At 37.3% G+C, this 1,153,433-nt stretch overlaps 2 protein-coding genes and 4 pseudogenes across 4 annotated transcripts in view; 3 read left to right on the forward strand and 3 right to left on the reverse strand.

The window, feature by feature from the left end:
- Positions 1–8,699: 8,699 nt before the first annotated feature.
- On the forward strand, positions 8,700–12,544 carry LOC142849077 (casein kinase I-like; annotated as a pseudogene).
- A 56,313-nt stretch (positions 12,545–68,857) lies between these two features.
- On the reverse strand, positions 68,858–69,291 carry LOC142849078 (large ribosomal subunit protein eL27-like; annotated as a pseudogene).
- Positions 69,292–113,217: 43,926 nt separating this feature from the next.
- Positions 113,218–711,566, forward strand: Malrd1 (MAM and LDL receptor class A domain containing 1). 2 transcript variants are annotated; one of them, XM_075971104.1, is made up of 40 exons: positions 113,218–113,500; positions 126,799–126,936; positions 150,257–150,351; positions 150,438–150,599; positions 158,171–158,267; positions 170,801–170,899; positions 171,689–171,835; positions 183,934–184,100; positions 192,955–193,047; positions 196,122–196,347; positions 203,226–203,372; positions 213,467–213,564; positions 221,659–221,832; positions 230,855–230,975; positions 257,995–258,147; positions 258,510–258,615; positions 259,063–259,430; positions 267,610–268,022; positions 303,713–303,800; positions 322,377–322,553; positions 326,195–326,357; positions 355,951–356,107; positions 360,405–360,515; positions 363,787–364,000; positions 384,032–384,279; positions 387,507–387,798; positions 445,509–445,754; positions 447,312–447,469; positions 500,699–500,882; positions 531,179–531,307; positions 541,625–541,786; positions 570,586–570,743; positions 583,779–583,980; positions 598,487–598,750; positions 610,700–610,825; positions 620,248–620,314; positions 677,572–677,651; positions 677,739–677,835; positions 708,771–708,846; positions 711,269–711,566. In XM_075971104.1, the coding sequence occupies exons 1-40, from the start codon at positions 113,302–113,304 to the stop codon at positions 711,350–711,352; spliced, it is 6,486 nt and encodes a 2,161-aa protein (XP_075827219.1). In that variant the 5' UTR covers positions 113,218–113,301; the 3' UTR covers positions 711,353–711,566. The 2 variants fall into 2 exon arrangements, with proteins under 2 accessions (XP_075827219.1, XP_075827218.1); XM_075971103.1 differs by lacking the exon at positions 170,801–170,899.
- LOC142849138 (U2 spliceosomal RNA) lies at positions 540,351–540,462 on the reverse strand (annotated as a pseudogene).
- Positions 673,945–674,045, reverse strand: LOC142849168 (U6 spliceosomal RNA; annotated as a pseudogene).
- A 60,666-nt stretch (positions 711,567–772,232) lies between the features above and the next one.
- The window catches only part of Plxdc2 (plexin domain containing 2), a 404,732-nt gene continuing 23,531 nt past the window's right edge, over positions 772,233–1,153,433 (forward strand). The window contains exons 1-14 of one of the 2 annotated variants that reach the window (XM_075970560.1): positions 772,233–772,760; positions 773,053–773,844; positions 931,157–931,368; positions 960,785–960,931; positions 986,179–986,248; positions 1,049,762–1,049,884; positions 1,063,307–1,063,425; positions 1,078,169–1,078,268; positions 1,087,482–1,087,577; positions 1,087,799–1,087,880; positions 1,124,703–1,124,769; positions 1,129,406–1,129,553; positions 1,130,836–1,130,874; positions 1,150,032–1,150,192. In XM_075970560.1, the coding sequence (XP_075826675.1) occupies positions 773,733–773,844; positions 931,157–931,368; positions 960,785–960,931; positions 986,179–986,248; positions 1,049,762–1,049,884; positions 1,063,307–1,063,425; positions 1,078,169–1,078,268; positions 1,087,482–1,087,577; positions 1,087,799–1,087,880; positions 1,124,703–1,124,769; positions 1,129,406–1,129,553; positions 1,130,836–1,130,874; positions 1,150,032–1,150,192 (1,476 nt within the window). In that variant the 5' untranslated portion in view covers positions 772,233–772,760; positions 773,053–773,732. Of the gene's footprint in view, positions 772,761–772,872; positions 773,845–931,156; positions 931,369–960,784; positions 960,932–986,178; positions 986,249–1,049,761; positions 1,049,885–1,063,306; positions 1,063,426–1,078,168; positions 1,078,269–1,087,481; positions 1,087,578–1,087,798; positions 1,087,881–1,124,702; positions 1,124,770–1,129,405; positions 1,129,554–1,130,835; positions 1,130,875–1,150,031; positions 1,150,193–1,153,433 lie in introns of those variants that run through there. The other variant, XM_075970558.1, reaches the window with a different exon arrangement.

The following is a 1,153,433-nucleotide window of genomic DNA, read 5'->3' on the forward strand; positions in this document are numbered from 1 at the left end:
GTAGGAGTTCTTTGGTAGAGTTTTTGGGGTCGCTTATGTATACTATCATATCATCTGCAAATAACGAGAGCTTAACTTCTTCTTTTCCGATACGAATCCCCTTGATCCCTTTATGTTGTCTTATTGCTATTGCTAGAACTTCAAGCACTATATTGAAGAGGTATGGAGAGAGTGGACAGCCTTGTCGTGTTCCTGATTTTAGTGGGATGGCTTTGAGTTTTTCTCCATTTAATTTAATGTTAGCTGACGGCTTGCTGTAAATAGCTTTTATTATATTTAGGTATGATCCTTGTATCCCTAATCTCTCCAAGACTTTTATCATAAAGGGGTGTTGAATTTTGTCAAATGCTTTTTCAGCATCTAATGAAATGATCATATGGTTTTTTTCTTTCAGTTTATTTATATGGTGGATTACATTGATAGATTTGCGTATGTTGAACCAGCCCTGCATCTCTGGGATGAAGCCTACTTGATCATAATGGATAATTTTTCTAATGTGTTCTTGGATTCGGTTTGCCAGTATTTTATTGAGAATTTTTGCATCGATATTCATGAGTGAGATCGGCCTGTAATTTTCTTTCTTGGTTGGGTCTTTTTGTGGTTTTGGTATCAGGGTAACTGTAGCTTCATAAAAGGAATTTGGCAATGACTCTTCTGTTTCTATATTGTGAAATACATTAAGGAGTATAGGTATTAGCTCTTCTTGGAAGTTCTGGTAGAATTCTGCATTGAAACCATCTGGTCCTGGGCTTTTTTTGGAAGGTAGATTTTTGATAACGGTTTCTAGCTCTTCGCGACTAACAGGTCTATTTAGATCGTTCACCTGGTCTTGGTTTAGCTTTGGTATGTGGTACTTATCTAAAAAAATGTCCATTTCTTTTGCATTTTCTAGTTTTGTGGCATACAGGCTTTTGTAGTAAGATCTAATGAGTCTCTGAATTTCCTCTGTGTCTGTGGTTATGTCCCCCTTTTCATTTCTGATCTTATTTATTTGCGTGTTCTCTCTCTGTCGTTTAATTAGTTTGGATAGGGGTTTGTCGATCTTGTTGATTTTCTCCAAGAACCAACTTTTTGTTTCATTGATTCTTTGGACTGTTTTCTGCGTTTCTATTTTGTTGATTTCAGCCCTCAGTTTGATTATTTCCAGTCTTCTACTCCTCCTGGGCGCATCTGCTTCTTTTTTTTCTAAAGCTTTCAGGTGTGCTGTTAAGTCTCCGATGTATGCTTTCTCTGTTTTCTTTAAGTGGGCACTTAGTGCTATGAACTTTCCTCTTAGCACTGCTTTCATAGTGTCCCATAGGTTTGAGTATGTTGTCCCTTTATTTTCATTAAATTCAAGGAAGACTTTAATTTCTTTCTTGATTTCTTCTTTGACCCAGGTGTGGTTCAGTAGTTGACTGTTCAGTTTCCATGAGTTTGTCGGCTTTCTGGAGGTAGGATTGTTGTTGAATTCTAACTTTAATCCGTGGTGATCTGATAAGACACAGGTGGAGACTGATATTTTTTTGTATCTGTGGAGGTTTCCTTTGTTTCTGAGTATGTGGTCAATTTTCGAGAAGGTTCCATGGGCTGCAGAGAAGAAGGTATATTCTTTCCTATTTGGGTGGAATGTTCTATAGATGTCTGTTAAGTCCATTTGCTTCATTACCTCCAGTAGTTCTCTTACTTCTCTATTAGGTTTCTGTCTGATTGACCTGTCAATTGCTGAGAGAGGTGTATTGAAGTCTCCTACTACTAGTGTGTGTGGTTTGATGTCTGCCTTGAGTTTTAGTAATATTTCTTTTACATACGTGGGTGCTTTTATATTAGGGGCGTAAATATTCAGGATTGAGACTTCATCCTGACAAATTGTTCCTGTTATGAGTATAAAGTGTCCATCTCGATCTCTTCGGATTGATTTTAGTTTGAAGTCAGTTTTGTTAGAAATTAATATGGCCACACCTGCTTTTTTCTTAGGACCATTTGCTTGAAAGATCTTTTCCCAGCCCTTTACTCTGAGTAGATGCCTGTCTTTGTGGTTGAGATGTGTTTCTTGCAAACAGCAGAATGTTGGATCCTGTTTTCGTATCCAATCTCTTAGCCTGTGCCTTTTTATAGGTGAATTGAGACCATTAATATTAAGTGATATTAATGACCAGTGGTTGTTTACGCCAGATATTCTTATTGTTTTTGGAAGTAGAATTTGTGTGTCTCCCTTCTGTGAGTTGTGCTAGTGAAGGGTCGCTAGATGCCTGAGTTATTGTAAGCAGTGTTGGCAATGTTGGATTCCTTGGGTTGCGATTTTCCTTCTATTACTTTCTGTAGGGCTGGATTCGTGGCTACGTATTGTTTAAATTTGTTTTTATCCTGGAATGTCTTGATTTCTCCATTTATAGTGAACGAAAGCTTGGCTGGGTATAGTAGTCTGGGCTTGCATCCATGGTCTCTTAGCTTCTGCAGTACTTCTATCCAGGACCTTCTGGCTTTCATTGTTTCCATAGAGAAATCAGGTGTAAGTCTGATCGGTTTACCTTTATAAGTTACTTGGCCTTTTTCCTTTGCAGCTCTTAGTATTCTTTCTTTAACCTGTATATTTTGTGTTTTGATTATTATATGGCGAGGGGATGTTTTCCTTTGATCCAGTCTGTTTGGTGTTCTATATGCTTCTTGAATATTCAAAGGAATATCTTTCTTTATGTTGGGAAAGTTTTCTTCCATAATTTTGTTCAAAATATTTTCTGGGCCTTTGAGCTGTGACTCTTCTCCTTCTTCTATTCCTATTATTCTTAGATTTGGTCTTTTTATTGTGTCCCATATTTCCTGAATGTTTTGTGATGAGAATTTGTTGGCTTTGCAGTTTTCTTTGATCAGAGCATTTATTTTCTCTATGTTGTCCTCAGAATCTGAGATTCTTTCTTCTATTTCTTGTATTCTATTGATTATGCTTGTTTCTGTAGGCTCTGCTCGTTGACCTAGATTTTCCATATCCAGCTGGTCCTCAGTTTGTGTTTTCTTCCTTGCTTCCATTTCAGTTTTCAATTCTTGAACTGTTTCCATTACCTGTTTGATCGTTCTTTCTTGGTTTCCCAGGGTATTATGTACGTATTTACTCATTTCTTCAAATTTTTGGTTATACTTCTCATCCATTTCTATAAGGGCATTTTTCACATGTTGTTTAAGGGACTCTACAGCTTTCATAAAGTCAATTTTTTCCACTTCTTCTGTGTTATGGTTTTGGAGACCTTCTGTTGTAAGATCGTTGGGTTCTGGTGTTTTCATGTTGTTTTTCAGATTATTGGGTGAATTCTTTCCTTGGCGCCTACCCATCTCCTCCTATCGATGCTATCTAAGGGGTCTTTTAAAACTGGTTCAGGTTCCCCTGCTGGCCAGGGGCTCCTCTTACAAAATGCCCTTGCTCTGTTTCCTGGTTCCTGCCGGGGGCCAAGATCCCTCTCACCCCTCAGAAAGGTCTTCAGGAATAGGACCCGGCTCCTCCTTTGCCAGGGACCTCCCCAACCGAAGGCCTACCTCTTTGGTTTAATTGTAGTGGGGCGATCTGTTCTTGGTGTTGCGCGCGGTCCCTGCAGCCTGCTTCTCCTGCTGGGACGGTTCCCGCTGCCAGCAGCCTGTGTCCTCTGCTGCCGCTCTGGTCCCAGTGGGTCGCTGCCGGCTGCGCTGGGCGTCCTCCGGCCGCGTTCCGCCGCCCGGTGTTCCGGCCGCGTTCCGCCGCCCGGTGTTCCGGCCGCGTTCCGCCGCCCGGTGTTCCGGCCGCGTTCCGCCGCCCGGTGTTCCGGCCGCGTTCCGCCGCCCGGTGTTCCGGCCGCGTTCCGCCGCCCGGTGTTCCGGCCGCGTTCCGCCGCCCGGTGTTCCGGCCGCGTTCCGCCGCCCGGTGTTCCGGCCGCGTTCCGCCGCCCGGTGTTCCGGCCGCGTTCCGCCGCCCGGTGTTCCGGCCGCGTTCCGCCGCCCGGTGTTCCGGCCGCGTTCCGCCGCCCGGTGTTCCGGCCGCGTTCCGCCGCCCGGTGTTCCGGCCGCGTTCCGCCGCCCGGTGTTCCGGCCGCGTTCCGCCGCCCGGTGTTCCGGCCGCGTTCCGCCGCCCGGTGTTCCGGCCGCGTTCCGCCGCCCGGTGTTCCGGCCGCGTTCCGCCGCCCGGTGTTCCGGCCGCGTTCCGCCGCCCGGTGTTCCGGCCGCGTTCCGCCGCCCGGTGTTCCGGCCGCGTTCCGCCGCCCGGTGTTCCGGCCGCGTTCCGCCGCCCGGTGTTCCGGCCGCGTTCCGCCGCCCGGTGTTCCGGCCGCGTTCCGCCGCCCGGTGTTCCGGCCGCGTTGCGTTCCGCCGCCCGGTGTTCCGGCCGCGTTGCGTTCCGCCGCCCGGTGTTCCGGCCGCGTTGCGTTCCGCCGCCCGGTGTTCCGGCCGCGTTGCGTTCCGCCGCCCGGTGTTCCGGCCGCGTTGCGTTCCGCCGCCCGGTGTTCCGGCCGCGTTGCGTTCCGCCGCCCGGTGTTCCGGCCGCGTTGCGTTCCGCCGCCCGGTGTTCCGGCCGCGTTGCGTTCCGCCGCCCGGTGTTCCGGCCGCGTTGCGTTCCGCCGCCCGGTGTTCCGGCCGCGTTGCGTTCCGCCGCCCGGTGTTCCGGCCGCGTTGCGTTCCGCCGCCCGGTGTTCCGGCCGCGTTGCGTTCCGCCGCCCGGTGTTCCGGCCGCGTTGCGTTCCGCCGCCCGGTGTTCCGGCCGCGTTGCGTTCCGCCGCCCGGTGTTCCGGCCGCGTTGCGTTCCGCCGCCCGGTGTTCCGGCCGCGTTGCGTTCCGCCGCCCGGTGTTCCGGCCGCGTTGCGTTCCGCCGCCAAGAAGTCCTTGTTTTTTACTGCTGAGTAGTACTCTAAAATGTATACACATTCCATACTTTCTTCATCCATTCTTCCATTGAAGGACATCTAGGTTCTGGCTATTACAAACAATGCTGCTATGAACATAGCAGAGCACACACTGAGACAATGGGGATGTTCTATCGGGAACTCACCAAGGCCAGCTGGCCTGGGTCTGAAAAAGCCTGGGATAAAACCGGACTCACTGAACATAGCGGACAATGAGGAATACTGAGAACTAAAGAACAATGGCAGTGGGTTTTTGATCCTACTGCACGTACTGGCTTTGTGGGAGCCTAGGCATTTTGGATACTCACCTTACTAGACCTGAATGGAGGTGGGTGGTCCTTGGACTTCCCACTGGGCAGGGAACCCTGATAGCTCTATGGGATGACAAGGGAGGGGAACTTGATTGGGAGAGGGAGGAGGCAAATGGGAGGAGGTGGTGGGGAAGAGACAGAAATCTTTAATAAATAAATAAACGGAAAAAAAAGAAATGAAAAAATGTTTAATTTTTACCTCTGAGAATAATATGATATCTACTATCTCTAATATTATATTTGGCTTTTTCTAATATATAAACATGTGTATTTTATATAAACATATACTTTCTTGGTAGAGTTTTCTGAGGGTTGTCTTTCCATATTCTTACTGTAGTTTTTTCTCATATAGGGAGGTTTATATTAGTTTTAACTATTTGTTAAATCTCCTAGCATATTATGTTATTATACAACAGGGTAATAATTTTGTTTACATGAAAGTATTTTCAAACTCATTCTGTTGGTTGGATTATGATATCTCTCTCATCAATATACAAATATATAGCTTCAAATAACTTTTGATCTTTTATAGGTACCAGTTTCTACCTACATTAAAAATTTTCTAATATTTTATGTGATAAATAAATTTTACATTTTTCTTCTAAAATGTATTATTGTACCTGGTGAAAGAATGAATCGGCTTTAGTTTTCCTCCAGATGAAAAGTTGGGGGTTGGATACCACTATTAGATTTTTATTTGTTTAAAATTGCTTATTTATGTTTATGAGATTGGATCTCCTGTAGCCTGGGATGGTACCAAATTTGTTATGTAGCATCATAAGTAATCAAAATCATAGAATCTTAAGTATAAAGATTACCAGGCGGAAGACAGATAAATAACTAATAATTAATGTCTAATGGAGGTAAAATTTAGTTACCACAAGATAAACATGTTCTAGAGAATGTTACTTAATACTTGAAAGTCTTCAACAATACTCTTAAAAAAGGTTTAGATGGCAAGTTAAATGTTGTGTGTTATTATGAGAAAAAAGCAAAGTAGAAAGTGCCAGAAAAATATGGAAGTTAACAAATAAGGGTTCCATAAATGAGTTTAAAATGACTGTAATTTGCTAGTTTTGCTAAAATTGAGTAACATTAACTTGTTTTTTATTTGTTTTATGTCTTCATATGCCATTTTCTTAATTTGGGGATTATTGTAATTTTCGCAAATTTCCTTCAATTTCAGGCATTATTATTTCAAAACCTGTTTTTCCTCCTTTTATGATTCCCTTTTTGACAGGTTGATTCTAGTTGTTTTGCATGACTTAGTTGTTGATTTATTTGGTGAACAAATTTGACTAGTGGGGTCTCTGCTGTTCATTTTTACAAATATAATATTATGCTAAGCATAATATATTATGTGAAATTTATATTCTTTTGTGTTCAAGTATTTGTAAATGGGGTTTTATAAAATTCTATATTTTAGAGACTTACGGAATTCGTGGATTTTTAAAAAAATGTGTGAAAACCATTTTCACTTACTGAAAGTTTTTTAGCTTTCAAGAAAGCATGGAAAATAGTATGAGATCTTAGTGACTACTATGTAATTTATCTCAAAATTGGGAAGCAATTTTGAAGACAACAAAGCAAAATGAGTAGTAACGCTTATTGTGTACTTACATGACATGTTCTTTACAAAATTTTCATGAATTGATACTTTAATCCCACATCTGGGTTGCAAAAGTCTCATTTTTATCTGGGACAGTCTAGAAATAGTTAATGTTAGTTATAGTAATGACTCCCAAGTGTACCATTCATTGTCATTCCACTCTCAGGAACTCAGTCCTGTTTGTGGAAAATGCAGATTTCCAGGAAGCACAATGTGTAAACCCCTAAAACAGCACTTCTTGACCTGTGGGGTCGTGACCCCTTCGGGCGTCGAATGACCCTTTCACAGCGGTCACCTAAGACCATCAGAATACACAGATATTTGCATTATGGTTCATAACAGTAGCATAAAATTGCAGCTATAAAGCAACAACAAAAATAATTTTACGGCTGGGGGTCACCACAACACAGGGAATTAAAGGGTTGTAGCATTAGGAATGCTGAGAACCATTGCCCTAGAACAGTGGCTTAAATGAAAGTCAGAACAAGTGAACCTTCATGCACGAAATATTTGCACAGAAATAAGCGTGTTTTCCAGCATGTGACTGAAGCCTTTCAGATGTCACAGAACAGTGTTGTTGGAATAAAACTATAAATCTCTATTCAGAGGAGGTGAAGGATTATATGGTTCTTTATGCAGAAAATATCCCTAGTTTCTCTTGCTCTCTTCTCTCGTTTGGTTTGAGATGAAGGATGTCAGAGTGTATAATGAGGAAGCCGGTTCTCATTTTCACCAAGACTGCCCAAATTTAATACATGTGCTTTAGGCTTCAGTGTCCTTCTAAGTAATAAGCTGCTGGGTGTCTTACTTTGTATTTGTCAAATGTGTGCAAAGGCATTATGAGGCTTAAATTTGTTTTGTTCAACCGCTTTTAATGATATTAATTGAAGTGACAATTGTTTACTGAGATCATTAAAAGTTTTAGTGCTAGGCTGTTCTTGTGTTTTTAAAAGAATTTTCAGATTTATTGGAGTCATTAAAGGTAGCACCCCGAAACACTTCTAAGAATATTTTTAACATATTTATAATTTTAAAATTCATAATCAGGAGCTAAGAGTGAACTTAGCTCAGTAAGCCAGAATGAACTACAGCTAGGCTAGGATTATGGAGAAATTCTCTCTTCAACAGAATCACTTCTAAATAAACTACTTACTATCTACACTTTAAACATTTTTGTAGGTCAATCCACATGTTTGGAATTCAGTCAAATAAAAAGGATAGCTTAAGGCTATTGTAGAATTATATTTTATGTCCTTTCCAAATAACACATACACAGTTACATGCGCGCGCGCACACACATACACACACCTGCATGAGCACATAGAGACACAGCCATACACACCATAGATTGTCAGAAGCTGTCTCGTTAGCAAGCCCATATTTTACACCTGAGAAGGATAAAGTAATAGTGATAAATTAAAAAAAATGAGAAAAGCTTTATCTCATTGGCCATTTCTGGGAATAAAAATAGCAGAGGGATTTTGAGAGTATTTTGAATATAAGTTGAATTGCAAATTTCTTTACTTAATAATATATTAACAAAGATAGCAGGGCGGTGGTGGCGCACGCCTTTAATCCCAGCACTCGGGAGGCAGAGGCAGGCGGATCTCTGTGAGTTCGAGCCCAGCCTGGTCTACAGAGCTAGTTCCAGGACAGGCTCTAAAGCCACAGAGAAACCCTGTCTCGAAAAACCAAAAAAAAAAAAAAGTTTTATTAATTAGAAAAAGCAACATAATTTGATTCTGCTTGGTTAACTAAATTAGGCCACATTTACCTGGATATGCATGCAGGAAATAAAATGGCTTCAGGGAGGAATTACCTTGAGAGAGGATCAGTCACAAGGGATTTCCTATTTGTTCATTTCCATGTGAGGCATTCAGAAAGGCAAATGAGATGAAAGATTCAATTGTAAAGGTGAGGGACTGTGTCAATTTTAAAATAATGTGTACTTTGGGAACATGGTCTGATATTGAAGGTTTGGCATTTATCTGCAAGGAAAGTCTTGCGTTAAAAGCAGCGGTGGAGAGTTACCGAAGGAGGCAAGTTGAGGAAAACATACGGGTGGAAATGAGGGTTAGTTGTAAGAGGGTGGCTTAAGGAAAAGGGCCTGGTGATGCCTAAGCCCTGAGTATTTGCTTTTGATCTGAAATATAGGAAAAGTCAGTTCAAGACAGAAAGGTTAAAAATAGAGGCAGTGTTGACTCACCTGCTGTTATCGGAGGCAGGCTGTGCTCTGAGAAATTGAGCAAAATTATCAGAACCTCAAAACACTGCAGTGATAAAGACAGGGGCTGAGAGCCGAAACAGAAACCAGACTCGTGATATTTACAAGGATGTACTTATGCAGTTTTTATTGTTCTCTTTTATTCACCAATTAATCTGTTTGCTACAGCAATCTCAGGGAGACATGAAAAGATTGTTTCAAATTGGCAAAGATATGTATGAGTGGTGTGTGTGTGTGTGTGTGTGTGTGTGTGTGTGTGTGTGTGTGTGTGTGTGTGGTGTCTACCCAGTAACCAAGGAAGTCAGAAGAGGGCATTAAATCCCCTGAAACTGACTTACAGATGGTTGTCAGCCAACCTGTGCATTCTGGGACCTCAACCCAGGTTTTCCAGGAGAACAACTCCTCTTAAATTCTGAGCCATCTCTCCAGCTCTGAGAAGACATTTCTCAGGAATGAGGAAAGGCCAGGCTCCAAGCACTATCCAAGTACAATAGCAGAAATGAACGCTTTTCTCACACTGTTTCCAAGCTTTCCACTTATGCCCTCCCTGTGATCCTTCTGTCTGGACCCAGGAGTCCTCACGGGTTAGAGCAGAGCAAGGCACTAGGTAGCAGAACCCAGTTCTCTGATTTCCCACGATCGATCTTTATATTAAGATGAGTAGAATTTAGTAGATTGTGTTCTTTGTGTTTTATATAGTTTTGATCCTTTTGAAAATCTTATTCTTCCATTTTCTTCCTTTCAAGTATTTCTGATAAAAGAATTATAGAAAGCAAAATTCCTGTGATATCCAAAGTGAGAATTAAATGGCCGCAGGTAAATTTCTTTTTAAATGAATAGGAGGCCATGTTCTTGATGTCTCTAAATTAATACTTAGCAGCTGTTAAATAGGTGGATGTTCCTTATGCAAGACCCCTGAAGGCGGTGGACAGTGGTGTCTTCATTTGGCATGACAATAACTTTGCTAAATAAAAATTGAAAGAGGCTATCATTGTGGGGTGAATTTCAGACCAGGCTAAAACTAAAATGTGGTCACTCATAAAAAAGTTCCCCATGAAACTGGAACTAAATGTCTTACTTAGTCTTCTAAGAAATTAGGTCAGAGGAAAAGCTCCCAGTTTCCCACCTGACATGATAGGAAAATTCCCCTGTCTCCTTCCTCTCTCACACAGAGAAAACCCAGCAACCCGATGCTGATCACTCAGTTGCTTTTCTATTGCTCTGGTTTCCTTGTCTGGGAACATGAGGAGAATAACAATTTTTGCTTCAACTTTCTTTTTGGTTCTATTCAGGTTATTGAAATATTTATTTAGTCTGTTTATGAATATATAGCCTGATTCTGGAATAAAAATAAGGCCAATCAGATTGTTAACTCAGTCATAATCTTCTTCTTTGACTTTTGTGTTATTTTATTTGCCAGTCATCATACTAGTACATAGTAGATCCCGCTAAAAGTCATGCTGAGTTTTTATCTGTGTTTGAACATAGAGGAGTCTGCAAGTAGCAAGTACTTGCAACATGGGTATACGGGCTAGATTTTTCTTGTATTATTGGCTACAGTTAGAGCATCATAAGAATACACGACTACCTTTCTATACAATAGCTCCTTTGTTTCCTCACACATTTTCATAATCTTTCTTATTCCATTTGTTTTTTTACCTCAAATTAGCACCACTTCATTATTTAATGCTGCCAAGAAGTTTGAAAAAATGAGAAAAAAAAGATCTCATTTTGAGACTGTTCATTTGATGCATAGGTAAATCTAATAGGCAAAACTAATTACAGGTAAAAGGATATTTGCCATGTTTTTCAAATTATTTGTTCAGCAATAACCAGGAATGGTAAAGTTTAGTACTCAACAGAGATCGTTGAAAGGGATAATGTATCAGTAAAATGGGAAAATTTAATAGAAACCCTTTTTGAAATCTCCTCTAGTGATTGTTGTAATTGGAAGTGCTGGATTGAAAATGTGATAAAAATCTTCAACAACAGGCAGTGTGCCAGCCTTCAGAACGAATTTATCCCAGCACTTTACAGCACAAGCTCTTTCGAATGGTCCATCTCTTTGCTGCTTGTTCATGAGTTCATTATTTTCTTTATACAGCAATGCTGACAAAAATTTGATCTGGCCATCTGATACTGCAAATTCCTTTAAGCACACAGCTACTGGCAATATCGCTACATGCATATTGAACAAGTTGACAATAAAACTGTATTTGAGTAATGCGGCAGCTTCACATTTTCAGTAAGAAAGAATTGTAGTCACTGGAGCATGGAGATGATGTGCAGAATGTTAGTGTCTCACATGTTAGAAGTTTAAATCTTTGTCAAGTGAGCAGTCCACTCTGAGGTAAACCCTTGAACTCACTTCCGGCAGCTCTTCTTAGGGTACTGGATTCCAGAAGGAGTCAAGTGATGGTGTGGTGAGTGAGGTGACATGTACGTTCCCATTTTGTGCTTTTATGGGTTTTGTGTGTGTGTAGGGGTGGTTGTACTCTTTTTAATTGCCTGTTTTATGGAGAGCATGGAGTTAGGTGGGTGAGGGGACCTGGGATGAGTTAGAGGAGAGAACATGAACAGAATATAGTATATGAAAAAATGGTTTTTGAAAGCCAGTCAGTTTTTCTGGTTTAGCAGTCTACTCTACTATTTTTTGGAAAAGAAAAAACTGGGCAGAAAGGTAGAGTAAACTCAGGTTTCTCAGTTTGTTTAAAAAAAATCTCTTTTTATCTGTTATTTAAGGAAGTGGCAGTGAAGCTAAAATTCCAGAAGGTCAGGCATCCCCAGCTACTGTATGAGAACAACCTGTATATGACTCTTCATGGTGGCATTAGCAACCCTCACATACAGTGGTGTGGGCAAAAGAAATTATATAATGTGCCAGTCATGGATTTCTCAGGCCACGCTGGGCAGATCTCTTCAGTTTCTGCTTAAGAAGTTTTCACAAAGAAGATTATTTTTGTTAGCTGAACAGATGGTCAGTAGAACTGATTATGTGCATTGAAATATTCTTATACACAGAGGCATTAAACCAGACAATTTCCCAATAGGTATTGGGTATCACTATGTTGTTACTCCTTATTGATTTTGGTTTGACCCAAAAGTATGGAAACAACAGTACAAGACTAGAGTTCCCATACAAACAAGATATAAACCTCCCTGGCACTGCCCAAGATATTAGCTTCAGTATACATTTTAGTCTTGAGCAGTCAGCAAGATGATATGGAATCTTTAGGATATGTCTTGATGCGTTTTTAATAGAACCAGTCTGCCAGTCAAAGGCTGAAGTCTGCAACAAAGAAACAAAAATATGAAAAGCGTAGTGAAAGGTCCTCTGGTGTTGAAGTTTTGTGTAAGGGGTTCCCTGAAGAATTTACTCTCGTGGGCTGTGATTTGAGGAAGCTCCAGTTCGCATGCATGTGAGACAATGTTCAGCATCTTCTCAAGATCCTGAAATATTTGACTGGACTATGTTAAAGCAGAAAGTGGCATAGCAACAACCTCTTCTGGTGGCAGAGTCAGCAGACCCCTGCACCACAAGCAAACTGACAAACCAACATGAGCATTGTCTGGGAGAAAAGCAGCAGAGTAGATGATTAGATCAGCATTTGTTTCTCCTCAAATCCAGAAATTTTAATTCATATGTACACTGACCAGTGGTTGTGGACAACCATTTACCTGGTGTAAAGAATTTAATTTGTGTATAAACTGGCCCTTGGCAGCATTGCTGATCTTGATCTTGAGTTATAGCTGCTGTGGCTGTGAATACTAACAGAGCTAGTAAAACATGGTATATAGTGTTCCATTGCAATTTTCTTTCCAAGTAGAAAAGTTAACTAAATCATTGATACAGAAATTTGTTGACTGAGGTTTCTGTCCTACCTGGTTCCTGCAGTCCTTAAGTCCCAAAGAAATATCACAGAGGTCTACATTAACTATAAACTGATTGGTCTAGTATTTCAGGCTTCTGATTAATTCTTATAACTTATACTAGCCCACAATTCTTATCTGTGTTAGCCACGTGGCTTGGTACCTTTTTAGGCGAGGCAGTCACATCTTTCTTGCTCTGTGTCTGGCTTCTTCTGTCTGTCTGTGTGATGATTTCCGACTGAAACTTCCCTCTTGCCTGAATTCTTGTTGCCCCACCTCTTCTTCCTGTTGGGTCACTCCATCTATACTTTTTGCCTGGCTACTGGCCAATCAGCATTTATTTAAAATACAAGTGACAGGGTACAGACCATTGTCCCACAGCAGAAATTTGTGGAGAAATTGTGAGTATGCCAATTTCTTTGTTAAACACTCTTACTTTGAACCATACTGCTTTGAGATATCATTCAGAAGAATAGCAGGAACAGTCTTCAGAAACAGTTGTAATGGTTGTTAATGTTCACAACTGTGTGTTCCTAGGCTCTTGCTACTCCTGGGGTTTGTAAGTTGTTAACTGAAAACATCCTTTATAGGCCTAGCTTCTTGTTTGCAAGTCTAAGATTCCAGTGTTTGAACATTTGAAAGACCATGCCTGCTTAACTGTACTAGAAATAATAGCATTTAGAGTGAAGACTTAAGCAAACAAACACGGTGACTACTAGGCTATGCTTAGGATTCTGCCATAACTCTGTGATGTTCTTAGTATTAAAAAGCAAAATCTTATTTATCACAGGAATAGTTACCATATTACAACTGAAAATGTGTTTGTGTCGCCAGATGAATGTAATCATTGTAAATATAAAAAAGATAAAATATTTATTTGAAAAAAGAAAAGGAAGAGATGATATGGCAAATGCTAGTAATTCAATCACTCCACTCCAAATGTTTAGACAGGGTCATCACTGTGAGTTCAAATCCAACTTGATAATAAATTGAAGACCAGCCTGGTCTACCATGGAGAATGTGTCTCAAATCTCCAAAATAAATAAGAGACAACACTAATCATTTCTTACGTGTCCCATTGTCTGTGTGTGTCTTGAAAGCTCATTTCTTGTATTACTGGATAATCTGCCACTGTAAGATGCTGGCCTACTCACTTGCTGAAGGAAATTGTTTGTTTATACTTAATTCCAAATTATGAATGGAGCTGCTATAAATAGTCATGTGTGAGTTTTGTGTGGATTAAAATTTCAACACATTGGGCTAAATACATATAAGTGTGGTTGATGGATAATTTCAATGAGGTTGAACTTAACTTTCCCTTCATAGATTGGGCTTTGCTTATCCTAGCTAAAGAGCCATCACCAATTTAGAACAATCAGTTAGGTTTTTCTCTGCCTTTTCTGGAAAAATTTATAGTGTTTTGTGTTTTATATTTAGGTCCATAATCTCTTTTCAGTTAACATTTGTGAAACTCACAAAACTGTTATTAGATATATTTTGTGCATGTTCCGGTGTCCTTTCTGGAAACACCACTCCTTGGCTCTGGAGTTGCTTTGATTTTGTTGAAGAAGCTCAGTTGGACATAGTTGTCAGGGTTAGTCTGGACTGTTTAGGCTGTTTGTTCTCTGTGGGTCTATTTGCCCTTTTCTGCCTACTCCCTGCAGTCTTGCTAGCTGTAGCCTTACAGTACATGGATGCCAGGCCTTGCCAGTTGCCCACCTGCGCTCTCTCTTTCAGCAATGTGATTCTGTTCAAGCTCTTCATACACGAATTGCTGCTTTACATTTCCTGTGTGATAACACTCAGATCTCTGCCTTGTCTGCAGTGTGTTTCTGAAGTTTGCACTATTAGCAATCTGTGTTTTCACCATCCAAGTATGTCTTGATATGTTTTGTTGATTGATAGCATTTAATAAATGGAAGTGAACAGGCCTCCACTTCCAACTTCTCTGCTGATTGGACTGCAAGTTCTATGTCTGCTGTTGGCTGAGGTGCAAATTTTCCCTCCCTAGAACAGAACCTGGGATTTTGAGAATGCAGGTAAAGACTCTACTGTTGCGCCCTCTTCAGCCATTGTACTTCTGTTTACCTAGGAAAAGCATCTGAACAGAGGGTCAGGTGTTCGGTACTTTCAGCCATGGTCTCTGTTGCAGATGAGGCTGATTGTTGTGGTTACATATGAGGCAAGCAGAACATCTTGCAGTCTTTGGAGTAGGTCTGGGTTTTTTTTTTGAGAGCCCATGTACCTGAACAGCAAAGTTATCAAGTACTTCTTAGTTTTCCATACTTCTTCACCCAAGAGATAGCTGATGTTGAGCATCCCCTCTCCTTGCTGTGAAGGATACACTGGACTTGGATGCAGATTGGGGATTGTTTAGACTCTGGGGCAAAGCCTCATTGGCTAGAGTCTAGTAAAACAGTTTTTGCTGAAAACAGGCCTTACATGAAGAGGGTGGAAAGGATGGACTGTAGGGACTAATTAGAAGGTTGCTTTTCTCTTTCCTTTTCTGGGACCGTTCCAGTTTCTGTGAAGTGTGAAGATTATCCTCCAGTCTTTCCCTTGAGATCTGAGCATCTCCCAGAGGAACACTCACAAAAGTGTTTGTCTCCCTCAGGACAAGTTCCAAGTATATATATGTCTTTCTTTTCAGCTTGTCCTTGTATGCCCAGAATTGCCTTTTCAGTTCCCTGTCAGCAACTGGCCTCAGAAAGCTCTGGTCCTAGAATTCTCTGCACCTCTGTGCTTGCCCATCTCTCCAGTTTTCAGCTTCAACTGAGGATTTTGAGTTAATTATATTCAAAGTCAATATGCAGATATTTTAGATTTCTTTATAAATATTCTTCCCAGCATGCATTAAACAATTTGTCAGTGTTTTTCAAGCTTCCCTAGATTGTTAATTCAATGAACAGTCCCTATTCATTAAAATAATGCACACGGTCTATTAATTATATTTACATCTGATCTAAATAGAAGAAAACATAGCTTTCAGAATCCACAGAAGAATATGCGGTTTTATTAAATCAAAGCACGTGAGGAGAGACGAGGACCATCACAGATATGTTTAATACAGCTGCTACCTCCATACACATTTTGAAACCTTTCAATTGTAGACTTTATTTGTACCATAACCTTTGGCCTAATTAACACTCCCTCCCCTAAGTAGTTGCTTGTTATACAAATATACTGTTCCTTGTTCTACTCATTCCCCATCAACCACAACTCATAGCCACTGACCCTCACAGCAACAAATGCTCAGTATTGATGTCAGGTAAATAAACTCCCTGTTTACATATATTGCTTTTTAAACCAGGCAGTCCACAGCCCCTCGGGAAAAGCCAAGGAAAACTGGTGATGGAGCTTTGATAAGGGTGCATCCCCACCACATTCTCTTTGATAAGGGTACATCCCCACAACATTTTCTATCTTCGCTCATTGGCAAACCTGTCCCTATCAAACTTCTGATTGGCAGATTCATCTCAGAATTTCTAAATATATGCAATATATACATTGTTCTGCTTTGTGCTGCTTGGTTTTATCTTTTCCTTATCCTGTCTGGCTCACTATGCAAACAGCCCTCAAGATCGGATTAGGATGAATCCGTAACAACACAGAACCTTAACAGCCATGCTGATTCGTCTAGTTCCTGTGTATCTGCCCAGCATGCTTGCTCTGCTTTCCACTACTGTTTCTCAGTTGCAGAATATCTGCTGCCATGCCAGGACCTTCATGCTTAGCAGTACACAGAGAGGTGTTTCCCTTCTCAGAATGCCCCTTGTCTTCTGGTCTTCTTGATGGTGACCCAGTGCTCACTGAGTTCTTCAGAGCTTTCTCTCTTTACTGTTCTGCTTTCCAGTGTACAAAAAAATGCCTAGAGGTTTAAAAGAAAACAAATTTGGTCAATGTAATATTAACTTCTTTTTGTTTTACTCTTTTTTTTATTTTATTGAAAGAAAAAAAAGAAATTCCAGCCTCCTCCCAGCCTCCCATTTCCCTCCCCCTCCTCCCACTCTTCTCCTCCTCCCCCCTCCTCTCCCCCTCCCTCTCCAGTCCAAAGAGCAGTCAGGGTTCCCTGCCCTGTGGAAAGTCCAAGGTCCTCCCCCCTCCATCCAGGTCTAGGAAGGTGAACATCCATACTGGCTAGGCTCCCACAAAGCCAGAACATGAAGTAGGATCAAAACCCAGTGCCATTGTCTTTGGCTTCTCATCAGCCCTCATTGTCTGGCATGTTCAAAGAGTCCGGTTTTATCCCATGCTTTTTCAGTCACAGTCCAGCTGGCCTTGGTGAGCTCCCAATAGATCAGCCCCACTGTCTCAGTGGGTGGGTGCACCCCTCGTGGTCCTGACTTCCTTGCTCATGTTCTCCCTCCTTCTGCTCCTCATTGGGACCTTGGGAGCTCAGTCCAGTGCTCCAGTGTGGGTCTCTGTCTCTATCTCCATCCATCGCCAGATGAAGGTTCTACGGTGATATGCAAGATATTCATCAGTATGGCTATAGGCTAGGGTCATTTCAGGTTCCCTATCCTCAGCTGCCCAAGGAGCTAACTGGGGACATTGCCCTGGGCACCTGGGAGCTCCTCTAGGTTCAAGCCTCGTGCCAACCTGTATTCAAATATAAAATCATCACATTTACCCACCTCATCTTCTCTTGCTTCTTACTATCTTTATATACTGGCTTCTTTGAACTCTTTCACACATGAAACATGAACACTCAATAACTCCTTTACCTTTAAAGCGTTCAAATGTCCCCAGTGCCTTCTAGGTATGGCACATAGGTTGCTAATAGGAAAAAACACTCTGTAGTCATATTAGAATTCCATACATGAAGTCCTAGAGAGAAAAGCAGCTTCATTAGTTATTTATGACCAGAGGATTGATTTGTTTATTCCAAAATGATCTGTAGTTGAAGTCACATATGTACTTATAAACATGCCTCCTGGGAAAAGAGCCACCTGTGAACATTGCTTCATTAAGGAACCTGTGAGATGGAGTGCAAAAATATCCTAAAGCTTGGCCTCTTAACCTGTCTCCTTTGCCTTGAGTCCCACGCTGGGGTGGGAGAGGGAGTTATCCTTAGAATATGTGTGTGAGAAAATGGTTAAGAAAGAGAAGTTGACCACAGAACCTGTGCTGTTGTATTTACTGAAGTTGTATTTACGGAGAAGGTCTTACCTTGTATCCTGTTTCATAACTACACACCAGAACAGTGAAAATTACCCAAGATTTTCCACATGAAATATTTTCTCTTTGTAAATTCCATTTTTTCTAGTTTAAACCATAAGATTTCCACTCGAATCCTGTAGTATTTTTTTCGCTGTTTTTTTAAAGTGTTTGAAGGAACTGTCAAGTTCCTCATTTGTGGTCTTCAGTCACTTATGTTTTCTGGATGGTTATACTGCACAGAGTATTTCTTCCATAGAAAGTCCCCACAATAAAGCTACCAGACAAGGACAGGGCATAAATGTACTGAAGGCTTTGCTAAAGTCATAGTACTGCATTCTTGTCCCATGCATGTAAAGGGCAGACTTGCTTGGTGTTATACCTTGAAGTAATGTTACATATCAATCATTTGAGACCTGAAAGCATCTTTAGCGTTAGGGGTAAATGTTTCCTTTGTTGTGAACATATTTCCTTTCCCTTCTTTTTCTACCATAGTCTCTTTCTATGTCTTTGCCTAGTGTTTGTCTCTAGTCCCCACATTGCTATGGTTCCTGTTATCATTTGGAAAGTGCCCTGAGTACTGTAATTTCCTTGAAGAAACTCTGAAATGTTTTCCCATGGAGATCTGTGCCATGTCACACGATGCTGCATGTACCGATTTGCAACAACTTGACCAGTCATGTGGAACAGGCTTTCTTTACACTTGGTGGTTTTCAGATGACATGTATTTTCTATTCCAATATGGAGCTTTTGCACAGGTTTCTCTTTTGCCTTTTGATGAACTCCGATAAATTGTTCAGTCCATTTACAAAACCTAACATTTCATACCCTACATTCTCTTTTCTAACCCTCCTCTACAAATTCAGTCAGTTTTTTTTGTTTGTTTTTTTAAAAATAAATCCCTTCATTTCCTGAGCTTATTACAGACTCACCAATGGCCATTACTTCTCTTGCCATTCCCATCAAGATAAACACAAGGCCTTTTCTTGTGTTTCTGGGACAGATTCCAGGAAGGAATACAATACACACTTGTTTAAGGAAAAGATCCTATGAGTAAATTATCAGAGAATTGATGAGGGATATTTGCATTTATAGACTCAAAATTCCTTAATTGGAAAAAAAGACACTGGCAATAGACTTTTAAAAGTAGGAATTTTTAAAAAACTGAAATAGAATTCTCACCACTTAGTAACAGGTTATGAGAAGAACTCAGTAGCATTTAATGCCTCTGTATCAGTTTTAAATTATCTCCTCTGTCTAGTTTTACTTTGTTCAGACCTGAATCCCCTTATGTACTTATTTCCTATTTGTCTCTATGGTAGCCATCGATACAATGTGTGTCTTGACACATTTTTGTCTGCTTGCTTGTCATTCTTCTGTATATTTCCCATGATACTCCTCTCATAGGTAATACATAATGTTTGTAAGGTATGACCTTTGGAGCTGACCACTCTGACTTGGAATAACGTCTTCAAGGTTCATCCAAGTTGTCACGTTTATCAGTACTAAATACCTTTGAAAGGTTGAATGATATTTCATTGATATTTAGACCTACCTCATCTATATCTACTATCCAGCATCTTCATCTTTTTTTTATCCATATCACCTATGTATGTATTTTTCAATCTGTGCCACAATTATTTTTTCCATAAGTCTTGACTTTAAGGATAGATATATTTTCTTAGTTTATTTGTAGTAATGGCATATCTTTTTACAAAGAATTTAGAGCTATTTAGCCTAAGAAGCTAAAGTTCCTGTCTAGTGGCAAAAGGTAAGTAAAATTATCAAAACTTATATTCTGTTGCTCTTATAGAAATATAAGAAGTCATGTTAAATTCACTTAAGCTTCAAATATTCAACTTAAATTGATAATTGCTACAGTCTAGGGGAAATATTGGTACACAAATCTAGTTTATTCTCTGTGTTTTGAATAAATGTGGTTTGGAACAGGGCTATATCCATTTATTTCTGTGCTGCCTGTGACATTTTCATATTGCAACAGAATTGAGTAGCTTTGACAAAGATTGATAGCTCACATAGCATAAAATCATTCTTATCTGACACTACGTAGAAGAAGCTGGCTAAACCCTGTTCTGGTTTACTCAAATGCACGTGGAATTCCTTTTCCACCAGGAGCTCATTGGCTTGAATCTCTTCAAGAGAAAAACTCAACACAAATGATATGTTTCTTTTTCTTATTCTGTTTGTGGGAGCTATGGATGAATAATAGTAAAAATAAGAGCTGAGAAGTTTGGTCTGGCGAGAACATCCAAACCATGGGAGCTGCATAATACTTTGAGGAGGACTCCAAACCATGGGAAGCTAGAAGAACTTGAGATTGGCCACCATAAATTTTGAAATGAACTTTTAAAATTATGTGTCCTAACTATGTCTCTGTAAAGTTAAGAATAATGACTTTTCATTTTTTGGAGAGAGAAACTAGATGTTTCTCTGAATAAAAAAAAACACATTGGTTTTGGTTATTGAGAAATATCTTTGAATTATCACTCCAATTACCGTTAGCTACAATCTCAACTTCTGCTACAATGAGTTTTGGAGGGAATAGTTATGAAACAAAAGCCTTAAACTTTCTGAACCATTTTGTCCAATTAGTTTTTAACACACTGTCTAAATGTCATCTATGCAGACATCAGAGGCAAACAGTCCTCATCTGTTCTTTGACTTGGATAAAATTGCTTTCCTACCCAATATTATTTTCATGGTTCTGTTGTTTCACAAGAAAATGTATTTCAGTTGAAAGTAGATGACATAATATCTTTGAAGAAACTTGCTTCAGATCTTCAAGGCTAAGATATTACAGAAATAGAAATTCTTATCCTGAATTGAGTCTATAAGTTAATAATAGTTCTCAGAGTCTTCTAACTTCACAAATGTATACTCTTAAAGCAAAAGACTATAATGGTATTTCTATCAGGCCATAGGAATGATGTGGTTTTTATTGTTTTACTTTAGTGTGTATGTGTGTGGTGTATGCATATATATGTGCAAGTACATGTGCCTGTGCTCACCTAGAAACTAGAGGAAGATGTCAGGTGTCCTGCTCTATCACTTCTCTGCCTCATTCTTTGAGACAGGGGACCTCACTGAACAAACGGCTAAGCTAGTAGTTGGCAAGACCAGTCAATCTCCCTATGTCAGTCCCTGACAGTGCTGGGGTTACAGACCCATGCTGCCATGCCTGAAAGTTTTTTTTAATGTGTCTGCTTGAGACTGAACTCAGGCCCCTGTATTTTTGCAGCAGGTACTCTTTTTTTTTTAAAAAAAATATATTTTTTTCTCATGAAGTATATCCTGATTATGGTTTCCCCTCTCTTCATTCCTCTCAGTTCCTCCCCACCTCTCCTACTTTCTGGATCTATACCATTTATGTCCCTCATTATGAATGAACAGACTTCTATGAGATAACAACGAGACAGAACAAAATAAATAAAATAAGATGAAACAAAAACTTTCATATTGAAGTTGTACATGATAAACCAACAGAAGAAAGAGTCCTAAGAGCAAACATAAGTGTCAGAGATCACTTGTTTTTACAGTCAGGAGTCCCATAAAACACCAAGTTAATAGCTATAATATAAATGCAGAGAAGCTGGAGCTTGCTTCCTTAATCTCTAAGCTCATATAACCCTTTCTTAGTTGGTTCGGAGGGTCTTGTACTCCTGTTTTTTTCCATCTCCTTTGACTCTTCTAATATTTCCCCCTTCTCTTTTGTAGGATTCTCTGAACTCTTGCGGGAGGGACTTGATGGAGGCCTTTCTTTTAGACTCTCTCTCTCTCTCTCTCTGCATAATGTCTGGCTGTGGGTCTCTGTCTCCATCTCAGCAAGTACTCTTACCTATTAAGCCATATCCTTAGTCCCAGGTTGTTGTTTTCAAACTGGCTAACAACTCAGTTTAATTGTTTGTTTTTCATGGTTCTAGTATTAGAAAATAACACTGTATAGGAGGAGAGAGCCACTTGTTGGTTCCCGGTCGCTTAGTCACAAAATAATCACATAGTAACTGTATTAATTAAATCACTGCTTGACCCATTAGCTCTTGCTTCTTATTGGCTAACTCTTATATTAATTTAACCCATTTCTATTAATCTGTAAATCTGTATATTCCCACGTAGCAATGGCTTACCAGCAAAGATTCGGTGTGTCTAACTCTGGTGGTGGCTCCATAGCATCTTTCTGACTCTGCCTCCTTTATCCCAGCATGCCATTTAGTTTTCCCCACTCACCTAAGTTCTACCCTATCAACAGGCCAAGACAGTTTCTTTACTCATTAACCAGTAAAAGCAACACATAGACAGAAGGACATCCCACACCAATACTGTCAAGTTTTTTGCTTAATTTTTCTTTCTATGTAAGTGACTACAGCAATTGCAGGCAAACTTTTACTTTGCTTGAGATGATAATACAGTCTGAATTTTTCATGATTCTCTCATCTGGTTACTTCTTCTTTCAATGTTTCTTGCTTCCTGTAGTTTGAATGAGAACTGTCCTCCAAAGGTTCATATATTTGAATGGTTGGTTCACTGCTGGTGGTGCCCATTAAGGAGGTCATGAATCTTTAGGGGGTGGAGCCTTGCTGGAGGAAATGTGTCACTGGGGTTAGGTTTTAGAGTTCACAGCCTCACCTCTTTCCCCATTTGGTTCCTGTTTTCTGTGTATTGTTGGAAAGATGTTTGTTCAGCTTCTGGCTCAGATACTGTGGGCATGCCTGCCTCTACAGGATGGACTCTCCTTCTGAACCACAGTTCAAATAAGACCTTCTTTTCATAAGTTGCCTTGGATATGGAGGTTTATGACAGCAATGAAGGTGACCAAACAGTCTCTTATTGAAAAATGGAAAATAAAAATAATTAAAGGATAAATTTATTGCTACTACAAAGACTATTTAAGAAAAACAGATTGGAAGATTACTATGCTTATGCTATCAGAGTTTTTAGAGAGATATTGTCAGGTTTTTAAAGGCTAATATGTTATGATGAAGGTATATTAACCAAAGATGTACTTTGTTTTCCTGATAAACAATTCAAAATGATGTTTGCCACTTTTTAAAATTCATAAGACTGTTTTGATCTTGAACTCAAAAAAATTAAAATGTATTAACTCTGAAAATTGATGTTAATACATTTCAAAATGGTCCGTTGATGATGAATTTATACTGTTTTGCAAGTACAGGTAATTTATGTTTCCTTGGACTCAAGCGGAGTTCTTATGGCCGCCTGTATTCCCTGTCTTCAATCACTTTTTCCTGTCCTGGAGGGTGGCTTTCTCGGTGCAGAAGCAGTTGTCCTTCTCTTTAGAGTCAGCTTAACCTCCCTAACCTATACCTAATGTTTCTCATGGTGGGAATATAAGATTCTTTCTTTATTTCATCTTGGTTATTCATGATTTTAGGACCAACAGCATTAAAATTCTTAGGAATATAGATTTTAAGTGTTATTTCACACAATAATATTTCACTTGCAATCAATAGAAACTAATTTGAAAAACCTAAAAAAAATGGGCTGTTCATTTGAAGGATAATGGATAGGAAAGAGTTCACAGATTAATGAAAAGATTTGACCAGAGGTCTTAGCAAGGGATGAAGACTGTACTAGCTAGGTGGATCAACTGTTCATTGGATGAAGTAGCATCCGGCCTCTGCTTTTTGCCTCAGCTGGAATGAATAAGCTTTGCCTGGTCCAGTCTTCTGAACACTCCTAAGTTCACAGTCTGGGATGGAATCTCAATGACTCAGATTCACAGTCTCACCGGTAGGTTACAGGGGAAAGTGACTCAATGATATAGGCAATCCCTTCTTGCCTATATCAAAATAGTAGAAATTAATTTTTTAATGAGAAACAAGTTTCTTTTATTGAGGAATATGGAATGATTGTAACTGGGGAAAACTCAGTATATATCTACTTTTGAATTTGTGGTTGTTAAAACAGTGTAGTTTCATGCTTTTTGTCCAGCTTACTTCCACATTTAAACTTTGGTATTTTGGTTAGATTCTGTAATTTAGTTAATTTTATAGATTTTTTAAGATTACATGATTTGTTATTTTTTACATTTACATCTTTGGAAATATTATAAGTGTGTGATTATAGTTGCTAAAATAATGAATTTGAAAAGGCTTATGTTAATTATTTTTAAATTATATGTAAAATGAGACATTTTTAGGACTACTCAAACACAAAATTATACTTTTTAAATGTCTAGATTTTAACCTCAGAAAAAGACACAGTTATATTAAAAATAGAAACTGTAAACATTTCAAACCAAATTTCAGTTACCATTTTGAAATGCCCCCAGAACATCATCTTTGTTTTCTAATGTTGTACTATGAATTTCCTAGCAGTATTTGTGGTGTCCTTATTGCTGAACAGAGTTTGGAATGCTCCTACTTTCCACACACTTTCTTCTAACATGACTGTACTACAGCTTTAGCACTGCTAACTGCTGTTGAGATAACCTTAATGTCAGTTTCCACAAAACCTGTGCAGGTATCTGCACTCCTCTTGCTTTGTGAGGACAGAGGGGATGTCCTTAGATTTCTGATCAGTGATGCTAGAACTCTTTAGTTTGTTAGGAACACAGTTTGAATATAGCCTTCTGTTTCTTTTTTCTTTTCTATCCACTTTGCCAACTGACTCTTTATTGATTTCAGTTGTTAATGTCAGCTGGGCCCATTGAGCTGTTGCTTGTTGAAATCATGATCCTTGACTTCGAGGACTCATTCATCACTGTCTGGTTTCGCTCCACACTTCTGTGGAGAACCCACTACCAAGAAAGTGACAGCAGGAGTTAATACTCTTCTTAGAAATCATTACGTTCTTCGTGTCTTACAGGTATTCTGAAGGTTTCCTTGCTGGTACTATCAGCAAGAGTGACCAGAAATGTTATTGTATAGGAAGACACTCACTGCAGTTGCCTAAAAGTATAGTAAAATCATTTTTCTGTGCATTCTGCTTATCCAGAGAATGAAATGAAGTGTCATGAGTTCATCCTATGCTAGGAAAATTATTTTAAAAGAATCATGATAAGCTTAACATTTAAGCTTCTCTCGTTATTCTGAAATGAGTAAACTGTAGCAGATAAACTTCCTGGGTAGAAGCAACAGCTTCAAGACTGTAAGGTAAAGAAGTCAGGAGATGTAGAAAAGCTATAGTAATGTGAGTAAACTAAAGGCAGGCAGAAGGAGAACGCTGCCTTTTTGTTTTCAAAACTCCATAAACAAACCACTGTCTGTTCTTAAATCCATGCGGCATCCTTTCTTTTTTTCTCATTTCTGCATTTTAGAAGGAACCTAATTAATTTTAGAAATCACCCCTTTTCTTTAAGTAGTTCCCTAGACTTGAAGTCATGAGTCTCATACATCTTTTCTTTGTGAACTCTTTGATGTATCATTTCATATTTCTTTCTGTCATTTTGGAATAGGTCCATTTTTTTTGTCCTTGGTCTTTGAGCCACTGCCACTGTTGCAAATCTCTCCTGCAATGGCCCTATTGACCCAGCCACTCATGGGAAGTCTATTTCTGTGTCAAGTTATTTCCTATCTGAGCCCTAAGGTGGCCATCATCAATCAGTTTTTAGATATTTATCAAGTTCACAATAAAACATCTAATTCTAGAGCCCCAGCCTCATCCCACACTTTCCCAATATGTGCAGAACCCCAGTAGATTTCTTCTGAGACACGCCAACTAATTAATTTTATCCAACCTCTTACAATACTTCCCAAGTTAAGCTAGGATTGGCTCTTGGTACTCACATATGCTGACTCTTATTTCTCTCAGAAATGTACAAACTCTCTAAGGACAGGACTCAAGAGTATATGAGTTTATTGTCTTGAAAAAAACATCTATTGACCCAAGTATCCTCCAGCGCAGGGATAGGAGCTAGGATTAAGAGAGCAGAACCGAAATTGAAAAGGAAGAAATCATCTGCTCTGCACTGCTCTTGGCTCTGTAGAAAGGAAAAATGATGCACCCTCTCAGGATGAATTCTTTGGCACCAAGTATATCCATCACAAATGCTATAGGCTAGACCTTACCTGGTATGCATTCAGGAAAATTTGATTGGGACATCTATTTTGCTTTTGATGTAAACTGAAATCTGGTGAGATGTTTAATGTTAAAGGTATTGAATGGGGGCAATCAACATAAAATTAACACCAGAAAATTGAAAGAAGTCTCAATTGTGGTGTTGTGGTCACAGAGCAACCACAGAGATTTCTGGATACTTGATTCCTTCAGAGAAATTTATGACTTTTTTTTTAAATGTAAGAACTCTGTAGTGTCAGGTATAAAATACCCTTAAATCATTGCTTATTGAGTGATGAGTTACTTGTTTAATTGCTTTGTCGCCCGGGAGCCCTTCTTTCTAAAGTATAGACAGTTTAAATTGGTGCTATTTGGCTTTGTTTTCTAATTTGGTATTTGTCCACTGCATGCCAAATAGAAGAATTCATTTCCATCTCCTGAGCTGGGTGAAGAATTCTGGGTTCTTGATTAGTGTGTGGACTTCCTGGGAGCCTTTGATTTTGAGGTAAAGATGCTGAATTAGCACTATTTGAAGCTCAGCGCAGTTTGCAACAAAAGCAGATTCATGGTTTTCCCTGATTTGGTATTGCTTTGGATTTGGTTGCCTTTTGCAGCGGTTGTTTGTTTAACATCAACGCAGTTGTTCAACGCAGTGCTTTCAGGTAAATTTCCACCTCCTTATGTACACCATCCTCTCATTTTTTCTTCCACAAGAGCCTATCTGTCCCAGGACACACTCTGAGCAAGAATGAGCAATAAAGTCTCCGTTTTTCATTACCTCTTTCAAATGAAGCACATAAATTGATAACCGTCTGTTGTTCTTTAAAATAAAAACCCAGTAATGTGGTCATAGTGAGGAAGATAAAAAAGCATGTGAGGGTCAGGTTCTACTGCTAGATTCCCTCAAGAAATGAGAGCCATTCCCCAACTCTGGCTCCTACTCTGGTACCAGAGAACTTAACTTGACAACCCAGCACAATGGTGCCAGTAATTCACTCCATAGGGATTCTTTTTATTTCGAAACCTTTGCTCTCTCTTCTCCATGGTTTTGCTGTTGGCAAATTAATAAGTTGGGTTTTAAGATCAATGTGTTCTCTATAAAGCTTTCTTTACCATACTTGTTACTGACATCTCTTAAACTTTTCCCCCTTTCCCTATATATTTTCCTTTTCCACTGTTTCTTTTACTTTCTAAATAAACGTCCATAACTTTAATGATCTCTAGAATCTGAGACTATAGCAACAGCACCTCAGCTTTCTTTCTCCTTGCAACTTTACCCACATTAGCATTTTTCTTTTCAAAATCTACTATTTATCCCTATCCTGACCCATCCTGCGTCTCTCTTATTCTTAGCTTTATTTAATGAAATCTGAGTACACAACATACTAGTACCCTTGATTGTTTATCCTTCAGTGGTTATTTAAGTTGAAGGGGTCACTGTTGTTGAAAGGTTAGTACACTATTGGTACAGTGGTAATATCCAGCAAAGGGTGGTTAATGGTTAATATTTACTCAGAGAATAATGTATAATAAGCACCCGGTAACTGAGTTACTAGACTTAGTAACTGTTTGCTAAACTATAAGCCTTAACTCTACAACATCCAAATCCCAGTTGAAGACTTCAAGTACTTCAACTGAACAAAACATAGCTGTTCAAAAATTCAAGCAATGGGCCAACCTTGCTATCTAGCCTCTCCAGAGCTGGGGATTATAGATTGGTTATTCTGTACTTTACTCCTAATAACCACCTATGAGTGAGTACAGACCATGTTTGTCTTTCTGGCTCTGGGTTACCTCACTCAGAAGAACTTTATTCTAGTTCCATACATTTGGTTGTAAATTTCATGAGGTCATCATATTTCACAGCTGAGTAGTACTCCATTGTGTAAATGTACCACATTTTCCTTATCCATTCTTCAGTTGAGGGGCATCTAGGTTGTTGCCAGGTTCTGGATATTACAAATTATGCTGCTATGAACATAGTTGAGCAAGTGTCCTTGTGGTATGATTGAAAATCCTTTGGGTATATGGCTCAATTTGGTATACCTGGGTCTTGAGCTAGATTGGTTCCTAATTTTGTAGAAACTGCCATACTGATTTCTGAAGTGGCTATAGAAGATTGCACTCTCACCAGCATTGGAGGAGTGTTCCTTTTACTCCACATCCTCTCCAGCATTATCTGTCCTCAGTATTTTTTATCTTAGCCATTCTGACAGGTGTAAGATGGTATCTCAGAGTAGTTTTGATTTGCATTTTACTGATGACTAAGAATGTTGAGCATTTGAGATTCTTCTGTTGAGAACTCTCTGCTTAGATCTGTACCATTTTTTAAAAATGGAATCGTTTGGCATTTTGATGTCTACTTTCTTGAGTTTTTACATATTTTGGAGATCAGGCCTCTGTCAGATGTGGGGTTGATGAGGATCTTTTTCCCCTCTATTGGCTGCCATTTGTCTTATTGACATTGTCGTTTGCCTTACATATTTCTCAGTTTCAGGACGTATCATTTATTAATTGTTGTTCTCAGTGTCTGTGATACTGGCATTATATTCATGAAGTAGTTTCCTATGCTGATGTGTTCAAGGCTGCTTCTCACTTTCTTGTCTATCAGGTTCAGTGTAACTAGATTTATTTTGAGGTTTTTGATCCACTTGGACTTGAGTTTTGGGTAGGGTGGTAGATAAAGATTTTTTTCTTTGGTGCATGGCTTTCCCTGGGAAAAGGAAGTAGAAAAGATCTCCTGGGAAAACTATGGGGAGGGGTTGGGGAATAAAGAGATGGGAACTAGAGGGAGCAGGTTGGATGGGCTGGATACTGGAGGCAGGTTGGATGGGGAGAGTGACAAATGAGATGTCTTGAGGGGACCATAAACCTCATGTCAGGCACCCTCCAGGAACCCACAGGATGACCCAACTAAGATGCCTAGCAATGGTGGAGAGGGTGCCTGAACTGCGCATCTGCTGTAAACAGATTGGTGACTTACCTAATTGCCATCAGAGATACTATCCAGTAACTGATGGAAGAAGAGGCAGAGATCCACAGACAAGCACTGAGCTGAGCTCTGAGAGTCTTGTGGAAGAAAGTTAGAGAGGAATTGTACCAGCAAGGAGGTCATGATGGGAAACCCACAGAGACAGCTGACCTGAGCTCACAGGAGCTCAAGGACACTGGACCAACATCAGGGAGCCTGAATGAGACTGACCCAGGCCCTCAGCATGTGTGACAATCGTGTAACTTGGTCTTTTAGTAAGGCTTCTAACAGCGAGAACAGGACCTCACTCTGTTGCTTAGCTGGTTTTTGGTAACCTGTTCCCCATGCTGGATTATCTGGCCCAGCCTTAACTTGATGTACCACGCTTTGTGAAGGCCCCTAGGAGGCATGTTCTTTTCTGAACAGAGATGGAGGGAGAGTAGATGGGGAAGGTGGTAGGTGGGAAAGGAGAGGAGACAGGAGGGGAGGAGGCAGGGGAAACTCGTTGGTATGTAAAATAAATAAAAATATTATTTAAATACAAAATTAAAAATTAAGAATTCAAGCAATGGAATAACCCCCAGTTCAAAAAACCAATGCAGCAAAGTAAAAAAATGAAAATCCAAAGCATAATAACTTCTCCAAAAATTACTAAGCCTAAAGTAATGACTTTCATTGTGAACGAGATAGACAAAATCCCAGCCAGATCTAGAAAGAATGATTATAAGTATATTCAAGGAAGGCAAAGAAAACAAAACACTCCTAATTGAAAACACAGCTAAATGTACTAATGAAGGTAATGAAAAATATGAAAGAATAATTCAAGTAAGAGACAGAAATACTGAAGAAAAGGCAATCTTAAATGCTGAGAATGAAAAAATATAACACATCAAATAAAAAGCTCTGTAGAAAATTTTAACAAATTGGATCAAGGAGAACACAGAATACCTGATATTTTCAAGGTGTAGGAATTGGAGAAATCCAACAAGGAGAAAGATAGAACAATAAGAAGGTATGAGTGAGAATCCTCATGTATTCTAAACATTATGAAAATACCAACTGTGGGTTATAGGAATAGAAAGGAAGCATCTTTCTAAAGGTATAGAGGATATTTTCATAGGAGTTGTAATAGGACATTTCCCAGAATTAGGAAAAGAGTGTCAACCCAGGTAGTGGAGGTATTTAGAGTACCTAACAGACAAAACCATAAAAAACACTTAAAATAGCAAAAAACAAAACAAAACAAAAAAAAAACAAAGAAGGTACATTGAAAGTGGCAAGAGAAAAATCCGAAGCTACCCATAAAGGCAAGACTATCAGAATGATACTAGATTTTTCAACAGAAGCTTTAAAGTATAGAAAGGTCTAAAAAAGTATATTTTAACTTTTGAATGACAATCACCAACACAGACTACTACTATACCTAGCAATGGTATCTGTCAGAATATTAATGATCTCAGCACCCCGCCCCCCCCAGATTCAAATAGTAAATTGGATTAGGAATCAGAAACCATACACTTGTTGCCTCCAAGAAATGTACATCAGCACAAAGACAGAAACTCCTTACAGGTTCTGGCTACTGCAAATACTGCTGCTATGAATATAGTTGAGCACATGTCCTTGTGGCACGATTGAGCATCCACTGGGTATATACTCAAAAGTGGTACTGTTGGGTCTTGAGGTAGATTGTTTTTTAATTTTCTGAGAAATAGCCACACTGATTTCCAAAGCAGCGGTACCAGTTTGTACTCCCACCAGCAATGGAAGAGTATTCCCTTTACTCCACACCTTTTGCAGCATAAGCTGTCATCGGTGTTTTTGATCTTGGCCTTTCTGACATGTGAAAATGGAATCTCAGAGTTGTTTTGATTAGCATTTCTCTGATGGCTAAGAATGTTAAACATTCCCTTAAGTGTCTTTCAGCCATTTTACATTTGTCTGTTGAGAGTTCTCTGTTTAGGTCTGTACCCCCCCCCCCTTTTTTAAAAAAAAATTGGATTATTTGTTATTTTGATGACCAGTTTCTTGAGTTCTTTGTATATTTTGGAGATCAGCCTTCTGTCTGATGTGGGGTTAATGAAGATCTTTCCCATTCTGTAGGTTGCCATTTTGTCAACCTAAATGCCCTCGACCGAAGAATAGATAAAGAAAATGTGGTACATTTACACAATGGAGTAGTACATAGCAGAAAAAATAATGACATTTTGAAATTTGCAGGCAAATGGATGAATCTAGAAAACATCATATTGAGTGAGGTAGCCTAGACCCAGAAAGACAAATATAATATGTACTCACTCATAAGTGGCTTTTAGACATTAAGAAAGAAAGAAAACCAAACACATAATTCAAAATATAAGAGAAACAATGATTTTTTTGAAAAGATTACCATGTTTGTCGGCAAACTAACCAAAAAGGAGGAAACCTACACTTGTAAAAGTAGAAATGAAAAGGGAGTTGTGTTGTTAGTCTCGACACACAAGCTGGAGTTATCTGAAAGGAGGAACCTCAACCGAGAAATTTCCTCCAGAGGTCCCAGCTTTAAGGCATTTTCTTAGTTAGTGATTGATGGAGGAGGGCCCAATCTATTGTGGTTGATGCCATGACTGAGCTGGGAAAAAAGACCCCAGATAGTCAAAACAATCCTAAACAGAAAGGGTAACTGTTGGTGTCATCATGCCTGATTTTAAGTTAGGCTATAGATCAATATTAGAAAAACAGTATGGTATTGGCCTAAAATCACACCCACACACATATGAATAGAATAGAATAGAATAGAATAGAATAGAATAGAATAGAATAGAATAGAATAGAATAGAATAGAATAGAATAGAGGACTCAGATATAAGTACGTGCAGCTATAGACACTGTCTTATGACAAAGAGACCAAAAATCTTAGACAAATGGTGCTGATCAAACTGGATAATAGCACGTTTAGAAGAATGAGATTGGATTCTTCTCTCTATGCAAGATCAGCTGCATTCCAGGGAAGGCCCAACACCCTGGTGGACAACACAAACTGGGCTTGAGAGATTTTTTTTTAAAAAAGCTGAATTTTTTGCTAGGGGTTGACGTTGGCTTTTGGAGGGACTGGATGAGGTGTTGAAGAAGATCCAAATACTTTGTAAGAAACTCTCAACAAATTAATAAATTTTCAGTAAAAGCACTGAAGTTTATGTCATCCAGACTTCTATGTGTCTTGCAACAGCAAGAATAATTCTACCCATCCCAGAATATGCTGTTGTTATTGATGATGGTTTGGAGATACTTCCTAGAAGAGGCTCTTCCCCACCGTGCGGTGAATCATCATTCAGGTACCAGTTCTGCTCCTTGTTAACATTTCATATTATTCCTCATCAAAATTTAAAGGTGTTTATTCTTTAGAACATATTTAGGCTTACAGAAATCATGAATAGAAGTGAGAATTCGTTATTATACTTCCAACTCCCCACAGGTATGACTGCCCTGACTGTCAACATGCCTTATCTAGGTATTGCATTTTTTTTCCATATTTGATCAAGCTCCAGGAGAAACCATAAGTGATGTATATAAGGGCTTACCGTTGGTGCTGAATATTTTATATGTTTGGACAAATGTTAAATATGCATAAGCCATTGCAGCAATGTGCAGAGTAGTTTTATTGTGCCTTAAGTGTCTATGATCTTTCTATTTTTCATCTCTTCTTTCCTAACACTTAAAAATTTTAGAAACTTCAGTCAGAGCTGTCATAACTATCCACATAAAGGTTTTTATGCGAACATAATTTTTCAATTACTTTTGGCCAATACCAAGGAGGATAATTGCTGGATCATACAACAGAAGCGTATTTAGTTTTGTAAGAAACTGTCAAACTGTCTTCCAAAGCAGCTGTAAAATTTTGCAATCCCACTAGCTACTGCGGTTCCACATTCTTGCCAGCATCCTTGTCCTTGGTGTTTGGAGTCTGGCCACTCTCATTGTTATTTTAATTAGGATTTCTCAGCAGGGACGTGAGCTAAAAATTGTTTCACAGGCTTATTTACTATTTGAATGTATCTTCATTGGTGAGGTGTCTGCTATGCTTCTTGTTCAGTTTTTAAACCTTCTTGTTGAGTATTAAGGATTCTCTTTCATTCTAATAATAGTAATCTCAATCATAATTTTCATTCACTTTTCCCCATCAGTGACTTGTCTTCTCATTCTACTGACAATACTCTCTATTATAGACACTTTAGTGATTTCATAGAAACCATACTGGATCATTCATTCATGGATTGTGCTTTTAGTATACTAGCTAGAGTCATTGCCAGTCCAATGTCACCTATATTTTCTCCAGTGTTACCTTCTTTTGTTTAGGTCCGCAATCCAACTTTAGTTAAGTTTTGTGAAGTAAGGCCTGTGTTGAGATTTATTTATTTGCAGGTGGCTGTCCTGCAGGTGGCTCTTCTGGCACAGTTGGTTGAAAAGCTGTCTTTCCCAGCTCTGTGAATTTGTTCATTTGTTAAAGATCAGTTGACTACGCCAGCGATGTAGATGAGTTGTAAAACAGTTGCCCATTGTATTAGTGCGTGGGTTTATCCCACTGTATTGATAAAAAAAGACCCGTTGACCATATTGTTATTCATCTATTTCTGGGGTCTTTATTCATCTACGGCCATGCTACCCTGAATGTGTCCGATCTCATCTAGGGTCTTTATTCTGTCTCATTGACTTTGTGTAGCAATCCCATGGCTCACTGAACTGTCTTCCCAGTTAGTTTTTGTTTATTATTCTTTTATGTTTTTGTGATTACCCTGGAGTTTACAAATTACATTTATAATTAATCTAAGTTTATTCTTAAATAAATGTGCTGATTCATGGCCATGAATAAGTATGAGTTTTATTAATAACAAAATAATTCTAATTTCTGTTTTCTATTCTTGTATAGTTTTACGACATTTAGCTACAACAATATGTATACATAATACTTTAACCACAGATATTTATATAAAATCAGATAATTTGTATAACATGGAATCATATTCACAACTCATTTGAATTTACAAAAATTCAAATTAATATTTGAGCATATTGCTATTTTAAATAATTTGTTCATTCAACTCAATACAAAAAGAAAACTACAATTTATACGTCTTATTCCTTTGTTTTTCCCTTTGTCATGTATATCTGAGTTTATGAGCTATTGTTTTTTCTCTTAAAGTACTTCTAATACTTCTTGTAACAGGCTACTTAGTTTTTGCTTATCTAGAGTGCCCTTATGATTTTAGAGATACTTTCACAAGTTTTAGAATTCTATGTTGGTGGGCTTCTGTTGTTGTCAGATATTTTTCTTTGCTTTTATTGGGTTTGTAAAATTTTAGATAGCCCTTTTTGCTTGCATGAGTATTTGAGAAAGTTAATTGCAATTCCTCTCTATAGGTCAGTTATCTCATTTCAAGATTTACTTATGTAACACTAAATAAAACTGAAATAAAAACAGGACTCTATGGTTCTTCTTTTTATAAAATTAAGTTGATCATGTAACTACCTAAAAATCATATTTGGAGGAAGTCTATGAAGGTCTTTTTCCCTATCAAAACAATTATTTGACTGATCTTGTTGATCAGGTCTTCTTACAGTGAAAGAATTTGGGAGAGGATTATACGTCCTTTAAGAGATGAGTTTTTGTCTTGTAGTTACATGGAGAATTAGGCTTTTACAGCTTTGACAAATAGCTGAGAGAAACATAAATGATTTATTTTGCTCAGTTTTAGAGGTTTCTATCAGTGATCTCCTGGCTCCATTGCTGCAGTCTTGAGGCAAGGCTGAACATCATGGCTCAAAACCAGTAGAACAATGCAACTCAGCTGGTAGACAGGGAGCAGAAAAATAGATTCATAGAGAAAAGGGACTAAGATCATTTTAAAAAACACACACCCAATGACCAATTTCTTCCATCTGGCCTCTACCTTCTAAACTTCTGCCACCTTCCCTGCTTTAGAAAAGAATATATTAAGTTACAATCTTTTTTTTTCTCCACCTTATTGAAAGGGAACCTTGTGACTATTTAAATAACACAGAAGCTATTTGTATTGACTAACTTTTGGTAGACTTAAATTTTTTGAAAAAACTAATTCGGGGACAAAGAAAATGGCACACAAATTGTTTAAAACCCTAGTGGGGTATCTAAAGGGATGACAGGATTTGACAACGTAAAATAACATTCAAGCAATACTGATAACAAGAGAACTGTAAATATGGAGGATAGTAAGTGTTTGATGGCAGATGGAAAAATATGCACAATACTATCTTTGTTAAGGTAAGATTGGCCATTGTTTATTCTTAGTTGCTATAATGTTGAATTATTACTCAGTTCAAAAATGAAAGGTGTGTCCTGCTGAGATACAGCCTCAATCATCCAGGGGCCTGGCTGATAACTTGATTGCAGGTGGAGAATACATTTACGTGTGGAATGTTAACAGATGCCCTTGACTTCTCGTGGCAAGAGTGAAATTAATAGCACGGACAACATGAATTTCTCCCCAAGCATTTCCCCCTATGCTGGCATTTCTATTGAATGAGATATTGACAGGATGGCCAATTCAATCCTATCAGACACTTGAAACATGATATGAAGAATCATATCCCAAGTGCATTTCTCGTTCATTTCCAGCTCATTTAGTTTCCATCTACAAATCCATTTGGTGCCTCTATTACACAGTGAATGATTTTCCAATTTAAAACATATTCATTCATATTTTACTGAGTTTTGTTTTGTTCCAAAAGAAATATTCTTTAGACTAAGACTTAATGATCACTGCTAATTAAAATTTTACAAAAATCCCACTTAATTCTTTTGAAGTTTACATTTGCTTGGGGAGTCAGGGATTTTGTAATTTGGTAATATTCTTGAAGAAACATGATTTCAATCACTATACAGAGGGATAATATTCAAGTCTGTCCTTAATACAAAGGTTAAGATCTTAGGGCTTTGTATGGCTAAACTAGAAGGCTAATGAACTGAGATCATGGTCTGTTTCTTTGCATAATTAATTATATTTTGTTGGAGTCTTAGTACTATCATGTACTAACTCAGGTGCTAAGGTTCATAAATTAAAGACCTGAGCCCCAATGAGATACTGTTTAGAGACAGAATCTCTGGGAGACAAACAGGTTTGAATAAGTTCATGAGAGTGGTTCTCTCATGACATAGGATTTAAAACAGACACCAAATTCTAGCTTCCTGTCCATTTTCTAGCCATGTGAGAACACAGCCAGAAGGTGGCCACTGTTTATGTGGTTCAGCTGTTAGTACACAGCTATACTGTAGAACTAGTTACTAAAACGCTTCTTTCTTAATAGTCTTCAGTGTCTTTTCCAACTCTTCCTTCTACGCAGAAGCTATTTAGAATCTGTTACCACCTAATGAAAACTGAAAGTTTATGCTATGCACCACTTTTAATTTCATCCCACATATAGCTCAAAATGAAATACCTTGTTTTGAAAGGCTAATTTAGTATTTATTTTTGGGTGTGTATACACATGAGGGTATGTGTACATGTGTATCCTGGTGGCTTTTGAGGCCAGACAAGAGCATCAGGTTTTATGGAGCTGGTGTTGTGGCTGGTTATAAGTCACCCAGTGTGTGTGTGCTAGTAGCTGAGCTCTGGTCCTCTGGAAGAACAATAAGTATTCTTAACTTCTGAGATGCTGATCCCTCTCCAGCTCCAAATATGGAAACTTAAAGACAACCTTACGGTTAGTGAAGTGGTTGAGCCTACTCAATGAAGTAAGATTGTTACTTGTAATGATATTATTATCGTCAGCTAATTTTTTGAAACTTGCATATGTTTCATACTCATACACACATACATGTACAAATCACATTCACCAATCCATACATGTACACACGGTATTTAGCATATTTGTGATCATGAATGACTAGAATTGTGTACTCTGGCCCTGTTTTTCCAGTCTTGATTTTGTGCCATTCATCTCTGACCCTCTTCTGTTTTTTCTTTTCTCTTTCTTTCTTTCTTTCTTTCTTTCTTTCTTTCTTTCTTTCTTTCTTTCTTTCTTTCTTCTTTTTTGATTTTTGAGACAAAGTTTCTCTGTAGATTTGGTGCCTGTCGGGGAACTAGCTCTTGTAGACCAGGCTGGCCTTGAACTCACAGAGATCTGCCTGCCTCTGCCTCCAAGTGCTGGGATTAAAGGTGTGCGCCACCATTGTCTGGCTTCTGACCCTCTTCTTTATAGCATATAGTCCCTTATTTTTGTCAACTTTTCGTACATGTATAAAAAATATCAACTTTGCCTTGTCTTTTCATACTCTAGTGTCACATATCTGGGTACCCGTAGCAGTATGGTGGAGTTGTCCCCTTGCAAATAGACACTTTTCTTCTTTGTTCTGATGACTCCTGTCAATCCATGAGCATGTGCAGGTCATTATCAGAATCTTCTCTCTTATTAAAGTTCTTGACCTACTCCTGGAGCCTGTTGCCTAGAAACACTTTGCATATACTTTAGAGGTTTTAATCTCTGATGGTTGCTGTGCCTGGGGAAGAGTCTACAGGATATGGAGAAGGAAAGGGCAAGTTCTGGGCTGACAGTAATCAGGAAACCGTCTGCTTGGCTATGCAGGAGTTATGACACTTCTTTTTACATCGAAAGTAAATTTCTTGATTTAGTGACCCCACTGCTTTCTCTCTTTATTTATATCAAGCTTAGAGTGCATGTGCCCTACTTTCAAGTGTATCATCTTATTTGATTTCTCTCACATCAAGGTGAGTTAAGGTGCCAGAGAGTCTACATTTTTATATTACAGATGAGGGCAGTCATGTGCAGACTAAATATACCCTCAGTAATGTAAACACACAACACAGTAATGGTCATAGCAGCGGTAGTGTTGGCGCTTTTCAGTGTCCTGACACAGATGGAATTTCCTGAAGCTGTAGCCAAAAGCCGGTAAATTTCTAAAAAGAGAAATACAGAGAATAAGATCTTTAAGGTGTGATTTCAGCAATGGTTCTGATGGAGAAGCATCTAGTTCAGCTCTGATTGCTTGCTCCCACTTTCCTCACCTGTTTGTTTGACCTCTTCATAACATCATCTTTACTTATTTTTTCCATGCTGTTGTTTTCCCTCCGTGTCTTCTTGCTTTCTTCAGAAATAATATTGTGCCTGAAGAACTATTATTTGGCTTTCTGGAGAGCCAGAAATTCCCATTCTTCCCTTCCCCTGCATTTTGTTTTGATAACATGCTTGAAGACATCTGGGTGCATCGAAGAGACCTTGGGGTCTCTTTTCAGTGATGGCAACTGTGCCTGACACCATTTTGAGCCTCCTTAGCATCTAACAAGTCTTTTCATGGATGGCCATAAGTACAAGCATGTTCATGCTCAAAGTGGAGAAGAAAAACAGCAGCAAGTGGGGTTCATGCCCTTCAACAATAGCAAATAAATGAAGAAAATGAAGAGAAACAGAAGTGACAAACACAAACAACAGAAAGCTCATGAACATATCTTTATCATTACTTTATCATGTATAAAATATCAAGTTGTCAAAGATATTTATAATAGAACAGGGAAGTCTATCATTTTTACTCTGTAAAATACAATTTTTATTTATTTAATGCAGTCATTGACTCAATGAACAGTGATTTACTCTTCTCTGAAAGTCATTTTGATGGATATAAATGCTTTTTCATTTATAGTGTGATGTGAGATTCCTCTCTGTATGCTGTGAATACCATTGGTTAATAAAGAAAATGCCTTGGGCCTGCACAGAGCAGATTAGAGGTAGGTGGGGAAAACTAAACTGAATGCTGGGAGAAAGGAGTCATGGAGAAGCCATGGATTCACTGCCAGAGATAGACATGTTGTAATCTTGCCGGTAGGCCACTAGCCTCATGGTAAAATATAACATAATGGAGATGGGTTAATTCTAGATGTACGAGCTAGCTAACAATATGCTTAAGTAATTGACCAAGCAGTAATTTAATTAATACAGTTTCTGTGTGGTTATTTCGGGAGTCAGGGCAGCTGGGAACACAGTAACGGTTTCACAGAACAATAGTGTGTGTGGACTACTGGGATATAAAGATAATGAAGAACAGCACAATGATCGAATTTTTGAGATTATGCTATGGTTTGGAGTTTGATTGTCCCACCCCAACAAGGGCTCACATACTGAAGACTTAGTCACCATGGAATACTATCTAAATTATGACTCCTTTTTCAGTCAGTAGGGTCACTGAAATGTATTCTGAAAAATGTTATTGACTCTGAATTTTCATCATTGTTGTTTCCTGGCCACCACAAGGGAGGCACTTTGCTTTTTGATGTGCTCTGTTATGATGTCCTGTACTGCACCAAATCTAAAGCAACAGAGCCAAGTGACCGTGGACTGGAAGCGCAGAAGATGTGAACTGTTTATTTTGTCTAAGGAGTCTGAACAGTGAAGCAAAGCTGACTGACATAGGTTATAATGAAATGAAATGAAACTTGGTGGTGACACAAGCAGAGAGAGAGAGAGATAGGAATTTTGAGCACCAGTTATTTAAATGAAAAAGGTTAATTCTTAGGTGTGGTTTGTGTAAGGGACCCAGGAACTTCCTCCCTCTAGTTCTGACTTCAGCATTTGTTTTGGAGAGCTGATTCTTAAGCAGGCTTCATCCTCTTTCCAGCAAGAGTGGCTCCTTCTAAGTTTAGGCGTAAATGCATATTAACATATACAATATAGTTTGATAAAAAAGTTTCTTAGTTTTGTTTTATGTGTATAAGTGCTTTTCCTATATGTGTATGTATATGTATATGTACACCACATGCATGCAGTGCCTGTAAAGGTCAGAGAGGGCATTTGATTTCCTGGAACTAGACTATCAGCCATCATGTGGGTTTTGGAAGTAGCAGGTGCTCTTAATCTCTGAATCATCGTCCTAGGCCTATGATCACAGTTTTTGAATCATTTATGCCTTCTCCCAGCAATGTTATTTCTAATTTTCCCCAGTACAGTCCTCAGCATACTATTCCTCTCCCGCTTTAGGGGGATATCCTTATCTTCCTTATGCCTTGGAGGCTGTGACACACATAAAGAAGCCAAAGGTCTGTTTATGAGGCTGTGAGACACTCTTGAAACAACTGTCCCTGTACTCACACAGGAACAAGATAACCCAAACAAACAAACAAACAAACAGTCAGCAAGATTCAGTGGGCTAGAGAAGTTGACCACAGATCACATTACAAGCCTCTTCCCACTATACACTCAGGTCATTATGTGGCGTATATAACAACAAAGTTGGATTATGATGCTTTCTCTGTCCTACACAGAGACTTATGTTGATGGGCAAAGGATGATGTAGAACGATGATAAAAGAATAAGACCCCCCTTTCTTAGAAAAGTTAGCACATGAAGAGCCAATGTGGTGTCATGTGACCAAGGTAAAAGAGAATGCCATGATCAGACATATAGACAAATTCTATAGACACATAAAATATAAACATTGTATTATGCTAGAATTTGAGTAATAGCTGCAGCTATTTTTGCCTGAGGATTTTTCTGGGCATTGTGACATTGCTTGTGATGTGACTATATGTCCAAAATGACTTGGAAATTTGGGTTAATGTTCTTTAAGCAACCAGAACTACCAATCTGAGAACAGGTTGTCACATGACCCTAGATTTTTAAAATATTGGGCTTTGGAGTTAGTGAGTAGCAACGGTAACTATTTATCAATGATGTCAAAACTTGAGGGTAAATGTTTGGAAATGATAACTATTCTGTCATAATTTATTAATGATGATTAAAAGAGTAGCAAAAGGAAGTGAAACAAATGTCTAAAACCAAAAATGATATGATTTATGTTTTGAAAAAAATGAATGTATCCCTGGTTACTAAATTCTGTAAAAATAAAGAAGCACTCTGGCTGCTAGTCAATCGGGTTGCAAGATTCTCCCAACTGTCATGACTTGGCTCATTTCCTTCTCTCACCAACTCCTATTTTTCTGTGTATCAAGGTAGTGATGAAGATCCGATGGTGTTAGGGCAGATAAAGACACATTGAATAATGAAGACAATAATTATAATGTTAGATATAGACCATAATATTCAGCATTTGTGTTTGACAGAGGTGGAGATTTACAGTGAACAAGAGACTGTTTTTTTTAAAGGAGTCCTTTTGATAGAGGACCAAAGCTAAGCCTTGAAGGCAGGCTTTAGTGCAGATCATCTGGAATCCCGGGGAAGAAAGAACTACACTGTGTACATGCTGATATACTTGTGAGCCAAGATGCTAGATTCCTACACACTTCATTAAAGGTAACTTGATAATTAAAAAGATCACAAGCCACATAATGAAGGAACAATTATTAAAAAATTAGCATATGTAATAATGGGAGAATAGATACTCTGAAAATTGGAAATAAGAAGTAATCTGGTTCTTTAGCTCAGAAGAAGAGTACCTCTTTAGCAACAATTCAGTTCCTGGTTAGATTTCAACTACCACACACACACACACACACACGCACGCACGCACGCACGCACGCACGCACGCACGCGCGTGCGCGCGCATGCGCATCCTAAATGTATGCATGAGAAATCTTAAATTATTCACAGAATAAAATACAGTTGAAGCAATAAATTAAAAACTGAGAAGAAAAACATAGCTAGCCTTGTTCATTAAAGTTGGCAACCTTTTAGAATGACAGATTTAAACACAGCTAAGAAGAAGTAGTGGGTTGAAGTACAGAGCTGAGAAATTCAGAATAGATTACAGGGATAGAAGTGAGAAACACATAAGAGAAAAAAAATGTGGATGCTGAACAGGTATAGCCAAGTGTAGCACATTAGAAGCCCAGGGAGAGACAGTAGAGAGTAGAAGAGAGACAAAATTCAGAGATAATGGATAGAGAATAGTTTTTAAAGAAAATGACAAGAGTCGGAACTGAAGATGCACACCAATTCTTCAGTTGGATAAATTAAACAGAGTCCACATTGCCACAGTATGAACGTACAGAACATTTGCACAGGAGAAGCTTTTAATACAACCAGAGAGAAAAGACAACTATTGGAAACGACTGAGAGTTGTGCTCACCCTTTTATCTCAGCGCCTCTCCGAATGAAGGCTGTGTTTAGAAGCTATAACCTGAAATCAAAACTCTGCCAGACTTTCATTCACGAGTGAAGTTTAAGTAAGAGGATAAGCAGATCCTGGGCTGGTTTCATTTTTATCTCAAATCACTGATGAAAGTGCTGTTAGTAGATGCACCTCGCTAATCAGGGCCTGGTACCTAGAAGCAAAAAGGGTACGCAGGAAGCAAGCGAGGGAGCCTGTGGAGGTAGGAGGAATTCTATGGATCCACCGACTATGACAGCCAGCCTAACAGGACTTCCACAACAATGACACAGAAATGGCCACTTTTAAGACTGAATATTTTAAAAATATGTGAGTAATAAACGTATAAATGCCCATTAAATATCAAAATCTGGGCTGGTGTAATGGTTAGTGGGCACGAATGCTTGTTCAAGCGTGGGGGACATTGGTTTGGAACTTCTGCATTAATGTAAAAAGCTGAGGGTAGCTATATGAGACTGCTGCTTAGGCATTGGGGGTGAGGTAGCTGAGACAGGAGGATCACTGAGGCTTACTGACCAGCACCCTACCTGAAATATGACCTTCAAGTGCACACAATAAAAAATTTCACACACACACACACACACACACACACACACACACACACTTAAATATCAAAATATGCTTGTTTTCCAATCCAGTGTGCAGTCTAGCCAGGATGGTATTAAGCTAGAGAAAAGTGCTTTTTAGTACAATATGATTGTAAACAGTAAAATCATTTAACTAGTAAAAAAGTGAGAGACCATCAAGATTTATCAGAAAAAAGAGAAGTTATAAGCAAAAAAATTGACAGTGATAGAAAGTGACCATAAACACACACACATTCTAAAGTGCTGAATAGATTGCTTCTGAAATTTGATAAGAAATTAAATACAGAAAATTACTTTTTTTTCAAGGAGAAAGATGAAACATAATATCATTTTTGGTAAAGCTTTAATTAGTATAAAAAATCTCCTTAAGAATTATACTTCTAACAATTTGTGAAAACTACTCCAAAGAAAGTCTGAAACCTCCTCAGCTGTGATTGCTCTGAAATGTTGAAAGTGAGTAAAAGAAACACTGTATTTTGATTTGTGTTTGCTGATCTGCAGGGCAGGAGTTCTGCCAAGGTCAGGTCCAGCTAGCATCAGGAAGTCTCTAGAGTTCGGTTTGTGAGGAAATGTGTTCTTTGGGTGTCCTGTGTAAATGGTGGCTGCTCTTTCATTCCAGGCCGCCCAGACCTGAATAATCACACAGAAACCATATTAATTACAACACTGCTTGGCCAATGGCTTAGGCATATTTTTGCCTAGCTCTTATATCTTAAATTAGCCCATTTCTATTAATCTGTGTATTGTCACACGGTTGTGGCTTACTGGAAAGTTTCCAGTGAGGTCTTTCTCCTTTGGGAGTACATGGCATCTCTTTAACTCTGCCTACTCTCTATTGTATATCTCTGTTTGGATTTCCTGCCTGTCTTTTCTCTGCTAAGCCATTGGCCAAACCAGCTTCTTTATTAACCAACGGTAATAAAACATATTCAAAACATGCAGTGGGGAATTCCATATCAGTGCTGGTAGGCAGTATGAGCCAGCCCTCGTAGAGCAGTGCCTGGGTTCCTGTTCTAATTTTCATCTGTAATGTTCATCAAAGGCACAAATGCTAAAGGTTTGGTCACCTGCCAGGGTATTACTGGGATATGTTGGATTCTTTAAAAATTGAAGCCCGCAGGAAGAAAGTTAGGTTACTGGAAGCACACTCTGGAAGGATACTTGGGGTCCTTCCAATCTCTGCTTCCTGACGATGGTGAGGGGAATATGTTCTTCCAACACGTAGGTCCTGCTGTTATAGACAGCACAGGACAACAGCAACACAGCAAAGCAATTATAGACTAGAAGAATATTGAAATGATGGGCCTAAACACCTTTCTTCCTGATAAGCTGATTCTCTCAGGTTTTATTGTCACAGCAGTAGGATGGTGACAAACACCTTTGAGGGTAGAAGGGTAGACTTGAGACTGAGAGATGGGTGATTTCTTTAGATTTGCTGAATTTCTAGTTCTGTGCCTACAACTTTGCACTAGTTTATGGAGTAAATACTACAAATTAGCATGCATTCTTAATTCAAATGCTTGACCTTTTTTCTATACTAGTAAAGTATAAGGAATAATTACATAGTGATTCCAAGACAGCATTGTCAGTAGCAAAGAGGACAATTAATTTTCTCAGAGAGAGCAATCACATATGAACAGAAAACCCTAGTTCAATAATTAGCCAAGGGCAGCATTGATAAGAACCACCTACAGAGGAACAACTGTAAAGCCACAGTCAACCTTGTTTGGGATTCTTTTATCTTTAACAACACCAATTGAAGCCTTATCCCCAAATTGATCTTCCCTGTGATTTACAGTTCACCCTGGAGATTATTAGGCCAAAGTGCAAGCACAAGGAACAAAGATGAAACTGCTCACACTTGAGCTTTGATATGTGGCTGCTTCCCCTGCAGATTCAAGCGGCAGGCACAGAGACACCAGGCTGAAAAGCCATGTGTCAGAGGGAGGAAGAAAAGCTGGGGAAAGCTATGCCACAGCCAGGGGCTGAAGAGAATATTCTGGAGGCATGTAAGCAGCATTTCAGCCTAAGGATGCTTTCTTCACATCTTGTAGAGGTTAATATTTCAGGAGTGAATCTATATTATCTCCAAATTAACTATTTTAATCCTTTATACATAAATTTCTTGGTAAGTAGGAAGGTATACCATCCACATTTTTGGTTTACCTTTTTACTGAAAACTTAGGGTGGAAAATATTTCCTCATTTTACTCTGCGTACTTGGTTAAGCCATGTACTTAGGAAAGAGTTATTCCAGACGCTGAAGTGGATTTTTTTTAATTAATCCAAAGCTTTTAGTAGATTAATAGGCACTCCCTAGTCTATAGCTAAGAAAAAAATATCTTTAATATAAGGAGACTTGAGATAAACCAAAGCCATCCTTGGGTACTTATTTTAATTTTAGGTATTTACTGACTCTGTCTTTCACCTGGGCTGAGAAGGAGATAGCAAGATGGAAGCTTGTTTATAAGGATGCTTTCTACTCTGGACTGGACTCCAAGCTGTAGGTGTGAGTTCATAGAACACCACTGGGTTTTAGACATTGGAGGTTGTTTAGAGAGGATTAAACATTTCACTTAAGTGGTGAAGAGTTCCCAGTTTGAAAATGAACTGGAACGAAAATCAAATCAGATGCATTTCAAAGATTAGAGTATGACAAGATGTCACATATTGACCTGTGGTTTTATGTATTTTCCTTAATTTTCCAAAGCAGAGTAGAGACATAAAACACATTTTGGTCAAACCTTTGAAAGTAAACCATCAGATGGGAAGATGACGATGAAAGTTTTGAGAAAATAAACTCAGAATAAATAAAATGTCAGAGTACATTGTGTAGAGAAAGTAAAAACACTATAAAATGTTAAAGATGGATTGTAGAGTCCTTCTCCTCCTCCTTTTTTCATTTTCTTTCTCTTCAGTTTTTTTGAGTGAGAGTCGTCCTGTGTTTTCCAGGGTGACCTCTGACTCACTGTCTGCTTCTGTCTCTAAGTGCTGAGATTATAAGCACATGCCACAATTGGCCTGTGTACTTGGAAAGTATTGCTTTCAATACTTTGTAGTGTTGGGAAATTTGAATTGCCCAGTACATGTATTTTCTGGTGAGATAGGACAAGGCAACATTTGGTTTGCTTGTTTCAGGGTTTTTAAGCAAGTGACTTTGTGAATTGCATTTAGTGACATGTTGGTGTTTGTTTTCTTTTATTTTTAATTTCTGTCCTCTTTGCTCATGTCTTCCTCACCAGAAGAAATTGCACATTAGGTACGTTTCCTTCAGGGGAGAGTTACAGTGTGATTGGTTATATAATCAATGCTAATCAGTCAACTCAAAACATATAAGCACATACATAAGGAAGCAAGAAGATTTGAAAGCATCTAAACAGGAAGACAAAAACAAGTCTATCTATGAATTAGGTGAGGGGTGTTTTTGTTAGAATTTCTCATGAATTTATTGCTGTGTGTCTTCAGTATTTTCTAATTACTGACTTTCTAGAACCTAACTACATAGAATGATGAGACTTAACTGCACACACAGAGTGAAGTGGAAGGAGTCTTCTTGGTGCACTTAGAAGATATATCTGCAATATTTTCAGGTTGTTGTTATTTTAGGGGGTTGTGACATATGAAAATCAATCAGAACTATGGAATTAAAACATACTAAATTCCTAGACAGTTGTAGGAGGCAAAGTCTTTTGTTCTTTTTTTTCTTTTTTTTCTTATTTTTTTATTTTTTTAAATTAATTTATTTATTAAGGATTTCTGCCTCCTCCCCGCAACCGCCTCCCATTTCCCTCCCCCTCCCCCGATCAAGTCACCCTCCCTCATCTGCTCGAAGAGCACTTAGGGTTCTCTGACCTGTGGGAAGCCCAAGGACCGCTCACCTCTATCCAGGTCTCCTAAGGTGAGCATCCAAACTGCCCAGGCTCCCCCAAAGCCAGCACGTGCAGTAGGATCAAGAACCCACTGCGATTGTTCTTGAGTTCTCAGTATTCCTTATTGTCCTCTATGTTCAGCTAGTCCAGATTTATCCCATGCTTTTTCAGACCCAGGCCAGATGGCCTTGGTGAGTTCCCGATAGAACATCCCCATTGTCTCAGTGTGTGGGTGCACCCCTCACGGTCCTGAGTTCCTTGCTCGTGCTCCGTCTCCTTCTGCTCCTGATTTGGACCTTGAGATTTCTGTCCCGTGCTCCTCTGTCTCTGTCTCCTTTCATCGCCTGACGAAGGTTAATATTCATGAGGATGCCTATGTGTTTGTCTTTGGGTTCACCTTCTTATTTAGCTTCTCTAGGAACATGCATTATAAGCTCAATGTCCTTTATTTATGGCTAGAAACCAAATATGAGTGAGTACATCCCATGTTCCTCTTTTTGGGTCTGGCTTACCTCACTCAGGATAGTGTTTTCTATTTCCATCCATTTGTATGCAAAATTCAAGTTCTTAAATAGTCGATTTGATAGAAGGAAGTAGTCAAAAAGCCAGAGTCTTATTTGAATAATGGCAATACATAGAAGTCATCTTTATGGGATCGTGGGTAGATCCTAAAGTTAGAAGATCATTGGAATCTACTTTGTAAAGGATATGAGAACAAAAATGGGTACCATTTGTTCTTCTTAAATTATCATTGATTATATGGAAACAGAATAATTAATAGTTAATAAACAAGTAAGGTAATATTTGCAATTATGAGGCCACTGTTACTGCGGCTTATGGCAGTAGAGTGCCTAGAATGCACAAAGTCCTGAATTAATTCTTGCTCACCACCCAAAATTAGCAAGCTCAGGTAATCATACAGAATCTTAAATCAAAACCAGCCAAACAAATAAATGACAACAACAAGCAAACCTAAAATCAAAACAAGGGAATATTTCAGTACTTTTAATTGCCTTTTCAAGATAGTTCTAAAATACCTTTGAAACTCTGAAAGAGGAAACTCTTGGTACTTGGTCAAAGGTACTTTAGCTGTTTCAGGAGATCCACATCATCCTGTTCTTCATCCATGTAGAGTTCCAGGTCCAGCTGAACCTGGGACCTTCCAAAGTACTGCTTTCTCCTCGCCATAGAAATTAGCTTACTGATAGATTTGAGCTCACATGGAGCCACGGACATATGTTCAGAGACTATTGAAAAAGAGAAATGTGTCTTCCTAGCCTTATTAACTCCCTGTCACCAAGAAAGAGGCATGCCTGCTCTGTGAACAACTTCCGATAAAACCTGATAATGAGGCCAGAGCAAGGGTCAGCAGAGCTGAGTGAATAGAATAGAGCCCCGGACTGCTTCACTTCTGGTAGACTTCTCATTTGTGTAAGCTAGACCTTCCTTGTATTTTTGGTTTCCTTATGAAATGCCAATTTGAAATGGGGTTTTTACTCTATGGCTTAAGATGTTCTAAAACACAGATACCCTATCATTTAAAGTTCTGAGGTTAGGTACTGGTGAGAGTACTCAGCCTAAATCTTGCTAATCATGATTCAAAAGCAAGAGCTGTATTCCTTTTTAAACTATATTTTTATTATATAAGACAATTTTAAATGTAAATATATTTTGATCATATTCTCCCCTACTCCTAAGTCTTCCCAAATCTTCTCCCTCTCTCTACCTACCGAACATTACGTTCTTTCTCAACAACCAACACCTCAATATTAATAACAATCCCCAACCAAGAAACAGAAAATTAAACACCTCTTCCCCACAAAAAACTGAAAAACCCGCCAAACTGTGTCCCAATAAGAGCACATACCCCCCCCCCATCAAAAAAACCCACAAAAACAGCACTAACAACAACAAAAAACTGTCGAGTCCATTGTATGTTGGCCAACTACTTCTGAACATGAGGCCTGTCCTGGAGTGGTTGATAGTCAACTACTCCAACAGGTATGTACTTGAGGCAGGGTCTCTTGTAACCTAGCCTAAATGAGAATTATTGTTGAACAAAGCATACACCAGGAATTTTCTCCTTTGACAGTCTTCCCATGGCCTAATAGAGGCTCACTAAATAGAACATGCCAAAGAGTTGCTCAAATATATTTTTGTTACCTAAATTTTTGCTTATGACTGAAAATATTTAAATGGATTTTTTTTGATAACAAATATATAGTAGCTGCATTTCCACCATGCTTTTACACTTTATTTTCTATTTTAAGGAAAATATTATATTCTTGGTGTTAAAATAACTTGATTGACTTAGAAATAAAATGTGGGAAAACTCAAATGATTATCTCCATATTATACACTTGTTACAACAGGAAGGTCAAAGTGTAATTGGTCTGTTTCTATGATGCTCAACATAAAAAGCTAAAGTTTATAGACTATAAAAGATTTTATGCATGTCTCTGCCAAATCAGTTCTGCCTTTTAAACTTTACTGTCTGTTAGGAGAATGTAATTTAGCATTGACTAATACTCCTTGTAGGGAATATACTACCTAGATGATCTGCTAATCAAAGTACAGAATCAGTACACTTAGCTCTTATCTAATAAAGGCCACAGGGAGAACTGCGGCTTCAGGAAACATTTTGTAAAATTGACCTTCATTATGATAAAATAGATTTTGTGCTTTTGATTTTGAAATTCTCCTTGTTATGTCAAGGAAGACTCTTTTGTACTGTACCAGAAAGGGCTAGCTGTACTATATTACATTTCTGCCCAAAATTTATTTTAAAATATATATCTCTGTAATAAATTTAGAAAAATTAAAAAGATTAAAAATACATCTAGAAAGAATGTGGGCAAGTTCAGGGATGGGCACTGCTGAGTGTCAGGGGTCAAATAATTAAAAAGTCAGTCTTTCATAAAATCCACTGGGTAATCATCAACTTTTACAATGTTGCTCTTGAAAGCCTGAGATACAAAAGTGAACATCAGTAGATTATACCAGACATACTTTATAATGACCTTGAAAACAATCTATTAATTTAGTAAACATAATATTTGAGGTACAGTGAAAATTGTGAATCATGGTGGTTAAAATTCTTTACAACAATAATCCAAATTTTAATCATTTTACCAGTATACCAAAATAGATCATATCTACAAACATAGATTCATAGAAAAACTAAATTGAGAAATAGCATAGAAAAATGGGCTAAGTTGATTGTATTATTTGCACATGTATGAGTGTGTGGTGTGTGTGTGTGTGTGTGTGTGTGTGTGTGTGTGTGTGAATGTATGCCATGGACAACTTTCTTGGAATTGGTTCTCTCCTTCTCTCATGTGGGTCCTGGGTGTTAAATTCAGCTTACCAGGCTTGGTGGCAGGCACCTTTACCTACTGAGGACAATGATAATTTCATATACATATGTATGTGCTTGTGAGTACATGCTCATGTGGGTGGGTGGTTGTGCACTTGTGTAAAGACCAGAGGTTAAGTTTGAGTGTTGTTCTTAGTAACTGTTTTTATTTTATTTATTTATTTATTTATTGAGACGAGTCTTGGCTATAATCTTGTTGAGGATCTGGTCTGCTCCACTGACCTAGCATTCCCCCTTCCTGTGTGCCTACGATGAGAAGACTGTTCTTTTCATAGTGCCCCACACTTATTTTTTGTTTCCTTCAGTGTTTTTATTTTATTTTTATATTCTTAGCTTGTGTGGCTTAAATCCTCTGCTTTATCTTCAGCCCCTGATATTCCATCTTCCCCTTGATCGGGTCTACCTGTAAAGCTTTCCCCTGAGTTTTCTTAGTGGGTTACTGAGCTTTTCAGTTCCATCTTCATTTCAATTTGAATTCTTTTCAGTGTTTCAATCTCTTTCTTGAATTTGGTTTTCAAATTGTGGATTGCCTTCACCATGTCATTTAGCCTGTGTTTGTGTTTATTTAGGCATCACTTACATCACATAGGCCTTTTTTTTTCTAAGTTTTTTGAGCTGCTGGTATCTTCTTTATATTCTTTTTTCAAATTATGCTTATTTAGTATAAGCAGAAGGAGAATTCGTATCAGCCATAGGATTTAAAATTCACTTTTGAAAACATGATTTAAACAGCCTATGCAAATCACATTACATATTTCTCTTTCTCAACTGAAACTTTCAAAATTTAAAATTTCTTACAACGTATCCTGGTATAAATGTAGAGTGATATCTTAGATATAGAGTTTTATAGATAGGGTTAGTTAACTTTTATCCATTATGATGATTTTATTGAGAAATTATTAAATGCTATACTTTCCTGTTTTCTTATATTGACTTTCACCTGATTGCCATGATACTGGGATTACTTAACCATTTATGTATGTAAGTAGCAATAATACATGTTTTCTTTTTTTTTGGTTTGCAATTTTTCCCTATTCATTATTTTATAGAAAGTGGATTTTTTTTCAAACAATATATTCTGATTCAAGTTTTCCCTCCCAGTTCTTCCCCACCTCCCTCCGATCCAAAGCCACATCCTTTTCATCACCAGTTAGAAAACAAACAGGTTCCTAAGGAATCATAATAAAGTAAAAAGGATAAAGCAAACAGGAATAGAAAAAAATCAGAGGAAAAAGAGCCAAGGAAAAAATACCAGAAACACATACAAATGCCGAGAGCTACATATCCACATACCCAGGAACCCCATAAAAACACAGTTAAGAATATGGGTATTCTTTCAAGATCTGTGCTCTGAGGTTTGTCAAGGTTATTCTCATTTAATAACATTTTCTTGGCCTGGAGTTGCCCCGATAAGTTGGGGGGGGGGTCCAATGAGTCTTGGTGATCTCCTGCATCTATATATCCAGTAATATGATTGTAAATGTGTAGTGCCATGCCTGACTTTATTGTCATTGTCATAGTTATCATAACCATTATTATTTGTAGTGCTGGACCATGCTTTAGACAAGGCAAGAAGTGTTCTCGTATGCAGTTACATTTGCTAGGTTCTCACTGTAGAAACAGAGAATTAAGCTCACTTGAAATAAAATATTAGGTCTGAAAAGGTGAGGAGCAATTCCTGAAGCTATTCAACATCAATCTCTAGTCTATACACATACCCCCACATGCTCATACACTCACAAAAACACAGCCGCATGTGTGTATGGATGCACAAGAGAGGTCTGAGGATGAAACTCAGTGACAGAGCACTTGGCCAGCATACACAAGTCCCTGGATTCCACCACAGAAACTAGTGCAGGGAGACGAGCTAGGAAGAGGAATGTCTTACAAAGACATTATCTTAAGAATATAAGTTGTTTTGTTTACTTTTTAAAATTAAAATGCAGTGACTGGAATTGGGAGGATTTCAGAGGTGAGATAGAAACCTATTGCAATGGAAAACCACAGGAATCCACAAGGGTGACCCTAGAAAGACTCCTAGTTATGTGGGCTATAGAGCTCCAATTGGCCTTCTTCTAGTGGAGCGATTAGGACATCAACCCAACCACAAAACCTTTGACCTACAATTTGTTCTGTCTGCAGGATGTTCTTGAGTAAAGGTGGCGCAGAACTAGTGGGAATGACCCATCAAGGGCTAGACCAAATTGGGACCCATGCCGTGAAAGGGAGTCTACCTCTGATACTGTCTGGAGAACCAGGAACAATAGGCTGGAAAGCCCATAGACCTAGAACCAAACACAACCAGAAAAAAGTCAATGAAATGATTTCTAATAATACTTGTAGACCAGAATTTTGCATAATCATCATCAGATCATCAGAGAGGCTCCATCCAGCCACTGATGAGAGCAGATGCAAAGACCCACAGCCAAACATTAAGCAGAGCTTGCGAATTCTGTAGAAGAGGGGGAAGAAGGACTGTAGGAGCCAGAGGGGTCAAGGACACCACAAGAACACAGCCCACAGAATCAACTAACCTGGGGTTCACAGAGACTGAACAGACAACCAGAGAGCCTGCATGGGACTGACCTAGATTCTCTGCATATATGCTAGAGTTGTGTAGTTTGGTGTTTCTGTGGGACTCCTAACACTGGGAGTGGGGACTGTCTCTGACTCATTTGTCTACTTATGGGGCCCCTTTCCTTCTACTGGGTTGCCTCTTCCATTCTTGATATGAGAGGATGTACCTAGTTATCGCAACATGATATGCTTTGTTTGGTTGATACTCCTGAGAGGACTGCCCTTTTCTGAAGGGAATCTGAGGAGGAGTTATTCTGGGGGAGAGGGGATTTGGGGGGAGGTTGGAGAAGTGAATGGGAGGAGGACTGCAGTTGGGATTAACATGAGAGAAGAAAACATTTTTAAAAATTAAGCAAACAAAAACAAAACACATCACCTAAGCTAAGCTATCCTCTCATTTCAGTCTTTTGAGCATTGGATTATAGACACAAACCATTTTGCCCAGCTTGATCCAATAAGTTTAATGTCTGTGTATCAGGAAATAAATATAATTTTAATGTATCAGATAGATGTGTATATTGTCAAAGTTAAGTTATATCACACAGCTTATACCTTTGCAAAACAGTTTTATTTCGACCCTGTTGATAGCATTGATGTAATGATAAAATGCAAATATTTTAGGAGATTGTTGCACTGTGTTCTATTATAATGTTTGCTATGGTACACCATTTGTGTTTGCAAAGCTCCTCTTAGCACACTTGCTAACTTTAGGTTCCAGTCACTTTTACTTTCTCCAGGGAGTCTAGCGGCCAGAGACTAGCCTTCAGAAAAAGCCTCTTTAGAGCTGGGGCTTCCCTGATGCAAACTATTGCTCCAGGTCTGGCCCCTGCTTACCATTCATGACGTCAGAATTTTGCGATCTTTTGTGTGGAGTCATGCTTCCTGGATCCCCTGTCTTCCTTGTTTTATTCAGTTGCTTTCCACAAAGAACATTATGTCTTTACTTTGTGAGAAAGATTACTGAAAAAAACACTTTTTAATTATGCTTATTTTATTGTCAACATCTGTCTTTGTATGATGGGCTTTTAATATTGTACAGAATTCAAGGTTAAAAATTATTGTTGGTTTATTATTCTGAGGCATGGATGCAATTGCTTTGTGCACGTTATTGCTGGGGTTAGGAAGTCACATGTTTGGTTTCCAGCCTTTTGTAAGAAGTTATTTTTCTCTGAAAACTTGAGACATTCTGATATTCATAATACTATGGAAGTTTACAGTGTTGCATTGGTGTAATTTTTCTCCACTTATTTTGAGGGCCACATAGTTTGTTCTTTTGTTCTGAAAAAAAAAATGGAACAGTTTTTATATTGTTTGGGATTTATTTTATTTTTTCTCTCTTTGTGATTTCTTTAATCCTTTATTAAAATACTTTGCCTTTTCCTACATCTTCTATTGAATTCCGAGTTATACTGTTCATTTAAAAATACTAATTCTTTTTAAATTCTTCAATCATAGAATGCAGTTATTATTTCATGTAACAATTTGTTTTCTCATTCATCTAAACAAGCACATGATAGTTTTAAAAGTTTTTAAATTACTTACTGGAGGTTTTTTTTTCTGTTTGCTGATGACTTGCTTTGTTTATTTTGATTCCCCCTTTCCTGTTTCTTACTTTCTTTAAATATTTACCATTCATCATTGATTTGTTTTTAAGCCATCAAGACCCTATCAATCCAAATACTATTGTCAATATCTGTCTTTGTATGATGGGCTTTTAGTAGTGTACAGAATTCAAGGTTAAAAATTATTGTTGGTTTATTATTCTGAGGCATGGATGCATCTGGTTGAAGACATTGCTAGCAAGCAAACACATACCTAAGGATAGGCTCTAGGAAGTCTCAAGGTAAGCTTTATGTATTACCCTCGTTCTGACAGAGCCCATTACAATGACTTAGGCATTTCTGTAAAGGTATTTTATAACTGTGACTTAAGTCTACAGTTCATTGACCTGAAATAAGGTAACATCCTAACTTAACCACAGTGTTTGTTTGCTGTTTCAGTGTAAACTCCCGAGAGGAAAACTAAAGTGCAAGAAGAATCAGCCCTTCCTATGGATGGCAACTTAGGTTTGCACTCAGTGCCTCCATCTGAATACCTAGCTGCTCTCCTTATAGATTTTAGATTTGAAGACTTAGATATAAGTCAATATCCATTTTAGTTTTGAGATATGATTTAAGCCCCAACCCCCAACACATACGTGACCTGAATGGCTTTGGGTTGGCCTGAATGAAGAAACAACAGATGCGGACAGAAAAAGCAGCGATTTGGATGGGTGGTACACTCTAATGGAGACACACCAAGAGCCGGGAAACTAAGTGTATTTGTTAGACACAGCAGAACAAGATGGTGGTCTCATTATATGCACTCGAACAAAGAGGAAGGTTAGCTAATAGAGGCATGGAGTCTCTTCTAGGAAAAAGCCGGATTGACACTTTCTGTGCACACTCTAACCAAGGGAAGGAAGGCCTTGCTATTGCAATGGGTCTGAGGCCATGTTCATGTCAACAGTATACACTCACTGAGAACTTTATCTATGCCCTAAACCTCTCATTCTTGTCTTTGGGGCTTCATTTTTTTTTTCTGAATCTTGAGAGTCTCATGTTCAACATCTTTACAGAGTAACCTCTCTCCTCCCTTGAGGACCAGAGGTGTGAGTAAACATGTGGACCCTGTCTTGGCCCATCAGACGTAAATCCTTCCCGCACGTCAGCACTCAGTCATATGCAACTGGACCTCTTCTAACGTCTACCACTCTGCTTTCTGATGGAAATTTGTGTTGTTACTATTGAACTCTTTTATAGGAGGTTGATTTACCTCCTGCTCCGTCAATCACTGCTTTTCTGCTATCCATTTCCGATTTTATGTGGACCCGTCTCATGCACTATAATTCCTGTTTCTCCTCTTTTAAATTTCTATTTTATTTTTCCCTTTTATGGAAAGTAGATTCTTTTCTTACAGAATATATCCTGATCTGGTTTTCCCTTCCAGTTACTCCTCTCAGTTCCTCCCCTTCTCCCATTTGATCTAGATCCTTAGAAAAGGACAGTCTTCTAAGGGATAAAATAAAATGTAACCAAGGAAAATATAATAAGGAAAAACAAAACTTTCACACTGGATTTGGACAAGACAAACAAGCAGAAGAAAAAACCCTAGGAGAAGACACAAGGAGGCACAAGGGTCTCACTTGTCTGCACACTCAAGAATCTCAAAAACACTAAACCGGAAGCCAGAATATACACGCAGAGAATCTGGTGTAGACTTGTGCAGGCCCTGTGCACACTGTTGTAGTCTCTGTGAGTTCCAGTGAGCTTTGCTCACTTGACTTAGAGGGTCTTGTTTGCCATCTCTGCTGGCTTTTACACTTTCTGACTCCTCTTCCACAGGGTTTCTTCAGCCCCCAGAGGAGGGATTTGATGAAGACATCTCTGCACAATGTCTGCCAGTGAGTCTCGGTATTTGTTCCCATCTGCTGCAGGAGGAAGTGTCTCTGATGATGTCTGAGCAAGGCACTGATCTATGAGTATAGAAGAATGCCACTAGCAGTCATTTTTTTTTCACTATAGGTTTTTTTTTTTTTTGACCAAAAGTAGTATTTGGTCTTTTCCTAGGTCCCTGGGCTATCTTGACTATAATTCTTTGTCACCCAAGCAACGGTGGGAATAGGTTTCATCTTGTGGAGGAGGCCTAAAGTCAAATCAGATATCGATTGGTTACTCTCACAAGTTTTGTATGACCATTGCCCTTCCATAACTTGCAGGAAAGACACTGCTGTAGATCAAAGAATCTGTGTCTGGGTTAGTGTTTATGTTTTTCTTTTAGTAATGTGTTGAGCACCATACTGTACCAAAGATGCTAGAACATAGGGGTAAAGGCTCTATACAGGAAACAGCTAGACTTCTCCATGTTCAGTATGTTGTGCTATCCAAACAGAACTTCAAATTCTAAACCTAAAGGGTTCTCACGATCAATTTTTGCCTTTCAGATCCTTTGCCAAATGCTTTCAGACTAAGTTCATAATTCTTAGACTTATAATAAGCTAGCCCAGGGAATAGTAAGAGAGCATTTTCTTTATGTATTTCCACAGTGCTGTTGATCCCATTTTTCATTTTTATATTAAAATGATGCATAGTTCAAGGTGAGGAAGGAATCCAGAAAGCAGTAGCATCATTTCCTTGGTCTATCTGAGCAAAAGGCTTAAAAAGAAGAGGTTTCAACAAATGAGCTTCAAATAAAAATTTTGCTCTTTATAATTTATAATTATGTATAATGTGGATTTCACATTTAAAATGAAAACATTTTATAAATTATTTCTGATGTAAGCATCTTTCTACTTTATAAACTACGTTTTCTTTGAACAAATGTTATAATTTGATTCAAAAAGTGCTTTGACCTTAACTATTTCTTTGCTTTTCCTCTTCAAATGGCAAATAAATGTACATTCTCTTAGCTCCCACATGAAATAAAGGATATTTTAGTGCTAATCCCCTCGTATATTTTATGCTAAGGAATTGAGGACACCAACAGGGAATAGAATTTTAAGTTACATTTATGTTGGAAAATGAACTATTTTCACATTTCTCCTTCTTTCCTATATATTGCAGTTTTCCTACTAAAATTTTCCAGAAAAACAATTCCCCAATCCAGAATCCACAGTGGATATGAATTTCCTTCATTGGCATTCTGGCCAGGTTTACACAGTAAACTTTGTTGGCAAACTTATTTCAGAAAGCAAGAAAACTTGCTCCTGCTGAAATGACAGTTATTTGTTAGGGCAAACACAGTACCCTTATTTGCATTTAGAACTTGATAGCTATCTTTGCTAACTTTTGATTGCTTCAGAAGTGAACTTTCTACACCTTGGTTGAATGACTTAAAAATGCAGAACATTTGGGATGAGTCAGTTATCCAGGCAGAGGGAAAAATATTAAGTTTTCAATAAAGAATTCAGATTTGATTTTAGTTTGAAAGGATTGGGAATTCACAAGTGAACAATAATACCTATAGTGCTATCACAAAATCAAACTCTAAAATTCATGGACAGCACAGAAAAACCAATTTACTTCTGGGTGTTTTACTTTTATTCCTACGTAACAGTCCCCCTCATATCGAGGGACTTAAAGCATCAAGTATTTTATTCTATCTTATTCTATAGTTGGGACCATCATGCAGAGTTCAATTATGTAAATAATTCCTTTGTACTGTATGCTGGCAGCTGACCCTCTGTTACTGAACTAACTGATTGACCTATTGGTCTAAATTTTCCAAGTTGGCTTTGTTTTCACTCCTGGCTCTTAACAGTTATTGCTGACAAGAGGTTTAACTGGGGAGGTCAGGATGTTGCCATAACCTCTCCAGTCACATTTCAGAGTATTCCAAGTTCTTACATGGTAGAAAAATTCTCTAAATAAAGCTTTCAAAAAATCAGCAGCTATGTTGCCTGGTACACTTCATCTCAGAAACCATAGGAATCCATTTTGCCACATTCTCTGGGTTTTAGTTCACCCACATGTCAAACCCAAGTTTATGTATAAATGAGAAACATCAAGTCACGTTGTTGATGATATGTCATGGGATATGTTTATATGGTCAATTTGGAAGATTTAAGGTGCCACTATATGCTATGGAATTATTAGTTTTATTTAGTTTGGTAGCTTTATGACTTTGGTTGACTTAAGCTTTAATCTCTTATTTTATTATCTTCAAAGTAACAAGCATCTTTAGAGTTGTAATGGGAAATATAAGTGTGCACAGGAGAACTCTTAAGTTCCAAATGCTCAAAAGAATGACTAATGTTATTTATTAGTATAAGCCTAAAAATGTTTTCTAAAGGGAAAGACTGAAGGGCAATTATTAAAAGAGAGAACTCTCTTATTATTAGGAAAGTTAGAAAATAGTATTACTTTAGATAGATCTTTATTTAATGCCACTACTTTAATGAATGCTAGTTTTATTGATGCTGATTGCCTCATGCTTATACAAATGTTATGCATATTCTAAATTTATTCCTGCCATATAATGGTATAGGTACTGTTATTATTATTGTTTTACATTGAAGAAACAGAGGCAAAGGAGTTGAAATCAATAGCCTAAAATATTCAGAGAACAAGCAGAGGAATGTCTTGAGTGCGATTTCAGAACCCCTGTTCTATGGCTCTATATTTAATCTTTTATTATGAATATACATGATGGTATTCTAATTTCCCAGAGGCTAGAGAAAATATTGTTCATATAAATTATTTAACTTGTATATAAAAATTTAGAGAATTTGTGACTTTTCCCAATTATTGAGTTAATCTTGTTTCTTACACAGTTTATGAACACCACAGGCTCAACACCCAAATATCTAGTGTACTTTTAATGGATTTTGTCTATACAGAATATACTTATTTAATACATTATTAGTAGTGCTGTGGGATAATGGTTTGTAGCCTGTCAATTATATTTTAATAAAATGCTGATTGGCCAGCAGCCAGGCAGGAAGTATAGGCAGAATAACCAGACAGGAAGTGGAGGTGGGTCATTGAGAACAGGAGAATTTTGGGAAGGAAGTCCTAGTCTGCAGTCATGACCCAGTCATAGAAGAAACAAAATATGACTGCCTGACCAAAAAAGGTACCAAACCACGTGGCTAATATAGACAGGAATAATAGCTAATCTATGTTGTAAAAGTTAATAAAAAGACTGAGCTACTAGGCCAATCAGTTTATAACTAATGTAGACCTCTGTGTGATTTCTTTGGAACTTAATGATTGTGGGAACTGGACAGGACAGAAAACGTCAGTCAACATAGCAGTAATTAACTTAGTTTAGATTTTTGATCTTCCTCATATGTCTGGAGTATGAGATAAATACATTCTAATAACTAAAATTGGGCATACGCCAAAGAATGGAGAAAGTTGTAAATATTCCTCCTCATTAATAAAGTATAATTGATATATCTTAAATATTTATAATGTTTTAATATAATTATATTTTAAAATATATTTAAGAAACTTGTAATATTTAACAAATAACTATAATTGTTCTGTCACCCTAATTTTGTCTGCATTCTGTCTTATCCCTGCTGATCTTACACTGATTGTTTTATGGAGATTTTTATTCACTTAGTTACATTGACTTTATCATACTACCAATAAAATAATTTTCAAATTTATGTTTTTAGCACTGGTTCTAGTTTCTGAATTATTAGCTGGCATTTAATGAAAGAAGTATGCTGTTTAAAGAGCTTTGGAAGTGAACTACTACACAATTTCTCCTAGAGGTGTCCTAAGGTTTTCAAGCATGATACAGCTGACATTGTATGATATTCTTTGATGCTGTAACATTTCCTGCACTAATATGGACATGTTTTAAGTGGCCATTTGTTAGTATCCACCTCACGAGCCACATAAGCACAAGCAGAAGTCCTCTGAATCAGGGCAAAGAGGCTCTGGGATTTTACTAGTTTCAGATTTGAAAGTTAGGCATGACACCAAGCAGTGTTTCCCTCTTACATTTCATTCAGAGTTTATATTTGTTGTTTTTTTTGTTGTTGTTGTTTCTTTATTTTTTTTTAATTTTTAAAGATTTATTTAGTTTTTGCATGTATGTATGTGTACCTCATACATGCAGTTCCTCAGAGGTCAGAAGAGGGTAGATTCTGCAGCACAAATTCTAATTGGTCTTAATAAACAAAACCCGGAGTCAGATATTAGGGAGTGAAAGCTGAAGGGTCGGAGAAACAGTGCAGCCAGCCATTAGAGAGATCTTTACTTCTCCTAAATCCTCATCTGAAAATGCGATCCTGTCCTCAGACTGCACCTCCGGACTGCATCTATCTCCACCAAACCTCAGACTGCACTGAGCTTCTGTTCCCTCCCACCTGATAGTCCTCTCTCTGCCCAGCAATATCACCCCTGTTTCCACCTCCCTAGTGCTGGGTTTAAAGGTGTGGGATCCCAAGTGCTGGGATCAATTTTGCGTGAGCTGTTTCATTCATTCATTCATTCATTCATTCTATTTATTTATTTATTTATTTATTTATTTATTTATTTATTTATGATTTCTGCCTCCTCTCCGCCACCGCCTCCCATTTCCCTCCTCCTCCCCGATCAAGTTCCCCTCCCTCGTCAGCCCATAAATAAAGGACACTGAGCCTATAATTCGTGATCCTAGAGAAGCTAAATAAGAAGGTGAATCCAAAGAAAAACATATAGGCATCCTCCTGAATATTAACCTTCATCAGGCAATGAAAGGAGACAGAGACAGAGTCCCACATTGGAGCACCGGACTGAAATCTCAAGGTCCAAATCAGGAGCAGATGGAGAGAGAGCACGAGCAAGGAACTCAGGACCGCGAGGGGTGCACCCACACTGAGACAATGGGGATGTTCTATCGGGAACTCACCAAGGCCAGCTGGCCTGGGTCTGAAAAAGCATGGGATAAAACCGGACTCGCTGAACACAGCGGACAATGAGGACTACTGAGAACTCAAGAACAATGGCAATGGGTTTTTGATCCTACTGCACGTACTGGCTTTGTGGGAGCCTAGGCAGTTTGGATGCTCAACTTACTAGACCTGGATGGAGGTGGGTGGTCCTTGGACTTCCCACAGGGCAGGGAACCCTGATTGCTCTTGTTTTTGTTTTTTCGAGACAGGGTTTCTCTGTAGCTTTGGAGCCTGTCCTGGAACTAGCTCTGTAGACCAGGCTGGCCTTGAAGTCACACAGATCCATCTGTCTCTGCCTCCCGAGTGCTGGGATTAAAGTCATGTGCCACCACTGCCCAGCCAGAGTTTATATTTGTTTGTGGGAGAACTGATCAATAAATAACTAGACTACCAGCCTAGAAATAAAATTCACCCAGAGTTTATTTCTGGTGAACTCTGTAAACAACTTTATATGTTATGATTGACATTTATAAAGTGTACACATTTAATGCAGACAATTTGATGAGTTTGGGTACAATATACACGCATAGAACCATCTCTTTCATCTATTCCATAAACATATACAGCATCTCCAAAATTCTTTATTATTTTTTCATAGGTGACAAGATTATTTTGGTGCCAAGTAAGCATTTAAATAGACTTTCACGAAATTTCAGATACTATTAATTACAGACACTAAGCTAGAGAGTAGATCTCTATAATATATTTATGTTGTATTGTTGAAACATTTTTTTCAGTTATTTCCTCTTTCCCTATTCATAATCCCAAGTCGTGGTAGCTAATACTTCCAGCCACGCTTCTATCAGATTAACATTTTATATTCTTCATACAAATATGTTCATGGCAATTTTGTCTATTGGAATAAGCACATTGTTACCTTTCTTCCCATGGTCACTGTAGCGTCCGTCACTCAGAACATTTAACGTCATAAATACATTTTCAGTTCATTGATGAGTGAATGGATAAATGAAAGTATAGTAGTTACAGACAATGAAATTTAACTATATAAAGAAGATAATTTTAATTCTACCAGTTATGGTAAGTATATTAACCTACATTTGGCATTGATGGATAGCTTCACTAGGGATAGAATCCTAACTCATCAATTATTGTCTTTAAACTGATTAAAGATATTACTCCTACAGGTAGTGGTGTTGCTCACCTTTAATCCCAGCACTTGGGAGACAGAGACATGAGGATTTCTGTGAGTTTGGGGCCAGCCTGGTCTACAAGAGCTAATTCCAGGACAGCTTCCAAAACTACACGGAAAAACCCTGTCTTGCAAATCCAAAACCAAAACCAAAAAAACAAACAAACAAGCAAAAGAAGAAAACCAAACCAAAAAAACCCAAACAACAACAACAACAATAACAAAAAAGCAAAAGAAAAAAACCCCACAAACAATCAAAGAAACAAACAAAAACAACTCCATTTTCTTCTTGGTTTCTTTATTTGTTATTTTTTAAGATGCTTCATTCTGATGTGTTGTTTGTTGGACAGTAACAACACTTGGTAGGGCATATAGCATCATCTAATATTGTTTTTAATTATTTATATGCCTTCCCTTGGTTATTAATTTGACAACGGACTTGCTTACATGACTGTTCTGGCTAATGAAATATCAAGGGAATTTCTCCACGGAACATACATATACAACTTTAAGAGTAGTTGTGTGACTATCTTATTTTTGCTTTAATAACGCTCACAGTATGAGATAAACACAGAGACGACCAAAAATTGGTGCGCAATATAAATGAGACATAACCTTGTGTTGTCACAGCCAGGAGACCTAGGATATACATATTTTGTTTCCATTGTGAACTTGACCAAAGATGAGTAATGCCAGGTTCCTCTTCTTTTACTGAGTGGGTATGGTATAGACCTATGGATTTTTACTTTTTTATGAATTTTTGTTGCTTTTGCAAAAGTAGACACTAAATATTTTGGGTTAAAATGAGACTTATTTTGAATGGATTTGGTTCTATGTGAAAACTTCCATTTCTAATTGGCAGCAGGAAGTGAAAAGGTGAAGTTTCCTTGGCCCTGGTCTGTTATAGAACCTAATTCAGTTAATCAAAGACAGATGTGTCTTCCTAATATGTCTTTAATAGTGTCAACTTTACTCCTATTTCTCCGGGCTTAACTAATGCTGCTGCCAGGTATTCACAGGGCTCCTTGTTCTCTTGTCAAGATGAAGATTAAAAATATTTCTATAAAATTTTCAGAAGAGGGGGAACACTTCTTTCTCAGGTTTTTCCGATAAGCTTTTTCTTGTATTGCAATGGCAGAAGTAGAGTTAATCACTGATTCATGCTCTCATAGTTCTAACCAAGCAGTCTGAAGCCCAGATATATAACGAACCACCATATTGGGGTGGTTAAGCCACTCCCAAGGAACATGGGGAAGTTAGTTTCCATAAGGAAACAGTTATTAGTATGTACATGTATTGGGAAAAATTATAGTGCTCATCATATATTAACATGACTTTCATCATCCCTAGTATGAGTATGTGACACATTAATATGCATCAGTTAACTTATCATATTTTTAAACAAACCTCTCATTTCATCACATGGGAGGGATTATAATCAAAGGAGTATGTTCTGGGTAGCACATAACCCATTCCATACCACTGGATCCAATCCACAAGATTATGACATATCACCTAGTAATTCACATATGGCAGATGTACAGTATTTCTAGACTTTATGGTCTTCATTCATCTATTCATCCATCTATTCATCCATCCATCCATCCATCCAAAATGTTTCTGTCTATAACTCTATCATGCCTCTCTATGTGTCTGTGATTATTTTTTTCTGTCATCTACCATCTATCTATCTATCTATCTATCTATCTATCTATCTATCTATCTATCTATCTATCTATCTATCAATCAATCATCACTCATCTATATATTAAGGTTGAGAAGAGAATGCGGTAGAATAAGGATGGGAAAGAAGAAAGGAGAGAGAAAATATTAAAGAGTTAATTGTTTGAAATATGTTGGAATTTTTCTTTCCTTCATAAACACTATTGTTATTTTTTTTAAAAAAATCTATCTTTAGGTGTATCAAGGTTCATCCAAACACGCTACACATTAGCTTCCTGATAAGGTGATTTATTTTAACATAAAACCTCAGAATAAATCACTTTTTAGGCTTTTTCTAGATGACCTCAGAATTGTTCTTCTTCAATCAAATATAAGAAAAACAATATAAGCACCAGGACTTGTTTCAATATTGTTTTCTATTGAGCACTAACTCCTAACCAGGTGTTCAAAACATTGCACCAGTTCGACCTGACAAATAACTTGAAACCTTGATTTTTCTTCTTTCGTATTTACCTAATTCTTAGAGATGATCTAAAGATGTTTTTGCTGAGACACTATTTCATTTTGAATAATTTATAATTAATGTGGTTTTCTGGTTATGCTAGGTGGCTGATCATTTATTTATTACTTGTTGGAATGTTTTATATTTCAAAATAGAATTTTAATGGGCATTAAATCAATTGGGCACTGTTGACAATCATTGCAGATTAACTGTATCTGGATATCTACACTTTTTTTTTTTATTTTGAATGAATGTGCATTGATAAAGACCAAACTGAGAACTGCAGGGAATCTTATTAAGATGAAGGAAATGTAACAAAGATTTCCTGTTTTTGTATATGAAGTAGGCTCTTTAATACAGCTTAGAATTTCAGAAGTTTGTAAGAGAAGGGATGGTATGCAATTTAGCAGTTTCTTCATGAAAACACACATGTAATATTTAAAGTTGGTCAATCTATAACTAATATTTTGATTTAAGACATATATGCAATAAGGGAGTCACAGTTAACTTCTCAGACATAATAATGTAGACATCTTCCTTGGTGGATTATTTCCTTCTCTAACTTTAGTTATTCACCGTGCATCCATCAGGAAGATGCCCAGGGGAAATTAACACTGGTAAAACTCAACCACAGAGTTCTGTAGCAGAGAGATAGGGGGAGGCATAGGAGTTAAAAGTGCTTAGCTGAAAATGGACTCTTCAAGTGATATAGTATATGTTTTTCACTATAAATTAGAACTGAAGGAAGCATTTGTCATTTGTCTACAACATGGGGATTGGGAGGTTTCCTGTTGCCTGAGATTCTATCTGAAAACTTCCCTCAAAGAATATGGAGGGTTCAGTAAATATATCCTGAATTTATGCCAGGAAAAGCAATTGTTTTGGGTCAAGCAAAAATGAATTTTAATTTCAATTGCACCTAAATAGTTCTGTAATCAGTAGGTCAATTACCTCACCATCCTGACTCAGAGTCATCCTTGCGACAAATATCTACTTCTCCTTAGTGTGAGGAGAATGACAGGAATTGGGTTAATGTGCAAGGCTGTCTTGGTGCCCTCTATGCTCTGTGTAAAAGGCTGATTGAATCTTTCTCTTCCTTTAGGCCCCTCTGCCCAGAAAAGGAAGTGGAACAGTTCATGAGGTTAAGGAAACCATTTGTGGTTTGGTTGAACTGTCCAACAATTAGAATCCACCTTCTAAAACTTAGGGTGGAATGCGGCAGATGTGTTTGTTCCTTCTTACACATTGGGATGTAGGCTTATATCGTCCATCTTTTTCAAGAAGTAGGTAAATCATTTATATGTTACCATAAATATGCTCTGTCAGAAAGAATCCTTGGAGTCAGAGAGTTGGATATCCTTCATGTAGAACTGTGAGAAAATGCTTTGTCCTCCCCGAGTTTTAGTTGCCTCTTTTCAAAGTTGAAAGAAATGAAGGATGTAAATTGATGTAGTTCAGAATATGGTTCTGCAAGGGTTCTCAGTGGATTTTACACCCTGGGGCTCCACTATAGACGTAAAGGAGAGCTGCCTCAACTATGTCCAATTTTATTCCCGTACCTGTCAGCCCAGAGTTGGCGGTGTGCAGGTCTTGCTTGGTGTATCCCTGAGCTCCAGCTGTCACAGATAATTGTATAATCTCTCAGTCTGCACAATGGTAAGTTATGCTTCCAGACAACTTGTATATTTGGGGAAAGACTTCAAATCATTTTAGAGAAGGAGCTTGCATTTCAATTAATTCTAAAAGGTTCCTGAAGCACTCTGATGACCTTGGGGTTGAATTTTTATTTAAAATATCTGACAGAAGCTGCTCTCCTTTCAAAAGAAGATACACACACACACACACACACACGTGTATATATAATGACATTAGAATATACAGGGGTATTGCATGTTATATCAGTCAGGAAAGCAATAGGAGTTTATTGCTGCATTTAAAAATCAAATGCTAGACATAACCATTTAACTAGTTTCAAATGTTTTAAATTTAGAGTATTATGGAATGTGATTGACCATGCTTAACAACCCTAACTGCTGCCGGCACCTAATGTATAAATTTAGCAGTAAGGACCCAGATTGGGGATTACAGGTAAAGTAGTTACAATATGAGTATAGAAATGGTATTAGCAGTTACTGTGAAATTAACTTTGACTGTAATATAGGATATTGAGGGATTGGGTTGTTCTCCAGCCTGTAGCCAGGGAACAAACCTCCCTATGCTCTAAATAGCTAAGTTTTATATTACTCATGAATAATTAGTCTTAGGATATTGAAAGAGTGGCATAGGCCACATAGGTGCTTCAAGCTCTTTATGATCATGTCCATAGGTTTCCTGTTTAAATTTCTGGGATGTTAGCATAGGTCTTTTATTTTCTATTTTTATTACTTTATTAATACTAGGAATCAAAATTTTCACTTCCTCCCCTCTTCCCACTTCCCTCATGCTCCCTCACTCCCCCTTCCCTTCCCCCTCCAGTCCTAAGAGTGCCCTGTGGGAAGTCCAAGGCCCTCCCCCCTCCATCCAGGCTTAGGAAGGTATGCATCCAAAATATACTAGGATCCCCAAACCAGTACATGCCATAGAGACAAATCCCAGTGCCATTATCATTGGCTTCTCTGTCTACCTCAAGTGTCAACCACAGGGGTCCAGTTTGATCCCATGCTCATTCACTGCCATTCCAGCTGGCTTTGGTGAGTTCCCATTAGTTCAGGCACACTGTCTCAGTGGGTGGACCAACCCCTGGTGGTCCTGACTTCCTTGGTCTTATTCTCCCTCCTTCTGTTCTTCCCAAGGTCCAGTTGACTGAGCTCCCAAGGCGTAGGTCTTTTAAAATGAAGCTGTTTCTCACTGCTCTCAGAGCATCTACTTTTGGTAGCCAGAGTTTAGGGGGATCAAGTGAAAAATTTTGAGCCATTTTTCTCCTGTTCATTAAGGTTCAGAAGCAGTGGTTCTCAAACTGTATTATAAAATAATATAGCATATAGCATGTATGCTAATATTAAGAGCACACAGCTGTCACAAAGAGACTCATTGGTACATGGAAAATGCTTCCAGTAGGATGTGTTATGAGTCAAGTAATAGAATAACTGACTTGGGTCATAAAAAACGATCTCTCACAGACTCTAGAACTTGTAAGAAAGGTCCAAGAGCATTCAGTGGCATAATGGGTCATTAAGTGTCTTCTTTCTTTTCATGTTTTTAAAACATCTTCATTGTCAGTTACGACTGCATTACTCTTAGCCAAGTATGGTGAGGAGAAGCAAGTGGAATAATGTCTTTGGGAACTCAACACACATCAGACAAACTTGTGTAAAATATTAGGAGAAGGTCCTTTGGTCATTGTTTCACTCTAAGTGCTTGAAATAACATAGAAAAGCCATTGCTTTATTCATCCTGATTCCTTCACTTCCTCTTTCTCTTCTGTCCACCATTCCCCCTGCTCATCCTTTTGAATCATCTCCACAAAGGACCCCAGCTTCCATCACCTCTTTGTACTAACTGATTTCTCTCAACTTTTTTCTCCTGATCTACACGGAATTTTGAGTTGCATTTAGGACACAAATAATTCAGCTTCTAAGAGCCCCTCTTTCTTTCCTTCTGTGGGAGCAGAGGTGCAATTTCTTTCCTCTTTGTTTCTTTCTAAATTTTCTATTACTTCCTTGGGAAACAAGTTTTTGGGTGAGGAAATAAAGCTTGGTGCATCTTGCAGAGATCCACTTGTAAGAAATGGAATGCTTCAGTGACTGTCAGATCACTGCCTAGTCTTCAGAGAATCAAGTGTTTAGAAGTTGCAGGATTCCCCCTGCCCTGCTGGATTGTGCCTCCACAGGGCTCCCCTTCTGTGCCTCCACAGGGCTCCCCTTCTCGTACTCTTCCCATTTCTGTAAAAGCAGTTCCATCTTTGACTCCTTTCTATTTCTCTCATATTCTGACGTCCATGAAATAATTTGTAACTTCAGAACATGCCGCAAATATGATTATTTCTCACACTTCACAGCCAGGCCAGTGGTCCAATCCAACATTCTCTTATCTGGGTCTTTTCTTATCTCCCTGCTCTCACCTTGGACTTCTTAAATTTATGCTCAACACAGGACCCTGAGCAATTCTATTAAAATGTAAATAAGATCAAGGCATGACTCTGTTTCAAATCCCTCCGTGCCTTCATATCTTATTACAATTAGGAGCCAAAGGTGTGACACCGGCCTCCAGGGTTGTCCGTGATCTGTGCTCCTCCCCACCTCTCTGCTTCATCATGCCTGGAGTGCTAGCACCTTGGGGGCCTTGTTCCTGCTGCTGTGATCTATTCTGTACACTCTTCAGGCTTTTTCTCATGTGCTGCCTTCTCAGGGAGTCTTTCCTCACTCTGTTTACAATTGCATCCTTTACCCCCTCCCTCACCTGTTGCCACTACTGTCTCTTTCTGTTAAAGTTGTTATAAGCATCTGCCATTGTTTAATTTTTTTTTGCACATTAACACATATTTATCTACTATTTAATTCATTCATTCTTCTATTCTTCCACTAGAATGCAAGTTCTGTGTATTGTATTATCCTTTTTTTGTTTTGTTTTATTTTTTAAACTTTTAAAGATGTAAACAAAAGTATACATAAAAGTGAAGTTTCTGGAAAAACCATTTGTTCTTCCCTGTCTTGTATCGTTCCTCAAATTTGACCTTGGCTTCCCGCCTTGCCTTGCGTTTCAGGGCTGGGTCCCTAAAGACATCCTTGTTGACAACAGTTTTGTCCAGGGGGATGTCCACAGAGTACCTTGTGGACATCAGGTGGTTGTAGTTATAAACCTTCACAAAGGGCTTGATCTTGAATCTCTTGGCAACTTTCTTCTTGCCCATGGCAGCTGTCACTTTTCAGGGATAGCGGTCAATTCCAGCTACCAGGGCATGGCAGTAAGGGCGGTCTGAGGTGCCATCATCAATGTTGTTCACGATGATGGCTTTGCTCCGGAGAAGCGTCCAGCCAGGACGAGCACCACTTTCCCGGGTTTCCTGAACTTGCCCATTTCGACAGCGAGCAGCCAGTTCCCAGCAGAAAGGAAAGGACTTGTATTATCCTTAGAAATAAGAGGAGTACCAAGTACAGAGAAATCATGAGGGAAATAAACTGCCTGCATGAACAAACATTATACAGTAGCACAAAATTCATAACAAACACATGCAAAATAAAGATATGGACTCTACATCACTCACTCATAATCATCTAATGTATCACCCTCCCTTCTTCACCAATTGTCCCTGAGCCCAAACTCAGACCATCAAACTTGACAGCAAGTGGCTTTGGTCACTGTGCCATATTGCTGGCTCTGGATAATTTTATATATGGAGTGAAATAGCACCAAGTATTATTTATTAGCGTTTTGATACTATTATCAAATATCACTTATGGAATTATATTTTTCACACACCATCCACCTAGACATTTCTCTCAGGTTTCGTCTAAGGCAGGTTTTTCTTTTTAAAAATTTTTTTATTGCTTTATAAATAATACCATTCAAAATTACCACTTCCTCTCCTCCTCCCATTTCCCTCTTGCTCCCCCACTCATCCTCCCCCCCCCTCCAGTCCTAAGAGAGGGCAGGGTACCCTGTAAGGCAGGTTTTTCTGCCACTCTCACCCCACCAGTCCAGGTAGTCATTACTTTGCTGTCTCTCACCATAACTTAGGTTTGCCTACTCTAGAGCATCATATCATGTGTGTTGAATCCTACCATAGATCTCTTCATTCCTTTCTGCCTCCACTTATACAAATAATGTCTGCAATAGTCATCCTTGTTTCTCCATGTGTTAGCAATTAGTTCCTTTAATCTGAAAAAATAATATTTTATTATATCAGTATAAGGTGATTTATCTTTCTATCTTACCAGTAATGGGCATCTGCCATTGTTTCATGACCCAGAAAATGGCCTGTCCAGATGAATGCTTCATGTTAAGCTGAAAAGAATATGTTTTCAGCTCTCATCTCATCAGCTAGCATAAATGTTATTGTACACGTCCTTTGGGGAAGCATGTGTTTCCATTTTTCCTTCGATAAATACTTGGAAAATATCATAACTGTTAGGCCCTAGTGTGTGTTTAGCTGTACAACAAATACTAAGCATATTTACAAAGTAGTTGTAGCATTTCTACATTTCCATTAGCAATGCTTTATGGCTTTAATTCATTTCCCTGTCGGAAAATGATATTGAGCATTTTTTCAAGTGTTGCCACTTACTCCTTTGTCGTGTGTCTTTGTAAAGTACCCTATGTGTTCTGTTGATAAGATCTTTATTAACTACATGGTCACGAGTGTTTCTTGACTTGGTGGTCTGTAGTGAACTTTATAAATGACATCTCTTAATGAGGAGTTTCTAAATTTGAGAGAGTGTACTCTGAAATTTTTCTTTTATTTCTGTTTCCTAAGACAGTTTTTTCTAACAGTCTGCAAAAAGATTTCTTTATGTTTTTTCTTGAACCTATTAGGATGAGATACTTCACATTTTGGCTTCTGCTTTATTTCTGCAGAATTTCAAGTTAAAATTACATTTTGTGGGGCAGAAGTTGTGCCCAAGCCCACTTGTGGAGGCCAGAAGACAAATTGTGAAAGTTGATTCTGTCTGTCTACCATGGGGACACAGGAGGTCAATCTCAGGTCATTAGACTTAGCCACAAGTAAGTTTTCCCCCTGAGCCAATTTGCTTGATGTGCATGACTTTATATATGGCATGAAGTTGGGATCAAGTTGCTTATTATGATTTAGATACCCATATTCCAATATTTCTTATTAAATGTCATTTTTCCCTTTCAGGTTTCTAAATCGGTATCATTTCTGGGCTTTTTATTGTCTTCAATAATCCATTTCTTTTTTAATTCAAATTCTGTAGTCATGTAATACATGCTTTTCCAATTTTTTGTCTTGTTCAATTATTATTTTTTAAATAATTTGCATTTCCACATACCTGATCAATTCCTATGAAAATTCTTTGGTGGATATATGATTGATAATTCTTGTATGGCTCAATACATGGCTTAGCACCGAGTTGGAAAGAAATATGTTCTGTCTCAAGCATACTGCCCTCAGGCTGCAATCCTTACTTCCACAGAGCCCCTGTCTGCTGCTTAAGACTTCCCTGTGCAGCTGCTCTACATAGAAATCTCCATCACAAACATACCCCAGCCGTGAAGCCTGAGGCCTATTCTCCCCTTCCCCTCTCCTCTCTTCTCTTACCTTACCTTCTCCTCTGTCTCTTCACCAGTTTGGGGATTGGCAAATTTTCCTGTGACTTTCTTGAGTGAGCTGAGAAGAGACGCTCACTCTTTCATTTCTTCTGCTTTTATTTGCAGCCAGTGATGGTACCTCTGTTCCATTTATGACAGTCTGGAAATCAGTAGTCAGGTAACAACTGGAAGAGGCACTGGCAGCTCAACCGCTAGAGCCTTGAGGGCAGCATGACTCTGCCAGCACCTTGACTTTGGAATGTCAGCCTGTGGAGGAGCTGTGAGACAACAGATTTCTGTGGCTTATACTCCTCAGCTTGTGACACGTGAAGTTCATATACACACAAATGCAAGGCTGTATTGAATATTATGCAACTTTTTCTATATTCTAAAATAGGCAACACTTATCTGTCCAAACTCTTCTGCTATTAGTCTACATTAATATAGAACTCTTCAGACACTCTATTTTCTCTAAGAGTATTATTAACTCTTAGAAATTGTGCTATAATTATGTTTACACAGATGATCATCTTTCTAATTCTGCCACATGTAAGCCAGCGATTTCCTACTGTGTGGTTACTATTTTCTTAGAAACATTTATCTTAGTGATTTGCAAACATTTGCGACAAACTTGACCTTTCTTTTCTAGTTGGCTAAATATCTAAATTCCTTTTATGAGAAAAAGTTTTGCATATTATATTATGAATGGATTGTGTGTAATAGGATCAAGAGAAATAGGAGCAAATCCATGCTATATTTGTCTATTCATCTGGAAAATAGTAAACAGCATGTGTAATATGGCATTATAGTTCTGGGCAGAGTGAGGCAATTTGAGGTTGTCTCCAAGCCAAGCAGCTAAAAATGAATGCCCAGAGCAGAAAATAAGACAAGACACATTGTAATACAGGGTATGATGAAAGCAAAATGAGGAAATGTGGTAGAGAGGGGGTGTGGAGATTTTGTATGTGTCTGCTGAGATTGTATATTGGAGAATTTCGTGTGTCGCTCATATAACCTTGGTGTGAAAGACTCTTACAGTTGGGTGATTCAGCAGACCTGGCTGGTCATCACGTTCTCTTGGGTCAGATATGATGTCTCTAGAAAGTGTATTTCTGTCAGCTGAGGAGACGCAGCAGCAAGCTTCGCAGAGACTTGTAGGAATCAACTCACATCATCAGAAGGGCTGGCAAAAGTGGTCTTTGTAAAATGATATAGAGAATTAGCTTGATTTACTAGATACTAAGTTACACATAGATCAAGCCATCACATCACTCTCCAATCAATGTGCAACTATCATCTGTCAGTTGAAAAGACTCTTCTCGCTGTCTCACGGATAGAATGGGGGAAAGTGGGCGGAGCAAACACAGAAGGTGTCATGTAAATGAGTGCTAGACTCAGCCAGGCAACAACTCTGTTTTAGAATCAGGTTTGAGTATTTCTTTTCATTTATTTATTTATTTATTTATTTATTTATTTGAGATTTCTGTCTCTTCCCCGCCACTGCCTCCCATTTCCCTCCCCCTCCCCCAATCAAGTTTCCCTCCCTCTTCAGCCCAAAGAGCAATCAGGGTTCCCTGCCCTGTGGGAAGTCCAAGGACCACCCACCTCCATCCAGGTCTAGTAAGGTGAGCATCCAAACTGCCTAGAAAAACATATAGGCATCCTCCTGAATATTAACCTTCATCAGGCGATGAAAGGAGACAGAGACAGAGACCCACATTGGAGCTCCGGACAGAAATCCCAAGGTCCAAATCAGGAGCAGAAGGAGAGAGAGCACAAGCAAGGAACTCAGGACTGCGAGGGGTGCACCCACACACTGAGACAATGGGGATGTTCAATCAGGAACTCACCAAGGCCAGCTGGCCTGGGTCTGAAAAAGCATGGGATAAAACCGGACTCGCTGAACATAGCGGACAATGAGGACTACTGAGAATTCAAGAACAATGGCAATGGGTTTTTGATTCTACTGCACGTACTGGCTTTGTGGGAGCCTAGGTTTGAGTATTTCTAAAAGCAGACAGAACAGACTTTCTGTTTGTCTATGGGTATTGAAGTTAATGGATCCTTAAAGCTCTGACACAAGTCTCTGGAATAAATGCTGCAAAGTAGTAAGTTACACCTTTATATTTAGCTTCAGATTCATCCACTCTCTAGTCCAGCTAAAAGAAATGTTACCCCTTGAACTTGATCTTTATTTTTCAAGTTTTTTACTTCTTCCTATAATGTTTCGTTTTCCCTTGGTTAAAAGACATTTTTTTAAACACTTAAGTATTTGTTTTTGGATAGCATCCAAACAGTACCAAGGTCATTTTTCCTCCAAGCATGTGTGATGACATGCTGTCTGTTATATTTCTCAAACTGTATTCTGTGCTCTTCTATACTTTAATGGCTATTTCTGTTTGTCAAGTATGAATAGATTGACGATTTATCTTAATTTCAAGATAACATTCATGATTCTCAATTTCACGCATGCTGATCTTCAATTCCAGAAGCCCAGGAGACAGCTGACACTTAGGTTTGAGACATGGCCTTAGTAAATCTTTAATTCTTTTTTTCTTTAGGACGAGAGAAACCTGGGTGAATACTGTGTATCCAACAGCTGTATCTCAATGTTGAGAAAACTCAAAATTTAGAAAATTGAGTCTATTGCAATGGACTAGATGTCTTTCAAAGAGTTTTTAGATTAAAAAAAAGGTGTATTTATAATACTGGATAGTTAGAAAACCTGAATTCTGTTCTCACTACAAGTTGCTGTTTACTCTGAAAACACCTTCAGAGAAATAGGCTAAATGAAGAAATTGTCTAGTGTTGTATGTAGAGTCGTGAGGGACCTATGTCTCTTAGTGGCTTTTAATACAATGATCAAATCTCATTTATGATTGTGTCACACATGTTCCTATTCTAGTTCACATACATGCTAAAGAGATAAATACAAAATATATATTGGATGAAAGTAGGTACTCTTTTTGTCTCTTACTTCTGTCTACACCTGCCCTAGTGCTACCAACCTGGATTTGTACTATTTTACTCTATTTGTTTCAAAAGCTTATTTAAGAAATTAAGTTGTCTATTTTGTCATCTTAACTACTTTGGAGGTCAGTTGATATGGGGAAACCTGATTTGTCAGGTAGTCATTACATAATGTGTACTTAAAAGCATCAGATTTTCGACAGGAAGGTGTTTCTTAAACAACAAATGATCAGTAGTAGGAAAGGAAATATTTCTCATTTGAATGTAGACTTAGAACCAGAGGAAAGAGACTCCCTAGCTAGACAATAAGCAGATGCGGCTGTTTCAGAATGGGAGTCCATGTTCTCAGACTCCCAGCAGAGTATGCCCTGAAGACAAGTCCTGTAGTGCCTCTGCTATAAACTGCCTTTTACTTCTTCACTGTGAAGGATTTTCTGAGTTCGTTTCAGAACATCTAGAATCTCTCATTTTCAGGCCCGTGTGCCAACCAAACTCTCCAGATACTATTCATTTTATATATTTGTTAAAAATAACCTACAGCCAAAACAAAAATATAATGAAAAAATATGCCCAAAGGGGTCATATTGTCCCTGGTTAGAAACTACTAGGCGAGATGAAAAAGTTTCAAGGTGGTGAACCATCTGTCATTATCAAGACACATTTTAATGTTGCATGAGGAGCAGCTAGTAGATTTGAGGGCACATGATTCCCAGACAGAATATTCTTCTCCTTAGGTGAACTCCACAGATTACAGTCCACATGGATGCAAATTTTGCTAGGAAACAATTCAATTCTATGTATTTTACTTAAACTTTTAAAATCCAGTAGCATTTTTTCATTCATTTGTCCAAATGTTTCCCAGCTGGATGATGGATAGTATTTTTTTCCTGGATCTTCGAATGAGGCACTAGGTAAAGGAATAACTTGAGTCTGGGAGTTGTTTATCAGGAGGGTGTGCTGCTTAGTTTTTTTCAACTTGTCACAAACTGGAATCCTCTTGGAAGAACCTCTATTGAGGAATTGTTACCCCAGTTTGGTCTTTGGACATGACTGTGGGAGTATTTGCTTGCTTGATTCACTTGGAAGGACCAGCCTGCTGGGGTGGTACCATGCCTGGGTGGGTGGTCCTGAGCTTATTAAGAAACCAAGGCAACTGAGCCATGGAGAGCAAGTCTATAAGTTGTGTTCTTCCAAGGTCTCTGCTTCAGTTCCTTTCTCCTTTGTTGACTTCCTACCTTAGCTCCCCTTACTTATGAATCACAGCCATTGAGCCTTATAAACCCTTTCTTCTACAAGTTTCTTTTGCTCATGATGCTTATCAGAGTAATGAAAGCAACTTAGGACAGAAGAGATACGCTGTGGAATATTATTAAGTAAAGATGTGTTATATTTGTTCATGTTGTGGAATATTACTTTAACTATGTAAATGTATGCTACATTTGTTTATGCTGCCTTTGTTTAATGATATAAAGGTGCGCTGCTGTTTTAACTTGTCTGCCTAAGGCACCTGATTAGTCTAATAAACAGAATAATGGTCAATAACTGGGCAGAGGAGAGATAGGTGGGGCTGGTGGGGAGAAAGGATAAGTAGTAGGAGGAATCTAGGCTCAAGAGAGAAGAGAGAATGAGGAAGAAAAAGAGGGAGATGCCTTGACCAGCCATACAGCTGCCAGCCCAGAAAGAAGCAGGAAAAGTAGGACATCCAGAATGAAAGAAAGGTAAAAAGACTTTGAGCATAAATGTAGATGAAAAGAAACAGGTTAAAATAAGTTACGAGAGCTAGTGGGATACATATAAAGCTGAGCAATCATAAAAAATAATAAGTCTCCATGTCATGATTTTATAGATGACAGTTTGAGAAAGCTTGTTACAGAGATAGGTAATAATTCAGCAAATTAAAAAAAAATGTTCTTGTCATGACTAGTTCCTAAAGATGCCGGTGCCCATGAGACTAGGAAATGTAGCTCAGCAATAGAACTTGCTGAGTCCTGATTTAAGCCACCCAGTCTGTGTCATCTTATTATAATTAAATAATACATTATCTTTAAATTATATTTAAGGTAAGATAAGACCACAAAACAAGTGAACAATCCCAAAATATGTAGAATCCCAGCGAGGAGCAGGGGTTGCCGTCTAATGACATGGTTGGATTTTATAATCTTAGATGTGACTAAACCTCTCTGTGACAGTGTCATATCTTTTGATTGGAAATCAGAGAATTATACTCTATTTACAGAGTACTGTACAAATTGGGTGCAATAATGCTTGTGTAGTCCTTTTAAAGGCTCAGGAAATGACAGGTATAAGGGTGAGGTTTTACGTTTGATGCTTAACAATAGAATTACACCACTGCCACCACCTCTACCATAGCCATTGACACTACCAGTGCTGATGATACCACAACCACCACCACTACCACCACCACCACCACCACCACCACCACCACCACCACCACCACCACCTCCACCACCTCCGCCACCACCGCCACCACCGCCACCACCACCTCCACCTCCACCACCACCACCACCACCTCCACCCACCACCACCACCACCACTATCACCACCACCACCTCCACCACCTCCACCACCACCGCCACCACCGCCACCACCTCCACCACCACCACCACCACCTCCACCCACCACCACCACCACCACTACCACCTCCACCACCACCACCACCACCTCCACCCACCACCACCACCACCACTATCACCACCACCACCACCACCACCACCACCACCACTATCACCACCACCACCATCACCGCCACCACCACCACCACCTCCACCACCTCCACCACCACCTCCACCACCTCCACCACCTCCACCACCTCCACCACCACCTCCACCACCACCACCTCCACCCACCACCACCACCACCACTATCACCACCACCACCACCACCACCACCACCACCACCTCCACCACCACCACCACCACCACCACCACCACCACCACCACCACCACCACCACCACCACCACATACTTTGTAAAATTACAGTTGAAGATATATAAAGATCTTATTTATAGTCCCACTAGATGAAGAATATTCCCAGTGATAAACAAAGATCTAAATATCCAAAAAGATTAGGCCAGCGAGTTGTTGGTGGGAGTTTTTCCCCAGAAGAATGAAGAGCAAAGATGCGGAAGAAGAAATTGAATGTGTTTCTTCCATCAACTAGTCATTGGCTAGGTAACTTTGTGATACGGTGATAACTTTCATAATTATGAAAGTAATGATGCATTTCCTGAGCCTTTAAAAGTTGCTGACTGGTTCACTTTGGATTAAGTTCCTCTCATTCTTTCTATAATCTTCCTAGATTGTAGATAGCTGCTCTCTTTGCTATGCCCTTACATTAATGGGAGAGAGGGGAAGGAGGAAGAACTCTGATCTCTTCCTAAGGAGTGATCTTTCCATGAGTGCCTTACCTTTGTAACCTATCTGAACCCAGTTACCTCTTAAAACCTCACCTCAAAAGAACATCTTCATCTGGGAGGGTAGGGCCTTTAGAGGTCACAAGGATTAGTCCGTAAAAATGGGAACGATGTATTGTACCTACTTTAAATCCCTTGAAACAATTATCATTTAATGCTTTTGGGTCAAGGACCTAGATACTCAAGTGAGGTTAGCTGTGGCATTTGATATCTTCCATTTCCTCCTTAGGAATATTCTCAATTTCTGCTCTTATTCCAGGTTCCCCCTTATCTACCAGCTTACCTGGGGAAGCTTACCATGGCTTATTGCCTCAGTTGCTTCCTCAGCAAACTGGATAGCCATTTCTTTTGACTTTCTTTCATGTTCTTCTGACACGAAAGCTCCTGGAAGACCATCACGCCTGTATTCTTTTTGTTTTGTGGTGTGGTATCTGTTATACAGTCATTGTTTAATAATTGTTAATTTAATTATTCTTTTAAATTGATGTGTGAGTCTTGACTACTATGAATAATCCCTTACTGTTAAGAGAACACATTGAACTGATGGATATAAAAGTCTAATTTCTTTTATCCCCCTTGCCTCATGTCAATCATTTTTTTAAATTTTTCTTTAGAGCTGTTTACCTTACTTGCAATACACCTCATGGTTTAGCCACGAAATGGTTAAGCAAGCCAAGCAGTGGAAGGTGATCTTAAAGTATATCTATAGCTCTAGGATGGTAGCTGTAATGTTTCTAATGCCAAAGCTAAAGCGACACAATGATTGTTCTGTCTGAAGGTGACCTTTTACTGCACTGAAAATGTAGGTAATAGACTTCTTTGTATCCCATATACAATAGCATAGTGACATAGAATTAAATTCTCTGATATACCTGAGTTAAATTACAATAGATTACAGACATGGTTAGAGTAACAATACATTTCAGTCAGAAAGTTAGGTCATATTGTGCGCCAAGTTTAAACAGGGTTGTTAGATGAAAAAATTAATTTTGATATAATTATGTTATCTAGTTGGCATACTTTTTTAACAAAGAAGAAAACAATTTTTGACCTAAAGATCAAACACTGTAAATCACTTACCACACTGCATGGATCACTAGTTTTCTTCACATTTGTTTATTTAGTCTAGAAAGTACTGAAATTTCCAAGTACTGAAATTTCACAGTGATGTTCTGGCTCCATTGGAGTCCTTGTGGTCTGGAGGTCTGTGTTCAGATGAAAACCTTTAAATTAATGTCTGCATGCATTTCTCTAATGATTTGTTCCTTCCCCTGAGTGTTCCCTCTTTGGGATATCTATGAGGAAGAGGCTGGATGTTCTGGATTTGTTCTCAATTTTCTTTATTTTTCTCCTTTCCATGTCACTAACTTTTGTCATTCTCATTTATTTTCTAGAAGGTTCTTATGCTCTGGTTTCTATCATCTCTATTAGATTTTATTTTAAGGAATTAAACTTTTAATGTTTAAGTGTTTTCTTGGTTCTCTAGCTTTCTCTTTTTTCTGAAGTCTGTTAGATTTAATATAATTTTTCACAGTTTTCATAATTCTTCTCATATGACTCTTTTCTGCCTTTTTGATCTGTCTCTAGTCAGAGAATGCATCAGACTGGGCAGGTAGGTAATAATAATCACATTAAGCAAAGACCTATGCAGGTTTCCTAAAGAGTCTGTTTGCAGAGTTAGGTCAATGGAAAGACTTGTGAGAAAATAGAAATCAGCAGAAATGAAGAGTTTCAGTGACCAGGAATGGGAAAGGAACTAAATGAATGGTATTGGAAGCAACACTAATTATAATAGCCACCAGAAGAGAGGGTTAGCTCATAGTTACCAACAACTGTTTGTAAATTGTTACTACATTGCTTACTAAAGAGATGCAGCCTTGCTATCCTATGCCACAGCAAGGAGAGAGGCTTTACTGTTGAGCTGCATCTTCTGCTGTAGCTCCCTACTCATCCCAGGCACCTGAAAGCTGGGCAGAACACCCTTTAGAGCACAAACTCCTGGCTCATGGCACAGAGCCAAGAAGAAACGAGGTAATTCTGATGAGAGAAATTTAGACAAAGCTTAGAACCTTCTTTAAATATTAGTGACCTTTGACTATCCAATCACTGATGACCAATCTAGTTGGGAGCGATTGGGAATATCTAGGACTTTTTGGAGGCCAATCCTACATCTCCTGTAGAGGAAGTGGAAGACCTTACCAGGATGAGGAGTAGAGGCTAAGGTGCTCTGGGATACTGAGAACTTTAAATAATTGTTTTATTTCTAAAATGTGGTGCTGGCTTCTGACAATGGATAATCTCAAGAACTCTGAAGGATAATTTATTTGTAATCATCTCCTTTTCTGCCACGTTATCTGCAAATTTTCCATCAATTGTCCATAGTTAGTTTTTTTTTTGTTGAGATCTGATTTTATCTTCCTACTTTCTTTGTATTTGGCATATATATATATATATATATATATATATATATATATATATACACACACACACACACATATATATATAATTTATATTCTATTATCAGACTTAGGTTGTGGTGGCATTTCAATTGTATTTTAATAAAAAAAGATTGCCTGAAGATCTGAGAGTAAAACAGTCCCACTTTGCAGCCTTATAGACCAGATTATGGTAACACACACCTTTAATCCCTTTAGCCACAATAATGCACACCTTTAATCCCAGTAGCCACAATAACATGCATCTTAATCCCAGTGGTGCACACTTTTAATCTCAACCCTAGAGAGGAATATAAAATATGAGGAGACAGCTCTCAGACTCAGTCTCATTCTGAGATTCCTGGAGGCAGGATTGCCATTTTTAGACTGAGATCCAGATAAAAGCCAGTGATTGGCTGTTTTACTTTTTGCATCTTCTGGTGTAACCACAATTTATGACCCTGAATTTTTATTAATTGTGCTTCATTAGGTATCAATGAATATCTGTAATGTCTTAGACATTTTTATAAATTGATTCAGAATAAATTTTTATATATTGACTAATAAAGGAATACATTAAAAACTTATGAATATTAATTTCATTGATTATATAGTACTCAGCTGTCAAATTCAAGTGTATGTTACAATTAGCATTTACCACATAGGGTAATGATTCATGTAGTCACTTATTGTTTTAAAATGAGCCAGGACAATGAGTGGTATTAGTGGTTTTAACCTTGGAGTCTCACAGGCGCATGTGTACAAGCATGTATGTGCGTGTGTGCATGTGTATGCATGTGTATGCACACATGTATGTCTGCATGCGTGCATGCATGTGTGCGTATGCGTGTGCATGCATGTGTGCGTTACTTCTCAGTTTATTCATTCTCTGGCGAGAGTGTAGACACACTGACATAGCAAAGCATGATGAAGGAGGAAGCAGAAAGACTGGGGCATTTTGCTTCAAAAGAGTTCAAATTGAGTACAACAGACACTACCAAAAAGAAAAATCTTCCCATGGTCAGTTTTAATCAAACACATTTATAACTCAATCCTTACATTTGTAATTTAACAATTGAATTAATTTCATTTAACTGGCAGCAGATGGTGTCTGATTATTGCCTTCTTAATATAAAAGTGCCTGTCAATACTTGTTAAATATGGATTAAGCCAAGGGTTACTGCAACTGCTCGGCTTTTTATTAATATAGTTCTTCCCATTTGAATTTGGCAATTAAAATGTGTAGAAATCCTGTAGATTACATTGAGCATCTTAGGACCTCAACTTCGAAATGAAGTAGTTTATGTAAATTTTGGAAACAGCGCGTCTCTTTGCTGTTTTAAATTAGAATATGAAATTGTCCCTATGTACACAGAGGCAGAAGCTCGCATGTTTTTAACTTGATAATGCTTCTGAAATGCTACCGGTGAGCTCAGAGCCCAGGGAGCTCTGTGGTCTGCCGGCTCTGGCTCTGTGCTCTTTGCTTGGAAGGTGGTAGCATAAGGGTTATTGTGCATGCAGGCTCCCTGACAGTGCAAGTGGTGGCTTGAATTTAAATGGTATTTTCACTCTTCAGAAATTGTACCTGTGTTTTAAAAAGTAAATTATTTTATCCAGCAAGTACATAAACCTGTTCCCCAGAGTCTAGGTTCATTTTTAATCAGCCCTTTAACTGCACCTGAATGGAGGAGCTGCAGCATGTGGAGATTTGGGGCTGGAAAGAAGATGTGATTTTACACGCCCTACCACATCAGGAATTGCTGGGAAACTATGCAAGTCCTTTTGCCACAGATTTGAGAGGGATTGGTTTTTTTTTTTTTTTTTTTTTTAGCTGAGAGTTGAATGTGTCAGGGTTTTGGTTTGTTTTCAGGCCTTTGCCTCTCTGAGGTTCATTGTTCAGCCTGCAGCTCATGGCTCATTTTTTCAGGGAAATCTCTGGTTCAGGCAGGCCTGGGGGGTGGTCTGGGCTGTGTTCCCTCTCTCCCTCCGGGGCACCATTGATCTTTCTCAGCAGTGGATCCATCACTTTCCTCTCAGCTCCTGACAGTTCATCGCTCATTCGTCTCCTGACTAACTTAGATGCTTCTTTCTTCAGTTAAGAAAAATATTCTCTGCCAAAGATTTTTTTTTCTTTTAAAGAAAGTTTTCGGAACTTTTTTTTCATGCCTGTTTGAACATCATAAAGTGCTAGAAAACACATGAGAAAAAACACAAAGAAAGCCATGCGAAAGCTAGGAGATAGCTGAATTGTGGTCTCTAAAGAAGCCAGCAAAGCACCATAGAAATGCTATTTAGGACCTGGGTCCCTTAGCAATATTGGGACATAATAAACAGAACTGTATTTACATAGTTTGTAAGCCCAACAATTGAGTAGAATCAATTTTAGATGATCCAATCTGATATCTGAAAAATACTTTATAAAGTGAATTGTATTTGCTAACTATTAGGTGACCAAAAGGAGTTAAGCAACCTTGATAAATGATAATCTTTTGAGTTTATCTTATATTTAAATCCATAAGCACTAATACTAATGTAGATAATAGCCACTGCACGTTAAACCCTGTTTCATGTTCCATTTTGGGTGTGATACATACATTTGCGCCTGTATGAGGAACGAGACAATGAGTACAATATGTGGAGACTAATGTATGTGTATGAAGAATAGATATGCATACATAGTATCTATTCTATATTATGTGAAAATACATAATCTCTATTTTATTGACATGTACAGTAAGATAACTTATTTGTGTAGATCACACAGTTCAGAAGCTGGTCACAATTAGAATTTCTACTTCATTCTTCTCTTAAAGCTTTGCTTCAACTCTTGTGGACTGTTGATGTATGCCACCATCCATTGACTGTGTGTGACACCCATCTTCTTCCCTCCTGTCCTGTAACTGTTTCATCCAACTTTTCACTGCAAGCTTTCTGTCCCTTCTCTTCAGGGTTCATGTGCAAGTTACCACTTGCTTTGCTCTTTATACCTCTACGAAAATTAAAACAATCCAGAGAACAAGTCTTTAAATGCCCGTTCCCTGCCTAAATTGGTCTCTTTGTACTCAGCCTTGTCACCAGAGAATGTGGTAAGCTGCCTGTGCTTCCTCTCGTGGGCTCTAGAGTATACCCATGGGCAGTCACATAAGGATGACCTTCCAGGATTATCTCTTCCTTTGCATTCACTTTTTTCTTTCCCCGAATTTTCTCCCAAATACACAGACATGATGCAACATCTTAAAAGCGTCTGCTCAGGATGGAAAAGGGCTCAGTGGTTAAGAGCTGATATTCCACTTGCCGAGTTCCCAAGTTTGGTTCTTACTACCAGGGTTGGCTGGATTCCAACTGCCTGTAACTCCAGCTTCAGGAAATTTGTTGCCTCCTTCTGACTTCTGCAAGCACTGTACTCAAGTGAACATACATCCCTGCCTCTGCACAAAATTAAAAATAAGTTTTTAAAAAGGACCTGCACCATTCACTCATACATTTTTCCCCCTGTCTTCATTTAGTGTTCCATCTCTTTATTTTTTGCTCTCACTGAGAAAAAACTCTTGGAAAAACTTGTTTCCCTAAACTGCTTTCTTCTCTTTTGGGCTTGAACTTCACACACAGATTCTCCAGTGTGTGCTCTTGACAAAGCCGCCAATCACCTCTACATCACATGTTTATCCAGTGACCATGCTATGATCTCTCAGCTTCAGTTGACTTCCCTGGTAAGTCTCCTCATTCCACTCTTGAATTTAATTCTCAAACCCCACAGTCTTCCAGCCTTCATTCATTATCTCCAGCTGTTTGCTCTCCACTGCTCTTGGATTATACTTTTTCTAGATTCTGAACACTACAGGACACAGCAGGGAATTCCTACCCCTCCACCATCTTCTAGCTGTGAATTCTGTCTTATAGCTTGAAAACTGAAGCTGACACTTATCAGTTTATCCTATAGATCTCTTAAGTGCCAACACTTGCTGTCCACAGCTGAAGGTACTTATGGATGCTGTCTAATACAAAAATGCGACTTTATTTAAAATGTGATGGATTTCTTGTCATTGTTTTGTGACCAGTGTGGCTATCGTAGATAACAACGTTTTGTCACAATATCAAGGATTGTACATGCCTGGCCGATTTTCTATTTTTGTCATTGTTTTGTTTGCTTTTTATTGTATTATTTGTTCTTTTGATGACCAATTTCTTGAGTTCTTTGTATATTTTGGAGATCAGCCCTCTGTCTGATGTGGGGTTAGTGAAGATCTCTTCCCATTCTGTAGGCTGTCATTTTGTCTAGGAATGATCATGTCCTTTGCTTTAGAGAAGCTTCTCAGTTTCAGAAGCTCCCATTTATTAATTGTTTCTCTCAGTATCTGGGCCTCTGGGTTATATTTAGAAAGTTGTCTCCTATGTCAATGCGTTCAAGTGTACTTCCTACTTTCTCTTCTATGAGGTTCAGTGTAGTTGGTTTTATGTTGAGGTCTTTGATCCATTTGGACTTGAGTTTTGCACATAGTGATGGCTCTGTATCTATTTTCATTCTTCTGTATGTTGATATCCAGTTATGCCAGCACCATTTGTTGAATATGCTTTCTTTTTTCCATTTTTCTGTCAGCTAGACTAAAATGCAACTTGGATTAGAAAGATAGCTTACAAACTTTTAACAAGATATACAGTGGCTAAAACCTTAATTATAATATTCTTATGGGAGACCTTGAGCCACTAAGTAAAATTGTTAAAGAGAGCAGTGATCCAAATTCCAGTAGACAGCTTACAGAAGCTGCCAGACAGGTACTCAAGCAGGTAGATTATGCTACATAAACAGCAAGTGCATTATATTAATTTTGATCTGCCTTGCCAATCACACATATTACCAACAAAACTTACTCCTACAGCAGTATTATGCCAAAATAGTCTACTTCTATGATTGTACCTTTTTGTTTTCACCAGTTAAGGTATTAAATCATTATTTTGAAGTGATAGCTTGTTTATCACAAAAGAACAGTATGGAATCTAGGAGATACATTGGCAAAGAACTGGCTATGATCAATGTTCCTTACACTAAACAACAAGTTGGTTTTTCCTTTCAAAATAGTGATTCTTGGACAATTGCTTTTACTTAATTTAAAGGCCAGATTAATAATCTTTTCAGAGCTGATCATTGCTGCAATTCACACAATTGTGTTCCTTTATTTTTCCTAAGGTTGTAGTAAAAGATCCCTTAAAGGATATTATACTAAATTTTACAGATGGTTCTCCCAACGGAAGAGCTGCATATGTTGTTAATGGTGTAAAGGAATTGTGAAGCATGCCCAGGGCTCCTAGAAAACAACTTAAATGGATAAAAACAGAAGAGTTAGAGTTGTCATATAATGCCTTAAGTTATACACTTTTATGGGTGCCAATGAACAATCTGCTGCAGACAGATTTTGGAATATAGGCAGTATAGGCAACTTTTGGTAAGGCAAGGTGAAAAAGCCCTTGCGCTGGATTATGGAAAAGACCCGACCCTGTATTAATCTGGGGTCAAGGATATGTTTGTGCTTTTTGCACAGGAAGAAAATAAAGCTGGAAAAAATGACTGCATGGACAGCAAAGGACTGCCAGCCCCAATGACATCCTAGCTGCTAGCACCCCCACAGAGGAGTACCAGCCCTGATGACGCTGCAGCTGCTGCTGATCCTGATTTTCTTGTACCACCATGCTGCAGGCTAAGGAAAGGGATACCTGAATCAATGTTCCTGACGGACAACAACTTGTTGCAGTCTGACAGGGGAAAGAAGATGGTAGCAATGACTGGTGATTTCCAGCCTCTTGATGGACTTGCTATGCAGACTTCCAGACCTAGTGATTCCTGCTTACTTTGGAGCCAGACCAGAAATGCAGACTGAACATTTGAGTGTTTTACCCTATGGGACACAGAACTCATTCTGACAGTATGGAATTCAATCTGCTGTTAAAATACGGGACCTGAGAACTGAGACATAAACTTTCCTTTCAGGGAAAAAAGGGGCTCATTACAAGGAGTGTGAAACCCCTCTTCAAATATGAGGAGGGTAGCCTCAGGGTTTTACTGCTGCTCAGAGACTGGGACAGTTACTTAAAATCATCAATGCCATTGGACTCTCACCCATCAGAAAAACTTTTCTTATCTTTTGATTAGAATGGATTTAATTTGTGATTTGACAAATTGTGGGTTTATTGTTAATTTCCATTCTAGAAGTATGATATTGACGGGTAATTTTGTAACTGCTTTACTTTACTATAAGATATTAAGAAAAGTTTTACATTTCCTATGCGTACTTGGATTTAACATATTTGATAAGGAATTTAGATTTCGATACAGTAAACAATTGTTAAGAAGTGCTCTACATCAACTGAAAAGGACATTCCCAACCCTGGTGATCTCCTCTTCTTTAGTTAGGAGACTGGAGCCATTAGGAGCATGATTATTGATAAAACATTATCTAATTGCAGATGAACTCTCTTGACAAAAAGTTTGGCTCCAAGACACAGAGCCCCAAAGTATTTTTCTCCTCTTTGTTTACAGAGAGGTCGGCAATCAGTGACAGATTTGATCCTTTCTCACTAAGCATAGACTTGCATAATTGGAATGCGTGTTCCAAAGACAAGTAAGTCTGGGAAATGGGGAAGTGTTCACCTAAGGCAGATGTGATCATCTGTCCTGCTGCAGAAGCACAGGCTTTATTAAAATTAATAAAAAGGGAGGAACTGTGAAGGCCAAAAATGCAGGCCATTTCCACCTTGTCTGATGGTCAGAGAGTTTTGAAGATTAACAGATTTAATTGCACCCCCTAACTCAGGACGTGGTTGTCTGACTCCTTTGAAGTAACGATAGCTCAGAGCCATCCTGACAGGTGGTCAGAATATACAAACATACTTCTGCTCCTTTATTTTGTAACTATGAAGTCACCTAGGGAGGGTGGTCTTCAGTGTAGGTGACTTAGGGCACCTCAGCTACCTAGACAACAGAATGCTAATGATTTGACGCCTTAGACTGATAAGGCCATCGACTATGTGAGTTACCCTTTGTATCATGTTAACAAAGTCTTTTGTTACCTTTTCCCCTGTTTTTGTTGGGCATAAAATCTGTGGAAAAATAAACACAGGTGGGCGATTTTCAGGATTTCAGTAATCCCTGGAATATCCTCCCGGCACTGTCTTATGGTTTCTGTCTTGTTATTTTTATGTGTCTTCATATTCTTTACTTGTATGCCTTCCCATGCCCCTACTTTGGGAAGAAGTATTTTTGTTGAGGCCAGTCTTTAACACCTTTCTGCTGATATAAATTTTCTATTTTCTGATTTCAGTTTTCCTTGATCCTGCATAGTTCTTCCATGAATGAGAGTGGACAATTAAACCAACATTTTTTACTGTAAAATACCCCGTACAATAAGGATTCTCCCATAAAAAGAGACTTTCAAACACATTGTATATCAATAGATTGCAGACTTGCCCATAACAATCATCTTCTGTAGTCTTTTTTTCATTTTTTCCTTTCATTAAAAATAGATTATTTTATTACAGTCCCTTTCCCCCAACTCATCCCAGTTCTTCCCTCCTCTCCAGATCCACTGCCATTCTGTTTCTTATTAAAAAAGATCCGGCTAAAGCAAATAGCATCACATTGAGGCTGGACATGGCAACCAGACAGAAGGAAAGGAGTGCCAAGAGTAGGCAAAAGAATGCTAGACTCAGTCATTCACAAACTCAGGAGTTCCATAAAATTACTAAGCTGAAAGATATAATGTATATTCAGAGGACCTGGTACAGACCCATGGAGATCCTATGCTTGATGCTTCAAGGTTTATGTGAAATTATATGAACCTTACTTAGTTGATTTAGAGGGCCCCATTATCATGGTGTCTTCTATCCCCTCTGTCTTTCAAATGTTTTTTTTCTCCTCTTCTGCAGGGTTCCCTGAGCTCTGAGGATAGGTATTTGATAGAGACATTTCATTTAGAGCTGTGTGTTACAAGTACACACTCACATACTCTTTCTTTCCCCCTCCCTCCTCATATCTATTCCCCCCCCGCCCGTGTGTGTGTGTGTGTGTGTGTGTGTGTGTGTGTGTGTGTGTGGTGTCTTGCTGTGGATCTCTGCATCTGTTTCCATCTGCGGTAGGAGGAAACATCTCTGGTAATTATTGAATAAAGCACTGATGTATAAGTACAGTAGAATATTATCAGGAATCATTTTATTGCTGACCTTTTTTGATTAGTAGCATTTGCTTTATCCTAGTTTTATGGGCTATTCAGTCTCTGGTTCTTGGTTACTCAAGCAGTGCCAGCTATTGGTTTCTTTTTGTGTAGTGAGCCTTAAGTCAAATCAGACATTGGTTGGCCACTCCCACAAGTTCTGTGACACTGTTGCTCTAGCATATCTAGCATGTAGGCCAAATGATTTGGGCTGGGCTGGTGTTTACCTTTCTCTTTTGGTAACCTTCAGAGTGTCCTCCTGTAACAAAGACACTAGAACATAGGGGTGAAGACTCCATGTAGGCACCAACTCTACTTCTGCAAGTTCAGTGAGTTGTATGGGTATTGTGCTCCACAAACGGGCCCTGTTGTCAGTTTGCAGAGAGAAATCCATTGTTTTTTTGTTTTTAGAGATAGGGTTTCTCTATAGGTTTGGAGCCTATTCTGGAACTAGCTCTTATAGAGCAGGCTGGCCTCAGTCTCACAGAGATTTGCTTCCCTCTGCCTCTGTCTTCCTAGTGCTGGGAATAAAGGTGTGTGCCACCATCAGCTGGAAAAAACCATTGTCCTAACTACAGCATTAGTTTGAGGATTTCCATGGGATTCCCTTGACCAGAAATTTAATTGAATCTAACCTAATCCCACTACTTAAAGCATTGTTTGGTGACAACAGATGGCAAAGTTGGACTCCATACCTTCCATTATCAGAGACCACATTGGGATTGCCTTCAAATATTTTAGGAAACTTCCACTGCATTAGGTTTCTATATCAATCCTCAAATGCCTGTCAATTCAAGTTGTTTCATCAAGCATCCTCTCTTTTAACCCTATTTCCTCTTTCCTTCCTTACCTCATTCTTTCATTCCTGTCCCTACCTGCACCCAAGGACATCATGTTTCTTTCCTAGTCCCTTCCTCTATATCCAACCTCTCTGGCTCTATGGTTCTTGTAGGTTGGTTATCATTTATCTAATGGCTAATATCCACATGTAAGTGAATGCTTACCATATTTAACTTGCAAGATCTGGGTTACCTTACTCAGGATGATTTTTTTCTAGTTCTATTAGTTTGCCTGCAAATTTCATGATGGCATTTTTTAATAACTGAGTAATGCTCTATTGTTCTGTTTACTCCGCCTACCTAATTTTATGTCCTATTAAAGGGCCAAGGCAGTCTCTTTATTGAACCAATGAAATTAACACAAGCCAGAAGACTCTCCCTGCTCGGAGTTCTTTTTATATTTTGGATATTAGTCCTTTATTGAATGTGAAGTTGGTAAAAATCTTTCCCTATTCTGTAGGCTGCTGTTTTGTCCTATTAATGGGATCCTTTTCCTGACAAAAGTTTTTCAGTTTCATGAGGTCTCATTTATTACTTTGTTGATCTTAGGCCTGCACTATCAGTGTTCTATTTAGGAAGTCTTCTCCTGTGCCAATGAATTCAAAACTATTCCCCGCTTTCTCTTCTATTAGGTTCAAGGTGTCTGGTTTTATGTTGAGGTCAGTGATGCACTGTGAACTTGAGTTTTACACAAGGTGATAAGCATGATTCTATTTACATTCTTCTACATGCAGACACTCAGTTTTATCAGCATCATTTGTTGAAGGTGCTGTCTTTTTAATTGTGTATTTTTGGATTCTTTATAAAATTTTGGTTTTCATAGGTGTGCGGATTTACATATGGGTCTTTAGTTTGATTCTATTGATCAACATGTCTGTTGTCTGTTTTTATGCCAATATTATGCAGTTTTTATTATTATAGCTGTGTAGTAAAACCTAAAATTAGGATCAGTGAGACCTCCAACAGTTTTGTTTTTATTGTTCAGGATTATTTTATCTCTAACTGGCTGCTCTATATTTGTCTTCTTGTGAAGTTCTACTAAGTGTATACCTTTAGGTTATTTCATAAATAATGTCTCTACATTCCTACATATAGCCATAAATAATAAATGAAATAGTATATTAAGTATTGTTTGGAAGAATATTATCACTATTTGGCCTCCAAAGCAGCTGCAATGCCTGCCTTTTGGTCACTCATTTCAGCTATTGTTTCCTGTGCCAGTTCAACTCTCTTTTGCTCAAATTTTCCTTTCAATCTGTCTTGTGTATCCAGCCTATGCTTTCTCACATCAAGCCTACAAGATATTCAACTTATGTTTTCTTGCTCTGGAGATTTTAAAGCTATAATTGTCAAATCTCCAAACATTTAGACTTAAAAAGCTAAAGAAAATATTGTTCAGGGAAAATCAAGATGGTAAACCACGGGAGAAAGACAAGACATATCTTTCTTTGTTTTAATAGAAGACCACTAGTGATAACTAATGATAATAATAATAATTTATTATTTATTGTTCACCGGGATCTTCTTCTCCTGAAGTTTTTGGTGCTGAATTTTGTGCAGTTTTGTAATAATAAGGCAAGTCTTGTGCTTAACTCTTTCTTCCCTTAGTTTTACCTCTACACGTTTGCCAGAGAACAAATGGTAAAATGTGAGTAGAAAGAAAATGTCAAGGATTACACATCACTAAGATTTAATCTCAGCATTTGACATATTCCATTGTTGATGTATTTATCTGGCTTAGACCCTGAGCCTAAAATTCCAGGTCTTTTACATGTCACATGAGGGTGAGAGTTTTAGACATCTGTTGAATAACAAAATTGGCATAATCCTAATTACACATTTCCAAACACAAATGTATGGACTCACAATTTGTTTATTAGAAAATGTTTATTTCCTGACCTGACCTTATGCATGAGAAAGATTTTTCATTTTTGTGTGGTATTTCCAACTGTTTCATACCGCAGTGCTTTTTCTTCACATACCAGTTCCTAAGTCTTTCCCTACAGTTCTCTGAAGGCCTTTCGACATCTGGTTTCTAAACACAATAGCAAAACCCAGTGATGGGCCGGGGAGATGATTCAGCACATAATGTGTTTGTCCTGTAAGCACAAAAAGACATGTTTAAAGTCCCAGAAGCTACGTAAAAAGTCATGTGTGACAGTATAAACCTCTAACTCCGTTGCTGAGAAGTAAGGACAATAGCATCCTGAGAGTTCAGTAGTCAGTCATTCTCACCAGACAGGTCAGAAAGTAAGGTGGTAAGCAAGAGAGGAATGCATCTACCATTGACTCCTGGCCTCCACATGCAAATGCGTGAGTACATACACATATATGCACATATAAGCATGTACCATTTGCTATATCACATACATGCCCATGATAAGACAAAGATGAATATATTACTTCCCATAAATAGGGAGCTTTGGAAACATGACAAGAGGAAAAAATACAGTTAAACAAATCTGATTTTGCAGAAACTAAGTAACAAGGTAAACTGTAAGAAAAACATACCTAGGTCCACCTGGAAAAGAGAAGTAGAAAAGATCACCTGACAAAATTGGGAGCATGAGGGAGGGGGGAGAAAGGAAGATGAAAGAGGAAGAGGAGGGAATAAGGGGAGGGGGGAATAGAACTTGAGGAAACTGGATAGTCGATATGGAGGAAGGACAGAGATGAGAGCAATGAAAGAGATATTTTGGTTGAGGGAACCATTATAGGGAATCATTTCTCCTGGCACTAGAGAAATTCCCAGGAATCCACAAGGATGACCCCAGCTAAGATGCTAAGCAATAGAGGAGAGAATGCCCAAACTGGCCTTGCCCTGAAGTCAGATTGATGAATATCTTAAATGTCACCATAGAACCTTCATCCAGCAACTGATGGAAACAGAGGCAGATACTTGTAGTGGAGCACTGGGATGAACTCCCAAAGTCCAGTTGAAGAGTTGGAGAAGTGAGAATAATGAGTAAAAAGGTCAAGATCATGATGGGAACACCCACTGAAACTGTTTAGCTGAGCTAATGGGAGCTCACCAACTCCAGCAGGACAGGGAAGAACCAGCATAGGTCCAAACTTGATGTGGGATTCCCTCTGTATGCTGTGAATACCATTGGTTAATAAAGAAACTGTCTTAGGCCTGTGATAGTGTGGAGTACAGCTAGGTAGGAAAAACTAAACTGAATGTTGAAAGAAGGGAGGCAGAGTTGGGAGAAGTCATGGAACCACTGACGGAGAAAGACACACTGAAACGTTGCTGGTAGGCCACGACCTTGTGGTGATACACAGATTAATGGAGATGGGTTAAATGAAGATGTAAGAGTCAGCCAATAAGAAGTTAGAGTTAATGGGCCAAGCAGTATTTCAATTAATTAATACAGTTTCTGTGCGATTATTTTGGGAGTCTGGGCAGCTGGGAAACAAAGAAGCAGCCTCCTTACTACAAATTGGTGCTCTAACATGGTTGACTATATCCACGTAAAACCCGAGAGGAGTTGGAAAGGAATTCTAGACACTTAAAAACAAAGTTTAGCCGGACGGTGGTGGCGCATGCTTTTAATCCCAGCACTTGGGAGGCAGAGGCAGGCGGATCTCTGTGAGTTTGAGGCCAGCCTGGTCTACAAGAGCTAGTCCCAGGACAGGAACCAAAAGCTACGGAGAAACCCTGTCTCGAAAAATCAAAAACAAAACAAAACAAAACAAAACAAAGTTTAGTCACATTTTTCCCCAACCGGGCTTTGCTTGCTGGCAGTACACTGCAGCTTCTTTAAGAGAGGTCTTACTGATTCAGTGATAGCAGAAAAAAAGTGGAAGCTTACTGGGCCAAACTTTCAGTATGAACTTTGATGAGGTTCATCTATGGAGCATTTAAATGGGATTTTGTGAGCAGAGCGCTATAACTTGCTTAATGACAACATAGACCCTCTCTGTGCCTAAAAATGGGGCAATGTACGTGGCTCTCAGAGGCAGTGAATAGTTCCACCATACTGGACTCGGCAGAGCAAGCAGGCAGGCAGGCAGGCAGGCAGGCAGGCAGGCAGGCAGGCAGGCAGTATTTTCCCTAGCAATGCTGCCACTTAAGTTCATAAGAAGGGTTAGCATTTTAAGAAGCACTTCTGGTCAGAAAGGATTACAGATATGCAATAAAGAAAAACATAGATGGAAGAGACCTCTAAATGGATCACAGTGTGTTTTAAAAAATGTACATAGGCTTGGGAGAGAGAAGAAAAAGAGTATAAAAGTTAAGTAAATGGCTTATAAAAAAATAAAACAAAGTTTTCAAAAAGACAGAGAGCAGACAGTCATAGATTAAAGAAGTAAAGATAATAAAATAAATATTAAAAAGTAATAGAGTAAAAATAAATGAGCCACATAAACATGGACTATACACAGAGAGTCTGGATTATGTATATTATTGTGTTTTCTTTGAATTTTTTGACTGTGAATGAGCTAAGTAACCAACATATATACTTTAAAGGTATTTTGTCTTCAAAATAGGAACCTAAGGGTATGTTGCTTTGGAAAAGAGTTTTTTCTTTTGTTTCTACAGATAATGAGAACCTGTGGAAGCTTTCTAGACTAATGTGATTTGATGGACCAAGATCCCCTGAAAGGTAGCCTTATCACCCCTCAAAAAATTACTTTACCCAACAAAAAGCAGGAAATAGTTTGGAGAGAATGATGCCCAAATTTCCTAAATGGTTGATGGAAATGTTTGTTTACATTTAAGGGGGAATATACTATAAAGATGAATAATTTGTACTGGTATGGATCTTGGTTTATTGACACAAATTTTAGGTCAACATCATTATATGCATATTTCTGTTCTTGATTAAGGTATTGTGCTTGTGCAGCTCATTTCAAAATGTAATGTATGATTAAGAAATATAAGTTAATAGATAATCATCTATAATAGTCAAGCTTGTAGTCATGTAAGTTAGATTTTCTAGATGTACAGAGATATATTTCAGATAAAATAGGGATTCTTCAAATCTTTCAAAGACTACAGAATATGCCATTTAAAGTGTATTAAAAATTTAGGACTTTTCATGACATTAAGACACATCTGCTCCTAGCAGCACCAATAACTTCAAGAAGAAGATGGGTATTGAAGAGGCTTATTATGTGGTTTGCTAGCCATTTGTACAGGAGGCTATTCTTACCTGGACTGCTTGATGGTATGCTGTATGAATTGATATGCAGGACTCACAAAGAAATGACTGCTGAATTTGCCTAAAGATGAGATGATCCTTTGGGACTCCTGCTTCATGAAAGAGTCTGCTAGACATTCTGCAGGATGCAGAAGAAGTGACTGACAAACTGCCAACATATAGGCAGAACTGTCTTTAAAATTTCCTGCTTCATGGGAAAAATCTTCTGGATACTATGGGCCTGTAGTGTGAAGATGGATGCCCCAATGGTACAGAAGAACTTTGGGTGACTGTCTAGGCAGCAACAAGTCTCTGTCAATTCTAGAGTTTTGGATGTTGCTTACAATGTACTTTCTGTTTACTTAGGTAAAACTATATCCTTCTGGAGTCTTAGATGGAATTGAACAACATATAGTTATAGTTTACCTTAGTTATGATAAAAGATAAAGTAGATATAAATATTGTAACTATTATTCTTACTTGATACCTGTTTTCTTATATGTAATTTTATTTACTATGTTAAAGATAAAACCTTCCTTTTATTTAAACAGAAAAGGGGAGGTGATGTGAGATTCCCCTCTGTATTCTGTGAATAGCATCAGTTAATAAAAAAACTGTTTTAGGCCTGTGAGAGGGTAGAGTAGAGGTAGGCAGGGAAAACCAAACTGAATGCTGAAAGAAAGAAAGAAGGTGAAATTGAGAGAAGCCATGGAGCCACAACCAGAGACAGACATGCTGGAACCTTGTTGGTAGGCCACGAGCCTCATGGTAAAATATAAAGTTATGAAAATGGGTTAATTCTAGATGTAAGAGCTAGCTAGTAATACACTTAAGTGATTGGCCAAGCAGTGATTCAAATAATATAGTTTCTGTGTGATTATTTTGGGAGTCCAGGCAGCTGGGAAATGAAGAAGCAGCCTCCTACAACACAAACTCGTCCCTCAGAATGTAGGTGACAGTTGTATGGCTGGAGCTGATTGTTGGGCTGCTGGTAACAACACCAGGATTTATTTTTACTCCATGTACTGGCTTTTTGGGAACCTGCTCTCTTTGGATGAATACCTTGCTCAGCCTAGCTATAGTAGAGAGGGCTTTGGACCTTCCCCAAAGCCAAATGCCCTATCCTCTCTGAGGAGTGGATGGGGGTGAGGTGGGGGGGATAGGTAGAGGGGATGGGAGGAGGGGAGGGAGTGGGAACTTGGATTGGTATATCAAATGAAGAAAGATAGTTTGTTTTCTTTAAAAAAAAAGAAATTATAAAAAAAAAGAAAATGAGATTTAAAGATTACCTATTTCTTTGGCTATTGTGAGAATTCACGTGAAAAAATTAATGCAACAGAAGCTTGACCAATGCATTAGCTTTGATTACATTTTAGGTAGTTCTATTTTTAAAGTGAAAACGACCTTTAATTATAAAAATGATTTATGGCCATTGTTTTAAGCATCAATGCATACCTGAATAAAAATATTATTTTTTTTATTAAGAAAAGGAAAAAAAAAGTTTCCCCATCCTCCCAGCCTCCCATTTCCCTCCCCCTCCTCCCACCCTTCTCCCCCTCCCCCCACGCCTCTCCCCCTCCCTCTCCAGTCCAAAGAGCAATCAGGGTTCCCTGCCCTGTGGAAAGTCCAAGGTCCTTCCCCCTCCGTCCATGTCTAGGAAGGTGAACATCCAAACTGGCTAGTCTCCCACAAAGCCAGAACATGAAGTAGGATCAAAACCCCGTGCCATTGTCCTTGGCTTCTCATCATCCCTCATTGTTCGCCATGTTCGGAGAGTCCGGTTTTATCCCATGCTTTTTCAGTCAGAGTCCAGCTGGCCTTGATGAGCTCCCAATAGATCAGCCCCACTGACTCAGTGGGTGGGTGCACCCCTCGTGGTCCTGACTTCCTTGCTCGCTCATCTTCTCCCTCCTTCTGCTCCTCATTGGGACCTTGGGAGCTCAGTCCAGTGCTCCAGTGTGGATCTCTGTCTCTATCTCCATCCATCACCAGATGAAGGTTCTATGGTGATATGTAAGATATTCGTTAGTATTGCTATAGGATAGGGTCGTTTCAGGAAACAGGATGATTGGGATAAAGGAAGGCTGGATAGGGGAGCACGGAAGCACAATTCTTAGTTAAGGGAGCCACCTTAGGGCTGGCAAGAGACTTGAATCTAGAGTGGCTCCCAGGAGCCCAAGGCGATGTCCCCAGTTAGTTCCTTGGGCAGATGAGGATAGGAAAATATTATTTTTTAAATTATAGTTTCCTCCCTGGGGAAACAACCATGATCTGATCAAAAGGCTATCCACTATCTTCTAGACCTTTCTGTGTATATATATACCGGCCATTGTGCAAATGTCTTTCCACATTGATTTTTGTCAATCTGTAGCAAAAGTCAACAAACTTTTTTTCCTGTAAAGATCTAGGCAGGAGCCAGTCGGTTGGTGGTGCACGCCTTTAATCCCAGCACTCAGGAGGCAGAGGCAGGCGGACCTCTGTGAGTTCGAGGCCAGCCTGGGCTACAAGAGCGAGTTCCAGGACAGGAACCAAAAAGCTATGGAGAAACCCTGTCTCGAAAAATCTAAAAAAAATAAAAAAAATGAAAAAAAGATCTAGGCATTTTCTTTAACCTTGAGAACAGCATGTAGTCTATATTGTATTGTTTTGTTATTATTGTTTTGAATACTTTAAATATGAGTGAAGATATTGCATAAGTAGTTCATTATTAGAAAGCAGCCTGCAGCCAATACTTGATCTCTATCTTGGAAAGTTTGTTTTGAGACTGAGTTTTATCATTTAGGTCAGGCTGAACTCATACTGTGCACTCCAGGGTGATTCAACATCATATTTCTCCTGCACAGACTTCCATGCCTGGCCATGATTTTTCTCAGTGATGACTCTTATAAATACATTGTGCTCCTTAAATTTTTCACATGTATTGCTATGTTAAGAAATCTAGGATGAAATTCTTCCATATTTTTTTCAAGTATTTCCTTAGAGACATTTTTAGATGTAGAAGTGTTGTAATTGGATGCTTATATTTTCCATACACACTGAAAATATCTTTTGAGCTAAATACAATATACTAAGTCAGAAGTGTGCCTCTGTCATATAAATTACTAGCTGCTGCTCATGACCTCGAGCTATTGGAGGATGCTTCTGGAACCCCTCAGCTCATGCTCAGTAAAGACAGTGCAAGGTGGTACCAGGCAACCACCTGTCTACTGCTTTCACATCATGTATTTCTGAGTTGTTTGAAACTCTTAAAACACTCGCTTCTAAATAGCTGTGGTTTTCATAAGCAAAAATTTTTTCATTTAGTTTCAATTATATTAGAGGTTATGAAAAACTAGCTGAAGTCAGGCTGCTTCTTTCGTAAGGACTAATATCCTTGCTTTGAACTATTATAAACATTTTTATCTATCTCTTGGTCTGCAGTTGTGGGATCCCTATTATTCATTTGTTGTAACCTTATTTTCTTCTGGGCTATCTAACTCTGAACTGTGGATACATTGTTCTAGAAGGTCTTAGGGGTTGGGGAGATGATTGGTAGAAAAAGTGCTTTCTCTGTAAGCTTGAAGACCTGAGTTTGATACCCAGAGCTCACATCTGGTAATCCAGTGCTGGGGAGACGTAGACAAAGGCTACTTGAGTTTGCTGGCCAGTCAGTCTAGCCAATCAATAGCTTCAGGTCCGTGAGGGGTCCTGTCTCAAAAATATGGTGGAAAACAATTGAGAAAGACAAACAATGTAACCTCTGATCTCCAAACATACTCCCACATATGTATAGACAGCCTCCTTTACACACACACACACACACACACACACACACACACACACACACACACTCCTCAGTCATCTTCTCGGTTCTAGTGGGACCAGACATGAGGACCATTGCAATGCACTCTGATAATGACCATGAGCTTCTCACAATGCAAGGATTTGTTGTGTAGTGACCATATTTAAACATGCATGAGCTTTAAGACTGGAAAAAAAATCAGTATTTGTGTCTTTTCTTCAGGCTTTTACCTTCTGGGAGGTCTAAACTGATCTGAAGACACCAATTACAGCTCTGCTACTTCCAAATGGATGCAAACCTAATTTTATAGATGGAAAGAAACCCTAGACTGATAGGGACCGAACAGGGAAATCAGAATGCATACTGACCCTTTTCAAACAGACTCATGCCCATGGTGGCATCAATCCTAAGGACCAGAATATGAATTTTCTGCTAACGAGTTAAACAAATGGGAGAGAAAAAGCAAATTGGAGAATTTTGTTGTGAAGAGAAGTATCTATGAATCCTATTCAGGAACATTTTCAAAGCATCCACACCTTTGAAAACCCTGATCCTTTTTGTTTAGTGTAGAGAATTCCTGGCATCAATAGCTGTCCACATTCTGTGTGCAGAGTCCCATTTATGTCATTCAGTGCAGCTAAAACTTTCAAAAGTTTTTGAAAATCCTGCCCTGGGCGTATTGTTATAACTGAATATATCAGCTTTTATTTCATGGAGACAAAGGGAGGTTTGAACTGAAGTAGATGAGTTATATAGTATCTTTGATGGTGATGAGGCCAGACTTTCTTCCTATGATTGATTTGTATTTTTGAGACTATATTTCATCACTGAAAAATACATTAGATGCCATATGTGTATCTCCTTAGGGCCAGAAATCATTATTAATACTCCAACCCTTTGTTGATACAATTATCATTTTATATGGAGGTTGGCTTCAGATTTTTCTTTAAATTTTCTCAAGTAATATAAATCTTTATATTTTTACTTTAAATTTCAAATGCATTTATTTATATTTGATATAATAAAGGATCATATAAGTCAAATGAGTCTTATTTGTAATCCCAGCTTGGGAATTTATTTTTTTATTATTTTTGATGTGTTTTTATTTATTCTTTGAGAATGTCATACATACATAAAATGCATTTCAGTAAATACCCCCTCACTCTCCACCTCAACTCATCTCAAATGTCAGTCATGTCTCTCCTGCATTTTCACATTCTCTTCTGGGGGAAATTTTGGAAGATAAACACCAACTTACCATCTACCCTGTAATATCACCTACAGATGTGACCACTGTAGCCAACACTGTTAATATTCTTTAACCCTTAAACAGAGTTGCATGAAGATTCTAAAAGCAGGTTATTTTAGTTTGTATTTGGTTTGTCTCCTACCAAGATCTGTATTAGAGGCATGTTCCTCGGCTTGCTGGAGCCCTTAAGAGATGGCAGGGACTTTAAAATGTGGTGCCTAGTAGGTTTGTGGTCATTTGGAGTGGGCCTTTGAGGGAACTGTTGAATTATTATCTCTTGCTCTATTTCTGTTTGCTTTCTGGATGCCATGTGATGTGGGAGTGTCATATATCCGTTGCTTTCATTGGTTAATTAATAAAGAAACTGCTTGGTCTGATAGGTTAGAACATAGGTGGGTAGAACATAGCATTCTGGGAGGAAGAGGAAGTGAGGCAGACACTATGCCTCTCCTCTCCAGGGCAGACATGATGAAGCAAGCCACCAGGTCAGACATGCTGAATCTTTCCTGGTAAGACTGGTGCTACACAGATTACTAAATATGGGTTAAGCAAGATGTGAGAATTAGTGATTAAGAGGCTAGAACTAATGGGCCAGGCAGTGTTTAAAAGAATACAATTTGTGTGTTGTTATTTTGGGGCATAAGCTAGTCAGGTGGCCAGAGGCCGGGCGGCAGGAGCGCAGCCTGTAGCTCCTTCTATAGCCATGCAGGAATGTGCCATACACTTCCCACGTGGCATATTGCTTCTTGACAGGAAAGCAAAGAGTCAAGACTGGAACTTCAGAACTGGGAGCCAGAAGGAACTTTTTCACCTAATAAGGTGATTGTCCTGGGTGGGTAATGGAAAACCGGCTAAGAGAAGATTAAGCCCATCAGCACACATTCAGGATAGATACGCACACACTTAGTGAGAATTTATTACTTCCACGCATAAGGAACAATATCATCCACTGTGTGCCCAGCACTCTGCTGAGACATGGACAAACAGCAGAGGTTCAGCAATTATCACATGGATGAATGCAGCTCTAGTCGAGGTGTGAATGTGCAATTTCAGATCAAAAATGAGAGAATATGGATACGATATTCTTGTAAATTATTGAGAACATCTGAGTGAAGATTTTGTAATTCTATTCTTGCTTTGGGGTGAGGTCTTTGTCTTTTTTCAAAATTGTTCTTTATCTCACACTAAAGGTTGAGAATGGTATGTTTAATGAGGAAATGAGCATAGCTTTTCAGTAACTCATCTATTATGTGATGATTCAATGAGGTTACACAGCTCTGTATCAAGTGTGTGTTATTTATTCATGGTGATAGAGTACATCAGTTTTCCTTTGGACTTTATGCATTGGGTAGTGAATTATTGTTGTCTATCATCATTGAAGTCACACCTCCCACTGAACATTCTGACTAAATATTAGAACTTCAAGATGGCAGAAATGTTGGTGTGTTTCAGTTACAAAGCCTAATTTAAACTTATTAAGCTATTTCAGCTCCCTTAGTGGTCATTCTTTGCCTATCTCTTATCTAACTTCCTTATACCTATCAAGTGAAATCTTTGAAATCTATTAACTTAGCAAATAACTAATTTCTACTGACTCCAAAGCTAAGATGGTCATCAGGTAGTGTTGAAGGCTTACAAGGACTTTTCCAAATCATTGTAACTTGTGTGTCAGACATTTCCACCAATGTATTTGAAAACTTTCTGGATTACTGACCTTCTTTGTTCTGTTTTTAATAATAACTTCACAGAAGTGCTACCTCATTAGAACATGGCATTTTGGGAAACCTAGTCTCTGATTCTGATCCTTTGGCCCCAGGATAAACTGTCTCTTTTATTCCTTTGAGATGAGAGCTGCTCTGTCATGAAAACCATGCTACATTGAATTAAAAGTTCCTCCATCAAATTAATTTGTCTATTACTTTCAAATTAAGTCTCAGAGTTTTAGAATTCAGTCAGGATGTTGCCAGAATGTTTCTTGGATGGCACGAATGATTTCTAACTTAGTTCACTGTAGAGTCCTTGTTCCTATTTGACGCTGTTTGAATCATATTTATTTACTGTCCACATTTCTAACCACATTAGAAGCTTCCATCAGAATGACCAGTTAGGTTTCTTTCTAGTACTCGGAGTTCCCTGTAGGACAACCCCAAATGCTTTACCATTTTTCCAACAAACCAACTTTGAGACCTATAAACCGTATTAAAAGATTTAGCTACCACAGAGACACTGAACTGTGTCCAAATACCTAATATAAGAACAGAAAAGGAGTGGGCAGGGAAGATTGGATTAATTTGGCTCAAGGCTACAAGGTGGAAGGAGTGGAGGTTCACGTGTCTGATGCTCCTACCATTGCAGCGACAAGGAGGTAGCTGCCAAAAACAGTGTACCACTAAAGTCCTTTACTCCAGTCAAGTATTTATTATGTTACAGTTCCTAAACCTCACAAAAATAACACTATCCACTGGAGACAGGCACCAAAAGCATGAAACTGCATAAGGCATTTCAGATTCAAACTATCACAGCTGTGTGCCTACCCAGCAGCGGTCTAGCTGGGTCCTACAGTAAGAATATCTTTTGTTTTGTGGGAAACCTCTGTATCGATTTCCACAGTGTCTGGACGAGTTTATGTACTCACAAGGAGTACAGAAGGGTTTATTTCTCTACACATCCTTGACAACATTTGTTTTTTCACTCTTGTTTGTTTTGTTGAGGATAGATATTCTAAACTATGCAAGATGGGATCTCACACTTGATTTTTTTTTTCATTTCCCTTGTGTTTAAAGATATTTAGCATTTAAAATGTCTTCATGGTCCATTTTTATTTTTTTTCTTGCTCCTTGAGTGTGTTTTATGTCAACCACTCATGGCTGATTAACTAGAAAGGGGTGAGAAAGTTTGTACATGCCTTCATTCCTGGGCTCAGCTTGCATCTGCCTTGCTGTCGCTCTGGGAGAGAATCTTATCACTCTGTGTTCACTAGGAAGTATCCTCTTCTTCCCACTCTCCTTTCTTGTTTTCTCTTGCCATACCTTTCTTTCTCCAATTCTGGTTTTCCTTGCTTTCTTCTCCACTGTCTTCTCTTGGTTCTTGTTTTCACTCTATATCATTATTTAATTTGTTATCGTTCAATTCTATTGAAACATAACATGTAATCCACTTTGTTTGCCATTGTGTTTGGCATTCAGCTAGAAGCTGGAACAGTTCTAGGCCTAGCCCACATTCCAGTAACACACGTTCCACATCCTCACTCATCTTTGTTGGTAACTGAGTGGAGCTTTTTCCTAGCTTCAAAAGAAAGGATAGCAAAGTAGCTTTTGTGTCACTGATGTTAAAATTCTAACAGTTTCTTCACTCATTCTCAACCTTAACTAAGTCCACTTTGCAAGACAAGGCCATCATGAAGAAAATTAATCACCGTAAGTAGTCAGAAATTCTGAAATTCTATATATTAAATTATAATATTTTGATAGTAAAAATAGTAAAATTTCCAGGAGCTCACTGGTTTTTCTTGTGAATTAATTAATCAGAAAGTAGAGTAAACAGAATTTAAGAATTAACAGAAGACATACATAATGATATAAGGACTGAGAAGACATATTAGAAGGCATTGGTACTTGCCACATAAACATGAGGTTTGAATTTGAGCCCCCGGAATCCACATAATATCCAAGTGTAGCACCGTGTGTCCTGTGAAAGGAGAGGCAGAGACAGGAACTCCATAGAAGCTGTGGGTCAGCTTGTCTGTCATAAGCAGTGATCAATGACAAAAGAGAACATCTCAGACATGATGGAAAGTGAGCACAAACCTCTAAAACTATCTTCAAATTCCACACATGCACTGTGAAATGCTTATACCTACATTCACACACGCAAGTCAATGGGCCACACTGCTGCTTCCACTATGAGATTCTTCTCCCCTTTTTTGTTTTTGTTTTGGTTGTTTATTTTCTTTGTTGTTGTTTTGCTTTTTTGTTTTTGTTTGTTTGCTTTATTTGGTTTTTGGTTTTTCTCATGCTGTTTTTTTATTGATTTTATTGAGCTATACATTTTTTATCTGCTCCCCTCCCTTTCTTTCCTCTCTCTTTCAACCATCTCCCATGGTCCCCGTGCTCCCAATTTACTCAAGAGATCTTGTCTTTTTCTACTTCCCACATAGATTAGATTCATGTACGTCTCTCTTAGGGTCCTCATTGTTGTCTAGGTTCTCTGGGATTGTGATTTTTAGGCTGGTTTTCTTTGCTTTATGTTTAAAAAGACTTATGAGTGAATACATATGATATTTGTCTTTCTAGGTCTGGGTTACCTCACTCAATATTATGTTTTCTAGATCTGTCCATTTGCCTGAAAATTTCAAGATGTTTTTCTTTTAAATTTTATTTCATTTTGTAGGGGAGGTTCAAAGGATGGAGGGCAGATGTGGGGGACAAGGGGATGAGTGGAATGCATGATGTGAAATCCTGCAAAATATCAATGAAAGTTAAAAAAATAAGACAGTAGAGTTGGCTAATTGCTGCTAAATGCATTGATTCTTTCCCTGAGAACTAATGGGGAAATAAGGACCCTTAACCAGAAGGGTGAGGCTAAAATTTAATAAGCAATGGAAACCACTAGAGTAGGCCTGGATATGGGTAAACCAGAAGAGGAAACTAAGTAGTTACTGCTGAAGAGCTCAGGAGACATTTATTTTATATTATTTTTGATTTTATGTATATTCGTATTTCACTTGCATGTATGAATGTGCATCCCCTGTTTGCAGTTCTCATATAGGCTGTGAGAGGGCACTTGACCCCTCATAACTGCAGTCCTAGGTCAACTGCTATTTGAGTGTTAGAAATCAAACCCAGGTCTTCTGCAAGAGAAATAATTAACTTTTAAGCCATCTCTTCTGCTCCTCTAGAGACAAGACAGATCTGCTGTGCTAAGTTAAGGGCCCTATCCAAGAATGCTTTATATCCTGAAACTTAGGGGGAAAAACAAAAACAAAACAGATGCTGAGATCCTTGCTCAGCAGACTGCTTGGAAGCACCTGAGCTCGAATAGCATGAGATGTTGTAAAGAAGTATGGAAAGGGTCACACTCTGACACTATGTGTGTGTGTGTCCTGGACTAGGATGTTTTAGGATACTGAATGGGACATGAAATGGGCTTAATGTCTATTTTTGGTGACTACTCTGACTGTTGCTTTCCAGGGATGACCATCTGTTTTCTAAGTAATAGGGTTGATGGCTCTTCCCATTAATGTGATTTTCAGGTGATGCTTCGTATATGTGTAATTCAAGTTTACCAATGCACCTTAGTTTGACATATCTTGCCTCCAGAAGTACAATGACAGTCAAAATGAGTTCAGGCTTCAAAGGTGTGAAAGCAGTGAAATACCCAAATGAGAATCAAAACGATTTATTCATAGTTTTCAAATGAGTAAGTTACCACACTTAAACAAAGACTCAAAGGCAGAGTGAAGATGAGAAAGCTCTAGTTTGGAAGAAAGGAAGGCTTCACGTGAGCACTGAATGGGCACAAGGAAGTCTGAGATGGACTAGGTAAGAAAACGTGGGCCATTCTGCATCATTGGTTTGGGAAACATATTTGATTTTCTCTGGATGAGCCTCAGGTTGATATTGGAGCATCTGAGTGTTCTGTGCCAGTTGCTCCACTGATTGTTATGTGTTTTTGTTTGCTAGATGGGTTGCTGGGTCACTGTTGGGTCCATTCAGCCTCTCACCAGAGCAGCATCAGCAAGTTCCTCTGGGGCATGACACTACTGCACAGGTCACTCTTGGTTTTGTTTTGGTTTGGGTTTGTGCTACTATTTACTCTACCCTCTTCTGTCTTCTATATAGTTATTTTTATTTTAGAATTTTATACATGGGTACTGCATTTACATCATTTCTATGATATCCCCAACTCCTCCTATGTCTCTCTGATTCACTTTCAAAATCAGGACTTCTTTATTGTTACACCCAAATACATATACATACGTGCATGAATACATACATGCATCCATATAAACACAACCTTCTGAATCCAATTAGTGTTGTTCATATGTATATACATTTAGGAATGATCATTTGGGATTGGATAACTTAACAGACATTAATGGCCTTTTGGCAGCCATTGTCTTATTGTGAAGAGATAAAGAACAGAGAGGAGTTTGAAAGGGAGTTTCCTTTCAGAAAAGAGTCAGTGTTCCATGCTGTAAGATGCTCAGAGACCTTTCCTTCACAAACCTATGGGTACCTGCCTTTCTTAGGAGTTGTCCCCACTTCTGCTTTGTGCTGTCAGGTGTTTAGCGGGAAATCAGCATAAACTGATTATAGGCATGTGGGGCCTGACCGAGGAAGAATGTACTTAATACTAAAGAAGTTGTAAGAATGAGGCAGTATGTACTATCCAGAGCTTAAAGAGAATCTGTATCTGGATCTTGAAGTTAATAAATGCCATGTATGCCCAAATCCACTAACTTCAGGGAAGTCTCTTGGTACCTAGGATTTAAAGCAACACCAATTATAACGAAATGCCTTAGGTTCCCTGTCAAGGGGAGATACGGAGTAATGTGTAAAGATCTAGAGGATACACTTTTGCTAAAAGCACAGAGATAGTGCCTGTGGATAGGACATCAGCATTGCCATGCTCAGTTTTGGCCATTGTAGGTTGGAGGTATGGTCACAGGGCTCTCTATTAATGGTGAGGACAACAAGGACACTCCAGGAATAGAGGTTGGGTGACAGATTCTACTGCTCAGAAGCCAAAAGGCAGCAAATGCTTTCAATAACTCTGAGAAGCTTCATAATGATTGGGGGACAGCCAAGAGGGAGTGATGTGATATTAATACAGCAAATTACAGAAGCAGCAGCAACTACAACAACAGGTGCACACAGACAACACACAAAACACATAAAACATTGGGATTGAGGACACAGGCCTTGTTATTTGGGGTAAGTGTCATTTTTAAAGAAAGAAAGTGACATATTCAAGCTGCTAAATTCCTGTGCTGAGGCACGCATGGTCAAAGGACTAGCAAATTTTATGACTCCTTAAAATAGCCGAATTTTACTTGTAGATTGAGTCTGCTTTTGCAAATTGTTGATTTTTAAAAGTAGCTTGAATTTAAAGACTCATTAAAACTCTGTGCAGAAGTTAGAGAATTGCTTATGAAAGTGTGGGAGCCTAAGATCTGAATACAGAACTGGGGAGAGTTTGGGAGGTGGAAGGCATAAGGCATTTCTGACTTCCAAACCCTCTCCTGATCTTCTCTTGTGAAGACAGCATCCTTTCTCTCTTCGGTTTGCTGTCATTTCCCTCATGACCCAGCTTTTCTCAGGTCTCACTCCATCAACCTTATTACTCCAGAGCAGGCGTAACTGTGGAGAGCAGAGTGATAAAACTAAGAAGATTTCAACATTTGCCAAATCATATCAACTAAAAATGGGGAATGTGTATAGGGATGACTAATTTGGTTCAGGTAGTGAGAAAACAATTCTGAATTTAGGGAAATATTTTAGTTTTGTCTATGTATTGTGCAGAACTGTTAAGGCCACTTAGTTGAGTCTTAGACTCTATGGAGTCTGGCATTTAGGGTATTTGAGATGCCTATAATGAGGAGGTAGTAACTTAAGATACAGTAAATAGGACTATCAAACAGAAGGCTTGGTAGTTATTATCAAGTAGTGACCATAGAATTATTGCTATTGTTTGCTTCCTTGAACCCTATGTGCTATATAATGAGATGGCCTAAAAGAGCCTGTTTGCTAAACTTCTACAAATTCCCAGAAAAAAACCTTCAAAATTTTTACAAAATGCTCTTGTGGATGATCTATTTGAACTTCTTACAAAATAGAGATATTTTCTCAAAATGATACTGACGTGGTAACAAAATGATTGCAGGCAAAGTTAATATTGTTGCTATAATATAATATTCAACCACGTCAGGTTTATAAAGGATCTGAGTAGTGGCTAATGAACCTTGAAGTGCACAATACTAAAATGGGTGGGTCACTCTTTAAATACACTGTACTTTGATACAGAAACATCAAGTGATTTGCCTGGGTGAATAGCTATGTCTTTTGAATGGAGAGGTTTATTGGGATATAGGAAATACTCAGCAGTTTCTTAAATTATTAAAAGCTGGTTCTAAATTGATATTAAAACCATTCATATTTAGAAGAACAACATTGCAGTGATGGGAGGTGAGAACATTGGTTGGTAAGTGGACATCAGGACCAAGTCTACTTCCCAGTGAGTTCAGTATTTCTGTAAAGCCTTCACTTGGTTACTTTTCCACATTGACAAGTGGGTAGTTGGCACAGATTTATTATGCAACTGGAACTATCATCACAGTAATTAATTAATATACAAATGTAATGGATAAGCTCAATTTCTGCAAGGAGATCTGAAAGGCCATCTTGGTTTAATAAATTTTTAGGAAATAGGACTATGTGTTTGTATTGTCCCAGACTCTTGCAGTGCAGCCTACTCCTAATGTGATGGTATTTGGATGCTGGGAACTTGGGAGGATATTAGCTCATGATAAGATTAATGCTATTAAAACGGGATACACAAGGGATATGATCTGTTTCTACCACTGTTTTTCTTTCTTAAATCAGGAAGGACACTTGAATTATCATAAGGGATCATTGCTTGTAGGATAGTAAAATCATCTCTAAATCACGAAATGGATCCTTAGAAGACACATCAGCACCTTGGCTTTGGACTTCTCATCCCCGAGAACTGTAAGAATAATGGTGGTGTTTATTGGTTATAGCACTGCAGACTGACTAATATAGGAGCTATAGAACACAGCATATCACTGCATGCACCGTTAAGCTTTGTTATTATAAAAGAAATCAGAGTAAGATTAGAGAAAAGAAAAGGAACATGAGGCAAAATTAGGAGAAACCAGGAGCAAGTTTGCAGAGTGCTTTCCAATCGGAGTCACACGGGCCAGCCTCAAGTTACCCAGTAAGGAGTCAGGACAATACATGTGAAATGTCACAAGCAACAATACTCCTTAGAAACTCCGTGCCCATTGTATTAGTAGGGCTTATTCATGTAGTCAGATTTTATTTGGCATACACCAAAAGTCCAGCCTCCCATAAGGAAAGAAAGCATTTGGCATGATCCATATTGCTTACACTAAGACTTTAGGAACAGTGATTTTTTTCCCCCCTAATTCATTACAGAATAGTTAGAAACCTTTTTTTTTCCTAGTAAGACTCCAGATGCCAGCCAAGAGGAAACACTGCAAACAAGTTTTCTGAGGCACCGGCACACCGCTGTGTATGCACGTTTCCTGGGCACGCAGGGATCAACAAGGGAAGGCGCACTCCCAGAGCAGGGGAGAAAGGAGTCCTGCCCTCGGCACTCATCCTCGTGGCTGCTAATTTAACCTGCCTTTTGTCCTTTGAAGAAGATGGATGAGCCTCGGAAAATAATGGAGAGTTATTGAAAATATAATCAGATTGAGACTCTTGTAACAGCTGCGCCTCCAGATGCAGCTTTTGTACCAAAACAAATCATCAAGATTTTGTACAAATATCAGCATGGAAAAATGTATTGCTTTCTTTACCCCATCAAGCAAGCAACTATAGAAATATTTGGTTTTCAATTAAGAAGACAACAATCCTTTAATCTCTCTCTCTTTGTGTGTGTTTGTATGTCTATATGTGTTGTGTATGTGTCTGCAAGTGTTCATATATATGTATTCATGTACATGTGTGTATGTGTGTGTGTATACATGGGTATGTGGAGGTCAAAGGTGAATATCAGGAACTTTTCTCAAAAGCCCTTCGCTCTACTTTTTGAGACATGGATTTTGCTGTCTCTGCCTCTTTGGTGCTGGGGTTACAGGAGAATTACAGCACACTTGACTTTTATATAAGGGCTAGCAATTTAAACTAAGGTTCTCAAGCTTTTGCAGCAAAGACTTTACTAAGTAAATCATCTCTCCATCCCTAATTCTTACTTAAAGTCTCAATCACTTCAATTGTAATTTGTGGAAATTCAATGGTCTCATTATTGGACAAGGCACTCTGTGCACCCATGACAAACATGATATTGTTCTAGCAGAATCTGGGCACCATGAACTAGCAGATTGCCTAGAGTCTTTGGTGAAGTGTACTTGTGCAAAAATTGAATGAAAGAACACACACACAGAGACACACAACACACACACACACACTCACATGCACTTCTGACATGTTCATGAAGTTATGGAGAATTGTGCTAAGCCAAACTAGAAAACTATTTGCTCCATCTGTAGCTCCTATTTCTACGGAAGAAACTCAGTTTAGTCCTTTAAAGTTACAAAGAAAGATATGGACAAGGGAAAATGCAGTACTGCGTGGTAACTAAATAAGGCGATGTTCTTGAGTATGAAACTACAACACAAATATCTGTGGAAGATTAATTGATCCACCTTTCAAAACTATCTCTAATATAAGACATTTCCAGGTTCCATTCTTTCAGATCAAAGCTGGTAAACATTGCCTTCATTCTTGGGAAATGGCTACTAGGGACAGTTAGAGACTACATTCCTGGGAGACACCAATGACTCTGCTACTAGAGCTGCTTAAAGTAAATAGGATGCAATATGATCCCCGCACACACACACACACCATGCAAGAGTACAAACATCCTATCAGCTAAGGAAGCAGAGTGTACTAGACTTAAAGAGGTCTCCATGTCTCAAGTAGATCACAGAAGCGGATTGTTCACACTCAAATACATCTTTTCAAAGCCATATGACTAATTCATGTTTTGTTTCTGTTTTTCTAAATTTCCACTTTCAAATGTCTTGTTTTTGCTTCTCACTTGGCACTGAATGGCATTGCTACCAGTAGTCATCTGTGATACACTGGAATTTTGAAATAAATGGAAGCTAGTTTAATGACCTAGCATTTTATTTCTATGTATTCTCCTAGGGGTTATAATTGTAAAGATATTCATTATTTTGAAGCCTTTGGGAATAAAGTCTGAAGTTGTTAATTTGTTCTTTGAGATTTTCATACATGCATGCAATGTATTTTGATCACATAGGTCCCGCATTTCTCCCCCAACTATTCTTAGACCCACTCTCACCGCATCTCCCCCCAATTCCATGGTTTTTTTCATAGCCCAATGAAGCCAATCAGTGCTATTCTCATAAGGTGTAGGGCCATTGACTGGAGCCTGGCCAACATAACTGGAACAACTTCCCTGAAGAAAACAAACTCCCCACCTTACTCAGGTAGCCTTCAGCTGCCAAAGCGCCTGAGTTGTCAGGGCTCTGGGAGAATGTTTTGAGTGACTCCCACACCCTTGACTGGATTGATCTTTTGTAGGTCTTGTGTAGCCAGCCTATCTGCGTGATTCATTCTCCTCATTGTCTCACATAGCACTTTTGTGAATTTCTTTTAGTCACACGTTAAATCTTGTTATCCTGTGTTTTAGTTTTTTAAACTATATAATTTCACATTTCTCATGCAAGTCCGTGTTGCATTTTGTATCATTTATCCATATCTATCTTCACTTCACTAAATTTGTGTCCAGTTTTTTTATGCTCTGCTTATGCCATCTGCTTTCTTTTTCTTTGCAATAATTATATTTTTAATGATTATTCACAAAGTCCGGTTTAAATTTCAGTTATCCTCTTGTTTGTTGTACCTATTTTCAGTATTTAATCTTCCAATTATTTTTATAGGTAGTTACTTTATTTTCTTTATCATGCAGAGTCAACATATTAAACACAGCTGGCTTGTTGATTTTGTTTCCTCTGACATCAACTTGCTTTGCCCAAAGCAGACAATGTCTCATGGCAAGCTCGTATTTGAATGGTCATAATCTCTGGAAATCTTGAACTGGATTTTTAAGCAGAACAGGATTTTTTCTCTAGCAAATTCCCCATTTTCCTTTGTGAAGACTATCAATACTAACTTTTAGTCTTCTCAGATTGAAATCCTTTTATCAAATGTTCTGTTTTATTGTCTAACATTAAGGGTCTGTTTCTTTTTTAATACAATGTTACTTTGGTCTTTGATTCTATTTCACCTCATCAGACTTTCTTTCATTGGCTATTTTAGCATTAATTGTGGAGTTTCCCCTAAGTATTATTTTAATAATAAACTAGTTCATTAACTCTATATTCAGCACTTTTTTTTTGTTCTTAACCTTTGCTTTTCAGTTTTCAAGTTTAGCGCTTAGATCTGAACTTAAAATTTATATTCTATATTTTAAATGTCACCATAGGACCTTCATCCAGCAACTGATGGAAACTGTAGGTAGAGAACCGCAGCGGAACACTGAGCTGAACTCCCAAAGTCCAGTTGAAGAATGAGAATATGGGCAAAGAGGTCAAGACCATGATGGGGACACCCACTGAAATAGTTTAGCTGCACTAATGGCAACTCACCTACTCATGCCGGACAGGGAAAAAACCAGCATAGGATCAAACTAGACCCTCTGAATGACAATTGGATGCCTGGAGCAGACTGAGGAGCCACTGGCAGTGGCGCCAGGATTTATCCTTACTGTTTTTCCTGCCTTTTGGGGAACCTATTCTCTTTGGATGGATATCTTGCTCTACCTAGATATAGTAGGGAGGATCTTGGATCTTCTCCAAAGCAATGTGCCTTATCTTCTCTGAGTAGTGGATTTGGGGGTGAGGAAAGGGGGTGGAGGGAAGGACGGGGAGGAGGAGAGGGAGTGGGAACTGGGATTGGTATGTAAAATGAAAAAAGATAGTAGTTGAAAGCAACACTAAGAGCCAGGCATGGGGCCACATACCTCTAAATCCCACAATTAGGAGACAGAAGCAGGATAGTCAGTTTAAGGCTAAACTTGGCAGCATAATTAGTACAAAGCCATCCCTTTTAAATGAGATGATTTCCTCTGGCCCCTGTCAATGAACAAGGAAGGTTAAGAATCCCAGGAAATTATAGGCAAAGACCTATTTAAATAGTGCACTTCATAAAAATGTTAATGACTCCTCCTGGTTGTCTTTATTTAATGTCTCTGTATCTGATACTTCAGTATGACATTACTTTTGATTGTGCATCTTAAGACACACTCTTTATTGTTAAATAAATCAGTTATTGTTAAAAACCAGTTAAAGTGTATGAAAAGGTGTGCTGGCATACGTTCTTGTCTGTATTTTCTCCTATACTTGTACCATAGTCTTAGTATTTGGGAGTCTGAGGCAGTAGGATTGCAAATGCAAGGCCAACTTAGGCTACGAAGGGAGAACACCATTCAAAAAATGCAGAGCAAATCAAAACCCAAAGACTGGTGGTAGAACCTGTGTTTAATATGCCCAAGGTTCTGAGTTGTTCGTAATCCCCAAAAGAACACAAGCATTTCATTCAGCAATTCTAACAATCTGGTCTTATAATAGTGCCCTAATTTTATATGAAATAGGTTAAATGACATAAAAATGAAGACAGAAAATCTTTATGTAAGTGCACAACTTGATTATAGTCCCCGAGTTTGTGTATTTGCTCTTTGTTAAGTTTTTCTTTCAGTAGATAACAAGATCATAAAACTCTACATAGAGTCATAAACAGCCATGTTCACCTAGCTTCAGTGGTGTAATTACTTAAGTTAAATATTTTCCAAAGTCCTTCCCCTGAAAGAGCGAGTTACTGCCTGGGAAGGTATCTGCTCAGAATTGTATTAGAGATTCAGAGTCACACTCACAGGAAACAAATCTGGAAAACAGAGAGAGAAAAGAAAGCTTCCAGTTATGAGCTGTCGTCTTGTCCGTGACTGACTCTGCCTCCCCAACACCAAGGGATGTTCCTGTTCCAGGCTGTCCTGCTGGTGTTCCCAATGAAAGGACCTTTGCGTTTCCTCTGGACTGCCTGTCTTTTCATTTCTCTGCTGTGTCAGCGAGGAGCCCAAGCCTTTTTGTGCAGTAATGGAGTCTCTTTGCCTTCTGATCATGTGTGTGACTTCACAGACCATTGTGGGGACAACAGTGATGAGCAGCAATGTAAGTGTCATCTATCCTTCCCCCAAGTCCTGTTCCTTGTCTCTTCTTAGATAGAGGCTCCTGAGGAGTCATGGGCTCCAGCTAGGTTCCTATGCAAGTATGCTCTTATTTCAGAAGTACTAATAAATATGATTTCTGTATAAAATTGTTTAATATCACATTGCTACAATTTTAATTAGATGGAAAGGGTTCTAAAATAGCTTTTGTATTTATAAAGAAGTAGTAAACAGAAATTTAGCTTTAGTGTTTGACTAGTAAAGTAAAATTTCAAAGAAACTCATTAGTTCAGTTGCAAAATGCCAGGATGGATATTGTGAGCTAATGTCTAGATTTAATATGGAAATTAATTTTAGTTTGGATGAGAGATTTTATTTTCACTTATGGGACACTACTGCCAAATGACTTAATATGCATAGGAGAATATAACTTGTACATTTTACTACAGAACAGTTGAAACTATGGCGGGCATTAAAGTCTGAACTATTTGTTGATTGTGTGAAGTTGAATCTTTGTTTTATTATTAATGATTCTAAGATGAGCGAATGCCCTAAACGGTGAGCACATGCTCCATTGCTTACTGGTATAGTGTTAATGACAGGAAGTAACTTATCCAAGGAGGATGCAGAGGGTGACATGTATTCATCTGGTGTTTCTACTACAATATACAATCTTGAAAGAACACCGTATAGTGCACGTGGAGACTAGTATCATTCTTTTTTACAATCTCCTTTTGCAAATGATGTTTTTACAAAATTGAGACAGTTTTGTTGTTGGTCGTACAACTGTTGATGCAATTATCAGAACCACAGATTTTTATTATTGCCCATTACATAATTCAAATTTCCATTTTCTAATTTTATTCAGCTAAAGTGGCAGTCAGTGCTTATAGAATTTATCACTTTCTTTTGGGAATAAGCATCTCTATATTTCTTCTTACCACTTCCTTCCTTTTACATAGTTGGTCATAATTACATCAAAAAATAAGAAAAAGATTACTGAACGGTTTTTCCTCTGAAGAAGAGGTGATGATTTTTCTCCTAGTTTGGGATTTTCATCTGATTGTATCTAGTAACTATTAAACACAGAGAGCAACCAAGGACAAGGATCCATTTGTATCTGTCCAATTTTCCCAGTGACGCTAAATATGGATATGCTGGCCCATGCTCAGGTCTGTCTGCGAAGCCCTTCTTGCCCTCAGTGGGCAACAGAGAGGAACCACTCTGTTGGCTTGACAGGAAGTGCAATGTCCCTCTATGATTAATCTCTCTGAAGCTTTCCTTAGCACTAGTGCTGTGATATAGATGGTCTTGCTTTGGGGAAAAAGTTAATGTGGGAAAAAGAGGAAGAAAGCTGCTGAGTGGGACAAGTCTCTGCTGTATGAAAGTTTTAATAAGCCAGTCTCCTAGAAAGGCAGTCATGGGTCTGTCTAGCAAACACATTTCATTTTCAATGTTTAAATTGGGAAGTTGCCCTTTGTGAAGGGATGGTGGATAAACAATTTCACTCACAAAAAACTTGTGATGCTAAGCTTAGTTTGGCTTAACAAATTAACTTCATAGTGATGGTACGGGAGCTATGTTGAAATAAATATCAGTCTATGCCTCCTTTAACATCCAGTTTATGTGACCTTTAAAAAATAGATCAGCATGTAAGCCCTTGAGACTTTTCTTGATAAAACTGGAAGAACTGAAGTTGAATATCACTCGCCACTTATGTCATTCATATGTTTTGAAAATATTCTTGTTCTCATTTTACTTCATACTCATATTTAAACAATTAAATTGTTTCAAAATTTCATAGATAAATATATGGCACTTTCATTATTTCTCCTTAGGTATGTGTATTTAGGGCCAACTGCTTAGGGGTGGGAAAACTATCAGCAAGCTAGAGAAAATCCATTCTCCCTCTTTCAGTAGTGATGAGCTGTTGTAGTTCATCACCTAGGGCTGGAGCCTTGTGAAATTTCCCTCTCTATATGCTAGCATGTTCACTGGTGTGGTCTTGTGAGGTCTAGTGAAAACAATCACATTGTTGAGTGTTCATGGGTGCAGCATCTCACTGTGTGTTGACAGCAATATTACACGTATATAGTAGAATATGATTATATCAAAAATTGGCATATCTAATTACTTTTCTGATTTTTGTAATAAAACACTTGATTTTCCCTTTCTGTTATATTGAAATATGCAACATTAATTACAGCCATCTTATCATGCAGTAGATCTAAAATTTACTCCTTATCTAACTGATATTTATACCCCATGAGTAATAACATCCTATCCTAACTCCAGATTCTAGTAATGTCATTCATCTCTCAGAGTTCAAAATGTTTAGATTCCATGTATAAGTGACTCCCTGAGATATTTCTTCTCCCATGGCTGGCATAATTCAGTTAATATGATCTTAAGCTTAATTCTAGCTTAAGAATGCTGTTGCAAATGACATAAATTTCTTTTGTAAGTCCAAATAGAGTTTTGTGGTGTACACATCATATATTCTTCATTCATTCATCCATGATTAGCTGTTTATTTGACTAATGTGCAATAATAGTGAGATGAGGACATTCTTTTCACACATTAATTTAAATTATTTATATGCATACATGAGTGACATTTCCAAACTATATGGTCATTATGCTATTTATTTATTTATTTATTTAATTTTCGAGACAGGGTTTCTCCATAGCTTTTTGGTTCCTGTCCTGGGACTAGCTCTTCTAGACCAGGCTGGACTTGAACTCACAGAGATCCGCCTGCCTCTGCCTCCTGAGTGCTGGGATTAAAGGCATGTGCCCCAACCGCCCGGCTTGTGTTTTTAGTTTTATAGTAAATTTTAATTTTAATGACAGTTGTACTAATTTGCATCCCCCTCAGAAATGTATACATTTTCTCTTTTCTTCCTGTTTGTGCTAACACTTCTTTTTTTACTTATTTTCTTTTCTATGGTAAATAAGAACTGAACCATGGGAATGATAGATAAGAACTCTATCGCTGAGTTACATCCCTAGCCCCTTTCTATATTTTAGTTTTGAGAAAGGATCTCCCTCCATTGTCTAGGCTGACCTTGGGCTTGTGATCCTTCAACCTCAACCTTTTCCTTAGTGCCTAGAATTATAGACCTGCAGTACTAGGCTAATTCCTTTATTCTGTCTTTTTATAACAACCAATCCCAACAGGCATGAAATAGCATCCCTCTGTAATCTTGCATTCACTCATGTATGTGTAGGACTTTGCTGAGTGAGAAATGTCTCTTTAGTTCCTTTGCCAGTTTTCAAATTGTATTGCTCTATCGCTGTTGAGTTATATGAGTTCCTCAGTTATTTTGGATAGTTTTTTTTATACATCATGTGATGGGCACCTTTTATTCCCACTGTGAAGATTGTTTCTTCACTTTATTAATTGCTTCATTTGCTGTGTAGAAACTTTTTAGTTTGAAGCAATCCTTTTTGTACATTATTGCTTTTGTTGTTTGTGCCATGGGAGTCATATCCTCATAAATTGTCTCAAATCATCTTTTTAGTGTCTTACTTCTCCTAATTTGGGGTTGTTTTGTTGGTCTTTCCTTTTATCTCCTTGATATACAATGGTAGATAATGTACTTGAAATCAGTAGTGTGTGTGTACATGTGTGTGTGCATATATATATGTCTACATGTGAATGCTTGTCTGTGCAATAGTAATTGTGATGTGTATATGCGTGGGTGCAAGGTCAAAGATTGATGCCAGTGTCTTTCTCAATTTTCTACATCCTATTTTTTGAGATTGTAATTCTCTCTGGATCTGAAACTCACCGCTTGGCTAGGCTGACTGGATAATGAGCACCAGAGACCCTCCTGTGTCTTCTGGAGCTGGGACTGTAAGCACTCATTGCTGTGGCTGGCTTTTATTTTGGCATGGGGATCTGATACAGATCTCCATACTTGCACAGCAAGCACTTTTATCCATCGAGCCATCTCCCCAGCTGCAAATCTTGGATATTTATAAGCACCCTCAATTTTCAAATATTTATGAAATTTCCAAGATCCCTCTTGCTGTTGATTTCAAGATCTGCGCTATTATGACTTAAAAAGACACTTGAACTGATTTTCATAAATTTAAGTTTAATAACATTTATTTTGTAACATAACGTAGGAGCTGATAGCTTTTCTTTGCATGTACTTGACAAGTTTCATAATACTGTGTCTTTACATTGGTGCTTGAGAACACAGGAAAATGCCGGCTCTACCAGCATTGGAAGATGAGGATCACTGCCTGTTCACTAATGTTAAATGGAACTGACCCAGTAAGACCCCCAGACTGGATTCTGTCTCATGCAACAATACCAAGTGGGTTCTGTTATAGCCTTTGGCGATCAGAATTTTAAGTTATTTTCCCTGTTGGATAAGAATATGCTTTGTAATTTGTCACTGAGCAAAGAAAGCTCTGTATTGGGCAGTGAATATGAGCAAGACTTCAGGGTCACTGCTTAGCCACTTGGGTAAGGTAAGTTCAGATAATGTTGTTCCAATTTGTTTATTTTTATTTTTTATTCTATTTTTGAGATTAAAATATAATCCAATTATTTTCCCCTTTTCTTTCATCCCTCAAAACTATTTTATATACCCCCTTTTACTCTATTATAAATGAATGGACTTTTTAATTAATTGATGTTATGTGCTTGTATGTATATGGATGTTATATATATTCATAAATATAATGGATCCATCTATATTTAGGGTTAGATATGCTCTTGTCTTTAGGTCTATGGTAAACTTATTCAGAACACCAAGATTTGGAGCAGTCATGTTGCTAACTGACTGGAATGGGAAAGAGAGAGAGAGTCTCAGATACTTGTCCACTTACGCTGGGCTTTTGATTTTAGGATGCCTTAGGGCAAGGATGGGACTGGGCAAGAAACGTGACTGGGAACTCAAGTCTAGCAGACACACACAGACTTGCTAACTGCAGACCCATCCAGCGGTGAGACTTTGCAACACAGTGCCTTTGTTGGGTGAAAGGTGGGGAAGGGCAGCCTCTAGATCTGCACACTGCTTACTGTGGGCACCACCACTGTTCCTTCTCTTAGTATCTAACATGCTTGGCGGTCTAGTTGAGGAAATGTTCCATTGCTCCCCATGTAGTAAGACAAGAAAGATCCTTTCATGAAAGGTACTAAAAGGCTGGAAAAGTTAGTTTCTCAGTCTCCTTAGCTCTGCGGGAACCTTCGGTTGCAGTGCTGGTCTGGCCTGGGTAACGGGTAACAGAGAGGGGAACCACTCCTCTTACCCTTCAAACATGGGATTTCTCAGTTGGAGATTTGAATACAAAATCACAGCCTCATCCCAACATCATTTATGTTTTATTTTTGGATAGTTCCTATAAGAGAATGTTGTGATGAAAGTTGAAGTTTGATGCTGCCTCGTCTGCCACCTTCCTGTCAACACTTCGATGCATTCTTTTCTCTTCTATGTTAATTGGCTTATTTCTTTTAGCAGCAGGTCCATGCGAATACACACAAAAATGCTATAGTTCCTTTGCTAGCATTTGCTCAAAGTTATTTCCTGTACAAAGACTTTAGTTTGCTTGCTTTTTCTTAGCAATAAATTCCATGGAATTATTTTATTACTATAACTTACATCTAACACAACCAGAAGCTAATAATAAAGTGGATTATTAGTGGGGAGTGGAGATATGGCCTTCGCAGTGGTTTCCTCTCACTGTAAATTTTCAGTTAAAAATTTTCAGGAAAAACTTTTTAGATGGTATCTTTATGTATCTGCAGGTGACATTAATATTTTCTATACACACTGTAATCTTTAGTTACATTTTAAGATTCAAAATTGAAAGATGTATTTAGTTCATCAGGCATTTTATTTTCCTTTCCTATTATGCATTATGCTAAGAGCATTTCTATCCATGTAAGTATTTTTGGAGTAGGAATTTATTTTCATATTTATAATTTAACATGAACTGTCATTATATTTTGAGGTTATAAGTGATGCTTTTTGCATTTTTTTGCATCAAGGAGCAAGTTTTTCAAACCATAATTACTGTGCAAAATTATAAATGTATATGCAAAAAGTAGAAATTGTCTTAGAAGTGCATTTTTAATCTAAGAGGTTTAACCAGATAAGGTTAAGTATCAAAGTGTTTCTTCAATAGGATCAGAGCTAACTACTTTTAAGACTAATTGATTCTTTGAAATGCTGCAGAAACAGATGAAATGTGAGGTGTTGTGTGGAATTTCCTTTGATATTGCTGCAAAGCAAAGAGTTTCATGAAGCAGCTAACAGTACTATTTAACAGTTCAGCTGGCCCTGGTGACATGTCTTAATCTGTCAGCATGCTGCAATGCGCACATAGACTGGGTGACTTAAATAACAGATACTTATTTCTCAGACCTGGAGCTGGGAAAGCCATATGGAGGTGTTGGGTTCACTGTCAAATGAGGATATTCTTCCTGGTTTGTACATGGTTGTTGGATCTACATAGACAAATTTCTAACATTTCTCCTTGCTAAAGCACTGATTGTGTAACAAGGATTCCTCCTGTCAATCACTTCCCATAACTTCTGCTTCCACAAGCCAGTGCTTTTAAGTTCCAGCCCCTCAGTTTGAGGCGGAAGGCAGAGAAAAGTGCAGAGCACAACAGGATTACACAATTAAACCATATAATATTAAGCACTGAAGGCTTGTGTGAAGCAAATTAGAAAAATTATATCGTTTTCAGAGTCTTCTAAATGGTTTACTTCAGTCACATGACCACGGTACATTTTCATGGAATCAATTTATATGTTAATTACATTCTAGTACAAAATTCAACAGAAGGAAATTTGCGAACATGTCAAAGTATCATCCAAGGTCACCTAGAAAATGACTAATAATAGCTAGGAAGGCAATAAGCAAAAAGACTAATGGGAAATGCACTTTTTGTTATTGATGGAAAATATTTTCTTGAATAGGCTTATAGCAATGCATTCTGTAAATTACTCCGGTATTTTGGAAATCAATAATTAGAAATATGATGGTTAGAAATAACAAGAAAGGAATATGAGACAACTGAATGGGTGAAGCACTGGCCACTAAGCCTGGTGGCCAGAGCCCAGTTCTGGGGCTCATATGGTGGAACACGAGAACTGGCTTTGGCAAGTTACCCACGGATCTCTATACACATGCTATGGCAGGCACATACCCACATATATGCACACAGGTAAGTAAATTTATCTTTAAAAAATTTAAAGAACTAGAAATCATGTCTGTATATACTTAACACAGAATGGTGGCATCCCAGATGAGGTGAGAAATTGTGATGGTTAATAGTTCCAGCTGGTATATGATGGGTACTTAGAAACGACAAGCACCTCTAAGCACTATCCTCCCAGGAATTGTATCCAAATAGTAGGAGGTACTATGTTTCCAATTTTGCAGACAGAAAAAGGCAGCTAAATAAGGAAAAATAAAACACGAAAACACACAGAGCTTTGCAATTTACACCAAACTCTGATTTTGCAGTCTTTGACACTAAATACTGTCCAACACTGACTGCAGACTGTATGGAGGTCACAGATGTGTATGGGGCTATTTTGTGACATTGATTGGATTTGTTCTATTTATAAAATATTTCTAAAGTTGAAACACTTTTTCTTCTTTGAATGACACATTTGTAATATTATCAAAAATTACAAAAATATCCATACTTTACCAACAGTGATTTCACTTTTAGTAATTTTTTATAAGAAGCAAACAAGTTTATATAAAAATTATCCACTTTGAAACATTATCAGTTAAAGGTGTAGATAACCTACTGTTATATTTGGTTAATGTTTAAATAAATCATGGGATACCTACACTGTAGGAATTTGTGCAAAATTTGCCAATTTTTGTGTTATTTAAAATGAGAGAATGCACATGTTATATATTTACTAAACAATTATAACCAATAATATGGAATATTGCTGCATGGGAAGACTATGTGGAAATGTCTGTACACTGGGATTACATTTGATTTTTCCTTTTTCTATATTTATGTTTCTAAAACACATTTTTATAATCATAATAAGACAGTGTTTTTAGATTATTGAAGAAACAGTATTTTTATTAACATTGTCTTTACTAAAAATGAGAACAAGGCAATGTTAGGCATATTGGCCCAATTACAGAATTCCTTTTCTCAGAAGTTTCTATTTGTTTTCCTCAAAAATACAGAAAAAGGTGTTTGGTTTTCCTTCTTGTTGAAGTGTCTATGGGGAAGTCAACATATAAAAGCATAGAATTTGGTGGTAAAGTAGTGTGTTACAGTTTTCTAGAAGAGGAGTCAATGTAAGAAGAAAAACATTAGCATAACAGATTCACATTCTGCCTTGTCCATTCATGCCTACACTTAGGACCTGGCACTCATCCTTTGCCACACCTGCACACATGGGTGAAAAGAAGTCTGTATTTCCCACTTTATTGGAGTAGAATGCCAGGACTCTCTCTTTGTGTGCTTCTGCTCAAGGCTACTGTGCCTGCATGTCTTCCAGCACCCACAGCTTCTCCTGTCTATGAGCTTCCTGTCCCGTGCTTGGGTTGTCAGTAATAGACTTCATCTCTGAGCAGTGACCACAGTCAAAAGGTTCTCCTGTGCTGGTGCTTATCTGTGGGCTTGAGCTCAACTCCTCCTTGACTCCTATCTGAATTACATGTGACTTGCTCATCACAGAGCCAACATGGCTCCCTATGTGGTTCCTAAAGACCAAGTCTTTTGTCTTCTCAAGCCTGAACCTCCAGTGTACCTCCTTCATTCCTGTTCTCATATCTTCTGGTTTTGCTTCAAATTGTGATTTTTTCCCTCAAATATAATACTATGGCATTAAGTCTACACCTGCATCCTCCAGACCTCCCTTTGCTATTAGCAGACTCAAACAATTTTCATATAGTCATATTTGAAAAATGCCCAAATCTTCTTCCATTTCTATTATGATTGTTTTAACTTTTTCAGAGACAATGGTTAGAGTAGAGTGATATTAGGAGATGAAAAGAATCAAAAGATACCTATTAAGTTTTCAAGATTTACTGCTAAAATCAGCTTCCTTTAATATTCCTAGAGACTTTGTCTTGTGAGACTCAGATGATGGGAAGGAAGACTAATATTCCATCTTCAGTGTCTTCACATGGGTCATGCAGAATACAAACCTAGGTCTAACCATGTGCATAATGGGTTAAAGAGACTTGAGGGAGAGAAGACCCAGTAGATTCGAACGATAAGGTTTGAGGGCCTGCAAAATCATTAGATGAAAAAGTCATTACTTTTAAAGTTTTTTATTTTTATTTTATGTGCATAGGAGTTTTGCATTATATGCATGTACATATTTGCACCACACAAATGCTGTTTGCCAGCAGAATCCTGAAGAGGACATCAAAGTCCTTAGAACTAGAGTTACATATGGCTGTGAGCTACCACCTTGGTTCTATAAAACTTATCTTATAATTTTATGCAACCAAACTGGCCATTCTATGACAAATAACAACATCAACTACCTTTTGTTTTAGTGTACAGAATTACCAATATCATCCAGAATTAATATCTCTGCAGATCCTTTGGATGTTAGGAGTGAGTGTAATAATCTTAAAGCTGTTATCACAGAGGAATACTCTAAGTCACTTGGCTCCTATGAAGAAAGTAAGATTTAAGGTCAGCAACCTGGATATATAGACATGTAATGACAACCCAAAACACTAAACTTGAATTCTGACTACTACTATGTTTTAAATGGGAATAGTTCCTTTTGTTTGAATGCTATTTAAAAATAATATGTCCGTAAGTCTCATAGGATATCATGAAATAAAGCAAATTTTCTAAATAAAACTGCCTGTTAGTTATAGCTGTTACAATATGTGCACGAATCTGTGTTAGCCTAGGTTTCCTTTCCATAAAATTCAGAAAAAACAAATCTGAAATGCATGGTGATATAACAAAGTAGAAAATAAACACCACAAGATAACATGCTTAAAATGATAAGTTTTAGGCAATATGTATTTTCCATAATATAAATTCATTGACGATAACAATTATGCTTCCAAGAACGATTAGGTAGAGAAAAATGAGCTTTTCGGACTTAAGCCCAGGAAAACTGTGAAATGTGATTTGCTTTTGATGTTTTCTACATTATCTTTTGTTTTGCTAGCGCTGTCCTCATTCTTACATTGTGTTCTTTCTTCCAAGAACATTATATTTTAATGATTTACCCAGACCACACTTTCCTGAATGCATCCCGAGTTCTGGGTTATCTGACACGCCCCACTTTTGTCAATATTAAAAACTTATGACTTCTCTTTTTCTCAGGAACATAACCGAAAACAACTTTCAAGATCTGATACTTTTATTCTGTTGTAAAAGATTGACTCTATGAGAGATTCTTCAGAATTTCCTTAATGATCAAACCGAAGGCTGTGCAAGCTGACTCACAAGATAATTAGGGATTCCAGGAAACCTTTAAAACACAACATTCTTCCTCTTTGACGAGTGGAGGTTTGACCTTAGGGTTCATAAAAGTAAAAGCAAAAAGACGAGTTTCAGAAGTTGAAAAGAATACACAGGAATTTGAGAAAATGCCTGTGTACTGGCTGGTCATTATGTTGTTTAAATGTGCTTTAACCACACAGTGTGTTGTAGCTGTGTTAGTAACAGTCTACATACTGGCAGATTTGAATACAGCAAATAGCTGAAGATTTGAGTGCCGAGTCACATATTAGATTAGAAAACTAAACAGCCACAATTCTGTGAAATTGACAAAATGGTTTAAAATGTGCAATTCTGTGCTGGTGGGAAAATGAATACTTATGAAAATTTTGGATGCTTTTGAATAATCCAGTAGCTCATGATTGCTTTTTCAAACAAAATTAGTTGAAAATGTGTGCTGATTAGATTCATTTTATAACAAAAGAACCCCCATTGAGACTACTCAGAGGGAAAAGGTGTTTTGTTTAGCTATTTTTCTCGAGTTTTCACATGCCCAGAAATCATCATTACCTCTAGGCAAAAAAGAACAAAGAACTTAGCAAAAGAACATCAACTCAGCAATTGTACTGAAGGTAATCTCTTCCTATTAAAACAATATTTGTCACCTCTGTGAGAATTTGTGCACATAACTGCTAAAATATGAAGAGTAAAAGAGCTGTTTTTAATTATGGATCATTGTAAAATTTGTTGGAAATCAAAATAAAATTTGAAAAATGAAAAAATATTTATGCAAATATGTTCTGAGTTGAGTGGATAACGTACAATTTTGTGTTAACTAATGAAAAGTTTATGTTCTAAGAAACATATTGTTAAATGACTTCATAGTTCTGTGAATATCCTAGCATATAGTTGCTTAAACCAAGATATTATAGTCTATTGTCTATGCACAATGGGCTGGTTGAAATAATCACATTCTATCTGCTCTCAGTCCTTGCCTGAGTAGTGGGCATGTGGTGTAATGCTGTGCATTTATACAACTGACTGGATAATTAGTTCAGTGTTTGTGCAACCAGATAACTTAAATATTTCAGAGGTTTTGTGAAATCCTGAGTTTAATGTGGCATAATTCTTAGCCTAATAGAATTTTTGATTTTTATAGAATGGTGTCAACTATCTGTAAAAGGGTAGCTTTCTTAGGTTGGCTAGAATTAATGATTTTTTTCCTGTAACTTTAATAACAATAGCTTAAGGACTAAACTAATTAGGCCTCAGAGTAGGGCTATAGGAACTGGAAACAACAAGACAGAGTTCCAGTCTTGATCCATCCTTAATAACTCTACTAACTTATTTAAGTTTCTTAATATCTAAAAGACATCTCAGATTCCTCTTCAGAAAATGCCGTTTTCCCTGAGGCTGCTGAGGATCAAAACTGTTAGATTAGGGGGAATGCTTATTGCAGAACAAATGACCCTTGTGCTCACTGAGGATTCTTGCTTGTGTAACAGAACACTGCTCGTTAGCAAAGTCTTCCAAAATAAGGAAGCTAGGAGTAAAGGCAATAAAGCACAGAATTGATAAAAAAGATATTTCTACGTTACTTTTTCATTCCCATAAAAGATGTCCAGAAAATGCACCATATACACGGCTATGACTAAATCATATTTATATCTGAAAACATGATTAAATGAAAACCATTGTTTTTGTTTTTGGTTTTTTTTTGTTGTTTTTTTCACTGAGATGTCAGGCATTATCTGAAAACTGGCAAACATATTTACTCCTACTATGGCTAATGCAACTAGGGAAGAAAGGAACTCAGCAAAGAGTTGCGGTTGTTTAGTGTACTAGTTTAAGCATGAGCATTGCTGTGACTCTTACAACTAGGGAAGGGGCTATTTACATTTGAGACATTGGAATTTTAGGACATGACATTTCTTGACATTTCATAGTAGAATAAAGAATAGTAGCCTACTCATTTTTAAGATAACAAACAACAACCACAAACAGCAACCAAAGCCGAAGTCCTCAAATCATCCTGTTACTCTTTTTTTTTTTTTTTTTTGGATTTTTCGAGAAAGGGTTTCTCCATAGCTTTTTGGTTTCTGTCCTGGAACTAGCTTGTAGACCAGGCTGGCCTCGAACTCACAGAGATCCGCCTGCCTCTGCCTCCCGAGTGCTGGGATTAAAGGCGTGCACCACCACCGCACCGCCCAGCTCATCCTGTTACTCTTAAACAATTGTCTCTAAAGGGGAGGGGGACTCAGAAATGCCTCTTCCTTGATAAAAACACCAGTATTTATCCCAATGCTGAGATTCAACCAAAAGGCAGCTTAATTCCAAAGATGCATACTAGAGACATTTGACTTTCAATCAGGGAGGCTTTTATGATTGCTTTTTGAAATCTAAAATTCTGCTATCACCAGGTATCATGAAAATCAATATTTAGATGAAAATATAAATGTAACAGTAACCATTACATCTTATTGTACCCCAAGATTTTAAAATGTCATTATGCATATGTTATTAGATCCTCACAGTAGTTGTTTGAGAGACACAAGGTAGGCTGTTGATATTTTAATTTAACAAGAAAACACAAAAGCTTCCTGAAGGATTTGGTCAAGTCACTCAGTTAATGAAACCCCAAATTCATAGTGGTCCTATGGTCCTGTGAACTCTTCTTTCTCTTTGAGTGCACAAAGTCTTTTATGTTGGTAATTTACTAGAATGTCGTGTGCAAAAGAATTTGAGTGAATATAGTTTGAGCTGTGAAACACAGTGCTTTTCTGGTGGCGTTTTAAAATCTGAATCTTTAATACAAAAGATTAGTCTTTAATACAAAAGAAAGGAAATTGTAAAAAAAATAATTTCTTTTATTGCTCATTAGGCCGGAGTTATGAAAGGTGTGACTTTGAGGATGGGCTCGGCAGCATGACACAAGATAAGAATCTACTACCTTGGAAAAGAAGAAATGGGCTCATTGGTCCTTCACCTCCATTCTGGGACCACAATGGCAACATATCTGGTAAATGCTTTGAACTTAATTTTGTTTCAGTTACATGATATGCTTTGTAGTCTACACCATTATTTTGTTATCATATCAGTTACTTCGAGTTAATTCTCTTAAGGAAGATTCAGTCATCATATTTCTATGCATTAAATGATGTACTTTGATAACACTCAACACTTTGTTACCCTTCCTTCTACACATTTTTCCTTCCTCCCTTGTCTTTCATATTTTATTGCTCAGTCAATATTCCCACACGTGACTGAAAACATGGCTTCCTTGACTTTGTAAATTTGGCTTATTTCACTTAACATGATATCTCAAATTCTACTCATTTTCCTGAATATGGGATGATTTTCTACTCTACAGCCAAATCAAATTCCACCTATGCATATATACCACATTTTAAAAACAACTAACACATATATGGGTACTCAGGCCCATTTTATAGCTTGTCTATTGTTAATAGTGCTTCAGTAAACATAGATATTTAGGCATCTTTACCTATCTAGATTCTATTCCTTTGAGTATATATACTTGAGTAGAACAACTGTATAATATGACAGTTCTACTTATAACTTTTTCAAGAACCCTCATACTGATTTCCATAACTAACCAGACTAGTTTCTGTGCTTGAACATACTATTTTCCTTTTTCCTTTATCTCTTCATTGCATTAACAGTTAGCTTGTTCCTTGTAATTGATTAGATAAGTAGAATCTTTGTTGACATTCTTTCATGAAATTTATGATTTTTAATCCCTTAAAATATTTTTGATTCTAAATGTAGCACAAGTTTTCATGCTCAAATTCCTGGCATTCCAACAGGTCTATTTAGCTAATGGTTGGTATGCCTGAAACTCTTTGGATGTGTTTGGGGAATTTTGAATCTGAACATGTCAACAATATACAGATTAAACGTGTGAATGTCTACATTAGTAGGACTAATTTCGGCTTTGTCTGAACGTACTTTGTTCCAAGTTTTTCTCTGTCCCACCAGCCAGCTTCCAAATCATGACATGGAGGTTTACTATTAATTATACTATAGCTTAAGCTAGTTCTTAACTAGTTCTTATAACTTAAACTAGCCCATTTCTATTAATTTATGTGCTATCAAGAGCCTTGTGATTTCTACCTCTCCTCCTACGTGTCTTGCTTCTTCTCCATCTCTCAGGGTCTCTTCCTTCTTCTCAGCATCCTCCCTACTCCTCCCAAATCCTGCCTAGCTCTTGGCTGCTCAGCTATTTATTTAAAAAAAAATCCAAGAGATACATCTTCACATTGTACAATAAGATTATTCCACAAAAGTATTTGCCTACTCAGAATTGCTCAATAGACTGCCTTCTAGCTTTGGAAATATTTCTGGGGCTTGGACTTTCATTCAATTCTTTATTAATTACCTACATAACTTAATTCATACAACATTGTGTGTTTAACTTACATTAAGTAATGAGTACCATTCATTAAAATGAGCAAAATTCAACTCCATACAAGTGTTCAACTAGTCTGTTTCCACACATTATGAAGAAAGTTAACACATTTTCTCTGGTGTTACTAAAACCTACCTTTTGAAAGAAATAGGTGATACGTATCTATCACCATGCACAAAACTCAAGTCCAAATGGATTAAAGACCTCAATATCAGTCTGAACACACTGAACCTGATAGAAGAGAAAGTGGGAAGTACTCTACAACACATGGACACAGGAGACCACTTCCTACGTATAACCCCAGCAGCACAGACATTAAGGGCCTCATTGAATAAATGGGACCTCCTGCGACTGAAAAGCTTCTATAAAGCAAAGGACACTGTCACTGAGACACAAAGGCAACCTACTGACTGGGAGAAGATCTTCACCAACCCAGCAACTGAAAAAGGTCTGATCTCCAAAATATATAAAGAACTCAAGAAACTAGACCGTAAAAGGCTAATCAACCCAATTATAAAATGGGGCACTGAACTGAACAGAGAATTCTCAACAGAAGAAGTTCAAATGGCCAAAAGACACTTAAGGTCATGCTCAACTTCCTTAGCAATCAGGGAAATGCAAATCAAGACAACTTTAAGATACCATCTTACACCTGTCAGAATGGCTAAAATCAAAAACACCAATGATAGCCTTTGCTGGAGAGGTTGTGGAGAAAGGGGTACACTCATCCATTGGTGGTGGGAATGCAAACTTGTGCAACCACTTTGGAAAGCAGTGTGGCGGTTTCTCAGGAAATTCAGGATCAACCTACCCCTGGACCCAGAAATACCACTCTTGGGAATATACCCAAGAGAGGCCTTATCATACAACAAAAGTATATGCTCTACTATGTTCATAGCAGCATTGTTTGTAATAGCCAGAACCTGGAAACAACCTAGATGCCCTTCAATGGAAGAAAGGATGAAGAAAGTATGGAATATATACATATTAGAGTACTACTCAGCAGTAAAAAACAAGAACTTCTTGAATTTTGCATGCAAATGGATGGAAATAGAAAACACTATCCTGAGTGAGGTAAGCCAGAACCAAAAAGAGGAACATGGGATGTACTCACTCATATTTGGTTTCTAGCCATAAACACAGGACATTTAGCCTATAATTAGTGATCCTAGAGAAGCTAAATAAGGAGAACCCAAAGAAAAACATAAAGGCATCCTCCTGAATATTAACTTTCATCAGGCGATGAAAGGAGACAGAGACAGAGACCCACATTGGAGCACCAGACTGAAATCTCAAGGTCCAAATCTGGAGCAGAAGGAGAGAGAGCACGAGCAAGGAACTCAGGACCGCGAGGGGTGCACCCACACACTGAGACAATGGGAATGTTCTATCGGGAACTCACCAAGGCTAGCTGGCCTGGGTCTGGAAAAGCCTGGGATAAAACCGGACTCGCTGAGCATAGCGGACAATGAGGACTACTGAGAACTCAAGAACAATGCAGTGGGTTTTTGATCCTATTGCACGTACTGGCTTTGTGGGAGCCTAGGCAGTTTGGATGCTCACCTCACTAGACCTGGATGGAGGTGGGTGGTCCTTGGACTTCCCACAGGACAGAAAACCCTGATTGCTCTTTGGGCTGACAAGGGAGGAGGGCTTGATTGGGAGAGGGGGAGGGAAATGGGAGTCGGTGGCGGGGAAGAGACAGAAATCTTTAATAAATAAATAAATTTAAAAAAACCAATGAAATATCCAGTACTGGCTATTGCTGTGCAGATCATTTAAAGCAAGCAAAACCTCAAGATTTATATAAACATAAACATTAGACTTGTGGATTATAATGGGCATCTCATTTCTTAGTTAGTTTTGTTTCCTAGTTCCCTGAACTTTAAGAGCAGGAATAATGATGCTAAATTCATAGAACTATTTTAAGAGCAGCATGGACTTAGGAACTAAGTTACACAGTGTTGTTAAAGTTTATCATAGATGGTCTGGTACTCAACAAAAGGCAGATATTCCCATTTCTGGATGACATTAGTGTTATTAGCAAGAATAATTTCATGTATTTTGGCTTTGATGTAAAAATATTTTTGTTTAGAATCTTCAATTATTGTTAGGGATAAACTAACTTTATTGAAACAAAGACCCGGTTTCACAAATAGGATCAACCATTACGATACAGTAACCTCACTAGGTTATGATGGGCTTAGTCATGGCAGAGGTTGACACTTGCTGACTTTGTGGCATAGGGTGTTTTTATTGCAACGTCATTCAAATTACTTATTCAGAACATTTCTCTTTTGGTGCTTTTCCCATACTCTTCATTGTACTCATAGGCTCTTTCGTGTGTGTGTGTGTGTTTTCTTCCCGGCTTTATTCACAGACAAAGTGGCTGCTCTTTCTCCAGTAGTATATTATGTATTCTTAACCTACCCCATTCTGGATCTTGAGCTATGTAACTTGAGATGCTCTAAACCTGTGTTTATATATTTTTGTTTCTTAACCTCTTCTTCCTTTTCTGCTTAATTTTTTTTAATGGTAATGTTTTTATAGTCTAATGGAAGAGATAAAATAAGACAGTTTACCTAAAATTGATTCTTTTAAATACACCATATGAATTGATTTAAAATTCTTTGGAGTCGGAGTTGATAAAATGTTGACTTTCTCCACCAGCTAGCTGTACATGCTCAGCTTTTTCCATTTTAAACTTAGATGATAATACTACAAAAGACCTGGGGAAAAGAGGCTAGTTAGCACCTGGCATAACTTATTGAAGGACAATGATCTTAATAGTAGCCATGAATAATTTATGAGTATAATTAATTTTAAATTATGAATAGTCCCTAGTAATATTTTTTTGAGTAAAGAATGGTTTTTACTTTAGATATTAACTTCTTCAAAATACTTATTAAAAATTGTCTTAGAATCTTGTCTCCATTTCCAAACCCTTGGTTTATGAGTACTAATGAAATTTTTTGATTAACTTACTCTTGGAGGAATTTGTCAGTTCTTCAAAATAAGATATTCATCATGCAACCAAAGACTTGAGATTTTAGAGTTGAGCATGGTCATCTACTAGGGAATTAAAATATTACCCTTAGGCAGTATGTGAAACCCAATGAGGCTCAGAGGCAGAGGTGAAAGTATGATGTTTAGCTTTAAAAGCATACAGCATTACATGGGATAAAGTAGTATAACTATAAGAAATTCAAATATATCTTTAAAAATGGCAATGTGATTTCAAAAAAGAATAAACAGATATTCACAAGAGTCAGAGAATAAGGGAGTTTGCTGTGAGACAGTGTCTTCTAGAAATCTCAGAAACTGTACCCATACAGTGTCTCCAACATGACTGCCTATGCATAATCTGAACAAGAACAAAATCACTAAGCATTTCAAAGTGGACAGAAAGTTCCTTGAAGCCTTACCTTTATGCAAAGGACTACAAGCAACCAAGGAATGTAGTCAGTGGTAAAAATGGCCTTCCCCAGGGAAGAGTACACCAACTGGCTACTCAATATAAAAAATCATCTCTGAAAACATATATACTAATAATGTTATATAGGTTGAGTAAGGTATATTTAGGTTTACATATGATATAAAGATATGCATAAAACAACAATTAATGAACAAATAAATCCATGAATTTGAAAGAGAGCAAGGAGGGGCATATGGGAACGATTAGAGGAAGAAAAGGAAAAGGGAAATGAAGGACTTACAATATAATTTCAAAAAAAAACACAAAAAGAGTTTCAATTATTTCTGACATTGTTGGCATTGAAGGTATTCCCTATACTTTAAATTAAATTAAATTCATATACCTTAAATTAAATTGAATTAAAAACTTAAGAGGTAGAATCCAGCCCCTTAGAGATGGCTCTGCACTTAAGAGTGTTTTCCAGAGGGCCTGAGTTCCATTTCCAGCACCCTCATCAGCCATCTCACAACTCACCTGTTGTTCTGACTCCAAGGGATCTGATGATTTCTGGTTTCCATGAGCACTGCAAACAGATGCACAATTAGCTAGATACAAACACATATAAAACTAAAAAAATCCTTAGAAATGTATAATCCATTAAAAATCAAAATCACAGGCTATTAAAAAATTACATTTTAATTCTAATATTTTTATTTGTGTCACAGATTATGGTTTTCTCATTTAGGAATGCCTTTATATGATGAAATTATATATACTGGTACTATACTCAATTCTTAACTGAAATATGTGCAATATTAATCAACAGTTAGTATTAAAATAGTTCTGTAGTTGGCACATCTACTACATCTGTAATCAATATATATATTAACTCCAACAAATAATTTTGTTTAATCATTTAAAATACTATTAAAATGATTCTTAATTAAAGTTTTTATCTAAAATTTTCTTTCCCTTGTAAGTACTCAACTGTCTCTAATGTTGCTTTTGAGTAGATACATTACATTTTATTTAGTATGGCATGTAAGGTAATTCTGCTAGTAACCAACTGTTTTCTTTTTCTTTTTTAAAAATATTTTATGTTGACTTAATTGACTTATGAAAATGTACTATTAATGGTATAGAAATTTTCATGCTCTTTAAAAATATTCCAGTTCCTAAGCATGTTCTGTACTTGGATTTTTCATGTTGACATCCATATATTTAAGTGACTTCTTTTATTACATATTGCATACCTTCTGATTTCAAACATGAGATTCTAAGCTTTTATTCTACCTCTGCTTATTAAATTCCTTTAATATGCTTGTATCCTATATAGCACACCCCAGCACTATAAAAGTTATCCAGGAGTGAGCAAGTTTCCAGGTTGGTTTGATTTTTCTGTGTCTTATAGTCAAACTATGTGGTGTCTTCAATATTGGAGTCTTACCATTTAGTTAGAGTACGCAATTGCAATTGTCTAAGATGTTTGGAGTGCTTCTATGATCTCCACGACTGTCTTAGATAGAGTTTCTATTGCTGTGAAGAAACAATATGATCATGACAACTCTTATAAAACATATAATTAAAGCTTGCTTACAGTTTCAGAGGTTTGGAGCATTATCATCCTGGTAGGACATGGTGGGATATAGCCACACATGGTGCTGGAGAAAGGTAATGAGAGTTCTATACTTTATCTGTAGGAAAAGAAAGTAAAATTTCACACTCTGGGTATAGCTTGAGCATATAAGACCTCTAAGCCCTCCTCTATAGTGGCACACTTCTTTTAACAAACCACATCTACTTCTACAAAGCCACACCTCCTAATAGTACCACTCCCTATGGACCACACATTCAAACCCATGTGGCTATGTGTGCCATACCTATTAAACACAACAAACTTTTCAATAATGTATAAGGAGGTATTCCATGCCTATCACTGTGATTTTCTGCAACAGGAGGAGCGCGCTGCATGTCGTCCTGGCCACCCATCTATCTTATACCTGAAATAATTAAACCGAAACTGTATTCATTTAAACACTGCCTAACCAGTGTCCATTTTTGGCAGGAGATCCATGGTATCTGCTACTCTGCTCTTCTTCCCAGCATTCAGTTCTGTCTACTCCGCCTACCTAAGTTCTGTCCTATCAACTAGGCCAAGGCAGTTTCTTTATTCATTATCCAATGAAAGCAACCCACAAACAGAAGGAACTCCTACACCATTGCCCCGTTTCTGTTAAACAAAAAGGAAGGCTTTAACTTTAACATAGTAAAATTACATATAACAAAACAGTCATTAAGCAAGAATTACAGTTACAATACTTATATCTATTTTATCTTTAATCATAACAAAGGAAAACTATAACTATCTATCTATTCTTCAACTTGATCAAATAATTTAGAAGGTATAATATTACCTATGTAAACTGGAAGTGCATTATAAACAACTTCCAAAACTCTAGAATTGACAGAGGCATTTCACTGCCTGGAAAGTCACCCAAAGTTCTTCTGTACTGTTGGGGCATCCATCTTTAGCCTACAGGCCATAGTGTCCAGCAGAACTTTTCATGAAGCAGGAAATTTTAAATACAGTTCAGTCACTTTCTTCTGTGTGAAAAATGTCTTGCAGACTCTTTCATGAAACATGGACCCTGAAGGATCATCTCACCTTCAGGCAAGTTAAGCAGTCCTCTCTCTGTGGGTTCTTCATGTCTAGTTTATGCATCAGTCCAGGCAAGAGCAATTTCTTGCTCAAATGGCTAACCAACTCCATAAGGAGCCTTTTTGTTGCCCATCTTCCTCTTGAAGTAGATTAGTGCTGCCAGGAGCAGACATTTCCCCTCATTATGAAAAGCCCTAAGTTATTCAAACATTTTAAATGCCATATTCTGTAGTCTTTGAAAGATATGAAGAATGCCTATCTAAGTGAAATATATCTCTATATATCTAGAAAATCTAACTAACATGGCTACAAGCTTGACTATTATCGATGATTATCCATTAGCAACCTATATTTCCTAATTATACATTATATTTTCAAATGAACTACACAATCATAATACATTAGTCAAGAGCAGAAATATACATATAACAAGATTGACCTTAAATTTATGTTAAGAAAGCAAAATCCATACCAATGCAAAGTATTTATGTCTATATCATATCCCCCTTTAAATGTAAAAAACAGTTATAAACAATATTTGGGAATATGGATGTAGTTATTTCTCTCCAAACTTTTTCTTGCTGTATGGGGGCGCTGTTGTGCTAAGTTCATCTCAGTCAGCAGTTGGGCAATTTTTCTTTGTGGGGGTGTTTACAGTGACCTTTCAGGAGGCCAATGTCCATGAAGCCATATTTGTATGGACATCATATTATGGACATCATATTCTAATGTCCATGAAACCATATTTGTATGGAGGCAATCCACAAGTTCTCATATTCTGTGAAAACACCAAAGCGCCATATTCTTAGACCCAAATTCTAAAGTCAAGATACCTTTATAATATACATGTTGGTTTAGTTTAGCAGCCCATACAATGAAATGCGTTTTTGTACTTAGCTCCTTCACAGTCAAAAAATTAAAAAATAACACAATAACATACATAATTCAGGCTGTCTGTGAATCTTTTATTTTTACATGCCTTATTTTTACTCTATCACTTTCTTCTGTCTTTTTAAAGACTTTATCCATTTTTAAAGCATTAACTTTATTTTATGACTCTATATACTCTTTTTATTTTTTTTCTCCCAAGACTACATATATTTATCCAAAACTGTGACCCATTTAGAGATCATTTATGTCTGAATCTGTCCTATTGTAAATCGATAATTCTTTACTATCCAGGAACACTTTCGCTTTGTGCTTTTAGAATGCTAAGCACTTAAGAACCTAAGCTGCAACAACCTTGGTCAAATACAGGTACTCTGGGCATGCCCTCCCTGCCCAGTCGCTTGCACCTCTGAGAGCAAGGCACACTGCCCCGCTTTCAGGCACAAAGCTGGTCCACGTTGCCATCAAGCAAGCTGCAGCAGTCTGCTCACAAACCTCATCCAAATGCTCTGTCTCCCGCAAGAGCCAGAGGTCACGCTGGCAGCATAGCTCAGAAAGCCAATATTTTGAAACTGCAGGGTTTTTTTCCCCCGCTACAGCTGAATCAGGAAAATCTCTCTTAAAGCAGCTGTGGCAAGTCACCAGAAAACAGCAAGAAGCTGTGTTAAACTCTGTATTCTTTTTAAAGCTTTCTCAGATTTTATGTGGATTTAGTTAACCATGTGGGCACCACTCTATAACAGGAGGAGCAGGCTGCTTGTCATCCTGGCTGCCCGGCAATATTAAACCTGAAACAATCACACAGAAGCTGTATTCATTTAAACACTGCCTGGCACATTAGCTCTGACTTCTTATTGGCTCATTCTTAGATCTTAATCTAACCCATTTCTGTTAATCTGTGTATTGCTATGTGACTGTGGCTTACCAACGAGATTCTAATGAGCGTCTGTCTCTTGCAGAAGATCCATGGTGTCTGCTACTCTGCCCTTCTTCCCAGCATTCATTTCTGTCTACTCTGCCTACCCAAGTTCTGTCCTATCAACTAGGCCAAGGCAGTTTCTTTATTCATTATCCAATGAAAGCAACACACAAACAGAAGGAACTCCTACACCAATTTTTATTTAAAAACCCATGTCTTCTGGACACCACATTGCACATCCAGTCAAACTATTGATTTTTTCAAAAGTTATATACTGAAATTTTCTTACTAATGGGTTTCCAAAAGTTGTTTGAACACATCTTTAGTTATTCTCTGAAACTCTAACCCACCAATCAACCTCCTCCTCCTTTATTCCAAACTTTTAGCCATGTCACGTATAGAAACATAAAATTACAGTATCTCCCATTATGTTTTTAAATGGATTGTAATATAGTAGACTTTGTGTGGCTTTTCACACATTCTTTCTTTGGGTTACCCCTTCTTCCACTAAGATATCTCTTTGATAATCTTGTGTTCCTCATTGCTTAAACCCTTCTAAACCTATTATTCAATATCTCTAATTTCACTTCTTTTCTAATTTCATTTTTACTCATAATCTACTATCCCCTTTCCTTAAGTTGTATTTTCTTCAAATATCCCTTTCTAGTTTTTTTTGAGTTCCACTTGCTTTTCATAGACCATGAGACATTCTTATTCTTGCTTTCTTTCTAGATTATTTTTCTTAGTGCCACGCATGGTTCTCTTGTTGCCCTTTCTCAATTTACAACTAGCAATTTTTTCTTTCAAAGTTTTAGCCACAGAAACTACCAGTAAGTACAGCCAATTCTTAAGCTTGTGTCTGGTCACTAATATCTCTTAATATCAATGAACTCAATTTACCTATAAAAAGACACAGGCTAAGAGAATGGACAGGAAAGCAGGATCCAGCCTTCTGTTATTTAGAAGACACACATCTTGACTTCAAACACAGATATTACCTTAGAGTAAAGGATTGGGAAAAGATTTCCCAATCAAATGGACCTAAGAAACAAGTTGGTGTAGCTAATCTAATATCTAACAAAATAGATTTCAAACTAAAATAAATTTAAAGAGGTGGAGAAGGGCACTTTACACTCATAATAGGAACAATCCATCAAGATGAAGTCTCAATCCTGAACATCTGTGCCCCAAATACAAGAGCAACCACATATATAAAAGAAACATTACTAAAGCTTAAATCGCACATCAAACCCCACACACTAATAGTAGGAGACTTCAACATTCCAATCGCCCCAATGAACAGGTCAACCAGTTAGAAACTTAACAGAGAAATAAGAGAACTAACAGATGTCAGGATTCAAATGGACTTAACAGACATCTATAGAACATTCTACCCAAACACAAAAGAATATACCTTTTACCAAAAGAAAGAATATAGTTTCTTCTCAGCACCACATGGAACCTTCTCTATAATTGACCACATACTCACTAAAAAAGTAAACTTCAACATATACAAAAAAATTGGAGTAATCCCCTGTATCTTATTGCATCACCATGCTTTAAAATTAGAATTTAACAGCAACACTAATTTCAGAAAGCTCACAAAGACAAAGAAATTAATCAGTGCTCTATTGAACCACTCCTGGGTCAAGGGAGAAGTGTTTACACCAAGAAAGTTGAGAAATCTCACACTAGTGACTTAACAGCACACCTGAAAACGCTAGAACAAAAAGAAACAGACTCACACAGGAGGAATAGAAGACAGGAAACAATCAAACTGAAGACTGAAATCAATAAAATATAAACAAAGAAAACAATGTGATGAATCAATGAAACAAAGAGTTGGTTCTTTAAGAAAATCAACAAGATAGACAAACACATAATTCCCTATACTCTTTTATTATTCTTCTCTCATCCTGATCACAGCCCTTCCGTCCACTACTCCCAGGACTGCCCCACCTCCCTTCTCCCCAGATCCACTCCTTCTCCATTTTCTTTCAGAAAAGAGAAATCCTCCCAGGGATATCAATGAAACACTGTTATTACAAGACTAGGCACAAACTTTGTCTTCTGGCATATTTGTTCTGCTTATATCTGGGTTATTCATTTTAATAAAACTCAGCATCTCTCAGTCTGCTTCAGGTTTCTGCTTCTTCCAGAACATGAAAATAAACACCCAGGGTTTAAGAGTGGACAGGCTGCTAGATTACGTAGTGAGTCATGTAATGTTATCATGAAGACTCCACAGCAGAAATAAATCATGTTTTTGCAGCTTTATAGTTTGAATAGCAGTTTATATAGAAATCAGGAAAAATTAATGTTGATTTGTTAGTTACCATCTTATTTCAAAAGCTCTTTCTTAAGCATCTGTATTATGTTAATACTTCTCTGGGGCCTAACAATACAGTGGAAAAGAGCATAGTTCTTCTCCCCAGTGAATGTTCAATCTACTGACATAAAAACAAACCTTATGCTTGTACTTACAAGATGAGCAAAATAGCCCATTCACCAACCATTCTTCTGGCTTCAAGCATGCATTTAAGATCTCACAACAGGGCAAAGATAAAATTTGATTGTAAATGTTTATGCCTGGCAGATATTTTTTGGTAGCATCTATATTGCTTTTACCCAAAGCAGTTTCAATAGGATGATTCATCTGTTCCAGGGTTTGGCTTGCTTTTTGTTTAAGGATTCTATTTCTGGAACTGTATATCTATGTTCTGTTTAGTCTCCTATGTATTGTGAAATAAAATAACTAACACAGAAGGACTTAACATTACCTTGTCCCACTAAGAATTTAGGCAGTTGGGTCAATGAGATGGTTCAGTGGATAAGAACAATTTTCATGCATGTCTGAGATTTGAGTTTGATATTCAGAACCCAGTATGTGAGGAAGGAACTGAATGATATGCTGTGACCTCCACACATGTGCCAAGACATGCATGCACTTACATACACACAATAATAATAAATAAAAAATTAAACAAAATAGAATTTAGTCCTTCAGTGAGATTCATCAGTAGGTCATAGTTTTCATCTCCTAGTATATTCAATAAAGGGTGAAGATTACTATGTCTGACAGAATGGAATTTTAGAAATAGAAGAGTGTGTTGGTTTGAAGGAAAATGCCCCCCCCCCAGGGAATGACACTATTAGGAGGTGTGGCCTTGTTGGAGTAGGTGTGGTCTTGGAGAAAGTCTTTCACTGTGGAGGCAGGCTTTGAAGTCTCATATGCTCAAGATACCACCCAGTGTCCCATATTACTTCCTTTTGCCTGCCTATCAAAGATATAGGATTTTCTGCTGCAGTACCATGTCTGCCTGCATACTGCCATGTTGTACAAGGATGATCATGGACTAAATCTCTGAAATTTTTTTGCTTTATAAGAGTTACTATGGTCGTGGTGTCTCTTCACAGCTAAAGAAAATTAACTAAGACAAGAAGTAAATATTGTAACCATTCTTCTAGAAATCAAATGTTAATTATTACATGAAATTAAGAAAATAATTCACTATGATTAGATATAGTATCAAAATATGCTCCCATTATGGGTAGGTTACAAATGCAAACTGTAGCCATCAATATAAATGAATTATATCCAGATTCTATATAACAATTAGCTTTATTATGCTATTTTTAAAAATTCACCTGGACATTGCATAGATGAAAATATTTGTTTATATAATAGCTCTTTCTTATCAATGGTGGATACATTCCAAGATCCCAGAAGGCGACTGAGATAGAGAAATACTATACATTTCCCATATTTTACAGATTTTTATGATAGCTTAGCAATAATAACGAAACAAAATCATATCATTTTATTTTTTCTGATCCTGTGGTAAAATACTCTGACCAAACATCTTGAGTTTTATTTTATTTCACAGTTCAAGTCAAAGTCCATTGTGGTAGGGAAGTTGGGGATGCAAGAATCTGAGTCAACTGATCATCCTATATCCATGGTCAGGAGGAGTCAGCAATGATGTTTGTCTGTCTCCTTTTTATCCAGCCCAAGACTTACGCCATGATATGATGACACTTATGTAGGGTAGATCTCCCTACCTCAACTAGTGCAATCAAGGTACCTTCCCCACAAGCATGTTCCACAGTCAGTTACTGAGATGATTCTAGATTTGAGCTGACTCGACAATTCATACTGATTATCATTATAAATATCTAATTGTAATAAATAATTGTAATTATTTGATTTTGAATTTTCTACCTAATATTTCTCTTGCTGTAGCTTGCCATAAGTAACTAAACCTACAGACTGAAAATCTTGGCTAAGGAAAATAAATATTGGAATAACACCTCTTTCTTAGAATTAATGTACAAATAAAATGTTTGGTAGAATGCAAATGAATGCTTTTCTGCCCATACACTTTTCAGTATAATATCAAACCATTTTCAATGTTTTAAAAATTTTTTTGGAATCCATGTGCATGAGTGCACACACATGCACATGCACACACACACACACATATGTAGATTACCATGGAGGTCAGAAGAGGGCATGAGGTTCCCTGAAACTCACACTACAGGTGGTTTGTGAGTGAGGAATGGAACTCATACTCTATGAGCAAGTGGGTGGTGTTCCAGATCACTGAGCCAGATCTCTGTTTCCCTCATATATTTGTTGTTGAACTTTCTTTGGTATGTATGTTTGGGAATGATGCAAATGTTTATAGAGAGAAAGAAAAGTGAGGTATAATGGATTACAGCCAATTGCTTTTGGACTAGAATCAAACCTGATTCTAAAAGGTGGAGGGCCTTAGAGAAAAAGCTTTAAATCCATATTTCAAAGGAAAAATGGGGACAGAAATGACATGTATTGTGAGAAACTACATGAAGGCCTGGAAGGTAGTTGGTCTATTCATAAATGACATAGAAGTCAGCTATAAATACAATGTATTATTTTTTGAAAACGAAGCTCGGGCTATGTATGTATGTTGAAGATGTCCTGTCTTACAATTTTTCTGTCTGCTGCTGTTTCTACCTCACATTTTCTCTCATAAACTTGAACTCGCTTACAGCTGACTTTCTCATGTGTGTCCTGTCTAGCGAGTAATAGTGAGTGATGGAGTTATTGCGGTAGCTGGAGAGCACCAACGCGTCTCAAGGGTGTGCCTATTTGAAACTTAGCAATTCCTTTTCAAGTAGTATTTTTAGGAAAGTTTAAATTTTTACCCTAAATTCTGATTGGCAAGCTAATGATATATGTATGTTTACACATTTGAAGAGAATAAACAACATGAGGTTTTCATAGTTCCCCCAATAAACTTGATAGCTATTGAGTATCAAATAATAGAATATCATTTTATTTTTCCATTTATTTCATTTCAAATAATGTATATGTCAATGGAGGGGATGTGACAGCTTACATACATAAATTAACTGATATAACATCAATGCAATGCTAGCATATAACCTTAGTCATCAAGCTGCCAAATACCTTAACATGAGAGCTAAAAATGATACTTGTGCTGATTCTTTATTGCAGTGTAGAAGTATTTCTCTTTATAATTTGCTTAACTTTGGTAGGAACTGTATGGACAAATGGCTTGTGGATCTATATTATTCAAATTAATCGAGCGATAAGTGAAAAACAATCATATTCAGTAAACATATATAGACTCAGTAACAGTATTTGTAGTGAAATTCAAAGAAATTTTAAAAGGTTTACTTTTGAATGATAACCAGCAATAAATAAGAATGAGACTCTATCAAATATGATAACAGGGAAATTTTCCAGTTGGGTTGGTTGGCAAAACTCAGCAGGTGTTGGTTGTCAGCCTGTGCTCTCAGAGCACAGTCAGGAATACTCACTTGAATTCCCTATGTCCTATTAGTCAAGAAAATATAACAGCAATCCACACTACATTTATTCTTTGTAAACTCTGGCCAATGACTTAAGTTGCAGCACAAGAAGCAAAAGAAGCAAATTAGTATTTACTTTGTCATAGTTAGCAGAATTTAAAAAATTCCCACTTTAGTAAGATGCTTATGCCTCCATTATTAAATAAGGCACAGGTATTGCTGTGAAAAGACTTTTTACATATAGGTAAGATCTCTAATTAATTGACCTTAAAATTAGAAGATTATCCTGTATCACTGAAGTGGGCCTAAAGCAATCTCAGGAGTCAATGAAAAGAGAAGAGAAATATGGAAGAAATAAGGTGAACATCAGAGCTATTTAGGTTCACAAGCCTGAAATCCTTCTAAGATGGCAGCAAAGATGGAGAAAAGAAAACATAAAATAGGGGGTAGAATAGCTTACAGAAGTAGAAAACTAGGTATAGCTAGCAAAAGAACTTGGACCTCAGCCTAACTGCATAGAACCGAATTGTGCTAACAGGCTGATTGGACTTGAAGGCACTTTCATCTGCAGAGCCATGAGAAAAAAGTAAAGTCAGTCAGCACTTTAACTTTAACATTTTTGAACATCTAAGCAAACAACAAAGAAGTCACCCAGTGTCTGGAGTTATAACCCACAGGAAGGATAAGATAATAATTTGTGCTGCTCTGAGGTTACTAACTGTAGAGTAGATTGTTAAAGCTGCAATGACAACTCTGGTCTAGCAGTGGCTGACTGGCAGACTTCCCATTTCCTCAGATTTTAGAGAAAGAAAGTTTTACAATACCCTGATCATCCACTAATGCTTATTATTAACTTTTCAACATCTATAAAAGTTTCTATTACTTGATAAATCCAAAATAAATTAAACACAGTCTACATTTAAAGGCTGGAGTTTTGTGTTCTTGACTCCACCTGAACAACATTTAGCAGCCTGATTTTATGTAACATCCCTGTGCTTTTTCTTATCTATTACATGATCCAAATTCCTCTAGTTTTTCACTCAATTTTCACATTCTTGTCATGATTTCCATTACTTGTCCTTTAAAAAATGTCCAATGTTAGAGATAAGTGATTTGTTCAGATTACTTACTTCTCTTTCCATAGCTAGTATAATTATTTAAAAATTATAAGATATCAAAACAAATCTCAGATTCCATCTTACACCGGTAAGAATGGCCAAGATCTAAAACACTGATGACAACTTATGCTGGAGAGGATGTGAGGTAAAGGGAACACTCCTGCATTGCTGATGGTAGTGCAAGCTGGTACAGCATCTTTGGATATCAGTATGGTGATTTCTCAAAAGATTAGGAAACAATCTACCTCAAAACCAGCAATACCACTTTTGGATATATACCCAAAGGATGCTCAATCATACCACAAGGACATGTGCTCAACTATGTTCATAGCAGCATTGTTTGTTATAACCAGAACCTGGAAACAACCTAAATACCCCTCAACTGAAGAATGGATAAGGAATATGTGGTACATTTACACAATGGAGTACTACACAGCAGAAACAAATAATGGCATCTTGGAATTTGCAGGCAAATGGATGGAACTAGAAAAGATCATATTGAGTGAGGTAACCTAGACCAAGAAAGACAAATATAATATATGTACTCACTCATAAGTGGCTTTTAGACATAAAGCAAAGAAAAACCAGCCTATAATTTACAATCCCAGAGAACTTAGACAACAAAGAGGACCCTAAGAGAGACATACATGGATCTAATGTACATGAGAAGTACAAAAGGACAAGATCTCCTGAGTAAATTTGGAGCCTGGGGATCATGGGAGAAGGTAGAAGGGGAGGGAAGAGGAAGTGGGTAGCGAAGAAAAATATGTAGCTCAATAAAAACAATTTTTAAAAAAATCATAGGATAAGGGAGGCAGGGTGATAGTTGGAGTAAGGAGAGGGATTAATAACACTAAAAACCTTTGAAAAGTAATATGAAAGCCAACTAGTGTAGAAGCGTGTATATATATATATATATATATATATGTATATATGTATATATACACACACAAATTAAGACGAATATATACACACATACAAATCTTACATATGTAATACACATACATATATTCAAATATAATTCAAGATATATATTATATCATAAATATCATATGTTGACCAGTAAGGTCCCATGGGTCACTAAACATTAGGCCATTGCCAATGTTACTGATTATCTTTCAGAAGTTGACAGTAAGAACCTACTGCTGAAGACAGCACAAAGTTGAGTCATGGGATATGGATGTCAAACTGATATTTATTTGGAAGTTTCATCCCCACTGGCTAGCATTCATAGTGCTTGAGGGTGATATACATACTACTGGAATAATAGAAGTAATCTCAGCTTTACACAAATGTGAGCTCTGAGAGCAGCAATAATGACTAGCCAGCATGACATGCTCACTGCTGCAATAGTGACGTGAACAGGATGGGGATAACAAACCACTTTCTGGTTGGATTTAAGTTGCACTCCAGGAGATGAAACCCACATTTATCATCAATATTGGAGCCAAAAACCATGGCTATTCAGGCCTTGTGGGAAAAACTACTATTGTTATTTACAGAAATGGACATATTATTATTAAAACAACTCCTAATGACATTCAATTGGTAGTATAAGAATTGTCTTCATCAATAGGGTCTTCCTGTCAGTTTGTGGAGAGCATTCTATAGCATTTATAACTACCTGGGTTGTTTATGGATTCCCATGGGTTTTCAATGGCCAACAATTCGATTAAGTGTAATTCATTCTCAGTTCTGTAAGCTTTATTTGGCGAGAAGAGATGTCCAGTTGATGCTCTGTCTCTTCGATTATTAGACAACTCCATTTACAATGACTTATATAAGTATATATTTTAGGCCCTTGATTTTAGCTGCCTCTTCCCATGTTCCTTCCTCTGTTTGATTCTCCTTTTTCAGGTTTCTTTTACTTTTTATCTGTTTGTAACTATATTTCCCTTTCCTAGGGAGGTCTATCTGCCCCCTAGTCTTTTACTCTATTTGTAACCTCTGCTCTTCTATATATTGTAGCTTGACTATCATTGGTTTGTCAACTAATATCCACATATAAGTGAGTACATATCACATTTGACTTTCTGGGTCTGGGTTGCCTCACTCAGAATTATTTTATTCTAGTTTCATCAGTTTACTGGAAAATTTTTTAGTTTCATTTCCTTTAATGACTGAGCAATATTTCATTGTGTAAATGTACCACATTTTCTTTATTAATCCTTCTGCTAAGGGTCATCTAAATTGTTTGTCATTTTGGACTATTATGAATAAAGCAGCAATCAACATGGTTTAACAAGTGCTTCTATGACACGTTGAAATAACCTTTGGGTAATTACCAAAAAGCGTTATAGATGGATTTAGAGGTAGATCCATTCCCATCTTCCAGAAGAACCACCACACTGATTTTCATAGAGTCTGTACAAGTTTCTAGTCCCACAAACAATGGATGAGTGTGTCCCTTACTCACAGCCTCTGCAGCATGACCATGCAGCAGTCATTAAAAAAATAAGTCATAAATTGAAAGTTCTCCAACCTACCAAGAGCACCCCATTCTGTAGGTTGCCCCTTTGTCTAAATAATGGTGTCCTCTGCTGTACAGAGCTTTTCAGTTTTTTCAGTTTCATAAGATACCCTTCATTAATTACTGATTTTAGTGCCTATGTTAGCAGGGTTTTGTTCAGAAAGTCCTTTCCTCTGCCTCCATTGAGTTCAAGACTATGCCCCACTTCTTTTATCAGATTCAGTGTTTCTTTTTTAAGTTTTAAGTCTTTGATCCATTTGGAGTTGAGTTTCGTTCAGGGTGATAGGTGTGGATCTGTTTGGATTCTTCTACATTCAGTCACCCAATCTGACCTGTTTGAAGATACTGTCTTTTTCCCAGTGTGTTTCTGTTTTTTTTTTTTAAATAAAAATCAGGTGTTCATTTGTCTGCTGATCTGCATCTGGGTCTACATGTCTGATTTTGTGCCAATACCATGATGTTTTTATTACTATATTTTTGATGTAACTTGAAATCAGAGATGGTGTCACCTCCAGTGGTTCTTCTGTTATTCAGGAATGTTTTAGCTCTCCTTTTTGCTGCTGTTTATTTCCACATAAAGCTGAGAATTGTTTTTTAAGCTCTGTGAAGTATTGTGTTGGCATTTTGATGGGGATAACAGAATCTGTAGATTGTTTTTGGTAGGCTGGCCATATTTGCTATATTAATCTCACTGATCCATGAGTATGGGAGATCATGTGATACCTTCTTCAATTTCTTCCTTCAGTGACCTGAGGAGTTCTTTTATCATACAAGTCTTTCACTTGCTTAGAGTTACCCCAAGATATCTAATATTATTTGAAGCTATTGTGAAAGGTGTTATTTTTCTGATTTCTTTCCCTGTCTGTCATTTGTATATATAAAGGCTACTAATTTTTGTGAGTTAATTTTGTATCAGGTTATATTGTTGAAAGTTTATTAGCTGTAGGAATTTCCTGGTAGAACTTTGCCAGTGATTTATGTGAGAATCATCATCTACATGTAAAGATACTTTGATTTTGCTCTCTTTCAGTTGTCTTGTTGGTGTAGCTAAGACATCAAGATATTGAATAGGTATGGAGAGAATGGACATCCTTGTCTTGTTCCCAATTTAGATGAATTGCTTTCGTTTGTCTTCATGTTAGCTCTGGACTTTCTGTAAACTGCCTTCTATGCTGAGGGGCCTCCCTTGTTTCCTAATTCCCAGTACTTCTGTCATGGAGGATTGTTATATTTTGTCAATGGCTTTTTACACATCTAATGAGATGATCACATGGTTTTTGTCTTTCAGTGTGTTTATGTGGTGGATTCTACTTATTGATTTATGTGTATGGATCCAAACTGCATCTCTGGGATGGCGCTTACTAAATCATGGGGAATAATGTTTTCAATGTGTTCTTGATTTTAGTGTAGAAGTATTTTATTGAGAATTTTTGCATCTATGTTCGTATGGGAAAATGATCTCTAATTTTCTTTCTTTGTTGGGTTTTTATGTGGTTTTGATATCAGTGTAATGATGGCCTCATAAAACAAAGAAGACAATACTCCTTTTGTATCCATTTTGTAAAATAATTTGTGGAGTATAGACATTAACTCTTCTTTGAAAGTCTGCTAAAATTTTGCACTAAAATAATCTAGTTGTATGCTTTTCTTGGTTGGTAGACTTTTAAATATTGCTTCTATTTCACTATGGGTTGTAGATCTGTATAAGTTGCTTAATTTATCTTGATTTTACCTTGGCAGGTATTATATATTGAAAAATTATCTATTATTTTTAGCTATTCCAATTTTGGGTAGAACAGGATTTTAAAGAATGTCTTTATAAGTCTCTCCATTTCCCTGGTATCTATTGTTATATCCTCCTTTCATTTCTAATTTGGTTAATTTGGATCTTCTCCTCACCTTTTAGACAATATAGCTAGGGTGCTTGTCCATCCTACTGTTTTTCTCAAAAAACTGACATTTGTTTCATTGATTCTTTGTATTTTTATTTTATTATTATTTTTTAATTTTTTATTTTATTATTGTTGTTGTTTTTCTTGTTTCTATTTTATTAATTTCAGCCCTGAGCTTGACTATTTCTTGCCATTTACTTCTTTTGGGTCTGGTTGCTATTTTGCTCTGGAACTTCCAGGTGAGCTGTCTGTCCTTTTTTTTTTTTAGGCACTTAGTACTATAAACTTGATTCTCAGATCTGCCTTCTCTGTGTTCCATAAGTTTGGGAATATTATGTATTGATTTACATAGAATTCTGCAAAATCTTTAATTTCTTTCTTACTTCCTGTCTTGACTAGTTTTTCATTCAGTAGTGAGCTATTTAGTTTCCAAAAGTATGCAAGCTTTCTGTTGTTGATGATATTTAGCTTTAGTCTTTTGTGGATAAATAGGTTGTATTTCAATTTTCTTGTGACTATTGAGACTTGCTTTGTGTCAAAGTAAGTAGTAAATACTGGAAAAAGTTCTATTTGGTGCTAAGAAAAAGGTATATTCTTTTGTGTTTGGGTGAAATGTTCTGTAAACATCTGTTAGTCTCTTTGGTTTAATGACTTCAGTTACCTGGAACATTTTTGTATTTCCTTTTTGTCTGAATGACCCGTCTTCTGGCTAGAATGATGTATTAGAGTCTTTCACTATCTGTGTATGAAGGTCAATGTGCGATTATATGATGCAATAGTGTTTCTATTGTCAACATGTGTGTCCTTGTGTTTGGCGCATAGATGTTAAAAATTCCAATGTTGTCTTGGTGAATTTTTCCTTTGATGACTATGTAATGTCCTTTCCTATTTACTCTGACTAGTCTTGATTCAAAGTCTATTTTTTCAGATATGGTTATATAAGATTATTTCTTAGGTCCATTTGCTTGAATATCTTTTTCCAACACTTTACCCTGAGGTAATGTCTATCCTTAATGTTAAAAGGGTGTTTTATGGATAGTGCAGGATAGATTATGCTTTTGTATTCATTAGTCTATGTGTTTTTATTTGGTAATTGAGACTGTTGATGTTTAGAGTTATCAATGAGCACTGTTTTTTCTTTTGATTCTTGTTATTTTGTTGTTGCTGTTGTTGTGGTGGTGATGGCTGTGTGTGTGTTTCCCCTTTTTGTTATGCCAGTCTGTGAATATATCTGTCTATCATCTATCTATCTGTCTGTCTGTCTGTCTGTCTGTCTGTCTGTCTGTCTATCTGTCTATTATTGTCTGTTGAATATCTGTATGTAACAATTGAAATATTTTTTAAATCTATTCATAGAGCTAACACTTTGTTTAAAACCAACATTATATCCACATTGTTTATGTGTGTTCTCCTTCCTCCTCGGGATGATCAGCTGTGGCTCCTTGAGATGGTGAGGGAGAAGAAGCAGGGAAAAGGGTTCAGCCAGCTGTGGCTATAACAGAGATAGCCCTCTGGGAGATAACTTCAGTGAGACAACTCAACTCTATTCCAGAGTATAGGAAAAATATAGGATTGGGAAAGCAGGAGAACAAACCCTAATTTGCAATAAACAGCATGCTCCTATAACAAATCTTCTTATGTGGCAGTAGGGTCCTATAGCAAAGCTTAAGTACAAGTCTTAGTTACCATATATGCAACGGGGGAAAACCTCTAGCAGGAAACTACTCCAAGGGTCACACTAGATCCGTCAGGCATCTGGGCCTGGAGACATCCTCCAAGTAAGGGCAGGTAGAGAGCAGGAAGTTTCACTGGGGAGGGAATGCTTCATGTTGCTGAGTTTGGCGAAAGCTACCTGGCGACGATAGACTGCAACCTTTGACCAGCTGGGCCTCCCTACACTTACCCTTGTTAATTAGTAATTTTCTCAACCTCAGTTTATTGCTTTAAGAGCAAGCTAATAGCTGTCCAATTGTTCTACCAGAATACCAGAAAAGTTGAGGTTTACTAGGGCTCAAAATATTAGTATTGATTGACTCAATGATGTGACAATTAGATTTGACTTCCAGTCGGGCTTTAAAATACCACTGAGTGGCTTAAATAGATAGGTTATCATAATCACTGTCAACACCGTTTTTCTTCTCTTTTGACAAACATCACTGTACCAAACACAGTGTCAACATAGCAGATGCTTCCATATCAGCCGTGATAACCCTGATAAAGCACACCAGGGACTCTCTGACAGTCTAGCGAATACCCAGTGTGTTTTTTATTAGAAGTTTCCAAACAATAAAACTGTTTCCAAGAGAAAACATCAGTGCTCAGTGCTCTTCCTTGTATTTCTGCTAAAACCTGGGACCATGTCACCTAAGTCTTTTGAAATGATGGTATAGAAAATAATATTCTCATTGCATTTGCTGCTGAGGTTCTTATTTTAGCAGGCAATCCCAGAATTGTGTTTTTACTAGATAACTTCTTTATGGAGTTGTTAGTTCCTATGTAAAATGTGACTACAGTGTATTTTGGACTGTTGCCCATAATATTATAATGTGTATAATCACTGTTAGTTCTTTAAATAGACAATATAAAATGTAAAAATATCAGTCAATTTACTGGTGTGTTTTAGTTTTTAATCCTTTCAATACAGTTATATGTACCAGAATAGCCTCTAGTGTTTAAAATTAGGTTGTCAGTGATCAGCTTCAGTCTAATTTCACAATTCTTGTTCATCACAGCCAATTTTCTCATGTTGGTCTCCAGAGTGAATTCCATCTCCTCAAACTTAAGAAGCAGAATTTTCCTTCCAACTAATGACCAGCAAGTTTGTCAGGTATGTACAACACAAAGCCTTTCCAGTTCTGACACACTTGGCAATTCCTTTATTGCAATTATTTGGTTATCAATTATTCCTTACAGATTACGTTTTATGACTTCTCCAGTCACCAGAGCAACCAATTGACAGCAGGCCTTCAAACCACATGTGACAGTCCTATCCAGCAGGTATGGCAGAAAGCAGAGACAATTCAGAGTCAGTGGGAGAGAAATGTCATCACAATCCGGAGCTCACAGCCGTTTCAGGTAAGCCTTATCTCCAGCTATGACTTTGGAGCAAAACCCGTAAGAATCCAGACTTAGAAACATACCCATTAAAAAGTCGCATGGCCGATTCATCTGCCCGACTGGAATTTCCCATAATTTTCAAGTCTTCAGTAAATTAGAATGGCTAGTCATGGTAATAGAATAGACATTTTCATTGTGAAATGTTGACTTTGTGTTTTAAATTAAAATAGATATATTTTAAGATACAGTGATGTAAAGGCTAACTATAATTTTATGAAATTAAGGCCTCAATTTCTTAAATCTTTTATTTTCATCTTTTACTTTGTTTACTTCTCTTTCTCCACACTTCTTCCTCCTAAAAAATTTCTTCTCTCTAACTTTACCCATGCATTTGAGAGCAGAGGATACTTATGAATAAAAATAAAGAGATTTTAATTTAAATTCTAATTCCAAATGCTGTTGAAGTAGGATGATTCTCATTTATCTCATGGTTAAGCTCATTTCAACACATCCTTTATTTTCCTAAATAATTTTATGAATTAAATCCAATGCAAGCTTATAAAAGACAAGCTTACTTATATAGCCTATTAAAATTAATACAGGACAGAAATTATAATATAATGCTTATTATAAGACTTCCTGGGAAAGTGTTACATATTTTAACATTTGGGATGGTCAAGAAAACTTTTCAGATAAAGATGAGAGGTATTTTGAAGAATTTTATTTTTTTAAGAAAATTAATGTCTAAACCCATTTTATGGACCAATTTAGCCAAAATATTTTCTTTATCATTTATTATTGAAATATTGTAGCAGTCAATTATCTTATTTTTAGTTTTGCTTTTTTTATTGCTTGAATGCATATAATGTCTTTTTATCAAACATAACCTCCTATTTCCTCCTTACAAATTCCTTCACTACCTTCTCTTCACCTTTTGTCTTCCCAAATTTTTGTGCTTAAAAAAACCCTTAAGACTACAAATGCTGCCTGTACCTCCATGTGTGTAGGACCATCTGCTGGAGATGGGTAGCCTCTGAAGAAAAATGTCTCTTCCTGCCTCAGTAGCCATAAATGGCCAATAACCTCTCAGCTAGAGATGGTATTTCTGAATCCCCTCCCTGCTTTGTGCTGGTATTTTGGCTGGTCTGTATGAAGACAATACTCCTATGAGTTGATATATTCAAAAGCCCTGTCATACCCAACCAAAAGTTTTGCTGAAGTTATCTACCTTTTTTTTAGCTCTTAAAATTCTTCCACCCACTTTACCATGTTGGTCCCTTAGTCTTGGGGGAACTGAATATTCAATGATCCCTTATTCTCTGCACATTGACAATTTATCAGTCTTTGTGTTAATGGCAGTCTCCTGCAAATAGAAGTAGAAGTTTCTTTGATGAAGGTTGAGAGATGTAAATTGCCCCAAATTTCTCATCAATAATTATCATATAAAAATAAATTTCATGTAAAAATATCTAATTTGATGTTATATATCCAGTTGTTTCAGCCTAAGGAATAAATTAGCTTCAATTTACCCTTAAGTTAATCTTGAGTGGCTAAAAGGAACGGCAAGGATAAATGATAGGTATCTATGCCTGCTATAAATGTTGAATGACATTTTCGTGAGTGACATATTTTCTTAGTTGATGCCATGGAATCACACTGTAATTGAAATTTTCAGCCATTGTTCAACTAAAAGGTTATTTAAAGAAGATACAAAATAATTTAGGATCTGGTTAAATGCTGCATAGATTTAATAGTTCTATGGTTGGACATAGTTTTACAGTTTAATAATTTGCAATCTATTGAAGTTAACAGCCATGTTTGTTTATGTGGGTGAGAGACATCTTACATCATGACATGGTTAAGTTTTTCTGGTGATTGCTTCGCTTATTTAAATATGACTTACTTGGGATGTGCTGGGCATGACACAAGAAAGGTTTCAAGTATTATTTTAAGAGATGTTTGGCACTTGTTTGGTGTTTCAGTGGCTTTAGCTGCGTGTGGTATGCCCTAAGCTCCCCTGGAGACCAGTGATTGTTATGATGGTTGAGATGGGAATCAGGGCTAGAGGAGGTTCTAGTATATTTCCTCCACACTTTGCAGGCCTCTATGTCTGCCTAAGCAACACAGCAAAGCCCAGATTGATTCTATTAAGAATGAGCCATCTCACTGGATGCAATTTGCTCCATTAATTTTGATGACAGGTGAAGATCTTATTTAGGCCCATGTTTTAACTATTACTTACTCATTTTTCTTAACTTCTAAACCATGAGTACCAAGTAAATCTTAAAATGATCATTCCCAAGTTGATACATGATTAGTATCTAGTTGTTCATATATTTAGGTCAAGGTTTCTCTTAGTAGGGTGACAGAGATTTGATACACTTGCTGGACCTTGTCAACCAAACCTTTCAAAGTGACTTCCTTGGTTACCTCAGGTGCCCATTTCCAAATACTATAGATTTTGTTGCTCAGATTGTGTATCCAATTAATAAACCTTAAAATTCCAGAGAATATCATCTCTAGGGCAATTCAGCTGTGACTGAGATGCAGATTATTCATGGGAGCTTTTTAAGTGGAACAGCAGCTTCAGTTTTCATAGATGCGACTTAGTTTATTAATGTGTTTCACTAAATACTTTAAATTGTTGGAAAAAGAGCGTTTGTAACATAAAGTTTTGTAAGTAGTAGAAGCATGGCGCCTGGGATGCCGAGTCTGTACTCCTGCTTTAAATATTGCCCTGTCGTCAAGTAACAGATGTTCACACACCACTGTGTGCTGGACTGCAGAGATGTGTTGTGCTTGTAATGTGACCATCTTCATCTACTATCTTGTTCCCGTAGAGCTTTTGTGGAAAGACTATTTTAGGAATTTTGTAATCAGCACCTTTATATTATATCTGCTGCCTCTGCAGCTTAGAAACCTTTGAGAATTATTTCATTCTCTGCAATTTCCCCACCATGCAGACTTCTGATAGTTTAAAGTCACACACACTTTCTTTAGAAATACGTATTTCAGTCAGTGACAGCTACAGCCAAGATGAACATGAGATTTTAGAAAATCCCCTGAAGCTGGTGGTCACCCAGAGTCCTTTAGCTAACTTTATCCCTTAATAAAATTGAAGTGTTTTAATTTACCAGGATATACTGTTCCATAAACAAAGAGTTGACATTATGAACAAAGAATGAACAAATTTTCATAACATATTGAAAACATGTAAGACATAGTAGCAACAAATACTTACTGAAGAACATTTACTAAAGTTAGGGAATTGTGCTTAGTACTTTGTGCCACAATCTAAGTGACCACTCAAGGAAACCCTCTGAGGGGGAGTGATGACCTGCCCCCATTTTAACCCTGGGGATTTAAGCTTTACATAGTTTGATAATCTATCATATCAGCACACCATGTTAGAACATTTAGAAGTTTGATTTCATATGACAATCACTTAACACTGAACTAAAGTAATTTTCTAAACTGTATCTAATTATAAAGTTTGAGAAGATGTGGATAAAAATATGAACCCCTGTTGATTGCCTTTGGGGGGCTACTTAGTCTAGGGTTAGTAGCCCGCCTGGCAGTTCAGTTATTCCAGGGTCATGGAGAGGCACTACCTGGAAGATATGGGCTAGGAGACAGGAAGAAGGCCATGCAAAGTTTGTCAAAGCCTCCGTTTATTAGGGACGAGATACAGCTTTTTATAGGGTAAGGAGTTGGGGGATGGGCACAGGGTTCTGGGCTCTTGCCGCATGGTTCACGTTGGTCACATGGTCCTCGTTGGTCACGTAGGCAGGAGGTTATCTTCGGTCAAGTCACAGTAGGCCTGGAAGTTGACACACCTAGTTCTCTAGATAGTTTAGAATGCGGGGTGGGTTCCGCTAACAGATAGCTCTCATTAACAGCCAACTTGGGTGTGGGGTAGGCTCTGTCAATAGAACCATTCCCAACACAACTATGGGTGTGGGGTTCTCTGCAGACTCCCCAGGGTGATGGTTCCTGTAATGATTTTAGGAGGAAATTGGCTCCTGACAAACCCCCAAAAGCAGTCAACTCTATTATGTAGAAATCAGTAAATATTCTTTCATATGCTAAAAAAATGACAACAAGGTATGCTGACACGTGGTATAGACCCAGAACTTGGGAAGCTGAGACAGGAGAATCAAAGTTCCAGGATCAGCCTGGTGTTCATAAGGAGACCCTGTCTAAAAATGCAAGGGAAAGAAAGGAGATTGATCAGAAAATAATTGAATATATACTATGAATTAATTCTAATGGCATGTGTCTATTATTTATCTATGTAAGGTCTTTCGGTCATGAACTTATTGTTAACCCGATCTGTTACTGATCTGATATCACAGCTTACTCCAACATTTAAATCGAGTATCCTGAGACTAGATCTCTTATCTCTATTCAGAGGTCATTTTCTCTAAAATGTTTCAGGGTAAATAGATTTGGCTCATTTTCTTGTTGAATCGGTGTAAGCTATGCCTTCCTCCTGCAATAATGTAAACACCTAACTTCACTTATGAGCTGCTGGTTTCTTTCCCGCCCCTTTCCCTCCTTTTCTGGGACTGGTTTACTCCTTAAAAAAAATTCCTAATACCATCTAAATAACTTAGGTGTTTGGAATAACCATCTTTGACAAAGCTTTGCATAAGGCAAGAAATATTATGTATCACCTTTTATAGAACTATCACTACCACAGCTAAGATAGCCTTTGACATTGTTTCTTCATGAGACCTGGATCTTTCTCATTAGCCTGGGGTTTTACTTGTTTTAGCTGCATTTCCGGATTATAACCAACATCCTTGGGGAAAAAAATCTTTTGTTTAAATCTTGTTAGTGGGGCCATTTAGTTAAGCTTGATGGACTCTATTTTGTAGCTTTACAGAGCCATTAGTAAATTTCCCATCAAGAAATTGTCCGTTTTTTTTTTTTTTTAAGAAAAATGTTCCCTGGCTGAGCTGGGGGCTCAAATGGCAGCCAATTATCACAATAACTTTTCTTCAGTTAGCCTGTGATTTAGCTGAGCCAAATAAACATATAATATATATCTATTGCAAGCTCTAATGAGAAGAGGATTAGGGCAGGAAGGTAATTTAAAGGCTGCTTCAATAGATCAGGCATGAGGAAATAGGAATGGAAACAAGGCTAGAAGGAAAATAGACTTAATAGGTCTTGGCTGATTAGACATGAGACCTGAGGAGACAGTGATTGTAAAGGTCATTTTGGAGTTTTCGACATCGCCACATTGCAGCCTGATTCATTGTCAGCAAATGAGTGGAGTGAGAGGCTCAATCTGGGGAGAAAGAGCAACATATTATGACTTAGAAGTAACTTTTCTCATTTGAGGGCAAATGCCTGGCAGGCGGCAGAGACATCGGAGGAGAGCTCAGGAGAGTGACAGATATTTGTGATGTAAAACATGGTTTTCCTTAGGCTGGATACCAGCTCAACTCTGATGATGGGTGGTCTTTTGGGGAGAGTGTGGGAGAAGCAGAAATTAGACTGGTGATGAAACAGACATTTATTTCCACTTCTTGTTTTAAATATTGTGACTGTGGGGAATACACTTGGCATGAGCTGGAAAGCATAGAAATCTGGAAAAAAATGCTCAGGAAAATAGAAAATACAATTTATAGAAATATTGAGGTTTGTATTCTCAAATGTAATTCCTAGAATAGCTTTCATAACTTAATATCTGTTATAATAACAGTTGCTAACAATATTTAATATCAATGATGTATCAAGTCTTGTATTTTATTTCTTAAAAGTTTATTTATTTATTCACTTACTTACTTTTTAAATATGTTATTTGAGTGCCCACATGCGTGGTAATATACCACATACAAACCTAAAATCTGTAGAAAGTTAATAGGTTAAGAAAAAGAGGTTGTTGGCTCCTCTGGGACTGCAGTTACAGAGGGATGTGAGCTAGCATCAGGGTTCTGGGAACAAACCTGAGTGCTTTGGAAGATCAGTCATTGGTATATCTACTCAGCACATAGTGTTCTTTAGATATAGAGTCTCATGAAGCTCAGGATGGCCTCCTACTCTTTATATGACAGGAGATGATCTTGAACTACTGATCCTCCACTGTCTCTCTCCCAAAGTCTAGGATTAAAGGTATAAACCATATGCCTGGCATAGCTTGGAGAAGAATAAATAGGGAGTTAGGCATACAAGGCAGGTACTCTTGCACTGAACTGTATCTCAGTTACTGCTTTGGGTATAACTTGTTTTCCTTGTATAAATAATATAATATGGATTATTTGTTGATTTTTTAAAAGTTTAAATAGTATGAGTTATTTATTAATTTTTTAAGTTTAATTTTATTTTATGTGTATGAGTGTTATGAGTGCATGCCTGTGAAACACGTGCATATGGTGGTCAGAAACGTGTTGGGTCCTCTGGAACAGGGTTTACAGTAATGTTTGTGAGCTGCTATGTGGTGCTGGGAACAAAATCAGGATCTTCTGGGAGAGTAACCATTGATCTTAGCCACCGAGTTGTTGTTCTAGCCCTCCTATGTATTATTTTCGTACATATTATTTTACATACCCATATGAGCTGCATGCTGCTTTTCTTAGAAATAATCTTCATTTAACGTTTACTGGGTCTTTCCAACATGTTCTACTTTCTATGCAATCTTCCAGTTTTTCTATTTTGTGAGAAGAATATGACTTTCTTAGACTTACATTTTAGGTTACTCAAGGTGGGACACACCTTTTATTGGATATTTAGTAGACAACATTTTCTTTGCAAGGAATCATACTAGCACAACATGTTGTATAGGATCAAAAGTGAATGCAATTCAGGACAGGGATGTGTTTCAGTGGATCCATACTAAACATCAACCCAAGAAGGGATATTGAGTTTCTGAAGTGATAATGTTTATACAATAAAAAAGGCTGAACTATCTACACATGTTTAATACACACTTGAATGAAGCCACAAGCGCCATGGCATTCCTTGGCGAGGTTGAGATAAAACTTCCATCAGTGCACTGATTTTCTACAATTTAAGTAATTGGAAAATAAAGTGGCCTCTCTTTGGATTTCTATGATTCATCGTAGCACAATATTTCTTGCTATGTAGACATGGGTTGTCTACACATCATAACACAAAACTGTAAGTCTGTTTTCTAAGCATGATTCTATTAATGGCCAGCAATATACAAGATGATAACACAAAGACAATTCAGACAAGACTGTGACTAAACTGTGAAGATGAGACAAATTGCCAAGGTCCAGAGGTCAAGATAAAACTTATGTGAGCACATAAATTGCATATATGGGAGCTCAAAATGTAAAGGTAGATGTAAGAGAGATGCCACATGAGTTCATGAATATGGCCCATAACCCACACCAGATATCTGCAGTACAATGATGGCAATATTGTCTTATTTTTGTTTTCACATTGTCTTATTTTTGAAAATATTTGCTTTGATCCCCTTTCCTTGGAATTTGTGTGATACCCGAAAACCCGCAGGAAGTGGCATGCATTTTATTTGTAAGCTCTCTTCTACAGCGCCACGAGAGAGTGGTGCACCTTACTTTGTGTCCTTCATTTGTTTTGTGTTTCTTATGCAGGTTGTTTTTCAAGCTCAAATGCTTGCCACTCATGGACAAGAGGAAGTTATAGCTATTGATGATATATCTTTCAGTTCAGGGTGCTTGCCTGCAGATGGTAAGAACTTTTTGTTTCATGTTGATTCTTACTCTGAAAATGTAGGCATTGCAATGACTTTTCTCTGTTTTTCTGTGATGTTTTAATGGTGGCTATGTTTCATTGCCCTGATATACTGTTTAACAGTGAGTGACTTGCCTACACTGGAAATGAAGACGGGCTCTTTCAGAAGCTCTGATGCTATTAAGGATTAAGTGGGAGGATTTAGCATTAGCCTTTAATCTCTTAGTGATGTTTACACTGGATGGCTAAATCTAAGCTAGAGAGCTCAGTGCCTTCCAGAGGGCTGGTAGGAAACTGGCTTCCACACACTAGAAATGGCCTCATAAGAGAACAGGTTTGATAATCTACTGCAGTGCATCAATTGGAAGAAAATAGGAGCTGGAATCTATATTTTCTATTTGAAATAAAACAAAATACATTGATAATCTATATATGTCAATCTAAGATGACATCAGTATTGATTTCTTAATTATATTAACCAGATACCATCCAATTCCCTATTTATATTTTCCCAATGGAAAGTTTAGTATTAAAATTAAAACATGATTTGGGTAAAAACTTAATCAAATAACCAAGGATCATATATATATATATATATATATATATATATATGTGTGTGTGTGTGTGTGTGTGTGTGTGTGTATGTATATACATATATTATTTTACATTACTTTTTTATTGCATTAATATAGTCAAATACAATAACTATTTTAGTAATAAGTTTTATGTTATTATAATGAAGTACTTGGGACTAGGTACAAGAAAATGAAATCAAGTTAATTTAGCTCATAGTTCTAGAGATTCAGGGTATATGCTTGGCTCTGGTGATTACTTCATGATAGAAATACATCATTGTGGATGACATCATAGAAAAAAATACTAAAGAGGGAAAAAGCATATGATTAGACAGGAAACTGAGGTGGGAAAATGGTTTTCTTCTCTATTATAGATCCCACAAGAATGATAGTAGATTCTTTTCAAAGTTGTGCACATTTTGTTATAATGACTCCCTGACTAAGATCTACCACTAATGGTCCCAACAGCTGTTAATGTTGTCAAACAGTGGCTCAAATAGTAAAGACATAAACCTCTCGGGGACTTGACTTATACACAAACCTTAGAAGCTATTTTGTCAGAAGGGACTCCATGTTTGAACTTAGTTAAAATATATGGCAGTTATGATAATAATTCAAGATCCAAGGAGACATGTTGGTTTTCCTAAGAAAGAAGAATGATTTTATTAGTGGATACTTGTATTGTATGTGAAATTTAACCATTGTTATTTCTGGTATGATAGAAGTTGCAAATATGCAGGACTTATGGGATCTGTAAAAGTCCTTCTAACACTGAAACACATAAAGGCCTGTATTAGCGATGCTCACTGTATATTAGAGAAGGATTTCCTTAGTATTCATTGAAATAGATAATTCAGGGGGATAGATTTCATGCTACTCAGTTTTAGAAGTAAATAATCAGATTATCAACACGAAAGACATTTCAGGAAAAGAGGGTGGTATTAATTAGACCAGAAAAATACAGCCTATCAGAATTATAGGCTGTGCTCATATCCACGGCTGACTACTCTTCAGCTCAAATCTCCCTTCATAGTCTCTCTCTTCCTGTTACCTGTTGCCATTCTTAAATTAAGAATGCAGCCAGTGTTCACTCAGTCTTTTTAATAAAGCATTTATTTCTGATCCTTCAACTTCAGTGTGCTTTTTATTTTCTGCAAAAGTTTGGTCTGTCAAAATGATTTCTAACAAGATATGTTTATTGGCTAGTCTTGTTAATCATCCTCAAAAGAGAAGCAGGCAATGAGGCAAGCAATTGGATGGAGTTTTTCCTTACTATTGGGCTTCTGCCATTGATGTTATACTTACATTGCATATTTTCATGGGGACACCACTTGATGTTGCTTAGGAGTGGAACTTCCCTACTATCATTTCAGATGTGAACGTTCTCTCTATTACTAGCTGTTGAAATTAAAGCAACTTCCTCATTATCTGTGATCATCATTTTGGGATAAAGACCAAGGTAGTGGGAGTCATAATAAATATTCAAAAGATAAATACAAGATTTTGTAGTGACCACTTCAAATACCTCTGGAAAGAAGAAAAACAAAACAGAAATAAGAGTCAATAGATGATAACATTCAATAAACATTGCAGAGAAACCTGGGGTCAAATAGAAAAACACCAAAATCTTTGCTTTTTATCACAATCTACTTGTAATGTACATCAGATTCTGTGGAAGTGAAAGATACTAAGCATTAGTCATCATGTGTGCATTTCAAGGTTGTTCTTTTCAATTGTGCCTTTTATATGTTAAATCCATACCTCATTGCAGGGTTTGGGATAGGAGAAGATGATTACAGAATTCAAGACTGAGGTCTTCAATACATGTGAATGTCAGGCATGCAAGACAGGGTTGTGATAAGGTAGATGTCATGGAATAAGACAATTTATCCACAGATGGACAAATAATTAGGAAATGGCAAATTTTGGGAGTTAATGGTATGTAAGCTTAGTCTCCATCCTTGGAATATCTGGCATAGGTAAAGGTTTGGAAGGAAAGAGCAGCAGAATGAGGGTGGGTTGATAGCAGGGACAGAGCTGAGTTTGTGACTACTGAGGACCAGCATGGGGAGGGTGGCTCTGTTCTGTAAAGGGCAGGAATGTGAAAGGTGGTTAAGAAGCATTAAATTTTCAGTGGGATTGAGCAGCCAACTCCAGGCAGTAATGGAACAGACTGAATATAGTTAATCATCAGAACCACATGTGAGAGTGATTGGTGCTGGGCTTCCCTCCAGACCTAGGAGATGAGGATCACTGAAGATGGGGCTTGCATTTTAAATTAGGTTATTGGGACAGTTTCTGTGAAATAAGCACAGCTATGCTTAAAAACAGACCTGGCATTGACAAAATGTTCATCCTGGTTAGTCTCTGATTCCTGGACAAGGAACAGAACTCCAATTAAAGACAGTCAGTGATTTAGTTTCCTGGGGTCCTGAGGGTGGGATTGAGTGGGAGCACCAGAGGCAAGGAGGCAAAGCCAAATGGTTGTCTTAAATCAGAAAATCCTTCCGGATGTGAGCTGGGCTTTGGCATGGCTTTAATCGGATGTAAACAGATAAGTAAGCTTAAATGACTTTATAAAGTAAAGGCGTGAGTACTTAACTTGTTCCTCTCCTTATGAAAGTCAAGGATAAAGAGAGGGTTTTAATGTTTTCCTCATGCTGTTCAGCTTGAGGATGAACTCTGTACACATCAATTGGGAACTAGAAAAAGAAAGAGAGGAAGGGAGGCTATTTTCGGCCAAGCTATTGGTCAGTCAGTTCTTATACGGATTATTTTCATTGCTAGAGAGCACAAAATTCTTCTGAACATTTACTTTGTTCCTGTAATAGGGATAGGCAGTGGGAACCACTAGTTAAGTAAGTTTGCTTCAAAAACTGAAAATCATCCATCCATTTAAAAATAAATTTCTATTTTCTATTGTCTTTCAAAATCTATTTTGTCTGTTTTATTTCCTACTTTCATCATTGATATACTCATCACCAGAAGGATATCTCTGAAAGGAAATGTGGCTGATTTTTTCAGGTGAAACCAAAAACAAAAAATCAAAAACAATACCAAAGTAAAACTAATAACTTCAAGAATAAAAGAAAAAGAACCAATTTAAAAAATACCCAGAAAAAGAGTAATGTTCTCCCTTAAAAGCATATAGGATAGCATATGGGATAAATATTTATATTTACATCACACACACACAGACAGACACACACATGCACACATACACAGTGGAATATTTCTGTATCACCTTATGCATTCAATGAATGGAGAATAATAGATATAATTACTACATAAAGTGGTTAGTATAGAATTTCTAGGACTATAAGACTTCTGCCTTCTGCTGAAAGCGCTAACAAGATAAGAAAAATATTAAAATATGCCTATCCTTAGAGTCACAATGAATATAAGACAATAAGCTTATAGAAGATGAATGTATCAAAATAGTCATCTTTGAAATAATATACTCAAAGGCCAAGAGAAATATATAGTGGAGATAAAGATATAAGGGATGCTATTGTGAGACAAAGGTAATAAATGCAGAGTAGACAAATAAAAATTAATAAAATTTCCAATTTTATTGTAATCATAAAGCAATTACTACTAGAAGTCAGAGACTGTAAGTTAGGATTAAAAAGTGAACCAATTTTATTCTAAGAAATCTCATTCTAACTATAATTACACATATTAATCAAAAGCAAGGGGAGGTGAAAGCTGGTCATGGTGGGATACACCTATGATCACTGCTCACTAAGATTGAGGCAGGAAGATCGCAGTTTAAGGTTACTCTGAACTATACAGCAAGACTCTTCTCAATAAATAAAACAGAACAACAACTACCAAATAAGAAGTTGGAGAAAGACACAGTACACATCTCTAACCCAGGTGGAGTGGCTATATCAGTGTCAAATGTGCCTCAATGCCACGGAAGTTAGCAGTGCTAAGTAGAAACATTGTACTGCATAATGGTTAAAGGCAAGTCGACCAAAACCAAACCAAACCAAAACAACAAACAACCCCCCCCCCCCACACAATCTTCAACATATACGGCTTCAATGGCAATATTTCAAAATGAATAGAAAATATTGTTGGAATTAAAAGCAATGTATAATTACACCAGGAAACTTCATTATATGTCTCCCAAACATAATAGAAAGCATATACAGAAAGTCATCAAAATCACCATATTATATACTTGAACAAAATGATCTACCAATATGTAACAATTAACATTTATTATTTATTAAAATATTTTAAAACAATATAAAGGTTAAACTAAAATCCAGTAGAATGCAATGTTTGTCCAGGACAGCCTCAGCCCAGGGGTACAACAATGAAAGCAAGCAAAGTCTTCAATCTGGGGAAAGAAGATTAAGAAATGAATAAAATTTCACAGCTAAGTGCTAATTTGGGACTACCTCCATTCAGTCATATGATAAAGCCCTGACCTCCACCAGAAGACTGGGACTTAGTAACCTGGCTGAGTGAAAACACATTGCTCCTTTGTCTTAGTCATTGTACTATTGGGGTAAAGAAACAACACAACCAAGACAACTCTTACAAGAGAAAGCATTTAATTGGGGCTTGCTTTAGTTTCATAGGTTTAGTATCTTATCATTGTGGCAGGGAGTATTTGGCAGATGTGGCAGGTGTGGTGCTGGAGGTGTAGTTGAAAGGTACATCCATCCTGATCCTAGGACAGAGACAGGGAGATGGGAAACCTCAAAGCCTAACTCTAGTGACAGACTTCCTTCACGAAGCTCACACCTCCAAATCCTTCTAATGCTATCAAACAGTCCTAGTCCTTGGTGACTAAGCATCAAAATGTATGACTCTCTGGGGTCATTCTTATTTAAATTTCTTATTAAAAATGTCCAAAAAAATTTTTGATAACACTATAGTCTTGTAATAGGCAAATATATTCTCTCTGTCTCTGTCTGTCTCTTTCTCAAATACAGATAGAAGCTAAAGAACCATATAAAATGGAAGTAAATGGTGGCATTGATGATGATCGGCAATGAGAAATAAAAATTCCAGAAACAAAAGCCAATCATTATAAAAGGTAAATAAATTAATTGTTTTATAAGATTAGCCAAATTAAAAAGACAGTAGACATAGATTACAAATGTCACCAATGAAATGAAGCCTAATGAGAAAAATCTTATAGATATTAGACTAATAACACATCCACCAATTGATTTCTGGTAGTTTCTTTCAATTATAAACTATTAAAATTCATTAATAATAAAGTGAAAATCTGAAGAATTTTATGTTTAGTAAAATTCAAAATGAACATTTTCATTGAAGAAAATTCTAAGACAACATTATTTCACTTGCAAATTTTGTTAAGGATTTATCAAAAATAGAATGGTGTTCATTCTTTTCAGTGTAGAAAATAGAAACTAGGAGAACATGTTCTACCTCATTCTGAAAAGATTATATTATACAACAAAAATCCAGACAAAATCCACAAAATACCATGTTATCTAACTTCAATGGTCATTTTTCTCACAGAATTAAAAAATTTCAGTAAAATGTTATAGAATCAATTGAAATGCAAGGCCGGTTCAATGCTACTGAAGTAATCAGTTTGTGAGACCATGTAAACAGACTCAAGCAGAAGTGGCCATGCAATAGTCTCTGTAGATCCAGAAAAACTGTTTGACAAAACTCAAAATACTATGAAGAATTATGAACTAATTTAATATCATAAATGTTCTCAAATCTTACAGCCAACTTTAAAGGTAACAATGAAAGAATGACGCTGTGCCTTGAAACTGGAACCAAGAAAGGTTGGCGATTCATCACTGTACTTCACCAACATTCCTAAGTGGTGCAACAGAGTAACAATACACATAAGCAAGGCACGCAATCGCACCAGAATAAAGTACACTTCCCTATTTGGATAATTAGCTAAACAGTCTCATGGAGTATAGGTTTTAAAAGTTTCTAGAATTGTAAAATTAACTTGACATAGTAGCGGGAGACAAGGTCAGAAGAAGAATCGAATTTGGCTTAGTGTAATAGCAACGGGCCACTGGAAATCCACATTACAAAATGGCTCCACATGTCGCAGAGTAAAAAGAATTCTTAAATATACCAATATGAGTTTGGTCTGTACTTAGAAAGCCACAAAACACTGACAAAGGCTGTCAAGAAGAAATAAATGTTGAATTTATGAGAAGTAAGTTAAAAATAAGTTTATAAAACACTGGTAGCTTTTTAAATGGAAAAATGGAGATTGTGTAGTTTCTACATATTTTAGTAATTATATGTTGAGAGGAAAATAACCCTATTGTTTTAGTAAAAATATTTTAATATTTACTGTAATATAACAACTTTATAGCAATACATAATTATAGTTACATTTATCAATCCTTAATTCCTTACTGAAACAATAAAATTATGTTTTTTTTATAGTATTAGAGAAATCCTTTAGACATTTCCTCTACTCCTAAGAATAATGTTCTGTAGAGTTGTTGCCCTTCTCAGAATACAAAACTCATGGTATGTTTATTGGAAGAAATATCAGTTTATACTCTCCCAAACTATTAAGCACAAAATAGAAATCAAGGATTGTGACTATACTGAAATAAAATATGTTTAATCAGTGCTTCTTGAATAACACTGATTGATTCTTGAATAAATTGATGATTATAATTTTTATAATGATTGTGTGCTGTGACTCATAATCAGAATATTGTGAAATTCCGTGAATATTTTTGATTGGGTTTTCAGGACTTTGCTTCAGTGTCATTTGTAAAATGACACCAATGTACAAATCATTGCTTAATTAGAATCTTCATGATGCATAAATATTATCCAGTTAAATAACTAAAATCATACTTACCTTTTTAAAATGCTAGCTTTTCAGTAACCTTTTAAGAACTAATAACTTTTAACTTAAATGCATTATTAATTAAAGAAAACTGACAAAAACTATCTGAAATCTTTAGGGTCAAAATTGGATGTTAATGGTAACTTTTACTGCAACAGAGCTGGAATTCATTACCTAATGAATGGGGATTACTGGCCAATTGCACACAACCTGTTTATGTGAGATAAGCTTTGAAGGATGGAAGTGTTAGACATGTGACTTCATTAGTCTAGATGCCTTGGGATGATTGGCAAACCTCTCTTCTATTGAAGATGAAAAATTTTAACTACCTGTCTGAAAATTTTCTGTAAATTGAGATGGCAGTACAATGTAGGAGAAGGAGTGAGGAAAAGAGGGAGAAGGAAGGGAGAGGCGAGAGAGAGGAAGAAGAAAAGAGTGAATATGATATCTACAAATGACTGTGAGCTGCTGTATTGAATATATTAAAATAATATAAGCTTTTTGAAAATTTATAGATTGGCAATGTATGCAAACAACACCCAAACATAAACCTATTATGGTTATAAATTTGTTTAGGATACCACTAAAAGTGGTTATACTGAGATATGAAAGAAATGTTTCGTACCTTATCCATACAGAATACATCCCAATTAAGTGCAATTTTCACTTAAATATTTTGCTAGTTTTGCTTATATCATTTTTAAACTATTGTATAAATAGTGGTAAATCAGAGATAATATATAACATTTCAATGAATTATGCCCAGTGGTAATAGCTCTGAAGGGAAGATTTGTAGCAACTGATATGAATCTACAAAATTACCATTTTAATTGTTTCATGGTAATTGTTATTGTTGTATTCTAGCTTCACTTATTGTCATGGTTTTCTAAATTGCATGTGCAGTTTTATTTCCAGTGTATCTTATTTTCAAGATGATTTGCATAATTATCAGTTTCAAACTCTCGTTATAAAAAACCATATTATGTAGGTATTGGTAAATCACTGCTATTACCAATTGATATACTTTATCACAAATAAAATATAAGATGATTTCTAGAGACCATAAAGTAATTTCAATCTGATTTCTTTAGTCATTTACTCATTTGTTAAAGAAATAAATATGAATTTAGCTCTGTATCCTGCCAAGATATATTTCTAGGCATTGAGATAAACAAGAGCAAAAAGACAAGTAATATTCATTACATTCAGGGAACTTGCATTTTTATTTGGGATAAACAGACAGTAAGCAAATAAATAAATGTGTTTTATGCCAATGATAAGCAAGAGAACATAGGACTGAGATAAAGTACCAGAGGTGAGGGTAAAAAAGTAAAATTTTAAATAGCACACTCAGTATGCTGACCTTAAATGCACAGATAGTAATTGAGCAGGAAGGCCAAGGGGTCCAGAGAACAAGACACGTGCACTTTAGCAAGATATGTAAATGTAAAAGCCTGCAGGAGTAAGCTTGGTTTACTAGGTGAAGATCATAGCAAGGGCTTTTCTGTCTCCCTCTTAAAAGAGCATCTATTCAAAATATTTCCCTCTTTCCTCAGGAGAAATGCAAAAGCAAGAGGATCAGGAATTCAAGGTCATTGTTGCTTCTATTATTATAGCAGATCACGGAAGTACATACCTGTACTTCTAGATCTTGGCAGTTTGATAAAGACAGGGAGATCAGGAGTTTATGATCACTGTGGGTCACATAATACCATGACTCAAGCAATAATGTTAATAGAATCCAGAATAAGATGACTGTTCTTTGAGTCAGAACTGGTAATATTAACAGAGTCTTGTACATGTTTTGCAGATAAGGTAGAAATTTTTCTGATGGGGAGGATGCCAGGAGGGAGGAGGATAAGGGAAGAGAGTAGAGAATAGGGTTGAGAAAGAGAGGGGAAGAGGAGAGGAGAGGAGAAAAGAGATGGCATGTTGCAAACTTCATGCTTGAAGCACAAATACAAGTTGTTTGCTATTTTTTTATTAAAAATTTCCTCCTCCTCCCCACCTCTCTTTTCCCTCTCCCTTCCCCCACTCCGCATCTCTCACTCCCCTCCCCCTCCCTCTCCAGTCAGAAGAGCAGTCAGGGTTCCCTGCCCTGTGGGAAGTCCAAGGTTCTCCCCCCTCCATCCAGGTCTAGGAAGGTGAGCATCCAAACAGGCTAGGCTCCCACAAAGCCAGTATATGCAGTGGGATCAAAACCCAGCACCATAATTGAAAATAAGTCTGTAGAAAGATATTTGGGGCAGAGGAAAATAAATTTCAGATTATGGCCTACTTTTTGTAGGTACTTGTAGTCATCTTAGGGAAAGAACCAAAATGGAAGGAGGATGGCTTAGTTGGGTTCCAGATAAGGTGTGAAATAGAGCCTGACATGTAGCTCAGTGTGAAAATCTGGTCACATAAGAGAAAATCGTGTGTGGAGCTTAGTGAATACTGCATTTCCCATCTTTCCATCCCTCATTCCAGTAAGCTCCAGACACCGAGAATAGGGAGAAATCAAGTAGACACAATGCTATTGAACAGTTTGTTGAGGATTGAAAAGTAAATAGATACAGTACTTCCGAAGTTATGCTTGATAGATGCAGTTTCCATTGAAACTGGGAAGGGGCAGAAGTAAAGGTTATGAAATACAATACTTGTAGTATGAGGCAGTATGAACACACACTAAGCAAAAGAAGCTAGACCCAGAAGACCATGTACCACATCACTTCATTTATTTGAAAAGCACAGAGTGAGTAAATCCACAATGACAGAAGGCAGTGTCTGAGACGGTAGAGAGAATGGAGCCTTACCAGCAATGGATATGGAATTTTATCTAATGTAAAGGAATGTTTTGGAAATACATAGTCATTTTAATTGTATAATGCTGCAGATGTACAAAATTACAATGAAGTGAACAGCTTCAAATGGTTTAGGTAATAGATTTTGTAGAGTAGGAATTTTACATTAAGAAGAGCTCTCACCAAGCCACGTTCAAGAGCAAGCATCGAAAAAAATTGGAATTCATGAGAATCTTCATTGATTAAGTTGATAGTTTGAGCCATTTGAAGATGGGTGAAATGCTGTTGTTTGGGTTACCAAAGGGAACGATCTCATAGGAAAGAGAACATGTGGTTGCAGAGGAGAGATGATGAACTTACTGGAGTGAATCTTTAAATAGGCAGGATATGCAATTTCTTTACAAATGAATAGGTAGTCCAGAGAAGAGCATGGGCAGTTGATAAGAAAAAATGTGGAGAAAACAGCAGGCAAAGGTGGGGCTGGAGTAGGTCTCATCTGATTTCTCTCATTTTCCCAACCAAGTGTGAAGCAAGATGATTAACTGACAATGGTGTTGGAGTGGGAAGAACGAGGAGGATAGGAACAGTAGTCTAAGATGGAAGAAAATTGGGATTTAATGCTGTAATGAACTGGATGGTCACAAATATGAACTTATATCAGTCTGCAAGATTGCATCCTCTCTTTATGTCCATTAGCTATATAAATACGGGGTAGACCAGGTTCAGGGTTCAATTTAGTTTTTCTTTGAGAGATTGGAAGTGCATAAAAAGATAAAGGGAAAGGCATTTGTCTGAACAACTGTAAGAAAAGAAATGACATTACTGAGTACAAAAGCAATTAAAGGCATTGTATGACCATAGACTGATGGGCTGGTATGATAAAGCTATCATTGAGCAAATACCATGGAATGTTCTCAAATAAACCAGGGTCAGTAGGTAGATGATTTTATGGGATTACCGTCATATATACAACTCATTTTCACTGGTGTCACTAAGAAACATGAAAGTCTTGTTAGAGTTGAGGTATAAAAGGGAGCGAGCTACACATGCTAGGTTGCAGAGTGGGCCACTTGAAGGTATAAAAGGGAGAATTCAGTATCATCAGAGGTTTTCATGCTTCAATGAAAAAATGGAGTTGTGTCTCTTCATTTCCAAGACAAGTTCAAGAGTGAGTTAGGAAATAAGTTAGAATCTGTGAGAACTGGTTATAGTGATATTTCATTTATGCTTTAATAAATAAAGCTTGCATGAAGATCAGAGGGTAAAACTAAGCCACAAGAGGCCACACAGTGGAGTCACACACTTATAATCCCATGGTTTGGGAGACAGTGGCAGATGGATCTCTATGAGTTTAAAGTCTGGCCTACCCAAGATCATTGCAGAAACAGATGCAGGTGGTGGTGGCTCACACCTTTAATCCTAGTACTAGGGAGTAACACCTTTAATCCCAGCACTAAAGGGAAATATAAAATGAGAGGAGACAAAGGCTTAGGGCTCAGCCTACAGTCACTTAGCCTTGGTAGAGGTAAGACTTTTCTAGTCGCTTGGCTGTTTTGCTTTTCTGATCTTCAGCTTGAACTCCAGTATCTGTCTTTGTGTTTTTACTATTTGTGCTACAATTGGTAGCACTTACAGAAGCAAGTGGAAGGTTCAATAGAGTTCACGTTTTGATCGAAGTTATTTTCCAGGAACTAAATAATAACAGCAACAAATAACATAAAAGTGAATGTTGAAACAGCCAAAGCCCAAATTTTCAAAGACCTAGGAGTTCATACCATTTGCTCCTGAGTATGGCAACCTGGCCCAGTGGGAGACACCAATGTCAAGAGAGTTAAACTCAGTATTTCCTAATCAGAGAGTAAAAATTTTCTGCAAGTAGTAGTAAGAGCAGAGGGGAGAGCGAGTCTACTTCCAAGTATAATCTCTGCCACAAAATTATTCATAATGTCATCTAGTCAGAGAAGCTAGTTCAAGAGTGGAGCCCATTTCCAGTGTCAGAAGATGTCATCTACCATATTAGTTCCCTAAACAAATCACAATCCTAGACTCTTCATTTCAATATTAGTGTAGATCGCTTCTGTGAAAACATTGATGGTTTGGCTTGGAAATTTCCCTGATACTACCACGATCTGATTGAACCATAGATCCAGTGGCACGGTTGCTTTATCCTTGCTGTCCCTCTCTCTTTGTCTCTGTCTCCCTATCTCTTTTTTCCTGATTATGGCTTTGTAATCTGCTATGCAAGTGTTCAGAACATTTTAGTAAATGGTACCATTCTGGGAGAGATGTGTTTTCAAGGGCTCTTGCATCTCACTTGTGTTCATTGTATAAATTTAACAGATGAGGTTTTACCATGTCAAGAAGGGTTACAAAACAAGGACCTACATTGTTCGGATATGGAGCTCCACAGAGTTGATTCTTCAGAAGAAGGCTTGAGATGTAAGTGTCAAATCGAGATTCCCATTTTGTTGGTATGGTCACAATGTACAAAAGCCATAACCAGCTATAGGAGCTTGTATGTGCCAACCTTTCTTGGCACTGATGTCTTAGTTTTAGTCAGGTGTCAAAGTTTTCACTTCAAGAGAATAGTCAACAAGCATATACACATCTATCTTAGATGACGTTTTATAAAGTCATACCATTGCAAAGTATCTTATTATCATATACAATATATGGCTTTTAAAATTTGAGTTTGTGGGTGAATGGCAAACAAACTAATGGGTATAATTCCATGAAGTAGATAAGGAGAAATATGAAACTTTACAATTTGTTCTAAAGCTATGATGCAAGAAAAATTACAAATCTAATTTTTAAGCCAATGGTCCTTTTAAGAGAAGATCCACATTTTTATCAAGTGAAAAACTTTTGCAAAATAGAGTGGCTTAGGTATTAATGCAGCTGTGTCTGGCCTGTGGGTCACATGTACCCCAGGATAGTTATGAATTTGGCCAAACAAAAATTACTTAAAATTGTACATAATGTCTTTTTGTAATGTAGTTATGTAGTTCTCCAGCATGAACTTTGTAGATGACAGCATCATGTCCCAGTTGAAGAAGGTTGGATGCACCTGCCTGGGTCTAAGGCTTTTCTGAATCAAACATTCAAGATAGTGATGTGCCCTTGTGTGTTTGCAGAAGACCTCTTAGTTTAGTACAACACACCATTGAGGTTGAGTTGTCACTCAAGGAGACTGTAATAATCCACCAAGGCCATTTGCTCTCCTCTCAGTGTGCCAGCCCTGTGGATTTGACTTCGACATGTGTGCCTGGGTAACCAAAGCACCTGCTGAGCAAACTTCTTGGATGTGCACAAAAGCAAGTGAGGTCCCTTTACTGGACTCTGTACACTGGCAGGATCTAAGTGGCAATGATGAAGGTACCAAATGAAATGCAATGTATTTTATATATGATGCTTTATTGTGATGACTATTAAATCTTTAAGCCAGGGGTGTCTATAAGCATACATATTAATAAAAGTATAATATATCATAAATTTTGAAAGGGAAAAATGATGGTTTTTAAACCTGTAAAAGAAAAATCACGCCACATTAGCTGTTGTTTTGTTTTATCTTTCTTATGGTTTGGATGTATCAGTTTATATAAATTAAAAACAAAGCCTTTTATCTAGCCCAGTCAAGTTGCTTCTCACTGAAATGCTGTTTCCTTCTGTCATTAGAATGCAAGTTATTATGATTTGTGTTCATGTCTCCCCACCATTCCCACCCTGAGCTCTTTCTCAGTTATTGATTGCCTTTTACTTTTATTTTTTGCTACTAGCTTGAAAACATTACCTGACATGTTTTTAAATTTTAATATAAAATTGTATTTATTTATTAATGCATGCAGTGTGTGTGAGTGTATATGTAAGTATGCCATGGCATGTATGTGAGGATTTGGTTTTCTACGTCTACCATGTAGGCTTGGGAACCAGTGGAACCAAAAGTGCTCCTGCTTGTGCTTGCTGTACAAACACTTTCCCTTGATAAGCTACCTAACTGGCTTAATAATATTAATTTTAATATACACATATGAATACTAAATTTATTATATAAAACCTAAAGTGGGAGCTGGAGAGATGACTCAGTTGTGAAGAGCATCTGCTTCCTTACAAGGAATGTGAGTTCAGTTCCCAGCACCCCCATGTGCTGCTCACAGCAGCCTGAACTCCATTTGGGACCTGGTATCATCTTTTGGCCCCTGTGGGCACCTACACAGACACTGCACACATGCACACACGCACACATGCACACACCTGCATAGACACTAAACTTTTTTTTATAAAACTAAAATTTCTTTGTATTTTTCTTTCTTCTTTTTCTTTTATTCAAAATAAGTTTTTCATACAAAATAATCTGATTATGATTTCCCCTCCCCCTACACATTCTAGTCCTTTCCCACCTTCCCTCAAATATGAGCCACATTCTTTTTATCTCTCATTAGAAAACAAACAGACAGATAAGGAAGAACTTCCTCCCTAACAAAAACAAGCAAACAACAACAACAACAACAACAACAACAACAAAAAACAAAAAAAGAAGAAGAAAGAAAAAAAAGGAAAAAAGAAAGACTAAGACTCAGAGACCAATACAGTCACACACAGGAATTCCATTAAAAAATGGAAGACATAATATATGTATAAAGGATCTGTAAGATCAAATAACAAATGGTGTGATAAAGCATTATGAAACAAAGAACCTCTAAAGATATTTTCGAGTTCTTTCGTGCTGGCATCTACTGCTTGACCCTACCCTTAAGAGTGGTTGTTCTTCCCATTAAGACTCCCTTGGATATAGCTAGCTTTTTGTTTGCAAGTGCCTATCAGTTGGATAACTTCTGGGCTAGGGATAGGGGATATGTCCATTTCTTTTTATGCTGTAGGACCCCACCTGGGCAGACCACTGCAGGCCCTGTGCATGCTGCGTCAGTCTCTGTGAGTTCATATGTGTTCAATCCTGTTGATTAGAGGTCCCTGTTTCCTTGCTGTCCTCCTTTCCCTCTGGCTTCTACATTCTTAGAATCGGGGAGATTTGATGGAAACATTCTTTTAGGGTGTTCCTAGTCTGCGGATCTCTGTATTTGTTCCCATCAGGAAAATTCTTTGATGATGGCTGAGCAAGACACTGATCTATGAGTATAGTAGAATGTCTTAGGAGTAATTTTATTCTGATATTCCTTTATCAAAACAGTAGTATTTATTTTTCCCTAGGTCCTATCTAATCTCAGATTCCTATTCACTCAAACAGCATTAGGTATGGGTTTCATCTCAAGAAGGGGGCCATAATCAAATCAGGTATTTGTTGGCTACTCCCACAAGCTTTGTGCCAAATTGCATTGGTATATTACAAGCAGGACACCATTGTAGAACACAGGGTTTATAGCTTGGTGTTCAACTCTCTTTTGGCAGTGTGCAGAGTACCTTCCAGGGCATGAACACTAGTCCATAAGGGTGAAGGTTCCAGGTAGGCACCCGCTGGGTTTCTCCATGTTCAGTGAGTTGTATAGATATTGTCTTCAGCAATGGAGACTTACTGTCAGTTTGTGCTGAGCCTTGGCAAGATCTTAGGTTGCCATGGGACGCCTTTGGCCAAGAATTTAACTAGATATATTCTTTTATTTCGTGACAAGGTATGTCCAGTTGGGTTCTGTCTTCTCTATTATTTTGTGATTTCATTTAGATTGCCTTCATATAAATATACATTATAGAAAACTTTCACTGTTTTCTATATGATGCCTCAAATGCCCCCCTTTTTAGCTATTCCTCCTCAGAGTCCATCCCTACCCTTGTTCTTCCCCTCCCTTCCCTATTTGATCTTCCCATTCCAATTACATCCATCCACCTTGTCCATTCATCTTCTTGAAAATGAGAAAGATCTTAAAATTTTCATCTATTCTGTAATATTTATCCTTGAATCATAGCTTAAATTCTTTTCAAGACTTTTTAAGTTCATACCTTATGCATATTTTTGGTTTGCCAGTATTTTGTTGAGGATTTTTGCGTCGATGTTCATGAGTGAGATTGGCCTGTAATTCTCTTTCCTGGTTGAATCTTTGTGTGGTTTTGGTATCAGAGTAACTGTAGCTTCATAAAAGGAGTTTGGTAATGACCCTTCTGTTTCTATATTGTGGAATACATTAAGGAGTATAGGTATTAGCTCTTCTTGGAAGTTCTGGTAGAATTCCGCATTGAAACCATCTGGTCCTGGGCTTTTTTTGGTAGGGAGGTTTTTGATAACCTCTTCTATTTCTTAGTGACTAACAGGTCTGTTTAGATTGTTCACCTGGTCCTGGTTTAACTTTGGTATATGGTATTTATCTAAAAAAGTGTCCATTTCTTTTATATTTTCCAATTTTGTGTTATACAGGCTTTTGTAGTAAGATCTAATGATTCTCTGAATTTCCTCTGTGTCTGTGGTTATGTCCCCCTTTTCATTTCTGATCTTATTTATTTGTGTGTTCTCTCTCTGTCATTTAATTAGTTTGGATAGGGGTTTGTCGATCTTGTTGATTTTCTCCAAGAACCAGCTTTTTGTTTCATTGATTCTTTGGACTGTTTTCTGTGTTTCTATTTTGTTGACTTCGGCCCTCAGTCTTATTATTTCCAGTCTTCTACTTCTCCTGGGCGCGTCTGCTTCTTTTTTTTCTAGAGCTTTCAGGTGCGTTGTTAAGTCCCCAATGTATGCATTCTCCGTTTTCTTTAAGTGGGCACTTAGTGCTATCAACTTTCCCCTTAGCACTGCTTTCATTGTGTCCCATAGGTTTGAGTATGTTGTCTCTTTATTTTCATTAAATTCAAGGAAGACTTTAATTTCTTTCTTAATTTCTTCCTTGACCCAGGTGTGGTTCAGTAGTTGACTGTTCAGTTTCCATGAGTTTGTCGGCTTTCTGTGGGTAGCATTGTTGTTGCCTTCTAACTTTAATCCGTGGTGATCAGATAGGACACAGGTGGACACTGATATTTTTTTGTATCTGTGGAGGTTTCCTTTGTTTCCAAGTATGTGGTCAATTTTTGAGAAGGTCCCATGAGCTGCAGAGAAGAAGGTATATTCATTCCTATTTGGGTGGAATGTTCTATAGATGTCTGTTAAGTCCATTTGCTTCATTACCTCCATTAATTCTCTTAATTCTCTATTAGGTTTCTGTCTGATTGACCTGTCCCTTGGAGAGAGAGGTGTGTTGAAGTCTCCTACTACTAGTGTGTGTGGTTTGATGTCTGCCTTGAGTTCTAGTAATATTTCTTTTACATAAGTAGGTGCTTTTATATTGGGGGCGTAGATATTCAGAATTGAGACGTCATCCTGATGAATTGTTCCTGTTATGAGTATAAAGTGACCATCTCGGTCTCTTCTGATTGATTTTAGTTTGAAGTCAGTTTTGTTAGAAATTAATATGGCCACACCTGCTTTTTTCTTAGGACCATTTGCTTGAAACACCTTTTCCCAACCCTTTACTCTGAGTAGGTGCCTGTCTTTGTGGTTGAGATGTGTTTCTTGCAAACAGCAGAATGTTGGATCCTGTTTTCGTATCCAATCTCTTAGCCTGTGCCTTTTTATAGGTGAATTGAGCCCATTAATATTAAGTGATATTAATGACCAGTGGTTGTTTACTCCGGTTATTCTTATTGCTTTTGGTAGTAGAGATTGTGTGTCTCCCTTCTTTGAGATGTGCTGGTGAAGGGTCACTAGATGCCTCAGTTATTGTAGGCAGTGTTGGCAGTGTTGGATTCCTTGGGTTGTGATTTTCCTTCTATTACTTTCTGTAGTGCTGGATTTGTGGCTACGTATTGTTTAAATTTATTCTTATCCTGGAATGTCTTGTTTTCTCCATTGATAATGAACGATAGCTTGGCTGGGTATAGTAGTTTGGGTTTGCATCCATGGTCTCTTAGCTTCTGCAGTACATCTATCCAGGACCTTCTGGCTTTCATAGTTTCCATAGAGAAGTCAGGTGTAAGTCTTTATAAGTTACTTGCCCTTTTTCCTTTGCAGCTCTTAATATTCTTTCTTTAACCTGTATATTTTGTGTTTTGATTATTATATGGCAAGGAGATGTTTTTCTTTGATCCAGTCTGTTTGGTGTTCTGTATGCTTCTTGAATATTCAAAGGAATATCTTTCTTTAGGTTGGGAAAGTTTTCTTCCATAATTTTGTTAAAAATATTTTCTGGGCCTTTGAGCTGTGACTCTTCTCCTTCTTCTATTCCTATTATTCTTAAGTTTGTTTTTTTTATTGTGTCCCATATTTCCTGAATGTTTTGTGTTGAGAATTTGTTGGCTTTGCTGTTTTCTTTGATCTGTTCGTTTATTTTCTCTATGGTATCCTCAGCATCTGAGATTCTTTCTTCTATCTCTTGTATTCTATTGATTATGCTTGTTTCTGTAGACTCTGCTCATTGACCTAGATTTTCCATATCCGGCTGGTCCTCAGTTTGTATTTTCTTCCTTGCCTTCATTTCAGTTTTCAATTCTTGAACTGTTTCCATTACCTGTTTGATCGTTTTTTCTTGGTTTTCCAGGGTATCATGTACATATTTACTCATTTCTTCAAACTTTTTGTTATACTTCTCATCCATTTCTATAAGGGCATTTTTTACATGTTGTTTAAGGGACTCTATTGCCTTCATAAAGTCAATTTTTTCCACTTCTTCTGTGTTAGATTGTTCAAATACTTCTGTTGTAAGATCCTTGGGTTCTGGTGTTTTCATGTTGTTTTTCAGATTATTGGGTGAGTTCTTGCCTTGGCGTCTGCCCATCTCCTCCTATTAATCCTATCTAATGGGTCTTTTAAAAACCGGGTCAGGTTTCCCTGCTGGCCCAGGGCTCCGCTTACAAAATGCCCTCGCTCTGTTTCCTGGTTCCTGTCGCAGGCCAAGAACCCTCTCACCCCTCCGAAGGGTCTTCAGGACAGGACCAGGCTCCCCGTTTGCCAGTGACCTGGTCAACCAAAGGCCTACCTCTTTGATTTAATTGTAGTAGGGCGATCTGCTCTCCTTATTGCACGCCTGACCCTGCCGCTTGCGTCTGCCGCCGCGCTGGTCTCCCAAAGCCTCTTCCTGAATGCGGTGTCGCTCCACAGCGTCTGGCCGCCGCGCGGCTCCGCAGCGTCTGGCCCCATAATTGCAATTTTATAATTCGCTTTCCTTGCCTTATCTGTGTGTTGTCATGTTTTGGAATATAACTTTTTGAGGTGTTGCCTAAAGATCTGGTGGATTTCTTTGGAATTCTAGTAATGTCCCTTTTCATCTTTAGTTGTGCTGAGTTGGGTCAGTCTTTATACTGTTTTTTTTCCTTTGGATAGAATAGTAGATTTGTCAACCACACACATATATTCAAAACCCATTACATTTATGCCAGCTATGTGAACAGGGGCACATGACAGCTGGTTGCACTGGTGGACTCTTGTCTTTCACAGGATTTCAGTGGCATTGAACTTGTACTGTACCACCCATTGCCCACCAGATTTCAGTAGGCCTTCTTTCTTTGGGTACCAGGGGCCTCTGCTGGACAAATTCAGCTTTGCAGTTTATACTGGACAGATTCTTCAACCTTTCCAAGCCTTTTCAGATTTAATTCCCTGAACTGCCTAATACCAAGGCTGGGTTTGTCTCCCAAGTATGTTTGGAAGAGGGGGTACAATTATAGCACTTAAGTTTATGCAGACCTAAAACCAGAAGATGTGTCTTCATACCTTCCAGATCTACTAAGTGTTGATCACACCTGGATGAATGACACTATGGGTGTCATTCAGACTCCCTGACCTGTGATGATTTCTTGTTCAGAAGCTGGTGATAAGCTGGTTTTACTCAATAATAGATTTTCCATGAACATGGTACCCAGAGTCATATAGATCAGAGGAAAGGGTTATGCCTGCTGCTTATCCATCTGCAGGAGGCACTGTTGCAGTAAAACCTGCAACTGTGTTAGAAGATTGTAAGAACTCTGGGCTTCTCCTGTGGCTGGGATTGTTAGTACCTTCACTAGGGCCTCCTGAGTTTCATTTTGGATGAGGCTTCTGATTATTGCTCCTCTTTCATTGTTGGCAGGAGCAAGGTTGCACCTATGTTTGTCATGGCTTAATTCTTTTGAGTGTGTTACCTGTCCTTTCCTCTGTATCGGCAGGGTTGTGGCCACTGTCTTTTTGAATTGCTGAACATTCAGTTTCTCTTTTTGGAGAAGATTCTCTTTTTCCTACCCCACCTCTTCTCCTTAGATATGTCTACAAAGCAACTTATCACTAGCCATAATACAGAAGAATCATTTCCAGATGTAAACATAGCATTTCATTTTATTCTCTTTTAAATTTTTTAGTTTTTGGAAAGATAAAAATTTTTAATTTTGCTTTTTTTTATAGGTAAAACATTTCCTCTCTTGCTTGCTTTTTGTTAGATGTTCATTTTTTCTTAGATCTGCGTATTAGTTTTTGTTCTTTTAAAAAAGTATTTGTGTTGCTTGGTATTTTATGGGTTTTAATCTGTGATTTGGAGAAATGCTATTACAGTTGCTTCAAATACTGCTTTTGTTAATTTTCTAGTTTTCTCCTTATTTTTCTTTTTCCTATTAATTTTATTTTTGTTTTGGTTTTAGAAGAGCTACAAGTGTTTTTAAGTTAGGAGATTCTTCTCTCAACAGTGTTTTGTTTACTAATAAAACCCATAAAGACATTCTAAGTTCTGTTACACTGCTTTGGTCATTAGTGTTACTTTCTAATCCCTAAATTTTCCATCTCTCTGTCTGTGCTCTCTGCTCTAGTCTGCTTCTCAGTTGTAATGATAAGACACCATGATCAGAAGCAACCTTGGAAGGAAAATATTTATTTGGATTTCAGGTTACAGTATCACTGATGGAAGCTGGGGCAGGATCAGGCAGGAACCTGTAGGCAGGATGAACACTGCTTACTGGTTTACCCATGAGGCTTGCTTAGCACCTTTATTACTCAACTCAAGCCTACTTACCTAAGGATATCTCCATCCACAGTAGGCTGGGCTCTCCTGCATCACTTATCAATCAAGAAAAAGCCCCATAGACATGCCTTCAGGCCATTCTGATGGAAACAATTTCTTAGCTGAAAGTCCCTCTTCCAGTCCCTTTTCCCAGGTGTGTTTTAAGTTTTGCAAGATGACATATGTTAACCAACACATTATTGTAACAGGTCTATCTTTGTACCCCACATTCAGACAAATGAAACAGAGACTTCTTATTAAATATAAAAACGTGAGCCGGGCGGTGGTGGCGCACGCCTTTAATCCCAGCACTTGGGAGGCAGAGGCAGGAGGATCTCTGTGAGTTCGAGACTAGCCCTGGTCTACAAGAGCTAGTTCCAGGACAGGCTCCAAAACCACAGAGAAACCCTGTCTCGAAAAAGCAAAAAAAAAAAAAAAAAAAAAGCAAAAAAATAAAGAAAAAAAAACGTGGCCTTAGCTTAATCTTGTTCCCAAGTAGCTCTTATACCTTAAATTAATCCATTTATGCACCTCCACAGGAGTAGATACAAAGGAGTGACCATTGAGGGAGCAGGCCCTAGCCAGAGACCTCTGTGGGTATGGGCGTGAGTCAGGGACCTCTGAGGGAGCAGGCCCACACCAGAGACCGCTGTGGGACTGGGCCCAAGACAGGGACCTCCGCAGGAACAGACCCAAGCCAGGGACATCTGTGGGAACAGCCTAAGCCAGCAACTTCTGCCAAAGCATGCCTCAGCCAGTGACATCAGTCTCAGCAGGCTGAAGGCAACAAACTCCACAGGTGCAGGCCTGAGCTAGTGACCTCCACAGGAGCAGGAGCAGGTACAAGGGAGAAACCACCAAGAGAGCAGGCCCAAGTCAGAGGTCTCTACAGGGCCAGGTGTGAGTCAGGGACCTCTGAGGAAACAGGCCTGAGCCAGAGACATCTGTGGGAATAGGCCAGAGCCCCAACTACACCAATCAGAGGAAAAGATGGGTAGACAAGATAAGAACACACTCAACACCACAAAGAGCAACATGACACCAATAAAAATTAGTGGCCCTACAACAGCAAGACTTTATCAACAAAATATAGATAAAGCAGAAGAAAATGACCTAAAATAACTTTAGGAGAATGTTTGAGGCCCTTAAAGAGGAAATAAAAATTCCCTCAAGAAATGGAGAAAAGGAAAAACAAAAAAATTGGAAGAAATCAACAAATCCCTTAAAGAAAACAAAGAAAAAAAACAATCAAACAGATTAAAGAAACTATTCAAGACTTGGGAACTGAAAGAGAAAGAATAAAGAAAACAAAAACTGAGGGAATTATAGAAATTGAAATTATGAGAAAATGATCAGGAACCACAAATGCAAGCATAAACAGCAGAATGAGAGCATCTCAAGTGCTGAAGATATAATATAGGAAATAGACTCAATGGCCAAAGAAAACATTAAATCACAAAAAAAGCTTAACACAAAATATTCAGGAAATATGGGACACCATGAAAAGATCAAACCAAAGAATAATAGGGATAGAAAAAGTCCAATCCTAAAGCACAGAAAATATGTTTAACAAAATTATAGAAGAAAACTTTCCCAACCTAAAGAAAGATATGCATATGAAGATACAAGAAGTTTACAGAACACCAAATAGACCAGATCAAAAAAAGGTTCCTTTGTCACATATACTAAACATAAGGAATAAAGAAAGAATGTTAAGAGCTACAAAGGAAAAAGGCCAAGTAACACATAAAGGCAGACAATTCAGAATTACCCCTGATTTCTCAATGGTAACAATGAAAGCCAGAAGGTCATGGTCAAGCTTTATGCAGCCATTAAGAGATCATGGATGCCAGCCCAGATTATTATATCCAGCAAAACTTTCAATCACCATAGACAGACAAAACAAGATATTCCATGACCGAACCTGATTTAAACAAAACCTAGCAACAAACCCAGCCATTGGCAAAGTACAAGAAGGAAAACTTCAACCCAACGAAGTTGGCTACATCTATAAAAACTCAGACAATAGATGATCTCACAGCAGCAAATCCCAAAGAAGGGAAAAACACACACAATAACATCACCAACAACCAAAACTAAAGTAACAGGAGCTAGCAATCACTGATCATTAATATCCCTTAATATAAATATACTCAACTCACCTATAAAAAGACACAGGCTAAGAGACTGGATATGAAAACAGAATCCATCTTTCTGCTGCATACAAGAAACACACCTCAACCTCAAAGGCAGACATTGCCTCAGAGTAAAGGGTTAGGAAAAATATTTCCAAATGTACTTAAGAAATAAGTCAGTGTAGCTATCCTAATATTTATCAAAATAGACTTCAACCTAAAATCAATCAAAAGAGGCAAAGAAGGACATTTAATATTTGTCACAGGAAAAATCCATCAAGAGAAAAATCTCACTACTGAACATCTATACCCTAAATACAAGGGCACCCTCAGATGTAAAAGAAACACTTCTAAAGTTTAAATCACAAATTAAACCCCACACACTAATAGTGAGAGACCTCAACACTCCACTATCACACCTAGACAGGTCTGCCAGACAGAAACTTAACAGAGAAATAAGGGAACTAACAGATGTTATGACTCATATGGACTTAACTGACATCTATAGAATATTCCATCCAAACATAAAAGAATATAACTTCTTCTCAGCACCTCATGAAAACTTCTCAAAAATTGACCTGACCATGTACTATGTAACAAATCAAAACTTAACAGATATAACATATTGGAATAACTACCTCTATCTTATTAGATCACCACATTGAACCTCATAGAAGAGAAAGTGGGAAGTACACTTGAACACATTGGCACAGGAGACCACTTCCTAAATATAACCTCAGTAGTACAGACACTGTGAGAAACAATTAATAAACAGGACCTCCTGAAACTGAGATGCTTCTGTAAAGCAAAGGGCATGGTCAACAAGACAAAACAGCAGCCTACAGAATGGGAAATATACTTCACCAACCCCATATCACACAGAGAGCTGATCCCAAAAATATACAAAGAACTCAAGAAATAAGATATGGGGTACAGACCTAAATAGAGAACTCTCAACAAAGGAATTCAAAATGGTTGAAAGATACTTAAGGAAATATTCAACATTTTTAGCCATCAGAGAAATGCAAATCAAAACAACTCTGTGATTCCATCTTACACCTGTAAGAATCGACCAAGATCAAAAACACTGATGACAACTTATGCTGGAGAAATTGTGGGGTAAAGGGAACTTCCACTTCTGCTTTGCTGGAAGGAGTGCAAACGGGTCCAGCAGCTTTGTATTTCAGTATGGCAATTTCTCAGAAGATTAGGGAACAACCTACCTCAAGACCAGCAATACCACTTTTGATTATATATGCAAAGGATGCTCAATCATACCACAAGGACATGTGCTCAACTATGTTCATAGTAGAACTGTTTGTCATAGCCAGAACCTGGAAACAACCTAAATGCCCCTCGACTGAAGAATGGATAAGAAAAATATGGTACATTTACACAACAGAGTGCTACACAGCAGAAAAAACATAATGACATCTTGAAATTTGCGGGAAAATGGATGGCTCTAGAAAACATCATTCAGAGTGATGTGACCCAGGCCCAGAAAGGCAAATATCATATGTACTCATTCATAAGTGGCTTTTAGAAATAAAACAAAAAAAAAACCCAACCTATAATTCACAATCCCAGAGAACCTAGACAGAAATGAGGACCCTAAGAAAGACATACATGGAAAGTGGAAAAAGACAAGACCTCCTGAGTAAATTGGGAGCATGGGGACCATGGGAGCGGGTAGGTGGGAAGTGATATGTAGGGAGGGGAGTGGAGAAAATATATAGCTCAATAAAAACAATAAAAATTCACTACATTGTGCTACATGAATTGTTACACATCCTCATGCTGTACCTAAAACTTCCTCTGCATCTCTCTGGAGATTTCCCTGCCTCTCAGATAGCCCTCTCCTAGTTCCTCTGTCTCCCCAGATGCCTGCCTAGCCTCTCCTCCCTAAGTATTGACCATCCAGCTCTTTATTAAACCAATGAGACGGTGCTTTTGGAAGATGAGGTAAAACAGACCTTAGAGTGTTTCAAAAGATTATCCTACAACATTTTATGTGTTTCTATTTATTCTATTACCTATATTTCCATATCATTTTTATTTACATCAGATTTCTAGTCTCATCGTTACAGGATTTCCAGACATATGTGTGTCTGGTTCTGATACTTGCTTTTTCTTTTCAAACTGACTCTGGTCTTTTACTATGCCTTGTAGAGTTTTTCTTGAAGAATTAGGAGTATTTTGATGTGTGAAATTAAAGCTTATCCATTTTTGTTGTTATAATCATTTTCAGGCATTATATCCATTAACATAAAATATTTTGAGCCTGGTTTGAAGAACTCCATAAAAAAGTTTTGTTCCAAACAAACACACCAAATAAATAAATAAACAAAAACAACCACATAATTCTTTCCCTAAATTGTTTTCTTTTCTTTGTCTTCACTTTTAGGTTGCATGGTGTGGCTGAGGGACAATCGTGCTTCTACTTTCGGATCTATAGAAAACAGTGCATATTTGAACAGTTCAGTATATCATTGCATGGACGGCCACTGCTATCTTCAATTCTATTACACTATGGAAAACAGTGTTCTGAGAGTAAGACTGTACGCAGATAAGGTGAGAAAGAAATGAATATTTATTTAAAATCTCTTGAATATATGACATTCCTGTTCTTAAGTACTTGCTTGTCTTTCTATTTATCAGTCATGCATAGACTTAATATATTGTTTCTTAAATTCTTATGTGTATGTGTGTGCGCACCACATGTAGACAATGCCCTTAGGGGCCAGAAAAGGGGTTGAGCCCTGTAGCTTGAGTCACGATGGTGTCAGTTCTTTCTCCTCCATGTGTGTATTGGTAACCAAATCCAGGTCTCCTGTATGAACAGAATGTATTCTTTTTTCCACAATAGCTGAAAACTACTTTTATTAAAGGTGAAGAAGCAAGCTGGGTGGTGGTGGTGTATGCCTTTAATCCCAGTACTTGGGAGGCAGAGGCAGGCAGATCTCTGTGAGTTCAAGGCCAGCCTGGTCTACAAGACCTAGTTTCAGGACAGGCTCCAAACCTAAAGAAAAACCCTGTCTCGAAAAACCAAAAATCCCAATACTTCCACAAATGTGAAGAAGCATGCACATCAGGGCACATAGAGAGAATTCCCCTACAAGACAGGAAGGGCAGACCTGAGCCTTTTCTGGAGGCCTGGGACTTTTAATGGTCTTTGGTGGGCTAGAGAGGGGGATATTTTTTTTCTAGTTTAGGGCTTGTCAATTTAAATGAAGAAAGAGGGGCTGAAATGCCCACAGCTTTGGGAACAGAGGTTAAGCTCAAGTCTTGAGCTTATTTGACCAGCAGATTAGTCATCTGCTGACAGGGAGGGTGGGGCTACCATGAAAGAAAAATCATACCAAGCCTTTGTCTCAGGTCATGAGAGTGAAAAAGTCAGGAATTTTGCCATCTTTAATTATCTCACTGTGGCTCCTTTCCCTGTTTTTCTGCCGGTCAGGGTCTGTCTAGCTCCTAGTTCCACATTATCTGTTCTTAGTCGTCCACCTTAAATGCTGCTATACAGTTTAGGTGCAGGCTGTAATTTCTTCAAGTTGACCAAAGGGACAAGGAAAAGCAATCAGAGTGCCTCTAAGGAGGGTCAGTCTAAGGAGGCAATGATAAAACTTAACCAGTGGTGAAGATCCAGCATATAAGACAGCCATTTAACAATGTGTGCATCTTTGAAGTTTGGTATGTGAGTGAGACAGTGTCTGCAGTTTTGTAGGAGGACACTAGTCAGTTCCCAGCTGCTCAGTCCCGAAATAACCACACAGAAACTGTATTAATTAAATCAGTGCTTAGCCCATTAGCTCTAGCTTCTTATTAGCTAACTTTTACATCTTAATTTAACCCATTTCTATTCATCTGTGTAGGGCCACAAGGTTGTGGCTTACCAGGTAAGGTTCCAGTGTCTGTCTCCAGTGGGGCTACTTGTCTTCTCTCTGACTCCACTTCCTTTCTCCCAGCATTCAGTTTAGTTTTCCTTGCCTAGCTCTGCTCTACCCTATCACAGTCCCCAAACAGTTTCTTTATTAACCAGTGGTATTTACAGCATACAGAAGGGAATCCCACATCACAATAGCATACACAAACTGAGTCTGTTGGTGTTTATGGCTTTCTTGCCTACCATTTTTCTCTAATAAGGGAAATACTACTTCTCAATAATTTTCTCAACTATATTTTCAGTGGGAATTATTGCAAGTACTTTTAACCACTAAGCCATTTATCCAGCACTAGATTTAGATATTCTTTTTCCTAACTTTATTTGTTATACATTTTAAGAATGTTTTAGGAAGTCAACTTAGAGGATACTATCATACTCCAATATACTTGTGACATTGAAATAAAAATTCAGGAACCTATATTTAAGAAATTATGGTCCTGATAGAAATAATGTAATTGGAATTATACATTGTTAGCTCAGCTTTAGAGTTCCGATATAATCTGTGTGAGATTTTACATCTACAGTAATTATTAAAAGTATAAATATGATGCAAATAAATTCTTTGTTCTGATCAGTAAGTAGGGATTTGAAGACTCATAGTTCCTGATTAAACACAAAAGAGTCATTTGAGTTAAATTTAAATGCATGGTATTGTGTAGAGTGAACATTGTGGTTATGCAAATGGGTTAAACAAATCCACAACTTTCCAGCTTATATATAGTGAAATGAAATTAGCTACAATTTACATTTTCATTAATTACTCTGAAAATCTCCACTTCTATGAAGTTTACTTACTAGGAATAAAAAAAAAAAAACCCACAGGGATCAGTTACAATCACCTAAGAAACAGAAAACATTTTGCTAAAAATCTAACACTGGAGAGGTTGTAAGATTATCCAAAAGAGTTTCTTTTGTTTCAGGATGCTCTGGATACAATCCAGTTAAAATTTTCTCATGGTTTTTGTTGGGTATATTGACAAGAAAAGTCTGTTTGTCACTTGTGCCTGTCTGGTAGGACAGAATACTTGTCACCTGCACTATATTTTGCTCTTTTTCCTTCTGAAGCTTGAAGTGTCAAGATAATTAATCCCAAAAGATAAGGATGCTTTTAAGAATGATAGTTGGGAACAGGGAAGGAATGCATTTGATTTACGTTGGCTTTTCCTTTTTCTACTTTTCTCATCATAGCCAGTCCTTCCTCTTTCTTTTTGATGCTTGAAAAAAAAAGTAGAGTTCTAAACCATTAACCTGTATCAGTATGGTACATCACAGGACAAAATGCTGTTTGCTACTAGGATGAGATATGGAGCCTAGTATCCCTTTGAAAAATATGATACACTTATTAATTCTTAGAGAATTTCATGCAGCATGTTTTGATTAAATTTATCCACCTGATGCTCTGTCCAACTTTTTCCCAAAACCCACTTAATGTCCTCTTTTTTTCACATCAGATATTTTTTGGTGTGAAATATTAATATTATATAATATTCTTTTTCTATATTTCTCTTCTTGTTATATATTTTTATTATTTAAATCATTTTTAGCTCAATTTTGTACAATCATACTCCACTGTCTTCCTTGATGTTCTGTGAGCTCTATCTTAGAGGCTGTGTTGTAAATGTACTATTTGAGGGCAGGCACCTCATGGTCAGCTGACCTTTGCTTTTTTTTTATTGTGGCCTTTTGTAATTATTTCTTTCTGCTAGAAAAATAACCTGCTTTGATGAGGGGTGAGATCTGCCCCATTCTGTGGGTATGGCAATATGTGTTTAGGATTTAGTTAGAGAACCTACCACCTCTGTCCTTAACCAATATAAACTGCAAGTATTGGCTAAATTTACAGAGCCAGACATGAATTATCTCTTATTGAATTAGCCTTAAGTCCAGTTAGGTAATTGTTGGTTACCCCTAGGACTTAAGTGCCACTATTGCACCTTTTGGAATATCTTAGCATTGTAGTTATTATTGTGGTTCATTGGCATTATAGATGGAAAGGACTATTGATTATTTCTGTCTCTGGGCAGCTTGCATAATTCCTCCTTTAATGTGTTATTGGGACATATTTAATGTATTTCAGTCAATTTAATAAGCTGTTTGGGAGATTGGCATAAGTTTTTTTTTTTTACATTTTCTGCCACACTGGCAACTTCCCAAATGCGTGGAAGAAACTCTACACAAACTAACACCTAACAAACTCTTAGCCAAATAAATTTTTATCTGCATAAGCTAAGGTACTATTCATGCTTCAGTAATCTTTCAGGTTTTCAATTATCTCCTTTGACCAAGAAATAGTGAAAAAAATCTAAAATGATTTTATTGAGTTCAGATTATGCTTGCAAATGTTTTAAAAATATGGTCTGATGATATCTCATGACAAAAATTATCAACGCTTATTTACATATCCGAAGAGATATTATCATACATTAAAATAATATTTGCATTAGTTTTCAGGATTATTTCGATACATCCAAAATATCACTGATAGATTTTCAAAGTTTCAGTATATATAAAAATAAAAAAAAACAATGATATCTTTTTGTTAGTTGCCTTGGAGCTATGTAATAAAAGACTCAGAAATTGCCTGTAACTGCCATATATTTATCTAATTAGAGTGTGTTACACTGAGTCATCTAGGAGGGGCTTATCCTACAGAATGGAAATATGTGTAGCGACTCAAATTGTTTGAGTGTAGAGTGTTGCACATTAAGCCCTCAGAACATACCTATTTTGAAAGTTTTCATGTTTTTTCTGACCCCCTCTTTACCATTTGCTGATCATGAATGAAGACTCTTCCTCAGAGTACATTTAAGTCACAAGTCGCTGCTTTATCCCACACTTAAAAGGACTATCAACTACCTTTCAAATATGTCTCGACCTAAACCACCTTTGTCTTTTGAATGAAGACAATTGTTTTCTTCATTCTGGAAATCCAGTTTGTATTGTTTAGCTATGCAGAGTCAAGAACTCCCATCTCCATCTATCTAACAGTATCAATTGCAACACATTCCTTTTTGGAGTTTTTTTTTTAGTGCTAATAAGTTATGAATAATTGGAACTGGTGTTGTAACTTTTACATTTTTATTATTTTTACATTATTATATATTTTTATATATAATGTAATATATAATATTACATTATTATATATTTTTTTATTTCCATTTTCAAATAAAATGAATATAGAGGTTGGATCAGAATGAAATTTCTTAGAAGGTATTAATGTTCTTATATAATACAATTTTAAGGCTATAATTAGTTCTATTAGAAGAACATTTTTTTCGGTTCCATGATTTTATCATAAGATGTGTTCCAAAGCAGATTTTTCAAAAATCAGTATTGAAGTGTTCCATCTGATTTCTTTCCTGGGAGGGAGGGAGGATCTAGCATGTCTGAGAATAGCAGTAAGGTACAGTGTTTGACAGGTAAGTCGGCGTTTTTTTAACGTTATCTGGAACAGCAAAGAAGTTTTAATGTTGTTGATCAACTGATTAATGATGTGTTTTAAGGTAATAGGAAATTAGAACATTTTTGAAAACCTTTCTGAAGCTGGGGGCTTAGTTATTTATTTTTTAATATTCTCACTTGTTCAACAGTTAAGAACAGAACTAAAAAGTTACCTTCAGTTAGTTGGGGGTAAATTACTTTTTCATCTCTAGTGTTGTCAAACAAAGGAATACAGTAGAAAAATCTCAATCTCACTCATAATATACATTAATTAGTATATAGAAAAGCATTCGTTTTTCAAAGTGTTCTGATCAGTTTAGGGGGTAGCGCATTTACTTTCAGGTAGAGGGAAATTGATTAGGGGGAGGGAAATGCATTTACCTTCATGTAGAGGGAAATCGATTAGTTATTGTGGACAAAGGCAAGTGCTTTAAATTATTCTTCTAAAATGGTCATCGTGGGGATTGGTAGGTGTAATTTGCCACACAGTGTCATTAAGAGCTGATTTAGAAGTGTCTTCTTGCTAAATAACTGAAGTTGTATGGAAATAATTAGCGAGGAAATTTGTTATAGACCTTAATTTCTTAAAACTACTTCATCTCTGTGTGACATGAGAGATCTCACCTCCGATCTCATGTGCGGTCCTCTCCCCCTGTGGAAATCTCAGGACTTGATAGGAATGCGGAAGGACAGGAAGCGAGCTCAGTAGATATGAAAGACCTTCTTAACTATTCGAGGCTTGGGAAGCTGGGATAGGCATCAGAGGCCACAGCACTTGGCGGCAGATAGATTCATTTTAAGGGAATCTTAGACGTAGATGAGATAAGCAGAACTGAGGAGAGAGGAGCCTATTACCTGGGAACATGCCTTCCATCATCAGACTTAGACGTGGATGTTTCCTGTTTCTTCCATTTCACACTAGAAGCAAACAAGACTTGTCAGAGCTCAACCCTAGCCTGAGGCAGTTCTGTCACCCCACATTCGCACCACAGAATTTCGTGAATAATAATGGTTCCCGATATTATGAATAATTTCATTTATTTTCCCCAGGAAAGTGTCAAAATAACTTGAATGCTTGCTCATATCTGAAGAAGGATAGTGTTAACTCAGAGTGTGGAAGCAAGGTCTTAGAACACAGTGACCAGAAAACTATTAGCTCTGATATGCAACATAGTACAGACTTTGTCTCAGATCTTAGCTCACACCACACAGTAATAATTTTACTCATTATTGCTTCAAATTGCTGTAATAAACGATCATCACAGAAGTCTAAGATATGATATAGGAAAGGGAAAAGCTTCTGAGGCAAAATTGTCAGAAGAGTCAAATATACAAATGCAATCTTCAGACTGGCAGGCAGAGAGAATAAATAGGAGGAATGTGGGAGGAGAAGAAGAAAGAGAGAGAACAAGAGGAGGACTCTAGGGGCCAGTTACACAGTCACCCAGCTGCACAGCCACACAACCAGCCATGGAGAGAGAGTGAAAGTCAGCTATACAGATGTAAGAAAAGAGACAAGTGCAGAGACACAAGGTAGACGGTTAAGAAAACCTGACTAGAAACAAGCCAAGCTAAGGCCGGAGCTTTTGTAAGTAATAATAAGACTCAATGTGTGATTTATTTGGGAACTGGGTGGCAGGCACCCAAAAGACTGAAGAGAAAAAGAAAACCCAACAACAAAATTATGTTGTGTAGAAATTAGAATCACTTCTCCTACAGGTTGAAAAACAATCCAAAATCAAAGCTGTGCCTGTGTGTGCAGCTACATTGTCTTACACCGTACTGAGTCTTCCTTGCAGTAGCACAGTGATGCTGCACAATGTAAGCAGATCAGCATTTAAGTTGCCGATTCTGCCAGCTGCTTTTTGTGGTTTTATTTCAGAAATGCAATTGCTTATATCCTCTTGAGAGGAGGAAAAAAATGGAAGATGTGTGATTGGATGTGGTCAAAGTCTGCTGTAAGCATATATGAAAATTCCACACCAAATCCTGTTAGTATGTGCAATTGACATGTATTAATAAAGGGAGATGTTTAAAATAGTTTTAATGTACAGATATGATTATTTCTATATTTTCCTTCAAAATTTGTTTTCTTATTATTATTATTACATAAGTACTTTAAGAGTTCCCAGTACTTAAGAGCACAAAGACACACAAATCTCAACTAAACATTGCTATGCTAAAATCCTGGAGATTGGGAATCCATGGCTGCTGATGTAATAAACCAGTCAATAAATCCAGGCTTACTCTGAGCACAGCACCCTTGGGTGGCCCCAAGGGAAGTTGAGGAAACCAAGAGGTTGGAACTTTTAATAACCTCAGTGGTGGTGGAGCTGCTGATTGCGTGGGCTTTGTTAGGGGCGGGACAGAGTCTGGACTGAGGCAACCCCAGGGGAGGGCTCTTGGGGTGGAGCCTTCACCCAAACATTTCAGACTCTTTGTGTATAGGGAAGCCAGGATGCCAGGGGCTGAAGCAGTGCTTCTAATCAGACTTATTGGGTATAGGGGCATCAGTTCAAGTCTGGCTACTTCCTGTGGGCATGGGATGATGTGGGAAGGGGGAGAGTTGGGGTTTGGTGGGTTCACACGCAGGAGGAAGTGTGGGAGGAGAGGCATCAGGTTACCTGCCATCATGGAGACCGCAGACATCTGCTTTTTGAGGGAACCGAGAAGACAGGTTGCTAGGAGAAAAAAAATAGACTCTTATCATCGGCCCTATGGACAGCACTAGCCATGGGAAGAGAGAAAACTGCCAGAAAGAAAGCCAGAGAAGCAGTTGCTGGGTAGGTCCCATTTGAGCCTGGAGAGGTAGTGTTAATGGTGAAGTCCCAAGAGCTGGTGTAGCTGCTCACATATCTGAAGAACCCTCTGCAAGCTGGCCTCAGCCCTTGCAGCAGGAGGGACCTGTAAAATATGCTCGAAATTGGGTGGGATGAACATAGGCTCTGGAGATGGATAGTTTTCACCAGACCAGATTTTTTGAAACAGCGGCAGAACTTCTTTCAGCAAACATTTTGGTGTCATAGCAAACGACTATGGCTGTAGGTTAAAAGGCATGGCCATTTTAGAAGACAAAGGAAATTCTAAAATTCTGAACTTCTGAAGTTACATCTGAAATCTGTTAATCCTGGACTATGAAGCCTGTGAAAGAGGTATACCTGTCTGTACTTTTAGCAGGAAACCTAACTAATGAAGTAAGGAGTTACCAGTACCTTACGTCATCAATTGCCATTAGACAGATCTGAGGGAATAAGTAATGAGCAGAAGTGAGACAGCTGTTCCAGCTACCCAGGCAATCCCAAGTCTCTCCGCAGTCTTTGGCAAGCAAAGGTCTCAGAAGCAGTACTTGCCTTTAGCCGTTGAGCCCAGGAGTTCTGACAGATTTTCCTGTAGGGTAGAGTTCGGTCTTCCTATCTTGGCAGAATGAGATAGATGATCCATTCCTCCAGTATCCTGTCATGCAGCCCAGGTAAATTCTAGGCAGCAGATGAGGTGAAAGGCAGTTTTTTTTTGCTTTGTGACTGAATTTGCCACACACAAAGACAAGCCTCCAGGAGGAAGTTCTTCTGCAGTCATGTGTCTTCTTGGAGGAGCTACAGGATAATGCAAAAGCTGGCATGTCTCTCTATTATAAGAAGCTCTTTTGTTGAATGTCATACTCTCAGATCTGTAAAGGTACTTGAGAATCAGGGTACCATTACCTGTCAGGCATACCTAAATTAGACATATAAGGTAAATTTGGATATACAGTTTATCCAATCAGTTACAGCTAGGAGAGGCATGTGGTGGGAGCGTTCAATGCCCTCGGGGTGGAGTCACTCATGGAGGGCTTTCTCAGGGGTGGAGTCCAGACTGAGGTAACAACAGGGGAGGGGGCTTGGAGAGGAGCCTCCACCTGAACATTCCAGACATTTTGTGTATAGGGATGACAGATATTGCAGGGGACACTTCCACCCAAACACATATAATTAAAAGAGCACGTATATGAACATGAGAGTAACATTTGAGAATTTATTAATATGCTTCTATTTCAAATCAAAGGAAGAAAAAATGACCTGGACATTCAATACATCAACTCACAAGACATGGGTGAAAGCAGAGGTATTAATCCCAGAAGGTCTGAAGATATTTAAGGTATAAAAATAAGGTTTTGTTACAATTTAAACTTTTACTTTGCTAATATATAATTTGTCATACACTGTTAAATTTAAATTAGAAAAGTATATTTGTATCTTTGGGAATAATAATTAGATTTTCTTTTCTTTATATTGGGTTCTTAACAGGCCAAGTTTTCTGTGAGCAGAGGAAACTACTAGCCCAGTGGTCCTCAACTCTCCTTATGCTATGATCCTTTAATACAGTTCCTAATGTTGTGGTTATCCCAGCCATAGAATTTTTTCATTATTTACTTCATAATTGTAATCTTGATACAGTTATTAATTGTAATGTAATGTAAATATTTGTGTTTTCTGGTGGTCTTAGGCAACTCCTGTGAAAGGGTCATTTGACCCCAAAGGGTTGTGACCAACAGGTTGAGAACCACTGGACTAGAGGGCCCATTCTTACACAACCCTTGTTCATGCTCTGAATATTCTTTCCAGCTCCCAGCATTGCTCCCAGGCAAGTACTTTTCTTCATGATGCAGATATTTTGTTTCAGATACTTCTACTGAAACTTGGGTGATGAAATTACTATTTATACCATTATACACCTGAAACATATAGAAAACTTGGTGGATGATCACTTTAAATAACCGACTTGAAATCTTTGCTATTTATAGACTATAGGCCAATTTTAGCATGTATGTAAAAATAAAAGATTGACTATGTGTGACTTACAAAACGAGCATCATTGTTTCATGGTCTTACTGTGTTTAAACACCTCTCCCCAAATACTGAGGATAACCATGTGGACTTTTAGAATTCCATATGCCCTAACCCTGGCACTTTTAAAGCATAGCGTTTATAAATCAAAGTCTTGTAAATTGAAGTTTATATTACACTTTTTAGGTTTAACATTTTGACACTAGTGTGCCATTTTATAGGCTGATATTTACAACCGCTGAAGGACATATTCAGTAAATGAACTTTTCCACAAAGTGAAATTAGCCTTGTGATTTGGCAAAAACATAAAGCAAAATTTAAAGACAGTACATTTTGGAGTTATAGTTTCTATTGTATAGGAGATGGAATTAAAATATTAATAGAAAAAGACAGAGTATGGAGATCAAAGTTTAAACTCATCAATTTTGAGACCCCATATGAATCATATATCAGGTCTCCTGATGCTCTGAAAAGACATAACTGCTGGCCAGTAGTGTATGTCCACATGTGTTATTGATTATGAGAGAATGATGTAACCGCATGCATACTTTTCTCCTAACACAGGATTTGAATTGAATACTATCTTCTGAAGCAAAACTTTAAATGTATTTGCCATTTGATATTTGATCCAAAGTATTTTTTAAACAAGAAATATGTACTTCTTTTGTCCTTGAAAAGATGTCTGCACAGAACCCTTAAACAGAGTGAGGCTAAAAGGGGCCAATCTTTGCTACCAGTATTTTGACAGATCTTTTGTATGACTTTCAGTGATGTTCTATTGAAATAGTAACAGATGTCCTCTAGAGTAATAGAGAAATTCTTTTTTTGTTGTGACTTTTTCTGGTGAGAAAAATCTACTTTCCCCAGAAAGTGTACCAATCACAGGACAGAGCAGAGCAAGAATTCCATCAATGAAAACTTGTCAAACCAGTGGATATGGGGCAGATTTAGAGGAGTGTGGAGGACAGTCATCTCACAGAAGTAAGGCTATGCTTTAGCAGGCCACTTGAAGGTTTCTGGCCACCCAGCTAGCTCTGCCCTGAAATAATCACACATAAACTGTACTAACTAAATCACTGCTTGTCCCATTAGTTCTAGCTTCTTATTGGATAACTCATATTAATTTAACCCATTTCTATTAATTCTTTTGACCTATTAGGCCAAGCCACTTTTCTTTATTAATTAACCAATTGTATTCACAGCATACAAAAGGAAATCCCATATCAAGGCTATCTCAAAGGCAGCCTCATGTACCACTAAAAGCCAAAACGCGCAAATTCGAGCTCCAGGTCCACTGCAAATGGCGGGCATATGGACAAGTCAGTTTCTTACAGGCAACTCTGTAGGTGGAAGAGCCTCTTCTGCCAACAGCTGGTCACTGGTTTAATAATCTCATGGAAGGAAGGTTTTATAATCTAGTGAATCTTGTGTCAGCTCTTTTGGCTTGTGGGGTTTACTTCCTGAGGCTTTTGAGCACCCTTCCTTCCTCCAAAGGAGAATGCTTCAGATCCAAAGATATTGCTGCATAAACTGTCAATACTTGTAGTATCCTAAACACTTGAAATGGAGCTGATGTGATTCTGAAATCGGATTCTCATCTGATTTCAATCCACTAAAATTAAAAGTAACTAGTGGCTACTGAATTGGACAGAAGGAAACCGGTTGCCATCTAGTGAGCTGTTTCTGCTACATCCTTCTGCTGTTCCTTAACTGTTATTCTTGGTAGGGCCTCAAGGACTCCTAATGCATTGACATTGTCCTGCATTTGACTGGCAATGAAAGACTAAGTCACTTCCTAATGTTGTGCATCTCCAGAAAATCCAGGAAATCATTTGGACAAAATAGAATTCATTCCCTTTAATTGGTGATACTCTGCTTATTGGAAAACTAGCTCTATTTGTGGGTGTGGTTTTTTAAATGTCGCTTCTTTTTAAATATTTACTCTTATACTACACTTCTTTACCCTTTCCTGATATTTCCATTCAGGTTTTAAAGCATTAATTTTTAGTAGTTTACAAAACAGACACAGTTATAGTTCCATGGAATTAACGACAATATTTTTTTTTCTTTTTTGAAAATAAAAGAAAGAAGACTGTAAAAATGATACCCAAATAATCCATTTGCAGTAAAAGGAATCCTCATGGTTACATGGATATTTGGTTCTTCTTGCTTGACTTCCCAGAAAACTTCACGAAGTCCATGTGCTTATCACTATCAGGAATACAGATCAGATTTGTCAAACAGAAATCAGATTTTGCCATCAGATGCATTGGCTGTGTTTTAAACATATGTTTCTTCAGTGGCTTATCTTTGTGACCCTCTTCAGTTTTTTTTCCTGTTTTTTAAGACCATGCATTCACCTATTCATCATTTTTTCCCATAAAGGTTATTTTTGAAGGCACAGTTTTGAGACAGAGAAGTTTTATTGGGCTTGGTCAGTTGTTGGTTTACACCTGTGGCCAGACCCACTCACAGCAGCTTTATTCTGATGACGAATACACTTGTGCCAGTGGCCAGTGCCTTACCCATTCTTCAGTTTGTGATTCTGGAACGGGCTGCTCCAGTGGGAATGATGAAGATTCATTCAGGAATACAACCCTAGAGGTTTCGGGTAAGTTGACTCCCTCTAGGATTGATTTCCTGCTGTCATTCATGATTGTGGGATGGAAATAGCCTTTGCTATACTCGGGCACAATTTCTTTGAGCGAAAATGAAAGTGCTTTCTCACTCTGAAACTATTAGCATTGCTCCCTTGTTGGCCTCTCTGTTAATTTAATGCTTGGTGTCTGCTGCGAAAGTTACTAAATGTCCGCCTTTGTTCTTAAGATAAATTGTTATGATTAGCGTGGTGTGTGTTTTCATGTGTTGGGTGTGAGTGTGTGCGTCCATGTATGTATGTATACTTTGATTAAAGAACAAAAAGAATAAGAAAGAGCTTGGTATCTTTATTTATAGATATATTACAGATTGATAACTTTTGTTAAATGTATTGTGTATTCCCATCTAAGTAATTATTTTGGAAGCTGGGAAGGGAGAATAAAGAGGATGTGGGTTGCCATTACCCCCTCCCCCCAACCCAGCCATGGTGACTGTAGACGTTCCTTCCAACCATCTATGGTCTTAAAGAAGGCCAAACTTGGCCAACACCTTCCCTCTGGGCCTTGAATGAAGTGTCTCTGATGAGAGCAATGAGGAAACATCCTGTAATAATTCAAACATCACACTCCCATGGAAATGGAATTTGCATTAGAATGCAAGCAGTGGTTCCCATGTGAGGTAACTTAGCATCTAACTCCATGGACTGTTTGCAGAAACCATGGGCTCCAGTGAATCTGTTTACTGTGTCACAAATAAACGGGCTTTTGAAAAAATTAAAAATTTGGCATTTATTTTCCTGTAAGGTTTTATTTTGTGAAATATTATTATGTAGGGGGAAATACTGCAATAAGATAAATTCCTCTCTGTAATGAAAAGATCTTTTATACAATATGCTTTCTTTGATGGTCCAGTGAAGACTTTATTAAAGTCATTGGGGACACTGGGAGAAGAAAATGGGCAAAGAAAAGAATACCCCCAGGTGGGTCTGATTATAAACAGAAGTTCAATTAGCTCTTCCAGCCATATAATCTTCTAACCAGTGTGATCTCAGTGGGCTTTGCACTTGCTTTTATTTTGCTTTCAAAGAGAATAAAGAGAATTTATTTTCTTTAATGTATATGAAATTCATTTCATTATATTTTATTTAAACATTTGATAGAAAGTTTACTTTATTTTTTGGGGGGGGACATTTACATTTCTAAAAGTTTTTATTATTTTAATTTCAAAGACTGAGAGAAAATATATTCCTTTTTAATTGTTCATTTGGAAGTTTATCTTCTATTTTTTCCCTTCGGTAAATACTTCTTTGACAATTCCCTCCCCACTTTTACCGGGCTCCTACATCAAATGCATCCCTGAATCTGATGCATTTGATAAAAAAAGCTGATATTTTACTATTAATTTTGTGCAATTTTTTTTTTACTGAAATGTCATGAATGACTTGTCTGTCATTTTTCTAATGCAATCAATCTCAGAATTATTCTGTTAGTTCCTTTGGAAAGACAGCTTATTTGTGACTATCAACAAATACTACTGTTTACTTGTCTTAATTTTTCACTTGCCTTAAACCGAGGGCCAAGACTCCTTTTGGCTGTCCATGGCACCATCCCCTGGAAAGAGGGAGGAGTGATGGAATAAAACTATCAATGTCTCCTCTACAGCTGTGTAAGACAGGATGAAGAATCCAATCGCTGTGACATGGTTTTCTGGTCAGTTTTAGGGGACCAAGCCAACATCTGAAACCTTCTGAAATCACAAGTCAAGCTAACACTTCCTTTTATCTTCATCAGTCATTTTGTCATAGCGACAATAGAACTGATCCAGTTGTGCTGCTCTGGGGAACCCTATTACAGTGAGTTCGGAGCATCATTATAAGTTCAGTGTTCTCTTAAGTAAAGCATTATATATTTGTACACATAAAGGTATGTCCTTATAAAATAAGAGGTTGTACTGAATTTTTAAAATATAATTGAAACATTTTACACATATTTTAGGTTTCTGTTTTGCAAGTCTGAGTTGCAATTCAGATTTTACAGATAAGATTTGAAATTTGTAGCTGAAGTAAAATGTCTTTATATGTTTTTGAACTTTTAGAAACATTTTTACCTTTCTTCTTTTTTTTTAAATTTATTTTTTTGTTTTGTGTGTGTGGTGTTTAAGTACATATGTTCACGTAGAAGGGAATAACAAGAGGTTGAAGTCTACTGTCTCTCTCTATTGCTGTATTCCCTATGAGATTCTCTTGGTGAACCCATATCTCAATTTGGTTGGACTAGCTGGTCAACAACCTCAAGGGTCCTCCTGCCTTCACCTTCCCAGCCTTGGATAATAGGTACACACTGTTCCACCTAATTTTGTATGTGATGTTGGGTTCTGAATGCAGGTTCTTAAGCAAACACATTATTATTACCTCAGCATTTTGTATGTAATTTGAACAGTTGCAGAAATATTTATGATACCACAGAGACTTGATAAATCGTAATTTATGGGGTTTTCCACATGATAATCTATACACAGTGTGCCTTTATTAAAGACATCTCACATAGATGTTCTTTAAAGCTATTGATTTCAGCTCCTCTTTTTAGTGATAATATATATTAAGATTCTACTCAGTAGATTGTCAAAAGCAGGTGAATGTCATGTGCCACTGGGTTTGCTGGTGTTTTGCTTTTTTGTGTCATGTGCTCTGTGGATCTAAAAAGCAGATTTACCATGCACCTGGTTCAAAGAGACAAAACTTTGGGCCCTATACCAACACTACAGAACCAAATGCTGCATGGTCCCCCAAAATTCATCTGCATCTTAAGCTTTGTGAACCACTTTGACAAAGATGTTTCTAAAAATGAAGACAGCTTAGGGAAGAAACAAACGGCATATTAAAACTCACTATCAACTAAAGGCAAAGTACTTCATAGCCTCCAACAATAGAGAACCCCAAGCCCTCATCATTTCACTTAAAAACACAATTATAATTCCAAAGCAGAGATTTTGTTATTTATTATAATCTTGTATAAATAAACACAGTTAATATTCAAATGTATTTGTTTCCCCATGTTCATCGAAACTTTCTACATAATAGCAAAAATAAAACAACTTTATTCACTGCCAGGGGAAATGAAGACTGAAAGTAATGAGAGATTTATGTAAAGTTTATTGAGGAATCAAAACAAAGGAACAGCTAGTGTGCGTAACAAGAATGATTCTAGAGCGGGTTCTGCTTAGGAATGTACGTACTGTGTGATTGTACCTGTATATGCTCTTCCTCAAAGAAAGGGGAAGACAGTGTTTACAAGGGGTGAGGACAAGGACACAGTCTCCATAGGTAAGATGATCCAATTAGAGAATGGTCACTGCACCTAATGATTATGAAGATGTAAAATTCACTAAAACAGTGAGAGTAGAATTAAATGTTTCTATCACTCATAGGATATCACAAATGATGTGTTACCTACCTTTCTTGTCGTCAGCATTTTGTAATATATACATATAACAATCACTGTGTTGCACATCTCTAAATCTTTAAATTTATTCAATTATGCATCAATACACCTGGCATGCATATTTAACTATAGTATCGTATGGGCACAAGAAAAGATTTTTTTTTCAAGACAGGGTTTCTCTGTAGCTTTGGAGCCTTTCCTGGAACTAGCTCTTGTAGATCAGGCTGGCCTCGAACTCACAGAAATCCGCCTGCCTCTTCTATTTTGACAGCTGACAAAAAAATCTGGATTATTTATCTTCTTTCCTCCCCTTGTCTCCTCTCCCTTTTGTTATTCCCTTACTCCTTTTTTTCTTTCTCCCTCTTTCTTTACCTTCCTATTTCTATCTTTTCTACCTCATTATCCTTTTATGTTCTCTTCCATTTTATTGAATAATTTAAATATTTATAACAAAATTATTGAAATATGTGTATCAAGAATATCCTAAGATAGTCGCTATATTCTTAAGCATATGTCACATAAAACTTATCAAATTTTAAGACACAATGCAGCACAGATAAACCTTGGTGATGCTAAACAACATGAAGTGAATCAAATTTACACAATTCTACTTTGATGAGTGAGATTTATAGACTTGTGAAATTCATAGGCACATTTCCGGATACTGATATACCCCTATGAGTAAGAGGTCTACTGTACTCAATTGTATGTGAGTTACAGAGCTTTGGTCCTTGTGGGATTCATAAATATCAACTTCATATTTATGATATACCCTTATTAGAACTTAATATATAGTTACTAAATAAGATGTCCGTATTAGCTCCCACACAATATTTCTTTGTGTATCATTAAGAACTGAAGCAAAAGATTCATAAATATTTTACTGTTTTGAACCACATTCTTATCAATTCTTTTTCTTGTGCCTTTATTTTACTATAGTGAAACACTTAAGAAAAAGTATCATCAGCATATGAAAACATGACTCTAACAAACTAACTGGGAGAGAAATTTCTTTGAAACTGTGAAGAGTGTCATGCACTCCATTTAGAAGTAGTGAAAGGTACCCCATAATTACAGCAATGAAGGTGACCAAATAGGCAAAATTATGCTTATAATTAATGTACTTTATTTACGGCAGAAGTATGTCATTTTAATTTTACACATGTATAGCATTTAGCACACTTAGTATGCCAAGCTGTCATTATATCATTGATCTTGCTTTCTTCTGATATTTATTACTTCACCTGAAACTTTTTGAAATATGTAGGGAAACCATTATTAATGAAAAATGTCAATATAATGAAGTTAAATTTGTTTTTACACTATACAACAACTAAGGTTGAAAATAATTGTTTTCTAAAAAAAAAAAAACATTCCTTGTAAGTGTACTAGAACAAATGTCATCAATAAAGTCACCCCAGTGGTGTACTGTGTTTTCACAGAGATTACAACTTCCTTGTGCTTTCCCAAATCTTTCTGGTGATAGATTCTTAAAAATTAGCTTTAATTTCCAAAGAATAGTGAATGTTTACTGTTCTGCACACAACATAATAGTTGATACTTATTTTTATTTATGCATTTATTTTATTTGTGTGTGGTGAATGTATATGTGTGTGTGTCTGTGCCTGCAGATGCTTGGATATGTGTGGTGTGTTTTCCTCTATTACTGTATACCTTTTTTCATTGTTTTGTTTGTCTAAAAACTTAATTCAAGAGAAACTGTATTGTTGACCTCCAGATGGAATCTGGAAGACATGTTGTTGAGGTGCTCTGGCTTCGTTTATAAGCATCCTGATGATATTAAAACACAAAACACTACTCTTCTCAAGTGTAGTGTCTCTTCCCTGAACCTGGGACTCACTGAATAAGGTTAGACTGGCCAGCCAGCTTCATGGATCTTCCACCTGATTAGGACTGGAATTACAGAGGCACACTGCCATGCCTGCCTTTTCATGTGTGCTGGGTTCCATACCAAAGCCCTCATGCTTTATCAGAAGCACATTTCCTACTGAGCCATTTCCCTAGTCCAAATTTTTAACTGATAAAAAATTTGGATGATAAAAGACCTGATTCCAAATTTTCTTCTGTAGACAATTTTAACATTTATAAAACTTATTGTCATTTTTACCATGAAAAGTTTTGAACCTTTTTATCTGCTCAAAGGTTTGGGGATTCAGAGATCTTGTGACACCCCCCATTTTCACACAGTGGCTTGCAGGTAATTAATAGGATGGCATCAGTAGCAGCCAGCTGCTCCAATGAGAAGGATTATGTATATGGACTTTCTTCCTTTGGGCAACAGTATGGAACCCATAGCCCTAAATGGTAAGAATGAGCATTTTACCCAGTTAGGAAAAGCAAGAGGAAAATGAGTGGCCTGAGTTAATACGCTCAGACAGCAAGGATAAAATGGAGGCAATTCCAGATGAAGCCAGAAAGGTTGTCACTTTATGGGATAGGATTTTTGTTTTAGGGGAAATATCTCTGCAAATTGGGTGATGCCTTAGAAATAAGTGGGAAGGTTAAGGTCACAGCCAAGACTTTACAACCTTCAAGCACATTTTGGAGATCATGTATATATTTTATATCTTATTTTGCACTTCATTTCCTGACTTAGAAGAGACATGAAGTGGCCTACAGCTAGCTAAGCTCACAAGGAATGAACAAAGAATATTTTATGTATGGCCAAGGCGAGACAGCCATAGCTAGTTTTATAGGTCTGCATGGTTGTGACAATAGCAGAATAGACTCCCTGTGAGGGGGGTTACTTCTTATCCATAACCACACCTTCAAAACTGTTCAGCATCTATGAAAGGAAATAATACCCAAGAGGAATCAGTTTCAGGTGATGGTGGGGTGAACTATGCTCCCTTGTTAGGTTAGTTCATGTAAGTTCTTTGCTTTTTGTATTTATTTATTTAAGATTTCTGCATCCTCCCCACCACCGCCTCCCATTTCCTTTCCCCTCCCCCAATCAAGTCCCCCTCCCCCAATCAAGTCCCCCTCCCTCGTCAGCCCAAAGAGCAATCAGGGTTCCCTGCCCTGTGGGAAGTCCAAGGACCACCCACCTCCATCCAGGTCTAGTAAGGTGAGCATCCAAACTGCCTAGGCTCTCACAAAGTCAGTACGTGCAGTAGGATCAGAAACCCATTGCCATTGTTCTTGAGTTCTCAGTAGTCCTCATTGTCCGCTATGTTCAGTGAGTCCGGTTTTATCCCATGCTTTTTCAGACCCAGGCCAGCTGGCCTTGGTGAGTTCCCGATAGAACATCCCCATTGTCTCAGTGTGTGGGTGCACCCCTCGCGGTCCTGAGTTCCTTGCTAGTGCTCTCTCTCCTTCTGTAGTTGCTTTCTCTTTATTTAGGGAGAATTGTATTACAACGCAAAAAAAATCTGCTCATAAAGAAAAACCTGTCTTTACCTTTCCATGTTTCCTTCTCCATACATTACAGCAAGTCACCTTACCTGGGACTTCGAGTCTGGTTTCTGTGGCTGGGAACCATTTTCCACAGAAGACTCCCACTGGGAGGTGGTGGAAGGGCTGAGCAGTGGAGAACACCCATTTCCTGGGCCTGGCCACACAGAGGACACCAACCGCGGTAAGGCATCCTCCTCTTTTAAAGGTGTTTTCATGCATGTTGAGATGCTGATGCTGTGAGCTTTCATTTCTAACTGCAGACTAAATGAAGCATTGTTCTTCTTGTCTTAAACCCTGAGACCTGATTAATAATTAATAACGAATTGGGTGTTTTGAAAGGAGCATGTTTATGTCAACCATCAATTTTATGGTTGCATTTGAAAAAATATTATAGTGATGATGTAAAGAGGGAGGTAACACTTCTGATGGATTGTGCAGCAGGCTTGCTTCCTTCCTTTAAGCATTCCAAGTCTTGCAAAACAGAACGAAAAAATAGTCTCATCTTCTATGTGGAAACAGAGAAAAAGGATTCAGCACTATAAAACCTGAAAATTCTCTAAACTATACACTACAAGACATCATTATAGCTTTTGCATATCCTCATAAAGCCAAGGAACCATAACTACCTGCAGTGTTCTGTGAAAATGTTCTGTGACACTCTCGGGCACACATAACAGCCTTGCTCTCTAGTTCTTTGTTTTGTTTACATTTCTATGGCCAGGAACACACAAGTAATATTGCATTAACTTTGTCATCACACAGTTGGAGGTCGGGATCATTTTCATGATCTAAACATTTATAGAAAAATGTTCCAACCAGGGAAACATCTTGAAGGGGGATGGGAACATTGTTAGAATTTCTGTTTGAGACTTGGCAGAAGAGGAGAGGAGAGAGTACTTAGGACTTTGAAAATTTCCTCTCTGGGAATTATTCTGCTTCTCCTTTGAGACCTATAAAGAAGTATGCCAAACACAAATCTCAGCAGAATTTTCAATTACGGACTTTGGAACATGAGGTTGGTGGAACATTGGAAGTAATCAGGGAGGAAGACTGTGGACTACAAGTATTAAACAGGTTTATTGTTGACTGGTACAGTAAGTTCTTGACATTTTGTTTGTTTAGCCAGTAAGCCTTAGCGTCCCCCTTAATATTCAGTGCTACAGTGACTTAAGCTTAAAGTTTAAAATAGATATAAGTATCAGTTTTCTTTGTATGCTGATATGCATTGTTCCTTTTTCTGTACCCAGGCCAATCATTAAGCCGATAGCATGGAGAGAGCTAGGTGCATGTGGTAGATGCTATGGTCCCAGTGGTTGAGGTAGTTAGTCAGAATCTGATAGCTAAAGCCAGAAAGCATATGTGTATACACACACACACACACACACACACACACACACACACACACACGTATATAAATGCTGGGATAACACCAATGGAGGACCTGGGTACTAGTGTCATTGCATCATTGTGATAGTAGCATTAAAATGAATCTCTCTCTCTCTCTCTCTCTCTCTCTCTCTCTCTCTCTCTCTTCCGGTTTGGTTTTGAAGCTTTCCATTTGTAAGTTACAGCTTTTAAAACTCATCTCCAGTGTTTCCTCACACACGTGCACAGAACTATGTACAGTTTTATAAGAAAGCAGAGTGGCCCAATGCTAGAGTGCGCTGATATTTATGTTTATTTTTATAGTGGACTAGGGATTTTCCTTTTCTTCTTTTTCCTTTGTTTCTCTTTTTCTATTAATAACTGTTTTGTTAAAACATGCTAAAAAGAAGCTCATAGGTCACCTCCTACCTTTCTGTTTTTTTTCACAGAATCATGTACAGGTCACAGATGTTTACTTAGTTTTTATGTGCACTTAGCTCACAGACATTCCAATATACTATAAATTATGATTAAGTCTTTGTGGTTTTGTGTGAAATTACAATTGAAATATAGTAAAGTACAGTCTTTTTAGCAAAGGGACAGTGAGTTTTAAAACTTAGGCACAGTTCTGTAACCACTAAACAAATCAAGATATAGAATGATTCCTCTCCACGAGATGTGGCTTTGTAGTTGATACTGCTCCCTTACCCAGCCACAGGCACCTGTTGAGGCTTTGTTGAAGTTAGCTTGATTCAGGAAATAACCATGCTAGATAAAAGATTAAATAATTATATTTTTATTTATTGCAAGGGGGAAACGTCTAATACAGGAACCAGAAGTCCAAGCTAAGCTATGCTGCGAGGGAACCACACAGAGAGAGGGCACATGGGCCACTCGCTGTTTTCATCTAGGTCCCCAAAAGTCACACCCTAACTTGGTCCACCTCTTATAGATAACCAGCTGGCAAAGATTTTCTATTACCTCCCTGTTTTGTCTAAATAAGAGTGATCCAAACCCAATGCAAAACTATATACAATAGGAACAGATATCAGGTATAAAATTACGACCAACATAAACAATATTGAGCAAGGAACACATGATAAATGTTTTAATAGAAATTCTATTCCAAAGACTCTAAGTCATGCATTGGAAATAGGCTTAGCTAAACCATAGTAACTATGACTACCTTGTCTTCAACTCCATTGAAGGCCTGAGAAGGGGATAATATTACTTGAGTAGGCAGTAAGTACAATCAAACAGCTTCCAAAGTGAGCAGTATATGACAGAGACAATTGGCTACCTGAGCAATCACCCAAAGTCTCATTTGCAATGCTGAAGCAACCAACTTTGGCTTAGGCCTAGTGTAGCTGACAGACCATTTTCAGAGGCAGGAAATTTTTCAGAAACATCTTACCATCTTGGCAAGATTTGGCAGTCTTTTTCCTTGTGTCCTGCTTCTCCAGTCCTGATACCATGTACTTTGTCAGTGGTGAAGGCATGGGAGGTTCCTTTCCCAAAGGCCAATTTTGCCAAGAAGAAAACAAACTCCTAGTGGAGTGTCTTCAGTGCTCAACATTCTCTTGGGAATAGATTGGTGCTGTCAAAAGCAATCATGTCTCATGTCAACAAAACCCTAAGTTATTTAAATGCTATGTTCTATAGATCCTTAAAGTGGTTGAGGATTACCTATCTAGGCAAAATACAATCTATGTATCTAAAGAACCTAATTAACCTGACTGTATATATAACAAACATGAACAACTATTGACCTATAATATTTAAAACCTGAATAACTTAAAGACTAAGACTTCATGTCAGAATATTAAATAATCTGTAAACAAATGTGCAACAAATGAGGACAATAACCTCAAAATGTAAACAATGTGTAAGTATCTTGATCACAGGTATGAAAAATATATAATGCAATATGAAAATATATCCTAAAAGTTGTATCAATATACAAAATGTTTTAAACAGAGGTAGAAATGTGTGTATGCAATCTGACAGAATGATTTTGCATAGGTGTACAAATATTGTAAATATAAATAACAAATATAGTTTGAGCTTGTATCAATATATACAATATATAAATACTATACCAATATAAATTCACTCTTTTACCCAGTATTATTATTCATGTGAATAAGTTCACACTATATTATCTATTATCCCATTTGATTTTTTCTTTCCTTTCTTTTTTTTTATCCTACATAGTTTTTACCCCAATCTTCTACCTTATACAAGTAAAAATCAACAATCCCTAAATGGTGTTCCCAACCCTGAGGACAAACTTTGTTAGGAGAGGGCATGTCATCTTCTTTCATGAAATCCTGTAAAAGTAAAGTGATGGTTAAGTTTCAAGATTATTGTCTAGTATAGTTGCAAGTGATTTCTGAGCGGTTGATAGGGTATTTTTGTTTTCTCCAAAGTTCTTATTTGAAGTTCTGGCCAGAACGTCATGAGAAGGTGCACCATGTAATCAGCCGGTATCCAAAAACCAGTCCATTAGTAGCACCATGATGTCATCTCAATCAAGTGGAGTTGTTTCTGAGGGGCCCCATCTTCTCCCTGGAAACCTCAAAGATTACTGCAGGATAAGGATCTGTAGGAAACTCTATTGTTTATCATGGAAAACTTAAACATTATTCATACAGACATACATTCAATTAAGAATATGATATAGACAAAATAGGCATGGAAAAAGTAAAGTCCTTTCTAGAGCCTTCCTTCTGTCTCATAGCAGATGGTTCCTGACATGAGGCAGAAACTGTGAATGGTCCCTTTAACAACATGCTTTGATTTAGAGAAAGAGCCATTGTCCAACTACAAAGCCAGCTCTGTATATGTTAAATGTATATGTTTTGATCACCTGTCCACATAAGTAATTTTACCTTTTCTTAATAATCTTTATTGGATAATTATTTTTCCTTCTGTCAGCATCCAAACATCCCGAGTCTCTTGAATATTTGAAGATGTGTATTTTCTTGTAAAGATAAGAGTCAAAGCCTGCCCCAACCCTATATGGTTTTCTCACCATCTATATGGTTGTCACCATTGTGGATGAGCTGTCATCCATTTTCTCAAGTGGTTTCTCTTTTTTAAAGAGAATCTTTATTAATTTTCATGGTATTCATAGTTTTTCTTCTCCTGTGGAAGCAAGAGTAAAACCCATTCTCCAATGTAGCACATCTCCTAGTTTCCACTGTTAGGTCAACACATCCTTGAAATTGAGGTCAATTCATCCTGAATTGAATCACTGATTGATTCAATTCAGAAGTTTTTTTTTTCTATTATCCAATGTTTCTCTGCTTCCATTGTTTCTTTCTCATTAGCATTAATAAAATTCAAGGTTAATAAAGCATAATGCAATCTATTTTTGGGGTTATTGTCCATCCCTTTCTGTTTGTGTACCATATCTTTTATAGTTCAATTTGACCTTTCTATAACTGCTTAACCTGTAGAATTTTTTGGTACACCTATAATATGCTTTATATTATAACAAGTAAAAACTGTTTCATTTTCTTAGAGACATATGCTGGACCATTGTCTGCCTTTATTTGTGCAGGTATACCAATGATGAGCATAATTTCTAATAAATGTGTGATTACTGAGTCAGCCTTTTCTGAGCTCAAGACAGTTTCCCACTAAAAACCTGAATACATGTGTATGGTGTGGTGCACATATTTTAATTTTCCAAATTCCATAAAGTGGAACAGCCATCTACCAGAACTTATTCCTTTGAGTACCCTTTGGCTTAGTCCCTGCAGGCAATGGTGTTTGGTTATAGAAAAAGCAAGTAGGACACCTCTTTATAATCTCCTTACCTTGTTGTCATGTAATAGAAAACTCTTTCTTTAAACCTTTACTATTGACATGATGTTTTTTAATGAAATTATGAGGCTTGCAGCACATTTCCAATCAATGATTGATCAATTTCTGCATTACTTTGTTCTAGAGGACCTGGCAGACCCATATGGGATTGGATGTGTGTTATGTATATAGGACAAAGCCTATTCCTGATTTTGTCTTGTACCTGAAAGAATAATAAAATTAATTCTGTATCATCTGGTATAAATTCAGTGGTTTCAATATGCAAGACAATTCTTTCTTCATATTGTGAATCAGTAACTATATTGAGAAATTCTTTAAAATACCATAGTAACATAAGAATAACATATAATTCTGCCTTCTGGACTTAATTATAAGGGCTTTGTTCCACCTCACTTAATTCTTCTGATTTATAACCTGCATTCCCTGATTTATTTGCATCAGTATAAAATGTACTGGCTCCAGTTATTGGTGCATCACATACAATTCAGTGAAGAATCCAAGAAGTTCTCTTTATAAGATTAAGTCTATTGCTTTGGGGATAATTGCTATTAATTTTTACCCCCCCCCCAAAAAAAAAACAGCAGAAGCTCTTTGCCATGGTTCATTGTCTTCCCATAACTTTTTTATTTTGTCAATAGTGAAAGGCACTATAATCTGTTCTGTGTCTACACCTGATAATTGATGAAGTCTCAATTTACTTTTTATAATTAATTCAGAGACTATTTCTACATACGTTTTTAATTTTTTTTACTTGGTTTATGAATTAAAAAGATCCATTATAAGATAATATCATCCCTCTGCATCAAAATTTCTATGGTAGAAATTTTGGAAGGCAATATGACTAGAATACAATTAATATTTGGATTCACCCTATCCACATGTGCCTTCTGTAATTTCTCCTCAACAATCATCAATTCCTTTTCTGCTTCAGCTGTTAATTCTCTGGGACATTTAAGTCTTTGTCACCACCTAAGGTTTTATTTAAATGAATTATCAGATCAGGTGTTATACCACCAGCAGGTCGTAGACTAGAAATGTCTCCTAACAATCTTTGAAAGTCATTAAGAGTCTGCAACTGTATCTCCTAATGTGTGCCTTTTGTGTTCTAATTTTCCGCAAACTTATTCTGTAACCTAGGTAATTAGCAGAATCTCCTCTTTGAATCTTTTCAGGAGCAATTTGTAATCCCCTTTTAGGTAAAGCTTTCTTTACTTCTTCAAATATTCTTTCTAAAGTATCTGCATTTGAATTAGATAACAGAATGTCATCCATGTAATTGTAGATTTAGGAAATTGCTTATGTATTATTTCCAATGACTGACTTACAAAGTATTGGCACAATGTGGGGCTTTTAAGCATTCCATGATATCTCCTAGTAGGCTGAGAATCATTATAAGTAGGCACTGTGAAGGCAACTTTTTCTCTATCCTTTTCGTATAAAGGTATAGTGAAGAAACAATCTTTCAAATCAATAACTGTAGGAGGCCATCCTTTTGGTAACAGAGAAGGCATAGGGATTCCAGATTGTAAAGGGCCCATAGTTTGAATAACCTTTTTGATAGCTCTAAGATCTGTCACCATTCTTCATTCTCCAGATTTCTTTTTAACACAAATTCAGGAGAATTCCAGTGGCTGGTAGATTCTATGCTGAGCATCTGGTTGCTCTTATACCAGCTGTTCTAAAGCCTGGATCTTTTCTTCTGTTAGATACCACTGTTTGAACCATATTGGTTTCTGAGTTAACCATTTTAAAGGCAGGGCTATTAGTACCTCTGAAGGTTTATCAATTGCTTTGTGTTTTTGTGCAGCCTGAATAGCTGGTGACCTTTGTCTATAGTATCTTCTAATATCTGCCCTAGAAACATAAGATTTTTGAGCTGCAGGAATGATAATCTGTGTACTCCATTGCTGTAATAGGTCATAACCCCACAAATTCATTGCAATATTAGCTACATATGGCTTCAACTTTCTTCTCTGTCTTTCTGGATCTATGCATTCAACCTATCTCATGCTTTGCTTCACTTGAAATAGGGTTCCAATACCTAGGACTTGAACATCTGCCTCTTGAGGAGGCCTGTAGTAGGATGAGCAGGCTCATCCTGCTGCCCAGCTAGCTTTATCCCCAAAATAACCACACAGAAACTGTATTAATTAAATTACTGCCTGACCCATTAGATCTAGCTTTTTATTGGCTAACTAACTCTCACATCTTGATTAACCCATTTCTATTAAATCTGTGTATCACCACATGACTGTGGCTTACCAACAAGATTCTAACTAACCTACGTTCATCTCAGGCCAGAGATTCATGGTGTCTGTCTGACTTTGCTCTTCTTCCCAGCATTTTGTTCTGTCTACTCTGCCTTTCTAAGTCTGCCCTATCAAAAGGCCAAGGTAGTTTATTTACTCAACCAATGAAAGCAATACAAATACAGAAGGACTTCCTACACTATTTCCCCTTTTTCTGTTTAAACAAAAAAGAAAAGCTTTCACTTTAACATAGTAAAATTACATATAACAAAACAGTTGTTATCAAGCAAGAATTACAGTTACAAAATTTATATCTATTTTATCTTTTATCATAACTAAGGAAAACTATAACTATCCATTCTTCACCTCCATCAAAGACTCCAGAAGGATATAATATTACCTAAGTAAACAGGAAGTGCATTGTAAGCAACTTCCAAAACTCTTGAAATGACAGAGACATCTCATTGCCTGAACAGTCACACAAAGTTTTTCTGTACCATTTGGGCATCCATATTTAGCCTACAGGCCCATAATATCCAGCAGACTTTTTCATGAAGCAGGAAATTTCAAAGACTGTTCAGTTGCTTTCTTCCATGTCCTACAAAATGTCTTGCAGACTCTTTTATGAAACAGGAACCTCGAAGGATCATCTCACCTTTAGGCAAGTTTAGCAGTCCTCTCTCTGTGGGTTCTGCATGTCCAGTTTATGCATCAATTTAGGCAAGAGCAGTTTCTTGCCCAAGTGGCTTATCAATTCCATAAGGAGACTCTTCGATGCCCATTTTCCGCTTGAAGTGGATTGGTGCTGCCAGGAGCAGACATGTCTCATTGTTACGAAAAGCCCTAAGTTATTAAAACATTACATGCCATATTCTGTAGTCTTTGAAAGATATGAAGAATGCCTATCTAAGTGAAATATATCTCTATATATCTAGAAAATCTAACTAACATGACTACAAGCTTGACTATTATTGATGATTATCCATTAACAACCTATATTTCCTAATTATACATTACATTTTTAAATGAGCTACACAATCACAATACCTTAATCAAGATCAGAAAAACATATACATTAACAGAATTGACCTGAAACGTGTATCAGTAAATCAGGATTTATGCCAATGCAAATTATTCATATTTATATCATATATCCCTTTAAATGTAAAAGAACATTTATAAATAATATTTGGGAATTTTCTATCCCATTGGATGTGTTTATTCTCACCTAGGTTCCTTCTCTCAGTGCATAGGTCAATACATGAGAATTGTTTTAAAATTTAAATTCTGAACTCAATGTCTTTAGCAATTACATTTCCCCTAAATATCTAGTATTATTCTGTCTGTAAATAATGACAATTTTATATTTTTCTTTCCTGATTTTACTCTTCTGTGAACACAAGTGTGTGTGCATGTGTGTATGCGTGCTTGAGTAGAGTTTTAACTGTCCATGTTGTTCATCCACATTGGATAAAGCCTCTGGGAATTGCTGAGTGGAAGTAGTGGTATCTGCTGGGCTTCTTTTAGTCTTATCTCCAGGAATATATCGAAAATTCAACCTAGAGTGCCATGTTTGCTTAATCCAGTTGTCTGTAACATTCTTTTGGCTCATAATATATATTTGTTTTTGAAAAAAAGTCATAACATGAGTCGAAATTTATCAATTAACCTTTTTACTTCTTTTGTAATTGTCTTGTGATGTTCAGATTATCCTTTTTGTTTATTGTAGTGATTGATTTTTAAACACTAGGGCCACTCTAACTATTCTTGAGCCAAACTTGTTGGGTTGATTTTGTTTCACCTACTCTTTGTGTACTCATATATGTATGTTTACCTATGATTTTTACCTATGTTAATTAACAGACTGGTCTTTCCATTCTTAAGACACACTCAGTCTAATTTTCAGGCCATTACATGAAACAGGCATGTGTCTACAAACATAAAATGAGGGGAATGCTTGTGTAAACATGTGCAGTATCCTAGGAAGCAGTACATTTTGATTGCGAAGTCCCCCTGTTTTTAGTTTACTCAGCATTGACCTGAATCCAGGAAAATTACTGTCTGAATGAGGCGTTTTTCAAGTCGAAACTGTTGGATTTCTATTTTGCCTACAGACTGTGTTTCATTCTGCCTGTCACTTTGTGGTCATCAAAGGGCAGGATCAGACACCGACATTGCTTGGCATAAGTTTCTTTGTGAGTTTTCAATATTCAAAGTAGCTCTCCCTCATGCAGCTCAGAGTGTATGATCTTCCAAGCTGCTAAAATATGCTGTCCCTTTAGCATTTGCTGTGAGTACGTCCACGTCAGTTAAAATCTAAAAGCAGTTATTTTCTTAATGTTCAGATTAGATCTTTAATTAAGCTCTCATCCCCTCCAGCATAGACAACAATGTCAAACATGTAAGCCCCAAGAGGTACCAGACTCATTGCATGCATGCATCTCCTTCAGTACATTTTGAAGAGACTTAAAAATAAAACTCCCACGAGAATTTCCTAAGGGCATGTAGAATATCTAATTGTAAACTTGAAATCTTCATTTAACTTGATTTCAAACTCTGTGACAGGCATTAAAGCAATAAAAATGTTTGTTTAGGTAATTTGCATTCAGTGTTTATCTTTTATCAATTAAATTTTGTTTTAGGTATTTAATATCATACATACAAAGTTCTCTGGTTATTCACAGAACATAGTGGTAAATAGTGGGAATGTGATTTTTTTTTAACTGGAGTTACAGTTGAGTCAGGCCAACGAGGTCAAGGAGGCCAAGTGCTAAGTGTGCAGCAGAACTGGCAACTGCCCATGTGACTTCACATTTGTTTCTTTTTCCAGGATCATTTATTTATTTTGGTCCACAGCAGTCTACTGGGGTGGCCAGGCTTGGAAGTCCTATTCTTACCAAATCCCCTACTGCCTCTACTCCATGCCAGGTAAGCAGCTCTGCTGAGCCTCCACTGTCTGTTCCGTGGATCCAGCTTTGAGCTCAGATTGCACTGATAGCAAATGCCTGCGTGTTTTCTTATCACTTTTCATGACGCTTTAAGAGGTTTTCAGGAGCTGCTTTGGTCTGAAATGTTCTGTCCTTCGAAAAGACTACAAGGTACCATGTACTTTGTTCTATTATAGGGCCTGCTAGAGCTTTCGTAATTTTAAATTCTTGTCACGTGGGCCTTTCAATGATCTAAAGTGGATGGTCTTTGCCTAATTTACTACCAGTTTTGCTTGAGGGTAAATTTAGTTGAATAAAATCAGTTAAGTAAGTGCCTGTCAAGAGGAATCTAAAATAGTGAGAAAGGATGGATATATGCAGAAAAACTACATTTATTGATATTTTTTCAGTGAGTCAGTGAGTTTCTTAATACTGCCAAACACACAACAGGAAGTGAAATTTTAATTCCATTTCAGTACAACAGAGAAGGAAGCATATCTGGGCAGGAATTTATATCTTTGGTTTGCCCCTTTCAATTGTGATATATATTGTTTGACCATGACTTTGGAGATAGTATCTCTACTGAAATGATTAGTATTAGTGTACATACTTCATATGGCCATAAGAATAAAAATTAATTAAATAATGCCCTGCATTTGGCACATAGTAGGTGTGATGGTTAGTTTTCAGCTTGAGAGGGTTAAGAACCTGTGTGGAAATGCAGTTTTGGATATGTCTATGATAGCATTTCCAGAAAGGTTTGACAGAAATGGGAAGATCTACCTCTAATGTGAAAGACCTCATCCCATCAGCTAGGGTTCTGAAAGAATACAAAAGTGAAAGAAAGCCAAGCATCATCTTTGTTTCCTCTCTACATAAGCAATATACTCAGGTACCACACACTCCCCTGCCATACAACAGAGTCATAGCCATACAGGAAGGGAGAGGGTTGCATAGAGCTAGGAAAGAAAACCCTACGTTAAAAAGAAGAACCCGGGATCTGGAACACACCAGTATCACGGGATATACTTTAAGTAAAGCTGCAGACATGGAGTGGACCTGGCCCAAAATAGAGCCTGTATATGCTATATGACATCCCTATCATGATGGAAGCCATGAACCACAATAAATCCTTTCTGAACTTAAGTTGCATTAGTCTTGCATTTAAACATGGCAGCGGGCAAAGTAATAGGTATTTAATAAGCAGTCCTTTGGCCTTCTATAAGACCCAACTCTCATACCAGAAGTGTCTGTCCATCTTGTTTATTTTTGCAGAGGTTGAGCATACGTCTAGTTCAAAAGGTTTAAGCTTATTTTTTAAATGATCTGGTCTTTACAGATCAGAAAATAATGACTAGATCAATACTGAAGCACACAGTAAATTTATGCCTCTAAATACATTTACTCAGAAAAAAAATACATTTACTCAGACATCCTTGATGATGAATTGCATATCATCTAGAGTTATAAATCTAATTAAGTTTTTCAGTTTGGGATAGATCTGAGTGTAAGTGCCTGGAGTCTTAATGGGTTGTCAGTTCGTTTTTTGTTTTTTAACTTTTGCCCCCTCCCATATCTTTGTGGGAATGAAAATTAAAGTCACTGTTTATCTTCCTTCCATTTCTACCTTAGCCAAATGCCCTCAACATGTTTCTACCTCCCCTTTATTTTAATTAAACTCTATGTGATAGAATGATATAGATTTTTTTGAGAAGCCCCAGGAGCAATTCTCAACACTTTAAAAAGTACTTTACAAGCTTACATAGCCTTATTCAAGGTCATACACTAAGTTATAGACACCAAGAGAAAGGGAATGGGATGTATTAATTTTGCCCTCATTCCATGTACTTGGAAACAAGTATTAAGAATGCATGTTTTTTTTTTAGGATTCAATGAATGTCACTGAAAAAGCCGTGTGTGTGTGTGTGTGTGTGTGCACGTGCGCGTGCGTGTGTGTTCTTTTTGAAGATGCCCTGCATATTTCATCACTATATATTTGTTGATGACCATTATTTATTGTTAGCCATTGAGATCCTAGGTTTTCATCAATGTTGAGAAAATTTTCTGTGTTTTTGGTGAAATGTATAACTTCGCTGGGGGTGATTTTCAATAGATCCCAGTGTGTACCACATTCCTGATGGCTAATGTTGACCTCAGAACTAAGGCTTTATCCCCAGTAGCTGAGTTAAAGGTTCCCCATTTTAATCATAAAATTGAAAGTGCTTCAAAGAACCACTATAGATTTGCAGAAGTATTTGGTTTTATTTTTGGAAGCAACTGTTTCAATTTTAACCATCTTTGAGCTGGAGAGGAGTCAGGGCTACTTGATAGCACATTCTAGCCTAGAAACAAGCAGTAGACTACAAGGGAGGCCATCTGTGGCCAGAGTTACAAATAGCTAATACTCTCACTCAGAGTCTTTCAGTGTATAAAGTGTCCTTACTTCCAAGTACAGGTTAATGTATGTTGCTTTCAGGAAAGTTACATAGGAAGCAACCAAACCAAGTTCCTATCTTCTTAGGTAATTGGAGAATTACCTCTGCTTCTCTGATTCAAAACATATTGATAATAGTTCTGTTTATGGAACAAATGCTCTTCATTATAAAATAATGCAGGAAAGCAGTAAAATAACCCAAGTTGGGCACTGTGATATGATTAAAGCTTCCACCTTATGAAATGATGTGATTATTTTCCCCCTCCACAGACCTATCAGGCTGATACCATTAAGACCAGTTTTTGAAAAGACTTTAAAGGAACCTGAGCTTTCTTCTGAATCACCTTTTCTAATAGCACAATTTAGGGTCATTTTGTACGAATTACCTTGTACTTTGTATATAGTCAACACATGGCTCCAACATGTACATTGTTCCTGCAGCTTGTCATTGTTCACAATGTGCACTTTCACTTAGAGGATTCAATAGTCATTTCAGTCCCTAGTGGAAACTTGGCACATTGCCTACAAATAGGAGATAGGACAACCAGAACACATGTGGACCAGAAGTCATCATTTCTCATTGATGCTGAAGTGTAGTTACTGGTTGTAATTAGCTAGGAAATATGAAATATGAAGGATATTAATGTGAGTATTAATATTTTCTGAGTTCACATTTGTTGCTGCCAAAAAACCCACAGTGTTTTACTGTTAGGATTTTGCCATTAAAGTCAGAAAGCAGATAATATGAACCTGGAGCTTTCAGTTTTTTTAAAATTAATTCTTGAACTATTCTGCAATTATTTTAATGTGTCTTTGCTTAAACACAATTCACAACCTTCTCTTTTAAAACATACACAGGAGAAAACCAGGGCAAAGGTGGATGTGAAGGGGGGGTTGTCTTTTATACTAAAGTTCCCAAGGAGCAGACATTTCATATCTGAACCCAGGTTTCTCAACCAATGCATGGAGTGGCATATGTGCTATAGGACCAAAGATGTTCTTATTATAGATGCTAAAATATGTATCAAGTGTGACAAAACTAGAAGCAAACAGGCTATATAGTCTGTTGTGAAACCAGAAAGTGGAGATAGCTGAGAGCAAGGAATACACCTGAGAAAGAGCAAGAAACCCATGCCCAGGAGTTCTGAGATAGGGAAGGGTATTAGTTACTTCTCGGTTGCTATGATAAAATGTCACACCAAGGCAACTTACAGGAGAAAGAGTTTATTTGGAGTTATGGTTTCAGAGGGATAAGAGCCCATCATAGAGGAGAGGCACAACAGCAAGCAGCAGTCACAGCAGCTGCATCAGGAAGTTCATAACTTGAACCACAAGCATGAAGCAGAGAGAGTAAACTGGAAGCGGTTTTAATTTCTCAAAACCCATCCCAGTGACACACTTCCTCCAGCAAGATCACACCTCCTAAACCTCCCCCAAACAGCACTACCAACTGGCCAGCAAGTGTTCACATGCCAGAGCTCATGGAGGGTATTCTCATTTAAGCCAACCCAGAAAGACATTGGGGCAAAGACTGTGAGAGATATGGGGAAAAAGAGAGAATTGAAGTAACTTTTTGATTGGAGATAGATCAACACTGTATAAAGAAGAAAGCTTAAATATTGGGGAAATGGCTTTCAATCCTAAGTAAGATAGATACTAGGGTATTGTTTAGAGACTTAAAAAAAAAATCACTAGATCTGGCTTACTGCTGTCAGTTACCTGAAAAGGAACCTTTCCTTTGTACTAAAATGCATATGTGTGTGTATGCTTTTCCACACCTTTTATTTGCATTAAGAAAAATATGTTTGGGTATTTTGTCCGCATATATATCTCTGTATCACATACCTGCCATACCCATGGAGTACAAAAGGAAGCAATGAATTCCCTGGATCTGGAATTACATATGCTTTTGAGCTGCCCTGTGGGTGCTGATTATCAAACCTGGGTCCTCTGGTAGAGCAGCCAGTGTTCTTAACTACCCAGCCATCTTAGTAAAAAACAAATGTAAACATTCCAGTCTTTATGTTTATATTGTATTCAATTGTCTATAATGGTATAATTTTAAGCATGATTTGCAGCTCTGTTTAAACTGATATCCTACAATGATAAAAAATTTTCTGTGTTGGGCTCAGTACTGTGTACCCCTTGAGCACTTAGGATGATGAGTATCACTGAGACACTGAAGTTCTCTCCTTGCTGTGTTCTAATATATATTTGAATGTCTACACCATGTTATACCTTTGTTATTTCACTAGTGTTCCTTATCTTCCTCCACTCCCACTGGATACTCTAGATTCCTAAGAACATCTAAGACATTATCTATTTTAGATGCTTTTTTCTATCCTCCTTCCTTATTCCCTTTCCCTTTCTTCTGCCTTCACTTCCTCTCTAAATATTTACAGGAATTAAACCCCTATATAGTCCATTTATTCTCTTTTTCTCCTTCAGTGTGTTAATGGAATACCCACTATACACAGATTGCTGTAATGGGTCTGCAAGGAATTTAAGAGATGCCTCATGATCTTGAGTTTAAAGCATAGTGATTTACAGGTGTGAGAATCTTGGGGTTTTCACTATTAATGAGTATCTATTTAAAATCCCAGTTGTACTAAGTTTTGTTCAATGGCTTCTCCCTTAACAGTACTCAGTTTGAAAAGGCTTTGGAAGGTTGCTTGGTCTGTACTAAACTGAAGGATTTAAGTCTATACAATGCAAATTCTCTTAAATATAACTTGTAAGCTCCTCTGCTGTTGAATATGGATCTCCTTGGCATTTATGTTTAGCGACTATTAAAATGGCTTCACACTAGTGAAGAGCTGAGTGACAGTTTGACAGCTCAAATACTGATGGGGTATGAGCATCTCCTGCACAACCAGGTTTAAAGCTCCCTTTTGCATATTCACAAGCTGGGAACATGGTGAGACTTACAGCAGGGATCTAAAATTTAATTGCCATCCAGGAACAAGACCTCACTTTCCATGGCATTTAATTAAATGCTTCCTTTTGACTTTGTATTTCTAATTTACCTGTCAAGGTCTCAACATAGGTAAGCATGGCAACAAACTCTAAGATGCAATGGACAATCAGAGAGGTTGCTCTGATCAGGTCTACACATCTACACAGGAAAATAATCGAGATACAGAGTGGTTAGTATCTTGCACTGAAGAACTAGAAAAGAATATTTAAAATATCCTTTTCTTACCAGCCAAAGACCTCCTTTTTTGAATGCACCATTTTTCTTTAAGATGTCTCTGCAGCTTTAGTGCTCTCGATATGATAATGGGTAGGATGAAAAATCACTGTGCATCTGAAGTTCATTTTGTGGAAGTTTTGAAAAAAATATTATGCAGAATGAATCATCCCCAAACTGAAAGGATTAATCTCTTCCTTACACAGTACCAGGTCCCGAAAGAGTACCTGGGAAATGTTGGTAGAACAAATGAGTTCTGATTCCTTGTTAGAGCTACTGATGTCAGAAGCGAACAGAGAACTCCTTTCGTTCTCTTTAGTATATTGTTAAGCCACCAGTTCTTAGATGCTGTTCTCATTAATGATGACTAAGGCCAAAATGATTAAAATTTTCTAACCTTCTAAAGAATATTTTATGTGCCTTAAATTATTGATGAATAGTATCCCATCAGCATTCAATTTCACCAATAATATCATAATAGAAAAATTCATGTACTTATTTGTTATAATTTGCTTCATTGAAAAAAACTTAGAGAAAGCTTTTATTAGTTTTGGGTTTGAGTAAAAATAGCATCCATAATTATTCCCAATGTTGTAACTTTGAATCACGATTGGCACAACCCAGATTTACAGAAGCAATAGGATAGGAACCAAGGAAGCGTCTCTGGGAGTAGAGTGGTAGGACCCATAACTATTCTGGCAAAGGAAAATCCTCACATTTATTTTGTTGTGCACAGTTTTATTTTGATTTATTGATGCAATTTTGACAAATGTTAAAAATAACAACTTACACAGATGTCCATGTCTTTTTCTCAAGGGAGAAATACAAAAGGTTCAAGGAAAATCATTAGTATTTTGTGGAACTGAATATTTTAAAGACAGAAAAAAATGTCATGTTTATTATTGACTTATTCTGGGGTATTTTAATTGTTTTTAAAAGAAATTATTATTTGCAATTAGAGGGGTACATATGTGGGTCCGTGAGGGTCATAGAACAACTTCCATGAGTTGTTCATAGGTATTAAACATGGGTTGTTCATAGGTATAAAACATGGGTTGTTCATAGGTATTAAACATGGGTTGTTCACAGGTATTAAACATGGGTTGTTCACAGGTATTAAACATGGGTTGTTCATAGGTATTAAACATGGGTTGTTCATAGGTATTAAACATGAGTTGTTCATAGGTATTAAACATGAGTTGTTCATAGGTATTAAACATGAGTTGTTCATAGGTATTAAACATGGGTTGTTCATAGGTATTAAACATGAGTTGTTCATAGGTATTAAACATGGGTTGTTCATAGGTATTAAACATGGGTTGTTCATAGGTATTAAACATGGGTTGTTCATAGGTATTAAACATGAGTTGTTCATAGGTATTAAACATGAGTTGTTCATAGGTATTAAACATGGGTTGTTAATAGGTATTAAACATGGGTTGTTCATAGGTATTAAACATGAGTTGTTCATAGGTATTAAACATGAGTTGTTCATAGGTATTAAACATGGGTTGTTCATAGGTATTAAACATGAGTTGTTCATAGGTATTAAACATGGGTTGTTCATAGGTATTAAACATGGGTTGTTCATAGGTATTAAACATGGGTGTTGGCAGCAGCAATAGCCTTACCCTCTAAGTCATTATGCTGGACCATTATTTTCTTTTTCATTTTATTAAAAATGTTTTTTCTCATATAATATATCCTGATTATGATTTCCCCTCTCTCTACTCTTCCAAGTTTCTCTCTATTCCTTTTCCCTCCTATCCAGATCCACTTTATGTCTCTCATTTAAAAAAACAAGCTTCTAAGGAATAATAATATAATATAGTAAGATAGAATAAAAACTAATACATTGGAATACGGCAAAAACAAAAACAAATAGAAGGAAAAAAGGCACAGGAAACAGATATGTGCTCAGAGACTCACACATTCACACTTTCTCATCCAATAAAATCATTAAACTGAGATGGCATAATATACACCTGAAGGACCTGTAGGGTAAATCTGTAAATAAAATATAATAAAGTAAAGATATATAATAAGACTAAAATTAAAGCAAAAGAAGTTTTGATGCAACATTATGAGATGAAGAATCATCAAAGTGGTTCAGTTTGTTTTTCTTTGGCTGGCTGCTGCTGGGCACACAGCCTACCCTCAACAGATCCATGCAAGACCTGTGCAGGCTGTTGTAGTCTCTATGAGTTCATATGTACTTTGATCATGTTGGTTTAGAAGGCCATGTTTTCTTGGCTTTTCTTCATCTCCTGTGGTTCTTACATTTTGTCCTTCCTCCAGGGTTCCCTGAGCCCTGTGAGGGATTTGACAGACATCACATTTAGAAGGAGTGTAAGGGCAATCTGGGCTACAATATCTGTTATCGTATTGATGGCCTGCTATTTTAAATTATTGACAAATTACACTAGATTGTTAAATGAATATGCATATAATTCCAAACTTTTTCTCTACAGGTTCTGTTTTGGTATTATTTATCTGAACATTCCCATCTCTCTGTTTTCACACGAACATCGTTAGATGGCAGCTTGCTAAAGCAGAGTGAAGTTACCAGGCTCCCTGAATCTCAGTGGAGCCAAGCAAAAGTCGATCTCCATGCAAAAGCTGGAGAGTCTACTTTTCCTTTCCAGGTAAGCATGAAAGCAATGAATGCAGTTCATCAGAAGGTACATGTTTCATACTAATCATTTCTGACAACAAAATAGTACATCCAACAAATATTTGCAGTATTAATGAGGCATTAATGTTCAGGAACCAGTAGATAGCTACTATGACCTAATTGCTAATAATTATGTATGGAAGTATAACAACTATCAGAAATAAAACATAACATCAGATGGCTGAGAGAAAAGAAATTTGGAAAGAACATAAGGGCTGGAAGGTAAGGAAGAGTGTCCTTAAACAGTGTCACTTAGAAATGACACAGCAGCTGCCACCATGGACACACAGTAGCTATGAATACTAACACAAGGCTAGATTGTAACACGAGGGCTGACTTGCTTGGGGTTTCTGTCCTGCCCAGTACCCCACAGCCAGCAAGCCCCGAAGAAAATCATACAGAGTTCTCTATAAGTTATAAAGCTGATTGGCCCATTAGGTCAGGGGACTTATTAGTTCTTGTAGCTTATATTAACCCATTATTCTTATCTATGCTAGCCATGTGGTTCAGTACCTTTTTCAGTAGGGCAGATCACATCCTGCTGCTTTGGTGGTCTAGACAGGAGTGGGAGGAATCAACTTCCTCCTTCCCAGAATTCTTCTGTTCTCATTGTATCATTTCTACTTCCTGTCTGGTTTTCCTGCCTATACTTCCTGCCTGGCCAATCAGCGTTTATTTAAAACATGATTGACAGATTACAGACAATTCTCCTGTACCACTGATCCACCAGAATACATCATGGATTGAAGGGCCACCCATGATGGCACATCTTTTCTTAGGCAGCTAATGAATCAGGTTGCTGGAGGGGAAGAGATTTCATTTTCTCTAAATGGAGTATGGAGGTGATCTGATGAGGTTCATAGGAAAAAGGAAGAGGGATAACACAGAGTAAGGAGTATGAATATAATCACAGTTCATTGGATATATGCATAAAAATTTCAAAAGTGAAAAAATAACGTTTTCCTAAGTGAGTATGGCATATCTGGGGTGACAGCAGTGATGTGGCTACATATTCACCATACTGCTCTCGTCCAATAACACTACAACATTTGCTAACCTTTTGTTGTCTTTCTCCTTAATCAAAGCGGGTGACCATAGCTCACTCACTAAATGGATGCAGTAGTTTCCACTTTTCTGGACTGTGATTTTCTTCTAAATGATTCAGTTATAGAATTTCCTTCAAATTATGGGAGGGAAGTCACAATAGCAGGAGCCTGAAGGAGCTGGTCACATTGCTTCTGCAATCAAAAATATATAGGGAGAGATAAATGCAAGCTACTGGTTAGATTTCTTTTTCTTTTTACACTGCTCGATAATGGTTTTACCCACTTGGAAGATAGGAGTTACAAGATTAATCAACATAAACAAGATAATCCCCCCACAGGCATGCCCAGGGGCCATCCTCCCAAATCATTCTAGATCCTGCCAACTTGAAGGTAAACACTGGCTACACATCTTTTTGAAACCAGATGTCTCCTCTGAAAATGGAAGCTGGAATGGAGAAAGGGCATAAGTTGAGCCTCCTCCGTGTCCTCTTCAACCATCCCTCATCGGTTAACTGCGGCTGTTCCCTTCATCAGAAAGAGTAACAGCAGGTGGCAGCAATGTCACTGCAGGTCAATTCCCGCCAGTAGACATAGGAATATGAAACAAACATTAATTTTATGACTATTCACTTTATAGACGCATTATAAGGATTAGATATTTCTAGATAAATGTAAAATACAGAAAATCCAACATGAAGTAGCTTACACACAAGGGAGCTATTATTGTTCCTGTGGTGATTATTACTTCGATATTGCTTTGAAATAGTGGATATGTAATAGCTATTAAGATTCCTTCATATTTTTAAAGCGTGTCCCTTTGATCAAAACTTTGGATTCAATAATTAGAGACCTCCTTAGAGAAATTTACTGATTCAATTCCAACATTAATGGATGAGACAGGGCTGATGGCTTCTTTTGGGAGAAAACCAAGACCACCCATGGATTCATCTCAGTGTTAGTCACTATTGCCTTTGGTAGAAAAAGAAAATGAGATAAATTATTCTTTAGTGTTTGTATTCTACATTCCATTGCTTCAGTGTTTTCATTTTTATTTAGATGGAAGCTCATCAAACTCGTCTATCAGAGTCTGCTATTGATTGACGTTGAGAAGGAAAGAGAATAACTGTTGACAGGTCTGGCTGTGTGCAAAATGAGCTGAAATGCCGGCCATTCCTTTCTCTGACTGGAAATTCTCCACTGTTACTGGAGAATGTCAATAAAGTGTAGACTTTATTCTCTCTAAAATTACTTGTTTGGGGTTTGAGTTTTGGATTTGCTTTGCTATACAAATTGAGCCTACCCCTCACTATCATACTAGCTTGGTGGAAAAATTCTTGGTGGCTTTGTTATGTGTGTGTGTGTGTGTATGATGTGCTGATGTCAGATGGTTGGTGAGAGTTTCTGGTAAGGCTCTGCACTACCAATCCCATGTTCTCGTCCCATGCCTGTGACTCAGCACCCCGCTTTAGCTTTTATTTCCAACAATCCTCGACATTGGGCTTTTGCTGAATCTTGTTCATGTTCAATTCAATCAAGAACAGGTGTGAATACTCCTCTGGACTTTCATCTGTCTTTCTTCAATCCTTTTATATATTTACTGAAGCACACATTTGTTTTAGAAAACAGACAAGTGAAAAAAAATCAAAGGGATGAATCCCTTAATCATTCACCAAATTTTATCATTGTAAATCTATAATCTCAAATCAGAAATTTCTGAAATTAAACTCAGCACTATCCTTTGGAAAATTGAGAGTTAAAAACCTAACTTTACGTAAATAAATGTGAGATCTTTGGATAGTTTGTTTAACTCTGGATTTGTTTTTACTCTGTTGTGCTCATTTCCTATAGTGCAACTGGTAAGAAATGGCACTTAGGTCATACTAAGACTCTTAACCTCAAACTAAGTTTTTGGTCCTCATAAACTTAGGATAAGAATTGGTGTCTTTCAATAATTTTGATATATAGGGTAATTCAGATTTGTGCATTTTTACAAATGCAAAGAGTAAATAAAATATGCATACTTATATGCAATAAACAATTTTTCTACAATAGGACATACATTTATAATGTGTTTATAGCCAGTAATTCATATAGACATAAATATACATGTAATCATACCTTGAAAAAGTATCAGCAGTTTGTTTGCTCACATATTAGCATTAATTATTCAAAAAGATACAGCTTTGGTCTTCTACCTTTTGTCACCTATACCAGAAAATGCTGATATTATATTGGTTTTGATATGATTTCTGTAACTATTTATTTCAAATCCTGAAATTATGTATGGAGATTCTAACTAGCTATGTGTTCATATATCAACAATAAACAAAGATAATATTGTACCCACAGATATTCTCTCCAGTGCTCAAATCTGAAGATATTTAAAGAGAGTATTTAAGAAACACTCCAAGGTTTGAACACCTAAGTTTAGTGGGCTGCATGATTTAAGGGTGGCCTTGGTCTCGGTTTGATCATTGGCTCCATATGGTTAAGCTCTGAACCTATTTATTTAGGGTAATCCAATCCAGTCTAAACACAAGAAAGAAGAAAGGCCTTGGATTATGAGACCTATGTATTTCATTTGAAGCATGAAATTTGGATGCAGTATGGTGCTTTGATGTGAATTGGAGACCATAACAGGGAACAAATTACTTTGAGTTTCCTAGGAAATAATCACCTTTAGTTCTTAGGATTTTCAATATCCTGCTGGGAAAGGATTAGACTTTCTGTTGATTCTGTAAGAAAATTAATTTAACGGCCTTTCAGGAATCTCTCCATCACCTAGGTAGAAGAATTGAAAGAATTTTAGTCAAACAGTTAATTTTATTTTTATTTCTTCCAATCTGTTTGAACTCGGTCTGTTCCTGTTCAGCTGGGATGTTGAACTCTTTACAAAATTATTTTTTTTGTAGTTTGAAATTTAATTTTATTGTAACTTCTAAATTTTAATATCTAAAGGGATTTTTTTTTTTGGTCTAAATACTGTCCCTTGATTTCCTATTGGTCAATGTGTAAGTTCCTATTTAAATGTAGGTCATATTTTAGGTTTCATCTGAAATTGATTTTTTGTATTTTCTACAATGATTGGTGTGATGTTCATTCTTTATCAATTATTAACTATTAATCATTAATAACTTCATAGACTTTTCTGAAGAGTCAGGGAAGGGTAAGAATTATGACATAGCAGTAAATATCATCTGAATGAAGTTGTTTTGTCTTCCGTCTTCTCTGTTTATGGCATCAGTTGATCGGTAGTTTTGGTGTGAGTCATATGCTGAGGAGCAGAGATCTCTTTCTTACACTAAGTGACGCATTACTGTGAAGTTACACCCAACAGCAGCTTAAGCGAGACATTCTTCCCAGCGGCTCTGGGACAGTTAGCCAGTTACTTTTCTATATTTATTTTTCTTTTATTTAAAAATGAGTACAAAAGGTGCACTATGCTTGCAAGATTAAGTTTATGGACTGTTTATGCTATCAGTTCTACAGAAGAAATGGCTGTTCCTCTTATTATTCATACAGCCATTAGTTTTCAAAAGCAACCACATTCTAGTTTCTAATTCTAACAAATTATACTTTTTGTTAGTTCAGTAATTAATTTTCTTCATGTTGTTTTATATACCAAGGTAGGGAGAAATGTTATTTTATTTGCTGGGAAAGCTTCTGTTTTTGTTGATTTATAAAAAATTACTTGGATGTTAACAATATTATGAGTTATAATTTCTAAAAGCAAGAAATTTTGTCATTTTCAAAATAATTGTAATTGTATAAAACAAAACCAACAGGGGTTTCAAAATAATTTTGAAAAAGTAATGCAGCTATATAATTAGAGAATTGAGTTTTCAAATTATTAGAGGATCTTGTAAAAAGAATATTTTAGCTTCCCTTTTTCATAGTTGAAACATTTCTTCTAAACAAACTGTTCCACATTGGCTAATCATTGATCCTGTAGTTCTAAAAGGCAACAAGTCACAATACACAGACCTGTCTGATAAAAACAGTGATAAGAGTGATGGTTTGGGGAGATGACACATCTCAATGGAAAAGGCAGACCCTACCCAGCCTGAGGACTTGAGTTCAACTCCCACAGACTGGAAGTTGAAAACTAACTCATACACATTATTCTCTCACTTCCACAGATGTGACATGACCAGCATATACCTGCACACACACACACACACACACACACACACACACTCACATGTACATATACACTAAATGCCAAACAGTTTTATAAAAACAGAAATAGATATAAGCTGATAATTATTTATAGCTATGCATTATAAGATTAAAGAACCACCTTTTAAAAGTGGGCTATTTTAAATTAATAATTTCATTTTAATCTTTCAATATGTGGTCTTGATTTTACTTGCATGGAAGTAAACTACTGGAATTGGAAATAACTGAACATCAGTTTTCTTTGACTTTTGAGGTATGTTTAATTTATTTGTGGCAATTTAATTTAAGGTACACTTTAGTAATATTAGTGAATCATCTTGTGTTTCTGCTTAGCCAAAATGAAACAGTCAAATCTTCATGATCTATATCATACATAGATCTATTTCATCTCTAGCCAGGACCCACCAGTTACACATACAGAGTACAAACACACTTCTCTTCAAGAACGGAGTAGTACCTCCAACATTCTGCTTTTTGTTTTTAATAAATGTCTCCTTTCTTGACATGAGGAATTACACATTTTATTTTTATTGACATTATCAGTGCATAATATCTATCTATCTATCTATCTATCTATCTATCTATCTATCTATCTACCTATCATCTATCTTGATGCCTATTATCAGTGATATATAGCAATAAAATATAAAAGGGAAAATTTAAAGTTTAATGTTGACACAAATAAATTGTAAATAATAGTTATAACATTTTCTAAATTATTGCACTTTTGTACACTATGCCAAAACTATTTTCTAAAACTTGTGCTATTATTTTCATCTGTGCTATTATTTTCTGCCTCTTGTGTGAAAATAAAATTTCTTACCCAAGATGTCAGAGTAGCCAAATATAATCAGAATTTTAAAAATTCTTCAAATTTTATATATCACATTATAAAACATTGAAAATTGCAGATAAAACATTTGTGTTTCTTCATAATTACCATCTGCCATCATAGCCTGTATTCACAGACTGCCTTATTTTAATTTCTATTCAGTTCTATTTATTGATTACTTGTATATATGTTTTTATCAATTTTATATAGAAATCTCAACTGCTATAAAATTCCAGTCTACTGATTTTTTTTTTGATTTTCGAGACAGGGTTTCTCCATAGCTTTTTGGTTCCTGTCCTGGAACTAGCTCTTCTAGACCAGGCTGGCCTCGAACTCACAGAGATCCGCCTGCCTCTGCCTCCTGAGTGCTGGGATTAAAGGCGTGCACCACCACCGCCCGGCCTAGCCTATTGATTTTTTTATGTAACGTTTTAGAAAAAGAAGCACATGCTGAAGGTATTCTCATGTTAGCTCAAAGAGACAGAAAATATGTTAAAAGGAAGATTATTCCATAGTGGATATGTATCTACTATCAAAAGCAATATTAAATCTGTGAGTGTTGAGTATATATGGAAAGAAATGGATTTAACTCATGCTATTTCTTGAGTGAGAAAAGCCACCATGGGTTCATATATTTGACTATTTGATTCCTAATTGGTAGGACTGCTTGGGAAGTGATAGGAGGTATGGCCCTTTTGGAAGAGGTCTATCACTAGAGTGAGCTTTGACATGTAAAAAACCCATTCCCCTTGCCATTCCCTGTTAGCGCTGTCTCTGTCTTATGATTGTGGATAAATCAGAAACTAACATGCCCCATGCCTTTCCACCAGTTGCCATGCTTAGTTAGGCAATGAACTCTAACCTTCTGAAAATGTAAGCGCCATAAACTCTTTTTTCTATGTTCTCCAAGTTGCCATGGTTATGGGTTTTTATCACAGCAATAGAAAGGTAGCTAAGAGAGATAGTATATTAACAAGGATAGTATTCCATAGAGAATATACATCTACTATCAAAAGCAACATTAAATTAAAATATGTGAATTCAAGTATAAATGCAAAGAAATTTGATTACTTGTATATCCTAAGCTATTTTTCTTTTGAATAATGTCATTCTGTTTAGCAAGATTGTGCTAATTCAAGCAATTGATCCTTTCAATTAATTATCCAATTAATTGGTTGTTGTCTAAAATCCTACACTTCCTTAAGATCCAAAGGTTTTCAACACTACATACACTTTCATATCTCCTTACTTTGTGTTGGGTTGCACTCTCTGTTTCTTCTTGACAACATCTTTGGCAGAAATTATCATCAGGGTTTAACCTAATTTTGTTACAAGATATCAACTATGACCATTGTGATTGGTGAAGAACACAGAATTGGAATAACAAAAGCAAAATATAAAACAGTACCAATCAAGTTTGATATCATATAGGTCATAGACATTAACTCTGAAAAATCGAACATGGACTGTGTTTTATTTTTATTTTATTTTTTTTGTTTTTTTTGGTTTTTCTTTTTTTTAAATTTATTTATTTATTAAAGATTTCTGTCTCTTCCCCGCCACCACCTCCCATTTCCCTCCCCCTCCACCAATTAAGTCCCCCCCAGCCCGAAAAGCAATCAGGGTTCCCTGTCCTGTGGGAAGTCCAAGGAACCCCCACCTCCATCCAGGTCTAGTAAGTTGAGCATCCAAACTGCCTAGGCTCCCACAAAGCCAGTGCGTGCAGTAGGATCAGAAACCCATTGCCATTGTTCTTGAGTTCTCAGACTGTGTTTTAATGCTTAGGTTCAATGAGAATGGACAGACAAGCAGAAATATGATTGAACAAAATATGATCTAAAGATAATATAATAAAGGGAGCTTCCCCATCCCTCTTTATTCAGATTCCTTTTGGCTCTTCAATGTAGGAATTTTTCCTTTGATTATGGGGCAGGTCACCTGATACAGTGCGATTGTGTGACCGATTTCTAGGAGAGGTACCACAGAGATTTCCATACAGCTGGCTACCATGTGCAAAGGCCACACACAAGCACAGTCAGAATGATGTCTCAATTGACAGATGTGGAGAAGCATGTTCTGAGCCTCAATTTAAGCGAACTTAATGTCTGTGATAAGGTGTATCTATGGCTACTAAGTATGCCTACAGATTGCATCCTTAGCTCTACAAACAATCTATCTCTGTCTCTCTCTAATCCAGTCTCTTCTTCCCCTACTCACTTTTATCTTGCTCTCTCCTACTTCTTTTCATCTCTTCCTCAGTCTTCTTCTCCCTCTCCTTATCTTCTCACCTTCTCTGATTTTCTCCCTTAATCTTTTCCTCCTTTTTTGTAGTAGAATAAGCATGTGAAAATCCGAGTGATTAACAGGAAAGAAAACAAAAGTATGTCAAGCCACCATTCAGAGTTTTGGAATAAAATAAAATAGATGCTTCCTATGCTTTAGTAAACGAATATAACAAATGGCTCTACATGGTTACTGACTGTAATCGTTATCACATAAAGCATGTTCCTAAATTTATACATAATATATATGCATACTTAAATATTCAGATTTAGAAATTAATAACTCTAGCTAATCCATTACAATTAATTCATATCTCAATTAAATTGAATTGTAAACCACACAGTTGATTACCCCAAAGAGCTCATTTTAAATGTATATGATGCTTAATGGCTCCAGTGGGAAGCATGCCCTTCACTAGTGATGAATGTTGCAACTTTTAACTAAAACAAGGTTACCTAACATATTAAGGTTATATAAGAGGCTGTCAAAACCGTTGTGACTATATGGCTTTATAATTTGAATGCTCAGGTCACAGCAGTTTTTTAAAATTAGACTGAAAAATGGAACAGGTGTAAATGAGTTTCTTTATTAAAATAAAATGATCTTGAGATTTTTGCTATGGTGTGTTTTACTAACTCTTTCTGCAATAACAGTTAATTTTGGAAGCTACTGTTTTGTCATCGAATGCTGCTGTTGCTGTAGATAACATCAGTATATCCCAGGAATGTGAAATTTCCTCTAAGTCACTTCAAAGTACCAGCTTACAAAACCAAGGTATGATTTGTTTTCTTGTGATTATTGCAATTTTAAACATTCAAACAATTTGCTTTTATTTATTAAAGTATATTATAGTCACTAGAATTTGATAGAGGGTATGGATATGCTGAATCTATTTTTTAATGTTAAGAAGTAAATTTATTTACAGAAAGATTTGTTCTTGCTATTTTAAAGCCGTTTTTTCCCATTTTATATTTTCACACCTTTTATCTTCCCTTAGCCTCTGCTGTCTAGCTACCAACAGGATCCTTCTCAATGAGTCCCTCTTCCTCTATTAATATCTTCTTTTCTGTGTGTGACACAGAGTATAGAGCTACTTGCTTGAATGTGTTCAAAAGTTTTTCCACAGTGCAAGAGCAACTTATCTTTAGTTAGACCACTGAAGAGAGTGACCCTCCTGCCACAACAAGCATTAATTGCCACCAGTTCCTCTGGGAAGGGTGGGGTGTCATAGGCTCCTCCCCAACCACAATGAAATGTTGAGGATCCAATCTTATGTAAGTCTCACGCAGGTGAGCATGGTTGCAATGAGTTCCTAGTAAAATGGCCCTGTAATATCCAGAAGACAATGTTTGTTACGCATCTCCCCATCTTTGCTCATATATTCTGTGTTGTTTTTCTTCCATGATGTTCCCTGAACCTTGAAAGGGATGTTATAGCCATAGTCAGGTTAGAGCAACTCACCATTACTCATTCTAGGTACTTTGGCCAGTTGCATGTTTCTTCATTAACCACAGACTACTGTAGCATGAAGCTTCTCTGATAAAAGCTGAATCAGCTGTGGCTGTCTGTGTCTTTGGGAACTGTTCTTGTTCTTCTCTGTACTGTCACTGTCTGTGTCTCAGCGAGCCACTGAAGTCTCTCTTTGCCCTCTCTCTTGGCTTGCTCTTTTGGTCTCATTTCTTTGTTTGCTCTCTTGGTTCACTCGGCGCAGTCACAGCTTGTGTTTCAGAGTTCCTGTCTTAGTCCTCTCTCTTGCTCTTCTCTGTGTAGTTGCAGCTTGTGTTTCAGTGTTCTTCTCAGGTTGCAGGGGGGAGGGGGAAAGGAGGGTTGGGGAGTTGGATGGAACTTGTAGCTTGTAGAGTCCAGTGGATAGGGTGGAGGTTTTGGAGCAGCCTACCTGCGAGAAAGTCTCCTGCTGGCTAGGTAGAGAAGCTGAGGCAGGTGGGTGGTCACTCACCTCTGGGTCCTCTTTGTGTAGTAGCAGGCTGTATTTTAGAGTTCCACTGAGGTTGTAGGGAAATATTTAAATTTTTAATTAACAATGATGCATATATTTGTGGATGAAAGAATGAATGATATTTTAATATACATACAACATATACTGAACAAATCAGGATAACTAACACTTCTACCTCCTTATTATTGGAGCTTTTGAATTCGTGTAACAGGTTATTATCAACTATAATCCCCCCACAGTCTTGTAGAAAGCATTATAACTTACTACTTTTATTTAAGTATATTATAGCTATCACTATCTAACCAATATCTAGCTTCTTTTAGGCAGCCTTCTCAGCATATTGCAATCTGTACTATGTAGTCTAATTGTCCTATTTTCAATATCCCCCAATGGAGAAAATATACAGTATTTGTTTGTCTGTCTTTTTCACTTAGCTTAATCATAGTCATGTCTATTAATCTGATACAATTAATGGGTAACCATTTTTTATAATCTATAATTTAAAATTTATTTTTCCTTTATTGAAAATATTTTTTTCTCTTACATAACATATCCTGATTAGAGTTTCCCTTTCCTCTACTGTTATCAGTTCTTTTACCCCTCTCTTCCCATTTGGTTCCATTCCCTTTCTGTCTTCCATTAGAAAATAAGGCTTCTCGGGATTAATAATAAGAGCAAACAAGAACTAACATGTCAGAATTAGATAAAACAAAGAGAAGGAAAAGATCTCAAGGGAAGGTACAAGAATCAGAGACTCACTTGTTCAGACATCTTGGAATTCCACAAAAACGTTAAACTGGAAGCCATAATATTTACGCAGAGGACCTGGTTACTCACCTCTGCATGTTCTGTGCATGGAGCCTTAGTCTCCGTGAATTCTTAGATTGTGTTGTTTGGGGGCTTTGTTGTTTTTGTGTCTCTTTCCTCCCCACTTGATCCTCTCCTTCCAGCACTCCCTCATCCATCCATAACAATCTATTCTATTTCTCATTTTGAACGAGACATATCTGCCCACCCCTTCCCAGTCTCTTACTCTATAGTTAACATATATGGTCCTTCAGAGTCTAGTTTGTTTATCATTGGCTTAACCTCAATGTCCACATATAAGTGAATACATACCATATTTATCTCTCTGTGTCTGGAATACCTCACTCAGATATTTTTGTCTAGTTCTATCTGTTTACTTTCTAATTTCTTTTAGGATACCATTATTATGAATGGCTAAATAATACTAAATTATGTGTGCATTACAAATTTTCTTTATCCATCCAATCATGATGGGCACATAGTTTAACTACATATATTAGGCATTATGAATACTATTTTAAGTATAAATCCTATATTGTAAATGGCTTTAATATTTTCAACTAATTTATTACTTTATGTGTACGAGTGTTTTGCCAGCATGGATGTCAGTGTGTCATATGTGTAGTGCCCTCAGAGGCCAGGGAGAGAGAGAGATGGACTCTCTTGGAAATAGATTTACAGATGACTATGAGCTGACATGTGGTTGCTGGGGTCCTTCTAGAAAAGCAGTCATTGCTCTTGGTTGATGATCCATCTCTCTAGCCCACTTGAAACCATCTTTCATTCTATATAATATATAATTCTCTGTGTTAATATTCTGTGAATGAAAATGTATAATTTATGTGCATAATAAATCTTTCCAAGTACCATGTATGTGTGTATGTTTCTTATAATTAATGAGGAATACAAAGAAGTTGGTGTATGATGCGTTTAATAATTGATGAGTTTTAAAGAGCTAATAAGTATCTCTTTATTTCTGTTTAATTAATCATTTTGTTTTTTAAATTATAGATTTCTAGAATTTGAGTAATATACAAGTTTCAAAGTTAACATTGAATTCAGTATAATTGAAGCTGTAGGAGATGAAAGGTTTCATACTTTTCTCTACCTATAAAGATCACAAATTAAATTCCTTTATATAAAAAAACCAGGTTAACAAGAAAAAAGCATAGAAAATTTATTTAAACAAACTTTAGTATAGCATAGGAAAGATTAGGAATAAAAACAGAAGTGCCCTGAGAAAACTGCCCACTGTTGTGCTTAGGTTCCATAAAGGATGAGCAGCTATGAAGAAATGTGAGCAGACAAAAGAGTATATGATGTAATGGTAATAGATCAGGGGGGAAACTGAACAAAACACACAGATTCAGTTTCATTTGGTCTCCGCATAGCATTTGGATTAGACTCTGGGTAGACTGAGGGTCTCACCACCTATTATCAGGCACTTTTATCATAGAAATTGTTATGGTTAGCTCTCACACAGAGAAGTGGAAAGGCCATGGTGACCTTGCTTCTGAGGCCCTTTTGTTTTGCTAGTTTTAGGTTCTTTCTTATTTTTATTTCAGCTCTGAGAAACAAGAATGTTGAAAAACTTTAAATATAACTGAAGTTAACCTTAGCAGATCTGTGGGAAAACTTAATCACATGTATGAATAACTCTTCTTGTAACATAAGACAGAAATATTTCTATCTGTCAATCCCAATTCAGTTCTTTCAGGCAAAAATCCAGATAGGCTGATTTAAAATGAATTATTCATGCAGTACTAATGTACTTCATATACTATTTTTTACATAAAGAAAATGCCCTGATTTGTACTAGTTCACAGTATATCTGCCATGTTGCTATATGATCTGCTCATGTGTTAAGGCTTCACCTGGGCAGAAGCTGAATGAAACCCTGGATAAAGGAATTTGGAAATGTGCCCATCGCAACCAGGTAGTTGTCATATTTGTGGGACAGACTGATCAGGCATTCAAAACGCCCTGTGCTTGAACTGAAGCTACTGGAAGCTTTTCCTGGCATGCAGATAATTGCCCTACCTCAGATCCCTCAGGTGCACTTGCCCATTCTTTGCATTCCATGTACAATGCGAACAGCAATTAGAACCATAGACGATGACTACTTTTGTATATTCGAAATCTCAAAACTTTTCCTTTGAGTTTCTCTTTTTATTCATTTTCTTTACCATTGGCTCTTATTAAAACGAGTGTTGTTGAAACAGTTAAACATCCCATTCAATTGGTGATAGGGAATAGAATGCTTCTCATCCCCTTGATTTTGTTTGAAGCTCAGTTTGCATCTCCAGAGGATACAGGATATATTTTATTTAACAAAGTCTGTGATTGACCCAAGTGGTCAAACAGAATGCATGAAGGCCGTCTTGGCTGAAAGTGTCACTGGTTCTGCCAGGATTTATGTGTCTATAATTACCATCTGAGTGTGTAAACTATGCTAGTCCGGTGAGTATTGTCTAATGAAAATCTGTAAAGTCCTAAACAATGATCCTAAACCCTAAAACTCCTAGAAGATAATGACATTAGGTTCAAACATTAGAAAGAATTAGTGTGACTACACTACCCTGAAATGCCCATGCATAGAGAAAGAATAACCAAACGAAAAGACCATCTGATAACTGGAAATCTGTTTGTAAAGTGTCTATATTATGGATGTTAATGCTTAAAAATTATAAAGAATACATTTAACTTTATAACAGAGAAACATTCTGATTGAAAAATAGAGAAAATACTTGAATGATATTTCCCTAAACAAGTTATAATATAGCTAACTGGTGTATGAAAAGTTGCTTACTGCCTTTAATCATCACCATTAGACAATGGTAGACTAATGTATACTCTTGAGTGCTGTTGGTAGAAATATAAGTTGTCAGAGTTATAGGAAACAATGTGGAGATTCCTAAAGAAATTATTCCCATTCTGGGAAACTACCCAGAGGTAATGAAATCACCATCATGTAAGTCTCGATATTTCTAGGCATGCCTCAGTAATGCTTATAACGGCCAGCATTAGATAATAACTTGTGTCCATTAACAGATAAAATGGCATATAAGGGAGTATATGTGCAAAAAAATGATATAATACTGAGCTTTATAAAATGAGATTCTGTCTTTTGATTTAACAAGGATGAATTATGTGATATTGAAATAAATTAGAAAAAAAGATACTATATTGTTTTGCTGATATATGAGAAGGTGATATATACAGAGAAATAATATAGCTGTGGATATGAGAATCTGTGAAGAAAATGGGATTTGTAAAGGTGTACAATATAGGAAGCATATAAGATATGTAAATCTAAAGATACAGTGAGCAAGAGAAGTCTATAGTTAACAAGACTGTATATAGTGATGATTTATAACAAATGAGTAAATTTAATTGATCTTACAATTAATTACTCATATAAACTCACTCACTCACTCACACACACACATACACAAATACACACACACACACACACACATACAGAAACACTCAAACTCCAAAGACTAAGAGTGTGAGATGGTAGACTTGATAATGTGCTTTACTGGAGTAACAATTCTGCCCTAAATATCCCATGAAATCAGATTGTATATGTTGAATACACCTAACGTTATGACGATACAAATATCACTAGGTATAAATATAAATAAACAACTACTGCAAATAACTACACAAGTGAGGTGGAAAATGCAATCTATACAGATAGGAATTTTCTAAGGATATATTTAACAAAATATATCCTGTTTAGTTTTCTTACTACATAAGTATATTTATGGAAACTTCTGCTATAAATGAATGCTTCTATAGTTGTCTCTGACATAATTAAGTCTGACCAAAATGTACATGGTTTAAAATCTTTCTATAAAATCTATTTTAAATGAAGAAAATTGCACATAATGTATTCTAATTATGTTCTTCCTCTTCCTCAACCTCTCTCATATCCCTTCGACCACTCCACCCACTCAACTCTATGCCCTTTCTTTTTCTCTCTAAAAATAAACCAACCAACCAAACTACAAGAAACATATGCAAAAAAGACCTTTTACAAAAACACAAAACCAGAAACCAAAATAAAAAGCAAAAGACTAATAAGACCAAAATGCCCAAAGAAACATGAGACCTATAAACCTGTAAAAATACCTTTGAGCTTGTTTTGTATTGGCCATCCTCTGCTGGGCACAAGGCCTACATTGAATATGATTATAAAATCTTTTACATCAAAACAAATCCAAGAGGTAGACACTTACTTTCCTCATTTTATAGATGTTATTATCAGGGTGTCTCTTCAGGAAATAGAAAATGACACGATTAATTTAAACAGTCAAAGTCTACTATAAAAAATTATTATGTATTAAGTAGATAGCTACTAAAAGAAGTAAAAAAGAACAACAGAAAATGAAGAAATTGTCTTTAGGGCTGAGATAGAATGCAAATAAGGAACAAGAATATGATTTCACTATCCTCATACATGAGCTGACTCTAAAGAGGCTGTTAGATGAAGATCATAGTCGATATACCAGTGAGCATGTTATTTCAGGGATGACCATATCAGTAAAGAAGGTAATATCCCAATATGCTCATGACTGAAGAGAACTATAATTGAGTTTCTTTCATTGTGTGCAGTTATGGGGAAGGTACCTAAAGAAGCAGCAGAACCAACCCTGCTAGAACAGCCACCCTAAAAGGAAAGAAACTGCTTCCACTGCAATGTCTGACAATGAGCTATTCAAAAAAGGAATATTTACAGTTTCAAACAGGGTCGTTTTAAAGCTGGCATAATAAATTTATAACCATCATGCTTGCCTAATGCAGCCTACAGAATATAGCTGGTAGAGTTTAAACACAGGCTGCCTCTAAACCCTGCTCCCCAAGGCACGTGCTGCACAGCCCTTCGGAGTTCTTAAGGCCACCCTGGCCTCAGACTGAGATTTTCCAGAGTCACTGATTTGAGTAACATTAAGTTTCAACCCGCTGATGAAACTCACTCTTGGAAGAGAAACCACTCTCTCAGGCTTCTAGAATGTCACATGGAAGCATAGTGCAGGCTGTCTGGAGTATCAAGGACATGTCCTGAAAATAACTACTAGTTCTTTTCCTTTAGTAATAAATTTTTTATATAATATGTTTTGATCACATTCACTTCCCTTTCCCAGCTCCTCCCAGATCCAACATCATGTTCTTTCTTTCTCTTATAAAACCCCAAGCCCACATTATAGATCACATTATGTAAAAAATAGACTTATAGACATAAAAGGAATCATAACTGGGCAACAGTCATAGTGAATTGAGTTTAATATTAGCAAATGAACTGTCAAACCCCAAAGTTGTAATTTGATTTCTTTGCTTGCTATATTTTGGAGTGTTAATTTTCTCCCACAAATCTGTTTATTCATAGAAATGCTAAGGCTTTGTTCCTTTTTAAAAACAGATCTTCCATTAAAGATTCTGGCACTGAGTTAAGATGAGATAAAGGCGCTGTGAAGAGTTAGAGGAGTCCGATTTTTTGTTCTTTGAGTAAGGATATTAGAGGGACTAGTGTGGATTTTAGGCTGGAATTTAGTTATGCCCTAGCTAGCACAATGATTTTCCCATAGAGAACTCAAATTCCTTAGAACATGGAGCTTTCCTGCCCAGAAGAAAAGACATTGTGGGCCCCTGGGAGCTGAGCCATAAGCAGAAATTCTATTGAGAAAGGGACAATATTTTTCTGTTATAGAACCTCAAATATTTAATGTTTTTGTTGGATTTAATATAATTTTCTCACTTTTGTAGCTATCACTAGCCCAAATTAACTTCTTTTTCTTTTAGGATCTGCTTTAAAAATTATAAATCATATCAAAGATTTAAAATTCTTGTACTTCTGGATTATGTTCAGATTTTAGAAGCATGGTTAATGTATTTTATATATTCAGTTTTTATAAATGAGAGAAAATTATTTTAAAAATAAATATATGAAATATGTAGAAACTATGAAGTTTTATGCAATGTTGGTAGCTTTGGATAATTTAATTCAATATTTTATCTTCACTTTAATTCTAGTATAATAAGGTTGCAACTTAAGTAACAGGTTTCCAAGACTCTTCCCTCCCTCCCCACTACTCTCTCTCCCCATTCTCTTCTCCCACAATGCCTCCCAGGTACACAGCATACTGACTATGGTGTTTTGCTAAATTCCTCCTGTATATTTTCATCCTCACTGAGATACAGTCATGTGCTAGTTATAGGAGTTATTTATACAATGTGTCATGGGCACTGTCACATGTTCTTATAGTATAACATGCACAAGCTAAATGACTCCAGCATGGCTCCATCACCGTAATTTAATTGGTCTATCACTGAAGAAAATGCTATGGTGGAGTGTATAACTGCACCTACATAACTGGGCACATATAGCCCATCGCAACAGAATTTTTTGATCATCATAAAAGCATGAAGTGGCAGGCTTAAGAATGAGGCTTTGTTGTACATGGTATTTTAAAATCATGTCATGAAGTTCATGTCAGTATTTTATAAATAGTGTTTTTGCCATTTGTGAAGATAGCTGGTCTGTATGTTGACGTTGAAGGCAATGTTTACAGCTCTTGTGGTTGTCTTATTATTCAAAACAAACTGAATCTCAGCAGGACAACCTGTGACAAATGGGTGACTGGGTAGCGGTGGCAGAGAACAGTCAGCAAACAGTTTTGTCCAAATAACTCTAGAGTTCTGTATGGTCCATTGCTCCTGTGCAGGTTATTTGATGATAGGTCAATGGCAATAAGCACATGATTACTGTCATTCTTAGGGGATCTATTCATTTGCTTAGGTCAACATATTCCTTGGAAGCAAATTTTGGCTTAATATTTAGTAGCACTCGGTACCTGTTGCTAGCCTTTCCTCCACTGAATTATGCCAATAAGCACTGACATCAAAAAATGAAAGGAGGAAGAAGCCAGTTTTTCACTGTTTAAAGCCAAAGTTTAAATGTGCTTTCACTTTTTGTTCAGAAGTTTTTCTTTTGTCAAGAAATAGTTTTTACTAAATCCTGGGATGATGGGGTGGTTCAGCAATCAAGGACTCGGACTACCCCCACAGAATATCTGAGTTTGGATCTCAGCACCCATAGTGGGCAGCTCACAATCAATCACATGTGACTCCACCTCCAAAGGTTTTGGTTCTGATGCCTCTGATCTTGGCCGGTACCTACGCACACTTGCATAGGTCCCCATACCGACACATACATTTAGTTAAAAGTAAAATACATCTTAATAAAAACAAACCCTCAAGCCAGTCTACATTTTAGCATGGTGAGGAGAGGAGGTCATGAGCTCCCACCTCCACCAGAGTAGCTACTGGAAAATGACAGTTTCTGTGGAGGGAAAGTCAATTTGTTTAAGGTTGTGGCTTCCTCATCCTTTACTGGTATGTTGATCAAGGTCCAGGTGGGCAGCACAAACTGAAGCAGAAGGACTATTATAACAAAGAGGACACAATTTAGGGAGGGGGAGGAGGTGTGAGGGTGAATCTGGAAGGAGACAGGAGAGTTACAATCAAAATGCGTTGTATGGAATTCTCAATGAGCTAACAAAATATAGTAAAACAGATACTGCAACTTTACATCATACAGCTCAGAAAAGACTTTATTATTCAGCTAATAAAGACTTCATGTGTCAAATAACATCAAGAGATGGTTTTAGCATGTCAACATTGGACGAAAAGATATGTACACTATTATATTTTCATCTATGGACTAAGACATAAGTGAGAAAGACTAAAATTTATTTGACAGTTTTGGAAGACAGAAAGCCATTTTGTATTTCAGACCATCTTATGAGTACTACAATTTTTTCTGTTTAAAGAGTCTTCTAAAGTGGGGGCAATTAAAAATATCTTGATGCTTTCTTATTTTTTATTTTTTCTGTTTCATATAAATAGTCTGTTTAGCATAGAACTCAAGGAAACTTGGGGAAAGGTAAGTTAGCAGCCCTCAAAATGGAACAGTCTGTTTTCCTGATATATATAATCACCTTTAGATGCTGATTGCCTGTTTCTGCAAACCACAACCTGTCAGCAGCGATACTGTGAGTTCCTTTCATGAAATAAATGTAGTGAGAGAAAGCTTGCATTTCCTGTGTTAAAAGACTGACCAAGAGTTATGTTTTTATTTCACCTATGTTTTCTGAAAAAAAAATGTTCTGAGAAGTCTGTTGGTAATATTGAGAATATTTTAAATTAATTATCAACTGAAAAGCTTTATGCAAGATGTTTCTATATAAAACATAACTTTTGTCACAATAAATGTTAGAAAATGAGTTGCCATTTTCTAGCCTCTATTTTATTTTGTTTTCTCTAAGCAAAATAAGGGGTGGGGATCTCAACATAAATCTACTAACTATTGAGCTGTTTCCCCTTTAAATTAAATCATATTGGAGATGAATCCTGGTAGGAGAAAACTTACCCAGGTTTATCTGTGTAAAAAGATTCTAGTTTTCTTCTTCTTGTCTTCAAGTGTAAAATCTGCACACCATTTTCTACCCTGAAACCCTCCACAGGAGGATATAATTGAAAAATTCCGCAATGGAAAGTTGGTATTGGGGTGGGCTCTCCATTTCTGTGACATATAACCAAGAAATGGGGAGACAGCCCATTAATTCTCACTTATCAAAGTCATTGATTACAGAGGAAAAACTATTTCCACATAAAGGTAAAATCTTTTGAGTAGCCTGTGGTATTTTGATCAGTCTGAAGATAATGATGCTAGGTCAGGAAAATCAAAGTCAGAAGAGAAAATGAGTGATGGCCTCACTAGAAAATTTGACTTCAGTTAAAATTACAATATTTATTAAAAAGATTTTCTATATTGCATAAGTTATATTTTAAGATCACTTCTAAATGCTTTTTGAAGAATTTTTTCTTCATATTTTTACTTTGAGCTCATGGGGATATTTGTTCCATCAAGATAATTGTTCTTCCCCCAAAGCTTACAGATTAGAATTGTAAGTAGTTCATTTGTTGTTGTTGCTATAAACTTTATCCATTTTAATCCTTTTCTTCCCTGCCTACTTTTTATGCACATCTGATTTTCATATTCAAGTTAGCAATGTGTGTACATAAAGTAGAAAAAAACATATTAATCCTTTTTTATTTAACATCAATTTTTCTAAACTTTAATTGGCCAAGATAATGATGCATTTTGCTTCTTGGGATCATCTGAACCTGCCTTTTGGGTATCCGTGTGAACAAACTGCAAAGACGACTTAATCATAGAGCACTCTATGTTCTTTTCCATACTGACTTTGGACCTGACTGTGCTGAAGGGCATTTGTATTTATTACCCTCTTTGTAGCTAAGTAAAGAGAAGTGCAGAGAGAGAGAGAGAAGGTGTCAGAGTAGTTCCCTGTTACGGGGTTCAAGACAGCTGGGCACTGAAGTGGGACTCAGATTCTCCACTGAGTCTTCAGGAAAATTAAATTTGCAAGGTGCTCAAATAATGTAACCACCCCACACCTGTGGCATTTAACTAAAAGGTCTTAAAACTGCCTCATTGCTTCTTAAATTTTAGTCAATATATTTTGATGATTTTCATCATTTTGCCGAGTTTCTGTGGCAAATGCAGAATTTGTTCCTTCAGCGAGGAGTCCAAGGAGACATTCTAGTTCAGAGTTTCTCAACCTTCCTACTGCTGTGACCCTTTCATACAGTTCTTCATGTTGTGGGCACCAGCCATAAAATTGTTTTGTGCTACTTCATAACTGCAATTTTGCTACGTTTAGGCCTCATAATGTAAATATCTGAGATGCAATCCCCAAAGGGGTTGCAATCCACAGACTGAGGAACATTGCTCTAGATGTCTGACTGAAAGAGACCACAACTGCTTCATTGCCAAGAAAACAATAACAGTAACTATTAACAATGACTGATACATGCCTTAGGAAATGGTACAATAATAACAGTAACTATTAACAATGACTAATGTATTGTAGGAAATGCTAAAAAAAGAAGAAAAAATCTGCAGTGAAAAGTAGTTTATAACTCATCTAGACAGTAGAAAATATCTATAAAAATAGCAATATATAAAAAATGTGAGATTTCCTCATTGGTAATAAGAGTCAGGGCAATCAAAAACTAGTTGTTCATTTTTAAGATTCATTTTTTTTCTGCTATGAGAAATCAAATTTTTACTTATCAGGTATTTGTAAAATAAATGATCTCTTTATCAGACTCAGTGAATGATCTCTGATATTTTGTACTTCTCAGTAAAAGCCCAATTATCCAGATAATTAGAAGAGGTGCAGGTTAAATTGGCACTGAGGTTATTTGGCTACAATTCTTAGGATCCTTCATTTCCCAATGTGACCCCTCTGTTCCTCCACACTTCTTATTTTGAACTTAACTATTTTAAAGGTCTTGTTCCAGTCCAAACTAATTAGAGCTTTCATATCTTTAACTCTATTTAATAGTTCACTTTTCCTTCATGATAGCACATGCCTCCAAATTAAAAATTATTTTATTACTACATCTACTTCCTTTCCTAATTACATTGTGGGTTATTTTTTTATCAAGCAGCATTGGCCTTCTCTTTGACTTCTTTAAGGGAATCACCATCTTTCTAGGGACTAAAGAAACATTTGGAGCATATGTCAGAAAATTTAGGAAATTAAAAGGATATAAATTCTGATTTGAAGTAGTATCAGGGACTCTGAAAGACTCAAAGGGAGTCCCACGTAGCATAATACTGTTCTGGCTGGAAATCTTTAAGAAAAAGTGTCGTTGACACATTTAGGATAAAATAAAATAATTTGTTGCCTGCAAAGAATAATTTCTAGTCCTCTGTAATAGAATAAAAATCAGATAAAACGAGGTGTTGTCTTTAGGATTTGGAAGATAGCACCTACCAATTCTTTTGCCGTTATCCCCAGATTTATCTATATTTTTTCTCATGTAGCCTCTGTCTTTAAATCAGCAATGGAATCTCAAGTCTTTATTTTTTGTTTTCTCCCACTCATGTCTTTCTTTGTGATAATAGAATTCTTATAATATAAAATTTAATAGTTAGTGGCATGAGTGTGTTAGTAGAGTACACACCTTTGGGTATGAGGCAGGGAGTCGAATCTCTAGCACTGTATAAAACCAGGCGTGATTGTTCATAGCTATAATCCCAGGACTAAGTAGGTAGATGCAGGAGAACCAGAAATTCAAGGTCACCCTAAGCTACTGTCAGCCTGGATTAAGTTATTCTTGGTCTCAAAAATAAATTATAGTCTTAGAAATCTTTGTTGTGCTGTTAAGTAGTGTTAACTTGTCTACATTGTTCCGCTACCATCCATCTCCAAGACCCATCAATCTCTCTGAAACTCTATTAATCAATAACTCTATTCTCTTTACTTTCATGTACAGGCAACTACTATTCTGTTGTCTCTCTGTAGAAGCTGCACTACTCTAAGCCCCTTATATAAATGAACTATATAACATTCTTCTATTGCAACTGATCTATTTCACATAAAAATAATGCCCTGAAGCCCGGTGGTGGTGGCGCACGCCTTTAATCCCAGCACTCGGGAGGCAGAGACAGGCGGATCTCTGGGAGTTCGAGGCCAGCCTGGTCTACAAGAGCTAGTTCCAGGACAGGAACCAAAAACTATGGAGAGACCCTGTCTCAAAAAATAAAAAAAAAAATAATAATGCCCTGAAGCTTTATGCGTATTTTATTATATGCCAGAATCTCCCTTTATTAAAGAATGTAGCCTTTTTATGTATATTCAGCCCTTTATTTTTTCATTCTTCTTGTGTGGATTCTTGAATTACTCTTACATTCTGCTCACTGTGAATAACACTTCTGTGAGAATTAGTGTACAAATAACTGTTCATGGCATTCTTCAAATTCCTTCTAGTCTATAACCCAAACTGGAATTACTGTTTCAGCTGTATTCAAATTATCCTTGTACTTTTGAGGATTTTTCATGCTTTTCCCTAGGAGCTATGCCACTTTCCATCTCTACTAACAGTCCATGGGCCTTAGATTTCTTTGTGTTATCACATTTTATATTTTAAATATTTTATTACAGCATGCTAATTGTACAAAGTGGACTTTATTATGGTGGTTTGCATCATGCAAGTAATGTATTTTGTTCATTACTGAATTCTTTCTACCCTCTGTTGTATTCCCTTTCTCCTCAAACCTGATTGATCTCTTCTGTCTTTCCTAACTGTCTCCCTTCAGCTTTGAGATTCCTTCTTGTGACCCCTTATGCTCAACCTATAATGCATAAATCCTGAGTCTGATCTTTACTTCTGTTCATTTTCCAGCAAGTAATATGATTTCTTTCTTTGTTACTGCTAAATAATGGTCTATTATACCCAAGAGACCGACAGAGAGATGGAGAGAGAGAGAGAGAGAGAGAGAGAGAGAGAGAGAGAGAGAGAGAGAGAGAGAGAGAGAGAGAGAGAGAGAGTCAGTTTTGGTGCCTGTCCTGGAAATAGCCTTTGTATACCAGGTTGTCCTTGAACTTACAGAGATCTGCCTGCCTCTGCTGGGATTAAAGGCCTGTGCCACCACCACCTGGAGATCACATTTGTTTTATCCATTCTTCTGTTGTGAGCTTGCTGACTTTACAGCTTGGCTATTTAGTAGTAATTTAAGCAGCTTGGGTGGCAAGTATCTATGTTGTATGTTGGCTTTGATTCTTCAAGTGTGTACCTAGGACTGGTATAGCAGGTCATTTGGCAGTTTTCCTTTTTTTTGTTGTTGTTGTTGTTATTGTTGAGAAACTTCCATATGACATCCAGAGTAGCTGTACTGAATTGAATTCCAAGCTACAGGGTATAAACTTCTTTCCCTTTTAATTGCTTGATGTTCCTTATTCTCACTAGGATAAGAGCGAGTCTCCAGGTAGTTTTAGTTTTTATTTTCCTGATAGCTAAAGACGGCAAACACATTTCCATTTGTTTACTGACCATTTATTCTTCTTTTGTAACATGTCAACTAAGTAAATTTGCCCATTTATTGATTATATTTTTTGATAGTGTTTAATGGTTTTAATTCTTTGTATTTATATCCTTGCTGGTTTAATAGCTGACAAATATTTTTTTCACATGCTCTTAATTCTCTTACTTTCTATTTTATGTCTTTCAATTATCTTATTTTCCATTTTGTGCAGATGGTTTATTCTTGAGACAGGATCTTACTGTGTAGCCTTGACTGACCTGGAGCTCATTATTTAGACCATACTAGCATCAAATTCATAAAAATCTGCACAGCTCTGCCTCCTGGAAGCTTGGATTCAAAGGTTGTGTCCCAGACATGTACAAGACGTTTGTGTGGTGAAATCTCATTTGACAATCCTTGCTTTTATTTCCTGAGTTACTGAAGTCCCACTCAGAGTTCTTTTGCCTTTGTCTACATCTTGAAAGGTTCCCAGTGTGTTTCTTTAGTATGTTAAAGAGTTGAATACACTTGGCTTGATCTGTTTACTGGTGAGAAATGGGGATCTAGTTTCAGTGTTGTATATGTGGTTATATAGTTTCCTAATCACAATTGTTGTAGTTGTTTTTTCAATATGTTATTTGAGCACTTTGGCCAAGGATCCCATCGTGAAGAAGCTGTGTGGACTTTTTTCTGAGTCTTCTATTTTATCCCACAAGCACATATGCCAGAATTGGAGCCAACATCCATGCTGTTTTAGTGATTGTAGACATATTGAATAATTTTATATAGAATATTGTAATAATCCTAGAATTTCATTACTCAGGATTGCTATTTAGGGTATTTTATACTCCAATGCCTATTTTAGCTTTGTTTATTTTATCGCTATGAAAAATGTCATTTGTATTTTGACAGAAATTGCACCGAATCTGTGGAACACTTTGGTCAATAACATTTTTTAAAAATATTGACTCTGCACAGTCATGAATATAGAAATGTGACTATTTTTTGTGTTATCTTTAGTTTCTCTCTCTGGTATTCTATAGTTTTCTATGTAGAGACCTTTTATCACCATGGTAAAAAATAGTTGTTCTGTTCTCTTTGAGGCTATTGTAAATGGGATTATTTCCTTGATTTCTTTCTCAGCAGGTTCATTATGGACAAGCATAAAAACAGCTGGGTTTTGTTTGTTGACTTTGTCCTGATGAAATGCTTAGCTTGTTTTTTCAAGCTAAAAATCCTTCAGTGACCTTTAAAGTCTTCTAGGATCACACTGAAAGCAGGGTCACATTTGACTTTTTTCTCACCTAATTTCTATTCCTTATTATTTTCACTTGTCTTATTGCTCTGGCTAAAGTATCAGTGCTAAATTAAAATAAGAGTAGTGAGAGGAGATATCCTTGTCTTAGTTCTGATTTTAAAACCCATATTGGCTATGGGTTTCGTGTGTGTGTGTGTGTGTGTGTGTGTGTGTGTGTACATGTTCTTTATTCTGTTGAGGTGTGAGCCTTCCATTACCTAGCTTTTCTTCAAGGCATTCATTGTGAAACAATTCTAACTTTATTCAAGTCTGTTCCCTGTCTATTAGAAGATGGCTATATAATTATTTTTGTGGATATATATATATATATATATAGTGGATATATATATGGAGTTGATTTACTTGTGTTTAATTAATTGTACTTATATCCTTATATCCCTAGACTAAAACAAATTTGATTATAGCATATGCTCTTTTTTTATCATTGTAGGTGTTGTTAAATTGAACTTGAAAGTAAATTGTATAAGAACTTTCCATCTGTGTGTGTGTATGTGTGTGTGTATGTGTGTGTGTGTGTGTGTGAGAGAGAGAGAGAGAGAGAGAGAGAGAGAGAGAGAGAGAGAGAGAGAGAGAGAGAGAGAGAGAATGTGTTCCCTTGGTATCAGGAACTGACATTGAACCTCTAAAGTCTGCCAAATCCCTGGCTTGTCATGTTGGGAGACTTTCTGTTTTATTAAATTCCATTTTTGTATTTTAGCAATCTCTTGTTACAACTTTAGTGTGCAACATCAGCCTAAAGATTTATCAATTTTTATTTATTTTTGGATAATCTTATACATGTTTGCAATGTATTGCAATTATATTGGTCTCCCTATTACCCCTCCCCATTTTGTATTTTATTCTCCTCCTGCTGACTCCCTTCTTAAATAGTTTGGTCCTACTTTCAAGTCAGTGTGTGTGTGTTTCTGTCTGTCTACATATGTGCCTGTGTGGATGTGTGTGTCTGTGTGAGTGTGTATGTATGTGTCTGTGTGTGTCTGTCTATGTGTGTGTGTATGTGTGTGTTTGTCTGTGTGAGTGTGTATGTAGATAGCCACAGCTCCTGTGAATTCACTGTTGCAACACCATGTCATATCCTAGAGACAGCACTTCATTACACTCATCTCTCTGTCATCTAGCTCTTACAATGGTTCATTTCCTCTCCCATAATGCTCCCTGGGCCCTGAAGGAGGTTGACATAGATACTCATTCATCACCAAGTACTCAAGAGTCACTTATTCTAGAACCTTGCCTGTCCATGAGTATCTGCTTTAACTACTGTTGGCTGTAAAAGCAATCTCTGACCAAGGCTAGAACTGCACTAGTCCATATAGAAATATAAATACTTAGAATGCAGAGTGACTACATGTCCATTTAGCAAAACATCAATAAAAGAATCCCCCCTAGGGCCTGTCACATACCTAGACATAAGCTTTTGGCTAAGTTTACAGTACCAAGCACGTATTCCCTCCTTGTCTAGAATTTTACAATATCCCTATTTTATAGGTTTTATTATTCATTAATAATTTGTATATATATTCATTTATGGGCAAAATATATATAACCATATCTGAAATATGTGTACATAAATATTTATTTCATATCTATTTAGCATAGAAAATAAAATATATTGTTTTATGTAGATTTTGTTGCTCACACACTTAAGCATCTCACTTGTTTCTCATCTCATTGAAAATTATAGATATCTAATTTCATCATTTATAATTTTTTTCTTCCTTGCTTTCCTCCTCTCTTCCTATTCCTTTACTATTTATAAAATAGTGGCATTTATTTTCTCTAAGTTCTAGCTCTGCTCTCGAGGCTCTTGCTGTTCCCCTTGTGTGAGTGTTCAGTGCACAGCTGTAGGCTTGCTTCCTCACCAACTACTCCAGGTGCTTTCCTTCCCTCCCATTTTTCTCTAAAAGCATTCTTTACTGTGTTCTTCACAACTGCAGCACTTCTAGACACACGTATTAGACGCTTCATTATTGTGGTGATGATCTCTCATCTGCCTATCACTATCAATTAGTATCATCCATCTATCTATCTGTCTGTTTGTCCGTCCATTCTATCTATCTATCTATCTATCTATCTATCTATCTATCTATCTATCTATCTATCTATCTATCTATCATCTATTTATCTATCATTATCCATCTGTTTATCATCAAATATTTTTTATTTCTGCTAATGCTACCTTCCCTAGTCCCTCTGTGTAACAGGTAATTTTTTCCTGCTACTTTTTTTGTCTTTTAACTTTATGGGTATTCTCCCTTAATGAATGTCTGTGTACATGTACATACTTAGTGCCAACACAGGCCAGATAGAGTGCCTTATTCCCTGGAACCAGAATTATAGATGGCTGTGAGCCACCATGTGGTGCTTGGAATAGAACTAGGTCCTTTTGAAGAGCAACAAGTGCTCTTAACCACTGAGCCATCCCTCCAGCCCATTATTATTTTCCCCTTTTATATTTACAGTTGTGGTCTTACTCCTTACATTTTTACAGATACTTAACATGTTCTCTATCAGGTTTTTTAAGTGAATGGATAATGAATGATTGAAGGAATAAATGAACACATAGTACTTGTTATTTTGCCATAATTACTTACTTGCTTATAAATTCTAGATTCCTAATTGATAGAATATGAATATATATCATATGGTTAATAAGTCAATAACTGTGACAGTTCTGGAATTTTTCCCTCTCTGTTAACTAACAACTTGGTGTTGCTATAATTCCTTTGGATATGGTGGAAGAGGGGAATTCTTAGCTGACACAGATGACCTTTTCATTTATGACTATGATACTCAATTTAGTTTTATGTCTGAGCTGGTCTTCCTTGCCCCTTTAAGTAGGGAACACAGAACTGCAGGAGGATGTGCATTTAAAGTAGATTTGCATAGCAATTGGGAATCCCATGCTGTGTGGCCAACATCATTTACAAATTGACTGCAAACCAACCTGATTATTAGTGAGTTTTATAAAAACTTTGCCCTTATTATGTAGAATAGTCACTTGCCCTATGCAGAGTGAGGCTGTTTGATATTTAATTCTCCTGAAAGTACAGTTTGGACAAAGGGTAGTCAATGATTGGATCCCATCATATATGGATGCCAAAGCATAAAAGATACATGAAGAATATTCTATTAACATTCTATTAACACAGTCTCTGTTAGATACATCACAGGATTCTTTTAAAACCATTTTATAGTTGTAAGTTTTTAATAGGAGAATTTGTGTTTTAAATTTATTTTCACTGATAAATAAACATGAATTTATGGATTTTAAAATATATGTATGATAATATAACAAACCATTATTGTTTAAAATACAGTAATCTTGAAGATCAAATGCTGTTTGGTTGTTTATACATTGACTTTACTTTAGATTGGTTAATTCCTTTTATTCATTTACACAGACTTCTTTTTTATTACATAGTTCATTTCCAAATCTTTTCTCCCTGTTTTATATTGTATTTTAAATAGTTAATAAATATTAACTATTGATGAAGTTCAGAGCTCTATTATTTCAACTTTATCTTAACTTCAAGCATATGATCACTTAAAGGCATGATAAAAAGCTGAAATGAAATAATTACAAAAGTAGAGAATACACTCAAAATAGGGGATACAGTACTACTGCACTCAAAATTAAAATAATCAAAGCCTGACCTCAATGAACATAATCCACCACACTGGATACTCAACTTCATCCTTCATTCACCTTTCAGGAAGCTCAAAAGAGCTAGAGATCTAGCGTGTGACTTTGTGTGCATGTGTGCATATGTGTATTAATGTGTGTGTACATGTGTTTATATGACAAAATGTGTGTGTGACTGTGTGTGTAACAGTGTGTGTGTTACTATGTGTGAGACAGTGGGGAGCAGTGTGTGTGTGTGTGTGTGAGACACAGTGCATGTGTGAGACAATGTTTGTGTGAGACAGTGTGTGTGTGTGTGTGAGACAGTACGTGTGTGAGATAGTGTGGGTGAGAGACTGTGTGTGTGTGAGTATGAGATAGTGTGGGTGAGAGACTGTGTGTGTGTGACAGAGCATTGTGAGGCAGTGCGTGTGTGAGAGTGTGTAAAACAGTATGTGTGTAGGACAGTGTGTATGTGACAGTATGTGTGTGAGAGACAGTGCGTGTGTAAGACTGTGTGTGTGAGACAGTGTGTGTGAGACAGTGCGTGTGTAAGACTGCGTGTGAGAGACAGTGCGTGTGAGAGACAGTGCGTGTGTAAGACAGAGCATGTGTTGTAGTGCATGTGTGTGAGATAGTCTCTGTGACAATGAGTGTGTGAGACAGTGTGTGACAGTGAATGTGTGAGACAGTGTGTGACAGTGAGTGTGTGAGACAGTGTGTGACAGTGAGTGTGTGAGACAGTGTGTGACAGTGAGTGTGTGAGATAGTGCGTGTGTGACAGTGCATGTGTTTGAGACAGTGTCTGAGTGTGACAGTGTGAGTGAGGTATATCCTTGTGGGTATATACATATGTGTATGCAGGTCAGAGATCATTGTCAGCTGTCTTTCTGGGCTATTCTCCACTTATATTTTTGTGAAAGGTTCTCTCTCTCTCTCTCTCTCTCTCTCTCGCTCTCTCTCTCTCTCCCTCCCTCCCTCCCTCCCTCCCTCCCTCCCTCTCTCTCTGTCTCTCTCTGTCTCTCTGCCTCTCTCTCTGTCTCTGTCTCTCTCTCTGTCTCTCTCTCTCTGTCTCTCTCTCTCTGTCTCTCTCTCTGTCTCTCTCTCTCTCTCTCTCTCTCTCTCTCTCTCTCTCTCTCTCTCTCTCTCGTTTGCTCCCACTCTAGCTCCACCTACTGTTTTACCTGCTCTGACTGAGCAGTGCATTATACAGGACCTACCCACTTTGCATGTCTGTCCCATCCTACTCCTAGCACTGAGGTTTCAAATACTTCCTTCCACTCGCAAATTCGTTCAAATGTTTTTTTTTGTTTCATTTTACATACCAACCCCAGTTCCTCCTCCCTCTCTTTCTTCAACTCCCTCCTGCTCCCATCCCACCCCCATCCATTCCTCAGAGGGGGTAAGGCCTCTGTTGGGAAGTCAACAAAGTCTGGCACACCAAGCTGAGGCAGGACCAAGCTCCACCCCCCTTTGTATCAAGGCTGAGCAAGTTATCCCGCTATAGGGAACAGGCTCCAAAAGGCCAATTCATTCACCCAGTATAAGTCCTGGTCCCACTACCAGGGGCCCTGCCAAAAGATCTAGTCACATAGCTGTCACCCACATTCAGAGGGCCTATGTCGTATGCAGGTACCCAAACTGTTCACCCAGAGGCTTTGCGCTCCCACTTGCTTGAGTTTGCAGTCTCTGTGGTTTTCCCACTCATGGTCTTGGACCCCCTTGCTTATATAATTCCTCCTCCCTCTCTTCAGCTGAACTCCAGGAGCTCAGACTGCAGTTTGACTGTGAATCATTGTATCTGCTTTCATCAGTTCTAGATGTAGGTTCTATGATGACAATTAGGGTAGTCACTAATCTGATTGCAGGGGAAGGCCAGTTAGGAGTCTTAGCTGGAGTCATCTTTGTGGATTCTTGGGAATTTCCCTAGTGCCATATTTCTCCCTAATCCCATAATGGCTTCCTCTATCAAGTTATCTCTTTTGTTGTTCTCCCTCTCTGTCCTTCCCCCAACTTGGGAATCTCTCATGTTCCCATCTCCCATCCCCCTCCTTTCTACCCCCACCTTCAAGCTTGCTCAGAAGATCTTAACCATTCCCAAATTTTGATGTAAGTATCAAGGATCAAACTCAGGCACTTTACATGACAGGAACTTTACTTGCTGAACCATCTATCCAGCCTTTAGAAAAAAAATTCTTAAGCATAGAATCAATCTTTTAGATTTATACTTATCTATGTTCATGTAGTTCACAACCTGGCATGTTATAATTGTTTAAATCTGGCTTTGTGGGAGCCTAGGCTGTTTGGATGTTCACCTTACTAGACCTGGAAGGAGGTAGGTGGTCCTTGGACTTCCCGCAGGGCAGGGAACCCTGATTGCTCTTCAGGCTGATGAGAGAGGGGGAGTTGATTGGGGGAGGGGGGGATATGGGAGGCAGTAGCGGGGAAGAGACAGAGAAATCTTTAATAAATAAATTTTAAAAAAATATTTAAAAAAAGAAACAAAATAAGATTTATGATATTAATAGCTAGGACTAAATTGACTTCTAGAAAGACCTGGCCAATTAGCACTTATCATGGAAAATTCTAAGTGCCTATATCTAAAAGGTTTCCCTTATGTCTGCACTTGGTGCTACTGGATCCCTTTGTCCCTCTCCCCAGTGCTGGAAAAAAACCTGTTATTTTAAATATTATTTTAATTATTTGAGAATTTAATATATACTTCTCATATTTACCATCTCCTTTTCCCCCAATTCCTTCCAGATCTACTCAAGTCACCCTACCCACTCAACTTTTTGAACACTCTTTATTTTTTGAAAATTATTGAGTCCAGTTTCTGTTACCCAATTGCTCTTGGGTATGGGGCTTGCTCTGGAGTGGTGCCAATATACAAGGAGTCCCACTATTAAACAAAACCGATTCTCCCTGTTCCAGAAGATATCAAATCCCAAATAGTCCTTCAGCTAGTGGCGACCACCTTCCTCACTCCATGCTAGGGTTTTGTTTGACTAGAGTGTGCACAGGCATTGTGCATGCTGTCACAATCACGGGGAGTTCATATGAGCATCTGCCCTGTGGTGTCCAGAAGACACCGTTTCTTTGTAAGTACCTGCCATTTCTGGCTCTTACAATTTTTTTTATTTCCTCTTCCCTGAAGAACCTGGAGCGTTATGGGACAGGTATGTGACATAAACGTCCCATGTAGGCTTAAACACTTCAAAGGCTCTTATTCTCCACATAATGCCCAGTTGTAGGTCTCTGTGTTCATTGACATCTTTTGCCAAAAGAGCGAGAATGGACTCTTGCAAGTTGTCTTCTGATTGTTGCATGCAGGTAGCATGTGCAATTTTATCACTCACACAACTAAATGTCATAAAACATTTTTTAAGCACAGTAATAGTTCTGTGGTATTTCTTGGAGATTAAATAAAGGTGTTTCAAGATGTTTTCAACAAAGAATTAATGTCTGTTGGCTCTGATACCTGTGATCTACATTGCTGATCTTTGAATGTGTATTAGATCCCAACTTTTATTTTAAATTTCTTTTGTTTCATTTTTTTACATATATGGATGCCTTTCTTGCAGTAATGTTTGTGCATCATATGTTTGCCTGGTACCAGGGATGCCAGAAGATAGCATTAGATCCCCTGAAATTGGATTAATGGACAGTTGTGAGCCACCATGTGTGTGCTAGGAATCAGCCCAGTGTCCCCGGGAAGAGGAGCAAGTGCTCTTAACCCCTGATCTATCTCTCCAGTCCAGATTCTAACTTTTAAAAACCATTCTTTACAAACTCTGCCTAATATCTTTTAAACTCAACATGGGCATTTGCCTATAAGGCTAAGATGAAAGAATTTGTGTTTAAACCTCATTATACATTTGGGCATATTTCATACAAAGATTTTTTTCTTAAGCTTTGTGTGATGCCCAAATTATTAGTTCAGAATTCTCTTTTTTATATTTTGTGCTTATTCCTTTCATTAAACCCAAATGGGATCATTGAAACCACCAAAGAAGTTCTAGATAGTAAATCCAAAATAAGACAGGGTCCAAGACTGGATATTTAGTCAAAAGTGCTCTTAAGTTCCATACCAGTTTGGCAGCAAATGGCTACAAACCTGACAGTGTTGAACCTATTTGTCAGTCCACCAAGTATCTCCTAACACCTCTCCCCGGAGGTAACAAGTGTAATTATAATTAACATAATTAATAAAGAACACTTAGGTAATTTTTCTAACAATAATTAAAAGCCACTGTAGAATCATTAGCTTCTCAACCCATAGTCATAGAAAAGATAAGCATAAGTTCCAGGAATTCTGTGTCCCTGGGCTTTCTGTTAAAAGTGGAACCGGCCCTAGAGTAGTATCCTGTACATGTGCTCTAAGCAAGTGGTGACTGCGGCATTGTTTTGCATGCATTGCTTTCAGTGGATATAACTGAGGAAGTTAATAATGCTCCAGAAGCAGTGACAAAACTTTGAACCACAATTATTCATATGTACCCAGCGTATTGAGTTTCTCAGTCAGAAATGGTTACGGCATGCATAATTGTCCATGACTATTCCAGTAAAGTATATCTGCAATTAATAGTTAGCTTGGAGACTAATTTCACTATTATTTTTATAAGTAATTAAGCTTTTTAAATGTGCATAAGAACTTGGGAACAAGGAAAAGTAGAAAATCGCATTTGAGTTTTAATAGCATTTTTCTATTAAAATTGCTTTCTTTTTTATACACTTTTTATTGATATTTATTGAGTTCTACATTTTTCTTTGTTCCCCTCCTCCACCCTTCAATCCTCCCCAAGGTCCCCATGCTCCCAATTTACTCAGGAGATCTTGTCTTTTTCTACTTTCTACTTCCCATGTAGATTAGATCTATGTAAGTCTCTTTTAGCATTGTTGTCCAAGTTCTCTGGGATTGTGGTTTTTAGGCTGGCTTTCTTTGCTTTATGTTTAAAAACCACCTATGAATGAGTACATGTGATAATTGTCTTTCTGTGTTTGGGTTACCTCACTCAAAATAATGTTTTCTAGCTCCATCCACTTTCCTGCAAAATTCAAGCGGCTGTTATTTTTTTCTGCTGTGTAGTACTCCTTTGTGTAAATGTGCTACATTTTTCTTATCCATTCTTCAATCAAGGGACATTTAGGTTGTTTCCAGGTTTTGGCTATGACAAACAAAGCTGCTATGAACATAGTTGAGCACATGTCCTTGTGGCACGTTTGAGCATCCTTAGGATATATACCCAAAAGTGGTATTACTGGGTCTTGAGGAAGGTTGTTTTCTAATTTTCTGAGAAATTGCCACACTGACATCCAAAGGGGTTGTACCAGCTTGCAGTCCTACCAGCAATGCAGAAGTGTTCTCTTTTCCCCACAACCTCTCTAGGATAAATTGGCATCAGCGTTTTTGATTTATGCCATTTTTACAGGTGTATGATGGAATCTCAGAGTTGTTTTTATTTGCATTTCTCTGGTGACTAAGGATGTTGAATATTTCCTTAAGTATCTTTCAGCCATAAAATTGCTTTCTTTTAAAATAATCTCTCATTGATACATAAAATTTGTATATATTTATATGGTACCATTCAGTGTTTTAATACATATATACAGAGAATGGTATTAAAATAATAGAAATCATGTCTCTCTCCTTAATATATTCATATCTTATGGTAAACATATTCAAAACCCTCTTTAATCTTGTTTGTAATGTAGAGCACAGTATCATGCTGCTTGAGCAACACACTATGCAATAGCTCATCAAGGCTTCTTGCCCCATCCCACCCATGGCCACCTAAACAATAGCAAACTTTCACCCACCCCTTCCTTCTCTCCCATTTCTGGTAGCCATCTTCTACTCTCAACTTCTGTGAGAGCAACTGTTTGGGATTCCACACAGGAGCCAAGGACATGAAGTGTTTGCTTTCCCTGCCTGATTTCCAACTCTTGACTATGGAGAATAACCTGCTTATGTTCCTGGAAAGCTAATTCCTTTTCCCGAGTCATCTCAGTGTGCTTCCAGCCCTGCTGTCATTGGAGTACTCACCATGTCTGCAGCATCATGTTCCTTATTATCAGAAAGTCGGGTTTCCTCTCCAGGTAGCTGTACGAGGTACACATTATATGGGAACATCACAATGTGTTCCCTTCTGCATCTCTGTAGCAAGAATTCTTAGATCCTTTTCTAAAGTTTGTTTGAAGCGGGAATCAAAGCCTTTGCTTCTTCACAGGGATTAACATGCCATCTACATGTTTTGGAACTCTTCAAATCTTTGAGGTGGTGAAGGATCACAAACGGGAATTCTTTTTACTTGCTGCACATTTTCCTTTACCAATTCTGATTACACTTTTGACTTATCTTTTCCCAATGTAATAAGCATGGTTTTTCTTTTTTTTTCTTTTTTCAACTGTCATGTAAAATGTATTTCATGTAATATCTAACCCCACTCTACAACTTAACCAGAATGTGGCCTTGGTGAAATTACATACTCAGAATGAATCACTCTCTGTAGCATAGGGCTGTTGTGGAACTGTACAGTGTGTGCAGCCCAGAGTCTCTTGTGCAGGTCTGTAGGAACTGTTGGCTCTAGGACTGCACTCTTGTGGCTCATAGCTTCTATTTCTTCTCAAACCCCTTCCCTTCTTCTTTTCTAGAAGGCTTTGTGAAACATAACTGAACATATTTCCTGGGAAAAAAACATCCTCTATTCTATACAAATCAGGTGACAAACTTAGCGATGTTTGAAAGATCAACCACTGTGAAGTCAGGAAAGAGGTAAAGGAAGTAGATCTGGGGCATCTACAGTGTCAATGTCTGATCACTGACTGTTGTAAACAGTTTAATATAAAATGTTCTGTAGAAACAAATGCCCCATTGGTGCTGAAGGACAGGAAATGACACATTATTAGAGTAAAGTTACAAATGCTAGCAGTTATTCAAGCAATGTGGCTGAGTAATGCTGTGTCTCAGAAAGAATGCTTGGGGAAAACGAATTTCTGAAAAACTGACTTCTCTGTTTCTAATGTGCAAAGCATGCCCTGTTTTCAGACCAGGAAAGTTTTTTTTTTTTTTATGTGACTCTTTGTACCTAAAGGAGCACACTGAGGGCATAACCACTTGACAGCTACCTTCCCAAAGCAGGGGACTAGGTGGATGCTGTTTAAGAAAGTCTCATTTGTTTTCTTCAGTTGCTGATTGTGACTTTGAAGCAAATAGCTGTGGGTGGTTTGAAGTCAGTGGCGGTGACGATTTTGACTGGACATGGAGCTCCCAAAGCGGTCTCTCTGCTGATTTTGAGCAGCAAGCCCCACCTGGAGATCACACTCATGGCACAGCTCAAGGTAAAATTCTAGAGATGCTTTGAACTCTTCTATAGACTGCTGGTTGTATCCAGCATGTGGGATGACACTGACAACCCATTGTGCCATCTGTAATAAGTGATTTCTTTATGGATGATATGACTGGAATGGATACATTTGTGCCTGCATAAACTGAAATTATTAATTGGCTAGTGCCATAATTTAATTGTGGATGGATGTACAAAGGCAAATTTTGCTATCCATGTTGACTTTTTATTGTTGTATAATTTTAATTTTAATTGGACATGAAACTTACTTGGCATAGCATTAAGAGACAGAAGAACTTTCATTGCTTCACCCAATCCAGTAGGCAAACTTAATGCTTTGGTTTTATATCTCTACAGGGCATTTCATGTTCATTTTGAAGAACAGCAGCAACTTGTTTCAAACTGCCAAACTTCAGAGCCCAACGTTCAGCCAGACAGGGCCTGGGTGCACACTGTCGTTCTGGTAACTATTATATGATGGTAAACTGTCCTAGAGGAATGATGACTGCGGGCCTATCTCTGCACTTTCTAGCTATTCAAGCTTTACCCATGGTCACACTTTATGGTGACTACTGCATTAAATTAAAATAATTTGATTTCAGAATATATTATCAGCATTGGTTATTTTATTTTTCAAGATGAAAGGAGTGCTTCCCTTCTATCGTTGGATTTGAATTTAATTAGGAGTCTCCCTGTGTTTTTGCAAGAGGTTCCAGGGTTGTAAGTAGGAGCCCTAGAGTGTGAATGTCAACAAATAAATTCTTGTAAGTGGGCAGCTACAGTTACTGTAGGGAAGAAATGTGTCCGTTATCAGAATTAATTAGTAATTGATGTCAGTGAAGCTTCAAAGGTGTTCAACTGTCTAGTCTCTCCTATAACATTTTCAATTCTTATGTTGATTTTCTTTCAGGTTTTATAACTATGGACTGTCAGTGGGAGCAGCTGAGTTGCGACTACATCTAGAAAATTCCAAGGATGCCACAGCCCTTTGGAGAGTGCTATATAACCAAGGAAACCAATGGTCAGAGGCAACTGTCCAGCTCGGACGCCTCACTGAGCCCTTCTACCTGTCACTAAAGAAAGTCAGTCTGTCGGTTTATAGTGGGGTCTCTGCTATCGATGATATTCATTTTGAAGGTTGTGCTCTTCCTCCTCCTGTCGAGAGCTGTGATGAGCCAGATCACTTCTGGTGTGGACAGACAAAGGCTTGCGTGGGAAGACATCAGCTCTGTGACCTGGTGGATGACTGTGGAGATCGCACAGATGAGATTGACTGTGGTAAGTTATTTGGGGTTTATTGTTTGTCCCCAGAGGGGAGGGTACTGTTTTTCCTCTCATGTAGTTTGGAATAATTGGTCTTAATTATTAATTAATTGGTTTAAACTACAGTTTAAACAACTAGCCAATGACTCAAATATAATTGAAAAGTTGGTGTACTGTATAGTCAGATTAACAAAACATGCCAACTTTTCCCTTATTATTAAATATTTTATTAGTTTATTTTTATGTTTCTATTTTGTGTATGTGAATGATTATGCATGACATAGCATATGAATGAAGGCTTGAACACAACTTCCATGCAACAATTCTCTCCTTCAACCATGTGGGTGCTGTGATCAAACCCAAGTTGTCAGGCACAGTAGCTTTCCTGGAACTATCTTAGCAGCCCCTTGCCATTCTTCAGTAGGATTACTAACTAGCTCCCAGGGATACACTGGTAAAAATTAGTATTGAATTCCTGCCTCCATGTGGTTCACAGTCTGACTTAAGAGACAGATGATCAAGTATGTATTAATGAAATGTATAATGGTGATTCTAACTGGAACTGTGGAGGAAGATACAGTGTGACTTTACAGAATAGTAAAGTTAGAATTTCTGCAGGTGATGATTTAGCTAAGATGTGAAACATAGCAAGCAAAGCTTATGTCCAAAAGCCATGAAGTAAGAGACAGGTGAAACAGGGAGTGTGTTAAGAGAGCATGAATCAGAGAAGGGATAAGAAGGAGGCCTGTTAGGAGAGGCTGCTCTTTCATTTCCTCTCCGCCCAGACTCTAAATAATCACACTGTAACTATATTAATTGTATACTGTTTGGCCAATAGCTTAAGTGTATTTCTAGCTAGTTCTTACATCTTAAATTAACCCATTTCTATTATTTTATATTTTGCCACAAGGCTTGTGCCTGTTGGCAGGGTTCTAGCATCTTTCTCCTCTGGTGGCTACATGGCATCTCCCTGACTCCTACTCTCTCTCTCTCTCATATATATATCTTCCAGCTTGGCTATATTCTGTTATGCCATTGGCTGAAAGCAGCTTTTTTTCATTTTTATTTATTTATTAATTAAAGATTTCTGCCTCCTCCCCGCCACCGCTTCCCATTTCCCTCCCCCTCCCTCATCAGCCCAAAGAGCAATCAGGATTCCCTGCCCCGTGGGAAGTCCAAGGACCACCCACCTCTTTCCAGGTCTAGTAAGTTGAGCATCCAAACTGCCTAGGCTCCCACAAAGCCAGTGCGTGCAGTAGGATCAGAAACCCATTGCCATTGTTCTTGAGTTCTCAGTATTCCTCATTGTCCGCTATGTTCAGCAAGTCCGGTTTTATCCCATGCTTTTTCAGACCCAGGCCAGCTGGCCTTGGTGAGTTCCCGATAGAACATCCCCATTGTCTCAGTGTGTGGGTGCACCCCTCGCGGTCCTGAGTTCCTTGCTCGTGCTCCGTCTCCTTTTGCTCCTGATTTGGACCTTGGGATTTCAGTCTGGTGCTCCAATGTGGGTCTCTGTCTCTGTCTCCTTTCATCACCTGATGAAGGTTAATATCCACTTGGTACTGAAAGCAGCTTTGTTCATTAACCAATAAAAGCAACATGTATACAGAAGGATTTCCCACACCAGAGGCCCAAGGTGATCTTTGTGATCCACACTATAGAAGGATTCTTTATTTCAAAGATATTTAGGGTAGTGAAAGCACTGACGTTTGACATACGTAAATGCCAGTGAAGGCATGCTGTATCTAGTGGGTTCGAGAACAGGTTTAGGAGATTTGTTAGGGAGGATTGGAGAACTGCTGAGTTGAGAGCTGAGTCAGAGGAAGAGGAAGTACCTGCGCGGGGTTCTTTGTTTGTCTGCTTATTCAGGAATAGATAGTGAAGTGCCAAGGCTCAGGAAAAATTGTGTGGTATCTTATGATGGTCTGACTCCCAGTTTGCTGGACCTGGCTCCCACAGATCAAGTGCTTGCATCAGAAAATGAGTTAGCCATTAACCGTCTTATTTTGTTTACACATGTCTGAAACAAAAATGTTTCCATAATTCTTTGATCCCAATCTTGTCTCAACATAGTTTACAAATTTTAACCTTATGTGTTTCATAAATTAGCAAACTCATTAGAAACCAAAGTGAAACCACCGAATGTTCAGTGCCCCATATTAAACATTAAGATAGTAATTTCCATATAAGCTACAATGGAAAGCTGTATGTGCATATGATCTTTGATATACATGCTAATAAATTATATCAAAGTTCAAATTACCATCTAGCACATGAAGCTTACACAACTCTTATTTGAGTGGATAAAGTTAACATTGAATTTTGACAGTGATAATCATATGATATATAACTTGTTTTAAATCTAATTTAGTCTTTTGCAAATGTGTAAAGTCTTTTTTAGATTTTAAGAATTCTCTAAATTTTTCCTTAAGCATTCTGATATTAGTAGAACTAAGCATGGTGTATCATAGTATAAAAATGTAATCATAGTATCAATGTAATTCTTGCCTACTCAAGGATGCAGAGAGATCACAGTGGCATCTGCTGAAACAGTGCCTTATTAAATATAGTCTCCATTACATATCCCAACATTCAAATTGTGTTTCCTGCAGGGTGCTTGGAGATGTGGTCCTCCACTGAAGGGTGGAGTTTCCATGGTTTCTTTTGGCATGAAGATTGAATGTGGAGTCAATATGCCAACAGTCAGTGGAAAAGCTTGTTGGCTCTAGTGTCCGTTTTCTGACAGAAACTCAGCAAACTTGACATCCCCTTTGTGCTTCACAGCCACAGACTGACACCTGGGGAGTACCTGGAGTGTCCCTGTTCACATCACAGCTGGCTTGATGAGTCACAACTGAGGAGTCATCAGATGAAAGCCTGTCTTCCTTCTGGCATCTGCTCACTGACTCCCTTCATTAGGTCTGAGCTTCTCTTTGGGGCTGTCCGTTCAGATGACTTGTTCCTGCCCAGTTGCTTTGATTTACCTGCATTTCTACTTATTGTTTAGGGTGCTTGCTCACCTTTGGCTCCAAGAGCCGCCACTCAAATAAATAGTTAAAGACAGCTGACATTTATATTTTAAATATTAACACATAAATGGAGCTAAAATGTGAAACTACTTGTAAACTCTAAATCACGTCTCCTCAGCCCGGTTCACCCAAATGTATATTTTTATCCCATTATTTTCTCAAAGCGAGTATCTGGCATCAACAAGATCTTTGTGTCTTGAAAAATGAACATGCTCCAAATGCTATCCTAAAAATAGAGTATTTGATTGATGAGGTCCTAGTCAATTCTTTTTAAGTTTGACTGAATGATGTCAGAAGCTTAAAAGCCCAAGCTCCCTTTGTGTAATGTAATGAGAATATCAGTTAGTACAGTTACTAAGGAAACCAGTATGCAGATTAGTCAACATACCCCAACATAGAGCTATCACATGATTCAGTTATACTACTCCTGTGCATACACCTGAGGGAGTCCAAGATAGTAGATAATGGGCATTGTTATATATCTGGCTATGTTTATTCATGAGAGCCAACTTAGAGAATCAGCCTTAATGTTCTCCAAAGAAATGAATGGAAAATTAAATACTGTGCATGGCCAATGGTGTGTTGTTCAAGCAGAAAAAGGAACAAAATCATGTCACATAGAGGAAGAACGATGAAACTAGAGGCCATCCTATTGAGTGAGATAAACTTGACATAGAATGACAAGTATGTCATCCTTTCGATCATGTGTGAAAACTAATGGGAAATAATATCGTTTAGAGAGATGGCACAGCAATTAAGAGCAACTACTGCTCTTACGTAGGACTTGGGTTCAGATCCCTGCACCACTTGACAACTCGCAGCTGTTTGTAACTCCAGTTACAGAGGACCCCATACCTTTTCTAATCTGCCTAGGCTACTGCATGAATGGGAAGCATATATGTATGCTTAGGCCCACACATACACATAAATGTTAATAATGAATAAATGGCATGTAATGGGGGCTATTAGAAAATAAGAAGAAAATCAGAGACAGGGGAAAGCTTTTCAGTGTCTGTGGTAAGATATCACGACCAGGGATACTTTTATAAGAAAAAGTTTATTTCAGTTTACAGTTTCAGATCAGAGTTCATGACCATTGTGGTAGAGATCAAGGAGCAGACCGGCAGCAATGGCATCAGAGCGTATCTGAGAGATTATGTGCTTATCTTCAAGAAGGAGGATGAACAAGCTCACTGGGGGGTAGCATGAGTCTTTTGAAACCTCTTTGCCTTTCACCCCTCCAGTGACACATCTCCTCCAACAAGGACATACATCCTAATCCTTTCCAAAGAGTGTTATTACATATGGACTAAGAATTCAAATATATGAGCCTATATTCTCATTCTCATTCTCATTCAAACCACCACAATGCACACTGTGACCCACTTAGGCTTGTGGTCCCATCATAATATACAATGAATTTAATCCAACTTCAAAAGTCCTCATAGTCTTTCACAGACCCCATGCAATTTAAAAGTCCAAAGTCTCTTCTGAGACTCAAGGCACTCTTTTAATTGTAACTAACTCCCTTTAAAATCAAAAAGCAAATTACATAACTCTAACATACAGTGACTGCGAATACACATTACCATTCTAAAAGCAGGGATGGATCAAAGCAATAATGAGACTAAGCAAGACAAACTCAAAATAATGTTGTTCTAGGTCTGATATCAAAGGGTTCAAATGACTTTGCTATTCCACCTTTGCTGACTACAACACACTTCTCTCTCTTGGACTAGTTCCACTCCTTATCTGCAGCTCTCCTGGGCAGACATTTGCTGACTCTGGCACCTCTTACATCTTGGGGTCTTGAACCCAATCACAGCTTTACTTTCAAATCTTTACTCTTCAGGCCTATGTTCAGCGACTCCCCTGCCTGGTCTCAGTAGCTCTTCTTAATGTGGAGGAAGACAACACCACAACACCTTTATTCCTGTATATTTTGTAACTCTACAGCCAGAACCACATAGCCAATGCTGCAAAACTGGGCTGCCTGCTTGGGATTCAACCTGACCCCTCCCTAAATTATATTTTCATAAGATTTCCTTTGTTGCATAAACCTTCCTTTTTATGAGTTGGAAGGTTAGCTATATGGGGCTTGTTTTGAGAGGATCACTCCCTTTTTTCCCTTTCATATCTGGCCTCATTATCTCTTTCAGCACAAGCCTTGGCTCTAACATTGTATTTCCTGGGGCTCCTTTTCTCCTCAAAATGAATTTCTTTTCGCCTTGCTTGCTCCTTTTTACCATATATCTGCATAAGCATGATTATTAATAACCACTGGGCAGAGTTAATATAGGCTGTCTTGAAATCTCAGCCAACAAAATTAGTCTCAAATTCTTCAAATTTAGCCTCAGGCAGATTCTTAAGACATGGTCAAAAACAAGACCCATTGTTTACAAATATCACAAGAATGATCTCTAGCACAGTTGTTAATATTTTCCCCATGACACCTCTTGAGATGGGCCACCATTTTGTCTTCTAAGCTCTCACTGGGGTATACCATTAATCTATGCTTACAGTGTTTAGCCACTTTCCTAGTCCAAAGTTCCCAAATCTTCCACATTCCTAAAAACCCAACGTGGTCACATCTGTCACAGCAATATCCTATTCCCTGGTACCATCTTCTGTCTTAATTACTTTTCTATTGTTGTGATAAGACACCATGACCAAAGCATCCTATAGAAAAAAGAATTTAGGTTGTTTCCAGGTTCTGGCTATTACAAACAATACTGCTATGAACATAGTTGAGCATATACTTTTGTTGTATGATAGGAGGTGGGCAGTCCTTGGACTTCCCACAGGTCAGGGAACCCTGATTGCTCTTTGAGCTGATGAGGGAGAGGGACTTGATCGGGGGAGGGAAATGGGAGGCGGTGGCGGGGAGGAGGCAGAAATCCTTAATAAATAAATAAATTTAAAAAACAAACAAACAAACAAAAAAAGAAACACTAAAAAAAAGAAGAAATAATTTATCAGTGACTTACATGTAAGAACATGAGAGTTTACTACCATGATGGTAGGGGAGCAGGCAGAAAGTCACCGCATTGAAATAATAGATAAGAGTTGACATCATTATCCACAAGCAGGATGCCAAAAGAGCTCATTCAGAATGAGTGGGCTTTTGAAATCTCAAAACCTGCCTTAATGACACACTTCCTCCAACAGGCCACACCTTCTAATTCTCATCAAACAGTTCCACCAACTGAGGAATCAAACATTCAAATGTATGAGCCTATGGGGACAATTCCCATTCAAACTACCATAGGATGTCAAGGAAGGGTAATAGAGGACAGTGGATAAGATCAAAATATGTTATATGCTTGTATGAAAATGTCATAATGAGACACATTATTTTGTATAATTAGTATGTACTAGCGATAAAGCAGAATAATATGAAAATATCAGAGAAAAAAGAAAAATACAATTGATGAGACACAGTGAAGATTCGATATTGTACATAGTGCAACAGGAGAAAAAATAAGACATGGAAGAAGGCACGAGTATTTAGCACATGTAGAAAAGATGGTATATGAGAAGCGGAAAGACAGATGAGAAAAAACTATAAGCCATTATAATTAGGACAAAGATATAACAATTTAGAGTAAATGGGAATATGGGAATGGTCGAAGAGTTTTTTATAAAGAAAGAAATGGTACTGCTGCCATTCCCCAGTGAAATACTTTGAGCACAGCTGTGTAGAGAGAGACATTTGGAGCTGTGGTGAGAAGAAATGAAAACACTCATGGAGTGAGATTTGGGGAGCCCCTCATCAGAATCCTCTTGAATACCTGGAAATATGTGGGTTTTATCTGATAGACTGGAATGTATTTGAGACTTTTTACCTTTTTACCATGATAACCAAGTGATCCTTAAATATTTAAAATTGTTAGAGAATGACAACTCCCAGCTCTATTAGAATCACTGGGGGAGCTTTTTAAAAAGTCCTTATGTAAGAACTGGGCTAATGGCTCAGAAGGGAAGGTGCTCGCCTGAGGTCCTGAGTTCAAATCCCAGACCCTAAACTGAAAGTCTGGCAGTGAGCATGGCAGTGAAATTAAAGGTGTTAAGAACAGAGATGGAACACCATAGTCAATCAGTATAGCTCATCAGTGACTGCTGGAAGGAGCAGAAGAGATGGCTCAGAAGTTGAGTGCTTGCTGTGGAGGCATGAGAACAGGAGTATGGATCCAAACACCAATTAATCCTGATGCTGGTGTGATCCCCTGCAAACCCATAACCCCAGCATGGAAAGAGCGAAGAAAGGAGAATCACTGTGGCTTATTGGCTGTTAGCCTAGACTACAATAATAAGCCCACAGGTTCCATGTTCAACCAGAAAGACTCCACCTGAAAAGATCAAGGCCAAAAATAAGAGAGGAAGACGTGGATGCCCTCTTCTTCCTTCCACATACACATGAAGAATAAGTACCCTCATGCATAAAGTGTGAACATTAACCGCCCCCCAGCACACCACAATAATTAGGTGGAGGTTCATAGAAGAGAATAGCTGGATGTCTGAAATAGCATCCATCTCTGGCCTCCAAACAAACACATGTACCCCTATGGAAGCATGTGTGCATACAAACCAAAAACACACACAAGCATATAAACTAAACACAAGTGCACACACCAAAGCCAGTATAAGAATCCCAATGCATGTTTTTAAAACTATTTGGACCAATTAAATCAATAATTCATATGTAACTTATAAGCTTTAGTGGTTTTGTTTATTTTTCTTTAATGTGTCCTGGTTGGCACATTCAACTAAATTTGAAAATGTACCCAGTCAAAAAGATATTACAACAAAACAGCCATGACCATTTGCCTGAGGTATGGTAAGAGGTGCACTGGAAATTAAACTTAGGTTCTTATGCTTGCTAGACACTGCTTTACCTCTAAGCTATATCACAAGCCCTGGGTTATGTTACAAAAAATGAAGATAAATTAACATTAAAAATATTTAAGAAGATTCTTGTCTAAACATTTCATCTTTACCCCATGAAATATTATTCAATGCCTAGGAATTACTCTTTTCATAACTGTGTTTTGTGTCACATTTAAAAACAACCACAGCTTTCTTTTGCATGATTCAATTATCAGTGTGTGTTCTTAATCACCTCTTTCCCCCTACGCTAATTTGATATTGTTTAATGCCATGTTTAGCACCTGAATTACAGTGTGACTTTGAAAATGGAATTTGTAACTGGGAACAAAGTGTGGAAGATGACTTCGACTGGACTAGGAACCAGGGTCCAACTTCAACACTGAACACAGGCCCAATGAAAGATAACACTCTGGGCACAGCCATGGGACACTACCTCTATATAGAAACATCGGGGCCACAGGGATTTCAAGACAAAGCTGTTTTACTCAGTCCGATCCTTAATGCCACGGAAGCAAGTAACTGCACCTTCCGCCTGTACTACCACATGTTTGGAAAGCATATTTACCAGCTGGCAGTCTACCAGAGAATCTGGAGCAATTCCAGGGGACAGCTGCTGTGGCAGATATTTGGGGATCAAGGCGACAGATGGATAAGGAAACACCTCCCAATTTCCAGCAGGCAACCCTTTCAGGTAGGATAATGGGTTTCATAATATATATTTGAGATGCTTTCTACTGTCTAAGCAATGTGAAATATCGCTGTAATCTTGAATTAAAAGCTGGTGGAATTGGAGCAGAGATACTTTGAAACACATTCATCATTTACTGAAGGGTGCGCTAAGGCTCTTTGAGTTGCTGAGATCCACGGCTACCTCAATAATGAACGTTTAGCATCTCCTCAGATAAACGCTTGACACTGGAAAGAGCTGCAGGTCCCTCCAATATTAAGTACCTGTTCTGTTGAAATTAACACAGGTCAGGGAACCCTGATTGCTCTTCGAGCAGATGAGGGAGGGTGACTTGATCGGGGGAGGGGGAGGGAAATGGGAGGCGGTTGAGGGGAGGAGGCAGAAATCCTTAATAAATAAATAAATTAAAAAAAAAAACATCAGAAGAATGCCCTAATCTGTGAATTCTGCAGACTACAAACTCATATGCCTCTTGAATACATCGTTTGACATTTTAAATTTTTATAAGTGAGCAGCTAAAATCCAGACAGAGTATATATTTTTATTTTCTAATTTTTATTATTGTTTAACTGGAACATATGCATTGCCCATGGTTCTGGGCTTCATAAAGACAATTTATTTTAAGTAGGTCATGTACTTTGACCGTATTCACCCATTTTGCCCTGTTGTTTTTCCTCCCTCATATTTAGTTTGTTATATATATATATATATATATATATATATATATATATATATATATATAATCTGGAATTCACAAACATGGGGAGCATGTAATATTTAATTTCTTCAATCTGCCTTATTTTTGTTAATATAATCTCTAGTTGTATCAGTTTTCCTATGAATGACCCATTTTATTTATGTATTTATTTATTGGTATGACTGAAAAAATTGCATTAGATATATCCATGGTTTTGTTCATTCTGTTAATTAACTGGCACCTAAACTGATGCCCTTACTTGGCCATTGTGAATTGTATATAGAAAACATGGATGTGGAAGAACCTCTATGGTATATTGACTCTGAGTCTTTTGGTTAACAGTTCTGTGTTAGTCATTTGTTTTCTATGTCCTCTTGGTCTGGGAGTGGTACAGCTAGGATGGAATATCCACAAAGAAACCAAATAACAAATATGAGAATGTGGGAAAAGGGAGTTCTTACACTGGTTAAAATGTCATTTCACCTAGCCACTATGGAAGTCAGCATGAAGGAGCCTACTGTACTGGAAAGAAGGCACGCTTTATTAAAGAACACATCTCTTCCCTCAGGAAGAACTCAATTTTGACTCCACATTACCTTATTCCTGGGTGGAATACCTTTTTTAATTTTAAATTTGGCATGTCTTCTAGCTCATTCAAATGCATATGTGTCTTTTTACAAATTTGTAGAAGACTTTGATATGTTTTATGTTTTCTTTTCTTATCATTTCCCTGAAGTTAAATCAGAGGCCCCTATTTGTTTGCCAGTTCTTTAGATATAAGGGAGAACATTTCTGAGAAGTTGTCATTTGCTCTTTAGAAAGAAAAGCTTGTAAGTAGCAGAAACAGGATTTAGACCAGATAGAGTTTGTGAATGGCTGCCATTCCTCCTCTTACCAGTACTTCCTGAAGCCTGTAACATACAGGAGCTCTAGTATTTATTCTTCCTCCTGCTTGTCAAAAAGATCCATACATAAAGTATTATAAGGAACATCATATCTATCTATGACTCAAAGTTCTGTGTTTATTTTTTTCATGTGCTGAATCTTGTTCAGCTACCAACATTGGAAGCATTTATCTCCATTTAAATGCCTTAATCATGTTAACTATTTTACAGACACAAACATAGCCCCAGAGAAGCTAACAATCCAGATGCACATTAACTGTGACTCAGTTGGTAAAGAGCACACAAGAATTGGTAATTTGTCCAGAGACATAAAAGTAGAAAGCATGAAATCTAATCTACCGTGGATAGGGTGATATCTTCCTCTTCTGTCACGAAGACATGGTACAATACAGTTATTGATATTAAATAATTCTTAATATTTAGCTAGGTAGTTTATAATTTAGACCAAACAGTTATTGAGGACATTAACTCATCTTGTGAAGGCTACCCAATAACTTGATTCCATGAGAAAGCAACATTACAGGAAGGCAACTTCACAGTCAGGTGAACATGGGATTTACTATAGTACCCTTCCTTATGAATCTAAACATGAAAGTTGGGAATTGAAACCCATTGCAGCACATAGAAAGTATTCTCCCTGATCGTAACCAGTCTATTGTCTAATAAAGGAACTTATACATGGAAAGTTCTTTTGAACTTTTATTTTTAATGAAATACAACTAAGAAATGATAAAAGTACATTGATAAATAATGAAAGTACACATTTTACATGTTTTATTGATAGTCAAGGTAACTTAAGTGGAGTTCAATTTATTTATTTTTTTTTATTATTATTTTTTTTATTGATAAAAGAATAAAGAAAAAAAAAACAAATTTCCACCTCCTCCCAGCCTCCCCTTTCCCTCCCCCTCCTCCCACTCTTCTCCCCCTCCTCCCACCCCTCTCCCCTTCCCCCCACTCCTCTCCCCCTCCCTCTCCAGTCCAAAGAGCAGTCAGGGTTCCCTGCTCTGTGGTAGGTCCAAGGTCCTCTCCCCTCCGTCCATATCTAGGAAGGTGAACATCCAAACTGGCTAGGCTCCCACCAAGCCAGCAGATTGCGTAGGATTAAAACTGCGTGCCATTGTCCTTGGCGTATCATCAGCCCTCATTGTTCGTCATGATCAGAGAGTTCAGTTTTATCCCATGCTTTTTTTGGTAATAGTCCAGCTGGCCTTGGTGAGCTCCCAGTAGATCAGCTCCACTGTCTCAGTGGGTGGGTGCACCCCTCGTGGTCCCGACTTCTTTGCTCATGTTCTCCCTCCTTCTGCTCCTCGTTGGGACCTTGGGAGCTCAGTCCAGTGCTCCAGTGTGGGTCTCTGTCTCTATCTCCATCCATCACCAGATGAAAGTTCTAAGATGATATGCAAGATATTCATCAGTATTGCGCTAGGATGGGGTCATTTCAGGTTCCCTATCCTCAGCTGCCCAAGGAACTAACTGGGGACCTCAGCTTGGGCACCTGGGAGCCCCTCTAGGGTCAATTCTCCTGCCCACCCTAAAGTGGGTCCCTTAACTAAGACTTGTGGTTACGTGCTCCCCTATCCAACCTTCCTTTATCCCGATCCTCCTATTTCCCCAAGTCCCCCCTCCTTCCCTTCTACCTTTTCTCTCCCCATCTCCCCTTACCCCCTTCCCACCCCACCCCCAAGATCCCACTTTTCTCCCCGGCAATTTTGTCTACTTCCCTTATCCAAGAGGATAACGATATGTTTTTCCTTGTGTTCACCTTCTTACTTAGCTTCTTTAGGTTCGCCAATTGTAGATTCTGTGACCCCTATTTATGGCTAGAAACCAATTATGAGTGAGTACATCCCATGTTCTTCTTTTTGGGTCTGGGATACCTCACTCAGGATAGTGCTTTCTATTTCCATCCATTTGCATGCAAAATTCGAGAAGTCATTGTTTTTTACCGCAGCGTAGTACTCTAGTGTGTATATATTCCATACTTTCTTCATCCATTCTTCCATTGAAGGGCATCTAGGTTGTTTCCAGGTTCTGGCTATTACAAATAATACTGCTATGAACATAGTTGAACAAATGCTTTTGACATGTGATAGAGCATCTCTTGGGTAAATTCCCAAGAGTGGTATTGCTGGGTCCAGGGGTAGGTTGATCCCGAATTTCCTGAGAAACCGAAACACTGACTTCCATAGTGGTTGCACAAGATTGCATTCCCACCAGCAATGGATGAGGGTACCCCTTCCTCCACAGCCTCTCCAGCAAAGGCTATCCTTGGTGTTTTTGACTTTAGCCATTCTGACAGGTGTAAGATGGTATCTCAAAGTTGTTTTGATTTGCATTTCCCTGATTGCTAAGGAAGTTGAGCACGACCTTAAGTATCTTTTGGCCATTTGAAGTTCTTCTGTTGAGAATTCTCTGTTCAGTTCAGTGCCCCATTTTTTAATTGGGTTAATTAACATTTTAAAGTCTAGTTTCTTGAGTTCTCTATATATTTTGGAGATCAGACCTTTGTCTGTTGCGGGGTTGGTGAAGATCTTCTCCCAGTCAGTAGGTTGCCTTTGTGTCTTAGTGACAGTGTCCTTTGCTTTACAGAAGCTTCTCAGTTTTATTAGGTCCCATTTATTCAATGTTGCCCTTAATGCCTGTGCTTCTGGGGTTATACCTAAGAAGCGATCACCTGTGCCCATCTGTTGTAGGGTATTTCCCACTTTTTGTGTAACAGCTAGTCCCAGTTTCGATTCTGAGAAACAGTGCAAGAATCAATGCTTTCATTAATTGTAATATCAAAAGGGAAATTGCCTAACTTGGTTCCCAGTGAGATAACAGGTTCTCAGGAAGTATGCGCTTAACAGTAAATTTCATAGACATTTCTGGATCCCTCACTTAAAATGAAATGCATAAGATAGTATTGGATAGTAGGTATGGGAGTTCTTGCTTTGCCTGTTCAGCTGTAATAAACAGAAATGTCATGTGTAGCATGGCCAATAAAGACTTTACAAATCATTACAGACAATCTTTTGACATTTCCATTTGAATATTATTATGAATAATTGCCACATAATAGACCATATATGTTTGATGCTTCAGTCAATACGACAATCAAGGTAATGAACACATACCCCATTGGTCTCAGAATTGCCTCCTGCCCTCACATGAAACATCTTTCCGCCCTCACTTAGCATCTAGTAACAGCCACTACTTTCTGTGAAACTTAAATTTTTATATAAAGGAAATCAGAGTGCATGAAATCTTTAGTCACCTGACTCATTCAGAATAATCATCTCAAGATTTATTTAAGCATTAGCATATATCAATAATTCATTCACAATTTATGCATTAACTTGTTGATTGAAGTATGGGCTATTGTAAATAAATCTTATTTGAGCAGATGTGTACATGTATTTATATAAACATTGACTCATTTCCGTAGGTGAAAAACCAGTAATGGTTATTTATCCACCTTTGAGAAATGTACGCTTATCATTTAAGACACTCTTACTGATTTTAAAGTTCACTAATTTTTATTCCTATCAGCAGTATATGGATGTCCCAGGTCTAAGCCAATGTCTCTTATATTGTCTTTTAAATTTTGCTCTTTTAAAGCCAGTGGCAGCATCTAATTGTAGTTTTAACTCGCATGCTGTGGCACAATGTTGAATACATTTTCGTGAGATTAGTTGGCTAGTGAATATTTGTTTAGGATGTATTTTACAATCTCTCATAAAAGTTTTAAAATTGGGTTATTTTGAGTTTTTATATATAACATATATATATTATATATATATATTTTATTAGAGACATGACTTATACTGCAGTTTTATTACTCTAGCACCTAGTACAGTATCTGCAACTCAGCTGTATAGTAACTACTTACTGAATGATTGGACTGGACAATGAAGTCATATTTAGTAAGTAGAATGTTAGGACTATTTTTTGTACATTAGCTTGATTTTATCACCTCATATGAAAATAATTATTATTACTTTTAAATTTCTTTGACTACGGAAACAATGGTTGACTTTTATAAGAAAGTCATTTAGCAATTCTGATAACTTTGAAAGAGCTGGGGGATGACTTGGTATGTAAAATGCTTGCTGAGTTCAAATCTCCAGAAACTACGTAAAAGCAAGACACTGTAGTAAATGCCAATATTCCCAATTCTATAATTCTATTATACCAAAGTCAGAGGCAGGGATAGGGGAATCCTCAAAGGTTTATGGGACAGCTAAATAGCCTAATGTTATGGTGAACAAGAGTCCTTTCCCCAAGCAAGATGGAGGATAAAACCCAAGGCTCTCCTCTATCTCCACACATGAGCTGTAGTACAAAAGTAACCATACATACACACACACATAGTATGTATGTGTACACATACAAGCACATACACACACACACACACACACACACACACACACACACACAAAGAGAGAGAGAGAGTTAATATATATGTGGAGAGAGAGAGAGAGACAGAGATAGAGTCTGAAAATTATCTTTTGACATTTGGGTATTATTCTATTTGTATTTTAAATTCAGTATTTGTGAACTTGACATAAAATAGTCTCATTTTTATTTTGACAGGCTTGTGTAATTGCAGATTTATATTAAAGTAATAGTTTTAATTAACCCATAAAATGTATTCCTTCCTCTTTTCTTGTGATCAAACTACTGTTTTCACATAATTTACATAAATGTTCTTTGGAAAGTAAAGATTTTGGGAGCTGGTGAGATGACTCAGTGAGTAAGGACTTTTGCCTTCAAGCATAACTACCCAAATTCTACCCCTGGAGACACATGGTAAAAGGAAAGAAGAAAATTGAGCAAACTGTCCTCTTACCACCATACATGTGTACAGACACACAGAGTAAGTAAATAAATGAATAAAATAACAAAATGTTAAGGAAAGGAAACATGAAGATTTTTACGTTTGTTAGTTTCATTCTAAAAAATTTCAACATCTCTCTGTGACAAGCATGCTTTGTCCCTAAGAACAGCTGGCATTAATATTTCTTTGGATCTTTTTTTTCTCTTGTTAGTTCTGTCCTTTGTTTTGATTTTTTCATATTAATTTTATTATTATCCTTTAGGAACATGTTTGTTTTCTAAGAAGAGACAGAAATGGGTGGTTTCAGATGGGAGAACAGGTGGGAATAATTCCAGAAGAATTGGGCAAGGGGGACACTATAATCAGAATATATTATACAAATAAATTGTTTTCAGGAAAAGAAAAATAGAAAATTATATGACTAATTACACAAGGATTAGCAGTCTTCATCTGCATCATCGGTCTGTACAGGAGATGGATTTTGTTTCTCAATGGAAACATAGTCATAGAATTAGAATATTAGTAAACAGTGAGATATTATTTGTCCCTACTCATTCAATCTGCTGAAGGAAATGAAGCCATTGTCTTTAAAGTCTTACAGGCACTGAGGAAGAAAGACTAGGTTTTAAGACTTCTGAGTTTTTCCTCAGTTATTTGACATTTTAGTATATTTTCCCTTATTACCCATATAATTAATCAGTTACATATTAGATATGAAAACCAAAATAGTAAAAAATTATATATTAAAAATGTAATATTGTAACACACCTTAAAATAATATTCCACTACACTGCAGGTTATGACAAGTGCCATTACCAGGAGGAATTTTCACTTTTAGCCAATGTAGACTTTGAGATACCTTTAGACATGACTGGTGCTCACAACCATGTTACACTCTATGTTAATGTTGTCATATGTTCTGTTTATTCTAGAACATTGCCACCAGATGATCATAATCACCTGTGGCCCTAGAACTTGACAAATATGTACTGTCCTTGATTGGCACAGTTGATAGACATAAAAGTCAACTTGACCATGATTTGTTGTTCAACTTCAAGAAATTCTTAATGTTCTAAATAAGTTCTTTGTAGTTAATGTGTTCAAAAAGGTTTGTTGCATTTAACCAAAGTTATTCAATATTTCTCAGAGCTCATAGTTTCCAGCATCCTTTTGAGATGAGACATCTCACTTTCTCCTGGTATTGAACTACCAGAATATTTCCATGAAAATTCAGTTTAGCAGAATGACATCTCATGGGGACAGTCTAAGGGATTCACATATCAAAAAGAAAAGGCATTTGAGACATATTCAGCCGCAGAGGCTGTTGAATTAAATGAGAGAGAAAGGAAACTTTATTACAGCTATTTTGAAAAGCATCTCAAAATTTAACTTTTAAAAATGTTTCAACTCCTATACTCAGCATACTACCAACATTATGAAGGAACATTTCTAGCCACAAATTCTTTATTGCATACACCATCTCTTACATGTCATGGTTTTATTCACCGTAGTGGTAGTCCAGGCATATAATGAAAAGTAACTTTCTCATATATTTACTATATGATATTTTCAACTACTTTGTGGTTGGCTGACAAAATGTTACATCAAAATCATAGAACATGATATTTTAATTCATTTAACTTTAAAATTAATCTGAGGGATAGAAGAATGACTCAGCACTTCAAAGCACTTTTTTCCCTTATAGATAATCAGCATTTGAATTCTACCATCCATATCACCTGTCTCACCTATAATTCCAGGTCTAGGAGGTCTAAGGCCTTTTTTCTGGCTTTGACAGAATCCTGATATCCCACAGCCCACGGATAGAAAGGAAAGAAGAAGAAGATAAGGGAGGAAGAGAGGGAGAGAGAGACAAAATTTCGTGTGTGTGTGTGTAACAAACTTTTTACCAGGAATTCAACCTATGTGTGCCCTAGCACCATCAGGTTTGGAAATCTTTGCTTCATGTAGTTTCCCATCTTGTCTGTAGACAGAACATGCCTTCTTATATTGAACTGTGCGCTCTCTTCCCTTTGCCTTTCTCCTGAAAGAATGAATCCTTGGTGTGGGCTCTGCTTTCAAGGCATTCAGTGAGAAGTGTTACATAACCCAGTTTAATTCAATTTCTTGATTGTTTGACAATACAGAATCCAGAGATTTTTTACTGGCAGCTCATTTTGTTTCCAACTTCCCTTTTCCCCACTGGAGAACATAATAGTATACAAAGAAGACCAAGGATAAGGACATTTGAAAAAGATTTTTAAAGAAATGCCCCAAACTTTTTGCATTGTACTGTAACATTGCTGTCTATGAAGTTCACAGTGGAGAGCCACAGCTGCAGGAAAGGGACAAAATGTCTCATAATGTGTTAAATAAGTGCATGATTTTGTGCTGGACCACATCCATAGCTATCTCAGCTGCAGAGAATACTCTGATTAAGTTAGGAAGCCTCCTCTTGCATTCTAGAAGCCTGCTTTAATAGTAATAACAGAAATCTTTTCAGCTAAATTTTACAGTGAAAGATGGGGTGATATTTTAAATAATTTATAATATTTTGATATTGCATTGTAGAATATGCCTATAAAAACCACTGTTGCATCATTTTCAGTACTCCTAGGTGAAAAATGCTTAAGTTATGTTGTAAATAAACAGGGCCATATTTAACAAATGTCAGCTTTATCCAACTTTCCCTGAAATTACATACAGAAGTGCTGATGACATAAATTTTATGTCACTTTGTCTAACATTTTTCTTGCAGTCGTGTGTATTTTGTGAGAATTTGCATGGAACGGTTTTAGATGGAGTTTTCTGACATGAGCTCTCTGTGAACAGCACCCAAGGGTATGTTGGTGTGCATCGCTCCCTCCATGTTGGGCTATCACCTTCAGTTCCTCAGAGGTTGTCCAGCTTCAAACGTTATCGCAGTCTTCTGTATCGTATCACAGAAAATGAATACAAAGACAGGGAAGGAGGAGAGGAGGCAGCGGATCTGACCAGTTCGCCAGACACAATGACACAGCATCCCATAGGAGGCAGCGGATCTGACCAGTTCGCCAGACACAATGACACAGCATCCCATAGGAGACAGTGGCAGGAAGAATATGAGTTTGAGGCCATCCTGGGCTAGCTAGCGAGATTCTGTCTCAAAAATAGGAAAAAAAAAACAATAAGCAAACAAAAAGGAAGCAGTACAACAAAAACAGAGATAAGAAAGGTTAGAAAACAAGTCCAACATCTCCAATCTATTCTTTTCAATCTTCCTGAACTTGTTAGAACTCCTGTAACAGTAAACGTAACCTTTTAATTAAACTCTCTGCAATCATTGTAGGGTACTGCTAAGGGTTATCTTCATTGGAGATGATATGCAGGAAAATTTGAAATTGATATGTATTCATGATAGTACCTAAATGTGTATATAATAAGAGGCAGGAAGGAGAGAAAGATTGCAGGTATCAGGAATTATTCTTTGAAACTCTGCCAATTTATAGACAAAAACAAACAGAAACTTTGAAAGATAAGTATTAAGTATGAACAAGAATAAGCTAATTTTATGTTTTTAAAATCTTGTCAGTTTGTGGATTACTTTGAACTTGAAGCTGTGTTAATTTTCCTTTTCCCTCCCTTCCTTCCTTTGTTCCCTTCTCCATGTCTCCTTTACTGTCCTTCCTTTCAACCCCCCCACCACCACTTCCTCTGCTTCCCTTTCTTCCTTTATGTAGGCCAGCATTTCATTCCTTTCTACGGAGGAACCTTGCCAAATCCCTTTGCCCCATCTCTCACTGGATTTAGGAGAACAAAGTGAGTGATGCCTCTTGCATCCGTGGCGGTCCTGTATGATTTGGCAGATTCTGTCAGGCTGAGGCTGCAGAGCTGGCAGATAGCTGTGTCGAAATCTCCTCTGTGGGATTTAGTTGCTCTTTGGAGACTTGTATACTCATGCTGCATTTGCCAGCACCTGCTCCACTCACCTCAACGTTGCAAGGACTGTTTAAATGATTTGTGAAAAGGTGGAAAGGTGTGTCAAATCATCATGACTGAATTATCTCATTGAAAATTCTACATGCCATCTGATACAAATAATCCTAATCAGACCGACGTACTCTCTGGACACACAACCAAAACAGCAGCTCCTCTCTAATGTATTGTTCAGTCTGTGAATAACAGAATGAAATAAGTCCTGAATGGTTTGTCTCTACAGAGCCACATAATTTTCATCACATGAAATACATCAGATTTGCCTTTGCTCTTCATTTTTAGAGCATTATAGCACACTGAACCAAACCCTCTTGCGGATACTGGTGACTCATGAATTTTGCTTTTATCTTCAGTGGAAATCTATGTGTCACGTAGTGTTCACTCAGGAGAGAGTCTGGGGCTTTTCTGAAATTCTTTGTCAGATGATTGCTTTATCTTGATTTGTGCCTTCAGCCTTTTTCTCATTCAACAGAAACTATTGTGCTGCTATCTGTTAGAGCCCAGCGATCTATACCAATTTACACTTTGAGTCTGGCCTTTGTCTAGAACTGTTTATGGAGCCTATTGGTTCACTTTAGAGGAAGGACATGATGCATTCTTATTTCTTAGAATGTCATATTGGAGATTTGGGTTTTAGGACAAACTTTTGCTAGTTTGGAAGAACTACAGACCTTACAGGATCTGAGAAAGGAAAATTTGTTGCTCTTGGGATGAGCCCCTTATTATTCATCCAAGCACCACCGTGAAACTGTGTTTACAAACAACAAACACAGACTCGACAATTCAGCAGTGTGTGTGTGTGTGTGTGTGTGTGTGTATCTGGGTCTATTAATGGTCAAACAAGGCTGTCAAGGGAGAAAGAGAGTTCATAGGAGAGGTTGAAGGGAGGTAGCTGAGAGGGGCTGAAGGGAGTAAAAGGAGGGGGTATAGTGTAATTATATTTTATTTAATTTAATGTCCATGTCTAAAGTAAACCCCTTGACTTCCTGGTACTGACTGACAACATGGTTCCTCTTACAGCTTGCTTGTAAGATGCTTTAGAGACTGTTATCTAAAACTGTTTTGAAGCAATGTCATCAGTTTTTGCAGAACTAAAACTGCATTATGAATGCTGCAAGATGAGTTTTCTGGAAGGGAATATTTTTAAAGAGTATTTTTTCCATAGATAAACACATTCTATCTTTCTTTCTTATGTCATTATTTGTTTTGGAAACATATTCATTCATTATTACTATCTTGAAGTCTTGAACTTGAACTGGTAATAGATAGGCCTGTGTTGAAATTGCCTAGGAAATCTATCATCTATGCTATGATGTAAAACCTTCTACCAAGAGGAGGGGGGACCCAATAATATGAGCAAATGGAATTCTGAAGTAGTTATGGTAATAGCTGACTATTTAGCTCTGAGTCATTTTCCATGAGTATTGAGAACAGAGAAGGAAGGTGAGGATATTTAAAATATGATAAAAAGAAATAGGGCCCAGCCTACATAGCTCTAAATTTCTATACTGCTATTTACTCTGAATATTTGATAGAATTTTTTCCTCACAGTTTCTGAGTTAGTTTCTGTCTATTAAAATTTCATATTTATATAATCTAGCTTTAATAACCTCATGCAATCTCAATCACCATCATGATATTGAGGTGGTACCATTCTGAGATGATTAGGTTGAGAGCTCCAAATTCATATAGGGATGGATATTCTAATAAAATGAGGGGATTAGTTATTTAGGGATGTCTACATGTAAAGACATATCTTTGTTTTTTCTTTCACACATAGTGAGGTGGACATTTGTACTCTGGCTGCTGTACAGACTCCACACACTTAGCATATGTGCTTTCATGATGTGATGCCCTATCATGTTGACACAGAAAGAAGGCAACCAATTTTTTGTTGTTTTTGTTGAGAAGATGTGGTACTTTGAACAAGTAAGACTTCTATAGACTCATGTGTTTGAATGCTTAGTCATAGGGAGTAGCACTATTAGGAGGTGTGGCCTTGTTGGAGTAGGTGTGGCCTTTTGGAGGAAGTGTGTTACTGTGGAAGCAGGTTATGGGGTCTCCTATGCTTAAGCTATGCCCAGAGTAGAATACAGACTGGGCCATTGTAGCCTCTACTGTTTTGCTCCCTAGGTTTTTCTTGTTGTTCTTTTTTTGTTTATTTTGTTGTTTTGACATATCATTTGGTTCTTGTGTTTGTACCACAAGTGTTTAACTCCTCCTGTTGCCTGAGAATCAAGAGGTAGAACTCTCAGCTCCTTCTCTAGCCCATGTCTGCTTGCATGCTGCCGGGCTTCATGCCATGACAATAATGGACTAAACTTCTGAAACTGTAAGCCAGCCCCAAATAAAGTTTTCCTTTATAAGAATTGCTATGGTTATGGTGTCTCTTCACAGCAATAGAAATCCTATCTAAGAAAGACGATCTATAGAGAGCTAACGAATGACTGCTGGGAGAGGGAGAACTGGTCTCTTTCAGTAATGATTCTTTTATTAATTGTCCAATACACTGTGAATTATGAATCCATATTCAGGTTACTTGACCTGGAATTCTATATCTTTCAGAACTGTAAGGCATATGTCTCTGTTCTATAGAACTGTGATATTCTGTTTGATCAATAGAAAAAAAAACAAATAACTATACTAACAGCTATAATTTAGAATATTTGAGATGTTCATTGAGTTATATGTGTGAGACCCTGTCTCAAAAAATCTATAAACACTCTGTAAAACAGTTTGGTTGTTTATTATAACATTAAACTAAAAATTTCATCATGTAAAAGAAATTCCATTCTGTTCCAAAAGAAATAAAGGTTTATGCCTGAGGATAAACAGATGATAATGTCCATTCAAATGGATAAACCCATTGTGAAAATCAGTAAGTGAAATGGCGCTCAGCAAGAAACAGGAAGATAGAACTAAAACAATAGAAATGTGGAACACTTTCAAAAACACTTACGCTCGGTGAAAGACATGGACATCAAAGACATCAGTATATGAGGCTACTAATATTATACTTCAAAACCATAAAAATGAATGGGAGCCTTGGTGGGTTGTGCAAAGGGGGTGAGGAGTGGGGGGAAGGGGAGAGGGGTGGGAGGAGGGGGAGGGAAAGGGGAGGCTGGGAGGAGGTGGAAATTTGTTTTTTTTTCTTTATTCTTTTATCAATAAAAAATGTTAAAAAAAAGATAAAATGCAAAGAGGTGAGAGCATCTTGTGATGAAGGTTCTGCATCTTTATTAGAGCTATATCTACATGATGCTATTCATCTCATACACTAAACTGTAATTCAACAGGAATAGACTTTTATCAACTATATATTATGCTTATGAGCATAGATTACATAAACATTTTGAATGAACATATTATACATGTGGTAGTTACTTTTAGACAAAGAAATGTGCTTATTTACAGAGCTGGTAAAAAGATTAATGTGCTGGCTAGTTTTATAGCCAAGCTAGACACAAGCTAGCGACATTTGGGGAGAGAAAGCCTCAGTTGAGAAAATGCCCCCAACAAGACTGGTCTGTGGTCAAGCAGCTAGTGCATTTTCTTGATTGATGTATTGATCGACTGTTGCCTGTAAGTGGAAGATGAAATAAATCCTTCCCTTCTCAAATTGCTTTTGATCAAGGTAGTTTTTATCACAGCAATATAAACTATAAGTAACTCAATGTTCCAGTGGATTTTAGTTAACACTCTCTTAGGATATTCTTGTGGTTCTCCGGGCTGCAGCCCCTAATTAAGTGACTTTACATGTGTAACAGTCACACTACAGTTTTAAATACCCAGCATATATATACATACACAGTAATTTTTTTTGTTAAAAGAATATGAAAGATTTGAAGCAGAACTGCTTAGGGAATGAGAGTGTGTGTATTTGAAAATTTTTAAGTGTTTGTAGTGAATCTGTTAACAATCCCTTGTTATGTTGTTGAATTTTATTGTTTTTATATAAAAATCAAACATGGCTGTAGTAAGGGAATTGAAAGAATGCACTTTGCTGGAGTAAGGTAAGATTTCCATATTGACTTGAATATGGAACATCTTCCAGCACTTTCACAAGATACCAGGGAGTATTAAGCAAAGGAAAGAAAAAGTGTTCTAGTAAAGTTACAGTTTTATGTAAGAGAAACCATTATATATGCAAATTTGTCATTAGTGTGTTGAGAAGTTAGTACCAAAATATGTATAAATGATAGGTCAAATTATCCTAAAATTTGCTTACATGACACATAGTTAATAACATATTGCTTCCTTGGGTTCTCTTTCAGAAATATGGCTTTGATATTAGCCATCACAGCTGCCACCATGTATATCCAATCTGTCAGTACCCTTCTCATGGTTCTTCTGCATAATTTTTCTTCGGAAGATGGCCTTTTCCTCAGTTTTTTGTATTTCTGATCTGATTTGCAAACGATACTTTAAATTCATTCTCTGATTCAGTAGCCTTCCAAATGAACCTTTCTTTTTTTCTCAATGACTACCACTGCCATTTTACGGTTTCTGTATGACAGAAAATCTAGTTAAACAATAAGATGTGTTCCCTTGTGGTTACCAATGTGTTCTATCACCACACCTTATCTGAACTTCTTTACTCATCCTTCACGTCTGTTTCTGATAGTTTTCTGATATGTCCTTATTATTGTTAGTACCCACTGAGAGAAAGCTTGCACATTTTCCATCTCTGAAGATTCTTAACTATGGATGAATGCTAGAGCTTATGGTACCCCTTTAGGGCATTCTATATCTGAAGAATGCAAGGAATGAAAGTGTGGGATTCTTCTTCACATCAGGGCAACTCTGAAGGACCATCTAAGAGTTAGGAATAAGGACAATCATTCTGATTCCATCACACTCAACTTCTTCAGTTCTACACTTCTTTATAGCCTCCATTGTTTTGATCCCTAGGCTTTTTGTTTTGTTTATTTTCTTTTGCTTTTGTTTTTGACATGTATCTTGGTTCTCACACTTTCACCGCAAGTGTTTAACTGTGTGTATACTATGTGTGCACGTTCACATCTGTGTATGTGTTCGTAGGTGTGTGTGCACATGTATGGAAGACAGAAGTGAATATCATATGTCTTCTTTAATTACTCTACATTATATATATATATATATATATATATATATATATATATATATATATATATATATATATATAGGTGGCTTCTCACTTGAATTTAGAGTTTGCTGATTAGGATTGTCTTAACTTACTAACTTTCTCTGGTGAATCCTCATTTCTCCCTCCCAACTCTGGTCTTCACATTTGCCCAGCTAATGTTTTACTGCTTGGCCATAGACCTCTCAGAGCTTTCTTAGAAAATATCTTATACCCCAAATCTCCATATCACTTCCAGGGACCTTAGCTGAGGCAGAATTTTTCATAAAGTTCTGACCGTAGTCCTGCTGGGTCACAGAAACTGAGATTAAATCAACAGCTTTGCTCAATGTTTTTCCTTCAAACTTTTTTTTCTACCAGTTTTACTTGTGCAGATATGAAATAGAAAAATCATGACTAATGCTCACTTAGTGTTTTTGACATGTCAGATGCTGAATATTGATATAGTCTTTCCATCACCCCATACCTCTGAGAAGATTCTGCTCTCTCATGAAAGAAGTAAACACTATCATGTAAAAATTAACACTGCCCAGATCCCTTTTTCCTTCACTCTTACAATTTCCTAAATATAGAAGAAAACCCCTTTCCAGAGCCAGTTTGTGCCCTCCTAAAACTTTTAGTTAATAACACCTTATCTTGAACACCTAGCCATTTTTTATGTCCCATGAGTTTTTCCCTTATAGCCTCCAATGCTGTATATTAAGGAGAATCATTTTATTAAAAAATTTAAATCAAAATTAGTAATGTTTAAAATATTTTATGAAATATTAGGTGATTTAGAAAAATTAGAAAGTAGAAATTAGTAGGAAACAAATATTCTTTCTACTAATTTCCAATATAGTAGCTTTTTTAACTTCTGGTGTGTGTGAAAAGGAAAATTTGATTCTATAATCACTATGAAGAATAGCATAATGTAGTTTTTGTCATGAGAATAAGAAGAATTATTAAGTCAGTTTCATCCAGTTTGAAGCATTAAACAATGATGAACCCATTTCTGATTCATTACATGCACATATAATTTCTATTTTAATTTTTCCTTTCTTTAGATGGTCATTAGGATTTGTTTCCTAAGACATTTTAAAATTTTATTTACACTTAACTGTTATGATATGTGTTTTATATGTATTTTATTATTATACAGTTCTTCATTTGGGAAAGGAAGAATAGAGGGGATTGATAGTGATAGAAGGAGATAAGAGAGGAAATATGGAAGAGTACCTAGAATGTAGAGGTTGTTGAAGAACTAACTTAATTTTTAAAAAATAGAAGAGATAAATATTACTTTTTCTTCTTAAATTTTCATATACCAACACGATTTCTACCTTTTATGATCCCTGCTGTTTATATACAACCACCGTAGACTCCACAAGATTGCTATTTTGGGGAGTCACAATGGAAGCAGCATTTTTCCGCTGCTTTTGTTGTCTTCCAGGTGATTCTGTGCAGGTAGACTCATAGAGCTGCCATCAGCAATGTGAGTGGAATTTTTGAACACTTTTTAAAACTTTCTTTCTATTTATTCTTTTTGTCTTTCACATCATGCTTGTCTATCCCATCCATTTCCTTGTCCCTTCATATCTGCCCTCTGCTCTTGTAACCTCCACCAATAAAATAAAATATAATATAATAAAGTTTAAGAAGAAAAAGAGGGGGAGAAGGAAAAGTTGATCTTACCATAGAAGCTGTAGCGAGACACATTGAGTCACGCAGTAAGCCCTTTTATCATTTATCTTTACTTGCAAGTGTTCATTTCAAAGAGTCATTATCTGGTTCAAGGCCTCTGGTTTTTGTTACATATGGATGCTGAATCCTCACTGAAACTCCTCTTGGTTATATCCTGCTGTTGCCCTGTGTCCTGGAGACCCTGCAGCTATGAGTCAGCAGGACCAGTCCATTCATGTGCACCTGCAGATCACAGATGTGATAGGTCACTATATAACCCTGGTTCTGGGCATGGGCAGGTGCAGAGTTGATCAGCCTGCCAGTTCTCAGTTGCCTTCACCACCAGGGTGACATCTTCTGCATTGCCCAAGTTAGTTTACTCCTTGACTCCTTGCAGCAATGAGCAAGAGGCTGGGCTGGCTCTCCTGTCTTCAGGTCCTCAGAGTTGATTCTCCCACACCTATACCTTCAAGTCCTGCTCTATTGTGTGGCCTAGATATGGCGTAGGGGCCACTCTCCTGAGTGCTGCAGCTGATGAAGAGCAGGGATAGTCCTCCAGATCTTATGACCTCAAGGCCAGCTCTTTCTCCTACCTAAGGCGTGGATGGGGAGGGGGTGTACTCTATAGTGCTGCCCACAGGAGGCACAGATTCTGTTCTCCCAATTGGTGCAGCAGCAGAGGTAGATCTCTCATTCTTATGACCTTAGGGTTAGCTCTTCCACCTTCCTCGGGTATTGATAGGTGAGGGGCATCTCTCTCCTGACCATGCCTCCATATAGCAGATGAGGGGAGGGATCATGCTCACATTTCTGGGCTGTCTCATATGTGCCCTCATCAGCAGGGTCAGCTCCTCTAGGCTGCCCAGACAAGGCACAGGGCTCCACTTTTTTTATGTGATTTCTCTGTCTGCATGTACAACTTTATGCCAGAAGAGGGCATCAGATCCCACTATAGGTGGTTGTGAACCACCCTGTGGGTGCTGGGGTTTGAACTCAGGACCTCTGGAAGAGCAGCCAGTGTTCTTAACTGCTGAGCTCTAGCTCCAACTTTTTTTTTATTAATTTATTTATTTATTAAAGATTTCTGTCTCTTCCCCGCCACCGCCTCCCATTTCCCTCCCCCTCCCCCAATTAAGTCTCCCCCCAGCCTGAAAAGCAATCAGGGTTCCCTGTCCTGTGGGAAGTCCAAGGAACCCCCACCTCCATCCAGGTCTAGTAAGTTGAGCATCCAAACTGCCTGGGCTCCCACAAAGCCAGTGCGTGCAGTAGGATCAGAAACCCATTGCCATTGTTCTTGAGTTCTCAGTAGTCCTCATTGCTTTTAATCAATTGTGAGCATTAAGATTTACCCAAGTTTGTTTAAAATGTCTGTACAAGTGGACAGCGGCTACTTTCCAGTCTTTTGCCTCTTTGTTTTCAGAATATTATGATTATTAGATGAAGGTATAATGGAAATCACGAGTTATTATTCCTAATCATCCAGTTCTAGAATTATGTAATACAAATAGACTTCTGTTGGTGCTACAGAAAGCTGGGAGATGGGGGTAGTTCTCCAGAGGTTTGAAACCAGTTGTTTTTAAATGGGTCAGTAGAACATAAAGGAAAAGCCATAATACGAGGATGAAGGAGAAGCAGAATATGAACTCGAGGGTTTAAAAGTTAAGGCCCAATTTTACCTCTGGTTCTTTGTAAAATAATGCAAGTGAGTGTTTTACGCTTCAAATTAACTGAACAAACCCACTAATAAACATTACGGGCTTTCCTTTTCTTATGTAAATGTGTGTGAGGTGAACTACTGCTTCTATCGGCAAGAATCGCCTCATTCTGTCCTTTGAGAATGGTTAGGTGGTGTTTGGTGTTAGCTCATTGCACCATACTGTTGACATACATACACTACTGCTCTTTCTTGCTTATTGACTTCTTTCTCAAATTTCTTATCTTTTTTCACATTCTTACATAATTTTATGTAAAATTAATTTTTGAGGATTTAGTGAGAAGTTAAACTTTGGTTTATTGTTTTCACACACAGTGGGGTTCCAGGCACTTAAAAAGAAATAGTGATTGGTGCTTGCATTTTCTAGAGAGAAAATTCACATGGTGGCATGTTACTCAAAACCAAGCTAAACTTGTATACTTGGCTGTATATTTAGATATTGGGGTGGCTTTGAAAGTTAGTTGTTACTGAGATTCTCTGCTAAATGAAGTGTGGACTAATCATTTCATGTTTAATTTCTTTAACACACGTCAGTCTTGGGTTTCATCTAAAACCAAGTACAGGACTCATACAAAATATGTGGGAAATTATCCTTATTGAACAGATAAATAATTGTTTGTTGTCATTATTGTCAAAATGATGCCATATAAAAGCCATGTACATTAATGTTGTATGCAAGATTATAAATAATCTAGAGATGGTTTAATGTATACAGCAGAATATATGCATGTAAGACTATGTATGCCACGTTGTACTAGAGACTTGCACAGCTGCAGTTTTGTATCTTATGGGAGGGCAGGGCTTTAGAACCAATCTGTTATGTGTACCAAAGAACAGTTGAGGTGTCCATATCTGTTCAGATGATGTCACTAAAAGACAGGGAATGTGAGAAGTGTCAACATCTCCTGCAGCCAATTGAGCAGACCTGAGTCTCTGGGACACTAGATGACTCATAAAATGGAGCCCAGCTAACTGGAGACCTTCTAATTTGGCTCCAAAGCCCAGGATGTTGCATGCTTCCTGCCCTTTGTTTGCACACACACTGCCTGGACATACCCCCCCCCCCCCATAGATACACACATAACATGGGTTCTGTTGGTCTAGGAAACAGAATGCTAATGGATTTGGTATATAAGGCTGTTCGGAGAATAAATGCAGAGGAACTTTCAGGACGTGAACGCATGAGAGATCATTGAAAATCTCCCTCCAGGAAAAGCCATGTGAGTTTTGTCTTTAATCCCTCCTCTTTGGTCCGGAGGAATAATTTAGGGTCTGGGCTGGCACCGGACTCTGACAGGGTCAGTGTCATTTGGACTCATTGGACAGTAACTTGGTATGACCTTAGTTGATTGGATAATGCATGTTTATATAACAGTGAACATACACATTAAACCAGATCTGAACCTTGATGCTGGTCTCTGAAATCTGCTTTTGAGAAAGTCCTCCATGACTCGGTCTCCCTCTCCACTCCCTCTTCGAGCCTCTAGCGAGAGGGAGTAAAACCCCTACAGAGATTTGTGCAGAGTTGTTTCTGGCAGTTGAGTGTGCTGTGTCTCTGTACCTCTGGTGGAGGGGGGGGGCGTGTACAGTGATCTGGGAACGGCAGCCGGGGAAGAAGCGCCAGGAATGGTACCTGCACTTATTCACTCAGGATTCCTCTCAATGAACTTGCATATCATACTAGAATACCTTTGAATTTTTAGGGATGAGAAGTAACTTGAAACACATGTTATATATTTTTTTTCGGATTGTTCCAATTTTGTTTCATCGTGAAACATAATACTGGAGTCTCAGGTTTCTTAATTATTGAGAGTTCAGGGTGAGATGAAGCATATGTCCATCTATAGGATAGGTATATGTGATCTAGAAGAAACAATAGTTAGAGGCTTAGGGGAATAGAAGCTGATGGAAACTCACCAAATTAAAAAACATTTTAATTTGATGCTTACAGCAGGTCACTACACACGACTATGAGAGTCTAGAACAATGGCAAGCAAAGTTTCCTTTGAAGCAATGAAATTAATAACAAATCAGTGTTTAATGCATTTTTCCATATAGCAAGGTTGAATCGTTGCAAAAGTGGTTTAAGAGGCATTAGTAAAAAGTAAAAAATAAAGAAAGGCATTTCTATCCTCTCTCATATCAGTTAATGTCAGAGCTAACCCACATGTCAGAGCCTCTGGGAGAGAAAACACAAATGTGTGCACAGCTGTCGTAGCTGCCAGGCAGAAAACCCTGGGCCTCCTTACCTGCTTTGCCCTTTCAATCAAAGGATCTGCATATTTCTCACAGATCCGACATTTTTCTAATTCATACACTGCTCAGAGTCTTCAACACTATATTGTCTCAATCGCTATACATTCCATATTTGGAATTCCAATGGAGTGCCTTAACACTTGGTAAAAACAAAAAAGACTTTGGTAATTCTTATGATAAAATGTTTGGGAACTAGCAGATTAACTGATGTCTAAATTGAGGGTCACAGTCAGTGTGGGAATCCTCTTTTCATATACACAGGAAGGGTTAGAATGCGACAGCTCACTCAATCCTATCACTTAAATAGCATTAGGAAGTCTACATTCTGCCTTTAAATAGTTCTGAAAAGATGTCAACTTAAATGCACTGAATGAGAACCAGCTAAATTACAACAAATCCTAATGTATTACCATCTTAATCAAAGCTTTTTTTTTTTAGTCAGATTTTATCTGGGTCTCGTTCTATATAAAGAAGAGAACTCACTGGGCTTTTCCCTTCTGCTGGATAGACTGTCCATACCAGCTTGCAGCTGCCAGTGCCAAAAGCACTCCACACTTGCTTGCTTGCAATATCTTACTAGAAATCACATTGTGATCCAAATTTCTTTTTTTTTTTTCGATAGCTACAATTTGATAAGTATGTGAATAACATTTACAATTGCTTCTCATTTAAAAGATGTAAGCTTATACTTTTTAATATCAGTTTATAGAGGAATATCTGGGCCCTGGAACATCAAGAATAGCATACCCGGGAGCAGTCGCTTCAAAAGCCAAAAGAGATGAGCACTGATTTCCGTATGCTGCTGGATTCCCAGATGTAATTTATTCTGGGGTTTCTTACCTAGTGCTGTAAAAACTGATTTTAGGGACTGCCTGAGGCTGATTGCCCCCTCCCCCCACCATGGGTGGAGTTAAAAGAGAAACAGGCTTATCTTGTATTTGGTGAGGCCGGAGAGACTGTGACTTGTCTAGGTGACTCAGTAGAATCAGAGCAAAGGACTGTGCCGCTTTGCTTCAGGAACTGTGGGAGGTGTAGATCAGGATGACTTTGATTTTTTGATTCATAAAATATTCATTTGTCAGAATATTTGAAGTTTGTGTTTGCACGTGTGCACACACACTCACACACAGGCTTGAGTTTAGAGAAAGCGCTAGTGAGCAATTTCATTGGTCACTTGGTCAATGGGAAGTTGTGACTTTGACCTCTAACCAATTCATCAAGTTTGCCACCTTTCCTGTCTACTCTATTACTTTTAAAATATACTATAGATTGATAGCAGCTCAGCAGTTCTGTTATACAAATGGGATATATCAGATAATATACCACCATGTTTGGTGAAATTTTATCAAAGAGTTTAGGTCAAATATTGAGCAATTATAATGAAAATTTAACTTGCACAAGCAGTTTAGATGCTTTCAGTTTCCAGCCTCAAGATTCAGAAAGTTCTTTTTAAAATGACATAGAGAATAAAGATTTTCTTTTTCATCATAAGCCAAAAACTTCCATATGGGAAAACTTCTACATAGGAGGATAGATATACTGGATGCTATACCTTTTTAAAACTTATTTTTTTGAGAATTTCTTATATAAGTAATATATTTACATCATGTACATACCTTCTTTTGCTTCTAATTCCTCCATATTCCTCCCTAGAGTTTCTCTCAAACTTTTGACCTCCTCCAAAATTCTTATTGTTACATATATTTTATACATTATTGTGTACATGCACATGTGTTTAGGGCTGACCATGCAAGACTGTATAAACTCTCTGGGCCCATGTATCTACAGAACTGAGTCTCTCTCTCTCTCAGCCTGGCTGCTACACCTTACAATCTCATTAAATACAAAGACTTAAATAAAAAAAAGCAAAAAGCTGTATGGAATTTTTTTGTTGTTTGTTTTTCTCAAGACAGGGTTTCTATGTGTAACAGCCCTGGCTATCCTGGAACTCACTCTGTAGACCAGGCTAGCCTTTAATTGACAGATATTTGCCTGTTTCTGCCTCCAGAGTGCTGGGATTAAAGTCGTGCGCCACCACCACCCAGCTAGTAGATGGGATTTTTAAGGCTCTATTGCCTCTACATTGAGGGTGGTGGCTCACATCCACATCCCAGCATATGGAAGGCTGAGGCAGGAGGCCTTCTGGGAGTTGGAACCTAGCCAGGACTACATAAATTCTTGAACAACATGGGCTACAGAGTGAGACCTTACCTCAAAAAACCAAAACAAATGAAAAGCAATGATAATAATACCTATTGCCTTTAATACTCTAGCAGAGGTAACAAGGTCAGCTAATTTCAAGGGATGAGAAGAGCCACAGGCAGGTGAGTGTTTTTTAGGCATGTTCCTGTCCTAAGCTGTGGTGCAGTGTAAATAAAACAGAATAAAAACATTAACAATTTTACTAGTAATATTCTCTTAATAGTATATGAAAATATAAAGCAATAATACATGAACTTTATTGCAAATACTTTCCTCTGTATAAATTTTTTAGTACATTTTACTATTTTACATGGTGTCACACCTGCATGTATGTTCATGCACTACTCCTGTAGTCCAGAAGAGGGTGCTGGATACCATGGAACTGGGGTTCCATTTGTGCTGGGAACTCAGATGTTCTACCAGAGTAATCAGGTCTTAATCTCTGGGCCATCTCTCTATCTCTCTAACCCTGTTTTTCTTGTAGATTTCTAAAATTAAAATTATCCCTTTCCCTTTTGTAATTTAAAGAAAGAATTTGAGTTCCTAAAGGATCTCTAAAGTTTGTGCATAGCCCCTCATGGCATCCGGATAACTTCTGCTGGTATCTGTTTTATATTTTAGTCTTTCTTAAGTAAAAATATGCGTTAATTTGGGGGATTTTAATGACTTAATTTGTCCCCACAAGCCATGTTATGTTAAAATTAATGACCAAATAATGATAAAATATCACTCTGGGGATCAATGGCTTAGTTGGCAATAAAGTTTTTATAGTTAAATTTATAGTAAATGGACAAGAAGGTTAAAATCAATTTTTTTTACTTTAAGGAAATAAAACTCTTGAGTGACAGAACATGATGATGGATTCTTCAAATACACGTTTCAAATGTCATGCCAGAACATTTTTTATGACCACAGTGTCATTAAAAGCCTTAGTTTCAAAGGCAACGGTTGTTTTAATTAGAATGGTATTTTAAAACTTAAACTGCAAGTGAGTTTATAGCAGAACACCTAGTATGCAGGGCACTCCCTCTATGGGAATCTGAGGGACAAGAGCAGTTATAAAGTCCCTAAGTAATGAAGTGTGACAAAGACCGGTGTGGTGTCCATAACGCTGCAGGGCTAGCGGGAGAAATGTCATGTTTTCATGATAGAAATCAATCATTTTCTCAACACAAGGGACTGTCTGGAGTACAGACACATGCCTGTTACTCCAGAACTTAAGAGGCTGAGCCAGGAGGATTGGGAGTCAGAGGACATTCTGCATGAGGGAGTAAGTTCCAGGCTAGTCTAGGTCATCTAGGGAGAGCTTGTCTCAACATCTCCTTCACAAAAAAAGAAAACAAGGTTTTTTTTTTGGTTTTGTTTTATATATTATACATATATTATATATAAAGCAAAACCAAATGATACAGAGCCACTCTTTAAATATTGAAATGGTTTGTACTGTTGAAGATCTACCCTGTTTAGTCATTAGTCATACTGGGAGAAGCCACTGAAAGAAAAACAAAAGAGCAGAAATTTGGTTGAAAGGACTAGGTTTGTTTTTTTGTTTGTTTTAAACAGCCAAGAGTTGTCTTGGAGTATATCAGGCATCATATCACTGGGGCCTAGAGGTGAGTTATTTGCATTTTCTAGATCCCATTCAAATACAGTGTGAGTATTTCAGAGTCTACAAATTCCTTCTGCCCCATCCAGAGCTAAAGAAATAAAGTTCTCATGGCATATGTACTCTCAGCAGACACAGAAGCAGATCTACAATGTCAAGAAGAGGTGATAGATAAGTTACTTTTTCCTTGCTCAGGAAAGGCAGGTTTATTCTGGCTCAGTGTTAGGGGCCAAGCTATCATGGAGGAAACATAGTGATGCCAGGAATGTGAGACTTGCCATACTATCTGCAGTCAGGAAGCAGTGTGAGAGAACACTGGTGCTCAAGATGCTTTCTCCCTTGGTTCACTCCTAGGTCTCAGGTCAATGGAATGGTGATGCTCACATTCGGAATCACTTCCCTGTTCTGCAAATCTTGTCTAAAAGCACCTTCACTTATATATCCAATGCTGTGTTTCTGTACTGATTATAAATCCTTCAAGTTGACTGGAAGATTACTATCAGTCCATATGGCAAAATGCACCTCAAAATGAACAAAAATAAAATGATAGATTTTTTAATACATAATGTTCTATATATAAAATTATTAATTTGTTTTAACATATCCTAATGTCTATCTAACAAATAAAACCATTATTCTTAAGAGAATGTGATAATTGAGAAATAGCCAAAGAGGAAGGAAAGTATCTGGAAACTCACTCCCAAGTGGATTTAGAGAAGAAAACACTTGGAAAAATTACATATAAACAGGTACAAATTAAATTGCAATCTAACAAGAAGGCTGTGTAGGAAGAAGAGGGAGGTACATGAGAGTCGTAGAAGCAAAGGCAAGTTTGTTGAAATTAGATGACAGTGTGGTGGGGTAGGAAGAATTAGCACTGTGTTTGGTCTTGGCATGCTATGTAAATAAAACCTGTTTGGGATATATCAGTCACAGTACCTGCCATGTAAATGTAGGGAATCGGCCTCATCACCATAATGATGTAAATTGTTTTAGTTGGAAATAATCTTCCCCAAATAAATAAACATTTACCATGATTTGGGTATGCTCTTCAAATGCTGGATAGGTGGAGTTTTGTGTGGAGACCCCTAACTTCACAAATAATAACATGGAGACTTATTATTAATTATTAATACTTGGCTGATAGCTTAGGCTTGTAACTCACTAGTTTTTTTCAACTTAAATTAATTCATATATTCTACATTTGTTCTACCACATGGCAGTACCAGCATGGCATGTTCATCTTCTGCTTCCCCTGCATCTGGCTGCTGACTCCACCTTCTTTATCACCATGATCTCTTTTTGGCCACAAGTCCTGCCTAACCTCTTCCTTCCTAGCTATTGAACCATATAGCTTATTATTGAACCAATGAGCGAAACATCTTCACAGTGTCCAGAAAGATGGTTTCACAGCAATACAGTATGGCTCTCAGTGCCTGCCTGAGAGCTTGTCTGATTGTCTGACCTGGGATGCCCATCTGTAATGCTGTGAATATGTTTTACTACCATTGGTTAATAAAGAAGCTTCTTTGGCCTACGGCAGGGCAGAATATATCAAGGTGGAAAATCCAAGTAGAGATAAAGGAGGAAAGAATGCAGAGTCAGGGAGACGCCAGCTAGCCACCAAGGAAACAAGACATGTAGAAAACAAGGTTACACCAAAGCCATATTGCAATACAGAGAGGAATAGAAATGGGTTAATTTAAGATATATGAGCCAGCTAGGAATATGTCTGAGCCATTGGCCAAACAGTGTTGTAATTAATACAGTTTCTGTGTGTTTATTCGGTCCTTGGCATCTGGGAAACATAAGCACAGTCTCAATTTATACTTGTTTTCAATCAGAGAAGAGGATAACATCTAAATGCAGAAATGCACACAGAATTCAAAACTCTAAGCAGTATGGGGGAGAAACACAGCTTCAGTTCAAGTAGCCCAACAGGCTTTTCTGAGTAAAGTCTATGCAGCAATTCTCAGTGGATTTTTAATTCACAATAACTAATGCTGTGAATGTCATGGGGCATTGCCAGTGCCAACACAAATATAGGAGTACTGGCTAATCTTGGATGTCAACAGGACAATTGGCAAGTGAGAACTACTGAAGAATCGCTTCCATCAGATCGATCTATGATCAGGTTTGTGGGGGTTTTCATGAATGCTGTTTGATGTGGGAGAGCATAGCTTACTGTGGGCATTGCCCCCTCCAAAGGTGGGTGTGTGGTGTACAAAAAGCTCACTTAGCATAATTCAGGGGAGCAAGCCAGTAAGTTGTGGTCCTGCATTTTGCTGCCACTAGTTTCCTATCTTCAGTCCCTACCTGACTTTCCTCAATGGTGAACTGTGACCTAGAGATCCCGATGAATAAAAAAGCAACAACACAAAAATAATAAAAAACAAAACAACAACTAAACAAGTTGATTATTGGAAGGGTATAGCTTTGTCTTCAAGTTATTTTTTATCCCTGTACTGTAAGTCTGGGTTAGTTTAATTGCTAAGTAGAAAAGTTTATTAATTATCTTCATATTACTATGATGAAACACCAGGACCAATGTAACTTATAGAAGGAAGGGTTTATTTGTGGTGAATGGTTCCAGAGGGTGAAAAGTCGATCAGCACCATGGTGGAGCAGCATATCAGCAGGCTTCCATGGTGATGGGAGCATCAAGGTAGCCATGGAGACTGGGGCAGGAAGCTGAGAGCTCACAACCTATTATGTATAAGCAGAAAGCATACTGGTAATAGCAAGAGCCTTTTCAGTCTCAACGCCTATCCCCAATGATATTCAGCCTCCAGCAGGGTCATACACATCGAAACCTACACAAACAGCCTTTAAAACTGGGGACCAAGTATTCAACCATTGGATCTACGGGGACATTTTTATTAGCCATCACAAAGGGTAGTCAGATGCCCGCTACACAAGGAGATAAAAAGTATGTAGGTATTTGGGTATATAAGAAATCATTTTGTATTATAATAATAAACTAGAGTTCAACTCACTTTTCTTTAAATATAATCTTTAATGGTATAGAAAATTGACTGTGTTGACTGAAAAAAATTATTTAAAGATAAGACAAGAAAGGAAATTTAAGGGAGGGAGCTAATGCTAGGGGTGGGAGAGAGAAAGAAGAATAACCAGAGTGCATTATATACATATATGGGGCTGTCAAAGAAAAATTTAATCAATAAATATAAATGGTTATTAAAGGAGAATTGTACTCTGGCATGTGTATGAAAATCATTTAAACAATAGTACATTATATTCTGTTAAGATTGTAGGCCTCATTATGTAATTCTTAATAATAAAACCACAACTTTCTGAACTTTTCAGTCAATAGCTTTAAACCTCGTTTTCATTTCTTTTCCTGTTATCGACCGGGCTTTTTTCAATTAAATGCTTCATTGTAACCAGCAGTCAAGTCTGCTTTGTATAAATTCTTATGACTTGGAGAAACAGAGCATTATTTGTCTTCATTCAAATAACGGATGGGATGTAAGAAAGCTTCTACAAAACTGGTCCACAGAGGATGCTTTAAAATAGCACGCGGGTCTGCAGAGTTTCAGGAGCAAATTCGTTTCAAATTGATCAACGTTTATCCCTTTCAAAATCCACTTAGGAAGTTTCAGAAAGGCACTGTAATGTAAGGGAAGTAAAAGAATAAAAAGTAGAGTCAAACCGCGTCCAGTTTTTCCCCTTTGAGTACATTAATGTGACAGAAGAAGCTAAAATAAACTCTGGCTTTTTGAGCCCTTTAAAAATCACCAGAAGTAACCTCATTTCCTACGACTTAGAAGGAAGATTGTGTGTCTCTGTGTGTGCACACGTCACTTACTATTTAGAACATGTTTTGTATATAAAGTGTTATGTCTAGGTTTTATATGACCTTGCCTCTTCTACCAAGCTCCAAGCTCTTCAGTATGTTTTTCCCTGCACTCAACACAACAGAGACACTGATGGGGAGAGAGAGGTCTTGTTGCTGAAGAGAAACTCTGTGCTGTAGCTATGTGCAGTCCTTGGGATCCTGACAAAAGAGAATCCTTTGGTTCTAAATAAGAGAAGCATATTAGTCAGGATTAGTCAGGGTTCTCTAGAGTCATTGAACTTATGGAATGAATTAATCTCTCTCTCTCTCTCTCTCTCTCTCTCTCTCTCTCTCTCTCTCTCTCTCTGTGTGTGTGTGTGTGTGTGTGTGTGTGTGTGTCTATATCTTAGAAAAGGAGAGCACACCTATGATCCAGATATTGAGGCAACAAGACAACATGCCTTTAATGTGGGGATTTATTGCAATGATTTACCAGCTACAGTTCAACAATGGCTAGTTGCAAACAGAAATTTCAAGAATCTAGTAGCTTCTCAGTCCTGCAAGGCTGGGTGTCCCAGTTGGAAGGGATGTGCTGACAAGGCGAGGGCAGGCAGGTAAGAACAAACCCTTCCTTCTTCATTGTCTTTCTATAAGCTTCCAGCAAAAGGTGTTGCCAAGATTTAAGGTGTGCCTTCTAGCCCAGGTCTGGATCAAAGACATGTTATCTTCTTTCCTCAAGATCTGGATTACAGGTGTGGTCTCCATTTCTGGCTTATAGTTCATTCCAGGAATAATGTTGACAACCAGGAATAGCTGTCACAGCAAGGAAGGCTGCATTGACTTAAATGTTTCGATTATAGATATAGTGAGAAAGCATAAAAGGCACTTCACGAATGGTCTTGTTCTATCGATGTTTTCATCCCTTACATAGAAAGGCAAATCCCCCACTCAGTGTTTTCCCTCCTTCTTTCCTTCCACACTGGGCGGTTATTCCAACAGCCTGCAACAAGAGTCTCTCAATGTCAAGCTTCTCTCATCGTGTTACCATGTGGGAATGGGGAAATGGTGGAAGGTACTTACTTCTCTGACTATAGCTTTTTACTACACAATCTGCTTTTTTTATTTTTAACGTTTTTATAAGGCATGTGACAGACTGGCTTGTTGCCTGAGAAGTAGGGGGAAATCTCAGATACTTTGGTTTCTGACTTAACAAAATAAAGAAATTTATAGACTTAGGTGCTTTTGTGACCAGACAAAATACATGAATGATGGACAGGTATCAAGCATAGGATAATCAGTAGTATGCAACATAGAAGAATAGAGCCTGTGATTACCACAGTGCAGTGTCTTCTTGAGAAATATCCTTCTTTAAAACATTGGCCACCTATTTGACTTGGGAAAAACTTTTAAGTTAAACCAAACCTTGATGATCTAGGTCCAGCTCAAGAATCACTATTTAGTTTTTTGTGTATTACATATAAGATATTCAAAGGCATGGTTAGATTTTGTTTTTCATTTTGGTTACCATAGAAACACTATAATACCAGTGTGGACACATAATTCTTTTCCTAGGTCAAAAACCTATAAAATACCATATTCTACATAGCTCAAATTTACCTAAAAAGAAATTCATTCTGAATACTAAACAGTAACAAAAATATTTACCATTTTTCTAACCCATTTAAGGACTCAGACAGATTATGTAGAAATCATATCTTTCTTTGAAGAAATCTTATTTACTTGGTTTACTTATCTGTTTAAGTTCACTTAATCCTTTGGTATCACAATTATACTTTTATTATCCATCTCTATGCCTAGTTCCTTAAACAGTTTAGATGTACTTTTGTGGTCCATACTTAATAATTTTTTTATATCCAGTGTAATATTTGAAAGATCCAATTATTCTCCAGTGATTGATGTGTGCAATAAGGCCAACCTGAGACAGACCTATAAACATAAGGTTTGTTAGATCAAATCTGAGTTTTGTTTTATAGGTATTCCTGTTAGGGTTTTGTAAGCAGTTCTAAGGGTGATTAAAAGCCCTCGTATGTTGAATTAAACAATTTTTTTCATGTGTATTAGAGGGCAGATTTTCTTATTCTACAGCAAACTTTCAGGGTCCCACAAGGATTACCCATTACATGATACATATTAAGTAATTTTCTGGATGTCTTAGTCAGAATTGAGGAAAATTCCTCACATATACTTAGTGAAATGAGGCTTACAAGGCCTTTAGTTTTCTGGGAAAACAAAATGAAAACTAAGGAGAAATTATTATGAAATATGTAAGGTGTGACTTTGTTAATGATTTGAGCAATTAAATGTCATGCTTTGAAAACCCCATATACTAGAGATGAAAAGAACATATGATGTCTCTTTCATCATTAAAACATTGCACTTCTATAAGAGCAGAAATGCTTCAGTGTGCGTTAGTAAAACAGCAAACAAACAAAAAACCCATGGGAACTTGTGGCATGCAAGAGTCTTACATCTGAGGTGTGGTGTTTCAGGCAGTGTCTGTAGGTATCCTACGGTACCAGGACATGTGCAAGCAAAATACATATGCTGTGTATTTACAATCATGGATGTAGGAAAGTATGTGATACAGTTGCCAAGACATCGCAATTATACCACACTAGTTTTTGAATTAATTTATGGTTATATGCACCAAGAAATCCTTTGCCAAATTCTCTCCCAATTTTTGTAAATCCACAGTTGTGACCTGTAAGTTAAGAAAGCCATAGTTTACACTGAACTGGGTTTTCAATTGCATCTTATGGTATTTAATAAAGTGCAATGGGACGTGGACATAAAATGTGGCTTCACTAATTTCCAGAATGCAATACTATCTTGCATATAGCACTAATATTCAATGTACTTCTATTCACTCTAAAAACAACACTAGATATAAAGAGGAATTGTTAGAACAGAGATATTTTGTATGTATGATTGCATACAGGCACATGAATTCAGAGCCATACTAATTTCTAGATAATTCATGATAATTTAAAAATTTTATGTACTTAAATTAAATATAGGACAGAAGTAGTTTATACCAATATTTGAAAAATTAGTTTTAAGACTATGATGTGTTACTAAGTGTTGTATTTATTTATTCATTTACTTATTATATGTATTTACTGGATGGGGGGAGTGCTCACCCTAGTATGTGTGTGGGGATCTGGGTACAACTAGCAGGAGTGGGTTCTCTCCTTCCACATTGTGGGTCAAGGGGAGCAAACTCAGGTTCTTGATCTTGTTGGGAAGAGCCTTTTCTTGCTGAGTCATCTGACCACCCCAAAGGAGCCTTTTAAAATGATTTGTTTGACCAGTTATTAAGAAAGACTATCTGTAAGACACAGAATAAACATTTTACTTTTATCAGAACTTGAAACTTTTGTCTATTGGTTTTCAAGAATGCTCATATGATATGTCCTTAACATAGTGATATTTTGACAAATATTATGTATGGTTCAATTTATGTGTTATAGCAGGACCTGCCTATCTTCTTTGAGAGGCAGTAACAATGTATTTTCCAGGTTATACCAAGTGATCTCTAACAGAAATAAGCCGTGTAAGCAGCAGTCTCCCCAAATGTAACGTTCACCTACTGGGGCATACTCTAGGTTATATGACATTCCTGTAATTTTTAATAAAATGGCCACTTTCTTATTTTGTGGCTATACAAAGACAGTAGATGAGCCTCTATTTTAGAATGAAGCTATATATTGTCTATCTAACCAAAGTTACTACATAGATGTTTCCATGGGCTACAAATGTATTTTTCCATTAAATATTTGGATCCTAATATTATTTTTCTCTCCATGCATTTTGCTACACTAATGACAACCATGAGTTGTGTATATGAATCACAGTGTATCTTTATTTACCCGATTTCCCCTTTTTTCACTTCTGAGCTGAGTTGATTGCTGGCTATTTTCAGTTATTCATGGGCTTTTCTTCAATATACATTTTTGTAGTAATTTTGGCCAAATTCCATGGTCGATTTCTGTTTATTGATATTCGTAGGATTTCAGCCTGAATAAGTTTTCTACATTTTGTTTTCTCTTCCAATAGTTTTTTTTTTAAATTCTTAGATATTTTCTTTGACACTTATGTACACTTTTCTCACCTTGACCCTGGCCTCCTTATTCTCCTTCCACCTCTCTCCTTTCCCCCCTCCTCCTAACATGCCCTTTTTCTACATTCATATCTATTGTGTTATTTTGTGATCCACTGATTTTAACTAGCATTTTCTCTGTGACTATGATTTGGAAATGTCTCTTGGCGTGAGGGTGGGCTCCTGCGTGGGTAAACAATTGAAAACAATTAAAAATTACTACCCCTCCACCAGAATTCATCTAATCAATTTAATTTCCCTTTGATCTATGATTGACAGTCGACAGACCTAACAGGTTCGGTAGGCAGCTTAAGTTGTGTAAACCTGGGTGCGACAGCTATGCCATGCCTCGGAGTGTATTTGAAAGCTTTTCTCCCTATATTCTTTCTGTCCTATTTTCCACAGTATTCCCTGAACCCTAGAGGGGATGGTACAAATGGCTTTTATAGGGTTGTGCATCCAACTGTCACCTATTTTCAGTACGGAAACCAACCACAGTTGCTATATTCGTGATTATCTTTGCAAAGAGAAGCTTCTCTGATCAGGCTGAGAGCAGTGATATCTGAGGCCATAAACATGCATTGTCTTTCTGTGAATTTAGTTAAACAACAGCATTTACCTCCTGCCTAGAGCCTAAGACCTCCTTAGCCATGGATTTTTTTTTTAACTGAGTTTACAATACCTGGCATGGATTTCCTCCTGTGGAGCAACTTGTTGCAATGTTTTTTTTCTATCTTGATGGTAATGAAAATAATGCATTTTGTCAAGTATACAAGCTCTTCTCAGGAAATAGTAGGTGAACTGTATTTGCCTAGGATTTGAATTGTTAAATCTTTCTCATATTGACAAAACTTTATGATGTCCTGGCCTGAAAAATATTAAACAAACAAGAAAGAAAGAAAGAAAGAAAGAAAGAAAGAAAGAAAGAAAGAAAGAAAGAAAGAAAGAAAAGTTTGCTGCAGTTACCAAGTGGTTTGTGGTCAGCAAATTTGACCTTCCAAACCTCCCTTCTTGCATGGGCTGATTCATAAATGAGGGGCATGATAACATTCAGTGTAGGATAGGATTTGACAAGAGAAGTGAAATAAAAATTCTGCTTCCACAGTCAGCATTTGTGGAGGAGGCATGAATGGAAATTCTCTTTTGCTTTAATAGTGGAAAAGAGAATGTTTTTTTTTCTCTTAAGTCTTTGGATTTGTGTCAAGTACTCTTTTATTAAATTATACCAAGATGTTGTGTAAGTATGCCACACATTTGCATAAGTATTAAAATAATTCATCATGATTAATTCAATTACACTAAATCTCAGCTTTAATCATATACTATAGTGATTTGCCAGTATTTCCCCTTTTCCTGGGGTTTTGGTGGAGTTACAGATTTTGTAACAGCAATATAGTCACGTGAGTTGCTGTGATTAGTGCAGTTCCGAGGAGATCAATATGGATTCATCAGCTTCAGATGCATGATGAAAAACACTTAAAATTGCTCCTGAAAGGGTATGGTCATTTAACCTGAGAAGTGGATAAACTCTTGATGAAAGACAAAAGGGGAAAATTGGAAGAGGTGGGGAGTGAGAGAACCTGAGATGCCTGAAGGTCAAAAGGAAACAAGACAATCACATTGTCTTAGCACTACTCGGAAATCTCTAGGGAAGAGGGTGGAGCTGTACCATGAGATTTCAGGCAATTGAACATCGTCAGATTGAATGTGTGGAACTGAGGAACCCCATGTGAATACATATGACTGACAAGGAGCAAAGTAGCCTTAGGGACATGGGAAATTGACAATGCCTTCCTTACAGGTCAGGATCAGTGGACAGAAATGCCTTCTTCAGATCACAGCAGGAATGTTGACAGAGAGTGTGAATCATTTTCAAATGATTAACTAGTGTGTGCAAAACTCTCATCTATAGCTTCCTCTTCTGGGATGGTTATAGTCTGAGATTGCTGACACTAGAGACCTCCTGCAGAGGTTAGCTAACTTCTCCCCTTTGCTATAGATAATAAATGCACCAAGGTTCCTGGTTGCTCAGTGTTTGGCAGTGCTTTATCAGAGGTATACAGTTGTCCTGACTCCAGTTTTTCTGTACTTGTGTCTGTGTGTCTGTTCTTTCTTCATTCCTTCAGCCTGATTTCTGGGACCCAAACCACACAGGACACAGTAGACACAGTAGGGATAGAATGAGACTCAGCATCAAAATAGGCTCAGTAATGCTAATACTTCCTATAACTAAGGGAAGCCAAGAGTTTTCCTTTTATTTGCTCTGTGTGTGTGTGTGTGTTTAAGTGGGTGCATATATGTATGTGTGGTTTCACATTCATGCATATATGTCTGTAGTAAGGTGTATGTAAATGCTAGTACAAGTGCACTTATGTGTGCATGTGGCATATTTATGTATATGTGTGTTTGCACATTTATGCATGCATACATTTTGTAGGAAGATGCATGTGTTTGGTGGTACAAGCACAGTTGTGTGGGCATGTGGAGCTCAGACTACAAGCCCAATTGTCATCCTCATGAACCATAACCATCTCTGTGAGTGAGGGTCTTTCTCTCACTGAGATCCTGATCTTACCGATCAGGCTAGACTCTCTGTCCAGTGAGCCCCTAGAATCCTCCTGTCCCCACCTCTCCAATGCTAAGATTAAAGGTACTCAACAGAACTCACAATTTTTACGTTAGTGTAAGGAATCAAACCCAGGACCTCAGACTTACATACTGAATGAGCCATCTCCCTAGACCTGTGAATTCTTTCTCAGTCATGGGTTTCTATAATTTCATTCATAGTTCAACACCTTTCTTTTATACCTTAGATCTTGATCGTGGCTTCAGTTGGAGATGGCTTCACTGGTGATATTGCAATTGATGATCTGTCATTCATGGATTGTACCCTCTACCCAGGTAAGAGAGCGCATTTCCAAATCTGTTTATTTTGGAAGAATCAACAAGGAAATAAATACTTCATATTCAGGAGTAAACTCAAGTGCCCTCGTTTTTGCAGTTTCTTAAATATATTGACACTGGAAAAATAGAGTATATCTCTGCTAATAAATAGTCTTAAAAAATGAAACATAGGGAAGCTGTTTGAATCTGTTTTTAATCACTTGTGATATACAAAATACTAGCAAGTCATATCTGAAGTTATGATCTTTGTGAGACTTTCTTTTTTTGACTAATAAAAAGGAACTACTTCATTTAAGTCTGACATAGTAAAACTATATTCAATAAAAACAATTATTTAATAAGACTTACATTAATAAAATAATTATTTAATAAGACTTACATTTACAATGTTCAGTCCATGTGTATTAGGCAAGCGCAGAAAAACTACTTCATTATCTATTCTCTCTTGGAGACTTCCAACTTTTGTAACTAATTTCCTTTCTATAATAAGTAAGAAAAACTGTAGCTATGACTATTTAGTCTTCCATCCCATCAGAGACCCCAGAAAGTGTTTTAAATGCCATATTTTGTTGCTCTCTGAAGTATTTGAAGAACATCCATCTATTTAAAATATATCTCTTTTACCTTGAAAACATACCTAACATGACTCTAAGTTTGGTTGTTATAGATGACTAACTAACATGTCTTTCTTTATTATCTAAAATAGCTTTCAAAGACTAAACATTACATTACATTTTAAAATGAGCTGCCTAGATACAATGCCTTAAATAAGAATAGAAATAAATATAGTAAAACAAAAATTACATTAAATCTGTATCAATCTACAAAAATATCTTATACATTATAACAAAAATCATATTAAATTTGTATCAATATACAGAAATATCTTAAACAATAGTAGAAGCATATATGCAGTATAATAAAAATAACCTTAAATTTCTATCAATATAAAAAAACTCATACCACTGTAAAATATTTGAGACAAGTAGTTTTTTTTAATTTGAAAGTTGATTCAATAATCTTCATTTTTTTATCCAATTGTTTCTATATCCCACATTTTTTCCCTTCCTGAATCTAATCTCCTTTGCTTAGTTTCTTCTCTGACCATGATCAATAACCACTTGCAGTCAAGCCCCTTAAATGATGACAGCATTCACCAAACAACCAAAAACTACTCACCCCATCTCTTGCGAATGTGGGCATTGTGTCTTTAAAATTATTTCCTACTGTCTAGAGGAGATGACATCTTTAGGGAACCCAGAAAAAAAAACTGAGATAAAGACCAAGTCCTGGGAGAGCTTGCTGTTGTCCAGTCTTTGTATGGTGGGAAAGTGCAAGGCTTATCTGAAGTTCTGGCAGGAGTATTCTGTGATGCTGGGCAATTTTAATTAACTACCTCGATATTGTCCTAAGAAGTTTGTAGTTCAAAGCTGATTTTGATTGGTATTTGTCATCATAGTGGCATTACCACAATTCACGTGGGATCATCATCCTTTTGGAGATTTCAAAAGTCTCTGATAGGAATGGTCATGATTCACTGCAGAAAACCTAAATACTTTAAATATCATATGCAACAGATCTTGGAGAGGTAAAAGGACAACAATCTATTTAATATATAAGAGATTCACAAGCCTAATTTCTAATTACCTGCTTTGAATTGACACCTGAAATCCTACACAGGAAGCTAAATCAAGTCTATTTCTAGAATTAGTTAATACTTTATATGACCATTAATATCATGACAGAAAGTTTAAATATATATATAATTTTTATAAAGTTTGAGATAATATTTATATCTTATAAAATTTTTAAAAAGTCAAAGTAAAGAGAACAGATTATGAGTTGCCAATAGAATAGTCCCTTCATTTTGTTTTTTCTTCTGTTCCATACGAGGTGACTCTTCTGAAATGAAAAAGAGGTCTTAGATTTTCCTCAAACAAGTATGCTTGGGTTTAGAGAAGAATAGAGTCACATTCCAACTCCAAAGCAAACCTTAATTTTTAATTGAGTTGGGACCAAAAAAAGACCATTTGCCTTATATGTCTGTAGAGAAAAGCAGAAACAAACATTTGGAAATATATATATATATATATATATATATATATATATATATATATATATATATATAGTGTGTGTGTGTGTGTGTGTGTGTGTATTTGGAAATTAAGCATTAAGCCAATTTACTCTTTTTTCTTAGGGTTGGCTCTGGATTATTCATCTTTCTTCAGATGTGTTATTTATCCATTGGTCTTTAGATATTTTTTAGTGGGATATTTTTCTTCTCCTGTAAAGACAAAAACAAAACCCTGCCCTAACCTTTACTTTGGGAAGTTTCCCTTTTTGGCAGTTCTTTTTTTTTTCTGATCAAATAAAAGACATTTATTAGTCTTATAAGTTAATTTATTGAATTGGCCATGCGGTTTGATGAACTATCACTTCTCCTAATCAACAGTTTTCTCCTGCTTTAATCTAATCTTTATCTATTTTGATAGTATTTTCTTCTCCTGTGGAAACAAAAGCAAAATCTCACCCCCAGTGTAAGACATATCCTGGTTTCCATTCTGAGGTCAATATATCTGTAAAGTATACCGCCTGATTAAATTCAGCAGTTTTTCCCCTAGTATCCAATATCTCTCCTGAACTTTTTGTTGTATCTATGGAAGTTGTTCTGCTTAGTCATAGCCAGAGCTATGTGGTGATTAACAACAGGTATTATGTCTTTTAATTGCCCTGTGTTTGAGTTTCTCTGATGCTGACTGGCCAACTTTGATATTAGAGCCTCCAGGAGGGCCCTCAGTGCATTCCCCATGGCAAATGGTTACCTTGCCTGTCCCTTGTTGATCTATATTCATTAGTTCAATGCTGGCTTTTGCCATATTACCTGCATACTGCAGAAGGATGGGACCCTCTGTTTGAGTCATCTCTAGGAAGAACATTGTTTTTAGGAACATCTTACCTCCAATCCCTTTTCAGATGACCTGGTTTACAACAAAAATTTTGATGTTTCTTAAAATTTTTAGAAATTACTTCTACCAAAGCAATATCTTAAGTGTGAGATACAATAACAATAGTACTTCTAATTCTTTCAACTATTGGTGCTGATCTTGCTGTAAAGGACCTAATCATCTTTTTGCATTATGAATTAGCACTTTTTTATTTTTGTTTTTACTTTTGGAGATAGAGTTTCTTTGTGTAACAGTCCTGGCTGTCCTAGAACTCACTTTGAAGACCAGGGTGACCTTGAAATTACAAATATCCACCTGCCTTAGCTTCCTGAGTGCTGGTATCAAAGGCATATGCCACCACTGCCCAGCCTCAATTAGCCATTTTAAATGCCAAAGATTCAATTAATAGATGTTTCACTTTTGAATCTGATATCATGCTATTTACATCTGATGTTAATCTTTGTAAAAAGAATCAATGAAAATGTTTTTTGGGCCTTGTATAATTTTAGTAAATGAATCATTCCTCTTTCCTGATTTTTCAATCCTAAGAGTCCTATCTTAAAGTAAAACCAAACCAGTTAAGAGCTGAGAGAGAATAAATGACTGGATCCCTCAGACTTCATGACTTCCCTTTCTGGTGAGTCTTTATATTCTGCAACTATAAAGAAAGGCCCCCTACCTAATGTTTTTTTCCCTTTCTCCAGTTCAGATCTCAGTCTGGACTTACACTTTTCCTCTTCTTAGCATGTGCTTCCTCTGGGTGTCTATTTATTCCCCTCCAGTGATTTTTCCTGTTCTCTCCTCAACATCTGCTTATTCAGTAAGTACTTGGAACACCACCCACATAGATTCTTTTTGGCATTTTCTATCTTTTCCCCATAAATTTAGAAAAATTATTTTCTACACAACACATGTTATCCTTACAGTAAAGTTTCTCTTTTCCCCAATAGCAGTTGTAGTTAGAAGAAAGCAGTCATATTATTTGTTGGCTGTTTGGTCTCTAGCAACTAGCCAAGTAGTGGAATATGGAGATAATAATAAATATTTGCTGAAGGAATGGCTAGATAGAGCAATCTTAAACTTTTAGGTATTTTAGATATCTTGAATATATATTCTATCTTATTATTTCTTAAGTATTAAATGCTTCCACATAAAAATTTTCTATTGTGTATCAGATGAATTTCTTGAAAGACTATTTTCATTTACATATAGCCTCATAATATACTTCTAGATCTCAAACATGTGAGTTAAGTTAGAACAAAAATAGCAATGGTAATCAATTTCCTATTCAGAACTGTGCAAAACACCCTGAAGTCCTAAGCCGTGAATCCACTTCCACACATTCTGCCTCCACAAGCAGGAAACAGAGTTAAAGGACCACATCCCTGCCTGCAATTTCTGTTGTTAAATCAGAGTATGCAGGAAAGAACAAAATTACAGCCCGTATTAAGATATGACATGTGTACATTTACTGACATCCATGTATTTAAACCTTGCAGTAGAGTAGCAGGAAGTATTCTCAACCTTCTAGGACTGGAAAGGGCAGAGAATGTATAAATCCAATCTAGGGAACTTATAAATGGGCTTTATAATACTATATATATATATATATATATATATATATATATATATATGTGTGTGTGTGTGTGTGTGTGTGTGTGTGTGTGTGTGTGTGTGTTCAGTATAATCTTGCATCCCTTTTTGTAGTGCTAGGGATGAGATGGGAGCCCAAAGCATTCTAGACAAGTATGCTAGTACTGAACTACAGTCCCAGATCATTCCTATAATGTTTTAAGTGTTGAGAACAATTCTGCTTTATCCAAGGTTGCTAGATGTTTACTGCTGAGTAGAATTAGTAAGTTTACTGTCTAGCCTTATGTTGAGAAATAAAGATACTAGTTACCAAATGGATGTATATCTTAGCTCCCTGATGTAAAATACTAGCACACTGATAACCAGATACACTAACCCTAAAAAAAGAGGCAATGAGTTCTACTTCAAACTGCAAAATATTATTTTACGGATTACCAATGACCCAGATGACAGTAAAGCTTCAGGGCAGGAATGATCTTGCAGTGTAAATTTGTCTGATTTTAATGGCCAGAGTTTTTCCTACACGATTTCCCAATTTGGAGATAGAATCATTGTGGCTTTGGGGACACTGAGGAAGGAAAAAGAACACAAAAAAGTAGGGTTAATCGCCACCGAAACTCTAGATTCTCCAGTTATTCTGCTAAAAATATTCTGTGGCTAATGGTGTCAAGGTTGCCAAAGTAGAGCCGCTGGAGGCAGAAGCAAAGATAGGAAGTGTCTGTTACAGACCATTAGTCCCAATTTTCTGCTTCAAGTTTAGGATGAAAAATATGAAACTTGAAAACCTGTCTGAACTATTTGGCTCTGTGTTAGTTTCATAACAAATGAGACTTTTGGTCCAAACCACAAAGCCCCTCGAAGCTGAATGTTCCATATAAGAATGTCCTACAGTTTTTGTTCAATGAACACAAACAAAAATAAGACTTAATAATATACTGTTTATATATTTCTCAGCTGTTTTTCTTCTGTTATCATGTTGGATAAGGTGGATGAATACCTGTAGCTTCATTTTTAGCCATCAATTTGCTTTTAGTACTAACTAAACTATCATTTTTGTTCAGTGATACAATAATGTAGAATGAAAATTAAAATTCATGCAAATACAAATTATTGAACTAATTTCCAAAGTACTTATGCTTTCTGTATCACCTATTAATTTTTTTTTTGTATTTTTGAGACAGGGTTTGTCTGTAGCTTCTTTTGGTTCCTGTCCTGGAACTAGCTCTTGTAGACCAGGCTGGCCTCAAACTCACAGAGATCTGCCTGCCTCTGCCTCCCGAGTGCTGGGATTAAAGGCATGTGCCACCACCACCTGGCCTCACCTATTAATTTTTATAGAAACCTCTAGACAGGTATTCATTCTTTTTTCTTGTCTCAGCTCTAGCCTTTCTTCATGTATTGGTATGGGAGTTCCTTTTGTCTATGTGTTGATTTTATTGGTTAATGAATAAAGAAAACTGGCTTGGCCTATAATGTGGGAAGAAGAAAGTGAAATCAGGGAGAAGTCATGGAGCCGCTTCTGGAGATAGAAGTGCTGAAACTTTGCTGGTAGGCCATGACCTCGTGGTGATGCACGGATTAATGGAGATGGGTTAAATTAAGATATAGGAGTTGGCAAACAAGAAGTTGGAGCTAATGGGCCAAACAGTGATTTAATTAATACAGTTTCTCTGTGATTATTTTGGGTCTAAGCTAGCCAGGCGGCAGAGATACAAATAGCGGCCTCCCCTAATAATGATTTTCATGCTCTTTTTTTATAACACCATTTTTATCTACCAACCCCAGGCTGAAATTTAGCCATAACTTAGAGTTCCCTTTATTCTTATCCATTGGCAATTTCTGTCAACTGCAACCTAGAATGCAACTCACAGCTCTCTTTTTGTTTCCTTATCTCTACGTCATCCAAGACAGCAGTATTACCATGCAACTTTCTCAGTTCCAAGCATTCTCATTAGTCTTTTGTCATAGGGTTCTCATTATCTGAGAGAGTGTGTATATATACACACACATATATATATATACATCTTTGTTGCTTTGCTCTGTAAATCATTTGGACCTTTTCGTTTTCTAATTCCTTATGTGTATGAGTCTATGACAGTTTGTTTTATGCTAACAACTAGTTTTAATTCTATACAAATAACTATTTTACTCAATATTAATTTTTATCTCAATGCATCTATTCTAATTATTATTTAGTAAAACTGCCAGAATACTTGACAATGTGGTCATTTAAACAAGACCTTCATAATGACAACACAAGTTGACATCCCAAGGTGTCTGGAGCATGAGGCCCCTCTCCCAATTTAAGAGAGATATTAGGTCTTCTTTTGGGATGAGCCCCTGATAAATTACCCAATTCCAGAGGTCAGCCTTAAGTACATGTTCATATAAGCAATATTAAGTAGACTCACAGACACACACATGTGTTTGTGTATGAAAGAATACCATTTTAAAAAGAGGTATTGAGGTTGAAAGGGAGTGCAGGGGTAGAAGTCGGGGAGGGGAAAGTGTGTGGTGGAAATGATGCAAACACAATACTCACTCACAAAAATAATGAAATAGATGTAAAGGTGCCTAGAATTCAGGGGGAACTTTTCTCAGCTGCTGTTTCTTTTTTCAGATGGTTAATCATGTTTATTGTGGTATTATTCACAGTAAGTAAGATATGGAATTAGCTCAGATATCCTCCAGTACATGAATAAAGAAAATTGGTGTGTTGCTAATGGAGTATCATACCCTGTAAAAAAAAAAAAGATGGACATCCTACTATTTTTTTTATTGATAAAAGGAGAATAAAAAAAATTCCACCTCCTCCGAGCCTCCCATTTCCCTCCCCCTCCTCCCACTCTTCTCCCCCTCCTCCCACCCTTCTCCCCCTCCCCCCACTCCTCTCCCCCTCCCTCTCCAGTCCAAAGAGCAGTCAGGGTTCCCTGCCCAGTGGTAAGTCCTAGGTCCTCCCCCCTCCGCCCATATCAAGGAAGGTGAACATCCAAACTGGCTAGGCTCCCACCAAGCCAGCACATTAAGTAGGATCAAAACCCCGTGCCATTGTCCTTGGCGTCTCATCAGCCCTCATTGTTCGCCATGTTCAGAGAGTCCAGTTTTATTTCATGCTATTTCGGTAACAGTCCAGCTGGCCTTGGTGAGCTCCCAGTAGATCAGCCCCACTGTCTCAGTGGGTGGGTGCACCCCTCGTGGTCCCGACTTCTTTGCTCATGTTCTCCCTCCTTCTGCTCCTCATTGGGACCTTGGGAGCTCAGTCCAGTGCTCCAGTGTGGGTCTCTGTCTCTATCTCCAGCCATCACCAGATGAAGGTTCACAATGCTGTTTCACTCGGTGCCCAGATCGAAACTCCTGACATCCTACTATTTTAAGGAAAATAAATGGAGGTGGATGAGATCATATTGAAAAAAATAAGACAGACAGAGGTCAAGTATTACATGTTTTCTTTTATGTGTGGAAGCCACAAACCAAAAGAATTAGAAGGCCCTTAAGGGCTGTGAAGGAGACAAAAGGTTGTAGTGGCATTTCTATTGTAATTTAATAAATAAAACTTTCCTGAGGAAAAGAAAAGTAAAAAAGTCACACTGCCCACCCTTATATACCAGGTTTAATACCATAAACCTTTAATCCTAGTAGACATGTTTGTTTTCATAGAAAATTCATAGAAACCAGGCAGTAGTGGTGAACACCTTTAATCCCAGAACTATAGAGGATTATAAAATGGGAGTAGACAGCTCCCCAGCACAGTCTCATTCTGAGATTCCTGGAGGCAGGAACACCATTTTAGACTGTGGTCTAGATAAGAGCCAGTAACTAGCTGTTTTGCTTTTCTAACCTTCAGGGTGAACCCCAGTTTCTTTCTCTGAGTTTTTATTAATCATGATTCAGAACGTGAGAAGGATAGAAAAGAAGCTGTGTGTAACCTGTTCACAATAATACCTGTTCTGAAATGTCACAGTGAAACCCATTCATGTGTACAGTGAATGTGTGTTAAAATGACAGTCAAAGCAACTCTGAAAAGAGAATGAGCTAGCTCAATGCTCTAATTCCATCTAAAAGTGCTTCACCCTCCTCACCTTATTTCCCTCTTCATGGTCATATAATTTGTGGATGCACAATAGATATGCAGTACTAAAACAAAACCTTTTAAATTGCTAGAGGGAAAACGCACTCATGGGGCAGGAGCAGATGTTTGTGTGTGGGGGAGCTTTCACTTCACTGAGAGACCTCATTTCTTCTCAGAATCATACATGTCCTCTGAGAGCTCCAGGAAGACCTGCTGAAAGGTCATTGTGAGAGGCTGCACTTGCTAGGTTGAGGTTCATGGGGTGTCCTAATTTGAAGACTTCTATTCTGGTCTTGAAAGTGCCAGGGAATAATTGTACAACCTTAATCCCAAGCTTTCTTTCTACTTCTAAACTCACTTCAATGTAAACGAATGCTTATAGATATGAAAATTTCATTTCATTCATGTTATAAAGCAAACATACTTTGGGGGACTATGTTTTCTATCAACCATAGGAAAATAAACTGCATGATATGATATGCAGCAAAGAGCTATATTGTGATTTTTATGAATCAATTTCAAACAATAACTTCAGTAGGATTTTGTTGGGTTTTGGTGGCATTGTTGAGATAGGGTCTCACTATGTAGCTCTGACTGGCCTAGGACTTGCTACGTAGTCCAGGCTGGAATCAAAGTCTTGAATCTGCCTGTGTTGGCTTTCCCAGTGCTGGGGTTAAAGGCATGAACTAGCACACCTGGCCAGCAACTGTGTCTGAAACTCCACTTCACTTAAGCGGGGCTTATACATGCACTTTATTATTTTGATCATACTAGATCGAGCTCTTTTATGGGAGTCTATTCTGTTGTTGTATTTAGTGCCATAGGAAATACCTGTGCCCTGACCCTGGAGGTGTTGGTAGTTCCACATTCTCAATTGTATGAAGATTGATTAAATTTAAGCTCCAGTGACCTTATAGAATTTTAAATGAAGTCATTTCTTAACATGAAAGGTCACAAGCAGAATATATAGATGGTTACCTCTAAAAGACATAAATAACAGCTCTGCAAATTAAGTCACAGTTAGATCTAAAGCTTGATAAAGGTAAACTTTATCAAGGACTAGGGGTGGTAAGATAGCCACTCTGTCTACTAAATGATCAATGTGGGGATGGCTGTGGGGAGAGAATTGTAGCATAAAACAAGCTAGAAAATCTGTTTTATCAAAAAGAATTTATTAGTGTAGCCTGAAGTTTATCACATTTGTTGCAAGGAATTCGCAGAGCAAGGAGTTAGAACACCAAGTCCATCTGGAGCCTGAGCCATCAATTTAGGAAATCTTCCACATGACAGATGTGCAGGTGGTTTGGTTTCCCTGTGGCTTAGCTGTGTGGAAGAAGATCAGATCAAAGCAAACTAATCTCTGCTTCTCAGTGGGGCTGGAAAACAGCCATTTGTATGTTGCCTCTGCAATTTTTGTTTCAACTGAGGCTCTCCTATTGTGTCTGTTTATTTCTTTAAAGGAACAAATCTATTATACTGGTACCATTTCTTAACAATAATAGTTTCAAACACTAAACCACAAATTTTCAATAAGATGAATCTTTGTGTCCACTCCAAATTAATAGACTGAAATCCTTATTCCCTGTCTGATGATATTTAAAGAAGGGAATTGGGGCTACAGTTCAGATTAGATTAAATTACAAGGCAGGACTTGCAGATGGGATTCACAGCCTTATAAAAAGAAGAGTGGAAGACAAGATTGTTGTAATCGGTATAAGAAGCCTATGATGATAATAAAGAGACTAAAGAATGAAGCAGAGGATAGGTATGACCCAACTTGAAGATACAGTATGAAACAACAGTGTTCAGGGCCAGTTGGCACCAGTGAAAGAACAAACAAATAAAGAATAAACAATATAAAATAGAGAGCCAAAAATAAAGAAAATATTATGGAGAAAAGTGTCTTTTTACACAGATTCTGTTGCTTAAAATCAGTGGCAATCTAAGGCAAAAGACTGAGTCTCTGTAGTGAGACATTCCACAGAGCCATTGCATCTGATTGGATGCAATTCACTTAGGATTTGAACTATTTTTGTTTGTTTGTTTGTTTAAGGTCAGTGGTTGTTATCTTTTGTTTTAAGTCTGATACTTCTTTGAGTTCTTTCTGAGGAATTTAAAAACCTTTGCAAAACTTAGTCTTAAGTGAACCTGGCAAACCAGGTGTCTCATGGCTGAGAATTGCTTAGGCAAATGATGCCTTTGAACACCTCCAGATAAGAGGTTTCAGAATATAGAAATTGACTTGCTAGAGATATAATTAGGGTAACAGTAAAGGAGGCTTTTGCAAAGCCAGGAGTGGTCAGTCCATCAAGGCTTATTCCCCCTGCTACTTTTTCTAAGCCTGAAATTACATTCTGGAGTGATCCTCTTTCTTCAAAAGGCCTATGCAAAACCCAACACCAATTCTCGACATAGGTCCTTCACAAAAAACTAACTCAAACAGGATTAACGTCAATGAACTATAAAACACACAGAAAATGACATAAAATCTGGAGGACATTGGGTTTAAAGATAATTTTAATTACAGTAACAAAAGACATGAACTATTAAATAATTCATTACTTATCTGGATTTCATTAAAATTACAACCTTTTTGTCTTAGAAAGATATTGAATAGTGAAAAATAAAATAAGTCATTGTTGGGAAAAACATTTGAAAAAGACCATCGTGATAAAAGAGTGCTATTGAAAACATCCAGGGAACTTTCATATCTCAGAGTTAGGTAATGAAACCCTGATTTGAAATTAGTCAGTATGTAGAGGGCAATGGATGAAATACATGTATTTGTATGAAAATGTCACAATGAATACTACTTTTATAATTAATATATGCTAATAAAATTATTAAAATTTTAAAATAATCAAGAGATCTGAACAAATTTATCCTCACAGTTATAAATGGGACAAATATGCAAATGAAAATATGTTTATCATACATCATTAAGGAATTGCCTATCAGAATACTGATGTATATTACACAGAGTTTAGAATCTCGAAAATACAAATGATACCACATACTAGAAAGGATTCTCTCACTCAAAGCAAGAACGTCAAAAAGTTTGACCATTTTGTAGATATCTGGATTTTCTCATAAAACATAGATTCACTAATAAAACATATTAATATTTACCAAAATACTATATGTATGTAAGAATTATACATGGATAATTGAGGGAGATTTATTAATAATTGATAAAAATCTGAAGGAACCAAGATGTTTTCTGTCAGTGGCCCCATTCCACTTTTTCTTCATGTGTGTGTTCCATTACTATGTTTCTATTCAAAACCTACCTTAGAACATCTTTTTCCATCTTCTTTGCCTCTTCTAGTTTCATGACCTAAATCATCACCAGTCAACACACTCATATTCACCTATGCAAAAGTGAAATGAAGATTATTACTACATTATTACTAGTTTTCTAAACAAATTACCTTTCACTGTGATGGAAATACCCTGACAGGAACAACCATAGAGAGTGAGGGTGAGGGTTTATTTGGGTTCACAGATTCGACAACACATCGTGGCTGTAATAGGTCCATCTCTGGTATCAGGAGCTTGTAGCAGCAGCTCCTTGCCTGACACTGGCCAGGAAGTATTAAAGTTCTACTGGAGAATAAGTACATATGCCTTACAAAGCTTTCCACCATTAACTGATTCTGCTCTTTCAGTCCCATCACACTTCTCAAGGGTTCTACAATCTTCCAAAATGGCGTCGCCAGTCAACCAAGGCATGAAAATTCAGACATGTGAGCCTGCTTCATACTGAAGTCTTAACAATCTTTAAGAGTGATGGTACAAAAATATGGAGCTTTGAGAGATAATTAGGACTTAAATATTCACAAGAATGCACAGCACCCCTATGAAAGAAAAAAGGGAGTTGACTTGATCTTTTCATCAATTCAGGACACAAGGAAAAGTGTCCATGTGTGCACCAGGAAGTAGCTCTTTTTAGATCCCAATCTATTGACAGCGTGATCTTGAATTTCCCATTCTTCTAAACTGACAGTTACAAAGTTGTTGTGTAAGCCTGGAGATGGTGATACTGTTTTCAAACAACATTCCCCAGACAGAAGATGAGACTCAAGGACATTATATTAAGCTCAGAAGGTAGTAACTAAGAGGCAAAAACTGCATACCTCAACTTATAAAAATACACATGGCATCATAAATTAGTACAGTTTTATATGTGAATGTGTGGTTTTGCTGGTGCATTTGGGAAGGAGTAGCTATAAAAATAGATATGGGTTTCCTGTGTCTCTCCTCCCTGACTTTTCCTTCTCTTTCCCTCTCTCTCTTCCTCCTTTTCTCTGAGCATGATGATCTGAAGCTATTAGTTAGTAATAATTCCTTTAGTGTTGTTTGTGGAGTGAGGCATATTTTATAATATTTTATTAATATATATTAATGTTTAAATGATTCATTATTAAAAATAATTTTGAAAATAAGAAAAAATGAGAATATTATTAATGTTGAAGCAACTACAACATGTCTGGAGTGACTAAATTTCTGAACTTGTACAAAGTCCACTTGGCTGCTCTCCTGCCATGAAATACTCATTTCCAGAATCAGAAAACAATAAAAAAAAAATACTAAATCGAAAGCAGTGATTAGATGTATATTGTATAGCAAATACTAAAGTAGTAGTCAAGAATATATTGTAAGAGTTCAAACTTAACTACAAATATATGAATTCAAGATAATAGAATTTCTTATAAATATGTATAATGCAAAGCAATGCCAAGAAAAAGAAAGAGTTTATGAACCACTGCCATGTAAGCTTTTATTCTTCTAGAATATCCTGAGCATGGAACACAAATTAAGGGTCTCCCTTGAAATTAACATATTTCCAAATGCATACCCAGAGTAGAGCTTACAGCACATTCCTCAGTGCAAATGATATGGATCTTTGTGTAATCAGCTCCACAGCCCAGGCCCTGAACTAAAGCCATATTGTCGAGCATGGGGACTGTCATGGACTAGAGAACAGGATCATGTGATCACATCCTCATTTAAATAAATGCAAAAGCTGATATGAGCCTGATTATATTTGTTACCTTATGGATGACAATCTTGAAACAGAATATACAGCTGAGAATTTTCAATATCTCTGCCTTCATGAATTTTAATTGTATCATGTGTTTTCAACAAAAGTGCAGGGATGAACCATTTCAGGAAGTTCACAACCTATTTCATGGTTAAATTCATTTCTGGTTGGAGTTAGTTTTAAGCCCTTTAAGAAGATGATCTACAAAGGAATTTTCCTTTATATTCCAGTGAAACATATGAAAGCAATCTGTGCATAAAATGTTTTGTAATATTTGGTAAATTACTTCATACACCATAGCAATCTTTCCATATCCACAAGTAATGTGTTTCAGGGTCTCAGGAAACACCCCAAACCTTTAATCACATAGAGAGATAGATAATTGCATAGAGTGTGCTGGTTAATTTTTGTCGACTAGACACAAACTGCAATAACTTGCGAAGTGGGAACTTCTATGGAGAAATTGCCTTACCCAGACTGGCTAGTGGGCATGCCTATGGAAGATTTTCTCAATTGCTGATTGATGAGAGGGTCTGTGAATGGTGCCACCCATGGATTGGTAGTTTTGAATTCAACAGAGAATGTAACTGAGCAATCCAGAAGAAGCAAGTCAGTAAATATCATCCATCCATAGTCTCTGTTTTAGTAGCTGGCTCCAGATCCCTGCTTTGGCTTTCCTCGATGATGTGCTGTAACCTGTAACCAATAAACTCCTTCCTGCCCAAGTTCTTTTTGATCATGGTGTTTACAATAGTAGAGAAACAAGCCAGGACATATAGACAGATAGGAATGTTGACATAAATATGAATACAGGCAATGTAGGTCTCCATGATCTTTTATGAATGCTATAAACTTATGATACATTTTAATTACTTTATTTTTTTAAGATTATGATATAATTACATAATTTACCCCTTCCTCTTCCTCCCTCCAAACCTCCATCCCCCAAATACTCCTATGATCTCTATCAAACTAATGGTTTCTTTCTATTGTTGTGATATATATATATATATATATATATATATATATATATATATATATCCTGCTTATTCTGTATAATATTACTTGTATCTATGATGAATTTTAATTTATAAATTGGGCATGTGAAGAAATGAGTACTTAAAATAGAAAAATTTAGCACTCTTTTACCTGGTTATATGAAAATGTTTGCTTTCTTTTCTCCTTCAAAACACCTATGATACAGCAGTAACCCTCCTCAGGTGACGATAGGATGGCATGATGGATATAAGATGTGAAAGATGTGAACACTAGGGCACTCTCATCTGCTGGTGCTTCTTCTGTTTCCAGGAAACCAGGATCACCGAGCCTTAGCTGATATCTATTGTATGTCAAGCTCAGATGACTGATGGCTCAAATCTATATAGATGAAGAATTTTCTTTCTTTTTTGTTTGTTTGCTTCTCACATTCTTTGGAAGAGCAGTGCTATCAGAAGTTATTGTTTTTCATTTGTGCACACTAGTTTGATTGTATATGTATACACGTGTGTGTACCTATGCACATGGAGCTTAGAGATCAGTGTCACGTGTTTTCCCCAGTCACCCACTACTTTATCTTTGGAGACAGGGTCCATTGCTGAACCTATACTTCACCACTACAACTAGACTGGCTAACTGGTGGTCACTAGGGAAGGAATCTGCCTGTCTCTACCTATCCAATTCTGGAATCCGAGGCACATACTGCCATGGCAGGCTTTTTCAAATGAAGGTTCTGAGGATTGAACTCTGATCTTCATGCCTGTGTAAGCACATTACCCAAAAACTATCTTACTAGCCCCACCTTTTTCTCTTTAACTCATCTAAGAGATGCAGAGGGTCTTAGTTTTCATCTGTGTACGATGCTACAGATGCTTTGTATTCTTCATTTAATCTGTCTGCTTTTTCAGCTCTATGAAATAATCCTGTCACACTTGCTTGTGGTTGGAATGATCAACTTTTGGTTCATTTTTATTTCATAGCCAATAGGTTCTGGATGGCCAGATACGTTATCTAATACACTTTTCAATTCCATTCCTTCTTCTTTCAAATAGCATTCCACTTTGGGAATAGAACTTTAGTGGAACCTTTCCATAAAGGAAATGGCTGTCACCTATGGTTTCTAATACTGTAGTCGGAATCTTGGCAGATAATTCTCATTTTTGTTTGAGAACATGTGGAGTCTTCACTCCACACTCTTTCTGATTTAGCTATGCATCCTGCACTGTTGCCATATTATAGCAAGACATTTCTCCTGTGCTTCATGTCTAAATAGTTCCCCTTTGCACTCTCCTAGGAATAGACCTACTAGAAAGCTTCTTAAAAAACATGTTTTCTCAAAGAAGAGAAACTGCTTTGGGTTTATTCTTTCTCTATAGTCAACTTCATTAACTCAGTCACAAATGCTCCAGCAGCTTCTCTGTTGGCAAGCATAGCCTCTCGAGTGGTTATGTGGTTTCAGTCCACACCTATCCATGAATCTGTGCAAACATTTCTTTCTTACAAAAGAGGGCTTGTTTCCTTTATCCTTGGAGAATCCCTTTGTCAGGCTTCTTGCTTGGTAGCATAACTGTTTTCAGTGGGGACACATTTTCTGTTAATTTCTTCTTTCAAATTTGGTACCATTTCCATATTAACTGAACAATTATCATTTACTCCCATCATTACCTTTTCAATTTTAGATGTGATAGCAAAAATTAAGCAGGTTTTTGTCTTTTTTTATTATAACTCCAAAAGTGGAAAATCTGTTCTCAGCATAGATATTAGCAATTTAAGCATGCATTTTTAAATTCACTATCAGGTCAGTAAACTGGACATTTTCACTTTGAAGGACAGCTCTGCATGTATACCTTGGCACAGCTGAATTGCCAGTGTCTTATTCTTGTGCTTTGGGCATGTCATTAGTACAGGAAGGAGAACTTGAACACAAACACGACTGGGACAGTCAGTTTGATAACTGAGATGGCTAGAGGCATGGCTAATGGACAGTAGGCTGTATGGTGTGGATAAGCAAGAAAAAGAGTGATTCATATCCTAAGCAGGAAAAACAAAACGATGCATGATTGATTTCATTATGCATCTCAGAGTCACGTACAATTTAAAACTCACAGATTGTTTCTGGAATTTTTTTTTATCCAGTGTTTTCAGACTGCAGTTACCTGGAGGTAACAGAAACCAAGACTGTAGATAATTTGGGAGTAGGGGGTAATGCTGTAGCTATCATGATTAACTTACCTTGAAGTAATTTTCCATTAAGCTTAGTGGCTGTTCTTTTTTATTCAAACTGTCTTTTAATTCCTTTAAAATTATCAACATTTCAAACACTAAATCATTTTATTGTTTATTTTTTCTCAAATTTTAGAATGATATTGGGTTCATCTACATTTGAATGGGATGCTCAAAAAGGGGGAGGGCAGAGGAGGAGAGAAAGGAAAGAGATATCTTTTTTTATTTTTTATTTATTTATTTATTAAAGATTTCTGCCTCTTCCCTGCCACTGCCTCCCATTTCCCTCCCCCTCTCCCAGTCAACAGATGATAAAGTATGTATTAATGAAATGTATAATGGTGATTCTAACTGGAACTATGAAGGAAGATACAGTGTGACTCTACAGAATAGTGAAGTTGGACTTTCTGCAGGTGATGATTTAGCTAAGATGTGAAACATGGCAAGCAAAGCTTATGTCCAAAAGCCATGAAGTAAGAGACAGGTGAAACAGGGAGTGTGTTAAGAGAGCATGAATCAGAGATGGGATAAGAAGAAGGCCTGTTAGGGGAGGCTGCTCTTTCATTTCCTCTCCGCCCAGACTCTAAATAATCACACTGAAACTATATTAATTGTATACTGTTTGGCCAATAGCTTAAGTGTATTTCTAGCTAGTTCTTACATCTTAAATTAACCCATTTCTATTATTTTATATTTTGCCACAAGGCTTGTGCCTGCTGGCAGGGTTCTAGCATCTTTCTCCTCTGGTGGCTACATGGCATCTCCCTGACTCCTACTCTCTCTCTCTCTCTCATATATATATCTTCCAGCTTGGCTATATTCTGTTATGCCATTGGCTGAAAGCAGCTTTTTTTCATTTTTATTTATTTATTAATTAAAGATTTCTGCCTCCTCCCCGCCACCGCCTCCCATTTTCCTCCCACTCCCCCAATCAAGTCCCCCTCCCTCATCAGCCCAAAGAGCAATCAGGGTTCCCTGCCCTGTGGGAAGTCCAAGGACCTCCCACCTCCTTCCAGGTCTAGTAAGGTGAGCATCCAAACAGCCTAGGCTCCCACAAAGCCAGTACATGCAGTAGGATCAAAACCCAGTGCCATTGTCCTTGACTTCTCAGTAGTCCTCATTGTCCGCTATGTTCAGGGAGTCTGGTTTTATCCCATGCTTTTTCAGACCCAGTCCAGCTGGCCTTGAGAGTTCCCGAAAGAACATACCCATTGTCTCAGTGTGTGGGTGCACCCCTCGCAGTCCTGAGTTCCTTGCTCGTGCTCTCTCTCCTTCTGCCCCTATTTGGATATTTGATAGTGTTTATTACTGTGTTAAAACCATTTCAGCATTTAAATTGGGACTTGTCTTAACAAAGGCAGAAAACTTGAATATTTTTTAATCATAAAAGTAGGTGAAAGATTTGATAGATGACAGTGAAGGTTGACTCAAATTCAAATAAAAGGAAATTCCATGAAAAACACTTGGAAAATGAGTAGAAGCCAAGACAGTGGTGGGTGCTACCATCTAGAGCCAGAGCCAGTGTCTTAGCTGGGGTCATCCTTGAGGATTCCTGGGAATTTTCCCAGTGCCAGATTTCTCACTAGCCCTTTAATTGTTCCCTCATAAAATTGCATAGTGTAATTAGAAATTTCAATTTTGCAAAACATTTAAGAAAACTACAAGACACAAAATTTGATGTTTCTGTGTCATTTCTCTTCAAGGTAATTTGCCGATGGACATTCCAAATCCACCAGAGCCTTCAGTTCCAGTGACCGTGCCTCCACACAACTGTACAGATGATGAATTTGTCTGTAGGTCTAACGGCCACTGTGTTGGAAAAATTCAGCAATGTGACTTCAGAAATGACTGCCCAGACAAGTCAGATGAATCCTCTTGTGGTAGGTGAATTCCGAATTCCTGCATGTTTTAGCCATAAAACTTTTGGAAGGAATTGTACCTCTTCTGCCTCTACCCATCACCCAGCTATTCCTATATACTTAAGTGAGAAGTATTTAGGAATGGAACAGTATAATATACTTGAAGTAGATTAACTATTTGTAACTTTTCCCTAGGCAAATGCACTCACGCGTGCACATACAGACACACACACACACACACACACACACACACACAAAGAATACTGTAAAAAATACATTGAGTTCATAAAGTTCATAAGAAGAGTAAATTTAGTACATGTGAGATGCGTTCCTATGTCTTGATAAAATATGGTTCTCATTTATTGGTACCTGACAATTCATACCTCTTAAGTGGATCAGTGAGAAAGTATTTAATTTAATATTGAACTTTGCCATCAAAGATGCAAATGGAAGAAGAAGGTCTGGGAGGTAAAACGCAAAGTCAGACAGAACAAATACTTCGTGGTATCTTTTCCTTCTGTGCTTTAGGTGACTGGTATGTAAATTTAAAACACTACAGTATGGATTGATCAAGTATTCATAATATTAAGAATTACAAACACACAAGTGGCACAAAGCATGGTGTACCTCATCATCTGTCTTCACCAGTGTGTCAGGAAGCTTAGGCTTGAAGAAGTCTAGTAAAAGCTTTTCACTTAACTCAGAAAAAAAATTCATTCTTAGTCTGGAACTATACAAAAATATACACTAAAACGAGTCAAAAATTCAAAACTGATGCATTCTGTAAATAAGATGGCTCTAACTCCAAGGAGTCCTGGAATTTATTTATATTTTGCATCACAAATGGAAGATAATTAGATGGAAGATGTGGTATTCAGGCTTTCTCATGGGAAGCCACAAAGTATGTGTAAGCAGTAACAGATCGAAAGGTTTACAGAAAACCTAAACTAGCATAATGGATGCTTTTTTAGAAATACAGGCTGTAGTTTTCAACTTTGCTATTTTAGTATTGTCATTTATTAGCACATGGCAGCTTACAGATTATTTAATAATAATAATAAACAGACATTTACTCATTTTTTATATCATAGGGTCTTTTTGATTTGGATACATTAGATTTTCAAATACACTGTATGAACTTCATTGTTTATATCTGTAAGATGAAGTATCATAATAAACTTATTTATAACTTACAGGTTCAGAATTTCTAATATGTTTTTGAAAGTTGTGTTATGAACACTTATCATGACACCTGGCATTTAAATGTTTTCATTCTGATATATATTATTATTGACTGTAGGTGTCATGTAATATAGCATATCTTTACATCCCATCTTTGCTGGTTGATATTTTATGTGAATAATTTTACAACTGAACAGTTATTATTATTTTGACAATATAAAGAACAGTTATTGAGTACTAAACCTCTTCACAGGATAAATATACACAACATATATTAATATCAGAGTTTAGCACTCAAATGCCATGGATCACTGCACATTTTGAAGAGGGATATTATATACTTACCATCATAATGATAAATATATAAACATATATTTAAAGTTTTCAACTGTGGCATGCCAGGATTGTTAATGCATTCAGAAAATGAGTCAATGTCATGTTTTCTGTAACACACATAAGAATTCATTGAAGTCGTTTTAATTTTACTCAAGCAATAGTATTTTAACATAGATGGATACATGGACACATTCGGCAAAAGAATGAAAAGAAAAAGGAGGGAGAGAGAGAATTTTAAAAGAATTTTCACATTAAAATCAATCACATTCTAATTTTTTATATCATAATAAATCATTACAAGAATCTTAAAAACTTTAAAGGTAGTAAGATCTACATAAACGTTGTAAATTTCAATACTTTGAAATCAAATGCTTTTAAATTTGTGCTGACATCTTCAGGGACTAAGCCAAAGTCAAGCAGAATATTGCCATGGACAAAGAAGAGCCAACAGGTCAGAGCTTGAAGGTCAAACAGGCAGCAAAAAATGCCAGCTGGGAAGAGATGAGAAACAGATGCTGTAGGAACTAATTAACATCTCACCTCATAGAGAGAGCACACAGCTAATATATGCATTCATTCCCATATTTTACTTTCTATGGAGAGTCAAATAAAAATGAACCTCAATTTTTTTTATCTATTTTTTTAAGAAAGAAAACAAACTATCTGTTTTCATCATATATATCAATCCAAGTTCCCACTCCCTCCACTCCTCCCATTCTTTCCACATACCCTCCTACCCCACCCCCATCCAATCCTTAGAGAGGGTAAGGCATATTGCTTTGTGGAAGGTGCAAGGTCCTCCCTACTATATCTTGGCTGAGCAAGGTATCCATCCAAAAAGAATAGGTTCCCACAAATCCAGTACAAGCAGTAGAGATAAATCCTGGTTCCACTGCCAGTGGTCCCTCAGTCTGCCCCAGCCTTGCAACTGTCAACCATATTCAGAGGATGTTTTGGTTCTATGTGTGTTTCTTCCCAGTCCAGTTGGAGTTGGTGAGTTCCTATTAGCTTACGTAGACTGTTTCAGTGGGTGTATTTTTAAAGACTTTTCTTGTGATTATATAAAACATTGGCCTAAATATTTAAGTAGTGCTTAAAAGTTACAATATGGAAACTCGGAAGATGGTTAAGTTGGTAAAGTGCTTGCTGAGAAAGCACGAGAGCCTGTTTTTGCTGTCCAAATCCCACAGAAAATCCAGGTGTGACAGTTTAGCCTTGTCAGCCCAGAGATCCAGAGATAGGAAAGTTAAGATTCACTGAAGCATGCTGGCCAGCTGTCCTTACCTAACTGATAAATGGCAGAACAAATGCAAGATCCTGCCTCAAAAAAGTAAGAAGGTCAGCTCCTGAGAAGCAACATCCGAGTGTGATCTTGACATGCACCACAGGAACACACAGACATACACACAGATACATACAGACACACACACACACACATACACAAACACAAACACAGATATATACACACACAAAAACACACATACACACACTTTGCGGTATGATTTGGTCCTCTGAGTGTGGGTGACAGTTGTAGGATAGGGGCAGACTATGGGGTTGTTGTCAGTGAGACCAGAATTTATCGCTACTGCTTGGACTGGCTTTTAGAAACACATTCTCTTTGAAGGGATACCTTGCTCAGCCTAGGTAAAGTGGGGAGGGCCTTGGTCTTGCCTCAAAGCAATGTCCTGGGCTTTGTTGACTTCCCATGAAAAGCTTTACTATCCCTGAGGAGTGAATGGGAGGAGGAGAGGGAGTGAGAATTGGGATTGGTATGTAAAATGAATATATATATATATATATATATATATATATATATATATATATATATATATATGTTTTTTCGAGACAGGGTTTCTCTGTGGCTTTGGAGCCTGTCCTGGAACTAGCTCTGTAGATCAGGCTGGTCTCGAACTCACAGAGATCCACCTGCCTCTGCCTCCCTAGTGCTGGGATTAAAGGCGTGCGCCACCACTGCCCGGCTGAAAATATATTTTTAAAATATAAACAAAAACCAAACAAACAGAAAAGAAACCTAAGACAGGAAAAAGAAAAGAAAAAAGAAAAAAAGTGCTGCAGAGTATAAATTAACCCTTCCTGACATGTTCATTTTGATTAGCTCTTGTCTTTATTCTGTTTCATTCAAGTTCTGGAGGTTTGTACATTTGAAGAGAGAAACCTATGTAAATGGTACCAGCCAGAGCCTACAAATTCACCCCACGACGCAAATACATTCAGGTGGGGACTCAGTAATGGGATCAGCATTCACCACGGGGAAGAAAACCACAGACCATCAGTAGATCACACAAAGTAAGTGCCTGCATATTCTCAAAGCATTTCCTAGGAAATATTGCTGGGACCCATCTTATCCTAGGTCAGTATGATTGTAGAGATTAATGTATTGTTGAAGAACAAGAGGTTTGCATATATTCTTTCACACTGCACTAGGGAGAAAAAAAAAACCTTAAAAAAGCAAATGGGACTGGCAAGGTGCCTCAGTGGGTAAACACATTGGCTGCTAATCATGCGGGCCTGGGTTCAGTCTCCAGGACACAAATGGAAAGACCAGTTCCCACAAGCTGTGCTCTGACTTCCAAAGATACACCGTTTTATGCAAGCATCTATGTGCAGACATGCACATTCACACACATAGAATCACGGACACACACACAAATCCACACAGTTAAAAGCAAAGAGTGATTCTGAGATCTCCATAGAATCTGGTCACAAACAAACATTAAAGTAAAATTATGTAATATTTTAATTTCCCTTCTCTGTGAGAAACAGGAATTTTTTCAACCTATTTTATTTGTTTGCTTATTTGTTTGATTTTGCCTCTGTTTATGGTCTTAAATATTCTAGTGAGATCTCCATAGAATCTGGTCATAAACAAACATTAAAGTAAAATTATGTAATATTTTAATTTCCCTTCTCTGTGAGAAGCAGGATTTTTTAAACCTTTTTTATTTGTTTGCTTATCTGTTTGATTTTGTCTCTGCCTGTGGTCTTAAATATTCTAGTCAAACACTTATAGTATGAAAACTACTGCTAATTTTTTAAAGTATTGAGGCTGATGAGACATCTCTCTCAGTAAGAGTGCTGAGGAAGGAGAGACAGGTAGAATTTTGTGACTCCCTGGCCAACCTGACAGGCCTACTTAGGAAGTTCCAGGCTAGGGAAGATTCATCTCAAAAATAAGGTAGATGATGTCCTGAGAAAGGAAACAGAGTTGACCTCTGGGTTCAACACACTTCTGCACACAGGCGCATGTATAACCTCACACATGCACCTGTTCAAATACAAAATGTACATGTACATGAACATACACATACATAAGACACACATGTGCACACATAAAGTAAAATCTACTCATTGTTCTTCTCTTTGAATGTCTTCCACTGTTCTTGTATTCATCCATTCCTTTCTACATCTATCTGCATTTTCTTTTTCAAATAATTTCATTTTAACCCAATTTCTATTTATCTCCATTTTCTCATTCTTTGTGTGTTTCATATACATATGAACTCAGGCAAATTTCCAGACTTTCTTCATAGACCTATGAACATATTTTATCCAGTATTTGGTAAATCATGTGATTAAATATTATCTACAACTTAATTTGAATTTTAATTTAGGGACTTTCCATAATTTATTAATCTCTACCCAGTTCTTGGACTTCCAATTAATTAATTTTTCTACAATGATGTTAGCTGTGTGTAAGAGGATATAATGAATACTGTCTGAGAAACATTATTTTAATGGGGATTGAAAACGGAATAAAATGTGAATCTAGTTCTTATTGGGAAGACCTCAGTGATAAAAAGATGTCAAGCATACCTCATTGACTCCAGACAAAGTGGAAATAGAAGGATTAGTAAATACGGGTGAGCTCTTTCTGCACGCAGGACAAATGAAACAGCTCTGGCTGGTGTTGCACAGAGAGAAGTCTCTCCCAGACAGACAGAGCAAGAGTAAACCAGACAGCAATGTAACCTTTTCTTTATTGTATTCACCTTTAGATCATTTATTCACTGTAATAGTTCTCATTTTTGGAACTATATGACTATTTCATACCTTTGAAGGCAAACTTTCTGGCTGGTATAGCAATAATCATGTCTCTTGGCTTCCTTTTTCTTTTATATATTACATTTTACAAATTAATTTCAACTCGGCGACGACATGTACAAAGTAAGAACTATGAAAGAAAGTTGACAGTCCCATGATGGCAAAGACTTCTCATTTACAGTAACCCCAGCCCAACTTGTTGGAGAGACCTTAATTTATTTTAATATAGTATAATTTTTCATCTATGCTTTTATTAGCCACTGGCTAGTTCATATTTGTAAAATAGTATGTTCTCATAGTCTATAATCATGTCTTCATTTTTATAAATATTAATTTTTCTTAACAAACGGAGACTCTGTTTCCTCCATTCTCCTGCTTCTCTTCCCCATCTTCCTGGAATGATTTCATTTGAATATGTTTTTTATGTGTTTCGTTTTATATGGGAGGTACAAGGTCTCACTTGTAGTTTGGGGCATTCTGAAATTTGCTGTAAAGACTAGGCTGATCACAAGTCACAGAAATCCACCTGCCTCTGATTCCTGAGTGCTAGAATTACAGGAGTGTACCCCATATCTGGTGATTGAATTTAATCATTATAGTGCAGCAATGATTTATGAATTTTTTATTTACATTGAAATTAATAATTGCCTCATCTTTTACTTTCTCAGAGTGTTTTACCCAATCTACTTTTCTAAGTATATAACTCATCTTTCCAGCCCCTTTGTTTTCTAGAAAAGCTGTCACTGCAGCCCTTTGCCAGACTGTCATCTGAATTCCCTCTGATGTGCCACATAATTCTTCCTCTGGGCTCCATCTTCATCTACCACAGAAATACAAAATCTAGGCTCTTAACACTGTGACTTCTATCTCTGGCTAAGCCTGCACTTCCTATATTATCAGGCGTCTTTTTGTTTCTTTACTGTTTGTGTATCTCTTTAAATATTAGGGATTTTTCACATATGATGACCCTTTGGGTATCTAGTAATGTTAAGGTGTAAAAAGTTAAAAGTTAACTAGAGAACTGAACCAGACTCTGACATGGAACTCTTAACTGTTAACTGATAAATTCATACATGCTAGTACATGTTTCCATGGTGATTTTTTTAAGACATTTACTTTTCATCCTAGCCTTTGACTCCCATGTCTTATTGATAAATAGAATGATAGAGATTTAGTTAAAATTATATTTGGTGTCAGTAGCAGGAGGAGGATCCACCATCAATGTATACTTTCTAATTTTAAATGGTTAAATATGACTTTCCCTAATGTTTTATTCCTCACATACTGTACTTAGTAAAAAAATAAAAACAACAGATTTTTCCCACCTTTAAATTATATAGTTATTCAATGTGTGTACAATTATTCTGGCTACTTTAAATCTGGGCCTTTATATAGCAGTCAGAACCTATCATACTATTTGAAATATTAATTTGACCTTGAAAGAAAGAGTCCTTACAATTTAAAAAGCAGAAGAGGAGTAAACGATTTGACTTAGGAAGCATATAAAAATTTTTCAAATTCACCAATAGTGCAATTCACCAATAATGATGAGCATATTTTTCTCTCCTAACGGGCCCTTTCCTGATATATAGTTTCCATTATACTGTGTTGTTTTAAGCTTTCATTTTCTTGTTTTCTATGAAGCTTTCTCATTCATTGCCTCTTTATATTTCATCTTAATCATTATTTTAGTTGAGCTTTTGCTGTGTCATTTGTTACTTCTTTTCATTTATTTTGGTCTTTTTTTCTAGAGTCCAGTAGAAAACATCTGTGTTCTTTTATGCTCTACAAGTGTGTCTAGTGTTCACAGTTCGCCAGCTCCCTCTTCTTCCTTTTCTCAGTCTGATTTCAGAGAACTCTTGCAGAACTCAATAGAGGGAACCATGTTGATGTTTCAGTTTCTCCAGTTAAGGCGGAGAGATCCCTTAGCATCTATGACTGTTGCTTCAAGAAAACATTCCTCCTCCCTGATCATATTGATCAAAGTGCTTTTAGATTCAAGGGAAGTCACCAAGTTAGCATCTTGACATTTTCTTTGGGTTAAAGTTTTCCCTTGTTTCCTGAGCTCTTCCATGGTTTTTCTTCCAGTAAATGATTTGTTTGCCTTCATTTGACTTAAATGATAACACCATAGCTGCCCGTAGTTTACAGAGTGGCACACAACAATAATGTGTTGTCTTAATCACTTTCATTAGTTAGCAAGCAATGAATTGGAATGTCCATATACTAAATGGTGCTGGGCTGCTTCTGACTTAAAAGTCAGTGGAATATCCTAGAAACTTCTCTTGTATGTGTAAAGAGATGCTGTGAAGTTATGAAAGTAAATTTCTACAAAATAAAATAAGGACTAGATTAGAGTTGTCCCTGGGAGTACAGTGTACATGAAATACGTCAATATATTCTATAAGGCAGCAGCTGGTTTCTGTCTATCCTTACCCTCCCACTTCCAGTAAGCTAGAAAATCCTGGAGGAATCCCAGGGACTACATTTCCCAATCTGTTGCATTGTTTTTCGACTGTCTGGCCCGCAGTAAATCCCCACAAGGAGATAAAGCACAAAATTAAATTCATTTAAAATAAGAACACTTAACAGATGCTGTTAAATTTCTATACCCACATGATAATGAGCCTTGAAGAAGGCAATGGCCTCAAGCCCACAACACTCCTGCATACATCTCTGCTTTTCTTCAGGCTCCATCCTCAGCCAAGGGAGGCTGTCTCCCCCAATCTATGCTGCATACATAGTAAGCTTCAAGCTCTGATTTTCAAATTTTGTTTAAATTGAAGGGAAGCTTTGCCCATTCAGAAAATGTGCCCCTTTCCCTCCTTCCTATAGCATGTGACTCTAGAAACACAAAGGCAGTTTTCAAAGCCATCATCTCTAAAGAATTTTCAAGACCTGTATTGAAAATTTAAATAAATTGTGCCAATTATCCTCCCTTACAACCCGCTCCCTAAACTCTACCCAAGGCAAAGATCACTTCTGGCCCAGTGCAGAAAAGATAATTTTAAGCCAAGTGCAAGAAGAAAAAGACATGCTCATATATTTCAAAATATTCTTCCACTTTAAACACTTAATGAGGCAATAAAAAGTCTAGATAATTCATGCTAGGAGAGGAATATATAGGGAATTTTCACCATGTATTGGAATCCTAGACAAGGTCTAGAAGTGAGTGTTTTTCAACATGAAAATAAAATGACAGGCTTAATAGACTGATATTTCAAAGTGAATTTTGCTTTTTAAAAATATACAGATAGTTTGTACATCTGAAATGAATTCTGTGATGTAAAATTACAGGTGCAGTTCTTATTTTTCATTTGTTTTCAGTAGCATGTCACCATTTGATACAACTAGTTCATTTGTTTCGAATGCATTTGACAGTCATTGCCTTTTTTAAGACTAAGCATAAAAAACAGGAAGTTGATGAGGGCACTCATCCTGCATACAGCTTAACAGCTGGCAAGATGCCTCCCAAGACTGCACAAGGTAGAAAGAAAGGACTATTTTAGCTATAATTCAACAAAGTAATGAAATGAAAAATTGACTTAATCACCTGAAATTTGCCTATTTTCTTTAAATTGGGGTTAGGTAAAATCTCATTTTCCTCTCATAGTATGAAAAAAGAGAACATTGGGAAGAAAAGTTATCTTCTTATTTTTGAAAGGGTAAAATAATGTGGTGAGGAGGAAGAGGAAGAGGAGGAGAATAGCAAGAACAAGGGAAAGCAAAGGCAGAAGAAGAATAGGAGGGGGACATGGGGAAGAGGAGGGAGTGGTGACAGGCAATATGGCATGAATCTGTACCTTTAATTCTATAGAAACTACCAGGGACTTTGTCTGGAACCTTTATCATCAGATGAATTTTTTTTAGAAATTACTATTAGTTTAATAGTGGAGCATGACACTGAGCCTATGCAGGACTTGACTGTCACCTCATTCCATGGAGTGTGAACATGCTTGGAATGGTGTGGATTTGAAGGCAGTGTGGAATGATTTCTCCCAGCTTGTGATTTCCTCTGATCTCAAAATCCTGCTCTCTGACCCACACAATCAATGTAGTCAGTCAGTCTGTTAGCTCAGGAGGTGTTACTGTAATATATATTATATATATAACATATATATTATGTGTGTGTGTATACATTATATATGTCAGTTCATGGCTAAGCACTGGAGGTATTATACTCATTTTTATATCATATAGTATTCTTTCCAAATCTGCTTTGCCTTATTAAATGCACATCACATGCTTGAATAAACTAAACAAAATGAATAGAAATTTTATTTAGAATTTTTTATGGAACTTTTCATGAGCATGGGCTCATGGTCATAGGCAAAATTAAGTTCTTCATGCTTTGTTATATGGAATGATGTTTGATAAAAACAAAAATAACTATGCTTTCCAGGTTGGTGATTTTTAAATATGCTCCAGAAACCATAGAGAAATTTCTGAAATTGTCAAGGACTTTAAAATAAAAGTATGTATTTTCATACATATTAATATAGTTTATGTGTATGTAAAATATTGCTATTTATAATTTTGCAGATATGTACATTAAAATAGATGAAACACATGCACACATGTATATCCACATATATATCAGATTATACTTAAGTATAGATTTTGAAGCATTTTTATCAACATTTAGAAGAATGGTTAGATATCAGTCTTTAGAAATAGTATTACAGCAAAAAAAAAGTATAAATATTCCAAGTGTGAATTGACCATAGTGATTTTTGAACTGTTTGATACTTGTTGGCAAGTAGCATTCCTGCTAATTACTGAAGGACTGAATGAGAAGTCAAGCTACACTTTTAAAACAGTAGCGAATAAATTCCTTTCTGTTCGACTGTCCTGAGGTTACATTCTTGTCCTGTGGTTTTCATTGCTGTGAAGAGACACCATAACCATGACAACTCTTATAGAGAAAACATACAATTGAGATAGCTTGCTTACAGTTTCAAAAGTTCAGTCCATCATCACCATGCTAAGGATCATGGAGGCAGCAGGACGTTGACTATCACATTGAGGGAAAGTTGAGCAAAGGAGACTTCAAGTCCAACCTATAGTAACACACTTCCTCCAACAAGGTCACACCCTTTCCTTGGGAGCCATTCTCTTTCAAACCACCATAGTTCTTATTGTTATACTTTCATATGTATTTGCCTTGTGTAATTAAGTAAATTAAGTTACAGATTTTTATTTAATTCAGAAATTTTTTTATTGAGGGGTAGGTTTTTACAAAGCCAACTTCAGTGATGTAAAGTGCTATAATTTAAGAGTTTATACAATATTTAAAATTATAATATATACTGAGAGGGAGATTTGCTAGCATATTTACTAAATAAGATAAAGGTTTAAGAATATGTTAAAAAAGAAGATGTATAGAATTGTTCTGTTACCAGAGACCATGCCCTATTTGAATATTCACTAAAATTGAATTTTAAACAATTTCAGTTCCATTCAAAAATCAAAATTTATTTTTAATATGTAATTTTTTGAAAAGAAGTAAATATATTCACATCCTGTAGTCAATATAGTTGAACAGATATAGTAGAAATCCATTTCCTCAAGTATTAGAAACATAGATTCAACTTAATTCTGTTTCTGAGATAAGATTTTAATTATATGAATAATTTGTAATAGCACCAATGTTATTTTCTAAAAATGATTGACAAATCTGTGAGTTACTCAAAACAGTGAATTTTCCTGCTCAGAACTCCCACAGGTCATCTTGTTTAGGCTTATGGTTTCTTTATGTTTCTTTGAAAGACCTGTTCTGAAAATAATGTATCTACTGTAGGTCCACTGTGTGTGTAGGGTGTCATGGACAGTAGTGAGTGCCCCTTGCTATCTTTCGCCTAAATGTGATAGAGGACGCTGCAGGTAACAAACTATGCTTTGTTGTGTGTCTACCTTTAATAACTAATAGCTTTCATTGATAACAAAAATTGATACATAATTTTTTCCTTTATTGGTATATAATAAGGTTACAAAATAATTGTCTTAAATTTTGTGGTTCCATACATGCTTCTAATGTACTTTGCCCCAAACATCTCTTGTCCCTTCTTAACAGATAGTTCTTATTTTCTTTTTGGTTTGATATTTTTGTAAATAAATATTTATTCATATTAGCAAGAAAACAATAACTGCTCATCCTTTTGAGTCTGGCTTGCCTTATTTAATATGGCAATCTCTGGTTACAACCATTTTTATGCAAAAGACATAACTTCATTCTTTGTTATAGCCAAAAAAATGTATACCACATTTCTTTAGGCCATCATCTGTTGATGGGCATTTAAGATTATTCTGTGTCCTAGACTTTAGGCATGGTCTTGTGATACACATGAACGTGCACATATCTCGGAGGTATGCTGGTTTGGCTTCCTTTGGTAATTTCCTGCCCAGGGGTCATGCAGCTTAATCTCCTGTTTTTAGAGTTTTGAGGAAACTTGAAAAGATTATTATAGTACCTAACTAAGTTATGTTCTCATCAGCAGTGTGTTAAGTTCTTTACCATCAAACTCGTTATCCTAATCCTTATCCATGTTTGTTTTCTATATGACAGCCTTTCTGAGTGGAATATCAATGTAGTTTAGTTTTAAATTTCCGTAATTGCTAATTCAAATTCCTCAGAACAATGCCATGAATAATATCATATGATAACATTTTGGACTGTTTTCTCTTATGTATTTGTGAGTTTATATGTTGAGGACCAGAGATGCACATGCTATAGTACATGTATGGTGTTCAGAGAAAGACCTGTGGGAGTTGGTTTTCTCATTGGGTAAAGGGGATTGAACTCAGGACATCGAACTTGGCAGGAGCCCCTTTCCCCACTGAGTCATCTCATAAGTCCTTCCTTGTTTACAGTTTTTTTTTTGGTTTTCCGAGACAGGGTCCTTGTTTACATTTTTTAATTGTCATATTAATGAAATAATAATTGCCTTTTAGCAATTCATTTATATATAAGAAACATAAGAAAATGGCATCTACTATCATCTACCACCATTACCTAAGCATTGTACATGTATGTACATGTGTCTTTAATATTTTGTAACTATTACTTTTAATAAACTTTTAATTTCACACATAATCTTGAATGAATAATTTACTAATACTTTCTTGAGTCACTAGTATTCACTCAAATGACTATGCCATAACTCAATAAATCATACCTATACTATCTTATTGATGAGTAGCCTTGGAGATTTTAACCTGCTTCATTGCATAATATATAACTTTATCCACATAAACATGTCATAATATAAACTGAGAGAGTAAAATAAAGAGTTGCACTTTTATACTAATAGCAATTTTTTAAGTTTTAGTACTTTTGGTTTATAAATACTTATATGTTATCCCCTGCTCTTTTCCCAAGAGCAAGAACAGTGCTTACTTTTCTATCTTAATGCAAATACTGTGACTCTAATATTTTCTTTTCTTTTTTTGCATTTGCATTTTATTTTATTTTATTTTTAATTTATTTATTTATTAAGGATTTCTGCCTCCTCCCCGCAACCGCCTCCCATTTCCCTCCCCCTCCCCCGATCAAGTCACCCTCCCTCATCTGCTCGAAGAGCAATCAGGGTTCCCTGACCTGGGTCTGAAAAAGCATGGGATAAATCCGGACTAGCTGAACATAGAGGACAATGAAGAATACTGAGAACTCAAGAATAATCGCAGTGGGTTTTTGATCCTACTGCACGTACTGGCTTTGGGGGAGCCTAGGCAGTTTGGATGCTCACCTTAGGAGACCTGGATAGAGGTGGGCGGTCCTTGGACTCTAATATTTTCTATATTTTCCAAATTTATTTGATTGTGCTTTTTCATATCTGACAATAGAGATTTCCAACCTTTTGTCTTTATGCTTTGTCTAGTTCTCTGTTCTTTATTTCTTATTTGCGTTCTGTGCTCTATTTCAAATTCAAAGGAGACAAATGGCTTCTCTTCCATTTTTCAGACTTTATGTTTTGTTTACTTATTTTTGTATTTATAAAACTATATGTGTATTTATTTATATTTGTATGCATGTACGTTTGAGAGACAGTATTTCATGTTTATCAGAATAACCTCAATCTTTCTGTGCAGTGAGGCTGACCTTGAATTCCTGATCCACTTACCTGTACTTCCAAATTTCTGGGATTACAGGCTTGTTCCACCATTCCTGGTTCTAGCCTTCTTATTGTAGAGTTTAAGTTAGAATTCTGCTAATGAGAGACTCTTGGAATGTGAGGTTTGTGTTTTCAGCTATCTTGTTGCCTAAAAGAGTACAGCAAGGTGAGGAGAGCTTCATTTACCGATATCCACAGCTGACAGGGGACAAGCTTTAGTAGGTACTTGAGGCATATTTAGGACTATGAATACAGCACTCCAATGAGAACCCTGAAATGGCTCATAAATTTCCTTATTTTTTTGCTTGTTTTTTTTTATTGTTCAATATGAGACCATGTTTTGACATCATTATGGTAGAAATCTTAACAATTGCATCAGTAAAGTCCATTTCAGGTCTATGTGATAAGGAATTGACTTTTTCGGGTACTGAATTCCATCTAGAAGCAGGAGGGCTGTGTCTAAGATCCTGGCAAATAATGCCCTGCTGCTTGTACTATACACTTTACAACCAATGTACTGACTTACATTTCACCATAATAGGAAGGGTCTCAAAAGAGAAATTCACAAGAAAGAATACCTTCTTTCTTACATGAAAAGCTGAAAGCTATCATTGTAGGGAAAACGTAATTGTAACTCTTGTTTCTGATGCTGGCACCACCAGAAACGATATGATGACAGTAGAATATAATGTGAAAAATAATAGAGATGGATGATGTCTAAGCAAAGCTAACATGAAAAGTCCCCCAAATATTACAGCTCAAAGACACTTGTTTGTCTAAGAATTAAGATAGATGGATAGAGTTAATTTGTGAGTGATAACAGGGAGCTTGATTTTTGCTGTAATCTGTATTCAGAGATGAAATGATATACTGTAATGTTTAGAGGAAGTTTGGAGTCCAGTATGGAGGAGAGGTAGCAATTCATGTGGCACAATGTAGATTAATATAAATGGTTTAATTTTTTAGTGTTTTTATTGAGCTATATATTTTTCTCTACTCCACTCCCCCTCCCAATTAGAGGAAGATGAATGACTTCTGCCTTACCTTTTTTGGGTTGATTTGATCAGTTGTCGTCCTGGCTTGCTGTCCCACTGCAGTTTACATCCAACATCTTAGATAAGCTTGCTTTAATGGGCACATTCTTTACATGTCCTTGTTTGTTTGGTTTTAGTTTTCATGAGAACCTTCATACAAACATTAGTTATCTGTTTTATGTTTCTAATAACCAGGGATCACCATATAAGTGGGTTTTCAAAACGATGCCCTTTTAATATAAACTCATCATGCTGCATTTAAGCTTCTCTGTTGGCTCAGAGGAATTAAAGTATATTGAAGAAAAGTTAACAGTACAGTACACACAAAGCCCAGTAGATACACTGTGAGCTTTCATAGGCGAGAAAGCATGTCTGCTTCCTCCTACAGTTGTGTATTCAGTCAAATAGGAGCTGCGAAAAACAACACACTTTCTCTGTGGCACAACTCTGTGAATTTGATGATTGTGTTTTGAATAGTAAAGAGATATTTATCCACAGGATGATGTAGTTTAATGAAAACATCTACATATCCCTGGCATTAGGAACATAAATTGTTCCTAAGAGTTATATGGTATTCAAATTAAACCATAAACCAGGAGTAAGAGTAGTTTGCACTTAGTAATGCTATCTGGTACAGTGCCGTTCTCCTTAGAAGTGTTACATTAATCTTAGAGAATCTATCTTCCCTAGTCATAATGAAGTGCAAAATAAAGTATTCTGTTCCCCACCTCCCCACTCTCTCTCAGGGAGTTTCCAGCGATGATATCAACAGAAGTTGTGCTCTTCAAATTCTCCTTGATATCCATAAAAAGCTCTTTTATGTCAGTTATCCAATGGGACAGATGAGACTTAAGTCAGTTTATTTGAAACATTGTATTTTCTTCTGCTTTAAAAACTAAATGACCAAATGATAGAAGGTGGAGGCTAGTGATATATATTAACTTGTATTCTATATCCAAGGACAAGTATATCTTCATGGACTAACACTATAACATTTATTAAAATATTTTACAAACAGAGATTATATTAAGTACTTTTGTAAAATAAGAAGGCAGTCCTCCCAAACCTGGTGGTCCAGAGCTATAATCCCAGCTACTGAGAAGTCTAAGGTAGGGTGATATAAATTCAATACCTACCTAGGCTATAGACTAAATTCATGGCCAGTCCATTTAACTTCATGAGACCCAGTTTTTAAAAAAAATAAGAGGTGATCTGAAAATCTCTCTTTCATGTCTTTTAATAAGTTTAAAAGGCTTCTTTCCAGGGTTTTTGTTTGGAATCCTAAGTTTTGTATTTCTAGTTTTACTTCAGTTTGTCTTTTCTTTTCTTTTCTTTTCTTTTCTTTTTTTGTTTGAGACAGGGGTTCTCTGTATCTTTGGAACCCGTTCTGGAACTAGCTCTTGTAGATCAGGCTGGTTGTGAACTCACAAAGATATGCCTGCCTCTGCCTCCCAAATGCTGGGATTAAAGGTATGCACCACCACCGCCTGGCAGTTTGTGTTTTCTTTAGTGATTCTATATCTACTTTCATGTCATGAAATTCTTTCCATGTTTCCCATTGTTTCTTAGTTTTTCATTAAGGCATTTTATACCCTTCTTTAGGCCCTTGAACATATTTATAATTGGTATTCTCTAGCCTTTCTTTTTGCTCAGTTAAATTGCATTTCTCAGCACTTATTACAAAAAGGCTACTAGATTCTGAAGGAGGCAAATAGTCTTTGCAGTTTGTGTCTTTGATTTTTTGTGTTGGGATCTAGGCATCTGGAGTTAACAATAATTGGGGTGTTTCTTGGTGTTGATATCCCACATGCTCTTTTCTTAGTTGAGTGGATGATCTGTTATGCTCTTTGGTTCTGATTTGTTTTTAGGGGGTAGGATCCATTATATATCCAATGAGGGCCTAGAGCTTGAGAGATCCTCCCTTTCTTGGTCTCCGAGACTGGGACCATCAAGCCCAACTTTGTAGTGGTTCTTAGCTATGCTGTAGAGTTACTTACAGACTTAGTTAAAACACCATGAAATTTCTTATTAAATAGGTCTGAGTTGGACCATGGGATTCACATTTTGCACAGCAGGTGAGCTTTCTACTAGGGGAGATGGGATTGATGTTTTAAGAAAGAATTTCTTGCATGAAATTCTTTATTTACATCATTCTCAACCACTTTTCCTTTCCAAACCAACTCCTCTCATTTCGCTCATACCTTCTCCACACCTGAAACTATTTACTGCTACTCATATGTACATGAGTTTATGGGTTGAAAATTGGAACTGCATAACTAATACTATTTTTAACTGCATTCTAAATATTTATCCTCATATCCAGAGATTGTAGTAGGAGCTGCGGGTTGCATTCCTGCTGCTCCAGCTCCTGGTCGCCTGGCTAGCTTATGCCCCAAAACAACAACACACAAACTGTATTCATATAAACACTGCTTGGCCCATTTCTATCTAGCCTCTTCTGGCTAACTCTCATATCTTGCTTTAACCCATATCTAATAATCTAAGTAGCACCAGTCTTACCAGGAAAGATTCAGCATGTCTGACCTGGCAGCTTGCTCCATCGCGTCTGGCTCTGAGAGGAGCTGCATGATTTCTGAGCTCACTTCCTCTTCCTCCCAGCATTCTGTTCTGTTTACTCCGCCTATCTAAATTCTGCCCTATCAGATGGGCCAAGGCAGTTTCTTTATTAGCCAATGACCTTCCTCCATTCTTGTTCTCTTTATGAATATGTAAGAAATCCTTTTATGAATATGTGATACTTTTACTAAGCAATGTGTTTGTTTTTGTGATTACTAATTCATGTTTCTTGTAGCGCTTTTCTTTTCCACTAATATGGAAAGGTTAGAGCCAAACCATTATTACTATCATTATTATTATTACTCTTTAGTGTACAAAGTAATTAGTTTCATTATGGCACTTTATATGACACATAGATTTATATATCACCTATCTATCTATGAAATATAAGTTCTCGTATTTGCATATAAGTTTGGATGTAGATTTTATATGTGGGAGAAAACATTATTATGCAATTTGAATAGCACTTGTCTATTCTTTCCCCACCTGATTATGTTTTCTCTTTACCCTAATAGCCCACTAGTATTTCTATGTTTACTACCTATGAAATGTAAGTTCTCATATTTACATATATAGTTGGATGTAGATTTGATATGTGGGAGAAAACATACTTTTTGTCAATATTTTTTCCTCCCTTAACTTTTTTTGGTTTTTCTCTCAACCTGCTTTTAAGTTGACTCTTTTCCTCACATTTCTCCTATGTCTCACTTCTACTTTAATGTCTTTTTCTATACAATATCTCTCTCCATATTTGCAAATGTGCATATGTATATGTGTATATACAGACAGATGTGGATGTGTATTCTTCATTTGAGAGAAAGCATGATATTAGCCTTTCCAACTCAAGTTTATTTAATTAGACTGATGGCCTTTGGTTCCACCTATCTTCTGGAAAAAGAAAATTTTATTTTTCATTGCAACTAAAACTCAATTTTTTCTCTGTCTCTCTCTGTCTCTCTCTCTCTCTGTATGTGTGTGCATGTCACATTATTTTCTACTCATCTGCTGATGAACATCTAGGTTGTAGAACAAAATTTTTATTCTAATAACAATAATATTTTCAACTCTTGACTTCCCATAGTATCTATGCCTAGTTTTCTTAGTTATCACTAAACAGAGTATTTGTACGTATTTGCTTAAGTACATCACATATACAAAATACATGCTTTATAAACTCATATGTAGATTTAATGGATACAGAAGAACAATGATACACAAAGAGAGAAAATGTAAGAAAAATAATTTTTGAGCCAGTGAAAATGGGTTGCGTAAATTTTTTCTAGGCAACATTAAAGTGGTTTTTGTACCAGAATAGAGAAATAATGAAGTATCTTATAAACTATATACATATGACAAGTATTTTTGTTCGTATCTCTTAGCTTCTGATACTAGAGATTATATTTGCAAATAACATTATAATTTGGGAATAAAGTGAGATTTAAATATTATTAATAAAAATAAAATGACCCAATTAGTGATTTTATTAAAAACACACTAATTTGTGAGCCTTATTTTAATTGGGATAGTTTATTATTTATGGATAATTGTTTTTATTTTATGGAATAATCACAATTTTCTCATTATAATTATTCATCTTAGAATAATTAGAGTTATTAAAATTCTACAATTATCATATTAAAACAGGGAGTTTATATAAATGATATTTTTCTTATGTACTAACAATATTTAGATATTTTATTTGTGGCCTGATAATAAAAGTGATCTAGTCTCTGGATAATAAAATTTGTGGCCAAAAATCTGGATTTTGATGACTGTGTGCTTACTAATAAGTTTTAAAATATTTTTTAGGCTGTGTGTTGTATCACGTGCCTTTATTTTTGGCACTTTAAATGCAGAAGCAGACAGATATTTATAAGTTGCCTACATAGCAAGTGTCAGGCCAGTTAGAGCTATATAGTAAAAGAACCTGTCTCAAAAGAAATAAAAGATTGTGTTTTAACTCTTTATATTCTGTTTGAGCATTGTTACTACATAAATAGACTTATATCATACCAACTATATTTATAAAATTTATAGTCTTCAAATATTGTTTTTGAAAGCGATAAACGTTATTTAATAACTACATTATTGTATACTAATTCATAGAAATAACTTAAACAAATAACCAAATTATAGAAACTCTCATTTAGATATCACAAATAAAACCTTAGATACCATTTTAGCAGACTAACAAGAACTAACGAACTAAAACGGATACAAATGTTCATTAAGCACAAGGTTAGACAAGCTCGATAGTTTACAAAGCAAAGGAGATTTATGGCAGGCTGAACTTTGGAGCTGACTATAAGTAGCTGTAAAAAATTTTACTTATCAAACCGAAGGTGATATTCATAGCAGCGAGAGGAATGACAAATGATAGTCATCGTGTGTGAAAGTGAAATAAGAGCAAGTGCGTAGGAAGAAAAGAGACCCAGTGTCTGGGTTCCTGGAAGAGAAGCTACTGAAATCAAAATAAAGATTGCACCAAAAGGGTATCTCTGACATGAGAGCTGATAAGGTCAAGAATGAAAAGCAAAAATACCTGTAAGACAAATAGGTATCAAAGAGGGAGAGAGGGAGGGAAGAAGAAATGGAGTGAAGAGGAGGGAGAGAGAGGGGGATATTATCAGGTTTTAGGAAGCTTTTGATGTTACCTAGATAATGTAGGAAGCACTCAAAGAGAAGCAGGACTGGTAGCTTAGTGTATAATGCTTTTAGAGCTAGGAAGACGAGAAAAGAGGCTCAAGATGAAATTGTCTTGGTGGAGAATACAAAATGTCCCGGGAGCATGCATCAGTGAGAGGCTGAGATGATGGTGAACAGCAAGACAACCAGAGACCAGCCTCATCCAGTTCACTGCACGTTTGAATGTTATGTCTTATTGTTTGGCTTTTTGCTGGTCAGAGTCAAATATTTATCTTTTTAAATACCCATGTTGGGTGTAACACTATATATTTTGCAAAACTACTATCAAAATTTCAGGTAAAACAGATTATTTTCAAACAAATGAAACAATTTGTTATCTGAAACTCCTGATACAGAAAATTTTTTTAAAAGCAGAAAATTTAGATAGAAGAAAGGGTTGTGTTAGTGCTTGAATTGCTGACAGATAGATAACATGAATGAACACAAGTGAACCCTGACTATATGCAATAATCTTTTGGGATTTAAAGTATGTGATTTTTATTTTTAAATATTCTAAATTAGTAACAAAAATGCTAACAAAATGGAAATCTTTGTAAAACACATCATATTCTAAATCTGTTTGATAAAAGCGGCAGAAATATTCAAATAAAGCTCACAGACCTCTATAACACACTCTAATGCTTGTAACAGGCTAGGGGTGGTGACAAAAGCTCTTTCTTCCAATTTCTTGCCCATTCCTACCCATGTTCTTTCAGTTCAACTTGATAACCAATAACCATGTTTCTCAACTGAAAATAACAGCAAACAAGCCAACAAAACACAGAAGAAAAAACCTGTATTAGCATGGTGGACCCTGATAGGAAAGGAGGCTTGCATCTTCTCTGACATGTCATAGAATCACGACTATATTAGCATGCAGATAAGTTCTGTTGGAGTAGAAATAAATGAAATAAATACCATAGTAAGAATGGTAATCAAAACTCAAAACTTGGGTATTACAAGAAATCCACGGATGCCTGGGAAGAAAACTTACTTATTAAAGGATTGAATAGGGAGCACACACACCGATACACGGGGAAGTGACACAGTTGCCTCTTCATCCAACATGGAAGAGTGAAGAAAGCTCCTGACCAGGTCACAGAATGATGAGTCAGAAGCCTTCCACATCCAAACAACAGGCATGTGACCCCCAGACCTCAGTTCTCCTCTGGCCATAGTCACATATCAGAGAAACCATACCATGACAAGTTACCTCCAAATGTTATTGGCTAAACAAATTGAACTCTCACATTTAGGTCATTGGAAAGAAGAATAGGCATGATAGGGAACCTCCTTCAGCTAGTGACCTTTAAGAGGCTGTACCAGTTTGGGGCATGACTTTTTGGGTACCCAGAGAAAACAGCAGGCCCACCCAGCTCTCTCTCTCTCTCTCTCTCTCTCTTGTTCCCCCACAACACACCTTGAGGTTGGACTTCCCATTCCTGTTCCAGAAGTTTTTTCCCTTACAATAAAGAATAATCTTGAAATCTCTTGGAGTTAGATGGGATGATTTGACTCCCTCCCTCCCCCGCCTTTAATGTGTTCAGCTTCATAGGTAGGTCTTTGAAAAGACTTCCTGAGAAGGAGAAAACAATGAAGGTATTACAAGAGGGAGATTATCACTAACAATCTTACAAACATCAGGAGCTCAGGATAATATCTTTATTAACTAATGGTATCCACAGCATAAAGAGGGGAATCCCACATCAAAATCTGACCCGATTGAGGCAATTCCCCAATCAAGGTTTTCCTTTAGATGACACTGGTCAGATTTTGATGTGGGATTTCCCTCTGTATGCTGTGAATACCATTACTTAATAAAGAAATTGTCCTGAGCTCCTGATAGAGTAGAACAGAGCTAGGTAAGGAAAACTAAACTGAAAGCTGGGAGAAAGAAGGGTGGAGTCAGAGAGAAGCCATGTAGCCCCATCAGAGATAGATGCTGAAACTTTTCCTGGTAAGCCACAGCCTCATTGCCATACACAGATTAATAGAAATGTGTTAAATTAAGATGTAAGAGTTAGCAGATAAGAACCTAGCACTAATGGACCAAGCAGTGATATCAATAATATGGTTTCTTTGTGGTTATTTTGGGTTGGAGCTGCTGAGCAGTGGTAAATGAACAAGTGGCCTCTCTCCAACAAATTGGTGCCAACGTGGTTGACTAAATCTATGTGAAAAAAAGCTTGGAAAAGAATTCTAGACACAGAAAAACAAAGTTTAGGTGCATTTTTTCAGCTGGAAGCTTGCTGCAGCTCCTTTAAGAGAAGTTTTGCTGACTTAACAGCAGCAGAAAAAAGCTCTATGGCTTTGAAATGCTGGCTTTCTGGGCTGTTCTGCCAACACAATCTCTGGCTCTTTCTGGAGAGTGAACATTTAAGTGGGGCTTGTAAACAATGTATTACAAACTTTTAATGGCTCAATATAGACCCACAGCATACTTGGAGATGGGTAAATGTATACGGCTTGCAAAGCAGTGAACAGGACTTCCACCATGTTGGACTATGTAGAATAAGCAGAAAGACCCATATATATCCTAGCAATGCTGCATCTTAGATTCTTAAGAAGTGCATTGCATTTTGAAAAGTACTTCTGCTCAGAAAATAATTACAGATATTCAATAAAGACGAATTCAGATGGAAAAGACCTCTAAATGGGTCACAGTGTTGGATAAATGTATGTAGACTTGAAAGAGAGAAGAAAAAATATAGATAGTTGTAAAAGGAAGTAAAAAAACACCAAAGTCTTTAAAGGGAAAGAATATAGACAAGCATGGATTAAAGGGGTAAAGATAACAAAATAAATATTAAAAAGTAATAAAGTAAAAACAAGCCATGTAAAGATGATATACATACAGAGAGTCTGGATTATGTATATTATTGTGTTTTCTTTGAATTTTTTGATTGTGAAGGAGCTAAGTACAGAGAGACATTTCATTGTATGAACTGTTAAGTTAAACCAACATATATAATTATATATATATATATATATATATATATATATATATATATATATAAGGTATCTTGATTTCAAAATATGGATCTAAGAATATGTTGCTTTGGAAAAGAGGTTCTTCTTTTGTTTCCACAGAGGATGAGAACTTGTGGATTGCTTCAAGACTAATATGGTTTGATACACCAAGACCCCCTTAAAGGTCACTGTAAACAGCCCCACCCCCAATTACTTCACCCAGCTGCTGACTGAGATGAACCTAGCACACGTGATACAGCATGAAAGACTAAATTAGCAGCACCCACAATCAGCAGGAAGTAGTCTATAGAACTAGGCCCATTTTCCCAAATATTGTCTATAAATATTTGTTTATATTTAAAGAGTGATATGCTATAAAGATGGATACTTTGTATTGGTATGGATCTTGGTTTATTGATGCAAATTTAAGTTCAATTCTGTTATATGCATATTTCTGCTCTTGATTAAAGTATTGTATGTGGCGCTCATTTAAAAATGTAATGTATAATTAAGAAATATAGGTTAATAGATAATCATCTATAATAGTCAAGCTCATAGTCATGTTAGTTAGATTTTCTAGATGTACAGAGATGTATTCAGATAAAATAGGGATTCTTCAAATCTTTCAAAGACTACAGAATATGCCATTTAAAGTGTATTAAAAATTTAGGACTTTTCATGACATTAAGACACATCTGCTCCTAGCAGCACCAAGCTACTTCAGAGGATGATGGGCATTAAAGAGGTTCCTTATGGAGTTTTCTAGCCATTTGGGCAAGAAACTGCTTTTGCCTGGACTGCTTTATGGTATGCTGCATAAACTGGACATGCAGGACCCACAGAGAAATGAGTGTTGAGCTTACCTTCAGGATCCCTAACCTCAAGTTAGGAAAGAGTCTGCCAAACATTCTTCATGACACAGAAAAAAGTGACTGACAAACTGCCAATATAGGCAGGGCTGTCTTTGAAATTTCCTACTTCTTGGAAAAGTCTGCTGGATACTATAGGGCAGTAGGGTTAATATGGATGCCCCAATGATACAGAAGAACTTTGGGTGAATGTCCAGGCAATGAGATGTTGTGGAAGTTGCTTACAATGCACTTCCTGTTTACTTAAGTAATATTATAGCCTTCTGAAATCTTAGATGGAGTTGAAAAATATACTTATAATTATAGTTTTTCTTAGTTATGATAAAAGATAAAATAGATATAAATATTGTAACTGTAATTCTTACTTGATACCTGTTTTTCATATGCAATTTTACTATGTTCAAATTAAAACCTTCCTTTTAATTTAACAGAAAAGAGAAGGTGATGTGGGAGTCCCCTCTGTATTCTGTGAATACCACTGGTTAATAAAGAAACTGTCTTGAGCTCCTGATAGGGTAGAACAGAGCTAGATAGGGAAATCTAAACTGAATGCGGGGAGAAAGAAGGGTGGAATGGGAGAGAAGCCACGTAGCCCCGCTGGAAATAGTCACTGGAACTTTTCCCAGTAAGTCACAGCCTCGTGGCGATACACAGATTAATAGAAATGGGTTAAATTAAGATGTAAGAGTTAGAAGATAAGAAGCTAGAGCTAATGGGCCAAGCAGTGATTTAAATAATATGGTTTGTGTGTGATTATTTTGGGTCTGAGCTGCTGAGCAGCCGGGAAATGAGCAAGCGGCCTCTGTCCAACAAGATTTGCATGTGCTTTAACTATTAATTGATGTAGAAAGGCCCAGCTTGCTCTGGCTCTGGCCATTATCATATCTAGGCACATGATCCTGTGTCATATAAGAAACAAAGCTAGTCTATGGAGTTTATAATACAATCTACCTCAAACAGCTGAGCAATGTATTTCAGTACTTGTCATTCAATGAAATACATTTAATGTGCAAGAACCCAGCACCAGTGATATCAATGCCTTTTTAACCTAGAGTTTAAGTACAGTACACGGATATTATAAGAGTGATTACTCATGATGGTAGTATCTATGTTTACTCATTTAGGTTTCTATGGTTTCAGTTTAAATTTAAATAAATTGGATGGAAAATTTTAGAAACCAGTTATTCTTAAGTTTTAAATATGTGTCATTGTGAGAAGTGGATAGCTTCAGGCCACATTAATCTAGCCAGTCTTGGTCATGAGTCATTCCATCATTGAGATTAAACTCACTGAATGCTCTCTGCCTGGTAGTCAGGCAGTAGTCGTCTTGACTACCAAGCTGACTGGCCAAATAACAAACACCACTTGTGTTTAAGCAGTCCTTTTGTTCTTACCTGCATTGTTCTCACTAGCTAGTGTAGCTAATTCCTGTAATAATTATGTACAAACTAAAGGTTATACATATACATAAGGCAAGTGTGAAATCCAGCTTGTCATCTGACATGTCAAGTATCTACTCGGAATCTTACAAAGTATGAATTACTGTCTAAACTTTGGAAGCAGCACTATTCATAGCTGCAGAAATATTGAACTCTCATGTGAAGAAATAGGTTTTCATCTGTATTCTGTTAATGTTTAATTAAGAGGGATCCTCGATAACTGCTTCTGTCCAAATCTAACACCTGCCTATACCCTGTGCTCTGTTTCCACTGGAGCATAATTTCTATGTGCCATTCAACAGTCACGAGGGGAATATAGCAGACATGTAAGAGCAGTCTGAACACAGCTAGTAGCTATAACTCTTTAAGTGAGGAGATGGGAAAAATTAATGGAAATTTTACACATTCTCTCAGAAAATACAGTTTCACTGATTCATTAATAACTAGTGGAATGCATCAGGCATTGCTGTGGCAGGTGAAAATTTCTTAGGAGAACCAACTTAGTAATAGTTTTTGCTGAAAAGTAAATGACACAATTTTAAATGGATAATTAGAATAATTTGTTGGGTCTTAAGGTACAGTTTTAATTAATATTGACAGTTTTATACTGGGAAGAAAAATACTTATTGGACAAATAGTAGGATTTAAAATGCAAAAAACTGAATTAGAATTTGTTCATTGCTCTAGTCTTAAGTTCAGGTTGTTCATGTAAGAAATAGACATATTTTACCTCATTTCTGTGGGAGTGGGATGACTAAAAGCACACACATTGTTTATTACAATTACTGGTAAATGGTACTTTGTCTATATTCTCATTTTTACAGAATTACTTCTGATTGATTTTGAACATCAAAGACATTCAGCCACAACTCAATAAATGTCAGTATCATGTTTGCAGAATGCACTTTACATATTTCACTTTCAACTGGCCATAGCTAGTATGCCAGATGATTCCATGATTTGCTAAAACTACAGTTAAGAAAAGACTGGAGCATAATTAGCACGTGACAGACTTAGTAGATGTGGCTGCTAATTTCTTTGTGTGTTCCTTGTTTGTTCGTTCAGACAGGGTCTTTCTGTATAGTTCTTTCTTTTCTTATCTGTAGTAAAATAAAATCCCCCTCTTTCCCACCCTCTAGCTACATCTCTCAGTTGTTTCTTTTTTTAAACCATCTTTCTATGTCAAAATGTAGCTTATGTCATTTTTTCTACCTTCATGAGGACCATACTTCTTTTAACAATTTTTATTGGGAAGCTTGCTAGTAAATTATTCTGTTTAAGGAAATGCGAGTATGTGTCCACTTCTTCCTTAATTTTGAAAGCTATAGGACATTCTTGTTTGTTCTGTTTAAAACACTTTTACATGTTATTCTGATGTCTTTCATGGTTTTAGATGAGACATTTATTTTTATTCCTCTTGATTTTCTCTGCTCCTTTTTTTGTCTATGTACAAGGTTTTTTCTTCATCTTCGCTGGACCATACTGTATACATGCTGTTAACCTAATCTAATGTTTACCTTTTTGTCATGAAAATTGGAAGTTTTCAGTCATAGCTATTCAGATATTTTTTCTACTCTTTTTTCCATCTTTTACAATTTTAATTACTTCAGTCTTGGTGTTCCTTGTGCCTTCTATGTCTCTGAGTTGGAGATTTTGCTTGCCAATTTTTCTATGATTTTCAAGGTAACAGTGTGCTGACATATTTCCTGCTCACTCATTCCTTCTTTGATCCTACACAATCCTTGCTTTAATCCCACTTATACTTTCAAAAATTCAATTATCATATTTCTATACCCGAATTTATTTTGTTAATTAACACTAGAATTTACATCTTCCTCTAAAGATTATGTGTATATTAGGTAATACCAAATTTCCCTTAGTTTCTTAACATTTTTTATGGAATTTTTGAATGGTTCTTTAGTAGGTGCTATGATGTAGCTAAAGCAAAGTCATACTAGTGAGTTTCTGTTTATTACTCATTCTTTCATCTTATAATCATCACATTTTACATATGGCTACATGTTTAGTAGTTTTTGGTTAAAAGGCAAATATTATGAATTACAGGCTATGTGAATCTCATGCACATCTTAAATGTACTGTTGTTCTCTTAAGGGGTTAACACTTCATCCATCCTCCTCCAGAGAGTGCAGCTGTTAACATCCCTGCAATGTTTATGTGGCATTCCAGAATTGTTTACTGGGCCATTTGGTGGTCAGCCAAGGCTTCAGGCAGAGACAAACTCATCTGCTCTGCACGTCACTGTCTTCGAGGAATTTCCTTATTTATCTCCATGTTCTCAGTTTCAGACTCTGTTTTCTGAAACATCCAGAAGGTATTCATTTATGCCCCGTTTTTGTCTCTGGCAATTTGCACTGGCAATTATCACAGCAGTTGTTGATATAATAGAGCCAGAGTCACCAATTCAGTAAAACCCAGCCCATAGGCTGTCTAGCCCACTGCCTGACTTTTGGAAATATTTACTGTAACACAGTGTATACTTCCCCCTCATTTGTATATTGTCTACAGTTACTTTTGCCTGAAAAAGGAAAAATAAGAATAAGATCCTGCATAGAGTAAAATATAAACCCTGTTCTTTCACAGCAAAATCTCCAACCTCTGAAATAGAATGCTATTGAACTTTTTTCTATGTTTTTCCTCTAAAAGTGTAATTCAGTAATCCCGTAGAGGCAGAAACAATGTTTTAGTTGTTAGCAGCAATCACTGTACCAACAGTAAGATGAAGTCCTTGTTTCAGACCAAAAGAAAATGTTGCATTTTAGTCTTTGATTCAAATTAAGTTAAACACAGTTTACTTGAAAGAAGACAGTTCAGTAAATGTCCAATTTTATCTTATGATGCTTTTCATGTTTGGCTTGAAAGATAAAGGATCACTATTTGTGGTAATAGAACTCAGTTTTGCTTTTTGAAAAATAAATATTCTAAACACATCTTGTGTGCATGTTTTCTCAAGGAGTAATGTCTAGGTGGCTCTGTGGCCTTGCTACAGTGCCCCAACCCCCCATTCATGTACCTGTACACCTGTGGAACCAGGAAAGCAGACTCCTACTTTCTTTCCATCCTGGAATGGCTTTGATATATGCTCCATGAGTAACAGAGTAGAGAGCATAAATGGGTACATTTTCACTTCCTGGCTTTTGTTGAAATAAGAGCGGCTGGGCTGCGTCCCCGCACCCGGCTGCCTGCATGGCTAGCTTTACCCGAAATAATTACACGGAGACTGTATTCTTTTAAACACCGCTTGGCCCATTATATCTAGCCTTTTCTCGGCTAGCTCTCGCACCTGGATTAGCCCATTTCTAATAATCTGCTGTAGCCCACGAGCTGGCTTACCAGGAATGATCTTAACCTGCATCTGCCTGGAGTGGGAGAACCATGGCGACTCTCTGACTCAGCTTCTTTCTCCCAGCATTCCGTTCTGTTTACTCCGCCTACCTAAGGGTTGGCCTATCAAATGGGTCTAGGCAGTTTCTTTATTAATAAGAAATCACTCCCACAGGCTTTGACTCCTCCCAGTTTCCACACAAATCAAATATTTAATCAGTGCTTCACTGAAATTTTCATCAACATTTTACCAGCTTTGACATCTGGATGTCTGCCCAATATGTGTCTATGTTATGCCATGTTTCCTTGGAGAAGAATTTTTTCCCCTCAGATTTTTGGTTAACTGTTTATTTCTGATGGGTAATAAAGATTTGTGATTGTGAGGGCTGTCAAATATTTCCTTGGGTAAGGTTGGGTGCTATGTTTGTTTTGTTTCTGATTGCTGCAATAAAACACCCTGGCAAGAGCAGCTCATGGGAGGATAGACTTATTAGTCTCCTAGTTCCAGGTTATAGACCAACATGGCAGGACGGGCTTATTAGTCTCCCAGTTCCAGGTTATATACCAACATGGCAAGGAAGTCACTACAGCAGGCACTGGGTAAATCTCGTCCCATCCCTTCAATAATTAAGAGCAGACAATAGTGTTTAAATGTATTCACATGTGTTGGTGTTCAGGTCACTTAGGCTTTTGTGTTTGATACAGGACCCAGCCTGTGAGGCAGTACTGCCCACATTAAAGGTGGAACTCTCATTTCAATTAACCCAAGACAATCCCTCACAGGCAGGCTTACTGCTCAGCCTAATCTAGGTGATTCCTCATTCAGACTTTCGAGATGGTGTCAAACTGATGACTTAAACTGACTCTGGTAGCTATTTATATCAGTGTGACATGAGTCAGAGTAATTTTTGAAAGCAAGAATCTCAATTGAGAAATTTCCTCTCACTAGATTAACCGTGACAAGGCTATGACATTTTCTTGGATGATAATTGATGGGGGTACAGGATTCACAGTGATCTTAGGTGCTATAAGTAAATGGGCACAACAAGCTGCGAAGAATAAGATAGGAGCAGCTCTCCTCTATTGCCTCTGCATCAGCTCTTGCCTCAAGTTCCTGTCCATTTGAGTTTGTGCCATGACTTCTCTCAGCTGTGATGTGGAACTGTAAGATTCAATAACAGCCCCCCTCCCCAACCAAGTGGCTTTAGGTCATTGTGTTTTCTTATAGCAATAGAAACTCTAACTGAGACAATAGCCAGCAGCACAATTCTTCCTCTGTTAATACATATATACACACATACACACACGATAGAGAGGGAGAGAGAGAGAGAGAGAGAGAGAGAGAGAGAGAGAGAGAGAGAGAAAGAGAGAACAGAAAGACACAGAGAAAGATCACTTTAAGCTGTAGCTTTCCACCCTTGTCCCAAAGTCTCATTTTTATCTTGCAAGGTAGGGGTGGTGTAGCACCCAACTTTAAAGGAACCATGGGCATTAAAAATTCCAACACTTTAAAGTTTTAATTCTCTCAACTCTGACCTCCTATAAGCTTCAAAAAATAGGACAGAAAAAACATTACCCTTTCTCTCTCTCTCTCTCTCTCTCTCTCTCTCTCTCTCTCTCTCTTTTTCTTTCTTTTTTCCTTTCTTTCTTCCTTCCCTTTCTTTCTCTTTCTTTTTTAACATTCCCATTTCAAAATAGAAGAACCAAGGCATTTTGAAGGATAATGACACCAAAGTTGAGTCAGTAACTATCAGGTAAAACCCTAAATCCTACAGCTTCATGTCCTATATTTGGGGTTTGTAATAATATCAGCTGAGCTCAGAAGGCCTTCCTTTTCTGTGACAATTTCTGTCTTAATTGCACTTCCTGTTGCTAATTTCACTTCCTGATAGTTACTGGTTCTATTTTGGTATCATTATCCTTTGCAATGTCTTGCTTCTTCCATTTTAAAATGGAGATGTTTTCTCTGTCCTGCTTTTGAAGTTAAGAAAATTTGACCTGTTAAAGAGTTGGAATTTTTAATACCAATGGATCTTTTAAACTTGAATACTATACCACACTTATGTTATAATATAAAAGCGAGACTTTATGAATAAAGGGTGGAAAGAAAAGTTTAAAGTAGTTCTCTCTCTCTCTCTCTCTCTCTCTCTCTCTCTCTCTCTCTCTGTGTGTGTGTATGTGTGTGTGTGTGTGTGTGTGTGTGTGTTTGTGTATGTATGTTGATAAAGACTTGTGATGGTTAGTGTCTTTGTCAGACCTCCCATTGCTGTGATCAGCAAAGAGCACATGCATGTTCAGAACCAAGGTCTTGTGTCATCACATCAGGCAGCACTGTCTAGAAACCCAATGGGATTTTTAAAATTAATTTTTAGTCAATACACATTCACAAACCTTTTTACTGTTGTCAATATCCCACCATCTATGGAGCCATAACCCCCAACTTTAGAGGCTGGGCATTTGAAAACATTTAACTGCCTTTAAAAAAGGTTTGTAATCACAATAACAATTCCATTTTACACTTAGGAAAGATGATTTTAGGTGATATTTGAAGACGAGGTGGAGGATGTCAATAATGGAAGTAGGTAAACCAATTACTCTGAATATTCCACTGGCCAAGGAATCTCAAAAATCTGACTTAGAGTGATAGCAATAAATTAAAGAAGAATGGTTATTTCAAGCCTTATCTTAATAGTAACATTAAGTTTCATAGAAGACTTAAGAAATTTTAGATTATTCTATGACAAATTTTATAAAGCTAAACTATACCAAAGAGTTGTTTAAATAAAAGTTTATATATTAAATAAGTCACATATAATCCATTTGTTGATAAACACGGGTAGCAAAACATAAGGTATATTTTTTGGTTGTTTCATTGCTTCTTTTGTTTACCTTAATGTATATAACTACACTTTATTCTTGGTAGTGATGATATACTGGGGTTTTAAGCATGTAAGTATTAATACTGGAAATATTTTCCACTGAGATAAAGCTCATACAAACTCATATAACAGTCTTGCCTCTTGAAAACTGCCTTAATCCATACTTTTGTGTATTGGTCAGCTTTCCATCACTATAATAGAGTGTTTGTTAAACAATTTAAAAGAAGAGATTATTGTGATGTATGGTAAAAATGACTTTATGCATAATAGTCAAAGAGGAGAGGCATGGCAGGGAGCACATAAATGGTCACAGTAGACAAGTGTTTTTCATCCTACTATAGTCAGGAAGCAAGAGACCCAAGGCCATCAACAAAATGTATCCCTCCATTCTATCCTCCTGGTAGCATTCCTCCTTCAGCTCATCCCTACTTCTAAAAGTTCCATCACCAGTCCATGAAGCTGTAATCCATAATTGAATTATTCCACTGATGAGACTAGAGCCTTTAGAATCCCATCACCTCTCAGAAATTCTACTTCTGAACATAGGTGCCTCATGGACCATATCTTCAATACATCAAGTTTACCCTATCACCCTTGGCAGACAGAATACAAAGTTGCTTATTCCATTAGCAGAAACTTGACAGAAACATGGGTTACTGCTGCTGTGCCACCTATCTAAGTGGGAAAGGTAGTGTGAGGTATTCCACTTATTGATTTCTAGTTCTTATTAAGATTGCAAAGAGAGTCACCTATTGTATAAAATGCAGAGCTTATGTTCAGACAAGTTAAACAGCCTTTACAAAGTTGTGTACCTTGTGAAAGGTGAGGCCAGAGGCCAAACCTCGTCAAGTCTTTTGCAGGCAATTCTATTTCCAATTCCTTGGACAACCACTGGCATGTCTGGAAAGGTTGAACACTCAGTGAATATGTGAACTGAGTCAATAAATCTGTCTTCCTTTTCATCTATCCACTGTTAGTCCTTCTTTTCTAAAACAAAAGATGATAAAACTCACAATGAAAATGGTTTTAATAAACAGTAAGCTTAATATCTATAGTATCAAGTAATTCTACCTGAGGTAGGAAGGAGCAAGTAAATAAATATTTTTTAAAGAGAATTTGTCTTCAAACTGTAAAGAATCTTTACATTCTGCTTCAAACCACTGTATAATAAACTAGTCTGTCTTTTGTATTTTTATATTTCTTTATTGAATTTTTAAAGATAAAACCATAGACTTTATCTTTTATGAGCAAAGAACATTGGTATATAATTATTTCTACCATTTCTTTTATACCTGGATATGTGAAAGAAAAACATATAAGGCTATTAAATATGGTTATTTATATAAGGTTATGAAATAAGGTTAATAAATTATTAACCTTGTTTAAATAAATACTATTATTTTTTAAAAAGTAGTAAATAATTCTATAAGGTTATTAAATATGTGGACATGAAACTTAACTAAATAAAGAGGGGATTAGTTTGAACCCAAACCTTTCCGGACCTGTGAGTTGTGCTCCAGGCCAGCTTTGCTGCTATCCATGGTCTGTGTATTTGTGTGTTCTTGTTTTGTTCTTCCCTTCATTGCCCTCATTGTTTTAGGGCTACATCTTACCCAACTGAAGATACTTTCTAAAAACAGATCAGAATATTTGTTATATCATTATATAAAAATAAAACCAATCTTGCTCTTAAAGAATTGGTCAGTTTGCTGTTCACAATAATTCATATTCATGTATCAATAGATAATACAAAACCCATGAATTCAGAATGTGAACAGAGGACTATTCCAGGTGAAGGTTATAGAACTTAACTCTGTCATAAAACATTATACTAATAAAAAATAATTATATAACTATAAAATATGGACATTGTCAAAGTATGTTATATTTTATGAATTTTTCTCTTTCTGTATATGATGAACATTTTCCTAGAAATACCACAGATGGTTGGTACCTGTATGCTGACAGTTCAAATGGGAAGTTTGGTGACCTGGCTGACATCCTCACTCCTGTCATCTCACTCATGGGACCCAGGTGTACTTTGGTGTTCTGGACGTATATGAATGGTGCCACAGTAGGTTCTCTCCAGGTACTATATAGCCAATATTGTTTTTGGAAATTTCTCTATAAAAATGCTTGCATCATAATTTATATTGTCTTTAAAACAAGTTTAAACTTCATTAGCATTGTAGTGCTATGCTATAGAAAAAACTCTTCCAGAACTGGACACTTGTGGGTGAAATGGGATTTCCTTTTTCTGCAGCGCATGACTATTTTCTTTCCTGAGGTTGAGGCTCTTGTGAGGTATTATATATACTGGAGCATCCATGGTGATTTCAGTGTCAATGTTGAGAGTATGACATAATTAAGTGGCATGCTATGTGTGCTTTCGCAGTGCTATAGTCTGGGGTCTTGTGTGAGATTATAGCAATGCTGCATTTTTCAGTAGGCTTCTTTCAACTTCTTTCTTTAAGAGAAAATACCTAACATATTAACTTCAGTAAACCTTTCACAATTTTTATTTACAACTAACTTCATTATGCCCATCAGTTAGAGACCTTATTTTTGTTAATTGCACACTGTATCTCTTACAATAAGTCTTTTTTAAGTATTATTTTTATTACTTAGTAATGTCCATAGAAAGCATTAACACAAGCCAAAGACATGATGCATTATTTGCTTGTGGTCATCCAGTCTATCAGCCACACATACGGCAGGATGAATTTGTGATCACAATGCTTACTGAGGAGAGTTGGAGCTATGTACAGAATGGTTGTGTGATCTTCACTTAGAAAGACTTATTCACCTTCTCTGAATTTCCAAACTTCCATTCAGAGAAAACTTTATATATCTGTGCCTTAGTTGATTTTTTTCAGGAAACATGATTTCCTAAATACAAATTTAGAAAAACATGACATTAATATTTATTTATTACTTTTCATACCAGAATAAGTCTCATGATTAGCTTCTGGAAAGATAGTACAAATTCATATGGAAACTTAGAAGGAAATATCATGTTTATTTTCTTTTGTAGTAACACATTTTTATCTATATTTGAAAATTTTGCATCATGCACCTCAACTCCACTTATTTCCCAGTCTTTCAAATCTGCCTCTACGCTTGTCTTGCCCAAAACTAACAAAACAAGACTCTTTGCTCTTTTGTCTTTCCTACCTCTCCCTCAACAAAAAGTCTTAATGCCAAACACACAATTGTCACCATTCTCTACTACCTTTCACATGAATACTTCCTTATCTTCTGTAGACTTCTATGTTGGAGAAGGGAGCCGCTTGTATGTTCCAGGCTGCCCAGCTAGCATAGAACCAAATAATCACACAGAAACTGTATTAATTAAATCACTGCTTGGCGTTTTAGCTCTAGCTTCTTATTGGCTAACTCTTACATATTAATTTAACCCATTTCTATTAATCTCTGTATTGCCACATGGCTGTGGCTTACCAGCTAAAGTTTCCAGTGTTTGTCTCAGATGGCAGATCTATGGCTTCCATCTTAACCCTGCCTTCCTCCTCCCATGCTATAGGCCAAGTCAGTTCTTTATGAATTAACCAATAAAAGCAACACATAAACAGAAGGACCTTCCAAACCACTTTGAGGACCTTGTTGTTTTACAAGACTGCAGTCAAACCATTTATCAAAATGCCCTCAGGTTGAATATGCTGTGTGTATCATTTGCTGTGGTTTTATCTCCCACCATGTTATACCATTGCGTGCTGTTAGTTTATCAATTATGGGCTTTGTTTCTTTTGTCTACTTTTTATTAAAGAGTATTTTTGTTTTGATACTCAAGGTATTGCAACGTGTAAATCTGACTCAATTTTATTTGCCACTCTTTACCTCTAGTAGTTTTTATTTTTGCCTCAATTAATAGTACTCTGACTGCCTCGGGATGATTTAACTCCATTACTTATCTACATTTCTAGTTTCTTTTTCTGTTTTAAATCAGAACATGTCAAGTCCCTTTTTCTCAACTTACTATTTTGTATTAGTACTAAATACATGATAACTTTTTTCCAATATTCATTGAATTATTTTATTTTATATTTGTTCTGAGTATTATTGTCTCACACTTTTGGTTCTAGAATTTGCCTAGAAAATATTAAACTTTTCCCCTAAAAGTTGCATAAGCATATCTTTCTTTAAAGTGCTCTTCTTAAGAGTTTTTAAAATGAAAAAATACAATGTTATTTTTGTAAGTCTCACCTTTTTATGTCAGATTGGTCTTCTAACCGACGTTGTTTGATAGTGTATTTGTGTGCATGTATTTAGTAATGCATTTGTTTAATATTCTAAAACTGCTTAAACAATCTTATGAAGTTGTGATTTACACTTATTTGACATTAGTACTAAAACTGCTTTTTGGGGCTGTGTCAACACTCAGCAGACAAAATTTATAACATGGAAGCAGAAGAAATTGACTTCAGACACCTAGAGGTCATGTAGAAAGCCCAAAGCAATTCTCCTATAACACTAGCTTTGGGGTTGACAAGTAAATCCAGTTAAATCCATAGACTTGGGGTTCAGTAAGAAACCCTGTCTCAAATAAAAATCAGACAAACAAAGGTGGAGAAGAAACACAGACTCCACAGGCATGAATACTCACATGTACACACACACACACACACACACACACACACACACACAATTTCTTTTAGTCAAAAATTTTACTTATTGCTTTCATTAGTAGCATGGGCATTATCAACTTATTATATTTTGTGGCATTAATTAATAAGTAACAAATGTTATTACACATGTTCCTTTTATATGTGCATTAACTATTTTGTTATTAGTATATCACCTTACATAAGTTCCCTTGTTGCTAATCCCATGAAAGATGTGGCTTTCATACAAAGGGCTTCTTCCTGTGCATTCTTCTAACATGCTCCAGAAATGGATTCTTTATTTATAATTATGCTTCTTGATTTTACTGTGTTGAATTAGATACTCACAGACCAAGAATTTCATACTATTTTTTTTCTAGTACTATTTTGCTCTGATAATTCTTGTTGTTTAAAATAAATTTATGTGAATTTAATCTCAAAAGCACAACACCTTTAAATGTTAATTTAAATTATACTTTTATGTAATATTTGCTTTGAGTGTATGGTGTGTGAGTGCAAGATTATGTGTGTGGACATCAAAGAACAACTCTCAGGACGTGGCTCTCTCTTTCTACTCTGGACAGTGGTGATGGAAATGTTGTTGTAATTCTTGTGGAATGAGCACTTATTCCTTTTTAATCATCTCACAAGCCTATTTATTTTTTAAAAGATAAAAGCTTCATAAATTCAATCTAAATATATGTTAAGTTGCATAAATAAAATAAAAAACAATAATGATATAAATTGAAGTATCTTGACAATGAGGACTAATGAGAACTCAAGAACAATGGCAGTGGGTTTTTGATCCTACTGCACGTACTGGCTTTGTGGGAGCATAGGCAGTTTTGATGCTCACCTTACTAGACCTGGATGGAGGTGGGTGGTCCTTGGACTTCCCACAGGGCAGGGAACCCTGATTGCTCTTTGGGCTGACGAGGGAGGGGGACTTGATTGGGGGAGGAGGAGGGAAATGGGAGGCGGTGGCGGGGAAGAGACAGAAATCTTTAATAAATAAATATTAATTAAAAAAATGAAGTATCTTAGTTATTTTAACAGAGGAATTGTGCAACTGCTCCTAATGATATCTATCTTATTGTGTGGGAGGCCACAAACTCAGTGACCTAGAAGGTCCTGCTAGGATTACCCTCAAGAATTTCACTCCTTCCCAGCACCACTTATAAACCAACTCATTTCCCATGGACCTTTAGGAGACAGTAAAGTACAAACTATAGCAAGTACAATATGCCTTTGTTTATTTCAAGACCTTTGGGCAGGGAGCTTATACGGTGTGGTTAGTGTTTGCACATATCACTCATCTATGCTGTTGTGATGGGCACGTATTATGACATGCCTGTCTGCTAAAAGCAACTGGCCAGAGAAGCTATTCTCAAAAGAATGTTCTACTAAGTAATTTAATACTTTTCCTTTCAATCATCTGTATATTACTTAATATATAAAATATCAGCTGCTGCTGCTGCACTGCCACATCTTTCATAAAGCTAGTAGAGTTGAATTCCTAATGAAATGGTGCCTGGACACCTTAGCTTGATTGACAGATACTCACGCACACCTTTAGAACATCTTCCCACAGATCTTGTGAGACACCCCTGGGGCATGGTGCTATCGGATCACAGTAGAAAACAAAGGTATCTAAGGAAAAATGCCTTAGATTTTCTCTCAGGGACTACATGTAGGAATTAAAAGCCTAGACCCAACATGTCTAAAGTTTAAATATTTAAAAACCTATTACTTGATTAATCTCTGCAGGTGCTCATCAAAAAAGGCAATGTTATCTCCAAAGTGTGGGCTCAGAGTGGACAGCAAGGGCCACGGTGGAAGAAAGTGGAAGTGTTCTTGGGCACCCACTCACACGCAGAGGTTTGCAACCTAAGCGAATTTTGAAGATAGAACTTAGTTAATTTTTGTCTTGAATACTAATTTATTTCTTTCTTTCTTTCTTTCTTTCTTTCTTTCTTTCTTTCTTTCTTTCTTTCTTTCTTTCTTTCTCTTATTATCCTCATCTCTTTTCATTCCCAATTTGATGTGTTGTGTGAATACAGAACATGTAACATTCCATATGGCATTTTCCATACAGATTTTACCATTTTAGAAAGCCATAACTTTTCCCAATTAGACAACTACACTTCTAGGTACACATAATGTGAGTGATAAAAGTCTTTTACTCCTAGCGAGCTTCTCACATTGAAAGACCACTTCCTCTATTTCTGAGATTTGACTCTCAGACATTGTAATACAGGTTTTGTAAATGTAGCTGCAAAAGTCATCTTTGAATTTTTTTTTAATGATTGAACTTCTTATACTGAATAGATTTATATAATTAAAATGTGTTGGAGTATATGATGGTGTGTATGTCTTTATTTTATGATGTATAAAATAGCACATACAGAAGAACCAAAGAAAATTTCAAGTAGTATGAATATTACAATTTTAAGTAAAATTTTAGTAAAATATCACAAAGTGATAAGATATTTGGTATTTTTTTCCATTTTGAGGGACTTAATAAGAATCAGGATATCTGTAGTTTAGATGGGAATTGAGTATTTTTTTATTTTTTGAAATAAAATAATATATAATTTTTATTTGTACGTATTTATTTTTTATTCATTTTACATACAGCCACAGTTCTCCCTTCTTCCCATCTTCTCACTCCCGCCCTCCCTCCAACCCACCCCCATCCTCTCCTCAGAAAAAGTAAGGCTTCCCAAGGGGAGCCAACAAGGTCTGGCACATTAAGTTGAGACAGGACCAACACCCCCAGTCCTAAACCCCTAACCCAACCGCCATCACTTCTAAATACTGGATGTAAAGCAAAGGATAGCCAGACCACAATCCACCGCTCCAGAGAATGTAGGTAACAAAGAAGACCCTAACAGAGATATATGGGTCACCCTGGGAAGGGAAAATAAATGAGATCTTCTGAAAAACACATATTTTTAGGATATTGTACTTTCATTTCAAAGTCCATTTATTATAAAAATGTAATGGCATGAAATAAAACCATTCTTAAATTTACTTTTATGCCATTTTCATGCAAATAGGTACTTAGACAGTTAAATAAACAAACCAGAGAAATTGATAATTATCAGTTTATAACGAGGTAAAATAACATATTTTTTTTACATTTCCCAAAATGTTAAGTATGGCTGACTTTCTTTTAGAGAGTCTAAACAAACAGTTACATAAAAAGCAGCTAAACTAAAAATAAAATATTTAAGATCTGGATCATTTGCCTTTTTTGAGTTCCTACAGATCAGTGTGTATTAAGACCCAAGAACAGGGTAGAATGGCGTGCCCATGATTTTCCTTAAAATCCCTTGCCTAACATCATCTGGCTTGTCCATGCTTGACCTCACACACCTCAGCTCATTACTGAAAGCGTAGGCATTTAATCGTTAGTTCCCAGGATTACACTACACTGACGTAAGTATTTGTTATAGCATTTCAATTTTTCTTTCCCAACTGTAAATCGAGTTCCTCCTACTTTGTCTCGTCCCACTGTTTCTTATTTGGACAGCTTTTACAGATAAAACTATATTACATATTAGAAGAGAAAACCAAACAATGGCTTTTAAAATAAATAAAGCAAGATGCTCATACCATATGTAAGAGACTGTTTTCTTCTTAGTTTTAATCATTGGAGTTGAATTTCATGAATTTGAAAATACTCAAGTAATAAGATCATAATTAAAAATTCCATTTTTTCTCTTGTTTGTATGCACAAGTAAGCTTCCTGGTTTGAATACGCAGCAGATATCTCTATGGCTCTTTTTCTGATAGATCAGCCTCTTTCAGCAATGGGAGATCTACATGATATATATGTATAAGGGCTTGAACTACACTGTCTCAGTTTCAGGAATGCCATGCAGAAAAAATGCCATATATTTCTTGTCCTATATTTGAGTATCTAGTTTCCTTATTATGCACTCAGAGATAGTGTAGTATGTGGGTAAAATGTTCAACCTGAAGAATTAATTGTTTGAGAATAAATTAGTGACTTTGCATATTATAAGACATCATTAGAAGGAAGCTAGATATTCAACTTCTATGGATGCTCAATGGAGACAAAAAAAAATCTCAGTGAGAATATTTAAATGGATTTGCTTCTGTGAGACATAGATTTCCAGATCATGTATCAAATTCCTTAACAGTTGTATGCATATTGAATATTAATATGGAGAAATTATTTTCAAAATTGTATTAAGTGATATTTCAGCATGTGGACACACTTATGAATTTTGCTTTTTAAGATTCAAATATACACATATTGAAATTTGGCTAAAAAGTCTGTTCATATTGATAGACTCTTAAAAGTATGGATAACATGTAAACACTTGCTTTTTCTTATGACTTATCCATCCTTTCAGTAACAAGGTATTGAGCATCTGCTGTGCAAAAATACATTGAGAAGGCACAGTGATGAGCATACATATTGCTCGTGATTCTTCATTCCCATGATTCCTTTCTCTTTAGACTCAGAAAGATCAGAGTTTTTAACTCATGACTTATACTGTGAAGCAACACTGAGAAGTTTGCATAGTCTTACTTGAGAAAACCCTATATTTAAACACAAGTTTTGTTATGATAACCAGGGCCATCATACACAGACACCCACACACCTCTGTATGTACTAAGGACTTTGCCACGTATTTAAAATATCTACTCATTTATCCTTTTCAGCAGTTCAATCCTATGAAAAATATAATGGGTACATCTTCAGTCTATAGATACACAAAAGTAACTGGGTTCTCTCTCTCTCTCTCTCTCTCTCTCTCTCTCTCTCTCTCTCTTTGTGTGTGTGTGTGTCTAAGAAGGAAGCAGTCTTGTTTTGGATTCGAGAGTCAGCACAGGGAGTAGAAGTGGAGGGAGACTATAGACTTCTGCCTGGAGTCTATAGTCTATATGCTAACCATGCATCTCTTAGGTGGTACTGCTGCTTTTCTCATATTCCCAGAATTGAGTATGGAACAGACTCTCATGATCTTTAGTCTTTCTGACCTCTGTCACTTTCATTTGGGCGTATTCGTTATGAAAGTCAATCTAGATGTTCGTGTGGCCATGTTTGTTTGTGCTCTGGACTTCTTGACAGCCTAATGCTAATTGGCTCCTTTTGTTCCTTTTGTCTTTTTAGATTGTCTTTAGGGCAAAACGTGGTATCAGTTACATAGGAGATGTGGCAGTCGATGATGTTTCCTTTCAAGATTGCTCCCCATTACTTAACACAAACAGAAAGTGTGCTGCTGACGAATTCACGTGTGCTTCCAAGCACTGCATTCTACAGGACAGGCTGTGTGACTTTGTGAATGACTGTGCAGATAACTCAGACGAGACTGTGTTCATCTGTGGTAAGTGAACGTGTTTCTCAGGTTCCCACTTGAAACCCAAATTTCAGTTGATCTTAGTGGCAGGTGCAGTCGTGGTGGTTTAACTATTTGAGTGGTCTCCTTTCTCCCTCTAAGTACTTAACTTTGAACACAATGTATGGAAAACTGACGAATGGCCTTTTTTTGCACAAAGGTATAAGCAATTGGAGTTAAATTGGAAAGTAGGTGGGGGAACAGTTATTTACCATATGAAACAATGTATTTGGAAAACAGACCAAACTCCCATCAAAATCAATTTATGTAGATTGGTAAGTATGTGCACTTTGATTTTAAAAGGCTGACATCTATTTACATAAATAAGATGTGATTTGTCAATAAATAAAACAAAATAATGCTATGGAAATGTATTAAGATGGCAAAGTGTTCTAATGTGGTAGATACAGACTGACGTTGTAGAGCTATTCTTTGGGTTCACCTCATACTAGACAGCACCTATTAAAAAGTCCTTAGCTAAATGGGCCCTATGTGCTTATTCAGGTAACCCTCTAACATTGCCTGGCATTATCCAAGGCTGCTTTGTTTCACTGTAAATGAGGTAAATACAGATTGTCAAAATGAAGGTTGATAGGTCATTCTACTGTTACATTATAACATTTTGAGCTAGAATGTTATAATTAGGTATTATCTGCATCTTGAAACCAAATCTGTACTTTCTTTCTTTGTTTTCCGTTTATTTATTTATTAAAGATTTCTGTCTCTTCCCCGCCACCGCCTCCCATTTCCCTCCCCCTCCCCCAATCAAGTTCCCCTCCCTTGTCAGTCCATAGAGCTATCAGGGTTCCCTGTCCTGTGGGAAGTCCAAGGACCACCCACCTCCATCCAGGTCTAGTAAGGTGAGCATCCAAACTGCCTAGGCTCCCACAAAGCCAGTACGTGCAGTAGGATCAAAAACCCATTGCCATTGTTCTTGAGTTCTCAGTAGTCCTCATTGTCCGCTATGTTCAGTGAGTCCGGTTTTATCCCAGGTTTTTTCAGACCCAGGCCAGCTGGCCTTGGTGAGTTCCCGATAGAACATCCCCATTGTCTCAGTGTGTGGGTGCACCCCTCGCGGTCCTGAGTTTCATGCTCGTACTCTCTCCTTCTGCTCCTGATTTGGACCTTGAGATTTCTGTCCGGTGCTCCAAAGTGGGTCTCTGTCTCCTTTCATCGCCTGATGAAGGTTAATATTCAGGAGGATGCCTATACTTTCAATAACAATGTTAGTATCAGAACTAATATTTGTATAGAACATTTAATGTTTAAAGCCTTTATTTACTCATTTCCATCTGATCTTTATTTAACCCTTAGAAGACAGTGAAACAAATATTATTAGTGATTATTATAGGTGAAGCTACCAACAAGACTGGTTTATGTTTCATCATAATAAATACAAATGGTATTAAATTGGTCCTGGTACCTGAGTACTTTGATTTATGACCCATTGCTCTACACAAGCTATGAAATCATATATTAAAAACTTATTCTTTCAGAGAAGTTGTTGAGATGAAATATTGCCTGATTTATAGAGTATGTGTCACCAAATATAAGGACCTGAGTTTGGATCCCAGCATTAAAATCCTAGTACTGTGTGGTAACAGCACTGGAGGATGGAGGCAAATGATCCCTGTAGCTCTCTGATCAGCCAGCCTAACCTGATAGTAAACCCCAGGTTCAATGAGAAACCCTTTATTAAAAAAATATGGTGAAGTATGATTGACTTTCAGACTCTTTATTCTTGCATACATTTGTAGGAAACTTTTGTACATTGTAAAAATCCACATAAACATGTATATACACTTTGCAATTCATACATATAGGTATAAAATAGTTATTGATATAGTTTTGTTTATTACACAAATATTTGTTACTTGAACATGAAAAATGTGTATAAACCAAGTAAAAAAAATTAGGTAATTATAAAATGCTGTATTTACTAATATATAACTATTAGTATGTATATTTACCTTTGAATATTTTCTGCTAAATTTCAGTTAAAATTTTGCATTCAATGATTACATTGTTGCTTTAGTGGCATTTTCATTTGAATAACAGGCTAATTTCAAGTTATTATTTAAATAATACAGATATGTTTTTGATAATCAATTGTAATGTGGCCTTTGTTATTTGAAAAGTTATAATTTAATGTATTTTTCAGTGCTCAAAACATCAATTTACTACAGAGTAAACTTTTCCTCATGGCATTTTTGCTAAAATATTATTGATATTTTAGGATTTTGGTACTTATGAAATCCAGTAACGTACTATGAGACATATGTTTGAAACTTTCTCTCTTAAACATTCTTTTTTATGAAGCAGCCATGAGGGGGTAACCCTTTCTAACAGGTCTCATTTCCTTCCTCTCCCCATTTTCTTCTCCTATATTATCCTCTCTTCTCCCCAACTTCTCTCCTCATCCCTCTGTCCCTCTCTCCATCCCCCCTCCCTCCTTCCCTTCCACACTCATAACAGCTGAGATTTCCTGCTTTTGACCTGTTTGCTCTCTTGAGATACAGTTTCATGGAGCCAAACCGTCGTCAAAGTCATTATTTATCTGAGACTGGCTTTGAACTTTTGATCCTCCTTCCTTCACCTCCTAAGTGCTGGGATTATAGGCAGGCGATACTGTGCGTGCTTTTCAGGACCTGTTCTATGGTGATCACATTACTAAATGCCTTGAATTTTTATTGGGCCAGTGCATGTCAGAACATAGAAGTTAAATTTATTCCAGAGACTGCATAGGAAAGAGGAAAATGTTTTCAACTCCTTAGTACAAAGGGTCAACAAAAAGTTAAAATGATCCTCCAAATAAGCCATATTTGACCTGGTTCTAATTACAGAAACAGAATCCTTTTTTCCATAGCCTTCTTTCTTCTATTATACAGTTTAAGCATTCTAACGTATTCCCAGTCTGCTGGTCTTAAATGTTATGTTTTAATTACAGAGTAGCTAGAACCTGCTGAGGGAATTATGAGTGCTCTTATCCTACATATGCTATAAACTTTGATGTTCTAATTAGATCTGGAAGAATAGGAAGAAACAATTAAAAGAGTCACCATAGCAACTGACTTCAGAACTTTAGCTGGCAAGCTTTTAAGGCTTTGGGCTTAAAAGTCTACTTTTTATTGAGAATTTTAAGTATACCTTGAACATCTATCATAGCTAAAGGGAATTTCAACTCCTGAAGCATCATCATTAATCAGGAGTGTAACATCTACAAATAACATAAAGAATGGTAAAGTCAGCTCTGGGAAAGCAGTATTTTGGAGTAAAAAGTAATAAATTATAATACAAACTTATCTATTGTTTAATTTGATGTAAATTAATATGAACTCTTAAATCATAACCTATTAGAAAATGAAAATCACTTGTTAATTTAGAATTTAATAACTTCTCTAAAATATTGAAAATACTCCCCCAAACTGATTAGTTTATCTAAAATCTTCAAATACTTAATTTAATATAGTTGATATAAAGTTTCCTAAGGAAAATAATTGTAATTTAAGTTCCTTGTAATTTTATTGTATTTAATCATTCACTTCAGAAAGAGGATTGCTGAGATTGTTGGTAGTCCAGGCTGTCATCAAACTCAGGATCCTTCAGCCTCACGTACCACGAAAGCTCTGGGATTTTAGGAATGAAACACCATACTGGACTTTCTCTTAATATTTGAGTTGGAAATTGTTCAATGGTATATAACACATAGTATAGCAGGCATTATCAAAATCCTTAAATTCTGCCAATGGAAGGTAAATGTGTAACTCAATTAAGCAGCTTTATATTTCTTTTCATTTTAAACATGCAGAGAATGGGCAAATTAAACGCAATGGAAATTACATAAACATTAAGCCAATTTCAAGACTTTAGTTATACATTAATTAACATTAATATTAATATTAATAGGCTGGACTCAATTAGTAGATAGAAAAATTCCCACTGGATAAGATTCAAATAATATTTTAATAACCTATACCCTTCCCTCAGAAAAGCACAATAAAATTAAGAAATGTTCCCAGATACAGAAGCATAAAACAATTCATAATAAAACTTATGGGCCTTGTTAAGGTAATACTCAGGTAATTAAAAAAGATTTGTAAAGTTTTTCATAACTCAGCTAAAATACCAAAAAAAACCCCAGTGTACATTGGAGTTTAAAAACAATTTCATAAATTTTATGGATCAATTATATGTCAGTCAGCATATGAGTTTTGTAAGACTACACAAATTTTTTTTTTCAGCAGAGTACATCACATATTTCTGTTAAATAGAAAATATTTTCTCTGTGTAGGCAGGTAGATGCACAGAACATATAGAAACATACATAAAGGCTCACACAAGTATGTGTTATGTATGTAAATAGTATGGCAAGGATAAGACTTCACAAGAATGGATATAAGCAAATCTTTAAGCATAGGATGGACTTGTTTTCATTGAAAATGTATCTGTGTTCGAATGGAATTGACTGTGGTTTAAATTTTTATTTCCCAAATGAATAATAATGCTGAGCATCTTTTTTTGAAACCCTTTTCCATGAAATAATTTTATTATTCACCTATTGAGTTTTTATGTATATGCACATGAGTCATGGTGTACATGTGAAAATTAAAGATCACCTTACAGGATTAAGTTCTTTTCTTTTACTATGTGTATGAATTCTGGACATTGAATTCCAGTTGTCAAGTATGACAGCAAATGCTTTTGTCTGCTCAGCTATCTTTTAGGTTTGCTTTTCTCCACTGAAAAATAGAATTACTGGGTGGGAGAGATGGCTCAGTGGTTAAGAGCAATGCCTGCTCCTCTAAAGGTCCTGAGTTCAATTCCCAGCAACTATATGGTGGCTTACAACAATCTGCAATAAGATCTGGTGCCCTCTTCTGGCCTGTAGGCATGCATGTAGGCAGAATACAGTATACACAATAAATAAAATAAATTTTAAAAAAAGGAAAAAAGAAAAACTTAAAAAAAATAAAAAATAGAATTACTTATATTTTATTGAGTCACAGGACTTAACATACATTTCTAGATTAAGCTATTGCTAAATGTAAAACTTCTTTTTTCAAAACTGTATTATTGCTCTCTATGTTGTCTTAAATCTCTTTTTTTTTTTAATTTAGTGTATGTTTTGGATGAATACAAGCATGTATGTGCCACAGCTTATGTGGAAGTTTGAGAATAGCTTTTAGGACTGAATTTTTCTCTCCCACCTTGAGATAGCTTGAGATAGTCTCTCTCTCCCCATCCATCCATCTATCTGTCTATCTATCTATCTATCTATCTATCTATCTATCTATCTATCTATCTATCTATCTATCTATCTATCTATCTCCCTCCTGCTTCTTTGAGTACCCCAAAGATGGGTTCTGCTTCATTCTTATCTCAAGCTCCCATCTTAAATTAAGAGCGCCAGAATTACTAATATGAGCATCCAGGACATTTGGGCCTGCCAAGGTTCAAGCTAGATTTTTTAGATCTAACATTTTCTTTGAATCTATTTCAGTTAATCTATTTCTCCTATTGTATCTTTAATGCCTGAGATTCTCTCTTCCCTCTTTTGAATTCTGTTGGTAATGCTTACATCTGTAGGTCCTGTTTGCTTACCCAGGTGTTCTTTTTTCTGAATTATGTCAGTTTGTGGTTTGTTTCTTGCTTCTATTTCAATATTTGTTTTATGAACATTTTTTTTCTTCATCTCTTTGTTTGTTTTTTCTTGGCATTCATTAAGGGATCTGTATAATTTCTTCAATTTTTTTGGTTATCTTTACCTCAATTTCTTTAAAGCAGCATTTCATTTAGTCTTTAAGGACCTCCGTCATCAACATAGAGTTGGCTTTAAGATCATTTTCTTGTGCTTCTGCTGTGTTGGAATATTCAGGGCTTGCTGGAGTGTGATGGCTGGGCTCTGGTGGTGACATATTGCCATAACCATTGTTGTTTGTGTTCTTACATTTACTTTTAGGCATCTGGATTTGGATTGATTATAGGTGTAGGCGCCAAATTTTAGGTTTGTCTTTGTTGGATGAATGTTTCTTCTTCCTTGGTTTCTTTTCGTCTCTGGTCTTCGGCCATGGCCTGTGGTTGAAAAGAGGGTCACAATCCATGTTCGGGGCTTGACTACTGATGGCCTGGAAGGCTTCTGGTTCATTAGGGGCTTGCTGCCCACGTTCAAGGTTGAAGTTTTAGCTAAGTATGTGCATGGCCTTTGTCCTGGTCAATGGTCCTTTGGGGTTTAGATGCCAACCTGGCTTCTGTTGGGGTAGGAGCCTTCTGCCTGCTTTCAGGGAGTTGGCCTGGTCTTTGTGGTTCAGAAGTGGTCTGGCCACTGGGGATCAGAATTCTGGCCTTGTCTCTAATAGGGTGGAAGTTTCTGCCAAAGGTGTGGGCTGGGATACGGTGATGAGGCAAGGAGGAGCAGTTGGAGTTATAGTGTATGAAGGAAGTTAGGATGGTGGGCAGTCTTACCTATGGTTCAAGACGTTGGCCTGGCCCGGGTAGTGTGGGAGGTTTCCATAGAGGTGTGGGCTGGGCTATGTGCTTTTTTTTACTTACTTTTCTAGTTTCATTACCCAATTACACCCTGTCTAGCCTTCAAAGGGAAAGAGAGTCTTGTTTCTGATGTCTGAATTAGACCACACAGCTTTTTTTCATTAATTGTACTATCTGTAGTAGTCTGTTGATGTAGTTTATATAAAGTTGAGGAAGTTTCCATTTATATGTAATTTGCTGAGAGTTTTAGGGTGGACGTTGCAAAATGCTTTTTCTCTATCTGTATTAACTTTCCCTCTTCAGCCTATTGTGATGAACTGTATTGCATGGCTATTGAGTGCTGAATCAGGTTTACAAACACATAAGTGATATCATTTAGTTATGAGGTAGAGTTATTTTTTTAAATAGTGTTGTATTGGGCATGTTAATGATTATACTGAGGATTTTTTGCATCCTTGTTGTCAAAAACGTTGTGGAGAACCTTCCTAATTTTGTAGGGTTCTGTTTTCTTCTTAGTATTTTCTTGATAAGTAAACTTTTGAGTGCTTGTCAGTTTTGGCAAAATTGATTATTACATTCTTGTAGTAGGAACTGCAGGCTATGTTCCTACCACCCCAGCTCCCGGTCGCCTGGCTAGCTTATGCCCCAAAATAACAACACACAAACTGTATTCTTTTAAACTCTGCTTGGCCCATTATATCTAGCCTCTTCTCGGCTAACCCTCGCACCTGGACTAGCCCATTTCTAATAATGTGTTTAGCACTCCAAGGTGCGCTTACTGGGAAGATTCTAGCCTGCGTCCATCCTGGGTCAGAGCTTCATGGCGTATGCCCGGGAGAGGGGAGCATGGCCTCTGAGCTCACTTCCTCTTCCTCCCAGCATTCTGTTCTGTTTGCTCCTCCCACCTATGTTTTAACCTATCAGGGCCAAGCAGTTTCTTTATTACTTAACCAATGAAATCAACAGATTGATATATGACACACCCACATCACATTCTTGCCTAAAACTGACAGGTATGAGTAGATTCTGGGACTACTTCATTTCTCTCTGATCTTCCTTGTGCCAGAAGCTCCTTGAGGCATAACCTACTAGGGACAAAAATAGCAGGGAAACAAAAGCAAACTTCCTAAGTATGTGTTTATTAGCAATATGGATTCATTCATTATTTTATGAAAGTCTTAAAAAATGAGCATTTATTTATTTCTTTAGAAAATATTTGTTGATTATTATATAACAGGTTTTATTCTGCTTATGATGTAGTGAGATAGTACAGTGTAACATAGACAAGAATTTTCTCTTCTTACAGAATTTCATTTGTAAATGTTTGTTTTAACAGTGAGAAACACAAACAAAATAATAAAACAACAATATTTACACAGAACAAAATAATTATAGTGCCACATATATTTTTATGCTATAGTGATAGTGTCTCTGTAAGGGGGAAAATTGAGAAGTAGATATTTAGAGTGATCGATAGTGGTATTGAATGTGGTAGTCATATTAGATTTTATTGAGGAATTACATTGAAATTAAAATGGGAAGCATTGCTGGTTGATGCCAGGAAATATAAAACATATTTGAAAGCAATAATTAAAGCAGACCTTTTAATACTGCTAAGCTGCCAGCAATCATATAATTTTTACATTTATTTATCATTTGCTTATTGTGAGCATTCATGTGTGTGTGCATAGCATATATGAGTGCACACATGTATGTTGCAATGTACACATGGTGGTCAGAGGACAGCTTGATGGAGTTTGTTCTGCTGCTTTACCATTTGGGTCCTGTGGATCAAACTCATACAGGTCACAAGCTTGGTAGCAAGCACCTTTACAAGTTGACTCGATCCTTTGGTTTTTATGTTAGCACAAGGACAGTTTCATCAGGCAGCTGTCATTTATTGGGTTGTTTTCATCTTGAATCCCAATTAGAAATTATAGTTCCCTAATTTTCTAGTGAAAACATCCATCTGGGGGCAATGGGAGATAGGTCTGAATGATGTATGTATTGTATAAATTTTATCTGTACAGCATTTGACCTGCATAGGATGCTTGTGCACCACAGTTTACCTGGTGCCCACAGAAGCCAGACTAAGACAGTAGATCCTATCTTCTGGAACATGAGTTACAGATGATTATGAGCTAACATGTAGGCTCTGGGAATTGAACTCAAGTCTTTTGGAAGAGCAGCCAGTTCTCTCAGCTGCTGAGCCATCTCTCCAACCCCTTGTTATATTGTTAGTTAGAGTAGGTTATATTCTTCTCGGCATAATCTCTCTGTTACATTCAGTTCCACGATCCATCTAAACCACTGCATTGAAATTTGTGTCATTTGTGACAGAGTGAATATGGCACTGCTGAGTGTCCTCTGTGAATTTCTTTGTGGACTAGCCTGGGTACTGAATGTCTTTGATACTTGTAAGATACTTGTAAATGTTCACTGGACCTGTGTTCCCCAAATCGCTGTAAATCAAATGTATAATTTAATATATTATCTATGAGCCATCTTAGTTTAGCAGTGCAGTGTATGTACTTTAGTATATTAGTTGTGTCCCCTAGAGCCTGAACGGATGACTTGGAGTTGTCCAGCATCATAGGAGAGACTCTTACAGCGTACTTTTAGTTCACTGTGGTCAAATGTGTCTCTTTACACATTACAAAGTCAAAAAAACTAAGCCAAACCATAAAAAAATTGAAACCCCATGTTTTTCTCAAGTTAAAATTCATGTTAAAAAAGTAAGCAAATGATTTGTAATTAGCACATGCCATTTGACTTGCTATTACCCAGCTTCCTTTGTCTTTATTTATGTGGCATACACTGATAACTCCAATATACCCAGCCTTGGCAGAGCCAAAGAGAAAAAGATATGGAATGCATGATTTTGGTGGTGCTTGCCCAGTAAGGGAAGAGTCTGTATGAATATCCACATTTTGAGAGAGGGGGAAATTACAGTTAAGTGCAAATTGCTTCTGCAGAGAAAAGAAGGAAATAACAAAGTCGTCTTTAAACACTAATCCCAACATTGGCTTGCATAAAGGTGATACATCATCCTGAAAACAATGGGCATGTGTTCAGAAACTTGATTAATCATGAGCTAAGAATCTTTTGCTTTCCTTGGGAGATTATGTTAGAAAGTAGGTCAGGTATCATAATGTTAATAAGCCAGGTTTTCTGTGAAGGAGCAGCTGCCCTAAGCTTTAGGAAGTCATTACTGAAGGCTGCCGCTGAGTGGCTTACAGCTCAGAAACCTTTCATTGTCTCTTCAAAATTACCAGCACTCACCCCTCCTCTTCCTTATGCAGTATTTTGTATAACATAGTAGGGTATTGTTGTCCAAATTTTGCACTCAGATTGGCAGTAGAGATGAAGAATTTTTGCATGAAATGTTTTTATTGATCAGTTAAATGCTTTGAATATGTAAAATTTATTTTAAGTTTTCAAAAATTAACATTATCATGGGAAGTTTATCACAATACTATGTCCTAAAATATTTTCATAGGCAACCAAATATACTTCATGTAGAAGATATTTTTAAAGACTTATTTTTTTCATTCTTTTTTATTTTATTATTATTATTATTAAAATTTTTCACTTCCTTCCCTCCTCCCATTTCCCTCCCCCTCCCCCTATCCCCCTTCACCTCCCTTTCCAGTCCAAAGAGCAGTCAGGGTTCCCTGCCCTGTGGAAAGTCCAAGGTCCTCCCCTCTCCATCCAGGTCTAGAAAGGTGAGCATCCAAACAGTTCCTACAAAGCCAGTCCATGCAGTAAAATCAAAACCTAGTGCCATTGTCCTTGGCTTTTCAGTCAGCCCTCCTTGTCAGCCACGTTCAGAGAGTCCAGTTTGAACTCTCATCTGGTGATGGATGGAGATAGAGTCAGAGACCCACATTGGAGCACAAGACTGAGTTCTCAAGGTCCATATGAGGAGCAGAAGGAGAGAGAACATGAGCAAGGATGTCAGGACCGCGAGGGGTGCACCTACCCACTGTGGCAGTGGGGCTGATCTAATGGGAACTCACCAAGGCCAGCTGGACTGGGACTGATGGAGCATGTGAAAGACTTATTTCTTTAAATTTATTTCTTTTGAGTGTTTTTTTTTTTTATAGCTTTATCACTTTGTATGCATTGCTCACAATGGCCAGAAGAGGGCATTGGCTTCCCCTGGAACTTCAGTTATAGATAGTTGTAAATCTCTTTGTGGATACAGGGAACAGAATTCCAGTCCTTTGCCAGAGGAAACTATGCCCCAAAGCACTAAGTTATTGTTCTAGCCCCAGAATATACTTTTAAAGCACCATTAGCAAAGGTCTTAGTTTTTCATGTTATTATTATTGTTTAATGAAAATGATAAGAAAATAAGGAACTACAAATGAAATGATTATATCACTAATTCCTACTGAGATCACCCTGTAATAATTGCAAAATTATATCAATTTCCTTTAAATTTTGAGATAATATGAATGTACTGGAAGCTATGCATAGATAATACAGAAGTCTTCTGTGTCCTTCATGTAGTTATAGCATTAGTAACAGAACAGAAGTGTATGTAGTAAAGTGTCAACTAACACAGTGGTTTTGGCACAACATGTGTGTTTAGCTTTCTTGTATCTTATAATATGTGCTGATTTTATAATAATTGCTGCAGCTAATAGTTTCTGTATTCATAAATATATCTTCTGGCCTATCACATACAGTTATCCTTATTTCCACCATTTTGGCTTTGGAAAACTATGGATTTTATTTTGATTTCTAGTTTTATATTTTATCATTTTTTGAAAAAAGGTATATGGCTTCCCCAGACTGTCTCTTTTCTATCAGGATAATACCATTGAGGTACTTTGGCATTGCTTATATAAATAATTTTTTCTTAATCTCTTACTCATGTTCTATGATATAGATATAACATTCAATGTTTTATTTACAATATTAACTATATCATCTTGCATGAGTACTAGCACTGAATAAGAGCTGCTTTTTCTCCAACACTTAAACACTTGATATTATAACTACTTTTATTCTTGCTGTTTTGATGGGTATGGGATAGTATGACTGTAATTTGTATCACCCTTAGTTTTAACAATATTGAATATAATTTCATTGCTTTTGGACACAAACTCCAATGAGTGCCTTTGGAGTCCAGCCCCAAGGTCCTCTTCAGGGTTTAAAATGGATTCGACAGCAAGTGAAGGATACTTCTTCTTTGGGTATCTGATGGATAATGAATTCTGTCACACCTGTGGTATTTCAAACATATCACTATATTCTTCTGTCTCTGTTCAAATTTTATTTTCTCCCTAGCTTAAAAGATCTCTTGTTTCAGGAGGCTTGAAAAAATGAAAAAAAAATTACAAGTTACCTCTCATTGGTCAAAAGCACATTCCTAGGGTAAACAATAAGTAATTGAGCCATTTGAAAGGGCCTCACAAAGATTTCAAGGTTTCATGATTTCAGAAGAAAGAGTGACCAGTCAAGGGTGGGGCACAGTGCCAGTGACAAAGTTTGAGACATAGGTCTATTGTCAGCAGACTTGGCAAGTGAAGAATTGGCATGCTTTTCTTAGGGTGCTTTGTGTAGCAACCTTGGTTGGACATCTGTGACTCTAACCTTGTGCATAGCTGTAAAGTTTTAAACTTATGAACCATTTACAATAATCCTTTAGTCTAGTTTGAACTTTCTCTGAGGTGAAAATGAACAAACTGTGTGCAGTTAGTCTGAGCAAAAAGAACAAGACAGGCTTTTAAGTGTCTACAGTCCTCATGGGACAAATAGATCTAGTTATGAAGCATATCCTAGTATATTTTCTATATATCAAAATTATGTATCTAAATGAAAGATTGTCTTCCTGACTACCCATATATATATATATATATATATATATATATATATATATGCACATAAGATTGAGATGTAATCATGAGATTACATATACACATCACATGAGATTACACACTACAATGCAGATATTAGGGAGACAGTTTTAGCTGTTTTAGCAAAAGTGAGCAACAGTTTCCAAAGTCAATGGTCCTGCAGGCCTTGCTTAGGTAGGATTAACCTCCATCAGAGAATCACTTATTTGGTGGGTTGACATCTGAGCACTAGCTGATGTAACTCTCATGGCCTTCGACAAAACTCCTACAATGTAGCTCTAACAGGGTATCTCACTATGTTCTCTGATTGACTGGAAACTCATTATGTGACCAGAGTGGCCTTGAACAGAGATTCATCTGCCTCTGTCTCCCAAATTGCTGTGATTTTTCATGCATGCGTTTTTAAAATTTATATTTTTTCTTATTAAAATGCTTTTTCATTCTTTTACTGTTTTCTAAGTAATATTTTTACAAACAACTTTAAACATCATTTTATACATTATTGATATATGGGTGAAAAAATTTGCCCTTAGGCCCTAATTTGTGTTTCAATTCCTTCAACAGATATTTAAGCAAAAAAAAACAGTTTTAATTTTTATTAAGTTCAATGTGTTAATATTTCCTCTTCAGAATCATGGTTTTGAAGTAGTACCTAGGAAAACTTTGGAAGAAGTCCTAGCCGTTACAAATTTTCTCCTGTTCTTCTCAAAGTTTTATCACATGTATTTTATATTTAAGTCAGTAACCCATTTTGTTTATTTTTGCAAAATGTGTAAAGTTTAAGCTAAGAGCCTTTATTTTCTTATAGCTATACATTAGTAGCTCACAGTCTCAAGTCTTCCCTCCATTCAATTGCTTTTTCATTATTACTTTGCCATTTACATCCATGCCAAATATAATTGATTGTAATGACTAAAGAATAGTTTTTATAATGCCAGGAAAACACACACACACACACTATTATATAATATTATATAATATATGCAATTATATTATATCCATACATGATGGTAACAAAAATAGAATATTTATATTGTTATATTATATTATATCCACAATTTTAATAAAAATACAACCAGGAGGTTAATAGCATAGAGAGGATAGACAACAGGAATAGCATGAATAATCCCAAATAGCAGCAATATTTAAGAGGAGAATGCTTACAAGTGAAAGAATCAGAGGCAGCAGAAGGAAAAGGAGGGAAATCACCCAATCATGGTGGTCACCAGAGACAAAGGATACTTTTTTTATTAAAGTGGTCAGCATCACTGGCTGTACATACAGTAATAACGTGAGGATTCAGAAACCTCTGCTGAGCTAATAACAAGGAAGGGCAATGGTAATCTAATAAAAACTAATAGAAACTATTTGAAATTTTTTATATTTAATGGTGTCAGTCCTATTTCCTGCTATAGCTACCCTGACTTACACCTAATTCAGGCACTTAAAATTTTGAATTAGAAATATAATTTAAAATTTACTCATAATAAACTTCTATTGTTATGTTATTTTTGATAACTTATTGAGCATGTGAAAACTATTCAGCATAGCGTGAAATTTTTACTTTTGTATTTGCATATTCTCCAAACATCCTCCTCTAATGTATTTTTAAGTAAAATATACTCTCACTATCTCTCCTTGTCAGGGTTTATATTGCTGTGATAAAACAGGTCCCACTGTATCATCGAGGGAGGTCATAGCAGAAGAAAACCATTAAGAAAAAAGTGTTAATGTTGTACAACTTTCCTCCTTTAAACATTAATTCATGCTTCATGGAATGGACTATATCTTTTCTTTCACCTTTGTTTCTTGTGTCTCATTAAATAATTAGGAATGCTATTATTAAGTAATGGAGTCTAACTTGATAAATACTCCCTGAAACAAAAGTTATAACTTATCATTTTAATTGTTTAGAAAAATATTTAATATAGACATGGAAAATTGTGAAATTTTATATAAAAAATGAAATATGCGCTAACTTGAGTTAGTTATTGCAATAAGCTGCAGAAATTAAAGGTTAAGTTGTATGGAACACCAAACTATCTCTTAGATGTTCTCTCGAATACTTAACTACTTGTATTGTTTAAGATACATTTTTCTCTCATTTCCATGTTTGTAGTAGTTATACAGACATCTCTTAATAGTTATATAATAGGCTATAAACCTAAAAATGTTGGCAAAAATGTTTCAGAATTAAGCCATATGCTACAATTGGTCATGTCTTACAAATTATTTGCTCAGGACACTTATAAAAGACATTTAATGTGTTTTTGGTAATTGTATTATTTATTATTTCCTCTTTCCTTCCCTCCTTCCAAACACTTTCACACACCCCTTCGTGTTCTTTTTCCTTAATTATTGTTATCTACATGTGTATATATGTATATATATGAACACTTTAAAGACATATTTTTGCTTGTATAAAACTTGAGTATGATTAATTTGCCCAAGTGTAGCAAAATATATCATTTATAATTATTTTCAAGTAATAAGTTTTGATTAATTTGTACTTAAATATTAATGAAGAAATAAAAACTTGTGAAAGCATAAACATATTGTGAGCTAGTATCCAGAAGGTGAAAAGCACCTAGGAAAAACCTTTGCAGCATGTCCACCTCTATTCAAACAAATAGCACTCCTGCGAAGAAAGCTTGTTTGGGCAACTGTTTGAGTTATGTTGAGGCAATCTTATTTAAATGTGAATGATTTTTATCATCAAAACACCGGGAACCATCCTCTCTAGCACACTAGCTAAAGAAAAACTAATAAAAGCATGTAGAAGGTGCAGCAATTTCCCTATAAAGAATTTACTGCACAATACTCTCCATAAAGTGTTCTTTCTAAATTCTTTCTATACAGCACCAAGGAATACATTTTATTTATTGACATATTCTCATCACTGATCAGATAAAGTTTAAATTAATAAACTGTTTCTATAGGTTATGATGCGAGGAATGTGAAATAAACAGCTTTTATGATTATTGTCATATCGTTTGGAAAGATAGAAATTTTGTAGTTACTTTTTATCATTTTTGAGGCAGACTAGTGATTTTTAGATCTTTCTTCTCGCCACACTGAACACACGATCCTAAGGTGGCTTTGAATGTCTGAAGCTACTTTGGGTTTACTTCTCCTGTGGTTGTGCTGACAAAGAACAACCCAGTACCATTTTCCTGGTCCCAGATGGAAGCAGAAGCCTCTCTAGTGTCTTTCTATAATCTGATTTCTTAAACTGTCTCATGTTTAACTAATATGTTCCCATAAAAAAAAAGGAATTGTGGGGCTGATCTATTGAGAGCTCACCAAGGCCAGCTGGACTGGGACTGAAAAAGCATGGGATAAAACCGGACTCTCTGAACATGGCGGTCAATGAAGGCAGATGAGAAGCCAAGGACAAAGGCACTGGGTTTTGATCCTACTACATGTACTGGCTTTGTGGGAGCCTAACCAGTCTGGATGCTCACCTTCCTAGACCCGGATGGGGGGCAAGGACCTTGGACTTCCCACAGGGCAGGGAACCCTGACAGCTCTTTGGACTGGAGAGGAAGGGGGAGAGGAATGGGGGGAGGGGGGAAATGGGAGGCTGGGAGGAGGCAGAAATTTTTTTCAATAAAAATAAATAAAAAAAAAAGAATTGTGAAACACAAAATATTTGGAATTCAAACACACATATACCCTGGGTAAAATGTGGTTGCTAGGTACAAACTCTACCATTGAGCTAAATTTCCAACCACCCCTTTTTTAAATTATTATTATAACAACAGTTTGATCAAATTTGGACTCAGTTTAGGATAATGTTTTCATCTTTCTACTTGCAAATCTCTTTAAAATCTTTTTGGCTCGTAATGATCTCTCTCTGGTTGACCAATGATTATGTCTGGATGATTAAAAGATGGCTCTGAATGACTGTGAGGTCTGCCTGATTGACCTTGAGATCTTGACCCATAAGATTTCTATCTTTATTATCAAAAGTATGTTAGGTAATATTATTGTTATTCAGAGAAGTAAGTGCCTGGGGGAGCCTTTGTTTTAGATCTCTCTGAATGACTATCTATTACCTGGAGTTAATTTCTGAATACTGGCCTTGATTTTCTTCTAAATTTTATCTTTGTGTTTTGGGTTCTATCCGACTCCATTCAGGTCTTACATTGTCATGCTCTCTTTAATTAAAAACTACTTTTTATCGTATGTGTTCAATTTATTGAACATTCATCAAGTAATAAGGTCTATTCAATAATAATATATAAAATTATCATATGAATTGTGGCCTGATTTGTGGCAAATGTGGCATTCAATTTTCAAGTGTTCTATGCCTTTATTTAACCTAAAAATCAAAACCTCACAGAATTCTTTGAAAAATAAACCTTTTATTTATTTATTATTCCATATACAAATATCTTTTAAAATGGTATGTTATACTATATAGGAGAAAGCTAATAAATTATATCTTCATTATATTTTTTTTAGGCATGCAATTATTTTGACTCAGAAGTCTATGTTAAATTGATTAGTTGTTACTCATTCAGCTAACCTTAAATCTTAGTCTATATTTTAATTATCTCTTTGTCATTATTACATTATTAGTAGGCATATTTCCATGCCTGGTTTATTCATGTCTTTTACATTGTGTAATTTTGTGTTTAAGCCAACACAAGTCAAAAATATAATTTTATTCACTGTCATTTCTGTTTTCATCTTTTCTGATACCTATGATCTCATCTCAGTTTTTACATCTTAATATTTGTGTCTCAAGAAAGATTTGTACTTCTTGATCATAAAATTACTATTTTATAACATAATTCCTGCTTAAAATTTCACTTATGAATGTAACTGCTATTTTATAAATCTTTCTTGTCTTGTCCAGCTCCATTACAATCTGCTTATTTATGCTCCTACTGCCTTTTACTCCTATTTTACATAAATCCTCTTTTTATGTGTTTAATGCTCACAGTGTATGTTAACCTGATTTGTCCAAGTAAAGTTGAATAATACATTTTTGAAGAATGAATAATCCTGATCCATGTTATTTAGCAGTATCTGGGTAACAGTACGGAAGTAGCTTTAGAATATGTGGCTACTATTTGGTACTCTCAATTTTGTTTGGTGTAGAAGCCCTTTTCTTGAGGTCCTGCACTGACCATACCCCAATTTCTAAGACATAATAGATTATAATTACTGTGAACTTTTGTAATGAGCTGGAGTTCCTTCTCACTCTGATTTGGCTCTGTGACTCCATAGTCACCACAATATTTAAATAATTCCAACAGTCCAGGACACCACTCATCATAATATCCCAGTTCCTGTTGTCTTTCTAGATGCAACCCTAACCCCTTTGCCCATGTTGGGCCTTACTATTACAAATGAAAATGAAGCTCTCTCCTTACTTTATGTCATATTCTTTCTTACTTCAAGAGAATAATAATCTAGGGGAAAGTATAAACAACTCACTTTGTTAAAATTATAAAGAACAAACTGACTCTTGAAATGTTAGATACCTGTTTAAGCTACTAAAAAGGAAATGAAGTTGTTTTATATTGACTATTGTAATTTAGAAACTATGTACTCACATGTAACAGCATTTTTGTATGGATAGTGAGGTTTTGTATGGATAGTGAGATAATGGTTTTGAGGCTAATGCTAGATTTGTAAAAAATTAATCTTATTTAAGCCATGGTCACAACTGTATACAACAAACTAAATTATTATATCTAAACATTGTTGTGGATATACCATTTAGACATTTTATTATTGCATGACACAAGGCATTTGTTATTTTGAGTTATGTACTTATTTGCATTACTTCCATGACAGTTTCATGCAATGTGCTTTGATCATATCCAAACTCCTCCTTCACATCCTCCTATACCCTTCCCTTTCTATCTGCATCTTTGTCCTTTCCTGTGTTCTTAAATTCTTCAAGACCAATTGTGATGCCCAGATAGGATGTGTGACCTTTCACTGGTTTACTTTCCAAGGGCTACACTCTCAGAGAAAATTGTCTCTTCCTCTTGAAAACTGACAGTTACCAAGTGCTCCATGGGTAGGATTGGGATTGTATGCTCACCCCCACACAACCCCCTTACTGGGATTTGGTTTTGCATTGCCTTTCATAGCTTCTGTGAATGCTGTCACAATTGCTGAAAGTTCATCTGTGCAGTTCCCTGCTGTGTACAAAAGCTAATGTTTCTTAGTAGTCATCTACTATGACAGAATCCTACACTCTTTCAAGCCAATCTTCCACAATGTCCTTGAGCCTAATGGGGGTATGAAATATATTTCTCCTTTTTCTCTAAGTGCTCCGAAATCTCTTATTTTCTACACCATGGATAGTTGGGTTGTGGGTATTTGTGTTAATTACTATCCACTGCAGATTGAAAAATCGCAGAGGTTGAATGATTGCATTTATTTTTGAATGTGATAAGTCATTAGAAGGAGGTCTCCATCAAATCCTTCTCCTTAGAGCTCAGGGAATCCTGCAGGAGAGGAAGTGTAAAGATTGAAATGGTCAGAGGGGATGAACGACACCAGGAGAGCAACACCCTTTGAATCATTTGTTCAAGGCACATACGAGACTGAAACAAGAACAGGACCTACAGCTCTGCACTAGGTCCTCTGCATATATATTATAGTTTTCAGGTTAATACTTGTATAGGAATCCTGACTGTTAGAACAAGTGGGGCTCGGACTCTTGGGACTCTTTTCCTCATGTTGGGTTGCATGTCTAACTTTGATATAATGATTTTGCTTCATCTTATTATATTTTATTTTGTCATGTTTGTCATCTCTTAGAAGCCTGTTCTTTTCTTTTCTTTTTTATTGAGAAAAAGAAAAAAAAGTTTCCGCCTCCTCCCAGCCTCGCATTTCCCTCCCCGTCCTCCCACCCTTCTCCCCCTCCCCCCACTCCTTTCCCCCTCCCTCTCAAGTCTGAAGAGCAGTCAGGGTTCCTTGCCCTGTGGAAAGTCCAAGGTCCTCCCCCCTCCATCCATGTCTAGGAAGGTGAACATCCAAACTGGCTAGGCTCCCACCAAGCCAGCACATTAAGTAGGATCAAAACCCAGTGCCATTGTCCTTGGCTTCTCATCAGCCCTCATTGTTCGCCATGTTCAGAGAGTCCGGTTTTATCCCATGCTTTTTCAGCCACAGTCCAGCTGGCCTTGGTGACCTCCCAATAGATCAGCCCCACTGTCTCAGTGGGTGGGTGCACCCCTCGTGGTCCTGACTTCCTTGCTCATGTTCTCCCTCCTTCCGGTCCTCATTGGGACCTTGGGCGCTCAGACCGGTGCTCCAGTGTGGGTCTCTGTCTCTATCTCCATCCATCACCAGATGAAGGTTCTATGGTGATATGCAAGATATTCGTCAGTATTGCTATAGGATAGGGTCATTTCAGGTTCCCTATCCTCAGCTGCCCAAGGAACTAACTGGGGACATCACCTGTTCTTTTCTAATGAGAGACAGAAAGGGAGTAGATCTGGAGGGGAGGAAAGGGGGAAGAGGAATTAAGAAAAGTAGAGGGAAGAGAAACTATAGTCAGAATATATAGTATGGGAAAGAATCTATTTACAGTAAAGGGGGAAAACGGAAAAGAAAAGATTTAGGGAAAAGAAAAAAAATGAAGGTTTAAAGGTAGTTTTTCTTTCTTTCCAACCTAAGCTTGCAATTTTTCCAGGTACCTCTGGTGGGCGCTGTGACTTCGAATTTGACCTTTGTGCCTGGGAGCAGGATCAGGATGAGGGTTTTGACTGGAATCTAAAATCCAGCAACGTCCCAACTACAAGCATGGAGCCAGCTGTAGACCATACCCTGGGAAATTCTTCTGGTCATTACATCCTTCTCAAAACCTATTTCCCACAGCAGTCCATGAAAACAGCCAGAATTTCAAGCCCAGTTATAAGCAAGAGAAGCAAAGACTGCAAGGTATGAGAGGAAAATTAAGGGATCTTATAAACAGCTATTGGAAAGGGTCATGTGCAGAGAATGGGGTGCCTGGGGCTAGAAACACTGTGCATTGGACTTACTCAGCATAGCATATTTAAGAGGAAAAAGAATAAATGGGAACAGTTATTAGAATTACTGGAGAAACTCTCTTGTGAATATACTATACAGAAGTCAGAATTTTGGAAATAACTGGAAAAATTCCAGGGTTAACAATTCATGATTATAGATAATACAAAATAAGTAAAAGACCAGTTTTGTTCCCCCTAGGACTTTAGTGATTATAGAAACTATGAGAATTTTATGACCACCACTAAGAAAAATAAATAAATAACATGCAATATATAAATAATATATTGAAGACTCTGATGTAGCTAAAGCTATCTATAAAAGAGACAAAGACATATTTTCAGAGAGGATAAAAGTAGATTTGGTTCTTAAAACAATGAAAAAAATTATAGGTAAGTAAAAACAGGACTTCATCCTTAGCTTATAAAAATTTGAATAAATGTCTAAGGCATCTCAGCTACAGGACTCAACATAACTAAATGTAATTTAAGGCACTAACTATAAAGTAAGCTCTTAGAAGTCATTCCCCTGTTACCTTGATCATAAGGACTGTTAAATAAATACTCCACTTATTTGTACTATGAGATATGCAACATTAAAATTATGTTATAGCACACATATGCTGGGTTGGTTTTTCCCCAATATTTGAACACTGAAAGGAAGTAAATTTTATTTAAAGAAGTTTTTTCTGCTCATTTCAGGTTAGATTAAAGTTTCACAATCTAAATTGTTATGATATGATATTCAAAACGATGCTCTTTGTTGTGCTGTGTGCACAGTAGAGGTAGCTGTAACCCAAAGAGAACCGTGTGTGCATCACCCTTCAGAAAACAGCCATTGCCATTGGTCTTAATCCTTGGCAAACCTTCAGTTCATCAAAGGGGATTTTCTGTCTCATCCTAGGATGTCTTCACAATTGGACTCTCCCAGAGTAATCTCTGCTCTCAGCTGGGCAGTGAAGTTTTACAAAAAAGGAATTGGATAAGAGTTTTAGAGAGAAAACTTGGTCAGAAGTTCAGAATGGAAGTGAAAAATCAAACAACAAAACTACACTTTGGTTTGGTACCAAATAGAATTTAATAAAACATCCTTTTACATGCTTTTGCTGTTTTGCAAAGAAATGACACTTCCTCAAGATTGAAAGCTAGACGCACCAGATGTAATATATGTTAAGTCTATGTCTATAAATTTAGTTGTAGATGTCCTTAGAAAAGTCTCAAAATTGCAAGTTAGCTTTAGTCTAGACATCTAATTAACTAGTAAAGCATGAAATATATAAAATTATAGTTTGGTTTCCAAGTTTTTCTATTTAATATTTTCTAAAAATGCTTAAAATAATTGTTTTGTCATAGAAACTAAAAATCTCATCCATCTCTATATCCCTTTGGTCACCAAATTATAATTGCTCATATTAAAACCTCCTATCAGAATTATAAGGGATACCTAGAAGGGTCAAATTTTTAAGAGAAATGGCTTGTTTTGTTAATATTTATGATATAGATTGAATACAAATAGTCAAGAAAAGGTCATCCTGAGAATTGTTGGCTCTCAAGGATGACAAATATTTGTATGAGGTAAGTAGAACAACAAGAAATTTTTGGTAAAATTATGTGTGTTCTTTCACCTTATGGGATATCTTTAATCAAAGAAAATGAAATTATTTTTCTCTTTCATTATGAAAAGCAGGTAGCAGAGAGAATACTGAAATTGATGGGGAAATTGAATCTTTAGATAATGAAGATTTTATGTAAAAAAATATTTAGAAGACTTAGTATTTTACAGATGTTTATTCCTTCTTACCCTGGGGGTAGTTTTTGTTTTCATCAATAGTCTCCCAGGAAACAAAGGTGAGGGTGTTGTTTCCATGTAAACCTATTGGCATGATTTAAAAAATACCTTAAGATACAGGTAGAAAATAAATGTTTCATTGTCTTTATATTAACGAGAATGTAAAGCAGAACATTGGCTAGGAATGCTTGTAGCTGCCTGGGATTCACACAGAGGTAGGTCACAAAGCTGATCTACTAGTATCTGCTGATTCATGAGATCTGTCCAGTCCCTTTTATTCATCACTAAAATAAGTAATCTAGATAAGTTTCTGTGTCCCCGGAAATACCATCATAAAATTCGTCTTGGAAAAATTAATCAGTGGAGATAATTTAACAAAGAAAAACACTTGGAGATTTTATCAGCTAGGGAATTTGAATATTCACGTCCATGGCTCTCCCCTTAGTCCAAGCTTCTGTAATAATCCATTACACATATTAGTTAACCATATCTTTCACTATTGAAGTACATTCCTTCTATTTCTTCAGAGTATTCTCTGCACAATTGTTGATGTTTCAAAAGTGTATTCTTCTTGTATAAAGAGTTCCTTCTGTAATCATTTTCTCTCAGACACCTGGCAAAATAAAAGCCTTTAAAAGCTCTGAATCATTATTGTTTAGACCCCATTTTCTTCTATCTTTCAGAATTTTCCTTTCCTCTCTTCTACCACATTAGAATGACTGATAATCTAGTCAACTCTGTCTCTGACATGTTGGAATATGAATGCCTTGAAATAGCAGTTTTATTAGTTTTAGAAATTCCAGGGTCTGTTCTGCTGGTGCCTCTTTCTAGCATCCCAAGTAAAATCTGGTAAGAGCAACTCTGCAGGGTTTGCTCTGTGGAGTCCCTTGTCCTATAGCACTAAAATTGTGCTTCTATTATAAGAATGTAGTGGAATAGGCAAGATACTCCTTGGTAATTCAACATAAAACACCCATTTGGGCCATAATGAAGTCACTCTCATGTGTCACCAGTCCATTAGTGAAGACAGAGACGTCGTGATACAAAGTTTCTGTTCGTGCCTGAACATTGAAGGTTAATTGCCAACACGGGGATTTTAGAGGGGAATTTTGCTTTAGAAATAGAAAAATAAACCTTTTTCATCCTCTTCTGAATTTCTATTCAACTTTATTTTACTATTTTCCCTGCATGTATCTATTCTGCCTTTATTCAGTGCTAAAGTGCTTAGGAATCAATAGACTGTACCCATCTAATTTGCCTTCCATACCTGTTAGTAAAGAAGAGGATATTGAGAAATTTTTGAAGTTGAAATAATTAAACTCATCGTTTGTAATATTCTGTTCTTGCTACAGATAATTTTTAATTATCACATGTATGGTCCTGGCAGTAGGAACCTCATCTTGCTCCAGGTGACAGTCACAAACCACACAAAGACACTGCTCAATCTCATTGAAGAACAAGGCAATTTCTGGCAGAGAAAAGAATTGTTGTTGTCTAGTGATGAAGACTTTCGACTCAAATTTGAAGGCAGAGTTGGGGAAGGCTACCCTGGCAATATCGCCCTTGATGACATTGTGCTTACAAAGGGATGTCTACCATCTCTCGGCTCCACAGAGGAAGACTTGGCTCCTCCCCTTCCAACAGGTATGTTTTCAGTTGTACTTCCTTTGTGTTTTTATAGGTTGTAGGGCAGAAGATATGGAAATGAGTGAAAATAAAATAAATTCCTAGTTTTGCACTGCTTCATAATAAAAAAATGTTTTTAAACTAAAATGTATTTTACAAGCCTTTACTTACAAAATGTCTCCCAAATTTTCTCCAAGCTCTGTTGTATTTAGCAGTTTCTGGGTTCTCTGTGGAGACAGCCCTGTCTTAGATAAGTTGAATACAGAAAGACTCTAATGAAAGGCATCTGATTTCAAATCAGATCACTCTTAAGTAAATAGTCATATATTTTAACAAAATATAAAGAAAATCAAGAGCAGAGAGAGATTTTCTGCTATAATGAGACATTCTTCTTGTCATATGCTTTTCCAGGCACAATGAGGTTGCCTTCTATGAAAACTATCAGTAAGATGAAAGTCATGAATATCAATAGTGCTGTTAACACATCTAAGGGGCTGACTATCATAGCTTAACCACAGGGTACACTGCAGTGAGACAGATGCTCACCGATAAGAACTACTGCTCTCGGTAACAGGAGAGTACCACACCGTGCAGTGATACCCTAAGTTCAAACTGCGAAATGTTTAAAATGGTTTCCATGAAACGTTAGTTACATCCTTTCATCATAAGAAGGGAAAAAAAGATTATTAAAACAAAACAAATCACAAGCAGTATGTGATTACTTATTCTTTGTAGACCAATGGATGTATTTATTTGAATCGCTGAATGTATATATTGAAATACTTTATGATTTAGAATGTCCACGTGTCGCTTTATCCTGGAATATTTAGTGATTTCTTAAAAATACCATTGACATTCATTGAGTTAGCAACTTTCAATATATTATGGCAATGTTAGAGAATACTGTTAATCCCATGAATCTACACACTGGCTATATAAAAATAGCATATTATGATAAAATTATAAAATATATCTTGCCAATTGTATTGTAATATTGTATTGTTAATATGTAACTATATGTTTAGTGTAGAAAATGGACATGTTCTCTGCTAGTATCTACACCTCTCATGTACTTAAGAAAAATGAATGTCATCCATACAGAATGAGTTCAATAATTTGTCTGGATTTTTTACTGATCAAAAAAGCGAACTCCATCACTTTTGCTTTTTCTTTTCTGTTAATCACAGAGGTGGTGTTTAAATATGATTGAGAGAAAGTTTTTATCTGGTTTTCAGTAGACAGTATTACATGCACTTCATCTGCAATAGTCCTAACACTGTGTAGAATGGCGTAGAGGATGCAAGCATACCAAGACTATATAGGGGTAAGTCTGCTTAGATGGGTTATTTGAAAGCCGCTGAGCATCTTCAGTTAATCTGCCTCCTGAGAAAGCACAGCCTTCCTTCCTGACGAAAGTATACAAATGCTATCTGTGCTATAGTCTGTTCTATAAGAAAGTAAGTTCTTGAATTTATTGAAAAATAACCTTAAATATTCAAAGTATAGGAGATTACACATTTTTGTTGACCCATCTCAGTTTTCAACTAACAACTACTAAGAGGAATACAAGAAAAATAAATTAAAATGTATTGGGGTATATTGAGACCTTAAACTTATAAAATATTTCTACTAAAAAGTATTTAAAATATTTGAAGAAGTAAACAATTGTTATAAAATATCACTAATTATATATTAATTGTGAAGCTAAGAGCATATGTGAATAATGTTAAACTCTTTGTTTATCCTTACAATATTTAATGTGTGTTAAGGTTTGTGATTAGTGAGGAAGAGGAAGGATTGATCTGCTGCTGAAGTACTTGTCTCCAAGTGTGAGGGACTGAGATTTATCCCTAGAAGACGTGGAGCTGTATGTGTGTGTGGCTTCCCAAGGAGAAGTGGTAGTGTGCATTTCTGAGGAGACAGAAAATGACAGATCCATAGAGTTAGCCTGCTGATCATTGAAGACTAGGAGCAGTAAGAGACCCTGTCTCAAGAAACACCAAACCAAATGGACAAAAAATACAATGTAGGTGACTCCTGTGGAACAATGCCTGATATTGACTTCTGGTTTTCATATGTACAAATTTGCATATACACACATGTGCATATATATATATTTGTACCAACACACATTCCCACACTCACAATGCACACACACACACACACATATATTAGTTTTGATCAATAAAAAATAATCTATACTATGAGGCTATATAAATAACGCAGCAGTTAAGAGCATTTGCTAGTCTTGCATAGGATACTTAGGATACAGGTTCAGTTCTAATATATATATGTGTGTTTTAATGGCTATCCAATTGTAATGCTTACATGTAAGTGATGAAGATAAAATTAATGGGCATGCTATCTATTTGCTTTCTTGTAATTTTTAAATGGGTGCTTAACTACATTCAGAAACTAGACCAATGCATTCATAAGCACACCCATTAAGAGTGAAATCTTGGAGATTTAATGTAAAAATTGATATGAAATATTGACTTCATTGTGAGTTTAGGGGATCCTGGTATTTTAAGAAGAGTTGGCATCTTAACCAAATGAAAATCTGAATGGATTCATTATATTGTAATGAAAGTTGCGTTAAGAGAGTTAAGAGGTATCATTCTTGGCACTGGAGACATTACTTGACAGCATGGATGCTTAGTCGGAGTATCATCTCCCACATTATGTGGTGACATCTTCTTATGTATTTTAGGAAGCTTCTAAAGTAGCAGGTTTCCACATAGTTCTTCAAAATACCTCTAGTGTTGCTTCTCCACCCCATATTGCCTCTTTTATCCTTCTATCATCTTCCTCCCTATTTAATCCTCCTATTCTCATGTCCCCATTATGTCTTCATAACACTATATTCTATTCCCCCTTTTTTGGAAGATCCCATCTTCTCCACTAATCTCTTGCTAGGTACCATGAATGTAGCACACATAGAAAATTTAAAAGAAAACATTTACATATAAGAGAAAACATACAGTATTTGTTTTTTGAGGTCTTGGCTATCTCAGTCAGTATGATCTTTTTCTAGCTCTATCCATTTACTTGCAAACTGAATAATTTTTTGCAATAATTACTTGCAATTCGAATAATTTCATTTTGACGAGTTAAATAATATCCCATTGTGTAAATACACCACATCATCATTATCCATTCAGCATTTGATGAATATCCGGACTCTTTCTGATTTCTGCCTATTATGATTAGAGCAGCAATGAAAATGAATGAACAAGTATCTCTGTAAGAAGGTGTAGAGTCCTTTGAGTATATGTTGAAGAGAGGTATGGCAGCATCTTCAGCCATATGAGTTCTCAGCTTCCCAAGGATTCTCCACATTGAGTTGCATAATGAATGTACAAGTTTGTATGCCCACCAGCAATGAATGAGTGTTTCCCTTCCCCGTCATCTTTGCCAGTATGTGTTATCATTTGTTTTCTTGATCTTCCATTCTTACTGGAGGAAGATGAACTCTCAAAGTAGTTTAAAATTACAATGCCCTGATTACTAGAAAAAGTTAAAGAAAAAATAAAGGAGGAAACCAAGCAAGCTGAGCAGTTATGGGAAACAAGCCAGTAATCAGTGTCCTCTCTAGCAGTCACAGGAACAAGCCAGTAAACAGTGCCCTCTGTGGTTCTGCTTCAGTCCCTACCTTCACCCAGCTAGCTCCCATGAGTACCTTTCTTGTCTTCTCTTGATGGCGAAATATAATTTGTAAGCCAAAGGAACCATCCACCTGAAAAAATAAAATAAAACAAAGCAAAAGAAAAAAGATAGCATGATTCCTTATGAAGATGCAATTAGACCAAATCTAGAAGCAATGATCAAAAGAGACCAAGGATTTTATTACTAAAGTGATGCTATTATTGATCCCTTGAAAATTTAAAGTCTTATTTGAGAGATTTATTTAATAGCAGTTTTAGTAATTGCTAAATGAAAAAGTATAAAAATAGTTGTTAAATAAAATTTAATGATAAAAGAAAGCCACTATTCATTCTTCTTTGAAATGCCCTGGTGCAAATTGAGCCACTATTATATTTTCATATTTTTGATAGATATTTTATGAAGTCTAATATAATAAAAGAAGGGGATATTTTGAATACCTGTTTATGGTTTTGGGTTTAATCACTTTTGCTTTTTCCAAATAAGTTTCATAATAAATTTATTTTAGGATATACACATTACAATAAAAGTGTAAAGCAGATTTAGGTAAATTGCAAATTTGAAATGACTAGAGCTGTTTTTTGTTTTTGTCTTTTTCTGTAAATATTGAAAACCCTTATTTTTTGTTGATATTAGCTCATAGTAAAAGTGCTTCTGTTCTTAGCATAAACATGGTTATTAAATGTTTTATCTATTATTCATTTCTTTGAAATATTTGCCTATAGTCAAAAATGCTGTTTCTCCCTGATAAGGATGCAGGCATAGAATCATTCAAAATTCTGATTGCACGTGGCATGATAATGTGTTGTACACTGCACATGATGCTCAGTGTAAAATGAATGTGTCCGGAGGTAGAGACATACCCTTGGATCTCAGCACAGCTTGTTAGCTCTGTGTAGTGCCAAACTTACTTCTCTGATTCTGATTTTTCTCTTCTATAAAATGTAGATCTGAAAGAATCTGAGTTAGCTGTTGAAAACTAAGGAAATGCTCTATAATGTCTTCAGCAATGCTTGGGTGTCAGTGTTTTGTGCTACTTTTCTCTTTTCCGTCCTTTTGTTCCTACTTTGGAGACAATATAAAATGAACTATATGAGAGAATTTTCTTAAAAGCAGTGTCTACCTGCTTTTCTCTCTACACTAATAAAAGCAGATATCAGATCTTTGAACATCTTGTTCTTTGCAAAGAAACAGCTCTTGTAAAATCTTTAAAATATGTGTTTATTGACTGTCGTGATTTAATTTATGATCTGTAACTTAAAATGGTGGAAAAATCATAGTAAAGATTCAGAGGCAGATTGACATGATAACCACTGAAGGATAAAAGAGACAAAAGAGAAACCAGAGACTGCAGGATTTAAATTTAGGGACGTTTTAAAAGATTCTTGAGAGTCACAGATGTTAATGCCATACTTATCTGTGCATGGTATGGAAAAGGAAGATGAAAGATTTTTTCCATTTAAAAATATTTATTTATTTTATATCCTGACTGAAATTCCATTCCCTCTTCTCCTCTTAATCTATCCCCCAACCTTCTCTCTGCCCCCACTTCCCCTGCACCACCTTTTTGTATTCAGAAAATGACAGGCAGTTCATGGATATCTACAAAACATAGCCTATCCAGTTGTAGTAAAACTATGTGCTTTGGCTTGTGTTAAGGTGTAGATTGCCTTGGCGGGCCACTTAGTCTAGGGTTAGTAGCCCGCCTGGCATTTCAGTTATTCCAGGGTCACGGAGAGGCACTACCTGGAAGATATGGGCTAGGAGACAGGAAGAAGGCCATGCTAAGTTTGTCAAAGCCTCCGTTTATTACAGATGGGGTATAGCTTTATATAGAGTAAAGAGTTGGGGGATGGGCACAGGGTTCTGGGCTCTTGCCGCGTGGTTCACGTTGGTCACATGGTCCTCGTTGGTCACGTAGGCAGGAGGTTATCTTCGGTCAAGTCACAGTAGGCCTGGAAGTTGACACACCTAGTTCCCTAGATAGTTTAGAATGCGGGGTGGGTTCCGCTAACAGATAGCTCTCATTAACAGCCAATTTGGGTGTGGGGTAGGCTTTGTCAATAGAACCATTCTTAACACAATTAGGGGTGTGGGGTTCTCTGCAGACTCCCCAGGGTGATGGTTCCTGTAATGATTTTAGGAGGAAATTGGCTCCTGACATTAAGGCTAGGCAAGGCAACCTAGTATCAGGAATAGGGACCCAAAGGCAGTAAAAGAGTCAAAGACAACCCCTGCTCCCACTGTTGGAAGTCCCCCACGAAGACCAAGCTACACTACTGTCACAGATGCAGAGGACCTAGGTCAATCCCCTGAAGATTTCCTGGTTGTTGGTTGATCTCTGTGAGTTCCTATGAGCCCAGGTTAGTTGGTTCTGTGGCATTTTTGTGAAGCCCTTGACCACTCTGGCTCCTACAATTCTTCCTCTCTCTCTTCAGCAGGATTCCCTGAGTTTAGCCTAATGTTTGGCCATGGGCCTCTGCATCTGTTTCCTCCAGGTCCTGAATTAAGCCTATCTTCTGACTACTGGCCTAGGCACCAATCTACAAATATAGCAGAATCACTTTAGGCATCATTACATTGACTTTTCTCCAGTTGTGTTTGGTTCTATCCTAGGTCTTTGGGGCTCCCAGGCTCTGGGTCCTGGTGTTCCAGGAAGGGTCAGGGTGAGCTCACTCTCGTGTTATGGGTCTCAGGTTGGGCCAGTCATTGGTTGGCCACTCCCACCATCTCTGTGTCACCCTTATCCCATACATTTTGTAGGCAGGATATAGGTTGAATGTTATGTGGCTGGGTTGGTGTCTCAATCCATCCACTAGTAGTTTTGCTTGGTCACACGTGTGTCCAGTTCAGGCTATACATCCCATTTTGCTAGAAGTCTTAGCTGGGGTCATTCTTGTAGATTCCTGGGGGTTTCACCTCTACCATGTTTCTGCCTGACCCTAACTAAAATGAACCATTTTCCAGTTGGCTTTTTCAGGACTCTTCCTTCACTTCACCCCTCCCTGATCCCTCATGTTCTCATTCCCAGCTCCCCACAGTTCACCCATGGAATATCTTCTAGTTCCCCTTCCTAATGATATCCAAGTGTCCCACTTGAACCCTCCTTGTTGGCTAGCTTCTCTGGGTATGTGGATTGTATCATGGTTATCCTTTACAACGAATATATGCTTAGAATTGTGAACATACTATTTTAAATTCCATGTTCTTTAGGTCTTTGAAGTGTTTGAAGACCATCTATCTATGTAAAATAAATCTCTGCATGACCTTGAAAACATATCTAACATGACTACAAGTTTGATTGTTATAGATGACTAACTACCAATCTCTCTTTCTTTATTATCCTAAAAAACTATCAATGACTTAAACTTAAGATCACATTTTTAAGCAAACTGTATAGATACAATACCTTAAATAAGAGTAGAAACATATATATATATATATATATATATATATATATATATATATATATATAACAAAAATTACCTTAAATGTGTATCAATATATAAAAATCTATACCAATGTCAAATAATTGAAACTAGTAGTTGTTTAAAAGTAAATTCAAAATTCAGTCCTTTATCAATCATGTCTATACCATGGTCCCCCCTTTTTCCTTCAGAAAAAGATCCCTGAATCAATTCTTCTTTGTTCAGCTTTTTTCCTGACAGTTATCAATAGAAATTATAACCAATCTGCCTAAAAGATGGCAAACATCCATAAGCCACTGAATGACCAAAACCAATCCACCTCATTTCTTGGGAATGCAGGTGTTGTATTCTCTAAATTGTTTTCTTCTGAATGGGGGTGTCAGTATCTTTAGGGGACCCTGAGAAAATTTGGATAATGGTCAAGCCCCAGAAGAGTTAGTTACATTATTTTTGTTTAGTCTCTGTGTAATGGGAAGCTGTAGAGCTTATCTGAAGTCTTGGCTGGATAGGCTGTGAAGCTAGATCATCTCAGCTAGCTGCTTTGAAGATGTTTTGAGAGGCTGGATGACCTGGGCCACTTGGTTTCAATGGTGTCTGATACTTTTTTTTTTCTGAAAGTACATATGCCTTTAAAGGTAACATAAATATCTTCATTAATATAAGTATAGAATATGTGATATGCACACATCATTTAAAGATGATTTTTTTTGTTTGAGCAGGTCAAAGTCATCTATTAACTTTCATAAGCCTGTTTGCACTGTATAACCAGACTGTGTATCTAGATACCCTCTGTATTTCCCATATTTATGTGGCTTAATTTTTCTTATATTACTTTACTCTCTCATTAAAGACTTTACCATTATTTTAAAACAGTTTATTTTTCTATTACTGTCTATATACATTTTCTCCTTTCTTAAGCATCTAGGCACTTTTTAAAACACACCATAACCTGTTTAGAGGTTTTCTCGGCCTGGACCTGAATTTTTGTGAGTCTTCAGCCTTCTCTGACTATGTAATTCAAGCCTTAATCTACTAAGTAATATCTAGGCCTTCTGCTACATAGCACCTCATCATGGCCTGGCTGCTGACTCAACCCACTTTAGTTTGGTGACAGTGGAGCCTCATGCCTACATGCCTGGCCTGGAGCCGATCTATCTGCCGCAACTCTTATAGGCACTTCTGTCATAATCCACTGCTCATAATCCCCATTTATATGCTAGGTAGCATGTCTTCTTAAAAGACTTGCAAGCACAGAGCCTACTTGGAATTTTTTTTTCTGGCTTTCTCAGGTCCTAGATGGCTTTCTGTGTCCAACATTGGGCATCATATATAACAAGTTTTTTTTCTGTTCCACCAGCCAGCTTCCAAATCGTGACATGGAGCCTTATAGTTAGTTATGAGATTCAGCCTTAGATTAGGTTTTTCCCATTGACTATTATAACTAAAACTAATCTGCTTCTATTAATTTACGTTTTATCATATGGCTTTTTACTTTTCTTTAATTTCATATGTCTGACTCCCTCCATGCCTTATTAGCATCTCCTGTGTGCTTCAATTATCTCCTCTTCCTTCTTTCTCTGCCTGGAAGTCCTACCTATACCCCTTTAGAAACCATTGGCCATTCAACACTTTATTAAGCCAATCACAGTAATTTATCTTCACATAGTATACAAATATCCCACAATAGTGATGCTTGAATCTGTAGTGCATGTTTTCTTACTCAGATTTTCCATTTCCTGAATTCCCTCAGTTTGTGTTTTCTTTATTGCTTCTATTTCAATATTCATTCAAGCAACTGATTGTGGTATTCTTTAAGGGATTTGTTGATTTCTTAGATAATTTTGTTTGCTTTCTTTTCTTTCATTTCTTTAAGAGAGTTTTTCATTTCCTCCTTAAAGATCTTTATCATTATCATGAAGTCGGTTTTAATATAATTTTCTGGTGCTTTGGCTGTGTTGGAATATTCAACACTTGCAGTAGTGGGAAGGGTTGCATGTTACCCTGGCTGTTGCTGTTTGTGTTCTTACACTTGTGTTTAGTCTTCTGTATTAGGAGTAATTATAGTCCTAGGTGACCATTTCTGGATTTATCTTTGTAGGATGAGTGTTTCCTTCCTTTGTCTCTGTTTCCTCTATGGCTTTCTTGATCCCATGGCTTGTAGTTGAGTCTCCACCCACATTGGGGGCTGGACTTCTGAAGGCCTAGACGGCTTGTGGTCTAGCGGGGTTGCTGACCACATTTGGGGCTGAAGTTCTGACTATGTATGTGTATGGCCTATGATCTGGCTAGGGGTCCTCTGAAGTTCAGATGCTGGCCTGGCTTCTGTTTGGGTAGGAGGCTTATTTTCAGTGAGTTGGCCTGACTTTTGTGGTTCAGAATGCTGGCCTTGTCTCAGGTTTTCTTTGAGCAGGCCTGTCCTCTGATAGAGTGAAGGCCTCTGCCAGAGGTATGGGTATATACTGATGAGGAGAGGAGAGACATTTGGAATTATGCTGGGCCAGCACAGGTGGGGGAAGGGATTGTCTTACCTGGGGTTCAGGATGCTGGCCTAGCCTCTGCAGAGTTGGAAGCTTCCTCCAGAGGTGTGGCTGAAAGATGTTTACTTTATACATACAGATGTATTGTGAAATGATTTTCGAGTTAATGTTTGCCTGGTAGAACACAACTTAGTTTTAATACTCAAGCTTCATAAAGTGACTTATTTTACTTCTCCCTATGTTTTGGTTATATTATTTAAACTATAAAATATATTTACATCACCAAAAATCCACTAGGAAACTTTTTATTGCAATATTTACTACGCAATAACATAGAGAGCCTTTTAACGTCCATTGCGTTTGTACTTAGTAGGCAGAGGTATTCTGAAATTTCATGGAAGGGAAAGGAGGATGTTCCTCATGGATGCTATCACAGCAATTTCACACAGTTTAGCAGATACAACCCAGAATTTAGTGTGAAAATATAGGTCAGCTTGGAAATTGAAGACTGGGCTATTCTACTGGTTAGATTTTCACAGAAAATGCAAGAGCACATACTTACCAAGGCAAAACAATTGGTAACTAGTCTGTTTCTTTTCACCTTGGATAGTGAAAAAGCAATTGAACTGAATGGGATTCAGTATGTTACTGTTCACTTAGCATAAATCACTGTTTGTCCCGGGAAACTGCTTGAGCAGCTATTTCAAAAGACTATAATTTTGTCATCTTTATCGCCTTCCCAAAGAAAGCTCATTTTAATGTGTGCATGTTCTAGCTACTTTTTAAATGTTTTCAATAACTCCAATTGTATATATAAATGCATTGCTGCTTTCTAAATGCCTTAGAAATTTAAGCATTATGCACAGTCCAGTAAAGTACAGGCTCAGAAACTCAGTGTTTTGTAATACAGAATATATTTTAATATCCTAGATATAATATTATATAATCTTGCCAGTGCGTAAAGTTTAAATTCAATTTATGTTAATACTATAACCCATGTCAGATAAATTAAAATTTTAAATTTAACAATCTACTTGATAAATGTTCACATTAAAATTTTGTTGATTGGTATGAATCCCAGTAGTACAATTGCTGCAGTAAGCTGTTTTGTATTGTGAAAAACCCAGGGAACATATTTTCTGAAGTTTTATTTTTTGTAGAGTAAAAACAGTTATATTGTAATTTACTATTATATAAGTGGTTTCTGTTATCTCCTCTGAAACTTATCAATAGAAGCAGACACATATACACACATATGTTTATTCGTGCAGATGGTTGCTAACTGGCAGGTTTTGGCATCGAGACTCAGCTAAGTCAACAGTCCTTTACAGTCGATCATCTTCATGGTCCAAGGTAGCAGTGTGAACCCTCCAGATATCAATAAGTGTGAATGGGTTTTTGAAAGTGGCTCAGAGCTGAGCGTAAGCTATAATCTATGGCATAGCTATTTAATCTGTGGATCATAAGCCTATATGAGATCATATAAATGAAAGTGGAAGTCGTGGAAAAAAATCAGCAACAGTAAAAGGTTCTAAATACACATGGCCAAAAATTAAATGATCTAACACATAGTTAATGTGGGATGTTTCCAGCAGTTCTCAGCTGCAATCATGTAAGTCTCCCTGCATCTTTGATTCAGAACACATGACAAAGATGTGTTTCAATTGCCACATTCTAACAGCATACAGCACCAACAAATTGCCAGAACCACTTGAATTCAGATCCCTAACTATTGTGTGTTATTACTGGCAGGGATTTCACTTATGTAAAATGGTTTTAGATATGAAGAAGCATAATAGTTTAATGACAAAAACCAAAATTTTTAAATATTTTCTGTCATCATTTCAGAGCTTAGTAAGTTAGTATATCAATGGGTTGTAGTATATTCTAGTGTGTTTAACTGTTGTTTGAGTTTCATTAAAAATTATTAAACAAATTCAGCAAAAATTTCTAACAATCTCTGACATGGACTTAAACATACTTTTTATATTATGTATTTTTGGAAAGTGGCTTTTTAAATATTGATGACTATAAAGTCAAAATATCAATCAAGTTTGAAAACTGTTGGCAATTCTCTAAATCCTGAAGGTATCAAAATTTCAGCCAAGATTCATTTTTTATGTAAAATTAAATAAGCATATACACCTAGTTAGCATCAAAATGTGCTTTGCCTTTAATAATTATATATATATATCAAAAATTGTTTTAAAATAAATTTCCTGTGCTTATCAGTAAACATTTTATTTTACATGTGTTTTATATACCTGAATACCTAGGCATATGAAAGATTGTTTTACAAGTAAGACATGATCATGATTGGAAAAATTCATGAAGCTCTTGTATAAGAACTGTTTCTGGAGGTTGTCAAAAAGACGATTGAAACTTGAAATTAGCCAGAATCAAGTCACAGAATCACAGTAAAACATTCTGGGAAATTGTATATGTTCTGAGCAGCTTCAAATTCAGCTGAAAATTGTAAATCAGATCAGAAGACACCAGCTAAGACTCCTAACAAATGAGGAGAGGGTGCCTGTAATCAGATTGGTGACTACCCTGATTGTCATCACAGAACCTTTACCCAGTAAGTGATAGAAACAGATACAGAAATCCACAGCCAAATGTTGGGTTGAGCTGAGGGAGTCCAATTGAAGAGAGGAAGGAGTGACTGTATGAGCAAGGGGTGACAAGACTGCAACAGGGAAACCCACAGAGACAGCTGACCTGAGCTCATGTCCACTAACCTACCCTAGACTGATTGATATCCAGGGAACCTGTAAGGGACCAACCTAGGCCCTCTATATATGGGTGAGTTGTATAGCTTGGTCTGTTTGTGGGGCCCCTAGCAGGAGGACAAGGACCTGTCTCTGGTGCATGAGCTGGCTTTTTGGAACCCATTCTCTATAGTGGGATGCCTCACTCATCCTTGCTAAGGGAGGGAGAGGTTTGGTCCTGCCTCAACTTGATAAGCTATGCTTTGTTGACTCTCATGGGAGGAGTTACCCTTTCTGAGGAGTGGATGGATAGATGGAAAGGAAGTTGGGGGAGGGAAGCAGGACGAGAGGAGAGAGGAGGAAGGGAAAACTGTGGTTGGTATGTAAAATAAATTGATTTTTTTTTTAAAAAAAAGAACCAGGAACCAGAAGGCACATACAGAGGGCAGCTAACAGTCTCTGTCATGGTATGAAAATAATCGACAGTGGAAGAGTCACAAGGAGAATTGCATGCACTGTGACACTATACACTTCCTATTGGAAGATATTAGGACTGTGCTTATAACATCATTGACGAGAAGAAATGTGGTAATGAATTATAATACGTTATTAGTCACTATTGATTAAATATCTACAATAAAATCCAAACCAGAAAACTCCAAGTCAGAAATTGTTTTACGTCACAATTTTCTCCATTTTTGTCAACCTTAACATGATCAAAAATTTTATACCAAAGTAACTTCATCTTATATTTAAAGAATTATTACACCGATTGACCATCTGTCTTTGAAACACAAGATTAACCCCAAAATATAATGTATTTAGCTTTTTGAGTTTGTAGACTTATTTATACTCTAATTTAAAATTATTAAGAACTCAATGACTAGATTTTACACTGTTTGAAGTTGCTTCTGTGTCTTGACCTAGACCAATGCTAATGAAAAACAATACGGGTATGGATTAATGAAGATGGAAAATAATCTTTAATTTTACAAAAGCCTAACTGAAGATAAGAAATTCTCTCATGTTATTTATGAGATACATTTTTATTAAGATTCTGATGTTATTCTGATTCTGTTGATTAAAGCTGCCATAGTACTAGACGACAAAAACTCATGAATCATGAACACATATGGTTTTCTGATATGGTTTAAAGAATGCAGGACCCTTTATTAACATATATAGTCTAGTGTTTTTACTGATATATTTCCATTGCAAATGTTATAATTTTTATCTTTTTTCTACATCTATTAAAACACTTGTTTTTCTTTTTGTTTGTTTATATATTTGTTTATGTTAATAGATTTTGAACAAAGTCTTTGCATTTTGATGAAAAATTTGTCAAGGATTTCCATATCTGACAAAATTAAATTTTGTTTGTAAATTTGTGAAGGATTTTGTGCCATGGTTTCTGAGAAATATTGGTCTATAGTTTTGTTTTCTTTATACCATCTTTTCCTCTTTATTTATTTATTTATTTATTGAAAAAAACTTCTGCCTCCTCCCAGACTCCCATTTCCCTCCCCCTCCCCCCATTCCTCTCCCCCTCTCCCCAGTCCTTTCTTCCTCCTCTCCAGTCCAAAGAGCTGTCAGGGTTCCCTGCCCTGTGGGAAGTCCAAGGTCCTCCCCTCCCCCCATCCAGGTCTAGGAAGGTGAGCACCCAGACTGGTTAGGCTCCCACAAAGCCAGTACATGCAGTAGGATCAAAACCCAGTGCCATTGTCCTTGGCTTCTCATCAGCCCTCATTGTCTGCCATGTTCAGAGTCCATCCGATTTTATCCCATGCTTTTTCAGTCACAGTCCAGCTGGCCTTGGTGACCTCCCAATAGATCAGCCCCACTGTCTCAGTGGGTGGGTGCACCTCTCGCGGTCTTGACTTCCTTGCTCATGTTCTCCTTCCTTCTGCTCCTCATTGGGACCTTGGGAGCTCAGTCCGGTGCTCCAATGTGGGTCTCTGTCTCTATCTTCATCCATCGCCAGATGAAGGTTCTATGGTGACATGCAAGATATTCATCAGTATGGCTATAGGATAGGACCATTTCAGGTTCCCTATCCTCAGCTGCCCAAGGAACTAACTGAAGACATCTCCCTGGACACCTGGCAGCCCTTTAAAGTTAAGTCTTTTGCCAACCTTCAGATGGCTCCTTTAAGTACGATATATACTTCCCTGCTCCCATATCCACCCTTTCTTTATACCAACCATCCCATTTCCCCAAGTTCCCCCCATCTTCCTGGTCTCATTTTTTCTCTCCCCATCTCCCCTAATTCCCATCCCAACCCACCCCCAAGATCCTAATTTTTGCCCGGCAATCTTGTCTTCTTCCAATATCCAGGAGGATAACTATATGTTTTTCTTTGGGTTTACCTTCTTATTTAGCTTCTCTAGGATCACAAATTATAGGCTCAATGTCCTTTATTTATGGCTAGAAACCACTTATGAGTGAGTACATCCCATGTTCATCTTTTTGGGTCTGGGTTACCTCACTCAGGATAGTGTTTTCTATTTTCATCTATTTGCATGCAAAATTCAAGATGTCATTGTTTTCTACCATTGAGTAGTACTCTAATATGTATATGTATTTACTTACACAACCTATTCAGTTTTCTTGATATTTCATATTGGGCAGGTATTTTTCCATCTGTCAGTATCCAAACATCCGGGGTCCCTTGAATTTTTCAAGGATGAGTGTTTTCCTGTGGAGATAAGAACGAACCCTGCCCCCAACCTATCTGTATTTCTTACCATCAGTATGCTTGCTATCCTTGTGAATGAATTGATATTTATCTTTTCCAAGTGACTTCTCTTCTTCAAACCGAACCTTTATTAATTTTGACGGTATCCACAATTTTTCCTCACCTGTGGAGACAAGAGCAAAACCCCTTCCCCAATGCAGCACATCTCCTGGCTTCCATTGTGAGGTCAGCACATCCTTGAAATAAACTGGTTGATTTAGTTCAGTAGACTTTTCCATTATCCAATGTCTTTATGCAGCTGTTGTTCCCTTCTCATTAGCGTTGAGAAAATTCAAGGTTGACAAAGCTTTATGTAACCTATTTCTGGGGGTGTTTTCCACCACTTTCTGTTTGTTCAACATATCCTTTATAGTTCGATTTGATCTTTGTATGACTGCTTGACCTGTAGGATTGTATGGTATACCTGTAACATGCTTGATATTGTAATAATCAAAAAACCATTTCATTTTACTAGAGTCATAAGCAGGACTATTATCTGTCTTTATTTGTGTAGGTATACCCATGATAGCCATGACTTCTTATAAATGAGTGATTACTGAATCAGCTTTTTCTGAGCTTAAAGCAGTGGCCAATTAAAACCTGAATAAGTGTCAATGATGTGGTGTACATATTTTAATTTGCCAAATTCTGCAAAGTGGAACACATCCATCTGCCAGATTTTATTCCTTTGAGTGCCCTTTGGATTAGCCCCTGCAGGCAGTGGTGTTTGATTCTAGAAAGAGCAAGTAGGGCATTTCTTTACAATCTCTTTAGCTTGTTGCCATGTAATAGAAAACTCTTTCTTCAAACCTTTGCTATTAACATGGTGTTTCTTATGAAATTCAGAGGCTTGTAGCACACTACCAATCAATAATAGATCAATTTCTGCATTACCTTGTGCTAGAGGACCTGGCAGACCCGTATGGGATTGGATGTGTATTATGTACACAGGGCAAAGCCTGTTCCTGATCAAATCTTGAACCTGGAGAAACAATGAGGTTAGTTCTGTATCATCAGGTATAAATTCAGCAGTTTCAATATGTAAAATAACTCTTTCTGCGTATTGTGAATCAGTAACTATATTAATAGGTTCTTTAAAATCCCTTAGCACCATAAGAATGGCATATAATTCTGCCTTCTGGACAGAATCATAAGGACTTTGTTCCACCTTACCCAAGTCTTCTGATTTGTAACCTGCCTTCTCTGATTTATCGGCATCAGTATAGAATGTACGGGCTCCAGTTATTGGAGCATCACAGATGATTCGAGGAAGAATCCAAGAAGTTCTCTTTATGAAGTTAAGCCTCTTGCTTTTTGAAAAGTTGTTAGTAATATCTCCCAAAAAATTAGCACAAGCTCTTTGCCATGGTTCATTATTTTCCCATAATTTCTTTAGTTCATCAGCAGTGAAAGGCACTATAATTTCTGCTGGGTCTATGCCTGCTAGTTGATGAAGTCTCAGCTTACCTTTTATAATTAACTAAGAGACTTTCTCCACATAAGTTTTCAGTTTCTTACTTGGTTTATGTGGTAAAAAAGATACATTCCAAGATAATATCATCTCTCTGCATTAATATTCCTGTAGGAGAAATTCTTGATGGTAGTATGACGAGAATACAATCGAGCTCTGGATTCACCCTGTCTACATGTGCCTGTTGTAATTTTTCCTCAATCATTGTCAGTTCCTTTTCTGCTTCAGCTGTTAATTCTATGGGACTGTTTAAATCTTTATTACCATCCAAGGTTTTGTTCAAAGGAATTATTAGATCAGATGTTATCCTAATAGCTGGTCGTAGACTGGAAATGTCTCCTAACAGTCTTTGAAAGTCATTAAGAGTCTGTAGGCGATCTCTCCTAATTTGTGCCTTTTGTGTCTTAATTTTTTGCAAAAAAATAAATAATTAACAGAATCTCCCTTCTGAATCTTTTCAGGAGCAATTTGCAATCCCCATTTAGGTAAAAGTGTCTTTATTTCTTCAAACAGTCTGTCTAATCTATCCATGTTTGAATGGGATAACAAAATGTCGTCCATGTAATGGTATACTATAGATTTGGGAAATTTCTTGCGTATTATTTTCAATGGTTGGTTCACAAAATATTGGCAGAGGGAGGGGTTATTTAATATACTCTGGGAGAGGATGGCCCAGTGGAACCTCCTCGAAGGTTGAGAATTGTTATAAGTAGGCACTGTGAAGGCAAATTTTTCTCTATCTTCTTTTTGTAAAGGTATAGTGAAAAAAATTCCTTTAAATCAGTAACTATGAGAGGCCATCCTTTTGGTAATAAAGAGAGCAAAGGAATTCCAGATTGCAGAGGACCCATAGGTTGAATAACCTTGTTGATGGCCCTGAGATCTGTCACCATTCTCCATTTACCTGATTTTTTCTTAACCACAAATACAGGAGAATTCCAAGGGCTGGTAGATTCTTCTATATATCCAGCATCTAATTGTTCTTGTACCAGCTGTTCTAAAGCCTGTAACTTTTCCTCAGCTAATAGCCATTGTTTTGCCCATATTGGTTTCTCAGTCAACCATTTTAGAGGCTAGGCTGTTGGTATCTCTGAAGGGACATCAATTGCTTGTTCTTGTACAGCCTAAATGGCTGGTTTTCTCCGTTTGTAATATCTTTTAATATTATTCTCAGAAACATAGGCTCTAGAAGTAGCAGGAATGTTAATTTGGGTATTCCATTGTTGTAATAGGTCACGACCCCATAAATTCATTGCAATATTGGCTACATATGGCTTTAATTTTCCTATTTGTCCCTCAGGCCCTATACATTCAACCCATCTCGTGCTCTGCTTTACTCGAGATAGGGTTCCAATTCCCAGGAGCTGAACATTTACATTCTGAAGAGGCCAATATGGATGCCAAGATTCTGGGGTAATGATACTTACATCAGCACCTGTGTCCAGCAGGCCAGTAATAAAAATGCCATTCACACACAATCTCAGTTCCGGTCTTTGATCATTTATAGAAGTTTGCCAAAACACACGTAACTTATCTTTCTGATCATTATTGTTTGTAACAGTAGGCATGGGGCTTCCTAATTGTCCTGACGAGGCACGTTCTGTGTAGAAACTGGAAATGACTGAAGCATGTTTCCCATGGGAGCCTGTGAGGCCCCCCTCTCACGTTTCCCGTCTGTTCAGGTTGTCTTGTCTATCTCTTGTAGACCTGCATTCATTCGTCCAATGTCTGCCTTTTCCACATCTTCTACATAAACCTGAAGGCTGAGTCCTCCTCTTTCTGTTATTTCTAGAAGATGCACTATTGTTATTTCTGAAAATCCATTGTCTACAATTCCTTTTCATATGACCCATTTTGCCACAATTAAAACATTTGGTATTCTGTTGTCTCCTTTTACCATTGGAATTTGCTTCTTCTACCCATGCTTCAATGCCATAATCAAATGTATCAACATTGAGTGTATGCAAGACCCATTCTTCCAAAGGCGCTGATCTGAGCTTTAAAGGCCCCAAAATATTTTTGCATTCCACATTTGCATTTTCACAAGCCAAAGACTCAGTCATTATACGTCTTTTTTCTGGGTCAGATATCCCTATTTGTACAGCCTTAGTTAGTCTTTGTAAAAAGTCACTAAAGGGTTTTCTTTGACCCTGTTTAACTCTGATAAATGATTCCATTCTCTGTCCTGGGTCTTGTACCCTGTCCCAAGCCCTTAAGGCTGCTGTAGTACACATGGAGAGTGTGTTTTCACCCAAATTAGTTTGTTCCTGAGGGTCAGATAAGAGCCCTCCACCTAGAATTTTATCTAGGAAAATGTCAATTCCCTTCTCTTTTTCCTGCTGTTCTAAAAGTCTAGCCTCTTGCCTGAATAAGCATTTCCATTTCAATTGCGGTCCACTCTCAAGTACCGCAGACCTCAGCTGGAGCCAGTCCGAGGGGGTTGCTCTGCTTGTTGTGGCCCAAGATTTTAGCATCTCTTTAACAAAAAAGGCATGCATCCCAAAAGTCATGACAGGCTATTTAATTTCTTTGAGATCATTCATACGGACAGGCTCCCATGTATCTTCCTTGATGACCCTAGCGTTTCTGGAATCAATAACCTTCTCTGTTGTTATTACTGGAAAGGCAGGTAGAGATGTAGGTAAAACTTTGTTGAAATTGTCCCGGAGAGATTTACCCACAGATGTAGTTAAAATTTGGCTTTATACCTTTTGCTCTTCTTCATCAGAATTTAGAAATTCCTCAATCTTTTCAATTCTATTCACCATTGCCTTCTGCAATGTCTGAATCTCCTGTCCAGAATTATGTTCCAAAGCCTTCATTGAGGATTCTAAAGTATGAAGTTTGTCCATTAGAGATAACATCTCATCTTTGGACATAATTTTTATGGCATAAACCGTGCCTTCTTGTATTGACAATCTTTCCGCCAATCTGTCATAACTTTAGACAAAATCCGATTGTCACATTCAGCAGTTCTGATTCTCTCAGTTAATGTTTCAGTTCCTACAGAAAAGGACTGAAGCTTATGATCCAAATCAGCTGTTCCCTCTTCCACAGTAATGAATTTCTCCTTAATATCAGCCACTAATGTTTCAGTTCCTACAGAAAGGGACTGAAGCTTACTATCCAAATCAGCTGTTCCCTCTTCCATAGTAATGAATTTCTCCTTAACATCAGCCTGTACCTTTTTTAAATTTTGCTCAGTTGATCGAGTCATGTTAAACAAAGATCTGTTCTCTTCCTGGAGAACTTCAAACTGATTCTTGAGAAGATTGTTGTCATTCTCAATTGTTTTTAAGCGTTCAATCTCTGCCTTAAGAATCCTGAATTCGTCTTGTAAAGACTTTATCATATTTCTATTATCAAACCATTTAGTGCCAATGAAAACTACGAATCTTAGAAGGATCCATAGATGTGGGGTGATAGACACCTCTTGTAATATCTCCCACATGGTACAATTTAAAAAACTGTTAAATTCTTGAATGGTAACGTGTTCAGACATTTTATTTATAAAAGAAATATTTTTTACCTGCAATGACTGGTTCCTGCCAGTGGTGGTCTCTGTGGTTTTGGAGCCTGTCCTGGAACTAGCTCTTATAGACCAGGCTGGCCTCAAACTCACAGAAATCCGCCTGCCTCTGCATCCCGAGTGCTGGGATTAAAGGCGTGTGCCACCACCACCTGGCTGGCCTTGAACTCACAGAGATCTGCCTGCCTTTGCCTCCCAAGTGCTGGGATTAAAGGCATGCGCCACCACCGCCTGGCCAAGTCACTTTGTATCAGACCAAATCTGCCGCTGTGGAGGCTTTTGTTGCAAAATCGCAGGTAATTGAGCTTCTGCTAATTCAGGCAGTGAGGTTCCACTGCAAACTTAGCCAAGGCAGGCAGGGAGGGGTTAATTGCTCCAGTGAGCAGGCGGGGCAGAATGGGGCTGTGTGGCCGAGTGTGTCTCGGACTCGGCACTGGGTCCTGAGTAGACTCACGAACTAAAAAACGGCACCCGGGAGCATGCTGTGTTACCTAGCAGGCTACACACTTGAGTCGGGGGCAAAATAGCTTGACATTGGATGCCAAAATGTAATGGCGTAAACAAATGCAGACAGATTGTAATATATATATATATATATATATATATATATATATATATATATATATATATATATATATATATATATATATATGTATGTATGTATATATATACAGCTTTAATGGAGAAATAGACTCACAGAACCACCGTTCCCATGGAGACCAGGAAAGCAGAAGCAAGCAAGCTAGCCAGATTTATAGGTAAACATTAGCCCAAGGTGAACACACCCCACTAAGGGGCAGGACTTATCCCTACATTGTTGGACTCCTTGGGTTGTGATTGTCCTTCTCTTACTTTCTGTAAGGCTGGATTTGTGGCTACGTATTGTTTAAATTTGTTTTTATCCTGGAAAATTTTGTTTTCTACATTAATAGTGAATGAAAGCTTGGCTAGGTATAGTAGTAAGGGCTTGCATCCATGGTCTCTTAATTTTTGCAATACACCTATCCAGGACTTTCTGGCTTTCATGGTTTCCATAAGAAGTCAGGCTTACCTTTATAAGTAACTTGACCTTTTTCCTTTGCAGCTCTTAATATTCTTTCTTTATTCTGTATGTTTTGATTATTATATAGAAAGGGGATGTTTTTTTGATCCAGTCTATTCGGTGTTCTGTATGCTTCTTGAACCTTCATGAGAATATCTTTCTTTAGGTTGGAAAAGTTTTCTTCTATAATTTTATTAAATATATTTTCTGGGCCATTGAGCTGTACGTCTCCTTCTTCTACCCCTATTATTCTTAGGTTTGGTCTTTTTATTGTGTCTCAGATTTCCTGAATGTTTTGTGATGAGAGTTTGTTGGATTTGCTGTTTTCTTTGATCAGTGCGTTTATTTTCTCTATGGTATCTTCAGAATCTGAGATTCTTTCTTCTCTCTTGTATTCTGTTGGTTACCCTTGTTTCTGTAGTCTCTATTCGTTTACCTAGATTTTCCATATCCAGCTGGTCCTCGGTTTGTGTTTTCTTCCTTGCTTCCATTTCAGTTTTCAAGTCCTGAACTGTTTCCATTATCTGTTTGATTGTTTTTCCTTGGTTTCCTAAAATATTCATGGATTTACTCAATTCTTCAAACTTTTTGTTATTCTTCTCATCCATTTCTTTAAGGGAGTTTTTCACCCCCTGTTTAAGGGCCTCTATCACTTTCATAAATGCAATTTTTTCTACTTCTTCTTGATTAAGGTGTTCATGCCCTCCTGTTGTAAATTCGCTGGGTTGTGGTGGTTTCATGTTGTTTTTCAGATTGTTGGGTGAATTCTTGCATTGGTGCCTTCCCATCTCTTCCTCCGAATGCTCCCCTATGGATCTTCTTTTACAGGATTGGATCTTCTGGTACCAAGATCAGATCTCCTTGTTGGCCAGGTAGCTCACAAACAAGGGGCCTACCTTGTTTGCTGCAGGCAGGCTATTGAGACAAAGGGACTCCCGCCTGCCCGGTTGCCCTCACGACTGGGTCCCAGCGCCCAAACAGGCAGAGCTCGATGATGTTTTGGGCCCGAAGAGGGGAGGGAGGCAGAAGGGAAGGGTTTTCTGGATGCAAGCTGGGTGGGGAAGGAAGGCAGAGGCAGTAGCCGGGGATTATAGCCCCTGCAGGAAGACCAGGAAGTATAGGGGGATGAGGAATGTCTGCGCTCCATTTCTGGGCTGCTGCCCCAGTTCAGGAACTCACTCACCCCACTGCTGGCTCTTCTGGCATGAAGATCAGGTCTCCTTGCTGGCCAGGTGGTTCGCAAACAAAGGGCCTACCTTGCTTGCTGCAGGCAGGCTATTGAGACAAAGGGACTCCTGCCTGCCCGGTTGCTCTCACAACTGGGTCCCAGCACCCAAACAGGCTGAGCTGGGTGATGTTATGGGCCCGAAGGGCATCTTTTCCTCTTTGAGTTAATATTAGTAATAGCTCCATAGGATATATGCCAAAATCCTCTTGTGCTTTATAAAAGAGTAAATTCCTATTCTTTTTTCTTAAATATCAGATAGAAATAAAAAGTTAAATTCTTAACTCAAAATTCTGTGGAAAAGTTATTGATTATGGATTTAATTTGTATAAAATTTATACATTATCAACCTTTCTATTTTCTCTTGGAAGTACAAGTAGAAATAATTTTTGAAACCATGTATTTATTCCACCAAAGTTTTCTAATTTATGTTTATTTTATAAACGTTCTCATGATAGTCCTTTATTGCCCTTTTAAAATTTATAGACTATGCAATGACACCTTGTATTACTATTGATTTGTCTCCTATTTACACTTGTTTGAGCTATCAAATTCTATCGACAATTCTTTAGAAATTTTATTAATATTGTCAAAGAATTCATTTTATTGAAGTTTTTACTTGTCTTCTTTTGTAAATATCTTTATTATTATCTCCCATTTATTAATTTTGATTTAAAGTTGATTTTAGTGTTAGGAATGTACCTGTGTTAAGTTTTACCTGAACTAGGTTTTCTATCTCTTTAAAAACACAGATCATTTATTCATTTATGTATTGACTTTTTTGTTTACTTATTCAAAATCATGAATAGCACATATAAAGTAAGAATAATTGGAAAAACTTAAAATTACTAATATTATTCTGCAGTGTTTACTGCAATAGAAGTTATACAGGGAGTTTAGCATCTGTTGGAAGACAGAGAATTAGAAAAAATGTCTTTCTGTGGCAGTAAAGTGTCACAGAAGTCTATATAATACTGCAGTTGAATTTGAAAAAAAAAAGATTGAAAAAAGCAGGAAGAAACCACTCCGTATTGAATGGAATATTCAGAGAGTTAAATGTAGAAAGAGATTGTAAAGTTAAGGAAATGGTGTGTTTTCTCCTGTAGGTATTTAGATTTTGTTAGAATAGCATAAGTATCTACTGTGGAAGGTCGTAAATACCATCTTTAAGGAATATGAGCTTTGATTTTTGGGATCTGTGGAGTGTTGTGACTTTGGAGAATAGTAAAGCATTTGAGTCATTGAAGGTGATATAATTTATTTGTTAATTAAAAAGATAATAGGAACTGGTATCGTGTGGGATTAATTAGAGGAAGGGCATATGATGATGATGAACTATTCCAGATAATTGATAATGCCTGCCCGAGTGAAAGCAATGCAGAGGGATGAAGTGTATTTGAAAAGTAATAGGTAGAAGTAATATGCATTTGTGGCTATGCAATAGAGACAGAGACAGAGAAGGGCGTGGTTTTACAGGGAGAAAGAAGTGAGAGAGACAGAATAAGCATAATGAACACAAGATCTCCTAGGCTCCTAGAGAAGTTCATAGGTTAGTAAGATTCTGAATTTCTCTGCATGTTGAATTTCAGGTATCACCCAAGGGACTGTCTGGAAGACAAACAAGTTAAGCATTGGAAATATAAGGCCGTAACTCAGGAAATAAAAGGTTCCTATAGATTCTGATAAATGGCAGACTGTATTTGATGGGACTTAAAGTCATAAGTGAAAGTAATGAATCTATTTACAATGAAAATTGAGATTGACAAAAAGAAACAGAGAAATTATATTTTATTATTCTTAAAATATATATAATTTAATTATTCTATGCATATTGTCCAGAATGTTACCGGGGATGTGAAACCAAAGCTGACATAGGAGAGACAGTCTTTACAACCAATAAAGACCATGCAAGAGTGTGTCATGTCATGAGTACGTCAGTCATCTGGCCCATTATGTACTTGACCTACTCCCTCTTTCTGACATCACACAGACCATGCTAAAGACAGAGTTCTCCACATCCACAAAGTACCCATCACTGGCAGAAGAAACTATCCTTTATGCAAGTATATTTCTAGTTTACATGTCCTCTGTGTCTTTGGAAAATTTTTTTAATTGATTAGCTTCTTGGTGGCATTTAGCTCTAACACAGATGATACAACCATCTAACTCTGTCCTCTTCTTCATCTGTACCTGTATACTAGCCCAGTCTCTTGAAATTTTATATATATGTGCCATATTCCTCTATTAGAATAATAAGACTAATTATTAGAATAATAATAGACTGTGAAAATGACATGTCTCATTGTTACATTTCCATACAGTTCTTCCATATGGATTGACTGATAGTTATTGAAAATATCTTGAGTAAAGTATGATCTTTCAATAAACATGTAATGAATGGGTAAGATAATTGGCACATCAATCTTCTAAGATTATTTCTTTGTGTTGGGAACAAGTCATCTTCAGTAATTATTTTTAATATTTAACTAAATTTTGTAAAACACAATATTAGGTAGTATTGTATTTCTTTCTTTCTTTCTTTTTTTATTTTTCGAGACAGGGTTTCTCCGTAGCTTTTGGTTCCTGTCCTGGAACTAGCTCTTGTAGACCAGGCTGGCCTTGAACTCACAGAGATCCGCCTGCCTCTGCCTCCCAAGTGATGGGATTAAAGGCATGCGCCACCACCGCCCGGCTTGTATTGTATTTCTTGAACCCATCTTATGTCTCACTTTATGTCTCAATCTCTATGAACCACACAAATGAATTTTAGTATGTACGACTCACAGAACTGCTTTCTATCAGTTTGTGTGGGCATGTGCTACAAATGGACTTTCCTTTAGCTACTTTTCTATTTATTCCATCATGATGCCTAATAAAAGCATATGCAATATGGCTGATAGTTTTGGTGTGTTCAGTCCATGATGACTGTTTCTGGGCTCATAGTGTGAGAAGCAGAATTTCTTCACAGCATCATATATGGTGAAGGCTGCTGCTATGCAAAAATCAGATTGAGAGAACACAAAAGAACAAGGGCAAAGCATTCTCTCCCCTCCCCCCACCAAGGACATTCCCCCAGAAAGCTAATTCTTGCAGGAAGGCCCCAACCCTGCTCCAAATGCTTCATGCCATGAGTCCCAAGGGGATTATTCCACTAATTTGGCCAAAGCTCTCATCATCTAATTCCATCCAGAAACATTCTGATATGCATGCCTTGAGTTGTGAGTTACCAATCTGTTAGGACTATTGGTTCAATCAAATTGATAATCACTATTCGCCATCACAGCTCTCCTGATTTGTCCACTGTAAAGAAGTTCTTGTGAAGCAATTTTTAATTGAGAAACAACAGATTTTCTGCAGCATTTTTCACCTATTACTGAGAAGCAGAAAAATTTTCTCATTGTATTTTCAGGCTTTCCTGTCCACTGTCACTGACCTTTGTATTGACTAAGTTTCCACAAAAACTATTCAGCAACATGTAGTCCAGTTATGGCAAGTCTTACATGACTGCAATTTTGTAAATAATTGCATATATTTGGTATCATTTATTAAATAAATTCTCCTATAATTTATAACACTATATTTTGGTTCCTACAATTTAACATGTTATAACTCTTTGCTTTCTAAAATTTGTTTGAAAAATTCAGTAGTTTTCTATTGATGATTTTTTTTAAACAGAGAGAATAGAGAAAAATTTTTAAAATGGCTCCAGCTCCTTTGTACAATTCTTTTCATTTTTATAGCAAGAGCTAATGTGTATGAAATCAGAGACAATAAAAACTAATGTCAGGTATTCATTAGAAGGCATGGCTACTTTATCTTAATAAAATATTCATAAAATTCAATCTAGTTTGTATCTTAGCTGTATTGCTTCAACACTATAACATTAAAGATTGAAAACACACGAATATCATTTGCATATATTACAATGCTTGCAGTGCTTCTAATCTGAAGAAAAAATGCTTAGCAAATCCCTGCAGTGCATTCCATTTTCCAGTAGTGAATGAGGCCAAGTTTGCTGAAAGCACATTAGCCAAATGTCTTACCTATAAATAGCTTTCCCACAAGGTGCAATGTATTTCATCTCTGTTGTTTTCTTGATTACGTTGTCTTATAAATAAGGCTATTGTTAATGTTTTGCAACAAAAGACAACATGAGTTCAGGACAAATGTGCTTTGAATTGAGGAACATTTTGCTAAATTTTTTGGTACCTATTAAATATTGTTTTCCAAAGTTATAAAACTTCTTTATGTATATATTTTAGTGTGCTTATTTGACAATTAACTTGGAAAACCTGAAATTCAAAACAGCTCTTTCATTTTCTTCCCGAACATAAAAATTTGTCTCTGTTCTTTAATTTTGTTTGTCTTTAATAATTGAGGACTATATCAGCAATTTAAGAATGATATGCTTATTAGTGCTTAAAAGCAAAACAAATCCCAAATCTCAAGATAGACCTTGTTAAAGTTTGATGTTCAAAATGAACGACCCAGATAAATCCAGACCCCTCTAGCTGGAAGAGAAGAGCCAAAAATCTATTTTAGCTGGTTCAGTGACTCTGTTTCAGGAACTAGCTGAAGATAAAGTTAGATTATAATCTTAAGAATAATCTTGAGAAACAGGGAGTTGCCCCATTGTGATTATCACTGGTATTTTTGGAATTTTCCAATGACCCCTCCCTACCCCCTTTGGATTACTGGGTTGTGGTTTCTTCCCTTAAATACCCCTTCTCCCAGCTACTAGGGGTCAAACTCTCTACCTCTGCTTGGGAAATGAGTTTCGGCCACAGTGCAATGGCTCCTGTCCTGTCAATAAACCTCATGTGATTGCAGCAAGGACAGTCTCTTGTGAGTTCCTGGGGGATCGTGTTTTCGCGAGACTTGAGTGAGACTGTCCCCACTCCGGAGGTCTTTCAAAAGCACTGCTGATCTGTTTGTCTATTGCATGCTACATTTTGTGGTAGCCAGTGTTTGACAGATGAAAGCACCGGCATTTATCTGCGTCCATGTGTCTGTCTTGGGATCAATACAATAAAAGGTGAATTTAGTTATTATTTACTATATAGACAGAGTCCATATATGGATCCATCCTACCTTGACTAAAGGTCAGAAAATTGGAACTTACTTCTGTTTCTTCGAGGAGGTTATTGTCAACAGTTCAGACAACAGGTGTGGCTAGTAGCCAGATCTGGTATTTCAGGTATAAAGAAGTAGACCTGTCTCTACCTCAAACAAAGGTCAAGGCCCCATTCCACCCTGATTTAGATCAGAGAGTTCTGCTTTCTCAAGGTTATTTTCAATGTCTCAGACAACCTGTGACTAAAGTGTGCAGGCCTGGTACGTCCAGGTATTAAGAAGTAGATCTGTTTCAACCTCAAACAAAAGTCTAAGGATCCCACTAGGTTCCTACTCCCTTAGGGATATAACAATGGATTCTACTAAGGGAGTGGTTTGCATACAGAATGTTTCTAAGGCATCAGCCTTGTCTTCTTTTAGCAGCAGAATATTTAACTAAGAATGTAGCCAGTGATCCTTCAACTGGTCTGTTCTTTCCTTATTTCACATTAGTATACTTTTTTTTTTATCTTACTCTTGCCTTTTGTGGTAGGGGTATTTAAGGAAATGGAAATTAAACAGCCGGTGATTTTAAATATTCACTGGAACTCCCTCCTGATACTATGCTGTGCTTCTATTTATTATTTTCACTTGCATCGTCGTTTTCTTTACGTATTTTTCTAATCCGATACCCCTACCCTGATAATGGGATCCTTGTTAAAGTTAGTTGCTGACACTATATGAATACAGACAAATTGGCATATTTTCTATTGCTTATTTATTTTTTATTTTATGTGCATGAGTGTTCTTCCTCCTTTGCGTGTATACATATATATAATACCTATGTATAATACCTACGGTAGCCAGAAGAGGATTTTGGATCCCTTGGGACTGGAGTTATATATGTTTATGAGATTTTGTAGAAAGTGGGAATTGAACCATTGTCCTCTACAATAGTAGCAAGTGCTCTTAGCTACAGAATCACTTCTCTAACTCCTGGCATATTTTCTCCCCCCCTTCCGCCTTTGTTGTTTCTGATTTTTTGTTTTTTCAAGACACAGTTTCTCTGCAGCTTTGGAGCCTGTCCTGAAACAAGCTCTTGTAGACCTGGCTGGCCTCAAACTCACAGAGATCAACCTGCTTCTGCCTCCCAAGGGCTGGGAATAAAGGCATGAGCCACCACCACCCATATTTGATATATTTTCTTAATTGCATTTCTTCTTAATTATCATATATATGATATATAATTATCATATATATATATATATATCCTAGTAACCTCAACACTCAATTATCCGGAAGGCTCAGAAAATAAGCCATCAGTTAGATTTAATAAAATTCCACCAGATACAAGCATTTCATACTTTTTACTAAAGATATTCAGTGTTTTCTGTAGACATTGAAATAATGCTGAACATTTCAATTATGCTCAAAAATGATGTTCTTACCTTCTTTAGTGAAAAGTCTCTTTCCATTAGCTACTACATATTATTAAATCTTTTAATGTGGAATATTGATATCAGGATAAGATAGTGACATAATCAAATAATACTGTCAACAAATTTGTTTTCCTAGTCAGATAGTCTAAGTAAAATGAATCTTTCTTGAAAGACAGCCTGTCAAAAAAAAGAAAGAAATGAAAATAATGAATTAAGTCTGTACTATTAAAAATAAATAAATTATATCACTAGTTAATGCCTTTACAAAACAGAAACTCCTAGTTCTATTGCAGATACTGGTGAATTACACAAAGCATTAAGGAAGAATCATGTCATTTTTTAAAAAGATTTTGTCTCATCATTGTTCGTTCTCTGTGGCCAATAAGCACATATAATCAAAATCAGATATAGATAAATAAAGTCCAAAGTTGCCCATAATATAAATACAGATATCCTCAATCAACAACAAGACAACAACCCAAACACTTTATATTAAAAATAGAATCATTCACCAAGACCAAGAACAGTTTAGTCCATGTCTGTAAATCAGTGCAAAAATAGAAAAATGAAGTACATGAGCAATCATATCCACAGGATACAAATGAAAACTTACATATGTATATCAATAAATTTACAATAAACAATCAAGCAATGGCAGAAACTGTGAGAAAGTTGGAAACAGAACTTATCCAACTTGGCAAAGCCTATTATGACCCCTTTAGAAAACAGAGCACTTAAGTGAACCTATCATCTCACTACGCCTTTTCTACAGCATACTCAAAAGTCCAAGCTAACTCAAAAAGACAAGGAAATGAACATATTTAGGTTGAGAAAGAACTTAAAAAAACTGTCTTAATTGATAAATTTGAACAAGTACATAGAAGCAGAATTATAAGCAATGTTCTCTTAAAGGTGATAACAAACACCATGTAAATGTCTTAAAAAACAACTGCCAGAAAGAGAGAGAGATTTGCATTGAAATTTGTACATCTAGCAACAGAATAAAACAAGGATAAAATGGGAAAGATAGTTTCAAACATTGCAAGAGTATTTGCAATAGTCAAAAAGTTAACTTTCATGAAAATATTAATGAATGAATAAAAAATAACCTACTGGTAATACCTTAAGATATATCCACATTATATGGGAAAATTATATGGCTATTTTTTTAATAGCTTTTGACAAATCTGATTTATGTCCCACAGAACACTAAACTCCAACTTTTGAAAGTATGTGTTGAGTTTTTCTTTATTGGGCCAAAAACTATTGGTACTTTTAATGATGAGTACACCATAAATTAATATGTCATTTTATCCAGTCACATCCATTATGAACAAATAATAATTCATAAAATAATATAGTCTCCTAGAAAGTCAAATAATCTCTTTATCAGCCTGTCAGGCCCCAATTTGACATAGATATGATGAAGCATGTAAAAGGGTTAAAAATGTGTTGTTCTCTTTTGCACTATAGGCTAAGGTGTAGGTGATCATGGGTCAATGTGGTGAAGAATTGATTAAAGAAATATTTATTTTCTAAAGCAATATTTAAGTTATAATGTTTGACTACATTCAAAACAATTCTTAGATTTGTGGTTTAAGCACAAACAATAAATTTAATTATCTTACCAGGTATCAGAATAGGTTGATGTTTTATATAGAGAGAAACACTAATTGTATTGCTTATAATCCAAAAAGGTCATAATTATTTATGATATTAGAAGTACTAATGTTTCAAGAAATATACTTATATTTGGTATTTTTATTAGTATATAGTGATGCTTACACTTTGTAGTATATTCATTTAATTTCTTGTTTGTTGAATATGAGAATGTCTATGCTATTACTGAATGTGTAAAAAGGGAGTAAGGATGCAAGTAGAATAATCCCAAAGTAGTTCCAAAAGATTCCAGTTATTATTCTCATGGAACAGGAATGAGAAATTCAACCTCAAGGTGTGGAGTGTGGAAACAAGAGAGCACTGGGTGGGCCAGCAGTTTTCTCTGGGTACCCAAAAGGTCACATGCTAACCTGGTTCAACCTCTTAAAGGTCATTGGCCGAAGGGGGTTCCCCATCACCTCTCCCATTTGTATAAATAAGAGAGTTTCAAACCCAATACAAAACTATAGACACTAGGGACAGATATCCAGTATAAAATTAGGATTATAACCAGCATAAATAATATTAAGCAAGGAATATGTGTTTGATGTTTTAATAAACATTTTATCTGAAGGAGTCTAAGTTTTGCATTGGAAATGGCTTGGCTAAATTATAAGAGGAAGGTAACTACAACTATCTTATCTTTAAACCCATTGAAGGCCTGAGAAGGGAGATAATGTTACTTGACTAGGCAAGGAGTGCAATTAAGTAGCTTCCAAAATGTGCAATATATGACAGAGACAGCTGACTACCTTAGCAATCATGCAGAGTCTCATTTGCAATGTTGAAGCAACCAGCTTTGGCTAAGACCTAGAGTAATTGACAGACCACTTTTAGAAGCAGGAAAAATTTTATAGTAATTTTACACTGTTTTGGCAAGGTTTGACAGTCTTCTTTTTTTGTATCTTGTTTATTTAGTCCAGATACCATATACTTTGTCAGTGGTTGAGGAATGGAAAGTTTTTTTGACCAAAGGTCAGTTGTGTCAAGAAGAAAACAAACTTTAAGTGGAGTGTCTTTTGTGCTTAACATTTTTTGGGGGAATGGATTGGTGCTGTTAGTAATTGTGTCTTATGTCAACAGAACCCTAAAGTTATTTAAATGCCATGTTTTACAGATCTTTGAAGTAGTTGAAGATTATCTAGCTATGTAGATGTAGTCATGGGAGCAGTGGGCTGTGTTCCTGCCCAGCTCCTCATGGCTAGCTTTACCTGAAATAATTACACAGAAACTGTATTCTTTTAAACACTGCCTGGCCCATTAGTTCCAGCCTCTTATTGGCTAACTCTCACATCCTGATTAACCCATTTCTAATAATCTGTGTAGCACCACAAGGTGGTAGCTTACCCGGAAAGATCTTAACCTGCATCTGTCTCAAAGAGGAGAATCATGGTGACTGCCTGACTCGGCTTCTTTCTCCCAGCATTCTGTTCTGTCTACTCCGCCTACCTAATTTTCTGTCCAAGGCAGTTTCTTTATTAACCAATGAAATCAACACAAAACAGAAGACTCTCCCACATCATGTAGAATACAATCTCTATGTATCTAAAGAACCTAATTAATCTGACTATAAGTATAACAAACATGAATGACTATTGACCTATAATACTTAATACCTATATAACTTAAAGACTAAAACTTTATATTAGAAATTTAAACTATCTGTAAGTAATCTGTAGCAAATGAGGACAATGACCTCAAATGTAAATAATTTTAATCAGAGGTAGAAATATATAATACAATATGATAAATATATTCTAAAAATTGTTTCAATATACAAAATGTCGGGCTGGAGAGATGGCTCAGCGGTTAAGAGCATTGCCTGCTCTTCCAAAGGTCCTGAGTTCAATTCCCGGAAACCACATGGTGGCTCACAACCATCTGGAGGCAGACACATAGAAAGAATATTGTATACATAATAAATAAATAAATTTAAAAATATATACAAAATGTCTTAAACAGAGGTAGAAGCATTCATACATATAATCTGACAAAATAACTTTATATAGGTGTACAAATATTGTAAACAGAAATAACAAATATAATTTGAACTTGATCAATACCCAATAATCTATACCAATATAGATTTTCCATAAATAATAGCTCAAAAGTATTGACTGTATTAATTATTATTATTATTATTATTATTACTGTGAGTAAGTTCACACTAAACTACCTATTAATGGAGAGTCAGTGCCCAATGTACCACACGGTGATTCAAAAAAGGGGGTGAACTGGTAAACATGACCCACATTGGGTGCCATATGTTACTAAAAATGTAAAAAGGGGGTGAAGATACAAGTCAAATAATCCGAAAATAGCTCCAAAAGATTACAGTTATTATTCTTTATTGTAGGAAAAAACTCACAAAACAGAAACAAAAAAAATGCAACCTCAAGGTGTAGAGCACGGGAACAAGAGAGAATGCTGGGCAGGCTGGCCGTTTTCTCTGGCTACCTGACTTGGTCCAGCCTCTTAAATGTATTTGGCTAAAAGAGATTTCCCACCACTCTGCACATGTGTTTTCAGCTTTTATTTTCTTGTTATATAGTATTCTGTCCTGAAACCTTAAGTCTCTGTGGTTCTTTTAAGTGAAATCTGTAGAAAGAAACAACAAATGAATCTTGGTTTTGGAGAGAATTGGTGATTAGTTTCTGTTTTTTAATTAGTGAGTCAATATCATTAACATTTATATTTTTAATTTAAAAATGTTTGCTGGATCCTATAATTTTATGTTTTCCTAGTTAGTTCAAACACAATTTGTTCTCTCATTTTTACCTTATTTGTCTTAGAAGGTTTATTTACTGAATGGGATGATTGATACTTTCCTCAATTTATTAATCTGTCTCTATTATGTTATTTATATTTCCTATGTTTTGCTTCAATAATAATTTGCTTTCAAGACTTCAGATATACTTATTTATTCTTTCATAGTCTCAAGTCTTATATTCCCCTAAAGAATTTGCCTTTGTAAGTTGACTTTTTTCTCCTGTGGCTTTGAATATTAAATCTTCATTTTACAGTTGGCATTTTATGTATTTTTCCTTAAATTTGGGAGATTTTATTATATAATTTCATTACATAGTTTTTATCTTATTTTTGTCTTCTACTTTGTAGATGCATAGCCAAAGACTAAGAATTAAAAGAATTCCTCATGCTGCAGTGTACTTTAGAGCTTTGGGTATACTAAATTATTATTTTTTTATTGACATCTGAATGTAATAGTTCCGTGGTTGTCTTACAACCCTAATATTCTTTCCTCTGCTTAATTATTTCTGTTGATAATGTTTACAGTGTCTTTAACTGGCAGACTTACTCTTTAAGATGTTTTTGTGTTTCTATGCTACAATTTGCAATTTGTTGAAATGGTTGTATCTTAAAGGTCTTACTGTTTATCTTTTCTCCATATTTTTGGTTACTTTTATGTCTAACTTTTTAATGTGTGGTCTTTACTTAGACTTTTGCTCCCTTGACTAGTTGGAGGGAAGAAGCAGACAGTAGTAACAGAAACAATAATTTGACAACTAGACTGGCTTTAAACACCGTAATTATATATGTACATACCTCACATATTTATATGCATATATATCTGAAATTGAGCAAGGAAGCAAGCAGGTATCATGGGAGCATTCTTTCCCCTCTGCTCTTGACCATGAATGCAGTAATGCAATGTTATCAGCTGTTGAGTTCCTTCCTTGACTTCCCTCAATGATGTACTATAACCTGAAACTTTATACCAAGTTTTCCTTCCCCCATCATGTTGTTTTTGTCAGGATATTTTATTGCAACAACAAAAACAAAACTTGGATATCCCACCCTTGTCAGTGAAATCAACTACCAGAGAAGAAATCACAAAGGAAATATGAAATGTGTTCAAATGGAGTTGTACCACATGAAAAGCATAATGGTTGTCCCTGAGCTCCTCTGGAACAGAGCTCCAAGCTTCTTTTTTACCTAGATTCTATAAATCCCAAATAGAATGCTTCAGGCTGTCTTTCTACAAACCACTGCTGGGAGCAAAAATACTTACTTTGTGCTATAAATAGAAAAGAAAGCTTTCCATTAAGGGAGCAGTTCCCTTCTGTCTTTATGAAACAGTCAGGAGCTCTTTCTTTCACACTTAGCACAGAGTGGTTTGTCGTCTGTACTTACGTCACCAATACTTTCCAGATAAATGTCTGTTTGAAGCTCTACTGCTATTCATTTTCTCCTCCTAAAGGACCCTTAAGTGATAGACATGTTTATGGTAGAGAAATATTTTTCTTTAGTGAGTACGTAACAGAAAGTAGCAGTAAGCCTCATGAGTTTGAAAAATGAGAATCCATAAAATACTCAATACCGAAACTATAACTGAAGCAGCTGAAGAATAAGAGGGTAGGAAGGGGCAACTGTTGAAAGCACCAGTCTGCGCCATGGCAACATTACTCTTGATGCTTAATATTATATTTCAGCAGTAAAAAGCTAGGAATGGGTTTCCTTTAAGCCACCTCTTGCTTCTACACTCCCCTCTATCATCATAGGATATATGCTTTATGTGGATAGTAAACTGAGAATCATGGGACTTACCTACTTAGGGAATTATACACTTAGATAACTAAGGAAAGCATCTAAATAAGACATGAAGTCCCCCAGGCTTTTCCAGCTGTAGAGCCAATGAGAAGTGCAGCTCACAAAGTAGATTTCTAGATGCCTATGGGCACTAGGAAGATGTTTTGTCATATAGTAATATTCGTTATGTTTCCTTTTATTTGCTTTCTATATATATTCTTTGTGCTCCAAAGACAACCCATTCCTATACCAACACTTTTCCTAATACCTATGAGTGATCTTAGTACTAAACTATCACTCAGCTTAAGAATGACCAATTCTTATTTAGTCCAAGACACTTGTGAGCCATAATCACTGGCTAACTTCTAAAACAATCTAAATGTATGTGATGTTGACTTTAACCCCTATATTAGCCAGGGTTCCATTGAAAGCAAAACAGAGGGCATCGATTCACATTTCAAAGTTCATGCTTTACATACCTACCTAGAAGCATATCTCTTAGTTGATTCTATATGCATTTTATTCCATCATAGTGATCTATCAATATATATACTTGATCCTTCTTTTGACTGAATATTTAGTGGTTTAGTAATCTTGGTACTAACATATCAAGCTTAAAGGGTATTGTTCAAGATAATACAAACACAAAAAGATAATAATAGGTATGCTTAAGCTATTGTAATATTAAATTAATTTGAAAAAGGAAGGAGTAGTTGCTTTATTTTATTTTAGTTGTTTTATTTTATTTCTGTTGATTAATGACAAGTAAAATGTTGAGTTGCCATATGAAGAGCAAATCAAATAAGGACATTTTAGAAATAGATTAGCCATTCTTTATGGTGAAAGAATTATTATAGTCTAGGTCTTTGTAATACCTTTGTGTCCTTTATTAAATAGCGCCATCAAATAGCCCAGGTATTAACTGAAGAGGTAGGACTCTAAATTTGGCAGATATATATTCCTAATTATGTTTATGTTGGCCTCTCAAAGACTTTTCAAAGGTCCATACATCATTCAATAAAATCCAGAAAATGGAATGTGATAGGCTTTATTACTTAAGGTTTGAGAATAAAATATTTCCCACAGGCCCATATATTCAATACAATGTTCTCTGCATATAACATTACTGGGGAGTGGCGTACAATTTATACAGATTTTAGCAAGTAGGAAAAGTAGGTTTTGGAGAAACCTCTGGAGGTTAGACCTGGTCTCCAGTTCACTCACGCCCACTATTTAGTGAGCAGCTCTTCTACCTGACAAGCCCTATCTCTATCATGTTCTGTCCAAGCACATGAAATCACAAAATCATGGCATGAGACTACTCTCTGAAATCACAAAGTAAAGTAAATCTTTCCTTCCTTAAGTTTGTATTTTGTCTTGTTTTTCTGTCAGATATTTGACTAGGTGGAAACAAAAATAGCTAATGCATTCTGGTAGCATGATTTCTACAAAGAAATAAGCTATCACCAAATTTAAACAAATTCTAGGCAGGAGGTGGAACACTGAAATTACACTACAGTTTTGTTAAGTATGCCAGGCTGTTCCTTGGTACTGACCACTTTCTAGATCTAGTCGTCCAGGCAGTTGAACATATTCGGGTGATAAGAGGAACTGTCGTGGCTCTTTTCTGAGAGAGATGAGTGACAATTTTCATTACTCTCTAAAAGAGGAATGAAACATTCAATCCTCAACAACATAGGAACCACATTCTAAGACTCCATTTTCACCAAGGAGAATAAATTCTATACAATCGATGGAGGATCCCAGCCAGAGCTGCTTCGTGCTTTCTTTAGAATCTGTGCAAAATCCCTGATGATCTGTCTTTTGTGGAAAGAACTGGTTACATTTGGGATATGCTCTGCCAGTACCACTCTGTAAAGTGGAAGAGGTCACTAAATTTGGTATTAGGTTTCAAAGGCAGGAAGCTAAAAGGTTTTTGGGATAAAGACAGGCCCTCCCTAAATCAAGCAAAGTTGACGTGCTGTGGCAACTTTCCACACTGTTTAGAGCAATGGGCTTCTACATTCAGGATCTTATGTTGTGGTTGATAGTCCTTCCTCAGCTATTAATTCAATTGTGTGACTCTCAGATCATTTCTGAATCTCTTCCAAAATATGAGACTGAATCAAAGGACATTGATTTGATCTCCTTTGAAGAAAAGAGAGATTGAGGATGGCCCTCAAGTTTCTCCAACTCCTATGTATCAAAAATCATAAATTATGACCCATTTAAAATAAAATGAATCAGGCCAGGGGACAATATGAACATTAGAGAAATGTTTCTCTTGAAAATGAGTTTTTTTCCTGAAGTGTGTATGTCAATCAGTAGATTAGGAAGTGTAAAATAAGAAAAGAAAATCATTCTGTCATGTGGAGAGGAACCATTCAGACTTGAGTTCTGCACCATGTTAGATGATTCTGACTGTGTGGGTTGCTATAGAAGTTCTCCCTATAAGTACCCTGGATAGTCATAGAAAGTTATGAGACCATTTTGATCGTAGAGAGCTTTTTGCCATTGCATCTGATCAAGCAGTTAGAATAGAAACTTTACCTGGGTATACTTAGTGTTCATGAAACATTACAGGGTCTTTTTGATTGTGGAGAGCATCTTTCAGATGCTGCTGAACAAGTAATTTCTATAGACACTTTACCTTGGTGCACTGAGTGTTCATCAAATGTCACAGGGGCTCCCCTGATGATAGAGAGCATCTTCAAGGGAAGCTGTAGTGGGGCTGGTGCCTGGCAAACCATCAATAAGGTTTCTTATACTTATCACAGAAATTTTAATATTCAAGGAAGGAAAAATAAAATCACAGATTTCCTGAAGGCGTTCAAATCCTTGTTTAGAATGATGGAATACCTTAACACATCAACCCAATGGATTCAGCTAAAAGTATACAGTTAATTGTCACCCACTAAATTTTGTGGTGATATGTAAAGTTCTGAATATTTGATTTGTTGTGAGTCCTATAGTATACCACCAGCAGACTTTGGCTTGTCATCACAGTCATGGCAATGCCCTTATCTTGCTCACTTTTAAACCAGAGAAGACTTATTTCCCATTGTCATCCTGAATTCTCACAAGCATTACTGTCCTGCCTAGTAATGATCTGCTAATGCCACAGTGACCCTTTACTTTTTTAAGGGGTGATTATTCCTATTGTAGTAGTGACAAATTGATAAATTCTAACAAAGAAAGAAAGACAGACTTGTTGGAGGAGAGATTCACATCTGGGCCTGAGAATAGCTCATTAATTCTAATGAGTATCTACTCCAGCTTTCCTATATGGGTAGAATTCCCCATGTGTCTCTTGCATGTCTTCACAATTTCCTGAGCAACTTACTAACTGCTCTTCTCAGAACTAACTTCATGCCAACATCAGAAAAACAGAACTAGACAATTTAGACTGGCCTACCTCTTACATAAGTGCAGATTTACTAACAACTTCGGGATGTAGAGGTTATTTCTACTTCTACCAAATTCCAGTGCCTGCCAGCCTTAATGCCCCAATTAAATATTAAGAAGATTGGAGACTGAAGCTTAAATATTGATCCAAAATACAAGAAAGGAAAATTTAATCCTTATGTGACCCCTACAACAAAAAAGAAAATTTATTACTTAATCACTCTGTCTGGGAGACCATCCAGATTATTTTATTCAAGTGGATCAGAAAATCTGCTGAATTTCACTGATATCTTCAACAGTACACAGTGCTTCAGGTATGCAGGAATTGTCTCATAGACACACTACTTGGAACTAAAAAATTCCAAATTCTGCCTGATCTCCAAGTATCTGTTTTTTATTGCTAGTGATAAGAGACTCTGGCCAAAGGAGGCTTTCTGCCTAGAGAATTCTGGGTACTCAAATTGTTGCATCTTTAGGAGATATACTAAGTACATCTCCTTTGACAATGAGTCACAGAACTAGTATTGAAAACCTGGGAAGATTAACAGCTTCCACAGGATTGCCAGGGTTCTGCCTCAATATACTCTCGCCTTTGGTTCCAACTATGTTTTTAGGATGTGGAAAATATGTTAGATGCTGATTAACTCTGCCTCATCATCTGATTTTTAGGTGAAGGCTGTCTTTGCTCTTCTGTATTCAAAGGACCTAGAGCACACAGTGGGACCATTGCCCACTGTTATTTATTTGAAATCCATTATTTGATATTTTCTTTCTCCAAAGAATGAGTGAAAGTGGTAAGGCTTAGGTATAAAGAAAATTAGACTCAACACTGGGGTGAATCCAGTTAAGTGACTCAAGCATCTAAAGGTTATGGTGTACTTAGGGGAACTGAGACACATTTGTGTGAATAGATACACGATGTAGGGAAAATCTGAAAGAAACTAATACCATAGAGAAAGAGTGAGACTAATTCACACTTTGATGCCTGATAATGAATTTTTAATTTTTTAACCAATCACTTCTTCAATTAAATTTGCCTTGTTTGGATATAATAGTGATACATTCATTTGCAAAATATTTGATAAATCATTTATATTTCAAAACAGGCTTGATGGTGGTACATTAATTACATTAGTAACAATTTTCATAATGGATAATATTATGCAACAAGGTTAAGGGAACAAATTAAAGCCAGGCTTTGAGTTACTCAAGAACTGTGAATTGAATTTAATATAGCAACTTTTGGTCCTAAAAATAGTTAACAAGAGAGATTTGCTTTCTGTAATTAACCTTGTCTTTAGTACACAAAAGTGTATTAAATGTTTGCTATCCCTATGTATCCATCAAAATCATTTGGACTTTTAATGATATAACATAGCATCTTAAACTATGCAGGATCTTCTAAAATTAATTTTATTTCCTGTTATTTCCTAGTTTTGTGCTTAATCAACAAACACTTCAAGAGAAGATTTAGTTTTAAACTTAGTTGTCACTACTGCATTGATACAGTCTTTGGTTCATTTTTCAACATTTTATAAGTCATCGGGAGGTATTTTTCACTCTAAACACACCAGGGAAATGGTTAGTCATCAGTAAACTTCAAGGAAATTTCAGCATTATTTTTCTCTAGAGAGAACACTTGAACACAGCAGAATAGTCAATATTTGCCAATGTGTGATTTGCTGTGATAATATATCTTGGCTGATTTATGCAGGCCAGAAGATCATTTAGACTCCTCTCAAGTTCAATTCTGCAATCTGTCCAAGAAGATTCTAGTCTCTGCACCTTTCAGGAAATTGTGGAGAGAAGCATATAAAATGATACAAGACAAAGCCCTGCAAAAACAACATATTTATATTATTTGATGAGATATATTTCTTTCTTTTTGCAACTAAAATATATCTTGATTCAGCCTTAGACTTTGCACTGATTAAAGTAAATGATTGGTTTTCAGCCTGTCTTATGCCGAAGCTCTAAAAGTGGTTCCCATCTCTCTTCACTCTCTGTTTATTCATTTTGAATCTATGATTAATTTACCCAGAGTGTATCATAAAAGTATTTTGGATCTGAGAGAAAGTAGAGGAGAGGGAAAATATTATCAAAATATATTACATGAACTTTTTTCAATACTTGAAAACAAAATTTCAATTTCACTACTTTTCACCATCAAGACTCCAACATTCTGATGAGACGAGCTTACCCTTCTTGGGTATGCACTACCTTACCAGTGTTCCCTGCTTAACACATGACCACACTGGGTCTAAAACTGTTTCACTTCCAAGCTGGATATTCTAACAGTCTCCTTTTGTATGCAAGTCTCCACTGATTACTTTCTGTGTGCCTGCCAAGGATTGATTTTTAACATCATCTTTTTCCATATGGTCCTTTGCCAGAGATATCTGAGTAAAATCAAAGTCATTCCAGTAGAACCAAGAGAGCCTGCCTGCTGCCCTTACTTTTCTCTCCATGGCATCCACATTTCTCACTGGGAATTCAGCATCCTGAGATTCCCTAGTCTCTCCAAAACTCTAGTCTTTCTTCACGAAGATCTTCATGTTTGAGAATGGGTCTCTTTGCTTTAACAAGTGTTTCCTGCCATGTATTCAGTTCCCTACTTAAATCACTTCCATAGCCATACTATAGGAAGACCTTTTCTTCTCCACCCAATCACACTTTGACTGTTATGGTCTCTGAGTATTTTGTCAATCTTTTCTCTGTTGGAGGGAGGTGCCACTTGTTCGACCCAGCCACCCAAAACTTAAATAACCACACAAACTGTTTTAATTAAATCATTGTTGACCCATTAGCTTTAGCTTTTTATTTTCTAACTCTTACATTTTAGTTTAATCCATTTCTAGTAATCTGTGTATTGCCATGTGGCAGTGGCTTACTGGCAAAGTTTTGGCATGTCTTACTCTGGCAATGGCTCCATTGCTTCTCTCTACAGCCTATCCCCCCCCCCCCCACACACACACACTATGTCTATTCTTCCCTGCCATAGGCTCAAAGCAGTTCCTTATTCATTAATCAATAAAAGCAACACACTGACAGAAGGACCGCCCACACCATTTCTCTACTAGAGGACAACTCACATGAGGAGAAATGCTTGCCTTCTCTGCTGTACTTTCCACAACAGAGGACAGAACCTGGCACAACAGAAGTAAAAATTAGTTGTTAGGCAAAGAATAAATTAAATAATAGCATGGAAATTCTCAATAATTTTGGTCTTATTGAAAGCTGTAAATTGAATTTTCCTCTTTTCAAAATATCTCCTTTAAATTATTGAAGATCCAAAGGAGGAACTTCTTGATAACATAGCATCTTATAAAAATGTCTTACAAAATGGTGTGACTATTTTTAATCTCACAGCCACTAACCTTTGCAATTCTTCAGAATTTTTCTTACAGTACATCCAGCCTGATTTTATGGTCTAACTAAGTTCATTTCAGGGCCACTTTAGTGTTTTATGCTTGTATCTACATTTGCTGAAGTCATATGATAGTACATTTGATATGGGATGTAGAAAGATGGCACTCTAGTTAGAGAGGGTGACTGGATTTAATAAATATTGAAGAAGGGTAAAATAATAGTGAGAGTTCCCTTAAAAATCACAAAGAATCATACTACTATATACCTTTTAAAAACCCTATAATACATTTAAGTCACACACACACATATACACATACATACATATGTATATACATACATACATAATTATAGTTTAAGTGAAATTTCCTCATGTGGGCTGACCTTGCTCTCTCCAAGAGTCAAAGACCTAGAATGAATCTCAACAGTAGGAAGTAGAAACCCTTTCTGACTTGTTTTGGTGAGGATTGTCAAACAGACTCCCAAAGGATTTCCAAAACATTGCAGGCTACTGCTAGCTGCCATCCAGAAGTAAAATTTAAATCCTCATTGCTGAAGATACCATGCACACATTTCAGGTCAGGGTTCAGAAGCTCCTGAGCTGGAACTGACTTGAATGCCTCTTCTGTGAGAACTAGCATTCATGGTATCAAGAAGAGCTATGCAAGTTTTTAAGGGAGGAAAGCCACCAACACTCCTATCTATGATGACCATAAACCACAGCAAAGATCAGCATGTCATGAGAAGCATAGGATACAGTAGTGGCATGCATACCTTGGCAGTAACCAACAATTCTCTAATTGTATCTGCTCAAAAGAGTGAAGTCATAACTGGTATTGTAAAACTAGCCAACGACACAAGGCTAGTAAAGCCATGAGTCTTGGAGGAGAACCTACAACCATCTCTTTAGTAAAGGAACATTATTCCTAAAGGTACTCTAAATATTTGGCCTTATATCCACAGCTCATCATGGAAACTTATGTTTGCAACAAATAAAGACATCATTACAGAAAACTCCAACATCCCAAAGTGCCGAATTGTGAAGCCTAGTTCCAACAGAAACATCTACAGACCAACTACCGTACATAAGGCCCAGGGAACATTGCATAAGACGGGGAGAAAGATTGTAAGATCCAGAGGATTGGAGAGTTTGATGTGTGACTGTCTCCTAGGAATATCTAAAGATCCACCTCAAAATCCTACCAACATGACTTCATAAACAAGAATTGAACAAAAAAAATGACTATAGACATTCTAAAGTAGACAAGGGAAAGACCAATAGGCCTCTAACCTGTACAAAGAACTAAAGGGGAAAAAAAATGCAAAGAATGGTAGAACTTGTCTTCCCCAGGGAAGAAGGCTTCCAACTAATTTTCTAATACCAGTGGTCATCCCTTAAAATCTACACACAAATGACATTATACAGACTATACAGGTTGTATTTATATACTAAGGAATGTATGTGTGTGTGTGTGTGTGTGTGTGTGTGTGTGTGTGTGTGTGTGTGTGTATGTGTGATCTGCTGAGCCACCTCTCCAGCCCCCGGGAGTTTATTATGACCTACCTATTGACTTTTGAAGTTTTTAAACTTAGTGTTTATTAACTGTAATTATTACTGATTTGATCAGGACCTTTAGTTTTATGATTTTTTATCACAAAAATGTGCATTCCCAGTCTGTGGCTTGCAGTTACCAATCTTAGTGCTCAGTTGTCTATGACTAGGACAGTTCTTTATTTCAAGATTCAGCTTTATTTTTATTGTGGTGTGTGTGTGTGTGTGTGTGTGTGTGTGTGTGTGTGTGTGTTTCTGTGATAGCTACCACATGGCTGCACAATCTACAGGGACCAGAAATGAATATTATGTCTCCTGGACCTGGATTTATGGGCAGTTGTGACCTCTGAGCACAGGTGTTAGGTTTGAAAGAGTAGGAAGTCCACTTTCCTACTGAGCAATCTCTCCAGCCTTTAGCACTTCATTTTAGCTCAATCCAATTTTAGGATTATTTTGTATGATGTCAAGGGCTTGTTTCAAACATTTTACTAATTACAGACCTTCTCAAGCCAAAAAGTAATATTCTTTCAGTTCACTTTTTAAGATTTACTGTTTATTTATGTCTCACATTTGAATCTGGAATGCATCTAGAAGTGACTTTATATGAATGATATGGGGAAAGTTCTCAAAATTGAAATGGAATGGTTGTGTCTATATTCAGATAAAGAAATGGGGAAAATATTCCATTCAAAGTAACTACAAAAAGTTAAATATTTAGAAATGTTTTTAACCAAATAAGTGAACAACTTCTACAAGGAAAACTTCAATATGGGAAATGGAAGTTACAGAAGATAACATGTATTAGAAAGGCATTCCATGATCACAGATTAGCAATTCTTCTAGAAACAAATGAAGCATGTCAATATTAATGAATTTAACCCAGTCTATCTTTCAGGAATGCCATTATCATTCTCTGGGCTATGTGTGACCTCTGCTCATGCTTTAAATGAAGATGCATTTAAATGAAATGTTCATTCTTGAGAGGCTGAAGCAGTCTGCATGAGCATTTAGTTGTGTTAGTCATGTTATCCTCACAGAGCCATATCCCCCTTCCCCCCACACACAGAAGGTTCTCCCTAGTGAGGCTTGACCAAGGATCCTCTGTTCATAAAGGTTCTGTCTGTTCAGGCTTGAACCAGTGTTTTCAAATTGTTTCTCTCTTCTTCTCAGACCCTTATCCAAGTACAAAGGGACAAGAAAGCGCGAGAATAAGAATTTATATATATATATATATATATATATATATATATATATATATAGAGAGAGAGAGAGAGAGAGAGAGAGATAGAGAGGGTTTTTCACATTAGTTGTTTGGTATCATAAAATCAGAACTGCTGCTCTAAAACAATATGAAAATAAGTGCTTGGAATGCCAGTGGTTCTACCTCATGGAAGGATTCTAATAATTGCTTAACATAACTTACATATGTTTTAGTAGCAGGCCCGCTTGATAGAATAAATATTCAACAGATGTTTGTTACTGTGTCATTTTATTTTGTATGTGTTTGATAAATATAATAATATTACAAATTTTGAGTTAGAAACAGTATAACTTAAGAAATTTCACTTTAGTTTTTTCTTCCCTTCCTTTCTGCAACACTCCATTATTTGCCTTCCAACATAGCTTGCTCTCTCTCTCTCTCTCTCTCTCTTGCTCTTGCTCTCGCTCTCTCTCTCTTTCTCTCTTAATATTCTTTTGAGGCAGAGTCTTGATATATAACCAGGTTTGGTCTGGAAGGCATTCTTCTTCAGTCTGGCATGCACCACCACTAGAGCCATTTTAGCTTCTTTATCCTTAATTTCCAGAGTCCAAAATAAAGATAATGAGCATTCTTATAATAGTTATGTGTATCTTAGGTGATGTATCTAAGTGCCTGATATAACTCATGCTATAGAGTTATAAAATTGTGACTGGTTTTACCAGTCACTTTAACTGTAGTTCCTATTTTTAATACACCTGTAATATGTATGTTATATAATATTCCCTAAACTCAAATTATTGAAAAAATTTGCTTTAGCTAGATAATAAACATTCAAAAGGAAAAAAGCCTATGATCTAACTTTGCTATAAAAATTTTATACCACTACCAATCATGTACACAAAGTCTCAAGCACTTCAACCTTAAGCATAGTTACTTTAGTTAAAATATACTGAATAAATGGTATTAATGAATAAAATAATATAGATTTGTTTTGATTCCTACTTATAGTATTTAGTTTAAAGAGTCTCATTTCTTTTATGTCCCCACATTTGTATTATATATGTCTCTATATATTATTATATATATTTATTATATAAATATATATATTTTTCATATATATTTATATATGATAAATGTTTTAGTACCATTAAGTAAAATTTGTTTTAAGTGGGCCAGTAAGGCTTACAAATGGGCATTGCTTTATTATAGAATAAAATTCTATAAAAGCATTTTGAACTAAAATTTTGACTTAGGAATTTTCTCTATTGACAAATGAAAAAAAATTGCTTAAAGAATTGGAAATATGTATTTTGAACAAACTATACAGCTGCTATAAATTTTCAGAACAAAGGGAAGACGTACTGTTATCATTTGCCCAGAGTGAATGGGTGCTGATGACTGTCTGCCTGTCTAGCCCTTAGTTTTGCCATCTACAAATTCTTCAATCAAGTTGAGCTCCATGGCTGTCATTTTTGTCAACAACAAAATATGCTGACTCACTGTCCAGTGAGCCCTTTCTCAGAACGCTGTTGCTCGCTTACTTTGCTATCTCTTCAGATTTATGCAGCTTCTTCATTTCTTTTTATGGTTCTTATTTGTCCAGAAAATATATAGCATCAATACAAGCAAGTTTCTCTCACCCATGAAGCTTGCTGACACAGGGCCATTCTGTAAACTCATGTAACACCTATTGTTGTGTGATGTTTTACTCTTTCTGCTTTTTGAGGGACTCACAATCCAGCTCCCACAGAAACCACACATGGAGGCTAGTTCTTAGTTATGAATGCCCGGCCTTAGTTTGGCCTATGTTTTTGACAGCTTTTCTTAAATTATTCTGACTACTTTTTGCCTCTGGGCTTTTATCTTTATTTCTGTATCCCTTTCTTTAGCTCTTTCTCTGTCTAGCTGGTGACTGATCCCTGATGCCTTCTTCTCCTTGTTCTCTTGCTCTACTTCTTCCTCATATCTCCATTTATTCTCTCTGCCTACCAGCCCCACCTGTCCTTGCTCTTGCTCCTGCCTTGCTATTGTCTGTTCAGCTTATTAGACCATCAGGTGTTTTAGACAGGCAAAAAAAATTCACAGCTTCACAGAGTTAAAAAAATGCAGCATAAACAAAAGCAACACACCTTAAAATAGTATTCCCCAACAACCTGAAACCCTGTTCATGCTACAGCTCTATGACAGTGTTATTGGTCATACCAGAAGATATAGGAGATGAATTTGACAAAGGGAAATGGAGATAAACTCTCTAAGTTTTAGGGATCCCTGAAGGGAACTGGCCCAGCCTGTATATGATTAGGGGAGCCACAAGAAATCAACGTTATTGGGTCAGGGAGCTAAGGAGAAACAGGGTAAGAGACAAGGCTGTTTAGAGTGAACACCTCAGAGACTTTAAAGTCAACGTGAGCCATGTTAATGGAGTTGCTTAACCTAAATGTAACAATACAGTCTCCTTCTCCCTTCCTTAACAAGACAGTGGGGCAAGAGGGTATTATTGCATGGAGGGCAGGGGCCCTTTGTTCCAGCTGCCTGGCTAGCTTACACCTGAAAGAATCACACAGAAACTGTATTAATTAAAACACTGCTAGGCCATTAGCTCTAGGCTTCTATTGGCTAACTCTCACATCTTGATTTAACCCATTTCTATTAATCTGTGTTCATCGTGAGGTCGTGGCTTACCGGGAAAGATTTAGCATGTCTTACCTGGCATCTCCATGGTGGCTCTCTCCTGACTCTGCCTTCTTCCTCCCATAATTCAGTTCTGTCTTCTCTGCCTACCTAAGTTATGCCCTATCAGGGCAAGCAGTTTCTTTATTGATTAACCAATGAAAACAACACATAAACACAAGGACCTCCTACACCAAGGTAAAAGTGAGACATTTAAGTTTTAAGGACTTTAAAGCATGTAGGTGATCTAGTTTGCGTTTTGAAACTTTAGAAACAGAAGACAGAAATAGGAGCACGATAAAAATGAACATGTAGCAATTAACTCCAGAGCCCTGTTTTAGCTGAAGAAAGAAAAAAAGAGTCCCATGTAGCTGTTTGAGAAAAAAAATTGTTTAAGGGATATTTAAATAGCAAAATAAATAGGTGTTAGTGGTTAATTGAGTATAAGAAAGGAGGGAGCCAGAACACTACTGAGAATGTCTTAATTTCTGTTATGACTGCTCAACCTTCCTGCCTAATTTCCCTTTTGACACTGGTCTAGAAATTTCATATAGATTCTAAAAACAGTCATGGACCATTCCATTTCTTATTTCTTTTTCTAGACTTAAAGTTGATAGTTTAAGTGTGATAGTCTTCCACAACTTTTCAGAATAGAAACAACCTTCAATCCTTCCCAAACCACGGCATGCAAAAATGTTGTCAACCTTCTTGCCATCTAAATTAGACTATCATTCCTCAAAGGTGCTTCAGCCTGTCCTAGGTTCCTGAATGAGAGCTTTATGTTCTTCAATCCTTTGTCTTGAAGTATGTTTCTAGTGTAGACCTTTTCTTTTTTTGCTTTGCTGTCTAGCCTTGTATCATTGCTTTTTAAATAAAACAAATGTTTATTTAATGACTGCATATAGTATTAGCATGAAGCAATTGATTTAAAATGTTTTCCTGATCTCTATTAATGTTCTGAGTTTTAGAGAAATCTTTCAGCTCTTGTGTATCTATTCAGGATTTTAAACAAATAGACTGGCGTGTGTGCACACAGTGTATGTGGGAACACATGCACTCATCTTTATGTGTGTGTGTGTGTGTGTGTGTGTGTGTGTGCATCTCTCCCACTAGCATCATCTTTTCCTTTCCAGTTCTCATTTTTCATTTTAAAAATCCATTTCTTACATTCCGAATCCCAAAGTACATTTCAGTTGAATAAAGGGTTTAAATGTTTTTAAAAGGAGACAGAAAGTCACAAAGTAGTAGAAAAAGTCTGGAAGAATTATATTTAATGTTGGATGACAAAAAACCATGAAAGGGAAAATCGATAAATTTTGTTCCATAAAATCACAAGATAAAATTTTGCTAAAATGATTTTTATCTTGGGCTTTATCCTTAAATCAGACTCAATCTCTGTCTGCTAGCAGCTGCTCTATTTGCAGTATCCACAGCAAAAGCAATTCTCCTTAAATACTCTAAGCCTCTGTCAGGTAGCTTGAAATACCATGAAAGATTATTATACTTTTTTTTTAGTTATTCGAAAGGAGAGAAATGCTGGAGCATCTTTCTGTTATTATGGATGGTTGAGGTTCAGATTTCAGATGCCCATCCTATTTACTTACTATTGTAAATGTGACAATCTGTAAACTCAGTGTATATAAAGTATTTATAATTGAGGCATTAGAACTTTATTCCAGGTTAAATCATTAAGGAACAATTAGTTTTGTAGGTATAGCTGGATTTCTAGCTCCAGTGTTCTTTCGATATAGAATTAAAATTATGAAAGTGTGAAGAAAAAAATGTAATTTGTATTCAACAAAAGAAAAAGAAGAAAGAGAATCTGGGAAAGACAATCTCTCAAGATTAGGGTCATCTTTATGGGCTTTCTTTTTGTGTTTCATCTTCCATACTAATTCTTTAAATTTTCATAATTTAATTTGCTCACATCTTCCCATTTCCTTTCTTATTCTTCTCCTCTTCCCACTGAACTCCTTTTTCCAATCCAGTCTCCTTCCAGGTTCTTGTTTTTGTAGTGTGTTCATTTAATCATTGTTGCAGTATGAGCACCAGATTGAGGTTTTTTTTTTCTTGATCACAAGCAATTTGCCATTGGCTACACCACCAAGAAACATTACTGCCCCTTTTCCAGTAACTATAACTAATGTATGTTCTCAGGGAGGCATGGGACCCAAAGATCTCCTCCTGAATCCTTCATATAATGTTGATGAGCCATGTGTGTCATGGTTCTTGTGTAAGTAACCTGTGCTGCTATGAAATTAGTCCACAGCTTTTCACAGCATTTCTTTCCATCCTCCAGCTCCTGTGAGCCTATCGCTCACTCTTGTGCAGTGAGTCCTGAGCCTGGTAAGAGAAATATAGATTTGTTTTGGGAGTGAAAGAGCTAACACCTAAGTGGGTGTTTATTCTCATCACATTGAGCAGTTATAAGTCTCAGCTTTAAGTATTGCCCACTGTAAAGAGAAGTTTCTCTGACCAAGGTTGAAAGTGCTACTAATCTATGGGCATAGCATTTAGAAGGTAACTGTACCTCATATCTATATATCAAAACATTACTAAGTTTCCTCGTAAAGTCTATGACCACTATCCTCCTTCCTGACACCATTACAGTACAGTACATGAATTCCTCCTGTGTAGCAAACCTGAAATCCTGTCAGATGGTGTTTGGTTACTCCTGTGGTAACTGCCTCACTGCAGCACTGGGCAACTATTACCTGACAGGTTGGTCTTGTAGCTCTCAGGGTTCACAGTTGCGTGCGATTGTTAATGACATTGCTCCCTCAGCAGCCTGCATAACACCTTCTGGCACTGTGAATACTAGCCAACAGGGAGGAAGTTCCCAGCCCATGCCAGTGTGACTTTTCTTTGTCCTGCAACCAGAATATGATGTGTCTTCAGTAATAAAGTCTTAGCATCTCTCTCTCTCTCTCTCTCTCTCTCTCTCTCTCTCTCTCTCTCTCTCTCTCTCTCCCTCCCTCTCTCTCTCTCTCTCCCTCTCCCCTCTCTAAGATTTTTGTACAATTTCCCAAGGAGAACAAATGAAAGGTATTTTAAAAATTATAAATATGAAAACCTTTAATATGCTGATGGTTCTTTCAAAGCAATTATTCAGTCTACAGTGGATAGTTGGCTTTAAAAATAATCAGAAGTCCTGACTGGTTTTGTTTCTGTTTTCACGTTACATGAAAAATATGCTGCTTTATCCATCTCTCCAAGCAAATAAACACAACAGCAACATACAAAAAGGAAAAGTGATCCTTAATATCAAGGACCTAGTCTGGAACAATTAGGGAATCTACTCGTTGTTTTTAAAGTACTTATGCAGAGTGTATCTTTCATGTTGTTTGATTCAGCATTAATAGTGTCCCAGGGATATCAGCATCAAACAATACCACATCAAGATTCAGGTGTTAAAATTAATAATAAAACACATGTGCACACACTTACACACACACACACACACACACACACACATTCATCTTGTAGGTATAATCTAAGAATAAAGTAAATAAGAGCATTTTATTGGCCAAAAGGATGGGAAAACATCTCCCTATCCTGACCTGAGCGGAGGAGAAGTGAAGTCTAACCCATTACAACTTTAATGTCTTCTAGTTCTGCCCCTGTTGGATAAGAATTTGAATACCTAGTCATAGACTTGTTCATCCATCATCATAGTATCTGATCCAAGCAGAACTCCTTGACTGCACCTTCCTTTAAGCAACTTGACCAAAGTTCCCTTTGAACACAGTTCTTTTTAAATATTCCATACTGTCCCTGGATCATGGTAACTCTGCTGCAACAACTGCTAAACCAAGGTTGTTCAACTCCAGGTGTCTAATCAATGGTCCTTGCCTGGAAGACAACAATAGAAGAGAAATTGAGGAAGATCATATTGGGCCTGTGAAGTTTCAGATTCACAAAGTATTATTTCAAGCAAAGGAACAAAACTTTTTTTCCGCACAGAGATTTATAGATATCCTGATGTCAGATACTGTAAGTCTGCCAGATTTCAGGCTAAGTTAAGAACTGCATTTCCATACAAGTTTTAGAACATTTTTTCTAATTCTTTAAAACACCTACTAAAAGTATGATTGGGATGTTACACTATGGATTCATTTAGGAAAATTAAGTTTCTAAAAATTCTGAATTCTTTTATTTATAAAGTTGGCTTTTAATCTGTATTTTTTTTGGAAGTGCTTTTTGTTGACTTAAATGATTCTTTTCTAGTTTTTGGTGCTTACTCTTAGGAATATCTTGTTAAATTAACCTAAAATATTATATTTCTAATAGCTGTTTTAAAATATTTTTGTTTTGATTCTTTTATTTCTTTTAAATAATTTCATTAGTTCTTTATGAGTTTTATACATGTTCTGATTATATTTGCCACTCCTCCCCTGACTTTCCTATGTGCATCTCTTCTTTTCCACTATGAAAAAAATCAAATATAAGTGAAACAGTACACACACATACTTGCTAGTTCAAATCTGCCACTCCACAATATACACACAATTCAAGGCATCAAGTTGTGTAAACAGACATCTCCCCAAGCATACATACAACTTTAGCAGCAATAAAACTGAGAGAACAACTTTAAGGATGATCAGGACATGATAGATATGATGGAGCTATTAGTGAAGTTCAAACAACTTTTTATAAATAAGCTCATTGTGTTTATTGTCAATTATTTAAAAATGTTAATCTGTTTTTAATAATATTTTATATTATTTTTTAATTAGACTCACCATAAAAACAGGTTTTTTGAAATTTTCTCTCCTGTCTGAAAAGTTTTACCTTTTGAACATCATTACTCAGCTGTTCTCCATTCTAGCACTTTACCCTAGTTATATATAAATTATATATTCCTAACTATTCATGAATTGTGAGTATTGGCCTGCTGACTGCTGAAGTTTGCTGTGTGTGTGTGTGTGTATACATATACATACTCGTGAACTTTGTCCTAGATAGCAGCCGACTTGCTTACTGTTCTGATTTGCCTACTTAATAACTATTTTAAATGTTTATTGTGAGGCTTAAATCAGAGCAGAGTTTAGAAAATTTCATTCTGTGAATTACCAAAAAGCACTTTTTAAAAAATGCATATTTTCTACTCCTGATGGTAATTGTTTCATTCTACCACTATTGGATAAAAATAGTTATATTTTAATATGTAATAAGTGGTTGTGACTGTCTCAATAAAACTTTATTTACAGATACTGGTGGTTTTGAACTGAGGACTATAGTTTGCTCATCTATATTGTAAAGAATACTTCTTCCCAGAGTTACTTTGTTTTCTACTAAGTCATTTCCTTTCTAAAGTTCCCACTGAATGCCTTGTATTCATCAAGAACATTTTGCACTAGATGGGAAAGGGGTAAAGATGCCTGCCTTTCTGTGAACACTTGAAAAATTTCTATTTATAGCTGCAAGTTTATTATTGTCTTAGAAGTTATCTTTCTTTCTTGTGAATTCTGCCCTGTCCATAGGCAAACTGAATTCAGGGAAAGACTTGAGCACATTTCTGCATCTCTTTATCTACACCAGTTCTTTTTCTTTATAGTTCTCTCTTGCAAATTTGACATGCTTCCACTCCTTTGTCCTCAGTCACAGAGACCTCAGTTTTCTATTTCACTTATACTTCCAGAATTCACCCCAGGAAAGCACCACAGCACAGAAACTTGAGTGGCAGTAGGAGGCTCCCTTATGTTCTATTAAAGCACCACAGTCCTCTAATTCCTATCTTCAGTATTTGATAAAAATTTCAATGTATTTGCCTAGTGCTCGATTTGCTTATGTTTGAAGGCAATTTCATACCTTCTTTTGACTTCTAGCTATAAGCAGAAGTTATCTTATTGTTTACTTTGATGATCAAATTGTCTATGATTTAGACAGAAAATTATCATAAAACAACTCTGAAAGTCAGTAACATATTTTTTTTAATTATCATAACATCCTAAACCTCTTTACACATTTCATCATGTGCTGGCTAGTCTTGACAACTTGGCACACAAACTAGAGTTATCTGAACGGAGGAAATCTCAATTGAGAAAATGCCTCTATTTTCTTAGTGATTGATATGGGAGGGCCCAGCCCATTGTGGATGGTACTATCCCTTGGTTAGTGCTACTGGGCTCTAAAAGAAATCAGGTTGAGCAGGCCACAGAGAGCAAGTCAGTAAGCAACACCCCTCCAGATCCTGCCTCTAGGTTCCTACCCTGTTTGAATTCTAGGACTGACTTTCTTTGATGATAAACACTGATGTTGGAGCACAAGCCAGGTAAAACCTTTCCTCCCCAATTTGCTTTTTGGTCATGATGTTTCACTATAGCAATAGAAACCTTAACTAAGAAAACTATAATGCTACTTTTTTGGTTATTTAAATTTCGGGTGCACACTCATAGATTTGAGGCTCATCTTCAACTTTCTTCTCCCTGGCCCCCAAATTGGCTATTTTGAAGACTTTCTTTTCCATAATGGATACTACTGTAGAAATAGTTGTAAAACTGAGGTCGCATATAAAATTTATCTCATATTGAAAAATTTGTGGTTCTAGATTATTGTATTTGTGTTAAGGTTAGAATGCAGTGGTCAGACAGAAAATGGCAATAAAATCCAGAAAAGCAATACTGACTTTCACCAAAATAAAGACAGAAGATATGATGCAATATATTTAAGTGTTAGGGCCAACACTTGACTAAGCTTGTTGAGAGATTTTATGATTCATGAGATTAAAATATTATATGTATGGAAACCACTCCTCCTAGAGCCTCAGGATCTTCTGTAGATAATTTGGCCCTATGCCAGATGTGGGCAAATGCAGAGACCAATGTCAGTGTATGTAAGCCAAGAGCCCCTTGAAAAGTTGTATATTTCACATACTGGAGATTTATGGGGAGCACATGGGTGTCAAGCATAGTCACAAATGAAGGAGTAGGAAAAGAGATTGTTTTAGGGATTTTATGCTGTTTAAGGAGAACGTCAGATCAGATTTTCCGTATCTAAGTACATAAGTACATTCTTGTATATGTTCTTATTATTGCCTTTTTGCCCAAGTGGTGCACAGTAAACCAGCCTGCTTACATCTTAGGTATGAAAGATATCTCGGAGCAAAAACAAGCTAAGCTCATTTCTATTTATGATTAAATCTCTGTTTCTCAAAGATTGGGCTAGTCCTACCTGTAACAGTAACTACAAATGATTCTATATTGCCTGTTTCAATGACCTCTTAAACCCACCTCAGGAAGAGATGCCCATACACATCAATAAAAAGGCTTGCTTTAATTAGTTTGGCCATGATTTGGGTCAGTGATCATTCTCCTTGAATCTGTGGGATTAACAGGGCACTCCAAATCCAAGAAGTGAAAGAGAAATGGGGCAAAAATGGGATGAAACATAAAGACTGCATTTAAGGAGTCAAGTTGAATAACAAAATATGTTTCATAAATTCAGAGAGTTCCTCTGGATATCATTTCCTGAGTAACTAGAAGCATAGAATCACTGTTAATAGAGAAGGAAGAGACTATCCATCAAATTGGCATATTCAGAAAAGAAAATCTGAGCCTCGAAGTTACAGATGTCTAAATGTATACAGAAGGATCCATATTGTTCTAATTTATTCTTTTTAACAAAATAAACATCTCTGCCATAATGGTAAATGTCTAATTTAATCAATAAACATAATATGAAGCACATAATTGGAAATATATTTGTAAAAATCAATGAATCACAATCTTATGAGTTTAATCATCAAAGCTGTAGCAACCATGCCTATGCTTACATTACTGGTTTTCTTTTATTTTTCTTTGTTTTGCTTTTGGCAAAAAACAATAATCAAATAAAATAACTTGGAAATAGGTAAATAATATTAGTTGATAATTTCTATTGTCCTTTATTAAAATTAGATTGTAGTGGGCCACTGAACTATAGTTATGCCATCTCAGGAAGGTATTCTTAAGAATGTTTTAATTGCTAAACCTATTTTAGGATTAAGATCCTAAGATCATATCTTAGGATATGATACATCTATATCAACTGAAAAGTGTCGCATGTTGCTTGTGGTTGTTAGGCACTTGTGTTATAAACTGGCTACTTACATATATGAAAAGGAGACTTAGCATCAACTTTGCATACCCTACAGGCTCAGTATCAACCTTTAGCCCGATAAGAAAGTGACTGAGCAGTCTGATTCACAGGGCCAAGAGCCACTGGGGAAAGTAGCTGCTGAGGACTCCATTTTGACAAAAGTCCCCATCTTAGAGGACTGCGGCTAATCCTCAGCAACCTAAGGCTTTTAAGACAGTTCCAGGAATTTTATGTTTTTTCAATTACTCCAGAACTAAAAAGACCCTAGGAGTTATCCCACACCTGTAGAAATGTGTGTCTGCAGCAATGAATTGTGGTTTTTGCCTTTGAAAGTTCCCCTCCTTGTTTAGCTGGGCCACAGTCCCATCAAGGGATTTGTGGTCAGCTGCAGCTTAGTTAATTTGAATGACTAAAGTCTTGATAGAGTCTGAGTGGTCTTTTGTTGGTCTTGAACTCCACAACAAGATCACTGTGTATCTTATGAATGGAATGAACTCTTTTATAACAGTGATATTTTCTTTATTAATTTATAAACTGTTAAAAAATATAGTTTTATATAGTTATATAACTTACTTTTATTTATGTAGTTAATTTTTAACAATTGAAATATATATCACTTTCCCAAAATATTAGATCTCCTGAGTTTTTGTGGTGTATTAAAATTTTAATATTTTTCTGTTCAGAACTATGTATATATTTTCTTTAACTTGAAAGGATTCAGTTGTGGTTTGACTTAGTTACCTTGGAGAAAATTATCTCTTAAATTCTTAACTGGTTTTATTTTTCTTCTCTAAATAAATTAGAATGGGCAGAATCAATATAAGTGGCAGCTTTTGTAAAATGAACTAATGTGTTAGTTTCTCAGCTTCTCTTTAGCCTTCAGAGATGATGCTTCTGCCACCCTACAAATCGTCAGTAGTGCTTCCCTGTGACAGGAAGCCTTCTCCATTTTAAGCCAGTGGATTCAAACATAGTTAGAAGATTTGAGAGCTAGGTCTAAATGGCAACTCTGTTTTTGAAAAATTCACATTTCATTTGACATCTTTAACCTTTGATTTTTTCGTCTATGAGTGAGAAAGTTAATGTAAGTATTTTTCCTTCTTTTGTATTCTGAAGGTGTTTTTGCATTGTGGTTCTTAGTTGAGTTCCATAATTTAAATATTAAAAGGTTTGTGTCTTATCATCTATCCACTAAAATGAAACAAATTTTGATTCATTACTGCAAACAAACAGAAAAAAATCATTCAGAAATTAATTCATGGAAGGAAGTCTGTTGGAAGCAGAGTGCTTAATGGAAATTTATCTTCATGGGTTTTGGGGAGTGAAGCCCAATGACTTGGGCATCTTCACAATGGTGGTTCAGGAATGTACACAGCAGGGAATAGCTGAAAACCTTGGGGACAGGGTTTTTATCCCAGTAAATTCTATATCAGTTTTCATCCATCATCTGGTTTCCCATGACTATCAATGTCCTCATGTGAAATTGTAGCATTTTCACTGTCATTAATCAAATGCCCGAGATCATCAAATTATAAAGAAAAAACATTAATTTTGACTCAAAGTTTTGGAGTTCTTGATTCATTGGCTCCTTTGCTTTTATGCCTGGGGTGAGGCACATCATAACTGGGAGCCTAACATAACATAACTCTTTATCTCTTGGAAAAGTGAAATAGTGATAGATGAAGGGATAGGAGTCCACAATTCCCTTCAATGTCACACTCCTAGTGACTTAAAGTAAATGCTGCTTCTTAAAGTTCTTCAGCCTTCCAATGGGTTTTTCTGGGGATTACGTTTCCAAAGCAAGCTGTTGGAAGATATTTAAGATTCAGGCTATAACAGACATTTCTGCAGGAATTTCCAGAGCATCTTTCAGTGCATTCCTGAAACATCACCCAACACTTTTTATCCACACCAGTTCTCAGCCACCCTGCAACTTCCTACCAGTCATGGGAGTCCACATCCTAGAAATATAGCTGGAAATCATCTTAATAGCTTGTCTTCCAGGCATCTAGGAACTTAGGAAGGAAATAAGTATGGCAGTCCCTGTAGGTAATCCTAGGACTTAAGATGCTATGGCCTGAGGATTGATTTGAATTTTCCAGGTCAGCCTAAGCAACATAGTTACTTTTGAGATAGACTACGGAGAGAGAATCTATCTTAAAAAAAATAACAATAATACCAAGAATGTCAGAACCAAACAACAGTCAAAAAGGGAAGATTCTTTCTGATTTTATATTATAATGTAAAAGATCAAATTTAAGGTCGATGTACAAAGTGAACTTTTCTTCGGAATTTCATATTCATTGTTTTATTTGTGAATGAGCCTGACCTATCAATATATTAGAAGAGAGAAATGGGAGTCAGATACCTCAAATTATCGAGCAAAGTGTAGTCCTTGTTACATTATAACAAATCTATTCTATGGCCTCAAGACTATTAATGGATTAATCTATCATTCCATTTTTGTTTTATTTCAGGTTTTTGCTCACATGGCTATAAAGAATGTCAAAATGGCAGATGCTATAGTCCAGAGCAGAGCTGTAATTTTGCAGATGACTGTGGGGATAACAGTGATGAAAATGAATGTGGTGGTTCCTGCACTTTTGAGAAAGGTTGGTGTGGCTGGAAGAACTCCCTAGCTGAAAACTCAGACTGGGTTTCAGGAATTGGCTCTCATAAAAGTCGTCGACCCCCCAGAGACCACACACTTGGGAATGAGCATGGTAAGTGATGAGGTTGTTGTGGTTGCCCTGTGTATGTTCATAAAGTCTACTTTATTGCCAGCAGCAGCAGCTGAAGAGCCCATGGCAGAGAGAATGTTGTTCAAACAAACATTCAGCATGTGTGTTCATATTCTAGGACAGCTGTACCAAGGCACCTAGTTTAAGTGACCGAGACCCTGGACACAAATACTGTCTCGGTTTTGGAAGTCAGAAACCCAAAAAGGAAGCTGGTGGCAGCACTGGTTCCTTCTAAGGGTTGTGAGGAAGAAGCTGGTCTTTCATGCCTCTACCTTAGGCCCCCGTAGCTTCAAAACTTCCCCACTTTTAGGTGATAGTTTGCCCTGCATCATCACATCAACTCCTCTTGTGTATGGCATGGTATTTTCCACAGTTCTTCCTTTTGGTTAGATCCCAGGTATATTGACTAATGTTCATTTTAATAGCATCACCTTTACCTGTCTTCAACAGGTAGGTAAGTGGTAATATTTCCAAACAGTGATCATGATAAGAACAGGCAATTGAATCAGGGACTGAGAGATGGCAGAGAAAAATCAGCCCATAACGACAGTCACAATCTTGCATTAATTTTAGTTTTAGTAACCTTAATTAAATGACAACACTTGCTCCTACCAGACACTTTTCCTAAATGGAACATACTCATCTGTAATCGATCTCCCTGAATTTGTACACTCATTTGATCATTAGCAAATCGCTTGATTTTTCACAAGCTCAGCTTCAAAATTTGTCAAATGGAGATAGTGAAGTTTTCTCACTATACCTAACAGAGGTTCTAAGATTGAAGAGGATTGTAGGAATAGATGAAGCCTATAGGTAATGAGATTGAACCTTATTGAGAAACTGTGAAAATAATACCTTAAGACTACATCTGTAAAAGTGCTGGCCATAGACTATTATTTATAGTAAGTATTTATAGCCAATGTCAGATGCAACACTCAAGGAGCAAAGAACATTAATAGGATAACAAAGACCTATAACATCCTGAGCAGTACAAAATAGCAGAATGATAGTTCAATGTTGAAATTTCCCTGGCACATAAAATGGATCTGATAAGTTAGGTCACAGATGCAAAGATCTAAACACTCATCTGACATACTGACATCCATGATATGCTTTAGATAATTTCATAGTAATGATAAAACTCAGTAGCTTTCTTTTCATGTTACACATAACAGGTGACTGAATCTTCACTTATTTTTATGCCATGGAAATCTTTGAATTCTTTTATAATAACTGGATAGTTTATGGAGTCCATTAAATGATTCCTGTGACCATCTTGTTGATGTGATGGCACAAATACCCTGGCAAACTATTTAGTTTGCATACTGTGAGGCACGATGCTAAAAGCACACACTGTTGGAAGTTGTTCTGCCAGTGAGCTAGAAACAAGGCTATGGATTTATTCTCCATATCAGATGAAAATGTCATTGGCAGCTAGATCACACGAAATGTAATAAAAAACCTCAACTAAGATGAGAAAGCTAGAATAATCCTCTCATTGTTCTTTTGGTCCTATTTAAATTCCATCCTTATTCCTAGGTCACTTCATGTATCTAGAGGCCACCCCAGTGGGTCTTCGCGGTGACAAAGCCCACTTCACGAGTGCCATTTGGAAAGAATCCAGTGCTGCCTGCACTATGAGCTTCTGGTACTTCATATCTGAAAAAGCCACAGGGTCCATTCAGATTCTCATTAAGGTAGGCTCTTGGCTAAGGATGCTGTAGAGCTTTCTGGGACTCCAGCAGGGAGGACAGTGTTCCGGTCTGGCCAGAGGAAACCTCATTCCTCGCAAGGAGCAGCTCTGGTGGCCACCCACCTTATGAAGTTTGATTAGCTGGGACATGGGAGCATGAAGTGCAGTGGCACTCCCTAGTTCCAGAGCCTCCTTTTATCAGAGTTAATCTCAGTTCTCTCATTCCACTGTTTCCTTTCCTATCTTTTTCAACAAGAGGAAAGAGGTTATTTGTAGATTTGAAAGGAGAAGCAACTATTCATTTTCTCTTGTTCACATAATTATTGAGTACTAATAACAGACATTCTGGCTTCACAAATACATCACAAAGGACTGAGCTGCTCATGAGTATACTCAAGGTATGATTGCATTGAGCTGCTGATTAAATGTGACATACGAATGCATTTTTGTCCTGACTATTATTTGGATGTTTCCATCAGAGTTTTAATTTAGCATAATAAAGTGGCATAGTTTGGAAACAAAACAAACAACAAGATAAATATTAATATTAACAAGACCTAATTAAAACACCTTTACTTTTTAACAAGTTAAAACAGCAGTTAGAAGGAAGTGTGTGTGTGTATTTCATTTATGTGTTTTAAGAATCTAGTTCTGATTCCAAGAAATCTTAGTTTAAAGCACGCTCTCGCCACCACTGCTGTTTCTTAACACATGAGCTTTGCTCAAGTGCCCCAGCGCTGATGGAAAAAACCTGACCTGAATGTCAAAGACCTCATCTATCTGAATCATTTACAACTGTGTGGCTCATGTTTTGTTGGAAATCTGAACCAACTTGCAAACCTTAGACCATGCTATATAATAAGGTATAAAAACCAGCCAAGGAAGAAACATGCAGCATATAACCACAGTGTTATTCTTATGCTTGAATGTAAAAAATGTATATGAAATTTAAAGTTCTCATAGGAGTATTCCTTAGTGCTCTTTTAAATGGGATACTGTATTATTTGGTGTCCCACATGTGAGGGATTTTGTTTTTTGTGGTTTTTCTTTTTGTTATTTACTTAAAAGAAACTTGCTAGGAGCAAACTTCATAATATACTAGAGGTATTAGTCTTCTTAAAAAGCAATCTAGACCTCCTGTCTCCACTAACTGATTCTCGTGGGCATTTAGTAGCTTTTTTAAAGACCAGTATCTCCAAAAAACCCAACAAAACAAATAAAATTACATATGATCTTATTGAGCTGGACTCTAGGGACAAAGCCTGTAAAACTTTAAGGGCATGGCATGGCTGTAGTACTCATGAGCTCACAAGACTTAACGTTACAGAGCCTGTATGGGACTGAGCCCTTAAACATCCAGTCATCACTGGGGAGGGGTTCATGATACTCTACCCCACCAGAGAGAGCTAAAGAAGGTTGAGGGATGCCGGGAGAAAGGACACTGCTGTCTTTAATGATGTAGCTACTGGTAGGTTATTCCCACTCCTAGCTATCCTCATGAAAGTTAAATCCAATTAGTCACTAACCACCAGCACCACCAGCACCACCACCAACAAAAAGTGTAAAAAGATATGAAAATGTGTTGAGGTCTTAGTGGGAGGAGGGGTGAATTGGTAGGGGTGGGAGGGGGATAAGAGAATACAGGGATGAATGTGATGAGAATGTGTTGTTAAGTATATGGAATCAATTGTCAAAAATTAATTGATGAGCAAGATTTAAATCAGACATATTTTTAGACTTAATAAAACTACTACCCAAACTGAGGAGGACATCAGGGTATTGACCTAAGACCTAAGGGAGTGATTTTGAAACACTTATAAAGGTATGCATTACTAAATAGGTCCTTGGTCAGTCTCATCCCCATGGAAGGAAGGGTTATGATATTTTTCACACATGGCAGTCAATGTTTCATACATTATGGTCTGAAGAACTTTTAATCTAAACCTAAAATATAGAATTCGGTCGTATATAAAGCATCTAACTGTTGCACAATAATTTAATGGTGACACAGCTTACATAGAGTTGTACTAATTTCAGGTAACAGCAATGACAACACACACTAGCCTGAGAGCCATTCACTTAGCTTTAACGCCGTATTTTTCTTACGATTCTTAGTACAACATTCTAAAACACATAGTATGAGTCCTGTTGTACAAATGGACTAAAGAAAGGAATTTCACAGTCATAGCATAGCAAGAGTGGGCTTGCCCTATTATTGTATTCATGGAGCAGGGCTTTAAATATGGGCATGTCTATATTAAAAAAATATGCGTTTGCTTCCTCTTTCCATAGCTAGGTGTTCTATATGGAGAATAGTAAAATGATGACCCTTGCTTTGAAAAACAAAATAAATAGTGCTACTTAAAATAGAATTACACAATTCTTACAATGTTCTTATAATAAAGAAGTGAATACAGGCATACACCAACCAAGCTATTGCCTTAGAGAGCATTTAATGAATATCCATACAATTTCATAGATTGTTTATTTTGTGCTTTCCCCTCCTATTTCTTCCTACCAGTTACATGACAGCTGTGTGTGTGTGTGTGTGTGTGTGTATATGTGTGTGTGTGTGTGTTTGTAGGTGTTTATATGTGTTTATACACATACACACAGCTGTCATTTAACTGGTAGCAAGAGGGAGAGAGAGAGATGCCATTTGACATTGAAACTATAATGCTTGTGTCCTAATTCATGGCATTGTATGACTAACAAGAATACAAAGAATTAATCTGTTGAGAAGCTGGTACAAGTTATTAAATTATTATCTTTGGTTATGTATCTTCTGTTTAGAGTAAACAAACAAACAAACAAACAAACAAGGAAACAAACATCTAAGATGATGTAAGCCAAACTTTCCAAGACTAAAATTACATAATTTTGAACACTTCACGAGATAGAAAGATCATTAGCTTTTTGTCCGTCATTGCATGGACCAAGACAAAGCTTCTGTGAGAGGGAGTCAGCCTTTGGAAAGGAGTAGAAATATATGTTATACAGCCTTTAGCTTTACCAAGTGAGGCCCACATTAATCAAATTCAAAGTCTAAAATCACAAGTAAGGGTATAAACAAGGACTTGAACTTCAGTAATTTGAAATACCATTATAGTGTTACATGATCAGTTTCCTTTCTGCCTTTTTATGGAGTTGTCAGAAGTAAAGTGTACTGCATAGTGTACATAGTCAGTACACTATGGCCTTTCTTGGTTATATGGTAAATGATTCATCCTAAAAATGGTATAATTCTGTAACATTTCTTATTTTATGTGCCTTATAAGCAATTGACATTTGGTTTTAAATTTCTCATTAATTTTAAATGCATTTCTTTTTGACTATTAAAAATTTTAAACAAAACGTTTTTAAAAGTGTTCAGGGAAATCATAAGGGTAATTTCTTGTTTGTTATAGACAGGGTCTTCTGCATCAAAGGCCCCTTTCAACTAATTATATGGCTAAGGATGACTTTGAACTTTTGATTCCCCTGCCTCCAGCTCTCGAGTGCTGGTATTGCAGGTGTCTGCCGTTGTGCTCAGTTATGCAGTGATGAGAAGGGAATCCAAGATCTCATGCAGCTTAGTCAAGCACACTACCAACAGTGCTATGTACCCATCCCAATAATAAATATTTTAGTGGCATAAAAGCATACTTGGCTTTAAAATATTATTTATATTTTAAAAATAATAAAAATAAACAAATTATATTTATTTCTTCATTCGTGATTTCACTTACTATTCCAGTCACTTTTTTTCATTTGGTGAGATTAACTGAGGACAACTAGGATATGGGTATGAACACCCTTCAGTCTTGGAGGGGGTTGCTATTCATAGATCACGTGTACAGTGAAGTCTGCCCAGCTTCAAATGAAACAAACAACCTTGTGCATCTTTTCAACAAGTTATTTGAATAGAAGCACCTGCTCTCTGAAGAACATTATCGCCTTCTGGAAGTGCTCCATCCGTAATAAACTGTTGATTTTTTTAAATCAAGATTACTGTGTGCTTTAGGGAATTTAAATGTATTTAATTGAAAGCGTTCAGGACTATCCATTATGCAGTCATGATAGACCACATAATATATTCAGGCCAGAAATGGAGAAAACTAATGTATTTCAGGAGAGCTCTCCTGATAGAGCAACCCTGTAATGCTAAAAGATCATAATTAAACTGCTTTTTTGCTTTGTCTTGCTTAGTGGTACAGGGAAATTTTAGATCTGGCGAACCCTTCAATATTCTCTAGTGGAGGCAATTCATGTAAAAGGTGAAGGCCTAGGAGTGAGAAGTATATTTCCTAAAGTCCATTCACATGGCATTTTAAGAAAAAAAAAAGAGCTTGTATTCAATTTTCTGATTTCTAATTTGAGTTATTCAATTTCTTAGAATTTTTTAAATGATTTCTAAATTAAAAAATAGAGATAGAGTCAGCCTTTCTCTTTGTGGGTTCCTCATCTATAGATTTTACAATGAAATATTAAAAATTAGTGTATATCTACTCAGGTTTCTCTTCAGATCATATAAAACCACTGCACCTAAATTAAACATATATAGATCTTTCTTTATAACATTTATTATTTATGTTATTTAATATATATGAGCTTTTTTTGTTTACCTGTATGACTGTGCACCGCATGTGTTCATGGTCTCCATGAAGATCAGAAAAGGGTTAGTTTCCCTACAACTGGAATTAGGGATGGCTGTAAGCCAGCATGTGGGTGCTGAGCACCAAACCTGGGCTCCTCTGCAAGACTAACAGTGCTCTTCATAGCTGGCTCAGCTCTCCAGTCCATTCACAGACTTTTTTTTTGCCATCCTGTAACATAATAACTATTCACATATGATTTGCATTGAATTTGGTATGTTTGGAAAATCAGAGGTGATATAACACATGTGGAGAACATTCCTAGCTTGTATGCATTAGATACACCATTTTGTTAACAGCTCTTGAATATATATGGGTTTCGGTATCCCAGGGTTCCTGGAACCAGTTCCTTAAGGACACTGAAAAATACCTGTAGTGATTTTGTTCACTGAGTTGTAGAAAGTATCAAATGATCAAATAAAAAGGCAAGAATCCTTCAATTAGTAAGTGGCTTATCATTTTCTTCCTTTACTCTTCATATTCAATTGATTTAAAAATAAATACTCTGCCTACAGACCTCCAATTACCTTATCTTCTATACATTCAATATCACTCTAATCTGAGAAGATCTACATTCACACAGTGTTATTGGCAAGGTTCAGACTGTTTGTATTCTGATCTCTTTAGCCTTCTGAATTATTAATGTAGCTTCATTTATCCCATAGTTTAGAAAAAGGGTGTATAGGATATAGACATAAAGGATATATAGAACCTAGAGAAAGGAAAATTGGGTTTGTAATGATTGGGTTTACATCATGTGTATTTTGTAACATAAACTAATCAAATTAAATTTTCTTATAATTCTGTTATTTTTTTTGAGATTCTACTATTATTACATCATTTCACTTTCTCTTTTTTCCATCTAAACCCCTTATTGGTTTAAATAAAACAAGGTTTTCTTTCTTAATTGGTGATTCCATGGCTTAGATGAAACAGCATGACCAAAAAGGAAGTAGGGAAAGAAAGGCTTTATTAGACTTATACTTTCTTATTACTATTCATCATTGAAGGAAGTAAGGACAGGAACTCAAACAAGGCAGAGACCTGGAGACAAGAGCTGATGCAGAGGCCATGGAGGAGTGTTGTGTAGTGAGACTTTCCTTTGGTCCACCAGCTCACAAATAATGACACAGAAATATTATTAATTATGAAAGCTTGGCCTTAGCTTAGGCTTTTCCCCAACTAGAACTTATAACTTAAATTAACCCATTTTTAATTAATCTACATTCTGTTATGTGACTCGGTTACCTCACCTCAGCACCATATGTTCAACTTCTTCAGTGTCCCACTGGTGTCTCCTGCCATGCCAGATTGTAATCTTCAGATCCTCCCTGCCTGCAAGCCCTGCTTGTTCCCTCCTTCCTAGGTATTGACCATTCAACTCTTTGTTCAACCAATCTCAGTGATGCATCTTTGCATAGTATAAGCAAATATTCTACAACATTTCCCCCTTTTGTCTGAACAAAAAAGAAAGGTTTTAACTCAAACATAGTAAAACTGAACAATAAGAACAACTATCAGTAAGAATTACATTCACAATGTCCAGTCCACTGGTATTTGGCAAATTTGGAGAAAATACCATCTATCCTACCTTGAAGAGTTTAAAGTTTTATATCTAAACCACTTGTTATCATCACTTGTATTACCAACCTAAAAATGTCTTTTAGACCTTAAAATATCTGATTGGGTAAACAACATAAGCATATGTCCCTCAACCTTATAAACTTTATCTCTCTTTACAAGTTTCTTTTCTGAATTTGGTAAAAAGAAAAACTGTAAAACTATAGCTATCTATTCTTCAACCACATCAGAGACCTGAGAAGGATATATTATTACTTGAGCAATATTTCCAAAACTATAGAAATGACAGAAACAGATGATTGCCTGGAAAGCCACCAAAGGTTCCTATGCATCATTGAGCATAAATCTTTAGCTTAAGGACTAGAATATCTGACAGATTTTTTTTTTGTAAAGCAGAAGTTTTTGAAGGATTGTTCTACCTTGAAAAAGTTTGGCAGTTGCCTTCTGTCCTGCTTGTCCAATTTGGACAGCCTATTGTTAGTAGTCAAGGAAAAGTCAGTTTCTTTTCTGATGGTTAACTTTGTTACAAATGAAAGCAAATTCTACATGGAGATTCTTCAATGTTCATCATTTCCTCTGAAAATGAGGAGCAAACGTTTATCGACTGTTATGAAAAGCCTTTTGTTATTAAAACATCTTAAATGCCATATTTTGTAGATTTTAGAAGTTTTTGAAAACCACCTATCTATCTAAAATATATCTGTTTAACATTGGTAACATACCTAACATGACTACAAATTTGATTGTTAGAGATGACTAACTACTAATCTACTTTTCTTCATTATCCTGCAATAATAGTCATAGAAATTTACATTATATTGTTAAATGAGTTACGTAGGTACAATACATTAAACAAGAATAGAAAAAGATATACAGTTTAGCCAAAGTAACCTTAGATTTGTATCAATATACAGAAGTACCTTTAAGAAGAATAGAAACATATATACAGTATAACAAAAATAATCTTAAATTTATATTAATATATAAAATTCATACTAATATAAAGTATTTGAGACTAGGAGTTGGTTTTTATATTTTATATTTTTATTTATTTTATATACCAAGCACAGTTTCTCCTCACACCTTTCCTTTCACTTTCCCCCCACCTCCCTCTCCAACCCACCCCCATCCAAAAAGGGTAAGGCCTCCTATGATGGGGAGTCAACAAAGCCTGGCACATTAAGTTGAGGCAGGATCAAGCACATCCCCACTGCATCAAAGCTGAGCAAGGCACTCCACCATAGAAAATTGTCTCCAAAAATCCGGTTCATGTACAAGAAATAGATTCTAGACCCATTCATTGCCAGGGGCCCCTCAAACAGAAGAAGCTACAAACTGTCACCCACCTGCAGAGGGCCTAGTTCAATAACAGGCAGGCTCCAGAACTGTCTGTCTAGAGTTCTTGAGTTCCCACAAGCTTGGTCTGACTGTCTCTGTAGATTCCTGCATCATGATCTTGATCAGTCTTTCTCATATAATCCTCCTCCCTTTCTTTGATTAAACTCCCTTACTTGGCCTGGTGCTTGGCTGTTGATCTCTGCATCTGCTTCCATCAGTTACTTGATAAAGGCTCTATGATGGCAGCTAGGGTATTCACCAATCTGATTACAGGGGAAGGTCAGTTAAGACACTCTCTCTACTATTGCTAGGAATCTTGGCTTGGGTCATCCTTGTGTATCCCTGGGAATTTCCCTAGCACCAGGTTTTCCCCTAATCCCATAATGACTTCCTCAATCAGTATATCTCTTTCCTTGCTATTATCTCTGCCCTCTCTCAACTTGACCATCCTGTTTTCTCATGTTCTCCTCCCCCATCCCCTTCCCTCTACCACTACCTGACCCCAGTTTACCCAGGGGATCTCATCTATTTCCCCCTCCCAGGGTGATCCACACATCTCTTTTAGGGTCCTCCTTGTTACCTAGCTTCTCTGGAGTTGTGGATTATAATCTGGTTATCATTTGCTTTATATCTACTCTGATTATGTATATTGATACTTATGATTGAGTACATACCATGTTTGTCTTTCTGAGTCTGGGTTACCTCACTCAGGATGATTTTTTTTCTATTTCCATCCATTTGCCGCCAAATTTCATGCTATCATTGTTTTTTTTACAGCCATTAATAGTCCATTATGTAAAATACACCACATTTTCTCTATCCATTCTACAGTAAAGGGGAATCTAGGTTGTTTCCAGGTTCTGTCTCTTATGACTAATGCTGCTATGAACATAGTTGAGCAAGTGTCCTTGTGGTATAATTGAGCATCTTTTGGGTATAGCCCCACGAGTGGTATCACTGGGTCTTGAGGCAGATTGATTCCCAATTTTCTGAGAATTTGCAACATGATCATCTCATTAGATGCCTTTGACAAAATCCAGCACTCATTCATATTAAAGGTTTTGGAGAGATTAAGGATACAAGAAACATATCTAAACATAATAAAACACAATTTACAGCAAGCCAACAGCCAATATCAAATTAAATGGAGAGGAACCCAAACAATTCCATTAAAGTCATAAAAAAGACAAGGTTGCCGTTCTTTCCATGTATATTCAATATAGTACTAGATGCTCTAGCTAGAGCAATAAGACAACATTTTATATATAGAGGATATAAAATGGAAAGGAAGAAGGTACACTTTTGCCATTTGTAGATGATATATGATAGTATACTAAGTTACTGAGAGTTGCTGATTGCAAGGAGTCATAGGAATGTACAGCAGTGACAAGTAGTATTTAACAAATCAACCTACTAGACATATCATTCCTGTTAGGAAGCCTCACCTAGAAAAAACATAGGGTTATCGACTGCAAGTTACTGGTTTTTCCTGTCCATAACTTTCTCAAGTGCCATTACTTACCTCCCTTATCAGTACAGCTATGGTGTTCTTTTCACAGCCCTTTGGTGATGTTTTATACACTTACTGGGCACATATATAGCTGTGGATGGTCAAGAAGATAATTTCTTATTAAGATGTACAATTTTGATATATAGACAATATGCTAGAATATGTCTCATAACAAGATCTATTGTCTCACGAGGACTGTGAGATACTTAAAAGCCTAACTTGTTCCTTTTACATAGAAAAACACAAGAAAATAACAATTTCTCCTCAGTCTAAAACAAATTGCTCACAATTAACTCATTTTTCCCTCAGAGAAAGTTCAAACTAGACTAAAAGCTTTTGTAATGGATCATAAGTTTAAAACTTTACAGTTATGCACAAGGTCAGAGTTTAAAGATGTCTAACCAAGGTTATTAACAGTAAGAAGCCTAAAAGAGTATACCAGTTCTTCATTTGCCAAGCCTGGGTTATAAACGAACTATGTCTCATAGCTTATCTCAATGAGCACTGTGCCTCCACCCTCTGGTCACAATCTTGCTCCAGAAAAAATGAAACTAAGGGCTTTCTTCTTATTACTCACCCAAAGGAATGTGCTTTTGACCAATGAGATGTAACTCTTCTAATTTTTTATTATTGCTTTAAGCCTTATGTAAAAAAGTGAATGTAAGTCAGGTGAAGAAAGAAACAGAAAGAATTAAAACAGAGAATTAGAAAAATATTTAGAATTATAGAATTGGAGCTAAAGTATTTGAGCTAAGAAACCATAGACAATTAGGACAAAAGATTTAGAAAAGTAGAAGAATAAAGAGCATGATTCAAATAGCACATGTGAGAGTTCATGCTGTATCCTAAGATAAGAAATTTTCAATGTTCCTTTTGCTATGCTTCTAACCTGAACCTTGGAAGGTAATTTTGTGAGCTGAACTCACAAACTGCTGAAAATAAGTGACCCCAAAAATTCTACCAAGAAACTCCTACAACTGATAAATACCTTCAGTTTTGTGACGGAATACAAGATTAACTCAAAAGAATCCGTAGCCCTCCTATATACAAATGATAAAAAGGCTGAAAAAGAAATCATAGAAACATCATCTTTTAACCACAAACAATACAGAGTCTCTTAGGGTAATTCTAACCAAACAAGTGAAAGACCTGTGCAACAAGAACTTTAAGATTTTGAAGAATGAAATTAAAGAAGATATCAGAAAAAGGAAAGATCTCCCATGTTCTTGGAGTGGTAGGTATCAATATAACAAAAATGGCAATCTTACCAAAAGCAATCTACAAATTCAAATAAATCCCCACCAAAATCCCAACACAATTCTTCACAGACCTTGAAAGAACATTACTTAACTTCATATGGAAAAACAAAAGCCCAGGATAGCTAAAAAACAATCCTGCACAATAAAGGAACTTCTGGCGGTATTGCCATCCCTTACTTCAAGCTCTTCTTTAGAGCTATTGTAATAAAAACAGCTTGGTATTTGCATAACAACAGACATTTGAATAATGGATTCAAATGACCCTGACATCAATCCACACACCTATAAACACCTAATTTTTGATAAACAAGAAAAAGCTGCAATGCAAAAAAAGAAATTATCTTCAACAAACAATGTAGGCATAACATGTCAATGTGTAGAAGATTGCAAATAGATTCATACCTGTTGCCATGCACAAAACTCAATTCTTTGTGGATCAAAGACCCCAGCATAAATCCAAGTACACTAAACCTGGTCGAAGAGAAAGTGGGAAATAGCCTTGAATGCATTATCACAGGATAGCACTTCCTAAATAGCTCAGTGTCAGTAGCACAGACACTGAGAGAAACAATAAATAAATGGGACCACCTAACACTGAAAAGCAAAGGACATGGTAAATAAGACAAAATGACAGCCTACAGAATGGGAAAAGATTGTCACCATCTCCATATCTTATATAAAGCTGACCTCCAAAATATATAAAGAACTCAAGAAACTAGATATCAAAATACCAAATAATCCAATTAAAAATGTGGTATGGATCTAAACAGGGAATTCTCAAAAGAAGAATCTTGAATGGCTGAAAGACATTTAAGGAATTGCTGAACATCCTTAGTCAACTGGGAAATGCAAATCAAAATGGCTCTGAAACACCATATTACACCTGTCAGGATGGCTAAGATAAAAAACCCTGAGGACAGCTAATGTTGGAGAAGATTTGGAGTAAGCAGAACACTCCTCCACTGCTGGTGGGAGTGCAAGCTTGTACAGCCACTCTGGAAATCAGTATGGCGGCTTTTTTTAGTTTAAAAGTAGATTTAATAATCTATTCTTTTATCCTATTATTCCCATATCTCCCTTTTTTCTTTTCAGAACAAACCCCCTGAATCTAACCTTCTTTGCTTAGTTTTCTCTCTGACCATGGCCATTAACAACTTTCAGTTTACCACTTTAAACAATGACAAACATACATAATCCATCAAAAGAACAAAAACCATCCACATCCATATTGGGGATGTGGGTGTCATCATCTCTAGACTGCACTCTGTTGTCAAGGAGCAACAGAATCTTTAGGGGACCCTGAGAAAACAGAGATAATGATCAAGTCTTGGGTGATCTGGCTCTATCACTTGTTGTCTGGTCTCTGTTATTGAGAAAGTACAAAGGTTATCTGAAGTCCTAGTGAGAGTAGTCTGCAAGGCTGGACCATCTCAGCAAGCATTTCTGAAGTGATTATATTGTACTTTTAGTTCAAAACAATTAGAAGAGAGTATTTAAAATATTGTCATCACAAAGAAATATTAACAGTGATGGGCATACTAACTACCTTCATTTCCTTTTTGTTTAATGTATTCATGTATCAAAACATCACAACAGATTCTGTATGTGGAAGCATGATGCATCAGTTAAAAAACAAAAACACAAAATACCAGAAAATAAAAATAAATGAATGAGCCACCAACTTTGTATCCTTCATACAATCTGCATGAAAGGAAGAAAAACAGTATTGCAGGCTGTCTACTTTAAAACAAAATGAACCAATAGGTTCCCATGTGTTTATCCATTTTAAATTCACAACTACTTTACAGAGCAGATCTCTGGGAATGCTAAGAACTAGCTAATTTGAATTTTGCTTCTTTATTGATCATGGTTGTATATTTTTAAAATCAGCATAGGAAGACATTTACTTACTATTCTTTTTCAGTTTTTCCAGGACACTGCCTAAAAAATTAAACTACTTTTTCTACATAATGGCAATTCTGTGTAATTTACCTATTCTTATCCATTTTGTTTCAGTATCTATTCGGCTCATTTTCTATAGAGTTTGCAATACACGTTTTAGCCAAAATAGATCAGAATGACTTATCATTGTAGTTGTATCACACCCTGCCTCATATGAGGCTACATAACGGGTGATATCACCAATTATAGATGATAGCATTAGAGTACAAAGGCTCTGTGATTCTCTTGCTCTGGGTTTTTTCAGAATGAGCAGTTAACATGGGAGAAATCTTATCAATTCTTGTAAAGGGTGAAGAAACAAATATCTCCTATTCACACTCTTAGAATAATCTTAATTAAAATGGATGATCAGAACCCAAATTTCTGTGATGAAGGAATACTCATAAGCAAATGAATAGTCCTTTGAGTATTATATCTTTCTACTTGTGAAGAAGTCAGAAATATTTTCTAATTACTAATCATATATGCCCACAGAATGCTTTGTCGAGGTCATCTGCCATTCTCCAAAAACCATGTAGAAAAGGATAAGAAGTTAAAGGTTGAAAAAATATGAAAAGTTGGGAAGTTTGGAATATGCAGTCTCAACTCAGATTCCCTTTGTGAAGACAAATTCCCTAACTTAAGAAAGGAAGTTTCAAGTTTAATCTCAACTTTCTTCACTTCTGTTCTCATTCTTACACTCAAACATATTTAATCAAGTTTGCCTCTTCCGCAGGGTAGGTGAGATTCTAAAATTAGAGTGAGCCGTGCTTCAAAGGGCAGTAGGGAGGTACTCAGTCTCTTTGTGAGAAGCTATATAAAGACTCTGATGGTAGAAATTGAGTGTTAATTCATAGTTCTAATCTTTCTGAAGCAAAATGTGGCTCATGACTTCCTGTACTTCAGTCAGTCATGGAACCTAAATGGATTCTAATGATAGGTCCAGATTGTCAACATATGTTGTAGAATGGAGTCTTTGTTTCCCAACATCACTATACTACCAGACCTCTGCCCTTGAAGAAGATGTTCTTCTTCATTGATTAGTGACTTGCAAGACACACACATAGTATATGCCTTGCCTACTGTCCAATCTCTAGAACGTAACATAGTGTATAATTAAATACCACATATAGAATGAAATATTTAACATACTATGGCTTCAGAAATTGTTAAAATGCTTATATAATTGATAATTAAGTGGATTGATAAAAATAAATATTTAAGTTGGATCTTGAGAGATGAGTAGAATTTGAATAAAGAGAAATAAGAAATGCTTTAAAGAAGAGATTTAGAAATATCAAAAACAAATCTCCTAAACTCAGAATTTTCCAATGGGCAGTGAACTGTTAAGAATATAAAATATTATATAACAATAATTAGTGATAGTGACAAAGTAAGTATTCATCTTACACTTGAGTTAGTTATATGTACTGAGTAACTTTTAAAGCACCGTTTTTACATCAGACTGTAAGGCATCAAATTATACATGCAAATTAGCAATTTGCATAATACTTAACAATAAAGTCATCAACTTAAAAAAGTCTAAAATTCTTTCTGCAACCTCAAGAGAAAAAACTGAAATATTAAATCCTTAATGATAATTTTAATAGAGTTAATTTTGAACTTTTGCTTGATAAAAGAGACAAATTTCAGTTTCTCTGCTATTTTCTAACATTCTTTTTTCTTTACCTCTGAAATTTGAATGATGACGGGTTAAGTAATTTTGGAGGATACTATAACAGAATATTAACATTTCATTTAATTTCCAAATTATACAAAAATAAACCATGCTGGTCAAGCATAAAGAGCACTGATGAGATGGCCATTGACAGCCAATAGACTACACTCCCTTGTGGTACAATTTAAGTTAGAGCAGGTCAATCAAGAGATGGTTCTCCAGTCAAATCCTTTAGTCAATGTCTTATGCTGCACACATTTCACATACTGTTTGAGAACTCCATATCAACATTCATCATGGGGCATCCATAAAACCCAAATAAGATTCGTTAGATACTGATGAAAAGAGTTCTGCAGGGGTGACATTGATTTCTGAGAGACCTTGAATGAAGGTGGGTTGCTAACGTATTGATTACCCAAGAAGCAATGTTTCTCCATATTCTCCCTGTCACAGGCCTCTGACCATGCCCCATCTGTAGTTCTTTCTTTTGTGAGAAATGTAATTCTTCACGTTCTCATGGTGCAAGGTGTCCAATCCCATGACCTCACCTAACTTAGTACTTCCCTTCATATGATTCTCATCAAACAAATGTGATGACAAGTGACCAAACAGATGTGTCAATTGTATTCCTATATGCACCATCTCCTCATCCATGGCTTTTAAAATATTTGTGCTATCGGGCAGTGGTGGCACATGCCTTTAATACAAACACTTGGGAGGCAGAGACAGGTGTATTTTTGTGAGTTCAAGGTGAACCTGAACTACAAAGCAAGTTCCAGGACAGGTTCCAAAGTTACAGAGAAAATCTGTCTTGAAAAATAACAATAAAAATATCTGTGCTTTCTGACACCTTTATTCTCTATTCTTACTCTACCAATTCACATCCACACATAAACTAGAACAGGCAAATCTTGAGTGTGTCCTCATTTTATTTCTGTTGCAATGATAAAATACCCTGATAAATCAATATATGATAGAGAGATCTTATTTTAACTCATTATTCTATGTTTCAGTCCATCATAGCAGAGAAGTAATTTGTGTTGGAAAATGCCTAGTTGTATCACATCCCTAGTCAAGAGTAGAGAAAGGAATGAAGGTATGCGTACTTGTGGTTTACCTATTTTTCCGTGCTTACATCTTCCAATACTCGGACTCAATTAATACTGCCATCCATAATTAGCATGTCTTCCCAACACAGTGCAGATAAGACAATCTCCTATAGACATCCCCAAAAGTTCCCCCTCTTTGAGACTTTCTTCTGGTGATTTTAACATGTGAACTTGGCAATTAAAACTACCTACACAATGGGCAACTTTCTGAATCCAGCTCGTCACTTGAATTTCTTCTACTATCATGAATGTGATGCATGTGTGATCTATGTGTGTGTCCCTAATCATGAGTTGCTTATCAAAGGCAGTTTGTTATTTGGAAAACAATGAGATATATTTTCAATACTTAAAGATGTTAAATATAAACATTAACAAAAGCAAGTAAATGTATCATAGAATAATTTATAAAGTGGAGGAAGATTATATGTTGGAGCTACTATGGAATTGGCTATGCAGTCTAGAAAGAATCTACATTCCATATAGAATAACTACTTTGTAGTGCTAATTTAAAACTCTGTATCATCTTATGATCATTTCCCATTCAAGAATTAAAAAAGGAGGCTAGTAAAGGTGGACCTTTTTGAATTAACCTTTTATTATGAATTGAACCAACATGCTAGCTAACATCATTTGTAAACAGGATCTAAAATAATCTAGGTAATAAACTCTGTGCAGGTCTGAGATGGAGTTTCTAAACTGTGTTAATAGAGTGTTGGGACCTCTACTAAATGTTGGTGGCAGCCTTGCATGGACACTGAATACTAGCACTCACCCCTCTCCACTTCAAAATCTGGATACAATGTGACCAGCTACCACATGCTGCCACCTAAAATGACAGAGTGCACTGGAACTGTGAGCCAAAAACAAACCCTTCCTTGCTAAAATTGCTTTTGGAAGGAAGTTTGTTTAAGCACTAGGAGAAAAATAGTCAATATAACTTTATTGATGAATTTCCTTAATAGACCAGATCAAGTGTATGAAGTCTCTATCATTAGATCGAGTGAATATATCTTTGCAGCCTTCAAACAGATTTCCAATGTCGATCAAGTTTATTTGCCATTTAGTGTGTGCTGAAATTAGACCACGGTGCTAATTTTACCTTTGGTACTAATCTGGGGTAGTCAGGAAGCTTGGGAGGTACTTCAGATTTATGAACTGGAGTATAGCTCTGACTACAAGAAATTGAAATGACTAAGAGGAAAGATAGATTGTGTGAATTCAGGGATTTCATTTCACCAACAATCATATATAAGGATGATATTTACTGAGTTGTTTTTACTCTTTTCTTCACAGGGGGCTCATTCAACTAACAAAATATTAGCCAAGTTACAAATGAATTTGATTCTGGTATGATGAGATTAAGTTAAGAAAACATGTTACTCTTTTCTTGGATTTTTGCTTTACTATTGATTTTTTAAAAATTCTCAAGCTAGGAGGTACAGAATTGAAAAGAGCACATGGTTGACCTTTTCAGAACTGGGGATCATTTTCTACTGTAGTAAAATAATATACATGTACACACACTGAAAATCATAAAGTTTGATATCAAATGGCCTTTGATAATTGAAACTATGAAAGGAGCTCTGTTGGCTACCATCTCAGCAGTTAAATTAAGAACATAAATAATAAAAACTAAAAGAAATATTTCCACTTTCATTTATGTATTCATTTGCAAACGAAATATGATTGGAGCATAAATGTGAAGCTTTGGCAATTTACAGTGTTTACTTAGATGGGGAGAGATTGTGAACGGTTTTATTTTTCGGTTGCACAGCAGTAATTTCATGTTGCATTTCTACTTCTATATTATGACTCTATACAGGTCATACTAATAATCCTTATTTCAAAAAACCCAGAGGATACTTTTAAACAGATAGCTCAGAACTAGAGAAATGTTTCACATTTTGTAAAATTAGTAGGGCCAGACTTTTTACCAAGATAGGTTATCTTTGATTTACTTATTATACATTCTGTCTCTTATTAGACTTACTGATATATGTTGCCTTTTTGAAATTAACAAATATTTTGAACTTTACAGCTAAAAACTTGTGATCATTTTTTCCTCAGTAGCTTAGATAATATGAAATATCTAAGAAAATTTTATTAAAGCAGCCACAGATATCAAGAAATAAAAGCAGTTAATGGATCATTCAAAATGATTGACAACCTTCACCACAAATGTTCCTAACACTGTGGAAGAATTACCTTTCTCTTAATTCATGTGTGTTTGCTCATATAGAAGGGTGTACCTGTGTGTGCAGGTCCAAGTGTGTGTTTGTCCATACACATGTGGAGGTCACAGGTCAAAGTTACATTGTTATCTATCATTCTCTAATTTATATTTTTGCAATAGACTTTTTAACTGTCCTGGAGCTAATGATTAAGTTAGGGTGAGTGGCCAGTTAAAATTAGACATCCACCCCTCTCTACCCTCCCTGTGTTGAGATTATAAACTTGCCACCATCCATGACTTATTCATAAATACACAGGTATTAAACTCAAATTCCTGTGATTGCAGATTGCATAACAGGCACTGTGAGCCAGAGCTGTCTCAAAGCCCACTTTATTTTCAAAAACAGCATTTTAGAAAATATAAAGATGTCAGCATGAGTGTTTGGGCCATGATAAAAACTGCTGTACTTAGCCATCTGTACATTCTGTTTACCTTCCTGAAAATATATGACCTTTTTTCCATACACAGAGAAGACAACACGATCTACTGATTCTTTAGTCTTTTATATCCTGTGAATACAACTGGTACCAGGCAAGGGTTTCTCCTAGGTTTTATTTTTCTTTATGAAGAAAAGAATTCAATCAAGAGAAACAATTAAAACAGAGCTTATAATTTTAAGTGGGAAAGAATTTACCTTCCTTATGGAATCTGGCTCTTCGAGCTGTGACAGAATACCTTATCCCCCCCGCACAACCCAGAAGTATTTAATTGACAGAAGGGCAGAAAGCTCCTGGATATGAAAAAAGGTCATTGAATTAAGACAAGAATTTGAGTCCCAGCTATGCTGCTTCCCACTCATAATCTTGTCTGAAATAGTTGCATCTACACACCACCTTCTCTGCATATGAAAAATTTTGCTCATAATATGAACTACAAATAATTTCCTTTTCATATTGTAGAATTTCATACAATATATTTTATCATACTCTTACCATTCATATAAATAGGATTCAGGATCACCAAACACAATACTAATATGCAAGGACATATTTTTGAAGTTATAAATTATTTACAAAACCATAATTTTAGTTTTATCTCTCACATAAGGTAAACTCAGACTATTTGGTACATCTGTTCAAATAAATGAGACACTATCAATATTTATATCATTCAAAATATGTGACTTACCTCATTCGAAATTTTATTGTATTTCCAGCGAAATGACCTTCTCCATCACTCACCCCACATGTTTATTTTTACATCCTGTCTGTTTAGGTGGGTGTGCATGAATCTTAGTGTCTTCATCCACTGATAACTGAGCCAAAATGTGATTTGTCAGGTGTTGAACTTAGAGCACAAGCTGTTGTTTATTTTCTGTAACCGACTAAAGGTGTCATTGTGAGATGATGTGGAAAAGCAGGATGTAGTCAGAAGTCAGTTATTTGTGATGAATGAATACCCAGGTAAAACAAAATGAGTGTTTTTAAAGCAAAGGAAGAGTGAGCTATTGACATTGCCCATTGAAAAAAGTCATTATCCTCCTCCTCACATATGACAAATGTCCAAATCATCATCATATCTCACAGGCAAAATGGCATTAATACGACATGGTGTTGCACCCAAGTCATTTAGGAACTCTGTAGAAATGAAAATGCTTGTCCTCACTTTGCTATTATTCTACCAGTCTCCAGTGCCAAATGAAAGAGGATAAAAAATGCTTGGAATGACATTAGATGATTTTTTTCCTAGTTTTCTGTGTATGACCTTGATTTTCAGTTTCCCCTTCCACCCAAGCATATTGTGTTTAATGTGTAAACGGGGAAGGATTTATCACCCTTGTGAAGAATGGCCTCGCGAACCTCTGATCTTAATCCTTACATCTATTGATTTTCATGCTAATACTCAGATTTAAATGAGCCAAATGAAATCACAATATTTAAGCTCAATGTGCTATAGTTAACTAACTTATACTACTGCACCTTTAAATGAATTCTACAGATTCCTAAAGTGTAGAAAAATGGACCAAAGACATAATAGACAATAAACAAAATAGAGATGAAAATGTCCACTGAGTTTATAAAATGATGTTCTACCATTATAGAGATCATAATAGTGGAGACCAAAACTGCAACAAGGAATTATTTACACAATATTCAGTGTTGAATAAAAATTATGCAGTACTGTGTATGGTCATGGTTTTCTGAACATCCTATTTATAATTTAATGGGTAATACTCTATTTACTGAAAAGATAGTGTATGTGATTCCTTCAAGAGTGACAAAGGAGTGATAGCTAAAATGCAGAACAAGAGCTGGAAATTCATATGAGTTTCTCAAGAATATTCACCCTATGTTTTTCATACTTTCCTCCCTTTCTGTAGTAATAATTTAAAACAATCCAACCAGAAAATATATTCGTGGTGAAGAAAACAAATGTTAGAATCTGGGACAGATTGCAGGGCCACTGGCAGTGGCACCAGAATTTATCTTTACTGCTTGTACTGGCTTTTTGGGAACCCATTCATTCTCTTTGGAGGATACCTTGCTCTGCCTAGATATAGCAGGGAGGGCCTTGGCCCTTCCTCAAAGCAATGTGACCTACCCTCTCTGAGGAATAGATGGGGGTAGGGTAGGGGAGAAGGTGGAGAAAATGGGAGTGGAGTTGTTATGTAAAATAAAAAAGATAATTGTTTTCTTTTGTAAAAATAAATAAAATAAATTATAAAAATGAGTAAAAAAATAAAGTGGGAATTCCACCATCATATGAGCTAATAATTATACCCCTAGTTTATAATGAAGAAATATTCAACCAATATTGTACATATATATGTATATTATAATTTTCAAAAACACCTCGAATTAGAATTGACACATACGTACTTCAGTGAGCAGTTGACTAAACTGATTTAAGTTCATGCCACGACATATAATTTGGTGACAAAATAGAGCAAATTATTAACACCTAACACAACATGGGATGTTCAAAGAATTTCTGCTGTACTAAAAATTGCAATAGGAATTGAGTGGCAATTGTATGGTGATGTGGGAGTGTCATATATCAATCTGTTGATTTCATTGGTTAAGTAATAAAGAAACTGCTTGGCCCTGATAGGTTAAAGCATAGGTGGGAGGAGTAAACAGAACAGAATGCTGGGAGGAAGAAGTGAGCTCAGAGGCCACGCTCCCCTCTCCAGGGCAGACACATGCAATGAAGCAAGCCCCCAGGTCAGACATGCTGAATCTTTCCCGGTAAGACTGGTGCTACACAGTTTATTAGAAATGAGTTGATGGGTATATCAGAATTAGCCAGTAAGAGCTAGAGCTAATGGGGCAAGCAGTGTTTAAAAGAATACAGTGTCCATGTAATTATTTCGGGTAAAGTTAGCCGGGTGGCGGGTCGCAGCCCCGCCGCTCATATTACAACAGTATGGTGCCATCCAGATTCCATTTTGAAAGTGGCAATCCTGTAAGGATGGATGTCAGCAGTTAAAGTAAGGGTGTGGATTTAGGAGAAATGGGAAGTAGATTGTGTAGTTGGACTTTCTTTTGGGCCACCAGTCCCCATATAATGACACCGAAACTTGTTATTAATAATGAAAGCTTGATCTTAGACTATGCTTGTCCCACTAGCTCTTACAACTTAAATTAACCCATTTATATTAATCTATATTATCCCATGTCTTCTTACCTCTCCTCCATCCTGTATGTCCAGCATCCTCAGTGTCTCGATGCCATCTCCCACATGCCTAGATTCATCTCCCCGAGTTCCTCTCTTGGCCCAAAAGTACCACTTAAAATCTGCCTAGCTATTGACCATTCATCTTCTTATTAAACCAGTCAGAATAAAACAGTGTTCATTGTCATAATTTATTGGAGTGATTGGTTTGGCTCGAGGCCTCTTCTGTCTTCTGCTGTATGACTTATAACGGGCTCTCTCTTAAGCTTCTCTTGGTTATACTGTTATTGTCTTTTGTCATGGAGATCCTACTGTTTTGGATCTGTACATTTTTTTAAAAATTACTTTTAAAATGAAAGTAAATCAGATATATATATATATATATATATATATATATATATATATATATAGAGAGAGAGAGAGAGAGAGAGAATAGGTGAAGTTGAGGAGACACCATGTAGTCACCCAAGAAGCAAGATGTGAGTAACAAACCATCATCCTCAAGGTAAAATATAAACCAACAAAAATGGATTAATTTAGAAAGAGCATTAGCCAAAAGTAGCCTAGCAATTGGCCAGACAATTATATCTAATATTAAACCTCAAAATGGTTATTTCATAAGCGGTGTGAGAAACAGGTGGGTGGAGACAAACCACTCTGGGGAACAAGCATGAGGAAGAATATGTCTAGCTACATAGGGGGCCCAAACATTTCGGGTTAACCCATATTACCCGCCACCCACTTCCAGGTCTGGATGTTTGCACACCTGCTTGGGGTTAGGCGGAAAACAGCTTAGAGTGCTTCTGGGGCTCTGCACTCCCACCCTGAGCAAGCAGCAGATCCAGTCTGCCAGGCATGCACAGACAGAGCATGAGCGATTTCAGTCACCATACAGAGACATGCAGAGTGCTACATGGCAGATTTAGCTTTTATTCGGACAACAAGAGTTTATGTGTTCCACAATGCTTTTCCAGAGTTGAAGTGGTGAGCACAGCTCCTACTCAGCGGTCCCAGAGCTGGCACAGAACTTATCTCTGTTATATTAAAAGGCCAAGAGAGGTGGAATGAGCATCCAGGGCCTGCCATGACCACAGGACTTACCATTTTAAAAACTGTTTCTAGTCCGAAAAAGATTACAGATACACAGTTAAGAGAGATTTAGATTTTACTTATTTTTTTTTAAAGCAGATCTGCTAAAATATGCAGCATGGTACTAAGGAAGTTAAAGTTTGAATGTAGCCACTTTAAAGTTTTTCTTTAATTTAGATGAAACCAAGTTGAAGTGAACATGTTTTTGTTGACCATGTTTGTGAATTATAGATATCAAACTGAAATTCTTAAATAAAAAATAGAATAAAAATCAAAATTGACGATTAAAAGATAAAAAACCCACAAAGACTCTAGAATATATGTATTATGTTTTTATATTTTTATATAATATAGATTTTATATAATATATATATAATTGTGTTTTCCTTGAAGTTATTTTCACTTCAGAGAGACATTTGATTTTGGAGTCTGCTAAGCTAAACCAACAAATATATTTTAAATGTATCTCAACTTAAAAATTCGAGTCTAAAAATGTTATTTTCAAAAAAAAGATTCTGCTTTTGTTTCCACAGAAGATGGGAACCCGTGGATTCCTTCCAGGCTAATGTGGTTTAATGAAGCAAGTTCCCCCCAAAAGTTTCTGTGAACCCTAAAAATGCTTCCCCCAAACATTGGCAGGAAGTAGTGTGAAAAAACTACACCCAAATTCCCAAAATGATAGTTTATAAATGTTTATTTTTATTTAAAAGGGCTTTGGTGTGAATCGTTAATGATCACAGTCAACCTCTTTCTAAAACTAAAGAAAGGATATGATATAGAAATACATTGACATGGATTTCGATCTATTGAAACAAATTTAAGGTCAATAGTGTTACACTTTATATACATTTCTACTCTTGTTTAAGGTATTGTGCTTATGCACCTCATTAAAAATATAATGTATAATTAAGAAATACAGATTAATAGATAGTCATATATAAAAATCAAATTTTAATCATGTTAGTTAAGCTTTCTAGATACATAAAGATATATTTCAGGTCAATAAATGATCTTCAACACTTCAAAGACCTACAAATTTTAAAAGTTTTAAAAACTTAGACTTTTCACGACAGTGAAGCATGTCTCCTTCTGGCAGCACCAGTTACTTCAGAAAGGTTCATGGATACTGAAAAGCTCATTGTGGAATTTCCCTTCAGTGTGACAAGGCTAACAAGTTGGGCCACTGTTCTTCCTTATACTGGACATGCAGGGCCCACAGAAATGTGACTGCTGAACTTTCCAAAACAAAGGATAGTCCTTCGTGGTTCCTGCTTCACAGAAGAAACTGCCAGACATTCTGCAGGACACTGAAGAAAGCAACTAATGAACTTTGCCAGTACTAGGCAAAACAGATCTTCAAATTTTTTGCTTCATTGAAAAATCTACCAGATATTATGGGCCTATAGACTGAAGATGGATGCCCTAATATTACAAAAAAATCTTTGGGTGACTGTCCAAGCAGCGAGATGTCAGTTCTAGAACTTTGGAAGTTGCTTAGAATGCACTTCCTGTTTACTTAAGTACTATTATCTCCTTCTGGGGTCTTTGATGGAGTTGAAGTCTAAGTAGTTTAAATTATGGTTTTCCTTAGTTATGATAAAAGATAAATTAGATATAAAACTTTAAACTCATACAGATAAAACAGATGATAGTATATTTTCTTTAAATTTTGCCTAATGCAAATAGACTATTGTAACTAGAATGCTTGCTTGGTAACTGTTTTGTTACATGTAATTTTATTATGTTAAAGTTAAAAACATTCCTTTTATATTTAGACAGAAAAGGGGAGAAAATGTCGCATGTCCTTCTATATATACGTTCTTTTTTGGTTAATGAATAAAGCCAATTTGGCCAATGACTTAGCAGAGTAATGCTAGGCAGAGAATCTAAACAGAGATAGAGAGAATAGGCAGAGTCAAAGGAGACACTATGTAGCTGCAAAAGGAGTAGCATAAACATTGGTAAGCCACGGCCACGTGACAATGCACAAATTAATAGAAATGGGCCAATTTAAGATGTAAGAGCTAACTAGGAATACGCCTGAGCTGTTGGCCAAACTGTGTTATAATATGGTGTTATAATATAGTTTCTGTGTGATTATTTGGGTCCGAGAAGCTGGGAAAGTGCAGACTCTGTCTACAACTTTGAAATGAAGATATAAACCTAACAAACTATAAAACTTGATTAGCATAAGCCCAGTTCTTGACATCTGAAATCAAGTCTGCTCTCTCAGCTAATATTCACATTGTGCATTTAAGGATATAAGTCTGGTAATATACACTGAAAACCCAGACAGAGTAGCTGGTTGCCTGATATTCTTCCCTCCCTCTGTTTTACCCTCCCTTCCTTTCCTTTCTTCTCCCTTACCCCACTCTATTCCTCTCCCTATTCCTGCCTCTTCCCCTATATCTCATTCCCTCTGTTGTCCCTTCTTTTTGCTTCCTTCCTTCATCTCTAGTGAAGACCCTAAGAATTACATCCAGGTTGTGGAATATTTCCAAGAGTCCTGATCTAAGCATCTACTATAAGGAAAATAAAAATTTGTATGAGAACCTAAGAAGAAAAGAAGAAGAATCTTTTTATCTTTTTTTGTGTTTATGTTTCTTAGTTACATAGTTTTTGGTAAGATGTGTATCCATAAGAATTTTTCCAAATTAACTGGATTTGCTTACGTTTTTTGTGGAAAATATGGTACCATATTCAGTAAAGAATATATGATTAATATGTAATCAGTAAAGATATATATGTTGTTGACTGAGGGGTTTTTGTCCTGCCTGGTTTCTACAGTTGTTAAGTCTCACATAAATCACACAGAGGTCTACATTAACTATAAACTGATTGGCCCATTAGCTCAGGCTTATTATTAACTCTTATAACTTATATTAGCCCATTATTCTTGTCTATGTTAGCCATGTGACTTGGTACCTTTTTCGGCAAGGCAGTCACATCTTGCTTTTTCTGTGGCTGCATCAGAACTGCAGAATAGGACTTCCTTCTTCCCAGAATTCTCCTGTTCTCCTTGACCCGCCTCTACTTTCTGTCTGGTTGTCCTGCATATACTTCCTGCCTGGCTACTGGCCAATATCTCAAAACGTCTCAAAATGAAAATGAGGAAATTTTTAAGTCAGAGATTTGTGCTACTGGGATTTCTGGCATAGGAGACTATATGGTATTTGTAAACATAACTTGTAATGATGACCTCTTCAAATACTTGAATGTGACTTCTGGCAAGAAAGTTTTCAGTAAGTAGGGAGTATAAAGCTTAAGAACTCATTTTAAAACTATTAAAATACATTAGTTAAAATTAAACATGAAAATTTGCTTTTTATGAATGAAATTTGGATCAACAGTCTCTGGTTTTCCTTAGTATATATCTCCTTCTTCCCTGACCACTCCCTCCCTCTTTTTTTCTATCTTTTAATTTTTGGTCGTACAGCGAACCTAAGGTTTCATGTATATTAGGTAATTTCTCTACTCTGCTGAGTGATATCCTATGCCCTTTTTCTGTGGTTTTTGTTGTTTTGTTTTGTTTGTTTGACACAAGATCTTAATGATGTTGCTCAGCTAGTTTTGAACTCACTCTGTCTTCCAGACAAGTCTTGAAAATAGGATATTTTTTCCTCAGTCACTTGAGTAACTGGGATTATAGGCCTATACTACTTGGTCTAATTTTTTTTCTTTGACTTCTGTGAAGTGGTTTGAAAATAAAAAACAGTCCCCATCGGCTCATATATTTGAATGTTTAGGAAGTGTCACTTTTATTGAAATAATTGTGGAATTACTGGGGAAAGTGTATCACTGGGGTATTTCAAGGGCACAAGCGAGGCACAGTGGCATTCTCTCTCTTCCTGCTGCCTATGGATCCAGATTTAGAACTCTAAACTACCATCTCTGCCTGCATGTCACCATGCTCACTGTCTTGAGGATAATATACTAAACCTCTGAAACTGTAAGCAAGCCCCAATTAAATGTACTTTTTATGAGTTGCCATGGCCATGATGCCTCCTAACAGCAATAGAACAGTGACTATGACATCCTCCATCCCATCTCCTGCCACATACTCAGTGTTTATTTCTGACTAGGTGATCATCAGGAGATGGGACATTCAGATATTTCACATATATCCTGGCATTTTCAGTGGTCCCCTCCATCCCTGAGTACTCAAGCTTTCAGAATTTCTCCTTAGTCTAGTTATAAGTTCCTCTACCCAAGAATTAACAAACAACAACAACAGTGACACACACATCTTTTAAGAGTTTTTGAAGAATTTATTAATTTTATTTAAGGAATTAATAATTGACTATTACTTATTCTAACAAAGAAAATAGCATCTTATTTGGTAAACCAAAATAATATGATTTGTATGGAAGAATCCAACTCTCAAATTAGGTACCTTGAACATGGAAGCAGCTTACTATGTGATGAGTTAAGGGACTAAACTTAAAGAATGGTCAAAAGGAGATAGACAGAGATCTGAGAAATGAGTGGATATGGTCAGAACATCGACAGCCACCCCATTAGACGAGTAACCAGGCACATACATACTAATCAAATACCACAAAGACATTTGGCAATTTAGGCTCTGATCATGCCCTTAGATTTTAATTTATTTAAATGAAAGTCATTATGTAAGCTTCACACAAGAGAAAAGGTTGGAATTAATTCCCCTGTTGTGTTATTAAGCACAAATCAGTAGTTTCAAGCTATTCTTCAAAATTTTTTGGTTAATTATTGTCGAAGAATATTTGTGCCTTTTTTTTAAATGGAAGGCAGAGACTCTGTTGCCCAGGCTGGAGCTTGCTATGTACTCCATTTGGGAAAATAGCTTAGGAGAGTTTTCTTGAGTCAGACTTCTAGGTTACTGATGAGATTTATAGGCATGAGCCACAATGCCCAGAGGATAATTAATACTTTCACGAACAATCTACTATCATACTGTCATTGGACTTATTAAATTAATCAACATATTTTGACATTAAAGACAATTACACATCATTTTTTTCTTTTTGAGCCTACACGAAAGGAATGATTTTATGAGAACACACATGGGTTACCAGATCATTTTAATTGTTGGCTTTCAATTCTATGGATGTGCTCATCTGTGAAAGAAGTCTTAAAGGATACATTATTTTTGCAAATGACAACATGATAAGTATATTCTAAAAAAGTCATTTTGACATGGCTATCTATAGTAATCAAGCCTATAATCACAGCAACTGAGAAACTAAAGCAGGAAGATGGCTACCCCAAGGCCAACCTAGACAGCCTAATGATACCTTGTCTCAAAACAGCAATATAACAAATTAAAAAACAAAACAGAAAGACATCAGAGCAGACTCATAAGGAATGGAAACAATGAAAGATTCTGATAAAGAAAATAAATCTCTAATAACATGATGCTATCAAGAGGATAAAGGTGTCTCTTAGAAATAAATCTTTTGAAAAGGCCATTATAGTTTTTTTCTGTGTTGTTCACATATATCTTAGTCACTGTTCTATTGCTATGAAGAGACACCATGATCACCACAACTCATAAGTGAAAGTATTTAATTGGAGCTTTCTTACAGTTTCAGAGGTTTAATCCATTATTATCATGGCAGGAAGCATGGCACCATACAGGCAGAAAGCCCAGAGTTCTACATCCATATCTACAGCAAGCAGGAAGAGAAAGAAAAACTCTGGGCATGGCTTGAGCTTCTGAAAACTCAAAGTCCACCCCCAGTGACCCACTTCTACAATCAAGGTCATACCTGTTCCTAATATCTGTCTAGTAGCACCATTCCCTAATGACCAAGCATTTAAATATATGAGTCTACTGGAGCCAGTCTTAGCCAAACCACCACCGTCCCAATCATTAAGAATGACCATTGTGGGTTGAAGAGAAGGCTCATAGATATGAGAACTTGCTGCGTTTTTTCCAGAGAACCTGAGTTCAGTTTCCAGAACCTATGTCCACAGTCATAACCATCTATAACTACATCCAGAGAATCTCTCTGTTTCTCTTTCTCTCTCACACAAATACATACACACTATGGAAAAAACGGAATTTATTTTAAAAATTGAATGTGTAATAGAGAAATGAATATTCATTTGACAAACAATTGCTGAACTTTTAAAGAGCATATAAATGAAGAGAGAGCTTAGATAGTTTCCAGATACAAATCATACATGTGTGAGAAAGTACTTATTCATCAGTTAATTTCACCAACTCCCAGAAGAAATGGAAATGTTATTATAATCTTTTAACACTTGGAAAATCTGCTGAATCTTTTGCATGTATATTATTTTAAAAAAAGAAAAGAAAAAATGCTATCCCAGTTCAATTAAATGAAATTTATAGGAAGACAGTCTGCCCTGACTCAGTCTTCTGAGTGTAGTATGTATCCCAGCCATGCCCGTCTATTCACTCATAGTTTCTCCAACAGTGCATCTTCCTTTAAACCTTCTTGATTTGTATATAGTCTGTCAACAAATATTTGACTTCCCTTGTATAAACTTCTATTCTAAGAACTGACTTTATAATTCTTGGTTGAGAGATTAGTGAGGAAAGTCATTAATTTTTATAGTTAATATCAAGTAATTCACATTCATTTAGGATCATTGTAGAAAAAGATGGGCAATCCAAAGAGACCACTTTAAATTCTTGGCTACATGACCTAATGAAATTAACATGAGGGTTTATAAATATCAAATCCTAAAATTACTGTGTCTATAAATAATTTCTCTAGGGTTCCAGAATGTTAAAAAGCTCCAAGAATTAGAGACATATTTTATTACTGTCAATATGGCTTCCTAAAGAAAATGACTTATTGCTGTTGAGGTCAGAGTATCCTATGTATTCAAGTCATGTTGATAGGCTTAAACTATAATTGTGCTCTCCCACTCTCAGAATATTGGACTACCCATAGCTAACAAAAAAGATTTGACAATTTATCATTTCTTTCTCATTCTCAAAGGCAGACTGATACTGCCTTTTTCTTTTGCCCTTTTCCTTGTTCATTATTTGACTAGTATCAGGTTAAAATATTTGGCATGAACAATATTTTGAAAGTTTGGCTTGAATACAGGGCTTTCAAAGATCAGTGGCAGCATCAGGAAGCCACGCCAGGATGAAGGCTGGAAGGCACACGTGACTGAGTCCATCTGTAGAAGTTGCTTTTGATGATACAACAAGAATAAATAAGCACAACAAAGGGTGGTAAATGATCCTAGCCATGAGCTCAGTACTCAGAAAGACCGTGGAAGACACTGGTGCAGAGAAACAGCATTGCTCCCAAGATGATTCTTTTTCTTTTTTCTTTTGTGGTCCTCACACTTTTTTTAAAAACTGATTTTATTGAGCTATACATTTTTTTCTCTGCTATATTTTGAGAGGCAAAACCCATTTAGAAAATGCACATAGCTTCTGTGTTTGCTCTGTCCCTTATATGTTTTTATCTCTCTCCTTCATGTTGGCATTACTAATATTTAGTAAAATTGACACTGAAACCCCGAGAAGGTGTCTCACTGTGTAATATCTTTGCAAGTTTTTGATCAATAGCATACCTTTCTTGCAGAACACAGTAGTCAGTGCATGAGAAATTATTTTCTTACCAAGCAATAACTAAAACATCAGCAAAATAAATGTTTTGTTAAAATGTCACATGTAGAAAACAAGCATAGCAACACGGATACAAGCCAGGTCAGCGATATTTGTAGAAGACATGATAGAAAAACATGAAGGCTAACTAGAGGCAATGTTAAATCAGTTTTAAATATGGCAAAGGCAAGCATCTCCCCACAGTATTTTCACATAATGTAGTAGTTCTATTTTGGAGTTAGAGGTACAGATATGCATAATATTGAACAAATGAGAATTGAACATTTGTGCTTAGAGATGACAAGTGGCGTGCCCTGGATCCATGGCTTACTCTGACAATGTAAGAGAATTACTCATTATATAATCTTCTAAGAGAGATTTCATTTTCTGCCTAGAATTTTTCCTTGAAGTTTATCTTATATTTTCATTTTTTTCACTATGAATCTCCACTAATTGGACTGAAAATTTTTAAAAGGAGAGCAAAGTACAGAATAATGAGAACATTTGCTTTCATTGTTCAGTTTTGTGCTCCAAGTATGCCCCAAGAGAGTCAGAGTGTGGATCTTCTGCTCCATCTGAGAATAATGCCACCAGAAAGCAGTCTGCTCTCAATATGATTGTAATTGATGTCCTCACTGTCAAAGAAGCCCCAAATATGTGCCTTTGAGCCACAGAGTGCTCATCATAGCCTCGATGATTTCTGGTTTATACTGTACCTGGAAAGTGACTCAGAGAACTGGAGATCAGACAACAACAAAAACACTGTGTTCCTTCCTATCAGGAGGTTCGGTGAATCTCACTGTTATGTGATCTCAATATTGTGTACAAATTTTTTAAGGTTTTACTTGTTTGTGTTAATCCTCTAAGTACAAATATAGGGTAATGTATACACTTATAGCATTCATCAATAAAATACAATCATTCTTTCTTAATTTTACTCAAAATATATCTACCCATTGATAACATTATGACTATTCTGTGAACACATATATATGAATAAATGATTAAAATGGTTCATTTTAACACAAAGGGACATAATTTTGGAATTATTAAAGTAAAAATTTTGTGATTCAGAAATAGCCCTATACAAATACATATACCTTAAAAATACAATGATACATCTGTAGAAATGACAACAGTAATATTAAATTCAGTAGAGTAAGTCCCACATCACCATCATCTTGCTTGTAATAAGTATAGAGTAAGAGGTATTCTCAGTGACCAAAGGAGACAAGGGGTGTATTGTGGACACAGTAGTAGGCCATCATGTGTCTAGAGATGAGACATCCCATTTAAATGATGAACATGAACAGAAAAGAAATCAATAAAAGTAAACCTTGGAGTAAGGCTGTGTGTGTGCCTTCCCCTCATGATGCCCAGGGTTTGATTGTAAGCAAAATGGAAACAGAGACTATCAAACTTAGCAGCTGCATGTAACCCAAAAACATACATTCTGCTGCTCACAGAGGCTAGATGGCAACAGGAAATCCGGTTTCCCTAGCAAGAAGAACATCCAACCTCACCACAAATATGGGTTGGCCTAAGAAGAGGTTGAGTCAAATATAATAATAAGAAAATGAGCTATAAAGTAGGACATATAGCTCATTAATGCAGGATAGGATGTAATTCATACAGGATGACATGTAAAAATATACATGAAAACAATTATAGGAAAGATCACATAATAAGTAGTCTACAATAAATTAAAAAAGAAAAATGATGAATTAGTATGTATATATGTTAATGAATTAATCCAAGAACTTGGAAATTTAACTTGTGTTTCTGGAATGTAGCTAATACTGTAATTTAAATTGTAAACATTTAATAGATGCTTCCTATACATAACACACAGGTGAAATCTGCCTTTCCGTGAAATACTTTAAAATATTCTAGTAAAGTAATGTTTAGGCTAAAAGGAACACGTTCCAAAAAATGTTTTGTTTTTTTTTTTTTGGTTTTGTTGTTAGTGTTTGTTTTTCGGTTTGTTTTCTGTGAAGTGCCAATGCAATATAACCTCCCATGGCATCAAGAAAATCCTCCAAATTTGTTTGATGCTAAGTATAAAAATTTTCTTTAAAATAATAGCTGATTTTATTCTCTCTCTCTCTCTCTCCCTTACCCTCCCCCCCCCCCTCTGACTCATAGAGTAGCCTCTATCCAAAAGCAATAATATCCTGACCTGGGTTTACTTGGCAGTCACACAAGTGACCAGATCTAACATCAGGTACTAAAGTATTGTGGAATCTCTAGCTGACAGATGCAGCTCTCTACCATTGAGCATCAGGAATCACAGGGGAAATAAAAAGAAAAAAATGCAAAGAAGCAGATTAATTTGAAACAGAGATCATTTTAAAAGAAGAACACTTCATGTGAATGGTTTAACGTGAATTACCTTAAGGAATTATCTTTTAATATTATTATAGTTGTACAATTAATCATATTATTTAAAGTGTGCCAGATTAGAGAAGTGAGGGAATTTTGCTCTCTTGCCCTTTCTCTCTGCCAGAATGGGTTTCTGAGTGAATAGCAATCTCCTTTTAACAGCTGTTAAATGACAAGGTAAAAAGTACACCCAACCATTCATTTCCATTTTGACATTAATGCAGTGGGTTGTGTTTGTTTGTTTTTGTTGTTTGTTTGTTTTTATCTTTGTTTGGTCTTGCTGTGTTACTTACAATTTTCCCTCCTTTTCTTCATCAATAAAGATGTGTAAAAATAGGGGAAGAGGGTGCTGTTGATACATATGAAATTGTTTTGAATGGATAATAGTGTGTGTGAGAGAGAAAGAGGACATATATAAATGGTAGGAGAGTGGTATTGATTGGGAGAAGGATGTGGCTGCTCAGAGGGTTGCAGTGAAGTGCAAGGTTGGAGCAGAGGACCTTGGTCAGTGCCTGGTCACCTGGATGTGTGAGAGGCTCTGTGCTTTCTTGGATGATGAGAACTGGACAGGGAAATCCAGGTAAACTACTTCTAGCTCCATTTCTTTATATCACAGATGGTTTTAGCATGGAGACTTGTGTGATCCAGAATATTACAGATAAAATAATCCTAGGATAATTATTTGTCCTTCTAGTCTCTGTCAAGCCATAAACTACCAACTCACTTCTCTCACGACTTTTCTAATGCCAAAACTTGTCTCAATCATGCAAAATTGAGATGCATCTGTTATTATTGGGTTTGTTTTCTTTACTAATTTTCAATGATTTATCATTCAAATGATTAAGATTTATGTTTTAAAAACTCATTTATTTTAGAAATATATCTTTTCCTTTTTTATCAAAATAGATTCTGTTCATAGAATACATACTAATTATGCTTCTCCCCCTCCTACTCCTCCCAGTTGCCCCCCACCTTTCCTCCCATTTAGTTCCGTACTCTTTGTTTCTCTCATTAGAAAACAAACAGGTAACTAAGAAATAATAGTAAAATAAACCAAGATAAAACAAAACAAACAAATCAAATTAGGACAAAACAAACAATGGGAAAAACACAAAAAACCCACAAATGACTGCAGACACACCCACACACACACACACACCCGTTCTTACATATAGGACACCCACAAAAAAAAAAAACAGAACAGAAAGCCATAATGTGTGTGTGTGTGTGTGTATAAAAGATTTGAAGATATATATATATATATATATATATATATATATATATATATATATATCTGACACACATATAGGAGACAAAGGTCCTCCAAATATGCCATTAAGTTCAATATGTGTTGGCTGTTTGTTGCTGGATTTGGGGCCGACCTTTAAGAGTGGTTTGTTTCCCCAGTGAGATTCCAATTGTGAAAACAATTTTTTTTGTTTGCAAGTAGTTATCAATTAGAGTTGACCTCTTTGATTTATCATGATCTTAATGAATTTTGCCTTTAAGTCTATATAAGTAGACTATTCATCTATGTGCCTGAATTCATGTTGGAAACTATGAACAGCTGACTTCTAATCTCTGCCTAAGTTTGCAAGATAAATTTGACAATTACCATTCTTGATGAGGTAAATGAAGCTCATGGTATTTAAAAACGTGCCAGAATTGTAGATAAATGGTTTGTTTCACTTTACTGAGCTCAAAATACAGTAAATATTGATGAATTAAGTTGGGAAATCATGAAATAGTTTAACTCATTGGTCATTCTCATGCAGTTTCAGGGTAGGAACTGTCTACTGCAGAGTGTAGTTATGTCTCCAAGCCAGCTTTCAGGATCCATTTCCCTCTGAGCCCACATATATTGTTGAGTTGTTAAGTTCTTGATAAATGAAAAGAGTGTAGGGCAACTCAAGTCTATGGATAGAATCTTTTCATTTTAATATTTCCTCCTAAAACTTCAAATTACCTCCCACTTTCCAGTTATCCCAACACACATCTGTGTAGTTGCGAGAAGGTATGAAGTCTGTAGTCAACAGGTAGGTCCTGTGTAAGGCTAAGATTGACCTATTTTAACCACGTGATCTGCCTTCTAATCTTCTAAACTTCTAAGATCACATACTTCTATCTTGTTACACCCCAGTGTCTTCACTGTCAATCATTGGGACAGTATTTAATTAATAAATTCAATATTATTATTCCCCATGTGTTCTGGTCCCCAGAACACATCTTGCTATTTGTTACTAATTAATTCACTACACGTGGATGGTTGGGTTTTATTGTTTTTGCCCAAGCCTTTAAGGGACAAACACAGTCTTTTTCTTACATTAAGCCTTAATGAGCCTGGCTCTCATAACTTTTATATACATAATAAATTGAAAAGCTAAACCACATCAAAGCTTCATTTTCAATTCTTGCTATGGCGTCTCGGTAGTTAAAATGTCCACATGACAAATGTAGAGTGAGTGCTGTTATTGCCTCTTTAAAGACAAGTTTACATTACCATTGGCTCAGCGGGAACTCAGCCAGGCCTTGCCAGTGGCCTATCATGGTTCTTCACTTCCACACAGTGGCAGCAGTGTGCGTTCAAACAAATGTAGCTTCCATTTCTGCTCTACTTTATGCTCCTTCTTGCGTGATATCAATTCCAAGTTTCTTATCTACTCCGAGCCTCAGTTTCTGTATTGGTAGTTACCAATAGATCATTTCAGAGCTGTTATTAGCATTATCTATGCTGTATCAAAACTCCTTCTCTGATTGTGTTTATTCCTATATTAAAATCACATACACACACTAAAGCAAAACAAGTTTCAAGTATATCATAATTTATTGAGCATGTTCTGTACTGGATGTCTGCATTTTGCATGTTTGATAGCACATTAGAGAGAGGTAAGACATAGAATGTGTCATGGAGGAACTCTGTCGAGGAAGACACTTGTGAGTGCTACATAGACCTATATTTGCAAAAATAATCAGCCAAAATATAAAATTGACTTTAGTTATTTCCTGAACTATAGACATTGGAGCTAGTAAATATTCGACCCTTTCTCCTCTACTGTCTAGAAATTCTGACCCAGAATCAACAGTTCCAGGTCAACATCCCCACATTGCTGAGAGAATAAAGAACAATCTGGTCCATGATCATTGCCCATTGTCATCATTTATTCTTGGTGTCAGAATGGCACTGAAGATGACACACTGCAATTAGGACATATGTGCACTCTATGTGCCACTTCTGCTTGGTGACTTGTGTGGAGTTGGGTTCATGAAGCTGGGTCCTTCTTTATGAAGATTACACTCATGGTCTTCTGACTTCCTCCTTTGTCTTCGAATTCTGAGCAGCTGCCTAGGCAAACATTTCTTCATAGGAAATCACTGAGTCTGATTTCTATCACTCCAAAACACTAATACTGACAAAAACTGTAACTTTATTTCTCAAATTACGATTTTTTCTGTCTCAGGGTGACTCTCAGATCCTCCATGTTCTTCTCATCTCTGTCTCATCCCCATCTTCATCACTATCATCAAAAGTTTCACAGAAGCTCAAATCCTATTACCTGTTTTTTAATCTCTTTTTTATTGATTTTATTAAGCTACACAGTTTTATATACTCCCCTCCTTCCTCTACCCTACCCTTTAGCCCTCTCCCATGGTTCCCATGCTTCCAATTTGTTCAGGAGATCTTGTTTTTTTCTACTTTCCAAATAGATTAGATCCATGTGTGTTTCTCTTAGGGTCCTCATTGTTGTCTAGGTTCTCTGGGAATGTTAATTGTAGGCTGGTTTTCTTTGCTTTATGTCTAAAAGCCACTTATGAGTGAATACGTGTGATATTTGTCTTTCTGGGTCTGGGTTACCTCACTCAATGTTTTCTAGATCCGTTTATCTGCCTGCAAATTTCAAGATGACATTTTTTTTCTGCTGTGTTATACTTTTTTTTGTAAATCTATCACATTTTCCTTATCATTCTTCAGTTGAGGGACATTTAGGTTGTTTCCAGATTCTGGCTATGACAAACAATGCTGCTATGAACATACTTGAGCACATATCCTTGTGGTACAATTGAGTATCCTTCAGGTATATACCCAAAATATTGCTGGGTCTTGAGGTAGGTTGTTTTCTAATTTTTTTGAGAAATTGCCATAGTGATAACCAAAGGGGCTATACTAATTTGCACTTGTACCGGCAATGCAGGAGTTTTCCCTTTACCCTAATCCTCTCCAATATAAGTTGTCATTAGTGGTGTTTTTGATATTGGCCATTTTTACAGGTGTGAGATGGAATCTCAGAGTTGTTTTGATTTGTATTTCTCTGATGACTAAGGATGTTGAACATTTCCTTGTCTTTCAGCCATTTTAGATTTCTCTGTTGAGAGTTCTCTGATTAGGTTTGTACTCCATTTTTTATTGGATTATTTGGTCTTATGATGACCAATTTCTCTAGTTATTTGCATATTTTGGAGATCAAACCTCTGTCCAATGGGTTGGTAAAGATCTTTTCTCATTCTGTAGGCTGCCGTTTTGTCTTGTTGACCATGTCCTTTGCTTTACAGAAGTTTTTCAGTTTCAGGGAGTCCCATTTATTAATTGTTTCTCTCAGTGTCTTTGCTACTGTTGTTATATTTAGGAATGCATGTGCCAATGCATTCAAGTGTACTTTCCACTTTCTCTTCTATGAGGTTCAGTGTGGTTGGCTATATTATATTGAGGTCTTTGACCCATGTGTACTTGAGTTTTGTGCATGGGGATAGATATGGATCTATTTTCATTCTTCTATGTGTTGATTTCTTGTTGTGCTAGCATCATTTGTTAAATATGCTTTATTTTTTTCCATTTTATATTTTTTGCTTCTTTGTCCAAAATTAGGGTTTGTAAGTGTCTGGATTAATAAATGGGTCTATGATTTAGTTCTGTTGGTCCTCCTGTCTGTTTTTATGACAATACCAGGATGTTTTCAGTACTGTAGCTCTATAGTAGAGTTTGAAGTCAGGGGTTGTATTGTATCCAGAAATTCCTTTATTGTACAGGATTGTCTTGGCTATCCTGGTATTTTTGATTTTTCATATGAAGTTGAGTATTGTTCTTTTGAGGTATGTGAAGATTTTTTTCTGAAATTTCGATGGGTGTTACACTGAATGTGTAGATTGCTTTTGGTAAGATTGCCTTTTTTACTATCTTAATTCTACCTACCTAAGAGCATGGGAGGTCTTTCCATTTTTGGTGTCTTCTTAAATTTCTTTCTTCAAAGATTAAAAGTTCTTGTAATACAAATCTTCCACTTGTTTGGTTAGAGTTACTCCAAGATATTTTATGCTATTTGTGGCTATTGTGAAGGGTAGTATTTCTCTGATTTCTTTCTCAGCCTATTTATCATCTTTGTAAAGGAGGACTACTGATTTTTTTTAGATAATCTTGTATCCTGCTACATTACTGATACCTGTTTTCATTACCATAATTGTTTTAGATGGTATAGCCTATACTCTACCTTACTCATAAAATTAAATTCCAAAGAGACCTTAAACATTTTTAAAATTATAACTCACTTGAAATCAAAATTAACAAAAGTCACATGAGAAAATTTGCAGTCATTTGTCTATTGAATATAAAGTCATGGATTATGTTGAAATTATTACTATAATTTCTTATGAATTACTAATGTAAATGTATGGCAGCATTATCTTGAAAATATGGTATGTGTAAAGTTATGCGTTCTAAAATTGGAATTAAAAATATCTAAGGTTGGAGAGGTGAGTTAGCACTCAAGGTCATGTGCTGCTTTACCAGGGAACCCGTGTTCAACCCACAATACACATATGGGTCGTTTGCAACCATGGCACTGGGATACCCACATAAGATGGTCTTGGACTTTACCTAGTCTTGCTACTTAATGTCTCTAATTCCCTTCTTATATTTTCACTTTATTATGCTGGTTGGGATTTCCAAAATAATAAAACATTTAAATATTTCACAATCTTTGATAATGTGGTTCTCTTTGCTAGGAATAACCTTTGGAATAACCCTTTCTTTCCTTGAAGTTAACTATGCCATTTTCTGTGTATATATATAATAATATTAGTTTTAATTTCATTTTCTTTTATAATATTATATCAACAAGTACAGGGGTACTTGCCACAAATCAAATGTTCAATCAATAAGTTTTAAAGTATAAAATGAATATATTTATCATGTTAAAGTTCTAAGATTTAGTTAATAAACATTTATCAAATTTCATTTTCATTCTGTATTAATTAATGTGTAAATTTATATATTTTATTATTTTCTATTACCTTTTCTACTTTACTCATACATTTTAATTTGCTAGTACTTTGTTTACTCTACCTGTTGCATTATTATTTAAAGTAAAATAATAGACATTTTGATTTGTATCTTGTCAGGAAAATACAAAACAATGCCTACTTTTAAGTGTCCAGTAAATTATTAAAGCAAGAAAACACTTCTTCATGCCAAATATATACTGTTCATAATAGACAAACAGCTTTGTACATTTTATTCTGTTAAATAGCATTGGTTTAAAGCCACTTTACCTTGAGATTTTACTTCTATACTTGGTGAAAACAATTATTCTGAAATAGCAACAATGTTGATACTTTGTGAAGAGAAATTTAGATAAGTCACATTGATGCCCTCAGTTTCCTTCCATTGTTGCCTTATGTGCATGCATTTATAGGTTATTTCTCATTATTCCTCCCTCCTCTCCTAGAGGATGAGCGAGCCGATTTATGTGCCCTAATTTCATAATAAAACACTGTCCTTCGTTTGCATTGACTGGTTATCAACCTTCATAAGTGACAATGTGCCAAGGGACAGTCACCATCATTCATTACTGACATCTTGCTTTTGACCTTGCTGCCTTTTCTGATTATTCTTTCTGTCTTGTGCTTTCTAGGGACTTTTCATTCTCATTTTTTTGCCATTGTTTTTCTACGTTCATCATTTTTTTCTCTTTTAAAAATGATATGTAGTGTGAAAGACAGGGAATCTGGCCAATGAGCACTCAGTAGGGAATAATCTTGAATATCATAGATGGGGATTTTAATTGGGCTGGTGACACTTTTCTACACAGAGTACAGCAAAGACTTTCAAGAGTCATCTGTAGGGCACTCTACCAGAGGAGCAGATCCATCGTGTATTCCATATAAACATATATCTCAATAAACTCCTGCATTACCTGAGACTTTGATCAATTACTGTATGTTCTAGGAAAGTTGCCTAACTGTTAAAGAAAAAAATAACCCTTAGTGACCTTTCTGTAATTAATCTTTTCTGTCCCTCTAGCTACTCTTCAACCACACAGAAACTTAATATTAATTATAAATGCTTGTCCTATAATTTAGGCTCATTTTTAGCTATCTCCTATAACTTAAATTATCCCATTTCTATTAATCGATGTGCTGCCATGAGGCACACTTACTTCTTGTATGAACTTCCCATGCTTGCTCTGCGTCTCATGGTATCTCCTCTTGACTCACTTTACTCCACCCTCTTCTTCCCAGCATCTCAGCACTGCAGCTGGCAAGAGACTATGTAACTAGAAAACCACACTTGGCTCAGGTTTTTTGTGTGTTTGGAACGTTTTTTTAAAAGCTCTCTCAGATTTTACATGGACCTATGTTGCCTGATGGTGGGTGCCATTTGTATGCAGAATTCTTCTGTGTCCCAGCAGCCACCCCCCAAATAACCACACAGAGACTTATTATTAAGTATAAATGCTTGGCTGGTAACTTAGGTTTGTTTTCAGCTAGCTCTTATAACTCAAATTATTTCTTTCTGTTAAAATATGTGCTTCCATAAGGCAGATATTTTTCCTGTACACACTTCACATGTTCTTCATGTATATTCTTCGCTCTGCAGCTCATGGTGTCTCCATCAACTCCACCCTTCTTCTCCCCAGCAGTTTCTGTGTCCTGACACTCCTGCCTAGCCCTCTGCCAAACAGCTTTTGTTAATGATGAGAGCAACAGATCTTTGCAGTGTATGGTATGAAATGATTATTCCACAGCACTTTTCAGCTTTAATTTAACATTCATTCACCCATGCAATTTAAATCCATTAAAATTTGTAAGTGTAAGAATATCAAATGATGTGAATCATTATGTGTGTGTGTGTGTGTGTGTGAGTGTGTGTGTGTGCTAGTGCAGACCTATTATGTCCTGTGCTTGCTGCTTCCATCTCTGTCAGCTCTTATGTACCTTGCTTAGTTGATTCAGAGGGCCTTGTTCTCCTGGTGTCCCCCATTCCCTCTGGCTCTTCCAATCTTTTCACCTTCTCCCCTGTGGGATTCCCCAAGATCTAATGGAACAGATTTAATAAATACTTCTATTTAGAATCTCTCTGCTGTAATGACTGGCCATGGGTCTCTGAATATGTTACCATCTGGAGAAAGTCTCTCTAATGTTGACTGGATAAGGTACTGATCTATGAGTATAAAGGAATAACATTAGGAGTGTTTTCTTTTTTTTTCTTTCTTTTTATTTTTTTATTGAAAGAAAAAAAAAAGAAATTCCCGCCTCCTCCCAGCCTCCCATTTCCCTCCCCCTCCTCCCACCCTTCTCCCCCTCCCCCCACTCCTCTCCCCCTCCCTCTCCAGTCCGAAGAGCAGTCAGGGTTCCCTGCCCTGTGGAAAGTCCAAGGTCCTCCCTCCTCTATCCAGGTCTAGGAAGGTGAACATCCATACTTGCTAGGCTCCCACAAAGCCAGAACATGAAGTAGGATCAAAACCCAGTGCCATTGTCTTTGGCTTCTCATCAGCCCTCATTGTCTGCCATGTTCAAAGAGTCCGGTTTTATCCCATGCTTTTTCAGTCACAGTCCAGATGGCCTTGGTGAGCTCCCAATAGATCAGCCCCACTGTCTCAGTGGGTGGGTGCACTCCTCGTTGTCCTGAATGGGGAAACTTGGGGAAACGGGATGATTGGGAGAAAGGAAGGTTGGATAGAGGAGCAGGGAATCACATAACTTAATTAAGGGAGCCATCTTAGGGTTGGCAAGAGACTTGAACCTAGAGGGGCTCCCAGGTGCCCAGGGCGATGTGCCCAGTTAGCTCCTTGGGCAGCTGAGGAGAGGGAACCTGAAATGACCCTATAGCCATACTGATGAATATTTTACATTATCACCATAGAACCTTCATCTGGCGATGGATGGAGATAGAGACAGAGACCCACACTGGAGCATCGGACTGAGCTCCCAAGGTCCCAATGAAGAGCAGAAGGAGAGAGAACATGAGCAAGGAAATTAGGAGTGATTTCATTCGTACTTTTTTTCAACCAGCAGTGTTTGGTTTTACCCTAGGTCTCTGGGCTACCCAGTCTCTGGTTGTTAGTTATTTAAGTAGAGCCAGGCAAGGTCCTTGTATTTGTAGACCATAAACTGCCCTGGAGAAATCAACCAGTGTAATTTTGTAAAGTGCATCATTAAGGAAGTTTTAAATATTAAAGCAAATTGGTGCTACATGAGTGTGACATAATAAAGTCTGAACATTCCAAAAAAAATTATCAAGGGGTTGAATAAGAAAAAGGAAAAAGGTCAGGCATGAATAAAGATTTCTAATCATAGCATTCCTATTATCCTTCTCCTTTGACCCTAAACTAACCCTAAGACTCATCAAATGTTTGAAAAAGAAACCTAAATAATTTATGTTTCTTATAAATAGTCTTAAAGTCACTTTATAGTCTATACATTCATTTAAAAATGTAATTGTTGTTCTTTTCAGACACACATGCATATTGGATAGATTCACTATACATACCATTATTTATTGAACACCTGCTATGTAAAAGCCACTATGCTTAGTGCTATGTATCAGGTTCTTCCTGTCATTTATGTTTACCTAATGATAGAAGCAGATATCTGTTAATTAATCATGGTAGGGAGGATTGTATTTTTTTACACTTTAAAAAAGTAAGTATAGTACTGTGTATTCTTGAATTATGTATTAGGTAGTTATGTCCTTCTTGAGGACACCAATGAAGGCTGCCAAGAGAAAGTGTTGATTAAGCTGAAACATAAGTAGGAATAACTAGGTTCAGGTTTGTTAAATCCCAAGAACATTTTGTATAGATGTCCAAAACTAGTGATGGGACATTAAAAGACTGATAAAGGGTGGCTTTAAGAGGAACGGGAAGAATGAAAAGAAGCTAGGTAGAGAATGAGGCTGGGGAACAGCCTCTGTACCTTGTAAGTTGTAAATGCTTTTGTCGTGAACTTTATAGCTGAATATTGTAACTACATCACTCCCAACCATCTGTCCTCTTCTATTCCCTCCTGTATTCCAACCAAATCTGCCAAATTCAAGAACTCTTCATAGTTATTATTGTTACATCTATGTACATATACATATGTATGCACACATATGCACACAACTTACTGAGTCAGTTTAGCATGGCGATTTTATACATATGTCCATGGATGGCCACTTTTATCAACCTAAATCAGGTTTGGGGAGTCTTATATCATGTGGCTTATTGTCAATCTATTTAAAACTCAGAACAGTTTGGGGAAAAGTTTCTAGGAAACAATCATTCCTATTTCAGTTGAGCAGTAGAGCTTAATTTGTGACTACTTAGAAACTCCTTTGCAAAGTACATGTGACCGTGAGGGTGGGCTCTACAGTGAAAAGGCCGAAAATATAGTGTAGTTTGTGACCAAAATACCCTAGAGGTCAGCAGGACTAAAATACATGTGACATCTCCACTAGGGTTGGGTTTCATTAAGTGAGATCTAAAGGTCATAATCTAAGGAGGGAGTGTCTAGACATTTTGGTGAGGTCTGCCCCTCTAGCAAAGGGCAGGTGAGGTCTGCCTCCACAGAGAGCATAAAAGATATCAGGTCCTTAACAATGTGCAACCCCAGCCTTCCAGGTGGGAAACAGTGAATTTCTCCTCTGAGAGATCCCTGCATGTTTAACAATCCTAGTTCTCTAGTGTTATGTGGGCACAAGGACCTTTGTGCCCCTAACCATCTGTAGCTCTTCATCTATGGATGAGGCCATGTGGAATTTTCTCCGAACGTGTTGGTATGTAAACCGATGCTGTCATTGTGGTGACCTTAATCAGGCAACTATAATAGTTAATATTTAATGGGTATGTTTACCCTGTCATGTTCTAGAAACAAGACCAACCCAGACAACATTCTGAGCCTCAGGCTCTAACAGTCTTTTCACCTTCTTTTCGGTATTTTTTCCAGATTCTTCAGTTTAGGGACTGCCTTGCATATGTATCAGTTGGGGTTGGAAGCTCCACCATTTCTTATTCTTTACATTTTGAGCAGCCATGGCTTTCTGTAGTAGTTTCTATCTGTTGCTAGTTGCTATAAGTACTTAGACTACAGTAGGAGATTTCATTGATTTTGGTTAGTGGCAATATCAATTTCTTCTAGCCATAATTAGTTTGTTAGGTTACACTGCCAGGTATAAATTCCCTCTTATCAAGAACACCTTAAGTTCAGTGTTATTATATAAGGTACAATAAATGGAAGAAATACTTTAAAACTCCTATGAAACCAGTATTACTCTAAACCACATACCCTATAAAGACAAGACAACAAAGTTGCAAACTGAATAAGAACATACATCGAAAAGATAGTCATTATAAGCAAATTGGCTTTACATAAGTCATTAAAATTTAATAAATCATATAAATGCATTTAAAAAACAGATAATATCTGCTCATCTCAATAGATTCAGAAGAGATCTTTCACAAATCCCAGCATGCCTTCGTGATAAAAGTCCTAAGAGAGCAGGATTTGAGGTAGCATACCTCGACACAGTAAAGCCTGCATGTAACAAATCAAATCCAATGTCATCCTAAATGGAGAAAAGCCCAAAGCATTCCCACTAATGTCAAGGACAATATAGGACTATCTCCTTTACCCACTCCCATTTAATATAGTGTTTGAAGTACTAGCTAAAACAATGAGACACAAGAAAGAAATCAAAGAAGGAGGGCAAGGAAGAGGAGAAAGAGGAAAAGGATGGTGTTCCAGAATCATCTCCGGTTAAGGAGTATCTTGAGGACACCTTGAGTGAATGATTAAGGGCCACACATATCAGGTACTGAGCTGTTTAATGTAAACATTCAACATATGATGATTCATTTTTACCTTTGTAAAAGAAAATAACTTAATCTTCTTCAACTATATTTGAAGATCAAAAGACATCCAGCATGTTTGTATTATTGATTCTGATCATAAAAATTGAATATGAAGATGAAAAAGAAATTAACACCTGTCTGGCGAATGGAAAACACAAATGAATGTCATATGTGAGGCCATTGAGACTATTTTGGGTCATGTTAAGTATGTTCTTCTTAATGCCAAAGGAAGACCCTTTGAGGGATATTTTTCAGTCTTAAAATGGAAATGCATATGCTTACCAATGTGTGGGGATATGTAAATTATATTTATCCTTGTGTGAATAGGAGAAAATAAAGATTGTTATATATCATGTGAGGTTATGATGCTATATTTAGAAATCCTCAATATCACAGAAAGTTGGATTAAAATAAGCATGATCTAAAGAAATGATTTGTATAACCCTAGCTTTATTAATTTTTATATTTTTCATTAAACTCCCCATTTCACTTGAGAGTCTTATTTTGGTTACAGGAACCTGTGAAGAATATTTTCACAAAATAAATTTTGGGGTTATAGATTTGCCCTTCCAGCAATAAAGTGAATATATTCTACCTAAAATAACTTCATAACAAACATAAAATGAATATTTCATAAAGTGTCTGTGGCCACACATCCAAACAAAGGATGCTTTGCTTTGCCTCCCACGTCTTAAAAAGACAGGTGCCACTAACTCCAGAATTCCCTCCAGATGTTTCCTAGTAGTTTGCAAGAAGTTTCTGTGCAGATTATCTCATGTTTTACATGCGCTAACTGCTCTTGATTTCCATCTTATTTTTAATGAAAATATCATTAACTTATACATAAACATTAAACATATTTGTGTATAGTTTAAAAATGTGTGTGACTTCTAAATGTCAGTACTTGTCAGTTTGCTTCAGTTGAATGATTAGATTTGTTTAAGATTTATTTGTTTTTGTTATGTGTATGGGAGTATGTATGAATGTATATATGTATGTGTACCACACACATGCAGGTACCCATGGAAGCAAGAAGAAGGCATCAGAGTTCCTAAAACGGGAGTTGCAGGTGCTTGTGAACTCCTCATGTGGCTGCTGGGAACCAAACTGGGTCCTCTGCAAGAGCAGTAATAGCTCTTTCTCACTGAGCCATCTTTCCAGACCAGTTTTCATCTCAAATGTTTGGAAGATCATTTTCTGTTTAATAAATACAAAAAATACAAATCATTCTTTTATATTTTCAAAAGGTATTTTATTATAACTGTAGAGTATATATTTTTACCAGTAAAGTCATCTATATGAGCGGAATCACATTGTGTTCTAGTCTTCTCTGATAAATGAGGGTCAGTTTTGGTTTCTATGAGATGATTCAGTTCCATATTTATAAAGTGAATTTTATTGTGCTGTCATTTAGATTCAACATAATTCCTGCATAGTGTCCAATCTCTTGGGGTATTAAAGATTTCATTATCTTTTTGTCATTGTTACTCTTGTTTAAAAATATTTAAAGCTTTCCCAGTTGATGAATTTAAAAAAAGGTTAAGTCAAAAAGAATTTATAAACACACTAGATATACAAAATACATTTTATTTAATTGTATTATTTGGAGGCTATTCTCTCTGTGTTTATTATGTTAATTTGAGTTAAGGTCAGTAGGTCTAATAGCTATTGCTTTCCCAGCTTTACAAATTTGATTTCATAGATCAAATTACCATAAATATATTGTTAATAAATATCATATACTATATGTAAATAAGAAATACATTAAAACTTATAGGGTGATTTTTTATCTTACACAGATTGATATAATTTCATAAAAATAGTAGAGGGATCATCTATATATTCCATGGTCACTCATTATTATCATCTAAAATCCAACTGCTTATATTTACCATTATAAAAATTCAAAATTTTATCTAAAGTTCATACTTAAGATACAGTATCTTAGTTTTACACCCAATGTTTAAACCCTATTTCTTACCTAGGCTTTCATTTTTTTAGTATAAAATCCTTGTTTCTTTATGAACTTTATTAACTATAATTCATTGCTAATGTGCAATTATTTTCCTTTTTCTTACAAATATATTTATTTTAAAATTTATTATGTCTTTGAGTTTGCTATACACACATCATTCATGCATTTAGACTGGTTTGTCAGATTGTAAATCATTTGGACTATTCAACTTCCTGAGCAATACATTGGGGTCATTTTATTTTATTTTTTAAAAATGTTTTGTGGGAGGGCTTTATTATTTTTTAAAAAATTTATTTATATATTAAGGATTTCTGCCTCCTCCCCGCCACCGCCTCCCATTTCCCTCTCCCTCCCCCGATCAAGTCCCTCTCCCTCATCAGCTCAAAGAACAATCAGGGTTCCCTGACCTGTGGGAAGTCCAAGGACCACCCACCTCCATCCAGGTTTAGTAAGGTGAGCATCCAAACTGCCTAGGCTCCCACAAAGCCAGTACGTGCAGTAGAATCAAAAACCCATTGCCATTGTTCTTGAGTTCTCAGTAGTCCTCATTGTCCACTATGTTTAGCAAGTCCGGTTTTATCCCATGCTTTTTTAGACCCAGGCCAGCTGGCCTTGGTGAATTTCCAGTAAAACATCCCCATTGTCTCAGTGTGTGGGTGTACCCATCGCGGTTCTGAGTTCCTTGTTCGTGCTCTCTCTCCTTCTGCTCCTGATTTGGACCTTGAGATTTCTGTCAGGGGCTCCAATGTGGGTCTCTGTCTCTGTCTCCTTTCATCGCCTGATGAAGGTTAATATTCAGGAGGATGCCTATATGTTTGTCTTTGGATTCACCTTCTTATTTAGCTTCTCTAGGATCGCGAATTATAAGCTCAATGTCCTTTATTTATGGCTAGAAACCAAATATGGGTGAGTACATCCCATGTTCCTCTTTTTGGGTCTGGCTTACCTCACTCAAGATAGCGTTTTCTATTTCCATCCATTTGTACGCAAAATTCAATTGCATGGGTTTTGATTGATGCCCAATGTCTTATGTTTACTGTTGTATTTAATATTGCATAGAAATTTAGAATTGTAAAGGAATGTATTTATAGGAAAGTTTTCCTGTTGTAAAAATTACCCTCTATAAATCACCTATACAGTTACCTTCTGATATTCCCAAACCTTTGGTTGTCAGAAAGCCTTTGCTAGCAGTGCAGTTTTGAATCCTCTAATGTCTTGGCAACTGCATTTGAGAGTGTTTACAAGGTAGAACAATGGTTCTTCCAATACTGTAAATGCTATATGGGTAAGGGACACAGGGCATGGATGTAGTATGGGTTTAAAATATTCATGATTCTGTGTTCAGTTCCCACCACCAAAATATGCTCTAAGTATTTGCAATGAATGTGTAATTGATTGTCCTCAATGTTCTGTGCCACAGAGAAACGACAAGTGTGTCAGAAAACACAAGACCACAACTCTGTGACAAAGTCTCTCAGTTTTCCTTCATTTAAGGCAGCCTTGAGGGGACCTAATACAGTCCTAGTGTCAACAGAAATGTAGGGTCTCTGCTCAGGTGGAGGGAGACCAGATGGGTTTTCGGAAGTGTTTGGTTATGGTAGAGTGATTAATGATCAAGTGCTACCTAATTGCAAAACTTGCCCCTTTCCAGTGTTTTGACTACAAAGACCAATCAGGGCTCTTGGATTATTCAAACAATTTATTTTTCATATCTAACTGTATAGATGATGAAAAATTGACACATTGTCAGCCTATGACTTCATGACTTCTTATTGCCCAACATTCCTAGGTATTCTGCAGTTTTTATCCAAGTAATTTAATTTTTCTTAGCAGGAAATATAGACATTGCTAAAATAGTTCATGAAAAAGTATGGTGGCTCAATAGGTATAGCATAGATAAATAATTAAACAAGAGATTTAGGGTCTGTGAAAACCTTTCAATTATCATGAATATGTCAGTGAATAAAAAGAGGTATTTCTCAAATGGTTTAGTGTAAACTTTCCATTATTTGATGAAACTTTGTATACTTATATCAAATGTATCAGACTAGATAGCTGAGTTAATTTCTCTGTTAACACAACTTTAAAATGGGAAATGGCTTTATCTTCTTAGTGTTTCACATTGCCTTTCTTTACCAGACATAAGAAATAAAGATTTATATGAGTCGTGGAGGCAAACACCTTGTGTGGTCTCCTGTGCAAAGTATTTTTAGCTTAAAAAATTGTTAAAATATAGGGAGTAATGTTTCCTCTACTTTTGAAATTTAACTAATTAATATATATTACTTTCCTTTAATTAATTATTTTTAGGGATCTTGAATTAAAATCTATATGTATACAAACTTTATGCCCATGGCCAGTTAGTGGAAAAATTATGGGATGGATATGAGTGGCATTAATCATACATCCTTAGAAAGAATTGAACTCAAGACATTAATAAATGAGTAGAGAAGCAAAGAACTTGGAGTTGATCACAAACCCACCTTGTAAAATTGTGTGTGTGAGAGAGGGAATCAGTATAGCAATTTGTTTTTGTGAACTCTATATTAGACTACTTAATTCCACAGGGTAGGTTTCATCTTCCCCCCATTTTATTCAAGATTGTAGCATTGAAATTGTCACTATATAAGCATTGTATGTTTTCTGAATAAACAAATGAGTATTAGGCATGTAAAAAGAAATATACATTGAGGAAAAGAAATTGCCAATTATAGGAATAAGAATTAAATATTTCAAGTTTGTGTGTCTGTGTGTGTGTGTATGTGTGTGTGTATTAGAGTATATAAAGTGTTAGAATATATTAAAGTGATAGCCTATGATACCATATTATAAAAGATTCACAACATAATTAACTCTCATTTTCTATTTTTGTTCATGTAAAAATCAAAGTGCCTTGTTCAAGTCTCTTAGCCTTTTTTATTTTTAATAGAAGACTAGTTATAAGATTTAAGAAATGATTCATATTTTATTTATTAAGGGGATCACATGACTTTCTTTGATGTTATTTTTTGAAAACCCTTTTCAAGATTAGCACATCTCAAGAGTATTGTATGAGGTACGGAAGTGGATGCCTGGAAAAATGTTACAATTTATAAATTAAGACAGGCTTTCATCAATACCTTTGTCTCTGATATTCCTAAGTGTCAGAAAGATCCCCTCAGTTTAATCTTTAATTTAATTTATTATTCCTTTGATTCTCAATCACTAAAACATCACTGAGAGTCAAAGACTAACCTTGAAAAGATCTTCTTTAGTTATCAGAAAGATGAAATTCCTAATCGCATCCCCTTTAATGGAGGTATCTCACAAGTCTCTGGGGTAATCATATATGAGGAAATAGTAGCAAAAGCTTTATCTATAAATTGCTATTTATTTTGCAAAATTAATTTCACATCAATGATACATAGTAACACCTTCTGTTTGTTTCCTCTAATACATAAAAAAACAATTTGATCAAGTATTTATATCTCCACAGAATGAGGCATTGGATGTATGCATTAATTCTCCAAAGCAAGAAATTGTAAATATATAACTCCTTTATATCCTTCTTCAGACATTTCTCTTTCTAAATTTCCCTATATCTTTTAAATACAAATAAGTCATATATTTCCTATCTGTGCATCACAAATTCATGTGAACATCATGCCTGATTTTCTAGATGCTATTCTATTAAATCTTCAACTTTTTCTTTACTTGATTACTGTTGTAGATTATTATTTTAAGATGTGTCACATTTATTTATGCTGTGGAATGTTTGTTTAATGATGCAAAGATGTGTTGCATTCCTTTATGCTGCATTTGTCTAACTCTGTGGAGCTGTTATTTTGTCTAAAACACATGATTGGTCTAATAAACAGTTGGATTGTCAATAACAAGTCAGGAGAAAGGATAGGCGGGTCTGGCAGGAAGAGAAAATAAATAGAAGGAGAAGTCCTGGAAAGAAAAAGATCAAGGAGCAGTATAAAGAAGAGGACACCCAGGGTCAGTCACCCAGCTACACAGTAAGCCACCGTATAAGAAGTAAAGTAAGAAATAAAGATAAAATTCCAGAGTCAAAACATAGACAGGATAATTTAAGTTAAGAAAAGCTGGCTAGAAACAAGCCAAGCTATGGCCAGGCATTCATAAACAAGAACAAACCTTTGTGTGATTTATTTGGGAGCTGAGTGGTGGGCTCCCCAAAGATCTAAGAAAAACAATTAAAAATTGCTACCCTCTGAGGCCACATTCTTATTGTGAACTCATCAAGGAAGAACAAAGACAGAGCAGCAGGTAGTACTGTGTTTGGATGCTAACTATAGGTGCAATGTGATGTCAACATTTTCTCCTTTGGTCAATATCCGTCATTGTGATCTATTAAATCATCCTGTCACATTTCTCTGTTGTTGCTATGATAAGATAACCCGAAAATAGCACCACAGAGAGAAAAGGTTTATTTTGCTTCACTTTTCAAGGGTAGAGTTCATCCTACAGGCGAAATTGGGGCAACTGGAGCATGAACCAACTCCTTACATTCACAATCCCACTCAGAGTGTGCTGAACCCGGTCAGCTCTCTCTTCATTTTTACTGTTCAGGATACAAACAAGGAACAGTGAGCAAATTTTCGCATCTCAGAACAGTCAAGGTAAACTCCCCATAGGCATGCCTAGAAGCTGATATCCAGTTCTCCAGAAAAACTCGAAACAAAACACTATAAGGCAGCATGCAGAAGCAAAGTCTTCTGCATCTCACCTGGCCTGTCTGTTAGCTTCCTGTAGGTGTTGGTTTTTCCCACATTTTGATCATTAGGGTTATGGCGTATGTTAGATCACGATACAATTCTTTTTTTTATTTTTTCATTCAAAAATTTACACTTCTTCCCCTCCTCCCATTCCCCTCCCGCTCCCCCACTCCCCCTTCTACCTCCCCCTCCCTCCTTTAAGAGAGGGCAGGGTACTCTGCCCTGTGGGAAGTCAAAGGCCCTCCCCCCTCCATCCAGGCCTAGGAAGCTGTGCATCCAAATGGACTAGGGTCCCAAAAAGCCAGCGCATGCAGTAGAAACAGGTCCCAGTGCTATTATCGATGGCTTCTCAGTCAGCCCACATTGTCAGCCACAATCAGAGTCCGGTTTGATCACAGGCTCAATTTAGTCCCTGTCCAGTTGGGTTTGGTGAGCTCCGGTTAGATCAGGCACACTGTCTCAGTGGGTGGACCAACCCCTCCCGGTCCTGACTTCCTTGCTCCTTTTCTCCCTCATTCTGCTCTTCAACTGGACCTTGGAAGGTCAGTCCATTGCTCTGATAAGGGTCTCTGTCTCCATCTCCATCCCACGCCGACCAAAGATTCACAAGCCTAGAGAAACCAAATAATAAGGTGAACCCAAAGAAAAACATATATAGATATCCTGGAAATTGAAAGCAAACAAGATAGCCTGGCAAAAGTTGGAAGCATGGGGGTGGGAGTAGGGGCAGAGGTGGGGATGGGAGAAGGGGAGAGTGGGAGAGAGAAGAGAGAAGGGAAAGACTGAGGAGAACTTGGGGATTGGGAGGGTGGAGAGGGAGGAAGGGCGGATATAGGAGCAGAAGATATCTACATTCAGGGAGCCATTTTAGGGTTGGCAAGAGACTTGGCTCCAGACGAGATCCCAGGTGTCCACGGGGATGTCCCCAGCTAAGTCCTTGGGCAGCAGAGGGGAGGGTGCCTGAACTGGCCTTGCCCCACTATCACACTGATGATTATCTCCAATATCATCACAATACAATTCTAGAAGCATTCCCATATTAGCATGTCTTCTACTTGAACCTACACTATTCTGAGGAGATATTTGCTTATGTCTTTTTAAATTAACTCTTAGCTTGAAGAATTAGATCCTGAAGCCAGTAGAGCTGGTTCACAGATATTTATAGTTTTGGAAAGTAAAAATACTTTGAGTGTGTAATAATAGGATATTTAAAATCTGACTGAGTTGGATAAGTATCACTTTCATTCTTCAACTCGCTGCACAGAGATAACGGATTTCCCATTAATCTTTGGCCTCAGCTGTTTTCTCCGTCAGTGAATAAAGCTCTTTAGGAGGAATGTATAACCAGAATAATTAGTTACAATGTGTTAAAAGTAGAGATGAGGTGTTCAGAACTATAAACTCAGTAATCCCATAATTTCTTTCAATAAGAATCTGTCTTATATGTAAGGACAGGTGGATTTAACTGATGATAACACTGTCATGATAATATCTCTACATATACTCGAGCATGCTAACTTCTATGCCCACCAGTATTGCTTTGGGAAAACATGCGGATAGGCCAGCATGTCTGTTGGGGTGAGATAAACAACAGCATGGATGCTATCAGAGTTCAACTGTTTATACAAGTTTTCAAATTTTTATTGATTCCTTGGGAATTTTGCATCCCAATCCCACTCATCTCCCAATTTTTCCATATCCTCCCCGCTCTCTTGTAGTGCTCCCCCAGTTAAGATAAAAAGGAATAAAAATAAGATAAAAATAAATAATAATTAAAAGGAAATGAAAATCAATTTGCTCCTCTGTCTCTCTCTCTCTCTCCCTTCCATTGCTTCTGCATGCATCTTAGAGATGTTGGGAACTGCTGTGTATCGTGCAGTATACTCTTTCGTCCAAACAGCTTTACTTGCTAATGTTCACTGTGTCCAGAGCTGTTGGTCAGGTTCAAGGCCTCTGACTTTGTTAGGTCATCAAAACTAGACCCTCACTGAAACTCTTCTCAAATATCCTGTTGTTCCATGTCATGGTGGTCCTGCGACTAAGATTCTGCAGGATCAGTCTCTTCACACACCCCAGCAGGTCATATAGATGGGGTAGATTGGGGGGGGGGGGAAGTGACTACTCCAAATGCTGGATGTGTGCCTGGGTGGAAGTTCAGTTGATCAGTCCTGAGGACAGCACTCTCAGCTGAGGGGATCAGCCAGCTCTCCCGCGGTATCATGAGGGGTGGGGCAAACTTTCCCAAGTATGGGAGGCCCGCTCTCTTATTAGGGATGGAGTTAACTTTCCCGTGCTGTGGGTCATCAGGGTACCTTATCTCAGGGCTGTGGAACTTCGGTCAGATTTCCAGGGGACGGGGGTGGGAGATGAGTAGGACTGGGATGCAAAATTCCCATTTTCTTTGGTTTAGAGCTCCAGTGCCATGCAATATTTCTTCTTATTCTTAAGGACCTTAGCTTCTCCACTAATGTAACTTCTTTAATTTCAGACAGATAAAGGGCTGTCAGAAGTATGGCAACAAAGCAAGCCAGACCCTGATAATCATTGGCAAAAGGCCACCATCCTGTTGGGAAAACTAAGGAATTTCAAGGTCATATTTCAAGGAATCAGAACAAAGGATTTAGGAGGTGGAGCTGCGATTGATGATATTGAATTCAAGAACTGCACAACTGGTGAGTCTCTGGGAAGCTTTCCCATCCAGAAACACACTCAGAGTGCGACTGTTTCCATCTTTTCTATATATTTATAAAATGTGTCATTTTGTGACATATATATATATATATATATATATATATATATATATATATATCTTAAAGTGACAAAAATAAGCCAGTTAAACAGATTAGAAACTGGCTGCCAATGCATGCATGAGAAATAAATTTAAGTTTACATCAAGCATAACGTTAGAAGGTTTTTAAATGCTGCTCCAGGATTAGACCTACATACAGACAGAATTGTGACAGAATTCTGCAATCCTTTCTGACACATCTAAGTGTGAAGTCTAGCTACAGATTTTCTATACAGAATCACCTAGTAAATGTCAAAACTAATTATAAATAAGTTTGTACAGTTTCAGTTTGCAAAACTGTTTAAGAGAAATTCTTTGGCTTGAGTTCCCAAACAGTCTTGTGTGATACATACTGCCAATGAAAGACACTCCTGTGGCTTTCTTTTCTTACCTAGTTGGAAACAAGCCTCTGGGAGAGAAGAACAAATCTTGTATGTGAATTAATTTTCCTGTTGCTCTCATATTAAAATATCATTTCACCACGGGAGTTAACACTGTGACTTTGGCATAAGTGATGTTATCTGCCCATGTTGTAAGCAGGCCTGCCTTGTACTCTGGTTCATCAGAAACAAACCTTTTGAAACTTTATCCCCCTCCCCACTATTTCTAGAAAAAGCAGTCACTCCTCAGTTGCCTGACATATGTACATGAAGAGAGGCTCCTTCACATGGTCCCTATTATTTCTGCCTGATAACACTTGGAGATGTTTAGGGGCTGATGCTTCAATAAATAAAAGTACAGTTGTGCACAATAATAAAGAAGATAATATTAATTGTGCTTCCTTAAATAACTTCTCTGTAAATTGCCTTGTAATATGTTTAATAAAGATCAAATTAATTTTAAAATAAGCCTGAAGAATGGCTCCATTAAGGAGTCTGTTTTAGCTCACAACTTGAAGTTTATGACTTTTTAGACAAGTTAATATAGAAACAAACACATATAGCAAAAGATAACAAAATTATAGCCCCATTTTTTTAGTTTCTTTAAAAATGATCCAATACAAATCTCACAGAGTTAAATATCTATTCCATAATATGGGAAGAAGGAAGGGTATATACTGAAAAAGAAACGAATGGCCATCATTATAGTAAAAAAAAAAGTTCTTAATTTAGAGGGATATCTATTTCAATCAATTACAATTTAGGTACAGCCATTTCCTAATTGTAAACATTCACCTGATACAGACCTTGCTATTAATGCTAAGTAGCATTTGTACCCAGTTCTGCAACAGGAGTCCTTGGCACCCACTTCCTCTGTTTCTTCTCTTAAATCAAGTGACATAATATTTTTTGCCTTATTTTCTTACCTATAAAATACCAATGATGATGTTCCTATCTTATACTATGCTCATGCAGATTTAATTACTAACTCTAAATAATTTGTTTAAGGTATAGTTGGTGTCTTAATATTTGTTAGCTTAATAATTATATACAAACAACAGCGAAAAGCTAAGAATGTTTTAGTGGTGAAAAAAATCTGTTCAACACTTACCATTTGATTCTCCTCCAGACCCCAGTTCCCACATGCTTAGCAACTATCTATTGGTTACAGAGGTTGAAAATAAATTCAATAAAATTCAGTGCATATCTCCTCATAGCAGGGATGAGTGTGTGTCCCTTAATGTTCCAGCATGTGGATTTTTGAATTTCCCATTTCATTGCATCGTTCTTGATTTTAACACACCTTAAACTCTCCCTCCCTCCCTTCCTCCCTCCCTCCCCCTCCCCCCCCTCTCTCTCTCTCCCTCTCTCTCTCTCTCTCTGTGTGTGTTACCTCTGGATAGTCTATTTCCAGGAACTCTCTGTAAACTGCCTCTAAGACACCAATAAACCTATGTTCTCAGGGTAAAAATCCAATAGCTATATAAATTATTCCTTTTTCTTCAGAAAATATAAAAATGCAAATGAGTCATTGCCAGTTTCCAGTTAAGGAAAAAGGAAAGAGAAATTTTAGGGGATAGAAAAATACTCCCATAAATCCATGAAATCTACTAAGGACAAAACGATCTATGTTATTTCTCTATAAATTCAGAATATTCAATCATATCATACCCACCAAATAATCCTGACTACAAAAGATCAAAACAATTTGAAAGAAAATGTTAGAAAATAGCACCAATTTTAGATGTCTAGGACATTGTCTCACACCTAATCTAAAGAAGAGACTTTTTTTGTTACTGTTTCATATCTGTTTTCCCCCTCAAAACCTATAGTTGAAACTCCTGACTATTCCTGGAGAAAGTAACTGATCTGAAATGTCAACAGGTGGAATGATGATCACCCCTGCATCACCTTGGATTTACCTTGAGATTGGAGGTCATAAAGCAGTGATTACTCTACATAAGATTCACAAATAAATAATTCCATAAACGGAATCCAGTAGAATTTGATATTAAAACATAATCTCTACATTTTGTTTAAGTAGTAAGTTCTGTTTCTGCTCAGTGTATGAGTGTTGCTTTATTTTAAAATAAATATTGGGGTAGAGGAAAATGATCCTAAGTAGAAAAAGTAAATACCTCACTCCATTAAAATAATTAGAAATGACTTTTATTGTAAATAATGAACAGCTACAGCGTTTGTGACTTTATAATGTAAGGGTAAACAAAGTGAATTTATAAGTGGAAGGTGGGTGGGTGGAAGAACAGATGGAAACTGTATCTATAGAGATGATTTGTACAATATAGAGAATTACGCCCTGAAGAGAGTAGTAAGAAAGATGCAATTTGAAGTTGCAGGTGTTAAAACTTAAATAAAAGTAGACGTCAACCGTGGAGACATTTAGGGAAAGGATAACCTTGAGATAGGCAGATTTAAGCAAACACATTGCTAGTGCAGAATAAGAACAATAGCTCATGGTGTATAGAATTTTGTCATCCAAAAACAATGCTTGCGATGTATAAATAGACTCTCCTAGCAAGGGGACTAAGTAAGGTGATGCTAGAGGGAGTTTCTTAAGTGTAATTTGGACTCTCTAGAAGATTAAAAAAATTTCATAAATTTTTTAACTGCTGCATATAAAAATAAGACTTACCCTATAGAATCAGCTGGAGGATAAAGCAATCAATACAAACTGTGCACATTCAGTGCTAATACGTCATGTTAGCTACTCTACCTACACTAAATGATTAGTGACATTAGAATTAGTATTGTCATAATGCTTAAATTAACTCCCACAAACTCTGAAAGAAAAGTTACATCGGAATTGCTCTGTTTGCCAGCTTGGTTACCTTTCTAATACTTAATGGTAGCTTCCATTGAGCTACTCTGTAAAAATCACATTGGTTACCCGGAGGGTAAAAGCAGTTATCTAGTGGTGACATATCTGGTGATCAGTGTAAAATGATTACCAAGTTTTTCTGAGTCCAATAAAACAGAAGAGTCAACTATTCAAGGAGTGCCAGGAAACGAATGTATTACAACCTAAGATGAAGAGGAACAAGCAAAACCTAGGGTTTATGGCAAACTGGACCAACATGGCAAGGGAAAGCTGTCCAGCACTGATGGATACTCATTGTAATTACACTTTCACAAACTGGCCCACAGCTGACAGTCAGGGAAACGGAGTCTACCTTGGCTTTTATTCTCTGAGGAAAAGGACACACTTGGCAACAATGCAGCAGGGACTTGAGAAACCAGAGATGGAGCATGGGAAGTCCCAGCCCCTTCTCTCTTAACTTAGCAGGCTGCATTCTCAGCACCTTCTTCAGTTGACAGCAAGGGAGTGAGGAGAATAGGGAAGCCCTGTGGCCACCAAAAATACCCTCTTACAAAACCTTTGTCAGAGACTACAAAAGCTCTCAAAGAAAAATGTAATGTCAATGTTTCCTAGAGAGGCACAATTTGTAATATTAGTTCAAGTCCTTTAAGGCAGTGCCAATTCAAGCTTAATTTTTTTGGCGTTCAAGTAATCTTCATTATTAGACTTGCTCTATCTTTAGAAATATTAGGAAAACGTTTTAGTAAGGGAATGAATGCAAAACTTTAACTCTTGAGCCAAAACCAGTTCTTTGAAAGTTTTGTTCTTGCTAGTGGTGGTGATAATGAGATTTCTTTTCCTTGCGATGTGTTTCAATGTGTAGCACAGGCTATCTTTGAATGCAGTGCTACTGATTAATAAATACCATATTGCTTATAGTTTATTACCACATCTGACAGAGATATTTATTTATTGTTCAGAAAATATTTTCAAGCACATCTCCTATTCAGTTAGAGGAATTCACATGAGTAAATCTTACAAGCTTGTTGTAACAGCTAGAATGTGCCACTGGAAAAATAAAATGTTGCTATCTTGTCTGCGAACTCCATTGCTATAGATTCATTTTAATAAAATAGTCTTATTCAAGTACAGCTATCATTCTAGATATTACCTGTGTATTTGAGAAGACCTCATGGCAAGTTCAAAATCTACTGGTTCTAGTCTCCTTCAGTTTAAGAACCACCTAACAGTTTTGGGATATGAAGAGATTGATGAATAAAACTGATTTTCAAAATTTGTAGATTATGTTTAAGTAAAATATCACTTAGCCAATCCTGTCAAAAATGCATTGCTATGTCTTGTATCATCTAGGGAGACATTACTTATAGTTAAAACAGTTACAAAACCATTTTGTACAAAGAACTGTATTTGGTAGTGAAGTGTCCAGCACTATCATCTGGGTGCGCAAGCTCGTTACCCCTTGTAAGAGCCCATTCTAAGAATTCTTGTTGCTTAATGAATGAATGAGGAAATGGCATATGAGTAATTAATTCTTCGTGGGTTTATTCAGTGTACATATGTCAACACAGAGTAACTTATCTTCAGATTTAATCTGTTTGTGTTAAGAAAGCATGTTGAACATGCCCAGTTCTACACTGTGAGGAAAGACTCAGGGTGCACACAGTTGTGTAATTTTGAACTAAGAGGTTGTACTTGCCTTTGTGGCATCTGCCCTCCCCTTCCATTCATTGGCATCTGTGCCCTCATCTGCCTTTATTGCTGGCTTTGGGTTGACAGAAAGCAAGAGGCCACAGAGTTAGGGTCAAACATCCTCCCTGTTCATCTTAAGACTTAGGATCAAACTTTTTACTTTCTCTAAAATCAGAAAATAATTATTAATCCTGGCCCAGAGCCATATTGTAAACAGAGGATTATTTGATTGAATTCAGTATATCTTTAATCAGCTATTTTAAATTAAAACAAAATCAAGACCATGGATGAGTCTAATTAGTTTAATATTGTATTCGAGTAAACCATTTGTAGCATACTGAGACAATATCAGATAATGCTTTATCTTTCAATTGAGAAAAAATTAGCATTTTAATGTTAAAAGGTCTACATTTGAAGATGTAATTTATGGATATCATAATCATAAATGGAATATTATAATTAATGTTATTATATTTGATTATAATCAAGGCCCAATAATATGACTTAGTTCATTTGTAATATTAAGAAAAAATAATTACTTGAGCAGATATTTTAGTAAGACTTAAATAGCCCTTGAAACAACCCTAGGTTCAAATGAAGGCATTATAAACCTGAATGCTAGCTAACATGATATTCAGTTCGTGTAATTTAAATTAGAAACTGTTTCAACTCTAATGAACTACTCCACACATTATTGAATCAGTATGGTCATTACATAGATAACACTGTGCCTCAAGTTTTGTTGGACTATATTTTATTTAAACTAAAATTGATGTTTTTCAGCAAAATTTTTACTTTATGCTTATGTATTTTTCTATTTCTCATTATTCAATTACAAGATGTGTTCTCCAGTCCTGAAATATATGAGTGAATGTTTACAATGCAGATTAAATCTAAACTTAGGGTGTACTTAAAAACCAATGTGAAATTCTAGATTATATCATGATATTAAAAATGATGAAATAAGTTATATAAATTTTTTATATTTATGCATATGCATATATCAAGCCAGATCTACTATTTTCATTTTCTTTTGTTAATTTTTTCTATCATTATTGCATTTTATAGAATATACGTACACATAGCATTTTTACAACAACAAATACCTTATTTTTGAATAATATGAGAAGTAGGCTTTGGGGAATATAGGTTTGGAACAAACAGCTATAGTCAAAGAAAAATAAAGTCCTGCAACACACCCGTTAAACAATCATTGAAAATATGAAGATGGGGAAGCTACAGAGAAATCCTTTCTCAAAAAAAAAAAAAGAAAATAAGAAGATGGTTAAAATACTAAATTACTAGTTCATAAAAGAACTCCAGCAAATATTACTCTAAAAAGCAAAGTGGATGAGATGCACAAATTTTGTTGAGGATTAACATAAACATGGTTTAAGGCTGTGGACTTATAGGTTACAGATTTGTAGTCTCCCAAAGACTAGGTAGACAGGACAAGAGACTGGCTCAGTTGATAAAAGCTCTTGAAGTCCCGAGCTCAGATGCTCAGAACCTACAAAAAGCTGATCTTATAGTATAACTCAAGCATCTGTCATACTAGTAGACCCCTGGGAAAGGTGAGGCATACACAGGAGAATCTCCAGAGCTCACAGACCAGTTTCCTGGGTTGTATGCCAGCAAAGTGACCCTATCTTAGAGTGTGAAGACAGAGGCAAATAAACACAGGCTGTCCTATGACTTCCACACATGTATTGTAGCACATGTATGATCCACTAAGGATCATATATCACACACACTCGCACACACTAAAAAAGGACTGGGAAGTGCATCTTGCAATAAAATAGTACTTCTGTAATTTGGCATGTGGAGTAAGAGAGCAAAGGATGGAGGTCAGGCATGAACTGACCAGGTCTGGATTCTTTTGTGAGAACATAGTCTTATGGATTCAGTTCTTCGTTTTCACTGCTGCGCCTTAGAGCTACTCACACCATACTGAGACTGAGTGGTGCTTGAATCAACACAAACCCTGAGCTGTTAAACTGATGCAGTTTCCTTATTGGTTTGATTTGTTGGATATGAGCTTCAATGTTTTATAGAATCATGTACTGTATAAATATCAATGAAGCCACCAAAGGAAACTATTAATACTGAATACTGAATGATAACTGGGTGCCAAGAGCAGACTAACTCTAGTGCAGTTGCGATCTCATTTATGGAGACCAAATGCAGGGCGGTGTCTTGGAGAGGGTTTGAACCAAATGAATCACACAAATTGCCTTGAGAACTGCCTCCAAGGAGCTGGAGAATGAAGTGTTTAGATTGTTGATTAAGGGGTAAGAGAAAAGCTCAGGTAAAAATAGAAGAAAGAAATTGAATGTGGTTTATATTTGTTTCCACTAACTTAATCTTAGGTTTGAAGTCTTTCTGCGTTCTCATGATAATTGCTGAGCATCTTGATTTCAATAAGGTCTACTCTTGTTACCAATAACATTAAGTATGAGGACAGTTTATTTAAGGACACAGGGAATCTTACAGAACCCCAAATCAAAAAATGCAGACCAGCTTGAGGAAGATGTTAAAATCAGACACCAAAATATAAGACTGTTTTAAGCTGTGTTTTTTGGGTGCATCTTGTCCCTTTGGGTCACATTGTTCTGCCCATCTATTGTGTGGCCAATTTTTTAAAGCACATGTCTTTGTTTTACCATTTGAACACAGAAAAGATGACATAACAGAGTTCAAGTATAAACATATTGTTTCAAACATGCTTCTCTCATAGTTACACATTCCGTTGGGCCTTTCTTAGGTCTACGAAAAGCTGACAGCAATCAACTGCAGTTAGCTAACCATCACTATGCCTGTGGGACTCTGTTCAACTAGTGACAGAGAGCAAGCTATGCAAGCTGATTGTGTTTTGTTGCAGTATCCTGATATTTTCTATGAGGTATTTGAAAAACACAAACTTACTAATTCAGACTTCAACCTCTCTGTCACCTCCTTTGTAGCTGGAGGTGACACATTCAGGGTGTTGCCTCTCTGCCCTACTCAACCCAGGTACCTGTGTCAGGAATGGCCACTATTCCATGAATCTTATTAACCCCATCCAACTGGCAAATCAGAAATCTATTTCCTACAGAACCACACTAAATGCTATTTCCTACAGTCCCCCATCCCCTATTTTTTTTAACCAAGCCTAAGACTTCTCTGTGTAGCTGCCCATGGGTATATTGTCTCTTTTGTCTTGGGATCTGTGAGCAAGATAAACCATCTTCAGGGGGAGTCACCACCTCCATATCTATTGGCCTCACTGAATCTAACAAAACTGGTGTTAAAATACAAACCAAGATAAGCTTGCTGAAAAATGTATCCTTGGGGTGTTGTATCATGCATTCAAACAAATATTACTGCATTGCCTTTTATAAATCAGTGGTGAAGGGTGTTTTCCAGATATGTTCTATTATTCTAGTAGCTAGTCAGTACAATGTTCATGTAAAGTATTAATGAAAGTAACTAGAATAGTAAAGTGGGAATAGAGTGTGGGTGAGAACATGAAATATTGTAGAAGAGATGATAAATCTGAATAACTTATTACTCATATGGTTCCTCTCCAGCTGGCTGGACAGAACTAGGGTGACGAAAGAATCAAAAACCATGTGCCAGCTGACTCTGAAATTTTTGTAAATCTGTTGCATATCAATTATCCTTAAACCCAATGAACCAAAGTTTACATGCATGATCAAAACAAAAGGAAACATGTTTATTTAAAAACACTTTTGTTTTTTTTTAAACAAAACAGTTCAAAGACTCAAAAAAAAAAAACCCACACTTTTGTTACCGAGGAAAAGAAAACACATACTTCATTAAACACCAAGTAGCCCACCAGAGTTTTCTAGAAGGCAATTTGTGAGGGTGAGAATTTCTGTTTAATGTTTCTAGATATCCCTGGTTAGCCACTAAAGTTTGGCTCCAGGAACCCCCATGGATACCAAAATCCATGGATACTCATGTCCTTCATTCAAGATGGCATACTGTGTTTATACTGCCTGCATATGTCTTCCATATACTATAAATCATCTCTAGACTACCTATACTTAATGCAATGCAAATGCTATGTAAATAGTGTTGCACTCTATGTACTGTTTAGGAAATGATGACAAGATGGCAAGTTCTATACATGTTCAGTACAGATGTGGCTATCTCTCAAGACTGAATTTGTGGATCTATAGCATGCAGGGATAGTGAACCAAATGTGTTCTCTAAGAAAGAAAATCTCCAACCTGTTCTGTTTCTTTCTACAGATAGATAGATAGATGATAGATAGATAGATAGATAGATAGATAGATAGATAGATAGATAGATGATATAGCTTATAAGGTGGTCCTGAGTCCTTATACGCATGCAAGAGAGCAAGCCATGAGCAGTGAGCCCATAAGCTGTGATTCTTTATGGCCTCTGCTCCTATTCTTGCCTCCAGGTTCCTGCTCCAAGTTCCTGTCCTGCCTTCCCTCAGTGATAGACTAATAAATCCTCCCCTTCCAGAGCTATTTTTGGTCATGATATTCCTATCATAGAAATAATTATGACAGCTAACTCAGTTACATAACTCCATATTTAAATGTTTATATTAGTTTACTATGAGTGCCATAACAAAAAATAAAACAAAAACCCAAAATCTAGTCAGCTAATACAATCATATTTTCTCAGTTCGACAGGCTGACAGCCCACGATACCAGCAAATTGTGACTTCTTGAGACCTCGTTCCACAGCTGACTCTGTCCACCTTTATCCACTTCTCACATCACTTTCCTTTCCCCTCGCACATTTCTTACTATTTCTTTCCTCATCTGGTGAGGATACTAGTCAGCCTGCATCAGAGTCCAACCTAATGTCCTTGGTTTAACCTAACTGAATCTCTGAAACCTCCATCTCCAAACAGAGTTCCATCGACTACAGCCTTCTCCTGTGATTTCATTTGCCCCACAGGAGACTCTTACTAAGCACTCCTGTTGGGCAGTTTATTATCCAAGCCCACTGCAGTATCTCAGCACGTTGGTTCCAGCAATCCTTTGTTTACCAAAGGCCCAAAATACAACAGGCTTGGTACAGGCAATGTGGGTGTACCAAATACAAGGCATGAGTGCTCTTAAATATGAAGAACAGAAAGAAAAATTCACATGCTGAGGTTACTGAGATCTACAGTAAAATACTTTGAAAGATAACACAGCAACACAGCAATATTTTCCTTTAATTTTAGCAAAGAAGAGCCTTATTCACGTTCCAGTGCCAGGTCTACACAATGACTTGGGATTCTTGGATGCAGCAGTGTTCCATGATGCAGTACAGCCTCCTCAGTCAGGGGCTTATAAATGCAAAGAACACAAGGTTACATTCTGTCTACATACATAGAAGGTCATCATCTACACAAAGCAAGTTTTTGTTTTGTCTTGTTTGTTTTTTGATTTTTGAGACATGGTTTCTCTGTGTAGCTTTGGAGCATGTTCTGATACTCACTTTGTAGATAAGGCTGGCCCCAAACTCACAAAGATCTCCCTGCTTCTGCCTCTCTAGTCCTGAGATTAAAGCTAGGACTTTTGATTCTTTTATTTACAGAATCAAAAACAACGGTTTTGTTAATGTATAAGACCAGGCAGTTGCAAAATTTTGCATTATATTTCTCTCAAGAACAGAAATTCTAAACTTTAAACATAAAGTTAGCCATTAACATAACATCAGCCATCACACCATAACTCTTCCCACAAGTTTCCTGGCTGTTCTCCCTTATTTTGCATGTACTTATCTTTTTTCTATTTGAAATAGTTTGCTTTCCTTCCCTTTATGTGATATTTAACAGAGTAGAACTTATGAATAAAGCCTTATATGGTGGGTATCAGCTTCACTTGCTTCGTTGGTGCACAAGGAGTTAATATAATCCATAGCCATCAGGGATTGGGAAAGGATTCATCAACACAGGGTAAAGGAAGGTTAAGAACAGTGTGGAGGGACTCAGAGGCTGGGCTTCTGTGACAGCTTCCTTCTGGGTTGTACCACATCATCCTTCTCATTTCCTGTCTCCATTTTTTCTATTTTGAACCTGGGAAATGATAGCATAAGGTCAGTTCGGATAGCCTCAAACTTCTGTGTCATAATCATCTAATAGATATGTTTAATGAATAGACTATTTTTAGAGAAGTTTTTATTTTGGAGCAAAATTAAGTCAAAAGTACAGAATTGCCATACATTCCTCCTTGGCACTCTCCCCAAACGTCCACATCAACATGGTGTATAACAGCATATTTTTATCAGAACCCCTAGGTCCACTCTTCCTGTTACAAATTCTGTGACTAGGGACAAACATATGATGAGATGTCTCAATGAGAGTGGTGTCATACAGAGGATTTTCACTGCCCTAAAACTCCTCTCCACTGTGTCTCTATCCCTCCTTTTTCCCAAACTTCTGGAGCCACTGGGCTTTATTCCACCCCTGTGCCTTTCCTAAAATGTTACATATACATAACTGGAACTGCCAGGTGTGAAGCTTTTCAGATTGGTTTATGTCACTTAGTCATATGCACTTTTAAGTTTTTCTGCATGAAACTTCATGACTTCATAACTTATCCTAATATAGCACTGAATAATGTTCACAATAGCAATGTTTGTGACTGTGTTTCACTATGTAACCCAGCTGACTTGCAACTCACTATTTAATCTAGGCTGTCTTGGACTTGTGATCTTGTTGCTTCCCATTAATATTTTAAAAGACAGAGACAGAGAGAGGAAGAAAAGAAGGAAGGAAGGAAGGAAGGAAGGAAGGAAAAAAGGAAGGAAGGAAGGAGAAAAGAAAGGAAGGAAGAAAGAAAGAAGAAAGAGAGAAGGAAGGAGCGAGGGAATAAGAAAGGGAAGGAGGGAAGGAGGGAGGGAGGAAGGAAGGAAGGAAGGAAGGAAGGAAGGATGGATGGAATGAAGGAAGAAGGGAAGGAAGGAAAGAAAGCTAATTTAGAGTCATTGAGATAACCTCAGTACATAAAAATGCTTGCTGCCAAGCCTGACTATCGGAGTTCTGTTGCAAGGAACTGCTTGTTGGTTCCCGGCTGCTCAGACTTCTGAAACAATCACACAGAAACTGTATTAATTAAATCACTGCTTGGTCCATTAGCTCTAAATTCTTATTGGCTAACTCTTACATATTAATCTAACCCATCTCCATTAATTTTTGTATCGCCACGAGGCTGTGGCTTACCTGGTAAAGCTTCCAGCATCTGTCTCCAGCAGGGCTACATGGATTCTCCCTAACTCTTACTTCTTTCTCCCAGCATTCAGTTTAGTTTTCCCTACCTATCTACCCTATCAGACCAAACTGGTTTATTAACCAATGGTATTCACAGCATACAGAGGGGAATCCCATATCAGAGTTCAATCTCCAGAACCCATATGATGAAAGACTCCTACAAGTAGTCTCTGACCTCCACACTCATGCCATGATGTACGTAACTATGACAACAAGCCATCTAAACATTTCCCATAGTCTCAGAATTTTCTCCATAAACTTGGCTACTGAAGCAATTAATAGTAATACATCCTATATCCCATTTCTACACTGTTATTTGTCTATTCTCCTTTATGTTGCTTGCATATACCTCTTTTCATTTTTTGTTTGTTTGTTTCTTAAGACCCAAGGTTTCTCTATTTAATAGTCCTAGCTGTCCTGGAACTAGCTCTTGTAGACCAGGCTGGACTTGAACTCACAGAGATCTGCCTGACTCTGCCCTCTAAGTGCTGGGATTAAAGTTGTGTGCCACCACCACCTGGCACCTCACTTCAGTTTTAAATTGTTTGTTTTTCTGTATTTATAGACCAGAAAAATATATAATACTTAATGAATTAAGAGTTTAGGAGGTTATATTAGTTACAGTTCTATTGTCATAAAAAGACACCATTACAAAGGCAACTTTTATAAGAAAGGATTTAATTGGAGGTTTGCTTACAATTTCAGGAGTCCATTCCCTTATCATCATTTGTTGCTCTTCACAGAGTAATGGTAAGGTCCTGATGCTGAAGATAACACCGACACATAAAATATACACAGTGAAGTCAAACTGCTTGATTTAGAATCCTCACCTCAATTTCCTAGTCTTCATGGTATAGAAGGTATTCTGCGTGCTACCAGAAGAGGAACAACAACCTGGCTACAAACCCTCCTATCTAAAATGGTGTCTTGATTGCATGGTTTGTTTGTGCAATAGTGGCATAAAAGTTGTAGAAGTAACCGACCACTATCTGTCAGTATAAGGTCCACTACATGAGATGGAACCCATTGTTTGGATGGGAAAGAGTCTGAGACTTAGATAGAAACCAAACAGATTTTCTGCTGAAGAAATGTATAAATAAAATGGCCCAGACAACTTTCTTCTATAACCATAGATCAGTGTCTTTCTCCGATACATTAGGGAAACTTTCTTCTATAGTAAATGGAAACTAAAACAAATTCACAACTCGACAATGTGCAAAGATTGAGGGACCTTGAAAATCTCAGTATTAAATGGGATGTCTCCATCAATTCCCTATCCTCAATGCTCGAGGAACTATGCATAAGAGGATACAGAAAGATTTGAAGAGCCAGTGGGTCTCAAAGACACCAAAGACACTTACAGAAACAACAGGACTGATATTCCTATGACCTCATAGAGACCATGGCAGCATGCACAGGGCCTGTACAAGTCTGTACCAGATGGGTGCCTGAGAGGGAAATTAAACACAAGCCCCCATCTCCAGCTGACAAACACAAAGGAAAAAAATCAGTATTCTCTAATGGATTCTTACTAGATGTAGTAGTTTGAATAAAAATAGTCCCCATAGGCTCATAGAGAATGGTATTATCTGAAAGATTTAGAACTTGTGACTTTGATAGTGTAGATGTGGCCTTGTTAGAGCAAGTGTGTCACTGGGGGGGGTGAGCTTTGAGGTTTCAAATACTCAAGCTAGAACTCAGTGTCACTCTCCCTTTCTGCCTGCTAATCCAGATGTAGAACTATCTGATATTCTCCACCATCACATCTGTCTGCATGCCACCATGTTTCCTTCCATAATATTAATGGACTAAACCTCCATACCTCTAAGCCAGTCCCAATTAAATATTTTCCCTTATAAGAGTTTTCGTGGTCATGGTGTCTCTTCACAGCAATAGAAACACTAACTAAAATACTGGATATACAAAGAATACTTAGGGGCAGACCCTATTCCCAGAAGTAGATGATCAATACAAAATGAACTTGGTGGTATTTGGGAGGTTTTTTTTCCAATGAAACGTTTCTCTTTTTTCTTTCTTTCTTTCTTTCTTTCTTTCTTTCTTTCTTTCTTTCTCTCTCTCTCTCTCTCTTTCTTTCCTTCCTTCCTTCCTTCCTTCCTTCCTTCTTTCTTTCTTTTTTTCTTTCTTGTCTCTCTCCATCTCCCTCCCTCCCTCCCTCTTTCTTTCTTTCTTTCTTTCTTTCTTTCTTTCTTTCTTTCTTTCTTTCTCTCTCTTTCTCCCTCCCTCCCTCCCTCCCTCCCTGTTTGTTTGTTTGTTTCTTTCTTTCTTTCTTTCTTTCTTTCTTTCTTTCTTTCTTTCTTTCCTTTGTCTTTCGAGATGGGAGTCTCTCTGTAGCTTTGGAGCCTGTCCTGGAACTAGCTCTTGTAGACCAGATGGGCCTCGAACTTACAGACATCTGCCTGTCTCTGCCTCCTGAGTACTGGGATTAATGGCATGTGCCACCACTGTCTGGCATAAATTTATTTTTAAAAAAAAACAATCTTTTCTCATTTTCCATACGTATTTCAATTCCCACTCCCTCCCCTCCTTCTGATGCCCCACCTTCTGCCTTCCCCAACCCCTCATTTACTACTCCTCAGAGAGGGTAAGGCTTCTAAAGGGGAGTCAACAAAGTCTAAAACATCATTTTGAGGAAGGACCAAGGCCCTCCCCTCTATATCTAGGCTGAGCAAGGTATCCCTCCAAAAAGGTATCCAAAAATGTACCCCTCCGAAATGCCAGTTCAAGCACAAGGGATAAATCCTGGTTTCACTGCAAGTAGCCTCACAGACTGCCCCAGCTGAACAACTGTCACCCAAATTCAGTGAGCCTAGTTTGGTCCTATGCAGGTTCCCTGCTACCAGTCCAGAATCCATGAGTTCTCATTAGTTCAGGTCACTTGTTTCTATGGGCATCCCCATTATGGTCATGAACCTTTGCTCATATTATGACTCCTCCCTCTCTTGAACTGGCCTCTAGATACTCAGCCCAGTGCTTATCTATGGATCTCTGCATCTGCTTCTATCAGTTATCTCTTCCTTGCTCTCCCTCTCTGTCTTTCCCCCATCTCAACCATCCAGTTCCCTAATGTTCTCCTTCTCTTTCCCCTTCTCTCCTCCCCCTCTCTTTCCACAACTGCCAACTTTCTCAGGAGATCTTGCCTAATTCCTCCTCCAAGGGGATCCCTGTATGTCTCTCTTAGGATTCTCCCTGTTACCTAGCTTCTCTGGGGTCATAGACCATAGCCTGGTTATCCTTTCCTTTTATCTAATATCCATTTATAAATGAGCACACACCATGTTTATCCTTCTGGGTCTGGGTTACCTCACTCAGGATGGTTCTTTTCTAGTTTCATTCATTTGCATTTAAATTTCAAGATGTTATTGTTTTTTACTGCTGAGTAGTATTTCATTTATAACACAGTAATATTATATTTATTAAAATTATATTTTTAGTTTATGTATCATTAACTATTTTTAATCTTTTAATATACCAAAAACATTGATTAAAAATATTTTACAGATACTGCTTAAGAAAAACATAGAATATTTAGGGTTCGATTCCATGCACTCCTCACAGAGGGTAAGGCACATTGCTTTGGGGAAGGTGCAAGGCCCTCCCTACTATATCTAGGCTGAGCAAGGTATCCATCCAAAGAGAATGGGTTCCCAAAAAGCCAGTATAAGGAGTAAGGATAAATCCTTGTGCCACTGCCAGTGATCCCTCAGTCTGCCCCAGCCAAACAACTGTCACTCATTTTCAGAGAGTCTAGTTTGGACCTATGCTGGTTTCTTCTTTGTCTGCCTGGAGTTGGTGAGCTCTCATTAACTCACGTAAACTGTTTCAATGAGTGTCTCTATTAGGGTCTTGAACATTTTGCTCATATTCTCACTCCTCCCACACTTCAGCTGGACTTTGGGAATTCAGTCCAGTGCTCCACTGTTGGTCTCTGCCTGTTCCCATCAGTTGCTGGATGAGGGTTCTTTGGTGACATTTAAGTTTTTTATCAATCTGACTACAGGGTAAGGCCAGTTCAGGTACCATCTCCTCTATTGCTTACGGTCTTAGCTGGGGTCATCCTTGTGGATTTCTGGGAATTTCTCTAGTGCTAGGTTTCTTGCTAGCCCCATAATGGCTTCCTCAATCAAAATCTCTCTTTTTTTGCTTTCATATCTGTCCTTCCTCCATTTCAACTATCCCATTCCCTCAGTTCTCCTCCTCTCTCCCCTTGTCCCTTCCTCTTCTTCTACCTTTCCTTCTCCCTGTACCCCTATGGTCCCAATTTTGTCAGGTGATAGTGTCCATTTCCCCTTTCCAGATGGATCTATATATGTTTTTCTTAGGGTTCTCCTTGTTACTTAGCTTCTATAGGATCATGATCTATAGGCTCAATATCCTTTGTTTTACAACTAGTATTCACTTATGAGTGAGTATATACCACATTCATCTTTCTATATTGGGTTACCTCATTCAGGGTGCTTTTTCTAGTTCCATCCATTTGCATGCAAATTACTAGATGTCATTATTTTTTACAGCTGAGTAATACTCCATTGTATAAATGTGCCACATTTTCTTTATTCGTTCTTTGGATGAGAGGCATTTAGGTTGTTTTCAGGTTCTGGCTGTTGCAAATAATGCTGCTATGAACATGGGAGAACAAATGACCTTGTAGTATCATTGAGAATCTGTTGAGTATATTCCCAAGAGTGGTTTTGCTGGATCCTGAGGAAGGTGGGTTCCCAACTTTCTGGGAAACAGTCATACTGATTTCTAGAGTAGCTGTAAAAGTTTGCATTCCCACCAGCAATGAAGAAGTATTCCCCTTACTCTACATCCTCTCCAGCATAAATTATCATTGGTGTTTTTGATCTTAGCCATTCTGACTGGTGTAAGATGGTATCTCAGAGTCATTTTGATTTGTATTTCCCTCATGGCTCAGTATATTGAACATTTCCTTAATTGTCTTTTAGCCATTTGAGATTCTTCTGTTGAGAATTTTCTGTTTAGTTCTGTATCCCATTTTTAAATTGGATTATTTGGAATGTTGGTGTCTAATTTTTTGAGTTCTTTATATATTTTGGAGATCAATCTTCTTTCTGATGTGGGATTGGTAAAGATCTTTTCCTAATCAGTAGACGGTCCTTTTGTCTTATTGACTATGTCCTTTGCTTTATAGAAGCTTCTCATTTTCAGGAGGTCTCATTTATTTATTGTTGCTCTCAGTTTCTCTGCTACTGGTACTATATTTAGGAAGTTGTCTCCTCTGCCCATACATTGAAGGCTACTTTCCACTTTCTCTTCTATCAGGTTCAGTTTGGTCAGATTTATATTGAGATTCTTAATCCACTGAACTTGAGTTTTGTGCATGGGGATAGATATGGATCTATTTTCATTCTTCTACATGTTGACATCCAGTTATGCCAACACCATATGTCAAAGATGTTTTCTTTCTCCACTGTATAATTTTAGCTTCTTTGTCAAAAATCAGGTGTTCATAGGTGTGTGGATTAATATCTGGGTCTTCAATTTGATCCCATTGGTCAACCTATGCTCTCAGATTGGTAGGATCAACATAATAAAAATGGCAATCCTACAAAAGTAATCTATAGATTCAATGTAATCCCATCAAAATCCCAACACAATTCTTCATAGACTTTGAAAGAACAACAATCAACTTCATATGGAAAAACAAAAAAACCCAAGATAGCCAAAACAATCCTGTACATTAAAGGAACTTCCAGAGGCATCACTATCCCTAACATCAAACTCTACTACAGAGCTACAGAAATCAAAACAGCTTGATATTGGCATGTGCAATATGTCTTGATCTACCCTCTTCTATCCTTGCTCATACATACTTCCAATTTAATGTCTTCCTGAGTCTCATTGAATCCAATTATTACTGTCCATATGTAAATGTGTGTGGGGACATCCATTGTGACATGGGTAACCGATCAGTAGCCACTGGCCAAAGAAAAGTATCCTCCCTTTTTTAGCATTAACTAACAATAGCCCTTGAGTTAGAGGTGGGACCTCACACACACACACACACACACACACACACACACACACACTGTTGGAACTTTTAACTGGCTTTTTTCTTGTGCTGTTCTTGTGAATACCCCAAGTTGTTGCATATTCATGGGCACAATAGCCATGTCATGTCAAGAGAATAGCTTCACAGAACTGCTTTTCTCCCCAGTGCTCTTACTTTCTCTCAAGCTTCTCTTGTATGATTTTTTCTGACCTTTGGGAGGAGAGATGTAGTCAACCTTTCTCTGCTTAAGCACTCACTGTCACTTAGTCTCCATATTGAGAACAGCTCTGAGCCTCTGTATTACCTGGTCTAAATAGAAACTTACCTGACTGGCACAAATCTATGGTTAAAAAATAAATATTTAGAAGGCAGTCTGACAATATGATTATTAAAAAAAAGTACACAGATTTTTTTCTTTGAACTTATGAGACTTCTCTCTCCATGGAGTTTCCAATACCAGATATGGATTCCCTCTAGCAGAGATGCATCAAATCCAATTAAAAGAGTGGTTGGGGGCCGGGCGGTGATGGCACACGCCTTTAATCCCAGCACTCAGGAGACAGAGGCAGGCGGATCTCTGTGAGTTCAAGGCCAGCCTGGTCTACAAGAGCTAGTTCCAGGACAGGAACCAAAAACTACGAAGAAACCCTGTCTCGAAAATCAAGAGAGAGAGAGAGAGAGAGAGAGAGAGAGAGAGAGAGAGAGAGAGAGAGAGAGAGAGGTTGGTTATTCCCATAACCAGTCCTGTTACGATTGAAGCAGTAAATCCATCTTGCCTGGCAAGATGATAATTTATCAAGAATAGTCCAGCATTAGTTAAGACCACAGATATCTTTCCCTCCCCTGTTGAATAATTTGAAAAGCACCCACCAACACTATGAAAGCCATCCAGCGGGAAGAGAATTTCCTGGTTAGTTCAAGATTTATTCTTCTATCTCCTACAACCATTATGTCTTGGGTTGCCAGGTGGTGGTGGCACATGCCTTTAATCCCAGCACTTCAATGAGGCAGAGGCAGGTGGATCTCTGTGAGTTCAAGGTCAGCCTGGCCTATAGAGCAAGTACCAGGATATGTTCCAAAGCTACACAAGAAACCTGTCTCAAAAAACAAACAAACAAAAAATATATGGGGTCTTCAACAATAGGATCTTACCAGATACTTTTAGTTGGCAACCAAGAACAATGGCCATAACATATGTTGTTTTGGATGCTTCTGGAACCTCCCTGATATAGCTCATAGGGCAGTAACCACAGCCTATATTTGTCAGTAAGATTTTCATTTAATATTTAGGTTTCTGGGAATAACACTGTTCAGCAATGAACAGCATTTATTTAAACTTTATCTTTTAAAATATATTTTAAATAATCTTACAAGGGAGTAAGTTTTATAAAACTTCTTAATTTCACTTAGTTCATTTTCTATTCTTCAGTTCCTCCACTCCTCTGCTTCCATCCCTGCTTAACTCATCAGGTTCCAGAATGCACCCACAGAATGATATTCTTTCATTTCCCATTTGTTCTACTCCATTTTTTCATTATATAATTTACTTGAAGTTCAAGATCAAAGGTTCCCAAGTCAGTTCTTCATGCACATTTTCTTCTAATTGACCTTTCTCTTGCCCCTTAATTTTCCGTCCCCGTCATTCTACTACCTGGTTAAACCATTCTCCCTCCAGTACTTTCTATCATGACTTCCATTTCATCTATATTCTGTAATTCCTATATTCCACAAGTTAAACACACAAAGCTAAGGCTTGGGGCTAGGAGATACATTTGAGAAAGAATATGTCACTTTTATATTTTGGGCCTTGGTGAACGCACCCATACTTTTGAGAGTTTCTGTCTTATGTTTCTTTAATTTTCCCCCCTTATAAAACTCTGATACACTTTGCGTCCCTAGCTGCATCATCTACATATTTCTTACTTAGTCCATTGTGCTCGGCTCCAGGGAACACCCCGGATTTATTTTCATTGCTGCTTTCTCAGTGGTTAATTAGAATTCTCTTAATTGTCCCACTCTGGTAGAAACTCAAACGTGGAATTAGGTGATTATCCTGATTATCTGAGGCTCACAGGAATTCATCTGGCTAGATGATGCTTTCATTCTTTTAATTGCTTTAAATATAAGCATCATCCAAAGTATTAAAAAGGTTCTTTTAATCTGTAGTAAGATTAATATGTAATTTGAGCGATTAAAATGGAAAAAGAAATGAAAGTATTAAGAAATTAGTAATTCTATCCCCAACTAATTTCTTTTTGAATCTTGTTAATGTATCTCTAGATCATCTTTATGTAAATTATTTTAAGCTTGCATATATTTTGGGGAGTAGAATCAGAGATTGAAAGTTATCTCCTCTATGTTAAAAATTACAAACACATTGAAATGAAGTTTGAATTAGTTCAGCTTTCTCTGATCAGCTCATGTGGTTTTCCAATAAGCAGGCAAGTATGTGGAAGAGTGAAAATGTCTTTCCTCATTAGAACCATTGAAGACCTCAACAGGGCACCAAGGCCTCGGCATTCAGAGGCTTGCCACTTCCTTGAATCTCTGGCACCCTGGGAAGGGCAGGAAGCTCATTTCTAGGAAAGTCCTCCATACTTAATAGGACTTGTGACTTGTTTCAACATAATCACATTAGTAACAATACTGCTTGCTGAATGTCTGTTTCCATCATGCTAATGTTAACATTCTGACAACCAGTGCTTTCTGTCATGATAGGCATTCACCAAATACAGTGATGCCATTATCTGGTCAGTACCAAGAATCTGTCTACTAGTATTGAGAAATAATATATGAATAATAAATATTTATAAATCCAAAATAGTAAAAGGTCATTTAAAATAGTTTTAAAAATCATATTTTTTGCTGGAAAAGATTCTGGCCTATTATGGGGTTAAAAAAGCCACAACATTCAGCGCCACTTTTTTTTAAAAAAGCTAAAGGTTATTATGTCAACTCTGTATTGTTATCTTAGTTAGATCATCCAAGAAATCATTTTTAAAATATAAAGATGAATGGTAAGTGAAATAAAAAAATAAAAATTCAGAAGGAAATGTAGAAAATAGTAATTATAAAACATTTATCAAATGTGAAACATATGCTGAAATTAATCTATGCATTAGGTCATTTGATGTTCACTTCCCTATTCTAATAACATATGAATCATAGAATGGCCATTTCTCAGATGAAAAAAACTAAGACTCAAGAAGATTAAATAAATCATAAAATGTGAGTAGATTATATTTAGGGAGGTTTAAAGATTTAAACTATTTTTTCAAATTTTCTTCTTTGTATATAATGCATTTGTTAATAATTATAAAGTTAAACTATAACATAATATATGCCAGTGTCCCACTTTAAGAATTTATCCTCATTTTTAAGTAAGCCTACCAACATCTAGGGCTCTGATTGAAATATGTTAAATGATTCTTTCAGATAAAAATTTTATGCATATTCCAAATGTAAAAAAGTTCATTGAAAAGGTCAAAATAATATTGTACTTCACTTAGAAGTATTTGTATCATTTTTATTCAGGAAAAGCTATAAATTGATCATGGGTTGACCCTGAAATTTGCATGCAAATTGAAAATTATGTACTATTATCCTGAAGTGACCTCACTACAAAAATAATATACAAGCCAGACTAATTAACAGTTCTAAATCAGATTGCTCAGCATTTGTAAAGCCTTTTGTTTCATGGAAGCTCAGTAGTGGCATAAAAGTCTTAAGGATTATAGAATTTTACTTTTTAAAAAAGGCCATCTATTTCCTTGACTGTAAGATTGTTTTTATTTCATTCCATGGTGTTGACTATTAATATGGTCATTTCCCACTTTTGTGGATGAACAATTGATATCTTTCACAGGCATGATTATAGAGCCTATATAGGAAACCATTTTTTTTGTGTGTGTTAAAGAATCAGAAAGCTTTATTTTTAAAGATTTTAGATGATGGATCATAGAACTGAAATAACTAATGAATGAACCATTCTTGAAAAAAGAGTTTTAAGAGCCTAAACTACAGGAGTCTATGAGAACTTTCTTCATTGAGTTTCTTTTCCATACCTGTTGCTACTTGAGGGAATGTGGTTGATGGAAAAGTTAATTCAACAAGGAATAATCCTTTTGTCATACATTTGATGAATTTGTTATAGTTTATGTAGAAAGTTCTTCCCCAAAGGTTCATATTTTGTAGGTGTGCTCCCCTCTGAATAGATCCAGCCATTGAGAAATGATGGTATCCTGACAACTCTGACTTAAATTATATATTTCAAAGAAACAATATTTAAAACTGTAATGGGCAAGTAAGAACACAGAGAAGGGAAGTACATCAGAATAACATTTGTTCCCAACACAGCAATCCTTAAAAAACCCCAAAACTATGATTCAATATATTTCAAATCCTGAAAGAAAATAACTGGCAAGCAAAATTGGATAACCAGTGAAACTGTGTTAGAATCGATGGAGAAATAAAGATATCAATACAAGTTCAAAGCAAGCCAGTTCATAGTCAATGTGTCAGTAATGCATACTTGAAAAATAATATAAACAGAGAAGAAGAAATATAACCTTAATCACAAGAATACAAAAAATAACAAAATTTATAATATAAAAAAGGTCTAGGAAGGATTCTATCATGTTCAACACAGTAAGCCAACAAACTCAAAATATTATTAGGTAAAATGAAAAAAAACAAATAAATACACATACTTAAGACACCACTCAAAAATCATATGCATACATGATACAGTATACATTCACAAAAACAATATACATGTATATAGCACACACATAATGAATAGGCAATGAAGAAGGATGCTTAAAAGAAATCCCACACTAGCTCAGAATTGAGAATAATAGAGGGTTATTTATTTAGGAGTAGACTCCCAAGTCACAATCTTTTGCTGGAACCAAGAACAGCAACCAAATCCTGAAGCCAGAAAAGAGGCCGGACACATGCTTTACATAAGCATAAATATTTTAAGAGGCTACTCTCAAGTATGTGGGTAACATAAAGGCTACTGGCAATAAGAATTCCTATAGCACCTCCCTTTTCTGTTTAAATAAGAGAGTTCTAAGCCTAATACAAAATTATACACAATAAGAGCAAATATACCAAACAAGAAGCATGTGATAAATGTTTCAATAATTATTCTATCCTAAAGAGTTTAAGTCTTGTATAATAAATAACTTGGCCAAGTCATGAGAGGAAAGTCACTACGACTATCTAGTCTTCAACCCCATCAAAGATTCAAGAAGGGAAATAATATTACCTGAGTAAACAGGATGTACAATCAAGCGACTTCCAAAAATGTACAACAAATTACAGAGACAACTGGCTACCTGGGAAATCACCCAAAGCCTCATTTGCAACGTTGAAGCAACCAACTTTGGCTAAGGCTTAGCATAACTGAAAGACCATTTTCAGAGGCAAGAAATTTTTCAAAACCATCTTACCCTGTCTTGGCAAGAATTAAGTCATTTTCCTTGTGTCCTGCTTATCCATTTCCGAATATGATGTACCTTGTCAGTGGTTGAGGCATGGGCAGTTCCTTGCCCAAAAGCAAATTGGGCTAAGAAGAAAACAAATTTCAAGTGGCGTGTCTTCAGTGCTTCACATTCTCTTGGGAATAGGTCAGTACTGCCAGAAGCAATCGTGTATCACAACAGAAACCTAAGTTACTTAAATACCATATTCTACAGTACTTTGATGTGGTTGAAGATTGCTTATGCAGAATACAATCTTTATATATCTAGAGAACCTGATTAGTCTAACTATAAGTTTGACAAACATAGATGACTATAGATTTATAATTCTTAATACCTATATAACTTAGAGACTAAGACTTCACGTTGGAATATTATACAATAAACAACTGTGCAACAAATGAGGATAATGACTTCAAAATGTAAATGATGCATAAGTATTTTGATCAGAGTTAGAAATGTACATCGCAGTATGATAAATATATCCTAAAATTGTATCAATATACAAAATTTTTAAGCAGAGGTAGAAGCATGCCTACATACAGTATGACAAAGTAACTGTGCCTAGATATACGAATATTGTAGACAAAATAGAAACATATTCAATATAATTTAAGTTTGTATGAATATATAAGAATATATACCAATGTAAATTGCCTATAAATAATAGCTCACAAGTATTCACTCTATTGCTATTATTATTAGTGTGAGTAAGCTCACACTAATCTATTATCCCATCCAATCGCTCCCTTTTTGTCAAAGAGATCCCTGAGCCTACAAAATTTCCCCCCAATCCCCAACCCTATTCCAATTATAATAAACCCCTAAATTATGTCCCTAACCCTGAGGACAAACTTTGTTGGGAGAGGGATGTTGTCTTCTAGAATTACTTCCAGCTGTCATGGTGGTGATGTTCTTTTTATGGGATCCTGTGAATGTAAAATCATGGTTAAGTTCCAAGATTATTGTATGGTATAATTGCAAATAGTCTCTGAGAATTTGGTAGGGATTTTTTGAGTTTTCCATTTGGAGTTCTGGCCATCACATTGTAAAAAAGTGCACCATTTCAGGTAACCAAGTTGGAACCATCTTGAACAGCTGATACCCAAAACAGGTCTCATCATGATGTCATATCAACCAGGTGGAGTTGTTGTTGTGGGGCCCCATTTTCTTCCTGAAAACTTCAAAGATTACTGCAGGAAAATTCATTGTTCATTGTGGAGAACTAATACATTATTTACATAGACATAAACAAACATATATATTCAAAAAAGGTATGATAGAAACAAAAATAGGTATGAAGAAAAGTAATTTTTTTCTAAATTCTTTTTTTTTCTTTCCTATATCATGGCTCCTGACATGAGACAGAAACTTTATTTTAACAACATTCTTGGATTTAGAGAAAGACAGAGCCAATGTCCAACTCCAAAGCCAGCTTTGATTTTTCAGTGAATCATGATTAATTTTAGTTTATGTTTTTGAGATTCTTACCCTCATATTACATGTCCTCATAAGTCATAATTCTCTTTGCTTGGTAATCCTATCTGGATAATTATTTTTTCATCTTTAGGCATCTAGATGTCCAGTGTCTCTTGACCTTTTGATGATGAGTATTTTCCTGCAAAGACAAGAGCAGAACCCTGCCCCAATCCTTATGAGGTTTCCTTACCACCTGTATGGCTGTCACCCCTGTGGATGAACTGCCATTTTTCCCTCTTAAAAGGTTTCTCTTTTTCTATCTGACTCTTTATTAATTTTGATGATATCCATAGTTTTTCTTTTCTTTTGAAAACAAGAGCAAAACCCCTTCCCCAATGTAACACATCTTTTGTCTTCCATTGTGAGGTCAACATATCCTTGAAATACATCAGCTGATTTAATTCAGAAGACCTTTCTATTATCCAATGTCTCTCCTCTGCTGTTGTCCCTTTTTCATTAGCGTTAAGAAAATTTAATGTTAATAAAGCATTACATAATCTATTTCTGGGGCTATTTTTCACCCATTTTTGTTTGTTTAACGTATCTTTTATAGTTCAATTTGATCTTTCTATAATTGCCTGACCTATAGGATTGTGTGGTATAGTTGTAATATGCTTAATATTATAACAAGCAAAAAACTGTTTCATTTTCTTAGAGGCATATGCTGGACCATTATTCTTCTTTATTTGTGCAGGTATACCCATGATGTCCATAACTTCTAATAAATGTGTGATTACTAAATCAGCCTTTTCTGAGCTTAAAGCAGTGGCCTACTGAAAACCTAAATACGTGTCTATGGTGGGGGGCACATATTTTAATTTACAAAATTCTGTAAAGTGGAACACATTCATCTGCCAGATTTCATTCCTTTGAGTTCCCTTTGGGTTAGTCCCTGTAGGTAGTTGTGGCTATGGAAAGAGCAAGTACGACTTCTCTTCATAATCTCCTTGTTGCCGTGTAATAAAAAACTCTTTCTTTAAACCTTTGCTATCGACATGATGTTTTTTTTATGAAATTCTGAGGCCTGCAACGTGCTTCCAATCATAACCATATAAGCCTTGCAGAATACAATCCACAGTATTAGCAAAAAAGTTACTAAAATTTCGATGTTAATGTAGTCTGCCATATTGATTTATGAGATTCGGCAAATTGTTTTAGGTGTAATAATCTTTACTGTCCAGCAGGTGTCATGGTTGCAGATTCTCAGCTAACAGAGATGCAACGGGTGGTGACACAAACAGTCCTGAGCCACTTTAGATTCCCACCTTGGTACTGGCCAAATACTGAGAAATATGCTTTGTTTGACAAACTAAAAGCAATGAAATCAATTCCATACGTGGCGCAAGAAGCCCAGAACTCACGGGTAGGGAGCACAAACCGGAAGCTGCACAAGAGATGCTGTGAGGCAAGGATTGCTGCAATGGGGGAGGGGATGTTCGCGAACTTGGGAAGTTTTCAAGTCTCTGCATGCAGTTAGTTCTGCTGTAGTGGGACTTTTACAAAAATCTGCTTAGGTAAAAGCAAGCCAAAAGGGCGGGGTTGGGAGACTTTCTGGAATCCATGTGGGGCGCCAGATGAAGGACATTTAAAAGAAATCCCAGTTGCTCAAAATTGAGAATAATAGAGGGTTATTTATTTTCGGGTAAACTCACAAGTCACAATTCTCCCCTGGAACCAAAACCAGCAACCAAATCCCGCAGCCAGAAAAGAGGCCAGACGCATGCCTTACATCAGCATAAACAGTACAAGAGGTCAACCCAAGTGGGCAGGTAACTTAAAGGCTACTGGCAGTAGGAATTCCTACAGCAAGGCAAAATAAATCAATAGAAATAAAATACAAAGATTATGTGAAGAAATTATGAATTCAGACTTTGTTATTAAATCGCTATATTTTCTAGACATGTAAAAAGAATGACCATATAATATCCCCTTGTCTGCAATGGTTAGGTTTCCTTCATTTGTAAACCTTGACCTGTATGTATATTCCTTTCTAGAATAAGAATAAGAATCAAGTATAATGGGCAGTCATCTATGGAAAAACACTTGGAGCATAGATTTTCTAATAAAAGTTTCCTTTTTTGTTACTCCAAATGTTGACCTTCCTTCAAACGGGCTAATTTAAGATGTAAGAGTTAGCTAGAAATATGGAAAAGCTATTGGCTAAACAGTATTGTAATTAATGGAGTTTCTGTGTTACTCTTTGCATCTGGGCAACCAGGAAATAAACAAGCAGTCTCCATCTACATTCTCTCCACTTGTTCATTTGTAGAATAAATGACCCATCTACAAAACAAACCCTACACATAAGTCTCAGGGAACAGCCTACAAGAAAGGAAAGAAAGCCAGAGGACAATGCTTTTTACTGAGAGATAGTATCTTCATTTTATTATAAGGAGCTGTACCCATGAAAATTATCTCAACAAGACATGCACAATGCCAATATCAGTGGGCATGGCAACATGGATCAGAGATATCTCATAAGGCTCTACTGAGATGAAGCACTATAGGCAGTGATTGGCTGCTGAGAGAAGGAGCATCAATTTTCTGGGATAAGTCTCAGATAGGTTATTTAATACCAAATGGTCAGACTTAAGTGCCTACACAAATGAGCAGCATTAGATGGACACTGTTGAGCTATTATTTTAGTTGGATAAATACCCAGTCTTGTCTTATTTAGATGACATATGCTACTATACAGATAATTTTAAATTTTATTCTGAGTAATAATAAACTTCCATTTCTGGCATTATCAACTATAGAATATATGAGAATATCTTTCACTTCACACATTTGTCACCCAAATCAATTTTCATCATTTTGGTTGACTAAAGATATTGATTATGACTACATATTTGCAAAATATTTCTCCATCAAATAATCTAGCTTTTCTATTTACTGTTTCCTTATCTTAAAAGACTATTTTCTTGAGATTTTGAAGGCTCTTTTTAAAACTTATTTGTCACTGTGTATCTGCCGTTCTATAGAAATCCTAAATACCATTTTATTTACGGAACCACAGAGTACTGACTTCCTTTCTCTTAATATTTTTGCAATTATATATTGCAGAAGAAAATAAGCCTTACTTACAGATTTAGTGCATTTGCCATAATTTAAATAATTAAATGAACACTTATTTACAGTTCAAAGTCAAAACACCTTTCCCGCATGGAATAATTGTACAGATTTATACCCTATGGCACAGGGGACAAAAAAGCAATTCCAATTGCATACACTTGTATACTGAAGAGTTTTTATATATTACGCTGGGTTCACTAAAAATTCTCACTAGAGTTAATTGGGGTAATCTAACAAATTTCTATAGTACTCTGTTAACATGAGTTAATTAGGATAATGTAACAATGTTTCTAAAGTACTTTTTTATTGTGACCTTTGAGCCCATAGCTGAACTGCCCACTGTAGCCTTAGACTGCCTGTCCTTCCTTCTTTGTCTTTGCACCATGTTAATTCATTGGTAGTTATCTGTGGAAGTTCTATATGTATTAGCTATTGCAATATAAAGATGGCTCAAAGGTAATAGGAATGCACTAAAGTAGAGTCTACAAAAGTTTTGTCTTTCACTCATGGAAATACAATACAAAAATAAGTAAATTAACTTAATTTCAGACATACCAGTCTATACTCATCTATGTCATCAGTTCTGAACCTGTGTGTCACAACCCCTTTGTGGGCAGAATGACCCCTTTCACAGGGGTCACATATCAGATGTCCTGTATGTCAGGTATTTACATTGCTATTCATAACAGTGGCAAAATTATTATTATGAAGTAGCAACAAAATAATTTTATGTTTGGGGTCACCATAACATGAGGAATTGTATTAAAAGGTTACAGCATTCAGAGGGTTGAAAACCACTGGCCTGTGCAATAAAGACATTTCTGTATTTCCTTGTGTTGTTGAAGGTGATTTAAAAATTAGCTTTAGAACTTTAAACTACTATTAAGCTGTGAAATGTCATCTGTGTGTGTGTGTGTGTGTGTAATTTTAAAGATTCTATGAACATCTATTAACTCTCCTTTAATGAAAGCAATATGATTTGTTATTATAACCTGCATTTATTTGTCACCAATTTTATAAAGGATGTGTTAGGCCCAGGAGAATATAATAAAAAAACCTCTGCCTCACTAGAGATTAGAGTGTAGAAAAAGAACTATGAACATTGCTAAGTGAGGTGGAAATGATTCAAATAAAGGAATCAAATTGCTCTTACATGAGTTGAAATCAAGAGCATAGACCTAGGAGAAAGATGAACAAGACAGGTGAAGAAGAAACATGCTGTTTCGTTGAGTTTGTATTTGCATAGTACAGTATTCATGACCCACAGAGGAGTCTGCACTAGAAGAGAAGACAGCATGTGGAAAGGAATGGGGACATAGATAGTAGAAGTCATATACTGTGAGACATTCAGGCAGAGGGCTTAAGTTAACTATGGAGCTTAGAAGGAACGTTCAATAGAAGGAGCCTGATCTAAAAACAAAGGATATTTAACACATTAACCAGATTTTTAGTCTTTTTACAGGAATATGGTCAGGCTTGAATAGACTAGAAGATACACTGTACCTTTTGCTCTTTTCCTCTGAGCAGTTGGTTATTGATAGTTCTGGGAGAAAAGGAGTCGCTGTTGCACACCCACTGCTGAGCCCACAAGGCTCCTAAGGATATTTCCAAACGAACTGCCATGCAGACTGCCCTGGTTAATAGCAGCAGGTCCCAAATCAGTGTAAAAGGATTGGTATTGGCAGGGTAGTAGGAAGGTGGTTGCTGACAGTGGTCGGTATGTGTTGACTACATATGCTTTAACTGCTTTAAAGCACATATATTTAATGAAATTGCAGGTACTATATGATAAGTTGAATAACTGGAGGTAGAAGGAAAGATAGGTAGTTGTTTAGAAGTCAGCACTGGGCAATCATCAAAACTCACTAGCTTTATAAAGAATGGGAAATCTATGTAGCTAACTGTCTTCAATTGTAATGACAATATTGAGTTGATGCTGTTTTTGTTTTCCATAGTAGGTGAAACTGCTGAGATTTGCTCCGAAGCCACAGACTTTTTGTGCCAGGACAAGACATGCATTGCATCCCACCTCGTTTGTGACTACAAGCCTGACTGCTCTGACAGGTCTGATGAAGCTCATTGCGGTGAGTTTATATGCCAGCCACTACGTGGACTGCTCAGCTCAGGTTTTCTCCAGTCACATGGATGGATCAGAGCAAATGTTCTTTTGGCAGGGCTAGGAGGGGGAGTGCTGAAGAGGTGACTCTGTACGTACATCACTTCCTCTAAATGAAAGTACCTGAGTTTGAATCCTTAGAATACACATAAACTTGACCATTGTAGTATACTTGTCTCTACTCTTAGTGCTCCTATAGGAAGATGGGAGGCGAAGATAGAAGAATCTCAGAAACAGACAGGTCATTCAGCCTGAAATACGTAGCGGAAAAAGACAGTGGAACCTAGTTTGAATGTGTAAAATGAAATCCATTGACACCTGAGGTTACTCTCTGATCTTAATACATGGTCCCATCGAACATACACAATCATATTCACATATGTGAATATGTGCACCTATCATAAATATGCACACGGAAATTTGTAATACTAATACTGACAATATTGCTCTTTTCATTCAACTAAATTCAAACTGCTGAACATTGCTTCCAACATTTTGGCAAGGATATCCGAACAGCAGCCTTCTCATTCCCTTTACTTCTGTACAGAAAATTCCATGGGATCACGTTACAAAAAGCCTTCACCATATGTTTGTGCAGAACTAGAGGGGATGTCAGAACTGTGAGACAAGACAAGAACAATAGCTGTCTCCATTCCACATTGCTTTTATCAACTGCATTTCTTTCAGAGTTCTTCTCTCAAAAAATGTCTGATTAATAGATTGGATAGAAAAAGTAAAAAATAAATATAATTTTTATCAATTATATTGCATCAGCACTAGAAGGATCCCTTTATTTTTTAAAATTCTATTCTTCTAAGTGTAAAAATGTTTGTAACTTAAAAAGCGCTAGACATGTTTAAATCCAATTTTATCTGTGCATATTACTGCTAAACTTCTATACCAAATCCCACTGCCCTTCTCTGTAGAAGTTCTTGAAAATAGCCCAGATTGAGCTTCAGCTTTTTATTCTTAAGGCTTTACCTTCTGGGGTTCTAAAATACCAGGCCTGTACTTCTATATACACCTCCAAATGGAATCTTTATGTTGTTGTTTGTTTTCATTTTATTGGTTGAAATTAGGGTCTTTTGCATAATAGATACTTTACCAGTGAACTTGAGCTATGTAGAGCTCATTAACACGGAGTCTTGACACTAATAGGATGTCTATTGCAATTATAGTTGGCCACAAATAAGGTACCCCAAATGCTAGTGGTCCTGACAGCAGTTTCATATTTGGTCACTTTGTGAGTTGATAATCACTTGGTAGATAGATTCAGAATGATAACTGGACAATCAGCTCTGTGACAGTTTCTTCCTCTCTCAACCTGGACAACTAGTACTCTGGTTTCATACTTCATACGGAACCTCATCCTCCATGGGTAAGACATACAACTTGGGCTCACATACTAAGGCCACCACACAGGACAGAAAAGTCATCTTATGAAATGTGTGAAACACAATTTATAATGCCTACAGAATTTCAGAATCATCAGCGTACAATAATAAGTTGGGTTAATTTATGTAAAAATCCAAAGGAACAATAATTTAAACCTACTGCCATTGACATATAGTTAAGTAGAAAGGAATGTCATTGTTGTGTTACTATAAAAATGTTCAAATATATTATTCTAATTTTTTTCTGTTGCTATTACCAAATACTTGGAAATGCATGGTAGCAAGACCTTGAGACAGCTGGCCATGTCACATCCTCAGTGAGGCACAGAAAGAGAATGAATGCATGCATGCTTAGTCCTCAGTGAGTTTTCTCTGTTTCATATAGTTTAGGATGACCCTGCCAAGGTAATTACCCACACTTGGCTGGGTCTTCTCAAATTAACTGAATTGGAATCAGATAACTTAAGTTAACTTCTCTATTTAACTAAATTAGGACCATCTTCCACAAATGTCCCATCGGCCAACCTAATGTAGACAATCTTTCATTGAGATTGCCTTCCCAAGTTATTCTAGACTGTATCAAGTATACAATCTAAACACCACTAATATTAAATTGTCTTCCTTTAATTTTTTCATATATAAAATATTTATATGAAGATTCAAGTCTATGAATTTCTATTCATAGTATGTGTTAGGAACAAAGAACTGAATATCTAAATATAAAGAAGACATTGTAGATTTCTAAACTTCAATTTCTAATATGAAAAAATCAAGTGGAAAGAATATTACATGGAATTATAATGTTATTTGGTTTTTATGATTCAAGTTTATTATAATGAAGTTTCTTAGTTTAAATTGTAACAAATATTGTCAATGAGTTTATTACCATTTATTTGTAAATTACAAAAGGAAAATTTGTGTGTGTGTGTGTGTTTGTGAACAAGCACACATGATTTAAGATACACACATTTGTATAAGTAATATAAATACAGTTTCATAAACCTAAGAAATAATACTTAATATTTTGATTATTCAAATATAAGTGGCTATTATTTTCTCTTTGTTTTACTATTAGACTGACTCACATAATTTTAATTTTCCCATAGTTTAGATATTGGTATAAAAATATACAGATGTGGTCATAGTTTTCAGAACCTAAATCAACTATATATTCATTGGACAAATGTTCACAATTTTGATGATCTACTGAAAGGACATTTTTATGCATAAAACCAATGTGTTGTCAATGATAAAGGCAAGTTTTAAAATAATAAACTTGAAAGATTTTGCTCACATCCTTAACGAGCACTCATGCAGATAAATGATATGCTAATTTCCAAGTTTATTTCACTGATACTGACTTTAATTGTTTTATAGATGCATTGCAGGTATGAAATGTGGATTTGTTCAATTACCTACATATAATACTATGAATAACATAAATGATATTTAGAGAAATACATAGAATAAATTGATGTTTGAAGTTATTAAAATGCAGTCTTTATTTTGACTAAGACCCTCAGTTATATTAGTTAAATTAAATTAAATTAAAACCAAGAGCTACAACACATCTACATTCTCAGAGGTTCATTTCGTTCATCTGAATAGTAAACATGTCATTCATCCTGTAGAGTTTTATAATAATTAACTCAACATATTAAATAAAACATTGCATTGAATTGAATGATAGGTTGGTTTAGCATTCTGGAGTGGACATATGAGCATCTTCTGTTTCATTATGTTTGCTCTCATTTGAAATTTTCTTCTTTTTACTGAAAATAATTTTTTCTCCACATAATATATCCTGATTACAATTTCCACTTCCCCTATTCCTAGTTCCTCCCCATATCCACTCCCCTCCAATTTCACTCCTTTTCTGTATCTTATTAGAAAACAAACAGACTTCTAATGGATTAGTAAAACAAAATAAAAATATAAAACAAATACTAACACTGGAATTGGAAAAAACAAACGGAAAGAAAGAAAACAAAGCCTAGTGAAGTTGCAAAAAGGAGATCCACTAGTTTACATACTTATAAAAAACACTAAGCTAGAAGCTATGACTTATATGCAGAGCACTAATGTAGGCCCTATGCATGTGACCTCAGTTTCTGTAAGTTCACATGTGCTTTGACCATGCTCATTTAGGGTCCCATGTTTTCTTGGTGTCCTCCATCATCTCTGGCTCTTACACTCTTTCTGTCTTCTCTTCTGTGGTGTTTCCTGAACCTTGAGGGGAGGAATTTGATGAAGATATCCAATTTATAGCTGGGTGTTCTGAGATCTCTTTCTCTGCATAATGTTTGGCTGTAGGTTTCTATATTGGTTCTCATCTGCTGTATGAGGAAGCTTCTCTGATGATGGTTGAGCCAGGTACTGATCTATGAGTATAGTAGAATATTCTTAGGAGTCATTTTATTGCTAGGCTGTAGTATTAGGAGTGGCGGGGCTGTGTCCACAGCACCCCAGCCATCTGCTAACTTATGCCCCGAAATAAGTACACTGACACTGTATTCTTTTAAACACTGTTTGGCCCATTAACTCTAGCCTTTACAGGCTAATTCTCATATCCTGATCAACCCATCTCTAATAATCTGTGTAGCATCAGTCTTACCGGGAAAGATTCTAGTCTATGTCCATCCTGGGTCTGAGCTTCATGCGTCTGCCTCAGAGAGCAGAGCTATTGCATCTGCCCAGGAGAAGGGAGCATGGTGTCTCTCCAGAGAGCAGAGCTGTTGAGTCTGAGCTCACTTCCTCTTCCTCCCAGCATTCTGTTCTGTTTACTCCCCCCACCTATGTTTTAACTTATGAGGCCAAGCAGTTTCTTTATTATAATTAACCAATGACCTTCCTCCATCAATAGGCCTTTTTTTTTATCTGTTTGAGAATGGTAGTATTTTGTGTCCTCCTAGGTTCCTAGGCTATCTATTCTCAGGCTCTTGACCACCCAATAGTATTAGGTATGGGTTCCATCTCATAGGGTGGGCATTAAGTCAAGTCAGATATCAATTGATTACTCACACAAGCTTTGTGCTGCCATCATTCTATTATGTCTTGCAGACTGGTCACTATTGTTAATTACATGTTTGTGACTGGCTTGGTGGTTACATTCCTCTTTTAATAGTGTGCAGAGTACCTTCCTGTACCAAAGATACTAGTATATAGTGGTGAATGCTTCAGGTAGGCACTAGCTCAACTCCTCTGTGTTCATTGAATTGTATAGGTGTTGTCTATGGCAATGGAGCCTTTATGGCAGTTTATGGAGAACAACGTATAGTCTTGGCAGCAGCAATCTGGATTGTTTTCAGATTGTGATGGGCCCTTTTGGTCAACAACTCAATTAGATGTAACCTAGTCCTAGTACTAGAATCTCTGTTTAGTCACAAGAGGTTACTAGTTTGCCATTCACCCCAACCCCATTATTTTGCAATTTCATTTAGAAGCCCTTCATATATGTGTATATTTTAGGAAGCCTCTGCTATATTAGATTATCATGCTATCCCTCCAAAGGCCCTTAATTTTAGCCATCTCTCCCTGTATCCCCCTTTGAGCCCGTCTCCACCCCAACCCTCCTTGATTCGACAGGTATAAACCCACTCATCCATCCATAACTATGTATTCTATGTCCCTTTTCTATCAAGATTTATCTTTTCTTCATAATCTTTTACCCTATACCTAATTCCTGTGCCTCTATAGATTGTTGCTGAGGTTCAATCATAGTTTGTGTCTCATGACCATTTTTACTACAACAACAAAAATGCAGTTGTTCTTATGACTCAATTTTGCTATAGGCTGACAACAGATGTAAAACTCTGTTTCTCTCCCTCCTGTTGCAGAAATGCATCATTTGTAAGATAAGTAATTTAAAAGACTGAATGATTAAACTTAAAATGGTGTCTTTTCATCCACTACTTGTATTCATTGTAGCAGTATCTCAGCTAGGGGTGTGCTGTGTTGTGATGGGTGGATGCTTTCATTCCTCCTCTATAGCAAGTACACACAGAGTTGTTTAGTCATGCTATTATCTCTCACACTATACAGATTATCTGAAATCCTGCTCAATGAAAGTTGACAAGAATTAAAAGTATTATTCACTTGAAGCAACCTGTACCTTGTACCATAGTGTGATTAAATCAGGTGAATGTGTGAAGATGAGGCATAAAAATAATCTACTATGGACATATTTTTGTGTTGATAAGTATTTACACTGATTATACTGCCCTGTAGCTAAGTAATATACCACTAGGGAAATAGCTGTTGCTTAAAGGAATATCAGTAATGTGTTAAATTCATTTAAAGATCATCATCTGACAGAGTTCTTATAAAGTCTCTGCCATTTTAAAACACTTGACACATATTCATTTTCTGGAAATATAAAATCCTTGCTATCTCTGGTCTAAAAGTGAAATTTTATTAAATTAGTTACCACAAATATGCCAAAACCCAGAAGAACTAAATCCTCTCTTAAAAATGTTTACAATACCTCAAAGTTACAAAATAATTGAAGCAATAGTGCAAAATAATGAATAACTTTTAAAATAAATGATAGGAGCTATAATTGCCCCCCTATGCCTCACATATAACCCACCCTGAGAGTTAGTATGTTCTGAATCAGGAGACCTGAGATTTAAATTGCTCATTCAAGGATGAATTTGATGTTACATGAAATGGAAAAACATGGTGCATGAAAGATGCTTGGTTCTATCTAGTCTCAGGTTCTCAGTCATCCAAGCAGTGCTAGGTATGAGTTCCATCTTATGGAGTGGGCCTTAAGTCAATCGGACATTGATTAGTTACTTCCACAACTTTTAAGCCACCACTGTACGAGCATATCTTGCAGAAAGAACACCATTGTAGATTAAAGAATTTTAGCTAGCTTTGTGTTTGTTTCTTTCTTGGTAGAATGCAGAGCTCTTTCTTGTGCCAAGGATGATAGAACCAACGGATGAAGGGGCCTATATAGGCACAGCTTGATTTCTACATGTTCAATGAGTTGTGTAGGTATCATCAGCAATGGGGCCTTGCCCTCAGTTTGTGGAGAGCAGGCTTTAGTCCTGGCAACAACTTGGGTTGACTGGGCATTGCCATGAGACCTCTTTAATCAGCAACTCAGATGTAACCCAGTCCTTGTGCTGGAAGATTGATTTTGTGATAAGAAATGGACCACTTGGACTCTGTCTCTCCATTATTTGGCAATTTTATTTAAATTGCTTTTATATAGGTATTTATTTTAGGAAGTTTCTACTGTATTAGGTTTCCATACTACCCTTCAAATGGTCCTTAATTTTAGCTGTCTCTCCCTGTGTTCCTTACCTCACCCCTTCCCACTGAATCTTCCCATTCCAGCTCTCCCTCCTTATTCCTACCAATTAACTATCAATTATATTTTGTTTTCCTAACAAGATCTGTCTGCCAACCCTACTTGCATACTCTACAGGTGCTTTTGATTGATGGTTTTACAGATTGTAGCTTAGTAATCATTGAATTAACAGCACATATGCACATATAAGTACATAGAAACTGTATTTGTCTGTTGGGTCTGCAATATCTCACACAAGATTTTTTTCTAGTTACAACAATTTACCTGTTAATTTTCTGTTGTCATATTTAAATGCCTAAATAATACTCCATTGTGTGAAAGAAGCACATTTTCTTTATCCATTCTTCTGTTGAAAGACATGTAAGTTGTTTTTCTTTACTGGCTACTATGAATAGAGCAGCTAAGAACATACTTGAGCAGAGGTCTTTGGGGTAGGATGAAGCATCCTTTGGGTGTATAATCAAGAGTAGCATAGCTGGGTCTTGAGGTAGAAAAATCCTCATCTTCCTAAGGAACCACCCTACTGATTTCCATAGTAACTGTAAAAGTTTACACTCCCACCATCAGTGGATGAGGGTTTCCCTTGTTTCACATTCTTGCCAGCAGAAGCTGTCATTTGTTTGGTTGCTTTAACCCATTCTGACAGGTGTAAGATTTAATCTCAAAGTAGTTTTGATTTGCATTTCCCTGATGGCTATGGACGTTGAACATTTCTTTACATATTTCTCAGCCATTTGAGTTTATTCTGTTGACAACCTATTTAGATCTGTACCTCATATTTTAATTGAGTTATTTGGTTTTTTGATATCTATTTTCTTGAATATATATATGAGGTTAGCTCTATATTGAATGTGTAGTTAATAAAACTATTTTCCTATTCTATAGGCTGCTTCCTTATCTGAATGCTTGTGTCCTGTGCATTACAGAAGCGTTTCAGTTTTATGAGGACCAATTTATTAATTGTTGATTTTAATGCCTATTTTAACAGTGTTCTGGTTAGAACGTCTTCTCCTGTACCAATGAATTCAAGGCCCTTCCCTGTTTTCTATTCTGAGGTTTACTGTAGCTGGTTTTATGATCCTTTTAGAGTTGATGTTTGTGCAGGGTGATAAATAATGATTTTGTATATACAGCCATCTAGTTTAACCAGCATCATTTGTTGAAAATGCTGTTATCTAGATTTTTATTCCAAACTATGCCTAAACTAACCAAGAGAAGGAAAATAAAGTTCACATCACACTTAACTAGTTGAATCATGAGCCACCTGGGGAAGGGGATGTTTCAGCTTGACACACATTCTTCAGTGGGAAAAGGTGGTTTCTTAGATTAAAATGTTCTGTCTTGCTGAATGCATATGGTACACTGATATACATTCAGGCAAAATGCCCATACATATAAAATAAAAATAAAGGAACGGTTTTATCTTAAGTAAGACATATAAAAAATGGTTAAGAAAAGAGTAACCAACAGCTGGTAGAGTATTTTTAAAAATATAGATATGGGTCTTAGCATAAATGTTTAGTAAAGTCAGTTTATTTTAGAGAGATGGTTGAGGTTGAGACAATTGTAAAGATGAGACAGATTGATCCTAAAAAAAAAATCATCCAAGTAAAGGTTATCATATTCAATGCTAGGATTTAGAAGAGTGTTTTCACACTGTGTGCAAAAAAAAATGGTCTATTTTAAGCAAGATAAAATAACACAAGAACCTTGTTAAGGGTGATTAATGTAGCTTTAGTTTGTGAGGTGGGTAAGATGAAGCCTGTGTTAAGACATCTCTAAAATAATCATGGGCTTGAGCCAGGGTGGTTGTCATGAATCATCAAACAAGGGGATCCACAAACAAATTCTCAAAGAAAAAATATCCAGGTACTGGTTACATGTTTGGTATATAAATATGGATATAGGACCAATAGTAACTCCAGAGTTTGAGCCTTTACAAAAAGAGATAGATTCATGCTAAGTGGAAATCTCACAGAGGGCATACTTGGAGAGAACACTGCAAAAGTTTGGAAGTGAAGGTGGTATATTCCAAATGGAATGTTCCAGAAATGTTTAAATATGTTAGTCTCTATTTCACAATGTGTGCATGTTCGCAGGATACTTATTTAAAAGTATACGGGAAGAACAAGTGAGGATAAACAGAGTGAAAAACCTAAATAAGTACATGCATTTTAAAATGAAGTTACATTTTCAGTGTAAGTTATTATAAACAAATTGGAAGGGGATGTACATTGAAAGACCAAAAAACATGACCTTAAAGGAGATGAGCTGTAGAAGAGGAATAAATTTTTAATGAGGAGTCCAGATAAGAGGCAGAAATTCACTTTAGAAGACAAAAACTCGCCTGTTTTAAACTGATAAGAACAGATACTACACATGATCTTAGCCAGAAAAGCAAGAAGATCTCCTGAGGAAATTGGGAGTGTGGAAGTCATGGGAGAGGGTAGAAAGGGAGGGGAGGAAGGGAGGAGAGCAGAGAAAAATATATAGCTCAAATAAAAAAAAAATTCACTTGTTTTAAGATGGGTAGGAAAAATGTAAGAAAATATATCTTAGTTACTTGTGTGTCTTGAAAGCTGAAGGGGTCTTACAGTAGGTTAGTTGAGCCAGGAGGAACAATATTATCCAAGGGGTTAGGGAGTGGAACAAAAGCATTTAGGTTTATGAATCGGGGATTGAGTTACATGGAAATCCAAATAGCGCAGAACCCATGTGTGAAAGTATAATAGCAGTCCTGGGTATGTACAAGAAGGTTTTGAATATTTGATGATATGGTGACTAAACGCTGGTATTGGTGAGTTCATTACGTCTTTGCATCATATAATCTGTTCTATATTATGGAATGCTAGCATGACATGCATAAGAAACAAAGTCCATAAATAAGCACATAAGATAATAGATTATGTAGTCATTAAAATAAGTTAACATAATGTAAAAAAAGAAAAGAATGACTAAAATTCTTGCTTTTTTAGGGATAAAATGAAACAGTAAAGAATTAAAATATTTGTTTATGGAAATTCTCTTAGGAACTCAGTAAGGTGTAAGAGAACATTAGTTCAGTGTGTTCTGACTTTGGCATCCATTTAACACAGAGCTGACTAAGGTTTCATGAGCTAAGATTGGTGTTTTATTGAGAAAAAGGATAGGGGCAAGAAGAAATTTAAGGGATAACAGAAACCATCCTTTTAAAAGAAAGGAAGTGCTGATGGCTATCTCAGTTGATGCATACTGGTTAAATAACATAAGAATTCATTCTGTCGTGTAACAGTTAGGGAGCTGCAAAGAGAAAAAGATGCTGTCTCAAACAAGAGGGTGGGCAAGCACCGAAACCTGAGCCTGTCCTCTGACCTCGACACACACTCCATGGCATAAGACCACCTCATGCAAACACACACTCCTCCCCCCCCCCTCTCTCTCTCACACACACACACATACACACACACACACGTAAAATGTTTCAAAATTAAAAGCAAAACTATTATAAAATGATTTGAATCATCAAAAATATAGTGGGGGCATAGAAGATTGTAGACATGTTGTGAAGCTTATATGGCTATCTTTTTCCTAGGTTATTATGTGAGCACAGCAGGAAGCTGCAATTTTGAAACAGCATCTGAAGACTGGACTGTGGTTTGTGGTCTCACCCAAGATCCTGAAGACGACTTGGATTGGGCCCTTGGCAGCACAATGCCTACTGAACCTTTGAACCCCGATTCTGATCACACACCAGGTAAATTTAGTAGCTATGTGGAAGCAAATGGTGTGAATTTTCCTGTAAAGTAGACCTTGGAAAGATAAGTAAAAGAGCTGTCTCTTCTATTTTAAATACTGAAATCTTAGACTCTGTCACTGTCACAGGGAAGCCCATGACTTCTTTTTAATTAAAAAAGAATAAATAAAAGAAAAGAAAAAAAAAGAAAGGCACCTTTTTAAACATTGTTTTCTCTTTTTATTTATTCTATTCTCACATACTATATCCTGACTGCAGACTCCCCTTTCTCCACTCCTCCCAATTCCTCCTCACCTCCACTGCTCCCCTATTTTTCTTCAAAAAAGAGCAGGCCTCCCAAAATATCCACCAAAACCACAAACCCTCATATCAAGGCTGGGAAATACAACACAGTAGTTGAAAAATGATCCTTAAAGAAGGCAAAAGAGTCAGAGACACCCATGCTCTCTCTATTAGGAGTCCCACCAAAATGTCAAGATGACAATGACAACGTATATGCATAGGACCTAGTGCAGATCCATGCAGGCTCTCTGATTGCAGTTCCACTCTCTGTGAGCCTCGAGGAGCCCCGCTTAATTGTTCTATGGGCTGTGTTCTTCTGGTGTTCTCCACCCCTCTGGTGACTACAATCCTTCCTCCCCCTCTTCTGAGGGTTCCCTTACCTTTTGTCTTCACCTAATATTTAGCTGTGGGTCTCTTCATCTGCTCCCATCAGTTGCTGGATGAAGCCTCTCTGGTAATGACTGGGCTAGGCAACAATATGTGAGTATATCAGAATATCACTAGGAATGATTTTACCGACTTTTCTTTTTGGACAGTTGTGTTCTGTTCTACCATAGGTCTGTATATGGGTCATTCAGCTTCCATTTCCTAATGAGGCAGTATTAGGCATGGCCTCCCTCTCTTGGTGTGGGCCTGAGATTAGTTCCTCACTCTCACAAGTTCTGAGTCACTATTGCCATCCCTTGTCTTGAAGGCAGGACAGGTTGTAGGTTGAAGATTTATGTGACTGGGTTAGTCTCTCAGTCCTACCCCTAGAAGATTTGTCTTGTTACAGAAGATGGCCAGTTTAGGCTCCATATCTCCCATTACTCGGTGTCCTTGCTAGGGTCATCCTCAAAGGTTCCAGGAAGTTTCTACTGTACTTGGTATCGCCCCTCAAAATGCCCCTCCAAAAATTCTAGTCATCTCTCCCTCCATCCCTCCTTCCTCTACTAGATCCCTCCTGTTCCCATCTCTATGCTTCCCTAGTCCACCTGCAAAATCTATTCTGTTTTTTCTTACCAGGGAGTTCCATCTGTAATCCCTTGAGCTTTCCTTGTTACTTTGCCTTTCTGTGGATTATAGTGTGATTTTCCTTTAGTTAACAGCTAATACTCACTTATAAGTGAGTACATATGTTTCACTTTCTGAGTCTGGGTTTCCTTGCTTAGAATGATTCTTTTTTTTTTTAGTTTTATACATTTGCCTTCAAATTTCATAAACTCATTTTTTAACAGCTGACTAATACTCTATTGTGTAAATATACTACGTTTTCTTTATCTTCTCTTCAGTCTAGGGACATCTAATTAACTCCTGACAGAGTCACATTTCTCAATAAAATTAGGGGATGTAAAGTGATAAAACTACACAAAAAGGGGAGGGAGGAGGGGGACTAGGAGAAGAAGAGGGAGGGGAAACCATAGATAAAGGCTTCTGTCCTGTCCGGTTCCATAGCCATTTGGTCCCAAAGAAATACACAAAGACTTATAACAATTATAAACTGTTTGGCCTATTATCTCAGGCTTATTATTAACTAGCTCTTACAACTTAAATTAACCCACAATTCTTGTCTATGTTAGCTATGTGGCTTGGTACATTTTCTCAGTGAGGCATTCTCATCTTGATTCCTCTGCGTTTGGTTGGCAACTACAGACTGAGCCTTTCCTCTTCCCGGAATTCTCCTTGTCTGGTCACCCCATCTATACTTTCTGCCTAACTACTGGCCAATCATCATTTCATTAAGCCAATACAAGTGACAAATCTTTACAGGGTACAAGAGCATTATCCCACAGCAGTAAACTGTGCATGGGATGTAAAAACAAAACAATAAATAAATAATAAATACAGAAAGAAGAAAAATAAGAAAGGTCAAATTATGATCAATCATCAGTCCCTCGATTACTACACCATCCACTTAAAGAGACATTAGTTCTAAATACAGCACAGCATGACTAGTTAAATATTAAAAACCACTGATTTTTTCCTGCAAAATACTTAGAATCTTTTATCATAATTTATAATTTAAAACTACAACCGTTCCTACTCTTTCTTCCCCCAACTCCTCCCACATAACTCACATTCTTTCCCTCTCTTAAATTCATGGTCTCCATTTCTATAACTGCTGTTTTATGTATATATAGTTTTTTTCCTATAAAATATATCTTTTTAGGATTATGAAGCAGCCTGAAATATTTGATGTGTTTCATTTCATTTGTCAAAATGAGCATTGTTAAAGGCTTAGGTTGACATTTAAATTGTAGAATTCTGATTGAAGGAAATTTCCTGCCATAATGTTTTCTTGTGCCAGTCTGTCTAGAACAAAAAAAAAAAAAAGACAGCCCCTTTAGGAAGATAAAGAACACTCATTCGATTGTCTTTGAACTTCATCTATGCCATAAGCTTTTCTGCACTCCAGGATGGTAGCCCCTTCTGAGACTCACTACCCTCCTGATTTCTTAAGCCACTCCCTTATAAAATCTCTGTCTCATCTCTGTCTCTATGTCTCTGTCACTCTTTGTCTCTGTGTCTTTCTATCACCTTTTCTGTACTTAAGCATGCATGTCTATATGCACATGCAGAGTTTTCAGGTCTGTTTTACTAGAGAACCTGAATGCAGTAGCCCCCTCAAACAATTGGAGCAAGGAACAGTAGCAAACCACAGAATAATTTGATAATTAAATAACATTTCAAAGGAAATATACGGAAGATTGGCTTAGCCAGTATATGGTCAGAAAAAGGAACACATTGTTTTATTTTTATAGATTCTGAGCAGATTAAATATTTATTAAGTTTACTTATAGTATGACTTCTTTCCTTGTCTCTACCAATGTGTAATAGCCATATACCTTAATAATCATGTCTTTTCCCTGCTTTATTTAAAATTCATCTTTACTTTGAATATTCTTAACACTTGATTAAGTTCTATTTCTTCTTTTTGACCTGAGATATGTTTCCATTATAAAAATAATAATTTAATGCTCATTAGATCATTGGTTAAACAGGGTAGAGAATCAAGAACCTAAGATCAGTTGGGATTTAATATATTTAGTATATCACCAAGTGTGGATAGTTTAGTTCAATAGAGACAGAGTATGTTCTTTAATACAGTGGCATATCTGGTCATGTAGCCAGAAGGATATGAATTTCAACCATATACAATATAATATGTAGACATACATTTCAGGTAGAACAAAAGTTTAAACGTAATAAGAAAATAATAAAACCCTGCAAGGAAACAGAGTGAACTATGTGAAATTAAAAGACATAATTTGCTTGCTAATACCCACAGGGATTTTCTTAAATCAATTTAGATAGCATTCTGGGTGAAGAGTTATATAAAAAGAGCACATAAGGACATAGGTGTGTGTGTGTGTTTGTGTGTGTGTGTGTGTGTGTGTGTATATAGTTTATAACCAAAATAAGAAACAAGTAAATACCAATTCCATATCATCCTTTTGAATATTCATTTATTCATGTATTAAATATCAGGAACATCTCCAGCTCCTGTTGATACATAAGAGACCCTTCCATAGTGGAGCTTACATTCTAGAAGGAGAAAAAAGGCAATAGACATGGTTAATAAAACATGTGGCTTTTTGCAAGTTGATTTAAACAAGGAAAAAAGTCATAACTAGTAGGATTTGAAAGGACAGTGGATGGTGAATGCCTGGATATCAAGGTAGGATCTCAGTGCACACTGACTGGTGAAATAGGTCACCAAGAAAATCCTGTTGAAAAAAGACTGCGAGGAGGGGAGTGAGTAAACCAAGTGGTCGAATTCATGTTTCTAACTTTGAATACTTTATTTCCTCAATTTTCATTGTATAAATATTATATCAATAAGAAATATACTACTTGATTTTTTTTTAGTATGAGTAAGCAGAATAAACAGCTTTACCTTTATTCCTAGTACATTGATAAGACTTGTAAACTTTTGATAAGTTTGTGTTTTTATATACTACCTCTTTTATTGTTTTATCAGGATTTCTTTTTTGGTTCTACACATCAAGCTCCAGACTAGCATAGAACTTCCTAGATAGCTCAAACTGGTCTCAAACTCTAGATACCTTTTCTGCTCTGCTTCCCAACGTATGGGTGTTTACTTCCTTGTCAATTTAATTGGGTTTGTAATCATCATACAAACATTTCAAAGTGTCTCTAGAAATGTAACTTCAGTAAGGAAGAGTCCCCCCCCCCTGAATGTGGGTGATACCATCCAATGGGATATGGATACCAGACTGAAAAAAGTGAGCTGAGTACCACCAATCATCTCTCTGCTTCCTAATGTCATGTGCCCAGCCACCACCATTTCTCCACCATGATTGATTTTGTTCTCTCTTAAACCTTGAGCTAAAGTGAGCTATTTTATAAGTTGTTTTATCAGGTACTTTTGTTATAGCAATATGAAAAGTAACTAGCATATAGTATATGAGCCACCATTTATAGCTACTTCTATCACTCTTAATGTATTAGGCTCTCAGATTATTTTATGGTGGTTGTGGTGGCACACACTAGTAATCCCAGTACTTGTGGGGCAGAGGCTGATGGATCTCCATGAGCTCAGGCCTTCTTGATCTACTTAAAGAGTTCCAGAATACCCAGGGCTACACAGTGAGACCTTGTCTCAAAAGAAAACAACAACAGCAATACCAAAGCAAAAAGTAATAATAAAACAGAGTCTAAAACTAATTTATATATTAATATGATTTCACTATATCTGTTCATTTTAAAATGTGGTACAGATCTGTTTATATGTATTTTAATAATATAGTTCTAATGGAAGTATCCTGAATCGGATGGTAATTTCTGAGACTTGGCATACGTTATTTTTCCTTGGGATGATGTGAGAAACAGTCTGATGTACATTTGTGCTATGTGATCCAGACGATAACCTAGGCATATAAATTGCTGAGTTCTTTAGACCCGCCGTCAGATACACCTCAGATATCTTCCTTTATCATGAGAAGGAACTGAAAACCTGTGGTGTATTTCTAGTGGTATATTATGTATAGTATAAAACTATAAGTTCAACTATGAAAATGAAGATCCAGTCAATAGATATTAGAAAGGTCACATTAGAGTTCAAGAATTCCCAGGTGAGTGACAAATGATGCCTTTTAATGAAATAAATAAAGGCTGTTAATGGGAGTAGTTGTTTTCCTTTATTGAACTTCCATGGTGAGTATATATTCATTTTAGTACATGGGAGAATTTTCAGTATGGTTATTTTTTCAATTTATCTGTAATTCTGTTATCCACAGATGAAAAAATGTGATCTTTCTGACAAGGTACTTGATTATGCATCCTGCTAATCAGTACTTGAGACAGTACATTTTCAGAGTGCTCTTTTCAATGCAATCTGATGATATCATTTTGATACAGAATACAGCTCAATAAATTTGTTTTCATATCTCTGAGATAATGGGCTGGCAAATAAATGTTAAAAACACTAATTAAATTTTACCCTCTGGTAAATGCAAAGTCTCTTTTTAAAGACCAACATATTCAAAGGTCCTACAGCTTTTCTGTAAGCTTTGCAATATTGCTGTTAATTAAATTTATATTTATAGATCCTTTCACCTATTGGTTTAGAAACATAAAGAAGACAATTTCAACATTAATCACAGGCTTATTCATGAACAATTTTAGTGACATTTCTTAATTGTAAAGAAGAACTTTGAGAACCAGTCTACCATCTTGTCTACAGAAGAATAGTGTTTAGTCTCAATATATATTCTGCTTAATAGCAAGAGTGTTATTTGCATGACTGGAATTAATGTAGGAATAACACCTAGGGCTTCTTTCTATCCATTCCTTTCCTTTAGAGTTTCATTTTAATGATATAATTGATTGTCTCCATATCTGGGCTATAATCTCTAGTGGCAGAGAATCATAAATTCTGTAATTTATACATTTGTGCTAGCATTTATCACTCTTGATAACTATACATATAGGCCATGTGTTACTGAATATATTCTCTTTTGTTTTGTTGCCACACTGTCTTTTGATTAATTTATAAAGCTATAAATCCATACTTCTCCAAAATACTATGATTTGTCTTTAGATGCAAAGGATGCTTATTGTTTTTCAGTTCTATTTTCAACACTTGACATCATGACCATCACCTATTAATCTTAGTACTTAGTTATCAGGTACACATCAATGCTTGTTTTGAAAATGAGTCCCAAGTATTCAAGATAAGCTTAAAACTCACTATATAGCTAACTATGACAATCACCTCTACAGTATTAGGATTACAGTCATATAATATCATGTCTGTCTTACAGCAATAATTTAAATTATAAAACATTCAATAGATGGAATTTAATTTGATATTTTGGAGTATCATGCAGATTATTCACATAACTGTATTTCCTGTAATAAAGATAAATGCTTTCATTCCTACACTAGAGATGAAGAACGTGGATAATAAGTTATTTCTAAAATGTATGTGTCATGAATTAACAAAGACTAAATAGTAAGAGCAGAATATAAAGCTTATTATAAGCCCTCTCCAGGGCATAACTATGCTGTTTCTTGCTTCTCTTCCTGGCTTCCTTTAAATTGCTCATCAAGGCCACCAGTCTTTAATTAATTGTAGGCTTTCATCTTTGTTCTCTAAAAAGGAACAGGAAGACTAAAACACTCATTTACTTAGGATTGTTGGCAGACATAAATATGTAGTCTGATGGATAAGAGCTAATTCTTTATACACCATGTCATTCTGACTCAGTTCTTCATGCTCAATACACATGTCATTCTGCTCAGTACCATGTCCTTCTGACTCAGTTCACTCTGCTCAATACACATGCATACATATATACACATGTATGTACACAAAACCAATGTCTATATTGTTATACAGTTTTAGAATTGTTATACAGTTTTAGAATTTTCTATCACTGGACTCAGAAATCTTGAATCAAATTTAAGAATTCATGAAGAGGAGGAGAAAGAGGAAAAAAAAAACAGAGGATAGAGAAGCAAAGGAGGTGATGTAGATAGAAGATAAAAATGACAGGGAGAGTTAGGAGATGAAAGAGACACCATAGAAACCACAGGCCTAGGAAACTTAGAAACATACATAGATATGTAAAAACCATATTGAAACTTACCATTAAAGACTGAACTGTGTTACTCCCCCAAATAGTTTGCTTGTGTGTCTTTAGGTCTCCAGTCCCTATTCTGACTATATTTAGAGAGAGAGAATGTTGGGAAAGGTAATTCCAGTTAAATTAAGTGAAAATAATGAAACTTATTTCAATAGGAGTGGGATCCTTGTGAGGAAAGACAGCAGAGTTGGGCTCTCACAGAAAATAAGTCGTGTGAGGGCACAGACAGAGTTAGCCATCACTAATCCAATGAAAAAAATCCAAGAGAAGCTAGTTATTATGCATTGATTTTGATTTTCTTGTATTTAGTATTGTGAGAACATACATTTCTGATGTTAGAGTCACTCAGTCAATGTTATTTAACTGTGACTTCCCTAGCAGACTCATACAAATATCAAAAAAGTTCCAAGGAATTCATTAAGAAACAGCATTTAGAACACCTGGAAGAGCTGGGAACGTGGCCTCGTCCTAGTTATATCTTCAAGTAGGCACTGTTTTCAATTTACCTAACAATACAGAAAAGTAGCCTCTTTTAGTAGGTTAAAGACAAAAAAAAACTGCTGTAAAGAAATTAAAATAATGCCTAGGAAGGAATGAGATTAACATAATTATATTCTGGAATAGAGACAAGTATATGGTTGATCACACATGATCAACAAAATATACTTCCAAAAAGAAATAAAATAACTTTGCCAAGGATAATAACTTGATCCAATACTGAGACAGAGAGTATACATTATTTACATGCAATAAAATTATAGAATGTATTACTATCCCAACATCTATGTACTGGATCATACAAAATCAATATCAAGCATGGATACTTTAGAAACTAGCATAGTGTTTTAAAATATAATAAGTGCTATTTTGGGGAAAAAGGAAACATATATGTAGATGTGATATATAAATGGAATGTCATTTAGCATTTAAAAGAATGTCTCATTCGCAAATATGGAATAACCTACAGGACATGAAGCAGACATAGGAAGTAACTTCTTGGATAGTATCACTGCTTTGTAGGATCTGAAAACACAACAATAAAGAAAAGAAACACTTAAAACCTGTCATAGAAAAGGTAACCACATAGTTAATGGGGAATGGGAAAAAGAAATTCAAAGTGCACATAATTACATATAATAAATAGAACAAGATATGTGCAAGTGACAAATGCAATTTAATATTATACTATTCTGTAGACATTTTACAAAGATAAAATGCTATTGTTATCTTTATGAAGCAAATATCAAAGGTAATCACATAAGATAATTTTATTGAGTATAGTGAATTTTTCACTGTGTATATGTATATCAAGTTATCTATGTATTATATAAAATTTTAAAAATTTAAGTCTCAAGTCTATGGATAATAGGAAAACAGGAAGGAGAATAACCCAGTTCAAAGGCACAAAAATTATTTTCAACAAAGTCATCGAAGACAATTTTACCAACTTAAAGATGTGTATGTCTAACAAGGTACAAGAACCATAGAGAACACTAAACAGACTGGACAAGAAAAAAAGTTCCCCAATCACATAATAATCAAAATGTTAAACTATAGAACAGAAAAAAAATATTTAAAGTGCAAGGGAAAAAGCTATATAAGTATAAAGGACGACCTATTGAAATAACATCTGACTTTTTTTTAGCAGATTTTTTATGACTTTACAAATAATACCAATCGAAATTTCCACTTCATCCCATCCTTCCTCTTCCCTCCCACTTCCCCACTCATCTTTCCCCCTCTCCAGTCCTAAGAGAGGACAGGGTACCCTGCCTGTGGGAAGTCCACTTTCACATAATGTGTCCAAGATCACAGGAAACCACATTTAACTCCATGTGAATGTATCTCAGATTATTTTAAAAGATTCATATTTTTATGTAATATTTTGAGCTCTCCCCTACCCTAAAAAGATGCTTTTTTATCATTAATAGAGTAGCTATTTCATTTTATCTTGTTGCCAATATTTGTATCTGGTGTATGAAGTCATATATGATGGCATTTATATACATTATTTACATGAAAACATTATACACATTATCTACATTAAAACATTAAACATATTATCTACATTAAAACACTGTAAGTAGAAGGTTCTGTCTCCCCTAGTCTCTCAGCCTTTCAGTCCCAAAGAAACACATAGAGGCCTACATTAATTATAAATGAATTGACCTATTAACTCATGCTTCTTATTAACTAACTTTTACATCTTATATTAACCCATAGTTCTTGTCTGTGTTTGCCATGTGGCTTGGTACCTTTTATCAATGAGGCATTCTCATCTTGCTTCCCCTGGGTCTGGGTGATGACTGCAAAAAGAGCCTTTCCTTTTCCCAGAATTCCTCTTCTGGTCACCCCGCCTATACTTTCTGCCTGGCTACTAGCCAATCAGCATTTTATAAAAACAAAGAAGTGACAAATCTTGTACAGGGTACAAGACTTTGGCCCCCACTACAGTATTTTTCCTCTTGTTCTTCTGTTTGTACTTCCTTATTGTCCTCTGATTTTCTTTCTTTTATTTCATTGAAACATATTAAAATTAGGAAAAGAGACTGATTAAGGATATTATAATAAAACATGTAATAAAGGAGAGTGTGTTTGTTGAATCCTAAGTATTTTATCTTAATTTTTTATTATTTGACAGCATTTAATGTAAAATTATAAAATTAAATTGCTTCTAAATTTAAATATCTATTAATTTAATGATTACTTTTAAAGTGAATCTTAATAGTGGTTTGTTTTCATGAAGAAAAAAAGTAAAAGGGAAAAGAGATTTTTAAAAGTGATTATTGGTTTCTTTCTTCTTAAAGAATAATATAAAACAAATCTTACAAAACGAAATCCCAAAGTCAGTATTTCTACTTGGAGATTTACAATTTTAGGTCTTATATTTGTGTCTTTCCTCTGCTTTAACTTGTGTGTGGTACAAAGACCCATTTTATTATTTTTGTATGGGGCTTATCCAATTTTCCCAATACAAATTATTGAAGAGATTATATTTTTTCTACATTGTATATCTATAGCTCCCTTGTTGAAGATTAATTAGCTGTATATGCTAATATAAATTCTTGAGCCCTTGATTCTGTTCCATGGGTCCGTGTGTTCATTTTCTTGTTATTAGCATACTAATTATGGAAGCCTTGTAATAATTAGAAATCAGGAAATATTATACCATAGACTTTGTTCTTTATCCAAATTGTTTTGTCTATTAGTTTTCTTTGGTGTCATATAAATTTTAGAATTGTTTTTGCTATTTCTGAGAAAATGTCACTGGAATTTTGATAGTGATTGTATTCAATCTGTAGACTGTTTTGGTATCACAGACATTTAAATACTATTTATCCCAATCCATGGATACAAAAGAGCTTTCCGCTTCTTTCAATTTGTGTTTTATAGTTTTTGATGTACAGATTTTTACTTCCTTATATTGGCAATAAAATTTCTGAATGTCAGTAAAAAAAAAAGAATAATATACAACTAAAACAAGAATTACTGAATTAGCAGGATGGCTCAGCACACAAAGGTGCTGGCTGCCTAGCATGGTGATCTGACTTCAGTCTTAACCTTCTCATGGTAGGGTGGTTGAACTGACTCCTAAAACTCGTCCTCTGATCACCATATGCAAGCTGTAGCACATGGATCCCTATGTGAATACACAAGCCTACATACACAACCCCCCCACACACAAATAAATAAATGAGTAAATGTTATAGTAATTATAGAGAGGATTGTTGTATCTGTCAAACGAGGTCATGTCAAATACTGATGTGCCTCTGCAGCCACTGTTCAGAGTACTACTCACTTCAAACTCTGGTTCAATCAAGGTCTCTTGTAGTCTTCGTGGAACTCCTGAGGGTTTAAAGCGGAGGGAGTGAATTGGTAGAAAGGGTTACTAACCCACCCAATCACAACACAGAAGGTTCTGGTTTATCCTAACTCTGAGAACAACATTTAAAGAAGCAGTCTGTACATCTAGTCCCAGCCTCTGAGATCTTCATATCATTTAATATTTAGTGAAATGTTGTGTTCCCAACTGTCAGGATTGGTCTTCACTAGAGGTTTTCCCTTAAATAAGTCTGCACGATAAAGATCTGTACATTATAGTTCCTTGTGATAAGTTATTGAGGCCTGTCCTTTTTTTCTATTTATTTATTCTTTCCTCACACAAACATCCAAACCTCAGTCTCTCCTCCTCCACTCCTCCCAACACCTATGCTCTTCCTCCAGATTCACTGTTCCTCTATTTTTATCAGTATGTTGTTTCATACCCACACTAATCCCTCCTAAGCTCTCTGCATTCTTCGTATTATCACTGACTGAGAGGTAATTACTAGGCAATAGATTTGGGATGGAGAGAGTGTCCCAAGGTTACAAAGTTGTAAATATGAATATTTGGTTTAAACCTAGCCTGCATAGGCCTGTACTCATTCTAAAAATAACCTAGTGTTACCTTAACTGTAGGATTCTATGGTATGTGCCCAGTACTTTTTTTATTAGATCTTATTGATCTCTCTAGTAAAAATTGAAGACACATCACAGGCTCATAGAAGCTATCTAATCAGTAATGCATGGTTTATGAACTTAGTCATACTGCTAGAATCACTTTATATCTCTTCTCTAAATTTCCCAGGAGAATAACTCTAATTTGCAACTGTGTTCTAAGCACTTTGCCTGTAGTAGAGCATTTAATTTTTTCTACAACCTCATGAAAGAAAAGTACCTATGGTAATTACCTCTTATTGCTTGTGAGTCTTAGAGAATTTAAATAGGGTTGTTCAGGATCAAACACCAAATGAACAGTAAAGTTAGGGTTTAAATCAGATATGTGGCTTGAATGTCAATGGATAAGTGGTTCATCTTCCTCAAAGTGTGTGCTGACTCCTCAGTCAGTACAAGAATCAGATATCATGTTCTGATTAAAGGAGAACAGTTTATCCCATTCTTTCTTGTTCTCCACACTCCTTCATGAACAATCAATCTGAAATCTCAATGAAGGTGGGCTCTTTTTAAAGTTACCAGGGGCCCTGACTAAGACCAACAAATATCCCTGATGCATGAGTTCACTTGTTGGTGCCCATTCCCTATAGTGTGATGCCATGCTCAGCCTTAATGCAGGGGGGAGGGGTTTGGCCCTACACCAACTTAATGTGCCAGACTTTTTTGATTCCCCAAAGGAGCCCTTACCCATTGGCAGGAATGGATGGGAGGTGGGTCGGAAAAAATGCAAGGATGGGGGACAGGAGGAAGGGTGGAAGGGAGAACTATAGTTGGAATATAAAATGAAATTAATAATAATAATAATAATAGTAAAGAAAAAAGAAATGGTTTCTCATTCATTTTACTAGTGTTACCTTGTTGTGTGACTACAAAAAGAAAACTTTATATTTACAGTTGAAAAATGAGATCAAGTTACACAAATGCAATTAGGTTGTTGCATTGTTCCCAAGATATTTTGATAAATAAGCAGCACATAAATGGGTCCTTGAGCCTTCAATATGAGAACTAGAAATTCAGGTACCTGATTCTGCTTAAATTTGTTGGAAGTGCCGTCTAACAACATCTGCTTATCGTCTTCATGTGATTGAGCTATCGTTTCCACATACTAAATCAATAAGTTTAGAAATAATATGAAACTACCTTTCATTAATATGCCTCTATGGGAAATTTTGCTTTCATACCTGATTAAAAATGCCATAATAAAAATTTTATAGAATCAAATATGGTATAAGTTAATAGCATTAAAAAGAAAAATTCTGTTGAAAGTGTACTATATCTCAATAATCAATCATTCTCAAAAAAGTATAATGACTAAAGATACACATTAGGAAAAAACAGAAATAACAAAATCCCAAATATAGTTATTGTATTTCTTAAAAAACAAATGGAAATAAGATAGTGACAGCCATTCTTTCCTATCTATACCAAATTTTGCTTGATTACGAGATGCTTTAAGACTTCAATTTGACAACTTGGATGAAATTTTTGTACTCCAAATGTGTTTACATTTTGCACTCCTGAAATATTGTAGACACAAATTGCCAGTAGCTCATAAATCCAGGAGGAAAGTAAGTACTTAAAGGGATTGAGGGCATTTCAATTGATAGTCATTATGCACCCTTCTTTTCCAGAGTTAGGGACAGGCAGAAATTACACAGAATGTTGGGCCAGACATCTTACCCTGAAGCAGGGAGAATTCACTGTTTTGATGGAGAGACTGCTTACAGACTGCTTTCAAAAAAACCAATAGCCTTTTATTATAAGCAGAAGGGGAAAAAAGAGGAAAATTGCCTGCAATTTAAATCAAGGAGTGAATTCAGATCATTTAACACGGGAAATTATTTCTTATTATTTGACCAGGAAACAAATGAGTTTCCTTTTTTCTTATGTCAGAGGTCTTATAAAAATAGAGTTTCCTTCATGAGTATTAACTGTCTTTTAAAAAAAGAAATGTCAAATTTATTGCCATTTAACACAATAATTCAATGAAACATTTTCAAATATAAGATGGTAGCTTCTCATATCTAAAAGACAATTTGGACTATTTTCTGCTCATAGAAGAATGGCCATGAAGTGTGAAGTATCTAATATATTGTTTCCCTTACAATAGGAAATTATCATTGTCATTTGAGCAAAGCACACTTCACTATTGAATGCATATTGTGTACATGTGATAGAATTGACCAATAATTTTAAAAAATGTGGTCAATTTTTTAAATAATTGTTAAAAATCAAAGTTGAATATTACTGGAAAAGTTGTCTATATTCCCAATGGTAACTAAATAGTTGTTAAATTTACAAATATTTACACTAAGAATCTTAGAAACTTTAAATCGTAAAGCAAAGGTAAAGTCCTAAATTTAAAGTGTGCAAAAAATATTTAGGATCAACAGGGAGAGTAAAATTTAGAAATATTTGCTAAAAATCTTTTTTCAAAATATTGCACCCTGGTCACACTTAATTGAACTATGACAGATTTTATAAGACACACTGAGAGTCTTGAGATCTGATATATGAATAGTAAGGAGAATTTAAGATGCCAGATAAGAAGCTTTTAGGCACCTCTAAATCAAATAACCAAAGAATTTTGCTTCTGCAATTACTGCCTCCTTGGTTGCTATTGATCATTTCACACAGCTTCATGTAAGTAACAGAAGTGAATTGGTTTAATGATTCCACATTAAGTTGTCCTGGCACTTGAGAATTTAGGGCTTCATGTTTTTCTTCTGTATCAAATTCTTAACTGTATAGGGAGTCTATTCTGACCTTTCACTAAGGGTTTTGCTAGATGTTAATATTTAGCTTTTAGTAAGCAGCTGAATGTTGGTAAATGTTTGAAAGTGAGAGTAGCTAAAGGTTGCTAGATGAATGATGGCTCTATTTCAGAAAGCATATGTAGTGTAAAGCATTGTGGTATGAATAATAAAAACTGAGGAAGAGAGAGAATTTGGGGTTCAAGCTGCAGATCAGAAAAACAAAGAATCCAGCCATTAGCTGTTACCTCTACTTCAGACCAAAATGGGTGATCCTGCTTCCACAAATCCTCAGACTGAAACTGAGAGTATGACCTGTCTCCTCCAATCGTATATTCCTCTCTAGTGTTGGGATTAAAGGTGTGCACCACCACCACTGAACCTGTATCACTAATGTGGCTGCTGAGATTACAGGTTTTTGCCCCCACTGCCTGGTCTGTATGGCTAACTAGTATGGCTGCTGGAATTAAAGGTGTGTGTCATTATTGCCTGGCCTGTATGGCTGACTAGTATGGCTGTTTTGAACTCTGATCTTCAGGCAATCTTTATTTATTAAAATACTAATAATATATCACTATATTTCCTTTTTTTCTAAAATAAAAAGACATAAAAACAACCTACATTACTAAAATATTTTAAATGCCATATTCTGTAGGTCTCTGAAGTGTTTGGAAACAAACTATCTTTTAAAATATATCTCTGTTTGACCTTGAAAACATACCTAATATTGATGGAGGAAGGTCATTGGTTAATAAAGAAACTGCCTTGGCCGTTTTGATAGGAGAGCAGCTTAGATAGGTGGAGTAAACAGAACAGAATTCTGGGAGAAAAAAAGCCGAGTCAGTCAGTTGCCATGATTCTCTGACCACAGACAGATGTAAGCTAGAATCTTTCCTGGTAAGCCAGCTCATGGTGTTACACAAAATATTAGAAATGGGTTAGATCAATATGTAAGAGCTAGCTAATAAGAGGCTGGAAATAATGGGCCTGGCAGTGTTTAAAAGAATACAGTTTCCGTGTAATTATTTCGGGGCATAAGCTAGCCATGCAGGCTGCGGGGTGGCAGGGACGCAGCCCCGCCGCTCCTATTACAACATAATATGGCTATAAACTTGACTGTTATAGGTGACTAATTACAAACCTGCATTTCCTTATTATCCTATATAGTTGTTAATAATAACTTCCAATGACTAGAAGTATGAATTATATTGTTAAATAAAATGTACAGGTACAATACCTTAACAAGATTAGAAATATGTTCAGTGTATTTTAACCAAATTAATCTCAAATTTGCATCAAAATAGAGAAGGTATATCTAAAATAAAATATTTAAAATTAGTAGTGGCTTTTTTAAAAAGAAAACTATATTCAATAATCTACATTTTTATCTTATTATATCTACATCCTCCTTTTTTCTTTTCAAAGTAGATTAATAATCTACCTCTTTATCCTATCATATCTGCATCCCCCTTTTTTCTTTTCAAAACAAGAACACTGACTCTAATCTCCTTTGTTCAGTTTTCCTCCTGACCATAACCAATAACAACTTGTAACCAACCTCTCTAAACAATGACAAATATCCTTAAACCATTGAACAACCAAAAACCACCCACCCTACCTCTTGGGTATGTGGACATCATATTCTTAAATTTAATTTTTGCTTTTTGGGGGAAATGGGATCTTCAGGGAATCCTGAACAGAAAAAAAAATGGGTTAATTGTTAAGTCCTTGGAAACTTGGAGCTGTACCATTCAGTCTATGCATCATGGAAAAGTGCAGGGTTTGTATCGAATCCTGGCTAGAGTAGTCAGTTAGGCTGGCTCATCTCAGCTAGCCAATTCAAAATCGTTCTGAACAGTTTGTAGTCCAAATACTGATTTGGGGTAGTGTTTTTCAGCTTAGTGGTGTTATCATAGTCCTGGAGAAATTGTCATTGTGGAACTCCAACCTTATTTTTGGAGACATCAAGGGTTACTCTTAGGAATGCTCATGGTTCATGGCAGAAAACTGATTGAGACTGACACCTGAAATCATGTACAGGAAGGTAGATGAAACCTTTTCCTAGAATTAAGTTAGTACTCTATATGACTATTAATTCCAAAACAAAAATTTATACCTTAAATTATAGAGTTAAGGAGTCGATATAAAACCAAATGATCATGAGATTAGTGGCAATAAAATAGTTCTTAAATGTTTGTTTTTCTTCTGTTCCATATCAGGTGGTTCATCTGACTTGACAGAGATTTTGGATTTCACTTTAATAAGCATCCTTGGGTTTAGAGAAGAAGAGAGCCACATTTCAACTCTAAAGCCAGCTTTAATCTTTAAATGAACTGGAACTATAAAAAGACCATTTGAATTATATGTCTATAGAGAATAGCAGAATCAAATATTTGGGAAGATTTATTAAATTTTATCTTATGGGAAATGTGATATACCAATAGACCAATTACTCTTTTTCGTGGAATATTTTTTTCCTGGATAATGTGTACTTTTTCTTCAGATGATTCATCTGTACAGTTGTCTTTGGATTCCTTAGCTGAATATCTTTATTTTCCTAGATAGAAACAAATCCCTTCCCCAAACCTAATTTTGGGGTGATTCTCTTTTGGCAAGTTACGTTTGATCACATGAAAAGCATTTGTTAGTTTCATAGGATAGTTTAGGTTAAAAGGCCATGATGTATAGTGAACTATCATTTCTTCTCATTTGTACCTTTTGGGGTCTAATACTTTGCAAACTTATTTTTAGAGCCTAAATAATTAATACAATCTTCTCTTTGTATTTTGTCAGGAGATATTTGTAATTCTCAATTCTCAACAAAGCAAAAATTTCATTACTTCTTCAAAAAGTCTTTCTAAAGTATGTACATTTGAATCAGATAATAAGACATTATCCATGTAATAGTAAACTACAGATTGAGAAAATTGTTTATGTATCATTTCCAATTGCTGAGTTACAAATATTGGCACAGTGTAGAGCTATTTAACATTTCCTGTGGGAGAACCTTTCATTGATATCTTGTAGAAGGCTGAGAATTATTATAAGTAGGCACTGTGAAGGCAAATTTTCATTATCTTTTTTGTAAAAGTATACTGAAGAAACATTCTTTTAAATCAGCAAATACCAAAGAATTCCAAGGGCTGGTTGATTCTTCAATATGATGAACATTTAGTTGTTCCTATACCAGTTGTTCTAATTCCTGCAGTTTCTCTATTATTCAAGGCCATTGTACAACCCATATAGGTTTGTCTGTCAACCATTTTAAAGGTAGGGGTATTGATGCTTTTGAAAGATCAGCAACTGTTGTGTCCTGTTATTATACAAACTGAATGTTCAGTGACTCTTATTTATAATATCATGTAATATTTTTCACAGAAGTATACATGGATTTATGGTTTGTTTCTAAGATTGGGGAAATATTAATCTGAGTAACCCATTGTTGTCATTAATCACATCCCCACAAATTCATTGCTATTTTAGCAACATTTTCCTCTGTCCTTCCAGCACTATATATTTGACCCATCTAGTGCAGTGCTTTGCCTGACAATAAAGTTCCAATCCCTAAAAAGTGAACATTTACCTCCTAAAAAGGCTAATTTGGATAGAATGATTCTGTTGAAATCACTGTTACATCCATACCTGTGCCTATCAAACCTTCAATAACAACATCATTTTTTTTGTATTTTTAATTTTGGTCTTTGTTCATTTATAAACATTTGCCCAAATATTGCCAAAATATTTGCTTTATGTTTTCTCCTGAACTTTTTGTTCTCTCTTCTATAGCTGTTCAATTATACAGAGATATATTATTTCATACAATAGGCATTAGATCTTTTAATTGCTCTGGGAAGTTTTCTCTATGGGAATAACTGAACTAGATTTAGCATAAGGTCCTTCGAGAGTACCCTAAACAGGTCTCTCACAGGCAAAGGATCACCTTGAATGTCTCTTGTGGATCTACATTCATTAGTGCAATGCTACCTTTTTCACACATTCTGCATAATCCAGAAGGGAGGGTCATTATGCTTGGATTATGTGTTAGAAAACATTGTTTCTAGGAATACCCTGTTTACAATCTCTTTTTGGTGGCCTTGTTTGCCATAATTGAAACACTTGACATTTCAATTTTTCTTCAAACTTCTGGAAATCACCTCTCCTATTCATGCATCATCATGGTTATGAAATTCAATATTAATTGTATGTCAGATCCATTCTTCCAAAGGTGCTGATCTTGCCTTTAACAGCCTAATTATTCTTTTGAATTTAATTATTATTTGTCTAAATTTTTAATTTGGTATCATCTTATTTACTGCTGAAGTCAATCTTTATAAGAAAATCATGAAGGCTTCCTTTGGACCTGGTATAACTTTAACATGACTCCATTTTCTTTTTTATTTCTCCAATTCTGACTCAAGATTTCAAAGCTTCTGTGAGTCATAAAGGGAATGGTTATTATATAGAGGTTGCCTTTCTAGAGTAGAAAAATCTCTTACTCCAAGAATTTGATTTTGGGAGATTCCCTTACCTCTTACTTTACTCCATTGTTCAATAGCCTTAGCTTTTTCTCTAAACCAGGTATTCCATTTTAATTATGGACCAGGGTCTAAAATAGGTTTAACCAAGCCTATCCAGTCTTTAGGGATAATTCTATTACAAACTGACCACAAGTTTAACATTTTCTTCACAAAAGACAAATGTATGCCATATGAGATTATTACTTCCTTGAATCTCCTTAAATCTAACATTGGCACAAGGGTCCATCAGCTGTTACAGAGCCTCCATCATTTGAAAATTTTTGTAAGGCTACTGGATATATTAATTTTGGCTATTTGAAGCTTTAGGCTGTTCCTTTGTAACTTTATATTGCATTGCATAAATTGTTTCTCCATTAAATTCTTCTGCCTGGATTTGAATATTTCTATGATCTGTTTTATTAGGTTTTTCTAAGACCTGTATCTTGGCAGTCAAACCAAACCACTTTTTAAGAGATAAACCAAGAATTATTAAAATGACAAAAATGATTATCAAAATAATAATTAACAGTATGTCAATCCTGTATAAGTTGTTTATCCCTTCATTTAATTGTTCCATTTTTAAATCTTGCATTACATAATCATATAGAGACATAACTTTCTCTATTATAACTTTGTTTTTCATTTTTAACATGAGAAAAAAACTCCCTTTTTTTAACTAATTCCTCCCTTTAAGAATTTCCAATTTTCTCACCAAATCTGCCACCAATAATGATAAAGATGTGATGCTTATTACTGCTACATAGAACAGTAAAAGCCAGTCTGGATTTTAAGGCACCTCCCTAGTTAGGCTGCAGCCCAAGGAGGGGATTCAGAGAAAATCCACCAAGAGAGAAGAAAGAAATACCCAGCTTGTAGGGTGGTAACTCCACTTGCATGTAGCTCTGGCCTATTCCAGTGGCTGTAAGCATAGGCAAACAGTTTTTTTTTCATGAATTTGTACCCCAAATGATGGGCACCAGATTTAGCATGAATAAGAAAGACCTAGAGAGAGATACTGGGGTTCGAGATGAAGATCAGAAATATAAAACGGCTATCCACTAGTTCTTACCTCTGTCTCAGTCTGAAATGGGTAATCTTGCCTCAATGAGTCCTCAGACTGAGACTGAGACCTGTCTCTTCCTGTCTTATACTTCTCTTTAGTGCTGGGATTAAAGACATGCACTACCACTGCCAGGCCTTTTTGGCTAACTAGTGTGGCTGCTGGGATTAAAGGTGTATACCACCACTCCCTAGTCTGTTTGACTAACCATTGTGACTGCTTTGTACTCTGATCTTCAGGAAAGATTTATTTATTAAAACAGAAATAATATTCCACTCTAATGATCACTTTGTGATACAGTACATTTTCGAAATAACTCATATATTTGTTAATAATTTTGAAAGTCTAAGCAACTTTCTACCTTTTAATTTTTAAGAAAAAATTTTAAAAATTTAATTTTAAGAAAAATTTAATTTTTAAGAAAAAGAAATGTGGCAGTGCAACAAGTTGTCTCTTTCCAGTGATCAAACTGAGATATGATCAAGTCTTACAATAATGATTTGTCAAAAACACAAGCCTCTTTCTTGTTTTAAACAGGATTCATCTTCACATAGATTTGCATTGGTACCTCCGTCAGTGGTCAACTTTCTGTGTTCTCCTGTAAGACTTTGTAAAACCCACACAGATCATATAAATAAAAGCAAACTATTCAGAGTATATTTTGAGAACTCAGCCCAGAATCTCCTAACTTATAATTTTGCTTGGAATTGCTTCTGGGTTTTGCTGTTGAATCTCTCAAACCAGTATTTGTCCTCTGCCATGGTGAAACACCCTTTACTCTTCACCTGTCTTCCTAGACTACTCCCTACATAAAACTTTAATTTTAATTTCTCCACTTCCTATTGGAGGAGAGCCTCTTATCACACAGAAACTGTATTAATTAAATCATTGATTGGCCCATTAGCTCTATCTTCTTATTGGCTAACTCTTACATATTAATTTAACCCATCTTTATTAATCTGTATATCACCACATGAAAATGGCTTACAGGCAAAGTTTTGGCATGTCTGGCTCTGGCAGTGACTCCATGGTGTCTCCCTGACTCTGTCCTTTTTTCCCCAACATTCAGTCTAGCTTTCCTGCCTTCCTATGTTCTGTCTTTCTATAGGTCCAAAGCAATTTCTTTATTGCCTTATTCTGTTTGAGTAAAAAGGAAGGTTTTACAGTTAACAGTAAAATTACATATAATAAAACAGGCATCAAACAAGAATTACAGTTAAATATTTAAATCTACTTTATCTTTTATCATAACTAAGGAAAAGTATAACTATAAATTCCTCAACTCTATCAAAGACTTCAGAAGTATATAATATTACCTAAGAAAACAGAAAGTACATTGTTAGCAACTTCCCAAAACTCTAGAATTGAAAGAGACATCTTGCTACGTGGACTGTCACCTAAAGTTTTTCTGTACCATTGGGGCATCCATCTTCAGCCTACTGGCCCATACTATCCGTCAGACTTTTCCACAAAGCAGGAAATTTCAAAGACAGTTCCACCTATATTGGCAGTTTGTCAGTCATTTTCTTCATATCCTGTAGAATGCCTGGCAGACTCTTTCATGAAGGAGGAACCCTGAGGGATCATCTCTCCTTTAGGCACGTTCAGCAGTCACTTATCTGTGGGTCCTGTATGTCCAGTTCAGCAGTCTAGGCAGTAGCAGTTTCTTGCCCAAGTGGCTAACCAACTCCATTAGGATCCTTTTTGATGCCCATCTTCCTCTTGAAGTAGCTTGTGCTGCCATGATCAGATGTGTCTTGTTGTCACGAAAAGTCATAAGTTATTAAAATATTTTAAATGCCATATTCTGAAGGTCTCAAAAAGATTTGAAGAATACCTAGCTATCTGAAATATATCTCTATACATCTAGAAAATCTAACTAACATGACTACAAGCTTGACTATTATAGATTAATATCTATTAACTTATATTTTTTAATTATACATTACATTTTTTAATGAGCTACACAAACACAATACCTTAATCAAGATCAGAAATACATATACAAATGACAAAACTGACTTTAAATTTGTATCAATAAACCAAGACCCATACCAATGCAAATTATTTATATCTATATCATATCCCCCTTTAAATGTAAATAAACATTTATAGACAACATTTGGGAATATGGGCAGTTTTCTCCATACTGTTCCCTGCTGAGTGTTGGGTGTAGTAATTTTGGGGGCTGTTCATGGCAACCTTTGGGGGATCTTGTTTCATCAAATCACACCAGTATGGAAACAACCCACAGGTTCTTATCCTCTGTGGAAACAAGAGAAGAACCTCTTTTCCAAAGCAATATTTCCTTAGACCCAAATTTGGAAGTCATGATACCTTTATAATATATATACTGGTTTAGCTTAGCAGCCCATACAATGAAATTTCTCTCTGTACTTAGCTCATTCACAGTCAAAAAATTTAAAGATAGCACAATAATATACATAATCCAAACTCTCTGTGAATTTTCCATTTTTACATGGCTTGTTTTTCTTTACTATTTTTAATCTATGGCTATCTGTACTCTGTCTCTTTAAAGACTTTACCTTTTTTTAAAAAAGCATTAACTTTATTTTATGACTCTCTATACTCTTTTCTTCTCTCTTCCAAGTCTATGTACATGTATCCAACATTATGACTCATCTGGATTTGTCTTTATTGCATTTATGTAATTCTTTACTGTCCAAGAATTTTTTTTAAATGCTAAGCACTTCTTAAAACTTAAGCTGTTCCATTACTCTGGTATATACTGTACTTCCCACTTGCCTGCCCAGTCCAGCATGGTGGAGTCACTTGCACCTCTGAGAACTATGCACACAGCCCCATTCTCAGGCACACAACCAGTCCATGTTGCCATTAAGCAAGCTGCAGCAGTCTGTTCACAAACCTCACTCAAATGCTCTGTAGCCAGACCCACTGCCTGAAAGAGTCAGAGGTCGTGCTGGCAACATGCGTAGCAGGCCAGCATTTCAAAACAGCATGGCTCTTTTGCTATTGCTGAGTCAGGAAAACCTCTCTTAAAGAAGCCATGCCTCTGCCTGCTTCTAGCAAAGAGATCCCACCGAAGAAAATGCCAATAGCAAACCATGCTTAACTCTGTGTGTGTATGTGTGTATGTATGTGTCTAGAATTAATTTTTAAGCTTTGTCAGGTTTTTATGTGGATGTAGTTACCCATATTGGCACGCCAATCTGTTGGAAGAGGGCCACTTTTGTTGGTTCCCGGCTGCTGGCTAGCTTAGACCCAAAATAATCACACAGAAACTGTATTATTTAAATCACTGCTTGGCCCTAGCTTCTTATTGGCTAACTCTTACATATTAATTTAACCCATCTCCAATTATCTGTGTCTTGCCACATGACAGTGGCTTACTAGCAAAGCTTCGGTATGTCTGACTCTGGCGGGAGCTCCATGGTGTCCCCCTGACTCTGCCCTTCTTTTCCCCAGCATTCAGCCTAGCTTTCCCTGCCTTCCTAAATTTTGCCTTGAAATAGTTCCAAAGCAGTTTTTTTTTATTCGCTAATGGAAATCACAGCACACAGAGGGGACTTCCACATCAACCTCCCTTAATGTTCTCCTATTCTGTCTAATTAAGTGTGTGTGTGTGTGTGTGTGTGTGTGTGTGTGTGTGTGTGTGTGTTGAAAATGCCCATTAGTGAGCACTTTGGTGCTTTATAGACAGGGTATAAAGAAATCTATCTTAAATTGACCAGGAATGCTGTCTCTACTGACTAGTTTATATCGTACCAGAAAAGGCTCATTTAGACTGATGAGAGATAAAATACTGTCCTGTTTGGCAGGATGTACTCACTGGTACAATAGTGGCATAGCAATGTTCTGGAAATAATCAATTACTTTCTGATTAGATGTGAGGGCTGTTTTGCAGAGGAGATTTCATACCTTGTACTGTAAAATCTTGTCAAAAGCCCATCTTTTATGTGATTTCAAACTGCATTCTAAATATTTGTGTAAATCTATGGATTTGTGCTTTCAACTTTGATCAGAGAAGCTTCTTTTTGCAAGGGGTAGTGGCTAAGGCAGAAACTCCTAAGTGGTACAGTGTAGCCCATAAGTAACTCAGTGCTCTGCTGTGGATGGGTCATCTATAACAACCTCACATTATTCAAGATTTAGGAAATTTTGTGGGATGGATCTTAAGAATATAAGAACCAAGAATGTGGAAGAGAACTGTGCAGTGCTGCCTTCTGAACTTGACATGACTGCTGTACACAAAAGATTGCCACAGCTGTGGTTACTTGTGTGACATAACAAGAAGAAGCCAATTAAAGTTTTGCCATGAATGCAAGAGGGGCTCCAGAGTTCCCAAGCCCAGCAGAGGAGCTATTGGCAGTTGGTGGCTCACGGCTGCCATAGGTTGTCCATGACCCACCAGATAATTCCACACATAAACTCTTCTGAATATAGGGTGAAAAATAAATATAGTGAAATTCAATGTTTTAAATCATAATTCAATTCCTACCTGTAAACTTGATTATATTTGCATTAATTAATGTAATTACTGCTTTTCTTATGGCTCTAAATATTTGACTTTCAATATCAGGTTAGAATTTAGGACAGAAAAAGCTTGAGATTGACGTATATTCATTTACATTTTGCACATTATACTATTTTAGAGCTAAACTATAAAACCTAGATTGTAATATCCAAACATATTAACTATTTCTTCACATCCAAAATAAGACTATATCATTATAATGCACTGGAAATCCTCATGTAGGAAAAGGGAAACAAGATGAGAGGCTGGTTATGCGTTCTTATTTGTTTAAAGACAGCATGGAATTAAAGCATATTTTCAAAGAAAAAGCTACTGTCCTTTGCAGAAATTAAAGAGGGATCAAGGTTTATTTTGACCATGGGAGCCACTTACCTTTGGTTCCAAATGAGGAAACAAAACATCTTCAAATCTAGAAATATTTTTTTGTGTCTTAAACAAAATGCTCTGCTTATTTCTCCTAATCTAGCAGCATGTGAGATGCCCTTCTCAGGGTCTTTGGGAAGGAAGACAACTTTCAAGTTGTCTCAACTCCTTCTTTCTATTCTGAAGAATCTTCATTAAGATGTTTCTTGGTCATATCTTTTAGTTATTTTTTTTCCTTTTTGCTTTGTTTTGCTTTTTGGTGTTGTTTTATTTCAGGTGGTAGCTTTATATTTTTATTATTTGTTGATGGTGGATTTACTTTTGTTCTTTCCAGATTTGTTCCCTGATAATTTCACATTTTGACATGATGCCTTTTTGGTTACCCTTGCCCTGTCATCTCCTACCTCTTTCTGAACACTGTCGGCCACCTTTCCTCCATACACATCTGTTTATTGTACTCTTGTCTTTCTGTTCTTTCTTGTGACCCACTGGATTTAATGTGTTTTAGTTTTTGAGAAACAATCTCACTCTGAGGCCAAGATTGGCCTCAAAATTGATGTAATCCTCCTGTTTCAAACTCCCAAGTCTGAAACAACAGGTGTGTGCCACCCTTCTTGGTAGATTTTTTTCTTGATGGATTAATAAAAAAGTCTTCAGAGAGCATCATAAGAGATTTTCAGTAAACAACATTTAAAAATAGATACAAGTTATTTTTTCAGTTCTTACCCAGCATGTTGAGGATTTAAGGAAAACTGCCTGTCCATTTAATAATAAGCTAGCTGTGCAGCTGAATAGTCTTCACTTTTCATGAATCCACTAGGGCCCAAGGTCACAGGAACAGTCACTGCTTCTGAGGGAGACAAACAAATGGACACAGGGTCACAAATGCTGACAGAAAGCCCTGGGTAAGAACTTCTGTAGGACCTTGATAGGACTTCTAAGCTGTGATTGTCCAATAGCTGAATGCTCAGTATGGAAACCTGCAGGAGATGAAACACAGAGAGGAGGAGTCTTATGGAAACATCTACTCTGAAATCTCACCAGGTTATTACCTAGAATAGGAGTTCCTCAGCTTTCCCAAGGGGAGGAGGTAAATCACAGAAACATTCATGAATATTCTTCTCCCAGGTGGCTCTGACCTTAGAAGAAACCATTTCACTAAAACTAAGCTGACACAGGCAAAGATAAATCTTCAACAATATGAGAAAGTTGGGTTGATTTAAAGGGTGTGTGCTGTTGGACAGTGCTTACTTTTGTGACCCATAAAGTGATATGTAGGTATTCGAAGGAGTGCTAGAATTAGCTGTATTTTTAATTTCAAGGTCATTCACTAGCAAAGGTGTCTTTTGCAAGGTATGTAACTAGCATACAGAGGGATGAAAATTTGAATCATATAAAATTCTTAATTAAAGGGACAGAATAGAGAAAGTGAATGGAGGAGAAAAAGAAACAAAGAGTAACGAGTACAAAAATGTTAAAAATGATTATATATATTGAACCAGTTCTATCAATAGTATGCTATATCAGTAAAGATTAATAGTAAAAATTCATCAATTAAAAGAAAGGCATTGTCAGTGTGTAAAAGAGACATAATACTATCTGTGCAGAATCTATACTAAATATAACACAGAAAGATCCAAAGTAAAGGAAGGACATTCATCAGAAGAACTTGGGAGTTCAGACATAAACTCAAAAGCAAGGAATATTATTAAGGATGCAGAGGAACATACATGATAATAAATAGGTTGTTCCTCCCAGAATACAAAAACATTCTCTAACATAAGTATTCAACACGAAAAAATCATAATTTGTCCAGTAAATCCTGATAGAAATTTAAGATCTTTTTGACTCCTGGAGAATCAAACTTGTTTATCAATGGAAAGATCCAGCCAGCAGAATCCTAAGAAGAGCATGATTGACCATAACACCATAATCAACCATCTGGACCTGATAATATCTACTTCATCCGAGAGCAGCAGAGTGCCTGTAGTCTCAAGTAACACAGAAAAATCACATGATGAAAACGTGTCTTGGACTATGAACATAATAAATCTAAAGAAGGAAGCCATCCACAGCATTCTTCCTACAATTTCCCCTTGGGAGAACAGATATGTCACATAAAATCAGAAGTATTCTCTACTTTCTTTACATGTTTGCCTAACTTGAGAAGAACCCCACCTCATTCCTGCCAGTGATTGAAATTGATGTCTTTTAATTCTTTCCCAGTTTTTCCACATTTCTCCTTATAATGCAAGAACTCGGCATGTAATTTCAACACTCTCAATAACAGAGATTTAAAAACAGCTTGTAAATAGCTCATGATTCAAGGAAGTTTCTATAGCAATCTTGACATATTTTAATTCAAAAAAGAACCAAGCATCAAAATCTGTATATTTCATTGAATATACTGAAACACATAAGAAAATTTGGAACATTCGAAGGAAAGAAAGCAATAAAATTAATTTAAGATAAAGGCTGTTTAATACCAAAGGAAGAAGAAAATGAAAGTTTCAAAAATGAGTAGTTATTAATGTAATGTGTAAAAGAAAATAACTAAAAATAGAAGATAGTTTTTGAAAGGTTAAATAAAATGAAAAACACTCTGACCAAGATACTTGAAACAACAAAAGAAAGCACAAAGTTCCACTGTGAGAAGTGAAGGGAGAATATTGCTGCTGATCCTTGAACATTGATAAGCCACAAGAAAAAAACATATTACGTAGAAAATAATTTATTAGACTTGTTTGTAACTGTACATGAAACTTATCTGCTACCTCAGAAAAAGCAAGAAAGAGAAAAGTAGTTTTATAAGTTTTGACAACGATGTCAATCAGAAAACAAATCAAATTATATTGAATGCAGAGACTTTTGGCAGACAAATGCATCTGAGGAGCTATTTATAGCACAGTGGAAAAAAATAAAATGGAGCTGGGGACTCAGTGAGAAAAGTCATTCATTATTGTGCAAGCACAAGGACCTGAGTTCATACCTCCAACAATCACTTAAAATCCAGGCTGGGTAAGATATATCTGCAACTATTGGTCATGGGGACATGAGGATCCCTGCCGCTTTCTGTCCAGACAGATTATCATAATGGAAAAACTCCAGGTCTAGTGAGAAGCCTTATGTCAAAGTGTAAGGCAGAGAGTGACAGAAGCATACGTATATTATTAACCTGTATCTTTCACATATGCCTACACAGGCAAGCACCCCTCCCATAAATACACACATGCATCAACAAACAAATTATGTAAGTATTCTCAGAATCACATTCTGCTTAAACTTTAGCAACATCTTACTCTCTAGCTAGTGTAGAAGTAAGAACAATTGAAAGCAAGCGGTACATCAGTCATTCCCCAGTGCCCACACTGTACCCGTCTACTATGCATAACACACAAAATGCTATGGCTTGGAAGAGACAGGTTTGAATGAATTGGAGGAAAGTACCACACCTTCAGAGTCAACACAGAGTTGAGTCTTGTGTAAAATAAATTCTGCATATCACATGACCATAGCAACACCTTTTTCTTCAGAAGAATTAATTGCTATTTTGAGATGACTTGTAAGAGATAAATTCTATTTAACTAGTGGGGTTGGGAGACAGAAGAAGGGAGAGCATTTAAGGTAATGATGTTATTTGTACATGGGTTAAACATATTCTGTATTGTTCAGTAAAATAAACTGTTGCACTGAAAAACAAAACTTTTTCTCAATCTGTTCTAGGTAGTGGTCGGCATTTCCTGTACATTAACTCTTCTGTCTCCAAACAAGGGTCTATTGCAAGAATCATTACCTCTCAGCTCTTTCCGGCCAGCCTTGGGATGTGTACTGTTCGGTTCTGGTTCTACATGGTGGATCCCCAGATTATGGGAATTTTAAAGGTATGGAAGGAGCTAGATTTGTGTCAATGGAAATATTCCTCATGTAAGTTTCAACCGCCACCTCCTTTTTTAATCACGCTGCCGATGGTGGCATCATTAATTTCTCATCTCTACCTGGGGCTGTAGGTCTTTGGCATACAGTACTGTGTAATTCATCTCCATCTGAGTCAAGATTAAACTCATTGATGACTGCACTTGAACTCAATTATGGTGTCTGCTATTTAAAGAGTACCTGGAGATAAAGGATTCTGAGTAGATTGTACATGTACTTTACAAATAAGAACTTGCCTAAGGAAAATGAAGAAATGTGATACAAGAGATAATGATAGAGAAATCTCTACCTCAAGCAGAAAAGGTAAAGCTACCTTGAAATTTTAAATTTAAATCTGCTTTAATTATAAAGTATCAGTCCTTAAGAAAGGTGACAATATACTTCCAGCTTTATCAAAGATTAATGAGTTTTTAAATGAGGATGAACCAATTTTGAGCTCTATGTTTAATTAAAAGTGTATGTTGGAACTCCCAGGGTTATGACCTAGCAATTAATTGTTTAGACCAACATGACTGGTTTTATTGCTTTTAACTCAAACACTGTCTCTGGGAAATGGTGACAGCTGTTATGTTTTCCTGTCTTTCAGGAGGTATTTTATAATATATATATACATATATATATGTATATATATATATATATATATATAAAAAATTTTATTTCAAACATTTACCTAATGTAGGAGGTACATTTCAAACTTTAAAATAAGGAAATTCAGACCCAAAGATGCTTAGACACTTTTCCTTCTCCTAGATTACACGATTAGCAGAAAATCTTACATCAAAACTCTAGCATCCATTTCTTATCAACCTGTGGTCTATCCAAGAAGCCTGAAAAAGAAAACAAAAGAACAAAAGGCATAAAAGTTCCAATCACTGACAAACAGAGTCTCTCAAGCATGCAAAGAAAATGAAATATTTATCCCAACTCTATGAGAGAATTTGTTTTCAAGTGGAAACCAATAGAAATAAAAGTACATTCTAACATGTGAGGGGCATGTGACTCAGTTCAATACCTTGATACTTTGTAATTTTTTCAAAGTTTCTACATATAAAATATATAATAATTTGGGACACTGACTTATGGTTGTAAAAAAATTCCATGGAGTCTAACTTCCTAAACACCCTGCATTATTAGTCTTTCTTTTTTGTCATGATTTATTACCTGTGATAGCAAGCAGATCTTTCTTACTGGCACAGTTCTGCATCCTCCTCCATTCAGAACAAATGCCTAACCATGCTTTTGCGAGTTAGTCATCTGCATGGGGTATCCAAATATATAGCACCTAGATTTTATCCGTAAATATCTGTACATATCCTCTAAATTACAAATGTTGGTCTCCGTGATGATTTGTGATTCATGGGTTTTCTAATTAGAGGAGAGCAGTATGGAAACATACTTCTGTATTCTGGGCAATCTTCTAGTAATTCTAGAAAGAATATTGGGGAGGAATTGGCAGTCAATATGATAGGCAGTAATGATGGTGATGGGGGTGGTGGTGATGGTTGTGGTGGTAGGGAAGCTGCCTTCTTCTGTTCTGGACTGTCTTGATGAGGTTGATGATACAGTGGTACAGTGACTCTTGTTTAGTATTTCTGGTCTTTTCTATTTGATTTGGCTTGTGAGGTTTCTTCTAGTTCTGAGGCTGCAAGATGTATGATAGGCTTGGGGTTATTTGATATCTTTGAGAGCATCTCTCATACATGAGAAGAGAGACTTGAGGGAAAAATAAGCATTGTGCGTGCATACATACACATAAAATACACACACAGTAAAAGAGAGAGTGACAGAGACAGAATTGCGTTGTCTAATTCCCTGGATCCTTCTTTACTTGAGCCAGTAACTCTAGGAGTAGTTAGATACTGGAAGGGTCTTGGACAACACTGAAATTTGGGAGTAACAGTTTTCATGTGGTGATGTTGATCCTTACTTCCTAATAACATTTCCCAGGGATAGAATTCAATATATGAATGGGGAGAACCATTAGCATTCTCTAGAAGTCATGACAAAAGATTGCGTGACTTGATTTAACATGAACTCTCAATGTGTTCTGCCTACAAATAGCAAATAGGACAATCCTTCACCAGCATATTGAGATTATTTCCAAATAAAGCATGCCTAAATTGTATCACTGCACTAACTTGACTCATCATATAAATCTAAAGCAATGAATAGAAATTTATGCACTTGATAGGTTCAGGTAAAATTAAACATGATATTTATGCTACATTATGGAGTATAAGCCAAACTACTCTGACTTATCCTAGCCTTTGAAGTAGAAGGATGCATGAGAAAAACAAATACTTTACAGGACTAGGGATACTACAGTACAGTTGTCAAGAAAATGGATAATAAGAATATTAAACTATTTACAAAGTTATCAGCATGATTTGATACAAAGGCAAGAAATTATAGAAAAATACCACCAGTATCCATTTCACTGAATATTGCCCATTTCCTGGCTGCTAATTGTGATAACTTTTTTTCTGACTTTCAGCTACTTTAACACATATGAAATTGATCTCTCGTTAAAATGATAGTGGTCTTCTTTTGATCCAGATAGCTTAATAGCCCTAAGAGAAAACAAATTACTTTTTTTCTGAGAAATTTGAACTTTAGTAGCCCATATGCCTAGCCACGAATTTGTTTATTCTTTATATGTAATGTCAGTAAAAAAAAAAAAGTGAATCCTGATTTCGCCAAATTCTTCTTAAGAAAATCAAAGGAAACATATATGTTTCTAAATATATACCCTTTGTAACATTTCGTCTAATGTATAGATACTTCATGTTGTTTTGTTTTGTCATGTTTTTGTCTTATTGGGTTGTTTTTTTTTTGATTCTTCATTTTTTGAGAGAAAGAAAGAACATGAAGATGGGTGTTTAGGGATCACCAGAGGATCTGGTACGATTTGAATGGAACAATATGATCAATATGTATTATATAAAAGAATTAATAAAAATAAAATAAAATTTAGCTTTCAAAAAATTTTGTGTAATATATTATAGCTGCTCTTGGAGAAGAAGTGAAATGAACTACTTCTTAAAACTTCCTCTGTGATGACATGATTTGACATATCTGGATGGTGTCTTAGAGGTCTAATGTTCATATTTCAGAATAATTAGCTTGCCATTCTGAAATAGCTTTTATTTTAAAGTTGAATCCATAGATCTAAACAATTTCTATTAAAGCCTATAGAATTCAAATTTACTTAGCATGTAAATATGCATATTCAAAATCTTACGTAAATTGTTATGATGATTGTTAAATGCTCATCGGTTTACTCATGAGCACATTATTAGCCCTAAGACTTGCTCATTGAACTTTCTTTATGCATTCTTGGTAGTAAAGTTAACTTGTCTGAGAAACTTATGAATGGGTGATTGCTTAATCAATCTGTTAAAATTGTGTCTGCATTTTCCAAGTTTCATTGAACAATAATATGATAATGTCTCAAATATATATATTATATATATACATAATATATATAATAGTTTTCATGCAGTATTTTCTGATTATGAGTCCCATTTTAAGAAAAACAGGAATGGCACTGGAAAAAATACAAGGACAATGTCAAACATAATAATATCAGTTGTTTACTATATGTCAAAAACTACAAAAAATTATATTAATTACTATCTATTCCTCATTCAATGGTGTTATGTACACCATATATAAAAGTCAAGAACAATGAGAGAGAGAAGAAACTTCCAGAATCTGCTCAATATTCTAAAATTAGGGCATGGTAAACTTCAGTTTTCCCACATCTACTGGCTCTGTTGCTTTCACTCTTGTGTCTTCCTGCCTCTCACATTAAGGGGCTGTTTAAAGCTCACCTGAGCTAGTGGGAGCTCACTGACTCTGGACTGACAGCTGGGGAACCTGCATAGGATGGAACTAGGCCCTCTGAACGTGAGTGACAATTGTGTGACTTGGGCAGTTTGTGGGGCCACTGGCAGCAGAGCCAATATTCATCCCTAGTGCATGAACTGACGTTTTGGAGCCCATTCCCTATGGAGGCATAGCTTACTTAGCTTGGATACCATGGGGAGGGCATTGGTTCTGCCTCAATTGATGTGACAGACCTTGTTAACCCCTAACCAGAGCCTCTCTGATGAGTGGTTAGGGTGGCAAGGGGGGAAGGTGGGGAGGAGAAGGGGAAGGAGAGGAACTAAGATTAATATGTAAAATAACAAAATTGTTTTAAAACATAGATAAAATAGCTGTTTCCATAACCTATTTAATGTTTACATACTCATTATTCAGAAATCGCCTTTATATTCTGTAAAAAGTTCTTAGAATCTAATTCTTTAGAAAAACTTTTGCATATTCTGTGTAATGTAGGAGCCAGCCATGATAGGCTAAATAAAAACAAACCACCCAAAGTAAGTTCTTTTGTTCCAACCATTATTACCTGCCAGTGTTGGTCTTAGACATCCTTAAGTTTAATGGAGGCCTGAAGCAATACCTGGTGCAGGAAGAACCACAAACTGAGATCACTGAGCACCACCCAAGAACAGACCATTCAAAGGAAATGCCTAAAGTTCCAACCCTTGTAGACAGGATCACCTGCCAGCACACTCACCAGGACACACCCCTAGACAAATGTCAGTCAATCAAGGGTCCTGATTCTTAGAAACCCCTCACACCCACCTTTACTACTATAAAAACCCAACTCTAACTGAGCTCACAGCTCTCCAATTATTTAAATATGTTAGATACACGGAGAGACCAAATTTGCAAACTTGTATAAAAGAAAGGCTCTTTGCTTTTACATATGGGACTTGATCTCCTTGTTGATATTTGGGGGACTTCACAGATCTGGACATAACATGTATGACATGCTATACCTTGTAATATAAAAAATTTGCTTTAAATCATAGATATCATAGAAACCTAATGATAAGTCACATAGTTGTATTTGTCTACGAACTCTTCATGTAGAATGCAGTGAAAGGTAAGATGAATATGTTTGTTCTGCTGAGTTTCCTAAGAAACAACACACTTAGTTCACTTGTTCAGGATTTCATATAATCATCTGTTGGATAAACAGTTAAAGGACAAGAGCCACGAAGGCATCTTTGTCAAACTGAGATCTGCCTTTGGTCACTTCCTAAGGTGTGCCATATTTGTTATGGTTTAAAATAAAATGCTGCAGGTCCCTGAGTGGCAACAGGCAGAAGGCAGCAGGTCATGAAACCATGGGGGCCACAAAGGCATTCATGTCCCAGGCAGGAAGCCCCTAAGTAGACTGCAGGCCATGAGGGCCAGAGGGTCCTAGGCAGGGAACTGCATGATGAGAGGGAGACTGACTGAGACAGGTAGGCACACCATGCAGAGGAAGTAGGTATTTATTTAGTGGGCTATGGAAAGGTAAGGGAAAAGGTGAGATAGAGGAAGAATGGGGAAGGGGGACGCCACAGCAGCAGCTACCTGTTTGGAAAAGAGACTGAAAGAGAAAAGACTCAGCTGGAATCAGGAAGATCTGCTTGCCTCAGTGGTGGGTGGGGGAGGGAGTAGGTGGGTCTTGTCTCTTAAAGGGACAGGACAGACCATTACAATATTGACCACTGCCTACAACAAAGTCAGGTCTTTAGATGCTTCCACTGTCAGTTCAAGCAGAACTCTACTCTTTATGATACACCAGACTCATAAAGCTCAAAATAGCAAATAACAGAAAAATGAGACACATTCCAATACATCTTGTGTCTAAAATCCCTGACTGTGGACCAGAGACACCAGCCATGAGCAGATACTGTGAGACAAGAAGGGTTTCAAATTCACAATTCTCTTCACCAGCTATATATAAGGTGATAATATGAATAATGACCCAATAAAATACAATGATGAAGTCCTCTTAGTAATGGAAGAAATATATCTTGGATTTATATTCACACATTAATCAGGCATTAGGTTAGAATTTAGTACAGTAAGGCTGTAATTAACAAGTGACTACATATGAGCTGCTTTGCAGGCCCTGGCTGTTCCCTCTAGGCTTGTATAGATGCAAAGAGTCATCTATATTTCATAGCTCTTGCTACTGCTGTGGGAAGTTCCAGGCAAGTGGATAGAAAAGTGGGGGACAATGGAGATGAAAAACAAACAACAAAAAACCACTTCTACTTTGTGTTATGATGAAAGTTGTTGAGAGCTGCTATCAATGCTTCTTTTAGAGATTTTTTTTAAAGTAGGTTTTAATTGACTTCCCAGACCCAGCAGTTTTCTTTCATCCTTGCTTAGGCTGAATTTGATGTCTGCTATATTCACAAACAGTATGGCACTTCTCATCAGAGCCGCTTTAGGGAATAATACTAGTGAGTATTTAAGAGAGGAAACAATGACACATATAAATGGCCCTATAGTGTGTTTATACATTAGAATGGCTGAAAATGCATAACAGATATCTGTACCCTAAAAAGACCTGAAAGAAAGCCAGAATATATTGATCAACAAAATTGGTCAATTTGCATCAATTTAAGCAGAAATAAAAGTAGAAATGTATGCCTGCCATTATCAATATACCAATTGCAATATTGCAGACATTTTTATACTGTAATGCCAATAATATTGCTGTAGCCATAGTTAAAATAAGCAAAGATGATTTTATTGTTATTAATGCTTTGAGAATCCCATGCATTGTATTTTGATTATCTACCTCCTCCTCCATTTGCTCTCAAATCTATTCCCCCCACTCAATATTCACCAACATTGTGTTGTCATTCTTTTTGTTTTAATTTATGAAGTCCAATTATTGTCACCAATATACTCTTGGATGTGTGACCATCTATTGGTCCATATTTGACCCACCAGGGATTTTACCTTAAAAAAACCTAACTCCCCCTCTCCAGCAGTTATCATTATCAATAGCTCCTCAGCTAGGGGTGGGATGTCAATCCCAGGTTACCCCTCTACCTTAAGATTGTTGTCTGCCTTGAACTTGTTTAGGTCTTGTGGATGTTGTCACAATCCTTGTAAACTCATATGTGCAACTAATCTGCTGTGTTCATGAAATACTATTTTGTTGTGTTTTGCTTTGTTTTGGTTTTTTAGTCATCCACCACCTCTGACTTTTACAGTCTTTCCACTTCATCTTCTACAATGGTCCTTGAACTTTAGAAGGGATTTTTTTTTTTAGTCAGATGAGTATCCAACTTGATACAATAAAGTTCTTGATTGACAAGGTATGCACACTGGTCTAATAATGGCACAAATATCAACTTCACAGTACAGAACTCATAGCTAGAACAGCATCTGGGCCAAGAACCAATGATTGAGCAGGTAATAGGTCCTATGAAAGCACCTAGTATTCTTCCTCTGCTAATGGCATGTAGTAGGAAATGACTTCTCAGTGTATCTGCACACACCATCACCTATCACATGGCAAGAATCATGGGTCCATATTAACAGCTTGAGAAAATTGAGTGCATAGGGTTTGACAACAGGAAGATACTTTGACATATGAAATAGAGAAAAAAAATGCTGGAATAGTATGTATAGCTCCACTTGCAGATAATAGGGGAAAAAAAACCTTAGAGAAAAACATTGCCGTAATCCACTATTAAATTATAAATTAGACAGAACAGAACGGCAACACCCAAGTGCAGAGGTTGAACTCAAAAGGAGGGAGCTAATCTAATTTGACCTTCTGCACGGACTTCCCCTTCACAGTGCAATAAAGAGAAAAAAGCGACCTCCAGTTGAAAAGCATTCCTTCTGGAAATGAAAATCAAGTCACATTGTGAAGACATAGAAGTGGGAATTTGCAAAAGAAAGTATTTCTCACACCTGACTATAAATGGACTAGGTACAAAGTCACCTTGAGAAATAACGAAATCAGCTTTGCTTAGAAGTCTGGATCCTAGGCTGAGGAAGACTTCTTCAAAGGATTATTTAACATATTGGAAGCTAAAGAGAGTTTTCTTTTACATTTTTAGTTGGTGAACTCTTATTATTTTTCAGATTCTGTATAGAATCTGGATTTGATACCTTACTTACCAAGCCCTTTCCCATCATAGAAGAGTAAAATGTTCTCATTTATTATTCTACAATTTGGAGTTGTGGATTTAGCTAATTACTTAGGTTTTACTCTTGCATAGAAATGATGATAGATTAGAATCTCAAGAATTTTTCCCACATAACCATAATTATTTCCATACCATTGATTGAACCCTTTGTCTTACTTCTGTTTATTTCCCAGGACTCTTTTGTCATATGTTGAATCTATACATATACACACATTTTCTTTAAAATGCTTGAAGGAATTATTACACCTAGTTCATTGCTAATATGGGTATATACATAGTTGAGTGACAAAAACAGAAATAAATTGAACCATTTCGTCTACCCTTTCGTCTTAGTATCCTGTGTAGCCTACTTAGAAAGGTGTGTCAAATTCCTTACCTATATTGAGTATCTGTTTTTGTTGCTGTTGTTTGTTTTTGTTTATGTGCTTTTCAGTCTTAGCTCTTACATGTCAAAGCTATGTTAGTATATGATATAAGACTCAAGACAATGACTGTGCATTTATTGCCACTCTTTTTTTTATGATAATGGCATTTTCTTGGATTTCTGTTTGCATTTTGTTTGTCACTTATTGCCTTTATTTGGGGTTTATTATAGTCACTGAATTTTAGTTATTCTTCCTTATTCCAAAAGTTTTAAAGTTGTAGTTGTCATTTTTTGTGTGAAGTAGATATTTTTTATTAAACTAGTTGAAAATTTTCATCGAATATAATTAACAATCCATTTCATATTTGAATATAACCACCCACAACTAAAAGACAACCTTTGGCAAGATTTTACCAATCAGGCTTTGTGTTTCTTGTAATTGGCTGGATTATTAGATGAACTTACTAAAGAACACACATATTTCTTTGTAATCTTAATAATAAAAATACCTGGCATTTATAGCAGTTAACATTGATTAAAAATATTTCTCAGCTATTTTTTCTCACCACCCTATTAATTCTATGCAATCTACAATGTTAAGTTGTTTTCTAATTTGATATGTCAGGGACCATAGCCCCAAAATGACAAACAAGACAACGTAAACATTAGCAATATATTTTCTTACATTTCTGGCCAAAGACTGAAAATCAATGTGTACACAGATGTGGTTTCATCTGAGGCTTCTGTCATTAACTTACTTATATCCCCACCTGAGCTTTCTTCTGTTTGAAACCCCACCATACTTTCCTGTGTTCAAACTGCCCTTCTTATGAGGAAGCCATTCACATTCCAGTGCTACAGTTCCTAAGTTCTCTTGGATTCTTGATGGCTTCGTCTTTATCCTCGGGGAAATTTTGATCCACTCAGTTCATTCTGCAGTTGCATTTAATCTTGGCCTTTCTGATAATCGATTTATTACTGAAGGTTTTATCCGAACACTTGTGCTAGTCTTCATAACCTATGAAAAAAAAATCTCTTGTGTGTGTGTGTGTTTGTACTTGCTGAATTTAATTGACACCCAATGTAGATGCAAGGAATTAGTTATAATTCTTTGTTTCCCAAAAGTATTTGGATACATCTCTGTATGTTGGTCAAACTTATTTCAATAATAATAGTACATACATTCCAGTTCGTGAGACAAAGCAATAAATACCTTTCTTCTGGCAGTGACTGTACACTCTGAATGACCTCCAATTCTATGTTACTCTATTGTCAAAGAGGAACTATGACTTTGGTGGCCTTATGTTTTTGATATACTCTTGTTTTATTATTTGTTGGAGGAGGTAAAAGTTGTAATAGTCTCAGGAAGGATTGCCTCATTTATATGAATCCATTGCTCAACTTGGAAATCCCTGAGCTTGAACACTTCCACAGGATTTACCTGCCCAGTATTTCCAGATACAAATATTATCCTCATCTGCACCTCAGAAAAGTTGCTAAAACAGCATGCTTGCAACCTCTTGATTCATTATTAGCTTGTAACTAAGGCATTATTTCTTTGAGTGCTTCCATAATTCTGCTGGAAAAGCCTGCCCGTTTTTGGTTGTTGCTGATAGTGGTGATTGTTTCTTACACCTGTGATTATTCAAAAGTGCCTCAGTTCTATTTGTGTGTTCTCATCAAACAGTTTCTGTTTGGATTTGTGTGCATTAGTAGCTGTTTCTGATTCTCCAGGACTCCCGAGAGTCAGCATTTTCCATCCCATATATGTGTCTACATGTGTAAATATAAGACATTTTGTCCATAGCCTATTGATTTGATGTACTATATTGAATGATTACTGAATTTTTACTGATATAACATGCTTGTAATCAATTCTTTGTTCACGACATTGAATTACTCTTTATATATTGTTAGATTTGATTTGTTAATAGCTTTGAAGTATTTTTCTTCTTAATGTTCATGAGAGATATTTATACACAGTTTCATTTCTAATACTAGTTTGGGTTTGTGTATTATTTGGAACGTTATCAATCTATTCACACTCTTTAACAGGCAAATTCATATTTTATTGTGGATTTTTCTCTTTGTGAGTTCTGATTCGTGTGTATTTCAAGGAATTGGCCCATTCATTACATCTAGAGTTTTCTGTTCTGCCAAGTCCTGCAGCTGCTCAGTACCAAATAAACACACAGAGCCTTATACTGATCCCTAATTTCCTGTAATTATAAAATACACCCCTGCCCCCACACCCCACACAATTTTGTACTTTATCCTGTAAATGCCGATGGCTGAAGTTTGAGTTATTTTGAAACATCATTTGGTTTCTTCTGAAACTTCTTTGCTCTAAGTGTTATCTCTCCGTTATCATCTTCTAGTTTAATTCTACCGCGGTCTGAGAGCCAGATCACTTCCATTCATTTCACTAGGCTACCATGTGGGTTGTTTTTTTCCAGAATGCCACCAATTTCAGTGATTTTTATGTGTAAGCTTGAGAAGAATGTATCTTCCTCCTTTGCTGATTGAAGCATTGTATAAATGTAAATGAGACCCAGTTGATTGATGTTCTTCACTTCAAACATGTCTTGACTGCTTTGTTCCTTCTGATCTGTCAATCACTGCTAAAGAAAGGTTGAAGTCTTCAGCTATGATAATAGATTCATTTCCTTTCTCCTTTAGATATATTTACTTTTTGTCTCAAGTATTTGATAACGCTTTTTTTAGGCACCTATGCTACTCTTTGTCTTACTGGATGCTCTCAGGTCATCCTAGATCTTTGCTTTGATATCTCGTAGCCAGGTTTTGTTTTGTCCTTGTACTCTGAGGCCAGAGGTTGCTATTCAGTCTTTCTTCCACCTCCTCCCACCCCACTCTCTGTCCTTTTTTTATTTAGAAGTTGTTTTCTCTGTATCTCCGGGATCTGTGAAGAGTTGCTCATTTTCGCTGTGTTCAGATGACTTTCTTATTTGTAAGGAGTTGAGGGTGATTTCAAAGCCCCTTGTATATTACACCCAACAGCATAGTTCTGTGCTTTGTGCATTTATAATTATTAGATTTCTGTTTCTGCAACACCAGAGTTCAAGATAGAAGTTAATAGTTCTACTGTATACCCATACACCAATTAAGGTTCATCGAATATAAAATATTCAAATGGGTTAAACTTTTATTAATATTGACTGCATTGTTGTTGTTTTTATATTTTATTAACTATTGTTAACCTCTATTAATTTCTTAGTTTCAAGAGAAATTTACATATTTACTATTCTGAATTTTTTTCTTTTCATCAAATGAGATTGGAGTATTTTTTTTAAACTTAAAACTCTGTTAAACCATGCACTTCTAAGGATGAAACTTAATCTCAGTCTTCTACTATGACCTGTCTGTGGTGATTAAACAGAATCACTGAGAGCTGCTGGGACTAAGATGGAATCACACTCTCTTCTTGAAAGACCCTACAGACCCCCTCCTCAAAACCGGCAGCTAGCATGCTCCCGGGGGAACGTCCTGTTTGCTTAAAAAAAAATTCTCCGGATCAGCAGCCAGCCTGCTCTAGAAAGAACATCCCATGTGCTTGAGAGAGCAGGATGTCTATGAGATAAGGAAGACTGCAGGGCAGGATGTCAATAAGATAGGACATCAACAAAGCAGGTAGACTGCAAAACAGGATATCTATGACATAGGAACAGTCATGCCCCCCCGCCTCATTCCCATAACCATGCTTTTGCTTCTGTAAACTTGCTTTTTGCTGACACCCCACCTCATTCCGATCAACCGATAACCACGCTTTTGCTTCTGTAAACTTGCTTTTTGCTCTTCCCTATAAAAAGACCTTCCCCCATTCTGCAGGTGCGCAAGTCCTCCGAAAGACTTTGCTGACCGCAGGTACCTGTATTTACTCAATAAACCTCTTGCTAATTGCATCCTGTGGTCTGGACTCGGAGTGTCCTGGTTCTGGGGACTTCATTGGAGGAAAAGGTCCTCTCTGAGGGTCTTTCACTTCTCACTCATACTTTACCTATACTACTTTTCATGAGTTAAATGCTTAATGAAACAAGCAAAGTGTTCCTGATATCCCACGGTGTCCACTCCTGGAATCCCAGTCAACACAGAGACCTTCCTGCTGTGCTGCAGGGATATGGAGCTTCTGTGAGATGCAACATTGGAATTCAGGGAAAGCTATGCAGTTTGTCTCTGCCTTTACCCATGCAACCTGGATGCATGATTGTCGCTAAAGCAGCACATTCTTCTATAGTCTCAGCATGAATACTCAGACTTGTATAGCTTCTATACAAGTCACTAAATTTTCTTCATATAATTAAATATTGTGGAGTTGATCTGTCAAAAACCTTGACCATAACATTATAATAAATTAATGTTATGCTTTCTTCATTACATGGGTCAGTATTTTTGCTTTAATCTTTAATGCTGAATATTGATATTCAGCATTAAAGATTTTCTATTGTAATAGTAAAGATTTTGTATATATTATTTTGATTGCTAAATGACTTAAATAATCCAAATCAATTTCATTGAGGATGATCAAATCTACCTTTAACATCCAACCATAACAAAGTTGTTTCCTCTGGTTATTGTTTTAGGTGTATATTATCGAGGAATCAGGACTAAACATCTTGATGTGGTCCATAATGCAAAACAAAGACACTGGATGGACCTATGCACATGTACCTCTCTCTAGTAATAGTCCATTCAAGGTGGTGTTTGAAGCTGACTTAGGTGGAAAGGAAGACATCTTTATTGCTCTTGATGATATCACTTTTACCCCTGAATGTGCTTCTGGAGGTAAGTGATCCCTTCAGAAAATAGGTATAAATATTGAATTCATATCTAAATATACAGTAATTGGGAGATGCAGGGGAATTACATTTACTTCTGAATGAAGTCCTGCTCCCAAGTGTTGAATATATAAGTGCACATGTCAAGAGGTAGTCTCTCTGCCCATGAACTTTGTCATAAAATTTTCATGACTTTGGGGCAGCAAATTAGCACTGCACTAAAGCAGCTTCAGAAAGTCCAAGGGAACATCCTTCAATTGCTACGGCTTCACTGCCTACTTTTCTATTCCAGATTATCGTAACTGGCCAAGGCAAAGTGCATCTGCTGCTGCCACCCTGCACGTTCTCCACATCCATTTCATCCATTCTCCTCACTTTGTCAGTCTTTCCCTTCCCGAGGCTCCTTCCTTTTTTTATTTGTGTCAAACAACCTAGAACAGTCTCTGTATTTCAGCAGGAAAACACAAACATTATCAGGGCCCCCTATAACTGACACCTGAATATTTAGGATGTCTCCAGTTAAGTGGGGGTATTTGTTCTCTGGTAAATAATCAATTAATAATAGATAGAAATAATGTTATTTTAAAATGTGTTCTGTGACTAGGAAGTTGCCTTGGTGGTTAAATGCTTGCTGCAAATCAAGGAGACTGGAGTTCAGCTCCCTAGAACCCATGCAATGGCCAGGTGGGCATGGTAATCTACCTGCAGATCTAGTCTGGGGAGCAGAGGCAGAAAATTCCCAGAGCAAAGCTGGCTAGCAAAACTAACCATTTTGGTGATCTCAGGGTTTGATCTCTGTCACTGAAGAAGCAGGAGTTCTACTGCATTGTATAAGGTAGAAGAGTAATGGAGGATGACTTTTGAGGTGAAACTCTGGTCTCCAAATGTAATGGCACCTATGTGAACCTACACACACAAACATGCTCACATACATAAAAATATGAATACATGTATATACATGTGTATCTCATATACATAAAAATAAAAAAGAAAACATTGTGGTCTTAAATTTTTGAATTTTACCCCAGATACTAACTCTAATACAGTTATTTATTATTCTTTCCAAATAAAACAATTTAAGGAAACCACCAAGTCCCTTAGTTGTGATCAATTCCATTAATGCTGTTTAATTCCATTGGTTATATTTTATTAGTATATATCTTTTAGTATTTTTTGACAATAGAATTCACACTGTTGAAAGCATAGTTAACAAATGATGCTGGCATAACTGAATATCAACATGTAGAAGAATGAAAATAGATCCATGTCTATCACCATGCACAAAACTCAAGTCCAAATGGATCAAAACCCTCAACATAAAGCCAAACACACTGAACCTCATAGAAGAGAAAGTGGAAATACACTTTAAATGTATTGGCACAGAATATCACTTCCTAAATATAACCCCAATAGCTCAGACACTGAGAGAAACAATTAATAAATGGGACCTCCTAAAACTGAAAAGCTTCTGTAAAGCAAGGGAAATGGTCAACAAGACAAAATGGCAGCCTACAGAATGGAAAAAGATCTTCACCAACCCCACATCAGACAGAAGACTGATCTCTAAAATATACAAAGAACTCAAGAAATTGGTCATCCAAAGAAGAAATAGTCCAATAAAAAATGGAGTACAGACCTAAACAGAGAAATCTAAAATGGCTGAAAGACACTTAAGGAGATGCTCAATATCATTAGTCATCAGAGAAATGCAAATTAAAACAACTCTAAGGTTCCATCTTACACCTGTAAGAATGGCCAAGATCAAAAACATTGATGACAACTTATGCTGGAGAGGTTGTGGGGTAAAGGGAACACTCCTGCATTGCTGGTGGGAATGCAAGCTGGTACAGCCCTATTGTATATCAGTATGGTGATTTCTCAGAAAATTAGGAAAAAAACCTTCCTACATAACCAGCAGTATCACTTTTGGAGTATATACCCAAAGGATGCTCAGTTGTACCAAAAGGACAAGTGCTCAATTATGTTCATAGCAGCACTGTTTGTAATAGCCAGAATCTGGAAACAACTTAAATGCTCCTCGACCAAAGAATGGATAATGAAAATGTGGCACATTTGCACAATGGAGTATTTGACAGCAGAAAAAATAATGATATCTAGAAACATCATATTGAGTGAGGTAACCTAGACCCAGAAAGACAAATATATGTATTCACTCATAAGTGGCTTTTAGACATAAAGCAAAGAAAACCAGCCTATAATTCACAATCCTAGAGAACCTAGACAACAAAGAGGACCCTAAGAGAAACATACATAGATCAAATCTACATGGGAAGTAGAAAAAGACAAGATCTCCCGAGTAAATTGGGAGCATGGGGACCATGGATGGATGGGGAGAGGCAGGAAGGGGAGCAGAGAAAGATGGATAGCTCAATAAAATAAATAAAAAAGATTTATTTTAAAAATAAGAAAATAAAACTTAGAAAAATTCAAATTGTTGTTCAGTTCCATGGTCTGTCACAATGGCTTTATCTTTCTTCAAAACTGAGGATATATAGCTATCTGATTTTCAAAAAAATGTTCCTGGGTATGCAAATGATTTCCTACTACCCTTGCTAAGAACTGCAGGGAGCCAAGCACGTGTAGCTCCCTGTTCTCTGACCCTTTTCTGTGAAGCAGTCTTTGAGTCAGTCTCCTTTGTCTCTCTAGCTTTTTGCACTCATGGATGTCCTTATAACATTTGTGTAGGAACCAGAAAAAAGTTCTTTCAACTTTCTTATTTTTTTTTTCCTGAATAAGCTCTTGTCCTTACCATTTTTTTTCTAAAGATAACTCTCTTACCATTCAAGACTAAATGCACAGCCCTGGTCATTTTTTTCTTAACATCTCCTAGCAGCTGTTCCATAATCATGTTCTCTGGCAATCCTACATATGTATGTATAAACAATAAGAACTAAGAATGACTGGAAGATATATGACTGTATGTATATGTGTGTGCGTACATGTGTGCATTTATGAGTGTGTGCATGTGTATGTGTGTTACTCTGATTTTTGTATCTTCAGGAATTAAAGGATATCACTCATATCTTAAGCTTAATGAAGAAAGTAGATTTGGCCTGAACATTGCTATTATTCAGATGATAATAGCAATTTGTCATATAATATTCCCTAAATAAAGTTATTTATTAGAACTAACAACAGTGAATGCATGAGAAGCTGATTGACCCTGATGGAGTGGTAATTCTTTCTAGATGTATTATATAGTAGACTTACTGTTGAGAGGCTTATAAACATCTAATACGTGGACCATGAAATCTTACACATCTTCTCTGTCACCTTGTGGATTGCGTGTGCCTCTCCATAGCTTCCTGGCAGAGGGATTCATTGCTGATTGGTCAGAAGCTTTCTAGGAATAAATTTAAGGAGTGATTCTGAAGGTACAGTTGTCAAATCTCATAGAAACATGCCCGGGAGTCTTTAGAATCACCCAATAAACCTGAAATAGCTTAATTTGAAGATCTGGAAAGAAGAAATAACTATAATATACAGTGTAATGCTAGACTCATATTTTAAAATCCTTAAAGAAGTGTCCTTTTAGTGCAGGTAGAAATGTCTTTCCATGTGATTAGCACTGTAATGAAAATTTTAGAAACATACAGAGTAGGTGAATTTTCCATTGAAAAATAGCATGAGAAAAATATTCATATTATGTTGGTGAATGTGAAGGACATAACTAATATCAACAGAAGACTGTGTTTTTTAATAAATATAGAAAATGACAAAGAAAATATAAAACCATATTAATAATCTACAGATACCATCTGTGCTGTCTGAAGGTGTATACAAAACAATATACAACTCTGAGAAAAGAAAATGAGAATAGTATGTCTTTTTTTTGCTATATTGTTAAATGTCTACTTGAAACAATTTTATTTCTAGTTGTGAAGAAATCTGTATGTGTCAGCAGAGACTCCTCTTTCCTCTTTGCCCCCCAAAATGATCACACAGAAACTATTTTAATTACAACACTGGCCAATGACTTAGGCATATTTCTAGCTAGTCTGATTAAGCCTCAGCTGTTTACTATTCAGCGAAGCATTAGACATAAGCCTTGTGGATGAACGATCCTTTATTTTTCAGTCATCTGATTTTTCTATCATTGCACATCAGAAATATCAGTGTCCCATAGCAACAGGTCACCTTGAGCTTGATTTGCACCAGTAACATTCCTCCAGTTGTGTTGAATTTCCAGGAAGCAGCCAAAAACTCAGAATTTTTAGACTTTCAGAAAGAGAACAGGAATTTTAATTCCTGAGAAATATTTGCTAAGACAACTCAGCAGCAGTTGGTATGAAGAAAATAAAACTTCTTTCCTACCAAGGCCAACAGTGCATGTCTGTAGCATTTAGTACCATGGAGGTTAAGACAGGAACATTTTTAATTTTAGAGCATCTTGGGCTGCAGAATGAGAACACGTCAAAAAAGTAACAAAGAGGGTAGGCAAGACAGAGGGTGAGACAGGCTAGGAAGAAGTATGGGAAGGGAGACAGAAGAGGCAAACAATGAAAACTATTTACCAGTTCTCTTGAATAAGGGTAAATGTTTCATGTAAAAATTAATAACTGATGATTTTTAATAAATTCCTCTCCAAAATACATGTTTTACTATGTTTTATTGACTAGAAATCCTGAGAGTGTGACACATATCCTTACGTTATCACCTTATAATAAGGGATGCTGTAAATTAGTGCTTGCTATGTGAAGTGGTCAATAGATATTTCCATTATTTCTTCCAGTATTGATTCATCTCTCAGCCCTCCACAAAGGGGAAACCAAAACTGTCCTATGCTTAGACTACTTGCTTTGTTCTTCTTCCCTCAGTTGGCACAATCCAAACATCAGTAAGACATGGAATTAACTTGGTTTGTGATAATTTTCTGCTGACCTTGTAACAAACGCTACAAATTCTGAGTCTACAGGGGAATGCATTCATTTTCATAGAATACGTTTTTTAAATTATTTTTAAATTGATTCTTTGTGGATTTTGCATCCCGGATCCCACTCATCTCCCCATCCCCTCACATCTGCCCCTACCTTTACAAACCACCCCCACAAAAATAAAAATAAGAGAAAAACCAAAAACCAAACCAAACAAAAAGAAGAAGGAGGAAGAAGAGAAGAGAAGGAGGAAGAGATCTCACTGTGGAAGCTATAGTGCGGCCCATTTATTTATTCCATTCTTGTCTTGTAAGTGCTCATTGGTCTGATTGAGACCTGTGGCTTCTGCTACGCTATGGATAATGAGCTCTCCCTGGGACTCCTCTTGCATATCCTGTTGCTGCTTTGTTCTCATGGAGATCCTGCAGCTTTTCATCTGCAGGTCCAGCCTCTTTACATGATCCAGTAGTTCATAGATGAAGGGGATGCTGGGGTGAGCTTGCTCACAGCCTTGGTTCTGGGTCTAGGTGGTACTTGGCTGGCCAGAGCGCCAGCTTTCCTTCACCATCACCAACTGGTGAGCTCTCCAGCACTGCCTTTTCTAGCTCACCCAGTGCAGCCTGCAGCAAGGAGCTGGGCCAGTTCTCCTGCTCTCGGGTTCTCAGATTTGGTCCACCCACACTCACACCCAAAAGCCTGTCTTAGTCCTAAGGATCCCCAAGCAGACAACACCTGGTGCCCTGACCTGCTGAGAGTTCAACACCCCTTAGTGGTGCCTGCCATGGTTCCCCCTGGCCTAGTCCAGTTTCATCTCAGGTGGAGGCTGTAGCCCACTGAGAATTACTGTTCCACAACTGAGTTTGAAGACCCAGCCCTTCCCCACCCTAGAAAGTGCCTACCTTGGGTGGCAGAGGTGACAAGGACAGTGATGACATAGAGACTTCAAAATGCTGCATCTGAGTGGGTCATGACACAAGCCAGGGGCAGGAGCAAGGCTCTCAGCAGACTTCTCCCCTCACTCATTACTGCCAGAGGTGAGAGAGCTGTCTGGGGTCACAAGAGTGGGAGAACCAGTCCTGTCCCTCACTAGCTGTGGCGTTCAAGAGAGTGGGGACCCTCACCTCCACCTGGGCAGCACACTAGAGCTGACCCTGTTGTCTGGGATACAGGTGAGGCGGCATTGAGGGCCTGAGAGCAGAAGAGCTAATCACACCCCCTCAGCAATCTAGAGAAGGGAGGAAAAAAGAGAAAGAGAGAGAGAGAGAGAGAGAGAGAGAGAGAGAGAGAGAGAGAGAGACATAGAGAGATACATAGAGAGAGAGAGACAGAGAGAGTGAGAGAGAGAGACAGAGAGAGAGAGACAGAGAGAGAGAGAGACAGACAGACAGAGAGAGACAGAGAGAGAGAGAGAGAGAGAGAGAGAGAGAGAGAGAGAGAGAGAGAGAGAGAGAGAGAGAGAGAAAGAGAGGTGATTTCTGTTTTTCTTTTCCTTTTTTGGATAAAGAGGATTTCATTTTTTACCATGATTAAGAAACAGTTTAGAAGGTTGTGAGGACACAGATGTTTCCAAAACTGAGGGGAGGTTGTGTTGTATTGAGCAATGAATTATCTCATACTATTTATGATACAGTTCTATATAGTTTTTCCAAAAGTCAAATGAGTAGACCAAGACCAGAAGATACCAATGCAGGCAATTGAGGCACAGGAAGGAAACACGTCTCCACATTGGAGTTCACTGCCCTGCTGGGCTGAAAAATGTCTTTCCACAAGTCTTGGCAAGCCTTTACTGTCAATGTGACACAGCCCAGTGTCATCTTAGTAAAGATGCCAGATTGTGCAGTATGATGTACAGATTTGTAACCAGAACACTTGAGCGGCCGAGGCAAAAAGATCATGAGTTCAAGGCCTGCTAGGGCTCCATGGTAAAACCCTGTCAAAAACAAGAATGGCAAAGATCCACGGATCTTTATTTCTCAATGGGGAAGAGGCCAGACATTTGGGTTCCAGGCATCCTTAGAATTAGGCTCTCTTTGAAAGCTCCATTGAAGGGGTTGCACAGGTCAAGGTCAATGGGCATGTCCATAAAGGACAGTCTTGACTACTAATTGATGTATCAAGGCACAGTTTCCTCAGTATGTGGTTCTATGCTGTAGAAGACACCTGACTGAGTACAGAATAGTGAGCCAGCCCAAAGTACTCCTCCACAGGTCCTGCCTTCAGGTGCCTGCCTTAAGGGCAAGTTCTGACTTTTCTCAATGATGTGTCTTGACCTGAAAGTGTAAGTTAAATAAACCCTCCCCATCCCAAGTCATTTTTGGATAGATTTTTTTCACTTTGTTTATTGTATGTATGCTTTGTATAGTTTTCATTACAGCAGATTTAGAAAAAAACTAAAGTACCCCAAACCTATGCCCATTTTAGAACCTCCAAATATAATCTTACTTAGAAATGAGGTTTTGAAGACATAGTTAAAGTGAAACCTTGGATGATCTCAAACTGGATTATGGGACACCCTTTAAACTAATGTAGACGGTGTGCTTATTAGAAGAGTCACATGGAGATAGACAAATGGAATTCTATATGCTGAAATAGGTAGAGATTAAAAGTAATCCATTTGCAAGCAATAATTTACCTGGATTCTTAGTAAAACAACAATGTAATAAAAAAAGAAGAATCGGCTTCTTCCATGGAGACTTCAAAGGGAACCTACCTCTGAGAAGGACTTGAGCTCAAATGTTTGATCTCTGGAACTATGGGTACATAAAGATCTGTGGATTTTTGTTGTTTTTGACAGGGTTTTACAATGGAGCCCTAGCAGGCCTTGAACTCATGGTCTTTCTGCCTCGGCCTCTCAAGTGTTCTGGTTACAAATAGGTGTCACCATACTGCAATATTTGTAATTTAAACCACCCAGACTGCGCTGCTTTCGTGTGCCCACCCTAAGAACCCAATGTTGCTAGATTCTATCAATGTACACATTAAAAATCAAGCCCTGGGTTCAAATTTTCAATGCACCAATTAACTGCCCAATGGGCTTGAGTTTTTCACCCATGAAAAAATAACAATCAGGACTTAAGATTTTGCCCCTCTGAAACATTTGCATTAGCCATTTCAATGGGTAAATGAGAAATGCTATTTTTAAGCCTGAGAATAACTCTTATGTGACACTACATATGAAGTCATCCACTGATTAATACCCTCACCAGAACATGCTGTCTGATGTCCTATCCACTACATAAGCACAGCGGACATCAAGCTCCGCTGATGGCTTCCAAAAGCTCAGAAGGCTATCTTCGGTGACCACCGTGGACATTTTATTCTCCTTCTAACTTATTTTTGTTAAATAGAAAGAAAATAGACCTTCCAAAACCTAAGACAGATTCCAAAGGAAAGAAACATTGACCCAGGGTATCCCTTTTATCTTGACTTGCTAAATCTAAATTATTGGCAACTATCAAGTTGCTAAAAAAATAAGAGAGAACTTAGAGTGATTCAAGGCAACAGGAAGCTAGGAAATTTCGTGGGGGTGTTTGTAAATTTGTTTTGATTTTGGTTTTTTTTTAATTTATTTATTTATTTATTAAGGATTTCTGCCTCCTCCCTGCAACCACTTCCCATTTCCCTCCCCCTCCCCCGATCAAGTCACCCTCCCTCATCTGCTCGAAGAGCAATCAGGGTTCCCTGACCTGTGGGAAGCCCAAGGACTGCCCACCTCTATCCAGGTCTCGTATCTGGAGGCTGAGAAGCTTCTGTATAACTGTTGAAAAATAACTTTCTTTCCATTCCTGAATGGAGGCCACATTCTTCTTTTCTGCTGTCCTTTTCACATGAATCCATTGGACTTGAAGATAAGAAAGCAAGAACCAGAAACTTTGGTTAGAAGTGAGAGTCATGCAAATTCAAGGGGCCAAACTTCCATCCTTTGCTCCACTGCCTTTGGGGAAGTCACCTTACTTGCTCTTTCTTCCCTGCTGGGCATTAGACAGGAAGGAATTAGTCAGATAAAGGTGAGAAATCCAAATTACACCATTCATTTTAAGATGAGGTCAATTTATGAGACACTAGCTGATGCAAAACTATAAAATTGATTCATACATTCAAATTATTTTAAATAAATTTAATTTTAACTGCAATTCCTACCATATACATGTTCTTTCTACTGACTTAAACTTTATATGATTCTCAAACAGTCTTAAAGCCAAAGATCACTTGTTACTGCTATATTGAAAACAAACAAAATGGCGTAATGGTGATGGGGATATTTTAATAGAGCAAAGATAAACTGTCAAACAACAAACTATGTTAAATTACACAGTAACACATAAGGGAATTACAAACTTAAAAGCTAGGGATTTTAAAATAGAATGAACTTCCTGTGGAGAGGATTAAGGATACTTACTTCTTGAAGAAGCAAGCTTTGGCTTTGCCCTTGAAATCAAAGGATTTTCACAAGAGGGGATAAAGGGCAAGGAGTTCTTAGCCAGGTATTCATCAGGGCTAAAGTTATGGAGATAGGAGAGCTAGAAAAAAAACAAGAGGCCTTTTTTGAAGGGATCATTTTTATAGACATAGATAACAAAGTATTTGTGTTAAAGGGTAAGAAACAAATTTAGTAGTTGGCTGGAAACTTTCAGTAATTTTCTTCTACTGTATATTATATGAGTTTATATATTTGATGGTTTTTACTGTTGTTTTCTCTTCCCATTTGTCATTAGAATATAGTGTGTTTGTTGTTGGCAATGCACATTATCATTTGGTCTAAATGTTACATCATTTTCAAGAGTGATTCCAAAAATAAGAAGATAAGATGCATAGCCAAAAATAAAGTAGTGTGGAAATCAATATGCTAGTTTAAGTGGTGAGACTCTCATACATGACTACCAATTTAGGATTAGCCAATTGTATGCTTCCAACTGGCACTTTTTTGTTTTGAAAAAGTAAATACAGAGACTATTAGAGAATATGGCTAGTGATGTCAAGGTATAGAAAGCCATGCCCTAACCTTCTGAGAATGGTAACCTCGTATAATCCTTAGTTATTCTCTTGACTTGGGTTTCTTTTTGTTGTATAAAATATTCTTTCAATTTTTGTGGTAGTAAAAATGAGAGATTTGCATTTCTGGAACTTACAATATAATTAGTACAAGAAAACATGTGTGAGTGTGTGTGTGTATGTGTGTGCGTGTTTATATGAATAGTTTCAGAGAATCTAAAAAGTCATGATAAGACAATGAAATGAAACCAAGAAGAATTAAATAAAAACCTAGAGAATTTGTTCATCAGTATATTCAGAGTAAAGAAAAAGAGAGTAAGAATGAAAATGATAGGTCTTAAAATGGGTACTTACATAAACATAGAAAGGCACTGAAAAGTTGATGACATTTCCTTGTAGTTATTAATCGTCAGAAAATGTTGGAGTAATTAGGCAAAGGAACAAAATGTACAATAACTACCCTTACCCTGGAATAAGTTTTCATTGACAACCTCTCAATCCATAATGGTAGACAGATGAATACTCTGAAAAATTAAGTTAGTATTTGTATACATTATAAAGGGATCATGGAGAAATATTAACACAGTCCAAAAATTCAAAGTTATCTCAAGTCATGATGTTTTATAAATTATAGTTAAAAATCATTACATCCCTCACAAAATTGTTTACAATATTTTTAATGTTGAGATAATATCCTCAATATAATAACCAATTTATAAAGGATTTTCTGTATGTTACAATAAGTATCCATGCTAAGTCACCAAGAATGGTCATATTTACAAATAGATTAATTTTTGGCTTTTGGTTAGATGTTCTTGGGTGTATTTTCCTTTCAACTCATTCAATGTTGCTTTCACTAAACATATTTCTCATATAGATAACACTCATCAGATTATCCTTGGCATCATGAGTCTTTAAAGAGCATCAATGAAACTCATGACGATGTCCCACTGAGTGTCATTGTGCAGTAATTTTTTCTGTGAAGAATATGTTCTATTGCTATCTAGACATAAGTGAACAAAACACAGCATTCTCAGAAGGACGAAGAGATAGTCATCATGCTGGGCACTCAAACAACCTGCAAAGCACAAAATGAAGTGGAAGGTGGAAATCAGAGGAAAGTTTGTTAACTAGAGGAGCTAAAGTTCGTGACAGTTACTAAACCTCTTTTCACAGGAACATTACTTTATTTCTAAAAGATCTTTTTATTTTTTCCTCTCTAAGACCTTTTTAGAAAAGAAATCTGGTATATAAAAGAACTCTCACATATAGATGACTAGAGAGACGGTTCAATGGTTAAGATCACTGACTGTTCTTCTAGAGGAACAGGTTTAACTTCCAGCACATACATGGCAGCTCACAACTGTCAGTAACCTCATTTCCAGAGACCTTATTGCCCCTTCTGCCTACCATGAGCACTAGACATGCATGTGGTGCATAGACATGCATGAGGCAGATACACTCATACATAAAAAAATTAAAAACCTCACAAATGACATTGTTTGTCAAAGCTATTTAGGAAAAATTCCAAATTGTCCTAGAACAACTGGTAGAGTTTCCAGAATCTATATAACAAATTATCACTTCGTTTTATTTAACTATAAGGGGAGTATAGAGTAATAGAGATTTCTGAAGATATATAGCTTCTCTGTCTATTATTATTACAGCATATTCAGTCAATGGGAATAGTTCATTAGGCAATGCATATCTAGTACTTAAGGCTTTGAATAGAGAACTATATATTGAACTCATGCCCTCAACTCTATCTGGATAATGAGATGCCACTATTTTCTCAAAGGAAAGGAAAATATTTTCTCTCTCCAGTTTGGTTTTTCCAAATTCTGTATAAAAATCAAAGCTTTGATGAGCAAAGATGCATTCAGGTGCTAATGTAGGAAAGGAATTGCAGTTTCCTGATGATACTGTATAGTTTTAGGAGATTCGATTTTGATTCAGAGTGCCTATTCTTAATGTTAACCCATACAGTAAAGAACTAAAGTCTACAGAGGGTTTAAGTACATTTGCTGTTGAAGCACAGAATAGGTGATAGTCATATGCTTCCAACAGAGTCAAAAGAATGGCCTCTTATATACAGTTTCAAGAGAAATCTTATCAATTTCCACCTTTAATCTCCACTGCCAAAAACATATTTGTTAGTGACATATTAAAGGAAAATAACCTTATTGCTACATCCATGAATCAACTTTAATATACAAACAATAAATCAACTGCAACCTAGTAAAGATTATTGTATAATTATAATAGCTGATTTCAAAGCACTAGAAATCTGTGATCCTCCTTTTGAGAAACATCATAGCTTATAAGCTGTGAGTTTTGTTGGGGTAATTCTTTTCTCTTTACCTGCCATTAGGACAATGTGATACCTTTGGCATATCATAGCTTGAAAACACCCTTAATTCATATAACATATAGTATCATGTCAAAATAAATCAACATTCCCCAGTGCTCGCTTTCTCTCTCTCTCTCTCTCTCTCTCTCTCTCTCTCTCTCTCTCTCTCTCTCTCTCTCTCTCTCTCTCTCTTTGTGTGTGTGTCTCTGTCTAGCTATCTTTTTACTCTGTCACACACATACATGCACACATGCCCACAAACATTTCTGAGTAATCTCCCTCTATTGCTTTCTTTAAACCTGTCTATTTTAATTGTACTCCATGAGATACAAAAAAAAAAATCCCACTGTCAACATAGAATATACTATCTTCCTAATGTAAGTTAAATCACTGGAAGAGCATGGCATACTCTCTTGTGAAATAGCTCTCTACTGTGATGCATTTTCAAGGAAACTCATTATAGTTAATTATTGATCTGACATGGTTTCTCTTCTGCTTACACTTTCCTTGAACCTCAAAGCCATTAGTTTAATTAACCTGACTAAGCAAATTTTTTGACATAGTGAGACATGGAACAATGAACTAGACCAGAATACACTATATTTACCTGCTTCTAAGACTGGATGTTCTAAGATCTGAGAACTTGCAGAGATTCAGAAAATGGAGATTTAAAGAGAGAATCTCTTAAAGTAAAGCTTAGCACTAATGTTGGCATTTATATTAACATCAGTATATATAAGAATGTTTTGTGGGATACATAGCATATATATGTAAATATTATGTAGTATAGACGTTGAAGTATTACAGCAAAAGCAAGTAGAATGCATAGAAATTTACTACACCCTCAACCTAGGTTGGTGTTGCAAATTCAGTGTATTTTGACAAGTGGACGGTTATTAGATGATATAGAGAAGCTTTCATGCTGTGACATCCCCAGTGTTCTGGCTCTCCCTTCCTTCTTATCTGCCCACCTCTAGCACTTCCAGAACCACTGTTTCCACGGTTTTCCTTTTTCTGAAATTCATGTAGTTGAAACTGTGCATGTAGGGTTTTCAGTGTGTAAAAATGCAGCAGTTGTTACAAAGTGAAATGAGAAATGCTAATTTAAATAATTGTATGATTCCATAAATTATATTCCATAATCAATTTATTAAAATTTCAACTTTAGGAACATTTCCTAATAGTGAAAATTTCTTGAAATATGTATGCAAAATACTACACTCAGATCTAAAGGTAAACAAAGTGTTTCTTACAGGAATCTTAATTTTATTTGAACACTGATAAATTTCATTTATCTCAAAAGCAGAGAGGAGATATTCTGTACTAAAACACAGAATTTACATTAGGATAAAACAAGAGACTTAAAAGAAATATTGAGCTAACAGAGGAGTGCCTCCAGCTCAGAGCATACCTAGACTCCCACGGGAAATGAAACTTCATGTTCTTCCTAGATCAAAAATATCTCAGTAGAAAAGTTGAGAAGGAATTCAGAGGAGGTTTAATTTTGAACAAGAAATGTGTTGGTAGTTGGCTATGCTTTAGATCAGGGTCCCCAGGAGGCTAACTCAGGAGACATAATCCTGCTGAGATACTTCATTCGAGAAATCTCCCAGGAAATTCTCCCCACAGATAAACAAAGGAGAGAAAACTGATGGTGAGAGAGTTTGATTGGGGTCCAGCTGAGTTCCTGTTTGACAGGTGACTTGTGACAACGCTGTGGTGGGCCCCTAAGTTCATTAGCCCTTCAAGGCATCAGCATAAATCCATATCTAGGAGTGAGGCACTGCAAAGTTTCCCCTTTCACGTTGCATGCTCATTGTTCCACCCACCATTAACACACTTTAATTAGGTTTATTTCCTTTTATTTATTTTTGGGGTGTCTGTGCTTGAGTATATGTGTGATCTTGCTCCATTGCACATGTGAAGATTAAAACACAACTTGAGAGTTGTTTCTTTCCTTTTGTCCCTCGGTTCCGTTGATCAAACTCAGCTCCTCAGGCTCAGCAGCAAGTATTCACTTCACACCTCTGCTGAGCCTTTTCATCATTCCCAGAGACGCCCCCTTTAAAGACTGTAGCTTCTGAGAGTAGTTAAGGCATATTTTATCAGATTTATATATTTTATACAATTACTATTTCATATTTAAAAGTTAATTTATTTAAGTTAGGAATTCTTTAACAATTATACAACAGTCAGGCATGCCCTGGGATGATTCAATACAGGACATAGACAAAGAAAAAGTACCACATCATAGACACGCCTGCTCTCTTTTTCAGGTCCGGCCTTACCACAGCCATCATTGTGTGAAGAAGACCAGTTTGCTTGTTTCTACAGCACCCAGTGTGTCCCTGCCTCAGAGAAGTGTGATGGACAGGAAGACTGTATAGATGGATCTGATGAAATAGGTTGCTCTTCCAGCCCCTCTCCTCAACTCTGCAGTAATACCGAATTCCAGTGCTCTGAAAGCCAGTGTATCCCGTCTCTCCTGCTTTGCGATGGAGTGGCTGACTGCCACTTTAATGAAGACGAATCCAGCTGTGGTGAGTGTTTTCACTAACTCAGTGTTCCAGGAAGAAATTCTGTTTAGAAATGATAGAGTTTGAAAGATGAAGTCAAGGTCTCCGGAAGAGCCCATATCATCAATAACAGTATGTTTGTGTCTTATATAGCTAAACAAGCCATGTGGCTCTTGCTTTCCATTTCTGGAAAGGCTCCGTTTGTGGTTACACCAACTTCTGTTAGCCTCTTCTTTTCTCATCTGTTTAACTCTAGCTCATTTTTCATTATGTTATGTTTTTAACACATTTTGGAAGTGTATTAAAGTATTGCAGTTATAATTTATTTTTATCTTAAATGTTAAGAAAGTTACTCCAAATCAAGACCTATAGACAAAGAATTGATTATGCACGCACAAACACACACACACACACACACACACACACTGGTTTAGGCCTGGAAAATTATATTAGTAGGTTTCCTATCATTAAGAGTTCCTGGTGTTTTCCTATGACTTCTCAATGACCCTTAGTGTTAGCTGTCCCTTCCTGAATTCCCTTCTTTACCTCACATCTTCTCTCACCCTCCCCATTTTGTACTTTTGCTTCAGACTGCCCGTTTCTTGATCACTGTGCATTATATTTCCCCTTAGGAGATTGTCTCTCTCCCAAGTCCCATACTCTATACCTAACATCTGTGGTATCTCTAACTGCTTGCAAAGGAAAAATTAGCTTTCTTTAGTGAATTCTCACTGGCTGTATTAGCCACATGTAATGGTATGTCCAATGACAAGTAATAGATGACTAAAACAACATGAACTCAATGGTATTTGTAGATTTTTCAACTCATAATGCTTTGTTTTATCTTGATGGCTTTTTATTTGATTATCATGGTTTAATATTTTGTGTTTTCATGCTTTTTGTTTTTGGTTGTTCATATACATGTGCGTTTCTTGCAATTTCTTTTTTTTTTAATAATTCTGATTTGTCTGCTTGTTTTGGCCAATAAAAGAGAATAAGTCATATAGTTGTGTGGATGAGAAGGTGAAGAAGATCTAGGAAGAGTTGATGAAGGAGAAACCATGATCAGAGACATTGTATGAAAAAATATTTTCAATATAAAAGGGTATCTTATGTTAAATACTAAAGATACAGAATACCAAGGAGATATTTTAGTGTTGCCAATGCCATTTCCTCATCCATATAGCAAAGTCAATAATACCTAACCTACCAGACTAGAAGAATTTGAGCTAGGGTATATAAACCCCAAACTCTGATCTCAATATTCTCCATGTTTGCTTTATGTACTCTCTTTTGGAGAGAAAGGGGGAAAATGTTAAGAAATAATTGCTTACAGTTAAAGGTGATTAGCCAGTCATGGTAAGGTTCAAAAGCCACTAACATCCTACCTATTTTTTTTTTTTGCTTGGTTCTTTATTTTATGTCTACATTATATTTTTAAATTTTTAAAACATAAGAGCGGATCATAGTTTTTACATGAAGAAAATTCATTTTGGAATAGAGCCATATGAAGGAACCAAGGAATGAAGCAAGGGGGTTTGGTAATCAAGTAGAAATCCAGAAATGTGATTATTGGGAAGGGAGTAAAATAAATGAAAAGGTGGAAAACAGTCTCTGGAAATAAAGTTTTTAGACTCTCATTAGTAAAACTGTTTTTCTGCCTTAGACTTGAGGGTTGGTTATTCTGTTTCCTGTTGCTCCCTTGTTTTACTCTGTGTCATTAAAAAGAAGGCAGGTTTCATAACACTGTGTTATTGCTGAAATAGGCAAAGGAAGAAGATTCCAAATAAACATTGCCAAATTGTTTATTGCTGTTTCCATCAGAGCTCTAATATAGTTTGACTAAGAGAAACAATATTATATTCAATACAGTCATCTGATGTCATAGGACATTTAACTTAAGGTAGAATACTAGTTAAAGAGAAGCTTAGAAGACTGCTGTGTCCTTATGATTTCAAGTATTCATTGGAAACTTAGCATGCGGGTATTTCCTTATATGAAGTTCTGTTCCCAAAGGGAATCCACATTAGGAGTGAAGGATAAAATGCTGCAACGACAAGCACAGGAGTGATTAATGAGTTCACCAAATATTTCAAGGCATTATACTTTATTTCTAGGTTTTGCTATTCACTTGTAATGTTATTTTTTAAATTATAGTTCAAACATTTATTCACCTACCTTCAATAGAAACCTCATTGACACTACATCTTGTGCTAGGCATTGTGATGGTTAGTTTTATGTCAACTTAACAGAAGCTAAGGTAATCTGAGAGGAGAGAACGTTAATTAAAAAATTTTCTAGGACCAGGCCATAGGCAAACCTTTCTTAATTAGCAATTGGTGGGGGAGGGCCTGGTACATTGTGCGTGGTACTGTCCCTGAGCTGGTGGTCCTAGGTTCTATAACAAAGCAGGCTAAGCAAGTTATAGGAAACAAGCCAATAAGAAGCACCCTTTCATATCCTACATCAGCTCCTATCTCAAGGTTCCTGCCCTGTTTGAGTTCCTGTCTTCACTGCTTTGGATGACAAACTCTTATGTGGAACTGTGAGTGACATAAACCTTTCCTCCCCAAGTTACTTTTCATCATGGTGTTTCATCAACAGTAACCCTAACTAAGACAGGCATCACTGATGCAGACAGATGCACTTTTCTCAGGGTGTAGATGCAAACTATATTGAAGAAGAAGATCAATAAGTAGAGGAATGTAATACTGTTTGATAGGGTAGGATGTAACATGTGTTACAGAGCATGAGACACTTCTCAGTGTGGTGTTACAAGCTATGCCAGGGCTATGTAAGAGTGTTTGATCAATGTAGATCAGTACTGACCAGGCTGAAGGGAGAGAGAGTGGTTAGATGTCACAGTTTCAATAGTCAGAGATGGATTAAAATGTGGTGTATGATAAAGATTATGAATGATTTATGATGTTACTATGAGAGGAAGAAAAGAAAGAGATTCAGAATGGCTGAAGTTCCCTATTTGGGCATCAAGGCAGCTCATGTACCATGGTGACAGCTATGAAAATAGGGGACACAGGAGGTTCTCTGGGAAGATCATGACTTCGTTTTAGATGCTGTGTTTGTGGAAAATGAAAATAAATGTTCAGAATGTGTTTGGAAATGTATACACAGAAATTAAAAGAGAAACACAGACAAAGAAGGATTTTTGGCATCAGCATATGATAACTGATGTTGCAAGTATGGTTGAGAAAATAATAAAAATAGAGCGATATAAAATCTAAAGGAACACTTGAAGTGTAAATAAATAAGCAATAAATAAAAACAATCATTGGTTACATGAAAGCAGAAGGAGTGTTGTTGGGGTGGGCTTGAAGGGGCCTAACAACAAAGCATGAGGCAAGAGGAGGGAATGAGAGAAGGGAACAATCAATAACAAATATATACAAAAATGTTATAATGAAGTCCAGGCCTCGGACTAGAGATATGGCCTAGCAGTTAAGGGAGTATAATACTCTTACACAGAACCTGAGTTTGGTTCCTGGCACACACCTGGGACAGCTCACAATGTCCTCTAATTCCAGATGCCCTCTTATGGCCACGATGGTCATCTGCGTTCACAAGTGCATACAGCCACAGACACACATGAATATAGATTATTTAAAAGAGTATTCTAAGTATCCATTACTTTGTATGATAGCTTAAAAATTGTTTTAACAAAGCAAACATTGAAAACTTCTGTGAAGACATGGTGGTAGGGGCGGAAAACCCTCACTTCTGTCCTCTTAAGATCCAACTAGCTTTAAGAATTAGACTGGAAAATAGGTTAGCAGATGTAAGAAGTTTTGCATGGCACAGATGCCCCCATAGAAACTAAAAACCAGAACAAGTAGTCTGCTCAGTGTTTATATACAGAAGCAAACACAAAATGATCAAGTGTAAAGATGGAGGTTGTGGAGGTTTCAAAGACCAGAGATATTTTGACAAGGTACAGTCCTATTTTACTTTCAACATCTTGTCCTCATAGTGGTCTTGCTTTGTGTTTCTATTATGGAGAGTGTCTTTCACATGGGACTTTTATCTAATGCTCTTAAGAAGTCTTGGTGATCTCCAACCTTCTGTACTCCAAGTGCCTTTCCATAAAAAAGTCAAGATGCAAGCGAGATAAATTTTAACCCACAGAATCAAAGGAGAGCAACAAAAGAGAACGATGAGCTTAAACATACATTGTGGTGTCCCTGGAGAAAGCCAATGGAAGTAGACCAAACTACAAATAAACCCAGTGGTTCTGAAAATTAGTCTACTCCTTTGTAGTAATAAGGGTGGCGGGGCTGCGTCCCCAGCACCCCGGCTGCCTGGCTAGCTTATGCCCGAAATAACAACACACAAACTGTATTCATTTCATCACTGCTTGGCTCATTTATATCTAGCCTCTTCTAGGCTAATTCTCACATATTAATTTAGCCCATTTCTAATCATCTGTGTAGCGCCCCTAGGTGCGCTTACCGGGAAGATTCTAGCCTATTCCATCCTGGGTCAGAGCTTCATCGAGTACGTCTGCCTGGGAGCTGGGAGCATGGCGTCTCTCTGAGGCGTCTGCTCCCAAGAGGAGAGCTGTGGAGTCTGAGCTCACTTCCTCTTCCTCCCAGCATTCTGTTCTGTTTACTCCTCCCACCTATCTTCTAACCAATGAGGGCCAAGCAGTTTCTTTTTATTTAACCAATGACCTTCCTCCATCACTCCCTGGTACATAGCTCTGGATTAATTCAATTCTGTATTTGGTGTACATTAGGAAAAACAGTAGTCAGCATCAAAACTAGTTCTGGTGTTCTTACTTCCCTTTTTAAAATTTCTCCTGAGCATCGCTTTCTCATAACCAGTGCGCTTTGATTTAGGATGGCTTTGTGAGTGATAGCTGAAGAGGAAACCCTGGTTTCAGGCTGCTGTTGTGTGTAAAACATCAGTTATTCTTCTTGCTTCTAGGACATGGAAACCGGCAGTTTGTGGCTCTTTAGTCCTATCTCTATTTTCTGTCCCTATTTCAATGCAGGTCTTTGCTGGTGTCCATACTGATCTTTTCTGTGATTTTTTTGTTGGTTCTTCTTTTCGGTTCCATGTAATGTTCCATGTCTGGAGTGTTTAGTATATGTGAAACTAGGTCCTATGGCACCATTTTGCTAGAAAGCTTGCACAGTAGTCCAAAGAATCAATTGGAAGTGATATCGTTCTACATTTCCTTCTCTCCCTGCTCCTCTGAGTTTTAAGGATCCTAAACAGATGCATCTAAGGCAGTATAGGTCATTCAGAGCTTTTTAAAATGTAATTTAGTTCTACAAAAACAGTTTCATTTTTATCTGATTTAATTAATGCAGGTGTACACGTTATCTTTCGGAACACCTTAGTCAAACCCTTTTGTTAAAACTTTACAAAAGAATAGAGTGGGAAATTCCTTGCACTAGAATAAAGATAATTAACTCACAGTCTATCCAAATTAAATTGTTAATTTTTGTGATCCAGGAATAAAGGTCAAATGGCACTTGAAAAGATTTCGTTGCTGTATCACATAATGTCCCCTTCTGGAAGTACAATCAACAAAGAAGAATTATCTGAGGTGTTTAATCTAATTTACTTTTGAGATTCTTTTATTAAATTTTAATATGAAGTTGGACCTGAAAAATGGGGTTTTTAAGTATATGTATCTCAATTGACTGAATTGCTGGCTCTGAAAAAGTGAAGCAGTATTTCATTTCAACCAATCCTTCCTAAGGTACTGCAATATCAGTTCACACCAATATCTGTTATTGAGTTTCCAGTAAACGTGAGATGCTCTACTTAGCACTTACAGTAAAGAGCAGAGGGAAGAAGTTGTTTTAGGTGAGAGAGCGTAACTGAAGTTGGAAGAAAATAGTAACACTACAGCCCCAAATAACAACAAAGGGCATATATGACAAAATGTAGTTGCCACATCAGCATCTGGAATATGCATCCAAGGCAGTATTGACATAGAAAGCTTTCCGGAACATAATCCATGCTTAAAAATAGGAAGCTTCCTTATGAAGGAGCTACAAGAGGTGGTGAGTCCATGGCCAGATTGAGCTGTGTAGAAAGACTGTCTCAAAACAAAACAAAGCATTATTCTTTCCATGTAAGCATATCTTAAAACATGTTTTAAAATTTTAATTTAGCAAACTGGTAAATTTAGGTTGCTGAGCGGACCTAAAATCTTTAGACAGACAGTCAATTACTATAAGTTAAAGGATAGTTGATATGAGCCAAAAATTATCAAGGCTTGAACCATACACAGAGATGGATAACGAAACACCCACGGGAGAGATGGAAAGAGTGTTCCAACAAGTTAATCATTATATCATATACAATGGTAACTACATTTTACTGCAAATTAATTAAAACAGAAAATACAGTAATTTCTTCCTCCTTTAAAAGGCAGAGATGTTTATAAATAATGAGTATATGTGAATGTGTCTGCATCTTTATCTGTATGTATAAATACATGCAGACAGTGTTTATAAGCATACTTATTTCAGTTTCTATGGATTTTATATGCTGTCACATTATAGTTAATGAATATTCACAAATACCTTTTTAGAAGTAGACAACAAAAAACAAATGCAGTTACTATTTATCAGAATTCATAAAGCAAGGGATATGTATAGAATATAGGAAATGACATAAATTATTGAGTTTTCTATAACCGCTAGTATAAATACTTAGGCAATGAAGAAATACTCCAAAATCAGTCCAAATAAGGCTATAAAGTTTATAGAAAATTGGGTTTCTAAATGTCTCATGAGAAGAATCTGTCTTTTGCCATACTCCTTTACAAACATCATGCTTTAACATCTATGGGCATATTTATTCCAATCTATTATTATCTTAGAGATTGCCATTCTCTCTTACTAACGTAATCCTAAGTAACATAAATCATTTTGCATCTATAAACTCATTCACTTGGTAGATACTATTTTAAAAACAAACATAAATGGGTCATGAGAACAATTTTTGAAAGTATAATTGTTGTAGAAGAACAGGAGTAAGGGACTGAGAGCATAGCTCGGCAGAGGAGTGTACACTTCAGAATGTGCATTAGTTTATGGGATTCTGGGGTTCAGAAGAATGGGCTGGTAGAAGGAAAAGAGGAGGGGGCATAGTAGAGGAACTCAGTATCTCTCTTTTTAACAATAGCTTATTAACTCTTTCAGAATTTCATACAGTCTATTTTGAACATGTTTACTAACTTCCACCACTCCTCCCATAACCACTTTCTCCTCTCCCTACACAACTTTGAGTTTTCTTCTTTATCACCCTCCACCTACAGCCCAGAAAGTGCAGTGTGTATTTCACAAGACATCTCAGAGACGTTCTTTTCCTTGGAGTGTGGCTGACCCACCAGGGGATGTATCATTAAAAAAAAACTGATTCTCCCTCTCTGAGATGCTATCAAATGCCAGTTGTGGTGGGATTCATGCTTACTCCCTCTCTCTATGCTGTGATTTTTTTCTAGCTTGAGTTTACACAGGTCTTGTTCATGTGTTTGAATTGCTGTGAATTTATATGTGAGCTCCTGTTGTGTCCCGGAGCTCAGCAATTTTACCAGCAAAGTTACACATGGTCAATTATAATGAAATCTACAAGTCTCAGTGTATATTCAGATCTAGCTCTGACAGTACAGATGCTCATTCTGTCCTTGAATTAAATCGACCAAGAACTCTTATGAAATGTCTTAACAGTTTAATGTTCGGTGAAACTTTAAAATAAGTTAATGCTGAAAGAATAATAATTTATTAAGAGGGCATTATGTACTTAGCCATATTTTTTCATACAATCTTCCCAGACATCTATAAATGGATTTAGTTACCATTATTTTAATGTAGACTATACCAATGATGACTATCATAAAAGCTAACTATTTTATACTGTATGTAATTCACACTGTCATTGCCAAGTACTAGTAATAGTGACATCATAACTGACATACATAGTAGCCAATTATAAAAAAATATTGATAATGGATAATCTCAGGAAAGTTATTCATTTTACATCACCAAAAGTGTCACTAACTTTCATGGGACACATCAGCTACTAGTGAGAAATAGGTCAATTCCCTATGCACCCATCTGCTTCTCAAGTTTCTGTCTAACATATACAACAAACTTCTCTAACTTGCAGCCCAGTGTGTGGCTGAGTTTGGCTAATGGAGAGGATCAGCATAAATTAAACACACTGAACAGAAAGCATGAGTTTATCAGAATGATCATCTTTGCTTATTCAAACACCATCCCCCATGTATATATACATACATATACACATATATTTCAGTTGTTACATAGTGTCCATATCTATTTATAGACTATATATAGTGTAACATTTCAGCACATGTACACAACATGCAAAGATCAGTTCAGGTTATTTGGCAAATCTATCACTTGAGATATGTAGACTGAGAACATTTACACACTGCTAGTAGTTATTCTAAAATAATCATTTTCATCCCTAGTTATCCCACCATGCTGTAGTAGACTTGACATTCTCCCCATTCATCTGCCCACCACTCTCTCTCCCTCTCCCTGAGACCTTTACTTAATGTATTCTTGAACTCCAGCTTCAGGTAACTTCTGTAAACTCCCAGTCTCTGGCCAGTCCCACTGATACTAACTTTCATAGCCCTCTTGTGCATGCCATTTATCTGAGAAACAGGTCCTGGTCACTTTATAGTCACGGCAAACAGTATCAGCAGACGACCTATTTTGGAAGGAGGCGAGTAAATACTGACTGATGGAACAAATGCTGGAATCACAAAAGCTTCCTGAAATAGAGAGTCCTACTTTTGTTTTATCCTGCTGTGTAATTAAAGTCATATAAGCTAGACAAGGTGGAATGTCCCTATAATCCCAGTATTAAAGAGTCTAAGGCAGCAGGACCATAATTTCTAGGGTAGCCTAGGCCTCACAGCAAGACCCTCTTACCATATAGATTAATTGTATTTGTTTTTCCCATTAGTTTTTGAGGGAAAATGATTCTTGATAAAATATATACCATTTCAGTTTATGAAAAAGTTATATTTCATTGGTAGGGTAGCTCTTCATATGAATTATTTTTAAATATTGATCTCTCCACAAATCCATGGAAGCACTCTGATAGCTAGAAAGTTTGGTTTTGTTAGCGTACAAGACCTTCAAATATCAACTGCTGTTGGCTTTCCTATCTAAAATTGTAAAGTCCTCAGAGCCTTTATTCTTGCAACACTTAAACTTATGCTAAGCACTAAAATCAAATAACCCTATCCATGAATCCTACATTCCATTTCAATGCCAGTGTTTTGAAAGATATGTCTGATCTTTTTGTGACATTTTCGTTGTTTCTCAAAGTGATTGTCTTTTAGAGTCCTTCTCTCTCACCCTCAGGAAATGTTCTCTCTGAGAAAGGAAGGAAACTCTGCTGTTCACACTGCAGAGTGTTCTGACAAGGTTCAACAAACACATTATTTTCATGACAATCTAGAGTTCTGTGAGCATAGCACCTCTAACCTATCCGTATGCTCTAAAGTTGGGTCAACCTCTCCTTAGAAACCACAACAAGGAAGCCTTCTGTTTCCATTATACTGCAATAATCCATTAGAGCCACATGGGTTTTGCATACTATGTTTTACTAAACTTAAACGTAGTGGCATTTCAATTGTGTTTTAATAAATAAAGCTTGCCTGAGGATCTGAGAGTAAAGCAGCCCCACTGATCAGCCTTACAAACCAGGTAATGGCAACACACACCATTAATCCTAGTAGCTACATAGCTTACCATAAAAACTGGGCAGTACGTGCCTTTAATCCCAGTGGTGCACACCTTTAGTTCTAGAACTAGGGAGTACTATAAAACAGAAGGAGACAGCTCTCAGATATAGTCTCATTCTGAGATTCCTGGAGATAGGATTGCAATGTCAGACAGAGGTCAAGGCAAGAGCCAATGGCTGGCTCCTTTGCTTTTTCTGATCTTCAAGCTGAACCCCAATTTCTCTCCCTGAGTTTTTATTAACCATGCATCACCTGTACCTAGACAGCATGATGTGATCTCTGGAAGAGTAGCAACCCCGTAAGATCTGAGGAATGGCTGCCTCTTGGCTCTACAGTGTGCCAAGACTATTCTCCGGGGAGGTGGGGAGCTGGTACCTATGAAGACTCCTAGCTTCCTAGAGGGGCTCATGGACTTCTAAAGGTCCGGTCACAGATGTCTCTCTCAATTATCTACTATGGAAGTCACTTCCCATATCATGTCTTAGCCCATGGCCCAGCAGGTCAACTCTGATCCTTGCAGGGTGTGGGGTGGGGAGGTGAGGGGGGCTTCCCATGATGGAGGAGGCCTCTAAGGGACCGAGTTCTGGTATACAGTGATGAGTAATGATACTGGAGGGAAGTCTCTGCAAGCCAGGTGGGAATGGGCTGGAGCTACACCTTCAGGGCAATCAGCACAGGGACACATGCAGTTATTGAGCACCTACTCTTTTCAATGCAGCCTGCATTTATTATGCTCTTTTCACGGCTATACATGTTGGCTTACATAGTTTTCTTATATTAGTTATAGCCTATTTTTATTTAGACAAAACGGTGAGTCAAAGTAAGAGTCGGTGACTGACTATTTTGCTTTGCTGACCTTCAGGTTAAACCCCAATTTCTCTCCATGAGCTTTACTAATTGTGTTTCCAGTCATAGTTGAATGTATATACACAGTGACCACTCACAGCTTTTAAATTTCTTTTTGGAAATTGAAGATCCAAAGAGATTTTAGTATTTATCACCTCTGGCAGAATCCAGAAGACAGGACCTTAACTCTGCTCATGCTAACCCTAATCTTATCTTTCTTCTCCCCACCCCCAACCTCTCTCTCCATCTTCCATCCCTGCTCTTGCTTTCTCTCTCTCCTTTCCTTTCCCCCTCTCCCTCCTCTTTTCTCCTCATAAGGACATTAATAGCATTTGATTAGGGTCTTACCCTGATGGCTTCACTTAGCTGTAATATCCTTTATTTAAGTCTCTAACTAGAAACACAGTCCCATTATGTATTAAGACCTCAGCATCAGTTTTGGGGGAACATAAAATTGAGTCCCTGACAATATTTGAGAAATTATTTCATCAATGTTTTCTATTTTTTCTGAAAATTATAGGGTAATTTAAAATGTATTTAAAAAGAAAAGTTTTCTCATGACATGTGTGATGTACTCATGGCCTCACAGCAGCTGTGATTACCTGTACAATACCAGTAGAAGATCAAGCCGGTCAATAACATGGCACAGATAGGGCAGATGATCTCTAGGCCCCTCCCATTACTGAGAACTATTGATAGATGATCATTGCTTGGAGAGGGAAAATCACTCTCTGAGAGGATTCTTATCCTCCAGGAGAAGCCCCACTCCCATAGGGGCAGCACTAACTGGGGTTTTATTGTTCTGCTTTGTTTTTGTTTTTGTTTTTAAGATAGGGTTTCTCTGTAGCTTTGAAGCTAGTGGGTTTTTAAAAAGACTTGAAGATGGGAGGAGCATATATCAAATGTGATATGGTGGAAGTGGATCAGAAATATGGATAGAATGTAATTATATTTCACTTTATATATGTAAGAAAATTTCAAGAATAAAGACTTTTTAAAAATTACTTTTTTATGTGCATGGGTGCTTTGGCTGCAAGTATATCTGTGTGCCACCTGCATGCTGTGTCTCCAGAGGTAGACGAGAGTATCAGATCCCTAAAGTTGGAGTTACAGACAGTTTGAACTGCCATAAAGGTGCTGGGAATCAAACCTGGGTCCTCTGGAAGAGAAGCTAGAGCTTTTATAACTGTTGAGATATTTCTCTGCCCAGAATAAAGAAAAAAAATATAGAGGAACTGTTTCTAAAATAAAATATGAAAAATAAAGGGTAAGGCAGCAATCATTTCATTATTAGAAACTCATTCAAAACCAGATGTACTTGCTACCACTCCTCATCTTAACCACCAGCACTGTTTTCTGTTCAGCCAATCAGAGCTGCCCCAATGGAGCTTTGATGTGCAACTCATCAGGCATCTGTGTCCCAGCTCACCAGCGCTGTGATGGTATAGCCCACTGTGATCACTTCCAACTCGATGAGTCCAGCTGCTCAGGTACTCCATTTTCTTTTGAACTTTCAATATGAACTCTTAACTAAATCTTTAGGAGATAAAATATTAAAAGTGGATTTTCTAAATAATAATAGACATGGATTTATGGTATTGGTTTGGAGGCATGAAAATTATTGAAATCCTAGGTTTGTTAAGTTTTTAAAAGAGTAATGGACTCTTTATTATTACATAAAGTGTCCAATAAATAATGAATACTAGAAAACAGGCAGATGGTTCAGGTGTTCAATGCCTACAGGAATAGTACTGCATTATCTTTATGAAACTACATGCATTTTTCTACTTTTTGATGAGAGTATCACATAATTTAATAATATATTTTTCTATAAGTAATTAAATCTTAGGTTTCTTTTGGAGCATTTTTTATTTTTCTGAAACAGTTTTATGACCTTGGAGCATTCATACAGCATAAGTGCTGATAATATACAACAGTTGTCCTGTGTGTATAAAAACTGCTCTAAAAATTCCTATAACTTATAAAATTCCATGGTATAGGCTATTTTTATCTTCTCTCCTGAGTGATCAAATTTTTATTTCATGTAGGGTATGTATAAAGTAATAGAGATCTAGAAGCAATATGATTCTGTTAAAATTAAATGATAATATGAATCAGTAATAAAATATATATTTGATCATATTTCTTAATAAGTTGGAAATATTTCATATCAATTGTGGGCAAGAATACATTTTATGTTTTTAAAAAACAATGCTTTTGTAGATTATCTTTGTATAATTTATTTATTGGATTATATATTTGCATATGGGCCCAGATCTGGCGATTTATTCATTTGGTATTATACTCATCAAAACCAGAAGTGGGTAAATGAGCTTTTTGTGAACTACAACTGGTTCATGTTTACACACATACTTCATGTTTACACCACATACTTCATAATTCCATAAACCAGTTGTAGTTCACAAAAAGCTCATTTACCTACTTCTGGTTTTGATGAGTATAATACCAAATGAATAAATCACCAGATCTGGGCCCATATGCAAAAATATAGTCCAATATATAAAATATACAAAGATAATCTACAAAAGCATTGTTTTTTTTTCTTTTTTCCTTTACTAAGCATCTTAGACCCTAAAGATAAATGACCCCAAGGGAAGGGCCATTAGTCTGTTGAAAGAGCGTAAGAAAGAAGTTGGGGGTAGAGACATATAGAGGTTCAGAACTCATAACTCAGGAGCTGGGGTAGGAAAATTGTGATTTAGAGTCCAGTCTGAGCTAAAATTAGACTTAGTAATGAAAAATGAATAAAGAGAATAATAGTATGGTAATAATACAGTTCTGTTCTTTAAAACTCTTGACAGTTTGCTTATGTCCATGTGAAGATAAGATTTTCTTTAAGACATCCTTCTATGAGCACAAATCAAACTGTGCTATGATTTATTGCCTGCACTGACATGGTGTACCATTAAAAATAAGGTCAGAGAAATGGAAGACTTGCCACTCAAACTGGGTGATAGACACCCCATTGATTTCAGTCAAGTACCCGTCATTTACAGTCCACTCACGAACTGCAGGTCACATTGACATAGCTACTGGGTTAAAGTGACACAAAAGCTAGTGAAACCCTTGTCACAAATGAAATCCATATTTTGTGCTCTCTATTTACTTTTTTATACTTTGGGTTCATCTATTAAATATAAAGTTAACACTTGTGGAATTTTTTAGTTATCCATTTTGTTTTTCTTTTTTACTGATTTTATTGAGCTCTACATTTTTCTCTGCTTCCTCCCTTCCTCTTCCCTCCCCTTCAACCCTCTCCCATGGTCCATATGCTCTCAATTTACTCAGGAGATCTTGTCTTTTTCCATTTCTCATGTTGATTAGATCCATATATGTCTCTCTTAGGGTCTTCATTGTGGTCTAGGTTCTCTGGGATTGTGATTTGTAGGCTGATTTTCTTTGCTTTATGTTTAAAGACTACTTATGAGTGAGTACATATAATATTTGTTTTTTCTGGGCCTGGGTTACCTCACTCAATATGATATTTTCCAGCTCCATCCATTCGCCTACAAATTTCAAGATTTCATTATTTTTTTCTGCTGTGTAGTACTCCATTGTGTAAATGTATCATATTTTCCTTATCCATTCTTCAATCAAGGGACATATAGGTTGTTTTTAGGTTCTGGCTATGACAAACAATGTTGCTATCTTTTTAAATATAACCCCAGTAGAACAGATACAGAAAGAAACAATTAATAAATGGGACTTTGCGAAACTGAAAAGCTTCTATAAAACAAAGGACATGGTCAACAAGACAAAATGGCAGCCTACAGAATGGAAAAAAAGATCTTCACCAACCCCACATTAGACAGAGGACTGATCTCCAAAATATACAAAGAACTCAACAAATTGGTCATCAAAAGAACAGACTCACCTAGGAGGAGTAGAAGACTGGAAATAATCAAACTGAGGGCTGAAATCAACAAAATAGAAACACAGAAAACAATCCAAAGAATCAATGAATCAAAAAGCTGGTTCCTGGAGAAAATCAACAACATTGACAAACCCCTATCCAAACTAGTCAAACGGCAGAGAGAAAATTTGCAAATTAATAAGATCAGAAATGAAAAGGGGGACATAACCACAAACACAGAGGAAATTCAGAGAGTCATTAGATCTTACTACAAAAGCCTATATGCCACAAAACTGCAAAATGTAAAGGAAATGGACACTTTTTTAGATAAATACCATTTACCAAAATTAAACCAGGACCAGGTGAACAATCTAAACAGGCCTGTCAGTCGCGAAGAATTAGAAGCTGTTATCAAAAACCTCCCTACCAAAAAAAGCCCAGGGCCAGATGGTTTCAATGTGGAATTCTACCAGAACTTCCAAGAAGACCTAATACCTATACTCCTCAATGTATTCCACAATATAGAAACAGAAGGGTCATTACCAAATTCCTTTTATGAAGCTACAGTTACTCTGATACCAAAACCACACAAAGACTCAACCAGGAAAGAGAATTACAGGCCAATCTCACTCATGAATATCGACACAAAAATCCTCAACAAAATACTGGCAAACCGAATCCAAGAACACATCTGAAAAATTATCCATTATGATCAAGTAGGCTTCATTCCTGAGATGCAGGGCTGGTTCAACATACGAAAATCTATCAATGTAATCCAGCATATAAATAAACTGAAAGAAAAAAACCATATGATCATTTCATTAGATGCTGAAAAAGCATTTGACAAAATTCAACATCCATTTATGTTAAAAGTCTTGGAGAGATTAGGGATACAAGGGTCATACCTAAATATAATAAAAGCTATATACAGCAAGCCGACAGCTAACATCAAATTAAACGGAGAGAAACTCAAAGTCATCCCGCTTAACTCAGGAACACGACAAGGCTGTCCACTTTTGCCATACCTCTTCAATATAGTGCTTGAAGTTCTAGCAATAGCAATAAGACAACATAATGGGATCAAGGGGATTCGAATTGGAAAGGAAGAAGTTAAACTTTCGTTATTTGCAGATGATATGATAGTGTACATAAGCGACCCCCAAAACTCCACCAAAGAACTTTTACAGCTGATAAACAGCTTTAGTAATGTGGCAGGATACAAGATCAACTCCAAAAAAATCAGTCGCCCTCTTATACACAAAGGATATGGAAGCAAAGAGGGAAATCAGAGAAGCTTCTCCATTCATGATAGCCACAAACAGCATAAAGTATCTTGGGGTAAATCTAACCAAGGAAGTGAAAGATCTATTTGACAAGAACTTTAAGGCATTGAAGAAAGAAATTGAAGAGGATACCAAAAAATGGATGGACATCCCTTGCTCTTGGATTGGGAGGATCAACATAGTAAAAATGGCAATTCTACCAAAGGCAATTTATAGATTCAATGCATTCCCCATCAAGATCCCATCAAAATTCTTCACAGATCTGGAGAGGACAATAATCAACTTTATATGGAAAAACAAAAAACCCAGGATAGCCAAAACAATCCTATACAATAAAGGATCTTCTGGAGGCATTACCATCCCTGACTTCAAACTCTATTACAGAGCTACAGTAATGAAAACAGGGTGGTACTGGCATAAAAACAGAGAAGTCGACCAATGGAATCGTATAGAAGACCCGGATTTTATCCCACAAACCTATGAACACCTCATTTTCGATAAAGGAGCTAAAAGTATACAATGGAAGAAAGAAAGCATCTTCAACAAATGGTGCTGGCACAACTGGATGTCAACCTGTAGAAGAATGAAAATAGACCCATATCTATCACCGTGCACAAAACTCAAGTCCAAATGGATTAAAGACCTCAATATCAGCCTGAAAACACTGAACCTGATAGAAGAGAAAGTGGGAAATACCCTACAACAGATGGGCACAGGTGATCGCTTCAAATAATCCAATAAAAAATGGAGTACAGACCTATACAGAGAACTCTCCTCAGATGAGTCTAAAATGGCTGAAAGACACTTAAGGAAATGCTCAACATCCTTAGCCATCAGAGAAATGCCAATCAAAACAATTCTGAGATTCCATCTTACACCTGTAAGAATGGCCAAGATCAAAAACACTGATGAGAACTTATGCTGGAGAGGTTGTGGGGTAAAGGGAACACTCCTGCATTGCTGGTGGGAGTGTAAAGCCCTTTGGATATCAGTATGGTGATTTCTCAGAAAATTAGGAAACACCCTTTCTCAAGACCCAGAAATTCCACTTTTGGGTATATACCCAAAGGATGTTCAATCGTACCACAAGGACATGTGCTCAACACCTGTGTTTTAAAGAATGCCTTTAAAACAGACTCAAAATACACATTTGCCAATGTACGCCACACATCTCTGCCATTTCAATTGGCACTTGTATTAAGGTCAGCCTTAGATAGGTTTTTGGAGATCTATCCTTGCACTGGTCAGTACTCCCCATAGTGGCCTCACAGCAGAGGGTGAGCATCTGTCTTTGCACACCTCAGGGTTTAAGTTAATCATTAAGAACATCAGACTCAGGCACAGTGAGAATATTTCAATGAATTTTGTCAGTTCCTGAGTCTCATCAGGAGGCCTTAGGTTTTTCAGGTTTTGATTGCTTATGCAGCAGAAAAAAGTTATCAAGTTTCCTCCAACTGAAATTAAACTAGAAGTGATATTTCTAATAATGTACAGTGGTAGCAGTTTGGAAAATTTATGATAAAGTAATACTATAATTACTGTGATATTCCATTGCATAGAGAATTAGAAAATGGCATGAAAATATAAAATTGTAGGATAATACATCAAAAATGTAATATCATATGTAATATATGATAATGACATAGCTTCATAAAGTTTCAGATTGTTTTAAACAAAACCAAAGAACTAAAAATTCCCAGCAAGGATCCTGGAGCTACTTTAGGTTTCTGAGACATAATAGTTCCTCCTATAGCCCTTGCAAAGGGGCTTCAAAATATAAAAAAAAGTGGCTCCAGAGACAAGTTCGGTGTTTTTTAAAAGTATTAGGGCCTGATTCAGATCCACAGCAACAGTGTAAAAATAAATCCAAGCAGCCCAGCAGTGGTGGCACATGCCTTTAATCCCAGCACTCGGGAGGCAGAGGCAGGAGGATCTCTGTGAGTTTGAGGCCAGCCTGGTCTACAGAACAAGTTCTAGGACAGCTAGGATGGTAACATAGAGAAACTCTGTCTCAAAAAACAAGACAAAACAAAAATGAATAGATAGATGATAGATAGATAGATAGGTCGATAGATGATAGATAGATAGATAGATAGATAGATAGATAGATAGATAGATGATAGATAGATGATAGATAGATAGATAGATAGATAGATAGATAGATAGATAGATAGATAGATAAATGATACACAGACATATCAATGGTAGATATTTTAGATGAAAAATATGCACTTAAATCCCAACCACACACAGGTCATAAGTGCCTGATCCCAGGTAACACAGAGCTAAAATCAGAGTTTGTGTAGTTATTTATCTTTCCAGAAAAATTTAGTGCAGCAGATGAAACATTCAAGCCTCTATTTTATTCAGAGAAAAAATAGATACCTAGTTACATATTTAAGAATGTGTCCGTGCTTATGGTGCATGCCTTTCTTTGTCCAAAGTAATACACCACAATGGGATTAAATATAAACTCTCCCACAAATGTTGTATCAGTGAGTTGTGTTGGCCTCCAGACACAGGAACATAATCACCAAGGCCAGAGGGTTAGGCCAGTGAGAGGTCACTGTAACCAAAGAACAACGGGTCTTGTGAGCATTGTAATATACTCTCATGGATTCTTCTATTATGTACTAGAAATAATGGTCTTCTTCATTCCTAACAAACCATATCCATCCCCTTTACCATTTCATTTAGTGCTCAAAATTGCTTTGAGAAGATTAAAAATGAAAATATCCGGTATTTCAATTTAATGATCTGTTATGAATTTATAAAACCTTCACAGAAAAAAAAACTACACTCTGAGAAAAACACCAGCATTGAAGCTAAAAAGCAAACTCAATCTATAAAATACTTTTTTTCAAAGCTCAAAGAGAAAAGGTTGACTCCCAGAAACCACGCAAGGCCAGTTAAAGACATTATTTCAAGCAAACAAGTTCAACAACAAAGAAGCCATGGAAGATGATACTGTGGAAGAACACCTGACCTTATTCTGTACTCAGCATCCTTGTTCTCTCCCCATCAGTCCATCGGCTGTGATAAAGAAGCCTAGACCAGGTTCATATAGTATCATGCTGATGAGCAGCAAAGCTGCTTTATTCGTTGTGATCGTAGTGAACATGCATGACTCCAGAAGGAGGTGGGCAATGGTTGCCCTGTGGATTGTGATGCCTGACAGCATCACACTTGGATGATGTTTTGGTTTTGGTTGTTTATTTGGTTTCACTTTTTGCGCTAGAACAAAATCATTACTTAAGAAATTCAAATTGTACTTAGGAGAAATAAGCAGGACATGTTTGTGTCTATTTGTGCCCTGCTGATTGCTGGGCTTTTTTACCAGAACATCTGGTTTCTTGTTTTTGGAGGAAATTTTCTTTCTATCCAGTTCAAGGAGGCGCATCACAGAAGGAAAGACGACTTTTCACTTTCCTTGTCCACTCTGCAGCCTCTAGATAGTTAAATAAGACTAGGTGAGGGGAGCAAGATGGGAAAGGCACTACTGGGAAAGCAAATTGTTGACAGCTCTGGAGACCCAAATGACACTTGACACTAGATACTAAACACATGGTATTTTCAGACACCCCCCCCCCCACTTCTGACTTCTTTCCTAATGCTTTGGGAATGTTCAATGACTGTCTGGACAATCTTCCTCAAACCAATTGTCCCCCAGTGATCTACTTTAATCCACAGTGTCTGCATGAAATTTCTATTTCTTTATTTTTCTTCATAAATAATCCTTTCTCTTCCCAAGTAAAAGTTAATTCTCTCTCTTTCCCTGACACACACACTCTTTCTACATTAAACTTGGGTAACTCTTATTGGCATACCTTTTTGGCACAAATACCAATGGCCATAAAAAAAGCTCCACATTCAAATTCGTGAGTCTAAGCCTTATTTCATATGGCTCAGAGCTGCAGAGTTCAGTGCCATGGAGAATCATCTCTTTGCATGTCCCTTAACCAACCCAACACAGAATCACCTTTCAATTTTCCTTCCCCATCAGTCATTCAACTATGTGAATGAAGCCACCAGCATGTTAATGGCCCAGTCAGAACCTGAAACATCATTCTCTACTCTTCCAAATAATCATGAAACTATTTAAACTTCAGAATCATAATTGCTAATGAATGTGTACAGCTCTCACCCCTTTGTCTCAGCCCTAGCCCCTTCCTTTAGGCGGCAACCATTTCTTCACAAAGGACTCTTTACTGGATTTTCCTCTTTACTGGACAGACTGCAGCCAGTCTGTTCTCTTTCTAAGCACGAAGGCTCCCAGGCTCCTTCTTAAAGTCCTAGCTTCCACAAGTCTATAGGCTTTGAATATAGACTCCTATATCTCTGACTCTTAAATTATCACAAATTCAACCATGGTGAACTCCCCAGTCCCCATTATTGAAACACACTGAATCCATTTTGCAAGCCTAGTGGTCTCTATGTTTACCTTCACACAAGCACGTGATTGTCAACCTAAGTGGGCGCCAAGTATGATGCACAGAGTATGTCCTGATTAACCTACGGTCCCATCTTTGTTATCCCTCTCAATTATCGGTGCCCATCTCTGATGCTGCATTGTCTTGTACAGTGTTTTGATGCCTCACTACTCTGTTGCCCCCTCCTTAAGCTTGGAATATTAATGACAGCAGGTGCCATACCTGCATATCTTTATGAAGTCATCATGAGGTGTCCTCAAATACCCTCAACACAACCTGAGAAGGGTTCTGTTTTAACTTATGTTTACTAGAGAGGAAACACACAGAGAAATTAACAATCTCCTGCAATATTACACAGCTGCTTAGTTGATCTGGAATTCCAATTCAGAGAGCTGGTTCCAGTAACAAAAGCCTCACCAAGAGTGTCAAGTTGCCAGTACTGTTACTGATCACATTCTCAGGGCCTAGGTCAAAGTCAGACATCTCATAGGTGGCCAGTAAAAACATTGTATCATTGTATTAAACTTAAAAGTGATAGAGGTTTCTATAAAGTATTACAGCTACAATAGCTCAAGCAGGGTAGTATAGAATCCTGAAAAAAAAATGGCTGTGTTAAAGACAGATGGGAATTTTGGGGATCAGAAACATTGGCTAGCCATGGTGCATCAAGGAGATGTGGGGTCAATACATCCAGCACAGAGAGCTAAAGACACAAAGTGCTTCTGCAGTAGAGAGTATGTGAAAATATATGGCTTAACTGCTTTGAAATATTTAACCTCTAAGCAGACCATCTTTGAAAATAAATGTCCATTCTGAAGGTGAACTAGGGAGTGGCACTTGCAATGAAATTGTAGTGCCTGGCTAAGTGGGACCGAATGAACTGTGCCAGTATCTGTAACAGACAAAAAGGCAGGTCATACATATGCACATGAGCGCATGACCACCTACGCATGCTAATCTGCCATCATTCAGTGACTTCTGTGACACACACAAAAAATGATGCAGTAAACACAAACATCTAGTATTTCAAAAAACAAGCCCTGCAGATATCTAAGATATAAATAGATTGCGCCTAATCTAGGGGTAAACATCTTCTCTTTTAGTATGTCATTCAGATACACAAAGGGCAAGAAGCATCTAGACCATTAGGAACCACTGGCCAAGTTAGGAGCAATAAGTGTGCCTAGGAAGAATTCTTTGCTTTTAGTAACCGAGAAGCCAGTTACCCTCAGATGAAGTTTAATGCAATATCTAGTACAAATATATACGCCTTACTTATAAAATGTTGATTATCAACTGTCTCCTTCATGATGCTTCTTTTTCAGAGTGTCCAGTGTATTATTGCAGAAATGGTGGCACTTGTGCGGTAGAGAATATTGGTCCTGTGTGTAGGTGAGTTCGTAATTGTTATTGCATTGTTTTTAGCATTGTAGTCACATAGTTTACTTATTGGTCTTGAGGATTGGGATAGTAGAATCATAAAACAATATATGATTAGCCAGGTAAAAATTGTGAATTATGAAACTAATATACAACTTTATGTATGTGTAAGATAAAATAAAGTGACTATATTTCGAGAAACATTAGATGTTTGATGTAGTTGTACATACTTTTGACATTTTCTAGCATGTGGGATTCAGCATTGCAAAACTGTGTATTATTACCACTTTTATGTTTATATGGTTTTAAAAGATTTCTGTGTTTTTAAGTCTCTTTCTGTACAACAAGTTCATTTTGAACTTGCTGTACTCTGTTGCCTCAGCCTTACAAGGGCCAGATTTATTGCTGTGAGCCGCCACACTTGGCTCAAATGATGTTTTTCTGATACAGTTCTCCAATTTCATATACAGCTAGTTTCTGCAATTCCATTCTTTCTTTTTTATTTCAAATCCCATATTTGTGCATAAAATAAAGGATAGAAATAGTTCATAAATAAGACTATCTTCTGACTTCTCAATGGATGTTTGTGAAAAGATTAAAAGTACAGATAGGAGTCTATTTGCATACTTAGAGCAAAAATAAACAAAAATAGGTCTTGTGAGTTCTTCTGGGGATTACTCATATTGCATATCAAAGATTCTTGATTTTTTTCTCAGACTGTAGGGAATTGTGAAAAAAAGTTTCATAAACTCGAAATGAAGTGATGTATATTGCATTATATTTTTGTTTATGGCTTTTTAATCTGGAAGAGAACTGCAAAATCTTTTGAAGGTTGATATTAGAGTTATAATGAAACACACAAATACCCAGAAAATACCGATTATTATCTATTTGAATTCTTAAATCCTTTTGAGTTGGCACTCATATCTTAGATTAGGTAGTTTGCTTATCTTTCCAGAGGAGGTTAGAAGGCCCTACCCTTCATTTTGCAGCTATTAGCTTCTGAGAGATTCTAGAGACATTTAGTTGGGTACCCATTAGTGATCCACTAGACTTCAGTGGATAGTTTCAAAGCCATGGTAACACAGATGATCCTGATTAAACTCATTGGGTTTCTAAATAACAACAGCAACAAAAGTCATGAATGTGAAAAGGGTGTGTGTGTGTGTGTGTGTGTTGTGGGATAACAAAATGAGAGGGAGATTAGTGGGGTGATCATAATTATCAGGATAAACATTATACATGTATGAATTTGTCAAAGAACAAAACAGTATAAGCTCTAAAAACATACAAACAAACAAATAAAAAACAATATAATACTCCAGGCAATGAGATAGCTCAGAGAGTACTCTTTGCAGCCTAGGACTGAGAACCTGAGTTCGAACCTGAACCCTGGGACCCACATGGTGAAAGGAAAGAATTGGCTCTCTGAAGTAGTCCTCTGGCCTCCACAGGCATGCAGCAGCATGTGTGAGCCCACTCAGAAGCTTGTGCACACATTCTCCTCCCAACCTGCTCTGTGTGTGTGTGTGTGTGTGTGTGTGAGAGAGAGAGAGAGAGAGAGAGACAGAGAGAGAGACAGAGAGAGAGACAGAGAGAGAGACAGAGAGAGATATTAACATTGATGAAACTGAATTTCAAGTGAGTGAGAGAGAGAGAGATTAACATTGATGAAACTGAATTTCAAGTGAGTTTCTTAAAGAGTTTGGTCTCAAGTCCATTATGTAATTGATTTCACATCTCAGGATTATACTTTTCCTCATTTAGTGTGGAAATTTATCATAAACTGTTGTTTGATTCAGAGATGGGATGCATATTATTGATCTCTAAGATCTCTCAAAGAAACTGAGAAGTCTGCCATATGATGTTTATCAGACATCAGCTAAGTGGATGATGTTATTTCATGTCAACTGTTTACAGTAAGGCCATTCGTGGTCTTGTCCTCCTCAACCCTGTCGAGCTGGAAAGCTCCCTGGCTTTAGATAGTCTCAGATGAGCAAGCAAAAAGCTTTGCATTCTTGGCAACCTCCTCAAGTACTTAAATAAACTTTAGCAATTGAAATCCAGATGGAGAAGAACTAAATTTATTTCTCTCAAATGCAAAGCTCAAAGGTGGGGGACAAGATATGACAGAGAGCAGAAAGGCAGATGGAATATCAGGAAGGAAATAGTTGGAGCAAAGTGTAATTATACTACTGCCAAGAGGTCCATATATTAATATACTGTTTGTAAATCAAATACCATTTTCAAAGAAAAATGTGAATAACAATGATTATGAGCAATTGCGCAGAATCACTGTTACCTGTTTTTTTTTATTTTTGACATTATAATATAGTTATATAATATTATAATGATGTGGTCTCTACATTCTTTGTGCCTAATAAGTAGATTGTGCATAATCTAGTGACAGTAAAGTCTCTAATAGCAAGTCACTTGAGAACACTAAGGGCATCAGTGCATCCCAGATAGCAGAGGCCATGATCAAGTGAACGGGTGGGTATAGAAGAAAAGTGGGTAAAGAAAAGATTTAAAAGTCAGCATCTAATAAAATTGCTTTACTGGAAACTAATCAGAAAAAATATATTCTAAAGTATTATATATATATGTATATATATATGTATATAAATTATAGTCAACTAAAACACAAAGAATACATTCAAGTCTATCGGTCGTTTTATACATATATATATATATATATATATATATATATATATATATAAAGATTACAATCAACTAAACACAGACTATATAAAATTGGGAGGTATGTATATAATATACTCATATCTGTAAACAATGATGCATATGTACTTTGTACATATACATATATAATATATAATTTAATCTAATTTATTTTTAAATAAGAAACATGCCAAGAAGAAAAGTAAAAAATCAGGGAAAACAACTGGACAAATAGAAATGGAGACAATTCGTGTAATCTTACATATGCGTGTGTGTGTGGGGGGGTGAAAGCAAATAGCCAAATTATAATATAAATATATTTTAATGAATACATATTGTGAAATTAAAATTAACACTCTAAAATGATAAAAAGGGCAAAGTTCTTATGTATCCAACACTATAAGAACCAGATATAGAAGGCAGAATTCTCAGTTCTCAAAGGAAAATCAAAAATCTCTATACACACACAACAAATCAATTCACACAATTTTATATTTTCATTGCTTTGTCATAACAGCAAAGACTCATGATAGTGTGATCAAAGCAATTACCTACTTGACTAAACAGGATACTTTAAAATGCCAGAAGTTATTGTTTGGCCTATTTATGTGTTTTTTAAATAAAATAAAATGCCATTAATGGGGTAAAAGGGGAAAATAGCCTTTGGACATTTTAACTATCATTCCTAGATTACCATGCATTAAAATGTCTTCTTATAATTTACACAAAATGGCTAGGGAGGTGGAACAACGAGAAAATGTTCTATGTAGTCCCGATGACACAAGTCCAATACCAGGAAAGAGGGTTAATCCACACCATCCATGCCATAAGGTTGTCTTCTGACCTCCACACTTTCTAATGCACACACACACACACACACACACACACACGCACACACACGCACACTAACTAGACTTCTAAAAATAGAAGAGAACATAGTAACTCTTCCTTTATCATCTTTAAAATTTGCGATGTTTGAGTGTATGAGGGTAGATTACATTTTCCCATGGATAATAAAGATTATAATTTTCATTATCTTTCCATTATAAGCATACAACACATACGTGATATGATGACAGATATTTGAATAATGTGCTAACCAAAGAATAAATGAAGCAATGAATGAATGAGTGAATTGCATTTATGAAAATAAACTCTCTGAATTTTCACAGATAATATCATTATGCTAAAGTATGTTCTTTAATGTACTGAGATACAATTTGTTATGTCCTGATAAGTCGGTCGTTAGCCACAAATGAACTACTAGCAAATTTCTAAGCCAGAAGAAACAACATACTGAGAAGCACATGGTGTGTTTATTATGTGATTAGAAATTACAACTTTCTTACAATGACAGAAGAGGGTGCTCTTAAACTAGGAATATCGTTCTTCCTCAACTGTCTGACCCTTGCCACAATGAGAACACAAATTTCATTTCCACAAAGCCACTGGTTTTAAAAACTCAGTTTATTAACACTTTCCCTCTGCTACTTTTACCCTTATTTTCTTACAAAAAAAAGGGTGGGGTGAGAAAAATGAAATAAAAACAATCAATTCTAATTCCAAAGAGAATAAGTACTTGTAAACATTTGGGAATATTTAAACCTAAGCAGGTACAACACTAAGACACTCAAAGTCTATGTATAAAAACAGACAGCAAAATATTAAGAGTCAATTGAAACAAAATAAATTGAATTGTTTCTAAACTTTGGAAAAATAAAGTTAAGCAAAGACAAAAAAGATTAGTTCTCAATGACTATAGATTTAAATGCAAAAATATTATGATTCTGAAAAGGTGAGAAAATAATCAGGAGCAAAGATCATAAAGAGAAAAAGTCACAGGAAGTAGGAGAGGTAGAAGATGAAGAGCATCTGCATTCCTGAAGTCCCCACAGAGGAAGCAGAATGTGAATGCAGAGCTAGCATTTAAAGATGCAGTTGCAGGACTTTTGTAGCAAAATTGAAAGCCTTGGGACCAGGAGCTGTTGGTGCGTATGCACGTCTTGGCCAGAGAACCAAGAGCTCTGATAGCAATAGCTAGTGAAGATGGCCCTCTCAAGAAGAGAGGGGCATATTTTCCTCCAGCTTTTTGTTCTCTCTCTAGGCCTTCAGTAGCTCTGATGATGCCCAGCTTCCATGAGAAAGACAGGTCTTTGAAACTCAGTCCACTGATTCAAAGTCCTCTTTTTTCTTTTTCTTTTTCTTTTTTTTTTTTAGAATTGTGGTGAAAACTTACCATTTATTTCCATTTGTATATTCTTACACATCTATCAGAACATTGAAAGACTCCTGAGTAGAGGAAGTGATTTGTGTTAAAAACCAACCAACCAACTAATAAACAAACCTCTTTTGCTAAAATGTATTAAAGATACAAAAACAGAGTGTATCCCAGGTAATAGCTCCTAAGACATTGGTATATTCAGGATCCGAATTTAGAAAGAGAGGGCCAGCATCAGATAAGCATATCCTTTAAACAACAGAAGTTCAGTACTTCTGGCCATAAAGACAGGTTTGCTTTCGTTCTCCTTTATATACATTTATAGTGCTTCTTGCTTTAACATCTAGATTTATTCATTTTGACATTCAAATGGGTTGTTAAAATAATACTGCACCGCACAGTGTGAAACCAAGCCCTGCTTATGTCCAGTCTCTGAGGGATCAGAATCGTATTGGTTCTGACGAGAGGATGAAATGAAATGAAGAGCGACAGATTGACTCCTTGCAGTAGCAAGAGGGATTTTTTTTTAAACTTGATTTTATTGAGCTATATATTTTTCTCTGCCCCCTCCCATCCTCTCCCTTCCCCTTCTACCCTCTTCCATGGTCCCCAAACTCCCAATTTACTCAGGAGATTTTGTCTTTTTCTACTTCCCATGTAGATTAGATCCATGAATGTCTCTCTTAGGGTTCTCTTTGTTGTCTAGGTTCTCTGAGGTTGTGGGCTGTAGGCTGATTTTCCTTTGCTTTATGTCTAAAAGCCACTTATGAATGAGTGCATATGATATTTGTCTTTCTGGGTCTGCCTTACTGCACTCAATATGATGTTTACTAGATCCATCCATTTGCCTGCTAGCACTCTTATAGACATACCAAGTTGTTTTGTTTCCCCCATATTTGGGCATCACTTAACTCTGCATGTTATTATCAGATTGAAATCCACTGTTTTCCATGATAACTAAAAAATAATATTAAAAATTGTTACACATTCATTTACATTTAAATGAAACAATTCCGTTCCTAGAGTTTTACTATTGCTAAATGAAAATAACATTGCCCAATGGGCTGTTTATTGCAGCTTTCTAATAACTTATAAATATTGGAATAAAGTGCATGCCTAGAGTGAAGCAATTACATAAGCTATGATACATACCCAGGAGAGTGCAACGGGGATGGGCAGTAGTTGAAGATCATCTATTGGGCCAGATATAGGAAAGAGCTCATCCAAGGAAAGTTAAAGAGCCATGAACAAATTGGCTAATAGACACACTAGCAGCCATTTTTTCTTTTTAAAATAATAAAAATAATAATCTAGAGTGTATTGTGAATAATTACATATAAGCAGCACTTCCATGTTTTGATATGCCTGTGAAGTTAAGATTGAACTTAATATAACTCCAGAGGAGAGCTTAAAACATATCGAATATGGAAATTAATATGCTGAGACAGTTACAGGATAGGAGAATTATCTCAGATATTAAGAGTGCTGGATGCTCTTACAGTGGATCTAGGTTAGAGTCCCAGGATTCACATGTACATGGTATATATATGCACTCATATGCATAAAATAAATCTTTAAAAAGACGAGATGGTGCAATTAGAAACTTTCCCTGAAACAAACCAAAATGTCATTATTATTCACACCTGGGTCTTTGAGGCAGACTCTGTGCTTATATGGTTTTAAGTGTATGGTACATTGCCTCTTTGGAGTTTGACTCTGTAATACAATACAAGGTCCGTGAATGCAGATTTTCATCAAATGTCTACAGTCAGCTAAGATTTATTTTCTTCCGGTTGTTTGCTGCTCTTGAACACTGGGCACTTTTATACCTGTAGGCTTATATGCCACTTTATGAGTTAAGAACATTCTGAAGATTGTTGTATCTACATGGCGGCTCTATGTGTAGGCAGATACAGAGTTTTTGAATGGTTTAAATACTATTGCCTTAATTATCTCCAGAACAGCAAACTGTACTTCTTTACGAGGTGCTGTACAGAACAAGTCAATGGAATGTAAGACCATTGCCTCTTGTTATGTTCTGAAATTCAGTGTGCAAGTGCTTAAAGGCTAAAGCATATAACCATAGCTACAGGAGAGAAACGCAAATGAAAACCATTGCACTTTGCAAAGGTCAATGTGAAGAAGCCAACAGTGAGGCATTTTTAAGTAAGTTTAGAGCCCGTGTAGTTGAATTTTTCCCAAATCCAATAAATGGAAGAAATGGAATCACAGAGAAATAAAAATTAACAAGAAGCCCAAATATGAATATAAGTTTGTTATATTAATTTTCACAGTAGAAATTAAGTCAAAGGTATCCTTCTCTCTCAATTTAATTGTATTTTAACCTCAACAGTTTAGAAAGCATCATGACTACTGTTAAAAATATGTTTTATTACTGAAAGGTAATGACAGTGTTATCATCATAAATGTGATACTCAGGTAAACTACATGTTAAATAGCTGGATTTAGTCATGCCACAATGTATACATATATAAAAATATCATGTTCTATGCAATAAATGCATACAATTTTATCTTTCAAATTTAAGACTAATATTTTTAATAAAAATTTTCTGCAAAACCATAATGAAGGAATATCTTCCAGGCATTTGGATTAATATATTTTCTCAAGAGATTTTAGCTAAAGAAGAAAGCCAGAGGGACATAGATGCTAACCATATTGACGAAAAGAAAAGCCACAAATATTTTGCAGATATGAACAGTATAGACAAAATAATTAAAATGAGGAAAGAGCTTGGCATGGTAGCTATACACAAGATAAATACACAAGACTGGTAAGGTTTTCAAAAACAATAGTAACAATTGAACAAAGAAACTGTCAGTCTCTTCAGAAACAAGAACAATGTTTTTACTATATTCAAGGTAAATAACAGCATAATTAACCAAACAAAGCTGGAAACAGAGGAACTTCAAAGATGACATCAAAAATAGGTAGGGAAAAATTTGTGCAAACCACTCTCTAATATTCGCAGTGTTCAGTTCCCTTTGATGGTGAGCTAAAGAAAATCAACTGTCTCATCTAGCTAATCAGTCCAACTAGCACGCTGTGTTTGCACTCAAATTTTAAAACAAAAGGATTTAAATGTTCACCTGAAAATATAAGCATAAAGCTAAAAGCCATAATTAAAAGTTAGGAAAGCCTCCAAAACCAGAACATTATAATACAATAAATACTGTCAGTCTGAAAAGGAATAGACAAATAATTACTAGAACAAATAATCTACTTATATAGGTAGTATAATTGTATGAAACAAGCATAAAAGGTAAAATTTCAAGTTAATGAGAATGAAGAGGTTGAACTGTCCATTAGTATTGGGACAAATGGTTAGTCAATGATGAATTACTTTTTAAATTTATATACAAGAATTGCTTATAATTATTTCTGACATAAAAAAAAGAATTATTTTAAAGCATTTTATAGACATAAAGAGGGAAACAAAAATTCTTAGAGAAATAATAAAGGATTTTGTAAAATTTTAAGTATATATTTTCAAAACAAACATAAGAACAATTAGCAACTGTAAGAATCTGTTATCATAGATAACTCCCGGACAAAATTAAAATTGCAATATGATGAAAGACACCTAGAACAGAATTTAAAAGTAAAAAATAGCCAGCCAAGAAAAAATATATATTGCTCTCTCAAAACAACAAAAACACCTAGACAATAATTATTCTCAACAAAAATATATAAATGTTATTATTTGTCTAAAAGAAGTTCAACCAGCAATAAAAAGTTAGTAAATGAAACTACTATATTGATACTTTTATGTCCTATTTAAATAACGTACACAAAAACCAGTATAGTACAAGCCACCATTACTCAAAATATATTCACACTAACCATTGTATACAGAACTTGTGGACATGCAGTTTTTAAATATTCTTAAGAAACTGAATGCATAGGAGGCCATGGTGGCACACACCCTTATTCCCAGCACTCAGGAGACAAAAACAGTTGGATCTCTATGAGTTCAGGGCCAACCTGGTCTACAGAGGGAGTTCCATTATAACTAAAGATACACAGAGAAACCCTGTCTCAAAATAACAAATAGTAGTAATAATAATAATAGCAAAAGAAAAAGAAACTGAATACAAAATAGGAAGAAAAACAGAATTGTCTGGAAAAAAAAACAAGTGCTAACATCAATCTGAAAATTCAAGGTAAAGTATATACTAACTCAAGACTCAATCTTGGGAATTAAAATTAACATGTTATTGAGGTATAGAAACACAACTATTGATTGTCCTACTAAGTCATAGAGTCCCATTGAAAACAGATGTAAGTGTTCAATATAGTCTGCTGAAATACTGTGTAACATTTTAAAAGTACAAAATGCAAATCTTGACATAGAGAAGATTCCATATCATTAGAACAAATATAGAAATTCCAAATAGTAGATTTATTAAGGTCCTATTTGTTGAAGGAGAGTGGGTATAACTATGTAAAGGACCATGACACTTATTGAACTACAACGAATAGTTGATGATCTCAAGAGAGATTTGTTTTAGGGAAGAAGAGAGAGTCCACATTTTAGTGCCAACATTTTTTTCTTGCTTTTTGTTTCTGCTTTCTTTTTTGAGACAGGGTTTCTCTGTAGCTTTGGAGCTTCCTACAATTTTATTTTAAAATGCCCTGGTTTTGTCACTTACAAAATCACAAGTGTGATTTTTCAAAAGTCCTTACACCTTACACACACACATACACACAGAGAGTTTTATATACATATATAAAATTATTAAAATATATTTATGTATATATTACATATGTAAACAATTGTGGTGGAAGCAGAATCCACTGACTGCTATTAAATGTCCCCACAAATGGACATGTCTATCCCTCAGCATTCTCCCTGTTGTCAGAGAGCATTACACATTTTCTACCCCAGGCCCTGCCAGCCAAGCAAGGCCTACTAAGAATGTTGTTGACATTAAAAACAAGCCTGTTCTCAGCAAGTTCTCCACGCCTCCTTCATGCCTCACTCCAGAGCTGAGGTGTGATTTGATCCTATGTACCAATAGCCACGATCATAAAAACACAATTAAGGGACTGGAGAAATGGCTCAGCAGTTAAGAGCACTGGCTACCCTTCCCAGGTTCAGTTCCCAACCCCCACACGGCACTCACAACTGTCTGTAACTCCAGTTCCAGGGGATCTGACACCCTTACATCTACGCACATAAATAAAATTAATTATTTTAAAAAGCACAACTACCTAGTTTTCTTTTGCTGTACTTTTCTTGAGTCTATAGGGTCCTTAACAGACTTAGCCTAGCTCTTAAATTGCATTTAGGTTTCCCGTGAAGGCTCAGTGAGCTTTTCAAGCAGAAAGCTGAGTTATTTTGGCCATTGGGGTGTCTGCCCTTTTTGCAGGACCCATCACCTTTCAAGGCAGGCATTCTCCTAGAAAGGGCATGGCCTAGATTCCACTCACTGGTCATGGCTGACAAGGATTTGTGATCTAGATGTTTTCCAAGGTCTCTGCTATGACCTGACTGCTAAGTAGATATTTCTGTGTTCTGAGAAGTAAATTGGTGGGTTACTTCTGGGATGATGTCTACTGTCAAATGACTTGCTTTCAAAGACAGAACAAGACATAGCTGTCCATACATAAGAATCAGAGCGTGCACAGCTCCTTCACCAATCCTCAGACAACTGCATAGGAAATACTTCACCATAATCAGCACAGTTCTGATCAGTTTTCTGCACATCAACGCAAGGAGGCTTTAATGGGTGTATTGGATTGATAATGACATCTTTTCTTCCTGCGATGTGGGGTGTGTGTGTGTGTGTGTGTGTGTGTGTGTGTGGTGTGTACAGACACTCTAGTGCCGAGAGTTAGAGAGACAGCCCAGTGAAAACACTTAAGAGACCCAAATGTCTGACAAAAAGTCATTCCTCCACTTCAGTTTTACAGTTTCCCTAACCAGGCTCCCTGGTGGCTGTGGGATCGCAGGGCATCCTGCTATATCCTGATCCTCCTACACGACTTTTCTTCTTGATCAGCCAGCATGCATTTAGCTGTGTCACACTGGAGTCCTTTGTGCTGTTGCTAGGTGGCTAAGCTCAGCCATACAGAAGAAAAATCTAGCAAATGGGGTAAGATGTTTTGAACTCACCCTTTGACCAGTGAAATGTTGACAGACTTAAGTAGCTCAATGCATTTTAATTTTGAAACTCCTCTGGGACTCTTCTTAGCTCCTGAAAATACTGGTCTGTGTTTGCCACTGTGCTAAATCTATTGTCTGTCTGAAACTCTTGAGATGGAGAGGAGTCCCTGTGTATTCTTCTAGCAAAGATTTATTTTTCTGCTTTCACCAGGAGAACAAAGAAGGTAACGATAGTGGTGTACATCCCAGAGATTAGGGTGAAATAGTCAAAAATTTATTCTGTGTTTATATGAGCATAGAACTTGGTATTAAATTTCAAAATACAGTGTTGGTTTTACCATCTAGGACACAGAGTTAAAACACACAGTTGATTACTTCCTAGCAAAAGACTAGTTTTGCTGTGAACACTGTCCTGCAGTTTTGTGAACAGGCATGCCATGCTTTCTGATTGTACATGGAGATATCTAACCTCACAATAACAACAGCATCCTCATAAACACTTTTTCATTTGGGAGATAAAGTTAAGAAACACCTTTCTTAATCTTGTGTCAGAATGAGAATTTGTTTAGTTTGAAGATAAAGACTCTAATAGTAGAAAATAAGACTTCATACATTGTGCTTTACAAACATTTTCCACTGAGATGTAAATCAAAGCTTTAGGAACTTTCCCCACAACCATGTCAGTTGTAGTAACTGCCTTTTGTGGTTGCTTAGGGGTCACTGTGCTGAAGGAATGTGAGCTATAGATATAAAAAGATGTGTTGGTAAATGGAGAAGTGTATTATTTCTGCCTCTCATTGTTCACTGTGATATATCACCCCAATAACACACACACACACACACACACACACACAGAGAGAGAGAGAGAGAGAGAGAGAGAGAGAGAGAGAGAGAGAGAGAGAAGTATTTATTCTGACTCTTTGTATTATGAAAAATATCACAGCACATGACTCTTAGTCTTTCATTGATGTTCAGATATGTGAAGCATAATGAAACTCAGGGAAGGAAGACTGCACTTGGGGTTGGATCTACTTCAGTATCATTTGATAGCCATTTAGTAGGGGCAGGCAGAGACCAGCATGATGAGAATATACCTAAGTCACCTCATCACAAAGCTTTTAGGAAACGACTTGTTAATTAGTCAGAACTAAAAAATCAAAAAGGGATACTGAGGTTTCAGGGAGTGGCAGCCTTAGAAAAGACAATGGGGGAGCTTGACCAAGCAGTTCCATACGACCTGTGATTGTAATTCAGACTAACTACTGCTCTGGAGAACATGCTGGAAGAAGCAGGAAAGGTGCATCCTAAAGTTGATATTGATTGAGGCAGACATGCACTGTGTTCCTCTGACCTCTCTGCACCTATGCACACACACACACACACACACACATGCACGTATATGCATATACATAAACCATATGATATTCAGCTTTATGTAGGGGTGTTTGTGTATGTGCATGGGTGTGCATGTGTGCTTGAGTGTGTGTGCACATGTGCGTGTGTGTGTGTGTGTGTGATGTGACAGAATATCTGTGTTGAATCAACAGAAAGAAGGGAAGATTCATCAGGGTCTGGCTTTGGTTTACATTGCCCTGTCCCACTTGCTCGTAGGTTTGTGTTGCAGATCATGGTGGAAGCATGTGACAGAGGAAAGCTGTTCAGCACATTGTCATGAACCAAAAGGGAAAAGGAGAGGATTAATGTCCTCATATACTTTCAAAAATTTGCCACAAGTTGTGTAGTCTCGCTAAACAGGCAGAATATAGTCCCCATTTTTTTCTCAGTGGTGCTGTCAATTGGAAATAAAATTATCATCATACGAGCTTTTAGGGAACATTTAAGATACAATACATAATATGGCATTATACCAGAAAAAAATTTTAAAATTATTAAAAATCAGAAATATTAAAATGTTATGCCTTTCAACAGATAAAAATATTTTCCATTATAATTTTTGTTTTAGACACTAGGGTTGTATCCTGGATCTTGTGCATGATAAACAAGCACTCCTCCAGTGAGATGTATACCTAGTCCTTGAAAACTGTGTGTGTGCACATGTGTATATGTGTGTATATGCATGTGTATGTGTGTGCGTGAAAACATACACAAATAATGACTAAATAAACCAAATGTCTTAGATGGATTAAATTGCTAATCATAATTTCTATCAAATGACTATCGAAATCTGATAACTTTTTCTCCATTATCATTTAATGTGAAGTATGTATTTATACAAAATTCAAAATGAACTTCTATAATGTTGGTGTTAAAAATGATTTACCAATTTTTTATTAATTAAATCTTATTTTATAGCAACCACTTCAAAAACAGGAGAGAAAATAGAATAACCCATACCTTTTGCAAGGCAGGCTAGAGTTCACATTAGCAGTGGATAAAGAACAAAAGCAGTCTAGCCCAGTTATTCTTAAGGAATCTAAGTAAACAAGTCCAAAGCAAGCATTACTAAACACAGTTGTCACTGGTTACCAGAATTGTTCAATGTTGTAGAAAACTATTTTAAATGTGTTACATTTGTTTATGCTGTGGAACATTTGTTTTAATTATGCAAAGATGTGTTTCATTCTATTATGCTGCATTTGTTTAACTCTGTGAAGCTGTGTTACTTTGCCTGTCTAAACACCTGATTGGTCTAATAAAGAAATGAACAGTCAATAACGAGACAGGAGAAAGGATAGGCAGTGCATGCAGACCGAGAAAGTAAATAGAAGGAGAAAGGCGAAGGAATGGGAAAAGGAGGAGAGGAGGATTCTAGGATCCAGTCACCCAGACACACAGCCAGACATGGAGTAGGAAGGACAGAATAGATATAGAGGAATAGAGAAAAGTAGAAAAAAAAACCAGAGGCAAAAGTTAGGCGGGATAATTTAAAGTTATGAAAAGCTGCCAAGAAGCAAGCCAAGCTAAAGCCTGGTATTTATAAGTAATAATAAGTCTCCATGTTTAATTTATTTGGGAACTGGGTGTCAAGCCCCCCAAAAAGAGCAAAGAGTAAAAATCAACCAACTTCATCTCACCAGGCAAATGCAAATCAAAATGGTTCAGATACCATCTTATACCTGTCAGAATGCCTAAGATCAAAAACACTTATGATAGCTTATGTTGAAGAGTATGTGGAGTAAGAGGAACCTTCCTCCACTGCTGGTAGGAGTGTAAACTAGGAAAGCCACTTTGGAAACTAATATGGTAGTTTCTCAGAAAATTCGAAATCAATTTGCTTCAAGACCCAGCTATGAAAATGTTGGGTATATACCCAAAGGATGCTCAATCATACCACAAGGACACTTGCTCAATTATGTTCATAACAGTATTATCCATAATAGGCAGAATCTGAAAACAATCTAGGTGGCCCTCAACTGAAGAATGGATAAGGAAAATGTGGTACATTGACAAAATAGAGTATTAATCAACTGTTAAAAACAATACATCAAAAAATTTGAAGGCAAAGGGATAGAACTAGAAAAAAAATCATCCTGAGTGAGGTAACACAGACCTAGAAAGACAAACATGGAATGTACTCACTCATAAGTAGATATTAGGAGTAAAGTATAGAATAACCAACCTACAATCCACAGCCCCAGAAGAGGCTAGACAAATGGAGGGCCCAAAGAGGGATGCATGGTTATCCCTGGGAAGAAAAGATAGAAGAAATTTCCAGTTAAACTTGGGCAGGGGTGAGGGGTGGATGGATAGGAACTTGAGGAAGCAGGTTGGGTGGGCTATGTGCAGGAGGTAGGTTGGGGGAGAAATGGAGGGGGAATTTAAGGGTTAGTGAGAAACCTGGAACCAGGGAAAGTCCCAGGAATCCACAAGAATGAACTCATCTAAGACTAGCAATAATGGAGAGGGTACCTGAACTGCTATCCTAGGGGTCTTCACTAATTGTCATCAGAGATACTCTATCCAGTTAACTGATGGAAGCAGATGCAAAGATCCACAGCCAAGCACTGGACTGAGTTCCAGGAGTCTAGCTGAAGAAGAGGAGAAGCCAGGGGATGCCATGACAGGGGAACAGGGACAGCTGACCTGAGCTAATGGGAGCTCCTGGACTCTTTTTTTTTTAACATTATTTTATTGATAAAAGAAGAATAAAGAAAAAAAACAAATTTCCACCTCCTCCCAGCCTCCCCTTTCCCTCCCCCTCCTCCCACTCTTCTCCCTCTCCTCCCACTCTTCTCCCCCTCCTCCCACCCCTCTCCCCTTCCCCCCACTCCTCTCCCCCTCTCTCTCCAGTCCAAAGAGCAGTCAGGGTTCCCTGCCCTGTGGTAAGTCCTAGGTCCTCCCCCCTCCGTCCATATCTAGGAAGGTGAACATCCAGACTCTTGATCAAGAGTTAGGGAGCCTACATGGCTCCAACCTAGGCCTTCTGCATGTGTGTGACAGTTGTGTAGCTTAGTCTCTTTGTAAGGCGCCTAGCAGTAAGATCAGGACCTGTCCCTGCCACTTAGTTGGCTTCTGGGAACCTGTTCCCCATGCTGGATTACCTTGCCCAGACTTTATGCAAGGGGAGAAGTTCAGTCTTGCCTCAACTTGATGTGCCAATCTTTGTTCAAGCCATAGGAGGTCTGCCCTTTTCTGAATGGAGATGGAGGAGGAGTGGAAGGGGGGGGGGTGTAGATGGGAAGCCAGTGGTTTGTGTGGGGTGGAGCAGGAAAAAGAGGGAAGAAAGGAGGAAAAAGAAACTGGGTTGTTATGTAAAATATATGGAAAAATGTTATTTAAATAAAAAAAAAATACTAGCATCAGGTAAAGCTTCTGCTGGTGGAGATGCCTTAGAACAAAAAGCCATATAGTGATGTAACAGGCAGGAGTCTTGCCTTACTGTGCAATGTGTAATTCTCTCTCCTGAGCACTGATCAGATAGTCCAGAAAAAGTTTTCTATAAAACCCAAGATAAAGAGACACTATTCCACTCAGTAAATATATCAACTTATACAAAAAATATAAAGAAATATATTTCTATAACAAATTTTCTAAGCAGCTTGAAAATAATAGCTGAGTCAAAGTAAGATTTTCCCATGTTAAGAACAGTCCTGGATGCATGTCTACCTGAGACAGAACCACGGTCAGACTGGGGCCCTTGGTGATTTACTGCTGTCTCAACTCCATTAACAAAATTCTGATTTCGACTGCCTAATACTCTTTTTCTTTTCTAAAATAAGTAAAAGAGCAAACATAACAGGCATGTGTGGAGCCACCTGTGGCTGACTCAGAGCGCTGGTATGCAGTTCTGGCAGGAGCTACAGTACCCCAAACAAGATCGAGGTCACTCTCTGGAGAAGGAGTCAAAGAATCCCATGACTGGCTCTAGAATTCGGGAGAGAGGCCAAAGCCTAAGTCCTAATTAGTCAACGAAAGGAATACCAAGGTTTCGTAAGGTACAAGTTAAACAGAGCCTGTAAGGTCACATGTTATATGCCACTTTCCCCCCTTTATTGGTTTCTCTCCACAAGTTGTAAAATTATGTTGTCCCTTAAAGGCACAGGGCAAAATAAGTGGGATGGGGTGAAGGTAGAATGTTTAGGCTGGAAATGGTAAGGAAAGTTCCAGGCAGAGTGTTAGAGGTGTAGTGCCAGAGAGAAGCTGCTTAAGGGAGCCGCCGAAGATTAATATGAAAACAAAATTAATTAACTGAACAATCACAGAGATGATGGACAAGCATTAAAAACCAAAGCAGTGTAAGTTGTTTTAACATCACAGAAAATGCTGGTGCTGGAGGCAGGGGCTTGACTGTGTAGACAGAGTGTTGATTTTAAGAAAGACCTACTATCCTATTAAACTCTGCAGCAAGCGTGTTTCCAGCCACTAACCAAGTTCTACCAACCAGTCTTTCACCAAAGCAAGGGTTTGTTTGCAATTATTATGGTGTATTTTTTAGCCTTTGCTCTGAGATTCCAATGAGGTCACCACCCACAGATTGTCTGAGGAAGCCGTTTGGCAAGAGTCCTGGTGAAGGAGGTTCAGACTCAGTTCCATGAGAGGCATGTTAGCAAACAGCTCTGCCTGGCTTCCTTTTTTGTCATGTGGGTGACCAGAGGAACAGCAAAGGCTTTTTTTTTTCTCTTTTTCTTTTAATCTGAAGCCTTGTGGATGTTCAGCTTTCAAATTGCTTCATTTAGGATAACAAAAACAAACAAACAACAAAAAGGAAAGGAGCCAAGCTTCATAGGACATAGGACTGAACACAAAACACAAAGTAGGTAAATGAATAAAATAAAATCAGAAATAGAAGTGAAAAATGTTCCAAATGCTCAGCTATACAAACACACAAAAAAGTAAAAAAAAAAAACAAATCAATATATTTTTCCTTAAAAAGTTATACACTGAAGAAAATCAGTCTTGATATTGTGACTTTATTTCACCAGTGATGTGTGTTACCGCTTCAAGGGAGACAGAACTGTATGTACATAAAAGAAACATGTGTCTCCATTTGTCCCTGGAGTTTGTGAGATGATGCAGCCTTCTCTGAAAGGTACTGAAGAGAAAGTGGATCAGAAGAGGAGGAGTTGAAATACGGCAGACCCGCCTGCCATGCCTATAGAATTCTCAGATAATGTCTCTGACAGCACTTGGGAAAATGGTCATGGGAGAAAGGAGGAAGAGAGGAGAACAGAGAAAAATGTATAGTACAGTAAAAAAATGAAAAATAAATAAAAAGATTTGTTTTCCAGTATGGGAGAGAGAGAGACAGAGACAGAGACAGAGAGAGGCCCAGCCTCACAGGCAGTGTGTATTCAGATTGTGGCATACACTGTGAGAATTAGTGACTCGCACTAACTCTTCACAATTAGTTTCCCCTATATGCTGTTAGAGGAGTCCTGTGAACCTCATCAGGTTAATACTTGTGGTCATTAACAGACATCCCCAGTATTTCCTAAAAGAAATACAAACCATTTCATGGAGAATAGGCACTAAATAAGACAATGTACAGTGTTTGGACGTTGATATTTTCTCTGATCACGTTTCTAATAATGTGTCCCTGGTCAACAGCTAAACGCTTCTTATTTTTGGGAGATACATGATTTGAATGCTTTACAACTCAACAGGATGGGTTATTGGTTCTCTATGAACTAAAGCTAAAGTGAAGGTTGTCCTAGTAGTCACTGTGTGGTTAGTATATGATTCATATACCTCAGAATCTATGCAGTGTTTCAGAGCAGTGATAGTGTTGACAGAGATTATGTCCACAGCAGAGCTGCGCAGATTAAACTGAAACAATTACAGCTCCCCCCCTTAGCAGTCATTCTCCAAGGTCATGAAGTTTCTCCCCCAAGGAAGAGTCTCAATTCAATTCTGTTCCCGGTAGTTCCTGAGTCCCATAGCAGGTACCAAACCCCATTTTCACTAGATTCCTTCCAAAGGAGAAGCAGAAAGAAAAGAATGAATGTTTTTAAGATTAGATACGAATATCTTGCATATCACCATAAGAACCTTCATCTGGTGATGGATGGAGATAGAGACAGAGACCCACACTGGAGCACTGGACTGAGCTCCCAAGGTCCCAATGAGGAGCAGAAGGAGGGAGAACATGAGCAAGGAAGTCAGGACCACGAGGGGTGCACCCACCCACTGAGACAGTGGGGCTGATCTATTGGGAGCTCACCAAGGCCAGCTGGACTGTGACTGAAAAAGCATGGGATAAAACTGGACTCTCTGAACATGGCGAACAATGAGGGCTGATGAGAAGCCAAGGACAATGGCTACATGATCCTACTTCATGTTCTGGCTTTGTAGGAGCCTAGCCAGTTTGGATGTTCACCTTCCTAGACATGGACGGAGGAGGGAGATCCTTGGACTTCCCACAGGGCAGGGAACCCTGACTGCTCTTTGGACTGGAGAGGGAGGGGAAGAGGAGTGGGAGGAGGGGAAGAAGGGTGGGAGGAGGGGGAGGGAAATGGGAGGCTGGGAGGAGGCGGAAACTTTTTTTTTCCTTTTCTCAATAATAAAAAAAAAGATTAGATAAACATCAACAGGATCCTGTTGAAACACTGTAACTGGAGCTGACTGTTGCAAGCATGCCTTTTGCCTGTTTATTCTGTATCAGGTATTTAATGGAGTCTCCTAACTCCAAGTGTGTTTTTGAAAATGTGGTAACAACAGCATCTGCTTCTAGTCTGTCTATCTCTGGTCATTGTTACACTGTGGTTAGCGTTAGTTTCTTTTTGTTTCGTGAACTATCTAACTTCCTCCTTTCTTTAGAATCTAAAAATAGCTATATCTGTGGTATTACACAGCAAAGGGGAGGAAGTGTGGAAATTAATTTTCCTTTTCATGTGATATTTTAAAGACAATTTTTTTAGAATAATAGAGTTCAGAGGTCTGTTTTTGAAGAAAGAAACATCTGTGATTTTCATTTTGTTTATATATCCAATATGAAGCTAACTGATAATTGTTTCCTAACTATGTTGTTAGCATCTTAATTCCATGTGTACTTATTTAATTTTGGAAGCTAAGTTTTACTAATAATGTCATAGAAAAAGTAATAATTTCCAAAAATCATAAAAGGCCGTTGAATAATTTTGAACATTATATAGTCATATTATTTCTCAGTCTCTGTGTAAGGAGACATGTCAGCATACATAGTTTAATGAACAATATCATAAAAAATAAGACATAATCACATGCTAGAATTAATAGTCAAAAATATTATCATACCTCCATAACATCTAAATTCTCATCTCAGATCAAATTACTGAGTGGATAACAATACTAAAGCTATTATAAACATACACTCAGAACCAAGAAGTAAATGAATGTATAGTCATTGTCCTTTGCAAAGCAGATGGATGCTTTCACTGCAACAACAAAATATACAGCATTTTGAAGTTTTAAAAAAAGATAATTCACAATATTATAAAATAATTTTGTTCCTAAAACAAAATAATCTATCCTGAGACATTTAAACGTTTTTTATTTATTTCCCCCTGCACAGTCTTATAATTTGTATGACACAGTTATACCTTGTTTTTCTGTTGCATAGTACAGGATCCAAACATAAATTGGGTGAAGGAAAGGCTTCAAAGAATGTAAAAAACTACTATAACCTTTTGTCAGTCCTTTTATTATATGTATTCTTGAGGGTCAAAGGTATTTATTGGCAAAGAATTAGCATTGTAGCTGTTTCTCAACTTACTTTCTGATAGGATTCGGCCTCTCTCTTATCCAAGATCATTATCTTAATTTTAATGACTGGAACAAGCAGATTAATTTAATTGAAAGTTATTTCACAAAGTATTTTCTGTTCATTAGACAGGACTGTTAAACTACCAATTTCACACTTCTCTGTGCTAAATGACCAAGTTGTGTTCACACCCACAGACCTTTATTGGTAGTAGTAACAAGTAAACAAGTGATACAGGAATTGCAGACATATGTCATTTTCCTTAAAATTGAGCCTAGTTGTGGCTGTTTGGGGACTGTTTCCAAAAGATGCTTTACAGGATGTTTTCTGAAGTTAGCCCTAGAGAGTAAATTTACCAAAATGCCACTCTATTCTTTGTTTGTAAGGATTATGTCAGCAAGTTCTTTTGTTTGTTTTTTAATGTATTACCACATGTTGACTTTACTGCAGAAACAAGATGTTAAGATATTTTAGAAAATAGATGAAGCCATCTACCATTTATTCTCATTGTACATCTGCGAGTGCACTTGGGCTCTCTGCTACCCAGAGCTAGCAAGTTGGAACCATTTTGATCCATTTGATCAGGGCTTTGTATCTCTCATTTTGCAGTTTCATTAGCAACAGACTATGGTTATGAGGCACAGACTCAGAGTATTAACTGCCAAGTTGAAGCAGGCTAGAATCACCTTTAAAAAAGTTGTAATGTCCGGCAGTGGTGGCACACTCCTTTAATCCCAGCACTCCAGAGGCAGAGGCAGGCAGATCTCTGTGAGTTTGAGGCCATCCTGGGCTACAAGAGCTAGTTCCAGGACAGACTCCAAAGCTTCAGAGAAACCCTTTCTCGGAAAAAAAAGTTTTAATTGAACAATTGCCTTTATTGGAGTAGCCCATGGCATATGTGAGGTACTTCAGGCAACACCATCTCTGGGCTGTTTTCTGCTTTAAGTTCCTGCCATGAGCTCTTGCCCTGGTTTCCCAGACGATGGATTATAACCTGGAAGAGAAGCTGAATGAATCCTTTCTTCTCCTAAGATAGTTTTAGACAGAATATTTTACCACTGCACCAGGAAAAAAAATTAAACAAACGGTTAACCCAAACAGCAAAATATATAGTCTTTGGGGCTTGAAACTCAGTCTACCTGAATAGTTGACAGGCTTACACTGCTACTCAATCAAAGTGGAAGAGAAGGGAAAAGAAAATGAATGATAAGAAACAAACAAGTAATTGAAATTTATTCATCAGAATGACAAAAGGAAAAAAAATATGGTATTAACTGTTAACTTCCCAGACATGTATTCACACACACGCGTGTAAGCGTGCAAAACACACACACACACACACACACACACACACACACACACACACACAGAATCCATTCTAGACAAACTTATTTCTAAGGAAGGTTAAACCACTATAGAAATCGGGAGCTTTAAGTACTCACATTCTGAATAGAAATATTAATTTCAATTCAGGTAACAACTCTGGAAGTTGCTGATACTAGGAAGAGTTGAGGTTGTGGCTACTTCTTCCAGGTTTAAAGCCCCAAATGCAAGTGTTAAAGGCTGCTGTCCTCCATACATTGCTATTACAAGTGATGACCTAGAACAGTGGTTCTAAACCTTCCTAATGCTGTGTCCCTACTGCAGTTCCTCATGTTGTGCTGACCCCCAACCAGAAAATTATTTTCGTTGCTACTTTATAACTAATTGTACTGCTGTTATGAGTCAAAATGTAAATATCTGTTTTTTCTGATGATTGTAGCAACTCCTATGAATGGGTTGGTCAACCACAAAGGATTTGTGACCCACAGGTTGAGAATCACTGGGTTAGCAAGAGGGTGAGAGAGAAGTGTGTATTAAAAAGATCACACAGGCTTGTGTTTATATGGTATTTCCCAAAATTACAGGCAACTTCCTGACTTCATGTGCTCATTAGAATGGACTTACAGTGTGATTTACTCACTGTAGTAATTGTGTGCTTTTTTGAACATAGCTGTCTTATCATCCCTCCTAGGCAGAAGTGAATACTCACCTTAGTTTGAGCGTTCCTTGGTAAATGCTTTCATGTAGAAAAATGATGTTGCCTATCAACTAATAAGGTAATTACTAGTAATTTGGGTAAAATAAAAATTATTTAAGCATATGTAAATAAGACTGTGCATATTATACATTCAATTACCCAGAGTTAATTATTTGACTCAATAATCTAATAATTTTAACACATTATAATGGAAGTTATTAATTCTAACATTAGATGGAAAAATCAGGACTCGTTCTGACTCTAACTTTAGCCTCCCACTCTGTGCACTAATAGATCAAATTAAATGATAGATTAGAGTGTTTTAAATAAAAGTTTACTTATTAATATAGAGAATTCCCACACGGTCTGTTTCTTTCCATGGGCATAAAATACCTTTGCCCCTCACACCAGTTTCTCTCTCTTTGTGTCCGCATGTTCTCTACCTAGATTACTGACCTTTCTGGTCGATTTTGGCAGGCTTCTTGCTTTCTGACTTCTAATGTGCTGCAGTCTATGGGGCACACTGGTAGAGTTCAGAGGCCAAAGGAGGATAAGGTTATTTCTACCTGACTCCTTCCTAAGGCCCTGCAGGCTGACTCTTCCCTTGTATGAGCTATATTCTGAGAGACATCTCTTTCCTCCAGCTCTGGCTCTGGCAAGTACTCCCTCCTACTATTCCTTCACCTTCCCTCTGTTATTAACTCGACACAGGACTCCAGTCCTAAACTGTTCCCTAAACTCCACCTCCCCTACATTTCCCTTCCTAGATGCCCCCTGAGTCTCCCGAAATGACTGTGCTGCCTGCTTTCTTCAGAAAAACCTCCTCGCAAAGTTCTTGGTTACCAAGGGAGAGAAGATATGGAGATATTGCTTTTTAAGCTTACATGTCCATGAAATCCAGGGCCCAGGGATCCTATGGGATGCTGTTTTTACGAACTCAGTGGATTTAATTACCATTCATTTGAAAAACACGTGAAGTTTATTTCAGGTCTCTGGAAACACTAACGCATGTGCATATCTCTCCGCTTTATTAAAGGGGTAAATGCCCACAAATTCTTAGCTTGTCACCATCAGAAATTAATGAGAAGGACAGTTCCTTCAAGCAGATCATAAGAAAATTGTATTTTTATAAGCACTAACTCATTGATTATACACTCAGTGATAAGTCAGCACCTGAGTATATATTATGGAAAATGGAACTTTTCTGAAAGATGACCATGTTCTCAGAAAATTTATCTCATAAGATTTTATAATAAGAGCAGAATAATTGTGTTAGCAGCAGCATATTGTCTAATAATATAAAAGGTCACTATGGCCTGAACAGTCAGGTTAAGCTACCATTTTCTCATTTGTTCTTCAGAAAAAGGGTATGTGGAAATGCAGTTTTTCTGCCATTGTGGGCATTTGTACCTCTCCTGAAATGAGAGCCCCAATGCCAGTCCCTTCTAACTGCTATAAATAACATCTTTTAATTCTTAGCCATCATCATTAGCCTGCTGGTTGATATAAAAAGCAAGAATTCAGATAGCCATTTATAATCTATTTGCAATGATTAACTGAACACAGCACATAAAATAGTTGTTTTGATATTTCTGGTAATCCCCCAGAGCTGTGAGGAGGCCATGGTTCTTTCGTTAGTTTGCTAGAGATTGCCTCCCTCTCCCTCTCCCTGTGTTCAGGCTGGCCTAGAACTTGTAATCTAGCATTGAAATTGCTGCCATGGTCTGCCATAACTGCCGTTCATCATAAAATAAATCTAATTTCAGGACCTCATTAAATAACTTTCATCATTTTCTCATGTTATTGGTGTCATCTGTCATATAAAGTCTTAAATGATTATAAATTCAGTATACAAAACACTAGTAGTGTTAAGGTTATTTCCATAGTTCCTACATAATACAATAAACAACTTTCTTTTTTGACTACACAAACATCTTCCAGTATTCATCATTTCTCTCTCCCTGTTGGTAACTTGCAATCTTTGTTGTCCATATAAATGAGGAGAGGCACAGTTTTGCAATCTTAAACACGCATATAGCTTTCTCCAAACTTTCTTTGCTTTTAAAACATGGCACCATTTCTTCCTTTGTTTGTTGTCCCTGAGACTGTCCAAAGCTTAGCATTCCCATTTTCAGCAGTTCATTAGGGAAAATGCTGGCATGTGGTGCTGGATGGGACTAACAGGAAAACTGACTCCTTCATCTAATCTGCATTGTTTGCAAATTTTTGGTTAACCCATGACCCAGAATATTTGTAGAAAATGAAATATTTTAGGTTCAAAGTAGTTCCTAAATGGTTTTCTGTTAGCGTTTTTGTTCTCAATGACAGTGACTAAATATTGTTTACTTCTTTGTTCCCAGCTTTCAGAACAATACTAAGCAAATGGGTACTTTTAAAATTATACTGAAAATAAAAATTATTTTCATAAGGTTGACCTGTGCATTGAATGTAATTGCATCTGTAAGTGTTCTGTCACTGGGCTGGGAAGTAAAGCGGGACAGAAAAATGCATTTTGTTGTTGTTTTGCATGCATAAAATATGCTCAGCATGTAATTTATACCACTGCCCTCTATTGCACATTAAGTGACCTATGAGAGATAATCAGACAAAGAAAGCCTCACAGAACAGTTTCAGAAGCTGGATGGAATGTAGAAAATATCCTCAGGTGATAGACAAGTATGCATTAGACACTTTATGGTATTGTTAGTCAAAAGAAACATGTAGCAGTAAGAAATAAATTCATGTCACTGGAGAATTTGGGGGTAGGATCTGAAATCTCGCTCTGCATGCAGAACATTTATTACATTTCTGTAACTTCTTGACCCTCTCCTGCTTTGTCAGAGAAAAGGTGGCAACACCTTCGGTGTGCATTGGGCTACATCTGCATTTCTTGTTATATAACAATGTTTCTCAAATTGTCTTTGGTATGAGATATTGACCATCAGTTAATTTTTTTTTTTTTTTTTTTTTTTTGGTTTTTCGAGACAGGGTTTCTCTGTAGCTTTGGAGCCTGTCCTGGAACTAGCTCTTGTAGACCAGGCTGGCCTCGAACTCCTAGAGATCCACCTGCCTCTGCCTCCCAAGTGCTGGGATTAAAGGCCATCAGTTAATTTTTATACCGTAAGCTAAGGCATGCCATCTCTACTGTGTTTTAAGTGCGCCTCGAAATTTACCACTTGTGCATCAACCTATATAGAGTGAAACCACCATAGAGAGGAGTCTCATATGCCCAGTCTGTTTGATAGTTCAGAGCAATAAAGCTTTCCACAATGGAGCAATTCATATGGGTTGTGTATACTTGGGTGAGAATAGGCAGGTAAGTGAAGCCAGTGACAATTTGTTTCCTAAACCAGCACATGTTTGCAGTGAAAGGAGGTTCATTTTGCCAGAACAAACTAGGCAATACTGCCCAAGTATACCAGAACAAATGGTCATCTAATTTACACATGTAATTTCTTAGTAAACTGTGCAACTGTGGGAGCAAGCAAGATTTAGCTTGCTATAAAAATATCCTGCACAATATCAACCAGCACGAGGAAGGGGGACTGAAGAATTTTATTGAAGAATACTAAGTATTAGAATGTTTTATTTTTAATTTCATTTTGGAGATTATAATTAAATTTCTTTCTTCTGTTTCATCCCTCCAAACCCTTTGAAATACTAGAACTCATCTTCTTCAAATTCATGGCCCTGTTTCCCCACCAATTGTTATTGTGTTATACATAAACGTATTTGCATATATAGGGAGAACTTCTGCTTCCAGCTGTAATAGTCTCTCTTTATCTGTAGGTTATTCATTGCAATCACCAGTGAATGCTTGAAACCATGAATAATATTGAAACTTATACAGACTTTCTTTTCCTAGGTACATGTACCTATTTTGAAGGTTGTTTTATAGAGAATATACTGTGAGAATTAATAGTTACTTAAGAAGTACAGCAGCAATAACAATATGCTTAAAGAGTTATGTTTGGTCTCTCACCTTGCGGTAATAGTTACCCTTCTGATCATGGTGTGATATGATGCTGTGCTCATGTCAGGAAATAAAGTGAAGGGAATGATATGGGCCTTGTGGAGCTGTCTTAAGTTGCTACTAGTTGTTGACTGAAATGACCATTACAGCTGATTTGACAACAAAGATGCCAAATCTGTGGATGACAGTGGGCTACATATCATTTTGGATTCAGTAAACAAAATTTGAATCACACTGGGGGAGGCACAGAACCTGGAAGTCTATCATACCACTCGGAATGCTCTAAGAGTTAAAATTGGAGAATGAATTTTCTCTATAGTTTTTCATTTAATATTTTTTCATGATGGTGACATATATAAACGAAACTTTGGAAAGCAGAATCATAGATAATGGAAACTGATATGTTTTAATATAACCACCACAACCCACTGTCTCAGTGGGAACAATCTTGAGACTAGTGTGCTATATGGTGCAATCATTCCCTGACATTAGCCTCTGGGCCACACAATACTGTGAAGCCTAAGGGAAAAAAAACTGCTGAATGCCTCTTCCATATCCTACAGAGTTTCTGAGCAGTGACTATTTCCCAATTGTGACATAAAAAGTATGTGTTTATGCAGAAGATAATTTAGAGCAGGTGATAGTTCTAAAATTTGCAAAGTTGAAAACAAATTGAATTATTCAAAGGAAAGATCTAGGAATCTGTGGGTAAGGTTCTACAGTGCAAAACTTTTAAAGATCACCCAAGAACTATTGTTTGGAGATCCAAAATTGTGAAGACTAAGCATTACTGGGGGTGTTGAAAGACCACCACATGTGCTGCAGAAATATTTGTTACTTGGCAAGATGGCCCATGCTTATAATTCCAACACTCAGGAGATTGGATCATGAGGATGACTGGCTTCAATTTCTAAGTCAGGCTAGGCTACAGAGTAGGGTGCTGCCTCAAAATTAAATAATTGATTTAGTTCATTAATTAAAACATAAGTAGCTTGCTTATTTAATTTAATGGCTCGCACTTTAAATATGGAATATTTAAGATCAGATATAAGATAACACCTAACTTTAGGATACAGGACTACACCTCAGAATAAGGCCATCCTAGCAAAGCTGAAAACTAACCCTTGATATTTTTTTCTAGAGGTATACAATGGGAGACAGAATCTTGCTAAGACAGAAGAGCTTGAAAAAGTTCTACTGCTTTTTATAGGTTCAAACTACAGCTTCATAGATTTCATTATAAGTGACCAGACATTCAGCTATCAGACAGAAAAAAAAAAAACTACATTCCTCAAAAAGAGGTGACTAGTTTGTTTTAGCATACACTCTTCTGGGCGAAGTAAATAAACTTGCTGAGACGCAGAAAAAGATAACCCCTTGCCACAGGAGAAAAAAGGTCAGAGGTCAATATATCCAAAATATCTCATTGTTGCATTTAGCAAAGATTTCCATGCATGGGTTAGAAATGAGTTCGAAGAACTAAACAAAAGCCTTGTCTTTTATAAAGTTACTTAGAATCTCCCAGAGAAAGAAATGATGGTGGTCCTGGAACTGGAAAGTAACTGCCATGAAATAGTGAAATGAAAATAAAAAGAGAAATGCATAAATATTCTCTACAGCCTTGAATATAAATTACACTCTCTGAAAAACCAAAGGGAAAAATGCTGACAAATTAAAGTGGGTGGAGCTTCTGGAATTTGTAAAGTTGACACCAGAAAGAAAGAATTTTGTAGAGGTCTTAGGAGGTAATATTAGGGGACATGGCAAATATGTTAGATAATAATAATAGTGATATAATGTCATTTAAATATTTCTAATGATTCCTGGTTAAGACAGAAAGAACTGAGCATAAACGTGTTTAAGAACATAGGACCAAAATCAGGAGCAGGAGAGAGAACACGAGCAAGGAACTCAGGACCGCGAGGAGTGCACCCACACACTGAGACAATGGGGATGTTCTATCGGGAACTCACCAAGGCCAGCTGGCCTGGGTCTGAAAAAGCCTGGGATAAAACCTGACTTGCTGACCATAGTGGACAATGAGAACTACTGAAAACTCAAGAACAATGGTAATGGGTTTTTGATCCTACTGCACGTACTGGCTTTGTGGGAGCCTAGGCAGTTTGGATGCTAACCTTATTAGACCTGGATGGAGGTGGGTGGTCCTTGGACTTCCCACAGGGCAAGGTACCCTGATTGCTCTTTGGGCTGATGAGGGAGGGGGACTTGACTAGGGGAGGGGGAGGGAAATGGCAGGGGGTGACAGGGAGGAGGCAGAAATCTTTAATAAATAATAAAAATAAAAAAATTAAAAAAAGAACATAGGACCAAAATTAATCAAATTTCATAAAATACACCAGCTTATAAATTTTAGAGACACAGAAAATACCAAGCAAGATAAATACAAAGAAAACCATATCTGAACAGATCACAGGAAAACTGCTAAAGTACAAACATGAAGGAAAAAAAAGCAGGCTTAGAAGCTGCTGGAGAAGAAAAACAACACACTGCAGACAGAGACACACAATATAAATGAAGGTTGACTTCCCACCAGAAGTGCCTGAAACCAGAATACAATCAACCAGCACCTCAAGTGACAAAAGGAAAAGAATCTTTCCAGCAAAAACAGCATCCAAATTACCTGTCATATGCAGGGCATTTGCAGATAAACAAAACCCAGAGAAATTACTCACCAAAGCCATATCTTCTAGAATTGCAAAAGAGTAATAATCAAAATACAAAAATAATATGTGAAAGAAACTTGGATCTATGGGGATAAGACAAAAGTATCAGGATAGGCTACTGAAGAATATATAGAAAACTATGCTTAAAAGAAAACTGACTACTTATGAGAAACATGTATAATGAGAGACAAAATAAAAAGATAGGTTCAGCTAGGTAGATGTAATTACACAGTTAAAAGTCTACTATACTTGTGAATTAACAGAGGGAAATTTGGATAAGGAGTCAAGGAAAGAATGCTCATTCATAGGACGTTGGTAAGTTAAGGATGTGCTGTTGCTTCCTTAGCACAAGTTCAAGTCAGAGAAAACAATAAGGGAAGAGATAGCAAAGAATGTTCAGACAAAGTATTATTAGCACTCTCCAAAATACTATACCTATGCAGAGAACTCAGACATGAGGCATTAGAGAAATACATTGTTGTTGTTTTTAAGCAACAAATGGAAAATAAACATTAAGACCATCTCAATCCTTCAAGAAGTTGTATTGTCAGCGATGGGCTGACTCTCATGGCATGGTCTCAGGATACTACTAGTCGTGGGTGGCCACTACCTTAATCTCTGTACCACCCTTTCCCCAGCACATCCCATAGGCAGGACAGACTGTAGGTCAAACGTTATGTGGCTGGGTTGGTGTTCCAGTCCCTCCACTGGAAGTCTTGTCTGGTCACAGGAGATGGCCAATTCAGGATACATATCTGCTATTGCTAGGAGTTTTTAATCTAAAATCATTGTTTTAGCTTATAGATTTCTGGAAGTTTCCCTTGTATCGTGTTTCTAACTGGCCAGCACTGATTAAAAATTTAAGCTAGTTTATGATTGTCAGAAACCATACTCATGGTGCTGTTAATCTTAAACATATTGAATGGACCTGGTGGCATAATCATCTGATTCTAGCTGAAGAAGCTAAAATAGGAGGATCAAGTACAAGACCAACCTGGACTACTATTGAGTGCTAGGCTAACATAGACAACGTAGACCCTCTATCAAAATCAAGAGTAAAAAAGTAGGCGGGGATATAACTTATAACTTAGATGTGGTTGGTAACCACATGTTAAATGTGTTACAAAGCAAAACAAAATTATTATTCAGCATTTCTTAAAAGTAAAGCAGACACTGACTGAAAAGATTATTATTGAGAAGAATAAGGCAGGAGAAATTGAAAGGTCTCTTTAACCCATCAAATAAGTAGTAGAAATAAATTGTTGCAATTGACTTGTAGAAAGCAATTTATAAGCTACCTCCTAAGGATTAATGAACTTTGGTTGGCTTAACTACTTCTTAAAGCATTCAAGTATTATGCCTATTCTTAAGGATATGAAGATGAGCAATGAAGTACAATAATGTCCCTAGCTTAAATGAAAGATTTCCTTCCTAGTTCTTCTCTTTGAGTAGTTCTTTATTTTCTTATTTTCTTTTTTGTATTTTCTTACAATTCCAATTTCCAGTCAGTTCTTACATATTGCCCAATGCAGCTTTGATTCTAGAATCAGCCTTCTTGGCTTCCTAGTAGGTTAAATCCGTAGGCACAGTCGCTACTGGGTAGAGATTGATTTATTCAGTCTGTGAATCCTGACAGTGTTAACAGAAGTAGGCAGAGACTACAGTGGGTTTCCCAGGCAGTGGATGAGCACTAAAAATCAAACTCTCCATTCTTTCTAGAACCCTTTTTCCAAATCGAAGGATACTTGGTGTTCCTGCTTCAAATATTTTAAATCAGTGATGGAACAGTTCATAAAACACCATTTCACTTACTTTCCTCTGTTGAAAAACAAACGATCACAAGTTTACAGAATTCAGACACTTTTTTTTTATTGAGAAAAGGAAAAAAAACAAGTTTCCGCCTCCTCCCAGCTTCCCATTTCCCTCCCCCTCCTCCCACCCTTCTCCCCCTCCTTCCACCCTTCCCCCCCTCCCCCACTCCTCTCCCCCTCCCTCTCCAGTCCAAAGACCAGTCAGGGTTCCCTGCCCTGTGGTAAGTCCTAGGTCCTCCCCCCTCCGTCCATATCTAGGAAGGTGAACATCCAAACTGGCTAGGCTCCCACAAAGCCAGAACATGAAGTAGGATCAAAACCCAGTGTCATTGTCCTTGGCTTCTCATCATCCCTCATTGTTCGCCATGTTCAGAGAGTCCGGTTTTATCCCATGCTTTTTCAGTCACAGTCCTGCTGGCCTTGGTGAGCTCCCAATAGATCAGCTCCACTGTCTCAGTGGGTGGGTGCACCCCTCGTGGTCCCGACTTCTTTGCTCATGTTCTCCCTCCTTCTGCTCCACATTGGGACCACAAAATTGCCAGGGAGAAAATTGGAATCTTGGGGGTGAGGTGGGATGGGGGTAAGGGGAGATGGGGAGAGAAAAGGGAGAAGCGGAGGATTGGGGGAACTTGGGGAAAAAGGATGATTGGGATAAAGGAAGGTTGGATAGGGGAGCACGGAAGCACAATTCTTAGTTAAGGGAACCACCTTAGGGTTGGCAAGAGACTTGAACCTAGAGTGGCTCCCAGGAGCCCAAGGTGATGTCCCCAGTTAGTTCCTTGGGCAGCTGAGGATAGGGAACCTGAAATGACCCTATCCTATAGTAATACTGACGAATATCTTGCATATCACCATAGAACCTTCATCTGGTGGTGGATGGAGATCGAGACAGAGACCCACACTGGAGCACTGGACTGAGCTCCCAAGGACACTGTTTTTTTAGTTACAAGTTTATTAATCCATTATCACGGGTAGGAAATTAGCACATCCTATCTCCTGATGATTGGAGTAGTGAATAAAGCAACTGGCACTGGGATACCCCGGAAGATGCTGGGATGTTGGGATCATTTATATCTCACTACCATTAAAATTGTTTATTCTGAGGCTGAGGAGAGGACTATTCGGCCACTCAAAAGAGAATCTTTAGAAAGTTCTCTAAATTAGCAAGTTCCAGTAGTGGCATTGTCTTACAAAGAGAAAACTATAATGTAATAGAAAATTATTTCAAAAAGACAATTATTTAGTTATTCCTTAAACAATTCCTTCATACAAAATAAGCAGACTCTTTATGAGTACTATTTTTACCACAAAGCTTGTTAGATGTGGGGGAGGAAACATAATGAAAGCAATTATTGTGACTTCATGATGATTAATATAGCCAGAGTGACAGATGAGCAACAGAGCCATGATATGATGAGATATTCGCATAACAGACTGTTGTAAAATGCAATGAGATCAGAGAAAAGGTCTTGCAGGACAAGGCAGTCAGTTTTTCAGTTACAAACCAAAGAAATAGGTTTAAGTAGAAAAATTTATTTTAAAATAAACTTTGTATAGTTCCCAGAAGGCTGGAGAACAAGACTTAGGGACTATGAATCCACGAATAGGGGCCAAATTCACGGCACAGTATTGGCAGAGAGATACACTGATATTGTCACTACTCAATGTAGAGCTAAGCTTATGGCAAAATTGCCCACTAACTGAAAACTGATGATAGCATCAAAATGGCTAGTGGGGTTGGCCATGATGCATCATTTCCTTCATGTTCATAGTCAAGGTGACAGACGGTCTCTGGCAGCTATCCTCAGCTGCCACCTGCCATGAAAACTAGAAAAGTAAGTGTCTAGTATGTTCTACTTAGGTAGGGGCTACCTACTTTTTGTTTTGTCTGAAGTTATCTGAGGACTAACCTTGAACAATAAATGAAAGGTTACTAAATACTATAACCTATTCTTTGGAGAAACCAAATGCACAAAATTGTATTTGCTAAATTGTAAGTAGCCCGGCACTGACTATGTGGCCTCTGTGGGAGCACAATGGAAGGGCAATAGCAAAGCATTCAGAGCAGTTTACGTTTTACCTGGGAGCAAGTGTGGGGAAACATCACTGGAATCTCATTTTTAAAACCACTGTGCACTCATGGCGGGTGCTTCATAATATGTGGATGTGCAATGTCTGCACAGGCTAATGTGTTGGAAACACTGGTCTCCAGGCTCATGTGTTGAAAACACTGATCTCCAGTTCATGATACTTTATGGGAGGCTGTGGATCCTTCGGGAGGTGGAAACTAGTTGAAGGAATAGGATCTGGGTAGGGGCGGGGGACTGGAGAGTGATAGTATGCCCATGCTTACTGCCTGCTCTCTCTTTACTGATTCAGCAAGATAAGGCAAAGCAGAGTCATATCAGCACTGGCATAGCCAAGAATGCCCTCAATCACCATGCTTTCCACACCATGATGAACTCCACCCCAAACTGTGAGCCCAAGTGGACTCCCCATCCCCTTAAGTTGTTTTTTGCTATGTATTTGATTACAATAACAAGAAAAAATATTGATTCAATGCTAAGGATGAGAAAATACACATTTTTCTCTAACTATTCTTGAGTTCATAGCTGGAATAGATTCCTGTAACCAAGCACAGACTAACAAGAGCAAAATAAATCAACCAATTTACTTTATGTAGTGGAAGTCATGTGAGAGAAAAGTAACTTACGACTATTGACTAGAAGTCTGCTTTAAATAGCATTTCAACACAAATAATTTTAGAAAAGTAATGAGATAAATAAGTGCCTTCTATGGGCATAGATATTTAAAAAGGGGTAGAATAAAATCCTTAAGAAAATTTAAAGTTCACTTTTCTTACAGTTTCAACATTTATTTGTTTATTCAACCACCCCAGTGATTGTGTATGTGTTTGTGTACTAGAAGTAAACAAAACTCAAGGACAATTTTCTAAAAGTCCATATATACTCTAGGATACTATTCATTTTTGATGGTCATGGAAGTTGCTTTAAGGGTTGTTTTTTGTCTGTAGTCCATTTTCCTCCTATTCTGTATAGTTTGTGTCCTTGACAGAGATATTGGTATTTGATGATAGAAAGATAGTTTGTCCGCATGGGTGCTGCTGAGAAACCACCCTGGATCCCGTCAAAGAAGCATCGACATGAGTAACTGTGTGTTACCAATGAGCAGGTTATCACTGATAAGCGCCAGTCAATGCTCAGAGTACTCAGCCATACCTTTGTAGCATGATGCTGTCTTCTGTGGGAGAAAATGTATCTGTGATTTTCTTTAAGTGACAAAGTGATGTATCACCTCCTAAATACACTGCCATCTTTCTGGCAAGTTCACTCCACTGGGAACGTGGACATCTGATGGAGAAAAGACGAATCTAAGATTGAGAGAAGTGAGAGAACATTTTTTCCTAAAGTGTGAGTTTTTAGTGCATTTAATAAGATATATGGAGAACATAGTTAATCAGCCACAGTCACTTTTCAAACCCATGAGTGAATGGAAGCCCATTTTATTTTGTCAGTGCTTCACTAAAGGACAAGGTATGCACTAATGGAAATGGATACAGAGGCTGGCTTAGACTGGGATGAATGTCATTACCCACAATTCTCCAGTCAACTCTCACATTGAGTTTCGCATTTTCTTCTCACCTAATTTGGAAGGAGAAACCTTCAGCATGATAAGTGGCTACTTTGTTTGCTTTTACTTATACTCAGTTGCATAAGTAAACTTAACATTCAGCTGAACTTAAAATTCATATCTCTTAAAGTAAAAACAAGTTAGGAAACTAAGTTCCCCAAAAAAACTCCCCTTTGTTGCTAGGAAATGCAGTACTAGATAATGTGAAGATGAAAATAACCAGGCGCGGAGTGGAACCAGAAGTGATTACTAAGATATTGCTTTGCCTAAAAGAAATGTCAGAGACGTAGCAGCCTGTGCTGGACTGAAGTCATGAATACTTATACACTGCTTTGAATTCCTCTCCCTCTTGCTGCATTAAAACTTATGATGACTGAAGATATTTAGTAAAGAATAAAGAATTGCAGCCCCCCCCCCACATACACCATTTGACAAAAAGTACTCACTCTTTCTTCTCTGGTAATAAGTTTAAATTAACCACAAAATGCATTTAAATCAAAAGAGATATTTTAAAGATTAAAAGATATGAACATCTGCTTTCAAATTAAATCTGTGAAAGCTACTGAGCTTCATTCAAGAGAAAAAAAAGAAAGAAGTAGCTTATGGTCCCACCTGGCTGTGATGACCACAAGAATCACAACAAAGACCACTCTTGGCAAGATAGCCCCAAAGGTGTGAAGGGGGCATTCATATCACAGCAGTTACAAACAGCTTCTAATTGGACTTAAGGTCTACTCAATGGGAGCAAAATAATGCCTGATTCTGGAAAGCATGTTTTTTTTTTAAGAACATTTGACTAATATTCTGTTGTGTAAGTGTAAAATATTTTCTTTATTTATTCTTCTGTTGAGGAACATGTAAGTTGTTTCCCATTTCTGGCTATTATGAGTAAAGCAGCAATGAACATGGTTTGGCAAGTGTTTTTTCATAATAACTGTACAAATCTGTACTACCAACAGCAATGGTGAGTGTTCCTCTTTGTTCACATCCTCACCAGCATGAGCTGTCACTTGAGTTACTGACTTAGCCATTCTGATAGATATATAATGAAATCTCAAAGTAGTTTTGCATTCCCCTGATAGCTAAGAATGTTGAACATTTCTTTAAGTGTATCTTCATCATTTGAGTTTCTTATATTAAGAATTCTCTATTTCAGATATGTACTCTTTATTTTGATGGAATTATTTGGTTTTTGATATCTAATTTCTTAAATTTTATATATTTTGTATATTAGTCCTCTTACTGAATGTAGGGTAAATCTTTTTGTTTTGCTTTTGTTTTATTTTTATTTTCTTATAAATTTATTTATTTTACATGTCAGTCACAGTTTTCCTTGCCTCCTCTCCTCTCAGTTCTTCCTCTACTACTACCCAATTCTATTCCCAACTGCCAATCTATTCCTCCTCCCTTTCTGTTAAGGAAAGAGAAGATCTCCCATGAGTATCAACAAAATATGACCGATCAAATTGCAGTATGGCTAAGCAATTCCCATGTATTAAGGCTGGGTAAGGTGACCCAGTATGAGGAATAGGGTGCAAAATGTCAGTAAAAGTCAGAAACAGCTCCTGTTCCTACTGTTTGGAGTCCTACAAGAAGACCAAGCTACACAACTCTAACATATATGCAGAATGCCTGGAGTGATAAGATAGTATACATAAGCAACTCCAAAACCTCTGTCAGAAAACTCCTACAGCTAATAAACACCTTTAGTCGAGTGTCTAGATATAGAATTAACTAAAAACAATCAATAACCCACCTATATATAAATGATAAACTGGCTGAGATAGAAATTACAATAGCCTCAAATAATAAAACATACCTTGGTGTAGCTCTAGGCAAACAAGTTACAGATTTGTATGATAAGAACTTCAATTCTTTGAATAAAAATTTGGAGAAGATATCAGAATATATAAATATTTCCTATGCTCATGAATTAGTAGGATTAACATAGTAAAAATGGCCATCCTACCAAAAGCAATCTGCAGATTTAATGCAATACCTAATAAAATCCCAAAATAATTTTTTACAGACCTTGAAACAACAAAACCCAACTTCATATGGAAAAACAATCCAGGATAGCTAAAACAATCCTATGCAATAAAAGACCCCCAGGGGGTATCACCATGCCTAATTTCAAGCTCTACTACAGAGCTTCAGTAATAAAAAAAAATGCATACTAAGGAACAAAAAACAGACAGGTAGATCAGTGAAATTTAATTAAGACCCAGATATAAATCCCCACACCTAGGGACAGTTGATTTTTGACAAAGAAACCAAAATTATACAATGGGGAAAAATCATCTTCAGCAAATGGTGCTGATCTAACAAGATGTCAGCATGCAGAGTACAAATAGATTCATATCTATCATCTTGCAAAAACTCAAGGCCAAGCAGATCAAAGATCCCAACATAGATCCAGATCCCAGATCTACTGAATTTGATAGAAAAAAAAGTGAAAATTAATCTCAAATACATTGGTACAGGAGACAACTTCCTGAACAGAACACCAATAGCACAGGCATTAAGATCAATAGTTAATAAAAGGGACCTCACGAAAATAAAATGTTTCTGTGAGACTAAGGACACTGTCACTAGGACAAAACGGCAACCTACAAAGTGGGAAAAAAATCTTCACTATCCTCTCATCGAATATAGAACTGATTTCCAAAATATGTAAAGAACTCAAGAAACTAGATATCAAAAAAAAAAAAAAACAAATCCAATTTTAAAATGGGGTACAGATCTAAACAGAATTCTCAATAGGAGATTCTCAAAAGCCTGAAAAATACTTGAGATGTCCAATATCCTTAGCCAACAGGGAAAGGCAAATCAAAATGTCTCTGAAATTCTATGTTATGCCTGTCAGACTGGCTAAGATCAAAAACACAAGGGATAGCTCATGCTGGAGAGGAGCTGGAGCAAGGGGCACACTTATCCGTTGCTGGTGGGAGGGCGAACTTATTCAGCCACTTTGAAAATCAATATGGTTATTTCTTAGAATATTAGAAATTCATCTACTTTACGACCCAACATTACCACTATTGGGCATATACCCAAAGAGTGCTCAATCATATCACAAGGGCACTTGACAGCTTTATTTGTAATAGGCAAAATCTGGAAATGGGTAAAGAAAATGTGGTACATTTACATAATGGGGTATCACTCGGTTGTTGCAAACAAGGCTGACCTTTTAACCATTCTGTTGGTTTCTACTCTGTCCAAGTGCTGGTGTTCTTTTTCTTACAGAAGCTTTTGAGTTTCATGAGATCCCAGTTACTAATACTGGTCTTAACACCTATCTTAATGGTGTTCTGTTCAGAAAGTTTTCTCCAGTGCCAATAAGTTCAAGGCAATCCCCTGCTTTCTCTTCTATCAGGTTTGGTATATCTGATTTTGTGTTGATGCATTTGATCCATAAGGAGTTGAGTTGGAAGAATGATAAGGATGGATCTAGTAGCTTTCTTCTGCAAGCAGCCATCCAGTTTGACCAACACCATTTATTAAAGATGCTGACTTCCCCCCCCCATTATGTATTTCTGGCTTCTTTATTAAAAATAAGGTGTTCATAGGCATGTGGATTTTTGTTTGGGTCTTCAACTTGGTTCCATCAATTAACGTGCCTGCTTTTATGCCAATAACATGCTATTTTTAATACTATAGCTTTGTAGTACAAATTGAAGATGGTAATAGTGATATATTAGCAATTCATTACTTGGGATTATTTTAGCTATCTTGTGTTTTTGTGTTTCCATATGAAGCTGGGTATTGTCTTCTCAAGATGTGTGAAAAATTTTGTTGGGTTTGCATTGAATTTGTATGTTGATTTTGGTAAGATGACTATTAATCCTAATACTATTAGTCCTAACGATCCATGTACATGGGAGATCTTTCTATCAAATACAACCTTTCCAAATTGATAGAAATTTGACATATATACACCAAATTTTCTAGTAGTAAGATAATTTTATAATGGAAAACAATTCATCCATTTGTATCATCTATTCAATTGTGCAATAATATTCTTGATCTTGTTCTCAAGAAGCTTTTATTTATCTTAAAGATTTGACTTTATAACAGTCTATCTGGTATGATGCAATAAATTTCCTCACATTGTTGAGTAACATCTAATGTTACATTATCATCTACCTATCTATCATCTACCTGTCTATCTATCTATCTATCTATCTATCTATCTATCTATCTATCTATCTATCTATCATCTATCTATCTATCTATCTATCTTATTGTATATCTTTCTATCATATATTTATCAATGTATGTATGCATATATACATATGTAAATCCATTTATAATTTAGAGGATCTCAAAAACATTTGCTACCATATAAATATAATACCCAAATAGATATGCATTAGGAATTCTTTTGCGAAATTCTTAGTAATAATTTGTGTCATTGATTATTTCTGTCATCAAATTTCTCAATCTATTAGACTAGACCCACTATCTCCATTCTTTCAGTCTCTTTTTTCTTCTCTGTCCTCTACTTTTTCTTCCTCCTCATACTCCTCCTGTTGTTCATGCTTCTGTTGTTTAAAGATAGGTTTCTACTTTGAAGCCCTGTTTAAATTCAAAATCACAATACAGATAACATTCATTTTGAACTTGCTTCAATCCTTCTGCTTTTGTCTCCCAAGTGTTGAGAAGGAGCCATCATGCACAGATTCTTTCTTGTTTTCTATTTTAATGTTTTGTATGCCATAATAGCTGATCAATGACCAAGGCCAAGGCCACGAGTCATATACTCCAATCTTTTCTCTGACAAGGCTTCATGTTTTTTAATGATTTGTCTGTCCTTTGAATTTATTGAACTTTTATTTGCATTAGACTGAAAGAAGAGAATATTCATTATTCTCTACCATGTCTTCACAGTGTATATTCTTCCACAGTCAATCCTCTGGCTATTGCTTTTCTCTTTTTTCAGAATGCAGAGTTCAGAGTATCTTTCCAGAACCCAGTGAGAACACTTTTCACCTTAGTTTTCTACCTCAGTGGTCGCCACACTTGTATCTTGCTGGTTATATGAAGAGAATGCCTAGTAGGTACCAGGAAGTGACCACAGGAGTAGCAAGTAACATTTTGTTGGGGTGGGGAGCTATATCTTATAATTAAGGAATCAAGAAAGGGGATTTGATGGGTTGGAGTATGGCTCTATAATAAAGTGTGTATTTAACATGCATAAAGCTTTTAGTTCCATCCCAAGTGATAAGAGGGGTAAGGGTGCAGGAAAGAAGAAAGACGAAGAAGGGAGAAAGAGAATGAAAAGGAATTGTAAATCCTAATTCAAAAAAGCTCTAAGTTATTTAGAATATAAATGATTTTTAAATTTTCACCAAGAATGTGTGTTGTATTATTTCTTTTGTTTCCTATAAGACCTTCATAAACACTGAGATCTCCAAGTTTGTAATGTAAATATCTGCTTTAACTACTCCATAGACGATTCCTAGAATGGAATAAAATAATTTTTAAAGGCCCTTAACATTTCCACAGGATTGGGTATATAGGTAACTGGTAGAAGCCTAGCCTAGTGTTCATAACATCCTAATTTATATCCTGCAGTAGTAACACAATTCTGTAATCCCAGCATTTAGGATGTAGAGACAGAAATATCAGAAGTTCAAGGTCATCTTCAGATACATAAAGACCCAAGGACAATCTAGGATATATAAGAACTATCTCAAAAAACAAATAAAAACAAAATAAAGTTGAATGATTTAACTAGAAATCATCACATAGATTTTATATTTGAGTAAAAGATGTATCTCTTATACTTTTTGGAACTACTCTGCTCTTCTCAAGAACTCTGGTGATATGTGTTCATTGAGTTCACACTATTAGTGGCCATTGTATTTTGATAGCTGAGTGTAAGCAACTATATTTTTTTAACAGAAAAGCAGAACAGTTTTGAGAAGCATATAAACATAATAATAGTGCCTAATATATACAGGGCCAATTAGGGAGGATATTTTGAATATATTGCTGATGCCCTTATCAGCTCACAGCAGAACTTGACAGGACAGATGTGGCTGGCCTAGATAATTGAGAGAAGCAGGAACACAGTGAGTTGGAGGAGTAAGCAGAAAGAGTCACCGAGATTGTCCTCTATTTGTATTCCATTTCCTAACGATGAATATCTAAGGCATAGAGTTTGTGATGTGCTTGATGGTAACGGAAAAGAATAGCAGCTACTGGACCACAAGTTGAGTCATTTTTCCCCATTTTCTTTCTTTTTTTTTTAAATTTTTTTTATTGATAAAAGGAGAATAAAGAAAAGAAAGAAAAAAAAAACAAATTTCTACCTCCTCCCAGCCTCCCATTTCCCTCCCCCTCCTCCCATTCTTCTCCCCCTCCTCCCACCCCTCTCCCTTTCCCCCCACTTTTCTCCCCCTCCCTCTCCAGTCCAAAGAGCAGTCAGGGTTCCCTGCCCTGTGGTAAGTCCTAGGTCCTCCCCCCTCCGTCCATATCTAGGAAGGTGAACATCCAAACTGGCTAGGCTCCCACCAAGCCAGTACATTGCGTTGGATCAAAACCGCGTGCCATTGTCCTTGGTGTCTCATCAGCCCTCATTGTTCGTCATGTTCAGAGAGTCCAGTTTTATCCCATGCTTTTTTTGGTAACAGTCCAGCTGGCCTTGGTGAGCTCCCAGTAGATCAGCTCCACTGTCTCAGTGGGTGGGTGCACCCCTCGTGGTCCCGACTTCTTTGCTCATGTTCTCCCTCCTTCTCCTCCTCCTTGGGACCTTGGGAGCTCTATCCAGTGTTCCAGTGTGGGTCTCTGTCTCTATCTCCATCCATCGCCAGATGAAAGTTCTAGGATGATATGCATGATATTTGTCAGTATTGCTCTAGGATAGGGTCATTTCAGGTTCCCTATCCTCAGCTGCCCAAGGAACTAACTGGGGGCCTCAGCTTGGGCACCTGGGAGCCCCTCTAGGGTCAAGTCTCCTGCCCATCCTAAAGTGGGTCCTTTAACTAAGAAATGGGGTTCCGTGCTCCCCTATCCAACCTTCCTTTATCCCGATTCTCCTGTTTCCCCAAGTCCACCCTCCTTTCCTTCTACCTTTTCTCTCCCCATTTCCCCTTACCCCCATCCCACCCCACCCCCAACATCCCACTTTTCTCCCCGGCAATTTTGTCTACTTCCCCATTTTCTTTTCTTCTTTGGTCCTGAATTTTGTTACATATATATGAAGAAAGATGGAGACAGGGCATTGGACTAGAAGCTCATCTGAGGACATGCTCAGCTTGCATTTTTATTATACTTTACCAACAGGATACTTAAAATCCGCTCTAATTTCCTATCATTTATATTTTTTTTTTTACTGTAAGTCAGTCATAGTGAAAAATCTCTCTGTGGTATGCTTGGTAGTGTGCCTCTAACAACATTCTGCTTACTGCATGAGAGTCTCCAGGATGAAGCCACTGAAAATAATTGGGGTCTTTTTAAAAGAAAGAAGTGAAGAATCAATACAGTCCATGATTTACTTTGGGAAGCAAATGGTTTGTTATCTTGTGAATATTTTAATTGGCATTGTGTAAAGCTATCTGTTTACTGACCTGCCACAACCAGGTCACTAGTCTATGTTTTTCCCTCCGTTTGATAATCAGCCATCCAGGTTATTTTAGGACACGGAGGTTTTGTCTATTTCAGTCTGTTAGCATTTACTCTACCAGTCATTTGAAACATATTTTTTTAAATTAAAATGTCAGTAGCTTTAGGCATAAAAAGTCTAATAATAACCACTATACACGGAATAAGTTAGGAACTTACTAAACATGTATGGTGATATTTGATCATCATAGAAAGTGGACAATACCCCTGTGACACGCTAAGCACCTAGCGGTATTTCATGGGTGAGTACTTGCAGTATCACCATGACATCACTGATTTTAGCTCTGCGTGTTTAATAGATGAGGAAACTGAGGCACTTGAAGACTGAGTGATTATGTTTGCCTTCCTCACATCTAAGTTTTTTAAGGGAAAAGATTAAGTTCATACATTTGTTTTAAAGACTCTTGTGTTCTTATTGCATTGAAAATTAGTGTTTACTGATTTTTTTAGAAAAATTCAAAAACATCAAAACAAAGGCCTAATTTCTAAAGTAGTCAGTTTGTATGCTCATCTATCTTTAAAAACAACAACAAAACAAAAACAATGAAACAAGACCATGCTGTGTGTATAACATTGGGAAGCTTCTTTTTGTACTTTTATCATAGACTTTTTAATATTTTAATACAAAAGTTATTTTAAAATAACATTATTTATGTATCATTAAGCACTTAAATTTAAGGCAAACACCAGTAACAAGGTGTCTTGATTAATAAGGAGATACACCATAGAATTACTTACATAACTCTCTTTATATCAGGGGAAACAATTTTTTCTGCCCATCCTAGGTGTACTGGGTGATGTCCTGGAATTAGGTTCCTTCCCCACTCTTTCCCCATCTTTACTCTGGTTGGGTTTTTCTTCCTCCTCAAGAGTACATCCCCTTCCTTACTGTTGTGATTTCTTTTGCCCTCTTCTATTCTGATTGCTTAAGGACAGCTGGAACGTAACAGTTTCTATAGAAAACATGGTGAGTGATCCGAGAATCTCTGGAAGGTAGACTATCACGGAGATATACAGAAGCTGAAAGGGATGGGGAGTGTGATGGACAACATCGCATCCACAAGTTTGAACCTGATTTCCAAATCCAAACAAACTAAAAACTGACCATGAGCATAGTAACCTCTGTGCATGCTGTAGAGTGTCAAAACCAGGGAATGAACTGTAGCAGAGGAAGAGATGGATCAGGGATACTCAACTGATCATAAACAGAAGAGCCCCAAGTTCTTGAAAAGCCAGTCCAAAGTGGCATAAAAGGAAAGTGGCATAAAGGTTAAAATTCTCTTCTAAAATTCTTCTTTGGGAGTTTCTCTATTGAAAGGAAAAAGAATATTGTTTGTTTGCCTGACATTTTACTGTGGTAGAATGTGGCACTCAAATTTCTTGGCAAGCTCTAAACTTGGACATAAAGTATAGCAACTAGGAAGCTAATACAAATTGGGTAATTAACTCCAGGGAATTGAAAATAAGCAAATATTAATATGCATATGGTATTGGTTCAGTAATGGATAAAACTTCATGTGATAATTTGTGTGTGTATGTGTGTGTGTGTGTGAGTGTGAGTGTGTGTCAGCCTGAATTTGAACACATGGAAATGGAGAATGGAGAAGACGGCTATTGGAGGAGCAGAAAGGAGGTGCTGGCTGTGAAATATAGAGAAATTATTTGTAACAGTGAAATAAATAAAATTGTAGGTATTATTTATTTAAAAATAGAGATTCAGGATCCAACTGTGGTGGTTCATGCCTATTATCTAAGCACTTGAGAAGTGAAAGCAGGAGGATTACGAGGTTAAGGCCATCCTAGGCTATATAGCAAGTTCCAAGCTTACAGCATAAGGAGCAGCTGAAGAAATTGTTACCATTTATAAGTTAGAGCTGCACTTCCCATGCGGCTTGTACATGTGTGACTATAGTCACGTGATACTCTAATAAAAAATGAGAAGCACAAATGCTACCCACAGAGTCGCAGTGTTACACATGCATTCATGTGGAGACCTTACACATGCATTCATGTGGAGACCTTACACATGCATTCATGTGGAGACCTTACACATGCATTCATGTGGAGACCTTACACATACATTCATGTGGAGACCTTACACATGCATTCATGTGGAGACCTTACACATGCATTCGTGTGGAGACCTTACACAGGCATTCGTGTGGAGACCTTACACATGCATTCATGTGGAGACCTTACACATGCATTCGTGTGGAGACCTTATACATGCATTCATGTGGAGACCTTACACATGCATTCATGTGGAGACCTTACACATGCATTCATATGGAGACCTTACACATGCATTCATGTGGAGACCTTAAACAACTCACATTTCTAGTTTTATTCTTGTCTAAGAGTCAGAAATGATCCCCATGCTTTTATCACCCTTGGCATGCCTCCCACCCCACAGGGCCAATTCTGCCAATCACTTTCCTTCAAGTCCCCCTAAGATATTCTTTATTAGAGAACTGTCAAGTTGTTCTACCAGGAAACTTATACACAGGCCATCACCTGTCACATTTTACAGAATCTTTCTGAAAAGACCCTGTCCACCAGGGGCTTTGGGACCTATTCCCTCTTTCCCACGAATTCCTTTTGTGTGGGTTTTGTCTGTCAGAAACCAGTCTCCCCACTGAATTGCAAACATGATCTTGAAGCCAGCTCCTTAAAGAGACAAGGTAGCCCCCACTTCTCCACTTCCCCACTCAACCCACTTTCTGGACTTGTCCTCAACAGATCCATCTCCATTTAATGCTAAAACTTCTTGAGAGTATGCCTGGGCAATGATTCAATACTTAAAAACATTACTGTTCTTACAGAGGACCTGGGTTTGATTCTCATAACCCAGATGAGAACTCGTAACTCCAGTTCATGGGGATCACATACTTTTTTCTGACGTCTATGGGTACTGAACACACATACATGTTGCAGGAAGGACTGCTTGTTGGTGTCCGGCTGACCAGCTAGCTTAGACCTGAAATAATCACACAGAAACTGTATTAATTAAATCACTGTTTCGCCCATTAGCTCTAGCTTCTTATTGGCTAACTCATATTAATTTAACCCATATTTATTAATCTGTGTATCACCACGAGGTCGTCGCCTACCAGTAAAGTTTCAGCACGTCTGTCTCCAGTGGCTGCATGGCATCTCTTTAACTCTGCCTTCTTCCTCCCAGCATTCAGTTTAGTTTTCCCCGAGTACCTAAGTACTGTCTTGCTATAAGTCCAAAACAGTTTTTTTATTCATTAATGGTAATCACAGCACACAAAGGGGACTCCCACATCACATCCATGTAGGGCGTACATAAACAAAAAACACCAGTACATATAAAAATTTTAAATCAATAAATCCTAAAAATGTAATTTGAAAGAGTTATCTATTCTATACTCGTAGTCTCCTGTCTAGTGTTTAGTTGTGCCCTGATTCTGTCAATAAATACATACTCACTTTTATATTTGTTCACTGTATGCTCTCATCCATACCCACCATGTTCCCTTCAATAAAATATTAATTTCATGAGCTCAAGGGAGTTTTTATTTGTGCTTCTATTCCAGCATTCAGAGAATAGTATTTGGTCATCCAAAAATATTTCTGAACACAGAACTATAAAATCTTTATTTCAAAACATCACAGTAATTTTAAAAGACATTTTAGCACATAATATATGGTATATAGGGTCTGATAAATATTTGAATTATCCAATGTAAGCTTTAAAAATCTTGCACTGGTATAAATATGCAAACCAATGTGTGAAACAAATGCAAATATATTTCACCATATTTGCATGTTATGAACACACCAATATAACATGATGTAAAAATAGTTATATATTTAGCAAGATAAACAAAAGCAATATTTGCTAAGTATCAGTTGTAACTGACTAAAAATTTGAATCTGCTTCCTGACAAATGTTGCAAGACCCTTAGGAAATACAAGCACATACATTTTAGTTGAACAAGAAGTGCTTGTTTTTTATATATGGGATGTGGTAAAGTCATTATTAGGTTTCAGCATGACAGAAACTGCACAATTAAATCTTGACAAAATCTGTTTGTAACACAATTCTCTGTTACATCACTTTCTATGTCTTGTTTTTCTTTGCCTTGTTTTTTTAAAATTTTTTCCACCTTCTTCACCTAGAGTATTTCCAAAAGTCAAATGAAGTTTGTCCTTAAAATTGATAAGATCTTCAGAAAATAAAATAGTACTTAAGGTAATTTTTCTACCATCAATACCGTTGCCATTATAATGTTATCACAGAGACCCCAACTATGTGCTAACTACACATTCTCATCCATAGTGTTCCTTCTCCAGTTGCTGCATGTTAAAGACCATTATTCTTTGCTTTGTCTGAGCATGAAAACTTTGAGAGGTCATCAGTTAATCTGATGGTGAAAGACACATAAAGAATGCAAAGGCCACTCTGTGATGTGTGCATGTGTGCCTAGGTACACACAATAAATATTTGACTATATTATGTACACCCTTCAATAGAAGTGTCATGTACATGTTTCTTCACTTGTTCTTAGTTAGAGATATTTAAATGTGCTATAAGCCTTCAATATCCACAGGAGAATGATTCTAGAACCCTGATGTGTGTTGCAGACTCTATAGCTGTTCAAGACATTTATAGAAAATGGTTGAGTATTTGCATATATACTATACAAATTGACTGTGAATTTTAAACCATGTCTATATTACTAAAATACATGTACAGTGTAAATACGATGTAAATGATTATCATAGTATACTGTTTAGGAGATAATGTCAAAAATATCTGTGTAATTTCACATGATTTTTCCAAATATTTTCTGTCTGAGTTTTATTGAATCCACAAGTGCAGGAAGCATGCATGTTGAAAGCCAACATATTTAATACAGAATTTTTACACATCTCCAAAAGCGATCAGTCTATGATTTTGAGAATGTGTTATTTGGATATATGTAGCAAAGATACTTAGGCTTTTGAACCAAAGTAGCTAATTTTCAACCTTTCATTTGTTTAAAAGCATATTCATTTATATCCATATGTATATGTATGTGCGTGTACATGTACATATATATAACCTAAAAATTACTAAAATTTGAAACTGTTTATTAAAAATTTAAGGGAATTCCTCAGCAAATGATCTAGACCAGGATAGAAATGAAAAGATTCTACAAAAACAGCAAAATTATTTTGGATTGATTTTATACTTAGACAAACTTTGTGTTGACACTTGTTCAACAAGACCTAGAAAAAAAGCCATCAGAACTGTGGCTGGGGAGGGAAGGTAGCTATACTGTTGGACATAGACCCTTGGTGACTTAGAACAGTGGGGTGTCCACTGTGCTGTCACGTCTCATGTACTCCTTGTACAAATTCACCTGCCTTTTCCTGTGTATTAGAACTACTTATGAAGAGATGAGGCTGTGCTTACGAAATCTCACAGCAGGCTGCATGTGCCCTTTACATTAGGGTTGCTGCCAGTTTACTTCAGACTTTGCCATGTATAAAAATGGCCATACTGTCCCTTTGCCTTGTGTATAACACTGTGTGAGGCCCTAACAACAAGCAAACACTGACTTCTTTCTGAAACAGTACACACTGGATGAGAATGCTATATGGCCCCTTCCTGAGACTTTGAGTGGTTAAGATGCCTAATTTGAAACATGTTTAAGACTCTTTCAGTACTGCAGGTGTCATGAAACTACTCTGTATATTCTGCTTAATAATGTTCACAATTTATATTGTCTCTACAAAATCATCCACCCCAGTTGGGTCTTCAGATTTCTTCTCATACACTTTAGTATAAATTAAGTGTGTGTGTGTGTGTGTGTGTGTGTGTGTGTGTGTGTGTGTGTGAAGTCACATGTTCATATATAGTTACAAGAGATGTAAGAAAGAAAGATAATGGGGTTAAGGAGATTACTAGAAACTAAGTGAAAGGTATTGCATCTGAGATCTTTGGTTAAGGCCTTCTCAGAGATTAGGATTAGAGCCAAAATGACAATTATATGAAAGCAAAAATATCTCAAGATATGGATAGAGTACACCTATCACAGAAGACATATGAGACAAGCATAAGTTAATTGTGTGTAGTGCAAGAACATTGCCATTATCCTATGTGTGTTTGAAGGCCAGAAAGAACACAATCTGCTGATGAAGTTGCCTGGAACCTAAAACAAGGCTAAAAAACAGAAAGTGCTCAGTAATTTCTCAGAAAAGCCGAGTGTTGAGCCTGGAATTCTCCCTCAGTTTGGTGTAGAGCCATGGCAGGAGTTCAGATTTTGTCGGGTTTTACAACTAAAACCTTCCTTTCTTTACCAAAAGGTCAGAGCCAGTCTAAGACTCCTACAGTTCTTAGCCCAGGTTTTGTAACACAGCTAGTGAAATTCCTTCCGTAACCCAGCAACACATGACTCTTTCTTTCTTCGTTTTAACCTCCCCATGTTGTGTTTGTCTGTTCATGTATATTTCAGTGTGTAGGACATAAAGTATGAATAAAAGGTCTTGCTGGAACTAAAAGTCCAAAATATGTTTTTAAAGGAAAAAAAATTGACTTTATGGGGAGAAAAAAAATTTCCCCCAAATGATACCCTTCAAATGATTTTGTATTGCAATTAATGTTCCACAGCAAACCTGCGTATTTTCACCTTATTCAATCTTGGAAGGATCCAGTTTCTACTACCAATAGTCTATTACCAATTGTCCAGTTTGTGAATTTTTTAGCTTTTTGTTATTTCTTCTTTCTTTCATTTGTCCTTTTGTTTGTTATGCTCCCCATAAAGCTCCAGGAACTTGCTACTTCATAACAGCTAAAGGAAAGCAGGGGAGACACAAAGTGCAAAACACCAACTTCGTGATGGTTTTTAACTTGGAAATATTTCATACTATTCAACAGTTCCAGCTCACCACACAACTGTTTGAACATAGTAAACGAAGAACAATTTTCTCTTCTTTCTACTCAAAAGTAGTTAAAGTTTTTCTTTACTATAATAATTTGAAATAACTTATGAATATGCTTCCTGCCTACATATGAAATGCTGTGCAGTCGGAATCAGGATTCAAGTTCAGGTTGCAGTAAAAGCCACACAGGAGCACACATCTCTGAATTATCACCCCCCAAGGATAGAATCTAATAATACCTAAACAATATTTTATGAGGAACCAGAACTTAATTTTTGTTAATATTTAATGTGGTATGAGGACAAAAGTTCAAGTAGATTAAGGAACCTGAACTCACTGCATAAAAAGACAAGGCTCTCTGCTTTGATTCTTCTCTAAACTAAGAATAGTTAGTTTTTTCCTCAAAGGTTGTTCTCAGAAAGGGGTTCCCAAAATAGGGCCTTCAGAACAGAAGAGTCAATACCATTTGAGAAATTACTAGGTACCGCTTTTCAACTATTGGCTCTGATACTCTGAGAGCCAAACTCATCTCTTAGTGCCTGGGCCAGTGTCCCGGTTGACTCTATAGTGTGCTAATTCTGTAAGTGGGAGTTCTAAAGGTTAGAGGATACTGTGTATGCAAGGAAGAGAAGTGTGCTGATGACTCTAATAGCAGATATTAGCTGCTGTTATTTTACTATGACTATTTTAAGCAAACATTTACACACAGAACGGTGCTGGCTGGTTAGATCCTTTAAGAGAGAACACATATAGGGCTTTCCCTCAATAAAGTTAGTTTGAAAGAAGTCAACAGGAAACTGACCACTAGGGTTCTGTGGGATTAAGTGCTGTCATGACACCAGGGTGCCAAACTTGGAATGTCTAAGTCAAGCCAGGCCACAAAAGAAATTCTCCAGTGACCTAAGACGATGGTCTCTAGGGATAAATGCTTTGTCCAGGTTGACAAAGAAACGAAGCTATCTTCCAGCCATTGACAGTTGAGGTCATGAAAAGTCGTAGAGTATGAAAGAGCATCTCGGAGGACTTCGAACAAGTGCTAGGGGGCTATGATCACAAGGAAAATTGAGATCAAAGCTGTGCAGCCCATTTCAGGGAAGGCGTTTTGGCACAGAACCATCTTACCTGGAAGGGCTCTACAAGCACTGGAGACAGTGAAGTTTTGGCGTCAGAGAAATATTACAATATGACATTACTCTAAAGACCAGAAAGTCAATTCTGTTCCCACAACAAAGTGACAGTGGCCTTTAGCCAAGCCCAAGGGCAGGCATGCGATGGGACTGAAGGACAAAATTGATTTAGGAGGTGAAGGCGATGTGACATGATGGTTGCAATGACATTGAAGAGGCACACATAAGAGCTTGTCACTTTTTTTTGACTTTCAAACCTGTGTGTGCATATGTGTGACTTTAGTGAGGCAGATGTGTGCATGTTCATGTGTCTGTCCAGTGTGCAAGTGCATGTACATGTGTGTATGTGCAGGCTAGAGATCAACTTCAGGAGTAGCAGAAGAGCCTGCTTTGTTTGACAGGGCCTCTCACTAGCCCCAGGAATTCGCTCATCTTTGCCTCCACAGGGCTGGTAATACAAGCAAACACCCCTTTTTACTGGGTGTCTGGCTTTTTCCTGGGGTGCTGGAAATTGAACTCCAGTCTTCATGCTTTTGCAGCAAGCACTTTGCCAACTCAGACTGTCTTCCCAGCCCCAGTGATTTAAAACATGGAACTCTTATTTATTTTTTTTTCTGATGGGATATAACATTTTAAAGTAAGTTGGAGATTCTTTGTGGTTCATATTTATAAGAACTGCACAATTAAATGTGTGTTCCTTAAATTTCCTGTATCTGTGGCAAGTATTAGACGCCACCTCATTGTCATGCACACTATCTTCTAAGTTTGAATATTCAGATAACAGCATCTTTATGAGGGAACCCTCCCTCTGAACACCCTTTGCTTTCTTCAGACCTATTAGAACAAATATAAAGAAGCTAAACTTGATTTATCACTTGAGACAACAACCCAATTCACTTAAGCAGCCAGAGCAAAACCTCTCCTGAGTCCCACCGATTGGTCCACGAACGCAAGCTCGGTAAGTGTAGAGCTGCTCCTTCCTGGCCCTGGCAGTGTGACAAATCGCTGGGGTGTGTACACAAATGACAAGAAAGACAAGATGAGCTTGTGTTGCAGGTGTGGGAAAGTAACGAATGGGTGTTGCCAAGCACACCCAGAACTGGGTGATTTCAGTGGCACCTCGGTTAAAACCTGCTAACAACAAAGGACCTACTAAAATTGAAGAAAGATTAGGGTGTGGGCTGTATCTGAAAGAATCTAATGACATTTTATTTCTCCCTTTCTCCTCTTTGTATAAGAAAACAGACCCGTATGCATGAATGGAGCGGGATGTTTATCTTTTTCTTTCAGGTGGGCTCCACCTAGTACTTAGGAATTTTGGAAAACATGTTGGAGCTAATTAGTCATGGGAGAAATTAGTCCAAGCAAATTAATCACTGGCATGGACTGCGGAGTTGCAGCACTCTGTGGTTCTGAGATTATTCAGTGGCTCCTCCTGCTTTCCTATTTTCTATTACAGTGAATTCATCCACCCTGCTAAGGTGCCTTGCTAAGCAATTAGTTATATTTCCCTACACCATTTTCTTGATATAGTCCCAGTCCATCACCCAGGAAACACTGACTTTGAGAAAAACCCTCCAGATTTCTCCATTTTTCTCTACATGTGAAATTGCTATATAGTGGGTAGAAATACATCCAACACCTCCCTCTCTTCCTTGCCATGTACATTCACCAAGAATCTTAAAGAGTGTTACTATATTACGTGGTTTGGGGATGCTTTTTGTAAACCTTGAAATCAGAAGATTTGCCAATGACTATATTTCTTCTTCCATTTTCATTAAGCATCCCAAAAGGATTAGAATCAACACTTGTCAGATTTAGTTTAAAGACCAGACTGTTAGGACAAGAAATAGAAGTTCAGCAGAGAAGATTCATGACTAGAATAAATATGAAAAAACAAAATTCCATATAGGCAACCTCTTAGTGAAATCTGAAACGGTAGCGTTTCATGCATCTTTTCTGTGGGTTTCTAACCTACAAGTTCTGTAGTTCTCATTACAGCTTTTTATAAATGCTTCTGATGTGTCTGGATTGTATAAAGTCACGGAGCTAGAAAACAGGTTTTCTCCCAGTGTCTAAGTATCCTCTGTGTCCTCATTTTCTAGCCCCACTCTAGCCCTATGTTTCAGCACTTCCGTATGTCCCAGCTAAGGCTGAGTGTCACAAACAGACACGTTCAGACCATCCATACCAGAAACTTCTACTAACCGTGATTTTTTTCTTATGAGCACAAAGTATAGTAACAAGTACTAGTATGTCAACTATGCTCCATATTTTAACTTGAGAGAGACCACAGGAAGGAAGCATGTGCGGTCAGCACGGGACAGTCTGAGAAGCCACGGTGGAAAGTTTTTCAACATGCATTCCTTAGGGATGTAAGAATCAAGTTCTCCATGCTTTCATTTCATGAAGGATGAAATGGAGAAACATGCACTAGTTTGTAATATGCTAAGCTTGGACTGTAAATGTGGCATGATCTTGGATCCTCCTAGCAAAAGTGACAGGTGTGCATTTAACAGTTTGAACCTGTTAGTAGAAAAGCATGTAATAAAAGCACATAAGCTTGTCTTCTACAATGCTAAATCATAGATCTAACTAGCAATATGTTGAAAGCACACACTGCTCCAGCCCATTCCCAGAGGACACAGCTTGGATCACAATGTTCATGACTCCAGCTCCAGAAAAACTCAGTGCCCCCTCTGGCCTCTGTGGTTTCAGAACACATGTGTCAGATTCTCACACAGACACACATGAATAAAAATTAAAATATGCCTCTTAAATCATAGTGGTCAGAATGATAACTAAATTTATTGACTCAAGCCAAAAGTCTTGCTGTGGGTAATTAGTCCTTGAACACAAAGGAGACTATAGAGTTAAATCACAATTTCTCCATCTCCCAGTGACGTCACAGACTGTCTCCTGTTAGTCAATCCCACCCTCAGAATGGCCTTTCCAGATAAATGATACCAAAGGGACTATCTGAGCTTGCAACAAGACTTCAAGCATGCTTCCTGTTTCACATCCGAGTTGAGGAAGAAAGTCTTTAAGGAGAAATAGACATGAAACTGTAACCTTTTGTGACCAAGCACTTGCATAGACTATGTCCATGTCTATCTATAAACCCACCTCTGCTGGATGGGAATCTTTATGCTGATGCCTGTATCAAAGGGAGGACGTGGCATTACTATGGGTCCCACTTCACCTAAACCGAAAGAAAGTTACAGAGTTTAATATCAGGGGATTGATAGAATGAATTTAGGGGAAGCTTTCACAATACTCACTATAATTGTGTCACCGTTTGATCATCAAGAGTTATAAGACAATTAAAATGTAAGACACGGATGCACACACACACACACACACACACACACACACACACACACATATGCAAAGTACCTTAAAACAGATGTATAAAACTAAATAAATCAGATTTCTATATGTATTTTGCACATGGGAACCTTTATTCAAAGTAAATGTATATATAATGACTGCATTTAAAAATAACATAGTTAACAATTCAAAGATTTTAGACCTATTTTCTTTCTTCTTGGCATGAAAAAATAGGGAGATACTCATACATGCACAGAAGAAAGGAGAAAAGGACAGAGGGAAGGAGAGAGATGTCAAGATCCGAGCATTCTAAATTAGAATGCTACATACTAGGTTATCATAACTCATGGTCTTCATAGATAATGTTGGCGATACACGAGACATAAAACCATGTTTGTGCAGGGACCATGCTAATCTTCTCTCTATCATTCCAATTTTAGAATATGTACTGCCAGAACCTTCATAGGATAAAACTAGGCCCTCAGAATGTGGGTGACAGTTCTGTGTGCCCACTGGCAGTAGGGTCAGGATTTATCCCTAGTCCATGAATTGGCTTTTTGGAACAAAATCCCTATGGAGGCAGGACTTGATACTGGGCTGGGAGAGGGGTTGGCTTGGTCCTGCCTCAACTTGATATTCCAGACTTTGTTGACTTACCCTTTCTGAGCAGTGGATGGAGGGGTGGGGTTGGGTGGAAGGGAGGTGGGGGGAATGAAAGAGAAGAGGAACTGAGATTGAAATGTAAAATGAAAAAATCAAAAGCATGTTTGCTTCCAACCTTGCCTAGGCATAAAGTAGCTAAATAATTTCCTATGAGGAACATTTTAGACTTTAATTGTCAAGGTGTGTGATGAATCTTTGTCCTATTCCTTGTTGGAACAAGTCTCTAGCCTCAGGCAATTATGCAACAGTCCCAAACCTGCCAAGTTACTGGACCAAATGCTCAGATTCTATCTTTGTGACTAGACTGTTCCTGTCTGGATGACTCTTCTTTGGTGCTCAGCCATATAACCAAAGTACACTGGTTCCAGTCCCTCAGCCTATCCACTTTCTTTGCCTCATTTCTCCCGCATAAGCCTCAAGCTTTCACCTCTGACGAGTATAAAATCACCCGGTACACTACTAAATTCTCAAACAGTCTTTATCCTGGGGCATTAGGAATTGTCTCACTTTTCATTTGTTATTCTAACCCTACTGACTCAGTAATGAGAAAGGCTCCTTTAAAAACGATGATGAAAGTGATGCTAATATTTCTTTTAAAAACATCTCCATGATATTTAATAAGGATTTAGGGTAAGCTTGGAGGATATGAGTGCACTCCACTGTATTTAGAACAGAAGGAAAATTCTTCTTTCACTTCCTGACTGCAATTCTCCAGGAGAGGCAACAGAAAATCTTGTTTCAGTACTGTTGCTGGCAGGTTGGGCAGATACCATCCTGTCATAGTATTGCTGCTGTCCTCAGAATCTTGTTCAAAAGCAGAGGACCACTCTGTCCTGGAGAAGTTACAGAAGTCTAGGGAACAAATTGCCACAATTATTTCAAACAGTGGTTTTTCCATAAAGGAGGCTTCCTTTGAGAGAAAGAGATGAAAGCACATTAAATGTCCTAAATTCTTTTTGCAACCCTGTAAATGTTTCTCCTTTTGCCCCCTCCCCATTCACTTCACCATGTTCTATGTAAATGTCACTATCTAAATATATAGGTAGATGCACAGCAGGCACAGGCAGATGATGTACTGAAACAGAACATTCGGACAGCTGATGAGAATCATCCACTCTGTCTCTCCAAAGGCATCTTGGAGATTCCCACAGAATTTAACTCGATAGACATATTCAAATATGTAGTATTTGTTTAAAGTAGAGATGTTGTACTAAGTCTGAAGGAACCCAGTTAACACACAATGGACTCAGAATTGACAGAATACAAAAGGATCTGTAAGTCACCCTAGCACACATGTGTGAAAGATTGTCATGTAGCACACATTGTTTAATGGGGGCTAAGAAGGAAACATAAAAGACTCACAGTCTTAAGTATTATGAGAATAGAACCTAAATACTCCAAATTCAATAAGTCTATTTTCATCTGAATGTCAGAAACTTCATCATTATCAGATTGTGTTTGATTTTTACTTTTAAAGGATTAAAAACAAAAGAGAAAACTCTAATGACCTTCTAGGGCTTTTAGATGTAAATAATTCAATTTTAGAGAAGGAATTGCTTTCATGCATCTAAATTTTCAAATTTAAAAGGAAGAAAGACAGAAACCATGTGCCTACAGTTTCCTAGTTAGGGTTACTGTTGCTGTAACAAAACATCGTGACCGAAGTAGCTTGGGCAAAAGAGTCTGGCTTACACTTCTACAGAATTGTTTATCATCAATGGAAGTCAGTACAGGAACCCAAACAGGACAGGAACCTAGAGACAGTGGCCATGGAGGGGAGCTGCTTCTGGCTTCCTCCACATGGTTTGTTCAGCCTGCTTTTATAAAGAACCCAGGATCTCCAGTCCAGGGGTGGCCCCACTCACAATGGGGTAGGCTCTCTCATCAATGCCCCACAACTCAATCTTATGAATCTTGTGGAGGCATTTTTCTCAACTGAGCTCCTTCCTCTCTAAAGGCCCTCGCTCGTGTCAAGTTGACATAAAACTAGCCAATGCAGTAAGCAATACTTCTGACACACAGGTTTAAACACATATTCAAAAGTTAATTTTAAAATGGTTTTTTAGCGCACTCAGTAAGCTTGAAGGAAATCCAACCCAAATCACTTTAGATTGTGTCTCACTGTTTCTGCTAAATAAGAACGTGGATATTAACTTTCACACTCATGTGGGGATTCATTATACCAGAAAAATGACTTAGAAATAAAAATGTTTGCCTGGGCATGGTGGCACTGATTTTAATCTCAGATATTGAGAGACAGAGGCCAGTGTCTCTGTGAGGTCAACGCCAGCAAGGTCTACAGAATCAGTTACAGGTTGCCAATGCAACAAAGAGAAAAACTATGTCATAAACAAAAAAATACATTCTTTAGAAGGACAATTTGTTTCCAGATTCTATTGTTCTGAGGATTATGTATACCAGTGTGACCAGTTTTACCTTTTATATTCCTGAATATGGTAGGTGACAGCAGTCTGGTGTGATCTGAATATTTTTTGCTAAGGTACAAATGATGATATCAATTAGTTGTCAATCTAAGCGATTGAAGAAACATCTGTTTGTGATGAGAAATAACATTTGTATTCTGGTTTATATGTTTGCTAATCTATATTTTGAACTGCTCTATTATCTGAAAGAACTAAATCACTTCACTACCAAAAATGCGAAAACTGGAGAAGCTTGGGTAATAATGTGTGTTCTGTTCAAACATGAGGCTCTGTGTTCAATACCTTGAATCCATCTTTTAAAGAAAGAAAGGGAGAGAGGTTGGTGATATATTTAGAATCCTGGTACTGAGGAGGCAGAGAGGTGTGTCCTGAATCTGCCTGGCTGTCTAGCCACACTTATCTGTCAAGTTCCAGGCCAATGAGAGACTCCATCTCAAAAACAAATGAATGGAACCAGAGGAATCCCCATGTTTGTCTGCTGGCCCCCATCCTCATGCACAGACACGCACACAGAAAGAAAGCCACACAGTACGAGAGCTTTTGAATCTGAGAAAATGACACAAAGGATAAAATGAGAATGGATACAAGCGGGGAGAAAAGAGTCGATGTTTCCAACGAAAAGTGAAATAAGTGAAAGCCACGATCCACTTTTCAAACTCCACAAGGGGGATGGATTAAAACAAAATCTTATCATATGGAAATAATAAAATGTAATGTTTTAATTTTGCTTAACATTTTGGTTTCTTAGCCCTTTTTCTCATAACCGGTAGCTCCAGATTTCTTGTCCACCATCATGCCACTGCAGTTCTGCTGCAGTAGGCTTCTCCTTTTTGACTTTTGTTTTGTTTTCAACTCTCACATGATTTTTCTTTTCCAGGTGTAGACAAGGATGGACTGGAAATCGATGCCACATCAGGTCTAAACCTTCTAGTGCGGGATTAATTTATACACAGAATTGTAAGTAACATTATGCATAAAAAAGCAGCTTGGGATATTTAATATTTTTTAATCATATTCATCTTTTTCATGGGCTTGAAATTCCAGACATATGGATTCTGCTGGGTATCGGATTCGGGTTCCTTGTGACCCATATTGCAGTGGCCATTTTGTGTTGTCTTACCAACAGAAGGAGAATGACGAGGTAAGTCAGCCTTCTGGCTCTGACGTGAACAGCAGGAAAATCCTGAAACATTTCATCTCTTATGCTTTCCTTTCACCCTTCGTCATGTGGAAGGAAATTTTATGTTTCCATGCTTTGAGGCATCTTTTCTTAGAAGAAGCAGTAACTACTTTCCAATCAAGAGTTTCATTTTTACTTACATTGGATCATGTCTGATGGCATAAAAGAAAGAAAACAAGATATCCTCCAAGACTGAAAAAATCTGGTTATATTGTATCCTGATGGTTACCAGAGAAGGCTTCAGATCTGTAGGGGAGACCCTTTTTTTGCATGCACAAAGACACCGGCCTCTTGGCACCCATATTCCAGGCCATATGCCCATCCCCCAAGCAGCACAGAGGCCAGAAGCAAAGATGGACTGAACCGAAAAGCTGGGTCCATGGCTAACTTTTACAATGTACAGAGCTATTATGAATGCTTGAGTTTCCAACTTATCGCACCTCTTCCCTTGACTGGTATAAGCTACAGGCGACACAAATAGCAAGCAGAGCTGATTTCACAAACTCATCAAGATAAGGACTCATCTGTAAGAGCTATAACTTGTTCTGTATGCCAGAGTTGGTGGTCATCTAGACTTGTGACACTATTATGTCACGGAGCAGTGGAAGATAAGCCATTATCCTTGAATCATTCCTATATCCTGCTTAATGAAATTGTCTCAGGTCTCCAGCTCTAATCATAAACTCTAATCTTATTGGTCAACAAATATCCATCTTCACATCATGAATTACGATGATGAATCTGTTATGAATCTGTGAAGGGGAATCTGTTATAAAACTATGATGTGAATTATCAAAAAACATTTTAAATATATTCCCATCAATGGGTTTGTATTCATGAAGCATTTTTTCTATTGCTTTCTATATTCATAAAATATTACCAGGCAATATTTGTAGACAGATATGAATGAGAATCAGTTTAGACTTAAAAGAGTTTTTAAGATAAAGGAAGAAGCAGACTCTTAAATCTAAATGAAACCTTGCTTGTGTGTAGAAACACATATATACATACATGAGCTGAGATTCTTCAATTGTGTGTAAGTGGGGGAGGGGGATAGATGTTAGCATAGCAAACTAGATACCTGGAGAGCAGCTGGCAAACTCCAATTTCTAGCCTGAGTTGAAGATGCAGCCTTGAAACCCAAATCCACAGCATGGACAAGCAAGCTGGAAACTCAGGCAGGATTTCTAAGTTGTTATCTTAAGGGAGAATTTTTTCTTCTTGAGAAAGTTAAGGTTTTTTTTTTTCCCCTGAGGGTCACCCACATTGTGGGTAAGTAAGTTTAAAAAAAAAAAAAAACGTTCCTTTATTTAACCTAAAGCAAATTGCTTTACTTAAAAACAGTAAATTTTGAATATATCTAAACAAATGCTATCCCAGAAGCACCTAGATAGTATTTGACCAAACTATTGGTGGGACACCCTAACCTAACTTCAGTGACACATCAAGTTAATGAGCATACTGTATAAAGGGGGCGTCATCCTCAGTTCACACCTTCTCCTGTTCATGTCGGATCCTCTGTCGCACGAGTCTACTCACAAATTTTGTTAGTGGCTTTATGCTACAGTAAGACAGTCACAAGTTCTTTCTCTTTCCTGTTTGTGTGTTGTTTGTGTGTATTCATGCGGGTAATAGTGGATGTACATGCATGTAGTGTGTGCACGTGTGTAAAGCCAAAAGTGAACACTGTGTATTTTTCTCAACTGTTTTCCACCTAATTTATTGAGGCAGGATATCTCACTAAACCTGGGGCTTAACTCATCAATTCAGGCAAGTTTCACTCCCTATCTCTCTACACACCGACCACTTCACGCAGGGGTTAATAACACATGCCAAACTTCCCGGCATTTTGCATGGGTGCTGGGATCTGAACTTGGGTCCTCAAGTGTTTGTCACAGGCACTTGGCTGATTTAGCTGTCACTCCCTTCCTTCCATCATATTTGATATTCAGTTGCACATCCTCCTTTTCTTATACTCTTCACCTCCATTCTTTGTTAACGTCTCCTATTTTCTGATCCAACTTATTTTAATTTGCCCTCTGTTTTTTAGAAGGTATTTAGTATTTTTAATGACTCATGGAAAATTCATTTCCACACACAAGTGGAATCTAAATATTATCAACAAGAAGGCCATAACCAGAGAAAAATTAACCAACAAACAAATAACAACAACAAAATACCAAGATAACAGATTCACAGTAACCCCTTAAGCAGTCGAGGGCACCTCGGCAACTTCCATAGGGTGGTTAGTTTCATAAGACCCAGCTTCTACTTCTGCCTACAACATGAAAACAAGCCTAAAAAGGAGAGCTGTGCTGTTTCAGATCTGAACTGGGAGATTCACCATCCTCGGGTCAGATGTAAAGGCTGGGGTGAGAAAAGGAGAGGAGAGAAATGGTGGTTGCTATGGGCTTCAAAGAGGACTTGATTAGGTGTTAATCATGAAGAGTGGACACAGCATTATGGTCATGATGTGTGACGCTAGGCCAAGACGTGAGAAGTAGAGCGAGAAGGAAGGCAGCTAATGGAATGTGGAGGAAATGAAGGATTTAGCAATCAGATTGCCAAATACAACAGAGGAGTACATTTATGGTGTTTGACTTTGTGTTCCTTTGTTTGTGGTTTTCTCTGTGACACTGCAGACTCTGCACATTCTAGAGTCCAGTCTCTCCCAGCTCTTCTGTGTGTTTTTTCCGCTTTTATTTATTTTTTTAAAAATCACTTTCAAACTAGGAGCTTTCCTTAGTTTGTGTTGGCCCTCACTCTACTCTCCTGGCTCCCCTTTTTCCAAATCCCCCTTAAACTCCTCTTACTCAGTATGATCCCCCCCACTTTCAGGTCACGTGTGTTCCGTCTTCCCACTTCTCCCTGAAAGCTTCACGTTCCCCTGATCATGGGCGTGGGCTCCTTTCCTGTTTCTGTGTTCATGGTGTCTACACTCACTCACTCACACCCACATAGATAAGACACACATGGAAACAAGAAGCTAGGATCCTTAAATGAGAAAGGAGGCATGGCATTTGTCTTTGTTAGCCTGCTTTGGTTTGCTTAATACGATATTTTCCAACAAATTTCAAGATTTCCACTTTTTCTTAATTCAGCTGACTTGGATAGTAGGTAGATGTGTCCTTCGTGACCCCATGTGCACCTCTGCAGAGGCTGGGCACTGGGTTGAGGAGAATGACCTCCCCTGATACAGCAAGACCACTCTCTGAACAAGGACAGTGGAGAAGCTGCACTCCCAGGCTAGAACTTTCAAACAAGTCCTGCTGTGTTTTTTTTTTTTCGAACTCCCTATTCTCTTCGTTCTCTAGGTGTATTCTATTTTTGATATTCTAAATTTACTCCAAATGCTTAGTCCACTTTTCTACAAAGCCCCAAACCATTCAAGACAGTATTCTCAGTTTGTTAATGATCTGCCCACTCACTCACTTCACAGCCCATTAAAGGCCAACGAAGATCACACTCACCCACTAAAGGCAGAAAATCCTCAGAGGAACCCATTTTAGCCCACTGAGATGGTTCGGTGGGGAAATGAGTTTGCAGACAAGACCGATGACCTGAGTTTGATCCCTGGAAGCCACAGGGGAAAGGAAGAAAACTGACTCCTTCAAGTTTTCCTCTGACCACAGGCTCCCTCACCCCGACACACATAAAATTATAAAGGAACCAGTTTAACCCTTTCTCAGCTAGAGGACAGGACTCTGTTTTAACTTAGCCAGATCTTATAATTTCTGTAGTTTTAACTAGTTTGACATTTTTGGTATTTCATGAAATCATTATTTGTGTGTGTGATATATGTATATGCTCACATGGGTGTGGGCACCTGTATGTATCTGTTCATATGGGCGTGTAGATTTGCCTTGCATGTGTAGGCACCTGTGGGGAGAGGCCAGAGGTCCATGTCAGATGGCTTCTTCGATAACTCCACACTTACTTTTAGAATTTATTGTTTAAAAAATTCATATATGACCATAATATTTTTTTAATCAAATCTACCTCTCACTTCCCTCCTTTCAATTTCTCTCATGCAAACATACCGTTTTCCCCCAAAACTCCCTGTATTCTTTTTAAAATCTACTAAATTAATTTAGTGCTTTCAGTATAGATATTGTGTAGCCCCATCCACTGGAACGTGGGCAGCCATTCAGGGACAACACCCAAGGAGAACAGACTCTCCTCCAATGGTCACCAATGGTTAGTGGCTTTCCAGCGAGGGAAGGACTTTGCTCCGGCAATTCCTTCTCTCACCACACTGAACTTTTGACAGGCTCGATCTTGCACAAGTCAGGTCCTTTCAGTCACAGCTTCTGTAAGTTCATGTGTATAAAAGCATGCCATGGCTAAAGACGTGTGTAAGTATGTGCTGTGGCTGGAGATGTATGTGAGAACATGCCATGACTGGAGATGTGTACAAGAATATGTCTTGACAGGGCAAGTGTGCAAGGATGTGCCGTTACTGGGGAATGTGTGTGAGGACATGCCGTGACTGGTGCTGTATGCAAGGATGTGCGGTTACTGGGGAATGTGTGTGAGGACATGCCGTGACTGGAGCTGTATGCAAGGACGTGCCATGACTGGGATGTGTGCAAGGACGTGCCATGACTGGGATGTGTGCAAGGACGTGCCATGACTGGGATGTGTGCAAGGCCGTGCCTTGACCAGAGAAGGCTTTCACAGCTGTTGTCTACTGCCTCCAGCTCTTCCAGTCTCTCAACTGCTCCTCAGGATGACTCCTTATTCTTGTGGGGAGGAATAGGAAATAGATGACCAGCTGGCTACACCAGTCTCTTATTCACTATACATTTGCTTGTTGTATTGACCACGGTCTAATACAAAAAGAAACTGCACTAATCTAAGGGTTAAAAGATGGTTATTTAGGGAAGTTTAGGGGCAGTTTAATACTATGTCCCTTTACCAGAGTAATATTAGTATATTCTGCTGTAGGGGCTATCACCTATACAAAAAGGAATTTGGAACATTTTGTCTTATTATCATATATGAGGTTGATAATGCCTATCCCTGATTGCAGAGGCTATCAGAAAATAAAAACACATTTCCAGGTAAGGACTGACTTCCTTCACATTGCTGGTCAGTGGGGTCTCAATGAACCCTAATAAATACAAGCTATTACAATTGCTCCTGACTACCCACCAGAACTTGTTATTAAGATTTTGTTGTTGACAATACCATATACTGACTTGAGTCATAGGAAATAGAGAAATCAAGCTGGAACTGACCTGGACTCTTCATCCTTACTACTCAATTTTCACAGAGCCAGAAGGTACTATGCAGAACATTCTCCTATGGGAAGAAATAAATATAGTCTTACCTAGCCATGAACCATTCAAGTTGCAATAGACACCACACAATCAAGATTTGCTCACTGGATGAAGAGTTGCATGAACCAGTTAGTTTCTGATTGAATTTAAGACCTGCCCCACAAAACCTTATCTTTTGAGACATGGTATCTCACTTATCCTGGATCTCATCGATCCAGGCTGTCCAATGAGCAGTAGGAAACCATCTGTCTGCCATCCATATTTTATGTGGGTATTGGGGATTTGAATTCAGTTTTTTTTTTCGTGTTTTCATGGCAGATACTTTACTAACTGAGACATGAACCCAGGTCCTCATGGAATTACCTTTAAGGATTCTCTATAACATCACATACTTTATGTATTAAACTTATATATTTAAAATGTAGATACTACCTTAAGATACAAAGACTGTGCTAAAGGGTGGAGAACTAACTCACTTAAAATCATGTCTTTTACACAAGCTGAGTGCCTGAACTTGCTTCCCACAACTCACATTAAAGACCCCCATGTGGCAGACAGTCCTTGCAAAGCTAGAGCTAGAGAATCAGAGCCAGGCAGATCCCTTAGTTCACTATCCAGTCATCTTAGCCCAAATGGTGGGATTCAGACTAGTGCAAGAGGTAAGCTATTCAATCCTAATTGGTTTTGCTATTATGTCAATATATTTTTCCATTTTGTCAATATTAGTCACTCAAAACGTTGTACTCAGCAATGCTGTTATAGGACTTATTACATGGTTTTGTAACAGCTATTTCCATACTAGTGCATGTCTTTATGTTATAGCACATAATATTTCATGCATATTTGGTACCCAATACATAATAATAGCTGAGTATTTATGCTTTATTTTACAAGAGAAAATACTTAGATCCAATCAACAAAGATATCACTACAGAATTTCACAGTAAGTTGTTTTGCCCTGAAGTTATATGAAATATTTGGCCAAGAGATGATTACATAAAATTACAATGGCTTACTTCAAAGTAATGCCAAAATCCAATGTACACAAAAATTAATTTAAGCAAGTAAATATCACCTTCTACAAGTAAGCCTTGACTTAAGGTTTTTATTAAATGTTATAAAAAGAATCTGTGGCAAAAGAGACCCTTCAGTAACTTCAAAGAAAAGTTTAATTAATTTCTTTTAAAATACAATATGAAGACTCTGTGCTCAAACATTGTTAAGGACGGGGAACAGGCTCTTAAAGTTGCTGTTAGAGATTTCATTTCCTGGAGTTTGTTGTAGTTTCCATGACCTTTGTGTTAGCTGCTTGCCATGTTGATTGCAGGGAAAAGAAAGCAGAACTATCTTAAGCAAAATGAAGACTTTAGCACAAGGGCCAGGGTGTTTGCTGGAGTTCAAGGATAAAAAAGTAAGGTGGAGCCTCAGCAAGCCTGGGACCGAGGAGAACTCCCCATTGTCTTTCCTTTCTGCCTCTCTTTGCTGCCAGCTTTGTGGTCCTATCTCTAGTCCAATAATCTCCTCTCTGTCCAACAGCAAAACTGCCCACTAGAGAAGGAATGCTATTTATTTGTTTTCTCCCCAGACATATAAAAAGATGAAATATTTTTTCCCTGCTCCAATGTATGCATTCCAAATGAAAAAAATCTAATTAGCAATTTCAAGTCAGGCTCCCATGTCTGGGCAAATCACATATGGGTAAGTTTTGGGTTATACCAATAACAAACACAGGTCTTCAAAAGTTTGGTTGTTTAGAGTCTAGTGAGATGTCTCAACAGGTAACACTGTTTGCCTTGCAAACCTGTGTTAAATTTGATCCCAAATACATGGTGGGAGGAGAAAATGGACTCAGAAAATTTTAAAAAAAATGATTCACAGTAAGAGAAAGTAGATGGCAGTACCAAGTCTATTCCAATAGATCAAGATCAAAAGACACATGCACATAGAGGGTCATTAGTCATTTTTTTAGCTATAGCCAGGTTGTATCTACTCCTTTTCTATTTTAGACTGTATCATCTTTGGTTGGGGAAAATTGGTAAAAACAACACAAAACAGAAAATAAAATAATAGTTTATTTTCCCACCTAGGGCACATAACTCCCATGTATTATATTAACTTAGTAAAAAAAAAAGAAAAGAAATTTAAAATTAGAGAAACACATTCCATTTACCTATGAAGGGAAATAATTAAGTCCATGAAAATTTCTATAAAATTTATATATAAAATATTTCCTAAAAAACTTACAGGATTATGATTAACTCAAACTGGAGCCATGGAGCCAATTTTAAAGTGTAGTAGATCCCCATGAGACTTATTCTGTCTTCTTTGCAGATGGCTGCCAACTTCCTGTGTCTTCACGGTACCTAAGGCAGAAAGCCAGGTGCTTCTTCCTCTTATAAAAGGACTCTAATCCCTTAATTTAAGGAGGTCCAACTCTTTTGACCTCATATAAAACTAACTCCTTCTTAACCCCATTACTGTAAGGACACTGACATCAGCATGTAAATTAGAGGGATTAAAACATTCAGCATATAACCGCATGAACAGCAACAGATTGACCACTGAGCAGGGAACATGCTACTATTAGGAATGTGATTTTAGACAAGTCTCAGAACTCAAATGCACAAACATTTAGGAAGAGTTCTCAGGGCTGGAAAGATTGCTCGGCCATGAAGGGTACTTGTTTGATTCTGTTGAGCATAAAGATAGAATACAGACTAAAATCCTACAAGAGTGAAATGGGGAGGAAGGATGATGAAGGGAATTCTGTTTGTTTACATTTCTTAGAAGAGAATCAGGGAAACTCAGGATGCTCTCTCACACATCAGCTATATTTGTCTGTTGTTCCATCACTGATACAGACAGTTCCTTGAGATTCTTAAATTAGTGGCATGGGTTCTAAAATCAAATATCAATTCCTATTATATTAATCTTTCTTTGTCATGCACATTCCCAGTGCAAACACCAGAAGACCACTACCACAGCAGCCGAGGTTGGTTATATGGCTCAGCAAAGCTTTGCATTTTTCAACAGTCCTCATTTGCATCCATCTGTAAGACACAAAGCCCATTCTCACATCCTGAGCGCAGGAAAAGTGAACTGCCACATCTCAGTGCCCTGTGCACGTCTTGGTCATTCCCAAGCAAGCTTGCTCAGTGTTGATTTTCCAAAGACAATAGGGATATTAAAAACAGGATTGTGCTGTAAATAATATTTTTCTAGTCTCCCTCTTCTTTTTCCTCATCTCTATTTAAAGAAGATACTTAAGCACCCTGTTCTTTTATACTTTTGCCTTAATTCTAACTCTAGCTTTTTTTCTTGTCTTACAATGGTAGAAAAGATCTAAATTAAAGCCCCAAAGGAAAGAACACATATTCTCAGAGCTCATAAGATGTTCCTCTTTTACTCCCTATTTACACCAGAGAGAGAGGTACCCAAAGCAAGTCTTGATGTATGACTTGAAGGTGGTACAATCTGGGGAGCTGGCAGCTCAAATGTATGAAGAGGGCTAGAAAGAGGAGGGGACACATTTGTGTTGTGATCTGAAGGGGGAAGAAATCTTGAGTTCAAAAAAAGAGAGAAGAAAATATAGAAGCTTGTGGGCTCAAAAATGGCACAGTGGATTCTAGCATATGGGAAGGCAACTGAATAAATTACTCTTTAAAATGTATGTGGCAGAGACACTACAGGGCTTGAATGCCTACTAACGAGATTCCAATTTACTTTTGTTCTTAAAAGAAAATGTTATCTTCTGTCTGTTCTAAGAGGTCTACTTTCTACCACCAAATGTGGTTTGTTTTTAATTAACTAGTTAATTAATTTGTGTGTGTATATATGCATATGTGTGTTTTATTTAGAGGCTGACCCTGACAAATTTCACTAAGGAATGCTTGTCACCTGCAATTACGTTTGTATGTGGTTGATGGGATATTTGGGAGGAGGAATGAGAGAAGGATTAGGTATTAGTAGCCTGATAGTTCTGTAGGTAGTTCTCCTCCCCATTTACCCTGACTGTTGTGTCTGGCTTCCAATAACTCTTTACTCTTTCTCCTTTCTTAAGTGTTGACAGACCTAATGCTCCTAGCCTGGCATTCTGCACCATCCCTCATGGGTTTGCTGTATCCTAGCCACATCATTATGATGTAAGCAGTGTCTTATCAAACAAATTTCTTTTTCAGTTTGAGTATGTCAGCCCTTTCCCCCTAGAAAGCTCCCTAATACAGTTCAGGAAAGTGTGAGAAGCAAATTAATGCCAAGGTCATGTCCATGTTTAAAAACTAAAAACAACAGAGCAGGTGAGAATAGGTGGAAGAGACTCAGCAGAGGCCTGGCAGTCTAAGGACAAAGATCTATTCCATAGTTCAGGGAAGACAAAGTTAGGACTTGACTTCAGAAACAGGGGTTTGTATTATTCAGGAGGTGAGGGGACAGAGAATTAAAGCAGATTGCAGAGTATCAGATGTGGGCGAAAACATGGCTGCCAGCACTGATGAGATTTCCCCAAACCAGGAAAAAATCAGGCTCGAGCAATAGAGAAATAAACTATTTTTATATTTGGCATTTTCTTATATGTCAAATGATGAAACTGAACTATTCATAACATGTAAAAGATATCCTCAAAATGTAGGCTACTGTTGCATATTTTTATTATTTTTCTAGTGGAGTTAGTATTCTTTTTTACTTAGTTATCTCCTAAGCAAAAATATTCACAAGATCATAGGTATTCAGCTCACAACATTTTCTAGTATACTGAGGTATGGAATGGAATCGTGGTTACAGTGTTTGTGCTGCTTTATCTTTTTTATAACTGGCGATACAAAGGCTGCAAAGTGACATAAGTCATAATTTTTTATTTTTTAACATAATTTGTTAATTCTATGAGAATTTCATATCACTCACCCTAATTCCACTAACCTCTGAGTACCCCCATATCTTCCTATCACCCTTGCAGCTACCCTGAAAAGAAAATTTAAAAAATCAAAACCAAACAAAGCAAGCAAGCAAACAAAACCAAGAAAAAACAAAACAAAATGAAAAAAACCTCTTTGCTTCTCCATCATTTCCAACAACTCCTCATTCATTTTAGTGGCATTGGGAGTTGTGTCCCAGAGTCTACCCTTTGGTCCAAACAGCTTTACTAGCAAATGTTCACTGCAATGAGTCACTTGTCGGGTTCAGTGCTTCTGATTTCTGCTATCATCATTGGATCCTTACTGAAACTCGTCTGAGATATCTCACAGCTGCCCCAAGTCGTGGAGATTCTGCAAGTATTGTTCCACAGGTCCAGTCCTTCAAGAGCTCCAGTAGGTCCTAGATGGGGTGTAAACTGGGGTGGGGTAACCCAAGGCCCAGCTGTGAGCCTGGGTAGGAGCCAGGCTGGTCAGTCCAGGTTATTGAGGCTTCCTACCTCAAGCAAGGGGACAGAGTGAGCTCCCCTACACTCATGTTATCAAGGTCAGTTCTCCCTGGCCTGTGGTGGGAATGGGGCCACCTCTCCCATGAGGGTTGGGGACAGCTCTCTTGATTTGTTATCCAACTTATAGCATTCTCTAGTATACTTTAGTGCGAAATGGAATTGTATAGTTACAGTATTTGTGCTGCTTAAATTAATCCTTTATATAACTGGTGTTATAACAGCTGCAAAGTGAATTGAATCATTTTAAAGTTCCCTTCTGACTTTGAAATTACCTGGTTTAAATCAGGTATTAAGCTTAGCTCTTTTGGGGCCTAAGTATTCCCTGGTTGACATGTAACTGCACTAATCCTTTCCTCTTTTAAGGTGCCTTTCATTCGACACGGTATTGTCCTACTTTTAACTTTGTTTTGTGAGTCCCTGAAGGACTTGTAGTCTGTTGAAAATATTAAAAAGTAATCTAATTTATAGATTAGGATTAATTAAGACACCTGGAAAAGTTTCCCGTATGGCCTAACTTTTGCTCTGTAACTAGCTGACAGTTACAAACATTTAGGACTCAATTGTTGTAGTTTGTTCTGTAGACAAAATTCTGGGAGGAAAAGCAGGTAAAATAATGTTTAATTGTTTGAATCTTGCTTAACACAAAACAATATTTAATAAAAATTGTTGAGGCAAAACAAAAAGACAGTTAGGGCTTGAAGATTTGCCAAAAAACAAAACTTTGAAGTGTAGTTGGACTTTCCTGTCCTATCCGGCAGCTCCCAAATAACCACAGGGAGACTTCTAGCCAATAGCTTAGGCTTGTTTTTCACTAGCTCTTATAAATTAAATTAACCCATTTCTGTTCATTTATGTGCTGCCATGTGGCTCATGTCTTCTTACCTCATCTCCTACATGTCATGCTTTTTCCTGCTCTCCTGGCATCTCCACCTTTCTCCTTCCCAGTGTCCTCTGTGCCTAGAAATCCTGCCTGGCTTTTGACTCTTCAACATTTTATTGGACCAGTTGCAGTGATATATCTTTACACAGTTTGATCAAATATCTCCCAACATGGAAGTCTTGTAACCTGAACCTCCTGGGCTGAATAAGACCAAGAGATAGGATAGGTGGTGAACATAAACGACTAATTGATTAGATGATTAGATGAAGCATTCCTGAAATGCTGTGACAAAGAACAAATTTTCCAGACATCTTTCATTTAATTCTGCATTCACTGTAAAAAACAAAAGATTAAAAATGAACACTTTCATCAAGGCCAAATCCAAAAGCGATATCTTCTGCCATCATTCCCAGGGTGCCATGAGATGTAGGAACCACTGTCCTCAGACATGTTTTTACTTCACTCATTACTTCTTTCTTTGACTCCTTTAACAGATCTCAACCATCATGATAGCTGAGTCCCTCCAACACACTTATATTTATACCACTAAGCTCAGCAATTGACAAGGGCATTCATCCCATCAAAACTTTATGATAACTAATTTTTCATCCTGTCTCTCTTTGGGTATTGGAGCTCAGATTTTATATTACAGATGCCATACTTACTCTAAAATTTATTCACTTAATAATTACACCAGATGATTAAAAAAGCTTGGCTATCCTTGTTTTCCTGAAGAATTTTCTTTAAACTTGACTGAGTTTCATTCTGTTCTATGGAAGCCAAAAGGACATCTAAATGACTGCCAAATGATGTGGCCTTTGGCATAACCGTTCCTGTGGTCACTGGTGGGCTTCAAATTCATTCCTTGATGAAAGCTGTAAATACTAGAATTCTAATGAAGAAAGTCTCAAAATATACAAGTCCAAATATTCAAAATCTATGAAAAAAACTAGCAACAAAAATCTTAGCATTTTGGGAAGGCAGGAAATCAGTTGAATGCATTGGTGAGAATAATGCAGTCTTCATACTAAACTGTTTAATTTGGATGGTCATATGTGCGACAGATTTTGCCCTGAAGATACACTGACATCTGACAACTTAATTACTACTGTTATTTATAAAAATTAATATCATCCCTGTTTTGTTTCTCTTAGATCAAAAGATGTATTATGACAAAGTTTTTTTTAGGAATATAAGGCATATTTATAAAACTAAATAGGATTTTTGTATAATTTCAATAAGATTTTCTATTTTAACTCCTATCTCACAATGGTTTGAACAATTCTCTAATCATTTAAGATATCATTTAGCCACATAAAATTAGTCTGATATCAGTATAGAATAATCCAAGTTTCACAGAGTATACACCTGTCAGTATATTAATGTTAAGTATATAAAACTGTTAATGGTATATTATTATTGGGTATGACTACAGTTAGACAAATAAGTATTTTTGATAAAATATGAAAACCATTTTACTGTGTAGCAGCCCCATATTCTAGTTAGTCATTCTAGAGATAACCAGTCATGATTATTATTATGCTAATATCTCTGTTAGGTAAAGGTAGTCCCTGGATAAGATTCATTTCTCAGTACTTCCAACTATCTTCCATTTGTTAATGTAAATCTTCCATACAAGAAAGATATGTCTTTGAGCCTGCCATATTTCTAGATTGCATTTGTTTCCTACTGACTAAGCAATTTGGGTAGACTAATGTGCTAGAAATGAATCAGAAAGGCTCCTATTAAGTAATGAAACTCAGGAAGGCAGAGAGGGCAAGTGAGTTATTTTGTACATATAAAGTATGTGTAGTGAGTACATCCAGTACCCTTGAGTAGACATCATAATTTAACTGAAAATTCTTTATGCCACTAGAAAGTCGAGTAGGAAGGCTGAGTTTTTATATTTTTTCTTCAGTAACTGCTTTGTTATACTTCTGATGGACTTATTTTTGTCTTGCAAATTTTCATTCACATAATTTCTCTTGAAAAGCATCCTTGGAGACACTCCTATAATGTCAGCAGTTTGTTTTCTGGGTTAGAATTTCAATCACCGGAATGAATCAAAGGATAGGAAGACAAGAGTCCTTTGAGATTAGCTTACTTTCATCTTTGTGGGGAGGAAGAATCACAAAGTCATAACTCTCAGAAGAGTCTTTCATGTACTAATAGCAACCACTTATTATGGACCTGATATATGTTTAATTATGCTAGAAGCTGAGAATATAAAAACTAAATTATAGGACTGGGGAGATCAGTGGGCAGAAGTATTTGCTGCATAATCATGAGAAACTGAGTTCAAATCTTTAGCACTTGAAGAAAGATATTTTTGGCAAATTGTTCTTGGAATCCTCATACTGGTGGGAAAAGACAGATCCAAGGAGTTTGCTGGTTATCCAACCTAGCCAAAAACTGTGAACTTTAGCTTCAGTGAAAGGATAGATAGATAGATAGATAGATAGATAGATAGATAGATAGATAGATAGATAGATGATAGATAGATAGACAGACAGACAGACAGACAGACAGACAGATAGATAGATAGATAGATAGATAGATCAGAGAGCTACAGAAGATTTTGATAACCTTTTATGTCTCCAGCATGCACACACACAGGCACTTTGCAAAGCATGCAACATTACTCACAATTACTATACACATCCAAATTAAATAACTTAATAATAATTTATATGCCATGAGGGATAAATTATTTATATGAGGGAAGTATATGCAAACCACACAATCCCAGTGCTACAATAAATATTATTAACTGCATAGCGTTACTTCCTAGGATACACTGCAAAGGCACAGGAAGCATAGTGCTTTGAGAGGAATGGCAATATGACGGGAAGGTCGACTAAGAGTTTGGTGGAGTTGGAATCACAGAAGATGAGATGGCAAAGGGAAAACAGAACTTGTCTAATAACAGCAGTCATACAGATGGTCAGTGCGAGGAATCCAGATAGGAAAAGAAGCAGCAGAAATTAGCTGGGATTCAATGTGTACAGATCAATGTGGAGCAATCTACATAGACTTCTAACTGTGTACTTTGTTGTGTCTGTAACTCCTCTGTATGTTTCTTGTAAGAAACAGTTTCAAAATAACTATAAACAAATGCTACTTTATACTATTTTCATTTTTTCTAATAAGTGATGCAAACTGAAATTTGGCATAGATGTGGGGGCATTCTAACCAAATAAATTAAATAAATCAAAAATGGCATATATTTAAAGGAATTTGAGGACATTCAGTATTTATAGTGAAATGAAACTGATTCTCTCAACAGATTCCTTACATATAATTGACAACTTGAAATTAATTGTCTGCAAACTTTTCAAAGAAGGAAATTGCTGGGTAATTACTGAGGGGAATCACAGAGGCTGATAATTAACTTCAACATTGCAATCAGTTTTCAGTCAAACAGATTGTATGACTAAAAAGTTCAAAAAGGACATTAGAGTGAGTCTTTATATTCAGCAACGTACGCGGAAAAGGACTTCATTCTGATGACCGAAAGTCGCACAGTAAACAGTCTTCTTCAAGTGTGGGACTTCGAGGTGTCACAAGAAAAGAAGGGGGAAGGATTTCCAGAATAGGTAGCTAGGAAAAGCTGAACAAAGAGCAGAAATCATCCAGGACAATGACCACTTCCTGATGCTTGACAGCCCATGCTGTAAAACAGAACTACTCAAACTGCATACAGAACCAGTTAGCATTTGGTTTTAGTTTCTAAACTATCATAGCTTATGATATCAAATGATCAACAGGAAAATGGAGTGGAAACACAAAATATTAGTGGAAATTGATATGAGACAATTGAGATATTTCTTCATTTCCTCAAATATTTTTTAATTATATTTTCTTTATTCTTGAGAATTCCATACAGGTATATAATGAAATATTATCATATCCAACTCTAATATCTCCTCTTCTAACTCTCTCACTTCTCATCGAAAATGTCTTTATGACCTTTAAAAAAAGCACTATGTCTAATTACTGTCGTTTATATGTACATAGGTCAGGGGATCATCAATGAAGCATAGCAAACCTACCAGGAGCCATAACCTCAGAAAAGAATGAGTTTTTCTCCTTCAGCAGCTATCAGCTGCCAACAGTGCCTTAGAAAGCACTGGGCCTGGAGAGAAATTGTCCCATTGTACTAGACTCGACCAACTGGATCTTTTTTTTTTTTTAACATTTTTTTATTGATAAAAGAAGAATAAAGAAAAAAAAAAACAAATTTCCACCTCCTCCCAGCCTCCCCTTTCCCTCCCCCTCCTCCCACTCTTCTCCCTCTCCTCCCACTCTTCTCCCCCTCCTCCCACCCCTCTCCCCTTCCCCCCACTCCTCTCCCCCTCTCTCTCCAGTCCAAAGAGCAGTCAGGGTTCCCTGCCCTGTGGTAAGTCCTAGGTCCTCCCCCCTCCGTCCATATCTAGGAAGGTGAACATCCAGACTGGCTAGGCTCCCACCAAGCCAGCAGATTGCGTAGGATCAAAACTGCGTGCCATTGTCCTTGGCGTCTCATCAGCCCTCATTGTTCGTCATGATCAGAGAGTTCAGTTTTATCCCATGCTTTTTTTGGTAATAGTCCAGCTGGCCTTGGTGAGCTCCCAGTAGATCAGCTCCACTGTCTCAGTGGGTGGGTGCACCCCTCGTGGTCCCGACTTCTTTGCTCATGTTCTCCCTCCTTTTGCTCCTCATTGGGACCTTGGGAGCTCAGTCCAGTGCTCCAGTGTGGGTCTCTGTCTCTATCTCCATCCATCGCCAGATGAAAGTTCTAAGATGATATGCAAGATATTCGTCAGTATTGCGCTAGGATGGGGTCATTTCAGGTTCCCTATCCTCAGCTGCCCAAGGAACTAACTGGGGACCTCAGCTTGGGCACCTGGGAGCCCCTCTAGGGTCAATTCTCCTGCCCACCCTAAAGTGGGTCCCTTAACTAAGGATTGTGGTTCCGTGCTCCCCTATCCAACCTTCCTTTATCCCGATCCTCCTATTTCCCCAAGTCCCCCCTCCTTCCCTTCTACCTTTTCTCTCCCCATCTCCTCCTACCCCCTTCCCACCCCACCCCCAAGATCCCACTTTTCTCCCCGGCAATTTTGTCTACTTCCCTTATCCAAGAGGATAACGATATGTTTTTCCTTGTGTTCACATTCTTACTTAGCTTCTTTAGGTTCGCCAATTGTAGATTCTGTGACCCCTATTTATGGCTAGAAACCAATTATGAGTGAGTACATCCCATGTTCTTCTTTTTGGGTCTGGGATACCTCACTCAGGATAGTGTTTTCTATTTCCATCCATTTGCATGCAAAATTGGAGAAGTCATTGTTTTTTAGCGCAGCGTAGTACTCTAGTGTGTATATATTCCATACTTTCTTCATCCATTCTTCCATTGAAGGGCATCTAGGTTGTTTCCAGGTTCTGGCTATTACAAATAATACTGCTATGAACATAGTTGAACAAATGCTTTTGACATGTGATAGAGCATCTCTTGGGTAAATTCCCAAGAGTGGTATTGCTGGGTCCATGGGTAGGTTGATCCCGAATTTCCTGAGAAACCGAAACACTGACTTCCACAGTGGTTGCACAAGATTGCATTCCCACCAGCAATGGATGAGGGTACCCCTTCCTCCACAGCCTCTCCAGCAAAGGCTATCCTTGTTGTTTTTGACTTTAGCCATTCTGACAGGTGTAACATGATATCTCAAAGTTGTTTTGATTTGCATTTCCCTGATTGCTAAGGAAATTGAGCACGACCTTAAGTATCTTTTGGCCATTTGAAGTTCTTCTGTTGAGAATTCTCTGTTCAGTTCAGTGCCCCATTTAAAATGGGACCAACTGGATCTTATTTGGGTCTTCTGCAGTTGATCCCAGGTGTTGTGAGATGATTAGTGCAATGGCCATGTCATGTCTATAAGGCAGCATTTCACAGACCTCTCCCTCATTCTTACTCTTCCATCTTTCTGCCTCCTCCTCTGTGATATGCCCTGAGCCATGGCAGGGAGCATGGGTTTGACACAGATATACCATTTAGGGCTAAGTCTCAGTCTCTTTTTCATGGGTCTTGGTCTAATTATGCTCCTATGAATTAACTGTTGATCACTACAAAAAGCTTTTCTGCCTATGTGTGAAAGCAGCCCGGATGTGTGTGTGACAATTTGGCAATGATCCTGTAACAAATTAATGAAAGTGAGTAATATTCCAGAATCTATGACTTCATTAGCTATGTGGGAGGGGATGTTTGTTGTTTTTGTTCTTTTCTTCTCTTTTCTTTCTTTAACCAGTTTTACAGCAGCAGACATTGAATTCTGTTCTAAGAAGCAGTGCTCAAATCCAGTCAGAAAGTGCTTAGTTGGCCCAGACCAGTCACGCCACTATTGTACCAGTCAATACTTTGCCTACAAAGTCAGCATTATAAGATGCAGAGTCCAGTGCTGGAAGTCAGTTGGTGAAACATCCTGCCTTGCCCAGGACTGTGGAAGATAGTTACCAGGAAGGAGGTTTCCTATTTTGTCTGGGACTGATTTCTATATGCCCCATAGCTAAAGTGTGTTCTTTCTCCAGCAATAGGATCTTATAATGTAGGCATGATGGAGAACCAAGAGCAATGTCAATACTGTGATTTGTTTGAAAAATTCTGGGGCTTCCATTATACCAGGGAGATATCCAGTGTCTTTCAAAGCAGTTTTTATTTAGTAACCCTTGTCTTCCAGAATTCCATTATCCACCCATGTAAGTAATTACATTTAAACTCTTTTGTAATGTTAATATTTATTAGCTTACTAACTAGTGGGTTTTCTTACACTTTTGGTAATATTTATAAACATTCCTCCTCTCTCTTGCTCTCTCTCTCTCTCTCTCTCTCTCTCTCTCTCTCTCTCTCTGTGTGTGTGTGTGTGTGTGTGTGTGTGTGTGTAACATGTCAAGGTCATAACTTTACCAGTAATCCACATCACCAGGCTCAAATACTGTTGGTTTTATATTATGTCATCATGCAACAAAAATTAATGAAACAGAACCTGTGTGTAAACTGCTGAGTTTACAACAGATAGTTGATAGTTGAATTCCTTTTCTAAATAACTTGAGAAGGCCATGAGCTCTGATCATGGGAAGTTAATCTTGAGGTGGGAGAGACATGTATATAATGTCTGATTTGCCTTAAAGACTCTTACATAAGTTGTTGCCTTTTCATTACCTGAACAATTAAAAAAATCTCGGTGATAAATTACTAATGGCAGTCACAGACAAGGCAATGTTTCTATCAAAGACACTCATTATCCATGATAGTTCAAAAGGGAAATCAAAGTGAATTTTCTTGTAGAGCAATAAAGTTGGAAAAACATATTATGTCAACAAGAAGAAATGCTGTAAGTCCTGATAGTAGGATCTATAATAAATGCAAAATAAAGTACAGTGAATCCATCAGTCAGACTCTGAAGTTGGCAGTGTTTCTGGTCAATGAGAAGGGCACTAAAACAAACTGAGGAGTCTCGTATTTCTATCATAGTTGTAAATTAGACAGTGAGGCAGGGTTAGCAGGTAGCTTGAGAAGACATGATAAAGGGGCGATCATGGAAGAAGGTTAGAAGGACATATGTCAATCCCGAACAGTGAGATGTTTTCTGCTGCTGAAATGCTTACAGGGAGCTGGTAGAACTGTGGAGCTCATACACAAGAAGCTCTGAGAGATCCTTTCTGGACTCTACAAACATCACCCAGCTCAGAGATCCCGGTTCATAACCACCCTGGGACTCAAACTTAAGAACCAACTTCAAAGGTGAGAAAGAACTTTAAAATCCATCTACTCTTCTTCTTACGACGTGTCTGCTGAATCTTATACACACCTGCCACCTAGAAAGAAGAATTTGAATATATGAACTTTTTCTGCTTTTTCCATTTTGACCATTCTTAAATTTTTTGTTATTAAGAGAGATTTTTACAATTTCAAATGTTATTGAGTACTCCTAAGGGTTTTTATTAATGTGGTTTATATCTACCAGAATTTTCTATTTAGAAAATAAACTAAGAAATATTCGAGGCTATATTTTATTTATTTTAACAATGCCTTGTAGTACCAAAAGTAGCATTAAAATGTACAGTATAAAATACAGTGTGTGTATGAAGAAAGCAGCATTTTCTGAGAACTGAATTTTAAACACTGTGTAGCTTTAAATGATCACATTCATAGAAGGAAAAAATGAGTAAAATAATCTCTAAAGATATAGCTAATAAAAATCTACTGAAAAAGTGGGCATGTAGTCCTGTACTTGAAATTACAGCACTCAGGAGGTTGAGAAGGGAAGATGCTTGGGAATTGAGGACAAGTTTGGCTACATGGAAAATTCGTATTTTTCCTGTAAGTCATTGTTCCAAACATTATTCTGTGAAAAGCTGTTAGTTTAGCATGCAACTCAGTCTTATAATTCTTCCCCAAAGGTAGCACATGCCTGTATTCTGTGCTTGCGCATTTCCCCTCCAAGTGCCTATTATGCTTGTTTTCAACAACATAGCAAGGTATCATTTAAGGGTTGAGAGTTAATATGATTAATAATTGTTAGTGCTTTATAAAAATCAAGGTGGCGTCTTAAAAATTATCACATGCTTGTGGCTGTAAGAAAACAATGGCTGTTTCTATACCATGGCCCTGAGCAGTGCTTAGAGGTCATCAGGGTCCCTCTTGGTGAAACTGAAGCCAATAAAAAGATTATTGTAATAAAAAATAATCTATTACCCTTGTATTATGTCATTACTGTGGAAGTACCTCTGAAATGAGTGATCTCTGGAAGGGGTCTTCAGACACAGTGGTTCATAGATCATATTTAAGAAATATTGGTTTATTTGTCTAACTACTCTTTAAAATATTGACAGGACTGTACAACGCTGTCATCACTTAATCATGCTTGTGTTATTAAATGTGGGGGTTACAGTTAATATTTTGATAACTTGTGATGACCTCTTTTTCCATAAACCTTCATCTTCCCCTCTGTCATCTAAATATTTTCCTCTAGTCATTTTACCAGGTTAGGAATTGCTTTTACGGTATGCTTTCAAATTCACCTCCACAGGAAGTCTCCTGCCCTGCATCTGGTTTAAGTTAGATGCCTGTGAATTTGCTAGCGCTGCACTTGAGAAGTAGAGTGATGCCCGAGCTCTCCTGGCAGATCCCCTTTACTCCAGGTTGGGTTACAGGAACTCGGGTTAGCTGTATACCTATAATTGCATCCATATTCCTGGGCATGCTCCATCGTGGCTAGCTTGTTTTTAAACAGTCACAGGCTTTGTGGTCAACATAATTTTTTTCCTGCATGAAAATACGAGAGAGAAATATGGCAGCTGCTATCTCATTTGAGTGAGTTCAGCAAAATTTGGTGTCCCAGTGTTCTTTGGTTCCATGACCCTAGATGACAAATCTTTTCCTCTCCATTTTATGGCATTTCTAGTAGTGCTTGCAAATCTAGTTCACTCTGAACTGTTTCTACCAAATACTTTGTCCTAAAGAACTTGGAAATGAAAACTTGTAGCTCATCTATATTACTCCCCATTTATCTCTGTTTTCACATTGGTCCTCTTCCTTTCCTTTTGCTCTAAGGAATTTGACTTTACTATCCCCTTTTTCATCTTTCCTCTTCCCTTTCTCCCCCCTTCTCATTTTACTTTTTTCTTTCTCTCACACAGATTATTTCATTTAAAAAATAAAACCGTTATATTTCCAAACAATTGATATTGGGTTATTTCATTTCTAACTTTTACTCATTTCCTTTATCCAATCTCAGATTACTTCATCTTTTATAGATCAGTGGGAAAGGGTATCTTTCCTGGATTCTATTCCTCCCTTTAATATCTTAGGGCATCAGGCAATTTTATTCTATCATTAGATTCTCATAAAAGATTTAGTATTACATTTTCATGCTGACTTTGTTTTGTATTTGAGTGTGACTGTGTTTGTATGTGTGTGTGTGTGTAACAGTACACATATGCCATGGCCTGCATGTATATGTCAGAGGACAGCCTTGCACAAGGTTTCACTTTCTGACATATTTGAGACAGGGTCTCTTGTTGGCCACTGCTTATACCAGTCTTCTGGTATCCTGTCTCTGCCTCACTTCTCACAGGAAGAGTACCACGATTACAGTGAAGCACCACATCCAGCTTTACATGCATTCTGAGGATTTGAACTCAGGTCTTCATACTTTGTAGAAAGCACAAGCACGGAGACATTGCCCCAGCTCTTAAAGTTTACTTATAAAAGAACTGTAAATGTGAACAGATGAAAACATCTCCTGAATAAACTTTTCTCTCTGCCTACCAAGTTTCCAGACCCTAAAGAACCTCTGCTCATCCTCTGTCAGCTGCTTTCTCTGCATAGCTTTTTACTAAAATATATCTTGGCATAGCCTCAGCATTGTTTTATGAAAGATGTTAAAGCACTGTGCAGACCTCCTGCTACCTTCTTAAAATAATGTTCTGAACTTGTTACTTGTTCATGCTAGATGACAGTAGCAAACTTCACATAATAAATGTCACTTGCACTTCTGAGTACCTGGTTTGTTTCCCTTTGGAAATGTGACTGTGGAATTGACTTTCCTGTGTACATTTGACTTCTAGCATCTCCATGTCATGCTTGTATAACACGCTGAATAAATATATGATATCATTTCCATGTGCTATTGTTGTAAGGAGCCCGCTAGTTAGTACCCAGCTGCTCAAACCTGAAATAATCACACAGAAACCATATTATTTAAATCACTGCTTGGCTCATTAACTCTAGCTAGCTCTTTTTTTTTTATTGAAAAAAATTTCCGCCTCCTCCCAGCCTCCCATTTCCCTCCCCCTTCCCCCACTCCTCTCCCTCTCCCCCCATTCCTCTCCCCCTCCCTCTCCAGTCTGAAGAGCAGTCAGGGTTCCCTGCCCTGTGAAAAGTCCAAAGTCCTCCCCCCTCCATCCTGGTCTAGGAAGGTGAACATCCAAACTGGCTAGGCTCCCACAAACCCAGAACATGAAGTAGGATCAAAACCCAGTGCCATTGTCCTTGGCTTCTCAGCAGCCCTCATTGTCCGCCATATTCAGAGAGTCCGGTTTTATCCCATGCTTTTTCAGTCACAGTCCAGCTGGCCTTGGTGAACTCCCAATAGATCAGCCCCACTCTCTGTGGGTGGGTGCACACCTTGTGGTCCTGACTTCTTTGCTCATGTTCTCCCTCCTTCTGCTCCTCATTGGGACATTAGGAGCTCAGTCCGGTGCTCCAGTGTGGGTCTCTGTCTCTATCTCCATCCATCGCCAGATGAAGGTTCTATGGTGATATGCAAGATATTTGTCAGTATGGCTATAGGATAGGGTCATTTCAGGTTCCCTATCCTCAGCTGCCCCAGGAACTAACTGGGGACATCGCCCTGGGCACCTGGGAGCCCCCCTAGGTCCAAGTCTCTTGCCAACCCTAAGATGGCTCCCTTAATTAAGAGATGTGCTTCCCTGCTCCCCTATCCAACCTTCCTTTATCCCAATCATCCCGTTTCCCCAAGTTCCCCCCATCCTCCCCTTCTCACTTTTATCTAGCTAGCTCTTACATCTAGAATTAACCCATCTCCATTATCTCATAATTTACCACAAGGCTCATGATTTACCAGCAAGGTTTCAGCTTATCTTTCCCTAGAGGTGGCCCCATGGCTTCTCCCTGACTCTGCCTTCCTTCTCTCAGCATTCAGTTAAGTTTTCCCCACCTACCTCTATTCCCTGAGCAGGCTCAAGACAGTTCCTCCGTTAACCAGTGGTATTCACAGCATACAGAAGAGAATCCCACATCACGCTATTTCATTTCCTGCAGTTCTCTTCACTTTCTCCCACTCTCTACAAGTTTATGCTTTGCTCCTTCACTGTGCATTTTTTGCATGCCTTAACTATGCCTTCCAAAATGACAATAAATTATTTAAAATTTTAAATGTGTCATAAGTATCATTAAGATCAGTCTATTCAGACAAGGTAAAATTTGGTCTGCAAAACAAGAGGTCAGTGGGCCAAGTGCTTGCTGTGCAAACATGAGGACATGTGTTCAGATCCCCAGAACCCATGTTAAAGCCAAGGCCTTGTGCTCACTAGGAAAACACTCTGCCACTGAACTGCATCCCCAGCTCTTGGTGAAGTGTTGTTGAGCATAGGAAAGAAGAGACAATAGAGGCAGTGAATGGACCTGGTTCCATCATTATTCTTCAGAAAACAATATAAAGTTACTGTTTCCTTAAAAGTTTGCTTTATCTGTGCTGTATTATCAGAAGTGTACTAGGTACTGGAAGATGTAAGAAAAATAGATGTGATCTTTAACCATCAAGGAGCGAAAAAAAAAAAAGGAACAGTTTCACTGTCAATTGTTCTGTCTTTACAAAGGGAGAGAAAAGTGGAAACTACACAGAGAGAGAGAGAGAGAGAGAGAAAGAGAGAGAGAGAGAGAGAGAGAGAGAGAGAGAGAGAGAGAGAGAGAGAGAGAGAGAGAGAGAGAGAGAGAGAGAGAGAGAAAGAGAGAGAGAGAGAGAGAGAGAGAGAGAGAGAGAGCTGAAACAGAATGATTTAAAAGATTCTTGATAGTATTAAACAGTTTTTTTTAAAAAAAACAATATTGTTTTAAAACAATCTTCTTTTACTTTACATACCAGTCCCCTCTCCTTCCCCTCCTCCACTCCCCCACCTTCCCTGTACCCCAGTCCCTATCCTTTCCTCAGAAAAAGTGAGACCTCCCATTGGAAATCAGCAGTCTATCACATCCCTTGAGGCAGGACCAAGGCCCTCCCCTGTATCTAGTCTGAGCAAAGCAGTTTGTGGGGCCACTGACAGTAAGCAATGTTTTAAATGACAGCAGTGGAGTTGTGGAGATGGCTCAGCAATTGAGTGTTTACTGCTCTTTCGGAATATCAGGCTTTGGTGGCTGGAGAGATGCCTGCTCTTCCAAATGTTCTTTGTTCAACTCCCAGCACCCACATGGTGGCTCACAACCATCTGTAAGGAGGTCTGGTGCCCTTGTATACATAATGATAAATAATAATAATAATGAAAATCAGGCTTTGGTTACTATCACTTGTGTAAGGCAGCTCATAATTGACTATCACTCCAACTCCGTGAAATACAACACACTCTTTTGGCCCCATATTCACCTTAAGAAACAAGCACATATCTACACAGATCTTCCCAAGCACGTGTGCGCGCACGTGCGCGCGCACACACAGAGAGAGAGAGAGAGGGGGGGGGAATAATTTTCTAAATAACAATAATAGTTACCACTACTGCAAAGATTTATATTTCCATTGAGTACAAGCCCTGGATGTAGAGAAAAGGTAATTTATAAGAAACTATATGTGTCAAAAGAAGAAACAAATAAAGAGTAGTATTAAATCACTGTCAAGTATCAGCATGTAGTAGACACTGTAACAACTGCATCTAAGAGAGTTTAGCATCTCTACAGATCTCTACATAGAAATCCTAGAGGAATGAACCATGCACTCATAAACACTGTAAGAGAATTTACCTTTTTAGAGAAGTTAACATACGCTGTTTGGTTTATAAGCACTGGATGCATTTCCTTGAATGAAAAGCAATAGCAAATGAAATGAAAACACCGGAGTCAGCACCATCATCACACATCTTAAAGGGCGTGTGACTGTAGTGCAGTCTATTCCACCTGGGAACCTCCAGCATTCATGTCTGGGAACTTGAAATATTGCCTGGATTCTTAGAAACAATATACAGAAGTTAGCTTATTAGTGGAAGTCAGTTCTACCACACAATGTACACAGGCAATATCTTTTAATAGAAAAATCTATTACAATTCTATGCTATTTGCTCCAAGTTATTTTCATGTCTGCATTGTAAGTGCATCAGTTTCTGAAAGCACGCTTATTCTTATTCACTGCAGGTAAAAATATAAGCTTGTGCAGTCACTATGCAAATCAACATGGAAATTCTCCAGAAAACTAACAAAGAGCCATCATACGACACAACTACATAAGTCTTGGTTATGTTTCAAATGCCTATAATCCCCATCTGTGTTTTGAGCTGTACTAGTCACTATATCCAGGAACTAGACCCAGCCTAATGCCCATCTGTAGATGAATGGATAAAGAAAATGTGGTTAACATGTACAACAGAATCTTATTCATCCATAAAAGATGAAACCATAAGGTTTGCAGGAAATAAAACCAAAAATCATTTTGTCAAATGAAAGAATCCAGAGTAATGTTTTCTATTATATGAAGAGCCAAGTGTGTGTATGTGTGTGTTTGTCTGTCTGTCTATCTGTCTGTCTGTCTGGTGTTTATATATGTGTTTGTTTGTAGATCACAAAATGAAACAGGGAATCTTAAGATAGGGGAGGGGTGAATGAAAATGGGACAAAGAGGGCAATGGAATGTATGTAATAGGAAATGAGGGGAGGTGACCAAGTAGATGGGGAAAGACTTAACGAGGGAGTGCTGTGGAAACCCTACAGCCAGTAGCCTTTCAGTTACTGTCCACTTGGGCGTGACCTCTTATACTATTTATGCCACTCTCTCTTTTCTGGTTGTGGGGTTTGGTTGCTGTTTTCCATTCCAGCAGAGGATTCTGATTTGTGAGTCTACCCCTAAATAAATAATCATCTATTATTCTCAATTCTGAGCTAGTGTGAGATTTCTTTTAAGCATCCTTCTTCAGGGGCGGCAGTGAAAAGGGCGAGATGAGATCAAAGTATAATAACATGTTTGCCAGGATACCTGGATGGAACTCATCTCTTTATATGGTAATCTGAAAATAAATTAAAAATTGAAATGAATAAAAAGTAAGTATGGTTCTGTATGCTTTGAGGAGGACAGGGAAGTCTGATAATATGATCTACTTGGAGATGAACAGGAGAGACCATCTGAAATGCTGTTGCATTGTGTTTTATTGAGCTAGGTTCTCCCTAATCACTTTCTAAGCTTGATTTCAGAAGACACACTCTTAATTCTGTATGGGTGCATATGTGTATTGTGTGTACATATGTCTTTGTGTGCATGTCAGTGCCAAAGAAGAACCATCCACTTTTTTCTTTCCTTTGGAGCCAGGTTCTCTCACTGCACGGAACTTACCAAGTTGCCTAGGATGGCTGTTCTGTTTGCTCAAACATCCATGTGTCTCTTCCTCTCCTACTTGGGGTTATAAGCATCTACCATAAAACCTTATCATATGCATTGTAGGAACTGAACTCAGATCCTCATACTTATGCGACAAGATGTTTTCCAACTAAGCTGTTTTCCTAGCCCCTAAGGGGCTATATATATATATACACACAATGACATCTTTGCTTAAAGGTAATAGTAGTAGGGTTAGGTGCTTTATGGGCTTGACTTAAAAGCCAGTCCATCTCACTAGAATGCAAAATGACAGGCAAATGAAATGAAAAAAACCAAGGCTAACAAAGATATTAAACCATGTCTGATAAAAATGGCAATTATGTAAATAAATTTTATAAGTGATACTCTTGCTAATCATAAAAGTAACTAAACAAATTATATGAAAGTTTAACAGTGTATAAAATATTAATCGATAAACTTATAGTGCATGAAGGGATTTAAATTGGCCTTTTCCTGTCAATCCTGCCCAGTCTCCTGCCAAGATACAGTCTTCAATATTTAGAGTGACAGAGTGTCACTGTCTCCTTTCTGTTCCTTTCAGCCTGGTGAAAGATTTATTTACCTGGTACTCTAATGTTTTATAATAGCAAGATAATTTCCCCAACACCCTAATAATTAGTTGTGCATTACAGCTTAATGATTATAGAGTTTCAATTGGAAGTGATGAACACATTTTGGAGATAGATAATATTGACAGTTGCATAACATTAGGATAAGAGTGATTTGTATAATTCATATTGGTTACATTGGCAAATTTGTGTTATGTATATTTACAATAATATTAGTAACTAAAATTTAATAAAATTAATATTATCATAAAACATTGGTATGTGTGTGTGTGTGTGTGTGTGTGTGTGTGTGTGTGTGTGTGTGAATTGTGGACTAGGAAAATGGCTTAGTGGGTAAATCCTTACCTCTCAAGTGAAAGATTTATGTTCAGATCCCAGAACCCATGTAAAGCCAGGCCTATATAGTACTCCATGTCTGTTATCCCAGTACTCATAAGATAAAACTGGAAGTGGAAACAGGAAAATCAGTAAAACTGTGTGCCACCTAGCCCAGTGCACACAACAGTGAATAACAGTCACTCTCTTAGACATACATGTTCACATACACTTACACAAATGAACAGGTACACGCTTAACGTGTCATACACAGACACAAATGTATGAATTACATGGCATATAAAGTATATCCTAATAAAGCTGTTAAAAACAATACACATACACACATTCATCACAAAGTCATGTTTATTGCCATAACATAGATTTTGATTTTATTCTTTTTCATTTGGTTATTTGCCCCTTTATAATATTTGTAGATTAGGAAGTATGTAACTCAGTGTTTAAATTACTGTTGGGGCTAGGAATATTAAAGAGTTTAATGCAGTGTGTGTAATAACAAATTAACTTGATGGGGTTATCTATAGGGCATGTGTGATATTTAATATATAGATATTCCTCTAATATTAGAAATGTAATTAAGACTGAATTGCACAATTACATATGTCTGCCATAATATTATATTAGTAAAGATATCAATATTTAACCAAAGAACCAAGCATTGCCAATAAGAGCCATATTTTTGGTTGGAATACAGATAGCTTGAAGCTGCTAGAAGCAGAGTTTGAAGCATGAGAATTTCTACATACTCTCCTTCCACCAGCACACACTGGCCCCCTTTATTACAACTCCATACCCTCATTACACATATTCTCATCTTTCTAGGTAGTCATCAAACCCCTGAATTCCAGACCCCATATATTTCACTTTAGCAGGAAAAATAAATGTTTAAATATTTAAGACTGAAGAATCTTTTCAGAAGAAGAATTGCTTCCTTACACATATTTAGATGACTGAGAATTTTATCAGCTTCCCTGACTTCTGCTTCTCAGTCTTTGAATTGCCTGGGGTTCCATCAGACCAAACCCGAAAGCAATTGCCTTATATCAATATCATTTGTGTCATTCTGTCTGCTTCATCAATTTCTAGTCACCTGCCCATCATTTCTGGACTCTCTGTCCTCCCTAGCACTAGAGTTAAGCTTCTTCCTATTCCCTGGTTTCATTCCCAATTTGAACTTAGACTGGAGTTTTGTTTTCAGTGTTTGTGTCTCTGGCTGCCTCATATTTCCTTGTTCCCAGCTTCTCTCTGTTTTGGTACTTGTTAAGTCATGTTCAATCTGTCCTAGACCAGCTCTGCTTTGCCGTTTTGACACATTTCAGAAACCACCTTTATGCTCTTGCCAGTCACCAGTTAGAGACTGCTCCTGTCCAGGTGCATGCCCTGAATTTACTGCTCTGACTATGTAACATGAACCACTTTGGGAAGAAACAAGCACAAAGATTCCAAATGAATTTATCCAGGTCAAATAGTGAAATTCCTATGCATTCCATAAGTTGGTTAGACAGATAAATTGTTGAAATATTTAAGGTTAGATATGTAACTGTTTTTCAAATTATGACTTAAAAAAGCTATACTAGGTATATGTGTCATTTACCAAAATGTATCCTTAATGACAGTAAACTGTTTCATCTGTGGCATATTTAATCTAAAGGTTTACAAAGCAGAAATGGTAGTGTGCTTAGATGATATTGACAGTCTGGGAAGATGTGTTTCTACCCAAACATTATCACCCAGGTTAGGGTCTGCAATGCTGCTGCTGCTTAGAAAAATCCTGTGTGATTTGGGTAGATAGCAATAGGAGGACTAGCCTCTGGAAATTTTAAACAGACTATAGTTAAGAGGTTCCTATTCTCCTTTATACTGATGACCTTCTTAATTGATATTGTACCCCAATTAAACAAAAAATATAGCATTTATAGTTTTCCTCTTGGTTGCTGTTAAAACTATGGTAATCATCCCAGAAATGTCCCCTTCTCTCTCTCTCTCTCTCTCTCTCTCTCTCTCTCTCTCTCTCTCTCTCTCTCTCTCTCTCTGTACATGTATTTGGAATTTCCCTCTATTTGTAACTGAGTAGTTGTTGGTTGTATTGTTTTTGTTTCTTAGTGAGTGTCACTTTTTATCAGTTCTTCCAGAGTTGCTTGTCTTCCAACAAGAAGAGAAAGTCTAAAAAGAAAGCAATCATTTAGGAGTTCAATTGTGCTGTATTGTACAGATCTAGTCTATGCCTTGAGAAGAAATACTCACATGAAAAACTCTTCAAGAGGCTGAACAGACGACTCTGTGGGAAAATAGAGAACTAGAGTTCAGATCCCCCGATTCAATGTAAACACTGGTTGAGCATGACAGCCTTCTTGGAATTTCAGCCTTGATGGTGGGGAGACAGGGAGTCACAGGAACAAGCTACTTAACTCAACTAGGTAAGATCGTGAGCTCAAGGTCCAATAGACAGGCCCTGCTTTGGTGAAGAAAGTGAGACTCATCAAAAGTGTCATCCTATGTCAATTTTAGGCTTCCATACAATGTTCAGACAAGTGTATGGGCACCACACCACACATGTGTGCTCACACACAAGTGAATACATACACACATACATGCAAAACTAAATTAATAAAAATAAAGCGAAACTCCCAAACACTCCAGTGTAAGATTGTTGATTAAACTACTCGATATTTTGACTCATGGACTTCAGATTTCTAGAGACTGTCATGAGGCATGATCTCAGGATGTGGTTTGGCACGTCTAGTGTAAGGGAGTCCAAGACAGGCTTTCCATATTACAGTGTTATATTCCATTGCTCTTTCTGATGCTGCATTGTTAGAATGACTTGAGGAATATTTAAGAAATCAGCATTGAAACCAACTGATGATCCTTTTATTTGCCAGAGTCTATTTAGATCTAGGTACTCCAGAGTTCAAATTATATTTGTTTTCATGATTGTGGTTGCCTTGGTGTCCTTCAGAGAAAAAAATACAACTTATGTTAATGTATTGATGAAAAAAAGAGTGTGCTGGTGAGACAGTGTGTCCCTCAAAAATTTCTAACAATGACCTGAACATGAACCAAGAGCACTTAATACTTATTTATTGCCAAGTAAGGTGATCCATGCCTATATTTCACTCACCTAAAGATTAAGGCAGATGGAAGAAGAGTTTGAACCTGACCTGGGCAACACAGCAAGACTGCCAAAAAAAAAAAAAATAAGGAAATAAATTAATCAGTACTCTTTCACTAATATTTGGGTTTTTGTGACCCTGATTTGTTGTTGTTTTGTTTTGTTTTAAGGAAATCTGAGGGGGGTGGCAACTGTGCCTTTGTCAATCCAGTTTATGGGAATTGCATGAACCCAGAGAAAACAGAGGTAAGTGGCAAGGTAAATCACATTGATTCAGAAGCAAATACACACACACACACACACACACACACACACACACACACACACACACACCCTACCCATCACTAATTAGTTGTGTTTGGAACCATTTCTACATCATGGCTAAGAGAAACAGTCTGGTGAACTATTTCAATTAGGGGCAAAAAAGACATTTAAGGCTGTAGAAGTGAGTGATATTTTCCATTTAGGACAGTTTAATTCTGCTTGTAAAATCAGTTCCCTATTAAATGGCTTTGTGGTCACTGTACCGCCTCCAAGAGAACTGGTAAATCTGAAAAATATCTGTTTAACCCATAGAGGAGCATTACTCAGCTATTCCCGGCAGCTACACACTGGGTGTTTTATTGGCTTATGTGTAGCCTCACTAATAAGTAGATAGAAGAAAACTTGGATATTTTTCCTTAGTACATTTTTAAAGATTTATTTTTATATGTGTTTTATGTCTACATGTTGGTGTGCGGAATACATACACCTCGGTGCAGGTGTAAGCAGGAGGAAGTACACCCAGAGAAGGGCTACAGCTTGTTTGGAGGGTCAGATGTGATGCAGCAACATGGGCTGATTCTAGGAGCAGTATATGCTCTGAAGACCTCAGCCATCTCCTCAGTTCTCCTGCTTAATTTTTATAAAATAATCTCTCAGCAGTTTCTAATTTTTGTTATTGACAACAAAAACGAACACCTTAGAGTCAAGTCAGATGATGTCTAACATTTCAGGACCTTGAATGATGTTATTGAATATTTGTTGACTTTTTACATTTTCATGTTTTCTTCAATAAATATGTCATGTACACTTATAGGTTTTGTTTAGGTGGAAATAAAAAAAAGCAACAGGAAGAAATTACACTGACCATGCAGGGATTTATATGTGGATAACTCAGTGAGAAAATTAAACATATTTCTACTCAATAAATAAATAAATAAATACTCAATAAATACTTATAGACATGCAATATTTAATCAATTGAATAAGAAAGATATTCAAATGCATGTATATTTTTGCTGAAGATAAGAAGATTTGATCTTTTTTATCTTCAACTTAGATAAGTTTTTTGGTGTCTGATAAATGCTAATTCTAAGAGAAATTAAAATGAAATTTTTAGATGTGAGAATTTGTATGTTAGTATCTCAACAAATCGGCAGTCAGTAAATAGTGGCTACGAAGGTGCCCTACTTTCCTCGCTTTCCTGAAAAGACAGTGTTTATAGTGTATGGGTGCATGCTTCCCAGAACGCACAGCGAGAGGTCTAGCTCCGAGGCCCACTTTTCAGCATGCTTTCAAGCAGGTTTGACATCAATCATGCAAAGCAAGACTTCAGAATTTCATTTTATTTCCTCTCCACATTTCCACATTCTTTTTAAAATTTAATTTTCAGTTCGTTGTGTAGGACTAAAGAAGAAACCCTACCACACCTCTTTCTATTGTTTTAGAGAAATGAATTAAGTCTATTCCAAGCTCTTTGACATAAAAGAAAAATATATTTATTTAAAATATTACTGTAAAACTCATACAGAAATGTCATATGGTGCTATTGATTTGGGGGATATAGTAAAAGAAACAAAACCCTCTCGATCACCCATCGGTCCCCGTCAGATAGGCTCAGCCGTTGGCCACCTCTGTTGCATTTCTGTTCCTCAACCCATGCCTCCCTCTCTAAGCTAGTCACAGCTATTACTTGATTTAACTGTGAAACTTCACTTGTATCTTTGAGGGGGTAAGAATATATTTAAAATATACCCATGGTATCATGTCTACAGATGTAGCAGTATTTTCTTGATACTATCTAAATGTATTATTCAGTGTTCAACCTACTCCAATTGTCTTACATGTAATAAGGCTTTTATAGCTAGGTAAAGATTTTGTTGGTGCTGTATTTTTAAATCAGAATCTCTATAAAGAACATGAATACAAATTGATAGCTATGTCTTTTAAGGCTGTTTTAATCTTTATGTTCTATATTCTCCTAATTTTCTTCTTGCAAAATATTTTTGGAGGAAACAAGCTTTTCCCAGATAACTTCTCATATTTTAGACTTTCTAATATATTCAACAATTTTAATTCTAACTCAAAGCTCTTGTGATTTTATTTTATTTATCCTAACTACAGTCAATATATCAAGCTTAGTGAAATAGTACAAGAGAAAGTGCCAAAATACTGCCTTCTGAATTTCTCTATGCTTCCATAGGTGAGGGGAGGCAGCGAGACCCATGTCCACAGGGCCTGCAAATATACCTAGTGTGATCCCATGTCAGAGATCTGGTAGTGTGATCTGAATCAAGGCTCAGGGTACTCTGGTTATCATTAGAAATATCCTTTGTTCCTCATGATTCTTTCAGAAGTTTCCTTACTCTGGAAAATACTAACCTCCTAAATATATGTTTCCTCCTAGAGTTCCATCTATTCTTTCTCAAATCCATTTTATGGTGCAAAATCAGAAAGCCTGGAAACAATATCTCATCATCTCAAATCATAACATCAAAACTGTTTCATCCAATATATGTGTATAGAACATTTCATTCACTAAACTGATCTTATAGGAAATAAAAAAGAAAATATTCAAATGTTAGTGTGATTGCAACATACTGAAGCAGAGTTCCTTGTAGATTATTTAAATGTTTCTATGGAATCACAGACAATTCCTTATCTTCACTGCATATCTGACGACTTCAATAAAGCATTCTGCCTAATTGACTTTTGTTCTTTATTTTATATTATTTATTTTAAGAAACTAAAATATAGTTCATTCTAGAGCAAAATTTGAGTGGCCATGGCCTAGGAACATAGATTTAGGCTACCCTATATTCTGTGTTATTGGAAGCAGTTTCATGGTTTTTCAAAACAAAGAGTGATAAATCGAGGTAAGTTTAAAATACATTTGTGAGTTTATCAGGGAGGTGGTTATAATAAGATAGGGCAAGCTCTTCTATAGGGCACAGAGGTTAGCTCTAAAACTCAAGATCAGATTGCTTCACATTGGGAATATAAAGAAGTATGAAGTGTTATTTCTTTTCACTAATGCTTAGAAATAAAGCTCAACCCCTTTGCAATCTTATGAGAATGAGCAAATGATGATAAATCTAATTAATAATTACTTTTGCATTTTAAAAAGCATAAGATAATTAATCGCAAACCCATGTTTATTAGATAATCATGACATATCTACATAGAGATGAAATGCCACATATAAATTAAGAGATGTTGGATTGTATAAATATAATGTCTTTACTTTGATAGTTTCAATAATATATGTATATCAGAAAATCAGATGTGCACAATGAGTTTGGTTGCTCATTGTTTAGCTATCTCAGCAAAAAACCCAAGTTGTTTGCAACTTTAATTGCTCTCTTCTAAGGTTAGTTCTACTACAGATGAGATGGTGGCTTCATTGTGTGTATAGAATAAAGTTCAAGAGAGGAAAGGATAATTTTATCCTGTGTGTCACGTTTTAACATCTTGGAAAACCTTCCCAGTTTGCGCTTCTAGATCTAATTTCTAGAATGCATGTCCTGCAAACATCCAGCAAACATTTTCCATCAATGACTTCTTATTTGTCAGAATAGACATGGTGTCCCTGCTGAACATATCACCCTAAAAGGATGGAAGCTAGCAAGGCTTACTGAAGTCCTTTACCATGCAATATCAGGCTAAAAATAGATCTGTGTAGCACATCTACAAATTCAAACGGAACTATCTGAATGAAGCTGAATTTAGAAAACTGCCAACTTAACAGAGTCTAGACTCACCTGGGAGATGGGTCTCTAGGCATGGCTTTAGAAAGTATATCAACTGCATTTACTTAAAGGGTAAACCCTACTCACTGTGGGTTGTGTCATTCCCTAGCAAGGATGCTAGAGTGTATACAGTGAAAAAGGAACTGAGTATGCATTCACTTCCATCTCCTGATTGTGACTGTGATATGACCAATAGCTTCAAACTGCTGCTACCTTAGCTTCTCTGCCAAGATGACTGTACTCTTGAATTATATATTTCAATAAGCTCTTTATCCTTTGATAATTTTGTCATCTCAGAAAAGTAACTGAGACCCGAAGGATGATTTTGTACATTAATTTTATTAACATTTTGTGTGATTACAACCTGGACAAAAATTATGTGTTTTGTTCATTAACTTTTCAATAACTTAATCTCACATTTTATTTTACTCAACTTTTAAAGGTTCATTTTCTATTTATGTGCATGTGTGTGGGTACATATATGTAATATTGTGTGCATGTACAATGCCCGAAGAGGACACTGGATCCTTTGCAACTGAGTTACAGCGAGTTGTAAGTTGACCTTGGGGTCTCAGAGAGACGCAGGACTCTCAACTGTGGAGTCACCTCCCAATCCCCTGTGTCACCTTTGAGTATTCCCTTGCATAGTGTATCTCTCTAGTAATTATTTTTCAGAATTTTTCTTTTGTTTCAACCATAAAATTATTGACTCCATAAAAATTAGTAGAGAGGACAAAAGGAGTTGTTATTAGTTAAGTGTGGCCCCATTACTGTGGGGCATATGTACACATTAAAAGTTGTGTTCATGGATTCAGCGAAGAAGAAGGCTGCTACATAAAAAATGTATCAAACATGCAGTTATTTTTAAAATAAAATTATTATCTGACCTAATTTTGTATAAAAACTAAGAGAATTCATGACACAAAGAGTATCGATAACAGAAAATCTACACAAATAAAATGAGACTACAGCTAAAAACATTAATCTGTTCATGCAGGGATGTGTTGCATACACCCTAAAATATTTTAACTTTTTATATGATATTCTAAACACACATGAAAATTCTATGAAGCTAAAAGAATGGCATTTTTCTGAATTTAATGTGAGATTGAGATAATTCACTTTTCTGTGCAGGCTTCTTCTGAAAACTTTCTTGTAGAAGACAATGCTTTCACCACTGTGATTGCAAAACTGGGTAAAGGTAGCCGGGCGGTGGTGGCGCACGCCTTTAATCCCAGCACTCGGGAGGCAGAGGCAGGCGGATCTCTGTGAGTTCGAGACCAGCCTGGTCTACAAGAGCTAGTTCCAGGACGGGCTCCAAAACCACAGAGAAACCCTGTCTCGAAAAAACAAAAACAACAACAAAAAAAAAAACTGGGTAAAGGAAAAAGAGCTGACAAGCAAGTCAGAGAATGTGCAATCTGTCTAACTCACACTAAGGGCAGGGAAGCATCTGAACCTCTCTACTAGCTTGGACCGGGTTACATTTTTTCTAATCTAGGACATATCAGGACAAAGGATCACAATGATTAATGCTAATTGATTCTTTGGGTACTTAAGATATCTCTTTATTAATCTGTTTTATAATTAACATATTAATCAAATCCATTTTAGGCAAACAATAATAGCAGTAGCAAACACTAAACATAGTGAAAATATGGACAACATAGCGCTGTATGTAGTTTACATATTTTAGTTGATAAGTATAATATGCTGTATAGTATTTTTAGTGTAACTATATACATGTAGCTATTTAATATGAAGGTTGACTTAGTTTAAACTGAATAAAAAATTAAAATTCAGTGCCTCATTTGAACAGTACTGCAAGAGCTCGGTAGTCACATATGCTAGAGATGTCTAAACTGGACAATGGGAAAAACATTTCTATCATTCCAGTGGCTTTTCTTGAATGACATTGGCTTAGGTCAATGTTGAAATAGTTTTTCAAATATAAAAAATTTTGTTATAACTGTGAGTCTAAAAAGTACTAAAGGGTTTTATCATGTGTGTATGTTGACTAGAGACAGCCAATTTTCACAGAATAACGATGGATTCTAAAGAAGACAAAGTACGTCTATCTGGAAGAAAACTATAAGGTATCTATAATGAGGTGCCACTTGATAACATTTTCCTGCTATATAAATATTATATAGAATTCAAACAGAGCTACATCATCTTTGCCTGTTTCATTCTTTTGTGTTTAGATAGAACCTTGAAAACACTACAATTATTTGTTTTCTCTTTTCATCTTCTTGAACTTCAATCATTCCTTAATGTTTATCACACCATAAAGCAGAGTCAAGTTTGCCTCTAAATAACAACCACTTTGTGCTTCCCACCTAAGAGCCTTCTGCAGTTAGGGAAGAAAAACAAAATATACCAAAACTACTTATTCAGAATGATGTCTCTTACAGTTCACAGTATCAAAATTCATTCTTATAAATAAAATTCAGAAGAAATTTACATAGAAATATAAAAGAACCAAGGGATTTTTCCTTGTCAAAAGTCTTCTTAAGCAGAAAAGAGAGAAAAAAATGAAAGAAAAACAAGAAAAACTTCAGCTATGCACTTCCCTGACAAATCAACACCAGGCTTGTGATTCTTAACATGATTTTGGTTTTCACTGTGTCAGTTTCACAGTGTTTTGAATCCCATTCCTAATGTATCTAGGGGACCACTGTTGGGGGCTAGCATGTAAGACAAAGAAAATGAGGGCAGATGCTCTTCAACACCAGTGGAAAGACAGACATCACTCCTTCCAGTCACATTCTGAAGTCTCAGCGAAATGAACTTCCTGACCCATCTTGAATTAGAGAACTATATAACCATGGACCACTTAGAGTATGTCTAAAACAAATAACACTAATCCCAAAGTAGCATTCACACTGACACATGCCGGAAAACACCCTGGCTCAGGTAAGTGCTCTAAAAACATTTTTCCCCTTGAATATGGAAACAATAGAAACAAACTTTCTAAATTTTTGATGTTTAAAAATATTTTGTTACTTAAATATGCTTCCAGAAATTTTATAAATAACTTTCTAACCTGTTCAAAATATTTGTAGAAAGATTTGTTTCTAAGAAATCATCACAGGAAGTGGGAGTAATTATTTCATATCAATATTTTAAAACTTTGAGTCAATAAAAGAAATGCCAGTCTATAAATAGCAGATCCATTTTTCCTTTCCAGTTCCCTCTCCTTTTGGTTCTTAATTTTTTATTTTACATGACAGTAGATAATCAAAGGGAAAGCATGTCCAATTAGTCAACGACAGAAGTTGCTATGGTATAATACCTCAGAGCAACAAATAAAGGAAGAATAGAGGACCAAGATAGTCTTGTAACAACATAGTGGTATTTATGAATAATTGTAAACATTGAACTAAGGGTTCAAAAGTGAATTCTGTGATACGTGTAATATATTGTCAAAATCATATTCTATTTTCAGAAGATAGAAAATAAAATCATTCTTTCTAACATATTTCATGAAGATAGAAAAATTTTAATAAAACTTTGAACAAAGACCTTATACAGAAGGCAAACATGAAATTAATGTCATTTATAAACACAGTTGGGAAATACTAAACATACATGCTATGTCATTATAGATATATATGTTCAGATTTGTGTACATGTATTATGATTTGGTTATAAAGTATTACCTTTTGAAGGCAAATAGTGTTCAGAAGTGGGACATCCATAGGCATAGTATCCTATGGATAGGGCCAGTTCTCATTTGAACTCAGAAATAACTTTGGCAAGTCATTGGACTATGAATCATTTGTTCTCAACTATTGCACTGATAATGGTATGTATAATTGGAAGAAATGGATCGCTGATTATATTGGAATAAAAATGTCTCTCATAGGATCACATATTTGAACATTTGGTCTCCTCCACTAGTCAGCACAGCCTTGCTAGAGGAAGTAAGTCACTTGGGGTAGACTGAGAGCAAAGAGCTTTACCCTGCTTATTTTGCTGGCTTTGAGATGAATGTGACTACTCAGTTTCTTGCTCTGGTGGCTGCTACCATGCCTTCCTACCATTGTGGACTTCCCTTCTAGATTGCAAGTCAAAATAAACTCTGTAAGTTGCCTTTGGTCATGACATTTTGTTCTAGCAACAACAAAAACAAACTATTAACTGGAGAATTTAGTTAATTCTCTGTCTCAAAAAACAACAAAAAAATTTAACCAATTAGCTAGAGGTATGTCTTAGAGGATTTACTTTGCCCTAAGTACTTCCTGTTTTGTTTTGTTTTGTTTTTCTGCTTCCCAGGTACCATGAACTAGTGGCCTGCCCCTCTTTACTCTCTGCAAGACACAATCTTACAGCAAGCTCTGTGACCCTCTGGCTGTAGGGCAGTAAGATGGTTCAGCAGGTAAAGGCACTTGTTGCCTATCCTTAACACTGGAGTTCCATCCCAAGACCTAAATGGTGGAAGGAGAGAACTGATTACTGCAAGTTGTGATCTGACTTTTATACATTGAATAGGAGAATTCACACATGTACACACAAACATATACACATGCACGACCAGAATTCACACATGTACACCAGAAAGACAAAAATTAAGTGGTTTTATAAACAAAAGGATTAAAATCTAAGTAACCTTGAATTGAAAATTTTCCTGTTCAATTAAAGGAACCAGTAAGCTACAGAAGAATAAATTATACAGGGGCAAATTTTATTTGAAGACAATGAGTACTCAAATACAGAATTTGAACACTACAAACCCATAAGAAAGAATAAACAGAAAAATTGATAACATTCATGAAATTCCCAAAGGTAGGGAGCCAATTGTGAATAAATCTTCAAACTATGAAGTTATCAGAAAAATCCAAATTAAATTTACAACTAGATATGAGTGGGTATAAAGTTAACCTATATATTACTATAAAACAAAGAATTCCCTATATTTTAAGTAATGTCTATAATACCAAAAGTTGGTGTTCTGGACTGAATGTTCATATATTGTAACATGAGAGAGAGCTTGTTGGGGTTTTTGTCTTGCCAGTTTCCACAGCTGGCAAGTCCCAAAGCAAATTACCACACAGGGGTCTCCATAAGTTATAAACTTATTGACCTATTAGCTCAGGCTTCATATTAGTTCTTATAACGTATATTAACCCATTATCCTTATCCATGTTAGCCACTTGGCTCAGTACCTTTTTCAGCAGGGCAGGTCACATCCTGCTTTTTCGGTGATCTAGGCAGGACTGGGGAGGAATGGGCTTCCTCCTTCCCAGCATTCTCCTGTTCTCATTGCCTCACCTTTACTTTCTGTCTGGTTGTCCTGCCTATACTTCCTGCCTGGCCAATCAGCGTTTATTTAAAACATGATTGACAGAATACAGACAATTCTCCAGCACCAATATATATTAAAAATTAATATGGGAAAGTTATAAAAAAACAATAAGTAGTGTTTAGAAATAGATTGTTGAGAGGTAATTAAGTACCTGATGGTGATGTCCTTACACAAAATGACATCGAAGAGTTTAGTACCTCTCCCAGAGCACACAAAAGGAAGAAAAGATGGTGACCGCATGTAACAAAGGAGAAGAGTCTCCAAAATAAAACCTACTATTTTAGGCATTTTGATTTTGCAATTCTCAGACTCCAGAACCCATTCTTTCAGTCTATTGCATTTTGTAGTTAATGGTCTGAGCTGATGGACATTCAGCAAATTCCAAGGATATTACATACAGGAAATGCTGACAAGACCAAGAAAAAGAATCACCCAGACTGTTCCTTTTTTTGTTTGTTTGTTTTGCTTTCTTTCTTTCTTTTTTATTATTACTTAAAAAAATACCAATCCAAATTCCCACTCCCTCTCCTCCTCCCAGTCCCCTCCCAACCCTCCAACCCTAAGTGAGTACCATGCACCCTGCCCTATGGAAAGTCCAAGGCTTTCCCTAATACGTCTAGGTTGAGCAAGGTTTACATCCAAAGAGAGTTGGATCCCATGAAGCTGGTAAATGCAGTAGAAACACATCCTACTGTCACTATCAGTGGCCCCTCCAGACTGTTCCTTCTTGCTGACAGCATGTGCATATGCCCTGGCCAGCCATCACTTCCTTCAGGAATTAGACTCATGCTTGCAGCTGTTGAAGCAACCAAACATCCATAGGTTAGCTTCATGCACTTTTTTAAAGAGCTGTAAATAGCATACAATAATGTGAGAGAATGAAGATACATGCAGTGCAGCTACATTCAATAACATTGGTCAGAGTCATAATGAAATGAAGAGGATGGATGCTAAAGTAGCTCATATCATCTGAGTGCTTTATTCAGAATTACAGATTTAGGGGATAAAACAACAACAACAAAAAAGGCTTGACCGACACAAAGGCAATGCACCATTTTTAGGTGATTTTACACAAATATTGTTTTTATAATTTCTAAAGATTTTCTTTTCAAATTGAAAAAATCGCATACTCATTTTTTTAGCATTTCAAATGATTAAAGTAAGGGCTTGCAAGAAGACTCAGTATATGTGGTAGTTTAAAAGAAAATGACTCACAGAAAAGAGTGGTCCTATTAGGAGATGTGACTTCATTGGAATAGACATGACATTTTTAGAGGAAGTGTGTCACTGTGTGGGTAGACTTTAGGTCTCCTAGGCTTAAGCTATGTGCAGTGTGGCATTCAGCTTACTTCCTGTTACCTGCAGATCAGGATGTAGAACTCTCAACTCCTTCTGCAGCACCATGTCTGACACCATGAAGATAATGAATTAAACCTCTGAAACTGAAGCCCAAACTGAATGAAATGTTTTCTTTATAAGAGTTGCCATGGTCATGGTGTCTCTTCACAGCAATAGAAGCCCTAATTAAGACAGTGTGTAGGACCATTTACTGTAGAAGCATGTGGACCAGATTTCTGGTATGTAAACTGTTTTCTTACACCATCTCTTCTTTCAGTTAAAATGCCTGAGCCATACTGAAAATAAAAATAAAAGAGAGAAAAGTGTTTTTTTTTTTTGAGACAGGGTTTCTCTGTAGCTTTGGTGCCTGTCCCAGAACTAGCTCTTGTAGACCAGGCTGGCCTCGAACTCCCAGAGATTCGCCTGCCTCTACCTCCCGAGTGCTGGGATTAAAGGTGTGAGCCACCACCGCCCGGCAAAGAGAGAAAAGTTTAAGAAAGTCTTTTTGAAATTGACTTTTGCAAATCCTGCACTATACATTCCAAATCAATTGAACTCGAAGAACAATTAATTTCTTTCTGAAGAGGACTAGCATCATAAGCAAAGATACACGAGACTGGAAAGAGGTTGGGCATTTAACAGAAATTCCTGGAAGGATAATGAGCCAGTTTTTAACTGCATGTCTGACTCAGGGTAAATGTGAGACACATTTGCAGGTTCTTGTCATTCTGAGTTCCCTGTAATTCTCTGCACTTCTCAGACTCCTTTCAATACATCCCCTTTCATCCATGAGTGGGTCAATGGCAACTTCTGCTATTAGAAACCAAACATACTAACTGATACACAACTGTTACTTTCCTCAGCTGCAGTTTCCATAACAAAATACCACAGAAATTGTGATCTCAACAAGAGAAAAACTCTCTTGTTGTTTAGGGGTTGTTGAGGTGACATTAAGAGAATGAAGAGGTTTGCTTTGTTCTCAGGGATCCTGGCTTTCAGGTGACCTCCATTCCACATGACATCTTTTTGCAGTCACAGACTGAAGAACGGTGTCTTCTATTAAGAGAGAACAAATATGATCACAAGCAGCCTATCCTAATAAATTTATTTACTTTAAATTACTACCAAAAGCCCCAATCTCTGTGTACTTTCACACTGGTGTCTAGAAATTTAATATGTAGAACTTGGTAAAGTATATAAAAGAACATTCAGTTTGTGAAGATTATGTGTTTCATAATGATGATGGAAACAAATTACTAATAGATAAAGAACAATAATACAGATAGTAACAGATAGTAAGGAGAATAAAATAAAACCTTGTTACTAGAAAGGGGCCTTGGATTTCACGTTTCAGGAACATTTTATAATTTATGTCATAATCAGAAATGTTATATGACATAATTAGCAGTAATTAAATATTTATCATATTAATTTAAAACTGTAGATGTTCATAAAAGAATGCGATGGAGAGCAAAGTATGTCCTAAGAATGAGGACAACACAAATTAGATATTTCTCCAAACACATCTCTTTGATTTACAAAAGCACTGGATGTTCTCTGCTTTCAGCAACTGCTATTCAGTAGACTTTTCCCCACGAAGTCTCCAAAGCCTTTGTACTTCTGCACACTTAGATATTGGCCTGATAACTATAAAACATTCTATGTCTGGTTCACAGCACAGCTGTTTCAATGCCTGGCATCCGTTATTTCAAGGTTTTGCAATTTACTTCCCATTTGAGGCATCATGCCTGAACTGCAGACCCACCAACTACATTGAGCATGCACATCACAGAGAGGCTATTTTCTTAGGAAAGCCTGGCTCCAAATGTTTATTTCTGTCTGGCATTACAAAGAATCCTTCCACAATGGCTACATATCCTTCCTACACAACTCAGCTCTTATCTGTGATTGATGCATAATAGATACTATTGTAGCTGCTTCAAATGTTCTTGTTCCTCTTTGTTAGCCTCTATCACACCATGGCTGGAACACAATGAAAAAGCTGCAGCTTGAGAGGCGCTTTGATCTACTTCAGCATCAAGAGGCAGACCCCAAAACAAAGAAGAGAGGATGAGCAGAGGTCTCAGGAAACCAGCCTTGTGTCTGCTCACTCCCCTGCAGAGGATGATACCACCATGGAGCTAAATGTAGAATAAACACAGACAGACAAGTTCATGTGAGGGAGGGGTCAGTGGTCAGTGTGCTGCTTTGAATCATATCAAAGCACTCAGTGTACGTATGGAGGTTGAAAATAAAGCAAAGTTGACAAAAATTAAAATCCCAGCTTTCTTTCATTGAAATTAAATACTATCATGGTCACTGAAAGGACAAGAGTAGTTTCTGTCTTTTGGATCCAAGGCATCATTAAAAATGAAGTTATTTTTGAAAGAACAAGATAGTAAGATGAAAGTAACAATGGTATTTTTTTCTCATTAAAACTAATACATAGAAATTTCTTTTTGCCAGGAGCACCTTAGCTCTTTACATTGTCTGTAGACTTTTGATGGTATGTTTGAAAGATGATACCCTAGGAGTGATTTAAAAATGCAAGTGTATTACTTTGCTGCCAGAATAAGAAATGATAAGTGGGAGAATTCATCTTACTGCTTTCTGTTTAAACTGAAGGACTCCTAATCTTCCAGTCTGATGCGTGAAAAGGCTGGGAGCTTACATAGGGATGTAGAGTGTTATCCACACAATCCTTTAATATATTAATCTTAGTTTGAGCTAGTATTTGTATCCTCAGAGAACTTACATCATGAAAAGATGAGTTAATTGTTTTAAAAATTAACAATGTACCTAAAAGTCTTACATTTTGCAATGATATCAGATATTTTGTAATGACAATATATCTAATTTGTTCAAGCTTTTAAAAAGAATAATATTTCCCTTTATTCAAGATTTTTACATATTTCAGTAAATTATTATATTGTTTCAAGTGGTAAAATGTGTATCATTCACCTTATGCAATGTTCAAATGTCATTTCATGAGTGAAAACCTTAAAAGAGAATTTCCTTCCATTTATGTGCTGTTTTATACTATTTTATAAATCTCTATGGTTTCAAACCTCTACACTACATCACTGTTTTTCATTAAAGTTGTAGCAATTCAAAATATCAAAAATTATTATTTGTTTTCATGATTTTGCATCTTTCTTTATTTATTAGAGAGTTCCTAATTTCAGTTTTGTACCATAGCCCTCCCTCTGTCTACAGGACCTCGCAAACAAGCGTGCATCTAAAGGCAACAAATTTTCAGAACTTCTGCTTGAAAGAGTCTTTATTTTATATTTATTTTAAATAAATAACTCCACAAAGATGTTACTCCAAATTATTATGAGTTACAGAGTTTATAGTGAGTCTGAGAGGAATATATTCTTTGCTCCTCGACTAACCTAGGAGTATTATCTTTGCTCCTCAACTGGTCTAGGAGTATTGTCTTTGTTTCTCGACTGATCTAGGAGTATTATCTTTGCTACTCAAATGGTCTAGGAGTATTTTCTTTGCTACCTGACTGGTCTAGGATTATTGTCTTTGTTCCTCGCTGGTCTAGGAGTAATATCTTTGCTCCTCAACTGGTCTAGGAGTATTTATTGTCTTTGCTACTTGACTGGTCTAGGAGTATTGTCTTTGTTACTCGACTGGTCTAGGAGTATTGTTTTTGCTACTTGATTGGTCTAGGAGTATTGTCTTTGCTACCTGACTGATCTAGAAGCATTGTCTTTGTTATTTGACTGATCTAGGAGTATTATCTTTGCTCCTCTACTGGTCTAACTTCAGGTGTGCTTATCCCCACACTCTGCTCACATCTTCCTCCCTGCAGAAATATCCAGTCTGATTAAATTGCTAGGTCTCACACCCTTTTTTACCAAGATACTCATGTAACTGACAATTCAATGTCTGGGTCAATTGATAGTAGAGTTTCTGAGGTTCTTCTCATGACAGACTTGTTTTCCTTGCTCTTATGTCTGAGAGTTTGTTGGTGGTGGTGGTGGATAATGAGATCATGTAAAAAAAAAACTGGCACTAATGATACTTATAATTAAGAATGGATCTTTTCTTTTGTTATGATTTCAGCATGTGGGACTAAGTTATTGATACCAGCACAGAAAGCAATACTAAGGCCCCATTTAAGAAAAGAAAGAGCAACAATCAATCTATGACTGCTGAGTGAAGAAGAATCAGGGGTTTTTTTTTTTTCAGGAATAAGCACCTTTAATATGCTCTGGAATCCCAAATGATCAACCCTAAACACATGTACACATAAGTACACTGAATGGACTCACTAGGTGTGTGTGTGTGTGTGTGTGTGTGTGTGTGTGTGTGGTATCTACCAATAATAGTCAATGAAGAGGTGAGAATTTCAAGCAGGAGGATGAAGAAGCTCTGGAAGTGGAAGGGGTTAAAATTACCTAACTACAGCACTCTTCCATAAAAATCAAAATAATAAAAACTATTTTGCAAAATAAAGAAAAGTTGTCAGTCTACTGACAAGGAAACAGCAGGCAGGCTCCAAAGAGTCTTCCCAATCAGCCTGAAACTGAAGCAGCCTGAGCTAAGACAGTCTTGATGGAACGAACATTGTACTGGTGCATAGTTCAGGTGGAGCTTGTGATGCATTATAAATTGGGAATTTTCAGCCTCTCCATAATTCTGGCTCATTCTGCAAAGTGCTTATTTCCTCTCTTGTAGTCCAGGTTCATAGGCTCCAAGTTTCTCAGGTACCTTAGGCTATCTAGGGGACTTTCATTTTCCCCAGGCTCTTGAGGCCATACTAAGACAAGTCCTAGAATTCTACACATGTATACTCAAAGAAAGGTCTAACAGATTTGAAGAATTGGAGAAGCTTCCAATTTGTGCTAGGTTTCGGTGTTTGCATCATCAGCGTTTTCCAGTTATTGCTGATGTACCCTGGACTGCAAATGCCTCTTGCAGTCACATGCTTTTACCTGGTGCTTCGACTGGGACTGGTTGCAGAAGATAGTTTTCAACATTTGTTCCCACCTTCACATTAAGTATGTCAACTTTTGTGTCCCACTTGGTATAAGATTGTGTGAGAGTGTTCCTACTTTCCTGGCTCAGAGTTTTTTAGCTACCTGGATGGAAATCCCTAATAGGCAAGATGCCTTTCAGACTCTGGTCTCTTGTAGCTGTTATTTTTTTTCAAAGTCTGACAGTGCCAGGCAAACAATAGGCACAAAGAAGCAGTAATAAGTGGCACCTTCAACTGGTAGAAACCCTAGGTTTATCTGAGTATAGGGACTTTGCCCTACAAAAGGCATAGGCCCTATGTGGGCCTCAGACACTGGGCCATTTGCAGCAGCCACTGTTAGCTCTAGCATTTGAGATTTTTGATGTCTTGACAGGAATTCTTTTGGCAACCAAGGCCTGCCAGTTGTCTCACTGTCTCCATTTGGCCTTCAGAGCTCTCTATTCATCGCTTCTACTTCAACTCCCCTCCTTCTTCTGTCCCTGGTCATCCTAGGAGCTGTTCTGCTGCTTCTGTAGCTTCCTAAATTTTGATGGATCATAGCTATTTGCTTGACTAATGACAGCCATTCATTTTGGATCAATCACTGTCATTGTAGTTTGTGTTTTACATCAGTCAGGACTTGCGTATAGGTAGAGTTTTTTGTTGGGACTGACGATCAGCTCTGTACTGCCAGCCACTCCCAAATAACCACACAGAGATTTAATATTAATTATAAATGATCAGCACAGAGATTAGGCTTGTTTCTAGCTAGCTAGCTCTTACAACTTAAATTAATCATTTCTTTTAATCTATGTGCTGCTCTGAGACTCATTTATTTCACCTACATACTTCCTATCCTGTTCACTCTGCATCTCTTGGTGTTTCATCTGACTCAGCCCTTCTCTCTGACCCAAAAATCCTGCCTACCCACTGGCCAGTCAGCTCTTTATTGACCAATGAGAGTAATACATATTTATAGTGTACGAAGATTGTTCCATAGCACTTGTATCCAGTCAGTCATCCCTCAGACAGAGGTAGTGCCTCTGACCAAGGTGGAAATGGATTGTTGAGACTTGTGACTGCAAAAAGCTAGTTGTAAACAATTTCAAGCAGACCTCTGAATCCATCCTCTAGTGGAGATTTCCCCACTTTACTATAACCTGCCTGTATTAGTCAAGGTTCACTAGAGAAACAGAACTCATAGAAAGAATATGTAGATTAGAATGATTAATAAGATGTGGTCCAGCTAGTCCAACAATGCCTTCATATCAGTGAAAGGTTCAAGAACCCAGTGTCAGTCAACAAGGTTGGATGTCTCTGCTGATCTTCAGTACACACCAGAATCCTAAAGAAGTAGGCTCTAATAGCAGTGAAGGAATGGACTTGGCTAGTGAGGGTGAGAACAAGCAGGCAATGACAGCTAGCTTCCTCTTCCATGTCCTTTCTATAGACTGAAGGTGAGGCTCAAATCAGAGGAAAGTCATCTTACTCAAAAGACCTGGATTAAAGGTGTACCTTCACAGTCAAAGATCCGGGTTAGAAGTGGCACTTCCTACTTCAGATGATTTAGAGAAAAAATTAAGAAAATTTTTAAGAAAAATTCCTTACTGGGGTACCAAATCATTTGGGTTTTAGTTAATTCCAGATATGTTCATGTTGACAACTATCACATCATCTATCTCAGTTACCCACCAGTGTTTCAGAAAGTATAGTGATTTGTAATTTTTTCTTGTTGTTCTGTTATTACAAAGACTTTATCAAACTGTCACCACACAGGGACACAGAAACTAGGGTGACTTGAATCCATGTTTCTAGTTCACAGTCACTAATATTTGGATTCATAATAAACTTATTCTTACCCCCTGACCCCATCCACCACCCCCCAAAAAAACCCAGTCGTAGCTGGGACTATGTCTTCAGAGGCAGGACAATTGCTATGACATGTAGAATGTGGAAGACAGTAGATGCAGGGATGAAGGTGATCCAGCAGGCTCTTTGAGTGACATTGGTTTTGGTCCATGTAGCAAAGAAAACACAAGAGAGCCCTATAGCTAATTAAGGAGTCAAATTACACCATTCCCAATTCTTCATTCATAGGAGAATAAATCAGAAGTGCTTATAGACTTGAAAAACTTACATAAAACTAACAGTAATTGAAACAATTCAACAAAGCTTTATGTCAGTCTAGTATTTAGAGAGAGGTGGGTCCCCCTGCTCTGTCTCATGAACAGTGGTAGGGAGTTTTATGTCTTGTTCTGACTCTCAGGGCTGTGATTAATGATTTGCGCTTAAAGAGGATGGCTTCTTAACCCCATTCTAGCATTTCCTGATCATTTCAAAAGCTTCAGTTGAGATCCTTAATGAGAGTTTTGTGATTTTTCCAAGGATCAGAGGTTTTAACTTCTATCCTGTTGTAAACTTAATCTAAACTTTTAAAAACCTCAATGCAAAACTATAAGATTTTTATTATTTTTAATTGTATGTGTATGTGTTTCTGTATGTGGGTATGTGGCCATGAGGTCTGGAATCCTCCTGGGGCTGGAATTACATACAATTGAGAGCTGCTAACCGTGGGTGCTGGGAAGAGAACTTGGTCTTCTGCAAGAGCAAAATACATGCTCTGAACTACTGAACTCTCCCTTCAGCCCCCAAATATCAAAGATTTAAACCCCGACACTTCAGAATTCATCTGTGTCTCAATTCAGGGCCTTTACAGAAATGATTAAATTAAAATGAGGTTATTTAGAAGGGGCTCCAATTCAATCTGTCCCACAGAAAGAACACCACGTGGCAACAATCTCAGCCAGGGAGGCAGAACTCAAAAGAAAGCAAACCTCAACAGACTTGAGTCTTGGTTTTCCTGCATGCATAACATGAAAGAAGAAATTGCTGTGATTTATGCCACTCATCGATATAGCATTCTTTCTTCCTCAGAAATGGGTATTGTTTGTATCTTGAGATGCAAGAGGCTCACTTTTTGAAGGCAGTTGAGTTTTATGCCTCCCCTTCCCTAGAAGATAAGGATTTTTCAGATGGACACTTGGGCTGAAGAGTCTCCTTGCCACCCTGACAGTGGAGGTTTGTGTACTACAGGATAGACGAGTCCAGGATAATGGGAAGGCATCAAGAATACCCCCTTAGTGGTATAAAATCACCACCATAACCACCAAAGAAATCACAAGGCAGGATAATGCATACTTTTAATCCAACACTTATTAGGTAGAGGTAAGAGGATCTCTGTAGGCTTGAAGCCTGCTTGGGCTACATAGCAAGTTCTAAGCCAAAGTCTACCCTGTTTCAAAACAAAGAATGCAACAAATCTTCTTTTCTCTCAACCTACAGACTTCCTTATGAACACTAGATGGAGGTTGAGGAAGAGTCACTGAGTCATGACCAAAATTTACCCTATGCTCAGGAATTGGAAACTGTTGTGTTAGTTCAGGAATCTGACAAATAACTGAATAAAGATTTAAATAAACATCATTTTAAAAGGAGGTTGAGCATCTCTATAAAAACTTCTCTGCGGAAGTTATCCAAATGGTGAATAAACACAAGAAGACACTCTTGACATAATTATTCAGCAGAAAAATGCAAACCAAAACCAGGGGCTACTACTTCTTATAAATAATTGGCTAGAATAAGAAAAGTCCCCAAAATACTAAATATTATTTAGAATATCAAGAAGTAAGAACCCTCTCACACATTACTGAGGATAACATAAAACACTATATCTGCTTGGAAAATGCTGTCAGTTACTCAAGTTACTAAATATGAACTTATTAGATAACTTGGGAATTCTACTTTTAGCTATATACCCTAGAGAATGAGAACACACGGACATACAGAAATAAGATCAGAAGTAAAACTCAAAGCAATTTAGTGAAGGACAGTGTGTCTTAATAACAAACATGGAAGGTAGCCTGCATTCCCCAGGAGAGTTATTTTAGCAAGAATGTTACATGACCACATATTTTTTATTATACTTATTTTACAAAAAGGAACTTGGTTTGTAAAGGAATAAATGGTTTGGGAAAGGGGACCATTGGTATCAACAGGACCAGTGTCACAGGTTTTATATTGACTGGTCATTATTTGGATTTAGATAGAAATTATGGCTGTGTGTTAAAAGTTTTTAAGACCTTTTGGCAATTTATTGTCTATAATAATCTAGACTTTAATGTCTAGAACACATTAAAGAAAATGAAACCATAAAACAAGTCTCAGTTTAGAACCTTGACGCTTATGCTAGTATCACTGAACATTCCAGAACAAGGAAAGAGCTCTACGAATTATCTTATCTGCAGGGCATCTCTGATGCACTTCTGAGGTCTTCTATCACCTTTCAAATTGGAAAAACATTTCCAGGAAGGAGACACAGCACCAAAACTACCAAGCAAATTAGGTATTAAATGTATCACTCAATTAAAGAATTTGAACATTTTGTTGATAATGTTTTTTTTGTGCAAGTCTGTATTGAAAGTCTAATGCTGTCACACATGAAGGCAATCAAATTATAAAATGTTACTATTGTCTCTAAAAAATTACTCTTACAAAAAAAGCTAGCACACATTATAAATTTTATGCTAACATTGTAAAGTTCAAGGCAAAGCCAAAGTTATACCTTGGATTTTTCTCTTGTTACTGTTTTATTCCACAGGGCTAAGAGATAAATATGCATGCTTCACAAGGTCGGCTGCGGCACATAAACAACATTTTGTTTCCAAGACCTTGGAGCATTTCTTAAGAACGTATTCCCGTGTCGACCGTTACCTATCATCATATGGGCTGTCAGTTTCACCATCTGTGAAATGGAATTTGTTTTTTATGGCTGTTCATGGTGTCACTTACCAGTTTTCTCCCTTTTCAGATGCTGTAGAATTGCTTTTTTCTTTGGGCTGGTTCCACTTCTCTCACCTCGTCCATGAAGTAATTCCTCCTGCTACAGGAGGGATGGGACTGGATTCTGTTCAGGCACAGAACAGCAGCAACAACCCATGGAAAATTGCAGCAATAGATCTGAGCTTCATCTAAAAGGTGTAATTATACATTAAATGACCCAGTTTATGCTGGACTTCTGCAGCACATAGCTATAATTAATCAAGATGGCTAAGTGTAAAAATATTAAGTGCTAGGATAAGCATCCTCTGCCTTTTTCCCTTCCACTAAACCAGAAAACAAATATCATAGAATTATGAAAAAATATATATAAATGTTCAAATGACAGAACATTTTGAAACATTGCTTTTTTTAAGGAAATTTTTGAGAACCAGAGGCTGTTGGTCAAATTGTTTCCACAGAAAAGAGAATAATGAGTATGATGCTCGTCTCTCTCTTTATTCACTTTTTATTTTATTTTTTTAATTTATTTATTTATTAAAGAATCTGCCTCCTCCCCGCCACCGCCTCCCATTTCCCTCCCCCTCCCCCCCAATCAAGTCCCCCTCCCTCATCAGCCCGAAGAGCAACCAGGGTTCCCTGACCTGTGGGAAGTCCAAGGACCACCCACCTCCATCCAGGTCTAGTAAGGTGAGCATCCAAACTGCCTAGGCTCCCCCAAAGCCAGGACGTGCAGTAGGATCAAAAACCCATTGCCATTGTTCTTGAGTTCTCAGTAGTCCTCATTGTCCACTATGTTCAGCGATTCCGGTTTTATCCCATGCTTTTTCAGACCCGGGCCAGCTGAGCTTGGTGAGTTCCCGATAGAACATCCCCATTAAAATGGCAATTCTACCAAAAGCAATCTATAGATTTATTCACTTTTTAAAATACAAATAACCCTTCAGAAATTTGGCTCCTGGGACCACAAGATAAATCAGTGAGTGGATGAATGTGACTCCAGTCACACCTGGCAATCAGAGTTGCTGTGGATTCAGGCCTGGGTACAGGAGAATATAGTGTACATTTTGTTGAAAATTCCTTTCTAAGGGGAGATGTAAGAGACTTCTACGCTTCCTCCTAAATTCCCACTGAGAGACTGAGGCACGATTCCACAGAAGTTCACACGGGTAAACCAGATTCAGTTTGTTGGACTTTGACAGAGCATAGGTAAGGTGTTACTTACAAGAGTGTGGGTGCTTCCCTTCAAACGGCCCCACAGGAAGGCCTTTACCCAGCAGGATTGATGGTTTTCCACAACCTTGCGGAAAGTCCCTTCCCCTAGTTTTCCCCAGCCTCTACACTCTAGCCCCTCCCCAAGGTCATGTGCAGTAGGGTACTTGCAACAAACAGGTGGTGCACAGCAGCTGTACCCTCAGGTGGGGGTTCATTGACAGTTCTTTCCCCTTTATGAGGGAATGGAGGCTGACAAGCCCAACTGGGATGATCTTTTGCGAATGGCAAACAACTGAATTCCCCGAGGTGGCGACTGTTTGTATCAGAGGATAGTAATGTGTCTAACAATCCCCCACTCTTAGAGGTTTTTACTTCCGGCCATCAGAACTCAGATTGCGAGCCTCCCCGGCAGACACTTCACTAACTGAGCCATTTTTCTCAGCCCTTGAAATGGGCTTTATCTATGAGTTTAAAAATAAAACAGAGAAAACATTTTACTGTGTTCAAGAGAAGTAGATAAGAGGAATAAAGTAGAGAAGTGGGCAAGAAACTTTGGGAAATTTCTGCTTAGTCATTCCTTCATGAAAAGCTAACTGATTGAATATGTTTCCGCTACACTAGAGCTTACACAGTTGGAAGAAAATTACATATGCAAAAGAATCCAGAAAAAGCAATACACTTTCCAAGATTAAATGCATCTCATTCTAAGCATAGATAGATTCCAAAAATTAGCACTATACTGGAAGAATTTTAGGTCCTAAACTGAAAAGAAGTTTTGTTCATCAAACTTCCACAGGTCAGCCACTGTCTTACCTGGCCTGGCCTCGTGTCTGTAAACACAAAAATGAAAAATACTGAAGGACAAGCAAAACAGAAAACTCTAATTCATTATAGTGAATAAATTATCAGTAGAACAGAGAGAAACAGACACTAACTGCTTAGCCTGGAGGAGGCAGAAAGGCAGGGCAGCAGGCAGCCGCACTGGGAAGTGGCATTTGACACTGGAATAGTTGTCTCTAGGTGGGATGGGAAGAGGTGGGAATTTTAAGGTCACTCGTCACCATTTGGAAGTGCTTAATATCACATCAAACACATTTACAATGTGCCTGGCCCTGATATTGAAGTTTACTTTATGGTTCAGGAATAATGCTATTAACTAAGCTACATTTGACAAGATGCTAGACTGCTACATTTTATGGATATGGGATTAAATATTTTATCAATTTGATTTTACGGATTTTTCATCCAGTTAATACAATGTTGTAGCATTCAGTTTTCGGTCACTGACAAAAGTACCTAAGATAAAAAAGAAAGGGTTTTTTGGGCTCACTGTTGTGGTCGTTCCAGTCCATGGTTGGCTAAGCTGTGGTGAGACAGCACTTGACTGCAGACCTGGTTAGCAGAGGAAGTTTATTCCTCATGTGGTGGGGACGTAAAAGTGAAGGACAGGAAGGGTTCGGGGTAGCTTGAGCCACTTCTGGAGCATACCCACTAAAACCCTACTTCCTCTCATGAGAGTTCACTCTCAAAGTGAACCAAATAGTACCACATGCTGACTACCAAGACTTTGATATAGGCTCTTTGGGGACATAACCAACTGGGAAAAGTGCATTTTCTCCAATGGTCTCATGTTTTCTTAAACTTCTGGAAAACTTAATCTCCAACCACAATTTCTGTGGTATCTACAGGAAAATGTCTGGTGGAAAGGCATTCTAGCCACAGAATTCGACTTAAGCACAGACTCTGGAATGGTCTATATTTTAACAGGAAAGGATCCTAGTCCCACTAGGCTAAGTAGCTTATACAAATAGAAATGTATTTCCCACAGTCCAGGAGAATGCTAAGTCCACAATGAAGACACTGGCAGATCCGCTTCATACGTGGCTGTCCTCTCTTGCTCTGTCCTCACACAGTGGGGCACTGAAGATGTTTGCTCTCTAGCCCCAGAGGTTGTACCCTTGTGAAGAAACAGCTGCCAAAACTCCACCTCTAGCACCATCACACTGAGGTTTATTGAATGCCACTGCGTGGGTTTTGTAAGAGCAGAAACACTCATTTTTGTAGCAGTTGCTTTTATGTCGCTGTGAACAGATTCCCAAGCAGAAACAGCCTAAGGAAAAAAGATTTTGTCTTAGCACATGTATCCAGAAGGTGTTCGTTCACCATGGTGGTGAAGACTTGGCAGAATGCTCACTTCATGCTGGAGGAAGTATGTTTGAGGCTGTTGTCTGGTGAACAGGAAGCAGAGAGACTGAGACAGGAAGTAGAAGCCTAGTGTCATTGCTGAAAGCCTGCCTTTACTGAACTACTTCTACCAATGAGGCCCCATCATTTGAAAGTTTTATTGTCTCCCAAATAGCATCCATACCTGGGGACTAAGCATTCCTAATACAAGTCTGTGGCAGTCTAGATTCAAAAGAAAACAACTGTGTACCGTAAGTAATAAAATAGTTGATTAACCTTTTATAAACACACACATTTCCATATTTGAATGACATTCTCTCTACCCTGTAGTCAAGTCAGCAAAAAGTCTGCATAATGGGCCACTCTGAGACTCTATTTCCCTCTGAGCCTTTAATTATAGGTAAAACCCTGTTGCCTTCAGTTTTGTTTTCTTATTCATAACATAAAGAATGAACTGCAGTGCTATAAATATGGTGACTTTGAGGTTTCACATGGAGGTGTAATGCATTATGGCAGCTGCAATAACCCAGTGCTTTTATCTGGTATTTTCCTTTGAATCCAAGAACAGAAAATGTTCTTAAAATGTTTTATTTACCAAGCCAACATTAAGACAAGAAAAGATGGAAGAGACCCTTTTTTTCTTTGCTTTTGGAATTCATCAAATGATGCATCTTCCTTTAGCACCCAGCACTTGAGAACGTTTGATTTTCTTTGTGAATCGTAAGATGCAAAAATCATACCGTGATTGGTGTGATACATCATACATACTCAGACCAGACTATGAGGATCATGCAAATGACCTTCCTGCAAGTATGGAGTGTCCACAGTTTCCTAGGTATTTGGGTTCAGAAAAGATGGCTGGTGGGGAGTGGAGTGGACAGATGGCTCAGCAATTAAGAGCACTTGTTGCTCTTGCAGAGATCTGGGGTTTAGATTCTCAGGACCTATATGGTGCTCACAAACATTTGTAGTAACTCCAGTTCCAGGGGATCTAAGACCTTCTTCTGACCTCTTCAGACACCAGGCATGAATGCGATACACATGCATAAATGTAGTCAATCCTTCAAACACATAAAATAAAATAAATATTTTATAAAATAATTTTAAAAGATTGCTGATGGTCCAAACATGAAAGTAAGTAATTAAAAAACACAAAAAAACAAAACAAAACAAAAAAAATCAACAGAGGCAGACAATTTTAAATGCCAAATAAGATAAGTATTAAATCTGAAAAAGTCATGATTGAAAATCATGTTTTTTTGATTTCCATTAGCAGCAATGTTTGCCACACACTGAGCTTTCATAGTTCCACATTAGCAGCCCTCAAAAAGAGTAATAACAGCTGTGCTGTCTCATTTTGATATGGCTGTTCCTGTAAAGAACTTGATTCTTTCATTGTGCTTTTTAAAGATTCATTTAGGTTTTTGTTATGAAGTCAAAATTATGTTCTTAAAATACTAGAATGAGAAATTATATCTCTGTTCCTGTGATGTGGGAGTCCCCTCTCTATGCTATGATTACCATTAATGAATAGAGAAACTGCCTTGACCTGTTGAGTGGGAGAACTGATGTAGGCAGGGAGGACAGGACTAAATGCTGGGAGAAAGAAGGGCAGAGTCAGAGGGATGCAATGGAGCCTCCAGAGATACTGGCTATGACCTCATGGTGAGATACAAATTAATAGAAATGGGTTCAATTAAGATGTAAGAGTTAGCCAATAAAAAGCTAGAGCTAATGGGACAAGCAGTGATTTAATTAATATAGTTTCTGTGTGGTTGTTTTGGTTCTGGGAGGCTGGGACAAACAAGCAGCCTCCTACATTCTTGAACGCCAAGTAGCCAGCAAGTCTTTATTCCTCCGAAACATCTGTTTACCCTGCCTTTCCCACTTCTTACTCTCTCCCAAAGAACCATCACCATTGATATGATAAAGATTTGTGTTAAAAGTTTCTAAGAGCATTTTAAATTCTTATCCTAATAGACACAGAGAATTGTATCTCTCACCCCTCATCAAAGATACTTCTTTTTGCATCAGAAAGACAGATCATTACAGAAAGTCACAATGGGTCAAAATGAAGAGATCAACAGATCATGGGTTGCTGATCCACAATGAGTACATTTGCAATACAACTTCTATGTCTAAGGCTCAAGGAACATCTTATAAGAGACAAAGAAAAGTAAAAACTAGAGGATCAGGACATCTTTCTAAAAAAGAAGGAGAAGAAGAAGAAGAAGAAGAAGAAGAAGAAGAAGAAGAAGAAGAGGAGGAGGAGGAGGAGGAGGAGGAGGAGGAGGAGGAGGAGGAGGAGGAGGAGGAGGAGGAGGAGGAAAAAGAAGAAAAGAAGAAAGACACCAACTAAATATGTAGATCTTGGTTGTATGATGAAAATACATTGTATAAAATAATTAATAAAAATATTGTTTTATTTTTTTAATTGGGGTTAAAATTAAAATAAAAGTTTAATGTTTACATTAAATAATTAGGTTAAAAAGTTTGGAACTCAGCATCATTTGTAGGAGACTGGAAGACACTTTTGTAATTGATAGAGATGAATTACAGAAGCAGAGTTCTTGAGAAGCAGGACACAGAGATTAAGTGGGTTTTTGTTCCAGTCCTCCTCTCTCTAAGTCTCTTCTCTGAGAAGGAGCTATGCTTCCAGCTTTCTGTGTGACTGTCATGGCTGCTGTTTGTACAATAAAAATCAAAAGGATATGGACAAAATTAGAAGTATAGTCCAGGAAATTCATAGCACCTTAAAATTTACTCACAGAAATGTGTGAATTTTATCACTATTTTTTATTCTGGAAATGAGGAAATGGCACCTATAGACACTTATAAGGCCTCCAATCTGTTAATTCTCTTTTTTAGGGATAAACACTTTGAAATAATTACACAATAAATTTGATCACTTTTACTACCTAGAAATAATCAGTATAGTTTAGCTTAAATGATATTATACATATATCAAATGAAAGTAATACTTATATACCAGGACAGAGTCAAATTTATAAATCAAAGTAAAATATTTCTGTATTTCTTTAGGATAGCTTGCATACAAATTGAAACACCATCAGGAAGATTTATTTATTGATTTGTGTTATTGATTGAGCTCTCCTTGTGTTTGAAGCCAACAATAATCAAATTTCTTGTCACAACGCATGCAGAGAGCTCCTTCTCCTGAATCTCATGATTATGACAACACTCAACACAGCGCATCTCCCTCTATTTTGAAATTACTCACTGAACTGCTTCTGCATGTGACTGGAGTGATTTCCAGAGTTTGTGTAGCAATAGCCTCACACAAATGGCTCAATCATGTTGTATAAAAGTGGAAAATGTGGCCCACATAGAGGCCTTCAGTACTCAATTTACAGAGTAGTAAGGAATTCATCCCTTGTGTAATGGTCTGTCCTGTCACCTGGGTATTCTGTCCCTTTAAGAAACAAGTGCTGCCCACCCTCCACCCCCACACCCCATCTTCTACTGGGGCTAGTAGATCTTCCTCCAGCCTGTTCTTCCTCTGTCCCTCTTCTGAAGATGGGGCTGGTGTTTTCTCTCTCCCTCTCTCCTCCCCCCTCTCTCTACCTCTCTCTCAGCATCTCCCTTCCTACATTGTGCATGATTGCTCTCACTCATGCTCAAGTCCATTTCTTCACTGGCATTAAAGTCTACTTCTGGATTCTGGAACATACTGAAAACCAGCTGAGATTTCCAGACTCATGGACTGAACATCTACTGAATTCTTAGACTTTCCATTGTTTGAGAGCCATTGTTGTACTACCTGCTTTACCTGTACGCTATTCTAGTAAATCTCCTTCACACACACACAATTTTATTTCTTTAGAAAACCCTGACTAATACAGTCTCAAAGCAGGTTCTATATCCTATGTGACTTGAAATCAATTCTAAACATTCTGATTGTTTAGGAGACAGGATTGCCTTTGAATCTTAAAAGGGGTTATTTAGTGATTATATTAAATAATTTTTATTGTGCAATTATGAGGTCTGAAGTTATCTACTTAAAAATTACTAAATCTTTTGCTGGAGCACCTACAACATAAAAGAAGTGATCTTAGGAATATCTAGTAACAAATAAATCTGATGTACTATATAACCTCAAGGTGATGATTCAGAAATAGGATTGAAGATTAGAGCACGGCTATGTGTTTTTGAATCTATAAACTCTGGTAAATAATAGAGAATTGCTGTGTGAGCTCCTATATTTCCTTCAGCATTTAAGATACCAGCCAACTTGGTCATAGTCTCTTAAACTCTAATTGCATCTGCAAAGCCTGTACTTGCTCTCTTACTTCCAGCTGCTAGACTCTTCCCATTCCCCATTTGTTCAGAGGACTGTGATCTGTGAGTCTCCCCTAAATAAATAACCCTTTATTATACATAATTCTGAACTACTATGGGATTATTTTGCAACTTCCGTCATCATCTGATGCCTGAACATGGGGACTAGTTCACACATTTTAGGAACAGTCCACCAGCCATGTGGTGCATTGGGCAAAAGTTCTCCTACCCCCGGCTCTAGCCAGCCCTCAGATGCAGCAACCTGCTTTTCAGTGCTCCCTGGCTTTCGATCCACATGCTGCCTCTCTGTGTGTTACATGCCAGCCCACACACTGCTGCCTATGATCACTGTGGTACACACAGTCTGCAACTTACACTGATAGAAAACTTTGGGTTTTCTCTTTTTCCTGGGCCCCAACACTTAGAATCATTTGATCACCTTAATAACTGCTCTTGATTTGTTAAGCAAAGCATATTTTTCAGCACCTAAGTAAGCAACACGTGCTATTCACTGCTGCTAGTGTCTCTCAGCCACATGGCTGCAACTGCAACACTTGCTGGCTGATAACAATTATTACACCTACTCCAATTCATTGCAATTGCCTTATGACAAGTATGATCTGAAAAACTACAAAAAATGACTGATGACATCCAGGGGATCAATAATTATTTTGCTTATAGTATGGAAGGTATTCTGCAAGGTTTACACAATTTTCCTTCCACGTCCCTTTGATTCTAGAAATTAGGTTTGTTTTCAATATTATCTCATTAAAAATGGTTGAATACTAACGAGAGGGATAGCGTCAATTTGACAAAATTATCTGAAAGAATTTGTGCTGTTGAATCTATCTATTGAAATCTCTTGAAAACTTATGATATGTCCAAGGATGAGACATTATAGGAGATTCAGACTTTAAAAAGGGAAGTAGTAAAAAGATTTGAAAAGATTGAGGAATTTATTGAAATTGATGAGCAGGGGCAGAAGGTACAAGGACAGGATTTAGCCTCATCAGTACATGCCAGTCCCTGGAATGACCTACACAGAGTTTCAACTGCATTTACAATAATTTCCTTGGAAAGACAAAGTACCCTAAGGTAGTCAAAGAATATTCATGGGAAGGAATGCATATGAGTGATCTAAAAGAAATAAAACAAGCAACAGTGTTATGGGCTACATTCACCATTTGCCAGAGAAATGGTAAAAACATGGGCTTCAAGCACTAAGGCAATGCCACACGATTGGCTTCAATTAATCTCAGCAGTCCTAGAAAATGAACCTCAGCTGCTTTGGAAGTGTTATTTAAGAGACAAGGCAAAAATTTTAGAGCAACAGGGAAACAAACGAATTTGAGACTTCCCAAGATCAAACTTAATGCCTCCAAAGAACACTAGAGATAAGGCATTTCTGATTTTTTAGAAGAAGCATTTGGAGGCCTTAATTTATCTTAAAGCATAAGTGCCTGGTGACATTGAAAAATGCTCAATAAGAAGCTTATTTATAAGAACCAAGACTAATATCATATAATGCATTGCAAACTTTAGCAATTTTATGGTCTTTTTTAAGTTCACTTTGATCATTCTTCTCATTTCTCTTTCTTTTATTCTTCACTTATGGAAGACACCATCTTAGTTTTCATTTTCTAAATATATATCAACTTGAATAGCCTACATACCTACTTAATAAATAATAAGTACTTATAATGTACCATGTAAAGTTACATTTTCCAGAATCTTTTGTACTTTGATTCTGCATGAGTACATCAGAGGTACTTAATATATTTGTTTATTACATTATTGAGAAAGCACAAAAAGGATCAACATACGAAGAGTTCAGATATCTCTCTCAACTCTTTCACTTAAATTTGTGATTGTGAGCCTCACTTTTGACAGCTGTGCCATATCTCTAGCTAGATCACCTTTGTCACATAATAAACAGAGTGCTGCAGACTAGATTTTGAAGCTCAGTAATTGTTAGGGTTCCCCAATTGTTGATCCTTTGGCTTTATTATTCTTTCCTAGTTTTCTCATTTCTTTCTTCCTTCATTCTCTTACTTATGTATTATCTCTTTGGTGTTAATTATTTAATGACACCCAGTTGTGGACCGTGACCAACCACTTTTGTTGAAAGTCTAATGACATTGTAGCTTCCATTCTGCTAGGTGGAACAGCAAACACAAACGTGTCCTTGCTTCATCATCTCTCTAGAGTGTGTGAAAACTTGAGAATGACAAATTGACTGTTTCTTTTTTGTGTGGTTGTTGTTGTTGTTTTTTTTTTTTTTTTTGAGGTAGGGTTCTCATTCTGTAGTCCAGGCCATCTTCAGAATTGGCCTATCTCCCTGCCCGAGACTTCCCAAAACTGGGATTATAGGTGTCTGTCAGCATGAATACCTGGTTTAGATATTTTTATCTTTTCCCCAAAGGTGCTTTGTAGGTACTATAAGTGTGCTTGTATGTGCATATACGAAGCTATAACTGAACAAAGAAGAAAATAATGGCGCAATAAGTGAACAAAGAGAGTGAAACTTAACCCCCCTAGGTTTGAAAGTCACTACCATCTTAATAAGATGTACTTCAAAAGAACTCCAGACTGCCTCGGAGAAATTGAAGCAAAGATCTGAAATAGGTAGTCACATAAGGCTTCTCTTTTTCCATGTGTCCATCTTCCACGGAAGCTTAATTTTATAAATTATACATCAGTGTCCTTAAGCAACCTTGGGAACTCTGAATTCATACTTTTCAATCAGAAGATAAACACTCAGCGATCACACTAAGGAACCTGAAGAAGTTCAGGTACTTTGCTGTCCCTGCTGATTTGCACCATTTCTTCAAAATCGTTTTAATTTTATTTCCATTTTCTCCTCTCACGTTATGAAGACTACAAAAACTGAAAAACAAAATGTGTGTTCCTGCTGTCACGAAAAAGACTGTTATAAATATAAAACATTTGGAGAGTTTTGAAAATAATTTAAGTTAAAAAGAAGCCTGAAATCTTAATCAAGCCTCTTTTAGAGTTAAACAGGCCTATATTTGACTGTCAAATTAAAAAAACAAAACGCATTTCTAAGTTCAGACATGGAACATTGGAATTTTGTCACTGGAACTAACAAAAGAAAGCTTACTTTTTAAAACTTCTAGGGGAAAAAAAGAAAAATATATTTGGTTACTGTGTATGCAGCTTTTGTATACACCTTCATAAATAGGTTAAGCATGAAAGTAAGCTCACCCAATGGGAGTCTCTGGTCATCTGTAACAAATCCTTCTTCTTTTCTACACTGTTTTCTTTTATCTTTTATTCGTTCTTGTGGGCCTTTTTCTATGCTATGCATTTGGCTTGCTAGTGCCACCTAGAGGTATCTTCCGGTATTGCACACCTCAGGATAGTCCTAAAGAAACTGAGTTGACCTCTACCATAAATTCTGAGTATTCAGAGGTATAAGAAGCATGTTTCACACAAGATTATTTAAGTTTCCTAGAGATTCTAGGATTTTTGTTAATTTTAAAAAAACTTTTGGCTTCACAAAATAGCATAATGAGAAAATGTGTATGTGTGTTTGTGGGGATTAAAATTGTGGCTCTCCTTGATCAAATTTGAGCGAGTTGCTTATCCACTCAGGAAGTGTGTTTCCTCTTTTACAAAGTGGATGCAAGCACATGGCTGCTAAAGATTGCTGTGAGGATTAGGAACACATCTGCCATGTGCTAGATAAGGTTCACTATATTAAAGAGAGCATATATAAAGCTTCTGGTCTATACTAGATAAGGAATGGGTTTATCACAAACATTGCTATGGTGTTAATTAAAATTGTATTATGTCATAATGCACTAAACTGTTTGTTGTTCTTTAAAACAGGAAGATAATTAAATGGAATGTAAAATACTTCTTTCAAAAATCTTAAAAATAGAGACCATACTTAACTTCCTTCCATACATGTCTCTGACTGTTAAGGGAATGCCGAGGTTTCCTTACATTTTGTCAGTGCAGCCTATGAAGCAATGACAGACAAGAGCTCAGACAGTGATGACTGTGGACGTCAGCTCTGAAAGAAGGGCTTCCCTTAAAAAAGGTCCATATACAAATTTCTAGCACAGAAATTCAACATGGTGCTGAATGCTGTGGATTCTTACTGTCCTTAATTAGAGAAAACTATGGGAAAAATAGGATGTAAGAGTTTTCATCTAATATTTAAGCTTCAGTAAATGTTACATGTCTATTTCTTTCCCTTTCTCTGCACTGTAAAAACCTGAAAATACTCAAGGGCACACACAGGGCATCCGCTGAAACACAAAAGTCAATATCAATGTGAAGATTGTGAATCTTTCGATTTCTATCTGGTTTACTTTGGTTTTTTAAAGTATATTTTCTTTCATCCTCCCATAAATGTTTCTTCCCTTGTCTGGCCCAGACAATGATTTCTCTTCCATTAATATCTCAAAATGCTTTCCCCTGCTTCCTTTCCCCTGAATCTTTTCATTTGTACCAATCTGTGACACTGGCCTGAGATCTGGCACCAGTAATATTGGACATATAAAATGTGAGTCTGAAAATCAACTTACAGTGGTGTCCACGTTTGATGGGCACACTGAAGAAAACCCACTCGATGCACAAAACTGAAGACAGCATTGAACCATATGTGTGTGCATGTGCAAGCATGCATGAACAACTGGGTGTTATGTTTTTATATATGCATGCATATAATAGTTTAATGTTTATTTAGGTATAACAAGAAAGAAATAATAAAGCTGAATTATAAGTAAACATAAACAGCCTTGTAATTTTTTATTCTAGCAGTTCTGATTTCTTCTTCTCTCTCTCTCTCTCTCTCTCTCTCTCTCTCTCTCTCTCTCTCTCTCTCTCTCTCTCTTCTCTCAAGTGTATCATTACACTGTAGAGTATTTTTTCAACTTCTGTTGGCTGTGGGAAGCCAAGGCCATAGAAAACAAACCTCAGATGATGGGGAACTATTGTGTGGGAATGAAACATCTAGTGTGGGAAAAGCAATGGTTACACTCAGGAAAGCAATGGTTACACTTAGGAAAGCAATGATTACACTCTGGAAAGCAATGGCTACACTCAGGAAAGCGATGTTTACACTCAGGAAAGAGATGGTTACACTCAGGAAAACGATGGTTACACTCAGGAAAGTGATGGTTACACTCAGGAAAGAGATGGATACACTCAGGAAAGAGATGGATACACTCAGGAAAGAGATGGATACACTCAGGAAGGCTTACATTTTTCATTGGATCTTCTTTCCCAGACATAATGGGTTCAGTCTTCACTAATAGATGGCCAACAGCAAATATACTTAAAAAATTGATTGCACATTTCCAGTAAAATCAAAATGATAACAGAAATGAGTTCTAAGAGACAGAAAAAAAATAAATTTTAGGAAGATGAGTACGTTGTTGGCATCTGTGGTGACAGAAGAAGGACCAGGTAGTCAGAGAAGGTGCTTTGAGTGAGTCTGAATAGAAAACTTACTGAGATTTGGTAAAAAGAAAATATAATGGATTGTAGAAAATTATCAAAGCTATAATGGGCATAGGTGTAGTTCATCAATAATTTTTAGCAGTACATACTAAGGTTTTAAACATCTGAAATACTAAATGTAGGATCCTTACTCAAGCATACCTTAAGTAGAAAATGGCACTCTTCAGAAGCAGTATAATGTACCACATATAATTTGTAATATGTATCTGAAGTACAGTGGGAATTGTCACTGACATTTTGCACATAAATGAGGTTATGTTCAGAGGGTAGCTGTGACACATTCCAGGAAACACTGACAACAAAGTAGACCTGATTGTAGCATTTTGAGTTGAAACTAATAATTTAAGAAACAACAAAAATCACTATGATTTGTCAATTATTTAAAATATCAGTGATATGGGATTATATTTCTGGCTTTGAGCAGGGCACAATTTACCTATGAAATTATAAAAACAGCCTAAGTAGGACTAATGTATCCAATGACAGATTAATTATGCTTATTAAATTCTGTGTTGTTGGTTTGGCAATATCATTAGAAGCTAGGAGAAAACAGTAAAGTTTCAGGTGGCATGATCAGCAAGATTCCTGCAGTAAATGTATTTCCTAATCTGCTTTAAAGTAAGTCAAATAACTTCTAAAATGTTGATGATTGTCACCAGGCTTAGTGCCAAAGGCAGGAGATGCTAGGGAGGTTTATGATTAAGAAACCAAATTAACTGGGAATATTGTGGGAACTCCTTCAGCTAATAGCTTTTAAGATACTGGCCCACTTTGGGCATGGTCGCATGTACTATAAATGCAGATGAAAAGTGTGTACAGGCCTCTTGGCTGCTGGATTTGGTTCCTGTTCCCAGTATACACAGGGGACTGCTTTCTGTGAGTTTATCCCCAGAAATATAAACTTTTGTTATACTTCATTTTGAGCTATTGTAGAACTCTTTTGTATACCAATAAATTAGCACCCACCATCTGGGACCTGGATCCACATAAGACCTTAAAAAGCTTAGAAAACATAAAACAAAAAGAGGGCTTCTAGACCCACAAAAATTGGAGCCAAGTGCAGCTTCTTGGTAGCCACATTTTTTTCATATAGGCCATGTTTGCTGACTGTAATTAGTGGTGTGGCTTCTTTAAAAGCCAGCTTCATGGTTTGTGCTGGTGTCATGGAATGACTTTGGCTCTTCTGGGAGGCCCTGTTATGGAGCATTTAAATGAAGTTTGTGAGTATTGTGCTACAAGTTGCTTAATGGTGATACAGACCCACTATATCCCTAGAGCTGGGGCAGTAAACATGATTTGCAGAGCTGGCAACGAACATACATCTGCCATGTTGGTCTGGTTGGAGTCAAAAGGCAAAGCAGCCTTATTCCTAGCCATGCTGCTTAGCATTTTAAGAGGTGCTCCTGCTCAGAAAATGATTACACGTATTCAATAAAGACAGATTCAGACACAAAAGACCTCTAAATGAGTCACAACATGTTTTAAAAGCTGTGTTAAACTCTCTCTCTCTCTCTCTCTCTCATTCTCTCTCTCTCTCTCTCTCTCTCTCTCTCTCTCTCTCTCTCTCTCTCTTCTTTTTAGAATTTCTCTTTAAGCCATCTCAGGTTTTATGTGGCATTAGTTGACCACGTTGGGCACCAATTGTTGCAAGAAGGGGAGGGCCCATTTGTTCTTCCAAGCTTCCCGGCTAACTTAGCCCTGAAATAACCACACAGAAATTGTATTAATTAAATCACTGCTTGGCCTATTATCTCTAGCCTCTTATTTATATATGTTTCTTGTTTGATGTTGTTCATGCTGGTTTTAATTCTAATTTTTATATGTTTTTGTATCTTCTTTTCTCTGGACGATACTTAATATTCTTTGCATTGTATATAGTTTTGTATTAAACTTAGAACTCTCTTACTTAGACAAAATAGGGAGGTGCTGTGGGAACTCCTTAAGCCAATAGCTTTTAAGATAACAGCCCATTTTGGACATGCTCTTATGTACTATAAACACCAATGAAAAGCTTTTGTGGGTCTCTTGGCTGCTAGACTTAGCTCCAATTCCCAGCACACACAGAGGACTGCAGATTGTTACTTTTTCTATGAGTTTATCCAAGATAAATAAGCATTTGTTATACTCCATTCTGGGTTACTGTGAACCTCTTTTGTATACCAACATAGGGGCACCTTTAAATATTGTGTAAGGAAACACCCAGAGAGGATCGTTGAGAAGGGACAACCTTCCAGTCCATATCATAGGATCTTAGACTAAGAATTTTGCTCTGCTCCTTGTTCAGCATCATAGACCGAGCTGCTTTGGCCATAAGAGCTTCTCCTCCAACATGATGGATGACATCTTTCTGAATTGAAAAGACAAATTAACACTCCCTCTCATCAATTCCTTTTTTGTCAGTTATTCCATCTCCATAAAGAAGGCAGCAAATAAAGACTCCCCTTGTAACAAGAAATGGGGTCAGTTCTGTCTATACCTGACCAAACCACTCGTGAGCATTTGGAGTTAATTTGTAGGAGAAAATTAGAAGAATTTGGACTTGTGGATTAATGAAGCCATAGACTGCTATAAACAGAGCTTAATAGGCCATTCTGGTAGGAGTTGAGAAGACCAGAATGCCTAGAAGACAGTGGACAGTAAAGGCTTCTCTTTACATAGAGGAACAAAAGATTCAGTTGAGAACCAGGCTAAAGGATCTTCATGGTATTTTCTGGGAAAGATCCTAACTGTGTTTTGCCCATGTCCTGAAAACTTGAATGAGGTTAAATTCAAAGTAGTTAACTGTTGCCAAAGGGAGACCACTCATTCATTCATGTCTGCTCAGATCGGAAATAATCACACAGAAACTATATTATTTAAATCACTGCTTGGCCTATTAGCTCTAGCGTCTTATTACCTAGCTCTTACATCTTAATTTAAGCCATCTCTATTAATCTGTGGCTATGGCTTACTGGCAAGGTTCCGGCTCCTCTGTTCCCAACAGTGATGACATGGTGTCTCTTGTCGACCCTGCCTTCTTTCTTCCAGCATTCAGTTCAGTTTTCACCTATCACAGACCAAGACAGTTTCTTTATTCATTTACCAACAAAAGCAGCACATATACAGAAAGACTTCCCACACCAATAAACTAATTTGTTTGTTTCATGACAGCAAAACATCTAATCTCTGACCTTGTTGATGCTTATTGCATTTACTCAGGTTAACTAAAAGGAGCAGAAAGATGAACAAAAACATTAAAAGTGGTCAGTTTGTTGTGGGAATGTCTGTGAACCTAAATAAACTTGCAAACATAAGTGTGCTCTTTGATGATAAAAGCTCATACCTGCTTCAAGTTGAGGAGAGAGCAGTTACAAAAATTAGTTATAATATTTAAGAAAAATGAGCATAAAGGAGAAAGATGCCTTGAGTACAAGATCCATACAAAATCCCAGAGTACAAACCAATTTTGTTTGAAATGATAGAAACTAAAAAGTGAATGATGCAGAGGGGTTTGCTTCTGGGGAAAAACAAACTGCCTGGAGACATGTTCCCCACACCCTGAAGTCACCCAAGTACAAGGAGGACAATGCGGTTGTGGTAGAAAGGAGGCAAACCACATGCCAGTCTGATATCAGGACTTGGGGGATCATCAATGTCTACACTAATAGTGCTGTTTTTGCAGGCACAAACACTGCAAGAGCTAGGTCACAATGACTTGTATCAAGATTCTAGAAAGTCATTGTGTAACAGACTGGATTCCCTGAGAGGAGAAACTGGAAGATAGTTGTGTAAGGCTGTTAGGGTGAAGCCTAAACCTAAAGACAATAGACCATAAAAACTTCTAGATCCCAGGCATGAAACTTTAGGATTTGTCTGCAGAAAACTGGGTTTCTGTCTTACTTTGATCTGAGATTTGATATGCCCCCATTCTTCCTTTTGGGGATAGAAACATATCTTCTATGACATTGGGTATTGAAAATGTGCAGCTTGTGAAGTATGTTCTAAAGATTCACAGTTAAGAGATTACTTAATTCTCAGAACAGATTCTGTATTTCTAAAGCATGTTGAAATTGTTGTCTATGGAGAGTTTCGAAGTTATAATTAACGTATTTTGCAATATGGGGCTGCAATACTCCTATGGAGGCCATGTGTCGACTTATCAGGTCAAAGTGATGTATCAAGTGTCAAAATGTCAAGTGATGTGCTTATGATCTGACTTTTGAGTATTAACTTGAGTGCATTAAGATGAGCATAGGGGTATAGAGAGATGGCTCAGAAGCTGTGAGCACTGGCTCTAGAGGATCTGGGTTCAGTTCCCAGCACCCATATGGCTGCTAACAATCTTCTGTCACTCTATGGATCCAGAGGATATAGCACCTTCTTCTGGCCTCAGTGGGCACTGTACACAAGCAGTCCACATAACTACATGAGTCAAACACTCATATACATAACATGAAAATAAATAAATCTTTTAAAAATATATATCTAGGCCATTTATTTTGCACACATTTGGGTGGCCTGTGTAGGTATTTAGTTGATTGGAGAAGACCCTCTTCGAATATGGTACCACCATCTTATGGGATGGGGTTCCAGACTTAACAAAGACAGAAAAAGAGAAGCCAGTGAATAATCACAGTCTCATTTCTCTGCCACATACCGAGCGAGATCAGTGCTACTTACTAAAGCACTCCTGCCTCTGTTCCTTTCTAATCTTCATGTGAGCTAATTAGACCCTCTTCTGGTACATTTGCTCTTTTGTCAGGTTAGATCATGAGTGGAGAACAAAGCAACTAATAGAATAAATGCCCTTGAAAGATTTACTTTCTCCAAATGTTAGAAAATGTTTCTCCAAATATTTAAAAAGAGAATGTTATATATAAAGAAAGGGAGATTCTCTTCTAAGATTTAAAGCACCGTTGTCTAGCCAATCCTTCTGAAATGGAACATCTTTCCTTGCATGATTCTGAATGTCAACAAGTCACAAGTTCAGGGAATCTGAAACTATCAAAACCAACTATCCAAGGTCAGGCAAGCAGGAAATACGGGCTAGAAAGGGAGATTGCTTAACCAAGGAACTGGAGGATGCTCCTGGTGAACTGCCTGCAAAATGGGCAGAGAGCCAGGCTTGAAGTTCCGGTGGGTTGCCACTTAAGCTGGGTTGTGCTTTTCATCTGCTTTTGAATCCTTACACTTTACTGTTATCCCTTCAAAGACTCCAGTAATGTCGTTGGTTCTTCAGGGAAAGCAATTTTGTTTTTGTTGTTGTTGTTGTTGTTGTTTTTAATTTATTTATTTATTAAGGATTTCTGCCTCCTCCCCAGCACCGCCTCCCATTTCCCTCCCCCTCCCCCAAACAAGTCCCCCTCCCTCATCTGCTCTAAGAGCAATCAGGGTTCCCTGACCTGTGGGTAGCCCAAGGACCGCCCACCTCTATCCAGGTCTAGTAAGGTGAGCATCCAAACTGCCTAGGCTCCCCCAAAGCCAGTACGTGCAGTAGGATCAAAAACCCACTGCGATTGTTCTTGAGTTCTCAGTATTCCTCATTGTCCTCTATGTTCAGCTAGTCCGGATTTATCCCATGCTTTTTCAGACCCAGGCCAGCTGGCCTTGGTGAGTTCCCGATAGAACATCCCCATTGTCTCCCCATCAAAATCCCATCAAAATTCTTCACAGATCTGGAGAAGACAATAATCAACTTTATATGGAAAAACAAAAAACCCAGGATAGCCAAAACAATCTTATACAATAAAGGATTGTCTGGAGGCATTACCATCCCTGACTTCAAGCTCTATTACAGAGCTACAGTATTGAAAACAGCTTGGTATTGGCATAAAAACAGAGAAGTCGACCAATGGAATCGAATAGAAGACCCTGACTTTAACCCACAAACCTATGAACACCTGATTTTTGATAAAGGAGCTAAAAGTATACAATGGAAAAAAGAGAGCATCTTCAACAAATTGTGCTGGAAAAGCTGGATGTCAATCTGTAGAAGAATGAAAATAGATCCATATCTATCACCATGCACAAAACTCAAGTCCAAATGGATTAAAGACCTCAATATCAGTCCGAACACACTGAACCTGATAGAAGAGAAAGTGGGAAGTACTCTACAGCACATGGGCACAGGAGACCACTTCCTACGTATAACCCCAGCAGCACAGACACTAAGGGCATCATTGAATAAATGGGACCTCCTGAGGCTGAGAAGCTTCTGTAAAGCAAAGGACACTGTCACTAAGACAAAAAGGGAAAGCAATTTTGAATCGCTGATTTGGGCCTGTCCTTGGTTCTCCACCTGGGGTGAGCAGAATTTTGTTGATATGTCCTCAGTAAAAATCACACAAGAAAACTCAAATAAGCATGACTATGTATTTTATATAAATGTGTGTGATTACAATTTTTTAATTATTGATTTAATGAATCTTTAAATCAGTGATTGATGTGGGAAAGTCTTTCTGTATATGTGCTGCTTTATTGGTTAATGAATGAAGCTGCTTCTTCTAAAGTGGCTTAGCAGAATAGAGTAAGACAGAAATCCCAAGTAGACAGAGTAGAGAGTAGGCTGAGTCAGGAAGAAGTCATGTAGCCACTGGAGGAGAAAGACACAAGCTGCCAGCTGGAACCTTGCTGGAAAACCACAAGCCTCGTTGTAAAATAGAAAAATAATAGAAATGGGTTAATTAAGGTGTAAGAGCTAGTTAGAAATACGCTTAAGCTATTGGCCAAACAGTATTAAAGATAATATAGTTGCTGTGTGATTATTTCAGGTCTGGGTGGCCAGGAATGAACAAGCAGCCTCCTCCAAAAAGTGGTTCTCAACCTTTCTAATGCTGTGACCATTTAATACAGTTACACATGTTGTGGTGACCCCTAACCATAAAATTATTTTCTTATTACTTTATAACTCTAATTTTGTTACTGTTATTAATTATAATGTAAATATCACATATCCAGGTATCTGATATGTGACCTTCAAAAGTTTGAGAACTGCTTCTTTAAACTGTTGTTAACTTGGCTGTGGCCATCACCCAGTATTAGAGTGTTTGGAGGAAAAGTCTTGAGTGTAATCCTTAGCAAAACACAAACATAGAGAATTTGTGCATACATGTGTGTATGCATATATGTATAACACATATCTATGTCATCCTCTTTAGTATTTTGGTAATGTCAATAATATATTCAATAGGATAAGAAAAAATTAAGACTAAACTAGAACATGAAAATGTTAAATTCCTCCAGCCTTTGTTAATCCAATGTATGAGATCAGAAGTTGCATGTCATCCACAACCTCTCTGATTTCACAAAAATTCAAGAATCATACAGCATCTATGTCTCTTCTTACATTCCATGTGAATTACAGAGAGGACACAGGAGATTGTAATTCACTGGAGTGAGACTTGTTCCTTATAGCACCATTTCATGGCTTACTGAGCCACTATGCTCAGCTCTTGCCTAAGGTTTCCATGATCTTCCCTCTTAATGCCATCCCAAAAAGAACACCATGGAACCATGTGTTTACATTTCATAAGTTTGGTGTAGCCAATGCTAGTTATTGAAGGTGACAGTACTTATAGAAACAGAGTTTTAAGATTTGGAAGACAGGTTGAGGAAGCTCCTTGGTTATCAAAAACACAGAGCTGCGTTCAAAGCATCCATCAAGTTTCTTTTTCATAACCAAGGGGCTCATCATTACTTCTTTTCAGTAGCCACGGATTTTATCGTTGCATGTGATGACTGTTAAAATCGCACACTCAGCAGAAAACAAAGAAGGATGCAGAAGCAGAAAGTTATTCCCACACTGATAAGCAATCTTCCAAAAGATCTCTAGAGGAATGTGTCCCATAACTGCCCCCATGTCAGACAGACTTCATGAGCTGACCAAGACCCTTAGAAAACATACACATAAAAGCCAAGTCACACTTTATAAGCAGAGAGAGAAAATTAATTAAGCAGATAAACTTTGACTTTCACATTATTTACATCCTGTTGTAAACAACATATTAATAAATAAAGGAATCTTTATAAAAGAAGCCCCCCCCCCTAGTAATCATCAGTACCTTTACTTACAAATGCTTGATTTCTTTGCTTCCTTAGTTTTCAAAAGCAGATTATTATTATTATTATTATTACAAATTTTCACCTCCCCCCATTCCCTCTCCAGTCCAAAGACCAGTCAGGGTTCCCTGCCCTGTGGGAAATCCAAGGTCCATCCCCCTCCATCTAGGTCTTAGAAGGTGAGGATTCAAACAGACTAGGTTCCCACAAAGCCAGTACATGGAGTAGAATAATCAAAAGCAGATTTTTAGCCAAAGTATGTCAAGGGCCAGTAATTCTAGCACTTGGGTGCAAGAGGCAGAAAAACCAGGAATTCCTCCTGTGTTACATAGTGAGTTAGGTACAGATTGTCTGAATAAGATCATGTCTCAAAAGTAAATAAAAAATGGAAAAGCAGATATTTGGATGCTACCCAACGAAATGGTGTGTGGAGGGGATCTCTGTGTAGATGGGGTATCTGCTTGAGAGATACCACCCAACAATTTCACCTTGTCAGAAATCCATGTCACACACTGATGAGTGCACTTTTGAGAGAATTTTACATCTCCATAGTTTTAAACAATAACAGTCAACAAGGCAGTTAAGATAGTAAGAACTAGGAAAACAGCATTTCAGATGAGTGTCTTTGTGTTGTAGCCACTGTAGCCAAGCATGTCTTTATGGCTCTCTTGTGGAAATGTCAAGTGATATAAATGGGAAGACAGCCTAACTTCTTGCTGCTTTATTCTATGTCACGATGCTTTTGCTTGTTTTACAGTGTGCCCTAATTTGACCACAGCATCTATTGAATTAGTTTTCAAATCTCAGTGAGACAGTACCCAGTAATTAGGACAGAACATAGGCATTGTAAGGATATAGATTGTGTGTAAGCAACGTAAAACTAAGTAGCTTATTCCAATTTACCTCTCATCTAGTATTTTCTTCTAGCTCAGTTAATTAATATTTTCACTGAAGAAATAATGTCAATATAATGAATAGATAAAGCATTTAATATACTAAAAAGTGAAGGCTATGGAAAAATAATAAATCTGGGTTAAAAAGACTGCAGACAAAACTTGCAGGAGTTTCAGAGACTTTAGATGAAATAGAAAGAGCAGATATCAGAGACCTGACATGTGTGCAAAGATTTCAAGAGAGAGGGATGAGAGTTTAATGAATATCAGAGAAATGATATTCCAGGCAGAGGAATCTGCAAGAGCTAAAGTCATGGGTTCCTGACAAGAGTAACAAGTGGAGGAGCAATCAGCAAAGGACCAAAGGGCCTAGGGTAGGGTAGAAGTATAGACGAGTGCATGGGATGTGACAGTGAAGGGTAAGAGTGCAGGGATTTGGGGGCCAGTGCTGGAGCTGTACTCCCTGTAAAAGGGGGACGTGACTGACCATCTAGTCAGAAGAGCATGCTCTGATGTTTGTGGTAAACAGATCTCTCTGGCTGCCCTATAGATAGTAGGTAGGTCCAAGGCTAGACTAGGGCAGCTTGTGAAAACACTTGGAATAAGGCCACAGGGAGACACGAGGAAAACTCAGACACTGCTATTGGAAGCAGAATTGTGGGTGGAACACACCTTTAATCCCAGCATTTGGGAGGCAGGGGCGAGAGGGTTTCAGTGAGTTTGAGACCAACCATATCTACAAAGTCAGTTCCAGGACAGCCAGAGTGTTACACAGAGTCTCAGAAAACCAAAAATAAATAAGTAAATAAATAAACAAATGAATAAGTAAAATAAAGTAAAATGGGTCTTCCTGAGCAAAGCTAAGTTATTAGTAGGTACAGGGCCCTGGAGGGAAGAATGCTGCTCCTTCTCTGGATGCCTGCTTCCTTTGGCTCACGAATCATTTCTCTTATGACCCCAACCTCTCACTGCCACTCTCGGCACCCTGGTCTGGACCCCAACCCCGCCTCCCTCTTCACACAACCCTAGTGATTATGCTGAATCCACCCAAATAACCCAGGTATCATTCGCCTCATCTATGAAGGGATTGTTAGCCACTAATCTAATAAGATATTTAGAGACTTTTTATCTAGTCTACCCTATCAATAAAACAACCAAAACCATGGGAATGTTTGAGTGGTTAAGGCAGTGCCAGTGGCAGAGAGCTTTTCTGGTTAACTCTTAGGACCTCAAAACTGTGTTTTGTAAAACAGATTAAGGAAAACATTGTGATAGAAGTCAAAGATATCTGTGTCCTATTTTCTGTCCTGCATCCTTACGCCAAACTTCCGAGATGATGAAAACTCTCCAGTGATTCACAAATGTTCACACTACTTTTATGTTGACGACGTTGACCTTTCCAACCAATTTCACTGTGTACTTGGTGATCAATGACTGCCAAGGTCTTCTTTTCTGTTTTCAAAATTAAAGACATATAGCTGAGGTAATAAAGAATACATTCTTTGTGAAAATAACCCTTTTTTATTGAATATAGCAGTTTCCACAAAATATTATCTGCTTATGAAGAGAAAGGGGAAGAGTGGAAGACAGCGCACAGCAGTGGACTAACCTGAGGTGTGTTCTTCCAGAGCGGCTTTTCCTTTCGCTCCGCTGATTTTGCACAACATTCATAGTGTTAAAATACAGCCTAAAATCTTCAAATCCTCACTTACGCATTTATAAGCCATTAGTAATTTTGTTGCTGTTCCCAAATTAGGCAGATTGGCCTGTGAGTTGAACTGTGAAGGGAAGGAAGTCAAAGGGGATATTGTTTCTGTGACTGTAAGTCTATTGTTTTAGTAGAGCGAGATGGTCGATACTTTACAATGCAGCTTCAGAATAGTTCCCTTTGTCAAGCTTAGTCAGAATTTAGGCAACACAATGTGCCTGAGGATTCCTTCCTGCTCTACAGCTCAAAGCCAAGGATTAAGCTTCATGTAATCTCTAAATAAAATGGCTCAAAAATAAGATTCTCAAATTAAAATGTTTAAATAGATTTATCTTACAGCCCATGTCTTTGACACTTCCAGATTTTATTCAATCATTTTGATTGATTTGGAAGAGCAATTCTTTCTCCATAGTCAACCTAACTGTTTTAACACTTAAATTTTTAGGTAATATAGCTTACACAAGCATGCTAAAATGTAAATTATTACAATTTGAACAGTATATGTTTATGCCTAAAACATTTTAAATAAATAGGTCTATAGCAAGTATAAAATAATTATCATTTGTATAACATGTCATTTATTAATTCCTGAAAAATATTTTAAGTAAACAAATCTACAGCAAGAGTAAAAATTAGCATTTGTGAAAGCAGAACATTTATTTCATTTCTTGTATTACACTAGAAATATGATTATAGTATTTTCTTAGATAAAGTTGTGAACAATGTGCTAATTACTTTTCATAATTAAAATTTAAGCTAAAATGTTAATAATTCATATCCATGTGTATATTATATCTTTTTATATGGTGTATGTAAGATACAAAGAGAAACTGTACCTATAATTAAAGGGCTAGTCTTTTCCTATGGTAGAAATACTGTTCTCCTTAAAATAATTGGGGTACATGAGTAATGTGTCACTATATATAATTTTTTAAACTTATTTGTATAAAGTATGGCAAAAGAAAAGTTCTCACAAACACTTCTAAATACCTGTATGACAGAAATTACTGTTTTAAAACCAAAAGGGCCAATAGCATAATGTACAAATGAAACCGAGAAGTTATTTAAGAAGGAGCATAGCTGGTACCAACTCAGCTGTTATTTTTTGTAACTCCAAACAGCAACACCTCTTCACGTAAGTGGATTTAATCTCAGAGGAATGTGCTTTATAGTTCATTTTTTAATTTATGTTTCTTACTTGGTAATCCAAGTGAAGTCTGAATTTGGGAAAACATCTGAGAACTGATATCCTTTCATTTGAAGCAGTATTATTTTGTAAGATAGGTTTTCATTTAAACTCATTATCATTCATCACTGACATTTGAGAGAGCGCTTTCAAAAACATAGAATTTATATTCATGCATGATACGCATGCTTGGCCTTAGGATAACTTGCATCATATAATCTCCTAAAGAGCTTATTAAAAAAAAAGTAGTTTCCCACATTCCACCCAACTCAGCATCATTGAAGTGGCATCCTGAGGCAGGGTGTGGCTCAGAAATCTGAGTATGAAACAAGTCGAGCTGGTGAGACTGGTGGAGGAAGTTCTAGGCGGTTCTGTTATCGAAGGCTAATGTCACAGTTTTCTGTGTTTTGTTCTATCAAGCTTATTTAATGAACAATACACTCTGAGAACAGTGTATATATATGTGTGTGTGTGTGTTATACTTATACATTATATATATTATATACTGTATTTTGTGAGGCTTCTTTTTCCAAGTTTTTATGTGTATGAGTATTTTGTCTGCACATATGTCTGTGTAGCACATGTGTGCCTGGTACTCACAGAGACTGGAGACAGAGAGAGTTATAGACAGTAGTGAGCTGTCTTGTGGGTGTCAGGAATAGAAACTCAGGTCTCTGTAATAGCAGTGAGATTTCTTAACCACTAAGCCATCTCTTAAGCTCCATGAGCTTTCCTTTTAAAACTAATGTTTACTAATGTGTGGAATTCAAAATGTTAGCAATTATTATCCCCCCCCCCCCTTTTTTGGTTTTTCAAGACAAGGTTTCTGTGTGGCTTTGGAGCCTGTCTTGGAACTAGCTCTGTAGACCAGGCTGGTCTCGAACTCACAAAGATCCGCCTGCCTCTGCCTCCCAAGTGCTGGGATTAAAGGCATGCGCCACCACCACTGGGCTCATCATTCCTTCTTATATATTATAACTTGGTCCAGTTCTCAGTCACTCCAGATCTAAAAGCTAACAGCTGAATGCCAGTGCTAGATGAGTAATAATACAAACTGCTCTTTCCTGTGTTGTCTCATGTCTTCCTTAGATCAATTTGAAAATATTTGTTCTTTTTCTTTTTTTTATTTATTTTTATTTTTTTATTTATTAATTAAAGATTTCTGTCTCTTCCCTGCCACCGCCTCCCATATCCCTCCCCCTTCCCCAATCAACTCCCCCTCCCTCATCAGCCCAAAGAGCAATCAGGGTTCCCTGCCCTGTGGGAAGTCCAAGGACCGCCCACCTCCTTGCAGGTCTAGTAAGGTGAACATCCAAACAGCCCAGGCTCCCACAAAGCCTGTAGGAGCAGTAGGATCAAAAACCCATTGCCATTGTTCTTGACTTCTCAGCAGTCCTCATTGTCCTCTATGTTCAGCGAGTCCGGTTTTATCCCAGGCTTTTTCAGACCCAGGCCAGCTGGCCTTGGTGAGTTCCCGAAAGAACATCCCCATTGTCTCAGTGTGTGGGTGCACCCCTTGCGGTCTTGAGTTCCTTGCTCGTGCTCTCTCTCTCTCTTCTTCTGTTCCTGATTTGGACCTTGGGGTTGTAGTCCGGTGCTCCAATGTGGGACTCTGTCTCTGTCTCCTTTCATCGCCTGATGAAGGTTAATATCCAGGAGGATGACTATATGTTTGTCTTTGGGTTCAACTTCTTATTTAGCTTTTCTAGGATCACGAATTATAGGCTCAATGTCCTTTATTTATGGCTAGAAACCAAAAATGAGTGAGTATATCCCATGTACCTCTTTTTGGGTCTGTTTCTTAAACATTTTTTGAAGACTCATTTGAAAAGGTATGCCAAGTTCTTTGTACCCCATACATATTTTTTTGTTTTCTATATTCTAAGTGGCTGAGAGTATGTTTAATACATTTCTATAATGTCTATTTTAAAACTATTTTTCCAAAAACAAAAGCATAAAAGATGACATTCTACCTATATACCCTGATTTTTTTCAAATCATTTAGGCCCTATAAGACTTTCATCTTGTTGAGATTCACATTTACATAAAGTAATATTTTCAGAATTAAAATTCAGATACTGATTCCAGTTATCACTGCTGATCTTGATCTGAATTGTAGAAAGTGTAAGATTGAATGGATATGTTATAAGGTTTGTGCAAGAGACTAGGACTCTGGAGCATCACTTAGAAAAGAGAAAGAAACCATCATGAAGTTGTTATTTTTGCAGTACCTTGATCATATTTTATTTGTGTACTTCTATCTGGAATTATCTTTTCAAGCTGTCTCCAGAAAATGTATACAATTTTTCACATGTCAGCTACATATAATGATCCATAGCTAAAACAGTCATCAGGGATTGATCCAGGGCCTTCCCACCCCAAAGTCTACCAATGCTTAACTCCTATGTATAAAGTAATTTTGTATTTGCATAAGGCCTACATATATCTTCACATCTAATTTAAATCAACTATAGTTGATTAATACTTAGTATAAATGTTATTTAAAAGTCTATTATACTGCTCTTCTTCAAGAATGATACAAATATCTGGACATGTTAATTGTAGACATATTTATTTGCCTCTTTGAAAAGACCGTCAATTGGTTGAAATCATAGATGTAGTGTATTGAATGTATACACTCATATCCAGAACATACTTTACTTTCACAGCTTCTCAGAGACCTTGGGAAGCTTCAGAATGCAACCTCTAGATGTTTGTGCTTCTTTGCACATCCCCTGACACCCCAAGAGTCCCTTAGCTCTTACCTTCCCACTCAATCTCCATAGATAAATGTTACCAAAGTAATGGCTGCCCCTGTTCTCTGTGTCATGTGCAAACATGTCCTGATAGGACTTTGGTATCAGTTATGCTTCACACATTACATTCAAAAGAGAGAAACCCTGTCTCAAAAAAAAAACAAAAAACAAAAAAAGCTAACCCTCAAATCACAGAAAATGTATTTCTTTAATTTCTATGCTGCATAAACAAAAACTATATGTTACCTTTTGAAGTTAACCCTATATACAGGAATCATAAAATGCCAGTTAACAAGATCAAGTAAACACAATGCACTTGGAAGCCTGCGCTCAAGGTACAGAATGAAGAGGCTGTAAAGTGACATTGTATGACAGGTGAAGGTTCGCACTGGCTACATGGGGCAGTCCTTTATTTGATTGAAGATCCCAAATACACATAAAATGCAAATTTTAGAAATTCAAGTGATGTTTTCTGTAGAAAACATGGGAAAAGCACAGAAGATAAATGACAAAATGAAGTGAAGTAAAAGGATGACTGGTGTGTAGTTAGAGGACTTCATTCTAAAGTGTGACTGGGGTGTTTCTAGAGTGATGTAACTGGAAGGAAAAACAACGAGGAGCTGCAGTGAGTGAAATGATTCCAAATCAACAAGGAGATAAACCTCCCTGGGATGATGTCTGATTCGATCAAGACAACTAGAATTAAATCACAAGTAGAAAGGACATCCAGCTGTAAAACATGTCACATGACATTCCTAAACATGGACAAATGGGTATTGGGTTCTTTAATACTACACGGAATGTTCTAAGTGTCAAAAGATGAATAGACTTTTTTCATTCATATGCAAATGACATTTATTAACAGTGTATCAGCATTTATTAAAATTGTTAGATGCTGTAAAAGATTCTAAACCTTTCATTCTCCTCTCTGTGCACAAGATGAACTTTAATTTGTCTATCATTTTATGTATGTTATAGAATAACCTAGCTTAAATTTTTTTCATCTTTTGAGGAATTTTGACAAATAACATGTATTTCAATGAATTAGACTTGATTATATAATATTTATGTTCCACCAAAAAGCACAACAAAACTAAATTGTGAGTACCTAGTCATGTCAAGCTCAATTGGAATCTGTAGAAAGGTTGTATGTTACTTTTGTTTTTCCCTCAATGTTTAGTATTAATACTATGAGATCAATGTAATTTTGACCTTATTAGTTACTTTTCCAGTGCTATAAAAATACCATGATCAGGGCAATGTATTTAAAAAAAGCGTTTTATTGGAGGCTTGCTTACAATTTCGAAGGCTGTGTCCATGATCACTGTGATGGAGAAGCATAGCAGCAAACAGGCAGGCATGGCAGTGGAGCAGCAGCACAAGCTGGAAGAAATGGGAGGAAGCAGAGAGAGGGGGAAAGAGGGAGAGCTTTAGAAACTGCAAAGCACACCTCCAATGACACACCTCCTCCAACAGGGCCACACCTCCTAATCTGTCCCAAAATAGTCCCACCTACTGGAGACCAAGTATTCAAACATATAAGCCCATGGTGCCCATTCTCATCTAAACCACCATAGAGCCTATCCATTTCTCTGAAATATTCTTTATTCTCTTCTCTTCTGTTTTTTGTTAACTAATTGGGTTTGTAGATAGTCCTTCTATGCACACAACTGAATATGTGTGCATTTATTTGCTAATATTTTTCTGAAGTAACTATATTGTTATTAGTATCATGAACAACACCAACTAGAAAAATCTATTTAGTCAGTCCTGACAACTCACTCTTGTGTCAGCAAGTCCCCTAACATATAACATGACACATTGCATTTGAATGTTTGCTCCAAGATAAGGAATAAACTTTCACATTTGGGCCTATGGAACACAGAGTCTCAAAACCAAGACTCTGAATCTTCTCCTAAAAGATGCTACCTGTGAAAGGGAGTCCTACACACAATAAGAAAGATGTTTGTGACTTTTCCCATTTCAATGGCGAGAGGTCCAGTAGATTACTTCAACCCAACTCTGTACACTAGTCTGCTAATTTTTTTCCTGGTATAATATGGTTTCTCTAATATTTATGTCACAGGACCAGAAAGAACAAAAATCTGTTTTCAAAATCAGAGATGATTAACTCAGACCTTCAGATCATCAATCAGTATGGCCCCTTATGCAATTTTGAGTTTATTCTGCCATGCTGGTGAAAACAAAGGCACAGTTAAGAAGACTTGAGATGACTGTCAGTGACTCTTACCATCTTCATGTGGGTGGGTGGGAACTGCTGCGGCCATCAAGTTTCAGCTGGTTGCATGTGCAGCTTGAGTTTTCACCACACCCATTTCTTGTCTTCTCAAGCCTTTGCATCACATTGGGCAAACAATCCTGTCCCTCCCACACATTTATTTTAATTGTCTTCATCCCCAGGGAGGTTTGTCCTTCAATTCTTAATAGAGCTTGCTGCAGTTGTGATAATTCAGTAGCATTTTATAAATGTAAATGGTGCATAGTTGTAATTACATTGATATTAAATTTCCTCCTTAGCATTAAAATTTTGATATTAAACTAACTATGTGATTTTTTTATTCATTAGCAATGCAAAAGAAAATGAGAGTGGACTGATATTAGGTTTTAATTTTGTTGCTGTTTTTGTTTTGTTTTTAAAATAACAATACTCAAGCAACAAAAGACAAATTTTAGGCACAACTATGAATTTTAAAAGTGACAATGAAAGCCTAACTTAAAACAAATAGTGAAATAAATTACCAAGAATTAGAAAACACTGAATTCTATTTCAATTTAAGAGTAACTGAATGCAAAATTTGAGCAATAAAGGACATGTCACCAAATATTGCTTTGACTTTTGATATTTATATGAATCTTAATGTTGAAAGTCACTAGAAATTTGTAGGTAAGAGGTGTATGTGTGTGTGTGTGCTTGTATTGAAGAAAAAAGCAAAGTAATGAGTTTTAAACTATAATTAGTAGTGTATCAATATCTGTTAAAAAGGACAAAACCAGAGTCTTAACTATATAAAAATGCTAATGTTGTGTTATAATATAATCATGTATTCTGAGATGTATATTGAATGTTTTTTATGCTGGCATAAATTTCTATTTTCCCACTTCAATTCTTAATGTACCAAAAATCCGTCATCAACTTTGTTGAAGTGGTCGCAGGAAAGGATATTAGACAAGTGTCTATGGCTGAATGATAAACAATGTATATTATAAAACAATATATAAACTTTATATATTGAAGCATTGCTCAGTATGAAGTTAAGAATTTGGAAGATGGACCACTCGGTAAAGTGCTAACCTCACAAGCATGTGGACCTGAGTTGGGATCCTAAGTTACATGTAAAGACCTCATGTGGCATGTGCTTTTTATCCCAGGGCTGGGGAGGCATATACATATATACACAAACAAATAAAATTCTGCTATATGCTACAGCATGATTAGACACTAAGAACTAAGAAGCCAGATTCCAAATGACAAGTATTACATGGTTCCCCTCATTTTTGGTCTTTACAATGACAGTCACCTACACAAAACATGGAAACAGAGGGAATGGAGGTTGTGTAATGTATGGAGTTTTACTCTGGTTTGTGGGTATGAATGACAGGGTCATCTATATCAATGCTCTTTTTCTCCTGTTTTTTTTGGAAACAGGAGTTCTCTGTGTACTCACTCTGTAGACCAAGCTGGCCTTGGACACAGAGATCCCCTGCCTCTGCCTACTGAGTGCTAGGATCAAAGGCATGCACCACAACCACCCAACTGAAATCAATGTTCTTATGGTCACTACACTACATTCCTAAAATGGTTAGGTTGGTAAATTTTATGACCACAAAGAAGCAAGAAGGAGGTAGAGAACCTCAACACTGTTGTCCATTTTGGATCTGTAGTAGTTTGGTTATAAAATGTCCCTCAACAGCTCATATGGTGAGCCTTTACAGTTAGCGATGGTATTTTTGGAGGTATGGGAGACTTTAAGATAGAGGCTACTTGGAGGAAGTTGGACCGTGAGACATCGTTTTAGTTCACTCTCTTATTCCTGTTGCTGAGAAAAGTTACTTTACACTAGCCATATCTGGTATAATATCATTCTTCCTTCCCATGACTGATAAATACTAGGCCAAGTTGAACACAGATAATTAACAAAGGATCTCGGGGGCACTCAGCAATGTTGTGAAATTAAACTGAAAAGGATTATGAAGAACCACAGAAGAACAAACTAAGGTCAAAATGAAGTCAGCATTATCATATCTTTTATCTAATATGATTAATCACATTACTGAATCATTTTTGTGAATGTATGTGAATGCATGTGTAAAAGCTCTTTAAGGCGGTTTTTTATTTATTTGAAATGTTTGGAATGACCAGATATGCCCTCTATTTACTTACTGAAAAATGCTAATCCATAACATTTTGATGTTTTACAAAGATACTTTCTTCAAAAGTCAAGTTATAACATAAAGTTATTAAATTTAAGTTAACTTATTTGCTAAGATATCTAAGAACTTAAAATTCAACATCTATTACGTAGCTTATTTTTATTTAAAAAATTAAAAAGGAGCAAGTACCTACTTAAAATAATGCAGACGGGGCTGAGTGGCAGGTGGCGGTCTGATAGTTGTATGAGAGCAGGGTATTCATGAGATTAATCAGATCAAAAATGGTATACATTTTGCTGTCATATATATTAAAAATATAAACCAAACTACACAAGAGCTAGAAGAAAGCCAGCATTTCTTTTTAAATCACAACACATTTCCTTAAATGCAAATATTATACCCACATAACAGAATTTTCTTCTCCCATATTCCAAAGCAAGATATTTAGATATTCACAATATATATATATTTTACCTTATGAAGAAAATTCTTTGAGATTTATTTATAAATTCCAAATGTGTTTCATGATGATAAACAAGGTGCAAGGATGATTTCACAAAAACTAAAGGAATAAGAACATCTAAAACTTATCTCTTGTAAAAATATCCAGCAAAACTTATCACATTCATATTTTGCAGAATTTTGTAGATCAGTCAAAGGCTTATGGAAAATGAAGAAAGGCTCTTCCAGACAGAGAAAAAAATAGTCAAATCTCAATAAATAGAAAAAATGAAGAGTTTTGCCGCTTTGTCTGCTAGTCCTATTCTTTATCTCAGTAGCCTTAAAGAATAACAATGAAGCCCTGGTGCAGGTTGACAGACACTAGAGATAGCAGAGTAATCTAGAATTCTCTCAAAGATTTCTTCCCAATATCTTGTCCTGGTCTGACCTGTTGGCTTGCACTATGACTTTATTGCTGGTTGCATTATAGCTGCCAGAACTGGAAGCATTATTCCTTTAGTAGCATGTGAGGGAGGTGTTTGTAGTGGTCTTTGTTAGAAATAATTAGTTAAGTATTTAACCTTGTGACTGCCTAGGGAAATTGTAGACCACTAAGCTTCGAAATACCCATGCTAAAAAGCCCAGAACCAGTCTAGCACTGTGCTCTTCCAGTAAAGGTTTTCCAGCCTTCCCTGGAAACTGAATTTTGTCCCAGAACCCATGTAAAGGAAGAAGGAGACAACTGACTCTCACAGCTGTCCTCTGTCTTTTATGTGCATACGGTGGCCTGGACGACCCTCCAACTAAAAAACTTGGGTTTTTTATTGATTTTTATTGAGCAATACATTTTTCTTTTCTCCCCCCCCCCCGCCTCTCCCTTCCCCTTCAACCCTCCCCCAAGGTCCCCATGCTCCCAATTGACTCAGGAGATCTTCTCTTTTTCTACTTCCCATGTAGATTAGATCCATGTAGGGTTCTCATTGTTGTCTAGGTTCTCTGGGATTGTGATTTGTATGTTGGTTTTATTTGCTTTATGTTTAAAAACCACCTGTGAGTGAGTACATGTGATAATTGTTTTTCTGGGTCTGGGTTACCTCACTCAAAATAATGTTTTCTACCTCCATCCATTTTTCCTGCAAAATTCAAGATATCGTTATTTTTTTCTCCTGTGTGGTATTCCATTGTGTAAATGTACCACATTTTCCTTATACATTCTTTGGTCGAGGGACATATAAGGTTGTTTCCAGGTTCTAGCTATGACAAACAATGCTGCTATACACATAGTTGAGCACATTTCCTTGTGGCACAATTGAGCATTTTTTGGCTATATTCCCAAAAGTGATATTACTGGGTATTGAGGAAGGTTGTTTCCTAATTTTCTGAGAAATCACCACACTGATATCCAAAGGGGCTGTACCAGCTTGCATTCCCACCAGAAATGTAGATGTGTTCTCCTTTTCCCCACAACTTCTCCAAAGTAAGTTGTCATCAGTGTTTTTGATCTTGGCCATTCTTACAGGTGTAAGATGGAATCTCAGAATTGTTTTGATTTGCATTTCTCTGATGACTAGGGATGTTGAATATTTCCTTAAGTGTCTTTCAACCATTTTAGATTCCTCTGTTGAGAGTTCTCTGTTTAGAGAGTACTCCATTTTTTTTAATTGGATTATTTGTTTTTTTGATGACCAATTTTTTGAGTTCTTTGTATATTTTGGAGATCAGCCCTCTGTCTGATGTGGGGTTAGTTAAGATCTTTTCCCACTCTATAGGCTGTTGTTTTGTCTTGTTGACTGTGTCCTTTGCCTTACAGAAGCTTTTCAGGTTCAGGAGGAGAGAGGAGGGATACAGGAACATAACTAAACATAATAAAGGCAATATACGGCAAACCAACAGCCAACATCAAACTAAATGGAGAGAAACTCCCAATGATTCCACTGAAATCATGAATAAGACAAGGTTGTCTACTCTCTCCATATCTATTCAATATAGTTCTTGAGGTCCTAGGTAGAGCAATAACACGCCAAAAGGATATCAAGGAGATACAAATAGGAAAAGAAGTCAAACATTCACTGTTTGCTGATGATATGATAGTTTACATAAGTAATCCCAAAAATTCTACCAAGGAACTCCTACAACTCATAAACACTTTCAGTAATGTAGCAAAATACAATATTAATAAAAAAAACAGTAACCCTCCTTTACACAGATGACAAAAGGGCTGGGAAAGAAATTAAAGAAACATCACCCGCCACAATAGCCATAAATAGCATAAAGTATCTCGGAGTAACTCTAACCAAATAAGTGATAGACTTGTATGACAAAAACTTTAAATCTTTAAAGAAAGAAATTGAAGAAGACACAAGAAAACGGAAAGATCTCTTATGTTCTTGAGTAGGCAGATTTAATATAGTAAAAATAGCAATCTTACCAAAAGCAATCTACAGATTCAATGCAATGCCCATCAAAATCCAGCAAAATTCTTCACAGACCTCGAAAGAACAATGCTCAACTTTATATGGAAAAGCAAAAATCTCAGCATAGCCAAAACAATCCTGTACAATAAAAGAACTTCTGGAGGCATCACAATCCCTGACTTCAAACTCTACTACAGAGCTACAGTACTGAAAACAGCTTTGTATTGGCATAAGAAGAGATAGGAGAACCAATGGAACCGAATTGAAGACTCGGATATTAATCCACACACCTTTTAACACCTGATTTTTGACAAAGAAGCAAAAAGTATCAAATGGAAAAAAGAAAGCATATTTAACAAATGGTGCTGACATAACTGGATATTAACATGTCGAAGAATGAAAAAAGACCTACCATGCGCAAAACTCAAGTCCAAATGGATCAAAGACCTCAACATAAAGCCATCCACACTGAACCATATAGAAAAGAAAGTGGGAAGTACACTTGAATGCATTGGCACAGGAAACGACTTCCTAAATATAACCCCAGTAGCGTAGACACTGAGAGAAACAATTAATAAATGGGACCTCCTGAAACTGAAGAAATAAAAAATAAGATGCATAATATAAATATGACATTTATATAAAATAACATATAATGTGTGTAATATACTTAAATATAATTGTATAAATTAGTTATAAGATGATAGAGAAACTCAGGCATTTCCATATTTACAATAAACAATGCTGCTCAAATTTCTGTTCAGCAAGATAAATGAAAAGGGTCTCTTCAGACTGAAGTGAAGGAAGAGAAGATATTAACATTAACCCACATGAATAAAAAAGAGCATGAATTAAGATGCTTGCATAAATAAACATCAATTTAGCAGAAGCGTGTTCTGTTTTTCAACTATGATATTTAAAAGACAGCTATGTATAGCAAAACCTATAAAAATTGTTGATGGCTATACAATGTACAAATATATGATTCCTGTTAAAAGGAGTACTATGTGATTATACAGGAGAATAATTTTTTACAACAATAGATTTAATTTGGTTTAGTTCAAATTGCATCATTATAAATTAAAATTATTTATAAATTGACTAGAATAACCACAAGGAAAGCAACTTTGCTTGTAAAATTAAAGAACCAATGAAGACTAAATTGATACTTTAGAAAATTATTCATTAAAGCAAAATAAAACTGATATAGGAACAAGAAGACATATTGAATACAATTTCAAAGCTATAAATGACTAGCCCTCCCTTATAAATCATTACATACCAACCTTTATAAGGTATAAGATTTATAAGGAAGAAGAGACAAAAGTCAGATTCAAGATACACATAGTGAAGGTTAAAGATGGAGAAGATGAGCCTTGTAAAGGAAAGCATGGGTGACCTGGAGAGCCATTGTTTACAAAGCAGATGAGCCCAAACCCGATAGCTCTAAAGAGACAAACATGCAATTGAAAAATAAGAGTTGGAGACTTTAATATCTTACATTCAGGAGTAGATAGAGGAAGTAGATAGAAGATAAAATACAGAAATGTAGCAAAAAAAAGAGGAATGGGAATATATCTCAGTGGTAGATCACTTGCCTCACATGCTCAAGTTCCTAGTTTCAACACCAAGAAAAACAACAAAAGCATGAGCCAATCATGCTCAGAGGCATAAGCCAGTGAGATAACCAGCCACAGAAAGTTCTGTGCATCTGTTAAATGACAGTGGAGAAGGCTTATCTGGAGCGCACACTGAGCGGTCTCCAGGATAGACATACAGTAGGCAATGAAGCAGGTCTGCATACAGCATAAAAGGCAACCCACAGAGTTTCTTCTCTGGGCACAGTGTAGGGAAAATAGAAGTCAATAGCAGAAAAAAAAATACAGGAAATTTACTAAGATGTGGACCGAAAAGAAACTCATGAGAGAAAATGGAAAGATTTTTGCATATTTTGGAGATTAAGAAAAATGAAAGCTCAAGATATCAAAACTTACGAGGCTCAAAGTAAGCAGTACTAAAGGTAAATTATCCCAATACGAATACTAATAACAAAAAAAGTTATAAAGCCATGCACTAGCTTTTCACAGTTTAAAAAAAAGCAACTAGGAATAAACATTGAATATAATCAAAAGAAGTGAACAGTCAGTGTAAGAAAGAAAATTTAGACAAATTGAAAGTCCTCCACACATCCGTGCACAAAGGAAAGGCCATGTGAGGTGACAGTGAGGGGATAAACCCCACAGGCCAAGTCTAAAGGCCGCACCCCATGGTTTAGTCACCCCAGTCTGTGGTGTTTCATTCGGGTGGACTCAGCAAACTTACCCACTAATCATTAGACGTCCAGAGAGGAAATTAAGAAAACTTTATTTTTAACAGCATCAAAACCAATAAAATACTCCAGAACAAACAGAAACATCTATAACAACAACAACAACAACAAAATAACCTGAAATAAAACCCTGAAAGAACTGAAGGAGGTTCTGAAGGAAGAGAGAAACACCTTGTATTCATGTCCTGGGAGAACCAATATTGTCAGGACGGCAGTCAGCTTCAAACTGCCTACAGATGCAGAGCTGTCCCTGTGAAGATGCTCATTGTCTTTACTGTAGGCACAAACAAGGTTCATGTGAAAGAGGAAGGGAGTGAGAAAGAAAAAGTAATTGCTGAAAACTGTCCCAAGTCGGACTACACACACTTCCTTCAGCACTTATTAACTTGCTGCAGTAATCGAACTAGTGTGGCCCTGGATACGAAGGGGCTAGAACTGAGAGGCCGGCAGTAAGTCTGTCTCATGTCAGTTCATTGCCGTTCATGCCCAGATCATGCGGTGGGGAAATCTGTTTTCTCCAACATGGATAAAACTTCTCATGACCCTATGCAAAAAAGAATTTTGACCTCTTCCTTTAAAACTCATTGAAAACTACACACTTCTATAAATGTAAAAGATAAATTTAGGAAATAGCAAAACATGGATGTGAATCTGAATGAGCATAAATTTCTTTGTGTGTGTGTGTGTGTTCTATTCTTCATGATTATGTGTGTGTGGTGTATGTGTGTATATGACATGTGTTGGTGCATGCACACATGTGTGTATGCATGTGTGTGTTGATGTAAATCATATAAATGAAACAGGCCTATCTTCTAGAACACATACTAAACTCGTAACAACAAGGAAAAGATAGTCCAATTTAAAAGGGAAAGACAGACATGGACTACTCTCCACAAAGAATAAACCCATGCCTAGGATGTGAAGGAAAATATGCTCGGCATCATTAGTCATAAGAGAGATGCCAACCAAAACAACAGTAAATTCCACTTCACACCATCTGAGATGCCACCAGTTTAAAAGGGGGATTGAAGAATGGCAACATGGCTCAGAAACTAAAGTTGTCGTCTACCATGCAAGCCTGGCAACTTGAGGTCAGTCCCTGTAACTCAAGCAAAGCAAAAAACAGAATCCATTAAATCTTCCTCTGCGCCGCACACATTCACACCTCCTCACAATCTTCCTACACAATGCACAAAAATAAATAATAAATAGGGATACAACATGGAGGAATTAAAGCTTTCCCGTGCTAATTAGAATGTGAAAAGTTGTCACTACTTGGAAAAGAGTTTGTCATTCACTCACAAAGTTAAATAGGAAACAGCCATAGTGCCCCTAGACCCACACAAATTGTGTAATTCTGAGAACTGTGATTCAAGTAATGGATCTATGTAAATGTTATCCAGTAAATGGAATACTATTTTGAAAACAAAAACAAAAATTGGATACATGCATGCTCCATGTAGCTAGACCATGAAAACATTATGCTAAGTGGAAGAATTCATACACAAGTTTATGGATGGTTCTGTTCACAGAATTGGCCAAGACATCTTTCCACAATGCCACAGAAACAGTAGATCTGTGTTCTCTAGGACTGAGGTTGGGCAGAGAATACGATTGACTATTAATGGGCACTGGGTGATGAAAACCATCTGGAATTCAATTATGGTTTTGGTTCTACCACCTTGGAGTAAATTAAAACCCACTGATTTGTGAATTTTAAGAGGATAACTCTTAAGCTGTGTGAATTAGGCCTCAAAACTTCATAGATATGAAAGTAAAAGGAAAACTTGGAGCAAAGGAAATAAAGATGAAACAAAGAAATCTAGGGTAAGCCTCAGAGCTGGGTTCTGGTAGAGTCTGTACTTGTGTGGCTCAGGGCACACTAGCAGCAAGTGTGCAAAGCCCTGTGACATGGCCTGGCAGTTGAGACTTCCATTAGGGATTCTGTAGGAGTGCAGCTTCCCCTGAGGTGAACGCTCAAGAAACAAGTTTCCTCTACTGCAGATATTTTCCATTAGTTCAGAAGAATTCAGATAACTGAATCAACAGTGATCTCGCTGGCTCCTTTCACCTTGTTGTTATTTATGCACTACAAATAAATCTTCAGCATGGCTATTTCATTTTATTTTTTACTTTTTATTGTTTTTATTGAGCTGTACAATCTTGTCCACTCCCCTGTTTTCCTCCCCTCTTCCCTTCTACCCTCTTCTGTGATCCCCACACTTCCAATTTACTCAGGAGACCTTGTCTTTTTCTCCTTTCTATGTGGTTCCATGTATGTCTCTCTTAATGTCTTCTTGGTTGCCTAGGTTCTCCGGGGCTTATTTCATTTTATAACTCACTAAAGTATTTGCCAGGCATTTTCCCCAAAATGTAACGACTAGTTCATTTTTGATTCTAATAATTTTAAATAAGATGCATCTTTCTATTTTGCACTGTTTCTTACCCTATGCTTTAAATAGTGTGGACTAATCCATTTCGATCATTTCCTTATTGCTATTTAATTGCTCATTTTGTACTAATATTTATTGGCCAAACTCTCTTTAAATTGTTAAGATTAAGAAAACTATAAATGTATGTTATGTTAATATATTATTTCACAAAAATTGTGCCAAACATAATCATGTTAATTTCATCTAAATAGTAAAGATAATGTGTTTATAAGCCTTAGCAGGCAGTGAGTAATTTTCAGCTTCTGGGTTAATTTTTTAGAAGCTTGTTGAATTTAAAATGCTCCATTCATAAAATTTACAGCTTAAAACTATAAAAAACAGAAAGCTGAAATACCACCAACTGCACAATAAGTCACGTTGACTTTGAGAGCAGGTCAGCCAAGATGAACAAATGAGTCTTGTAATTGCAGAGCAGAGGTCAAAAAATTGGCCCTATCAAATGAGGAGGAAGAGGAAATGCCGCTGACCTAAGGAGAGGTCGTAGCATAAGACTGCATAAATGCCCACTAGCTGTGTCACTTCATCAGATAGCAGCTGTAGAACGTTTCAGGAAATGATGGTAAGTGGACACTAATTATTTCCTGAGAATGATTTTAAAGAGCATAATAAATGCAGATAATCCTTAGCCTACAAGGCATCTCAAGTTTTGTTTTGTTTTTAATCCATATGTGTCTGATGTTTTCTTAGGAATTCATTCAGTCAAGTTTCAACGTAGGACAGCACTTAGGAAATTGCTAGAATTGGGGGAAGGATGAGAGACCTTATTTAGATATACTCTGAAATATACACATATATTTTTATTGCAGGCAGGGCTAGGGATATAGCCCAGTTGATGGGATGCCTTGTGCTGTGTGCATAAAGCCTCGGACCTGATCTATGCAATCGCATAAGCCTGCAGTACCAGAACTCTGGATGCTAGATAGAAGCAGCTGGATCAGAAATTCAAGGCCATGCTCAGCTATGGGTGAAGCTCATGGCCAGCCACAAGAAAACCTTTTTAAAAACAGAAACAAAATGGAACAATCCTTGCAGGTTAATGGAGATAAGGTGTTTTCAACAGTTTGAAATCTGGAGACATAATACCTCAGGTCTATCTAGTGACTCCTCAAAGGTCTATGCGGTCAATGATTCTCATGTAGCATCTTCAAGGAGCAAGTGACCTGAGGATTCTAGGTCTTAGCCCTGAACAAAAACATTTGCACTTTCTAACTCATTTGTACCTTAGGAAACCAGCTGAAAGTTAGCTAGTGGGGAAGAGAGATGGCTGTGTCTTCTCTGTGCTTTTGACAGTTAGCAAAAGACTCCAGGATTACAACACCTCTCTCTTGTCTGTTGAAGATGATGAAACTTTTCCGACAGAGGAAAAGTTTATTTCTGAGTTTGTCACCATGAAAGTGAAACTCACACTTGTACTGTGGTGAAATATTTGGGACAGGCCCAGCAAATGAGGACAAGCGGTTTAGCTCTTTTAATTAGCCAGAGTTATATGTGTAGTCAACTCTTGCCATTCCACTCCAAAAATATTGTGTGCCAAATATTTTCTTTATTTGATATTGCTACAATGTGAAGGCAGAATACATTTTGACAAATATGTTTTAATGGAAATTTAAAGTACCACAGCCTAGATATATTACAGTGATCTCCCTTTTGATTTAGTTCTGGGCAGTATGTCATCAAAGATGCTACTCTCTTAACTCATTTTGAGATTCTTCTATAGCTGTTGGTTAAGGGACAGCAAAACTGAATAATGTTTTTTATTGCATTCTAGGCCCACCAGCTGGTTCTTGCTCAAGTCATTCCCTGCCCTAAAGAGTTCATGGATGCTATCTTAATAAATTTAATTTGTCACAACCTAGGGGAAGTGAACATAGACATGTGCAATTTTGCAAAATAAGATTCATACAAGAATAAGGCATTGTAAGTAAACAGCACCCCTGACAGAGACCAACAGATGCAAACTGATCAAATTACCTTTAAATTGACATTTGTTTCCTTCAGTTTGTAGCAAACAATTCTAACTGGTAAATGTATATTTGAAGCTGCTATCAAGAGGGCAAAGTACGGCCAAGGACAACAAACAATAAAAATAAATACTACCAATCTTCAGAAACAATAAGAGAAAAAATGAAAATGATAGAGGTGGAAGCTTGGTTCTTTTCAGAGAAGTAAAAAACTATTTTTGTTTGGTTTTGTTTTTCATACCGTGAAAGCAGAAGACACAAGACCTAACTCTTTCTGGTTGGGTCCCTACAGCCATGGACATTATGAGAACCAGAATTGAGGAAGATTTCTGCCTGGGTTTCCATCCTAGCCTTATACCTGTTTTTTTTTTTTTTTTTTTTTTTGTGTGTGTGTGTGTGTGTGTTTTATTTTTCTAGTGGTGGTGGCAAAGGTGGAAAATGTCAGCTGTTTAAAGTGCAGGAAGCAAAATAACATCAATTAATGTCCAATGAAGTTTCCATTAGATTACACTTTAAAAATTCATGTAAATATTCTCAGTTCTCGGATTGAGACGTAATCGAGAACTCAAACACTCTTGCTAGAGCAGAAATAAGAGAATTATAGTTCTGCTTTAAGTGTGGATGACAGGGGCGACATCAACCTGAGAATAAAGTTCAGGGTTTGTTAAGCATCTTGGGATAACAAAAGGTGCAGGCGTACTTAAAGGTTCACAAGCATGCTTTATTCTGTAATAGACAAATTATTCTTATTTTAGGAAAAAAGCATATTTTTTTAAAATGTTTCTCAGGGGAAAGGTAAACTTTCTGTACCCAAATTTACAATTATCTCGGCCCACTCACAAGAGGTTTTGTGACATCCGTGAAGTCTTCAGAGCCTGAAAAAGCAGAGACAAGAACATGCTATAGGGCTCATTTGAACCAAGAACACTTTTAAGTGTGTTAATTTAGTTCTCCTTTTGTGTTCAGAAAACACCTCTTTTCTTCAAGCTAGGAGATGATTAAACAAAAATTACTTCCCTTGGCTAATTCTGACCTTCTATGAGCTTCAGTATGAAATCCTCCTGATTTGATGCCTGGAGACCAGAGGCTTAAAGCTTAAGCAAATTGCTCCTTGTGGGATGATCGAAGTCCTAGCCCAGGGAGTGCTCTACAGCATGTACTTTTCATCAAAGACGCGCCTTGTCTCTTTACTTTCTATTTATCCCCCATTAAAAGATGGTTAGCTGTATGCAAAACAAAACAAAAAAAAATTAAATTGATGAGAGGGCCGGAAGGGGTTAATACTGAAGCAGATCAGCAAGCTGAAAAAACAAAAACAAAGTAGCGAGTGAAAGCCCTTTAAAGCCCCCCGAAGGAAATTCAATGGGCCTCCTGTTCCTTTAAACTCTCGCTTTTGCTCCCGCTGACACTTTTACCAAACTGCAGTGGTGGCCGCCGGACCCCGCAGTCCAGAGCCACCTTCCACCACCCTCTGCGCTGGTCTCGCTTAGGAGTGATTTTTGCTGGGATGGGGGTGGGTGGGGATGAATGTTAGTAACCAAAGCGACCCAGGTTTGATTTTTTTTCACACCCTAACGGTTGCCAGACCAGCCCTCTGTTAGGGATGAAATGCTATTAACCCTTTAGCGCCCAGGTCGAACCCAGGAGATTGTGGGCACCCGTTGGGTTCTCATCTCCCAATTGAAGGTTGGCACCCAAAAGCCCGAGGAGCCTGGTGGGTGCAGGCGGCTTTTACTCCGCTACGGAAGGAGCGAGTAAGGCGGGTCGATGGTGTCCAGGCGATCAGGATCTGCCACAGCCCAGCATACCCGTCTTCGGGATCCGGGAGGCTCGTGGGGCCGCAGTGGCCCTCGGACTCCCCCCAGCCAGTCTTCCTGGGCTTCATTTGTGGGAGACTTTTCTGGCGCCCCCGAGAAAAGCTCAGCCATTGGACAGGTCGGTGCGGGCTGCTGGTTTCGGGAGGAGGAAGGTGGGAGAAGCCTAGAGGAGCTGGGGGGGGGGGAGGGAGGAGGGCGGAGGGAGGAGGGTTCCGCGGCGGATCTGGCAAATGGCGAGCCTCCTACCCTCCCCAAAGTGTAGAGCTGGAGCGCGCGGGGGAGCGCGGCGGCGCCTCTGCCACCAAACTCCTGGGGCTCCGCGGTGTTCGGATCCATCTCTTCCCTAGCCCGCGGAAGCCTCACCAGGCTGCAGCTTCACTTTTTTCTCGTTTTTCTTTTTCTTTAAAAAGCACACCCCTCTCCACCCCCGCCTTCTGATCACCGCAGCCCAGACATCCCCGGGCTCATCTCTGGGGCTGCCCATCTCTCCGGCTGCTCGTGACGACGCGCGCCCAACGTTGGGCGAAGCAAAGAAGAAAAACTTGTCGGAGGGGTTTCTCCAGCCTCCACTAACCCGCCCTCTCCCGCGAACCCCAAGCATCCGCCGGAGCCAGTCCTAAGTCTGGGAAAGTTCCTCCGGTGCTCGGCGCCCTCTTGGATTTGCAGGGCACGGGTGCTGGCTGTGGAATTAGATATGTTTTGAACCCAGTGGAGCGCGTCGTGAGCGCTCGGAAGTCACAGTCCTCTGGAGCCTGGGTGGCGCTGCTTGTGAGGATCCGGGAGTTTGCCGGCCCGGCTGCAAGTGACCTTTCCTCCCTGAACTTGGTGGTCCTGTGTCGCCTGAGAGCTGCGAGGTGGCAAGTTGAGGAGAGAGCCCCCGAAGTCCGGAGAGGATTAGGCTGCCCCTCCTTCTCTCGTCGCTGTTCTCTGCTACTGTGAGAGAAAGCCTATCGAAACTGACCAGGACCTCCGGATCCCATCCGAGACCCACCGCAGAGCTCGACCGCTAGCCGGATTCCCACGGAGAGCCCGGAGCCCAGGGCGTTAAGGAAAGACTCGCGGGGCAGGGAAGGGAGGTCGAAGCAGCAGCATGGCGAGGTTCCTGAGGGCCGATCTGGCGGCAGCAGGAGTTATGCTACTTTGTCACTTTTTAATCGACCAATTCCAGTTCGCCCAAGGGGAGCCTGGAAATCAAATCACGGGTAAGAAGCACTTTGCTCGATTCTTTTTGTGTGCAGCTGAAGATCCTTCCGGTGCCCCAGTACCCCTATCCCCAGCCAACACCCACCAATTGCATTGCCCTTTGGAAACTTATCCTAGTTGTTTTTCTGGGAAATGCGGTTCACAACACGGGGAAGAGGGTTGACCAGAGGTGTTGGAGGCCAGGACTTCCCTGAGGCTCTGGTGCTTACTCCACCTGGGCGCCAGGGGGTGGTCCTGCCTGCCCCAAGTTGCCCGAGGAAGCGCCAGTGTAAGAGCCAGCTGTGGTGGATACCTCACCCTGGAGCTTGTTCACCTCAGGTTGTCTCCCTTCTGGTTTCTCTTTCCTTGTAGCTTGGAGAAACTGAGCCTCCGCACCGCACCGACCGCGGAAGGGGTGATGGGGGATGTGATGACAGCCAGGGAAGGCTGGTCTCCCCCTGCCAATAGAAAATGCTTTGCTGCCTCTGATCCCTCCTTCTGGCTATCCCCACTAGCTACCTCGGTGTAGGGTTACAACGTGGGGTGCCTTAGGTGCAGCAGGGATCAGGGACGGACAGGAGGTGGAAAAGATGGGGGCGGGCGTGCCTCTGAGGACTAGCCCTGGCCCCATTGTCCTCTGCCTCTCAGTTCCACCGACAGGCCCAAACGTGTCAGCGGTTCCTTAGCGTTCCTTTACATTGCCCTGGGAGGAGTCAGGGCCTCCAATTCCTCACAATTGGCCACAACCCTTGCCCTGGTGGCCTTTCTGGCTAGGTGTATGCTAGGGAACGGTGTTTTAGAATGAATTGGGACTGGCTAAGCTGCTTGTCTCTCCAGACTACTTTGCCCACTGAGACTCGACAGCTTGTTCCCCATTTCTGCCCATCGGTAAAGAAACCAACAGGCAGTGAAATACCAGGGCAGGAATCTGAAGTCCTGTAGACTCCCAGAGCGGTGAGAGCAAAGAACACTTGAACAGAAAAAGAAAACAAAACGTCGTAGTTAGAGCTATCATTTTTGTTCTATTTTGCTTCGCATGTCTGTGTTTTGAGAGAGTTGCAAACGATTCCTCGGAAAGTGTGCATAGGTACCCAGCTGTCAACCTCGGATGAGTCGTAAAAAGAAGTCAGGGAGGGACACCTGGGGATTCCAGGTGAAGGTAAGGGTTTACAATAATCCGGTATACAATTTTACCACCTTGAAACATATTGGATGGCCCAATCAGTGTGTCTACTGCCAGAGTAAATTTCAACAGAGAAAGTGAATACTTTTTCGCTGCTCCTGTTTGAGATTGGAAAGATGTGTGTATTGGGGAGCAGAGGAGGGGCCATGAAGACAAGCTGAAATTAAAATGAAGACTTCCTGGATTATTCTTGATGGCCTAGGATGGTCCTCATCAATGGACATATGTTCTTAGCCGTTTATAACATCAGCGCACTGTATTTCTGTTTATTTTCTTGGTACATTTCCTTAGTTGAAAAATTAATAATACTTTTGCTTCTACAGAAAGCAGCACTTTAAAAGATGCAGTAGTCATCTTTATGAGCATATTTGGAATAAATATATGTAAAATAATTTTGCAAAATGGGTGTATGTGTGCCAAAATACATCCTGGGTTGTTTGTTTAAAAACTTCTTTGGCACTGGGAGTAAATAATGCATTTATAGCAAAAACAAATAAAAGAAAGACTAACAGTTCTTATTTTTGTATTACTGAGGGCAGAAATTACTGACACCCATGTTTGTTTTTCTAAGGCTTCAACTGGAGAGTGAAATTCACTGCACTTTAAAACTGACCACCTTCTGGAAAGCTTTTGCTTTGGGGAGTATGACATACCTACGTTTACAAGATAAATACGCCAGCATTTTTAAAGGAATTCACTATTTCTGGTGGAACTCTTAGAAACATTGTGCTCATAGGATTGGGGTGGAGGAATGAAGTATTATGTCAATTCTATAGAGATTTTTATATAAGCTGAAATAACCAAACAGGGTTCTAATGGGGTTTTATGAAATCACCTTGAAGTGATTTTAGCTTACTGAATAAAACAGGGAAAGGTGGTGTCACAGAAGAAAAACAATCTACTTTCCACTGTAAGATGACTGGTCTGAGAGTTAAATATCCAGACAATAATTCAGAAGTTAAAAGTTGGCATGCAGCACTCAGGGTTTTTGTTACAGACATTTTGGCAAAGGAAACACATCTGATTTCATAACAGGACTTTATTGCGCTGTTTAGTTCTCTAACGCTGTGGTTGATTTTACTGCCACCAGAGGGCAGAGAAACCACTAATTTCTTCTATTCCTGTTTCTAATATTTCCGTGTTCTAGGTACATGTTGTTCATGTTTAATCTGTCATTTTCTTGTATGTTATCTGTTCTTTCTCTGCTTGGGTATTTTTGTGTTTCATTTCCAGTGGATTCATCCAATTTAGCTGGTCATATTACTAATTTGTATCATTTGTTGTAAGTTTTCCTGTCGACTTACTGGGGCTAGAGTTTCTGTTAGCATTGGTATCCAGATTATTGGCCCAACATGTTAATCTCCAGCAATTACTCATAAGTCTCCATAAAATGTTTAACATACGAAATTGAGAAAGATTTCCATTGCTTGAGTTTGCATGAGTTTGGACTGCCACAGAAGGGTAGTCTAGAGTAGGTTTTCATTCATGGATATCTACATGGAGGCAAAACTAGTATTCTTTAACAAACCTGACTTTAGCCACTGTAGTCATACCATTTTTAAGTTGTCCATGTATTAAGAAACGGATGTTACCAAAACCTATTTCGCATCCTTGAGAATGTGCTTGAATGAATTTAGAAATGCAAGATGTGACAAGTTTCTTCTCTGCAAGAATCAAACTGGCTCCTGTAGAGATGTAGCAAACATGAACATTTTTTTTCTTTCTAAATGTTATCTCCTGTTACAGAAACACTCTCTTTAAAGATAAATGGATTGACCTACAGCTGTGGTCTTGAGATTTAAAGATTTCAGTTTGTTTTCCACTTGTTCTGAAGACCATGACCTTAAGGCCTGAGCCACTGCCCCACCCCGTCACCTTCTGTACTCTTGAATTCTCAGCAAATGTTCCCTGAGTGAGTACCACATGTTCCCACCATACAGTTATCCCTCTTGTTCTTTTCTCACTAATCCCATCTCCCTCCAGACACATTCTACTTTCTCTTACTAGCTTCTTTCTAATAATACTTCCCTAGAAACGAATGCACTGACTTCTTGCTGCCTCCTTTGAAGCACTTAAAGCACTTTGCCTGTCTCTTGGTTATTTTTGGTTTTTCTTTCTTTGTACTGCTGCATCTCAATCATATACCCTTTTAGACCAGCCCACTAGTCCCTGCAGTCAGGGTTCGTTGTCAAAATCTTGGGTCCTACTGCAGCATATAACATACAGGCATGTGATAAATACCTGCAGAACTGAGTGTAACAGCACAGAGCTGCAGTTCCGGATAGATTACTGACCTGAATACAGCCCTGCGAGACTTTTAAGAATTCGTAAAATAAAATGCTTTCAATCAGTAAAGTGGAAATGGATAGTAAAAGATAGCTTTATGGAATAATAGTTTAAAAGCAGAGTATATGATCTAGGTCTACCAATCTTCCTCAGTGCGCTGGCAGATTGCTACTTGCCTAAAGTCTTCTGCTTCTTTTTAACTATTTAAAAATTTTATTTCAGTCTGTTTGTCCTTTGGAGTCTAATTCAGAGATCTACCTGTCTCTAACTCCAGAATCTGAGATCAGCTTCCTTATGCCTTCTTATTTACTAGTAAAACTTTTAAGTTCACTCGCTGTTCTCCTGTTTTGCTGGTTTCTGATTGCATATTCATTCATATTTTTAACTTTCTGTCTTCAAATACAGAATATATAGACATTGCTGTACATACACATGTACTCATATGCATAAACATACATATACATACATGTATAAAACATATTGTTATATTTTCAGTGGTACATAAAACTACCAGATAGCTTTAGTTATTTGGAAAATCGTTTTTGAACTGAGCTGTGCTAAGGTCTATGGATGGATTTTCATTGTCCCACCACCCAGTTCCCAAATAACAACATGGAGAATTCTTATTAATTATGACAGCTCTGATGATACCTTAGGTGGTGTGGGAAGTCCTTCTGTACATGTGTTGCTTTTATTAGTTAATTAATAAAGAAACTGATTTTGGCTAATGGCTTAACAGAACATCGTCAGGATGGAAAAGATGTAAAGAGAGAGTAGGCAGAGTCAGGAAGAAGGAATGTAGTCGCTGTCAGAGACAAACATGCTGGAACCTTGACAGTAAGCCACAGCCACTTGGTGATACACAGTTTAATGGAAATAGGTTAATTTAAGGTATAAGAGCTAGGCCAGGTGGTGGTGGCGCACGCCTTTAATCCCAGCACTTGGGAAGCAGAGGCAGGCGGATCTCTGTGAGTTCAAGACCAGCCTGGTCTACAAGAGCTAGTTCCAGGACAGGCTCCAAAACCACAGAGAAACCCTGTCTCAAAGCAAACAAACAAACAAAAAGATATAAGAGCTAGCTAGAAATATGCATAAGCTATTGGCCAAATAGTATTGCAAATAATATAGTTTCTGAGCAATTAATTCATGGTCTGGCCAACCATGAATGAACAAGCAGCTTTTGACAACACTTGGGCTTGTTTTTAACTAGCTCTTATAACTTATTTTAACCAATTTCTATTAATTTACTTTCTTCTGTGTAGCCCTATCGCCTTTATTCTATACTGCCAATGTTGATTCCTCTCTGTCTGAAGGCAACTCTCTGTGTCTTTGTCATCTTCTTCCCAGCATCCTCTCTGGCCTCTGGCTGTTATCACTCATCTTTTTATTAAACCAATCTGAGTGACAAATCTTCACAGTATATTCCACATTTTTCTTTTTCTGTCCAAATAAAAAGGAAAGGTTTTAACTATAATATGATGAAACAATAAATAAAAAGAACAATTATCAGGAATAATTGCAATTACAATGTCCAGTCAATCTGCATTTGGCATATTTGGGGGAAATGCTCCATTACTTATTCTGTCTTGATGCGTTTAAAGCTCTATACCAAATTTAGCTTTTTATCATAACTAAGGAAAACTGTAACTGTGACCATCTAGTTTTCAATTCCATCAAAGACCTCAGAAGGATATAACATTACCTCAGTAAACAGGGAATACAGAGCAAACAACTTTCAAAAGTAAAAGAAACTACAGAAACAGCTGATTGACTGGCAGTCACCCAAGGTTCCTTTGCAATGTTAGGACATTCATCTTAGGCCTACAGGCCTAGAGTATCTGACAAACTTTTATGTGAACCAGTAATTTTTTTAAGGATTGTCTTACCCTGTCTTGGCAAAGTTTTGAAACCAGTTTTCTTTGTGTTCTATAGTATAGTTTGGACATAGACTGTCAGCAGTCAAGGGAAGGGCAATTTTTACATTAAAGAAAGTAAATTCATATGGAGATTCTTTGATGCCCACTATTTTTTGAAGTAGATTGGTATCTCCAGGAGGAAGTGTGTCTTATTGTCAAGAGAAGCCTTAAGTTATTAAAACATTTTAAATGTTATACTCTGTATGTCTTTGAAGCATTTGAAGATTACCTATCTACCTAAATTATATATCTGTATGATCTTGAAAACATACTTAATATGACTATAAGTTTGATAGTTATAGATGACTATTAACCTATAATTATTATCCTAAATAGTTTTTAAAGACTAAATCTTTACATTACATAATTAAATAAGCTACATAGGACATAGGTACAATTCCTTAAACAAGAATAGAAACATGTATACAGTATAACAAAAATAACCTTAAATTTGTATCAATATACAAAAGTCCATACCAATGTAAAATATGACACTAGTAGTTGTTTAAATGTTGAATCAACAATTTACCCTTTTATCTCATCACTTTTATACTTTATCCTTTTTTCCTTTAGAAAGAGATCCTTGAATCTAACTTGGATGTTTAGCTTTCCCTTGATAACAACTTGTAATCAAGCCCCCAAATGATGACAAACATCTATAACCCATCACATGACCAAAAGTCATCTATTCTACCACTTGGGAATATGGGCATTGTGTTCTCTAGAGAGCTTCTTATTGTCTGGGGGTGCTGGGATCTTTAGGATCCTGGGAAATTTGGGATAATGTCAAGTTCTGGTAGCGTTAGCTAAATTAATTCTTGTCCAATCTCTGTGCAATACAAAAATGCAATGTTTATCTGAGGTCCTTGGCTGGAGTAGTCTGCGAGGCTGGACCATCTCAGCCATCTTGAAGCTGTTCTAGATACAGAGCTTTGAGGAAACTGCAACAGAGGTACTCTGAGATGCTGGATCACCTGGGCCACCCATTTTGATGGGTGTTTGGTTTCCTTGCTCTCCAAATACAGAAACTTTCAAAGACAATCTACATATCTGTATTAACACAATATGGAAAGAAATATATGGGGTGTACAAGTCAATTAAAGATAACATTATTTGTTCTATGTTTGAGCAGGTAAAAGGCATCTGTCAACTTTATAAGTCTGTTTGGACTGTGTAATCAAACTATAATATGACTCTCTATTCATGCCATCTCTCATCTCAGAGCTGTTCCCATGCCAAGGGATCAGCTTACATGTCTTCTTTCCTGTAGTCGTTTTTGGCTTCTTCTCCCATGTCTGTAGCCAAGATACTCAGGAGGTCTACCATGGTAAAATCTGATCTCTATTAATCTCAGAGGAGGTCATTGATAGTGTTTCTTCACACCATCTGTGACCTGTATAGGAACCATTAGATTGTTTGGTCTCCTTGCTCTCCAAGTACACAAAATTTCAAAGGTAACATACTTATCTGGATTAACACAATATGGAATGGAATATGTGGGGGGTACAAGTCAGTTAAAGACTGCACTTCAGAAATTCTCTTTGCATGCTTATTTTTTTGGTTTTTAGAGATGGGATTTCTTTGCATAGTCCTAGTTGTCCTGGAAATCACTTTGTAGTTAAGGCAGAGCCTCTAACTCAGATATCTTCCTGCCTCTGTCTCTTAAGTGCTGGAATTAAAGGCATATGTCACCATTGCCTGGAACAATAATTCTTAACGGTACTTTTTTGAAACTGATTTGCTCATATCTTGTAGATGTATGACTTGTTACTTCTTGGTTACCTTTGGTATTGTGGATCAAACTCAGGAACTTACACATGCTAGCCAATTGATCTCCCCACTGAGCTACATCTTCAGTTCAAATCTTTACAGTCAAATGTGAGGCTCCAAAAGAATTCAAAGTTGAATTTATGTTTAGCCTTCAGCATATACAGATTTTCTCATCTGGACCTTGTGTATCAACTTACCTTGCCTTCACGTTGTTTGTCCCTGTGATTTGTTCCTGTCAAACTACACAATGAAATTTGGTCCCTAAGTAAACAACATTAAGAAGTGGTAGCACTTTTAAGAATACTTAGGCATTTCTGAAGATTCAGGTAGTTTCTCAGGGAAGGATTAATTCAAGAACAGGATGTTGTAAAGTGCCCCCAGTCTCTGAGTGTTTACCTCTTTCTCTTAGCTTTCTGTTTCTTTTCTATGTTGTGATACCATAAGACACGCACTGCAAGGGCTGTGTGCAGATGCTTATGTTGCTCTGTTGGAAGTGTCTAGAATCATAACTGAAACAAACTTTTTTTCTTTTCTAATTTAGCTAGTATCAGGTATTGTTACAGAAACATAAAATTGACTAAGATATCTTTCCTCACTTAAAATACCATCTTGTACTTTTGGAAAATTGGAAAGAAGCAAATCTTATCAAATTTCCATAGTACATTCAGTTATGAACCAGTAAGCTACTTTTCAGTTTATTCTTAACCTGATGAATTCTAAAGTGTCCTTTCGTTCTGAGCACACCCAACCCCCAGCTTTAATTATCTCTAGAGCTTTCCATTTTGGAAGGTCTTTCTCCACTGAGGTTCATGTAGAGTGCTTTCATTCTGACCCCCATGAAATGAGTCTGATCCACTGAGGAAACCACAGTATACAAGTCTAGCAAGGGTGCTTTCATTAGCACGGTTCTTCCACCATGTATAGTGTCATGTCGTGTATGGTTAGGCCAAATTAACCAACAGAGAAAAGATGTAAATGTAGTAAAGTGCCTCTTTCTGTTTCTCGAAAGACAGTGAAGTTATTTCCCATTTTTTCCTTGAGTAATTTGTATTTTTCACTCTTTAATGAAAAAGTCAGTATGATCTGGAATGATTATCCAGATTTGTGCATTTTAACAGATTCTGAAAGCCTGTTTGAAATTAGCAAAGCATGTTCTAGGCATGCTTAAAGTCCAGATTTAAATCTTCTTCCAGTGGATCCCCAAGCAGATCTAGCAACAATTGCTCTGCTGTTGTCAGCCTTTCTGTATCTGTTTCCATAGCAAGTGTCCATTAATGTTGTCAAGAAAAGACAACAAAACCAAAGACACAGGGTTTCTTAAGATTGGTTTAAAATTTTGTTACTCATTTTATTTCTCACCTACTTTTTTTTTACTTGTCAAATGAAAAAAATTCTTAAAATCTTTATAGCTCAGGGTTCATCTCATAAATAATACTAAAGAGTATAGTTGCTTTGTGGATAAATAAAATAAATATCTGGATCTTTGAAGGTGAATTTTCTGCATATTCCTTGAGTATTGTGTGATAGGAAAAGTCTAAAGTAACCTGATATAGTTTCATGAGTATGGTGCATAGATTATTTAGGAAAGGATAGAATATTCTTTATTTGGAATGTGGTGCTCTCAATACGCAATGACAGTTTGGGGGTGGAAATGGTGTGTTTCTGTATGTCTGTATGTCTGTAGAAGTACCCAACTTTGTTCAAAGTTATGATTTGAACAAATAAAAAAACTAATAAAATATTTATTCTCCTGAAGTAGACGTAACGTAGGGAGAATTTGTCTCTTTGAATATAAAATTTCCAGCATGTGCCAGCCTTTTAGGTCTATTGTGGCTGAAGCTTATGCTGAAACCTTGATATGTTTTGCCCCAATCTCCTCAAGGACAAAACTACCATCATTCCCATAAACCAGTTACTTATTTAGTATGTGCCTTTGTTTGCTGATCTCCTAGCCTACTTGAAGGCATAGTAAGCATACTGGACATGAGACCAGTATTACATGTGCCTTATTTTGAATGTTACTTCTCTATTTCTGCTTTTTCCTTTAATAAACTGAGAAAGATCTCTATACAAATCTTTGAATGTAATATACACTGACAAAGCACTCACAACATGTGTATGCAATATAATTTTGTGGCATCTTGAATCATATTCTCAGTACATATGGGATTCTAAGATGGGGGAAATCTTATCCTGAATTTTTGATTAAAATTAATTTCAACCTATTAATTACGGCTTGTCTGTCACTTATTAATATGAGCTAATGCATGCTAAACATGCACAATTATTTTAGTAGTTCTACCTTCTAATTCTGCTTTTAAATTCTGACTATTTACTACTTAGGTCTTGAGAATGTGCACTCTTGTTTTTTGTTTTATAATTTAGTATTTTAACTCAATAATTTCAAGAACCCAAAGTTGAACTAAGACACTTGCCACAGTGTCTTTGAAGTTCGTTCTTTTGCTCTTGTTTGGAGTAGGAGTAGGAAGGAACCCTCAAGAGTTTTTATCACACAGGAGGCTTAATGAAAATATTAAGTGTTCTGTAAACACCTAATAACCTGTGAAAACAAAGTTGACTAATAAAACTGAAATGAATCTACTTTATGTTTTTGTTCCAAATCATTCTTGTTGCCTGCTTGTTTCACATTATAATTTGACATTATAGAATATGCCTTTCAGATTGTGTGTTTGTGACTGATTTGATTTATAGCATATGGTTAAAATTTTTACATAGATTTCATGATTTATTTCATTCAGATTAGAAAACATTTGAAGGCTTTTAACATCATATCAATGGCTACATTTGCTCATATGGCAAGGTTTTTGGATATATTATGTAGCCATTTTGGTTTAGGCTGAGTTGGACAATGAATGCCTTCTGATTTTTCCTTATTTTGAAAATTATTTGTAACTTTTCTTGTCAAAATTCTTTCCTTATTCATTTATGAAATTATTCATGGTTATATAATTAGATCTGCTGTGAGCAGGGTGGCCTGTGTGTGTTTACTTATATCTATTATTGTTACAGGTAAGAGTTACTTATCTTTCATTTAGAGCTAGAATTTCCAGATTCCTGGGCCAGGCAATGTTTTCTATAAAGGATAATTCCTTGGGTAATCCCTACTAAGGTAATAAACTTCAAAGATAAATGGGGGAAACTCATAATTATCCCTGTGTCAATATCACACAGTTTTAATTACTAAGCTTTAGAATAAGTCTTTGTATCTGATGGGGGAAGCCCATTCTTCTTGTTCTGGCTCTTCAGATATTTGGCTATGTTCATAGGCTTTTAGTTTCTTTATTCCTTCCTTCCTTCCTTTCTTCCTCTCTTCCTTCCTTCCTTCCTTCCTTCCTTCCTTCCTTTCTTTCTCATAGCCATTTATAATATATAATATCATCAGTTTTTGGGTTTTATTAAATAAAAACTCTTGGGATTTTGATTGAGGTCAAGTTAAATTTGGGGTCATTTCCTAAAAATTTAAGCTTTAAATATCTGGGAAATTATTCAGTTTCTTTTCTATAACAACTAACAGACAGAACAAGTTCAACTACAGTACACAAGAAATTGTTAATAGTGGCCACTAGGCAGTGACCACTTTCTGTTGAAAGAATGTCCCCAAATGGAAGACTGGTGCTCTTTCCTGCTAACATCATCAAACTCACCATAGTTCTCAAGTGGTTCTTAGGAAATACAGAGGGAATCACAGGTTAGTTCAGATGCATAGCACAATCAAGGAAAGTCATATTTGTCTGACTCAGGAATTACCCCAAAGGAGAGCAAACTATAGACAAGTGGGAGGAGAAAATGATGACATTTATACTGTACCCCTTGAGGAAACCTACCAGTTCCACAGAAAATATTCCTGCATCTTATTGGATATTATCATTTTAGATAAATTAATGTGGGATATCATGTTTGTCTATACTAGGTGTTTTATTGATATATAAACTGGTATGAATATGACATGAAAATAAAAGTGAAGTTGTCGAGGGGAAGAAGGTCCCTAACAGAAAAAGGAAGAGGAGGAAAATCAGAGTACAGTCTGTGTAGGTGGTAATGAACATACTTGCACACAAATATTCCTTGTGAACCCAGTGAAACAAGTAGACACCAATAAAATATTTTCTCATAATAGGGAAAACTTCATTTAAGGACTGGAAAGGTGACTCAGAAGATAAAGGAAGACCAGAGATAAACAGTATCCGTGTAAAAGCAACTATGCATGTCTATAACCTCAGTGCTGGAGGGTTGGTTTGCTGTCTAGTAAATACTGAGGCAAGCTATAGGATCAGTGAAAGACCCTGTCTCAAAAACTAAGGTTGACAGTGATGTGGTCCTCTGGCATCTGCATACTAACCCATCGATATATGCAATACATAGACATCTATGCATAAGCATGTATATCTGCCCAACTTATAGTCACATAGATGCACATATGCACATAGAATACACTCATGAATGCGTACAACACATGCACACATACATACAACATAACACAGATAATAAATAGATCTAGTGAAATAATAAATATCTCAGATTTAGGGTTCTTATTTTTCACTCATTAGTTATTTTCATTTCAATAGGAAATTTACATTGAAAGAAAGTAGACATGACACATTGCTACCTTCTAAAGATAATGCATTTGTGATTCTGTAGATGGTAAATATTTCCAGTTAGGGGCTCAAACTTCTTCATATCAGTACCATGGCCTAAACTCCACCTCCTCCATATTATGTGTGTCCTCCACACACAATGTACGGAGTGTACTGTAATCAGGAGCAAGTGGTCAAGTCAGGCAGCTGGATTTCTTTCTTTGTTGTTTTGACTTCCTTCCTTATCTTTTTAACATCTGTTGTTCATTTCAGATATTTTTAAAAACAAGCATGATTCAAAGTCATTCTGCAGATGATAGTCTCATTGTGTGGACATTGCAACACAACTCTGCCCAGGGAGCCAGATTTCTGCAATCTCAGTTTTGTCAAGTTGCTTTTAGAACAGACATTTGTCCAGCAGACCCAGCCGCTAAGGAGCTGATTGTTTTTAATCATGTGCTAGCATCTGACTTCCGATGGCTTGTCTCCATTCTCAGAGTCAGCAACTATCCTTATTTGCTTACTTCCGAAGTGTATCTTGCCTCCAAAATGGTCTTGCTGTAATCCATTAGTTAACAGTTGTCTTTCCTGTCATTGTGACCACAGTACCTGACATAAAAAACTTCATAAAGGAATGGTTATTTGGTCCAATTATTTCATAGGATTTGGTCATTTATGGTGGGGAGAGTGTGGTGGAGTGGAGCAGTTCCTGTTTTTTTAGGCTTAAATCAGAGACAGGGGAATGGTAGCAACCTGATGACTCTTCTTTTTGTCCCCTTTTATTCCAGCTATGCTTCCTCACCCATGGGTTGGTGTAGCTCACATTCAGGTAGAGTCATAACCACTCAATTAATCTTCTCTGAAAATGCCCTCCAGATATACCCCGAGGAGTGTCTCACCAATTTCCTAGGCAATTCTAAATCCAAACAAGTTAGCAATCAAGATTAACACACATGCCAGACTCACTTCACAGCTGGAAAGGTCTTTCTAAAGTGCACATCTGGCTGGCTGTTGGAAATGCTTTCATGTATATTTGTTTCATTTAAAGTAATGATTAAGACATTTGACAATCTACACTGCTTATTATTACCAGGTCCAAACTTAACTTCCTCCTCTTCCTCCTCAAGTTTTCTACAAGGTCTCCTAATCTTCCACCCAGTTTTTTGATTTTGTGCCTTCTTTCTCTTCCTTCCTTCCTTCCTTCCTTCCTTCCTTCCTTCCTTCCTTCCTTCCTTCCTTCCTTCCTTCCTTCCTTCCTTCCCCTCTCTCCCTCCCTCCCTCTCTCCCACCTTTCTTTCTTTCTTCTCCTCAGATAACTGATTTCTGGCACAGTGAAACTGTGTGTGTGTGTGTGTGTGTGTTTCTCTATCAGCACCAAGTCTAACTAAGATGGAAACTTCACCAGAAAGTACTTTACACATCGTTATATCAGCTCTCATCCAAATTGTAATTCCTAAGCTTGTGCTTGTTTCTGAACTGCAGCTGTTAGATAGCATCTGGGATTGACCTCTACTGAATCACTGACTTCAGAGGCAGGAAGCATTCCTTGCAACCTTGGTGAATGGTAGGATCTGGCTAGTGTGCCTCTTGTGTAATAGAAATGGATTTGTTCAGATTTATCTGTTAGGCAGATTTTTGTTTATATCGCCTTACTTCATACCTTAGGCAATTTTCTTAGTCACAATTACTATAAAATGATAACTTGGGTTTAAATGTCAATACCCAAAATACAAAATACAGGTCAGAGTATGGGCACATGAAATTGGAAAATATATTTGTGAAAAAAAAATTAGTACTTCGCTTAGTCTACATCTATACTACCCCAAATGTACCTGATGTCGTCTAATTTTGGAAGCTCAGCAGGACTGGGCTTGGTTGGGACCTGGACAGGAAGACACCATTTATAAAGGTGGGTTCAGAACTTTTGTAAATAAAGATGGGTTTAGGAATGATATGGTCGCAGAAGTCAGGAAGGACAAGATGTTTAGTATAACTATTTTTTAAAATGTAGTTTCCAATTTCTGAGCTGTATAAATTTGAATAACATTTCAAAGGTCACAAAATGATGATATTTTAATTTCCTGTAATGATTTACATCTGAGCCATATGGAATTTGTATAATCAGCTTCCTAGGAGTTTGAAAGATAAATGTTAGGAAATATTCCCTGTGACTAGACCTTTAGTCATTTTTAGATCCATGCTATTAGCTGCCTTTCAAGCATACCTGCTTTCAGTAGCTGTGGAGATCTCTAGAACTGCACTCAATAAGTGATCATGACTCCTTCAAGGTTCTTCAATAGGAAGCACTTGCCCACGTTACATCAGCTGGGGTGAGCATCTCCCATGCACTCAGCCTCCTGGTTTTGCTGTTCTCAGAGTGCACTCTTTCATCCTCGCCTTTGTTTTTCTTGGAGTGTTCTTCAAAGTTCATCCCATCCTCCACACTAATTGTGTGCTGCAGACATCTGATGTTTTTATCTGCTTGCTATCTCTTCTCTGTTCTGGACACAGGAACCTCCCATTGTATGTGAACGTCCTCCAGCCCAGCCTCTTCTGAACTCTGCCTGTACTGTCCTACTTCCCCAGAGTAAGCACCATTTGTCCTCATCTTCAGTATTTACTAAATCTTACTGTATTGGACCTCTGATCAGCTAACCAGTCCTTGATTGTTATGTGTTATGGTTAGGATCATAACTGTCTTCAAAAAGCTTATAGTTGAAGCCTTGGTCCTTCTAGTTAGGAGATGAAGCTAAGGGTATGTCCATTGGATCCTTGGTCCCTTGCTTTCTTTTTGTTGTTGTTTCCTGGCTACCTCATAGTAAACAGGTTTCCTTGCAACCTTCCTACAATAATGTTTTGTTTTGTATTGACCCATGAAACAGTGGGGACAAGCAAACAGATAATGGAACCTCTGAGCCATGAGTCAGCATAAAGGTTTTCTCCTTGCAGTTAATTTTTTAGATATTTCATCACACCAATGGCAAGAATGCTAATAAGCATATAGTCTGAGAGAATGAGCTCTGTGTCTGTTTTCCTCTGGGATTACTGCACTGGGAATATGGAGTTCCAAATCCATCTACAGACAATCTTATACTTCACAGAATTTTAAATTAGCAATTTTGAGGTGTTATTTCTCCCCAAAGGACAAATCCTGTTAAATATATCAAAGTCTTCAGTTCTATCACTCTTAATATAATTGATTGAATGTTGTAGACTTCCCCTTCAATTAGTTTACAAGTTTTTTGTGTATAGAAATCATGTTTGCTTTATTATTTAAAATTTAGTTTGTATTATTGACACTTTGTGTAGAGCTGGATATATAAAAGTAAATATATTTGTTAAATTGTGTTAGTTTTTTGGTTAGAGTGTGATCTCAGTGACTATTAACGTAATTCAAATCTCAAATACCATGTGACATACACAAGAAATTGTCTTCTTGATTTATATATTAAACTATGTGACACAACTCAGTATTTTAATCGTTCATTGTGCTTAACATTTTCCTCTTTTTTGCTCTCAAGTTTGTACCACTATATTATTTTCCCAAAAGTGTAAACTATGTAACACTAAAAACTAATGAGGGAAGAAAACATCAGCTTTTTAATGAAAGATGTAGCATTGTTTTTGGTAGAATCTCAGTCTGTATTTGTATACAAAACGGGGGTGGGGGTGGGGCAGGCAATCATTGCTCCATATCTGGCACTCATTTGTTTTGCTTATTTTATAGCATGGTTTGGATTTCTCACATCACTGATATTTTCATAGAAGGAAAAACATATAATTGCATCAGACATAATACCTAGAAACAATAGCTTCTCAATACAAACTCATCACTTTAATTATAAAATTTTGCTTTGTATAGATTCATTGACTCATTACTCCAGTTATCCCATCTATTCAAAATTAACCAATAGTTTTAAGAACTAAAGAGAGGAATATGTTAACATGTTTCTTAGAATACTGTTGTAGGTCAACTAGAAGCTCCTAACTGTTTGCTGCTCAAAGACTGTTTGTTAAGGAATTGGTTGTCAACCTGGTGCTATTAGGATATGTTAGGATAGTTAAGGTGTAAAGGTGTACTTTAGTGTAGGGTTTGAGATCCCTGGGAGTGAGCTCTTCTTTTTCTGTGTTATCATGGTCTAGTTAGGTAAGTGTTATTGCTTTCCCATGCATTTCCAACATTACTACCAGAGGCTTAAAATAGACATACAATGAGCCAATAAAAAGCCTTTTGCCTTTATAAGTTCAATATCTCACATACTTTTTGTGTTAAAAGGAAGCTTACTAACACAGAAACTTGAACATTTATATTATATCCTTTAGAAATATTTCAGGGACATCCATATGCTAGAATTCACAGGAGACGTATAACCACAGTATGACATTTTCATGGTATGATATGATTCTTTTATAAATTTCAGTTTGCCTAATTTTCTTACTAGTTCATCCTTTCTCCATATGTATACTTCAGTGTAAACTTTCTCCATATGTATACTTCAGTTGAAACTGTTCCTATTAATTCAGTTTAATTTCATATTTTCAATGCATGAAAATATATATTATATGAAGTATGTAACAAATATGATATGTAATATAGTCAGAGTGGTCATGATTGAATCACCTCCCACACTTCTGAACATCATATCATTAGAGACTAGTTTTCAGCCCATGAACTTTGGGGGAGTATCTCAAATCAAAATCATAACACTGTCTAAAAGATGAATATAGTTTCAGGAACCTGGTAGCATGAGCCTAGAGGACCAGACCATTTAGTCAGTGGAGTGACGAAGTCGAGGAGGTATGTTATAAGAGCTTGCATGTCAAGAAAAACCATTAGAGAGAGAAACATTAAATTGTTTTGATTTTTTTAAAATGATTGTTGGATTCCAGGTAGATTTTTCCCAACAACTTTGCTTTGTCGTTTAACTTGCTTTGTGACTATGAGCAGAAATATGAAACCTCAGACCTCAATTTCTTCACATCTAAAATAAAAACACAATCACCAGTTTATGTTTTAGGGAAAGCTGCTGTGGAACATTTCCTTCTCTGAAGGTTTGGTTAGTATCTTGGTTCCTTTTCTACTGTTGTGAGAATGATGAGCAGTGAAGATAATTTCATTGTTAATGACTCAATATTAATCCTCAGTCTCTCCATGGTTAATACTTCCAGAGATAAAGCCATGCCACGTTGACTTTAGCTTTATCATGAACAGTGACACTGGCGGAGGCTGAAGAAAACCTCAGACCAATCACAGGTGTTCATGGCCAGGTATGCACTGAATTCCCTGCAACAAGTCCTCCAGGATGCTCGGAGGCTTGTGAGCTCTGAAATGCAGGGCATTTCTGTTGTTTGCACCCATCTCCCACAGCCGTGCTCATACTAGTGAGCTTAGGGTGAGATCTGAGTTTGAAGAACGTTGTTCCTATAAGATATCTACTAATATAACAATCAAATAACTTGTTGCCTTTTTAAAAAACAAATTGGTGTTGTATAACTTATACAAAGCTCCTAGAAACTGTCTCCTTCTCTTGGCAAAGGCTGAGGTCACAACAAAATTCTGCTGTGTCATCTACTATGAAGCAAGAGAATGATGTTTTGACCGTATTCATAAACTTGTCTCTGGGATAATCTACTGCCTTAGAGATTGTGAAATTCCCTTGGATGGCAAGTGAACATTTTTTTTGAATAATGCTATGAATATACAGAGATCTTACATGCTACCTACATCTTAGTGAATTTACCTGAAAAACAATGCCAGAAATCCTAAGATACCATCCAGGAAGAGAAGTCAAGACATGTCAAAATAAAAATGATTCCAAGTCTAATAGAACAGTTTCCCATTTTCTTATTTTCCATAACTGTGCATTATGTTTTGTGTTTAAGGTGAGTTAATCCCCTTACATGTATAAATAGCAGAGAGAGGCACATCCATGGAGTTGAGAGCAATAGAGCAACACCATTGCAACCTCCTCAGTGACCATGAGGAAGTCTCCTATACCAGTTTGTCATAGTCCTTAACCTGAGAGAATCATTTGTTTGCAATAGACGGAGGGGGGAGGACCTAGGACTTACCACAGGGCAGGGAACCCTGACTGCTCTTTGGACTGGAGAGGGAGGGGGAAAGGAGTGGGGGGACGGGGAGAAGGGTGGGAGGAGGGGGAGAAGGGTGGGAGGAGGGAGAGGGAAATGGGAGGCTGGAGGAGGTGGAAACTTGTTTTCTTTTTTCTCATTTTCTCAAAAAAAAAAAGATTAAAAAAAAGAAAATGTAAATGCTGTGGGTGGAGAAATGGCTCAGTTAGAAGACCCACATTTGATTCCCAGTACTCACAAAGTGACTCACAACTGTCTGTAACTCTAATCCCAGGGGATATGATGCCCTTTGCTGGCCTTCCTGGGTACCAGGGACACCTGTAGTGCACAGATACACATGCAGACAAAATACCCATAAACATAGCAAGGTGGGGGAAGCAGAAAAATGTGTCACATGAAGGCACAGTGGCCACTCATGTTCTTCCTGTTTGAAAGCTTCAGAAGAACCATTATAATAAAGAGGTAAGTAGAGTATCAAGATGCAATAGACAGAGAAAAGAAGCCCTGGGCAGGCTTCCTGTTTTAATACAGAATTGTAGAAAGTCACTATTGGTGATGCTGTGAGACCGGGATGAGTATCATTTCTCTATAAGTGTGTGTGTGTGTGTGTGTGTGTAGTGTCATATGAAGGCATCAGAAAATGGCCAGATAGAAATTAGTGGAGAGAACCAGAGGTTTCATAGAGGAGGAGGCAGGTCTCTATGAGTGAAAACGCATGGTAGAGAAATAATGGAAGGACCTTCAGGACAGAGAAGGACACCTGGTATGCTGTGTAGTAAAATGCCATTGCTTTAGGGTAGGATCAAGGAAAGGCCTCAGAAGGTAAGAAGCATGATATACTTGCCCTAAGTTAAAGGCTGTCCTGAATGTGACAGCTTACCTTTAGCATATTCTTATGGCTGAGTGACCAACTCTGATGCACCAGTGAACAGGAATAGACAGCAATCAGTGGAGAGGTTGAAGTCCAAGAAAGATGATCTAAGAGAGGTAAACCAGAAAGGAGCGCAGGAGGAACGGGACAATGCCCTGGAGAAAGACTCAGATTTGTAGAAGCAAACTCAGAGTTCCTGAGCAGGAAAAAAAACAAAACTGTTATTCATTTGGCAAAGATGGATGGAAGTGGGCTGCCAGTGCCAGGTCACGGGAGAGAACATGAACATAAGAGCAAGAATTTGCTAAGCTTTATGGAAATATCTTCAGGAAAATTATTATGGAGCAGCGAGTAGAGAGGTCATAGAGGAAGGGTTCTGGGGAAGCAGCCTTGGGGGAGGTGCAGGCTGGGCATACAGCTGTGCTCCAAGCACAGGAAGCAGGATTCTGACCAATGGCTCCAAGAACAAAACCCCAGCTCTCTGCAAGTACAGCTTGACTTCAAGAACATCTTCTTTAATTGTGTTTGAGACATTGTGGTTATTGTGTGATAGCTAATAAAAAATCTGACTAAGACTTAGACAATATTATGTCTGATGTCACCTGAAGTCATTTGGTACAGGAAGTCTCTTGAGTACACCAAAGAAGCATCTGTGGGAAAAATAGCTAAATGCTGTTTTATCATTTAACTCTGACCAAAAACATGCCTGTGACCTGATGAAGAACCTATAGATGGTTTGAAAAGAATGTAGAAGATGATTTGTTTACTTTCAGACTTTTCTTTTAAACAACATAGGACCTAGAAAGAAATGCGGTAACAGCCTTAAGAATTCAAATAATAATATGAGGAGATGCTGTTCTTCACTGGTTAATTTTTTTTTACTCTTACTCTTTTATCACATTGTAATTATTTTATGACTGTTGTGAAGATGAATTTTATAATAAAAACATTCGCTCTTATAAAATAGGAGAGCAGATAATGCAAAAAATAATAATTTTTAACATTCTAATACTTAGGGAATCTAGGAACTAAGAAGTTGATATTTTATGAATATTTGGAAGGCTGTCTCCCTAAGAAGCTATAACTTTACAAAGGAGTTATTGTTCCCATCGAGGTGAGTTGCAGTTTTTGTCAACAGTCATTTTATGAAGTTGTCTGAGGACTCAAAGGACAGATTGTCACCTCTGTAATGTGCTACCCTGGAAAACATTCCACAGCAGCTTGAAGTTTAGAAACAAGAGAAGACTCAAGATTATTCAAGGTTCAGATTAAAAGCCAAAGTAAAAGTTAAAACCACAAACGTTTCTCATCTGAAGGTGTTTGTCAGGATGTGTTATAAGATCGTTTGTTTAATAATGGGTCATCGCTCTGTGTCCTCAGTGAATGAATGTGTGTGATTGTGCCTGTGTGTGTGTGTGCACCTGTGTATGTGCCTGTGTGCCTTTCTGTGTGTGTATATACCTGTGTGTCCGTGTCTATGTACCTCTGTGTGTAACTGTGTGTATGTGCCTGTGTGCCTGTGTTGTGTGTTGTGTGTGTTGTGTGTGTGTGTGTGTGTGTGTTGGGACAGATATGAAAATGAGCTGAAAAGAAAGTAAAGGAAAAATGACAAGGTACAGACCAAGTTCTAATTCCATAGCATTTATGGCTATGCCATAAGGTGGTTACATCTGTTTCCATAAATTATTGGTAGTATTTCAGCTGCATAAACCTTTGCAAAGACCAAATCAACACAATGCAATATTAACAAGTGTTGTTTTATAAGACAACATTTATGTAAAAATGTTAACACAAGATAAATGTGCTGTGGTCTAGAGTGGTCCTTCAGCTTGTGGCTGAACTTTCGTGTCATTTGTCATTGTTTGTCTCTCTGAGCTGTCTCGTCACATGCTTCCATGTAAGTCAGAATGATGGCCTTCTTTCCGTTTCACTCATTTCTTATTCATTTTAGACTCTTAACCTTTAACTTGGTAGGAAAAGCTCACTAGCATAGCATAATTTACTCTATCATTACATCCTGGTTAAAACATTAACTTCTAATTTGGATAATTGATACGACATTTTTTTCTCATTAAAATATCCAGGATCTAAACCCTAATTTGCCTTCTGAGATCAATTGTTTAATGCTTTGTTTATTTATTTGTTTGTTTTTTAAGAAAAACAAATAAGAATTTCATACATTTGTAATCTTTCTATATTGTTAACATCAATACTTCATTGTTCCCACCTGAATGACTAAGTACATTTGAAGTTTGTAATTTGTATATATAATCTGTACTTTGTATGTTTAAACACCAGTTAAAAACAAAAGAAATTTTAGTCTTCTAAACTATATAGGGACATTGCAATTGCAAAAGCATAATTCAAGATGAACTAGAGTCAAATAGTTTTGAAATTCATTAACCAGAAATACATGAGGCTGGAATGTTGGGCATTTTATCTATTTTGTTGTTGTTTAATAGTTGCATATATAATGTATGATAAGGTTTATTGTGACTGAGAATCATTTTAGACAAAAACTTGAGTGATTTCTTTCATGAAATATAGTTTTGTTGTATGGAATTTCCGACTTGTTTCGTGTCACCCAGGAAGTTTCAGATTTACAGAATATCATATTTTTTATTTTTGCATTGGAAATGTCAGCCTATATGTCAAACATTACGCTTCACGTAAATCCACATCCCTAACAATTGGGTCATATGAGTTATAGGGAGTTGATTGACTTATCCAAGGTTATGCAGAACAAGAGGAAGGGCATTGGCCTCTAAGAAATAATTGAAATATGTGAATCTTCTTTTTGATATGTTATAAGCAGTAACATTGAGAACTTTCTAATCTTTTCCATGTATTTATATAAATGCTTGTTCTTAGGTAAGTCAGTTCATTTCTATGGTTTAATATATGTTAGTTGAACTTTACTAACTTATACCATGTTACTATTATAATACCAGTAGCTTACACCATTGTCTTTCTTAATGTTTTCATCTTTATTACTTTTTCAGAATAATTTTAAGTTAATATTCTGCAACACAAAAATTGTACTTATTATGGATTTCTGGTTGATGTTCAATAGCATGTGTATATATGTAATGTTACCATTAGCTTTTCAAACTTTTTATTCGTGAGCATGGACTCACACACACACACACACACACACAGATGCATGCACATCTATATTTTCCTAAAGGAGCTTTTTAAAAATGCATAAATTCATTGTGACATCAATTGAAATTTTGTTTCATAAAAATACTAATTAGCTTCAGATTAGTATTTAATAAAACTTGGAAAACATGTTTACTTTTCATATGTACTTTTTTGTGTCACTCAACTTTCCGTGAATGTAAAAAGTACCTGCACTATTAAACTAAAGGGAGGAGGAAAAGCTAAGCCTGCTCTCTCAGGCTATCAGGAAGCTGCAGCATGGTTGTAAATATAAGTCCTGCCTGGAATGGAAAACAAGTTCAAAACCAGCATGAACAACTTAGCCAAATTTTGTCATAAAATAAAAAGTGTGAAGAAATTTTGTCTTAAAATAAAAAGTGTGAAGACAGCTGTGCATATAGCTCAGAGGTAGAGCACTTGCCCAACATGTGTGACACCCTGGGTTGAATCCCTTGCACCCCCACCACACCCATGCAAACACACACACATTGTTTTAATTCAAATTCACACAGATATTGAATGGTCGTTGGGAAGAGAAAGAGATCAGGAAGGGTGGGCTGACTTACCTGGATAAGACTCCGAGTTCTAAAGTTTCTGCAACCTCCATGTAAAATCATGCATGAACTTGGACCTAACTCATCAGCAAATGGTCTGTGGGGGATTCAAAATCTAAATAAACCATAGTAGTATGTAAATTTAGTTGTTTCTTTTGCAATTGCTCTGAGGTTAGGACATAGAGAAAACAAAACAAAACAAAAACAAAAAAAAAAAACCTGAGGGAGTGGGAAATGGATTTGGTATATAAAATAAGAAAATACATATTTTTTTTAAGAAACAAATTTAAAAAATCAAACAAACTCAGAGGCTCTAAAAAAATCATCAAAAGCCTCAATTACTCTAGGGAGTCATTTAACTCTTAAATTTGTAATTCACACCTTGAGTATGTTGCATTTAACACTAGTGACAACTTTCACAAGTTGTCATTTTGTTTTGGAAATTGCATATAAAGATGCATACAACCCGAGTTTTCTCAAAAAGTTCTATTCAATGTGTGCCTAACTGAATTTATTTTCATGATCATTTTACTAATTGGGAACTGAAGAAAAACAAGCCCAATGTAATTGCTGAATTCAAACAATCTATTGGTTGTTTAGAAAAGGAACAATCAATGTAAACTAGATTGTGGAGATGACCAGTAAATTCTGATGACTCTTGACAGCACAAGCTCCAGCTGTAACTTCTTGGAAGCAAGACTTAATATGTGCCACCTTGACATTCAAAGGAGAAGGGTTTGGGTCAACTCATGGAAGTCTTAAGGGACAGGACTGTGATTGTTTTCTAGTGCTGTGAGTTACCAGTTAGGTGGTCTTGGGAAGATTGCTCCCACATACTTCCCTGGTTCTCTTAAATTACAATGATAATGTACAGCTCACAAGATTGTTGCGAGTTCTGAAGTTAGAAAGACAGAAGAACCTGGCTTACAGCATAGGACAAACTGAGTGGTGGTAGCTACAGTTGGTTGTTAAACAGATATTCCAGATAGTTATCAGGTTCTCCAGTGCAATGATGAGCTCTTGAGAATGTGTACTCTGTATATACATATGCATACATATTATATACACAATACATAGTATTATGTATACGTATAAATACACACATGTATATACACAGAGTGGGTACACTCTATGCATGTATATATGTGTGTATATCCATATATACACACATGTATACAAATACATATATATTATTACTTTATTTTTGTCATGGGTTAAGATTTTCTATGTATTAACTCTTCTTTTAGAGATGCTAAAGGCTGAATCTAATATTCATCTACTTAATTTATTTAAAAATAGCCATTTATATATTAAAAACACAAAAATTTCATGGAGTTTGAATAGACAAGGTAGTGGAATTCTTTAAGTCACTAAGGCACTTCTTATATGGATGAGCACATGCGTGTGTATGCACACACACATACATACACACACACACACACACAATCTCATAAATGAAACCTGAGCTTCATTGCTGTTTATGTTTGTTCTGAGCTTAAATGATGTGGCCCTTGACTCTCCTTTTTTTCCGTATTTGTCATCTTCAAATCTGTCTTGGAAAAAACAGGGAGGCAATAGGTTTCAGGTTGTTATTGTGAAATGCTAAGAAATATTCACACAAAATGACTATGCTGATATTAAAAAAATGTGATTTATTTGGTTGCAGAAAAAGAAGTAATTATCATGGATTGGAAACTCAGGACTTTACTCTATAGGTCAATATGTGGGTAACCAATTAAAGCATTAAGTTTTCAGAGCTGAAAGATTTAGACGATACTCAGTTCAGTTTGCATAATCAACCCAGGATATTTATGGGGCTCTTGGGACAGATGTTGCTTGTGGTGAAGGCTTGATCAGCGCTAAAGTGCTCTTTGTCGTGCTCTTACTTAGTTCAATTTCTAAGATTTCTAAACAAGTTCACAGTTCCAAGACAGATGGCCTCAAATAGCAGCTTTGATCATAAAAAATGTGGTAGAGACATGATTTCTTAACTGTCCATCATTATGTCTTATTATGCCTTGAGCAATACCATAGCATTTTATTCCTAATCCATGGAACCTTCTACTCTATAGCAGACCTTCTAAATTATATGAAATCATAAAAGTATTGAAAATTAATTACTACAGGCGGAGAGCAGGGAATTTTAACCGTACTGTATTTTATGTATATATAGCATTGCATGGTTAGAAAGAAGAGGGTGAGGTGTGTGTATAATTGAATGTAGTGGTATTTTATTGTAGAGAATTGAGCATTGCTGATTAGATATGAATGCTTCATGTCATTGCTATCATTAAAAAATTTATTATGACAGGAAGATGTATCATAGAACACTTTAACTAATAACAAAATGATTACTACCATCAACACAGTTCTAGAAGCCTCCCAGAATCTTTATGCAGCACATAGTTTTCTTTAAGGACTAGAGGAAAGGCACTGATGAGTAACCTTTACCCACTGCAGCCGGAAAGACATTGTAGGGCAGGCAAGATGGCTCACCCGGTAAAAGCTGTCATGGCACAAACCTAATGTGGATCCTGAGTTAGATACTGAGAACTTATGGTGAAAGGAGAGAACTGACTTCAAACCAGATTAATTTAAACCAACAGCCTGGGGATTGTCTACCAATCCTAATCCAGCAGAAGCCCTTATCTTGCCTGTCCAAAGTGAATTTGAAGTTGGCGAACTCCACTGCTTATTTCAAAGAAACGTGTTGCCAGACTTTTCTTCATAGACTTCCGTTCATTCTTATTAATGCATGCGAGTTCTTCCATAGTTTTGTTTTCGCTCTTTATGTCTCATTTAATCTCATTTATATCTGCATTTAATCATGGCAAGAAAATGTTAATGAAAAGTTCCAGAAAATTGACAATTTTTAAGTTTTATTGTGCTCTTTTTTTATTTAGGTATCTCTGCTCTAGAAACTTTTCTGTCATAGCTGAAGAAATAGGGATTTGTTGAGAGCAAATTTTGACTCTAGTGAAAATAGATGCCAAAATTTATTTTGTAAATTTGTTTGGAATTGATGTCTACTTTCCGTGTGGACAGATAGTTCCTAACAAATTTATTCAAAATTACTATAAAAATACTGAATGAAAGCTGTGTGCTTCGTGGGGCTGCTTGTGTCTGAGAATGGCTGTTTAGAATGATGGAATAGTTTCTGCCACTGTCCACCTTGGTCAGAAGGACTATTAGATGACAGACATACTAGAGGAGAATTTGCTTCCAGAAGATAAATAAAAATAGGGGTCCTTTTGATTTTTATTTGATGCCCTAGAGAAAATCATTTATAGGCCAAGCATGTCTGTAATCTCATCACTAGACTTGCCAGACGATCATTAGATCAAGGTGAGCCTAAGTTACCCACCTAGACACCATCTCAAATAAATAAAATTATACTCAGAATTTATCGGATTCTGAACACAAAAAGAAGAACAATCGCCCAGAGAAAACCAGGTGTTCACTAGGACTTGAGGAAGATGGTCTTTGTCCAAGTGTCAGCCAACCTAAGAAAGACTATTGTCAAAATTTTCAAGCCAGGTGGGTTGTTGGTTGGTTTGCTTGGTTGTTTTTTGTTTTGTTTTGTTTGTTGTTGTTTTGTTTTGTTTCAAAATATTCTGCCCATGACAAAAAATTCACAACTAGCACCAGATTTCATGAGTCCAATCTCTCATTTTTTTGCTTGGGCAACCACTCTAAAAAGTAAATATCAGCCAGATTCTTGGGCTGAAAGGTGAGCCTTTATGATCTGGCAGTTGCAGGGAAGATAGCATTGGTCCTGCCTTTTGTCCCCTTGCCTTGGTATTTTCAATATAGAAGATAAGACTACAGTAGAAAATGAATGTTTCAATCAGCTTTGCAGGGTTACAGTAGATACCTGAATGAGAGGATTAACTGGGAAAAGAGGAAGGTTTATTCATGTCCACAGTTTGGAAGTTTACAGCCCCTGATTGCTGGGTTCCTTACTTTGGGCCTGGGGTGAGACAGGTATCATGGTGGGAGCCTGTGCTGGAATAAAACACTCACCTCGAGGCCAAGAATTAAGAGAGTAAGGAAGTGATCACAGTCCTACAAGCCACTATGTATCTCAATTTCAGTGATATGGAGACTTGTCACCAGGTCCCACGATTTAAAGTTGGTTTTTGCTTGTTTGGTTGGTTTATTTTGTCTCCCAAGAGTGCCACCATGGTGGTAAGCATTTCACTCTTAGCCCTTTGTCCGACAGTCAAGATTCAACCTATAGGAACCCAGGCCTCTCTCTGAAGCAATTAGTGCTAGAGAGATAGAACCAGAAAATGAAGACTAAGGGGTGCATCAGCTGCTCCTGGAGTTGTAGTAATAAGGGCGGCGGGGCTGCGTCCCCAACACCCTAGCCGCCTGCCCAGCTAGCTTATGCCCCGAAATAATTACATGGACACTGTATTCTTTTAAAAACTGCTTGGCTCATTTCTACCTAGCCTCTTCTAGGCTAACTCTCGCACCTGGACTAGCCCATTTCTTATCATCTGTATAGCACCGGTCTTACCGGGAAGATTCTAGCCTAAGTCCATCCTGGGTCGGAGCTTCATAGTGTGCGTCTGCCTGGGCGCTGGGCATGGCGTCTCTGCTGAGGCGTCTGCTCCCGAGAGGAGAGCTGTCGAGTCTGACCTCACTTCCTCTTCCTCCCGGCATTCTGTTCTGTTTACTCCACCCACAGGGCCAAGGCAGTTCCTTTATTAGCCAATGACCTTCCTCCATCATGGAGTCTTTAGCCTTTCCAAAGGACAGGGTTGCTAGAATAATACATTCTAATCCTGTTCATAGATAATGTTTTTTTTCAAAGGATTAAACCCATCTTCAAATTCCTGTCCACACAACATATCTGATTTTGGAAGTGTTTATATGGCAAATTCATTCATCTTACCAAACTCTTTTTTACTTTTATTTTGTGCAGGGCAGGGGATAGCTTAAAATTGTTTACTTCTCAGGAATCCAGTTTCAAGAGTCATAACGTAGAAAGAATAGGTTGACAGGCAAATCTCATAGGCAGAGACTCCACCCTATGTCACTTCTTCAACCCTGTGTCAGGTAGGACTATGAGAAGAGTGATAAGCTATCTCAGAAGGAATTTACTGTTTTTATATACTTTTAAAAAGATTAAAAAATGTACTGGTTGTTTTATATTTTATATAATGTCCTTGTTGAAAATAATGAAGAATTTTTATAGCTTATTGTGCCAAACATTCACTTTCTCTATTTGGTGGCTAGTGAAGTCTTAACTATTCAAACAATTTGTTTTCAAGAGGGCCAACTGTTATAAAAACATAGTTTATAAACCTTGGGAAATGAACTGTATACAGTGGTTTTTGTAGGCCTATAGAGCCAATTTTGAAAGCCTCTTGTCTGGGGCTGATGTTTGGTGAAAAGCGCTAATTTGGTGCTTCTCCAAGTGTCCAGCATTAGTATCACCCTGGAACTTATCCAAAGTGCACTAAGATGGATTAGGTCACAAACTGGGATTTCAGGACTTGGTGCTCTGTTCCTTAATAGTCAGCCCTCCAGGAAATTGTATTACCCTTTACCACTACCGTTACTGTTTCCTAACTGCAGTTAAATATATTCCAACCAAACCCTATCCATATATAGAGTGCTCCATGCTCTAAATGGCATTATGGTGTATGCCGAATCCTTCACACGTGTTAATATTGTTTTCTTTCTCTGTTAACTAGGTGTTGTGAGTGCTAGCAAGCCAGAGGCATGATGGATGTAAAGGTTTCTTTTGAGTTTTTGTGTGGAGTGGTTTGTTTCTTTAGTCTTTCCTCATCTATCTTGATTGACAACCTCTGCTCCCCTATTTGGAAAGTTTGCACTGTGTATATGCCCCTCATGTCTAATTCTTCAAGTGAACTGTGTAAATTTTCAAGAGAGAAGTAGACCACTAGGAACTGCTCTGAGGCCTCTCTGCATGGGGGACCTTCATGAAGGCCTGTTGAAGAGCAATATTCAATATTCAATAGATATCTTCTATGTGAATGAGATTCAAAGTTGTGTGTGAGGGTGTAATCCTTGAATCATTGGGAGGAAATGGCTAAAAGCAACACAGTGAAAGCACTCAGTGTTGAAACTCTGCTGCTGTTTACTGCAATCTGTAAACATCATTGAGGATTAAGAAGAATTTCAAATGTGCTGATAAAGATGATCACCGGGACTTCTTTCCTCTTTGCTGTTATTTTTACATCCACATGCCGTTCTTCTGGCTGCACTCGAATTTCCCCAGGTGATATTGTTTGCTTATAGGTGTTTTAGTGACAGGTAGCAGGGCATCTGTTTTGTTTGATTTTTATGAGCCCACATCTTATTTTGCACAGAAACTTTCCAATGAGACAACTTGACTTTGTTGCTAGGAAATGAGGCAACGCTGGGAAATGGATCTCAATATTAACTGTAAACTAAGATTTGTTGTGTAAAAAAATGAATCCTTATTGATTTAATATTATACATATTTATTGCTAGAAATTAATTAATTTTTCTTTTGAAAGAGTCTCATTATATATCTCAATCTGACCTGGATCTCATGGCAGTTCTCCTGTTTCTGTCTCCCAAGTGTGGTGCAAAGACCTACATGTAGGCAAAACTCCCATGCACATAAAATAAAAATGGAAAGGATCCTAATGCCTGTTTCTTTTCTTTTTCAAAAGACTTAGTCTTGTTCATGTTTCTGTGTCGCGACTCTGTGCTACCTGTATAGATGTGTGCAGTATCCATGAAATACAGAAGCACATGTTGGATTTCTTGGAGCTGGAGTTACAGGTATGTGAGTCACCAGATGCTGGTGCTGGGAACCATATTTAAGCCCTCAATAGCATGTGCTCTCAACCTCTGACCCATCTGTTCAGCCCTGTGCATGTTTCCTTTCAATGGGATGAATTTATTGCTATGAGTTATTAAACGCCATTAATTTGTATGAGCATGGATTCTGTATGTATATGTGTCTGTCCTCTCACACAAATATGATTGTCAAGGTTTTAAAATAAGACTAATTCTAAACAATCCATTCCAATATAGTATGTTATATGTTATTCCACTCCATTGGATGGATGTACTGTGTGAAATTAAAGGAACATGAGGGAAAATGTACATTTGATGATAGAATGCTCAAGAGAAAAAATAGCAGAATCCATTTTCTGCCTTTTTTCTCAAAAACCTGTGTGTTTTTCCTGTGATGCTGGCGTTGGGAGCAGTCCAGATGCTTCATTTCTCAACAGAATTAAATGCAATTTTCCAAGCCATATTTTCTTGATCCCTAAATTATATTAGAGTAATTCAATAGACCTAGCATAGGAATAAGTAATTGGCATCAATTTATTATTATTAGTTTTCATCAATATATTATGCAGCTTCTAAATAAGAGTAAAGGGCAGGGAGATTGTGCCATTGAGTGCTAACCCCACTTCCCTGACATAATTCCTCTGCTTTTTGCTTTTTTTTTATTTTGTTCTTCAGGGTTATGTTAGAAACACTTCTTCTCTTAGCCAGGGGAAATCTATACCTGCCTAGTTGGTAGGCTTTCTATCATATACATGTGCATGCTCACACAGTTTGAATAAGGAAGTTAATTATGCATTTTACCTAGAAGTAATTTTCAGTAACTAAAATGAGTTCTTTATTAGAAGTTCTCCCTCTTCAACATATTCAGGGTGAACTTTGCTGCATTGTTTATTGATGATTGTTCTAAAACTTGGGATTCACTGGTCTCTTCTCTTGGAGTAGTGTAATTAGCAGGCAAAATACAAAGCAAATCTGCTAAGAAGATTAATATCTCATAGGCGTTTAATCATGACAGACCAGCTAATTGATACCAGTGTGACCACTGCTTAGTCGCCCCATATTGGGAGACTCTGAAGCAGATAATCAGCATTTGCATTACTATCTGTTAAATTCTTTATAAGAGGAGCCAAAGTACACATTTTAAATAAAATATGCTGTATTCTGCACTTTAGGAAAGACATGAATTTTAATGTATTTTCAAGTTGAGTACAAGAAAATAAATTGTGGCTTATGCAGAATTCTCAAACTATAGTCTCTAGACCTAGAGTTTTGAGAAAGATGAACTCTGTCTGGAAGTTCACAGTCCCTTGCTGTTGAATCATAGAAACTAGATATTCAAATGAAGCAGACCTTCCTTATCAATTAACTTGGCTCACAAGCATCTATTGAGTGTCTACAATATAGAAAGCATTCAAATACAAAACTCTAGAACATTCAGAGAAAAATAAACCCTATTTATTACTACTAAAATATTAAAAATAAAAGATTATATAGTAATTGGGTGAACACACAGAGACATATACTTATCTGTATACACAGGGCTAAGGCATATATAAACAAAATATTTCATGGTGTTGACCAGGGTTATAAGTAGTGGTATTCTCATACTGTGTGTGAGGGTGTAGATGAGAAATGATGATTATTTCCAATGATGATCAAATCTATGGTGTATTCTCTGGCTTCATTGTCATCACCCACAGTAATAAGGCAAAAATAGCCTTTGGCTTATACCTTAGCTGCCATTTAATACACATATGTTCCTTTGACTTGAATTAAAGAATGCCTAGCTGTTGAATTTCCAATGTTTCTAAAATCAGTCACTCTTAAAGTTTGTATTTTTTGACCAAGTTTCCACTTCCTGCAACTATGCCCTCTGAACATTCTTCGGTTGTCACTTGTACATCTCATGTCCTCATAGGGACATATGATGATGATCAGACAGAGTAGTCTCCGAGGAAGTGGAAGACCCAAACAAGGAGACAAACCCAGAGCTTCCTTCAGCTCTTCCCCATTCTTCCTAAGAAGGCTGGATAGCCAGTATGAGACTAAAGACTAGCAGATGGTAATGATGATTGATTTTACTCAAGAAATAGCCCAGATATTTAAATTTAGAAAGAGGGTATGAGTCAGGCTATGGAATGTTAATCACCTAACATTCTGGTTCCTTAATGTGTTTTACCCGAACCATGAACTTCAAGTTCACTTTGGAGCTTTTGAGGGCTCGAAAAAAAAAAAAAAATCCTTCCAAACTCAGTAAACCAGTCTGCATTGTAAAAATCACTGCAACTGATTTTGGTGCTCAATAAACAATGAAAAGGACAAGGAAAGCCATTGGGTGGTGAAGAATGCAAAGGGATGTTCAAAACAAAGGGCTGGTGATGTATCTCACTTCATGAATGGCTAAATATAGATGATATAAAGTACCAATAATAAATGTATGGTGGATATTCAAGAAATCAAAACACATGATGGATACTGAACACATCAACACTCACATGCAAAGAGATGAGAAGGGGAGTTTTTGAATTTTGAAAACTAATCTGGATTGGTATGCAGTATTTTTACACTACAATTAAAACTGAGTAAATTTTTATATAGTGTATGTGTGTCCTGTAGTATACAGTTTCTTACTTGTAGCCCAGCCCAGGATGGCCTGAACTTTACTTTGCAGCTTGGTCTAGCCTATAATTTATGCAATCCTCCTGCTTTAGCCTCAGGAGCGGTGAGATTACAATAACAACATTTGAGGTAGCCGTTTGTTACTTTGATTGGTATAAAGAATAAAACCTTCTGCATGGTGGTTCCGGGAGGGGGAGATAACTAGTAGTCACGTGCTAACCAGAAGAATCTGCCTGTTACAATATTTCTTGATCTCTTTATATTTCAGTAGGTTTTTAATCATGTTCTTAGGTTCATACAAACAAATAAGTAATGCAACTATCAGCAAGCCGACAGTGAAAATATCTTTCACTAATTTTATAGACTTGAGCTACTCAGAGTGATTTGAACCTTGGACCCACTTCAAGAAAGCCATTTATGGAACTGCTCTGAAATTTGTTCTTTCATTTGTTCAGGAAAGCCTAAAGATAGAGAAAATGTAAAAAAGAAAAAAAAAGCAAGGTTGCAGTTTTAAAGGTTCAAGAAATCCATGAGATATATAATGTAAAAACATGTGTTATAAGACACTGTGGGGGGCTTAAAATGAGTAACACTTTGCTGTTCTTAGCTTGTGTGTCACAGTTAGTATTAGAAATGATTCTGTTTTTTTCTATATTGCTTACATAACAGAAACTTTAAAAGTGTGCATGTTTCTTTCTGAAACGTATGCACAGTTAGGTTTCACTGCTTTGCTTTGATAAATTTCCTTCCCTCTTCTGTTTTTCTCCTTCTCTCTTGTCTCTTTCCCTTTCTTTTAATTTACCTTAGTTTGGCATTCTTGGAACAATGAACTTGAGGCTATTAAAAAGGCAGAGGGGACTGGATCAAACCTGGAAAACAACAGAGCATTCGTTCCCTCGAATGAACAACATACCCAACAGAAACAGCTCAAGAGTGGGAAGATTTATTTGGTTCCCAGTTTAAAATGTTTAGTGCATCCTGGCTCTGAGTGTGTGTCAGAACAGATGCATTCACGTTCCATGGCAGCAGGAGGCATAGTTCTGCTGGGGCCACAGGCAGGAATAACCTCCAAAGGCCTGGCCCTACTGACCTGTTCTGCCAGGCGATCCTCATCGTCTAAGGGTCCCATTGCCTCCCCAAACAGCTGCCAGCTCCAGAACAAGTGTGCAAATAATGAGTCTGTTGGGAACATTACAGACTCAAGCCGCCCTAGACAGGAAGAGTAAGCTGGAGAATAAGGGCTGCTGAGCTGGCCTCAATTTAATAAAATCAGATAATAGGTGAGTGAGCCTGTGGTCCCGCAAGCTGCCTCATGGCAGGGGAACAACCACGTCTTAGAAGAGATTTCTGTCTGCATCAATTTATTTCCTGCCCTTCCTTCCTTTTGTCTCTCTGTGGTGCTAATTTACCACGCAGGGCTTCTTTTTTTGAACTGTCCCCTTAGCAGGTACAACAGCCTATTATCTCTGTGGTTTGTGTGAGGTCTGGTCAATGCAGGTGTTTGAGGTGTAGGAGAATCTACACGACAGACTGGCCCATGCTCATGAAATGGTGAGTTTGTTATATAGGAGTGAAGTCCAGTTTAGCATCAGCCACCAACCAATAGTAATACCACTCGGGGCCATCACTGGCTTACATCAGAGCTGGGAGAGCAGCATGCTCCACAGTTCTGTGACATCACAAAAGTGTCTCTAGTACAGTCTCCATATAACTGCCTAAAATGGAAGCACCTTAGAACACCATTTGACTTTTCACAGCAATGAAAATAGCTCAAAGTGCAGCAAAGCCCCACACAGGCTGTGACGATAAGTCACTGGCTATCAGCTCAGGGTCATTTTGCCTCCCAGTAGACCGACGAAAGTCTGTGGAAAACATGTGGGTGGTCTTCATGTGAGGGGTTCATCTGACATCTAGTGAAACAGATACCTTGCCTAAACATCCCAGGGTAGATATGACATTCTTCACTAACGAAGTATTATTTACTTCCAATTGCCATGGTTCAGAAGTGTTGATGTAGGCAAAGAATGTAGATTTTTTAAAAAGTTATTATTGGAAGGTTAATTTGTTTTTATTAAACAGTTTCAATAAAATCTCAAGCCTCTGCCCGTTCAACCTTGGTTTTGCATTCCAGTCTAGTCTGCCCTTTGAAAAACACCTTTGTGGACAGTCAGTGCCTTAGGACAAGTGGGGCCTCAGCCAGTTCCAGGAAGAGAAAGTGCAGGGAGCCCTGGGCAAATTCCACTTTGTAAAACTGTTCTTAACTCACTGTGCAGTTCAGAGAGGTTAGACTTTGATCTTTCGTACCTCTTTCTTTGCTCTACCTTTTTCTAGTGCTTGAGTTCAAAAATCAAGAATTCAGGCTAGAATCCTGGAGTCTGTATTGGTAAGACAGCTTCTGGAGGACGCATGCATCACTATGTAAACACCATTTTGGATATGTAAAAGTGAAAATGTCATTTTGTGCGAGAGTGATATCTTACTGCACAAATTAGTAACACTCAAATGCTTTTTTGTGGGATCAGATTTAGTTAATTCGGCAGAAGTACTGAAACCATTCATATCCAGTTTAATTTTAACTTACCAGCAACCATTAACCTTTGACGTTTCTGAAATGGTTATTTTCTACTCTTTTTTCTTTCATATTTATATTTTAGGGTGTAGAGATGTAGATCAGGCAGTAGGATTCTGCTTCATATGCATAGAACCCTGGGTGGGACCCCAGGCTCCTCCTAAGAACAAGTGCTTTAATTCCAGCACTGGGGAGTGGAGTCTGGAGAAGCAAAGTTAATGTCATAGTTACAAACCAAGCCCAGCAAACTAAACTTCAATCCCAGTTCTGCTTCTCACAGCTGTGTACCTTCAAGAACATTCGTCAAATGTTTTAACTGTAAAAAAGAGTACATTAAATAATATGATCATCTTAAGGTAGTGTCTCCAAAAAATAAGCATTCAGCAATATTACTGACTGATGTTATTGCATGTTATTTATAAATTGGTTATATGAGCTTTATAACTTAAAAAATTCTGTCAATTTACTTAATTTATTAACGGGACAGTCTTTCTGGGAGCTACATGCATTTCATGTGTGTTTTACGTGTTTTAATTGTTCTTTTCCTTCCCTTCCTCTCTCTTTTTCTTTCTTCCTCTTCTGGATGCCCTCCTCCACCCCATAGTGCTAGGGATAGACCACCAGACATGGGCATGGACTTCACAGCTGAGCTTTGCCACCAGACTCATTGACACACTTTCCTTCAGAACAGCGCCATTTTCCAGTTCCCTGAAACTACAGTCACTCTCTCGTATTATTACATTTTGGCACGATAACATTATACTAAAAAGTTTCTTTCTGTTATTCTTAATCCCCGAGACCACACAGATATACAGACACAGGAACAGATATGCAGATACACAGACTATATGTCAGCATCTTCTTATTGAACATAGCTTCCTAAGTACTATTTGCCAGCCCGGTGAAGCATGATGGGTTTAGACATGGGGGCTGGCATGCAATTCGAGAGCCATCAGTCTCTATAAATACTACCAGGATGCAGCTTTCTTTAAGGCCACGATCTGTCTTCTTCTGTCTCAGCTCCAGCATTTCACATGCTTTACTGGCTTCCCTCATACTAAGAACATGTGACTGGAAGAGAGTTCATGTGATTAGGGAGATCGTGTGAGGAGGGAGCACAAAGGGAGATAGGAGAGGGCAGTGACATGTGCCCTGATAGCAGAAGTGGGGGCTACCTGGGAAAGAACGAAAATCAGCCAGACAACAGGAGAGGGGAATGTGTAGTATGAATTCTAATTGTTCTTAATAAAAACACAGAGTGAAAATTAGGAATTAGAGTGTGGAAGTTGAGAGATCAGAGAAGCAGAGCAGCCAGCCACTAGAGACCTTTTACTTATACTGAATCCTGAGAACAAAAGGATTATCCTGTCCTCAGACTGTATCCTCAGACTGCATCTTCAGACTGCATCTTCAGACAGCAATGAGCTCCGGTTTTCTCCTGCCTTATATTCTCCTCTCCACCCAACCATATCTCTCCTGTCTCCACCTCCCTAGACCTGGGATTGAAGGCATAAGACCCCAATGCTGGGATTACCTTTGTGTAAGCTCTGTTTCTCTTTTAGACTGGATCAGTTTCCTGTAACCCAGAGTGGCCTTAAACTAACATAGATCCCTCTGCCTCTGTCTCCCAAGTCCTGGAATTAAAGGTGTGAGCCACAACTACCTGGCCCATAGTGGCTTAGCTCTGCACTCTGACCTTCATGCAAGCTTTATTTGTTAAAACACAAATATCACTACAGAATGCATGCGGACAATGATGCAGGCATATGATAATTCTCCTTTGTGTGATAACCAAAAATTAGTATGAGAAAACAAAGATTCAAGAAACGATGAAGTTTTCTGGCATGAATGAAAAAATATGAGAAATCAAAGCTTATACTGAAATTTTTATAGTTCTTAAGAATTGTTAGTCATTTTTCTGTGAAACATTTCTGTAGTAAAGGATCTCGTTTAATTCATTTTTTTCAAGGTACATTAGACTCTGATGATAAACACAAAGGACAAAATAGTTGTTGTGTTTACTTTTGTATTGAAAATTCCCAGGAAAAATAGCTATGTACACAATAGCTAGGGTTTTTTTTCATTGTTCCTACAATGATTAATTTTTTTATTATCAAAGGAACAAACAACAATAGTTGTAATTTATTAAACACTGCTATATATATGTCAAGTGTTATCCCATGAATTTCACATGGGTTATTTCAGTAAACTTTGAATTAAACTGTAAATCTGTCAATGACTTAATTTACAATGGGTTATCCTGAAGCCCACAGAAAGAAGGCACACAGCAAGGCAGACCCTGCCAAGAGTCACAGCTATTTTACCTCACACATCAACTTTCCCTAGAATAGTTAAGAACATCCAGGTCTTATGTTTTAATCATACAAACAAACAGCGTGAGCTAAAGCCAAATTAAATCGTATTAAATATTTGTCTTTCCCCCTTCCCTTTATATCAATAATGTACTGATTCTTGAAAGACACTTATAATATTGTAAAGTGGCATACAGGAACTCATCACTTATGTTTACGGTAAGCTTCACTCATTAATTTGCATAGTCTTAACATTTCGGGTAGCTTTTGGAAGTGGAAGTGATGGACGCTTGGGTTTCTTCAGTATTTATTAGAAGCCTTCTCTAGTTGCTGGGTAGATGGTTCATTTTCAGATCACTGTTTTTGTGACTTGGAAAGATTTATCCGCACACTGATCATAGGGAGAGACTTTGAAGAAGCATGCTGCCCCACAGCATGATCCTCTTTAAACAGAGAACAATGATGGCAGGAGTTTGTTCCCCACATATGTCTTTTCTCTGTTTTTATAGGGCCTGGGGCTTTGTGTTCTTATTGATGATGGCTTATCTATTGTAGTGGTCCCTGAACAGTTTGCTTCTTTCAGTTAGTGTCTATTGGTTTCTTTCCTCTTCTTGGCATTTCAAACAAAATCTCACTTTCCAACACTCCCCCTTCTTGAATAAACTTTGTCTCCCTAGTCACTATGATGTGTCTGAACTTCTTAATTAGCTCAGGGATCAAGTAACCTTTTCAGCCTCATTTCATGTACTCTGCTCTTTGCTTCCCTGAAATACCCTGAATTTGCCTCATGTACTGTCTTCTCTAATATCTATTCCTGTTATTTTGGTCTATGATGCCCTTCTGCCTTGTCTTTTTCTTTGTGATTTTTGACATCTTTTAAACCTCAGTTCAAATGCCCAGTGCTTTTGGCCTTTTCTGCAGCTCCTGTGACTCCCAGCAGTAGAGAGGGAGCTCATCATTTATACTCTTCAGGCTTCTAAAATAATTGGCCTCACACTAATAGATTCATTGCCCTCAAAACTCAATAGAGGCTGTTTCTCCCTGTCTTACACATGGGCTTTGCTCCTTCACACAGAGAAGATGTTACATATAGGTTACTCACATTTAATAGTAGGCAGTATTGATTTCAGACTCCTAGGGAAATGCTACTCCATTTTCTTCAACTCTAAAGACAAGATATATATTGAATGGTTATACTTTATATAAAAAAGATGATAATATCTTTACAAAATACCTAGCTTTACATAACTTACAATGACAAATATTGATGATGAATATAACCATCCATGTTATTATAATGTGACAGGGTAATTCAAAGTCAGATCTCACCTTGCTCTGTAGGTGAACCTGAACTCACAGTCCTCTTGCATTGGTCCCTCAAGTGCTGAGATCACAGGCTTTGGCCACCGCAGCAATCAGAACCTTTATAAATATTCCTGTGATTTGTGCATAGTCATAGCAGTGTACACCTTCAGATGTATTAGTGCAAGTGTGAATTCACTACATAGATCTATTTACTCAAGAAACATATTTTTATACAACCAGTATTTATTTAGTCATCTAAAAATATGTATTGGGAGATGGAGAAATGGGTGTTAGTAATGTGCTTGTTATAACAGCATGAGTACCTGAATTTGATCACCAATCCCTACTTGAAAAGCCAGGTGTGGGCTGACAAAAATGAATCAGGTGGCTTAGCTAGTAAGGAAGTTTGCTGCCAAACTTGACAACCTGGCTTTGATCCCCTCTGACTCCTGAAATTGTTCTCTGATCCCCACAATACAACTGTGGCACATGCATGCCAACTCACATACACACTTACACATAGAGATACACACAGACACACAGACACATACACAGATACATACACTCTCTTAAGGCAAAATATACAGGAAAGTAAAATTTGAATCTTACTTAAACCATAGTATTGGAAAAGTTGTAGATTCTCAGAGCTAATTGGCCAACCAACCTACTCAGAGCTCATTGGCTAATTCTAATCAACCAAAATGGACCAGGTTCAGTGAGATTAAAATTTGAAGTCATGCATGTATGCATCTATTAACAATAGTGTTGGAAATGTTGCGGATAATCAAAGTTCATTGGGCAGCCAGTATAATCAGAGATGCCCTGGTTCAGTAAGACCCTGACTCATAAAACAAGGTAGACAGAAATAGATAAGACACCTAATGGCAATCTCTGGTCCCCACATGCACAGGTCTACCCTCATCACATATGTTCTCTCTCTCTCTCTCTCTCTCTCTCTCTCTCTCTCTCTGTCTTTTCCCACCCTCTGTCCTAGATGGTTTCTATTTTCCAGGCATCGGTTTAGTAAGTCTTTAAGACCTGCAATAAATTCCACAGTAATGACACAGTTTATATTTTAAATGCTTTTCCAAGGTCTATTTCTGGTTTAAAATATGATATTCTTTATTTAGTCTTTGAGAATATCATCAGTATATACAGTGTATCTTGATCATATTCACCCACCACATCTCCACTCCAAGTCCTCCGAGAATTCCCCCACTCTACATCCCCTTTCATCCTCACATCTCCTTTTTTTAAATAATTAAACACTGAGTCCAGTTACCACTGCCCATACGCTTGGGGATGGATTCCTTCGACAGCCCATGGTTAACCTTTTAGGGACCATACATATGAAGAAAACATTGTTTTGTTCCAGTTCTCCCCACTATATGACTCAAGAAACCTTGTGTGTTCTCTTCTGAGATATGCCCTGGTTTTTGGGGAGAGAGTGAGATATAGATGTCCCATTTGTGCCTGAGAACTGCAGCAGACATTTATCCTATTCATTTTGATCAGCAGTAATATTTTTAATAATCTCTACCAATGAATAGAAATGCCCCTCTGTTCAGGACTGTCAGGAGCACTTGCCTATGGGTGTGGAGATATGTACTTAGAAGGCAGTTTCCTATTGTGCCCATTTAGCAAAGTAGTGGGGCCAATATCTTAACAGTTTAGTCCCACCCTGGTGTCTCTGGAGACGGAAGGAATCATTTAAGAAGTGAAACCCAATAAGAAGTTTCCTGGTCATTGAGGACTCTGCCCTAGAAGAGTGACTGGGCACTCACAAATGTTCTCTTTCTCTAATTTTGGCATCTGACCGTGAGTAAAGTGATTTTTATTCTGCTACATCCTCCCCCATGAAGTTTTGTTTTCTCATTGGAGACATAATAGAAATGTGACTGCCCAGTCACAGTCTGGAACTTCTAAAACCATGGGCCAAGTAAAACCCTTCTTCTTAGTAAGTTTATCATCAGATGTATTTGTTACAGTAGCAGAAAGCTAATGAATAATGCAGAACTGTGGGGTTGGAGAGTGCAGTCTCCTTTTGTTCTTTATTTTTCCCCTTTGTGTTTACTGTGAGTCTGAGAATTTGAACTGGCTCATTAATTGTGAATAAGAAAGCTTGTGGGCTTTATACACTGCTGTTCAAAAGAACTTACAATGCCTACATTGCACAACACCTTTCAATACGAATTCATTTTTCTTTTCGTCTTAAGAATCTCCCTAATCAGACAAAGGAAAGAAAAAGTTATAAGTTCTTTTTACATCCTGCCAAAAGTCAGCCAAGTTCCTTAGACTCTCTATGGGCCTGCATCTTGCATTTTTTTTTTTAACAATTGCCATCTATCTTCGGGTCCTTTATTCTTACAAATCTAAAGTGAGGGCATGAACTATACGGGGTTCAAACTCTATTTAATTCTGCCTTGAGAAATAATAGAAATAGGCTGGGAGGAGTGTCCTCATACTCTACGAGAGTGGTTTCTATTTTATGTCAACTTTCTAGCTTTCTCTCCATATTTCTGCCTATAAATATTTTGTGTGGATGTATGTATGCATGTGCATCATGTATGTGCCTGGTGCTGACAACATCCAGAAGAGGGCATTGAATCTCCAGGAGCTGGAGTTATAGTGGCTGTGAGCAATCATGGGTTCTGGAAACTGGACCCAGGTCCTTTGTAAGAACAAGTGCTTGTAACTGCTAAGCCACCTCTCAAACTCCAAATAATGTACAAACTCATTTCCTTTTTAAGAAACATGAACAAAGCAACGAACAGAAGCTCCGTTCTGCTCCTTTTATTTTTGGGGGAAAAGAAGAGGTGATTTTGTTATTTTAGATATAAAAATGAACCTAGCTCTGGCATACTTGAGTCTTCATATCATAGTTCAATTTCTTATGACATCTGAGATGCTACAGATGTAAATGTGCTGTTGTGTTTGACTCTCTTTTGACAGCTAGACTTCCTTTTGATAAGTAGTGGATATTTTTTTTTGTTGTTTGCACAAAAATTGTATGGACAAAGATATCTGTGTAGATCTCAGTTCAAAACAGTCTTCAGTTCTGTGAATAGTTGTGAAGCAGCTGCCGGCTGATGCGACAGTATAGAATCACTTGCTGGACTGGCCCATGACAGGGGACAGTTTACGTTTGCTTCTTAGGAATGGAGAGCAGGGCTGTAAGAAGTGATCTGCAGGGCTTTGAGGAGCAGCACGTCCACAGGACATCCCAGGGTACAGACAAGCATTGCTTTCCTCCCGAGCAGCTTTGCAGAGGCACAGTACAGCAATTTGAGCAGTTAGCCAGTATTTTTGTTTAACTTAATGAATCAAGATCCTAAAGAAAGAAGGCTTTGGTTTAATCCAAATTCACTGTTTATATATGTTTGTTAGTTCTCTGTGAAAAGGATGGTTCTCTTCTGTTTTCTTGTTTTTTTTTTAGAGCAAAATCTGACACTTTCTCTTGTTCATTCATGTTAAAAAATTATCAGGCATTTAAAATATTCATCTCAAGACAGTAAAAAAGTTAAATGTTGGACGGCAGAGAAAGGGAAATTTTCTGTTTTATCGGTCAGGAATCAGTAGGTAGAGTGGTTTTTGTATGTGTTTGTATTGTGTGTGTATCTTTCAGGTAAAAAAATGAATTTACTGCATCTGAATCAAATATAAAAATTCATGAAATGTGTCAGACTCTGGACAGTTTAAACCAATTTTCATAAATAATGTGATAAACTACTTTAAAATAAAGGAGCAAAATCTATGAGTTGGAGAAATTTTCCAAAAGGAAGTCCTGTTTGTCTTGCAGGGAGGTACTTTTCTTTGACGTTTTTATGATGATTCCTTATATTTCTGGTGCTTATGTGTTAAGATTTGTTACTATCTGGTACAGAGTCTTAGAAAAAAAGTTGAAAATAGAATTTTAAAATCCATTCGCTCCTCTGGTTTTTACTTGATCTGGTCCACAGCTTAAGGTCAGGTTCTCAAAGAGTATTTAAGTAAACAGCATCAGGTGTACTTCTGGTGATATGACGCACTATAAGTTTGTTATGTGCAGGTACACAGTCGTCTCTCTTCTGTGCAAGATATATTTTCCCCAAACACCAGCTGGGTGCTTGAGATGGAAAATGCAGCAGATTCTCTCTCTGATTTCCTATACATATATGCTCATGACAGAGTTCAACATGCAGGTTAGGAACAGTAACAGACAAATCAAAATGTCTCAGTAAAATTGAAAGGTCATAACAATATCTTTTATGAATATAGTGTGAATGCTGTCTCTCTCACAGCTCACGCAGGCTGGGGTTTCATACTCATGGACTACTAGACAGAGGGATGGCCCATTTTCTGGGTGTGATAAAGCGAGACAATGTGAGATTCTTTCATGCTATTGGAAGAACATGTAATTTAAAACTGTTCATTTGATTTGGGACATTTTTATTCAGTAAGTTCGGACCTTGGTTGATTATAGCAAACCAGAGTCCTACTGTCTGCAGATTACTCTTGGTACTGTACTCTGCTCGAACACAGCTAAAGATGGAAACAAGGGAGGGAGTAGCTGTGTCTGTGTGGTGTCCCTGCAAGCTGGGATAGCTCTGCAGACCAGTACCTGTGGTCGTCATCAAACTTACATAGTCAAATACCCCTCCATTGGGCACATTCTGTCCAGTAAAACACTTGGTTATATTTTAGGGGAAACTCTTTTACTTTGTTCAGAGTAAAGAATTCATCAAGCAGATTCCTTGTTCTTGAGATGTGCAGGGCTGGGCTTCACTATTTATATTGCAACAAACAACAACTTTGTTTGCTCTGATGGCCCTGCCTTTTCATTCTTAGGGGAAAGAATGAACAAGAAGATAACCTCCTTGGTTTGTGTTTCCTTTATATCCTTAACATTTACTCTGCAATGTCCTGATCATTTGGAATCCCGGAAAACAGTAAGGAATAAGAAGTCCCGCAAAGTACCCTCAAGTTATTCAACATCTTATGAAACTTCTTTTTTTTTAATAGCATTATTGCCAGGCAGTGGTGGCACACACCTTTAATCCCAGCACTCAGGAGGCAGAGGCAGGCGGATCTCTGTAATTTTGAGATCAGCCTGGTCTACAAGAGCTAGTTCCAGGACAGGCTCCAAAGCTACAGAGAAACCCTGTCTCAAAAAAGAAAGCAACAACAACAACAACAACAACAAAATAGCATTACTGATAATATACTAACATTTGCAAATGATGTTCTAGCCACACTAGAGCAGGTTCAATTTTTATTAATAAAATTAGTCTCAACCAGTTATATTTTAAATACACTTTCTTTTTCTCTTTTATTATATTTTTATTGTGGGGGGCATGGGGGTACACAGGTGCCACATGAGAGGATGTCTGAAGACAACTTGAGGAAGTAGATTTTCTCCTTCCATCATGTGGGTTCTAGGGGTCAAACTTAGACAGTTAGGCTTGGCAGTAAGTACCTTGGCCTGCAAGCCATCTTGCTGCCCCCATGATACACTTCCTAAGAAAGGTCTTGTTTTATAGTTATTCAGTGGAGAATTATGAGAAACATCAGATGTGCTTCCTCCAATGGAAAGTCACTTGTTAACACTGCCATAGAAGGCAAGAAATTATCTCAACAAGAAACAAAGAATTTCCTTGAGATTTTCTTCTACAGCTCTTTGGCCCTGAAACTCTCTTGAAACACTGTGTGACTTTTAGATAAGAGACCTCCAGTGTTTGCCTTCCCCCTTTAACTGTTTTAAAATAAAATGTGATAAAATGAATCCTAACACACCAAAATTAGACAAAATAAGCAAGTAGAAGAAAAAAGCAAAACAGAAGGCGCAAGAAACATAGACCTACTCATGCACATATTCAAGAATCCCATAAAAACACTAAAATGGAAGCCATAATATAGACACAGAGGACCTGATACAGCCCTATTCAGGCCCTCTGTGTGCTGTGTCAGTCTCTGAGAGTTCATGATGACAATTTAGAGGGACTTATTTTCTGAAGCTTACAATCTTTCAGCCTCCTCTTCCACAGGGTTCCCTGAGCTCTGAGGGGAGAGATTTGATGGGAGATATATGATGAGTGTTCCAAAGTCATTCATTCTCTGCATAATGTCTGGTAGTGGGTCTTTGTATTTGTTCTCATCTTCTGAAGAAGGATGCTTTTCTGATGATGGCTGAGCAAGTCATTGATCTATGAGTATAGCAGAATGTCATTAGAAGCCATTTTATTGCCATATTCCTTTACTAGAACAGTGGTATTTGGTTTTTCCCAAGTCTCTGGGCTATCTAGTCTCAGGTTTTTGGCTACCCATGCAATGTTGGGTTTGGGCTCCATCTCATGTAGTGGGCTTGATGTCAAATCAGATATTAGCTGGTTAATTTACAAGCTTTGTGCAACCAATAGATAAGCATATCTTGCAGGCAGGACACCATGTAGACCAAAGGATTTGTGAAGCTTCTAATGGAAGACTGTTGCCTTTCAATCCAGTCTTGCCTATGTCAGAATCTTTAGAAACAATAAAAACTTTAAAGAGTGTGACATAGTCAGGTTGTCGTGGCTCACACTGAGGAGGCAGAGGCAGGCAGATCTCTGTGAGTTCGAGGCCAGCCTGGTCTACAGAATGAGATCCAGGACTGGCTCCATAGGTACTGAGAAACTCTGTCACAAAAAAACAAAAAAAAATTATCCTCACTAAATTAATATTAAAAATATTCAATATTTTTAATCCTCACTAATTTTGGTTAAATATATGATAGTAAATTTTTTATCCTGTAGGTTATTACACACAAACTAGGATAACTTTGCAAAGGATTTTAAGTCAGGTAACTTAAAATTCATAGCTGGGCCAAGTCCTTTTCTCCTGTGAACAAGTTCATTCAGTTTCGATAATATGTAGTCTCTTTTATATAATACATTAATAACTATGTATTTGATTTTTGTGAGAGTTAGAATAGATATTATACAATATATTTAGTTTCTGTATCACATTTTATATTAAGTTAAAACCTTTTATTAATATTTAATATTTCATTGAATAATAGTTACTTGAATTTAATTATCAACAATATTTAATTTGGATTTTACTTAACAGAGTGGGTATAGTATATCTCTAATCATGTTAGACATACATTTATTTCACTGATAAGAAGGTGAAAATAAATTGCCTTAAGATTCATTGTGGAGAAATATGCAATAAAGGGTTACAATCTTTCAGTATGCAACTATGAACATATTGTTTGACTTATTTTTATAACAATACTCTTAGAGTCATTTACAAAAGCAATATGAGATCAAAGATGAATTAAACACATGATTTCTGAAGGTAATTTCTGCTGAGAAATTATATACAACACCATAAGGAGAAGGAAGTGGGAAGGCTCCCTTTGGAGAGTGAGGATTACTGCCAAGGTTTGGCACAAACTATACAAAGAAAAAATCCTGGCATCAAATTCAGATGGCTGGTATTAATGATTAGAATTGTGGATAATGCATGGCATGTGATTTCTATTAATAAAAGATAAGGAGCAGAAGTGGCTTTCCTAAGATAAAATGTAGACAGTTCTAGAATAATTCAGCAATGTTGAAATCAGAAAGCAATGCATCTGTTATTTACCTTACATAGTGTTAAGAATGAGAAATTAACTGAAAAATTCATGTATAAGATGCTCATGTAATTTCTTGACATAAGTAACTCAGTACAGATATGATATAATAAAAATTGCTGTTTCTACTAGTTGACATTATGCTGAATTTATTTGTTTAGGGTGCTGTCAGTTGTTAGTTGTTGTAAAGAGAGATAACTCTATTATATGTAATTTAATGGTGACTATGTGCTAGATTCTATGCTAAATGCTTTGTGTGTGCACTATGTCCTGTAATATACACAGTCACCCTGTGATGGAGGCTCTATTATTATTCTGTGTAAACAGATGTACAAACCAAGGCTTGGGATAGGAGGCTCAAGATCTTGATCAGTTTACTATGACTCTCCACTAAGAAGCAACAGTGTCATGGGATAGCTGGAATGAGGAGAGAAGTAAGGTGAAGATTCCTTCTGAAGTTGAGATATCATCATAGTTAGTGTCCCCCAAAATGAAGGGCAGCAAAGCTGGAAGAAGGATAATGTCCTTTTCCTTTCTTGAGGAAGTAGGACTTTCTGAGATGTTGATATATGTATACATATATATCAACACATTCACAGGGAATAGTCATCCTTTTAACCACATATGTGGTCACAACATTATTTTATAATTGAGAATGTATAGTATTACAGGGTAAACATTTTAATAAAGATTACTAAGTAAAAGATAGATTACATCATTGTGTCAATGTCAATGTGTATCCAAGTGGTGAATTTTATGCTCTTTTAAGACTTTGAAGTAACCATTGTTTCAATGCAAGCCTACCAATGAGAAACTTGGCTATTTTTCATTTCATTGTGGATTCTACATCATCAGTACCTTTCTCCTGCTTTGTTTTCTCCCAGCAACACTTGATTTATGTTCTCTTATCATGAAACTGGCATCTGTGTTGCATACTGTTTTTCCTTTATTTAGTGGAAGCTCCAGGAAGATAGGAATTTCTATGTGTCTCATTGACTTCTTATCTCCAAAGTGTACCTGAGTCATTTAATTAATAGTTCTCAATTGACTGGGAGACACTTTCCCATAATTAATCTGACTGCTGGAATAATGAATAATGAATTATTTTTCAGAATATCTACCATGATTGAGGAGAAATATTTCGGGACATTAGCCTTAAAAGAGTCTGGGACATAAATGCGATCTTTTTACAGGGGTAACCTAGTTCAAGTAGAGGAGTATTTACAGAACACACCACACGGAATCCCATTCCCCAATGTAAAACTGACTATACCGTGATGGTGAGCACCCGGATAGAAAGCAGACACAGTTGTCTGCAGCAGTGGAACCTCACTTTCTACCTCTGGGGTAACAGCCTTGTTATAGGATGTCATAGGTCAGCCTAGTGTCCTGACTTGTCTAAGATCAGTGGCCTCAGAGAGAGAGAGAGAATCAGATTAATAGAGCCAGAAGTCAGTCGTTGGTTCTTTCTTCTGTCTTAAGAACTTCATGTACTGATTTCTGTGTTTTTGCTTCTATATAGCTAAAAGAAATTCCTGAATAATTTGGTCATGACGTAAGGACAAAAGTGCTTTAACCACACCTAGACAAATGCGCTTTGGAGCCTTGAGATGCTCCAGAGGGAAAGGGGATGTCAGACTTTGAGCTGAGACACTGGGTGGGGTGCAGGGAAGTTGTTTGAAACTGGATGGGTGGAGGAGGGGTTGTGTAAGTGTTCATGATCTTTGTCCAGGGTGTTGTGCTCCAGAAATAAAGGTCATTGGTCATGGGACATAGATTTATTTTCATGAAATACGTCAACTGAAATGCAGAGAATTTCCTTTGTTGCAGCCTGTGAGTTCCTTTTAATGTTTCCCGGGGTCTACTTGAAGGTCACCAGTATTTGGGAAAGAGTCTGGGATTGTTTTGTTTTCTTCCCCTTTCCACATGTCCAATCTTTATGCCCATACAAATGATTGCACAAACTCCTAACAAAACATTTTGACTGTTTATAGGAGGCCGACGGGTTGTTTTGACAGAAAACCTCCTGAGACAAGCAAGAGGGTCCATACTGGTTCAAAACAAGAGTGTCCGTGCTGTGTTTTTATCACATATGCCAAAGTGAACCATAGTTCAATGCTAATGTTTGTGGAACTCCCAGAGTTCTTCACTACAGTGATTTAGGCTGATAGCGTCTCAAGACCGGCTGGAAGCAGAGACGGAGACCAATGTGGAATGCTCATTGTGCGACACTCACAGCAGAGTACTGTGTTATATCAGCACTGTCTGGAGATGATGATGTCTGTAGATGTCGGTGTGGAAGTAATGTGTGTGAATCTAATATTTCTTCACACTAGTGAAGGGTTTCTTCCTCAGCTGAATGGAAATATGTGATTTTCCTCCTCACAAGCCATCAATGTGTTTTCAGTAGATTGTATACAACTTATACTGAATAACGCAGAATAAGCTAGCTGTGGTAGCTCATGCCTGTAACCACAGCACTTGGGTAGCTGAGGAAGTAGGATTACTGCAAGTTTGAGGCCAGCCTGACCTACTGGATGAGGCCATCTCTCAGAAACGTCCCCTCCTACTCTTCTACCCTTTCTCTCTCTCCCTCCTTCCCTCCCTCCCTCCCTCCCTCTCTTCTCCTCTCTCTCTCTCTCTCTCTCTCTCTCTCTCTCTCTCTCTCTCTCTCTCTCTCTTTCTCAATCACTCACAAATATGAAGAAAGTCTGCATTAGTTTTGCTGTTAAATTGACACCCTTGGGAAGATGAGACTTCAGCTGAAGGATTTCCTCAATTGGTGATCATGTCTGTGATCTTTTTCTTGATGGTAGATTGATGTGGAACAAACTGGTGTACTGTGGGCTGTGCCAACTCTGGGCAGATGAGACTGGACTGTATAAGAATGTTAGATGAATATGAGATTGGAAGTGACTTAGTAAAGTGTTCTTCTGTGGTTTCTGCTAAGCTCCTGTCTTGAGTTCCTGCCTTGGCTTCTTTCAATGATAGACTGTCATCTGTAAGCTAAAAATAAACTTTCTCTTCCCCAAGTTGCCATTGCTTAATGTTTTATCACAGCAACAGAGATACAATCTAAAAGAAAACATCTGGCCAAAAATCTAGTTTGTTTCTTTATATCACAAAGGCATGCACCATAAAGTAAGGTTCAGTTACTGTACCAAAACTATGAAATATCTGGCACTCCTGGAAAAGTCCAGAGAGAAAAAGGACTTGGGGGTAAGTTCTTGGAAATGTTTACCGGTTCTTACCAGGACACATCATAAATGGTCACCAAGCCTTTTTTTTCTTGATACTGGAACTCTTAAAGGTCTTTATATTCTTAATTTCAGACATGCATTGGGTGGCTAAGGCTGGCAGAGGAGTCACGCCAGCGGTGCTAATGGGAGTGTATAGAGCTTTCCAACTGAAATGGTTCCATCCAGTCATGTTCTAACAAATTCAGCGATGAGCTGCTTTGCCAACGATGCGTGCTTAGAGAGTGGGGTTGCTGACAGGCTCAAGGATGAGTGTAGTCCTAGAGACAGGCAAGAGGAATGTACTGGAAAACGTGCAGAACATTTGGGAGAAAATGTTCACTTATGTTTAGAAATAGTTTATATCAGGCAAGTGTAAAACAAGTTTTATTAAGCAATACAGGTTCAACAGGTTTAGTGTGGAGGGATGTTGTAATGATTTAAGTCTGCATGCATTGATTTTCATAAGGTTCTGTTTGGGTGAGTGCAGGAATGCAGGTTTTTTTTTTTTTGCGGTGAAGGGGGTGGGGGATGAGGGTGTAGAACCTTCAGTCTGGCATTGGGATTAGTTCACATGGGGCAGGCCTGGGACAGGCCCCAGAGTTTGTTATAGCTCTGTTTTTTCTTACAGCAGCTAAGACAGAGCCCCTCCAGCTCACACTGTACTGTCGGGGCTTTTCTACCATTCATCCACTGATGTTATGGAATGAACATTCCAAAAACCTGGACCAAAACAAACATAGCAATAGGAAAACTAGATAATGTAGGAAGCAACTCTCTCTTTAGAAACATAAGGAGTCCTACTGTGTTCCGTATGTGTCTGTGAATCACTGACAGGTCAGGAAGTAGAGAGGCAGTTTTTGGTGAAGACTGTGAATCACTGACAGGTCAGGAAGTAGAGAGGCAGTTTTTGGTGAAGACTGTAGCATGGATGCACGGTGGCAAAATTCTGCTCACAGAAGCAGTCAAGGCAGAACGCACGAAATCATTTAGGACCAAGGTGTGATGTGCTGGAGCAAAGGTCTGTGGCCTGTGCTGCTGAAAAGGTTGACACATGCAGGAAAGAGAATTTCCTTTTGGGGAGCTGGAGGAAAAAACAATGATGCTTCTTGAGAAGATGAAATTCATAATACTTAGATTGAACTTTAAAGGGTTGCTATGATACCAGAAAAGTAGAGTTGAAGGCAGAATACATTTTGTGTGAATGAACCATAAAAGCTGAGTGCTTCTCTGGGGAACCTAAGGGAGATCAGGCTTAGATGGAAGTAAAGTTTGGAGGTTATTTTCAGAGATAAGGTAGAGAGTATTCAGTGGCAACTCTTCTGGAAGATTCTTGTGCCAAGCAAAGGAATTTCAGTGTTTATTATCTGGAAGAAGCATGTCTGTGAGTGGGATCTTTTCATGGAGTCTTTGATATTTCCTAAATGTACCTTGAGACAGTTATACCATTCTAAGAATGAAAGTCCAAAAATTAAATAATAAAACTGAAGCAATCCCCATCTCCCTCGTGGAAAATGACTAGCCTTGCTGATGCTTGTTTGAGCTTTGATGTAGAACTGAATGAAGATTGCAAAATTATATGTGTTTAGTTTACAAATTAGCTTTCAAAAATGTGACATGATATTAAATAAATCCAAAAGAAACATTGCATACATTTTATAACATTTTCTTATTTTACTTATGTTTTGTGTCCCAAACAAGTAACTGTAAGTGGTAATTAATATTCAAAGAGTGATATGGTTCTTATTCAGAAGAATAAGAAGGGGTTTGGGGATGGAAATCAGTGGTAGAGCATACACACAGCATTTGTTCCGTCCATAGCACAGAAAACAGAAATCGAGAACTCGAACCATATGAAGTTACTATTCAGAAATGTTACTATTTAGAAATGTGTATTTGTACATGTGGTATGCATGCTTGTGGATGTATGTTTTCATGTGGGTAGGTGAATTTGTATTTGTGTGTGTGTGTGTGTTTGTGTGTGTAGAGGCCCAGAGTTGACATTTTGAGTCTTTCTTAATCACTTATTCATGATCTTCATCAATTTTCACTTTATTAAGGCAGGTCTCTTAATCCAGAGCTTGCAGATTTAGGGCATGTAGGTAGCCAGCTTGCTCAAATATTTCCCTTATATCTACCTCCCATGAAGTGTGATTGCAGGTAGGTCACATTCCCACCTGATATTTTTTAGGGTATATTGATGTGAATTATTATCTTTATGTTTATTTATTAAGTACCATAGGAGTTGATATTCTTCCTCAGAAATGTTTTTATATGGTAAATTGGATAGCCAAGCCAAAGATTAACCAGATAATTATAATGGTGCTTAGAATTCATAGAGGTAGTAAAATATCCCAAATTTGCACAAAGAAATAAATAATATCCAATGAAAGTATATATGTGCATATACACATATACAGAAATCTGTCTTAAAGATTACTCAGTTGAATATCAATGGCATCAAAAGATTCCTATTCTAAAACTGCATTTTAAAGTAGAAGTGCCCAAAAGCCAATGCACTTTGTTCAAGTTTTGTTAGAAACCAACAGCAAAATTTATATTGCTTCCAACTGTAATTTTTCTCTTAAAATACAGTAAAATTCATGACTTTGATGATCAATGAAATTAAAGATTCTTGTCACCTTCTACTTTTATGTCATATGAAATATGAAACATTTTAACAAAAAGAGAAAAACTTATGTTTATTTTCTCGGTATATACAAAGGCATTGAATTCAAATTGTGACAACTGCTTGAATTGGGAAAAAGAGAAGCTCAGTATTTGTTAGTCACATTTTCTTTATATAGACTCCATGAGAGAACCATCAGGCTGGGCTGCAAGTATCAACACTCCTCCATTGTTTATTCCTCTCCAGTGCTTATTGTGAAATCAGATTTGCATAGTGTCTCTGGGATAAGAGTGTGGCAACCAAAAGGGAAACCTGCAACTGAGAAACCTGGTATTGTCGAGGAAGAGGATGTTCTCTTTGTTTTTACTCATCTTGAAGATGATTTGATATTAATAGAAAACATTTTCATCAATGTTCTTGGTTCTTTTCAGGACATGGTTTGTTTAGGGACTCCATGAATGAAAGATACAAGAAGCTGTAATTTCTTTTTTACAGGGGTGGAGGGAGCTTTGTAACCAACATCATAGTGCTTTCTTCACCAGTGATATGTTTTTCAAATTTAATTCTCTAGGAGGAAAGTTGTCTTCCTCTGATTAATTATGAATAACTGACTTTTCTGATTGTATCAACTCGGGATCTACAAAACCACTGTTATACAGTTTAATTTCACGCTATTTCTCAAACTTTGACACACTCAGACTCTCAAGTATGACAAGGTTACAGAGCTTAAAAAACAAATTCTGCCCCTATAAGGTTCAACCACTATCAGGTTCAACATTGTCTCCTGCTGAACTTAAAGGTGTTAAACTCTGATTTTTTTCAGTCAGTTACCTTTACATTGCAAGTCTTTAAAAACTATTTCAAAAACATATCTGATCCTTGAATAACTAAATTAATATTACCATAGATAGGCTAAATAGAAAAAAATCTTAAAAAAAATGAAGATCCTATTTAAAATGCAAATTCAATCAAGAACTCAAAGCTGAGTTTGCAAGGTGTTTGAGTCCCACTGCATATGAATTGATCATTGAATTGTGTGGTCTCGGAATGAAATTAGTAGTATTCAGAGGGAAAATATCTTATAGATGAGAAAAAGCAGAATGGGGGAGGAAATGAGAAAAGTGGAGGGAGGGGGGAAAGGGAGAAAGAGTGACAACCAGATGTCTTGACAACCAGCATTTCTGTTTGTTATAGTCATATCTACCCTTATGGGTTTCTCTTTACTTCCTCAATTCCATATTCTTTTCTTCTTTAGAAATACAATTGGAAATCAAGTACAGGACTCAATGTTGATTTTTTTTGCCCACTTTTGTAAGTTTTGACAGTATCCTATATGTGTATAATGTGTTCTGGTAGTGTTCACCCTCATTCGCCTTTCTTGTTGCCTGTGACATTCTATACCTGCTGACCACGTTCCTCTCCATGGACGGTTCATGGTGGTGATACCAATGGCCTCTTCAGAGTTGAGCATGGAACAGTTGCCATTCCCAGTATTCTGGGTTACATGAGTTTCTGTGTTAACCTTGCTCACTGCAAGAGGAAGATTCTAAGACCAAGCCCGACAACATCAGTAGCTTATGAATATAAGCAAAAATATGTAGATAATAGTTTGACCAACATGTCCATTTAGCAAACTGTTAAAAGCAAGTACCACCTCTTCCAGTTACAGAGGCTAGTGACAGTCACAGACGTGTTCTCTCGATGGGAACTACCCTCAGATCCACTCAGTGGGAACCAATCAAGCCATCATTCACAGTTACCCATGCATCTAGACATGACAATGACACAAGGATGCTGCCAATAATGAACCTGAATTAAACTTATAAAGCCTGCATCCTTATCTATTAGAATATAGTTTCCATTCTCATGGGACAATGGGAAAATGGAAACGGCCCGAGGTTCCACTCATGGAGCAAAATCATATCCTCACCTGGGCCTGCTGCCTGACCCTAGAAAGAAAAATAGACATAGCTTCACTGAGCCACCATTTTTGGCATTGTTGTAACAGTCTGCTTATAATTTTCCTTCCGCTCTTCTTAGGTCTTTATCATAGATTAGCATCCTGGGCATCGTCCATTCTCTCTCACATTATTCCCTCACTCAGGCTGAAGCTTTCAAGAGCAGCGCTGTAACCTGTGTCATTAGAATCAAGCTTTTTCCTCTCTGTGAGATGAGTTGGACAATATAGTAGTGAAGACGCTAAGAGTGGGATTGTAAAGTGATTTTTCAAGTGGTTAAGTGTAAGAAATATTGCTTTATATGTGATAGATTTTATATGGCATGAATAATGTGACCATATTGGCAGTAGCTTGTGTATCATATATTTTCATCAGTCTCTTGACATCCTACTGCTTAGGGTGTCTTCTAAAAACAAAACAGAAGCTTAGAACTTTCATTTAAAACTAATCTTATGTTTTGAAAAATTTAGAAGAGACCACTTAGAATTCTAGATTTTATAAAACTTAGATATCTAAACTTACATTTTCTTTGACCCCCAAAAGACATAACATCGAAAAGATTAATAAAATAGCTTGTGCTATATTCGTGTGGGATAATTTTCGGTCAAAGATCCTCAGAGAATGCCTTAGGAAGCTCGATGTACTCAATTATAGGATAACCTTACTACATATGTCTTGTCATTGATGTTTATTCAATATTTCAGTTAGCTATCCTCCCTTCTAGTTAATAGAAGTCAAAGTGCTTTAAGGTCTTTCTAAGCCGGTAATTCCATTTCACATATCCCACAACTCTATTTGTTTTTATTGTGGAACAAATTATTTTGTGGTTGTTTTCTTCACCAATATTTTTTTCACATTATATTGCCCTGTCTTTCCTCATGTTAGAAATGATATGCAGCATGAGTTCTAGCTATTTCTGGTGTCACCCTAGTTTAAAATGTTCCTCCCAAGGCATTTTGGTTAAGGAATTAGTATCACACGAGTCATAGCAAGAGAAAGTAGACAACTTCTACCCCCACTAATATCCCTCTCCTGGGTGGAGGGTGGAGGTGACATTTCTCCAACCTAATCCTAATTGAGAATAGTACAGACTAATGAAATGGAACTTTGGGTCCAGGGGACAGCACAGGAATTTGCAAAGTTTATGCAGCTTGCAGGCTCTTTTCTCTCTCATTATGTTGATGATTCTTTGGGAACTTTTTACTTTTACTTTATCAGTCACACATGCAATAGCTGCAATTCTGCTCTTTCTCAAATATTTTCCCCTAAGATTCAGCATGGGGTTAATGGTTCTCAATTCTCTTATCTGGGATTACTAGCTACAACTCTCAAACCTGGGAACTTTTATGAGTTAACAGAAATAGATACATATAAGAAAACAACACTTGGAAGGTAACCATGTCTCACAGTTCTGGAAAGGAGAGTGAGGCATGTATACACAGAATAGGGGAAAAGTCTCAGGAATGCACACGTTGCCAACTGTTTAGAGTATGCTCCCTGGACACCATGCACAGAATCCTTGGAAGGATCTGGTATGTTCCAAGAGAAATCACCTGCAATGCACAATGCAGGATGTACAGATCCATCTTTACTGTACACAGGAGCTTATATTGGTGGGAGAAGTATGGTATAGTGAGATGGGAAAAGAGAGCCTTATCATAGTCTGTCCTCTACAGAGTGAGTGAGACATGGGACCCTCTTGGAGAAAGGGGAACGGTATAAAAACATATCTTGCAGACATGAAAGAATTGTCTGTGTTTGCATATTATTGTCTAAAGGCATTGTACCCATACCTATTACTCTTTAACTTTGTAATAGCAAGTAGTTGCCAATGGACATAATTCTGCATGTACAGAATGTTTCTGGCTTGATATGTGGTTAAGCCTCAAAAAATGCTGAGCTCTCTGTCTAGGATAAGGTTATGTATGAGGTGGGAAGCGTATTGGGGGAAACATAAAGAGAAACAATGGGGGCTTTCATAATGATTACAATGTATTCCTTAAACTATGATCTATTTCTTGAAAGTAAAAAATAGGAGCCAATAATAAAATTGCTGATGTAACCCTGGTAAGAAAATCTCTGTCAAAATATAAATAAAAACATCTCGAGCTATTTGGGGCCATTTGAGGACAATCCACTTGGTGGTCAGAAGTTTTCCACTTCCCAGTTTCAGGACCTAGTATTAGTATACTAGTCTAAAGGACTTATAAGGAAGAAATTTAATTTCTACACTTGGATTGAATGAAGTAGATCCTGAAGAATGTGTTGTGATGTTAATAAACAGTAGTATATTTTAAACAATTTTGTTTAATCTAATTTAAATATTAAAATAAATAGTGGGAAATTGGAACCGTTTGAATAATTGACCCTCATAGACTAAAGTGAACACTTGGACCTCGACAGGTGGTGCTGTTTCAGTTGTGTTAGATGCTTCTGCCTTGTGGAAGAAGGATGTCCTTGAGGTGGTTTGGCTTGTTGCTTTTGAAGATGTGGGATCTCAGCACTGGGCCCTGCCTGCCTGCTGCCTTGCTTCATCATCATGATACACTCTTCCCCACTGGAACTGTAAACTCAAATAAACTCGTTGAGTATAATTTGTCTTGGTCATGGTGTTCTGTCATAGCAACAGGAAAGTGACTAATAAAGAAGTGCTTGGCTTATCAGAAACGACGAAGAGTAGCAGGGACATAGTGAACTGCGAGATAACACGGACGAGCCTGACAACAGAATGCAAAAACTCTATCCTCCTCAGTTGATAGATGTATTTTGTTCCAAGTTAAAAATCCACAGAATGATATTCAATACTGAAAATTATTGGTTCTATATTTTGTGTATTCTTAGACTACTCATCCTGCTACATTTACATAGAACAGTTTATCCTATGCGTTTTGACAATCAAAATGAGCAGGAAAGAGCAAATGCCTCCTTCTCCTTTTTCTCTTCCTCTTCTTCTTCCTCCTTTTTGTCTTCCTCCCCCTTCCTCCATCTCCTCTTTCTCTTCTTTCTAATTTCTTTCTTGAGTACTGCAGTAGTGAGTAGGGAAGCCTTGAATCATTATTGTGGCTTCTCCTTTACTACTATGTGTCTGTGTGTTGGGAGTGGGTGTGTTCATTATGAATTCGAAACTAAATATAGAAGAAGAGAATAGTGAAAAGCAAACCTCAGTAGCTCAGCCATTCTGACCTTCAGTCCCTGACTCTTCACTGTGGTGAAAGGTAGCCTTGCTTGTGTCAGTAGTGATGAAGTTCTTCTTCCTTGGCATCCCTTTAAACTTGAAATCATCACAGCATCTTTATTGTGAGTTACATTTCCCAATATTTGCATATTGGAAATAAAAATGAGTAATGAAAAACATTAACCTATCAATATATTTAAATATAACAATAACAGACTTCTCATATATTTAAATAAATGACATTTTACTAAAATACTACAAACATTTATTAAAGCAAAACAACTTAGAAGGAAGGCGCAATGTATTTTTGTATCTGCAAATTTCTTGAGAATTTAGCTTATTAGACGATACCTAGACTCATGCATCTGATCTTTACACAATCACATGATTCAGTCGTGTTATTCAGAATAATAGCAAGATGACGACTTTCTGGAGCAAATACTAGGTCAGTATTACTATGTGAGTAGCACTGTTCCTACAGCCCCAGTGAAAGTGCTCTGTAAGCCATTCTGGCCTCCAGAAAACACTGCTTAACACAGAGCAACTCCAAATCATTGGTGAGTTTTCGTCTTTTCATTATGCTCTTTCTTAGCCACTGGGGGATTTCCGTGTATTACAGCCATTGATATTCAGCAGAGCTCTTCTTACAGAAAAGCTGCAGATCAAAGCTTGAAGAACAACTTAGGTGAGGGAAAGACAAGTTCAAGAATACCACAGACAAATAAAACGTCTCTCTCTTTTCTTCTCTCTCTTTTGTACACACTCACAAGTGTCTGATACAAAACTATAAATTGTGTATGTTTAAATCATATATATATATATATATATATATATATATATATATATATATATGATACACACACACATTCTCTACTAATCGATAGAGATGGTAGTTAAGAGAAATCATTCAGAAGATCCATGACATCAAAGCAAACATTTTCTCTTGTTGTACATGTAAATGGGCTAGCGTTTACTGAGGTCTCCTATCACAAAAGCGAGAGTAAATATGATATTGCTTGAAATAGAATGGGCAGCTTCTCATATTTAAATGGACAAGCCAGTATATGTTTTTTTTTCAGATGAATCAGTACTCAGTCAATCAAGTGAAAAAAAGGAAACAATATTTTGAATTACTTCTGCACAGCCCATATTCACTCAAGCAAAATCTTAACTGTGTATCTTGTGTAGTCTTGGGAGAGAACACACAGATCATTTTGCCTGTGACAGTGAAAGGGCTTTGGTGTCTACCAGTGAGAAGTTATTAATGGTCTTACTATTACATAGGCACATACTTTGTGAAGAGATTCTTTTGCTTGCCCTTGTTTTAAATTTATATTATTGTTTGGACGTTTGATTGAGATATTATAAATTTCAATATATATTAGAAATATGAAGTAAAGGGTATCCTTATGATACGGGCATGTATTACATTAATTTTGATAACTAAGCTACCAGACTGAGTTCCAGGTTGTCTAAGACAATTGTAAGAAAGTATTACTTAACAAATGTTGTTGAGCTGATTCATGTTAAAGTAATAAGAATTTTATTTCCTGGAAATTCTGGGGTGTTAAAGTGATAGAATCATTCCCCTGTATTTAAGACTTGGTGTTAATTACAAATTTTATTTTTAAGGCTGTGTTCTTTCTTTCTTTCTTTCTTTCTTTCTTTCTTTCTTTCTTTCTTTCTTGTAATTGATTTCTAAGAAACTATTTGGCAACCTTCTAAGCTGATAAAAAATGAACGGGAGTAAATTACCTATGGCAGCTACAGTGGACTAGAGTGAAGTAAAGTAATAAGGAGGTGGCCATCTGAGGGAGTATTGAGAGTGAGGTCCCTGGGGGAGGTTGAGATTAGAGCAGGCGGGTGTGTGGCTAGCACTGTCCTTGAGAATGTAATGGGGCAAAGCCACCAGGAACCATCTGGGAAGCTCATGCCCATTGTCAGGCCATGTTGGAGCTAAACGGACATATACATATCCAGGTGACCAGGTGACCGACAATCATCAGCTTTAAATAGTGCAGAAGTCTCACAGTGCTGATGGCTATGTGTCCCTGTGTGTATTTAATGTATACACAGATACTCTGACAGACCAGATGAGTGCATCAGATCTTTTAGAGCTGGCATTATAGGCACTTGTGAGCCACCTAACATAGGTGCTGAGTGCCCAACACTGGTCTTTTGGAAGAGCAACAAGTGCTCATGAATGCAAGCAATTTCTCCAGCCCCAGATTTTTTTTTTTCGAGACAGAGTTTCTCCGTAGCTTTTGGTTCCTGTCCTGGAACTGGCTTTTGTAGACCAGGCTGGCCTCGAACACACAGAGATCCACCTGCCTCTGCCTCCCAAGTGCTGGGATTAAAGGCGCGCGCCACCACCGCCCGGCCTCCAGCCCCAGATTTTGAACTCTTATAAACATTAGTTAAATCTTGTAGACTGAATGAAATGCCTTGTAAATATATTTGGCATTTAGTTTTTATCATGTTTATTAATTTTTGGTTAGCACGCTTGTATGTTCACCATGTGTTTGCTTGGTGCTGTTGAAGGGCAGACGGGGTTGTCAGACCCTCTGGAACTCAAGTTATACATTATTCTGAGCCATATTGTGGGTCCTGGGATTTAGGCATTTTAAAAGGTTGTCCCTCAGCTTGAATTTCAGAAGTCTATTGGAAAAAAAATACCCTATACCCTAAGGAAATCACATGATAATCTAATGGAGGGCAAATTTTGACTCACTTATTGAAAAGTATTTAGGACTAATGTTAAGCCTCTCCTTTGTGAATTGAGCACCATTGTAAAACATTCAAGGGTGATTTTAAGAGTGGTACACCCCCTTTTGATTAAGTATGTTCTTTACATTTATTCTGTGACAACCTCTGTTGTTTCTTCTCATTACCAGCTGTTTTGATTTCTCTAAATGGTTGTGTCCCTGCTGTTATTAATCATGCACTAGGGGACATGTGTTAACTCATTCAAGCCACTTGGGCCCCTTGAAATATACTAGTATCCAATTCATTAAATGACTCATTAATTGTTTCCAAACCACAAGGGTCTCATTTAATGACTTGCCACAGCCATGTAATTAAATCGTGTCCTAGTGCCCTCGAAATGTATCCTCATTTAATGGCTCAGACTTGAGAAGGGAATTTATTAAGTGGCCACTGCTATGCCAATGGTAGGAAGTGAAGTGAGTTATTCTTCTGATTTGCATTCTTTTCCAATCCCTGTGTGCAACTTTTTCATTATTGGTCACCACTAACGACATACCAGTGATAGTGATTTAACAGCTTCAGAATAGTTCAAGTTCAAGACATAATTGATTCCCCAACTTCAGTTTGGACATCTACAGGGAGAAAACGAATAGCCCAAGCACCTTGTACTGTAAACTCCATGACAGCATCAGAGGTCACCCCTTGGCTAGATTTAATGATGGAATGATTAAGGCTTAGAAGAGAGGCTAGAAGAATAGGTGGCAGAGTTGTGTCCAAGTGAGTGCGGTCACTCCATGATGCTTTATTGTAACTTCTTAATAAGCTGCCCACACTTCAAATCTCTCCTTATTTATTCATTAGCCCATTCTTTTATTCATTCTACCTTTCAATTTTAATGTCTATATAATATGACCAGTATAATAGCATAGTGGGAGAGAAAGACAGTGAAGGAATCTACCATTCCAATGGTTTCAAATTGAGGATAGTTCTGGACTTCTTCTGATCGAAATTATATGTATATATAATTTTTAAATTATATATGCATATATTATATGTGCACATATATGCATATATTATTTAATTATATATAATTTTATTATAGAGTACTCACTGTTATTTAAATCAAGCATTACAAATTGTCACTTAAAATTTTTCTTTGTGTGTGGTGTGTTGCATGTGTTTATGTAGCTGCATGTGTGACATGCTAAATATGTGTGTAGTATGTCTTATGTGCATAGTATATGTACTTTATAGTGTGTGTATTTGTACATGTGTACAGTGTGTATCATATGTTGCCCAAGGTCAACATCAGGCAACTTTCTTTGATTGTTCTCCACCCTTTGTGTTTAAGACATAAGTTATCTCACTGAATGAACTGGAAACTCATTGATTCAGTTAGGTTGGCTGACCAATGAACTTCAAGGATCTGACTGTATCTGTCTTTCTCTCTTTAGTGATGGGGTTACAGATGTGCATCACCATGTCGTTGTATGTGTTGGGTAGCTCAAATTCCATTGCTCATGTTTTCATGACAAGTAATTTGCTACACAGGTATTCTTGTCGGGCACCTAATCCCCACTTTTAAACTCAACTGCGTATATGAATATAATCATAAAAGTTTGTAGTACAATTAACTGTGTTTTGGGTGCTTACTTGATCATTTAGATATGTGTGCATATAAATATGGCCTATGTGTTTCTCTTGGCTTGATTTAGAGCCATACTTCAGAGTTTTTCATGTAGGATCTTCATCTGTGCTTGGTTCTTGGCTTTGGTTTGTTTTTGTTTAAATCTTCTCTTGTGGGGTCAAACATAGAATATCATGCTAGAAAAACTCTCATTCACTGACCAAAAACACCAGTCCCTGTTCTCCCGCTCTTATATTTTCCTTACCATTTGCCATGTGCTTCCTTTCCAATCCATCTATCAATCTTACACTTACACATGCACCCCCAACCCACCTGAAAACAAAAACTCTCTAAGACGTTAGAATAAAAGACAATAGATCTTACTCTCCTCTGCAAAATCGGTTGGTTAGTAAGGCTTCTTACTCTCTCAGTAGTAATCAAATACTGTCATAACATGGTACTTGTGTATACCGTATGTGAAAGCACATTATTTCATGATTTTCATTTTCTGCATCTTTATTTAAAATGTCCTCCTACCTAACTTTTTGCACCCTTTCTCCATGTGCATTCCTTTCCTTCCCTTCTGTTTCTTTTTTACAATCTCCAGTAACTATCCTTCACGTTTGTGGAATTGCCCTGTAGACTTTAGAGTGACCTAGCCACTGAGGCTGACACATAAAATGTTATTTTGTGAATTGTGTTCCCTATTTCTCAAGTACCTCCTGCCGGTGTTAAAAGATGAAAGCCATGTGTCCCCAGCACTGCCTCATACTTAAATGTTCCCAATGTCTACCCTACCTACAGATATTAAGTGTATTTAGACCTGCTGCCTTCAGGACTGGCAACCGCAGGAGTCATTACAAAGCTAGACATGATTAAAGAAACTCTCTTTTGCTTCCAGATAAATTCTACTTAGCCGTTTTAACTCATGTCAGAACTAAAACTGAAGTTTAATAACCAAAAAGTGTGTTTTTGCCTTGAAGTGTTCAACAAAGCAAATGGCCAAATGATGCTTCATGTGAAATTGCTTCTTTGATTTTTTTTTAAATTGATATCCATTTTCATAGAAAAAGTTAAGAGATCTTTTATGAAACAAAAGTAGCACATCTTTATTCTCATGTTAGAATGTTCTTTTAATGAATTCATTTATTTATGTAAGGAAGTACTTCACATGAAATCCTATGTTCCTGATACCTAAAAAGTATTTGATAATTACTAGTAAATCATGATAAGAGCTAATATGTAGATATTTCTTTTACAGTATGCTTAAAGGCTCTTAGTTAAACCTCACAGCCACTTAAAGCATGAGTGCTCTTCTTGTTTTCATGTCAGTGGTAAAGCTATTAATAAAGGAACTTGAGTCGTTCAGTTTGGTCAAAATCATTTAAGTGGGTAGACACTGAGCTGGATTCAAGCTCGTGACCTAGTTTCCAAGTGTTGCTCTTGACCACTATGAGACTCTGCAATTCCCATTACAGATAAATAAAAGTTGCCCACGATTCCACATACCAATGGTAATTGAACTCTACTCATGAAGCCTTTTCATGTAACATTATACCTCTGACTTTAACTAAAATTACTGAATGTGGTGAAGATAACAAAATACTGATACTAGATTCAAAAAGAGGAAAGGTTTCCTTGGGTTCATGATTTAAGGAATGCCTTATAGAATCACTTGCTCCTGCAGCTTTGGGCCTATGGCAGCACCATAGATCATGTTGGAAGCACGTGACTAATTCAGGAGATGGCCAGGAAGCAGAGAGAGACTGGAAGTGGTTAAAGTCTCTATATCCCCTTCAAATGTATGCCCCTATATACTCCAACTTTCTTCCACTGGGCCATCCCTCTTAGAAGGGCACTGCTGGGGACACTTCTGAGTCACGAGTCAAGAACAGGACTATTGGTTTCTCTGAAATCTTGTCTGTATATGTGTGTTATATGTATATGTCTGTGTACATGTCTGTATCTATGTGTGTTGACTAAAACATACATTTTATGTATCTTCCTTAGTATTTTCATGTAATTTTCCATAATAGTGGTATCCACTGGGTCTGGAATTCATCCATTTGACACAACTAATTAACACCAAGCTCCAGTAATCCTTTTCTTTCTGTCTCGCAGTTACAAAGAATTCCAAGTAGAGACATGGCACTGATCATAATGTATTTGGTTACTGGAGCTCAAACTCAAAAGCTAATGTTGTGGGGTAGGTACTTTATTCTCTGAAATATCTCTCCAGCCCTTTCATTGCTGGATTTTTAATTCAGGCAGTTTCTATTGCATTGGGACATAAAATCCCATATTGAAAATTGATGTAAAAAAATGGAGCATAAAGATACATATGTTACATATATGTATAAATGTATGTGTTCTATGTATGTGTATATAACTGAAATTGGAGAAATCCACATATATTTATACACACACACACACACACATATTTCTGGCTATGGGAACTGTTTGGATGCAAATTCAAAACTGTTTATGGTTGTTGTGCATACATTGTTAATAGTGAGTAATGATTTATCCAGAAGTTATAATTTATCACATTATCTAGTGTGTTTGGTGTTTGCTATAAGAAACATTAGATATTCTTGGCATAGAAAGAAGATAGAACAATAAAGTGAGTTGTGGTTTGTTTAACTCTTACACAATGTTCCTATATACTCATTTTTGTAATGCTCATTCTCAACGTCCTAAGTATTTTTAGAAAGCAACCAATTGAGGCTTATTTTAAGTCAAGTAGAAATTCTGTACAAAAAGATTTCTCTGTGACCAAAACAATAATGGTTCCCTCTGAAAATAAGCAACCCTACTGAGGCTAGGGGTACTATTTAGGCATGTGAGTAATAAAAATAGAATGGGGAGCATCTGGAGAGATGGCTCAGAGGTTAAGAAACTGACTGCTCTTCCAGGAGTCCTGAGTTCAATTCCCAGCAACCACATGGTGGCTCACAGCCATCTGTAATGAGATCTGGTGCCCTCTTCTGGCCTGCAGGCATGAAGGCTGAACACTGTGTACATAATAAATAAATAAATCTTTAAAAAAATAAAAAATACAAATAAAAATAGAATGGATATTGGTGGCAGAATTGCTCTAAGTGATATTCTATAGTCAGTTTAATAATATTCTAAGTGGCAGCTTGTAAGGAGCTAAAATGACAGGTCTTCCTAGAAATGGTCCTTTGCAGATGCCCCCAACCAACCTTTGAAGAAGAAGCCTTGAATATTTGTATTGGTGAATGACTTGAACAGTTAGAAGCTAATCATGCTGGCAGCTGAGTTCCTCTGAAGTCCCTTCAGCACCTAGAAGTTGGACCTGGCAGAAATGTCCTTCCTAGAGTTGTAATGAGGTTAGAGAAGCAGCCATAGGAAGATTTAGAAGAAACCGAGATTGAGCACAGCCTCACAGACTGCAGGAACACAGGAGACAGACATGTGGGAAACCATATAAAACACCCAGGGGAATGGATGGTTCTCCATAATGTAGGGAAAAAATAATGTTCCTTTACATCTCCACGATTCCAGGAAAAACCAAGGTCATCATTTCTTTCATAATATAATGTTTTTCATTCATTCAGGCAGTTAGTTTCCTCTCTACACTTTCATATAAGACAGTGTGGTGTAATACACAGATTGTGATCTGGGAATCACAGAGATTCATGTGCTTTTAGGGGCTAAGGTAGGGGAAGAGGGCATTCATTTGCTCAAATTTCTTTGTAGACTATTTTATTGCAATTACTTTTCTCATAAAATAAGGGGAGATTTGTGTGTGTGTGTGTGTGTGTGTGTGTGTGTGTGTGTGTGTGTGTGTGTGAGAGAGAGAGAGAGAGAGAGAGAGAGAGAGAGAGAGAGAGAGAGAGAGACTGACTAAGAATTAAAGGCAAGGACTTTCACTTGCTAGACAATCTCTCTACCACTGAAATATATCCCTAGCAAAATTGGGAAAATTACTGAACCGATGCAATAAAATTTGTATATTGTCTGATGATGGTGGGCCTATTGATGTCACAGGGCTGAGTGCAGGGAACAAAGTTGAGCATGAAAAATAAGATTAGAAATCTTCTAGAGATATTAAGGGGCAGGAAGGATCTAGGATCCTTCATATTTTTATCATGAACTACTAGTGGAAATAAGATTGGAAATTACCAATTTTGGACTTTGATCTCAGGGTTGGCCACTTTGTATTGGATACAGCAGTGTGTGTGTGTGTGTGTGTGTGTGTGTGTGTGTGTGTGTTTGTGTATACCTGTGTGCCCTTACACATGTAAATATAACAATAAGGGAGAAGACTAGCAGTTTCATAAGGAGCCTGGAGAGGAAAATGGGAGGAGCTGGAAGAAAAAAAGAGGATGGAGGAAATTTTAAAATTCTATTTCAATAAAATATGTTAATTTGAACTAAAAGGTGGTGAAGAATCAGAGACTGCCAGGAAATCGTGATTCAGAGTTTAAATAGTGACAGAGCTAGGTCGCCTGTTAGTAGATGTACGTGCCTCACTAACGCTGTGAAGTTATACGTGTTATTTAATTACTTCCCCCTCTCACACAGTGGTTACTGTAGGAAAATAGGTGTGTCTGCAACAGTTTTTACTTGTTCTAATGTTTAGTTTTTGCTATGATTGAACCGTATTTTTCTTTGTTCTCAGCCATGGATGACCTAAAACAATTCCTGACACTTGGCAGATATTCATTTACCACATACTAAGTTAATGTATATGAATGAATTAAATAGACACTTACGCAACTACAATAATATAGCCACTGGACATGGAGCTCTTTATAAGGTTTTGGCCCTTAAATCTTTTCCTGCCTTTATAAAATTTTTGTATCTAATATAGAACACAAAGAAAAGAGATAGGGAAGAAAGAACTCAAAAGCTGACCCTATATGCCCACATGAATCCATTCGGGATTTGTGTGGAAGAACTTTTTCTGGGGCTATCTGCGGATGCTCATGTAACATCACCCCCTGCAATCAACCCAGACACCTTTGAGTTCTTTCAGGACACTTTATCTCTCTGAAGTTTTGTCTTAAAGTTGGCTCATCATTAGTGCATTGTGCTTATTCAAATTTGCATACTTCATTGATACACTAAATACTTAAGGGGCTTAAAATAAGTTAGCAGACTGTCCAATTTTCTTTCTAATCAGGTGTTTATGTAGATCAAGCAACCTCCTTGCCCTCCATCTGCTGCTGGAGCTGCTAATGTTCTGCTAGTTAAACACTCTGGCCTTTAATGTACCAACTGCTGCTTAACCAAGACAAGACTCTGTAAAATAAGTGTAGTGTTTCTTTTTGATTGAACATATGATATGGGAACCAAGCCTCATGGACTTTCACTAAATAGCCTCAAAAGTGACCTCTGGAGGTCAGGTCAACACAAATGGTAGAGAGCAGTAATATTTTCCTATAATTATATATGTATGTAAATATATGGATATACACACAATTTGAAAGCATAATTAAATTCTCATTATTGAGGAAGAGGTAGAACTTTTTAAATCTACAGATAATTTTCATATTGCTGCCAAATATAAAAACTAGCAGTATACTTAATTTGCACTATGTATCAATACTGTTTGTCAGATAGTTTATATTTTTTAAAAAAATTATGTGTGAACTATATAAATACTTTAAAAACATTCTAGTATTTTAGTACAATGTCTGGATTATCAGTCCCAGGTTATGTTTTTCAACTTTATATGTCTTAGACTAATAACTGACTATTTCAGTTCCAATCAGAGTTTGTTTCCTTTGGTGATTAGAACACGACTGTAGTAAAAGTCTCTTACAGTATCATCTAAATATATGAGTATATTATGACATGGAAACATTTATAAACTGTGAAAATTGTAAATTTTGTGGATTTCAAATTAGCCAAATTAACTTATTGTTTTCTAAGGTCCACCAGAAAGAACTTGACTAATTCTATTGCAAAGCATGTGTCATTTTATCTGTATGCTTAGTTATTACATATATAAGTATATATATTTCCAAAAAATTTGAAAAGCTAAAAGTGTTGATAAATGCAAGTGATGCTAGAGGGACTAGGAACTACACATAAAGGCAGTGTGACTATGTGACTATTTGGTGTGGGAAAAATGATATTTTATCATTATGTATTTAAGTTACACATTTCTAAGTAACTGTTTAGGATCTGGATTTGTCTTATGGTTCTCAAACTCTGAGTCTTGAAACTTTGGGGGCTGAATGACCTTTTCGCAACCTAAGACAAACAGAAAACAGATATTTATTTGCAGTACGATTCATTGCAGTAGCATAATTACAGTTATGAATTAGCAACAAAAATAATTTTATGCTTGGGGGTCACAACACCATAATGAACTGCATTAAAGGACAGCATTAACAAGCTTGAAAACAACTGTTCCAGACACTAAAATCAAAAACAGAAACAAGCGATTATATAACTCAGTTTCCATCCAGAAGGATCATGCCATCCCTTTGAAAGAAATGAAAGCTTTCCTAATCTTAAGAAAATATTCTGCAGCATGTCTTCATGTCCAAGTGAGGTTAATAATGTCCTCAGTAGCATTTCTGTAGTGTACTAATGAATGGAAACCCAGGATAATCCCCCGGCAAATCGACATGTGTATTCCAGTATCATTCTTGTGTGATCGTATTTGGTTGAGCTCCGAACATGAAGTAGCCTGTGGTTTGTACAACTTCCTGCCTGGCTAAAAGAAACAAACCCCATTACAAATTTTACCCCAAACAACCTAATGTGTCATTGTGTTTTTTTTCTTTGTCTTGTTGATAGTTAAATCTAATTTCCTTTCCTCTGTTTATTCTAATTAGTGTGTGGACAGGTCCTTGGATTTTCAGTTTAGCCACAGTTATGAATCAAAGAGGTCAGTCAATGGAAATAATCAATTAAATGCCAAAATAAACATGATTTAAGCATCTAGCCATCTGCTGCTTTGAGTTTATTGAGATATTAAGCCTTTGGTTAAACTGCTGTTTGGAACAAATCTTTGTAAATATTGCTTTTCCTTGCTGAGTTTTTTGATTGATGTTGTAAAAGAAGAGGCTAAAGTATCTCTGCCTAAATGACCAAAACAACATCCTGGATAATGGAAACATAAAAATCACATCCATAGAGATTCATATAGTGTGCAGTGAGGTTGTAGATTGGTGATATTTGGCCAGTTCTTATGGTGCTAATCATGCTTGGTTTTAGATCAACACCACCAAACAGCTGTATAAAATCCTCAGTTATCCCTCCCATGAAATATTGGTTTAGAGTCAGAAGCTCTTGTGAATACTCCAAGATGAACTTGTTGTTTGAGACAGGGTTTATGTATCCATGAATGCTTTCACACTTGTTACACACATGAGGGTCCCCCTCCTGCCTTTGTGTCTCAAGAATTGGACTCACCACCTGGTTGGAATCAGTGCTGGAAATGAAATCTAGGTCTTTTCTGAAAGCTTATCGACAAAGGAAAATAAAACAGAAACAGCAAAGTGTGTGTGTCCCTGTCTGTCTGTCTCTGACAATTGTCTGTCTGCCTGTAATTATATATGTGTGTGTGTGTGTGCATAAGCGTGTGTATATTTGAAAACGTGTAGTACAAGGGAGCTGCGGGCTGCGTCCCACCACCCGGCTAGTTTAACCCCCGAAATAACCACATGGAAATTGTATTAATTTTAACACTGCCTGGCCCATTAGTTCTAGCTTCTTGGATGTCTCTCACATATTAGTTTAACCCATCTCCGGTAATATGTATCGCCACTTGACTGTGGCTTACTGGCATGAGTCTAACCAGTGTCCGTCTTGGAGAATAGAGCCATGGAATCTTCCACATTGCCTTCTTCCTCCCAGCATTCAGTTCTGTCTTCCCCACCTATCTAAGTTCTGCCCTATCAAAAGGCCAAGGCAGTTTCTTTATTCAACCCCACCCCCCAATTTGAAATGAAATGAAATGAAATTTCATTTCAACCAATGAAAGCAACACAAATAGAGAAGAGCCTCCTACACCAAAAATGTAGATTTTATAATGATTCATGAATGGCAAAGCCAATATGCTAAACAATTGACATAAAGTAAGTATTATTATATTTTATAATTCCCAGGAAACGTGGGACACAGCACTATGCATGCCCTTAAGCAAAGCATCATGCTGAGTCGGGAGGCAGAGGCAGCTGAGAGGAAACCTCAGTACGAGCTGTATTGTTTTCAGAAAGAAATGAGTGAGTCAACTGATTAGCAGCTTTGATATTTCAGTGAGTGAGACATGGGCTGACACTGGTTGTCTGGCACCTGATTTGGCAGGATAAGCGTTGTGGATATAGGCTCTGGAATGTGCATATTAAAGAGATGTACATAAGCTAGAAGTTTATAGTCTAGGCAATGACTGCATAATTCCCCCAGTGAAAGAAAGACTCCAAAAAAAAAAAAATACAATGATTGAAGATGAAGCTCAATGGTAGATCACTTGTCTAGTACAATTGGTTTTTATCATTAATGCTGCAAGAAAAAGGTAGAAAAAATACAGTAATAATAATGCTTGGGGGTGTCAGAGTAAGTTGCATATATATAATAATAATATTTAGCTGAAGACCACCCCCAAAGAGGAGAGAAGATGCCCACAGACATCTAGGATACAGGCAGATGAAACCTCAGTGGTCAGTGCAAACATCCCCATCCTCATCCCGAGTACACTTGGCATGATGGGGGAAGAAAAGGGAAGCCAGTATTACAGGAACATGATCATTGGGGAAGAAGGGTGAATTTAAGTTTAGAAATGTTAGAGGGCTTCATCACACAGGTTCCAGAGCACTGTATGGGCTTCGGCTTTTGCTAGGGTGGGATGGAAGCCACTGAGGGATTTGAGCAGCTGAATGACCAGATCTGGCTGCCACTTTCACAGCAGCATTCTGGCTGTGCTGAGTGTTAACCATAAGTAGTAGTGGCAGGGGACTTAGTTAAGAGCCTCTTGCAACATGTCAGGCATGAGACACAGAAGCTGGGGCCCAAGTGGTGCCAGGGAAGGTTGCGAATCCTGGCTGGATTGCATGTCTGTGTTCACAGCACAGACTACATTATTTTATGAAGGTTAGATGTGAGTGAGCTCTGAGAGAAACACATGCTATCTGCTTGTTCATATTGTTTTCACTAACAAAGTACGAATACCCTCTCCTTTACCCCACTCTCTGGGGTAAAGACTTTGATGGGAGGCACATGAGTTGGATTTCAAGCCCTCACTTGAGCTTCTTAGCCAAGTACACTTGGCAGTGAACAAAGAAAACAGCCTTGTGTGGTCTGTCTGTCACCTGACGGAAGGTTTTATATTTTTTCTGTTTTTTTCTTATTAGGAATGCTGTATCCAGTCAATCAACTATTAAAGATGACCAGCGTCAAAAAATTTGTAAAGATTTTTTTGTTTTAATTTAGACACCTGCTTATTAAATTATCTTTTTTTATTAAAGGAATGAGAGTTTTATTACCCAGAGAGCTAGGAGGCTAAAATTTGGGCTTAAGTGTCAGTGGGAAATCTACATTAATCTTTCTTTTCAGGATCTAAATGCGTCTACTTACAGTAACTATTTTTAAAAACTTGAACTTAAATCTATCTGTCTCCCATAATTCATCTTTGACCAGGCTTTTGTTTTCTGCCAGCTAATTCAAATACTTGCTAATTCTGTCCTTACCCTGTCTCTATTTCCTTGACACTCTGGACAATTAACAGAGTGATTTACCAACATGGAGAGAAATTAAGTTCTCTGGATATTATAGAGAAAAGACACCAGAAATATGAATAAGACTGGTGATCTATGGCCTTCCAAACAAAACAGAACAACTCAACTAACTAAATCTTAGCAATAAAATATAAACATGAAGAAAGAATAGATGAAAGAGTAAAAAATCATTCTTTAGACATATATAGCACACTTCATTTTTTTTTAGCTTTCCTGTATATAAGGATATGTTTAACCAGACACAGTGATATTTTAGTAGAATATTTCATTGGGAAAGATTTAATCAGATTATGTCATGTTCTCTCTTCCCTTGTTTGCATATCCATAAAAAGAATTTGAAAACCAATTATTTCTACTCATTAAAGTTAATATGCAAAATATTCCACTATAGGATTTAGCTTCTGTTTCAAAAGATATGTGTTGGTTATAAAAAGTTTGACATCTTCTTTAATATAAACTATGTAAAAATTTAAATGTATTGTTTATATTTTCATATGCATTTACTTTTAAATTTATATATTTTAAAATCAGCGTTTTAAAATTTGCACTTCAAGTCAAATTTTAAGTATCATTCCCTCATAACATTCAACCCTGTATGATCATTCTAAGTGTGAATATTTTTGACTGATTAATTTATCATAATTCTTGGCATTAAAATTTTATATAAATCATAATCAAACATTAAGAAAAGATTACTGTGACAGTATTCCCCAATATGTTGAATTGTTTCTCTCTACTGAGATAGTTTGCATAATTACCAGAAGCAACTTAATAGTTCAAAATATCACCAATGCATTTTATATTGTGAAAAGCAGTTATTGATCACAAAAGTAAAATACGACTGACAATTCATTTCTGAAGGGGAAGGATGCTATGGAAATGAAGGGCCCACCCAGGGATGTTCTAACACAGGTATGCTGATTTACCTCTTGCTTGTCACTGGGGAGTTTCAACGTGCATCGGAAAAGCTTCATACTAAGATACTGATGGGGAAATTTCTTCTAGGTAGACCATTTATGAGAGAGGAAACTTGAAACTTTAGAGTCAGGGTAGCAGATATCTGTGTTCCTATAAGAATGCTTAGAACTCAGTGTAAAGCAAAGAGATATAAAGACTGATTACTTGGCAATGCATCATATGAATGTTAGCTTATTTATTCTTCCAAGTTCTCCTTAATCAAGGCTTCTGATATAACTGAGACTTTGAGGATCTCTCAAAGCCCCATTTGTTGAAGTCTTGGTCTCCAGGCTGTGAAAACTAATGGAACCATTAGGAGGCATGGTCTAGGGGAAGGGCGTTGGGGAATGCCATTATAATGCCTTTTATTCTCTAGTTTACTCTTGGCTTCCATGAGATGAACAGGTCACTCCAGCCCATCATCCCATCTTATATTTTATTGCCACAGGCCAAAGCATCAGGACCAGGCAGCCATCACGTGTACCTTCTGAAACTGAGAACCAAAGTAAATCTTTCTTCTAACAGGTTGATTGTCTCAGGTATTTTATCACAGCTATGGAAAACTAATACAGTATGACTAAGATACTGTCTGTTAGCCTATCTCCATTTCCAGGGAAGTGTTGCTCTAAAGAGAGGGCAGTGAGCTCTGTTCCTACAAAAGAATAAACATTTCCACTCTTCTTTTGCTGGACAGTGTTTAACTAAAGCCATCAACCTTCCATAGTTTTGACCTTTTGATAACCATGAGATGTTCTGATTATTTTACCATAATTTTAAAGTTCTCATGCAAATAAATGAACTAGCAGAGTGCTATTTGGAACTGTCCCATGGTGTGCATAATAAATCCATTGGTGCTCTGATTTATAGGTTAGTCTGTCATGAAGTTGTAGCTGAAGTTACTACGTCACAGTTCAGTTTCTCTGGATAGGAAGTGAAGTGTAGGAAATGTAGGAATGAATGGCTTGCTTTTAGCTAAGAGCACTTATTGTTGTCTCATTGGAACTGGGTTTGATTGCTAGCACCCACAGGGTGGCTCACAACTGTCTGTCATTCCTGTTCAGAGAGGTTCTGGCCCCACAGCACCAGACACACACATGATCCATAGATAGATGTGCAAGCAAAACACCCATACACAATAATAAAGGAGTAGAAGAAAATGAAGAAGAGGAGGGGGAAGCAGAGCTGAAACACTGGAGATGTAAAGGAGCTAAGTAGTTGTAAAAGAGTTGAGAGTGTCTGAGTCACTATCTCAAAGATGCTTATGACTATCATGCGACAGTTTACAGACGTTTACACACATATTCTCAGGTACACACTAAAATATGAAGGCAGAGAAGAAAGCTTCCTTCTCTGATTAGATTCCTGTACATCTAGTCCAAGCTTAAATTCTATAAAGTACTGCAACTTATTCAAATATCTTTCACCTCAGCATGTGTGATCCAAACACAAGTTAAAAAGGAGATTAATAAGGGTTTTAGAAGCCAGCAAATATTTTACTGAAGTCACAAATCAAACTTGACAACATCTTGGCAATGGATCAGGGGAATAGCCAGATGGCCAGGGCGGAAAACACTATGACCAGCAAATCTACATGTGACTCACTGCCTTATAATAGTTTATTATTCATTCTTGCATTTGTGAACAGCTATTAATTATTAATAAATATTTCTGGGTCCAAGAAATATTCAACATACTTGAGATATCAAGAAAAATAAACCACGATTTCTGCTTTAGAGAGGCTTACTTTGAACTAGATACATAAGTCATGATAAGAATGGTGCCGATGACGACAGGCTCTTCAGTAACATGTCCCTTAAACAAGGAGTGCTTTTACAAGCATGATCTTCAATCCCCAAATGCTATCCAGTGAATGTTTCAAGTTTGTTTTTCAGAAGAGTCATTGGGGTTGTATAGGATAAAACTAATTGTAGTTGCTAGTTCTGATGTCACCTCCTTTAGGAAACGTTTAAGGAAAAGCATAAATCAATGTTCTGTCTGTTCACTAATCACATACGTTCAGTACCTGAATACTATCAAGGTTGCTTTCGGTTCTTGGGTATTATTGTGTAGTATCAATATCTGTGAAAGCAGAAAAATCAGAGATGAAGACATGCAATGATGCTTAGTAAAACTACATATACATGTGCGAGGGTGTGTGTGTGTGTGTGTGGTCAATAAATAGATTTATTAATTTAATGTCAGTTTCTCTTATATTTGCATATTAATTCTTTAATGCCGAGGGATTAGTGTTGTTCTTCATATTATAATAATCAGAACACAACATTATTTGATGTGGTACAATTATCCTATGGTATCTTGATGGAGTAGGTTATAGTATTTCCTGCAAACCCTGAAATCCATGGCTGCTTCCTTTTCATATACAAAATTCCATAGTGTTTTCATGTTTCCTGTAAACAGCATCTTGTGTGTTTTAAGTCATCCCTACATTACTTGCAATAACTAATAAACCAAAGAATACAAATCATTTTCATAATGTACTGTTTAGGGACTAATGACAAGAAAAAGAATGCCTACAGAGGGCCAAGTTGTGTTTGGAGACAGCTGTATTAGGCCTTGGGCACAGTCTGTAGTTACTTAAGTACTAATTATTGTGGATGCACTGAGCCTACAATGTGTATATCTACTATTTGAAATGGATTGTTTCATTCAGCCTTTATAACAACCTAATGGAGTAGATATTTTTATGCCCACTATCCAAAAAAGGAAAATGGGAGACCAAGATAAATCTGTTGTTGAACATGGAAGTGTTAACTCCCTTTTCATCATTTCTCAGTCTGCCACCTTTTTACTTCCTTTACCCATTTGGGAAAAGGGACTGGTGTTGGGAGAGGCATGAAGACTTCATACCACATTCTGGTTTCCATATCTCCTGCTGCCATTGTCAGTGATATTTTAGTTGGTTCTTATCCATCTTTCAGAGCTTGACCTTCCTCTGGGCAGACATTCAGCTGCAGATAAGGCCAAGTGTCATCACTCACCAATATGGAAGTGTAAAGTATGAGTATTCAATTCAGTACGAAGGCAAAAAACAAAACATGAAAGAAATCAGTGACATAATGGTAAAACCTGAAATGTGTCTACCCTATAGAAAAATTAAAAACATCAAAGATGATCCGATACAGATTTAAATGTCTGCAGTCAATACCATTCTCCCCTAATTTTAATATTTGATGCCTAGCTTAACTCTATAAACAGTTTCTATTTTGCTTTGACACAAGTGTAAATAAAACCTTTATTGTTCTCTGAAGGTATTATTGTGTTCCATAAAGTTTCTTGGGTATTTTGATCTGGACTTGTGACCTTTGCCTGCAATTCTGTCACTCTGGGGCCTGAGACAAGGGGATCACAGTGAAGTTGATGCCAAATATCTGGTGTCTATATGGGCTATAGTATTAGTCAAAGGCCTGCTTTGACTATGTAATAATATTCTACATCAACTTCCAAATTTTCTACATCCCTTATGATGCGTTTTCCTGTGATAATGAAAAAGTAGAGTGGCAGTTTCAATAAAACCTTTGTTACTGTCTGAGGTGTTGGGAGATATTAGACTTACAGATTTATAGGTAGAACCTGGGGGGGGGGGGGTTGAAGTCATCTTATTTCATCTTATAGATAAGAAAATTAGAGACCCAGGATGGAAAAACAATATCCCCACTGAAACCAAGATTTTGGAAAGAGGAGCAAGATAAAACTCAATTCTGTGATTGATAGTGGAGAGCTTTGCTTAGCAATGCTGAAAACATACAGTCTTTCTTGCTCTCCGTTCATAAAAGAACATTCATCAAGTATGCATATTTCAGCATGTTTTGGACCACGATCAGGAATTAATAATTAGATGAAGTTATAAAGTTATAATTATTAAGAGATAGAGCTACGATATTAAGGGTCTGTTCCATGTAAATAAGTTCTCTGGCTTTGAGACTTGTGCCTGCTACATTTCAACATATTTTCCTGGAGCTGTTTCTTTCTCTTTCCTTCTTTTTTAAGTTTTTCTCCTTTGAGCCTATCTTAGTTTATTACTTGTGTCATTTTTCTCTCCGACTTAGTTTATCTTTCTCAAACTGATTCCACGCGTTTCTTTCAATCACAGGCTCTCAGTCCTTGAATGCTCAGCCCTGCAGCATTTTACTTGTTTGGTATTCTGCTAGGATTCCAATTGTGTGTGCAGAGCCAGGACAGCTGAGATTCTCCATTCTTTGCCTGAGATTCTCCGGCCTTTGCCTGTTCTTCTGAAAGACAGCTCATTTTCATGACAAATAGCAGTAAAATCTACAAAATATCTTGTTTTGTGTTTTGTCTACAAATGTAGATTTTTAGCATGTTCACGATGACATCTGAGGAGAAATTACACTGCAGAGAAGTAGCATGTGGTATACACCTGAAATCTTGTACCAGGCACGCCGAGGCACGAGAGTGAGTTTGAAGTCAGCTTGTGCTACACAGCACACTACAAGATAGTTTGGACCATAGGGTGAGACTGTGTCTCACAATTTTGTTTGTAGATACAAGAAAAAAAATTCTAACAATTCTTTAATTTTATCCTTCAAGCATTTAAAAAGGTGATGCTTTGTAATGAAGTATTACCAAAATATCATTTGAAGACTTCTTTATAATTTGTTCCTATGTAGGGGTGACTGTTCATCGTTTTTCATCATTTAAACTAGGTAGTTTAGCTTAATTAGTTTTTTTTTGACACAGGCTTTTGCTCTGTGACCTAAACTCAATTGAAATTTACTATATAGTCTAGGCTGGCTTTGAACTCATGGCAACCTTCCTGCTAAAGTCTGCCAATATTGAGATGATGTGTGTTAGTCATTATAACCAGTTTTATCATCTAGGCTAAAGTGCTTCAGCTCCTGTTTGAAATCATGGGATGTACTCAATAAGGATGTTCTTCATTTGGCCTCTTGTTCTCTGTTATGAAAAGAAGCACAGAGCTTTGATTGCAATAGTGCTATATGAGACAGATCATGTTCCGAAAGCCTAGCCACCGAAATTAAAAATGGGGTTTCGTTAACTGCTGAAAAATAGTTAAGGTATTGTTGTATTGTCTATGGGCTCCAGAGTGTTTGAACCACAGTCAGACCTCCTCACCAACAAAAGAAGATTTTTCCAGTACTTTTTACTCTGTTAGGATCTTCAAATAAAAACTGCCACACAGAGGTAGGGATGAAGCTTACTTTTGTACACTTGCCTAGAATGCTCAGAGACGTGGTTTCATCACCAGTACTGTCAAAATCTTTTAAAAGATCAACCCAACTCACATTATATTCCTTACGTTGTGCTACAATTTTTAATTTTTTTTTAAATTTTATGTACCACAGTTACCCATCCCTCCCACCTCCCACTCCTCTACTTCCTTCCTACCCACCTTCCATTTACTCCTCAGAAAGGGTAAGGTCTCCCACGGGGAATCAAGAAAGCCTGGAATATCAAGCTGAGGCAGGACCAAGCCCCTCCCCTCTTCATCAAGGCTAAGAAAGGCATCCTACCATGGGGCTTCAAAGCACCAGCTCACGCACCAGGAATAGATCCTGGTCCCACTGCCAGAGACTCCACATACAGACAAAGCCACACAACTGTCACCCATATGCAGGGAGCCTAGTTCAGTTCCATGAAGGCTCCCCAGAGGTTAGTCTGGAGTCTACAAGGTCCCACAAACTTGGGTGAGCTGTCTCTGTGGATTTCCTCATCATGATCTTGACCTCCCTTGCTCATATAATCCCTCCTCCCTCTTTTTGACTGGACTCCTGGAGCTTAGTTTAGTGCTTTGCCGTGGATCTCTGCATCTGCTTCCATCAGTTACTGGATGCAGGTTCTATGATAACAATTGTGATAGTCGTGAATCTGATTACAGGAGAAGGCCAGTTGTGGCACGTGCTCCCCTATTGCTAGGAATCTTACCTGGGCCATCCTTGTAGATTCCTAGGAACTTTCCTAGCATCAGGATTTTTCCCCTAACCCCATAATGATATCTCTTAGGTATTCCCCTAACCTCCATCATGATATCTCTTTCATTGCTTTCCTACTCCATCCCTTCCCCAACTCGACCATCCTGTCCCCTCATATTTTCATCCCCTATTTCCTCCTCTCTACCACCACCCTCCCGGTTTACCTAGGAGATCTCATATATTACCCTTCCCAGGTGATCTAGGTGTCCTTCTTAGGGTCCTCCTTGTTACCTAGAGCAAACACTAATACTCCTTACAAATTTCTTTTGAAATCTGAACATAGATCTCCCCAATGGTGTTGCAGCTCTTTAAAATATCTAATCCACTCTTGGTGATGAAAAGGCAATGCCGTTTGTCTTTGTTAAACGCACATAGTCTGGGGCTCAATGTCTGTCTTTAAGTTTCTACTGTTTGTGTTTTCTCACAAGTAAGGAAGGGATTCAGATAAAATGCAGGCCTGTTACAGACTTTTAGTTCTCCAAAGCTCTTGATCTGCGTCAGCAGCCAAGTCAACCTTTTAGATGGGTATTTAAAACCTCATCTGAACAGATTACAATGAAATAAATTAAATGCCCATATCCATCTTCAGCTTCTCCTGAACAGCTTGTGGAATGGGAATGGGAATAGCAGAGGAGAAGCACAACCCTGCTCCTGACCTCCATGGAGACAGTGAGCTGATTTTGCGCAATTCTTAGACCATGTACTCCTGGTGACTGATGGAAGGAATACTGTGCTTCTCTCTGGGCACGGATGAAACAATGAAGTGTTTCCCTTTTTTCACACAGATGTCTGACACAGTGATGAAGTCAGCTCCTTTAGATAGAGAAATTCTCATACTCTAGTTCAGCCACTGGTTAACCAGTTCATGGACCTAAGATAGATGTTATCATTATCATCATCATCATCGTCATCATCATCATCATGGTAGTTGTCGTTGTTGTTACTATTGTTTTCAGAATGGTGACATAGTTCATTTGCTGGGCTTAGATGAGCAGCATGAAGCAATGTTGCTTTTATCTTATTCTTCATTTTTCAAGGCGGGAGACCAGACTGTGAGAGATCAAGAGATGTGTGTTTTAAGACACACAGCTGGCTTGTGGCAGAGCCAGGAAGTCCACACTGATATCTTAGAAAGAATTCGAATAACATCTTTTGCAGTAGTTGAGAAAGAACTGCGGTAGGTGATGAGAAGCTCCTGAGAAAGTAGAGTTCAAGGTCACTGCATTTCCTGTGGGCTGTGGAAGGAAGGCCACCAAAATGAGGGGAAGCAGAAGTGAGCACAAGGGATATTGAACAGACTATTTTTTCCTGCCATGAGATAAATCGAATATAAACTAAGGACATTGGTGTACATTATGTTTATATTTAAATATTTGAGTTACCAGATCGTTTAAAACAGAGGAGATAAAGTCTTGCCATGGCATGGTTGGGAATCAAAATCCTGTGAGAGGACCTGTCAGTGAATTTGTAAATGTAGTTCCTGCTTTCCCATACTCTAAGGCTGCAGCCAAGCTCCTGAAGGACGGTGTGGGAATGGAGTAAGGAGAGTATTACAACATTTTCTTCAAAAAAAATAAATGTTTCCTGAAGGGGTATATATAAGGTGGGTGCCACTTTTAGTGGTAGGAAACATGCTAATAAGCACTTTTAAATACTTTTAAAAAAATCCATGTACACAGGATGCAGAGGAGTTTGGGGACACAGAGGCATCATTGTATCCAGCTGAATGTGCATTGCAGTATCTGGACATTCTGTGAAATGCTTTTCCCAGGAGACGATCTGGTCAGTTACCAAACACATTGGCTGCACTGGGACAGCAAGAGAGACGTGCCATGTTGCTAACGTTAGTCTTAAAATAGTAAAGTGGCCCATTATTAAATATAATGTTATTGAACCATGCAGGGTGGTTACAAACAAAAGGGAAATAAAACATGGCATATCAGTATAAATGATCCCCAATTACTTGTCACAGGGTCTTTTGAAAACTCCTTTTTGATCAATTTAATGTGTACGATTCTTATCCAAAATAGTGAAAATAAAAGTCCATATAAGAGACACTTAGGCTTTAATTGGAATTGTTTGTATTTACAATGTTCTCATTTTCATTTGTACAAAACCCTTATTAAAAAAGGACATTTTCTTACATGTAGGTACTTGCTAAAACAATGCAGCTTGCCGGCGAATATTCCAGACTGCCAGATGTCACTGTGAGCCTGTGATAAAAACATCTGTAGCTTGGGAGAATTGGAACTGGCTAATAACAGTGACTATAACTAATAGTTAATTGTTTCAAGAAAAACACTTAACAAATTGAGCTGATGTTTAATTTACTCAAATGATAAACAAGAAACAAAACAGAATTCAGAGAAAGGAAGTAGGATGCATTGTCTCCATGGGTCTTATTTTTAAAAGGATGGTTGGACTCACACATTACCTGTTTGACATATACCTGTAGTCTGGTAACAGGGTTTTTGCATCATAAAACTTGGTTTGTTTTGCCTTTCCCCCCTTCCTGATATTATTAAAACTTGCAGTCTGGTTACTGCATATTAAAACTCTCAAGAACTTCATTCTGATCAGCACACGGATGGGATGATTGCCTAAGAAGCCATGTTTAGTCTTCAGAATGGTAGATAAAGGCATATTAGCTACACCCTAATATTTGCAAGGCTTTGTTTGAAGTCAGACGTATATTATGTCCTATAAGTCCAGGCGTCTTTTGGGATTCATTTATGATCTCTTTACACATGACTACACTCATACATTTTATGGTATCTGCACGTAATGATCAGTGCATCAAGTATATACTGGCATCTGCGTTGCCATTTTCATTGCTGAGGGATGAACTGAGGGTCGCATCCTCATTCCTGACTTTGACACGTTTAACTTAGACAATATCTCTGGCTGTGTCCACCCTCTGCTCTTTGCCAACACTGAACTCTAACTTCAGTGGTTATCCATAGCTGGCTTACTTCTGGATTTCCTTAAGATCAGCACTCTGTGCTTATTAATGACATTTGCCAAGTCCCTGCGGGCATTTGTGCTATGGTCTGACCTTTGAAATCTCTTCTAGAATGCAACTTTGTGATGCTTAATGGTTCAAAGTACCTAGCTGTCTTGCATTAACTGTTTTCCTTGCTTTAGTGAATATTTGCCTTACTTGCATATGTATGAGTTTTACATTTTGATATTCATCTGAAAAATATCACTTAAGATATGACATTTTATGAGAATCATGATTCTTACATGTTAATTTGAGAAAATGTGTTCATAAGACACCAATGAAACGTTTGACAACGTATAGACTATGTATTGATATTTCAGAGGGTTTATTTCATCTCTGTTGGCCCCCTTCCCTATCACTAAAAAGAATGAGTTCTTCTCAACTTCTAGAAAGTGAAGATACAGACTTACATATCTGCAAAGCATTCCAGGAACACGCAGTTCTTCCTTTCACATAGTGTACAGTCTGAGGGCTTCATTGACTATGCATCGTTGTGTCACGAAACAAAGCATGCCATGCGGACTTTACTCTTAGCTGTATTTTCTCCCATCGGAGCCTCCACTCTACTATGGGTTTCTTCTTTCTTGAGATTGTGCTCTAGCATTCAGATGACCAGTGGAATGACTCGTGGCTGCTGATGTGGTCTGCATCCAGTAAAATGGCGCAGTCAGCCAAGGAAGGAAAGGGACTAAAATCTAGCCAACTTTCCGTATGCCAAGCACAGTGCCCTAGGAGCAGTCCAGACGATACTACAAGTCCCACCCAGAGGACATCTGATTCTAATTTCCACAAAGACACTCTGCAGGCTAGCAGAGTCCCCAGGGCTAGACTAATGCCGCCTCACTGTGAATTGAGGGACAGTTTGCCAGTGTGTTTAAAAGCTTGTCATAACTTATCCTTTATGGTGCTGTTCCAGTCGGGCTGAGTTATGTGTATGCTGAGATAAAGGCAATTAGACACACTTCAGTGAGAGCTTTATTTACTTGCTGTTTGTTCAAGCCCTGGTACTGGGGATCTGAGGGAGAAGCCTCGATTAAAGAAAAGTCCCTTAGGGAGCCCTCATTCAGATTTGAGATTCCTGGACTGCACCTGTGTAGGGTGGTCAGAGGAGGCCCCTCTTGTCGCATCACTGTCTGTGTTTTCTACTAATAAAGCTTAGAATGGCTCCTGCCCTGTGTACTCGATGCCTTCATTGTGTGGGGTGGGCACCGTCAAGAACAGGGAGTAAACAGCTGACACCTCACCCGGAGATGAGTAAGTATGTAGCACATCTCATTCAGGGATTCTGGTCACAAAATACAACTCCGTGATTTAAAAGCTAAAAGATGTTTTTAAGGCTCCTAGAGTTGATCTAAAGTGCCAGAATTTCCCTGTTTGGACTGACTTCAAGACCATGAGAGCTCAGACTCTGACTCATGGAACTATTTCCTTATTAACAGACATAGTACTTCACATATTTGAGGCTTAAAAAAAAATAACTGAACTCGAGCCTCTCCAACGCAAAGCTCTTTTCAACATTTTTTTTTTGAGACATGAATGATTTCAAAGAAAAACTAGTCTGTTTATATTGTTTATTCTCAACTTATCCCAAAGACTCTTTGGCCAAGTCTGGCTTATGTCTAAGAAATCTCTGGAGTCGTTTTATAACTTGTTCAGTCTTTTATTTTCTGTGAGCAAGAAGTTGCAGATTGTCAGCGATAACTGGAAAGTTTGGTGCTGTGTGCTAGCTTCATGGAGGAGTTGCACAATTTTGTGTTATTTCTGAACAGATTCCTGTCAGTAACAGTCTGCCCCCAAATATCACATAAGACTTGGAATTCCTCTTAAATGCAATGCCAGGAAAGACTCACATGGATCAATATCTGTCCTAACTGCCTTACTAACATTTTGGTTTATTTTAGGGGGCATGGGCATTTTTGCCTGCTTTGTCTATACAGTATGTGCATACAGTTCCCATAGAGGCCAGAAGAGGGTATCAGATGCCCTGGGACTGGCATTACAGCTGGTTCTGAGTCTTCATGTGGGTGCAAGATATTGAACCTGGGTCCTCTGGAAGAGCTACTGGTGCTTTTGACTGTTGTGTCATCTCTCCAGTCCCTGTCTAGATTATTTTTTGTAACATAAATGCATGTGTATGCCACACAGTGTTTTCAGCTGAGCTGTATGAGAATAATAAATAAAAATTTAAATTATTTATATGTTTCTTTGTGTACATGTTATTCCAAATGTACACATCTGTGAAGTGTCCATTTATAATTTTCATGTAATATATTATCATGCAAGCTGATCCAACCCAGAGATATTCCTGTTCACCTAGGGAACTTCTGAAATCTGTGTTTAATGATTTTGTATTAAGCAGGTCTTTAAATGTATCTACTGTCTTTCCTTTTTACACTATGGCCCTAAGCTGAGCATGCTCAGGAAGGCACTGCTGAATCAAGTCTGCTCAGGGACACGTGCTCAGTGAATTGCTTTCATAAAAGAATGTGTAAGGCTCCCTGAAGAAAATCCCCTTGCTTCCTGAGGACACTGCTTTGGAAATAGCCAAAGCACTGCAACCTAATCTGTGTACCTCAGAAGACTGTCTCTAGCCTTTTGTGTCCTTGGGTGCTTGACTTGGCTCTGTAGTAAGCGATCCAGAGTCCCACTTCATTTGCTTAGTCACAGTGAGGCAGGGTAAGGTATTTTTGAATATGCATGACAGTCTGAAGATGTGATAAAACAACTGAGTAAATCTCACTAAGTGTGATCTCTGCCCTCCACCCTCCACCCCTGTGTGTGTGTGTGTGTGTGTTTGTGTGCAAGATAAATTTACATGATTTCCTCAGTCGTTTATCCACACATTGTTTTCCATTTCGTTTAAGTTTCACATATAAACTAGTACATATTTTGGCATACATGGGGATTTCAGATCACCAGATCCATAGCAAGATACTGAATTAGCTAACAATTTCTTTATTAATTTGTAGATGAAAATCTTAGCAATGAAATTGGGAATGATCTGGCTAAGCAGCAATGTGAGTTTCAATACTTAGAACCAGCCATTTAAAGCTTATACTTTCAAAGATCATTTCTGTGGTCTGTGACAAGAACAGTCCTTTAAAAGAAAATATGAAGTCAAGATCCAGTTAACCTCTGACAGTTTTGGGGAGTCATTTGGAAATCTGACAAAATGATAGAAAACTGTGTCCATCTTTCTTCCTCCCTACTAAGTAAAACATTTTGGAAAGGAAATTCAATTGCTCGATTTGATTTGGGTTCTGTATTTTTAAATGTTTTGTTATTCATTACTTTTATGTGTGTTCATATGCCTGCATGAACTTATTCATGCCATATGCATGCTGGAGCCTGCAGTGGCCAAAAGTAAGCATGCAGTCTCCTGGAACTAGAGTTCCAGAGGGTTGTGAGCTCCTGTGTGGGTGCTGGGAATGTACTCAGGTCTTCTGGAAGAACAGTGAGTGCTCTTAACACCTGAGTCATCTCCCCAGGCCCTGGTTTCTTTATTTGTTGATTTTTTAAGTGATGTTGATGCTCATGTGCTTACCTGTGACACAAGAAGAGTCCTAGCTCACGATTTCACTATTGCTTTACTCTTTAGGAGCCAAAGACATATTCTGGAGTCCCCTTTATTATCATCTTATGGATACTATAACAGTAATGGTTTGTTCTATGACAATGCATTTGTATGTCTCACCTTTCCATGTTTTTTGAGAAGTTGACAGAAAATGGATTAAAGACAGGCCAGAGTTGGAGGTCTGCAAACGGTGGCTGTGTAGAATCGAAATCTGCCATCCTGCTGGCACCAGCACAGCTAACCCACTTAAGCTCCAGTGGTGACACCAGCGAGCTGTATTTAACATCAAAGCACCAGAGAGAGTCACCGGGTCTTGCAGGAAAGCCTGTCAGGCTTATTGCAGCTCAGTGGGAACCATCAGACAGCTGAAGGCTAGGAAGACTGCACGGTAGTGAGTTTATGAGCAGCTGGGGCATTGCAGAAGTCACACAGTCTGTGCTAAGTGGGCTTTCGGTGGACACTCTGAGGGACATACTGTCAGACCTGCTCAGAGTAACGGAACTGGTGAGCAATGGCTCATTTAAGTGGACTCAGTGGTAGAAGGTGTTGGATCTGTGCTTTCTTTGCTGTTTGATTATGATGCTGGTAGATGGTAATTACCTCCCTACCACTGCAGATAAAGCATATGCGAGTGTTTTCTCACTGAATTTCATGTCCAGATATATTTTAATAAATGAGTCAACAATCTGAATAGACATTCCCCACTCTTGAATGAAAAATTGCCATAGCGGGTATCTTTCCATTCCAAAGCAGTCTTTTGTCAGCCTCTGCAGAGTGGTACTTAGTTGAGGAAGTAACGCTCATCCAATTGGGATGGCCTGCTCTTTACCACACATGATCTGAGAAAGCATGCAGCCTTCAAAGGCTATCAAGTGGCTGTTTTATGGTAGAGTTTATTAGCTAAACAGTAAGCCCATCATACCCATCTGATGGGATTACAGGGCGCCCCTGCAGCAGTAAGGAAGGTATCCACCTGGATGCAATAGCAGCAGCATCACAGAAAGCAACTCGGCGTTTTTCTCTGTTTTTCTATAGAGGACAAATGCAAACAAAAATTCAAATTTTGGAGAATGAAAAAGATGACACTAAATGCAATTGTACCTGGTTAATAGAACGCTGGGTAGAAGACAACAGCTATGGCCACAACATACCCGCAAGTTAGGAGCTGGTGACGCCATATCATCAAATAAAATCGAGCTTGAAAGTAACGAGCTGCGTTCACGTGTAGCCTGGGTCCACATGAGAATGCCCCCACCCCAGCTTAGTTTGGCATGAATTATCATCAATTATGAGCAGGCAGTATATTTTTTTGTTTGTTTGTGGTATTATGTGTTTAGAAAATCACCTAAAACAGTGAAGGAGGAAGAGTTGTCTGCCTACCAGACTCATCAGCAAGGAAAAGTCTCTGTGCCTGCTCTGCTGAGCTCATCTTGACTGAAAACTGGATAAGCTATTCCTGAAAAATAAAAAAAACAAAACTGATTGAATCACTTTCTCAAGACTCTAAGATGGGGAAACAGAGCAGCGCAGGGCTATGCTCCATCTGGCCGTGCTTAGTCGTAAGGAGTTAGGGAAAGGTAAAATATCTTCATAGAAATTGAGACATTCAAAGTCACTGGGTCTTGAGTCATGGTCCAGAGTGAAGGGCTTTTAACTCCAGGGAAAGAAGCCAGGGCAGATTTATGCCAGGCATTGCACACTATTTTATGGCTTTAGCTTTGCATACTGAACTAGAAATTAGTGTTGGAATGTGATTACACTTTTATAAATATTAACTTTCACCATGCAAATAATCAATATTCATCACAAAATGTGGGGGAAAGGGAGCCACCAACAGAAGAATTTTTGGGCACTGTACCATATTTATAAGTTGGGGTACCGTAGATATAGACGTGCCTGTGGTAGGAGTCATGGCTGCAGCCTTGCGTGGGGGCTTAACTAACAGGACCTTGATACATTTAGCAAAAAAACAAATAGTACAGGATTGGTAAGTCCAATTTCTTCCTCGTGGAGAGCAGAGGTCATTAGAGAGGTAGATAGTGGTGCCTCTTACCATTTTCAAAAACCATTCTGCATGGTTTACTGGTATATACCAGTAGGAGAATTTGGACTTTGAGGCCAGCCCGGGCCACATTTAAGAATGCCATCTCAAAGACAAACCCAAATGAACACCAAGCGGCCCATTCTCCAGGGGATATCAACTTTAATCAGATAACTCAAGGACAATTAGAGTCATCCTAGTTTATATGCCAACCTCAAGTTTCTATCTTGAGTTATCCAAAGTGAAAAGGTTTTAGAATCCCTTTCTTGACGTGGGAAGGTCATTTGTCAATCTGTTGTTTCATTGGTTAATCAATAAAGAAAACTGCTTGGTCTGATAGGTCAGAAAATTAGGTGGATGGTGATGGAGGAAGGATTGGAAAGAAACTGCCTTGGCCCATTTGATAGGCCAGCCCTTAGGTGGGTGAAGTAAACAGAACAGAATGCTTGGAGGAAGAGGAAGTGAGCTAAGACACCATTTCCTCTCCTCTCTGGGGCAGATGCAATGAAGCTCCGACCCAGGATGGACGTAGGCTAGAATCTTTCTGGTAAGTGCACCTCATGGTGATACACACATTAATATAACTGGGCAAAGCAGTGTTTATATGAATACAGTTTGTGTGTTGTTATTTTGAGGCATAAACTAGCCAGGCAGCCAGGAGCCAGGCGGCAGGAACGCAGCCCGCAGCTCCTCTCAACAGGGTGGAGTAGACAGAACAGAATGCTGGAAGTAAGGCAGATGTCATGCCTCTCCTCTCCAGGTCAGACACAATGAAGCTCCAGCCCAAGATGGACTTATGCTAGAATCTTCCTGGTAAGCCACCACCTCGTGGTGCTACACAGATTATTAGATATGGGTTAGTCAAGATGTGAAAGTTAGCCAAGAAGAGGCTGAAATTAATGGGCCACGCAGTGTTTAAATGAATACAATTTGTGTGTTGTTATTTTGGGTCATAAGCTAGCCAGGCGGCCTGGAGCCGGGTGGCAGGAATGCAGCCCACAGCTCCTTCTTCACTTTCTGTACACAGGGTGGTCACATTCTGTTTCAGCTATGGGAATTTCTAAATAGATTCTCAAGAGACTTTAACTCTTGGTTAAAATTCATTTTCACCTTTTCATAAGTAGCTGACAAAATTTTAACAGTACTTTAAAAACCAAAGCACATAGCTTTTAACCTGTTTTTTTCTTCTGATTTTGAAACTGTCTCTATACACACAGAAAGATAATTAAGATAGACTTCCCCTGTTGTGGAGAATCAGAACCTATGCTAGCTTTCCACTGCTAAAACCAAATACCTAAGTTAACTAGTAATGGGGAAAGGTTCACATCATTCTCAGTACTGAAAACTCTAGCCCAGGATTGGTTTTAGTCAGGAATTATGAAGGATCCTAAAGAGTCAAAGGCACCACCTATAATGACATTAGAACCTTCCAGTAGGTTCTACTCTTAAAGTCTTCAGCACTGGACAGTAGGATGACTGTAGCAACCACATCATTACCTCTGGTCGCCTGGGGATGTATAATTTCAGCAGAGTCTAAGTAATGGTCAGCATGAAACTGAGTCAGGAAGACATAATAGCATTTCTGTGCTTCCTTCAGATATCAGAGGACTTTCTGTAGGTGACTGCTCTGAGATAGGAGACAGGAACACCTTACACTACCACCCTCCCGTGTTAGATTCACATTAGTGGCTTTTCCATATGCAGTTACTAGACAGTGTTTTGTAGATGGATCTGTGTTTGGGAACTGTGATTAGGAAACTCCTAAGAGAGGAAATTTTCCTAGGTTGCTGATCTTCTAGAATATCCAGGAAAATGTCTTCTTTGTCCAGGAAGATGTGACATCTGGAATCTGTTTGCATTCACTCTTCATTTATTCTTCCCCTTTAGAATTTCAATTTTCACCATTTTTTAAAAAATAATAAAATTTCCTTAATGTCATTTTAAGGTGTGGAAAGTAGTACTTTCCTTGGACCCAAGTTCAAAAATTCAAATTTGAAAGATTATTTCATTATAAAATGTACCAAAATCAGCTTTACAACGAGGACAATATATTTTTAGTTGAGATAGCAGAACATCAGTAACAAGCATTTGCTCATCTGTAAAAGGATAGTATCTTCCTGGTTAAAGAGCAGCTGGGATTCTTTTCCACTTGAGCTCTCTGCAAACCACTAATAAGGTCTTTAGCTCTGTGATCTTAGTGTAATTCATGGTTGTCAAGAGGAATATTTGCTGACTTAGAGGATATGTTGACTCTTATCAATGAAATGCAAAGAAGCTGGTATGTAGCCTGAATTTTTACTTCTGGCCTACTGGGCCTGTTCCAAATACACAGTGAGAGGGAGGAATAGTTACTTTGTCAGAAGCAGAGGTGTGTACTGATTTTACAAAATGTGTTGGCTGTGGTTGGAGAAATTGCTAAAGAAGATAAAACAGAGATATCTTAGAAAGCAAAGTCAGAGATGGTCCTGTGTTTACTGAATTAAGGAGCAGAGACTGCCTTTCTCAGGTGAAAAGACCCAGGGGCCATCTGGTTCTTTCAGATGACTGTGTTAAGGATGAGTGTAACGGCAACATTTGACACAGGTTTCTGAGAGTGACTGGGGTCCCCTGTGCTTCAGCCTGAGCTCCTTGTAAGTCTTGAGGTCGTACCAACTTCCCTCATCTCTTCCTTTCCACCCCCTGCATTCCTTCCTTCTATGCCTCTCTCTTTTGTACATGCTGATTTTCCTTGTACCAAGAATACCTGTGGACCAAAGAGGAAGCCATGACTGTCCTTTAGCGTCAGCTCAGCAGCGGTTTTACAGGGACACGCTGTTCTGCACTTCACTCTTAATAGGGATTTTCAAAGCTGTACGTATTCATTGTGAAACATGTTTTTAGTGTGTCAGTGGGGCTTGGTGCTTGAAAGATGTCTACAGCAAATGTAGTTTGAAAGCAGAAGAATTACTTTATTGTGTCAGGATCTATATCCTGCCCTTAGACTTGCCCTTCTATGTGTGACAGCTTCAGAGAGAGTTTCAGGCCAGTATGCTCGATGGATGTTCTCACTTGGTGTCACCAATTCACTTTTTAGTTTATCACTCACCCTTCAGGAAGACCAGTTGATCTGGCGTGAAGTCAGGTCCTTTGGTCCCTCTGTTGGACTCTTCTGCCTTGACAAGCACCTTTGGGGGTTTTCCAAATTCTATGAATATAGTGACACCAATAAATTTCTGTAGAATTTAAAAAAATCCCTTGAGAAAGAGAGAGAGAGAGAGAGAGAGAGAGAGAGAGAGAGAGAGAGAGAGAGAGAGAGAGCGCTTGTTTTAAGGTAAATAATAATATCTTATAAAAAAATTCTGACCTGAGGAACTTTCCTGGATGAACAAACAGAGATTGATATTGCAGACTGAATGATTTTCAAATATCTTATCCATCATGGCAGGTTCAGGTCAACATCCTTCTTCATTTCATCATGGTGACAGAGTATTCATTACTTTTGTCAAAATAGTGACCATTATTTTGTGAACAAAGAGCTTTGGCAAAGCACAGGCTCAATTTGAGCTGTTATTTTGCTCTGGGTTAATGCCTATTCCAGGTTCTTCCAAAGGGCCCTTGTGTTTTTCAGTCCTCTGTCTATTTCCTTTTGCCCTTCCTCACGCTCCTTTGTCTTTTTGTTTGGCATCATTTGTCATTTCTGATCTTGAACTTCTGTTACCTTCCAGTTTTCTGCTCTCATATACAAAAAACGTTAAGTCAGCCAGCTGGAGTTATCAGTGAGACATTTCTGACAGGGTTCCAAAGCTCTTTCAGCAAACATTAAACATCAACTCTCACAGGCTTGTTTCCACACCCTTCACTGAATTCCGGTTTGTTTAGCATATAATTTGGCATTGTGTAAGTTCTCTTGCAGTTTTCTTTTTTCTTTCTTTTTTTCTCTAAGATTCAGTTTGCTTCTGCACAATGAGATACGCACTATATGTGTTGATCAACGTAGAGAACAAAAAACAGCTTTTCCTGTGTGCCAGCTAAAGATCAAATGCAGTCCTTGATACATTACCATCACATCTTGTATTGGACCTTGTACAGTATTGCAAAACCCAAAGTTAGATTATTATTGGAATAAAAAACCACACTCTTTGCAATCATGCTTCAATAGTAAACTCTCCAAAGTAAATATTCTGAACTCACTGGGCACAGCTGAGGTAATACATCACATCTGAGACATGTTAAATCAGGGACATGACATTGGGTCAAGCAGCTAGTGATGGGCAAAAGCGGAAAAGAATTTTATCATGTTTAACTGTCTTTTGTGATTGTTCTTTTTAGATATCAACAGGGCCATATATATGACTTCTCTCTGTCAAAGATAAACTAGCTAATGTTTGATAATAGATTTGAAGAAGAAATTTTCTGAAACATAAACAAGAATAGACAGTGTTGGCAAATTGCTAGTGTATTTGGTTAGGCATTGATTAAGCTCCTGGTAGAGCCACTTGTGAGATGGTAGCAATTTTTTAGGTCAAATATGGCTAAAGTTCTTATTTAAGCATGTAGAGAGGGCACTTTCAATATGTAGTTGATAAGGTTTTTCTAGACCAAGGCAAATGCTTATGATGTAAACTTACCTGTGGTGATAATGATTCTGGTCATTAAAAAATGGAAAGCAAAGATAGTCCTTGGTCACTGCTATAGGATGGGTGTGCTTCCATGCCCTCTCAAGGCACCTGAACTTTTTATTTAAGTTTGGGATAGTTGAGTGTAAACAAAATAATGCATTATTTTAGCTTAGCAAGGTAATATACAGTTAGTTCATTTTCTAGAATGTTCCTTCATAAGCTCCCATACTTCATAATAGTCTATATCGTAAGACAAACAATGGTCTTGCTTCATTTGTATTCCAACAAATGAGCAAAAATTCGTTTGTTTTTCTTTCCTTTTCCCCATTATTTTTTAAACTATAATGTAATAACATTTTTCTTTTTTTGTCCTCTCTTCAAATCTTCCCATACATCTTTCCTTACTCTTCTTCAAGTACTGATCTTTTGTAAATTGACTGTTTTTACACGCTAGTATATATTAGTGTATATACATACATATATATTTATTTCTAAATATAACCTTTTTAGTCTGTATAATGTTAATTGTATGCATCTTTTAAAAACATGCCACTTGGTAATAGTGGCAACCAGTTGGTCTGCTCTTCTTTTGGAAAGAATATTTCTCCTACTCTGAGCATTTGATTTTCTTAAAGTTCATATATGATGTTTTTAAATTGCAAAGTTCTTTATCATAAACTTTGAATTAAAAAGTCAAAGAATATGATACATATGCTTATCGAATTTGTTGACTCCCATGTCCCACAGTATTTCCAGATCAAATCTGTTCTTGCTAATTAATGTTCTATAGCTGCTTCTTGTCAATTATATATATATATATATGTGTGTGTGTGTGTGTGTGTGTGTGTGTGTGTGTGTGTATACGTGTTTCCCACTGTAGTTGGATTAGAAAATTCGAAAGTTCATGTTAATGTTCCACAAATGATTGGCAGTTTATAAGTGAGACAACCTCCTCTTAGCTTGGTCACATGCGTTGCTCGATCACTATAGTCCTCTACTGGTGGTAGAAACTGCTTTTGGAAGCCAGTGCTCTTTGGGAAGACTGAAAGCTTCCTCAGACACTTGCCCAGCTCCCAGGTGCTTCTATGCATCACAACCTGTTAACCAACTGACTCACAACTAGAACTGGAGTCATGCACTGTCCTGGCAGCTCACAGGTAGTGACCTAAAGGAATGTATCTCCAGTTTGGAAAGTTGCTATGCTGGAATACAGCACATAAAGAATTTCAAGACTTATGAGCTCTAGCTTCTCTTATTTTATCTTATAGAGAAATATGGATGGCAAGACACAGCCAGAGGGGAGCAAACCTTGAGGGAGTGTAAGAATTAGCTCAAATTCAGGAAATAACCAGGTTAGCTAAAAAATAAGATAATTATATTTTCATTTATTATAAGGGGGAAACTCATGCAACAGGAATGGGAAGTCCAAGCTCAGCCGTGCGCAGGGGAACCACACAGAGAGTGCACCTGGGTCCTGTACCTGCTTTTCTCTCCTGGTCCCAGAAAGCCATCCTTAACTTGGATCCACCTCTGAAACATAATTGGCTAACAAGGTTTCCCCATCAAGGAAGCACTCTTGAGAACATGGCAGATGGCCACCTTTTTTCCCCCTTGATTAAGTGTTCATATCTAGTCATTGTTACGCATCTTAGCAAGAGGAGTTTCGTCTTTGCTTAGCACCTACAGTAATGCTAGACATGATGTGATGGTGTGATTGACCTGCCTACCATATTTTCAAGTGTAGTTCATAATGATGTCATTGAAGAATCAACTCACTAAGTAGACAGAGCTTATAGGCAGATTGAGTCATACATGACATTCAAAGAAATTGGGTTTCTAAAAGCACATTTAAGAAGAGTGAAGTAACCACTGAGATCTCTCTACCAGGGCAGAAAAGATATGGGAAATACTAGTACAAAACAAGGAAGGTTTTGGCAAGAATCACATTCAATAACAGGTCCTCTTGCATGCTGCTTCTACCTATTGATATCTATAGAATTTATCACTATCTGCTGCAAATCAGACAGCCATAACATGGTCTTCTTTGGATGCTCAAAAGGAGAAAATTGAAAACATTTAGTTGAATTTATGTTTGTTTTTGGATCATCCCAGTATTGTTTCATTTTACTCCTTATATATTCGTTTATGTAGAGTAATGGGGGGAAATCTGTGTGTGACACATGACTGTAGAGGGCAGAGGACTCGTGGGAGTCAGGTCTGTTTTTACACCATTTGGGATGCTGGGATTAAACTTTGGTGTCAGGCTTGGCAGCAGGAGCCTTTACCCCCTGAGCCATCTTACTGATTTAAAATTGTTTTAAGCAGCATTGTTTTTTTACTAAACGTACTAAAACTTGGTACTGTTTCCCTGTATAAACAAGCACAAACCTTAGTTGTAAGGTTAGTAAAAGTAGCAGAACAGCTCTGGTACCCAAGAACTGGTGTGTGTTCTGCTCTTCTCTGATTACTACAGCATCTCTTCCCCTTCAACGACCCCATCCTCCTTAATTCTAAGAGCAAAGATGGATTTTTCCCATTTCATACTTTCCAGCATGGGTTGACAAATGTTTTCTATAAAGGCCAGATGGTAAAGATATTGGGCTTTGGAGACAAGACAGTCTCGTTGTGACTATTCAGCCCTTCCTTTGCTGTGAGAAATAGTACCAAGCAGTATAAAAACAAATGGGTATGAGTGGGTTCCAATAAAGCTTTGATGACAAAAAAATGAGTTGGTTGTCATGTGGCACAGTTTGTTAATGTCTGCTCTATAAAATGCCTAACAATATGTTTCTGAGATCCATATACTCGTATACTATGGCTAGATCAGATTGGCTTACCCCCAGAATGTGGACATAGATTCCCAATTCTCTTTACAATACTATCTTGATGGTAATTGGAAGTTGTCCAAGGTGTATTATCCCTACTATGGGTACATGCTGTGGACTCTGTCATTCACACCCTCTTCTTCAACTTCTCCATTTATTTGTTATGAAATATGACAGAATACGTCAAAGTAGAAATGGATTCAATGTTTATGGAACTATTTGTTCTTCTATAAAGGAGATACAGAACTATTTAAAGGTAATTAGCAGGTCCTTAGAAATATGGCTACTTTCAATCACATTGATGGCATTGGAGAATATTCAATATATGCTAAATATTAACAGTTCATCGTAGCACTTTATATGTGTTCTCATGTATGCATGGCTATGCATACCCATGAGTGTCTGCTTATATGGAAGGTGGAAGGAGGTTAGTGTGCTGCACCATATTCAATTTCTCTCCATTTCTGGAATAGTGCCTATCATTAAAACTGAAACTCATCGATTAGGATAGACTGACTGGGCATCAAGCACCAGAGATCATCTTGGTTCTGTCTCTTCAGCACACATTACATCGCCAGCTCCACACAACGGCATCATACATTCTTTTTTTTTTTTTTTTTTTTTTTTTTTTTTGGTTTTTCGAGACAGGATTTCTCTGTGGTTTTGGAGCCTGTCCTGGAACTAGCTCTGTAGACCAGGCTGGTCTCGAACTCACAGAGATCCGCCTGCCTCTGCCTCCCGAGTGCTGGGATTAAAGGCGTGCGCCACCCTGTTTAGCATCATACATTCTTATACAGTACACAATGATGAACTCAGGGGCTCATTCAGTATATGGAGTGAAACATCCTGCCAGTCGCCTTTTAGCATTTTTCACCATTTTACTGGAGGTCCTCAATGCTCTTACTTTGGATCTGACTGGCAATGCTCTGATGAAGTTATCTTTTCATCTTCTGAGCCTTTAGTCCATCCACAGCTGTCATCAGGTTTGTTTTTTACAAATTAGGCGATTTCTCTGTTTGAGGGGCAAGTGAAATACTCACCATGTTCACAAACGAGGTTCCACCCTCTTTAACAAGTCATAGATGATAACTAATTGAAGCAGGACACAAGAGGGGGAAAACTTGGGGGACATGAGAGGAGTCTCGTACTCTGCAATCTGTTTGAAGGCTCTCCACAGAGGAACAAGTGTCCTAACATAACCACAATCTAAGGTCCTTTCCTTTTTGGCATTAGTCTTCCATTTTCTGGGTGTCTTACCAGGATTGCCATTTTTAAGGAAATGATGTCTACTAAAATCATTTTGCAATTCTAGTGGCATCTGAATTTACTATATTGGATATAATCCCCTCCATAATATCTCCTGATATCAGAATATCACTCATCTTTCTTAGCAAAAAGAAAATGAAAAAGAATGTTTCTTTGCAACTTGAGATACATCAAAAGTATATAAAGTTATGCAAGAATAATTGAATACAACTCTTGCTGGAGGAGCCCAAACCTTGTGCTTAAGTGCATCTCCATCTCTGTGAAACCCACACTCATGTTCTTGGGTGTGTCCTGCCTTCTCCTTGAGTCCTTCTCTTTGTCTCTTAACCCTCATGCTTATACCTATACTAAAATGTCTTTAATGAAGCCATCAGCTCTGTTTCATCATTCTAGCTAATCCTGAAATTTTTTTCAGAGTCAGTTAAAACTACTAATCCTGGCTTAGTCTGAGTCAAGATCTCTAAAATTTTGAGGATGTTCCGTAGGCTGCTAAGGGTGGCAGTTTGGAGCTATGTTTGTGTCACTTCACAGCTAATCTGATATCAACATTGTTTGCAGATTGTTCCCATTTCTGTCTTGCTCTCAGAACATGTCACAGCTTTGGTCTTCGTGAATCTTGGGTTGGGCATCTTCTCAGATTATCTTTACATTGGATTTTAGGACCAAGTCATACGATATCTCCATAATTCTTCATGCCTTTTGTCCCCTATTTTCCCATTGGTGTCAAAGTGTGACATTATAATAACTACCACTTTTTAGTAAGTTTTTTTTTATGAATCTGCCTTTCCTTGAATCTTTCAGTTCCATTAGCACATGTTATGTCTTGATATCGTCCCCCCTTTACTAAATTTTGTGACATATTCATAGACTCACAGAAGTCAGAAAAACAAGGAGAAATAAATGCATAATAATGCAGATTTATTGCCCCAATTGCTTGGAAAACCTGCCATCTATATGTGTGCTCCCTTAACAAGACTTTTTCTTTGAGGAAAAACTGTTGGTTAAATTGACTTATGAGAGAGAAAGAGACGGTCAAGGAAGCAATGACCACCATTGGTAACTAACCAATCTCCCGTACAATTTGGTTTTCCGTGAATTTATGTGGTGTCTTGTTGTCTTTGGATGCCATCCATTGTCATTGTGACTTTAGGAACAGAGTGATAACCACTAACACATCTGTCTGTTCTCCAAGCCTTTGTTTATTAAAATTCGAAATTTCATTTTGCATAATAGCAATGCTGAACTTCCTGATGTGAAAACCCCATGCCTGTAATTTGAAACATTGCAGTTCATTCTGCATAATAACTGTTGCTTATCTTTTGTTATATAGCACAGTAGGAAGGCTGGCAGCTGTAACTAAAGTGAAAAGAAGTAGAGTCCCAGGGAGCAGGGGCCAGATTTATCACTAGCAAGCATCGCAGTTACTCGATACATAGGAAGAGTCATTTGGAAAAGTAGGGAGTTTTGCACAGCCTTGAAGTAAAACTTCAGTCATGGTTCTGTTCTGGATAAGCAATCAGAAGTTAATGAAATTTGATTATCAGGGGAGGGTTGTAATCAGCGCTTGGTCAGAGAAGATTAAACTGGCCGTTGTGAGTAGAATAAAATGGACAGGAAGAAAGAGAACTAGACATCCTGTAAAAAAAAAAAAAAACTGTTGTAATAGTTTGGAAAGGGCATAATGAGGACCCTCAGATGAGCAGTGGTGGTGAGGCTTGACAGTGAGGAGAGAGCGGATATGGAGAGGAGCTCTGATAGCCATCTTCTGAACACATCATTCCGTGATGTACAGTAACAAGAAAGCAATTCTCCCGGAATCAAAGAGCAGAATTATAAAGGAGTACAAGGATTCATAGACGAACGAGTAAAATGTTTAAATGATAGGAAGCTAAGTACAAGATAAACTCATGCACAACTGATGAATGACACGGCTGGCTAATGAATGGACTCCCGTGCCTTTGCTGTCATAGCTCTGTCAGGAGCTGTCCTTTTGCCTGAAATGAAGTATCCATTTCTCAGATGACTTCTTAAGAAGGACTTTGACAGTGACTTTAATGCTTGTTGGAGTCAGGCAAGAGGTTATTCTTGTAATAAAACCTGGAGAAAGCAGTTTTATAAAAGAAGGGATCTTAAGGCATCATCTCCACCAAGGATTGGAAACTCCGATAAGAATTTTCTCACAGATCACTACATTTCACCAGATTAGCATTTGGGGACACACTTGTCCCCAGATAACAAAGGAAAACAAATGTCTTATAATTTTACATTTTTATGTAGCAGAACTTTAAAACTGTGTCAGAGTTATAGTGATATTTTATATCTGAAAACTAACAAAACATAAGAGTTCTGGAGGGCTGAGATTTTTCTCCACTTTCCTCTCCCTTTGGGAAAATGTCACAAGCTGATGTGAAAAGTTAACGCAGTAGCTAATATTTGCCAGGTTCTTCTCTAGTCTTCTACTGGGTCATTGTGGCAAGACATGAGAAAAGTATGTGGTTATTACTGAAGGGACTGTATCTTCTGGTATTGCTGACATCTTTTATAATGTATATATTTATATCTATCTTCAAGCCTTAAAAACTCTAATTTTAGTGATTTTTAGCAATTGAAGTTAATTTGGGTGAGTTAAAATAGTCTTATAAAAATTTCACAAGCAGAAGATCTTATTACTGAATACTCGATATAATGAAAATGGAAAATAAGAAACTGATATGGTTTAATGGCATACTAATCATTCACACTGGGAATATTTTACCTCATTTAAGGATATAGAGAACTTGGAACATTCTATATCATTTATATTAACATTTCTAGAAGTCTGCGATTTAGAAAAAAACATGTAGTAACTGCTTGGAAACCAATTATGATTTAAATACACATTAATGTTCACAATATTTATTATATCTTCAAAATATATCTCTGTTTAGGTCAAAATCCAGTAAATAATAATGTAACAAATATTGTCTTATTTGAAATCCTAAGACAAGTGATTCTTTTATTGCATATTTTACTTAGGTATGTAAAAAAAATTATGTATAAAATTTGTTTGATTGTACAGAAACCTGATCATTTTTTTTCTTGGTTATATAAGGTAAGGCCCTGCTCACACCATACATGGCCAAGGAACTAAGCAGCACACAGTCTTTACTGCTTTAAACTGAGGGCTGTGGTGGCGAATTACTGTTAGATTGCTAGACTTTCCAGTTAATCTGTGTGCTATTACTTGCATTGTTTATCTTCTTGCTGATGTTTTATGGTGCATGTGTGTGGTGGTGGAGGGTGAATAGCCCAGGCTAGACTCAAGTTATTTTAGAAAATAATTTTTTTATTTTGTATTTTTTTTACTTAGAACGTTAAAGAGTGCACATTCAAAAGGACATTCATCTTACAGATTGTTCTGTAATCAAAATATATAAACAGCTCAGAAAACAACACTGGAAAGCAAAAACCAATGTAAAAAGACATTAAACGACTAACATTAAGTTTGATATGGATCAGATTTCATGGCTTCCTAGTAGTTCCATCTCTGTGAGAGATCTATGCCTTCAGCTGGCTCCTTAGGATTTTTCCTGTAAAGTCCTGAAGACTGATGTACCTTGTTTTCTCTGTCTGAAACATGCTATTATGTCTGTTGCACCTACCCGGCTTAGAAGAAACCCAAGCTCACCAGGCTTCTGATTCTTTACCGGTCTGTCTAGAACAACATGCTTTTTCCTCTTTAACTTTATTTTTCCAACTTTGCTCTGAGAATCACTACCTGAAGAACTTGTTTCTTCAAACAAGCTCCATTGGTTTAAGCATTGCTGTGCTCCTATTCTCCAGGATCCTCTGACTTTCTTGCCTTGATATCCAAGCCTTGACACTCTAAGTGTTGGCTTACAGGAATATCTCATCATGCCCAACGATATTATGTAGCTCTTGAATCCAGAGAGGCAAATCTCTGAACTCCAAGTAAATAAAGAGCACAGGAATTTTCTGGAAATTTGCTAGCTTCCATGTACGTACTGGACCCAGCATTCCAGCAAACTAGCTGTATAGGTGTAGAACAATGCACCAAGTGGTATTAGAAATTTCTCTTCAACTCCCCTTGGAGTCTAGCATGTGATTAAAATAATACCACACTCAGTTTGATGTTTGGCTGTGGCTTGAGTGTGTTTTTCAAAGGTACATGCCCTGGAAGGGAGGTCTCCAGTGTCATGAGATCCAAGTGGTAGAGTCTTTAAAGAGGTGCAAAGAGGTGCGGTGTGGTAGATGCTAATTAGATCAGGGTACTCTACCCTTGAGTAGTATTTGTGCAGTTCTCTGAGGACCAAGTCAGTTCTAGAGAGAGCACGTTGTTGACAGAGCCAGCATCACTCATTTTCTCTTCGGTATGTAGCAAGTCCTCTTTCTGTTACTCTTCCACTCCGTCATGTCTGCAGGTTGCTTTGGAAGCCTTCAGTCTCCAGAATTATAAGCCAAAGAGCCTCTTCATTTATTTTTAATGAGGAATTCAGTCATAGATATTTTAGTATAACAACTTAAAGTGAACTAATATGTCCATATTTACTTTTATAGCATCTTTAGAAAAGAAAGATGGCCTCCTTTTGTGACCATTAACCTCACAAAAACTGAACATTTTAATCATACAAGTGCACTAAGCAAGCCAGGATTCATTCCTCCTTCTCTTACCTTTTCTTTCATCTGTTACACTCCTGCATAAGCTCTGTCCACAGTCATTCTCACCAAAAATTGATATTTTTGCATTCTGTAAATTATGTTCACTGATTTTTATATGCAAGCTTTTTTGCTTTATTCTGCATCCCTGTGAAATGTATAGAAGAAAAAGACAGACAAACAAATTGACAAACAAAACATCTTTGGCTTTTGGTTTACAGCTTCCAAAGTAAGGAAAGAGTTTGGCACAAAGGCAGGGGCCTGGTGCTATTTATCTTGAATTCTGAGGAAGACTTAATAACTATACACAGTGACCATTTGGTAAGGATAGTAGTAATTTTATAACCATTTTCCAGAAGCCAGCCAAAAGAAGGAATGGATTCAAACTGGAATGTTAGAAGATGCCTCTGAAAAGATACACATTATAGAGAATGCCCAGTTTTTAAACCCTGTTGAAAACCATGTTGTGCCTGGCAGTATCGTGTGAACCATTCCTTAAAAAGCAAGGTGTTTCCTGCCTCTATTTGTGTTTGTTTTTCCCTAATAATTCCCCGAATGTTGTTGTGTTGTTGTATTATGCAATTACAAAGTTTCTCTGCATGAATGGCAAATTCTATAATTTCAATTCCATGTTTTTAATAAATCAAAACTCTTGCCATTAAACCTAATTAGACTTTCCAATAGTATTACCAAAAATTGCTGGAACCAGTTCTTTCTCTTCTCATTCGATGTACATCATGGATTTTACCTTCAGTTGACTAGGTGTTAATTTAAAAATTTAGAGAAAAGGGGCCTCTTTAGAAGGCTCTGCAGTGGAGGGCATTTGTGCTCTTGCATAGAACCCATTTCACTTCCCAGTGCCTACATGGTGGCTAATGGCCACCTGTAACTCCAGTGCCAGGGGATTGGATGCTCTCTTATGACCTCTAGAGGAACCAGGCATGTACATGGAGCACATACATACATGTAGGCAAATCTTTAACACATAGAATTAAAGGAGTAAGTCTTAAAACACCTTTAATTATTTATAGGGACACGTAAAAAATATTTATAATAATAATCAATACTTATTGTGAATATCACACCTCTGGTTAAATAGTCATTTTTTAGCCACTTTATCTCTACTTTGCAAAACCTATTTCCCACTCCATTCTTTATATAAGTTATAGTGATTTCAAGTTTAACTTCTTTTCCCTTCTATCAATTCACGTTGATATTTTTGATGTAGAATATTTGACTTCTAGTCTTCCTTGTTTTATTAACAGAGCATTTTTCATATTTACAGAAGCCGTGTAACATTAGGCTCTTTTCACTATAAGCAGGCAGCTTCACACCTACAGCTGCCAAATTGGAGATGTTCTCTGACATTCACTGCCACCTCATCAGAGCCTAGGGGATTAGCCTCCACTTCTAATTTGGAAGTCCTTTGTCTTTGTCACTTTTTTCTCTTGGAAATGAGGTAATGTCTTTATCAGAATGAAAAGTTATATTAGGAAGCAGCCACCAAGCTAGTTTCACTTTCTGCTCTGCCTTAGCACACACAGCATGACCACATGCCATGGATGTAGCTTTAGTTTGCTGGTCAGATCCTATCAACCACAAACCACTGTGCTATGTAATTTGTTAGACCAGACAGAGCTCCAAAGTCTCTAGCTCTGTTTGGGAAGAGGTCCACTATGCCTGGTATCAGAAGCCTCATCTTCGGAAAATTATTAAAATGACCCTTTTTTTGTGCAATGAAAAGAGTTTGTTGTGGATTCTTACCACGGTCCTCTGAGAAGGGTAGTCTGTGTCTCTGCATTAGTGTCTCATAGCACCCATGCAGAGATTACTGCACAGTAAATTTCACAGGGATGTAAAAACACAAGGTGAATACTGTCCTGGAGTGTTTTCATAAATCTGCATGGCGTTGATACATTTTCCAGTGGATGCAGAATTTTTCTGCGGAGATTTTATTATGATGGAGAACAGAGATATCCCTGGTCTGAGCCCAATAAACCATCACTTACCATTGGTTTCCATAATTTAGAGAGATGGAGATCACATCCAGGTGAAAGAGTCTGCTTTTCCCCCATGATGAAATAGAAAAACCTCAGAATACAAAATAATTCACATGGAAATGCCAGGTATTATATATTTCAGATATGTATTTCAGTGCCTCTTAACTCCTGCAATCAGTAACTTTTCATTTAAAAAATGACAATGGCCAGCAGTAGATTGCCTAAATATAATATAGCCAATGACATTTTTCGATGTTCTTTTTCTCATAGTGATTTTTCAGGGCATTTTCCCCCTTTCTTTCTTTCTTTCTTTCTTTCTTTCTTTCTTTCTTTCTTTCTTTCTTTCTTTCTTTCTTTCTTTCTTTCTTTCTTTCTCTTTTTAGCCTTACAGATATTTTGTGTATATTTTATGATGATGGTCTTACCCTGTCTTGGCAAGGTTTGTCAGTCTTTTTTTCTTGTATCCTGCCTGTTTATTTAGTTGTATTTTATTACTCTATTTTGAAATATGCCTGTTTGTATCCTAATGAGAGAAGGGATGCCTGTGGATATGGGTGGGTTGGGAAAAGCGAGGATCTGGGGGGAACTGGGTGAAAGGAAACAAAAAAATCTGAATATGTTATACGAAAATAATCTATTTTCAATAAAAATAAGTAAATAAATTGACAACGACCATGAGATTGCTTTATGCTGTCAGGACGTTTTTAGTAATGCTATCCATCTTGGGCCCATGGGCAGTATGCTCATTTTCTTGTTTGGATTCTGCTGATAACTTAGACTGCATTGTAGAGTTCATTTCTGAGCAGCCAGTCCTTCTGTCAATATCCCTTGTAGTGAATAAGGAAGTTTGATGAACTAGTTAAAAATCCTGATATGTTTGTAGCACCCTGAAGTCAGGTAGTGGTTCTGTTGAGAAAGATGCCCCATTTGGACAACTGTCACTCATCCGGAAGTGGGAACCTTGATGAGGTCACAAATGAAGTCTGCATTCAGGTTTCTGTCTTGGTTTTTTAATTTTCACCCCTATGATCCAACTGGCATGAAGGATGACTTTAGTCCAGCTGTACTGGTAAAGGCTGTGACGGTAAGCAGTTTGAGATGTGGCCAATAGTGCCTTCAGGTCATCGGACCTGCTGTAGACATCACCATGTGTCCCTGTCATCTTGTCTGTGCTTCACAAGGACATTCATGTGCTTAGAGTATATCAGTTGCCTCTTGATAATCATGAATTAACAGAGTGGCAGGGAGTGAAAGGGGAAAAAAAAACCTGTTTCTAACTCCAACAAATTCCATTCAGGCAGTGTGTGACCAGGCCTCCAATTCACTCCAATCAGATAGAAGGGATTTATATTATGCTGTTCTCTGTTGTGCTGAAAAATGTTTCCAGAGGACTGAACATGTATTTTCACACCAGCTTCCAAATCCCTTTTTATAATTTGGGACAAGACCATGCGAGAAAACATGAATTCAAATTGGATCTGATACTGTACACGTCTCCAATTCTCCCTGCCCATTAAGGATAAGAATGGACGAGACAAAATGCTTTCCATTTTGCAAAGACTATCAGCATCATCATGAATTGGTTGTGGCATATTAGAGAATTTTTCCTGGCAGTTCAGTTGAATCCTCTTATGTCTAGCTGAATCCCCTGCCTCAACCTTGCACCCCAATTAATTGCTGCTGTCTGAATGAGGAATGCCCTAAAATGTCTTTCAAAGATGATGAGTGAAAGGAAGTTTCTTGTGGTTTAAAGTGTAAAGATTTGTATGTACTAGTATGTAATCTTTTGACACATAGGCATTTACTTTCCTCTGGGGAGAATAACGCTGCTGCCCCTTTCTCACCTTAATGCCCCATCAGAGCCTTGCCTCTGTTGTGATGTGTGGGTGTGCAGACGATATTTGATTTGTTAATCAAGGATTAGCCCTGACTAATTTGTTGGACCCAGAATAGTCTGAAGGACCTTTACAAGTAAAGAGGGAAGAAAGCAAGAGTCAAAAGCATTTGAAGAGGCTAGATTTCTGGCTTTGGAGACAGAGGAAGGGGTTACAGTGAGGAATGCAGATACGCTTTGAGCTGGGAAAGGAAAGGAAAACAGCCCTAAGGAAACCTTGGTTGTAAGTCAGAGAGACACAGATTTCTCTTCTCTCCTTTAAAGCTAATTGCTACTAAAGCAGGATTTATTTATTTTTTTTATTTTTTGGACATTCTGCTAGTTTGCAGTCATTTGTTAGAGTAGCAATGGGAAACTAGCTAGCTATTATATGGTGCAGATGTTCTGTAAACAGGCTGAGAGCCCAGACTAACTAGACCCACACTCTCTGTCCGTAGACAAGTCATTTAGTGTTTTGTGTGAGGCAACATCCTTCCTCTACTCATTGATACTTCAGATAACTCAACTACTCTTACATTTAAAAAAAAACTTGTGATTTATGATATAACCATAGTTCTTGGGAGAAATACGTGTATTGTTGAATCCAACATTAATAATGCCTCTTTTGTAGAATCTTTTTTTGTCCTCCTTAGGATTAGTCTATCTCCTGTGGATCTGCCTTTGTGTGTGTGTGTGTGTGTGTGTGTGTGTGTGTGTCTGTGTGTGTGTCTGTGTCTGTGTGTGTGTGTGTGTGTCTGTGTGTGTGTCTGTGTGTGTGTGTGTCTGTGTGTGTGTGTGTGTCTGTGTGTGTGTGTCTGTGTGTGTGTGTCTGTGTGTGTGTCTGTGTGTGTGTGTCTGTGTGTGTGTGTCTGTGTCTGTGTGTGTGTGTCTGTGTGTGTGTGTGTCTATGTGTGTGTGTCTGTGTGTGTCTGTGTGTGTGTGTCTGTGTGTGTGTCTGTCTGTCTGTGTGTGTGTGTATGTGTGTGTGTGTGTCTATGGTGTGTCTGTGTGTGTCTGTGTGTGTGTGTGTCTATGGTGTGTCTGTGTGTGTCTGTGTCTGTGTGTCACTCTATTCTCACTCCCATGCTTCTTGTTAGAACTAATTTTTTGCTTTTTGTGTAGTTATAACTTTGGATACAGTTTTAATTAGATTAATATCACTGTTAATATTAAAATTCATTGACAAAATGAATAAATTTTATTCGATTTGAGCGCTGCACCACTCAAGGACTGAAAATCCCACAAGCGCATTATAGATGCCTCTCAATGTCTGTAGAATGAAACTTAACTCTTGGCATGATGGTATTTCATGTCAAAGAGAATGCTGTTCATTTTAATGGCTAAAAAAGATGAGACTGTGTACCCAGTAGGTATTTATAAAGTGTTAAGGAATGAAATGGCAAAATAAACTTAGTCTTCATCAGACATGAACTTTGAACTGATTTTAATGTAATAATTCTTTATTAAATCAATACTTCAAGGTATCTTTGAGTATTTGCAGTGTAGTAAAGAGTGAAGATACTCAGCATATCATGTTGAAACCCTGAGATTATGCTCAAAATTAAGTGACATGTGTTCTCTTCTAATACCCATGATCTCTTCTGATACTATTTATCACATATCAAAGGAGAAAAAGAAGGAGAAATAAGTTTTTTAAGTGAGCATATAAAGCAATGATTTGCAGGATTTTTTCTGTCCTAGGATCACCTATTTCTGAGCCCAACCTACAGTCCAGCAGCAACTTTGCTACCCTGTTTTACTTCACATTAAAGGGTGGATGCTTGCCAACCTCACATTTCTTCTTAGGACCAGATTTCTCTCCACAAATATTGCTGTATGGTTTTGCTGTAAAGCTGTTGTTAAGACTAGAAAAAAAATGCTCTCCTGTGTGAGTAGTTATTTTAACCTCTCTGCTCCGATGGGAGAAGCCACTGGCCAGGGCCCCAGCTGTACTTTTGGAATTCTCTGTGCTTTAAGCCATGCTAACACCCCAACTCTCATTTTAACACAAATTTAGTTGTAATCATGGAGCCATTATCTCAAAAGCTTGGTTCTTAGATAATTTATATTTAAATAAACAAAGCATCCCACTATTGTTTAATTTACAATAAACCTGCAGCATGTATGTTTTCTGTAATGTTGTTGAAGACTCGATTTTTACCCCAGCCCTCTCCTTGTCAAAGCACTAATCTTTGAGTGTTTGAGGGCTAAGGCTGGTGGAAAACTTGACCTTTCATTGTCTCGTGAGGGAAAAATCCTGATATGCAGAGATGAAACAATTAACATCTGGTCTGCCATGAGCAGTTCCAGGACTTGTCAGAGCAGACGGATCTGCATATCTTCTAGAACTAAAAGGGGTTACCATATGGAAAACCTAAAACAATTAATGCCCACAGTAGGAGGTAAATCAGAGAGGCACCCTTCACCTCAACTGAAATGTGGTAAATGAGATTAAAATTCAGAGTAATGTTAGGGGGATAAAGTATCAAGGATGATGCCTATGTTAGGACATAAAATTTTTTATTTCCCAATATATGTGGAAACATTATGTGAATGAAAATGGCAATTCAATTTGATAGTGAAAAGGTTTCTTTAATTGTGTGTATGTACTTCAAGATGTGGCAACAGAAAACATTTTTACTTTCTTCATGTAAAATATAATGGTGAAGAAAAGCACCTTGTTTGCAGTATCTAATGGTATATTTTAAAGTACACTAATTAATAGGCTGAGGGTAAAGTGCTCTCTGAAAGCTGAGTTTGAATCACTATCACTCACAGCAAAGCTTGGTGTGTGTCACTAATTCCAGTGTTGGAACAGGTGCAAAGACAGGCAGCTTGTGAAGGCTTGCTGGACAGCCAGTCTTGCCAAATTACTGATTTCCAGGTTCTTTGAGAGACTTTGCCTCATTAATTAAGATGGCAAGAGATAGAGGAAGATGCTTGACCCTGGTATCCACACGCATGCACACATGTGCACACACATGGACATACATACAATGGGGGTACCCTGAATCACACAAGATACACTGATAATTTCAAATTCTGTAGACCAAAGTCTAAGGTTAACATACTACACCCAGAGCAAGAAAGTTGAGCATCATAGTCAGAAACCTCTGAGTGTCTAAGACAAACCCTTTTCATTAATGAAGTTGGTAGTCTCGTGAGTTTTATCACACTGACAACTGCCTAGCATAAATGGAATATTTTAAAGCAATTTTAAAGAAAATGTGAAGAAAGCTCAGATTCTCCGGTTTTGAGAATTCTAGGAAAAGGAAATAACCCTAAAAGCTCAGTATGTGAGGTGGGTTCAGCCTGGTCACAAAATAGCAGGAATTCAGAGTAGCCAGGCAGAGAGGGGAAATAAAAAACCTAGGCAGGATGGTCCTAGATCATCGAGAGTTTAGAGTGAGGGCTTTATAGTAAGGAGTTTAAATGAGTCCAGAACCCAAGTGGCCTCTGAGTGGAAGAATGACATCATAATTCTTCACAGGAATCTCTTGGCAATATATTTAGATGCTGTACCTAGAAAGGTGCAAAATCGAAATTGTGGAAACCTGTAAGAAGATTTACTGTAGTAGCATCAAGTATATGCCTATAGATAACCAAGGGACACCATGTTGGGCTAAAGATCATAGAGGACAGCATATTTCCAAGTGTGACCTGCGATTGCCGGCAAAGTCCAGGGCTTTGGAGGACCTGTGTGGAGACAGTGGACTTCTGTTGTATCCTTACATGGTAGAAATAGGCACAGAGTTCTCTGGGAAATCTTAACAGAAGCCCCAGCCCCATTCACAGACACTCCTTTCTCATGAGCCTTTACCTTCCTCAGGTCCATCTCCTACCACCACCGTGCTGTGCTCTAGGATTCTACCGATGTGTCTTGAGGGGATACATAAAGTCCACTACCCCCATTAGAAATCTTGGTATGAACTTACAGAAATCATTTTGGTGTTTTCAAGTTTTACTGATTTTGAAAATTCCAAATTAGAATAGTGGATGATATTACTTTGGCATTTTTAGTATGAACCTGGAAAGCAGAATGAAGTCTCTCTTGACGTTCTCAAATACAAGAATTTTACTATTAGTGAAAACAACACACACACACACACACAGTAAGGGATGATAGGGTCATATGTCAGTCACATGCAAGTGACGTTACTGTATGAGTACTGAAACATGCGTATTTTTAAATTGTCGTTTCTGCCTTTGATGAAAGTTATTAACGATGTTTTCCCTGTGGCTCATAGTCATTTCTCTACTAGGCAAGAGGCTGATTTTATGTGATGTCCTCATCAACACCAGACTCTGATCCAGGTAGAAGATAGATGCATAGTTATTTCTAGTTACAAACAGATATGTCAAAATATTCGACTGGCCAAGAAATGTCCCCTGGTCTATGTGGGTTCTTATGAGCTGCTACTGTGTAGGCGGTGGGATGAGTTATTCATTAGGTTGACCTTTCTGGGAAATGCTGATTTCCTAAGAACCCCACAGAAGTGATGATCGTCAACTGCCTAAATTCATTCAGCTGTAACTGAATAAATAGTATATGGATTCCTCCCACAAGATTGTAAAACCAAACCAAACCAGCTAAAATTAAACAACCATTGGCTGCATAAAACTAATCGGAGGCGAAATGCAGGAAATTGCGTTTAGCACTTGACCCCAGAGGATACCACGCTCAATCAGAGCACTGCCTGGAAGTTTTGTTCAGAGAATAAACAAAGACATGCTGAATGCATAAACATTTGATCTGCTTGCTTTGGTGAAAGAACTGCTACAATGTGCACTTATTAAAACTGGGCATTGGAGATGTATTTAGCTGTAAGTAAAATCTGTAGAATTGACCAGTTGCTACATGCATCCTATTTTCCAAGGGGGAAACATGACTGAATCATACAGAGTAAATACCAAACAGTTTAGCTTGTTCCTGTAGGAGATGAATGGGAGTCAGTAAAAGAAAATTTATATATAAATCTTGTATCTTTATACTTGACTTTATAACATATATATGCAATTCAGAGTTCTGTAATTTCTCTATATTTTCTTATAAACACTTCTAGATATTATAGTAATTATTTTCAGATATGTATGTGACCTAGAGTTGAGACTGCTGCCTAGGAAATAGCTGGAGGAGAGAGCAAACAAAATGGCGCAGCTTTGAGACTGTGTGGAGACTTAGTCTGGGATGGTGGTGACCTAACTGGAATGGTGGCATGGATAGACGAGAAGTAGGTGCCTTTGTGGCTAACATTGTGGGCAAAATCAGCAGTGAATATCCAGACATGAGATGTCTATGCTTTTGAGAGTATGTGAGTGTAAGTGTGTATATGTGATTGTTGTGTATACCCTTGCTGGTTAAGGGAGAGTGTGTAGAGCAATTAAAGATGAGACAGAAGGAAAAATCAATGTTAAATTCTGTTGTTTTTTTTTAACAGTAAGGCAAAAGAATAGGTATGTCAAAATACCAATTTTGTTTACAGTCTGAACAAAAGTTCCAGCTTTAAAGTCATTCTGTGAATATTAACATTCAAATAGATTTTGTGTATTTGGCTTAACCTGGAAAGATTGGAAAGGAAAAAATTATCTAAAATTTCAATGTCAAAACTGTCAATCTTTCTTCCTTTTTGAACACTGAAATTATTTTTCATAAAGGGATTTATGATTATCATGCTTTAGGTGGTCTTTGGAGCAGTTTAAAGCTCTTGGTTCTCATTTTCCTCCATATTGAATAAAATTGGTATAATAGTGAACATACTGTTTTGTTGATAAAATGGTGCTCTCCCATGTCTCGGTTATTGTCTTTTAATTTCAATGGGGTTCAGAAAGGAAAATGACAGCTGAGAGCATTTAGCAGAGTGGGAGGGGATTGAGTGTTGCTTTTAAATCATGGCAAAAAAGTGACTTGAAACTTGGGAATTTGTCAGTTTATAGCAAGTGAAATAAAGCCAACCGAGTCTGATAAAATGGGTGGGTAGACCTAGGAACAGGCAGAAATTAAAAGAACAATTAAGACAGAGCACTTGACTCAGTTGGAGTGAATATGTAGTCTTATCGTTTAAAGCAATTTCTTTGAAAGTAACTAATAAAACATACTATGCTGAAAATTAGTATTTTTCTCTATCATTCCATTCAAATTTATTTCCTGAAGATAAAATTTGGCATCTCTGGTCTGTCTCTCTTCCTCTCTGTAGCCTCTCTTTGTTTCTATCTCTGTCTCTGTCTAGTCTATCTATCTATCTATCTATCTATCTATCTATCTATCTATCTATCTATCTATCTACCTGTCTATCTATTCATCTTTCTACTGATGATCAAATACATGACTTCAAGCATTTTAAGCAAGTATCATAACACTGAGATATATCATAACTCATTTTTATTTTCCGGAAGCAATAGATCTTACTAAATTTCCTGTGTTGGTTTTGCAATCTTCTTTCCCTAGCCTCCTAAGAGCTGAGATTACATGTCTGTACCAGCAGACTTGGCACTTCACTCTCTATTGTCCTTCCATGCCCATCTCTCACTAAATGTCATTCTTCTGTTGCTGGTGGTATCTAGCAAAAGGGGCAGGGCAGGTTTGTAAACAAACCCAGTTAACAGGCTGCCTTCAGCTGGAGTAAAACATCAGCATTTTAAGCTTTTGTTTACTAGTTGAAAAAGGCAACACAGTACTGATAAGATTCCTTGGAGGGTAAATGTGACAATATGTATAATACCTGTAAACCAGGCCTGCTAATTAGTAGGTGCTCCTGTATTATTTTAATGAATAAAGATATGTTTTCTTGGTTTGCTAATAAAAATTCTCTCTGACTATATTTTGCCACCCTCTACTAAATTACAAATTCCTTGGAACTAAATATTTTACTTATGTTTTCAATTTCATAGAACAAAAATCTCAAACACAAAACAAAAATAAAAACCAACAATGGCTTCTTAATGAGGAGGCCTTTTAACTAAGAAGGCTAGTACATGGTTGACAGTCTCTGCACAGGTCTTCTGGAGTAGATAGATAGTTTTCTTAAAAGAATATAAAAATACTTCACTAATCATACAATTTCTATATAGATTACATGTTAAATGACACTTCTTTTTATTTACTGAAAAATATTTTTAGATGATATATTCTGATCAGTTTCCTCTGCCTCTTCTCCTAGGTCCTCCCCACCTCCTTACCTATTCAATTACAAGCCTTCCTTCTCTCTCTCTCTCTCTCTCTCTCTCTCTCTCTCTCTCTCTCTCTCTCTCTCTCTCTCTCCTTCTCTTTAGAAAACAAAGAGGCAAAAAAGAAAAAAAGAAAAGAAACAGAAAAGAAAAGCAAAAGAAACACACACACATCTGCACAAGCCACATATACCCCCACACTAGCAAAATCTATATAAACACAAAATTAGAAACATAATACACAAGCAAAAGACAAGCAAAGTTTAAAACAAAGCTCAAACAAAGCAAAAGAACATAAAATAAAAAACAAAACAAAAAAAAAAACAATCTCAAAAACTACCATTGAGTTCATTTTGTGTTGGCGAACTGCTACTAGGCCTGGGACCTATTCTTAAATGGGGTTTGCATTCCCAGTGACAATCTGACAAAGAAAACTAACTTTTCTTTGCAAGTAGTTGTCATTTGGGAATAGCATTTTGGTTAAGGATGCGTCTCATGTCTACTTCCCTTTCTCAGTGCTGGGAAACACTGTTGCTTAGATCTGTGAAGGCCCTGTGCATTGGTGCCACCGTACCTTTAAGTTCATTTGTGCATCGGTTCTGTTGAGCCTAAAAGACACTGATGTTACCCATCAGGCTCTTAAGATATTTCTGTCTCCATATAGTCAGCTGATCCCTGAAAGGATGGTTTGATGATTACATCCTATTTTGGATTGAATATTCCAACGTGTCTGGTTCTCTGCACATTGCCCAATTGTGGATCTCTGTATTTGTCTCCATATACTGCAGGAGAAATCTTCTCAGATGATGACTGAGCAAGAGACTGATCTATAGGTATAGCACAATTAGAAGAATGTCTATATCTGTCTGTCTGTCTGTCTCTCTGTCTGTCTGTCTAGATCTAGATCTAGATATATAGATACAAACACACATCAGAAGAGGAATACATATTGCTTTGTTCCTTTATCAGAACAATAGAATTTGTTTTTTTTCCCCCTATGTCTTAATCTCACGTTATTGGCAGGGCACCATTGTGGCTTACAGGGCTTATAATTTGGTTGATGTTTACCCTTCTTCTCTCATAGCACACAGAGTACCTTCTAAAACCATGAACACTAGTCAGTAAGGGTGAAAGCTCAAATGATGAAAATAAATTGCCATTTCTTTTTATCTCTGAAAATGTCTGTTATAAAAATAACAGTTCCATGTCTGCCTTGAGTGAACATTATTGTTTAGGAATTTTAGTGTTAACACCATTCATAAAATACTAGCTCTCAAATGTCCTAATTGGGGATTCGATCTTTTGATTAATAATAGACATTAGTCTGCATGACTACACGACTGACAGCTGTACAGAGTGAGAGACAAAAATGATAGACTACAAACGACCAATAAGGACACAACTGTATTTGTGGCAGACTTTTTGATTCCCACCATCTTGCAGTTTCTCTGTTATTGTGACTCAGATGAAGAGTGCTTGCTCAGAATGTGAAAACCTTGCATTCTATCACTGTTACCATTGAAAGCAAAAAGTACCAATGCAGCTTATGCATGTAACAAAACTGAAAATGTGTGGAAGGAGCTCTAAGACCCTAGCTCTCCTTGCATTGTTCCCAGGAAGTTAAAGGCTGCTAAGGAGGCAGTCGTCTTCCTCGGTGGTCTAGCCACTGACGAGTTGCCCTTATCCACGTAAATAAGGCTTGGCCTGTGCTATATGGACAACCCTAATAAAATAAACAGGAAAATGAGACATGAAAGTAGGAGGGGGTTTTGTTGGGAAGAAAAATAGGGTTGATGGGGTGGGGAGAGGAAAGGATGAAGGACAGAGTACCTTCAAAGTAAAATGCTATGCATGAAACTGTAAGATAATACATTCTCCACTAAGAGTATTATCTAAACATTTTAACGGTGCATTTTTGCATCTTAAACTACCTCAGTTCCATAAGATCTGTTACTGACATCATGCCTTACACCTGCATCTTATTTATTTCTCTTTCACATATTTGAAAAAAAATATCCAATTAGTGTATGTCAAAGATTTTTCTCTCAACTCAGCTTTTACTGGTATGCATTAGACTTGTATTTGAAACAGTTACTTAAAGGAACAGTTCTCCATGTTTTATCTTGTATCATGAATGGTTTTACTCTCACAAATCTAGTTAATTTTCATTCTTTCAGAAGAATATCTGTGTGATACTGAATTCGACACCGAAGCAGTTGCATAAAATAAAACTCTGGCCTCACTTCAGTGGGTCTCAGGTATTCCACTAACCCACCACTGCTTTCTCTGTAATAGTCCTTCATTCAAATAAATGCTGAATCAGAGCATTCATTGTAGGTTTTGCTGTATTTACAAGGCAGCCAAAGACCATGCAAGGACATTTCTAATAGAATTTGCTTGTAAGTAATTTAGATTTACGCTCACTGATTAAAGTAGTCCCAGAGTGTAACTAGGTGCACAAGAGGCCGGCTTACTGATTGTGCTTACAAAATTTGTACCATAAAATGGTTGTATCAAGCATCACTGTTGAAATAGGATGCTTTTCCAAGAAAAAAGTTCTTTCAGTCCCTTTTTTTATTATTATTTTTAATTTGGCTTCTCTTTTCCGCCATTCTTGGAAGCATACATTGCTAACTTTCAGTGTTTCTGTTTTATATAAATAAGTATTTAAAGTAATAAATTTCCTTCTGAAGACTACATTGACTACATTTTTATGTCTAACATTTCTAATTTTCTTTCTTATTTCTTCATAGACCCTCATGAATTTTTGTTCCTAAAGTATTTCCATATGTTCAAAAAATAGGCTACACGATGTACTTACCAAAATGTTTGACATAGTTCATAGCCAAAATATAGTATGTACTACTGAATGGCCCCACATATACTTGAAAAACATGTATATTTTCTGTAGAGAGTGATTATAAAATTCTTGAACTATGAACTAAATTTACTTGTTTAACAACGTTGTTAGTTTTACTAGTTTTACTAGGTGAAAACAAATACCAGTATATGGTTCAAGAACTTCCCCTTCTAATTCTGTCATTTTTACTTTGTTTCTTTACAGAGACATAGACATTTGATCAGATTTTCCCTTTTAGGTGAAAAGCCTATTATCCATAATGCAATGGCAGTGTTTCTCTTGAACTATGTTTTGAGTTCTAATGCTAACCCGTGGTACTGCATTAACGCTATGCTCTGTAGTTTTCCTCTTTCTCTGTCTTTTAACCTATCCACATTTTACCTCTAAGGGAGCCCCATGACTATCACACAGTTGATTCTGCTTTTGAAATCCTATCTGCATATCTGCCTTTTATTGTTTATGCCTAGAATCCACTTATGAGTGAGTACATACCATATTCATTTTTGGGGGTCTGGGTTACCTCACTTAGGATAGTGTTTTCTAATTCCATCCATTTGCATGCAAAATTCAAGATATCATTGGTTTTTTACCGCTGAGTAGCACTCTAACGTGTAGATGTGCCATACTTTCCTTGTCCATTCTTCCACTGAGAGGCATTTAGGTTGTTTCCAAGTTATGGCTATTACAAATAGTGCTGCTATGAACATAGTTGAACAAATGATTTTGAAGTATGATTGAGCCTCTCTTTCTGATTTCTAATGTTTATTTTTACTTGGATTTAATTCCAGAGAAATATTTGCTTTCCATTATGACTTAGCAATCAGCCTGATAATTAGCTTCTTCTTTGATTAGAGGCATTTACTTTAGATCGTCTACGTTCCCTTGTCTTTTTGATCTTGCAGCCATCTTTCCTGCCATTGTTACCTTTCTGGCTGTGTGAGTGTGTGCATACCGTGGAGCACAAGTACCAGTCAGAGGACTACCTGCAGAAGATTTTGTTCTCTTTAATTCCCATCATGTGCGTTCCCGGGGTCAGACTTGAGTTCTTAGGCTTGGCTGCAGTTGCATCACCCACTGAGCCATCTTGCCAGCCCCATATATGTTTTGAGTCTTGGAAACCTACTTTTTAGCTATTTTCTGTGTCATAAGCATTCAGAAAATGTATTAAATTTTGGTATGATTTAGTCACTGACAAATGCTTATCATACTGAAATGACCAAAGTAGGACTACTGCTTTCAACATTGTGGTTGTTAAAAATTCTTTGAGTTTTAGTGAGGCAGAAGACACTCGGTGTTCTGTGTGGTTAACTATTAAAGAATGAAAATGATATGCCTTGACCCTCCAAACTCTTGTAAAAGAGAAGATTAGAGTATTTTTCTTGACTCACAAAAATAATTTTAGTTCAGATGTCTCTAGAATGCTACTAGTTTGTGACACTTTGAACAAAGACCATATTAAATCTCGCTCAGTTCACTGTAACAGTGTGTGATTGAGGTGTGGATGACCAAGGAAGACCTGGGCTCAGAATAAGAAAATGGGCAAAGACTTGCATCATGCTCAATATTAATACTAAATGATGACTGTCTGGCTCATCTTAATAGGATTGATGAAGACCATTTGTTCTCGTCATGATGTGTTAAACTGAGGGATTTCTTAATTTGCTTAAGTTGACTGATAAGCAGTTTCTGTGTCCCTTATTTTTGAAAAGATCTGGTGCTATGTAACTCCTGTCTTCTTAAAAGTAGTGCAAATTTTATGCTGCCGAGTCCCTACCCTGTTCTTTGCCTCATATGTTATTAGGCTTGCTTAGCTTTATGCTGAGTAGACTTCAGACTTTTCCTTTTGGCATTCTCATTTTCAATCATCAATAATAAACTCCCTGCTGCTGTAAAAATGTCCAGTCTCTAAGGAAGTCAAGCCACATGGCTATAAATGGTAAAAAGTTATCTTCTTTCTTTCCACTGCACTGTCAAAAGAAATAGAGTATGGAGATCTTTTGGGTTGCCTGCCTTGCCTAGATTTTATTCTAAAAAGACTTCAATAACATGACACCTGTTAAACACTAGGGAAAAGAGCAGTCGGAAAGTTCTTAGGGTCCAGGGATATATAGTTACGAATATGGTAAAAAAAATAATTATAATCAGATGGTGAACGGAAACAGCCTTAAAGTGTGCTTGGATTATATGTGGCCTTGTTTTGTAGTATCTCAAAACTTTTGAATCATGAAGAATATTTTGAGTGTAATTAGACTGATGTGTAGGACTTACTATTAACCATATCATTGCCCTACGATTATGTAATTATCCCCGTTTCAGTTCAGAAAGTGAAAATATTAGTTAGTGATGAAGTGCAACTAAGAACAATTATTTTTAATTAAAAGCAATTTTTGAAAATGATTCTCTGGTCATTTGGGTGATGGGTGAAGTTTCAGCATTAATGTCTTGGTCTTCAAATATGATAACTTATCTTGCTAAATTAAACAATCTGAAAATTCAGCAGCATAATCTATTTAAGTATGGAGACCTTGGAAGTTTGCAAGGAAACTATGACCAACCTACATTGCTACTCTCAGTCATTAACATACAAGTGCATCGTAATTAATGTTTTGATCAGAATACGTATACAATGGGTTCATGTCACATTTTAGAAGGACACTGAGTTCCTTATAGGTTTTTCTTTTGTGACTAGAAATTATTTGTTGCTGCAGTATTGTAAAGACCTGAAAAATCCTTAGACTGTTTTGTTTTTTTGAGACAGGATCTTGCCACAGACTAGCTTTCAACTTGCTGTGCCTCTCAGGCTCACGTCATGCGGGCAACAGATCTCCAATTTTTAATACAGGATTAGCGAAGCCCATGGGAAATGCTTAGGACTAAAGTGTTTGAAATTGTGGATTTCTCTCAGACTCTGGAATATTCATTTAATTATAATGGGATAGATACCTCGAGGCTAAGACCTTAATCTAAACTCAGAATTCTTCCATTTTTTTAATTTACAATATATGCATGACTTTGTATACATTGATTTTTAAATAACAATTTGAGGGTACCAAAATTTTAACTGTAGCTTATCACAAAAGATCAGATATGGAATTTTCAATTCATTGCAGCATCTTGACAATTTTGAAACATTTGGATTTAAACTTTTGTGGATCAGGGATGTTAAATCTTTAAAGGAAAAATATCTGAGATTTCAAAACCCAGGGGAAGCCTCATGGAGTATTTTATTTCACAGTATTCAAACTAACATCTATTGTATACAATTTTTCAAAACTCCATCAATTATGCAAATTTTTGACTTGATATTATGATATAAATATCTTCTTTCAATGGCAACATATGGATTTTTCCATAACTAAAAACAGATGGCAAAAATCTAATACATTGCTACTGGAACAAATTGAATCAAAGCAAAAGTCTACTTTTCTGTTTGATAAGAAATTACTGAAAAATAATTCATCATGGAAAGGAAGCAGCAATAGAATAATGATATAGCAATGAGTTTATTTGGTAATATTCTTAGCAAAAATGCATTGCCCAGGTTTTCATTACATTTGTGGTTGAAGTGACTTAAGGGTTCATATTTAATTTAAGAGTTTTGAAATGTTCTGTCTCCTTGGTACTTACTTAAATTAAATTTAGGAAAATTAATATCTGAAATCTATCTCAGTGTAGAGTGAACAGCAAAAGAATTTATTCAAGTCAGTCATTTGAAATGCAATGTCTATGTATCAGTTATTGAGTCCTCTGTGGGGTGTGACACCAGAAGACAGAAACAAGAATAGAATCTGGAAATTTGACTGTCTTGAATGTAGGCAGTATTTCATCTCAATTTGTGACCTATAGATTTATAGAATCATTGTCAAAAAGAATTTATGAAAATACTCCTGTCTTTTTCTCTTTCTATTTTTTTAAAATGAAAGTTCCTGCATATTCTTTCTGTACTGTGAGATGGCAGAGACCTGAGACTGCTGAGTCTCTTCTAAGGTTACTCAAAAGTGCGCAACAGCCTAGAGCCTCATGAGTACTACTATAGAAGGGGAATTCTGGAGAGAAGCGGGAGGAGAATTTTCTTTCTCTTCTTGCAGTGAATTATGGGTTCCTACTCCAAAGCCTTAGAACAGGGAGTCTCATCATGATGGTGGCTCCTCCCTCTCTGCCTTCCCTTCAGTCCTCTCCATTTTACTGCTTGTATTCTATTTCTTATGAAGTTACAACACTTTCCTCCTAATATTCTCAAGTTGAATTGCATTCAATTAATATTATCTTACATCTACTGAAACAGCAAAATTTTCCAAGTAAAGGCAGTTTTCTTCCAAACCTTGACCAAGCAATTAAATTAAAGTAATAGAGGTTTTTGTTATTGTTATTTTGCTTTGTTGTTTGTTTGTTTTCCATTTATAGCTCCTTTGTCCTACGTTTTTATGAAGGTGTCATGTTAAACCTCGTGACAGCTGTATAGCTTCATAGCTTCATTCTCAGCTGTCATGTTTTCCACAATCAGTTGATTTACAAATGTTTTATGCGTGCAGCTTTCTGTCTCTAAAGACGGGGAAACAAAAATTAATGGTGATTTAGGTGCACAAGTTATTTTAACCCCTTGTAAAGTTGAAAGTCATTGTTTTGGAGCTGTGGCGTGTTGTCTTAAATTTTATTGCTGTGTTGTTGAGCCAATTTAAATACAACCAGTAGTTTTTGTATGCATGCATTAACCGGCCTCATGGTGATTCAGTGTTGACCACAGCTGTGGTGTTGCAGAGCTGTGTGCATATATGGCAGTATGTTGCTTGAACACTGCATATTCTCAGCATTCTCTCAAATTTCTGATGACTGTATTATAAGAGAAAAGGCATTAGTAAAATCTCATACAGCTAACTGAGGAAAATTGCATTGGGAACTGAAGCACCAAAGACAAATTACCAGGAATTGCAGGAGTTTTTGTAACATGACGTGGTCAGTTCTAAAATTAGTGAGATGAACCAGGTTAACATCCAGCAGTAATGGTAAATATCGGAGGCCATTTCATCAACGACATTTGCTTTCCTCTTAACGAGTCAAATGGTGCAGATACTTGTATTCTACATTTGATGTTTGGGTGACACATGAAACACGGTGATTTTGGAGGAAGGTTTGCTTTAGGAGCATTGTAGTGACCCAGGGACAGAGTGATATGATCAGTCTTTCCCAATATTTCCTGACTTTATAGTAGAAGCTTGATGACACTGTATACGGGATGTCTTCACCACACTGGAAATCTCCTCAAATGATGGCACATGTTTTCTTGGATTATGAACTTTCAGAGAAGCAGTTTGAGGGCTCCCTTTCTTATTATGGAGATTGTATATTTGAACTGAAGTCATCTGTAATTGCTACCTCTCCTGCACCTTTTCTCAAAGCAATTGATACTGAAAGCATGGTTTTATTCTGCTATAAATAGTCCTTTGTATGACTAATTATTAATTAAATAAATTAAAATTAAATTAATTTTATTAGTTAAATAAAAATTGATATTAATAAAATAAAAATTAATTATTTATTTGCTTCAGAAAGATATAAATCAGGTTTTTATTTACTTGTTTAGGGTCTTGCTAGAAGAAAAATGACATTTAGAAAAGATTTTTGCATTTTTGTATTAGAAATACTTTGCTCATTATCAAATGATGAGGTGGCGAAATGGCTCAGTTATTAAGAGCATTGGCTATTTTTCTAGTGGACCAGGGTTTCATTCCAAACAAGCACATAGAAGCTTATATTTACCTGTAACTCCAGTTCCAGGAGATTCAACATATCTATAGGTAGCAGGCACACATATGGTGCAATACATATATGCAGGCAAAATATGCAAACTTGTAAAATGATTAAAAAATTAATGTAAAGTGGAAATGAAGGCTGTATGTTAAATTTTGCATTTTTAGTACTTGGATGTCTTATTATTCCCTGAGAAACTTAGCAGTGAAGGAGACAACTGAGTTTAGATCATCTTCCTGAAGCCAGAATTCAGTCTCTAATGGGAAGATGTTAAGATATTGTCAAATTGCATCTTGAGACAGGGCTAAAACTAAGCTGTCTTTGAGGTAACAAAGCTTAAGCTTTTTTGACATAATCAGTTAAAGCTCTTCAGAAAGGCTTTACAGCCAGGGAATGTTAACTCACCCTGACTTTGGCGTAGAAATTGTTGACCATGTTGCTAGCCCAAGTGTAGGTGGAAGAATATAATCCATGAACTTCCATGTTCTATGTGTCCATCTAGCTAACATATATTCCATGTTAATTAAGCCATGTTAGAGATGAAGTATCAGCCCATTTTCTTGTGAATTCAATTTGAGCCAAGTTGAATTTTCACAGCGAATCTAGTGGTTCTCATGTTCTGTCAGGGATAAGATTCATGTTGGTTCCTTGTTAAACTTTAGCTCCCTGGCCCACTCACTAGGAGTTCTGACTCAGTAGGGCAAGAACTAGCATTTTTCTCAGGTGTCCTAATGGTAGTGATTTCACTGTTTCTGCCCTTAAACAGGAATGATAATGAGCGTCCAAAGAATCCAACCAATTTCCTTGAATCACTGAGAAAATGCTGTTGTGGGAAAAACACTAGGACTGATGGATTTTTTTTAAGTTAGGCATTCAAACATCTCTTTGTGTATGTGTATGAACTAAAGGAGTAAAAGCCATGGAGGAAGAATCCCAGATTAAATTATTTTGACCTATAGCATCTAAGTTATGTTTGCTAGTGATTGTTATGTTAGCTTACCATTACTCTAGCAAAGTACTTGAGACCATTATTCTCAAAAGAGAAAAAGTTTGTCTCATAGTTTTAACATTGCAATCGTGGGCAATTGGTGCCTTTAGTTTTGGTTCTATAGTAAGACAATTAGGAGTGTGGTGAAGTAGAATTGCTAAACTTAAGAAATCCAGGGAAATGTGAAACAGAGGTTGTGTGGGTTTGGGAGGGAGGGATGAAAAGAGAGAGAGACAGAGACAGAGAGAGAAACAGAGAGACAGAGAGAGAGACATAGACACACACATACACACACACAGAAAGAGAGAGAGAGAGAGAGAGAGAGAGAGAGAGAGAGAGAGAGAGAAAGCAGAATCCCCATATCCCCATATCTCGTTCAGGGACACTCACTCCACTACCTCCACCTTCTAGAATCTCCACCAGCTCCCAACAGTACTTCAGGGTGAGAGGCACTTCTCTAACACTCAGAACCCTGGAAGTCACCTACCCCAAAGAGGGCTGTGAGTAAGACATTCAATAGCACTTCATGTATTCAGACTTGGAATGGAATCCATCGGAAAATATTTGTCACTTCTGAACCTTCTATGTGTTTGTTATTTGTTAATTTTGAGAATTCCATACTGTATTTATATCACTTCTACCTCTCTCTCTTCCAGCTAATTAACTTACTCTCAAATTCATGGCCTCTTAGTTATTATTGATGTGTGTGTGTCCTCATTTGTTCATTTTTGCTGTTTAAATGTGTATGTGTTTATTGAGTTTCACTCATTCCCTGTCTCCCTTCATCTATAGGTTGGGCTTTGTGAGATTTTACGAATCCGCCTAGGCCTGTTAACTGGTGTTACCATGCAGGGCTTCTTTAGGCAACCATCTTGTTTGTTTTTGTAAGCTGATTTTGCATCCTGCTATTTTGCTGAAATTTTGATTATTTCTGGAAGGCCTCTGTAGCGTTTCTGGGACATCTTATCTGTAATTTCTATTGTCTGCAAGCCAGGATAATTTAACTTCCTCTTTCCTATTTGTATTCTTTAATTTCCTTCACTTCTACTCCTGAAGTATGGTAGGGCTATGACTCAGTGTGCCTCCCCCAAGTTGAGGGATGCCTTCTTCTTGGCCTGCTGTGTGAGTAGCTAACTTTATGCATTAAGTTTGACAGTATTTCAGAGGCAGACATGACAGAAAGTGTATGTAATTTATATTGAAATGAGACATAGATCACTCTGTCAGACATCAAAAGTCCCAGAACGCTTTGTTATAGCCATCCCCTGGCATTTGAGATATATGACCCTCTAATACAGATTCTGGGAGGATATTTTCCAAAATATCTGAAGAGTCCTTGTGATAATTTTGGTGAGGGCAAATTTTTAATTTGTTGAAGTTAAGCAAGTCATGCTAATGTCAGAAAATGAAATAAATTCTTGCCTATTGGGAAGGCAGATGTGTTATATCTCTGCCTACATATATATGCTAAATGTATACATGCCAAAACGGTCAAGTCATTATTGGATGAAATAAAATAGGACAATAGAAACTTTTTACTGCTAAAATAATATCATCAGTTGTTTAAAAAAAATGGTGTAGAGCAAACATTTAATTATTGGCTCCCCAAGAGAATGAAAAGGCCAAAATTTAAAGATTTTCAAATTTTCCTGGCCACTCCCACAATGTCTGATGTCAAGCTATCACCTAGTCCTCTCTGGGAATAGTGTTGACAACAGAGGTGCAAACAGTGGACTCCCGGGATCAGAGCCAGCGATCCCTGAGCTGCAGTTCTATTGATGTCAGTTGGTTGGTTTACAGGTGGATAAGCACAGGAATCAAAGGGAAGAAAGGATGCCCAGGCTTTTACTATTCATACTTTATATGAGCACAAACAAAATTGCAGGCTTGGATTTTTTCCCAACTCCCACATAGTTCTTTAAACAGCTTCCCATCCTTCATCACTGTAGAACTAACTCCTACTCCAAAGGAGCAGCCCACTAAAAGGAGCTAAAAGCCAATTGCTACTGGGAAAGTAATGAGTGCACAACAACTGTGTGCTATCCTCACTGTGGTCTCTGATCTTTTGATTGCATGTGCAGTTCTTCTGGCATGGCGCTGCACACCATTATCGTGAACACCCGTAACCCCACTGCTTCATAATTTGTTGCATGCCACCATGGTCCACTAGACTCTGTACCTTTTGAATGCAATCCATATTTTTCTTTATCTGTCTTTGCAAACTGGTTAACAACTGGCATCTTTGGTGAGTTCTTTGCCTTCCTGCGGGACATCTACAAAAGGGACCTTCTAGCTCCCACGTGCTCTCTGTAATGAAGCCTGGACGTCATAGTACCTGCTCTTCAGTTAACTGTGCCCTCTGCTGCCCTCATTTCTTCATGAAAGTCATTTCTGGAAGCAGAGGACAACAGACAGCCTGCTTACAATTCTCCCTTTTGGAGACAATGTTTAATGTATGGGTTTTAAAAAGTTGCAGAACAACATTAACTAATTTGCATTGTTCAGAACAATAAATGTCGCATCATTCAAAGGCCTTTTGTTGAAGGCACTTTTAAACTAGATGAGCTCTGAGATTGCCGGACTTATTCACAACCTTTTTATCACTCTACAGCCAAACTCTTGACCTGGCTGTGATTCAAATTGCAGAACTCCAAGACAAGACAGAGTACAAGTGCTTTTGAGAAGGAACTATACAGCACAGATGCCAGGTCATTTTTCAGACCGATCTGAATAATTGGGGAGATTATTGGCTGGCTTTAATTTTACTTCTCTTTTTTTCTTATTGAAAATAGATTCTTCTCTCATATACTATACCCCAACTACAATTTCCACTCCATCTAATCCTCCCACTACCCACACCTACCCTCTCCCTCATGTCCATCCACCTCCATTTCCTGTTTAGAAAAGAGCAGTCCTCTAAAAGACAACAGACATATAGGACAAAATAAGACAAAGCGAATGCCTTCACATCGAGGCTGGATAAGGCAGCCCAATAGGAGTAAGTGTCCCAAGAGCAGGCAAAAGAGTTAGATATGCCTGCTCTCACTCCCACAGAAACACCAAGCTAACTAGTCATAAAATTTGCACAGAGGACCTGGTGGAGACCTTCTAGAGACAAGTAGACATGCATTTTTTTTTGTTCCCAGATACCCACCAAAATGCTTTGCTATCACCCTTTTGGATTGAAATTGCTGGCTGGAATCTTCAGTATGTCTTAAGAACATCCTCAGAACAGACAATTCCAATATGATGCCTACATCTGAAATAACAAAATTATAGCTGTGAGACCAACAAACACACTGGCTTAGGTGAGACAGGGAGCTGAGGGCTGGATGTGCTGAGACTGCACGGTTGCCAGACAGTGCAACACATTTCCTTAAGAAGCACTGTTTTTTCCTTTTTCACTACATGATTAAATAACTGCATCCAAATGTATGACTCTCCTAAATCAGGATAGTAAAAATCATGCCCTAGAACAACCATCATTACCATCATTAACTCTGTGCTTAGTTGCCCTAGTTTTTGAATGAAGCTCCTAATTTAATTATATCCCAGGAGCCCTCAGATGGATATACTATGCCCTTCTTATTAATATGATCCCACTATCTATTCTGAAGGATGCTTCTTATAGCTGTTACTAAAATGGGACAAGGAGAACTTCAATAATATTCTTTTTTTCTTTTTTATTGATTTTTTATTGAGCTCCACATCTCTGCTCCCCTCCCTGCCTTCTCCCTCCCCATTTCAAACCTCCCCCAAGATCCCCAGACTCTCAATTTTTCAAGAGATCTTGTCTTTTTCTACTTCCCATGTAGATTAGTTCTATGTAAGTCTCTCTTAGTGTCCTCATTTTTGTCTAAGTTCTCTGGGATTATGGTTTGTAGGCTGGTTTTCTTTGCTTTATGTTTAAAAAACACCTATGAGTGAGTACATGTGATATGTGTCTTTCTGGGTTTGGGTTATCTCACTCAAAATAATGTTTTCTAGCTCCATCCATTTTTTTTTTTTGCAAAATTCAAGATGTTGTTATTTTTTTTTTTTTTTTGCTGTGCATTACTCCATTGTGTAAATGTACCATATTCTTTGGTTGAGGGGCATTTAGGTTGTTTCCAGGTTCTGGCTATGACAAAGAATGCTGCTATGAACATAGTTGAGCACATGGTCTTGTAGCACAATTAAGCATATAATAATATTCTTGAATAGGGGAAATGTAGGATGGACGATTATAGTGACATTGTGGTCAAAGGTTACAGAGTGCTGGCACTAAATGACACTAAGCAAGGTAATTTTTCCCAAATTATCTGTATATCTATCTATATCTATATCTATCTATCTATCTATCTATCTATATATATATATATATATACATACATACATATATGGGGATAGATATATGTCATATAAAAAGTTACAGTTTTAATAAAAGCATTGTCAAGAAACCATGGCATGGATGTCAGCCATTCTGGATTTGACTTCAAGCCAGGTTAAGCCTCAGTGGATTAAAGGACATCCCTGAGAAGGAAATAGTCTGTATTAGCATTTTCCCCAAGATCATCTGAGTATCCCTTACATGATCAAGCCAAAAATGCAGAAGAAAAGGAATGCGGTCCTAAGGTCCAGCCACACTCAGGAGGTCGGAGAGCTCCATCCCAGCATCAATCCCAGCTTGTTTTCATCTGTACTGACAGATGGCTACCTCATGGAAAGACTTGTTTTATGGCCTAGCTTTTACTGAAGCAGCTGCACTTCTGGAAAATGCGACCATTAAAAAAATACTGTCATACTCTCTGTCGCTTTTTGCTGTTTTTTTGTTTTTTAACACACATTTTCTACAGTATATTAGTGCCTTCATTCTGCATTTTGACTAGGTCTCAAAATCATATATAAGATTATTGAGCAAAAGCTAATCAGGTGAGTGATTAGAATGAGTTAATTGAGACTCTCAGGTGAGAAAAGATTTTCAAAGGCTATGCTCAGAAGATTGGAAGGTATCAGAGGGAAGGAAATAGTGTGAATAAATCATTTCTGGTGTGTTCCAAAATATGAATGGTTGAAACACAAATTAATAAATGAATAACGTATTTTATTCAATTATTTAATCTCAAACACATAAAAACCCTCAAATTTATTACTTCATTCCTTATTTTTAGGCAAGACAATTTTCAAAATAGGAAAAATAAGCATATTAAGAGAAAAAAGCATAAGTATTGATAATTGCTGTAAGCATATTAAGAAAGCATGAAATACATTAAATTAACTGTCCAATTAAGATTAGCTCAAGTATACCACCAATGAATGAAATTAAAAAAAAGGATATTGCAAGTAACATATAATGTCCACTAGCTGTATAACTGAGGGAGAAGACTTTTTTAAAAGGAAAAATTTAAGCATTCAAAAATGTCCTTTTGACTCTTCTCTCTCTCTCTCTCTCTCTCTCTCTCTCTCTCTCTCTCTCTCTCTGTGTGTGTGTGTGTGTGTGTGTAAATTAAATGGATTTTTCTTCAATAAAAAATACACCATTTGGAAAAATGCATAATTTTGCATTGCAAGCCAACATGGTAAACTTTCGATTTAATATATGATCTCACTAATTTCAGTGGATGGCCTGTAACTCACTATATAATCTAGACTCACCTAGAACTTGCAATGATTTGTGCTTCTGTCTCCCCTGTGCATATGCCATCATGCCTACCTTAAAAGTATCATGTTATGTTGATGGTTAAGCTTCTGCCAAAGTCCACGAGTCTATTCCAGTTACGGCTATTATTTGTCAATGTGTTTTCAGAAGATACAGTCTACCCTAGAATCAATTGTTTATAACAATTAAAATGATGCAAAAAAAGAAAAATATTACATACTTAAAGAACTTAGAATATTTAGCCCAGAAAAGACTGGAGGAGGAACGCAGTCATAGTGGATATTTGATAAGCTGCCAAATAGATGGTAATTTAGGCTTTGTTTTTGCAACTGTAATGGATAGAAAAACTAGCAAGTTGAAGAGAGCTTTTGACTCTAGAAATCTTAGGCAGGTATTTGTTACATTGCTGGAGATTAAAGAAGAAATGAACTTCTTTGTGATCATTCTTGTTCTAATGGAAGGTAAAGCCAATTCATGATAGAAGGAATCCTTAAACAAATGATTAAATATGATGACATCACGGATCCATTGTTTTTAGAGTTAAGTGTCTTTCTGGGTAGAGTAAGTGTCACTTAGGTCTTACTCAATAAACTACAAAGGACTGTCAGCATTTACAGGATGCTAGTCCTATGAGTGAGTCATTTTCTTTCCTGTATTTTGTATTTTGGCATTATATGTAGAAAAGATTACAAGACAACATCTTTCAGTGATAGACATTGTGTCCTATAAACCTATTGATTAAATACTCGCATTATGCAATGGACAGGAGAATCCAGACTCAATCAAGCGAGCATACTCAGGATGAGACTGCCAATCTACAAATTGGCAACAGCTGGCAAAAGTTCCCTGGAGGCCTTGGCATCTGTAAGTAATCAGTTACTGTAAAAGTCCTGGTCAGACACAAATTAGCCTTATTGCCGATGACATTTTTAATTTCCCAAGGACCTCACAGCTTTATTCAATTAAGATCACAGTATTCAATGTACGCATAGCTGGTCATCTTTGACAACCTTTTGGTTCTCTTCGGTTTTGTTAATCTAAGAGGCAGTATGACAACAAAAGCATTAGAACATGATTGAAAAAATATATATTTATTTGTCAGTATTTGGTCCAGTGTTTCCTCTGATTTTTCCATTCATCCATAACCAACCCTTAAGAAGAAATCAAATACTTATGTTTTGGTTTCTGCTCATCAGAATTTGAATCCCACAAAAACCAAACTGTGGTTTGAATTGAAAATGTTCATTTTCAAAGTATGTTACTAGCCTTCCTGACATTTTAGTGCAACACTGTCCCCTTACTCCCTAATGGATATGGAAGTCAACTTTAGATTCATTAGACAGCTGATGGATAAATACGTATTGCTGACATTGTTCAAAAGGAGTACTTTCCAAACCTTAAGTCTTTTGTTTTAAAGCTTCCTTAGAACATGTGCCAGAGGGTGAGAATTTAGTGGGATATCTGTGCTACTAGTTTGGAGGGAAAAAATGAATAGGTTAGAGTCTTCCAGCATACCTTGGAGAAATTGTTGGGGATTCTTCTACACCATTGGTGACTATGGCAGCTCATACAGTAAGATTTTTTTTGTTTGTTTGTTTTTGTTTTTTCCCTCTGAATTTACTCCAGGTAATTTGTCAGAAGAGCATTTGCTTTCCTGACACAGTAAGTTACAGTTCACAGAGGTTTCTGTCCTGCCCAGTCTCGCAATCTTTCTGTCACAAAGAAACACACAGAGGTCTACATTAGTCATAAACTGGTTGGCCTATTAGCTCAGGCCTCTTACCTTTTACATCCTACATTAACCCATAATTAACCCACAATTAATGTTTGTGTGAGCCACGTGGCTTGGTACCTTTTATCAGCGAGGCAGTCTCATCTTGCTTCTTCTGTGTCTGGGTGACTACTGCAGATTGAGTCTTTTCTCTTCCCACAATTCTCCTGTTCTCATCACCTTGCCTCTACTTCCTGCCTAGCTACTAGCCAATCAGCATTTTTATTAAAATACAAGTAACATATCTTTACAGGGTGCAAGACCATTGTCCCACAGCATTTTATTGAATTTATAACAGTTAAGACTGGCCATAGAGCAGGATACAAATATAAAAAAAATAGCAATTGGCTTAAAATGCCTTTTTTTGAATTCATAAAATACAAAGTCAAAGAACAATAGACTGCATGTAATTCACAGGTTTATTTACCTACACTTTCCCTGTTTTCTGCACGGTAACATAGAAGATTCCAGGGTGCAAGTTTTCTGCAGAAAGAGGCTAAAGCTGTCATCTAAACAAAGAAGCAGTAAGTGGAGTTGGTAGCATTTATATTTTGTTCCCATTGTTGTACATTAGATGGCCTCTGCCTCCCTGCCTCCCACCATCGCCTCCAGTTCAGGATAAACTTTATCTACTCATGCTCCACTGTTTACTACTAGGCATTAATCTGTCATCTAAAATGCCAAAAGCATTTTCATTCCAGGTTTGTCAAGCCTTTAACTTGTGTCCTTTAGCTTTCTCAGGTAAGAAATGGCTAGTGTATTGAGAGTGACTTTCTGGTCATGATAGTCCTCATAAATTTTATGTATCAGCTGTCTAATCAAAATAATAATCATTAGCCAGGTTCTGCTTAAAGTTTAGGAGCATTGAGTATGTTGACAGATGACAGTAACATTTCCAAGTCAGTTAACATGAGATAAAGAAAAGCAAGCAATAGCCAATGGATACCTGTGTGTGATTTTTAGCTGTAGTATCAAATTATTTTGGGTTTTTGAGTGTATATGTGATTGTGTGTATGTTCAGATGCATATGTGTAGAGGTCAAAAGAGAACCTTAGGTTTTATTACTTAGGTGCCATCTGTGCTGGCTTATGTGAGTGTGTGCACATATGTGCTTGTCTGTATATACATGTGTGCATAGCCATATGCATGTGTTTACATAAATGTATGTTCAAAGCTGTGTGCATGTCCATGGACTTGTGTGTAGAAGCCAGAAGAGGATTCAGATCTCACCCTCTGTCAACTCTCTCTCATTCTCTTGAGACAGGGTCTCTTGCTGACCTGGATAACTTGCCTGTTTTTTTTTTGTTGTTGTTGTTTGCTTGTATGTGTGTGTGTGTTTACTAAATTGGATAGGCAGTGAACTCCATCAATTCCCAGAAATCCTCCTGCCTCTGTTAACTCCACTGCTGGGGTTAGAGGTGCCTTGTGCCATTCTGGCTTGCATATGTGTTCTGAACAGTAGTCTTCATGGTACACAGCCAGCCCTCTTATCATTGAGCTCCCTTCCCAGCCACCCATCCTCAGAGAGTGACTCACTGCCCTGGCAGTTCACTGATTAGGCTAGGCTCTTTTGGCTACTGTGCCTGTCTGTGACTTCTCTTGTCTCTATCTCTTCAGTGATGGCATGCAAGTGCAGACCACCATGCCAGGATTTTTTATGTAGTTTCTGGGAATTGAAGTCAGATTCTCATGCTTGGAAACTTTAGCTTCTTGATGTGAATTTAAGCCTTTTGTTTGTAAGGGACTCTTTGTTTCCCTCCTAATCTGGTAGACCTCTTAGCCATTGATAAGTGTGGAGCAGTTAGTAAATACCCTACCCCTTCTGCCGATTAAGAAATTACTTTGACATATTCTTTCTCGAAGAGAGTAGTGATAATTCCCCATTAATTTTACATTCTATTTTAAAGTGTGTGGTTTGTACATAATATAATAACTTGTGGTTATTTTATTTAAATGAAAAAAATGTTGAATTATAACAATCCATCATTCTTTCTTACATTCCACTACTCACCTATTAGCCATTTTTCGTTAAACTGTGGTAGAATTTGAGGAATCATGAGCTGATGTTTTCATATTCTAATCATTAATGAGGAGTGAATTTCCAAGAGATGAAAATCATTAGCTAAATCTAAGCGTCACAATTAAGTATATATCAGGTTCTAGTCACTGATCTCAGGTCCTTGTGATTAAGGATAAATTGTAACAACCCTGGGTCAGTCAATATTTCATCTTTGGCCGGCGATTCGTTATGCACTCAACGACACAATAAGTGAATTAAAAGGCCAGTAGATAGTTTATCAGGTAAAGGTCTTGTCCTCCAGCAGGAAGACCCTCTGGTTCTTTCCTTCAGTCTGGATAAAGTCTTACCGAGATGTAAGGAAAGAACCTAATCCTGCAAGTTGTCTTCTGCCCTTCATAGTCACATGCCTTGAAACACACAACTACCCAATAAAATAAAAAAAAAAATAACTAAACATAATGAAGTTTAAAAGTAAAGAGCAGGTCCGGAATGAGAGTTCTATAGTGTCCTAAACAGAAAAGAGCAGGTAAATATTTCTAGGAAGCTTTTATAGGGCCTGGAGGTCAAGTCTCACAATGTAGAAAGTTTAGGATAAAGGAAAAAAAATGAGTACTTAGGTAAAGGGGATGCACTGGGAGTGTCCACAGTCACGGGTTTATTAGGAAACCCTATGCTATCCTGGAACTTTGCTTCTCACATGTCTTTCCCACTTATTCGTGTCCTGACAAACATTATCCAAATTTTATGGAGTAACGTGTCTTATACTGAGATCATAACTAATTGACTCAACCCATCCAAAAAGTCAGGGAAGATCTGATTACATTGATGTAAGTCAGCATGTTAATTGCCAAGATATGGAGGGAAAAGTTCTTTTGAATGTATAATCAAACCAGGCATCCTGACCTGGGGCCTAAGAAGCAGAGCAGTTAAAAGGAGACACACTAGGTATAGGGAGTGATGTGAAGGAAGCTTTGAGGGAAGACTCTTTAATAATTGCATGAAGTATTGGGAAGCAGTTCTTTCTAGCTACAAGGTTTGAACGCTGCACTGAGACAAACTGTTATGGCCTTGATTATCAGATTCAGGCTCAGCAGTTAGTCTCTGTAAGACTCTGGTCAGGCCACTGAGCATTACCAAGGCGTGTCTAGTAACATGGACAAAAATGAAGTGAGTAAGGAAAGAAGAGATGCAGGGCAGATTAAATTCTTACAATGCAACAGAGACGGCACACAGGCCTGAACGTTTATATAATGTTGCAGGAAAGAGAAAAGAAGTAGATTTATTAAAGAACCTGAGTTAATTAATGTCCTCCAGGTGTTTTTCTACCATCCATGAAGCATTAGATTTTAAAACACTGTCTACATAAAGAGACTTACCAAAACTAAGAAAAAATATGAAAATTGTATAAAGTGGTACTATTAATATGCCAAAGTTTCATTACCTTTGTGTGATGAACAATGCATGGACTCTTTCAGTCCATAATTTAAAATTTAGAATTCTAGTTAGAACCATAAATAATTAATAGGCCTGAATATTAATTTTAATTTTTTCCACCAGTCATGCTAAGGTGTCATTGTGTAAATCATATTTGCAGTTGATGGAGATGTTCTATTGTTTGACATCCTCTAAGAACTGAAAATTTATATCTTTAGAGAGAATCGATGTCATTGCTCCTGTACTTACTGCCAGCACAAGAATTATGCTACTGTTCTCTTTACCATGGTAGTTTCTGGTAGAAAAAGAAGACCCTATTTTCAAGTTCACAGCCTCTTCGTTTGTAAATGGAAATTTCTAATAGCTGTTACCACCTGCAGTTAGTAAGCAAAGCACTTGACAAAATCCCTTTGGGTTATCCAGTGGAGTCAGAGGCAAAGGGATCACATTTGCCTTTAGGAAAATAGCTGTCAGACCAGGAAAGAAAAAAAAACAATAAAGTAGAATAGTGGAATTTCCCTTTGCTGAAGAATTACCAGTCAGAGAGGAAGTGGTTCAGGAATGGTAGTCCTTCAGCCATAGAGGCAGAGAATAACCATTAATAAGTACCGTCTAGTGGAAACCCTATCATTATGGGGCTTGAGCTCCCTGGGAGAGCCCCACTTGGTCTCCATCTGCACTCAGAGAAGCCGGCAAGAGAATGAATGAATGAAATGCACAAGCTAGCAGAAACAGTCTATAAAAGCAAAAGGGAACTAAAATTATATTTTTTTCTCAAAAAACTCCCCGTGTAAAACTAGAACCATCAGTTACCTTTGATGAACTTGCTAAAAGTAAAAGTCCGGATATTTTATATTTTAAGTGCCCAAAGTTTTAATATAAGACTTTTGAAAACTTTAAGTCCAGGAAAGTAAAATGGATGGGGAATATCAAGAGCTGATTTTTTGGAAAGTCAGAAAAGAAGGCAAATTACCTACACTGTCGAGTGCTCTTTTAAGCAGAAGGCACGTCTCATTTCCAAGGAGAAGTAGGTAAATGGCTGATGTTACATGCAGCCCCACAACCCCCAACAAAATCAACTGAGTACAAGCTCCTTGTTGCACCACGAGATGTAAATTGTTAGTTCCTCAACCAACGAGTGGTTTGTGTGGCTAGGTCAGGGCTGTCAGCCAGTCTGTGGGCTCAAATGTTGGCAGAAAGTACTATCAACTCGGAAATATGAAGTCACAGAAAGGCCATGTTTCACAGATCCATGGCTTCACCTTCCCTGACTCTGAGTCAAAGGAAAAAGATACTCACTGTCTCAGGAAGTAATGTCATAGCAAATCTGTATGTTGTGAGAAAAACATCCACACGAAGTGGAGGCCAGGAACTGAAGGGGATGTGACAAGGGGACTTTCCTCAAGAACTTAAAAGTAGTGATCAATAACAATTCCACATAAAACACAGCAGAAGAATTTTAAAAAATTCTAATTGGATCTGGTATTTGGTAAATAGTGAAGGAAGCCGTGGATAGAATTGGGAGAATAGTAATTGCGATGACACATGATTGACCACTGATTGTGGAAATTGTTAAGTTGTAGATAAATTCACGGGATAATTTTTTTACCTCTTCCCTTTGTGCAAATGAGGGGGATGTACATAGTAACAACGACTGCCTTTCCCTTCATTTCTTTGTTTACATGTATGTATACATCATAAATGTTTGGATGCTTGTGGGTAGAAAGTAACACCAGCACTACCAGGCTCTCCAGGCTGTGGATTTTCAGAGAACACAGTTTCTCCACATAAAACACATTCATGTTGGAAAAACAAACAAACAAACGAAAAACATTCCTTGAACTGTGTTCACTATGGGAACTTTTTTTTTTCCTATAATATTTTCAAAATGCTTACATGGAAACTAAAAAGTTGGAGACAAAAGCTTATATAGTACCCATGGATGATGGCAATTTGCTCTCTCTTACTCTTAGTTCTGTCCTTGGCATGTGTTGGGAGAAACTGTTTATTCCCAGCTGTTCAGACCAAAAATAATCACACAGAAACTATATTATTTAAATCACTGCTTAGCCAATCATTTAAGCGCGTTTCTAGCTATCTCTTATATCTTTGGTTAACCTATTTCCATTATTTTATATTTTACCATGAGGTTCATGGACTATCAGCAAAGTTCCAGCTGGCTCACGTCTTCCCCTCTGGAGGCTCCATGGCTTTTCCTCAATTCCTCTCTCTCTCTCTCTCTCTCTCTCTCTCTCTCTCTCTCTCTCTCTCTCTCTCTCTCTGCTAAGCCATTGGCTAAAAGCAGCTTCTTTATTCATTAACCAATAATAGCAACACATAGACAGAAGGACCTCCCACATCAGGCGTGGACTCCATAAATCATTTTAGAAGAGTCTAACCTTGATGTGGGAGTGTCATATATCAATCTGTTGATTTCATTGTTTAAGCAATAAAGAAACTGCTAGGCCCATTTGATAGGCCCACCCTTAGGTGGGTGGAGTAAACAGAAGGGAAGGCTGGGAGGAAGAGGAAGTGAGGTCAGACTCCACTGCTCCGCTCTCCGGAGCAGACGCAGAGGAGACGCCATGCTACCTGCTCCAGGGAAGACGCACACCATGCCCCAGCTCCGACCCAGGATGGACTCAGGCTAGAATCTTCCCGGTAAGCGCACCTAGGGGTGCTACACAGATGATTAGAAATGGGCCAGAGCAGTGTTTAAAAGAATACAGTGTCCGTGTAATTATTTGGGGCATAAGCTAGCCGGGCAGGGCAGGCGGCTGGGGATTTGGGGACGCAACCCTGCCGCCGCTCCATATTACTACAAATGGCGCCCAACGTGGGGCTAACTAAACCCACTTAAAAAACCTGAGAAGGCTTAAAAATAAGGGAGAGAGCATTTAACACAGATTTTTGCTGTTTGTTGGTGGCGTGCTGTAGAGAGATTTCCTGATTCAGCAACAGCAGCAGAAAAAAAGCTGCGTTATTTTAAAGCGCGGCTTCCTGGGGCTTTGCCGCCAGTGCAAACTCTGGCTTTATGTTTGTGTTCCCGCTTGGGATCTGAAGGAGAGTGCTCTGAGACCTTGACGATGACTCAGAGCTCAGCGCCTGCTCCTGGGCAGAAGGCAGAATCAGGCTTAGGCAGGCGGAAGAGCATGGCGGATTCCTGCTGCCATACAGAGATGTGTTTTCAGACTGCGTAGTGCTCTGCATGTCAGATCTGGATGTAACTTGGATGAAAAGAATTTCTGTGCTGCACGCTCAGTCTCAGAATTAAAGTGCTGAGTGCCGCTCCTACCTGGTAGCCTCAAGAGGCTTCCTGACTCAGCTTTAGCTGCAAAACTCTGCGGCTCATTAAGAGGTCCTGCCACAAAACACTTAAACAGTGTTGATGAAAAGCTGAACACATGCTTTTCGGTTTTCAGCCGTAGCAGGAAAAAAGCTGTGCCGTTTAAAAATGCCGGCTTTCTGGGCTGTCCTGCCAGGGCAAACTCTGACTGTTTGAGGCAGGAGGGCCGGCTACCGAGAGAGGATTTGAGTGTTGTCTGTTGTAGCTCGCTGGCTGGCAGGGACCTTGCAGCCTGTACCTCAGCCATGAGGCTGGAAAGCTAAGGAATGGACTGGATCTAGCTGGCAAAGCCACGCCTTTAGTCCTACTGATATTGCTTGGCAAATTAAAGGCTCTTGTCGTCAGAAAAAGAGAGATATACAGTAAAGAGAGATTCAAAGACAGAAAATTTCTGAATGGTTTAAAGTGTGTTAAAAATATATGCAAGCTAAAAGTTAAAGTTCTTAAAGTAAAAAAGAAAAGGAAGAGAGTTGTTGTGTATACACACCTTTAATCCCAACACTTGGGAGGCAGAGGGAGATTGAACTCTGTGACTTCAAGGCATGGTAGCACACGCCTTTAATCCCAGTGCCTAGAAGGCAGAGACGAACAGATCTCTGTGAGTTCAAGGTGTAGTAGCAAACACCTTTAATCCCAATGCCTGGGAGGCAGAGACAGGCGGATCTCCGAGAGTTCAAAGACAGCCTGGTCAACAGATATACGCTCAAAAAGCAAAAAGTTAACCTAGGAATGTCACAGGATAGATTCTTAAGCGTCTAGTGATTTAAAGGCGCAAATCAAAAGTGCTCCTGGATAGTAAAAAATTGCAGATTCACAATAGGACAGATTCAGACTGCTAAACGAGTCACACTGTTGGATGAATGTACGTTGGCTTGGGAGAGAGAAGAAAAAGAATATAGAGAATAAAGTTAATGGTTTAAAAAGAAAAAAGTAAAAGTAAAGTCTTTAAAGAGACAGAGTACAGATAGTTATAGATATAAATAAAAATAAGCCGCGTAAAGATGGAAAATTCACAGAGAGTCTGGATTATGTACATTGTGTTTTCTTTAAAATTTTTGACTGTAAAGGAGCTAAGTACAGACAGACATTTCATTATATGAGCTGCCAAGTGGAACCAGAACGGATATCATGAGGGTATGATTTCAGAATTTGGATCTAAGGATATGATACTTTGAAAAAGAGATTCTTTTTTTGTTTTCACAGAGGATGAGACCCTGTTCATTTCTTCTATTCTGATTTGGTATGATGGACCACGTCCTCCTGAAGGGTTGCTGTGAACATCTTCAGAAAATTGCTTTGCTCAACTGCCAACTGAGATGAAACTAGCACACAGGTTATACCAAGAAAGACCTAATTAACGACGCCCCCATTCAGCAGGAAGCAGTTTGGAGAGAAAAAACTGCGCCCATGTTCCCAAATATAGTTTATAAATGTTCTTTTACATTTAAAGGGGGAAATGATATAGGTATGAATAATTTGCATTGATAGAGATTTAAGGTCAATTTTGTTATATGTATAAATGTTTCTGATGTAACTTTTACTTATAACTGTTTTGTTATATGTAATTTTGCTATGTTAAAGTTAAAGCCTTTTTTTTGTTTAAACAGAAAAAGGGGAAGTGATGTGGGAGTGTCATATATCAATCTGTTGATTTCATTGTTTAAGCAATAAAGAAACTGCTAGGCCCATTTGATAGGCCCACCCTTAGGTGGGTGGAGTAAACAGAAGGGAAGGCTGGGAGGAAGAGGAAGTGAGGTCAGACTCCACTGCTCTGCTCTCCGGAGCAGACGCAGAGGAGACGCCATGCTACCTGCTCCAGGGAAGACGCACACCATGCCCCAGCTCCGACCCAGGATGGACTCAGGCTAGAATCTTCCCGGTAAGCGCACCTAGGGGCGCTACACAGATGATTAGAAATGGGCCAGAGCAGTGTTTAAAAGAATACAGTGTCCGTGTAATTATTTGGGGCATAAGCTAGCCGGGCAGGGCAGGCGGCTGGGGATTTGGGGACGCAACCCTGCCGCCGCTCCATATTACTACATAACCTGGTGTACATGGGTAAGGCTTCCTTCGTCAACTGCATTTTAAAAAGTTCTTTCAATTATCAATGGAATTGCTTAGAGTTTGCTGTGGTTTGAATGATGGGACACCACTCTTCAATGCCTATGCAGAAATTTACACACAAGATATTAAGAGAAGTAAGCTGTGGTGGACGTCTCATGAGAGTAAAGATGAAGTAAGATATTGAGGGAATAACTCTGTCCTTCTGTCACATGAGGATGCAGTGAGATGCTCTATCTATGAAGAACAGAATGAGCTGTTTGAAGACACAGAGTCTCTTGGCAGTTAGGCCTGTGTACGTCCACAAGTGTGAGAAACAAATTTCTATTATTTAGAAGTCTAAGTCTTATATGCTTTGTTATAAAAGCCTGCCTTGAGGTTAAACATGATTTATTACCTCTACTTGTATAATTTGAAGATACCATATAACCAGTTTTTAGACAGGCGATTGGTAAGGTCTTCGCTTTGTGGCAGGGTGATCTCCCTGTCCTCACTTCCTAAAATAAATGTACTCAGAATGTTCATCACAAAGAAATTTCTGAACCTTGATAATCATACTTATTTAGGATCCTGACGCTTGGTTGTTTGATTCTTCAATTGAATGTTTATCATGAAAAAAAATCTCTCCTTAAGAAAACATGTTTCTACTTCTTGTGAAGTATCACATTCTGAGTGTCATTTGAAGTAATATCAAAGTATCTCAAGAGCCATTCAAATTTTCTTTGATGATGCTAATAGTGCCTCAAGCCACTTATTTCAATTATATGTTGTTAAACTGTTGACACATGGGACATACAAAAGAAGAACATAAATGCCAATTTGTTGACATGACTTTTTATTTTTAATAGCAAGATAATTTTATTTTCATCTCTTTCACACTAAATCATTTGGTCTTTGTAGTATGTTTATTTTAGTTGAAGACTCTGGCATACTGACAGATTATAGGAAGTTGTCTCTGAGAGGAAGTCTCAAACTCTTGAATACTATTCATTAAAATTAATCAAACGTTAAGTACATAGCAAAGGATCAGTTACTTTAGTGTTGTCTAGTGTGTTAGTATGCTTGTTTTGCTCTAACAATACATATAGAATTCAGTGCCTCACAAAGCAGACATTTAGTTACCCATAATTCTGAGGCTACAAGTCCACAGACAATATGTCAGCAAATAAACTTAATTGCAGGGATATATTTCTTGAATGTAGACAGTTTGTTTCCTGATGTTCTACCTTTATATGGCCTTTCTTTGAAATATATTTAGATGAGGAGAAAAAAGGACAGATGTGTAGAAGGGTAACTTGCTGATGATTCTCTTTTATAAGAACACCAATAATCCAACAGGATTGGTCTCAACCTTATGGTTTTATTGTTTTACATTAATCATTTCCTTAGATTTTCCATTTCCAAATACAACCAAACATTCAACTCACTAATTTGGCTTTATACAATTTGTTACATCTGTCATTTTGACTTGACTGGATTTTAATTAGTTCAGTAAGACAAAATGTCTAAAAATATAAACCAGTCTTACTGATTTCATAGGGATGATGGTATGTCATGAGTATTTTGGAGAAAGTAGTAGAAAGTGTTAAGAACAGAGGCTGTGCCCTTTGTTTCTTAGCTGTGTTTGAGTTGTGAATTTTTCAGTGATGCTATATGTTTTCTGTTTTAAATTAAATTAAAATTCATTTTGCTTTATTGAAGAGCTAATGCTCTTTGAACAATATTAGAGTTTCTTCTCTCAATTCCGATTTGATATCTAAGACATAAAAGATAATATAGTTCACATACATTTTCACAAATAAAAAACCGAGGCTCAGAAAGCAATAAACAAGCATTGATACCTTCATCTGCAATTTATTTTATTCTTATATCAATTTATAAAGTTTGAATTAAAGTTGAGTCTTGAACTTCGTTCAGTTGGACATGATTTCTTGATTGAGTTTACTCAAGCCCGGGATAACAGAGAACTGAAATCCAAAGAACACTCATGGAATTATACTCACTTCTTACCTCTATCCTCCCATTAGACTTTTCTCCCATCCTAGACAGAATATCTGTAGAGCATGGCAGGCTGAAGTGGGTTTTGTTGAATGACAGTCAAAACTACTGGATTTCTACTGGATTTCTCAGTGGTAGTTAATTAAACATGGGTCTTTTTGTTAGTTTATAACCCAAATGGGAATCTACCAATTCTAACAACAAATATTTAAAATAGTATAATCAATAAAATAAATGATTATTTCAAATTAATACCGAATAAAAATCATACCAGCAGTACAGTTGCTGGGTAGAGTTACATGCTTTGAGTGACAGTAATTCTTACAGTTTTAAGAAGGATTGGCAATATGTTTGTTGAGTCATTAAGAAATAGAAATCATGCTCACCAGCTAATGTTTTGATGCTCAATAACAGGTTGGAGTGTTGTATTTGTTTGTTGCTGTCTTAGGTTTTCTGTTGCTGTGAAGAGGCATGAATATAGGAGCTCTTTCTTATAAAAGAAAATATTTAATTGAGACTGGCTTACAGTTTCATAGATTTAGTCCATTATTGCCATGGTGTGAGGCATGCAAACAGACATGGTGTTAGAGAAGGAGCTGAGAGTTCTACATTTTTATCCTCAGGCAACATAACATGAATTCTATACCACACTGGGCATAGATTGAACATAAGAAACCTCAAAGTCCACCCCCAAAGTGAAGCACTTCCTCCAACAAGGCCACACCTACACTAACAAAGCCACTTTCTGTGAGGGCCATATTCTTTCAAACCATTATAGTTACCTATTATTAAAATCTAGAAGGCAGATTTTCACATTATAAAAGAATAACTCTATCTGCTATAAAAGACATTTTTATACATTTGGTAAATACAAGACACAAGGAAATAAATCACGTAGCCTACATTCAACACATGTGATCATTCATATGGCTGGGAATTAAATATTACAAAGTTGCCTTTTTAGTCAACAAAGTAACTTGTTTATATAATTAGCAAATCTGCTAAAATTTATAAATATATATTAGCATAAGAAGTCCACTTCAGTACTTTTAGAAAGTTTCTAAGGCACCATTGATTTTCCAATATTAGCATAGTCTTATGATATTGATTTGTACTTAGGAATATTTTAATGTGATAACAATAATAAAAATCTCTCCTAGGTAGCTTATCTCCTTAGGTAACCCACATTTAATCAAAAAGGGCAAGTTTTAAATCGTTATCCTGACTTGAGTGAATCACTTAATATTAATAAGGAATCATAGTATATATGATAGCAATCAGCTCGGGAATAGGCTAAAATTGAGTTCATTTTTCTGATTAACCTAGCTAAGGCAAGAGAAAGGCACACTATTTATCTTGTGTAAAACAAACTTGAAGAAAGTAGTGTTCTTCCATTCTACTGTGTACGCCTAAAGGAATAGGCACAGTTTTTTTTTTGCGGGGGGGGGAGGAAAGGGTTTATTACATCTTACAGCTTATTAGTCATCATAAAAGGAAGTTATGGCAGGAACCTAGAAGCAGGAACTGAAGCAGAGGCCATGGAGGAATGCTGCTTACTGACTTGCTCCCTGTTGCTTGCTCGGCCTAGTTCCTTACAAACCCCAGGATGACCTACTCAGGGGTGGCACCATCCACAGTGGGCTGGGCTCTCTCCCATCAGTTAGCAATTGAGAAAATGTCCTACAGACTACCCATATACCAATCTAATGGAGGTGATTCCTCAATGAAGTTCTGTCTTTTAAGGTATCTAGGTTTCCTTCTTTCTTAGGCACAGATTTTTTTTTAACATCCATTTGATATTTGAGAGTAAGAGTCAAGTAGACAAACTAGCCATTGGACTAGGCCAGTGTACTCTGAGAGGGTAAGATTTTAGGTGTTGTGGTAGTTATCTTTCTCCAGTTATTTTAGGTAATACAAGAAACCCAAGGTCATGGGGAGAGTAAAAGGTTAATGCAATTTTATTTGCTACTACCTCTGACTCCTTTCAGAATTATTCATTGATTCCCATTATTTTCAACAGTCTTGAGTTTAATCTCTTTCTAGTCTAGATGCTCAAAATGTGACCTGTTGATTCGATTGCCAGAAGCATTCCCCAAAGTTTTGACAGATGCTAAATTTTAAGTCAGTCTTGAACATGCTGAGTCAGAGCTGTATTTTAACAACCAAGTTCCTTTTAATGGGTGAATTTGATGCTTATTTGAGAAACGTACCCTAGATTTCCTGAGGTTTTTCCTACCTAGGCCATCATTCCAATTAACACCAACATTTACAATATAAAAGCCAAGACTCAACTATCAGGTAATAAGTTTGCTGTTGTAACAGGGACTAGCAATTTACCAAAAACCAATGTATGCACATGGGTTATCAATTTTAATCAGGCAAGGAAAGCCTTCCTTGAGCTTCCCATGTATACCTCCGATGTTAGTTTGATTCACATTACAAAGAGAATACAGTTTCTAATTATTCCTAATCTCCACTATGGATCTATCTCCAAGTGAACATTGCAAGCCACAGAGGATGATCTTGGATTAGAACAGAGGTATTAAAAAATAATATCCATTTCACAATGCAAGGGTAATGAAACTGAATATCCTCTCAGCCTTCCTGTGGGCACTGAAATGGAACCTGACATCAGAAGTCCTTGTCTCAAGGATCAACCTACCAATGGCTGGGGGTGGGCCAGGTGGGGTCACAAAAGGCCTTTATCCACTTGCAGTTGGGCCTCTGTTATTGAAAAATTGGAACAATAAGAACTCCCTATATAACTCAAGGGATATTGTGATAAACAAGTTCAGTACTACATGATAAAGCCTTTTTCAAAGGGATATATGCAAGCAAGGAGTTAATATAATTTTTTAAGACTACATTAGTGCTTTCCATTTTGAGAACAGGAACAAATTCAATATCCACACGCCATTTTCTATTTTCTTGTATCTCACATGTGTTTGGAAAGAGCCCTCTTTGTCTACAGGGCCAGGAAATATAATTCTTTGTTTTATGAACTTCATTGTTTCTCAAGTATTGCTAACAGATCCACCTGTCTAAGTGTCCTCTGAATCTAAGAAGGGCTGATTTTGAAAAATATTAAGGAATGCTTTGATTTTAATACATCCTAAAATTTGAGGCACTAATCTAAGTATTCTTTTTTGTTTATGTAAAGAAAAAATTAAAAACAAACAAATTTCAATTTGTAGATATTTGGTTTTTTGGCTTTATAATCTTTATTTTATCTTTCATGCTTATAAAAGTCAATCATATATCTGCTGTTTTTTTCTGAAATGATGATGTTTCTTTATTCAATCGATAGAAATTTATTTAACATCTATTACAACCATGAAGCCTTGTTATTGACCAGGAAATGGCCTTCATTTACTCTTGGCTTTGATAAACTTAGAGAAATGAATCCATCGATAAGTAGAATATTACGTCAAACTTCTGGTAGAGAAGTCAACTTTAGACATGGTCTCCGTTAATGATCATTTAACCACCATGTCTTTCTAGATATTTTAGCTATTGTCTTCAGTTTTAATGAAGAATTATTTTGCTTCCCCTCATAATTATTGTAATATTCCTCTTGAACTATATAGCAGATTAATTAGTCTGTAATACATTAAAGTACTTTGCCCCTCACTTCCACATTTTGATATGAGTTGTATCTTCTGCTGTCATGGTAGATATGTTTTTTTTCACATGGGAATTGGTCATTTCATTGAGTAAACTTGTTGGTACTTTAGTGTGATTGCTGAGCATGTACAGAAGAGAAAACGTTTTGCATTTTCATTTTTATCAGCCGAGCCTAAGGCTCTAGAAACATATATTCTTACAGTCCATTCTGAAGTGATTAATGAGGCAATCTTTTTAAAGCAGGAACCACATGGATCAAGCCTTTTCCTCCCTAAATCTTCTTTGATGGCTTTCAAACTCGCTACGAGAGAAAAGCACCCAGCTCGGTGTCTGTGTTATACCACACCCTGGTGATGCAGTTTCAGCTTGCTTTCCTTGCTTATAATGGTCCCTCCTGACTCCTGTCCCCTCTCCATTCTCAGGCTCTAGTAGGTTGGCCACTCCTGCCTGTGCAGTAAGATGGCAGCATCTGTGGCATTATACATATCCTTAGGGTCTGTGAAGCAGGCAAGTAAAGTACCTTGGTTCGTAAGTGGATGAATGAATGATTTTCCAGCGGACTGAAGGGAGAACCATGCTGCAGTTCAGTGGGAAATTTGATACACATTTTGCACCGTACTTTGAAGTATTTCAAGCCTTTGATATTGGCACAGGAACCTGGTACTGATGAGAGGTCTTTCATGATGCATATACCATAAATTTGAATGTGATGGAGTGAGGCTTAACATTCTCAGAGTAGACTTGAATCCAAATTTAGAAGCTGAAATTTACATATAAATAGAAAACTAGCTCAGTTTTCCACAAATATATCTAAAAAAAAAGCACAATAAAAGGTTAACAAATTTAAGGTTTATACAAACGGAAAGAAAATTTTGATTTAATTTTAATTAAACTTCATGAAGTATTTGATCCATAAGTAAGAAAAGAAGAAAGTATTGTCTAAGCATTCCAAATAACATTGAAAGATGTTTATGACTTAAAAAATTATATAATCCACCTGCCTGTTAGTCAGACCAGTAATACCTAGCCAAGTAATTCCCAACAAAAGGCACGTCAAAACATTTCACCGAAGCTGCGTGTTTTGAGATGTGAGACATTATGTAAATTAATCCAAGAACACAGTGCTCTGCTTTCTACTCTTTATTCACGTGCCATCCTCTATAAGCAAGGCACTTCAAAGTTTGTCTCCATGCATTTTTCCTTTCCTCAGGGGTAATGTGAAAGAAAATTATTTCCCAAAAATAAAATACTTTAATTTGTACTCACTTATTCTAACAGAGAGGCAGGAGTGTCACTTTGAAGTGGGACTGGCATTCAGGATAAATAGAAATTTCTGTATATTGATTGTTGGGACTATTCATAGTTAGCAATCATGGTATCCAAGTGGGAATAGTGGGAAATTGAGTGTGTGTGTGTGTGTATACATGTGTGATTATTTTTCAGCTTTCTTTTGAGATGATAATCATTTTTCATCTCTGATTAATTGAACTGAAACCATCAACCAGGATACAATGTTAAATGGAAGGGCTAGTAGGGTATTCACACTTGGCAGAGAGAGAGAGAGAGAGAGAGAGAGAGAGAGAGAGAGAGAGAGAGAGAGAGAGAGAGAATATCTAAGTGCCTACAGGTTATTGGGCTTTCATAGACTGAGTGCATTGGACTGAGTGAGTTTCAGGTTACCCACTGTCTCAGAAATTCTTGTCTCTAGCTTAAATAATTCCCCAAATTATTTTATGAACATTTTTGACCACTGTAAACACACAAAAACACTGCTTTCTTTCTTTTTCTTTATTTTTCTTCATGTTTTTCCACACTTTGCTAGTTCTTCATTGCCAGGTATTCATCTCAGTTACAGCATGTTTTTATTTTATTATTTTATTTTATGTGTTTTGGAGACAGGGTTTCTCTAGAGCTTTGGGGCCTGTCCCCAAGCTAGCTCTTATAGACCAGGCATTAACTTAGTACTCTGACTTTAGTCTGGAGTGCTGTGCACCCATCTGTACATGACAACTAAGGTAAAATTTAAATATAGACATCCATCGTCAGACTGCTTCTCTGCATTTTTTTTGGATTTTTCGAGCTAGAGTTTCTCAGTAGCTTTTTGGTTCCTGTCCTGGAACTACCTCTTGTAGACCAGGTTGGCCTTGAACTCACAGAGATCCGCCTGCCTCTGCCTTCCCAGTGCTGGGACTAAAGGCGTGTGCCACCTCCACCCGGCTTGCTTCTCTGCATTTTGTCTGGTTATTTATTTCCATTTATTTTATGTTACTGATCAGAGAACATAGATAGAAGAGTTGAGAATCTTCAATTCATTTTCTATCCTATTTTTGCACTTTCTGTCTTAAAAATTTAGATTCTTTTATGAGATAGTTGTACATGCTCTTTATGTCGCCTGTGGTTAATGCATTTAGTGCTCTTATGCTTGGTTTTAAGCCATACTCATTATTTTCATAACTGTAATCCTTGTGTTTGTCTACCATGGGAGCTGAGTATTTCTTAGAATTTTAGGGGGTTCATTGGGCTTACTGATATCTAAAAAGTACTGAATGCAAAATTACCTGCTATATTTATCTTCCTGAAAATATGAGTACATTCCAATATTCTATAAGAATTTGAGTTCTCTCTAAGATTTACCAATAATTTCCTACTGTATTTTTCACTAGCATTAATTCTTTTTATCCATTTCTATATTATAAAATTTGCTCTAAAAATCAAACAATAACCTACTGCTGCTTACTTTTTGTGAATATTGGCTCAAGGTAAATATATAGGATTATGTCTGGAGTATCAGAAATAAAAGTTAACCTCAAAGATATTAGGATCAATGCATTTCCAACCATAAAATATGATAAGCAGAAAGTGTAATATATGATGTTATCTCTAATATTTTGTACTCTGGCAGGCATTAGCATATTTCTGGAATATTTCTGGAGGTTCTACTGTCTTGATTCTTTTTTATTTCCTTAAAGTGATTTTGTTGATTGTGGTTTATTTACACTGTTAGTAAAATCATGTTATCATCCTAAACATAGGCAATCATGCAATTTAATTAGGAGTTCTCATTCTGGAAAGCAATGGCGAGATCTAGGCATTCTTAGCATTTTAGGCATTCTAAAAACTTTATTTTAAAACTGCCTCTTGGGTGACTGTTTGTTCAAATGAAAATATGAGTATTTTTCTTTTCACAAACAGTGGGGAACTCAAGAAACTCAGTAACATAATCTGAAGTATTAAGAGTATGGTAGAGCTTGTAAAGTCCAAAAATCCCTAACTACCTCTCTGCAGAACATCACGCTTCTGATCCTCAATGTGCCCTTAATTTTTTATGGGCTTTTTACCAGTCTTAGGAATGGGACAAATTGAAAGATGATTTGTTTTTAAATAAAAATTACAGTTTATATAAAGAAACTTTCTTTTCATATTAAATGTTTTATCTCTATATTATCTTGAGTTAATAAATGTGATCCAGTAATTGCATTACTTTGATTCAAGTTATCTTAAATATTTAAAAACTGCTTCATGTATTGAATGCAGTTTTATGTAAAATATTTCCAATTTATATGTAAAATCAGTATATGAGTTTAACTTACATAATTACATACTGCTTACTGTAACTCCTAAATCATTCTGGGTCCTTCATTTCACAGTTGTCTTTGTCATTCAGAAGCACACATTTTTCCTTTGATTTCTTTTTTCATAAAGCTTCTTTGTAAAGTTATTTGGAAAAAAAATCAAAGCTAAGTGCCTTTGTCCATTGCTTTATGGTTCTAAGGCTGTGTGAAGATTTATTTCATTAAATATATGAATCAAATGTGAGAAGTAGAATAACTTGGGGAAAATTGCTTTCTCTTGCTGCACTAATCTCTCTGAACCTTTCAAAGGACTTTAAAATTATACCACTATAATTCTGATCGTTTAGTTAATGGAACTCATCTATAAAAAAGAGGTGAGAAAAGTATAGAAAATTGCACAAAATTTGCAGGGCAGGTTCTAATTTTCTTGAGAAATGATTTAACTTATCCAAGTAGTCAAGGCTAAGAATTTAAAGTAAAGATATAAATTGTCTAAATAACAAGGTGATGGTGCTATAAGGGATACTAGCCTGGGGCCACCTCAACTGTGCCATCATCTGACAAAAAAGCTGGGCGGAAGCATGGCCTTAGCTCTGATAACCTGCTGTGAACTTCTGAAAATGCTAAACATTATAATGTGTTTTGTTTTGCTCTATTTTCTAAATTATCATCTGTACCCTTAAACCATTAAATGGAAAATTCCAAAATTAAGTTAGCTGTATTTCAAATTGTTTCCTGTTCTGTTCTGTATTAAAAAGTCTCACATCAACCACTTCCATCATGGCCAAAATAGAAATCAATTTTTGTTATTGTTCAGGATATCTATGCAGTATTCATTACTTGTCCATTAGTCCCTGAGTGGCCCCTACATCTTGGCTATCAGCTAATAGTAAGCCCTTATTAAATTTTATAATGGTACCAGACCACTAGAATAATGATGCTGACAGTTTAGATACATCTAAGAGAAGCTGAAAAGTTCTAGACTTTATAAGAAAAGAAAGGTTATAGTTAATATTCAATCTAAGAACTTCAAAAGTTAGGGTTATGGTGTTTGATAAACAGTGTTAAAGACAGAAAAGGCAGTTGATCTTAAGTTCTATAATGTTGATGAATTCACACAATTCTTTGAGATCTTAATGTGTATTCCCCGTGGTCATGCAGGGAGTACCCCATAATTTAGTTCTCCAATAGCATAAAATATTGCTTTACTTTTAGAAAGGTATGAGTAAAGTTATTCATGTTTGATATAGATTCATGTAATCAAATTTTAGAAAAATATCATCAGGTTTAACTCTAAGAACATATGTTCTACCTCCTTAAACTATCTTTAAATGGCCACTCAAGTTGACAAACTTTTTTAAAACCATGTAGTTGTAAACTTCGAGGTACAGTGTTTTCAAAGTCAATGCCAATGATCAACTTTGTGGTGATAAAACTAAGTTTTATTGACCACTGTTCAAATCCACTCTATCCATCAGGGTATTTAGCCTGTAGAAATTTGGGATGAAACTTGTATGATTTACCTGATTTAATCAGATGCAGAGAAAGGCATGTGTTTGATAACATCTGTAGTCAATGTCTGAGAAACCCTGAGCTCCACTTTGGGTCATTATGGAGTCTAACTTGACCCACGGAGTATGATATGATAACAACTTGGGATGAGATTGAGTTGATCAGACAGCTGGCAGACCGAATTTATTACAAGTCCCTCTGTGTCTTGGGACCAGGACATTTAGACATCATTTCTGAGTCTGAGTACCATTGTATCAATAGATCCCATCTGGCTTATACTGGTTCAGAAGTTTACATTTTCCCAGGAGGTATTCTTGTCCATGACTGATCCTTGTTTATAGAATCTTTTGTTTCCTTCACTGGCAGCCATTCCTTTCATGCCTGGGATTTGGTTCTAGTGCCTGGGCTTCATTTGAAAATCAGTCAGTCATAGCACAGGAAACACGCAGGTTTATGCCTAATGATCAACAGAAAGGTATTGTAACGCATGGTTTTCATTTTTTTAATGTGCTATGAAGCCACTGAATGTTATATGCATGCATATGTACAAACATACATACCTTTCATGAATAAAATTGAAAGCATAAAAACAAATATATGGCCCTCAAAAATTAGATATCTCCGAATTTAATAAAACATGTTAACAAGATATTTAGGTAATAATAGTGTAATCGGCTTTTATAGTGGGGAGGAATGAAAGAGGCTGTAAGAGCACACCCTCTCATACCACTGATGACTGAGTTCACTGACCAAAAATGACTTTGTTATTCTGAGGATTATGATGAATGTGTCCTGGAAAAACACAAAGGTCTTGTGGAAACATGGCATCTTTTATTTAATTAGGTAATCTTTACCTGCCTATAGATTATGTATAGATTGTAACCAATGTTGAGCTGAGCCTATTTCCCCAGTCCTATTAATGCATTTGAAAAACTAGCAAATACTCTGAGTGAATAAGTATATTATGGCTATATGATGAGAAACTGTCTTCAATGTAAAGTCAATGCTGAAATTTATTAATCTGAATGAGGAGTCAACATTATTAGCTAGGTACTAAGAAATCCTCAATCAGAAGATTATCTTTCAAGTTCTTCCTATACATTAAACCTCTATTATGCCTACTATCGATTGCATACACTATTTCTGCCTTGCATTTAAACTAGAAGTGAATCATCTTCCTGTATTAACATAGCAGGCAAGATAGAAGACTCTCTTCCCCATCTACATATGAAGGGCTGTTTGCCTTGTTTGGTTGATTTCAATAGCATTTGTTTCCAATATTATGTTTTCGCTTTTAGATTATTTTATGGTGTTCTATAACTAAGCTGTGATAAAGATTAATATCTTGACCCTAAGAAAGATTATTCAAAGGCAGGTTAGATATTAACTAAGACAGAGACTCTAGACTCATCTCCGGTGATTTCCCCAGTACAACACATCATCAATGTGTTCATATGGAAAATGGAATGTCAGTACATTACTATTATTTTTTATTTTACTGCTTTTTATCGATCTCTACATTTTTCTCTGCTCCCTTCTCTTCCTCTTCCCCCCCCCCTTCAACCCTCTCCCAAAGTCCCCATGCTCCTAATTTACTCAGGAGATCTTATCTTTTTCTACTTCTCATGTAGATTAGATCTATATAAGTCTCTCTTAGGGTCCTCATTGTTGTCTAGGTTCTTTGGGATTGTGATTTGTAGGCTGTTTTTTTTTTTTTTGCTTTATGTTTAAAAGCCACTTATGAGTGAGTACATGTGATAATTATCTTTCACTCAAAATGATGTTTTCTAGCTCCATCCATTTTTTTTTGCAAAGTTCAAGATGTCACTATTTTTTCTCCTGTGTAGTACTTCATTGTGTAAATGTACCACATTTTCCTTATCTATTATATTACTAATTATAAGTTTTTGGGAGCAATGGCAAAACTTCTTAGTTTATAATCATGAGTGTAGATTTACTCTATCTTTTACACTTCAATAAAGTATTGTAAAGTTGTGAGGTTTTGTTTGTTTGTTTTTTTGACAAGTTCTTGTAGCCTAGGCTAGCTTGAAATTCACCATGTCGTTCAAGTCACCTACAAACTTGCAATCCTCTTACGTTACCCTCCCAAGGGTTGGGATTACAATGTGGACCACCTCACCCATACATAAAATTGATTTCAATTTTACTATACAAGGATTATTACCCATAGCATAATTTGTCTTCTGTACCTATGAAATTAGCATATCTATTAATCATTTTATTTCCCAGTAAAATAAAATATCCAAATTACTCAGTGTATAGTTTTGATGAGTTTCATGACAATTACATATTTCTAATCCAATTCACTTTTTAAAAGTGGTCTTCAGTTACCACGTTTCTTCATTCAAAAGGTATCCAACAATGGGCTTCAGTAAGAGAAAGGAGGAGGTAGAACATAGACAATGGGCTCCTAAACACGGGTTTTTAGGGCCCTCATTCGCTCCTATCTCAGACTGAACTCAGTACATGGCTCATTCCTCTACTTACTTTCCACCTCTACCTTAAACCTGATCTCTTTGTTTGTGCTTCACTGTTTCTGAATCTCAAGAGGTCCTGAGAACCTTCCTCAATGACGTGTTATGTTTACTATGTCTCTTACCAAAGAGGTCCGATGTGTAGACATTGGGTTGTGAAACTTCCATAACTTCAAAATAACCAGGCTTTGTCTCAAGCTCATATCATTTAGACGAGAAACTTTTACAGATTATTTTTGCCATCATTTATTCTTCTTCTCTTCTGCCCTTTCTCTGATGCTGCACAAACATAGATATAAGTCTAAAGAATCTGGGCAAAGTGAAACACATAAATTTCAGCCAGGTGAGAAAAAACCAGAGCAAAAATATATTTATGGATTTGTTGTTTATAAGCATAAATGGTTAGTATATGCCAGTGTCCATGCTTGCTCTTACAACACAGTCACAAAACATACACATACACATGTGTATGCTTACACACACCCAAAACACACCCTATATAAATTGGAGTCACTATTCTGACACCATCTATGTCATGTGTTCCTGAGACTCTGCCAGGTTTGGAAATTGAGATAAAATATTTATCCATATTCAGTTCATTTCTTCTTACAATCGAAAGATACAAAGCAAAATCAGCCAAAGGAAAAAGACACAGGATAGTGTTTGGGAAAATTAGGGTTAGCAAGTGCTGCTTCTTTTCTCTACCAACACATTGTGAAGGTGTTTAAGATATTCTGTACCAAGAGAGGCCATTCATAATTCTTCCCTGAGTTAGTTGCTTTTCCACCTGAATGACAAAAACACAGAGAAAGACATAATAAAGGGAGAAGCATTTATGTTGACTCATGGCTTTAAAGGTTGAATAGTCTATGGCTGTATGGCTCCAATGTTTCTGACCCTTCAGGGATTCAAAAGAAGAAGAGAGTATAGTGGAGCAAAGCAGTTCACCTTATGCTGCCTAGAATCAGAAAGAGGAGAAAGGAGGAAGAAAAAAATGTTTGAAAGGAAGGGAAGAATGAAGAAGGGTGGGAAGGAGAGTGAGAGTACAAGAGCAACGTGAGAGGGGAGATGAAGAGGGTACCACACATTCACAGGCAAGTTATGTCCTCCAGGGTACATTCATAGTGACTTATTTCATCCATTTAGATTATATCCCCTATTATTTCTACCACTTCTTAATACTCAATTTAACTATGACTCCATTGATATCTAATTCACCATTGAGGACAGCGTCTCCTGAAGTTGTCACCCCTGAACATTGCTGATGTTTTTGACTAAGTCTTTAATACAATAGCATCTAGAAATGATGTATAGACAAATTATGACAATAAAAATGCTTAAGATTCTTTTAAAATGGCTCCTGTAACTACTATTTGTCTAGCATATACCCAAATCTGGTATGTCCAACAGGAAGGCGGGTGTTGAGTATAAAGAATTTACCTAAGTCATTTAGGCACATTAATATACTCTTTCAGGGACTGAAAGTTATCAGAGGACAGCCAAGTGCCTAGAATGTTCAAGATCTTTTCTGGAGAGAGCAAGTGTCAGGCTGGCTGTACTAACATCTTCCTATACAACGCCATTCTTAAGTAGAGGTATAATAGGAGTATTTAAGGACTCACCTTTGAAGAGTGACTATATTACAGAATAAAATTCAGTCCATATATAAGAGCCATTTTTGAGCTGAAAATTTTGGGAGACATACAAGATTTTCTGAAGGTTTGGGGCTGGATTTAACAGTCATTAATGGAAGGTGTGTATGTTGGCAAAGAGGCCACTGAAAACTTCTCTATAGTGTGAACAGAACACATTGTTATTGAGAGGATTGAAAGAGAAATACCTGGAACAAGAGGCTTGTATTTTCCACTTGGGTAGATAGTAAGGAGCCATCAGCACATCCAGAGGCAGAATGTCTTTCCTGAGGAGTTCAAATAAAATATGACTGATAGATTCCATTCAAAACTCTTAATCCAACTAGATAAAACATGCTGTGAACTTTATCTTCTGTAGCTACCTTGCTGAATAACATAAAACCTCCAAATTAGCTGCAGCAGTGAGTTCATTATTGACATAACCAAGGATATAATTATTTTAATACAATTTTCCTATTCAGTTCTAAAATAAATCGAGAATCAAAGTAACATGACAGTCTGCCTTAGCCAAATATTTTTATTCTTTCTCAGGTGATTCCAGCCAGTAAATATTCTTCCTGGAAAAAAAGTCTGAGTCTTTCTTCAGAGTATTCACAGTGATGGCTTGGTCCACTTGTAAAGTAGAGAACTGAATTGCAGAGATGGCCAAGTCAGTCAGTAATGAGTGGGACACCTGATTTCAGTCCCCAGCACCTGCATAAGAAGCGTGCATGCAGTGTCTCACATCTGTAATCCCAGTATCATGATGTTGTGGCCAGGAGGATCTCTAGGGCTTGCTGGCCAATCGGTGCAGCCTATTGAATCTTCCTTGAAAATAAGTCGAAGAGCAATTGATAAATATACTTTCAGCCTCTGGCCTCTACTCACACACCCCCACACAAGCACACACAACTTCCCACCATCATACATACACACAAGCATGTGTATAACTTCACATACATAAAATCCAGAATACAGAACATGTTAATAGATGCAGTTGTGATGAATTCTAATTTCATGCAATTCATGTCTGTGCATACAATTACTTTCTGGTGGTTTGTATATATGTTTTATGAGTATTATTTATGTAAAGTAGTCAGGAAAGGGATTAAGATGCTGTCAATACACCACTGTCAGTTACTTGTAAGACACTGAAATAAAGTCATTAGGATGTGACATAAAATAGATGTATCCATTCCAGTTCCACGTTTTTCCCTGTTGCTTTATTTACTTCCTGGTATAAGAGAGTTTCATTGAATACTTGTTTTATTGGGAAAAAATGCACACAACAGATGCAACTTAGGGAAGAAAGAAAAGTGTATCTTCCTTTGTGTTTCCAGGGATGCAGTCCACCATGACAGGGGAGCTTATGATGGCAGGAGATGGTTGGTCACATTGTACCCACTGTGGAGAAACAGAGGGTGATGAATTCTGGTATTCAGTTTGCTTTCCTCTTTTTAATCAGTCTGAGACCCCAGCCCATAGGGTGGTCCTACCCACATTAATGGAGTCTTCCAGACTTATCAATTAAATCTAGGTAATTCCTTAGAAGCATTCTAAAAGATTTGTTTCCTAAGTGATGGCAAGTACCATCAATTTGGCAATAAAGATAAACCATCCCAAAGGCATAGAAGGAACTATAAAGATTATATAGAACACTATGAGGATGCTTTGGGATTATTTTGGTCTTTTCAGGTCAACTAGTCATTGTGAGGTGTTTTGATGTTGTCTTATTGGAAATATAATGCAATACCTTAGCTAATAATAACACTATCTCTACTACTTCAATCTATTCAACTATCTAAAGATGTACCAATATCCATTTCTTTATTGGATGTAACAGTTTAGAAAAATGTGTTTATAAACCTTTCTCCCCTTACATCCAAATGGAAGTTTTTAAACAGAATTAATGTTTCCATGAACTGAGTAATTACAGTAGCAAGGAATGTTGGAGAATTCTCTTTTAAGGTTTTCCGTGGGGATTTAAGTAGCATGTAGTAGACCAAGCACAGACAGTCTGCCAAGCACAGTGTTGAGAGGTCTGTCCCATTGTGCATGCTTTCAATGAAGCTGGGAAGGAAAATATTGTGTCCCATAGTTCTCTCTGCCTTGTCTCCTGATGACTTGTTTGGTTGTCAATTTAAAGAATAATTTAAGATATTTGTATGCATTTTGAAAGCCCATGAAATTCAGATAAGTTATTTTAATATAGATCACCCAACTGTAACTTTTCCAATTTTCCTTCCTTCATTTCTATAAAACATCCATTTTGATTTATGTTATTTTCTCGAAAATACATTCTGAAACAGGATCAGTATCTAAGCCCATGTCACACTTCCATCTTGAGTCATCTACTAGCTAAATTATGGACCTAGAGTGATATATTTTATATGCATGGTTGAGTGTGCCTGCTTATTTATAATATTGTCAGAGAAAATAGGATTCAGTATAAAATGGCAACCCAATAGGTGTTTGTAAACCCAGACCCCATACTCACAATGTTTCCCAATTAGGAAACTTCTCAGGCCTTCCTGAGGGTCTGTTTACTTCTTGTAAATGCAATTAGAGTGAGCAAAGAATTGACCAGTTTGTAGAAATGGAGCAAGTGTTTACCAGCACAATGCTGTGTGACTGTAGATCAATCACCGCGTTTGTATGATGGAGCCTCTGCATGCTGAAGCAAACGGTGACATATCACATTGAACCCAACTAATACACACAATGAATAAATCATCTATTTTAAAGTATGAATAGCAGATTATTTTTATTCAGAAAATATTACCAAATAATGACAAAAAAATGAAGCCAAGACTGTCAAGAGTCCTGACTTTGGAAGTCATGTGGTCGAATAAGAATGTTTTTCCAGAGAACCTGTCTGCTCTTTCTACTGCCCTCAAATCCTGCAAAGGAGTGAATTTGAGTACTAAACAAATGCTTAACATATTAGTAAGTTTTTAGATTAAATGAGAAATATGGACATTATCTTTTCTAGGTCTGAAGCTCCTTTGAGTTGATTTTTTAGAGTAAAATGACTGAAGGGAATGATGAAGGGGGTTTGAGAGGGGTTGAGAAATAAAATCAGTAAAAGATCCTTTGGACGGATAGTCATTCTGCCTGCTTTGTTATGACTGGATTCTGGATCTCAGAACAAGACTAGTGGTCCTAAAACAGGTCATGGGAGAGTTGTTTTATGCTGATATACCTTAATGTCAGAGAAGTGGACCCAACCTGTTTAACTAAGAAGCCGAGCTTAATGACAGGCAACTGTATTCCCAGACACTAGGGAAGCTGAGGAAGTAGAGTGGCAGAATCCCAGATCAGACTCTACATCTTGGCTAACCTTTATCATTGAAAATAAAAATGAAAAGAAAGAAGGGTAAGAAGGAAAGGGATGAAGGGAAGGAAAAGGGAGGGAAGGGGCCAGGACAGACTTGACACAGCTTACCACTGTCATAACTCACCATAACCCACCACCCTACCTGGGAGACAGATTCACTTCTCTGAGATTAACCTAAACTTTGTGCCAGAAGGTCTGTGGTTGTTAGGAAATTTTATTGCTTAGCTTTGTTGTAAGCTGCCTCGTATATCTACAGTAATGAGGTTGGATATACAATTGAGGCAAACAAATTGCTTCGTGTAATTTTGCCTAGAACCAAAGTTCTTAGAGCCAGACACATCCTTAAGAAAAGATGTTTGCCTTTCCAGATAAGCTATGTCCAATGTGACTTAAAATACAGGGTAACAAAAACCTAGAGAATTTTATAAATTACCGTGAACCCATAAACAGCAAAGATATAAGAAAACATTTCAGCCCTGGTATCTTACTTATTTCTGCCTGGGCCTATAACTCCTATGCCAATGAGAATGTCTGTAGTGTGTTCCTTCACTCCCTCAGTCAGTGAGGACTGAAGTATTGTCAAATGTTAGGCAGAGGCAGAGTGTTGCAAGCAGTTATTTTCCACAGTGTACTTGACAGCCCTAATTAGTTGTTCTTCTTCAACACTCAGTGCATGCAGAGTCAGTCACTGGGGGATGCTGTGCAGCCATTTACAAAGCATACGGCTCTCTTTTGGTGTGCAGTTCACTGATAAGAGCACAGTCCTTCCTCTTTCTGGCTCCAATATTTCTTCTGGTAGAAATTTGGTGAATTTGGTACCCATGGTTTTTCATAGGGCTCAATGGACATGTTATTATTGTATGGAGTCTTAAGACTCCATCCATCAATACATCAAACATTATTTAGTTAGTTAGTTAGTTAGTTTTTCTTTTTTTGTAAGTTTTTTCTTTTTAAAAATTTATTATTTATTATGTATGCAGTATTCTGCCTATATTCTTCCTGCAGACCAGAAGAAGGCACCAGGTCTCAGTACAGATGGTTGTGAGCTACTGTGTAGTTGCTGGGAATTGAACTCAGGCCCTCTGGAAGAGCAGTCAGTGCTCTTAACTTCCGAGCCATCTTCCCAGCTCCCAACATATCAGACTTTAAAATATCTTTTAGGTCTTAGTGAAACTAAACTGCCCTATCTTGTTTGGAAGGATTACCACAAACTTTATGAGTTGAAACCAAGGTATGCCTAGCCATTGTGGTTGCTGAAAAATGGTGGTGGTGGTGGCCCATAGGTTCTGAAGTTATGAGTTGCCGATTCTGCATTAAGCTCAATAACAGCCTTCCACAAAACGTTCTTGTATTGAGAGGAACATCACATCCATGATTAGATCAGTGTTCTCTTGGCCCTTTGTGAAGCCATATCAGCCCAGTTATAAAGGGTGCCGATTCCTATCTTTTGATAATGCTTGAGCAGAAGGCTGTTCCTCTTGCTTGGAAACTGAATTTTCAACCCTTGCTTTATTCTATCCCCTACTGACCTACTGAAATGAAAGATTAGGAGTCATGATTAAATCTAATTTTCCCTCATGTCGTAACAGGAGGAGCTGGGTCAGCAAGGCCAGTCCTTGCAGATGGCTTTAAAATACCTTTGTGATTTGATCTCCTTGCTGTCCCATCCATTTCTGTAAGTGCCTGTCAATGCCCTCCTTTACCACCCTGACAAGTTCCCAAGGTGAGGACAGTGCAAATGAACAAGCATGTTTGTGATGCCTCTGAGAGGGTTGCTTATCAAATGAGGCAAGCAATGATCCAAGTCTGGCTTCTAAACTACAAGATAGGTTAACACATTTACAGGAAAAAAACTCCACTATGTTTAACCCATTCAAGCACATCATTGCGCCTTTGCAGCCTGGTATAGCTTATGGGAAATCAGCATAAGCTCACACATTCATCATGCCATTTCTCTTCAAATAAGCTAAAGCTGTCTGTTTTTCATTCTTTAGGATTCTAACTTGCTTTCTCAGAACAGTTTTTTTCTCTCTCTGTGTGTGTGTGTTTCTGTGTGTACATGAGGAGGAAAGATATATGCATTTGTGTAGAGGAGTATGTTTGAGAGCCCCTTAGAGATCACCACAGGAATCATTGGTTCATTTTATCGTATACCCTGAAGTCGCACAATACCCAGCATATCAGTTATGCTTATACCAATTGGAATCAAATAACTGGGCAAACAAACCAATAACAACAATAAAAAATAACAAAAAAAGGAAGATTGGCTTGTTTGAGTCCTGGTTCAGAGATTCCCCATGCCTTTGAATATAGCATCATGTTGATGGGGGCATGTGTGCTAAGAGGCTGTTCATCCCATAATAGTCAGGAAGCGGAAAGCAAGAAGGGAACTGGGGATAAAGTGCAACCTTCAAAGACACACCCCAAGTCACATCCTTCCTCTCGTAAGACTGCTCTAGTGCCGACTGTCTGTGGACCAAGCATCCTATATATGAATCTGGGGATACATTTCATGTTTAAACTGTAACACTCAGATTTCCACACTGGGTCTAATATGGCAAGTACTTTGGCTTCATTATGATAAGTTCATTTCTGATTCTAATGACCAACAGAAGTATATTTTCCACTCTAATAGGTATTATGTATATGAGTCACACCTAAAGGTAACATGCCTGTTTCTATTTCAGATTGGAAGTATGATGTTTCAAAGGCCTTTCCTCAAAGAGACGATGGGGTGGATGTGGACTCACAAGCATACAGCCACAGATGGAAAAGAAACTCGGACCCTTTTAAGGCAGTAGACACAAACAGAGCCAGCATGGGCCAAGACTCGCCAGAGCCCAGAGGCTTCACTGACCTGCTACTGGACGATGGCCAGGACAACAACACCCAGATCGAGGTAAGTAAATGTTCTGGATAATCAATTTTAATTAATTGTTCATTATTTCTTTGTAAGACACCTAAACTCAGCCAGGCGGTGGTGGTTCCCGCCTTTAAGCCCAGCACTTGGGAGGCAGAGACAGGCTGATCTCTGTGAGTTTGAGGCCATCCTGGTCTACAGGAACTAGTTCCAGGACAGGCTCCAATGCAACACAAGGAAACCCTGTCTCAAAACAAACAAACAAACACACAAAAAAGATGCCTAAACTCTACTGTACATATCCTGTCTCATCTTCTTACTGTATATCTTTTTCCTAAAAAGTTTTTAAAGAAATTTTAAAGAAAAGTTTAATTGGCTGATAAATATACTGGCTAAGTCGTCAGTCTATTTATTCATGAGATAGACAAACATGGGCTGGAGGCAGTAGTGACAGCAATCGAAGAATACAGCCCTGTCTCGAAGGGAATCCACTGTCTGGAAGGTCAAACCACCGTGACCAGATCATGTCTATACTAAGTGACATCTATGAAAAAGAACACTTCAGTGGGGCTTGCAGTAGGGTATGCTGAATTCTTCTGGGATAACAAATCAGAATGCTAACAAAGCGGCTTTGCCCAGGAATGGCTTTTTAGACAAGGTTTGGTAAATTAAGAAGTCACTTGATTTATAAGCTATAAGTGAGAAGTGAGACAAGTATTTCTGCTAGAAGGAACCACGTCTACAGGGGATGAGTGTTGGAACTGCATAGCAAAGTAGATTCTTGAGGGGTTAACTCTTCATCTTTGCCTATGACTAGAGAGTTTCATGGGCTATAGGACTTTCATTGCCAAAAATGGTACATTTTTTGAAAAACTGAGATGAGTACTCAGTGAGTGGAGGCTGATGGCAGAGAGACCATTGGATGATTACAAAGAGCATCTTAAATGAATAGTTGAATATTTTGCAGTTCCATGGTTGATGCTTTATTGAAGGCAGGGGCAAAAAAAGTAAAGAAACTCTCAGCTCTATATCTGTTTCTGACCATGCATGCTAGTTTGGCTGAGGTCAAGGCAAGGTTTTTCCTTTTTGGACTGGTTGTTCTAGGGGTTGGGATGAGAATTTGGCTGGAATATGTGATCCAGTCATTGTCTGCTTACATATTTTTTTTCAATTTTATATTTTAGGTGCTATTTTCTCCAAGATGTTAGGGTTATAATTTCTGAACTGAGCAGTGTCCTAGTATACTCATTACTTAGGAGATATCTTGGTTTCATGAAGCAGATGCTACACAATTTAGCAAGTAGACTGAGGAATCATTTTGTTGCCGCAAAGTCAGAGAAACTCTTTAAAATACAGATTGTCAGAGGTATATGTGTGAGAGGCTCAAACATGGCCAAATGGTTTCTCTGTGGCCATAGCAGGTATCTTTTCCCCTGGCCGTCCTCACAGACCTTCTAACACCAGGCAGTAGTATATCCACACAGCAATAAATAAAGCTAAGAAGGCCTGGGAATCGGATAGGTGCAGTTTTAGGACCAAAAGTGACTAAGAAATCATTTGTGGGGTAGGCAAGTGTCTGAAACTTCAATATATGGAGAGATCACTTTAGTATCAGGTTATATGCCCATTCTGATTTCTCTGTAGTAGGCTGGACCTAATCATCTGCATTTCAGACAAGTTCATAAGTGGTTCAGCTAAGGTCAGGACATAGGCCTTCAAGTTGGAAAATAAAGCTAGCTGTTAGTGTTAAAGATATAAGAGCTCTGGACGGTGCTGTGTTCCATTGCTTACCAACAAGGAGTTCTTCTGGGGATAATGGTAAAATCCTGAGATAATGTTAAAAGTGGCAGAGACAGCCAGCAGCAGTTATATCCCCATGTGAGCTCAGACTCCATGGCTGAGCAAAACATAGTGCATAGTGGTCAGGAAGTATATGATATGTTCGTGTAGGAGTGGAGATCAACAGGTCTTCTGCCATAGCACATTCCCAGATGTGTCTCCATCTTATCACAAACTGTCCTTGTCATTATGTAAATATTACTATCTTAGCTAAGGTTTCTGCTCCTATGATAAAGCACCACAACATAGAATAAATTGAGGGAGAAATGCTTAATTTTACCCTGCACTTCCAGATAAAAATCTATCACTGAGGGAAGTCAGTGCAGGGAGGCATGGAGGGAAGGAACCTGCAAGTAGGAACTACAACCTACTGACCAGGCTTATTTCCTAGGGCCTGCTCAACCTGTTCTCCTGTACAACCTAGGGCCAATTAATCACTTGCTCAAGGTTGACACTGTTGGGCCCTCCCACATCAATCATTAATCAAGAAAATTCCCGATAGACTTGTGTACTGGTAAATCTGGTGGTAGCATTTTCTCAGTAAAGGGTTCTTATTCCCAAATGATTCTAGCTTCTGTCAAATTAACCAAAGATTAACGAGCACTGTTACTTATTAATAATTTATGCACATGGTTATCATTTGGACTGTTATATATTTTACTTTCTACAACTAGATAATTTCTTTGATATAAAAGGAGTTACTTACAAAAGCTTAAGCTGAAAATTGAGATGATTTCTTTGATGATGATTTTTATGGGAAAAAAGGGCTATTTTTGTCATTTTAAAATTTTTATCTTTTTTTTATTTTTTATTTTTATTTATTTATTTATTTTTTTTTGTTTTTCGAGACAGGGTTTCTCTGTAGCTTTGGTGCCAATCCCAGAACTAGCTCTTGTAGACCAGGCTGGCCTCGAACTCCCAGAGATCCGCCTGCCTCTGCCTCCCGAGTGCTGGGATTAAAGGCGTGCGCCACCACCGCCCGGCAAAATTTTTATCTTTTTTTTAAATTGGCATACAAAGTAATAAATTTTGTTTCAGTATTTGCACACATGGTGTTTAAAAACTCTGTAAACAAAGACTGCTTGTTCATTTCCAAGTCCCCCAGACCCAAATAATAACACAGAAACTATATTAATTATAACTCTATTTGATCAATGACTCAGGCATTTTTTAAATAAAGTATTTTGTTAATTCTTAGAGAATTTTTATAAATATACTATCTTATTTATTTATTTATTTATTTATTCATTTATTATGTACATAGTGTTCTACCTGCATATATGCCTGCAGGACAGAAGGGTACAGAAGATACCATTATAGACTGTTGTGAGCCACCATGTGGTTGCTGGGAACTGAACCCAGGACCTCTGGAAGACTATCCAGTACTCCCAACCCTTGAGCCATCTCTCCAGCCTCAACTCAGGCATATATCTAGCTAGCATTTACATTTTGAATTAACTCATTCCTATTAATCACCACAAGGCTGTGGCCTACACGTATGGATCTGACTGGCGTCTTGCTCCTTCGGCAACTATATGGTATCTCCCTTAATCTGCCTACTTTCTCTCTATATCTCTTTCAGCCTCTCTATATTTTGCCCTTTCTATAAGCCAGAACAGCTTTTTACTATTGGTAATAAAACATATTCATCACATACAGAGGAGAATCCCACATCAAAACTCCTCTCTCCCTGCTCCTGTCATTCTAGCTCAGACCTTTCTCTCCTCTAACTTTCGTGTTACATTGTTCTATTTCCTTTCTTCACCTTACTTCAAACCTCTATTTTGTCTCTCATGTTTTTCTGTGTGGGTCAATAACCTATACACATTCATCTTTTTTCTCTCTCATGTTTTTCTTTATGGGTTCATAACCTATACCTGCAATATAGACACCTATACACATTCGTTTATCTTTATGAGTCTGCATTATCTCATGTAATAACTTACAGATCAATCCAGTTTTTGAAAATGTCCTACTTTAATCTTTAATTCGATTGTGTACCATTTTGATTTGTAAGAATCTGCATGACATTTGCAATATGAAGCATATATCAACTTACACTCAGCTAATCAAAAACCCTACTCTTTTTCTACCTTTTAAGTCTAAACACTTTCTTTATTTTAGTAGCCTGATTATAAGAAGAATGAATGCAAATATGAGGTAATTTTTAAACATGCAATCCTACTCGGCAGCAGCATTATGAAAAGAGCTGGGTCTGAGGGTACACATCTGCAAGCCCAGCAGCTGGGAGGCTGTCAGGGGGGTTGTGAGTTCAATGGCCAGCCTACAGTGCATAGTTTCTCTGAAGAAATGATAAAATAGAGCATCAGAATGTATAGGATTTTAACTACTCAGTCTTCCAGCCATTTTAATGTTTATAGAAATCAAACAGGAAAATATTTCTACTCAATAATAGATATGTGGTTGTTTATATTTTTTATAAAGAAAAGAATCAATTGATATAAAATGTTTCTGCTCTAGTTTTTTTTTTTTTTTTTGAGTGGAAAAGGTTGATGAAGACTATGTTTACTGTAGCATTTCAAAGGGACTGACTCATGTAGACATTTTAACACAAACGGCCAAAATCAGAAACCTGAGATTAGGGTCTACTGGTTAATAGTGATCTGATAGTAACCTGTACTAGAAATGAAATTCCCAATTGGTATCATCACTTAGGATGGTAAAAGAACTTGGTAGAATCGTCATGAATGGTAAGAGACTGGCATGGGAGCCCTCAGTGCGATTTTCTTATGACTAATCTCAGAATGCTACCGGAGAAGCTGAGATTAAATATATTTTTCTTTGTTCTTGTAGAATGCAAAAATCTCCTATACACTGAAATATAATTCTAGTTTTAAAAGTAAATGATAGGAATAGCATTTATAATAACTTTACAACTTACATGTATTGGTCCAAAGACTACTTCTATGGTATTACAAGAAGCAAACTCAATTATTAGCAGTGAAGCACCATGTGGATAATTCAGTTATACCCCATTCAACACTTTGAAGGACATTTATGGATATTTTTCCATTTTTGTTGCAATAAGGAGCTGACATGTCAAGCTAAGAATAATCCATAATTGAGCGAGATATATTATATCCTATTTTAATCCTCATTATCAGTTTAGAGGGTGAGCAATAATTGAAGATATCATCTCTGACTGACTTACTATTTTCAGTATATTTATTCTTTGCAAAGTAAAAGCCATCATCAATATTCTAAAAAGAAAATGAATAGAATCCAATCAGAAGTTTACATATTTCTTCCCATCACCAAAGCAGCAGAAACTGAATCAAATCTTATTGTCCCTTAATGTATGATCTCTGGAAATATGCAGTAGAAGAAATGAGACTAATTTCCACCCCACAATAGACAAGCAAAATTCAGCCCGGAACAAGTAACTAACCCAGGAAAGAATAACAATTCTAGAGGTTAATCTTCAATGTCAAGTCAGGCACAGCAAGTTGGACAAAGTTTTCACTGCAACAGATTCATTTAATTATATGACTAAAGATCTAGTTCTGAAACTCAGATGGCCATTGATAGCCTTTATTGACACTGAGTGATTTTTTTAAGAACTCATTGAAAAATAAAAGATACGATACCAATGTCTGGTAATGAGTGGGGTGCTATAACAGTAACCTGGTGTCTACCAAACACTGTAAATGAGTTAGAAGCTCAATTATAGTGGTTCCCACCTTCTTAATGCTGTGACCCTTTAATACCATTCCTCATGTTATAGTGACTTCCAACTATAAAATTATTTTCATTCCTGCTTTCTAACTGTAATTTGTTTCTATTATGAAACAAAATATAAATATCTGTGTTTTCTGATGGTCTTCGGAAACCCCTGTGAAAGGGTTGTTTGCCCCCAAAGAGGTTGTGACACACAGGCTAAGAACTGCTGCTCTATGGAGTCTGCCCACATATGGGCCATTAAAAACATAGCAGGAGGGAGCAGGGGAGATAGCTTAGCGGTTAGGAGAACTTGCTGCTCTTCCATAGGATTGAGATTTGGTTCCCAGAATCCACATGACAGCAAACAAACCATATGTAACTCCATTTCTAGGAGACCTAGTGCCTTCTTCTGGGCTCCATGTACACTGCACACATGGTACACATATACATGCACAGGCAAACATTAATACACATAAACAATTTACACACACATACACACTCACTCACATACATAGTGGCGCTAAGAGTGATGCCACGTAGCTTTAATCCAAGCATTCAGGAGACTTAGTCAGGCAAATCTTTTGTATTCCAGGCCAACTGGAGCTACATGGTGATAGTGTCTTAAAAGTAAATAAATAAATAAATACATACATACATACATACATAACATAGGAAGACATACATTTATTATATATGTGTAATTTATAAATCTCTAATTATAAATTTATATTAGTTAATTTTTTATTTTTACCTGTTAAGAAATTATATAGAATATATTTTTCTAAGTATTCAGTGGGCTCTGCATCATCTGTCCTTTCCAAAGTACAGATGACTGGCTACAGTCTGGTTTCTGCAAAGGCAATAGGAATATATATCTAGTAATAGTCATTGTTTTGAATATTTCATGCAATAACTTGTTCATGTGTCACTTTGGGCTAGGTAAGAAAGGGATCACATATCCCAAAGTCCAAGATGGGTCCGTAACATTCAGAATGAATATCTTCTACTAGTTCTCTTTTTGTATTTCCCTTAAACTTTGCTGCCCATGCCCTAAGGATGCATGGGGTCTGAACCTATCCGAATACTAGAATAATTAAACCTCCCTGCCTTTGGGGACCCTGGATTATTTTTATTCCATATGGTACTTCACGCCTGAGCTGCTAAATTGAAGAAATACTTTGGAATCCATTGTCCTGAACTGAATGAATGGGGGATTAAACATGGCTGAAGGAATTTCTTTTTTGAGAAGTTCTTCCTAACCCTCGGCAATCTGTATTCATGGAATCACAAACTTAAGGAGCCAAGTGTCAGGAACTACCAATATTCATCTTTTAGATGATTTTTCTCATTTTGCGTACTACCTATCACCCTTCTGTATTATTTTGGATTCACACTAAAGATTTTTATGCAGTCAAAAGAACTTGAAAAATTTACAATGTAAGTTAATTTTTAAATTTAAGTTTAAAAATTTCACTTAGTTATATCTTTTCAGAAAACTTTCAGGTACTTTCAAATTTAAGATGACTATATCTTATACAGTGATTTTCCACCTAAAAATAATGGATCTCACTTTTGGATTTTAATGAGTTACAATATAGAAATTTTTATAAATTTCAGAAATTAATATAATGACTAGGTTTTCATATTTTATTGAATAAATTTAAGTTATAATCTCTTTATTCTTAGACTAAAGTGTTTCATATAGCATTTATTATTTAAGTTTAAATATTTGCTGTTGTTATTTAAAAGTAGCGTAGATATAGATGATTTAAAGCTTCATCTGGTGAAACTATTTATAAAGAACATTTGCAAGCCTTCCTGAGAAATTAAAACAGTTCATTTGTCTCTTGAAAATAATGATGCTGGTTAAAAGACAGACCCAGAATTATTTCTGTGCTTCTTAAATGTCATTTTAATAAAGAAAGATTTGTCGTCATTCTGTGTCTGACAACTAATCAGATGCCCTTTTGTTATTTTTAAACTGAACTTACTTATTTTTTATCAATATAGCAGCAGATCACGTATGAATCGGAAAACTATAAGTAAACATTTAGAACCAACTTATGGACTAAATTTTAAAAATATAGCAGGTCAAAATAAGTGCAAAATAAGTGTCAAGGATTAGATAGAAACCTCCTCCAAGTAAGAAATCCTTTTTATCAGATCCTTGCACAGTCACTGGCTCTTAAAAGCTCTTTGAAATGTACTATTTTCCATCACAAGCCTAAGGCAAAAGAATTCTGCATTGAAAAGCTGCCCTTCTGGCCCTGACAGTTGTCTTCAAAGAAATTTGTGTCGGAAAGCTTCACAGAGCACTAATTGTTTACTAAGGACTCTCTGAGAATTTAACTAGAGATTAAAATTAGTTGGCTACAAGGGACAAAACATTTTGCCTCATTTAGTGCTGTTGGAATTACTGGAGCCGGTTTACCATGTGCTGGGTAGGTGCTGTTCCTCTTTGTTGCTCAGCAGTTGTCATTTTACAAGTTCATAGTGCTTAGAGATGGCATGTTGTGTACCTTACATGTGCAGGCTTTCTGTACAGTCTCTATTTCAGAGAGAGGGGGGGGAGCAGGAGACAGGAAAGTGGCATGAAATAAATTTAGAAAAAATTAACATATTTTTATTTGCTTTACAAAAAATATATGGTACATTTTATACACAAAACTATCTTTATAAAAACCCTGAGAATACATCATCTCCTGTCTTTAGCAATCAGCTTTGGCTTCGTCTCTGCTTTACTCCTTTTGTCTGTAAGTGACTGCTTTTACTCCCACTTTGCTTTCTAATTGTTTGACTCTTGGGAAGCCACAGACTGAAATAGTCCAATGCTCAAAGAAAGAGGAAGTGTGCACAATAATGGAAGACTGGGAGAAAGCAGAGAAACACTTCACTGAATCTCCATGTAGGTGGGGACTGGAAACTAGGCGCCACCACAGTGACTCTTAAGCTACCTGACCTGGGTGCTAACTGAGCTTCCCTGGTTACTAGCTAGTGTCCTACTGCTTATAGATGGGCGGGAGGATGCTTGAAGATCTAAGTAGAAGGGAAAGCACAAGTCTCCTGAAAACGCTGGGCCCTGCTAGGACTGTGTAGCTACTTAGTTAGAGACTCATCCATGCCTTCCAGATTTCCCGAAGAGAGTGAAGGATTTCTTACTCTCCTTTTAGAAATACATGTCTACTAAATCCTTGCAGAGAGATCAATCAGGAATTTCTGTTTCCATTTTTTTTAATGGAGTATGTACTTACATAATTCTGAGATTGAAAAAAAATCACCTTCATTTTTTATAATTAAGTGAAAATTTTTATTGCAGGTATGATAGGGAGAACAACCAGACGCCTCTGAAAGAACAAAGCAGAGAAAGAAGTCGACCCAACATGGCCAGTAGACTGGGCATGGCCAGGGATATCTGAGAAAGAGGCAGAAGAAGCAGGGGATAGAGAATAGGGAAGGATAGCAAAAATAGCAGGAGGCAGAGTCAACCAGATTCTATTTTTATATAATATATTTTTTGAGAATTCCATATAATACATTTTAATTACATTCTTTTCCCCACACCCAGCCCCTCTGTATTCACCCAACCTCATAGTCTTTCTTTCTTTTATCTTTTTAAAAATAACTGTGTTTGGGTTCTGAGTCCTAGTCAAAGGCTGAGCCATCTCTCTAGTTTTCTTTAAAAATGTGACCTCTGGTGGTTGGACCACTCTCCAGGGCAGGGCCATCACATGTTTAGGAGACACACAAGAAGTGTGGGAGGAAGAGGGAGTGGAAAGGAAGCTAGAGGTGTAACTGGGACTGAGATAAGTTGGGGTTAACATGGTCAAAATACATTCTATAAAATTCTCAGAAAAATAAATAAAACTATTATGTTAAAAATAGATATGTATAATCAGTTTTGGATTGATTATTTTTTTTTCTTGTCACACACATTTCTTGGCAACAGAATTCAACATACTATATAAAACCTGCAAGTCTAAAATGATTGACATATTCCAAATGTGCTTATCTTGACTGAAATTCTTCTTCCTGAGCTATTCAGTTGTGTACATGTGTATATATGTTTTTGAACATTGATAAAACAGTCAAACTTTTAATAATGCAAAACCCAGTGTATGGATATTTTTACTAAGCTAGGCTGATTTCACTAGAGGAACAACAGGTGGAAATAATTTATGAAACTGACTTACATGATAGAACTAGGCAATCTGACAGTGATTGTTGCCATACTTAAAAGTCAGGGAACAAGCTAGCTACTCAATCCAGGAAGCAGGACACACAATGATGTGGGATTCCCCTCTGTATGCTGAGAATATCATTGATTAATAAAGGAACTGCTTTAGGCCTATAACAGGGGAACAGAGCTAGGTGGGGAAAAATAAACTGAATGCTGGGAAATCGGCCTTCCTGGAAACAAATTGGCACAAACATGGTGGACTAAATTCATGTAAAACCTGAGAAAGCTTAAAAAGGAATCCTAGACACAAAAGAACATAGTTAAACATGGTTTGGTAGTGGTATTTTTTTTTTTTTTTTGGCATGAGCTCTGTTTGCTAGAAGAAAACGGAGACACGCCTCCTTTAAGAGAGCTTTTCATGATTCAGTAGTAGCAGGCAAAAAGCCATGCTGTTTTGAAATGCTAGCTTTCTGGGGTGCTACCAGTGTGACCTCCGGCTCTTTCAGGAGACTGAGAATTTAAATGGGGTCTATGAGATAGTATTGTGTTTGTGAAGCTCATTTAAAAATGTAATATATAATTAAGAAATTTAGGTTAATAGAGAGTCATCTGTAATAATCAAGCTTCTACTCATGTTAGTTAGATTTTTCTAGATGTACAGAGATATATTTCAGGTGGATAGGCATTCTTCAAACCTTTCAAAGACTTCCGAATATGGCATTTAAAATGTTTTAAGACAATGAACTTAATGTTTATTTAGGTAATATTATATCCTTCTGGAATCTTTGATGGAGTTGAAGAATTTATAATTATAGGTTTTTTTAGTTATGATAACCTGTTTTGCACATGTAATTTTACTAAGTTAAAGTTAATAACCTTTTTATTTAAATATAAAAGGGGAAATGATGTGGGATTCCCTTCCGTATGCTATAAATATAAAGGAAGTACTTTGGACCTATTCCAGAGCTATAGGGGAACAGAAATAGGTGGGGGAAATTAAACTGAATGCTGGGAGAAATGAGGCAGAGAGAGAGAGAGAGAGAGAGAAGCCATGTACCCCTGCCAGAGACAAGCGCCAGAACTTTAGCTGGTAATCCACAGCCAGGTGGTGATACACAGATTAAGAGCAATGGGTTAAATTAATATGTAGGAGTTAGCCAACAAGAAGCTAGAGCTAATGGGCCAAGCAGTGTTTTAAATAATATAGTTTTGAGTGATTATTTCTGACTGAGCATCCAGGAACTAACAGGCTGTCTCCCCACAACAACACAGTAATATCTATCCATTACTGAAGGCTTGGAAGCTCCCAGAGATGACTGATAATTAGTTCTCTATGTCAGGGTCTGCTGTCAGTAGAAAATGACACCAATGATAAACACATGCAGGCAGAAAAGGGTTTGCATGGAGTCGTCCACAGAGCTTTAATTCACTAGATCCTCAGTACACCAGAAGGCATCACTCACACTCAGTGTGTGCATCTCCATCTATTGGTGCCCTTAATCTCTGAAAATGCCCCCAGAGACACATGGTACACTTTCCCAATTACAGACCTTTCTGCATCCCGTCAAATTGAAAACCAAGACCAATGCATCCATTTGCTAACTAAAACAAATAAATGCATTAAATTATGTGGGCACCATGTATTAAATGATAAAATTACATATAAAGTAGTTACTAAAATAAATGTAGTTATTATTATGTAATTATGTGGGGATCAACCACATAATTAGCGATGTTGGAGTAAACTTGTTAAACAAATTCAATTTCCCCTCAATTTGTAAAAGTTTATGCCACTTTCAATGGTAACTTACATGGAGACCCTTTGGTTTTTGAAATAGGGTCTCACTTTCTATCCAAGGATGGTCATTACTTCCTCTAGTCTTTAAGGTGCTAAGATGGTGGGCATACCCCATGAAGGCCTGGGGTAAAGCTACTAATTTGATTATAATTGAGTCACCGGGGTTTGATGTTACACTGGCGGATCTATGGCTCCTAAACCTTGTATTTCTGGCTCCTGCTTCCAGCCAGCCTTTTACTGCTCACCCACATGCAGTACTCTTCATTAGCTCCTGACAACTGAGTGTGATCTAAATGTTGAACTGAATTCTCCCTATGTCTATAAGTTGAATCCCTAACCCTAATTTGACTATTTGTGAAATAAAAGCTTTAGGAAGTAATGAAGATAGCTGAAATCGGGTTTTGTGGTCATGTAGAAAGGGGGAGATTTTTCTGTCTGTTTCCTTACTTCATGAACACACATTGAAAACGACCCCAGCCTGGTCTACAAGAGCTAGTTCCGGGACAGGCACCAAAGCTACAGAGAAACCCTGTCTCGAAAAACCAAAAAAAAAAAAAAAAAAAAAAAAGAAAAGAAAGAAACTATGTCCAACATATTGGACTGATTACTTAAAAACCAGCAAGTCAAAACAGCCAGTGAAAAGACCTGGAATCAACTTTGCATTTTATAGAGTTCTACTAGAACCCATGTGTGCAGTTTGTCCATGCCTGTCCTCTCTCCTCTGGCTATGAGTGAGGTTTATTCCATCCTTGGTCCTCTAATTGAGCAGGTGCATCTTTCTTCTCATTCATATCCCTCTTCTCCCCATCCTCACTCTCTGAAATAGTAATGTCCCTTCTAGAAAAAAATCCCCTCATTATTTTGGTATAACTATTTTCACGTTTTTTTTTCTCTAGGTTGTTATTGATGTTTCACTATTAAACAATATTTAGAACTTTAGCTACCAATTGATGAATTTCATTAATTGGACAACAATTCTAAGCAACTTTTATTTACACTGTAAATTAATGAGAAGAAACTAACACCGAGAATGAAATCCCTGAGCAAATGGGAACTGACAGATTTTACACAAACTTTATTTAAATTTATCTTATTTTTATTAAGCACAATCACATTATTCTCTTCATTTCTTCTCTACCATTAGCCCTCTCATGTTTCCCTCTTTTCTTCCAAACTCCTGGGATGTTTGTCTTTAATTGTTATTTTTTACTCACGCACGTATTTACACACACACACACACACACACACACACACACACACACACACACTTGAATAAATAAAGTAAAACGTACTAAATTTGTTTAATGATGCTTTTTTGTATATGATTTTAGGTCTGACCACTTGGTATTGAATAACAAAGGCTCCTCCCTGGGGAAGATTAATTCTCCTTCTCTTAGCAGAAAAGTGGCAATAGTAGATTTGCCTCTAAATTCCTGACTTCACAGGCTTTTAAATATATCCCAAATTACAGCACAAGAACATTCAATTAACAGTTCCCACTTTGTTTTTTTGTCTGTTTTATTTGATATTCACAAGCAACTCCGGTGATCTTTAGTGGTTATAAAGTACGTAATTTATTCTATACCTTTTTGACAAAGACAGAAGCAACATTCATGCAAAACTCTAGTGGCTGTAGAGTGGTTGTGTGTGTGTGTGTGTGTGTGTGTGTATGATTTTTCTTTTCTTTCCTTTTTTTTGAGTCAGGTAACATGTAACACAGGTAGACATTGAGTTCCCTATGTAGCAGATACTGGCCTTTTACTCTTCCTCTTCCCAAATGCTTACATTACAGATACATTTCACCATGCCCTGCCTATTTACAATATAATTTTTAAATAAAATTTTCTTGCAGAAATATTTTTTGTTACTTAGAACAAGAAAAAATGCATTTTGTTTATTTGGTATTTAAGTCCCAAACATCCAGAAACAATCCTGTTCTGCATATACCTGCCAGAGGCCATCAAATGCTAAAATAAGACTTAATGGTTCAGTTTGGTTACACATTTTGTCTATAAAGGAAATGGTATTCTTTCATAAAAATGGTTCCATTTTAAGTTTTTTAACTGACAAAGTATGGCATTATCACTGAGAAATTATGTAAAAATTCCAGAACTTGAGTTGTAATGGTTAAGTGAAAACAAAATTTCAAATGGACACTAATGCCAGCACATAGACAAGCCTAATGACTATTGAACAAGAGCAGATGTCATCAGCAGCTAACATTTCCAAGTCAGCAAAGGTAGTAAGATAAATATAGCTAATGAAATGCCTACATGGTCTGTAACTAGTTTCACTGGGTGTCATTTATTAATAGTGTGGTTAGTTGGGGAGGACAGTCATAGTCATTTAGCCAGTGAGATTTTTCCCTGCATAGGTGTACAAATCTTGGAGACTATTTTCCATGGTGTTAAATGTGGCCATTGGTTCATATGGTGGGAACTTCCTTCCTGATGCCACAGTGGTAAGAGGAAGGGTAGATGACAAGTGTTTAGGTCACAAAGAGTCCCCCTTCATGGATGGATAAATGGTGGTAGGAAAAGATTTCTTGACTATCTGCCTGGTGCTACATGAAAACACAAAAGACTCTCACATCTTGACCTTCAATCTCCCAGACTACAGAATTATGAGAAAATAAATTTCTTAAGCGTATAAGTCACCAAATTTGTGCTGTTCTGTTATTCTAGCAGAAATGGTCTAAGACATTTGTACATGAATAAGATCTTATATGTGTTTAACTAGCTCAAAACAATGCAACACATCATTAGAGTGGTAGAATACAGATATAATTTGGATGCTATGTCTGATATAAGTAGTAGAATTTATAGGGTCATTCTATGTTTATATCACTTCAGACATGTATAGGTAAAATGTATGAAATATTTAGCAAATATTCTAGAAGAAAATCTGTTCACAGCCTGCTTTAGTAAGGTTGTTTTCAATAAAGGAGGATAATCATTTTTTCAGGATATTTTGTGATTTCTGTGGAAATCTGGGGGCAGTGGAGGGAATGTGTTGCCTCTAGTATGGAAAAGCCCAGGCTTGTTGACCGAGCACCATTCTGTTGACAGAGGTTCTGTCCCACCTGGTCGGTCCTGCAGTCATTCAGTCCCAAAGAAACACACAGAGGTCTACATTAATTATAAACTGGTTCGCCTCATACTTCAGACTTCTTATTAACTCGTATAACTTATATTAGCCCATAATTCTTATCTGCGTTAGCCATGTTGCTTAATACTTTTTTTTGGTGTGGCAGTTACATCTTGCTTCCTCTGCTGCTGGGTAACAACTGCAGATTGAACTTCCCTCTTTCCAGAATTCTCATTGCCCCACCTCTACTTCCTGCATGGTTGCCCTACCTATGCTTCCTGCCTGGCTACTGGCCAGTTAGCTTTTTATTAAAAATAATATAAGCGAAAGGATAAAAGTCGACAGCACTTGCTTGATACTGGCACTAGTGAAAAATCTACAGTTTTGATTATTCTATAAAAACAAGTTGAAATTCTATCAAGATTGTTAAAACTATAAGTATAGGCACGATCAGCTCCATACAAAGCATTCTGAGCCCCAGCTTGGAAATTTCAGCTAACTGGTGGTATTTGTGCGTGTTCTTGTTCAGAGATTCCAAGACTTGTCTGCATGTTGGATCACAGCAGTGTGCCCTATCCCAGATGATTATTTAATCCATCTGGTGAAATGGCATGCATTTTGGAATTTTTAAAAGGTCTCTAGGTGATTCTCTGTGTGTACAAATTTGCAAACCGTTGCTGTAGTTCAAAGGCATTTGTCAGCTCTTGGCATTGTCCCACCTGGAACATCTGTTCAAGTGTGCAGGGACAGGAAAATAGCAATCCAGGTGTTATTTGGAGAGGGTCGGGAGTAGCTTCTTCAACAAGTCTGGTGGAGTCTGAGCTCTTTTATCTGTGATTTATGTGTGTACTGAACTGGAGAGACAATGGTACATATTTTCTTGGATTTGTTTCATAGCATTTAGTATTATATATAGATATAGCAAGTTCTTTAATATGTTCACTGGCTTCAGTTACTCAGAACTTCCTGGATTGCCCCAGTTTATACTGACTAAATAAACCTTTTCAAGATCAGTTTTGAATGCTACTATCCTCTCATGACTGCAAAACCTTTTGAATTTTCCACAGCCTTTCCCACAATGGCCTCTTTCCCTTTCTTATAAAGCGACCTAGTTTGAGCTATTTTGGTTTATTCTTGACCTATTGAAATAGGTTCCAGACTAATGTCTGATCTCCCTCCATCCCCTTTGTTGTTTCATCCTATTTTCTAGATTATTCCTTGGAAGATTGACTTTATCTGTTACCCCTAAAGGCTTCCCCTTTTTCTTCCTTCCCTCTGTCCCTTCATTCCTCCCTCCCTCCCTCCCTCCCTCCCTCCCTCCCTTCCTTCCTTCCTTCCTTCCTTCCTTCCTTCCTTCCTTCCATCTTTCCTCCCTTTTTTCCTTTCTTTCCCTAACCCATAGGGTTAAGTGCAGACTTTCTGAAATGGCACTGCATTATTCAGAGTAATTTCTGCAAATCTACTCTTGTCACACTACTACCCTCTATGCAATATTGTTCTATTTAGTTCTGAGATCATCCCTATTTTCCTCTGTATATTCTCCTATGTTCAGACCAGTCTCTGTGTCCAGGATGACTACTTTAAATTCCAATTCAGTCTTTAAGAATAAATTCCATAGTTACCTTGATTCTTGTTTATCTAGTCACTAAAGTAAAATAAGAATTTCTTCTTTTTGGGTTGCATACTTAGTTTATCATTGGTACCCCATGTATGGTTATTAGGAAGAGAAATATTTGAGAGCATATGCTATTATATACTCTTGGGTTCAGGAAAGTAGTGACTATATATCATAAGCATCTGTTTTTTATGCTCTTAACTGAATACCTCGCACATACATATTCATCACATCCAGAGCACTTGTTCATTGAAATGACACAGCAAAGAAATGCTTGTAAGTAAATGGGTCTCTTGACAAATTCTCCTCAACCAGACCATCTTAATTTGAATATTTACTTGCATGCATTTTGCAGGAGGTCTTCTCACTAGTAGCTAGGAGAGCGAGAGCCAAGGGCAGTGGTCTTTCCTTCATGCAATTTTGCAAGACAGAACTCAAAAGTACAGCTGGCTTCTTGGGCTGCACTGAAACGAAAGAGTTTGTCCAGCTATCTTGTAATTTTGTTGCAAGATGTAAATGTCAGCTTTATAGACTTGCCAGTCGTTCTGCAAAGTCAGCAAGACCATCTTACAAAATGCTCATTTGAATCTAGCACTGGTAATGTATAAATAAAATGACCAAAGATTGTGGCTTTGCTTGTTGATCTCTTTGATTTCTAACTTTTAATTTCTAATTTTTAATGACTAGCAGTGACCAAATCCTCTCCTCACGCTCTGCCTTTATTTAACCTCTGCATTAGCTACCTGAATTTAACTAAGTTGCCAAGGTTTTCTGTCCCCTGAGATGTGATTCCACACCAATTTATCACTTGACCTTGGCTTTGAAACTTTTATTTAGAAATCAGTGTGATGATTTGCATTGCTGAAAGTGCCTCTGTGGCAAAGGGAAGCACTTTAAGAGATTATCTAAAATCTATTGATTTTACCCTGCATATTAACAGAATGGTCTCCTCTCCAGAGTGGTTTGATATGTTCTATTACCAAACTGCTCAAAACCAGGAAAATGAATAATGTGTCAAAATAACCATAAATTTTTGAAGCTCTTCCTATGTCAAGTTATGGTCCCATCTGTAGAAGCAGTCATCTCTGGGCATGCAGTGTGATATTAAATAAGTGAAACAAAATAATATATATCTTTAAGCAATGCTTCAAGAGGCTTAAGGATTTCTTATCTAGTCTCTTGTATTTTCCGGTAACCTTAGAATAAACCAGTCTATCCTATTTAAGAATGGGGGCACAAATGGAGACAAAGATACACTAGACAAGTGACCAAAGCCATCTGAAACCCAGTAGTCTCAGCCCCTGTGCTGGCTAGCTATAGAGAGATGGTGTGCTCATTGTGAACACAAATGAGGTCTTGCTGAACCCAGCCCAGTGGCCTGCTGGGCTGAACCTATTCCACAGTGCCAGAGTCCTGAATTAATGGAGCACCTTCCTAAGTCACCAAATATAGGGTATATTTGTTGCCCCAGCACAGCCATGTACAGATGGCCTAGGAGATTTAAAACTTGGACACTTCAAGTATATCAAACTCAATGGTTGGTAAAATGTATTCATCATTATCCTTACAATGTTTGATCACTAAAACAAGGCAAATGACTTGAAGCTGATTAAGAAAGATTTTAAGATTTGAGAGTAAATGATATATAGGTTTAACAATATAAGTGTTGCAATAATGTGCTTTAAAGAAAATTTAAGAGAACTGATGAAGATTAAGTAATGAAGATTAAAGGTGGCACATGCCTTTGTTCCCAGCACTTGGGAGACAGAAGTGGAGATGCTGTCTCAAAGAAAAAACAAAGGAAAGGAAAGAAAGGCAGTAAAAAGAAAAAGGAAAGAAAGAAAGAATGAACAAAGATGGGGGATTATTATTCCTATTGCATCCAGTGAATTGAACAGTAGCATCTGTGTGATGTTGGAAAATACCCAATTTTCATGAGCACAAAGGGGGGTTTGGGCAGGGAAAATTGTGGCTAGGAGGCAAGGGTAAGAGAGATGATGTGAGAAGGACTTGGGCTCTATTCTATGAGTGATGGGAAACGCTCATTAGACAAGAGGAGTGGTGGGAAAGAAACTCTCATTAGACAAGAGGAGTGGTGGGATTAGGGTTCTGTTCTAAAGGGTTTCCTTTGATAAGGCAGTAGCTTACCTGCAGAGGCTAGAGTGAAATTAATCAACAGAAAGACAGGCAAACAGAGCTGATGAATAGGCTCACAGAGGCCACTGGGACAAGGGCAATTAATTTTTGAAGTAGTGAAAAATGCTTGATATCTGAAAGGTATGATGGAAATGGAAAGAACATGAGCTTCAGGGCCCCACAGGAATGCTCCCGCCCCTACCTTGACGGGACACCATGTGTGCTCGCTCATGTGTCTTAGCTTCAGTTTCTTCTTTTGTAAAAAAAGGCTGTCATTCACAGAATTATAACAACTACTAAATATGTCATGTTTATTATATGCCAAACCAGAGGCTTTGAATATCAGGCACCCATAGGCATTAGCTGCTGTTACTGACCAGGTGTCATAAATTATGATTTACCTGCATTCTTAGTTTTTCAACAAAGAATCAAAACTGGATCAACCAGCAAGAGCCCACAGTGGTGGATGACAGAGATGAGCACCTGCTTCTTTGTTTAGTGTGAACTGTAACTTGATAGTTGAGCCTGTGTGCTTCAGTAAATGTTCCTGAAAAATGATGTAGATGCCACAGTTTTCCATTGCCTTGGGCTATTTGACAATGGGAGCATGTGAGACTGCTTAGTTGAACAATGGCAGTATATAACAGTGCTTCATTTCCAGCATGCATTCTCATGTTTATGTTAAGTAGTCTCAATCTAGCACTGCATCTTTGAATACTTTTCCACTAATTTCCATTTTATGGGACTGAAAATTGAAGCTCAGAAAGCTATTTGCAAAATGACGTGGAATGAAACATAAAGAAAGGGTCAGCTCTGACTCTAAAATTGGAGAGGGGTGTCAGGCTTCCTCCTACAGCCACACTCACTATTGATCTACACTTGCTTAGCCACTGCATGAGCATACCAGGCTAAACTTTTGAAGGTACAGCGACAGTCAGAAATGGAGGAAAAAGAAGTATTATTGTCACTTAAGTACAGAATAGCACAGGGCAAATCTGACCACTTAAAAGTACATTAATATATCTGCCATCTGAAATTCCAAACTGGAAAGTCTGGGAACTGTAATAGTTACCTTAGAATCAGAATGTTGGCTGAGTTCTGAGCAGCTGGAAGAAAGCATACAGCTTTTCCATGGGTGATGCTTATGTGAAAGTCTTAACTGGGTTATAATTTTAGTAGTGGCTTTTCAGTACATTTTCTCCATTATTCTTTTAAAATTACAAATGATACTTATTTTAATCTCCCTTTCTCCTTTCCTCCTTCATGAAATAATTGTATCAAGACAGGCAACTGTGGTCTTTCTAAAGGCCCTCCTGAATCAGAAGGCTTAAGTGATAATTTTCATTAGATCTAGAAAATAACATGATTTCTTTTAACGGTTATACATCTGAAGCTTTTTTCATAAATCCAAATTTAAGAATGGAACCATATACATATTTTACAGATTGAATCATGTTTCTCTTCAAGCTCATACATTATAGTCCTCGCATTCCGTTTGGCTGTATTTGTACCCAAAGCATTTAGGGGATAATTATGGTTTAATAGGGTTATAGAGGTGGTTGACCCTATTTCTATATTCCTTTCACAAGGAAGAAGGAGGACACGCCAAACTTTCCCTTTATTTTGTGAGGGAGAGAGTGATGCTTTACCAGCCAGGAAGAGGGCCGTGGGAGACACCAAGCTAGTCAGAGCTTTTCCTTTGGATTTCCAAGCCCAAAGAGATGTGAAAAATCAGAACTACAAAAACTAACCCTAACATTAGCATTGTAACACAAAAGGGCTCAGACAATCAATGTATTTCTAAGAGTGGACACAGCTAGAGGTATCATGTTACCTAAAATTATAGCAATGCACCACAGTGGCAACAAAGAATAGTAGTTGTCCCAAAGTGCATAGGTAGAAAAGGAAACATAATAGGAGATAATCTCACACAGCTATGAACACATAATTATTGACGAAGGTGATAAAAAACATATACTACAAATAAAAGGAAACCGTTCAATAAATGGTGGTGACAAAGCTGGGTGTCTGCCTGCACAAAGATAAGAATTCTTCCATGCCTATCATTATTCAAAACAAAACAGAACAAAGTAACTCAATTAAAATTATTTCAAAAACCTTAACTTATTACCCAAAATGCCAAAACTGCTAAGGGAGCACAAAGGTAGAATACTTCAAGCTGCACTGATAGGCAGGAAATATCTGAATAGAATCTAATAGTACTAGAATTAGTTCAAAGAATGGACAAATTTGACTATATGGAATTCAGAAGTTTCTGCACTACAAAAGAAATTATCAGCAGAGTGAAAAGAGGCTCACAGAATGGGAGTCTTCAAGGATAATGCACTGCAAAACTAAACACACACACACACACACACACTCACACACACCACTGCTGCCTATCAATAAATGGGCCAATGAATTGAATGGGCACATCTCATAAAAGTACAAATGGCTAACAATTTTTTTAAAAAATTATTTTATTTAATTAACATTTTTTTTTTATTTTACATACAGCCACAGTTTCCCCTCCCTCCTCTCCTCCTGTTCCCTGTCTGACTCTCATCTACCCTCCTCCCTGTCCACTCCTCTTCCATCTGTCCCTTCTCAAAGAGCTAGGCCTCCCATGGTCCTGAACAAAGCACAGCATCTCAAAGGTGTTCAACATCCTTAGATATCAGGGGGGAAAATGCAAACTAAAAACTACTTTGATTCTCGGAATGTTTATTCTCAAGAACATCTTGCAACAAATGCTGATGAGGGGACAGGAAGACTTCATTCCTGTTTGTGGTGTAAACTGTGTTGTTGCTATGGCAATCAGCATGGAGGCTTTAGCCACAAAACAAAATAAAATCCAATTCACAGGATAATGGAAAGGATCAGGAAATATCATATTAACTGAGGAAACTTAAGAAAGACAAACAACATGTTTTCTCTCCTGCGCAGATCTTGGCTTCTAAATGTTAAATATGCATATCCAAATAGGACAGGTATGGGTGGAAGCCAGGAAGCTGGAAAGGGGTCTGTGAGAAGGGACAAAATGTTTTAAGAAGTGGAGTGAGGAGGATGGCAGACAGGAAGGGAAAAGGAGACTACATGGGTGCAGGGGCACAGCAGGGAAGGGAAGGGAAGGTGCAGGGAGGGCAGGGGAGAGGATATTACATGGGAACAAACATGGACTTTGTGCCATTATTTCTTTGGTGATGTATTTACAGCACAGTCACATTAAGTTGAGAATATTCTATTCTATGGTATTTTGTTATGCTGTCCCAAGCTAGCTAAAGCATATAAAGACAGTACAAACCCTAAACCTAGCCCACAATCCTTTTAAAATATGATTTTTATTGTAACGTTTTGAACCCCTTTATGTACTTACTGTTTATTTGTAGTTGTCAGAAAAAAATACACCATACCAAGAACTACAGAAAAATACAACAATGTACTCTGAAAAGAATACCCACTTTACTAATGACAAGTACACAACACATTTGAAAATGGTTGTGCATTTATACTTTGGGACCCATAATGTATTGAGTTCTCACAAATGATGAATAACATGCCATAAGATCCAGTACAAGAATTCTGTGACTTTGTGCCAGTTCTGAGGCCAATTACAGCTTATTAAGAAGAATGATTATTCAGCTTCTGGAATGGAGGTGGTACTAATTATAGCTTGCTAATTCCCTGGTCATGCAAACTCACACTTTCCTTTCTTTCCAAAAGAATGATGTAAATCAGACTGAGTGTTCTATCCTACATCTACCCCTCACTTCCTGTTTTTCTCATGCCCAACCAATTTTAGGAACTTGGCTGAAGAGCACTCTAATTCGACTCTTACCTAGAGTAAATCTAGAAGCTGTAATGATACTTAAGACAAATTCATCTTCTCAAACCTGTACCTACACATCCATTTCTTATGACGAGATTGGAAAAGAAAGACTGTGGTGTGGTCTTTATCCATATACCATGTAGTGACAGCTACTGTAGGCTCCAACTCTTTTCATCCTATGTATGACCCTACCTGAAGGATGTGGCTGTGTGGTAAACTCAGTGTACAAGAAAGATAACATTAATGTGAATGGAATGGATAAGTGACCATAGTATTGTGTTGAAGTTCATTAGTGATTAAACCCAGGAGAAATAGAGTTTTGATAGCAGCCGGCTAGTTTGATGCCTTTCGGCATACCTCATGCTTTTTTTTTTTCTTTAAGTTTTTAGCTACCCGCCAAACCTCTGCCCGTGGATGTCAGAATGTAGCTGACATTCTCCAGCCAGTAGACCAGACCCTCTCTGCAAACCTTGAAACATGTCTTGGAAATAAAGAAGCAGGGTATACTGGATGATTACTTATAGAAACACGAATACTTCCTTAAAGTATAACACTTATTGGATTGTAAAATTGTATAAAACAAAAATTATAAGATCTGATTGCCCTTTAGTAATTCTTAAATATTCACTGTGTAACACCACGTCCATCTGCGTTCTATGCTCCACCATACAGTTTGTGAACCGAGCAAGGGACTCATAGAGACTCACAGAGAAAGACACAGGTCATCTTGATGCCAGAATGCCCTAAGAATGCCCCTCTATTGTGTCCAGGGGAAGCTTATATAGGGATAGCCATGCCCCAGCGAAACCCACCAGAAACCACTTCCCCTGTTATCAGGAACTCCTAAGGGTTCCTGCTCAGAGCAGTGACAAGCTGTCTCAGAGCAGAGGAAAACAAGTTGTTTACAAGAAATTCAGGATCTGGAGGTTCACAGCTCCCAACAACTCACTTCCACACTTGCTTTCAACATGTCTCATTTAACAGTGTGACCTACCTTAGGAACATGAAGCAATTTCTACATAAATAAGTAGAAAACAAGAAACATAAATGGTGGTGACATTAGTGATTATGAAAATTCAAAGGGCAGTCTTTTAATAGTTGATAAAAATAGACATTTTCTTACATTTCTCTTAATGTTAAATTTAATTTGCTATTCATAGTACAAAATAGTGAATTTTTATAAGTCAAAGAAGCTAATATCTTAAAGAAAATATTTAGTTCAAATCTATAGAACAACTTTACCCTAAAATAATTCAAGTTTTTGACCTTGCAATTCTGTTGTTGAGTGCCTTAGTGTGTTAAGAATTTTTCTTTAGAAAGTTTTCAAAGCATATATATCCTACATCTTGAATTTTGCAGGCAAATGAATGGAACTAGAGAATGTCATTTGAGTGAGGTAACCCAGACCCAGAAAGACAATTATCACATGTACTCACTCATAGGTGGTTTTTAAACATAAAGCGAAAAAAAAAAAAAACAGATCACAAATCACAATCCCAGAGAACCTAGACAACAATGAGGGCCCTAAGAGAGACATACATAGATCTAATCTACAACAGAAGTAGAAAAAGACAAGATCCCCTGAGTAAATTGGGAGCATGAGGACCTTGGGAGAGGGTTGAAGGGGAGGGGAGAGGCAAGGAGGAGAGCAGAGAAAAATGTAGAGCTCAATAAAAATCAATTTAAAAAAGGAAATATTAAGAAAATCAGTAGATATATTTGTTGCTCACAGTAAACAGCCTTGTTACTATTTATATGTTCACATTATTATTTCAAAAATTTACTTTTAAAATTACATTCATTGATCAAAATGCATGTATGAAATTTTCAAAGACTGAGAGTTTTCTTTTGGGAAATCTAGAATTTTCTAGTGTTTTGTGTAAATACAAAGAAAAATTTCCAATTTTATTTAATGTGTTAATGATGAAAATTTCAACTAATAATTTTTGGAAAGGCTAATTCCTCTAGATTCCATTACTCAAAAATAACCCAGTTAATATATGTTTAATATATTCTACAGACATAACATCTATTAATTTTAAATATATCTATATACATACATAAATAAACATGTATAATCAGACAGGATCAAGAAGGAAGTAACTAAAAATACACATCCACACTTAGGTAAATGTTATTTTATAAAATGTAGATGTCCATGAGCATTATAGTGAGGAAAGTAATGAGTTTAATATTTTTCTACTGGCCTTTGGTGACACGCAAGCAACAATAAATATTCAGTTTCAGATTTCTGCCTCCAGTGGTGACCTTACAAAAATTAATTTTTTTTACCAAGTGTTTCTATGATTTCAAGTTCATCTATTAATTAACAACTATGAATCACAGGCTAATCATGCCAGTATATTAATTATTGTTTGATCACAATGCCTAACAGAAACAGAAACAACCCATGGAAAGGCTTGTTTGGGTCATTGTATTGTAGGACAGGAATTCATTTTAACAGTGAAGGAATGACAGGGCATCTCACTTCATGGGGCAGGGTCATGTGGAAGAGACCATTCCATCTTAGTGGCACAGGAAATGGCAGACAAGGCAGGACACAGGGCTGCCCATAGAGACACACTTCCTTCATTTAAGCTTCATCTTCTAACGGTTCCACAAGCTTACCAAATAGTGTAATCAGCTGCAGAACACACATTCTAGACATGAGCCTGTGAGGGGCATTTCACAGTCAGTACATAACAATTTGAAAATTATTATTATATATTCATGATGGAAAGAAATTATATGCCTGCTTATAATTTTAGTGAGCGCATGTGACCTTTGTTGAAGTATTCTTGTCACAGAGTCAGTACTCTTCCTCAGACCTTTGGCCATAGCTTCTGCATGCCTACACAGAGCCAGGCCTTCACACAGCTAATTGCTCACTGGAATCGCTGTGATGGGCAGTTTAATTACCCCCTGTTTGATATGAAAGTAGGTATTACATGTTCCAGAATTTCACATTGATGATATATTTTCTCTATATCTACATTATTAGAAAGATACTTCCTTGTATTTAAAATATAACTTGATAGAGGAAAACATTTGAGTCACAAGTTAATTTTCCAAGGTTTTATAGATGCTTTTTCCATGAAATTTTATGATGCTGTTAGATTATCCAATGTTTTCTTACTGTTTTATAATCTGACTTGTCTGTTTTGGATACCTATACAATTGCTCTTTGAGCCAAATGCCGTGATTCACACCTATAATGATAAAGCTAGCACTTTGGAGATGGCCATGAGGTCTAGGGTATTGGAAGCACTTAGTGGGTTTTAGCAAATGTGTGCCAAAGAAGAGAAGAGGGGAGAAATTATCACAGAAAAATTCACAGTATACAGTTTTGTTGCAAATTCTGTGGACTTTTCCCAAGGAAGGAGAGAAAATGAGGGAAAGGGGGAGATTGAGGGATGAGAAGAGGTGTGGAAGGAAGCAACCAGAAGAGGGAGAGAAAATATTCATGCCTCCTTTTATGTGTACCAATCTTGTCTTGTCCACTTTCCACAATTATGGCATTGTTTAACCTTAACTACCCTCATTAAGACCCTCTAGAAAATTATAAGCATGCTGGGAGTTGAATTTTTAACATAAAAATTTTGAAGCAAGGCCAGCAATGTTTATCCCATTGCATCTGTCCTAGAGTGGTGTGCTCTTTGATGCCCAAGGCAAGGCAGTGTGGGCAAAGTAGGACTGCACTTAGCTTTCACACAAGTTTTATTTTATTTTCATATTCTCACTATGCTCTTTCTTCAGTTTTGCTATTTTATCATACTCCTTACTTTCGTATTAAACATAGAACTAGCCTGTTGTTCGTTTGTAAAATTTATTTCTTGAAAGTATGATTTACACACATAGTATTTAAAATAACTTTATGTTTAAATAAATAATAATTATATGAGAAAGAATTCTTATTTTTTTGTTTGTTTTTCAAGACAGGGTTTCACTGTAGCTTTTGGAGCCTGTCCTGGAACTAGCTTTTGTAGACCAGGGTGGTCTCGAACTCACAGAGATTCTCTTGCCTCTGCCTCCCGAGTGCTGGGATTAAAGGCATGTGCCACCACTGCCCACTGTCAAAACATTCTTAAAAGAATAAAATACACCTCCACATGTGTAAAGAGCACTAAAATCCTGTCTATTATAGAATAATATTTATGTGGTAGCCTTATGTTTAGCGCTATATGACTTACCTGGAAACCTTGATTATTTAAATGAGTCCAGATATCAAATTCTTAGCACATGGATGACTATACAAGAAGTTCTTAATTTCCCGCAGTTCTCAATGAAATACACTTGGTATCCAGATGTCATTGCTGCATCTAGAAATATGAATAATCCATAAATATTGTGTGTAGTGATATTGCTTAACAGCCATGGCAGAAGAGAACACTGAGGTTGGACGGTGTAGACTGATTCTTGCAGGATGCCTGTAGCTATGGCGAGCCGTCCGCTGCATGTTTTGGAGGATGCCCTGTGTTGCCCTACAGCTGCAGATGTGCAGGCAATTGTTGACAACCTGAGTTTATAGCATTTGGAGTCACCCACTGAGCTGTCTACTTTCAGTAACAGTTGGTTTCCTAAATGAATTGGCAAGTAGTCACCTCACAGTAGTGCTTTGCTTTATTGTCTCTGGTATTAGAAATAGTTTTGCCTTAGAGGAGAAAATAAAAATCTTTGTGCCCAAAGTGACTTTCAATAACTTTCTAAGAGTCATTATGCCTAAAAATGACAAAAAGTAGTTTGAATAATTTATTGATGCTAAAATCTCACATTTTTGAGACATCTATTTTATAGCTTTTCTGAGTGCCTGAGACAAATGCCTCTCTGGGTTTAACAATTTGTGTGTCTCCTTTCCTAGGTAAACAATAAATTGCTTTTATCTTTGAATAAAAGTTGCCATGGCAACTTGGCAAAATTGAGCTATAGAAGTCAGTACTAAGTCTTTAGCTTAACTTTAGTGTTTTCAAGACCTGATATTGTTTTGAAAAATTCCAACTTAGCTGAAATGTGAGACCATTCCTTTAAATATATATATATATATATATATATATATATATATATATATATATATATCAGCCAAAGTTTGCGTAATTTTTCAGATAATTCATTACCTTGTTACATTGTTATTGATCATGATAACAAAAAAGTATTTGTTTAAATAATTACAGAGATTAAGGAGGAAACCAATTCTTTTAAACGTTGACTTCTAGCTTTATACCGAACTCTATTCATAATTGGTGAAACTTTATGAATTACTAATTTCATATGAATTTTACCACATCATATAATCAGTTACACAGTATGCCTATTGTATTGTATTGTACACGTTAGTTTTACTCAGCTTATTACAGTTTATAATAAACTCGTAACAAATTATCATTCATTGAACATTTTCTCCAAAGTCATCTTTTCTAATACTCACTAAAACTAAATAAGTTAGCATTATTTGCTGTTCAGACCTGACACCTTTGGGCAAGTTATGTAAGGCTCCATTTTTGCTCGGTGACTCCGTAGAATGCAAAAATTGAGTATGTGTTTGTTACCAAGACCTCAAAGGTCTTTACAATCATTTTTTTCTGTCTTGTTTACGTTTTATTATGAATAAGAGCCAAGCTTTTTATATCAGTATTCCTCTATTAAAATGAGGTATGATAAAAGCAGCTGAACAAGTGCATTCAGATAATCACATGCCGATAAACATAGCCAGAGAGAACGCTTCTCCGTTAGTGTTTGCCATTTTGTCCTATCTGTGTGTTACTTTTATTTTCAGTAGTCTCCCCATGATGCCAAAATGGCAACTGTACCAAATCTCACTTAGATATCCCATAATCAGAATAAGGGACCTTACATCCTCTGAGCTTCTAAACACCTTGCCAATAGCCAATCTTTCACTGATGCTCACACATGTCCACTGATTTTTTTGTGACTGGTAAAATAGCATGGTTCATTCTCCTTCTTGTGAAGAGGTCCCAGCAGGAGAGCAGCAGACACTAGGAGACACATCACAATGTTTTGGTGCTCATGCATTTTGTCATGATGCTGTGAAAGAAAGATCTGGAAATTCACAAGGCTGCCCATCATCCCAGCTTTAGAACATCTCATTCCCATGTCCTTTAGTCTCCTATATTCTTCTATGTCTGCAGAAGTTTCTTGCACCCAAAAGTTAACTAAAATTTTTCTTATAAATTTTATTAAATAAAAACTCAATTTCTGGTTTACATTCATTCTCTTCAGTATTTTTGTCTTGAATTGTTTTATTTCTTTTAGGAATGATGCAAAATCCCTTTCAATATTGGTTAGATGTGAGCCTTCTTATATTTTCTATAATCAGTTTCTGTACACGTTGACCTGGTGATCTGTGAAGTCATACTTGAGATTCCGGTTTTGACTGAATGCCTTGGTACCTCAGTTTTATTCTAAAAACACTTTGATAATAAATGTATTAGACAGAATTCACTTCCAAAACATTATTGCCCAAAACAAAGAAAATCTTATCTATTCACTTTGCACATATTCACCAAAATGTCAGACAAAATACATATAAAAAGTGAATATAAATGCATATAATTACACATGAAATTAAATATCTCTTAAACTGATGCTTGTGACATGTCTGATTTAAAACCCAGAGAGTGCCATGCTTCCTGGCAAATGCTTCCTTATCCCTGGAGGAGCCATCTCCAAGCCCCTCATAGACATCGTTGCATTTTGTGGCTAATACATGTATATGATCTGCATTATCCAAGTGTCATATGCTTTTAAAAGATTCACTTTCCCCATTGAGCTGGAAGCATGAGAAATAAAATCCCTTTACAAAGCACTGTAATGAGACCCATAATGAGAATTCAAATAAAAGAAGGTTTTAATAACCCAAATTACGCAGTTATCTGAATTTCTAGTATTATTAACTAAATTCAGTCCCAAATATAATGTTTTTAAAGAATAAATTAATTTTGTTGTTGCTCAAAGTAATTATGCTCAGATCTTCACTAAATATTTCTAAATCAGATGTTTTTGTCTTGTCAGCAGTTAAATGTCTACTATTACTATCACAAAAATAAATACATAGTGCACAGAATATAAATCTGATTGTAAGATTTTGTATTTAACTGTTTCTTTTAAAGAAAATAACTTATTTTACATATTTAATTTTTATTTCAATTCACTTCTCTATGACTCTACTTAAACCATTTGCTAGATTAGAGATCACTGAAATCTTTAATTACAGAAGAACTATTAAAAATAAAATTAGCGGAAACAGTTCTTAATGTTTGTCATTCTCCACCAATGCAGGAGGACACAGATCACAATTACTACATATCTCGGATTTATGGTCCAACGGACTCTGCCAGCCGAGATCTGTGGGTGAACATCGACCAAATGGAGAAAGACAAAGTGAAGATTCATGGGATATTGTCTAACACTCATCGGCAAGCAGCGGTAAGTGCTTTGATATGCAATGTTTCTTCTCTTCACTGTGAGAAATGTGTACAATTGATATGTGGTTGTTTTCCAAGAACTCGGTTCTGTGACTGTCATGCACAACTACATATAACATAGTAAGGAAAACAGGAGAACTGTTTGGATAAACTCATCCATTGGCCATAGTGTTTCTGATGGGTTACATATTTTCTTCCAAGACATGATTCATATTGGATTATTTTCAGTTTATGTAACACTTTAAAACTTGCTTGATCGTGAATCAAATCTCATACTTGCGCTTATTGTTTTTCATGTCAGGAAAATTAACAAAGTACACTTGTTATTAGGACAATAGTGCTGGCCAAGTTAGAGGCTTGGGAGAAGAAACTGTATAAAAGAGAGAAATAATACAGAAGGCATCAAGTTGGTATATAAGTCTGGGCTCATTGTTTACTAGTGGCCACTCAGAGAGCAAATGATTTATTCTGAGGGACTGTTTTGGCACCTGTCAGGTAGCATTGGAGTGGTCTCTTCCCTCCCAAAAGAAAAGTAGAAGGAGGAAAGTGAAGAGGAGAAAAGGAAAAAGAAAGAAACACAAATAGACATTGTAAGAATTGTAATGTCAAAGTTATGTTGGCTAGGGTGCATCAGTAAGGCCCCACAGTTTTCACCTCTCAGCATAAACACACACGTACATGCACACTTTTATATATACACACAAACATACACAGGTATACATGAACACACAGGCACATGAACACATAAATAAACACATGTGCATACAGACACACAAACTCAAACACATGAGCACACATGACTGAGTAGACACAAACATACACACAAAAGCATACATGAACATACACACAGTTACACAAAGACACACATATACACACACAAACATAGGCACGCACACAGAGTGCACACACAGGCCAACATGGACACCTACTAGCACACACACACACACATAGGAACAAAAGGGATACATGAACATACACAGGCGTACACATACAGGCACACATGAACACACACAGGCACACACAGACACTGATGCAGGCACACACATTGCTATTCCTCCTTTAGGTGGTACCCAGAGCTTTACTAACCTAAAGGAGGAAACAGGAACTGAATAGCAGGGCAGCACTTAAGGCAAGATTTCCCCATATCCCATGGACAATTCTTGATGGAAAATTCTCTAGTAATCTGCGCAGAAGCAGAACTTAATTTTGAGCCCTAGGGGAAGACCTGTGGATTTCCCCAATCTTATCACCAATTTATACAATTTGCATGCTCATGGGTTCACATTCTGTCAACAAATTAGACCAGAAAAAGAAAAGCAAAGAATGATTTTGCTGGGGAAAGACCCAGGGGTAGCTCACTAATACTGTTCTGCATAAACAGGAGATAAAATGAGAAAGCCAGATGCCCTAGCTTCCCTGAAGAAGCATTGCCTACCCTCTTCCTCTTCTGGATCCCCCAGAGTGAATGAGAGGGACATGGCAATGTCTTACCTGGGAATGCAATTGAATGAAAAATTGTCCTTCTAGCACCATTACCTACAATGTCCATAATAATTTGGAATCTTGGGTATTTGTTCTACAGAGAGAAGAGGTAGAGAGAAATAAAGTAGATGTTTTTCTGTTTTCTTACAATATTTCAGAACAAAGTAAAACTTAGAAATATTTTGTTTGTGTTTGACAAGTCAAAATGCTCCATTTTTTTCTTTCCTGCCCTTTTTTAAAGTCATAGTCTACATCATTTATGTAACACATATTTGTGATAGAATCTAATTTTGTGTATCCTCAATGTTTCCATTATACATCTGTTTATGCTACATTTCTTCAGTCATCGTTTAAGATCTGTATAAGGCAGATGCTAAAGATTAACTTTGCAGTAGACAGATTAAAGCAAGGAGCCTGCCTTATTAAATGCTGAAATTTTTATACAAACCCATAGTACATAGCAAGCAATGAGACTAACATTCTACACAAAAAATATGACAGTTATTTGGGTATGTTTTTTTATTCAAAGTCACACAGTTACAAGGTGGCTGTTCTAGCCATTTCTGATTGCAAACTTAGAAGCCAGCCTGAGCTTGTTTCTTCTCTTCCGTGTCAACTTTTCATGCTGAAAGCTCTGAGGATTTCTTCTATATTTCTGAATTCACTTTACTTAGCATGGTGCTGGATGCACTGTTCAATTCAAGGCCAAATATATCAGAACCCTTCTATCCTGAAGCCATCAATAACATTCTCATTCGAAACTCCCAGAGAATTGCCCTCATCTTTATGCAAGGCGCTGGGGTTGGAAATTAGGAGACCTTGGTCTTCCTGTTCATTTTCCTCATTTTCTTGGATTCTGACCTCTCTGTACCTCAATTTTATAACTTGAAAGAAAGAGATAAAAATGCCCGCCTACCTATCTAGAGTTATTGTGCAATTAAAACAGAAATCATCATGAAGTGATGGATGCTAAGAACCTTAAAAGATTAATGAGCTTGTAGAATTTTGTTTTTTGAATATTCCAGTTCTTTATAACAATAATAGCTCTGTTTCTCTTCCCCCTCCCTTCCCTGGTGGCAGAGAGCCTCCCTGCTCTGCCTGCTTGGGCGCTGGGTCCCATCCCCAAGCGTAGGGTAAAGGGGAGCTCGGGGGCTTCTTTGTCCCCATAGCCCGCCTGCAGCAAGCAGGGTGGGCCCTTTGTCTGCGAGCGAACCAAGCAGCACGGAGTTTCATCAGGGCACCTAGTGAGACATCATTGTGGTGAGCGAGTGCTGCAGCACCCGGGAACAGCCCGCCTACACTTCCTGATCAACCTACAGGGCTACACTGCCCGGTACCTCCTATCTCTTCCTATCCCATCCAGCTTACATCCAGATCCCCCCACCCTCTGTTTCTCTTCCCCCTCCCTTCCCTGGTGGCAGAGAGCCTCCCTGCTCTGCCTGCTTGGGCGCTGGGTCCCAACCCCAAGGGTAGGGTAAAGGGGAGCTCGGGGGCTTCTTTGTCCCCATAGCCCGCCTGCAGCAAGCAGGGTGGGCCCTTTGTCTGCCAGCGAACCAAGCAGCACGGAGTTTCGATCAGGGCACCTAGTGAGACATCATTGTGGTGAGTGAGTGCTGCAGCACCCGGGAACAGCCCGCCTACACTTCCTGATCAACCTACAGGGCTACACTGCCCGGTACCTCCTCTCTCTTCCTATCCCATCCAGCTTACATCCAGATCCCCCCACCCTCTGTTTCTCTTCCCCCTCCCTTCCCTGGTGGCAGAGAGCCTCCCTGCTCTGCCTGCTTGGGCGCTGGGTCCCAACCCCAAGCGTAGGGTAAAGGGGAGCTCGGGGGGCTTCTTTGTCCCCATAGCCCGCCTGCAGCAAGCAGGGTGGGCCCTTTGTCTGCGAGCGAACCAAGCAGCACGGAGTTTCGATCAGGGCACCTAGTGAGACATCATTGTGGTGAGTGAGTGCTGCGGCACCCGGGAACAGCCCGCCTACACTCCCTGATCAACCTACAGGGCTACACTGCCCGGTACCTCCTCTCTCTTCCTATCCCATCCAGCTTACATCCAGATCCCCCTACCCCCTGTCTCCCTCCATCCCTCCCTTCTTGGAGCAGAGTGCCGCCCTGTTCAGCCTGCCTGGGCGCTGGGACTGAACCCGAAGGTGAGTGCAAAGGGGAAGGTGGTAGCTCCTTTGTCTCCATAACCTGCCTGCAGCAAGCAGGGTGGGCCTTTGTTTGGAAGCTAACCAAGCAGCAAGGAGATCGGAACTGGACTCCAGGAGAAACATCACGGGGGAGTGACATCACTTGGAAGGTACATCAGTTGGCAAGAAGACCTAATCCTGTAAAAGAAGATCCATAGGAGAATATTGGAAGGAAGAGATGGGGAGACGCCAATGCAAGAATTCACCCAACAATCTGAAGAACAACACGAAGCCACCAGAAGCCAGCGACCTCACAACAGGAGGACATGAACACCTTAATCATGAAGAAGGAGAAAAAACTGACTTCATGACAGTGATTGACACCCTTAAACAGCATATAAAAAACGCCCTTATAGAAATGGATGAGAAGTATAACAGAAAGTTCGAGGAATTGAGTAAATCAGTGAATGATACCCTAGGAAAGCAAGGAAAAACAATCAAGCAGATAATGGAAACAGTTCATGATTTGAAAAATGAAATGGAGGCAAAGAAGAAAACACAAACAGAGGGCCGGCTGGACATGGAAAATCTAGGTAAACGAATAGAGACTACAGAAACAAGCATAACCAGCAGAATACAAGAGATAGAAGAAAGAATCTCAGAGTCTGAGGATAACATAGAGAAAATAAACGCACTGATCAAAGAAAACAGCAAGTCCAACAAACTCTCATCACAAAACATTCAGGAAATATGGGACACAATAAAAAGACCAAACCTAAGAATAATTGGAGTAGAAGAAGGAGAAGAAGTGCAGCTCAACGGTCCAGAAAATATACTTAACAAAATTATAGAAGAAAACTTTCCCAACCTGAAGAAGGATGTACCTATGAAGGTTCAAGAGGCATACAGAACCCCAAATAGGCTGGATCAAAAAAAAACATCCCCTCGCCATATAATAATCAAAACACAAAATATACAGAATAAAGAAAGAATATTAAGAGCCGCAAAGGAAAAAGGCCAACTTACTTATAAAGGTAAACCTATCAGACTTACACCTGACTTCTCTATGGAAACCATGAAAGCCAGAAGGTCCTGGATAGATGTACTGCAAAAACTAAGAGACCATGGATGCAAGCCCAGACTACTATATCCAGCCAAGCTTTCGTTCACCATAAATGGAGAAAACAAAATTTTCCAGGATAAAAACAAATTTAAGCAATACGTAGCCACAAACCCAGCCTTACAGAAAATAATGGAAGGAAAATCACTAACCAAGGAGTCCAACAAAGACCTCAATAACTCAGACATCTAGAGACCCTTCACCAGCGCAACTCAAAGAAGGGAAACACACAAACCCTACTACTTAAAAAGTGACCGGAGTTAACAACCACTGGTCATTAATATCACTTAATGTCAATGGACTCAACTCACCTATAAAAAGGCACAGGCTAAGAGACTGGATACGAAAACAGGATCCAACATTCTGCTGTCTACAAGAAACACACCTCAACCACAAAGACAGGCACCTACTCAGAGTAAAGGGCTGGGAAAAGGCTTATCAAGCAAATGGACCTAAGAAACAAGCAGGTGTGGCCATACTAATTTCTAACAAAGTTGACTTCAAACTTAAATCAATCAAAAGAGATGGAGAGGGACATTTTATACTCATAACAGGAAAAATTCATCAGGAAGAAATCTCAATCCTGAATATCTATGCCCCTAATATAAAAGCACCCACGTATGTAAAAGAAACATTGCTAAAATTCAAGGCAGCCATCAAACCGCACACACTAATAGTAGGAGACTTCAACACTCCTCTTTCACCAATGGACAGGTCAATCAGACAGAAACCTAACAGAGAAATTAGAGAATTAATGGAGGTAATGAAGCAAATGGACTTAACAGACATCTATAGAATATTCCACCCAAATAGGAAAGAATATACCTTTTTCTCTGCAGCTCATGGAACCTTCTCGAAAATTGACCACATACTTGGTAACAAAGCTAACTTACACAGCTACAAAAAAACATTACTAACCACCTGTGTCTTATCAGACCACCATGGATTAAAGTTAGAATTCAACAACAATGCTACCCCCAGAAAGCCTACAAACTCATGGAAACTGAACAGTCAACTACTGAACCATACCTGGATTAAGGAGGAAATAAAGAAAGAAATTAAAGTCTTCCTTGAATTCAATGAAAATAAAGAAACAACATACTCGAACTTATGGGACACTATGAAAGCAGTCCTGAGAGGAAAGTTCATAGCACTAAGTGCCCACTTAAAGAAAACAGAGAAAGCACATATTGGAGACTTAACAGCCCACCTGAAAGCTCTAGAAAAAAAAGAAGCAGACTCACCTAGGAGGAGTAGAAGACTGGAAATAATCAAACTGAGGGCTGAAATCAACAAAATAGAAACACAAAAAACAATCCAAAGAATCAATGAATCAAGAAGCTGGTTCCTGGAAAAAATCAACAAGATTGACAAACCCCTATCCAAACTAATCAAACGGCAGAGAGAAAATTTGCAAATTAATAAGATCAGAAATGAAAAGGGGGACATAACCACAAACACAGAGGAAATTCAGAGAGTCATTAGATCTTACTACAAAAGCTTGTATGCCACTAAACTGGAAAATGTAAAAGAAATGGACACTTTCTTAGATAAATACGATTTACCAAAATTAAATCAGGACCAGGTGAACAAGCTAAACAGACCTGTCAGTCGCGAAGAACTAGAAGCTGTTATCAAAAACCTCCCTACCAAAAAAAGCCCAGGGCCAGATGGTTTCAATGCGGAATTCTACCAGAACTTCCAAGAAGACCTAATACCTATACTCCTCAATGTATTCCACAATATAGAAACAGAAGGGTCATTACCAAATTCCTTTTATGAAGCTACAGTTACTCTGATACCAAAACCACACAAAGACTCAACCAGGAAAGAGAATTACAGGCCGATCTCACTCATGAATATCGACGCAAAAATCCTCAACAAAATACTGGCAAACCGAATCCAAGAACACATCCGAAAAATTATCCATTATGATCAAGTAGGCTTCATTCCTGAGATGCAGGGCTGGTTCAACATACGAAAATCTATCAATGTAATCCATCATATAAATAAACTGAAAGAAAAAAACCATATGATCATTTCATTAGATGCTGAAAAAGCATTTGACAAAATTCAACATCCATTTATGTTAAAAGTCTTGGAGAGATTAGGGATACAAGGGTCATACCTAAATATAATAAAAGCTATATACAGCAAGCCGACAGCTAACATCAAATTAAATGGAGAGAAACTCAAAGCCATCCCGCTTAACTCAGGAACACGACAAGGCTGCCCACTTTCGCCATACCTCTTCAATATAGTGCTGGAAGTTCTAGCAATAGCAATAAGACAGCATAATGGGATCAAGGGGATTCGAATTGGAAATGAAGAAGTTAAACTTTCGTTATTCGCAGATGATATGATAGTGTACATAAGCGACCCCCAAAATTCCACCAAAGAACTTTTACAGCTGATAAACAGCTTTAGTAATGTGGCAGGATACAAGATCAACTCCAAAAAATCAGTCGCCCTCCTATACTCAAAGGATATGGAAGCAGAGAGGGAAATCAGAGAAGCTTCTCCATTCACGATAGCCACAAACAGCATAAAATATCTTGGGGTAAATCTAACCAAGGAAGTGAAAGATCTATTTGACAAGAACTTTAAGGCATTGAAGAAAGAAATTGAAGAGGATACCAAAAAATGGATGGACATCCCTTGCTCTTGGATTGGGAGGATCAACATAGTAAAAATGGCAATTCTACCAAAGGCAATTTATAGATTCAATGCAATCCCCATCAAGATCCCATCAAAATTCTTCACAGATCTGGAGAGGACAATAATCAACTTTATATGGAAAAACAAAAAACCCAGGATAGCCAAAACAATCCTATACAATAAAGGATCTTCTGGAGGCATTACCATCCCTGACTTCAAACTCTATTACAGAGCTACAGTAATGAAAACAGGGTGGTACTGGCATAAAAACAGAGAAGTCGACCAATGGAATCGTATAGAAGACCCGAACTTTAACCCACAAACCTATGAACACCTCATTTTCGATAAAGGAGCTAAAAGTTTACATTGGAAGAAAGAAAGCATCTTCAACAAATGGTGCTGGCACAACTGGATGTCAACCTGTAGAAGAATGAAAATAGACCCATATCTATCACCGTGCACAAAACTCAAGTCCAAATGGATTAAAGACCTCAATATCAGCCCGAAAACACTGAACCTGATAGAAGAGAAAGTGGGCAATACCCTACAACAAATGGGCACAGGCGATCGCTTCTTAGGTATAACCCCAGAAGCACAGACATTAAGGGCAACATTGAATAAATGGGACCTACTAAAACTGAGAAGCTTCTGTAAAGCAAAGGACACTGTCACTAAGACACAAAGGCAACCTACTGACTGGGAGAAGATCTTCACCAACCCCGCAACAGACAAAGGTCTGATCTCCAAAATATATAGAGAACTCAAGAAACTAGACTTTAAAATGCTAATTAACCCAATTAAAAAATGGGGCGCTGAACTGAACAGAGAATTCTCAACAGAAGAAGTTCAAATGACCAAAAGACACTTAAGGTCATGCTCAACCTCCTTAGCGATCAGGGAAATGCAAATCAAAACAACTTTGAGATATCATCTTACACCTGTAAGATTGGCTAAAGTCAAAAACACCAAGGATAGCCTTTGCTGGAGAGGCTGTGGAGGAAGGGGTACCCTCATCCATTGCTGGTGGGAATGCAATCTTGTGCAACCACTGTGGAAGTCAGTGTTTCGGTTTCTCCGGAAATTCGGGATCAACCTACCCCTGGACCCAGCAATACCACTCTTGGGAATTTACCCAAGAGATGCTCTATCACATGTCAAAAGCATTTGTTCAACTATGTTCATAGCAGTATTATTTGTAATAGCCAGAACCTGGAAACAACCTAGATGCCCTTCAATGGAAGAATGGATGAAGAAAGTATGGAATATATACACACTAGAGTACTACGCTGCGGTAAAAAACAATGACTTCTCGAATTTTGCATGCAAATGGATGGAAATAGAAAACACTATCCTGAGTGAGGTATCCCAGGCCCAAAAAGACGAACATGGGATGTACTCACTCATAATTGGTTTCTAGCCATAAATAGGGTTCATGGAGTCTACAATAGGCGAATCTAAAGAAGCTAAGTAAGAAGGTGAACCCAAGGAAAAACATATAGTTATCCTCTTGGATAAGGGAAGTAGACAAAATTGCCGGGGGGAAAAATGGGATCTTGGGGGTGGGGTGGGATGGGGGTTAGGGGAGATGGGGAGAGAAAAGGTAGAAGGGAAGGAGGGTGGACTTGGGGAAACAGGAGGATCGGGATAAAGGAAGGTTGGATAGGGGAGCACGGAACCACAATTCTTAGTTAAGGGACCCACTTTAGGGTGGGCAGGAGACTTGACCCTAGAGGGGCTCCCAGGTGCCCAAGCTGAGGTCCCCAGTTAGTTCCCAGGGCAGCTGAGGATAGGGAACCTGAAATGACCCTACCCTAGAGCAATACTGACGAATATATTGCATACCATCCTAGAACTTGCATCTGGCGATGGATGGAGATAGAGACAGAGACCCACACTGGAGCACTGGACTGAGCTCCCAAGGTCCCAATGAGGAGCAGAAGGAGTGAGAACATGAGCAAAGATGTCGGGACCACGAGGAGTGCACCCACCCATTGAGACAGTGGAGATGATCTACTGCGAGCTCACCAAGGCCAGCTGGACTGTTACCAGAAAAAGCATGGGATAAAACTGGACTCTCGGAACATGGCGAACAATGAGGGCTGATGAGACGCCAAGGACAATGGCACGCGGTTTTGATCCTATGCCATGTGCTGGCTTGGTGGGAGCCTAGCCAGTCTGGATGTTCACCTTCCTAGATATGGATGGAGGGGGGAGGACCTAGGACGTACCACAGGGCAGGGAACCCTGACAGCTCTCTGGACTGGAAAGGGAGGGGGAGAGGAGTGGGGGGAAGGGGAGAGGGGTGGGAGGAGGGGGAGAAGAGTGGGAGGAGGGGGAGAAGAGTGGGAGGAGGGGGAGGGAAATGGGAGGCTGGTGGGAGGAGGTGGAAATTTGTTTTTTTTTTCTTTTCTTTATCCTCCTTTTATCAATAAAAAAATTAAAAAAAAAAAAAAAACAATAATAATAACCATCTGCCTGGGAATGAAGCTCATTATAGCATGCTTAAATAGCATACAGAAAGCATTAGACTTGTGCCCCCGCACTGCAGAAACTGGATGTGGTGAAAATGGCTGTTTCCTAATATTGGGGAGGAAGAAACAAGAGGCCCAAAAAGTAGAGGTCATTATGGATGATGTAATGGTTCTAAGGGCCGCCCAGGCAACACCAAACAGTACGTCAAAAAAAAAAATTGTGTTAAAATAAAAAACTAAACTAAAGGGGTCTGGAGAAATGACAGCACAATTAGGAGCATGTGTGGGGCTTGCTGAGTTCATTTCCTACCTCCCACATCAGCTGGCTCATAAGCATTTACAACCCCAATATCAGGAAATCTGATGACTTCTTCTGGTCTTTTCAGACTCTTGTATGCATTCATGAGCATACTCCCTCACAGACATTCACAGCATACATACATACATACATACATACATACATACATGCATGTTGAAAGTAAAATAAACATTTTTCTTAAAAAGCAGGATCACAATAGTTAAGATTATGAAAATGAGTTATTGACTACTGGAACATGGCAAGAAGAGATATGAAAGGATTGGCTAAGTTAAGGATACAGTTAGAAAAAGGAGCTTATGGCCAAGATGCAGAGTGCAAAGGGGTAAAAAAAAATATTGTTGAGGACTTAACTTCGATCCTATTTCTTATCAAAATGATACCTCAGGACTGAGGGGTTTCTAGTTAAATTAACTTAATGCCACTCTTTCAGGAGATAGAACAGGGTGACCGGAAGTCACGTGGATATGATAGGTGGTGGGGCAGGGTAAGCAGAAGACACATTGACATGATAGGAGGCAGGACAGGGTGCTCAGAAGTCACAGGTGAATTGGGATTGCCCTCTGTATGCTGTGAATACCATTGGTTAATAAAGAAACTGCCTTGACCTATTGATAGGGCAGAACTTAGGTAGGTGGAGAAAACAAAACTGAATGCTGAAAGAAAAGAGGCAGAATTGAGGGAGAAGCCATGGAGCCTCCAGAGACAGATGCACTGAAACTTTGCTGGTAGGCCACGATCTTGTGGTGATGCACATATTAGTGGAGATGGGTTAAATTAATATGTAAGAGTTAGCCAAAAAGAAGCTAGAGCTAATGGGTCAAGCAGTGATTTAAATAATATAGTTTCTGTGTGATTATTTTGGTCTGAGCTGCCAAGCAGCCTGGAACCAAGAAATAGGGATATGATAGAAGGCAGGACAGGGTGGTCAGAAGTCACAATGATGTGATAAGAGGTGGGACAGGGTGAGTAGAAGTCAATGGGATCTGATAGGAGATAAGCAACCTGCTAGGATATTGTGGGTGGGCTCAGTTGAACTAATACCACAAGTTTTCTTATTTTTGTTAAAGTTGTTGTGGAAGTGTGTAAGTGGGTCTAGCAAAATATGCAAAAGCATAACTAAGACTAGATCTGCTCAAGGAATTGGAGCGGGGGCACCAGAATCAACGAGGTAACTTATACTACAATCGTTCAGGGTCTTTGGATAAAATTGTGTGGTCCAAGGTTGCAGCTTAAATCAAATGGCAGCATAGAGGCATCCAAGTCCCTTTTTCAGGGGATCAGATGCAAAGATAGACAGGTCAACAGACTGACAGATTTAATAGTGAATGAATGGGTGGATGGGAGGGAGTGAAAACACTCGGGTCGAAAAATGGATAGCTATATTTGGTAAAGAAATTGCTGCCTATCTCCGCCATTATCTCATTGTGCTTCCTCCTACTGGGCAATTGTAATGTACTCTTGTCACAGATAAATACACACACTGCCTTGATTTTTCTTCTCCTTTTATTGATGGGAGTGTTGATTCTTTGAATGAGAAAAACAGCAGAATGAATGGCTTGGAACACTGTTCTTCCTTCATTTCCCTCTATTTTAATGTGGGTAAAGTTTGGAAGGAATCTAGATGGACTTTCATCTGATGATTGTTTCATTTTTTAAAAAAAAATCTCCTTCATGACTTCTGTGACAACTTGATGATATTTAATAGAAAAGAATGACCTGGAATCATTCCTTTCCAACAAAACTAATATAATTAGAGTAGTGCTGGCCCACCATAGTCACTGAAGTTAGTTAACTTTGCCAATAAGTAAGGAAATGTATATTGGTAGTTATTCAGTTACTCTTGTTGCTTTTACTGACTGTAGGAATCAAACTAAACTACAAGGAACCATAGGTAGAAAGGCATAAGATGGGATTCCAGTGAAATCCACCAGGACCAATTTTATAGATTTAAAAATAAAATCTTTGCTTTTCAATTAAGAGTTTGTCTTTAAAAATGTGCTTAATGACATGAAAAGATGGCTCAGCAGTTAAGAACACTTGCTGCTCTTTCTTTCACAGAGTCTAAGTACTGTTCTCAGCGCCTACATTCGTAGCTCACAACCAGCTATAACTCTTGTTCACAGGGCCTCAGAGGCCTTCTGGCTTCCATGGGCATCTACACACAAGTGGTTTACACACCTATGCTCAGGCATACACATAAAAATAAATATTTTTTTTTAAATTAGTGCTTGAGTTTACATTTCATTGCAGTTAAATATGTTTTCTACCTTGAGGTTTTTCAGCAGGGAGGAACACTATTTATAACACTAAAAGTAATCGTTGAAGACAGTCTAATATATCCTGGGGTAGCTATGCTGGGTATAAAGTAACTAATTCTTGAAACATACATATTCACCTTTTGAAAGTCCCAAATGAGATAAGCACTCTACATTTTTATTCAATCCCACTGATCTTTCATATTCATGAATGCTGCTAAAGGGGATACCCCTCAATCATGTCTCAGGCTTGATCAATAAATCTCATGCCTCTCTTATCTTTCATCAGAGATTTTCTTCCTCTACATACTTTTGGTCATCTTTTCTGAGATGTTTTCATGAGCTTTTGTAGACATTCATGGTTTAATTTTAGATAGCATAGTATAAAATGTGTACTCTTCCTGGGATTATTAGATGACAACGATTTTATATGTATCATTCAAGAAAAATATGCTTTAGGAAAAAAATTAACAAAATATAAATGGAATATAATATTCATTAGGAGTAAATACCAGAAAAACATATATAAGTTTTTCTTCATCATGGGCTGAACTTTAGGTATGGGTTGGATATTGTTTTTAGGAGGCGGTCATTCTTTATTGCATTTCTTTAAGTGTGTGTGTGTGTGTGTGTGTGTGTGTGTGTGTGTGTGTGTGTGTGTATGTGTGTGTGTACATGCCAGGGCATCCATTCAGAGATCAGAAGACATGTTGCATGAGTTTATCTTTTCCTTTGATCATGTTAGTCCCAAAGATCTAGCTTGGTTCGTCAGGATGATATCAAGCACCTTTACTCATAGAGCCTTCTTGACGCCTCAGGTTGAGGATGCTCTTTACCCTGTTGACAGGAATCAAATACCTTAGCTTCTGAAAAATCAACAAATTGGTTAAAGTAGTATGAGTATAAAATTTTAAATTTAAAAATCTTCAGGAAATCAGAGAGACTTTCTTTGTATTATTTTGTAAATTTACAACTGTTTATAAATAGAAATAAAGTTATTCTCTAGCAGAGAATATTATGAATTAAATTTCAACTTAGCCTAAACATCAACACATAGTCAAGTTTTGAAATATTTAAACCTTCTGATGAATTTCAGCTACTGCATTACAAACCTTCACACGTGAACCAAGAAACAGCTTGTTAAAATGATGAGTTAGGGACTTAGGATCTGCCTAAGTACTCTGCCAGGAACTACTATGACCTTGAATGTGATGTTCATTTAAGGATTTGATGAAAGTCTAACTTGATGAGTTTCTTCTACCCAGGCCCCACCACCCCAGTGGTTGTTTAATACTTGTGTAACACTGGGTAGCTTGTAGCTTTCAGGAACTTCCTATGGCATGTGAGAAACATGTTTGTTGTTGTTTAGAGATGGAGACATGGTATTAAATTGAAGTACAGAGACTATATTCAGTAGTGACTAAAATGTATGCATCTGAATGAAGTACAGCACTTGGAGACTTGCTTGAAAACCCCTCCCCAACTTAGCGCCTTGTGGACAAACCAAAGAGTGTTTGTTGAATTAGGGAGAACAAGGTGTGGTGATAGTTTCCTTAATCTCTAATTCTGAGGAGCCAGAATTTGTTCATGTTTACATTGCATTTTCAAGTTTATGAATACTCCCTTGATGAATGTCACTCCATACGCAGAGTTAATTAAACATTAATTTGTTATGAACAAAAATTCTGGAGAGGTTAGAATGTCTAACTCCGAAAATCAATTGGATTGATAGAGTGTACTTCTCAAAAGACTAGCCAGTTCCCAGGTCTCTGTGTCTGAATATTGACAAGCTCCCTTACATTTTTAGGTTTCTAATGATCCCAGTCGCTGGATTCGCAAAACATGTCCTGTTGTCCTGTCCCACAATGTGAGAATTGGTTATAATATCCCATTTTCACAAATCTTACATAGGAAAGGTTTTACTAACTATTCTTCCTGTTATATTATTTCATTTGGGATTGTGTGAGGATTGTTTGTTGCCTGGAAACATAATCTGCATTAAATCAAAAGACATTTGCATTGCTGGTATCTATTCATACATGCCTCTCCATATTCTATTGTCTCTTTAATATTTCCCTGTTGTACAAACCCATCATTTGATCTTATCCTACTCATGCAGCTGTGCAGTCATGAATCACTGAGTAAAGGGAACACATTCTGTGTGAAGACTGCGGGAAAAGTTGAATTGAGTGTATAGATGAGTTAAGTAGGGGACCACTGTTTTGATGTGGCTGTAGATGGCTGGAACATTCTTGCAAAACATAAGGGCTTAAATTTATAACACTCCATTTTCTTTAATGTCTACTTTGTAGATAAATGTATTTCTGTAACTTCTCTTGTGAAAGGAATATAATATAAAGAAATTTAAAAAATTGAACGGAAGTTTAGAGATTCAATATCTGAATATATCTGGAACAACAAGAAATAGCAGCATTGTATTTCTCAGTAAGGGGTGGAGAGAATGGAAAAACTAAGAAGGCCAGGGAAGACATTTAGCATGAAGGCAGAAGTTCAATGCTTTCCCACTCAGCATGCCATTGCCTTCTGCACATGGTACCTCATTAGGCAAATAATTTTGACCTGAGAAGAGTGGTCTCTGTCACGTTCAGAGTTTCAAATTTGCTTGCTTTGTCTTGGTGTTGTGAATATGTGTTCTCTCTAATCATATTTATTCTTACATTTTGAACAAAATTGAGAAAAAATAGATAGTGTTACATTTGGACATGCCACTTGGCCCCAGAGAATCCTGAACTCTACACTCAGTTTCTATTCTCTTGTTTAGCAAACATCTAGAAATGTCTACCCTGGTCTCTGGCAGACCCGTAGACAGCAAACCCCCATTAGACAAAATGAAACTTTTATACCTGAAAAGACATGAAGGTCTGACTATGTTTAGGCTTCATGATTATAGCTAGTTTTTGAAAGATTCAATCACTGGTATAGACAAAAGATGCAATTCTCAAGACAGTTTTGAGTTAAACATTTTGCTTTGAAATGAGTCCTGCTACAGTGTAATGGTTTTAACTCATGACTTCTTCTTTGTGGAGTTCTGCGCTGAGATAATTTCAGTCTTCTAAAACCCAGAAAAATGTTTGAGAGGTATCACATAGCTTTCTTTTCATCCTATAAAATTGCTTTTAAAATAATAATGTGATAGTTAATCGTGTTTGTTCAATACTCGTAGTTTATCTATGTGCCTTATTCTAATTTTACTCATTGTACATCATTATTTAGTTATTATCCTTGTTCCCATACAAGCTCCATATAGTATTTATGTTGCATTTATTTCCCACATCTTTTTGATAGTTAATCGTGTTTGTTCAATACTCGTAGTTTATCTATGTGCCTTATTCTAATTTTACTCATTGTACATCATTATTTAGTTATTATCCTTGTTCCCATACAAGCTCCATATAGTATTTATGTTGCATTTATTTCCCACATCTTTTCTTTTTGTAACTTTTTAATTTTTTTTAATGAGCTTAAATGTTCCTCTTGTTTAGTTAAAGATGCCTTCCTTTAGCTAGAATGTTAAAATTATAACCTTGTTTTTCTGTGTTCATCATATTGGTAGATACTGACATGGCTAAAATTAGTAGGCTTGAATCTTAACCCCCTAAAGCAAGAAAACTGAAGAGGGTGCCTAGCAAGAGCCAATCAGGTCTTGATGACCCTGCCCTCAGTCATGTTAACATCTCACTCTTAGTAAGTTGTGAGAAAGAGTTTGCTCTAAAACTAAGTTTGCCCCAACCCTTGCTGTTACTCTTAGATGTTCCTTCGTTTGTGACTTATCCATGAGATGGTGACTCAAAAAGCCTCCTACCACACCTAAGCTTGACCTGAGACTGCCCAGCTTCTAGTTCTGCAAGAAATAAAGCTCTGCTATTTGTAATTACATAGACTCGTGCATTCTCTTTCTGTGGAACAAAACAGATAATGCCATGCATGAACACAGGGTGTTTCCTTGGATGTAACGTCTGTTGAAGGAGGCTCCTGATAATTTATTTATCTGCCTTCATTGCAATAATTGTTATAATCTTTTTGTAAATAATAAGTATTTTGCTTATCATCACACTTTTAACTACTAAGTTTCACATTCATTCTTTTTAAGTATAGATAAAAACTACTTAGCTATGTCTGGCACATTAAATGTTAACTCCATTCCCTTAACCCCTGTAGACATGGTGCTATGGTTATTTCAAAGCATCCCAATGAGAGCATTGTGATATTGCTCAGAAATATTACCTGTATTTCTGATATCAACTCTACTAAAAAATGACTTCCCTAATTGATTTAATTCTTTTTTATGAAAGCACTTGACAGCATGTTCAAATATTGAGGGAATACACAATTCAATAATTTTCTGCAGTTTATCAAGAACTAAATGAGTACAATTTTTATTTAGGAAACTAATCTTAAAGAACTATTGATGGGCTGGACACATTCATGAACATAATTCATTGTTAACCATTATTGACATAGTACTTAAAGAGATTTAGACAACCTTTAGTCATTTGATCCTATGAATCAACTTTTCAAGGATAGTCTTATCATTACGGCTAAATGTTCATGAAGTCATAAAGCCTCAGTGCTGGATAGTTTTATGTCTACTTGACAAAGGTTAGACTATGTGAAAAGAGGGAACCACAACTGAGAAAATTTCTCCAGAGGATCTGACTGTATGGCATTTTCTTATTATTAATTGATGTGGGAAGATTTGGCCCATTGTGAGTAGTGACATCCCTGGGCTGGAGGTCCTAGATTCTATAAGGAAACAGGCTGAGCAAGCCATGATGAGCAAGCCAATAGCACCCCTCCAAAGCCCTGTGTCAGCTCCTGCCTTCATGTTCCTGTCCTATTTGAGTTCCTGTCCTAACTTCCTTTAATGGTAGACTGTGATGTGGAGATATAAGCCAAACAAACCTTTTCCTTCTCAACTTGCTCTTGGTGAAGTTATTTCATTGCAGCAATAGTAATCCTAACTAAGACAGCCACCAACCAACCCAAGATGATGGCATATCAAATAAAGCCAAATAAACCCTTTCCTCACCAACTTGCTCTTGGTACTGTTGTTTCATTACAGCCATGGAAACCCTATCTAAGACAGCCACTAACAAGATCAGGTGCCAGCCTTTACAAAATCCTGCTAGAATGTTCAATAACTAGAAAAAAAATGATGCCAAGTTCGAACATGAAGTCTCACTGAATGAAGACTGTAAAAGGCATGCCTTCTGATTCATCGGGGATCAATGCTACTGTCATCTGCCAGGAAAAGCACTTTATGTCCCATGTTCAGTATCAACAAAACTGTCCCCTTGCTATGTGCATCTTGCAGAGACAGACCACACCAAATCAAATCAACCATGTTTATCCAATGTTTATTAAATCGTGTTTACTTACTAGAAAAACAATATTTACTAAAAATAGGCAACTTTTGCTAGGAACATCTGAGTAGATAAAACAATATACTAAATTTAGTTTTGTACAAGGCTCACACTTAAGTATGTACCACTCACCTGAAACAGTATAATCAATATTTTATTTGATAATGTGAGATTAATATAAATTCTCCAATACAAATAATCATATTAATGGTATTCCTTCTGCTGACATGTTCAGTAGATGAATGTCTCCCTCAAATAAAAGTTATTTGAATGATCAAAAATAGAATTTGAAAATGTATATATAAAACTTGATGAAAATTCAGTTCATTCTTGAGCATATACTTTTCAGACACCTTGTTATGGCCTTATGAGATCAGCAATTATTAAAACTTTAGTTATTACTAATTTTCCTCCTTTAAGCTGCTTTCAGCAGTTTTGTACCCGGTAAATAGAAAATAAAAAGACTCAGGGGACTAGACATGCATAGACTTATAAACAAAAGAAGGAGCTATCCTCCAACAAACAGCAGTTTGTGTTGATGGTGTTTCTGTAAAACATGGTTCTGGGAATTATAAATGGTACCCACAGCGAGATTCCCAACTTATTGTGCTCAAAAGTTAAAAAGAATGATACAAGGTTTAAAAAGAAAGTTTCACCATAAAAAGGTCATAAAATATGTGCCTTGTGATGTGCAAACACGCTAATGCACAGGCTTCTCTCTGCAAGATTTTGCATACACAGCATTGACTACTGAACTTTCTTTCATGATAATACTGAAGAATAGACAAGATAAATGAGGAAGAGAAATGTTTTAGTTATAACTGTGTGTAACTAGTGGTAGTGTTTACAACACTATGAGAACTACAACAGATCATAATAAATATTCTAAAATGTGCAAAAGAATGAAGAAACTATATGTGAAATGTCAGGTGTCAATCTGGATCCATGGTTCTGAACATGTCTGACTCAATCGCCAACAGGAATTTCAAAAGGTGGGTTTGGAGAGATGTTTCACTCACAGAGATTTGTTACCAATCAACCCTAAGAAGTGGTTCCCAAATATCTGTAACTCCAGTTTCCAGGGGATCAGATTCCTCTGTCATGGGCAGGCAGTAGCACTCATGTGCATATACTCATTCTGAGATCCACACATGTACACATAACTAAAAATGATAACATTTAAAGTAACACTTTAAAAAGGACACATTGAGAGAGCATTATTGAGAAGATGCTTTGTGATTTTTAAAAGCCATAATCACAGATAGCCACAGTTGCTCTCAATTCACATCAAATTATCTGGCCTCATAGTTCTACTGGCTCGTCAGGGCATGCTTCCTGACTTGTCTTCTTCCACGAGACCAATGATTCATTTGCTTGTCTAGAGCATTCTCACTGCCCCACCTTCTCAAAACCTAAGACAGTTACCACATGGAATTGCTTTTATTATGTTACTTACACTCCTTAATTTTTTTAGTTCTGAGTTTTAAAGTTTCTGTTCAATGCTGCAGGTAAACGGAGGACCATCTCTATGCTCTATTTTGATATATTATTTGTGTTTTCCTCAGACTACTAATCCATTAATTGAGTCCTCATATAGTCATTTTCCTTAATCACTTTATCCCTTTAACAGTAAATATTTCCTGGTAAAGTATAATGCCTAAGGTAAGATTTACTATGCCAGTTTCTGTGTGATTTTTTTTATTTTAGTTGTTGTTGTTGCTACGTTTTACAGTTTTTGGCAATGCTCAGGGATCCCTTAACCTTTGAGATACACAATAGTTCCTAGACAGTTTGGGGCCACCTTTAATTAATGTCTATTGCATAGTTAAAGGATGCATAATTAATTAGTGATAGCAGATGCTCTTACAGCTAACACAAGTGACCTTTCTTCCTCCTTTCATCAGCTTAGTTGGTGTCCCCAAGGCTTAGCATTCTTCCAGCTGGAAATCTGCACTGTCACCATGTTCTGTATCTCCAGTTTTCATGCTCCGTAGTGAGAGTCCCTCTGTTTTACTGTGTATGCTACAGTCTGTGTCCTGTATTCCATGCACTGAGACTCTTTTCAGTTAGAATATATTAACTGTACAATGACTGTTACTAAAACTCTTATTTATTTTCTATGTATGGCTGTTTCGTCAGCATGTATATCTGTGCACCATTTGCATGCTTGTCATGCACCTGGTCCAGAAAGTGTTGGGGCCTCTCAGACTAGAGTTACAGATGCTTATCAGCTGCCATATGTGTGCTGCAAATCAACCCAAATCCTCTGGAAGGACAACAAGTGATCTTAACTACTAAGCCATCTCTCACACTCTCAAAACTGGATCTCATTATATCGTCCTCAGACATGTATATAAAGTGTTTCAGACTGCGTTTATTCCCCTTACTACTAACAATTAACACTACTCCACTTTGGGTCCTGTTGTTTTTGTTTGTTTTCTCTTATTTTCCCTTAGTCTTACTTTCTTTGATTCCACATATGAAAGAAAACATGGTATCTGCCTTTATGAGTCTAGCTTTTTACTTTCATAATGACCTCTAGTTCCACCCATTTTCCTGCACATAATATGATTGAATTTTTTTAACAGATCAATAACCCTAAATTGTGTATGGCTGCAACATTTTCTTTGTCCATTTATTTACTGCCAGCTACTTAGGCAGTAAATGATTCTGTAATTTGGCTTATTAGAATTATACAGTGATAAACATAAAAATTTGAAGAACTCTGTGATATATTAGATTCTTTTCGGGTATACACCCAGGAGTGGTGTAGCCAGACCATATATTTCTTTTTCTATCACATCCTCACTAACATTTGTTTTCTTATTACTTGTGTTTCTCAATGACAGCCATTTTGACTGGGGTGAGATGGAATACTAGTGACTTTTAGTTGCATTTCTTTAAAATGTTCCTTGTGTTTTATGCATTTATTAACCATTTATATTCTTTATATTAAAAGCGTCTTTTCAGTTCAGTTTCCCATTTATTAAATGGATTACTTGTTCTTTAGATTTTTAATGTTTTGAGGTCTTTATACACTCTGGATAGTAAATATCAGAAGGATGAATCACTGTAGATTTTCTTCTACTCTGTGGGCCATCTCTTCTTCACTGTGGTCTTTGTTTTCTTTGTTGTACTGAGAGTTTTAGTATGGTGCAATCCTGTTAGTCGGTTCTTGTTATTAGATTTGGGTCAGTGAAAGTTCTATTCAGAAAGTTATTGCCTTTCTTAAAAGGTTTCTCATGTCTTTCTCTTGCAGTTTCAAAGTTTTTGGTCTTATTTTAAGGTCTTTGTGAAGAACTTATGGTGCTTCCTGTTTAAACAATCAATTTAGGGTACCTGAACGTGAACTCAATTGCCACTTCTTCATACTACTCTGTCTTCACATGGTCCTATTATGTATCCTTCAGTCATGTTCTCCCCATCACTAAGGAGACTCTGTGAAATTTACTCATTGTCTACCTCTCTGTTTCACACACAGTGATGAATGAAGAATGAAAACGTAAAAAAATAAAACTTCCCCTTATTCTTGTCTGATGCCTCTTTTACATGTATCATCCTGGGAAAAATAATAATCTAATTAGTTATGGGTATTTACATTGAATATATAATCATTTGACTTGAAGGCACTTAATAAAATTTTAAAGCTTGTTTATATTGATATCTTATTATAACACATGTTTAGGTGGGAAACTTATTATTTCCCTAATTTTGTCTAGCACTTTGTTTTTACTATTTCAGTATTTGAGATCACTGCCTTTGTAATCAAACCTAGGTTCAAATCTTAGGTTTCTCCTTGAGCCACACTAAGCACTTTGACTCTGAGTAGTTTTTACACCGAAGGATTGCAAAATAAGACTGTGTAAAGCCATTCAGTTTGTACATGTAGATATTAAGACAGATGAGTGAGTTATTCTGGGAAGACAAATCTGAGCAAAGGAAGCGATAACTGAACTCTGAAAGCCCCCTACCCCACTTATTGGCCCCTGTTGATTCTTCACTGTCCACTGATAGGAAGCTGTTTCTGACATATGAGTAACTTCCCAGCTCAAGTCATATCTCTTCTTTCTGCCCAAGGCATGGCTCAAGTTGGAGGAGAGTTGAACAGTTGAGTGACCTGAGTCAATACAGAGAATGAGTAGCTAGCTGGAAGAATGGCCTGCTTCCTGCCTCTCCATGATAATCAGGCACGTTCTCCAGTGTTTCAAAGAGCTTACTGACAGGAACTGTTCAGACAGCTTGCACCTTAGGAATTGGGTTATCTCTTCTTTGTGCTTATGGACTGTGATAGAATATCCAGTGTGGTACTCATTCATTCTTGTTCTTTGTCTTCCCAGTGTGTATGTGTATATAGTGTTTGTTACATATAGTTGCATATGCACGTGGGCATATGTATATGTGTAGGTGTACTCACATGTGCAGGTGCATATAGATGCCAGGTGTTACCATCAGTCTGTTTCCCTCAATTGCTTCTCTATTTTATCTTCTGAGACAGGGTTTCTCATTGATCCTGGAACTCACTGTTTGGGAGCAGACTGTCTGGCCCATAAGTCTTCCAGAATACACACTTCCAGCCCCTAGCTCTGGGACTGTGGCCATTATGTCCATCATGCCCAGACTGCTATGGGAAACTCACTATCCAAACTCAGTTATTTATGCCTTTACAGCAGGGACTTTGTCCTGGGACACATCACATGCCTTCTGTTTGATACTATTTTTTCCAAAATATTTCTGCATATCTTAACATGTGTCTTCCAAGATCACCCTCCAAAGAAAGGTTCTGTCTAGGCTGGGGAAATAGCTTAGTGCATGGAGTTCTTGCTGCAGTGGCATGAGACTGTGAAATCAAATCCCCAAGGCCACACGAAGTCATTGTAATCTGAAAACCTAGTAAAATGGAAGTCAACGTCTGGAGAATTCCTGAAAAACTCTTGGGCCAGCTAGTCTATCATGTCTGAAACTGAGCAACAAGAGAACAAAGTAGAAATTGAGGACCTTCTACACACACCTCTCTGACCTTGCTGTTTATGCCAGCCTTCTCACATGGGCATGCCCTTGGATCACACACGCATACCCCATACTCTGTCACACATACCACACACACATAAGGGCATGTATATGCACTCTTCTGCACACAAAGTTTTTTGTTTTGTTGTTAAGAATTTTCTTCAGTCATTAGATCTTGGTTTAGGACACAACTTAACTCAGAGCAATACTTAAAAATATAGAAACCATGATTAATGAAGGCTCATGTGTCATGGAGGACAGGTACCAAAAGTTAAGAGTATTGGTTTTTAAAAACCAGAAGCTGCAGTCTTTGGCCAGCATGAGAAGGACCACAAGATACAGAGTTGTCTGCTAATAGTTCTAGTTATGGCTTAGTCTTAAACATGAGTTAGTGTGGTCCTCTTATTTCCAGGAGGGGAAAAACCAATGGATTAAAGGATTTTGGAGCAAGGTAATAAAGTAATGCTAGACAGTATCTTCAAGGGGTACTGGAGCCAAGGGTTTGTGAAGAAATGTGTGTGTGTGTGTGTGTGTGTGTGTGTGTGTGTGTGTGTGTGTGAGTGTGTGTGTGTGTGTTGTGGGTAAGTTATTATTAGTGACTCAAGAGGAATGTATGCATTTAGCAGCCTTTTGGATGGCAGGACCGGCTAAGTGCTGTTGTATGGGGAAGAGAATGTCATCATGAGAGATAGATGGAAAGAAGTTCAATGACAGGTATAATTCTTGTGGATGATGGATTCTTAGCTTTTATTTCAACACTTATTTCATTCTCTATACTTTGTATGTTACTTGTGCACCATGGTCTAACTCAAGACATATTTAAATATCTACAGTATCTGAGACAATATTTACCATGTGATTCTCATTCATCCTTGGTGAAAACTGGGTTTGTTACTGACAAATATTTAAAGCAAAATGTTAGTGAGAATGTAACTTTACTAATGAGCAGAGGAAGAGTTTAGAATGGTGAAATTCTGTCCACAATGGTAATTGCCGCCATCAAATTATTCTTGACATCTTTCAGACACATCAGTTAATATTGTTGCTTTCATTTTAGTGTTATCAGTGACCCCTCATTTCAAGTGGCACAGAACAAACATTTTTATTTTACTGTTAGCATAAAATAAATGTGATGAAAAACTTTTTGGGAAGATGTGGGTTTCAAGAAAAAGGAAAGAAAAACTAATTGAAAATCACTGTAGATTATGAATGATTAACTCTGTGCCAAATAAGTCATTAGAAATCTCTGAAGGATATGAAAAGGCAATCATTTGCAAAATTGGAGAGAACTAAATTCCAATAGACATACTCTTCTACATTTTAATTTGTAGATTCTGAGAAATGAATGTCAAAATGGTGCAATGTTAGCATAAGAGCCCTTACCATAGGAAGCCTGTAATGCTGTTGAGGTTTAACCAGGCTAATTAATTACCTTTGAATACACATATTTACATATATGTATGTGTACATAGGTAGAAGATAGATAGATAAAGATAGATAGATAGATAGATGATAGATAGATAGACAGACAGACAGACAGGTGGAAAGATAAATCTATTATTTTCAGGTCCTAGTTGTTGTTATATATATCATGTTCTTATGTCTTGCCTCATAATGTTTTAGGCATACAAAACGCTATTCGTTTGTATTTTACTAGTTTTGTATACATTAGCATTAAACTAAATATATACAAGCAAATCTTTTATATATTATGAATTGATACTCTAGGCTCCTTTAGGATGGTAAAAGAATAAAGCTTTTAAATTTTCTAACTACATCTATCCAATTTTTCCTATACCAAATCGAAATAGTTCTCCAGTAACTACTGTTTATAATTCAACTGTATGCTTTTAAAATGGACACAATATGTTATGTCTGGGTAGTTCGCTACAATAAACAAACGTGAGGATGTCTTCAGGTCTGCATCTACAGATTCATGACATCATCTTCCATCAATCATTTTTTATTATAGGATATACAGAAAAACAAAAAGCAAAGCTAAAATAGTGTAAAAAGCACTATTTTTGGTTTTTATTCTACTGTTTTTTAATCAACTGGTAAAATGTCAAACTACCCCAGATAACTTACTCATCAAGTGGCAGAGAGATCCTTAAAAATAATGAAACAACAGTGGTAAGGGCAGTCAGAATATAGCTTGACTTGGAATTTAAATTTCCAGTTATTCTTTGTAAAAACAGAAAGATGTCAATAGGCCACAAAATATAACTTTTTTTTCAGATGCTTAATTGCAAAAAAATATTCTTTATTACCATCTAACACTTCATTTTTAAGGTCAACTACAGTACCGATTGAGTAAAGGAGAAACATCATTTAGCTTTAATGGAAATGCTCTTTATTTTACATTTACCATTCTGCACATTATTGATTTATTTCTTTTTGTGATGTTGTTCCTTGCAGAGAGTGAATCTGTCCTTCGATTTTCCATTTTACGGTCATTTTCTACGTGAAATCACTGTGGCTACTGGGGGTAAGTTATTTTCTATGCACTCACCTAAAAACACACCTACAGTTTTTATTTTTAGAATATCTCATCTTACAAGATAGATGAAATTTATTAAGAAAATGATTATCTTATGATACAAATACATGAGATTAAATAAACTTAATAAAGAGTTGAGCTATTGGGAAAAGTTTTCAGCAGAAATAATAAAGTATAATTATAATTTTCAGGTTAGAATCACCTCTGGACTTTTCTGTGTTTTAATTCACCTCTTGGTAATATTGCAAGACTACATATATTTGAAATGGAAAAAATGGAATAGAGATCACATTAAAAGGTCAGAAATAGAGTTGATGGCATCTCTTAGATTTTCCTTTACTATATTTAATTACTATGCATGGGTATACACAATACAACAACCTGTACTTTCCCTGGAATTATTTTATCTTGTCAATTAATATCTTCTGCATTAACAGAAAAGTTTGAGAATCTTAAACACTTACATCCAGTTTGACTTTTCAAAGTATTGCTTTCCTTTATAAATGCAAATTCTGATGTTTGAGACTAGTACTTTCTGAGGATGAAATGAGCCACGTCTCACAGTATGTCCCAAAGGGTAGAGATGTATTCACCGTGATGTGCTGCTGAAAGAGTTCATATCTGAGACCACCCCTGTAAGCCACACATGGTGTAGAAAGGGTGGAGAATGAATGAAAACAAAGAAAAAAAAACATAGAACGTAAAGATAAACACAAGGGAAATGTCACCTATAGACAAGTATAATGAAAATATTTAAGATATTTCTTGGAGAGTGTCAAAATCCTTGTGGTTTTAAAGGAAGAAAGAATATCTCTTGGAGGGTCACAGTAATCAAACTTAAATCAGAGGTCTCACTAAGATAATTCAGATGTTGATCCATACCTTCACAATGAAAACAGATTCTCATTAAAAGTTTTCAAATAAAGATATAGAGGCATTTCAATTGCATTCTAATAAATAACACCTGCCTGAAGATCTGAGAGTAAACAGTCCCACTGGTCAGCCTCACAGACCAGGTAATAGTAACACACACCTTTAATCCCAGTAGCTACACTAGTTTGCCATAGAAACTGGGTAGTGCATGCCTTTACTCCCAACCCTAGAGGTGGTGGTAAAACAGGAGAAAACAGCTCTCAAATACAGTCTCATTCTGAGATTCCTGGAGGCAGGATTGCTGTTTTGAACTGAGGTAAGAGCCAATGGCTGGCTGTTTACTTTTCTGACCTTCAGGTTGAACCCCAGTTTCTCTATCTGAGTTTTCATTAATCATGCTTCATAAACATTTAACTTGATGGCTCTTCCATTGCTTGTTTATCCAAGCAGTTCTAAACCAAAACCCATAATAGGCTCTGGAGAAGAAACTCCAAGCTGTACCAGGAAGGATAGACTATGGTTCTTGGATGAGGTTATCATCTCATGTAAGGCAAAGAAGGGGAAGTGATATGGATAAACAATAACAGGATAATCATAAATGTGAAAGGAGAGGGAAGTTACTCAAAAGGGAATGATTTCTGTGGAGCAACGCAAGACAGGTTATGAAAGAACCAACCTTTGGAGTCAACCTCTAAGAGGGTTGGATTTTATAAAGCAAAGAAGCAATAGATAAAAAAGTGAAGAGAGAAAAGATAGTCCAGAAAAGGGAGTGCTGAGCGAAGTCAGTCTGAGGCCTATGTTGGTTGTGTTTGGAAAAGGTGATGTGGGTACTTCAAATGCCGGGAGTAGGAGCTTGAGTGAGATCTTGCCAGCCTAAGGTTGTTCAGGGTAGATCTAGTCTGACCTGAGAGTGGGGGAAAGGGGAGGATGAGTGATGGCAGAGAAACTAGAGAGGATAGCTTTATATCTTTAAAATTTTTATTTTATTTTATTATATATTATAAAATCATATAGCACTATAATAGAGTATTATATAATAGACTGTATAACAGCACAATGTGGATGATACATTGTATAATATGATATTATAAATAATAATATAATTGTAATAGTCTTGGTATTAGTCTTAAATTAAGTATGTGGGAGTGCATATATGTACACATGCATGGATGGATTTGTATGTACCTCAGAGTGTGTAGGAGGCTCAAAGAAAAACTGAAGGAGCAGATTGTCCTTCCACTCTGTGAGTCTCCAGGACAAAATTCTGGCCATCGGGCACAGCAACAAGCACATTTACTTGCTGAGCCATCCTGATAGCCCAGGATGGCAGTTTCAATTCTTTTTGTAGATACAATTCCTGAGCTAGGTGAAGTGGAAAGCGGAAGAGGCAAATGCAACACTTATCATTTAAATTGTTTAATGATTATAGTTCAAAAAGCTTCCAGTCAAAAGACTCCATGGTATCGCATTGGAAAAAAAGCTAAGAGTTTTGAGATTTGAACTCTTGAAAACCTTTGTAAATGACGAGGTATTAAAACTAGAAGGCAATTTGACAAATATCCAGTGTCATTGCACATCTTAAACAGGCTGTACACCATAGAGGGCTCAGAAGAGAATAAAAACTGCAAGTCCGATTTTAAAATGTTGATTTCAGGATGTTACCCTAGGTGAGGGTCGGTGATTTTGAGGTAGGGGCATCAGCTTCCATTCTATTGACTGTCAATTATCCTTGATTGTGTCTCTGAGTTCTGCAGGATCCTGTTTCTATAGCAGTATAGGAAAAAACAACGTATGGTAAATACAAGCTGTGTAAACAAACAAAGCAAATGCTATGAAATACTTCCTATCTCATTATTTCACTATTTGTTTTCCCCCGCTTTCTTACCACCCTCTACACACACACACACACACACACACACACACACACACACACAATTTAAGACTGAGAGCTAAGATTAATTCCATGATAACATCCCATATCGCTGTTAAGATCAATGCAATTTCAACTCAAAAACTGATTTAAACACAGACAAATACATCATTCACTATGGCAAATCTTTGTTATGTACATGTATATATTTATGTGTCACGAATAAACTTCATTTCTACTTTAAATGTTAAAATTAAGCTAAATACCTGGCTTTCGTTTATAACTATAAAATAGTCTTTAGCTATTGAACACTTTAATATTCAAAAGCTCAATCATTCATACAAATAATGTAGAAAATGAATTTAAAATACCATCTTATTTTCTGGTTCACTGCCAGCACAATCTGAAAGCATTTATTCATCTCTCTATTTATACCATACTTTAGTATGCAAATATCTCACATATCTCAAAGCGAGTCGTCCGTGCAGTTCATCACCAAACATGTTCGTCAATGGTTCTAGTAAGTCCTGTTACTTGCATCTCATCACTTACTTTATTTCATAGATTTACCTTAACTTCCTACCGCGCTGCTAATCTGATATTTTACGTGTTTCAAAGCACAGTGCTGTCTGAAGCTTTCATAGTTACTTTTTGCAGTCATCAATAGCAAGGACATTTTAACCAAAATGCTACATGGGTACATGTGACTATGTAAAGCTGGGGATGGGAACGTGAGTGAGGGAGTCAAGAAGAGACCGGCATGATTCAGAAACAAAATTTAACTATGTGGGCAGGTGACAATGTGTATGTATCTGTGAGCATTTACATATGCAATTAGTGATCAAAGACGAAGTTTGTCAAGAAGCTAAAGTGGATGGCTTGTTAACTGCTTTGAATGCACGAAGTATTTGCCCTGTTCTGTTTCTATATCAATTTCTGATTGCCATTACACTTTGAAAACGACTTAAAAACTTTGCATATCTTTCCTTCAGTTGCCATATGATAACTATTAAATATAAAATTACAGTTACATAATGAATTTTTATATATGAAAAATGAATATGTGAATGTTAACCAGGCAAAAAATGTGAAATTCAAATCTTCCTTCTACCCTTACTTCATAGACTGTGCATGCTCCTGTCAATCAAACTACAACTTTTAGTCTTTAAGTTACAGAGTATTAAATTCAGATTAGTTTTCTTCTATGTCAGGCCAATAATTATTTTTGCATATTTGAGGGCCTCCATAAGAAATATTTTAGACTTATGTAATATCTATTGTTCTCATTGAATTTTCATGAAGTATATTACTAACTTTTCCATCTTTTTTTCTTTCTGGCTTTCAAATGGTAGTATTTTAAATTTAGTTCCAAATAATATTTCATGGTTTTTCAAGACACTTGATTAGTAACAGATATAAAAAAGATTTTTAGGGAAGATAGAGGATTATTTTTGACTCCAGATGACTTATAAACACTACGCCTTCTTGTTTTGAAGGTAAAGCCTCAAAAACCAGAACGTCATGCATCCACAGACTATCCCAAACTAGTGAAGTAGAACAGAGTTAGTATGTAATTATTAACAGAGTAATTATTGACAGAGAGAAGAGGTCACAAGCACCCAGTCATCTGAGCATTGGTGGAAGACCATCCAGCCACAGAATTTAGCAGAAACAAATCCGTCCTTTCTGGATTGACAATTTAAAGTAAAAAGCTTAAGTCTCATGGATGTTCAGACAGACAGACAGATAGGGACCGGGCCACAGAGTTGAATCTTCAAGATATACTGAGAAATATCCAGCAACTCATTTTACCAGCCCTCTTGGGTAATTTACTCTTTAGCTAAACCATCTAGTGTCAGCAGCAGTATCAGCAGCAGCAGATTCAGCAACGTTACCACACTTCTTTTCCCTGTGGCGGTTTGGATCACACATTCTCAAGCATCGTTGTTTCTGCTCTGAACACATGTGTTTCATTAGCTCTGGATTCCTGAGGTAGGGAATAGGAAGGTATTTAGAGCAGTGAAATATCTAGGAAGTTGATTCCCGCGGGAACTCGAGCTAAGTCAGTAGGACAATAATCATGAAAACAAAACAAAGGCAGAGAGATGGGTAGAATGAAAATGAATAATAGCAACCACCACAGAGAGGAATTATGAGCATCTGGTGGACAAGTTATGAATGGAAGGCAGGCAGGGGTGGTGGTGATCCCCTAAGATAAAAAATAGAATACACATGCTCATTGTCAACCATTACCCCAACAACCTCTGACGAAACTGCCTATCTTCAGAGTTTAAGTGCATTTAGGTACTTTCATCTCTGGAAAGCATCTCTTTGTCTTGTGATCTGAGATTTATGAGAAATACTGGCAGCAGTATTCTCATGAATTTTTTCCTTGCCAAAGCAACCACAGGTCTGTTAAATAATGCTATCACACAACTGCATACATGCTTCACCCAGTTGCAAAGGGAGTCAAATAACTGCATTTAATCAGTAAAGTGACAAGGTGCTAGGCATAAGTAACCCTGTCTAATGCTAGAAAATAAAGGATTTTTTTTAATAGAATAAGGCTGACCAAACCTGCCATGTCCAGTGATCAGAAAGAATTCATTCACTACCTATCCAAGCCAGAAAATGAACTCCTTTTATTGAAGAAACCAGTCTGGCATCTTGGCTAAGATAGACATTTGCTCCAGGGTAGTTAGGGTCACAATAGGCAGCTGTGTATGTATGGTTCTCAGTCAATTCCCTGCTCTCTTAGTTTAGTCTCCTTATATGTAAAAGAACACAATGGAGCCACCTGCTAGTAACTATTTTTGCAAAAACTTAATGTTTCATAGAAAACACAATGCAAATAGCACATACAATTAATACATTTTTACTTGCAAATTTTCCTTTTTTATAATATTTTTCTGCAAGGCTTATCTACTGTTTTCTACAGTACCATTGTTTATTGGCTTTCCCTCCACAGTGTACACAAGGGAACTCAAGAAGAAGTCAGGAATTTAACTTATGGCAATGTTTATCTTTTTTAAAGGCTGATTTAAAAGGGCTTTCATAGCTGGGTGGTGGTGGCGTACGCCTTTAATCCCCGCACTTGGGAGGCAGAGGCAGGTGGATCTCTGTGAGTTCGAGACCAGCCTGGTCTACAAGAGCTAGCTCCAGGACAGGCTCCAAAGCTACAGAGAAACCCTGTCTCGAAAAAAAAAAAAACAAAAATAAAATAAAATAAAATAAAATAAAGAGGCTTTCATGACAGAAAAGCATGTGGTTATGTGGCTAAATTAGGATATCCATTCTTACAATTATTTGTGCTATTTTTGTGCGCAGATCAAAAATTACTTCTAACAACGACCTGTGAAACATTTTGCAACACTAGGATTATGTCTAGAAAACACAAAATTTTAGCAATGTTGTAGTAGTCCCTGCAGTAGAATCTTGAAATTTTTAACTCTCATGTCCTAGGTCACCAGTGTGTAATAGGAATTAGTACAGTAGGTAGCCACGCATATCATTCTACTTCTTATGCTATTCTTTGTTCTGCGACCCAGATTTCCCAAGGGAGAAAAAGAACACTGGTGTTAAAGATTCTATGGGGTTAATTGACTGTGGAGAGCAACAATGTTGGGTATTTAATTTATCTGAAGCTAACTTTGACTCTAAATAGCCATCAATTTTCCACCCTTGTGTGTGACCTAAAATCCTGCAGCAATTAGGCGATTCATTTTAAGGTATATGAGCAAACCTTAGATCTGCCATCCCAAAGGTGAGGATGCTATCACATACCAACTCAGGCCTATAGCAGAGGTTTCTCAAGTTTGCTATAATCACCTACTTGACATTTCTATTAATGCATTTGAAAATTCTCTTGATTTATAACTTCATTTGTTTTGTACCTTTCAATTTTATAAACTTGATACCATATCGAAACATGGTAATTGGGGTACAACAATTTGTGTTCTTGTTTGGCATCAGAGTCAACTATTTTTAATTTTGAAATAAAAATTACGCATTTGCTCCAAATTTTCTATTTAACTACAAATCCTTGTTTGCTATGGAAATTGATAATAAACAAATTATAAAGTATTTCCTTCCATTTTTAGTCATCAGAAACATTTTGTTTCTGTTAATGCAAGTTTAACCAAACTCTTTTGATAAGAGAATGTAGACTTTGCAGACAAGTTGCCAGTCACAGCAAGCTTTTGTAAAGACATGGGATTGATTCTACCTTGGTCACATGCAAAATACCTTTATTAGACTTGAGATTCATTTTCTTCTTCACAATATGACTCAAAGATGAATGGAAGACTGAACCCTCAGTACAAAACTTTGAATTACATTGCATATGAGGCTTTGGCTTTAAGCTAGGAGTCAGATTTCTGTATATATCCATTATTCCAATGCTATCTTTATTTTTAATACCTTTTCAGAAACCACAGAAAACTAGTAGATACAACGTATGTGGTATTTAAAATTCAGCTCTTATTTCAACCTCTATAGTAGAACTCAGACATCTAAAAATAATAGGTCTAATAACTGTGATTTCTACACTAGTAGGATCATCGTGGTAGCCTCTCGTTACATTGCTACTGTGCCTTGCCTGAGGGCTACAGAAAAATTTTCAGTTAAACTAGAGGAAGTGCTGAAATGTAAGCTTCTACTGAAGGCAAAAAATAATGGAAGAAATGTCTTATAATTGGTGTCCTGGGAGCACCATGTCAGAAACCTAAACAAACACATTTGTGACTTTCCACAGTGTCAGAATTTATTGAATAACGATAAATTTACCAGGTGTGCTGGTTTCACTGGCAGATTTTGTTAGGTTTCACTTTACTTATTAGCCTTGGCTGAGGCAAACATGGGTTATTTTATTTATAAACATAAACTTTAATTATTGACACTAACTCTTTAAGACCATACACCACGTTTACAATGAATACATATCCTCCCTTTCCCTGCATCTCACTGTATGCATGACTGTGTGTGTGAAAGAGAGACAGTGTATGATTGTATGTATGTATGTATGATTGTGTGTATGTAACTGTTTATGTACATCATGTGTATGATTGTGTATGTGTGATTGTGTATGACTTTTTGATTATATATATATATATATATATATATATATATATATATATATAAATGACTGTGTGGGAGTCCCCTCTGTGTGCTGTGATTACTATTAATGAATAATAAATAAACTGCTTTGGACCTATGGCAAGGGCAGAACAGAACTAGGCAGGAAAAACTAAGCTGAATGCTGGGAGGAAGAAGGGTGGAGTCAGAGAAAAGCCATGGATCTGCCGTCTGGGACAGATGCTGGGAATTTTAGCTGGTAAACCACAGCCACATGGCGATATACAGAATAATAGAGATGTGTTAGTTTAGGATATGAGTTTAGCCAGAAATACGCTTAAGCTATTGGCCAAACAGTATTGCAAATAATATAGTTTTCTGAGTGGTTATTTCATGGATGGGCAGCCGGGAACAAGTGACCCTTCCCCCAACATGACTGTTCATGTGTATGTGAGAATGTGTGGTATGTGTGTGTGTGTGTAACAGTAGGTTACAGAATAAGGCTTGACCTTCATAGAAGCTCACAGAAATGCAGATAGGACCTATAGGAGGGAGATAACTGACCAAAGGAAGCTGGGGAAGCTGCTGTACTGCTAGATGTAGATGACTATAGAGCCAGAGTCAAGCCTGCTTCAGAAGTTAAAGGGCAGGACCAGATCCAGACAAATAATGGGCAAAATAATGTTTGGCCAATTCCACTTTAGCAGGATGAGACTAAAGCCTGAGACAGTGCGCATTATCTCTGCCCTCCAGTCTCTTTATGCGCATGCCGGACAATCAAATGACAATGAGTTCTGCAGTACTAGCACACAAGCTTATGTGGTAGATGTGAGAATGTTACAACCGCTTATTTGTTTGCTTTGTCCAAACAAATATTTGTTTTCTTCTTCTGCCCTCTTTTGCTGACATGATTTTAACATCACCATTTCCTCGCACTGTAGTAATTGTATGGGGTCACATTCCTTCTATTAAAAGGAATAAGTTATTTATTAGCATATGCTTGGGGAAAGTGCCAAAGAGAGAACACTATTTATATGTCCACTCAGCACACAGTCACCCTCCAGCATCAAACTAGCATCACGTTTCCTTGTGAAATCAAGTGTGTCTGGGCAAAGCACAGCATAAAGAACCACAGTTTCCCATATGGAGTAACTTAGGGTAGGGAACAGCCTGGTTCCAATAGCTGTTTTATTATCAATGTCCACAGCTACTTACAAGAATAAGCATTTTCCTTCCTCCAACTAACATAAAATGCTAGTTAAATTTTAACATCTCCTAATTCCCTAATTGATTTTAAAGATATTATTTAAATAAACAGAATTTTTTATAAACAGATTTTAAATTATTTAATCAGAACATTATCAAAGAAATGTTTCATAATTATGAACCTGGGAAGATTTTTCTGAGTGACTTAAGGATCAAAAATTATTTGGAATATGAAAATTACTTTAAAAATATCTCCTTTTCTTATATATTTTTGTTGCTGCTAAGTAGCTTTAATATTTATTTTGAGAATTTTACATGAGTACTGTATGTCCTCCCTCCAACCTCAATACATCTCTCCGACTCTTTGTCAATTTCTTGGCCTCTTATTGTCTATTATTCTTACATATATATTTATTTATATGTGTGTACATATGCATATAAATACATAAATACAGACTCATGAGCGCCTTCAGTCTTGCTCCTATGTTTATATATTAGGGTTGCTCACTTGGGATTGATAGCCTATTAAGGGGATGGAGGGCTCTCATCCCTGAGGAAAAATATTCTATCTCTTAACAGCTATTATTCCCTCTAGCTCTCATCCAGAAGTGGAGGCTGTAGAATTTCCCTGCCCAAGCTGACGTCGATATGTCTTCTTAAAAAATTGGACTTAATTTCCACACAGTTTTTTAAACTTACAGGTTTTACAGACAAACGTTTTATTTATAGCCTAGCCCTAATCAAATCCATTTGGGCCATTTTTTCTAACAGCCTGGGTGACCATTACAGACTTTTATCAACAAAGTAGTTTCTAGATAAATGTGGCAGCTGAACAATGGGTAGATGACAAAGATGATTTATTATAAACAATTAGAAGAGTGTCTGGTTTGAGGTCTTCATTAGAAAGAGTATGGAAGCTGCCATTTCTGTTCTATCAACAAGACACAGCTCTCCAAACTAAAACTCATTTTTTAAAAAAATCCAACCTAAGAGCTAGATTTTCAGAGAAATACACCTTCACTAAATTTCAGGTGACATATGTATCAAAGGGACGTGGGAGATCTGTTCACCTGAAACAGAAGCAATTGGAACCAAAATTTTTTAACAACTCTTAAAGGGTTACTTCAATGAAGCGAGAGTTTGATTGTGTGTGAGCCAAGACCTCCAGACTTAGAGGGGAAGTTTAGTCCTGAGGACTTGACATCCTGGAACCCACCAGATTCTCCCACTGTTGGTCTCAGGAAGTACTCCTCTGGGCTGTTCAAGAATGGGGGATTATACTCAGTGTGAAGTATAGCCACAGCCTTCTCTAAAATAAAGGATGACTGCCAGATTAAAGACATTTGCTACAGCCTCCATCCAGCAGAGAGGTTCACGCTGTGAAAATACCACCTTGTATCTTTTTTGCTCTCATTGGCTCAGAGTAATAATGCACTGTCCACAGGAGTCAAGACTTGAGGGAAGCACTTAAGAACCTTATATCCAGGGAACCGGGGAGATGCTGTCCAGGTTGGAGATGTATTTCAGTGAAGAACATTCAAGTGGGTTACAATATCAAGACACTGGTCCACTAAAGACATGGGGCCACTATAGATTCAGACACATAAAATAAGAAGAGACATGAAACAAGAGGACACGACTTTTAAAGGGAGAGGGGGTGGTCCATGGGAGCGTTTAGAGGGAGGAGTGGAAATGGGAAAATAATTTATTTATATTATAATATCAAAAATTAAAAAAATATTTTTAAAAATATAAAGGAGAAAAATAATGAATCAAATGAGGCAAGACAGACATAAAATCTAAGAACTGTAAGAACTCAATAATAAAAGAAATATATTCATAAATAAAGTAGCTAAAGTGAAGAAAAAGAACCAAACATAAAAATACTGAAAAATATAATAATAAAGAACTTTCCAACATTATAATCACCAAACTAAAAGGTCATTGAACCCTGTCAAGAAATGAACTACCAACTCCCAGGCTTTGGTATGTTAACTTACAACTGAGGCAAGGGGAGAGGTCTTAAAGCCAGAAGACCTAGTGTTCCAGCAATAAATAAATAAGTACATAAAATGTACAATAAGGGTTCCTGAAAATTGTCAAGTCTCTCAAGTAAGAAATGGAGCTAAAAAGAAAAAAAAAAACCAAACCGCTCCATCCAAACTTTCAAGTCCCTCAAGTAAGAAATGGAGCTAAAAAGAAAAAAAAAAAAACCCACTCCACCCAAGAGGCCAAAACATACCCAAGATACAAGAGAATAAGGTGCAGGGTAGTAGGCCACATGAGGCCCTAGAAAAGAAAAAGAATATTACATAATAGACAGAGAAATATGCACAATTTTTTTTGTGGCTTTGGAGCCTGTCCTGGAACTAGCTCTGTAGACCAGGCTGGTCTCAAACTCACAGAGATCCGCCTGCCTCTGCCTCCTGAATGCTGGGATTAAAGGCGTGCACCACCATCACCCAGCCACAAATTATATACGTATATAGAAAATGTAATTTCTGCTTATAAAAATATATCCAGTGGCTGTTTTGTTAGCATATGTTAGAATGATGCAAATAAGGATGCACAGTGCAGAACTCTGAAAAGTGCCAGCATGCCTGTCAGTAAGGCTATTCAGGTTAAATGCATTATAGTACAGCCCTAGAATGGAACAATGTAGCTATTAAATGAAATGGAATTACTTGGTCTGTATTTAGGACAATGTTTCTTAGATATCCATATATGTGAGAGATTTATGAAGCCATTCTGTTAATTAGTTTTATTGTTTGCTGTCACCAAATACTTGGCTGAGCTTAAGAGAAGAAATCCCTCTTTTGGTTCATGTTTTAAGAAGGTCCAGTTAGCGATTGCTCAGCCCCATGAATTTGAACCACATATTTGAGCAGGAGTCTGTGGTAGAGATTGCTCCTCCCACAGCCAACAGGAATCCAACTGCAAGGATATTACTGCAGACCATTTCTTACCTTCGAAGTCATATCCCAGTGACTACTTCCTGCAACAGTGATCCCATCTATACATACATTTTCCACAATCTGCCAAAACAGTGCCACAGGAGACCAGCAATCAGTAAGAAAGCATGGAATCGCAATGCCATGTTACACCATAGAGCTCACAACTGTATTTAAGTACTGTGATGCTAAGTAGAATCTTATCAAATTGCTAAAAGTGTTGATAAAAAAAGTAGAAAAATGATGCTTTCAATATATGCTTTACATATCAGTCCTCTCACCAGGAGATTATTATTTAATTAATATACAATCTGATGCTATCAGCCACTGCTTTATGCATTTATAAAGATAACTATTAAAAACTAAATCTATATTTCTGAGAATTACCCAAGGAGACATGGGAATATGTCTATGTTTGAACATGTCTGAACAGGTTTGTATGTGCCGCCGCACATGTTCCAGAACTAGCACCAGATTTTGGGAGCTTCACAAATGGACTTGAGAGGGAAATTAAGTGAATCATAAATGATGAGTACAAACTCGAGGAGCTTCTTTCCCTGTGATTTGGAGAGGTTCCAGTTAGAATGTACAAGAAGCTTAGGACAGAGATTAAACTCTAGACAGAAAGATGTCCTGGATCAAAGCGATCCTTCAGCGATGACAGTGCCTTTGTCCTGAGTATTTGATCTTGGCATGAGCTTTGTCAAGCAGAAGTCAAATTCTAAGAAGCAGAAGTATGGCACCAATCCAGAGTTAGCCTGGTCCCAAGGCTGTGACAGAAAAATATCACCCACCATGCAGAGGTATTTTGAGTAATGAAGGCTTCCTAAAGAAGGTGGATAGGTGGCCACTTCCCAATAAAGGCACAGAGCCAGGTGAAAATGCAGGAAAGGAAGAATAAAATTCAGACAAACATTTGGATCTTGAGCTCAGTCCGGTGCTCCAATTTGTGTCTCTGTCTCTATCTCGATCCATTGCCAGATGAAGGTTCTAAGGTAATATGCAAGATATTCATCAGTATGGCTATGGGATAGGGTCATTTCAGGTTCCCTCTCCTCAGTTGCCCAAGGTACTAGCTGGGGACATCTCCCTGGACACCTGTGAGCCCCTCTAGAGTCAAGTCTCTTGCCAACCCTAAGATGGCTCCCTTAATTAGGATATATATTTCTCTGCTCCCGTATCCACCTTTCCTTTATCACAACCATCCCATTCCTCCAAGCTTCCCCCATCCTCTCCTTCTCACATTTCTCACCCCATTTCCCCTTAGCCCCATGCCACCTCACCCCCAAGTTCCTAGTTTTTGCCCGGCAATCTTGTCTACTTCCCATATCCCGGGGGATGACTATATGTTTTTCTTTGGGTTCACCTTCTTATTTAGCTTCTCTAGGATCACAAATTATATATATGCTCAATGTCCTTTATTTATGGCTAGAAACCAATTATGAGTGAGTACATCCCATGTTCATCTTTTTGGGTCTGGGATACAAGATCCAAATGAGGAGCAAACGGAGGGAGAAAATGAGGAAGGAAGTCAGGACCATGAGGGGTGCACCCACCCACTGTGACAGTGGAACTGATCTATTGGGAGCTCACCAAGGCCAGCAGGACTGGGACTGAATAAGCATGGGATGAAACCGGACTTTCTAAACATGGCAGACAATGAAGGCTGATGAGAAGCCAAGGATAATGGCACTAGGTTTCGATCCTAATACATGAACTGGCTTTGTGGGAGCCTAGCCTGTTTGGATGCTCACCTTCCTGGACCTGGATAGAACTTTGCTAGGGCTGCATTTTAAAGATGTGCCTGTCTGGGCCCTGCTACCAGCAGCTGCTGGCAAGTTTCCATGGAGGAGGGCCAAGGGGTCAGCCATCCGGTTAGGAGGTGGGGATGCAGAGGGATGAACTCAGAAAATGTTTATGCAGACAAGTGTTTCTCCAGCATGTCCACCGTGACTGTGGAGACACTGCTTTGTTTCAAGAAAAGAGCCATATTTCTGCTGTTTCCCATCACAAAATGTATAAGATTTACAATTTTAATTAATGCTAGGAACTTTATTTGGGAAGAAAGCTGCTGTGAAGAACGGGGGAGGGTTAAATGTCCCCTCTGAGCAACCTCCCGATTCTGTCACTCCTCCTCAATTAGATTCTGGCAGAAGGACCCTGTAATGTAGTTGCAAAAAACCCCTGCATGAGTCTCTTTTTTACTGTGCATGCCTTGGGGGACAGAACACACTCTCAGAAGCAGAGAGCTTTTATGTGGCATCTGGTCAGTGAGGGCTGTGTTGTAAAAAACCACTTAGAATGATATTCTCGCTAACACCTTACGGAAACCAATTAGTTTTCTGCATCAATTCAGCCAAGCTGTTTATAAATTAGCAATGGAAACAGTTGCTACCCATCCTCCATGGAGAACCAAATGATTCTTATTACTGTTTTCTGGGAGGTCAACATTTAGACCACAGAGCACGTGACTGTTCTTACAAAGTTGAAGGTTACCTCTGTTTTGTGTCATTCTTCCCAGAGTTTTCCACTGGGGAAGTATACTTGTTTCATGGTTTTGCGTTCTGAAAGTATTTTAAGCTAGCTAGTGCCTGGTGTGTCTTTCATGGACTTGACCCTTACCTGAACTCCCAACTCTAAGACATTTATAAATGCTTCTCTTTCTCTCTGTCTGTATCTCTGTTTCTGTCTCTCTGTCATGCTGGTTTTATTTTGTTGTTGTTGTTGTTTTAAATAAACCCACTTTACAGGTGGGAGCATTACATACAGTCCAAAGAAATGTTTTGGTGGCTTCTTTAGTTTAACGTTATAGTTATGTGCTATTTGTATATAATAAGAATGGGCCAAAGCAGAACTTTCTCCTTCTGAAATGTTTCTCTTTGACACGTCTGCATGTGTATGCAGTGTATAATGACCATGTACATCCCCACCCCCTCCCTCACACCTCCCACTCCTGCTGACCTGTTTCTTCCCATAGTACCTTTCTCACTTTCATACCTTCTGTGTGTGCCTCACCACTGAGTTAGTTAGGGTTCTTGCATGAGCTGGAGTGGGGACTATTCTCTGGAGAACACTCAACTTATCATTGTTTGCTCCATAAAGAAAATGCCTCTCTTCTGGCAGCCATAACCCACCCTTTTAATACAGCATGCCCCAAACTGTATTGTTTGAGTCTCCTGATTTTCAGTGATCACTTGTAGTTTCTCAAAGCATTGGTGCTTCCAGTATTCCAAAGAAGTACTGTGCACAACTTCACCACAACACTCAAATGTCTTATGTTAAAGTTAAAACAGTCTATGTTGAGCCTCATGAACCACAAAGTAAGGCAAAGAGAACATATCAGAAATTTCCTCTAAAAAATAAAAGATAAAGTCTAAATTAGTAACCAAAAAAGAGCTCCTGTGATCCTCTAATATTAGAAGGTAATGTGGGATTCCCCTCTGTATGCTCTGAATACTGTAGGTAAATAAAGAATCTGCATTGGGCCTTTTGCAGTGCTGAATAGGGCAAGGTGGGAATTCCAAGCAGAGAGAGGAGGGGAGAGTAGGCAGAGTAAAAGAGAAGACGCCTGCCTGTCACCTGCCAGTCCCGGTAAACCATGAGCCTCGTGGTAAAATATAAAACAATTGAAATAGGTTAATTTAAGATGTAAGAGCTAGCTAGAAAGATATTTAAACTATTGGCCCAAAGTATTGCAATTAATATAGTTTCTGTGTTATTATTTTGGGTATGGGCTGCCGGGAACGAACGATCAGGCTCCAACTACAAACAGGCAAAAATAAGAACAAAAAGATATTGCAGATATCATTAGAAAAGCCTTGATTTTGGTATTTGTTTTAGGTTGTTACATATAATGGTCATAGAGCCTCTTAGTGATGGCAACTCGTTCTGCTCTTTTTAGTGGCAGAACTAAGGAAGTCCAACCATACCTAGAATTTTATCCAAACATCACATATTAATTTTGCAAATTTTTCATAATCTTTAGTCCAAGTATAGGGCTTCTCAGGTCAAAATTGCTGAGGAATTGCAGGTAACTCAGGGCATGAACCAAAAATATTTTGCTGGTTCAACAATATATTTTGAATTGCAAAGTTATCCATTTCTGTGAAGCAAAGTGTTATTTATCATTTTCAGTCCTCTTTTTGAACAGAAAATCACTTCAGGCCAGTAAATATCCATGTTGTCCGGTGAGCTATTTGTTCAATCACATCTCCAATCCTGTGTTAACCTAGAGTTACCAGCAGCTTCTAACCTCCAGTGAGTTTTCTTCCTTTAGTACATGTAGTTTAAATATTTAGGCCTTGGCATTTTGGCATTTGGATGCACTACCCCTGACAGAGCTACTTGCTAGCAATGAGAAAGTAATTTCTTAACCTAATGAAGTAGATAATTTAAAAGCAGGGGCAATAGATTTGCAGTTGGTTTTAAAGGAAAAGTAAGTTGGCATTTCTGTGATTGGATTGCGGTTTCCATGTCCCAGCTTAATTTCATTAGAAGCTTTCCAGTAATAGTTTCTCTACTACTTCTGATATAACCTTGAACCTTCCCTGTGTTTCTGTCAAAGCACTTTGACCAGGGCACTTGGCACACACACCTGCTGCCTCAGCTTCAATACTAATGAAGCTCATTTGTGCCGGCACAGAACGAAAGAAATGTGGGCTCTAAATTCTAGAGAACAGGCTTTGTAAATCATTCTTTCTTTCTTCTAAGTCAAAATTATTTAAATAGACATGAATCAGAGGGTAAAGATTCAAATACTTCCTAGATGATGTCCTCAGTGACCTGGAGGTGTTTCAAAGCTGCTTTAAGATGCTTCTGACGAGAGGTCCCTTACATGACGGAGGTCCCTGATGTGTGGTCCCAGGATTGCTCTGAATGCTGCAATTTCTCTGCCAATGCTTGTTTGACATAGCTGCGGTGGAGGGGATAAACATTTTCAATATGTATTAAATTATTTTCAGTGGAGATTCCCAAGGCAGATGAAAATGTGTAGCCTTACATCCAAAAGAAGGCAGAATGTTGAGTAAAGAATAGATTTTTTTTTCTAGGTAGAAAAGAAGCATCGAGTGCTAGCATTTTAGTGAACAAATGTTGACTCTGTCAGAACCGGAATCTTCTATTTCCAAGGACAATACTGAACACTGTGGATTAAACAAACCAAAATGTGTGATCTCCGTCTCCAAAAAAAGTGGAATTTAGTTGTAAACAGCATGTCTCATAAGTACTGATGCTTCTTGTCTGGAAACTCACAAACCTACTGGCTAAAGAAATGAGCTATGGAGAAATAGAGGCATGGTTCAAATCTTCCTCGGCTTGCACCAGCTGTGTGCTTCCTTTGCTTACATCTTCTCAGTAGGCTGAGTGTGTCTGAGCGCTTACTTTATAAAATATTATGAAGATTAAATAATATTTAAGAAATCAACAAAGCAGTCCCTGGTAAATGCTAAATCATTAAAATTTCTGTAGCCAGCTTTGATACTGGCTAAGGAGGATAGCAGCTCTGCCCTACTGAGATACCATTCTAGCGTAGAACAGCCCTCGTCACCCTCAATGCCCTTAATCTTGTGTGGAGCACAGAGCTTCTTGGACTCTGAGGCAACAGAAAGGCTCATAATTAGTTGCAAAACCTAGTCTAGTGTGATCTTTCTGTGGTGCACGACCCTGTCAGTGCTTGAGGAAAACGTAGACAATGCATATCCTGAAGCTTCACAAGCACTCATCTAAGTAAGGAGTGTCAAACTGTTTCCTATTCAGTTAAAATATGTGTGTTCTCTGTACATGTTAAAAAAAAAAAACAGGTCAAGGTAGAGAGGAGGAAAAGAAGGGGGAGCAGAAAAGTACTGCGGAAACAGTCATAAAGATTGGATACATTAGAGGAGTCAAATATGTGTTTTGGAAGCCAGAGCAAGATAGCTCAGTGGGTAAGGTATTTGTCCTACAATCCTGAAATCTATAGTGCAAGGAGAAAATAAGATCTCAGAAGTCCTCTGACATCCATATGTGATTGCCTTGCCACATATGGGCCCACATCACATGTAGTCATTTTATACATATACATGAACATAGTAACAATGATGGTGCCAAATGAAATCAATTTAAAAACAGAAACATGAATTACTTTTAGAAATAAACAGTGCTTGACTTGAGACTTGAAGCGCATGTATGATGTTTGTAGGTCGAAGCACTGGCTTAGGGAATCTCAGGCCAAATGAGCGTGAGCACAGGGAGATGGTTTACAGCAACTGGGAGAATGGCATGGATTCCCATCACTGGTCCACAGATCATAGGGAGAGTGACTGACAGAGTCAAGCAGACAAGTCAAGGTCCTTATTCAAGAGCGTTCTGTATTCCTAATGTTAAGCTGGGGACTCTAGGTGAGTCATTAACAACACTGGAGAAAACTGCTGTGGGTGTTCTTTCATTCATATTGAGGAAATAGATGGGAAGCGGAGTTCTGACATCATGACCCTAGTTAGAGTAGCTCCGGAATCAGGCCCAGATGAAAGCTAAAGAGAAGGCAACTGGAGGAGGAGATAACTGACACATTTTTACTGCGTGAAACTAAACTGAGATAAAAAAAAAAAGTCTCAGCTGATAGAAGAAACACATACTGAATAGCTCTCTCATATAGTGGCTGCGAACCCAACTTCATTTTAACATGGAATCTCTCCTAATCTGGGAATATAAAAGTAGGGATTTGGGTTTGACATCCATTTTAAGGATTGTTTACTGTTTATGGTTTCCCTGTCTGGGACTAAACCTTGGGACTGGGTTAGTAAGACTGCCAGGGGCACATGGAATGTCAGGGAAGTTGGCTCACCACAAAATTTCCACACTTGGTAAACCAGTTTTCCTAAGTGCTGGGTACACTGTGCCCACAGACATTCAATAACCATTCAGATTCCAATCTTCTGCCATGTTTGGGAAGACAGAAGTAGAATTAAATAATGGACCGAAAGCATGTACGTATACAGCCTGGAATACCATGTTGCTTTTTAAAGCTCAGATGTAATTTCCACCCAAGGAAACTGACAGCTTTTACTTCTCAGAAAATGAAGTAAAACACAAAACTGACCTAAGTCTTAGAGTTACTAGCAAAATTCTGACTCTCAGAAACTTGCAAATGTTACTTTATGGTAAGAAAAAGGGTTTTCCCATGTGTGATTCACTTGAAGAGTCTGATCTGAGAATTACAGAAGATTATTAGGTAGAGCCAAAATGCATCGTAGGAATCCTACCAGAAGAAAGAAGAAAGTGCCTCTCTGGAGAAGATGTTTAAATGGCAAGATTGCAGTAGATGTCAGAGAAGTGCAGCAAGTCACAGATGATGAAGATGGAGGAGCCGAAGACAAATCAAATCCTGACAAAAGTCAGGAGCTTGCAGAAAACAGCATAGTCTTGCCTGGACCTGAGTACCAGCCCAGGGACTATGTGTAAAATTTTTCTCTTTCTAGAACTGTGCAAGAAAACTGCATGATGGGGCCTGGAGAGATGGACTAACAGTTTGCTGTTATTCCAGAGGACCTAAATTCAGTTCACAGTACATACACTGGCCAACTAAAAAACTGCCTGTAACTCCAACATCAGAGGATCTGACACCTCTGAACTTTGATGGCACATGGTCTGCTTATACCCACATGCAGACATACACACACACATATATGTTAAGAGTAATTAAATAAATCATAAAAAGTATTTATTATGTTTAAGTAAATACATCTAATATATTGGCATTTGAACATACACTTAAAAACATTTTCCCAGTCTTCAAGATGAATGTATATGTTATTCTTATATTCAAAGGATTAAAGCTTTTCTTACAATGTTATATAAAATAGGTCTACAGTCTCACATTTTTGGGTGAACATTTGTAGAGTTATTTATAGGATTATATGAAGATATAACATAAGGGGTAATTAATTCAGTTGGATATAAGGGAAGGTAGTCAAAATATTTTATGAACATATGTCATCAAAAAAAGAAAGAAAAATGAAGAAAAACAATACAAAAGCAAACAATCATAGAGAGGGAAAGATAAGATACACGTAGAAATTATTTCTTGTATTTTTGATATCTCCTAATTATCTGTGTAGTAAAGGCTTGGTGTCTTATGGTACCACTAGTATTGAAGACGTAAGTCATAAACAATGCCACACCAGTTTGGAATTATGATTAATAGGGTGGTATTTATTTAAAGGGGAAAAAACTTACAGATCACTGTCAGCCCTCTGCGTAACCAGGAAGGAAGTCAAGTCACCTGCGGAGCAGGAAGTGAAGAGAGAGAGGAGAGGGAAGTGGCCGCTTTTTTAAAGGGAGAGAGACCACGCCCCAAGGGGCTGGTATCTCAGCGGCGATAGGCTGGAGGAGTGGGAGGACCTCCCGTAACACCTCCCCCTTTTGTTTAAATAAGAGAGTTCTAAACCTACTATGAAATTATATATAATAAGTACAAATATCCTATTCTAACTAGCTTAGGTCTTGTATAATAAATAACTTGGCCAAGTCATGAGAGAAAAGTAACTACATCTATATATTCTTCAACCCCATCAAAGATCTGAGAAGGGAAATAATGTTACCTGGTTAATTAGGAAGTTCAATAAAACAACTTCCAAAACATGCAACAAATCACAGAGACAACTAGCTACGTAGGCAATCACCCAAAGTCACATTAGCAGCGTTGAAGCAACCAACTTTGGCTAAGGCCTAACATAACTGACACACCATTTTCAAAGGCAAGCAACTTTTCAAAACTATCTTACCCTGTCTTGGCAGGATAAGACAGTCCTGTTTTATCGATTGATACACGCTCTGTATCTCTGTCAGTGGTTGAGGTACGGGCATTTCTTTGCCCAAAGGCCAGTTCTGCTAAAAAGAAAGGCTCCAGGTGGAGTGTCTTTGGTGCTCAACATTCTCTCGGGAATAGAGTGGTGTTGCCAGGAGCAATTGTGTCTCACTACCACAAAACTCTGAGTTAGATTAAAGGCCATTTTCTACAACTCTTTGAAGAAGTTGAAGATTATCTATCTATACTGAGTATAATCTCTATATATCTAAAGAACCTGATTAGTCTAATTATAAATGACAAACTTAGATGACTATTAGTCTATATAATTCTCAATATCTATCTAACTTAAAGATTAAGACAATAAACAACTGTGAAACAAATGAGGACAATGACCTCCAAATATAAACAATATACAAATATACATTGCAGTAGGTAAATATATATCAATACACAAACATTATATAAGTATCTTAATCAGAGGTAGAAATGTACACAGCAATATGGTAGATATATACAATACAATATATGTCAATACATAAAATGTTTTAAACAAGGTAGAAACATGCATGCATACAATAGTCAATATAATTTAACTTTGTATCAATATACAAGAATCTATACCAATATATTTGTCTAAAAACAGTAACTCACAATTACAAATCTATTATCCCATCATCCCTCTTTTTTTTTTCAAAATGATCCCTGAGCTTATAAAATTCCTCCCCCAACCCTCAATCGTATACTAATTATAATCAACCCCTAAATGATGTCCCTAAACCCAAGGGCAAACTTTACTGGGAGAGGGGACGTCGTCCTCTAGAATTACTTCCAGCTGTCATGGGGGCGGCGTTCTTTCTGGGGGATCCTGTGAAAGTAAAATGATGGTTAAATTTCAAGATCAATGTCTTTTAAAATTGCCAATAGTCTCTGAGTATTTTGTGCAGGTCTGGCCAAAATGTTGTATAAGATGTGCACCATTTCAGCTAACCAAGTTGGAACTGTCTTGTGCAGCTAGTACCCAAAGCAGGTCTTGTTGTAGCGCTATCAGTATCATGACGTCATATCAACCAGGTGGAGTTGTTGTTATGGGGCCCCATCTTCTTCCTGGAAACTTCAAATGTCACTTCAGGAAAAACTCATTGTTCATTATGAAAAACTTAATCATTAATCATATATACATATATATATATATACATATATATATATATATATTCAATGAAAGACATGATAGATATATTCAATGAAAAGTATGATAGATATGAAGAAAAGCAAAGATGTTTTCTAAACTCATATTTCTTTCTGTCCCACATCATGGCTCTTGACATGAGACAGAAACTCCAGAAACTCTGGGTTTTTCTCTTACTAACAGGCTTGGAATTGGAGAGGGACTGAGCCAGAGTCCAACTTCAAAACCAGCTTTATAAATTTAGAAATATGGTTTAATATTACTTACACAACCCATTCAGGTTTCTTGATATTTCCTATCGGGCAGGTATTTTTCCATCTGTCAGTATCCAAACATCCAGGGTCCCTTGAATTTCTCAAAGATGAGTGTTTTCCTGTGGAGATAAGAACAGAACCCTGCCCCCATTCTATATGTTTTTCTTACCACCTGTATGAATATCATCATTGTGGATGAGTTGTCATTTCTCCTTTCCAAGAGGTTTCTCCTCTTCAAATCGAAACTTTATTAATTTTGATGGTATCCACAATTTTTCTTCTCCTGTGGAAACAAGAGCAAAACCCCTTCCCCAACGTAGCACATCTCCTGGCTTCCACTGAGAGGTCAGCACATCTTTGAAATAAATCGGTTGATTTAGTTCAGCAGACTTTTCCATTATCCAATGTCTTTCTGCTGCTGTCGTTCCTTTCTCATTAGCATTAAGAAAATTCAAGGTTAATAAAGCATTATGTAATCTATTTCTGGGGGTATTTTCGGTCCCTTTCTGTTTGTTCAGCATATCCTTTATAGTACGATTTGATCTTTCTATAACTGCCTGACCTGTAGGATTATTTGGTATACCTGTAATGTGTTTTATATTATAATAATCAAAAAAGCATTTCATTTTCTTAGATACATATGCTGGACCATTATCTGTCTTTATTTGTGCAGGTATACCCATGATGGCCATAACTTCCAATAAATGTGTGATTACTGAATCAGCCTTTTCTGAGCTCAGGGCAGTAGCCCATTGAAAACCTGAATACGTGTCTATGGTGTGGTGTACATATTTTAATTTACCAAATTCTATAAAGTGGAACACATCCATCTGCCAGATTTCATTTCTCTTAGTGCCCTTTGGGTTACTCCCTGCAGGCAACGGTGTTTGATTATAGAAAGAACAAGTAGGATATCTCTTTATAATGTCCTTAGCTTGTTGCCAAGTAATGGAAAATTCTTTCTTTAGGCCTTTACTATTGACATGATGCTTCTTATGAAATTCTGAGGCCTGCAACACACTTCCAATCAATAATTGATCAATCTCAGCGTTGCCTTGGGCTAGAGGACCAGGCAGACCTGTATGGGAACGGATGTGTGTTATGTACATCGGACAAAGCCTGTTCCTGATTATGTCTTGTACCTGGATAAACAATGAAGTCAACTCTGTGTCATCTGGTATAAATTCAGCGGTTTCAATATGCAAGATAACTCTGCATATTGTGAATCTGTAACTATATTAAGAGGTTCTTTAAAATCCCTTAGCACCATAAGAATGGCATATAATTCTGCCTTCTGGACAGAATTATAAGGGCTTTGTTCCACCTTACTCAATTCATCTGACTTGTAACCTGCTTTCCCTGATTTATTTGCATCAGTATAGAATGTACGGGCTCCAGTTATTGGAGCATCACGTACAATTCTAGGAAGAATCCAAGAAGTTCTTTTTATGAGGTTAAGTCTACCACTTTTGGGATAGTTGCTATTAATTTCTCCCAAAAAATTAGCACAAGCTCTTTGCCATGGTTCATTGTCTTCCCATAACTTTTTTATTTCTTCAGTAGTAAAAGGCACTATAATTTCTGCTGGGTCTATACCTGCTAGTTGACGAAGTCTCAGCTTACCTTTTATAATTAATTCAGAGACTTTTTCCACATAAGTTTTTAATTTTTTATTTGGTTTATTAGGTATAAATATCCACTCTAAAATAATATCTTCCCTCTGCATTAGAATCCCTGTAGGAGAAATTCTGGAAGGCAATATGACTAGGATGCAGCTAAGATTTGGGTTCACCCTATCCACATGTGCCTCCTGTAATTTTTCCTCAATCATTGTCAGTTCCTTTTCTGCTTCAGCTGTCAGTTTTCTTGGACTATTCAAATCTTTATCACCATCTAAGGTTTTGTTTAAATGGACTATTAGATCAGGTGTTATCCCAACAGCTGGTCGTAGACTGGAAATGTCTCCTAACAATCTTTGGAAGTCATTAAGAGTCTTTAACCGGTCTCTCCTAATTTGTGCCTTTTGCGTTTTAATTTTCTCTAACCCTATTCTGTAACCTAGGTAATTAATAGAATTTCCTCTTTGAATCTTTTCAGGGGCAATTTGTAATCCCCACCTAGGCAAGACTTTCTTTACTTCTTCAAAGATCCTTTCTAAAGTATCTTTATTTGAATCAGATAACAAGATGTCATCCATGTAATGATAAATAATGGACTTGGGGAATTGTTTACGAATTATTTCCAATGGCTTACTTACAAAATATTGGCACAGTGTAGGACTATTGAGCATACCCTGTGGGAGGACAGTCCATTGATATCTCCTATTGGGCTGAGAATTATTATAAGTAGGCACTGTGAAGGCAAATTTTTCTCTATCCTTTTCTTCTAACGGTATAGTGAAAAAACAATCTTTCAAATCAATAACTATAAGAGGCCATCCTTTTGGTAACAGAGAAGGCAAAGGAATTCCAGACTGTAGTGGGCCCATAGGTTGAATTACTTTGTTGACAGCTCTTAGATCTGTCACCATTCTCCATTTACCAGATTTCTTTTTTACAACAAACACAGGAGAATTCCAAGGGCTGGTTGATTCTTCAATGTGGTGAGCATCTAGTTGCTCCTGCACCAGCTGTTCCAATGCCTGTAGTTTATCTTCAGCTAGAGGCCACTGTTTGATCCATATTGGCTTCTCAGTTAGCCATTTTAAAGGTAGGGCTGTTGGTACCTCTAAAGGTTTGGTATTTGCTGTATATTCTTGTACAGCCTGAATGGCTGGTGACCTTTTTCCATAATACCTCATCATATACTTCCCAGAATTATGAGTTCCTGGAACTACAGGAATGTTAATCTGGGTATTTCATTGCTGTAGCAGGTCACGGCCCCATAAATTTGTGGCAATATTGGCTATATATGGCCTTAGTCTTCCTATTTGCCCTTCGGGCCCTATGCATTCAACCCATCTTGTGCTTTGTTTTACACGAGATAGGGTTCCAATTCCCAGGAACTGAACATCTACCTCTTGAAGAGGCCAATTCGGATGCCAAGATTCTGGGGTAATGATACTTACATCCGCACCTGTGTCTAATAAGCCTTCAATAAAAGTGCCATTTATACAGACTCTTAGCTTTGGTCTTTGATCATTAATAGAAGTCTGCCAAAATATACGTTTACTCTGTCCAACTGGGGTTTTTGACTCATCCTCCACATGGATTTCATCATTTAGACCAGTATTACTTTTTACAGCAGAAATTGGAGCTTTTAATTTTCTTGGTGAGGCACGTTCTCCACTGTGATTGGGAATGACTGGGCCACTGTTGGCTTGGGGGCCTGCGAGAGGCCCCTCAAGGAGTTTCCCGACGGTATCGGGTTGCCTTGTTTGTCTGTTGTTGACCTGCATTCATTGGACCAATGTCGGCCTTTACTGCATCTCCTACATATACCTGAAGGCCTAGGTCTTCTATTTTTGTCATTCCCAGAGGAGATAATATTCCTAGAAATTCTGTGCCTGCAATCCCTTTTCAGATGTCCTAATTTACCACAATTAAAACACCTGGCAGTTTGATGTCTCCTCATTGCTGTGGAAATCGCTTCTCCTACCCAAGATTCATCGTTATAGCTAAACGTCTCAACATTCATCGTATGCTGAATCCATTCATCCATAGGTGCTGATCTAGACTTTAAAGGCCCAATTATCTTTTTGCATTCTATGTTTGCATTCTCAAAAGCTAGAGATTCAAGAAGTATTCGTCTAGCTTCTGGGTCTGTTACCCCTATGTCCAGAGCCTTAATTAATCTTTGCAAAAAGTCAATAAAGGGTTCTCTCTGTCCCTGCCTAATTCTGGTATATGATTCAACCCTTTTTGCTGGATCTTGTATCCTATTCCAAGCATTTAAAGCTGCTTGGTGACATAGACACAGTACTTCATCATCATAAAGAGCTTGGACCTGTGGATCAGCATATTCTCCTGCACCAAGAATTTGATCTTGGGAAACCTCAATACCTTTTGCTCTTCCTTGCTGTTCCATATGTTTGGATTCTTCTCTGAAATAAATTCCAAACATCAAGGAAGGTCCATTATCTAAAACTGCAGACACTAACTGATGGAAATCATGGGGGGTAGCTCTAGCATTAGAAGCCCAAGTCCTTATCATTTCCTTTACGTATGCAGAGTGCAAGCCAAAATTAACCATAGCTTGCTTAATTTCTTTTAGATCATTCATTGCTATTGGCGTCCATCTAGCTTCTCTGACTCCCTTTGAGCCTTTAGAAGTTGACGCTTTGTCAGAATTAAGTATAGGGTATGCTGCTAAAACCTTTGGTAAGCCAGTTCTAATAGCTGGTGTTGGCATTGTATCCTGTCCTTGTGCCTTATTACTCTGTTCACCAGCTCCAATCATTTCTTCAATCATTTCAAGTCTTTTTATTATTGTCTCTTTTGAATCCTTAATCTCCTGACCTGCATGAGTTTCTAGTAAAGATTGTATGGTTCTTAGGAGTGCCATGATCTTCCTAAATGATAGAATATGCAAAAGAATACTGAAACCTAGTAACCAGTAAATTAAGTTATCCCCATAGTCATATAAACCTTGCATGATATAACCCATTGTATTGGTAACCAGAACAGTAAAATTTGCGTTGGAAACGAGAACTGCCATATTACCTATTATCCAGCAGGTGGCGCTGTTGCCAAGTCTCGACGAAAACACGGTCCTGTTTCAGAGTCCGCCTAGTATTTGTTAAAAACTGGAAAATGTAAGTTGCTCAACAAAGTAAATGTAATTAAATCAATTCCAGAGATGGAACCAGAAACCAGAATCCAGGGGTAGAGAAGAGCAACCTGGAAGCCGCTTATGCCTCCACGTGACAGAGTCACCCTGAGGGGTTGCAGCTTTCAGCAACTGCGTGCTCTGGTTCGCGCCACTTAAGAGCTGTGCTTGCAAGGGAGATTTAAAAACGACTCAGAAAAAGAGCAAACCAAGCGGGCAGAGACTAAGCGGGCCTGTGGAGTTTAAATCCCACGTGGGGAGGCCAAGGCCGCAGCCGCAAGGCACAGGCGGCAGCTGAGGAAGGGAGGGCTCCCGCCAAGCCACGGCCGGCAGCTGAGCGGGGAAAGGAGAGGTTCTAAAACCAAACGTTGGGTGCCAATTGAAGACGTAAGTCATAAACAATGCCACACCAGTTTGGAATTATGATTAATAGGGTGGTATTTATTTAAAGGGGAAAAAACTTACAGATCACTGTCAGCCCTCTGCGTAACCAGGAAGGAAGTCAAGTCACCTGCGGAGCAGGAAGTGAAGAGAGAGAGGAGAGGGAAGTGGCCGCTTTTTTAAAGGGAGAGAGACCACGCCCCAAGGGGCTGGTATCTTAGGTCTCTTAGGCAGTAAGACCTAATAGGAGGAATGAAATCATTAAGGCTCCACTCTTGACAGTAACATGGTAACATTTGTACTCCCAGTTACTGTGGGACCCTGTAAAGATTTGTCACTTGTATTGGCTTAACAAAACAGGGATTGACCAGTAGGCCAGGCAGGTAGTATAGACCGGATGACTAGAATGGGACAATTCTGGGAAGAGGAAATGCTTAGTCTGCACTTGTAACCTAGAGGCAGAGGAAGCAAGATGAGAATGCCTCACTGATGAAAGGTACAAAGGTACACGGCTATCACAGAAATAATTATGAGTTAATTTAAGATGTAAGAGTTAGCTAGAAATATGTATAAGTTGTGGACCAAACAGCACTGTAATTAACATAGTTTCCATGTGATTATTTTGGATCTGGGCAACTGGGAAATGAACAAGCAGTCTCTGCCTATACTCAGTCCTTCTCTTATTCTGAGCCTTCTGGATACCGTGAGCTGAGCAGCTTTCTCCACCACCTGCTCCTCAACATGGCGTGTTTGCCTGACCATAGCCACATGGACAATGGAGTGAAGACTTATGGACTAAGATTTCTGAAGTCATAAGTCAAAAAAACAAAAAACAAAACAAACAAAAATTCATTTCTTCCTTTTAAATCCATGTCTCAGTTAAATTATTACAGTAATAGAAAGATGACTAACTTCATAGATGTTTTGAAATATTGTTGTGATACAAAACTATGTGCAAGGGAGAACAGTAGAACAAAGTATATGCATTCATAAAAACTGTGGAGATGTTAACTGATAACAGATAAAATGAAGAATAAGAAGGGTTTAGGCCTACATTCTAATGTCACTAGTGATTTTAGGCAGAGGCTTTAAGAGTTTTGAGCAATTTTTTTATTAACTAATTCTAATAGTGGTTTAGTGTGCATATATGCTTGTTAATTTTATATCACCTTGACACAAAAGTCATTTGGGAAGAGAAACCTAGATTGAAAAAATGTTCCTACCCGATTGACCTGTAGGTAAGGCTGGTGCATTTATTTTTTAAATTAATGACTGGTGTGAGAAATCCTAGCCCATTGTTGGTGGTACCATCCCTGGGCAGGTGGTTCTGAGCTCTATATAATATAAAGTTGTACAAATCATAATGAGCTAGCCAGTAGGCAGCACTTTCCACAGCTTCTGCTCCAGTTTCTGCCTCTGGGTTTTTGTCATGCTTGAATTAAAGCACCTATATACTAGGGAATGGTGGTACCATTAGTTGTGGACCAAATGTTCAAATACACAAGCATCTGGGGGACATTTCACATTCAAACACTGGCAGATACAAAAAGTCTGAAATTTGAAGGTAAAAAAAAATCTGGGTTTATGTGTTGGGAGAAATAAAAACAGTGTTAAGGTGGGGATACTGGATACAAAACCATCGCAAAGAACAGAAAATAGAGTATACTGCCTAAAAGCTACTACGTCTGAATGCCTATTTTAGACATGAATTCAGTAACAACCATTTGTCTTCCTGGGAGCATCTGAATGAGAATTTCGGGTAAATAATTCTGAAGCATTCAATTTGGCTGGTTTCCAGATCTTTCTAGTCACTTCTGTTTGGCAGTCTGAAGATTGTTTTCTTGAAGTACCATGGGAACAGACTTCAGGCCTCAAAGACAGAGCAGTGTTTGGAATTGATCTTGGAGCTTTCATCTCCTGTGAATGAGTAATTTAAGGATGACAGAATTTTTCAGACAGTCCAACTTAATAGTGTCTCATTTCCCTTAGAAGTCGTGTTATTTTGCCAGGAGTCACTAGGACTGGGCTAAAGGTGGGGACAGGCTACAGGTGGTCCTCGCAGTAAACTTGGCTTTGTTGAAAGAGAGATCATAGCTTTAAAATAGTCTTGGTCATGTCAAGTCTTGCAGGAAAGAAATCCTTAATTTTGAAGTGACAACTAATATTCTAGCATCCCTCATTTATTTTCTATGGCAGATTAGACACACTGTAACTATTTTAACTTGTCTTCTGAAGAAAAAAATGGGAAATTGGGATCCTTTTCTCATTTCCTTAATTGATTCTTTAAATATTTGCCCATTTATACATTCTGGACTTAGCATGACTATATTTCAATTTTACTTAAAATTCCGTTTTTTTAATTTTAATGTCATAATTGAATGTCTTCTTTTTTTAAAAAAAAAATGTGTTAAATCAAAAGCTAGCAAAAAGTACCAGCAATACATTCAACATAGCCAACTTTACTTTAAAAACCCACATGCAATTTCGACTGAGTAGATATTTGTCTGTGGATTATATGAAGATCTTCCCAAATTTGTGAGAGTACCCTGTTAATATACTATTTAGTGAAATAAAATAGATTTTTTTTTGCTTAGCAAAACGACTACAGCAATATTCTAGAATCCATGATATTAAAACTTCACATATACACACATACACATGTATTTACACTAGTAGCCTTTAAAAAGGGGAAAGGGCATGTGGCTAAAATAAAATAATTATCTCTCAGTATTATGTTATTTGACTGCTATAATTTTTTTCACAAAACACTGTTTTCAGACAACAGAAATTAGTTTTATAATTCTGGATTTAGTAATCTATAGACCTTATAAGTATTATTATGAATAGGCTGAAGTCTTTGTTAGAAGGGATATACACTCCTTGGATAGAACGTTGAAAGCAATTTCTTATCTCTTCTAGCTAGAGGTACCTTGGTTGATTGTCATTTGATCTTTAAGGCCACTGTCAACTAACTTCTTTTGGCTATGTCTTGTTTTCTTGGTGTGTGTGTGTGTGTGTGTGTGTGTGTGTGTGTGTGTGTGTGTGTTTGTGTGTTTGTGTGTGTTAGAGATAGAGAAAGACAGAGAGAGGTGGGGAGAGGAAATGAGAGGGGAGGAGGGAAAGTGTAGTCCTTATTACATGGATTTTTAGGTCCTCCCTAAATAATCCAGGATTTTCATTTTATCTCAAAGTTTAAAGCCTAATCACATATTTCTCTTTTGTGACATGTTTTGTCCACATAAAGAATGCTTACATTTTCTGTAGCAACATGGATCTGGTTGTTGGAAGAAGTGAGGAGACATTTCACACACTACAGTATTTGATAAACACAGTCATTTGCATTCCTGTTATGGAATAATGATGTTGTTTAAGATAACATTATTTCTGTAATATAAAAGCAATGACCTATTATGAGAGTCTATGCATTCTAGAGTCCATATAGCTATGAATGTCTCCACTATCCAATCCTGACAAATAAGGCAGAGGAAAGCATCATTTTGAGAGTTAACCCTCAGAATGGGAATTTGATAAACACAGCAAATTGGAGTAACATCCTCTTTGCCCATGTTTTGCACCTTAAAGTCAGGCATGGAGCTCTTAGTGAGGCTAGAACCTTAGAGAAAGAGATGGAACGCATAAGAACGGTAACATTGAGAAGACTCAGTCAATAAAATGACTGTCATTTAAGCTTGAGGACTAGAGTTGTAATCCCTGGAACCCGCATTAAAGGCCAGGCATGACAGTGCAATTCTGTTGTAAATATCCATCAGTGAAGACCACTCAGACATGGTTCAAACCAATAGGGAGTCTTTATTTGCTGCTTTGTGATGATGCTTGTTATTTGGTAATTGAGTGCAGTTCCATGCCTTTCTTAAGGTAGGCTTTTAAACACAGAAGCCCCAACCTGGATTGACATTTTTCAGTTACTGAGTACAGTTATCCTGAACTGTAAAACGAAAGAAGCCCAACAGCAATGTTAGCACATATAGGAACTTTTCAAGAACGATAGACTTTGAAGGATTGGATATTTGTTCAAATTTTGGGAGGTGTTGCTGGCTGTATGTTGGGTCCCAAGGCCTGTGTGGCACTTCTGTTGCAGTGTCTGATTTAGGGATCTGTTGCAAACTTTTAATCTCAGCACTGATGAGGCAGAGACAGACAGAACCCAGAAGCTCACAGGATAGCCAGCCAACTGATACATGAATTCCAGGGCCAGTGAGACATTGTCTCAAAACCTACAGTAGATGAATGACTGAGGAAGATCTGACCAACCAGAGTATGAGTATGGAAGGAAGAGATGCCATACTCATGTTGTGGTTTTTGTTTGACAACCTATGACATCTGAAATAGTCATGATCCTGTAGTATAGGATACTTCCATTTATACGCATACATACACACTTCACATACATCTCTACCTGTATATCTACATATGGAAAATTCTAAATACTGTATTTCCGTGTGCATTTTTTGAACAATGTTTGTGTTATTTATGCTAATTTTCCTTTGCCCTGTCATTCCATCCCACTAATAACTTAAAGTTTTCTCCTCTCATTTCCTTCCTCTTCATACTGTGTTATATTACTAGCCCCCAATGGCCCCCTTTTCTAGTTTCCTGGCTCCAATTTGAAACTCAAATCTAAAGATTTAAACTAAGATGCATATATGAGAGATAAAATGGAGGATTTCTCTTTCTGGGTCTGAGTTACTTCATACAAACACTGATATGTAAGCCAGCTAAAGGTATAGGAGGAAAAGAATATTATAAACCAATCTCCCAGGGGAACATAGACACAAATTATTAATTAAAAACTTGATAATTTAATTAGAGAGTACATCAAAACAGATCATCTACTATGATAAAGTCACTATTTTCTAACTCTTCATCATTGGATGGTGCAGTGTTCAAAAAATCAGTAAGTGTAATCTACCAAATAATAAACAAAAACTACATGGTCATCTCACTATATGCAGAAAAGATCTTTGACAAAATCTAATATTCTTTCATGATAAAAGTCCTATATAGACTAAGGATACAAGAAACATTTCAACACAATGAAGACAATTTACAATTCTTCAGCATACATCCTACTAACATTAAAAGACCTGAAGCATTTCACTAAAATCAGAAAGAAGACAAAGATTCCACTCACTATTTTCTATTCAAAAAAATCATAGCTAAGAGAGACTTACATAGATCTAATCTACATGGAAAGTAGAAAAGGACAAGATCTCCTGAGGAAAGTGGGAGCATGGGGACCTTGGGGGAGGGTTGAAGAGGGGAGGGGAGCAGAGAAAAATGTAGAGCTCAATAAAAATCAATAAAAAAAACAAAAAAGGAAAAAATTAGCTAGTATAATAAGACAAGAAAGGGCAGAAAATGAATACAACTAGACATGAATGAAGTCCTTGAACCCTTATTTACAGATGGTAAGAATACATGCATAAAGGAAGCCAAAGACCTCACCAGAAACCCCCAAGGCTGAAGAACACTTTCAGCAGAGTGTCATGATACACATAACATACATAGTCTTCTTATATTTGAAGGATCAAAATATTGAGAAATAAGTCAGGGCAACAAGAAAAAACTAAAAGGAAGATCCCAGAAGTATAAAAACTAGGATTAGCTAAGAGATGAATAAGTTAGAGGGATTACATAATTATCTTTGATAAATCTCTTTTAATTTTTTACTGTATTTTAATACTTCAACTCAAAGTAGAATGTATATATTAATCAAAATAAGGCTTCTCTCTAAAAATAACCCTGCCTAGTTGTTATATAAGGAGTCTTCTGACACATACAAATATGTTATATTAATGCTGTAGAAAGAAAATATTTCACATATCACCTGTTTTGAATATGAACTAATTGAAAACATGAGTCTAACAATTAATTTTCTGTCACACAATTTGTAGTAGAGATCTGGGCCAGTGGCTTCAAGAAAACAAAAAAAAAGTGTTTCTTTCTTGCCATTGAAAACAAGCAGACAAACAGGGCAGAATGAGTAATAGCATCTAACTATAACAAATGCTGAGTGTCTGGGGAAATATTCCCACCCTCTAGGACCAAGAGCCTCAGGGGGAAAGGAAAAGTGGATAACTTCTGGAAAAACCAAAGATTTACAAAGACAGAATCTAATGTAGCTCTTCCTCACTGGACTGAGACACCAAATACTTACTTTGTATGTAGGCTTCAGAATGAGGTGTTTATTCATGTGTATTCCATTTTTGCTCGTGTGTGAGTGTGTATGATGTAGTGAAAAGAAATAGCAGGTTTCCATAGCAACATAAAGAAAACCCCATAGCATAGAAGTGATGTGATATAAATAAGTACTTTTTTTCCTCCAAGGTATAGGATGGAATACAATAAACACTGTGTAGTTATCAGGCAACTGCAGGCATCTTGCGTAACTCAGTAGACACTTAATTTAATTCATTGTTGGCTGCAACTCAGTTGCTAGGGCCATGTCATTCCCATGACTCTTCTTCTTCTCGCCTCTGTGTGCAATTTAAGTTGAAATTGCCTTGGCCGCACGCGTAATTGATAACAGCCTAGCAACACAGTTAACGGAAAAGCAAGGGAGAATCTTTGTGTTAATTAAATAATTTTACCAATAATGTGGTTCCCTTTGCACTCTGATGCAATGTTCAATAGAATGGTCTCAAAAAATATTCATCACCAGGACACAATTTTACTTGGTACTCCTATAAACCAAAACATAAATTGCACACCATATTTTAGCATCCTAAATAGTATCCTCCCATGCTAAGAGGCACAAATGTGAGTTCTGTTGTGAGTTACGTGTAGTTTGCAATTTCCACATTGTTCAGTTCAATTTAAACTGAGAGTTAAGCTCATTCATTGCCAACAGCAATGATTTATGACTTTTTCCCAGTATCATTTGCTACAAAATGACTGACCACAAGTCACAAGGAAGAGTTGAGTTATCAAGTATTAGTTGGTGTCTGATTGGGGGACACAGTGGCTCCTGAAAATGTGCTGTAAAGGGGCACACAACATGTTTAAAGAGAATGGAATAATGTTGATATACCCACTTTCTTCCAAGGCACGTGGATGGCTGGTATCCGTGTTAAAAAAGTCATGTCAGAAAGTATGCATCAATTTCAGGTAAAGAAAGGGAGAATTGAATTCTAAGTTGAAGTAAAATAAAACCTACCAGCCTTCATCAGTGACCATTTCCTCACACTAAGATCCCGGCAATTCACTCTTTGCATCATCTCTCTGCTTTTTCTTCATGTATCTCATTTCCCTCCCGCCAGCTTTTCTGCTCTTTGTATTTCATCAACTTTGCATTTTATAACCACTCAATTTCCCCTTTAGTAGCTAGGATACTCCCCTCCTTCTACAGATGTCTCTGAAGGACGCCTTCTATTGAAATATCCTTTATGTCCTAAACTCTCCTTTTAAGTTTTTTTGGCCAGTGTTGAAGTGCCAGGCTTGTTAGCTCTGACCTTAACATGTCAGAACAGGGAAACTTCTGCTAATCACCTACTCATGAAGCACTCTCATCCCTTGGATTCCAGTGGTGCTTGGGACTTTGTTCTGAACGTTTTATGGTATCCTTGTGCACTTTAACTACTGTTCATCATTGTAGGCATATAACCATGCCCTCTGACATGGACATCACTTTGTTCTTCTTATCTTTTATCTTTTTTATTTCATATCTCTGTCTTCTACATGTCAAACTAAACTCTACAATCTACACCACAGCTGGTTATCTGGTTAATTGTTATCTTACATCTACTTTCAAAACCAGTTTTACTTGTATAGCTCAACTTCTAAATGCAATGCATGTAGGTAATTATCACCACCTGCCTGAGGATTAGTGAAGAGTCTTCCTCCCTTGTTATTCTTAATTTCACTATCCTTTTGTCATATCACCATTTTTTTCCCTATATGGGCTATACAACTTTTCAGATCTATCCCACCAGTGGAAGGATTCTGCCTATATTTTGAAGCATTTGCCGAAGATACTTGTTATGATTTAGATAAGTGGTCATAAGAAAAGAGACAACAGTCAGGATGGTTTTGAGGATTCACCTGTTAAAACTGAGTGAATTGCAGTGACATTTTAGTATAGAATTCCAAGGAGAAACAAGAATGGAGGATAGGTTGTGGTTCTATGTTAAATATTTGAAATTGGAGATTCTCACAAGTCAATGAGAGAGTATATGTGCAGTTAAGTTTTATGAACCTAAAGTTAACAAGAAAATTAGGATATAGAATTAATATAAATGTAACATGTCTAAATTCTTAAAAACATGATAACATAGATTGAGAATAACTTGTGGCTGGTGGAAGAACTGAAAAGTGTCCTGGACCCAGACTTAGAGTACTCCAGGATTTATAAGGTAAGCAGGGAAAGCACCTGCTTCCAAATGAACTGAAAAATAGCACTGTGTGCTTATGGGAAAGATCCAATGGCAGAGTGCCATTAAAGAGTCTTGAGAGACATCAAGACGGGGATAATCACATCTGTGGAGTCACAACTGTTGTGACTGGCAGGTAGGTTATTGGTAAAGAGACCAATGACAAATGACTGAGTTGCCTATGAACATATCAAAGCAGACACTGGCCAGCTCCTCCAGCATCACTCGGTGCCAGGGGCTCCCCCAACTCCCCCAGCATCACTAGTACCTGTGACTCTTCCAGCTCTCCCAGCATCACTCAGTACCTGTGGCTCCTCCCAGCTCTCCCAGCATCACTCATTACCTGTGATTCCTCCCAGCACTCCCAGTACTACTCAGTACCTGTGGTTCTTCCCAGGATTTCTCATGCTGTCCCCTATCCAAAACCACTCAAACCCAGGGTTTGGGCCTAATTTCCCTTCCCCCCAGCTTCTTATTCCTATATAATGCAGATGGTTTTGGATAAGTACTTGCTTGGCTCTACTCTTGGTTCTCTTAGTTGGTTCCTATGTGTTCTCTTTTCGTACTTGGTCCTCTTAACTTCCTCTCTTCTCTCCCCTCCTCTCTTTTCCCCCTCCATCTCTCCTCTCATGGTCCAGTTTAGCCTAGACCATTCCAGATGCCCCATACTTTCTCTCACATCTATGATAAAACCTTCTCCTAGACTACATCTAGGAACAGTCATGGCCTCATTTTCATTCTGTAGGAAGGCCTGAAACTCAGTCAGAGAAGGCTTGTCCGCAAAGGTCCAGGAGTACAGTGTTTATGCCTATAATGCCTTTAGGAACTCTTGAAATATTTTCAATTTTATACCGTTTAAAACAAAAAACCTATTTATTACATAGCAATCTGCCCGAATTATATTTGTCTTTATAAGCATAATGTCATGCAATCCTAAATACTGTCTAGTGGTACACACAGAATTTACTGTATCCCTGCTGAGCATCAGAGAAGCAACAAGAATGTCACTCTTCAATGGATAGGAAGAGCTTTGAAGGAGCCCTGGCTATAGAAAACTGAGAAATGTGAAGACAGAGTTAGGATTTTTTAGGAAACCTTGAAAATAATTCTATGAAGGGCTACAGAGAATGAGAATCACAGCAAGAAAGGATGTTACACCAAAGGAAGTTTTTGTTTTGTTTTGTGTGATGTAGAGTCAAAGCAATCCTGTGAGTGTGGAGAGATGTTTGTGTCTTTGGGGATACTGGGAACACATCTTTTAAAAGATAAAATTGAAGGATCAGAGTCCCGCAGTAGCATTTAAGGGGCAGGCTCTTAATAGTTTCTCCTCTGGAAATGAAATTGAAAGTTAAATCATCAGCTGAGAGTGAGGAAGTTTGCGGCAGATGGGAGATTTGAAGAAGGGGGACGAAATACAACACAGTCACTTTTATATTGAGAGATTGGATTATCTAATACAATGCGATGAGGTTTCCTAGGGAGAGAGAATGGAAGGAAATTGAAAATGTTAACAGCAGCAAGTTATCTCTAGGCAGTAAGCTCAAATGAGATTTTTATATTTTAAATAATGTTTTGTTTTAAAATTTTTGTATTGATATACCTTTTCATATAAAAAAAGCTATTAAATAAAAATATACTTCCTGTCTCTAATGTCTGTGCTGTTTTCTATTTCATATCAGTTTTTTTTTTCTGGGCCAACTTGTAGTCTGTCATATGTATTTTATAGGTTATTTTGGCTGACTTTTGTATTGCTATATTGTGTTTGTAATGAAATGACCAACTCCTTCCTAACAGCAACTATTTCTTTAAGGTTGTTTGTTGGGTTTAATACATCAGTTTGGACAAATGTGCATATGAGTCTTCACTGGCAAATGAGTTTTCTGCTGTGTCATTTTTCTAAGGTGGAGCTTCCTTTCTTTCTTGAGACTGTGTGCTTTCTCACATACTCATTCTTTAAAAAGTTCTCTGCACTTCCTTCCCTATGCCTGCCAGTTTCTGTTGATACCAGGGACTGTGCACTAGCAGAACATAACTTGAAGAGGCTGAGTGAGGAAGAGGTTAGAAGCATATGTTTACCAGTCTCAGCTTCTCGCTATCACCACCCTCTTTTCGCTCACAGTGCCTCGTAAAGTGTTCTAGCAATGCATGGTGAAGGAGTAGAAACAGAACTAATCTTTCTTGTCAACAGATCAGTGCATTAGAGTAAAAGAGAGACCACAACGACAGTAGGTCCTTTAGGCCGGGGTCCAATCTCACATTATAGGAACAGAAATTAGTCTTAAGGCAAACTGTTCATTTCTTGTCCTTATGCTAATACATAAAATGGCTGCTTACTTCTTATATTTTTGGAACAAAATGGAATGTTCCTGAGAAGTAATGACGAATAGTAGCAGAAAGATGCAGTGTCTAAAGGCTGTGGTGGGAGACACTACAGCCTCTGTGATTCGTTTGCTGTGTTTTATAACAGTGGCCTCCATAGTGAGAGTGTGGTGTCAATGACAGTGGTCACTATGGTAGGAGCAGTAGGGGTCTCCATTCGAGTGCCTGCTAGAGGATATTCATTGCCACTGGGACTTCATAGTTTCTAATCACTGTGAACCGTTGGTGTGATTCTCTCTCCGGCAAACACAGAAAGATTCTGGGGCTGCGGAAATAATTGAATCAGTGTTAAAGAGGTGGTCATAAGAGTTTGATAAGTGAAACATGAAGAAATTAGGAGAATATGAACCAGCCCCAGTAGGCATGCCTTTAAATTTTTATAATCTTTTTCACCTTCTCATTGTTGCTGGCCACACTGATGGCCTAACTGAATGGCATCAGAGAATTAGACCACCATCACCTTTGTCTAGGGTTACCACCTGCTTTTCAGTGGGCTTTGATGACACAGTATTAACTTTAGTACTGTTGTTATACTACATTTTGTTCCATAAACGCCACATGAGCAGTAAGTGTTTGTGCCACATAAACCAATACCCTATTTTTGAATTGGCCCGCAGACATAACCACAATGTATAATGTCCTTTTTATACCAAATGGATTCTGAGTAAAGCAAATTATAAATAGCATTCAATGTCAAATGTCTATTGGATAAACATGATTATCCATGTTATTTGCTAGAAGCAATCATATGCTCATTTATAATCAGGCATTTGTTCCCATTTAGCTTAAGAATGCATCATGCAATTCATGTGTTCTCTAACCACACAGAAGACTTGTTGAGTGGCCAGGAGAAGTCCATCTGTTGATCATTTATGAATGGGGTTACTACAAACAAAGCCAACACTGCGGTCTCTTGCTAGTCCTCCCCTTCTCTTTCCAATAACCCCGAGCAATGCAGAGTAATGTGCAGTCACTGGTAAAGTCAAACAACTGTCTCCTGAAGACTTAACCTTTTTTTTCTGTTCAGATGGCTTAGCTTTATCCATGACTGGGCTCTGGTTGCTGACATGAAGGACCTGATGTCCTGTGAAATCATGGCATTCATGAGACATGATGCAGATCTTTGGTGCTGTGATCTGGTAGCACATTGCAGTCATTTCAAATTAAGAGATAAAATTACATAATGCATGACATGGTTAGTTCTGAACCAATGCTTATTTAACAGCACAGTATTAGAATCCAGGCATGGTAGTGCATGTCCTGCAGAGGCCAATCCGGGTTATGTAGCTTCTTCTAGACTAACGTTTGATACATAATCAGGACCTGATTTAATGAAAGAAAAAGTGTTTTCCCATATTCATTAATTCCATAACCATTTTTAAGTGCCTGACTTATACTTGATTGTATAGTAACATCAGGCCTAGAGATGAGGAAAACATGGTTCCTGCCTTCGCAAAATCATAGATACTAGCAAGGCAAACGACCAATGGTGTTGACCACATTTACTTCCACAGGGATTGAGATATCCTCCAGTTTTATTTTTCATAAAATCTAATGTTCAACTGAAGAGTTGAATTATGAACACCTAGACATATGGACTCTGATTCATAAGTTGAATAAGGAGAAAACGGGAGGTATCTAGGTGTAAAGTGTCATTGCTGCTGCCCACAGGGTACTCTCTTGTTTTATTTTGTTTTTTTTTTTTTCCATAGCAGGGATAGAAGACAGAGTAAGACCTTATCAAATGACAGGGCATGAGGCCTTTGTCTTAGGTAGAACCCACAGTTGGTCTGGACCTTGCTGGGGTTTCTGTCTCTCTTATAAAAAGCATGGAAGGCTTGGAAGGAGTCCCCTCAAGAAAACCCCTCATTAAAGGTTGATTCTTGAAAGGTAACTGGATTACACTCTGGTGTCCCCCAAAAATTCTCTGCTCCTGCTTTAGTCCAGGAATTTTCCTGTGGAATTTGTTGAGGAGCCAAGTGTGGCCCTACATTCCTGAAATCTGGGCAGCAAAGATGCTGTGAGTTGAAGGGCATCCCGGTATGCAGAGTGAATTCAGGGACCAGTTTGGAATGGATATGCATTCTGCTTTGTCTCAAGAACAACAGCTATGGCCCTTAGGTACGTAGGCTGTTTTTTTCCAAGTTTCAGTCTCTCAGCATGACGTGTGCCTGTATGAGACATTCTAGGAGAAATGGGGATATTTGGTGGCTTTTTTTGTCCCCACAGTTGCAGAAGTGAAAAGTCCCATCCCTCATATGCTGATACATTAAATGACACTTCCAGGAATGCCCTGAAACTTTTAGCACTCCCTAGAGCACTGTTTTCTTCTCCAGGATATCCTGCCTTCATGTTTTAAGCTTGGCTCCAGATATACTGGATAATTTTGTTTGAGAAGCTATCAGTGTGTGTTTGTGTGTGTGTGTGTGTGTGTGTGTATGTGTGTGTGTCTTTTTGAAATCTTAATTAGAACTAATAATTTTCTACTTAGAAGTTGTGTTTCTGATCTTTTCTTCCAGGTAGAAAGCAACTATGAGGTCATCTGGTTGGAGAGTCCTTAAATCTATCACTAGGAAGCGATTGCTGCAGCATTAAATCCCGAGTAGGAAAGTTTCTTAATTAGTCAATACTGTTTTTAATCTGGGTGCTTGCCCCGTTAGGGAACAGAAGGACCATGTCTGCCTTTTCATTGCTGGATGCAGCACCCAACACAATGCGATCATTCACCCGAGATTGCTAGATGAAATTATAAAGGATGGGTCTCTCTCCTAAGCTTTCATAGGGAGGCAATCAAGACCAAATCAATTTTTTTTGTCTCTTGAAATGAATATGTTTAGCAAGAGAATAAAAGAAAGCAGGCAAACTCATTGTGTGAATATAAATATATCCTAAGTGCCAGAAGGAAGCTGGAAGTTGATGTGAAGGTTGGAAAGAATGTAAGACATCTGCCTGACAGGGAGCACTCACATCTGCCTGGCAGGGATGGGGAGCACTCACACCAGAATACTTAACTGAGACCAAGTGCAGATTTTGATAGGCACAGTTATTTAGATGAAGCTTCTGCAGGAGACAGAGTCGGAGGAGAGATCTTGGCGAAAGCCAAAAGGATACCAGGAAGGGCAGCAGCCTGGACTTCACCTACCTGTACACAGATAGGAATAAATTAACTCACCATGGCCAAGGGAGGCAGAGAATGCCAGGCATCCTTGTTTGAACTTTTCTCATTGGTTGCTGTGAGGTTTTTTTTTGTTTATTTGTTTTGTTTTGCACAAGCAATAATAGAGGCTGTCTTGAGCAGAAATTTCATTTTATTCAATCATTTGCTTTATAGCTATGTCAAGGATGTAGGTCCTTCTGTTCTGAAATTCAGCTTTTCTTTCTCTCTTTGGCTGTTCTTTCTTCCTGCAAAGTTTGCATACGGTTTTCCTGAGAGCCCTCCCATGCATCCCCATGCTTTCTTGCTCACTTCTGGCTTGTACACACTGGAAACAGAGCTTCAACCTCTTACTGAGCCTCTACCTACTCCTTGGGGTAGCTGAACTGGAGAGCTTGCACATCCAGAATCGTCTTCTCCTGTCCTAAACCTTGTTTCCTATTTCGTCAGTTTTTCCATTTTGTGCTGAGTTCTGCAAGGTTCACAGATATTTCTGCTTTGTTTTTGTTTTCTATTCTGCCAACTTCACCGGATTTTTCCTTTCTTTTGATATTTTCTCCTCTCCATCTCTTCCTTTCCACTCCTTCTGCAGCATTCGCTTCCCTGTCCTTCATACTTGGTGGATCCCTGCTTCCTCCAGCTTCCACAGCACCTCTTTGCCCATGCTTAGCCTCTCATGAAAACAACCACGTTGTTATAATTTATCAAATTAAGCCAGAACACTGCCTCCTGGTTCCCCCTGGCATCCTTACACAAAAAAAAATCAGCAAAGATTTATGGGGAAGCTTATTTGCCACCCAGAACACTTGCTAGGTGGCCTTACAATGACTGATTCATGCCATACTCTGGGTGGATTTTCATTTTGATGTGATTGGCCTTTGAAACCAAAGCACTTAGGACAGAACAAAGTCTCTCTCAAGTACCTTAAAGTACTTATATTATTTTCTAGTTTTCACAGAAGCCTGTTAGTTTTAAACTTGGTGATAAATTCTTCAAGTAATTTTTAAAACAAATTCATGACCTTATTTATTTAAGAATAAATAATATAGGGTGGGTTGTAGGTTGTTACTAGAGTGTCTGTCTATCATGCATGAGGCCTGAGTTGGATCTCCCACAGGGCAAAATTCATGAAGAAATTTAAAAATAAATACTTAGCTCACCTACATTAACAATGAGTGTTGTGATTCCTTAAAATTTGTAATATAACAGTATCTTATTACTCAGTTTAAGGCTTGTAAAAACAATTGGTTTGAAACTGAAAATTTACTTCCTTTGGACGATAGGTTTTTCTCTTAGTAAAATATACACAAGTGCAAACTAACATTTGGTTTGCTTTACTTCAAACACTAAGACAAAAATGTCAAGTGAAATGCTTGCTTTGTCAATAAATACTGTATAGGGAAACACTGTGATCTTTAGAACCCATTTAAAATGAACATTTTTTTTTTTTTTAGTTAATGTTGCATGAGATCCCAGGATATCAATTTCTCTTTGTCACTTGAAAACCAGTTGTCCATAGAGCCTTTCTCAGGCAGCCCTAAGAATGGGTATTTAAGGATTAAATAGAACTGGGAGTATGGGACTTGTGCTTGTTATGACCACATTTAGTGTATTGCATTCTCAAGACCTGAGAGACTAGAACAGGAAAAAAAGTTTAAATGACAAATACATTATTGAAATGGAAGTCTGCCTGGTGGGACTATGTCTTTGGTGAAAATATTATTCTAAATTGATATTTATTTTTTTAAAAAAAGAAGGGAAGTCAATTCTCTAACAAACAAGTATTCCTAGAAGCATTAGTAGTATTTGTGATCATGAAATTTCACAGGCCTCATGAAGAGTTTCAAGTATTTGCTAAAACTTGTTTGCAACATTTTGGTTCTAACTTATTACAGCTTCTCCCCCCCCAAAAAAAAAATATCTGTATGTTTAAGACATAAACCCCTATTTGATGATATTCCTAGATTTGTGTTTGGGAGTTATTAAGATTGGATGAGGTTATAAAGGAGGACACTCAAGATAAAGCTAGGATTTTTAAAAGTAGGGGCACCAGGGAACTTGTCACTGCATTTGCACGAGGTCTCATGAGTCGTAGGGAGATGGCCTTGTGCAAGGAAGGAAGAGATCAAGGAAGGAAGCGATCTGGCTGTTGGCCTCCTAAGAACTCAGGACAATACATCTGTATTATTGTCTACAGTGTCTAGTTATGTCAGTTGGAGCTAAGAGAACATTTAAATTATATTGACAGTTGTCAATTTAAATCTTTCGGTAACTAGAAAATATGAAAATAGGAACTTAAATCTTTCACATAGGACAGTGAAAGGATTTCGCTTTTAAAATCCCTCTTAGAAAATCTGTAGGAGCCTCAGTGTGGACCCAAACATACACACTCATTCTCTCTGTCTCTCTCTGTCTGTCTCTCTCTCTTTCTTTCTTTCTCTCTCTCTCTCTCTCTCTCTCTCTCTCTCTCTCTGTGTGTGTGTATACATGTTCCTGTGGGTATGTGCACATGATTTTAGGCATGTATCAAATGTTATCTTGTCCATATCACTAAGTCTTAACCAAGCTTTTCTCCCAAATGAAACCTTCCTTTTCTAGTTAGTTTTCTGTGGCTTTGATGAAGCAACCGGAAAGGGAAGGGTTTATTACAGCTTATGCTTCCATTTAACGTTTGATCACACAGGGAAGTAAGGGTCCTGGAGGCAGGAACTGAAGCATGGAGTTATGCTGCTTACTGGCTTATTCTCGTTGCTAAGCTAGCTTTCTACACAGTTGGATAGGGCCCAAATACCTAGGGATGTACTGCCCAAAGCTACGTCAATTAGCAATCAAGAAAATGCTCCAAAGACACGCACACATGAATCTGATAGAGGCAGTTCCTCAAATGAGGCTCTGTGTTATCAGATCGCTCCAGTTTGTGTCAACCTGACACTAAACCCCAGCAGGTATACTGCCCCAGAGTTCTGATGCTGTGCTCTGCTTTTTCCTGAGTCGTGTCCAGTGCAGACCTGTGGGGATACTTTGACGGTGTTAGGCTTTCATATCTACTCATTGTATTGGCTGCGTCCCTCAGAATCACGCTTCACTCCAAGATTATTTATACCTTTACAGAGAAGCATAAAAGAGTTGTAAAGGAAAACCGAACTATGTAATATACTGGCTATATCTTCTTGTAGGGTATTTGTAAATAGTGGTACCACAGATGATCACATTACCAACAGGAAATGTGGTTAAATGTGCTTATCAAATGTATCAGGCTTGATGTTTAAGGAATTCCTTAACCCATAGAATATAGGTTGAACTAGACCAAGTGGTACTTGAGCTAATTTTTTTTCAGGTCCTTGTAGTATTTATACGCAAGTGTCTTTTCAGCCACATTTAGCTTAGGGCAAGGATCCAATACAGTTTGGTCGTTGGTCTACCTGGTAATTTGTCCCCTCTGGAGGCCTTTACATGCCGATTTTCCCCACATGCATACAGTTTGTACTTCAGTTTGCAAGGGCTTGATTAACAAGCAGACTTTCAATGACAGAAGACCACCATGTGACCTATTTTATTGGGATTAAATCCAAGACTGGCTATGCATTGCAGAAACTGAGTTAGCTAGCCTTGTTTATTTGTTTATGCTCTAAAACTAACCACCATGCTTCGATGTAGCTTCGTCTGTACCACTTCCCCTCTTAGCAAATGATGCCAGCATCTTCTATTTGACTCCTACTCAGCTCCATCTCTATATTGAATCAGCCATCAGGACACTGATTCTATTTCTGAAAAACCTCTCACCTTCTATTCTTTCTACTCTACATCTCAGCCCATCCTGTCATTTATTAGAACTGCACTTTTCTCATTCAGTTATGATTTCTCCTTACTTGTCACCTGCCTATCCTTCCTGAGTGGCCCTGCTGTTTGTGTTTAAACCGCAGGTACATATATACATGGTGTAGAAGTCACTATGAGTCACTCATAATATCACCATGGCTCAAACTAAAGAAGTAAAACCATAGATGCAGCTGAGCCCTTACACAACAGCTAAATACCTTCCTCCATTTATTTTCTATTCCTTTAGGAAAGTAAAAACTTCTGAAAGTGATAATTCTTAGGGTGTTGTTTAGTAAAGGAAATATAGCCATGTTATTCCTGTTCTTCAGAATTCTATATTTGCTTTTGAGAAACAGTTTTTATCCTTTATCATAGCTGGCCTCTGCCTATTGCTTTCAGTCTGTTTACATACTATTCTGTGGGAAGCATCAAGAACACCTTTCTCTTCCTCCCTGTTGTCACACTTCACAGCAAACATGCAGTAATTGTTTCTGGATTGCATGGCTACATGTGACAGTGTCAAACACTGCTGAGTGAGACACATAACATTTTCATGGCTTTATTTTTATTTAGATGTTCATGTGTGTGTATGCGCATGTGTATATGTGTATATATGATAGAAGACAGAAGACAGCAAGTCCCCTGGAGCTGAAGTTCCAGGCAGTTGTGAGCCACCTGACCTGTACGCTAAGAGCTAAACTCAGGTACTCTGAAAGAGCAGCAGACTCTCCTAACCACTGAACCATCTGTCTTGCACGGAGAAAGGTAGCATTGTATGGTTCCTTCTTATAGAGTATTAAGCTTTGATAAGAGAAAGTAATATATCAGGGGATGGACTTGAAGAGAAACAATCTAAAGCTGACATTATAAGGCAGGTGTGAATGGGGTGTAGGTAGGGTTGAAACGCTGCAAGTATTTAATCAGATCTAGACTTAAAAATAACAGACAACAAAGAAGAGGGGATGTGTTAACAGAAACTTGAAAACCGAATAGGAACGTTCAGGTCACAAAAGCAAGTTAATATATTTCAAGCAAGAAGTCTGAAAATTTACAAAATCTGTTGTTACTTCTTTTTTTTTTAATGTGAATTGTCAGAGCTCAGAGTATGTGAGGAAGAGGTGGGAGATGAAGTGGAAGGTGATCAGACAAGGGTGAACTTTGTACTTCAACAATTTTTGTCTTCAAGATAAGATAAAAGTTCTCACCACTTTTCCTTCAAATAAAGGCATGTACTGAGTGACTAGACTCTGATGAATTTGATGTTTTGTAAATGCATTGCTTTTTCCCCCATTTTCATGTGTGTGTGCAGAACTGAGTTTTCCTGGCCAAGTTCTGACAGCAGCTCTCTAATCCTCCACTCACACATTCAGTGGGAGCCACAGAAGAATGCCTATGGAAAGAATTACTCACAGCAAGGAGAGCTTTAAACTCTCTGCTTATCATAGTCTCAATATGATAATATTGAAAGTAAAATGAGAAAAAAATCGTACGTGGAATCTTGATTAGTCCGAAGTGTTTGAAAAAAAAAAAAAAAGAGGCCTGGGCCCTGGGCCCATGATGTCCTTTGGATAATCAATGCATTCGGGAACCAGACTATCAATTGCAAAGAAGTCCCTATGCCTTCCCACCGTCCCTTTTGAGAAGTGTTTTCTTTCATGTGAGGAAGATGACAGGGTTTCTCTTGGCCATTTTTAGTAGATGTCAATATAAAGGTGTTGAAAAGATATACATCTAAGAATTGATTCATTTTCCTTGCATTGAAAGATAGTGGCTGGGTTGGGCAGGCCTCTCTGCTCTGACTGTGTTAGTTGATCAAGGGATGTGGCTTTACCATCCATCCACCCTCTTCTAAACTGCCTTATTTTGCCATATACCTATTTCATCCATTATTAGTAAATGTCATTCTGGCCATAGGGACAGGAAATTGAGAAGGAAATGAATCACTATGTGAAGACTATTTCTTATGATTATGATTAAACCATAATCATAGATTGTGGTTTAATTGAAATAAAAAGTGGAAGAAAATAGCATCTCTAGTGAAGTAAGGTTTGGGAGACCTACAGACCAGGACCTTGAACAGTTTATTTCTCTTCAATCTGTGTGCATTCCTGAAAATAAGGAACAGAAAGAAGACATGAGAGTTATTACCCATGACCAATGACATTTCTTCTGTTTTACAGATAACTATTTAGTTGTGTTAAGAGCACTGTGGTAGGTGCTCTTGTTAAAATGGATCTGTATTTTCTCTTATGTCTTATAAATGTCAATGGTTTTTTGTGTGTATATTAAGTAAATTATGTAATGGCTAACATGCTAAAGACTTAAATGGTCAAATTATTAGAATTAGCTCAATAGTCAAACAAGATTATATATTTATGATAAGTAAATTTATGTATTATCACAGGGTAGTGAGACTAGGATTTTATTTCCAAAAAATATGTAATTTTGAACCAGTTGCCATCCACATGGAAAGACTATCAAGTTGTTTCATATGTTACAATTTACAAACATATGTTAGATGGAAGAAAAATATAAATGTGATCAAGAAATTTACAGAATTTTAAGAAGATAATTGAGAGTAATGTCAGATCAGAATAGAGAAAATGTTAGTGTACCTTCAGAGTCTAGGGACCTTCTATGGGGCCACAAAACATATGTGATAAAGGAAGTATATCTAGGTTTATTATTTTTTTGAAAAACATAATAAACAAGATCTAAAAATTAATAGCAAAACAAAATTTTTAAAAGTCACCTTAGAGAACAGAATGATTTTTTGGGGACTGATTATATTGTTGTTCAAACAGAGAATATAACTTTATAAATATTAAATTGACAACAATTAAATGCTTTCTTTTCTGTCTTTACAATTTTATACCACATGTTCACATCTTTAAGCAGGATTAGCCAAGACTTTAAAATAATTAACTTGTTCAATAATCATTCTTTAGAAAGGTTCAATTTTTCTCATTTTGATTGATTCATATGTCTCTGTCTGCTAGATAGCCATGCTTTATCCAATTTTACTGTCTTATGATGCTCCATTAGATGGATGTAAGGCTCTCATTCATCTATTAGACTTGATGACACTCATGTTCTCTCTGGTTTTGATTTTGCTATTGAAAACAGTGATATCCATAATTTTTAACATGTGCCCTTCTGTTCATGTAAAAGACCTTCTAAAGTGTAAGCCCTAGAGGCTGGTCTCTGGGCAGGCACTTGTACAATCTCACCCTATAATGTTGAATTACTTCTCTATTTTGTTACAGTAATCAATACACCCACCATCCTATTCCTGTTACTTCATATTATCATAATTTTTTAATCACTTTTCAAGGGCTGCCAAGATAGCTCAATATTTAGAACATGTGCTACTTTTGCAGACGACCCAGGCTGAGTTCTCAGCACCCATGTATAAAGTGGCTCATTACCATCTGTTCCTCCAGCTCCAGGGGATCTATTGCTCTCTTCTGCCCGTTGCTAATACCAAGCGTGCAGATAGAATGCATTCATGCATGTAGGCAAACTGTCGTGAATATTAAATATAAAAAATCAGTCTCAAGTTCCTGTTATCATTTCAAGGACCAGACCTAATTATAAATGTGACCCACTTAACAGAACCAATAATAAGATATCCCCAAACTATAGATATGATCTGTGTTTGTCAGAAATGGCTTAGTTTGATACATCCACAATGTAGCATTTTCTTAATCCAATTCCAGCCATGGGAAACTCTTAGAGAAACTGGGTCATGGTCAGCTCATACCTAAGATGCTGAGAAACTTAAGAGAATATTTATAAAATAAGGAGAAAGCAGGAGGGGAAAAGGAACTGTGTTTGGTGAGAAAACTAGCCTATTGCAGAAATGGAGTTTTGTTAGATTTCTTAATCAATATAAGATAATTCTTTTTTTAATTTGTTTTTGTTTTTTGAGATAGGGTTTCTTTTTATAACAGTTCTAGCTGTCCTGGAACTAGCTCTTGAAAAACGGGCTAGCCTCGAACTCCCAGAGATCTGTCTGCCTCTCCCTCCCGAGTGCTAGGATTGGATTAAAGCCACCACAGCAGGGCTGTATCAGATAATTTTTAAACAATCATATTAAACAACTATTACTGTTTCCAATTAAAAACTTGTCAAAACAAATATCAGAGCAATTAAATAATATAAACATGGCCATGCAATTATTTAATAGCAGGCCAGAATTTGAATCTACTTTTTTTTCTATAAAAACAAGTCCTGCCCTATGTAAACATTCCAGATAGAAATCCCTAGCTCATTAAGGACTACCTGAAAATAAATAGATATCCAGGGGGGTGGGTTATTTATGAGTAACTATCTATAGCAAAATTACCTAAGAGAAAACTAGAAGACTGAGAGCAGAACTAACCAAAAATTTGTTTGGAAACAGAGTAACAGCCCAGTAGTTAATGTAGAGAACATAATTGTGCTAGCTGGAAATGAAGGAGATCAGAAAGAAGGCTTGCTTTAAAAAGAATGGGAGGTTGGTATGGACACTGGAAGCACTATGAAAAGTATGAAGTCTCTCAACCTGTAAGAACTATTGTGATGAGTATTTAGAAAGAACAGGTATTTATTGTGCCTGAATATGAAAATGTATTAGTTGATTCTTATAACTGAATCCCAATGGTTCCCCAAACACTCTGCCAATCCAAGCCCCTTGACTATATTTCCTACATCCCAGGCAGTGATGCAGTGATGTTAACAGAGTGGTAACCCTGCCTTCCAGTAGAAAACTTAAAGAATATTGTAGAAGTCTTGATTTAAGCTTTTGATAACTCTCTCTATAGAATAAATGAAAGATGTTAGGAAAGACTGAAAGTAATTCTTTGGGCCTGGTCCTAGCTACACAATGACACTGCCTGGTGATGTACAAGCGATAGAAATCTGAAGATAATGCCAGCATGTTTGTAGTCTTGGATAAAGGACAAAATACAAGGATCTTATGCTATTACCTCTTAGAACAGACAATTAAGATATCTGAGGAAATGTAGACAGGGTCATAACTTTGAGATTGTAAAGGGCACGTGGCTCGGGTGATTAAAAATATCACACAAGTTTGGGATTGACCTTAAGATGGTAAAGATCAGGGAAACATGAAGAGGAATCAATGGGGCTACAGATAGCTCCTCTCTGGAGCTGTGCTTTTGAAAGGAAGTCAGAGAAAGGTGCAGATGTTCAAACTGTGTTCAATGGTGAAATTATAGCTGAATTTGAATTACCGGCTTTTTATACTGATTATTGCAAACAACAATGTTGGTTAAAAGGGACTAATTTCATAGAAAAATTGCAATTCAAATATATTGCCTCCTCATGGAAAGAAAATTTATTTAATATGCACATATTTATGTATATATTCATCAGATATTTTACCTGTATATATAGCATATACTCATTATATATACACTGAAACTTTCCTACTTCCCAGATATCATATATGTTTAAGTATCAACATACATATACATGCACAAATATATGTTCAATAAATTATATGAAAGAATTGAAACTGTAATTGTGATAGAAACTGACAGCATCTGAAGAAATGCTTAGGATGCTTCAGATACTTTGGAGAAAAGGTAAGGATCTCATGTTTGATTCAGAGCTAATTGTACAATGCAGATGACTGCTGAAGACACCTTATGCCTTCTTTTAATAGCCCATCTTGTCTGGATCTCTGGTCTTCTTACCCCGAGAAGGACAATGAAAAGAGTAGATCATCTCTGTTTAGACAGGTTACAATTGATCTGACTTGAATGGATTCAGATAATATTTATGGATGAGACAGCAACTTCTCCACATAATAGCTAAATAATAAAGGAATACAAAAATTTCAATGAAGAATAAAGTTGGGGAACTACAGTCATATTTTTTAACGTTTTTGAAGTTATTTCCTTTCCCCCTTTTCTTTCCTCCCTTGAAACCTACCATATACTTTTCCTTTATCCCACTAAAATTCATGGTCTCTTTTTCACTACTTGTTGTTACATTCATGTATATATTATTCCTGATTGCATACACACATCCTGCTCAGCCTATATATTGTTACTTGCTTGCATGTTTTTAGGGTTCACCACTTGATATCGGCTAGCTAATTGTTGTGCTTTTCCTTGGGGAAGACCTTTTCTCCCACTCTCAGCATACATTACATACAACAATTTTTTGCATGAGTCAGGAAGAATCTAAAGAGATAACTAATTCTTCTGATATGTAATGCATTTTCTTTTTAATTACCCGATTTAAACATGAAGTCCAAATCATATTCAGTAAACACACGCAGCAATGTTTACTGATGTACCAAGAAAGATCTATTATTCTGAGTATTCTATTTAAATGCTACTTCTGGGTATAGATTTTATAAGATAGAAGACTTAAAAAGAGAAAGAAAGCAACCAATTGTTTGAGTTCCCTTCTGCCTACCAATAGCTGTTGCTTAAGTTCAGTAAGCTTCACTTACTTGCCCTTAATGAAAATAAAAAGGAAGAAATAGTTCACTCTTCGTGGCTGCTGGAAAGAACTAAGGATGAACATGTAGATTTCCCTCTCAAGAGCAGGACAGACCATACATGCAAGCATAGCTGATAACTCAAGGCTGTCCCATCCAAATGCAGGTCCCAGGCAACATGAACAAAATCTCTCTGGAGACTAACGCTCACAAACTAGGAATCTTTGAAGTATGGCTAGCAAATCAGAGTCAGTGACAGTGGATTCATGGTAGGGGCTTTGCAAACGTGGATAGTGGACAGGAGAAAACTAAGCAGACACCAGGTACTGAAGGTGAAATCCCATGTGGAATTCAGCTACAACTATAGGAGTCTAGCATATGATAACACAGGTGTGTAGCCTGTGTTGGGGAATGTGAATGCCTAAGAGAAACCTATTTCTTTGTCTTTCATGTAGGACTGAATGAGGCTTTTTTCTATGAGTGATAAATTTTCTCCAGATTTACTATGATTTATTTAACAAATAATCTAGGCATGTCTCATATATACAATACGGTGCTTTATGAACTGATTGTTATTATTGACCTAGTAGATATATATGTATTACTTCACATAGTTCCCATATTTTTCTTTTTGGTTTGGAATATTTAAAACTACTACCTTTAGTTTTCAAGTGTCAAATGAAGCATAATTAGTGAATGTCCTTTGCTCTGTACATTCAATCTCTAACATCCATTCACCTTGCAAAATCACAACTACTCATTTTGATCAACATCTTCTCCATCCTTCCTTCTCCAACTCCTGGCAATCACCATTCCACTTTTCATATAAGAGTTTGACATTTTAAAAATTCACATATGAATGAGTTCTTTCAGCATTTCTCATTGGTTTTCTTAGCCTGACAAATTTTACTTAGCATAATTTCTTCCAGCTTCATCTCTGTTGTCACAAATGATGACAGAATTGCTTTTTAAAGACTGACTGGTTTTCCAGTATTTATACAAATCATGTTTTCTATATACTTGTGGATATTTTATTATTCCCATATTTGCTACTGTGTATAATACTACAGAGAATACAGTAGTGATCCCTTCAGCATGTTGAATTCAATTCCTTTGGACAGATATTCCAATGCAGTTTTCTGGATTTCATTACGGTCTTATTTTTAGGGGAACATCCATGCTGTGTTTCACAATGACTTAATACTTCACACGTTTATGTGCCCAGTGTCAAGGGACTTTATTGTGGCTTTCTGATTAGCTGACCCCTTGTTATTATATACTTACTTTCCTTAGTCCATTATTTTTCTCTCTCATCTTTGGTTGCCATTGGTGTGGGGTATCTGTTCCCAGATTTTAATTATTAGTGTTGGTTTGACCCTAAAGTAATCTGGACCTTTTGTAGGCAGCATGAAGGTGGATTTGGACTTTTTAGTCATTCAACTGCTATATATTCCTCCGAATGAAGATTGATCTGCATCTTTAAAGTGATTACCAGTAGGAAGGACTAGCCATTTCCTCCGTATTTACTAGCTGCTCTCCAGGCACAGCATCCTTCCTTCTTTACTCTTTCTTCTGTGCAATGTGGGATTTTTGTAGGGGTGCCTTGCTCATTTTTTGCTTATCACTTGTATATTTACTATAGATTTATGGTCAGCAAGAGGCTTGTCAAACATCTTGAAGTCACCACAGTCTATTTTGAGCTGATAAATCCAGTTGCAAACAGAGACTGTGCACTTGCACTTCCAGTGCTCCAAATCACATGATCGATGTCAGGGTTTTCATCTTCTGAAATTGTCTATCACTGAAAAATTATTTAATTATTCTAGCTGTATTTATTTTTAATACTTTTAATTTTTGCTTTTTTGAAATTAACATATAATTACATCAATTAACCCTTTCCTTTCCTCCCTCCTAGTCCTTCTGTCTTTCTCTCTGTCTCTCTCTGTCTCTGTCTCTGCTTCTCTCTGTCTCTGTCTCTGTCTCTGTCTCTCTCTCTCTCTCTCTCTCTCTCTCTCACACACACACACTATTCTAGGTTAGAAGTCATCAGTGCACCAACATTCCTGAGGTTGTGTGAGTTTGATTACACTGGCATTTTCTCCTTTCATGCGTGTCCGTATCAGCACTCCACCAGCTCTAAAAATTCCCATTTTCTTATAAAGTCATTATAAAGAGAATAGATTTCCTAGCTGTAGTTTCTCTGGAGAATTCACATCCAATTCTTCTCTGAAGATCATTTCCCAAGTATAGTGTCTTGGATAAACGTGTCTTTCTGCCAGCTTTTTCTCTCACTGCTTTCAACTCTTTGCCTTTGCACTTTGAGAATCTTTTCATGCATCTTAGTGATGGTTTCCTTATGTTCAACATATTTGACATTACTTTAGGATTTTTGAGTATCAATGTTCACTCTTCAAATTTGGGTAACTTTTTATTTATTTATTATTTATTTTTGCTATCCTTTATCGGCTTTTCATTTCCTCCCTTCCCTGCTGCTTTCAGACTCCTGTATGCGAGTATTCATTTACTTGATGACCCCTACCAACCCTTAGCTTTTCTTTTCTTCATTCTTTTCTTTTTATTTCCTGTTGTTGAATTTAAATGACCTGTATCTCAAAGTTGCTGACTCTAACACATTGATTGAGTCTGCTCTTGAAACTTACAATGGAACTTTCTGTTTAGAGCACTGGAGAGCTTTAATTATAGAATTTCTGTTTGGCTACTTAAATGTATTTTATCTCTGTATGAAAGACCATTTTATCCGGGAATTTTTTTTTTCTGGTCTAAGTGAGCCATGTGTCTGTTCTGTTGTATCTGTGTTAAGATGATTGCTTTTATGTGCTTGTCAGACATTTTGTTCATCTGTAGCTTTTCTGGATCTACTCTGGGTATTTGTATGGTTACTCTGTCATTGTCACCCTTACGTGCTTTTTTTTAAATATCTTTGTTGCCTTTTCTTATTGTCAGTGAACTTGAAGGCTTGTGTAATTTTTTTCAGTGTTGGCAGAATTAAAAAAAAATTGGAATGTTCTTAGTTTAGCAAAACCACAAATTCTGGATACGTGGTCTGACCTGGTACTTGAGATCTTGGGCAGAGTACTAAAGCCTGCTCAGTATGGGCACATTGTACTGGGCTCCATTATCACAGGCCTGGAATTTCATTATATGAGTCCATATAATCTGGAGTTTGTCAGTTTGGCCTGGTTCTAATGTTCACTAAGTGAAAACTGGGTACTAGTTTCATTGGAGTTGATCTCAAGCATGCTTGCATGGGGAAAAGCATCCTAGAACCTGAGACCATAGCAGCTAAACTGAGGCTGGGGCGAGAGTCCTTGGAACTGCATGGGTTAGATTGGAGTCTGCCACTTAGGACTCAGCCTAGAATCTGGTTTGGCAGGACCAGCCTTGATGGTGATTCACAGGGTAAGACTAATAGTAGGGTCTGTATCAAAGCTGAATGACTATCACGGTTTGATGCTGCTGTCTGTGACACTTTCCAGGTTGAGTGCTCATTATAAGCTGAGCCTTATGGTTGGGTCTCTGTCCAAGAACAGTGCTCACTTTCCTCTCATTCCCAAGCATATAGGGTCCATCTCTCCATTCAGGGTTGCATGCGGAAGGAAAGGCGGAATAGTATGATTCTTTCCTTCCTGTTGTTTTCCCATCTTTGCTTGCTTATTTATTCTTTTTTTCCTGCATCTTGCTCATGGACTGTAATTTCTCTCCTGGATTTTATTGCTCTTATGAAGGCTTTTCCCTGCCGTGTTCGGTTCCTCACATTTGTGGGTATGGTTGAGTACCAGAAGCTCCTACTCTGCTTTTGCTGCTATCGTGTTCCTATTATGGGACTAAGGCTTTTGGCTTTTGTGTTATTTCTTGCATATATGAAGAAAATAGACAAGTTTGATTTTTAAAGAAAAGTTTAAAAAATAACTAAAACTACAACCAAAAGAAGTTCATCGCCTCTATCAAGAGCGTGTGCTTTGTATACTGCACTGGTTTGGGGCACTTCATTCACAGTGTGCTGGCTGAGTGAAGACATCTGGTAAAGTCAGCGATATCCAGACATATTCTAGAAGGTGGGAGAGAGCAAGCTGTTGATAGTTACTGTGAGAAGTTAGCATGCGTTAACTTTAAGCAAAGTACATATATTTATTTGGGAAACAAGATACAAAAAGGAAAACTGAAGTCACCATTTTTTTTATTAATCCAGAATAAAAACGAATAAAGGTACTGTGTTTTTGTCTGTCTTCATCCCTTCCTCTATTCACTTCGTCTCCAGATCATCTTTCTGATGTGAGGATGATCTGCTTTATATTTTCAGCATAATCCTGATGATAGCAATTTCATAAATATAGTTAAGGATACACAACTAAGTTGTCAGTCATGTCTCTCTCCCACCAAAAAAATGAATATTTAGCACTTTATAATATCCAAAGATGTCTTAACTCAATCCGGTGAAGGACTCTATGAGTTTTAAAAGATACACTTTTTAAATTTATGATATGTATTTGTTCTATTTTGCTTTGACAGCTATTGGAAATTTAAAGTGAAATATTTGGTGATTGACAATATTATAGGTTGCTGGGAAGAAGTGCAGGGATGTATTTTAATTAATAATATATTATTATTATACCTTAACTTGAAAACTGATTGGAACTATAAAGGAAAAATGCTTAATGACTGACATTATTGTAGGTTCCTTCTGAGAATCCTGTGGTTAGTAATCCCATCTGAATTTCAGAATATGTTTATAACTGTCTAGGTGGCATGTAAAAATCTATGTTCTTCTCATGCACCAATGTCTGCCTGCTGGAGGCTTGTTACCTGAAACACTTCGTGTACAGTTGTCCTTAGCAGACAGTCACATTTCCAGATAGTTAATCACAGCTTTTTAGTTACAACTTAGCAATTGCTGCAATATGTGGCTCTATTGGAGGGCTGCGTGAGTACAAACAAGCATTTGTCTGAAAAGGAATAGTTTATGTCATGTGAAAATCTATTGAGTTATAGAATGAAGCAGGAAAACCGTAGGTACAGTTTGCTCAGTCTTTATTGCTTTATTTCAAACAACTTGTCCACCATGAGCAATGCCTGACTGTCTAAACAAATGCAAACACCTACGTAGCCATCTTCGGTTCTCGTGACCAGAACAGTTAGTGAGAAATCTGAACGAGAAATTCATTGTCCTAATTCTTATCCATAAATTTCAGATTTCTTTGATTAACCAGTAGAGATCACAGATGTATAGGCCTCACTAAAGATGACAGAGACATCTATATTATGCCATTGTCTTTTGAACTCTAAAGGCAGTGTTGAACTACAAATGTTTGATGCCTTACAGGCACATGGGTTGACTCCAATCTTGCCTAAGGGGTCAAAGAGAATAACTGAGAGATGATAAACTGAGAGATGTAGCCTTTGCACATCAAAGGCTTATCGAACGTTTCATTGGTGATAGTTCCCTTATGCCTCCTTTATCACTACTACACTTCCAGTTAAAGACAACACCATTTGCTGCCCAATGGGAGATTGATTTTTAGAAGGAACTCATTCCATCAGAATGGAAGGAAAGAGTGCATGAACTATGAACTTTAAACTTTATTTTCTCTTGCCCTGTGGTTAAATTCAGTGTTTCACCTTATCTCAAAAAGAATTAATACCTATAAACACGTGTTGTATATTTAGTCCTGAGTCACAATGATAAGTTCACATAAATATCTCAATATAACTTTACAACAAACTTAAACATATTAGAAAAAAATTTAAGTAATTGCTTGGCATTCAGCACAGCACTGCTTCTCCCTTTCCCTTTCCTCATAGCCCCTCATGGTGTATGCCTCTGTGTCTTTGTGTCTGTCTGTCTGTCTGTCTGTTTCCCTCTGTTTCTGTCTCTCTCTCTCCTTCTCTCCCTTCTCTCCCTCCCTTTCTCCCTACTCCCGGTGTGTGTCTCTTTGATTCTGTGTCTGTCTGTCTATGTGTGTTTCTGTGTATTGGAGGGAACTGTTGTTCATACCTGTTTTGCAGGCAATTGATCCAAGCCTTGACCCCACTTGGTTGATTCTTTGCCACTGAACTGCATTCTGGCTTTGATTATTGGCATGCAGCAGTCATGTTCAGCACATTTCCTGTAACCTGACACCAGCCCTCTCCCATTTAACAGATATCAAAAAACCAAAGCATGGGAAGGTGGGGAGGTAAATCATTTAGTCACACCACAAAGCAATAGTATGAGTTTGCCATGAAACAGATTCTCTAATTGAGTGCAATGCCTCCTATCACCAAATTAAGTCTTATTTGATGAAGTGCTATAAAAGAATCACACTTGTTTGAGAAACTATCCAATTAAAACGCAGAAGATCTGGAGCTGAATTAAAACAGGGGAGGCTGAGGTGGCTCCACTTGTGCTCTGGGCTGCAGATTCTGAATTCACAGGTCTTTCCTCCTCTAACCGCTTTTTGGCATAAAATCCTCTGAAGGCACTGAGTATGTAGTCTGCCAACTCCCATTTAGTGGCATTTTAAACTTGCCTGTGAGAACTGTCACTATTCCTGCAGAGTAGTGTCTTAAAAATGACCTCAAAGGAAGTAAATATGAATTCCATTTAACTCCCTGACCTCTTCAGGACATGATGTAAGGCTAGATTTACATTACATTTCTAAGCAGTTCTAGAGCCCATGGAATTTGGAATCATAAGACCTGTAATGATCATGAGGATGTGAGTAAAAAACCTAGCTTTACTAAGTATTGAATTTAATAAATGAAAATAATATCCTCACCATTCCCTCCCTAGGTATTGCAGAGATAAAGTGAATACTTAACATAGTGTAATTATCAATAACCTGTGTAGATATTGATTGATTGATTTGTGTAATGTAATTACGGTTAATAAGTATGGTTATGATACATTTTATAAATGTTGTTAGTAAATATAAAAATAAGGGACTAGAGTTATTACCTAGTAATTTAGAGCACTGGCTGGTTGATCTTCCAGAGGATCCAAGTTCAATTCTGAGCACCCACATGTAGGCTTATAATCTCTTGTAACCTTAGTGCCAGTAGATCTGACACCCTCTTCTGGCCTTCCTAGGTACTACATACAAATGGTGCATAGACACAGTGCGGGCAACACATGTTTTTTAAAAGTTAAAAAATACATAATAATTGAATAGTATTTGTTCATAAAAGACCCAATGTGACTGATATGATTCACCTAATCAGTTGATGATGTTTTCATATATGAAATCAGATCATTCACACAGCTAGAAGCCTGTGCCTCTGGTGTAACATGTGCAGGAGGAGAGCATGATTCAAGCTGAAAACCTGGCAGAGTAGCGATTAAGGAAAGGACAATGTAGTAGCTCTTCTTTGCAATTCAAAGAGAAAACCATGTCTGCTTCTCTTATGTGTCTTATTTGTTTCTTTTAATGAAGGTATTGTTCTGAGTCCTAAGTCACTTGGATAGTAATTCTTATATAAATCTTACAAGCACATAATTGATTGCTATTTATGCTCAAATCCTATAATAGATAAACTAATATAATACAAGCTTCCCAAATTGAACCAAAGATTTTAAAGAAAACAAATCCTTTAATCCCAGCACTTGGGAGGCAGAGACAGGCGGAGCTCTGTGAGTTTGAAACAACCTTGTTCTACAGAGTAAGTTTCAGGAAGGCCCCAAAGTTATAAAGAAACCTTGCCTCAAGAAAAAGAAAAGAAAAGTATAAAATGTGTAAAATTAACAATATGGTTGTATTTGGTTTCTTTGGCATCAACTTAGGCAATGGCCTAAAACTGTGGTCTACATAACTACAAGTATTTGCAAAAGACTAGCTGTGTTAGCTCGCATAGTGACTCCCTGCCCAGCACCGAGTTGCTGTACCTTGCATTCGGGAAGTTTGTGTTTTATAGCAAAGCTGAAATATTACTTTTAAAATCTATAAGCTAAGGAACTAAGTAGTAGATACTTTTGCTGAAAACGAGCATTTTGATCATTTAAAACAACTTGAATTACTAACAGAAATGAGTTTCTAGTAGAGTCAAGAAAAGTTCAGCCCCACTGTCTCAGTGGGTGGGTGCACACCTCGTGGTCCCGACTTCTTTGCTCATGTTCTCCCTCCTTCTGCTCCTCATTGGGACCTTAGGAGCTCAGTCCAGTGCTCCAGTGTGGGTCTCTGTCTCTATCTCCACCCATCACAGATGAAGGTTCTATGGTGATATGCAAGATATTCGTCAGTATTGCTATAGGATAGAATCATTTCAGGTTCCCTATCCTCAGCTGCCCAAGGAACTAACTGGGGACATCGCTTTGGGCTCCTGGGAGCCACTCTAGGTTCAAGTCTCTTGCCAACCCTAAGGTGGCTCCCTTAACTAAGAATTGTGCTTCCGTGCTCCCCTATCCAACCTTCCTTTATCCCAATCATCCTTTTTCCCCAAGTTCCCCCCATCCTCCCCTTCTCCCTTTTCTCTCCCCATCTCCCCTTACCCCCATCCCACCCCACCCCCAAGATCCCAATTTTCTCCCCGGCAATTTTGTCTACTTCCCATAGCCAAGAGGATAACTATGTTTTTCCTTCGGTTCCCCTTCTTACTTAGCTTCTTTAGGTTCACCAATTGTAGACTCCGTGACCCTTATTTATGGCTAGAAACCAATTATGAGTGAGTACATCCCATGTTCATCTTTTTGGGTCTGTGGAGCTGATCTATTGGGAGCTCACCAAGGCCAGCTGGACTGTGACTGAAAAAGCATGGGATTAAACCGGACTCTCTGAACATGGCGAACAATGAGGGCTGATGAGAAGCCAAGGACAATGGCACGGGGTTTTGATCCTACCTAATGTGCTGGCTTTGTGGGAGCCTAGCCAGTTTGGATGTTCACCTTCCTAGATATGGACAGAGGAGGGAGGACATTGGACTTACCATAGGGCAGGGACCCCTGACTGTTCTTTGGACTGGAGAGCGAGGGGGAGAGGACGAGGGGGAGGGGGAGAAGGGAGGGAGGAGGGGGAGGGAAATGGGAGGCTGGGAGGAGGTGGAAACTTATTTTTTTTCTTTTTATCAATAAAAAAAAGATAAAATAAAAAAAAGAAAAGTTCAAAAGTATTTCCTGGATCAGGAAGCAAAGTCTGCCAGAGTATTGCCTTCCCTCCCTTCTGCTGTGGAGCTGATCTTAATGGTGATTGTAGTAGTGAGTGACAGTGGCCCATTCATTGGGGGAGCAACAGCCAAGTGCCACCCAAAACTGAAATTATTATTAACTTCACAACTGTTATTTAATTAATAGATTTATTTACTCATTTATGTGTGTGTGCATGGGTGTGCCTCTGTGCAAGCGTGTGTACATGTCATGTCATTGGTAGGGGACAAATGCCAACTCTCTGGAGTCGTTTTTTTCTTTATGCCTTTGGTCCCAAGTGATAGAATTCAGGCCCTTAGTCTTGAGAATAAACACCTTTTCTCACTGAGTCATCTTGCCTGCCCTTCTGATTTGTTTCAATGTTGCAATAATTGTAGAAGAGTAAATTACAACTCTGCTTCTTACAGTAAACAAATTCTTTTGAGTGTTTACTTCATTCTTTGGGAATTACTTGAAACTTCTTTAAAATATGTGAACTTGTAAAGTCTGGGAAAAATATTGACCAGAGAAAGTATAGCTATAAAAAGAAAATAAGTTCTTGCTAAATTTCTGTGGAAATATGTAGGGACATGTGCTTACATTGTCCCTGTTTCAAATATGAATAAAAATAGTTACATATGTAGAGACTAAAAGGGTTGATCTGGAAGATGATGAGAGCCCAACAGCAGTTACTAGAGACAGCTATGGAGAGAGTAAAGAGAGGAGGGCTCATTCAATGTCGCAGTTATATAGAAACAAACCCTCCATGCCTGCACCAGCAGAGTGGTCGCCAACAATAATGAGGTACATAAATAGTAAGAAGAGTAGTCAGTGTACTACAAACAAAAAGCAAAAGTTGAAGGTAATGAATAACGCAGTACCTTTTCGTTGATTACTATAAATTCATGCATGAATTAAAATATTACTGTGCACTTCATACCAATGCTACCTGTTGGTAATACTGATGCTACCTGTCAGTCAAAACAACAGTGATGTAAAAGTGTTTGAAGTATCTGAAATCATGAGTGCCATTGATCTCTAACCGTGTGTCTAGGAATTGCTTCTGCTCTGGCACAGAGTGCATATGGAAAATGGCTTCCATAGTGATCTAGGATCCTCTCCCTTTGCCTTTCTCTCAGTTAAGCAATTTCATTCATCCCCACACAGAGAATATGGAGTCAGGAAGCAAACACCTAGGAATCATGCTTTCTGAAAGGACTCCTTCATGGTCTAATTAAAACATTTGCTTTCAAGGTCTCATCTGTAGACCTTTTTGTGTCTATTCTAAAGATCAAATTATAAATGAATCATGATGAGAGCAAGAAAAAATTAATTACAAGGTCTGAAAAATGGCTGCTCTTTGTGTTTGTAATTATGAGTAAGTGCATCTGAGGGAATGTTGGAAATCTAGCGAGAAATATAAAAAGAAAAGATCCTATCAGTACACTTTCTTCTAATAGAAAGCAATCATTTATTATTTTAACAGTAAAATCTTACTGAATAGACTAATAACTACAGATTTAATTTAATTTAGACATGACTTACATAGAAATCACAATTTACAATTTGAAACCATTTAATCCACAATATCCTAAGGAAATCTTTATTCGGGTCATAATTGAGGTAAAATATTTGATACTTGAGGCTTATATATTACAGTTTTTTTCAAAGAATCTTCCATCTTTAATCTTGTAAAAAAAATGATCCATAGTAATTTCAGTTCTCTAGTGATGTCATAATTATGTGAACATTCCAATTGCATCATTGGCTTTGAATTTTATTTTATAATATTGTATGCAGGTTTGTTTTCATGTTTATTCTTGATTTTTTTAGATTAATTTTTAAATTGTGAAGTATTTCCTGGACTGACTTTTCCCTCAGGTGGAGTCAGTAGGAGCCCGAAAGCTAGTGTGAGATTGGCAATTTGTCATGGATCTTTCACAAAATAGATAAGACCAGTGTGGATAATCTCAGTGTGAGAAAACTGTAAACACCTTGAGGGTGTAAAACAAGAATTACCGAAAGTTACTTCAAAGCTCAAGGCCCCCACAGTAAATACCTCTCAGCAAGCACCTGCTAAGATAAGTTAATATCAAGAACTCACAAAGAAGGGGCACTTGTAGGTTCTCAGAATTTCACCATCTTATCTGCAGATATGTAGACTGCATCTTCATGATATGATCAAGAATTAGAAAGGCTTTGGCAAACTAAAATTTGGACAATATATCATGGAGTTACTTAGCTCCCTTTCAACTTGTTTTAAGAAAACAACAAAAAAGATAGAAATATTCACTGCCACTTAGAATATGGGTTTTGTTGTTGATGTTGTTTATGCAGGCATAGCATTTTAGGAAAACTCAAGACTGAGGATGTAGCTCTGTGCTAAAGTGTTTGCTTAAGCTCATCTGTGAGGTTCTGGGTTTGGTCCGCATCACTGCCAACAGCCCCAAAAACAAAACCCTCAAATAAATGTAAGGAATAGAAGCTCACCTCTAAAAGATCTAGCAGTTTAGGATTTTGTCAATAATACAGATGGATGAAAATGGAAGGTTTGGTTTTCTGTAGTACTGTGTTGAACTTCGTTAGCCTAACATTCACTCTGAGGTAAGAGTCACTCTGCACTTTTAAAAGTGTACCAGCAGTTCTACTGGACACTGACAAATTATATGAGCATTTTTACTCTATCCAGAACAAAACATATTGTTAATCAGACATTAAGATGTTAAGTATTTTTTTTCTGTTTTAATGTCCCTACAAATATGACTGCAATTAAATCATAGCTGTTTTGGTTATAATTTTATCTGGCAATCGTTTTAAAAAAAATTCCTGTTCTTCTCATTATAGGTTTCATATACACTGGAGAAGTTGTACACCGAATGCTAACAGCCACACAGTATATAGCACCTTTAATGGCAAATTTTGATCCTAGTGTATCCAGAAATTCAACCGTCAGATACTTTGATAATGGTATGTATTGATTGCCTAATTTGTGTTGAATTATATATGTGTGTGTATGTATATGTATATATGTATGTATACATAGAAACATCAGTTTCTTATCAACATTGTTTTTGGCATTTTCTAGTATAGCTGGGGTGTAAGTGCACCACCTTTGCTTGGTGCTGCCTTGCTCTGGTACAGATTAAACTGTTAGAAGTGATACAAAGTAAATGCATGACAAGATAGCTGTTCACTCACTGGTTGACACACTCATTTGCTCATTCAGAAAATGTTTATTTACATCTGTTGCACAGTAGAATGAGTGACTATAGTCAGAGGTCCCCATAAAACAAACTTGTATTTGACACCATTTGCAATAAATCCTTTTTATTAAAAATATCTAAAGAAGTATAAGTCTAAAACTGATGAACCTTAAGTAGAGGCAAGTGGTATACTCTTTTTTTAAAATTCAATTTTTACAATATATTTTCTGCAACTTGTGCATCAATATACTGAACACATCATAAACTATGTCAGATGCATTTAAAATTTATTTAAGAAGATAAAATGTTCTTCACATTGAAGTATGAAGTAGGCCATTTTAAGGTGTACCAGACATAATGACAGCAATCTAAAGCCTGTATTTCTTTTGAGAACATATAAGATGTCTCAGTCATTGTTCTGTTTTTGTGAGGAGACACCACAACCACAGCAGCTCTTATAAGAGAAAGCATTTAATTGGGGCCTTGCTTACAATTTCAGAGGCTTAGTCCATTATCATCATGGCATAAAGCGTGGTGGCAGGCATGGCAGCCATGGAAGCCATGGTACTAGAGAAGTAATTGAGCCCTACATCCTGATCTGTGGGCAGTGAGAAAGACGCTGGGCATGAGCTTTTGAAATCTCAAAGTCAATCCCCAGTGAAGCAGTTCCTTCAACAATGTCATACCTTCTAATCCTTCTAAGCCTTTCAAATAGTGTCACTCAATGGTGACTAAGTTTTCAAATATATGATAGTTTTAGGGAGACAGTCTTATTCAAACCACTACATTCCACTTTCTGGCTCCCATAGATTTATAGCCATATCGTATTACAAAAATGCATTCAGTCTGACTTTAGAAGTCCCCATAATCTTTTCATAGTCTCACAATTGCTTAAAAAGTTCAAAGTCCAAAGTCTCTTCTGAGCCTCAATGTAACCCCTGTAAACTCAAGATCAAAAAGTAGATCACAGAACTCCAGAGTACAATAGCAGAGAATATATGTCACTATTCTAAAAGAGAGAAGGGGGAGCATAGTGAGGAAACACTGCGTTAAAGCAAGACCCAAACCCAATAGGTCACACTCCAAATTCTGCATCCCTGTGTCCCATGACAATGAGATCTTCAGATCTCCATCTCCTTTCAGCTCTGTTGCCTTCAACATCTCTCTCTCTCTCTCTCTCTCTCTCTCTCTCTCTCTCTCTCTCTCTCTCTCATCCCAGACCCAGTTTGAATCTTTGCTTAGAAAGTATTCCATGACTCTGGTATCTCCAACACTTTGGAATTTCCCACATAGTCCAGGCTTCACCTTCACAGTTCTACTCAATAGCATCTTCACACCTCCCTGTAGGGATAACTTTGACACATGGTTTGGTGTCAGGGGCTTTTCTTAGCCTCATTCTTGTACACTTAGCTAAAAAGCCAGAACCACATAGCTAAAGATGGTAAGTTATGCTTCTTGATGGGGCTGGAACCTGACCAGTTTGTTCAATCACATCAGCACCAGCTTTTGTTGTTGATGATTTCCATCACTTACTAAGCTTTTCTTTCATTCCTTTTTACAAGTTAGAAACTTAGCTGGGTGAGGTCTTGCCCTGAGGTCCCTTAGTGGATATAACCTTTGGCTTTCCTTTAAAAATTTTGTCTCCCTGAGCACTACAAACACCTCCATTACACTTCCCAGTGCTCCTTTTCGCCTCAGAATGTACGTTTTATATTTCTCTTCATTCTCCTTGCTTCCTTTTCTTATAAACCAATCTAAGAATAATTGTGAATAACCACATGACACAGTCAGTCCTAGGCTGTCTTGGAATCTCCTCTGCCAATACTATTCATCTAAAACTTTGCAATTTAGCCTCAGGCAATTTTTTGAGACAAGGACAAAAAGGAACCACATTCTTTGCCAGGATGTCATAAGAACAGATGGTCTCTAGGTCACTTTCTAGTAGTCTTCCCCTCTGAATCCTCTTGAGATGGCCCTCACAGTACAAATCATGCACAGTACTGTCTTCCATGCTCTTAAAAGAATGTCTCATTAAGCCCCACTTTAAGTGTCTAACCACTCTTCTAGTCAGAAATCTCAAATTCTTCCATATTTCTCCAACAAACAGCATAGTTAGGTCTATGACAGCAATACTCTGCTCCCTGTTACCAACTTCTACCCTATGATGTGGAAGGGTCTTTTGTTTGTGTTGATTTCATTGGTTAATAAAGAAACTGCCTTGGCCCATTTGATAGGCCAGCCCTTAGGTGGGTGGAGTAGACAGAACAGAATGCTGGGAAGAAGGCAAGTGAGCCAGCTATCATGGAACCAGCTGCCAGGTCAGACATGCTGAATCTTTCCAAGTAAGACACCACTTCATAGTGCTACACAGATTATTAAAAATGGGTTGATCAAGTTATGAGAATTATGCAAGCAGAGGCTAGGGCTAATGGGCCAAGCAGTGTTAAATGAATTCAATTTGTGTGTTGTTATTTCGGGGCATAAGCTAGCCAGGCAGCTGGGAGCTGGGCGGCAGGAACACAGCCCTCTGCTCCTTCTACAACCCCAGTCAGTGTTCTATTGAGAAGAGACACCATGAACACAGCAACTCTTAAATGATGAAGCATTTAACTGGGGACTCGCTTACAGTTTCAGTGACTTAGTCCATTATCATTATGATGGGGGCATTAAGGAAGACATAGTGGTGGAGAAGTAGTTGAGAGTTACATCCTGATCTGTATTCAGAGAGAAAGACATGTGATTGATAAAGGCATTTGAAACCTCAAAGCTCACTCCCAGTGACACAGTTTCTTTGATAAGGTTATGCCTCTAATCCTTCTAATCCTTTCAAATAGTAGCATTTCTTGGTGACTAAGCATTCAAATATATGAGCCTATGGGAGCTCATCCTTATTCAAACCACCACTAAAGTAATAAGGGAAATAATATAATATATCATTAAATATCATTAAAAGTCAAATAAAAGACTCTAGGTCTTAATAAATGAATATTTACTTTGATAGCTTATTAAAAAGTGTAACTTTGAATAGGACATAAAAGTATAGGCAAAGAATAATTTATATCAGAAGGAATACATTTAAAATAGAATTTTGTGAACAATTTAAGTTATCAAGTACCATTTGTTTGCTCAAATGACAAGGCTTTCCTTTTTGTAAAATAAATTGCTTTCTCATGTAATGTATCCTAATCACAGTTTTGTCTCCCTCTACCCTCCATATTCCTCCCACTTTGTTTCTGATCCAGATCCACTCCTTTTCTTTGTCTAATTAGAAAAGAAACAGTATTCTTAGGGATAACAATATCATATATATCACATATATGTATATATATACATATGTGTGTATTATATATTAAAGATAAAACAAAGCTAACACATAAAAATATTAAAAATCATACAAACAGAATGAAATGAGATCGAAAAGCAGAAGAAACATATACATACAGAGATCTATTTGTTTGCACACTCAGGATAACCTTAAAACACAAATCTGGAAACCATAATATGTGTGTCTCTAGAATTGTAATATATACATTGGATTTTAAAATAGATAGGTGATAGAATTTTAAAAAGAAAAAGAACAGCTCTGACACAAAAGTTTGTCTACTCTTGGCTATTTATTGCTGAACGTGAAACCTATCTTTCAGAGTAGTTTATTTCCCCCAGTGAAACTCCATTAGAAAAACCCTAAAATTTCATTTGCAAACAGTTATCAGTTGGAGATAGAGATAGCTTCTGGGTTAGGTATGGGGGTGTGTATCCATTTCGTTCAGCTCTAGGACCTCTTCTGGTGTAGAACCATGCAAATCCTGTGCATTCTGTTAAGGATAATGGTCCAGGAGCACAGGATGATTTTTGTTTTGTTTTGATTTTCTCCCTTCTTTTTACTTATTCTTTGTGTCTTTTATATCATCTGCTTCTATCCCATTCATTTCCCTGTTCCTTTATATCCTCCCTCTGCCCCTTCAACCCTCCTCCCCTAAAATATAAGATAAAATAAAATTTAAGAAAAAAGAGAAGGAAAATATCAGTCTTGTCTTGGAAGCTGCAGTGTGACACAGTGAGTTAGGCAGTAAACCCTTTATAATACATATATTTACTTGCAAGTGTTCATTGTAAAGTGTCATTGTACTGGTTTGAGGCCTCTGGTTCTGCTACACTATTGATACTGGGGGCTCACTGCAATTCCTCTTGGCTATCCTGCTGTTGCCCTGCATTATGGAGATCATGCAACTTTGGGTCTGCGGGATCAGTCCTTTCACATGCTGCAGCAGATCACAGATGAGTTGGATGTTGGGGTGGATGAACACACAACCCTAGTAACTCTTCCTTGCCCTAACCATCAGGGTGTGTTCCCTGCATAGTTTACCCCTTAAGGTGATGAGCAATGGATAGGGCCAGTTCTCCTGCTTTCATGTTCTCGGGGTCAGATCTCTCACACCTTCACCTCCAGGGCCAACTCTACTGTGTTGTCCAGACATGGTGTAGGGGACATTCTCCCAAGTGATGCAGCTGATGAGAGACAGGACCATCTCAGCTCTCCCAGTCTTATGACTTCAGGGCCAGCTGTCAGCTGCCTCAGGTATTGATAGGTATGGGTGGAGCATTTCTACCCCACCTAGGACTCCACATGATAGATGGGCAATAAAGACAGCTCTTCCATGCTCACAACTCTGGGCCTGGCTCATCCACACCTACACCCATGGGGTTGGCTCTATTGTGCTACCCACTCAAGGTGCAGGACCTGTTCTCCCAAATATTTCATCTAGTGGGAGGGGTGGGGGGGACAAGGGCAGCTCTCTCATCCTTATGATCTCAGAGACAGCTCTCCCAAGCCCATGCCACCCCATGACAGTTGAGTAACGGGGACAGGCCTCCATACTCACAACTTGGGGCCTGGATCCCCCACACCTCTGCCCTTGAGATTGGCTCTATTGTGCGGCCCTCTCAAGGTGCAGGGCCTGTTCTCTAAAGTGTTGCACCTGGTAGTTGGTAGGAGCAGCTCTCTTGCCCTTATGACCTCAGGGTCAGCTCTCCTACCTCCCTCAGGGATTGATGCCCATGCCTCCACATGACAGGTGAGTAATGCGGACAGCTCTCCCATCCTCACAAATTCGGGACTGACTTACCTGCACCTCTGCCAATGGAATTGGAGGAAAACAGAATGTTAAGAACCAGGATTTTATGTTACCAACATAAAAAAGTCATAAGTATATTGAGTACTCTTTCTTTCCATATGTTCTCATGTTGTTTATCCCTTTCTTACAATTATTGTTTCAAATTAATATAAACTGCTCCAAGTGGCCTCTAAGTTTTCAACAAAGATAGCAACTCTGTTCTAAGAAATCTATCTTCAGTACCTAGCATAGGAACATAGGACATGATGTGTCACAATAAGTATTCAATGACTGAATAAATTAAAAACATAAGTAATTAAGATGAATTTTTATTCCTAAGAATTTTGGAATCGTTACCACTCAAGAATAAAGTATTTTCTCCCAGTGATGAAGCTTCTGTATGATAGCCAAGGGGATATATAATTCCCAAGATATAGTGAAAGCTGCTACTGCTATGTAATTTGTTAGCAAATGAAGCCACTTGAAACACTGTACAGCTTTTTATGTCATAGAAACTTGCTGAAGAAGCTTCTGAATTGATCACTGACATCTACTGCAGGATGGGATAAACCTTCCTGTGGAGACAGTTGCAGGCCACACAGATTCTTCCTAAGTTAAAATGTTAGGATTAAAGCAACCACTTTAAAAGCAAGTTGATGTTTCTAAATGTTACAGCTATCCAGATAGCTGCTATGTGAGGCATGATAGTAATGTGCAAAAGGGGATCTATAAAAACAGTATCATCTATTAGAAAAATAATTTGACGGTTTGTAAATAGCAAATCAGATAGTACAGCTCCTAACAGTGTTGAGAAATCTGATCAAGCATAGAATCAGAAGTTGACAGAGCCCTTTGGTCAGTAGCATTATTTTACACAAGTTATGCTTCTATTTTGAATATCAAAAGCTTCCATTAATGATTGGGTAATTCAAGTATGTTTCATGAAGCTGAATTCCGATACTATCTGGGCTGCTACAGCACTCCTGTGGACGGCTGCACCTGCTGAACTATCTTCAGAGAGTCAGGTCAGGTAGGTCAGGACAGGAGGTAGACCGCTCAGCTCTCTCAACTATAGACTGGGTTTTTTAACTGGTGAGTTTGCTTTACTCCTGTGCCACCATTGTTCAGTGCAGCTAGCAGAAGGCGAATCACTCTAAAAGGCACCCATACTCGCCTGCCTACCATTTAGTGTACAGCCTCCGCATAAAACAAAATCTGAGCATTAAAATTTTGTTTCTCCAGCAAGCAAAATAATAGAAATATTAAGAAAATTTTGAAACTTAATGAAAGCATATACTAAAAAGTATTTCCATTTGTATTATAGAGAAACACAAAATAAGCAAATGTGGGCCCACTATGCCACCCCAAAAAGTAAAGCTTTTGGCATGCATTGCTAGTTTTTACCCATTGCTAATAGTTTTTTTTTAGAAATATCTTCACCAAAAATTGCACTCAAGTATCAACTTATGTTAACCTCTCATTTACACAAATAATGGGAAGCTATTGTATTTGTATTGTAAATGCAGAAATCCCTTGAAGGAAATAAGTATCCTTCCCATACAAGAGGAGCAGAAACAGCTATAGGCAGGTGAATTGACTCTGTCAGAGAGAGATTTGGAGACAGTTAATGGTCTGTCATTACCCATACCACAGACAATGGCAGAGATACACATTAAAAACCCTGGTGAGGTAGACATGGGGGCAGGATTGAAAGACTCTTGTACATATAAAATTATGGAAAACAATTTTTAACTAGCAGTGTGTTTTCATACTTTCCAGTCTTATGACATGATACAAGAGACACAGTGATGTCTGTACAAAAAAGAGTCTTTGTCTCCAACTATGTCAGGGCTGAACATTTACTGTGACTAAAAGTTCCAGACTTAAGTTCAACAATATTTTGGTGTTATTTCTATTATATCTCAATATGAATATATTTTAACATCCTTTGAAAGTTTGCAACCAGTTAATCAAAATATTTGAAATAACAAAACTATTTAAAAAAAAATCTAGCTATCTCTGTAAGCATTACTAATACCCAAAGCAGTTACTGAGTATTAATTCTACCACACAACAATAAATTTTAAAGATCAGATAACAGATAAATTTTGTCAATATATATATATATATATATATATATATATATATATATATATATTACTCATTTATTCCTGTTTCCTTTTGACACAACTTCTTTTGGCTCCAGAATTTTATATGAAATATGCTCTCTTTGGTCTCTAGAGCAAAGGCCTGTCCTTCAGTGGGGATCCAACCTCTAGAATAACAGGACAGAAGCCCCTCAAGGCAATTAAAGGTAGCAAGGTGTGATAATTTGAAAGAAAATGGCCCTGAAAGGGGGTGGCACTATTAGAAGGTAGTGTTGGAGCAAGTTTTGCCTTGTTGGAGGAAGTGTGTCACTGTGGAGTGGACTTTGAGGCCTCATATATACTCAATCCATGCCTAGTGAGACAATTGCCTGCAAGCCAAGGTGTAGGACACTCAGGTGTCTCTCCAGTACCATGTCTGCCTGCATGTCTCCATGTCACACCATGATGGTAATAGACTAAACCTCCGAAAATGTAAGCCACTCCAGTTAAATGTTCTTCCTTTATAAGGGTTGGTCATGGTGTCTCTTCATGGCAATAGAAACCCTAAGAAGAAGTTGGTACCAAGGACTATAGGGTATTACTGTAATAGGCCTGACCATGCTTTTGTTTGAAGGAATATGGACCATAGGACTGTGGCTTAGAAAAGCAGTTGAACTCTTTAAATGCTGATGGAGGAAGGTCATTGGCTAATAAAGGAACTGCCTTGGTCAATTTTATTGGTTAGAACATAGGTAGGTGGAGTAAACAGAACGGAGTGCTGGGAGGAAGAGGAAGTGAGGTCAGACTCCACAGCTCTTCTCTCGGGGGCAGACGCCTCAGAGAGATGCCATGCTCCAAGCTCCCAGGCAGACGCACGCTATGAAGCTCCGACCCAGGATGGACAGAGGCTGGAATCTTCCTGGTAAGCGCACCTAGGGGCGCTACACAGATGATTAGAAATGGGCTAAATTAATATGTGAGAATTAGCCTAGATAGAAATGGGCCAAGCAGTGATTAAAAGAATACAGTGTCCGTGTAATTATTTCGGGGCATAAGCTAGCCGAGCAGGCGACTGGGGTGTTGGGGACGCAGCCCCGCCGCCCTTATTACTACAAAATGCTGCTTAATGGGCCACACTAGTGAGAGCATGGAAGACAGTGGTTCTGAGTATAGTTTAAACTGTGGGCCTGGCTCAAGAGGTTTCAGAGGAGAAGAATATTAATATGTGGCCAAAGATTGTTCTTTTGGTATTTTGAAGAATGTGGCTGCTTTTTGCCCTTATCTTTCTGAGACTTAAGTGATCAGTTTTGGATTGATTCCATTGGCAGAAGAAATCTTAAAACATCTAGTATAGATTCCATCATGTGGTTATTAGTGGTAATTCAATGAACATTTATAATGAAAAGAAGCAAACTGAGCAAGGAAAATTATAAAATGTAAAATCCAAGGGAAAAAAAGGAGCATCAGAAAGTAAAATAGAACTAAGTACTGTGTTCAAGGAGATAAACAGATTAATAAATGGAACAAAGAGAGTGGTGATCTCAGGGCAAGATCTCACCCAGATAAATTTCCAACTCGTAACGGAATTAAAGAAAAATCTACAGCAGGGTATGCTAATGTCTGCCTTCAATCCCAGTGTTGGGGAAAAGAGCTAGAGGATCTCTGAATTTGAGGCCATCCTGGTCTAAAAGCAAGTAAAAGGTCAGCCGAGCTTAGGCAGTGAAAGTTACCTTCAAAACCAAAATGTAGGTGAGGATGTAATTGAACAAGTGGTACATGTTTCAGCCTCAGCAAAAGGTAGAACTTGGCAACTCTGGTCATGAGATTCTGGCTTTAGAGTTAAGAATAGAAGACAGGGGGGCTGGAGAGATGGCTCAGAGGTTAAGAGCATTGCCTGCTCTTCCAAAGGTCCTGAGTTCAATTCCCAGGAACCTCATGGTGGCTCACAACCGTCTGTAACGGGGTCTGGTGCCCTCTTCCGGCCTGCAGGCATACACACAGACAGAATGTTTTGTACATAATAAATAAATAAATAAATAAATAAATAAATAAATAAATAAATGATAAATGACAGGGACTCTGCAATTTGCCTCTGCTATTAAGGAAAGATGTTGAGACCAGGCATCTGTCAGAGTTGTCCCTGAATAGAGGCCTAGAAATGCCATGTGTGAAGCTGTGGAGTTGAAACCTGGATTGTCTTGAAGGCCCCAAGATATTGGAGATGCCAGAGCCATGGGATACCTGCAGAGGAAAGCTGGTCACAGGGAGCGGAACCAGTACAATAGTAAGAAGTATGTTGCAGTCAACAAGATAAAAGGAGATGCAGATCTGAAGAGTGTTTCCACATCAGACATGGTGTTGCAGAGTTTGGAGTTTGCCCACTTGGTTTCTGGTCTTGCTTCAGTATTTCCTAGTAACTTTCCTTCCCTATGTTTCAGAATGGTGATGCATATCCTGTGCCATTTTATGTTGAAAGTATGTATTCATAATCTGCCTTTTTATTTTGATTTTGTAGGGGTTATAGTTTAGAGATTAATTTTAGAAGAAGCTTTGAACTTAAGACTTTTAAATAAGTTTGAGACTGGTATATGAGACTGTTAGGATTTCTGAAGTTGCTTGAATGCATTGTGTTTTGCATTATGATATAGCTATAAGGCTTTGTGGGTGGAATGTGGTGGTTTGAAGGGAAATGGTACCCAAAACTAATGACAATTCTAGGTGATTCCTAGTCTCATACTGTTGCCCATTCCTTATTTTGTCACCCACCTCTGTTCCCAGACAATTGGTCTACAGATCTCTGAGCTTGTGGTTTCTATGACATATAATTTTGCTTTGGGACTTATTTTCTTGTAATTAATCCTCTAAAAATAGACTCTAATTCAAGTATCACTTCTTTTCTCATTCCCAGAGACAAGTGTTGTATGTGTGGCCTTTATTGTCTGCTCCTTTGCCGCCTAGTTCCCATTCCTGCTCATTCTTCTACTCCAATGTATCTAGGTAGCCTTCCTTAACAAGTCTAAGTCTCCTGACTATATGACTGTCTTTACCACATCTCTGCCCTTGCATCCATGCTTGTAGGCTTTGCTAGACATATTAGGGGCTGTGTGGACAACAAGGCTGTGGGATTAGGTGGGAGGAATGAGAGAAGCATTGTCCAGGCAGCTAAAGCCCTAGAAGCCTGCTGAGTAGACAGTGGAGGCTTAGCAGAACACCCAGAGTAATAAGGTTGTCTGACAGAGGAGGTTGGGATGGTAGCAGAGACACAGAGATATGGTCCTGAGTCCTTAAAGGCTTCAGCATCCTCTGGGGATGTGCTCGATGTACAAACAGTTACTTACCAAGCAACCCAAGCCTGTAATCCTGCCTATTGGGGAGACTGAGATAGTAACCTACCCTGGATACAGAGTGAGTTCAAGGCTATCCTAAATAACATAATGAAACCTTATCCACAAATAAGAAGTAAAAGTGACCTAGCTCAATGGAGTGGTTGCATAACTTGTTCAATGGCCTAAGCTTAATCCCCAGTATTGCAAAACAAATGACCCAAACAAACTGTTAGCCCCAGTCCAAACCATGAATCAGAAATCATAGACAAGTATCCCAGCCGATCCGAGTCTAGGGACATCTCCAGATGATTCCAATGCACAACAAACTTTAAAAACAGCAAGAAAACATATAAATTGTTTAGAATCACTGACAGAGAGATAACTACCTGGTTCTAAATGGGAAGCTGGCCATTGCAATTGAAAGCACAGGGACTGCTGTAGAACCAGACTTGTGGGTTTAGAATACTACTCTGGAGTTGAATGGCCAAGTGTTCTGAGACTCATGAAAGCAATCGATGGGTTTCCATTCTCCCATGAGGATTTGCCTGGATCTCAAAACTTTCATATGCCTCAGAATCTCTAGGGTGATTTTGGAAAACAGATACAGTTTCAACTTCTCACTTCAGAGAACTGTAGACTAGATAACAGGGTCCTGCTGATGTGAGCATCTTGTGCTGTCACATGGGACTATGGTGTCATTCAGGTCAGAGCTGCTGCATGTCTGGGTCCATGGTACTACAGCAGCCACAGTCTGAATTGATGCCTGTGGTTCCTCTTGTCACTGGGGCTGTGGAGATGCCCAGGGCCTGGTCAGCAACTTGAGGCCATTTTGGTATCCTAGGGCCATGCTGTCACTGAGGCCATTCCTATCTGGGTAGCCAGTGATGCCACAGAAGTGGGGCATGGTGAGGTCTGGTCCCAAGCACTGCTGAGGGCCATGTGTGGGTCCATGGTCCTGCTGCAACTGAGATCTGTGTTGATGTCCATGGCCCATAGTACCACAGAGGGTCACAGGAATCATGTGTGTTAAAATCCGAGGGCTGTGCTGAGCCAACCCTACCCCTCACTGGCCCTGGGATAGTTGGCCCTGGCTCTTACTGGACACTGCACCAAGAGAGCTGGTTCTGTCCCTCATGGGAGAGCTGCCCATCCCATTGCAAGATGGCCCCACTTCTTACCACAGGCATGGGAGACTGACTTTGATCCTGATGGCACAGGCCTAGGAGAGCTGGTTGTACTCATCCTGAAGGGGGCAGTCTCAGTGCCCAGGACCTACCAGCTTAGCTACCATCCAGACACACATCCTGGTCCTTGGGTTGGTCAACCCTAACATCTACCCCATCTATGACCTGTTGGAGAATGTGAAAGTACCGGTCTTGCAGAACAATAGCCTCTGGGACAAAGTTTTGGTGAGGGTCCAGTAATGTTGGAGTGACAGGGTGCTTGAATCAGACCAATAACTCATTGCAAAGGACATTTTGTGGGTGGGGTTAATTGGACAAAAGTACATACTGTGTGACACACGATAACTCCCAATGCCAATAAGATAAATGAAAAGGTGTTGGAAGGATGGAAGAGTGAGGTGGCTTTTTGTTTTTAATTAACCTGGGATTGGGGGATGTTGCAGTGGTGAGAGGCAGATATGGAGGGATTGGGAGGTGAGATCGATTGGGGTGCAAGATGGGGAATTCCCAATGATTATGTTATTTTTAAAAAACTATCTGTATTTCAAATTAAACCCAGATTGGTGATGATTTGGGTATGTCAAGCATCACTCTGACAGTGTTTAAGTAAAGGGTTTCTATAATGCCATGCATGCTTTGGATACTCTGTGTGTGTGTGTGTGTGTGTGTGTGTTTGTTATAAACATATTATATGTAACATATTTAACCAAAGATTAAAAACCAACATTTAGAGCTAAGTGAAGGTCATAGCTTCACTGTCTTCTTAAAGAATGTTAAATGTCAATGAAACCAAAGCATGAATTCTCATTGGTGACACTCTTAAATTCACGTTTTGCCTCAAGAGTTTTATATAAAGATAGAAGGATTAATGCCCGAGAGTAAGATGTACACCAGAGCAGTTTCAGCCCATGTCCTTTAAAGGGGCTTCAGGAATCAGCCCAGGAGGCTGTAGATTGTTCTCTAGGCTCCTGAAAGCAAAGCAGCAAAGATGGAAGAAAACACAGGCACAGTCCATATAAAAGAGAAGTCCTATTATCTGTAAAAGTGACCCCTTCAGTAGAAGAGTAAACTTGTGAGTTTCAAAAGGCGTTGTTATGTTTTTATGTGTGTGCTTAGCTTTTCTAAAGTGTTCTTTCTTAGAATTTGTCAAAAGTATTTGAAATTCATTCAATTCACCATGCTGTTTAGAAAGTTCCTCATGAAAATGGAAATCGAAGCAGATAGCATCCGTTAACATCAGTGAAATTATCTTCCACCATACTGGGCAGGAGCCACATAGACATAAAAAATAGCACATGTGTGTGTGTGTGTGTGTGTGTGTGTGTGTGTGTTACAGAATCCCAATGGCCCATATAAAATTGAAATGGCATAATGACCTGATTTGATATCTAGATAAATGTGCCTATGGATGTTCTTCCAGAATTGGCTCCTGTATTTTTCTCCTGGAGTTACTTCATTCTTCTTTTGGGTTCCAGGCACAGCACTTGTTGTCCAGTGGGACCATGTCCACCTGCAGGATAATTACAACCTGGGCAGCTTCACATTCCAGGCAACACTCCTCATGGATGGACGCATCATCTTTGGATACAAAGAAGTAAGTGACAAGTTTAAGATGTTTCTTCCTGTTGACCATGACCAATCCTTGAAATGTCAAGATATTGCCTGGTTTCTTTTGCTAAATAAAGATACCTTTTTTTAGCATTGTTTTTTACCTAGGGCTACAGGTTGAAATTTGGGCTATTGTTTCATTTTATTTTCTGATATTATTGACATTATGGCCCCAAAATTTATGAAATTATTGAATATCTATAGCATTATAAGAAAAAGCTAAGAAAAGAAACTGACTTTTTAAGAATTTTTTATCTCTATAATTATTCATATTTTTAGGTTTGTTGGGGTTGGCCTGTTGATTCTTATTTTACTCTGATCTCCAAATATTAGTTGACATGAAAATGGGTGATTTAGTATTCAGAGTGCCAGGAAAGTAACCCCTATAATTTTTCTGGCTAATGTTCATTAAAATCTGATAGATTTAGATTTGAGTAGATTTAAAATTATTAGGACCTTACTGACCAACGGAACAAGAGAACTTAAATTGTATCTTATTTCATATTAACAAACTGACAAATGGAATTTACTAAATTGTAGCCATAAGCTCTGTAGGATGTTTAGACTATAATAACAAAGCACTTGATTCCAAACTCTCCAGACAGTATAATGGAGGTCTCCTAGATGAAGGATATACAAATAAATTAACAAGGGCAGCGGATGCAAATTTAAGGCAGTTGGTGGTTACAAGAGTAATTCTGACAATGTAAATTATTAGTGGGTGTGGTTAAACCATAGTTAATGGGTAGTTGTAATACAGATCTACATCTTCCTTTCAATTTGAGAATTGTCTTTTCTTTTGATAAAAGAATCCCTCGTTGTCAAAAGATTATGGATAATAAAGACAGGATTCACTGTGGTCATCTCTATGAAATCTATCTATGCCAAAAAGTGAACATTATAAAACAAACTAAATAAAACAATTTTCTTAAAAGTTACTGACTATGTTGGTTATTTTCATTCTCTGGAAAAGATTTTCCACACTGAACTTTATTTCCTTGGGGCACTCTGCAGATGGAGAATGAAATAAGATATGTCCTTATCTAAATTGTTTTGTCCAGAGCTAGATCTAGATATCATTGCCCACTGCAGTCTTATGTCACCTTCCCTGGAAGATAGGAATAGCTCTCTGAGAAGAGTTCTTACATACATACCAGGATTTATTGTACCCTAAGGGGTTTGCTGGAATGTCAGTGCAACACCCAGGAATGGTAGTTTTCAATTGTTTTAATTATCACTGTTGGTTTAAACTGTTTCTGAAGAGATCATGGTCGGTAAGTCTGATGCCTTCCATCCTACCCACTGTCAACAGTGTCGGACAGACACTTGTGTTCTTATCCTGGCCTTGTCTTCTGTGGTCATGATCTAAGTTGCTGTCTTACTCACATGCTTCTTGAGGCCTGTCTCACGTTGCAGGGTTCAAGCTAATTCTTCTGTTTCCTCTCTGTTCTCAGTTGGCTTTTCTAATTTTTTTCCATGTTTGTCCATTTTATTCAGAGAAAAATTTCTTTTGTGGTTTGCCATGGGGACTTTTATACTGACAAGCAGTTTGATATTGCTTGACTTCTGGACTGGACTGGGGCAACACATCTCTGCTCTGTCCTGAATTCACAGAGGTCCTTTGCTGGCTGTTATTTGCCTTTCTACCCTTTTTTTTTCGGAGAGCAGTTTCTTTCCTTTTATTTCTGATAATTGTCATGCATTTCTCTATGTAAAATATATTGTTAAAAGGAATGTTGCTCAGTGCTGGAATGTTTGTCTAACATAAACAAAGTCCTAGGACCCATCTTCAAAAACACAAGAAAAAAAATGTTTCTGAATCTTATTTTGTAAAATTTCCCAAAATAAGAGTTTCTTTGCAGAGCTAGGGAGATGGTTCAGTTGATAAAGTTCTTTCCATGCAAATACGAGGCCCTAAGTTTGATTCCCCAGAACCTGTGTTAAAACAACAACAACAACAAATGTGTGGTGGTATAAATTTATGGGTCTAAGACTGGGGAAAGAGAAACAGACAAATTCCTAGGTCTCACTGGTCAGCCAGCCTAAACTGTTGGGCAAGCTCCGGGCCACTGAGAGACCCTCTTTAGAAAAATGAGGTGACTTGTTCCCTAAGAATGGCATCTGAGGAAGACCTCTGACATTCACACACACATAAACTGCCTTTCGGGTAGCAACTAGATGTTCCCTGCACTTTAAGAAAAATGTTTGTGACACCAAAAAAAAAATAGTGCTTTGCAAAGCTTATCACCTTTTACAAAGTGCTTATGTATTATACAGCTGTTCAACTAACTACACATGTAGCATCCGGCTGTTCAACTACACATGTAGTCTCCAGCTGTTCAAATACACATGTAGTACCTGGATGTTCACCTACAATTGTAATATCTAGCTGTTCAACTACACATGTAGTATCTAGCTGTTCAATGATCCCTGGATACTGTATAACTTCATTGTTTCATTAAAGCATCAGAGAAGGTGTGCAATGAATGCTTGTGGATTGATTATAAAACTATGTCATACATCATTATTTATAACATACAAAGCTGAATCAAAAAGAATTAAATGATGTGCTTAAGACACACAATTAGATAAAGTATAGTCTAGCATAAAATCTCTTTATTTAGTGCTCCTAGCCTCTTGATCTCCCCCCACCACCAGGAAACTATGGTAACAACTCATAAACCAACTTATTTGTGTTTTCAATAAATTCTCATCGATAGTTTCTGTTAATAAGCCTTTCTATTGTTTTCTACCACACTGTACAAACATAAGCATAGTTACTAGAGCTATTCCTGTTAGTCTGTAAAGCCATGATTGAAACAAGATGTGTTGTAAATAATAAAATTATATGTACCCTGAATCAAGAACTGAAATTGTAAAGAGAAAAGTAAGCACAATTCCCTCTGTCCTTACTTGCTTTTTACATGCTGAGGACAGCTTTGTTTGATTGTGCTTTGTTTGGAGTAAGGGAGAAGAAAAAAAATCTTCCTTGAATAAATTCACAAGTATCGGACTTAGTTCGATTGCAAGTTAAATCTAATAATGCTTTTCATGCAAAAATTGAATTCCATTGCTCTCGTTATTATATGATTCTTTTAGTGACAATTGTGCCACGCATGCCAACCACTCACATGACCTCCATGTCTGCAAGCTTCCAGAATATTCATTTTCAACCGCATTAATTTTTCACAGTGCTGAGTAGATAAGGAATGATCGATAAATTAGAAAATCCATTTTCACCTCCCATAATAATCTTGCTTCTGATAGGACTGAATTAGGGAATCGCTGCTGCTCCCTAAACTGTGGATGGGTATGGATTTGCTCATCGCATTCACTGTTTCTTCAGCAGTGCCCAGCTGTTCTCTGCAGCTGTCTCATGAGAGTTGAAGTCGCAGCATAAATTCCTTCAGATAGTTCCTTTTTCTGAGGGGGTAGGTTGCATTATTCAACCAAAGATTTGAAATCCTGCTTTAAATTGCAGGTTCTTATACTCATCTGGTTGCTTATTTTAGCTAACAACAAAACAATTTACTTGGGGTAAAGCCAAATTAGGAAAACCCATATTCTTTTTTCAATTACAAACTGCTACAGAACTGTACTGTTCAATCTTGAAGTACTCACTTTTTTACCTTTTACCAACTACAGATTTACCCGATAAAATCAAACACCTTACTAACGATACATCTATGTTTTTGAATATGAATAAGATCCCTTTTACAGTTTGTACTCACTCTTGTCTGTAGTCTTATGGATCTCTTTGTATATTTATCCCTCAGTCTTTTTCCTCTAGATTTTCTCTCATCAGTCATGTCTTCTTGCATGGTAATTTCTGATCAAGTGTTTTGCCTTCTTTATATGGTACTAAGTGATATGTCCAGGATTATAATGTAATCTTCCTCTAGGGAACATTTACTTTTCTGGATTGGCAATGAGGTTGGACAAATACTTCACTCTCTCAGTGGAGTCTTACTCAGATTTGAGGCTGGTGGGCTGCTATGTAGCCTTGACTTTTGGACTGTAGTCTTTTAGCTATATCCAAAGGAGCCTGAGTATCTCTATATCCTTTGCCTTAGACACTGGAAGCCACTTTTTCTCAGCAGAAGTTCTATTATCTTTCCAGGCTCTGAGTCTTCTCTATGACTGACAGGTGTCTTCAGGGAAAGTAGAAGTGGGTTTGCCTCTGTGGATGTTTTTCTCCATGTCTCCAGGTCTTCACCTTTCAAGCCATGAGATTTGATGGTCACCTCTAATTTTCTCCGTTTTCTTTCTTTTCATATTTAATCTGCTTTTCTTGTTTGGTATTAGTAGTAGACATGACATAGAATAAGTTTGTTTGTCATAACTAGAAGTAAGAGTCAGTCTCAATTACTTTTAATAAAAATTCCAAAGTTAATTAAAAATCTGGCCTATTTTAAGCAGTTCCTATAAGCTAGGCATTAACCTCTATGCTTAAAGTGATATCATGTCTCTCACAGAAAAACAAAATGTACCTATTTGGTTTTGATAGGAAAGAAATCTTAAGTATTCTGATAGGTTAAGTAACTTTCCCAGAATTATGAAACAAAACTTTAACACAATGATATCTCTAAGTATAGTGTTACCTTGTCTCCTTACAAATTCCTTTTTTTCCCAGTATTATTGGCTCACTTACCTTGTTATTCTCAACTGTCTTTTCTGGTTGTTTGTTTTCGCATTATCATTCACATTGAGAAGTAGGTAAAGGAGGCTTGCCTTTCCACAGCATTTATCCTATTATTCACTACTATTTCTCAACAAGAAGAACCTCTATGTAAAAAAATACATAGATGGCATAAAATTGAAAAATCAAATATCTAATTCTTTTTCTGCTAATAACTAGCTATGATCCCAAATCCCCAAAATTTTATATTATTTTCAGTAGCTTCTGAGAGGCGAGAATTGCCTTATTACAACTGGCATGGACTGAAATTTGGAGTCTCTTGGTAGTCTAACAAGGAATACACCTCTAAAAGGTGTATTATCTCAAAAGTGTAGCTTTAAAGTCTGATATCTCAGCCAATGATGCCGCCTCCCCGAGTACACCACTTTAGCTTAGAGCATACTCTTTCTCTCACCTGCTTGATCTTTCCACACTTGAACAAGGTGTTCTGCTGATACTCTAGGCATCCATTAGAAAAGGAAGTGACTCTTTGTAATGAATATCAATTTGATTATTTCTATTTGATAAATTCATTTAAGAGACAATTATGACCATTGGGTTATTGCAATGAAATTAAGAAGCCACACACATGTACAGGAGCATTATAGATAACAGATACACAGCTTAGAAAATGACCTAGCACACCAATTTCCTTGAAAAGCAAATCTTAGAGGAGGGTCACAGTGGACAAATGTGGCTATTTGTCAAGTGAAATCACTTTTGATCTATCCTACCATTGAAGTATTTAAAAGTGATATTCCTCAATATGGCATTAAATACTTCTTTGGTGGAGAGCATAGCTAATAAATCGCCGAAACCCTCCAGTCGTGGGTTTCAGTTAATTCTTTTCTTTGAGGACTATTCCTTTTAGTTAAGCTATAATGATGCTTCATACATGGTTATAGCCTAGAAATTTTAAGGATGAACAGTTGTTGAATTGTAGAATTTATGAGGACAAGATAGGAGATCCAAGAAAAAAGCTCAATAGCGAGACTATCATCATTTATGTATAGAGTAAATGTCTTCTATGTTGGTTGCTTTATGAATAAAAATGACCTGTGCAAATATAATACATATTATATACATACATATATATAACCAGAAAGTATAAATCAGTAAGTAGAAAAGTAATATATACATATATTTCATGTAAATATATGTACACTATACATACATGTACATATATATATATATATATATATATATATATATATATATATATATATATATATATATGGTCTGTTTGTGTATGGAGGAGCTATAGATCATTGCTTGGAAAACCAGGAAGGAAAAAATGCTGATGTAAACTTTGTTAAAAAATACTTATAAGGAACATGTTGACACAGATGATTCTCTAAATTTTAAGTTTATGCAAATTGTATTTCTTTTGCTTTGTTAGAATGCCATCATTCATATATTTGTTTAATTATCAATATAGAAAAGCTCCTGATGTTTTAACTTTCTATTTCCTCTCCAAATGTAAAAAGTGCTAGACTGAATGACTTTTAATTGTCTTGTGATAACAAATGATGTGGGTAAAATAAATAATGAAATAAAATATCAACTTAGGAAAAAAATCAATGTTGTGGGGGAAACTGTTTATAACCAAGCAGTCTGTAGTGCTGGTCCTGCATCTAGCTGCATATGTTGTTCTCAGGTCATTTATGAGAGCCTATATGTGAGAGCATGTGTGCATCCATGTGCTTATGTGTGCACTGTATGTGCGTGTGCACCTGTATTCGTATGTGTGTGTGGGTATGCATTCCTGTGTGTGCTTGTTTTATTTGTGCCTTCCTTTTAATGTTTTATGATGGGGAGGGGGTTGTTACCTAGGGCACGTTTTCTCAGGAATTATCAATCCATATCTTTTCTCATTGCTCTGTTGCTCCATAATCGAAGAGTTCTTGGGTCCTTGTGGTTAAAGTCCTAAGTCATTTAAATTCTCTCCTCCAAGTGTGGGACATAGAGTTTCTTTCATCTTTCCTATCCTATTTATTCTCAGGTCATGGTTCAGCAAGATCCTTTATCTTGCTTTCTTCTCAACGGGAATCCCCACCTCAGGAGTGAGTGTTCTGGGTCAGGCTTTGACAATAAAGGCCTCCATTTCGTTGCCTTCTTTTACATGAAGTTTAATCTCTGATTCATCAATTTGGTAGTAAGCAACCTTTAAATCAGAGTTTACAACAGTTTGTGAAGTGTGTTGCCAGCATTTAAATATTAGAACATTTCAAATTAAAATAATTGCATGTGTTTCATATTGTAAAATAGAGGAAAATGTGCACATCAGATTTTCCTTTTATAGTTTCTTATTTCTTACCCTAGGTCCACATTAACTTGTGTAGAAATAAAGTCTCTAGCCCACTTCCATAAAGAGGTTACTTTTTATTTATCAGCATTAATTGCCTATTTATTTTTATATTTTAAACAGAATATGGCTGTAGCTTGTTACATTACTTGATTGGTTGTTTTGTCTCTGTTTGGTGGCTTGTTATATGTAACATAGACAAAACTCACATTCATGACCTTCTTGCCCCAGCCTCCTGTGTGCTGAATGTAAGCATGTAACCCTATACTATGCTGCAAATTCATCTTTAAATTATAATTCATTTTGCTTTCATGTGGTCAAGTTTATTGATCATCTCAATAACTGTAAGGCAAAAGGAATGAAAATATTTTTGTGGATCATTAACAATATTCAGGAAATCAGAAGGATTTTAAAGTTAAACTTAAATAAAATCTCTTGTATTCAAATATAGTTATAGGCAACTTGGCATCAATATCTTTACTTCATGTATTATTTTGGTAATAGCAAAGAGAGTTTGAAGATATGTGCGTGTGCGTGCGTGTTTATTAGATTTCCTATTGAATAACAGAGAAATTTGGTCTATCATCCCAGGAAAATGAGATAAAAGGTAAAAGTTTCATACACATAAAATACTAAATTAAAAAAGCTTTGCTTTCTTGTGGACATTTTTTGTTGTCTCTAATACTAAATGACCAGACACCTTATTGCTGATTAGCAAATGGACAAAATGAAGTTTCCAGTAATCTTTCCCAGCTCTGATAGTCACCCTTCGAAACACATTCTTCAGTCAAGCTCCAGCTGAGACCTGCGCAGCCCATTAGAAGGATAGCAGCATCCGTAATGAAAACAAATGAACATTTCAGAACAAAGAACAGGGAGAAAAAAAATCCATGACCTCCAATTCTAGAGTCCTGTTACCTTCTCGATACTGAGACCTCAATATAAGCCCAGGTTGTGACGACAGTGCGGGGCCTCTGTGTCCACAAGAATGACATGATAATGTAGAAAACAAAATAGATTTTATCTTTGAATCATTTACTAAGGCCAGGATATTTTTGCCTCAGCCTTGCTTAGTCCTCATTTTTCTGCCATAACTTTGTGGAGTATCAGCCTGCTTCCCTTCTTAATTTGCCCCAATATATCATCCATAGGAAACCTTGTATCAAATAATAAACTCTTTGTAACTTGTAAAATTAAGAAAATAATTAAATATGTTGAAAAGAGGGGATTCTGGATGCTTGGCCGAGCCGAAATGGAAGCATATTTTGTTTGGCACTAACACATCCTTTCTGTTTAGGTATGAAACTGTGCATTTGCAAACTGCTTCTCAGGAATTTATACTACATGTCACACAAAGGTCCATTTCCAATTTGGTTTGTTTCAATCATTAAATAACAGCAGTTGTAGACACACAAAGACAATGGAAACACATTTCTGTGTAAGATAAAATACTTCAGGTTAGGGGTTCATAGTTTCTTGTTGCTGCCCCAATATGACTGACCCATAGATCACTAAAAGTTTCTATATAGAAAGGGTTAGGAATACAGCTTTCTATAAGTTATAAAGAGTTTGGGAATTTTGGCAGATTATTTTATCATTGATTTACTGACTTAGATACTTCATATTTTAAGTATAGGATACAAAGTATCATGACAATAAGATATATTTTCCTGAAAATTTTGTATGATAAGTGAAATAGGTTATACACACATGAGAGAGAAGGGGAAGGAGAGAGATATTGCTTTATTGTTAAGGAATGGCAGTTTATTTTATATGTAGGTTTTAACAATCCCTCCCTCTGAAGGCTATTAACCTTCGCCAAGGCAGCAAGGAAACTACACACCATTCTTTTTTTTGCTGTCAATGAGCTCAGCCGTATTCGTTGACCATAGTTAAAATCATAGTCTTTGGTATCTATAGGTAGAAAAATACACCCCAACAAGGCAGAGAAGAAAGGCTATGTGAATACTAAGCAGAGAAATACAGATTTATTTCAATATGAGTCACCTGAGAGAGGCTGCTTAGTTTCATCTTTTCTTCATTAATCTCTGGGGCTATTAGGTATTTAATTCAATTGGCAAAAGCAGCATTTCAAAACCTAGATAATAATTATTTCATCAGAAGGCTCCGGTGACTTCTAGGAGATGTCGGAAATTGAAAACTCCTTGTACATTTTCATTTTAATATTTAATCAGCACAAAGCATCAGAATTCAAGCAACTTACTCTTGGAGCCCATGACATCTTAAAGGATCGTAGGAAGTCAGCGGCAATATTGTAAACTGACTGTCCCTCTCCCATTCCTCTTTGACTCCTCAGCCTCCATACCTTTCCCTCCAGTTCTTCAGGGCTTCCAGTGTTCTCTGCATGCCTTCTTATGTTCTACATGATGACCATCTGCCTGAAGCTGAACAACATAACATCTGTCTCTCTTTTTTATTAATTATTTATTAGAGATTTCTGCCTCCTCCCCGCCACCGCCTCCCATTTCCCTCCCCCTCCCCTGGTCAAGTCCCCCTCCCTCGTCAGCCCAAAGAGCAATCAGGGTTCCCTGACCTGTGGGAAGTCCAAGGATCACCCACCTCCTTCCAGATCTAGTAAGGTGAGCATCCAAACTGCCTAGGCTCCCACAAAGCCAGTACGTGCAGTAGGATCAAAATCCATTGCCATTGTTCTTGAGTTCTCAGTATTCCTCATTGTCCGCTATGTTCAGCGAGTCCGGTTTTATCCCATGTTTTTTCAGACCCAGTCCAGCTGGCCTTGGTGAGTTCCCGATAGAACATCCCCATTGTCTCAGTGTGTGGGTGCACCCCTGCACCCCTCACGGTCCTGAGTTCCTTGCTCGTGCTCTCTCTCCATCTGCTCCTGATTTGGACCTTAAGATTTCAGTCCGGTGCTCCAATGTGGGTCTCTGTCTCTGTCTCCTTTCATCGCCTGATGAAGGTTAATATTCAGGAGGATGCCTATATGTTTTTCTTTGGGTTCACCTTCTTAATTAGCTTCTCTAACCTACCCCTGGACTCAGCAATACCACTCTTGGGAATATACCCAAGAGATGCCCTATCATACAACAAAAGTATTTGCTCAACTATGTTCATAGCAGCATTGTTTGTAATAGCCAGAACCTGGAAACAACCTAGATGCCCTTCAATGGAAGAATGGATGAAGAAAGTATGGAATATATACATATTAGAGTACTACACAACAGTAAAAAACAATGACTTCTTGAAATTTGCATACAAATGGACGGAAATAGAAAACACTATCCTGAGTGAGGTAAGCCAGACCCAAAAAGAGGAACATGGGATGTACTCACTCATATTTGGTTTCTAGTGACAACCTAACATCTCTTATGATGCACAAAACTGATTTCCTTGCCATTGACACCAAACTCATGGAGTCAACTCAATCTCACTTTTCTCAGTTCCCTTGTCAAGTCCTGCTTGACAGTGGTATGGATCCACATGGCAGGCTCTTTCTATTATTTTCATTTCTGATGCAAAGTCATATTAGAAACACCTTCCCCATCTCTCCTCCTTACAGAGACACCCCCTCCTCGTGCAACAGATTTTTTCTTTTAAGCCACCAAGCAGCTCTGAAATCATGACACAGAGTTTTAAATGCTCAGCCCAGTTTAGGCACATTTCTAGACAGCCCTTTTAACATAAATTAATCTGTTTCTATTTATCAACCTTTTTGGAAAATTTTGCCTTTTCTTACTTTCTTGCTTTTTCTTTGTCTGGCTGGCTGATGGCTACCTGGCCTCTTGCCCCAGACATGTCTCTCTCTCCTCCTCTCATTATTTCTCCTTTTTCTTTTCAAGCCTTTATTTCTTCTCCTATTTATATTCTCTGCCCTGCAGTGCCACCTATACCTCTCTTGCCTAGCTACTGGTCATTCAGTTTTTTATTAGACCAATCAAGTGCCTTAAGCAGGCAAGCTAAAAAAAAATGGCAACACATCTTTTCATTATCAAACAAATAACAAGTACAGCATAAACAAATGTAATATATATTTGCCTGGTTAAACAGATATTTCACAACATTCCCTATTACTCTCTATTTATTGACCTTATTTTATCACCTACCTGAGACCCAAGCTCATTCTGGTAATCTGTGTTATTGTCTTTTTAGCCTGCTGTGGTATCAGTCTATATCCTGTGAGTTGAAATCTCCATGAGAACAAGCTTTGTTCTCTGAGTAATTCTGGTTAATCCATTGCTACACACTATATCTTAATTTATATCTGATGAATGAATGAATGAATGAATGAATGTATCTTGGCTTACCTTATCAAATAGCAAGAACATTATAACTTTTTAATTAAACATTTCTTGGTAGGAGATATTTTTAGAAATTTATTTTCTACTCTATGTTCCCCTATTACATTAAGACTCATAATGGCATAATACACAGAAGAGGGGGTTTTCAAACTGAATGTCCCGAAATCAAAGCTTCAGGAATGTGTACATTTCAAGACTGGTGACAAGCTGAAATAAGTCTTTTGACTGAAAATGAGGATTTTTTTTTACTTCCCTTTGTACAGAAAGGAAGAATGTTTAGTTTATAATTTTGTTTGGATCACTGTTAACACTTAGTTTACTTATTGAAACTTGAAAAAGTCAAAGCATCTGTGGGAGAGGTGGTTCCATAGGAAAAATAGTTGCTGAACAACACAAGACTTTAGTTTAAATCTTAATGCTCACTTAATCTCTGGGTGACTTTTCATGCACCTGAAGCCACGGAACTGTGGGAGCAGGAGACAGGAGGATTGTGGAGGCTTGCTTTGCGCCAGTCCAGCTCCATGTTCCGGGAGAGACCTTGTCTCCAAGAAGTAAGGTAGAGGGTGATAGAGCAGGACACTCAAACACTACTCTGTTCTTCACATATACATATGCCTACAGGTGTGCGTAACACACACACACACACACACACACACACACACACACACACACACACACACCACAAAACAGTTTGAGGATTGAAAACGTCCTTAATGTTTTACTAGAAGATTCTAATGTTTTTAGTAGAATTTCAGAGAAACTTTATTTTATGTAGACACAAGCATAAAATTTTTTCTCAACTATTTAATATAATAGAGAATGTATTGTTCAGGTTAGCTATGTAACAGATTACCTTATTTAAAGCTAAAATCAATCCCATTCTTACTACTTATGTGATAACTAGTTTAGTTGGTGGTTCTGCTGATCAGGGTTGGGCTATGCTACTTTCAAATGTGTCATTATACACAATTCCTATATATCATCTATTAGCTGGGAGATTTACCAGCAGTTGACTAGTCAAAGATGAACTCTTCTGGGGAAAAACAAACAACAAGAACAACAAAATGTTTTTGTATCTTGATTACATAATAAATGAACAGTATACATTTTCCAGACAGTGACAAAGATCAAGAAAGGAAATGAAAAGTCCACTAGTACTTTTTTCTTCGTGTTTGCTTTTGTCATATTGCCAGCCCCACAGTACAATGTTGCAAAGTCATAAATCAATACAGACTGGAGAAAACTTAAATTGAGCCCATGAGTATAATTAATCTACCACAGGCAAAAACACTGGAGGAAAAGGGTAGGCATAGAGATAAACTATGAAGGAAGAAAGGAAAGAGATGGAGCAAGCAAAGTTAAAACAAAAGAGACTTGGAATGGAACAAGTTGGGAACGAGTTAGAAAAGTTGGGATGTACAGTCTGGAAATTAAATTGCCAGAAGGATGCAGGAGCTAAGATACATGACCTGGAAAGCATGGTCTGCTGTGTATACAAGGTATGTCTTATGGCATAACAGGGCCTTTCGGTTGATGGTTATGTAAGTTTCATCCTGAAAATGGGAGAGGAAGAAGAGAATCATATAACTCACAGTGTTAGAGATTGGAAACAGGTGACCAATGTTAGTAACAAAACTTTAATTTTTTATTCTAAAAATGGTAAAAATGTAATTGGCAACAAGGTTTTTTTGTATGTTTTCCCATTTTTTTTGTCTTCTTTAACTTGGGAATCTATATAAAACACCCTTTACATTATGTTAGCTATAAAATTTGGGTACTAATATAATAAAATTATTATATTATTTTTATAGTATACTAACAAAATATGCTACATTACATATTATACAACATGGCACATGTTAAATTATATATATATTATATCACACAATAAATTATATGTAATATAGTTAATATAATATATTAGTATGATATAATATAGTATAATGAATATAACATAATATAAAGTATGTTGGTTAATTTTCTGTCACTGTAACAAAATAGCAAACATAAATAACCTATAAGGAAAACTGGGTTATTTTGATTACCTGTTTAAGAAATTATATTTTCAAGATAGTTTTATGTATTTAAGGATGCCCTCAAACTCAAAATATACCCCTTTATGACTCTTAACTTCTAACCCTCCTGCCTCCATCTTCACCATACTGGATTATGCTGACATATATCTGCAACCCCAGTACTCCCATAGCAAGATGGCAAAATCCAATGAGAATAACAGAGATCTTGCCTCAAAAGAAAATGGAAGGAAAGAATAGTATCTTTAAAAGCTGCCAACTGACTTTTACATTTATGCTGTGGTGCACATGCACATGTACACACTCACACATACACACTAAGTCACTCATGCTAAAGTTAGTTTTTTAATGATATATTTTATCTATGTTACTGTATTTACCATAGGAAACAGAATAGCAATATGAAGAAAGGAAGCTGAATTCCTGTGACACCTGAAATTGTAAAAGGATATTTTGTTGAACTTGAGAGATAATCTTGTTTTAGAACTTGGGGGAATCATATTGAAATGGTGGTTGGAAGTGGCATTTCTCCTGTTTACTTTGTTTCAGTCATATTCTTTCATCTTTTAAATGATGGTCCAGTGTATGTCCTGTTCAGAAACAACACTAGGCAATAGATTTTATTTGGTAACTTAAAAACCAGTGCTCAGTATTAATCAATAGATCATTTTTTTCATGGGCATTTCATGGGAATCTGGATGCTTCATGTCCCCCAAAGGAGATGCTACATATCATAATAGACCGGTCACCAGGATGGTTATATTAGGAAGTAATAGGATTTTAAAAAGAATAAAACCTAATGGCAAGTTGTTAAGTAATTGTGGCACGATACCCTGAGACATCCCATATCTCCTGATAAGTTTCCCAGATGCTTCCTTTAGAAGAACCACATAGAGCAATAAGCATTGCACCAGCCTTGTATCATGTGACTGATATAATAGCAGGTAATGATGTGATTAAAGATATGTTATGCGATATGCTTATTTTTATTGGTCTTTATGTGTACCAGACTGTTTATAAACAGGAGTTTTTAAAAAATCTATAAAATCAAATACAGAATAAAGTCATGTATTAAAATAAACAATAAAAAAAGAATTTTTGTTATGGAAATTATAACTCCCACTAGTAATGGTGGACTTGTGTGTGTGACAATTTCATAGCTTGTAGTATCAACTATATTTGCAAGAACCTCTTTCTGTCAATATTGGGTTGCGAAATGCTTGACCAGAAGCTCTTGTGACTTTATTTCATATATAACACTAACCTGATGTGATTCCAAGACATTGTCTACTTATTTTTTATGATATTCCATGTTTATTCTCTAGTCTCTCATCTCCATTTTCTGATTTTATTCAGTAAACATGATAACTCCAACCCTATGCCTGAGTGCTATTCATGTCTAACACAAAGAAATCTCCTTTTTCTTTTTCTAGATACCTGTCTTGGTCACACAGATAAGTTCCACCAACCATCCAGTGAAAGTCGGGCTGTCTGATGCATTTGTCGTTGTCCACAGGATCCAGCAAATCCCCAGTAGGTAGAAGAAGGGTAACTGAAAGTTGATCCTTGACTGGGGTCAAGTCTAAGGACAGTGATGTCTATCAAGGGAACTACAGAGAGACTATCCTAACTGCTGCTTGTTAATTCTAATACTGGTTTATATTAATAACTCCTCTTGGGTTTATTTATACCCATTACTCCTGAATTAATAAATGTAGGGGAAGAGAAAAGGCCAAGGACATTTGACTGTTGCTGTTTGGGGGCTCTTTGGCGTAGTTGCTCTGTTTTACAGAGAGAGCTCAGTAACAAGAGCAGCAAAATGGATGTGAAAGAGTGACGAATTATTTAGTTGACAGCCTTACAAATTTCCACGTTTGTTTATTTATTTTAAATAATTTTATGAGGAAATAAAGTTTGTGCCATTTTGTATTTGAAACATTTGATCAAACCAGAGAATTAAGCCGGGCGGTGGTGGCGCACGCCTTTAATCCCAGCACTTGGGAGGCAGAGGCAGGTGGATCTCTGTGAGTTCGAGACCAGCCTGGTCTACAAGAGCTAGTTCTAGGACAGGCTCCAAAACCACAGAGAAACCCTGTCTCGAAAAACCAAAAAAAAAAAAAAAAAAAATTGAAGCTGCACCTACCAAAGAAGACACGTCTCTCCTTTTTCGTTTATATTATTTTTGCTAGTATTGTTTATATTTTGTAGAGTGCGAGAACATTCATTATTTACACAGTTGTTAATTAGTTTTGCAGATTCCAATGCTGCTGGGGATGTACTTAGACCTAGTTCATGTGCTTAGCATGTACAGAGACCCTGCATTTATCACAGCATCTAAGCAAGGAAGAGAAAGGAGAAGGATAAAGTGCTGGCTGTGTTTCATGCTGTTCTGACCACCTTCTGAGCATTCTGACTTTTAAACCTCTTCTACTGCCAAAATAATCCTGGTGAATCCTTCAGGACACTGATCCTGAGAGTGTTTGTTTGCTCCTGTAAATGTATTTACTTGAAGCCAGGAGTAATAATAAAATACATTTAGAGAGTAGGTCATGTCCTTTCCCGTCTTCAAGTTCTTCCTTTATTTCATTAGGGGTGAACTTAATTTATCACGTACATGCACTGCTTGGGACAGAGTTGAGATGATTCTGTTTAATTGTGTCATCTCTCAATTGCAAGAAGTAAATGAAGTGGAAACTAGACTCTCCAAAGAAACAATGTGGCTGCTAACATTCAAGGATTCTTCTCTTGGCATAGGATGGCATTAGTTACAAGTGACGATTCTACTCAGTGAAGAACGTGTGTAGCCTCCATTGGGTTTCTCCTTGTTATCACAGAGACTATAATAGATAATATTCAAGGAAATTTTTAAATCAAGGCAGATTTTTCAGAAACTCAATTGTACTGAGAACAAAGCAAAGATACATTAGTGTGTGTAAGGAAATATAAAGGCTTCCTGACAGAGCCCTTAAATAAGAGTCAGAGCCCGGGAGAGTCACGGTTGGCCTCCGTTTGAGGAGTGGTGTTCCCACATTCTTCCTTTCAGGGGAGTTAAATCGGGCATGACTGGAGTCAGTTATTCAACGAGAGAAAAGGGAACACTGGCTTTGGTTTATTTGTTGTTCCTTTCCATCCATGGAAGATGTTTCATGTGCTGCTTGCTAAGAAGGCACTTTAGAGAACAAACCTACAAAAATACAAAATAATTCTCATATTCAATAAAAGTCTTTTTATATGCAATATTATGTTAGGTTTTTCCCTAATTGTGCAGTTGTGCTTAGAAGGGTCCTAAAAGGAGATTCAGGAAGTATAACCATGTTGTGAAGGGATAATTTTAGGGGAAAAAAATCTCCAAAATATAAATGATATTCTGTAAATAAATAAATGCACATGAATCTTGAGAGCAGATTATATATGCTCATTGGACTCAGTATTCACTTCACAGAACTGAGCCAGGCTCAGAATTTAGAGCCGACCAGCTCTCATGCTGCTGCATGCTTGCAATGCATCCACTGCTCGCCCTGACCTCACTATTCATCCCTCGGGGGAAAAAAGCCCAGAAGAAATGCAATCTCTAATGCTTTCCTCCTGGTGCTACGTGAGACTGTGCTGAAGGAAGACAGTTGGAAAAGATAAGTTCTACTTTAAAATCGCTCCAGGAACAGGAAAATGTTAATCTCTTTAAGAATTTGTTCTAATGGTGCAGAGTGCACCAGTGTATCTCATCAGTTCCGGTGTAAGAAAAGCATAGCTCCATTTAATAATCAGCTGAAAAGGAAAAAAAATACATACTTTCTAGTGACAGAAAATAGAATAACCCAAGGCTTTTGTAATACAAAGTATGATTTCTCCCTCAACTCCCCAATTCCAGGAAATGAGACGATCCCTAGAGACTCATTATTTACTGTTACTTGTGCTAGGGATGTAGATAAATATTTAAGTCCCTTGCAAAATTATATTAAGAAGTCTCACTATTGGGAGTAATCCCTGTGTGGAATATGAAGCCGTTGCTTTGGTTACTGCTTTTCTCTCTGAGTGTATTTTGAGAATAAATAATTATTATGCCAAGTAATGGGTAATTTCTTTCATAGTTATGTGAATTTTCCCTTTAGTGATTGGTCATAGATGTTATTTCTCATATTAACATTTGTAATGACATTTGTTTGTTTCTCTCTCCTCCAACTTAGTGTTTTGAAATTCAATTGTAATTTCTGACTGCCCGCTTTCTTCACCCAGCCTTACTGTTTCTCTGCCTTCCGAACTTTATAAGGAAGGCATTTCCTCAAATAAAAGTAGAAAAATCATAATGCTTTATGGGTCTTTGGAAAGCAAAACAAAAACAAGTGAACTTAAAACTGTGTCACTCAGTAATGAGAAATTTATTTTAGCTCATACGAGTAACATTTCTAGCAAGATGAACTTGCCAGAATAGCTGCTGACCTGACGAGCAGTGTTCTAGAACAAGTCATGAGAGGGACAGCTTACAAATCCCTTAGGATATTTCAATCTGTGCTTCTCACCAGCGATGTTATCTGGTGCTTTCATAATGTCAAACCCTTTCTCAATGGTAACCCTTATGTCAAACTTATTGTTTTTTGCTTTGTCAGCTATTTCATGTCACAGCTCAATAGAGACACTCTGTCATGTTCAGAAAAAGAACTTCAATTAATTTGTAAAGCAAACTACTTTATAAGTTTCTAGCTCCTATTTGAACTCTGGGACATATTTTGCCACATGTGCAATGTTTTCACAAGTTTGCAGACATGAGAACTTTTCCCAGAAGTCAGTTGAGATTACTTAGAATCAAACAACCTTAGTAAACACAAGCTGAGCCTTTGGTGAGCTAGTTCAGGCTTGAGAATCAAAGCAGCAAGTAAATAGTGCTGTAAAGGGAAGCAATTTTACTTTCTGCAGGATGAATAATTTTGAGGGGCTTTGCAGTTAGAGAGAATGGAGATCAGCGTGCACCGTTCACTGTTACTAAAGTTGGAGGGAGAGAAATAAACAAATGTCATTAAAAATGTTAATATGAGAAGTAACATCTACGACCAATCACTAAAGGGAAAATTCACATAACTATGAAAGAAATTACCCATTACTTGGCATAATAATTATTTATTCTCAAAATACACTCAGAGAGAAAAGCAGTAACCAAAGCAAAGGATTCATATTCCACACAGGGTTACTCCCAATAGTGAGACTTCTTAATATATTTTCACAAGGGACTTAAATTCATTTAATGATATAATTGGCTTTAACTTTAATTCTCAAAAAAGTTATAACAGAACAGCACACTAACCTAGGATCATTCCTGTCTTGCTCATAAGGTCGGCACTTAAACATGAGCTTGCTAGCCAAATGTGGCAAAGATTCACTTCTATTGTGACAACTTAACCTTAGACATTAAATTTTAAACTACATTTAATTAATTTTAAGTTCAAGAACAGCATGTAACCATTGGCTGCCATACTAGACAAGGCAAAAGTAGACATTGTACATATATATTTAAATAAAATGTTGAATGTCAAGTACTTTTAAAATAATGTTAGAGTTAAATATGATTATTAATAAATTTCAAGCATAAGTGTACTTATTCAACAGTAAATTTTGAAATATAACCACTATAATAATAGCAACTTATAATTTTTATTTGATGGTAGGGTATAGACATTCTAATTAAGCAATTACAACTTTTAGTGTGAGATTAAAACACAAATAATCATGTAAATTTTTTAAAAATTATTTCATAGAACCAATTTCAAGTGCTTCTAGACGAGCCTAGTTTATTATTTCAGAATTATCGGTCCTGTCGTTCCTTTAAGCCAAATCAGTCTATAAATCTCCAGTGAACGGTGCACGCTGATCTCCATTCTCTCTAACTGCAAAGCCCCTCAAAATTATTCATCCTGCAGAAAGTAAAATTGCTTCCCTTTACAGCACTATTTACTTGCTGCTTTGATTCTCAAGCCTGAACTAGCTCACCAAAGGCTCAGTGAAAGGATAAATAAAGAACTATTAGCTTCTTTGTAAAATATCAACTTATTAAAGAGCATTGTGCAAAATGATATTTCATTTAAATTCATATGTTATTAACATACTTTATATGGTTGTTCCTGACTGGATTTTTTTAAATGTGTGTAGATAGTGGTGTGTGAGTGTGTGTGTGCAAGAGTGTATGTATGTATGTGTATATGTGTGCATGAAAAAGAGTGTGTATGTCTGCATATGTCTGTCTCTCTATTGTATGTGTTTGTGAGAAAATAGTTATCTGTGCTTATGTTTGTGTATATGTGTTATACATGTGTGTGTTTCTGTGTCTGTGGTAGAAGAGAGTGTGCTGGTGGCACATCCCTTTGTGCTCATATGAGACCGGAACAGTGCAAGGCTTTGAGGGTCTTCTGTCATTCTCTGATTTAATACCTTGAGAGAGAGTCTACAGTGAACCGGAAGCTTTGCATTTTCTAATGGATGGTTGACTCGGAACTCCGAGGATTTGCCTATCTGCACATACCACTTCCTCCCCCTCGCACCCCCAAGCCTGTCTAGGAGTAATGCCCAGTCTTCTGCTGAGTGGTGGGGACTCAAACTCATCTTTTGTGAATTGAGCAAGTGTTCATGCACTAACCCATCTCATACCCTGCTGAGGCGAATTGAAAGAAAGAGACAGAAGGAAGAAAGAAAAAAGGAAGGAAGAAAGTAAGGGAGGGAGGGAGGGAAGGAGGAAGGAAGGAAGGAAGGAAGGAAGGAAGGAAGGAAGGAAGGAAGGAAGGAAGGAAGGAAGGAAGGAAAAGGGAGAAAGAAGAACTAAAGATTCTTTGGCTATTAGCAACCACTGATTCACAAACTTTAACACTTTTGAGAACTTTTGTAGGGGTTCTGTAAACAAGATAATTGTCCTTCAGAAATATGGTTAAGCTATTTCATTTTTTTTGCACATTCATTGGCTTTTAATCTGAGTCCACATATGCAAAAAATGCAAGTTTTTACTTATTTATATTCTCTATATTTATTCAAAACAGTCACGGACAGGACTTTAACACAAGCTTAACGTGCATGACATTTGAGCATTCATTTGGTCAATGCACACTTGCTAGCATGCACACTGGGACAGGATTAATTGATCTAAGCAAGTGAGAGTCAGCACAAAATGCTTTTATATCACTCAGCGAGTGAATGAATGAGCTCCTCTTTGCAGACCCTTCTCTGTAGCTGGCTTACTCCATAAACATGGGCACAAGTTTGCTCACCAGTTAGAATTGAGTTGTTTTTAATTTATGTTTTTTTAATTATTTTAATACTTATTTTAGCTATCATGACCTGATACTATATTGTTTATGCTTTTCTGCTTTTTTATTTGCCTCAAATTTATACTTTCATTTTAATATTTGCTTAACTCATGTACTACATAACAAATATTTGTTTTCATTACACTTTCCTAATACTTTGGGGGCATTGTAGTTTTTTCTGGTTCTGGTCACCTGCACTTATATAGTGCCAGAATGTTAATTCTCCCAATTGAATTTTGATATTGAAAACTTCCTTTTCAGTACAGTTTGTACCACTGTGGTGTAAGTTACACATCTAAATGACTGATCCCTAAACATTATCCATTCTTTTGCCTGTGCTTGTTTTGTTCAACATTTGATTCTAACAGTGGAAAAAATTCATACTCCATTCCACCAATTTCCACTTAATAAAGCCATTATTTCTCTTTTCTTTTGTTTTCTTTTTCTTTGCTTTCTTTCCTTTTCTCTGAAAGAAAAAAAATATAATTAATTGCTTAAGATTTAATAGCACGGCGTTCGATTGAATGGCATTTCAAGTGTGCACTGCACAATCTTGGAAGCAAGGGTATGTGCTTCCCTAGTGCCTGGAGAGCCATGTTAGTCCCAGGTCTGTGAAGACTCCACTCTGTCCTCCTTTTACACGCTTGCTTCTAAATCTCTGGGCAGATGATTCCTAAAGGGAGTGAGGAAATGAAGCAAGTTGAGACCAGGAAGTTGGATGAGAAAGAAGAGGGGGGAAAGTGTTATATTCCCCCCTCCTGCCAGCCTTTGGTCTGATTTTCTTTACACATGGGAAAGTAACAGCTGAAATGTGACCCTTGGGCTCACCCTTAGCTTGAGCAATGTCCTGAAACTTGTGCTAAGTAGAGATGGAAATAGAAAGAAGCACATAAGATAAAGTAAACACACTTCATCATCATCCAGATTTCTGCTGTTTTAGCTAACGTTTGACTGATGTTTCATAGAATTACAATAGAATTAGAAAAAGAGTTTGTAGCTAAGACATGATCTTCTCTATGCTTTGTTTGCTACTCTCACTAGCTAAGTCTGTTACTACATCTTTGAGTGGAAAGCTGGTTACTGCTGTAATAGTATCCTGTTTTTCCTTAACTTTTTGTTTACTTTCCCTGAATCTTCATGCTGAGAATGAATGAATCTTGTGATGTGCATAGCCTACTGTTTACTTTGAAGAGTACTGGGTAGCCTGTGCTGAGGACTGGGACCAATTTGGATTAGAAAACAAATAAGATATAATCATTTGAAACCCGTCGTTAGGCATGGACTACAGAAATAAGAAAATGACAGCAAAGCATATGTTTGACAGTTCAATGGACTAAGATATTATTAAATGCAAGGATAGGACAATGAAGGCAATTGCCATTATATTCTTTTATGAATATTTGCTTTTAAGACTGGCTATCAAAGAAGCAGAATCCAGTGAATCCAGCTGAGGGAGGATGTGGAGAGGGATAGGATTCTTAGAGGTTCTGTATAACCACACTGGCCCTACTAAATGAACCTGTCTTGGTTCAGGCACACCAACACCAAGTTCTTGGCACAAAGAAGATTTATTTGCACAAAAGGGACAGAAGGCAGAGATTAAGAGACAAAGACAGGAGACAGAGGACTAGGGAGAAGAAAAGGGAACAAGAGAGAGGGGTAAGATGTATTTGTCCGTAGAGAAAAACAAAGGACTGCCACTGGATAGAGGGAAGACAGCTATGCCATAGGAAAATGGCAGTTTATAAAGAAAAAAGGGAAACCCTATGTTAGGATGAGTGTCATTCATTTTAGCTGAGCATGTTAATTAGGTGAGCCAACAGAGGCTTTGAATTGCTGACCTCAGTACTTCAAAAGCTCGATCTTGGTAGTCAGCCTCAGGAGGAAGTAGTCCTAAAATAAGGGAATAGACCTTGGTGTCTAGCTTTAGGAATATAATTTAATGGTTATTAGCAATGCAGAGAGAATGGGAGAGAAGGGCAAGGCCTGCCAGAGCCATGGCCATCATGCTCTTGCTGGCCAGAGTCCCTTCACCCACCTGATGGAGATCAGAATTCCTTAAACCAACAGTTCAACATTTGCACACTGCATCGTATCACCAGGACATCTTAATCTCTTTTTTCTACAGGTGTTACTCTCTAACAGTTGATTTTATTTTATTTTCTAATTTATAACAATCTTTCACTGATGAGTTTTATTGTCAATCTTAAGTTTTTAAAACGTTAAAAGAAAGTAATTGAAGTAATAAACGTTTATTTTAACATTATTTTGCTTATTTTCTTGAAGACATTTGAGCCAAATACATTTCTGAAACCATATGAAAGCTTCTAGGCTTGGCAGGGTCAACCAGTGAATAAATTCCTAATGGCTTGTGTTTAAGAGAGTTGTCTCTGAATTATGACAGAAGCAATCATTTGGAAGTTGTCATCGACCAGCAGGTCACCAAACAAAATGATTCTCATTTATTTTAGTCTTGTTAAATTCATCTCCTCTCAGTAGTTGGGGCACTAGGCAATCAAGGGAACCAGGGAACCGATATAGAAAATGGTTTATCAGTCCATACACCCTATCAGTAACTAACTCCCAGGGCTTCCTACTCGTCTCCACTACCTGAGGTTTTCAATGTAAAATGTGACATGAACAATGGACTGATATGGTAGAAATCAGCTGATATGATGGATCATTTCCAAACTTTTCTGTGAAGACCTAGGAACCTTCATCCTAATATTTGTATTTTAAACCTTTATTCTTTTTACTTCTAGGAACTAAATTGTGCAAAACACATGGGAAAGAAATATATTAAAGACTTATTCAATTTAGATGGAGGAAAATAATGAGCAGACATTATCTTTTTTTCTCAAAAGTTAAAGACTAAAGAAGATGCTATGACTCCTTATATCAAGGAAACATATCAAGAAATCATGTTTTTCTAATAACGAAGGAAGCTTGCCTTCCTCAGTTGTTACTAGTCAAGGAGAATATGCATGCTTCCTTCAATTATACAAAAAAGAAATTAATTTGATTAGTGATTATTTTCCAATCTCATCAACATGAAGAGCTTTCCAGTGAGTACAGAATGAACAGAATATTATATGCTTCCTTACCTAAGGCAGCTTCAAGTTAAAGCCCATCCAATGAAGAGACTGATAATTACAAAACTTAACCCCTATATCAAGTACATATAGAACCAGAAATATTGTTATCATTGATGTGGAAAGTGTAGGTTGAGATTTAAAATACTTCCCTGAGGTAGCAAGCCTCCAGCTAACTGTAACACACACACACAACCTTAGCGGTTTCATGATAGATTTCCATATTTTGAAGGATTTGATACATGAAATCCTACATTAAAGCTGAAGCGACTCAGGAATGGGTAGCACTTCTATATTTATTATTAAAATACTCTTGTTGAAAAGTGGGGAAGTAGTCAGAGCTAATTTTCTTTCACTTGTTATTTTTGTAGATGTTCGAAGAAGAACAATTTATGAATATCACCGAGTAGAACTACAAATGTCAAAAATTACCAACATTTCAGCTGTGGAGATGACCCCACTCCCCAGTAAGTTATTTAAGATAGTGAAGTGGGGAAAACATCAAGTTTGACAGTAAGTTGGCTTATAATTATTGTCTTCAGTATGTAATTTTAATTGTGCTTGTCAAGCATACGTATCCTGACCTTGGGTGTGTACAGGGATGGGTGGTTATACTTTTGGATAAGTAGTCTTTCTCCCTCCACACTGTCAACTAGTCTTGATGAGTCTATTCTCTCCTGTTTCTTAGCATGTCTGCAGTTCAATGGCTGTGGTCCTTGTGTATCCTCTCAGATTGGCTTCAACTGCAGTTGGTGTAGTAAACTTCAAAGGTAAAAGAATAATTTATAAATGTGATTTTTATATTTTAAAAAGTCTTGTTGTCTATACCCACCGAGTTACAAATTTTATCATGTGTATAGATCATATATGTATTGAGTGTATAGGTGTGAAAATATATGTGTATGCATGTTCATATATGTTGTATATGAACTTAGAACATATACACATAGTTGGACATACCAAAGTGCAAATCCAATTGTGTTTAGAAAAGGAAATTTCAATATATTTCTTTGTCAAATGCTTAAAATGACTAAGAACCTCCATCGTCTATAATGCCAAAATCTAACATATATTTATAATTCCCTATAGGGTCTTTTGAATGGATAATTTCAGCCCCTATTTTACAGAAAGCATGTCATGAGCTATGTTTTCTACAGCTGGAACATATTTCAGTAATCACATGCACATTATTAAAATAATTCCTATCCAGTAGCTGAAAAGTCCTTCCTCAAGGTTGCTGATGGAGGCTAAAGTTGACATTACCTGACCTTGCTATGATTAGAACCTGTATATGGCGGTAACCTTGTGCTCTAATTGACTTAGAAACTTACTTTTACTGGTGTCAAAAATATTTACTGGCTATCTCCGGTGGTAAAAGAGATTGTTCAGTCACAGGACTTTTATAGGAACTGAGCAGGGTGAGAGATATATGAGGCTGGAGAGCAGATTGCTGTTCCTTGAAATGACGGATGGACATACTTCCACCAAAATCTTATATGAATTAGTGACGCTGAGCTGACTCAAGGAGGAATCAGTTCAATGAATGCCTCCTGGTTCTGGAACAAAGCAGAATGCATTAGTTAGGTTTCTCTAGAAGAACAGGATGGATTGAATGGTTTGATATCATAAAAAAGAATAAATTAGATTGGCTTACACAGTATAGCTCTAGGTAGCTGAGCTATGGCTGTCTAAATGCTGAAAGATCTGAGACCAGTTGTTGTCTTGACCCCAAAACAGAATGCCCAGTAGTCCCAGTGTGATTTTGAAGGTCTGAAAGTTTCTGAAAAGCAGTTGCCTTTTATTTATGATGGAAGACCAAAGAAGCTTGGGTTAGGTGGCGACAGCAGAAATAACACTGGGATCTATACCTCAGCACAAAACCTGTAGGCAAACAGGCAAGCAGAGGTGCTTTTAACATCACCCTGTGCTGCATACTCTAGAGAAGAGTCATCACCCCTCTGTTTTCTTGCCAGCCCAGAGGCATGTCTGTTTGTTGGTTCTACATCCAATGAAATTGGCAATCAAGAGTGCCTATCCCAGGGAGCATAGCTCTAAAAGGTTGAACACTCTTAAAAAATCACTTTGCCAGTGACTGTCATTTGCTGAACCACTGTGCACATCATGTATGTCCAAGGTGCCTGCAACACTGCAGTGAAGAACCTGAGCAGGATTCTTGCACCCAGGTGGAGTTACAGCCTCAAGCATCCAGAGTCTATGGAAAGACATCTTTTCCTTCCAGGTGGTGTTCCTCGGTGGCTTGTTACCATAGAGGACAGATGCCGGCTCCCTGTCTCCCTGCTGCAGCACTTCTGCCTTGCTAAGGGCACGCTAAGGGACTTCTTCAATGTTGTTCAAGGTGTAAAGATAGAACGCAAATTTTTTTTTTTGAACGCAAAATTTTTCATGACAATCCTAGGAAACATTTCGAACTGGCTAACTTTGAAGTAACCACTCTGGTACTGCAGCCGGAACTAGCTTGTTTATGAGAACCAGTGTGGTGTTCTCAACTGAACATGCCGTGGCAGCCACTTCTTTTGGAAAATGAATTTCAAACAATGAAAAAGCAAGCAGGCTATTAGCATATTGCACAGCATATTTTAAGTGAGTTCCTTATTCAGAGTGGGTAGAACTGCTGTAAATCAAGGAATGGTGGTTATATGTATATTTTGATAAGATTTTGTAACAATCACATGCATATCAGAAGTCATTAAAATCTGTTTAGATACTGAACTCTGAAATGAAAAGTGCTCAAAGCAATTTAGTGAAAGATACTGATCAGCCACCTTCAGAGCATAAGATCAAGTTTGCTAAATAACATTATGAGCCATTACGATTAGGGTAAGGCTTTTTTTTTCATTTTTTTTCATATTCTTTGCAGGGTGTTAAAGGCAAAGACCATGTATAATATTTTCCTTTACCTTCATTGCCTAGTAATACTTTGATATTATATCACCTAATTGATAAATTATGATTAGTTTCTGGGTGACTCAATCGTGCATAGGCTTTTCTGGGATAAAGCGTTCTGGGATAAGAGACTGTCAAGTGCTGGAGCCAGAAGATCTGATGGAAACCAGCAGAAGTTGATGGCTCTTATCAGTGTGTGATAGGGTTTTTTTCATTTGTTATTTGAAATAGGGTCTCGTTCTGTAATCCAGGGTAGCCTAGAATACTCCATCCTTCTGCTTCAGCTTTCTAGATACTAGGATGACAGGCACGGACCATTTCTGGATAATTAGAATTTCTGCCTCAAACAATGTCCAAGTAAATGAAGGTTTTGAAGACTCATCTAGAAGCAGACCTAATATTAACCACTTTTTAAAAATGCAGAAATACATGTTCTGACTTTGAAAAAAAGCAATATTTCAGTCAAACCATACCCACATGTTGAAATATGCTTCTACTCTTAGAGTTTATAATTTGAGAGATTTCTCAGCCAGGTAGGATGCATGCTGAAGAGTTTATAAATTATATTAAGAGTATATTTGCAGCAGAGGAAGCCAGGGTCCTTGGGTTAAGCACTTCCTCAGGGTTTCCAGCCTTTTAATAAGTTTGGAACCTGAATTTGAATCTGTGTGACTTCCAGCTTTGGGTCTGGCTAATATATCAACTCTACTTTGTACATCACAGGTGGGTGTGCTACACAAACTATTTTTAAACAGGTGCATAGTTGATGCTGCAAGAAAAAATAGATGATTTTTCAAAATGGCATGCCAAAGCAAAGAGGAGAGTCACAATATTCCAAAGACTCCTACATATCGATGACGGCATTGTAAATGTGAAGTGTGATTCAGGGTATTCTTCGCAGAGAAGCATGTGTTTTTTGCATGCTATTATCTTTTGCTCTGTTGATTATGGAGCACAGATTTAAAATATCAGATTCAGTTTCAATTTTGGGAAATCCATAACAAAATTTGTTTCATAAATTGGTTTAACTATGGTTCATTGTACTTTTATTTGAGTTAATCTCCCCACTACATCTTACTATTTTCTCCTTAGACCTGTAAAGTTCCAAACATTGCTTTACTGCCCAGCATTATTTTCCCAGACTTTAGGGTTTTATGGGAAAAAAAATCACAAAATAAGAGACATGTTAGATTAAGTAACACAAATAGCACCCTGATTTTTTAAACCCACCATTCCTACTTGCATGTGCTCATTTAGCCTAGACTAATAAACAGCTGCTAGTAATTACTCAACTCTCAAATTGAGTTTGATAAAAAAAAAGAGAGAGAGATAATTTTAATTGATTTGTTTATTTTCACCAATTCCCATTTTGAGGGAGCAAAAACTAAGACAAAATGTGTACCATGACTGGCCCAGGGTCTAAGAGTATTTGTATTACAAGTATACATAAGAAGTTTCATGATTGAAAAGATATAATGAAAACACTTAGCCCATGGTTTTCTAGGCAAGCTCCTTCTTATTTCCTCTCTGTGAATTGACAGAACTCGAATTAATCTTTTTTTTTCTTTACTTAAATTATGTTTTTTTTTTTTTTACGTTTCGACTGAATCTTCCCCTCCCTTCCTGCCATTCCCTGTCCTGCTTCCCTCCCCTACCCAATTCCACTCCTCTGCTTCTGTTCAGAACCATGCACGCTTCCCATGGGTAATGAACTTGCACTTTGACAGGAGCCAGCTGCAGCACCAAGACCAAGTATACCTCAAAGAAAATGTTCTTGCAAGGGTCTACATTGGCTTCAAACCTGATTGTTGAGGAAATAAAGCCCAATGAGGGGCAACATTATGAGCTGGGTATGGAGAGAAAGTGCACATAGAATATCAGAGAGGACTTGGTATAGAGGTGGTTGTACCTCAGGCTAACAAAAAGCCTTTGAGTTTTAAAAGTTAAGGAAGAGGAAAGGAGTGATTTCATTATGGTTTATAAATATAGCTCTGGAAGTTCAAATAGAACATTTTATCAGTTGTTTGTAGAGTGAGTTATGCTGAAAAGAAAGAGGCAGAGAACTTGCAAACCTTCTGAGAGAAAGTCTAGCAACAATATCTGTCACTGAAGAGTCTCTCCTGTAGAGGAGAGCCATTACCGTGTATGAATGTTTTTACTTGGATTCATGAGTTGAACTCTTGCTGTTTGTAATTGAGAGCAAGAGGAAACAGTAAAGAATAACTCAGCTAATGTGAGCCTCTTTGCGGAGCATGACCTGCTTGTCACTGGGTCTCACAGTGCCACACACACTCAAGTCTGATGCAGACGCCCATGCATATGGGTAGACTGAATTATTAAGATGATTTAGCTATGTATTCACTGGAGTATTAGATACAACAAAGCATTTAAAGAAACACCAGTCACAATGTTCCATTGTAAGCTTTGCTTGGTCGACATGAACACAAAGGAAAGAACTGATGTCTCTTTTTATTGAAGGCATCAAAGACACATGAAGCTTAAATGACATGTAGACAGCAATGTGTAAGTTCCTCATATGACTACAATTAGAGACCGCAGTAGACACAGTACAGACCGAAACTGTAGTGTATTCTCTATGAAGTGCACTGGCCTTTATAGTACATCAGAGGGTACCTGTCAATCCAGGCAAATTTCAGGGGCAGCCCAGAAGGGAGCACTTCAGAGTTCTCCGAAAGAGTAAAAATTGCCTGTCTCACTGCTGGAATGGGGCCATGTAGTGTGGCCTTGAAGAAGTTAGACTGTCAGGATGGGTGCATGGTGACACAGACAATTAACAATTATGGATAAAGCAGTAATCTCCAGTCAAAAAGGTAAAATTAATGTGTCACCAAGATTATGTTTGATACTAGTATGCATTAAATCCAAATGACCCCAATTTTCAGCCTTTATCAACTGAGTGTTAGACAGGCATAGCTACAGGAGGCTGTTAAAATGCAGGCCCATGTGCTGCCCAGTAAGAAGTTCACATTCAGTGGTCCAGGCTGCAGCCTAAGTGTCAGAGACGAGCTTCGACAAAAATACCACTTACTGGGGTAGGGGCATGGGAATCAGAAATGTTAGTAAAAAATACGGAGATGCAAGTAAAAATAACAAAACAGAAACGTAGGATAGTATCAGGAGGGAGTTCTAGTGAATACCGAAATTGTCCGTGTTTAATTTTCCATACCCCAGTACAAAAGGGAGAAGAAGGCAACATGGACCTTCCCCAAAGCAATGTGCCTTGTTGTCTCTGAGGAGTGGATGGGGAGGGGAGGGTGGTGGGGTAGGTGGAGAGAATGGGAGGAGGGAAGGGAGTGGGAATTGGGATTGGTAGGTAGAATGAAAAAAAGAGATTGTTTTCTTTAAAAGAAAAAGAAAAAACTGGGCAGGGGGATTTCTAGAGACTTGTTTTATCCAAAGTATAGAGTAGATACTGATGAGTAAAAAATAAAAAGACTTCTTTAGCATGACACAAAGGACAACTAGAACAGTTTCTGCTTCAACACTCAGAGACATCAAGTCATTAGCATTCTGTTGTTTAGGCACTGAAGCTACCCTAGATCAAATAAGGCAGTCACTTACAAGGTCAAGCCTCCTAAAATGTAGCTCTAGTACTTCCTGACCATTAATCAGGGTGGAGTGGATCTACCTGTGAAAGACCCTCAGAGAGGACCTTTCCTCTCTGATGAAGACCCCAGAACCAGGACACTCCGAGACCAGGCCACAGGATGCAATTAGCAAGAGGTTTATTGAGTAAACACAGGTACCTGCGGGCAGCAAGTCTTTCGGAGGACTTGCGCACCTGCCAACTGGAGGACGGGCTTTTTATAGGGAAGAGCAAAAAGCAAGTTTACAGAAGCAAAAGCGTGGTTATCGATCGACCGGAATGAGGCGGGGGCATGAATGGTTTCCCCTCTTAGCATGGGTGTCAGCAAGAAGCAAGTTTACAGAAGCAAAAGCGTGGTTATCGGAATGCGGCGGGGGGCATGAAAGGTTTCCTCTCTCAGCATGGATGCCTGGCAACAGTCATCCTGTTCCTATCTTATAACTAACCTGCTTTGTTGACATCCTATCTTATTGACATCTTGTCTTGCAGTCTTCCTATCTCTATCTCCTGTTCTCTCAGGCACCTGGGATGTTCTTACGGGAGCAGGCTGGCTGCTGATTCGGAGATTTGTTTAAAACAAACAGGACGTTCCCCCGGGAGCATGCTAGCTGCGGATTTTGAGGAGGGGGTCTGTAGGGTCTTTCATTTTCCCCTTTTTCTTTTGTTAATGAGTTAAATCTTTTACTCAAAGCAATTACAGAACCTCGGTATCTTGTTGTGGTAACATGTGATACTGATGGGTCAGTACTAGGGCCTGAATGACTGACAGCCTATCTTTTATAAACTGGACCAGGCGGTTTAAGATGTAAGGCCCAAACAGGAGTAGCAGAAGGAGGATAATCAAGGGACCCATCAAAGAAGACAATAGAGTTGTAAACCAGGGAGACTTATTAACCCATCCGTCGAACCATCCTTGTTGTGATTCGAACAGCTTTGTCTCTGTCTTAACCTCTCTCTAAGCTTGGTCATGGATCTTTTAACCAATCCAGTATGGTCAGCATAAAGGTAACATTTTCCCCTGAGTGTAGCACAAAGACTCCCTTTCTTTAAAAGCAACAGGTCCAGGCCCCTCCTGTTATGGAGCACCACCTCTGAAAGATTTGCTCAGACAATAGCCATATGAAAACTAGTACAACTGATGGGACAAAATAACTTATACTTTACAGAGCAGTATTGGGAGAAGATAGTAGAACATCTCTAGGGTATACATAGCTCTTAACAAAATTATCTGAATGAGGCTTGAAAGTAACTACATGGTAGACATTGTGAACCACTGTAGACCCGAGAATAGCACCCAACACTGTGGCAATAATAGTCTATTGACTACAAAGAGCTTAACTCAGCCCTAAGAAACACATGGATGCCTTCTCATAAGAGGCAAGTTCAGTATTATGAATACAAATCTCTTTTGCTGTAGACACCGGGAGTGTTGTTCCTCAACTCCAGAGAATGTGCCGGAGAAGTCAGTTTCGGTCCAGCTGGCACCACATGGCATCTACAGGTTTCCATTGCATCCTGTAGCATCAGCTTTATCCAAATGTACAGGGTTGTGTCCATTGTGAGAACTTTAACAAACAATGAGAGAAAATACAATACAGGATGACAAATGTTTAAAACAAAACAAAAAGCCCTAAAACCAGAGGACAGCGAATGAGGACATAAATATCTTTTTGAGACTGACTTACTCAGGCTTTACATTTGTAAGTACAGCATTAAAAAAAGTTTTAACATCCCATTGATATTTATTTTATCATATATTAAACCATATCTGTTTATCTTTTGAAAGCCATATCATTTCATAACCCCACAGATTAAAACAAGATTTTCCTGTAGAAAAACAAAACCTATCAAGAGGTAAGGAAGCTTTAGGTGTGTTTGCTTTTTCTCTAAAGTTATCTGCACAAAACGGTCTGATCCGGAAAAATCTCAAACTGTAAAAAAATAATTCCTGTCAATAGGTCCCAGACACACAGTGGAGGAACAGAACAGAATTGCCTTTTGCTTCTGCTGTCTGATATTGTGCTTCAAAAGACCCTAAAAAATGAGCAGAGCCCTGTGGGTTTCTGACTCTAGGAAAGAAGAGCCTTAAAGGTGATATAAGCCCACCTTATAGCGGATGTGCCTGCCCTGTGTAAGCCTTGAGCTCAGGATTTCATCACCAGGGTCAGCCACTGTCAGCGGATACATGAGCAGCAGCTAACTAGCCAGGCAACAGAACTAGTGGCAGCGATTGCCGGGGTGTTTTGAACCCAGGACAGGACAGGAGGGAGGGAGGTCTGTCCAGTCATTTGCTGGTCTCCAGGGCCAATTATGTCAATTTGTTCTTTTAGAATCTTATTTATCCTATCTATCTGCCCTGAGCTTTGGGGTTGGTAAGCTTAAGTTCCAATTGATCCCCAATGTCTTGGCCACACCCTAACTTACCTGGGCAACAAAGGCAGGTCTATTATGGGACATGATTATCTTGGGCATCCCAAACCTTAGGATGATTTTTTTTTATGATCTTCTTAGCCATTACATTGGATGTCTCAATCTTGGTCAATGTATGATGGCTGTCTTCTTTGGCAAATGTGTGGCCTCCTGGAGGCTCAAAATTTCAGCAGATGTCAACAGTCCTTTTTGTCTGTATATTGCTTTGAAGCATACCTGCTGTTAGTATAGACGTTCCCTCTGCCATCTGTAGAGCTTGTATCAAAGCCACAAGTTCAGCGTTCCAGTCGGGCCGCCATCCCTGAAGGGAGGTTACTGGCCCAGATCATTTGCTTCCTGTCCACCAATGTTGCCCCCGCCTTCCGCTTACCTTCAGTCTTGTGTACCTGCTTAGCTCGGACCGCCAGCCTTGTGCCCCTGGCAAGCTTCGCCCTCATTTTCGGCTCTGCCTGGCACAGCTTAGCCTGCCATTTTGCCATTCGCCTGTCCTTTATGCAGATGCTGGCAGGATCCATAGTCCATCGACGTCAGCCCAGCACAGGAGCAGTAGTCTGGCACAGGAGGGCACCTGTGGTAGCATGGTGACTGCTGTATCACAGTCTGACATGGGTGAGGGGAGCAAGACTGTAGAGTGAGCAGTCAGGGCTCATGCAGGCTTTAGAGCAAGCACAGCACCAAGGCAGTTGCTAGGAGGTGAGGATTTCTTCAGGGGTGATGGCAGGGAGAGGTGGTCATCCTGGTGAGGAGGGCGTGGTAGAGGCAGAGGCAGACAAGCAGCCTGCGTCTCTTGCAGAACTGAAAACAGCAGCGAAAGCAAAAGTCCCTCGTTGGGTCAACAAAAGGCTTTGGTGATACATTCAGAAGTGACCAGGGAGGAACGAGTCATTTATTTGTCTTTTTCCCAAATTTTTAGTTCGTAAGGTGTCCAGTTTGTATTCTTTACTCAGTTCCAGTGTTCCTCTTCATTTGTCTTTGATCTTCTGTTGCCCAGGCTCCTAATCTGTCTGAGTCCTATCTTTCTTTTGCTTCCCGCCTCTCTCTCTTTCGCTTCCCTTTCTCTGTCCCTCGTTTAACATTTTTTTTTTTGGTCTCTCCAAATTTTACTAGGTATAATCTTGTGACCTATCTACTTGCTGTAACTTTTTCTTATATCTGATGTTGCCTGTCCTATGTAGGCCATGGCTACTGCTGTCTGCTGACCTTCAGAGGTTGGGTAAAATGCCTGTAAACTTTTATTAATCATTTAAGGAGCATAGATTGTAACTGGTCCCTGGAGAACCTCTCTTACCTTGGCCGAATTAGTGGGGTGCCTTGCAGCCCCCCCCTGAGATTTGCCATGAGCCCAGCATTTTGACTGTCAGTTTCTCCCTTTAAGAATTAATTAGACATTATTATGTAGAAGAATGAAGCTAGATCCATATTTATTTCTATGCACAAAACTGAAATCCAAACAAATTAAAGACTTTAACATAAAACCAATAATATTGAACTTTTTATAGAAGGAAAAAAAGTTTAAAATTCATTTTCAAACACAGCCTCAGTGGCATAGACATTGAGAGAAACAATCAATAAATAAGATTTTTAAAACTGAGACGCTTTTTGTATAGCAAAGGATATAATCAACGGAATGTAATATCAACCTGTAGAATGGGGAGGTATCATGAGACATATAAGGAACTTAGGAACTTAATCCTCATAAAAACAAACATTTCAGTACAATTATGTCACAGACCAAAACTGTAAATTCTCAACAAATGAACTTGAAATGACTGAAAGATATTTAAAATTTGCTTAAATATAACATCCTTAATCATCAGGGAAATGCAAATTAAACAATTCTGAGATTTTATCTTATTCCTGTAAAACTGACCAAGATTAAAAATATCATTTGACAATTTATGCTTACAGCTACTTTGAACATTAGCATGGTGGATTTTCAGAATTAGATAACATATTACCTTAAAAACTTAGCGACATCCTTTATATTATCATTGACAGAATCTGAAAACAACCCAAAATGCACCTTTTTTATATTAATAATAAATGAGAATCTTTGCCATGTTTTTTTTTTAAATAGCCATAAACATTATAAAGAGTCAAAAGGGCCATTTTAACTCAACCTCATCATTCAGTAACACCCCCTTTGCCATCGTAGTGGGGTGAGAGGCTTTAGCAGATCTTTGCCTTGTGGGGCAACTCGGGGCCCCCACCTTATCACAAGCATTGTGAGCAAACAAGTGTTAAATTCAGATCTAAACATGGGCTGGCTTAGAAGCTCAGCTGGGCTGTTCATATGGCCCTGGCCCTGTGCCAGGCCTTTTACAGCAATAGTTCTTGAAGACAGTGTAGTCCTGCATCCATCTAAACAGAGCTGGGAATTTACTTCCTCTGGACACACTGCATAGTAAGAAATATAGAAACCAACAATCTGTAGTTTTTTTTTTATAAGCATATTATTTTAAAGTGACTTAATTTAATTTTCCCAATTTTTAAACCAGAGGCTTTTACCTGGATGCAGCACATGATGACTGGTATAGAGCATCCCCGGAAGACAGATGTTATCAGGGCTGGTAGGCCCTTTTAATGTCAGCTTACTCCATTACCTGCCACTCCTGAATCCACATTTACCATTTACCAACAGCCACAGGGATATTTACTTGCAATCTCTTGCCCTACTGCCAAAATGGAAAGGTCCAGGTTCTTTAGGGGACCTTTGCTTTTTAATAGGGTATCCGACCCCAGAGAAATAACCTACTGTAGGTTCCCAGGCTTACTGGGTCCTGTGGGGAGGAATTAGCACCAGCTTGGACCCAACTGGCTGGCATGTGTCTCCACAGGAGGCCTTAGTTCTGTGACCCTGGCGTTAGCACCAGCTATTTCCCCTGGGCAAGGGCCACAGATCTTTGGCACAAGGTTTTACATGGCATTTGCAGATGGGGACTGCCATTCAATCTCTAGCACCTTATTTTCCAGGGAAAACAAGCCTTCTCCACAGGGAACCCCACTGGGGATCCTCCCAGGACCTGGCTTCAGTCTCAGCTCTGTCCATAGTGAGCTCCTAGTTGTATAGCACAAGCTTCCCATACCCCACCTCAGTACTCACAGCAATCTAGCAGCTTTTCTCTGAATGGGATTCCAGAGGCCCCAGGAGGAATTCCCTCCAGGGAACTTGTGAGGTCAGGATTGGTCCACCATCTGGAAGCCTCAACTCAGTTCCTCTTTAGCCCTCACACTGCCAGTAGCAGCTGTGAAGACCTTTGCACTGGCTGTAGGGGGAGGGAACACCTTGGACTGTCTAAGGCAGCCCTCCTCCCCCAGTCCTCCCCTGCGGTGCTGGTGGACTTCAGGTCAGCAAGAGAGGACGTCACTCTCAGCACAGGGATTTCAGGGGGTGCCCACAGCTGCCCCCTTCTCTGACTTGGGCCAGGGTTGCTGCCATGCCCTGCCCTGCGTCCTGCTGAGAAGTTTGCTCAGAGGCTGGTTGCCCGCCTAGGCCTGGCTCCAGGCTGTGCCGCAGGAGATCACAGCCCTGCTCCCTCCTCCCTTGCAATAGCAAGCAGGGCAGTTCAGCAGCACAGCCTCAGCAAGGCACAGCCTAGAGAAGTAAAGGAGGGGCAGACTGTCAGCGTTCCTTTTGGATTTTCATAGAGTTGGGGTCAAAGAGGTGGTTATTTACTGCCCCATGGTACCAGATTTAGACTCGAGTACAAACAGATATACAAAACAAAGAACATATTAAGCACAAAAATACACAGACAATACAGATGCGCCGGCTCGGATTCGGCATAATGCCGAAAGCAAAATTTCAGACGGAGACAATGGGAGTCCAGACCTCCCTTCTCCAACCAGATCCACGTATCTTTCCGACACGGGTTGAGCCCCGAAGGCTCCAGACGCCCCTGGAACGTCTTCCAAAAGGCTGCGAGGGAAAGTCCGAACTCGTCAGTTCCTTTCTACCTCGCCAGATTCAGAGCACTCAGATCTGAGCGTACAGAGCTTAACAAAGAACACAAATGACACAGACACAGACTAACGAATGGGTGCTGGCCAGCTTACCTCCCGGTGGTGGGTCGGTAGCTCCTGGGTGAAGGTCTTCAATTCCCGGCCAATGCACCAAATGAAAGACCCTCAGAGAGGACCTTTCCTCTCTGATGAAGACCCCAGAACCAGGACACTCCGAGACCAGGCCACAGGATGCAATTAGCAAGAGGTTTATTGAGTAAACACAGGTACCTGCGGGCAGCAAGTCTTTCGGAGGACTTGCGCACCTGCCAACTGGAGGACGGGCTTTTTATAGGGAAGAGCAAAAAGCAAGTTTACAGAAGCAAAAGCGTGGTTATCGATCGACCGGAATGAGGCGGGGGCATGAATGGTTTCCCCTCTTAGCATGGGTGTCAGCAAGAAGCAAGTTTACAGAAGCAAAAGCGTGGTTATCGGAATGCGGCGGGGGGCATGAAAGGTTTCCTCTCTCAGCATGGATGCCTGGCAACAGTCATCCTGTTCCTATCTTATAACTAAACTGCTTTGTTGACATCCTATCTTATTGACATCTTGCCTTGCAGTCTTCCTATCTCTATCTCCTGTTCTCTCAGGCACCTGGGATGTTCTTACGGGAGCAGGCTGGCTGCTGATCCGGAGATTTGTTTAAAACAAACAGGACGTTCCCCCGGGAGCATGCTAGCTGCGGATTTTGAGGAGGGGGTCTGTAGGGTCTTTCACCTGTAAGTGTTCTCTTAATGTCAAAAGAACCAAGTAACCACATCCTGGGTCAGGAGTGTAGCCCTGATAGTTGTCAACAATTTGGAGCAACCTCAAATTATTCTCTGACCTTCAAACAAGGTGGAAATAGGCTCACATTTTTGGGTGTCCACACCCAAGGATTCTGCTTTGTAATCAACATCTTTAGGTGTCCTGAGGTATGAGAAAACCATGATAGAAATGCTTGTTTCATATATTTGTACTAAGAATCTTCTAAGTTTTTTCAAACTTTATTTTTGATTTTAGAATATAATTACATTTCTCTGTACCTTAATGGCTTCACAAAGTTATATGAAACAGTGATTCCTGAGTTGAAAGTGAGGCCTTTCTACAGAAACAAATTATGTCAACAAGATTATTTGCTGTTGGCCTGGTGTCAACTAGACACAATCCATAATCAACTGGGGAGAAAGGCTCCATGATGGATTTTCTAGATCAGGTCTTGACTGTGTGAACTGATATGGGAAAGCCCAGAACATGCCAGAGGCACCACTCCCTAGGCTTGAGGTACTGAACTGGGTAAGAGCAGAAAAGGTAAAGTAACCGCTGCAGGGTTGCCTGTGTCCACTCATTCATATTCTCAACTGTGGATGCAGCTAGTGGCTTCAAGTAACAGCCACCTTAAAATTCCCCAGAGCGGCAGACCTATAATCATGAGCAAAAATTAACCTTTTACCCCTAAGTTACCTTTTGTCAGGCTGACTATAGCAATCACTAATATTCCCAGTTGTTGAGAGACTGAGACAAGATCTGGAGTAGGAGGATGATCTATCTCCATAATGGGACACAGCCTCAACCAGAAATCCATCAAGCAACAGCAAAATATTTTTAAAATATATATTAGCAGTTCTTGAAGAAGAGCTTGATTTCAAAACAGAGGAAGAAGCTCTTCTGGACAAACCTTGCATATAATAAATAAATCAGTTAATATCGTTGGAACATATTTAGTTCTGAACTGGGACAGAATTATTACTGCTAAAGTGGCCATCTGTTTTTCCAAGGGAATCATTGTACTTGTAGAAATGTATTATAACCATGATAAAATGTGACAATACCTATAGGTACTAAATTGAATTTTTATTTTATTTTAGCTTTATAAAAATTGTTTTTAAAGAATCTTAGTAAAGGGTTTCAATGGGTGTTGTGTTCAAGAGAGACACTGAGATGGATTACGGGGAAGTAAGGAGTTTATTGTAAAGTTATTAACGCAATTTACAGACACAGATGGAGGGGCAGCATTTTGATATGAGCTACAAGCAGAGTCCAGACTCCAACACCAGGAACAGACAAGCATGGTGGGGTATGGGGATACGAGAAGAGAGGAATGAAAACTCACTTGGCAGAATGGGCTCTTGTTTTATACTTTTTATATGTCTAAGGATGAAGGGAGGCTCCTGGTTCAAGCCTACAACCATAACTTTTGTTTTCTGGGCAGAAGGCAGACAAAGGACTAGAGAAGAGGGTGTATAAACTCACTTCCTAGGTGAGAGATCATTGTCATTGGAACAATGGCTCAGGAGTGTGTTAATTGGTGTGTGCAAAAGAAGGGGAGGAGCAGATAAATTCTGATGTGAATTGGTCTAAAACAGAATTGTGTTTTAAGCAAGAAAGTCACAGCCTCATTTGGTCTTCCATATCTTCTTTTTTTTTTCCAATGTAAATGTAAAAGGGTCTTTATTTAGCAAGCTTAAGCCTGGACTACAAACCTCCAGCACACCAACACAGTGGGTAAGAAGGCAGTAGGGTCAGCCACCAGCTCAGGAAGAGATCAGCTTTTAAAGGGTAAGTACTGTAGGAGCTCATCAGCCCGGTGCTCTGCTGCAGGTCTCTGCCCTTGTCTCCACATGAGTTACTGGATGAAGGCTCTATTGGTGACATTTGACTACAGGGCAAGGCCAGTTCAGGCACCCTCTCCACTATTGCTTAGGGTCTTATCTGGAGTCATCCTTGTGGATTCCTGGGCATTTCTCTAGTGCCAGGTTTCTTGCTAGCCCCATAATGGCTACCTCAATCAAAATATCCAGTTGAAGAGCAGGAGGAGTGAGAATATGAGCAAAGAGGTCAAGATTATGATGTGGGTACACCCACTGAAAATGGCTTACCTGAGCTAATGGGAGCTGACCAACTCTGGCCAGACAAGGAAAGAACCAGCATAGAACCAAGCTAGACCCTCTGAATGTGAGTGGCACTTGTATGACTGGGGTAGACTGGGGCCACTGGCAGTGGCACCAGGATTTGTCCCTGCTGCTTGTACTGGCTTTTTGTTTTAAACCAGGCTCTCACCAGCGGGTATCTGTAACATGAGCTGATATAGAAGTGGAGTGGGGATGGCATTTTCCATGAAAACATTTTGAAGTATCATCAAGAACAGAGAAAATAAAAGAAAAATATTTAACATTCTAGTAATAGGACTTCTCTTTGTGGAAAGAGGTTGTAGTAGTCCATCAAATACCACCATTCATTTTGCTGTATTTCTTTTTGCAAACTTGAAGTCTTTACTATATATGTAACATGTGAATCCATCAAGAAATACAGCAAATCTTTCCAAGCGAAAACAGCATACGCAAATGTATTAGGATGTTATTTCCAAAGGTTTAAATTTCTTAAGTAAAAGGTTAATTCTGACTATACATCTACATCTTTTTTTTCTGGGAAGAGTCTGTTAGATTTGCCAGCCTTTCAGATATACAATGTATGTGATTATTTTCTCTTCCTTAAAACAAAAAAAAAATTAATGTTGAAAAATGTGTGTTTGTATATGCCCAGCATATATTGTAGATTTTGGTTTCTGACTTCTCTGATCATTGTTTCTCTGTCAGAAGCAGGGAAAGGTATGAGAACAGAAGAAAAACCATTTTCCTTTTCTCTAGGACTTAAATAGATACTTAAGTGACATCTGATGATGTTCAAGTACAACCTGAAAATACCAAGGCACTCTCTTAAATTGTTTTTGATTTTCAAATCGACAAACACTGTGTTTGCTCTCCATCTGAGCACTATTTGGCTAACCACAGAGAAAATCTCTACTCTGTACTGCTATTTAGCATCATGTGTGTTTGTAAGAGCTTTTTTTCAAGACTGTCCAATTATTTGAAAGTTTTGCTTATGTTAACCAACCGTGGCAGCTACATTCCATGGGTTTATGATTGAAATGACTATACTTCAATAAGTTCAACCTAATTAACAGTTAAGGAATTTCTTAAAATAGAACATTTTAATGTTAAATTTAAATTCTAGTCTGTTAGCTTGTTGGCATTAATAAAATAATAAGATCCCCTGGAATAATTCAAAGTTAATTGTCTAAGAATGAAATTATGTATGTCTAATTTTATAAACACTAGGTGCCAAACAATTATGAGAATAAGAATGTAATCCTTAAAGAACAAGGAGACAAACATTGTTTTGAAGAAAAGTTTGTAGCTGTCAACTGTTAAACCAGTAGACATGAGCATTGAATACTAAGGAACCTTAGGTTGACATTGTTCTCTTGAAAAGGGTGATGTGATGCTTAACAAAATAATAGCAAGAATTGCTGACAGTGTGCTTGTTTTTCTGGAAATCTCATGTTGCATTGTAGAAGGACATTTACAACAGAACAGGATGATATTTCAATATTTAAATAAAATATAAGAATGATAATATTTTCTTATTTTTTTTACATTTCATTAAAATGCATCCTCCAGCAAAACTAAAATATGGTAATTTTATAATCCTTGAAAGTAACAAAACCCTTATTTCATTTTTGTTGTTGTAATGGCAAAAACACAGGGGAGTGCAGGCTTATTTCATCTTACACTTGCAGTTTCTGGACCATCACCGGAAGGCACAGCAGCAGGGACCTGAGGCAGTTGGTCATGTCACTTTTGTAGTGAAGAATGGAGACAAACAAATGCATGTGTGAGCAGCATTCGTTCCCTTTCTTTTGAGAATCCAAGCCAGGGAGTAGTACTTCCCACTTTCATGAAATTTAGCAATTCATCAAGGCATATAAAATTCCACTATTTTCTGGGTTTTGGGGGAGGTGGGGTGTAGTTCAGGTAGTTCTAGAAACTTCTAGATATTAGTTTAAAGATATATATCTTCATGAAATTTCACAGCAATCTATTATCCAGTTTAGGGAAAACATGAAGTTTAATAGTTGACTAAATATTAGCCTTCTTCTGTACCCTCTCTAGAGTTTTACAGAAATGACTGGGAGACTCTGGAGATTCATGAGGCTCATTTTTTTCTCTCTCTCTTTCCTAGAAAGCTACTTTTTCTTTTATGGCCCCAGCTCTTGATTTCTCTTTTCTGTGACAATTCATGGCCAAGAGAGAACTTTTTATTCTCTCCATAAATCATATCCTCAACTGGAACAGATTCTGAAGATTGCTTCTCTTAGAAGCACACAGATTTATATTCCTAATGTAGTGCCCTGTGATCCTTCAGAGAAGACCTCAGTACTGTCCTGTGCCCCAATCAGAATTTATCTAGCCCTCTTCTGCACTCTAGTAGCGCATGGGTTTATTTGTGTGTTGTTCAGATTATCTTCTGCTGCTGCTATTCCTGCTAAACTACAGAGAAGACAGGGAGGTTGAGGAGTAGGGATGCCATATACATAGAAAAATTTTAAAGCAATTATAATAACTTCCTTTTGCTCTATGTGTATTCTTAATCACATACCTTCTGAAACCCTCCTGTAATTAATGTCTATCAGTTTAATTATTCCATTCAGTCTTCACAACTATACAGAAAAGTCTTAGAAACCTTGTTTGATAAATTAAGAAAATGAGAATTAAGGAGTTGAACCTAGGTCACAAAAATAGTATTTGATAGAGCAGGGATTTTAAAAAATAAATATAAGGTGCACATTTGGGGAGATGAAAAGCAAATAAGCATTAGGGTTAAAATTTTAGCACCTACAACATCGCCAAGTATGTGCATAGGTTCTTCATGCAATCTCAAACAGAGGACTATGTGCCCTCCTGGCCTCAGGAGAAGGTGTTGTTACCCTACTGATGCTAGCCACAATCCAAAATATATTGGGATGCATGCTTATTGTAAAACATTTTGAAAATACACAGAGTTGTTGTTTCAACTATAGTTAGGAAAATGCAGGATTTACAAGAAAGGAGTTTTAGTGAAAAACACATATCATAGATGAAGCTAAGTAGTAAAAATAGCAAGCACATAGTATTCCCATGGGGAAAAAACAGGATTTGGAAATAATCAATTTAAACCCTATGCTGCACAAACAGTATATGGAAACTTCATTTTGTTGGGAGAGTTATGCCTATTACACTTTACTATGATTCATTTTCCTCATGTTTATCAGGATGTGGAGCGTCAGTTTGCCACAACCTCTGCTCACAAACTGAAGCATGTAGTCTGTGCACATGACAGTATTTGGGGGCCTAAATCCTATGGCGAAGACTTCAGAGTTTACTGTGTAATCATGAGCTGAGCTACCCAAAGTCATAAGGTTACCAAGAATGCATGTAAATTCAGAGATGGCTTTCTTATAGAAAATTTGGCTTACTAGGCTTGTTGAAATTGAGAACAAAATGGCCTTTGCAGGCAAGAGGACAGTGCACTGTACAAAGGGAGAGAATCTCACACATCTGTCTCTCCAAAGAGACATTCTGGGTTTTCCAGAGCAAGCCAGGCTGAAGCTTGTCCCTCTTGCTATTCACCCATTTTTTTCCTTTCTTTCCCAGACCTGGAATATTTGCCTAGAATAAATTGTATGGTCATCCTACCAAATGCCATTCTGACTGACTTCTCCACTCTTTGCTGTTGTTTGAGTCTGCTATGTTTGGTTCACTCAGAATTTAGGCAGTACTCAATGTTTCAATACATTTACCTTCCATGTGGGAAAGACTACATGGCCCACACAGCTAAACAGATTGCTTCCTGACCTTTTATGAAAGATATCTTGAAAATAAATAAAGGATATTTAATCAACATGTTGGTTGATACATATAATGTCTGTTCACACCAAATTAGGAAAGAAAAATTGAATCTGCTTTTGATAAGCTTGCTGAAGTATGCAAAGATGTCAGGTACATAAAGCAGGTCATTGAGGAAAATGAGGTCTTCGGGTGATGTGGGAAGGGCAGGGAAGAAAAAGTAACATAATATAATTCATGAGACATAAGTGAAAACAGTGACGATTTAGTGGAAAGAAGGGGTCGAGAAGAGTTTTGTAGAGAAGGGAACAAGTAAAAATAAATAAAAATTATGTAAAGCCATAAAGAAAGTCATTACTGTGTATGCTAGCATGCTAACTTAAAACAATAATTTAAAAAACAAAGCTGAAGAATAACTGCTCAGCTACGAATATTCATGTTAACACAAGGTGACATTGGCTATTTTATGAAGTGGAAAATTGCTTCACACTCAAATTCTTAAAAATCTTCTTTTTACTGTCTTTAATAAAACATAGAATATTGGAAAACATGAGTTGCATGAAACTCAAATAGAATTAGCATTTAATAATTTGATACTCTATATGCCCAACCAGACTGATGTAGAATAAAGTTAGGAAATATGGAAGAGCACACTCCTCTATGGTTAAAATTATTCCTTAATATAGGAGGAATGTGCAGTGCATTGTGGGTCATCTATCTGCTAAGAATCAGTCTTGTGGATTGTTAGAAACCTTCAAAACCTTTTAGATGAGTTCACAGATGGATAATGAAGAGATCAGAACAAAGACTCCAAAGGAAAACCAATTTTTCTATGTTCTAAAATCACATATGAAGGGTCTTGGGAAACAAGTGGGGGTAAAGTGTGTGGTTGCTGCATGAGGAACCGAGTGCAGATCCCAGACCTATGTAGAACCTGGCGAGGGTGGCAACATGCCTGCAGACCTAGGATCTGGAGGCACTAGTAGGGATTGTCTGGAGTGAGTTCCCTAGCTGGGTTGTCAAAATTGAGCTATGGCGTCAGCAAGATATCCTCTCTCAGAAAATAAAATGGAGGGTGACCGAGCAGAGTACCCAACATCAACTTTAGAATTTCAGACCTCTATAGGCACTTACACTTATGAGAGTTAACATACATGAAAACATGCATACACTCATGCAAGTCACACAAATTTGTGTGTGTGTGTGTGTGTGTGTGTGTGTGTGTGTGTGTGTGTAAAACACAAAAAGAAAAATTATTCTTCTTTACTTTGCAGCAGGGATCAAACTCAAAACCTTGTGTATGCTGAGCAAGCATTCTCCCACTGAGGGGCACCCTCAGTCCCCACCTTCTCACATTCTAAGTGTTGAAACTACAACTTAACCCTCAAGAGATGAATTGAATTTTACACTCACACACAGGGACACAAAAACATATGCAATTGTAATATCTGATATTCAAATGTACCTAGATATGTAATTCAAATTTCTCTGGTACTTCTTTTTTTTATTGAGAAAAAAAAATTCCGCCTCCTCCCAGCCTCCCACTCCTCCCCCCCCACTCCTCTCCCCGTCCCCCCACTCCTCTCCCTCTCCCCCCACTCCTCTCCCCCTCCCTCTCAAGTCTGAAGAGCAGTCAGGGTTCCCTGCCCTGTGGAAAGTCCAAAGTCCTCCCCCCTCCATCCTGGTCTAGGAGGGTGAACATCCAAACTGGCTAGGCTCCCACAAAGCCAGAAAATGAAGTAGGATCAAAACCCAGTGCCATTGTTTTTGGCTTCTCAGCAGCCCTCATTGTCCGCCATATTCAGGTACTTCTTAATAAGAAAATAAATTGGTAACATTGCATCAGTTTCTAATACGTATTAGAAAAATGTTTCCATAAAATTTAGTTTATTTATGCTTATATTAATATCTCTTTAAAACTTAAATTGGCCATTTTATTGTAAATGTGAGTGGGGTAACAAAGTCTTTTGATCTAAATTAGTTAGTAATATTGAAAAATGATTATTTTCATAATGAAAGGTTAGTGTAACCGTATATTGACTATGATATAAACTTATAAAAGAACTTTAACTCAACAGAAATATTAAAACACTTATCTCAGATATATACAATCTTAATATTGAAATTCTAAAATAGTGTCCTTTCAGAAATATTTAAAATATTAATATTAACATTATTGTGTGTGTATGTGTGAGAGAGATACGAGTAAACATCACAGGACAACGTTTGGTTGTCTAGTCTCTCCTTACACCCTAGGTTTCAGAGATTGAACAAGTGCATTTGGCTATTGAGGCACCTCACCACACAAGAGTTTGTATTTTCTAATAATTGTGATTTACATAGCTATGATTATCTAGCATTACATACAGCAGCAGTAAAAACCCACTGCTTTTTCTTATTCCCTCACTGTTACCATGTATCAAATGAGCTCATATTGCTTGTCTGAAAGATTTAATGACACTATAAAATATAATGATAAGAAGCCTGTATTAATGAGTGATGTGTGCAAGAGAATCCCTAACATGGTTTTCAAACTTGCTCTTCTTAAGTAGGAGAAACACTTTGAAAGTAGAGTTCCAGACACATAGCAGACAAAACTCCACTATCTTGAGTACAGCTTAATGGAGGCTCATAGCCAAGCAGTTTTGCTTTAGCTTCCAACTACTGAAGTCCTTGAGAAAATATATCCTGAACTCTGGCAGTGGTAGAAAGTTGGTGATAAATTCATGCTTTCCTGGTAAAAACGCATCCAAGGCTACACAGTCCTTTCTGATCTCTCAGAATCTGAGACACTCAGGATTCCCAGTGCTTTGTCTCAGCTAGTAATGGGAGAGTCGGGAGAGCGCAATGACATTTGGAACTTTCTATTATCCCCAAATAGATCTTTCCCCCGTTGGCTAAAAATGGGACTCAAATTCAGGCTAGAGTTCCGAGAAACTGGACGTGCAGCCTGTCCCAATTTTCTGCCAATTCAAGGGAAATTCTGAGACTTTGCTTATAGTAAAATAATAAATTAGGATGAGCTATTTTTTCTTTGAGGAGGGATCTTACAGACATTGCTTGCGTCCAGTTTTTTCTTGACAGGCTGATGGTGAGTTGACTCACACACTGTTGCTGCTTCTTAGGAATGCAGATTGCCCAAGAGAAGCTAAGCATTGCTGAATCAAATTTTATAAACGGGGTGAGTGTTTTATTAGGCACATCAAACTTAAACTTCCAATATTTTACATTCCCTTTTCAGAACCATTGACAAGGCAAATGCCATGCGAGTTCTTTTCTGTCATTTTCATGCAACGAGATGCAAAACTTACTGTGGGACATTTGGATTAAAGTCAGGAATTTTTAAGAAGGAATGTCAGAAATAGAATCCTGAAACATCCAGAAGTAGACTGTTCTTCAGTGTCTGGCTCCGTGGCCCTCAGCCAAGGGGTTCAGAACTATTTCCTTTCTTAAAATTCAGTTTTTCTTTGTGTAACACCAAAATACTAGAGTTAAATTCTAGCAAAGAAATTCTTGATTCCAGAACAAACACTTGGTCACCCAAAAGCGAGGATTTCTTCTCTCGCTTCTGTCACTCTGGCTTTTACTGAAGAAAGAAGCTGGAGTCTTAGTCAGGTCTTGTGTAACACTGGGTGGATTTTTCTTTATGGATTGTGTTTCAACATTTAACAGGCACTTTTGAGGGAAGGTAGAGATATTAAATAGCATATTTATTGTAGACCTACTATACAATGCGCTAAGCCAGTTCTTCACCTACATTATCTCATTTATTCCTCATAAGAGCCCACCCAAGATAGATTTTAGAGTCTCCATTTTCACAAAACTATATCTCTGTGTTAACTATGTTAATGTTTAGAGATCACCATAGCTAGCAGAGCCAAAAACTGATCCCAAACTTGTGAGGGCAATTTTAAAATTTATTACTTTATGTGTATGAGTGCCTTGCATGTATGACTGTATACCATGAGCATGCAAAAGCTGTGTTTGCCAGAGAAGGGGATTTGATCCCTCAGAACTGGAGTAACAGATGGTTATTAGCTACCACAAGGGTTCTAGGAACCAAACCCAGGGCATCTCTCAAGAGTAGTAAGTGCTTTTAACCATTTAATCCCTCATGTATGCAATTTTAAAACTCCAAGTCTTTCCATTAAGTGGTGTAGTCTTGAGTTTTTGCAATAATCAAATAAGACTAACTTATTTACTAACATATAACTGTGAAAAGTATTGATGGGGAGAATTCTACAATGGACAATCATTGATTGGAGTTTAAGCCAGGATTCTAACACATGTTCAAACAGGTATCAGAGACCTCCACTCTTCCCTTCCTTCTCCCTATGAAAGTCACAGAGAATAAGGCACTATTTTCCCCCTGAAGTCATGTTAAAACTGTTAATCAAATTGCTAATTATTAACTCATGGCTCATTGACTCAAGAGACTTTGGCTGCTTAATCTTGGAAGAAGAATAAACTATGCAATATAGAATATTTTTCTGTATTGATACTCTATGTTAATCAAAGATTTTTATTTTGATATTCTATATTGGTGCTCTTTCAAATGAATTTATTTATTATTTATTTATTTTGCATCTTGGCCAGCAGTTTGCCCTCCCTCCTCTTCTCCCATTCTCTCCCCCACTCCCCTCTATTCCCACACCCCAATCCACTTCTCCATTTCTGTTTAGAAAAGGGCAGGTTTCCCATGAGCATCAACAGAACATGGCATATAAAGCTGCAGTAAGACGAAGCACCTCCCATGTGTTAAGACTGAGCAAGGTGATCCAGTATGAGGAGAAGGTTCCCAATAGCCAGTAAAGAGTCAGAGACAGACCTTTTCCCCCACTGCTAGAAGTCCCACGGGAGGACCAAACTACACAACTGCAACACTCATGTAGTGCTTAGATCAGTGCCATGCAGGCTCTCTGGTTGTCGACTCAGTCTCTGTGAGCCCCTATGAGCCCAGGTTAGTTGGTAGAATACTTTTTTTGATAGAATGCTTTCCACTGTACTTCATTTCTTCAGGTTATCCTAGCATGCCACTATTAGGCAGAATTTGATAAATTGTCTATTTAGTTAAGTAGAAAAATAGAAGTATTCTCTAAATAAATATTATATATATATATTACATTTTGTATTCATAATTTGTGTAATCATTTGTCCTCAAAGCTTCAAATGTGATAGCTTTACTTTTAAGTATGATTCTTTCTAAAGTAAAAATATGTATTATTTATGATAAGGAAATAATTTAGTCAATAGGGTGCTCTTTGGCAAGCATAAGGACCTGAGATTTTCCAAACCACATAAAAGTCCACGCATGGTAGTGTACACTTCTAATTCCAGCACTTGGATGGAAGAGACAGCTAGATCTCTGAGACTTGCTGAACTAGCCAGCCCAGCCTACCTGACAAGCTCCAGGCTAGTAAGAGTCTTTTTCTCAAAAAACAAAGTAGACAGCTCCAGAGGAACAATATCTAAGGTTGTCCTCTGCCCTCCACTGTCCTAAGTACACATGTGTGCACATCTGGATTCACATACACTTGCAAATATTAGGTAACAATTTATTTATGTATATATAACTGAAGAAAAGAAATAAAGCTTTTAAGTAACATAAAATATTTCTCAATAAACGTATTTCAGCTTCTGATTATCATTTACCCATGAAAAGCTAAAGTAGTTCCCCTAAATTAAAATAACTCACAAATAACGACTCAAATTGTTAAAACACATTTCCAGCCTGACTCTGGTACTTGAAAAGCCAAATTTTAGATCAATTGTCAAAGAAATCTTTTCTTTATAATACTGGTATAAACAATTGATTCTAAATGGTGATCAATCCTAGTCAACTCAAACTTTATGTTATTATTTCTAAATGGATGGAAATAGAAAACACTATCCTGAGTGAGGTAAGCCAGACCCAAAAAGAGGAACATGGGATGTACTCACTCATATTTGGTTTCTAGCCATAAATAAAGGACATTGAGCTTATAATGCATGTTCCTAGAGAAGCTAAATAAGAAGGTGAACCCAAAGACAAACACATAGGCATCCTCATGAATATTAACCTTCATCAGGCGATGAAAGGAGACAGAGACAGAGGAGCACCGGACAGAAATCTCAAGGTCCAAATCAGGAGCAGAAGGAGACGGAGCACGAGCAAGGAACTCAGGACCGCGAGGGGTGTACACACACACTGAGACAATGGGGATGTTCTATCAGGAACTCACCAAGGCCACCTGGCCTGGGTCTGAAAAAGCATGGGATAAATCCGGACTAGCTGAACATAGAGGACAATGAGGAATACTGAGAACTCAAGAACAATCGCAGTGGGATTTTGATCCTACTGCACGTACTGGCTTTGGGGGAGCCTAGGCAGTTTGGATGCTCACCTTAGGAGACCTGGATAGAGGTGGGCGGTCCTTGGGCTTCCCACAGGTCAGGGAACCCTGATTGCTCTTTGAGCAGATGAGGGAGGGGGACTTGTTCGGGGAAGGGGGAGGGAAATGGGAGGCGGTTGCGGGGAGGAGGCAGAAATCCTTAATAAATAAATAAATTTAATAAAAAAAATTCTCATTAGGTAATCAATTTCATATCCTCCAGCTGTGTGCTGTGACCGTGAATAGAGTAGAGTGAAGGATGCTCTGTGATCCAGGAGCTTTTTTTCGGGAGAGCAACTTGTAAGCTCTCATAGAAGGTGAAAGTAGTATGTGGTAGTACCTCAGAGCAGAAGGTGAGCAACCAAAGTGGTCTAGGTCCTACAGGAAACTGGAAGGAAGTTTACAAGAGACAATGGAAGAGGTCAATGAAAATGCCATTTATTGTAGTGAAGGGTATTTTAAAGTTTCAAGTCTCATCTAATTCCAACAAATACTTTCCTAGAAACCCTGAACCTGGTTACTTTTGGAGATAACTACATTGACAAATGTGTTATCCTTTAAATGTTTGCTCTCATTTAGTGATAGATACTAGTTCTTGAGTTTTAAAACTATGAATACATGCAACTTTTATTTCATCAGCATAATAACTTATACTCATATCCTACTCTAAAGTACACTACCTACTTCTGCACATTTAACCTTCATGGCTGCTTAAGTTTGTTCCTGACTTTGGGCTTTGTGTCTGTGTGGACAGGAACGTACATGCCTGCGGGTGGGTGCTGCTACATGCGTGTGCATATCCAAATGGAAGGTAGAGAGCAATTTCAATGTGCATTGTGTTTGCTTGTTTTTAACCAGCCGGCTGAGAGTTGATGTATTTTACTTTGTACTCTTATAAAAGAAGACCACAGGGCATGAAGCAATCAATGACTTGAGTGTTCCACAATATTGACTTTCTCGAGTTCTGTTTTCTCCTTACCTTTCCAAATCAGCACCATTCTACACAGGTGGACAGCAGCGAGCTGCTGTTTGGTCTTGGTGTTGACCATCAAATTCAATTTTCCTCCTAATGCATGACATTAGCCATTAGTTGCACATAGATCACTAATTTTTCTATTAGTATTGAATTTTCATACCTCAATGGTTAAAACTCAAATCCAGCTAAAATTAAAACATAGTAAAACAATATATTTACCACATGACTACATTACTATAACAAATCAATAAATATGATAGGCATGGTGGCTCATGCCTGCAATCGCAGCACTTAGGAAGGCTAAGGTGGATGGTTACAAGTTGAAGGTCAGCTTGGGATACAGAAGCAAAATGCTGTCTCTAAAGAGGAAAAGAGAGGAAATATTTAATTAAATGAGTAGTGCTGGTAATGAAGATAATTTGATGTCTTGAAATCTGGGGGAAATTTTTGGGGAAAAATTAGCTTGTTTCATGATAAATTAAAAAATAATACCCAACTGAAGTAGAATACCAATTAAATGTGCCAACAAATACTATTGCTCATTATAAAATACACTGTTGGAGTCCCAGTGGCATTGCCATTAAAACAGGGAATGAACGAAGACTGTGAGCCCCAATATTATATGACATTTGTAGGTAATGTATGGCAAAAAAGCACATAAACAAGAGAAACGGTTATTAGAAAGAGAACAAACTGTAATTTGTAAATAAAGGACCCGTTTACAAAGCAATTACACAAATCAATAGCTCCCTGTATTAGAAATAACCATTGAGACAATGCAACACTTAAACCTGAATAACAGCAAAAATAGATAAAATAGAATCTACATAAGGGAAACTCTGAAACTTTGATGAGGTGCTTAGGCCAGACCTTGAAAACACTCTAATGTCTGAAAAGCTGGAATGTATTAAGACTTCAATTATTTCCACATCAATCCTGTCAAATGCTCAAAGAGTCTATTATTTGGAACACCAAAGGGTGATTATAAAAATCACAGAGAAGAAGAAATGAGACTATTCAAGAACGTAAGATCAGTATTCGAAAATGTAAGCACTAAGCATGCTCTGTGTGTAGCCCTAGGCATCTGTGTTATCTGCTTTAAAGGAATATATGCTTTTAAAATGCAGGTCTTACTTCCTGTTACATACAAAAGTAAACTCAAAAGGGATGGATAGAGACATAAACTATGCCAAAGAATTAAAAAGTTGAGATAGTTAGTATAGAAAATTATATATTGCTCTCTGAATTCGTATTTTGTATTAAATAGCAAATTATAGACAGGTGAAATACATAACAATTTGAAAGTCATGGTTTATACTGAAACAAAAATGATTAACAAAATGGGGAATATAGTAGATGAGTATGCAATCACATGACATATAGCATATAATCTAAATGAAAAAGAATATAGTATGTATTTATAATGTCAAAATTCCATAGAGATTGGAATATTACTCAGTTAAGTACTAAGTTAAGCTTGCATGTAGCTAGGTCAGTTTGTAAAATTGTTAAAACAAACAAACAGGAAACAAATCAAAAATAAAAACTATGACATAGATATTTTCATATATACTTGGAATAATTTTATGAAGTCATAGAATGATGTTTACCTGTTATTAACTATTATTTCTTAAGGGATCATTATAGACATGAAAACAATGCCTAAATTGTTACATGTAGAAAAGAGATAACACTTTGATTACTTCATAGATATACTAAATATGCTTTAAAGACTGAGTTCAACACAGAAAATGTCACTGAATAGGGTCTATCAACCACACTCCAGAGCAGGACTCATGCCCACATGAAACAAACTCAATGGTATTTTTGTGGACTTTTAAATTTCATTTTACTTAATTTTGGCATTTTTTTGTCTTATTGGTCTCTCGCTTGATTGTTTTGATTTACATTTTTGTGTTTCTTGGTTGTTTTTTTTTTGAAAGAAAGAGAGAGAAAGAATATAAAGTTGGGTGGGTAGGGAGGTGGGAGGGATCTGGGAAGAGTTTGGGGAAGGGAAAAATTATCAAAATATACTGTATGAACTTTTTTTTCCAATAAAAAAAAAGTTCAAAAAAAAAAGACTGAGTTCAAAATTAGCTACATTAGCACTGAGACATGCTCAGTGTTATCTGTTTGTAAATTTATGTTGCTTATTTTGTTTTTGTTTTTTTGTTTGTTTGTTGAGAGAGTCTCAATTTGTATACCTCTGGCTGTCCTGCATCTTTCTATATAAACAAGGTTAGCATAGAATTCAGAAGGACCCTTCTGCCTCTGCTTCCACAGTGCTGGGATTAAAGGCATGCGTAGTCACACAAACCCCCCATTTTCTGTAAATTTCTAATAAAATGGCTAATCAAAAAGAATTCATGGAATGATTATGAAGGAATAAATTCATTTATATTTTAACGCATTTATTGAACAGTGTTTTAAAGCTGAGGGTCTTAATCGGGGGGTAGAGAACATGATGTCAACTATGCAGTAGATTGCAACGAGAATGTTAAAAAGAAAAAAAATGGAACAGAAAGCGTGTTTATATATCATGTGGATCTTTGGAAATAAAATAAAACAGAAAAATCACAAAAAGCTTAGTTACAGAATATACACAGAAAATTATTTTAAGCATATTTCTCAAATAATATTTTAAAAAGCATTTGAGCCTTTTGTGTTGGGCATTCTATGTGTACATACCACAGGTTAATACCAGACATTTTCCTCAATGGTTTTCCACCTTGTGTTTAGAAACAGGAATATAATCTGAACCTAGAGTTCACTGCTTAGCTAGACTAGATTGGAGTTCACTTCTCAGCTAGACTGGCCTGGAGTTCGCTGCTCAGCTAGATTGGCTAAGCAGTGAGCTCAGGAGCTCTGCCTGTCTCTGTCCCCAACCTCCTTGGAGTAATCCATTTTGACAGGAATGAAAATTTCTCGAAGTCCTTGCTTTACATTTGTAACACATTCTTATGCAATTGACTACCTGCCTTAAATCCACTGAGACATTCTTCACTATTTCTCTCTCTACTGGTTTAAAAAGAAAGGAAAAACAAACAGTAAAGTCAATATTTATGCAAGGGGCTTGGACTTATAAAATTATGGAAGACAGGATGCTTTGTAATGAAGGATCCTTGCATTCATTACACAGTCAACCTTGCATCATTTACCCACTAAGCAGCTGTTTCACCGGGAGAAACAGCGCTTTTCAGTTCAGTGGAGAACAGAGGTGCATATTAAAATTATCAACAAAATAATATTGCAGTCTTTTTCTCAGATTATTTTCTTCAAGTCGATTTTTACTATTTCCTAATGAAGAAATATTTTATTCTTGTATATTTCCTGAGCAGTACTTAGCATTTTTAATGATGAGATATATCAAATAATTTAATTTAATAAATATCCTAAATCAAATACTCCCAACTACTTTGATGTAAACATACCAGAAGTTAACATCTGTGTGTCTTTCCTGAGTCCTTTTCCCTCATCTGGGCTTAGTGAACTGCTGCGTGTAAAACTTACATTGTTTCCCTGCATCGCGATTTGAAGCACATGTCAATCAGCTCTCACGTGGTCATCATTCTTTCAAGACTCTGAAAACTCGAAATTGAGATCATTTTGCCAACATGCCAGTGGCCTTTAACCAGAAGGGTTTTTGAAAGGGTTAAGCTAATACCAATAAGCCTGAGTGTTGGTCACTCCTGGTGTTGCTTCTTGCCTGCTGTGAAGCTCAGAGCAATCTAGGCCTTAGCGGGGGACATGGCAAGGAGAATTCCAACATGAAAAGTCGATTGTGAAAATATTTTTTTCTTTCCTTGTGGAAAAAACATATCAGTGAATGGTAAATTAACAAGAGGCAGGTTTCTTTAACCATTCTTTGGAGGACATGAATAGTGGAGATTTCTGACATAGCAGAATAGGAAGGGTGAATACCTCATGTTGTTATGTTTGACAAATATATGTTAGAGTTACTGTATATTCAAGACATGGAAAAAGATTGAGCCTTTACTACTGTATGATCAGTTTCTCTCTCTCTCTCTCTCTCTCTCTCTCTCTCTCTCTCTCTCTCTCTCTCTCTGTGTGTGTGTGTATGTGTGTGTGAGTGTGTGTGTATGCTCCATTCCATATATGAATGGCACCTGCTATCCAATATCAGGTGATTTCATCCCTATTTTCCATTAAAATTCTCACTCAGAGAAACTTTGCTGACTTCTGCAGGGAACTATGCTTATTTACATTGAACTATGACTGTAAGCTATAGTTAATATCAAGAAATTAATTCAAAGAAAATATATAAGGCTTTAGAGTGGGAAGAGGAGGAGAGAAGAGAGGAAAAGGATAAGAAAGAGCAATAGGGAAGCTGAATATGGTCAGAATACCTTAAACACAGGTATGAGAATGTAACAAACCTGGTGCTATACAGTTAACAATGCATTTAAAGAATAAGTCACATTCTTATGTATCAACGTAAAATTCCACAATTTGTCTTGCAATATTGTCTGCCCACTAACTTCCTGATAGATTCCTCTGTAATCCTGTCTCTCCCAGAGATGTGTGCCGTGAGAACTTTAAACATCACGTTTGTTGAATTAAGATATTTTGGGGATAAAATTTTAATACTACACTTAAGCCAACTAAGAAAACAGAAATACCCCATAGTAAAAATGGCATATCATTCAGTTTTTCTAAATTAAAATTATTAATGATAAAGATTGACATTTTAAACTTTATGATCTATTTTCTAAGCTTAAACCCTCTAAGATTTAAAAAAATAATATTTCCCACTAGTTTTGAACCAAATCATTCTATTTATCGTGTGTCTGTGAGAGCTTTTAGAAACAAAATTGCTGTGATTTTAATTATCTAAACTCCTTTAGCTTCCCTAATGTATGCGTTAATAGTTGATCTCCACCAACAATATAGACTCTCCTTGCAAAAGTAATCCTGTTTCTGAAACTATTTCTTAGTGAAATAAGCAGAAGTATGATGAGGTTTATACCTGATCTCTTGATTTGATAGATGCTGTAGGTAAGAGGAACATTGTTTTCTGGGTCACCTTGCTAGTGGAGTTCCTTTATCATGTCTTGGAAGAACCACTTAAATCAACACATCATTGATACTGAATGAAAGGGGGAGGGCTTTGAAATGTAGCTCTCTAGGAGCTCAGAACTAGGTGGGGCTAAGAAGAGAGTAACTTGGAAATACTAAAACTGGGAACAGTTGTTCAAGGTTCCTAAAAATGAATATTTGAGGAATATTTTCCAAACTGTGTAGTCTCTATTTCATTGGGTCTAGGTGGAAAAGCTTTGATCTCTCTCATAAGAGTGTGTGGTGCCAATTCTCCCATGTGATAAGGATTTTATACTATTAACTATATACTACATGAGATGTGCATTCCACAGTAATGTGATACATAGGACAAATTCTTAAATATTTTATCAATTTTGCCTGTAAGAGGAAATTCTCTTCACAGGTGTCTGATTTCCTGCATGCCTACTACATTGCTATCTTCAAGTATTAAAAACAGCGTTTTCTAAATCATTACCATAAAATCAAGTCCTTTGCTTTTGCTTCTCATGATTATGTTATGTCTCCTGCTTCTTTTATAGATGGGGAAATAAACTTAGAAAAGAAAAATAGCAAAATTCCAATCAGATGAGAAGACAATACTGGGGTGTTTGTTGTATAAGCTACTACTAAAGTTAATAGGCTATTGCATAGTTTTTAAATCATTAGAAAAGATAAAATTTCAAATTTTTCAGTCTAAAATTAAACTATTTGAGGTGATAGATAAATGTTAATGAATTTAACCGAATTAACCCATATTGTGATATCACTTTATTTCAAATAAATATATAAGTGTAAGTGTGTGTGTGTGTGTGTGTGTGTGTGTGTGTGTGTGAATGCCTGCTTTACCATAGCAATGTGGAATATCTTACTTGTCTTTGCTACCTATGTAATATCTTGGTAGTAGAAATGCAGCAGACAAAGCTGACAATTGAAAGAAAAAAAAAAAACAAATTCCAGTTGTCACAATACAATAGAATCTTTGTGTTGTTGTTGTTAAGTAAGGGAAGTTGTGGGGTGGTTAAATGGCTCAGTGGTTAAGAGTGCTTGCTGCTCTAGGGAGGATCCAAGTTCTGTTCCCAGCATCTCAGCCAGGAAGCTCAGGATCGTTTGCAATTCCAGCTTCAGCTCCAGGGGATTTGATAACTCTGACCTCCACAGGCACATACATTCGCCAAATGTGCATGCACAGTCATGCCTGCCTACACACACACACAGACAAATCTGAAAAGAATAGAGAGGAAAACATACCTTAGAAAAAGTTCTAATTCAAACACCTTACTTTGAATCATGCTTTCTTGAAAGCCTGGCATGATCAACTTGAGCACAGCCAATTGTAACATTGATACTTGTACTAGGTATTGAGGCCCTCGGAGCAGGATGTGCTGACAATATGGATGGGAGAAGGATATCTCTCTGAGTGGAGAGAAGGCTTGCATTTTGGATTGACTAATTGGGTATTCCAGACTTCTGCAGTGTGAAAGAACATAGAACCGTTTGCTTTTGTTGGCTGTGATGAGCACAAACAAGGGTGGGTTGCAATAGGTGGACTGGAGAAGTGATCATTGGTCCTGGTCACAGCCTACAGGAAAACAGTAATTTCTGAATGTCTGTATGAAAAGAGTAACGAAGGGAAATGCTTGCTTACAGTGGAAACGACTGAGTTCCAGTTGCCAGAGAATCTTGCTCAGTTCACTCAGTTAGCAGGCATTGCAGATTAACACTGTTAAAATGTTGGAAAATCTACATACTAAGAAGACACGCCATGGCCAGGGTCACTCTTTGTAGAGCTGTGTTGAGGAGACAGAGAAGGCTAAAAAGTATCTCAATGGAGATGGGAAAGTCTTCCCCGGAGAGCTTTCCTTTTATTTTCATACAGTTTAGAAATCATTTAAATTTACATAGCATACATGTACCGATTGCTGTTGGATACTATTTAGATCAGTAAATATAAAATAAAATCAGAAAAGAAGACCTCAGTCTTACCAGTTTCCATGTAGGTATGTCTGTAGGTACATATGTATCATGTACATGCAGGCACATGTGCACCTGATTGCACACATGAATGTAGATACCAGAGGTCAGTGTTGAATGTCTTCCTTAATCACTCTTTTCCTGTCTGAATCATAGCCTAACAGATTCAGCTAGACAAGGCAGCCATCAAGCCTCAGGGAAATGTTTTTAGTACTGAAGTAATAGCTTTTGAGTGGACACACAGCAATACCGAAAACTGAAGGAAATTGAATTCCAATTTGTCACAATATAATCGAGCATTTAAAAGCAACAAAAATGTTGCTAAGTTGAAGTCTAGCTCATATCCTTCATTTTCAACATGTTTTCTCCAGCTGTCCATGGACCAATCTAACCCAATATGTGGTTTCCTGGCACTGTGACTGGGGACCCAGCCTACATCACCCACTGTTTCCTAAGTGCTGGGTACCTTAACTCAGATCTTCATACTTGATTGGAAAGCCCTTACCTCATTGAGCAACCTACCTGGTCCTAGTTTTGGCCATTTCCAAAGCAATCCTCAGTCCTTCCCAATTTTCATAAACTACAGAAAAATTATTAGGAAATGAACTGCGAATAAATAAACAAAAGTGAGTTACTTAATTGACTTCACACAGAACTTAATTTCACACACTATAACTTGAGGATTGTTTAATAAATCAAGGAAACTGTGTGTTCTGATTTTTTCCCTGGTAAATTTAGCAAATTAAATGACTAATTTTTCTAAGTTAAGAAATTAGCCTGTGTCACAATTGTTAAGATTTGGTACAAGTTTATTATAAGTTAAATTAGTATATCCAAGTGAAACTTTTAAGTAAGAGTATATTAAAACAAACTACATTTTAAAATTATCTGTAATTACTAGTGATCAAACAACTCTTAAGGACTTTTTCTTTTTTCAAAACAATTGCTATATTCACAGCTTCCAAAAGTAAGTATCAACACATTCTTTAATATTTAAACAGGTGACAGATAAGAAGAAGGTACAGCAGCCATCTCACTAGCCCAGAAATAAATAAACACCACATCCCACAGTGTCACTGAGCAACAGCAACATAAAGCAAAGGAAAGCAGCCCATGAATCACAATCCCAGAGAACCTAGACAACAGCGAGGACCCTAAGAGAGACATACATAGATTTAATCTACATGGGAAGTAGAAAAAGACAAGATCTCCTGATTAAACTGGGAGCATGGGGACCTTAGGAGAGTGTTGAAGGGAAGGGGAGAGGTAGGGAGGTGAGCAGAGGAAAAGGTAGAGCTCAAAACAAAAAAGGAAAAAAAACAGCCACATAAAGATCCGCAGCATCAGGATGCCAACACTCACATGGACCTTTATGCCACCCTTGAGCTTGTTCGATGCAGGTGTTTGGTATAACACAGAATCCAATGGGTTGATCTTTCAATGGGTCAGTCTGGAGAGAATGATAAATATGGTCTGTCTTGCTGACAGGAAGGTTGTTTTCACATTCCATTGAAATGAATTATGCTCTCTCGGGCAGAACTTTGTCTCTGGTGAGGATTCTTAGAAAAAGCCGTGATGTGAACTCACTTCAAAACAAAGACCAAAAGAACAGTTGCAAATTAAAACCATAATAAATATTAAGTAAGAATTGGATGACATTTATTTTGCTAAGTAAATAAATTCCGTTTAGATTAAAATACAGCACCACATTCTTAACTATAAATATATATTCAATTATTAAAATTAAGGGAAGTATAAATATCCTTAATACCAATAGATTGACAAAACTAATTTAAATTTCTATGCAAAAAGATTTTAAGAGTCAGCTATATTAGATATAATCAGTATGATAGTCTGACTTCAATTTAAAATGATCTCAATCAAATTTAGCCATTAAGTCACGAGTAACTGGGAACTGGGTTGATAAATCAGTGGTAAGAACGCTGTTATACAGTTTTACAGCTCTGAGTTCAAATCCCCCAAATTATTGACAAAAACTGAGTGGAGTCACTTATGCACCTGTAACCTTAGTGCTTTGGGAGGTGGGAGCTACCTCTACAGATTTCTGGGGGCTGATGGCCACCAGCCTCATTACAGGTTCAGTGAGAAAGTTTGTTTGAATGACAGAACAGGACACCTGTCATCCTCCTCTAGCCCCTGTGTGTCCCAGGCCTGCACACCCACAAGCACGCATAGACACATACTACACATATATACCACACAGACACACACACACACAACACAGACACACCAAAATTATTATTTAAAAAGGTAAAGGTAAATGAACTGTTTTATGAAGGAAGGAAGAAAGAAGAAGAGTAAAACAGTTGGTCACAGCACTTTACGAAGCTTCTTTGGGTCCTGCTCTAGGTTGAAACTGCTGGGTCTTGACAACAAATGTGCTGTAATGGCCAGATAAAACAGACAGAAGAGTATTCCCATTGAGGGAAAGACTCTGAACACGATTTTATTGACGTGATACTTGCCAAATCAGACATCTTTGGAATGACCTAATAATGCATAGCTGAACAATTTCCCCAAACACACTCAAGATCACTGGAGAGACTTACATGGCACAGAAAAGTTGTTATGCTCAAGGTTGCTACTTATTACAGGGAAAGAAAATGAATTAAAAGTAGGATTGGGAAAAGATTCATAAGACATAGCCCAGCAGACCTTGTAAGACTAGAGTAGCTTCCAACTGTTCTTTTGGCAGCAATGTGTGACAACACAAGAAGCTCGCCCTGCTTTGATGTCTAGGATTTGCCTTGAGGATCAGTCCGGCAGGGACAAATATGGCTGTATCTCAGGCTCAATCAAGGTCTCCAGAACGCAACCTATTCAGAACAGACCAGGAATCTATCCTGGAACAAACTCTGACATTCCCAAAATGTCGCATTATCAGCATAGTCTCTCTTTTACAGGTTAAGATCACCTTTTAATCGAGCAGGTTATACCAGGGATTAATGTGTTGGTTCTCAAACTGTGACTTACAACCCCTTTGTGGCCAAATGGCCCTTTACAAAAGTAGCATATCAGATATCCTGCATACCAGATATTTACATTAAGACTCATAACCATAGCTAAATTACAGTTATGAAGTAGCCATGGAAATCATTTTATGATTGGGGTCACCATGACATGAGGAACTTTATTAAAGGGTTGCAACATTAGGATGGTTGAGAACCATTAGTTTAAAGGTTATCCCATGGAAGCTGTTTGAAGACTTCAAACCTTTGAGTTTACTACACAATCGAGCGTTTATGAGACGGGTATACATAAATAAATGAATAAGAAATATTTTTAAAATGATGACTACAAATGATTTCTATGCATTTATTTTAGGGAATAACTAGAAAAATGAGGGAAAGAAATCCAACATTATGTAATAGCAATTTGTTTATTTTGCTTAGGGTTACATCAGCATTGTGTAGTGTGGGAGGAGTTGAGAGTGATGGCTTACTCTGTGAGATGCTGACACTGGAGCAGGGATTGAGTGAGTGAAGTCACTCGGTGAATGGTATACTTATCTGGAAATCTGAGACCTTTCTATTTACCAGTCTTTTATCTTTCTGTTCCCCTCCCTACATGGTATGCTTCCTCTCTCCAACTACAATGGAACTTTGAAGATGCTCCAGTGGATTCGACCGCCACCGGCAGGACTGGGTGGACAGTGGATGTCCGGAAGAAGTACAGGTGTGCTCTGCCCTAAATCACTGGCATCAGTTTTACCGAGCACGTGACACTGCCACTTATTAGAGTGGTGTCTAATGGGGTTCTTTAATAAACTCAAAACATTGAAAGTGAATCCTTAATGTATGCCATTCACCACACTTTATTCTTACCCTCCCTCAAGAGCTAATTTTATTGTCATGAAGAAGGATGAAGGAATACAGGATTGCAGCATACATGAGAGCTTCCAGCACCAGGGACCTATATAGGGATCCGGAGATCCAGAATTGAACATATGCACAAAAAGCAGATTTCCTAAATATTTCCTCTTTTTTATCTTTTAAGTAGTCACTGTTCCTCTTTTAATATGATAGCAAAGTAATGGTTTGAGGGAAAGACTGATTGTAGTGAACTTGCTAGGCTATAAGACGCGAGACATGGGTAATGTGATTATTAGTTTTTCACATGAAAAAGCAATTTTAACTTGACTAAAGTTTTCCTGAATCTTACTGTCAGTCATTTCAAAGTTCCATAAGTTTTATATGTGCATTAAGTATTTCTTGTCCCTTATTAAATTTGAGTATCTGTATGAATATATGTGCACTATATGCATGATATGCTCACAGTGGCCAGAAGAGGGCAGCAGGTCCCTCCATCAGGAGAGAGAGAGAGAGTTGCAGGTAGTAGTGAACCTTCTGCTGTGAGTGATGGGATTGAAACTTCAGTTTTATTTAAGAACAGTGTGCTTTCTTCACCACTGAGCCATCTCTCCAGATCCCTCCTTCATTGAATTATAGAATATGAATTTTAATGGCAATTAATAATAACACACAAATTTTCCCATCTAGTGACTCTAGTCAAGCCCCAGTGATAAAACAGGAACCACTAGGAATATTGTGGGTTACTAGAAGCTTTGTGAAAATACACTTGAGTTTGGATAGCTCATAGAGGTCTTAAGAAATGCTCCTTTGAGAACATTCTGGGGCCCAAAATGCACCTCAGTGTGAGGCCCTCAGTCAGATCCCAATATTATAAAATAAAATTTAAGATAAATAAACAAAAGTAACACTCTTGAAAGTCAAGATGGGATATACATGTAATCTAGCAAGCAGGAGGATATGAATTTGAGGCTAACCTAAGAAACATGGTGAAACCCCGTGTAAAATCTCAACCAACAAACTGGCCAACATTGCTGAGCTTTTAAAAGCACTATTACTGTGGATGCTTTAATCTGGTTTTTGTTATTCACCTGGGGAATTAGAGCACTTTACATGAACCATCATCTATCTCCATTATCTCAGTTCTATGACACATTTCCATAGAACACATTGACAAATCCAGTTGTGTTTTCAGATCCTTGTTTTGCTCATTGTCTTTGTTAGAGTTTCTGGTGCTGTAGTGATACACAATGACCAAAAAGCAAGCTGAGGAGGGAGGAAAGCTTTATTTGACTTACATTTCCATAGCAGAAACAGGGCAGGAACCTGAAGGCAGGAGCTGATACACAGGCTGTGGAAGGGTGCTGCTTACTGGCCTTTACCCTATGGCATGCTCAACCTAATTTCTTATAGAACCCAAGATTACCAGTCCAGGAATGGCATCACCTGCAACGATCTAGGCCCTCTCCCACCTATCACCACTCATAAATAAGAAAATGCCCTACAGCAGATCTTATAAAGGCATTTCCTCAACTGAGGTTCCCTCCTTTCAGATAACTCTAGCTTGTGTGCCAAGCTCATATGAGACACATTCATGTAACCACAGTTTTCTCAAAAAGATACTTGAAATGAATGTTCAAAATTGTGTAAAAGTTCAGAATATGATCCAGATATTTTAGCTTTCTTGCTCCAAAGTATTCTCCCTATAAGCCTTACAAGGCAGAGAAAAGTGTCCTGGGTACAGTGGTGGATAATTTACCATGCTCTCTAGACTGTGATGGTACTAAAGGTCAGAATCCGATGCATTCTGTAATAATCCATGGTTCCTCTTTTCTACAATTAAATTATCCACGCCACTAGCTTTGTGTGGTAAGCAGTCCTTTCCTCACAGTTAAGTACACAAGTTCACCAAATCTAGCTCATGCTATCTACTGCTGATGTAAGGTTGGTCTCCTTTAAGCAACATTGGTATTAGCATTTGTTCCTCTGGGCCAACTCTGCTTTTATATTTGAGTTTTAAGTGTTACTTAATGTATTTTGTTCTCTTTGAGCAGATAGGGTTTTATCTGGGGAGGAATGATAGAAAGGGAATAAAGAAGCGTGTTTAGAGATTTTCTTTATTTTGTGAAACTTCTAATACTCTTTTGAAATTTACATTATACACACAGCCTTCTTCTTTTGTAAATGCAAAAGCAAACCAAATCCAAGATTTTACCTTAAACACAGGATTGTTTATTAACTCAGTGAGACCAATAGATAGCAAATTTAATCCTAGACTTCTTTATTTTAAGATGTCTGGGACATCCACCTGCATATGTCTTTTCAACAGATGAATGTTTGAGCTTGGCTTTCAAGAGAAGAAGGTCAACTTGAGATGCAGATTTGTAAACATTCAATATCAAGATGTTAAATGAAACTCTGGGTATAGAGATGGAAGTGCATAAGAAAACACAGAGTGAAAGTGAAGGTCAAGAAATAGACATAAAAATTGCAAAGCTAAAGGGAGGTAGAATAAGAAGGAAGCAAGGGAGCTGTAAGAGAGAAGTCAGAAGATGAACATCACAGAAACCGAGAGTGGGCATCTGTGTTCACTAATGTGGATTACCCATAGGTTGGGAGATTTTGTAAATATGAAGATATACGGAAACACAATAGGAAAAATTCCGAGTTAGACATGGAGCAGTAAGATTGTAATTAAGTGGAGAAACTAAGAGTTTGAGATGATCAAGGTAAACCAAATGCCTAGGAAGTCTGAATATGACTGGATGGAAAAGCAGAATAATTCAGTGCCAGGATGTATGGTGGAGCAGTGGGGGTCTAGATAGAGTGGAAGATTAGGCATACTTACCTTATGTTAGATTGTTAGCAGTAACAAGTCATCAGAGAATTACACTTGACTGATGTTGAAAAGAAAAAAAAATTATCCAAATACCAAGTTCAAAAAACCCAAGGGAGTGAACTGAATTGAATGCAGCTGGAAAAAATATGAGGCATGATAGCTGTCCTCTGGAATAGAAGGAAGGGGGATATGATCAGGCAGAAACAAGTTTGATTTGTAAAGAAATCCTACTGATGGCCTCTTTCATCAAGGAAATGAAAGGTGAAACCAGGGCAGAACAGGGAGAATTACTCTGGGATTGCTATTGTTAAGTAGAGTGAACTGGTACCACGGCCTTTGAACATATGATTATCCATATGCGAAACCATTTCCAGGCACTGTTGATTTTCTGAGTGAGAATGCTGATTAGTTTGTGGAGTTTGGGGTTGACTGTTATGTCTTGCCTGCCTTTGGCATGGGCAAGGCTAAGGAAGTATTCTTGCTTTGTGCAGAATAGGGTATTTTCCAAAAAGGTGATTAAAATATGTGATACCTGAAGGTACTGAAGAGTTAGGTGGCGGTGATAGATGAAAGGACATTAAAACAGAGCAATTATTGTATATTCAAGGGAGAAGAATCTCAGTGTAAAGTACATATGGAAAGAAGTAAGATACACGAGCTTTGAGAACAGTTCTAGAGATTTCTATCTGAATATCAGAAATTACGGATTATAGCTGGGGTGGAGTCAAAGCTAAAGGGATCTTTTAAGCTGAGTAATCTGTGCAGAGAATAAACTTAAACCTATTGTATATCTGACTAATAAAGCTGCTTTTATAAAGCAGCTTTATAAAAACTCTTCATTCACTGGTGAAAAGATTCTTCATTCTCCATTCATGACAAGACAGTTACTTACTAAAAATTTTCAAATATGTCATGAGTACTGCCCATATTTAGAGCAGCCACCTTTTATCAGAGCAATCAAATCTTTGAAACAAAAAGAGGTTGTTCACAACATCAACTTCTAGCTCTAGAATAAGAGTCCTTAATAGTGAAAACTGGGATTTGTTTTTGTAGGCTATAAATTTAAAAAAAAATGAAATCTGTTTCTTCTGGTATCTTCTATAGAGCCCTGCTAAGAAGAATTAGACTGTGTTTAAATGAAAGATTTATCTATGTGGTTTTGGATATTTCATGAGAGAAAACAAAATTTAAAATTTTTACTCAACCTGGAAAAGATTAATTTTGAGGTTGTAAAATAGCCTAGAGCAAAGAGGGAATGCTTAAGATACAACATTGTCGCTCTGTAGATCCAAAGAGGTGTGAAACCTTTTCTATAGGTACATGCTTTTCTTCTAACTTTAACTATTTTATCTTTTGATATCACATATTTCATAGATATTTCTATAAAATTAAAAAAGGCAAGATAAAGAATGATACAGAGGGTTAAACAGGTGAAGTGGTGACTCCAAATATCTGCAGATGTGTGTATTTTGTTGCATCCTCCCACTCTCTTATCTTATATACTTCATAAATTAACAAAATCTATGAAGAGTCTGGCACAAAAATAATTTACTCTTGACATCAATTTGAGATGTTTTGTAGTTTAAGTCCGATTTTGTTGATGTAAGTTTAAAAGACAAAATCTGTTCAGTCTGCTGATTTTCACTTCTGTGTCTCCTACCAGTCAAAGGAGAAGATGTGTGAGAACGCAGAGCCAGCGGAGAGTTCTCAAACCACCACAACCTCACACACAACCACCACGCAATTCAGGGTCCTGACCACCACCAGGAGAGCTGTGACATCCCAGCTGCCCACCAGCCTGCCCACGGAAGGTGCCCACAAGATTGTTTGCTTGTTTTTATAGGAAAAAAAAAGATTACTGGGTAACACCTGATTACTGGAGAAAAAAATATTGTTTGGATAATTAACTTCTCAAAGAATTTTTCAGATTCAGAGTTACCATGGGCAGAAAACGTGCTGCATTCTTTATATATACTGTTTCTCTTGTTAAACCTTAGCGATTATCCATAATCTGGCTTCTTTTTTTCCCCTTAGAAAAGAAAATTTCACTTCTTTTCATGTGGCTAAATTTAGTAGTCATCAAACTACAATCTTGATACATTAATCAAAAGAAATATGCACATAAATAACTATTGCTATGAAATTTTGAACAATAGATCACTTTACTCACATACAGTTATGCAGTGGTGTTTCCTGAATGCAGTCAATCACAGAGACACTGAACACAAAGTTGTTCTTGAAGGGTACCTCCTTTTATGGAGAAGAAGGCACTACTAAAGTGCTAATGCCTAGGCAAAATTCATGTGTGGAGAAAATATAATAGTCATTATTTGATAACTTTCTATTCTATGTGGTATAATAAGGAGTAGGGGGGAGACTATTTCTTTAGGGGAGAACATAGTTTCATGTCTTATTGTAGTAAGTGTTGCTTTCTTTGGAATAAGAAGTAAATTTTTAAGCCTTAGCTCTTGATTGAAATTTAAGTGGGTGTTATAAAGTAAGTGGAACACAGAGGTGGAGGGCAAATGCCAACTGCATTGTGTTTCTCTTAAAAGCAACATATACTTAAATTCTAATTATTTGGGGTCATTATTCTAAAGACTGAAAAACGTGCTTTAATTGAAACTCTAACTTTCATAGTCAAATATAACTTTTGAAATGGAACATTATGCCCCATGTTTAGCCATTCAGATATAAATTATTCATTACTGATACAAATTGAGATAAATCTTTAACTATTGATAAATCCTAATTATTCCTCTTACTTTGTAATGGTCTCAGTCTTGATTTCAAATAAAGTCCTATTGTAAGTTGTTTTAGAAAGTTGAAAATCTATTTCATCCTATAACTACATTTTTTATCATTCTCACATAATCGAGGCTCAGATGTGTTACTAATATTTTAGCCTACACCATCTCTGAGATAAATTTTATTGCTATATCATGTAAAGTTGGATCTTGTTTTCCCACTGAGCTCGAAATTAGTCTCTAAAGTCTAAAATCCAAGTGTTTGAGTTAAGACAGTTGCCAAGGAAGAGATGTGTGCATCTTTGAAATCTTTTTCTCTTGTAATAACGGTCGCCTTCTCTTTCAGATGACACCAAGATAGCACTGCATCTCAAAGATAACGGAGGTATGAGTGCATCCCTTTCTTCTGTAAATCAAGACCCTGATTCATTGTATTCATTTTCATAGGCTAAAAGGGCGTGTGGGATTCCTAAGACAGAAGAGGGTTAGATTTCATTCTGATTGGTGTTTAACATGTGAAGAATTTAGTGGGTTGGGTAAAGAAAGAAAAGGAAATCCTAATCCTTGTGTTTGTCTATGCAAGTGCATGGCCTCACCACTCTATGAGGTCACACAGTCATCCACAGGTATTGTTGCGTTTTCTTGCCCTTGCCCTTAGGGCAGTGTGGGAAGTTATCTGCGCAAGTTTTTTTTTTCTCTGAAATTTATGGTTGGTTGCTTTTCATATACAATTAAAAAGTAGGTCGGTAAGCATGCAAATATATTATGCTAGCTCTTTTCATCTGTTCTGTGATGCAAAGGACAAAATTTAAATATTCAAAAGAACATCTTAACAGTAACAGTAAAAAAAACTTAGAAATATCTATACTGGTACTTGTTATTTTAAAGAAAAGAGTTTTTAGGTAATACAATGAAAAATATTAATTATGTTTTAAAATATATTTTATTAAATTATATTTGCTCATGTTTATGGTAGGAATTAATAAAAAATTAGTGAGAAATTCTTTGTTTCATTCAAGAAAGGATTGCTACTTGCTAGTAATTTCTAAGACATGAAAAATCTTTGACAATGTCATGGTCTATGCATGGGTTACTTCTGTATTTTCATATGGTTTACTAGCTGAAACTCACTCATAAGACTGAAGAAATATGATCATGAGTTAAAGATCAGTTTCTGATAAGTAAGAAGAGCTTGTCTCAAAATAACAACAACAAAAAGTGATGGAGTGGGGAGGAAAATAGTTGATAGATAGGTGATATATTTGAGGCTCTTTCACTTGTAATTGTAGAAAGTAGTTGTTACTCAATCAGCATTAAATAACCAACAATCTGTGCATTCTCAGATTAATGTGCACATCTCTGGAGTTTTACACCAGTCTATCTAAAAGAAAAATAGGTTGATTTTTCTATAAGTGTCTTTATATCAGCTGTCCACTCTTTCATATTTGCCTATAGTGTTCTTATACATTATCGCATTAAATCAGTAAATGGAAACATTTACAAATGGCCATTGTGAATTACAGTTGTACAAACTAAAATCATAGGTTTCAAAAGGTATTAGCAATTCTCCAATACAAGATTTCCCAGAGAGTGTTGCTGATAAGTATCTTTTGATCCTAAGTCCTAATATTGAGAATGAGGAGACACTGAATCCTATGAAGTGGGGTGTTCATTCACACTGCTTCTGAAATCTTCTCTATGTAAAGAAGGAAATCCAAGACTCCAGTTCAAGCACTCTGGATAAATGTTGGTCCCACTGCCAGTGACCTCACAGACTGCCCAAGTCTCACAACTGTCCCCCACACTCAGTGGGCCTAGTTTGGTCTTATGCAGGTTCCCCTCTATCAGTCCAGAGTCAGTGAGCTCTCACTAGCTCAGGTCAGCTGTTTCTGTGAGTATCACCATTGTGGTCTTGACCTCCTTGCTCATATTATCATTCCTCCCTCTCTTGGGCTAGGGGAGGGCCTTGGCCTGGCCTCCAAGTGAAGAGTCAGACTTTGTTAACTCTCATGGGATGTCTTATTCTTTCTGAGGAGTGGATGGGGGGTTGGGGAGAGAGGAAGGGAGGAACAGGAGGAGAGGAGGGAGTGGAAATGGAGATATGCTATATAAAATGAGAAAAGATTGTATTAAAAGAATTCTTAACTTTTAAAAAAAGGGGGGGGCATTCCCAAGAAACTTCTGGGCTTTCTCTTATATTTGTGATAACAAAATTCTTAACATAAGTAGAAGTTTCATGTTTGTTTTATTTTTCTTCATTTTTCTGCTTGTTTGTTTGTTTGTTCAAAAGATTCTATATTGTTAATAGGAAAAAAAGGATTACTGTGATCTTTCATTAACTGGTATAAGATTCTCTGAGTGGACAATCATTAAAGTTTCTTCAGTGAAGAATTCTTTACAACCTTGGTTCACTCACGCATCCATTCAGTCATTTCTTATGGCTGCTCGCTATGTGAAGTCTTTCTGCAGGCCTGCAGCTGACAGTAGTGGACGATTGTTAAGCAACTTCTTTACTTCAGTGAATATGCCCTCCAAAGGATCTTCAAAATGAGGGAAGATATTCTGTCTGGCAATTCTCCAGTATTCGACTACAAAATTGTCTTACAAACAGTCTCTTAAATAATTAATATTTTGTACAATGCACATTGAAAGGATATCTCTAATATGTTACCAATTCTCCCCAGCAACATCTTAGTTTTGTTTAAAGCATTGAAGAATCACACAACAAAATACGTTCTTAAGCTATGCATTAGAAATAGATTATGATGGTGGGGTGGATTTAAATAAACCACATAATAAAAATTTGAAGTACACTTGACAATGAGTTGCGGCAGTTTCAGATTGTATATAGATAATTGATAAACAGGGAGCCATCGGAATCCAAAATATCACAAAAGTATGAACATTTTCCATGCCTCTGATTGTTTCAAGTACAGTTACCATAGATGAATCCAAGCCTAATCAAGTGTGTCACTTCTAAGAATGTTTGGCTGTAGACAGAGCTTGATAGACTTCCTAAAAGCCTTGGGTTTGAGCCCTAGCACAACAAATCAACAAAAAGCACTTAGGAAGATCAGAGTTAAGTTCCTAGAACTCACCTCAGCAGACTCAAAACTGTTTTTAAAGCCAGCTCCAGGGTATCTGCTACCTCTGGTCACTCTGGACACCCATACATTTATATGCATAATTAAAAATAATAGCATAAAAATCTTTACAGTAATACAAAAGGTTAGAATGTCTAGCATAAATAGAGACCCCAGTTTCAATACCCACAAAAAGGAAACTAGAAACAGAATGAAAACAACAAAAATGGTTACTCGAGTTCAGCGGGGCAGAGTAGCGATGGGAATTGATGTAGGAGACTCCCTTTCACTGATGGCTTTATAAAATTGATTCTTCTTCACAATAGAAGGCACTTATGTTTGATTTGAACATAAGAAATGCCAACGGTAAGCTATTTACTTATACCCACAGCATTTTATTTCTTTTCTATAATAATTTATTATACTTAATAATATTTCATTTTTTACATAATCACACATTGGTTTCCATTTCATCTGTTCTGCTAAAAGCAGCATGCTTTAATGCTCTTCTGTAACCCAATTGCACCATAACCAGTGGCCTTCAGTCTCCAAAACCCAGGCATATCCTGGAGCTTACGTTCAAAATTTAATTTCAAGTTCCTTAAGCCTAATTTAATTTAAAGTTCTTGGCTTTTCTAGAAATTCTCCTTTAACTCACCTGGAAAGGGAACCTAGATCGTGTTCTTGGAACTCATAAATATGTGGATAATTGCTATATGCACTTGAAACAAAGTCTCTTTTGGATTTTCAGATCCCAGGGTTGGTTTATTGGAAGAATTATAACCTTTTGGGGGGGCATGAGGGTTTGTTTTTGGTTTTTTTGAGACAGGGTTTCTCTGTATAATATCCCTGGCTATCCTGGAACTCACTTCTAGACCAGGTTGGCCTTGAATTGAATTATAACTTTTAAGGATGTCTGAACTGTATATATTAGCAGGCATGACTACTAACAGCCTTTCTGACATTTGAATAGGTTAACTTCAAATGCCACTCACCACCTAATTAGAAAAGTAAGTGTCTTCAGGATGCAAACTGAAGACAGTTATCCCGGACACAGGAGAGGTCTGCTAGCTGAATCAAGAGCAAGCATTTTAATGAAACACAATTTTCAACTAGAATTCTGCTCAATTTAGCTAACCTAACTGTGCTTTTCTGCTACTCTGAAATTGTGAAAATTATTTCAAGCTCCATAACCTTGAACAGATTTCATTATTTTAAATTTATCATCAGATCTCTGAAAGTACCCAAATTGTATTCTTTACTGATTGCCTTAAAGGTTTTTCCTCTTGATTGATTTGAATTTCTTTTAAAAAATGTTTGAGCATACATTTTTAATTGCCTATATTTAAAGTCAGCCCTGCACTCAATCCTGGTATAGAATACAAGGCCAAGTCTGCCGTTCCTTCTTATTGATAGAAATCTACTAAACCTGGAACACAGATGCCTAGCTTTTGTAAGTCAGAGTGTGCTGTCTACCCTAAGAGATGATGCAATCGCTGCATCACAGCATGTTAGGTTAACTCACAAGTGAATGTCTCTAGAGTGGATGATTGTGAAAAGCCAACAGAGATGACTCTGAGGTTTCCATGGCTCAAGCTCAGGTTCTGTTGTGTTCAGTTTCCTATGTCTAACTTAATCCTAAAACGTTTGGTCTGGAAAGAAATGTTAGAGCAGGATCCTGATTTTCACAAAACTGCTTCTGAGGTGCTGGTTTTTGTTTAGTCTGTTGTGGCTGATCAAGCGTCTACTGTTACATTTATCCTTCAGTCAAATTATTATTTTTTTTTGTCTCTCATACATAAATCATCAAAGCAGCATGTCTTCTGCTGTGTTTGTGCAGCCTTGTTGTGTTTTTTCATCTACTTCCTTTGTGTAGATCACAGTCTCAGAGCAAAGGGAGGCTGTTATTTGCTTTTGACAGGCTATTGAATATCTATCACCTTCTGTTTGAAACACTGTAAAATATCTTGGCATTTTGTTTTATCTCTGGCTTTGTTTGGCTACTTTTCATGCTAGCCCTAACTGGATTCTGAGCACATATCTAGTGTAACAGTGAAGACTTCTTATGCTTTGAATGTTTTAGGTCTGCCCCAGGATTGAGGATTTCTCTCCTCAACTATTTTAAAGAGTTTGCGGTTCTCATCCCTTTCTTTATAATGAGCTTGTGTGGTTGTTTGCTAATTTTATTATTCTGGCTTACAAATATATTCTAACTTGTGACTGTCCTAAACCAACTCAATTTTAACCTTTGGGCTTAGATCTCAGGGGTCAATAATCCTAACAGTTCCAGTAAAAAGTAGTTTGATCTAAACTTCATCAATATTATTGAACATCAGAAGCATTAGGCTAGGGAATCTTGTTCAAATATATACATTTTAGCAAGACGTTGGAAGAACAGAACTGTAGCCTCAGCTAACCAAGAGCAGGAGATAGAATGACTCACATACCAGGGCCCGCCTGGGTTACAGAGTGGGCTCAAGGACAGCCTGGACGAACTAGTGATGACCTGCATAGACATAAAAAGCAGAAAAAAGACTGAGGTTATAGATCAGAGACAAAATGCTTGCTGGGAAAATATAAGACCTTAGTTCAATTTACTACAATTAACCAATCAAATTCAGAGATTCTACTTCAGATGCCCTAAAAATTCCACTGTATTTCTAACCAACTCTGGACTAATGGCATTGCCACCCCTTCTCAGAATACACTTGATTATCAAGAGTTTAGAGTGTTTGATTTCTCCACGCCCAATCCTTAGAATAAGAATGGTTCATGCATCTCTGAATCCACTCCTTTGTCTCTACACCATGGCTATCCTGAAGCACTTTCATTGTTGGCAAGGAGAAATTGACTCTACTTCCACATGATCATAGGTACAGGTGACCTGAAAGCATCATCTCTGCTGCTTTTGTAACCCTCTGAAAGGAGTGCATAAGAATCAGTCCATTTTAGATATTGGCAAGCTTATTTGTTTTAGCAAACATGGCTATGCTTTCTGCTTTACTGAACTAAATCAAATTGCTGTTTTACAATTATTTTTACCTTAAAAGTTTTAATTTCATTGTTTTGCCTAATAGCTTGAAAAATTGTTATCCAGCACAGGGAAAGGGAAAAAAAACTCATATTGCGATATCTCTATATAGTCTATGGTAATGTTATAATGTGTAGATGGGATTTGTAATCAGAATTTTTGCTGCTAGTAGAACATAGAATAAAATACTGTTAAAGAGTCTCTGGGAAAAGGTACATGTACCCTTCAAGTTACTGCAAATATATTCCCCTTTAGTTGCTTGCAAATGCCTTCCCATGCCCATCTGATCAACAACTACATTCTCTTTGTGTCCAATTTTGTGTCTATCTACCTTACTCTCAGACTAGAAAATAACCAGATGGGCTGGTTTGAAAGAGAATCCCACCCCCACACCCATGGGCTCCTACATTTAAATGCTTCCTCTCTAGGAGTCTAATGTGTAGAGATTAACTACAATTATATAATCTTCAACTCTGTCAAAGATCTGAGAAGGGAATAAATATTACTTAACAAATGAGAGATATCCAAAATGTGCAACAAATGACAGAGACAACTGACTACCTGGACAATCACCCAAAGTCTCGTTTGCAATGTTGAGTCAACCAACTTTGGCTAAGGCCTAACAAAACTGACATACCATTAATAAAGGCAAGGAACTTTCTTAGAATTATCCTACCCTGTCTTGGCAAGATAAGACAATCCTGTTTCATATCTTAGTCAGTAGTTGAGGTATGGGCTTTTCTTAACCCAAAGGCCAGTTCTGCCAAGAAGACAAGCTCCCAGTGGAGTGTCTTTGGTGCTCAACGTTCTCTCGGGAGTAGAGTGGCATTGCCAGGAGTAATTGTGTCTTGTTGGCACAGAATTCTAAGTTAGATCAAAGGCCATTTTCTACAGCTCTTCGAAGAGGCTGAAGATTATACTATCTATACTAAGTATAATCTCTATGTATCTAAAAGACCTGATTAACCTAAAAATAAATATGACAAACATATAATTCTCAATACCTATCTAACTTGAAGACTAAAAGAATAAACAACTGTGCAATATATGAAGACAATGATCTTCAACTGTAAACAATGTCATTATATATCAAACGTAAACAATGTTATTATATAAATAGTATCAGAGGTAGAAATGTACATTGTAATATGGTAGATGTATCAATACAATATAGACAAAGTTATAAGCATACTCTTATACAAAAATAGAGGTAGGAACACTCACATTCAATATTCAATATATCAATATACAAGAAACAGTACCAATATAATTTTCTAAAAACAGTAAATCACAAATACCAATCATCCCATCAAACCAGTTAATCCCCCCTTTTTAAAAAATACCCCTAATTCCATAAAATATCTCCCCATCCCCTCAACCCTAAACCAACCACTAAAAGATGTCCCCAACCCTGCGAGCAAACTCTGTTGGGAGAGGGGACGTCGTCCTCTAAGATTGCTTCTAGCTGTCATGGGGGCGACGTTCTCCTTAGGGGCTCCTGTGAAAGCAAATGATGGTAAAATTCCCAGCCCCCTAAGGGGCTGTCTTAACCCTACAGTGTGGTACAACTGTAATCCCAGCAACTGGGAGATGAAAGTAGGAGGATCAGGAGTTGGAGGTTATCTTCAGCTACATAGTAGCTTCAAGATCAGCCTGAGCTACACGAGACCCTGTCTCAAAAACACTGTGTGTGGGTTGGGGAGGGGATAGGGATTGGGTGGAGAGGAAGGAGAAGGGAAAGGAAGAAGGAAAGAGGATACAGAGAGAGGAAACTATCCTCCAGGCTGTAGAGTTAAGCAGCAAATTCTGTTCATTTGTGTGTGAACAAACAGTGCTTGGTTATCCTATAATACAGCGATTAACTTTAAAAAAAATCACAATGCTTAAAACCACTAATCTCTTATAACAGCTTGATGTTCCATTAATACTAATTTCTAGTTTAGTTTTCTTCTTTGGTGTTTAAATAACACCATGCAAAAATTTAAATATGTCTTGGCCAGTAAAGACAGGACTAATTACTTAACACTAATTCTTAGGTGTTGTAAGCTAACTCTGGCCAAATGTTAGTATTTCAGCTGCAACAATGGATATCAACTTGCCGCATAAAGTTTAGAAGTATTTTTACTGCATGATAGTATTAATGTTCTGCAACCATTAGTCATTTAAAATACAGGCAAGCAGGGAAAATCATTTAAAATACAAAGCTGAAAATCTTGAAGACAGCTAAATATAAGGGTAAAATGTATTTGTTGGGCCTAAAGGAAGCAGGAGAAAAAGCAAGGTGGAGCACGGAGCAGGCAAATACCACCAGAGAGACAAAACAATAAAAGGGCAGATGTGTGCCAACAATGATAGTTGTCTGACTGAAAATAATAATCAGGCATTGCTTACCAGATTATTATTCAACAGCAAGATGCATAATCAGAGGCAAGGCTAAGTGACAAGAGTGTTTCCCCAGCACACGTGAGGCCCTGGGTTCAATGTGTGGCACCACAGAAAGCACAAATCAAGACCAGCTACGTGCAGTGTATAATTAAGGTGCCAGGAAAACAAAGGTTTACGAATATAAGGAGCTCCAAGCTGAAGTCATGGGAAATATGTACACCATTAGCACAACGTGTAAAACCTGGATGTGTCAAACTAAGCTTAAACACACGGAGGTGAGCAAGAAAATATGAGAATGAAAGAGAAGCAGTTCGTCAGGAAAACATTACAATTTTAAAAAATTAGTTTAAAAAATAGAGGGTAAACGAATGCTGTAATTTGAACCAAACTATCAACCAACTTGGATCTGATCAACTATGAGTAGATTTAGCTTTCTGGTTAAGAGCACACACTGTGCAGTCATGAGGACTGGGGTTTGGATCAAGTATCCACATTACAAGTCAAGCATTCCAGCAAATGGCCGTAATTTCAGCTCTGAGGAATCCTATGCCCCCTTCTGGCCTCAGGACCTGGACATGAGTGTTCACCTGTGCACACACACACACACACACACACACACACACACACACATACTCACGTAGGAGGCACATTCACACAAATTAATTATGTAAATTGTAAAAATAAGTCAAATGAGGATCAGTAAAAAGATACTGTCTATTAACAAAGACAGAAGATTTTTAATTTTCTCAGTAAGAAGTTATGCCTGTATAGGTTGAAATCTATTAGTATGAGCAATAAAATGTCAGCACAAATATATACATTTTAGTCTCATTAAGTGAATTAATTTTTACTAATCAATTGTTTTTTCATTTATTTTACATCTTGACCTCAGTTTCCCCTCCCTCCTTTCTTTTTGTTCCCTCATTCCCTGCCTCCCCTCTGCCCTACCATCCACCTCAGAAAGGAGCAGGCCTCCCATTTATGTCAGCAAAGCACAGCATATCAAGCTGAAGTAGAACTAAGATCTTCCCTTCATATTGAGACATTCCATTATGGGGAACAGATTCCCCAAAACCAGCTCAAGTGTTAGAGACAGACCCTGATCCCCACAATAGGAATCCCACAATAAACCAAGCTACTTCACATATGTTGAGGGCCAAGAACAGTCTCATGCAGGTTCCTAGCTTTTGATCAAGACTCTGTGAGCTCCTATGAACCCAGCTTATTTGTTTCTATGGGTTCACTTGTGATGACCTTCACCTCCTTGGCTATACCATCCTTCTTCCCTTTCCTCAACAAGGTTCCCGAGCTTGGCCCAGTGCTTGGCTACAGATCTCTGCATCTGTTTCCATCAGTTACTGGATAAAGGCTCTCTGATGACAATTAGGCTAGTTTGGTCTGAGAAATACAAAACATTTTCTCTCATTTGTGAGTCTTAGACTTTATAGTCTCATAAACGTTATATAAGAGGCAATGATATGAAAGGAGAAAAACTGGGAAATAAAGGGGACGAATAGGAGAAAAAGGTGTGGGGTGTGCCCTTATATAACCCTGCATAATAACAATAAAATAAATTTTAAAGGGAAGTTAGGGAGAAAACACAATAATTTGTATTATCCCCAAATATGTAGCAAGTTGATAATACTGAGTAATGTCTGATAAAAAGAAGAAAAATAACAAAATATTATTAATAGTCAAAGAAATGATGATGAAATAAAATAAAATAATGACGTCTTGCAGTGAGGTGAAGAGACCAGCCAGACACTTCAGAGCACTTGTAATATGACTCAGTTTATATGAGATTCATGGAAAAGCAAAGTTAATTTTCAATACTACAAATCAGTTCAGCCCTTGCCTGTGGGTTAAGAATGATGAAGACTGAAAGAGGGACAAGAAAACTTTTGAGGAATCCGAATTATTCAGTGCATTTAATTGTTACTATTTATTAATTATGTGTCTGTGTGGAGATGTGTGCAGATGATTCTAGTTGTCACTGAAGGCTGAAGCCAGAGGCTTTGGGATTCATCTAGAGCTGGGGTTGTAGGCAGTTAGAGTTACCCAGAATGGTTGCTGGGAACTTAAAACAAAAAGGAAAGGAAGGGGAAATAATGAATTATATCTCAAAAAATTTAAGGAAATAATTTAAAAGGGAATACTTTTGCTTCTTCCTTTCATATTTGTGTCTCTTCTTCCCTTTCTGTTGTTGTGTTGCTTTAGCTAAGAGCTCAAGTGTTATATTGAAAAGAAAGATGGATATTGATCATCCTTATCTTATTCCTGATGGTAATAGAAATGTTTCCAGCTTTTTAACATTCACCCCAGACTCCTGAAATAATCACACAGAAACTATATTAATCAAATCACTGCTTGGCCTATTAGCTCCAGCTTCTTATTGGCTAGCTCTTACCTATTAATTTTACCCATTTCTATTATTTTATATTTTACCATGAGTCTCTGGATGTCTGTCTCCAGCAGCAGCTCCATGGCTTCTCTCTGACTCTGCCCTTCTTTCTATTAATCTGTGTATTGCCATGTGGCAGTGGCTTACTGGCAAAGTTTTTACATGTCTGTCCATGGCAGTGGCTCCATGACCTTTCTAAACTCCACCTTCCTTCTCCCAGCATTCAGTTTCGTTTTCCTCACCTAACTCTATTCATTTGCCCTATCACAGGCCCAGACAGTTTCTTTATTAACCAATGGTATTCACAGCATACAGAGGGGTATCCCACACATTTCTGAGTATTTTGCTGAGAATTTTTAATCTATGGTCATTAAGAAGATGGGTCTATAATTTTTTCATTGTGTCTTTATTAATGTTAGCATTAGTTATCTGTATAATTCAGGCTTCGTAAATTTGAAAGTATTCTTTCATTTTCTATTGTGTAGAACAGTTTGAGATACTTCAGTTTAGTTCTTTAAAGGTCTGGTAAAACTCTATGGTATATTTATTTCAATAACAACCCTAACAATAATATTAATGTGATTGATAAAGTGTAAGATGGCAATTATTCTGAGCAGTAGTAGCCGCTGACATTTCCCTAAATACTCACCATATGTGAAGACCAATGCCAACCACTAAGCCTCACTCAGTGTCTTCTTAGCCATCATGTGACAGACAGCACTATTATGCTCATTTTTTGAAGAGGATGCAGGATGAAAGAGACCCACTTGTCTTTTTGGTTAGACACTGTGAGCTCCTCCTATTCTTGGCAGCCTGAAGGTTGTGTATCAGCTTAGTGCTTTAGAAATGTATCTATTTTCCTATCAGATCTTTTTCTGGCATTGGGGATGAAGGACAGGGCCTTCCACATTCTTAATGAGCACTGTACTACTGAGCTATATGCCTAGCACCGAAGAGAGTTCTTGTCTATGTTCACAATAGGTGATTCATTTAATAGCATAGTAAACATTTTTTCATAAAAGATTATTGTACAAATGCTATTTTAATATTAATGACTTTAGTACAGTAAGATGGGTTTGAAAAGAACTGCATTTTTCTGATTTACTGAACCTTGATATTACTTTGTTCAGCACACTTTTGGTGTTTCATAATGAGCACATTCTTTAGCAAATTATTGTTAACTTTTACTATAATTAAAAATCCCACTATCTTAACCAGTTAAGTCTTTAGGAGGGATTGCTATGAGGAAAAATTTCACAAAATTCTTTAATTTTATACTTAGCTGAAAACTTAAGCTGTAAGATTTTTCTTCTAATGTGGATCCCCCCCCAATTTATGGATGCTGGGGAAGAGGGATTTAGTGGTGTCATCACATATAATAAGGCGCTTGTGTTCCAGTTATGAAAACCCCACTCTAGCAATTCAGATAATCATAATTAAACTCAGTGGGTCAAAAGAAAGTTCATAAAAGCAGGATGGGACTTATGGGGTAGAAGAAGGGAAGAGGATAGGATGAGAGGAGGGAGTGGGGTGTGAGCATGCTTATAACTAGTAGATCCATGTTTGAAATTGTCAAAGAATTATTAAAAGGAAAAAAAGAACAAGAATGGTATAAATACATTTTAAATAATGAAGATTATTTGATAAAGAAAGCTAACATTATGAATAATTTAAAGTCAAAGCTAAAGGTAATGATAAAAGTAAATATTTAAGAGCTTGTCAATAATGACGTAGCACATGTAAAAGTAAGAATGGAAAAAAGTTGCATTTGCTGCCCTGTAGTAGCTATAAATGTCATCAATGCACTCTGAGAAGATTCCACACACCCTATTTACTAGTTATTAGTAAAAGTGCTCATAAATCAGTATGTCTACACATAAACTCATTATGTAGGTGTTTGTCCCAATCCTTCAGTTTGATTAAGTTAATTATTTATTATATTATAGTTTCAAGTTATTTTACTTACCTTCAGTTTCAAAGATAAGAAGTGACATATTATTGGTTTTGAAATAGGATTTTCATACTCTAGGCTCACTCATCTCAAAACATTTCAAATGCATCTACTAATAAAATTTCAAAGTCACCTTGTAGGAAAGGTAAGAAAAAGTGAGGCTCGTCTGCTGCCTTTGCCAGTGCTGTTTTACCATATGCTATACATTTTATATATTTTGTGTGTGTGCCTTTCTTCATTTCTTTTCAGAGAATTTACCAAACCCCATAAATGACAGTGTTACAATATGCATCATTGGAGTGTGGAAATTGAATATATGTTATGAACTACTTCAGGTCACCCTCATACATGAAAACTTTTTGGGCTAGCAATATGGCTCAATAAGTAAAAGATCCTTTATTACAAGCCTTACGGCCTGAGTTTAATCTCTAGAACCCACCACATAAAGGTAAAAAGAGAGACCCAAGTCTATAATGATGGACTCTGACTGGCATACACAACATCACACACACACACACACACACAGTGCATGCGTGTATGAAAACACATTGTGAACACACACCATAAACATTTTGAAATTATCAGTAAAACTAAAAACAAGCTACAAAATCAGAGAAGTTACAAGGAAAACTTCCAATCAATTTTGTTAAAAAACTCATCACCTGATTTTCCAGTACTTGCTTTAGCATATAAATGGATTAGAGGATATTCCACAAGGAAAGCTGTAAGCCTGTGTGTTTTTAATCAAAACATGGAACACTGATATTTAAGGCATTTTTAGTTCATCTTCATTCCAAAGCATTAAGAAAGAATATTTTGGCAATGTTCATGTAAGATTTATGGTTTTTGAGGAAATCTGTACAAGAGTTTCTCCAATCCATCAGGCCTTAAATCCCCAGAAGATATTATTATGATATGGAATTTATAAGCTGAAGTATCTCACTTTTAGGCCAGAAGAATTAGTTCTAAAGAAGATACAATTTCAGATGAGAATTTTTAGTTTTCCTTTATTCTCATACTTGAAGACTAGTGATAATAGACACAAGTCTCTTTAGCAATGTTTTAGAATATTTTATCATATTACAGATGCCTAACTCAAAATGTATAATATCAATGTCATGCTACACATAAATTCTGAGAGAACTCATATAAAGCATTAGGAGACAGAGTTTTAAAATCCACCACTCTACTTTCAAGAAACTTTAATAATTTTGTCCTTTCACTCTTCCATCTTTTTCCTATCTCTTTATTTCTTCTGCTTTTTCTCCAATCAGCTCACTTAGGCATAAATGTTCTATGAAATAGAGCAAAGGAATCAACTCACTTAAGGTCTTGGAAATTTTCTACTTTTAGAAATCTGTTCTGTTCGCTGCTGTGGTGAGAAAAGCTCAGCCAGCAATAACTCATCGTTTTGACAGATGTAACAGTTGTTAGTCCTGTCTTCATCTGAGTGCTGATCATCATTCTAGGCTTCTATGAACTCCTAAAAAGCCACAAACCCTCCCTGGGTCACACAGAGCACCAGATGAGAGTGGGTCATCTTTGATAGTATTGATTTTCTTTGCTCTACTCATGTTTTAAATCATGTCTCAAGCACATTACAAAAATACTTTCACTGTGTGGACTTTTCAGTGTTTATTTCTAATATTCACTTTGGTCTGATCTCTTTCTATGATGTCTCACTGCTTTTCATCATCAATCCCTTTAGTTTGGTACTCAAATGAAAGCTAAAGACACAAATGAAAATTTGAGTTATCTGGTGTATATATTGAATTGATAGTTGTTTGGTTTTCTTTCGTTTGGGACATGAATAAAAAAGCCTATGTTGTTTCAAAGAAAAGCATACAGATTCTTGTCTCATGACCAGACTCCTGTGACTGTGCGTGAACATCCCCCTGTATAGACTCTAAGAAGCAGCATAAGAAGGCTATACCTGAGACTGTGTAGAACTGCATGGGTTGTCTTTGACACGCTTCTCTCTGCCAATTTAAAAGATCAACTCTGACTATTTTCAAAAGTTGATACATTAGTTTATTGTCTTTTCTGAGGGAGTATTGATATCAATTCATTTGAGGGTCTTCCTTTAAGGTGCATGAATTAATTCCCAATGACATGTGATGCCCAGGATGTGCTTTCACTGTTTTTTTTTTCTTTTCCGTTCAGAAATCTAAAAATGAGATGCCCATAATTTCGGACAGACTTGACCCCTGTATGTGGTCCAGAGATAAAGAGATAACCACACATGTAACATATTGTAGTGTTTAGGAAATGATCATAAATTGGAAACGAAATAGAGAATTCACAATCCAACATATCAATCATATCAATGCAGATGTTTCAATTCAGCAACCTTTAACATCCCAATAACATTTTGCTTTCTAATCTATAAAGTCCTTTGAAAACATCTGAAATAAAGGATATTTTCACAGTATTTGTAGAATCATGTGAGAAGAAATAAGATTGGGAAAATTACAGGGTGTTACTGAACCCTAACATCTTCCTCGGGGGAGGTGGTGTAAAGGCATGACATCAGTGAACACAGACACCAGGAGTCAGATGGCTTATAGCAGACTCGTTTATTTCAGAACAGGAAATATATATATATATATATATATATATATATATATATATATATATATACACACACACACACACACACACACACACACACATACCCTCCCTTCACCCAGGCATTCTGATTCATTGACAGTTGACATTTCATGCTTATCCCTTATCCCTATGGCTACGAATGATCAGGACCTCTGACAGAGTCTGTTGCTAGGCACTCAGGTAACACTGCTTGGTCGCTCCTTATTGATTAGACACAGTAAGGACCTCTGACAGCACCAGGAAGACTCCAGCTCTGCTCCTTTTGGCCTGGTAGGCCTTAACTTTCTACAATGTGGGAGGAGAAAAATACATTATAAAAAAATTATAAGAGATTTCTTTCTCTTATGATAGATGATTACTGGGAATTATTCTGAATTAACATTAACATGTTTTGTAACATTTTGGAATTTAGTGTTATATATACCCTTAAATTGTTTGTTCTTATGACAACACACTATTTAACACATCAGGGTCACTTGACATTCATAGGTCAGTAAAAATTTTTCTATGGTTACTAGTGTTTGAGAAACTATAGAAATCACTTATTTTATTAACAATCATCATCATCTGAGAAATTGTGAAATTATCATTTACCTAGCAACAAATCAAGCTCTACACAAAGAATATTATCCATCACTAGAAGTCAACTATTTAAAGAAATATGAAAATGTATATATACTTCAGAGGGTGATAACATAACCAATCTGTATGTCTAACACAGCTGAGAAATGATGGTGAGAGTTGACATTTTGTCTTAAGAAGGAGACTAAATAAGATTTACAATCCTGAATATGCAAATTTTGTCTTATTTTATATTCCAAAATTTGGAAATTTAGGTCCTGCAATTCAGTAATTGTTTTAGTTATGATTAGAATCTTCCTAAATAGAACATATCCTCTGCTCGCTCCCTCCTTGCAGGGAAGCCCCTTGCCCCTGCAGCAGGTCCATCCATCCTCTGGTTCCCTTGGGAAGCCGTAGGACTCAGTACTTCATATCCCCTTTGATTCCCTTCACACATCAGACATATAAGGCTAAAACTTGGTGCTGTGTATATGAGAATGTGAACCCCACAGAAATTCAACAAGACAGCTTACTGGCTGGTGACTCAATAGAAAAGGAAGAAATAAAGCATCAGTAGAGGAATGGAGAGAGAAATGGGACGGTGCAGAGACAGAGGAGTCAAGAAAAAGAGAAGAATGAGGAAGGGCTGCTGCAAGCGATGGTTGGAGCAAAAGGTTGTATTACACATGGGGTTCATAGAAACATTAAAGACTTTTTATATGACTCAAGTAACCAATTTTACAATATTTTGCCCCAAAGTAACATTTTAAATCAATCCTATTTTATTATGAAAGTAATATGATATAATCTTGGAAAAATAATGTGTCTAGCTCATAAGATGCAGTCATAAATGCATGCTTAGTAAAGGAACCAAATATATAGTTTTATGGTGTTAGGAATCTGTCGCTATAATTTCCCTCAATCTGCCTCATCTAACAAGTAAAGTAATAATATTACAGCTTAGCATTAGATAAGTGCTTACTACATGCCAGATGCTCCCCTTAAGACCTATGTATGTAGATGTTGAGTTCTTCCAGGAACTCTGTGGAGTAATACTGTCATTGATGTCATAGTGCAGACTGGGCAACTGAGAGCAAGGGAGATGAGCTCACTTACTAAAGCCATATTCTGCTTTCATGGAAATGTTTTTCCACCGGCTGTCACCTGTTTTCAGTAGCCTTTATTATGCGGTCATTTTTCTTCCTTAGTCACTCTCAACTTGCTTTTTCCCTAAACTTGAGAACGTGCTTCTGATGGCAACACTGGCCTGAGACCCAGGAGAAGTCACAGGAGCGATACTGGCTAAGCCTAGTAGAAGTCACAGGAGAGGCACAACCTCCACATTTGTTATTGGCACAAAACTATTTTTTGAACTGTCTTTTAAATTATTTTTCCTTTACTTAAAATTACCAGATTTTTTTCCAGAATTTTGTGCCAGACTCATGATGCCAAATAAGAAGGAAAAGAAGTGGTAAGAGCTCAGTGTTAGCTGACAAAATGATGGTCAGAGCTGGGTTTACCAGCAGCCTGCCCTGTTTGAGAGCAGCTGTTTGCAGCTTTAACACATTTCTTAATTTCCTGTTGTCTCAGTTAACTCAGCCATTAAAAGGTGGGAATAATGATGCTTACGTTTTAGAGTTGAAGATTAGATATATACAACATAACATATATAAAGTATGTATGTATATTGCAAAGAAACTTTATACAATGAATTACTCTTTAAATTTCATATTCTTTTCTAGTTAATTTATGTAACAGTAGGAAAAAACTCTAAAATTTTGAATATTAGGATTTAGAGGAGGATCACTGATACCAAAAGTCAAGCAAAGAGCAAATGATGACGATGGGAAATGAATGGAGATGTAAGGTCAAGTTCTGATTTTAGGACCTACTGCTGAAGAGAGAGGGAGGAGGGAGGAAGAGAAGAAGAAAGGAAAGCGAAAAGGTAGAGAGAAAAGCAGAAGAAGGAAAGGAGAGAGGGACTGAGAAGGAATAAGATGAGGGGGAAGGAATAACGGAGGAAGGAAGGAAACTAAAGAGAGTGTGAAGGATTTTATGAGAATTTTACCTAGAATTCTGTAAGTTCAGATCACCCACTTATCCTGATAGAAAACCATATCTGCATTTTGCTAACAAATTCTTAACGTTAAAACAAGCAAACTAAAAATCTCAATTAAGTCATTTAATAGGAAGACACTTAAAACATATCAGCAAGGGGTAATAATAACACAGAGAAGGCCTGCCAATATAAAGGTTATGAGCCAGTGTTTCAGAATATCTGTCCATCTTGTGAATTAGCTAATGACTCAAAACTACCAGTCACATTATACACTAGCATACACTTACCTGCAACACATAATGGAGGATGATCTCCAAATGCCTGAGCCGCCAGCAAAACTGCAGAATCTTAAACCCTTTCTAGATAATTTTATGTGGTTGATTGACTTTCGCTTGCATTATCATTACATTGGAAATTAAATTCCTCTATCCATGAACTCAGAAAGCTGGTGTTACAGAGGCACATACCTTATTAGATTTAGAGAAAATGATATCAGGCGGTGGCATACTGGAATCTTTTCATGTGCTGTAGTTTTCCCTTTAGAAAGTAATAAAACTCTTCAAGTGTCATTTTGCCTCCACCTGTTATGCTTCTTAAAAGCTTTTCCATTTAAAACAGATTTTGAGAATTCTGCTTTGAGGTACATGCATAGACTTTGTGGAAATGTCTGAGTTGCCAACTGGAACAAAAGCAATGCTCATCCATGGAAAATTCCACACAGAATGAGAGAGATTTTGAAAGGCACTGAGTCTGGAGCAATAGCAGTGTCAGTTTGGAGAGACAGAGAGCTGGGGTCAAATTACTGTAAAGTTAAACAGAATCTGAGATTTTTCTCACAGTTTGGGTGGGTATAAGTGACTAATCAAATGGGGCTTCATGAGAAGGTTTAGTCAGGATATTCAGATCCCCATCACTCATGTTAAGATAAGCATGTGATTGTAGTCCTGACATACCCAGACCATCTAGCCAACTAGCCTGCTTCAGTTAAAGTTTTCTCGAAAGCAGTGCTGAGAGCAATTAAAGAAGTTGCCTGCCCCACATATATAAGCATACAAGATCATATACATCTACATACATACATGCACACACATAAACATATACACACATACCTAAAAGGCTACTAGTTGTGTTTATTAAACTAGAAATTGATATTCTACTATAAGAATGATGTGGCTTAAAAAAAATGATGTAGCTAAACAGTAGGGTGCTTGCCTAACATGCACAAGTTTATGGGTTCAATTACCAGCACCACTGAAAACATTAAATTTATTTTAGCCATTAATATTAGGGGTTTTGTTGCTTAAATAACTTCAGACATAAGTTGTTTGGACACACACACAAGCCTGAACTAACATGACAAATATTCAGTGTTACTTGCTTGCATACACAAATTTTCCACAAAAGAAAATTGAGTTTAAGGGCACACATATGACGGACCTGACAACTGGAATCTTCCTTCAGCCTCTACAGACGACAGTGCAGCTGAGAAGAAAGGAGGAAGCCTTCACGCCGGCCTCATTGTTGGAATCCTGATCCTGATCCTCATTGTAGCAGCAGCCATTCTGGTGACAGTTTATATGTATCACCACCCAACATCAGCAGCCAGCATCTTCTTCATTGAGGTAAGTACCAGATTCGGCCATGAAAGCCATGCTGGAGGACGGGCTGTGTGAACTAGCAAACACCACCTGGATTTAATGTTTGGCACATGATTTGTCAGTGTCAGGCTGGCTGATGTCACATGCATTGCACCCACTCACGTCCGCACTGATAGATTACTTTCAGATGATGAGGTCAGAACTCTTATCTCTGAAGCTCTTAAACAAACAAGCCGTCTTCCCTTTAGAGACCTAAGGGAAAATAAAAACCACACTTTCCAGTTCTCTTATACCAAATATGTTAACCAGCTGTTCTCCTACCCTGGGGGAAATCCAGCCTAACCTGGAAACAGGAGGACTTGAATAAATTGATAAATAAATATTCATTGAAAATTGGCTGTGTATAGAAGACAATAAAGTAGGTCTGTTCTCAAAATGCTTGTAAAATAAAGAGAAAATACAGCTTCCGCTGCAAAATGATAGGTATAAAATTGAGATACAATGTGATACTACCATTGTGTATAGCATGTATTTATTCATTTCTGCATAAATGCACACCCATATATCCACAGTAAGATTGATTGGATGCTATTCTGTCCTATGCAGAATTTAGGTTTAACTCCAATGCCATAAGAAACATGGAGTATGCACAGGGGCCGTGGTCAAACATGGGGGTCTAGAAGCCTGGACCAGGGGAGCCTCAAAACCACTAGATATAATCAGTCCCTCGTAGCTGCACCTTCTGTGGTAGGATCTTACAGGAGGATTCCTCTTCCAACATTGGACAATACTGAAGTGCTAGAAGGACACAGAGAACCTTTTTGCAGATTTTCAGACATGTGAGAGTTGAATTTGAATTCACTGCACAATATGTGGGAAAACAGTCTGGAATCTCATTCTCTTGTCGAGTGAGAAATTATAATGCTTTCACAATAACAGGATGAGAGTTACCATTGGCGCCTATAATAGGGATGGCTGAGTGTAGATCAATTAGATAATTGTGTCGAAGTCCCAAATGGCTCTCTTTTATCTATAGAATAAAGTGTGGTCTTCTTATGTGGCTATTCAAAGCATTTGAGAGCCAGATTTTACCCATTGTGTCCATCTTTCTGTCATGGCTCTCCAGCCTGTAGTGGGAATTACCATATTTTATTCTTATCTTCTCCAGATACACTCCGAATGTCCCAAACCCTATCCCTGCAAAAAAAGCATTCATTCTGTTTCTTCCATCAACAAATCTGTCTCCTTCCACCTTGGTTCTTATCTTTGGGTGTCCAGCAGCCTTCAGTGACATGCACCATGTAATCTGTCTTCATGCATCTCCGTGACAGAACATGTGGACTTGATTCTTCTCTCACTCCTGTCTTTCTTCAACATTTATCTTTCTGGTTTGTATTAGCACTCAATCTGTGTGTGATTATTATCCCCTACAAGACTCATAAATTCCTTAAAATCTAAGTTAAGTAACTGAAGTCTTTTTCAAAGAACAGACATGTTATCAATATTTCCTAAAATAAAAAAAAATTTGTAGTAAATATCCATGGACATTTCAAAGTTAGAATGAAATTTCATTTAAGGCAGACTCCAGACATGGTATCCTCATTTCACCCCATAGTTACTGGGCATGCATCAGGCCTTTTGTATACTTGGAGAGCTGTTACGTTGCTTTAATATGTCTGATTTTCCTAGAAGAATGTGGGTCTCTAACCCGAGGTTCTGAATACATTCCTTAAAGTGCTGACAAGTGACACGCTGCAAGTCTCAGCTGACCAGCCCGGCATCAGGCCACCACAGCCTGAAGCCAACGCGTGTTTGGATCTTTTAGTACACTGCACTTTAGTTTCTGGTGTTGTGGAAAAGCAGATGCCGTGAAGCGACTGATGCTGAGGGCGTTAGCTGCGTGTTTCACAGTGTTGCTGCGATGGGTGTGGTTGAAGCTCACTCATGGCCACGGCCGCACCTGTATGATGGATATGGTTGAAGCTCACTCATGGCCACGGCCGCACCTGTATGATGGCAAAATGAGACAGTAAAACCCAAGAGAAGATTGTTTTTTAAAATTTGTCTATTTGAATTAGTCTCCTTGGTTAATATCCTGAGGCTATAATCCTAATTGTGTATGCAGTGTTCTTAGTCACTCATTTATAGACTAATAGGGCTATGGGGAATATTATGGTCAACTTAATCCTATACCCTCATATCTCTCAGAGAAAGAATGAGGCTTAAGAAGCTGGAATGACTTTTCCAACAACAAACAGCCATAGTTTCAGGAATAACTCATTTTTCCATATAAAATGGAAGACAAATCAGTCTGCTGGCTTTTTTGTTGAACTGATTGCCAGAAGCTGCTAAAACCCATTTTCTCCAAATCACCTGCTGTTCTGGTCATGCAGTTCACAGTAACTGCTCAGTGGATGTTTGTAGCAGTATCGTTATTAAAGCTAACCAGTGCTTTTTAAAACAAGCCACCCATGATGACCACACAACATGGAACATACAGACCTGTGATTCTGAAAATGTTAAATTATTCATTAGATTGGTATCTTTGCACCTGTGATCGAATATAGTGATGCTGCTTATATTACATTTCATGTTTCATTGTAAAATGCTGTCTCTTTATAAAAAAAATGTTGATGTGCTTTGCCATCATGAAAGTGATACAACTTGCAGAAAATTAGGACAGTGGGAAGACAAAAAAAAAAGAAAAGGACACAGAAATAATATCATTAATATTTTAATCAATCTCTTTGGAAGTCTTTGTTATATAACTTAATATTTAACCACTTAATGACATTGCAACTTTACTGCAATGTAAATTGATACTCAGGCTTAATGACATCTTTCTATCTTATTATTGCCTCTTTGGAGAGCTATCAACTATTCCTTTTAAAAGCTACCCAGTAGCTATTTATATATGGGTTGAGTTATGCACCAAAAAGACACAGAAAGCAGAAGAGCCTAATACAGACCTAGATATAAAAAAATCAAAAAAGCTTTATTTCACCATATTCAGAGAGTTCGGGTTTTATCCCATGCTTTTTCAGTCACAGTCCAGGTGGCCTTGGTGAGCTCCCAATAGATCAGCCCCACTGTCTCCATAGGTGGGTGCCCACTTGTGGTCCTGATTTCTTTGCTCATGTTCTCCCTCCTTCTGCTCCTCATTGGGACATTGGGAGCTCAGTCTGGTGCTCCAGTGTGGGTCTCTGTCTCTATCTCCATCCATCGCCAGATGAAGGTTCTATGGTGATATGCAAGATATTCATCA

This window comes from Microtus pennsylvanicus, chromosome 4 (genome assembly GCF_037038515.1).
Source record: "Microtus pennsylvanicus isolate mMicPen1 chromosome 4, mMicPen1.hap1, whole genome shotgun sequence".
In the NCBI taxonomy this organism is placed as follows: domain Eukaryota; kingdom Metazoa; phylum Chordata; class Mammalia; order Rodentia; family Cricetidae; genus Microtus; species Microtus pennsylvanicus.

What these genes read in the sequence shown, in the direction of transcription:
- Malrd1 (XM_075971104.1), top strand. Translation starts at nt 113,302, where the DNA reads ATGTTCCTGTTCCAGGCTGTCCTGCTGGTGTTCCCAATGAAAGGACCT. An exon ending in CCATTCAGATTCTCATTAAG is followed by an intron (nt 447,470 to 500,698) that starts GTAGGCTCTTGG and finishes CTTTAATTTCAG; the next exon opens with ACAGATAAAGGGCTGTCAGA. An exon ending in AACAGAAGGAGAATGACGAG is followed by an intron (nt 677,836 to 708,770) that starts GTAAGTCAGCCT and finishes TTTTGTTTTAAG; the next exon opens with GAAATCTGAGGGGGGTGGCA.